This window comes from Canis lupus, chromosome 31 (genome assembly GCF_048164855.1).
Source record: "Canis lupus baileyi chromosome 31, mCanLup2.hap1, whole genome shotgun sequence".
In the NCBI taxonomy this organism is placed as follows: Eukaryota; Metazoa; Chordata; class Mammalia; order Carnivora; family Canidae; genus Canis; species Canis lupus.
In genome coordinates this window covers 5,823,178-6,976,610 of record NC_132868.1, presented here as the reverse complement: position 1 = coordinate 6,976,610, position 1,153,433 = coordinate 5,823,178, and the positions used below count along the sequence as shown (strand labels likewise).

Here is a 1,153,433-nt window from a genome sequence, read left to right as displayed (position 1 = left end):
AGGGAGTGTGTAGTAGTTCCTTGACTTTTAAATTATTATGTTGAATTAGACCAGTGGGAAATTTTTCCTACCATAATGTACTCTGTTTATATTTTCACGGAAATTTAACATTTTTTTTATGTTTGGTTAAAATAATGATCCTTGAAGTGCTCCATATACATTCCATGTTTGGGAAACACTGCCTCGTATCTGTGATATTTCTAGTGAGCATAACAGAGTGGCACATTTCTGTTGTCTACCCCGTATCCTGTACTGAACTATGAAGGTATAAATCAGTCATATGATACAGTTCTTATAAATATTAATGAAAGGGCAAGATGATTGGTGTCACCAATCTTATAAAGTTTCCAGAAACAAGTTCCATCGTTAAACATTTGCTGGTATTCTTAAGAAAATTAGTGAGAAATGCAGCATAGCCTCTTCACAGCAGATTGTAATACCGTGCGGACATATTTTTTTAGTAGTAACTTACTGAGAGGTTGAGTTCTATTTCTATCCTATGCAAATGAGTGAATTAATTTTTCAGATATCCATACAACCAGTGACATAGATAAAGGAAGCAAATGTACTGAGAATTTTAGAAATTCATATGTTGCTAGATATTTTGGGCTGAATTCTGTTCCCAGCCCTACCCCACCCCACATGGTGAAGTCCTAACTCCTTAGTACCTCAGACTGTATTTAGGATTATGGGCTTTAAAGATTTAATTAGGCTTGATAAGGCCATGAAGGTAGGTCCCAATCCAATATGACAGGTGTTCTTACCAGAAGAGATTAGGACCTAGACACGCACGGAGGGAAGGTGACGTGAAGATGAGGGAGAAGATGGCCATCTCCAGGACTCCTCCAGGAAAGGACTCAGAAGAAACATCCCAGTGGACACCTCCATCTCAGAGTTCCAGCCTCCATGTTGTGAGAAAAGACATTTCCATTGTTCAAGTTTCCCAGTCTGTGGTGCTTCAGGATAGCAGCTCAAGGAGACCAGTTCATGAGATTGGACCTTGAAAAGCAGGAACTCAGCTTCTCAATACAAAGCAGAAAATGGAATTTGTCATCTCAATAATGACCACTTCTTCTAAGCTGTTGGCGAAGAAAACTGGTAGCACAGACAATGATTTTACAGTCTGCATATTAAATTGTGTGACAGAAAACATTTTTAGACATTCAACCTATCTGTTCATATTCTGATTAATATACCCTTGAAATACACTCAGAACCAATTAGAACATAAAAATGGATATGTTTGATATGAATGTCGCCTACCATGGTTTTCCTTCAGTACTTCTTTACATTTCCTAATCTAGCTGATCTCTTCTTTATCTTCGGGATTTCAAGTTTACATTTTTATCCAACCCTTACAGTTCAGAAATGCTTGAGCAAGAATAAGCTGGAGAAACGAGGATCACAATTGGCTCTACATTTGCATCACTATGAACCTGTTTATGGAGCTTTCATTTCAAGTAACAGAGGTAATGGGGAGTCTGGGTAGCTTCTTTTTTTTTTTAAGATTTTATTTATTTATTCACGAGAGACAGAGAGAGAGAGAGAGAGAGAGGCAGAGACACAGGCAATAGGAGAGGCAGGCCCCATGCAGGGAGCTGGAAGTGGGACTCGATCCCGGGTCTCCAGGATCACGCCCTGGGCTGAAGGTGGAGCTAAACCTCTGAGCCACTGGGGCTGCCCTGGGTAGCTTCTGACTCTCAGTTTTGGGTCAGGTCATGATTTCAGGGTTGTGAGATGGAGCCTTGCATTGGGCTCTGTGCTCAGCATAGAGTCTGCTTGAGATTCTCTCTCTCTCCCTCTCTCCCTGTCCCTCCCCCTACTAGTACACACATACTGTAAATAAATAAATAAATAAATAAATAAATAAATAAATAAATAAACAAACAAATAAATAAATAAATAAAATATTTTTAAAAATTAAAAAAAAATAAAATCACAGAGATGAGGAAAGTCCCCACACCTCTTCTTTTCTTCAACTATGTTTTCTACATTTCCTAAATATAGACAATTAAGATTAGCCACAGAAAGCAAGAAATCACTGGGAAATTATGGTGGGGAAAGGAATAAATTGGAAAATAGCAAAAGTAGCATGAGGAAAGACCTTCAAAACAGAGTCAATAATAGGCAATAATGCTCAAAGTTGCTTCCTTCTTGCAAGTGAGACGAGTGGCAGCTAGGGTCCTTTATCTTTTCATTCTTTTTCAAATTCCTATAACATTTTGTCACATAGCTATTTTTACACATTTGGAAAGATTCTCGAAACTGTTGCTCATTGTCTCAAAAACAACCAGTTTTTTTTTTTTTTTTTTTTTTTTTTGGATAAAAACAACCAGTTTTTAAATCATACAGATGTTTTTAGGTAAAAAAATAAATAAATAGAAGCAAAACTGAATTTTAAGTAACACATACTACAAACGTTGGAAACACCCTCACTGACTGTAGGGTTGTAATTCGTTGATCTTGTTTTGGGCCATGGGAAAGAAAGGTAGTAAGTGGCACACACATGTTATCAATTACTTTCTTTGGGTTTTTAACTTTAATCACATCTGAGTTATACTCTTTTTCTGACCTTTGGAGTAATTTATGATCAATAACTACTTAGGATTTTTAAAAATCCTGGGTATTTAGTGTATGATAACTTCAATGTTCAGAGTCAATTAACCATTTTAACCCGACCCATGGATAAATGAGTTGTTAAAAAAAAATGCTACTCCGGTTTGTTCATCAGGTCTATGAGCATGAGCTGTTTACTCTTTAAAGTGGTTCCATAAGCTTCTAAAATGAGAAAGCTGCCACATGCCCTTTCTTTCCCAATAGCTGCCTGTTTTTAACAAACAATAACTAATTCTGTAGTTTCTTTGGTATTATGAAGAGCTTCTATTACTACAGGCTATGGCATCAGGAAAGTGGGCAATCCTGATGAAAATAATGAATTTATAGGTGAATATCTAAAGTGAAAGAAAGGATTTTATTTTTAATTTTCCAATGAACAAAAATAAAGTCTATGTGTATAACTTAGAAGGATGACCATAGGATGTTTGGAAAGTTCTGTATTTGTCTTTAAAAGTTGTCTTTTGGAATTTTGAATGGCAATTTTTCTCTCCACTTGTATTTATTTATTCAATAATTTGTTTTGAATATCTACTATACAGCAGGATGTCTTCTAAGTTCTGATAGCTTTCTTAAAATGAACCAGTTCCAAATGGAAACTATTTAAATTGGAATAAAAGGAATATCTGATCATCAGTCTAAACTTATTATATTTGCTTCTTTTTTACTTCTGATACAGTTATAGGATAGCTCTGATATTGATTATAGATTAATATCTCAGATTACAGGGAGGGACTCTAATTTAGTAAGGATATGGTAAAGTGTCTCAATCAGTGCACTAATGTGAAAATTTTTTTTTCAGGATCCTATAAAGACCTAGGAAATGAAAGACTTTTAGACCTAAATGTATGTGAACTCTTCAGGACTGGACAATAACAACCAGACAAGAGCATTGGAGAAACAGATTTCATTTTCAAACAGAAAGGTATGTAATTAAATTAGGAAGAGCTGAAAGCAGGGATGGAAATAAAGATTTTTTTCTGCTTTTAAAGATATTCTTTAATTTGTGATATTTATTTTTTTCTCCTCTATTGTCATTTCCAGTCATATCCTAGTATATTAGTAGAACCACCAAGATGGACTCAGTGCCTGTACTTAAATAAAGGGTCTATCCAAGAGTCCAAGGATGAGGGAAGGAAATGTGGTCAGGCATTTGATTACAACGACATTGTTAGTTTATTTTCACTTAAATCTTCATTTTATTAAACACACACACACACACACACACACACACACACACATTAGAGGTGCCTGGGTAGCTCAGTCGGTTGAGCATCCAACTCTTGATTTCGGCTGAGGTCATGATCTCAGGGTCATGGGATCAAGCCCTGAGTTGGGCTCCACACTCAGTGGGGAGTCTGCTTGTCCTTCTGCCTCTCCTCTTTTCGTGCATGCACGTGTGCTCTCTCTGTTTCTCTCTCTCCCTCAAATAAATAAACAAATCTTTTTAAAAAAGAACTTAACAGGGGACTAGGAGCTCTATGCTGGGAACTGGGAGCAGAGACCAATATATGCATTTTCTATTACCTCACATATGCACAAATTGCATTTTCTCTATCATTTCATCTGTGAAGGACACTTAGGCTGTTTCCATATCTTGACTATTATGAGTAGTGCTGTAACACACATGGGAGTGCTAACATATTTTTGAGATCCTGGTTTTAATTTTTTTAGATAAGTACTTTGACATAGGGTTGCAGGATCATGTTGCAGTTCTCTTTCTTATTTTTTTTAAAGATTTTATTTATTTATTCATGATAGACAGAGAGAGAAAGAAGCAGAGACACAGAGAGAGGGAGCAGCAGGCTCCATGCAGGGAGCCTAATGTGGAAATTGATCCTGGGTCTCCAGGATCATACCCCAGGCTGAAGGCAGCGTCAAACCGCTGGGCCATAGGGGCTGCCCTCTTTCTTATTTGTTGAGGAATCTCCGTACTATTTACCAAAATGGTTGCACCATTGCATTTCCACCTAGTGTATAAGGGTTCCAATTTCTCCACATCCTCACCAATGTTGCTGTCTTCTGTTTTTTTTTTTTTTTTTGATAATAGCCATCCTAACTTTGTGAGATGATATATCATTGCAGTTTTGATTGTTCAAGACCTCAAACTGTAAAGCTCCTGAGGAAAACACAGGGGAAGTCCTAGTGGCCAGGACTGCCTGCTGATGCAGGCTGCACTGCAGCTGCCACTCCATACACAAGACCTTGTGGTTGGAAAAACACTAGCATTTTTAGGTACCAGTTAGATTCTCTAATTACAAGAATTTTAACATGCTTTTGAAGGAAGACCTTATGGATTACCACTATTCAAATGTTATAGTCTATCGTGTCTCAAATCCTTTTGGTACCCTATAACCCTAACCCTGATCTACAGGGTTAAAGAGTTTCTAATATCAACTACACCAAAGAATGTGTTTTCTTGTTTGGGCCATAAATTGGACCTAAGCTCAATGTTTAAAGGCCAGTGTATGTTTTAACAACTCCATAAATATAAATTCTGCACAATACGGTGTCATATTGGCTTGCAGAGAAACAGTAGCATTCAATCACTTTGGGATAAATTCTAAAAAATTGCTCTCTATGGTGGCTATTTCTATTAGCTTGGCCACATTTTCATTCTAGCCAGGATATTTCTCTCAGGAACCAGATACACGTTTAATTCTTGGTTCAGCAAAATCAAGATCAAAATTGGCTAAACAATATTGCAGGTATTTATGAGGCTCAAGTTTCAATTATGTCTCATGTGGATTTTAGTAATACAAGTAGGAGTTAAAATGGAACATCTGCTCAATGGAGCTCAGCTAGAAGTCACTTACACTGTGAGCATCCCTTTGAATTTCAAGGTGTTCAAAAGAACACTATTATGATAGTCTGAGGTGGGGAAACCCTTGAGAACATATTTTGTCTACACAGCAAGAATCTTTTGAAAGTGGAATTTTTTGTATTAATATAGAGAACCAGCAAAACTTTTGTTTCACTAAATAGAATATTATCATGAATGAAATACTTACTGAATTGAAGTTTGAATTCCTGCTGAAAACTGGGGACACATGGTCATCTCTGGTATTCTCTACTTTGGGGACATACGCAAGAGAGATGTGGGAACATCCTGCATTTGTAAACACTGCAGACATGCTGTCACCAGGAGGGGGCAGGAGCTCCTCACCTGCGCCCCCGGGAAGGTGGCCTGTGCCAGGGGTGATGAGAGGCGCAGAATGGCACTTCTGTGGTGTTTTGCCTTCACAGGGAACTCTCAGGTGTGATAAGTCACTGGACACACAGCCAGTCTCTTGTTAATCTTCCCTAGCTGTATACACAGCAGGGGTCACCAGCACCTTCTACAAAGGTAAATACAAATTGTGTTTGGGTTAGTTGGAGCCAGGGCTGAGAACAACTGCATATCTGGTGGAAATGGAGAAGATACCTCTTCTGTTAGTACAGGATCATGGGAGGACCTCAACTGCCACTGCATCTTCTTCCCTTCTAGAGAGTTCTTTCTTCTATTTCATCCCAGACTTTAAAAGAGCATCTATTAAACATCAATGATTCCCCTTGTGTTTAAATGGTCTTTCTGAAGTCTTTTTTCTTGTAGAGCTGAATTGCTGCTCTTCCAAAGACTGGAAAACATGTGTACTGTTCCCCTTAGCATCAATACTCCCCACTTCTTTATAACCTACACTTTCCCTGCGAGACCTATTCACAGAGCTGCCCTTTGGTCTTAGTAAAGTTTGTTCTTCCCGAAGAAATAGATTTGTCATCCTTGTCATGGTGCAGCAGGCCAGATCAGAGACAGCTGTGACTTAGCAGAGAGATACGGGCTGGTTGGGGCCAGATGGGCAGCCAGGGGTGTGGTCTCAGGGGCAGGAAGCAGGGGAATGAGGCTCAGGAGCCAGAGAAAGATGCCTCAGGCAAAGGAGAGAATGTGTTTTTGTTTGCACTTTCATTCTTCTTATTGGAAAGTGTTTTTTATGAAACCTTGACTCAGGAAAAAGGCAAGAGACTCCTTACTTTGGGCAAGAGGTAATGTAAATGATACTGAGCCCGATGTTCTTTATCTTTTTCAAACCATCTATATTATCAGATCTCCACATCCCTATCCAGCCAATATAAGGCTTCCTTCTGGAATATTCTCTCCTACTTTACCAACTACTAACCTCTCTGAGATCTATCTCACCTCTCTTGTCAAAGAGGGTTCTATCATTTTCATATGCAGAGCTAAGTGATCACCTCTCATAAATCATGCAGAGTACACAGTGGTTCCAAGTTAAGAAGACTCCAGCAAAAATGCACTAAGCTCTGCGTGTATTAGAACCTCCTTTCAGTGGGAATAACAAAGACACAACACTGGCACTTCTTTACATATTAAGTGTCAAAACATAGCAATTTAGGATATCTTACACAACAAGCAGCACAGCAAACAACAGTTGATATGATGTGACCTGACAAGTTTTCAGCATGAGAGATGTTGCCAGCATCGCTTCTCTGCTGGGAAATGTGCCCACCCTGTCGTTTACCGACCAAATACAGGTATTGCATTAGGGACAGGTCACCTTCTCATCAAAGCTCCTCTGCCACTGCAGGCACAGTGGCTTCTAGGACTTCCTGTGTGAAATTGAAAATGGTATATCCTGCCTGTCAATTCTTTGCATTGAAGACCCATTAAAAGTACAGACAAATTTCAAGTCCAGATGCATCAGCATGTGCGGCTGCCCAGCCAGTGAAAGCTGGGCTGTGTGGAATCAGATTTACTTTCAAAAGTTTTCTCCCAGTGGCCAAAGCCCCCTCCTTCCTTATACCCACTGGCCTTCACTCTCATCTGGGCATCCCCCCTCCCCTGCCCGCCACTGCCACCCGTTCATCTGTTCTCTAGAAAGAAGCAGGAAGAAACAAACAAGCACAAACAACAAAACATCTCACTGCCGCTTGCTTCCAGGGGGCAAGGGTCAGGGCTGAGAAGGTTGCCACCTGAGGTCCTGCTTTATGGAGAACTCGTTCACAGCCACTATGACAGACATATACATAAGAAGAAGCCAGATGTTTTAGCCCACACTGCTGAATAAGCTAAAATAACAAACATCAATGTATTTCATGGCTTTGTGTTTCAGAGTTTTGGAGGCAAGTCTTTTGAACTTCCCAGAAAAAGATAAAATATGCCAAGTTCCCAGGAAGACAAGGAGCTACACTTCGCCCTAGAAAAGATTGCAACCCTTTCTCGCAAATTTTGGTAGGAAAACTGAAATCATGTGCACTTATCTAGATGGGAGGGAAAATACACCCCCTCTCTTCACCCCACCCACATACACTGACTGACATTCTTTGAGCTAATCGATAAATGCAGTGAGATAAAACCAAGTTTTAACTTTAGATTCAAATCTGAAATTAGCTGAATTTTTCCTAAGTTGGCTTTAGTGTTGATCTGACAGCCCTATAATAATTTATTTCAGAAAGAGCTTACTCACAAAGCATTGTCATGCATTATATGCAAGAAAAGTAAAATAAATACCTATCATTTCGATCAAAAACTAAATATATAAAGCTTTATAAACAAGGCCTATACTTTATAATACAAAAAGCCTATCTATTCAGTATCTAACTGCTGAACTTAAAAAGAATAATGGCTTGTGTAATTTAAAAATTTCCCCATGAGAATGGAGCTGTGTCTTTGTAGATATAAAGGCTCCTTCTACTTTCTGTAAGTTTTATAAAAATATTACAAGTCAGCTTCCTTTCCTCAGAATTCAGTCACCTTACAATATTTTTGACAAAATTCTTTTCACAGATAAGGAGAAAAGAAAATAGGCATTGGAGAAGTGATTATAGAAAGTTTTATTTTGACAGCGAGAACTGAAGAAGAATATTGAGCTGTAAGTTTTTGCAAATTTTCAAGGTTTTCCAGAGGTGATAGCACCTCTGCTAATGCAGGCCGTAGATTTTTCACCGTCTGCTGTTCAGAAGGTAAACATTTTATACACTATACAGAAATGATTCTTCTTCTTTACGCTTCATCTGTGGCTGGAGATCCATTAGGAAGGTGGTATTCAAACAATTTAATGCATCCCACATTTTAAAAATCAGTTGTAAGTTCCACTTCTGTAATGACAATCAATGCCTCTCCAAAATCTGCTCCTCCATGTAACAACAAGAGGACAAACAATGATTGCCAAAACCAACATTTTCAAAACTCTGGACACTAAGCAAAACTTTTAAAAATTCAAGGAGCATTTATTCTGGAAAAATAGCTAAATATTGGTCACAACAATGATATTTTTTAAAAGGTTTTATTTATTTATTATTTATTCATAGAGAGAAAGGCAGAGACACAGGCAGAGGGAGAAACAGGCTTCATGCAGGAAGCCCGACGTGGGTCTCGATCCCAGGACTCCAGGATCATACCCTGGGTTGAAGGCAGGCACCAAACCATTGAGCCACCCGGGCATCCCACAACAATGATATTTGTAATGCTTGCTGCATCCCTACCACCCTCTTCTTAGCTGCATGAAACTTCAAGATAGCCTTGAAAACCAACAAAGTGGGAAGCACGGTAGCCGTGATAAACAGCATTTTGGGAGCCACTGGAAGGGGCAAACTAGGTTAAGAGTTCCCCCAAGCCCTATCCCATAGAACTGGTTATTATATGACTTATAATTTCCTTGGATCCCCCATCTCATAGACCTACTCAGAGTGGTCCATTAGTATGAACAGCTTTTTCCCCCAGGATTTTATTTTTTTTTCTTTGACAACAATCAGCAATAATTTTAAACATTGCAGCTCCCTGAGATGATCCAGTTGGACCAAACAAGAAACTGGCTAAAAATTTAAAAATTTAAAAGGGAAAAATTGTGGAATGAGATGCCCATGGAGACTTCGAAAAGGTTTCACATATTTCTGAGGAACTAGAAGTCCACATACATGGGGAACAGCTGTCTGCATGCATATGAAAGACCCAAGAAGACCAGGGCTCCTACCTGTGGCTGGCCTTGGGGTTCTGCTCAAGGAATTAAAGGGGAAGACAGAGCTATAAGCTGCCTGCTGGAGCAGTTAAAGCTGCATGCCCCAACTTGTATACAGAGCTTTTCAGCAAAGGTTGGGAGACTCTCTGGTTGAAAGGCACAGTAAGGAAATTTCTGCTGGATAATTAGGTGACCACCAAGCTTACTAAGCCGACTTCAGCTGTTACACACAATACACACAATAAAGAATATGGACTTTCCTATAAATTTAGGAAAGTCAGTAAATAACCAAAAAGTAATACCAAAACCATCAACAAACCCCTGGGAAGGGGAAGGATCTGATCCTCAGAGTTGCCGCAGTATATTACTTAAAGTGTCCAATTTTCAGGGACATCTGGGTGGCTCAGTCACTTAAGCATCCAACTCTTCATTTTGGCTCGGGTCATGATTTCCCGTCGGGCTCTGAGCTCAGCATGGAGCCTGCTTAAGAATCTCTCTCTTCTCTCTCTGCCCCTTTCCCTCCACTCATACTCTCTCTCTCTCATAAATAAATAAATAAATAAATAAATAAATAAATAAATAAATAGAATAAAGCTCATCCTTACAAGTTGTATTTTTAAAACTCTCAAATGAACACAAACTAAACTCTGTTGTAGTCTCTAAACAATGTCCTAGAGTACTGAAGTGTGTGTGGATGTCTGTGTGCATGAGAGGCAGAGGCAGAGACAGAGACAGAGACAGAGACAGAGACAGAGACAGAGACGGAGACTGAGAGAGGTATCCGTGCGGAGGGAGATTTTTCCCTGAAGCCTCTCAGGGGTTGAGATGGGGACCCTCCAAGCTGCCTGTGACCTTGGAAAGCTCTCCCGCGTCCTCCTTCATGATTTCTTCTTGCTGGGAGAAGACAAGGGGAGGGAGGCCGGCAGTTGTAGGAGACAGCTGAGCGTGGAGGACACAGACGGGGCAGAGGTGGCCTTGGGCCACCGAGAGCAGGTCGCGCTCCTTCTCCTGCAGACCACCTGTGCCACCCGGCGGGCACTGCCTGAGCCGGGACCCCTTCCATCACCCAATCAGGATTGGGTTTGCACCTTCCAAGAGGGCGGCCTGGCCGCAGGAGTCCCTCTCGGGACAGCCGGGGACCCTGGTATGCTGCCTCCCAAACGGGCATGTGCACCACGGGGTCCCAAATGTGCAGGTGCACCACGGGGTCCCGAACGTGCAGGTGCACTGCGGGGTCCCGAATAGACAGGTGTACCACGGGGTCCCAAATGGGCAGGTGCACCACGGGGTCCAGCTCCCGACGCCCCCTGAACCGCTGCTGCCCCTGCGCCTGATGGTCCCCGCGGGTGACCCGCTGGTGCGCAGCCCTGCGGGGCCCAGGACCCGGAGCCCCAGCCGGGAGGGAGCCTCCTGGACCGCGGACACCCTCCCCGGAGCTGCCCACTTTGCAGGGCGAAGGGACGCGTCAGGGCCCTGAGGCCCGCGAGGCCCGGGCTTCACCTGAGGCTCGGGAGGGCGAGGGGCCGCGTGCTGGGACATGTTGCTTCCCCTGGGCCCGGCTCCCTCCTTGGATCTACTGGCCCCTGTCCCCCTTCTCCCCGTGTCTCAGGACCTCTGACCCTTCCCCTCACCAGCCTGTGTCGGGGGCCGGCCAGGACCCCTGACTCCTCCCCACAGCGCCTCCACTAAAGCTTTGCTCCCACTGATGGGCTAGTGCTCTCAGGGGTGCCGGGGGACTCTGGGGCAGGTGTGCCAAGAAGGAGGAGGCCCTCTGACCCCCAGCCCCGGTCCTGGGCTCGGAAGGACCAGACTGCTTGGCCAGGCAGCAGGGGCCTTGTGCACACCTCCCAGGCCTTTCCTGGGCCCAGAACCTATGAAGCTCTTACAAAATCAGTCATTAAACTCCAAACTAATCAAAGTAACAGAAAAGATCTCTCTCACCTTCTTATCTCCCTTTTCACTGATTTCAGCTGAAATAACTGATTCCTGGTTGTCCATCTAAAAATGACAAAGTCCTTTACGCAGTGAGAGGAAGACACAATTTAGATCCAAGATGATTAGCTCTGAATCTGCTGTGTGTGTGTTGCTCATTGTGGGAGAGAAAAATTCTTTCCACTTTTTTTTCTGCTTGAGAACAATACTTCCATTTTCTACCATATTAATTAACCAGCAGAACCTGCAGTGGCTTCTCATCTTCAGTTATTAGGTGGAGGTTTGGTTACTAAGAGACCTGCTACCTCACGTCTCTCCAGGCCTCATTATGCGGGTGCACAGCTCTCCAGAAAGATTTAGAACATAATTACACCACCTTTATTTGAAACATATGATGCTGTTAAAAGATACCTAAATGTTTACCATACATAAGCCGTTAGGTGACTCAAGTGTTCTCTAGATTTATTTTTATGATAAACACAGATATTTTCGTAGCTGATTTTCTAGCCAGAGAATCGTAGGAGACTTGAGGATGGTTGCTGAAATGCAATGTCTAATTCATGAAATGTAAAATGAAGGAGCAAAGGCCTCAGTAATTAAATCTCCTATGAATCGGAGGAAGAGAGGCAGTAAACGTTATCCACAGCCTTATTGGTATCCCAGCCGCCTGCTGTGGCCACATCTGTCACTCTTCTGTGACACGGCGCTGCTTCTGCCACTGTATCACTAATTGAAGAAAATGGACACTCTGAATACCTATTGCTCATTAGAGTCTGGGAGCTGTCACTCACTGCTTTCAAGTTGTTTGGGTTTCTTCTAACCTCGTGCACGTCCGTGATTAGCTCACTTTTCATGTTTGTGAGTGGGTCTTTTTAAATTTTCTCTTTGGTATTTGAAATTTGATTTCCTAAAACAGAAAACAGGGCAATCCACTCATCCATAACTTGCAACAGCAGACTAGTTCAGCTCCGTGGCTCAATGGATGGGCTCCACGTGGGACCGATTGGCCTCAAATTATGGCTCTGGACTTCCTGGCTATGCAACCTGGGGAAAGTTCCTTCATGTCTCTGTGGCTGACGGTTAATTTTATGCCTCATCGTGACTAGGCTGTGATGCCGAAAAGCTTGGTCAGACATCAGTCTAGATATTGTTGTGAGGGTCTTTTTTGGATGTGATCAACATTTAAATCTCTAGACTGAATAGTGAAAATGACCCTCCCTAATGTGGGTGGGCCACATCCAATCAGTTGAAGTCCTTTATAGCAAAGGGTGAGGTTTCCTGAGGAGGAGGTGATTCTACCTCAAGATTGCAACATAGAGACCCTACCTGAGTTTCTTCCCTGCTGCCCTGAATCCTGCCAGCCTGCCCCACAGATTTCACACTTGTTAGCCTCCACAATCATGGGAGCAATTCTTTAAAATCTCTCCTCCTCCCTTCTTCTCCTTCTCCTCCTCCCTCTTCTCCTCCTCCTCCTTCCTCTCTCATATATATATATATGGCTGGAGAACCTTGACTAATACTCTCCCTGTACCTCTCTTTCCTCCATCATTATACGGAGGTAATCAAAGCACATCTCTCTAAGTGCTATGAAAAGAAAAATCACTTGGAACCATGCTAAGGATATACTTAAGGCTAAAAAACAAAGCTACTTATTAACCTCTGTGTATTAGTTTCTTGTGGTTGCTGTGCAATAAATAACCACAAACAAGGTGGCTTAAGACACAGATATTTATTCTCCCTTGTTCTGGAGCCCAGAAGTCCAAAACCAAGCTGTTGGCAGGGCTGCACTCCCTGCCGAGGCTCTAGAGGGGATGCCTGCCTCTTGTCTTGGAGCATCTGGGGGCTCCAGGCACTCCTGTGGCTGCTGGCAGCCTCGCTCCAAGTCTGTCCCAGTCTCCACAGGGCTTTCTCCTCTGTGTTCTCTGTGTTACAAGGACATTGAGGATTGGATTTAGGGCCTGTCTGGATAATCCAGGATGATCTCATCTCAAAACCCTTATCTTAATTATATCTCCAAAGGCCCTTTTAAGCAATAAGTTTGTATTCACAGAGGCCAGGTTGGATATCAGGGCACAGACCTATCTTTTTGGGGGTGCCACAATCATTTCACTGATTCACCTTGCCACTCAGTTCCTTTATTACTTATTTTTTATTTTTTAGGGAATTCTTTCAATTCTCAGTGATATGATTTTTTTCTTATCAGAACAGCAGAGCTCTAACTTCAGGTTTTATCCACATTTTTTTTTTTTTTTTTGGTTGTTGTTTACATTTTCCCAGATTTGGAAATAATCTGGTTTGGTTTTTTTTTTTTTTTTTTTTTTGATAGACATCTACAGATTTGTCACTGATACGTTTGTTAAGGCAAGGACACATTTTCTTTATTTAGAAATCCATCCTCTTGACTCCCATTCTGTCCTTAGAATGAATATATCCTTAAGACTGTTGATAATCTTTCAACTCTCTTTCAAAACTAGTTAAACTTTTGGCTGGTAAAGACATACAAAAATAGTTGAAAGACAGCATATGATTTTACTCATATGTGGAATTTAAAAAACAAAACAGATGAACATAGGAGAATGGAAGAAAAATAAAATAAGATGAAACAGAGTGGGAGGAAACAAACTGAGGGTTGCTGGAGGGGAGGTGGATGAGGGTGGGGTAACTGGGTGATGGGCATGAAGGAGGGCACGTGATGGGATTGTATGTATCTGATGAGTCATTAAATTCTACCTCTGAAACTAATAATATACTATAATTTATTAAACTGAATTTAAATTAAAAAATTTAAAGTTGAAATAATTTGCTTCTATTTTAAATTAAGGAATAAATTGGGAAGATACCATAAGATTTTCACCTGGATACTGACTCTGCTTTCTCCACTAAATGAGGATATTATTTTGTAACTCCAGGAGACCCCAGTGTTTGCAAACCTCTTAAATGAAGTGCATGGGTGTTTTGTGTAAGTTCTCCAGTGGGGATGGAAGCCCTGAATAAAGGCACCTATGCTAAAGCAACAAGGGGACTTCCCAGATGTCATCAAACTCTCCCTGCTCCCACCATGTCATTGAGTCCACCCCCATCAGGACCTCCGTGGCCAAGAAAAGCTGCCCTGAAATGTGGGGTCTGATCCTCCTCCACGTGCCACCTCACTTGTGACAACATTCTGTATTCTTTGCTAAGGAAGTTGCAAACAGTAAATTCACTGTGAATGTAGGTGGGAACCTCTCCTACCCACTGCAGCCCCCTCACCCACAACCCCATCATTACCTCGCAGAAGCAATGTAATGATATGCTGATATGCTGTTCTCATTTTAAAAAATGTCTTTGTTGCAGGGGTGCCTGGGTGGCTCAGCAGTTGAGCATCTGCCTTTGGCTCAGGGCATGATCCTGGGGTCCTGGGATCGAGTCCTGCTTTGGGCTCCCCTCAGTGAGCCTGCTTCTCCCTCTGCCTTTGTCTCTGCTTCTCTCTGTGTGTCTCTCATGAATAAATAAATAAATAAATAAAATCTTTAAGGAAATTTTGTCTTTGTTAATGCATGAAAACAAACATTTATGGGAACTAAAGATGCAGATATTCAAGATCTAATGAAACAAGAATGACCATAATCCTATGTGTGAAACCATGCCATAGACAGGGGTTAAGGATTTAACTCAGACCATGGTGGTAGAAGAACTATTATTCCCATTCCTCTCCCACCGTCTATAGGTAAATTGGGTTTTCTTGATCACTGAAATGATGAACACAGAAAATGGAAATATGGAGTCTTCAGATCATAGGTGGGATCAGATGATAGAGTGGGAGGAGATAGGAAATGGAATTGAGAAGTTGAGGGATTCTCAAGTGGAAAGAACCAGCCGAAGAGGCAGAAACCAAGTAGACATGGTGAAGATACTGGTAAGTTGTCCTGTGTCACCAGAAATTAAAAACCAAAATGCACTACTAGTTCTCACACTAAACTGACACAACACAAATGAAGGAACATACACAATGGAAAAATTCATTTTAACGTTTTGTTTTTGGGACGACTGAGTGGCTCCGCCGCTGAGCATCTGTCTTTGGCTCAGGTCATGATCCCAGTCTGGGATCCCTTTAGGGAGACTGTCTCTCCTTCTGCCTTGTCTCTGCCTCTCAACTCTGTGTCTCTCATGAATAAATAAAATCTTTTAAAAATAAATAAATAAACTTTTTGTTGTTGCTATTATAACAGATATTAGGCGTGGGATGCCTGGGTGGCTCAGTGATTGAACATCTGCCTTTGGCCCAGGGCATGATCCTGGGATCCAGATCCAGTCCTTCATCAGGCTCCCTGTGAGGAGCCTGCTTCTCCCTCTGCCTGTGTCTCTGTCTCTGTCTCTCTTTCATGAATAAATAAATAAAATCTTTAAACAAAACAAAACAAAACAAAGATATTAGGCAAACAGGCTGATGTCATTGCGATGACCCTTCAGAGAAGAATACTAGGCTGTCTGTGCACGACCAGGATCAAAGGATTACACGATGTAGAAATATCACAATTCATCTATATATTCCTTTTGCTTGTTTTAATGTAATTGTCTCATGCAGGCAAACTTAAGCAGCATGTATTGCTTTTACAAAAATGCTTCACACAAATACAATGCCAGAATAAACTCTTATGTGTTTCATTATTTTAATATACATTTTGGCAAAAATTAAGAATGTTTTCTGCAGAACATGATAGGAATGATATTCACATTAAAGTCGTGCAAATCAAAATGTATTCAAGCTGTCTTTTAAAAAGTGATGGACATTGCCATGCAAGCCACAGCCTTATTAAAGCATGACATTTATTTCAACATCCTTCAGTGATATTTGTAATAATATGGTCATATGTTCTAAATTTTGCTGTTTTATACCAAACTCCACAAGCTCTTTTGAGGCAACATGTGAGCACACATGCACAAATATGAATTTCTTTTTGAAGAAACCGAGTACACAATTTTCTATCAAATATAACATTTTGTGGAATTCCTGTTAATATTTTCAAAAGGTGAATGTGATTAACAGGGCAAATTCAAGATCTCTGTTACTGTGTTTAAATCTGAGATTAAATAGTAATGAAATTCAAAGAAAAAATTTCTACATAAGAATCCAAACAAGAAAAAAAAGAGTATTTTGAAACCTGGGCTGACTGTTTAAAATGTTGGCCTTAAGTATTCAATATTTTAAAAACAATTTTGTTAAATAAATAAGGAAGTCTAAAATCCTCTAATGCTGGGGATAATTTGCTTTAATGCAATCTCTATTTGATAACTATTTTGAATATAATTTGGCACAAAGATGTTTAAAATGTATTTTAGGTACATTTTGACCATTTTTTGTAAGGTTGAAATTTTGCATACTCTGTGGCCCAGTGATTACACCCATATATAAACTGCAGCTCATCCTGCCAGGATTAAGAATATTCAAGAGGTCATTCATAAGAGCAAACAATCCAGAAGGCAATGGGATCATGGATTCACAGCATGGAATACTGAACAGTTCTGAAAAGGATTTTAATTCAGCTACAAGCAATCATGTGAATTAAATTTTATAACAAGATGGAGGAAAGAAAAAAGCAAGTAATAGGAAGACTACATATAGTATATAGTGTAATGTTATTACACTAAGTGATAACAAAACTAAGTGATATTCTTTAAGCAGATGCATATGTGTGGCCAGATATTAGCGTTTTTGAAGTCACTCTTGGAAGAGGTAAAGTACGTTTAGTGCCCAAATTGTACCCCATCAATCCAGCTTTGGTTGAAGCCAGATTGGTGTGAGCTCAACCTTCTGTATTTCAGGAGGACAATGAAAGATGGTTTCTGTACACTTGTCCGTAGGTCCTAGTATAATCAAGTCCCTGAGACCTGCAGTCATGAGCTTGATCATCCAACCACCAAGATTCAATTTGGGTAGGTCGCATGAAGTAGAGAAAGCATTGTCATATTAAAGGAAGAGCCGTTTAGAAGAAGAAAACAATTCTGCAAATAACAATTACCAAAAAAAGCTTACAAAGTATCTCAAAGGAATCCCAGCAGGGAATGTTGAGAGCTTTTTTTCATTTTATATATATATATATAACCATACAAAACCTGTCTGTGCCCTGAACACATGGCGAGGGGTGTAGGCTTCCTATTTAGGCAGACTCATGAGTGAGGGAGGGCAATCTTGTGCTAAATATAACATAAACTCAGCAAATTTAATAAAAATTTTCCCCAGAGCACTTTTATTTATCTTAATAATCTAATTATAAATTCATCTGGAGAAAAAGCCCCAAGAATAATCAAAGACATGTAAAACAATAAGGGACCTTGCCTTACCAAGTAAGAAGGCACGTTATAAATTCAGAATAATTAGAACATTATCATATTGGTATGAAAATATTGAGTCATTGAGACACACTAGATATTATTAAGAGATCGTATGTATGAGGCACAATTTATCAGAAAGGTGGTATTTCAAATCAGTGATGAACATAAGGAAGCACAAAAATAAATTTCAGGGGGATCCCTGAATGGCTCAGCAGTTTAGCACCTGTCTTCAGCCCAAGGTGTGATCCCTCATCAGGCTCCCTGCATGGAGCCTGCTTCTCCCTCTGCCGTGTCTCTGCCTCTCTCTCTCTCTGTGTGTCTCTCATGAATAAATAAATAAAATCTAAATAAATAAATAAATATTTTCAGAAACATCTAAATGATAAACCCAAAAGAAAGTTGTAAATGCATTATAGGGAAATTTAAAAAAACATAATTTTTAACATTGGGATCTGAAATAACTGCCACCAAATCACAAAATGAGAGTTTTTCCTTTTATGGCAAAAACCATAGCAGAAATAATGATAAATGTTGTGCCCAAGATTGCGAATCCGAGAAACCACCAGGGAGCCGACACTGATGCAAACACACGAGGGTTTATTACAAGCTGGAGCCTGGGTCCAAGTGCACCCGACACAGCGGAGCAGGGACTTGGACCCCGAGACTAAGAGGCACAGCAGCTTTATAGGGGCCAGTGGCCAGTGGGATATGCAGAAAGTTGCACAGTCATGTCGGTCCACACACAGGTGGCCGATTGAATTACACCTTACCCTATAGGATCCCCTTGAGCTGGCCTATTACTTTGGTCAGAATCGGCGCGCAGTTGTGGCGGGCACAAGGCAGGGTTACATTGTTATGAGCCGATTTCCGATTAGGGTGTGTCCAGGGGCTTGACTACGGTGGGGCAGCGCCTTAAGCAATAAGCAGGTCATGTGGGGGTGATACAGGAGGTGGCGGGTGTAGCATAAAATGGAGTTAGTCCTGCTCTGCTTGTCCAGGGGTAGGGGATTTTTGTTAAATTTCTTGGGTCCCACAATAATTATATCATAAAAATATGCTTGCATGTGACAAAGTCACTGTAAAATTAAAATATATGTTAAACACTTGGCGTATTTGCTGGGATCCCTGGGTGGCGCAGCGGTTTGGCGCCTGCCTTTGGCCCAGGGCGTGATCCGAGACCCAGGATCGAATCCCACGTCGGGCTCCCGGTGCATGGAGCCTGCTTCTCCCTCTGCCTGTGTCTCTGCCTCTCTCTCTCTCTCTCTCTCTGTGACTATCATAAATAAATAAAAATTTAAAAAAAAAAAAAGGCGTATTTGCTGCCGGGATGACAATAGAGGAATAATATTTATAATATTTATATGAATATTTAAAAATCTGTAAATATTCATAAAAACATAAAAATCCAATAGACCAGTGAACCAAGGTTAGAGATTGGGAATTCAGAGAATAGGAAACCATGAGGATGTGTGAAAATCATGTTAGGGTAAAAGTTTTCTCCCACAAGATTTTCAAGATTGAAAAATAGAAGAATGGCACCATCTTATTTTGTGGACAATGTAGGGCACAGTCACTGTCCTTTCACTGGTGATGGATCATTCCAGTCTTCAAAGGACAACTTGTAAGTATTTACTGTCATGATCAATGTGGTTCACTCTTGACGCATCATTACTCCTCAGCATCAAATCTTATGACATACTCACATGGGGAAAAGGAACATAGTCACAAAACTTTTCTTGTGCATCTTTTTACTTAGTAAAACCAGTAGTGGATGGAGTGGATGGCAGGTGTGTGGGGGGCACCCTGATATTCTCTTCTGGCGAATGGTTGCTCTACCCTGCACCCACCTGGCAAAGCACTGTTGCTGATCCATGAACCAGTTCCTCTCCAGGGCTAGACTCCTCAAAGGTAACTCCGCTAAAGTGTGGTTTCTGTTTTTGAACTTTTCTAGTTTTTTGTTTGGAAACTACATATATATATATATGCATATACACAAATTTATATATGTACCCACAAGTGTATACATGTAAACATTTATATATACACATGGTTATATATATAATAATTTTGCTTTGTATATATTTTTCTAAACACAAGACACAGTGTATGTTTTATAATTTGTATTTTTTAGTTATTAACAGGTAGTGGAGATAGTCCCATGATAACTCACACAGTTTTTTCTCACTTGTATTAACCTTGGTTTAAAAACTACTAATTGACCATAAGGAGACTAATTCACTACAGGAGAATGATGTTGGGTGTATGTGTCATGAGTGTGCATGTGTCTGTGCAAGTGCTTGCATGGATATATGTGTGCTTGTGTCTGCGTAGACTATTTAATTGATAAACAAAACTTGATGTTCCAAGATAAACCATAACTGGTCATGTACATTTTACTTTTTATTCGTTTTAACAAATGTGTTAATATTTTGTTTAGAATTTTTGTAATCACTTTCAAGAAAGAGACTGACCTGTGGCTTTCTTTTCTAGTACCGTTCTTCCTACTATAAGCAGCAATATTTTAAAAGATGCCTTTTTATATTTTTTTCATGATATAACAGAGGCATGTGCTCATTTACTATTAGAAATGCATATTTGCTCATGTTGATTATTTGTGATATAATACTGTTATTCTACTTTAGCATTCAATTTTACCAGTATTAGTACTAACACTGATATTGGCCTGGAGTTCTTATTTTGTGGAGATAGGGTTATTTATTCAGTTTTAACCCTGAGCACAAAATCTTTGCTCTTGCGAGTTCATTCATTTTGTGTGGCTTTAATGAGCTCTGTGTTAATGTCACAGTCAAAACATCACACACTGCTTTGAACAGTGGGGGTAAAGGTGGAAAATAATTAGTATCTATTTTAGGCCTTGAGGTCTTTCTGTGACAATAGAAAGAGGAGAGGGCAAAAACAGAGTAATGAAGGAAGGACTTTGCCCAGCAGGACTCTAGCTTAATTAATTTACCCCAGGTCAACCTGAAAAGAGTGGAAATGGACTCAAGATGCTTATCCTCACATGCATGTGTATTTAATTGCTAAGCTTCCCATTGGAAATTTTGCTTTATGCCTGTACATAACAAATATAGTTACTTTAGTGAAGACTTTCTATAAACTTGAAGCCAAAAAGAAGAACATCATCATTTACTTATTTTAATCCCTTCATTCTTTTATTTAACCATGCGATAAACATTGATAATCAAGGCCTAACATATGAAATAAAATAGAAGGCAAATACTTCTAAGTAGACTCTCCTTCCAGCAATGATAATGTCACTCTCTTCCCCATATTTTGCCAAGATGCCTTATGTGTGATTTTCAGCTATGCTTATTTTTTTTATTTAAAAAATTTTTTTAAAGATCTATTTATTTCTTTGAGATAGAAAGAGAGAGAGAGAGAGAGCTGGGAGTGGGAAAGGGAGAGAATCTAAAGCAGTCTCCATCCCCAGGACGGAACCAGATACATGGCTCAATCTCATGACCCTGAGATCATGACCTGAGCTGAAATCAAGAGTTGGATCCTTAACCAACTGAGCCACCCAGGCACCCCTCAATTATGCTTATTTTTTAATTAGTATATTTGGGACTCTTTCGGTTAGGACCATGGAGATGCTGTCAGACTTAAAGTTGTGCCTATGTTTCCAGTACCTCCAGTGATCAGGAGACATATGAGTAGCACTTTACTAATTCCAAGGAGGAGAAAAAATAATTTAAACGGCAGATGAGCACTGCAGAGAGATCTGTTAGTGGGTTTGAAGATATTTCTAAGAAACAGCCTTCTGAATAGAGTACAACACGAGGCATATTTGAAATGAAGAGATAAGATACTTGATCGTGGTGTCTTAATGGCAGAAGCTCTGGGTCTTTTTCCAACTCAGTTCCTGACCTGGACAGTTTCACTGCCGCACCTTCTTGCATGCAGACCTCTCAATTGAGAGTATGTGCACAGCACACAAAGTAACACATGGCTGTGTGATGGGCCACTCTGCTGGTGGAAGGAGCAGGGAAGCAAGAGATGAGAGGCCCAGGCAATCCCAGACCTGTTTTTCCCATAGTACCTCTTGGGGCAGCCCTTTGACTTTTCTAGCATTGTTTTCTCAACTGTAAGGTAGAAATGATTAGTCTCACTTTGCAGCGTTTTTAGTCAAAATGACCTTATCTTCAAGAAGTTTTCACACTAGTATAATACTCATTTTTAAAAAGGTGTTATTTATTTATCCATGAGAGACACAGGAAGAGAGGCAAAGACACAGGCAGAGGGAGAAGCAAGCTCCCTATGGGAAGCCCGGTGCTGGACTCGATCCCAGGACCCCGGGATCATGACCTGAGCCAAAGGCAGATGCTCAACCACTGAGCCACCCAGGTGCCCCCGATAATACTCATTTTAATTAGATCATATCACATAGTCATGAACTGACATCTCATGGTGCTGCAATTGGTGCTCTGGTGCAATGCTTTGCAATCATTGCTCCTAAAGAATGGGGATTGGATCTTAACCTGTGCATAAGTCTAGGGATTCACAAATATTCCTGGTGATAAAATTTGTAAGTTTTTGATTTGAGAATGAACAGCTAAGAAAGCATTCTTGAGACGTTTTTGGTACCAAAAGATGCCTTTATTATTATAGGATGGGGACAGGAGTTGTGGGCAGGAAGAGCTGCCGTGGGATTGTGAGGAGTGGCTGATTCTAGACTTTTTAGCTTGTGGGGCTTAGGCAAAGTGGAAGTCTCTAAGGAATTTGGAAGCAAGGCTTCCAAGACCTTGAGGGGCTAGCTGCTGTTAAGATAAGGTGACTTGTAGTCTTTAATAAAGCACAAATATGAAGGCGTTAAGGCAGCCATGAGTTCCTTGAGGAAGGTCAGGCAGTACATGTTCCAGGGATCTATCAGTGGGCTATAAGCTGTAAGGAGATAGAATGTAAGCTACGTTTTTCTTGCCTCTGTTTCCCTCATCACCTGGGGACTCCTGTGGGTGAGGATGTGTTGGGGCAAGGGGAGTGTACTGAACCTAAATCAGAAAAAAGACATCTCTCCTTTCCTTCAACTACTGAGACTGATTGTAGGTTCACATACAGTGTCAGTTCAGGCTGCTGTAACAAAATATCATGGCCTGGGCGACTTAAACAATAAACAACAATTTCTCATAGTTGTGAGTCCCAGGTCCATTGCAAAGATTCTGGCAGGTCTGGTATCTCTTCCTGGTTCACAGATGGCTATCTTCTTGTGACCTCATGTGGCACACACACACACAGAGTACGATAGATCTTGATTTATGATGGATAAATTTGGCCTATTTTCTTTATTTTCTTCTCAACTCCTGGACAGTGATAACTGCTATCTAACTCTCTTGACAGCTGACCCCTACCTTTTGTAAAGACAATTCTATGCCTAGCATTGTTTTGGGGCCAGGATGTGGCCATCTGCCTTCCTAAATGCCCCTAAATGACGTGAGTTTCTGATAACCTTCACTGCTCATGATCCCTGCCCCTGCAGAGAAGCACCTGTTTCCATGCTACACTTGATGCCCACTGCTCAATGCCCACTGTGCTGACCCAGGAGTGATTTTTACGTCAGTTCCTTCACCCCTCCTAGGAGCACTGTGGGAGGTGTCTTCAGATGACAATTATTCTTGGCTACAGCCGTGGCCCCATTAAAGAGAGAAGTCTAGAGATGAAAAGTCCCAGATCCCATTATCAGTCTCTACTTCAAACATGAACTCTGGGTCGTGAAGTCTCTTCATGTGGCTTCCACAGCTTAATGACACCATTAGCATCTCCTACCTGAAGGCAGCGCTAATTAAGGCACTCAGACGCATGGCCATATATCACTTAATTGAGTTCATTTGCTAGTTTGCAAAGAAACACAATTAATAAAATAAGTTGTGCATGTCGCATTTTTTGGCAGGTCAACTTTGAAGTGATAACTGTTTGATTTACTCTGAATAAAATGAGGAAAATAGTTCATGCTGAACTATTTATAGGCAGAGGTGATGAACATATGTTTCTAATTTTGAGCTAGGAGAAAAGCAAAAATACACAAATTTAACAAATCTTAGTTCTTGACAACCACTTACAGGGTATTTCAGCTAAGAAATGAGCATATGGTTCAGGGAATAGAGAAACTAGCTGGTGTGGGGTGGAAATGAAGCTTCTAGGCTGAGTTTCATGACCACCATGAGCTCATTCTTTCTGAGATGGGGGTCAGGTCTTGAACGTTTTAGGTGGATTCTCCCATCAGTAAATGGATGCTTATCCGTGCAGGTGAGTTGTGTGGGGGTAGAAGGGGCACCTCATTATCTTACGTCACGCTTTGAGTGGGATAAGTTTTACAAGGAGAGGATTAGGTCGCTGCAGAGCTGCTGCATCTGGAAGAGATCAGGTGGTTAGATTCACTTCAGGAAAGTGTAAAATGTGACAGCAGAGGGGGGTGGGTGACCATCTGCCCTGTGAAGGAGTGTGTGCTCAGAGTAGAACAGTGTGGACACCATGACACTTGACTTCTTTTTCAGCCAAAATTGTTTTACTATAGTTAGATTATGGGCAATCCATTTTATTTTTGGCATGTCTCTTCATGTTTTTATTCCTAAGCCTATGTGTACCCTGCTGGCTTTGCATTGTAATTTACAGAAACAATATTATTTTTAGGGTTTCTCTGATGATGGAGTCAGACTCTGAGTTGAGGTCCTCAGCTGACCCCAATCCACATGAAGGTTTGTGCATTGCTGGGGATGGGGAAGAGTCACAGTAACCACCCTGGTGTTCTCAGCATCATCTCTTAAAGGGAAGCTGAGCTGGGAGGGAGGTTTTTTTTTTTTCTTTTTTTCTTTTTTTTTTTAGGAGGTGCCATGTCCTTTATTGAAAGAAAACAAAACAAAGCAAACACATTTCTTAGTAAGTGCAGTTTGTTAAAATCCTGTTAAAACATATGGGTCAAGGGGGGAGTAAAAATAATCAGAGGATCATTGTAGGAAAAACCTTTAGGTCTGGCACCTGGGAGACCTCTGGAGAGGAGGTGGTGGGAGAAATTTCATGTTCTGAAGGGAAGGAGCCCCCCCCAACTTCCCCTTCTTCCCTCTCACCCGCTTAATCCCACCAGAAACTACCAAGACGCCCGCCCGGAATAAAAGGTTTCAAGTTCAATAGTCACACTCTCTCCAAATACAAAAAGCAGTTACAATTCAACTCAACACAGAAGCTTGTGTGCAAGGTTACGGGAAACTGAGACATCGTATAAAAAGTTAGGTTAAAGATGATTCTGTGGTTTTGTTTTGTGTGTATTTTGTTTTGTTTTGAGGGTGTGGCTCTTCCTCAGTCACCTGAACTCAGCAAAGAAGTGGTTATCCTAATGAAATATCAACAGCCACAGTAAAAACAGATATTCTAAAAATTAAAAAAAAAAGCATAATTACCAAAAAATATGTCACTGCTTCCTCCCTCCACATTTTACTTTTTAGACTTGTGGGGTTTTTTTTTAAGTTTTTTTTTTTTCTTTAATCCTGAAAAGTAGACAGTAAAATAGCTCCTGGAAGAATGTACAACCAACTGCATAAGGGTCTGGAAGCTGAGGGGCTGGACCAGGGCTGGGAGAAGTGGGCAGAAGGGCCCCTGCTCAGCCACTGTAGCCTCACTGTATGACCAAAGGGGGTATGTGTCTTTAGTCAAAAATGAGGAAGGGAAGAGGAGGAAGAGGAAGAGGGGGAGGAAGAAGGTAAGGGGACAAACAGAAAATAAAAGGTCATTGTTGCCTGTTTGAATCCAGAGAAAAATGCCCAGCCCTGTGTTGGGGAAGAAGCCCCTCAGAGGGGAGGCAGTGGGCTGAAAGGAGGCAGCCCTGGGATGACCTGTCCCCCAGCACCACAGGACCCAGGGTGGGTAGATGAGGGGGCCGAGGTGGGCGCTGGTGGATGAAGCCAGCAGGGGCCTCCAGAGCACACTGGCTACTGTGTGCTCATGCCTCCCTGTGTGTTCCCAGAGTAGCTCCCATAGTCGTAGTTCCCGTAGTATGGTGGCCATTGGCCCTGGTTCTGATAGTACTGGTTCCACCGCTGGACATCTCAGCCAACATGCCAACATGGTGCAGAGGGGGTGTTGGGATCCCATGCTGGTCACGCGGGCTTTAGTCTCAGCTTGCCTCTTGCTTGGTGACTCATTCCGTTGGTGTTGCCTCAAGTATTGCCTTAGCACTGGCCAGGCTCCACACATCACAGTTCATCATGCTACACACACTTTCCTTCCAAATTGCATCCTTCAAAAGTCACTTCTCATCCCAGCAGTGAGGGGCAGGTACATTCTTTTTGTTTCTCTTCTAACATGTTAGCGCTTCTGAGACCCTTGGGAATTTTATGAAGTGGTCTTATGCTCCTCTGTACCTTCAAGGGAACTCTTGTCTGAGGCTTGTCTTCTTCCTTGGACCACTCATTGGAATGTATACCATGGGTTCTCTATCTCTTTAAGGCAGGTTCTATAGTGCTTCCCACGTGGCTAGAGCTGGGCAGTAGATTCCCAAAGTTCTTTTAGATCTGACACTTCTCTTCTCCAAACTTCTCTGTTTCTCTATAAATCTGAAATTCCATTCAGGCAGGAGAGATGGCATTCTAGCTGCCTAGATGCCTTCTCAGATCCTTCTGTCCCCACCTGTACAGACAGGAGCTTGCACTGATCTCACTCCTGGTCAGTGGATGTCTCTGTCTCTCACCTGCATGAAAGTAGGCATAGGGAAGAAGAAACAAATATGTGGTTTCTTTTCTTTTCTTTTCCTTTTCTCAAATTTATTTTCCCCCGTGAAGATTGAGCCAGCTGATATAATGGAGTCTACCATCTACAAGGTTAATTTTGCCATCCATGTTGTATAGACTTTCCTGAAACAGCTTAGCACATTTTGAGTTTTAAAGAAGTTGTCCTAGGGGGCACCCGGGTGGCTCAGTAGGTTAAGCATCTGCCTTTGGCTCAGGTCATGATCTCAGGGTCCTGGGATCAAGCCCCATGTTGGGCTCCCTGCTCAGCAGGAAATCTGCTTCTCCCTCTCCCTTTCCTTCTACCCCTGCTTATGCTCTGTCTCTGTCACTCATTCTCTTTCTCAAATAAATAGAATCTTTAAAAAAAGTAAAGAAGTGGTCCTAGTATAACGATTGATGAATGGATAAAGAAGAGGTGATATCTATATACAATAAAATATGACTCAACCACAAAAAAGAATGAATTTTGCCATTTGCAATGATGTGTGGATGAAGCTAGAGTATATTATGCTAACTAAGCCAAATAAGTTAGTCAGAGAAAGACAAATACCATATAATTTCACTTATATATGGAATTTAAGAAACAAAGCAGATGAACATAGGGGAAGGAAAAAAAAGAGAAGGAGGCAAACCATAAGAGACTCTTAATTATAGAGAACAAGCTGATGGAGGGAGTTGGATGGTGGATGGGCTAGATGGGTAATAGGGATTAAGGAGGGCACTTGTGATGAGCACAGGGTGTTGTGTGTAAGTGATGAATCACTAAATTCTACTCCTGAAACCAATATTATACTACATGTTAACCAACTAGAATTTAAATAAAAACTGGAAACAAACAAAAAAATAAAGAAATGGTCCTAGATATTGGATGAGTAGCAGGTGGGAGGAAAGACAGAGATAGACCAGAGGGCCCATGGCTTTCCCCAAGGACTGGGTCTGGATCTGCCGCAGGTGCAACATAAGTGCACTGTCTATATGGGAAGCAGTGGGTTAGTATTGATGAGGCTAACCACATTCCAGTTGTCCACTGGCTTACTTATTTTGGAATGACCTTTAGAGCAGGGGGGTTACTTGGTAGAGAAATGGCATCCTGAAAGATGCTGGATTTTCCATTTTTTATAGTCCTCAACGTGAGAGGTAGTTGTGGTCTCCTCTCAGACTTGCAGACAGGCTTCACTCCTAATGCTGCACAGCACACGTGCTCATTGGGAGTTCAGGCTGATTGTACAGGTGTGGGGATGCCTGGCTCCCTAGGGGAGGCTAGTGGACTCTGGCTCTGATGCTGAACATGCAGTTCCCACTTCATGGTTCATTTGAGAATTGAGACTTCATTAGTAGGCAACACTGACCTTCTACTTCTCCAGGGCAGTGAGATGAATTCTCTTATTCTGCCCTCCTGTTCCCCACAAGTGGGTTAAGTACTGACTTAGATTCGTGAGAAAGGATTTGTGTCCTCTCATGTCTCCAATTAAAAAAATTTCACTTTAAGATGTGTCAATCACCATCTTAACTAATACTATGACTAAACTTTTCAGATAAATACGATGTGGAATTTGACCTATATAGCTTTTCATAAACACATTTGCCTGCATTAAACAGTCTAAAATCTGATCCTCAGTGTTCAGCAACACAAGGGGCTTTGTCTCACACACAAGTAGAACTGGAGGAGTCTGTGCTCTGCAGTGGATCCCAGGCTGTATGCCTGAGGATGTTCTCTCTGAAGAACCCTTTGTCCCACCCCCAATCCGTGTGCTCTGTAAGTTTTCTTATCTTCCCAGAGCCCTCTTCACCTCTTCCCACCCATGCTATAAATCTTTGTGTGGGACAGCTGAGCTACTAGCACAGTTTGCTGAGTAAAGTCCCCAGAAGCTAAATTTGCTAGAATGACCTTCCCATCCATCAAGTTAGCCCCACAGATCATCCTTGTTAAATGGCCTGGACAAACATTCTTGGAATCTCTAACACCATCCTCAAGGCATGCTCCTTGAAAAATGAGCAAGAAAGCAAACTTCTACAGGCAATTGGTATTTCAAGGGAATTAGATGCACGGTTGTGTTTCTCATCCCCATCCTCACCAATAAAACTGACTTGTGATCTATCACCTTTGTCTCATAGACAGGAGACTGGTGTCTGTAGTGGTAAATTTAAGTGCTCAGAGGTTCACGAGAGTATGAAATGCTGTTTGGTCTCTAAACAAGCTACTGACAAAAAGAACCTATGCTCTTGAAAATAGTAAGAGTTGATGCCCAAACCAGCAGCCTTGAAGTCCTTATCCTTATCTCAGTGAAACTGGTCATTGCATAATTGAGCCACAAAGGTTGTATTCAGGTCATTACAAAAGTTGTCACCTCTTACCATACAGCAAGACCAAAGCTTTCAGGAAAACAGTTCTGATTACAAATATTACTGGAGATTCTAGATGCACTTCTACTTCACATTTTGTATTTCAAAAGTATAGACCTTGAAACAAATCATCCTTATACAAGGATAGATACCTTGCTATACAAGCTATCTAAAGTAGAACAGTGACTTTTAATAGCTAATTTTGTACCACTTCTTATTTTTCGAAGATTTTATTTATTTATTCATGAGAGAGAGAGGCAGAGACATAGGCAGAGGGAGAAGCAGTTTCCCTGCAGGGAGCCTGATGTAAGACTCGATCCCAGGACTCTGGGATCACACTCTGAGCCAAAGGCAGATGCTCACCATTGAGCTATCCAGGCATTCCTACTTCTGTACTTCTTCTATTGAAAGTAAGCAAGGTTCTGAAGAATAATTTTTGATGAAGGAATTATTAGAAAGCCTTTATGGTGTCGTGTCAGTAAATCCGAAGAAGAGCTAAATGTTCTTCCCTTCAGAATGCCTTGATTTCAGCTATTTTGTGAGGTGTTTTTTAGGTTTTTAATTTTTTTTTGATTATGGGATTATTGTCTCAAGGTTGCATCCTTCAGTTACATTTATCTCAGATGAGTTCCCTTGTCATTTACTAGAATAGCCATATTAATAGCTTCATAGTATGATAATCTCTATAGAAGTTGATAATTGAGAGGTAGAAATAAACTTCAGCACAACCCATCTGCTGAAGTTTACATAAATGGTCATAATAGCAGGTCTGCGAAGGAGGTAAAAGCATCAGGAAAAAAATACTAGGTTCATTAACAATAATCAATTAATTTAATGCTTTATTCAATAAAATGTAGTTGGGTTTCAAGTGTATTGTATTCACTGCTGGGTATAAAAATATGAAGGCCACAATCTGTGCCCAGAAGGACTCTTACTTCAGTACAACATTATTCAAACTCACCACTGGTAATATTTGGGGCCAGGTAATTCTTGGCCTGTGCAATGAATGTGTCCTGTACAATAGGAAGGAGCAGGAAGTTCAACATCATCCCTGGCCTCCACCCACTAGATAGATGCCAGTAGACTCCTCTCCCACAGTTGTGACAACCAAACTTGTCTTTAGAGTTTGCCACATGTCCCTGAGAGGTCATATCATGGTTGAGAAGCACTATCTGGTAGGAGAGAGAACTCGTGAAGCTCCATGAGATGTGGCAAGTGCTGGGTGAGCATAGGGTGTCCTGTGGTGGCTATGGACTGACCCTGTACCAGGTCAAGAGGACAGAGTAGACTTGATGGCTTGATTTTATGTCAGTACACTAGTCTATTTAGTAAAAATAGGCTACATTTCTTACTTAATCCGGTAGAAAATATGATACTGTTAAAGCTTTATTCTTAGTGAAGTGACAAGATAAATAACATTTTTACTATCAGCCAATTTCTCTATGTTCTGAGATTTGCAACTTGTTTATGACTTTCAGATGGGGAAGTTTTCTTAAAAATATTGTCCTATATGTTTTCACAAGTATTCCACAGCTTTGCCTTTTATGTTCATACAACATATTCCATCTGATGGTTTTTCTAACAACTTTAAATCGAGAGACTAATTTAATTTTATTTTCTTTTCTTTATACAATAAGCAAGTTTTCCCAGGCTAATGACCTTGATTTGTGGTGTCTGGGCTCTAGACAGCTGTGGTTTCACAATCTAGACTTCTCCACTCCTTTCATGTTGGTCTGTTTACCTACATCTTTGGGAGTGCCAGACGCTGGCTTCATAATATCTTCTCTATAGAAGGATACATATTCTTTTTCTTTTTCAGAATTGGTTTATAAATATTGAGAGAAATATACTGTCATAAATTTTGAAAACTACTCAATCCCTCATCCCCGAATGTGACTCACCCAGTGTCACATTAAATTTTCTTGCTTAGTTTAGGAAGGATGCATATCTTAATGTTTGTCTCTGACTCTTTTATTTACTTTTTTATTTCACTAGTTGACTTAAAACTTACTCTCTGGGAGCCAATATACCAAGGGCAATTCCTGACTATGTAATAATGTAGTGTTTGGGCAAACAGTATCTTTCTTCATTTTCTAGTTACATTTTATTAATCTTCATAGATGTTTTATCTTTACAGTCGCTTTGTACTCACATTTTATCTTAATTTTGCCATTGATACTTCTGAGTTTTATATGTATAGTTAAGTATCCCTTGCAGATAATGACATTTGCCTTTTTTCTTCTCATCCTTATGTTATATGTTACTCAATAATGGTATTGAATGGGAGTATCTAAAATGGAAATCCTTATAGATTCAGCTACACTATAATTGAAAAATGATATAATTGAAGAAAAAAGAGGCAATTGATCAACCAGCAATTTATATTTGTCATATAATTGACCAATAACTGTATATAAAATGTCCTAGTAACTCCTAAAATCAACATGGATAAAGCACCATGATCCATTAGATAAACTGCAAGCATCTGAAAAGATAATACATGACTTTTAAAAATCTGGTTTACTTGATAACTATAAATGTTCAGTTAATAAGATAGTATATTGAAAATTAAAATACCTTTATATGTCTCCCAATTGCTGAAGTTTTAAAAAGTTAAATACAAAATTTATTGGCAGTATGGAAAAAAAATTAGTGGGAGCCTGAAATAATGCAGCGATTTTGAAGAAAAATTGAAGCAAGTAATAAAGTGAGGTCTATGTTTCACTCAGAACCCAGTGGTTCCATCACCGAGGTTCATATTCAGGAGGAGCTCTCAGTGAATAATTCATGTGCATTGTGGAATGAAAGGGAGTGATAAATAATATCTGGTCTACAACAGCATGGCTTCCCCAGTCAAAGCTGGGTATCTGTCTGGTCACCTTCCCCATGGAAATCTCCAGCAAGTTCAAAAGGACTTCTAAAGAATGCTAATTTCATCATTGTCTATATTAGTGAATAATGGAAAAGTCTAGACCTACCAAAACAATGAACGACTAAATTCCGGTATGTAAATATATCTTGAGATATCATAGAACAGTCCAAAGTAGTATATTATCTACATATCAATATATATTTATCTCAGAAGCAAATTTAGAATGAAAGCATTTTTGTGATATGTTTATACATTATGCATGCATATAATACACACCAAAACAACATAATGTGCTCACTAGTAACATGCATATTGTATCTTAGTCTGTTTGGGCTGACCTAACAAAACACCATAGACTGGGTGGCTCTAAACAGCAGACATTTATTTTCAGGCTGGAGTGTCCAAGATCAGGGTTCGAGCGAGGTCAGGTTCTGGTGAGAGTTCTCTTCCCGGCTCGTGGGTGGTAGCTGCCTTACTGTGTGCTCACATGATCTTTCTTCCATGCATGAAGTGTAAAGAAGGAAAGATCTCTTTCTTTTCTTATAAGGCTGCCTACCCTATTGGGTGAGGATCCCACCTTTATGATCTCACTTAACCTTAATTACTTAATGGAAACCAATGATCACATTGAGAGGTAGGGCTGAATGGGAATTTGGGCAGGGGGATAAAATTCAATCCATAGAAGGTAGTCAATTAGATTTATATTAATTTATTTTTCTTTTATGAAGAGTTCTTATATAAGCCTTTTATAGGAACACTTATTGTTTATATATAAGTATACAGTGTATGGAAAGTATGTTAGGAAAAAAATATTTTCAAGTTGCTATCACTGTAGAAAGGATAATAAAATTAAGATGCTGATGAAGGGATAAAAAATAAGGCTCTCCATGGATGGAGACATTGGACAGTATATCCAATACAGAGATTTATAATTGATAGTATAAATTCAATTCTCTACCATTGAGGACAAGCAGGTTATAATATATGAATTCAAACAATTTAATAGTGTGCAAAATAGATCAAGTACAAGAATATGTGTGTGGGGGAGTATAAAAATGAGGGTAAGGACAAAATGATGTGATTTTAATCTAGCAAGTTGAATTTATGAAAACGTAAAGAAAATTGTGCTCTAAATAGAGACAAGGTCAATTTAGATATTAAATGGTAGAAGTAATACCACTTGAAGGCTAACACACATGCAATATCTGGGGCCATGTAGATGAGAACAAATCTGGTAATACTCGTGGCGTTTGTAGCAATTCATAACTTCACATGAAGATAAAAAATAGACAAAATGAGAACTGCAATTTAGGCATGCGATATGTCATGTGACTTCTAGATGATAAAATAACATCTTCACTTAAGCCATCAGCAGAGGAACATACTTTCTTGAATCAGGATAACTCTTATCAGCATTTCAAATGACCTCCATATATTCACATTCAATGGTGGCTTCCCTTTCCTCATCTTAATGTGTTTTTGACACAGCAGATCACCTTCCTGAAACACTTCCTCTTGCATCGTGCCACATAACACCCTCCGGGAGTGTGTGTGTGGTGCAACCCAATCTCCATATGTGTGTCTTTCTGGTCTCACTTGTTGGCTTTTCTCCTTCTCAACCTGCTGGGGTCTCTGTTCTCTCTTTTGTCTTCCCCTCTCCATCTGTTTGCTTTCTTGGTGCCATGGTTTAAATGCATCAGATGCCGGTGACTCACACATCTGTATCTACAGTCCTAACTTGCTCTGGAGCCCTAGTCTTTCACAGGCCACTACAAATTTGATGTCTCTCCTTGAACATCAGAGAAGTGCATCACAGTTAACATTACCCATGTATAGCTCTTGCTTTCCTATCTTAAGGACTCGAATCGGTGGAGTGCTCAGATTCCAAACTTGATTCATCTTTCCTTAGCTGTCCACTTCTAGACCAAGGGCAGCCTGCCCCATCCCTTAGGTCCTGAATTACCCATAATTCTGTCTTCTCACTGCTGTGTTTCTGGCTGGTTCTCTTGAACCCCTGACTGGGAGTGGTCGTGCTTCCACTCCTTTCTCCCCGGCAGTCTCCTCTTCCTGCAATACTCAGAATGACCCTTAAAAATGATCATCAGATTAAATCATTCTCCAGTTTCAAAGCCTCCCAGGACTTCTGATCATTCTTAGAATGAACTACAAACTCCTACTATGAAAATTATAGGTCCATATCAGTTGGCCACTATCTGATGTTTTGACCTTTGTCCTTTGTTCACTTATTCTCTGCTGATGGTCTGTTCCAAGCACACATAGCATGTTAGTGTATTGCTGCGTGGCTTGGCTGCTCTAATTCCCACTGCCTGGAAGCCTCTTCCCTTGTGCCTCTACACAGGGGACTCCAGCCTGCCATTCAGTTCTCAGGTTGAATGCTGCCTTCAAAGAGAGGACTTCTAAATAATCAACTTGAAGCAGGACTCTCATACATCCTACATTCCTACATCCAAGTTGCTTTCACATTGCCTGGATATTTTTTTATGTTTCCTTTATTTTTATAATCAATTATTGTGTTTACCTTTTAAAATTATCTGTGTTCTCTCTAATCCACTAGAATTACATTTCATGGGGACAAAGACTATCTTTTTTTGTTCATATAACAAAAATGTTGCCTAAAATGGGTCCTGTCACATGAGACACAGAAAAGGGGATATATTTGGGTGTTTATTATGAACCAGACATGGCTCAGACTATTACATTAAAATCACCTACAGAGGAGAGTCTAAAAGCAGACTCATTCACGGGCTTGCTGAGGATGTAGCATTGCTAATAAGCAGGGCTGGAATTTGAATACAGTGCATCAACCTCCAGAGCCCACAGTCTTCATGGTACATTTTTACTCTTCTTAAGTGCAATGACCAATGTTGAATGAAAGAACAAGCAGAAAACTTATTCACATTATTATATTATGTTCTTATTTTAAGACTCAGCTGAAGTTACTGGGTATCCTCAATGCTAAATGTTGGAGATACCCCAATCATTGGAATTGAGAATAGTAAATATTATATAGACATCTTGAACTACAAAATCATTGATGAAATACTATGTATCCTATTCTTCCCATGAAAAACTGGAAATTTTGAGCACAGTGGGTTTATACCCTCTGCCTCTGAACTAATCAGCCAAGACCCCAGATCCCTGAGATCCCTCTGTCTCCTGAAACACCTAGTGCTTTAGGAATATTGTTCAGAGCATAGATTTTCCTTATACGTAATTATGTTGTCTGTTAAAGAATAGTCTTCAGCGTTCCCCTTCACAGCTTGTGAGTGACTGCGCCTTGGTTAGGTGGTGAGCCAGGGTACAACTTATTCCTTTTCCTTTCAGATCAGCTCAGAACCCAAAGTGGGATGTGTGTTTATGCTTGTCATTGTTCCAAGTAACACACCTTGCATTGTTATTAATCATTATGAGCAATCCCAGTAGATGGATCCATGAATATAAACTTGTGCCTTGTAGTTCATGATTCATGTCTTGCATATTAAAGTGTATCTTGCATGTCACCTGTGCAGATTCTGCTCTGTTTCATCACTTTGCTTTCCTATGTGCATAATGATGAGGAAGTCATGCAAAATGGTGTTCCTGCTAACTACCAAACTGTAACAAAACTCCTGTAGGGCTGCTTATTTTAGCAAAAGTTTTCATTCCTTTTAGCCACAAGTTAATAACATATATCACTGTGGTAAGACACTCTAGGTTTACAGAAGCTGTTTGAGACTGAGGTATAAGATTTTACCTTTACTGAAATAGCAATTTTCATCTTAAAAAATATTGGAATATTGAAGTTTGAAAGCTTTCTTCAACAAGTTTTCATGATTGTACAAAAAAGGGATTCTATTAGGCATAAATCTATCTCTGCAGACTCATTTGCTTCTACTGAGCCTTGCCTTATTTCAGAGTATGTATTATTAATCCTTAAAATGAGGTTTATGATTCCTTCTCTATGTTGGGCTATTTATGAAGGATGTCTCTGAAATGAGATAAGGTTAATGAGAAAAAAAATATCACCTAGAGCAGCTGAACCAGAGAAGGGACATAACCTCATATTGATGATAATAACTTTTTCAAGTATGGCTAAGGAAATAAAAATATTCTGGAGAAGAGCAGATAACACAGCATGGGTGTGTCCCATTTGTGCCCTGGAGCCATACCGTGAGTTTATTAATCCCTGCAGTTCTCACTAATACTTCAGACTTGAAAACAATAAAATGGAAGGTTTACAATTAACTTGATCCTCTTCCGGGGGGAAAAATGAGTGAAAATAAGGAAAGTGGACAAGACTGCACACCTCTGTCTGATTTGAAGCTCCATTGCTCTGTGGTGCATAGAGATATGATCTGAAATATTAGGATATTACCCATGGGCACACACACATTCCCTCACAAACACAGACCCATGTGTGGTGTTGACCTGAATCTAAGATATTTAACAAACTCAAGACTGTGGCCAAGGGACCTACATGAAGAGGAGACCACCACAGTGGGGTTCAAACATCCCCAGCAACCCAGTTACTCCCCTGGAGTGCATACAAGTACGCTGAAATTCTGGGGAGAAAATAAACCACTACCCAACAGGATGAGAAGAAGCATGAAGTCAGCATACTACCTCAAGAGAACCAATAGGATCTGTTCTGCCCAGTTTCCATAATCATGAACAAAATAAAATGCTGAATTTGCAAACACATGGCACCAAAAATAGGCATCATAGAGGACAGGAGGCAACCACTTAGCAGAAAACATAATTCAGGAAAAAAAAGAAAAAGAAGAAAACTCAAACTCGGAATGGAAGGAAAGTGCTCATAATTATTTCTGAATACGAAACTCAAAAATATTTATATTAAAATGAGCTTAGAAAAAGATAATAGGAAAATGAAATGCAAAGGAGATTTCCAATGAAATCTAATAAAATTATATTTCAAACACCGTGATGATACACCAAATAATGAACGAGATCAAGGAACAGAACAGTCTTATGAAATATAAAATTAATAACCTAGAGGAAAGATTTGAAATAATAAAAGATACATGAAAACAAACTCAGAATGTGAATAAATACGGAAGACCTTGGTAATTGTTATTCCTAAATTATGTATCTCAGCAAATGAAATAGAGCAATGCTTAGAGATACATTAATTTTCTCTAGAAATTCTGAAATACTGAATTAATAGGTCAGTTAATAATATCATGCTCATGGTACCTTGATGTAAAAATGCTAAACACTAGCACATATTTGAGTTAAGTAATTATAGTTCAAGGAAAAAATTCTTGATGCATCCAGGGAGACTGTTAGACTGGACTTATTGTCTAGATTTAAATATGGTCTAGGGGCAATATAAAGCTCTGGGTCTGTGTGACTTGAGGATACTCTGTGTGGCCAAGGTTGAAGTAGCTCAGGAAATGTTATTCTAGAAACCCTGGAAAAAAACAAAACTGACTTAATCATGGATTTTTTTCAGTTAGGGATAAATCACAATAAATGCTTTAGAGATATAGAAATCATAAGAAGTTGAATAATAAATTCATTTCAAGATGGTACTCGAATATATTCATATGATATCTTAAAAATATGTTGGAATAAAGTTAACAGTAACACTAAATTACAGAACATTTACAAAACTACAGAAATTTCAGCCTTGTAATGTGAATGTTTTGTAATGATCACAGATCACTTCAATAATTGAATACACTAAAGAATGAAAACTGGAAGCCAATATGACAAAAATATTCTAGGTGTTGGGAATGTAAATCTTTATGCTCATGCATTTAATTTCTAAAATAGAAATATAGAGTTAATTAGTTTCAGTAAGTAACTTAGCTTTACAAAACTGATGTTAGTATGTATCTCTAACAGTAAAAAGGATAGAATGGTTAATGACAATTTCACAGAAATTGGAAAGTACGAATAGCTAAGTTATAGGAATAAATGACCTTAAACACAGGCTTTCTCAGGGCACCTAGGTGGCTCAGTCATTGGGCATCTGCCTTCAGCTCAAGTCATGATCCCAGGGTCCTGGAATCGAGTCCCACATCAGGCTCCTTACAGGGAGCCCACTTCTCCCTCTGCCTATGTCTCTGTCTCTGTCTGTGTGTCTCTCATGAACAAATAAATAAAATCTTAAAAAAATGCAGGCTTTCTTGTGCAAATACTAATGGTATGTATCAATACAGAATATAAAGGTGAGAGCTACTACTTATCACCTTTGCAACCAGCTAAATTTGCCTAATTAGTTTGGGAGTGAGCCTTATATCCTTTGTCATTACATGATTTCTATTGAGTTCTCTTGCACTCCTTTTCAGGGTTGTTTCAATACTTTGTGGAGATATGAAAATAACTAGAGGACTAGAGAGCCCTGAGCCTTCCAAATGACTGTATCCTGTAGCCAACCATTGCCACTATTAGGGTTACCCATGGCCTGGTAAGTAAGAGAAAGAACAATATTTCTAAAAGCCTACTGAAAACTACACTTCTTATATATCACCTGCATTTACCTAAATTCATTATTTTGTTAATATCAACCTACTTATAAACCTGTCAAAATATTGAATTTGTTTTAAAGTTTGGATACTTCAATAGGATTTCCTTAAAACCAAATTAAAGGCCATTGGTTAAATTGATCTCCATCAGAAGCTACCATCTTGCTCTAAAAGCATTAGCACCCAGTCCTGTGGATGGAAGGCTGATGTTCTTTCCAGTATTAACTTCAACACTACTGTTCTATGTAAGTCTTAAATGAATTTGTTTAAATTATATTGGATTGGGCACCTGGGTCGTGCAGTCTGTTAAGCAATCAACTCTCGATTTCAAGTTGTGGTCTCGGGGGTCTTGAGATCGAGCCCTACATTGGTATCCTTTGCTCAATGCAGGGCCTGCTTGAGATTCTCTCTCCCTCTCCTTCTGCCCCTTCCACTTGTGCTGTCTCTTTCTCTCTCAAATAAATAAATAAATATTTAAATTACACTGGATCTATTTATGTTTAAATATTTTGCAAAAGCTCATTAGTTTTCTGTTATAAAGAACAGTGTTTTGTTTTGCCTTCCAAAATCCACTCTGGAAAATAAATTCAGAGACAGACATAATAAATTTTTCTTCCTACCAACATAAAAGAATTTTTACACAAAATTATCTACCTTTATATATTACCAGGAGTGCTCAGTAGAGCAACATCCAGGTTGTTTTGGGTAACCATTAGGCAATGATGTCATGAAGATTTATTTTCTTGTGCTCCTAGCTTATGTTTGACTCTCTCCAGGGACCCGTGTCCACCCTCCGAGCTGAGGTTGCTGTAGTTGCCACTATCATCATACACGAAACCAGTCACCTGAAATGGGCTCCCAGCATTCTTGGGGAGTTAAAGCAAATGCTAAACACTGAAGATTCTCTCCTTTCAAAAGCCTTTTTTTTCTCCTATTGCAGTCCCCTCCCTTTTAGGAATTTCCTGAGCATTTAGTTACACAGCATAACCTAGTTCCATGTCACGTGCTACTTTCCGTTTCCAGTAGGCCATCTGTCTTAGTGGCTAGACCACATCTAGAAGAGGGTACCTGGGTTCCTGCAGCCCTGCACACAGATGGGGCCCTCTATGTACTAGCTGGTCTTCACCACACAATATTACAGACAATATTACAGGTGAAAGCTTCCACCTAGCTGAGAACCTAACAAGGCTCTCATCTAAATTTAAGAGATAAAGTGTGAGAACCTAAATAAGGCCTCCAAATATATACACTTGTTTTAGGTAACATGTCATTGGCTGGAGTTCTTGTTCACAAATTGGCAGTTCAAAATAATTACCCAGTAATCTTGAATAAAGAAAGCATTCTCATTTGAGAAATGTTTTATTACATTTTGAGGCAGGTGCATTACGTCCCCTTTAAAATCCAGTATTAGGCAAGCATGCAATTTTATATTTGTTCGTTTACAGATTCTGAGCATGGTTTATGAAGAAAGAGAGAGAAGGTGTCAGAAAATATGAACAATTCCCCCCTGGACAGGAAAACCAAACAAAAAACCTTGGGGTAATGTGCCATATGCATCACCATAATGTCAGGTGTCTATAGTCTACAGTAAAAATGTTAAAATTCACAACATTTGTAAATGATGAGTCTTTTCACTTATTAATCTAGATTTTCCTCCCTTAGGGAAATTTAATCTCACAGATTTCAATGTGAAACACATTTTGAAATTAAAAAAAAAACACCACTTTATCTTTCTCAGAAAAGCTGTCACTGGATTCTCTATATGAGCAAAAACACTTATAAGTGTAATACTTGAGTTTACAGGTGGTAAATCTTTTTTGGGAAAAGATATTTTTTATTTTTAAATGTTAATTATAGAATTTTCCTAGGAAAAGACACTCTCAGTTATCAAAAATATTTTAGAAATGACAGCATCCTAAAATGTTTTGAGTTTTTATTTCTGCATTTTTCACCTGTATTTGAGATTCTAAGGAGATGATAGAGCATATTCACTCAACAAATAATTTGCTAAGTGGTTACTATGTGCCAAGTGATGTGTTGGATATTAGTGAACAATACATCTCGTGTTCCTGGGTGGCAGACAATGAAACTTGTAATCACTGTAACATTCAAATCCTGTCATAATAGGAGAAGTACAGGGAATTGAGGAATGTAAGAGGAGCTGACTTAGCCTGTCTGGGGCCAGAGGAAGGCACCCTAATAAAGGGATGTTTAAGTTGAGACCTCAACCAAGGGTGAAGGTTGCAAGTGGGAAAGAGTGGAGGACCAGGGGAAAGGCTGAGAGAGTGCATGGTGCCTTTGGGACAAATGAAGGATGCCAGCAAGTTCAAACCCTAGGGGGAAGGGTGGTGACTATGAGTGAGATCTGGCCAGATCTGGAGAACTTGAGAGCCAGGTGGTCTGTACATAATCTGCAATGATGAGAGCCATTAAGAGCTTAAGTACCACAATTACATTCATGAAATCCTTGTGGCTGCAGATTTTAGAGAGGTAGAATTGGAGACACGAGATAAGTTAGAAAAGGATCCATAGTCCAGGAAAAAGAGGATTATAGGTCCTACTAGGAACTGGCTGGGAAAAATGGGTAGGTGCAAGAGAAATTCCAATATTCCAGCAGTAGAGCTAGCCATATTTGGTGATTGTTTGAGCTATGACAAGGAGAGTGAAGAATACCTGCATAGCCCATATAGTTGTGCAGGTTATACACTGAGAAACTCGGGTGTGTCATTGTCATCACCTCTCTAAGAAAGGCTCCTGATGAAGTTGTGCAATATGGTAGAACCTGAGAGCCCAGTGATGAAAGAGGGTCTTGGTCTCTATCCTGGGCAAATAAATAGGGATGCCATTTATTGTCAGGTAGGAGGGAAATCAGGGTTGATGATCGGTAGGTGAGTAGTGGTAGCAGTCATGAGGAGAAAATGATGAGTCGAAAGCTAAGCAGTTTGCATTTGAGTGGAGATGGATGTTAGTCACATGTGTGTCTGCTCTTCAGGATACTTGCATGATGAGGTAAGTTTGAGAAATCTCTGTATCCAGGTGATAATGAAAGAAGAGGGTTTCTTGAGACTGGAGAGTCTCAAGTGTAGTGTAGGGAGTGTAGGGACAAAGAACCTATGGGACTGCAACATTTATTGCTAAGGGAGAAGCATAGGATGGAGAAGACGTGAGAGACCATGGAAGGCTAAGGACAGAAGGTTCATGGAAGAGAGGGAGGAAGGGGTAAAGCAGCTGTGTCTGTAAAAGGAGTGTCCAGGAGGTATAAGGACACAAGAGTGGCTTAATTAGAATCAGCTTCACTGGGAAGAGGAGCAGAATCCAGGTAGTGTAGACGATGAGGACAGTAGGGGGGGTAGGACAGTAGCTGAGAGAAAGTTAAGAGCAAAGAGCGGTTTTAAAAATGCAACGCAAGAGTAATATTTCTTTAGTAGGTTAAGTAAGCAAAATTGAAGCAATTAGCTTCCTGTCAAAGCAGATACATACTGTTCTGTGTAATAATAGTGTGTTATCCCATACACTACTCATTTCTGTTTCACTTGAACTAGCTCAAATCAAAAGGGTATGAGCAGATAGAGAAAGATATTCAGAGAAGAAATTTTTCGGGAAACATCTTGAAAATTTATATGTTCCCTAATGCAATTACTATTTTATCACTTTCTGGAGAAAGTTCTCTTTCCCTTTTCAATTTACCTGTTCGGTGGCTTATAAAATTTTAATGCTAGTGGTACAGGAAAATCAAATAGTGATACATACATATAGTAGGAAAGGAATATCAATCCTATACCAAATTAGTTATAGAAATCTTGAAGCAGAATTTCAAAGCAGTAGCTGGATTTGAAAAAAGCAGCTTCTCTGCTATCCATCCATAGCCTGGCAGCCAGAAGTCCATGTTGGAAATACTTTAAGTGTATAAGAAAATTCAAGTTTATGACTCACTTTAAATTCTCTTAAATTATATAGAAAATCTGGGATTGGTAACCCATAGTTTTCAGGATCTTTGTTTTAACAAATTTGCAAGACATTCTTCACAGATAAATTAACCTTTCTGTTATCTTAATTATGCAAGGTCTGAAAAACAAATGCAGTCTTATTCAGGGTTATGTATTTCTCATATTTATGTTTGAACTAAAGTGCACATATTAGGTATTCACTATTAATTTATTGATTTCAAGGTAGTCTATGTTTGCTTGACTGTATTATTACTGATTTAAATATATATATATATATATATATATATATATATATATATATATATTACTGCTATATACTGAATGGTGTCCCCTGTCCCCTCATTACTCCCAATTCATATGTCTAATTTTGTGATGGTATCTGGAGGTGAGGCTTTAAGAAAGTAATTAGTTTTAGATGAGGTCATGAGGGTTGGGCCCCCATGGTAAGATTAGTGCTCTTGCCTAGGAAGACACACAAGACAGCTTGCTCTCCGTGTCTACCATGTGAGGACACACGTAGAAGGCACCATCTGGAAGAGTTTTCAACAGAAACCAACCATCCTGGCACCCTGATAAGGGGCTTCTGGCTCCCAGAACTGTGAGAGCACAATTATCTGTTGTTTAAGCCACCTGGTCCATGGTATTTTGTTATGACAACTTGAACAGAGTGGTACAATTGCCGATCATGTAGATAATTTGATCCTAAATTAAGCTAGAGGGATATGTTATGTCATCCTAGGTTGGCGTTTTGGCAGTATTGGTATTTTAGGTCAAATAAGTCTTTGTAGGGGGCCACATTGTAGATGGCTCACCATTCCTGGCTTCTGCCCAGTAGATGAGAGGAGTATGCCTTTTCCCCCATTGTGACCATGTAAAGTGTCTCTAGACATTGTAAAAGATTCCCTGGAAGGCAATATCCTCCCGTCCCCTGTACCCTGGTGAAAATGATTGCACTGTGTAATATTTAAAGCAAAGAGGTTCACATAGCTTAGTCTTAAATAATATTCTCTTCATACTTCTCTTTTCCTGTCCATAAGCCCAGATTAGTTCTAAACAATGGACACATTATTTTAGCTCAAAAAACTGTTATGCAAAAATCATGAAATTTAAATATACTTATAAGAACTAAAGGACATTTTATTAATAACTTTATTAAAAACCTTTTACAAAGTAAACTTAGAAATAAAAGTGTATTTATATGTATTAAGCATCTTCCCAAATGAGGATATCTTCCCGTGTTGGACTTTTATTAGGGAATGGGGCCACAGTGGAGAATCACCTTGTTCATCTTCATGGTCATTTTTGCTGCTTGAATTTTACAGTTGTAATCTTCCCCATTTTCTCTGTACCACAATACAGAGAGAAAACCTAGATTTTCTAGGTTGAGAAAATCTAATGGGTTCATAAATCTCAGTTCTATTTATCTCAGTGTACAAACCTATCCTCTAAAGATTTTGAGAATTAAAAGTATTTTATGAGGAAATAAGAAAACAATGCAAAGTGTTTATAATGAGCATGATCAGCCTAAAAAACTCCTTTGAAAATTTCTAGTTATATAAAATGGAGGTTCTCAACTTTTATTCCATAGAAAACTGCAGGGTGTTCATGAGTGGACATTCAGGGGTCTAAGTTCAAGTCTACAGAAAGCCATGGTTGTATAAGCAGTTTCCACTGAAGAAGGCCATTGATTCTGATCAAATTCTCAAAAGGTTCCAACATGAAAATTAAAAACAAAACAAAACAAATAGTGAGTTTAATAGTAAGAGCTTAGACTCTAAATTTATCCTAAACTGTTCTTCTATTCATGCAAGCTTTTCCTGCTGTTTAATAGAAATGGTTCCTAATTGCCATAAGGTATAACTAAAGAATATCATATTGTTTGTGTTCTCAAGAACTCTAGGACATGACATCTTAACATATTTATTCCTTCATCTCATCAACATTGATTGACCAGAACTCAGTTGAAACCATGACAGTCAGAGGGGACAGGTTTTCCTCATTTGGGACTGACAAACAGATGGCAAATGTGTGAACACATGGCAAACATCACTAACCACTCTGTCTTCCAGAGCAGGAGGATGCTGGATGCTCTTCATCACCATGAGCTCTGTCAGGGAAGATGCATGCTAGCTACCTGTCAGCGGCAGCTAATCTCTCATTCTTGATTTCCCTCCAAACTATTCTCCACAGAGCATCAGAGATCCTAACATGCAAGCCTGATAATAATGTTCGCCTGCCTAAACTATGTCCCACCTGAGAATAAAGACCTGGGCCTTTGACCTGACTTCAATCATTCCCTCTCTGTCTGCTTGCTAAATCCATATAATCCTGTGTATATAATTCCTTCTATGAAATCAAGACCTTGTTCTCTTTGCTGTAATTTTATGAGGCCTTGAAAACAGATGTCAAGTTTTTGGGCAAATAGGAATGCCTAACCACATAAATACTGATGCAGCAACTTGGATGAGTACCAATGGAATTGTGCCAAGAGGGAAAAAAAGGCACTATCAATGGTTCATGTAATGTGTGATTCTGTTGATGGATCACTTTTAAAGTGACAAAATTACATATGGATGACAGGACAGTGGCTGCCAGAAGTTAGAGTTGTAGAAAGCTTGTAGCTGTTAATGGATGATACAGGGAGTTTTCTTTGAGGTGATATACTAGATCTCTCGATTTTGGTGACCATTACTCAAATACATACATGTGCTAAAATCTTAGAGCTATATATCCTTACTCCTCCCCCCACAACTGACTCTCCCCTAAAAAACCAAGGGCATGTTAAAAAAATTGGTAAAATCTCAGTGAGGTCTGCATAGGTTTTGGTAGTATCATATCCACCTCATCCTTATGGTGTTGACAATGCACTGTGGTTGTATAAGAGATGCTATTTTACAAAGCCTGATAAGGGTATGCAAGAACTCTGTACTCTTTTTGCAAACTTGTATGATTCTTAAACTATTGCAAATAAAGTCATTTTTTAAAAAGATTTATTTATTTTAGAGAGAGAGTGGAGAAGGGACAGAGGGAAAAGGAGAGAGAGAATCTCAAACAGACTCCCCACTGAGTGGGGAGCCTCATGTGGGGCTCAATCTCACAACCCTTAGATTATGACCTGAACCCAAACCATGAGTCATATGCTCAACTGGCTGAGCCACCCAGGTGCCCCTGCAAAAAAGGTATATAAAAGATTGTTCCAGAGCTAACGTCATTGGGATTTTCTGACATTTAGCTGCTGATTTCAGTATTATAATAGCAAAAAAAAAATTCTTAAAATATTTGTGGAAACAGTGAGTTATAAATAGAAAGCAAACACTTTTATGATTAGAAACTATTATCTGAGTATTTTCAGTAATTACTTAAAAGAAGGAAGATTATGAATATTGTACTTATCCTCTTAAGAAATTATCCAGAGAAAGAGTGTTTTCAAGGAAAAGTAGTTGAAAAGCTTTACAGACTATTTTATGACCACAGTGTGTACCATACTTTTGAAAAAAATAATTTTGAATAACCTATAATTTCTCCTGGGAAGATAATTTACAAGGAATTTCCATGTTGGGGATCCCTGGATGGTGCAGCGGTTTGGCGCCTGCCTTTGGCCCAGGGCGCGATCCTGGAGACCCGGGATCGAATCCCACATCGGGCTCCCGGTGCATGGAGCCTGCTTCTCCCTCTGCCTGTGTCTCTGCCTCTCTCTCTCTCTCTGTGACTATCATAAATAAATAAATAAATACCTTAAAAAAATTAAAAAAAAAAAAAGAAAAGGAATTTCCATGTTGGAATTGACAAAGCTGTATCTAATTCATTATTTATCGCAGGTCTTAAAGCAGCAATTCCATATAATTAAATGCGATTAGATTATATGTTTTCTTTCTCAAGTCATTTTCTTCTTCTGGAAGATTTTGCAATAATTCTTTCTCTTTCAAATGTATGCCTTCATCATTTATAACAAAGCTGAAGTATTAAATCAGCTCAGGGGATTTGAGGGTCTTCCATACGGTTCATTTTCAGTGTTTGTGTTGGTACATCCACATGAGGGTCCATTAGCTGGGAAGCATCCAGCATGTCTGCATTTGGCATTTTAGTCATGTGGGGCACCACCTGTCATGCTAATGTGCTGGCATCCTCTCATATGGCAACCAGGTTGCAAAGTCCTACTCTTCATTAGCGTGAGTTCACTGATTTCTCTTGAGATACAAAAATTCTTCAGTTGATGTTGAAGACCCTTAAGAAAGGCATCTTGGTATATGACAGATGGAAAAACAGAATCCACACATTCCTTCCCAGCATTTGGAGACACCATATTGTCCAGTAAATTATTTTTATTTTATAGAAACTAGCCCATTCTGTTTACTTTTCTCTAGCAGTGTCTATGAACTTTTGTTTTGATACAGCAATTGGCCAAGTTTGAGAGAAGTGAGAGTATTTGATGGTAATGTATGAGAAAACTAATTGTAAATAATTAATAGATAAGGTGATGCATTTGTCCTTGCCTAATTATTGGGAAAATTGCTCATTCCAATTCTTTTTGCATTCTGGATTTTTGGTGCATTTTTTTTTTTGCATGAAATGTCAGCTTCATTATTGTGAAATTTTGCAGATGAATGAGAAGTGTTTTTCGTCAGCCCTAGTCACCTGACAGTCAGTTCATGGCTCTGCACTCCATAATAATTGCTTTTAATTGACAGGAAACAGTGGGGTTTTATTTCCCCACAAAATTAAATATAAGGTAATTTTTCATTCCCTGTGTTAGAAGATTCTGATATTCTAAATGAAAATTGACTCATATTTAAGTAGTAGAATCAAGGAGGCAAGATGTTTCTATGTTTAACATATATGACATAATATGTATGTTACACTTATATGTACACATATCATCCTAGATTTTTTTTCTTAAATTAAGCAAAGTGATACAATGTATAAAAGCCTCCTTAAGCATATTAATTAATGTCAGTCAAAGGCACATTATGCTCCAGAGTGTCTCTTAGTTGAAAGGGGCATATTCATTCCCATACTTTTTCCTACCATCTGGATGTCTTAACCAATCCAAATCTCTGTGTTTGTTCCCAAAATACAAGTATTCCTTCAGACAACTGAATGGCAAGGCTGGTTTTGGGAGTAGGATGGAAATCACTGGCCTGACCTCCTCTTTTACTAAAAGTGGCTCTTATTAGCCATTCCTTTGCATTCTCTTGCATTATTAGCATGATTTTGGGTGAAGGGCTTATACCTAGGAAGAATGCACATACTGGTCAAATTGAAAATAATGTTCACAGTTCTGTAGTGATACCATCTGAGACTTTGTGGTCTCAGATGTGTGAGGGACCTAAGGTACCAGAGGGACACTGTCTTCTCAAAACCCCAAGCGGGATCTCACAGGACTCCCCAGAGGGCAGTGAGGCAGTCCAGGGCATCAGAGAGGATGGCAGGAAGTGCCAAGCTGCTTGTATTACATTGGCCAGACTTAGTTCTTTACATGTCCTTCTCATACACAATATTATTATTATTGGTATTATTATTATTATTACTTACTGTTTACGACCTAAAAACTCGCAGGTTATCAAACTTCAAAACCAAGTGTTGGCTTTGGATGATTTTCTATCTGGTTGCTATTGTAAGGTTTCTTCTGGACTGTTTTCAGATATTCAGCTATATTCTCTACTCATTCTCAGTTGCCTACATTTTCCTTTGAACAAGGTAATCCCTATTTAACAACAAGTATGCACGGCTGGGTACAGGGATGGATGTAAGGCCAAATAATTTCATGACTTACATGTTTTTCCTAGCACTGATGGCAAGACCAATAACAGGATATCAAATGACTCCTCTTGAAACAAAATTTGGCCACCTCATATCTCAATTTTGCGTTGCTTATGTTGCTCATTTAGGAAGAGTTTTGAAGGGAAATGTGGTTACCTGAAATGAACGGGAAGCACTCCCTATGAGTTCCATGTAGCTTTCCAGGTTGGGGTTTCTCCTTCCCATAGTACACACTGCTTTCTTCCTCCATCTCAAAGCAGGGCTCCAGTTAACTGGAACAGGATTGGATTCCTCTCTGAACCTCTTGAATTCTGCTTTTCATATCATTGCTATGGTAGGATGGGGGAAGATTGGGGAATGAGCCTATGAGGAGCTTTATACCTGATGCACAAAGAAATCACAGATTTATCATGGTCTCAACTGCTTTGTCTAATTTAGGGAGATAATTTAGGCAATATTGTGGATCTCCTTGTGTGTAAGATTGATTTTAGGATCCTTCATTAATTTAATCAATGCTTTGTTGGGAGAAGAAATATACTACAAATAATATATCAATTATAAAGTACCAGTCTAATTTTTAAAAAAATATTAAGGGCCTTTAAAAATTGTGTATTAGAATAAAGAATGAACAATAGTGAAATTAGGTCTCATTTTGACTCAAGATATGTATTGTATGCAATACCTATCTATTATCTGAGCTCTGGCATTTCAGAGAAAGTGTATAAAAAACATATTTGGCTGGCTACATAATAGGTAGGCCTAAGTACAAGAGGAAAATGAAGGCTTCTTGTTCAAAAAGCAAGGAAAAATATGTAAAGTACTAAAATGAAGGCTTTTTTCTTCTGTATCTTTCTTATGGTACTTTTTGTATTTAATGTCATTCTAAGAAATGAAAATACAAATTATAAATTGCTACTAGGACTCTTAACATTCAATTTTCATATTAGGTAACACCAGCATTAAATGCAAATATAAAAGCGTTCAATTCGTTTGTAAAATCACCAACATTATACAATTCACATTATATAGCTCATACACATGCAAGTTTTGTTCTTATCAGAAGAGTAGAAACACTATACAACCCTACATCACCTGCTTTTTATTTTTGTTTTCACTTCTCCTGTGTACATTTTACCACCATTCTCTGCTTTGGGCTTATTGGCAAATAACTAAAACCGAAAGGAGAACCCACCACATATTATTCTGTTTTTCTCTCTTTTGTCATCATGTTTAGCATAAGTGGCTGCCATAGGAAAGTAACATGGGTTAAAAAAATCTTTATTTTATCTCCAAGGTTTCTATTTTTGGAGACCATCACTGCTTACCTCCCTGACTTTTGTCTCTCCATCCTCAAAATAACTCTGTAGATGACTCTAATTCCTAAATGTAGCTCATTTTTATCTTTAGTACTGCCTTCCTATTATCTCAGCTTGGTCCTAATGTTATCCCTGGTGTGGCTGTAGGACTCTCCATCTGCAACCATCTGGCTCTAGTCTTGCACATAATCAATTCTTCACATTTTTTTCTGAAAAATCCTTGGAAGACACAGATATAATCATGGTGTGTCCTTCTGAGAGCCTTCCCAAAGCTCCTTGAATGACAGTTTTCTGACATGTCTCAGGAGGTCCCCTATCTCTAACCTTACTGCTTGTGGAGTCTGAACTCATCCCTACGACCCACCCATAGGTAGCGGCATGTCAAATGGCTCCTTGCTCCCTGGATACGTCAGACAGTTGAATTGCTTCAGGTCTGAAAAATCCTCCCTCTTACAGGAATATCTTTCCCATTCATCAGCAACTGAATTCCCAAAACTCTAAGAGCTTCTTCCTCTTGGAGACTCCCTAGTGTCTCACTATCATCAGGAAGAATTGACCATTTTCTGTGTGCCACGTATCCACTGCTAGCATGGCTTCTTTCTTACAAGAATTGCATGTGTGACTGCATGCACAAACACACACATATATATATATCCTTTCTCCTGAGTAGACCAGGTGGCCCATGTCTTGCTCACCCTGGGCCACTCATGCCAGCCCAGTTACTGTCTTGGTTTAAGCACATAGTCATTACTGAAGACTGAATATTTATGCTTACCCTCTTTATCATAAACATTCGTTAATACCCAAGAAAAAGAAACATGTCAGCAATCTTCAGCATAAATTAAAAACGAAAATAAATCTGTGAAACAAAATGTATGTAATGCAGACAAGACGTTGTTTTCATTCCTTTTTTGATACAGATATATCCAGGCAAATATTGTGAGGTTACCTTCACTAGTCAGGTAAATAAAATAAATGATTTGTATTTGGTTCAGATGAAGCCATCTACAATGTTTCTATATTTTCATCGTTGAGAGCAAGATGACAAAATATATACAATAATTTACTTCTGTGGTTGAATTGGAATAAATCTACAATATGTTGAGAGCGATAAAAAAAATGGGCATGAATGAGCTGATGCTTTCACTTGTGTGACCTCATACACATTTCATAAGGTAATATATTTTTAATTTAAGAAGAACAAGAAGGTACAATTTTGGGCCAATAAATAAATATATACTAGAAAAGACAATATAGCATTTTTAGCCACATAGATATGACAAATGGAAATAAGGAAAGAATTTTAAAATTTAGAATTTTGTTAAGTAAACATAAGAGACTGAAACTTTTATCCAGTCTTCTGGCAAAAGAAAACTGCATGACTTGGTAAAATTGAACTTAATATATGTGATTAGGCAGCCTGTGAGTTTTCCTCACTGAATTACAAATGCAGGTGAATGCAAGCAAATATGGAGGGCTTAAAAAAATCATTGAGTCCATAAAGTAGCTTCTGAAAGGTTTCACATTTTGAGAATAGAGTAAAATCTGACAGTTGCTGACATTCAAAAATGTTATAATATTCAAAAATAATACTATTAATAGGGCCCACTCAGTCTTTAATATATACAGAGTACTTGTTATGGTTATTGGATTAAATGGCAGTCTGTGACAGTCTGTGATTAGTCTCTGATTATTAGTTAGCAAAATATCCTCATGCCACAGACCTTTCAGCTAAAGCACTGGACTGAGGCTTACCAACCAGTTTCTCCAGAGCACCCTGGGCCCAATGCGTTGGCTGGAGGTGTCTTGAATGTGGTTGAATAGGATTCTGCTGTTCCATTCAGGATCAGAGTGGGATTTCTTTCACACTTAGAAATGAGGGTGTGTGAGAGGCTGGAAACCATTAAGAATTAAGTATTTGCCCTCACTGTTCTCAGTCATTTCTGGTATATTTTAACTTTTTGGTCTCAAATTGTACTTTATAAAAAAATCTTGCCTTATGAAACACATATAAGATCACACAATATCAACTATAGCATAGGTAACAAGGATTTGAATGGCAAACATCTATAGAATGATGAATAAAATATTTAAAAGAATCAAAACTTATAGGGGCTCCTGGCCAGCTCAGTCGGTGGGGCATGTGACTCACGATCTCAGGGTTGTGAGTTCAAGCCCCACACTGGATGTAGAGATTACTTAAAAATAAAATCTTAAAAAAAACTTTATAGTGAGAGGGACTTTTCTGACTGTATATAAGACCTCTTATAACCAATAAAAAAAAACTGGAGTTTATGGAACAAGGTAGTATATATAGCCAGCTCATAATTCTCCCACACCAGTTTGGACCAGGACAACCTGAGTATTTTGATCTAATATCTTAGATTGCCATGCATTTCAAAGACTATTAAAAAAAAACAGGCAAGTCAGCCTATAATAAATCCAGGAAAAAAAGGTATAAACTGGCTTTAATTTTCTTTATTTAATTGATACTCTAATCCATAAGGCTAATCTATTTAACAGAAATTTAGAGTGAAACCATCATATAATTCTTTGGTAATATTCAGAATCACTACCATTTCTTAATGGAGTATATTCATACAGATTTCAAAGAGTAGAAAAAGTTAGGTAAGAGGATACTGAGGACAAGATTAAATAGTCAGGAAGCCAGGAATTTTAATTTAAGTGAAATACAAAGACATTTGGAAGGCTTTAAACAGAGGACTTACATTAGGTCCTTGGAAGATCATTCTGGCTGCTAAGTGGACAGAGGACTCCAGCAGTTGGAAACAAACACCATTATTATTGTCATATAAACTATTTCAGTAATTCATGTATGCAGTAATGGCAGGGAATGTGCTGATAAGTGGTTATATCATAGATGTATTTTTTAAATTTTATTTATTTATTTATTTATTTATTTATTTATTTATTTATTTATGAAAGACACACAGAGAGAGGCAGAGACACAGGCAGAGAGAGAAGCTGGCTACCCTCAGGGACCCCAGTGTGGGACTCAATCCCAGGGTCCCTGAACCAAAGGCAGACACTCAACCACGAGCCACCCAGGCATCCCTCATAGATAAATCTTGAAGATAGATCTGCCAAAGAATATATCCTGACAGCTCAGGTGTGGAGTGCTAAAGAAAAAAAAAACTGTCAAAGATGAAAGCCAGACTTTTTTTCTTGAGCAAGTGGAAAGATGGAGTTACTACCAACAGAAGTTGGGAAAGCAGAGAAGACATGGGGTGTAATCAAGTTCCATTTTGTACATGCTAAGGTTAAATTCTACTTAAGATGTTCCAGTGGAGATGTTGAACAGGGACTCAGTGATACGACCCCGGGAGTCTGAGGGGGGTGTGATCTAATATACAGATGGTTTTAAAGTCAGGAGAGTAGAGGAAATCTAGGGGCATCTATTGATAGAAAAACAAAAAGAACCAAAGACTTGGGGCCCAGAGTTGCTCCAAATTAAACCTTGAGGAGAAAAGGAGGTACATCAAGAGGTACTGAACAAGGAAACTAAGGATGTGATGTCCTCAAAGCCAAGTGCATTAAGGATGAAGGAGTGATCAACTATATGAAAAGCTACCAAACAGTGTGAGGACTGAGAATAGATCCTTGGATTTCACAAAGTGGAGCTTAGTGCTTATTTTGAAGAACAGTCCTGGTGCAGTGGTCAGAGCTTGCTTGGAGGGTGTTTAAAAGACAGTAAGAGCACAACAGGGGTGCCTGGGTAGCTCAGTTGGTTAAGTGTCTGCCTTTGGCTCAGGTCATGGTCCCGGGGTCCTGGGATAGAGTCCTGCATTGGGGGGGGCCCTGCTCAGCGGGGAGTCGGCTTCTCCCTCTCCCTCTGTTCTTCCCCCTGCTTGCACTTTCTCTTTCATTTGCTCTCTTTCTCAAGTAAACAAATAAATCTTTTAAAAAATACAAGAAGAGTGCAAGAAACCAAGATAACATATATGGGAAATTCTTTGGAGGAATTTTGTTATAATGGGGAGTAAGAAAAGGGCCAATTGTGGATGGGGAAGCAGCATAAAGAAAACATTTTTAAGATGGGAGACAGAACACCATGTTTATGTGATAATGTGAATGGTCCAGTAACTTTATGAATGGTCCAGTAAAGAGAAACTTGGATATAAGCAAGAGGGTATGGGGGACCCATCAAGTTCGACCTGGTGTGGCTGAGAGGGGATGAAGTCATATATACCAGAGGAGGTGTCTGCAGGATGGGAGCTGCAGGGTTTCTATTTACAATAGGAGGTTGGAGTATGTGGGTATAGATGATAGTTGATGGGTGCAATTGCTGGTGGGTGTCTGTGGAAGTTCTTTTTTTTTTCTTATCAGTCAAGAGTCACGGTCGTCTGCCGAGCAAGTATGGGAAAGGAGAAGTGGGACATTCGAGAAGAGGGCATAAGGTATGAAACGGTCACGTGAGAGTGTGGGAAGGGATGTGGAGTACAATCACCAGGTAGCACCGAGGGTCCGGTGCTGCTGATGACCCTGAATCAGAGAGACCAGCAGCCAGGGCATCCATGCAGGTTTATCCAGCTCTGGTCAAATGCATGTGAGCGTGCATAGCAGAGCAAGCAGAAAGCTGCCGGCACAGCACAGAGCAAAGCAAAAGGGGGGCCAGAATGTAAAAGATGTATGATGCAGGAACAGTATAATTATACTGTCTTAGTTTAGGATTATATTTTTAACTTCATCTCTTGTTTTACGTCTTTCCTTTCAATATCTTGTTCTTTTCAGAGTGGCATATGTTTGTCGAGAGATGCCACGCAGCTCTAGGAAAGAATCTGTCCTCTCTGAGAGGGATTTTATCTTTTTTGCTGTTCTTCACTTTTTGAGAAAAGTGGTTGTTTTTTGTTTTGTTTTGTTTTGTTTTGTTTGTTTTCTCATTTTCCTCAGTTATCTTAAAACAGGTACACCTGGATGGCTCAGTGGTTGAGATCTACCTTCGGCTCAGGTTGTGACCCTGGGTCTGGGATTGAGTCCTGCATCGGGCTCCCCCCAGAGAGCCTGCTTCTCCCTCTGCCTGTGTCTCTGCCTCTCTCTCTGGGTCTCTCATGAATAAATAAATAAAATCTTTTTTAAAAATTGGTACGTTGTCTCTGATCAATCTTGGGAAGTATTATCAGAATGCACCTTAGATTTGTCCCTGATGCTTGGTTGATAGCTGGATGCTCTTCAATCCACAACTAGAGACAGATGGAAGCTCATAACTCTCATTCTTATTACCAATTTTTTTCACATGCATTAATGGTAGTAGTTGTTACATCTAATGGTCACTGGGTTCTTTTGATATTGTTTTTAAATCGCTGTTTCTGTTTCTAGGGGTAAGAAGCACAGCTTGGAGGGGTTAAGACACACTCTTATCTGATCATAAAGCTTCTGTGTTACAGACATTTCCTTTTTGTTCTGTTGATAATCAGATATCTCTACAACCATTCTATATTTTGCCTATAATTAGACTTGCAATACCAAATGTTTAAGTTGGTGCCATCAACCCCTGTGGTCTATGCTGACCACAGGTTGCTGCTTTGGGGCCAACCTCTCAGCTCCGGGCCAGAGATAATGCACCTGGCAAATGTGCTACTGATGCTTTCTTGGTCAAAAGTACTCTTGAATACTCTTTTAATCGAAGTTTCATTGAGTAAGCATATGCTCATTTATCATTCTTTCTCAAATACTGAATAATGTTTTTCCATTATGTGGAATGCCACGTTTATTTTTCAACTTATGAATCATTCTTTTCAACCTTATTTCCTTGAGTGAGAATATTTATTCTGTTTTTTTTTGTTGTTGTTGTTGTTGCAGTTGCCAAATCAACAAGTTTTAAAATATAATGATAGCAATTATTTCTATCCAAGTCTCCTGGACATCTGATCATTTGGCTGTAGTGTGCACGGTTTTTCACTGTGTAACATAATTTTGCAGTAAAATGAGGATGTTTTGTCAAAATCATTAAGGATAAGCAAGCAGGAGTTTGAGGCTGTGTAGGTGTCACTTGGTTCAAATTTTTGTCTAGTAATTTTAAATTGTGAGACTGAATGTTTAACTGGCACATCCAGATACAATGAACACAATGAAGCTATAATTAAAACTTAATTATAATTAAAACTCATTATGATTAAAACAGGAAAACAGTCTGCACCTTTATTTCAATTGCCTGTTGTATAAAATTTTAAATTATTTTTAGTTTTCACTTGAAGAATATAGTTTCTAAATCATCGGTAAACTTGAAGATGATAATGGACTTTTACTATCTTTTTTTTTAAATTTTTATTTATTTATGATAGTCACACACACACACAGAGAGAGAGAGAGAGGCAGAGACACAGGCAGAGGGAGAAGCAGGCTCCATGCACCGGGAGCCCGACATGGGATTCGATCCCGGGTCTCCAGGATCGCTCCCTGGGCTAAAGGCAGGCGCCAAACCGCTGCACCACCCAGGGATCCTGGACTTTTACTCTTAAAAAGAGTTTCATATTTGTTTGATGTCTTTGCTGACTGTGTATTTCTTAGCTTTTGCTCTGAAAAGAAGATATACCTGTTTCTTGGCTACTTTCAGTTTCTTGGGTTTACAACTTTGAAGTCAGGGGCTCTGATTTGCCCCAGCATGAGTATCTGAAATAAAGACTAAACATGACCACGACCTCATTACTCTATGCATGATGCTCAAGAAGTACAGTCAAAGATCCAGGAGCCCCTGGGTGGCTCAGGCGGCTAAGCATCTGACTTTGGCTCAGGTCATAATCTCAGGGTTTGGGGATCGAGTCCCGTGTTGGGCTCCCTGCTCAAGGAGGAGTCTGTTTCTCCCTCTCTCTCTGCCTTTGCCTCCTGCTGCCCCTGCTTCTGTGCTCTCTCTCTGTCAAATAAGTAAATACAATCTTTAAAAAAATTTAAACACAAAGTCAATCTTCATAAATTCAAGTTAATATCACAAAAATGAAAATGAAACAAAATGATATGTACTGTTGAAATTGCATAGTTCAATGTGACCTTCATGTCCACCAAAACTAAACAATAAATGGATATGTCTGCATTACAATGATGTGATGTGATGTGTACTTCCAGCCGATTTCTCCACAGTAATATATGATAATAAAAATTAGGTCTAATTAGGCTTACTTGTTCTCCTCATTATCTTTTTCTGTATAACAAACTTCTCCCAATTTTGTTGCACAAAAGTATTATGTTGTTATTCTCAGGGATTCCATGGCCCAAAGATTCAGGAAGTCCACAAGAAGAATGACAATTTCTGTCCAGGATGTCTATGGGCTCAAAGACTCTGGCTGAGAGATGAAACACCTGGAGAAGAAACTCAGTTCCAAGATTGGCATCTCCACCACAGTTCTGACATCTTGCATGAGCACAACCTGAAGGCTGGCAGAACGAGAATGTTTACCTGAGTATACAGATGCCTCTCCAGAGCACCTGACTGGCTCTGCTGGTAGAGCATGTGACTGTTGATCAAGGGGTCATGAGTTTAAGCTCCACATTGGGGAGTTTATTTAAAAGCAAACAAATACAGCCTCTCCCTCGACTTGGGCTTCTTCCAACATAATAACTGGACTCTAAGAAACAGCATGTTGTGGTAGAGCCTCAGGGAAGAGCTTCCTAATGACACAAAGTGTTGGTTACATGACTTTTCTGACCTCGCTTCAGAATTCACAGTGTTAATTCCATCCATTGTACTCTGATGGTCACAGGAGACAGAAGCCCACTCAGACTTGAAGGGAAGAGACCTAACTCTACCTCTTGCTGTGAAGAGTGATGAGGTCACCCAGCATGAGAAGATGTGGGAAGGGCAATAATGCTGGAGCCACTTGGATATTGCAATCAGCGACCTGAATGTTATTACCATTTGCTTCCATCTCCCAGTGTGCGTGGTCCCATGCATATGAACACACTCACACACCACATATTAAACCATGCCTATGAGTGCAGCACTAAGATGCTGAACTCTGCCGTGAGCTTCTGAGGCTCCTACCTGGAACTTGGCTTATACTTGAAATAGCTTCTGAATTATTTATCAGACGATCCATATTTTAATTACATGTTTGTAGCAAAGCTATAGCATTGGAGATGAAATTCAGGGTCAGTGATTTTAGCTCCAGACAAAAAATGGTGAGATATTTTCTAAGTAAAATGGAGCTATCATGCTAGAACACTATATGTATGTATGAACTTATATACGTACATTGGTGACATATATATGTAATTATATTATTAAGATAAAACAGGGAAAATATGTGATATTTTGTAATTTTTCTATATGCTCTGAATTGATACTGTATCAAAAAAATCTATTATAAGAAAAATATTCAAGAGCCTGCTACAACATGCATTTGCTGACTCTCGTGTCCATATGTATGAAGAATTTGAATACAGAGGAGTGTCTACTGAGAGCAATTTGCTTTGCTTAGCTTGTAATTTTTAGCATACTACATAGAATTTTAAAAGTATGTAACATATATTGGATATATGGAAACATACAAAAGTCTACCATGCAGTGTTTTTTTACCAAGCAAAACTCCCTTCCCCTTTTACGAAATTTCTATTGATCAAGTGAATATATTCATGTAATTAATTGGATTGTTAAATATGATTTATCTGATAAAATAGACAACTAAAATATATTTATTTAGACTAAACTGTCCTTTAGGTTACTGAATAAAGCAGTAGGGTTGTACTTGCTACTGGCTTATTTAAATATAAGGAGTAATAAGTAAAAAAAAAAAAAAAAAGCTAAACTATTAAAATTAGGTACACGGGTGACATCTAAGCCTAACTGAAAGTAATAAAATCCTTTTTATGCGAGAAAAAAATGTATTACTTTTGGTCAGGACATCTTCATGAGAAATCAAGATTCATGCGGATATCTACATTGTCTAAAGAACATCCGTCTTTTCAGAACGAATTTGCAAATTACCCAAATAAAACTCTGATGCAGTCCTGCTTCTTTTAGAATGGGCGGGGTCAAAAGTTACTTGCTCTTATCTCTCTTCATCTATATTTTATTACTATGTATACTTTATGCCATCCCATGTTATTACAGTTCATACATGTGTCAATGCCCTCGACCATTCTAGGGTTAATTCTGTGAACATCTTTCCATTCCCAGTACTTACCACCATGGATAATAATTTTCTATCAACAGGAACATTCATTCAAATATGTTATTTGGCTGAACCAATGAAACAATGCATGTTAATTCACTTCCAAATCTGCTACAAAAATTGCTATCAGTTTTCTAAAAGTTTGTTTTTTTTCTGGTAAAATTTACCTTACTGAGTTCATTCACATTATCCAATTTAGATAACTCTTTAAAAGCCATGTTTGAGGCATTTCTTAACCTCGGCTTATATCAAAGTCCGATGAGAATTGCCTAATCAAGTTGCAATGCTTCAAGGCCTTCAGAATGATGCAGTCCTTACCTTTCATTAAAAGATTGAGACAAAGCTTAAAATGTATCTACTATATTCATACTTTCCTATTAGATATTTGATGCCATCCCGAGGACACTTTTTTCACCTTGCTTTTTCATACTTAATATATAAGAGATGATCACTCCACCGACGGAGAGCTGTTTTCTCCGTCATTTTCATGCCATGAGAGTTCTGCACTGGAGAATGCACCTTTGTTTATGCTGCACATGGACCTACTTTTCATAGTTTTTGCTATTATGAATAGTGTTGCAATAAACAGCTTTATGGATATGTCTTTAATTTTCTGCCAGTTTATCTTCAGAATAGATTCTCAAAAAAAGAGATTGATTGCATTCTAAATTGTGTTATATTTTTCAAATTCCTCTTCATGGATAAACACTCAGAAGTAGGATTGCTAGATAACGCAGTTGCTCTATTTTTTGGGTTTTTGAGGAATCTTTATACTGTTTTCTATAGTGGCTGCACCATTTTACCTTCCCACCAATATTGTGTAAGGGATCCAATTTCTCCACATCCTTGCCAACATTTTGTTTTTTCTTTTTATATATAGCCATGCCGAACAGGTTGTGATACACTTCCTATCTGACAGTTGGGTGTTCTGTTTTATAATGTAAGTACCTGATTTGTGTTTTGAACACTAAGGCACCCACTTCAAAGAGCACTATCTTGACTAAACACACAGCTGGCCACACACTAAAGAGCCAGGTTGCCTCACCACTCTGAGGCTCCTTTGTTGTAGAGATCTTGGTTGATTTTGATAACTGACCATTTGCGTTGCTTGTTTTTTCTTTTCTTGCACTTTAATTCCTGCTCTTATGTTTCAAATTCACCAATAAAAAGTGAGCTTGCAAAAGCCTAAGTCCCCAGCCTTGACCCCAATGAAAGCAGAGCCCCAGGTCTGTGCTCTCTCTTCCTGTGTGGTGGCTCTTCCTAGGTGTGGCCCTAGGTGTGTTGTGTATTTCCATACCCCCAATTTTTTTTCATACCCCCCAAATTAAGGTGTATTACTTATTTTCCCCAGAGTTTCTTGTTAGGTTATTACTGAGGTCATCTCGATTCATAAGAACCACAAGAGACAAGTCCATCAACTACATGGGTTGTCGATAGGCTGAGACTAGCACAAAATACAGGTATGAGATGTTATCTCATTGTGGTTTTGAGTTGCATTTCCCTGATAATCAGTGGTATGGACATTTTCCCTCAATAAACCGGTGAAACTAGAAATATATACAAGTTACAAGCTATATTGCCAAATTTTTAAAGGTACAGAACTTTAGAAGTATTAAAGGCATGAATGAAATCAGTGTGCAGAAAAATTTGTTGACTAGATCACCAGCTGAGTTCTTTGGCATAGCAATTTCTAGGTCAAATGGCCAATAGAACGTTCACCAGGGATGACATTTTAGCAAGGGGTATTCAGAATCTAGTATGTGTTATTTATTTATTTATTTTTATTTTTTTGTGTGTGTGTGTAGTATGTGTTATTTAAAGGCTTGGTTCTCATTTTGCCCTTACGCAAAGATTGTGATATTTTCCTTTTCTAATCTGTAAATAAAATTTCAACAGGTATGTCTTCCAATGGAAACCCCTTAGGAATTTTTCTATTCTTGAATTTACTTAGAAATCTATTTATAAATTTATCTACAGCTGAAAAGGAAGTTATTAGTCAAGAAGTATGACCATTGTTTTTCCAAATGAGAAACTTTAAGTCCAGATGTTTTATAGTTTGCCATAATCAGAGGCTATGGATTTATGGAAACACACTGCATTTTTTTTTTTAGTTTTTATTTATTTATTCACAAGAGACACACACAGAGAAGCAGAGACATAGGCAGAGGGAGAAGCAGGCTTCCTGCGGGGAGCCTGATACAGGACTCAATGCTAGGACCCAAGGATTATAACCTGAGCTGAAGGCAGACACTCAACCACTGAGCCACCCAGGCATCCCAACACACTGCATTTCAATATTTAAATTAAACAGGGAGATCTGGGGCATTAAGAGGCAGTAAGAGCCTACATGACATAAAAGTCCTAACAACAATAGCCCATGAACCAGCTAAGCAAAATTTGGCTCTACATGTTTGCAATCGTCTGATCAGTCCAATTAATGGCATCTCTTATCTATTGGGAAAGAAGTTACTAAATCCATTTACAGGATAATATGAGCAAATCTTATTTGAGCAAATCTTATGCAGGAAATAAACAAATGTGCTTCTATATTCTTGAAACACAGATCTGATAGTGTTGTTTCTCATGATTTTTTAAACATTTATTCACTTCATTGATTCTCATTTTTTTTCTGGAAATGTAGAAATATGTATAATTCACTGTACATGACACTATAGTACTTTTTAGTCCAGTGTTCATAAAAAATAAAATTGCATGGAATATCATCATGTTTTCAATTGAAGTCATGAATACCACTCTTTACTTTCCTGGATGTTGAGATACTTATATGACTTTGTTTTCTACAACTGACTTTATTCTGTCTGCCTACCATTATTGGACTTTCTGCTTTCCCTAAAAAAAACACTTATAAGAGAAAGCCTACTGGATGGGGCGCCTGGGTAGCTCAGTGAGTTAAGTGTTTGCCTTCCATTCAGGTCATGATCTCAGGGTCTTAGGATGGAGTCCCAAGTCAGGCTCCCTGCTCAGCGGGGAGTCGGCTTCTCCCTCTCTCTCTGCCCCTCTCCCTGGCTTGTTCACACTTTTTTTCTCTCAAATAAATAAATAAAATCTTTTTTAAAAAGAAGAAGCCTGTTGGAATTAATTATATAATTAATTTGTTAAATATATCTTTGCTTCATAACTTTTCACCTACATTATTTGAAATAGTCTAATATTTATGTTTTATTTGAGCATTGAATTCTCTCCTATAGTAGGTATATCAAGTCAGTATTCACAATATTAGCAGCTATAAATTGACTGGCTTTACATTTGTATTAGTTATGTCTGAGTAGGGTTTATTCTTACAGTTAATAAACCAATACTTATAGACGTGAATGACATAGTACCTTTGTTTTTGATGGTGTTAGTCTTGGCTGTTATTGTTCTGTGGTTGTGGTTACAGTTTCCATTACAATTTTTCCAAGTGTCTGCACCATTAAAAATCTATGAACACTGGATAAACCGTGAATATTCTTTTTCATTACATGAGTTAATGTTTTTCATTTTTAATTTTTTATTGGAATTTGAAAGTTTTTCGGTATTAGAAAAAAATGACCTTTCTGTTATAACAGCTCAAATTCAAAGGTATCGCTAAGTTCCTTTAATTAGTGCTTTAGTCTTTATCCATGCTCATAAGTGAAGTAGAAATGTATTTTTCTGACATTTAACAAAAGTGTAGGAGAAAACTTCTTGCTTTGTTAGAATTAAATATTGGTATGGACCAGTATATTCAGTGACTATTCAGAAAATTATGAAATTTTTATGGCAAACATTAATTGTATCTGAAAAAATTCTATCCTGAGCTGATGTGTCAGTATTCAACTACAGAAACAGGGGAGATTTGGAAATGCTGGGTCACTGCCCCACTCCTATTACCATCATCATTACAAGATTCTTGTTTAGAATATTCTTAAAATCCAAATTGATCTTCCTGAGCAGCAATAGTTTGAACACATAGCATCTGGTTCTTCCTTGCTGGTCATCTGGCTCATTGTTCTTCCTCCTGGAGAGGCTGCTGTCTTCGAATTTCAGTGGCTCTTTTATTGTGATGGCTTTAAACATGGCTGTAAAGTCTTTGAAACTCCTTCCACAAAAGGCAGAGCCTAATTTATCTTCCCTTGAATATGGACACTTGTAATGAAAAAAAAGGAAGCAAAAATAAGATTGCATTATTTCTGCGGCTACATTAGAAAAAATGATACTGTTTTTGCATGGCACTCTCCCCCTCTTCGGATATGTGCCTAAGCCAACAGGGAAGTACTCTTGCCTGCCCTACAGCCACTGTGTGTAAGAGGCCTCATGAGGAGGACAAGGATAGATGCCCTAGGTTCATCAGTGCCCAGCTGACTGAGCATCAACCCTCTTCAGCAACTTCCAGCCCCAGGACTCAAGGCTGTGATAGTTACTGCAAATTTAGCAGAGATGACCCCATCTTCTCTACCTTGTCCAAATTTCTGATCCACAGAGTCTGTAAGCATAAAAAATGATAGCTATATCCCAATAAGTGTTCATTTGTTCTGTAGTCATAGTAACTAAAATCCCTCTAAAATACATTCTTAAGAACATAATTAATCTAGGGGCGCCTGGGTGGCTCAGTCACTTGAGCATTGGCCTTTTGATTTCAGCTCAAGTCATGATCTCAGAGTCCTGAGATTGAGCCCCACGTTGGGCACTAAGTTTAGCGAGGAGTCTGCTTCTCCCTTTCCCTCTGCTCCTCCCTCCACACTCTCTCAGATAAATAAATTTTTTTAAAAACCCAATTAATCCATTGATACCATAGGTCCCTTTTGCCCACTTTTTCCCATATCTTAATTGAATTCAATTAGCTAATTGATAATGGAGTATTAAAACACTTTTTTCTATGCTTTGAACATATTTAATTTCAATAAAATATAGTTTCTGTTTACATTTTTAAATAATTATATCTTTTCCTTTTCCTTTTTAGATAACAGTGGAGATGGGATAAAGCCCTTAAGGATCATCTGAGACACATTTTGTAAACAAATCCTTGGTCCTCCTTTCTAAGGTTATCCTTCACTCATTATCCAGGTAGGTGAATGTCCAGTGATTAGCATCAAGTGCTGTTGGATGTTTACAAAGATGAGGAATGAGAAAGACAGCAGGCCATTTTGATAAGGCTGGTGTTAGCCTTGGTGAGGCACCCTCAAATGGAATTTCAAGAGAACCAGTGGGTGGAAGAATTAATAAGATAGAAAAAAATAAAGACAATGAGCATAGCTAAGTCATGATTTTAGCTGTGAAGTTGAGAAGTAAAACCACAATTTCAGGCAAATATGAAACCAAAAGAAGGTGTTGATTTTTCATTTTACTCTTTTTTAAGATAGCACATACTTTAGCATGTTTACATTCCTTAATGGAGTCTGGAAACAAGTTGACAATATAGGACTTAGTAAAGTCAGAAAAGAGATCCAGGTCCCTGACTAAGGGAAAATGAGCTACACAAAGAAAAGTTGGTTTAGAGACCGAAAAGAGGATCCCTTTCATTATCATAGGAAATGAAAGTAAATATTTTAAATCCTAAATAGAATATCAAACATAGGGGCACCTGGTGGCTCAGTGGATAAGCATCTGCCCTGGGCTCAGGTTGTGATCCTGGGGTCCTGGGATCAAGTTCCGCATCAGGCTTCTAGCAGGGAGCCTGTTTGTCCCTCTGCCTGTGTCTCTGCCTCTCTCTCTGTGCCTCTTATGAATAAATAAATAACATCGTTTAAAAAAGAAAATAATATTAAACTTAACTAGCCAAAAAGTATGAATCTTAAAGTACTGGCAAAATGAAAGGAAACAAAAGGTAATGTAGAGAGTTTTCCAAATTGAAGGACTTGCCCTAAGACTAAGGAATAGGAGTTCTAGTGGAAGGAAGGGGAAACACTTCCATCTTTTGCCTTCCATTGGAAGGACATCCTCCATAGCTCACCAGGAAGCCTTTTGGCAGAGATGTCCATCAGATGTCCTTCTTTCTCTCTCCTACTAAAAGAACAGGATATTTTCATACTTTTAATGAATTCAAAGCCCTCTACTCCAAGAATACAGTTTTACACTTTGACAATGCCTCATATTTCTTTGACATGATGCAAATAGATAAATCTTCTTAATGCAGTAACATTTGCCAGTACCTTTTTGTCAAGGCATATATAAAGACCATTCATTTTAGATCATCCATTTTATAGCTACATAATGTATATTCTGTGTATGTACCCACAAATCTATGAATAAAAATAAGATATAAACGCAATATATTCAGTTACATTCAATTGCTTTGACATGTAAAGCTAATGGGTTAGTTTAACATTCCAAGAATATCTGTGGAGAGTGAAGAAGTGCAATAATGCAGTAACCTTTCAAAGCTATTTCCGCTGCACATACAAATTTCTGCAGTATTTATTTTCCAAATGGATTTTTCTCATCTCAAAAATATTATGGAATATACAAGGTTCAAAACACCTTTTTACTGTCTTTGCTATGTATAAAATTATTGTGTTAGTTGATTAAAAGCTCCAACCCCAACATAAAAGCCAAATCATGAAAACACACTTGAGGCTATAAACATTTATGAGGCTCTGATTTGAAAGTATTTAATTTTACCAATTTGGATTGTTCCACAAAAACATCCCTCTACCTCTACCAAATATCAGTTGGACATTAGTATCTGAAAAATTATTTTTTATCTGGATAGTCATTACTTCTCAAGAATAAAGCAAATAACTTTAGTGATTTTTTTCTAGTGGACTTTATTATTATTACATTTTATTTCTTGGTATTATTCTGCATGAGTGACAGGAGTTTGCTGAAATCTAGCCCATGGTCCATACTAAAATTCCTAACTATAGGTACTTTGTGGAAGTAGAACTATAGTTATTAGTATTTATCTATACTCCCCCTACAGCCCTCCCACACACAATATACAAGGAATAAAACAAAGATAAGGTATAGAAAACTGTCAAGAAATGAACTCATGTAAAACGATGAGGTAATACCAGAAATTCAGAAGTCCCAGTGGATGCACACAGGCTGGTAAGGCAAGATAGAAAAACATGGGAACAAATCTAGTGGCTGTTATTTGAGAGGTAAAGACTATTATCTGTGTGTCGAAAGATAGCCAATATGTCTACAGAGGTGGGGGTAGACAAGGCTCACCTGCCGTTAGAAAGTGGTACCATTGGAAAAGCCATTGGCTTTTCAACTAACTGATCATTAAACAATCAGTAGTTCACTCAACTCTTGGAAGTCTAGCTTCTTTACCTGTAGAATGCCAGGGATTCATTAGCTATTTTAGAAGATCCTAATATGTATACTATATATATATATATATATTATATATATATATAATATATATATAGACACTATATAATATATATAATATATATACACAAAAAAACCACATATATGTATATAACTTTGACTTAGTAAAATTTTTAGAATATTTGCCTCTGTTTATAAAGGATCTTGGTCAATAGTTTTCTTTTCCTGTGATTTCTTTTTCTGCTTTTGATATCGAACTATTCAGCATTATAGAATGAGTTGAGAAGTATTCCCTCCTTTTTAGTTTTCTAGAAGAGTTTGCATAGATTTAGTATTTTATCTTCATTAGATGCTTCATAGAATTTTCATTGAAGCCATCTGGATCTGGGGTTTACTTTATTGGAAGGATTTTAACTACCAATTCAATTCCTTTGACAGATAAAGGTCTACTCAATTTTTTACTTCTTCTTAAATATGTTTGGTTGTTTATTTAAGTAATTATTCAATTTTATCTAGCTAACAAATTTTTTTAATATTTTATTTATTTATTTGAGAGAGAACAGGAGAGAAAGCATGAGATGAGGGGAGGGGTGGAGGCAGAGGGAGAAGCAGGCTCCCTGCTGAGCAGGATGCCAGCCACAGGCTCCATCCCAGAACCCTAGGATCACAACCTGAGCCAAAAGCAGATGCTTAACTGACTGAGCCACCCAGGTGTCCCTAAGCTAACAAATTTGTCACAAAATCAATCAGATTATTCCTTTATTATTCTTTCAATATTTAAAGATTTTGTAGTGATATCTCTTTTTTTAGTGAGTATTTTGATAATTTTCATCTTCTCTTTTACCTCTAAACTGTCTAGCTAGAAGTTTATAAATTTTATTGATATTCCTAAGGGACCAGGTTTTTATTTCATAGAGAATTCCTTTTGTTTTTCTGTTATCTAATTCATCATTTCTGCTTTTTATCTTGATCATATTTTTCTGCTGACTTAAGTTTAATTTGGTATTTTTCTAGCTTTGTACAGTAAAAGCTGAGGTCATAGATTTTAGGCCTTACTCTTTTTTACTAGAGAGTTTATTAGTATACAATTCCATATATATACTGGTTTAGCTGTATCTCACAAATTCTTTATGTTGTGTTTTCGTTTTCTTTCAGTATAAAATAATTTTTAATTTCCCTTTTGATTTCTTTTTTGCACAATGGGTTATTTAGAAATGTGCTACTTAGTTTCTAAATGTTTGGGGATTTTTTTAGATACCTTTCTGTTAATATTTTACAATTTAATTTCATTTGAGTCATAAAGCATGGTATGTATCTTTGAAATCCTTACAAACTTATTGATGCTTGGTATTGGCTCACAATATGATTTATATTGGTAGTATTCCATGTTCACTAAGACTGTGTTTCTAATGTTGGATGGAATATTCTAGAAATGTCAATCAGATCAAGTTTGTTAAGAGTTTTTCTGTAAGTCTTCTCTGTCCTTACTGATTTTCTGTCTACCTAGTCTCTCAATTTGGGGAGGATGGATGTTGAAGTCTTTGACTATAATTGTGGATGTGTCTTTCTCCTTTCTACGACTCTATAATTGGATGCATGGATGTATAAATTATTGTGTCATATTGTTGATTAGACATCTGAAGGTAATCAGAAAAAGTGAACCAAAAAATCTATTATCTCAATTGTCCTTGAGTGAAGTTGAGCATATTTTAAAAGGCTTGTTTTTTGTTCTTCTTTGTTGAAGACCTTTGAGTTCATATAAACAAATTGGTAATTTAAGGGAGAGACAAGCAATTTAAGTTCCTGGGGGAAGCCCTGAGGGCAGGTAGCGGAGTTAGCATATTAGGGAGACTTCTCTTGAGAGTGAGGACAAAGAGGCTGCCCAGTGGCAAGGTGGGCAAAATGGTACCTTGCAGAGCTGAAATGTCTATGATGAACTGTATCTTCTGTGGGTATATGGCATAAATATTTCCTAAAAGTGACCCATCAAATCTACATTACAGTCTGCTTTTATACTAACGCTCTCTGCTCGAATAGCATCGTTCTGCTCAGTTCAGAAGAGTTTTAAGTTTCAAGTTTGAGTTGCCATGTTAAGGCTCAGAGATGACCAAAATGCAAGGACACAATCAGTGTTGTCCATCACCATGCGGGGTGCCTGAGAGTTTGAGGGAATTTAGGAAGCTTTGGACTTTCTCAAACCATGAGCATCCTCATCTGTCCTAGCTGGAAGACAAAAATTGCAGCAAAGAAAATGATTTTTAATCATTAAATGCATGAGATTTGCCTTCTTTAGAAGTGAGTACAATGGAGGGAAATTTAATTTTTTTTAAGTCTTGCAAAATATACTACTTCCTGTACTCACTATGGGCAATCCCAATGGTAAGGCATAACATTGGTAACTGAATAATTTCCCCTTGGTCTATGGTCCTACATTTTCTGGTTGTAGTTTTGAGAACCACAATATATAGGTTTACACATTTATTACACTGGTTTCCACACATATGCCTATAATGAGTCATAGGGTCATTTAAAGAAAATTTACATTTAGCTGAAGGAAGCCCATAGAGCCTTTACTTACATGGTTTGAGTTTTGTTTACAGCTTTCCATATGCCCAGACTTTGACAATCTGTCACACAGATTTAAAAAAAAATCATTTGCAATCACCCAAATTCGCTTCAGCATGAAGCTTATATACCCAGAAATGCTTGAAGATAATTAAAATGAAAACCAGCAATTTAGAGCACACTGAGTATGAATTAAAGTATGCTATCTGCTTTAAATGGGAATTTTCTGAGGAACAGATAGGCTTTTTTCTAAAGTCAGTAGCATTCACTGTGCTACAGGGTCGTGGAGTCATTCAGTGCCACATGTGGAGGCATTGCCATGGGAAGATGGGAATAGAAATGTTGCCATCAATGAAACACCCCCTTGCCCCCACTGAGATGGAATATCCTCAGAATAAAGAGCAAAAGAGCTACTAATAACATATTTTAGAGAAATATTGAAAAACTCTAAAATTCAAAACCTATGCCCCATTCGCCATGTGGAACTGGAGTGAGTTCTGGATTAATAAAACTTTCCTGAATTTGAAATTTAGTAATGAAGTTTAAAAACTGGGTGGACAAAAATTCATAATTACTGAGAACTGGTTTATAGGAATGGTTAAGACACTGGCTTCATGTCGGCTGTAATACAACTTCATTATATCCCTTTTGGCCCATTATTTCACTTCTCTGAGCATTGGTCCTTCATCTAGAAGACAGAAGTAATGATGGTGTCTCCTGATAAGGTTGCTGTAAGACAAACTAAATGATACAATACACATGTAAAAATACTTAGAACTAAAATAAAATACTAGTCACTACACGAAGTTACTGTTCAATAAATGTTTGCTCATATAATGAGCAAATTCCTGACCAAAGACAGGACATTTATTAATTTTTTAAAAGATTTTATTTATTTATTCATGAGAGACACACAGAGAAAGAGGCTAAGACATAGGCAGAGGGAGAAGCAGTTTCCCTGCAGGGAGCCCAATGTGGGACTTGATCCCAGGACTCCAGGATCATGCCCTGAGCCAAAAGCAGAAGCTCAACCGCTGAGCCATCCAGGTGTCCCAAAGGGAGTATATTTAATGCCTTCTCCACTGGCCATATTGCCCACTATGCCATGGAGATGTGTATTTTAATGTCTTTCATAAGTACATTAATAAAGACAGTTCATTGACACTTTAGCTTTCTAAAAGCATTCAAAAAAGTTAAGCATTTGGAAAATGGCTCCATGTCCTTAGTAAATGTCAGCCAAAGGTACAGTCAAGACTTGGTTAATTGTTCTGGAGAGAAAATGATCATTGCCCTAAGGCATCGACCAACATTATTATGTTAGTACAGAAACTTCTAAACTGAATAAAATGTCTTTGTTATGAAGTATTTACAGGATGGAAGTTCAGGGACATAGAGTTTACACCTACTCACTAATTATAAATTAAAATGAAAGAATTACTTACTTTATAATTCTTAAACTCATTAAGAATGGTCTAAGAAGATCATATCCCTACCTTAGGGATCAAATAAAGTCATCTGCCATTAAGTAAGGCCCAGCAAATTCAATCATGTAAAAATGCAGATTGCATTTTTCTAAGATCAGAAGAAAAAATTTTCTGTTAGTTTATATTCTCACAAAGAAAGCTCAAAAGAAAAGACAGTAAAGCACAAGGCACACATGGAACATTTCTGACCGGAGGAAAGCCACAGGACCGGGGGCATTCACTTTCTTACCAAGTTCCCTGAAGTCAACAGCGTGAGCCCAACCACATCTTGACCGCAGGGGCTAAAAGGAGAAGAGAGACTGCTAGAGTGTTGCCTTAAATGAGAATTTGCTTTTTTATGGATTTTACTGTGTGGCTAAATGCATCCCTTCTTGCCAGGCTGTGTACAGTGGGGATCATTTAATGGAGCCCCATCAGAATTGGACTTCATGATCAGATGGCACGTGCTTTTCTCTGGCTCAAGTATATGATAAACTATCATTGTCATGTGAGTAAAATCCAAAGTTCATTTAACTCAGTTCTGGATTGATAGTTACACTCCAACCTTCCCTAGTCCTCAGAAAAGCACCAGAAGCCACCCATCCCCACACCCCCTGGAAGGGTGACCCTGGTCTCAGTGGAGCAGATTTCTGCTCTAGGACTGCACCAGGGTTGACAGCTTTTGGTGAACAGTAGCAGTACTCCCCTCTGTAAGGGCAGGTGACCTCTCACATGCTCCACCCTGTAGCACTCAGTGGTCCTGGGGTATAGCCTGGGCTGAGCCAAAGACAACCTGGGGTGAAAAGCCCAATTCCCAACTCTCTCATTTGTCTACACAGAACTGGGATGCACTCCACTGGAGAAATGAGTGCCAGTCCACACCTCGAAATGCTACCCAAATCCACAGAGGACATGTTTTTAATACCCTGCTTCTCTCAGGATACCTTTTTTGTCATTCATCATTCTCCACATATATACAGGGAGGAAATACAAAGTAACCGGAAGAGGAATATTTGTGTTATTTGGGATTTACAAACAAATAAGTGAATGAATGAATGAATGAATGAACAAATGAATGTATCTCTGATCCACTCTGGTCACATTTGCTGACACTGAAAACAATGCCTGGCACAAAACAAACAAACAAACAACCAGCTCAAAAATATAGTTTGAATCACTGGATAAATGAAGTAGTTTGAGCTTCGACGCTGGTCATTTCCCCACGATGACAGTGCTTTGAAGACCCAAAGGTGATTAAACAGGATCCCTGCTATCGTGCAATTAATTCTCTTGAATTACACTGCCCAAGCTATGGTTTTAAACCACTTCTTAAGTTGTAATTTACATAGCAAAATTCTACCTACTGAAAATCTATCATTCTATGCTTTTAGAAAATTCAGAGCGTCATGCAATTTTTAGCACAACTCAGTTTTAGAAGATTTCTTGTCTCTGCCTTTCAGTTAATCCTTACTGCTAACCTCCATCCCAGACAACCATGAATCTGGTGACTGTCTCCATAATTGTACTGTTTCTAGAAATTTCATATTAATAGAATCATACAGTAGATAGTTTTTGCGTCTGGCTTCTTTCTCTTAGCATAATCTTCTTGAGGCTCTCCCATGTTGTCATGCATATCAGTTTATTCTATTTTATTAATGAGCAGTATTTCCATATATGGGTATGCCTCATATTATTTCTCCAGTTACTGATGCATGGGCATATTTTTGGCTATCACGAATGATGCTGCTGTCAACTTTCACTTACAAATCTTTGTGTGAATATAGGTTGTTGTTTCTTTTGAGTAATACCTGGAATGGGACTGTTGGGTCATCTGATAAATGCGTGTTCAATATTTTGAAAAGCTGTTTTCCAAAGTGCCATTTTACATTTCTACCAGCAATCAGTGATAAATCTAGTTTTTTCAGATCTTGTTAGCACTTGGTATATTCCATCTTTTTATTAAGGCCTCTCTAGTGTGTATATAGCAGTACCTCACTACGATTCTAATTTGCATTTCCCAAGTGATTAATGAGGGTGAACATATTTTCATATGCTTTTTAGTTATTCTCATATCTTCTTCAGTAAAATTTTCTTTCAAAATTTTTACTCATTTTTAATCTATTTTTTTAATTATTGAATTATAACAGTGCTTTTTTTTTATCCTATGAACTCCTAACCAGATAAATGATTTGTGAATATTTTCTCCTAATTTAATGGAGTCCAATTATCAGTATTACTTTATGGATGAAAGAAATAAAGGTCAATTTTCTCCTGTTTCATTCTAGAAGCCAGGAAGTTTTAATCAGTTATGATCTTGTAGCCATCAGTTGCCCCTTTATCTTTTGTCTTTCCTCTCATCTATCACTTTTTTCTTGATAATTCTTTCAGATTTTTGTAACCCCAAAATAATGAGAATCCCTATTCCTATTTTAGTATAATTTTTAAAAGATTTTATTTATTTATTTGAAAGAGAGAGAGGGAGGGAGCATGTGAGTGGGGTGGGGGGGAGGGACAGTAGGGGATAGAGAGAGAGAATCTCAAGCTGACTGCACTGAGCAAGGAGCCTGACTTGGGGCTCCATCTCAGGACCCTTGAGATCATGACCTCAGCTAAAATCAAGAGTCAGATGCTTAACGGATGAGCCACCCAGGTGACCCCCCACCAGTCCCTATTTTAAATAAAGTGAACTATCTTTTGTTTTTGTTTGCTTCCTTTCTTTAATATACTGAGAAATTTCCTTGATGCAGTCGTAGCCTCAACCGTGTATGACAACTAGGCTCTCCCTACCACAAAGAGCATCAGTTGAATTAAGATAGAGGAAACACATGTGGTATAAATATTTATTTTGTGGTGAGAATACTGAAGATCTAATCTTTTAGCAAATGTCTTTTTTTTTAAAGATTTTATTTATTCATTCATGAGAGACAGAGAGAGAGAGAGAGGCAGAGAGGGAAGTAGGCTCCATGCAGGGGGCCTGATCGGGACCCGATCCCAGAATTCTGGGATCACACCCTGAGCCAAAGGCAGAAGCTCAACCACTGAACCACCCAGGCATCCCAGCAAATTTCAAGTATACAATACAGTGTGAACTATAATCACCATGCAGTACATATAATCTCTATAACTTACTCATTCCTCATGACCAAACCTTTGTACTCTTTGGCCAAAGTCTCCCTATTTTCCCCACCCTTAACCCTTTATCATCATTTTATCTCAGCTTTTATGAATTAAGCTTTTTTATATTCTACCTAGAAGTGGAATCATGCAGTCTTTGTCTTTCTGTGTCTGGCTTATTTCATTTAGCTGAATGTCCTCCAGGTTCAGATGTGGAAACAAGTGTCCATAGATAGATACATGATAAACACATTATATATGTAATGAATTTAAAATATGCAGCAAGAAACAAGAGGAAAGAGAAGCAAGACGGGAGAGAGTGGGATGCAAGCATGGTATCAGTAGTTCAGCTGAATGGGAGAGAGAACTAAGCTGTCAGGTGTGGGAGTAGCTGATTCAAGCAGGAAGCCCAAACTTAATAAGGTGAGCCTGTCATCACTTACTGGGATGGTAAAACAAGTGCCTAAAATGGAAAAAAAACACTCACTCCCCATGTTTCATTCCTCCCCACCTCCCCACCATGGAAAGACACATCAGTCCCAATTCAGGTGGATCACTGACATGTGGGGATCATATTGCTTTTGAAAAAGCCCCAAACAAAAGGCTCCAGCAGCTTCATGAAGGCTGAGACAGAGAAGGCCTTGGAGCAAAACAGTACCAGATACTGAGTCAGAGTGACTCTGTGATGTGTCCTCGAGGTTTCCTGCTCATTCTCCCCAGAAAGGGGTCTCAGAAGAAGTGCCTGACCCCTCACTCTTCTCTCTCCCACATAGACCTTTATTGCTGTTTTTCTTGTTGATCAAAGTGACTTAGCAGAAGGAAGGTGTCTCTGACCAGCACTCAGCTGCTCTACTCCAGAAAAATAGAGGCAAAATACCCCAGGTTCATCAATAACCAGATGAGCAGCCATAGTTTTTATCTTGTGTCTCAGACAGTAGACATGTAGATGGAGCCAGATGGATTTTACTAGAGGGTGGCCAGTGTAAGGATGGTGTTGCTTTCAATCTGGAGGTGACAAGATCAGTCAGTGCCTTATGCAGAGACACAGTTTACTTGGGTCATCCATTCTTCCTTACTGAAACCTAGCACAGATCTAACATACCTTACCCACTATTTCTACTTTTTAGCAAAATGGAATATTCCATCATTTTAAGATCTTGGAAGAAAAACCACTGTCACCCTCATATATGAATAACACTCTCAAGATTTTGTCAAATTACTCTGACAATGTTTAAGAAGTACATCAAAATGAGCTCAGATTCTTATTAACACCGTAAAATTAAAATTAAAACCAGAAGAAGGTATGAGTAAACATCTGTCTATATAGGCAATTCAAGAAGATTGGAAATATGGAATGAAACCGCCTTCATGTGCAGTTGGTAATTAGAGATTTTGCTTTGTTAAACAAAAACAAAATGACATATGGTTTTTATTCAGGTAGAGAAAAAACACTCAGCAATGAGAAATAAAAAGGAATTACTGAAAGAAATGTCCAAAGACAGTGGGAACATGTGGTATCCTCTGATAGCCAGTATTCATTTCAGGCTTTTCAGGGTAAATTTTAAGTTTTCATAGACAGAAGGGGAAATTAACATATATTTGCAGGACTTAAGCAGCTGATTTATTTGGGTCTGCGTGTACATTACTCTTGCTCCCGCAGGAAAGCTAAGACAAAGTCTACCTAAGACTTTCACAATTGGCACCTCTTTCTTCAAACTTGAATGTCTTTCTCAGACTTCCTTGTGTGCTTTCTAATATACATATAATAAATTACTGCCATGGGTATGGTAACTAGAGTGAAACAAATTGCAGTGGTCATTTAGTAAAATGATGAATTGGTCAGAACCAATTAGAGGCAAAAAACTCAACACTAAGACTATGATGAATGGCTAAGTGATGTAAAACTTTTCTATGAGATGCAGCTCAAGAACTCTTCTTCCAGACCCAAGCAATAATGTCTTCATGGTGAAACTGGGGAGGCACATGAGAGGAAGGGAGAGAGATTTGCAAATTTTAATATAATATATCATGTCAAGTAGTTCATGTTATGGCAAGATGACTTTCCCTAAAAAGAGCATCCTTAGTTCCTCAAAAAACAAATTACATATTTGTTTTTAAAAATCTTATCCTTTGTCTTTATTTTTTCTGGCAAATTACTTTTTTACTTTTATTGCTTTAATACAATAATCTTGTTTTATGCTGTACTTCAATTAATATTATATTTTAATGTATCCATTTATTTAACATTAAGTGCTATAGAATTTCATCATAACTACCTCCAACTTTTTTACATTTAACAAATGCATCTTTTAAATTCCTTTATCTTCTAACTGTATGCATTATTTTACTAAATATATCACTTGTAATCTGCAAAGCTGAATTCTTAAAAATCCAAATCTGTCTTTTATTGTTTTTTTAAGTTTTTATTTAAATTCCTGTTAGTTAACATACATACAGTGTAATATTAGTTTCATGTGTACAATTTAGTGACTCAGTGCTTCCATACAACACTCAGTGCTCCTCACAATAAGTGCCCCCTTAGTACCAATCACCCATCTAGCCTATCCCCACACACACCTCCCTCCATCAACCCTCAGTGTGTTCTCTATAGTTAAGAGTCTGTTTAATGGTTTGCCTCTCTCTTTTTTCCCTTTATGTTCATCAGTTTTGTTTCTTAAGTTCCACGTATGAGTGAAATCACATGGTATTTGTCTTTCTCTGGCTGACTTATTTTACTTAGCATTATACTCTTTGGCTCCTTCCACATTGAGGCAAATGGCAAGATTCCATTCTTTCTGATAGCTGAGTAATGTTCCACTACATATATATTTTTTCTTTATACATTCATCAGTCCATGGACACTTGGGCTATTTCCATAGTTTGGCTATTGTAGATAATGCTGCTATAAACATTGAGGTGTATATAGTCCTTTGAATTAGCGTTTTTATATTCTTTGGGTAAATACCTAGTTCCTCAAAAATTTAAAAATAGAACTACCCTACTTTTTACTTTTAAAGTAAAATAGCATTTCATGGGTTCTTATTTTTTCTCTACTATTTTTAAATTTTTGAAAATGATTAAATTCCTCCACATCCCAACACACAACTTTGTTGACTTGCACCTTTACATCACTTTTAATCTTATTCAGTGGAAACTATATTAAGATCATTAAAGAAAAATAATCTTACAGGACAAATTTCAAATATGTTATGAATATTAAAGAGTTGGGTAATAAATGTGGTTGTAAAAAGGGCAAAAAAGACTATTTTCAGAGGATTGGTTAAAATCTGAAATTATTTTTCTGATATTGACTCATATGTTATTGTTAAATGAGTTAGAAAAATTAGATGTTTATTCCAAAGAGTAAGTGAAAATTTAGAATTCTTAAAAGTAGTTTCAATTGGAAAAAAAAATCAAAGACCTTAAAATATTGACATATTCTGATTTTCTGTATTTTTACCTTCATTCACTCTCTCCTCTAGCTCTAGCTCTAAGTTCATTCCTGATTGTCTGTCATGATTTCCCCACAAATACCATGAAGCTAGTACCCCTGTAGCTCATTACTCAGTGATCTACTAACTTATATGCATATGTGTATGGTAGGAAATCATAAATATCTATCAACATGATGTGTGCAAATTATTATGAAAGATACAAAGAATAAGAACTGTCCCTTGTCTTCACTTTGAAATGGTGGTGGTGGTGGTAGTAATAGATAGCAATGTTTTAATTCAATTTTAGTCTAAGGCAGGGTTTACCAAACCTTTTCTGAAAAGACCTATATAGTAAATATTTTAGACTACAGGAGTCATGTACAGTGTCTGTTGCAGCTACTCTGTCATAGCAGCATGAAAGCACGTTTAGACAATACATAAACCAAGGAGTATGGCTAGATTTGGCCCATGGGCCATAGTTTGCCTACTCCTGGTCTAAGACAATAGCACAAAATTGGATGATATGTGGGTAATAACAATGTATTCTGTAGCCAAATGTGATATGACAAAAGCAGATAAGATCTCCATCAAGATGATTTCTAAAGGCTTCAAAAAAAAAAAAAAAAAAACTAGTGTTATTAAACACTGCCCTGGAGAAATTGCTAGGCTTTAACAGGAATTGGAGAAAATACAGTTATTCTCAATAATATGAAACCTCACTTGTTTACCAAATATTTTCTGAGCTGAGGCTGAGCCAGATGAAAAGTCGGTGGATAATAAGTAAGAGTAATGTCTCTCTGTGCTCTTGGGTGGATAATCAATGCAAAGAAGTAGAAAGTTCCAGCATGATCTCTCATTCTGGAGGCCAACTTGACAAAGGCACAGTTGGATCTTAGACCAGAAAGACTAATCAGTTGATATACCAAGAATATAATAAAAGCAGAAGCCATTTTTCATTAACCCGTTAAGGGCTATCAACTTTTCCACAAGACTGCTGGCCCTGTGAGTTCAAACTTTCATAATTTCCTTTTACCTATGTGTAAGAGCTAACATATTACATAGCAATTCACTTATATGCCATGGTATGATATGATGTTTACATTTAGACATATGTAATAATTGCCTAAAACATCAGACATCTGTAATTAGAAGACTTTATCAATTCATTTCTTTTATACTTAGCTTTCACCATATGTAGAAATACTACCTTACATAGAAGGTTAGTATAATGTAAAAGTACATTATGAATACTATCAGTGCTCACCTGTTTTTATATCTCTATTAATTTTTAAGTATATAAAATTCCCTTCCTGGCAGGATTTCTCTGCAACCTAAATCCTCTCTTCCTCCTCACTGGTAGTGGCCACTTCTAAGTCTTACTTTATGAAAAAAAAAAAAAAAAAAAGTGATGATCCTTTGCTTAGATTTCTATTCCTTTTTTGTTTGTTTCATGTTTGCTCAGTAGAGTCATGAACTAGTCAACAAGCAGAGATATTTAAACAATTTATTCTTTCCCTTCAAGTTATTTAAATCGATGCATTAACATCTTGGAATTATCTTAATAATTTCATAGTACAGTATCTTTGATATTTCCCATACTTCTTCTACAAAAGAATGGCATATGCCTAAAGACTAGATTGAACTATTTTAGATACAAACAGACCTGTATCCTTTTGAATAAGAATCAGCATCCACCGTATCTTTTGGGACTGAAGAGAGAGTCAAGTTGATTCAAGTGAATCTCTTTTATTTGGACCTATTTTAAACTGTAAAAGTATGTATGGGTAAAATTATCTGTAGAAATGACAGGTTACTGAAGACTAATATTTGAAAATACTTTATAACTTAGCTATTTTTTCCTCACTGTTGAAGTAACTAAAAGTAAATTACATCAGCTGTATATCACGTACAAAAGGATTTACCTCCCCCCTCCACAGGCTTGCTGCAAATAAAATTATGTCAATGCAGTGAATGTCAGCTCAAGCTCTGAGATTGAATAATAGATGATCAAAATTAATCAACTCTTCAAAGTAGAAATTTAGACCCAATTTCACTCTATTTCTCTTAGAACATTTTCATGCTTAAATGAAGACAATGGAATTTTCTTCACATTTAGGATATTCAGATAATCAATTATGTTTAAATATGGATACCTTTAGATAAATCCCCTAGAGATATTAAAAATGTTGCAGTACGCCACCATTTCTCATAGCTGACTCACTTATAGCTGCTGTGACAAATGATTAAAAAGTAATTCAATGAGTAATTTTAAACTTTTGAATTGTGGCTCATGAATGGGATCCTGCCTGGTGACTCTTGGCAAAGTTAAAAAAAGCCAGGTTCATTGTAGTCTTGCTCATGAATGTTTAGCCTTTCTGGTACCATATTCTAAATTTAAACTTTCCTTATCATATATTCTTCTATAACTTATTAAAAACAACTCTGAAAAAATAAGAAACATATGAACACCATACCCAAGATAATGGGGGCTGAGACAGCAAGGTAAGGTTCTGATAAGCTATCAGCATTCTGATGTCACTATTTTTCTATGAAAAAGTGAATAGTTCAAACTCTGTTTTCAAATGAAGTTGCCAAAATGTAGAGTTTCAGTTTTACTTTGAATAATCTTTAGGAACTTGATTCTATATTTTATTTGCTCCCTTTCCTGCCTTTTAATGTTAATAAAATAAAAGCCTTAAATCCTATAGTAAAAACAAAAGCATGTGATAGTGTGGGCCCCCTGACATTAAAGGACCCAGGTGATTGGGAATTTTCAGAACTGATTATGGACCTGTGAATGTTGACTATATCCACAAGGATTTTTTTTGGGCTTCCCCATAATACCCTAGGACTTTTACATCCTGGAAAGGGTTCTGGAGCTGGAAGACATGGGAATTCATCTTCATTCTGCTGCATCTCCTGTAGTAAGTGAACGTCCTGAATGGGGAATAAGGAGTACAGAATGCAGATGGCCAGGGAGATCTCCAGTCCCTGAATCCTATCCTCTTCTTTTCATGGCAACTGAAGAAAATCTGGAGAGGTCCGGACCTACAGACGTCACTCCATAGCACAGTATCATCTGGTGCTATCCTCTCAGAACTGGAAATGGAGATGATGCACTTTCCGGGGCTACGTGCACCCGGGGCATCTGAGCTGCTCCCTGCACACCCTTTCATCTTGACCTGGCCCTGAGTTGAAGATCTTCCTGACCACTCTGGTGCTGCGGCAGAGAAGAGTCAGATGGGAAATGAGCCTAGTCATCCAAAGGAAGTCCAGAAGACCCGGAGGGATGAAATGAATGCTTCTGACTATTCCTGATGAAATGAACCCTTCTGACTTCCTGCCAAGCTCTTGTGTCGCCCAGTCTACATTTCAACATTTCAACTAATTGAGGATGATCTTGGAAAGCAAATAAATGTGGGGTGTGGCACAAAGCAGGACAAAGAATGAAGTACTGAATGCCTTATCTCTTACATTGTAGACTGAATTCCTGTCAATAGAGCTGGAGACTCATTAACCCACTGAGTGAAATCAAATTCTGTGATTTACTCTTAGCATGTTAACCTGGATCTGGGGAGCAATTGTCCACGAGAAACTGGGAGCATTAATTCCTAATCAAACTTGGAATGAGGCTAAATGCATAATATCACTTTTACACTTCTGACTCTGTTTGCTGGAAAGACTGTACTTTGAATGCCCTATTAATTTGGAGCTCTACTCCAAGATAGTCAGCTGGGGTAAATAAATAAACTAGGTAAGCAGTATGATGGTTACAAACACTTCTCACTGGTGATACTGTTTCACTGCTGAGAGAAATTTTCTAGTAAAAAACAGACTTAATGGGATACTCCCTCTCATCTTGATACTATTAATTTTCTTGAATGAGCTGAGAGGATGGGAGTCAACCAGGCGTATTATCCCAATTTCACCACCTCACTAATACTCAATTGCCTGTCCCAATCATGCATCCTGTGCACCCCCTTCTTTTGCTTTATCTTCTCAACATTGTAATGACTGGCACTGCCACACATGCTCCGGAGCTCTCACTCTGTGTATGAATGAAACACGCAATAAATTAGGATGGCATTAAGGATGGGCAGCTCATCAAGTTGTCATGGGATCTTTCTGTTTACCATCCAGCTGTGGTCATTCTTATTCCATCAGGCCTCATCAGGTTTGATGTGGGGCTTCTGTTTCATCACACCAGGCTCTCCCAGCTGTGCCCTCATGTGGTCCTCATTACCACCACTCTCCCACCTTTGCTTGACCTTGAAAATGTTGGTAGGAGGATCGTGGGCTACTTTTTCTTACAGATGTAGGATCTGATCCTGTCACTCTTAGTGTGGCCATGGAGAAGGTAGTTGACCAAACTCTGAAGGAGATGATAGTTCCAGTCTCCCAGAGCTGGTGAGAAGATGAAATGAATCAGTGTATGCAAAGGCCTTACTTATACTTCTATGTTGTTGGCTATCATCAAGCACTCCTCCTCCCCCTGCCCTCATGTGCACACACCAGGCTTTGCTCCTGTATTTTCTGGGTATCATTAACACCTTCATGGTTCAATTTTATGTCTCCATTCCTTCTTGCAGTCTTTCTTTGAAATCTCAGCTCCTAGGTAGCCTCTCATTTCCTTGAACTTCTACAAAGATGGTAGCTTCCAACTTTACACCTGATTCTATTCCTCCCAGAGTCCTAAATCTGAGTTGGCTTCATTCAGGGATGTCTCTAGCAAAGCCAAATTATATGATGTGGTTTTCATCTGCCCGAGTAGGTGCCAGGCATACACCTGACTTCCTGGGTGCCCTCCTCTGTTGATTTGTAGACTCTCCATATCTTGGGAAAGAACACATGTTTTAAACTCCCTTGTTTATTAAAAATCTACCTATGGTGGGCATCATACCTTCTCTAGGCTTCATAGGTGAAAGTCACTGAGCAGACAAGATGAAATTTTATCTAGTAGGTAATTCATGCTCAGACATCAAAAGCAAGTGAAATTTTGAGAAAGATCAATAAAATAAACCTTATCATAACCACATTTGTAACTGGCATCTAATTAGAATCATATTCTTATGTCAGATGTGCCAAATCATGGTATTTGATTATAGGTAACCTATGTATTATGTCACTTACTTTTTAAAAAAAATTATTATTTTATTTTTGAGACAGAGAGAGAGAGTGAGAGGATGAGAAGGGAGAAAGGCAGAGGGGGAGGGAAAGGGACAAGCAGACTCTGTGCTTAGGACACTTAACTGACTGAGCCACCCAGGTGCCCTCTCATAATATTTTTTTCTTTCAATTAGAATTTTATCTTATCATTATGTTTTATTCCTACTAATTTAGGAGAAGTCAGCCTTTAGGAATAAACTAAAAATGTCTATAAAAGATTTCCAGTTTTATTTTTTTAAATTTTTTTATTGGAGTTCAATTTGCCAACATATAGCATAACACCCAGTGCTCATCCCGTCAAGTGCCCCCCTCAGTGCCCATCACCCAGTCACCCCCACCCCCGCCCACCTTCCCTTCCACTACCCCTTGTTCATTTCCCAGAGTTAGGTGTCTCTCATGTTTTGTCACCCTCACTGATATTTTCACCCATTTTCTCTCCTTTCCCTTTATTCCCTTTGACTAATTTTTATATTCCCCAAATGAATGAAACCATATAATGTTTGTCCTTCTCCGATTGACTTATTTCACTCAGCATAATACCCTCCAGGTCCCTCCACGTCAAAGCAAATGGTGGGTATTTGTCATTTCTAATGGCTGAGTAATATTCCATTGTATACATAGACCACATCTTCTTTGTCCATTCATCTTTCGATGGACACTGAGGCTCCTTCCAGTTTGGCTATTGTGGACATTGCTGCTATAAACATCGGGGTGATTTCCAGTTTTAAAATGTTATCTAATAGTAGCTATATAAATACATCAATATGCTGTTGGTTGCTAAATTAGGCCTAAAAGTAACTATTTATGAAAATTTTCAGAAATACAGTACATCCAGATATAATCAATTTCTAAAAGCCAAAAAATTATGACTGTCCAAAAGTTCTTTGATGGTTTTTCTGCCATTTCACAAGGGCTCTAAATAAATCTTATTCAACATTCACAAGGCCCTGAGAATTATGAACACTTCCTCTGTCCCTTTTAGGCAGAGAAGCAATACTCTGGCTGAGACAGCAGGCTGGTGTGGCTGTCATTCATATTTTGTAGGGGAGTGGCCGAAGGTCATTGGGTTAACAATTACAGAAAAGAGAAGCAAAATTACCTTTCCACTCTATTACAAAGATACATGTTATAAGAACATAAATTTTATTGTGTATATTGTGACTAGATCTTATAAAGTTTCTTCCTATTTATCTGCTTTTGTTGTTTTTGAAAATAGATCATATTATTTCAATATATTTATGAACAGTTTCTATTTAGGAAAGTCACTAATTTTTGCATATTAACTTTGTATCCAGGAACTTTACTAAATTGTATTACTTATTCATGAGTTTTTATTTGAATATTTTTTGCTATCTTATCTATAGTTTTATCTCTCATAGATACCTGTTTGCAAATGATTCATTATTCACTTGTATCTTTTCAATATGCATGTAGCCTAGGTCCCTTTGGTTTTAGACAGACATTATTTTTTATTAATTCACCAGATTCCAGTTCTACCTCTTATTTTTTGCTATGTCAATTAAAAAGTGACTTAAGAAAAATCTCATTGAGAATTCCTCTCAATTCTTTGAGTTCTTCTCTACTTCAAAGAAGTGTTATGTGAATTTATAAGATAATTCTCTTAAAATAATTAAGACTGTTCAAGAAAGATATTTCACATAAGTATTAAGATACAGCATAGTGCTTTATCTTATAAACATTCAAAAATAGGAGATGATGACATAAGAATGGTAAATGGGCTCATGTGTGCTAAGAATTTAAACTCGGTGTGTGTGAATTGTAGATTCTAGCTTAATATGGATCATTTAAATTAGGAGAAGTTGTTTAAGTACATAGCTTAGAGAAATATTCAAATTCAAATATGTATCAGCTAATGCGGGGTGTTGAAAAAGGACACAATTAAAAGAAAGCAGATGTGCTGAATATTATGTGGGTGAACATTTTTATTTTACTTCTAACACTTCTTTGAAATTTTCTGAAATCATTGTGCTGTCTTTTAATCAGATTAATGCTATAGGGGATAACCCATACACCTAAAATGTTAGCAGCTTACCGTAGAAATTTTTTAATGCATTTTAGGGATAAGTTGGGAGAACAGAGGGTATGCTAAGCATTTGGGGTAGAAGATTTAATAGAGGAAATTGCATCTTCTGTGACTTCAGAAGCTCAGGAAAGCTGCTGCGCACCCTCAGGGAAGCTGCCATGGGCATCTCAGTCAGCCTGATGCCCTGAAGTGGGTGTTTCTCAGACTCACCTGGAAGCTGTAGAGGTTCTCAGGAATCTCTAAGAAGCTCCTGTCTGATCTCCGAGGCAGTGGCAGCAAAGAGAGGGGTCCCCAGGCAGTCCCCAGGGAGTCACAGTGAACCTTGCATCTGCCAGAGTCTGCCTGCAGCCAGCTCTGGGGACAATGGCATCTCCTCTACCCACCTCCCAAATCATGCATGTTATTCTCCCGATGGCAAACTCTAACCTAGACCCAGACAAGGAACAGCACTCTATACTTTAGCAAAGCATAAATGGGTAGCAGACAACAGAGAAGGATGCATATTCACCTAACAAGGCAAAGGGATGTGAGCGATCCTGGTGGGTGTGGGGTCTTACAGTTGGGAGGATAGGGATGATATTTCCTGTCCACTCCACATTCATTTTCCATTGATGGGGACAGGTCACATGGCCTGCCAGGCTGTAAGAGGAGCTGCCTCTCAGTGGCTACTCATATGACTGACAGAGGAACATAAATGTGGATGAAAGGTTGTTCACAAATAAATTATTTACAGAAAAGATTCAGTTAAACTTTACAGTTGAAGAAGACTAATGCTGGGCCTGGGATGTAATGTGAAACCATAGTTTGTCAACATAAATTATATTGTTGACATCTTAGATATTCTCATTTAATGAATGATTACTTTCAATACCTTTGTAACATTCTAGGGTTTTTCCTAGGATGCGAATATTACTGATAAAATGATCCCTAATTTTATCGTATGAGAGCCTCGAACTGATATATTAACTTTGCTCTACTGACAATCACACTGGTGCTCATCCTGAAGGAAATGATCAGATCACTGGGAATTGAGAGAAAATCTACATCTACTAAAACGCGATGAGTTTTCTGAAGTTTTTTGGGAAAGCGATTTTAATAGGGACATAGAGGAGCCCCGTTTGAGTTGTATTCAATCACATGTGGCAAGTCTATGTGACATCTTACAAATACACACATCTTATAATCTTGTTTTGGCAAAAAAGAAAGTTTGGCTTGCACTCATTATCATGAAAAAAATTAGAGGTTACCTGAACTTCTACTGGAAACGAGTAGTAAGCAGCAAGAAATCGAACACATTTATGTTTTCTGAAGTACCTTCTATGAAGTTAACTCTAGAAGGTAATTTGAGGAATTACCTGAGCGAGGAGCATGTCATGTATTTTATTCATCTAAATAAATCTCACTGAATAGTCTCCAAATGAATGAATGAAGTGAATTATTTATGTAAAGTGTTTACTTCTGTCTCCATCCAGTTCTCTTAAAATCAGCTATTTTTACTGCCTGCACCTAACGATATCTGCTACATTAATTTTTGTGAATGAATAAAAGTGGAAATTACTGTCAGATGTGCTTGATCAGCTCTTTTCTTCTAAAATGAAAATGCTAATTCTCTGTGCAAAAAGATCTTAATTGTGCATTCACATCACAGCAATGCTCTTCCCTGACGCCACAGTCCCCTGATGCTATTGAAATAAATGCACACCATTCATGGTACCCAAGCCCGGGCTCCTGTAGTCGGCAATGTCACGTGTGTTAATACTATAGAAAAAGAAAGTTTATGAAGATAGATATGCTGTGTTTCCCCCAAAGAGGCATTACTGCTTTAAAGGCATAAGTAGAATTTTACTGTATGTCTCCAGGTCATCTGAGTTATCACCTAAATAGATTTAACCATTAGTGGCTGCCTGAATTATAGCTTCTTCAGGGGTTATCTGCAATTTGTTTAATGTTTGAGAACAATTAACAGAACTGCACTGTGCTAGGTCATAATTGTAGCTCTGAGAAAGATATTTAACAGATCATAGATTTTCAAACACTTTTCTTGTTCTAAAATAAGCTTAGCAAAAAGGTCTTACTGTAGATGCAGCATCTAAAAATTTTAGGCAAGATGTATTTAAAAGTCAATTAAACTACAAAAAAGGGGCACCTGGGTGACTCAGTCAGTGATTCGTCTGCCTTCAGCTCAGGTCAGGATCTCAGGGTCCTGGGATCCAGCCCTGAGTCAGGCTCCCTGCTTGGCTGCAACGTGCTTCTCCCTCTCCAGTTCCCCCTGCTTGTGTTCTCTCTCTCTCTCTCTCTCTCTCTCTCTCTCTCATTCTCTCTCTCTCTCCCTCTCTGTTAAATAAATAAATAACATCTTTTTAAAAAAATCCACAAGATAATAAAAAGCACATTTTTTTTATAACTCAATGTTCAGAGTAGTCTTTTAATTTGTGCAAAGCAGGGATCCCTGGGTGGCACAGCGGTTTGGCGCCTGCCTTTGGCCCAGGGCACGATCCTGGAGACCCGGGATTGAATCCCACATCGGGCTCCCGGTGCATGGAGCCTGCTTCTCCCTCTGCCTGTGTCTCTGCCTCTCTGTCTCTCTGTCTCTCTCTCTCTGTGACTATCATAAATCAATAAAAATTAAAAAAAATTAAAAAAAAAATAAATAATTTGTGCAAAGCAACTTTATATACATGGAGTTTTCAAGCATGTGACTGTATAATGGCGTTCACGATGCCCAATGAAAGGGGCGCAGATAGGGGCAGCCCGGGGGGCTCAGCGGTTTAGCACCTGCCTTCCACCCAGGGCATGATCCTGGAGCCTGAGGAGTGAGTTCCACGTCGGGTTCCCTGCAGGGAGCCTGCTTCTCCCTCTGCCTCTCTCTCTCTCTCTCTCTCTGTGTCTCTCATGAATAAATAAATAAAATCTTTTAAAATATATATTTTTAAAAAGGGGGCACAAATAGAATTTGGGATTGGTCATGTTGGGACTATCTTAGCTTATAGGAAATTGGGGAGACACTGAGTGCTTACCACTTTGTTTTTGTGAAGGAAATGGAGACTGAGAGATAAGACTAGAAATGGAGTAGAATTTACCAAAAAGGAACATGAGATGTATGTTGTGCATAGACCTCGAGAGGAGACGCCTTCTCAAACGGGGCTGCAGGAAGAATCGACAGCTGGTGCACTCTCCGTTGTGACTTACAGGTACGCAGGTGGATTCTTGGGGTTAGGGGCAGCATCTTGGGCAGGACTACCATTGGCCCTAAGCAGCTCTTGCATTTTTATTACAGCAGTGTTTATTTGGGTCACAGAAATTATTCTGCATCTTAAAATGAGTATGACATATGAAGTAAATAAGAAAAATAAATGACTTGGATTAATGTTGCTATTTTAATCGAACATCTAACTGACAAAGTCTTCCGTCACTGGCACATTTGTTAATTTGGCACTAGGCCTCCATGACAAGAGGGAAGGTAAATTCCCTGTTATATGAGATATCCATGCTTTTTCTCTAATTAACTATGGAGAAATAAATTATTATGTAAGGTATGCAGCAGTGAGTCTTGTCACTTTATCTCACAGATGACCAAACATTTTGAAAACTAAATTATATGTTAATAAGTATAGATATTTTTAAAAGGAATGTTATAATAGATTGTTGCACCTGTTAATCAAACACCAGGAAATTGACATTTGTCCACCAAGGAAATATCTTGCTTTATGGAGCTATGTAACATTGTGCAGAAAACAAAATGTTGTCTTGATGAAGAAATGAAAATTAATGTTTTCATACCCTAAATTGTTAGCCTACTTTTTATCTACAGTTTTTGATGATATTTAAAGCATCACTGACAGTTATGTTTCACTATGTTATTATACAAACAATGGTAAGCCAACTTTCTGTTCTTTCGTAGATTTTTAGATTAATGAAATTATAGCTTAGCATTTATTATAGTTCCATATTCCCTATGACAATAAAGCAAACTAGTAAAGTTTTTTACTTCAAAACAATCAATTCAAATGATTGAAAGTCAACAGAAAAGTCTAGATAGAATGTGCAACTCAAATTTTAAGTACTGCAGCAGAATCAATACCAGTATAACCTCTGGTCTGCATCAGATCATTACTAAAATTGAAAAAAGCTAATATGCAAATGGATGAACTATTCAGTGTTTAATACCGCCTTATCTGAGTATTTTATTTTCTGATGTGTGTTTTTGCCAGTTCCTTAATATATTTACATAGGAGAACTTTTTTTCATGAATTAAATTGTAAAACTCCTTAGGGACATTATGTTAAAAAATATCGAGCAGTGTTAGTACCTGTCAGTATAAGAGTTCAACCTGCAAGAACAATAAGATTTCAAATGCTGTGAATTATTCTAATAATGCCAACCATTGTCCGACAACCCTCAAATTTTCCTAAAGTTAAAATTTTTATTGATAATAATAAGAATTAACTTTTAAAAAACATTATTTTTGTTTCTTTATATTTTAAATATTTGCATTTTCCATAGTAAGTAAGTTTACAGGTTTTGGTAACAAAGTCATATACTTATGTATGGCAGGATTTACATTCTTCTATACAAAGAAGGGACCCATGGTGACTTTGGATTGAGACCCAACTTTATTAGTCTACCCCTGGTAAAGCTAAAAGACAGGGAAACAAGGTAGGAATGGGGTGGAGGGTAAGAGAATGAAAGAGAGAAAGCATGGAGATATAAGGGGCGAGAAGGAGATGTGAGGGCATTGTCTTGACTTTTAATGATTTGGATGATAAGTGTCCCTTCTGGAGAGCACTCTGTCCTTGCTCTGACACATCTAATCCCTTGAGCATCTTCATGTAAACCCATGAGCAATGGGTATTATCTTCCAAAAAATGTTGTTCACTTTTATAACAACTAGGGATGTGTTTTTTCTCTCCCAACACCTGCATTAAATGACAAGGTTAGGTTTGTTTGTTTTTGTTTGTTTTCCAAAAGGTAACGGCTTTCCCATAATACCCAATTAGAACATTATTCCAAATCTTTAGAATGTGTTATTTTTGTGAGACAAGTTGTGCCTATTAGAGATAGTTGAAACAATTTCTCCCAAATGGCTCTTATCTAAACGGATTCCTATTCCACATTATTTGCCAAAATAACTAAAATTTAGTTCTATTTTCAAAACCATCTCTTCAGAGACCAATCTTACCATTGTAATAAACAAAACAATGTATTTACTGAATACAAATAATGTATTTACTCAACTTCCATGAAGAGGTTTGTTTTTTTTAAGTTGTATTTTTATTTATTTATGATAGACATAGAGAAAGAGAGAGAGGCAGAGACACAGGCAGAGGGAGAAGCAGGCTCCATGCCGGAGCTGGACGCCGGACTCCATCCCGGGACTCCAGGACTGCACCCTGGGCCAAAGGCAGGCACCAAACCGCTGAGCCACCCAGGGATCCCCTCATGAAGAGGTTTAAAATGAAAACCAAACACACCCTGAATTAGACCATTATTTTCTTTGTTTTCCTTATCAACGAATATATTGAAATGTTCAATACATTTCATGTGTTTTTGGAATTGCAGATTTTTCAAATTTTCTCCTTAAATTAGCTATACTATTTAAGAATTATTTAAAATTGAATCCAGGGATCCCTTGGTGGTGCAGCGGTTTGGCGCCTGCCTTTGGCCCAGGGCGCGATCCTGGAGACCTGGGATCGAATCCCACATCAGGCTCCCGGTGCATGGAGCCTGCTTCTCCCTCTGCCTTGTCTCTGCCTCTCTCTCTCTCTCTGTGACTATCATAAATAAATAAAAATTTTAAAAAATTGAATCCAGCAAATAGTTGATGTGGAAGGATCAAAAAGAATAAAAACACTAAACTTCTTAGCGCTCTGATGACTGACCCAAATTTTATTTCAGTTGAAGATGATTCTTTTCATAGTATTTTCTTAAATTTTGTCCTTCCTTCCCTTCCTTCATTTTGTTAACCAGATTTTTAAAAATTTCTCTGTGAATATTATTGTTTTGAGGTAGTTTGCTGTAAACGGCTTCAAAGTACTTAAGTAAAAATGCTATAAATATACAAAAATGACTGAAACTGGAAAAAATGGTTGGATTATGAGTTTTTCGATTAGTGCCTCATTGGTGGCACTTTGTACTTTAGCTTTCCATACTCAAATAGGGTTGTGGGTTGTTACATGACACCCCTGTGTTTCATGCACTGTATGTGTCATAAAAGTTTGCTCTTTCTTTTAACTGCCCCCCAACCCCACCCCACATCACCTTAGTGGCAAAATGAGAGAGGCTTAAGAATGGACATAAATAGGGCGCCTGGCTGGCTCAGTCAGTGGAACATGTGACTATTGATTTCAGGGTTGTGAGTTCAAGCCCCATATGGAGTGTACATATTGAGTGTAGATATTACTTAAAAATAAAAATCTTTTACTTTATTGGCTCAGTTGGTTAAGTGTCTAATTTTCAATTTCAGCTCAGATCATGATCTCAGGGTTGTGAGATCAAGCCCTGCATCTGGGTCCATGCTGAGCTGGGAGTCTGCATAAGATTCTCTCTCTTCCTGTCCCTCTATTCTTCCCCCTAGCTCACATTCTTAATCTCTCTCTCTCTCTCTTTCTCTCTCTCTCAAAAAAAAAAAAAAAAAAGGACGGCTGGGTGGCTCAGTGGTGGCTCAGTGGTTGAGCGTCAGCTCAGGGCATGATCCTGGGGTTCTGGGATCCAGTCCTGCATCGCACTCTCTGCAGGGAGCCTGCTTCTCCCTATGACTATGTCTCTGCCTCTCTCTGTATCTCTCATGAATAAATAAATAAAAATCTTTTTTAAAAAATAAAAAATAATCTTAAAAAAAAAGAATGCACATAAATAATTTGTCTCTCTAGGACTTGAAGGAAAAACTTCAGTCTACATACTTCTGAAATCTGGGAAAATGTCAAAACACCACTTGCCTTACTCATTTGTTTTTCAAGGCACATGTGAAGACAGCTGCCCTCCTACACTAGAACGCTGTTCAGAGCTGGAGGGTCTTTACAGGAGTAGTAATTAGACTATATATTTGGGTAAGAAAATAAACATCTATAACATTATTCTCTAATACATTTGGTGTTTTCAAGGTATTATTAATGCAGAAGTCTCTCACTGTATATTTTTCTCATAAAGTAGTATTTTAAGTTCTCACTAATAAATGAGTGATGATTCCTAGAAGAGATATTTTATAGTTTTCCAAAATAGTGTAGGGAAACCATTTAACCACCAAATGCATTATACAGTCATTACATTCTATAAATTCAGAGTTAAGATGATTTTTAGGAATACTTATTTAAGATTTTCTTGTCATGACATTTTATGTTCAACAAGGTAATATTTTACCTTGATGATTTCAGTGACTTACAGCCACGTTTACTAGTGACTTACGAAGACTTCCTTGGATAGCTTCCAAGTTTTCTTTTTCCTAGCTAAAAATATCTTTAATTCATTTCGGTTATGATCATAGTTTATGTGAATTCCATATATAGTGTTCTGACTTTCCTATATCAGGATTTTGTTTCAGCTACTAATAACAAAGCCTGACATCAGAGTTCGGGACTCATGGGGACTCACTCCCTCACACTAAAGGACCATGGAAGTCATCTGTCCATGGCTTGGAAAAAAGCTCTGCAAATATGATAGGCTCTGATGTACTTGAATCTTCCATCTGTACCTCACCTCCAGCAGTCAGAACGCCTCACGTACCAGGACAGCAGCTAAAACAACAACCCTCCTGCTCTCACATCAACATTCCTGGCAGAAGGAACGTTGCTGTCAGCATATTCCTTCATGTGGACACCACAGCAAATGAGATAAAGATAAATATTTATAATGAAAATGAGCACAATGTGGAAAACAGATTTTATTTCCTAAAGTTCTTAAAAGATTCATTAAAGATAGATTTGAAGAATGCTAAAGTTCCCAAAAAATAATTTCACTTTGAGGCAGATCATTTTCCAGATTTTGGTTTGTAAACCCGTATAGAATATAGTGGTTTCACAAATCACTCTTTTGGTATTTTTAAAACCTCCCCTCCCTACCACACATACATCCTTTTTTTAAGAAATGCCAGCCCTCATATGTCAGTGCCACCAAAAATGGTAAAGAACTAAGGATGGTCTACAGCATCAATGAGAGGGACTTGCACACTCTTTTGTTTACAGCCTATTGATTATATTCAACAATAAGATAGTAAATCACCAGTGATTTATAATACATTCAGGTCATTAACAGTGTCACATGTCTACCAACCCTAGCAAATTGATTTATTCCAAAAGTTGCATATTTATTCATAAGATTTATTAAAATATTTATACCTATCTATATGTAGGGTATAAAGTTTATAGTGATTGGACTATTAAATAGTTATAAAGTGTCAACAACTCATAGAAATTAATTTTCTTTAATGGCTGTTGATTTCCCAATAAAGGCTTATGATGCACTTCAGAGTCTTAGTGAAATACGAAGTGCTTAAAATGGATATTTCTGTAGTGGAGGTAATAATGTTCTCAGCAGCAACGTTGTAAATTACTCGTGATTTGCAAGCATGTTTCTCCCCTCATGCTTCTGCCACAAATACATTATTAATGCATTAAATCTGCTATTAAAATAAAGTGACTAAATCACCAAAACAGTACTATCCACTTCCGTTATCCTTCCCATTGAATATTTTGTATACCAAGAAAGTTAAATTAACTCTCTGAGACTCATGGAACCCATTGCCAAAATGTTTTTTGTGTGTGTGTATTATAGTGAAAATGGCATGATATTAAATTTGTGTCTTGTTTATTATGTAAGTCTCGGGTTTTCTGAAGATTCTGAGTTGCCTATGGCTTCCTTGAGCCATTCAAAATCCATAACTCTACTCAATATTTTCTTCATAAATTTACTGAGAAAAAGATCTGAGAATTATCTTCTCGATCCAGTTTGAGATTTTAGTGCTTTGAAAATGTATCTTAGTGAAGCTGTCAAATCCAAAGAATTCTGCTCCTTGGATTGTCTGGCCTATCAGCAAATTCTGTTTCACTGGATGTATTTTCAAGTGTGTTTAATCTGAATTGCATCATTCATTCAGTCAGTTACCAAGTATTGACTTCATATCTGCGACATGCAAGGCACAACTTTTACATCTAAACGAGGTCTTCAGCTGATGTCTTACTGTCTTGTGGAATATTTTCTCCTAAATTAGGTATGTTGTATTGGTCTGGATTGTTATGATAAGCCCCACATCATCCAGGCTGATCTACACCTTTACCCCCTAATGACTTTACAGACATCTCTAGGGCAAACACCTCCATTCCTCATAACCTTTGAGTCCAGAAACTGCCAGCATGCCATAGGTATCTTAGCTTCCTCTGAAACAAGTTTATCCAACTATATATTACATTTGCTACTATCAGGACATAAATTCATATGTAAAGCTTTAAGTTCTGAAAATTATCATAATAATTTTTAAAATAAATTGTATTCCTTAATTCATGGTGTCCTGAAGGTCTTCATATAATCTAATATTACATGGAAACCAGTGCTTGTTGAGTGTATGCTTTAGATATTTCTACTCACCAATAGCCAACAGTGTTCTGACAAGACCAATACACTCTCCGGTGGAGGGAGGAGAACACAGACTTTAAGTGCTGGACCATAACTTGCCATATTCCCTGACTTCTTAAACAACTTTGTCTTTGGCACTTGTCATATCGAATGAAAATACTTGACATTAATTACACTTTTGTGATCTGTAACTACTCTTGTTGGAAAAAGGCAAGCTCTTCAGAGGATGATATGGCACCAAGAAAATCCACAAGATCAGCTCATCTTCCCAGTGCTGTCAACTCAAGTTCTATTTCCTGTGGGCAATTGTTAAAAGGGGCCTCATTGTCATTTTGGTACAAAGATGCTGAAAGACTTGTCTCATTGCACAGGAAGTAGCAGAAATGAAATGACATGTTTTCTTCAAGTCATTTTTAACGTTCTCCTCCAGGAGCTTACTGGCACCTCTGTGTTTTCACGGCATCCTTAACAGACCCCCCATTGGGGTATCCTGCTGTGATTATTTGGGTTGGCATCTATCCCTCAACCAAGGTGATTTTGTCATTTTCTTTCAAGGGACTATTATATATTCTTATTTACATTTCCAGAACTTAGTATAATGTTTAGCATATAAAAAGTGATCCACACATATGTAACAAATAAATGTAAAGTCATCATTACATAGTATATTTATGTGCCTGGTTTTAACTGATTTGTTCATTGTCATTTCTAATTTAGTTTAGGTAAATTGATATGTCTTATTAATCTAGAATTGATGCAAATCTGTGCTCTTATGGTCATATTTGGTGTGCAGTTCAATTCATGTAGTAGCTGAGAATAGATACTTCTGGGTTTCTGCTTACGTGCAACTCTGCAGCCCAGCAACTCTGCACACTTGAGCTTCCATTTGTGTCTAAAAGTCTTCAAAGAAGAGATGCAGGCTAGATAAATTTTAGTGTGGCACTCTTATTTCCTTTAAATCCTTGGCTTAGTGAGAGGGGTTGTTTTGTTGTTTTGTTTGTTTGTTTTATACTGTTGGTTAAATGCAAGAATGGGCATGGAGTTCTAGGAAATGTTTTTCAGTGTACACCGTGAACTATTGCCTGGCACTAATAGCTTTATTAACATTGGACCACGTTTGCTTCTAGAATTAACATTACTTTGTCATTATGGAGTGTCCTTTTAATATCTTATGGATTCCATTTTAAAGTTTTTAAGGATTCTTGTCTTTATATTCATAAACTGCTCTATAGCTTTCCATCTTATAAAAATTCAGACTTCAGTGCTAGCTTATATTAGTCTGGAGGAGCTAGAGTATGTTGAAACAATGAGTAAACCCCTAGTGTCGGTAGCTTAACCGAGAACAGTTGATTTTTTTTTAAATATTATTTATTTATTTATTTATTTATTTATTTACTTATTTATTTGAGAGAGAGAGAGAGCATGAGTGGGAGGAGCAGAGAGAGAGGGAGAGAGAATCTGAAGTAGACTGCCCTCAGCTTGGAGCCTAAAGTGGGGCTCAAGCTCATGACCCTGAGATCATGACCTGACCCAAAAACCAAGCACTTGGTGCCCCAGAAGGGTCAATTTTTAGCTTAAGGTACAGAGGCAAAGCTGTTGAGCCAGGTGCTCCACTCCACAGGATCACTCAGGGACTTTAACCCAAAGAATCATTCATCTTCACCATTTTCTGGCCACAACGTCTGGAACGTGAGACCTTTGCCATCACTGAAGCAGAGAGTGAGTGGAGATCTCATACTGGCTGAGGCCATGCCAGCCGAGGCAGTCAAATGTATGTGTTGCAGCTCAGTGACTAAAAGTAGATACGTGGCTCAGCAACAGGCTGTGTTGTGTAGCCCTTCTTGTGCTTCAATGCAAAATTACATATCAATCAGCCATAGCAGTATTTAACATATTTCAATATTTGGCATGTTGTAGAAGAGTTACAATACTTTAGGGCACCCACTTCCTAGGATTTCTTTGAGGATGAAGTAAGTTAATATGAGTAAAGCAAATAGGGTCAGACACATAGTAAGCACTATAACCTGTCCACTTTTATAATTATTAAGCTAATTAGTAGTAATAATAGTAGTGGTGGGAGTGGCTGAGATAGTAGCAGTAGTCATATTTGCAATAGTGGTAATATTGGTCATAGCAGCAGTAACAACAGTAATAGTTGTAGTAATAGTACTAGCATGAGTAAGAGAAGCAGTAGTGCCAGTACCAGCAGTAATAATAGGAGCAGCAGCAGTAGTTGATGTATTAGCAATAGTGGGAATAGTAGTAGGAGCTAGTAAAAGCAGAACAGTAGTAATTGCAGTAAATAATTACTAGGTTAATAGAAGCAGAAGTAAAAGCAGCAGTAGAAGTAGTAGTAGCATAGTAGCAGCGATGGTGGTGCTAGTAGCAGTAGTAGTAACAGCAGCAGTTGGTGGTAGCAGGGGAGCCCTAGTGATTGTAGTAACAGTCATAGTGTTTTTGCTATGACTTCTCTAGATGTGGTCATTTTGTATGAAACTGCTTCCATTCCCTTAACCTCTTAAATCTGTAGAGTGATTTCCTTATTGATTTGGGTTTGGGGAGATTATCACATTTCTGTCTTGGTCTCTTGTTTTCTTCTGGGATCCCAAGTATATGTAAGTCAGACCTTTCGGCTCAACCCCTCACTTGGAAGCTCTAGACATTCTCTGGTTTGGCAGAAGTTTTAGCCTATCCTGCAGTAGACAGCTGGGGTAGAACAAAACATTTCATCCCAATGTAGATCTGAGCTGTCAAACTCAACCCTTGAGTTTCAACTCGGGTTGAAATTCTGAAACCTCTCCTGACCTCTGATTCTCCACTGTTTCTCCTGCATAGCCCTCCCTCCCCACCAAGACCAAACTTACAGGGTTATGGTAGTGCCAGAGTGCCAAACCCACCTTAGGTGCTCAGCTCTGATTTTTAAAAAATTTTATTTTATTTTATTTATTTATGATAGTCACAGAGAGAGAGAGAGAGGCGCAGAGACACAGGCAGAGGGAGAAGCAGGCTCCATGCACCGGGAGCCCGATGTGGGATTCGATCCTGGGTCTCCAGGATCGCGCCCTGGGCCAAAGGCAGGTGCCAAACAGCTGCGCCACCCAAGGATCCCTCAGCTCTGATTTCTATCTCCCATGCCCTGGAAATCTACCAAAAGCTACACCCTAATGTTTGGTTTTTGTCTACCTAGTTCCTCATGCACTGCACCTGCGCAGTGAAAGAATTTTGCAAATGCTTAGAGGGGCATGCAGCAAAGTATGAGCTTACCCCTTAGCACTTTTCTCTCTAGCATTTTGTCCTGTTTAACATGAATTGTCTACCCTTTTGGTTACAATTATGTCTTTGACATAAAATCCTGAAAAAGTAATTGCTGTGTAACAAGTCTTAAAATTTTTTTTTTTTACAAGTCTTAACATTAACGAAACTTTTGACATGTGTTGCTAAATTGTTCTTCCCAAAGACTGAATCAACCCATTCTCTTACCAGAATGTATGGCATAAAGTATATTTACTTGTAAAGGGATTATTTACTAGGGTCTCTTGCATTGATATAGGTGATAAATGAAGATGAACAAAATTGAAGGAGTGGTTTTATACGTAATAAAATTCCTCTATAAGTAAGAGGGGAAATGTAGTGGCGGAAAATTCTTTTTAGCCTAATAAGTGAAAATAAACTAATGGCTCTTCCTTGGTGAATTCTGAGCACCAGATAGGGATGACTATAAATTGAGCATTAGACAGTATATCAAAAGCTTAATGTTACAGAGAATTTATAATATCACTCAACTGTGAGAAGAGATAAGTCTTTGCCCTTCCTCCTCCCCATTGGTATATATTTTCCTATCAAGGCATAAATAATAGTTTATGTGTTTTAATAGACTTGAAATGATTTGAGGTCTGGGGCTCTACCACTTGCTGTTTGCATGTAATGGTGCCTGGTATGTGGTGGGCACTTAATGAAAGCATGTTGAATGCATCTTTCCTGCTTTGTGAACTCAGCAACATCAAAAAAATCTTTAACCTTAACTATAACACAAGATTTGCCTTTTTCTAAGTATCTTTGGTGAGGAGCAAATAAGTTCCTCTTCTGTTGCTCAAAACACTTTATCAGTGCCTCCTCATGGGTCAACACTGATGAAAGAAAATCCTACAATTTATGAGCTCAATTATCTCGTTGGATGTACTTTGTTATATTTTTTAAATTTCAGAATCTTTTCTTGATAGTGCAGCTCATATCCAAAACAGAAGGTATTGTTATTTTTACAGTATTACACCTAAGACTTAAGAAACTCTGGTCCTTTCATGATGTGTGCCCTCTTGCTCCAGGGTCTGGAATGTGTGGACACGGGGACCCAAACCACACGCACCCCCTACAGTGGAGTCCCCTCGTCTAAAGAAGTCTTTACAACCATTTTATTCACATCTCTTAGTTGAGATTCTCCTTGTACCACAGTGAAAGCCTTGTCGCCCCTTTCACCCACTGGATTAAATAGGTCTGCGGAGCTTCGGGCACATCTTCCCACATGTTCTCTCCAAGCATATGTTTTACAGAGCAATGGAGCCCTTAAAACTTTTAAATTATAGCATTTAATATTCTTGTGACAGTTATGATTTTAAAGGGCCTCGGCATCACTTTTTTATTAGACTAGAACTCTTTAAAACAACTTAATGTTCCAAAGGATAAAATGTCTTCCAAAATATAGGCATTTTGCAGGATTAAGGTCAAATAATGGTAAGCCTTAAAGAGATAGTCCTTTGCAAAGTAACTCAATGATGTTGGAGATTGATGGCTTCTGCCTCAGCGATTTGGTCCTTTGCTAAACCAGGTGAAATTTAATTATCCCTGGAAGGTATTTTACCATTTCAACTTAAAAAGTAAAATGGGGCACCTTTAGCAAAAATATTTTTGAACCTGTTAAATGCAAAGCTATGAACTATAGAGAGTACATGGAATAGAAAGAAGTCAAAGAGGTATAGATCTGGAACATACTGAATGGATCAAAAAGAGTTACCAAGAATATTAACGTATTCTCTGAGAAGCTGAGCGTAGCTGTCCAAGTGACTGAAATTTGTTAATTTTATGTGAGTAGATAACATTTTCTTTTATTAACTTTAGTTATGCACAATATACACATTTTACTATTTAAACTTTAATTCTTAGTATGAAGTCTCAGTGCCTGAGTAATGATGGATAATTAGAACAGATCCATAATGACTATCTCTCATTTAGTTTTTTATGAAAGCCTCATCTTTCATTAATTTATTTATACTACGACTATGTGTGTTTTACTTTTATGAACCATTTGGAAATATATTTTTAATATCATGTCCTTCTCTCTGACTACTTCAGTGCATGTTTTATGAGAATAAAATGTTCTCATCCATAACCATAGTAGAGTTAGCAACTTCAAAAAAGATCATGTTTACTTAATTTCATCAAATTTACATTCCATGTTCTAATTCCTTCATTTTCTCCAACAGTATCATTTTTAATATTCTGTTTTTCCCTGGTACAGATCTAGTCTATGACTATTAATTGCTTTTGTCACTTCTCTTTTGACTCTTTTACTTTTTCAGATCATTATTATCTCTTGATTGATATTTGGAATGCAAGCCAGGTATTTTAGGAATTTTTCTCAATCTGAGTTTATCTGAAAGGTAGTTGTAACCTGAGTCAGTTTATGCATGACCAGCTGGATCAGACATGATGGTATGCCCACAAAACATTGTCCACACTCACACTGGTAATCTGAATTTGGACTGTCTGGTTAAGATCTTATCTATTTTCTCCACTGTATAATTAACTGTTGTCCCTTTGCTATTTCCACAGTGAGAAGTCTGGCTTATAATAACATTATCACACTTATGCATTTGCTCAATTCTACAACATACACAAAATAATTTCGGGATCATTGTACCTGTAAACCACAAAAAAACAAACCTAATAATAAAGAAACAAGATTTGCTTGCATGTGATTCAGGTGATGAGAAATTTTGGTTATCACATGTTGGGTCACATTTTAAAGTAGTTCTGATGATCTCCCCTTATTAAAAACTGATACGAGCTTTAAGATATAGATTCTATATGCTAGTTTTCTTTACCATTCATTTGTGTTACTTATTTCTACAGTATTTCATCTTATTGCACTGCATATATCTTTGTAAACTGATGAATTGGTTGGCTGCCTGTGTGTAACAAATCGCACACACACACACACATACACGCATGCACATATTCATATATATAATAAGAACCACTTAAAACAAGAACAATCATTGATTTGACTCATGATTCTGTGAGTAACCAATTTAGACTTGGCTCATTCTGGTGGTTCTGCTGCTCTTTGCTGAACTGGCTCACACACATCTGTGTTCAGCTATAGAGGTGGCTAGGTTCTGGCTGGACCAGATGATCTCATTTGTACGCTTGATAGTCGGCTGTTGGTTGGCCAATAAAAGGTGATTGGGGCATGTGTTTTTCTCATCCAGAGGTGAGTTAGAGGCTGTTTACCTATGGAAGTGGCGATTTCCATAAGAGTGAGTAGAGTGCAAGGTCTCTTGAGGCCTGGGTTTGGAACTGACTCACCTTCAGTCTACCAAATTCCATTCACCAAAGTATGCCATAAGACCAGGGCAGATTTAAGAGGTAGAGAAGTGGAGCCCACCTCTTGAAGAAGAATTTGGAATGTTACATTGGAGAGTTCATGCATACAGAGAGACATGAAGAATTTTGGACAATTTCACAATATGCCACAGGTTCCTTAAGTCTTCTCAGGAAAGGATAGAGTTAACAACAAAAACAAACAAAAAGAAGCAAAAAGGAAGTTATGTATACTAATGTAAATACATTAGTGGTTATGAAAATGGATATAAAAATCCACATGTGAATTATGGGTTATTTGGCTTTTTGATGTTTTTAGTTTGTCACTGCTTCATCTCCTAGTTATTTAACACAAATATCAAAGTGGCTCATATCTTCTAAGAGAGTCTATCTGAGGATTGAGGGCCCAAGGAAAGATTATATTTTAACTCTGATATTATCTAAATGTAAATGATCCAAATAAAATGTCATTATTTTATCTGTGTGAGCATTTAAAAGCTCTTTTAGTGATTATTGCATGAGATAAGTATATAGGTTTTTTTTTTCATTGCTGATGATCTGGTTTCAGATCCTCTGTGATGTCCTTCACCTTTTTTTTTCTTTAAGATTTTATTTATTTATTCATGGGAGACACACACACACACACACAGAGAGAGAGAGAGAGAGGCAAAGACACAGGCAGAGGGAGAAGCAGGCTCCATGCAGGGAGCCCGACGTGGGACTCGATCCCGGGGCCTCAGGATCACGCCCTGGGCTGAAGGCAGGTGCTAAACCGCTGGGCCACCAGGGCTGCCCAATGTTCTTCACCTTTGATGGTGTTTCTCTCTCTCTCTCTCTCTCTCTCTCTTTCTCTCTTTGTCTGTCTCTCTGAAGCAATTCACAGGTAAGATAGATAAACAAGGCCAAACACTGAGAGGGAATGGAGTTTTCAAGTGTTCATTTCAAATATTTGACTTAGTAGCTCGGAAACTGTAGAACACTCTTTTTTTTTCCCTTCAGCTTTATTGATATATATTTGATACATAATATTGTGTAAGTTTAAATTATACAATGTGATGATTTGATACACAAACATGCTGCAAAGTGATTACCATAATATGGTTGGTTAACATCTCTATCACATCACATAATTACCATTTTTGCATGAAGTAAGGACATATAAGGTCAACTTTCTTGGCAACTTTCAAGTATACAGAATTGTGGACTATAGACACCATGTTGAACATTAGATTCCCCAGAAGTTACTCATCTTACAACTGGAAGTTTGTACTGTTTGGCCAACATCTCTCCATTTCTCCAACCTCCCACCCTGGCAAATAACTTCTAGCCTCTGTTCCTACAGAGTTCTGCTTTTTTAGATTCCACATAAAGTAAGACTATACAGTATTTGTTTTTCTTCATCTGGCTTATTCTGCTTAGCATAATGCCCTCAAGTTCTCTCTATGTTGTTGCAAATGGCAAGATTTCCTTCTTTTTTATGGCTGAATAATATACTTCCACTACACACACACACACACACACATACACACCTCTCTATATATGAACATATACATACAACATTTTCTTTATCCATTCATCCATCCATGGATGCGTAGGTTATTTCCATGTCTTGGCTTTATGAATAATGTTGCAATGAACATAGGAGTACAGGTATTTTTCCAACATAGTATTTCCTATCCTTCAGACATATATCCAGAAATGGTATTGATGGATCATATGGTAGTTCTATTTTTAATTTTTGGAGGAAGCTTATGGAATACTTTTGAAACCTGAATATATCTCTTATATACACATTAGATTTTCCCATGGTTCCTCATCTTATTCCATGTTTTCTCCACTGAAGTTTGAGATATCATTAAATGCTTATAAATATAAAATGATTTTTCTACTTAAATTGGTAAACAATCATTTAATTCTCCTAGTTAAGAATTTATTAAAGATGGTGATAAGTACAAACAGGTACAGTGGATACCATTGGTCAATGCAAGTTTGTTTTTAAACCCAGATACTTCCTAATTCTTCTAATTTCCTGGGCTGAGTATTGGTTAGTCACCAACTGAAAATTACATATAAATATATTTCTTTGGAGGATACCTGGATGGCTCAGTGGTTGAGCGTCTGCCTTTGGCTCAGGGCATGATCCTGGTCCTGGGATCCAGTCCCACATCGGGCTCCCTTCATGGAGTCTGCTTCTCTAAGTCTCTGCCTCTCTCTGTGTGTCTCTCATGAATAAACAAATAAAATCTTAAAACATATATTTCTTTGTTTAATATGCTAATTGCAGCCAGTTTTCTGTTTGTAAGCTTATTTATAAAATTTAAAAGACCAAGTGCTTTTAAAAGGAAATTTTCTTGGAAATGTTCCATATTTGGAGATAATGGCATCTGTAGCAAAACATTATGAATGAGAATTCAAGAGTGAGGGGCTTCTGAACTTTCTACTGGATTTCCATGTCATATTTTAAGTAAGTCACTTATGGTATTAAAACAAATATGACAAGGGGTGCCTAGGGGACTCAGTTGGTTGAGTGTCGGACTCTTGATTTTTGCTCAGGCTCATCTCAGGGCCATGAGATCAACTCCCAAGTCAGGCTCCATGCTCAGCACCAGCATAAGATTCTCTCTCTCCTTCTGCCTCTGCCCTTCCACCTCTGTTCGTGCATGGATGCTCCCTGGCTCTCTCTCTCTCTCAAAAAAAAAAAAAAAAAAGAGAGAAAAAAAAAGAAAATAGTATATATTTTGAAGATAGATACTTCATGTTAAATTTCTAGGAGTTAAAAAGTTGCTCTTCCATTGTTAAAGACTGCAGAGTTGCTATTTGAACATTACTGTTTGGTGATAAGCATATTTTCAGACATTGAACATAACCGCTGTCCTAATGACAACTCACTGAAGTTAGAAACTTTTCTTGATGAATGCTCATTTCCTTACATTGTCTGTATTCCATTAAAATTATCCAGCATACTCGAGATAATGTTTACTATTTCTAAGATAAAATCTTTTTCTGAGGCTGTTTGGAGCATCACTACATACAGTTGTGTTAGTGACATAAAAAATATCAATCTTCAGTACAAAGATATTGATAAATATGTCAGTTCTCTGCTCTGCTTTTACCTCTGATAAAAATCCTATTTTTAAATAAAATACAGTAAAATGAATGTCACTTCACAATATGATTTATAAAATTATGTCATTGCCTGGAATCCTCAGGTTAGACACAGTCCTTCACTCCAAATATAAAATGTCTCAGGCCACCTGAGGGATTGTACCATCGAAGGGATGGCAGTCGTTGCTGCGGTAACGTGTCTGCATAGAAGGACAGGACAGGTTCACGGACATCTGGAGAGAGAGGAGGAGCGGCCTGTTTGTCTTTCACTGACAGTAAGAGGCAGTAATGCTAGATTCTTTTACATTACAGCCACCAGTGCTGGGCCATCCATGAAGTCTATTTGACTGGGTGAGTCATAGCAGCTCCATCGGACTACAGAGACACTTTATAATGACATGGTCATTTCCCAGCGTGTTGCTTTGTATAATGTCATCGATTTGAATTCTTGTGGGTCTGTATTTCACTAGCCAAGTCCAAGTTCCTCTTCTTTGGTAGAACAGGTGTCTGGCATCCCAAGGCATCTAACACCCGCAGGCACCTATTGTGTTTCTGATTAGTGTGGAAAGGGTAGTAGGTATTTACACATATATATCATGTGACTATTTTACAGATTTCATGGTCACTAGTGCGTGCATTTGGAAGTGAAATGTTGCAGTTGAATGCTCTTCTAGGCCACTGCTACATATAGGCGCTTGGAGAATATTTGAGGGCTCAATTTAATATGTTTATATACCCTTCACATATTTCCCAAAGAAATGTGTATTAACTGATCCTATCAAAAGCTACACTCAAATATCTTACTATAAACTTTCTCCTAAATATTTCCTTAGGTTTGGTTTTGGGGGTGAAGAGTTAATAAAAATGACATTAATTTGTCATTTTCATGTGACTATATCACAGGAAAGCAAAAACAGAGGCACTGAGGGAGGAATGATAGAGAAACCCAGTCAGACCCTCCAAAAAGAGTATTTAGTGAGCAACAGATATAGAAAGATACCTGTCCTTTCTAGCATATGGATAATATAACATGACTAAATTTCTAATAAAGTTCACATGATTAATAAATTTGCTGATTTGTTGATCTAATAAAGTTCACATGATTAATTTGTTGCTAAGTGAAAGTTGGTCAAAAGCAGGAATGCTCATATTATCTTGATTTTTACATACAAAGGTGTTCTAGACAGTTTTAAATATAGTGAAAACATAACCTCTTTGCATAACCAGTGCCAAAAGCATTCCCAGGTTAATTGCTTAAATTAAATAGAGCAAACATAATTCACCCTTCCTTAATGACTTGAGGATGTTTCTGTGAACCTTTGGTTTTGTGATGTCCTGAAAGCTATAGGCTTTTCAAATATGCCCCAGTTCTTATTAGCTTGTATTTACCTCTGCTCCTGAGCTATTTTAGCCCATATTCTAAACCTCACCATCACCAAATTGAATCCTTGAGTTATTGAGGATTTTCTTCCCAAATCATCCTACTGGGCAAGACTTTATCAAATGTAAGGTGATATAATCAATCTTCTCTGTTTGTTTTGTTCCCATCTCATGTGACTGATGCCTACAGCCACTCTCACTGTCAGTAAGATATCATAGTGGAGACATCAAGGGGCAGCTCGAGACTTTAGTCCAGCACTCACAGAAGGGGTCAAGGCTGGAGGTTGGCCTTTAGAAGTCACCAACATGGAGATGGTATTTGATGCCCACACAGGGGTAGCCTTGAATGTCATTGAATAATGTCTTCATTCAGGCTTCTCTAACAGAATACCACAGATTGGGGGGATTAAACAACTAGCATTTGTTTCTCACAGTTCTGAGGCTGCAAGTCCAAAATCTGAGTGCAGCATGGTTCTGGTGAGAGCCCTCCTCCTGGTTCATAGACAGCTGTCTTTTCTATCTATCTTCCCAAGGTTAAGGAGAGCAGAGAAAAAGAGTAAAGTCTCCTGTCTTCCCTTAGAAGGACACAAATCTCATCACAGGGACTCTACCCTCATGATACAATCACCTCCACAGAGACCCACCTCCTGACAGCATCGCAAGAAGTAATGCTTGTGACTTTGCCCTGCTGAGGCACAGCCAGGCAATCCCTGCAATGACTGTTGGTCTCCCAACCGAGGCAGGTGATAAGATGGTGTAAGGGAAGAGATGAGACTGTAAGTCAATTGTACATGCCATCAAGGGGCTTGGGTTTCATTCCCACTATCACAAAAAGGAAGGAGCCCCTTTGATGTCAGTTATAGAATCCACTTAATCTCTTGAAAGTGGTCTGATACCTACAGCAGTTCTCTTGTCCTGTACTCTTTTCATAAAATGAGGGATGCTATATTTGCTTCATAGAGTTTGTATGTGGATTAAGGCAGATATTTTGGTGACAGGTCTAAAAGGGCATTCAGTTGTCTCTCAGCAAACATACCCCCCCACCACCACCACCACTCATGTTTCCAAGTTATTTGAGTAACAACTACACCCGTATGTTTTAAGATAAATCAGTATAATGCATTCCTTTGACTGTGTACTACCCCTACTCAAAATCTCCTATGAATTTGTGAAATCCTGATGGAAAGATATTTTCTTCTTGATCTCCTCTCTACTCTACAGTATGTTTTAGTTTCTGTACCCTCCAGCTCTCGATATTTTGGTTTATCTTTATATCTCTATATTTTTACAACTTGATTTAACAAGGTGCGGCCAACTTTGAGACAACAGACACCACAATAAATGAAGCCCTCCTTTCCAGAAATGCTTAAATGTTTCTGACTTCTCAAAATAATTAATATATAAGAATAGACTGACTCCCCCAGAATAACAACACCCTTTCTTACCTATCAAGCACCTTCAGTTTGTCACAAACCGTCCTGGTTACCTACAATGTGGACACTCTTTTTACACCCATTGTGCACATAAAGAAAGTTTACAGAGGATTAGGAACCAGTTCATAAGCATATGTTTGGGGTGAAGACAGAAATTTAAGTTCATCCAAATCTTGTGTTCTGATCACTGTGCATAGATTCCAGAATACACAAAGATTACATTAAATTAGCATAAAATAAAATAAAAATAAATAAAAGCTCTTGCACTCCTCATTATATTTTGTCCTAAAAGAATGTTTTTTTGGAGTGTTTCAAACATCATATCTGTAATTTGATCTGAACACCCTGATAATACTCAAAAAAATTAGAAGGAAAACCAGAAGAATGGCCTAAGGTTATTCGCATAAACTTGAAGTTATTCTCATAAACTTGCGTAAGAGGCAGATACTCACAAGTAACAGTCACAGACTGTTATCTTGTGCAGCACTTAGAAGTAATTTTTTAACAGCTATTATGATCCATTTCAGACGTATGAAAGTTATCTTGATCTATACTAATTTGGCACTCTAAAGAATGAGGTTTTTTTGTTGTTCTATTTCTGTCCTTTCGCAGCCAGAATAGATTCAGGTTATTTTTCTAACATGAGACCCAATGGGGGGTTAAATTGGTTTTACAACAGTGAGTTCTTAATTGTCTGCATTTTTTTAAAGTGATGTCCTCACTTAAAAGTTTGCTATAAGTTCATTACAAAAGTTTGGATCTTAATGTCAGTTTTCATAAATAGAAGATACAATTTGACTTCCCAGGTGTGTGGGCTGCTTCTACTTCACAATTTAACTCACCAAAAAATAAACATTGTCACCGAAAAATGCCAATCACTGTTGTCTGTTTGCATGGAGGTTTTGGCTCAACCTGCCTACCCTAAGAAACACGTTGGTCTCCATAATGTATCTTTAGAGTGACTTCTCAAAGTCAGAACTCATCCCATAATGTGCTTTTGCTCTGATTGAATGTATTACAGTTTCAATCCAGTTTAATTTTAGCTTTATAATGATTATCATTATATCGTAAAGCCAAATAGCATAGATCATCTTCACTCACACATAGTTCATAATCAAAGAGAAGTAATCATTCTTGATGCAAAAGGATGCACCATATCTCATTTCAGTTCTAACCTTAAATAATCAGCCATGTTGCCTAGTTCATATTTGGATGGTGTAGTCATCCATGTATATGAAATTATGAATGAATGAGCGAATGAATGGATGAGAGAATGAATGAATGGATGGAATAAAAGGAAAGAAAAAAAGCCTACTTCAGTTATACACTGGAGAAGTATCATACTCTGTTTTCTATCTGATGCTCTGTTTTCTATCTGATGACACAGCATAATTCTAGATGTGTGTATATGTGAACATCCATGTGCAAACGTACACAAACCCGAGAGAATGTTATTCCCCAATACATATAGGTACTTGTAATCATTTCCCATATGCTATTTTCTATTTCTCCATCAAATATTTCTACCAGTTTTTATTCTTCTAATAATGGTTTATGCTCCAGTTAAATGCAAATATTGTCTCTACACAGTTCAACTAGGGCTCACTCCTCAGCAGTGTCTGCCATGTTGGAGAATTTACTGGAAAGTAAATGTTATAACCTCCACTGTCACTCTTCTCAGCAGCCACAGTATTCCCCAGTTCATAGTGTGTTTAATCTGGTCCTGCTTTCTATGGACTCAACGTTATTTTTTTTATCCCCTCCGAAACAAGACAAATTATATTCTTAACTTAGTAATGCTTTGCCTTTTGGTTTCTCAGAGTGATCAGGGACAAAGGCCCACATAAATAGAAAAACTAAAAATTTGCAAATCTTATCTCTGTTCCTGGGTAACAGTTTTGCAAAGGAGAAATCACTTGTGATGCTAATAATAGAAACAATTTGTCTCATTAATGAGTGTTGTCATTGACTTCTAGTTGTAATGATTGTTATTAGGGGTGTAGTTTATATTTTGTATGCCTTGAGAGATGGATTTTTGTGAAAACGTTTGGTGTTTTCCACTGGGAAAACTTTGCTTCATTATTCACTAGTGCTTTGATCTCTTTGCTTCGTTATTAAGAATATACATCATGCAAATCTAAAGGTCCCCTCTTTCCCCTCCCTCTGTGTGACTGTGTTTCTCCATCCCTGTCTTTCACCTCTTTCCCTACTTATTCGGACCTTCCAAATGCTTTTCCATCCAATTAACCATAACACTGTGCTCCTGGACTTGAAGTATCCCTGGGGTTGGAATATGGGAACAAATCCACCCCAAAGGACAAGACAGAAGGTTCTCCGATGGGGCTGAGAAAAGAGCAAGTTAAATAATTTAACAAAGAGAAGAAGGAAGCCTTTCCCATTAGCCTACAGAGATGTAGCATCTCCTATCTCTTTGCAGAGCAGTGGACACAAAGCTACACCATGTTTAGAACCAAAAGTAGTCACCTCATACTCTCTTCAGGTAACAAGATCCCCAAAAGATAAAGCTGAACTTTTTAACTCCCCAAAGTTAAAAAATAGAGAAAAGAAAAGAAATCAACTTATTCAGGAACAAGAAAAATAAAAAGCAATATTTATTTATTAAATAAATGTTTGCCATACTATTTCTTGACTATTATGCATTAATCACATTATTTTTTGCATTAATCACATTATTAAACTAATAACCTTGGTTCTCATAGTATAAAAGTCTTGTGTAAAATGCACAAAGTGAAGTATAGTGAGTTTATAAACATGTTTATGAGTTTGATATTTATTATTTAAAGGAATAAGGATATGTGACAAATTTGCATAAGCACTTAATAGTTTTATAGATTACAGAATACATATTATGGGCTGTGATTGATATATTTAAAATGCATCACATCTAGTTCCTATTTACATTTCTCTCATCATTCCAGTTTGCTTTATACAGTGTGTTTGATTCAGAGACCATGAGAATGGTGAGCTGTGCTCAGTCTTCAAGGACATCAAGCTTGGCTTGAATAGATTGGGTTCTTTAATCTGATTTCACCATCAGTTAATGGTTAATTTGAAAATATATGTATTAAGATGTAATGTAAGTAGACACTGGAACATGTGCCACACTTCTACCCAACAACAACGATTATGTGTAAAATGTCCTGACCTCCAGACATTTTCGTATTATTTGATAAGAATTTTTAACTCTGGCGTTCAGATTCAAAAAGTTGTTTTTATTTTTATTTTTATTTTTATTTACTTATATGTTTGGGCCATGAATTCTATGCTTTTATTGATTGATTTTTTTGTTTTGTTTTTATTCTGGCATAATTAACATATAGTGTCACATTAGCTTCAGGTATACAGTATAGTGATTCTATACATTTCTCAATGCTCATTATGATAAGTATATTTTTCCCAGTGGCCCTCACTCCATCTTCACCTAACTTTGGTACTTAAAAAAAATTAAGTATGTTTATCTTTCACAGGTTTAGGACACCCTTTTGACCTCGTATGTTTCTTTTTTTTAAAGATTTTGTTTATTTATTCATGAGAGACACATGGAGAGAGGCAGAGACACAGGCAGAGAGAGAAGCAGGCTTCCTGCAGCCTGATGTGAGGCTTGATCCCTGGACCTAGGATCACACCCTGAGCTGAAGGCAGATACACAACCACTGAGCCACCCAGATGTCCCTGGTATTGGTCTTCTTCTGATTTATTTTACTCAGCAGCATACCCTCAAGATCCATCGAGTTGTTGCAAATAGCAAGATTTCATTCTTTTTTATAGCTGAGTAACATCTCATTATACATATCACATAGTCTTTATCCCTACATCTATCTGTGGACACTTGGGCTGCTTCTATATCATTTACAAAAGTAAATAATGCTGCAATAAATGTACAGGTGCATATCTTTTTGATCTATGTTTTCATGTTCTTTGGGTAAATACCCAGTAGTGGAATTACTGGATCATATGTAATTCTATTTCCATTTTTTTTTACAATTTTATTTATTTATTCATGAGACACACAGAGAGAATCAGAGACACAGGCAGAGGCAGAAGCAGGCTCCACACAGGGAGCCCAATGCAAAATTTGATCCTGGGACCCCAGAATCACACCCTGAGCCAAAGGCAGATGCTCAACCACTGAGCCACCTAGGCATCCCCTATTTCCAATTTTTAAAGGAGCCTCCATACTGTTTTCCACAGTGGATACACCAGTTTGCATTCCCACCAGCAGTGCAGGAGGCTTTCCTATTTCTTATTTCCTGAGTTTTCGATTTTAGCCATTCTGACAGATGTAAGTGAGATCTCACTATGGTTCTAATTTGCATTTCCCTGATGACTAGTGATGTTGAACATCTTTTCATGTGTCTGTTGACCATCTCTTTTGGATTCAATAGATTGTTGAAATATAAGGAATATAACTCCCCGAAGAACAAAGTTATCTTTTCATTTAAAATTTCTAATGGGTACTTTTCAAAAACTTTTAATAGTTTTTTTAAAAGATTGTATGTGTGAATGTATTCGTAGTAGAACTGGCCAAACATTTTAGCATTTAAAGGCACAGAGATGTCAAGACAGACATCAAATATCGAATGATTTCTACAATACAAAACCAGTCTCAGGAGTTATTGGTACTATGCTCTTCGAGTCACAACATTTGCTCTTTAGGTTTTTCTCCTCTTTCTCTCCACTGGCATATCCTGATGTCAAGTATATTTGTCTATTGAGGGATTTTTTTCCAATGGTGTGTCAGTTCTGTTCTGGAAAACCTTATGACTAAACTAAAAGTACAGGAAGAAAGTAAGTTAGATCTAGCCTATTAAAGAGGGCTGGGAGTATCTCGTAGTTCCAGAAAGTAAAGAAGTGCTAAAAAAACAAAACAAAACAAAACAAAACAACAACAACAAAAAAAACACCACTTCGTTGTCAAAGGAGCATAGGAGCCAAGCAAAAGAGCTCCTAATGGCCAAAGCTGGAACAATTTGAGCAACAAAATAAGAAACTAATGGATTATAATCCAAAGTATAAAATAAATATCCGTAAGTACATATTAATATAAATAAATGATTGAATAAATAAATAAATGGGAGAAAAGAGCAAGTCTCCCATGTAGAAAAACTTCAAATAAATTATGTTTATCCTCTGTCCTCTTTGAGATGAACCATAACTCCTCACTCCTTCGAGTGGGGTTCACATTGTGACTTACTTCCAAAGAGTATAGTTGAGAAAGTAGAGATAAGAGAGTAACTTTACAGTAGAGAAACCTGACTGACTCAGTTGAGTAAGGTCAAGATCAACAACCATAAATAATGTTGATACCATTGATAAGATGTGATGAGGATAGCACTTTACCTCTGTGGTCTTTGTCCTAATCATTGATAGCCACTATCTAACCATGAGGAAAATGTCAGACAAACCAAAACAGGAATACTCTACCAATAACCTGACCCATACTCCTCAAAGCTGTCAAGGGCATCAAAAAACAAAGAAATTCTGAGAAACTGTCACAAGCCAAAAAAGGCCTAAGGAGTCTTGACAGCTAAATATGGAATCCTAGATGAGATCCTGGAAAATAAAAAGATATTAAATGTTGGATTAAAAAATAAAGAAAATTTTAAGAGTTGGAACATCTGCATGAAGCAACTTCAGTTAAGAATAATCTTTTTTTAATGCTAGTTCATTAGTGGTGATGAATTAATAAAGGATGTTAGCACTACACAAAACCAGATTGGGGTATTCAGAACCCTCTATACCATCTTTGCCATTTTCTGTTAGTCTAAAATTATCTTAAAATAAAAGTTTATTATAGAAACCAACACTTTATTTCATAATATTCAAGTATGCTAAATCTCCCTATTATTTATTGAGGGTGTTATATAATTTCTCTTTAAATTGTTATCTCTTTAAAAGTGAGAGTCACTAACATCTATTAGAATCTCAGAAAATTAGGAACTTGGGTTTCCCTAAAATACCACCTATCCCTGGATCCATCACTGAGAGACCCTAATTTATTTGCTCTGGTGTGTTGCTGGACAAGAGGGTTTTTAAACACTTCACGTTGATTTCAATGTACAGCCAAAGTTGGGAAGTCTTTTTGTTTGTTTTGTATTGCAGTTATTAGCTGTGTTTCCCTCCTCAAAATGCAAATAGCTGACCAATTATATCAGCATCTCTAGGGAGGATTGTTAAACATATAGCTTTCTAGTTTCTACTCCAGCAGTTAGGATGACGATCTCTCGAGATCTGAGGTCAAAAAATTCAAATTTGGCAGCAAATAATTCAGCCTTATGCAAATTTAAATGGCTGGTAGTGCCTCATTATAAGGAAAGCAAGGAGCAGTGAGGAAGAGAATGATTCAAGGCAGGAAGAAAGTGAAGGAACCAGAGGGAACTTGATGGAGTGAAAGGTAAGTATTACAGAGTGAGACAGAGAAGAGGACAAGGAAGAAGGCAAAGAAAGTGAAACGAGAGCTCAGTTACTGGCTTTGTGATTAATCACCTACCATACGTATTTCCAATATACTGTCTTATTAAATTGTTACAAGAACCCCTTTAGTTTGGTATTGTTGTTCCCATCTTACATATGAGGAAGGAGACCCAGCGAGGGTTGATAAGTTGTGCTGGGAGAGTGTGAAGACCCTGGAGCAGAGCCAGCAGGGAAGAGTATGAAGCCAGTGTTGCATGCTGCCCAGGAGAAGACAGCACAGTGGACAATGCAGCTGCAGGCTGATATCACTGAAAAAAATAATAATAAAGTCACGAAAAACCTAGGGCATTTCCTGAATCTGAGTCAGTGATTCTAGAGAGAACTGCTCTTCTAAAGTCAATACACTCACTAAATACTTTATTTTAATATTGAAAGAGCACGTGAGTGTCTTGACCTTACATTGGTGTTTTCCTTACATTGTTGAGTATTTGCTCTCTGAAATAATGTTGTGTATTTTCTAGCTGTTGATATATCCTCTATTTTTTTAGGAGTTTCTACTAGAGTACCTGTAAAGACATACCTGAGTCATGCGGATTTGAACCCAGAAGAGTCCAGGGGGATTTGTACCCTCTGTGAGGCCCCTGACACCTGGAGTTACACCTGTGATGTTGAGTTTGGAGGTGTAGGTCTGTGTGGGTAGGCACGTTGAAGCCCCAGTGCCAAACTCTGAGAAGCAATGAGCAGATAATATTGCTGAAAAGGCCACACTATGGAACAAGAGTATTTAATCATGCTGTAGAATATGTAGACGCTAGTTGTAAATGGAGAACATCAGGGGAAACACCTAATACTCTTTGGAAATATTGCTGGTGTGATACATGGTTTACTTAGGGAGGGAGCTGTAGTACCACCTAGTTTATCTGCACAGAGAACAGGAAGAAGAACCTGTGCTCAGAATTAGAAAGCATCCCTGGATGATGAGAGGAGGCTGCCATATGTCGAGGGGAGACACTCTCTCATCAATGAGTATTACTTGTGCTGCTGCATTTTTTTTTTTTTGCGCTGCTGCATTTCGATGAGAAAGGGTCTTAAGGCAGAGAAGGGAGGAAAGGAGATGAATGTGCCAGCTGCATGAATGAGTTCAGAGGAGATTCTGTCTCAAACTACCTAAGAGCAAAACTTCTGTGACAGACATGAAGGTCTAATTCGACCTCCCTTCCGTTTTCGCTTTACTTTATCCTCAGTTGGTGACCTAGCATTTCCTGGGTTCTGACATAAGACAGGATTAACTGAATCACTATGATAATTTGTTTAACATATTCTACAGTTTGTTGAAATAAGAGAAACAATACCACTCTCTAGTGATCTGAACTGTTAGCATGACCTGTGATGTGCCATGGCTTGTCCATTTCCCTAGGTATATAAAAATATTTGAGAAAATAGCATGTGATAATCACTTAGAAAATGCCACTGGTTATTTAATATTAGAATTTGTTCAGGTAACATCTTGACTGTATAGTTAAACATAATTTGGACTAAAAGGCCTCCAGGCCAATAAAATTAAATTTGATTTAAGTGTTCATATTCAACATGTTCCATGGATTTTTTTAAACTAAATTAGGTAATGTTAAATCCCAAATCGTTTTAGAGGTCTTTTTTTTAGTATTTTGAACTGGAACCAGGGGAATGGTTCTGGGAGGTCATTTTTCATAATTAGCTTTGTTGAGGTATAATTGATATACAAGAAACTGCACATATTTAAAGTATACAACCCAGTTAACCCAACATACATATATATCTGCAAAACCAATGATATCCAGGTAATAAACATATCTATCTCCTGCAAAACTTTTCTCCTGCTCCTTGGTGTTTGGTTCCATTTTTCTTTTTAATTTGTTTTTTTGTGGTAGGAACAATTAGAGCAACATGAGATCTACTGTCTACAAGAAGAATAACATGAGCTCTACTTTCTTAACAGAATCTTAAGTGCATCATACAGTATCATTAACTATAGGCACAATATTGTACATCAGATCTCTAGACTTTATTTCTTACATAATAAAAACTTTACCCCCATGAGTTCCCCATTTCTCCCTCAACTCATTCCCTAGCGACCACCATTCTATGCTCTGCTTCTATGTTTGGCTATTTTAGGTACCTCATGTAAGTGCAATCATGCAGTATTTGTCTGTGACTGGCTTACTTCACTTAGTATAATGTGTTCTTGTCACATCCATGTTGTCAAATATGGCAAGATCTCCTTTTTCAAGGATGAATAATATTTCATTGTGTATATATGCCACATTTTCTTTATCTCTTAATCCACTGATATCCATTTAGGTTGATTTCTTGAATATGACACCAAAGGCATAAGTGACAAAAACAAAACAAACAAGTGAGACTACATCAAACTAAAAAGCTTCCACACAGCAAAGGAAGCAATCAACAAATTGAAAAGGCAATCTATGAAATGGTAGAAAATATTTGCAAACCATCTATCTGATAAGGGAGTAGTATTCAAAACATACAAGGAACTACTGCAACTCAAACAAAGGCAAAGCAAACCAAAACCAAAACCAAAAATAAAACAACTTATCTAATTTTTAAAATGGGCAAACACTTGAACAGACATTCTCCAAAGACATACAAATGGCCAACAGGTATATGAAAAGATGTTGACCATCACTAATTATTAGGGAAACGGAAATCAAAGCCATAATGATATATTGTCTCCTACCTATTAGGATAGCTATTACTGCCCCTGCCCCAAAAAAGTTGTGTTGGTGAAGATGTAGAGAAATGGAAGAGCTTATATGCTATTGGTGTGAATGTAAAATAGTATAGTCAGTAGGGAAAATAGTATGGATAGTACGGAGGTCCCTCAAAAAATGAGAACTATCACCATGATCCAGCAATCCCACTTCCAGGCAGACATCTAAAAGAATTCAAATAAGAATCACAAAAGAGGTATGTAAACTCCCACATTCATTGCAGTGCTACTCACAATAGTCAGGACTCTGGAAGATCTTCCTGTCACTTTAGTTTAACACACCTAATTCCAATCTCACAAGTTCAGGACTAAACCAGCTCCCTGACTAACTTCCTGTTGACCACCAATTTCCTGCCTGACCATCTCTCAGCTTCTCTCTTTCTCTCTTCCCTTCACCCTCCCCACTGCTCATTTGGACCCTGCTGGAGCAAGCAAGAACTCAGTCCACTGGATGCCAGCCCCTGTGAGAGCTGGTCTATAATTGACAAGGTGGGGTGGGACTGACGGTGAGAATTCCTGGAGTGACAACAAACTTGGGAGAAGGTAAGCATCATTGTGTGTACTGCAGGCACATCTTTGGCATCCTTGAAGAAATTATAAAGGGAAGCATTCTGGAATCAAAATAAGTCCCTTTCTAATGCACTGTTCTTCTAGCACCTGCTCTCCTGACCTAGTTTAATACCTTCCCTGCTGGAGAGGAGAGGCAGTGGGACTAGTTCTTTTATCAAAGAGAAAGACAAGGGTGTATTTAAAGAGGAAGGGCGATACATTGACAAACTGGCACAATTGACTTCTTGGCATTGCCTATTTTATCAGCTCATATATTTTCATTTTTTGTTTTCTTTCTTCTAAAGTGCTTAAATCTGACTGCTGGTGGTGCACCTCAGCGTTAGAAGACTGAGAACTGGTTCAGCAAAAAGGGGAATGCCCTACATAGCAGGTGGAGGTGGTATATACCTGTGAATGAGAAGACACCTGTCCTGGAATTCATTTGCTCAACAACACTTCCGTGCTTAGTGTCAGGCTGTCAGGGAAAAGAGTGAGCATTGTACTTGATATAAAAGGAATCAGACATTAAATAACATTTTTAAGTTTTTATTCTAATTCCAGTTAGCTAATATACAGTATTATATTAGTCTCAGGTGTACAATATAATGATTCAACACTTCCATACATCCCCCCAGTCCTCATCAAAAGTGCACTCCTCCAACCCCATCACCAATTTCCCTCATCCCACCTACTCCCCTCATCTCTGCTAATTAATCATTAATTTGTTCTCTGTAGTTAAGAGCCTCTTTCTTGGCTTGTTTCTATTTATCTTTCTCCCCATCCTTTGCTCATCTCTTTTGTTTCTGAATTCCACATATGAGCAAAATCAAATGGTATTTATCTTTCTGTCTGACTTATTTTACTTAATACTCTACTGTCTAGCTCCATCCATCATGCAAATGGCAAGATTTCATTCTTTTTATGGCTGAATAATATACCGCATCTTCCTTATCCATTCATCAACAGATGGACACTTGAGCTTCTTCCATATGTTGGCCGTTGTAAATGATGCTGCTATAAACATTGAGGTGCATGTATCCCTTTGAATTAGTGTTCTTGAATTCTTTGGGTAAATACCTAGTAGTGCAATTGCTAATTATATGGTAGTTCTATTTTTAACTTCTTAAGAGAACTCCATACTGTTTTCCACAGTGGCTGCATCAACTTGTATCCTTACCAACAGTGCACAAGGGTTCCTTTTTTCCCACATCCAGGCCAACACCTGTTGTTGATTTTAGTTATGTTTCATTCTAGTTTTGATTTGCATTAATCTGATGATAAGTGATGCTGACCATATTTTCATGTTTTTTGGCCATCTATTTGTCATCTTTGGAGAAATGTCTGTAAATATCTTCTGTCCATTTTTTAAATTAGATTATGTGTTTTTGGGTGTTGAGTTTTATCAACACCCAAAAGGGTTATATTGAATACTAACCAATCTTTGGTTAGGATAGATTGGATACTAACCAATCTAACCCTTTATTGGATATGTCACCTGCAAATATCTTTTCCCATTCTGTAGGTTGCCTTTTAGTTTTCTTGATTATTTCCTTCACCATACAGAAGCTTTTTATTTTGAAATAGTCCTAATAGCTTACTTTAGCTTTTGTTTCCTTTGCCTCAGGAGATAGATCTAGAAAAAAAGTTGCTATGGCTGATGTCAAAGAAGTTGCTGCTATGTTTTCTTCTAGGATTTTTATGGCTTCAGGTGTCACATTTAGGTCTTTCATCCATTTTGAATTTATTTTTATTATAAGAAACCAGTCCAGTTTCATTCTTCTGCATGTTGCTGTCCAATTTTCCCAACCCATTTGTTGAAGGGACTGTCCTTTTCCCATTGGATACTCTTTCCTGCTTTGCCAAAGACTGATTTGCTTTATTGTTGTAAATTTATTTCTGGATTTTCTATTCCCTTCCATTGACCCATGTGTCTATTTTTGTGCCAGTATCAGATTGTTTTGATGACTACAGCTTCGTAATATAACTTAAAGTCTGGAATTGTGATGCCTCCAGCTTTGCTTTTCTTTTTCAACATTGCTTTGGCTATTTGAGGTCTTTTGTGGTTCATACAAATATTAGAATTGTTTGGTCTAGCTCTGTGAAAAATGCCATTGGTATTTTGATAGAGATTGTGTTAAATATGTAGATTGCTTTCAGTAGTAGAGTCATTTTAACAATATTTGTAAAAAACAGATTTTTGAGAATAAGGAATACAATCATGTATAATCAGTGCTTCTACAGTTATTTCTAACCACCATGAATAATATTCTACATTGCATTGTGGAGGTCATTATTATAAAGTAAATCTCTCTCTCTTAGAAGGTTTTTCATAATATGAATAATGTCACAAATTATTTTCATGAATTCAAAACTGTAGCACTTTACTCTCATAAAACTAGTAATCATATCTGGTTGTACCAAATATACTGAAAATCACCTGCCTTTCTATTTGTGACTGTGACTGAACTCAGGTCATTCTTCATTGGTAATGCCAGGACATTATCTTTATAGTTATTTTCCCCTGTCTTGAGAGGACAGGATGAAAGATGGTCTTAACTTTACCTAGCAGAAGCAATGCCACAATTATTGAGATAAGCTCACCACATAAACCAGCAATTCTTTATCCAAACAAGAGCCTGGATTGGAATCTTCTGAAAATGTGCTGAAGGATGCTAAGAGTTGCTATAATCTATGTAATAAATGAAACTTCCACACTCCTCCCAAGAAAGGTTGTTTCCTAATTGGTATTCAGAGTTTGTTGGACTGGGTACTATTTCACTGTGGAAAGAGAAAACCCAAAGTGTAAGAGAAAGGAGATGTAGAGAAGAGGGCCAAGCAAGGGTGGAGAGGATGTTGTTGGTCTTGGGACTCATTCAGCCATTCAGTAGTTCGTACTACCAGTTGTCTATTCCGGGAAAATAGAAAAATTATTAGTTCAATAATTGCATTTCTTTTTAAATATGACAAACTTAATGATAAAAATAAATCAAGTAAAGTAATTTATTTTGTTTAAAATACATAAAATAGGGATGCCTGGGTGGCTCAGTAGTTGAGGTCTGCCTTCAGCTCAGGGCATGATCCCGGGGTCCAGGGATCAAGTCCCACATCAGGCTCCCAGCATGGAGCCTGCTTCTCCCTCTGCCTGTGTCTCTGCCTCTCACTGTGTGTGTCTCTCATGAATCAATAAATAAAATCTAAAAAAATAAAATAAAATATAGTATTCTCTCCCAGAATGATCCAAAATGTCTGTTTATTTATATATTTATCTAGGGTAAAATGCCAGCAGGCCTCATAAATATAGGACATCCAGCATTTAATAACTCATGAAAGATCCTGAGTGATTAGAGACCTTTCTATTTGTTCTATTCATGTGGTAGAAGCTCACTAAATGCTGAATAATTGGTAGAACCTGTGCACTGAGGCACTGGACTAAAAATCAATTCCACAGGTAATATTTTCTTTTTGCTGGATGATTCTTCCACACTTCGGTTCCTGAATTGAGAGGAAGATCTCAAAGGAAGATGTCAATGTCCTCCAGAGGATTATTTACATTTCCAATATAGCTGGGGTTAAAAGGCCCTCAAAGAAAAACAGCAGGTAATAACCTGGGCTCCAGGAGGCCCCACGGGAGGATGCTGCCAGAGTTAGTTATTTGAAGAATGTAAGGCAAATACCACCCTGTCAATAATGCTGAGCTCTTTCAGAAGATGAGTTGTGGGAGAATAAATCATAAATACGTTTTCAGGTGTCAGTCAGGAAATAAGCTATTACTTTGTCCGAAGTGAAGCAGTTGGGAACAACAGAGCAGAATATTGCATGTCTGGATGCTTCTGTGAGCTCTGCGTGCCATGACTACTGGGCCAGGGGTGGGAGGGACAATCATTCCCAAGGGTAAATGGATCACAGCAGGTTTTCCTTCTGAATTCAGAATACAGAGGCTAAGGGGTATAAATGGATAATTCATTTCCCTAACTCCATGCATGACACTCTTGAGAACATCCAAACTGTTGAATGGTTGAATGGAGACTATTGGGCAGGTCCAGGGTTATGGGGAGTGGGGCCGCTGATGGATATCCTAATTCAAGCAGCATCGTTTCCTGCTCTTGCTGTGTTGAAACTTGGGAAATCACACATTCACTCTGTATAAAGCACTGATCAGAAGCTTTGCCAGCTGCTGCTGGGAAGCAAAAATCTTAACTTTTGCTTAATTTTTAATACCTGAACTTCAGTTCAGGTATTTTAAAATGAAATACCTCCAGGTAACTCATATTTTGTATAGAATGTGAGTCATTTGTTATTATCATAGGAAAGATATCTTTGAAATTCTAAAAACTTTAATCATCTATCCATCGTGTGGATCTCAATAACAAAAAGATCTGGGTGGCAAAAGATTGTTTCCCTTTCATTAGTTCTTTGGTCTTATGTTTAACTGGCATAAGAAAATAAAAACAAAAAATCTCAGATTGGGACTTGCGCAAACACAGGTGGCCACAATCAGAAACATAGGCATTGAAACTTCACTGTGCTCTTTAGGACCTTTCTTCTGTCATAGTTTTGTCTGAACTAAAGTGGCAACTTGCCTGTTGAGGCTTACACAAACCAGTTTTAGATGTGGCCAGAGTTACCTTACAGACCATTTAAAAAAAATGCTTTTGAACTCTGCATTTGTAGGCCTTCTCAAGCTGTGGCTACAATTCCAAACACAGTTCTAAAATATGGAATTTTTCCAGACACCAAGTAATTCTTAGAATACCTGGGTATCCTATCATTAACTCTATTCCAATACAGTCTGCCTGGAGCAAGCATCAGATCTTACACGTCCTATGTCTCTCCCCCCACTTGAGATGCCAATCACAAGTCCAGGTTGTCACCTGTGTCTGACCTAGTAACTATAGATTAAAGGTGCCAATGCCCCCCTCGTTGGGTTCCATTAATTTGCTAGAGTGGTTCACAAAACTCAGAGAAATACCTTAATCACCAGATTGCTGGCTTATTATGAAAGGTTATAACAGACCAGATGGAGAAAGGCATAGAACAGGGGAGTTGAAAGACCTTGGAACATTCATGCTCCATGAGCATGCAACTGGCTCCAAATCTTGTGTTCACCAACCTAGAAGCTTTTGGAACCCAGTTCTTTTGGGTTTTTATGGAACCACTCTTGGCTGAGAGCCAGATTCAATTCCTAGGTGCTTTCTAAAGCTCATCTCACTAACATAAACTCAGGTGTAGTTGAAACGCTTTGTTATGAATATAAAATCCAAAGGTTTTAGGAGCTTTGTGCCAGGAATGGAGATGAAGACCAAATGCATATTTCATATTGTAAATCACAATATTACCATGGCTTTTATGTTTCTGTTGGTGCCTGGTATCTTCTCACATATCAGAATTCTATAAAATCCTTCTTTATCAGGTTGTGGGTTTATCTCACTGAGAGTCTTTTTCCCCTATTATATTAAGAAAAATCATTCTTTTTAAATTGATATTACATGTCGAAGCATTTTTTTCTAAAATGGACCCTTAGATTCTTCAGTTAGACTCTTGTAAGGTAGGATTGTATGTCCTTGCTATTTTATTTTATCTTTAAAGAAATCAGGGGATCCCTGGGTGGCTCAGCAGTTTCCTGCCTGCCTTTGGCCCAGAGCGCGATCCTGGAGTCCCAGGATTGAGTCCCCCGGGCTCCTGGCATGGAGCCTGCTTCTCCCTATGTCTGTGTCTGTGCCTCTCTCTCTCTCTATATATATATATATATATATGTATATATATATATATCATAAATAAATAAAAATAAACTTAAAAAAAGAAGAAAAAAGAAATCACTCCTCAAGTTTGGAGAATTCTGCTGTATACACATCTATGTCACTTCTTGTTCCCAGAACTTTGGCATATAACTCAGTGATATTAAGCAGCTTGCTTAGTAAAGCTAAGCAGCTTACCTCTAGGATTTCAACCTAACAGTCTTTCATTTGGCCATCCTCTTAAATACTAAAATCAATACTTGTTAAAGTTTAACAATAAGCACTAAAACTAAAATTTAACAGTAAAATCTAATTGGTGTTGGGAAACTATCAATCTTTATGCTTTTAATGCAAAGGAAGGTAATATTCCTGATTTTCACTTTCAGTATTCATCAGTTTGAACAGAGAAAAGAGAATATGACTAAAGCAGAGCAAAGCTGTTGGGAGGATGAGTGAATAAATATACATCTATTGATTAGTTGGAAATCCATCTCAGCATCAGAATTAACTAAAGTGTTGGGAGATAATCCTCCATATGTTTCTCAAGTTTCTGCAAGTCTGTGAACAGGAACAATAATTGACTTTATTCTGGACTGTCTTTCCAAGGATGTTTATGTAGCAAACAACTTGGAATAATAGTGATAGAGGGTAGGCTTCCTTACTACCTAGAAAGATAGAGTGTCTTCCACCAAACAAAAAGCAGGCACATTTACTGCCTATTATAAAATATTCAGGTTCCCTAAATTCAGGATTCCTCTCCTTTAATACAACCCGTGAATATGAAAATACCATCTAATGCTCCTTATATCTTCCTGCTGCAAGTAAAGAATATACTTGAGGCTATTTAATATGAAAAAGATTAGAGAACTGGAAAAATACGTTGCCCTTGGTATGATCCCAACTTACACAGGAGATCTTATTAATATTGAGAGATGTCTATACTATATTCATCTTGGGCTAAAAATTTCAAATCCCAAGTAGTCATGAAATTGGCTTTGAAAAAAATGAGGTCATTTATTGAGTTGAAATTTCTTCCTTAAAACAAACAAACAAAACCTATCTTCCCTAAGAGTTTGTAGAACTCTAGCATCTTTACTTGACCCTGGCATTGTTCTTTGTTTCCAAGAATCACTGTAAAAAGAAATTATAAAAGTGTTACATTAGGGGGTGCCTGAATGGCTCAGTCTGCCTTTGGCTCAGGCCATAATCCCAGGGTCCTGAGATCAAGTCCCAACATTGAGCTCCCTGCTCAGCCAAGAACCTGCTCTCCCTCTGCTTGCTGCTCTCCCTGCTTGTACTCTCTTCTCTTTCTCTCTGTCAATATATATTTTTAAAATCCTTAAATATTAAAAAAAATAAAGTGTTACATTAACAAGTCTTGGTATTTCCCAGGCACCATGCAAAATCCCTCCTGTATATTGTTAATCTTCACAGAAAACTCAAGATCTGAATACTATGCTATTTTCATCTTTTTTTACAGAGGAATACAATTAATTTATTCTGTGCCTGGGGATTTAACCAATTAATGGGCAGGAATGAGATTTGAATTCCTATCTGGGCATCTCAAAAGCTCACCTTCTCAACAAGATGCAGTTTGTCACACCTGTTTCCACTTTCATGCATTCCATTTAATTCAGTTCTGAAATTCACTCAGATGCTGGATAAATTTCACAACCTTTTTTTAAACCAATAAGAGCCCACTCCTTTGTTAAGCATAGTATTCTACCAATGGGCTGTGGAAATACCACTTTCTATGACGTAAATCAACATTGAAGTCCACCATTGTAGTTGCTGCCCCTTGGAAATAAGAAAACAAAGCACTATTTGGGAATGTGAGTGTTCTGATCCAATGTGTCTTTTTTATGAGGTCTGGTGTCTGTGTTTCTGTGATTCTCCTAAAAGGAGATGTGCCATGATGACATTCCAGGGCTGGGATGAGAAGTCTGAAGAGGTGGAAAGCAATGAAGATTTCCAGCCCTCATCCTCAGTGACTTTGAAGTTCACATGTTCCTGGTGCCATCACTCAAACTGTGGCTGCTCCGTGATTTTCCTGGTATGGTGATAATGTGGATTGGCTGCTGTACAAGGTGACCCATTAGGCTGCCACAGGGTTCAGCCAGAGTTTTGTTTCTGTACATTTGGTTGAACCATAAATCACTCTCCTTCCATATCTACCATATTAAATTATCTTAGGTTTGAATAAATTATTTCTGAAAAAGATTAGTGTGAATGGGTTGTGAACAACTTTTCTTTTTCTGATCTATAGGCAAAGAAGGTCTGTTAATGATTCAGTGGTAGTGGACGGGGCTTTGATTACTTACTTTGATTGTAAATCTACCAGGTGGTGATCCTATGCAACAATCAGAAATAAAATTACTGACCTTACAAATTAATTTGTTTGCAATTAAATACCTTTCATGCTATTGTTTTAGGAAGGTCCCAAAAGTATTTTTTATGCATTTTCTATAGATTCCTATCCCATAATCTTACTGCACTTTCCCTATAAAATTAGTACCCATGTTGCTAGTGCTTAGGAGATATTAAATACAAGCAAAGCTTTACTATCATTTTGTTTTCTGTTATAACAATCTGGTTTGTGAAGCAATAGAGAGGAAATAGGCTCACTTAAGGAAAAAAGAATAAAGTCACCCCAATCAATTCAATTGGATAGTGTCAAGGTTTAGGTGGAAGGGAATGAAATGGCTTTAAGATATTTTCCTTTTTCCATGAAATTACGTTTGCATGTCTTGTGGCCTTCAATCAGAAACCATCTAGAGAATAAAAACCACCTCAGGAAAGGTGTTGCATTTGTTTTCGGGAGGGAGGCTTCCCTTGGTTTGATTTGGAAACGCTGCTTGCCACAGAGGTTCCTCACAGGGCATGAAGATCAGAGGGCTGCGAAGCGTGAGTTCCTCCTCCTCATTTATCATAGATTGTCACTGCCATCATTCTCTGACACAGGACATCTGCTCAGGAGGTCCTTGGTCCCGATGTGCCCCCACCCCCCAGAGCTTCCCCAGAGGGACAGCGGCTGGCTGCATCTAGAACCCTCTCCCAGTGAAGCCCTGGGTGTTTTCTTTTTTTACTGGGTGCCGCCTCAGTTACCATTAGCCCAATATTTAGAAATAGAAAACAAATGCAAAGTGATAATGCCATAAAACATAACTGTTTGCTGGGTCTCCTAAGACACAGTTACACAACTTCTGCGGAGAACATTAACAGCGAGTTAATTAGCCATTGTTTTGACTGATAGTTAAGTCCACAGATTTTCTTTCTATGGGACTGATGTGCTATCTGGGCTAATCTGCCAAAGTTTAATAAGCAGAGGTTTCACAACAGCATGAAAAATAAATCATCTGAGATGAAAAACTATTACAAACATCCAAATCATCATTCTGCAAACTGCCGGCTCCCACCCACTACAAGTCATCAAAAGATAATAACCGAAAAGAGGGATCCTTGGAGAGCTACAGCTGAAATTCTGTATTTTAAAACCCTGGACAACTGTCGCAGCCGATGGGAACCAGGAATCCCAGGCCTCCCAGCCACCCGGCCGTGCAGGTGGCGGTGGGGTCCCCGGCGCCCCAGGCTGCCCTCCCCGCCCCCCCCCCCCGCACCTGCCGAGGCCCCGCGGCGGCCACGGGACGACCCCGAAGCGGAGCCGTGGGTCCCCGCGGGCCCCGCAGTCTGCGCGGTGACGCCCCCCCCCCCGGGCTGCACCCGGTCTCACCCCCCGCCGGGAGGCCCCCAGGGCCGCACCGCCTCCAGGACGGCCTCCAGGACGCCCTCCAGGTCAGGGGCGCCTTCCCCGGAGAGGGGCGCGGCTGGTGGCACCGCGGCTCTGACGGCGGCCCAGGGGCGGGGGCGGGGTGCAGAGCCCGCGCAGACCTGGAGCACAGACCTGGACGGAGGAGGGGAAGGCGAGCCCTGCGTGGCTCCTGCCGGTCGCGAGGTCAGAGCCCCCTGCGCATGGTCCTGCCTCTAACTCTCCCTGCCGTCCCGAGCTCTGAGCTCTATGACCTGCCTCTGACCGTAGAGGGAGGGGGACCCTGTGAGCCCGGTCGTTCAGCTCGGGGCCCACGGCGGCAGGCCCCGGGCCAGGACGTGTCTGACCCCGGAGCCGGGGCCCTTCTCCACCTCCTGCTCCCTCTGGAGAACCGGGGTGAAGGCCTGGGCTCCCCTGGGTCCTCTCTCCGTGTCTCTGGAAGCAGACTTTCCTCACCTGTAGAGCCGCGCTCCATCCATTCCCGCCCAACACACAAGGTAGTCAAGCTACCAAGAAAGAAAATAAAACAAAGCTCAGCCAGGGACGGAGGTGACTGCGATGTCTAGGTGGGGGGACAGAACCTAAAGTTAAAGTACTTAGTTTATCCTTCCAAGGTTCAAGAAAATCAGAAAACTATTATTTTGCAAGTTAGGCACCAGTCCTTTCATTTGATTGCTCGGAACTCCTGATCTTCCCGAGTATCTCTTCTCGGGTCACTACTCATGAAGAGGAGACAAGCTATGCATTAGAGGCATCCTGGATGATTTTGACTAAATCTCTTATAATCGTTTAAGAGCTGCTATCCACGTATTGCACCTCTATAAAGTGATCATGGGAGAGTTAATGGAGGAAAGCAGTTGAGGCGGCGCCTTGGTAGAGCAAAGAATAGGAGTCCCAAAGATGCACTCACTTGAGCAACCAAAATATGTAGTGGCACAGGGAAATGTTTCCAGGGGGTGATTCAGGAAAACCCACGAGAGAGCGGGGCACAAGAGACATGAATCATGAGAGAAGACGGTGCTGCGGGTATTTGGAGATGGAGCATTTTGTTGGAAGGAGTGTTGAGTGTGAAAGCCTTTAGGCAGGAAGAAGCTTGGCAGGATTGAGGGCAGAAAGGCCAGCAGCCCTGGAAGGCAGTGACAGGCAGGAGGAGAGCATCTAAAGGACCAAGAGGGGAGACACACGCAAGCCCCCATGAGCCCCGTTAGACCGTGCGGAGTCTGCTTCCTGCTCACCTTTCAGCCTGAAATCACAGTGGTGTGTCAGTGTTCATTGACAGTTTAAGAAGGTCAGGCTTCCTCCTGGGTTACCAGTAGGTTCTAGGGAGGTAGGACTGGAGGAGCACAGAGACTCGAGGATGCGTGGAAGAGCCCCAAGCACCACATAATGCTGGTCTGGACCATGTAATTACCATTTGCAATATGAGAAGTGGATGGATGATGGATGCATCTCGAATGTAAAGCCAACTAGATGTGCTGCCAAAGCAGACGTGATGGGGTGCCAGCAAGAGAGAACCAAAGACGGTGGGTGTTGGGGCCAGAGCAGCTGGATTTTGGGTGTTAGCAGCTGCGATGGGAAAGGATCTGTGGGGAGCAAACTTGCCTGGGCATGGACTTGGGTGGAGGGAGGTGGGACAAGAAAGCTAAAGTGCAGTAGGAAAGCAAGAGAGAGCCCCACTCCTCACCACCCCCATTCATCCATGAGGAGGTCTGATGGATCCTTCCCCATTGCCCCACTTTAGTAGCCACTTCCCACATAGCCATCATCTTCGCCTGAGCATCCGCTCTTGCTCACCTCTAGTCCATATTCCGTTTCTCATGAAACAGCATGAACTTTGAAAATGCAGATCAGATCCTATCATTTTGTTGCTTAAAATCCTCCACCGAGTATCTATCAGTCTTCGGGTAAATGCCACACCCTGGCTTATCCAGGACCTGGATGTCTGGTCCTGCCATCCTTTCATGCTCCAGCCACACCACACTCCCCTCTCCCAGTGCCACCCTGCATGACAGACTTCTCTTCCCCTTCAGCCTCCTCAAAGAGCCATTCTTGGGACCTTGGATATAACTGTTTTCTCTGCCCCATCTCTACATAGCTGGTCCCTTCCTGTCATTCAATCACAGTTTAAATGTCATTTTTCAGAGAAATTATTTCTGTCCACACTCTGTAAAATGGCCACTGCATCATATAACCCTGCTGAAATTCTCATTATGGTTATCATCACTGGCATGATTATTGATACATTTGCTATTTATGGGGCGTCTCTCCCAAGTGGAATTAAAGCACATGAAAAATGGCTCTGTTCTCTTTGACAGCATCTGACACCTAGAAACTCACAACACATTTGAATGAATTAATTGTCATTTCTCCAATACCTTGGAATTGCACTTGGCAAAGTTTTCAAGATTTGAGGTTTTTTGTAATATATGACACTCAAGAATCACCCAAGTGTCTCATTTCTTTTCGCTGTACCACTTAGGTAGGGAATAACAAGTAATGTTCTTAATCTTTCCATCAAAATGCCTCTGTGGCAACTGTCTACTAGCTGCTCTGATATACCTAATTTTTCCTTAAGTTTTGAATTGAGAAGCATTATTTCAGAAAATTCAAACCCAATTTGTCATATTGTTAAAAATAGTAAGTGTACCATCCCCATGTATCGAAACCATTTGTCCTATTTGCCTCAGGACGGAGATTAGTGCACCTGCCATCATCAAAAGAAGCTTAGACTTCTCTTCAACTGGAGGCATTTCCTTCTCTGCTGGGGAACATTTCACCCTAAAATATGGAGTCTCATTAGAAAGATAGCAGCATATTTGTAGATGGGCCGCAATATCAATTTATTTCAGAATAAATGTGTAAACTAAGAAGATAACATTCCTTTACTTCCCCAAGAAAAGCAAAATGTTAATTTGATCTGAACGACAGAATCAGTTCTTGCTAAATTGGTCGCTTATCAAATTGACTCCATTACACTCATGCCCCACAGACAATTAGCCTGACTTAAATATGTTGCCAGAGTTTGGTGGATGATGGAAGAGAAAGGAAACAGTGCTGAAAACACTGTCACCCAACTGTGGCCTCTGAGTTCAAGAGTACAGTGAGGTGGCCAGCAGCCTCAGGATAAACATGGTTTATAAACTACAGCCCTGATCTGTCTCAAAATTTTGGATAAAATGTTAGGCAATTAAACTTACAAGTATTAGGTATATCTTTTTGTTTTATTAAAATAATACCCGGAAAAAAATAAAATAAAATAATACCCGGAATGCTAGGAAGTAGAATGCATCTGCACTTGAATTTATGTGATAAAAGACAGAATTGTAAAGAGAAATTCCTTGACCCCTAGGCATAAGGACTGCTTAAGTTTTATCCTCAAAATCTCTGTGGAGTGTCCCCACTTCCATTCAGTTCCCACCACTATCAGGGATTTCCGCAGGAAAATATGAGAAGCCCTGTGATAAGTAAGACCACCCTCCTGCTGCCCTGGCCCCAAGGCCCAACACACACATCCACCTCCGAGTTGTGCTTTCTTTTCTCTCTTGGCAAACCCCAAGTAACTCTTCCATGATCTGCTCACAAACACTCCTTCAAGAACCCATGTAAGATGCCAACCTCAGTGTTATGAGCTTCTGCGACTTGCCTATTCCACTAGCCTTCAATATCTGCTCTTCCACCAGGCTGTGAGCTCCTTGATGACCACTGAGTAATTATTCGTTTTTCTCCCTCTCTTCTGTTGCAGATTGTCCCTGATCCCATAGATGTAAATTTCCTGGCCACCTTGCTTTCAATGACCACATTTCCTCATCCAAAGATCTATTGTATCTTTACCTTCCACTGTCCCTCACTTCTTCCTACTTACTGGTTTTTAAACCAGGTACAGAACACAAAACCTGAGCAATTTTCCCCCTCTGGTTTAATTCTTTTGTCTCAAAGCAGAGCTCCTTTCTCTTCATCATCTTCTTTAGGTGGATTTAGCGGTGATAATCTTTACTAAGTTGTGCTCCATGGAAGTGAACAAGTCAGGGGTTTTAACCTTGATTCTGCTAGAGTTACTGCTTTCATCAATCCGCTACTTTTTATTGTTATGTCTCAGGTTGGGATTCCTGATCCATGCAGACAATGCAAATTCAGATTACACACCTCTGTATGGCAAGGACTCAATAGAGAGTTTTCCAGAATTCAACAACTATTTGCTGATCACCAACCATGTGTGAGATACTGCTTTAGACGAGATACAGCATGAACCAGAGTCAACAAGCCTGTTCTCAGGATGCTTAAATTTCAAGGAGAGTGGGCCTCTTATCCTGGAGACGCAGGACAAGAGCAAGCTCTTTTGGGGTGGTGGTTTTCTTTAAATGATTAGACTGGTAGCACTGAAAATCCCCAGTTGTATGCCAGGGAGGCAGCTCTATTTCCCCTTCTTGGGTTGACTCAAGCCCACAGAACCCCCCTTGGGATTTTGAATCTTATCCTTTGCATGCCTATATCCAATTCCTATATCACCTTGCTTGAATTCTGTAACATGTCCTGACCACACTGTTTCCCTTGTTTTTAAGCTAAGCAATTTATTAAGGTCATTTTTGTTATGGTTTATTTAGCACACCTCAGGGTGTCCAGAAAGTCTGGAAATACAGATAATTTTTTCATAGAGAAGATGTCCTAGATGACATTTATCTATTAATCTCTGTTTTCAGTCTTTACAGACACATCTGTTTTTAGAAAGCAAGTTTTGATTCAACTCAGTCCATCAATCTACTGCAAGTACATGCAACATTTCTGCCATCTTCATGTATGGGTACCATCTCCACCTTCCCACATCTTGCTGTAATAAATTGTTATTGTGGATTAATACATAGAGAAGGCAATGAGTCCCAGATGAGGGATATGATTGGGATAGACTGTTACTCATAATTTAAGGAGCTAAAATTTTATTTTTCTTTCAGGGTGTCTGTTCTCTGAGCTCAGCCACTGAATGTTCTCTATTTTGTTGTAGTTTTTCTTGGTCTGTACCACCTGAACACTGGTGTGGCGTGAGACCTGATCCTCCACCGGATGCTGAAGGGTTGTGGGCACCCAGCATCTATTTCCTCAGCCATTGATGACAATGGCCATCCACATGGGGCGGGCGGGGGTGGGGGGCTCATTTCTTCCCTTTTCATGGTTGCTGGCAGGACTGTTAGCAAACCTGTTCTGCTCTCCGGGCTGACAGGAGGAGACATCTGAGCCAGTAACACCCTGGACACTATTTCAGGTATCACTTCTGCACAGTGGGGTGGCCAAGGCTTAGAGCTTTAAAACTACTTCAGTTTATATTCAGCCATGTGTACTGTGGGCTCGTAGGGCAGTCTTCTTCTCCAAGTGCTGTGAACTGGTGCTAATGGTAGATGATCCACCCAAAATGTCTTAGGTCTACTCACCTCTGTGTTCCCAGCTCCCTCAGAAATTCTCAGGGGAACAGACTCCTTCCACCTCCCTGCCATTCATCTTATCCCACCCAGACACTGTGCCACACTGTTGCCATGGCAATAAGTGTAGAGCAGACATGTGATCACATCCCTGGCAGTTCAGGATCCTGCCAGGGGCCCCCTGTAGACTATCAGTGTCAAGCCCTGTACTGTGATGTAGCATGGAAGAACCACAATGTGCTCATCCCTCCAGTCTTTTCCAGCCTCACCCCAGTCACAGCTTCCCTGGCTTCCCCAACCTCTGTCCATACTGAAATTATCCCAATTATCAAAATAGAGGTCACTTTAGAGACAGAGTTCTGGGGCTTCTAATGGATTCCTCTTTTGTCCTTTCATCAGAGGCCATGATAATGCTGGAGCCCAGGGGATTTGGGATAGGTCCAGGCAGGAGGTGGGAAGGAAACTGCAAAATAAATAGTAATCCAATAGAAAAATACATTTGCCCTTTGTTTTTGTTTTTGTTTTTAAAGATTTTATTTATTTATTCATGAAAAACACAGAGAGAGAGAGAGGCAGAGACATAGGCAGAGGGAGAAGCAGGTTCCATGCATGGAGCCTGACGTGGGACTCGATCCTGGGTCTCCAGGATCACGCCCTGGGCTGAAAGCAGTGCCAAACTGCTGAGCCACCCAGGCTGCCCCACATTTGCCCTTTGACTCAAAAATTGTACCTCTTGTCATTTAATAGAAAAAGTACTCAAAGGAGCTGCAAAATGACTTCACTGTAACATATTCCATCACAACAAAAATTGGAAACAACCTAAATGTCTTTCCATAAGATACTGATTACATAGTATTTTGTACAGGGGTGCCCGGATGGCTCAGTCCATTGAGCAATCAGTCCTTGATTTCCCCTCAGGTTGTGATCTCAGGGTCATGAGATGGAGTCGTGCGTCAAGCTCTGCACTCAGCCCAGAGTCTGCTTGAGATTCTCTCCCTCTCCCTCTGCCCTTCCCCACCTTTTCTGAAATATACATAGTTTTTATAAAATTTATTTAAATTATAAAATTTATAAAAGTTATCTAAAATGTATATGTATATATCTTAAAATATATTTAAAATATATGTTTATATTATATTAAAAAATATTTTTATACATTTGTGCAATAAAATGTACTATTTTTTCACAATAGCATGAAGAGAAAAATTGTATCATCCAAGAGCATGAAGGGAGAGGGAGTTTGAGTGCCTGGAAATGCTGCTTATGAAAGATTGTTACTTTCTCTGTGTTGATTGGACTTTTATTATTTATCATCAGAAATGTATGTAAATATTATATAACTAAGTTTATGTAATTTATAGTTTATAAAACTGTATAAATATATCACTTCTGGAACATAGAGGTAGTCATCTGCTTAGATATATCAACAAATGAATTCAACTTCTAGGTTTGAATGAGAAAACTTTGATCTTATATAATAAAAATTCTCCATTTTTAGGACACCTGGGTGGCTCAGTGTTGAGCCTCTGCCATTGACTCAGGTCGTTATCCCGGGGTCCTGGGATCGAGTCCCACGTCGGGCTTCCTGCAAGGAGCCTGCTTCTCCTTCTGCCTGTGTCTCTGCCTCTCTCTCTGTGCCTCTCATGAATAAATAAATAAAATCTTAAAAATAAAAATCCTCCATTTCCTCCCGCAGAGTGCTTCAGAGTTTAATCTGCTACCTTCAATCTGCTGCTAACGTGTGTGAAAAGTCTATGAACTACAATTAGCTACATTTGAAGAGTAAAGAATTTAGCTTAACTAAACTCTTGTTCTTAGCCACTGATAACTTCTTGAAAAAAAAAAAAATAGCCTTTGGCCTAAAATTTCTTTATCTGTTTTCAAGCCAACAATGAATTTTATTTGAAAAGCTTGAAGGAAAAATACTCAGCTCCTTTCAGTTATTAATATTTAAAGCAATGTGGCTCTTCATGCACAGAGAGAGGGAGAGAGAAAACATTTAAAGACTTTTGTTTATGGCTAGTTTGAGATGGTTCCCACTGAATTGCCCTCCAGTTGGCATGGTTGCTGCCTGAATTATTTTTAACATTTTCTCTGTTCATACCTGCATCCAAGTAAGTCAAGGGGAGTAGCGGCCATGGTTTTGCAGCCTCGTGCCTTTGTGGCCTCTCTGTATAAACATCAGATTCCATATGGGTCCACACAGTTTCTCCATGGCACCCAGACCACAGTGGAAGTCTTACCTTATGAAAGGGCATTTCTTTGTTTTTAACTATGGCAGCAGATCAATCTTCTCTCTCTCCCTCTCTCTCACTCTCTTTCTCCTTTCCCTGCTCCTTCCTCCCTCTCCCTCCTCCTCCCTGTCCCCCTTTCTTAGCTGCTCTTTCAGTCCAGCTGTATTCACTTTTCCTCTTGAAGCTGGTGGCCCCAAGCCTAGGTCAGTTTTTTTTTTTTAATTTATTTTTTATTGGTGTTCAATTTACTAACATACAGAATAACCCCCAGTGCCCGTCACCCATTCACTCCCACCCCCCCGCCCTCCTCCCCTTCCGCCACCCCTAGTGCGTTTCCCAGAGTTAGGAGTCTTTACGTTCTGTCTCCCTTTCTGATATTTCCCACACATTTCTTCTCCCTTCCCTTATATTCCCTTTCACAATTATTTATATTCCCCAAATGAATGAGAACATATAATGTTTGTCCTTCACCGACTGACTTAGTTTTTATAGCATAGTGACAATGTATGAAAAATCTTCCTTCAGCCTTCCTTTTTTTTGTCCCCTGGGCCCCATGTTGTGACTTACCTGGTGGTGCCAGCTGTGTTATGTGAAGAATCTACCCTGTGAGTTGGGTCAGCCAAGGTTCCTAGCTGCTCTCCTCATCCTCTTAAAGCAGAGGACTTTTACTTCATTCAACACTGTGACCTGCAAGCCTCAGGCGCCTCAGTCAGCCAGGTATTATCCTTTTCTTCCAGCTTCCAAAGCCTCCTTGCTGTCACCTCTCGTGTGCTCACCATATTTGTGTTCTGTGTCTTTGAAAAACTAGTCTGGTAGTGATTTCTGGAAGGAACCGATTTAATTCTGCAACATAAACCCAGCCAGTATGGTGTTTCTTTTTTGAAATGTAAGTGCCTGACTTAAGCTTTGATTGCCAAGCATTACTCAAAGAGGGCTCGCCTCTGCCTTGACCTCCCTCCAGGCTCCTTTGTTTTAGAGATCTTGGTTGATTTCCATAACTGACCTTTAGGATGACTTATTTTTTTTCTCTTTTCCATGCTCTAATTTTCTCTCTAATGATCTAAAGCCAATTATTTTATGATTTCACTCATATATAGAATTTAAGAAACAAAACAGGATCATAGGGAAAGGCAGGGAAAAATAAAATAAGATGAAATCAGAGAGGGAGACAAACCATAAGAGACTTAACTCTAGGAAACAAACTGAGGGTCCCTGGAGGGAAGGTAGGTGGGGGGATGGGGTAACTGGGTGATGTGATGAGCACTGGGTATTTTATGCAACTGATTAATCACTAAAGTCTACCTCTGAAACTAATAATATGCTATATGGTAATTAATTGAATCTAAATAAAATAAAATAAATTAAAAAATAAATAAATAAGTTCATGGATCTATGAAACTCTAGGTCTCCACACTCCACAGGATAAAAGCAAAACCCCGGGCCTACACTCTCTCTCTCTCACAGCAACCACACTGTTTGGCCCCGGGGGCCACCTTGTAATTTCCAGGCCCTGTGACTAATAAACCATCCCCCCCCCCCAACACTTCTGATGGTTGTTGCTGAGGACATCTTACAATCCTAAGGGCTGGTCCAGCCATGACCATGGTTGTCAATAGGCTGAGAGCAGCACCCAACAAGTTCTAACTGCTTGAATTCAGTCTTCCAATTTATCCTAGAAGTTACGTATAATCTTTAACATGAGTGCAAAGTAGCTTTCCTTTGCAAGTGGCTCTGCAAGGCTGAAATGGGCAAAGAAAATCTAACCAAGAATGACACAGTGTATTCCTTATCATCTTAAGCAGAAAACAAACTAAGCACTGCAGAACTACTCATAATGGACAGAATAGTATTTTATATAAAGACAAAAGAAACTATCCCAAAGCAGCAGTACTAATGCATCAAAGTTCCTGTGTCATTGTAAAGGTTAAATTAAAAAATCATTTAATCTCTTACGCAGTAAGATGCATAATTAAAGTAACCTATAAAATAAAAATATAAACTAAAAGAGAATTATTAAATGCCCGTGTGTGAAGAGGATAATTATTGGTGACTTCCCAGTTCTCATGTACTTAGAACTACAGGAACACCTCAAGTGAATTTTATAATCCATTTTTTATTATCCAATTCAAATTCTCCTAAAAGTACAATTAGAAAATTAGGAGAAAGGAATGAGAAATCATTAAAGAATAAAGCCAATACCAAATGTCTAATTTATGGACTTTCAAACTTTTAGCCTTCTGCCCTTTTTATTGATCAAAACTTGTATTCTTTACTAATCCACATGAACAAGCCATTGAGCTTTAATTTGTCATTACTAAATAATCTGCAAATCCTTCTATGTTCTCCTTGTTGATGCACAGATATGAGCCATGTAATTAACACTCACTGTGAAAGGTTCTGCATTAAATATCTCTCTATATAACTAACCTATGTGTCTATATCTGCATCTGTACTTAATGATAACCCTGGTCTTGTACTTCCAGCAATATGGCAGACTAAACACAACACGTTTAGGTCTTAGATAAAATGAAATAAATACACTTTAAATGTATTCTGGAGCTCCTACATGTAAGGTAAATATCTAAAGAGCAAAAAAAACAAATTTAAAATTTCAGGAATACCCAAAATATAAAGCCTGGGTTTGCTGTGGAAAAGTGCTGGCCCTAGGTCTGGTTTTAGGAAATTAAGCCAGAACCTGTGAAAGGTTCACTCTTTAAGATACAGTGACACGCGGTGTCCCCCTTAGCATTCCATGACTAAGTTTAATAACCAGGGAGAAACTTTTATACCACCATTTGCAAAAAGAAACAAGCCACCAGTGAGCCATGGTCAGTAGAAACAATCCAAAGTAAATAAACTCTTCAAAAGGCTTCAGATATCAAAATTACAACCAGAATGTAAAATGCTATGTATAAAAGATCTAAAAAATAGAATATGAAATCAAATATTAAGCAGCAGTATACTATTAGAAATGGCAAAGTAGATTTGAAAAATAACTAAACTATATGACAGTGAAAAAATGTAATCACTAGTAATAAAATCTCAACCGATGCATTTAATGTCAATTAGGCTAGGCTGAAGAAGCAGTTGGTGTCTTTGGAGATAGAATTGAAGATATTATGCAGAATATATAGTGAGGCAAGGCACAGTAACAGATGTTACAGAAATATTTCAGATTCTATTGTAGCATTAATAGCCCATCCCAAAACTTAGTGGCTTGAAACAACGATTTTATTATACTCATAGATTCTGAAGGTCAGTATTTTGTTTAGGGGAGGTTTGTCTCTGACCAGCGATGTCACAACCTCCATCAGGAAGATTCATAAAGATAGATGACTTTAGCTGGTAGCTTAGATTATCTGGGGCATCTTTACTCACACGGCTGATGGGTAAGAATGATTATCAGCCTGTACCCAAATGGAGCTGTCAACCAGAACAACTGCATATGGCCCCTACACAAGGGATTTTATCTGCACACCCAAACATTTTTGGGGGTTCCTCACGGTTGCAGAGGCTAGGCTCCAAAAGCAAGTGTTCTAAAAGCATGTGTCATTGTTACAATGTAGCCTTGGTTGTCAGCTAGCATCATGACTGCTCTACCTTTATGACTGAGACAGTCACAAATATCCACCCAATTTCCAAGGCAGGAAGCATGCATATATCCCAGCACTGGATAGGATAAATGTCAAGATCACATTATACAAGAGCTCATGGGCCATCTTTAGAAAACAAGCTCTGTCATGAGTGGTTAAAATCCACGGAGGAGATTGAAAGAGTCTAACATATAAACAATCAGAATCCCAGAAATGGAGAAGAGAAACAATTAAAAGAAATAACAGAATTTTTCACAAAGATGGAATAGATAAGTCCACCAGAGAGAAATCATAACCTACACTAACAAGAATTTTTTAAAAAGAATATATACCTTTTGCATATTTAATTAAAAATACAAACAAAAGAAAAGAGGGAGAGAATTCTTAGGATGATAAGAGGACAGAAGAATTACCTAATGAAACAATGCAAAGAATGGCTCCTTAGACACGATATCAAAGCCAAAAAGCAGAGAACTGTCTCACCAATGTGCTGAGAGAAAATAAATCTCATCCTAGAGATGAGATGTCTATGCAGTAGCACTGCATTTTATTAATGAAAGTGAAATACATTTCAGATTACCAACAAGTAAAAAAAAAAAAATCACCATCTGTCAATCTTGCCAAATAATTTTTTTTTAAGATTTTTATTTATTTACTTATTTGAGAGAGAGCCTAGCAGGAAGAGGAGCAGAGGGAGAGGAAGAAGTTGATTCTATGCTCAGTGCAGAGCCTGAAGCAGGGCCTGATCTCAAAACCCTGAGATCATGACCTGAGCCAAAACCTAGAGTCAGATGCTTAACCAACTGAGCCACACAGGTGCCCCTAAAGAATTTTAAAGGACTTCTTTTTGGAATTAACAACTCAGGAAACAACAGCTGTTGGTGAAGATGTGGAGAAAGGGGAACCCTCTTAAATTGATGAGAATGCAAACTGGTGCAGCCACTCTGGAGAACAGTATGGAGGTTCCTCAAAAAGTTAAAAATAGAATTACCCTACAATTCAGCAACTGCACTACTAGTATTAATCCGTAGGATACAGAAATAGTGATTCAAACAGAAACTTGCACCCCAATGTTTATAGCAGGCATGTCCACATTAGTCAAAGTATGGATAGAACCTACATATCCATCAACGATGGCTGGATAAAGAAGAGGTGAGGTATATATATATATGATGGTATGTACTCAGCCATCAAAAAAGAATGAATGAAATCTTGCCAGTTGCAAAAAAAAAAAAAAAAGAAAGAAAGAAAAGAAAAGAAATCTTGCCATTTGCAAGGATATGAATGCCTCCCCCCCAAAAAAGGATGTGGATGGAACTAGAGGGTATTATGCTAATTGAATAAGTCTGTCAGAGAAAGACAAATACCATATGATTTCCATATGATTTCAGTTATATGTGGAATTTAAGAAACAAAACCTAGGGGAAGGGAAGGAAAAATAAAATGAGATAAAAACAGCCAGAGGGGTAAACCATAAGAGACTCTAAACTATAGGAAACAAACTGAGGGTTGCTAGAGGGGAGATGGGTGGGGGATGGGGTAACTGGAGGATGGGCATGAAAGAGGGCACTTGATGTATTGAGTACTGGGTGTTATATGCAGCTGATGAATCACTAAATTCTATTCCTGAAACTAATAATACACTATATGTTAACTATTTTGAATTTAAATAAAATTAAATTAAAATGAATGAATGAATTAATTAATTAAAGGACTTTTTTGGATAAATCTTCAGTCTTATTAAGGCATAATTGACCCATAAGGAATTGCTTGTACTTAAGGTATAAAACTTGATGTGTTGCTATATGTATACATTGTGAAGTGATCAATACAATCAAGCTAATTAACATACCCATTCACTAATTAACACACCCATCACCTACATTAGTCACCCTTTTTTCTGTTTTATCAATTTATTTCCACCATTCCTTAATCTACTTATAAAAAGTCTTTATTTAGACTCCATTAGATTATGATGCCTTTTTCCATTAAGGCTTTATTCTGTTAGGGATGTCTGGGTGGCTCATTGGTTGAGTGTCTGCCTTGGGCTCCTCTCGTGATCCCATTAACCCCTGTCCAGGGATCAAATCCCTCATCGGGCACCCCTGAGGAGCCTGCCTCTCCCTCTGCCTATGTCTCTGCCTCTCTCTTTGTGTCCCTCATGAATAAATAAGTTAAAAAAAAAAAGATTTTATTACTTTAAAGTAGTATAAAATTCAAAGCAAAACTGAAGGGAAGGTTCAGAACTTTCCCATAGGCACCTTGCCCTCACACATGCATAGCCTTCCCCGTTAATAATATCCCCCACCAGAACAGTATATTTGTGACAATGGATTAACCTGTGTTGACAAAAAAGTCCATATTTGACATTATAGTTCACTCTCACTGTTTTGCATTCTATGGATGGAGATGAATATTAAACGACACTATCCATCATTATGGTACCGTGCATGGTATTTTTACTGCCCTAACAATCCTCTGCCTTCTGTGTATTCATTCCTCATCCCTAACCTCTAACTAGTAGCAAACACTCATCTTTCTACTCTCTCCATAGTTTTGACTTTCCCAGAGTTTCATTTATGGAATCATACCCTATGTAGCACGTTCAGATTGCTTTCTTTATTTGTAAATACTTTTAAGATTCCTCCACGTCTTTTCATGGCTTGATAGCTCTTTTCTTTTTCTGGTGCTAAATAATATTCCATGGTGCAGATATACAACCATTTTTTTTAATCCATGCACCTACTGAAGGACATAGAGTTGCTCCCAAGTTTTAGCAATTATGAAGAAACCTATTATTAACACCTATACACAAGTTTTTGGTGAACAAAATTTTCAACAAATTTGAATAATTACCAAGGAGTGCAGTTTCCAGATTGTATGGTAAAGGTGTCTTTAGTTTTGTAAGAACCACCAAATTGTCTCCCAAGTGGTTGTACCATTTTTCATTTCCACCAACAATGAATGAATGTTCATGTTCTTCACAACCTTGTCAGCTTTTGTTATTGTCTGTTCTGGATTTTGGCCACTGCAATAGGTGTGTGGAGGCATCTCATTGTTTCCATATGCATTGTCCTAATGAAATATGATGCTGAGCATTTTTTCCTATGCTTATTTGATATCCCTGTATCTTATTTGGTGAGATATCTGTTAAGGTCTTTGGCCCACTCTTTAATTGAATTCTTTCCTCTACTTACTGTTGAGTTTTAAGAGTTATTTTGTGTGTATTTCAGATAACAGTTCCCTTATCAGATGTGTCTTTTGTAAATATTTTCTCCCAGTCTATGACTTGTCTTCTCATTGTCTTGACATTGTCTTTCACAGACCAGAAGTTTCTCATTTTAATGAAGTCCAGAAATCAATTATTTCTTTCATTTGGTAAAATGACATGCTATTGGTGTCATATCTAAAAGGTCATCATCCTACCCAAGGTCATCAAGTTTTCTTCCACGTTATATTCTAGAGTTATAGATTTGCATTTTATATTTAAGTCTATGATCTATTTTGAGTTAGTTTTTGTGAAAGATGCAAGGCCTGGGTCTAGATTCTTTTTATTGCATGTGGAAGTCCAGTTTTTCCAGCACCATTTGTTGTCCATTGTGTTGTCTTTGCTCCTTTGTCAAAGGTCATTTGACTATATTTATGAGGGTCTGTTTCTAGGCTCTCTATTCTATTGCACTGATTTAGTTGTCTATTCTTTTGCCAGTGTCACCCTATCTTGATAATTGTAGCTTTGTAGTAAATCTTGAAGTCAGATATCATCAGCTTTCCAAATTTGTTCCTCTCTTTATATTGCCTGGGGTATGCTGGGTCTTTTGCCTCTCTGTATAAACTTTAGAATCGGTTGGTCAGTACTCACAAAATAATATTGCTGGGAGTTTGATTGGAATAACATTGAATCAATAGGCTACTTTAGGAAGCATTGGCCCATGGAGCCAAATAAGACCTGTGTCTGCCTGTTGCATGTGGAGCATTTTGGAGCCCACAGACTGGGGACTAGAGCAAAGTTGAAGACTGGGCAAAGGTGGAGGGTGGCTTTAGGCACTGGGGTGGTAGAGATAAAGCCAGTGAGGAAAACCCTTGACCTTGTGGGCCTGTGGCTCTAGTGGCCCCTGAAACTTCATGACACATAGGTAGGTTTTCCCTCCCTATGTGCTCACTGTGATGTTGAAGGTCCTGGCTTGTGAGATGGAGGTGCTAAGCCTACTCATGCATCTGTCTCTTGGCCAAGCCTCTAGTCATGCCTGTGACTCAATATCTGATCCCACACTCTGAGCTGAGTGGGCCCACAATGGGTGTGGATGAGGTGCAGGGGGATGGGGAAGATGAATGGGCCTGAGCAAGGATGAGTAACAAGTGATGCTCATCACCCCACTGCACTGGGCAGAGCCACAGTGCTGTTCACAAGTGCATAGACTAGGATGCTGTGGGGGTGGGGGTTTGGAGGAGAGGATGCTGGAACCACCCCAGGTGTCTGGGTTGCTGACTCCAGGAAACAACTGTGGGAGAGGCTCTGGAAGAGCTTATTAAGAGCCTACCATCTCTCCTTTGATGTGTGGGAAGAGCTATTCTGGAAAGCATCTTACAGCATAGGGAAGGACATTACCAATCATTCTTTACATCCTGCTTGTGTAAATATATAAAGCAAACCCAGAATGAATCATCTGTGGAAGAGCTGCTTTATTTTCCAAGGTTAATTCAGTTGTCAGTAGATGGAAAACAAAGCAAGACTGATTCTATCTTCACCTTTCCCCCTTTGGAGGTTCTTATGCTGTTGCCATAGCAACTCAGTCCACAGATTCGATGATAATTAAAACTAAACAGGGCAGCATGTTTACCTACTGGAACTGGGAAGTAAATCCTGAAGAGTACAAAGAAAGGTAAATACCAAACCGGTAGCCAAAAGAATAAAAACAGTTGGGCAACTTGCTCCATTTGGGAGACATATTGAAGCTAAATTGTTTAAGGATTTAATAGCTAATGCTGCAAAAATAATTCTTGTCAACCACAATCTGAATCAATAAAATATTTTTACTCAACTCAAAAATATTGTATGGGGTTTGGGGAATGGTTTTTTTTTGTTGTTGTTGTTGTTTACAAAAGTAGATGCCACTATGCCATTTATTACCTTTTTGAAAGATATAGACGTACAGACTCTAAACAAGAAAAAGTCTGCATTCACTCTCCTTACTTGTAATTTCCAACCAATGCTAATGACTCTAATCCCTTCTCTAAAAACAAGCAAATAAACAGAGCACTCACTTTTCACAATTTCTGTGTGGGGTGTGTGTAGTGTGTGTGTATAAACATATGTAGCAGAACTCCTGAACCTCGTGTTGGCACTAGATCATTCTTTGCTTTGGACTGCTATCCATGTTTAGTGGCACCTTGGCCTCTACCCTGCAGATGCTAGTAGGATAATCCTCTCAGAGCTGTGCCAAAAATAACTGTATGCAGATCTTATCAACTGAGTCTCTTTTCCTAGACCAATCTTCTTTGACCTCATTTTATTTATCCTCCATTCACACTTCAGTGCGTATGGGTCTCCTGCAAAGAGGACTGGATTCCCTCCCACAGCTGAAATAGTAACAGGCCAGGGAAAGCTCCCCAGTACCATGCTACGGGGGCATCATGCCTTATAGTTGCATATTCAAGAATTTTAAAACTCACAAAGGAGTTGGTGCCTTATACCCTCACAGCACATCTATATGTACAAGAGGAGCTGGAAGTTGTCCTAACCAAACTGAGTTTGCTGTGATCTGAAGAATGGCAGAAATTCTCACTTTGGAGAATCAAAATTTTTTTTCAAAATTAAGCCAGCCTCTAGCAGATTGCTGATAAGAATATAAATTGGTACAACTTCTGTAAAGGGTCATTTGGAAATATAGATATCACAACTGCAAGTGCATATGCCCTTTGATCTCACAATTCTATACAGCATTCTCTTAATATTCTTGTATACATGTAAAAATATGTATTTACAAAGACTCTCTCTCTTTTTAAAAAAATATATATATATATTTATTCATGAGAGATACAGAGATAGAGGCAGAGACAGACAGAGGGAGAAGCAGGCTTCCTGTGGGGAGCCTGATGTGGGACTTGATACCAGGACCCTGGAGTCACAACTTCAGCCAAAGGCAGATGCTCTACCACTGAGCCACCCAGGGGTCCCATATTTACAAAGAAGCATTGCTTGTGATAGTAAAATATGGGGGTCAGCCTAAATATTCCCAATGGGACTGCCTAAGTAAACAAATTATAATGTGTAAAGGTAACCAAATCACATTTCATTGTATACCCATTCATGAATTTTAAATTATGTGAATATATCAATCATGCAAAAATGAAATATAGAGTAATAGCCAGTATCTTCTAAGAATAAAAAGGGAATACCTAATTATATAGCAAAAACCTGGGAATATTGATGTCATTTAAAAAAATTTTTTAAGATTTATTTATTTATTAAAGAGAGAATATGCCTGAGAAGAGGGAGGGGCAGAGGGAGAGGGAGAGAGAACCTCATGCAGACTACTTGCTGAGCACAGAGCCCGACATGGGGCTGGATCTCACAACCCATAAGATCCCAACCTGAGCCAAAACCAAGAGTCAGCTGACTGAACCACCCAGGCTTCCCTGATGTCATTTTAATTTAAAATGCATTAGCTTCGACATTAATGGAACTGGAGGGTATTATGCTGAGTGAAATAAGTCAATGGAGAAGGACAATCATCATAGGGTTTCACTCATACAGGGGGTATAAGAAATAGTGAAAGGGATTAAAAGGGAAAGGAGAGAAAATGAGTGGGAATATGAGGGAGGGAGACAAACCATGAGAGACTCCTAAATCTGGGAAATGAACAAGGGATAGTGGAAGGGAAGGTGGGCAGAGGGATGGAGTGACTCAGTGACGGGCAACGAGGGGTGCACTTGATGAGATGAGCCCTGGGTGTTATATACTATATGTTTTCAAATCAAACTTAAATAAAAACAAATGAAAATAAATTTTTTAAATAAAATATATTTTATCTCAATGTATATGAAACAGAAAGTAAAATTACTTCTTGAAAACCATTGTTTTAAATATTTTATTTATTTATTCATGAGAGACACACAGAGAGAGAGGGGCAGAGATACAGGCAGAAGGAGAAGTAGGCTCCACATAGGGAGCCCCATGTGGGACTTGATCCCGGGTCCCCAGGATCACAACCTGGGCTGAAGTTGGCGCTAACCCGCTGAGCCACCCGAGCTGCCCTGAAAACCATTTTCAACTGGATCAGTTAAAATACGGATGGGAAGCACACTTACCAACTTTCAATGTTCTTTTCCTAGTGTGTTTCTTTCGTTAGTGTTATTATCTTGGGAGACAGTAGAAATGAAAGGACTTCAGAGGATCAGCAAAGTCTGAGTACCAGTTGGTCCACCTTTGCCAGTAGTTGATTTTCTTTGTTTTTATTTTTGTTTTTGCTTTGAGAGGTACAAGATTGTTCTTACAAGCATGCAGTAATATTTCTTTGTGATTTTAACTTGTTTTTCTCTAAAGACTAACAGTGTTAAATAAATTTATCTCCTATATCACTTTTTTTGTTTCATTTTTACTTTTATTGTTTTGTTATGTCTGTTTTGTTTGTTTGTTTGTTACAATTTGGGAGTTCTTTCCATATTCTCTTACCAGTTGTTTATCAGGGATATAGTTTGGAAATATGTTCTCTCGGTCTGTGACTCCTTTTAGTATTTATTTTCATAAAACTTGAAGAGCAGATATTTTTTTAATGGGTTAATAAAATTTGTTTCTTTTATGGTTCATTTATATTATATTCTTGATAAGAAATGTTTAACCCAAAATCATCAAGATTCTATTCATTTTTGTAAATAAAGTTTCTAATTTTAGGCTTTTCATTGAAGTCCCTGATCCAATTTTAGTTCATTTTTATGTAATGTGAGGCACGAATATTCATTGACTTTTTAGCTGTACTCTTTTGCATCATATTTTGCAGTGACTGTGTTTGGGATTACAGTATACATCCTTGATTCTTCAAAGATTTTTAGAGTTCATACTGTGAGAGATCTTCACAAATAATACCTTTACTTCTTATAAATATAATAATCTAGGACTAGTAAGGTTCCATTTATTTTGCCTGCATTGTTATGCTTCAGTTGCCATATATATTACATGTTCATTTCACATAAACTTCAAACACAATGTCAACTTTTTTGCTTTTATACTCATGTGTTTTAAAGAAGAGAAACAACAGTTAATTTTTACATGTATCATATGTTCCCATTTTCATTGTTATTCATGTTTTCTGGAAAATGCAACTTTTTATCTAGCTTTATTTTTCTTCAGCCTAACTTCTCTTTAGGATTTCTTAGACTATAGTTATTCTGTTGACAAATTCTTCATTGTTTTGAATGAGATATAAGCTCTTTTTCATATCTTTATTCTTCTGCATGGTACACATACTTTTTCTTTCTATCTACTTTCTATAGTTCACCTTGGTCTTCATCAATGTAACTCTTTTGGTCCCAAGGTAATTAGTGTAATTTTATTTATTTTACTTTCAGATTACTCAGTGACTTGAGCATATCAAGTATATATTTCACAAAAAATAAGTTATTATTTTCACAATTTTATTTTCTATTCTAGTTTTTCTTCCCCTTATGGAACTGCAGTGTTGAACAACTTGATATTGTCACATAGATCACCGAGGCTTTATGTTTTTTAAGTCTTTTATACATTTTCCTGTCTTCAAGTTGAATAATTTCTATCTTAAAATTTACTGACTTTTCTTATTCTTCTTCATTCTGGTGTTAAGCACACCTACAGACTTTAGTTTTTTGTATTATTTGATTCTCAAATTTCATTAGTTTCTTTACCTTTCTCTACTGAAATCTCATATTTGTTTCCTCATCAAGACCATATTTTTCTTCAAGTCTTTGAATATTTTCCATTAATTATTTAAACAAATTTAGAATAGCCATAATAAAATTTTAATGTCTCCACATTGATTTCCTTAGATAATTCATTACAACCTATTTTCTTTATGTCCTTGAGCATAGTTATAATAGATATCTTTAAATTTATATTCATTGATCCTAGCATCTGGGACATGTCTCATTTATTCTGCCTTGACTGACTTTTCTCTTTCCTGTGATTTACTTTTTCTTTCTTTTATTTGATGTTTATTAATTTTGGATTAGACCCCCCAGGTAATGTGAATGACACCTTGTAGAGATCAGATTCTGTTATATTCCTTCAAAGAGTGTTTATTTATTTTTTTCCTTGATAACAAGCTTTTACCTCAGCTGGACCCAGCTCCAAATTCTGTCTTTCCACAATCATCAGAAACTAACACCTGCTATGTCCCTTTAGCGTTTTCTGGATTATTTGGAGTCTATTCTATATAAACTTAGTTAAGGGTACAACCAATGATTTGGCCAGAAATTAGACAGAATTTGTTGTTACTCTCTTCTTTGGCTAGCTTCTGAATAGAATTTATCCTCTAATTTTCAAACTGCTGTGGTCCCTCCTACTTTGTGCTCTTATTTCTCAGCCAGTAAAACTGTAGGTTTTAACCAGGACTGGAGCACGCCACATGAGAACAATTATGGTCTGCCCTCAGGCATTAAGCCACAAACTTGGAAACTTACTCAGTGTTATGATCTTCTTTCAAATGTCAACTTCCTTTCTACTTGCTTTAGATGGCTTTCCTTTGGATTTTTTTTTTTCATTTTTTCCCCAAGAGTTTATCATTACTATTTGAGGGTAAGTTAGTCCAACACGAGTTACTCTGCTATTATATGAGGCAGAAATTTTTATGGTGTTTTATTTTTTAGGGAAGAATATTCTACTACCAAGAGTATTATTAAAGAGTTTGTTTTAAGAAAGATAGTAAAGGAGAAAAGTGATGATTTCCTAATGACAAATAATGTAGCAGCAGAGTGCAATGATAATTTTGTAAACAGAATTGACTTTTTATTTATCTAAATTTACTTCTGTAATACATAATCCATGAATATTCCAAATGTGTTTTTTTGTTTATTTGTTTTTTGTTTTTTTTTTAGAGAGGTTGGAAAATAGGTCTGTACTTCTTAAAAGTGTATAGAGTAAGGGGCTATTGCAGAAGAAAGCTATGGCAACTGGACTAGGAATGAAGGTAAGTTCTTCAATAAATTAAAGAAAGGAGAATTAAAGAAAACAATTTTATTTATTTCAGCCCTCCATTGAATTTCTCATTTTGCATAAGCAGTCACATAGAAAATTAATTTAATACATGATTAAAATTTTGAAATATTTCTAATTGTTTTGTTCTTCACTGATTCCTAAAGTGTTTTATGATAATAAAATTCATGGTTATAACTATCATTACTATGCATAAGATGAAAATAGGTGGGTTTTTTTTTGCACTATCCAGAAATTACATACAGTCTCCTAATCCTCCTAAGGCAGTTATTAGAAATATGCCTGTACATTGTCAAAGTGTGTCTGCCTTGATATAACAATAATTATTCTTCTCTCCTGTGACATAAGTTTTAGATTTAGTCAATGGAATGTGAATGTAATAACTTTCAGATTCCTCCTATTCAATTAATACTTGAAAATATTTTATATTTATAAAGCAGAAAATTTACCATTTCTTTTGGTAGGATGACAAATTCTTCTGACGTTCTAAAATATAAAAACAGTGCATACATTTTATCTCAGAAAAATAATATATGTGGAATATTGTAGTAAATTTCTATTTATTTAAAATTCTCTTTAAAAAGTATCGGGGTGGGAGAGGAGTATCAGGGGATATATCACAGCATTTGATGTTTCTAAGACCCTGCAAAATCTTGACTATTAGACAAATCACTGCTTCTCAACCTGCCAGTTCTCACAGATTCTCAATTGTATAAGATCTACTGAAAATAGGGCTGAAAAAAAAAATGGGCTGAGACATCAATATTTTTACATTTTTCCATGGTGACAATGTGCATACAAAATTGACATTACTGTCAATTACTGACAAAGTTCACCAAATAGAGATGCTTATTCCATCTTGATTGTTAAGTTGTTTTTCTGGTAATCTTCATTTAACATACACAACTGTTAACAATTTAATCCCACTCATCCTGGAAAAGTTTGTGTTTGATCCTTGTTTGATAAAATATAATAAAATAGCATTTAAAATTCCAAATTTAGTATGAAATAATACAGTAAAGCTACAATGCCTGGAGATACAGACATGCAAGGGAGTAAATATAATCTCACTGAATCTTTCCAATAACATTATGAAGTGAGTGGATTATTATTGCCATTTTACAGGTGAGAAAACCAAGGCACCAAGTAGCAAAGTAACTTGCCCAAGGCTACAAGGAAACAAGAAACTAAAAATGAACCCAGACAGTCTGGCTTTAGAGTCCCTGCTTCTCCACTTACATCTATACTTTTATATATGTATAGCAACATTTTCCAGTAAAAAAATAATCCTCCAGGAACATCTATTCCAAATATTCCTCTTCCTCTGGGTCTCATAACTCCTGAATTGTTTTCTTTTACTACCTCTTAAGGTAACCAAGGGGGAGTGTTTTTACTTTTTTTTTCCCCAAGGAGAGTCCCTGAAGTCATGGTTCTTCTCATTTCTATATGATAACTTTTACCTCCTCACCATGTGTACATGGTTCACCAACAGTTCCTTGAAACACTTTCTATTCTTGGCCAACATGAATGTAGCAGATGCTTCAGGTCCCTGCCCATGTTCCCTTAGCCCACCCAGAACTTACCTATAGCTCTGGAGGATAGTTTCCAAATACACCTATGGTGTCATTTGTTATGAACCTATGTCTTCTGCCTAAGGGCAGTCCATGGGTGCAGGAGCATCTAGATGTACATAAGAGGTGGAAAAGAAGTGACAGGGAGCCAATGTTCCATAAAACAATCCCCTACCATAGATAGAGTGATGGAGAATAGTAGGTAAAGACTCCAGTGTCCTTGCCCCTCAGTAGGATAGCTCTGAGTTGTGTTTTATACATTCTCTTGGATGTTGTCCAGTGATATCTCTCTACTCTGTGGCCAATAGCAGTCAGTCACTCAATAATGAACCCCTTACTGGCCATCCTCCCTTTCCTGAATGATTTCCCTGTTCCCTCTGTGTGTTTCCTGGGATCACATTCAGATAAAATGCATGAACCAAAAATTCTTGATTCAGGCTCATCTCTTGGGAAAACTCAAACCAAGATGAGAGGGGAGCCCTCTTCCTCTTCTCTCTTCAAGGTCCTTGTTGCTTTTTCTCCACCTCCTAAGGGAGCTCTACTTCCTCTTCCCATCTCTTAGAGGATGGTATGCTCAGGATAGACAATTATGTGGATCCTAGTCTCATCTTACTTCCAGACGATCTCATTTTTTTCAAGATCTTAAATGGTTATCTATGTATCAACTGTGCAAAAATCATTAACTCTAGCTCACATGCCTCTCCTGTTATACCACTATCTTTTCAGTCATTTATTCCACAGTATTTATCACTCTGTGGCTGGCACCATTCCAGACTATAAGATCTTCAAACACAGAACCTACCTCAAGGGGCTCATGTCTCAGGTGGGAGAGATAAAACACCAACAAAGTATAACTGACAAGATTAGTGAGCATAATGGAAATAAAATGGAAATAATGCCAGAGATTCATGAAGATGAAAGAGAGCTTTAGTAAAGATGGGCTAGGAAGGCCTTCGCACACAACACTTTAGATGAAACCTGAGTTAACATTCCCCCATTGAACTCCTCCGTCAGGTATCAGATTGCCTTCTGGAGAGCTCTGTGTCTGCCTATCTGTCCCTCAGATTTGAAGGCCAGTAGTTTGCCCAGTGACCTCACTTCTCTGAAGGATCTAAGAACATTCTTCAATTTTTCAGATTGTTCAACTTCTCACTTGTTGTTAAGGAGTAGTAACTTCCACGGTCCTACACACCAGGCTAGAAACCAAGTCTCTGATTCAGTTTTGATTTTTATACTCCTTCATAGATTAACCTTTACTCAAGTAAAGGAATGCAACTTTAAAATATGGACTCACTGTGTTTTTAAATGCTGTTATTAAAGAGCTATGAAATGCATGCACAGGTTTCTTGGTTGTGTTTTTATTTTGTTTTCTGGTATAGTATATGTGATTTGAAAAAACCATGCAATTTAGTATTTATTAGTCTTGGCATTGAATACATATTCCATTGAGCATTATAATTATGTTTATAGCCAACATTGAAGAGTAACTTATAGGACTTTATCCAGCATCATCTTATAAAATATGTATAAAATTTATTTTTCTTTTTTAGAGTCTTTACACACATAGAATCAAACCATAGCAGAAATGGAGGATATATAATCTGGATCCCATCTGAAACTTGATTCTGTTTATGAGGCAGCTTTTCTTCAAAACAGGCATCAAATTAATCAGAAATATTGATGATAATTATGTTAATTTTAGAAAGAGGTTTAGTAAAGGAGAACATTTCTTATTTTGGGGGACTATTACATCTTAAAGGATAGTGCTGCTATAGAGCCCTCTGTCCAGGGAAAAAGGAGAATCTTCCATACCAGGCCACTCAGCTGTAGATTTAATTCAAGTCAAAGGAACTTCTCTGAAAAAGTAGTTCCCAATTATACTATCTCTTTAAAAGCTTTTGTCTCATTTAGCCAGAACCTGAGTTGAAATAATGTATCCCCAAAAGTAGTTTAAAAAAATAAAAAGAAAACTTCTGTGCAATATGTAAAGAAATCAGACTATTGATTTACTTAGAGTCTCTTAAAAGTGACGGCCGTATGTGGGTACATCATTATTGACTTCCCCCAAAATATCTTTGTACTTAAAAGGCAAGATGCAAGTTGATGTCCTCAATCTTTAACCTCACATTGCTCTCCTTTTTCCTTGATGCTCTCTCTCTCTCTCTCTCTCTCATATGCACACGTACATACACACACACACAAACTAGAAAATGTAATCAAACTTCATCCCCTGTGCATCTTATATTAATTGTTCAGAAGTGGTAAAGAAAAAGAAACAAAGTTTATATGGTGATCACTGAATTATTTAGATTAAAACGCACATTATTTTCTAATTATATTGTGTTAAATTTAATTAATAATCTAATTTAATTTTATTGTGTTATTGTATTCTTGGCTATATAAGATAAATGCAATGCACTGATTTCCACCTAAAGTCCTTAATTATGTATTCATAGTGAATACATATGCAATGTGTCTTTTAAAATATTTGCGTCATCCAAAGAATTCAGATGTTTTTAATTTTTTTTTAATTTTCCATATAAAAGATTTAAAAACCTGAGAATAGATTAGGCTAAGATTCTGTCTAGAATAAAGCTTGGGTGTAAGAGTAGTTATATTATCAACCTACAGACAAAACATAAAAAGTTCAGGGTGAAATTCTCTATTATTATTAAAGTTGCAAAATTTTATGTCACAAAAATATTTCCCTAAAGCATATAATGGGTAAAATTATCTTTCTGGTTGATGCTACCCTTTGATGAATATACCATAAAATATGTAAATGCAATTTAATATACAAAACCAAAAAATAGAATATTAGTTCACTTACACGTATTAACATTTTTCTCTAAGACTATTTTTTGCATATAGTTATATTTTTATTTTGTTTTAGGCTATAAAGTCAGTTGCAATACTACTTAAACATACCATAAAATAACAATTGTTAAAGTAAAAGTATTTGTCATTAAGAAAAATTTTTGCAGAACATCATGTATTATTAAACCAAATATTTCTTTAGGCTCATGATGTGAACTTCTTGGTAAGTTATCATTTATAACAGGAGAACATATCCAGAAAATTCCTCTCCAGTGATTTTTTTCTCACTAATTAATTACAGAGTTAAATGCTGATGCAATTGGAATATTTCCTACTCACATATATTTCCCCAAGTGTAGCTTAACAATATTTACTTCAGTCACTCATTTAAATAGCTCATATCCCAACAAATTCAAATTCAGACACAACACACTAAGCTGCTTATTGTTTATAGCTTTCTTATTGATTGATTGATTGATTGATTGATTGACTTATGCAATATCTACCTTCAGAAAGGCTTCAGGGGAGTTCACATTAACACATAGAGTGTATTAAAGATAAAATATGATTAAAACTCAACTGAGTCTGGAGATTGGGCTCTTCTTCCACTTGTGTGTCCTTATGTGTTCCTTGTATGTCACACAATGTTTGTCAAACACCCTTATTCTTTGAGGGGGAAAAAAAGACCTATTGAAGAGAATCCAATCTTATCTAGCAACATAGTGCTGAATGTTCTAGAATTTCAACCATGGGAATTCTGACCACTTGTGGGTCTGTACTTTGGGCAGTTTTGCATCTGGACAATGTTTTACATGAGACCTCCTAACAATTCTTTTATTATACCTCTTTGTAGACTGTTACTTTTGAAAGTGAAGATGCCATCTTCCTAATCACAAACTCACACAGAAGACAAAAGAAATAACATTTGTGATGCTACTATTGTGGGAGCTTGGTAAATGCCCACTGAAATGCTAAAATATTCCTTGCTGTGGGCCAGGCATACAATGGCCACCCAAGATAAATGCCCATAAACACCATAGCAGGGCAGGAGGAAGCCCATGCCTTGGGCCAGCCCACCACCTCATATATTGTCTCACAGAGCTATTCAAATGGAGCCTAACCTAGGATCATTTATGGTTACATACAACTACTTGATTTGTTCTGTACCACAGCATCTAAAAGTATAATCAATGAAACTATATTCAAAATTTTTCTGATAAAAGTCTGTTACTTCAGCAAATATACTTGCTTCATGAATGTGTAGTTTTATTCCAGATCTCAAAAGACACACAATGAAAATTTTCACAGGATGCAAATTTTCCATCTTGACAAATCAGTGATATTCCTTTCTCTTTCCCAAAACTGGTAACATGAGTAAAGCCCAGAAAACTTCATTAGATCTTTGTGTTTGCCCTGCATTCTATTCTGTTCCTTCATCCTTGCAGACCTCCAGTCAATGGTTATTCACCAGGCACTTAGAATGTGCCAGAGCAGGACTGGCCCCAGAAATATAAAACCCAACAGGACTTAACTCAGTGTAGGTGCTCATGAAACTCCAGGTCCATCCGGGGAGAAAGTCTAAACAAGGAAGTAAAAATAAATACAGACATAATTAGAAACTGTGATGTGTGTTATAAAAGCCATAAGCAGCTCTGAGACAGAGAATATAAGAAGGATGAGAGCAGGGGTATAGAGTGAGCCCCATAAGCCCCTTGGAGGGTGGGCTCAGGAATGCACAGGGCATTCCCCAACAGAGAAGGAAGCTAGAAGAAGAGCTCAGGGATTAGGAAAGGAAAGTGACTTCTAATTGTGATTCTGGGCTGTCAGCCTCTGATTTCTTTGCTCACACTGTGGCTATGCAGCTCGGAACATAGTGCAGAAAGAATGAGTAAATACTAATAATCTGTTTACCTCGCCTTTTCTTTGCTTGCATGTTTACAATGCACTTCTCGCCCGCTCACATGTTCCAATCCGCCATTTCTCTCTCTTCTGGAAGAATTCACTGGTGCTGACCCAGGACTCATTTTACATTTTACGTCTTTTCTAAACTGATGCCCCTTGGAACCCTGTATAAGAGCTCACCTAATACGGGCAAGGTGCGAACAAAGACTTCAGCCCAAGATCCCCCTGAGTCAATGTCACAGGAGTCTGACATACCCAACTGGGAAAGGAGGCAGTCCAAAGAGCAATGTCCCTCCCAATGCCAGTACAACAGACCAGCACACAGCCTGCCGCCATTTCAGGGACGTTGCTCTACTGATGAAGGTACATTGTTGTTAACTAAGGATTTGCCACCAGTGCTTCCAATCACAGGCAATCTAGGGCCATCAATTCTGCTGTTACTGACAACTTGTCCTCAGACTTTAGGTGTGATATACTCTTATCCCCACCACTGGTGAGAGTTATTTTATTTTTACTATAAATCTGTGTTATAGGCAGAATAACAGCTTTTGAAGATGTCCATGTCTTAATCCCTACATCCTGAGAATATCACCTGACTTGGCAAACCAGAGACTTAGCAGATGTGATTATGTTACGGACCTTGAGATGGGCATATGATGTGGGATTTCCCAATTGGGCCCAATCTAATCAAATGAGTCCTTGAAGCCCAGAGAACCTTTTGTGGCTGTGGTTGGAGAAATCTGTGGCCACAGAAAACAAATCATAAAAACACAGTGTTGCTGGCTTTGGAATTAGAGAGAGGGCGTTTTGTTTTTCATGACATGGTCAGTCCGGTATGGCCAAAAGAGGGGACACGGGAGAGATGCAGGAATACAAAGTTTATTCCACTCACAGGTCCTGGAGGGACAGAGTCACCACATGCCATGAGGGGCCACATTCAGGGAGCACCAAGGGAGCAGACTCAGCCCAACTAGTGGGAGCCCAGAGTGAGGCCCCTGGGACAAGCACCTTTCCTGCGGTCAGGGTGAAGTGCACAAGGCACAAGGGGTCTCCTGGTACATGTGAATCACAGTGTGTGACCAGATCATGGTCAGGAGAAGGCAAAAGGGGAACATTGGCAGGGGCCTCCCTTGCCACATGGGTGCACTGGCCACCTGGGAGGTGTATTCACAGTCGAGGCAGCAAGAAAATATGAAGTTTCACAAACTACAATGGACTTTGTAGGGTCTCAACACCAACAATGCTAATTAGGATGGATAACCCTTGTCACCTGAGTTGTGGAGATAGTGAAGGTGACAGGGACAGCATGCCTCGGTCCCCGGAGGCAAGCTCTGGTAAGGGTGATGACCAGGAAGAGTCCTGATAGGCACATGTTGAGGTTCGGAGCCCACTTTGTACTTTGTAGGAGAAAACTAGAAGCACTGGTCAGGCTCCTCTGGATTAAGAATCTGGGGAAGATTGGGTTATATCAGAAAGACGTTTACCTCTTGGCCTATTCCTTGTCGCTGGGCCTGCACCTGTCCCGAGCAAGTGATGAATATACGGCAGGGGGTATATGGCACTTGATACCTCAGCCTGGTCACTGTCCTCTCCATTGTTTCCTTATGCTGCAGAAGCTGGACCTGCAAGGGATACCCCGCAGGCTCTGGAGATCTGCTGGGCTTGCCATCTCTGCTTATCACCTCTGACGTGACCTTGGGCAATTTACTGAGCCTCTCTGTGCCTCAGCTTTGTCATCTCTAAGGTGGGCATAGCAAGTAGTAGCTACCTTCTATGTTTAAAATGAGAATTAAATAAGTGAATGTTAGAATAATACTAGAATAATAATGGGCATAAAACTGGGACCAGTAAACTAGTGTTGCTATTATGGTTTTTTCTCATGGTAGTTACAGCTTCTGACATTTATCTCCAAGGGAAAAATTCAGAGGAAAAACATGAGCAGCCAATTAAAAGGCATTGATTTAGATGCATGCAATTTTAGGACAGAAAGAACCATGGATACGATCTGATCCCAACTCCTCATTTTCTGAAACTAGGAGAAAATTATTTGTTTTGTACTGAATGCCCTTGGTGAGTTAGCAGCACGACCTGGCTACAGTCAAAAATGGAACTCTGTGCTGGATCAGTGCACTTTCTAGAGTGATGTGACCTCTCCCTGTAGACTCTTCTTTCAGAATCCAAGTGGCAGATTTATTTGAAAACCATCAAGGAAAGTCGAGAGACTAGACCAGGCTGGCAGCGTGTACACTCCGATGGGATATTTTTGCTTACTTTTCTCTCCTATAATTCATTTCTTTAATTTCTAGTTTTCTACCTATGATGGAAAGCAGGAAGAATTACTTACTGCCAACTCCTCCACATTGTAAAGAGGAACTGACTTGTCTATAAAAATCTCATAAATCTCAGCCTAGATAAAGAAAGATCATCTAAGTTATTTATCATCAAAACTCTCAGCCTCCGAAGCCTACTGACTAGTGACCAGTCTGTAAATGTCACAGGACAAGGATGCTGTCATCACCCATTGGGTTCAACACATCTTTGAACTTTTCAGATAAGAAAGACTTTTTAAAACAAAAACATCTCTCAAGGGCTGGCTGGGTGGCTCAGCTGAGTGTCCAACTCTTGACTTTGGCTCAGGTCATGATCTCAGGATTGTAGGATCAAGCCCTCTGCCAGGCTCTGCGCTCTGCTGGGAGTCTGTTCTCTCTCCCCATCTGTCCTTCCCACTCTACCCTCCCTCCCCTCATTCTCAAATCAATCAATCAATCTATTTTTTTAAAATCTCTCCAGAACCAGGACACACAGGAAGACAATTGTGCCAAGAAAATATTTGGAATTAGACGGTCTAATTCTGGCCACTTACCAAGAATGTTCTCAATGGAATGGATAAATAGCTACATGATGAGGATTAAGAGATGCATCAGAATCGCCCTTCAAAAGCCAGAGCTCTCCTTTTGCCTCCAAGGAAATAGGACCTTACTTCCCAGGTACCTAGAAGCCGAGGATGGGAGGAAGTGAGTGAGCACGTGCATGGGGGCCTTCCTGAGTAGGATTCTTGAGGTAAGTGGGGCTTGAATGAAAATATATCTTTTACCCTAGATACACAAATCCCAAACATTAAAGGCCACGATTTCCAGAGCACAGTACTCCTTTGCTTCCCAGGGCATTGCTAAGGTGTTATTTGGTACCCATGCACACACTGTCCAGTTGGTCTGTTTTTTCACTCCTCAGCCCAAGTTGCCTTACTTTTGTTTGGCTGGCTTGGTTAATTCCTATTTGCTTAGGTATACTCCCTCCAAGACAACTTCACTGACCCTCACTGAAGGGGCCTGGGAATCCTTCTACGTGAGACTTCGCCCAAACCACTGTCATGGCAATTGTCACATTGTCATCATTATCTTGTTCTTCTGTGCCTCTGAGCAGTGAAATCCCAGAATGTGGGGGCTGAGCCTTCCATCTTTATTTCCCTGGCACAGAACATACATCCTGGGGGCAAAATAGATCTTCAACTGATGTTTGGAGAAACTTTTAATCAATTAAACTCCAGTCCTTCCTGCTCTCTGCTACCATCAGAGCATTTGCTGACTTCCATACCAACCCTTTATTATCACTTGGAGACAGCATCAGAATTTGAGTGAAGAGAGTGTCATATTCTAAGGATCACACTCAATCTTCTATGATGTATGATAAAACTGTATTATCGGACGATTCTAACTAGTAACAAGTGACCTGGAAAGCACCTCATGTCAGATTATAATGTACAGGTATTGTACCAATCTGGAGTTGATTAACAAGCACCATGGACCAGGAGGAAGAAAGTTCTATGGAAAAGATGTGTCCCCAAACCATGTGAAGACAGAAACATAACCTTGACTTAGGTGAATTATAAAAGCTACATCTGTACACTGACACCATCATCCCAACACTGCCCATGTTGAATGCAGAGATAGCTACAAGGGGTGAGAGAAGAAACCTGAGTTAAATGATACAGCAATGAAAGAGCATCCACCTAAAGCAAATATACACGACCCCTTCAAGGGAGGCTAAGTACCAAAGAGGGAAAAGACAGAAGATTAAAGAACTACTTACTGCTTCCATTAAATCCATGTATATTTATTTGAGAGCCATATCTATCCTGTTTTCCTGATGAATTAGAAAAAAGGCACTCTTTGCTCATAGTAGAAACCCTGATTACCGTCCTAGTTCACAGAGCTACAGTAGAAGCTGAGTAAAATCATTTGAGGAATTAACATCAAGAGAAATTTTATGAGATGAAATCTAAGCTAAAAAGAAATATTACATCTTTGTGCCATGGTTATTCAAGTGAAATTTTTTACATGTTCCACTGAGTGCACAAATGTGCACACATGTGGAGGGATCTGTTCTGGGCAGAATCATCTCCTGACTGTTGGATGTGAACCAAGAGCCCCAAATAGTAGACATTGACCCCTTTAGAAAAAGCTGGATACCAAGGCAAGGGTTTAGAAGGCAAGGGTTTAGAAGCTGGCAGAGAGAGATGATGCCTTTTGAAACAAAATGCTATGTGTTGTGATGGATTTTAAAACATAGACTTTTTCCTGGATGTCAGTACTGAAGGCATCTCCCATAATAACTTGGTCTTGTGAAACCTGCGCACTTAACACTTAATTCTACTATGGTGTGTGTGGTCATTACCCTCCCTAGTTGAGAGTGTGAAACATAAGCCAGCCCAGCACTTTGCAGCAGGACCTGGAGAGGCACGGCACAAAGGCTGGAGCTTCAGTATGGCCCCCACACTGCCCATGGGTGCAAGTAGGTCTCTGCCTCGAATACTATGCAGTGATGGTGAGAAAGAATAAGGTATCCCAGTCCAGGGATCCACCTGAGAAAGACGTCGGCAGGGAGCCCCTGGGGTGTCTGAAACCGAGGCTTGCACGAGAAGTGGATATTGACAAGGGGTGAAGGATGTTTAGAAGTGTCCAGTAAAACAACCAGGGTGCAGTTGTGCCCGTATGGTCACAGAGTTGTTCCTTCATAAAAGTCCATGAGCAGCATAAGCCTCCAAGCCTCCACCTTACGGCTTTATGAGACTCACAGGAGGGAGGCCAACTCATTCACGGGGACAGTCATTTTTGGAGATAGCCAGGCCTCACTTTCATTTGTTTCTAGGTGAGGTGATAAGAACATCCCTTTTCTGCAATGATGACCCCATGGACCCTGGTCCAAACCCAGGTGAGCAAAGATGTAATATCAGAGCAGCGACCAGCTTTCCATGTGAGCAACCAGCTCATGGACGATAGCTGGGAATGCTTTTTAACTTACACATCGATTTCTCAGTCTCTTGTGTAAAAATCACACAACATCACATAAAATGCATCTAATTAAGCATATTTGGGTTATAACAGAAGGCAAAGTTCTACATATAACAAAACTTGTGCCAGACCCCCGGAGAGAATAGAGCCCTCGACAGAAGCCCATATTTTTACTCTGAAATTACTGGCTAGAAAACAGAAAGTTAACATGAGAGAGAAAAAAGGAGAGATGGGAGAATAAAATATTTGGATTTTTAATTTTTGCATAATTATTTTTGTATGCTGTTAGGCAGATATCTTTCTAGTGGGATATGGAATTGGGCCAATATTTTAATTGAATAAGAAATATATTATGAGACCCTCATAATGTATATATTAGAGAATTTGTTCTTTTTATCTTATAAGCACTAAAAAAAAGTCATTGAAAAATTTTATTAGAGGAAAGACATGATTAGTTTTACTCCTAAATCTAAAATACTATCCCCCATAGAGTACAGAAAATGGATTAGAGGATCAGGAATGCATGCATTGTTGGATTAGTCTATTTTCATTTCTCTTTGGTATTAAATGTCACAATTCTAATATGAAAGTCTCAGCCTTTCTAGACAGTCTTTCTTTCTTCTATATGAGTCACATGAAATTGACCAAAAGTTAAATTCTGTGAAAACTCTTCAAAGAATGATTTTATATTTTCCAAAGATACACAGAACAGCTTGAGTTTGCAAGACATCAGAAACTCTAAAAGACCAACCACAAGTTCAAACAGGATGTATTCAACAAATTATGCACCCAACAGGGTATCTATATTGTTTGGAATGCCTTTCAGAATGGCGAGATTTCCAGAAAGTTTATGTGACAATTGCAATGTAGGTCACCGTAGGAACTCAAGACCAGGTGATCTATATTGATCATTTACCAAAATTAAAAATTTCCATAAAGGTCATTTGCTAAAAAGAGTTGAGTGGATGAACTAAGTTTGTGCTTTCACGGAACAAACTCAGGGCAAGCAACTTTGAAAATTAACAAAGTTGCCCTGAGTTTGTTCCGTGAAAGCACGAACTTCATACATTCCTCTCATTCAGATAGTTGTGAAATAGTGTTTTGGTTATCTAGTGCTGTGTAACAAACCATCCACAAACTTACTGAAATAAAACAATGTATTAATATCACTTGTGGTTCTGGCAGATTGAGGCTGAGGCTTGGAGATACCTGAAGTCCTCTTCACTCACATGCCTGGCATTGGATCTGGACCTGGGATAGCTGGAAAATCTGGGGTAGACCAGGCCTCTCTCTCAATGTGGGAAAACATCTTGGGATCCCTGAAGCATAGTCATAGTCTCAAGGTAAACAGATGACACCTATTTACCCTAAGGAAAGTGGTCTGAGAAATCATGGCCAAAGTTCTGTAGTGTCATTTAGGTTTCTTATAGCCAAGTCTCAATAATCACACAGCATGGGGCTCCTGGGTGGCTCACTTGGTTGGGTGCCCAGACTCTTGATTTTTGGCTCATGTCATGATCTCAGGGTCCTGGGATAGAGTCCCACGTTGGGCTCTGCACTCAGTGGGGAGTCTGATTGATGATTCTTTCTGCCTCCCTCTGCCTTTCCCCCCACTCATGAGTGCACACTGTCACCCAAATAAATAAATTTTTTAAAATGTCACATAACATCACTAATAACACATTTTCCTGGTTACATAGGCCAGGAGGATTTGCTGTGGGAGGGGCTACCTAACACTGTGCATACCAGAAGCAGGGTTCATGGAATCATCTGAGACACTCGTAACTAGGAGGTTACATCATGTATTGGGGGCATAACGGAGAGAAGTGTGTGACAATAAGGGAGTTTAGGGGTTTGGGCCCAATTCCTTTGAATAAGAGGGCTGTGTGTTACACAGCAGATCAGGTCTGTGATAGCTCATTGAACAGATACTACATGGGAAGCCAGTTTAATTAAAGAGAGAATTCACATATTGTTATTACTATTTGTTAACATTTGGGAAGAAGCAGGGCAGGGAGTAACATGGACACTGAGCATTGTTATTCCTTGCTCTCAGAAAAAATAATAACTGAACTATCTCTTGGAGTCAGAAGGTTAAATTTACCAGATAAAATTTCAGGAACTGTGATTTATCATCAGGAAATGAGGGACCAGACCAGTGCTTAGAACCAATCAGACCCCTGGTTAGTCCCAGAAATCAGGGAAACCACTGGCTGATTTATCTGGAAATAGAAATGTCGCTTTGCCGCCATCACAGATAAGAAAGGGAAGGTGTCTATTTGAGATATTGTAAAATGTGCTGCCTTGTATAAATTATCCACAATGAACAGATCTGTTTCTCCCCTTTGACCTTGTTCTTTGATATAATTGGACACTGGAATTGCTCCAGAAACCTCAAAAGCCCCATGGCCTTGTGCTGCACCCCAAAGGTAGCTAAAGTCTTAAGATTATGGAGCTGAATGCCAAAAGAAAAAGAGTAATTCTGAAAATGGTCTAAAAGCACCGCCTTGTTTCACTGGCTGCCAGACAAATCAGTTCATGTCCAACAGAACCTAAGCGACACTTGCAGGGAAGGTGGGAGCCGCTGACTAACACCGAGCACCCCCATGCCAGAGTGTAAACCAGGAAAGGAAAATACCTCCTGAGAAGGAATCTCAGGAGGGAGAGGCTCTGTGGGTGGCAGGAACAGTCAAACTCTGGAAGGGCCAAAGAGCCCCAAGGCCCCCAGAGGAGCAGGGGTTAGAGGAGTAGGGGCAAGGGGAGGGGAATATGCATCTCTCATGACCCCATTTGCTCTTCTGTGTTTCCAAATCTGCCTTAGTCTGGTCCCCTGAGATCAGGTCATCCAGAGCACATAGGGGTGGGGGATGGGGAGGTGGGGGCTGGGAGTAGAGTTTACCTTCTGTGAAGGCTCCTAACCTTCCTGGGTCCTAGTGCTGGTCACCCATCCCTGGCCTCAGGAAAGAGGGGGCACCCACTGTCCCCTCCACAGCCCACCACGGGCAGGGGGCCTAGGGCCCACCCGAAGCCTCTAGGGGAGTTTATCAAAGAGGAAGGGGTCCTGAGGGCAGGTCCTAGCCCCTCCCCTGCAGCCACCCGGAGCTAAAGTCCTCTTTGTGTGGCCTAAAGGGGACGACGCCCTGTGTCACCTCCCAGGAGGGTGTGCGGGTCCTGTCCTGTGCCTTCAGGGCCCACCATCCGTCCTCCTCCAGGCGCCCTGAGCCTGAGCAGGAAGTGGCCCAAGGGGCACACCCCGACCCCTGGTGTCCCCACAGGCCCAGGACACAAGCCTGGGGTGACTCCGAGCTCCCGTGTGGACACAGGAGCGGTGGCCCCAGGGAGGCCCGTGGGGAACACGGGCACCGCGACCTCTGGCTGTTCAGAAGCGGCGTCCTTTCCCCACGATGTCACTGGTACCACAGCCTAGTGCCCAGGATCGCCCAGGATTGCAGAAGATCACAGCGTGGGGACCCCGCAGCCCCCAGGGGCCTCCCCACCTGCTTGCAGACACTCGCGACTTCCAGCCTGGGTTTCACGCTCCTCAACGCAAAGCACGGGGTTGGGACTAGCAGATCCGACCTGCGGTGGCGATTAGGTGGGCCCATGCCGGGGCCAGAGCGCCCGCCGCCCTTGGCTCTTCCGCTCCCGCATCTCTCACTTACTCCACGTGAGTCTTTAAAGCCTGATGCGGCAGGATGACAGGATGTGGGCCTGGTCCCCCGCGGCCCGCGGCCACGAACCATCCCTGCGTTTGATGATGCTGACATATTAAAGGGAGATCAGGTTTAACATTTGTTGGAAAAAACATTGCCACTTCCCGGTCCCGGCGGGGGGGCGTGAGCAGGGGGTCTGCGCACCGCTCCCGGGAGCCCGTCCCCGGCGCCCCAGCTGAGCGGCGGGACCCCGGGGCGGGGGAGCCGAACCGGAGCCGGGCCCAGGCGCACGAGCCCCTCCCTCCACGCGCAGGTGCGCCCGCCGACGCCGGCTCGGGGCGGGACACGGGCGCCGGGCACACGCGGCGCGAGGACGGACGCCCCTGCAGGGCCGGGCCGGGGGTGCGAGGCCCTGTCGGGGGTGGGGGGGAGGCGGGCCCCGACGCCCCGGGGTGCAGCGTCCTGGTGCTCCTGCTCGCCGCCGCCCTGGGGACCTGCCTCCGCGCCGCCGGCCTCCCGGGGGCTGCGGGGGGGGGGGGGGGCACACAGTCCGCGGGGCCCGCGGCGCCCGCAGGTCTCCGGTCCCTGCTGCTTGTCCTTGCAGCCCGTCCCTTCGCCCCCGCAGGCCTCCAGGCCCCGTGAGGCCCATCGCTTCGGGTCAGTGACTTTCCAGGAGAAATGACTGGGGAAAGGTCTCTCTGCTGCTTTTGGATCTGCTCCCTCCACCTGGGCGAGCAGCTCGGGTAGCAGGATCGGCGAAGAGCCCAGAAGGGTCTCTGACCTGGCTGTTCCCGTGGGCCCCGAGGGAAGCCCCAGCACTGGGCCCCGAGGGCCGCTCCGAGGCCTGGGCGCGCCCCGCACCGCCTCCCCTGCGGGCAGGACGGTCCCCCGCGGGCAGGTGCGCGCAGCAGCCACGGCCGTGCCCCCCAGGTCTCTCTGAGGAAATGGGGGGCAGCCCACGGGCCCCGGCTCGGCTTCTCTCAAGGCCGAGAAGGAAGCGCTCACCTGGGGACAAGCCAGAGATGCCGCAACACGGACAGAGGGCAGGCGGCCGGAGCCCTCCACGCTGAGGGTGAGAACGTGCGGCAGGGAGTCAACCCAGTCCTCACCTTCAGGCTTTCGTCCCCAGTGTCCACGCTGAAAAATCCTGACGCCCCATGCAGATGCATTCAATGACTAGTTTGAGAAAACCTGTCTTTCTCCGGGAGCGTGAAGGAGCACCTCGGGGAGCTTGTTCACTTCCGCACCTGAGACCCTGAGAGCTGTCCGTGGTGACACCTCGAGGTGCATGGGCTCCTGCGACCATCGTGATGCTGAGCCACAGCCCCGGGCGAACAGGGATGGAGACCCTGTGTCTGCTCCATTCTGCAGCTGCATGCAGTAGCCCTGCTGCCATGACGTCAGGGGATGACCTACAAAGAGAAGACAGAGTGAAATCCGGGGTCTCAACGCTCCCAGAAGTTGTGACCCCACACTTTCCACCCAGGGTACTGGCTGCTTTTTCTTTCCTGAAAAATGCAAGTGATGCCTGTCCTTTATTCATATCAGTCCTTGTGTCAAACTTAATACGGTTGAACCAACTGGAAGAATATTCCTTCTGATTTGTTTTCTTTTATGAATTTTCACTTATGTGATCTGCGTGGTTTTAAGAGTAAACCCAAAGCCAAAGGAAAAATACTAGGTAAAAGACATTTTTACTGGCATTTCTAACATTTCAGGATGCCAAGATACTTTCATTTCCGAGAACAGCACCTCCGGCAGAGACTCTTGCCCCTGAGCATTTCCTACTGCCTTAAAATAGAGACCTGGCAGGATTTTACAACCTCCTGATTAAAGAATGTGAGGGAGAGTGCAGTTCTACATATTAATGACACCTCTGGAAAATTATCTGGGTCACCCTGGAGGGCCTGTCTTAATCTTTCTACAGGGACTCCTCCACCCTCAGAGAAGCAACCCAAAATTCTCATCTGTTCAGCATGTGCCACAAAGAATTGAGAAGGAAAGAAGGGAGACAAAAGCAAGATTCTACATAAGGCATTAGGGTATTTTTCATTATTAGGTCAATATAGCAGATGATGAAAATTCCTGCATTGCTTTATGATGACCAGGCTTTGTGCCCAATGAGAAATGCATCTCCTTCCATGAGGCTAAGTGTAAGTGTTTCAGTTTAGGCTGCTTTGATTTATTACTCATTGAAGAAAAACTAGGTTGCCAGTTCTGCGAAAATGTTGAAATCAATCAATGTCAAGTTTAAATTAAACAAAAAAGTCAGACTTCCAAAATGGTGTGTTCAGGAGTCACAGAACTTCCAGGAAGTGAAGGGATTTTAGTGAAAACTAAGACCAAGACCACATTTAAACATGTGGGTCCTGACTTGATTGAAATATCTTATTTGGGGGGAAAATGTAAGCACAGCATTATGTTATCCTACTAACCTAAGGACCAGAAAAATGAAGAAAAAGAGAAAGATCACATCCAAATTTATCAGTTTAGACATTAGGAGAAGGAGATACATGAAGGGAAACAAAGCAACTTAAGTGGCAATTAGCCATAAATTCACCACCCATCTCAACAGAAGCACATTTTTTTAAAAAGTAGAACAAACAAATAAGAATATTTCTTGAGTTACTCTAAATGTCCTGCAACCATTTTCATTTTGTATTCTCTGTCTCCATATGACTTTGGAGGATTTCCTACTGGCTCTCCATATTCTGAAACAAGTAGCTGGACTTAAAGCTTGTGGTGTCAGGGGAGCATACCATCCTTCCTACAACTCAAAAAAATTATTACCATTGAGGCAAATTTGGTACTCCTAAACACACCTTCATGCTGCTGCATTTTTTAGCCAAGAATATAAGATGGCCTAGTGGAAGGTGGGCCACACTGCTTAGATATTCCAATTGCTTTGGAAGAAATGAAAAATAAAAATAATACAAGTATTGTATTCACTTTACTATTGCTGCCATGACAAATCACCACACATTTAAAGGCTTAAAACAGAAAATTTATTAAATTTATTATCTCACAATCTGATAAGAAATTTCTGGTCGGGAATCCACATGGGAGGCATTTAGGTGGCTCAGTCAATTAAGCATCAGACTCTTGATCTCAGCTCAGATCTTGATCTCAAGGTCATGAGTTTGAGTCCTGCATTGGGCTCCATGGCCAGCATGGAGCCTACTTTAAAAAAAGTAAAAGAAAAAAAAAAAAAGCCACATTGTTTGGCTGATTTCTTTGTTCTTGTCCTCACAAGTCTGTAATCAAGACATTAATAGATCTATTCCTGCCGGAGGCCGTGGAACACCCACTTCTAGACTCACGCTGACTGATGACACAATTCAGTTCTAGGTAGATGTAGCAGTGAGATCCCCATTTCCTTGCCAGCCTCTGCCAGAGGTCTGTCTTAGCTTCTAGAGGATACCTGAATGCTCTGGTTCATGACCCCTTCAACTTCAAAGCTGAAGTCAAGTTTCTTTCAGGCTTGAAATCTCTCTGACATTCCTGTCTGCTTCAGCTGGAGAAAGTTCTCTGATTTTCAAGGCTTATGTGATCTGATTGGGCCTGCCTGGATGATACAGGATAATCAACCATCTCAAGGTCCATAAATTAAGTATATCTGGTAAATCTCTTTTTTAAAATACGCATTGTTTCTTTTATAAAAAATACATGAAAGAAGCTATGTGTTTTACATAGGAATACACATATTAACAAAGCATTTCTTAGACTTTTCTAAAACTCTATTATATCTGTCTGAATTTTACCTGTTAAATCAGAAATTTTTAGGTTAAAATGAAATCCCTGAAACCACTGGATATGCTAGACTTTTCCGAAAACAAATGAACCAAGAATATTAATATCGTTTGTGTTCCCTAAGTTTACTGTTAGCATTGTTACTCACAGTATATAAGAGACAATTATATTGTGCCTTTGTGATAATGATACATTTCTTTAAAAACTTCAGTTCTATAGGATAGATTATAGTGCAACATTATTCTTGTTACATAATTATAGGGATGTTCTAGAGCCCAAGAGGACAGGGTAAGCAAAAGAAATATAATCCTGGGCCATCTGAACAAGATGTGACATAACAAATTCACAGGTCTCGGAGACCAGGAATGCTCATCTTTGTGGGGTCAGTATTCCTTCTATTTCAGAAAGTTTTTAAACAATAGAATAGGTTTAACAATTGTCCTAATATAAGTATCTGCCATTTGAGAATCAAATATTGGAATTTTGACCTCAAAGTATTTGGATTGGTTAATACTGAATTATAGCATTTGGTGAGAATATATATCTCATATTGGTTCCATTTGCTTATACTTTTTACTCCATGCATATGCATAGTTTGTATGTTTGTCTTCCATATAAAATACCATGTATGTTGGGACGCCTGGGTGGCTCAGCGGTTGAGCACCTGCCCCTGGCTCAGGGCGTGATCTGAGGTCTTAGGATCAAGTCCCACATCAGGCTCCCTGCCTGGAGCCTGCTTCTCCCTCTGCCTACATCTCTGCCTTTCTCTCTGTGTCTTTCATGAATAAATAAATAAAATCTTTAAAAAAATACCATATACATTGTATTTGAATAGATTAATATGTGCATGTTAAAGTTATGAAGTTATGGTCACTGAATTTCTCATATCAGTGTTGACTATTTCAATTTCTGATGATTCGTTACCTTCCTTTTTTTACTACTCTTCAATGTTTGTTCTTTTTTTGTTGTAATAATTAGCATTTATTATCTAAACCATTAATAAAACTTCTTTCAAGACTTTATTTATTTAGAGAGAGATGGTGTGTGTGAGTGGTGGGACAGGCAGAAAGAGGGGGAGAGAAAGAATCTCAAACAGACTCTCCGCTGAGCACAGAGACCCACACAGGACTTGATCCCGTGACCCTGAGATCATGATCTGCGCCAAAACCAAGCCTGACACTTAACTGACTGAGCCAGCCAGCACTCCCATTGGTAAAACTTTTAAAGTCCCTTTCACTGGGGGAAAAATAACTGCTTAGTAAATGTAAAGCAGATCTGCTCTTATTCTATATATTTTCCCCTATAATACAGTGAACTCTTTGAGGGCTCTTCCACAATGTAATGTGTTTACTTCTCAAAGCAAATACTATAATTATTAATAGAGGAAATATAAGTTAGTAGAAGAAACTAAAATTATTATGGTTTGCAGTTCATTTATTTTTACAGTAAGTCACTTCATTAACTTTTTGCATTCATACTTATTAGAATCAAATCAAACTTTCAATTTGCAAATGGGATTGATTTCTAAGAAACATATTCCAATATGGTTCCTCAGAGGATGGATAGTTGCAAAACCAGAGCCAGGTACTAATGCACGATGCTTCAGAAGTCTTCATTCCAATCAATGACTAAGAGAGTAACAAAGTACCCAAGATACCTGCACTTATAGGAAGCCTTTGGTTTTTCTTGGGCAACAGAGAAAATATACCAAAACCCTCAAAAGCCAAAGCGATTTTCATCGCCTTAATAATTTGTCACAGTTAATTAACATCAGGTAGGAGAAACCTTTGTTCATGTTAGTCCTCATTTCTAAACAAAGTAACAACTTCTTTTCAAAATAAAATGCTGACTTTAACTCATTTGTTATGAAATGTTGTAGTGTAAGATAAATATAGAACAAAATAAATTTATTTCATTTCTTCTAAAGCATGGCTTAGTGAAGATGAAGCTTTGTGAAGAAGAATTGGAGCACTAAAGGTTACATGAAAAGGAACCATGAAAGGAAAATGACAGAGAGGAAGTATTAAATATGAGAAAACCTGCCCTGAGCAGATACCGTACATTGATGTCTTGATTTTATAGCATTTCAGTATCATTTGTAAAAATGTTTTACAAATTGCCTTTAATAGTTTCAAAGGAATCCAACAGACTCTGGCAAGGTTTAGAGGACTACCCACCAGTGGAAGCTATGCCACCAGAATTGGCATCATGGCCTCAGATCCTGATTCCCTCCCCTAACCACAGGTCTTCCTCTGAAGTCACACAAGGGCATGATGTCAGCGAGCTGCAGCCACTGGCTAGTATGTCATCCAGGACAGGGTGAGGGTGGGTCTTTGGCTCCAACCTCGCTGCCAGCACCGAGGTCACATAAAGCAAAGTGGACGTGGTACACATTGTTCTGTCTCACTGTGACAGGCAGTGCTGTGATGGCGAGACCAGGTGTTGGATGTCAGAAAGCCCCCTACCCCACACACAATGCATCTGTTCCCCAAACTGGGCTCTGCGTGGACTGGGGAATAATGGGCAGATGTCTGATTGGATCATCACACCCATTCCTGATTAAGGCTGTGTGGGGACACTGGCTCCAAGCAGGTGCCCCCAAAGGGGACAGGAGACAGGCAGCACTGGGCTGCTCAGCTCATTCTTCCCAGAGTTCAGACACAGCTCTGTCCTGGGCACAGTGAGGAGAGTGGAGGGAAGCCAGGGATCACACTAAAGGAGCACCTTTCCTCAGGTGGAAGATTCAGGGTTGGTCAAGGCTTTGCCCCTAGCATAAGGTCTCTAGGGTGGGACGTTCCTGGTCTTGACTCTGGATCCAAGACTTACGAGCCTATAAAGTGGGCAAGCTGCCTGATTCCCACGAGATGCAGTTCCTCATACATAAATGCATAGCAGTTAAATATGAGCACCAAGTTAAGATGAGATCAATCTATAAAGTACCAGGCAGATGCTTAAGTAATGGAAGCTAACATAAATATTGTCATTCTGAGCCAAATGTGTAGCTGGTCAGTAATGTTTAATTGATCATTATTCATATATTAACATTTGACTGGTTACGGTTACAGCACACTGCCAGTCCACTCCATCTGTCTATAGCTATTCTGAGAGAAACCAAAACATCCTGAACAAAAATAATGGAATATTTTCAATCAAATGAGAAAGGTGAAACCAGGTTATAGCCAGATACTCTAGACTAGATGTTGCACCTCCCCAAAATACGTACCATATTGATACCAGATTCATAATGTAATGGAATTAGGAGGTGGGCTGTTTGGGGGTGATTAGATCATGAGGGTGGGGTATCTTGAATGGGATTAATTGCATCATAAAAGAGGCTTCGGGGAGCTCCTTCATCCCTTTCACCGGAGGAGGACACAGTGAGAAGATGGCCATCTCTGAGCCAGGAAGCAGCCTCAACAGACACAAATCCTCCAGTGTTTTCATCTTGGACTCTCAGCTTTCACATTGTGAGAAATCAATTTCTGTTGTTTATAAGCTAACCTGTCTATGATATTTTTGTTATAGCAGCTTACATAGACTAAGATACCAGATTTTTAAAAAAATCCTTCTGTCAATTTTACCATCTTACCATGGCTCAGATTTGTTTACCTTTTTTTTCATTTTCCCCCTACAACCCTGGTGTAGGTACTTCTCACCTGTCCTACACAGGCTCCTGGTCACTGATCTATTTCCTTTAATTTCTAACCCAGCTAATTGAGAGCCATTATTTTAAAAATATGCATCAATTCAAGGACTTCCTTTTGCCTCAACACAAAATCTATGCTCTGCTTCACTCTGCAACTTTGTCAAACATAGTCACTTCAGGACTCCTGGGCTCCAATGATGTTACCTTTAGGCTGGATCAGTTTTCTCACTGTGCCCACCCTCTAGACCTTTGCATTCTCTCATCTACACACTACCCTCCTCTTCTTGCCTGACTTTTACTAGTTTTTCACATAAGTGAGTTTCATCGGTCCTCAGATTAGACAGGACTTTCTTGAGAAAAGTAGTCCTTGACCTCCCAAAGCTAGAATAGGTACCCTTAAAACCATAGCTTCATATTTCACTCTATGTTATAATCTAATTTTTAGCTACCTCTCTCACTGGAGTGGCGAGTCTTCCAGAACCCAGAGCAAATTATTTCATGAGAGTTCTCACTGCCAGGTCCAAGGTACATACTGTGTCTTGAATTAACATTTCTCAAGAATGACTCAAGAATGAATGAGTGAATGAATTAGGTGATGAAAGTATGTGACATTACTTCAGTGACTCTCCTCTGCCTGATTCAGTATTCCTATTGTCCCAATCTCTGTCTTTCCCATCCCACATATGAACCTCTACAATACTGTATATTCCGCCCCCCCTACTTTAATTAGTGGCATTCACTTCTTTATCTGGAATGACCAGCATAACACTCAAAGTCAAGGTCACCATGTGACACAATTGTGCAACCAGTAGATTCTCAGTGTAAAGATTAAAAGTTGTAGAATCCAGGGCACGTTGGTGGCTCAGTCAGTTAAGCATTTGCCTTTGGTTCAGGTCAGGATCCTGGAATCATGTGATCGAGACCCACATCAGGCTCCACGCTCAGTGGAGACCCTACTTTTTTCTCTTTCTCTGTCCCTTCCCCTGCTCATGTTCTCTCTCTCTCTCGTTCTCTCTCTTTCTATCTCAAATAAATAAATAAAATCTTCTAAAAAATAAAAAAAAAATGAAAGTTGTAGAATCCATTTGGGGAATTCCTTTGAGAATCTTTTTCCTAAAGTTTCCTTCTTTGATTTCTTTTCTTTTGGACCCTATGTTTGTCTTCACGCCTTCTGTATGTCATACTTATCCTCTCTTTTTGGCCTTCACATATTTAATTCTCAGTTAAAGCTGTCTACATCTGCACAAAACCAACAGCTGGAGCTATAGAACAGACAAGCTGAATCCAGAGAAGAAAAGAAAAAAAAATTAAGGCTTTGAACAGCTGCATAGTACTTGAAATCAGCATCTCAGTCCCATGAGAAATCTGTCCTTTCTTCTCCCTGCTGAAGTGAGAACACTATGGAGGACCTAAAGAACGGGTGTGCCTAGGAATGTGAAAGAGGGTAAAGATGAGTGGTTTTCGTTCATGTCCAATTTACAACCATGTGTGGACGTAAGATCCAGGCCAGACTGGACCATCAGGTGCAAGGCTTCCATGCTGGGTTCCTTCATCAAAGATGAAAATTATACATTAATTAAATATTTGTTCAATCTTCTCTGCTGGTCTCCTTCAGATCCTTGTAGAAGTGGGAGGCAGACAACTAGTGGAGGTTTTAAGGATCTTGCATCCTACTCATTTCTCCATATAATTCTACGTAGACAGCATGAATCAACACCTCCTGAAGAAGGCCAATTCCTCTCTAGTGCCTGTGACTTTATCTTATCTTACACCAGTAAGCATGACTTCTATCTCTTGTGTCTCCTTTCTCCTGCTTGTCTTCTTCCCTCAGCAAAATACAGGCTCAATTCATCATGTCTCTGAAAGAAATCTCTCCAAATGTTCCCATCAATTTTCCCTCTCATGCAGTTGACTTATCCCTGATCTTCCCTTTAATTCCAAACTCCTACAAAGAGCCATTTAGAGCCACTGAATGTAGTTCCTTACCTCTCATTCATTGGCCAAGTTGCAAAGTAATCAAATTGACTTCTTTGTTATTTTCTGGAAATTGCATTTGCCAAGGTCAACATTGGCCTATAATTTGCCACATTCAATGAAACTATTTTTTTAAGAGACATTTTATCTTCTTTTATTTTTAAAGATTTTATTCATTTACTTGAGAGAGAGGGAGCAAGAGCATGAGCAGTGGGAGGGAAGGCAGAGGGAGAGGGAGAAGCAGAGTCTCCATTGAACAGGGAGCCTGATATGGGGCTCAATCCCAGGACTCTGAGATCATGATCTGAGCTAAAGGCAGATGAGTAACTGACTGGGCCACCCAGGTGCCCCTCAAGATACATTTTCAAAGTCAGCATTAAAGTATGTTTAGGGATTCCTTACTCTTTCACAATACTCACTGAGTCCTTGATGCCTTTTCCTGACACTGATTCTTCAGTTCAGCCCTTGGTTGTCTACATCTGCTCCTCCTTTCCCACTCTCTCCCATTATCTGCTGTTACTCAAAAGTCTGACAGGATACCCAATTACTTCTCAGTATCCATATCATCTGCAGACAGTACTATTCATTCCCATGTCTTTAGCTACCACTGACAAGTTTTAATATCCTTCAATAATTTGACATTTTTCTGAGGTTTAGTTCTACATTTCCAAGCTATATACAGAAAAATTTCATGAAAACATCCTAAGACAATTGAAATTTAAACTTCTTAAACCTGATGTCATTACCTAAACACACTCATCCTACATCCCTTATGGAACCAAGATTATTTGGTTAATAATGGTTTATTAATTATTTAAAATCACTATCATTTCTCCATAGATAAGATCCCACAAGAGAGGAGTTCTTATTGATCTACAAAACACTTTAAGTGGATGTGAAGTGTAGTGTATCAATAAAGCTGAGATGAGTTAAATGCTTGACATAAACAAGAATTGCAAGTGTTTGGGTACTATTGCAGAGAAAGAGAGTGAGGATTTAATACTAGAGTGGGGAAGAAGAGAAAAGAGGAGTTAGAACAATGAAGTATAATCTGAACTTGTAAAAAGAGGTTAGTAAAAGACTATAAGTGTCAAGGTAGCTGAAAGGAGGCACAGGTCATGATAAGTTCCAGCTCATCCAACGGGCAGGGTGATCTGCCCAGCTCTTCAGTAAAGAATCTTCTACCCACATTTAGCAATAGACTTCAATGTGTGAATAAAGTAGAGGAGATTATTTCTTGGGTCTGGAATGATACCAGGACAATGACCATCTTATAAGGACAATCTTAAAATATAAAAGACAATTGAATTCATATAGGTAAAACAATGACAACAAAGACAAGACAGTGTAGACCCTGATGAAAGTTTGGAGAGATCTGGGAGGTGTTTTCAGAATTCAACAGTTGTTGGAAAGAGGATTGGAATCAACTTTTTTTCTGACGAGGAGGCTAAGAAAACTCCTTTAATAGTGAATTTCCTCATCTGAGTTAACAACTTGATCACAATCAGCCATCTGAGTTACATTAGACTCAGGGATACTCATCATGAACGTCTCCCTCTCCTTCACTTTGGACTGCTTCTGGACTTGTTGGTTCTCATCCATTCATCCTTCTTTCTTGTCTCCTACTGTCCATCATAGGGTTCATCCCTGAACAGCTTTGTTCTGGCAGGATCTTGTGAATAGGAGGCTCCAACAGGAAATGAGAGAAACCAGAGCATTTCTTCCCTTCCCTCTATCTTTGATGGAGTCTTTGGCAGTGGCTGCATCTCATCTCTGTACACAAAATTCTGTGCTTACCTCTGCCTCTGGGGGACCCCAGTTCTGTCTTTGAGTCTCCCACCTGGGGGATGGTAGAAACCTGTATGACTCATCTCTGGATGGCTTTACCAACTCATTTGGATTCTCAGTGTTTCCATGGTATGTATGAGCAATGTTGCTTACCTTGTCTCTGTTTTAAACACACAAAATGGTTTTCTTTTGTTGTTGTTGTTGTTGTTTATTAGACCTTTGCTGATAAGTTACATGCAGCCAAACATTCCTAATGAGCCCTAATGAGAAATATACACTAATATTTCAGTTTGAATGTAGTATTTCTGCCAATATCATTCTTTGAATTTAATATTAGAAGGATATCTTAAGTATTAAGTACATAATCAATTCTAAACAAGGGTATGTCAAGGGTAAAATAGCTCTAGAATGCAAAATGTCTTATTAATGCTTTGAACAAACCAGAGAAAGGCAATAAAATCATTCATCCATCCATTTCTGCCTGTGCCCATTTGTTTAACAAACATTTACTAGCACCTCCATGAATAAGAAATTCTCCTTTTTTCTACAGAGGAGGAATTAGAGGAAAGTGGACAGGGATAGAAGGCAACAAAACTGGCTTCTGCTTCTGAGCAGCTCAGATTCAATCACAGAAGAGGGTAAATGAATAATTACTATAGACTTCAACCAGGTTCTGCAATACCATATGTGTCTGTGTCAGCTAAGGAAGGAAGGACCTCATGGTCATTTCTCATTAAAAACACAGAAATGTGATTTTTGAATAAATACTTATTATCTCCTGTGAGTTTACTCTTACTGCAAATCTGTTTTATTCATCTTCTGATTGACTTTCTTAAGCTTGTTTGATGGTTGGTCCTGCAAAGCTTTGCCTTCTCACAGCTATTGGGGGACAGACATCCATGTTTTTCATTAATTTGATTTATCATACAGGAGATAAGTGTGTACTCGGTTACAAGCACCAGAGTAGCAATATAGCAAGACGTATTTGAAAATTGACTACATTATATGTTTCTTTTTTCCAATTCACTGAATATTTCCTATAGCAGAAATACATTTAAATTTGATATTCCATAGACTTATTGTGTACCACCAAAAACAATACTTACTTCATTTAATTTAAAAGCCAACTGCAATCTGCGTGCAGATTGTGCTTACAGCCACATCTTTTATGAAATCCTACAGCATAAAGCAAATCTTAACGAATCACAGATTGTGAGTGATGTCCTGTGGATCACCTCAGCATCTGGGGTGTCACTGGAGAGCCAGGCAAATCTCCCTGATCCACAGCTCTGAGCAGAATTTAAAAGAGGCATGAAAACATTTTCAGAAATCAATTATGTGAAAGACTGAATATACAAAAGCACAATTTCACATCATATATGAAAATGGAACTCTAACCTACAGTCTGTAGCGACCAGCCAGCAAACCAACCCATTATCTCATAACCAGGCCAGTGAGCCAGCCTGCTATCTATCAGCCAGACTTGTAAGAGGCCAGACCACTATCTCTGGTAACTGATCCCAGAAGCCAACCAATAATCCCTGGAACAATTGGCCAGAAGTTGATTAATAATTGACAGCTTCCCTAATTTTTGTCCCTGCTTCTAATTTAAGACCAGCAAGAGGAACCCAAATATTCCCCCTAACTACCCACATAGGTCGCCCGTATCTAGTCAGCCCACCTCCAGGATCTCCATGCCAACAGCCTCCATACAGGGCACACCTGAAGCCATCCTCTCCTCCGCTATAAAATTTCCCACTCCTCTGCCTGCCTTTGAGTCTCTGCTGAAACTCAAGTGATAGTGGCCAACTCCCTTGCTAAACCAAGCACTGAACAAACGGCCTGTGCTTTTCTCATTTTGTTTTCTTTATCTCCACATGTAATTTCTCTGCTTTCTCATTCCACATGCATTTAGTTGGCTACATATAGCGTTATTGTACTGAACAACACACTTGGGCTTCTAAAACCAGATTAATCATTGGATCTTCAGCAAGCCACTTCTGAGCCAGGGTCTGAAACTGCTTGTCGGAGTCTTAACTCTAAACCTCAATGCATCTAAGAAACCCGTAAATGTGCTACAAGAGATTCCCTACTGAGGTCTGTGCCATTTGGGCTAAGCAGAAATGTGGGTTCTTACAGGGAGAAGAGCTATGAGCTAAAATCCAAATATGCCCGGAGGCCCACTCTGCCATATAAAAGTGGATTGTGAGCGGCTACAATTCCTGGGGAGGGTGGCAGGACATCACCTGGGGGTGGGTGGTTCTGGAAGTCTCAGTATACTAGTTACAACAGGGGATGGTCTACTCATAGTAGAGGTCTAAAATTAATTTTCTAGCCTATCTCACAGATTTAAACGAATCTGTTGTTGAAAGGGCAGGGTGGTCTGTTTTGTGAAGTCCTAAAATACAAGCACTGGCCCCTTGAATGTAGGTGGAGAAAAAAATACCTTTAACTCTGAATATATTAATATATGTAAAATATTGAAGAAATATGAGGGTATTGGATTAGATTAGATTAGATTTGGGGTGGGTATTAGATTAGATGATTTGTGGTCTTAAATGTCTCTCAAATTTTATGATTCTGTTCAACTATAGTTATACTAAAATAATAAAGTAGCCAGACATTTGCATTGCAAATCTGACTAGTCTTGCTCCACTAAACAAAACCAGGAGGGCATTTGGAATTCAGGGAGGAAGCTTGTCTCTCAACACTAGAAAGAGCTTGCTTTACCAAAAATAATAATGATAATAATTAACTAAAAAAAATAAAAAGAATAAATCTGATGCTTTATCTTAGATGAGATCCTAGAACAGAAATGGCATTAGGAAAAAACTAAGAAAATCCAAATAAAGTACGAAGTTAAGTTAATAATAATGCATCAATTTTGCTTCTTTAGCTGTGACAAATATTTCACAGAATGTGACATGCTAACAATAGGGAAAAGAGTGTCAAGGACACAGAAATTCTCCAAACTAACATTACAACAATTTTTGAAATGTAAAACTATTGTAAAATTAAATGTTCATTAAAAAATTAATGCTCATTAAAAATACAAATGACTAAAAGTATATAAGTTTTAATTTTTTTCTCTTTCCCTATTGATACTCAGAACATTGTCAAAGGTATATCAGATCAGAGATACTGCAATACATTCAAATCTAAATCTGTGAACTGGGAAATAAAAATAAAGTGAGGTTAGCTCATGCTAAACAGATAGTTAATTAAGAGTAGTCATCAGTATATTTAAGAAAATGTTAAGTATCCATCATTATCATAGTTTCAACCTCCAAATCATTTGCATCTAATAGTTTTTCCATTGCTCATGACTAATGTTAAGGCATCGGGATAGGAACCTTTATTATAACATGTATGAAATATTACAAAATGGGCAGGTTCTTTTAGAGGATGTCACTCATAAATTTGGATTTCCTTTCTAAATAGTGTGAGAATTTAAGCTTTTAGTAGTTACACTAAATAAACCTTTATTACCAAAGACTCTTAATAAAGGCATGTTCTTTAATAACCACTAACAATATTTAATTATCCAGAGTGATGACAAAGCAAAGCATAACATCTGCAGCCTCCACCGGAGTAAACAGCATGCTTTACTCAGCAGGATACTACTTTGAACAATTAGTTATCTATTATAAAATTATAAATCAATCCTAATTAAATGTTAAACATGAGATATAAAGGGAATAACTAACAAAAATATTTGCAAGCAATCATTGATGCTTCGACTATGGGCTTCATTAGGAATTCATCACAGAAATATTTTGATATATGAAAGTTAAAACATAGAAAAAAAAGTAAAGATAACTAACTTTTGCATTTTGAAATATATATATATTTTTAAGTGTTATTGAGGTATAATGGACATACAATAGACCACATATATGGAAACTGTGAAACAGGTGCATAAACATAAAGCTCTCACCATCATCAAGATAGTGAACATACATACCAACTGCATGAGAGTACTCATGCCTTCCCATAATTCCTTCCTCCTTTAGTATTCTGATTTCCTGGCAAACACTGACCTACTTTCTGAATTTTTTGGAATTATATATAATTATATAGATGAAGATGTTAATGTCAATAGATAGATAGGTAGATAGACACAGAAAGCACTTCTTTCACTCAGCATATTTTGTGATTATCAGTGTTGTGTAGGTATCAATACAGTAGTTCATTCTTTTTGATTGCTGAGTAATATTCCAAATATTTCATGGTATGGCTATATTAATATTTGTTTATCCATTCACTTGTTCATAAATACCTGGATAGTTTCCAGTTTGGGGCTATTGAAAATAAAATTACTATGAGCACTGGCATAAAGGTCTCTGCATGGACATAAGCTTTCACCTACCTTGTCTAAACACTTAGAAGTGGAGCTAGGTCATATGATAGAGTGAATGTTTAACAGATAAAGCATTGCAAACTGTTCTCTCCAAAGTGATTGTACCATTTTATGTGCTCCTTGAGAGTGTATGAGTTTCGGTTACTCTGCATCATTGACCACGTATCTGATAGGGCATCTCTTTACTTTTAGCCATTCAAATGAGTATGTGGCATATTTCATTATGGCTTTAATTTTCATTTCCCTAGGGATCCCTGGGTGGCGCAGCGGTTTAGCGCCTGCCTTTGGCCCAGGGCGCGATCCTGGAGACCCCGGATCGAATCCCACATCGGGCTCCCGGTGCATGGAGCCTGCTTCTCCCTCTGCCTATGTCTCTGCCTCTCTCTCTTTCTCTCTCTGTGTGACTATCATAAATAAATAAAAATTAAAAAAAAAAATTTTCATTTCCCTAATCACCGAAGAAGTTGAAAACTTTTCAAGTGCATATTGGCTATCAATATATCTTCCTTGGTGAAGTGTCTTTTGAAATCTTTGGCCCATTTCATTATTCAGTTTATTTCCTTATTACTGAGTTTCTAGGGTTCTTTATATACTCTGGATACAAGCACAGTACCAAATATGTATCTTGCAAGTAATTTCTTCACATATGCAGTGTCTGTTTTCATTCTTTTAATATTACTTTTCAAAAGCCAGAAGTTCTTAAATTGGATGAAGTAATTTTTATCCTCTTATACACATATGGAGGGAGAAGTAATTGTATATATGTGTATTATGTATGTGTATATGTACACATAGTTGTTGATTTGAGTTTCCTTGGCATATTTCTTAGTCTCCAGAAATCCTTAAGGTCCAAAAAGTTCATCATCCCCCCTTAAGGATATGGATTTTATTTTCCTATGCCACAAGTGTGGGCTGCATATAACATCTGCCTTCTAAAGAGTACAATTTTGAAAAAGGAAAAAGGAGTAATTTCATGTGAAGAGAGCTGACAAGCACTACCTCAGCCAGTTGATCAAAATTAACATCAGTAGTGATTAGTCATGTTGATAGTATATGCTTTTGATACAATGTGATGAAAATGACACTTTATCTCTGTTCATATCAGTTCATTAATTGTGACAAATGCACCATGCTAATGTAAGATGTTAGCAATAAGGGAAATGGAGTGAGGCATATACCTACAACCTTCCACATTGTTCCTTAGATCTAAAAAGATCCCACTTTCAAAAGCATATTCAGGGGAAAAAAAGAAAAAAATTTCTAAGGATATGGATTTATGTAATACATTTAAGCTCTCCTTTGGATATAGATATTATAAATTGAAGGATCATTCTCTATTTTTATTATAATACAAATTGGTCACCTACTGCCATAAAACTGCTGATTACATATTTATAAGAGAGCAAATGTTCCTTTACTATTCCTTTGGTCCAATGAGTTATTATTGTGAGAAGTCACTGCGTACGATTTACAAAAGTAGATAAATATTTCACATCAAAGTCTTCCATGGCTTATAGAATTTTCTGTGCCTCAGTGGTTTCTGAGGATGAAATTTAAGTTGGAACAGATATTACAGTGAAATCTGAGTGAATTTTGAAGGATTCCAAAGGATTGGAAATGGTTAGTGAAACAGAAGAAAAATATTGCTCCTTTCCTTGGATAATGTTGTACAAACTATAATCAAATATTATACTAAATACCTTTAATGAAATTCAAAATTTTGACAGTTCCATGCGCAGCACATGAACATAATTGTACTTAATTACACAATTGCTATAAATCATTACTTAACAGAGACTGGTGTAATAACAGGGAGAAATAGTTCTGGGTGGTAGGTCAGACTCTGGCCCTCACCCTACTCATCTGCTATGAGATTTTAGGTAAGCCATTGAACCAATCTGTGGTGCCTACTGTTTGCTTCCTCTGCAACATGGAGATAATGAAGTACACTCTACATAGGATTGTTTGCCTATAAATGTCTGAAAACCTATTATTTATTCTTTTAAAAATCAGATTTCTTTTTTTTTAAGACTTTATTCATTTATATACTTGAGAGAGAGAGTGCACGAGTTGGGCAGAGGCAGAGGGAGAAGCAGACTCTCAACTGAGCGGGGAGCCTGATGCTGGGCTGGATCTCAGGGTCCTGGGATCATAGTCTGAGCAGAAGGCAGACCCTCAACCTCCTGAGCCACCCAAGCACCCCTAAAAGTTAGTTTTCTTGTACCTTAAATACAAGAAGAAAGAGCACACCATCCTTTGCAGTTCCTCATCCCTTTCCCATTTATGGTGCTCCTCTCTGCTACCTGCAGATCCAAGCTTCCCTCTGGCCTCCTGTCCTGCAGCCCAAAGGTCCTCCAACAGCATCGCCTGTGCTGCAAACTGCTGGCAGCAAAGCATCTGGGTTCGTTTACGCAACCTTGATTTCATCCTCAGTTTTAAAGGGTCTTTTTGGCCGATAAATTTTTATTTTTTAACTTCCAGCAATTCAAAAAATGCATCGCTGCTATCTTCTGTGAAATCAACATTTATTCTTACTCTTGCACACCTGTCCATAATGTGGCTTTTCTTCTCTCGCTGTACTCAAGGGCTTTTATTTCCTTTGCTTTCACTTCAGTTTGAAGGATTTTGATTATGGTGCATCTAGGTATGGTTCTTTTCGTATTTTTTTTTTTTTTGCTTGAGTCTTGCTGAGATTCTTGTACACATAAGTAAACTTTCTCATCAAATGGCGAAAGGTTTTAACTGTTATTTAGTCAAATATTTTTTTATGTTCTGATGTTTTACCCTCCTTCTGAGGGACAATTTCACATGTATGCTAGGTCATTTGATATGATCTACTTCTTCCTGAAGATCTGGCCATTCTTGTTCAATCTACTTCTCTCTAATCTTCAGATCGGAAAATTTCTATATTTAAATCTATATTGTAATATTATATACCTAATATTTTATGTATTTCAACATATTAAATATTTTAATAAATATTAAGTATATAAAATTATGTATCATATGTAAAATGTTACATACATTATTTTATATATTTATATATTATATATACAGTGACCCTTGAGCAACACTGATTTTAACTGCCTAAGACCACTTCTTTAAAATAAATACAGTACAGTACTCTAAATATATTTTCTCTTCCTTATGATCTTATTAATCTTTTTTTTCTAGCTTACTTTATTCTAAGAATAGAGTACATAATACACATAGCATACAAAATATGTGTTAATAGCCTACTTATATTATCAGAAAAGCCTCTAGTCAACAGTAGGTTATTAGTAGTTAAGTTTTGGGGGAGTCGAGTATTAATTTTACAAGGATTTTCTGATGCACAAGGGTTGACATCCCTAATCTCCACATCATTCAAGGGCCAACTATATTCTACATATAGAATATATAGAATATAGTAAATATATTTTACATTAAATATATAATTATTTTATATATAAATATGTTTATATTTATATATTCTATTTCTTTTAAATATGCAAATATATAAAATATGTATTTTATATGTAATGTGTATCACATATAAATATATATGCCACATGGTATATTTTATATATAATACATAAAATAATTATGATGTATATATACTATTTTATATAACATAAAATTTATTATAAACAAGTATATAAATATTGTAATATCTGTCTATTATTTATTTAAAATTTGATATGCAATTATTTATATTTATACTATTTAAATATCGATGATGTTAGGTAACCATCTGTATGCACATATTTCTGGGATACTATTTTTGCTTTAAATATCATATGTATCATAGTTTACCCTGACTGATACCACATTTTTATAACTAGGAGACTTAGTTCCTTTATCTTCTGGCAGATTAAATCTGTTACTGTCCTTCCTTTGTAGAATTATATTTCTTCAGTTTCCTGAACTCACACATGGCAGTCTGACCCTCTTTCGTCAATGAAATGTGAAGACAATACGTGACACTTCAGGCATCTCTGTAAGAACCTCATCCATCCTTCATCGTACTCTCTGTTCTCTCTGCTGGGATGCCCATCAGTATTCCAGAAACCTGAAGTCTCATCAGGCTGAGTGTGGCGTGAAAATGACAACCATGCAAAGCAAAGATCTATAATGATCAGAGTGAAAATAAACAGTTGGTGCTTAATCAATGAAATGTGGGTGTCACTCATTACTGTAGCACTGTTAGTTTACCCTGACTGATACTACAGGTAGTATATGTATCTATGTACATATTACAATTTTAGAATAATTAGCCTATTTTAATTGTGTTCCATCAAATTTGGGGGGAAATTGTATTAATCATATGAAATTGTTCAGAGTAACAGATACATTTAAATTATTGAATTGTACTCTCCAAGAGCATAAAGTGCCTTTCCATTTATGTAAATCTTCCCTTATGCCATCAAAGAGGCATTTTAGCATCTGTTATAGCATAATAAACGTCAACTGGTTCTAACGAAGAGTAACTTATTATTTTATCCTTAATTTATTAATAGTAGTATAATGAAATATTTTGCTTAAATATTTGACATGACTTAATTAATCTCACATCACAAATGCATAGAGTATGACTATGAAATTAAAGATAATAATGATCTTTAAACTTTTGATTATTGTCAAAATAATATCTTAGAAAAATTACATGAATTTACTCTCCCTCTAGCAATAAATCTATACTGGTAATTTATTGCAACCTTAATATTAAATTTTATCTTTTCTTCAGTAAAACATCGAGATGGATGATAGATAACATGGATGTGTTGTGAGTGTTGGTAAAGACACTCCTGCAAATAAAAAGTGTATAAAATGCATGTGTATATACATAGTACACACACACACACACATATTTTTAACCAAAACAGTGAAATATGCAGACATGCACTCATATATATATTCACATACGTGTGTATATGCATACTCATTCAGTTTTTGACTGTTGCTGAGTTAGAAATTATGTCAGTCTTGTTTTATTTTACCTTCTAACTCTCCACACTCCCTAATCCATTGGAGTGCTTTAATGCAAACCCCAAACATCAGACCATTTTACCCATGAATTCTCCACCACAGAACCTCTAAGGATTCAATACCTTGCCATACCACTAATGCTATTAACGAAATTATACTACTTCCTTAATTCTGTGTAGTATTTGTTAATTGCTCAAATTTCCCCAGGCGTCTCATGAATATTTTTTGTTTTAGACATTTTTGTGTTTCCTGTTTTCTTCTATCAACAGAATTTTATATTAAGCATTATTTCAAATAAGGCTGCAATTAACATGCCTGTGCATACATCTTTGCAAACATATAATTTATCTTTGGTCTCTACAAAAAAGTGGAATTGTGGAATTGAGTGGAATTGAGATCATGAAACAAATGCATCTTCTTATTTTATTTTATTTATTTTTTTATGGGGCTAAATAATTCTCCAAAGTGTTTAGACTTCAGTTCCCTGAACTCACACATGGCAGTCTGACTCTCTATTATTTCTTTTTGATATACATCCTTAGTATATTATTATTATTTCTTATTGATATACATACCATCTAAATTTAGCTGTAGGGGCCAGACGGTGGAAGAGTAGGGTCCCCAAGTCAACCGTCCCCACCAACTCACCTAGATAACTTTCAAACCATCCTGAACACTATGAATTCCACCTGAGATTTAAAGAGAGAACAGCTGGAACTCTATACAGATAGAAGGGTTTTCGCTTCCAGCAGGTAGGAAGGTGAGGAAAAAATAAAAAAGAATAAAGTGGGGGAGGGGAACTGTGACTAGCAGAGCTGAAGTGGGGTGCCACAGCCCTCGGAGAATCGGGAGAAGTTGGTCAGTCAGGAGAGCGGCTCCAGAGCAGCCTTTACACTAGAGCCCAGCAATGGACAGAGGTGACTGAGCCCCATTTCCAGGTGCGCTGGTCTAGCAGCCACAGATCCCAGGGCGCCGTGGACATAGCCCCTGAACCTGCACTCCCCCTGGGACAGACGGGGATGGGGAGGGCACAGGACTGCGAGGACGCTCCTGCCGCCGAGCGCCCCCAGCTGTGCAGGTCAGCGCCCCCTGCCCTGGAAGCACCTAGGCCAGTGCAGACTGGGAGCTGCGATGGTTACTGGGGGAGCTGACTCCAGGGCTGGGGAGCTGGCCGCAGCCAGTGAGGTTGTTCCTCTTGGTGTCACCCTGTGCCTGGATGGAGCGGGCTGCCAGGGAATAGGGGCCTCATGGGGTCAACAGCTCCTACTGAGCCTGGCACCCGGCAGGGGAGGGCGGGTAGCTCCCCAGGTGCACACACCTGAGAATCAGCACAGCAGGCCCCTCCCCTGAGAAGACCATCTGGAAGGACAAGGGAAGAGCAAGTTCTTGGCCAAGCAGCGCTGGAAAGCTCCAGGGAAGTTGAGGGATTTACAGTATATAAAAACAGAGGGCACCCCTCCCTTTTTCTACTTCCTTTTTCCAGTGCAACTCGTTTTTATATCAGACTAAAAATTTCCAGTATTTTTTTCTCTTTTCCCGCCTTAACTACAATATTTTACCACCTTTCATTTTTAAGTTTCTTCCTTTTTGACTTTCATATTTCTATAATTACATATCTCAGATATATTTTCCACTTATAGATTCCCTTCAACATACTCAACTTAATTTTGAGAGATATACAAGATGTTTTTTGGTTTTGTGTTTTTTGTTTTCTCTGTCTCAGTTTGTTCTACAATGATGGAAGTTAATACCTTCTAAAACATGACCAGCATGCACCCAGAACAAAGTGGTATACCGTGATACATTCTGTGAGATTCCTCATTCCCATTTTGCCCCCCTCTTTTATCTCGTTTATGTTTTGGTGGTCAATATTGGGGCTTTCTACAAGTATTGCTGGTTTATATAAATTTGGGACTAAGCATCTTCTAACATACAGAATTTAATATACTCAGAACCAAGAGGATCACCCTCTAGGACCCCTCAGGTAGACTACATTCTCCCTCCACTACAACTTCTTCACCACCATCATCTCCCAGGCCCTCCCTTTTTTCTTTCCTCTCTTTTTTAAATTTTTTCCTCTGTACTTTTTCTTTATTCTCTTCTTTTATTCTTTTTTCTTTTTTTTCTTCTTCTTTGGGATGCTTGGCCTTTTTTTTTTTACTACTTTGTTTTAAAATTTGTTTTTCACTTTAGTGGTCTTTTGTTTTCATTTTCTGGTCTCTGAACTAAGTCAGAATCATCTAGGGTGAGATTTACTTAAGTTGTGGTTGATATTTTTGACTCAGCCCACTCATACAGCCACTCTACACTGAGCAAAATGACTAGAAGGAAGAAGGCACCACAAAAGAAAGAATCAGAAACAGTATTCTCTGCCACAGAGCTACAGAATATGGATTACAATTCAATGTCAGAAAGCCAATTCAGAAGCACAATTAGAAAGCTATTGGTGGCTCTGGAAAAAAGCATAAAGGATTCAAGAGACTTCACGACTGCAGAATTTAGATCTAATCAGGCTGTAATTAAAAATCAATTAAATGAGATGCAATCCAAACTGGAGGTCCTAATGACGAGGGTTAATGAAGTGGAAAAAAAAAGTGAATGATATAGAAGACAAGTTGATGGCAAGGAAGGAAACTGAGGAAAAAAAGAGAAAAACAATTAATAGACCATGAGAAAAGGTTAAGGAAATAAATGATAGGCTCAGAAGGAAGAATCTATTAATAATTGGGGTTCCAGAGAATGCTGAGAGGGCCAAAGGGCCAGAAAGCATATTTGAACTAAGAACTAAGAACTTCCCTAATTTAGGGAGGGAAACAGGCATTCAGATCCAGGAGATAGAGAGGTCCCCCGCCCCCGCAAAAGAATCAATAAAAACCATTCAACACCTCAATATTTAATAGTGAAACTTGCAAGTTCCAAAGATAGGGAGAAAATCCTTAAAGCAGCAAGAGACAAGAGATCCCTAACTTATATGGGGAGAAATATCAGATTAACAGCAGACCTCTCCACAGAGACCTGGCAGGCCAGAAAGGGCTGGCAGGATATATTCAGGGTCCTAAATGAGAAGAACATGCAGCCAAGAATACTCTATCCAGCAAGGCTCTCATTCAGAATAGAAGGAGGGATAAAGAGCTTCCAAGATAGGCAGAAACTGAAAGAATATATGACCACTAAACCAGATCTGCAAGAAATATTAAGGGGGACTCTGTAAAAGAAAGAGGAAGACCAAAGAAATAATCCACAAAAACAGACTGAATAGGTATTAGGATGACACCAAATTCATATCTTTCTTTTTTTTATTTTTTATTTATTTATGATAGTCACACAGAGAGAGAGAGAGAGACAGGCAGAGACACAGGCAGACGGAGAAGCAGGCTCCATGCACCGGGAGCCCGACGTGGGATTTGATCCTGGGTCTCCAGGATTGCACCCTGGGCCAAAGGCAGGCGCCAAACCGCTGCGCCACCCAGGGATCCCAAATTCATATCTTTCAATAGTAACTCTGTGAATGGGCTTAATGATCCCATCAAAAGACGCAGGGGTTCAGATTGGATAAAAAAGCAATACCCATCTATTTACTATCTACAAGAGACTCATTTTAGACCTAAGGACACCTCCAGCCTGAAAATGAAGGGATGGAGAATCATTTACCATTCAAATGGTCCTCAATAGAAAGCTGGGGTAGCAATCCTCATATAAGATAAATTAAAGTTTACCCCAAAGACTGTAGTAAGAGATGAAGAGGGACACTATATCATACTTAAAGTATCTATCCAACAAGAGGACCTAACTATATGAATATTTATGTCCCTATTTTGGGAGCTGTCAAGTATATCAATCAATAACCAAAATAAATACATACTTAGATAATAATACACTAATAGTAGGAGACTTCAACATGGCACTTTCTGCAAATGACAGATATTCTAAGCACAACATCACCTAAGAAACAAGAGCTTTAAATGATACACTGGACCAGATGGATTTCAAAGATATTTACAGAACTTTACATCCAAACGCAACTAAATACACATTCTTCTCAAGTGCACATGGAACTTTCTCCAGAATATACCACATACTGGCTCACAAATCAGGTCTCAACTGATACCAAAAGATTGGGATTGTCTCCTGCATATTTTCAGACCACAATGCTTTGAAACTAGAACTCAATCACAAGAAGAAATTTGGAAGAAACTCAAACAGGTGGAGGTTAAAAAGCATCCTGCTAAAAGATGAATGGGTCAACCAGGAAATGAGAGAATAATTAAAAAGATTCCTGGAAACTAATGAAAATGAAGATACAACCATTCAAAATCTTTAGGATAGAGCAAAAGCAGTCCTAACAGGGAAATATATTGCAATACAAGCATCCCTCAAAAAAAATGGAGAAAATTCAAATACACAAGCTAAACTTGACCTAAAGGAACTGGAGAAAGAACAACAAGTAAAGCCTACATCAAGCAGAAGAAGAGACATAATAAAGATTTGAGCAGAACTCAATGAAATAGAACCAGAAGAACTGTAGAACAGATCAACAAAACCAGGAGTTGGTTCTTTGAAAGAATTAACAAGATAGATAAACCATTAGCCAGCCTCATTAAAAAGAAAAGAGAAAAGACTCAAATTAATAAACCATGAATGAAAGCGGAGAGATCACAACCAATACCAAGGAAATACAAACGATTTTAAAAACATGTTATGAACAGCTATACGCCAATAAATTAGGCAATCTAGAAGAAATGGACACATTTCTCTATTTCTACCAAAACTGGAACAGGAAGAAATAGAAAACCCGAACAGGCCAATAACCAGGGAGGAAATTGAAGCAGTCATCAAAAACCTCCCAATACACAAAAGTCCAGGGCCAGATGGCTTCCCAGGGGAATTCTATCAAATGTTTAAAGAAGAAATAATACCTATTCTACTAAAGCTCTTCCAAAAGATAGAAAGGGATAGAATACTTCGAAACTCGTTCTATAAGGCCAGCATCACCTTGACTCCAAAACCAAAGACCCCACCAAAAAGGAGAATTATAGACCAATATCCTTGATGGACACAGATGCAAAATTCCCAACAAGATACTAGCCAATATGATCCAATAGTACATTAAGAAGATTATTCACCATGACCAAGTGGGATACATCCCTGGGATGCAAGGCTGGTTCAACACTCATAAAACAATCACGTGATAGATCACATCAACAAGAGAAAAAACAAGAACTATCTGATCCTCTCAATAGATGCAGAGAAAGCATTTGACAAAATACAGCATCCATTCCTGATCAAAACTCTTCAGAGTGTAGGGATAGAGGGAACATTCCTCAGCATCTTAAAAACTATCTACTAAAAGCCCACAGCAAATATCATTCTCAATGGGAAAACACTGGGAGCCTTTCCCCTAAGATCAGGAACAAGACAGGGATGTCCACTCCCACCACTGCTATTCAACATAGTACTAGAAGTCCTAGCCTCAGCAATAAAGCAACAAAAAGAAATAAAAGGCATTCAAATTGGCAAAGAAGAAGTCAAATTCTCCCTCTTTGCAGATGACATGATACTGTACATAGAAAACTCAAAAAACTTCACCCCAAGATTGCTAGAACTCATACAGAAATTTGGCAGTGTGGCAGGATACAAAATCAATGTCCAGAAATCAGGGCTATTTCTATACACTAACAATGAGACTGAAGAAAGAGAAATTAAGGAGTTAATACCATTTACAATTGCACCCAAAAACATGAGATACCTAGGAATAAACCTAACCAAAGAGGTAAAGGATCTATACCCTAAAAAACCACAGAACGCTTCTGAAAGAAATTGAGGAAGACACAAAGAGATGGAAAAATATTCCATTCTCATGGATTGGAAGAATTAATATTGTGAAAATGTCAATGCTACCCAGGGCAATTTACATATTTAATGCAATCCCTATCCAAATACCATGAACTTTCTTCAGAGAGTTGGAACAAATCATCTTAAGACTTGTGTGGAATCAGAAAAGACCCCGAATAGCCCGGGGAATATTGAAAAAGAAAACCAGAGCCAGGGGCATCACTATGCCAAATTTCAAGTTGTACTACAAAGCTGTGATCCACCAATGAGAATGGGGAAAATTAACAAGACAGGAAACCACAAATGTTGGAGAGGATGCAGAGAAAAGGGAACCCTCTTACACTGTTGGTGGGAATGTGAACTGGTGCAGCCACTCTGGAAAACCATGTGGAGGTTCCTCAAAGAGTTAAAAATAGACTTGCCCTACGACCCAGCAATTGCACTGTTGGGGATTTACCCCCAAAGATTCAGATGCAATGAAACGCCAGGACACCTGCACCCCGATGTTTCTAGCAGCAATGTCCACAATAGCCAAACTGTGGAAGGAGCCTCAGTGTCCATGGAAAGATGAATGGATCAAGAAGATGTGGTCTATGTATACAATGGAATATTCCTCAGCCATTAGAAATGACAAATACCCACCATTTGCTTCAATGTGGATGGAACTGGAGGGTATTATGCTGAGTGAAGTAAGTCAATCGGAGAAGGACAAACATTATATGTTCTCATTCATTTGGGGAATATAAATAATAGTGAAAGGGAATAGAAGGGAAGGGAGAAGAAATGGGTAGGAAATATCAGAAAGGGAGACAGAACATAAAGACTCCTAACTCTGGGAAACGAACTAGGAGTGGTGGAAGGGGAGGAGGGCGGGGGGTGGGGGTGACTGGGTGATGGGCACTGAGGGGGGCACTTGACGGGATGAGCACTGGGTGTTATTCTGTATGTTGATAAATTGAACACCAATAAAAAAATAAATGTATTTTTAAAAAAAGCTGTGATCATCAAGACAATGTGGTACTGGCACAAAAGCAGATACATAGATCAATGGAACAGAATAGAGAACCCAGAAATGGGCCCTTAACTCTATGGTCAACTAATATTCGACAAAGCAGGAAAGACTATCCACTGGGAAAAAAAAGTCTATTCAATAAATGGTGCTGGGAAAATTGGACATCCACATGCAGAAGAATGAAACTAGACCATTCTCTTACACCATACACAAAGATAAACTTAAAATGCATGAAAGATCTAAACGTGAGAAAAGAATCCATCAAAATCCTAGAGGAGAACACAGGCAACACCCTTTTTGAACTTGGCCACAGCAAGTTCTTGCAAGATACATCTATGATGGCAAGGGAAACAAAAGCAAAAATGAACTATTGGAACTTAATCAGGTTAAAAAGCTTCTGCACAGCAAAAGAAACAGTCAACAAAACTAAACGACAGCCTACAGAATGGGAGAAGAAATTTTCAAATAACCTATCAAATAAAGGGCTAGTATCCAAGATCTATAAAGAACTTATTAAACACAACAGCAAAGAAACAAACAATCCAATCATGAAATGGACAAAAGACATGAACAGAAATCTCACAGAGGAAGACATAGACACGGCCAAGAAGCACATAAGAAAATGCTCCACATCACTTGCCATCAGGGAAATACAAATCAAAACCACAATGAGATACCACCTCACACCAGTGAGAATGGGGAAAATTAACAAGACAGAAAACCACAAATGTTGGAGAGGATGCGGAGAAAGGGGAACCCTCCTGCACTGTTGGTGGGAATGTGAACTGGTGCAGCCACTCTGGAAAACTGTGTGGAGGTTCCTCAAAGAGTTAAAAATAGACCTGCCCTACGACCCAGCAATTGCACTGCTGGGGATTTACCCCAAAGATACAGATGCAGTGAAAGACCAAGACACCTGCACCCCAATGTTCACGGCAGCAATCTCCACAGTGGCCAAACTGTGGAAGGAGCCTCGGTGTCCTTCGAAAGATGAATGAATAAAGATGTGGTCTATACATACACTGGAATATTCCTCAGCCATCAGGGAGGACAGATACCCACCATTTGCTTCGATGTGGATGGAACTGAAGGGTATTATGCTGAGTGAAGTAGGTCAATCGGAGAAGGACAATCATTAGATGGTTTCACTCATATAGGGAATATAAAAAATAGTAAAAGGGATTATAGGGGAAAGGAGAAAAAATGAGTGGGAAAAATCAGAGAGGATGACTAACCATGAGAGACTCTTAACTCTGGGAAATGAACAAGGGGTAGTGGAAGGGGAGGTAGGTAGTGGGTTGGGTGACTGGGTGACAGGCACTGAGCGGGCACTTGATGGGATGACCACTGATTGTTATACTATATGTAGGCAAATCGAATTGATCTCTAATTTAAAAAATATACAAAAAAATAAAAATAAAAAATAAACTTTAGCTGTATTTTTAAACCTGTTTTCTCTATTAATGAAGTTGAGAATCATTTCATATGTTTATTAATGCATTTGTGTTCTGTTTTGATTTTTTTCAGGTCCTTTGCCACTAAAAAAGTGGCAAAAGAAGCTTTGTTTTCTTTTATTAATTTGTAAAATATCTATATATATTCTGAATGTGAATCCTTTGTAATAAGCATTATAAATATATTCTTCTAATCTTTGTTTGATTTTCGCTAAGGGTTTCATGTCATATAGAAGTCATTTTCTACATTTTAATGCAAGTTTTCCTTTACAGTTCATGCCTTTTATTGTTTGTATAAAATTATCTCATATCACAAGGTCATAAAGATATTTTATATATTTTTTAAAGTATTTTATTTATTTACTTGACAGAGAGAGAAAGAGCAAGCATAAGCAGGGCAAGGGGTAGAAGGAAAGGGAGAAGCAAACTACCCTCTGAGCCGGGAGCCTGTTGGAGGACTCGATCCCAGGATTCTGAGATCATGACCTGAACTGAAGGCAAATGCTTCACCAACTGAGCCACTCAGGCATGCCCCCCCCCTTTTTTTTAACATTTTAAGTGCTGCTTTAACCTCTAGGTTTTTAGTCTATCTCAAATGCATTCAGAATATTTCCCCACTTGGATATCACTTTTCTCAAAGCTACTTTTTTTCCTAGGAATTTATTACACATTACATTATTACACATACATTATATCAGATAAAATTAATGTCTTATTTTGATTATTCTCATATCTCTCATCTTATTACTCTTCCTTCACTTTCTAAAAAATCACATTTCACAATTTTTTCCATATGTTATTTCTATATATTTTTTTAAATTTTCTTTTTCCTTGGTGACTGCAATAGACTTTTCTGCTTCTTGCTCATACTCCCATTTTCTCCTCCAGCCACTTGGAAGGATTAAATAACCCCACCTGAAAGTTAGAGGTAGATACACGTCTTGATTTGACCAATGAGGTATGAACAAAAAGGAAGTCTGTCATTTCTAGATGGAAGCATTAAGAGCCAATAGCCCTTTCCCCATGATCCTATAACAAACTCAGCAACCAAGGATGTCTCATGTTACACATGGCAGCTATTGGAGAGTGCTTTCTCCAGCTTGGAATGTTGGTAAAAAAATGGGTCCCAGGGTAATTGACCAGGAGACAAAGTCAGACTTACTTACAATGGACACTGAATCAGCAAGAAAGAAGCCTTTGGTGTCAAAGTTCAGAGATTTGGCCATTCTTCAGCATAATTTATTCTAATCTGATTGATATAGTACCTTCCCAGTAGATTTTCTATGTAGACTATCATAACCATAGTAAAAATTTCTTTCCTTTTTTGCAGACTCCATAACACTTGTACTTTCTATCTCCCATCTCCTTGCATTGAAAAGAGCCTCCCATGCATTACTGCGTGTGTGCAGAACATCCATTGGATGTTAAGGCGATAGGAGGTGTCTTTGACTTGTGTCTCTGCTTAATGTAATGGCTAATAAGTATCTCCAAAAAGTACTCCATTTGCTGTCGGGCTCTTATAGCTGACTTTTCTCAGGCAACAGAATTTCATTTTTATTTCTACTTTATTTGCTAGATTTTTAAAAATCACAAACAATGCTGAATTTAATCAAACAGTCTTTATTGCTGTGTCATAGAACTTGGAACCTAATGGTTCCCAGTCAAGGTGATTTTGTACTCTAGATCCTTTGCATCTCCACAGAAAACATAGAGTGGACTTGAGAGTTTCAACAACAAAAATAAAAATAGCAACACTGACAAATCCCACTGTGATTTGGAATCCACAGATGTATTTGAGGGGAATTAATCATAATTAATAACAATATGGGATGTTTGGTGACCTCCCTGTATGTCTTTAGTTCTGTATAAAAAGACTGTAGAGTCCAGGATTTATCTGTTATATTTTGTTTTGCTTTTTCCTAGAGAAGATGATTTCCTCTCCTGTTATGCAGCTATAATAAGGGGCTGCCCTCAATTCAATCAGGAGCTGAAGGTGGTCCCAGTGGTAGCAACTTTAGTAATAGTCCACATCTGCTTTCTACTACCTGTAGGGTGAGTCTGCTGCTGTGTTTACTGCAGGCCCCTCCCACCAGAAGGACTTGGTCTCCAGGAGATGGAGACAATGCAGCCCCGCTCCCTACCTTCCCTTGCCAGCCCAAGGCTCAGCAAATGCCCCCCGCTGGGAAAACCGTGGCACAAGAGGTCCCCTCCACCTCTGTCCCAGCAGCCCAAGCAGCCAGGCCAACTCTGCTAGTTTCTTTCTCTGGTAGAGTCCAGGGCTCTGAGCCAAGTCCCATGATTATTTCCTCCAAGAATTGTCAAATGCCCCCAGGAAGATAATGTCCAGTATCTCAGCCACTGAATGGAAGTGCTTCTCCACAGAGTGTTAACTTATTAGCTAGTCCTCGCTCTGACCCTTTCATCTTTAAAATTGACTTCTTAACGAGTCCGCCTTTTCTCTGGTTTTTGCGGTAGGGGGCGGTAGTTTGTCACTATTTACTACCTACCATTTAGAAGAGAAAGTTCTTAGGACGTTTTTGAATGAATTCTTTGCCGATTTTCAAGAATTCTTTCATGACTGCTGGTATGTTAAAGTTCTCTGCTTTTGAGCTATATATGGCAATATTTTTTATCAGAGAATCATATATTCATAATGCCATTCATTCATTCATTGAATATCTTAATTCTGTTAGTATAGAGATGTACATAGCTGTTTACTATAATATTACAAATTTAATCCACGCTTTAATTTTTTTATTTTAAATTAACAAGTGTTTTTTTTTTAAATAACCAGTGATAAATATATTTTGTCTTTGAATCATGAGAGACACAGAGAGGCAGAGACATAGTCAGAGGGAGAAGTGGGATCTCTGCAGGGAGTCGGATGTGAGACTCCATCCCAGGACCCGGGGATCATGACCTGAACCAAAGGCAGATGCTCAACCACTGAGCCACTCAGGTGCCCCTTTCTCTTCTAATCTTATTTTCAATTCACACTTATTTTTCAAACTTTCTTTGTTTTAACATCTTTGATATTATTTTCTACCTTTTAAAATAGCCCTAGCTGTAGAATACAGAGTGACAATTTCTGCCCAAAATAATGTATTAAACATTAAATGGGATAATAATGTTAAGCCCTTAGCCTGGGGCTTGGCCAATTTAATATCACAATGATTATAATGCTTTTATTAAATCATATCTGAGATTTATTTTATATTTTGATGCATCATTCTCACTAGTATTGTTTTATATAAGTTTTAATTCAATCCTTAGCCTATTTCTGAAACTAAAACATAAATATTTTTATAAATCATATATTTCCTATGACATACATATGCATAAAGAACAGAAAAGTTACAAATAAGAGACGTTTATGTCTAATGCTATTCTTGCAGAATCTCAGCGTGAAGATCTCTCTGGGGTTCTCCCCTGTAGCCCACCCCCTCCGCTCTGTCTGGCCTGAAGATGCCCGCCCCCGACTCCTGTGCCCACCACGTGTCCCAGTGTCTCGAACGGGCTGTCCCTTTGTACCCCCCCCACAGCTTACTGCTCTGCTCACTGTGATTTTTTGTGTCCTTTCTGTATCTTTACTCTAGCAGGAGGATATGTTTCAGCTTTACTTACCACACAGAATTACTACCTGAATGATAAAACTTTATAAAAATCCCAGGTGCTATGATTTTTTTGTTACAATGAAATGTTAAAGTTTATTTATTTCCCCCCATGCGGCAGGCCTTAGGAAAGGGAGTCGTCTATTAGCTATCAAACCCTCAATCCCTAACCCCATGTATAATGTCCCCCTGGGTCCTAAGAGAAAACGATGCCTTCTTTCCTACCTTTGTTGATCCCAGAACCACTGCTCTCATGGCCTCTCTCCAGCACTTCTCTGAGAATATTTGAACATCCTGAGGCTCTACGATAAATTCATCCTATTTGTGAGCAGCTACACGAATAAAGTCTGCAGTCAGTTACTCAATCCACTCTGAGCTTTGTGCTTTCCCTTCCAGCCCCCTCGCTTCCTCTTCCCACAGAGGATGGAGTTGTCCCATAGTTGGGAATCCCTGAAACACATCTTATTGGGTTCAGATGTATCAGCTGTTGGAAGCCCTCCCTCCCCCTGCTAACATGCAGACACTCTTGCTGAACAGACATCTGCACAGGTTACCAGTCACCTGGAAGAAGAGGAGCAGGTGTTCTGAATTCCCACACTGCCCTTCCCCCCTGGGCTAAGGCCTCAGGTAACAGCCGGTCCCTGCTTCCCATAACTGCAAGTCAGGCATAGGGTTGCTAGGGGAAGAAGGATGGAGACAACTCTGTCACCCTTGAGTCTGGCTTTCTCTACACTTCTCATGCTCCCCAGCACCCAGGCAGAGGGGTGGAAACCCTCTTGTGGATGCCACCATCTGCTCCGACATGCCACCCAGACCCCTGGGGGCTACTGACCTTCACGCTTCTATGTGTCTCTGAATCCGCAACCAAAAGACACCATGGGGCCTACAGACCATTGCATCCTTCTTAGCAAAATGCTGTGTCCGAGGTGGAGTCTATATTCATTTCAGCAAAGGCTGGGTCAGGGATGGAGCAAAGTGATCCTGGGTCCTCAGGAGAGAGAAATCAGTGATCCCAAGTGACCCTGGGTCTTAAGGAGAGAGAAATCGGTGCCTTCTTTCCTCTCATCCTTAGGCAGCCACATTTTTGTAGTAACCAGCTTCCTGATGGGTCAGAGAATCAGGAAGAATGTTACAGGTTTAAAGAAAGAAAGATAATTCAGGGAGTGAAGACAATTCAAAGCTAGAGTGTAAGCCCACCACCTTTCAGCACCTCACTGCCCGAATCCCTTCTCAGGAGAGGGGTGCCCTTGACCCACTGGGATGGCAGCACAGGTGTCATAAGGACCCCACAGGTAACCTTTGTTCTAGGGGCGAGGGATAAAGGAAACCAGCGTGCTCACGTTGCAAAAAGCAGGTGCGAGAAGGTTGCCCAAACTTTCGGACCTCTGTCTCCTCTCAGCACGTTTCCCAGAAGGCCAGATGAGAGGAGCAACGTGTGGGAGAGTGAAGCTTTCTTCTGCCCCAGGTGAATTTATGGTTCATCCGGGCGTTTGCTGCAGACACTGCTGGAAGTGAACCACGGTCCTCCTGTTTTCTGTTTTCAGCTATTGTGTGTTATTTAAGACTTCTCAGCCTCATTTTGAGCAGAAATAATGGATATAATACTGCAGACTTTCCAAGCTGCCATCATTACTCAAGACTTCCCTTTGGAACACCTGTTTCCTTGCAGCAGGATTATCATTAGAGTGTATCAGCCATAAGGAAACGTCTTGAACCCTAAAACATAGTGCTTCTGGAGAGTAGTCCTTCATGTCTTGGAGGGATGGAAGACTTTCTTTGTCTTCCATGTCTTTGGAGAAATGAAGACTTTCCCTCCTTGGCACTTCCCCCTCATGATCTTTCCAGGGCACGGTGACTCCAGCGTATTTCCCTGTACCCCTGGGAGCACAGTTGGCTACTAATGAGGTGAAGTGACTACTGCATCACCCAGAAACTCAGCTTTCATCCACCTATTTAAAAAATAAACACTTGCCCTGCTTCTAGTCAGTTTCTGCATGAGAACCATTTCTCTGTCTTAAGATAAAATTCTCAAAGTTTTCTAGACCCAAATCTCAGGGCTGAAAGAGATACTGGAGTAAATAGTAGGGATGTCAGAAAAACTGAAATTCATATTTGAACCCTCATGTTTCATCTGTAAATGTCTCATGAACTTTGTAGCATGTGCCATTACATACTCATTTTTTAGAAAAATAATATTTTGTGTAGCACATCTTCAATTCTACTTGGAAATTCACTATCTTTATAAAATAGCTTCCTGTTCTCCCTAACATGTATGGGTCCCATTTTATTTATTTATTATTATTTTTCAAACTAAAAGCTTATGGTTCTTCATTTTCCTTTTTTGGGAATGCCCCTTCTATGGCAGACCATGGCATGGCTTATCAGTCACAGTTTAGTATAAAGAAGCTTGCTAGATCTTTCCTTAAGTGAGTGTTAGTAGAGAATATCTCCCTGTCCTCACACATGCGTAGCCTCCCTTATTATCAACATTCCCCACCAGAGTAGTTACATTTGTGACCAATGATGAACTTACATGGACACATCTTGTCATCTAGAGTCCATAGGTTACATTAGGATTCACTTTTGGTGTTGGACATTCTATGGGTTTTAACAAATGTGTATTGGCATGTGCCCATCATTATAATATCATGCAGAATAATCTCATGTCCCCAAAAGTCCTCTATGCTCTGCTTAATCATTCTTCCCCGCACCTAATCCCTTACAACCACTGATCTTTTTACTGCCTTTTCCAGAATACCATACAGTTGGGATCAAATAGTATGTAGCTTTTTCAGATGGGCGTCTTTCACTGAGTCATATGCATTTGAGTTTCTTCCATGTCTTTTCATGGCTTGATAGCTCATTTCTTTTAAGTGAAGAGTAATATTCCATTGTCTGGATGAACCACCGTTAGTTTATCCATACACCTACTGAAGGACATCTTGATTGTCCCAGTTTGGGGCATTTATGAATAAACCTGTTATAAACATCTGCGTGTGGGTGTTTGTATGAATGTACGATTGCGACTCACTTGGGTAAAACCCAAGGATGACATTGCTGGATCATAAGGTAAAAGTATGTTTTGTTTTATAAGAAACCACCAAGCGGTCTTTCAAAGTGGCTGTGCTATTTTGCATTCCCACCATCAGTACATGAGCATTCACGATGCTTCACATCCTAGATAGCATTTGGTATTGTCTGTTTGGGATTTTCATCATCTCAATACAAATCACCAGTGTTTAACTCAGCTGGAATCGGGTATGTGTAGGAGAGCAGTGGAGGCTAAATACATACAGTGAACTCAGGCTGAAAATGGCCTTAGTGGCCCTTCTAGAAAGCCTACACTGTTCAATAGATGCATGATCTAAGCATCCTCTTCTCCTTTTTCCAGAAACCAATCTTTCCAGGTCATAAATGGAAAGAGGACAGAATTTATTTCACAGCCCATTTGCTTCTAGGCTCACTTGCTCTCTCCCAGTCCCTTCCAGCCTATCCTTACCCCTTACCTCTCCACCTCACCATCCTCTAACCATTCTCTCCCCACCAGGTCCATTCCTGGCCCTCCCCATGCTCCTCGCTGTTCCCTACCTGATCTCATCCTCCCACTCCTCCACTGATTTCCCCTCACTCCCCCAACCACAACTCCCCCACAGGGCTGGAGCCTGGGTGGGAGATCACTCCTCCTCACAGGTAAAAGTGGGGAGGCCTCATCTGCTTTGACTTCTCTTTCTTTAAGCCTATAACAGAAACCTACCCAAGGCTCCCCAGGTGGGCCAGGGTAAACTCAAATTCCTTACACTGAGTTTCCTCCTCTTCACAGGCTCATGGCTCCAAGGAAAGGGCACCACCTCAAGCCTATGATGAATAGTCCCTACCCACCCTTCCAGAAATGGAACTCAAAATTCACAGGGTGGATAATAATCCATCCCCACTCCCAGAACAACACATCAAAGTCTGACCCCAGAATGGCCTTTGCCATCCAAGGGATGAAGAATGTTCCAGCAAGAGTTGTGTTGTTTTGACTACAGCAAAAGATTTCCCTGGCGAAGCTGCCAGGGAAACTCTCTGTCCACCCTTTTCAGGGGCCACATCCCCTTATCTCTGCTCCTAACCCAGTGTGAGCTTGGGTCTTTATGCACCCTGAGTGCTCTGGGATGAGTGATGAATTAGATCACGGGCACACACATATCCACACACAGGTGTACAGGGACACAAACATATCAAAATAATTTTCAAAGGTTAACAGAAATAGTTTTCTTACTTCTATAATCTTCATGGCTATGTCTCTGATAGTGGATAGCTTTTCATATTATCAAGTAAGTTATACATTTTGTTCTTTTCATTCTATGCTATCTCGTTGTGCCCTTCTGCATAACCAGGCATAAGAAGCAGGGTGTGTGTGGATGATTTATTCCTTATGGGTCCCTCTCTCATCTGCAGGAGACCAGGTTGGAGTTTCAAGATGACCACATGCAAGGGATGGCTGAGTTCTTGCCAACACTCATGTATCCTTGGCCTCTGCCTGGGTGGAGAAAGCAGCACTTCTTTTTTTGTGAGAAGAAGTAGAGAGCCAACATGGGCTTCGGATAAGGAAAGTGATACTACTAAATTGGTATCAAACAGAGGAACTAGCCAATTGCATCGTGCACCGGGCCTGCAGGGAAGGAGTCTGGAGTGAAATATTTAGGCAGCTGTAACAGAAGAACAGAACTAGCCTGAGAACCAGTGGCCCACGTGGAATTTAAAAGGCTCACTGTAGCTACAGGTGTTCATGTTGGGGTGCTGGGTTACAAGCACTGTCCCAGCTTGCTGTGAGGCACAGGATACCTGCGTGGGGAGATTCGCTCCTGCACAGACATTGGCTGCTCCTATGCATCTTCCTCTGCTGCCTGAAGGCTACTGGTTCTAGTCTGGGCCATGCTGTGAACCTTACTCCCATCCCAGTGACACCGGTGTCCAGGTGTTCCTCCCTTCCTGGCATTTCTAGAGACAGCTGCACCTGATATATCTGTTGATAGATGTGAAAACAAATGATGGTGTGCCTGCTGCTGCTCTGTCTGGACTGGTGTCCCCACTCATTTGTTAGAAATAATGAGGTCAGCAAGCCTCATTTCATCTGTTGTGCCTGGACAGTGGCTCTGACCTACATTTTTTCATCTAGACTTTAGCCTAGAGGAGGTCGCAGCAGTGTCTGATCAGCTTGAACAAAAATCCCCAATGTTTTGATTTTGCTTCTGAAGCTCTGTTTTCATTGTGGTCATTGGGAGCCATGAGCATCCTCAGGGACCTTCTTTGAGAGGATCCTCATCTTTTTGAATAGTTTAAGCCTATTGTCTACCAGAGGCTAAATTACATTCCAGGAAAAACATGTTTTTGAAAAGCAATACTTTCTTATTAGTTTGTCAACTGAGCCCATTCTGCACTGGGCTGGAATGCACAGGAGCCAAGAACATGATTGCATCCAACCCCGGAAGTCTCCAAGCTTGAGGCTCAGTTACCATGGAGATCACCCACCTCCCTCCTGTGGAGCACCTGTGACAATGAAGATTAACTGTTGCTATTGTACTTTTGGTCCTTGGGTAGACATCGTAGAGAATTTGTGTGCAGGAATTCATGTAGCTAAAATCCTTGCTGGGATACAGTATTCCCACATCTCAGACATATCCCCAGAAATTTCAACTTTCTTGTTCTGTGACCAGCCTGGACATTGGGATTTTAAAAGCTTAGTCAGGATTATCTATCCCTGAGGATCATGCAAGGTGGGCTAAGTCTCAGGCAATTGTTCCAAAGGCTCTTTTTCTCTTCTGAGACTTGGTGTGAAGAATGATTTAAAAAACAGTAGGGGCGCCTGGGTGACTCAGTCGGTTGAGCATCCGACTCTTGATCTGGCTCAGATCATGATCTCAGGGTCATGGGATTGAGCCCTGTGTTGGGCTCCACACTCAGCAGGGAGTCTGCTTGGGGATTCTTTCTCTCCCTCTCCCTCTGCCCCTGCCTCCCCTCTCATGCTCTCTCTTTCTTTCTCTCTCTCAAATAAATAAATCTTTTTAAAAAATAGTAATAGTAAAGGAGTTCTGTTCACACATATGCTCCAAGTTTCTTTTTTTTTTTTTTTAAGATTTTATTATTCATTCACGGGAGGGGGGGGTGCAGAAACACAGGCAGAGGGAGAAGCAGGCTCCACACAGGGAGCCCGACGTGGGACTCCATCCCGGGTCTCCAGTATCACACCCTGGGCTGAAGGCGGCACTAAACCGCTGAGCCACCCGGGCTGCCCACACTCCAAGTTTCCAACTAGCTTTGGGTAAATGCAAAGTTTTCTGAGTTCAGGAGGATGCTGGTTTGCATCCTAGCATCTTTCTTTTCCCAGGTGTGCCCTCACTACTTGCCAGGAAGCAGGTCTCCTAGGGAAGCCTCAGAACCCATAAGGCTGCCTGAGGGCTGGCCACGGAGCCTTATTCTCCAACACTTGTGGTTTTAAAACTTGTCAATCAAAAGAGTTAAACTGTACTATCATGAAGTCTTTTCAGTCTGCATTTCTCCCAACAGCTTAACCACGTTGCTGTCTGGAACAATGTATCCTAGTTTTCAAAATCTGCAGAAGGACTTTATAAATGCTTTGTGATCTACTGAGAATGACTTCATCAAGTATGTGATATCATCCCCATTCTGATATGGCAGCCTGTTTGACTTACCAAAAAAGAGATTATTTTTAATGTGTGACAGCTATAAAATGTGTTCATGACTTCACGTGGCAATTTCTGGGATCGGGCCAGTGTGACTGAGAGACGCTAATGTGATCCAGAGATTTCTGATTCTGAAGCTAACTTTACAATTATGTTCTTTAAGAATTTTTTAAATTATTTTATTTTTTTCATTTTTATTTTATTTATGATAGTCACAGAGAGAGAGAGAGAGGCAGAGACACAGGCAGAGGGAGAAGCAGGCTCCATGCACCGGGAGCCCGATGTGGGATTCGATCCCGGGTCTCCGGGATCGCGCCCTGGGCCAAAGGCAGGCGCCAAACCGCTGCGCCACCCAGGGATCCCTGTTCTTTAAGAATTTTGACTCCAAGTGACAGCTGTCGAGGATGCAGTGAGAGCACTTTCTGCGATGTAGTGATCAACGATTTGGACATCAAAGAGCCCAGACCTTGTATGAGAAGCTTCAGAGGAAGTTCATTTCTCCCTTTGAGATTTAATGTTCTTGGGTTTAACTTAATTCCATACCTGAGATTTGTTATTAGCTTATGCTCGTGGCAATGAACTAGGTGGATGGCATTCAGCTGAGATCATATGCACAGAATTAGATGAAAAATGGAAATATCAAGGTTCATTTAGCACAGCTGCTTGCTAATGAAGACACGTTACTAATGGAGAAATTTATTTTCTAACAGGAACTTCCACCTGAGGCTCTGAAAATCCAGAAGAGATGAGTAAACCAGGACAGAGACAGGAGGAACTATTCCAATTAAACATCAGTGAGGCATTTGGTGAACCTCAGATACTGTGTGGAAAGTTCAATGGTTGGAAAGGGGAATCGAGGCTCCCTCCACTGATATCATCCCAGAATAACTTGAATTCGAAATTGCCAGTGTACTTTGCGCAGTGTTCCTGTCATTTTAAAATACATCTCCTTCTGCTCTCCTCTTGGTTCATGTATTCCAAAATAGGGCGCTGAAATACCAAACCGTGCTCAAACTTTAGAAAAACAGCAGTGACAGCAGCAACCACATTAAGCAAAACTGTTCTGTTTCTTGTGCTGAAGAGACTAAAATACTGTTAGCTGCCAGAGTCGAAGCACAGCCTATAACTTGTCTGGTGGTTGGAAGCTCATCTGTATCTGTTTCAACGTACTCAGTGGGGTGGACTTGTCTTATAGAAATACATGGTAAAATAGAAGAAAAAATAATCTATTTTTGTTATCCCAAAGGATCTTTCAAGAATAAGTACAACATCAATAGTAACAAAATGATAATCACTGGGACTGTTATATTCGAGGCAGGAGCACACAATACAGAGAGGCCAACCGAGCCAATGAGAGGATGCGGATGAGGTACAGAAGGCTGGTCTATTAAGAATTGTTCTCAGCCCAGGACAGGTGATTATGGAGTCTCACACCTTTATGGGTTGGCCCGATGCCACTCCCCCCACCCCTGGGCTGTTATTCAAACAGGAATCTGTTGAAACATTCTGAAAGTTTAAGTCAAGGATTTTTTTCCTCCATCTCAAACATTAGCATCTGTGTTGTCCTGCAGGCAGAGTTCTTGCCACAGCAGCAGAAGCTCAATGACATTTTGGATAGGGACGTTCACTCAGGTCATCGTGGGCATTTACCGTGTGCTAGAATGCTACTGGAGATATAAAAATAAACAAGGTCAAGACCTTTATTTTTCAGGGAGACAAATCTGGGTGGCCCTTGGGGCTTATGTTCTCCTATCTTTGGGAGCCCAGCATAGAGAGGACAGAGCTGGACAGGGTTATTTCAACAGAAGAGGCTGAAGCCAGCCGCGGCTCACCCTTCCTGACAAGGGAGCTTGTCCAGCCAAGAGGCGTCCATGGGGAATAGTGACACAAGTGTGCCCTGCTCCCTGGCCCACGAATGTGTAAAGCATGAGAGGAACAGAAACACTATACACTTAACAGGCTGGTCATTTGGATGGAGACCGGGGTGGGGTGTGACAATTCAGATGTGTGTTCTTCTGAGCACCTGAGTCCTGCCAGGTAAGCCCCACGTTCCACCTGCACTAGGGGCTCACGCTGTCTGAAAGCCACCCCTGTGCAGGGCCCAGGCTCCCTCTACTTATGTGCAGGGCCCAGGAGGTGTGCGGACAAGCAACCCACCAACCCAGACAGGGTTGACCCGGAGTAAAGCCATGGTTCTGCTGCCCCACGGGGAGAAGAGGACGATGTCTACCCAGGGTCCGCGGACGGTTCCACGGGGGGCAGGTAAGCAGGTGGGGCCCTGAAGGCCGCGCCGGAGCTGGACATACCAGTGTGTTGAGGTCCCCTGCGAAGGCAGGGCTTGGGGAGCAGTGTGGGGTGCCTGGGTGGTAAGAAGCCCTGCAGGGGTCGGAGGTATGTGCCCTCGTGGATCACATCTGCCCAGAGAGCAAAGGGCTCGCATCGGGAGGTGCCGCCACCACCCTCCCAGGGGCACCCACACCTGCAGGGCAGTGGTCACCAGGAAATCCGAGAACACCGAGCCGAAGTGGACCAAAGACCCTTCCTAATATTTTTTTCTCTTCACCCAAAGGTTTTCCACCTCTCCTTAAATGCACTGCTTCCTCGAAATGGGAGTCTTGAGCTCCTCCAGACATGTACAAACATAATTAAGCATTCCTTTATTTTCATAGGATGCATTTTCCTAAACCTTCTCATAAATTTTGCTTGGTATTTAATGGGAATGGATAGGTGTCACCTCTTCTCCTCCAGCACATGGATTCGTGCTTTTTCTTCTGAAAGTTCTGGAGTTTGCATAGAATAGGCTCAAAGTTGTCAGCATTCAAAGAAGAAAAGATTAGTTCTCTTTAAATTTTCTAAGAAAATACCTGTGTTCAAATGCCAACTCTATAATAATAATGTGACATTCTATAAAGGATTGTCATTTTCTAGGAAGGCTTACTAATATCACTTCAGCAGAATAAATCCTGGGGGGGAGGGAATGAGAAAGGTCACACAACTGCTTCTTTATATATTCTTCCCCAAAACATGTAATACCATTGACTTAAGGTAGAATTTTTAATTTAACTAAAAATTCCTTTGGACTGTTGAACAAAGGTTTTAAAGATTTAAGGTTAGGTGAAAATTATAAACTTAATAATGCAACTCAAGTGGAGATGGCCTAGCTTCTGCTGATGGGAACATGAATTGGTAAAAAGGGCAGTTTTCACATTGAATTAAAAGTGGAGTCAATGCTTATTATCTATCCTCCCGTTCCAACTGCCTTCTTTTCTTGACACATAGTTCACACTGACCTTCTCAAATCACTGTTTTCAGCTGCAGTTGAAAGAAGACCAGGAAGCATGATACAGTGGATGTACAAACTACAAGGGGGGGGACACCAACCCAGAAACCCATATCCAGGTAACATTCCATCCTGAAGGTAAAATGAAGACATGTTTAGCCAAACAAGAACAGACAAGTTTTTGCAAGCCCACCTTCTCTACAGGATATGTTAGAGACATTCCTTTGGGTTGAAGGGAAATAATGCTACATGGAAACTTGTATCTACATAAAGGAATGTAGACGCTCAGAAATAGTAAACATAGGAGGAAATAAGAGATTTTTGAAAAATATATCTAAGGTGGGATGCCTGGGTGGCTCAGCGGTTGAGTGTCTGCTTTTGGCTCAGGGCATGATCCTGGGTTTGGGGATCGAGTCCCCCATTGGGCTCTCTGCGAGGAGCCTGCTTCTCCCTCTGCCTGTGTCTCTGCCTCTCTCTGTGTCTCTCATGAATAAATAAATAAAATCTTAAAATATATTTTATATATATATATATAAAGTATAATTAACAGTTAAAAAACAATTCTGAGGTATTTTTGTCTCAAGACACCTTTACAGTCTCAAAAATTTAGAACCTCAGGGAGCTTTGTCATGTGGATTATATATCTATCAGTATTAGCCATCTTAAAAATCACAGTTGACATACGTATTAATACACATTAATGAAAATATTTATTTATTAATTTTTAAAGTATTAAATATAAACCTATGCTATATTAACAGAAATAGTATCATTTTATGAAAAATAACTACATTTTCCAAAAGAGAAAAATAATGAGTGAGCAAGGTGGCATTGTCTTATATTTTTGAAGATCTTTTTAATGTCTAACTAAATAAAAGGCAGCTAAAGTATCAGAACTGCCTTCACATTCATTATGTTGTAATATGACACATAATGCAGCCTCTGGAAAATTCTCCTTATGAGAAATGAGAGTGAAAAGGGCAAGCCCTGGTTTATAATTATGAAAAGAGTTTCAGTCTCATGGATATCCTAAAAGGACCTTGTGGACCACCGGGAACCTCAGGCTGCACTTCGCAAACCATTCTTTTAAATGAAAACTTGTAATGGTCAGCTTGAAGTGTCTAGCATATATGGAAGTGCATGAGAGCATCAGCATGTGTGAGGGAAGAAGGAAATGCAGGAAAGTTGGATATGGCTCTCACATTATATTTGAAATGGCAAAATATAATTTAGAAGTAGCCAGTGATAATATATACACTGAAACCCTAAAAGCCATTATTAAAAATGAACACATGGGGATCCCTGGGTGGTGCAGCGGTTTGGCGCCTGCCTTTGGCCCAGGAGGCGATCCTGGAGACCCGGGATCAAATCCCACATTGGGCTCCCGGTGCCTGGAGCCTGCTTCTCCCTCTGCCTATGTCTCTGCCTCTCTCTCTCTCTCTCTGTGTGACTATCATAAATAAATAAAAAATTTAAAAAAAATGAACACATGAAATAGATTTAGCAAATAGTCCCAAAGTGGAAATAAAAAATAATATTAAAAATAGCTCACTTATTCTCAAAGAAGACAGGATAAAAAGAAAAAAGTAAACATGAACAAGCAGCTAAAATGGAAAACATGTAGTAATACACACACAAGCCCAACAATCTCAGAAAGTGTATTAAATACAAAAGGTTCATAGTCATTGACATGAGCTGCCACCTGAGAAGCTAGAAGAAAAAGAGCAAGTTTAACCAAAATGCATACATTGAAGGGCATAATAGAGAGTCGAAACAATGAAAGAGAAACAGTAGAGAAAAATAGTAAAACCAAAAGTTGGACCTTAGAATACATGAATCTAATTACTAAAACTCTAGCTATAATAAAGAAGGAAGAAAGGAGAGCAAATGGGGCCCCTGAGTGGCTCAGTGATTAAATGCCTGCCTTTGGCTCAGGTCCTGATTCCAGAGTCCTGGGATCGAGTCCCACATCACCCACAGAGAGCCTGCTTCTCCCTCTACTTATGTCTCTGCCTGTCTCTCTCTCTCTCTCTCTCTCTCTGTCTCAAATAAATAAATAAATAAATAAATAAATAAATAAATAAATATAAACATTAAAAAAATAGAAAGTAAAAGAAAGAAAAGAGAGCAAATACAAAGATTAGCACTATCCTGTCCGGGTTTGACTGCCATCACAGAATACCACAGGCAGGAGGACCTGGACAACAAAAGTGTATTTCCTCTCAGTTCTGGAGGCTGCAAGTCCAGAATCAAGATGCCTTTGGGCTTGGGGTCAGGAGAGGTGGCCACCGCCTCATCATGTGCTCTCCTGACTTTCCTTTGGGCAAGCGCAGACAGCAAATCTCCAGTGTCTCTGCCTCCCCTACAAGGATGCCAGCTCTATGGGATTTGGGCCCCATCCTTATGGCTTTGTTTAACTTTGATTATGCACACATAGGCCCTATGTCAAAGTACAGTCACATTGAGGGTACGGCTTCAACATAGGAATTTTGGGAAAACACAATTCAGTCCATAGCAATCACCATCAGAAATAAAAGGTGATATCAGAGATCCTACAGCTATTAGGAGGATATGAGTTAATCTTATGAACAAATTTATGCCAAAAAATAGGTATGCCTAAATAGGTTAATATGTTTCTCAAAAGATAAGAATAAGATTGACAGAAGAGAAGAACATTTTGAATAGCCCTGTATCTATTAAAGAAATGGAATTTGTAGCTAAAAACCTTTTTACAAAGACACAGCAGCCCCAGATGATCTTACTGGTGAATTCTATCAAATATATAACAAAAAATACCAATATTACTCAATATTTTAAAAAATAAAAGAACAAAACATTTACAAATCATTTTATAAGGCCCATTACTCCAAGCCAAATAATATAAATAGAATAGATAAATATATATAAATAAATCTACAATTCTCAAGAACATGTGTGCAAAATCCCTTTACAAAATATTATTGTTTAGCAAAACAAATACAGAAATACATAACAAGCTTAATACCTCATGGCCAAGTGAAATTTTCCCCAGGAATGTGAAAATGATTTACAAATTAAAAATCAATTATTTAAATTCTCTATATGAGAGTAATATAGAAGATTACTCTCCATAGAGGCAGAAAAAAATTGGCCAGGATCCAACACTTATCTGTAATTTTAAAAACCCCTCTGAAAATTACAATTAGAGGTGAACTATCTCACCTTAAGAAAGATCATTTACAAAAATCAAAAAGCAAACAAATATACAAAAAAATACCATTTAGCTAACATAATACAGAATTATGGAAGAATAAATCCTCCCTAAGTTTGACAATAAGTCAAGCAGGGCTGCTCTCACCAGCTTATTAGATATTATACTGAAGACCTCATCCATAGGAGTAATGCAGAGAAAAGACATTTTTAAAATATAGAATGCAAAAGAGGAGGTAAAATTGCCCTTATTCTGAGATGACATGAACTCATCACCTAGAATATTCTAAAGAATTTGCATAAAAGCCAGCAGAACTAACACATGATGTTAGCATAGTTGTAGTATACAAACTCAACACACAAAATAAATATGTTGTATACAAAAATACATTATATAGAGAGATAAACAAATGAACCCTTGGAAGAAAAAGAAATTAAATTATTCAAAATTACATGAAGATCATGAAACAAGGACAAATATAATGACAATATTAAAGACCTATACACTGAACACTACAAATCATTGGTGAGAGAAATTAAAGATCTATATAAATGAATGATAATATTTTGTCACTGGATTGGAAAACCCAATATTTTCAAAATGTCGACACACCATGAAGTGATCTATGGACTCAAGGCAATCCCAAATCAAATTCTAGGGAGTTTCTAAAGATATTTGATAAACTATTTCTAATATGTAAGTGGAAATGCATATAAATTACAGTAGCCCAAACAGTTCTTAAAAAGGACTATCAAACTAGACAACTTACATGACTTTGTTTCAAGACTTATGGAAGAAGATGTGGTCTATGTACACAATGGAATATTACTCAGCCATCAGAAAGGATGAAATCTTACCACTTACATCGATGTGGATGGAACTGGAGGGTATTATGCTGAAGGAAATAAGTCGATCAGAGAAAGACAATTATCATATGGTTTCACTCATATGTGGAATATAAGAAACTATGCAGAGGACCATAGGGGAAGGAAGGTAAAAACTAAACGGGAAGTCATCAGAGAGGGAGACAAACCATGAGAGACTCTTACCTCTGGGAAACAAACTGAGGGTTGCTGGAGGGGAGGTAGCTGGAGGGATGGGGTAACTGGGTGATAGGCATTAAGGAGGGCATTTGGTGCAATCAGCACTGGGTATTATACGCAACTGATGAAATATTGAACCCTACATCTGAAAATAATGATATATTATATGTTGACTAGTTGAATTTAAATGTAAAAAAAGACTCATGATAGAGCTTTGTCAAAAGCATTGACTGGAGCACCTGGGTGGCTCAGTGGTTGAGCATCTGCCTTCGGTTCAGGTTATGATCCCAGGGTCCTGGGATTGAATCTTGCATCAGGATTCCTGCAGGGAGCCTGCTTCTCCTTCTCTCTATGTCTCTACCTCTCTCTCTATGTGTCTTTCAAGACTAAATAAAAATAAAATCTTTTAAAAAATAAAAAATAGATAAAAAGCATTGACTAGTGTCTGGGGACCAGGTAGATGAACCCACATGAAGCTGCATTTTAGCCATGAGGCTGCAGAAATTATGAACTTTTAAAATCAATATTCCACATAATAGGTTCAGCCACTGACACACTGGGAATCATAAGACATTTCCGTGATAGCTGTAGCTCCCTTGTATTTCAGACTGCACCATGGATGGTGAGGGGTGGGGGGAACTGAAGGCACAGCACATCCGAGGGCAGAGGCCCTGGCAGCCTGGACACTCATGGGCTTCCAAGGAGCTAACCCTCCTTTAGCCTTACTTTGCTCATCTCTTATTACCTGCCCTTGGGAGTCTTTTCAAAATTTTCTGAATTCAAAATAGTTTCCTTTAAAAATTGCAGAGGCATGTTTTATGCATAGAAAACTGAAAAAAAAAAGACATATAAGGGAAGAAAGTAGGGTTTGGTTACTGAATAATAAGAACAAGCTTGGTAATATTTTTCTAAAGCCATGAGTGGAGATACAGGCAAATGTGAGATGAATGTTTGATGAATATTTAGACACTGGTTTGGACTGAATCTGCAGCGACAAAAGTCAAAATAGAAGTTGCTGTCAGAGGCAACTCAGCAGGAAAGGACACTCGGGCACCTTCAGGGTGCTAGACATGTTCTCAGGTCACGAGTCTGTGTAAAGATGTAGAATTAATTGAGTCACACCTTTAAGATTAGTGCACTTCACTTGATGCATGCTTCCCTCGATAAAAGAGCAGAAGAAAAAGTCTGGGAGTGTTTGTCTGGCTAGATATGCTGGGTGAAAGAAAACACAAAATTAAATTTAGAAATATTTTATTTTCCTATAAGAAAGTTTCCTCTTTCAAATAGATCTGAAACTGGGATAAGGAACGGGCAGGCTTTGCTTCATCACACAGCTCAGTGGTCATGTGAGATCCAATTTAATGAGAAGAGAAATAAAGTCATTCCTCATCAATGAAAGGCCCCACAACCCAGGCCTGGAGCTCTGCTGAAAGGTGTAGCAACCACCTGCTGAGCCACAGGCAGTGTGCCCAGGAGCACACTGTGTCCACCTTTATTTATGACAGTATCTGACGGCAGAAGACACCACTTAATACCGGCATCCCACTTGCACGTTGTATGGGCTGGCACATTTTTAACCACCTGGATCACTATGGATCATGGACCCACTTGGACGCACTTCTCTCTCTGAGAATCGTCTTTCACTTTTAACTGATGCTGCATTCAAAAGAAATATTCCAAGCAGCAGCAAACTAAGGAAGACCAAAATCTAAATGACTGCAAGGCTATTCCCCACACAGATAGGCTTGTTTGGGGATCCCTGGGTGGCGCAGCGGTTTGGCGCCTGCCTTTGGCCCAGGGCGCGATCCTGGAGAGCCGGGATCGAATCCCACGTCGGGCTCCCGGTGCATGGAGCCTGCTTCTCCCTCTGCCTCTCTCTCTCTCTCTCTCTCTCTCTGTGACTATCATAAATAAATAAAGAAAAAATATTAAAAAAAAAAAAAAAAAGATAGGCTTGTTTGTCCTCCTTGCAAAGCAAATTAATATAGGACTTCTAACGAATGGGGCAGACCGGAAAGTTATGGACTCTGGTCTTATCACAACGGACTCAGGGAGAGAGACCACATAGCTGGCTAGTGTGGAGAGTGGAAATCCTGGGCCCTATGAGCCAATGATCCTGCAAGGAGACATGCATGAATATTCTAAGTGAGCCATTCATAACGATTTCAAAACAAGCAAAATATTTAGAGGAAGAACAGATAAAATTGACATCTCAGTGACTCAACATAATAGAAAGTTATTTCTAGCTTCTGTAAGGGACAATGGATGCATTCAACTTTGTGCAGTCATGCAGACATCCATGCCATGGGAAGCTCGGCCATGTGCAAGCATCCCCAGGTCACACTGCATTGGCGACCTCCCCACTGATGGAGAAAGAGAAAGAATGGACAGCCTGTCTAAAAACTCTTAAGGGTCAGGACTGGAAGAAGCATAAATTACATCTGCCCACATGCAATTTGCTAGAAGTCAGTGGCCCCATTTGAAAAAAGCGGGGGGAGCCCACAAAAATAGCTATGTTATGGAAAAGATGCATGTCTTTGGTGGCCGGAGAGCTGTCTCAACAACCACAGACCTTAAAGCAGTCTTTGAAATTATTTTCAAGACTTTATTGTAGTTTAATTCTTTCAGGGGTCCGAACCAGAAAAATGCTTTCCCTGCACATCAAAATATCCAGAATAATTAGATTAGATTGTCCGAAACAATCTTCTAGACACACTTGTTTTGAGGATAAAATAATTTCCACGTTTAGGGAAGAGCAATAAGCAAAAATTAATAGGATGTGAAGAGAGAAAGAGGAAAAAGGGAGCAGATGCCAATATTTCCAATTAGGGAGAGTTCTTCATCAGGATATGATTGACTAATTTCTTGCTTAGGATGTTTGAGAAAGAATTTTAAAAAATGTACAAAATTTATTGTTAAGCAGGTGTTTTATTGAAATGTAATATCCAAAAATGTGCAAATCATAAGTGTGTGCCTCAATGAAGTTTCACAAAATGAACATCCTAGGAAACCACCACCCGGATCAAGATAAAGAACATGACCATTGCCACCCACCCCCAGCCCAAGCCCTCTTCTGCCCTATACAAACACAGTGCCACATAAAGCTAATGGCTCTCTTGGCTCTATCTGCTGCATTCCCCAGCCTGCTCTGCAATTAGGTGTAGCCATATAATTGGGTGTGAGCCAATGGTATGCATACCCAATGTCTGAGATTTAGAGGAATGGCCCAACAGCCTCTCTCGTTTGATCCTTCATGTCCTTTCCCCCCATCACTAAGTGTATGGACCTTGGAAATCACATGTTCCAGATAACAGAAGCACAGAATGGAAGGAGGCTAGGCTCCTGGACCACCTGTCAAAGCAGAGCCTTCTGCCATTCCAGAATACCACTAATGGGATTTACATGAATGAGAACTAGCTTTTTAATTTGTGCTTGAGGGGCACCTGGGTAGTATAGTCAGTTAAGTGTCAGACTCTTGGTTTCAGCTCAGGGTCATGATCTCAGGGTCATGAGATTGAGCCCTGTGTTGGGCTCCGTGCTAGGTGCTCAGAGACTGCTTAACACTCTCTCTAGCCTCTCCCTTTGCTCTCCCCTCAAATAAATAAATAAATCTTTAAAAAATTAATTCATGCTTGAGATACATCTGTGTGTTTGTGTTTGATACAGTAGCTAGAGTTCTCTTAATTAGCACACCTGCTGCAGATGCACACAGCCAGCTGCCCATTGACATCTTCCCTATAGGTGTCAAAGGTTCCTCAAGCTTGGCAGGTCCAGAATTGAACCTGCTTCTCCTTTCTCCACCTTGATTTATTTCAGATTCTTTGGAGAAGGACAAACATTGTATGTTCTCATTCATTTGGGGAATATAAATAATAGTGAAAGAGAATATAAGGGAAGGGAGAAGAAATGTGTGGGAAATATCAGAAAGGGAGACAGAACATAAAGACTCCTAACTCTGGGAAACGAACTAGGGGTGATGGAAGGGAAGGAGGGTGGGGGGTGGGGGTGAATGGGTGACGGGCACTGAGGGGGGCACTTGACGGAATGAGCACTGGGTGTTATTCTGTATGTTGGTAAATTGAACACCAATAAAAAGTAAATTTATTATTAAAAAAATAATAAAAAAATAAAAGAAAAAATATTTCAGATTCTTTGCTCTGTATAAAATCCACCCACACACCTGGAAGTCAACCTGGAACCACTGGACTCCCAGAGTCAGCCACTCACCATTTTTGTGGATTCTTCCTTCCAAGTATGTGTTGTGCCCACCTCCTTCTCTCATTCCTCACATCATCGCTTACTTTGAGCCCTTAGCATCTCTCACCTGAACCTCTTTGGTATTTCTGCTTTCTGATTGCTCAATGTATCAGTCTGGGTTCTCCAGAGAAGCAGAACAAATAGCATGTATAGATACATAAGAGGATTTTTTTAATGAGAATTAGCTTGCATAATTATGGAATCAGAGATATGCCAAAATATGCCACCTGCAAGCTGGAGAGTCAGGAAAGCCAGTGGTATAATTTAGTCTGAGACTGAAGGCAAGGGGAGAGGGTCACTGGTACAAGACTCAGAGTCTGAAGGCCTAAGGTCCAGGAGCCCCCATTCTGAGGACAAGGGGGAAATGGACTTCCCAGCTCAGGAGAGAATTTGCCCTTGCTCAGCTATTTTATTCTATTCTTGCTCACAACAGATTGGATGAGACCCACTCACCATGGTGAGGGCGGATCTTCCTTCCTCAGTCTACTAATTCAAATGCTAATCTCTTCCTGAAACACCCTCACATCCACAAATAATGATCTACCAGCTATCTGCCCAGGCATTTGACACATAAAATTAACCATTACACTGTCCATCAGAATATTCCTCCTATAATAAAAATCATGAAAACCGTTACAAACTTCAAAGTCCCTCAATGGTCTTTAACTTTTTAAAAAAGGGTCAAATATATAGGGCTTTTTACGATCTATGATAGCTCTCCAAGTTCATCTCTTGACACATTTCACCCACCTTTCCCCAAGCCTAATCACCCAACCCATCCTGTGACTCGCCAGTTCCAATGGGCTTCCTCTTCCACCTCAGGATGTGCGTTCCTTATTCTGTGTTCTCTGCCTGGCACACCAGGCATCATTTTGTGAACTTCTGGGTAATCTACTCAGAGCTACCTGTTACCATGATCTCCTTTCCTTAGAAGGGAGAGCGGGTTATTAAAATTGTCTGCTTCCTATTTTAAAAGCGTCTCTCTCTCATTCCCTCCCTGCCTCTCTGTCCTGGGGTCTATCTGCCCCTCTCCATATTCTTTTCCTTGGCTTATCCACTTTTTCAAGCTCTTCTGATCCAGGAGTCCCAGCCAGCTTCAAATCCCTTTGGATTCACATGCACGTTATTGAAGACACCATTCCAAATGTGAGGTTCCATATTCCTTCACTAACAACTCCGTTCACAGCAACCTGGCTTCCATGTCTCTTTCATGCTCAACTATTTCCTTTGATTTCCTAGAATAAACTTAAAAAAAAAAAACTTGCAATCCCCACCATATCTTATCTCTTTTATCCATGTCATGGAAGACTTGAGTTCCACCCCAAGTTCAATCTCTGCTGCATTGAAGGAACCCGTTCTGTGTGTTTGGGACTCTTGCTAAGCCTTTCTTCTGTGACTAGTCCCCAACAAAGGCTCTCTTTCAAGATCTGCCCCTGACTCTAGGGTGTCTGGCCAACACCCTTTGGCTAGATGTCCACATGCAACTCCCCATGGCATCAGAAGGCACTCCAGCCATCAAGGTGGAAAATGGGAGCCAGAGCCCTCCTCTGGACTCTAGCCACCACTTGCATGTGCTCAGGTGCCTAAACTCATCATATCCAAATGAAACCCACTTTGTCTACCTGCCAATGTCCTTCTCCACCTTCCACTCAGCTTTTCAAGCTGTGCCATTTAAGACTTTGATTCCTCTTTTTCTTCACCTCCCCCAAATTCCTTTACCTTCCAAATCTCTCTTGCATCCTTCTACCTCTCCTTCCAATTCTCACCACCTGAGTCTGCCCAGATCATCTGTCTTCCAGACTACTACCTTCGCTTCCTTTCAACTCCAAATTGGCTGCCAGAAATATCTTTCTGATATGAAGTTGGGGACATCACCATTCTGCTTATAATGCTCTGGTAGCTCTTATTGAATGTGGAGTAAATATAGTGATTCTTAGAGAGGTTTTTGGGCATCTAACTAAATGATAATACCAATATTTGAGCCCTGTATTTGAATACTTCCCTGCCCTGCTTGCCCCATGTGTCCTACCCCAGGGGCCCTCATAGTATTTTACTTTCATCTGAGCATACTGTACACATCTTCATATATCCCTCTGTCTAAAAAAAAAAAACTCCAAAAAAATGTCTCTGGTGCTCCTTTTAAATCTCAAGCTATTTTGAAAGACAACTCAGATATCATCTGTGATGCCTTTTTATCTATCATTTCTTTGTAGAACTATAGCACTTTATTAACATCCTTATTGTAAGTAATGACAAATATACCTATTTGTTTTACTTTCTAGAATATGGTCTCTTTAAAATTAAGGATACCATGTTACTTTCCATTGTATTCACAGTGCTTAGGATAACACCCAGAATAAATTCTTTGTAGACATTTGAGTTTGTTCCTATTAGGCATTTAATTCTATTTTGCATTACACCTCCATGTTGGGACTTAAGATACTTCTAAAGCTAAGCCAAGAAAACTTGTATGATGTCATTATTGACTTGAAGAAAATGTTCTTTATTTACATTATTATTTTCTCAGGGCCTCCTTTTCTCATGGAGGCTGTAAAGTAACATTCAACACTGGATGCCTGACTACCATGAGCTCTGAGCTAATGGTTTCTGAACGAGATTTTAGTCCATTAAAGTACTTTCTATCCCGAAACAAGATGATTGACATATCAATAGCACACATACTGCATTTGAAGTTGAAAATTCAAGTCAAGTGAATTGCTTGAAATAAGCAGTAACTTAATCTGTAGATAAACAGTGGCATACATAATGGCAGTCTTAAATATAATTTTGTGTACTTTAAATGAAATCCTTAGATATCAACTTCCTGAAGATGAGGGAAACCCATGACAAATACAATGAAATCCAGTAAATATAAAATAGCAATAAAAAAGAACAAAAACACTGATGGTCAATTAAATTAGATTCATGAGAAAGCCAGCTGAATATTCTTGCCAAGACCAAAGGAGATAATGTAATGTGTATAAGGAACAGTCAATGGCTGGGTGTATCCCAGGCAATCTGCAAAACCAGAGACTTAACCATAGGAAAATTCCAGTGCAGTTTCTACACCAACCAGAAGGAGAGCAAGAAAACCAGAATGTGTCACAAGGCCTTGAAAAGGTACCAAGGAGGATGTGACCATTCCTTGAATGGAAACCATCAGAACACATAAAACAAGAAATTTGCCAACAGGTCTTGAATTGGAGATACCAAACATTCAGCCTCTGGATGGCCTGTATTATGAAGGATAGAGCTTGATCATATCAGTTTGTTTCTTTAACAAAAATACACTGCTCTGAAAAGAAGAAAAGAAAAAAATTCTTTATATTGAACAACTGTACCTTTTCTTTTAACTCCCTGCAATTATTTTTTTTTTCCACCATCATTTCAACTAAATCACATTTTCTTCCTAATCCAATGCTTGGACATGGTTATCTACCAGGATCAATATTGTTCTGTTGTTGGTGTTGTTCTTCTTGATTTTCTGATTTAGGTGAACCATTCAGACAAACCATTTCCACTTCCAATGACCTGGTGCTAAAGGGCATGGTCTGTCCAGGAAATCTAGGAAATGATACCATGAGTATATCTTTGATCTGTAACAGTGCTTGATTCCTCCTGAAGAATTAGCCCTTCTTCCTAATGTTCCCCAATCACAGTGTTGACAGTACCAGGGGACAGACAGCACAGAAGGTAAGAACCAGTTTTACATAATAAAAAAGGTGTGCATTTTTTCCTCCTATGAATAAGTATAATACTTTTTCATCTTAATAACTGAGTTTATTTGGGTAATTAGTTTTCAAAGAGAAGAGCTGGTTTTGTATAGGCTGTTTTCACTCACTTCTTAACTGACCTGAAAATTCTTTATTTGTTCTTTTTTAAGACTGCAGAGTATCTTCTCCCATTCTGTAGGTTGCATTTTGGTTTTGTTGAGTGTTTGCTGTGCAAAAGCATTTTATCTTAATGAAGTCCCAATAGTTCATTTTCGCTTTTGTTTCCCTTGCCTCTAGAGATGTGTCTAGCAAGAAGCTGCTGCAGCTGAGGTCAAAGAAGTTGCTGCCAGTGTTCTCCTCTAGGTTTTTGATGGATTCTTGTCTCACATTAGATTAGATTTTCATCCATTTTGAGTTTATCCTTATGAATGGTATAAGAAAATAGTCCAGTTTCATTTTTCTACATGTGGCTGTCCAATTTTTACAACACCATTTATTGACGAGACTGTCTTTTTTCCATTGGATATTCTTTCCTGCTTTTTTGAAGATTAGTTGACCATAGAGTTGAGGCTCCATTTGTGGGCTCTCTTTTCTGTTCCATTGATCTATGTGTCTGTTTTTGTGCCAGTACCATGCTGCCTTAATGAGTACAGTTTTGTAATAGAGCTTGGAGTCAGGCATTGTGATACCACCTTCTTTGGTTTTCTTTTTTAACATTCTTCTGTCTATTCAGGGGCTTTTCTGGTTCCATATAAGTTTTAGGATTATTTGTTCCAGCTCTGTGAAAAATGTCAGTGGTATTCTGGTAGGGATTACATTGAATATGTGGATTGCTCTGGGTAGCATAGACATTTTAACAATATTTGTTCTTCCATGAGCATGGGATATTTTTCCATTTCCTTGTATCTTCCTCAATTTCTTTCATAATGTCCTGTAGTTTACAGAGTACAGATCCTTTGCCTCTTTGGTTAAGTTTATTCCTAGGTATCTTATGATTTTGGTGCAATTGTAAATGAGATTGATTCCTTAATTTCTCTTTCTTCGTCTCATTGTTAGTTCATTGTTAAATGCAACTGATTTCTGTGCATTGATTTTATATACTACCACATTACTGAATTCTTGTATGAGATCTAGTAATTTTTGAGTGGAGTCTTTTGGATTTTACAAATAAAGTCTTATCAGCCAGGGATCCCTGGGTGGTGCAGCGGTTTGGCGCCTGCCTTTGACCCAGGGCGCGATCTTGGAGACCCGGGATCAAATCCCGCATCGGGCTCCCGGTGCATGGAACCTGCTTCTCCCTCTGCCTGTGTCTCTGCCTCTCTCTCTCTCTCTCTCTCTGTGACTATCATAAATAAATACAAATTAAAAAAAATAAAGTCTTATCAGCCAAAGGGCTAGTATCAAAGATCTATAAAGAAATTATCAAACTAAACATCCCAAAAAACAAATAATCTAGTCAAGAAATGTGCAGAAGACATCAACAGACATTTCTCCAAAGAAGAAGTACAAGTGCCTAATAGATACATGAAAAAATGTTCCATATCACTTGGCACCAAGGAAATACAAATCAAAACCACAATGAGATACTACCTCACACCATCAGAACGGCTAAAATTAACAAGTCAGGAAACAACAAATATCGATGAGGATGCAGAGAAAGGGGAACCCTCTTGCACTGTTGGTGGAAATACAAGCTGGTACAGTCACTCTGGAAAATGGTATAGAAGTTCCTCAAGTGGTTAAAAATAGAGCTACCCTATGATCCAGCAATTGCACCACTGGGTAATTATCCAAAGGATACAAACATTGTGGTCCAAATGAGCACCTGCACCCCAATGTTCATAGCAGCAATGTCCATAATAATCAAACCATGGAAAGAGCCCAGATGTCCATCAACAGATGAATGGATAAAAGAGATGTGGTATATATTTATAATGGAATATTACTCAGCCATCAGAAAGGATGAAATCTTACCATTTACATAGACATGGATGGAACTGGAAGGTATTATGCTGACCGAAATAGGTCAATCAGAGAAAGGCAATTATCATATGGTTTCATTCATATGTGGAATATAAGAAACAGTGCAGAGGGTCATAATGGAAGGGAGGGAAAACCAAAATAAGATGAAACAAGAGGAGACAAACCATAAGAGAGTCTTAACTGTTGGAAACAAACTGAGCATTGCTGGAAGGGAGATGGGTGAGAGGATGGAATAACTGGGTGATGAGCATTAAGGAGGGCATGTGATGTAAAGAGCCCTGGGTGTTATATGCAACTGATGAATCACTGAACTCTACATCCGAAACTAATGATACATTATACATCAACTAATTGAATTTAAATAAAATAATTTTAAAAAAAGACTGCTGAGTAATCCACATCATTTTCTTTGTGAATTACTGTGATTTTCTGTAACAAAGTTTTACAAGAGTTTTTTTCTATGAGCAGGTGGCTCAGAATCCTTCATTACTGACTCTGTTGACTTGCTTCCTTTCCTTCAATTCATTACAGCTTCTTGGGGAATTACTTACATCCAGTTGACTGATAGTGTGAAGACTCCAACGTCATTTACAAGGGGATCTATACAGTACTGTAATTGGTATCACCTGAAAATCACTGCTGCACTATTACTGTCCCACTTGAAGACTTTCCTTTCACCACTGCCCTTCAAGATCCTCTAAGTGTTGCAGGAGGCCCCTCTCTTTCTCACCTCTGCCCAGCAGTAGCCTATCTAGACATCCAGAACCTCTGAGAACTGCTGTGTGTTTTCTCACAAAGCAGTGCAGTAAGAGAGTCCTCAGGAGGCTTTGCACTCAGAGTTCCAGGCAGAAAAAGAAGAAAGGAGAATAGAGAGAAGAACAAAGAGGAATACTTGTGTGTTTGTGGGGACACATAGAGCATCCCCTAAGAACTTCCAGAAATAACTGTGAGATGCTTGGGGAGGAGGACTGATACTCCATCATTAACACAGAATGAATTTATTAAGGTAATGGCTATTGACTATGTTATTATTTCAGAGGGCCAAGTCACTGTTCCATGAGTAGTTCTGTGATCTCAGTTGAAATGGTGTGCACCATTCATACAGTGGGCTTCACTTTCTCTTCACTTGGGAAAAGGGTGGAAATACAAATTGGGATAACCTTTCCAAAGAACAATTTAGCGATAAAACCAAAAGCCTCAAATATTGCCTGGGTTTGACCCCATAACTTCATTTACAAGAAATGTCTTATGACATACTTACAGAGCTATTAATCTCAGCCTTGTTCATACTATGACACTGCACTTGGAAACCATCTCACTTCTCGTAAGCAAGGATTTCACATTTCTTTAAAATATTTTATTTATTTATTTATTTATTTATTTATTTATTTATTTATGAGAGATACAGAGAGAAAAGCAGAAACCGAGGCAAAGGAAGAAGCAGGCCCCCTGCAGGGAGCCTGTTGCAGGACTTGATCCCAGAACCCCCAGGTCATGATCTGAGCCAAAGGCAAACCCTCAACCACTGAGCCACCCAGGTGCCCTGAATTTCACATTTTTGACATGGAAACTCTGAAGCCACTTGACATGATGGGGATATCCAACAGTGTTGCATGAGACATTTTGTTGTTGTTTTGTTTTTAAGATTTTATTTATCTATCTATTTATTTGTTTGTTTAATTGAGAGGGTGAGAGAGAAGAGAGGAAGACAGAGGGGGAAAGAAATCTCAATAAACTCCCTGCTGAGTGCAGAATCTGATGTGGGGGTCCATCCTATGACCCTGAGATCATGATCTGAGCTGAAATCAAGACCAACACTCAATGGGCTGAGCCACCCAGATGCCCCAAAACATTTTTATATACGATGTTAAGAGTTGGAAAACAGGTTAAAAAGCTCCATATTTATAAATATAAATATATATCCAATAATATACACATTCCTATATTCCTCCCTGGAATAGACACATTCTGGGTATTGATTTGCCTCATAAGCACCACCTCCCACTGACTCACAGAATCCTAATTTATCATCATGGTGTTCTGCACAATGACACATCTAAACAGGAACTCACTTCACTGTAGTAAGTATAACAATGGGCTCATGTCCATGGAAGGAATTGATTTTATCATATAACCCATTACTTGGAAGCAGATGAACTAGTTGGATGGCAGAGCTGTCAGCTGGGGCCTCTGTTATGGCAGCAGTTTGAACACAATACTCTAAGAGAACCATGCCTGTCTTATAGGGTGCAGTACTTTCTTTGAACCAGAGATCATTTCCTCTCTCTCATAATCAGAATCCATGAGTCTGGGAAGCAAGGGGTGGATGTCAGTGTGTTTCCTGCCAATGTTATTCCTAATGGCCAACTCACAAAAGTTTTACTTTCTGTCATTGAGTTCTGCTAGTTTTGATGTTTTATTTCCCAACGGGTAATGGTTGCACCAGGAGAAACAACAATGGTTCATTGAATTAGAAAATGAACTTGCCATCTGGACATTTTGGTCTTTTTATGCCATTGAACCAACAGAGATAAAAGGAGTTACTCTACTGGGTGAAATAATTGATTCTCATTATCAGGAGGGAAATTTGACTGCTGCTACATGATTGCAGGCAGGAAAGACTGTGTCTAGAACTCATAGGGATTCTCTGGGCTCATGTTTAATACCGTCATGTGCTACAATAAAACTGAATGAAAAACGACAGTAATCAACACGGTAGAACTTTTCAGTATCAATACTATACAGGGATGAAAGTTTGGATCACTCCATGGACAGGGAATCCTGACCAGCTTAGGTTATAGCTGAGAACAAGAGAAGTGTGAAATTTTCAATGGAAGAAAAAAGCCAGAGATATCAACTACAGCCTTGTGATCAATTTTTAAAATGAAGATTATCATATATTTGCATATTTTCTTATATTTTATATATATTTATATTATTTGTATATGTTAAATATTTTCTCTTTCTCTCTTCTTTCCAGTTTTATTCTTATGGAACAGTTGTTGGAGGTAACTCTACTGTCTTCAGTTGTCATTTTGAGAGAGGAGATAATGGATCACAGGTACACTTTTCAAAGTTTGAGTCTCAGCCTTGGGGGTTGGCACCTAGGCTCTTCCAAGTTACTTCTTTCTTTAGGCTATTTCCCTCAGCCCTAGAGTTAGTAGTTGCAATTTATATCTCTTATTCGTATATGCCTTAAAGTTCTCTTTACCTTTTTTAGATGTTAAGCCAATTTCACCATTCCTTGTGAATGGATACAAGAGTACAGCATGTCAAAAATATGGAGGCATAAAAGCAGTGTGAGAGTTATGTCAGCAAAAATGCTGGACTAAGGACTTCCAAAAGTTTGCCTCTGCATAAAAGCAATGAAAAATCTGGCAAAAATGGTCAAAATCAACTTTTTCAAGACTCTGTAATTAAGCAATAGCTTGCAGCAATCCGGTGAACATTTACTCAAGAAAAACAGCTAAATCTCAGGAAGAACAGTGAAATTTGTGATATTTCAACTTGTGACATTTCAACTGCTCCCATCTCATGCTGCCCAGCTCCATGACAGCCTTGAAAGAGAACTGCCCAACTTCCCAGTATGAGAGGGAGCAGAGCAGCACCAGAAATCTTTCATTTGAGAAATTACATTTGAATTTGGGTATTCTGATCTGAGTGGTGGTTCATTGGAAGAACCAGAGGTTCCAGGCAATTATGGAAATCTCTTCACAATCCTTAGCTGACCACTGAGCTAATTAAATGAAGTCTTGAGGAAAGATACAGACTTTACAAAAAAGGATTTGAAAGTCAATGAACAGGGACTCTTGGGTGGCTCAGTCAGTTAAGCATCTGCCTTAGGCTTAGGTCATAATCTTAGGGTCCTAGAATCAAGCCCCACATCAGGCTCCCTACTTGGCAAGGAGTCTGCTTCTCCCTATCCCTCCTCCACCCTGCTCCCTCCCTGTGCTCTCTCATTCTCTCTCAAATAAATAAATAAAATCTTAAAATGAAGAAAGTCAATAAACAAATGATACTACAACAAACAGCAGCAACACAAACATTGAAAGGGTCTAGAAACTGATTTCTAGAGTTGCCGTATTATATTATCTGAAAAGTCTTATTTTCAACAAAAATAGCATGGACAGAAACAAGAAAGTACTGCCCATATAGAGGAAAAACAGCAGCCAGGAGAAACCCAGACACTGGCCTTACTCAACAAACACTTTAAAGCAGCAATGGCTACATATTTTTAGAGGACTTAAGGAAACTGTTTCTAAAGAAATAAAGGAAACAATGGGATATGTCTCACCAAATAAAGAAGGTCAATAATGAGATGGAAAATTCAAATGGAAGTTCTCAAGCTGAAATGCAATAAAAACTGAAATTTTAAAAATTCACTAGTGGGACTGAACTTCAGTCTTCTGACAGAGAAGGCAAAAGAATGAATGAATGTAAGCTCAAGGAGAGTTTGACAAACAGAAAAGAAAAAATGAATTGAAATAAATAGAACCATAGAAACCTGTGGGACAAAGAAGATGTGGTTTATGTATACAATGGAATATTACTCAGCCATTAGAAATGACAAATACCCACCATTTGCTTCAACGTGGATGGAACTGGAGGGTATTATGCTGAGTGAAGTAAGCCAGTCGGAGAAGGACAAACATTATATGTTCTCATTCATTTGGGGAATATAAATAATAGTGAAAGGGAATATAAGGGAAGGGGGAAGAAATGTGTGGGAAATATCAGAAAGGGAGACAGAACGTAAAGACTGCTAACTCTGGGAAACGAACTAGGGGTGGTAGAAGGGGAGGAGGGCGGGCAGTGGGAGTGAATGGGTGACGGGCACTGGGGGTTATTCTGTATGTTAGTAAATTGAACACCAATAAAAAATAAATTAAAAAAAAAAGAAACCTGTGGGACAGTGTTAAACAGAGCAACACACGCACAATAGGAGTTACAGAGGAGCAGGGGCAAAGGGGTGGAGACAATATTGGAGCAAACAATGGCCAATTGTCAGAAGACAAATGTTGAGAGTGCACACACCTAATCACTGAACACCTTCATTTCTCTTTTGATTGCCTGGGCATCGGTCTGTTAGACCAAGAATAAATCTAATTCCATGTGCACTTTGCCTTGCAAACATAGAATGACAGAAAAAGTCACATTCCTCTATTTCATCTCAGTGAAATATGCTTAGCCCCTTACCTGCTGATTATTGGGAAGTTCAGTCATGTCACTATTAGTGACTATTAGTGTCCTTTGCCCTGACCCCTCCCTGTACAGGTTCTGCAGGATCCCTGGTTTGTGTTACCATAAGCCAGGCTTGCTGATAGATCCTAAGGCCACAGTGACCTCTTAAAGATACAGACACAGATAGAGTCTGTTTGCTCCATTACAATCAAGGGCTTCACTCTGACCCAAGCATGGGATTTCCTCCCAGCCCTCAGATTTCAGCCCCTGAATGTGTGAACTCCTCCCACATATCACGGCACCTGATACCTCAGTACATTTCAGCATGCTCAGCTCATTCCCAAGTTTGGGAGGGCCACCTTTGCTTTCCTGAATCAGGGTTAATTCTTCTGCCTCAAAGCTAAGCGTGCATCTCACTTGTAGAAAAATCCAGAATCATGGCCTTTAATGGACCAGAAGCACCGAATCTATTCCCACTGTATACCATCCAAACCTCAGACCTTTAGAACCCAAATGGAAGCCTTTAAATAATAAGATAAGAGTCAAGGATGGTTCTGCTTTATCATTTCCTGGTGAAGCCCCAGCACCTCAAATACCACTGCCACCAATGATTAAATAATGCTAGTTGATGTTCTTTCGTTTTGATAATTCAGTTAGTCGCATGCATATAGAGATGGTACATATAAATGCGTTTGATGTACATCATACCTGGCATCTATTTCTTCATTTAGTCCCTTTTACCAGAACTTTAGTTTCATTCAGATGGTCATATATTCAGGTGATTTATCAGAAGTTTATTCTAACCTCATCCATTCATTCATCATTCCCTCATTTAACACATTCTCCCATAGTCCTTATGTCATTCCAGATTTTTTTTTAAAAAACATCAACTCAATAACTCACCCCCCTTTGCAGACATGCCCCCTAACTAATCCAAATCAATCAGGTTCAGCCCATTGCCACTGTTGGGATCCAGAGTGGAAACGTGGTACCACGTGGACCAATGACGTGTAGGGACAGGTTTGCTGCTGGCTTCAGAGGCAGGCCCTGTTGGGAATGCCCAGGAGCAGCCCTTTCCATCCGCAGGTGTGAATGAGGATCCCTAGAGCCTCAGGGCCTAGCGATTCTACCTTCAGGGAATGGACCCCGGGAGGAGCTGGACTGTGGGCCAGGGACTGGGGAGACAGAAAGCCTGGGTGCCCTGTCACTCCTCTGAGCCAGGGGACTCATCAGCATCAAGGCCAGTGGCTCCTCGGCCCTCCTGGAAGTGAGTCTGGGGGCTTCCTGACCTCCTCGCTAAGCAGTTCCTGGTAACTTTTGCTTTCTAACAGCTGACATACTCCCGCATGTTTCAGAGGCCCTCCAAGCTGAATCAGGTTGTTCCAATTAAATGGACAATATGCATTGATAAACAGAAGGGCCCAATGCACTGGGTTTGGGAAATTTGCTCCAAATAGGAGACCTGCTCCCTGAGACCAGCTTGGCTTTTCATTATAGGCAAATTCATTATTTCCCCTGTCTATGCATTGACCCTTCCTCACTGTTAACATTCATAGGTAAGAAAAATTCCATGGGACTTAGTGAACATGCAAATGAATGTCAATACCCGCACAAAGTTAATTATAATTAAATTTATCATGCTTGGCCTGAATCATTATGGAAAGTAAGTTCTCACACAACTTTGAATTAATTCTAGAATAGAATTTTGGTTTCCAATTCCTTCCCTTAAAGCACTATTAAGTCAGCCAGTGGCTGTGATTAAAATGCATTCCATTTGGAAGCCATCTAGAGGAGCTCCTCGACAGGAGTAAGAGGAAATGAAATAACGTGGAATTTTCATAGGCCTCTTTCACATGGGATATCAAGAAAATCGCTTTTTAGAAAGGTGTTTAAAATTCAACTTCCCAATCAGTTAATCCTTGTCTACTCATGTTTCTAACAAACTTATCGAACTAATACGTATTTTCCCAAATTAATGGATGAAACCTCTCTACTTTCAGGAGAAAAAAAGTCAAGTAACAATGTAGCTCAAAACACATGGCTCTTACTAGTTGGCAAGGGCTACGCTAATGGTCATCTTTCAGCCTTAGTTGCCTTTTCTATATGATGGGAAAAATTAATTAATTGCAAGGTTTTGGGGAGTTAAATAAGATGAAAGTTATAATGCACAGTACCGTGAATGTCTCACAATTGATATGCAATTGCTATTTGGGTTCACCTTCTTTTCTGCTCATAGACTTCTAAACCTAGCAGCCATTCAGGCCAGTATGCAAGTTGGTCCTCAGCTTGGCTCCAGTTTATTTATTTTTTTTCTCTTTTTTATTTTATTTTATTTATTTATGATAGGCACACAGTGAGAGAGAGAGGCAGAGACATAGGCAGAGGGAGAAGCAGGCTCCATGCACTGGGAGCCCGACGTGGGATTCAATCCCGGGTCTCCAGGATCACGCCCTGGGCCAAAGGCAGGCGCCAAACCGCTGCGCCACCCAGGGATCCCGGCTCCAGTTTAATCTTTACCTTGACCTTCACCTCTTCTCCTACCAAGTCCTCCACTCTCTCCAGAACCACCTCTGGATGCCATTGCCACCCACTGCAGGTAACCACCTGTATCCATGCTTCTGCCCTTCCCGCCCCCCCCACCCTGGCAGGTCTCCATCCTCTCTGGCTCAGACACCCTGGCAAGCCAGTTTGCAGCCTGCTCCTTGCTGGAGGCTTCTCTCACCCTTGCAGCTGTCCATTGGGCTGCAGGCAGAGCTGGGCATTCTGTGTGGGTCCTGAGCTTCCTCCGTGGCTCTCTGCCTTCACTCCTGGGGTCCGCCTCCGTGGCTCAGCTTCACATGTCTGTTTTCGGGATGACTACGCACTAGGCTGCTGGAGAGCAGAGAAGAAAAATAAAGTGTTCTCTCTCGCAGCATCCACAGGGACTTGGGGTGTGTCTAGTCATTAATGTTTTCATTCCTCACCTAATCCTGGACACTAGACAGATTAATTCTCTCTCTCTCTCTCTCTCTCTCTCTCTCTCTGCTTTGGTAATTGAGCACTACATTCTCTATTAAACAGGACACACTTGACAAAGACCATACTTTTCTTAATTTGGACCTTTGCATTTTATGAACCACAAAATGAAAGTCTAAGATCAAAACTGATCATTGGCTACAGGACATATTCCAAAACTGTTTTCAAAGTCATGATGAGCAACTGAATTTTTTGTAACTCCTGGTATTTTATGGGCATCATTTTATTGTCATGGCAAGGCTGGGTAGCACCAAGGTAAATGGGGTAGCCTGGGGATCTAGAGCACCTGGTTTAAAACTAAACTCATTAATTATGTGACTTAGGCAAGCTCCTTAATCAAAGCTGATGATCCTCATAACCCTATCTGTAAAATGTGGTGATTATAGTATGTACCACCTCGGCTTGTTGTGGGCGAGAATCAAATGAGTGGCCCATCTGAAGCACTTAGAACGCAGGCCCTGGAGGTGGCAGGTGCTAATGGACATCACTGCCCTGCAGTGTGCAATGACATGGATCCTCCACAAGGGGGCAAGGTTAGGGGGCAGGTAACACATAACTTGCCCCAAGGAAAGATCTGGAAGTGGGCAAGTTGTGGTATAAGCAAAATACCACAGCTGTCCACCATTGACAGCAAATAGGTTTCCACAAACCAACGGTGATTGAAAATAATACATTATATTTTCTATATTCCATGTGATATGACTTGATTTCTTTCAGTTTACATTTTATTTCATTTAGTTTATTTCATTTTTTAGTTGACATGCAATGTTACATTACTTTCAGGTGTACAGCATAGTGACTGGACAACTCTATACAGCATGCTTTGTCCACCACAAGTGCAGCTTCTGTGTGCCACTGTACAATGCTACACAATACTCTTGACTAAATGGCAATGCTCTAAATAAATAAATCTTAGGGGGAAAAAAGGTGTCAGGGATGCCTGGGTGGCTCAGCAGTTGAGCGTCCAGCTTTGGCTCAGAGTGTGATCCTAGGATTGGGGATCGAGTCCCACGTAGGGTTCCCTGTGAGGAGCCTGCTTCTCCCACTGCCTGTGTCTCTGCCTCTCTCTGTGTCTCTCATGAATAAATAAATAAATCTTTAAAAAAATAATAAATAGCCCATGCTCTGCCTCTCACCTGGATGACTTATTCATCGCATGACCGAGGCCCGTGCCTCCCACTCCCCTTCACCCATTTTGCTCGTCGCCCCCAGCAACCATCAGTTTGTTTGCTGTACTTACAGGTCTGTTTCTATTTTTTGTTTGTTCTGTTTGCGACAAGGATGGTAAATGAAATAAGTCAGAGAAACACAAATAACATGATTTTCCTTAAGTGTGGAATCTAGAAAACTCAGTTTGTATTTTCAATTAGCAACATTATTCCTCCAGAAAACCCAGAAACTTATAATTAATTAAAAAGTAACCTGCCTACTTTCACTACTATTTAAATTACCTAGTCTATACAACATGGTTTTGTAAGAAAATATTAACCTGGACTCTAAATCCTGCTTAAAAAATTACTGGCCACACGACCTTAAAAAAAGTAATTTTCTTTCAGGAGACTCATTGTCTTTATTGAACACCACACAAATTAAACAGCTGCCCTCATTACCTCCTGCATGTATTGAGAGTTTGGACTAAAATAATTTACATGAAAGATGTGTGAGAACTTTGAACTACACTAGAAACACAAAGGTCTATCAGGAAGTTGAATGTATAGCAATATGTTTAAATTAAAATGTTCCTAGTGACAGACTTTCACTGGGTCAACCGCTCAAATTTTAAACAGAGCGAAGTGTGCTTATTGTAGTCTAGTTGTAATGCTGGCTTTTTGGAATTCACATTTCAATCAAACAGGATACCAGGATGAAAAGTGGCTTTTTTCCTTTCAAATGTCCTTAAGCTAAATATTAATGAATCACTTTTGATTTGTGTTTTTCGTGTAAGAGTTAGACACATATGTGCATGTTGCCACTGTCTTGAAAAATCCATGAAAAAAAAAAAAAGACACATGCTTCTGCTAGAAAAGGGTGACCGGCAATTGTTAAAAAAAAGAATGCACACGATTCTGGATCTTCAACTCTTCCTACTGTTCCCTAGCTTCCCGTGCCCAGCAGGATGTCCCTTCATGGAGCACAGGAATAGCCAGTGTCGTGGCACTGTGGTTCAGTCCTCTGTACTTGCTGTGAGCAGGGGCCATAGGCAGGAGATGAGAAAGAACCCACAAAGAAGGAGGGTTGTTTTACTCTCTGCTGTTACATGCTGCCCATGTTGGCAGAGGTAGAGAGCAGTCACTCTGGGGTAGAGGTGAAAAGCTGTTTAGGAATCTTGACCCCTGCCGCCGCCCCCTCCCCCATGACATGGGCACAATGGGACCACCCTTCACAGCACTGCCATGAGGATGAAATGAGAATTCGCAGCATCGTGGGAATCCTGTGTCTGCTGCGTTCTCTTTCCTCTGTGCCTCCCTGGACGCACAACCACCTGACTGCAGCCACCTGGACTGGACTGCCCTGTGCTGGGACAGGAGGTGCCAGAAGACACGTCTGCCATGAAAACATGTGCTGTCTGTACCCATGTTTTCCATCAGGGCTTCTTTCTTTTAAGTGTTGAAAGGCTATAGAGCAGAAGTGCCTTCCTGGGGTTTGTCCAGAGTAAAACAGACTGGGGAGCGGTTCCATCTTCCCCCACAGGGGGAGGTTGAGAGTGTAGGAGAGAATCAGGAGGGGAATGGAAAGAACTGTGATCCCCAGACACTGGCTTCTTCCATTAACCTCTCCAAAAGCCACTCTAAGTGGCGCCTGGAAAGAAGAAATTGGAAGAGATAAGTGATGTTGCCAGTCACACAGAGTGTACACTACTCCAGGTTGGCTGGGTTCAGACAAGACCTTTTGGAAAAACCTGCATCTCCCTGGCAAATGAGGGGATCAGCCCACTTGCAGTCACTGGGGGACAGTCACTCTGCAAAGCCACAAAGCATGGGCTTGGGGAGAGTATCTCCTTCATTGGGACAAGCAAAGAATGTCTTCCTTTCTTCCTGTCAAGGTCTTGATCATTCTTCTCCTCAGTAGCTTGGAGCCAAAGAAGGATGTCCAGCCCCTATAGCTCCTGATGAATTGACAGGTGGCCCATCAAAAGGAAGGGTTTTGATGAAATGCTTCTCAGTCACAACCACTCACCTGGTAAAATACTGCCTTCTTCACCATATGTCAGGTCTTAGTCTCTGCCAAAACATTTCTTGGCCAGCGTAAGTGCATGCCTTTACAGGAGAGTCTTTCTCATTTTTGGAAAGGAAAGAAATAAATATTCATCTAGTGAATTTGAAACTACAGAAAATGGGACAGAAAATTGGCCAATTTAATGAAATTTACTTCAATATTTATCATAGAACAACTAAATTTATTCTGGATGTTGTGAGAGGACACTATTATAGGAAAATTTACTTTCTAGTTGAAATTACCTTCTATATAGAATGCATTTGTTGGCAGCAATGAAAGTCTTTCAAACCAGGAATAATGATTTGTAACTTAGCCAAATTCACAAGTTCTAGTTTAGTGAGATGCAATCAAAGTCTCGATGTGGTTAGAAACAGTGCCTCAGAATGGTTTACAAATCAAACTGACAAGCAATTGTCTCATCCATATATTATTACTATTAAACATTTATAATTGAATTCTTGATTTAAATGCCTTTCAGTTGCATGCATTGAGGAACACTTCTCATAAATGGAGAAAAACACTAGACAATTTGGATATTATGGCATAAATGTTTTAATAGATTTTTGGAACACTGATTTTGCAGAGGTGACATTTATAGCTTAACATAAATTCTGAATACAATAAAGTAGGATGTATGGCATTGGAGTTTATATACTTAAATATTAATCTAAGTTGCATGATATCAGGTAACAGGAAGAGCAGATATAGGCATGTCCAGGGCAGCAAAGCTCTGATACACAAAACCCGAGACCCCTTCCATAGAAGTCATGAGGCTGAGTCCATAGAGGGATGACAGCAGTAATCTTTATATTTTCATGAAAAATAGGCAGTAATGGTGCATAAAAATTCCATGCTGAGCATATGCCAGGCACAGCACTAAGGATTGTGCATGGCTGTCACACTTAACCTTCAGGATTTCTCAATGAAACAAAGGCAGAAGTCAGCAACAGGAGGAGCAGGGGACCTGAAACTTGGCTTAATGAGGTGGTATCATAAATGACTCCCCACCATCCAGGAAGAAAAGTGAGAGTTTCTCAGTGGACCACGTATATATGTGCCAAAGAGTTTCAGTTATTCGAAGCAACCTGTGCATTATTAGTGTGGCATAATGACCAAGCAGAAAATACACTCAGGGGGAGAGAGAATTAAATAAAACTAGATCATAAAACAAAGTTGAGGACTCCCTCGACTGTACCTTAGCAAATGTTAAGTTTAGTTCGAACACGTGATTCTATCTTGCTCTGATGGCATCATATGTTCAGTTGGGTCAATGATTAATTGACACAGAAGCTGAGGAGGGTTTAGGTCACATGACATTTCTATGCATGGCAGATGGAGGTTGTCTGGGGAGACAGTTAAGCCGAATGTAGCTCGTGTGAGCACCTAAGGGAACTCTCTACTGCGAGATTCCCTAGTATGCATATTCTCGACATGAAATTTACATGGTGCTAAAATATTCAAAGTATTGAATGACTTTTTTAATCTCATAGGTTACCTCAGGGAAAAAATCTGTTGGGATTTTCACTGAGGATGTGAAAGCAGTGGTGGGTAAAAGCGCTGGCCCACACATCAGAGCAGGGGTGGGAAGCCATGCTAGCAGATAATGTATTTCTCCCTGCTGCATGCTCCCACTGAATGTAAAAGGTTATACTTAAGAATGTTCCAAATGAAGAAGTAAAAATTATTAATATTACAAAATCTCAAACTTTTAGTATATATCCTCTTTAAAAATATTTGGGGTGTTAAAATGAGAAATGTAATGGTTGTCTCAAGAAAAACCACTTGTGTTATTATTTGAATTACAGAGCAAATTACATAGTAGCTATTTTTTTTCCACAGAGCACCTTTTATAGTTGAAGAAATAAGTGACAGACCAACTATGGTTATTCAAACACAGATATTTGGCAGATATTTTCTTTAAAATGAATAAAATGAGACATTTGCTTTAAAAGAAACAGCTGACAATATTTGTTTCCAAGGATAGAATTTGAGCTTTCAAGTGAAAATTAGAATTTTGGAAAACTTGTGTCTGCCATCATGAGCTTGATCATTTCCTAACGTTTAAAAAATATCCTTGTGAGACTGAGAGTCAGATTAACAAACGTGATTATTTGTGCTGTATTTATAATCTAGTGACTATTAATAGATATCACACTCATTACCAGAAGCTGTTTGGGAGGCTTTGTTAAATTTTTGGGTGTATGAAGGGGCCCTGAAATCCAAACATTGGAAAATTTGGTAATATGCTCCTGCAGGAAAACAGAAGAGGGTCAGTGGAAACTAAACCCCAGTCGGACCAGCGAAATAGAGACAATTTCTTAATTCAGTTTGGCTAAGGGTTTTCATCAGCACCATAGTGAGGAGGGACTGGAAATTCATATCATAACCGATCTTTTTTACATGGAGCCATTTTAACAGGAATATGGTTGACCCAGTGCAGTGTAAACCCTACTTGAGGGAAACTGGTTCTCACCATGTGATGTGGGCTCAGTCTGGCCTGAGGGAAGCTCACTGAGCAGGACATGCATGTCCTGGCAGATGAAGCATGAATGTTGGGATGAGAGTTCCCTCCACTGGTGTCGTGGCTCTGCCAATAACCATGCTGTGACTTAGACAAGTCGTGCCAACTGCCAGTTTTCTCTCTATGTGTTAGGATAATATCAGTACTTAGTTCATGGAGTTGTAGGACAATGAAATGCAATATCTGACAGGAGCGCCCAAAACAGAGAGAAACACAGTCAGTGCTCCCTGTCAGCAGCATTTTAGTGGCCAGAATGGATCAAAACAGAACCATCTTCCTTACGGTTGTGGTTCTCAAACTTGAGCGTTTTGGTACCCTCCACAGGACACTCCTGGCCCCCTATAATCTGGTGCCCCGCTCTCTTCCAGCCTTAGTTCCCATCACCCCATGGTATGACAGACTTGGTGAATCCTCTGCCTGGTTGTCCTACTCCCCAGCTCATGCCCTTCCCTCTCCAGTTCCCTCCAGATAAAATAGAACATCTGTGTTAGTTCATCAGGAGCCTCACTTACAGCCAGAATCAGTGCCCCATCTTCTGATCCAACATTGCCCTCTGTGATTCCTTTGTTACAGAATTGTTATAACATCTGCTGTTGTTATATATGAACATGCCCCACTGGTTCTTGACACATAGAACTATTCCTGAACCAAATTGAGAACATTTTGTCCACAAAGTGATATATTCTCAGATGATCTTCTATAGCAGTGTCATTGGTATTTAAAGGTACCATGCAAAATGACAAGACATTGCAACAAACTATATTGCTTTTTTGATTAATAAGGGAAAATATTTTTTATTGGAGTTCAATTTGCCAACATATAGCATAACACCCAGTGCTCATCCCATCAAGTGCCCCCCTAAGTGCCCGTCACTCAGTCACCCCCACCCCCTGCCCACCTCCCTTTCTACCACCCCTTGTTTGTTTCCCAGAGTTAGGAGTCTCTCGTGTTCTGTCTCCCTTTCTGATATTTCCCACTCATTTTTTCTCCTTTCCCCTTTATTATCTTTCACTATTTTTTTATAGTCCCCAAATGAATGAGACCATATAATGTTTGTCATTCTCCAATTGACTTATTTCACTCAGCATAATACCCTCCAGTTCTATCCATGTCAAAGCAAATGGTGGGTATTTGTCGTTTCTAATGGCTGAGGAATATTCCATTGTATACATAGACCACATCTTCTTTATCCATTCATCTTTCGATGGACACCGAGGCTCCTTCCACAGTTTGGCTATTGTGGACATTGCTGCTAGAAACATCGGGGTGCAGGTGTCCTGGCGTTTCACTGCATCTGTATCATTGGGGTAAATCCCCAGCAGTGCAATTGCTGGGTCGTAGGGCAGGTCTATTTTTAACTCTTTGAGGAACCTCCACACAGTTTTCCAGAGTGGCTGCACCAGTTCACATTCCCACCAACAGTGCAAGAGGGTTCAATAGGGGAAAATATTTGAGTAAAGAGTCATTTCACTCTTTTGGTGCAAGCCCAATATAATGACAGAAGAAATCAGTAAGAAATATACTCTTAAAATACTAAATGAATTTATGTATAATTTAGGGAAGCATTTTCTAATTTTGTTAACTTACAAAACTATTACATTATGTCTAGTCTCTGTAAGAAAACAGTTCTTTGAAGGCCAGATTCTGTACGTTTAAAAAGATAAAAACAAATCAACTGAAGATGTGATCTGATTGCCTTAACTCAAGCTTGTTTTACTTCACATTGAAATCGATCATTCTCTCTCAAGTAAAATATAAGTTATCTTAATTAATATGTAGATAAACCAGTAAGCATTGTAAAAAAAAATCTAGGGCCATATCACGGGACATGTGGAACTCAAGTGTTTTATGTGATCATTCTTTTGATTTGCTGTAAATATATTTAGTCCAATTGAATGATTTACACTCATGAAAGCATACTATCATAGGCCTGACATTATGTTGTTTATAACAATTTAGAAGTTTGTATGAATTCTTTTGCACAACAGACCCGCACTGTCCTATTAGGGAGTCACCACCCATATATAGCTAATGAACATTTGAAATATCCTAGTTCTAACTGAAATGTGCTCATAAACATGAAATACACATGAGATGTAAAGACCAAAAATGAAAAGACAGTGTAAAATAGCTCACATAATATTTTATACTGATTGCATGTTGAAATAATATTTTTGGAGGTATTAAAAATAAACAAATAAATGTGTTAATTTTTTAAAGGAATAAATATTGCCTTTGGACTAGGTTATGGACACTTGTCTACATATTCTCACTCTAATATGTATGGCTATAGGGAATTTCAGTCATTTCTTTGACTTGGTTTCTTTCATCTCCAAAGGAGGAGGAGATTTTTTACTTCTTTGCATTGCCGAGGAAGCTAAATGTGAGTGTTCAGAGTGCCCAGCAGAGCAATCATTATTTTTCTTTTTCTTTTTTTTCCTGTTCTTTGAATGTCATAGATTTCTAGTATCCCAGACATTGTAGAGGCTGCATGGGTGATCCTACTTCCTCCTGTATATTAAAGTATTGAGAATATAGTATTGATGTCGTAGGCAAAGAGTGAATTAAACAATGAGCAGTATTTATTCACTTTCAGGTCATTGCTATAAGGAAAATTACTGCAAGTGGACACAAAACAACTACATTTGAGACATCAATGAAATGGGCATAGTTGTTCGTTTCTTTTCCCACAGATGTTTTTAAGATGCAACAAACAAAAGTACTTTTAAATACACACATGTATATGCACCTGAAAGATACTGATTTTATTCTGAGAATCAAACAGAAATTATAATGTCAATGAAAAATATTCAACAAACTATAAAAATACTCTGACTGTTCATAATTTTCTATGGCTTCTCCGGAGGAATCTAGAATGTCATTACTGAGCGTTCCATGTCACGCATTCTGTCAACCAACTATTTAGCAGACTCGACACTGGGCTAGGTGACAGGTAGGTTAGCCACCTGTATAAACAAAAGGAACATTACTCTGCCTTCAGAGAACCCTCAGTCATAGACCAAACAGGAAAAGAAGCAAATTTTTAGTTGTACACTGTGATAAGTCTTATGAATGAAAACAGTAGGCAGTTACGAAAAGGCATACCTGGTGCAAGGGCTTTGATTTAGACGGGGGTCCGAAAGTCTCAGCCAGGATGTGTTTACACTGAAACAACAGAAGGAACAACAAAAGAGGGAGTGTCGAGAGTTGGGGGCAGTGAGAGGGCTGGGCCTAATCATGCGATGACACACGAAGGATTATTTATTTTCTCACACTTGCAGTGGGAATCCATGAAGAGCTCACAATAGGGGAATGGCAGGATCCAGTCATAGGGTGGCAAGGTCACGCTGGCTGCTCTGCACAGACACGCAGGAGAGGAACAGGTGGGTGAAGGAGGGTAGGTGAGGATGGCTTCCTGGATACCAGTGTGAGAAAGAGGACAGCATCTCACTGCTGTGAGGGGAGAAAGGAGGACAACATTCTGGCCACCGGGATGTGAGGAAGGAAGACTGGACCCAGAGGAAGAGAAGATAGAGTAGGGGTATATTTTAAGATAGAATGGCCAGGTTGATTTGCTTAAGTAACAGCCAGGCAGCAGGGGTCAATTCCCTATATGGAGAAAGAAATGGTATAAGCAAGAAGATATATCATGAATCTTTGCAAAGAAGAGATTCTGCTGGATGAATGCCTTTGACAATTGTTTGCAAATATGTTCTGAGATGATTGGATAACTCTCCATTGTCCTCAAAGGAAAAAATAAAATTCTAATTATTTTTCAAAAACAAATATTATAGTACCGGGCAATGCTGAGTGGTTATTGGTAATTGTTGTACTCAATGTTATCATTTCATTTATCCAAACATTGAACTACTGTCATCATAGCTCTATCATAATAATTTTTATCATAGAAGGCTTTGTGATTCTATTTCAAGAGGATTATTAGACATTTTTATTTGCCACTTCTACTTTGCTAGTTTCCCTACATATATTTTCTAGAGGTTTTTATGTTGTCTTCTAATACATTAAATACCCATAGTTATATTACCCACACCTCTACTTGTATTTTTGTCTTATTTTTTTTGTTTATTATTTGCTTTTAGAGGAAAAATGTTATAAGAAATGGCAGGTTTTCATCATTTCAAAAATAGGGGTTTGTAGGATGATATTTCCATGTAATTTTGATATACTAATAATAGCATTATGACTAGTTTGTTAAGGAAGGGAGTGAGGAAAGAGAACTTTCCAGTATAGATACACAAATTATATGCATAAATCATACAGGATTTTAAAGTAAATTGGCCAGCTAGCAGCATATGCGATAAATGTCTTCAGGCTTTAGTCATCAGCACACTTAAAAGCTTGTTATCTCCCCTGCATTATTAACACAAACCAAATTATCCCTCCTCCAGCTTCATCTGTGCTCATAGTACTCCCTTCTGGAGAGCTGGACAGGGTGGAAGGATGCATATTCTGTCCCACAAGGTGCTTAAGCCATCTGTAGTTCCTCTTCCTCTTGGCGATCTTCTCCCAGTAAAGGTTTCCATATACTCCCTCCTTTTCAACTTATCCTATGACTAATTTTTTCTGTAATGTATCTTTCATTCACCCAGGCACACATAAAAATAACTTATAGTTTGCCCTATGGCATCAATAATAGGAGCACAGCTACCACTATGTGCTACCACTGAAGGTGCTGCCTATCAGCCAGTTCATAGTCAATGCACTGATACTAACAGTAGCGCTAGTCAAGTTTTATATCAGTTTCATGTATCTTAAGATTTTGTATTGTGGCCAAAACAGTAAATAATTAAGAATCAATAAACTCTATGGAGATTCGTGGTTTCCTTCTTACCAGGAACTTCACAAAGCCCCCAAAGGGGACTAAGGGGGATAAGGCCTTCAAATTCCCAAGACTTTGTTGGGACACTTAGCCCTCCATGAGGGGCACTCCTGAGGAAGAAAGAACCAGAGAATAAATTATTTCCACTTCTCTTCAATGTTTTCAGATTGGTCAGGACCAAGTGAATGTTAAGCCACTCGCTTAGGATCAGTGACGCCAAATGTGTTTATCTTCCCTCTGGGCCCTTTAAATTCAGGTAACTTCAAATACTAGGGGTAAAAACAGAGCATGTTGAAGAGACTTGGTTTATAGATAGTATGAAATTACCCCCCAAAATAAGCCTGATTTTGTTTCTTCTCATGGTTATATTCTCTCTCCTGAACAGCACAATTATAAGGAGATATTGTATGTAGCTTGTCTTCTACTAAAGACACAAATTAAAATTAACGATGCCTAATTCTAGACAGGCGATATAGACCTCATCAGTCTCTCACTTTTACTTTATCCACCCAGACACAATGTGAAGAAAGTAGAGTTGTTATCAGCTCTGGTTCACAGATGAGAAAGATCAGACAGGAAAGTTGTGTGATCTCCTAAAGGCTTGAAGCCCAGAAGAGGCGGAGACAGATGTAAGCCTAGATGTCTGACTTCTAGTTCCACGCTCTTTCCACAGTAGCATGAGCCTCCTTGTCGCCCCTTACTCCCCATTGGCTCACGGTGCTTTGGGGCAGAGGATTCACATAAATTCTATTTGATTAAGAGATAAAGGTAATGACAATGACAAATTTATTTAAATGATATTAGTGACTTTTCAATTATATTATTTTGTGTTGACTTGGCTATGTTTCCAATAGTTATCAGTGAATTTTAACTCTTCTGATAATTGTAGATGAGCTTCTGCAATCCAACCCTTCCACCAAGAACAACTAGAAACAATGACAAAAGATATGGAAATACCTGTTTGAAGCTTTGCAGAACTATCAAGACAGTATAAGTTGAGAACCCATAGACAAAGTACCGAGAATTAAATTCATCATGAAGCACTATTTTCCCCATCAGCCATTTGTGAATTAAAGAGTCAGTTTACACTGGTTCTGAAGCCAATCAGGTAACTAGTGAGAATTGAAGAAGCTGAGCAGAGCTTCCAGAGGTTTCATTGCATTAGGAGACTAAAAATGGAGTTCAGGTCCCAGCATAGAAGAGAATTCCTGGTAATTAACCCAGCCATTCAGTGGAAATCCTGAAGGGCTACATACATGAGTTAAGAACAAACAAATGGATCAAACATCAAGATAATAAAGCCCAATTGCTAATCAGTCAATCCCTGATCAGATTTAATTTATGATTGGCTTCTGAGCCACTGGGTTTTAAATTTTTAATTCACAGAAGTCTCTAGGGGAAACTTGTGCTTAATGATGAGTTATTTTCCTATCAGAAGTAAAAATAGGGATCCCTGGGTGGCGCAGCGGTTTGGCACCTGCCTTTGGCCCAGGGCGCAATCCTGGAGACCCGAGATCGAATCCGACGTCGGGCTCCGGGTGCATGGAGCCTGCTTCTCCCTCTGCCTGTGTCTCTGCCTCTCTCTCTCTGTCTCTCTCTCTCTCTCTGTGACTATCATAAATAAATAAAAATTTAAAAAAAGAAGTAAAAATAGATCGTCTCTAAGGATGAAGCAAATTATCTTTACAACATTTTAAAATATGTGTGGCATTAAATTAAAATTACTTAACATACCAGGAGATAAGACCAAATGACAGAAAACAAAGAAAATAAAAGAATACAGAGACTCATGGGGAATCCAGATATTGATATTAAAGCTATCAGGCACAAACTTTAAATTATATATACACACATACTAATATGATCAAGAAATTGGAGGCAAAAATGGAAACTATCAACAGAGAAATTGAAACCATAGAAACAAATCAAATAGAAAATTGAAAATTAAAAATACAATAAATATAGTTAAGAACAATCAATTAGAATCAGTCTATTAGATTGATATGATAACAGGATATTGACAGCCAAAAAGAGAGTTATTAAGCTGAAGACAGGTCAGAAAATAATTTTAAATGTAAGGTAAACAAAGTTAAGAGTATAAGAGATATATAGTACCTTATTTTTTTAAAAAGCCCTAATGCATATTTAAGTAGAGTCTCAGAAAGTAATAAAGAAAGATAATGAAGAAAAAGCAGTAATTGAAGGACAGCAATGACAAGAACTTTCAAAATGAGTGCCACCAAACCACAGATTCACAATGTAAAATACATACTAGGAAAACCATAATGGAGAGAAACACACGCCCCAACATGAACGTTTTTAAAATTTAAGACAATAGAAAATTGTAAGAGCTGCCAGTGGAAAAAATACATAAAACTTCAATGAGGACAAAAAGTTTCACAGCAGACTTCTCAATTGAAACAATGCAAGCCAGACAACTGGATAATAAAATCTTCAACTTGTTGAAATGAAACTAGAATTTTATATACATCTAAAATACCATTCATTTTAAAAGGCAAAATAAAGAAATTTTTAGACAAAAACTGGTAGAATTTGTAAGCTCCACACTAAATAAAACTAGCCCCAAGTTCTATATATTACAGAGATACCAGTAAGAATAGCACAACAGAAAGATTATGTGGGAAGAATTCTAAATGAATATTAATTTTCTAAGTTAATGTTTTATTGAGTTTTTAATATCTAGGGTATTAAAATATGTGGCAATAATAGCACAAAATATAAAAGGAAAGTAAATGGAAATAAAAAGTTCTGAGTTCCTTGACATTGTAAAAGCTGAAATCACAGATTCATGTTGTAAACTCTAGAGCTGTGGTTCTCAACCAGGGATGATTTTTTTCCTCCCAGAAGATAAAAATTTCTGTAGACATCTGTGGTTGATGCCACTGGAAGGAGGGTGGTTGCTTCCAGTATCTACTGGGTAAAGGCCAAAGATGCTGCTTAACCTTCTGCATCACAAATAACCATCCCCTAAAACAAAAAGAAATTAAGTCCAAAATGTTAATTGTGCTGAAGCTAACAGACCAGCTCTCTCTAGAGTACCCACTAAAGATTGAGTAGAGAAAAAACCTGATGATAGGTATGTGCCATCACTGCTAAATTTATACTTAAATTTGTATCCTGAAACCAACCCAAGTGGTCATCAACAGTAGGATGTCTAAACAAAGTATGTTTTATTTATTCATACAGTTGGAAAACTATACAACAATGAGAATGGACACAAAACAACATGAATGAGTCTCATTAACACAGAAGCAAAGCACAGTAGAATACATCCTTCACTACTTTCCTTATAAAAACGTCAAAAATCATCAAAGCTTAGCTATGCCATGGGAAGTGAAGGCAGTGTTTTCCAGCTCTGGAACCAGAAAAGGCTTCGTGCTAAGGAACGGTAGAGGGCAGTCTCTGGTGTGCTGTGAATGCTCAACTTCCGGATATGGGTGTTTATATGGGTGTGTTCACTTTATGATAATTCATTAAACTGAATACCTATGACTTCTTTACTTTTCTATACATATGGTATACTCCAATTAAAAAAAGCAAAGATGTCTTTGAAAATGAGCAAGCAATGAAAATCTGAGGTCCCTGATTCCCAGAATAATAGCTGGTGCCTTTTTCCAAAAGGCACACTATTTGTACCAGGCTGGAGGTCCTGCAGCACCAAAATATCTGCTTTTGCTAAACTCCAGCTGGCAAGTTTGCCTGTTTTCCCCGTAGTGACATTTTATCTTTCCTGTGATGCTGAAGGAAGAAGGGAGAGGGTGTACAGGAAGCAATAGGATCTGTGTGGGATTGCCTTGAGGGTGATCCATGTAGTAGAGACCTCCCATATGATGGGTGTAGTGCTGTGCTTATAAGGCAGTTAAGTGAGAGTACTTTGGCATATGTTAAGTAAAATGCTTCAGAATTCAATTTATATATTAGAATGGTATTACTCATATTTATAATAACAGTGACATTATTCTCTTATAAATTTACTTCCCTGGGAACAACATCCATAGGGTAAGATTCAGTTGAAATGAGTTTCCAATGCTTTAGCAACTGAATTAAAAGATCAAAAATCAATCATTGAGGTTATTTCTAGTAAGATATAAAATAGAGAATATATAGTTTTAAAAGTATGAGTAATGCTTTTTATAAAGTTAGCTTTTTCCTTATTCTTTTAAACCTTCTCTCTGCCCTTTATAAATATGGAATGATGTCTGGAATAGAAATGATAGAATAGAAAGTTTTTCCTCCAAATCAAAAGTAAGGATTGAACTATATCATCATGAGTTCGTGCTTTTGCTCATTTCTTTGGTCTCTCATGTATTTGTCTTATGATTCCCCTGGGCTTTATGAGAGAATCTAACTCTACTAGAATTCTACAAAAATAGTATGTGGTAAAGGTTACAAGCAGTAGACACAGGAGCCACAGCATATTCAGAGGACAGTTTCTATATTCATTCAAAATCATTACTTAAATTGTGGATTTAAATAATGGTGTATTTTATAGTAAAAAAGGCAATTATTTAGGAGAAGACATCTTTAGATTAAAACAAACATCAGGGCACCTGGGTGGTTAAGTGTCCGACTCCTGATTTTGGCTCAGGTCATGATCTCAGGGTCATGAGATCAAATCCCACCTCAAGCCCTGCATCAGGCTCCACACTGGGCATGGAGCCCGCTTAAGATTCTCTTTCCCTCTCCCTCTTCCCCTCTCCCCTCTCTAAGTAAAAGTAAAATAGGGATCCCTGGGTGGCGCAGTGGTTTGGCGCCTGCCTTTGGCCCAGGGCTCAATCCTGGAGACCCGGGATCGAATCCCACATCGGGCTCCCGGTGCATGGAGCCTGCTTCTCCCTCTGCCTGTGTCTCTGCCTCTCTCTCTCTCTCTCTCTCTCTCTCTCTGTGACTATCATAAATAAAAAAAAAGTGAAATAAAATAAACATCCCAGAATAAAATGAAACTTTATTCCCTTCCAGGCCATTTGAATCTCTAAACAATACCAAATTCAGTTTTCCATTCTTTGGATTATTTTGAGTATTTTCCCTTCTCCTAAAACTGCCTCCATTTCTACAGAAGCTCTTCTTTCTACCACAACTGGGAATTTAGCCATCACTAGATCTATGTCATATTTTTTCACCAATTCAATACAGAGTTGCTTTCATTTTATTCACTCTTTCTTTCTTCCATCCTATCCATTGGAAGCAGGTGCTCCTGGCTTAAGCAAAATCCCTCCCCAGATATCCCTCCTGCGGACTCATCCATCCCACCTCCTCAGTCCTCAGCAGCCTAGATCCAGCAGATGTCTTCTTTCTGCTCTATAGTCAACCTCACCTTCTTTGTTTCTTCATCACATGTAAAATGCTCAAAAATCTCCTATCCTTAAAAAACTGCCCTTGGCCCTATATATTCTTGCCATTACCACTTCTCATTTCCCACCAAGAACTTGCCAATGTTTGTTTCCTCCATTTCTTCACCACCACTCCCCAAATCACTCAATTTCTCTTTTCTACCAACACACAGTTATAACCACCATACGTAAGACCCTGCAGACTCTATGTAGCTGTACCCGATGAATGTGTCACTTTTCCTCCCTGCCCCCAAACTTGATCCTCCTTTCCCAGCGATACCACGTTCTTTGCAGCTATTGGAGCCAGGAACCTAGCAAGGAGTGTCATTGAGAGGGGAGCAAATATCACTGTCCTGTTTCACTGCCTACTCCTCATGGACTTCTACTATGCTTCATAGACGGGGTAAATGCCAAGCGCCAAGCACATCTTTAAGGATTTTAAATTAGTTTGTCAATTATCTCTAACAATGTTGTATCAGTTTATAATTCTAGAACCGTACAAAAGGGTTAAAGCTGATGTCAGGATATATTCAGTCTCTTTTGTCTTGACCAACATAGTGTGTAAGAAATGGTCTTCTTTCTTTTCTTTTTCCAGTAAGACTTGATTCTTTTTCCACATAGCCATTGACCTTAGTATATTTGAGTGTTTGCATTTTCACACTTGATTCAGTCACTTATTATTATGCCCACTTCTTACTGTTTTGTCAACACTCTAAAGATTGATATGAATCCTTTGAATATTTTGTTTACCAATGAAATATACACTGTGTTAAGTCTATGTATGCATATACAGGATAAAAAAAATAGCTCAGTGTATAGTAGAAAATCACAATATTGTCATTTAAAAATATTAGCATCATCATAAACCTAGTTTTGGGGCTAGGAAGACAATAGTGAGCCATAGATTATGGTCTATGTTTTACTAGTTCCTTCTAGACAGACTATGACTTCTCAGTGAAGTTCAGTTATTGATTTTAGTCCTCAAGGCAAAGAGATCATGGTCTTACTTTATGGTGAACTGTGAGGTACTTCCCATCTCTCTGACTTTGTTATAACTGTCCCTTTGATGAGTGTCCGTCTGTTCCTCCTGCTGGTTCCAGGTGGGGACAGTATTGGAACGCGAGGGACAGGGTGCAGAAATGAACAGCAGGGCCGTCTCATTAACCCCCAGTGCCCATGACCACCTAACACTTACTCTTTCTTTACAATTATTACATAATATCAGTGCTAAAAAGCAGTGATATGCAGAAATCTGGACCAGACGAGGGATTGTTTTTGGCACTTGTCAGACAGCTGCTCTCATCCCAGCTCTCTCCACCCCTGCCTGGAAGATATGACTAACCTCCCAGCCTCCCTGCCTCCATGGCCCCCTCACCCCTAGCCTCTAACAAAGTCATCTGGAAAGTCTTCCTAAACCCTGACTTCAGTTCTATCACTCTACACACCCTAAAGAATAAGGGTAGGTTTAGGCTATGGTTATTCCACAAAGAAAGTATTAGTTCCTTTTCCAAACTTATAAAGATAATAATTCCATGAACTGTCTCTTACACAGCGGGTGGGGGGGGAGGTTGAAGCATCTTAGCACCCCCCTTAAAGGGCCTTCCATTCCCAGACATATCTTCGCCTCCCTTTCACAGACACAGCCCTACTCACCCACCATCCCTAAAGGACCACACTTGGCTCTACTTTCAGCATTTCCTGGTATCCTGGCTCTTTACTGGGACCTCATACCCCAAGCTGGGAAAACCCTGTGTGTTCTTCCTCCTGTGCCCTGACCCTGTTTCTCCTCCATCCCCGCTGTCCCTGAGGACCCCACATGCCCAGGGAAGCTGTGACTCTGGACCCTGGATTAGAATCTAACAATGTCCACTTTCTACGTGTGACTAGACATTTGTTGTCTGTGTTTTATTAGCTAGTTTCTAGAAGCGTAGCTCTCTGCAGGTCAACTCTCCCCCTTTGTTCCTAGGTACTTCAGGTCTGAGCAGTGGTCACAGATCCAAAACTAGGTTGCATCACTAGTTGCATCAGCATCCCAACCCCATCACTTGGCCTCATGGATGACAGGTCTCAAGGCTGCTTCCTTGACTCATCTGGAGCTGCAGCTGACCACCTCCCACCTGATTCCCTCACATCCCTTCTGAGTCCCAAGGTTCCATCTTCCCACATAGTCTGTCACTCAGTCCCTGCTCAACCATAAGAGCCCACCCTGGGGTTCATTGCTCTCTAGGTGATGAGTAAATGTAGGCTTATCTAGGTCACCTGCTGTGTGCAGGGGCCCCACTGGCAGGATTTCTGAGACTTCTAAAGGGGAAGGAATTTGGTGGAGCAACATGCCTTTGCTGAGCACTTCCTGTGTATGGAAGAAGGCAGTAGCTTGAAGAAGCAGAAATCATAGGAGTGTCCTTTCTCTGAGACTCCTTCCTCTACCTGACAGTACAATCAGAAAATGCAATTTAAGCAACTGGGAAATCTCAGCTTTTATTTGGGGGTATGATCCACCTGAGATGACTTGTTCCAGTAAAGCCAACACCACCTGCATTCCTGAGTGTCTGCAAAAGCAAATTGTCACTGCTATTAGTTCCAAATACCCTTAAGATTGGTGTGAACACAATAGGGTTTACTTTCCTCAAATGATAAGAAGTCCAGGGGTGTAGTCCAGGGGTGTAGTCCAGTTCCTCTGGGGCCCAGGGTCCTTCTGATTTTTCATTCCAGCATGTAGCTTCCAGCCTCAAGTGATGAGAGCAGCCAATTCACATTCTGGGCAAGGAAAAGCACAGAGGAATAGTTTTCTTCCCATGAGTTTTCGTGGCTTCATTTGGGCATGACTGTCCGGATGTGTGTCCCCAGCTTACACAGTAAAGATGGATGATTATTTTAGCCGGGAACATGTTACACACACCCCTCACTCCAGACAAGAGACTCTTGTTAATAATAAAGAAGGGGATAATGAATATCAGGGTAAGCAAAGTAGTAATTGGTTGCCACCATGGATTTACTTTCCTCACCCAAGCTGACAAAAGTGGAGCTCATGCTGTTGTAAAATTTTATACTGCTTGTAACACTATATTAGAAATAAGAATGCTATTGTATTATTTGCTTTCTTTGTGTCTGTGTCAAATCATTTGGCAAACCTCCAAGTTTATATTTAGTCAAGGGTAACCATGTAAGGAATGATACTCTTATTTTTAGACACTTCACATATGCAACATTCCTAAGTAGGACACAGATTTCATTTTTGTTGTTCATTAACTATTTGTCTTCTTCGGCCCTTGAAATTATTTTGCGTGTATCATTTCTCATGAACAGTTTGAGTTTGGGATTCCAAGACAAAAAGGAGAGAAACCAAATCCCCATTTTGCTGCTCTACATCTGACCCCCTCAATGCGCACACATGATTCTTAGATAAGAAGAGGCATGTATGAGAGAAAATGAAAAGCCAGGTGGCAAAAGTACTTCGATGTCTGATTCACCTTGTTTTGAGAATGGAAAAAATTGCTTAGCTCATTCGAATACAGAAGCTGCTGATTAGTTCTTAATGATTATAGAACATAAAACACTGATAAAATATTTGGTTTATGAGTTAAGATATTAAACATTTATAACAGTTTATATTCATACGGATTAATTCATAGTGACTTCTTATGAAGTCTGATTATCTAGATCAAATTGAGGAGGAAATTTTGTAACCATGCGGTTACTGTGAAAGATGGTAATCCCTGAAATGGATAATTCAGGTAAAAATGGCCTCCATTTCATGCCTCGATTATCAATGCTCACTGATCTCTACAATTTGTGTTTAAGAAGATGAGACAGAAAATTATGCAGTCTAGCCATGTAACAATAAAGATAACTGCTGAGAATGCTAGTTCTCTCTGATTTGGGCATGTCATTTCTTCTTTGATTTCTCTAAAAGGGAATGAGGTAAAGATTGACTGTTTTCTTTTAATATCTTCACCAAACTTATAATAACCAGTGAAAAATTTTGAGACTATTGTATCAACAGAAAATGAGTATCTGTGTGTGTGTGTGTGCGTGTGTGTGTGTGGCGAGATGGGTGAAAGACAAAAAATTGAATACAATCAAGGTGAGTTTAAAGAAAAATTGAGTAGATAGAGATCACCATATATCTATCTAGCTCTGTGGTTCCTTCTTGATTTATCTTCTAAGAAGTACTTATAGCTATATTTGGTTGCTGTCTTTCATGATGATAACATGTCGAATTCCAATTTTCTTCAGATTATTTTGTACATTGTATCAGAGTTTCCTTCAGCTTCAAGTAATACAAAATTGAATGAAGTGATTCAACCAAATATATTTTCTCCGTAGGCAACAGAAGGAAGAGGGATCCATTCTGGATGGGAAGATTATCACCAAAGGAACTAGGGAAATACATTCCTCCTACCTCCCTGATCTGTGCTCCTTAATGTAGGGCTTTCATTCTCATACTCACAGAATGACTGCCATGCCTTTAGGCATCACATCCATATTCCAGGCAGCAAAAAGGAAAGGGAGAAAGGAGCCAAAAGAATGTGCCAGCTAACTCTGACCCTTTTTATCAGAGAAAATAGTGGCTTTCAGAAGTCCCCTTCACCTCCAAGAAAATCCTGATTACTTCTCATTGGACAGAATTATGTCATATGGTCACCACTAGGTAGAAGGGAACCTGGAAAATTGAGATTGTTAGGCTGAACACACATCTGCTCCAGTAGATAGGAGTTTCCTTACAACTGGAAGAAGAGGGGTAATAAATATTGGATAAACCAATCATAATATCTTTCACAGTTTCTTCTGTGGTTAAGATATAGTTGTGTATTCATTTTTGTTTAACAATTGACACTGGACATGAATTAAAAATGCATAACTAACTAATTTCATAGTTAAAGCTAAGATTAATTATGTTTATGGTGTTTCAAAGAGGGAGCTGTGATCTGGAAGGGAATCCCCAAACAGAGGCTGACTAGTGTGTGGAAGTGCTCACAGGGTCAGCATGTAGCCCTGGGAAAGGCTTCCATCCTCTCTGTGTCCACTGGGTCTCACGGTGCAAGAGTAGGTGAGGGGGTGGCAGGAAGATGGCAGGGGGTGAGCTGAGAAAGAAAAGGCATGAGAGGGGCTCCCTGGGTGGCTCAGTGGTTTAGTGCCTGCCTTCAGCCCGGGGAGTGATCCTGGAATCCCGGGATCGAGTCCCATGTTGGGCTCCCTGCATAGAGCCTGCTTCTCCCTCTGCCTGTGTCTCTGCTTCTCTGTCTCTCTCTGTATCTCTCATGAATAAATAAATAAAATCTTAAAAAAAAGAAAAGCCATAAGAATTGCAGTGTGGAGGGTAGGGGTGTACAGAATATGTGTGTTTATATCCACCCAGAAGCAGGGAGGGAGAGATGGTGGGACAGAGGTACCCACTGACAATGTCAGAACCCCTGATCTAGTGATGCTGGATGCTATTTCTGCTCTGGGAAGCATTAAACTCTCATTTTATATTAAGCTAGTTTAAACTCTGTTTAACAGGTACCTCTTCTTCCACACTTGCCAAATTGATAAGTAGATCCCTTGGGGGGATCCTTCTTTCAGCATATATGGGCCATTCCCAATGTAGGGAAAAGAAGAACAGGCCAAGTGCAACTATTACAAAAAATAAAATGTGCATATATTCACTAACACACAGTTCTCAGCCACCAGAGAACTGTTCCTATAGGAGTCTGCATAGATAATTTTGAAGTCATGATTTGGAAAAACAGATTTATACTCTTTTTATCTGGAAAATTTGCTCACTTTAGCTCTGTTTTATCTGTTTGTTTTGGTGTTCTTTGTCGATGTAAAACAAATTCAGATTCTTAGAATAGTTGGTATTCTCAGACCACATTAAATAGTTTCACATCAGGAAAATAAGCTGAGCTTCAATCTGCGGTAACACACAGAATCTTTCATAAGGCGGTCCTGATACGATTGGGTCACATTGACAGCTCTAGTCTGTCCCACCACAATGGTGGAGATGACACCTTGAAAAAAATGCTTCTCTCCTACTTGGCTCACTGTGAAGCCTTCCTCTTCTCTGTCTCACTGTGAGGATGAACTCAGCTTTCTCACTAAGACCTTACATGCAGTCACCTTAAAATACAACCAATTTATTCTATGTTTAAAACACCCTTTTTAAAAAACCTTTTATGATTTTTGTAATTCATTGGCCATGTTTCACATTGACAAGAAAAGCGCCTGATTATATGATGTATATATATTCCATATTCCATACACAAATTGCCAGCCTTATTCTTCAGAAAGTAATTTAGTAGCATAAATTGAGGACAAGCAAATTTACACATCTAGAAATAAATGTTGAGTTCTTTTACTCCTTGAATAATTTTCCAAAATTATATTCCTTGTGTCCCAGAACTTTAAATCTGATGAAATAAGACTCTTCTGCCCTCCTTCCCACACCTGTATTTACCAGGAAAAGCTTAAATTTCTGTTAATTGTCTCAAATGTCTCACCACCTTTTAGAGCATTTATTTCTGACCAGGACATTATCCCATCTCGCCAGACTTCCTTCTCTGCTGGCACTTAGCATCCTTCAAATCCAAAAGTAACAGCTAATTTACAGGCCATATGGTTTCTACTTCTAACTAGTTCTGCACCAGATTTTAAGAACCACTTAACGAAATTACTGTTGAAAAGTATCAACCTTAAATTGACACTATTAGAACCAATTATTAAAGCCACATTCAGTGATTTGTCTTATTTTCTTTGGGGATCCAGGAGGTAGAAAAAGTTTGTGTGTAAGATTAAATGATAATCAAATTGTTCTTTGATCTTCTTTCCCACGGTGTGGAGGTCATATGGCTAGTCAGAGGTCATGCAGATCTTTTCTGAGCTGGGACATCACTTTGGTAGAGGTGAAGCCAGCCATATGCAGAGTGAAAAGGGTCCCTCTTGGGGAATCATCTGAAATGTGTGTATTAAGGTTTCATTTGCATGACACATGAGAAATCTGTGAGCCCCAAGTGAACTTTTATTTGTGAGTCTGCCAAGAATGTGGCTATAAAGACATGGTTGTGGGGTCTCCAGAAAACCTGATATAATTGCCATCAACTATTTCCTAGGAAAATCAACATTGATCAAAATAAAACTAATTTAAGAAGAGTTTCTCAATAATGTTTTCAATGAAATCAAGCAAAATAAAAGAAATAAATTGAGTTGCATTAATATAACTCTATTGGGACATCTCCTGGCATCTTAATGACTTAGTCATCTTCATTCATCTTATATTTTAGTCGAGAATTCAATAACTTTCTTATTTTTATTATTACCACTAATATCAAAGGAATATTACTATCTGCCATTTAACACACAACATAATCACACTAATGTGATTATATGATGATGTTCTCACAATTTCTGATTTTACAAAGGATCCAGATTCCATTAGTGTCTGTAAAATGTCGAAACTATACATGGTAGGTATTGGCAATGATCAAATCAGGTTGTTTGACCCCAGATCCAAGCACTGTGTACCTATATGTCCCCACTTCCCAAATTCCCATTGCTTATTACCTGGGATTCAAACACTGAGAAGTTTCTTGAAAGCAAATTCTTTAATTATACCTCTGTTGGGTATTGGACTTGTATAGTTGTAGAAAATCCCTACTCTGTGTGTCTTTTTCTCTGGAAGATACTTAAGTCAACTTTTGTAGCATGGGTTTAGAGTGTACGTCTCAGGGCCAGGTGGGTAACCTGCATGTGTGAGTCCCCTGAATATAAGGAGATACTAGAGGCCAGTACACACACACACACACACACACACACACACACACACACAAACTGGCCAAGCATTCAAATATGCTTTGATAACACATTACACTGATCAGATAAAAGCCTTTTGTCATCCAGGTGGTTCTCATGGGCAAGTGCTTGTGACCCTAGATCTGATGTCTGCAGTAAAATCAGTTGGTAAGACTGCTCAGTTAAAATTTTGCTCCAAGCACAGATAGTGAAGATTCAGACTTTGAGGTACTAAGTAAGTACAGTATACATAGATAATCTTTCACAAGATTGAAAAGGAAAACTATTAGAATGGAAGAATAAAACCAGGCCATTATACTGATGGGTAGTGAAATAATAATTGGGTCATATGAATATTCTAATTAAATGCATTTTTAATGCTGCTACTGCTCCAGAACTCCAAGTTTTCAGAGGTTAAAGTCCTTTGTTCTTACCTGATGAGAATGACCTTAATTGTTAAAAATGCAAAACCAGCTGTGCCAAAATGGAATATCCAACTCGTGCAAACTCCTTGAGCATTTGACTCTATTCTGTGGCATGTTTACTAAGGAAAATAAGATTTCTCACTTCTACAATCCATCTTTGTTTAAATTGTGCCATATTCAGTGATGCATCAAAGATGACTAAGGATTCTATTTACCATCATTGGTAAATATTAGGGGGCAGTGTAAATGTACACCTGCAACTGGGATGTACCGTCGTGATCACTCATAACATGACTACCTCTGAGAATCACTGTTTTGGAAGGAAGAATGTTTTAAATTTGGACTTCAGCTGCTTTTGTTGTCTATATCTTACATCAACAAAACATTATATTGACTGCATGAATTCATACCAATTTTCTACTGCAGATGGAAAAAGGAGACATAAAGAGTTAGGATTGCATCAGAGGTTGTCCAAGAGTAGACAGAGCCACTAGGAGAAGGCCATGTGATGTGAGAGGGTTGGAATGATGTATTGACATACCAGGGAGTGCCTGTAATTACCAGACAACCACCAAAAGCTAGGAAGGAGCAAAGGATGATTCCCCTACAGTTTTCAGAGGGAGTTTGGTCCTGCCAACACCTTGATTTCAGACTTCTACCCTCCAGAACTGTGAAACAACACATTTCTGTTGTGAGGTGCTTCGTTAAGGCAGCTCTGAGAAACTAATGCAAGTGGGGAATGACAAATGAACCTCAACAATACAATTGCCCAGGATATTGCCATTTGATTTTGGTTATCTTGGAACAGTTCTTAGTAACATTCCTTAACTCTTGAAAGTGACCTGATTTGGATTAAAGTATTATGCTTTGCATCTAGCAACAATTAATTAATTGTTAATTCCAAATGTCGTTCTTCTTAAGTGGGTGCGAGTAAGGGGAAGGGAGAATTAAGAGAGAAAGTGAACAGCATCTTGGTATGAAGGGGTAAGATTTTTTAAATCTCTGAAATAGAGACATATAGATCATGAAAGCTTAGTTGAACTGTAGGAAAATTGGTTGCTTTAATTCTTAGTTTTCATCTGCTTGTGACTGGCTGAGCTCTCTAAGGACCCAATAACAGCAAGTAGAAACTCAAAGAGAAGGGGATTGATTACTAGTTGAGCTCCCATTTTTGACAGCGTGCAGGTGAGGGCCAGCTTCAGTCCAGGCCATGCTGGTATAGAAACAGAGAGAAACCCAAGGTCTTACGAGCTTGAGAAATGAGAGGACAGACTCCAAAGTAAACATAGCAGATGGAAAGAGAGGAAGGCAATGCTGAGAAACCACAGTGGAGGGGCCACAAATTCTGTGCATAAACTCTGGGCACACTCCTGGCAGCTGCCTGCCTACTCCCATGTAGTTCTACGTGTAGACTGAGCTCAGCTCAGCTAAGTCTCAATGAACAGAACAGAGATTTCAGCTGCTGCCTACTTCTAGGATGACAGGGTGGGGAATTTGAATTTACTCAAAACAAAAAAATAATTTAACACTTTTGAGAGAAACATTCATAATTGTTATGATGTCTCAGTCATAACATCCAGGATACAATCCAAAATTAGCAGACATACAGAGAAACGCATGCTAGAGAAAAAGGCAGCCCATGAGGACCTCATTCCCTGCAGCTTTCAGCAAGGAAAGTGAAAGGAAGCAAAGCCTCAGCTAAAGCCCTGGGGATCTCTGGTATGTACAGCTAGGCAGGGCCCTCTGCCTCCAAGTACCCATGACATTCTGCTTTCTTTTTCAGGGCCATTGTTCTCTTACTTTGGTCCTCATCAGTGAACACATGATGCTTGTCACTGGAGTGAAGGACAAGGTAGCCCAAGCAGGGAGAGTAGGGAGGATGAGGGAAAGTAGCTTCTTCTCCTAATTGGTAGGTTTGTCTTCACTTTCTTGGGCTTGAGGACACAAGACATGTGTGGGAGCTGCTGGAGTTCAGCTTCTGAGCTGTGGTGACTCTGTGGCTCATTTACTGAACCTCTGTGGGATTGAGCAGGGGAAGCTACTATATGCTTGTCAAAGATTGAACATTGCTCTATTTACCTCTGGGCCGTACTTTTTAGTTGCCTCATTAACTTCACTTTGTAAGAGCTAAAGGGCCCTGGAGATCATCTAATCTATCCTCATCTTGTAGGAATTAGTCCCAGAAAGTTCAATATATTCACAAGGTTGGACAGCCAGGTAGTGTCCGTACCTCGTGTGCAACCCCACGTCTTGATTCCCAGCACCGTGTTCTCTACACTTTGGCAGCTTTCACCACTCAATCACTTGATTAATATATTGAATGCAATGTTTATCACATGCCTACTGGGTGCACGAATTGTCCTGTGGGGTAGAGGTGCATTCGTGATTGTGTTAGAGGAGGACCTGGTCCTGACTCTACACTTGCTCTTCTGTCTTGGAAGCTATCCATCTGCTGACTTGGAAGCTCTCTATCTCATTTAATCAATGGATAAATGCATTATTATAATTTTCACTTCCTATAAAGGAAATCCATTTGTTGATTTTCCTAACGTTGTTATCCCTCTGCCTCTGTTAATCTAAAAGAAGTTAAAGAAAACTAAACATTGAAAAAAGAAAAGGTACCTATTTAACTTTTGCTGTGACCAGGCTGCTTCCAGGCATTACTCCTTTCACTTCCTGTACCTGTCAATCATTTATTCACATGACATCTGACACAGTGAACGCAATTTGAGTGAATTCATCCTCAGGTGACTAGCTGTTGGGTCTTCCATATGAGAACCTGGATATTGTGGAGCAGAAACAAGTTGTCCATGATGTTTGTTGCTATTAAAATTTCAGACCCATAGAATCTATCATCATAATAAATGTTTGCTTTACACTGCTGAGTTTTAGATTTAGAGTATTTGTTACAAAATTTTAGTAACCATTCACAATTTATTCCTTTATAATTTACCTAGTGTTGATTAGTTTGGCTTCCATAGCTCAAGACAAGCATATGATTTACTACTTTTCTCCCAACATTTTCTTTTCATTAGGGAATAATCTAAGGAGATAGATACATATTTGCTATTTAACTTTATATAAATAAATTCTAGGTATTTTTCCATATCCAGGGTTTTCAGAATCTTTTTCATCAAGATTTATTGTAACTATTAGGGGCAGGTGAGGTGGGGAGAATGGTGTTCTCACACCTGCTCTCATATACTCCCCAAGTCCAAGGTTTAATTGGCCCCTGGTGCCTGTATAAGCATTTGGCGGTGTGCCCTCACCACATTGCTGCCTCTCTGCCTCCACCCACACATCAAATCTTGTCTTCAAAAGAAGTAGAGTTCTAAGACCAAGTCTAAGTAATTTCCATATCAACCAGAAATCAGAAGGTATGTGGAAAGTGAATTCTAGTCTGAATACATAATCTTTTTTTAATTTACTTGAAAGTAGGCTTTTATATAAATTCTAGAGTCATATAAAGATATTGTAGGCTGTTCTTTAGACAGCCTTATTTCTATGAATAAATTAATATTTTTGGAGTCATTAGCATTTTTACCATAATGCCCTTTATTCCAAAGGCAATTCAATCACCTAAGTGGCAGCCCAAACTGCATGACTGTCTGTGGTTGCTTGTCACTGGGGTTCATGGCTGTATCTTTTTAATATTTTCATTAGACTCAGATTTCTAATTCACTGACTTGACATATCATGTTGATTTGATTTCCTCACTTGAGGTGTCAAGTATGCATTTCTGTAGATGATAACATGAGACACAGACTCTTTCAGAGTCGACTTCAGGGGGTAAATTTCAGTGCTGTGCTAAAATTATGGTTCTTATGGATTCTGCTGAGGCCAATTTAATTTCACTGGTATCATAATTTACAAGAAAGAGTGATATAAAAGAAGATAGGTTGAACACCTGGGGTGTATAATCAAGGTGATGAAGATGGAGTGAGTCAAGTTGCCCTTGGTGTTAACAAAGCTTGGACATTTAATTCCCCAGTTTGAGTGATAAAAATTTTTCTTGAATGCCTAATAGTATCTCTCCTGTTGTGACTGGTTATGTTGTTGTCTTCAGTATGGGGGAAAAACATGTATTTATTCCCCGCAAGTTTCCCATGTCATTGTTGTTTAGTGCCGCTCTCGAAAAGAGCGAAACTTTTCTCCAACCTTCTATATTTTCATACCTATTTTCTGCTCCCATTTTTCTTTTTCTTCAATTAAAAAAATCTGGAGACTTCAAACATCATGACTATATGCCATCGTATTTACCAAATGCCAGGACAGGGCCTGCTGTCAGTGAGGTCACTGGCAAGTCAGTGGCACACTTTTACAATGAGCTGAATTAGAGCTGGGGTAGCAAACTATCAGCCTGCATGTTAAGTAGAGCTCAAGTTGTATGTTCTCAGGGATTCTTATAATATGACTTCAATGCTTTGAACAGACTGTTACTAAAAGTGGAAATAATGAATATTCTATTAATTTATTTATTCACTTATTTATTTAATTTTTAATCTAGCTTTCTGAGAAGACCTGCTGCATCTCATATTAGGCACGTTAGATGCGAAGGAAATAAAAATAAAATAAAATCCTCTCCCATAAGCAGAGTCTAAAAGAGCAAAAAATAGATGTTAACTAGAGAGAAAATAATCCTCAGGCTAAAGCCACCCTATGTTATCTCCCTTCTTCAGATAGCTCTTTCATTTGCCCAAATTCTGTAGTAGTACTGGTCTTGCATCTCACATGATGGGCCATCTGTAATGGAAACAGGACCAAGGTCATCACAGAAGCTTGGGGAGAGGATTATTGTTGAGGATTAAAGAAGCTAAAACAAAGGCATTTTTTAAAATCCAGCTTAAATTTAAAATCTTAAATTTAAAAACATCTTGGAGCACCTGGGTGGCTCAGTCAGTTAAGCATCTGACTTCAACTCAGGTCATGATCTTGGGGTCCTGGGATTGGGCCCCACGCTTGGCGGGGAGTCTGCTTTGTCCTTCTCTCTCTCAAATAAATAAAATCGTTTTTAAAATTTTTCAAAAAAAAATCTATTCAATGTATTCAACTATACTCCCTAATTTTAAGGATTAAGTGATTTTTTTTATAAATTTATTTTTTATTTGTGTTCAATTTGTCAACATATAGAATAACACCCAGTGCTCATTCCGTCAAGTGCCCACCTCAGTGCCCATCTCCCAGTCACCCCCACCCTCCGCCTACCTCCCCTTCCACCACCCCTAGTTCGTTTCCCAGAGTTAGGAGTCTTTCATGTTGTCTCCCTTTCTGATATTTCCCACTTATTTTTTCTCCTTTCCCCTTTATTCCCTTTCACTATTTTTTATATTCCCCAAATGAATGATTAAGTGATTTTTTAAATAAATTATTTCTTTTTTAAAAGATTTTATATATTTACTTGACAGAGAGAGAGAACACACACAAACAGGGGGAGGGGCAGGCTGAGTGAGCAGGGAGCTGGATGTAGGGCTCAATCCCAGGACCCCGGGACCACGACTGAGCCAGAGGCAGATGCTTAACCAACTGAGCCACCCAGGTGCCCAAGGATTCAATGTTTATTTGCCTTGAAGTATTCTAATTCACAATCTCTTACAAGACACCCATTGGGACCATCATTCACAGGTGAGGAATGAGTACTTAAGTGAAGGGACTTGCTAGAACTGTGATGAGCATCTGTGTTTGACACTGGAGTGCTCAGGTGAAACTCCCTTGCTTGAGTCTCAGGAAAGGTCATGGTATGGTTGGCCTCTTCTGATAAAATTTGTTGAAATCAGAAGATGTAAGAAAGGGTCTTCTTTCTTTCCTTCTACACACCCAGTGGGAAGCTGGCTGCCCCTTCCTCTGCATTGCTATCACTTTTTACCTTTCTCTTGGTATTTATTAGTATCTCTCTCACATTTTTCCAGAAACACATAATTCATTAATTATGGCTCCTTGAGAGCAGAGTCTGTGATCATTGCAGATCCCAAACAACCCCCATAACAATGCTTGGCCTGAGATTGACTCTGCACAGTGGCTTCTTAAATGTGAAAGGATTAGTTCCAGGATCCTCACAGAAGCTTTTAATCCACATCTCTATCCTCACCAGGGCAATAGCAGCCTATACAGTTCCCTTGTATTTAATAAAATTTTTCCAGAACATGAAAAAATTTTTTACTTGTCATAATACACAATTGTGCTATAAAGATCTGCTCTCTGCTTTGTTGATGAAATATACTTTGCCCAATCTACCAGATTTTATTGATGGCATGCTCTCTATTTCAGCACTCCTGGTTCTGTAGAATACTTCAAATCCACATTAAGTGCATCAGTGTTCCATGAACTTATGGTGACCCCAGGAGACAGGTGTATTGATACATCTCCTTAATCTAGCCAGAAAATCAGCTTTATAGTCTATAGGCAACAAGGGTCAGAATAAAGACAGTGCTGAGGACAAGTCATGAGTAGCTATGGCTTCATGTGGCTTAGGGCACTTCATGTCCACTCCCTGACTGAACAGAGAAAGGACCTTCTTAGGGACCTGCATGACACTGGGAGGAGACAGCCCACATGGATCTTTACACACAGGCTGCTCCAGGTGCTCGGACAAATACACACTCGGGAGACCCCATCCCAGGACACTGAATGAAAGAAGATGGAGGTCCCAGCCCTGACTCTGTCCCGGTGAGATCTGTGACCTGGAAAGACACTTTGCCACTCCTGCTGTGGTTTCCTTAAGGGTGTGATGAGAGGACTATACCTAGATTGGCCTGAAAGGCAATGTCAGCTTCAGTACTTTGTTCATTTCATTCAAACATTAGGGACAAATCCAAGTCATCTTTAATCCTATCAGATGTTCAAGACGGTTAAGACTGTAAAAGATGCACCTTTGCCTAGGTAAAGAGCTACCACCAGATGTGTGCAGCCACAGCTGGCAGTATCCTGTGACCAAGAAACTCAGAGACGAATGTGAAGGATCATATAACTGTGAGGAAACAAAAGGCATGGTGTCTCAGGATTTCTATTTTTCTACAAAGAATTTACAGAAGCTAAAGCCCATAGATTTCATTTTTAAATCAGACAAAAGGAAGGGGTGTGCCAAAAAGAAGCACAATCTGATCTATCAAGTAGTTATTTTTTTTTATCAAGTAGTTACTGAAATAGAATTGTGAGTTTAATTTGAGGGAAGTTTTGTGGGATTTTGTTTTGTCTTATTGGGGTTTTGTTGTTGTTGTTAATGAACAGAAAGGATGCTAGTTCACATAAGCATCACCTTAAAATCCAGGAGAAAAGTTACAAGGTGACAGAAATCAAAGAATATCAAAATATATTTATTGTGTGTTTGGTCATTTTAAAGCATAGCCACAGTTCACATTGATTTTGCTATAGATGTCACTCTTCCTAATGATTATGAAAATGTTGTCACCTATAATGTAGAATTCAGTTTTCTTTAAAGATACAAATCCCTAACACAAATCATGTGTAAAATGTAAGTGCCATTAACTATAAGATGTAGCTGTTTTTTTGTAATATTCTTCTATGATTCAGTTATTGATATAGTAGATTGTTACAAGTCACTTACACGTTCAAGACACTGCTCTACGAGGTGATCTAAGGATGTTTGCCACCTCAGTCTTTCTTCTGAGAGAAAGACTATCTATCTGTGAGAGATATTGCACACACAACTAACCACTGAATAATGCACTGAGAGATAAATACATATAATGGAGTTTCTTGGTCTAGATTGTTCATTCTAAACATTAACTTTATGATCCTCTCTACAAATCTATAGAAGACAAAAGGGTTGATGATACTGTTCCAAATTCACCAATGAATATATAAACTCAAATCACCCAAGGGCAGAGTCAGCAGCTAAGAAATGGAGGGTTTTAACTTACTGCCAGGACACCAAGCTATACTTAAAAGTCAGAGGTGAGGATGGTTATTATATTACTCTGTCAAGATTAGTAACAAGAGAAAGGTTCTGATTTTGAGTAAGAAGGAAGAGTTGTGAGTTATCTTAATGGACTAGAAGTTGTTGAACATTCCAGACGGAGGAAGGAGCAGAGGCAAAAGGACACACATGATAAAGTTTAATGAATACGCAGGTTACTCACAAGCAAGCCACTGACTGATGTGTGAGGTACCTAGGGAGGAATAGTGGCAAAGAAGTCTGGAAAGGAAGGTAGCATGTGTTGGATTTGGAATGTCAGGTCAAGCTTGGACATGCAGATTTATTCCTTGGAGATTGAGAATCACTGGAAACATTCCAGCAAGCCAGTGATCAATCAAATGGGTGATCTGGGAAGAGTAACTTGGAAGCATCTTATAGATTCGCCCTGAAATAATCTAGCTGGAGGGGAGAAGGTTGGAGTGAATTGGGAATTATGGGCAAGGAGGATAAGAAACTCAATTGAGGGACACCTGGGTGGCTCAGTGGTTGAGCGTCTACCTTTGGCCCAGGGCGTGATCCCGGGGTCCTGGGATCGAGTCCTACATCGGGCTCCTACAGGAAGCCTGCTTCTCCCTCTGCCTGTGTCTCTGCCTCTGTCTATATATCTTTCATGAATAAATAAATAAAATCTTTAGAGAAAAAAGAAACTCAATTGAGATCAAGTAGCAACTCAGCATTAGCTTCACTTTTACATCTAGTTACGGTTAGAGGTCCTAACCACTCCAAAAATAAAATTGACCAATCCCAGTTGGATAAATTGGGTTTAACAAACATTTGCCTATCTTTCTTAAGCAAATAAGAATCTCAATTCATATATATATATATATATATATATATATATATATATGTGTGTATATATATATACATATAATTATATATATATATATATTAGATGTTGCATGGATATTAGACTTTGCCTCTTCCTCTGACAACTGGAGGTTCCACCAGATTTCCTTTGAAGAACCTCATTTGGTGTCATTCCAAGAATCCTACAATGGTAGGAGATCTAAGAGGGTGCTTTTGATCCCCACACTCTGACAAGCCTCAAACTGCTCATGATTCTCTAAACAATAGTATTAGATATGACTTTCTCATTGTGCTGGTATTTTTAATTTCTTTGGTTATTCTGTGATTTGTTTAAAAAATAAGTCTTCAAAAGAACAATTTGACCTTTTTTTGGAGAGGCAACATTTGGTAAATATTGTCACTATTAATCTTATTTCCCTACTCCTTGCTTCATTTTCACTTTTTGTTTCTGTGCATCTTTATCAAGTCTTGTCCTGTGTTTTAATTTTGTTCTATATTATGTCCATTGAGCCTACAAGGGAGTGATCCATATGGAGAGATGGAGGTGTAGACCGAATAAGCCCCCATTCAAGTGAATCCCATGGACTGATAGTTGAAGGTCTGCAAGAATGGCAACCAACCGGTGCAAAGGTAATTGGTCAGTAATGTTTGGGTCTCCTCTGTCCCTGTCCCCACCATGAACCAAATATATGTGAGGACTTTATCTTACCAAGTCATGAGAGACGACTTTGCTAACTACATATTCTGAAGTCAGTTTGCCAGCTTGTATAGTTTGTATATCATATGCCTTCTCCTTAACTTGTATTCTTCAAAGGCCTAAGACAGCATTCATCAGACTTCTGAGAGTATAGCCTCCTTTGTGTTTGTCATGAATTTGTCAAAGCCACAACAGAAAGCCAATTTCCCATATGACATCTCAAACTAATCCTTGTGACTACCCTGGCAACTGGCAATAGATCACTAAGGAAGACTCAGGAAGTGTTAGAGGTGTTTTGATATATGAAAGATACATTTATTGGGAACTTTAGAAAAAAGACAAAATGTAAAGCATAGTGTGGTCGGCTTTCTCTGATTGGATGCTAAAGCCTCAAAAGAAAGACTGAAGGAGAGCCTCCCTCAAAGATTCTAGGAGAAACATCAGGAGGAAGGGTTCACTGCCACTTGAGCTCCCTGAGAGTACTCTCCCTGTATCCCTCCTTAACCGGCTCTGTCATCACCCACTCACACCACTTCCATTCCTCCTGCTACTCCTCCTGACCTTCTTAAGGTCTACATTTCCTTCAGGGTTCTGTATGTGTTTCTACTTTTAAGCAGGAAAAAAATCACATTGAATAATCCTCCCTTTAAATTTCTAGATCTTTAGAAGGTGAACTCAAACCCTGGTCGGGAGAGGACTTGAGGGCTTTAAAACTATTTTCCTGACTTTAAAAGTATTTCTACTTGTTTCATGAAGACAGACAAATCAGTGACAGGATTCAAGATTTTTTTTAGAAAACTATTGTCCTGGATTACCATTTCTGCACCAACTGACTCCTTTCATCTTAGGCTCTGAGAAAGGGAAAATGGTTAGAAACAGCACAGTGAGGAAGTGCCAGGAGAAGATTTAATCTAGCTGCACATAAATCCAAAAATGGCATTTAAAAAGGAGCTTATTATATAAGGTTGTTTCTGAAGTCTTTCCCTTAAGTTCAGATTGGACAAAGGTTATAAACAAAATAAAGATGAATATCTTTTAAGATGGACTTCAGAAAATTTCAAACAGTATTCTGGAGCACAGAAAGAGCTGAAGTCAAGACAGATGTGTTCCTCTTAAAACGTGTTCAAATATTAATAAGGCTTAAAAATGGAATTCAAGATTGCCAATTTAGAAGATTTTGAACATTTGGATAACATTTTCCAAATGCCTGGGAAATTATTTGCAAATCACTATCTGATAATACATTAGTATTCAGAATATATAAGAACTCTTAAAACTCAACAGTGAAATGACAAACAACCCAAGTCAAAAATGGGCAAAGGACTTGAATGGACATATCTCCAAAGAAGACATACAAATAGCCAATAAACACATGAAAAGATATTCAGCATCACTAACCATGAGGGGAATAGAAATCAAAACTGCAGTGAGATACCACTTCAGACCTATTAGAATAGCCATTATCCAAAACATAGGAAATATGTGTTGGTGTGGATATGGAGAAATCAGAACCCTGGTGTAGTGCTGCTAGAAATACAAAATGGTGCAGAAACTGTGGAAGACAGTTCCTCAAAAAAAATTAAATAGAATTGTCGTGTGAGCCAGTAGTTTCTCTTTTATTTACGTGTCCTGAAGAATTGAAATCAGGGAGTCAAATAGAAAATTAAAACACCAGTGTTCACCAGCATTATTTGCAACAGCCAAAAGGTAGAAACAACCAAATGTCCATTGACAGGTGAATGGATGCAAAATGTATATCCATACAACAGAATATTTTATTCAATATTAGAAAGGAATGAAGTTAGGGCACCTGGGTGGCTCAGTGGTTGGGCATTGGCCTTTGGCTCAGGTCCTGATCCCAGTGTCCTGGGATTGAGTCCTGCATCAGGCTCCCCACGGGCAACCTGCCTCTCCCTCTGCCTATGTCTCTGCCTCGCTCTCTGTGTCTCTCATGAATAAATACACAAAATCTTTTAAAAAAAAAGATTTGGAAAGGAATGAAGTTATGACACATGCTACAAAATGGATAAAACCTGAAAACATTAGAAGTGGAATAAGCCAGACACAAAAGGATGAATATCATATGACTTGAATTAATACGGTATATAGAAAAGCCACATATGTGGAGACAGAAAATAGAATAGTGGCCACTGACACAGAGTCATTGAGCACAATGGTCAAGAAAGAATTTTGGAGATGGTTTATGGTGCAAAAAGGTGTTTTTATAATAGCTTGGGGCTGGAACCCATGGGCAGGAAGAGTTGCATTGTGATCGTGAGGAGTGGTTGATTATACAGGGTTTGCCATCCTATGGAAGTGAAGGTGGCTTAGGGCTCTGGGAAACAGTCTATAGTTTTCTGGAGGTCTGGCTATTATGAAATTGTGTTTTTCTTGTAAATCATGAAGACAGTTATGAACTATAGTGGAGTTTCAGGTCCTGCAGGGCTGCACTCTGTATCAGATGACCATTTGTTTCTCCCCTGCCTTTGTTCTTACCATCATGTGAATGGATCTATTGACACTGAATTGAACACTTAAAAGGGATTAAACTGCCAAATTTTATGTCATGTATATTTTTCCACAATTTTTTAAAGATAAAAGAAGGGGCGCCTAGGTGGCTCAGTTTGTTAAGCATCTAACTTCAGTTCAGGGTGATCTCAGGATCCTGGAATCCTGCTTTTCCCTTGGCCCTTCCCTCCACCCATTTTCCCTCTTTCCTGCTCTCTTTCAAATAAATAAATAGAACCTTTAAAAAATAAAGCAAAGATTTTTAAAAGCCCTAGAAAGTAAGCAAGCTGGGGAACAAATATATAGCCTTCTATTTCAAAAAATACCTGGATCCCAAAATAAAAACAAGATTAGAAGGTCCTCTGCTCTTTAAGAATTAGGAGGCTATGAATCTGGACACTTATAGATAGAATAAGTACAAGGACTACTGGAAGGACTCCTGTCCCACACTAAGAAACAAAGGACAACTTTCCAAAATGTTTCCAAATATTCTAAGCCAAAGAAAACATAAGCCCCCCCCCAACCAGATTCCTTGTCTGTATTCCCAAAACCTCATGTTGACTTGTATATAAACCTAAGTTAAAATAACATGACTTTCTGTAGGCATGAGTGCTTCTATACCTACCATCTATGTAGATCAATGATGACTTAGAGTATCCCTGATTTTGCCTAGCTCTTAATTTATACAAATGACTTAGTGAGGACACATAGAGGTCAATGCCACTGAATGAAAAGTTTAATGTTACTTATATAAGTTCCCATAGAAGGGAAGAGCATGCATGCCACGCAGGGCCATCCTGGGGAGCACCAGGGGCAGCCAGGAGGCAGAGGCGAGAGAGGGGAAAGTATAGACCAGAGTCCTTCCTGGGGTTTCCACAGGAAGGATGGCAGAGAAGAGTAAGTAGTTTAGGATTTGCTCATTTTAATAATTCCAGCTGGCTTTTGGTCATCAGGGCTGCCTTTAGCTGTCTGGTATGCGTGCTGGGTCCACTCAGGGCAGGGCTGACTCTGGCATGGTGTGTGAGCATCAGACAAAGGAGGTTGCTTGGGGCATGGGCTTGGAAAGGGGGTATGAAAGGCAGGCTTACTGACAAGTCCCTGGGAATTAGCTAGCCTGTCTGGCCAGAAGGCCCCCCAGAGACATCAAAACATTGTATCCTATAGAAAATAAAACACACGATCAGTACAATCAGATCCATTAGAATTCTCTAATCACTCAAGTAGTGGAAATGTCTAACGGTTGTGTCTTTCCTTCATAGCATGAACTGCAACTGTTATTTTGGGATCATCATCAGGCAAATGCAGGGTTTCCTGAAGTATGACCTCTATAAAATTTAATAAGTAGAGACCTACCCTGCAAAGGGAACAACCAACAAAATGTATTGCAGAAGGACTTACCTTAGAAGAATTTGAAAGTTCTCTTATACTTGGCCAAATTATGGCCGATCTAGATATTAATATAACATTATATAGGATTCAAAAGATAAAGAATAAGTTATATTCCCAGAAAACCTCCAAGCAAAAGACTCCCCAGACCTAGGCAAAATGATTTTTTAAAGTCCTTAGAGCACCCAGGGTGGCTGGCTGGCTCAGTTGGTGGAGCGTGAGGCTCTTGATCTCAGGGTTGTGGGTTTGAGCCCTTTGTTGGGTACAGAGATTTATTTATTTATTTATTTATTTATTTATTTATTTATTTAAAATTTTAAAGATTTTATTTATTTATTCATGAGAGACAAAGAGAGAGAGGCAGAGACACAGGCAGAGGGAAAAGCAGACTCCATGCAGGGAACCTGATATGAGACTCGATCCCAGGACTCCAGGATCACGACCTGGGCCAAAGGCAGGTGCTAAACCACTGAGCCACCCAGGCGTCCCCAGAGATTATTTAAAATAAAAAAATCTTTAAGAAAAAAAAATGACTTTAGAACACAAGAATGATTTTTTTCCGAGGTAATCATGACTATTCTCATTGAATAGCACATGAAAGATGATATACTCTGCTCTAGGGCTATGAACAGGACAACACAGAAATTTCATGATGGTGATTACGGTTTTGAAATCTGAAAAGTGTCCACTCCTATAACAGATACATCAGATATTTTCATATAAAATTCTAACTTAATATTGCTTATGTATTATTTTAAAATGAAAGGAGATAACAGCAGGCTTATTCTGCAATGGTACACCAAGAGGGATCGTGGAGTCAGTCCCTTATAAGATTATAACTCGTCTCAAATGGCTAAGCCTATGGCCTTCTCTGGGGCACGTTAAATTGTTAAATGTAAAAACAGTAAATATATACACTCATAGTTTCTATGCTTTGGGAATAGTTCAAGGTTTCAGAATTCTGTGGAATCAGTGTTCTTAACTTCCATTGGCACCCCTGTGAAAATGACCAAAAAAAAAAAAAAAAAAACAAGAATTACTTGAGCTCTCAATTATAGCCCCAAAAGCTGCCATCATAAGAAAAAGAAAAAGGAAGAGGAAATAATTTAGCAGACCTCTATGCTGAACATGCTCTTTCAACTAAACGAATTTCAATAGAACAGAAAGACATTCATGGAAAAACTGTAAGGCAGTACTGTTTAAGGGATCTTTTCAGCAAATACTTCCAAATGGATTTCAAACAACCGCCTCCCTCTATGGGCTGTGGATGTAGACTAGTCCTAATATAGACTAGTCCTAATATACTTAGTCTCTTAAATAGATTGAAACAATCTCGTTTAAAAAAAAAAAAAAGGCTTGGGGGACCTAGGTTCAACTCTTGATTTTGGCTCAGGTTGTGACCTCAGGGTCGTGGGATCAAGCACCAGGGCAGGCTCTGCACTGAGCATGGAGTCTGCTTGGGATTTTCTCTTTCCCTCTCCCCCTCACCCCTGCTCACATGCCCACATGCTTGAACTCTCTCTCTCAAAATAAATAAATCTTAAAAAGAAAAAAAAAAGACTTAGCACTCAGTGGTTTGAAAATAAAACAATGTATCCTCCAGTTAGGGAGTTAAAACTTATATTATCACTGTATAGTGACAGAGGGAATCATTTTTCTGGGAAACCTATTTGTGATTTAGTGAAAGCTTCCTCCATTTATCAGAAAATCCACTGTCCTTATAACCTGAGAGGCTCCGCAAAAGTGAAATGAACATATAGACTCTTGAAACTAAAATTATTTAAACTATCAGACACCTTTGAAATCTCATGGCCTAAAATACTACCCTTAGCTTTCATGGTCCTGCACTATTCCCCCTCAAGAATTTATATATTTTCTCTCTGTGAACTGGTCATTGGCAGGGCTGTGTCTGAAAAATGCCTCCAGTGACCCTCGGCTCATATATTTCATGGCTGATGTAACTGAATACTGCAAAGGAGCAGCTTGCATGCTCAGTCCTCTTGTGGACTTTTACAGGCTGTTTTCCTTCACCAATCATTAAATTAGCCCCTAAGTGATCTAAAAGTAGACGATTTGATGTCAGAAAAAGACATCAGAGAAGGGCTCTCTTCTGCCCTCACTGGTAAGCACCATATCCTGTACTCATGCCTAGCATCATCGTAATTAAATCTCAAGGAATTCCTTTTTAAAAGCATGTTTCCCAATTAAAACAACACTGCCCATTCTCAAATGACAAAAGTGGGAAAATTAGATATCTTAAACTGAGGCTTTCCAAGGAGTTCTAGAAGCAGAGGGTCTATGGAAGTTTAATGATGATGTAGGATCTTCAGAACAAGCTGGCAACTGTACGAAGTCGACAGCTTCTGCCTAAGGCTATCAAAAAAGATTCTCTTGCTTTCCTGGAGCCATGGACTATCATATTCTCTTCTGCATACTTTTTTTTTTAAGATTTCAAATATTTATTCATGAGAGAGAGGGAGAGGGAAAGAAGGAGGCAGAGGGAGAAGCAGGCTCCCCACAGAGCAGGGAGCCTGATGCAGGACTCGATTCCAGGATTCCGGGATCATGACCTGCGCCAAAGGCAGATGCTCAACCACTGAGCCACCCAGGTGCCCTCCTCTGCATACTTCCTTCGAACATATGCTTGAAACAGTTGATGGTACACACTTCTGTCTTAATAGCAACTTACTCAAGTCTGTGTTTTACTACAATCACTACCGTAACTCTAAAATTCAGATTTCACAAGCTACTGCCAGCACAAACACTCTAAAGAAGTATCAGGTATATCATTCTTTGCCAATTCCGAGGAAAATTCAAATAATGATTATAATCTCAAGTGAGGTTATTAAAGTACATCTTGATCAGGATATTTAAATTCTTAATTATTCTTAAATGGTAGACTGATTAACATTTGAGACAGGGTGGCTATAATCTTACTTCTATAAAAACCGTAACTCAACCCAATCCTGCAATTTTATCTGTTCCTTATCATATTTTGATGGTTATTCATGATCTTTACCTTGTGGTAATATTACAAGTCAAAATCCCAAAAGATTCAAACATTTGCAACCACATTTTTTGCTATAAAATAAAAGAAATGTAAAAATGTGTTCAGGCCTATAGAAAACTAAATAAATGACATAAAAATATGCTTGCCACACCAAACTAGCCAGTAATGAATCAAAGGCAAACACAGGATCAAATATTGACCCACAAACTATAAATCAGACTTTTGTAAATAAAACCTGAACCCTGAGGGCAATCAACACTGTTGCCTATAACTTTGGACAAGAGATGAGCAAAAAGGGAGATTCTGAATGAGAGTTATCTTACCTTCTGGAAAGCGTGGAATATACTGTAACCATGATGGCAAGTTACCGCCAGAACCAGTTTTACCAAAATCTACTGGATTAATGATACCTCAATGTCATGATATCACTTTTTAAAGCCAGCCAGCCAGTGACAGGATGCAGTTCTGGAAGTCCACCAGCTGGCAGCACAAACATGTCAGGAACCACCCTTGTGAAGGACAGCTTGTCGGCACCATATACATACCACTAAGTAACATGGATTGCCCAGATAATCAAACCATATAAATGCCTTTGGGTGCCACCTTTCAAAGTCCACCAATCTCTTAACTTCCCCAGTCCTCAGAATCCTCTATAAGGTCAACTCCCTACTCTGCTGGAGAGATTGTTCCCACAAGCATTTTCTTTGACTGAGGGATACAAAAGTTCAGCTTCATTGAGTGCTGGCCCCCTTCTTTGTCAATCTCATAAAAACAGATCTCATTGATTCGTTGTTTTTTTATAGTGAAAATGCTGTGCTTTTGTTTTTTTCTAAATATGTCAACAATGCAAGATGAGGAATGGTAAAGAACATGTCTACAAACTGGTAGATAGATCCAGCAAATGTTTTCAATTTCCCCCAGGAAAAACCTTTGCTTATTTAAGAAAAAAAAAAAGCAGTAAGAAAATAATGATTTTGTTACAGAAGGTTCAGAAGCACTTGCCTGTTTCTCTTAAGAGAAACAGCAAAGCAGATATTTCTCAGAATAGTCCTACCTTCAGGGAATTTCTGGTTAACATTCTATCCACTGTTAGTCCCTTTTGAGGTCTTGTCTTACTCTGCTTTCTATACCTATATAAGCTTTGGGAGCTCAGAGTTTATCTATCTTTTTTTATAGCATTGCCAGAATTTATATGAGAGAAAAGCAAATAGTAATCCTTAGCATTCAAAATGGTTACATCTTATACGATATCATATGTCTCAAATATTTTTCCCAGAATAACCACTTCCTTTTAGATCTGATGAGAACACACAACCCTCCGCCTTCATCTCCAATCTCCCAACACACAAATTATAGACAGATAACTCATTCAAACTCTTGCTGAACAGAAAAAAATCATGACATTTAACATTCTTTTATTTTTTTATTGAAGTTCAATTTGCCAACATATAGCATATCACCCAGTGTTCATCCCGTCAAGTGCCCCCCTCAGTGCCTGTCACCCAGTCACCCTGTCACCCCGCCTACCTCCCCTTCCACTACCCCTCGTTCGTTTCCCAGAGTTAGGAGTCTCTCATGTTCTGTCTCCCTCTCTGATATTTCCCACTCATTTTCTCTCCCTTCCCCTTTATTCCCTTTCACTATTTTTTATATTACCCAAATGAATGAGACCATATAACATTTGTCCTTCTCCGATTGACTTACTTCACTCAGCATAATACTCTCCAGTTCCATTCACATCGAAGAAAATGGTAGGTATTCGTCGTTTCTAATGGCTGAGGAATATTCCACTGTATACATAGACCACAGCTTCTTTATCCATTCATCTGTCGAAGGACATTGTGGCTCCTTCCTCAGTTTGGCTATTGTGGACATTGCTGCTAGAAACATTGGGGTGCAGGTGTCCCGGCGTTTCACTGCATCAGTATCTTTGAGGTGAATCCCCAGCAGTGCAATTGCTGGGTCGTAGGGCAGGTCTATTTTTAACTCTTTGAGGAAACTCCACACAGTTCTCCAGAGTGGCTGCACCAGTTCACATTCCCACCCACAGTGCAAGAGGGTTCCCTTTTCTCCACATCCTCTCCAACATTTGTGGTTTCCTGCCTTGTTAATTTTCCCCATTCTCACTGGTGTGAGGTGGTATCTCATTGTGGTTTTGATGTGCATTTCCCTGATGGCAAGTAATGTGGAACAAGTGCTTGTTGGCCATGTGTATGTCTTCTTTGGTGAAATGTCTGTTCATGTCTTCTGCCCATTTCATGACTAGATTCTTTGTTTCTTTCCTGTTGAGTTTAATGTGTTCTTTATGGATCTTGGATACTACCCCTTTCTCTAATATGTCATTTGCAAATATCTTCTTTAGTTTTGTTGATTGTTTCCTTCACTGTGCAGAAGCTTTTTATCTTGATTATGTCCCAATAGTTCATTTTTACTTTTATTTCCCTTGCCTTCATAGATGTATCTTGCAAGAACTTGCTGTGGCCAAGTTCAAAAAGAGTGTTGCCTGTGTTCTCCTCTAGGATTTGATGGATTCTTGTCTCCCATTTAGATCTTTCATCCAATTTGAGTTTATCTTTGTGTATGATGTAAGAGAGCGATCTAATTTCATTCTTCTGCATGTGGATGTCCAATTTTCCCAGCACCATTTATTGAAGAGATTGTCTTTTTTCCAGTGGATAGTCTTTCCTGCTTTGTCAAATATTAGTTGACCATAGAGTTGAGGGGTCATTTCCGGATTCTCTATTCGGTTCCATTGATCTATGTGTCTGTTTTTGTGCCAGTACCACACTGTCTTGATGACCACAACTTTGAAGTACAACCTGAAATCTGGCATTGTGATGCTCCCAGCTCTGCTTTTCTGTTTTAATATTTTCCTGGCTATTCGGGGTCTTTTCTGATTCCATACAAATCTTAAGATGATTTGTTCCAACTCTCTGAAGAAAGTCCATGGTATTTTGATAGGGATTGAATTAAGTGTGTAAATTGCCCTGGGTAGCATTGACATTTTCACAATATTAGTTCTTCCAATCCATGAGCATGGAATATTTTTCCGTCTCTTTGTGTCTTCCTTGATTTCTTTCAGAAGTGTTCTGTAGTTTTTAGGGTATATATCCTCTACCTCTTTGGTTAGGTTTATTCCTAGGTATCTTATGCTTTTGGGTGCAATTGTAAATGGGATTGACTCCTTAATTTCTCTTTCTTCAGTCTCATCATTAGTGTATAGAAATGCCATTGATTTTTGGGCATTGATTTTGTATCCTGCCATACTGCCAAATTGCTGTATGAGTTCTAGCAATCATGGGGTGGAGTCTTTTGGGTTTTCTATATACAGTATCATGTTATCTGCAAAGAGGGAGAGTTTGGCTTCTTCTTTGCCAATTTGAATGCCTTTTATTTCTTTTTGTTGCCAGATTGCTGATTAGCCTTCTTTTAAGAAAAGCTATCAAGAGGTCAACAGAAGATCATCTAATAATTTGCTTTAAATATTCCTAGACCTTACTCCATTTGCTGCTTACAGATTCACACCTGCTTCTATAAAATGTGAAAACACCAAAAGCAAAAGAAGAGATGATCTCATAATAGAAAGTACATAGCATTTGATTCTTCCCATGGTGGGGTAAGTATTGAGAATCATTCACATGATGCATAGACTAAGACTCATTAGTATACTAATTCTTATAAGTAAAAGTAAATGCAAAATATTTCCTTAAATGTTATTTAAATGTAATTTAAATTTTAATAATGGCCACTTTCCCCTGATCCTTAAATGATTCATAATTACTAATTATTATAATGGTCTTGTAAGACCATTACAAGAACCACTGAGTTGGCTTTCTCTATTGGCATAATTTAAGAGATAGTAAATACACTTAATAATTTCAACTGTATCTTTAATATCCTAGTTAACATTCTTGTTTTTAAATTGCATTACTGCTTAGAGACTATGCTTAAATATCTTTTTTCCTCTTCAAGCTCTATCATAACTGTTTGCTCAATTAAAAATAGAGCATAAGTTATTCCTAAAACCATAGACAGAGTAGGAAATATGCAGTTTGAATAGAAATAAAAAGATACTACATATTCCTAGTTTATTGCAGGTTTACTTTCTTTGAGACCTCAGGTCATGGTTGGCATGGAGTACAAGACTGTGCATGATAGAGCCTTGGAGACTCTGTAATCAGAGGACACATCTTTCTGGGGAAAGCCACACATTACCACTATGTGGAAGTTGTGCATTTCAGAGACAGGTGTGTACTCACTGCATCCGTGGGTGTCCCACGAGGAATCTGATATTGCACTGAGATGGGATATGTATAGTGATGTGTGCAAGCTTAAGATAAAGCCAAAAGGGATGTCTTAATACCTCGAATTTAGCAACTGCAAGGATCTATGACCAAACATAGCCATAGGACATGGGGAAAGAGTTGCTCCCAGAACCTGAAGAGAGTTGTAGCGATAGAAAAGGGATACTGGAGGGTATTACGCTGAGTGGAAGAAGTCAATCGGAGAAGGACAATCATCATATGGTTTCACTCATATGGGGAATATAAGAAAGAGTGAAAGGGATTTTTTCAAGATTTTATTTATTTATTCATGAGAGACAGACAGAGAGAGAGAGAAAGAGAGAGAGAGAGATAGGCAGAGGGAGAAGCAGGCTCCATGCAGGGAGCCTGAGGTGGGAATCTATCCTGGGTCTCCAGGATCACACCCTGGGCTGAAGGTGTTGCTAAACCACTGAGCCACCTGGGCTGCCCATAGTGAAAGAGATTCTAAGGTAAAGGAGGAGAATTGAGTGGGAAAAATTATACAGGGAGACAAACCATGAGAGATTCCTAACTCTGGGAAACAAACAAAGGGTTGCCGAAGGGGTGGTGGGAGGAAGGTTGGGGGTGACTGGGTGATGGGCACTAAGGGGGGCACTTGATAGGATGATCACTGGGCGTTATACTATATGTTGTCAAATTGAATTTAAATTTAAAAATGTAAAAAAAAGAAAAAAAAGGAACACCTAAAAGAAGCAATGAACTTAGGTGAAGGATCACAGTCACTGCCACCACACAGACTAGGAGGCAAGGAACCGTAGGAGTAAATAAGCAAATAAAGTAAATAAGCAAACCTTTTTCTCCCAGATTATGATCCACTCCATTGCACAAGTTCAACTGGAAGCTTGATGACAAGGGAGCCTATTGAAACAATCCATAAATTGTCAGCCGAGGAAAGTACAGCACGGGGCGGGGTAGGGGGAGGGAACCGGTCTGGGGGAGCACATGGAGGATATCCAGCACACTAGCTTTGCTGTCCTTCACTTACAAGGGGATTAGTCTTCAAGTGGCAGCAAGAATGCCGCCTTTGCAATGAGGCCGTCCTCTCTGAAAGGCCAGCTGCTCCCCTGGCCCCTTATACTGACCACACTGTGTTGTTTCCCACCTGGAGAGTTGCTCAGTGTGACCTAGCCATGAAGACAGATGCTATCTTATTCATCAGTGCCTCCCCACCACCTGGCAGAGGTCCTGGCATAAGGTATATACAATGAATGTTTGTTGATTGAACAAATGTATAATCTAGCAGCATAATAATCATTTTTCATATTATGTTATAAAAGGACTTCTCATTGAGTGGAGAAGAATAAATATCATAGGACTTGGTTCTTCCAGATAGGCCACTAGCTCTGTGTTTACTTCAGGGGACCATCTTAGTGTTTCCCTAAGACCAATTTCTCAGGGTTTTCAGAATATCACATTTCCCTGTCATTCATTACTATTACATGTCCTCAATCAGAGACAATATCATAATGAAGTTTATCTGTAAAAAAGAAACTCCAAGCTTCCTATTTTCTCCTAAATCCTGTCTTTGATGCTATGTGTCCTTTGACCCTGGTCTGGTGATATGCTCCTGACCCAGAGAGAACTCTTCCAATATCATTTTTGACCAATCTTTGAATCAAACTAAAATTAAGAGAATTTTCAAGTAAATCCCCTAAATGAATGACTTAAGGATCCAACTCCATTGTCCACGCACTTAACTAACAGTTTTTCCAGCTAAGCTGGGTTCTCATAGTCCTGGGTCTCAGGGCTCCTCTGCTCCCTTCCTGGGTTTCTCTCAAAGAATCCCAAATCCCTCTGTCCTTTATTCTCCTACATGAGCATGTTTCCGGAGTGCCACTCACCACCTGAAGTGACTTTTTTTTTATTAAAATATTTCTTCCAAACATAGCACAAAGCTCAATCCATTGTAATTGTCAATAACTATTAATTTGCAGATGAAATAAGAGCTAACATTTATCTAGAGCCAGCTTTTCTCTTAAATTAACTCATTTAATACTCATTAGCAACCCTAAGCAGTACTTGCAATTATCAATCCCATTTTGTAAGATGAGAAATCGAATATAATCAATCAATTCTATCACAATGGTGCACATTGGCTGGGCCCAACCTGAATCAATATCCAGCAAGAGGAATTAATAGGTGACCATGAATATTGGTCCTAATCAAGACCTATTCCAGCTGCCTGGTTAGGAAAACCCACTGTGCCCTGGGTAGCAGGGAAATGTACTTAATTTTGAGGAATAAATAAAAAATCTAATTTACAAGGATCAAAGCACTGTGGCTAGGAGTACTGACTGTGGGGAAGACCCGCTTGAGCAGAGATCCTGATACCACCAAGTCCCCCCCACCCCAACATTGTCATTGATGTTGTTGTTGTTATCGTCCCATCCTCCCTGCCTGGCCCGCTTATTAACCATGTGACTTCAGGAAAACTATTTAAAGATTTTGTAGCTTCAATTTTCTCATCTTAGAGTGAGGATAATAAAGGAACATACATCAGTAAGCATGATGGAAGAATTAAATTAGCATATGTGGGTTAATATTGAGAAACAGTGGCACCTGGGTGATTCAGTCAGTTAAACATCTGACTCTTGATTTCTGCTCAGGTCCTGGTCTTACGGTTGTGAGGCAGAGCCCCACAATGGGTTTCTTGCTCAGCAGAGAGTCTGCTTGATTCTCTCTCCCTCTGTTCCTTGCCTCTTATCCCAAACACCCCTCTCCACTGGCTTACATGCACATGTGCTCTTACATGCTCTCTCTCAAAAATAAATAAATAAATCTTCAATATTGAGAAAGAATTTATAGCCTGGTACTCTGTAATTCCCCATTCAATTTTATTTACCAAACACATATATAACATTTATTGTCTCTGTTTGTTAAACGCTAAAGTAGAGATATAGCTTCAGGCTAGTAATAAAGTTTCTCAAACTTTCATATTTTAGGAGTCTATAAGATTTCTCACTGAAAGGAAAAAAAATTGAAAATGATGGTCTTTGTCAGCCTAATAGAAGACAGATAATTTAAATGCTGTGAATGAGCTTGTAAGTTTCTAGCAAAAACTCTACTGAAACACAACCTCATTTCATATTCTTACAAACCAGGAGATAGAATTTATTCCCATTTTAAAGATAGGAAAACTGACAGTTCCAAAGGATCAGAAACTTCAAGTATTAAGTACAGAATAAGACAGGAGGAACATCTTGTGTATTAGTTTCCTTTTACCACTGTAACAAATAACCAGAAGCTTCATGTCGTAAACCACACAATCTTATAGTTGTGAAGATCAAGAATCCAACATGGCCTCCAGGGGGCTAAAATCAAGCTGTCAGCAGGGCTGCATACCTTTTTGGAAGTTGTAGGGGAGAATCCATTTACTGACATTTTCTAGCATCTAGAGGCTGCCCACATTCCTTGGTTCATGACCTCTTACGCCTCTTCAAAGCCAGCAACAGCTGGTTGAGTCTCACATCACACGTTCTGACTCCTTCGCTTCCTTCTTCTTCCTACTTTTGAGACCACTTGTGATTATATTGGGCCCATCTGGATAATTCAGTATAATTCCATCTCAAGATCAGTTGATTAACAAACCTTAATTCTATCTGTCACCTTAACTCCACTTTACTATAAACGTAATCTATTCACAGGTATTGGGGATTCATATGTGTACATATTTTGGGAAGTGTCATTCTGCTTACTATATCTGGATAATACAAAGTATCAAATATAATATTAAATCAAACCCATTGTGAAGATATTTTGAATTTCCTTAATTAAAAACTATAGTGCTATGTTTAATATGATGACTTATTATTTCAACTCTATAGTATTTTTTTTTAAGAGAACCAGATGGTTGATTAGATGCCTCCAAGACAAATCACTTTCACAGACCTCTAAACTGTGGAATTGCTGGGTCGTAGGGCAGGTATATTTTTAACTCTTTGAGGAACCTCCACACAGTTTTCCAGAGTGGCTGCACCAGTTCACATTCCCACCAACAGTGTATGAGGGTTCCCTTTTCTCCGCATCCTCTCCAACATTTGTTGTTTCCTGCCTTGTTAATTTTCCCCATTCTCACTGGTGTGAGGTGGTATCTCATTGTGGTTTTGATTTGTATTTCCCTGATGGCAAGTGATGCAGAGCATTTTCTCATATGCATGTTGGCCATGTCTATGTCTTCCTCTGTGAGATTTCTGTTCATGTCTTTTGCCCATTTCATGATTGGATTGTTTGTTTCTTTGCTGTTGAGTTTAATAAGTTCTTTATAGATCTTGGAAACTAGCCCTTTATCTGATACGTCATTTGCAAATATCTTCTCCCATTCTGTAGGTTGTCTTTGAGTTTTGTTGACTGTATCCTTTGCTGTGCAAAAGCTTCTTATCTTGATGAAGTCCCAATAGTTCATTTTTGCTTTTGTTTCTTTTGCCTTCGTGGATGTATCTTGCAAGAAGTTACTATGGCCGAGTTCAAAAAGGGTGTTGCCTGTGTTCTTCTCTAGGATTTTGATGGAATCTTGTGTCACATTTAGATCTTTCATCCATTTTGAGTTTATCTTTGTGTATGGTGAAAGAGAGTGGTCTAGTTTCATTCTTCTACATGTGGATGTCCAATTTTCCCAGCACCATTTATTGAAGAGACTGTCTTTCTTCCAATGGATAGTCTTTCCTCCTTTATCGAATATTAGTTGCCCATAAAGTTCAGGGTCCACTTCTGGATTCTCTATTCTGTTCCACTGATCTATGTGTCTGTTTTTGTGCCAGTACCACACTGTCTTGATGACCACAGCTTTGTAGTACAACCTGAAATCTGGCATTGTGATGCCCCCAGCTATGGTTTTCTTTTTTAAAATTCCCCTGGCTATTCGGGGTCTTTTCTGATTCCACACAAATCTTAAAATAATTTGTTCTAACTCTCTGAAGAAAGTCACTGTTGGGGATTTACCCCAAAGATACAAATGCAATGAAACGCCGGGACACCTGCACCCCGATGTTTATAGCAGCAATGGCCACGATAGCCAAACTGTGGAAGGAGCCTCGGTGTCCATCGAAAGATCAATGGATAAAGAAGATGTGGTTTATGTATACAATGGAATATTACTCAGCTATTAGAAATGACAAATACCCACCATTTGCTTCAACATGGATGGAACTGGAGGGTATTATGCTGAGTGAAGTAAGCCAGTCGGAGAAGGACAAACATTATATGTTCTCATTCATTTGGGGAATATAAATAATAGTGAAAGGGAATATAAGGGAAGGGAGAAGAAATGTGTGGGAAATATCAGAAAGGGAGACAGAACGTAAAGACTGCTAACTCTGGGAAACAAACTAGGGGTGGTAGAAGGGGAGGAGGGCGGGGGGTGGGAGTGAATGGGTGACGGGCACTGGGGGTTATTCTGTATGTTAGTAAATTGAACACCAATAAAAAATAAATTAAAAAAATAAAATAAAAAAATAAAATAAAATAAAAAAAATAAACTGTGGAATTGAAAATAACCAACAGAGGGGTACCTTGTTGACTCAGCTGGTGTATCATGTGACCCTTGATCTTGGGGTTGTGAGTTTGAGCCTTCACATTGGGTAGAGATTACTTTAAAAAGAAAAAAAAAAAAACAAGAGAACACATCATCAGACTTCTTGAGCTGCCACTCTGACTGTAGCTTGAGAAAAAAAATGATAAGTGTACCTGAAAACCTTAGCTTTCAAACCCTGATAGCATTCAATTTTTTATATCTTCCAAAAGACATTAGATTATAGGACAGATAAGTGGGTCCAATGTGGCCAAAGATTGAAATCTAGTGGCCCACCAGCCATTTCAACCTTGAAGATATATAGAGATGTTCTCTTTTCCCTGATTTTTTAAATCTTTTTTCAAAAATTTTAATCTGTTAATACTGAAAAATAAGGGATCTCAGGTTTTTACAAATAAACATCATGTGATAGTTGTTTTGTAATACTGGCTGCTTTCTTGCAGGCTGACAATATACAGAACCTGAAGAGCAGCCACCCAGTTGAGGAGCAAATCTGCCTCAGGAGGATTGGTTCTTCCCCTTTTATACCCAGCCCACTTAACTGCCAATGCCAGATAGATGCTTGTACCTGGCCTCCTTATTCTGGGTTAATATCCTGGAACAGCCTAAGGGGAGGGCTCCATCCACAACCTCCGTAGAAGGAAGGATGTGGATGGAAGCAGGGGAGCAAGCCTATGTGCAACTTAAGTGCAACAATTGAGGGGACAAAATGGGGACTGCCCACCTGTGTTGTGAAGGACAGAGGGACCTTTTGAGAGGAAAGTTCTGGGACCCAGAGTGAGAAGGTCTGGGGCATGTGCTAAATGGGCCAAGAGAAATAATGGGGCCAGAAAGCTTGGGGTTTACTGATTTTTTCAGTAGGAAATCATCTAAAAATAAGAACATCTAATAGTAACTGAGCATTTATAAGTGTCAAATAGGGATCGGAGGCTTACAGGCTTTAGTTCTTCAAATCCTCCCAAAGATATCATGACACAGACTATAGTTTTATCTTCATCTTGTAAATAAGGAAATACAGATGTTAGGTAAATTTGTCAAAATTATGAGCTAGTAAAAAGAGGAAGGAAGGAAGAATGGAAGGAAGGAGAGAAAGAGAAGAAAGAGAAAGAAAAAATAAAAGAGGGCAAGCTCCACCTTTTAACCATTCTGCTTCACTGTGTCCCTTACCACAGCTCCTTGCTATGCACTAGCCTTTATTATACCTCCAGGTAGCTCCAAGGTGAAATGACAACACTAGCCACGTCTCTTCTTTTATTTAAAACCTATTCCATTCATTGTGCGTTCACCATTTTTACTTTGTTTCTTTGTCAGGCAAATCCTGGGATTGAGCATTTGCCAAGTGTGTCTAAGGAAGTTACAGAAGCAGAAAATAAAGCAAGCTGTGGGCAAATACACATGGGAGAGCACTTGGCTCCAGGTTCTCTGGGACATCAGTGCCCCACTCAAGCCCTCGGTAGGATCCTTTCTTTTCTATTTGCATGCATGGTGCCTGATTTTGAAAAATGAGAAGGGTAAACGGGAGGTTCTGGTGAGATAGAAATAAAATAAGAAGAGAACTTTGAGGAGTAAGGGGCACCTGCTCACCCTGGGGTCTTCTATGCTGGTTTAATCCTACAAACAAGAGAGCTTCACCTGCTCCAGATCACTGACCTGTTTGAAGGATTCAGTTATTTGAGCTGCTTGGCAGCTCACCTTATGTCCAGAGTTTTAGAGGGAAGCACCATGACAGACAGACCCTCTCCACTCCCAGCCTGGGCCCTGTACCAGCCTGCAGTCCAGAGCTCCTACAGCTTGGAGACCTGCTAGGAGTCTTCAGTGTCCTCATGAGGTCCAAACTGCAAGAGGAGTCTTCTAGGGGCTTTGCAGCAAGAGCTTATGTGGCAGTGGGGGTTAGCCCAGACATGGAAAAAAGGGAGAGGCTCATTTATTTGTGGGGACACATGGAAGTCCTTGAAGGACTTCTAGAAATTACTGGGGTGGAGAGGGTCTTTGGAGCAAAGGAGCGACGCTTCATCACGAATATAGCCGGGACTCTGCAATCCTAAGGCTGCCAACTATATAAATAGTTTACTCACTTGTACTGCCTCACAAATGGTTCCCATAATTTTTGTTTTCTTTTTTTTTAAGATTTTATTTATTTAATCATGAGAGACAGAGTTGGTCAGAGACACAAGCAGAGGGAGAAGCAGGCTCCTTGCAGGGATCCTGATGTGGGACACGATCCCAGACCTCTGGGATTACACCCTGGGCCAAAGGCAGATGCTGAACCACTGAGCCACCCAGGTGTCCCTCCCATAATTTTTCAATTGAGATGGTTTATACCAGTTATACAAACGGGCCTCAGATTCTCCCAGTGAAGTATCTGCATCTTTTTAGCAGGCTTCACAATTTTAGAATGTTTTCACCAAAGAGTTTTTCTTTTTAAATGATTCCTCCATCCCGGCACTAGTAAAGGTACTTGGAAACAGGATGGAAATGGAAATCAGAATAACCTTTCCAAAGAGCAATTTAGCAATCAAATCAAAAGCCTGCCATACTTACCTAACTCTGACCCAGTAACTTCATTTACAGGAAATACCCTAAGACATACTTACAAAGATACTCTTCACAGTCTTGTTTCTAATGACCTTGGAAACCACCTAAGTTCCCCCAAACACGGTACATTCCCAACAGGGGAATTATGGAACCAATTAACACAAAGGAGAAGCAAACAGCTTGTTGTGTGGACTATATCCATGCCCATTGTTAAGAGAGAAAAAATGGTTTAAATGGTATTCAAAATCATGTTTATAAAAATATGTGTTCACTCCTAATAAAATGAACGTAGATGTTAGTGGTCATCTCTGAATGACAGGTTTATACGGCAGACTCTGCTCTTTATTTACACATTCCTGATTCTGTACTTTTCCCTGAAATAATCTTTCCTTTGTTTGGAATTACAATGTACCAGGTAAAGAACATTTTCCAAAATCTCTTGCACCTAGAAGTCTAACCAGAAGAGATGGTGCAGCAGGCTGCCAGCAGCTGTACTGCAGGACCACCAGCCCTCGTCACCCCCTCACTTTCTTCCTGTCTGGTGTAGAGACAGCACTTGGAGTTGCAAGAGGGAAAAGACTACATGCTAAGACTAGAAAAATTTTGGATACGGTGCTATAAACATTTGTGCACAGGTACTTGTGTGAATATAAACTTTCATTGCTCTGGGAATGCCATCACTGGGTCGTATGGAAAACACATATGTAATTTATAAGAAAATGATAAATCATTCTCCCTGGAAGCTATACCATTTTGCGTTCCTGTATACAACCGTTGATGAAGGCCTGGAGCTGGATCTATGGATGGCAAATCAAAAGATCTTTCTTCAAAATTACCCTCTTCTAAATTTACTTTTCAATACATTCATATGTACTGTAACACAACTTTTTCACATAACTCTACTGAATGAATGTCATAAAATGACTGACATTTGTTAGTATTTTATTGTATTTCCACATAGAGGTGTCAGCATTTTCTCGTCTCCTAAATCTGGGACTCAACGTCATTTCCATCTTGTCCAAGTCAGAGAAACATAGTGAGATGCCCAAGTAGGTCCACGGAGGCTCCACAGCCAGCAACAAGCAGAAATGCGGTGAGATAGGGTAGCCTCTGGGAGACTTGGTAATTGATGTTGCTAAAATCTCAAATCATGGCTTCAATCCCTGGAATATTTCTTAAAGTACTTTCTTAATATTTAAAGTATCTGCTGAAAACTCCTATATTCCACTTCTCATCAATGGATACTTCCCATGAGCCCAACAGTGATTTTTCACAGATGCTTGACATTCTAGATACTGGAAGTCTTTATAGTATCTGACTTTGAGCATTTCAAAACTATAATATAGAACCTCCATTCCTTCAAGAAAATAACATCTTTTTATCTAATAGAGTACTTTGATTATTTTTGGTAAATGTTTGGAAAAAACATATAATGCATAAGCTCAAGATCAGCTTATGAATAGAAGGCGGTTTTCACCTCATTTATCCCTGTTGATACAGTGGAAGGAACTTACCAAACAGCAGTCTTGAAAAAAGACTTTTACAGTTATCTTTTTAAAAGTTCAAAGAGGTAAGATCCTCATATAGAAAGCATGTTTCTATAGGGCTATGAAAATGTGTTTTGTTTTGTTTTTTTAAGAGAGGGAGTGGGGCAAGGAGGGCCAGAGGGAGAGGGAGAGAGAGAATCTTAGGTACACTCTATGCTGAGTACAGAGTCCGATGCAGGGGCTCTATCTCACAACCCTGAGTTCATGACCTGAGCTGAAAGCAAGAGTCAGACACTTAATGGACTGAGCCACCCAGGTGCCCCTAGAAATATTTTAGATGACATTTTGCCATATTTAGGATAAGCTGATTTAACAAATAGACCTCAAATTGCACAATGGTTCAAACACCATTAAAGTCTGAGGTGTGCATATACCCTTCCAGGTCCATGAGGAGGTGGGGCTGGGGGCTAGGAAAGGAACTGTGGATATATCAGCAACATCAATGAATCCCAGACTAATCATGCTGAGTCTTTTAGGCTCCCAGGTGGCAGGAGCCCCCCTGACTGAGCAACACCTGATTTATAAGGACTTATGGAGCACCTCCAACCAGCACATGAGCAAGGCTGGGAGAGACTCACACTAGTAGTGACACAGTCCATGTTCCACTGCTCATGTTCCATTGGCCAGTTACGTGGCCCCACTTAAAGACATCAGGATGGGGAAATAAAGTCCTTCCCAGAGTGGCCGCTGCCCAGGAACAGTTCCAACCTATGGATGGGGGAACAGCAGTCTATGATGGACAGTAAGCTCTTGATAAATTATCATTCAAAGAATTTGTCATTTGTTTGATTGATTTCTAGAATATGCTGGGACATCAAGACAGGTCTTTGATTTTTTTTTTCTCCTAAATCTTTTCCTCCCTATTTTTTCCAAGTGCCTAATACTTTTTATCAGCAGCGTTCAATCTAGGCAAAAGAGTATAAAAGCTAGTACCTGACAGTGGTTTCTGATTCCACTTTTTACTATTGCCCTCTATTCTCATCTTCAGCCCTAGGTATACATTAAATCCTCTCATTCCTGTGTCATGACTCTTAACACCCATTGTCTATTTCATCTCTGTGGTTCTTTTCACCTATGGCCTCAATTCTATCCTCTAATTACTGACTTCCTGTCATGAATATCTAATTTATCAGTTACCCTTTGAGATATTTTTCCACATAACTTTAAAAAAATTTTTATGGTTTCTCTTAATTACTCTCTTCTCCTTGCACCATGCCCTATCTTGACTTACAGATTCTCCCCTTTCTAATAACTTTTCAAGCATATTAAGTATACTTGTCTTCAAATCTTTCCTTCAGATTCGAAATAGCTGAAAACTAGAAATAATCCAAAAGTTCACCATCCCTCCCAGAGGGATGTTTTCTGTGTGTTTATGTTCTTTCCTTACCTTATAGCAGGGGTGGGGGAATGGGGAGCTGTTTCAGGGAGACACACTTGCCTCCAATTGTGGTATCTTGTAGTGAGAGAGTTTTACTTTTATCTCTGTCTGGTCTACCATATTTTATCGGTTACAGACTAATTTTTTTTCCCATTAGCATTACTGAAGTATATAAATGACATAAAATGAATTGTAAGGGTAAACTTTGATAATCTTTGACAGAAATATACATTAACAGAACCAGAAAAGTCATTTCTATTACCCCTGAAACTTTCCTTGGAAACAATAAGCTCTCCACCCCAACCCCTAGGTCCAGGCAGCCCCAAATTTATTTTCTGTCACTATTATTTTGCCTTTTCTAGAATTTCATTAAATGGAAGAATAGATCATGTAGAGTCCCTTGTGTGTGTCTGGCTTGTTTCACTTAGTCTAATGCTCTTGAGATTCATTTATGTTGTCATATGTACCAGTAGTTTCTTTCTTTTTATTCCTGAGCCCTATTTCATTTTATCAATATATCCCAATTTGTTTATCATTTGCTAGTTAGTTGCTGGACATTTGGGCTATTTTCACTGATTTGCTACAATGAACAAATCCAGTAGGAATTTTGCAAACAAATCTTCTCATGGACATATGTTCTCATTTCTCTTTGAGTAAATATCTAGGATGGGTACTTGAGTTTCATAATAAACATATGGTTAGCTGTGTTTAAAAATTGCCAAACTATTTTCCAATATGGCTATTCCATTTTGTATTTTCACCAGCTATAAAATAGTTCTCGCTACTCCACATTCTTGCCAATGTGTATTGTCAGTGTTTTTAATTTTTGACACTGCAATGGGTGTGTAGTGGTATCTCATTGTGGTTTTTAACTTGCATGTCCCTAGTGACAAAGATGTCAACCATTTGTTCATGTGTCTCCTTCCATCTGTATCTCTTTGGTGAAGTGCATGTTCAAATTTTGTGACTTATTTGTTGTGGTTTATTGAGTTCTAAATTTCTTTTCATATTCTGGATACAATTACTTCTTAGATTTCTTTTAGCAGATATTTTCTTCCACAATATGGCTTGCCTCTTTTATTTCACTAACACTGTCTTTCAAATAGTGAGTCTTTAATTTTGACAAAGTATAATTTATTATCGTTTTCTTTCATAGGTTGTGCTTTTTGTGTCCTAGAAATCTTTGCCTAACTCAAGGTCACAAAACATTTTAGTCTAGGAATTTCATAGGTGTAGCTATTGTCTTTAGGTCTGATACATTCTGTATTCATTTATAAATAAAGTATAATTAATTATTGTGACATTTTTCTATACACAAAAACAAACAGAGTTATATCCAATTGTTTCTGAATCATTTTTGGAAAGAATTATACAATTTTGTTTCATAAAATGCCTTTACTAGGGGTCTGTTTCTGGACTAAATAATATACTTCCATGTTCCATCCTCCCTTCCACTATGCTGATGCCCAGTAACATATACTATTACTACACATGTAATAAACATACAATACACTGTTTTTATTTTTGTTTTAAACAGCTATTTATTTTTTAGGGAAATAAATAAAACATATTTTCTGTTACCCATACATTTATCATTCCCAGAACTCAACATTCCTTTACTTAGAACCATGTTCCCCATCTGGTATCTTCTTTTTGAAGAACTTTCTTGAATATTTCCTGCAGTGAAGGTTTATTGGCAATGGATTTTCTTATCTTTTTTTGCATGAAAAAAATTTTTTTTCTTTTTGTTTTTTTTTAAAACATTTTATTTATTTATTCATAAGAGACACAGAGAGAGAGGCAGAGACATAGGCAGAGGGAGAAGCAGGCTCTCCACAGGGACCCAGATGTGGGACTCGATCTCAGGACCCCGGGATCATGCCTTGAGCCAAGGGCAGATGCCCAATCACTGAGCCACCCAGGTGCCCATTGTTTTTAAAACATATTTCCTAAAAATAAACTTTTCAGTTGATAAGATTTCTTACCAGTAGTTCAGCTATATAATCCCATTTCCCTTGTTGGCATAGTTTCTGTCAAGAAGTCTGTTGTTCTCTTAGCTTTGTTCTTCTATATAATGTCTTCTTTCTCTCTAGGTGCTTTTAAGATGCTGTCTTTATTAATGGTGGTCTGAAACTTGGTTACAATGTTCCTTGTCATTTTCTTCAGGTTTCTACTTCAAAAGATTTGTTAATCTTCCTGACTATGTGGGTTTATAATTTCCGTCAAAGGTGTTACATGTTTGGCCAGTATCTCTTCAAATAGTTTTCTTCCCCTTCTTTTCTCCTATTCTTTTCAGAGAACAATTATGTACATGTGAGACTAATCTGCTATGATGAACAAGTCCCTGGTGTTTTGCTCATTTTTCCAGTCTTTTCCCTCTTTTCTTTTCCTCCCTTATTCTGGATGCTTTCTATTGCTATGTCTTTAAATTCACTCATCTTTTCTTCTGAAGCCTATTTTTCATTCCAGGTAAAGTTCCATTTATATCTTTTTCATATAACTATGACTATACCTTATATTGCTGTCCTCATCATGTGCATGTTTTCCTTTTTACTCTTGAGCACTAAGAGGTTACTTATGGTTGCTGTTTTACTTTTCTTATCTGATAATTTTATTATCTCTCTCTATAATGTCCAGGTTGATTTTTCATTAATTGGTTATTCTCCTTGTGAGGAGTCATGTTTTCTTGCTTCTTTACATGCTTGATATTTTATTAATGGGTACTGAAAATTGCAGATTTATGTTATTTAATGTTGAGTTTTATTTTATTCCTATATAGAGTATTAGGTCGTGGCCTGGTCTTAAACTACCTTAATCATTTCAGGATTTGTTTTTAACTTTTGTTAGCTTGAGTACAGAGATGATTTTATCATTATAGACTAGCTTTCAAACTTTATTTCTGTATTAGATTTTTCCACATCACACAGGCTATGGGTTCTTCTTTCTCATCACTACTGTTTTCCAACCATAGATCAGAACCAGTTCCCACATAAATATGGGGTTCCTACGTAGTGAGCACATGTTGTTTCTCTTTATGTCATGGGTAAGACTGCCTTCTTAGTTCCCAAATCCATACAACAGGTTCAGTTCCAATTCCTTCCAAAACAAAAATACAATCTTTGAGGAAGCATCATCTGGTTCCAACTGTATTACCCCCCTTCTCCACAATGATATTTACTACCTCAGTTATAACTTGCCCAATCTTCTGTTTTAATAAAATATTTAGCCCTCTGTCCCTCTTTGCATTTTCTGGAACCCCAATTATATGTAGATTCTTCCTTCTGAGGCTATCATTTATTTCTCTTAACTTTTCCTCATGGTCTTTTAATTGTTTTTCTCTTTTTTCCTCAGCTTCCTTCCTTGCCATCAACTTGTTTTCTATGTAACTCATTCTTTCTTCCACCTCATTAACCCTCGTCATTAGGACATCCAATTTGGATTGCATCTCATTTAATTGATTTTTAATTTCAGCCTGATTAGATCTAAATTCTGCAGTCATGAAGTCTTTTGATTCCTTTATGTTTTTTTGTCAGAGCCACCAGTAGCTTTATAATTGTGCTTCTGAATTGGTTTTCTGACATTGAATTGTAATTCATATCTGTAGCTCTGTACCAGATTCTTTTGATTCTTTCTTTTGTGGTGCATTCTTCCTTCTAGCCTTTTTGCTCAGTGCAGCGTGGCTGTATGAGCAGGCTGAATCAAGAATATCAACCACGACCTAAGTAAATTTCACCTTAGATGATTCTGATGAGGTCAGAACCCAGAAAATGAAAACAAAGATCAGAACAAAATAAAACAAAAGGACTACTAAAGTGAAAAACAAAATTTAAAACAAGGTAGTAAAAAATAAAAGGCCAAGAATGCCAAAGAAGAAGAAAAAAAAAAGAAAAAAAGAAGAGAAAAAAGTAAAAAGAAAAAAAAGAAATGATAATAATGCACAACGCATTTAGGTTTCAAGGTATCCATAGGGGGGACCTGGGAGATGGTGGTGGTGAAGTTGTAGTGGAGGGAGAATGTAGTCTACCTGAGGGGTCCTAGAGGGTGATCCTCTTGGTTCTGAGTGTATTAAATTCTGTATGTTAGAAGATGCTTAATCCCAAATTTATATAAACCAGCAATACTTTTAGAAAACCCCAATATTGACCACCAAAACATAAATGAGATAAAAGAGGGGGGCAGAATGGGAATGAAGAGAGAAGATAATCTCACAGCATGGTATTCCACTTGGTTCTGGGTGCATGCTGGTCATGTTTTAGAAGGTATTAAGTTCTGCCATTGTAGAACAAAGTGAGGCAGAGAAAACAAAACACACACACACAAAAAACATATCTCGTATATCTCTCAAAATTCAATTGAGTATGTTGAAGGGAATCTAGAAGTGGAAAATATATCTAAGATATGTAACTGTAGAAATATGAAAGTCAAAAAGGAAGAAACTTAAAAATGAAGAGGTGGTAAAATATTGTAGTTAAGGCGGGAAAAGAGAAAAAAATACTGGAAATTTTTAGTCTGATATAAAAATGAGTTGCACTGGAAAAAGGGAAAAAAAAGGGGGAGTACGCTCTAGCTCTATATACTATAAATCTCTCTACTTTCCCTGGAGCTTTCCAGCACTGCTTGGTCAAGAACTTGCTCTTCCCCTGTCCTTTCAGCTGGTATTCTGGGGGAGGGGCCTGCTGTGCTGATTCTCAGGTGTGTGTACCTGGGAAGATGCCCTGCCCCCTGCCAGGTGCCAGGCTCAGTGGGAGCTGTTGACCCCATGAGGCCTCTGTTCCCTGGTGGCCCCACCCCTCCCAGGCACAGGGTGATGCAAGGAGGAACAACAACACTGGCAGAGGCCAGCTATCCAGCTCTGGAGTCAGCTCCCTGCTAGTAACTAATGTAGACTATCCAACGGGAAAAGGACAGTCTCTTCAATAAATGGTGCTGGGAAAATTGGACAGCCACATGCAGAAGAATTAAACTAGACCATTCTCTTACACCAAACACAAAGATAAACTCAAAATGGATGAAAGATCTAAATGTGAGACAAGAATCCATCAAAATCCTAGAGGAGAACGCAGGCAACACCCTTTTTGAACTCGGCCACAGTAACTTCTTGCAAGATACATCCATGAAGACAAAAGAAACAAAAGCAAAAATGAACTATTGGGACTTCATCAAGATAAAAAGCTTCTGCACAGCAAAAGAAACAGTCAACAAAACTAAAAGACAACCTACAGAATGGGAGAAGATATTTGAAAATGACCTATCAGATAAAGGGCTAGTATCCAAGATCTATAAAGAACTTATTAAACTCAACAGCAAAGAAAAACAATCCAATCATGAAATGAGCCAAAGACATGAACAGAAACTTCACAGAGGAAGACATAGACATGGCCAACAAGCACATGAGAAAATGCTCCACATCACTTGCCATCAGGAAAATACAAATCAAAATCACAGTGAGATACCACACCACACCAGTGAGAATGGGGAAAATTAACAAGGCAGGAAACAACAAATGTTGGAGAGGATGTGGAGAAAGGGGAACCCTCTTGCCCTGTTGGTGGGAATGTGAACTGGTGCAGCAACTCTGGAAAACTGTGTGGAGGTTCCTCAAAGAGTTAAAAATAGACCTGCCCTACAACCCAGCAATTGTACTGCTGGGGATTTACCCCAAAGATACAGATGCAGTGAAACGCTGGGACACCTGCACCCCTATGTTTATAGCAGCAATGGCCACAATAGCCAAACTGTGGAAGGAGCCTTGGTGTCTATCGGCAGATGAATGGACAGAGAAGATGTGGTCTATACATACACTGGAATATTCCTCAGCCATCAGAAAGGATGGATACCCACCATTTGCTTTGACATGGATGGAACTGGAGGGTATTATGCTGAGTGACATAAGTCAATCAGAAATGGACAAACATTATATGGTTTCATTCATACGGGGAACATAAAAAATAGTAAAAGGGATTATAGAGGAAAGGAGAGAAAATGAGTGGGAAATATCAGAGAGGGAGACAGAACATGAGAGACTCCTAACTCTGGGAAACAAACAAGGGGTAGTGGAAAGGGAGGTGGGCGGGGGGACGGGGGGACTAGGTGACGGGCACTGAGGGGGGCATTTGACGGGATGACCACTGGGTGTTATACTATATGTTGGCAAATTGAACTCCAATAAAAAATATACTTATTAAAAAATAAAATAAAATAAATAAATAATATATTTAGTTTAAGGGACATTGGGCACTTTGTTAGAACTTTCTGGATGGTAAAATCTTAAGTATGACAATTTTTTGTGTAAATTTATTTTATTTCCTTAGTAATGCTCTGAGTATGTCCCGAATAGACAGTATGAAAATAGGGGATTTAGGATACACTGGTCACACTACTTTTCAGGTATTATAAGAGCAACGCAGAACAGCTTTTCCAGTGTAATGTAAGAAACACAACAATTATCTTTTCAAACAAAACCCAATATTGGCAATATTCTCTATAATGAACCCATTTGTGAGTTTCCTGAGTTAACTTGCCTCAGGTTGTCAAAATTTTGCAAATAAAAATGCCCAGTTATGGCAGTGTGGATGTAGGAGTGAGACACGCCTGGATTTTCTCCCTAAATCCCTTCCTTTCCATTATTTCCAAGCGTCTAATCCTTTTCTGTTCATTAGCCACATTGAACTTGGCAAGGTGGTGAGCTGTCACCCCTAAGGGTACTAGAAACACAGTCAAAAGACATTGATCATTGTCTCAAAACGGATGACCTTCACAAGCCCAGAAAACTTTTAATACAGCCCAACAATAAGAATTATTGTTACCTAGGCCCCAATTTAATTTTATTATACTGTTGAAACTTGTTTTCTGAGAAGCTTCCAGAAAATAGCCTGACTACATTGGAAAGCTGACAGTGATGGGTTTGAAGATGCACAAGACAGTTGGCCACAGTCGAAGCCCTGAGCTCACCCTGCATCCTGCTCTCCAGGTTGTCGGGGGGACAGCTGCTGACTGCCAACCCCCAAGGCCCTCCTTAATGGAGGCCTCAGCCCTGCCCAGGGCCCTTCATTCTCTCCTGACCTTTCCTCCCTCCTTCTTTCTCTCTCTCTAGAATTGCACCCCCTTTTTCACCTGGGCACCTCCGGCTCTGTGGATGCACCACCCCAGCCCAGCAGAGTCATCCCTCAGCAGCAGGCTGACCTGGAGGCTTAGACTGGGACCAGTGCCCTTGGCCCTGGTAACAGCTCAGCAAAAGCAGGTTTCCCCACACCTCAGCTTCAGGCATACCTCTGTCCCCCCTCACTGTTCTACACACCCCTGTTTAACCTCAGTGTTTTACCTAACAAAAAGAAGGGAGCCCCACAACAGACAACAAGAGATTAAAGCCACTCGGCCCCAGGATAAGAGTTGTTTTTGTGTTTTGACAAAAGTACCCAAAGCCCCTCATTGTTCAGGCTCTTCCTGACCTGACTCCTCTCAGCTCCTCCCCACACATGTGCTGCTCCCCAGACTCCCCAGCCTCCCTGCACCATCCTGGGACACCCTCACTTCCTCTGCTGGCCCTGCCCCTGCTTTGCCTAAAATGTCCCAACTGCTGGTTTTCAACCCCCACCCTTCATCTGCTCCATTCCTGCCTTTTCTGGTCAGGGCCCCTTCCCATCTCAGGGGCCTCCCTGGGCCCTGACCCCCGACAGCGCTGACACCCAGGAACCGATCCCTCACTGACAACTAATTCCAGCCTCACAGAGTCTTCTTTCCATGTAATGTTACATAAAGATCAGAATTTTCAGAAACGCATCTTCCTATGAGATTGCTCCTACCCAAAAGTAGATTCGTATTTACACCTGGCAGCTGTGAAAAGGTTGTTTTTTGCTAAATTATGTTTATCTGAGTAGGTGCAGGTCCCTGGTCCGTGGTGAGTGGTTGGATGGAGTCAGTGAAGATGGTGTGGCAGGTGCCTCCCTCTGAGAGGACAATAAAACCTGGATAAGTGAGAAGGGGGCAAAGAAAAGAGCGTTTAATTTGGGGTGTTCCTTACTGAATGCGGATCCTATCCGTGTGGGGGCAACTGTTAAACCCTCCACACGCCTGAAATGGGAGCTCAGACTGGGCCTCGTCCCTCCTGTCATCCCCGCCTGTGCCAGACTGTCCTGAAGGGGCTTTCGGGCCCCTCCCCACGTGCGCAGGGATTGTGTCCTTGTGTCCTGCGGACAAAGCCCCACATTCACTCCACCACCACGGGCGGCGAGGTGACGCTGGATGCTACGGCTGCCTGGCCACCGGCTCTGCTCCCCAAGCTGGTGGTGTTGCCTGCCGCGTGGACCTGGCTCTATCCCCAGGAAGGACACCAGTGCAGCGAGCTTCCACGGGCTTCAGTCATAGGTTTCCACACTTCTGATTCTTTTGTTGGTGGCTCGCCCTTGCACTGAATCACAGCAGCTAAAAATGCATGTTTACTTTTACTTTTGTTTTAGAAGAAATTTTCTTTCTCCACTGCTTTCAAACAGCAGAATTTGGCAAAGGCTCCTTTGTCTTTCTGTTCGTGTGTGCAGGGAAAGTCCCACCGAACCGTTTTCGCCTGGATGGGCATGAAATGGGCACCTTTTAGTTCCAGTTGACTTCATCTTTTCACATCTTGCCTCTGTCCCGTGGGCCTCTCAATCCCAGTAAGAGCCGTCTGGTAGGATCCAGGACCCATGCTCTCTGAACTTGGGTACATTTTACAGATTTTCCCCATCCTGACCTCCAGAAACCTTTTGAAAATATGCAACAGTGAAAAATCAGACTAAAAGACCAAAAGATAATTTGTATATCCTGACCATGAAATACGGTTTCCTTGGCGGACTTTCCCGTCATCCTCTCAAATAGTTGGGGGTGGGGTGGTGAGGACTTTGGTCCCCATTTTCTGAACAGAAGTTGGGAGGCTGGACTTTAGGCTTTTTTTTTTTTTTACATCTTGAGGCTTTCCATCCTCATCTCTTTCTCTCTCTCTCTCTTTTTTTAAGATTTTATTTATTTACTCACGAGAGACGCACAGAGAGAGGCAGAGACACAGGCAGAGGGAGAAGCAGGCTCCCTGTGGGGAGCCTGATGCAGGACTCGATCCCGGGACCCGGGATCATGTCCTGGGCCAAAGGCCGATGCTCAACAGCTGAGCCACCAGGCGTCCCTCCATCCTCATCTCTTTTTGACAACAGAAAACGAGATTAGAAACAAAAGCACTCAAACCACCTGTCTTTTAAAAAACCCTTTCTTCTTTCTCCAGTTGTCTCAAGAGCTGACAGCCCAAGACCATCAGCAACCTTAGCTCCTGCCCTGGACCACAGAAACCCTCTCTCTCCTGGAATTCTTGAACAGGTGAAAGCATCACACACTCTTTGTTTAAATACTAATATACTCCAGGAGAATGTTACCTTAGATCCACAGAGAGCCTTCCTTCCTAAGAGCTGTAAGAATAGTATGTGTTTGAACAAGTCTTTCTGTCATGATGTGAGGACCGGGAACAGCTCTGTTCCAACAGCTTCTTCTGTATTCCTCAGAACGGTCGAGACTCTCAATGTTTCCTTCCCACGGGCACCTCAGCAATCGATAGTCAGAGCTTATTTAGCTGTTGTGGGACTCTTAAACCATCCCCCAAATATGCATCTGACCAAACAGATTCACTATTTCTCCGTGATGGACACATATCTGTTCTGATATTCAGACACTTATTTTTTTAAGATTTTATTTATTTATTCATGAGAGAGAGAGAGAGAGAGAGAGAGAGAGGCAGAGACACAGGCAGAGGGAGGATCGGGCTCCCTGCGGGAAGTCCGATGTCGGACTCGATCCCAAGACCCCAGGATCAAAGGCTCAACCACTGAGCCACCCAGGTGCCCCTGCCATGGGATGTTTAATAGGAAAATTTTAACTGTACAACATCCCAGTTGCCACAAAGACTGTTTAGTAAAATTCCTTATATACAATTCACGTTATTCTCCCATTTGTAATAAAGGCAATGACATATTTGTTGAACGATCTGTATGTGTCCAGGCCTTTTCTACGTACTTTCCTTGTATTAACTCAATGAATCATCAACATAACCTTATATTATGGAGGCTTTTATCATTATCCCTACAGATGAGAAACGAGGCGCAGAGAGATGAGCAGCCCCGAGGTCATCAGCCAGCAAGGGCGGGGAGCTGCTGTCGGAACCCCGGATCCAGGCCCTTGGAAGGAGCTACTACTGTACAGTTGCCTTCACAGACTCTGGCCTCCCAGGATCCAGCTGAGACCTCACAGCCCGCGGGGGGCAGGCGCAGGCCCACGGATCACCTGCATGCAGCCGCATGGGCTTCGAAATGTGGTCAGATCAGTGATGCCCCGCAGTGGAGACTCCTTTCTCTCTCCCTGCTGACTCCCTCTCTAGGTCACGTCTGCTTCTATCAGGTGGTGGAGTGGCTGCGGGCATCACTGGGGGTTCTATGGGGACACTGCGCTGGGGACTCAGTTTGGGGACAATGTGTGTATGGGGTGACAGTCACCTCCAGGTCCCCTCCCTCCACCGTGTCCTGTGCTGAGGCACAGGTGAGGGGTGGAAGGCTGTCCTGCTGAGCACAGCCCCGACATCTGCCAGTAGCAGGGGACAAATTCTGGTCTGTGCGAGAAATCATCTGGTCCCTCCACTTGTACATAAATGAGAGCTGATACAAGTGTGCCAAGGTGTGGACCCTTCAGAAAGTTTTGAAAGAATTAGAAATCCTAAAATTTTACATGTGCTTCCTCATAACAAAGTATTGAAAGATAAGTCAATCTGGACTAGCAATTATTTTGCGTTCTCGCAATGGAGAAAGATATTACAAAACTGTCCTCCTGTGGTGAGTCACACAGGGTGCCAACAAGACACACGGGCAACTATGATAGGTGTGTGCGAGGCAGTTGATTTACACGAGGGCTCTATTGTTTTTCTGGACTTGGTTAGATATGTAGTTTCTACCGGATTGTTCTTTTTTACATTTAAAATTTGTACTGATTTCTAAATCCAAATAAATATTTTCTTTTTTTTTCCAAATAAATATTTTCGTGCTTCGTTTTGTACTGGAAATTTTGTATTCCTTTTCTTTCAAAAGGCCCTCTGAATTATATATGCTTCAGGTGCTTTGAAAATGGGATCTGCCCCTACGTATGTGCTTACAGAAATGCGTATTTCACAGTGAGTTAAGTTGAAATGACTATGAAAGATGTTGCTCCAAATTCAGAATGGAGTCCTTCTAGCTGTCACGCTGTGTGAGCAAGTATGTGTCCCCCGGTCCCCTCAGCAAATAGGAGTGCCTCGAGATTCGGAACAGAGACTCTTTCCAGCGTTGTACTCAGCTGCGAGTGGGGGAGCCTCCTCTCCTCATCCCGTGCACCCAGCAGACCTCTCCCGAGCACCCTCCAGTGCTGGCGTGCAGCTGGCCACTGGGGAGGGAGGGGGAATGAGAGAGAGAGAGAGAGAGAGAGAGCACTGTTTGGTGTCTTTTCTAATAAGGACACTTATTCTATAGGGTCAGAGCCCCACACTTATAGCCTCATAAATTATTTCCTTCCAAGATCCATCTCCTAATACAGCCTCACTGGAGGTCAGGGCTTCAATAAATCGATTTGGGGAGAAAGAAGCATTCAGTCCATAATAACTAAGTTGGCAGAATGAGACACAAAGTCATATTTTCACATCAAGCTGAGACTTGAATGTGTGTCCTCATTTCTACTGCTCCCGGCACTTTGATGGCACGAGCTGGATTTCAAGTTCCCCCAGCTTCCTTCAGGCCAAAAAACTATTCAGCAGGAGAGCCAGACATGGACCTCATAACTGATGGGCGTGGTCTTGCTAGAAGCATTTAACTTTTGTCCACATTATTCTTTTCTCAATACATCCTCCTGTCTTCAACCACAGGCACACACTCCTGGGGCTGCCATATGCCAAGCTCAGTGACGCTGAAGCCTACAGCTTCTATCGGGAGGCTGAACTGATGGAGAATGCCCCAGCCTGGCACACAGCTTACAGGACGCCTTCCAAGAGCATTAATGCCTGCATGGCTATTTGGCAATCGCCTATCGGTTCCCTGGATTATGACCTACTGGGTTTTAGGGGAGCCTTTCTATTTTTCACTGTGGTCCTTTCTGGTCTAAACACCTTTGCACCCTCAGCAGGTTGGGCCATTTGAAACCTGTCCCCTGTTCCAGGTCATCAGAGAACGCTGACCCCAGAGACCTTTCACTGTTTACTTTGTGCCCTAGGAACTGGCCATCCACTCAGACAATGCTTCCCCCTCACAGACCTTTTTGAAATAAATCGTTTGCCATCGTATTACTCTGTGGATGGCGTCCTCCTTAGTCTGAGGGGGAGTTAGCAAAAGCTTCTCCAATCTAGAAAATGTCGCACGTCTGAAAACATTGTCTCCTGAGCTTCCTTCAGCCACTACTATCTCAATATCAGAAGTTCAAGGATACGTTGATTTTGAAAATGTTGTATTTTCATTTTTTTCACTTTATTAAATCTGTGTTGGGTGAGATTTTATGTGGTTTTCTTTCTTGTTCCTCCCATCATTAGAGGTCAAGACTATCCTGTCCCCCGGACTCATGTTCATTTCAGACTTTCCAGTATTCCTCACTGAATTTGCAATTCTCAAACAAACAGCAACCTCTTTGGATGCCCTTTTTCAAGATCTGTAGAACAGTTACCAGGGCATGAATGTTGGTCTTTAGAGTGTATTCATGAAAGGATATCTGTATGCTAGATGGACATCTGGTCACCCAGCACACACAGCTGGCATGTAACAAGCCTGCTGTTCAGCTGATTCATGTCTGTAATGCTGAAAACTTGTCTTGGAGTGAATTTAAAGAAGACTCATTTGATTTCTTATCCCAGACATGAAATTCTTATTTCACTATGGAAACCTAAGTACTGGGGGCTGTTACATTGGGAAATATCCATCAAGCAAAGCTCAAATTACTTTCTCTGTGGCCTATGTGTCTTGAAGATGTATCCAACAGGCTGTAACTCCCATGTGGAGCTGTCTTGGACAGGTGCACGATGAGGACCATGGAATATCATCCCTCATGGCAGTGCCCATCAGTGGAATCCATAATGGGCTCTTCATTGGGCCAGAACAGCTGGAAAAGACTTAGGACTATATATATATATATATATATATATATATATGTATATATATATCATGGTAGACTGCTCTAGAAGGAGCTGCTGCCTACACCTTCTGACCCGACAGCACCTGGACACAGGTCTCACACGTTCTGAGAGGTACAGGTGAATCCTCAGTCAGGCATGCTCCTCCCCTCCTCCCAGGTCAGGTTTCTGGTTCTAACCTTGTCAAGAAAAGCATCAGCTCCAGGAGGGCTCTTAGTAATGGTCTCAGCTTAGAGGTGATGAGGAAAGCAAATCAAGTAAAGACAGAAGGAAAGTTGATCTGCCTGGAAGGTTTCTGAGAGGGGGCACCCCAGAGAGGACCAGGTCTAATTTGGACTGTATCTCATGACCCCAACAGTCAGGAGGGCCTCCTGGAAGAGATGCCACCTCAATTTTCATCCCAGATTTGATGACCACAATATAGCTCCATGACTGAACTGACCTATTACAAACATATTAGTTTATTTCAACATGAGGAATACAGGGATGAAGAGGCAGGGCAAGGAGAGGAAGCCAGAGGGGAGGAGGGCAATGATGAGGGGAAAGAGTGGGAAGGGTTGTGAAGCTTAAGGAATAGACAATCTCTAAATGGTCACTGGAGAACCTGAGGAGTGGAATACAGTGATATTTGAGAGTCCTCAATTCTGGGCATTCATTCAATGTTTCTCTTATTCCCCTCAGCTTCTGCCTGTTGCTAGCTCCTTCCCTATGCAGCTCAGATATCCTGGAGCATCCCTTCCACTACCTACCAGGATCAGCACCATCCTACCTTAGTGTCCTTCCCTCCCATCCAGCTGAAACTGCAAGGGAGATAAATAGCAAGCCTTCTTAAATTCTAAAGAACATCATCTTTAATAGAAAAAAAGTAGAAGATGTATAAATGATTCAGAACTACTGCGTATATAATGGGAAAAAGTCAACATCTATTTTCACATCTTTCTGGAACTGACAAATGAAATTTCTTTAGAAATTTTCTACCAGGAGTTGATGGCATTTGAAATGTTAGATAAAAATGGTGAACTGGGGATCCCTGGGTGGCGCAGCGGTTTAGCGCCTGCCTTTGGCCCAGGGCGCGATCCTGGAGACCTGGGATCGAATCCCACATCGGGCTCCTGGTGCATGGAGCCTGCTTCTCCCTCTGCCTGTGTCTCTGCCTCTCTCTCTCTCTCTCTCTGTATGACTATCATAAATAAGTAAAAAAATAAAAAAAAAATAAAAAAAAAATGGTGAACTGTGTTTTCCATAGTTTGACTCAAGTACCAGAGTGGAAATCAAAATGACAGATATTTCAATGCTGAAATATGTGATTGCTTCTTTGGACTTAACTAATTAATTAGTGCTAAATATATAGCATTATATAATTTCTGAATTCTGACTTTTTAACAAGTATGAAAATCAGCAGAGTTTATATCATCTTTGTGATTCAGGAAATTTGTGCTCAAAGACTTCAAATAAAACAACCTCCCTTTAAAAGCAAAATAAGTACAGACCCTATAGAAATGCATCATGCCACCCTGGACTGGATACTACTTTATCTTATTTTCAGCCCTTTGTGTGTTTTGAGGAAAACAGACCTAAATAATGTCAATCTCACTTATTTTTATCATTAAGGTAAAATAACTAGAACACCTTGGTGGCTCAGTCAGTTAAGCTTCTGACTTTTGATTTCAACTCAGGTCATGATCTCAGGGTCTTGAGACTGAGCCCTGAGTCGGGCTCTTCACTCAGCCTGGAGTCTGCTTAGGATTCTCTCTAGCCTTCTACCTCTGCCCCTCCCCCTACTCTCCTCTCTCTAAAGTAAATAAATAAAATATTTTTAACAGGTATAATAAAAAATAAATAAAAAGGTATAATAACTTATCACTTTAAAACCTTTTGAAAAACTACATAGAATGTTGTAGAATTCTTGCTTTGGGAACACAGGTACAAGCCCCTTCACTCATTTTCATATTTGTTTGATAACTTGGCAAGGTTTTTGTACCTTCAACATAAATTAGAAAAACAAAACAATTTGTTGTTTCTTGAAAGGCTCCTAAAAGAAGATGTGGCATTTTTCAGAAAGAAAAACAGAGAAACTAGAAGTCTATATGCACTGAATGAGATGACAGAATGATCCTTTTGTTTCAGTCCTTTGTTTTCCCACTTGCCTCTCTCACCACAAAGAACAAAGGAAACCTGCTTCAGTTAGAACCTTTACACCCATTTTTCCAATTCTCATACCTGTCCAGGTCACTTCCTTCCTGAATATACCAGTTGTTCTAGCAAAATATTTATAATTTACTCTAATTTTTCAATCTATGTTAAGTGCCTGTTTTAGTGAATGTTTCCAAAGAATTAGGCCTTAATTGGTTTCAGGTATGGGCAGCAATGCTGCTTGCAGAAAGAGGAGAATGACAAGCCCAAATTGTATAACTTTTATACAAATCTTATGAGTTACTCAGCACAGTAATGGTCAGTTGTAATAGGATTGTTCCCCAACAGCAGACTAACTGTTGCTAAAAATAGGCTGTTTGTCTTTTTTCAGGCAAAATGAGCATTTTCCTTGTTTATGGGATTAACTGGCTTAAAACACCAGGTCATATTTACCCAAATTTAGAAGAGATGGGAGTTGGGGTGCCTGAGTGGCTCAGTAGGTTAAGTGTCTGACTCTTGATCTCATCTCATGTCTTCATCTTAGGGTCGTGAGCTCAAGTCATGAATTGGGCTCTACTTAAAAAGAAGAAAAAAAAAACAAATGGAACTTGTGTCAATTAATTATGTTGATGAATTGTAACTGCCAATTTTGGTGAAAGGACACCCTCTTCTTCTTCTGAGAAAGGTACACCAAGCCTGGATCTCACAAAGTATTCTGGTCTCAGGAAAGAGAAGAACCAGAAACAGACTTTTTTTTTTATTCGAGACAGATGGAGATCTATGAAGCTAGGTGAGGAGAAGCAAGGTGGGAAGTGAAGCCTGAACATGCCTTTCCCTCTGCTCCATTTTCTAACAAAATGTGGAGCCATCAGATGATCCTTCACACAAGGTGTGATGATCTCTTTGGAACTGTGTGTGTACTGAGTCTGTGCCTTCTTCAATCTCATACATTTATTCCTTAAACTCCTTTCTCCAAAGAAGACTCAGAGCACTTGAGGGAACAGATCTTGACATGAACCACAGCACCTGTCATTTCATCCCTACCTTTGGGCACCATGGTGGGATACTGTGGGATTTCCAACTGTGTGTGAACATGTGAATGTCTCGTTCTTATTTACTTTTAGATTATCTCTAGATTCTAGAATAAGAGTAGGAAAACCTCCTACATGCAGAACCAGGACAGTGTTTGAGCAAAGCGAGATGGATAAATCATTAGCCTGAAACATTTTCTAAGGACCTCACTGACATTAAAGAGAATGATGACATATTCTGAGCAGGGGCTTGATGAACCTTGCATTTTTTTCCAGGTGAAGAGAAGCCTGCGGACAGGAAGGCTGGAGACAAGAGCACACTCGATGGCGAGTTGCTGAACCAAGTTTGGACCTGCCTCTGTGCCATACCCCTCCCCAGGGTCCTCAAGGGTCCTTCCTTCTCTGTACAATTAGGTGACTTCATCACTTTCTCTCAAACTTAACTTTACACTCAAAAACTCCACTCTTTCACAGAACTTAGATTCTTGGAACTTCCAGCAAGGAAGGAAACAGAGAAAGGAAGATAAAAATACGAAGAAAATCACAAAGGAGAATGGTATGTTTTGATGTGCTGGGGGAAGGAGGCCCCTGCACTCACTCTCTGAAGGGCTGTTTGGCCTCTGCTACCCAGTGACAGGACTTTCCTGGTGACTTGATGTGGCGGTCACTATCCGCTCAGGGAAAGGTGAGGCAGGGCCACCAGGGGGCACAAGGCCTCAGAGGGCAAGACATTGTAAGGAGCATCTGTAAGGAGCATCTACTTTAAGTAAGAAATGGGGAGCAACAGCAAATCTGAGGTAGAGGAGAGGGACAAAATTGAAGAGGAAGAGAACTGTGGCCGGGCACTCACTGAGCACTGGAATGTTACCCTGACTTTCTGAGGAAGGATGGCCTCTGACACCACTACTGTGATGAGCAGTTGACTTTGGGCATCCCAAATCAAGCCCACATCCATGATGATCAGGAAGTCACAATTGAGAAGGGTTTTATCTGTGCTCTACGGAGTTAACTCATTTTCAAAACATTAATAGAAACTTTTCAAACTAGAAGTGAGCACAAACAATTCTGTGTATTGTATGAGGGTCACTTTAACAAGGGTAACTTTAGGATTTTATGTCTTCTGTTACACTTTTGGTTGCTAGTCTTAAGACCTCTGCACCACCCAGGACACACACACATTTATCGTTTATCAAATGCTGTCTTGTTTCAGTTCTGGTTCTGACTGTGATTGCAGGGGTGAGGTGAGAGCTTCAGATGCTTCCCAAGAAAATGGATGCCAAGCTGGTTAATGAGAGAATAGCTTGGCAGCATTGTTTTGTTTTGTTGTATAAACAAATTGTATCTACTTTAAAGACAATTTCCTTTTACATTAAATAGCTACATTCCTGCGGTCAGGACACTCAATCATTTCTGCTTCCTTCACAAGGTGGGTGCTGGGAGACACTTTAAATGGAAGTTTACATTATATATTTCAAATAGGTCCCAAAAAAGTACTTTAAGTTGTATTTCAATTTTATTTTTTTAAAGAACAAAGTAGACTATAAAAAGAAGAGCTGGTTACATTAGCATCATGTGAGAATGTCTAAGTAGCAGAATGGATCTCTCTAAACACAAAGATTCTGTGAAATAATCACAAGAAAATTGTGACACAACACCTACTTATTTTACTCACTTTCTAAACTGACAGCCAAACGTAGGGTCTTCACAGAATGTTTTAAAATTCTAATATTTCATAAACTAGAGATACTCAGATTCCAAACTGAATTAGTTGAGAAAGGGACCTGGGTGTTATTTAAAAGCAAAGCAGAAATCTCTCCAGATAATGCGCAGCCAGAGCTAATAAACTCCTGGACAGTTAATGTGTTGAACTGGGGGAGAACAGAACTCCCCACGAAGCTTTAAGAAATTATTCTTCTGGGACTCTCTTCACATTAAAGGACATCCAACCTTCTAATAGGAGAGAGGTCTTTAAACTGTGCAGTCAGTCTGTGTGACCAGGGCAAAATACAGATTTTTTAAAATTTAAAAATTAGTATTTCATTTTTTGGGTTAAGAACAGTTTAATAAGAATAACATGCTTCACTATATATTTTTACTTTATTATGTTAATTTTGGCCTCCATATTAAATGGGCTTTATCAACATCTTAGTCAATTAAAAATTATATATACATATGAAATTATACATTTTTATACACATGTGTATATACATATGCATATATACAGTTGGCCCTTCAACAACACAAGTTTGAACTGTGCAGTCCATTTATGCATGGATTTTCATATTTTATTGATACAGGACTGTAAATTTTCTCTTCCTCATGATATTCTTAATAACATTTGCTTTTCTCTAGCTTACTTCATTATAAGAATAAAGTAGATAATACACACAACGTAAAAAAAATCCATGTGTTAATGGACTGTTTCTGTTATTGGTAAGGCTTCCAGTCAACACTAAGCTATTAGTAAAATTTGGGGGGAGGGGAGTTCAAAATTATACAGGGATTTTCAACTGCAGGAGTCAATACCCGTAAACCCTGCATTGTTTAGCTGTGTACTGAACAGTTGCAAAAGATAGAGCGGAAGAGGTAAGGGGATCTTGGATCTTGGATATTCCAAATGAAATGTGGCTCTCATTCTAAAGTGGTTTTCCTGGGCCAGGTATCTTTTGTGTTCACGTTAGCTGAAAGTCAGCTTTCATTCTAGAAAAACCTTGTTTTATGCAAGAAATAATGGAATATGATGTGCTGGAGAGAAGATGAATATAACTTCATGAATTAAGCATCAACAGTGCCTGATAGCAAATCCTAGTAAATTAAAACCCTGTTTGGCTTTCCTTGTCACATATGTCCTTTTGCCCATGGAAACATTTCTAACACTCCTTGACTATATGGTAGGATCATCGTGAAGCTGCTGGGGGCAGTCTCTGGCCACCACTCCAGAGGCCTTGGGGTCTGAAGAACAAACAGGAGCTTGATAGGGGGTTTGGCCAGAAGGCTGTCCAGGTCTCACTCTGATGAAACTCACTCCAAGGTGCTGTCACACCCTACCACATCTGGGGCAAAGGGGCATAGAGGTAAGAAAACAATTCCACTAAATTGTTTCCTAAATGGTAGGATTTATTTCAATGCTCACATACAATCGAATGAGACAAACTATTTACATAAAACATAAGTACAAAAAATATAATACAATTTATACTGTACATAATCAGGATTCTCTTATTTTGTCCCAAAAAATGTTAGCAGATAGAGATGGTGCAGAGGGGATGCTATGGAGGGAGATCACACTCTTAATGGAACTCAGGATCATTCTTCATGAATTTATTGTTTAAAAATAAAGATTAATTGGTCTGGGTTATAGAAGCTGGCAATTCACCAAGAGCAGTGAGTGAGCATGGCATTTCCCCTTCAGTAATAACAGCTCATTTTATCTTACAAATATGTTTGCTCTTCTCGGAGTTGGGGCATGCAGCAGGTGTGAGTTGGTTTCTGCTGATCGGCAGGTAACCCTTGACCCTCCTCTTCTCAAATTTCCATAATTGATCCAATGCAGCAGCTCATGAGCTCCCTGCCTGGGATGCCACAGTTGGTATCTCAAACTAATTTTTCAAAGCAATGGATCTGTCAGGTGTCATTAAACAATATTCTTGGGTATAGACCTGGACAGCTCTCAAGTGAGCATTTAAGACCAATGAATTGATGAACAGAAAGCATAAAAGGGAAGACTACCGGAAAGTCGCATTACACATTTCTAACAACAAGGTTTCAAGTGTAACCTTGAAACCAAATTTAAGGACTGAAAAAGAGTGCACCCAACGGCCCAGTGAAGTAAGTTCTGGCAATCCATGAGGATTCCAATAGGGCAACTGGCACTCCATTTCCTCATTCAAGGAAGGGAAAGGCAATGCTACCTCATCTAAGAAGCCCCACTATGATTAACACATACTGTCTTTTAAAAATTAATTTTAATGTCAGTAACTTGCTGCAGGTTTACCAAGGGCTGAAGTTGGCTTTGGAGAAGGTTCAGTGAAAAAAATGAAACACTCCCAAATAAGTTTATTTTGTGTCACAAAACAGCAACAGCAAATTAACACAGAAAGAAGCATTTAACATTTTATAACATTTTCAAAGTCGAGTCAAGGGGTGCAGCACACAAGCTTTGTTACCCACTTTTGAAGAATCCTACAATGGACCAAGTTGGTGCATTTTCTTTGCAGATGGTGTAGAGTTTCAGCGGGGAATGCAGGTGCTCACGTTGAAACTTCATCCTGTGCTTTCTTTCAAGGTGCAGAAGTTCAACTTTGATTTTGGCCAACAGTCATGCTATACGAAGAAACACCCTTAGTGGAGAAAATACTGTTAACTTTCTTAACCTAAATTAAGGTCGACAATTTTGTGTACTTGTGAAACAATTTTGACATTGACTCAAAAAAAAAAAAAAAAAAAGCCCACAAAGTTCTAGGTGGTCCTCATTCCATTCTGTATCTGCATTCAGCTGTCAGCAGCCTGATTTTCCTGTATCTCTCAACTTACCTGAAGGACAGTAACAAAAACTCTACCTTCTAGAGGCAGGGCATCATCCCTATGACAGACTAACACTGTCACTAAGGTGTTTTGTGGACGATATAAAAGTAAAGTGATGTCACTTTCTGGAAGGCAATAACCCGAATTCTGAACACCTGTCTGCACCTGTTCTGATGCCACACGCCCTCCCTGGTAGGGGGCAGACATCACATCTGTGATGTGTTCCTTGGCCGTTTTCTATTCCTGAGTTCAAAGAGACATAGAAGAATGATTTTCTTCAAAGTGTAGCCAATCAATCCTCTGCTTGGCACTGGAACCACTAATATCCAGAGGAGATGATAAATCACCATCTTAAACAAGGCACTGGCAACTTTTTATAGGGAAATGAAACTATGTGCACTAACAGAGGATGGCTAACAATGTTCTCTTCTTAGCAACATGATAGTACAGTTTGGCTTTTTCAGAATCCAAATTTTGCTCCCAGCTTGTATTTATCGCACATTTGAACCAGTCTGAACTACCTTTTGAACTACCGTTCACCCTCCATTTGGACTATTTGGCATTAAGGTGCCATGAAGCTGAAAAAGAACAGGATCATGTTCCAACTGCTGGGCTCAGACATCTTACTCAATATAAAGAGATGGAATGGATGGTATTGCCTGTCCAAAATTTGGTTTAAGAAGTGCCACAGAGTAGTTTTCCATCTCTACTCTGTTCCTTCCAGGTTTTAAAAATATCCTTAGCTATTTACCCTCATCATGTCAATACAATAAAACCTGTTTGCCTGAACAAAAATCAATTCTGACTCTGGTCATGGGTAATCAGCTTGATTGCTTTCTATGGCAGAACCAGTATGATCTTTTGCAAATACTATGAGGCAGCTTACACTAGGAACTATACACGCTGTGTCAGGCTCTGCTTTCAGTTTTGACGATGCTCTAAGTCTCCTGTGCAGTGTAAGCTATGTTTTCAAGGAGAACAATCTCCCTTCCTGATGCTTTTGTAAAATGTACCAATAATTTGATAATGTGACATATGATAGATGAAAAAACCTTGATCCATCTGTTCCTCAAAATAGGTATAACACATCTTTAATATAAGTCCATAAAAAAAGGAATATAGAATAGTCATCATAGAAATCCCTGCCAATAATCCAACATTGCATCTTGTTAATTCTTTTTCAGTTTCTGAAAGGAAAAGCAAGGATTCTAGCAACTTATTTCCCTGTGTTTTACCAGGTTAGCAAAACAGATAATATGAATACTTTGTCAGTATATGCAGAATTACAAAGAGCCTTTAAATCAATTATTATTAATGACCTCAGTAGGGAAGAACAGCAGAGATAAATTCCACAATGTTTTCTGGTTTCCAAATCTTTTATCTTACATGGCGACGTGCTGTGCAATAATTGGCATTCTTTTTTAGGCATTTCTCTGGTCAAAGTGACTGTAACTTTATCTTCTCCCATTTCATACCCATCGTCCAGAGAAGCAAGGTGTTCAGAATGGCTTTCTGTTTTCTGATAACAGATCATCCTAGGTACTCAAATTTGCAATGGTGTGTCAACATATTATCACCACATGACAAGAGTTGCTGTGACATAATGGAAGCAGTAGTAGGGATGTATTGGGCATGGCAACACAATCTGTGAATTCCACTTTGTATCATCTTAAAAAGAATAGCAGAGAGTTTGCATGAGTTGATTTATGGTTCCCACTGGAATTCCCACCTTCACAAACATGGATTGTTGGAGGCTTAGGGACAGTCCTGCTCAGTGGAGAATGGCTGCTTTAAGGCAGAAGCATTCCCTGTACCCGCCAGTGGTACCTCTCGTCCCTGGATGGGTGCCCCAGAGCCATCCTGTGAGGCAGAAATGCTAAATGCAATGGAGCTGCCCCCATTTGCCACACACCAGAAAACCCCAACGGAGTGTAAAGGACATCCTGCCGAAGGTGGTTTGACAGTGCTGGGGACATGTTCATGATTTACTCTGGAAATAAGTAAATATCATAAAGAAGCATAAAGCTATTTGTGAATTCCGACACTATCAAGACTGTATCTTCAGTGCGCATTAAGGGGGAGTTTATGCAGCGATTAGCTGAGTGCTGACCCGATGCACTCCCACCTCCCCGAGCCCGGGACACGGGGCGCCCCGCTGGGCCTCTGCCCCTCACTGGAAGCGGGTCGACCACGAGTTCTCCCCAGGCCTCCAGGGGACCCGCCCACGCTGGGCTCGGAGTCCCACGGCTCTCACCCACGTGCAGAGCTGTAAGGACCTGCGGCCACCGTCGGGCCACCTCCTGCCCTTGGACGGTCCGGCCTCCGCCACACGCTCAGCTCGGAGCCACCGGGTCCCCACGTTCCCAGTCCCCTCTCCCCACCGTCGCTTCTCCTCTCCTTGGCATCACTCGGCGAGTCCCCGGGCCCAGACCCGGGTCCCCCACCCCCACCCTCGCCCCCGCCCCCGAGCCCCGGGGCGCCCCTTCCCCGCCGGGCGAGCTGGGTCCGGGGGCCGCGGGGTGGGCGAGGCTTGGCGGGGGCCCAGCTCGTCCCGAGTCCCAGCCCCGTCCTCAGGGTGACAGCCGGGCTCCTCCGGCCCCTGGCCCGCAGCGCTCCTTGGGGACGGGACCCTGAGCAGCCCTGCCCCTGGGACTCCCTCCCAGAGTGTGAGCGTGAGCCCAGGGCCAGGTTCCTCGGGAACACCGGGCCAGCTGCCCCCCTACCCAGAAATAGCCCTCCAGATTAAACCGTGACTATTGTCATTTGATGTTAGGTTCAGAGAGGGTGCTGCTTGTACTAGGGAGGAGGGAGGAAGGAAGGAAGGAGGGAAGGAAGGAAAGAAAGGAAGGAAGGAAGGAAAGGGGAAAAAAATAGACAGAATAAGTCATTTAGAAATTTAAAATCTGACCCAGAGAAATAGCAAAGCCCGCAGCCTCCCGGGAGCTACTTTCAGGAGGAGATGCCAGCGAGGTGGTAGGCACCCCTGCGAAAGCCCACCTGGGGCTCAAGAAACAACCAGAGGCATGGAGGGGAGGCACACCCATGAGCAACAGCCACACAATGATGGAAAAGCAAAAGTTACTCCATAGCTCGTTAGAATATAGTTAAAATTATTCTAAACAAATTGAAATTCTGTGAAATGAGAATGTGAGAGAGACAAACAGACAGAAAGAGAAGCCAGTGCAATTTTGCTCTGAGTAGAGAGGCAGGGAACAAAAATGAGAGCATTTCTTTGCCGTGCTAAGTTCCTGGAGGTATGTGACTCCGTGGGGAGGGTGGGCACTGTCTCCAGTCACCACAGGACACCGACTGAGGTCCAGCGTGGAGAGCATTTAGAAAACATTTCTAATCAGGTCCAGGGATGCTTTCTCAAAATATTAGTATTCTCTTTCCTAAGGGAAATAAAATAACCGTTTAAGCTTAGAAAACACTGTAGAGAGGGATCCAAAAACAACTGTGATGTGCTTCATGGTAGGGACATTTTTCTTAAAGGAAGGTGATGACACTAGTTGAAGCATCCAGTGCAAAACCAGTTGGGGGACAATGAGGAAACCATCTGGCCGAATTTCACCTCCTGAGTCCAGACTTCAGCTGTGTGTGTCCAGACCAAGCAGTCCCCCCACAGCAGACCAGCCACGCAGGAGAGAGGCAACATGAACTCCCTGCTGGAAACACCCAGAACACCATTCAGTTGCAATCTATTAGACCTCCTGGAAACCACCTGCCATTTAAGCTTGACTTTTTGTAGAGTCGCTTCTGAAAATTTGGGTGCATGAGAATACTTTCAATACAGCAATACTCATGACTCAACATGGGATTTTTTTCCCCCAACACTTTCTGAAATTGTTTCTTTACATTGGATAGGCCACAAACACGTGTGCTGATAAGTCTGCGTTCCTCAATGCCCGTGCTGTGTATTTCCACAAATCTGAAGGTTCACTGTGCAATAAGAATGTTTCACCATCCACACAGGTCTTTATTGCAATGCCCAAGGGCATCGATGAACAGTTTCAATCCGGTTCTGACTTTCAAACATTATTCAACCAGCTGCCATGTATTATTTATCAGCTGTTTATGAGTAATTCATCCTGCTGTTTTTCCTTGCTGGGGACCTCTATGAATAGTATTATAACACTCTGAAATGCTTAGCAGTGTCAGTGCTCAGAACCACAGGGGTCACTGAAAACCTTACGTCCCTGCTTTCTCCAGGTACATCTTGAAATGCTCTTGCCTCCATGCAGGAGAAGAGGGAGGGGTGGAGGGGAGGGCAGCATTGAGATAGAAACACAAGGCACCAGAACCAAACGTCTCCTCCTTGCCTGACCTGGAGGCAGCAAATGACAGCTGGGTACTCGGGGAGCACTTCAATATGTACAGCGATGGGCTGCAGAAAGCCAGCCTTACGCATCAGTAATGCTCTGGGAAGTGGCTGACTGCTATACATGAGTTCTATCGGGAGATAGAAAATAAAAAGTTGCTTCTCCTTAAATGTCATTTCTTTCAATCCTTTCTGTAACATAGGAAATAAAAAAAGTTGGTTTCCATTTTATACTTCAAAGTATTTTTAATATTTAATACTTTTCCTCATTGGTGTCATGAATGTTCACGATTTTTCCTTGCAGGGACATTAGACAGGGCGTATGTCCAATGGTGAATAAGTAGTGGTTTTATAGATGTCTCTTCAGGCTGTTACTATGGACCGGACAGGTGAGCTTCCGGGCCTACCACAGGGCGAGGAGCTCCCTGGAATGCTGTGAAATCCAGAAGTGAGAATATGGCTAGCCTTGCAGCATCATGCAGAACACTGGACCCTTCATCATGTCTGTGCCTCTGGTCTTCAAGCTCACCTCCACCAGGGATAACACAGTAACTGCATCAAGACCAGGGGTCAAGAGTGTGTCACTCCTCATACCATCACCTCTGCAGACACAAGCCAGGGTGATTTCCTGCCTTTGCTCAGGCGAGAACCATTCCAAGTCCAAACACGCAAGTTGCTTTCAAGGATTCCACAGACTTATCCAGGTTGGGAAGATGGGAGATCCATGGTGAATAACTATACAGCCACATTCATATCCTTCATTTTATCAAATACTATGGACCTAACACTCCTTGTGGAGGGAGGGAGATTCTTAGTTGAAGTGTCTGTTTTCTTGAATTAGAACATCATGAAGATTTATGCTCAAAAGCAGGAAGACATTCCTATTTCTAAAGACTCCTTTCCCATGTGGGTGGCACATATATTAAAAAGCTCAAGAAAACAACCGACTTGTTAGAAAAATGGACTGGACACAATAAAAACAAAACAAAACTTCACGCCATGGCTCATTCAACAATGATCAAGCATTTAGACCAGATTTTCAAGACATCATATTTAGATTTTTGTTGCTTTTAAGGATGTCTGTTTTTGGCAGCAATGGGACACTGGTGGCTTGAAATGCACTTGAAATGTATCCAAACTTCATCTCTGAAGCCTTGGAAACATGGGAAGTCATGGAGCAGGGCTTGAGGAGGTGGGGGATTACAAGGAGCCAAAAATATAACAGCTATTAGTACTCATCGTAATTATTGAGATCTGTAAAGTAGGCGTTAGAATAGGTCTTCCCACTGAGATGCGGGTTGAAGTATTTGTTTCTTTCCTCTAGGATCAAGTTGTTTTTGTTAAATGCCTGTAAAAAGTAAAATTAAAAAAAAAAGGATTTAAGAAGACTCCATAAGTAGCATTTTGGAAAGAGAACATAATGAGGGGACGATTATATTGAATCTGAACTCCCTTCTGAGGCTCCATTGTTCAAAATGTGATTCCTCACCTACTGGCTTCCTCACCTTATTTGCCTTACTGAGGACCTGCCTCATGACCAGAATGAGGGTGGCAATCTTTGATAAATAGATCTTGAGAAATCTAAATCTTCAACAAACCTAAAACTCACTAGTGATTTCAAATCAACAGTCGCTTTGAATGTTACAGAACAGTAAAATTTAAGCAGCCTTCTGATTATCATGGACAGGTACATTGATAAGAGATTTTGAAGGAGCTTATTTAAGTAAATGCATGCAATTTAAAACGGCTTGATTTCTTTTCATTTTCTACACTGTTAGCAGGTGAGCTTGTGATGAGAAAACAGCCATTCTCAGGTGCCACCTGGGCATTTTTCAGCCTGACAAGCCTGCTCAGACCCACAGAGTCTGCACATTTACATGAGGACCTGAGCTTCAGGTTCCCACCCCAAGTTCCTGTTTTGTTTTTCTTGCAGCACCTGCTAAAATAGCCACTTACAGGGGCACCTGGGTGGCTCAGTTGTCCAAATCTTGATTTGGGCTCAGGTCATGATCTCAGGGTCCTGGGAAGGACTCAGCGTGGAGTATCCTTGAGATCCCCTCTCCCCTTCTCCCTCTGCCCTTCCCCTCCCCCTACTTGAGTACTAAATAAATAAATAAATAAAATCTTTGAGAAAATTAAAAAATAAAATAAGCACTTAGAGCTGAGCCCACAAAACGTGAGTGATGTCTCCCTCAACCACCTTTTAAGTAACAGGTGCCTGCCACCCTCTCTGTCTCCTGCTCACTGCTGACCAGGCCCAGAGGACTGCCCTTCCCTGGCAGTGTAAGTAATAAACCTTGGGACTTGACTTTCTTCAAGTGAGTGTACTGAAATTGCACCTGGAGTCAAAACAACCCCAGGGTCTCCCCTTCCCCAAAGAGGGAGCTCAGGTGCTCAGGGAGCTTCCTGCTGATCCCGTGTAGCTTGTACCTTCTTCTTCAGCCGGCCACAATATGCATATTCTTAATTTAACACACCAGCTATGGGCCCCCCAAAAGCCTACTCTAGCCACTTCTGACACAGACACCCATCCTTATTAAGTCATTAAAGCCACCTATGCTTTCAAAAACCTAGTTTACTATGCCAAGTGGAGGGTAAATACTAAAAGGGCTGCTATAAGGATGTAGGATGGTCAGCAGAGGCCAACTGTCCAAGACTGGTCTGGGCAAGGTATCAGAAGAAAGTTCCAGAAGGATCATTAGAGATTAGGCAGCAGTCAGTGCCCTCAAAGCCCTCTGCCTTCCGAGCAGTTAAATTTCTTATTATCTTGAGTGGCTCTTGGATCTTAAGTGGGAACAGAAGACCAGTCAAATTATCTTGAGACATTTGAAGTAAGAACCAAGTTGATTGGTTGGAATCACATTTCAAGGAGCCCCATTCTTGGGATCTAAAGGCTTGTTCTTGTTCATAAAAGGAGCTCATGTTCCTCCTCATACTCCAGAAGCTCAGTTCTGACAAGGTGTGAGGGGTGTGTTATTAGTGAGCAGTGCTTTATTTCTTGGCCCTAGCATTGATTAGCATAAGGTACTCATGGGTTCTGGATCCTGGTGGAAGCAAGGCCCATGGATAAAAGTCAACTGGCTCTGTTTCTGTCCAAGGGGTGGAGAAGGAGGCCTCGTGGTAGGGGGAAAACAAGAGAGGACACTGTGGCTCCCAGGACTCAAGACCTCCCAACCACTTGAACTTGTAAGAGTTGAAAAAGTTCCAAGTTCCCACATGGGAAGGAAATCAAATTTCAAAGGAAATCATCATGGCAGAGAAAGCATCAAAATGCTCCCTGAGAATGTTAAGGAGAACCATCAATTTAAGAGGAATGTCAAAATGATAATATCCTTCATTCACGTGGGTGGTCGGGCACATTGGGTGAAGCAGATGATGGCCCCAGATGTCCTTCCAGCTACACCCCTGACTCCTGTGTGTTATCCCATTTAAACCTCACAACAGAGAGATGATGTTACATATTGCTCTACCCATTTTAAAGATGAAGAAACTGAGGTTCAAAGAATTAACTAACTTGCATTTTAAACCCTGATGCACAATGCCTCAAATAAAAACCACATTTATTTTGCCAGGCACTACTCAAGGCATTTAGTGTAGCTGTTTCATTTGTTTCTCATGATCTCCTGTTTACTGAGGAGAAAACAGGCTCAGTGAGTGTAACTGGCTTTACGTTTACGCAGCTGGTGACTCATGGACACAGGTCTTCCTGGTCCAGAGCTGATGCCCTTTCCACTCCTTCTTCCTCAGAATGAGGAGACTGGCCATCAACTCTCTACTTCTGGGTCAGGAACTGAATTAATCACCCATTGAGAAAATTTAGCAGAACACTTCACCCCACACCAGTCACACACCATGCAAAGCTGAAGAAATTTCATTATGCAAACAAATTATTTTAAGATCGTTTTTATAATAACATAACAATTTTTCTCAGGATGAACCTGGATATCAGACTACCCCACCCTGGTCCTCATTACCACTGTCAGATGGGTACAGGGCCTCAGCCCAGAGCTCCTCTCTTTGAACATGGGAGGCACAGTGGAAGCAGAGCTGGACATTGGCCAATGACTCAATATTTTCCAGTATTTTATTCATTGCTGTTTCTGAGTCCTATTTGTAACCTACTTCCCAATTTGAGGCACCATCTTTTTTGCAGGCAAAGCAAACAAGGCAGCTCATCATAAGGGCCACCCATTGCCTTGTTCTCCACTCTGTCACTTCAGCCACCGCCTCTGAGCTTTGCCAACAGCCCCTAGGGCCCTTCTTTCACATCTGTCTGCCAACTCCTTACCTTGATAGCTTCCACCGAGTCATACTTGTCCAGTTTGTTGATGTGGTTAGTTATGCTGGTGTTGAGAGGGGCAGGAGCAACAGGGTGGATGACGGTGGCATCGTGGGACTGCTGCTGGTACCGTTGGCAGTAGGTGTAGACGAGCAGTGTAAGGAGGCAGCCTAGAATGGAGCTGCTCAGCCCCACAGCAAGCATGTGGAACAGATTGAACTCTGGGAAGACAGCATCAAAAGTGACGGTACTTTGGAAAAGAACACACTACTCAACAGCTCAAAGCACTTGCGTAAAAAGAGAAAGACAACATAAGAGGCCCATGACCTTCCTCTGAAATGTCATCCCCCACAGGGAGCACAGCATATTTTAAGTTAATGTTCTTATGGACTACAATCCGTCTTTTGGAGATCACCTTAATATACTAGAAGCATTTTTTTTTCATTAAAGGATTGTACAAGTCTGCTCATCTGTTTCACATGCAGCATGATCTCTGGTCTATGGGGTTCCTAGAGAACATTTTTTCCATGCTCTTAACAGGTAGAGCATCCCAGCCAATAGCCTGGCTGTGTCCCATGAAAAAAGTGAGAATGCATTAACTACTTCCAGTTAATTGCTCAAAATTACTGTATTTTGGAGACCTTATAAAGACAATGGTTTACACCAAAGAAATAAAAGAATTATATCAAAGGAATAAAATATGATCTTTTAATGGTGATGAAATGACCCTCCTTTACATATTTTTTCTATTAAATAGCATCTTTGAGTTATTTTCCTTGAGTTTTGAATACAAATTGCTGAAAAAATAAGCAGATGTGGATTTATGTCTCTAATATGGGATTGGCTTGAGAGACATCAAGGTAACATAATGAAGAACTTTGTAATGTCTGAGCAAATAACCACACAGGAAAATAGATGTTCATCATGTGTTGGTAAAACACCGTACAATGAAAGTTTCCAGCCTTTCAGGGAATAAAGACAACATCTGGGCAATGCTGAAGTAGAACATGACCTTATTTTTTCTATGCTGGGCTGGCGCCATGTGGCTACCCTGTCCCCTGTGGGTTATTGGCCTCTGGCACCTGTGCCAGGACCCATCCTGAGGACCAGCTTTCCCCCATCGTGTCCCCTCAAGGCACCACCAGGGGGCGCAGTCACCCACACTCTTCCTGGATGTGTCTGTTCATCCTGCATCTAAACAGAACCATTGGAAATGCCTGCTAGGCACACTACAGATCTCCGGCGAATCCCAGAGCCACAGAGAGAGGCTCCCAGGCTCTCAGGGTGAGAAGCCTTGCAAGTTTGTTCCTTGCATCCAAGCCTTGGGGTGTCTGCCCCTCAACTACCCTGGCCCCTGCCTGGATCCGCAGCAGAGGTGGGGTACCCTCACTGTCCCCACACCCTGACGTCTCCCTCTAGGCCATGACCCTTTGCTGCTCACAGATGCTGCATTCCCGGGACCCCTGAGAGCTCGAACTGCCTCCCCAGGGGAGCGAAGCATGCAGAGGCTGGGTTCTCTGTAGGCTGCAACCCACTCACTCCCACCCCATTCCTAACACAGGAGTCCAATGTCTGCAGCACTAGGCCCTGGATAATCCAGGTGGATGTTACTAGAATATTCCACAAGTATCACCTGCTTCCCCATATCCACCTGGTTTTCACTTCTTGGTTCTTTGGTCAAGCAGTTCATGAATCTCCAGCCTGTCCTGATTTTGTCTGAAGCTCTAGAGCTGGACGGCCTGGGCTGGCTGGACAAAGCATCCGGGGAGCATCCCACCAGCAGCCACCGGAAGTGTCTACTGTAACACTGAAGCTGTGCTCCAGGTGAGCAAGAGCAGATTTCACACGTGTTGTCATTGTTTTATACTTTAGCCACTTTGAGTCCCAGGGTCAATGCCATCTACCGATAAAAGGACTTCCTGCTGCACTGATAACATTTGATTATAATGTATGAAAGATGTGTGATGCTCTCCATATGCAGATACTTTGTCATTAGTCCAATGAATCACGCCTGCAGGTGCCTGGGGAAGGCCGGGGCCAGCTGACATCTTTATGAGGATTATATAGTCTTTGTGTCTCATGAAACTAAAAATAGCTAAATTGAAAAATTTCAAAAGGCCGACACTTTCTGCATAGGGAAAAACAGTGCCTATTAAATCTCTTTTGAATCTGCTTGGTGTGGCTCTTTGCTTCGAATATGTTTTTCTGTTGTTTTTGGTCAGTAAAGCTGAAATAGAAACCAACTACCCCGTTGGCTCAACTGGATGATTTCCTGTAAAAAATGTGATTGATTTCTCTTCAAATGGGGAAAAAAAAAAAAAAAAAAAAGACATCTGTGTTGTCTCCCTAAACATCCCATTTAGGGATGCTGTATCCCTAAACATTTGCTAGGTGATTCTTTTTACCCATCAGTCCTACAATTAGATCCATGTGACCTCTGACTTGCCTAACCTGGTGTGTCAATGATCTAAAAAAATCAGTTCGGAATATTACAGTTAGTAGTATCTCTGTGATTTAATCAACAGCACATCAACACTTGGTTTGTAGTTGGGTAGCCAATTAGCCTGTTTGACTCAGACACATGGAAGCAGCAGTTTAAGGATGGGAATGGACTTTGAACCCTGCTCTCCCAGGTGCTTAAGGCCCTTGAAAGTCTCCTATATCCTAACCCAGAGACAGCTGGCTGGGGAAAATGGTTTTTAAATCTCTGGCAGACCTGGAGGTCAACTCTGCAGAGACATCAGCTGGCCGACCCCAAGTTCTGTCTTGGCCTCACATAGGACAGGAGGTGCTCCTTAAGAGCTCTGCTTCACTTCTGATCTGGGCTTCCTCTGAGGGCAGCAGGTGTCCCCAGCCCCTGAGTGTCGTCCAAAACTGTCACCTGACCAGGGCTGCTGTGGCTGCAGCCCCCGAGACACCATCCTCTCAGATACTCACTGCCAGGATCCTTTCCCTGTGGTTCTCTGGCCTTGAAGCTCACACTCGGATCCTACAGCCTAGACTCAAACTCTGGCTCTGTTGCTCTCTACCTGTGTGAACTTTGGCCAGTGGCCTCATCTCTGACTCTCACCATCCTTAATGTAGATGACAGTGCATGGCTGCTCTCCCTTTTCTACAATTTGTGAAACCCAAACTTCTGGAAATGGATTTTTCATCACTCACCTGGCAGCAAAGCCTGACCTGACCTGACCCTTTTCCTGCAGAACTAACTAGAACTGCAGAAGTATTAGCATCTTCACTTTGTCCACACTTCACAAAGCATCATTAAAGAGACTGGTTACAGAATGTGGACCTGGACACTGCAGAGTGTTACATAATAGACATCCTATGCCCCATATTACCCCTCTGAAATCTGAAAAATGCTGAATTCTAAAACTCTTCCGTATCTCCAAAGGTTTTACATTAAGGAACTGTGGGCTGCAGCACCTACACGTAAGCTCTTTGTGAGGATCAAATAGGATACTTCTTGCAATTTAATACAGTGGCATATAGTGACTGATCTAAAAATATTAAAGGACACTTAGAGCTATGATTATTTTTATGGGAACTTGTATATATTCATCTTCCAGCTGGATCCCAAGTTATCTAGTGCCAGTCTGTGAACTCCTGGGACCAATGTAGGTCAGACAACAGACACTGCATTTTTCAGGCACTGGGGTCTTTTATGAGATGACTGCTAGTTCCAGAAGGACTGTGGCTATTGTGTCCCGTGGTAAACTCAGTGTCCCTCACAGAGCTCATGGAGGGGGTGCTCAGCAAAGATTATTAAATGAACAGATCAACAACTAAACAGAATACAACAGTGGACTCTTAATTAATGTAGTTAAAAACAGTAAGTACATTCCTAAAACACACCCACAAAGTTCCAGATTCTATTCGAACATAAACAAAGACCAGAGCCTACGGCTGAGTTGCTGGGAATCCCCTGGTGGCATGGATTATGGCAGGAATGGGTATTTTTAGGTCACCAGCCGAATGTATAAATACGTGGTCTTGGTGTGGATATTGGCTCTGATTACCAAGGGTGGGCAGAGGATGGGCTTTGATCAATGGACAGTTAGCCCCTCCTGCCCAGACAAGTAAACACAGACATAAAGTCCAAATTTAGCATGAACTGGAACCAGAGAATGTAATTTTTGTCATCCAGGTTTGCAGAAAGTTTCAACAACACCTCTAGAGATGTAGGTATAATCTCATGCCTCATTACAATTTTGTCATTCCAGCCTGGAAGTCTGAGGCTGGCTGCCATGTATTTGCACTATATGTATAAAAAAATGCTTGAGTTTTACTCATGAGAAATTTAACTACAGCTAATATCAAGATCACTCGTTCACAAAGCTTATTATCATCCACCAAAATCACCTGAAAAGCTTATTAAACCACAAAGTGCTGGGCCCCCCTCAGAAAGGTTCTGATTCTACAGATTGAAGCAGGACCTGAGAATCTGTATTCCTATCAGCACTCACGGGGATGCTGATGATGCTTAGTCTAGGTACCACACCTGAGAACCACTGACCCAGATGTCAAATACTGACTTTTTGCATTTGTACTACCAAAGTTTAAGGTGTTTGGATCAAGAGTTTCTCCATTCTGTTTTTCTTGGGCCAAGCATCATATGACACATACGGGGAAAGAAATGATCAGAAAATACCAGAAATCAATTAAAAATTAGTTAAAAAGAGAACTTACCCCCACACCTTTTCTCTTCTACACTACTGGATCTTGCCACAGATACTTCTGGAAAAAGAATTAAATCATGATGTGTAAAGGGTGTTGGAAAGAAAGACCACATCAATGATTGATTCACTTACAGAATGTCTAATGATTTCAAGTTTTATGTGAGTCAAAATTCAAAGCCCGATAAATTGTTTAAAAAAATTGCATGTTTCTTTGTTTTAACCAACCTGAGATGTATTTGGCCAAGGTTATCTGGATTGGAAAGGAGTGAGATTCATTATCACAGAAAGAAAACGCGATGGTCCTTTGGGTTGAAACCAGGGCACAATTTCAAAATAAGGCCAGAGTATGTGCTGATTTTCTGTTACCAATATATTATGCCAGTTGTGGACCCCAAAGAGTTGGTGTTGGTGTCCTTGTCTCTGATCAAAGCCAGCATCGTCAAATTCTCTGCACAGGGGGACCAACCCACCAGAGCTTGAAGGAAACTGCCATAACTCTTTGCCATGACACACATTAAATACCCAAGTAAAATGCCAATAAAAAAACAGATCCTGGAAATGTTTTAACCCACAGGGGTCAAACACCATTTCAGGAGATTGGAGACATTATTCTTTCCTGTACTGATTTTTCAGTGGGTAACAAGAAAGTGTGCAATATGTCTATGGTCAAAAAGGAAAACATCACAATAAACAGCATTTCTATACCATACACAATGGAGGTGCCTTATAAGACTAAAGCTAATAATTTTCTCTGAAATACAGTTACCATTTACAAAAGTGGAAGAAAACAAGGCAATTATCTATTATTGCCTTGTAAGAGGCTGGTCTCTGCTTTGGTCTATAGCATAGTCCTAACCCACACTGGACATATACAAATGATTTGTAAGTACCTAACACCATGCCTACAGTGAACATGTGACAGATGACTTGCTATGATCAATAACTGACCATCAATTTCACATGGAAAAGCCAATAGCCAAAGAGCCAGCCAGTCTCTTCTCCAAGATGAGAGCCATGGTAGGTTTCCATCTTCCCAAGTATATTAAGGTTGCATGAAGAACTGGCCTTTTTAATCTGTGCAAACACATGCACACAGCACTGCAAAAGCATTTAACCTAATGTTAAAATAACAAAATAATCTATTTTGATTTTTTGAGCAAAATTGTCACACCATGTTATAGTCAGTAAATTGTAGAAGGCATCGTGTTAAAAAAAAATCTTAAAATTCATGGTGTAAATTCAAGCCTCAACCCACAGTTATCTGTAAATCTGACTAATTACCTTGAAACCACAGAGTTGATAGAATCATCTCTGTTTCACCAAACAAGACCTCGAAGGACAGATAAAACTTCCATCTGTGAATCATTTCCTTTCTAAATGATGGAAATGATTTTGTTCACACTGATAAGGCTCTCTGCCCTTACCTGGGACGAAATTGGAATCGAAAACACAAGGGCGGCTCTCTGTGGTGTTTCCAGAACACTGACTGCCCACAGGGAACAGAAGAATGCATTGGCGGGCACGGACCTGGACCCCAGACACGGCACATTCAGACCAGTCTGACCACTCTGACCAGCTCTCTGCAGTGACCAGAAGAGGGGAGATGCAACAACAAAGCCACTGCGATCAATCAACCTGGAAGCACTGTAGGTCACACACATTACTTTAAGTTTTCATATTACATTTTTAATGGGTCTATGTATAAATACGATGAATGCGCCTCCTCTGAGCACTCAGATAAATTATATAGGGCATGAATAAAAGAGCTCGTAGACCTTTGATAAAAATTAATATACTTAAAATACATTTTCTAAAATCCATGTTATTTTAATGTTTTAAAGTAACTACTAGACACTAAATAAGCTAATTCATGAGGTCCAGCTGTGCAGAGACGGTCATGGTGAGGGGAAAGAAATCTTCAAGGCAGACACCATTTCCCACAGGGCTGTGCTCCTCTGTAAGAGCAGCCCTTAAATGCTTTCCTGCAAAAATTCCTACAGGTCTTAGAGCTTGGGCAAGAGAAGTGACAGTGCATGAATGAGAAAGACCTGGTTGCTGAGAGGAGTTTCCAGCTACTACAAATACCTTCCCTTCTGTTACAAAAACAATTCTGCAGAGTCAATATACTGAAGTCAGGCTGTACTTGCAGAATTTATTTCATCCCATGTTTACTATTGCCTGTGTGCCTAAGATCATTGCACGACTCGGGTTAAGGTCCAAAGCTGAGTGATATAAGGTCATTTCACCCTGAAGTGGAAAATTTGCTAGGATTTGTTAAATTCACCCAGGCTTATGGATGTGTAAAAAGAGAACAATACTCATGTTTTAAGTAAGGAGGTTAAAAAATGTGCTCTCAGCATTATTAGGAAGTATTATTAAACAAATCAAAAAGATATTTTTGCACACAGTTTGCTTTTTTCCTTCTTTTTAAATTTCAGCATCATCTTTGCAGTACAGGGAAAATTCAGAAATCAAACTTGTGCCTTGATTCAATGTAAAGAGGTTTCATTTTTTCTGTAAAAATGGGTAAAGCACCAGGTTTGGGGATGACTGTGAGTATCTGGTTTCTAGGCACTTTTCAATACAGAGGGAAGCTTCCAGAAAGATTTGCAGGAGCAAGTTAGAAAATAAAAAGTATGACTATTTCAAAGTCAAAGTTAGACTCAGAAGAGGGTGTCTCATTTTCATTCCAACTGGCTTCCATGTCTCTGGACAAGACGGGTTATTGGATGGGGAAGCTGTTGCAGTGTATCCCCTGGGCACCTGTGCTAGCCAGCCTCGAGGCTTGGATTCCCCCAAACCCTTGGACCTGAGGCCAGGTCCTTCACAAGTGTTCTCCTTGCTCCCCACCCTGATTTTCAGATTCCATTACCAGGTTAAACCTTTTAATAATGCCTTGTTAGAACCAGTTTCTGTTAACTAGTTGTGAAACCATGGCATGGTGAGAACTCTTCTATAGTAGAACAAAGTGGTCTGAAGTCACTTGGTGGAAAACAGTGCGGGACTGAGGTGTTCCCTTCTTTCAGTATTTGCTCTTATGAGCTATCATCAATTTCACGGTTTCTAAATCAAGGTTGGGAAGGGGTGAGTCTACCGCAGTCATGCGGTCAGGCTGCTTACCCGGGCAGGGGTCCGTGTTGCAGACTGCCTCCTCCGTGTGAAGCCCCAGGCAGATGTCTCCTCCGTAGGCTGGGGCTGGGTTTGTGCATGAGCGGGTCCTCATGTAGTGTCCACCGCCACATGTCGCTGAGCATTTTGACCAGGGAGACCAGCAAGACCACACGCCATCCACTGGGAAGGGACACAAATTCACATCACTTCTGAAAGTCCAAATCTGAGCAATCCGATGCGGCTGCAGATGGGATGTGCCTTACAGGAGGGCATCTGTGCACACCCCTGACTGCTCACGGGGCTGTCTGTGGTCTTCCTCCTGGGGAGGAAACCAGTTTTGCACATTTCTCCCTATGCTTTCTCAGTTCCTTTTACTTATTCTTTCAGGAAATATTTCTAAACATACAATATGTAAGCATGAAGAGAGCCAAGGGATGCTATGTATGTAATACAGGATCCCAGTCCCCGGGAAGGACCACAAGCTGTGTTCCGTAGTCATTCAGGTGAAGGCCAGCTACTTCTCCCCTTTGCTAAGCACACAGTCTACCTGGGGTCAAGGAAAAGCAGCTGTAGTCACAGGCTTCCTTTCCAACTGGGTTACGCTGTGCTCCACAACGGGGGGATAGAGAAAAGCTAATGGGTCCCAGGAGGAACTGTGAGGGGTGCTCCGGAGCTGCAGGCCTCAAACAACCAAACTGAGCATGAACCATGTGGACTTGGTGGTGTGCTTACAGGGGAGCCATACGAGAGGAACCCCAGTATTCACAGCCAGACTTCAGGATGATTATGGAGGTGAGTCCTACCATGTGGACATGAGGCATAACTGGTTCCAGGGCCAGCCACTGGTAACCCAGAGCGTGTCCCTGTTTGCTCCAGCCCAGGCTCCTGACACTTGTGCATAGACCTCCTGAGTGCTGGAATCGGCAGCCCGCCTCAATCTGGGACCTCGGTGCTGGTCCTGCATTAACTGATGTTGCTAAAACTGGCACCTCACCCTGGCTTCAGTCTCCAATACTGTCCCATCCGACCTGCTATTTATCTAATTCCTGAAGAGTGCTCCCTCTTGCTAGCCAGCCCCATTTTTTTTGGTAGAGGCCTAGAACAAAGCTGCAGGACTTTGTCAACCTGGCATTAGACGCATCAGTGGGCAAAAGCAGGCATCACCACAGCCGGCTAAATTAAAAGGCTAATGAGAGACTTACTATTACCATATGTATATAGTTTATTTTCTCTGTATCCTACATAAAAAGAAAACAGAACGGGGCACCTGGGTGGCTCAGTTGGCTGAGCATCTGACCTTGTTTCATTCAGTTTATGATCTCAGGATCCAAGGATCGAGCCCCTCATGGGGCTCCATGCTCAGTGGGCAGTCTGCTTGTCCCTCTGTCCACCCCCTGTTCATATTCTCTTTCACAAATAAATAAATAAAATCTTAAAAAAAACAGAAGCAATCATGAGAAGCAATGCTAAAGTTGTTCAGGATGCAAGGTTGTTTTGACTAGGATCACATCATTTGTATTTTAATACATCCACCATGATTTAACACATCTTTATGGAGTAATATTTTTCTTCAGATACAGGCATAGGTAAAAAGAAAGTATTTTTGAGAAACATGAGCAGGAATTTCATTTTTAGGATATTTGTATCTGCAAAAAAGTAGAAACAAAACAGAAATCAAACATTTAAACCTAATTTTAAAGTGAGTTTGTGACCTAATTGGGAACTTCATGATTGAAAAGTTCGCACATTACCCCTAATAGGCAATGATATAGACTAGGAAGAAAGGGGGAACCAGGCACGTATCTGTCACTGGATGAAGTACTAGTAAAAGGAGGCAGAACTGTCAAAGTTTCAAAAATCTCCTCCCATGTCTCTTCTTACTGGAGGGATGCTTGCTGGCAGTGTTCCTCTGTAACCTGAGCTGAAGTTTGGTCTGTAGCACATATGCTTGCACACCCTAAAGGAAGGTGCTCACAAGACATAGTGCCTTAGAATAACAGGTATCAAAGAGCCTGGGTGTCTGAATGTACACAAGATAGTCTGGAGCTCATCAAGGTCTAGTGTGTCATCTAGATGGTGCTGGAACCCAACTTAGAACCAACCATGTGACTGGAGGATTCTTACTTTTGTATCTCATGATAGATCTGTTGGCCAGTGGCCAATAGGGGCATGAAACAATGCTCAACATCACTAATTATCAGGGAAATGCAATTCAAAACCACAGTAAGACATCACCTCACACCTGCCAGGAAGGAGATTCTAAAAAGAAAAGCGATAGATAATAATGTTGGTGAGGAATTGGAGAAACCAGAATCCCAGCACATGGTTGGCGCAAATGCAAACTGGTGCAGCCACTAGGGAAAGCAGTATGGTGGTTCCTCAAAAAATTCAAAAAGGAACTACTGTATGATCCAGCAATCCCACTTCTGTGTATAGACAGCTGAAAAAATTGAAATCAAGATCTCAAAAAGATATCTGCACTCCCATGCCCACTGCAGGATTATTCACAAAAGCCACCATATGTTGCTGTATGACACTGTGTCTCTAGATAACAGTACTGTCTTGTGCACTTAAAGATTTATTAACAGGGGTGCCCGGGTGGCTCAGTCTGTTGAGCATCTGGCTTTTCGTTTCGGCTCAGGTTATGATCTCAGGGTCGTGAAATCGAGCCCCGTGTTGGGCTCTGTGTTCAGCAGGGTGTCTGCTTGAGATTCTCTATCCCTCCCTCTGTTCCCCCACCCCACCTGCTCTCTCACTTGCTCTGTCACTCAAGTAAATAAACAAATCCTTTAAAAAAAATAAACATTTGTTAACAGGGTGGCTCTCACGTTGAATATTCTTACTACAATAAAAAATGTTAAAAAAATTTAAAAACAAACCAAAGATAAGATGTTTTCATTCATAATCATTCTTTTTTTTATAAATTTATTTTTTATTGGTGTTCAATTTGCCAATATATAGACTAACACCCAGTGCTCATGCCATCAAGTGCCCCCCTCAGTGCCCGTCACCCAGTCACCCCCACCCCCCGCCCACCTCCCCTTCCACCACCCCTAGTTTGTTTCCAGTGTTAGGAGTCTTTCATGTTCTGTCTCCCTTTCTGATATTTACAGTCATTTTTCTCCTTTCCCCTTCATTCCCTTTCACTATTTTTTATTTTCCCCAAATGAATGAGACCATATAATGTTTGTCCTTCTCTGATTGACTTATTTCACTCAGCATAATGCCCTCCAGGTCCATCCACGTTGAAGCAAATGGTGGGTATTTGTCGTTTCTAATGGCTGAGGAATATTCCATTGTATACACAGACCACATCTTCTTTATCCATTCATCTTTCGATGGACACCGAGGCTCCTTCCACAGTTTGGCTATTGTGGACATTGCTGCTATCAACATCGGGGTGCAGGTGTCCCGGCGTTTCATTGCATCTGAATCTTTGGGATAAACCCCCAGCAGTGCAATTGCTGGGTCATAGGGCAGATCTATTTTTAACTCTTTGAGGAACCTCCACACAGTTTTCCAGAGTGGCTGCACCAGTTCACATTCCCACCAACAGTGTAAGAGGGTTCCCTTTTCTCCACATCCTCTCCAACATTTGTGGTTTCCTGCCTTGTTAATTTTCCCCATTCTCACTGGTGTGAGGTGGTATCTCATTGTGGTTTTGATTTGTATTTCCCTGATGGCAAGTGATGTGGAGCATTTTCTCATGTGCTTGTTGGCCATGTCTATGTCTTCGTCTGTGAGATTTCTGTTCATGTCTTTTGCCCATTTCATGATTGGATTGTTTGTTTCTTTGCTGTTGAGTTTAATCAGTTCTTTATAGATCTTGGAAACTAGCCTTTTATCTGATACGTCATTTGCAAATATCTTCTCCCATTCTGTAGGTTGTCTTTTAGTTTTGTTGACTGTATCCTTTGCTGTGCAGAAGCTTCTTATCTTGATGAAGTCCCAATAGTTCATTTTTGCTTTTGTTTCTTTTGCCTTCGTGGATGTATCTTGCAAGAAGTTACTGTGGCCAAGTTCAAAAAGGGTGTTGCCTGTGTTCTCCTCTAGGATTTTGATGGACTCTTGTCTCACATTGAGATCTTTCATCCATTTTGAGTTTATCTTGGTGTATGGTGTAAGAGAGTGGTCTAATTTCATTCTTCTGCTTGTGGATGTCCAATTTTCCCAGCACCATTTATTGAAGAGATTGTCTTTTTTCCAGTGGATAGTCTTTCCTGCTTTGTTAAATATTAGTTGACCATAGAGTTGAGGGGTCATTTCCGGATTCTCTGTTCGGTTTCATTGATCTATGTGTCTGTTTTTGTGCCAGTACCACACTGTCTTGATGACCACAGCTTTGTAGTACAACCTGAAGTCTGGCATTGTGATGCCCCCAGCTATGGTTTTCTTTTTTAAAATTCCCCTGGCTATTCGGGGTCTTTTCTGATTCCACACAAATCTTAAAATAATTTGTTCCAACTCTCTGAAGAAAGTCCATGATCACTTTCTAATCATGCAGCATCTAATGCTCACACACGAGGAAGCCGATAAGCTAATGTCTGCAACCTACCTTGTGAAATTTCAAACAGTATTCATTCCCATGCACATTTCAACTAATATTCGAAGCATTATCTCATCTAGCCTAATTAATGCTACCCTGCCCATTCACACCACCTGTCCTCTTGGTATCATGAAAAAGTCCCCTCGCACAGAACTTGTTTGCTAAAACATTCCCATGTGCCAGTTTAAACCACAAGATCACATCTGCCTTTCCCAATTTCAACTGCAATTTCATTGTCCTAAGGGATATGGTCAGAACTGGGGAAAGAGACCTCAACCTCTTCTCAGAGCACTGACTCTGGACTCAGGGGGTATGGTGCTTTGTACTGGATGAAAAATGATACTGCATTTTGAAGTAATGTTTCATATTAGGAAGGCTAAAGTATTTCCAAAATAGAAATCATAGAGTATTAAGAAGCTTCAGGACAGAGCCTTCACTGCCAGGGAGATGCAGAGCCTGGTGGGGAAAGAGGAACACTGAAGCCAAGGAGAGAAAACAAATATAGCCAGGATGCAAGGCATGGCACAGACAGGAAACTGAGAGGGGCTGGGCACCTGCAATTTTCCTTTCCTGCTGCATAAACTTTGCTAGTCTAGCCGGATAACCACACTGGTGGGAATAATAACTCAGTATTGCACCACCACCATGGGGGGTGTTCTAGTAATATGGATGGAACCACAGAGGGGTGAGGACGCAGAGGGGATGGGTGGGGAACTATTGTATGACCAGGAGGCTGAGCCCAGGGTCAGGCCCAGTTCAGGGCTTCACGTAGCTCCAGTCACATTGCTAGAAGTCCTGTGGGAATCTCTTCTTGGCCAAGAGAGACCAGGTCAGAGGAAGATCAGACAAATACACAAAGGCTCAGATCCCAGTTTCTTGCAAGGATCAAAGCAATTAATTGCAGGGAATTATTTCTGATAAAATGAAATTAATACATGAGGTACACTTGATAGAAGAGGATGACAATTCTTATTCACAGGAAAATAAGAATGATGGACACACACACACACACACACACACACACACACACACACACACAAAGAACGATGGCCACAGAAAGGACAATTACTAGCGATCTGAAGAGCAAAGCAAAACAAAATGATTACTGTCTGAGTGTCAGGCATCCTGTGGGCTGTCAGAGATAGAAAGTTCTGCATTTATATTCCTCCAGGGCGTGGGTGTATTTGACACTATTTCCCCAGAGTCCTGAGGCCTCGGCCACACCGGTCTTCACTGTAAGACAGCCGTGCTCTGGGCTCCTCCAAGAACCTCTGGGCAGAACCGTCCTACACTGGCTGCCCTTCCCCAACCCCGCCAAGTAGCCTCAGCGCTCCCTCTGGACAAAATATAAGTCTTAGGATCCTTTAGTGTCACTCAAGGCTTACAGAACACAGTGTGGACTCAAGGATTTCATGAAGAGAAAGGCATGGAGGACTCTCAGCTCAGCACTGGTGTCTAACACACGTTATCTACAGAACACACAGCTTCCAGAACTCATCATTTTGATTCAGAGTCGGCACTCTATTACATTGTCACTCAGTGCCCCTCTTCCCTCATACAGATGGTTTTCAGCCATCTGTCTATCTTCTATCTATTTATCTATCTATCTATCATCATCTATCCTCTCACTTGAATTTGAATATTTTTCAGTAACACAAACTATCTATTGTCTCTACCTTTGTAGGCCAAGGTCTGGAATCCTTAGTTCTGAAACAAACATGGACTGAAAAACAGGAGAGAAGAAAGACCAAGCTATTTCTCAATGTTGGAGGAAAATTATGCAGGTGAAGTTACTATCAGATAAATCCACAGAAAGGGAAAAAGGATCATTTCAACATAATCTCGACTTTAAAACCTTATGGAAGTTTATTATGCAAATTGGACTAGAGATCAAATTTTTCATTGATTGATTTAAAAGACTTTACATTCATCTAGCCTTAGATTTCAAATTTAATCAGAAGGACAAAAGTGGTTTTTAAATAAGATACAGTGCCTATGTGTAACTGCTCTTTATGGACCCAATGGGACTAAAGATGAGTACATTCACAGGGAGGACAGTGTCCTAAATGAGGTAAAAATGGCACTCTCACTGGCAGAGCAGCTCAGCATCCACATCACGGAGTGGTTCCAGCCCCTCTTTGCCAAGTTACACTCTGTCGTGTGTTTAGGAATTTTCTAGAAGGTGGGAGAAAAGATAGATATTTGCTCAACTCAATCCCTTGAACTTGCTCATTCCCGAGTGGAAAGTGACAGGGGCCACTCTAAATATTTCCACAACCCTCTTTGGAATCTTGGTTTTCAGAAAGAAAATGAGGATGGAGCTATTTTGAGACATTAAGGTTATGTATACACAATACTGGCTTGACTATCAAATCAATTAAATAAAAACGGCCACCAGGTCATGTTAAGTGGTATCTCTGAGATGGGCCTGAGTCTTGCACTCAAGGACCAGAGTGGCGTCCAAATATTTGGAGGAGTCTGCATGCTCTGCTGACAGCATGTCTGGAGTGCAGGGAGGCGAGGGTGGATGGAGGGATCCTGACATTCCCTTGTAGCCCTCCCTGTTCAGTTTCTAACACGGATCCAAATCTAATGATGTCACCAAAGAACTCTCCTAGCACCAGGGAGGAATCCTACTCTCCATGCTGGGGCTGTGGGAAAGAACTGGCTCTGTGACCTTTCCCACCCCCTCAGCATCACTTGGCTGGGTGAGCCAAGTGGTTGGAGGGAAGAGTCTCCTGAGGCTGGAGAAATTCCGGCACAGTCAGTCTAGGAGGAGCGGAACAGCCATGAGAGCAGGGGCATTATTAGGATCCTCTGCCTCAGAGCTGAGAACTATGTATTTTCCATTTAAGGTACATTCACTCATTCATCCATCCACCTATCTATCTATCCACCAATTCACCTGCCACCCATACATCCATCATTCATCCACCCATCTTTTCATCGATCAGTCCGCCCATCATCCATTCATCCTCCCGCCAACTCATCCATTCTTCATCTACCCATTCTTCCACCTATCTTTCCATCTACCAATTCACCTACCATCCATCCATCCATCCATCCATCTATCCATCACCCATCCATTCATCCATCCAAGAAATACTCACTGAACACTGCTACAAGTAGGTTCCTTGCTTAAGGAACTCAGAACCTTATTTGTACCTGCTGAAAAAAATGCTTTGCTCCCAGGCTTCTGTACCTTTAAAAACACTGTTATTTGATGTTGGGAATGACCCCTCCCCCACTCCTTATCCCTGTTCCTCTAGTGGGCCAACTCCTATCTGTCCTTCACCACCCAGCTCAGGGGCCACCTGATGAGGGTAGCTGCCAGGACTCCAGCTCCATGGGTCCTTGGCTGATGCAGTCACTACATCTTGTCACCAACCCAATAGCCAGTGACCATACTGGGTGGACACTCTTCACAGGATGCCTCCTCATGGACTCTGGGTTCCTCTCTGACCTGGACCACATCACTGTGCCCACGTATTACCCTGTGGATGGTGCACAGTGAGCTATCCAAGAATGTTTGCTGACAAAGTGGAAGGAAGGAAGGAAGATCAAGTAACCAAGTGCTTGTTTTCTCATCATTCAGCGAACGGTCACTGATCGCTGTTTTGTGCGCACCAGGCCTGTGCTGGGAGCTGGGGGCACCGCAGTGAGCGTGATAGTCACAAAAGTGTCTGGAACCCTCATCGGGCAGAGTCCAAGGCAACATGCCCAGCCATAAACAGCGCTTGGTGGCTCCGGGGCATCCATGAAAGAGCCTATGGTTATGGGAACATCAGGTGGAATCAAATCAGGTGCCAGGGCTGTGCCCAGAGCTGTGACGGGAGGAGCACAGAGACAGCTAGAGCACTGCACTACAACAGGCAGCCCTGGGGACTGTCTGAACACAATGTCCTGTCCAGGAAGACGGAGGCTCCTTAAGCTCATTTATTAACCTTGTGCTCATCTGGAATAAAATGCCAGGTCTCAGGAGGAAGAGCCAGACAACACAGCCTCTGTCAGCTTCCGAGAGAGAAGAGTCTGTGTTTTGAGGAGTGAACTCAGGACTAAGTGGAGCCCTGTTGAGTGAGGACAGGAAGGGCTGGCTTGACAGGCCCCTGGTGGGTCACTCTTGACACCTGTCATTCTAGAGGAGGAATCTGTGGTGTGGAGAGAAGGCAGTCCCCAGAGGGCTGGGCCCATCAGTTTGGGAGGAGGCCAGCCTCTAGTTTCGATGACACAGCACATCTCTCCATACCTTACCTAGGGCCCAGGATCCTTAGAGGGGCTCACGAGAATGTTTTAGTTTCTTTAAAATTAGGAGAAATAAATGAATATAACCCAGCCTACATTATATCTATCTTTTTACCAATGACACTGAAAAATATAATCTGTGACTTTACATACATATAATCTCAACCAGAAAGCCAGGGAAGTTGAGCAAGCCTCCCTGAACTAGAAGGTCTTCTAAGGCCCTTGATCTTTCAGATGTTTTCCAGATTATTTCCAGTCAATCCACTCACCTGGGCAGGGCAAAATGTTGCATTCCTGGTATTCTAGGGATGGGCCCAGGCAAGGCATCCCTCCATACTTGGGCTCAGGGTTGTTGCAAACACGCTTCCGGTTCCGGATGCCCCTGCTACAGTCACGGCTGCACTGTGACCACGATGTCCAGGCTGACCAAGCACCGTTGATGGTGTGGGCGGAGTACCTCCCAGCACGCAGGAAATCACCAGAAAGGCCTGCCAACGAAATGGCCCAAGTGTGATTCTGTTAGAAGTTCTTCGAGCCACTGCGGTCCAAACTAACTTTCACTCTTTATCAGCTGCCCGCTTCATTCTATCATTACCTTTCCCAGATCTGCTGAGTACTTCCTATGCATTAGAAGATAAAAAACCTCTTTTACTTCGGGATGATAATCTCCTATAATTCCAGCTCCTTCCTCTGCAGTTGCTCTTATATAGGATGCAACTAAGAACCTGATTCATAAATGTGGTAACATCCTATGTCAGTCATAGATCTTAGGTTTGTAGGTCACTTATTTTTCTGAGAAACTTCTTACAAGGAAAACACACCTTTCTCACTTCCCTCGGGAATTCTTTTTTTTTTTTTTTAAGATTTTATTTATTCATGAGAGACACAGAGAGAATGGCAGAGACACAGGCAGAGGGAGAAGCAGGCTCCATGCAGGGAGCCCGATATGGGACTCGATCCTGGGACTCCAGGATCGCGCCCTGGGCCGAAGGCAGGCGCTAAACCGCTGAGCCATCCTGGGATTCCTCCCTCGGGAATTCTATAGCAAATGGTGCTGTATCGGACGAGGGGATGTTCACCATCGGGGACCTCTATCACTGGAGCATGATTCAGATGGTATTCTAAACCTGTTTCTCTACCGGTGAGCCTTTCCAAAGTGAATTCAACCTGGTGAAAGGTACAGAGCTCAGTGCCTCTGAATCACAGGCCACAGAGACAGGCGTCTGTTCAGGAATCATGCAGGGGGCGGAGCTCATGACCCAGAACTGAACACATCCCTGAACGAACTTGCACAGTGGCACACGCTCCCGTGAAGTTCAGGGCCCGCTACGCTTCCCCAGATACAGATATGGCCATAGAAGCAGCAGCAGTTGGGAGCTGTCTGGGTAGGAAAAGGCTCTGGATACCTAATGTGGATCTGGCCAACTCTGAGCACTCTACGCTCCCAAGGTCATTTAATTGGCCATAGTCAAAATTCCTGTTTGCTTTGATGAAAATGGCCACTCACTTAAAATATTAATAAATATTTGAATTTTCTCAAATGCTAGCAATGTGATGCAGGTTTTAACAAAAAACTCTCTAAATACGCCATGGAGTTCACTGGGGAAGTGTGAGAAGGCAAACACCCCAAGAGTCCTGTCCAGGGCTGAGCGCCTTTGCCGTTTACTAAAAAATTCAGGCCCAGAAACCTCAGTAAGATGCTCTTTAGAGAAAATGTATTCGAAATGTCTTTCTGTGATGAGCCAATACCTTGTGGCTAATCAATACGGAACAGCTCTGCACAAGTAAACCTCATTTTGTGTGGTCAGAGGCAAAGAAGTTCAATTTTGTATTTTCAAGATGTCAATACCAAAATGTGTGGATGGTCATTAGGACTTGAAGCCCTCAAGACACAAAAAGATGAAGTACTTGTTAAGTCTTGCCCATGATATACTTTTGGAGGAAATACAGGGTATCTTTCATAAATGTATATCAAACTGTTTCTTAGTTTATATTGCTATCATCAAAAACAAACTCCAGCTTTTGGTTTTGTATGTATCTGAGAATAAAAGGGTAAAAAAAAAGATGTATGTTCAAAAAAGACAATGACATTCCTATGTAGGGAAACACTGTCACTCATTGTTTCTTTTTCACTTTGATGTCATAAGAAATAAGACAGTTCACCACCTGCACTGAAATAAGAGATTTAAGTACATAAATTGGAGACAGGGTTGCCAGAATTTGCAAATAAAATAGAGGAAGCCTGGTGAAATCTGAATTTCAGATGAACAACAAATAATGTTTTAGGGTAAGGACATCCCAAATATTGCATGGGGCACAGTTATCCTAAAATAGATTCATGGGGCATACTTATACTCAGGAAAATTCTGAGAAATATCTGAAATTCATCTTTAATGGAGAATTTTGTATTTCATGTCACAATCCCAATCACGATCACAAGATCGTCCCTTGTAAATCTTTATAATGGGGTCTCGGTTCCCCCTTGGTATTCCATCATATGTCTTTTCTTCTAACTAAAGCAGGAGTTTACAAAATTAGCAAGGGTGAAGATAATTTTGCTTGATTTTCTACATGTATAGGTGTTTATTTAAATTGTAGACCTAGTCACACAAAATTTTTCACTAAAGTGGACTTTTTCAAGAAATGACGAACCAGCTAATATTTAGTTGCTGAACTATAGTGAGCAGAATAATTTGAGGTCAGGAGGTGAGTCATGTCAGGACATACAACTGGGAGTGGCTCTTGATGGCAGCTGCCAGGCCTCCCAGCACACAGGCTGCAGATCCACCTGCCCCAGCCGATAGCAGCCTCCAGAGGAGGCATGGGGCCCTCACTCAGAGCCACCCCATGCAAGAGCTTCCTGCTGGCAATGCAAGAGGACATTTATCACACTCCCATGAATTTATCCTACCCATGGCAGCCCAAGGGGGCGGCTTACTACCTCTGTGGTTCATCAAGGCCACCCACTCTAGATCTAAGGAACCCTCTCTCACGGTGACTGTGCTTTCTAGGTCACATTCATGTTGGGAGAACAAGGTGGAATCAGAAATACAACGTGCTGAGAAAATGTTCCCGGTGGCCTAGTGCATGATGTTACTATCACTGTTCTCATCACACCATGCTCTGGGAACCATCTGTGAATGCCCATCTTCTTGTTAGAAGTGGACAGATCTTGGTAAAGTAGATGAGAGAGATGGAGGAGATGAAGAAGAAAGCAGAAATGGAGCTCTTTGGGACGACCAGACTCACCCCCTTCCTGTGGTAGAGACAGCTGAGCTCCAGACGGAGTAAGTGCGTTGTTGGGGGAGAGATGCCCACGGAGCCCCAGGGCAGGCATGGGGGTGCATCTCTTAGTCTGTCTCAGAGCTTTCCTTACACTATTAGCATAGTATTGAAGGAATTAAAAGGACAGAGCAGTTTCAAAGACTATCAGAGGATTCTTCACAGGCTGAACTTCTGAGCAGAAAGACCCTTCTATAGACAGGTGCCCTTTCTTTGTTCAGTTTGGGGATAATTAAAGTAAAAGCTTATTTGCAGCTTATGTTTTTTGGGCCAGAAGATTTATGGAAGACCACTGAGCCCTCCTCAATATATTTTCTGACATTAAGTAAATCTGCAACAAACTTTTCTGGATCTATTAGAGTATAGTGTTATTTTGAGGGCTGAATTTCCAGGACCACCTCAGTATATCATTCTTTCCCATCAATTTGCTATAAAGCCAGTTCTGCACTAGTGAGATCGTTACAAAGACAGCAAAGCCAAAAATAATCAAAAGGAGAACATCCCCTTGCTCTCCTGCGACCTGAGAGATGGGATCGATGCCTGTCTGTGGAAGTGGGTCAGTCCTGGGCAGGGGCAGGGGGGTCTCCGCTCACCGTCTGTGGAGCAGCCGCTGGTCCCATCGCTGGAACAGTACCGCATCTCGATTCTCTGCCTTCCCACTTCCAGCAAATTCGGATCAGGCAGGCGGGCTTTGCATGTGTAGCGGAATCGCTGCTCATAGTGCCCCCCGTTGTCTGAGATGTTGACAGGTGTCCAGGGCGTCCAGGGCGTGGTCTTCTTCAGCTCGGGGCATGGGTTGGTGTTGCAAGGCTGGTACTCCTGGAAGAGAAAGGAATGACATGGGCTTGTCGTGCGGCACCAACAGAGTCCAGAGCTTCCTTTCTCTAAGAAAGACAGGGCTCTCTCCAACGTCCCATCCTGACACCTATCTGCTACTCTACAAAGTGAAAAACACAGTTTTGTCAAATTGGGCATTTAAGAGCATGTTCAGTGGTCAGGTCAACTGACAGAAAGAATCTGCATAGTTTCTCCTGTGCCAACGAGGAGAATGAGACGACAAATGTAACCGCATGTGAAAAAGAATGAGCCTATAAAAATCATCTACTTCGGGATCCCTGGGTGGCGCAGCGCTTTGGCGCCTGCCTTTGGCCCAGGGCGCGATCCTGGAGACCCGGGATCGAATCCCACATCGGGCTCCCGGTGCATGGAGCCTGCTTCTCCCTCTGCCGGTGTCTCTGCCTCTCTCTCTCTCTCTCTCTGTGACTATCATAAATAAATAAAAAATTTTAAAAAATCATCTACTTCCCACTTTAGAAATTACCCTAACTGCTGATTATTCCGATGTTAAGCTGAGCCATTTTGTTTTAAAAAGGCTCAAAGTTAAAATGATGGGATCAAAAAATACATATTTTTTTGGACAACAGGATACTCAGTTTGAGATTAACGAGTATTTTAAGCTCCGGGATCACAGATGCTAAGTATTAGGGTAGAAGGGTATCCAAATACCACACACAATACATAGTAGCTTTTCGTATGTAAGTTTTCACAACATTTCCCTGGTTAATATCTGGGCAGCATTTCTCTATTTCCTCCCTTCTCTCCCTTATAAGCACAGGTGGGAGCGTCCTGGTTACTGAGCAGTGTACATTTGAAGGTCTGGCAAATGGGGCGTGAGGTGAGGGTGTTTGCGTGTGGAACTTAGGACTACAATGATAAAGTTTCTTAAAGATTTGGCAAGAATTATAAACATGGAATCTCCATAAAAAGTGCCACATATGAGGGGTATAAGGTTTGACCTTGGACACGGCACTGTTAGTTCTTCCATTTGAGGGAAGGTCATATCATTAGAGGGAAACTCACAACATATAATGGACTCAGTTATGACCATACTTGAAAAATGATTTTTATCAATGTTAAATATATATATATATATATATATATATATATATATATATATATATATATATATATATAAGTGTTAAACAGCCCTCTCAGCTTTTTTATGAAAAAGAGAACCACTCTATCTTTCCCCCATATCTTTTAGTTAAATATTTGCATGTTTATTCCCTGGATCTAACCACTAGGATTTTCCAGGATCAAGCATTATCCATTAACTGTGCTCTATGGAAAGAGAGGGTTTGTCCCTTTACTGCCTAACCCATCCCTGTGTCTGCAACATCGATGAAGACTTCCCATCTCCCATCATCTCAGTGCAGTCACACTGCTCTTTTGGTCAGATCCAAATCCAGTGTTTGCACTCATAACACCATCCACAGCTGAAGGATGTGGTGAACTGATGGGATTCTGTTCTTATCCACGTCTCTCGCACACCAAGTTTTTTGAGGGGTAGTCACTTAGATTCTATGAATTCGTCATTAATTCATCCTCCCTCCAATCAGGGATTTAGGCATCGTAAGAACTGTCCTTGTTGCCTTATGCTTTGAAAGAATACTCCTTTAATATGATATTCATGAGTTTCCAGTAGGAGAGAAAGTAGCTGCATGTGTCCCCACTGCCACCTCTATCTGGAAGCTGATTAAAATATGTATTTTGTCATTATTCTAATTACTATAACTACTTTTTTTTTTTACTAGTAATCCAGATTTTAAAAAATTCATAAGTAACAATATTCAGGAGTTCTTCGTGTCTGTGTCATAGGCATTTAGCAGGAATCATGGAAAATGGTCACCACTGCGTCTGATTCCGTATCTTCTCGCCATTCCTTCCTGCACGTACTGGTGCGCCTCGTCTCCACACCAACACATACCAGGAAGACTGATGACTTCATTTCTCTGTGTTTATGGCATCTTTTATTATGGTATTATTTGGATGCTGCCTCCCAAAAGAAAAAAATAGCCCAATGAATGCCATAAAACCAATCATGTGAAAAACCAGACAGGACACTCAGGAGCCCTCTCGTTTCCTCTTGCAATGGAGGCCACGTGATGGGAACACAATAAACTCTCATCTGGGCTCTTCCTGGCTTACAGTGTGACAGCACTGCCAGTCCCAGGTTGAAGATGCCACATGCCACTGTCTTCCCCTTCATCACCCGGCACAACCTGGCAGGGCAGGTGTCCAGGGATCCTTGCTGAACAGACTCTGAATATACGTGGTATATAGACCCCGGCTACAAAGTACAGGTCTTTAAGATTAACAAGTTCATCAGTAAGATCCCACATCTTAAGAAACAAACATACAGGAGGCTCCCAATAACTCCTAGCTCTGTACACTAGAAATTTCACCTTTTTTATGGAGTGAAGTTTCAGTGTCGAAATACATGAATAGCAAATATATTTTAAAGCTAACTCAAGTAGCTGAGTTGGTCTCTGTGTGCTGGTGACAAGCCGAATGGGGGGCTCACGTGCCTCAGTGGTGGGCACGGCTCAAGGATAAAAATCAATTCGGGCTTCTTAGACCTAGCCTCTGATAACAAAGTTTTTTCTTCTGTTCATTGTCTTTTCATGGTATAAGGTTTACCAGGAGACTCAGAACTTCCCTTTTCACCTGCTTCTTGAGGGTTGATTGTGATGCATTCATTTAAGATGTCAAATTATGAAATGCTGAGAAATGGTATGACCACTCAGTTTCATATCAATGACCAAAAGTATGACCACTTCAGTGATTTGATTCAATGGTAAGTAGTTCTATGGCTCAGCTGAATCTGCATGCTACAATGTGCTGATGACTCATGGCAGTAAATACCCAACTCTGAATGCAATGTGAATAAAATTACATCCAATGCTAAAGATAGAAATTATTTTCAAAGAAATTTCAGGGAGCCAATTACTGTTACTTGCCACATAGGATTAATATTCTGGTGGAAAATTTAGGTAACAATGGTTATTAATATCAATCCCACTTTTGGGTATATATCTGAAAAAACTGAAGTCACGATCTTAGAGTGATATTTGGACTACCATGTTCACTGCAGCATTACTCACAGTAGCCAAGGTACAAGAACACAGTAAATATCCATCAACAGATGAATGGATAAACAAGATGTGGTATGTGTGTCAATATAATATATAATATACAATACAATTTATAATAATATCTAATATAAACTATAATACATACTCTGCAACCATAAAAAGGAAGGAAATCTCCCCATAGATTCAGGCTTTTATGCCTCAGGGTAGATTATTTGGGTCTTATGAGGCCCTCAAGGCTTATGACTAGTGATAAAAGTTGTTTTCCCCTGTATACATTTCATTCTAGAACATTCTCTAGCTTTCCTGAAGAACAAAGGGGGAACACAGTCACTAGGTTGTCAGCCATCCTACATTTAAATCTAATTTTCCTACAGTCACACACAGGTAGTATCATGATAATCCATGCAACATGTGAAGGAGCATACTACCCAAACTTGGAGGTCTTCCCCACGTTTTCTTTTTCTTTCTTTCTTTTTTTTTTTTTTTAAGATTTTATTTATTTACTCATACACACACACACAGACACAGAGGCAGAGACGCAAGCTCCACTCAGGGAGCCCGATGTGGGACTCGATCCTGGGTCTCCAGGATCACACCTCAGGCTGCAGGTGGCGCTAAACCGCTGCGCCACGGGGGCTGCCCTTCCCCACGTTTTCTCGTGACCAACCTTTCATGTGTACATCACAAGGTGATTATGAGGGTCAAATGAAATCATTAATATACAAATACTCTGTAAGCCACGAGAAGCTCTATGAATATAAGTCATTATTATTACTCTATGGGGAAGCCAAAGTCCAACATGGATATTCTGTCCCATGTCACTTTTCTTGACATCAAAGCACTGAGAAAATCCTTAATTAAAGAACTGATCCCAAGACCTGAGTACTGCTTTCAATTTATTTCAGGAAACAGATTGGCCCAATATTATCATTTAGAATGGAAATCTCTTCTTCGGTCCCCGAAAATCCCTGCAATAAGTGGAAAGAGTAAATGTTATTTTCTGACAAAGGAAAGAGTAAATGGAAATGTTCAGAGGAGCTATCTCATCATGGTTTAGCTCAGGCCCTCAGAAAATATTTGCTGAAATACCAACTTCAAGGCCACCATCATCAGCCAGTGTTCCAGGACATCAGAAACTTTAATGGCGGCAGGGGCAGAAAACCCTCATCTAAGAAGAGCAGGTGTGTTCAGGGGGAAGGCTGCTCTGCTCAGCAGTTGGATATGGGCACCCTTGGGAGGAGATGCCAGGGACAGAAGGCTGGACCGCAGAACACAGAACACAGTGGAGGAGCAACAGCCCTGTTGTGGGGCTGACACTGCCCAAAAGGGTGATGGTTATTGAAAGACAGCAAATGGGGCCTCAGTGCTTCTTGGATGTGAATGAACCAAGGATATTCTGAAGCCTTTTGGGTGAGGAATCAGAGCATAAAAGCCTTGTTTGGAGTCAAAACTCCCATGAGACAATGACTTTCTAAAAACAAATCTGCCACTTGTGACAACCTGGATGGACCTCGAGGACATCATGCTATGTGAAACAAGTCTGGCAGGGAAGGACAAATTTGACGTGCTATTGCTTCTATGTAGAATCTAAAAAGGACAGACTCAGAGGAACATAAATAGTGTGGTCGTTACTAGGTTGGGGAGATATGGGTCAAAGGGTATAAACTTCCAGCCATGAGGTTAACCAGTTTGGGGGTCTAATGGATAGCACAGTGATGATAGCTAATAATATTGTATCATGTAACATGATGATGGCTAAGAAAGGAGTTGTTAGGTGTTCTCACCTCAGAACAGAAATGGTAACCATGTGATGGGACCGGGGTGGTAGTTAATTCTACGGTGGCAGTGATTTGGCACTATATAAATGTATCAAATCAAATATGATACACTTTAAACTTACACAGAGTTATGTATTGATTATTTCTGGAAAAAAACGAAGCTGGAAAAGCATAAAAATAAATACAGGAAACAGTTGAGGACTAAGGACAAAATACAAACAAAGGGTCAAGAACAAGAAAAAAACCCAAGTGTTTCTAAAGCAATTTTGCACAATTCTCCAGACACATTTCCCATGTACTGTCTGTCCCTGTCAACAGTAAAAGAACCATCCATTTAAAGTTTAACCCAGGGGTGCCTGGATGGCTCAGCTGGTTGAGCATCTGACTCTTGATTTCAGCTCAGGTCATGGTCTCAGGGTCGTGAGATCGAGCCCTGCATTGGGTTCGGCACTTAGCAGAGAGTCTGTTTGAGATTCTCTCTCTCCCTCTGCATGCCTCCCACCCCCCCAAATAAAAAAAAAAAAGAATAAATCTTAAAAAAAATTAGAGTTCAACCCAGAAGCTGGACCTATGGAGTCCATTCTCTCCTCCCATTTGAACTGGCTCTTTCCTAATTCAGGCCACTGTCACCTCACACCTGGTTCACAGAATCAAAGCATAAATTTCATTGAAGTTTGTCGATTTGGTTTTTTAAAATATTTTATTTATTTATTCATGAGAGACACACACAGAGAGAGGCAGAGACATAAGGCAGAGGGAGAAGCGGGCTCCCTGCGGGGAGCCCAATACAGAACTCAATCCCAGGACCCTGGGATCACACCCTGAGCTGAAGACAGATGTACAATCGCTGAGCCACCCAGGCATCCTTGAAGTATGTCTATTTGTAAGTCTGCTTTCACCCATAGGCTGCAAGTTTGTCAAGAGGAAGACTTTTGTCACATTTACTTTGTATTACCAATCTTAAGTATAGTATTTTTTTGGTGAATGTATAAATCATATTGATCATTTCACAAATAAGTGTATTCTGAGGGAATGTGCATAAATTTGGGGAACAGATTTAGGTGGTTAACAGGGGCTCTGTGTTTTTGCTGTTTATTTTTCCTTTGAAAAACGTTAAAGTATCTATATTCCATAGGTTGAAAGTAAAATAAATGGTGACAATTCAAGCAAAATTTTGATAGCTTGTGCTCAGCACAAACTAAGAATATTACCCTTAAAGTCATTTCATCAATAGCTGGATATATGAACTGAATTTATTCTCATATGGAATACTCATGGTTTTCACATGCATTTATCAAGTTCTCTCTTAGCAACAAAGGTTATCCTGCTGAGACAGAAAGCCTTCTGCATAAAACAAACAAGGAAGAAATACAGCTGTGTTTGCAAAGGGCCAAAATGCTCAAGCATGTGCACATCAGTAGGCCTGTGCCCCCTGGAACCCATGGCAAACAGAGCAAAAACCGACAGGAAGTCCTGGAAACCAGCTTAGTGGTACCCAGTAAGGAAGAGGAGTAAGAGAGATGATGGATTCAGAATTATATGGCCACAGAATGACTTCTGTTTCTGACCAAGATGGAGTAACAGAAAGGGGATAAACTCTCTCACCAAAAATAACTAAAAAAAATATATGGAACAATAGTTCTGAAGACATTGGACACCCGGGAATAAAGGACAGTGATCATCAAGTGACAGGAAACATGAGGTGAGCCTCACAACCCCACCCTGAACCTTGATGAGGGTTCCAGGCCTTGGTGGGGGGAAGGCGAGACCCAGACACACAGCTGAGTGACTGAGGAGACAGGGCTGAGGAGTGGAGGAAGCCAAAGGGACTAAGATTCTCAGGAGGGAGACGCACAAAGTAACTCCAATATTATCCAGAGATCCTGCCTCAATCACTTGGTTGGGTACAAATCCATGAAATGTGAGGAAACCACACAGGTAGGGAAAGACCCACCTGAAAAGATCAAAGGGAACAGGACACATCACTCACCCAGGGCCAGGCATGGTGTTCACTCCTAAGAGCAAGAGTGAATGACCTCACAATTCACTGGGCATCCATAAGAGTGCGAAGACGGGTCTTGCCTCTGCACTGGGAAAAATTACCCCAAACTCTGTTCTGGTCTCAACTAAAAAAGCCTAAAGCAAAAGCCAGAATGATCACTCTGGTTTTACACCACTTTATTGTGTCCCCAAGGAGAGCTCTAACTTAGTATCAGGAACACAAAGGTTTCCAGGATACAAGGGGAAAAAAAAATCACAGTGTCTTGTACTTAATTTATAATGACTAGATATGCAAAGAAGCTGCTGAAAAATAGGAGCTATTATGAGGAGAAAAATCAGTAAATTGAAATTGACACATAAATGACACAGATGATGGAATTTGTGGTCAAGAACATTAAAGCAGTTATGATAACTGGATCCCATGTGTTCAAGAAGCTAGAAGATTGAACATGTTAAGCAGAGACAGAGAGGACATAAGGGAGAAGTAAAATCAACTACACATAACATTTCCAGATAAATGCAAAGGAGAGATCACATCTCAAGTCATTCTATGAGGCCAGCTTTAATCTGGTTTCAGAAACAAAGACATTACAAGAAAAGAAAACTACATGTGAATATGTCCCATGGACTTAAGACACAAAAATTCTTGACAATATTTTAGTAAGTAAAACTCCCAACTGTACAAAAAGTTTAATATCTCAGGATTAAGTGGGGATAATGTCAAGGATACTATATTGCATTAACCATTGAAATTTGTTCAGTGTAATTCACCATTTATTAACAGTCTAGAAAGTAAACCTATATGATCATTTCAATAGATGAAAAATATCACTCGATAAGGTTCAAAATTCATTCCTTATAGAAACTCTCCACCAGCAATGAAAAGAAATAAATTCCCCAAATCTGATGAAGGACATGTATTAAAAATATACAAGCAACATCTTACTTAGTGGTTAAAGCCTACATGCTTTCTTTGTAGGATTAGAAACAAGGCCAGAGTATCTGCCCCTACCACTTCTAGTCAATATTAGACAGTTTTAACTTGTACAGCTAAGAAAGAAAAAGAATTAAAAGTCATCTATAGCAGAAAGGAAAAAGTAATTATCTCTTTATTCACAAACATTCGGATTGTATATGTAGAAAATACTATAGTATCTACCAGAAAGCTACTAGATCCAAGTAATGTTAATTTATCAAGGCTTCAGAATACAAGATCAATAGAAAATATTAATTTCATTCCTACATACTAGTAATGAGCATTCAGAAATTAAGAGTGCCATTTACAGTTCATATAAAAAATATGAACTACTTAGCAATACATCTCACAAAGTGTATACTTGACTTGTACACTATAGGAAACCAAATCCGCTAAGTGATCTATAGAATCAATGTGATCTTAATCATAATTCTAGAAGGCTTTTTTTCTGGGGGGGGGGTAAATATTGACAAGCTGCTTCTAAAATTCGTACAGAAAGAAAAATATCTAGATTACCCAAAACATTTTGGAAAGGAAGAACAAAGACGGGGGGCTTACAGAACCTGTCTTCAAGATTCATGATAGAACGACAATAATCAACATGCTGTGGTGTCAGCCTCAAGATAGAAAGACTGAGCAAAGAAATTCTGGACTGGAAGTCCAGAAATAGACCTGCACATATATGGTTTATTTGGTTTTGATGAGGGAGCAAAGGCAATTCCGCAGAGAAAGTAGGGACTTTTCAGCAAATGGAGCTGCAGCAATTGGATACCCATCTGTGAAAAGAAGACTTTTGACCCATAACTTAATCTCTTTGATAACAAACTCAAATGGATCATAGACCAACTGTCTAGAATCATAAAACTTCTAGAAAGAAAACCTAGAAGAATCTCTCTGTGACCTTCAGTGAAGCAAAGATTTCCTAGCTACAATGCCAAAAACATTATTCATATAAGAAAACTGACAATTTGAATTATTCAAAATCAGGAACTTCTGTTCTATAAGACACACTGAGGAGAAAGAGAGGCAAGCCACACGCTGAGAGAGTATTTGCAAATCAGATAAAAGACTCATATCCATTATATATTCAAAAAATTAAAATTCACTAATAAAAGACAATATAAAAAATTGTCAAATGATAGAAGACATGTCATAAGAGAAGATAGATGGCAAAAAAAGCATATATAAAATGCTCAACATCATTTGCCAGAAAAAAGGAAATTAAAACCATGAGGAAACTACCACACACCTATTAGAATGGCTAAATTAATCATAAACCCCAAACCTGACAACACCAAATGCTGGTGAGCTTGCGGGGACCAGGAACCCCCTGGTCTACTCTGTTGGTACAAATGTCGAATGGCACAAATTCCTTTGAAACTATTTGATGCTTCCCTAAAAAATGAAACATATACTTACCATGTGACCTTGACATCTGCTTCTTAGATATTTACCCAGGAAAAAAACAAAGTAGATGTTCACACAAGTACAGATACACGGATATTCTTAAAAGCTTTTCTGGCAATAGCCCAAAATACAAATAATCCAAATGTCTATCAGCAGGTGAGTCTCTAAACGAGTCATCCTATATCCATATAAGGAAATACTACTCAGCAGTAAAAAGAAATGAACTGTTGATGTATACGTCATAAAAGAATCTGGAAGTAATGCTGAGTGAAAGAAGTCAGCAGAATGAGTGATGCTGTGTGGCTTTGGTCACATAAAATGATGGAAACGGAAACTAATGTAGAGGCAGAAAGATCAGGGGTTGCCTGGGATGGGGGAGGTGGAGGAGGAAGGGGTTACAAAAAGAAACTTTGGGGTGATGGACATGATCATTATCTTAATGGTGTCATGGTTTCATGGATGTACACACCTGTCAAAACTTGTCAAATTTTATATTTAAACAGTCAGTTTGGGGTGCTTGGGGGGCTCAGTCAGTTAAGCAACTGCCGTCAGCTCAGATCATGATCACAGGGCCCTGGGAATGAGCCCCACATCGGGCTCCCTGCTCAGGGGGGAGCCTGCTTCTCCCTCTCCCTCTGCCTGCCACTCGTTCTGCTAGTTCTCTCTCTCTGTCAAATAAATAAATAAAATCTTTAAAAAAATAAACGTGCAGTTTGTTGTATGCCAACCGTACTTCAAGGAAAGTATTAAAAATTATATGTCCACAGGAAAACAGTCTCTTCCTAATAAATAGTGGTTACCTTGCTGATTAGAAGTGATCTATAAAACAGTCCTGTCTGCACATACTTGCACACATTAAAATCACAGTTCTATTTTTCATAGTATTGGCAACTGAATGTGACCACTAAGTATTTGTGGATAAATGCTTTATAAATGCAAAATGGGCACCATGGAGCCCAACTGTCCTTTGTCATACATGCCTGCCAAATGCTACTTTCTATCCACAGCCAATGTAGCAACTACCTGTCACAGCCTATATACACATGTGTATCAGCTGCAAACTATTATAATCCTATTTCTCTTATAACCAGTGTCTTTAGCTGCGGTGCATTTTCATGCTGGTACAGGCTTTTAGAACACGAAGGAGTTAAAATATTGTTCCATGGCCTTGGAGAAGTCTTGGACTCACAGGATGGCTTGGTGGAAGAATGCGCTCCAAGGCCAGCTTCTTACTGTCTAGCCCTCCGCAAATCTATAAACACTGGGAATGTGTGTCAGTCCATCCTGGCCGCTCTAAGGAAACAGAGGGGTACGCAGAAATGTACTCCCCACAGCTCTGGAGCCCGGGAGCCTAACCTCAGGGTGTTAGCATGGTCAGGTCTTCTGGGTTGCAAACTTCTCTTTGTGTCCTCACATGCAGAAGGGGCGAGCTAACTCTCTGGGGCCTCTTTGGTAAGGACACCAATCCCATCCATGAGGACTCCATCATCATGACCTAATCACCCTCCAAAGGCCTCATCTCCTCATACCTTTTCCTTAAGGCATTAGGTTTTCTTTCTTTCTTTTTTTTTTTTTAGGTATTAGGTTTTCAACACATAATTCTGGGGGAGGACACAAACGTTCAGCCTACAATAGCCCAACAAAGGCCAAATCAGGACCAAGGTGATCTCATGACACTGCACACAGTTTGGAATCCAGTCTTGTTTTGGATTAGTCCAGTGGCCCAAAATAATATTCAGAGCATATTAATCCATTTTAAAAAGGTTTGATACTCCAATGCTACATGACAAATAGTCTACACTAGCTACTCTGAAGAGAGGCTGATGATTTAGGGATTTTTATGAATATTCCTGAGCTCTTTCCATTATTAGGACTAGCCATTAAAGGCTCAGTGAAAAAAAAATGCAATTTTTTAAAATGGGAAAGAAACACTGTAACAAAAAGCATATTCTGAAGTAGAAAGTTGTACTGTTACTACTTGCTTGCATTTCAGTGGGTTTCCTGAGTTCGCCCTCATTCTCTCACCAACCTTTAGGGTACCAGTTGTTTGCATGGGGTTGCCCCAGCCTGTGAGTTTCTTCAACACTGGGATGACACAACTTTCTTCCTCACTGGGTGACTGGCACTATCTTTGGCTCTAAAGAGGAAGAGGATTGGGCTGAACATGTCAGGGGCTCTCCAATGGGTGAATGAATTCACTTTCAGCAGTGGTCATCCTGTAGAGTTGTTTTGTTTTGTTAAAGTGAAGAAAAGCAGCAAATACTCCTCTGCTGTCTTACTAAAAAAGAGATATGCTTGTGTATGTACTAGATTATATATGTGTGTGCTTATATATAAATGGAACTGGCTTTCCTCCTTACACATTATTTCAGGCATTCTTTTTTATAACACTGTAGAAAGCCCAAGAGAATAAGAAAATCAGTGCTGTTGTTGGAAATCTTTATTACAGAGACTGTGATTTGTGGGCAATCTATAAACTTACATCTCAAATGAGAAGATCCATCTATTTATTTTATTCTCTCACTCTAATGCCTTTAAGTTCGTAGTCTCTGAGAGTGAACATCAAGAATTCAGACAGCTTTTTTTTGTCAAATACCATGCATCGAGAGGAAAGACTACTTTTAGCTGGAAGTGAGAACCTATCATCGGGGGAAAAGTTTCCTTCCCAAATCAACAACTGCAATGGCCTTGAGCAAAGGACCCCACCCTTTACTTTCAGTCCTCCATTTTGGTTGTGATACCTGCTACCTGCTTATTCAATTGGCAAAATTCCTTGAAGCTATCTCACAAAGATCCCAGAGCACTCAGCTCTCATACATTCCATCAGGCGTTAAGATTGTGTGTTTGAGTACCATTAGTTGAGTCGTCCTATGTGGAGCCTTGGGAATACCTGGTCTGTTTCCCATTAGTCATCTGCACTCTGTTACCTCAGTTGTGGCACAGCTTTGATCTTAAGAGTACTCTGACAGTAAGCACCTGATATTCCCATCACCTGGGTGCAATCCCCTCCTGGCGAATGTGGATGGGTCTTGTGAAGCTGATGGGATAGTGGTTTTCTTGATGAGATCCCTCCTAAGACCTCCTTGTGGTGGACCAAAGAGGGATTTTCCTGCTGGCTTTGAAGAAGTTAGCTTCCATGCTATAGGGGACAAGTTGCTAGAACCTGGGGAAGCCTCTAGAAACTAGGAATGTCCTCTAGCCTGTAGCCAGAAAAAAAAAAAGTTCCTTCCTAAACCACAAGGAACTAAGTTCTACGGACAACCAAAGAGCTTGAAAGAGGACCCCAAACCCCAGAAATATTTGCAACTCTGGTCAACATCTTGATTTCAGCCTGAAACACTGGGCAGAGGAGGCAGTTAAACTGGTCCTGGACTTTCAGCCCATGGAACTGTGAGATAATTAATCATGCTGTTTTAAAACACTAAATCTGTGTTCATTTATTATACAGCAACAGAAAATGAATGCACACCTATGTCAATATGCATTTATTTGGTATTTGTACACAAAAGAAATCTATTCCATGACCTTGCTTTTTTTTTTTTTTTCTAATACTCCAAAGATTCAATTTAATAGATGATTCAAATGAAGTTGAGTTTCCTTATCTCTGGCCTTCTTTGCCTCTTAATCTGGATTCCCCAAGGCAAGAAATTGGAAGGATTAGATTCCTTCATGGAAAACTCATTATCATCCTGCTATGTAGGATACTCTTCCATTTTTTTCTTATGTGAAAGTCTTGGTTAACAGTCTTTAAAAAGTGACCGTTGCTTATTATTAATAATACCTAGGAAAGTCAAGGTGTGAATGAGAGATCTGCAGGTTATGCACTAAGTTGAGGTTGGTTGTTACAGGTCAGGTTTTAGTAAAGATGCCTGATACCATCCAGAGTTAATTTTTTTGTAATTCAACTTTACAGAATAGTGACAAAATATACACGAGTAGATGATCAAGTTGTATCACAAATTCACGATTCCATTAAAGCTTTCTATTTAGTGAAAATCCACTGTGTTTGAGGGAAATATATTGGGTTAATGCTTTCTGCTTTGAGGGCATAAGCAGAATTTAAAGTGCTGTTCTATTCATTCCGAAAATGAGCTTTTCCCCAAGTGCGTCTCTGTAGGGTGCTGGTGGGTGCCTCAGAGAAAAGCTTCTGCTCTCAGGAAAGAGAGAGGCCACGGGTTCAACAAAGTTAAATGGGTTTCTCCAAACCACGAGTGATCAGGGCTTATATTGAGAAACCAGAACTGAGTGGAGTTCACATTACCATCGCCCCCTGTTGTGGGGGAAGCTGCCTGGAATTGAAGTTCTCAGAGGTGAGAGCGATTCAGTTGTTTATGATTGGTTGTACAACTGACTTCATTGATTCAAAACTGAAAATAGGGGTGTATCTTATATGGCAGTCACTTCTCTTTGCCAAACCTTACTAGGATTGGAAAGACTGAGATTTCATGAAACCTGTAGCCCATTTGACTCCATGATCTAATGGGGAAAGCCACCTCAAATATCCTCTTCCTTCAAGACTGTTGGTGGAGGGCTTTCCAGTGAGTGTATGATGCAGAGGGAGCCGGCACATCATTAGTCACGCTCCTCAAGCAATGTCTTCTCTGAGTTTATTCATGCGTGGGCTGGCCAGTTCTTACTGTGAAACTCTCTTCACTTCCAAGTTCATGGTCCCATGTGATAACCAGGAGGGCTACCAAGTCCATCCAGGGGGGTCTACTCCCTTCCATCTTTTAACCTAGTGCCTTAGTTTCCCATCTGTAAAATGGGCATATAAAGCAACACATGGTGATAATTTGGGAATGTTAACGAGCTAATATGTTTACAGTGGTTAGCAGGGAGCCTGGATTGTGGGGCATCTTTGTTCTGCACAGCGGCCTGGAAATGAAAGTGGGTTGCAGAACACGAAAACAGTAGGAATTCTTCAAAGTTGGTCAGGATCCTGAACATAAAAATATTAGAGGCTCTCCAAAGTTGGTCATTAGCAATCTGGAGAAATCATCATCTCTCAGAGTGGATGGTCACAATAACCCATAATTATCCCAGCAGGTCATACTCAGGGGAATGGATTTATCTGACTGGTAAGACAAGTTTAAATTTAACTTCCATTCAAGTTTCCATGTATATATATATCATTTCACTCCCCCTGTAATGTGATCATCTAGTGGAAAATTTTCTTCAATATTTGTTCTTATCTGAGTTTACATAAAACTGGGTTTTTATCAGTTCATGTTCCTTAAATAATCAGCCAAGATTTCATGCTCTAAAAAATAGTAGTAAGAACATTCATTTAATCTAAAATCCTTACATCATTAATGATATATTTGGAACATTCACTGGCAGGGCCAAAGTCCTTCTTTGATTTCATCTAACCAGTATGGAAATAGAACGCTTGGGTATTGTTGGGGCTCTCCAAGCTGGGATCCCATCATTAATGGGTCTGGGAAATGGAAAACATGTCTTATAAGCATCTTTTGCTAATAATTTAAATCACAAGGGACTGTATTATTATTGTGATTTTTTTTTTTTTTTGCTCTTCTTTACTGTGGGAAAACAACTAGTTCCTGAAATAAAGATACTTAAGCTACTTTCTTTTAATAATCCAGATTGTTTAATTAGATTCCTATTACCTCCCAAATATTTCCTGCCAGAATTTATGGTTAATGACCTACATATCTTTTTTTTTAGATTTTATTTACTTATTTATTTATTTTTCTTTCTTTTTTTTTTTTTTGTATATTGTTTTATTGGAGTTCGATTTGCCAACATATAGCATAATACCCAGTGTTCATTCTGTCAAGTGCCCCCCTCAGTGCCCGTCACCCAGTCACCCCGACCCCCCGCCCACCTCCCTTTCCACTATCCCTTGTTTGTTTCCCAGAGTTAGGAGTCTCTCATGTTCTGTCTCCCTCACTGGTATTTCCCACTCATTTTCTCTCCTTTCCCCTTTATTCCCTTTCACTATTTTTTATATTCCTCAAGTGAATGAGACCATATAATGTTTATGACCTACATATCTTAAAGCATTTATATTTTTGAAATTTAGAGTCGCAGTAATATTGTCCAAATGACGTTTTCAATGAACATTATAGTTATGAGAGTAGAAGTATCATGTTATCTGTCCATCCATCCATCTGCTCACCCATTCATCCATCTTTCAATAATCGCTCTTGGAGCATTTATGCCATGTACAAGATGCTAAGCTATATCTTCGGAATTTTGGATGTTATTGGTGAAACAAACACAGGAAGTCCAAAGGAGACATGTATAAGAGCTTTCAGCCCACATCAACTATGTGTTATGGGAGTCAAGATGCAGAAGGAACAAACCAGAAATAACACAAACATCTAGTAACTAACTGCACTGTGACCACTCCCAAGGGCTTACTCAGCCTGGGATTCTGTGTCTGACCAACCAGTTTCATAGCAAGGGGTGCTGTCCTCAAAATCACCAGAGGAAGGGCACACTCCGTGCTTTAGTTGCTTTGAGCAACCAATTCTGGCTAAATTATTTATGCCCTTAAGAGTAGAATATCACTGCTATTACAAAACAAAATGAAAACCCAAATGCAATCTTAGCTACTTTAAGAAAAGTATAACACCTTAATCACAGAAAACAAAAAGATCTACTAGTTAAGATATAAGTTGTCAAAAATATTAAGTATTTATCCTAATTTTCTTCCTAATACAGTGAGAAGTTTTTGTGCCTCAGTTTTTTTTTTTTTAAGATGTTGTTTATTTATTCATGAGAGACACAGAGAGAGGCAGAGACATAGGCAGAAGGAGAAGCAGGCTCCCTGCGGGGAGCCCAATGTGAACTCAATCCCAGGACCCTGGGATCATGCCCTGAGCTGAAGGCAGACGCTCAGCCACTGAGCCACCCAGGTGCCCCATGTGCCTCAGTTTTATAAAAGATCAAAATATATGAACAGGGTCCTTTCAGTAATTTTAGTGAAAAGGGTAAAGTACTAGGAGGGCCTACCCAGGACACGTGGTCACAAGTGTTGGCCATTTTAATTCCCAGACCCAAGGCCTGGATGGCCTCCCTGTCCTCCATCATTGTTCTCTTGCCTTTCCTCCCAAAGCTGGGAGTGGTATTAACAAGAAGCTCCCAGTCTCCCAGCAAAAGAGATGCATTTCCTTTTTTTTTTTTTTTTACATTATTTATTTGAGAGAGAGAGAGAGAGAGAGAGAGAACGCACAAGCAGGGGGAGTGGCAGGCAGAGGGAGAGGGGGAGAAGCAGGCTCCCCACTGAGCAAGAACCCTGATGTAAGGCTCGATCCCAAGACCCTGGGATCATGACTGAGCCAGTGAGGCACCCCAAGAGATACATTTCCAATCTGAGGATAAAGGCTTTGTCCTTTCCTGCTAGAATCACCATCCTAGTGTAGTAGTCTAAACATACAATGGCTTTAATATGATCGTTTCCAACCAAATGATCACAAAAGTGAATATTCTGTCTAAATGAGGTGACAACATCATACAACAATTTGTCTATGATGGGATCCCTGGGTGGTGCAGCGGTTTGGCGCCTGCCTTTGGCCCAGGGTGCAATCCTGGAGACCCGGGATCGAATCCCACGTCGGGCTCCCTGGTGCATGGAGCCTGCTTCTCCCTCTGCCTGTGTCTCTGCCTCTCTCTCTCTCTCTCTCTGTGACTATCATAAATAAATAAAAAAATTAAAAAAAAAAACAATTTGTCTATGACTGCTGATAGATTTATTTCTAAGATTTATCACCTTGTCTCTCAGCTCTTAATTTAATGGCTTAGTGATTTCTTGGGGTTATAATTAAATTTGCTTATTACTGACAATACTATTGATGCAGTAGTAGAGTTTTGTTTTTTGTTTTTGTTTTTTTTTTTTTACTATAGCCTACAAACATTTCTCACATCTGCTTATATTTTGTCTGTCTGTCTTTCTTACCTATAACCAAAGTTTTAGACCACTACTCTGCGGCTTTCGATGCCCCACTTCTCATGGGCCTCTCTCTCTACTTCCATCTCTGTGACAGTGTGGACAGCAGATGACCAAGCTTGAGCCAGTATCAAGAGAATCAGAAGACTTTGTGAGGACATCAGAGTCTTGGCCACAGGTTGGACAGGAAAATCCCTGCACCTCACCTGCTGCCTAAACTGGGTCTTGCTCCTGGTCACTAGCTTCGATGTGGCTGCCATCCCACAAATGAGGACTGCAGTGGAATTAAATATTCAAGATGTTGAAACCAAACTCACAAGTTAAACACTTATAGACTCAAATACACTTAACATATGGCAATGACATAAAACAGTTGATTCATCTGGAAGTTTCCTATAAAAAATAATTGTCCACATCAATGTTTAAAGACTAAACAGCATTGTAGATTTTCATCTGTTTAAATACAATTAGAAAGTCATCCTGCTGGAAATTCCTAAAATACAAAATGGTGATTGAATCATTATGTAGGGAAACTTCCCAAATCCAAATTTTAAACCGCAGGTATGCCATTTATCGTGATGCATGTTGCATAACCCTTCCCTTTTATTGGTACTACGTAGACACACTTTTATATATGAAAATATAAAAGCTCATGATGGAGGTCACTCATTTGGAAGTTAAGTGAAACTTATCTGAACCAACAAACACAGTTATAATTCTCTCATTCTAGAACGTTGCTTCTTTAATAAAGAAGAGGTGTTTCTTATTCAAAGCCATCTCTCAGGCCTGTGGAGAAAGCCCCAGTTATAATCTTTAGAATTCTGTACTGTGGATGACTTTAAAATTCATTTTTCTATTCTATGAAACATCGCAAAATTTAAGCAAGAGTATTGATTGCTTTCTGCTTCGATTTCTATTCATTTAGGCAAAAACTTCTATAGCTTGGCAGAAGAAAAATGCCCTTCCAAAACACGACTAAAGCATCTCTAAGTTGCTGGATTTTCTTACAAATACAAGTATATAGAATAAAAAAATAAGTGATACGTTGGGGTGAATGTAGACATCTAAGTTTTGTACTGTGACAGGAATAATTTTAGTTTTCTTCTTTTAGAACATTAAAGGTTATTTGGCTTTATTGCGCCACTACGTGTCCTAATTTGTGTTCCGTTAGAACATTTCAGGCAGGGGAGGGAGATGTCAGGTGTGCTCACACACGTGGTCAGGCAAGAATGACATTGGCAGCTGGAAGCCTAAATATTCATTTATTACCTATAATATAAACTTACATATAAAATATATATAACGCCACAAAGTCGTAATGAAATTAGCACGTGAGGGAACGCCGGTGTAAGAGAGTGTGAAGAGTGGGTCGAGGTGCCCACCTAGGGGGATGTGGACTTCAACAGTGTTAATGGTATTTCTGTGGATTCATGTTCCCCAAGGGTAAAGGCTGGAGAGTTCTCAGCTTTCCAGATACTGAGAAACTCAGGCCAACCCTTCGGCCCTGCGATCTGCATGCCAGCCCCTGGCACTGTCTCGAAGACCCACACACAGATCTCTACTGCGACCGTCACTGAGCCTTCACTGTGACCACCTTTCTTGTGAGATGCTTCTTCTCCTCAGTTGACCCCAAAACACTACTCCCTCCTTGGTGCTACCACTGTACTTTCTCCTGGGGAGTCACAGACAAAGGACAGACAATTGCAGTGACCTGTCTGCACAGGTCTGTGACATTTGTGAAGAGGGCTGCTTCCTATTTCTCATTTTCCTGCTCCTCGCCCAGGCCTGGACACCTGCCATTTGTCAAACAGCAGATGATCAGACGACATCAGAACTGTCAGCACATCCTCAGGCAAACACGACACTAACGGGCTTCACATGTCAAAACCCAGGACAGTACTTGGGATTATTTTTGATAACTTTTCCTCACTGGCGTCCAAAATCTTTAGAAATACTGAATAACCTTTCAATCAATAAGTAATATATAAACAGGTAACAATCACGTGGCTCTGGTTCAATTGGGGCGGGGGTCAAGTGACCCTCCAGCTGAGCACGCCCACTCCACCACCATCTGCAAGGGCTCAGCATTTGGCAAACACAGCAATGAGTGAATGTCACTCTCTATCTAATGACCAGTCATTAACTGATAGTGTCTGACCTTTTTTTTTTTTAAGGATTTTATTCATTTCTTTGAGTCCTCAGAGAGAGTGAGCAAAAGAGAGAGAACTACAAGTGGAGGAGGGAACAGAAGGAAAAGGAGAAGCAGACTCCCAGCTGAACAGGGAGCCCGACATGGGGCTCAATCCCACAACCCTGGGATCATGACCTGAGCCGAAGGCAGATGCTTAACTGACTGAGCCACTCAGGTGGCCCAATAGCGTCTGATCATTGAGGCACAGGTAACAGAGCTGGCAAGAATCCTTGGGATTAATTATTTCTATCCCTGACCTTTTAACTCTTAATTTTTTTGCCTTGTTGTGTTGAACTGGCTGTGCTCTCCAGTACAATACTGAACTTTAGAAGTGCTGGCAGGAATCCTTAGCTTTTTCTTGACTTTAATGGAATAGCTTCCAATCTTTCACCACATAGTATGATGGTGTTTGCTAGAACGTCTTAATAGGTATCCTTGAGGTTACAGTTGTCCTTGGAGGTTAAAGAAGCTCTCATCCACGCTGTGTTGACTTTTATTTTAACTATTATGAATGAGTGCTGGATTTCATCGAACATTCATTCTGCTTCTATAGGAATGGTTTCAACATTCTTTCTGTTAATCTTATTAACATAAAATGTCCTACTTACCAGATTCTCCACTTGATCACTCTCATGTCAAATCATGAGTGTAAACACATGAATATAAGTGAAATGTAAATACACAGGTATAATTTATACTTGCACTAAAAGCGTGATGAACTGACATTGTACAAGATGGCACAAAAGAAGATCTCGGCTCTCAACCGTGTCTAATCGTCAGAGCCAACACCATTTACCAAGTGACTCCACCACTGAACATGTTCTCCTGAGAACTCACTATAGAAGTCTTGCTTTGACATCATCATCCTCTATGTGCAGAATCTCTGCTGGGAGTCCGTGCTAACTCTGGAACCTCTAATGCCTGTCCTCTACTCAGGGAGGTGGCCATGAGAAAAACCATCCAGAGGCTGAAGTGAGGGGGAGAGACACAAATGAAACTTAACATGTTGATGAACTGACTCTTCCCTGCATGCATTCCAACAAATGCGAGGACTGTCTGGGGCCTTCTCAAGAGACCGTTTCATCTCTTCTACTGATCCAAAAATGTAACAGTTCTCCCTGGAGCTGAACGCTGCCGGTGCATTTCACAGAATTCATTGAGCAGCAACTTTGTGCCAGGCACTGAGAAGGTGCTAAGGATGCAGGGGAGAGCCACAGAGACAAGGTATCTGCAACTGGGGGCTGGGAATCTCACGGCATTCTCCACCAAGTATCCTCGTGTCATGTGGTAGGGAGACAGCGAACGAGCATCACCCTGCTTCCTCTACCTTCAGCCTCACCAATGATTTCATCTTGAAATTGTTACAGGACATGATTTACAATTAAGAACCGGGCTGAGCAAATATCTATCCTCCACTGAGATGTAAATAAAATGCCTGCAAAGTGCCAGGATTATAAAACTTTTTTTTTTTTTTGTAATACTAGTCCTGCTGTAAATATTTATGTGGAAAACTTGTCTTTAACATGAGTATTTATGCTGGAGATTACTTCAGATTCCTTTCAAACAAATGAGGCAAACCCAGTAAGTTTACAGTAAACTCACAGCTGCACTAGGTCAGGGGCCTCCCTATCCAAATATCAGTATGAAAGCAACAAAAGGGGTTACAAATTCTACTAAGGAACAAGAAGTAATGTCTGCTGGGAAAAAAGTTATCCATTACATTTTTTTTCAAAGACTCAGGTAAAAGGTACAAATAACATGGTAGAATTTTTAAAAAATAACAATTTGTATCAGGATGCCATAGGGTTTCACTTGGTCAGATTCCTCTCATTATGCTGTGACTAATGGGGCACATCTAAGAACAATGAGATCTATGAATGCCAAGGATGACAAGACAATGCAAGAGCATGAGAAGCCCTGAGAAGATAAAATAAAATATGGGCACCCTAGTAAAAGCCTGCCAAATCCCTTCATGAAGGCACACCCACAGAATCATGTCTCCCAAACCGTGTAAACTGTGGTTTACAAAATACTAGATCAGTCCCAACAGGCCAGAAGTATTTACATTTGCAGTTTAATGGATGGTAGGCTAAACGACCCATTTGTCTCAAAGAGATTCACAGTGGACAGAAAGCAACAAAGCTGTTAGGTCCACAGGCAAATCTCTATCCTGTAGTGTAAACGCTGAGGGTTCCTTGATGGACATGGCAGGGGGGCGCAACAGAGGCAGGCCATCCCCTGGGAAACACTAGATGCTGGCTAACACCAGAGTCAGTGCCCCTTATTGGAGCTAACTGCTGGGGACACTATTTATATTTCACGTCCCACTGAACACTGGTCTTCCGAGTCTCAATGACTGCCCTCCAATTAGCCAAATGCTAAAATGACATGGGGGATTTTCCAGAAAAAGCCATCCATACAGGAGACTCACTGGCTTCTTCCATTCCCTGGACACCTGCAGCTTGGATTCAACTATGACACTTTCTACCTGAAGTCAATGCTATGTGGTTGGTTGTCAGTATCTTTCTCCCCCGAGGCTGAGAGCTCTTGAGGACAGCAACCTACCCAGATTCACGTCCCGCCCAGCTCACACCCCAAGTGCTGGCTCACACTCACAGTTACTCAAGACTTGTTAAGGGGACAGAGCTGGACGAGACTTGAGTTGGTGTGTCTGAAGTATAGCAAGGGAAATAAGACAACATTTGATTAGCAAGCAGGTTGATGGTCTGAAAAGGGCTCAGAATCACTAGGACATGGAATTCTTACTTATAGGAGGGAGCTCAAATATTGGAATCTGTGCCACTTTAAAATGGTAAATTCAGATTTTCTTTTCTAATTAGATGCTCGGCATTAGTTTACTTGTGTCTTGCCTGTGGGGATCTGATAAAGTCTTGGAAGGTCACTGCCAAGTATAATCTAATATCAAAACCAATTTTAATGAACTTCACACATTATTACTGCAGGCGAACTTGTTTTCGGTGCTAAACTTCACTCACTTGGAGCAGCCTTGTAAAGCTAATTAAAGAATTTGAAATAATTTAAGAATATGAACAAGAAATAAAATGTTCATAAGTAAACATCATGGGAAGAAAAATTAAATGTGAAGTCGAGGCAACTCCACTAGGGTGTGAAGAATCTCTGCGAGAGAAGACCAGCCACAAAATATGTTTTTGTTGTAAAAGACTAAGGGGAAACCGCAAAGCAGACAGGGTGATAAAATCCACGAGAATAATCACTTCATTTGAAAAGACGTTGACAATATTTCCCCAAACTGCCACCATCTTTAAAAAGATTAATACATGAATTTAATAACTAGGTTTATCTACCCCTTATCCTGCACTCTGCTGGGTGTTGAGGATACAATCATGAATAAAACAGGTCCCTCTGTCCCTGACTTTAAAAACTTAAAATATCTTTTTGTTGTTGTTATTAGTTGGTTTAAGACCAAATTAGTTCATCTTGTGTTAATGTGATGGGACTAAATCCACATTTACATAACATATTTTTGGGCAACACTGACCTGAAATTTAAGTGTTTTAGGTCAAGGAGCAAGCATCTGCAAAGGTTGAGCAATGACTGGGAAAGCAACGCATGTCAGAATAAGGACCACATGGACACAGATGGACCCTCACATATTTGCACCCACAACATTATGTATTTATTCTGGATTAGATGGTGTCTGTCTTTTTTAGTAAAACCAACATTTTGTTTTTTCACGGCAAGGAAAAACAACTGAAAACATCATGGAGCTTAAATGTTGGAAGTCATAAAGGAGTGGTACTGTGGCAATACGAACCGAATAACATCAGTCCATCTCCAATCACAGAGCTGCCCCAGCAAGCTAGCAAGAGCCAAGTGCCGAACACCTTCAGCCTGATGTCGAGGACCTTGTAGGGATGAATCAATGTCCTTTCCAAGTCAGCGTCCAGCTGCATTTCTGTACGTATCCTCAGGCCACTCATATGATGCTACTTCAGGTCCTGGTGAATTCCCCACATCCTCTGACCCCCAGCCTTCACACATGTTCCATTCACACTCCCACTCCATCCCAACTGGACCAGATCCTGGCCACACCTCGTGGGGCCCTTGACCCACCCAGCCAGAGGTGACCTCTGCATCCTCTGGACTCCGGTTCCTCATCCTTGTTCCATCGGCATTCCTCCTTGTTCCTTAATTCCAGCCACGTGCTCTGTGGTTCCCTTCCCAGGCTAGGAAGTCAGCTCTTTGAGGCTAGAACCTTTACTGCACTCATCTGCGTATCTTCCCTGCTACCTAATGCACTTCTACCTACGCACAGCAGAGAATCAGTATTTTTGGTCAATCAGGCCTATACGTGAAAAGCTCCGAAAATTCTACAAAGGACAGGATGACCGACACAAATTGGTGACTGAAGTTGCTGAGACTTTTCTTTTCTTTCCACATGTGAAGCCATTCAGAAATTCATAATATCGTAGGCAATTCCACCAGGCGTTAGAGAAATTAATTATCAAAGAAGACTCATGTAACAGGCACAGATGGCAAGGTCTTATCACTAAAAGCTATTAGCAGTTGCAAAGATAAGAGAAAGAAATCAATTAAAGAAGCTTCATAACAAAAACTGCCTGGCAAACGTCAAAGGGCTCCTCTTCGTGTCTGGATGCCATCTGTCTGCCCTACTATTTTTGTCTCTCCCTCTTCTGAGAGGCTACAGCTCACGTGCTTCTGGCTTCACATATGCGGAGGCTGGATAATTTTGTAAGGTAGAAGCCACAGCTTCCTTCTCTCTGCTGCGGCCGTTTCTTCCTCCCATGCGACGACACCAGAGTTCCTTTGAGGACTGCTTTCTCATAGTCTCACACTGGGGCAATTTCACGGGACCCAGAGAGACTGGAACAGATGTGGGAAATGTTTCCCATCATGACCGAAGCAAGATGCCCAATAAATGGCTGTGTGGGGGACGTTACTTTCTCACGCAGCATGGCTTATAAAATAACACAAGAATGTGGCCTGGTATGAGCCCATTTTATCTTTAGTCTTTAGTGCAACTCTTCCCTTCAAACCAGAGCCTCCTGAGATCCTGCAAGTCAAACAGATCTTGAAAAACCATGCTGAGGAGTGAAACGAAGAACTACTGTTCGAAGAATGTCTGTTCTTGAGGCACAGCACCAGACCACAGAGCAAAGTAATTACGTTTTTTTTTTTTTTTCTGACAACTTTAGAAGGCTTCTACACATAACCTTGTATTTCTGTTTAGAACTATTAAAGGAAAAAAAAATCTAAATGTAGTAGGAACTTCTTATGGTCTTTCATGTATTCACATAAAAGGGTTCTGATCTGGGCTCTAGTTCTTACACATTTTGGGATTGCCAAAGGGGTAGCACTTGGGGAAGAAGAAATTCTGGCATCTGTGAAAAACAGTCAATGCTTTAAAACCATTTTTTCATGTTCCAACATCTGTTGCTTCCCTTCCTTACTTAATTACAAGTTGCTTTGAAAATTATTATGTATGTGGATTGTTTTAACAACCAAAATTATACATGTTTAATAATTCCACTGAGGGCGCTCAGATGAAATAATAAAAAAATGGGAAATGCAAATCTTAAGCAAAACACAAATTAAAACATATTGTTGATATAATTAAACACGTATGTTGTTTCTCCAAAAGGAAGAACTGCCTGCCGAGAGCCAAACCAAATGACAAGGAGAGTGTGATCAAAACTCATTTTAAAATCCTCTGACTACATTTGGATACATGTGAACTATTTCTACAACACACCCCATCTTTGCTAGTGAAGATGGGTATCAAAGCACACTGGGAACCATAGCACCCACAAACAAGAGTAAGGCAATGAACAAACTAGTACAGAGACCGTTTCGGGGTAAGATTCATTATTCCTAAGTTTGAGCAGGGATAGTGATTCCCTTATTCACCCTGCTGTTCCCAGAGCCCATCACAGGGTAGGAGCTTAATATTCATTCGATCATAGTGGAATGAAGATGGGTAAAAAAAAAATAATAATCAAGGTGCTTACAGTCTAGGTACATCAGTGTGAGTTCAGACAAACCTCTACTGAGACTGTGATGTATGTGGGGCAAATTGAGCAAAGCAAATGAAGATCACACAACAAGAAGTAAACTCAAGTAGATGACAAAAGCCTTTGATCAAATAATTTCTCTCCAGGTTTCTGTTTGCTTATTAATTTTTTTATTTTAGGGCATTTTAGAAATGAGTCAGCTGAGGCAGACTGTCGGCCACTGTAATGTCAACCTGCAATGGGTCAGAGCCCCACCTTTCTCCAGTTTTTCCGTAAGATGGTTGAGTATACTATCCCAGCCCCAGATTGGGATGGTGGGGCAGGTGGGGTGTTCCTCTTGTGCATTCTTCTCACAGCCCTGGCCTGTGAAGTGAGGTCTGCAATGAAGTACAACTTTTCCAAAGTGGAGGGTAGACAGCAGGACCCAAAGATGCAAATAAATGCCAGGGCCCGTCCTTGATGCTACAAACGGTCCTTGTCTCCAAATGAGAGGGACAGCGTCACAGCCTATCATTTAAAGGGCAGTTTGGCTGGACAATGCAGTTGCTTTTTAAAAACTATGAGCAATGCTGGGACACCTGGGTGGCTCAATGGTGGAGCTCTGCTTTCAGCTCAGGGCATGATTCCGGGGTCCAGGATCGAGTCCTGTATCATGTTCCCCATGGAGCCTGCTTCTCCCTCTGCCTGTGTCTCTGCCTCTCTCTGTGTGTCTCTCATGAAAACATAAATAAAATCTTAAAAAAAAAAAAAAAAGAAAACAACTGTGAGCAATGCAATGTCTGCTCATACTCCAAGAGAACATTCTCTTTAACAGCAGGGCAAGCGCCTGATGCACCTAGAAGCAGACAGGGTGAGCCACAGGAATCGACCACACGTAAGCACACCAAACTGACTAAGCGACCCCAGAAACCTTCTCTCTGGATAATCCACGATTAGCCCACAGGTGTAAGCAGGGCAACAATCAAAGACTGAAGATGCTTTTGGAAAAAAATACTCACTGAGAGTTTTTGAGGAACATTTACTTAGGCCAACATTTAGGAAGTAACACTTAATTACACAGGTAATTATTGCAGTTAAAGATCTGACATCATTTGTAAGAGACCTGGGTTTCCTAAAGCTGAGAATTTGTTATGCCTTTTTTTTTTTTTTTTTTAAGATTTTATTTGTTTGAGAGAGAGGGGGGAAAGAGAGAGAGCACAAGAATGAGGCCAAGGGAGAAGGACAAGCAGACTCTGTACTGAGCCCAGAGCCTTATGTGGAGCTTGATTCCAGGATCCCAAGATCATGACCTGAGCCCCGAGATCATAACCTGAGCTGAAACCAAGAGTCTGGCACTCAAACGGCTAAGCCACTCAGGTACCTGTGTTATGTCTTCTAGAGTCAGTTCTGTGTATACTGTCCATTCATACAGGCCTGCAAAGATTTTTAGACTCATGGCCATTTGGTGAAAATCTTGTGACCGGCAATATTGTTACTATGTTTCCATAAGTAGGTTGTAGATATTTTAATGTCAGGTATTGGAAAATCTTTGTCCTGGAATTTATTGGAAAACTGAAAGGAAAAAAAAATCTGTGTGTGTCTCACCTAAGTCACTTCCACAGCAGAACCCTCTCTTCATGAAGCTTCTCCTTTCAATTAACTTTGCAATCACTGCATTTGAGTTATTATAGGCAGGAACAAACCTGATTTTGTTTTTTTTTTTTTTGGTAAAGGCAAAGAAATCTGTGCAACAGACTCTTCTAACACTATAAATAAAACATTTTTGTGAAACACTCCAGATCTCCATACCAATTGCAATTTCCAGAGATTGTAGATGATAATTTATATGTCCTAGAAGCAGACTTTTGATGGATTAATTCCTATCATCCATCATTTTTCTTTTCTCCCCGTCTGTGTCGTGCACCATTCTTAAACTCGATCACTGAGCTACATTTCAGCAAACCCACATTTCTGCGGCCACCCGCCATATCACCTGATTCTGTGTACTGATAGTGACTTCTTCAAAATGCTCAAGTCTCTTTTCACAAAATAGGGTATTTTTACTCTGACAGTCTTTCCCATTTGCAAGCCCTTCACTGAGGTAGCTCATAACAAAAGAAAGCAATTTTTGCATTCCCATGCTAATGAAGGTGTAATATCAAGTTTCAGCTAGGGAGATCAATCATTTCTCTGGGGAAGGATATTTGGAAATACAAGTGAATGCATTCTACAAGCAAGGTGCAATAGAAGAGTTCATACTGTGACCTTCTTCACGAAGGTCAAGATCAGTTTTGAGCTTTTGTGGAGCTCATGTGGATCGCATGAAAATTTCAGACCACTTGCAACAAATAATCAAGAAAGAGCATGGCTTTTACTATCGTTGTGAAGTGGTTTTAAGAGGCAGCTTCCAGAGACTGGACAGGAGCGAGAAAGCTTGGGGGGGGGGGTGCCCGCGCCCTCCCCATCCTTGAGGACCTGGCTTCTGAGGAGGAGGATGGTGAAGGGCGGGAGCAGCCACAGCCCTTAGGATAGTTTTGACTCCAGGCGGGGAAGCAGACACACGGGCGCATCGGTGCTCCCAGCTCTGCCTCTCTGCTGGGCTATTGCGTCCCTGGGCCCCAACCTGGTGACCCCTCAGGCCCTCAGCAGCTGGGGAGCAGCCTTCCAGCTTCACCTGCCCACACAGCAGTATCCAGAGAGGGAAGGAGCCCTCCCTTCCTGCGTCTCGCATTGAGGGGATGCAGAAACCTTTCCCAGGACCCCCTAACGGCTTTTCCCAAGGGAAGAACTGGTCCACGTGGTGAGAACCACGGAACTAGATAAAAATGTCTGCTGGAAAACAAGGTGCAATCTGCCCAATAATGAGCATCTACAGCCATCTGATGGCTGGAAAGTTCAGGAGGCCAGAGGACCCTAGAAGGCAGGGTGTAGCTCCAATTATTGGACGGCAGCTTCAGAAATCCTGTGCTCGCTAGCCCGTTCTAGCCAGGTGTAGCCAGTGCTTTGGGGGCCTCCAGTGGGGACCCCAGCTGCAGGCATGGTGGTGGCAGCCGTGTGGCAGCCACACCCACCAGGGGCACAGGTCTCACTTCCTGTGACTTTCCCTATCAGGGTCTTCTCTGAGGCCCCCAAAGACGGTGTAGCCAGGAGCAGCCCTCCACCAAGGGGAGCCGATGAGGCTTGCTTCTGACAGCCATCCTGCAGGCTTCCCAGCCATCCCGGGGAGAATCTGCCCTGCTGTTCACAAAGGTGACCTTGGCAGCAAACCCTAACATGGGCTCTTTCTTCTTCCCTGCCTTGCTCTCCTCATCCGTCTTACCTGCTGCTGTAGATTCATCTCCAGAATTAACTCTGTGATCAAGCCCTATTTTAAATGGAGCTCAGGCTAAGACGTGCAGCTTGCCCCCCTCGGCTTCTACACCGCCATGAAGCAGAACGAAGTTCAAAATGACAGGTGGCAACTGCCACATATATTTCAGAGGTTTTGAAGAACTATAGTGTTTATGTATGCAGGTCAGGTCTAAGGTGGCCCTGCAGTTCTACCATTAGCACCCAGGCTGCACACTGGCCTTCTAGAGGGGTACTACTCACATGTAGATGATCTTCAACAGCCCTTAGAACTATGCAGTACACAACCTGTACAACTGTATATAGTGGCTTTGAAGAATAGGTATTGGAGGGTGCCCCTCCCAAGAGCATCTGGATGTCTAGGCCTCCCCCAAGAATCCTCTAGTCCCTCTAGCTCCTCATTACATGCATTCTCAGAAGCCACCAAGAGTCACCTGCTGCTCTCAATAAGTGAAAACTGATTGCCTCCTTTCAGCTTTTAGCTCGAATGATCCACTTTATCAAATCTGCTGTGGTTCATATTCAGTTGGGTAAAAACATTTCCATAAACACATTCGTGTGTATGGTAGCATCAGGAAAACAGCAGTCTTTTAAACTTTACCTTTGAAGTTATTTTTCAAATATCAGATAAGGCTACAGAATGTAGCTAGAAACACATAGGCCATCAGTACAAATGCCTGGCCTTGAGTCTGGCCACCCCTTGTGTGAGCTGAGCTATCACGTCTCTTTGTATCATGTTTCCGCACCTGTGAAGTGGTTAATCTAATAATAATGCCACATCCCTGGTTCACTAGCAGGAATACATAATAAAATCCCTAAGAAGTTCTTCCAACAATACCCAGCCTGCAGAAATTATGATGGTGATGATGAAACATATAAATTTTCTCTATAAAAATTCTATATGCCTTCAATTGAGTTGGAATCAAGTTATTTGATTTTACTTGATTTTATCTATTCTTATTTAAGAAGATTGGGTTGTTTTAGAACTATAGAATGGTATTTGGGTAAACAAGGCACAAAACTAGTTGTATCTAAACGAGCTGTATCTAAACTAGTTGTATCTAAAACTAGCTGATACAACTGGCTAAAACTAGTTGTATCTTGTATAAGGGCCAACTGGCTTATTAAACAAAAGCTTCCACACTGCTGCATAAGCAGCCCACGCAGGGACCCAGGTGAGAGATCAGCGCCTATGATGAGTTTTCAGGGTACAGTTGGCGATGGCAAATGATCGTATGGAAATGGGGATATGGATCTTGTCCCAAAGTGAAGTAACCACTTACCCGCAGCCTGGCCTGTGCTGGGCATACACGGCACACATGGAACAAAAGCGAACAAAAATACAGAGTAGGGACTACTGGGTAGCTCAACAATTGAGTGTCTGCCTTCGGCTCAGGGCGTGATCCCGGGGTCCTGGCATCCAGTCCCCCAACAGGCTCCCTGCATGGAGCCTGCTTCTCCCTCTGCCTGTGTCTCTGCCTCTCTCTGTGTGTCTCTCATGAATAAATAAATACAATCTTTAAAAAACAAAAACAAAAATAACAGAACAAAGGGAACACCTCCTACACACCTCCTGATAAAAATGTGCCTATCCTCCACGGCGGAAGCACAGATCTCCAGGTAAACAATGTTCAGAAATGGAGACGCTACATGTGAGCACAAAGGAAATCAACCATCACAAACTAGCAAGGAGAAACTTCCAACTACTTGAGGCGTCTTCTCGGCCGAGAGCAGCGGAGGTGCCACCGCCTACCTGCATAGAAGCAGGTGCCACTTCAAGGAGGCGGGTTCCCCTGGTGAGGGTTGAGCACGAGGCGATACGTGGGGTACGAGGATCACTGCAGCAGTCTGGGAGGAATGGAAATGAGCCTTTCTAATTAGTCTCTGAACCTGTCTGGTTTGGTGGGTGGGAGGAGCTTAGCTTCTGGCGGCTAATGTCGCAGGGCTTGCCCCATTTCCTGAGGAGGCCACGGCATCTGGACCTTTCCAGCACCTTAGGTGCTGAGAAGACCTGGAGCAGGGCCTTGCTCTGCCAGCAGCAAGGATTCGGGTGCGCACATCATTTTATCCAGGCCCTGATTCTCCCGTTTGGAAAACCAGGAATGGGCGAGATGACATTTTTCAAAATTTTGCAAACTCCAACGTGCTACGGAAAACCTGAGGTGTTCTGCGATAGTGCGATTATTTTCGTCTGTAACAAACTATTTAAAACTTCCGGTTGCCGGGTTTCATGTGTTCCCAAATTTACCCATAGTGCCATCATTTGACACCAACAATTTTCAGTGTGTTCCGCCAACTCTGATTAACCGTCCCTGAATCCCCTTGACAGGGTGTATTAATCTTAACGTCTTTCTTCTTGACCTTTCTGGGTCTCCTGGAGGCTAGCTCTTTTGTTTCTGGGAAATAGATACTCTCCCATGCTTCCTGTTGAGAGCATAAATCACAGCGTTTGGTCAACTGTTTTACACTTTGTGTGACATTTCAGTAATAAATACAGTGCGGGCCGCGCTACGTCTGTTCCCGTCTTTGAATTATCTCTCCTGTATCTGACCCCGTGTTTAGCTCTATTCTTCCACACATCCGCTGAAATCTTTGGGGAGGTTTGAGTTACATTAATTTGGGAAGCAATTCTATTTATACAACACAACATCGTCAGGTCTTTCTTCCTTTCATGTGTTGTAATTTTCTTCCAAAACACAGAGTTAAGACTTGTGTTATGCATTTGTCATCAGTTAATTTCCACGGTCATGAAAATCTCCCACTGGCACTCTTGTGGTTAGCTGAAAACATGGGCACAGGCTTCTGAAAATCAAGGGTGCTCATGAACACAGAAGTATACAGAAGGACAAGAGGCCCTCTTTCTTTTCAGATATACTTTGTACTAGATAAAATGAAAAAGAAAATAAAGTCTTATCATTTACTACTGAGCATCCAGCAGAGAAATTAGGCAAAGGGGGTCGTGTCATTTACTTCTGTGTGTGCCAGTGAGCCAGTGCTCAAAATGCTGGCCCCAACACCCATTCGCCACTTGCTACTGGACAGGTTCATTAATCTTTCTCAAGCTGAGTTTTCTATCTCCACGTGAGGTACTAATGAAAACTGCCAGCAGGAGTACAAGGGAGAATACACATAATACATTTTAATTGCTTTTGGTGTAATTTATGGCATGTAGTAGGTGCTCAATAAAAGTTCACTGTTGTCTTATGTAGCACAGAATGCCATTCTATCATAACACACCTACATAACAACTATGGTATGCTTCGTTATAATTCCATTTCAGCATGTCATTAGACATTGTGCAGTAAGTTAGGATTTTCAGGACTCCATTTAACAATTATCACTATGGTTACTAGTTATTCTCCAGAAAAGGTTAAACAGGAAATGAAAATAGGCCAACGATCATTCACCCCAAAATGGCTATTCTAAAATGATCTGGCTAATTATTTTAAATTAAATAATTATCACTTTGATTGTCAGGGCACTGATGTGATGTATGCTCAAATCCTGGCAGGAAAACTGTCACCCCTCAGCTTATTTCTCACAGGTGGGATGGGAAGGACAAGGGACCATACTGGTGACAACTTCTCCGGGGGCCCCGCTTCTCTGCCTACCAGCTCAGTACCCTTAGGCAGGTTACCTCCCTCCGCTGTCTCACCTCCCTCACCCATAAACATTAGTAAAGTCACATTCACAGAGCTGTGGTCACAGAACCAAAGACAAACAGAATGCTCCTGGCTCTTGGTGGCTATGCATTAAATATCTTTATTTCTCTCCACTGCCATTCAGGGTTACTATGAGCATTTTATTATGTAATACAAGATTTCTGTCTACCATAACAGGTTTAAATAATAATAATTGCAGTATGTTTAATTATAATTTCATTCAATAATTCATTTGATGTTACCCAGTAAGTTACCATTTGTAAGACTTGATATAATAATTATCACTATGGTTACTAGGTAGTATCAAAGCAAATTAGAAATGAAAGACAACCAGGGCATCTGGGTGGTTCAGTTGGTTAAGCATCCAACTTCAATTTCGGCTCAGGTCATGATCTCAGGGTCGTGAGATCGAGCCCTACATCAGGCTCTGCAGTGAGCATGAAGCCTGCACAAGATTCTCTCTTCCCCAACCCCCCCCCCATGCTTGCATGTATTTTCTGTCTTAAAAAGATTAAAGTGGATTATATTCATTAAAAAAAGAAAGGTAACCATGCCAGATACAATTAGTGTAAAATAATATTATATTAACATAGAATATCGATAATATTCATGTATTAGTACTTAATATAAAGATGATCTAAAATATAATAAAATATAAAATGGTAGCTGTTGCTGTTGTTATATTATTCAAGAACAGAATATTTTCCCACAGAAACTGTACAATGGCTGCCAATATGATGATGACGGGAATTCCTATTTTATGAATGCCTGTGTTACATTTGTCACTGAGCAACATTTACTCTGGGTGAGATTACATGTAATCACCCAAACCGCTGGGTGTTTATGCCGTGGCATAGCACGGGCAGCGTCCTGGTGACTCAGAGGCCCCACCACTCTACCCCTCCACTCCCCTCACTGCTCTGTGAGGTCACATTTGTGCAGGGATATCATGGAGGAACACTGAGGTTCAGAGAAGCCCAGACACTCCTTTGGTTCTAAAGAGGCTTACTTGAATGTGGAGAGGAAATGTCTGTCCCTTAAATGTCCTGATGTGTCATCAATTGTCTCATTCTAAACTTATCAGAGGACTCAGGCCCTGGGGAGGGACACCTGCTGGAAGTGGTCCCCTAGTCAGCTGGACATATGTAACCCCAAGGTCCACAGATGAGATACCAGGATCACAGACTCAGTGATTTGAGGGCCCTGGGAGCTTGAACACCGGCTGGCTTTGCCTCAAATCATGCGGAGGAAGACAGAGGTCCGGGACTGGGTGGGCCCCACGTTCACACAATTAAGTGGCTGCACAAGATCCAGGTCTCCACTCTGAGTCTGTCAATCAGCTCCCCATACGACTGAAGGCTCTACAGCCACCACGCCTTCAACACTTGGACCTTTTCCCCCTGAACTTTATGTTTTTATTATTTGATTTTATTTTATTTTACTGTAGTAAGAACATTTAACATGAAGTCTACCCCCTAAACTTTTTTCTTTTAAAGATTTTATTTATTTATTCATGAGAGACACACAGAGAGAGGCAGAGACACAGGCAGAGGAAGAAGCAGGCTCCCTGTGGGGAACCCGATATGGGACTCGATCCCAGGACCCTGGGATCATGGCTTGAGCCAAAGGCAGATGCTCAACCACTGAGCCACCCAGGTGCCCCTACCCCCCAAAACTTTTAAGTGCAACGATGCAGGTACAACGATGCAGAGCATATCTCTAGAACTTGCTCATCTCGCTTAACTGAAACTTTGTGCTCATTGATCAGGAACTCCCCATTTCCCTCCCTGCTCAGCCCCTAAGGGGCCCTTTGATTCAACCACCATTCTCCTCTTTGAGTCTATGAATTTGATAGACTCTATCTGTGTCTACTTAAGTGCACGTAGCATGATGTCCTCAAGATTCATCTACGTGTTACATGCTGAGCAACGTGTTCCTTGTAAACGGCTGAATAGTATTTGATCGTATGTGCACATTTTCTTTATCCACTCATCTGTCAATGGACATCGAGATAGTCACATTTGGCTATTGTGAATAGTGCTTCATTGAACACAGGAGTGCAGAAATCTCATCAAGATCCTGATTTCGATTCTTTCAGATGTGAAGGGATTGGAACCCTGGCACCCTGTTGGTGGGAATGAGAAATGGGCAGCTGCTATGGAAAACAGTATGGAAGTTCCTCAAAAAGTTAAAAATGGAACTACCATATGATCCAGCAAGCCCATTTCTGCATGTTTACCCAAAAGAACTGAAAATGGAGATCTTGAAGAAATGTGAACATTTGGAAATTTTAAGAGCAGGGTTTTGAGGAAAAAGCTCATAGCTGTCCAAGAGGGCCCTTACCTTGTCTGCACTCAAGTTCTTATTGAGATTTAAATAAAGGCTTGGAGATTTATTCAAAGATAAGGATATATGAATTTCACAGATGATACTTGGGAAATCTTTTCGCAGTATTTCGGTTTTAACATGGTGGAGCAAGAGAAGATCCTCAAGTCTTTTATAACTTGTTAATACTTGGAACTTGAAATCAACTCTTTTTCTATAAATTGCTATAGTACTCAGGAAATTCGAGTCATCGTTTCCACAGACCCGTCTTTTACTGTGTAAATAATGCTTCATTAGCATACTGTCATGTTCAGTAAGTTTGAGCTTGGTGAAGCAGCTGTAGTCCAGGAAAAACAAACAGAAACAAGGGTGAGGAAAGTGCCAGAACCTCAGGCATCACCAGCTTTGACATTCACAGCTACCCTGGGAGGAAGGGACTGTTGTCCCCTTCTTGGAGGAGGAGACCAAGATTCAGAAATGCCACCTGACTCATCACCCATATTAGATATTGGCAAGTGTATAATCAACTTCATGACTCCAAAATCAAAATGTTACCTATGCTTAACAGCTATTATTGTATAGAAGACCTCCGTAAAAAATGAACATAGTTTGAGGTTCAAGACTTAAAAACTGTAGCAAGAGGCAGCCCAGGTGGCTCAGTGGTTTAGCGCCACCTTCAGCCCAGGGTGTGGTCCTGGAGACCGGGGATCGAGTCCCACGTCAGGCTCCCTGCATGGAGCCTGCTTCTCTCTCTGCCTGTGTCTGTGCCTCCCACCCCATGAATAAATAAATTAAATCTTAAAAAAAAAAAAAAAACTGTAGCAAGAATCCGACAATCAACATGTTACTTTAAGTAACTGTCATTTTTAAATAAACTTAGGGATTTAATGGATGGGATACATTTTCTCAGTAATCCAACAAAGCCAAGCCCCTCCTTTATCCTTCTCATGTTGCTCAGTTGGCATGAGCTGGCATTAGTGTCTTCGGAGAGACAGGAACTGGAATAAGTGGGAAAAGCTACATGAGAAGAAAAATCAACGTTGTGCCTCTATCATAAAAGAGCAGACTGCACGACTGTACCACAGTGATACCTTCTTGGAAGTACATGACCACGAAGAAAAAACAAACAAAAAAACCACCCTAAATTAAAATACCTAAGAACTGACATTAGGCTCATTGGAGACAGGCATGACATTTTTCTGGATTGGAGAAGTGATGCTGTATTTGTTTCATAAACCATAATTCTGTAAATTTGGACACAAAGCAATAAATACATTAACACTTTAGGAAGACATTTGGTTTTTACATTTATAATCAGATGTAACACACACACACACTCCAGTGACTATACAGGGGATTCCTTAATATAATTCTTTTTTTCATTAAACTGTATTTAAACCTAATTATTGAAGTCAATGACCTGAAATGTTTTTCATTTTCATTCATTTCAATGACCTAATTATTGAAAATGAATGACCTGAAATGTTTTCTGAGTTATTTGTATTGAAAAGTTTTAGAAACTAAAGTGCAAGATCAACCCAGGTCATCCTCCCTGCAGCTTCCCAGCTGATGAGACAAACCTTCATATGTGAGTGGGGATCCCGGTCCCTGATGCTGATCTACCAGAAATAGGAAATGATGTATTTCAGCAGAAAATGAAGCTACCTATTTAAACCATCTTCCTAGAACAAGTGAGTGTTCATGGAATTACCTTGCTCATTTTAACAAATAATTTTATGTTTCAGCATCTGAAATATCAATAAATATCATTCTAAACTGGCACTAAGATTCTTCATGGCCATAATTCAGTGCAGGCCAACCCAGAAACAAGTGCTTCTATAATCAGTTATAGCTTCTATTAAAGCTATGGCAATATTTGCCAGGTGAAGGGGAAGGAATCTAATTGCAAATCCCAGTAACAGAAATCTCCTTGCATTGGGCATCTCTGACAAAAATGCCCATGCCTTCTTCCTCTCTGAATTTTCCAAGGCTCTCAGGAGTGTGTGGTTTTTGCATTTCACAAAAACAAGCGTTACTGCAGCACAAAAACATTGCTCAGCCTCATGGACCACGGTTATGAAAACGATGCAAAGAATGACTGGAAAGACCGGCGAGGAAGAATGCCAAGCTAGACCTTCTCATGCTGAGCTTCTCCCCCAGGACATGCTCACCCACTGCGTGCACGCTATGCCGCCAGCCCTGGGGGAGCTGGCCGAGGCAGAGGCCCAGCAGCCCTCAGTACTAAGTCATCATTACAGGTACCACAGGAAGAGCAGCAGCAGCCTTTGGAATGGTGCTTGCACAAGTGGAATTTTTTGTAAGGATTTAGAGTGTTAAAAGAAATATGACCTGTGAAGGCAGAAGAAAAACAAAACTCTAAGTTGTCCTTTATTCGCTCTGACTTGGGCACCAGTGTGCTCTGACGACAGCCCCATGAAGTTTCTCGATCCTCAGAGTGTCTCAGGTTTGTTCTGCTTTCTATACCTTCGTATGGTTCAGTGTGGAGACCTTATGCCATTCTCCCAAACCGAATACAGTGACCAGAGGTAAGCACATTGAAGCTTCTGTCATAGCTTAGAAATCAGAACTGGGAACTCCGGGGGCAGTTTATCCTATAAGTGAATATTTAATTCAAGAAGCCTCCAAGCTACTATGAATTTCCAGTATTTCCTCCAAATATTCTCATTAACTAGAGAAACTTACATGATTTACAGCACATAGCACATGCAGAGCATCTTGTCAAATGTCACTTTACAGAGCATTTCATGTTTGCAGAGCATCTACTGTATACAGAGCATCCAGTGTCTAGACATGTCATGTTTACAAAGCATGTAGTGTTTGTAGAACACCTAATGCTTGCAGTATATCAAGTGTGTGCAGAGTACCCAGGATGTGCTGGCTTGAGACTCCCAGCTCTAGGTCATGGGCTGAGAATGAAGAGGTCCATACTCACCACATTACAGCCCGCGCAGTCAGGTCCATTCTCACAGGTCCTGCGGCGAGCTTGAATGCCACCGCCACACTGGGCTGTGCACCGTTCCCAAGGACCCCAGCCCGTCCAGAACATGTGCGGGGGGCACAGCAAATGCTCATTGCAGTATCTGTGATGGGGAAATCAAGAGGAAAAGGAAACTGTTCAGGGCAACATGAAGCCACAGACCTTTCCACGGTCCTTCCCTGCACCAGATGTTGAATACATGGGCATGCTCCATGTGGAGGGGCTTTTTGTGTGCGGAGTGGTTTGCACAGTCATGGGGGCAGGTGGGGTACTGGCCATGCTGTGTGCGCACAGACAGTGAGATGCACAGGAGACAATGAAGAAGATGCTCAACTCACAATGCAGGATGGAGCTTCCTGTGCAGCCAATTAGAGAAGAAACAAACAAAACAGAACCCTTCAAATAGACACTCAAAAATGAGACCACACAGAGAATAGCTAGGTAGGGCATTTATCTTCTAAACACAAACACTGAAAGATAAAGTAGGTTATGGACACAAAGGCAGCAAAAGTGTCTTTGGAATTCAATTCTCATTCTTGAATCAAATAAGGCTCACAATCCTATTAATATAAAGTAAAGAAAAGTTAAAGCTTGATTATAGCAGGAAGCCTCATGCTTCCTTAGGTTATTGTATTTTTAAATGTATTTGTAACCTCTCAAAGTGATGTCACACAACCTTAATTCTAAAAGACCACCAGTTATCCTTGACAACTTGAATAACTATTTACAAACACTGGTCCTATTCATACACCCTGTCCTTCTACATATATGTTCATATTGTCAATTATTAGCCAACTATACAAGGCCTTCTCTGGCCTTAAATGAGTCAAATTTCTCCCCAGTTTTTAATACTATAAGCGAAATGAAGCCAAGTGAGAGAAACAAATGAACAAACAAAAAGCAAGAAGGAAGCAGCCTGGCATTCTACAGGTTACAGCCTCTAGGGAGGAAGAGATTGTTCTGACCATGGTCAAACTTCGTGAAACATATCTGGCAATTTAAAGCACTATTTAAATTCAGTTCTCCATCTACTAAACAGAAATTTAGCTTCTAGAGGACAGAAGCATGCAGGACTTTTTCTAACATGTCTCTCCCCACCCCATCTGGATCCAGACACGAGGCAGAGACTCTCATCTGCAAGGCTACGTTAAGTCACCTGTAATGCCACCGTTTTAATAAACGCTAAATCCTGCAGGGCATTATGCAAAGGGCATTCCAAACGTGTTTCCATATGACAGGTGTTTACAACCTAAGATGAATACAGGGAAATGGACACAAGCCCAGAACAGAAAATACTATTAATGAGTAGGAAGTAAGGACAAATGGTAGCTGGTTTCCAGAAACCAGAACAAGTCATTTGAGGAAACAAAATTGTACCATCCAGGTTGGAAAGTGAAGACTGGTCTCCAGGGGTTGCTGTCTCATTCCCACTGGTGGCCCGGAGCTCCCTGAAATATCAGGAGCACTCCCTGTGTCAATGTGAGGTCCAGTCTCCAAAGACTCCACCAGCAGGAAGAGCAGAAGGAGCAAATGCCAACCAGGAGAGTCTGGATTGCAACAGTGCCAGGGAGAGGTGTTCCAAGCTGGACAAACACGATGGAAAGTAACACACTTGGGCTTGGGCTTGGTGCAGTGGGGCGAAGATGGGGCATCTGTGTGAGTGCAGAGAAACACATAAAGATGAACAGTAGAGTCATATGTCAGCCTCTCCTTTGTGGGAAGGAGGGAGGCACGTGTACTTCTGGGGGGGAGACAGCTGATGTGTCATAGCAGAAGAAGCCTCAAAGGCAAGAACCATAGGGCACATTTCATTTCTCTAAATGTTCACATAGATGAGTAGTCAGCGGAACCAAATAGTCCTCGCTCTTTCATCTTCTCAACTTTTAAGGAAGAGAAACATATAACCTTGCTCTTCCAGGTCATACACAGCCTCCCAGGGCTCTGGCTCTCAAGAGTTCAGGGCGATGGACATGCGTATGTGTAGGTGAGAAAGGGAAGGGGTTTGCTAATTAAGAGAGTGTGGCTTCTAGGTAGGAGAGCCAAAACAAGATTGAGGATACAACAGATGAAAAACATTTGATCTCAGGAAGCATGTGCCAACAGGCACAACTGCAATAAGGAAAACATCCTGCCTACCCAGGGATTAGTAACATATGTGTCAGCGCATGAAGCATCCAAAAAGGGAGGTGCCATTCAAGAACATGTTTGGGAGGAAAGAAAACACAGAACATCAGAACTCTCAGATTTTTTTTTAGAACTCTCAGGTTTTGATTCAAAATATCCACATATAACTTCTCTCACTGTGATAGATTGAGGGGTAGGAGGCCACCTCCCGCTGGGCCGATTGGCCAACATGTAAAATGTATGGACCGCCAGGACTCCTTATCCTCATTTTAGCTTTCAGAAACAAAAACAAGCAATAGAAGAATAGGGAGGATAAAGGAAAATCTTGCTAAATATACTTATAAAACACTTTTAATAAAAAGCACAGCAAGGCAGCTACCATCTTCCCATAGCAAAATACATCCTAGAACATAAATACTTTCTCATATTTACCTATGGCAGGCCACGTCAGAAATCACTCTGTTAGCAGAGCTGACGTCCTACTGCAGGAGAGCCTGAAAACTGCATGTAGCACAGAACTTGCAACCAGGGTCAATAAATTTGACTGCATTTTAAAGCTATCCACCATGCGCCTTCCATTTTTCGCTCTTTCTCTTGTTACAGCAGTCCTGGGAAAAGAGCTTCAACCAAGATATGTGACTCTGTCACCCTCTGCAAGGCAGGTCGGAAAGGAAAGAAATTGCTAGGCTAGCCAGCAATGCCCCCTTTACGTCTGGGTTTTCACTCACAAATCCACCTCAGGAAAGTTGGCCCAGAGGCAGAGCCCTTCCTTTACAATCCTCAAACACAGGATTCTCTGCAATTTCAAGGAAGCAGGGTCCTTCTGACCCCCAGGTCCCTCACTCCAACCAGCATGTGCTCCCGACAGAAGTGCATCTTCTTAAACTACCCACTGAGTCTCCAGTGTCTTTCCTGGTCACAGACGACAATGGGGACTAGAAGTTAGATACCTTGGCAACTCTGCTTGTTCCAAGACTTTTATTAATTTATGGATAAAATATCTATACAATGGACCGGCCAGTGGTTCTTCATCTCTCTAGCCCTCTATACACAGCTAGCTTTTGCCCAATAACAGCTGAACATTCTTGAAGTTTTTTAGGCTTTCCTGGATCTCTAGTATCTTAAAGCACTGAAAGTCACAGATGCATTTCATGATGCATTAAAAATTAAGATTTTAATTTTGCCCTTGACTGCTCATTCTCATTTTGCATTTAAAAGTGAATTAATAACCCAGCAATATTTCTCCATAAATTATCAATTTTTCCACAAATTAGTCTCTGTGAAAAGAACTGCCTTTCATAACCCAATGTGAACTAGATTCTCAACACTGTATCATTTCTGGTCATATCTTTTTTTTTATAATAAATTTATTTTTTATTGGTGTTCAATTTGCCAACATACAGAATAACACCCAGTGCTCATCCCGTCAAGTGCCCCCCTCAGTGCCCATCACCCATTCACCCCCACCCCCCCGCCCTCCTCCCCTTCCACCACCCCTAGTTCATTTCCCAGAGTTAGGAGTCTTTATGTTCTGTCTCCCTTTCTGATATTTCCCACACATTTCTTCTCCCTTTCCCTCTATTCCCTTTCACTATTATTTATATTCCCCAAATGAATGAGACCATATAATGTTTGTCCTTCTCCGATTGACTTACTTCACTCAGCATAATACCCTCCAGTTCCATCCATGTCGAAGCAAATGGTGGGTATTTGTCCTTTCTAATGGCTGAGGAATATTCCATTGTATACATAGACCACATCTTCTTTATCCATTCATCTTTCGATGGACACCGAGGCTCCTTCCACAGTTTGGCTACTGTGGACATTGCTGCTAGAAACATCGGGGTGCAGGTGTCCTGGCGTTTCATTGCATCTGTATCTTTGGGGTAAATCCCCAACAGTGCAATTGCTGGGTCGTAGGGCAGGTCTATTTTTAACTCTTTGAGGAACCTCCACACAGTTTTCCAGAGTGGCTGCACCAGTTCACATTCCCACCAACAGTGCAGGAGGGTTCCCCTTTCTCCGCATCCTCTCCAACATTTGTTGTTTCCTGCCTTGTTAATTTTCCCCATTCTCACTGGTGTGAGGTGGTCATATCTCTTCATGCTACAAGCTGCGTTCTGCTCTGGTTTGGTCCGTGCTAGTTTCTCACTGCAGTGTCTGTCAGCCTGAACTAGTCAGTGCCCTGTCTGAGCCTCTGCTCCTGGATTGGCTCAAGCGACCATCCCTTTCCTGGGCCATATTGAAATAATCAAATCTCTGTGGCACCAGAGAAACTGTACCTACAATAAGTCCCCCACACTATTAATTTTTACCCCAGGAGAGAGCTAGGAGAACCCAGGAGGAGAAAGGAATGGTTTGCAAAGGAGCAGTACTTTAGCTTGCTAATAAGCAAACACACTCCAGAGAGACAGAGAAAAATATAATAAAAAATCATATGATAAAAGAAATCAAATAATAAAAATCACATAGTAAAGTCCCTACTGGTTCTGGGCCTCTTAACTTTGATAATGCAGTGGGGGCAGACTCTAATGTGGTCCCTGTGGTCCCCCCTTCTGGACGTCACACCTTGTGTGTGTGTGGTGGGGAGCAGGAGGTGGGAAGGACCCGTGATTTGCTCCTAACCAAGGGAATATGGCAAAAATGACAGGATATCATTTCCATGATTAAATCTACACAAGACTGCAATATGCATTTTTTTAGCAAACTCTCCCCCATCTCCCCATGCCACCGCTTTGAGGAATGAAGCAGTCAGACCTGAATGGCCTAGGTGGTGAGGGATTGAGGGAACTTCTGGCTCAGAGACTTAGTCTGATAGCACCTGGGGAGCGGAATGCTGCTGACAACCATGTGATGTGGGAAGCACACCTCCCGTCAGCCTCAGATGAGACCCCAGCCATGGTCTACGGTGTGTGGCAGCCTCGTAAGATCCAGAAGCAAAGGACCCAGGTCAACTGTGTCCCAGCTACAAACCCACAGAACCTGTGAGCCAATAAACACGAAGTGCTTCAGGCCCTGAGTCAGAGGTAACAGTGTTATGTAATGTCTCCTGAAAAAGATTTTGGCGCCTTAACGTGCAGTGCGACTGCAGAAAATCCTAGACATGTGAACATGACTTTGGGACCAGGTAATGGGTAGAAGCAAGAAGTTTGAGGATCGTAGTAGAGAGACTTTGAGGATGCTGCCAGTGAGGCTTTAGAAGGAAATAGAATAAGCACTAAAACTTCACGACAAAACCAACTCAATAAGCAAATGGGCAAAGGACTTGAACAGACATTTCCAAAAATGTAGACAAGTGGCCAGTAGGCACAGGAGAAGATGCTCAACATCATTAGTCCTTACAGAAGTGCAAATCAAAACCACAATGAGATAATTACTTTATACCTGCTGGATGGCAAGAAAAAAGGAAAGAAAGGAAGAAACAAACAAGCGCTGGCGAGGTTGTGGAGAAACTTGAACCCCGACACACTGTTGGTGGGAGTGTACAATGCTGAAGCCACTGTGTTGAACCATTTGGCAGCTCCCCAGAAAATGAAACACTGAATTGCCATATGACCCAGAAATTCTACTTCTAGGTTCATACACTGTCAGGTTTATACACTGAGCACTGTCAGTTACACAAAGAACTCACACAGGGACTTGAACAGACACTCATATGCTAGTGTTCACTGTAGCACTATTCACAAGGACCAAAAGGTGGAAATAACCCACCTGTCAACTGATGGCTAAAGAGATAAATACAACATGAGAAAGCCATACGGTTGAGTAGTATTCAGCCTATGAAGAGGAATGAAGCTCTAACACATGGTCCAGCACGGATGAGCCTTGAAAACATTATGCTACATGGAATCAGCAAGACACAAGGATGCCAATATCCCGTGATTCTATCTATATGAATATCTCAAATAGGCAAATTTATAGAGAAGGAACATAGATTAGAGGTTACCAGGGGCTGGGAGGAGGGAAAAAATGGGGAATCACTGCTTAATGTTTACAGGTTTGGGGTGATGGTTGGAAATAGGTAATGTTTTATAGTTATACAATACAGTAAAGGTAATTAATGCCACTGAATCAAACACTTAAACATGGCTAAATGGTGAATTTTATGTTAAATATATATATATTTTTAAAGATTTTATTCATTTATTCATGACAGAGAGAGAGAGAGAGAGAGGCAGAGACACAGGCAGAGGGAGAAGCAGGCTCTGTGCAGGGAGCCTGACGTGGGACTTGATCCTGGGTCTCCAGGATCAGGCCCTGGGCTGAAGGCAGCGCTAAACCGCTGAGCCACCGGGGTTGCCCTGGTAAATATATTTTACCACCATCAAAATGAAAAAGAAAAGAGGAGCCCAGGATTGGAAACTGGGGTAAGGGAGAACCTTGTGACACAGCAGAGAGCTTCCAGGCTGTCTCTACGGTTCTATGGAAAGCGGAACACGTCAGTGTGAAGTGAGTTACGCTGCCAAGAAAATTTCCACACAGAGTGTTGGAGGTGCAGCCTGGTTTCTTCTTGCTGCTTATGCTAAAATGTATGAGGAAAGGAAAAAAAAAATTGTGGGAAGGAATAACAAACAGGAGGGACCAGGATGGAATAGTTTTGGAAATTCTGAGTCTCTACTGATGGCAAATATGCTCAAATCAATAAATAGCTTCTGAGTACTGTCAGGAATGGCTGGCATGGAGGAAAACGCTGGAGGCGTGAGGGTATAACCTCTTGCTAAAACCTCAGAAAGACCAAAGGATCAGAGTAGCTTCAGTTACACAAAGGGTGCTCTCCAGAGGTCAGGAGCAAGGGTGTGCCTCACAGATGGTCTCAATCACAAGCAAGCCACAGGGTGGGGTCCCGCACCATCAGGAGGATCCCTGGCTAGAGAGAGCTATCTCAAAAAAGGTCTGTGGGTGTGGATTTGTTTACTAGAGTAAACCTTAAGGAAATCCACAAAAGACCCATAAAGTTTATTTCAGCAAAAATACCAGCTTGCACCGTACAGAGAAAATACAAATGGAATGAGACTCCTGGAATTCAGAATCCTACTGGCAGGAAACAGTTTGATAAAACTACCCGGCTGCAAGCACATGCTAACTTTCATGAAAAAGAAAAGATGAATCAGGAAGCAGCAATGAGAGCCTAGAAGGCAGAGCCAAGAACCATGCAGAATTATGCATAGGCCTTGAAACTTAATCGAGCAACTCCCAACACTTGTCTGGCTAGATTTCAGAATTTCCATGGAGCAGTGATTCCTCTATACTTTCCAACCCTGCCCCCCGCTCTTTTGAACAGAAATGTCAATAGCTGTTACCCATTGCCTGTCCCACCACCACAAGTTGGGTGTATTGGTGGTAGATACCTTGCTTTGATTTTAGAGGCTGAAAGGATGAGAGGAATGACACCCAGAAAGCCTCATTCATATCTGAGCCTGATTGAAATGGTAAGGTTCTGGAATTTGGGGAGATGATTTAATGGTATGAAACTTTTGGGGGCCTTGGGAATAGGTGAAATACGTTTTGCATATGGAAAGGACATGAATGACTGAGGGACATGTCATTGACTGTGGCAGATATTGCAAGGTGACCCCAGTGATCCTTGCCTGCTTGTATTCATGTCCTGTGTAATGTCTTCTCTTAAGTGAAGTCAGGGTCTGTGACTTCTAACCAATAGAATATAGCCAGGTGATGGCATGTCAATTTGCAACTGCACTATATAAAACCATACTGCCCATCCCATGAGGAGACTTTCTTCCTTGCCAGATTTGAGGAAGAAAGTGACCATGTCAGAATAGCTCACTTGGCAGGAAACTGAGATTCTTAATTTGACAATCCCCCAGGGACTAAATGCTGACAACAACCATGTGATCTTACAAATAGGTCTATCCCCAGTTGATGCCCAGATGAGACTGCAGCTCTGGGTGAGCGGAGAACCCAAGTAGTCATACTGAAACTCTTCATCCACTAGGACTGTGAAATAATAAATGTGTGCCTTTTTAAGCCACTAATTTTTTGCAACTATGGTTACATACGAAGAGAAAACTAATACAGATAATGACACTTGCATTTTGATAGTATTGACACAGAGGTCCACTGCTTCATCCTTGTTAGTGGCCTCTTTGGGAATCAGTACTTCCACTTGGTTCTTGGTACTCAAGAACATCATTTTCCGGTACCTTTTAGAACAGAAAAACTGTCCACACCCTCTAAAGTAAGTGTACAAGATAAGTTAGATTATTTTTTTAAATCCAGTATGTCAGAAAAAATGGTGTGAATACTTTTGAGATTTTTATTGCCATAAAACTACCATTGAATCACTCCATCCTGGACATTTTGATCCAAACGAAGTCACTAACTATAATCCCGGCCTTAACTTAGGGACTTTTCTGGGGGAATCAATCTATTCACTTGGGGCCACTTGGGAGTTCTTTAGGGCTGATGGTATTTAGAGCAGCAGGTACAATGGTATTACTGTGTATATGTCTTGTCATTGTCCTTCTGTGCCCTCCTATGGAGACCAGAGTCTCCTGGAATCTTGAGTTTAGTTCTCAAATATGTCTAGGGGATGGTGTTCCCTTATACTGTGCAGGCAGAGACACCTCCCATGTAACACAACAAAGAAATCTCAGAACTATTTGCTTGTGAAGACCAAGAAACAGGTATTCTGTACTGTTTTTTCTAAGTTTTATTAATCTCTTGATAGCCTGTTAATCTAGAAAGGCTGTTCAATAGGGAAGCTTCAATTTTATAAAAATCTTATAGAGTTTCTGTTCCTACCATCCACCCATTTATTATATATATTCAAATATTCCTCCACTAACAAAATATTTATCTTGCCCAAATAAGCCTGTTTTCTTTTTTTTTTTTTACATAAAAAGGGAACATTTTAAGTGTAAATCCCCCAAACATGCTAGCCATCCTGATTTTTCCCTGAAGACGTAGCTTTACCATCACAAGTGCATACAGAATGTACATATCTGTTAGCCATGGAGTTAAACAGCAACTTCCTTCCTGTGCACTCAGCCTAGGAAAGGGGCTAACGGGTGCTACATTTGCAGAGTTGCTGGGATCCTAGGGCAACTTCACACTGATGAAGGTGACTCTGCCTGAAAGAGCTGTATTATGTGACAATGTAAGGCATTTTAAAACTTCCAATCAATTTTAAATCTTACAAGGTTTAGAAATAGCAGGGAGACAATTCGCTCATAACCAGCTTTCCCACTTATCAACTGGTATTGGATTGGAAATGATAGATGTCTCAGGGGACCACTTCAAAAACGACCATCCTTGCTTCGTAAAAATTATCTTTCCTTTTCTTCTGAGTCAAAAGGAATGACATCCTAATTGGCAATTTAGGATCACAGTGAAGAAAGAAAGGCACGATTCTCCCCGGTTGTTTTGAGTTTGTAATAAATACCTAGCAGGGAAGGACCTGTACAGTAAACCTGTTGGTTTTGTCTATATAAATATTGATCACATAGCAAAGAGCTGCATACAGTAGTTTTCTAAGAGGCTCTTACTGAACCCATATGACAGATACAATCCTTACTACATTTTAATTAAAAGGCATCAAAAGCCATTTTGTTTCACATGGGTCAATACATTTATATAAGTGGGAAAAAATAGAAATCCTGGGTGGTGTGAAATTCACCTACTTGGATTTTCTCCCAACAGTCATAAACTAGAATGTACTTTACATATGCAGGAAAGAGCCAACCGTCACAACTGTAGATTTTATGAAGCCAAAGCCAAATGTTTGATTCTAGAAAAAGCAACAAACTGTTCAATGCAAGCTGAACTGAAACATCCCCACGAGGAACTGAAAGCTTACAGCACACACGGAACACGGCGCCGTCTGTGTTCCGCGGCGGCCTCCCCGAGCATCTGGGCTAAGAGAAGAGGGTGTCCTTATAAATGCACCCTGACCCTGAATATGTTCTCACCTTGCTCCAGCTGCTGGAGTTAGTTCTGATGGGAAACTACTTCATCCGACTACCATCTGGACCCAAGGCCGCCTTAGGTCCTACCTGGAACCGCAGGGTTTGAGACTGGGTCTGGTTGAATTCTAACACGAACACTTTTCCTCCAGCAGACTCACTTTCTGCGTCCCCAGGGAGCCCAGCACAGAGGTGCCCCCTGTCCCTGCACCTCTGCTCCCCTGGGAACTGCTCAGCGAGCCAACCATGCAGGCACGGCGGACGCTGGCACAGTGATGCTTGTCGACATGAGGCTTGGATCAAAAGTAGAGGATGTCAGGAGAAGAACAGGACGCTTTGGCTCGACAGAAAGGGATGCCACAGATAAGCTAAGCTACATCCCAAACTGAAACCGCAGAGAAACGCGGCCGCGCTGGAATGGCAGGAAGCGTGAGGATGTCTGTGCTGGGGGCAGAGCGGCGCCTACCTCTCCTCGCGGTTCTGGCCCACGCACACCCGGCCCCCGTGCCGCGGAGTGGGGTTGCTGCAGGATCGCTGGCGCACCTGGAAGCCGATCCCACAGGTGGTGCTGCAGGGAGACCACGGGGTCCAGGGGGTCCAGCCTCCATTCCTGGGGAGAGGAAGCAGTGGCGTCACAGAGTCAAACTAGCTCAGCATCTCCCGCCGTGTGCGCCCACCTCCAAATTCCTCCACGCGTCCCCCATGTGGACTGTTGGATCCCGGGCTGGGAAGGGACGGGGAAGAGGAGCCATAGGACAGGACTGGACACATCCAGTCCCGTGAGATCCTTCTCCTCGGTATCTGATTTTAGAGTCAAGGTAGGACCTTTGAGACTAATGCTTAAAGTGCACTATACATAATTTAAAATGGGCTAGAGAAACTACTAAAACATTTTCGTTATGAAAATGTTAAATTAATGAAGAATAAGTGTAATGAAGAATAAGTTTATTCTGTTGAAAAGGAATTAGATATGCCCTGAACCTCTGGAGTTTATCTTCTATTTGATTTGTACTATATCATTTCTGATGTATAAAAAGGGCACATCTGAACAAAATATCATCCAAAACTACCTATAATGCTTACTTTTAAAATCTAGTAATATCAACAAAGATCAGTAATTCTGATAGCATTCCTACTGATAAAGAGCATCGTAATGTCCAAAGTTTTAAAACAAACTTCAATAAAAATGAAGGAAGGGTACTATGAATTCAGATTCTTGGCTATTTTCTTAGAATTTGACGAAGATATGGAATATAAACAAAAAGTACAAATTGCACATGACTGTATTTATGTTATCCTACACATAATATGATAGGCATATAAACCATAAAATTAAAATGAAAAACAGTTTGTATTAAAGTGTTTTATAAAATGAACCACCACTGATAGAAGTTTTTGTTGTTGTTTAATGTTGTACTTTTCCTGTATTAAAATGTCTGTATTCAGAATGTTTAGAATTTAAGTATCTCCCTTAGTAGAGTCCCTGATATTAAAAAACAAATTGCAGGCATTTTTAAAGATTTTAACTGTCAAAAGATCTGTTAAATTTAGCATCCAAACTCCCATGTGAACAGTCTACTTCAATTGGAATATGTTTATACTTCTCTGATCACATATGCGTTTCTATAGATATGTTGTCCTCATAGGATTTTCATTTCCACTCAAAAAAAAAAAATCAACTGAAAAAAATCATTCTTATTTTTACTTTATACATTCCTTTAAAAATATGTAGTTGTGGAACCTGTGCCATTGAAACTCAAGGTATAAACAATAATTTGAATATATAATTTCTATAATAATTTCAAGTGAAAATTCCTCTGAGAAAATTCTTAGTATATTTCATATTTCTCTATTTTCTGAAACTTCTTCATGATATAAATAACTAAAATACATAGTGATACTTTGATGTATTATATTATCGTAAAGCTGCTTTAAGGTAATTCAACCAAGGAATGACAAAATATGACAAATCCTCCCAAGTTGCTCATAAAGGTAATTAGCTAGTATCTTATACCCTGTTATCCCACACAATTTAAAAAAGATATCAAAAATTCATTGAATTTTCTAAAAAACAGCCATTTCAACATGAATAAAATGACCTTTTGACTCTCAAAGTTTCTTTATATGTCGGCAAAACTGTTAGATACTGCAGGGAACACTGCTTCCAAAATTGTTTGGAAATTCTTAGTTTCCTAAACCTTTTAATATGACATCTTGTGATATATTCTATTTACAATATAGGGAACATGTTGTAGAGAGAGAAGTGGGTAAATGGAAGTATGCATAAATAACAGAAATACATTAAGTTTAGAACTACATGAGTGCAATTACCTACGTGTGTGTCTACTCTTCAGACCTGGGTTTGCAGGCTTGTAATGTCTCTTAGAAGCAGACACTGTAGCTGGCGGCCGTTAACTAACACCAAGTAAGCATGTATCAGCATACCAATCATTTCGAGGATTAAACCAATCCACAACAGGCCAGTTATGCATTTAAAGCATCACTAAGATGGGTTCAGTTATTCAATTATTAATCTTAAAATAACCACTAAATATATTGCAGGTCTGCTCAGAGGATGACATTTCAACAGGAACCAAAGCCAAAGACATATCAATAAACAAGCTGCAGTCATGCACTTGACTGTCCTTTTTTCCATAAATAGTATCAAAAAGAATATTCATCACTGATCACAACCTTCAAATAGCAACAGTTCTGTAACTTTTATAAAGTTTCTCCCATGCCTCGATGGCAACCATCTCAGTTTCATAAAAAGAATGCTGTGCAGACTGCAAAGCTGATATGCCTCTGTTTTCTGTAATCACACAAATCTTTTAAAGATTTTATTTATTTTTTCATGAGAGAGACACAGGCAGAGAGAGAAGCAGGCTCCCTGCGGGGAGTCCGATGTGGGATTCGATCCCGGGACCCCAAGATCATGACTTGGGTTGAAGGCAGGCGCTCAGCCGCTGAGCCACTCAGGCGTCCTTCACACAAATAATCTAATCTGTGGAGCCCTGCTGTACTCCTTTCAATCTTGTGAAGTGACCCGGGCTGGCCTGAGAAGAGGAGCAGGGGCACAGCAGGTCCAGGTCCTGGCATTGTTGGTGGCTAGACTCTGATTGGCCTTTCCTCCTGGGGAGGAAGCGCCCTCGCACACTGCGCTCTCACAGAGTGGGATCCCCCATTTGATCTGCAGGGTTAGGGATGTCATAGAAGACCTGCCCAGAATGGTTTTTGCATGCTAAACAGGCTCATGGAAACAAGACCATACTTTAAAAAAAAAATACTGTAAATTAACAAGCAAGTGTGGAGAGAGCTTGAAGACTGATTTGAGAAGTTTTCCTGATACTTGTTTTAAAATATAAGATGCTGCTGTGGTCATGACACGCCAGGGGCAGGGGAGCAGGAGCATGGAGTGTAGTAACACAATCAAGGGAGAGCAGAAGAAGAAGCAGAGGAAACAGGAAACTCAGCGCATCCCTGTCTGAACTGTTCTCCTGGTTACTCAGGACCAGGACCAGGATGTTGAGCCAGCTGGGTTGTTCTGCGTTCTGACATGCTGCAGCGCAGAGCAGGACTCTGTTAAGGACTGGGCTTCTTCTAGCCTCCAGCTGTCAAAGCCCATAGGATGGGTGCCGTGCCCTGTCGTGGCCCCAAGGACCGAGGCCCTCGTTTCTCCAGCTGCTCAGAGGGCCGGTGGCTAGGACTGGCAGCTGAGAGGATCGAACCACCACCCAGGGCTGTCCCAGCTCTGGGGCTCCCTGTTCAGTCTTTCAGGCCCACGCACAGATCATTTCTCCCTTCCCTGGACCTTCTACCTTCCTATTTGGCTACGTATTTCTCTCTCTTCTTCCTATCTACCTGGTTCTGCCCCTCCTTCCCCAAGAATTAGAATTCAGAAGTGACAGGGTATCATGTGGATGCACATTGAAATGTTCATTTTAATTATAAAATAAAACCAAATCTTTCTGACTGATAGGCTGACATGGCCCTGCTTTGAAAGTCTGGCTTAGCTAATTACTTTATATTGTGGATTTCCTTTCATACATTGAATGACTTCAATCTGCTGCTCTAGGGTAGTAAGAAAACATATTTAAATGATGTGATGTGATAAAAGCATTTAATCAAAAATATATTTGTGGGGTGCCTGAGTGTCTCCATCAGTTAAGCGCCTGACTCTTGATTTCACGATCTAAGGGTCCTAAAAGGCTCTTTGCTCAGCGGGGTGTCTGCTTCTCTCCCGCTCCCTCTATTTCTCTCTCTCTCGAATAAATAAATAAACCTTAAAAAAAAAAAACCCAAAAATATATTTGCAGGATGTACTGAATTAGCAATATTTTGAATTTCTCGACACTTTCTGAGTATATGGGGTTAGAGGAGATGCCTATGAGTAAACAATAACAGGTTTAGTTTGTAATCCTCTGGTTGGCCTTCTGAAAGGCTTTCTGATGTGCTTTGCACAAACGGAGGAAGTATCTGTCAGTACTGAATGAGCAGAAAAGTTGGCTTGCAGGTAAGGTGGGTTGCAATTTTTTGCTTCCAACAAAATTGAACGCCAACATAAACAGGTCATCAATTGATATGAAGCAATAAAAGCAATCTTTGGCTATTAGATTACCATACTTTTGGCAGATGACTTCAAAAGAATTCAGAAAAGTGAGTGAAAATGCTGTAATCTTATATTTCCATCTACTTATGGGAGCCGTACTTGTCAGTGCTTGTAACTAGTAAGAATGGAATTGATGCTAAGCCCTCCCCAAGTCAGACAAGAGGCTGCATTCATGCCTGAATAGGAAAAATAGTTGGGAGTTAAAAACAATTGCCTGAAGTAATGGATTTCCAATAAAATCTGACATTTTAGTTTCAAAAAATTGTCAAAATGTGTAACATTCATGATGTTAATATTCATAGTAAGCTAATTTTCAAAATAAATATTTAAAATGTAAAGCCTATGGTTATCAGAAATAAAGATTTGGTTTTTCAATTCCATTCATATAATTTGCTATTGTGGTAGTCACAGAGAGGTATGATATAGTAATCAATATAAGACTTTTAAACATAGAAACATAATATATTTGGATAAGATTCTATGAGAGAAAGAGAATAGAAATAGGAAATTCACAGAAGGAAAAACATACATTTTCTAAATGTTAAATTAGAGCCTGCTGATTGATTTTTTAAATGGGCAGGTAGCTATGAAATCACTAAGGCATTTGGATACCATTACACATTTAAATAGTGACGTAACAGAGATTATTTCTCTGCAACTGTTAAAACTTTTGATAAAAAAAAATATATGCCAATCTACAAGTGTTTGAGGGGTAGCTAGTTTAGCAATATTCTTTTAGGGGGCAGATGAGCAAGTTGCTGTGAGGACCACTGCCCCAGGACACTTGTACTGTGCAGGTACAGACATGGTGCATGTGCCAAGTCATGCACAGGCATGTGAAATCTAGCAGCCACCCCAGATCTGTCCTTTACATCACATTCGGGAATACTGACTCTATGGATAGCTTCTGAGACTGTCAAAACTATGCCACCTTGCTGCTCACACTCCAAAGGAGGCCAAGTGCATGTCACTTCCCGAATCTGCATGAGGGGGCACTTAGTACCTGTGCTGCAGGAATAATTTTTGTTTGATGCCTTAAGTGATGTCAGGATTGGGTGGGCTGATACACTATGCATGCACCTCTGTCTGTGCAGGGACTGGGTGCAGGGCTAGGGGCTCTCTTTCATGAAGTGTCTGCCTTGATAGCAGTCTGACTAAGGGGTTGGCTGAGGTGCTGCCAGAAGCATCACATCTGCCTTCTGAGAACCTCCATGTGCATACATGTCAGCAGGCCCGAGGGATGGGGAACTGGAACTCCATTTGTAAGAATCGGCTGTGTCAAGGTGTGGCCAAATCTGATTTCAGACTCACTTTAATTCTCAGGAACCACCTAATGGCAAAGTCAGGGTGGAGGGTTGATAGCACTCTCATGCTTCTAGACACTAGGGTCACTGACGTTGGCAAAGGAAAGGGACCACTGTGAAGAGCCACATGGGTTAGGTCAGTTCACAGCAAATGTATCGTGTCCTACCAGAAGGGACTATTAGGCTAGATGTTCCTGAAGAGGATTTTAATTGATATGGATGTTTCCCTCAAACAAGTCAATAACAGTATGCCCATTAAAAATATTTTTCCTAATCTAGCAATGAACATATTACACAGGTTTAGATTATAAATTATAATCTAATTTATAATTTAAAATCTCCTTCTGTAGATCACATAACTTTTATGTGTTCTGTAGTAAGTGTATGTCTTTTGATACCCTTCTCTTGAAAAGGGAAGGACACTACGAAGGACTTCCACCCCCCACAGTCTGCACGTCCACACGGAGCTGCACCAGTGTTGGGGGGACACACCTTGAACAGTTGGCGATCTCCATGCGGGGGCCCTCACATTGCCAGCCGCCGCACTGGGGGGCCGGGCTGTCACAGGTGCGGGTGCGACACAGGCAGGACCCCCCAGCGCTGCCATCGGTGTGCGTGCAGGGTGTCCATGGAGACCACGCGCCGAAGTGCCCGTCCACGGTGAGATTCCTTATCTAGGAAGAGGATACAAGTGAGGATGTCAGCAAGGGTTAAGGCTGGAAACAGAAAAACTGAAAGCCTCTCCTAGCACAATCAGAACACGTTTAGAATGTTTTAATGTTACAGTTAAAGAGGGATGAACGGGGAGGTATTTCATGATAACATAATGCAGCAGAGGTCATTGGTGGAGAGAGTGCTGGAGGAGGGAGGAGGAGGAAGAGGAGGATGGAAAGGAAAAGGAAGAGGTGGGTGGAGGAGGAAGAGAAGGAGGAGAAAGAGGAAGGGGAGGAAGAGGAGGAGGAGGAGGAAGAAGAGGAACTGGGGAGGAGGAGGGGGAGGAGGAGAAAGAGGAGGATGGAGGAGGAAAAGGAAGAGGAAGAGGAGGATGGGGAGGAGGAGGAAGAGGAGGAAGTGGGAAGGAAGAGGAAGAGGTAGATGGGGAGGAAGAGAAGGAAGAAGAGAAAGAGGAGAAGGAGGAAGAGGAGAAGGAGGAAGGAGAGGAAGAGGAGGAAGAGGATGCAGGAGGAAGAGGAGGATGGGGGAGGAGGAGGAGGAAGAAAAGGAGGGAGGGGGAGGGGGACAGGAGTGAAGAATGCTAATGGCTTGGCAATCAGGTCATCCCAGAATTGTCCACTAATGTTGAGAAACCCAAAGAATAAGCAGAACCAGAGTGAAAAATCACAGATGTACAACTCTGTTCCATCTTTACATCCCTTAAAAAAAAAGACTGAGAGTTCAAATAGTTGTATTTAAGACCTAGCCTGGCTCAAATGTCACCGCAAACTGACATTTAACTTACAGCTTATTAAAACAACTGCAACTGGACTGATTGATGGCTAGGCACACCCCGGCCAGAGCCACACCGTAACCACCCTGCAAGTGCTGGCAAGTGGGCAAGGAAGGGCCGGCATGAATCTGATGCCTCACGCTGGTGCAGGACCAAGGGCTGAGTTCTGAGCGGGGCTGTGTGGCCCAGCCTACACGCAGGATCTGGGGAGGCTGCCAGGGGCCAGCGCTGGCCCTCGCCTAGGCACACGGTGTTCGGGACCAGGCAGAGAGACTGGAGGACTCCAGGTCACATCTGACAGTAGAGCTGCTTAGAAGTCACAGGGTATTCCCATCACCCCAGGCTCCTGGAACCGAGCTGTCAGTCACCCTGCCCAAAAAGGCAACAGCCGGCAGAAGGCCTAGACGCCACACCTTCTAAATTGCATATGGGACTTAGGTGTTTCCTAGAAAACATGACAAACGAAGAGGTCTGACTGCACATGATAGCATGCTTTCCCTTGTCCCTCGGCTGCCTGTTGACCCAACTTCCCACTCCCACCCCCAACTGGTCCTTACACTTTTAAAGACCCATCATCCTCCCAAGAGAGGACTCCATGGACAAAGCAATTCATTCTTTTGAGGCTTCTAACTCTCCCTGTACTTCATCAGTTCAGAAAAACACCAGCACCAGGTGAAAAACACAGGGGAGCTTTACTTTTCTTGCATCATTTCTCCAAACACGGAAGGAAAGAGGCCACATGAAACATGTTCGCTTGCTCTGACTTGTCTGCTTGGTCGCCTCCAGCTGCCACAGTGGGACCCTCTCCCTCCCCCTTTCTTGTCAATACTCTAACCTTTTATGTCCCCTGAGGTGGATGAAAACCCAGAATCCCCTGCCATGCCTGGCTCTTTCCATAAGAAGCAAAGAGGAGGGAATGGCGCTGGATTGGAGGTGACTCTCTGGACCTGACCCAGAGAGAGAGTGAACACCCAAAGCACCTTTCTCCCAAGAGGAAAACATCCCTATTTCCAAGGTCCCTGTAACCGCCCCGTCCAGCCAGGATAAAAGTGCGGCTCCCACTCTGAAGTTAACTTTCCCTGGAGTCTTCAGTGTTTTCTGGGAGAACCGAGCCTCACATGACAGCCAAGCCACTAATTCCTCACACAAAAGTGTCCTTCAAGCAGCAAAGGCCCTGCCACTTGGGAGCTCCCAGTCCATCTTCCATCCACCCTCACCTCTGGCCCATCGGGCTCTGGGGCAGGGAGGACCAGCTGTGGCCTTCACTGTGACTGAACATGGAACTCAAGCTAACAAAGCCCCAAGTGCCTTTAAATCCAAACTTGTAACAATTGTAGGACTTTCAGAGACAGGGAACAGGTTATGGCAGCTGGGCCAGAGGCAGAGCCTGGGGAGGGTAGCCTGACAGAGCTGCAGTCTACGCTGGAGGGGGCAAGGAAGAAATACCCCAGACTCTCCACTCTTGCCCATGCCTCCTGTGGCCTAAACCCAAGACCACAGGGGAGCCTAGGTGGGAGGCAGCCAGATGTGGGGCAGGTGGGGCCTGTGGGCCACAGAGTAGATGGGGAGGGGGTGAGGACCGCCCAGCACAGAGCGCTATCAGAAGAGGCTCTGTGAAACATCTTGTCCCTTCCCTTTGCCTCTTCTGTGTGGAGATACGAGGGGTAAGGTAGGGAGGGGGCGCTGCCGTGATTTCTGAAGGTTTATGAATCCCCACACTATTAACCAGAAACTTTCAAAAGGTCTGACTGTTTGGGGATAGAGTAGGGCAGAGTAGGGCAAACAAGATTCTCTCCAAACCCCCTGGGCCTCTGTTCCTTCGTCCTAACATAGGAGGGAAACGCGCCTTCCGACTGTTGGGATCTCTTTAGCAATAGGAGGTTTAAAGGAAATCTGAAACCCACGGCACAGAACACTGAGAGACTGAAGACTGGTGAGACTGTGAGAAATACATCGTGATGATGACAAATGAAAGCGTATGGAAACAGAAATTATCCAGATTGTTGAAAGAGGGCCGTTTATGATGGAAACATATTTAGATTGTGTGGTCATGAGTCAAACTCACAGCCAAGTAAACTTCGTGCAGGCTAAATTTATCAGTGGATGGTTAGAAAAGGAGAGAGACAAGTAGAAAACCAAGAGTGTGTGAGAGAGAAACAGGCAGGTGGTGAGACAGACAGATGTGGAGAGGAGGGATCACAGCCACTGTCTGGTTCCTGTCCAATTCGTATGCTCTCTTGAAATAAATCTCAAGTCCTGGAGAGAACCTGGAAATCTGTTTCTTCAGCCCAAAGGGCAAGAACACCTGCCGGGGTAGGTGGGTATTTATGAAAGAGTCACTTTGAATACACAGGGTCTAGAGTTCGTCCTGGGAATTATTCCTCACCATTCTGGGGAGATGGCAGGGCTGGGTGAGCATCACCAGCCACGCACTTAACAGGAGTTAGCCTAAGACTATCATGGGAACCCCACCCACCTGGGCCAGTGTCCGGTCCAAGAAACAACGTGTGACCTGATTCTGGTCAATGGGACTCAAGAGGAGACTGGAAGAGAATCCCAGAAATGATTTTCCTCCAGATAAGAGGAGCACACACTCTCTCTGTTATGTGAGGGCTCTGTGCCTGGTGCTCCTGAGATCAACAGAAGGCCCAGCATGTAAGACAGCTGCTCGCGCACCACCTCCCCAGACTGGGCAGCAGAATCAGCCCCAACCCTGCTGCCTCCCCGTCGCTAGGATGAACCCGGTCCTTCTTAAAACCCTACTCACAGGGAATTCAATTCTGTTTAGGCAGGTGCTATACTACTGGACACAATTATTACATACTATTTTTACAGAAAGAGCAAACCTAGATGTAAGGAAATTTTATAACTTGCCAAAGACTGCCTAACTCACGATTCAGGAGGTGTAATCTGAAGTGCTAGTCAGCATTTTCCTTTCCACGAGACCAGAGTTTTAAAATGTCAGCACTACTGACATTTGGGCTGGATAATTCTTTGTTGTAGGGGCTGCTCTGCACGTTAGTGGCATCCCTTACCCCCACCCACTGGATGCTAGCACCCCACCGTCCCTGGTTGTGACAACCAAAATTTCTCCAGGGGCGCCTGGGTGGCTCAGTCGGTTGGGCATCTGCCATCGGCTCAGGTCATGATCCCGGAGTCATGGGATTGAGCCCCACATTGGGCTCCCTGCTCAGCGGGGAGTCTGCTTCTCCCTCTGACCCTCACCCCGCTCATGCTCTCTGTCGCTCTCAAATAAATAAATCTTTAAAACAAAAACAAAAACAGAATTTCTCCAGACATTGCTAAATGTCCCTGGGGGCAAAACTTTCTCCAGATTAGAACCATTGTTTCTCAGGAAGTTAAAAGTAAACTACCATAAGATCCAGCATATTCTACTTCTGGGTTTATAGCTGAAGGAAAACAAATCACTATGCTGAAGAGCCTGTGGCCCTCCTGTTATCACTGCAGGGGTACTTACAGCAGACAAGACAGGGGATCCCTAGGTGGCTCAGTGGTTGAGCGCCTGCCTTCAGCCCAGGGCGTGATCCTGGAGACCCAGGATCGAGTCCCACATCGGGCTCCCTGCATGGAGCCTGCTTCTCCCTCTGCCTGTGTCTCTGCTTCTCTCTCTCTGTGTGTCTCACATGAATAAATAAATAAAATCTTTAAAAACAAAACAAAACAAAACAATAGCCAAGACATGGAGACAGCCAAGTGCCCATCGACGGTTGGATGGATGGATAGAGAAAATATCATGTATACGTATACACACACATATAATGGAATACTATATTCAGCCACAACAGAGAAGGAAATCTTGCCATTTGGGAACACATGAATGCACCCAGAAGGCACTATCCTATGTGCAATAAGTCAGACCGAGAAAGACAAATACTGAACAATATCACTTATACATGAAATCAAAAAAAAGAGCAAAAAAAGAGGTCAGATTTCTAGTTACAAGAGGTGTGGAGCTGGGGTCAAAGGTATAAACTTCCAGTTTTAAGATAAATAAGTCTTGGGGGTTGTCCTGCACAACGCGATGACTAGAGTTCATTCACACTCTGGATGGGACATTTGAGTGTTGCTAAGAGAGGAGATCCTTTGTTTCACAAGGAAAAGAAAAACGTTCAGGGGTGGGGGCTATTTATATGAGATGATGGGTGTTAGCTGAACTTACTGTGGTGGTCGCTTCACAACATACGTAGGGAAGTCACTATGCCGTACACTTTAACCTTATACAGTGCTGGCAATGATATCTCAGTAAAACGCAGAGGGAAAGAAAGTATCCACTGCACTAGTCATCCCCGTCCCCCCACCCCTGCCAGTCCATTTGGGGCACTAGTCTAAGATCATAGTCTTCAGGCAAAGAGATACTGTACATGTTCTCATCCACATGTCTGGATGAGCAAGGGATGAGCTAATACAACAGAGTAAATAAAAGAGGACGAATTTGAAATAAGTGACGATAAATGAGAGAATTCTGTGGAATGGGGTAGAAAAACACAAAATGGTTACTACAGCAAAAACACTGAGAAAGAAGAGGCATTGCCCTGGGTACTTGGTAGTAAGGAAACTTAGTGATTGCAGTTCTCAGGGTAAGAGCAGGGGCTTTCTGTTTTGGCCAGGGGTGGGGAAGCTGTAGACGTTGAGGGGCAGCATTTTCAATCCAGGACCACAGCAGCTGGTTCTATTAACTTTTGGAGCAAGAAGAACCTGCAACATGCAGAAAAGCACGTGGGCAGTCAAACTCTGCATCGCATTTAACCACATGCTCCTTTTGACCCTGACTGTATTAGCTTGAGAATCTGCCTACAGAACAAATCTGTGAATAATGGGGCAGGTTCTGCTGCTCCCCTTTCCCACATGATTATTTTTATATTTTATTAGTTTTTCTTAGAAATAAAGCCGTCTAGAATATATTACGTGTGGTTGTGCTATCTCTAGGCTTCTGCCAAGAGACTATTTGAGGTATGTGCTTTGTTTTATTAAATATTAAGCCACAGTAGGACATATACCACATATAGGTAGTTTAGCGTTTGTCAGGCACTGTGATGAGTGACGTCCATGTGTTAACTCTACAATGTTCACGATGGTCCTGGTACCCACATCCCATTCTACAGAGAGGCAAACTGAGGTTCAGATGAGGCTCAATTTACCCAGTCTCACTGGTTGTAAAGACCCAAGAATCAGTCCCAATAAGCTCATCCAGAGCCTGTGATCTCAGTCACTTCATTCCATAATGTGATTCATAGACACTTCCCTGATGAGAGTCTTATGGAAAACGGCACTGTACACTTTTATCCCTAATTGTATAATAGCAAAATTCCCTTCACCTAGGAAATAATGGATTTACAAATGGTAGCTAAGCAAGATTCAATTTTTGTTCACAAGCATAATCTATAATCCCACATTTGATTCACTCATGTCAATTCATTAATTCCCAAGAAACCAAAGAGGTGGATACATTTGATGGGTACAGAGATCCCTGGAGTGTATCTTTAGGTTCTTTTATACTCCAACTGTTATTCTAATAATTAAATCAAAGTCTTCTATTTTCTACTGGGGTGCTTTTTCAGAAATCAAAATATCTTCCTTTATTTATTTTTAAAGTTTCATGTCTTTTTGGTCAGAGATTGTAACACAACAGGATGTGCTCCTTGGAAAGGAGGGTCTCATATATGACATCAACTTAATATCCCTAATCTCCGTCCATGAATTAACTGCATGAAGGAAAGCTAGCTACCTTTGAGGAGGGGTACATAGGAGCACTACTGGCCTCGGATAGGATGGGTGAATAGGGGCAGTCTTTAAAATGGAAGCACTCATACTTATCCCCAGTGTGATCATGACATTAAATGAGATAATCCATTGAAATGGCCTAACATGGCACTCAGCACATTGTGTAGACACACAATTAACCTTAGCTCCTTTCTTCTTCTTTTATAGTATATTTCACTATAAAATTCAGAAATAATGTCTCACCTACTATCTGAGCATAATATTGCAAGGTGACCACTGGGTCACCTGCTGGGTGCACCTATCAGCTACAGCTCCGGGGAGATGCTGACAGCTGGAAATGTCATTGTCTTGTAGATTGAGGATAATGTCAGAACCACTGGATTTAAGTCCTGATTTCTTTCCCAATGTAGTTTTAGAATCTTCTATAAACCCTTTAGACTCTGGTCTGTGGTGCTGCTATCTAAATGGAGGGCTCTGAGCTTAATCACTGCTAAAGTATCTTTTCACTGAGAAGGTATTACTTAGTATCCTGGGAGAGAGCCAGTTACTGCAAGACTTTGAGGTGCTTATTTAGTATACGTGTTTTCCTAGTTGTTGCATGATGTATTTAGGAACAGGGAGCCATCGTATGAGATAGTATACTGGTGATCATGTACCCACAAGGGATGTGGATGGAATTTGGGCATAAATAAATCTCAGTACATTCTTAAGACTATGCTATCCTTGTTAAGTGTCACTGCAAGCTTTGTAAAATATAAATAATATTCAAATCACTCTAGATCTGTAAATTCAGATCTTATTCGAGCACTTCAAATCTCTTAAACTGAGAATAATGTTTTCAATATAATTTATATAAGCCACCAAAATGTTAATCTATATACATCAGTTAACTATTGCTCTGTCTCCTGGACAATAGAAATCCATAAACATTTTAAAATAGGGATCTTTTAGTGGAAAACAGGTTTCCTAGGGCACTAAGTCCATTACCAGGTGGAACTCTCTAGACAGTGGAGGATCTGCCTGGGTTTTGACCACAGCATTGACTTTTGAGAACTCAGTGGTGCTGAGTCTTTGGTCTGAAGTTCATGAAGATTTACTTGGTTCCCACAGAGTCTGCTATGACCCTCAGTGTACTTCACGTTTGTCTAACTCCTACTGAGCTCCATGTTAGTAGCATATCCACTTTCATTATTCAACTTGGGTCTTTACATTGGATATAAGATGCTCTGGTCTCATTCAAAAATCTTTCACCTTATAATGCTTAATTTCCTTTGGATAAAGATATGTAGGTAAAATTATTTAACTGATTATAAGATTTTTAAATATATGTGTGTGCATGTATGTATACTATATATATAGCATATAGTATGTATACTGCATGTTTATATAGTATACATCTTTGAAATCAATTTGCATCTTGCAGCACATGGCAACATTTTTTTTCCCTTATAAAACAACAAGGGCATATCAGAAATGATGAAATACAGTAGGTTTGACCAATACAATCAAACCTTTCTTCTATTTTAGTCAAAATAAACAAATATCATAGAGCAAAATTATATTTTAATAGCTTTTAAAAAATCTTTCTAAGACAGCTCTGTAATAATGCTAATAATTTTCATTTAGCTCATTTCTAAGAGATTTTTAGAAAGAGATACACAATTAATATAGCTGCTAAAAAATAAAACTACAACTGGGTGGTTCAGTTGGTTAAGTGTCTGACTCTTGGTTTCAGCTCTGGTCATGATATCATGGGTTATGAAATGGAGGCTTGAGTCCAGCTCTATGCTCAGTGGGGAACCTACTTGAAAATTTTCTCCTTCTGCCCCTCCCCCCACTCATGCGCACTCATGCTCTCTCTCCCTTAATCTCTCAAATAAGTAAATAAAGCTTAAAAACAAACAAACAAACAAAAAAACCCCTACAGACCCAAAATGGAGTTTCTTATGCTAAGCCCCATGTCACCAAACTGAGACTTGACTTAATTACAGTTTTGGTTCTTCTAGAAGAGGAATCTTCAACTAATCAGGAAATGCTTGACTAGCACTAGTTAGGTCATCTGTCTGATAGATCCTTGCCATCTAATAATCAACCTGCTCTTGTTGCCTAGTGTCACTTCCTTGTTCTCACTTACTTCTGCCTATGAAAGTCTGATTTTGTACAGCTCCTCAGAGCTCTATTCTATCTGCTAGATTGGATGTTGCTTGATTGGAACTGATTTTTATTCAAATAAACTCTTAAAATTTTTAACACACCTCAGTTTATCTTTTTACAAATAGATATCTTGCAAGCTATTTTTACAAGTGGATGTCTCAGACAGCCACTAAACCACAGTCACAGAAGATGCCCTTACTGCTTAAAAACTGTTATGATCTTCTTTTGCACTTTTTGCCATTAAAAATGCAAGGTCAAACACCTCTAAGAAGATTGGTCCTTAAAGTATATGCTCGTAATTTAGAACTACATTTATGTTTTCTCCAGCTACAAAGGTATCTCTGTGATTTTTAGCATTCTTCAGAAATGAGAAAACTTAGCACAAATACCAGCATTTTTCTAATCAATTTCAAGAAACACTGAAGAAAAGTTTGCTTCTAACCTCAGAGAGCTGAAGCTCCACAAACCAAAGGACTGGCAGTGAACCCCACGGCAAAGCTCTGCTGGAAGGCCCAAGGCGGTGATCACACACCTTTGCAATAAACAGCTTCGATTTTGTGCCCAGATCTGGGATTTGATGCTGCTTTTACTAACCCTGGCCTTCCTCACTCCACGTTGCCTAATTCCCTTTAAAAACCGAAGGACAGGCTTGTGAATAGATGGTTTAAGTAATGAAATAGCGCAGGTTCCTTGATAGGAAACAGAGGGACTGTCCGGTCCGGGTGCCTCAAGCAGTTTTGCCTCAGAGAAACAGCACAGATTTCAGGTAACAGAACGTGCTGTTTCTTTTCCTTCCTCTGTCTTGCAGAGGTTATGTCAGCGGGGACAGTCACAGAGATCAGCAGCTAGGTGACAGCACAGTGACTCAATCAGTTTTCAAATATGTGGAGGTTCATAGCCATTGCTCATATGGGCTGAGAACAGAAGAATTTGAGATTACTACGTTAAGAGTTCTAAAGACAAAAGAAAACAAATAAGCTGGTTCCTGCAAGCAGGGCCTCAAACAAATAAATTGGCAAAGGAAATTGTTTTCCTAAATTCAGAGAATCTGGCCCTAAAGGGAAGTGAGTCTCTCTTCATTCTGTGGGTTCATAGTGGGAATGGCCATCATACTGTTTCTCTCAGACCTTCCCCTGCCCCTGAGCAGAATCTAGAAGACTGTCCCACATGGGTTCCAACAGTAATATCCCTTATTTTATTCTTTTAAAAGCTCTACTTATATCAGTTTCTAGAATTATAGCTCCCGAGGGAAATTGATGGGTGTGGATGTCACTATTTTATTAATGCTAAAAAGGGCATAATAGTCCACACCAACCTCTGGAGAGAAGATCCAAGAATGGTACAGAGATATTACACTCCATTTTCAAATCAGCAGTGTTTTCTCTTAAGACATGTCTCTTCAAAGCAGACAAAAAGTTTATGGCAACATCTTGTGTGGCTCTGGTGAAAGATCTGAGCGGAATGAGAGAGCGCAGACGGGGTTTGCAAGGAAGATTCCAGATGTGTGGACACCACTGAGCTTTAGGCTCAGATTTAGCACAGCTGGGTTCCTATGGACAGTGCTTTCTGAGGCTGGAGAACATGCACACTTACAGGACAGGTGGAGGTGATCTGCTCCCACTGCGTCATGTTCAGGCTGTCCTCCAGACTCGTGCATTTCTTCATCACCATGTCCCAGCCACAGTAAGGGTCCTGGGCCCCAATGCAGGCGCTGCAAACATACACCCAAAGGTCAACAGAGAGGCAAGGCAGCCTTCCCCACACTACAATAGACCCAAGTTTACAGGAGTCTGGCCCTCACGAACTGACATGGGAACCAGTTCCGAGAAACAAAGTTTTAGTCTGCACGCTGGAGAACAATGTATGCATACATCCATAAGTATCTAACTGAATCAATTAATTTTGGTTGAAATATCTGTATTTTTCTTAAGATACAGGTTGGACAACTAAAGAACTATGTGTGCCAACATGAACCTTTTGGTGTCATGAATAAAGCTAGTCAGAATTTTGCAATGCTCAAAAACAGTAGGTTTTGTTATCACCACCACCATCATCATTATCATCATCATCATCACCACCACCACCACCACCACCACCACCATCATCATTATCATCACCACCACCACCACCACCACCACCACCACCATCATCATCTTCACCCCCTTAGCAACAGGTAGTATTTGCTGAAAACCTGTTATATCTTTCAGATACAACTTTTATAAAAAGGCATTATCATTTTCACTCTATCATCATCTTAATCACTACCATCACCACCATCATCACTACCACCAGCACCAACCACCTCCACCATCACCATCATCGCCACTGCCATCATCACCATCACTATCACCATTACCACACCACCACCAACTCCACCACCACCATCATCTCATCACCGCCACCACCATCATCATCACTTTAATTCCAGACGTTATTTGTTGAACATCTCCTGTAATATATCAATTTATTGTATCATTTAGACACTTAACTCTAATGAGGAAGGTAGTATTATTTTTATTTTGTTGATGAGAAAACTGAGGCACAGAAGATTTAAGAAATTGACCCAAGGACAAGCAAATATACCCAAAACCCTTCAACATGGTTAGTTTGAATTTAATAAAATACGAAAATCTTTTGGGTGCTGTAGCTTAAAAAGGAATTAAAATTTTCAATTTAATTGTAGCTTAATACAGTTCCAACTGCAATACTAAACACATTATTTCAGAAGGATTGCAGGTGGTAGATGCTTTATTTTAGCTTTGTCTCCAAGAAAGAGTTCATACATCACAGGGGCATCATTAGATGAAGACTTTGGCCCCTATGTTATAAATGCAAGATAAGGTATTCGAGGGTGGAGAGAAGCAGACAGAGTGATAATGACTGAGCCAAAATTATACAAAAGATGATGCCGCAGGCAAGCAGGGCATTGAACACCTGAGAATTCTCTCTCTGAAGGGGCCAAGAGGCCAGATGTGCAGTAAATGGGAGGGAGGAAAGGCAGGCTAGTGCAGCATGGAAGTGCTAATGTCTTCTTAGGGGTAAGGAGCCCCTTCCAACTGGGAGAATCTGTTAGAGGATTGATTACCAGTTAACCAAGAGTAGGCCTAGAAATAATGGCATATCTATCAAACGTGGGCCAAAGAGGTAGTATAAGTAAGATTAAATTGTTAATATCAATGATATAAAATAATCCTAATTAACATATCAAATATGTTACCATATATCAAGCACCATTTTAAGAGCCTGACTTCTATTAGCCCACAGAACCTTTCTAAATGAAATAAATGTAGTTGCTTTAAAATAAAGAAGCTGAAGCAGAGAAAGCTGAAGTAGAAGTCTCACAGCAGGGGCATATAACTCTAAAGACAATAAATCAAGCAATAATGGTATAAAACTATTACTTATTGTTATTATGGAATTATTATTTATTTACCACCCAGAGAAGTTCAAACAGAGATGGTTAACACTGTTGCTTCTCCCAGCAGGACTAGGTTGGGTGGAGAGGGGTATGGGACAGTCACCTGTCACCACTGCCTCATAAGCACTTGTTGGTAAGTGACAAGGCACATGTTAAAAGGTAAACTGAGGCACATTGAAATTTCGAATCTGGTAGCATCAAATCTAAAGGGCTTAGGAGTCTCCCCTAATGGGAGCCAGGGGAGAGAATTTTACAGAGAAGACTCGGAGGCAAACCAAGGAAATTATTTTATTGCCTGTAGCTTAAGTGGTGGCCTTATTTGGGAAAGCCTGGTTGACTGGGATGGGTCGTTCACAAGTTTCACTTTCTCAGATTCAAGGGCAGTGACTCTGACATTGGTTTTAGTTTGCTGAGGTCAGCTACAAGGCTTTTAGGGCCACCCCAGGCTAAGAGCCTCTTGTTGAACTACCTAAACAGGCATATAGCGCCTGCATGTGAAAGATCAAACAAAACAGTTATAATGCACATAATACACGCTTTTCTTCCCCAGAACTAGGCACTATTCAGACTGTTATTTATTTGGAATATATTTTTTCTTCACAAATTAGAATTCATGCATGGTTACGTCTATATATACTTACATATTTTTGTTTGTGTTTATCATTACGATTAAATAAAACACACACAAAGGGAACTGTACACATAGCCTCTTATTTTGCTTTTTACACATAAAAATATATTCTAACTTCTTTTTTGTTAGCATATATAGCTCTACCTTGTTCCTTAGATGGCTGTATAGTGTTCTGTTCTAGATGAGTCAATATTTATTTGAATCCTTCAAAAGCAAGGCTGTAATGCACTTTTGTACGTATTTTCTACACGATAGACTTCCATATGTGGAACTTATGAGGCATAAGTTATGGGTATTAATAATTTTGTATCATCAATAGTTTGGAGGGTAACTACTCTCCCTCTTTCATGTTGAATGCTGCCTTTTTTTTTTAACTTAGCCCTTTCTAATAGATAAAAACACTCTTCTAGTCATCCGTTCTATTTGTTCAGTTGTGAGATTAAAGTGTAGTATATGTGTATGCATTTATGCATCACCTAAATTTCCATTCCTGTAAATTTCCTATTTGTAACCAATTCCTGCTTTGTGCTTCTTTTTGATTGAATAACTGGCTTCACCGTTTTTATGTAGTCATTGCAAGTGAAAATTTCGGTGTCAGAAAATTAACCCCCTTTCAATAATATTTCAAATACTTTTCCTACTTGTCATTAAATATTTTTTCTTGAGATACAAATGTTTTAAAATTTTATGCAGTCAAGTTTATGCATCTTTTCCTTCACAGCATCTGAATTTTGTGCCATATTTTGAAAGAGCTTCCACACTTAAAATCATAAAAACATTTATGCAGGATTTCTTCTTATCCTTTTATAGTATCATTTCATTTGCCTTCCCGTGATCCATGTGAAATGTATCTCTAGCAACAATCCCTTCCTCCCTCCATTTGTTGAATTAAAACAAACAGGCAAACAAACAAACAAAACATGTATTTTTTTTAATCTAAACTTCTCCATCCTCATACCAACACAAACAGATCTGGGGCTTAGAAGTAACAACCAGGAAGCTGTCGGGTTTCTTTTTCCTTTTTCTACTGAATTCAGACAACATCTTTTTAAAACACAAGTTTATAACACAGTACGTGAGCATCAGCTTTTGAAATCTCTAGCTTTTGAGGTTGGGGAATATAATATTTTAATAACTTACTTTTAAATAAAAATTCATTTCAGTGATCAGTTCCATAGAGTGGAACTTGACTTGTATTCATAGTAAATAAAGCATAACCCACATTTCTCAATTTTAAGAACTCATCATTTTAAAGACACACAATTGATTTAATACCTTTTTTTGTTTTGTTTTGTTTTAGGGAATAAGAGAGATGAAAATAAACCAGTGACTGTGTAAGTCAGGAAAGTGTGCATTTTTGCATCTACAAAATAAGATATTTCACATATTGTCACTAGTTTCAAGGTCAGCAAATCATCCCTGAGAAATGTTGCCTGTGCAGATGTTGTTCTGTAGGAAGTTTGTGGAAATCTGAAGACCCCTCAACTATGAGACAGATCTGGGCACAGGTGAGAACTAGGAGTCTTTCTGTTTCCTGCTGTGACCCTGCTTGGCTGGGACAGTGAGACCTGACTCACAGCATCCAGGTCTCAGCGCATCTGCCACATTGACGGAATGCCACAGCCTGTATCACACATGGGAATCCTCTCGTGTGTGAGCCCATTTTCACACTGGCGGGTAAACAGGGCAAAGCTATATTTACAAAATGATTCAAAAGGCCTGAATTCCTTTTCATGTTTCTTATTAAAGCAACTTGACCATCAGACAAAATTAAAATTCCAAAAACAGTATAATTCCACCAAACCCCCTTCACTTTGCCCTAGGCTTCTCTTTGCAAATCTGCCTGCAGGGCTGAAACAATGCCACAGGGTTACACAGGATATTTTAAGCTGTTTTAAATGAAAAGCTGCTTGTAAAAACATCTCTGTCTTCCCATAATGTTGGCGGCTTTGCACATTCTTAACATTCCACTTATCCCTTAAACTATTAAAACTTCTCTACAAGCACAAATGCCCATTCATTAAAAATTCCATTTATATCTAAATATGTTTTCCTCAGTCAAAATATTTCATACCATAGCAAAATTCTGATGAGCCCTACTTTTAAAGTATGCTTTAAGAAAACCCAATCATCATAACTGATTGCCCTGGGAAGGTAGGTCTTTTAAAGAGACCATGTAGAAAATAACAGATGTCTTACTAATGAGGCCATCAGGAAAGCAGCTTTTCTTCACCACACTTTGAAAATGTTTTTCTTTGTATGATGAATCTTTTTAATAAAAAATTTTCTTATTTTGCTAATAACCTCAGATTATTCTCATTTGATATATTGCCTTGGTATTTGAGAGGATCTGAATTCAGAAAATATGCTGGTCAGAATCTGAAAGTTTAATTTAAAAGCACATTTGTTGAGAATATGTTTTTGAGCTCAATGTGTATTTAGAGACAGGCCTTAATTCTAGAAGAAGAATAAACTTCTTCCCGTTTCTAGGACAGTGATATTAACATTTAGCTAATTTTTTCCTTTAAATTTTAAAGTTTGTAGTTCTATTTTCTAATTTAAGTAAGAGGGAAAAGAGATATATTCATTAAAATCTTCTCATTGTATTTCTAGACAGCTGGAGCTGATTACTGAATACGTTCCCCTCACATGTTAGATTATCCGAGTGTCGATGATTTACCTGATTTGTTTCTGTTACACTAATTGTCATTAAATCAGCTTATTTTTGATCTTAAGAATTTTTGCCATATTAAGAAAATGCATTCATTAAGCATGAGATTTTAAATGTTTTAATCATTCATTCACTGGGCGCATACTTAGGACACCTGCCATGAACTAGACTGAAATTAGGGGGGTGCCATGGACAGCAACACTCACTGCACCTACAGAATTTACCCTTTAGCAAAGGAAATAGACACTAAGCAGTTACACTGATAAATAGTAACAACCATTTCCAAAGGAAAAACCCAAAGAGGGAACTCCTGTTTAGATAGGGTCAGGACATACACAGGGAGTGGCATTTAAACTGGGAGCAGTGAGATGAATAGGATCAGCTTTGACATGGCTCAGGAAAAACAGAACATCTGACGGCAAGATGGACATGGAGAAGGCACTTAGTTGGATGGAACTTGGGGAGTTTAAAGGATGAGAAAAGTGGAGGATAGACTTTGGTTGAAGCTTGAGGAGCAGAATGTGCAGAACCCTGGTACCCATTCAAGATTCAGGGTCTCCTAGTAAGTGCTGAAAACTTTAAAATACTGTGCAAAAACCATGTGTCTATACTTAACTTATTTCTACTATTATCATGACAGTAGTGGATTAGATGGATTTCTCTGTTCATGAAGGATCTTTGCCTTAAGTCCCAATACAATCTGAGGTGCCTTATTCCTAATGACCAGTGTCACTCTATACCTTAGAATATGCTTTTAAGATTTGTATTAAAAACACCGTTTTACTAGAAATAAGGCTGAAAAAATTCTAATGAGACCAGAAAGCACTTGAGGAATGCATTATAAGATACCCACACATCCGTCCTTCAGTTGGTGAATCCACCTGAAACATATATTTTCTTCAGTTTCTCTTCCCACGAAACTGGAATGATAATAATTACCTCATAAGGTATTGAGGATTAAGTTATATCATGTATTAAATAAGAAAAAGTAATTTGGGGGGATGGGATACATATAGATTATTATTCTATATATAACTATATAGAATTATATAGTAATTCTATATAACTATAGATGTTATTCTAATTAATCTCTAAACATAATCACATATTACAATATGATATCAACTTTTGGGTATAGAATGTTTGAAAGCATTCTATATCCAAAATACTAAATCTACCAATGCCCTGGGCTCTTTATTTATGCAGGCAATGTGACACACCACAGCACATTCTATTAAGTGGTACAAAGTATTTTAACTACAAGTTTGAATAGATTCACAATTTATTTTGACTACCTGGCAAAATGCCACGTGTTGAAGACACAAAGACCAGGAATGAACATGCAGTCTTGTGAGAGAGGAAGACTATGTTCATGAACACTGTCCACCAACATAAGGAGAGGTAACTACTAAGTGAGAATATCAGACAATTGATGCTACAAGGGTCAGAGGAAAGAGCAGTAGGCCAGACGAGTTCCCGGGAGATGCCATGTGCAGACTGGCTTTTGAATGAAGCTGGAGCTTAGCTGAGCGAGATAAGCATCCCTGGTCATGATGGTCCCAGGAAGGATGACAGAATCATGTGCATGAGGCAGGATCAGGATGATAAGCACAGCAGCATGGCTGGGCTGAAGTTTCCATAAGATTCCTAGGAAACATACTGATGCGAATAAAATGTTGGCGTTTTGCTTCAGCAAGAAAGATTTGGCTGCGGTGTGCAGCATGTATCTAGTTGTGAAATCTACTAGAAGATTAATTTATAATTCCCAAGAACTGAGATACAGCTACAGCATAATGGAATTTTTAAATTTAAGACACATGCCAAGTAAACAAAGATATAATTACTAGTAAAAATACATGTTTATACTCATTAACATCACTTGCTAAAGACATTTAATAGTAATTCACATTGCATGTTATGATTTGTAGATGAGATAAGTGAACTAGAATTTCAATTAGTCACTAACTTTTAATACATTAAAAACTATTCACTATTGGCTTATCATTAAATGACACTGATTAAATACAATGAGGATTTTTTACATTTAATTTTTCTTTTAATATTCATTTAGAACATTTAATATGTATCACCAGTAGTACTAAGTGAATGGTTTTTCATTAAAGTCTTATTAGGTGGATGGAACACTCAAATTTTCCTAAAAAGTTGTTTTCAAACTGAATGGAACTGACACACATTTTACAGTGAAGAATTTTGGGAAAATTGATAGTAAAAAAGAAATAGTGAAAGGAGTAGAGTATTTGAAATAAGCAAAACAAAAGTGCTCTCTGGAATTTAGCAATTGTAATCAACTTGGGGCATCAGCTTTGGTTTCTGATATGACACAGACAATCCTTCTTCCCTGACTCATCATGCACAGAACCTGAGCTGTTTATCTTGCCCTCTGGGTGGATCTCAATCATCGCAAAATTTGTCTCTTAACAAGCATAATATCTTTCTGGAGAGGCCAAGTCGGCCCCCAGGAGGAAGCTCTCCAAGATAGGTAGTTTTCTTCTCAGGGATCAAAATCAGGACAAAGAAGACAAGAGGAGTATCGGTGACTCCACATGAACCCAGGGATGATGAAGTAATTGCTGGGAGTGAGGACCAGAAAACACCATGTCCAAGTGCCCAAGAAGGAAAGAAATGAATCTATGGTCACTTCATTCAGGGAAAAATCTGCACTTTTGGTATTCTATGTTCTCTATAAACCAGAGGGAATGAAAGGTCCACAGTCTCTTCTTCTCCACCAATCAGAGATAAAAATGAAGACACAATTACTCTTTGGCCATCTGATGTTGCTTCAAGGGAAACTTTCTGTGGACCAGGAGATGAGGGTTTAATGGACAGAATCAGAAGACACAGGAGAATATGAAGAATTGTCAGTTACACATGAAGAATGCACAAGGGGTCAAGTAGTTTTAATTTTTACTTAAAATATTAGAGGACAGTAAATCCAGAGAAAACATTTATATTACTTTGACTCTTTATAATTCACCCAGCTTAACAGTTTTCCCATGACTGAGTGAAGGAGGCTTAAACTCCAGAAAATGCCCCCATGAGAGCATAGCCAAGCTCAAGGGAAGAATTTCTGTCTGTGTCAGCAGAACAGTTATAGTGAGGGTGGCATCTACCCTGAATTTGGACACTCTGGTGCCTTCTCCAACTTGGTGACAACAGCAAGGAGGGTAAGCCCTTGGCTCTCCTCACACCTGGCCCTGTCCAACCTCCCCTCATCAGTGACTGAATCTCAGCCTCTTGGATATAGAGATAAATGACACAGTGAGGGACTTGAGACAGGGAATTACCAAATATCCACTGACAGATGCTCCTGCCAACTGAATGGAGCCATGTTGACATCACTCATCTACACATAGAACGTTGTCAGGGTAGAATTTCACAAACTGCCAGAAAATTTATTTGCCAGACAGACCAAAGCCAGGTACATAATATAATACATGTAGAGTCTGGCCTGATCAGCCCTGTCCCTCTCAGATAAAGGGTAGTTGTTAAAGGAGAAAAGTAAATTCTTGACAGGTCCAGATGGACTGGTCCAAAGGCAATGTGAAGTATACCTCAGCAAAGAAGGCAAAGCAGTATACAAGAGCCATTTGATTTTTTGTTTTCTCCGCTCCTCTCCTCCCTTTTCTCCCTCCCACTCTCTCTCTTTCTTTTTTGCCTTATTTCTTTCTTCCTTCCATCCTTTCTTTTTCATATATTTGCATTTGACTTTCATTTGAGACAGAGAAAAAATTTGAAACCAAGCCTTCAACAGAGTGTGCAATGAATCAAGAAATACCATCCACAAGCAATGTCAGCTCAGCAGGACTGACATGAACTGGATATACTGTAAGTAGAAGGGAAACAAATCATGGACTGAATTCTTTTTATGTGCCAGATTCATTATGTACTCTTTGTCCGTGTGCTTGCTGTAACATACGGAGTGGCTTGCTCATAATCACATACTAAGTAAAGGCTTATTTAGGATCCACCTGAATCTGAAGCTTATGATCTTTCCATATGTAAACTGTTTTGTAGACATGGGGTTAGTTATTTCCTTAAGAACCATTAATTCATTGGATTATGCTACAAATAAAAATCTTAAGGGAAGCTTGGTGTATAAAAGCCAAGATGCTGCTGGCCAGGATAACTCTGGTGCAACGATTTGGAGCCTGGAAAACTGCTACAGCCCAAGCTTACCCATGGAGTTCTCTATGCAGCTTTAAACTGGGGAGTGCAAACCCAGGAAGCCTGTGGAGTAGACACTAAATAGTGAAACCTCACATTGTGAGCTCTTTGGTTGTGTTTCTCAAACTCAACTGAGGTACAAAAGGTTGGTAATTACACCAATTACATGACTTTATCCAAGTGACTGGAACACAGATTGTCATTTAGGAAACAGAAACATCTTCTTTGAGGAAACTGAACAGAAAGCTAAACCCAAAACTGTGCTAGTTAATGCATAACCAAGGAAAGCTTTTGTATCAATTAGGAGAGCATTTTGTATTAATAATTTGATATTCTTTTCTTAGCTGGAACCCCTATCAAATTGTATAAGCTTCAGACCCCACAAAATCTGCATTTCTCCCTAATTATTACAGAGCAAACAGTAGTATGAATTGTGTTTCTTAAATTACTAGTCAAGTTCATGTATGTTCATCTTCTATCACATTTCAACTGTTCATTTTCCAATCTGCCCAGGACCTGGGGATATTAACTTGGGATTTCACTAAAAAGCAGTATTTCAGCCAAGCCTCTCTTATAGTGTGCTTTGCATAATAGTAAGTAGACGTTGGTGAATGTACTTTGTCTTTTTCTCCTATTTTTGGAAGTTATAATGATGACATACACATACTGCTATTTTGTTCTTTTTCAGTTACTATCATATCATGCATATATCTTCACAGTCATCACTTACTGGCTTCAGAATAATCCACAGAGTAAATACTCCATTGAATGAGTATATTGCAACTTGGTGATTAATTCTCTTACTATTAGAAATTTATGATTGGAACACTGGTTGTGATTCAAATAGCGCTTAAGAAATAATTAGACAGGGATGTCAGGCTGGAAGATTAGGTCCTAGGATAGTATAGGATCAGATTTTAATGACAAATTGATTTTGGGATAAAGTCTAAGGTAACTCTAAGGTCCTTTGGCTCAAATCCACAACAGATATTCAGGAGATTTTATTTATGCCAGAACTACTCATTAGACTCTGAGCCCCATGAAGATAGGGTCAGGGATGCCTCATCTATCAATCTATACCCAGGGACTTGGCACATATTAAGATCAATAAATATATTATGAATGAATTAACTAAGGAAAAGCCAGTCTTGAGAAGCTAATCCAAAGTCAATGCAAACAAAAACTCAAGACACCGAGATTTGGAAAATATTAAATTCATTTTGAAGGGAGAATATTTAATTTGTAAATTGAGTATATGTTAAAATTTCTTCTGAATGTTTATATGATTCATAACTGAATGGCTAAAGTTGTCATGCTGGAAGACCTGTGGGGGTCCTGCAATTTCTCTCTGTACATGGTATTTCTCCCATCAGGCAGATGCTGTCTGTAGGCAACATTTAATTAATAAAGGTGCCGACATATTAACTCCACGTTTTGAAACTTTGCTCTTTCAAGCAATAAATGTTCTGCAGTAACCTAATCTCCATACTAATTTTCTTAATGAGTGTTAATTTCTTTAACTAAATGACATTATTACAAGCTAAATGAATTAAAAATGGCTAGACATCCATTTGCAAAGGGAGCTGATCTCACTCTTAATCGTACCATCTTTCCCTAGTTTCATTAAGCAAAACTTAAAAGACATGTCTCTTCTGTTTTGTATGAAGACTATGATTCTCCTGGCTTCCAGCTTTTCTTCTCTCCACAGTTAGTTCTTATAATAAGCCCAAAATGAAACAACAAACACCTAAGGCCTGGGAACACTTGATCCTTTATCTAATGTTTCGTATCAGTACATTTTTCTATAAAGACAGTTTCACTATTTTGTGAGAATTGGGGTTTACTTTATAGATCATGAAGTAAAATAGCAGAGAGGGGCAAGGGAGTATCCATTAGTAAATCTGACAGATGTTTACTGACCCTGTCTTGGGCTGGGTACCATGCTTAAGACTGCACAGACCTGGAAAGACATGCCCAGGTTGTGACTCATGGTTTGATGGGTTGAAGGAAATAGGGCCTGGCATGCAGTTCTTGGAATTCTAGTTTCTGGTCTAGGCCTGATGATTCTCAGGACATTCTCTCTCCAGTTTGGACCAATCCCTCATCTACACAAAGTTAGCCCTATAACTTGAGAGGTTCACCTTACCTTGTAATTGTGATGGATGTCAAAAAAATAAAGAATATTTAAGTGTCTGAAGAGAAGAAAATGCCTGGTATTCAGAAAAAGTAAGGTATAGAGTTAGTTCATGTAATTTAATAATTAACATAATAACTTAACACATTATTTTATGTGTACATGGGTGGCTCAGTAGCTGAGCACCTGCCTTTGGCTCAGGGCGTGACCCCAGGGTCCTGGGATCAAGTCCCACATCGGGCTCCCACAGGGAACCTACTTCTCCCTCTGCCTATGTCTCTGCCTCTCTCTCTCTCTGCTCTCTCTCTGTGTGTCTCTCATGAATAAATAAAATCTTAAAAAAACCCCAAAACAATAAAACACCTTATTTTATAAATCAGAGTTTATGATGATTGAAGGTACATTCATTCAAAAGGCATATATGATAAAATTCAAATTCAGGAGTCAGCAGGTGACAGCCCACGGACCAAGTCCAGACTGCCACCTCAAGTTTTACTGAAATGCAATGTAGGGCAATGTTCTGCCCTGACGCCCTGGTGACCTAACCTCAGCTGACTGAACTTTGGTGGAATGCTGAGTGATCTCCCCAATCGTGGTACACGGGAGGATTCCAAGAAGCTGTTAAAAAGCCATTTCCCTCCCACTACCCTATGTCCAGGGAAGCTATCATGAGATCGTTTCTCATCACGTTCCAGGCTCTGAAGAGGTTGAAGGCCTTCACCCCCTACACTCACCCCAGTACTACATAACTACAGGTTATGAAGCTGCTAAGCTGCAGCAGAGCTGGATCCTCAGCATCATGTCGCCCTCGTTCTGTGCTGCATGGTCATCTGGCCCTTTGCTTTGCCGTCATACCGTGGGACAAAGGGCATGGGTGGCTAAAACCTTTTCTGGTCTTGTATTTGTTGTCTATAAAAGTAATAAAGTGTTTGCACCTAAAAGTGAGTTGTTCCTTTGGCCTGGTGAATCTGTTACCCTTGTCAACCTCCATTCATTATGGTTGGCTGCTCCCATGCTATAAGGAGGGAGAGATCATGTAGTCTGGGAGGCCTAAAACATCTTCATCTGGTTCTTGACAGAGGCAGTTTGCTGACCCACTGATGTAATTACTGTGTAATCGTTATGCTGACTTTCAAGTCCAAATCAAAAGCCTTCCCATCACTACTTGCTTTTCCTGAGGCTGAGGAGTGTCAACCAGTTGTATCAATTGGAAAGCTACATTGTTTCCCGGGGAAGGGTAATAGCCCAGATCCTGTGATCATTCCTTCCTTTCTGAAGTAGCGAGATGAGGACTCTATCAGTTGTGACCAGAGTCTGTTTTCCTTCAAGGGGCATGTTATAACATCACATTCATATTCATGTCAGGCAGGAATTAAGGTAGCACAAGTCTTGGCTGCTCTATCCTTTGCATCCCTGTAGAGACCTCTGCCCACTTGAAAGGCCTCATGCTGCTTTGGGGGTGTCCTGACCCATGTGCCACGTGCATGTGATGTGGCCCAAGGGATGGCATTGGCTCACCTATATTCCACTGTCACATGCGGTACCCACGTCTGGGCCTGTCAAGATCCCCACATTCCTCAAAATTAGTAAATGGCAATTTACTTTATGAAACAAATACCTATGTATGGTAAGTCCTGGAGTACAAAAGGATATATAAAAAAAGGAAAAGTTCCCCTTGCACTTTACATCCCTAGTGGTAACCACCTGACGAGCTGGGTTTAATCACTGGCCTAATTTTCCCATGCTATTCATTAAATACTTATGCAAATAAAAAAAAAGCTAAAATTAAAACAAAATCTTTTCAATCATTTTTGAGATAAAACTGGACTAACATGTATTTTTTAAATGTTGTTCTTCCAAAATAACTTTCTGAGGTCAATGGCTCTGACTAGTTAAAAACATGGTGCTATTTGTTCCAAGTTACAAGGTATGTGCAGCATGGCATGCACACCCAACACATTTTTCCGCCTCCCCCAAGGCTCCAGAATCCTTTCTAGAACAAGTGGAGGTGGGAATTCACTGTGGAATAACCAAAGGGTATCAACCTCCCTTGGGTGTGCTGGGTGAAGCCTGACAGCAAGTGTAATAAAGAGGAAATGATGGGGAGAGGCGATGGCTAATCATCAAGCGGACATGCCTGACTTCTGCTTGCCTTTGTGCTTACCAGCTCTCAGAGACACACGTGGTCAGTGCCACGGTGCAGCTGACACCCAGCCATGAGGCTTATGTCCTCATTGTCCCAGGGGCAGCACAGGGAACCCAAGAGAAAGCCTGGGCCTTGGGGATAGGGCTCCAGTCCTGAAGCTGGCTTTCATATTGCAGAAGGTATATGTGATGTCGGGCAGGATCCAAAAAACCTGAGCCACCATCTCCTCATCTGAGAAATGGAGATGATGGGCAACTTGCTCCTCAGGGTGTAGCGGTGACAGGAAACGATGGTAAGAGCTAGCACTGCGCCAGATATGTAAAAGAAACTCATGGGACTGAATCAACTGTCATCATTTATAAACATTTGAACAGACACCAAACTGTGCATGGCTTTTGAAAAATGGACACTAAAAAAAAATGTTAATGTGATTTGGCAGGAGACAGGTACTTTAGTTAACCTCAGTCTTTCTTGTCAAACATTACAAAGCTCATTTATAAAATTGATTTTTCCAATAATGAATGAAATTACTTATATTATACTATGGAATATGGAAAGTATGTTTATCAAAGTAATTACTGCTCAGTTGTCACTCAGTTGTTATCCTGTTCCTATTCACTCTACTTCTTTAGGCATATTTCTAGAAAATTAAAATTGCTTTTGTCAAAAAAAAATCTTTCCCCATAATTCATCAAAAACAAATCTGGCTATGTAGATATTAGTTCCTTAAAAATCAGTGCTTTTCTCCAGTTAGTGTTCATGAGGGAGGTTTTCTCATCTTTCTGTAGGAAGAGGACAGCAAAGAAACATAAAGGGAAGAATCCACAGAAACGCTTGGGTTTAAGTTTTCAGATTTTCTTCTCTCAAATGGAATACTGAAGGGTCAAACACAACCTAACCCATTCTGAGTGTGGGGACACAGAAGACCACAGTTTATCAGTTTACAATAAAGTTATAATCTCTCGTGGCTGCTCTCTGAATGGGTGGACAAGTTAACAGCAGGGAGATTCAGCTCTGGGTATAACTGTATCATTTTCTCCTCCCAGGAGCGTGATGAAGACAGTCAAGTGGCCCTATTCTCCTTATAGGAGAAAGAGGGGACTATGAAAACCTCCTGGGCTGCTGTGCCTGGTGGTGGCTGGTGCCCATGGTTTCCTGACTGGGCTCCATGTCCAGCCGTGCAGGAGATGAGTTGGGCACGATGACACCTCGCTTCCCTGACCTGATGCAGGAGTTAGCTTTTCAGGTTGTACCCGGAGTTGGCCTCGTAACCCCAACTCAATGAGGCAACGCACCATGGGAAGGATAAGCTTTCCCCTGCTGAGTAAGCCATGGACTCTCATTTTGGTCCCCCAAACACCCCACATACACACAGGCCTGTGTCTTTCTGCGTGTTATCCTGTGTTATGCCCCCAAAAGTCCGTTACAACTCAGAGCTCACTGGGCTGTGGTTGGAAGACTGGTGCCCTTCCAAGGGCATTCCAATTGGTGACACTGACTGGCGAGACTCCAAGACTCCCTGTCACCCACTGACCATCAGCAACTGGGTAGAATCATTCCTGCACTAGGTCAGCCTTCCAAGGAACACAAATCAGAACACATTTCAAGCAGCTATCAGTTAATTTTAGGAAAAAGACACTGTATAAAGGATAGTTGCTGATATATATCAGCCTTTGTTATTATTGCTCACAACAGCATCACTGTTGGGGAGAAAGTGCCTTCTGTTCTTCAACACTCTGATCCCAAAGGAGGCATCATATAATATACTTCATTGTCTAGAATCATCTGAAAAGGAATATTGTCATGATTTTTATTATAGATAAAAACCTTCCTTCTACAAAAGATACCTGCTTTGTAAACTGCTTTAAGTTTTAAACCATCTGCATTATCCCATTATCCCATTTGATTCAATAGCAATTTGCATGTGTTAGATGAAAAAGTGAGTTCTAAAATACTTTAGTGACCAGGTCAAAAATGGCATGTGTAGTCGGTCATGTGACTGCCAGTCTCTGAGCCCCAGACCTCATGCCATGGGGCATCTTGTTGGGGAGAGAATGACATCTGTGAGTGATATACCCAAACAGTCCATTTCTATACCAGATCTGCCCTTATGCACTGCACTGGGGGCTGGAGTTACTGAGATCACTGATCCCTACAAACGTTTGAGATTGTGATTGCCCCAAGGGCTATCTTTTGTTGGGGTCAGAGCACTTTTGCAATATTCCATCATTCAAGGGCTGGTCAAATGGATAGTCTGTACACTACCTTTCAGTTTCCTGAGTACCTGCACCTGCACTTTTCCAAATTGAGCTTTAAAGGCCACTGTGGTCCATAGTGGATGCTCCATGGACAATGAGAATGGAGTAGGGATGAGGAAAGGTGATGGTACTTGGGGTTCCCTGCACCTGCAGGGCTTCCTTGTTCTTCCCTCCTCCCAGGTGGCCTACAAGGTCCTGGAGCTCAAGAGAGAGGCAGGATCCCAAGGGAGCTGGTGCTGAGGATAGCACTGTGAGGACAGCCCTAGGGAGGGGACACCACATAGATCCTTCTCAGGGGATTAGCTCTGGGTGGAGATGATGCTTGCTCTGTACATATATTACATATAATACTCATTAAAAATAAACTTGTACAGAAGAATGCAGGAACACCAAATATCAGCATTAACACTGTGTGTTATCACACACCAAATAGTTTATGTTAACCCTGACAACTGTTCACAGGGGTGATGATGCAGTTCCTCCTCTGCAGATACTGTGGGTTGTTCTCATCACAGTAAATCAGTTTGCAACAAAACTCTGGATCTTGGGATACAGGGTTCACAAGAATGTTAAGGTCCTGATGCCATAAACCACCAAGGCTGCCCTACCTGCGGGTGCGATAGAACTGGCACCTCTTCAGCTGGATCTTGGCCACATGCTCCTGCAAGCCCACGAACAGGGCACTCTGGCTGTGGAGGATCTGCAGACTCCTTATGGGCTCTGCCCGCTGCTCGGGGAAGATCTCAATCTCTTCCAGCAAACAGCTGCCGGCAGCTGGAGTCAGGGGCGCCCGCACTTTTTTAATGGTGCCATAACCTGTGAGGGCAACAGGAAAGCAAGAAAAGGGGAATAAGGTTAGCAGGTCTCACCAGCCACTCATCATGTTTCTCCAGCCTGGCTGCACACAGAATCATCTGAGGAGCTTTTAAAAATGCTGGCACTCAAATCCGACCCCAGGCCTGTTCCATGGCCAGCACTGGACATGGGGCAGATGCCAACCCTTGGTACAGCTCTCGGCAGGGCTAGCGTGTAGCCTGGGATGAGAATCACTCAGCTACCATGTGTCTCAACAAGTTCCAAGTCCAGATACCCAGAGCACAGTAAAGCTCACTGAGGCTCAAAGTAGCCAGCTTGGCTTCATCCTGTGGAGATCATCAGATGAGAGGAGTCCTCAGGAAACCATGGTGGATTCCTAGTGTCAGAAAGAGGTACTGACCTTGCCTCCCCTTCAGGGCAGACACCTTAACTGCAGGTATGCAGGACAGCGAGGATGTGCCTTCTCCTTCTTGCCTGGGAAGTATACCCTCCTCTGTCTCTCTTCCTCCCCTGTCTAGAAGGCCTTCTTCCTCTTTCTCTCTAATATATGTTCTTTGGGAAGCCCTTCTCTGTCTCAAAGATCCGAATTCGTCTCTCCTGTACAAGTGAACAACTGTTCTCAGCCTGGTTTCTTCTGTGCCCCAGGGCTTCTGCTCACTGCATGTCTCTGCTCGCTTGCTTGCTTGTTTGTTTGTTTATTTATTTAAAAGATTTTATTTATTTATTCATGAGAGACACACAGAGAGAGAGGCAGAGACACAGGCAGAGGGAGAAGCAAGCTCCATGCGGGAAGCCTGATGCGGGACTCGATCCCGGGACTCCAGGATCACTCCCTGGGCCAAAGGCAGGTGCCAAACCACTGAGCCACCCAGGGATCCCTCTGCTCACTTATTTATAAGCATGGCTGTAAGTATGGCCTCTGAACCAGGCATCTCCCTGGACTGGCTGTGAAGAGCAGAGAGAAGAGTCCTTTCAGCCAGTGAAAAGGCACAGCATGGCCAATGCCACATGTCAGGGACACAGACATGAAAAACACACTAAAGGCCCCAGTGCACTAGGGCAAGGCCCTTGCTGCCAGCCTACAAATCCAGGGCAAGTTAGGAATATCTATCCTATCAAACCAAACCACTAGGAATATCTCCTAAAGTCATCATCAAGCTCCTCAAATCAACTCATCAGAATCCTGAGTTTTAAAATATAATTCTCATCCTGTAAACACAGAAAATGAGGCCAAGGTGTTGGCCCAAAACCAGAATTAAATCAAGAAACTTTGGCTTTGAGGCTTCCTCTCAATTCATAAATCTCAAGACAACTTTGGACAGAAATATTTTTCAGTTTTCCATGCCTAATGGAAGTCCTCAGAGACTTAGAAAGTTTCATTTAAAAAGAAAATACATGTGCAGACATATATTATCCCGAATTTATTTTAAAAAGTATATCTGAACCACATCTCCAGTGAATATTTATTGATTATGAATTGACTTCATAATAAGGTATGCAGTATTAGTAAACCATTGTTTAAGTTTCCCTTGAGCTAGCTAGGTACATGTGTTTTTGAGAAAGTTGAAGCATAAACAGAATTATGCTATATTATGGGAAGATAAAAAAATGTAGTGCCTGTCTTTGAGGAAAGTGTGTGTGTGTGTGTGTGTGTGTGTGTGTGTGTGTAAAACAGAGATAGAGAGAGAGAGAGAGAGAGAGAGGGAAAGGGAGAGAAGAGAGAGACAGACAGCCTATACAGCAGGCAGCAGACATTCTTATAAATGAACATCTCACAGATTTAAGTGTGTAAAAAAATATGTATGCCTTTGCTATGAAAGTCAACCTAATTTGGACTTGGTGACCATGGTTGGTTTCCAGCTGGTGGGAAATTTAACTTCAGTGTTCTGGGGTCTTCCTTCCCTTGCATAGAGACAAGCATCAACAAATATGCATAGAACCAAGCCATGATGGGGACAAGATGGAAACTTCAAGGAAGGTGACTTCAGTGCAGGTGTCTCAACCATAACACCCTGAGAAGAGGTCCCCACCAGCAGATGGAGGTGCCAGCCTTCCTATAGAATGGTGAGATGCATGGAGCCCCTGGCCACCCTTTGGGACACCATGATAACAGAAGACATCATCTAAGCCAGAGGACAGGAGGGGGAGCCAGGGACTGCCACCACTCAGTGGGCAGCAAGGCTGGTATGAGGGCGAAAGTGAGAGGCCCTTGGGATGAAACAAGAGCATTTTATAGCACTGCAGGGAGGGGTAGGGGCAGAGCAGATGGGAGTCCAACAGGAAAATCATCATCTTTAGACTACTGTTACACTATATTCATGGGAAATACGTGTTACAGAACAAAATGCTATTCAACAGTTGAACAAAGACCTTGATGTTTAATATTTATATTGATGGATTGCTAGTCTGAGAAACCTACCCAAATGAATAATAGTTTAGCTGTCAACATGCTCACATGCATGTCAAATTGTTAAGCAACTACAGGGAAAAACAAATTTTAAAAGATGTTTAATAACTTGATTTACAAGAATAGCCATCATTGGTCAAAACATCTCAATGCATAACTCTGCACACCTTGTACTGCTTTCTGGCAGCCTGGATCTAGCACAACTGTGGGACTTAACATTTCAGACAACAGAACTTAGCATGGAATCTGTACCTCTGTTGGGACTCCTTCACTTGCACTGTCTGGCCATGTGAGAAGCCTCTGGAAGCTCCACCTGGCCAGTCCATCTGGACCAGGGTCGTCTTGCAGGAGCCTCTGTTTCTGTGAAGCTTTTCCTTTCCTGGCCTGCGCCTTGATCTTGTTTCATGCTCACACCCTGCTCCCTTGTTGTAGAACACCTTCCTCATGTGGGTGCCTCCAGAATGCTTGCTCTACTCTCCTGTGTTTAAAGTGAGCATCAGGACCCACATGTGCTCACACATGTGAGCATCAGGACACACTCAGATCCTCTGCGTGAGCTGCCACCTGTGGGTTGTGCTTGGCTTGAGCCCTCACCATAGACTCCCTCATACCTTCACCTCCCTGTGCACCAGTCACAGGGGCCACCTGTAGCTCCAAGAGCCCAGGAGGACCTCAGCTCTGCACATATAGGTTCTCTGCCTGAAGTGGCTGCCCAGACACCTTCCTCTGACTGCTGCCTCTGACTGCTGTCCTGCGTCCCTGCTCCGATAGCTAGGGGGTGTTCTCTGTTCTTCTCTGCACACCCCCAGGTAGATGCTTCCTCCGGGGTGTCTATGATTCCCCGGTCAGGGATTTCTTTCACCATGTCTTTCGCCCACCTCTCTGTCCACAGGGGAAGACTTCTCTTGGGGGGCATGATTAGGCCATTTTTAAAAAAGATTTTATTTATTTATCTAAGAGAGAACATGCGAGAGAACACAAGCTGGGGGAGGGGCAGAGGGTGAGGGAGAAACATGTTCTTGGCTGGGCAAGGAGCCCAACAGAGGGCTTGATCCCAAGACCCTGGGATCATGACCTGAGCTGAAGGCAGATACTTAACCAACTGAGCCACCCAGGCTTCTTTTCGTTTTTTAAACAATTGACTGAGTTTCTTAGTCATATTCCAATTTTTATTGAGGTGTAGAACATGGTGTAAGTAGAAGGCACACAAGTTGATCTTATCTATTCATACATTGCAATATGATTACCACTGTAGCACAGTGTCAGTTGACACTTCTATCCTGTCACATAATTTGATACAAATTTTGAAATATGAAATAACTGTGGAATTCCCAGCAATCTATTTCTCCTTGGAGTACATCAAAACAAAGAAAAAGAAAGCCTGAGTAATCTCGTGTTTCAGAAAAAGGAGCAACATTTCTGAATCCTACAACATTAACATGCCACTGTTATTTTAAGGAGGTTAATCAGATTCTAGAATCCCCACCAGCCACCATTTCACTGGTAGGTGGCCAATCGACCTTTTATGCACCCTCAAGTTCTGATGGAATGTTCTCTCCTAGTTACCCGACACATGGTTGAAGCCCACTTGCTCCGGAACAAAGATATGGCAAAGGTATTTGTCGCTTTCCATGGCAGAAAGGCAGAGCCTGGCTCATAAAAGAGATGAGTGGGCAAACATCTATTTTGTTCAAAAAACAGTAGGACTCTGGTTGGTCCCAGAGAGCGCTTAATTTTTTGCTGTTGTTTCTGCTTCATCACATTTATCACAGTTTAATTACTCATTTACTTGTTTTGTGGCTTCTGTGCTTGACCTGAAGCACCAAGGGGGCAGACACTACATCACTTCTGTCCTCTGGTGTATGCAGAGTAGCCACTGCGATGGCCTGTGGAGATTAATAAACCCATGCTGGGGGACAGGCTCAGAGATGAGTGAGGAATGAAAAGGCAGAAAAAAGCAATGGGAATGTCACTATCATCTCTGCATTTGGTAGAAAACATCCTGGTTAATATTTTTCCCATCGTGGTCTTAAAATAAAACCATATATGCCCTCCATACACTGAAAATTCAATACTCTAGTCAAAGTGACTTGCAAGGGAAAAAAGATCAGATGCCACTGTCAAAAGTTCAGAAATCACAGAAGTAAAGCCAGCGACTCACCGAAGTAGCAACTAGTACAAGTGTATTGTGCACATACTAAAAGGACAGTGTGCAAACCAAGAGTACTTGAACTCTCGGAATGAGGCTCAGAGGAATATTATTATACGACAGCTTGTGTCCTGGAAGCTGGTGACTTTATTCTTCACGGGGATTGGTTATAATATTAGGATTTTCTTAAATAATAGGCAATTGGCTATTGGTTCCTCATATCAACCTTGGGCAACAGCTCAAGTTATCTTAAGATTTTCAGAGCATAAGCAAGAAATGACCCAGGTCAAGTCAGCCTCGCAAAAGTAGCAGATGAAGTTTTATTTGTTTGTCTGTTCAGAAACGTTTCGAGATTAGTCTCTAGTTGATTTTTATTGTAAGACGAGAAATCCATACAACTTTCTCAATCATTCTTTAAAATCCTGATGGGTAGGGAGAAAAGAAAAATTTGGCACTTTCTGTCACCAGTGGGTGAGGTCCCCAAGGAGCTAACAGCAGAACACACAGAACTCACACTGTCTTGCTGCAAATCTTCTAACAGTTGCTTTTTCTGGCAAGTGTCAACTACTAAGTCTGTCATGGACACAAATCTGAGAGTCATATTTTTGTAGTTTCTTTCTCAGATTGTAAACCATGTGTATTGTGGAAGAGACAGAGCTACTCCAAGATTTTTAAGATTGATCAAAGCTGATATTACGGTTGTTATTCCAAAGACATGAATAGTTGTAATCACATGGAAATTTCATTATATCTTGTACTGAGTAACTTATACTTGCCTCGTTTCAGCAGAACAAGCAGTAGGTTTATATCCTAGGGGGTTACCAGATTAAATAAAGGCTGCCCACTTAAATTTAAATTTTAGATTAACTATGAATGATTGTTTTTAGTAGTAGTGTGTCCTACTCAATAGTATTCATATTTATCTGAAATTGAAATTTAAGTGGACATCCTGTGTTTTTATTTGCTAACTCTGGCAAACCTATTACACCCGCATTTCATTTGATCATCTCAGCAAGCTAGTTAAGATGTAGGGAATACAGCTGAACCCTGATCACGGGCTTGAACTGAGCAAGTCCACTCACATATGGATTTTTTTTCAATAAATATAGTACAACACTATAAATGTATTTTCTCTTCCTTACAATTTTTTGAGTTTGTTTTAAGATTTTATTTATTTACTTGACACAGAGAGCACGAGAGAGCACAATCAGGGGGAGTGGCAAAGGGAGAAAGAGAAGCAGGCTCCCCACTGAGCAGGGAGCCTGATGAGGGCTCAATCCCAGGATCCCGGGATCCTAACCTGAGCCAAAGTAGACATGACCCACTGAGCCACCCAGGCACCCCCTGCCTTATGATTTTCTTGATAACATTTTCTTTTCTCTGGCTTACTTTATTGTAAGAATACAATATATCTTACATATAATAGAATATGTGTTAATGACTACGTACATTATTAGTAAGGCTCCCAGTCAACGGTAGGCTCTAATTAGTTAAGTCTGTGGGAAGTCAAAAGTCATATGCAGGGTTTCAAGTGTGGGTGCCTCTAGCCTCCTGTCATTCAAGGCTCAAGTGGACATGTATGATTATTCTCACTTCATACATGAGACAATTGAGTTTCAGAGAGTAGAAGAACTCCTACATCTTTCTCATAAGCTGTACTTTCTTATAAGGGGTCCAGACATGAAGTAAGATTTCACTTCAGTGCCTATGTGATCAAAAAGTATAACAAGGAATTCCAAAGTAAACATTAATTAAAAAGCATTTATATCAGTGAGTGAAAATTAACAAGACAAGGAACAACAAATGTTGGTGAGGATGTAGAGAAAGGGGAACCATCTTGCACTGTCGGTAGGAATGCAAACTGGTGCAGCCACTCCAGAAAATAGCATGGAGGTTCCTCAAAAAGTTGAAAATAGAGCTACCCCATTATCCAGCAACTGCACCATTAAGGTATTTCCCCCAAAGATATGGATGTAGTGAAACAACAGGACACCTACACCCCAGTGTTCACAGCAGCAATGTCCACAATAGCCAGACTGTGGAAGGAACCCAAATGTCCAGTGACAGATGATGGATAAAGAATATGTGGGCTATATATACAATAGAATTTTACTCAGCCATCAGAATGAATGAATATCTACTAGTTATATCAACATGGATGGAACTAGAAGGTATTATGCTGAGTGAAATAAGTCATCATTTGGAGAAACACAATTATTATATAGTTTCACTCATATGTGGAATATAAGGAACAGCATGGAGGATCATGGGGGAAGGGAGGGAAAACTGAATAGGAAGAAATCAGAGAGGGAGACAAACCATGAGAGACTCTTAACTCTGGGAAAGAAACTGAGGATTGCTGGAAAGGAGGTAGGTTGGGGAATGGGGTTGCTGGGTGACAGTGTGATGTGATGAGCACTGGGTATTTCACACAACTGACGAATTACTACACTCTACATCTGTCACTAATGATGTACTATATGTCAGCTGATTGAATTTAAATAAAAAAAAGAAAAGCTATTGTTGAGGAAGCAGTGTCATGCATAGAAAGAGGTAGTTTTATGGAAATTGTTTGTATTCTCTTTTTATTCCAGGAACTCTGCTGGAAGTCATAAAACTTAACCAGTTGGGAGGTAGCAAGGAGGAAGTCAACATTCCCATCCAATGGGAGCCACCACCTGATGTTTAAGTGAAGGACACACACTGGGAGTACTTGCTTCAAAAGGCATGTGTTCCCCTGGTCACCAGGATCACATTATCCTCTCTTGTGTACCTTGCTGATGCAGGCATACTTGGGACAACACAATGACTGACACTCCTGCTCCTTTATGCCACCTCTAGTGAGGCATGCAGAGTCAAATTCAAATAAGTGCTTGCAGATGAGCAGAAGCTGTACATACACTTACAAGGTGGTATTTCTGGGAATAAGAGAAGGAGATAGCTACCCCAAGAAACAAGGAGCATGCAAGGCAATATAGATTGCCACAAAGCAATCATAACCATTAGAGAAGGCTCCTTCCTGTTCTTTGTCTGCTTTGCAGAGTTTTCCTTTCAACTAGAGCTCAAGCTAGTCTCTACTCTTCTGTGGAGTGTAGTCTCTATATCACTTTTCTGAGAAAATAAATGACCCTGAGGACCTCCTGAACAGAAAGGGTGTGGGTAACATGATCTTCTAACACCCACAGCCTAAAGAATCAACGTGTTACAGCTAATGCAAAGAAGAAGAAAAGAACTAACCCAAATTAAGCTAACAAGGAAAGAGAAGTGCAGGTGTATAGCATGGTGTATCAATAGGAAAATATAGACCACCTTCATTTTCGTAAATCAGTTCATTTTTCCAAATCCAGCAAGACAAATCCAAGGGGGAGAATATGAGAGACCCCACTGGAAGGGCCACCTCTAATTGCAAATGATCTATCATCATTATTTTTTCTGAATTAAAATTCCAAATGGTTACAGGACATCAGAGATGGATGGGACCTACAACAATATTTTGAATTTTCTAGGTGAGGAAAGCAAAGCCCAGAAAGGTTAAGTGAGTGCCTAAGTTCACACTCTTGGGCCTGAATTTGGATCCTCTTCTTACCAATCAAGTGCTGGTTATTTTTGTTTTAAAAGTATGGGAGGGGTAATATGCAATCCCCATAATAGTGCATCAAGATCAGTATGTTCATGAGTCCTAAAATATCAGGGGGATGGTAAGCAGGATATGAAATGGTAGTTGTTAATCAAGACAAAGATTAAGCTATGATCTATGGTCATGTGCTTCTCTTACCATAGAATTCACTGCACAGATAACTAATGTATAAGTGGTGCCAAGCCCAGAATTGATCTGACTTCTCTATCAGGCTTGGAGCTCTCACTTATAAGAGCCTGGAAAGTAAACAAGAGGAGAAAAAAAAAAGAGGCTATGAGAGGACAAAAGATATATATTTATTTTTAATTTATTAATGTTTTTGGTAGACTCTATGCCCAACCTGGAGCCCAACACAGAGCCTGAACTCACAGCCCTGAGATCAAGACCTGAGTTGAGAAGCTGAGATCAAGATGCTTAATGGACTGAGCCACCCAGGTGCCCCAAAAGATATTTAAACAAAAAAATTTACAATAAAAATAAGACCCTTAAGCCACTGTTTGTTGTATATGATGTTGCTCTAGCACTGTAAGCTCTATTGCACATCATTCAGTTATTACTGGTTGAAAATTAGTCATATTTTTAACTTTGAGGGCAAATAGCTGATATTTTTCTACTTTTCAGTGTTCACTTTGCTGACTAAAATTGACTGAATAGTTTTAATGAGATTTCAATTTTGCATCTTGATAGAGATGGTCAACTATAACAATCTCTCATTTGCTATGGAAATAAGCCTTATAATAAGATAGGGAGGATTATGGGCTAAAATGTGTCCCTTCAAAACTCATGTTGAAGTCCTAATTCCTAGTGCCTCAGAATGTGATTGTATTTGGAGATAGGGCCCTTCAAAAAGTAGTTAACACAAAACAAGGTCATATGGGTGGTTCCTTACCCAATATAACTGGAAATGATGTAGATACGTACATCCCCATGTGAGGACACATCAACAAACCAAGGGGAGGAGCCTCAGACAAAAACACGTTTGCCAATACCCTGACCTTGGGCTTCTGCCTCCAGAAATAAGTGGGAAATAAGGTTCTGTTGTTTAGCCCACACAATCCTTAGAACTTGTGATCTTTGTTAGGGTGGTTCTAGCAAGCTGGCAGAGACATTCTATGTCAAGAATAGAAAATATTAAAAATCAGATTTTGTCAGCCAGATAATTTTCTCAAAACAATTTTACAACTAGACCATGAATTATTGTTCTATATTTCTTTAAGATATCATAATTCAAATTTGAATGCAAAGACACTATAAATTATAGGTTTGATTCAATTTTTTTACCTTGTATGATCACAATGTAAGAATCATATTAGTAACAGCCTAGTATTTTCAAATCCTGTCATTTATTTCACTTAATCCCCTATGTATATGATCCTGAGCTAGTGAAGCAGCAGGAGATGATATAGGGCATGTAACATTGTGAAAAATGGATGCATTTTGATAAGGATTATAAAATAATTCATACAGATGGTGCTGTTGCTCCCGACCTTTATGCTAATGGCTCTGCTGCTCTTTGGGGGAACATTCAGAGAAAACTGAATGAGCACTCAAGAATGAACTTTCAGGTATCTGAGGAAAAGGTCACTGATTATAACGAATTTCTTTTTGGCGGATTTCTAGAATTTTAGTCTCATCAAAATCTCAGAAGTTTATGAAAACAAATCTTTTTATAGGAAAGCGGGCAGGAAGAAGGGAGGAAGGGAGAGAAGAAAATAAGTGGTCAGTTCAATATAACCATCATTATTGCTGTGATGAAAAATGGTATTTTTTGAATTTTCATACTTCTATATAATCAGAGAGCCTTCTGCAGCTCATAAAGCCTGGACAATTCCTTATGCTCTATGTGTGGGGTGTGGCTTTAATCTGATGAACTTGAGAACCCTGACCAATGAGAAAAGACTCAGAGAAACTGATTCTTCTTAAGAACAGCAGCCAGAAGCACTTCCAAAACACAAAATAAATATATGTTTATTCTAAAGTGCAATAGAAAACTTAGAAGGTGGAGTTGTAACAGACTATATACTGTGTGTGTGTGTATAAAGTTCTCTTTTATATAAACAAACAAACAAACAAAAAAACAGTCATAAAAAGCAAAGAAAGAGCCAGTTCAGAAAAAATGGGGAATAAAGATGCAGAGATTATTGTAGAGCATTGGATGGATAGATGTGATCTTGGCTCATCTTGTTATGGCTCTATGTTTTGTTATGTTTTAGAAATGTTTATTATTATTGAGCTTGCCGTGTGCTGAATCCAGCATAGAAATTAAACCCATGAAATGGGCACACGGCAATTCTGACAATGGTTTCCTGCGACCGGGCTGGAGGCTCACTGTGGACATCAGACCACTAGCCAGGAAAGCTACACTGTTTTCTTTCTAGTTGGGCGTTTGACTCTCTGATTCTCTGCCGCTGTAACCAAGAGGCAATTTTAGTGTTTTGTCTTTATCGACCCAGAGTTACAGCAGAGTAAAAGGAAACCTTTTGTATTTGCATCTGTTACTGTTCTAAGCATTATCAGTGAGGTAATGATGAAATGCCCTCTTCCACTCACTGGGCAGCATGTTTCCATAGCAACAGATCATTATATAAAGTTCATCAATTCAGCTGGTCATTATCTCAAAGTAGCAGACTGCTAATATGGCATGAAAGTTCTTTCTTTGAACTCCTAATTGGGTAAGTGAATTAAACTGGTTTTGGCACTGGGAGCTCAGTACGGAATTTATGTAAGTAAAAGGGAATTGAAAGAGGAAAAGAAACAGGTCTTCATGGCTACTTTTTGCTTAAAATGGAGATTTTAATCAACTCAGTGTATCAGATTCAACTAATGGCTTTTTCCCCCCGCAAAGAGAATATGTTAGTCTGTTTAAGCATCTTTGTCATAAATTGCATGCAAACTTCTTTTATCCCAAAGTATCATTTTAAACCATATTCCTGCATCCTCGCCCTTGGCAAGTCTTGGGGGATGTAGCCTGGCTTGTTCACTGTGATCTCGCTGGCATCTGGAATAGTGTCTAGCACACAGTAGGTGCTCAAGCAAAGCATAGGCCTCAGAGTGTGGACTCTGGAGCTCAGTGGCCCAGGTTAGACTCCCTGCTCCAACGCTTACAGGCCACATGGCCAAGACTGGGCCAATCGCACCTCTGTGTCTCCTTCACCCTGGGGTCCAGCTTATAGGTTGGTGGCCACACGGGGAGCGTCCCTCTGCAGAGGGCTTGGCCGATGTCTGGCACACAGGCGTATAATTAGTATTTTCTTGCTACTTCTAGCCCATGGATTATAAGCCCTATTCAAGTTCTGTGTAGAAAGAGCAAGCTGCTGTCAGTCCTCACCATGCCCGCAGCTGGAGGGGAGAGGCTACCTCTCTTCCAACAACCTCCACTGCCCTGCACAAAAACAAAACCAAACAAAACACTCTGTATGTACAATCATAAGCTGGTGCTTATAGGAAGTTTATCACTGGAGTTTCCTGTGAATAAAACCAGTATCACAATTAAAATGAGAGCAACCCATCGAGTCCTCTGGGTGTCCTCTCAAAGCTCTCATCTGACCACACTACTTACATCTAACTCTCATCGTTCTGCTAAGGAGGCAATTCAAGCTTCTAGAAGGAGATTACTTGCCTTAGATTTATTGTATCTAAATTACACAACAGTCACCCCATTGGCAGAGTCGGCAGCCCTTCCCTGACAGTCACCGGGTGGGAACGCAGAGTCTAAATCATCCTGTCACCCCAGTGGTGAAATTTACACTTCATCTGGTCCCATTAGTGTGAGTTGGGATGGTTGAGAAAAATCTATGCTAAGCACTTTTGTACTTTTGTAACATTAATTTAAAAGAAAACAGAGAGCTTTCTACTCAATGGAATAAGAAAATTATTTTGTCATTCTTCTGAATTGCTACATTATACTAATTATGAACAAGTGACTGATGCTCCAAGCTATTCAGTAGCTAGAATTTTCACACACTGTCTTCAGACATGACCTTATCCGTTCCTATTACTTCAAGCTGAGCCAAGGTCTCTTTTCCTGACCCAAACCTTTCTCTTCAATTTCAAAAACGGATTTCCAACTACCAGACCACCCACATGCAACTGGAATACAGCATATTCAAAACAGTTATGTCGGTTCCTCTTTGGCTCAAAAAAAAATTCTGAAATCCTGAATTCATTTGTTAGGATAAAATTTTCAACGTGATACATCCTATCTTTCAGCTTCATCTCCTGTCTCTCCACCCACAACCCCAGAGAATTTAAATTTCTCACCTTTCAAATGCCTCACTTCTTTCTAGGTTTTCCATATTCAGTGCCTTCTCTTAGGAAGATCCATCTGTCCTTCCTCACCAGGCAATCATCTCCCTATTTTTCAAGCTATACTGACAGCATGTGAGAAACTCATCCCACCTGAGCATAGACAGGACTCTGTGAGTCTAAGACCAGAGATCACTTGACAGAAGTTATGGGGAAAACTGTAGATGTCCGAAAACACGACAATGGTAGTAGGATGAAATGAAAGTAGGATGTGAAACAAGGAACCAAACATCCAAGGGGCAGGACAGCCCCAGCTGGACCCAATTGCTGGTGTGACACGTATTCTCAAATGTTCCTGCACTGGGAAACAGGCTCCACCTCTGAGATAGGCCCCACACTGATGGGCAAATCCAGAGTCCTTCAGCCTGCTGGCTTGCATGCTGACTTTCCAGTGTGGCTCCCTGAATCTTTGGTGGGTTTAGTTTGTGATCTACGTGGTGTCTCAGCCAGCTTTCACTCATGCAGTAGGCAAACCATGAGTCTTAACAAAATTCAATGTTTTTCCATAAGTAGGATCCGAATATTTGAGAGACAGCCTGAACCTAACACCAGTGATACATCATTGAACCATGAAGGCCATGGTGAGGGTCCCAATCACACAGTAGGAGACTAAGGACTGGGGATGAGGGTTAGGGTTGGTGGGGGAGGGGGCAACAGGTAGGTGTCTGGAGATGGAGCAGGACCCACCATAGGGCACATATGCAGTCCCCTGATTCCTGGGAGGGGAATGTGTCAGAGGAGGCAGGACGAAACTCAGACACTGGAGACAAGACTGAAACACTGCCCAGGACAGAAGATGTCAGGCTTCGTCACTGAAACTAAGCGAGAGGGGCCAGAGAGCAGCCAGGGTGAGATGAGCTGGCACCGAGCCTACGCCCTCCTGCTCCCTGCATGCTGTGGGCCTGAGGCCAGGAAGGGATCTGAGGAGCCCACAGAGGCAGGTTAAGGACCCACCTTTGAAAGTTAGAGATTCCTGAAGATAAGCTGCCAGGTGAATGACCACAGGTCAGCAATTCAATAAAGACCGAGACAACTGGTTCTTATCCAGTCCATTCAGAAATGAATTAAGGTTGCCCACAAGTATTTTTAAAAAATGCCAACATTGTATAATCAATAAAATTTCTAAGTGAAAGAAAAAAATATTGTTTAACTCAAAATGCAGCAACTCATTGTGAAGATTGCCTTTAAAGACCCAATTTATCAAGGACAAGTCAAGGCCATTATTTTTCACATTGAACTAGTGTTTTTTTGCTAAGGACACGGTCATACTTTAAAATTAATTAAGTGATCATATCACTGAGGACCTAAATGAAACCCCTGCCCTGATAATTAATCTTAGAGATCACTTTCAATACTAAGGGTGGATTTTTTTTTTTAATTTCAAAATCCCATAAATGTAGTTGAGTACTTAGACAATTAATTATTGGACTTTTTGATTACTGGCACACATACATGAAAATGGAGGCCTCAAAAACCTCCTATCTGTTCTCTAGACTGTGAAAACCAACTTCTATTGGTCTTAACTGAGAGTTATTTTTTTTTAAGATTTATTTATTTATTTGAGAGAGAGAGAGAGAGAGAAAGAGAGAGCAAGAGAGTGCTCAAGTAGGAAGGGCAGAGGCAGCAGGAGAGAGAATCTCAAGCTGACTCTGTGCTGAACTCAGAGCCTGACACACAACTCTGTTCCATGACCCTGAGATCATGACCTGAGCCTAAACCAAGTCAGTTGCTTAACCCACTGCGCCATTCAGGTGCCCCAACTCAGGGCCATTTTAAGGGACTTCTACTGATATAGACAACACTCAGTGTTTCAGCCTCACATGGTACATAGCTGCACATATGCTTTCTGGTTAAAGAAACAAATTTTCCTTGAGCAAATTCTCCTTTCCTTTCTTTCAAGTTTAATACCTCAAATAAAAGAATCACATATTCCAACAGTTTATACCCAGTTGGAACACAAGAGTTAGACTAGAAACAGATAACAAGAACCACTCTCCTGGATGTTGTTTTAATCTCAAAATGCTTTAAAAATTTCAAACTGAGTTAAGCTTCTGCAGTCTTCAGAAATCCAAAAAGTGATGATAATTACTCCCTTGGTCAGAAAGTTACCTAATTTGCATCGAATATTCCTAAAAGGTCAGACAAAACCAGAAGCTCAGAGTTTCTTTCTTTCCTCTGTGGGGTTAAAACTAACAACAGTGGGGCTGGCTGATGAGAACAATAGCTGGATGGACAAAAGGACAGAGGCCTCTCACTTTCCATCTGCCGGTACATTTGGCAATTACTTGGCATATCCTAAGGTCACCTGATGCAATACAAAGGAAAGAAGTTTTACTTCACGTTGATTTTCCTTTGGTCTACATGTGTAATCACCCACAGAATCATAATTTCAGGTATTCCTGATTTAGGGTTTGGTTAGGTGCTCAGTCTTGATTCTTCATAGATGGTTTCATCAGTAAAAGTCATGTCCTCAGCTTCTCTGAGGAGATACTTCTTTATGGAATGGGTAAGTCAGATTGAATCAGGTCAGGGCAGCATTTGCCCCTAAGGACATTAGCTTGGAACATCATCCCAATCTTGACACCATGAGAATTGTATGGTTCCTTGATAAGAATCCCTGCAACATCTTTTTGTATGGGCAATTCTATTGAAATACTATAAAATACCCTATTTAAGAAACATCGATGTGGCTATTTCTAGGTTTCAAAGGGAAAGAGGGGTGGAAATTGAAGAAGCCAACCGATAATTTAACACTCTTTCAACCTGGCTGTGAAACTATGCTATTTTTTGAAAGACAAAAATGAAAAGAAATGCTTATGTTGACATCTCTGCACATGACAAACACTGTTTCCCTCCATCCAGAACAGGTTTGTTTGGAGACATGCACACTGTCAATATTTGCACCACTGCAGCAGGCTGTTTACTCAAATCCCAGTTTGCTGCGGGCATCCTGGTGGAAGGAAGTGTGCTGTGCTAATTTGCCATGATGATCTGGGGAGAGCCCACTTCTTCTAATGGGTTCCAGGTGGGAACTACAATTTTTTTTTTGCGGGGGGGGAACTACAATATTAATCGATACAGCCTTCTCCCTATACCTTGGCTATCTCCTCCCACCAGGTCTGGCAAATCCCTAGGAATTTTTCTATCCACATTTCCTCTTCAGAAGGCTTATTTTCGAAGAAATGATGGGTGTGTTTTCTTCCCGTCCCTCTGCTGTGTAACCACTTCTGGATGAAAGCTTATATATAATGTCATTGGTGATGACATTTTGTCATACAGTGGAGATCGCACTTACTCCTCCCTAGTCCTTCTGAGTGCCTGCTATCTGCTCTAGAATTTCATTACCTAGGCCAAGGCTTAAATGTCATGCTCAGGAGTGGCTAATCACCATCACCAGGCAAGCAGCATATCTACAAGTTAGCGAGGAGGTGCTTAGGTAAAGAATGAAAAAGGAAGACGTGCGAAACTAAGGCATCAGCAATCCTGTGAGCAATTTGCCTGCCTGATCAGATGGGGCTCCAAGCCGCTTGCTTGGAAATGGGCACTCCAAGCCCCTGTTACCATGGCCAACATCATGTTAGACGAAATCGTTACAGAAAGATTTACTCTGAAGACAGCATTCCTTTCAAGGGACAAGACACAACAGCCCTGTGGCTATCTGAGTGGAATCTGAGTTTTCCTGGTGCACAGATTCAATTGGTTAACATAAAAGAATCAAATTATTCCAGATTTTATGGAGCTATGAACAATTTATTCTTCTGATTTAACAGTGCAGACAATGACTGCGTTGGGCCTGTTGACAGCAATTTCACATATTATTCTAATGCCCACCTGCAATGTGGACATGCAGTGGGTAGAGTTCTAAAATTCTGTCCCTTGCATTCTCAAAGGAATCCCAGACCTCATCCCCATCCTCTGTGTTCAGAGAGGTCCACATCGATCCTGGGGCAGTGGACAGTCCCTTCCTGAGGGACCCCTGAATGTGCCCAGGGGTCCTGGAACCACCGAATGTCAGAGAGGTGGTACTCACTAGGGGAGAGACATGGCCACCTCACTGCCTGTGGGGTGACTGGACCATTCTCCTGCCAGGGTGTGTGTTCCTTCCTCAAGTCAGGCAAAGAACATGTATCGTGGTCACGGTACGAAGAAAGGACGGAGGAGAGAGAGAAGAGGTGGCACACTGTTGATGTCAGCACTTTGCAAAGGTTCCACAGAGAAAGGGTCCCCTTGTAGAAGTGGAGATTGGGGGTACTGGGTAGACTTCACTAAAATCTCTTTGGAGTTATGACATCATTTCCCACAGACACAATGAGATCCTACCCAGATTTCTTCACAAACAGGAGGCCAGCAGGTCTGGGAACAGGAGCCCTTGTACTTAAACTCTAGTAGCCACCGTGAAACCTTAATGAGATACATCAGCCATGAGCAGCAGCTGGGATTTATATGAACAAATGCAGCAAAGAGAAATGGTTTGTATTTCTGTCCACAGATCTCAGTGCTTTACTACCTGGGGCAACTTTTGATCAGTAGAAATCATGTGAAACAAGCAGGAGAAGACTGAAGACTCAGTAAGGTCTCAGCCCAGAGAAGGCGAAGAGGAGAGTGAGAAAATGGGTCATTCCACAAATACCTGCCCCACAACTGGGGGAAACTGGGACATCCACTCATTTGCAGCACAGAATTCCTTATTATTTGGTGGTTGGGGAACTAGGCATGAGCTACTAAAATTATTTGGAAAACATGTTTAAAAACAAAACACATTAGGGATCCCTGGGTGGCGCAGCGGTTTGGCGCCTGCCTTTGGCCCAGGGCGCGATCCTGGAGACCCGGGATCGAATCCCACATCGGGCTCCGGTGCATGGAGCCTGCTTCTCCCTCTGCCTGTGTCTCTGCCTCTCTCTCTCTCTCTGTGACTATCATGAATAAATAAATAAAATCTTTAAAAAAAAAAAAAAAAAAAAAAAACACATTAAAATACAAGAATGAATGTTTCTGTAGTTAGTAAAACCAAACAATTAGTCGTTCTTAAACCATTTAAAGTGGCTTGGCATATATTAGATTGTTTTCCAAAGCACACTTTTCATTTTAATTGGGCCGGACGTAGACTAATACTAAAATACCAATTCTGTTCATTGAGTTCTGGTCACTGAGAAACATCAAGGAAACAAGAGAAAGCCAGGCGACTCTTGAAATTTGGTTGCAAGATCACATGCAAAGTGGCAAAGTACCATCGGGTGGATTAGTGTCCTGGGGCTACTGTAATAGAACACCACGCTCTTGCTCTTAAAGCAACAGAAATTTATGGTCTTGCAGCTCAGGAGGCTGGAAGTCTGAAATCAAGGTATAGACAGGGCTGTGCTCCCTTGAGATTCTGGGCAAAATCCTTCCTTGTCTCTTCTTAGCTTCTGGTGGTGGCTGTTGATCATTGGTGTTCCTGGGCTTGCGGCTGCACAGGCTAGTCTCCAACCCTGTTGTCACATGTCCTTCCCCCTGTGTGTCTCTCTCCCTCCTCCTCTTAAAGGGACACCAGGCATATTGGATTAAGAGTCTACCCTATTCCACTCTATTCCAGTATGACTAAATATTCACTACTCACATCTGCAAATACCCTATTTCCCTTTTTTTTTTTTTAGAGCAATAGAGATTTTTTTATTTTTTATTTTTAAAAAGGCCAGTCAGGGAGAAATTTGTCAGGAAAACACGTTTCATGGGACATCTCGTTGGTCTCTACATGAAGGCACCACAAAGCTGCCCCCTTCCCTGGGGTCCTTTACCCCCCCACCACTCCCCCTCCCCCGCCCCCGCATGAGGGCTCAGCATAGTCCTATTTCCAAATAGGCTCACATTCCAAGATATTGACAGGTTAGGACTTCAACATGTCTTTTTGGGGGAACAGAATCCAACCCATATCACCTTGGGATTTTACCACACTGCTATTATTCTCTACAATTCTACAAGGATTTTATCATCAAACACAAAATTGATTAGATTTTATCTAATGAACACTCAAACTACTTAACATTTCCTTCTAGCCTACAAGAGAGAACCCAAATGGGCACACACAGAGCAAGTTCAGCTCAAGTTTGGATTTCCGACTTCCAGCAAAATGGACAGAATTAGGGGTGATTGTTGAAAAATCTTTCCAACCCAGGATCTGCACAATTTTAAGCTTGCTCATGATACCTAAGTAGTTGCAAATTGATTATAAATATTAAGGGAGACAGCTATTAATAATGGCAACAGAAGTGAGTCAGTTGGGTGGCTCAGTGGTTGAACGCCTGCCTTCAGCTGAGGGTGTGATCCCAGGATCCAGGATTGATTCCTACAGCGGGCTCTCTGTGAGGGGCCTGCTTCTCCCTCTGCCTATGTCCCTCTGTCTCTCATTAATAATAAATACATTTAAAAGAAAAGAAGTGTGTCAGTTAATATTTGGTACCCATTGGAAGTCTCTCTAGAGTCTCTCAAGTTTTGTGTACTTCAGTCCAAGGGCTTGTTGGGGCCCATCCTGCCCTCAGCAACCTCATCTTCCTCCCTGTGGGGCTAGAGAAGGTACTAGAAGAAATTGTACACAGAGAGATAAGGTCAGGACTGGGATTTCAGCATGTGCTAAGCCAGCTGCCAACTGTTACTCATACAAGAAAAATTCTAGAATATAAAGAACATTGTTTCTCTCTGGATGTTCCTACTGGCTCATCTGGGAAGCATTACTGATTTCTGGATTTTAATAATGGTCGGTCACAAGTAACAATAAAGATGCCATGTTCTGTGTTAAAAACATACTTGGGGGATGTCTGGGTAACTCAGTTAAGTGTCCGTTCTTGATTTCGACGCAGGCCATGATCTCAGGGTCATGAGATCATGCCCCACATTGGGCTCCACGCTGACCTGGGAGTCTACTAGAGATATTCTCTCTCTCGCTCTCCCCCTTTGTCCCTCCACCCTGTTCACATGCTCTCTCTTTCCCTCTCTCTCTGAAAATAAATAAGTAAAATCTTTAAAATATATACATATCTAGGGGCGCTAAGGTGGTTCAGTTGGTTTAGCGTCTGCCTTCGGCTCAGGTCATGATCCCAGGATCCTGGGATCAAATCCTGCACCAGGCTCCTATTCAGTGGGGAGTCTGCTTCTCCCTCTACCTCTTTCCCCTGCTTATGATCTCTCTCTGTCTCAAGCTCTCTCTCCCAAAGAAATAAGTAAAATCTTAAAAAATAAATGTATATACATAGTTGGAAGGAAACAATGGGAAGGTAGGATGGAGCACTGGCTCTATTTTCTCCATGGTACTCCCAGAAAAGCTATGGGAAGGCATGGGTGCTTGGGTTCCATCTGCATCAAGGTGTCTCCTTTCTCCTCCCTGGAGTTATGTGACCCCAATCTCTGGCAGCCTTCAGAACATCACTCGTTCAGTGACCCCTTCCCCTGCTCAGTAGGCAGTCTCAGTGAGATGACTCCCTTCAGTAGCTGGGAACTTCATAAAAGTCAGATTTATGGGGTCTAATTTCTACTGAAAAGACTCAGGATGATGCCTTCCAAAACACAGAAGTCCTTGAAAGTACAATCCCAAGCTCTACCTCCTACCTTCTGATAATCAATAAACAGAATGGATCCCATTCGTTACACTTAGAAGTGACTGATACCCTGGCCTCTCACATTCCATCTCTGCTTTATTTTTTTTTCTCCAAGTGACATTGCATATAATTGTTTAATTGTATTTCTCTCTAAAATACAAGCTTCTTAAGGGCAGGGAGCCTGTGGTATTCACGGATGAAACTTCTCCATGGAATCTGATCCCTAAATTTCCATTTCTCTCTTCTCAGACACACACACACATAAAATTTTTTTTGAGAGGGGAGAGAGAGAGCAAGCAGGCATGCCAGTGGGGCTGGGGTGGGGGACAGAGGGAAAAGAAGAGAGAGACTCTTAAGCAGGCTCCATGCCCAGCACAGCCCAAAGCAGGCTCGATCTCATGACCCTGAGATCACGGCCTGCACTTGAAATCAAGAGTCAGAAACCCAACTGACTGAGCCACCCAGGCTCCCCATTGTCTGATACATTTTCATCATTCTGTACTAGCTTATGCATCTTAGACATTTTCTTTCAAATCAAGTCCCAGATGTTTGGTGTACTAGTTAGCAAATCATACCAGCAGCCACTGAAACAAACAGTAAAACATATCTGTTAGGCTCATGTTGGATAACAGATTTCACATCTGCATCACAAACAATTAGGAATGATGATGATGTCAGCGCCTAATCATAGAGAAAGGTAAGGTACATCTGTTACAGACAGATTCTAGGTCAAGAAAATTATTATTTCATCCAGAATGGCATGACTTGAATATGGTCCAGAAATGCACAGCATTAAGTTGACCTGGGAGCCTGTTACAAATCCCAGCCTTCTGCATAATGTATAAACTTGTTGAGTCTCTATGCTGTATACCTGAAACTAATGTAACATTGTGTATCAATTATGCTTCAATAAAAAATAATAAAATTTAAAAACTAAAATAAAATTTGTAATTTGTGATTAGCTCTTTCCCTGTTCTAAACACATATTCCTTTCTCTCTCTGTGTGTGTATGTGTATAAAATGCCAGATCTCTGTACTAAAAATCAGAATCCAGGTCTTATTCATTCTCAAGCTGAACAAACACTGGTATAAGATAGTACTGGAGGGACGCCTGGGTGGCTCAGTCGGTGAAGCATCTGCCTTCGGCTCAGGTCATGATCCCGGGGTCCTGGGATCCAGCCCCACCTTGGGCTCCCTGCTCATCGGGGAGCCCGCTTTTCCCTCTGCCCCTCTCCCCACCTGTGCTTGCTCTCTCATGTTCTCTATCTGTCTCTCTCAAATAAAATAAATAAATAAATAAATAAATAAAAATCTCTAAAAAAAAATCAAATAAATAAGAGTACTGTAGAAATAGTAAGAGACTGAAATAAGGGAATGGCTTATGGAAAAATAAAACAGATGGTTAGCAGACGTGGTGGAGGGATCACATCTCCAGGATGGGCCGCCTGATCACGAACAGGAGAGAATAGGGAGCAGAAGCAATCTGTGCGGCAAAGACACATACTTGATTAGAGACACATTGGCATGGAGACAAAGGAAAAATAAAAGTAACCCACTTCATCCTGGAAGGCAGAGTAGAAACCCGGAAACTGAATGGTATTTCCAGGGCGGTAGCATGAAACAGAACCACTGGGGTTAGAGCCTGAGTAACAGCCACACGAGGGGCAGGCAGGGAAGGTGGAGCCAGCCGGGGGGCCTCCCCCGCGACGCAGGGAGGCGGCGATCTGAACCAAGGACAGAGGGTGGTCAGCACGACTCTAACTCTGTCTTTGCAGGGGCAGCTGAGCAGCCGTGTGGATGCAGACTCAGTCACTTACAGAGTCCAAGCATACATATTATCATTTTGTTTATTATTATTATTATTATTTTATTTTTATTTGAGAGAGAGAGAGAAAGAGAGAGAGCATGAGGGGTGTAGGAGCTGAGGGAGAGGGACGAACAGACTCCACGCTGAGCATGGAGTCCAATGCAAGGCTCGATCCCAGGACCCCGAGGTCATGACCTGAGCAGAAATCAAGAGTCAGACGCTTCACCGCAGAGCCACCCAGGTGCCCCCAGGCACACATGTTCCAAAGGAGTGACCGTTTGCCGTGTTGCCTCTTGCTCTGAGAAGACCTTCAAAGAAAGAGCTTATAAAACAGCAGCATATAATGTTTGTCCTTCTCCGACTGACTTACTTCACTCAGCATAATACCCTCCAGTTCCATCCACGTTGAAGCAAATGGTGGGTATTTGTCATTTCTAATAGCTGAGTAATATTCCATTGTATACATAAACCACATCTTCTTTATCCATTCATCTTTCGTTGGACACCGAGGCTCCTTCCACAGTTTGGCTATCGTGGCCATTGCTGCTAGAAACATCGGGGTGCAGGTGTCCCGGCGTTTCATTGCATTTGTATCTTTGGGGTAAATCCCCAACAGTGCAATTGATGGGTCGTAGGGCAGGTCTATTTTTAACTGTTTGAGGAACCTCCACACAGTTTTCCAGAGTGGCTGCACCAGTTCACATTCCCACCAACAGTGTAAGAGGGTTCCCTTTTCTCCACATCCTCTCCAACATTTGTTGTTTCCTGCCTTGTTAATTTGCCCCATTCTCACTGGTGTGAGGTGGTATCTCATTGTAGTTTTCATTTGTATTTCCCTGATGGCAAGTGATGCGGAGCATTTTCTCATATGCATGTTGGCCATGTCTATGTCTTCCTCTGTGAGATTTCTGTTCATGTCTTTTGCCCATTTCATGATTGGATTGTTTGTTTCTTTGGTGTTGAGTTTAATAAGTTCTTTATAGATCTTGGAAACTAGCCCTTTATCTGATATGTCATTTGCAAATATCTTCTCCCATTCTGTAGGTTGTCTCATTCATTTGGGGAATATAAATAATAGTGAAAGGGAAAAGAAGGGAAGGGGGAAGAAATGTGTGGGAAATATCAGAAAGGGAGACAGAACGTAAAGACTGCTAACTCTGGGAAACGAACTAGGGGTGGTAGAAGGGGAGGAGGGCGGGGGGTGGGAGTGAATGGGTGACGGGCACTGGGTGTTATTCTGTATGTTAGTAAATTGAACACCAATAAAAAAATAAAAAATAAAAAAAATAAAATAAAAAAAAATAAATAAAATAAAAAAAAAATAAAAATAAAAAATAAAACAGCAGCACAGTTGTGGCCCAGCTAATGAGCCTCGCCCTGGCTGGATTTCCAATAAGTGAGAAATGGGAGCAGCAGCTAACAGACCCGGGAGGTGTCCGGGAAAGGCCCATCGCCTCAGTGGGGTGGCAGCCGGCAGGGAAAAGCCATTCAAGCTGCAAGAAGCACCATCAACAGCACTATTAGCAAGGTCTATTTCACTTCGATTTTTAGATAATACTGACAAATAAAATACACCAACTTTCAAATGGCCATTGGCAGGTTTTCTCCAACTCCTGTTAATTCAAGTAAAATCAAGGGAGGGAGTAAATAAATGTATCACCAGACCTGGATTCCCAAAGCCAAGAGAGCAAATTGATTTTATTAGCAAGTTAGGAAGCACTCTGCTTCATGTTCGCTGGTTAGGAATGCTACACTCACGCTCTACCAGTTGAGGCTTGTAAATTCCCAGATGAAGTCCAGCAGGTGCTGGAATGGGACCAGACGTACCCCAACTATGTGTGCTCAGTATTAGCTTTAGCATCAAAGAGGAGGAATGCCCCATGTTTTGTCTTGATGGAACTCTACTGGAGTTTATTTATATCTTTCTACTCGAAAGTTATAAATAAAAGACCACATCAACATGAGCCTTTAGAATTTTCAGTCAAAATCTCTACCTTTGTCATCCCTCCTTGTCAGGAAGTTGCTCAGGTCTTAGCAGGGTAAGTGAAAATAGACTGGCATTTTGGACAATTCTTTCCAGTATTCATATTCCAGTTTTACATTTCAATTCCTTGGAAATAAAGAATAAACCTAAATATTTGATCATAAAGATATATCTTTTAAAAATGAATTTTATTCTAAACAAAAACATAGACAAGAAGGCATTTCCTTCAAAATATATTGATCAGTGCTATAAGAGATACATGAAAGGGCACCCGGGTGGCTCAGTCAGTAGAGCACATTGGACTCTTGGTTTTGATTCAGGTAGTCCTCTCAAGATCATGGGATCGAGCCCTGCATCGGGCTCCACACTCAGCACAGTTTGCCTGAGATTCTCTCTCCTTCTCCCTCTGCCCCTCTCATCACTCGCAAACTAAATAAATAAAATATTTAGAATAAAAAAAGAGAGAACAACACATGAAGAGATCCAGAACTTGGTTGAGACATGACATTTCTAATTTACAGAGGTCCTACAATTAGAATTACCCAGCTCGTTTAAACAAACTTAAATACCATCTACGCATCCAGCTGCCAGTGGAACTGTTCAAGCTTCCGAGTCCCTGTACATGGTTTGAGGGGGCCTCACTTTAGGAACCCATGTATCCATGGTTGTTTCTGCTGGAAGGGACCTTCACCCACTAGAACCTCCTCTTTTTTTACAGTTTAACAAACATCCTGCCTAGTGATGCATGGAAACTGCAAGAGAGTTCTCTATACGGCATCTTCCCCAATAATCCCAACCTGTGATTCCAGTTAGCAACATCTTGATGCATGCCAATTTTCAATTTGCCCAGAGTCAGTATATTAAAACAAAAGCAAAACATCAGGCCTGTAGAATAAACAAGTGAACCTCCATAGACATATCTGCTGAAGGGCACATGGTATATGGTTCTCAGAATCAGATCTGCAAACCTAGAGGCAAGACAAGACAGCCTGGGATGGCTGGCTACCAAGATCTGAGCTAATCCCCTCCTTATCCTGTAGGAGGTGATGGGCTGGGGTGCAGAGGGGAGCGGTAGCTCAGTTTTGACGTCCTATGACACAGACATGGGCAAGCAAGTTTCTAGAATGATATACTATTTAAAAAAGTCATGGATGTTGACCATAATTTCATCTCAAATCTGTAATTTACCCAAATTGGTCTGTTTTGACTGGTTTAGATTCTGCAAAAGCTTATTGTTTGTAATAAAAATCTGCAAATATTTTATTCATGTGGGTAACTTTTAAAAAGTAGTAGAGGGGTGCCTGGGTGGCTCAGTCGATTAAGCATCTGTCTTTGGTTCAGGTCATTATCCCAGGGTCCTTGAGCCTTGTGTCTGGCTCCCTGCTCAGTGGGAAGCCTGCTTTCTTTCTCTCTCTCTTTGTCTCTCCCCATGCTCATGCATGCTCTCTCTCTCTCAAATAAATAAATATATAAAGTGGTAGAACAACTTTCTCATTGCTATGGACTGAATGTGTGTGTGCTCCCAACATTCATGCTAAAGACCTAATCTTCAAAGCGATGATATTTGGAGATGGGGCCTTTGGGATTTCTTTAGGTCATGAGGGTAGAGCCTTCATGAATGGGATTAGTGCTCTTTTAAAGAGACATAAGAGGGGAGGCACCTGGGTGGCTCAGTTGGTTGAGTGGCCAACTCTTGGTTTCAGCTCAGGTCATAATCTCAGGGTCATAAAATGGAGCCCTGGGTTGGGCTCCATGCTCAGTGGGGGCTCCATGCTTCAGCAGGCTCCATGCCTGCTTGAAGATTTCTCTCTCTCCTTCTACCCCTCCCCTGTTCAGATTCACTCCCTAAAATAAATAAATCTTTAAAAAAACTAAAGGAGACACAAGAGAGATGATCTCTGTTTCCATCCTATGAGGGCACAACAAGGAGATGGACATCTAGGGACAAGGAAGAGGACTCTCACCAGGAAACAAGCTGGCTTAGCACCTTGATACTGAACTTCCAGCGACCACAATGGTGAGAAATAGATTTGTCTTTTAAACTACTCTTCCTGACCCACCCCCAGTCTATAGTATTTTGTTACTGTAACCTGAACTGACTGAGACACAAGTCAAAATTAAAGTACCTGGAGAGTGCCATTAGAAATCCTCAATAGCTCAGTACAAACATTATAAACACAAGGAAACAGATGTCACCTTCTTACAGCTTTGGTTGTGGAAGAGTCGGAATTCCTAGGCTGAGGCTTCAGGCTTCACCATCCAGACCCTCCATGGCCTGCTCAGGATGACCTCATCTCCCCTTCACCATCCCCACTCTGCATACTGATGAGACACTCAATGGCCTCCTGGAATTCCAAGAGGACTCTCTTCTCTGTGACACCAACCAAAACATTTATGGAAAACAAACAAACCAACCAACGAACCTAGGGAAACCTTTGGAAAGATCCAGTTCACTCATTCCTCAATCTATACCACATGCCTGGCACCCTGTAGGCATCAAGGATAAAAATGGCAGAAAACAAGCCATGATTCCTTCTTATGCTCTAGTGAACAAGATGCACATTGCTATGGTAATTCTCTGTCTTCTCTTAAAACACAATAAACTTGACCTCCCAGTCCCTCCGGCTCCCGTCAATCCTCTTTGAAGCCTTGCTCATCGTGGACTTTCCACCTCAATTCCTCCCCGCTCCTCCCTCAGACTGACCTTTAGAGGCACCGATGGCCTCCTTTGGCAATCCCAAGATCACATCTTTGTCCTTACCTTACCTGACACCATGGTGCCACCGCCCATAGCTGACCACTCCTGCACCTTTGCTGTTTCCCTCCTCCTACAAGGCCAGGTCTCCCTCCTTAGATGGTTCTCAGCTTAAGTGTCACCTCCTGGGGGAGGCCAACCCTCACCAACCAAGTACAGGAGCCTCCCTGGCTCTTGTGAGCCCGTGGCTCTATTCACATCCTCCACATAAGCCTATTACACCTGTCTGTCATTTCCCACAGAAGCTGGTTGATATGTGTTGTCCTCAGGAGAGGAGGATGTTGCCTGTCTGCTCACCGTCTGACCACCATTGCTTATATGAACCACAAAATAGTAAATATTCAATAAATCTTGGTGACTTCATGAATCAAACCAACTGATAGGTATATAGGATATTATAAACAGCAACTGCAATGGAAATTGTGTTCTGTGAGAAACTGGCCATTACACAGGGTGCTGGGCAGAGGATGTAGAGATGGGGGCAGGCTCCAGGGTGAGGGAGCTCTGTGTGGGAGGACCCGAAGGCAAGGAATAGGTGGACAAGTGTACGAACCGGGACAGGATCACTGAGGCTGGCCTAAGGCACCCTTTGCTGTCTGTGCCACAAACCAAGACAGGACCTGCCTCCAATATGCTAGGGACATTGGAAAACAGTCATTCTAGCTGTCACTGATAATTTGATAGACAGTGTTGCCTATGTTTTCTTTAAAACAACTTGTTGTTTGTGCCTCAAAACATATTCCTCAAAATGCTTGTAGCTACATCCCACAACAGGAATATCCTGTGAGCACTGTTTTGAACCAAATGAATATCACGATGACAATCCCAGGATAGTATCGCACCCAACAACGTCCTCTAACAGATTCCATTGTCTTTAATTATCCAACTGAAAATGGTCTCACTAAGAAAAGACTTATTTTATGAGTTGTGCAGGAATAATAGTTAAGAAATCAGGCGTTGTCTTCCCAACTAAAATTAGGAGAAGGTAAGACAAAAAGAGAGTGAAACCAAGTTTCCTGTGAGAAGCACAGAGGATGATGAGGACCAGGCTGCTCTGTGGGTTTTGCTGGGTGTGACACAGACTCACAGCTTGTCACCAAAACTGCAAATTTAGAATTTACAACATGAAAGCAAAACATGGCAGAAAACTCGGTGGAAGCAACTCCTACCTGTGGCCAGATAGATGACGTGGATGAGCGTGTCTCTACCCTGCACCACATCGACGACCATGTGGAAGAAGCGGCTGCTGTCTTCCATGAAGGAGGGGACCGAGGTCACCGGCTGCACCACCTCGTGCATCAGAATGAACTTCTGAGCGTCCTGCAGGTTCCTCTCTGTCAGGTTCATGTACAGGCCCTGATCCACCGTGCCGCACTGCAAGGGAAGGCAGGCTGTGACTGGGACCCCCACGGGCCAGCTGGACCCCCACAGCTGCTCCCCCCCCCCGCCCAAACTCTGGCTGGAGGGCACCCTGGAAGCTGGATCTTTTCCGTTTGCCCCCAAGTCCCCGTCCTCAGTGTTCCCTCCCATTCTAGATTTGAGCTCATCACATTCGAGGAGTCTTTAAACTCCATCATAAGTGGATGATTAGATGCTAAAAATAAAGTGGAAGTCAGTGTTGACTTTAACTCAGACACATGTGCATACAACTCCTCATCACCTGGTGAGTCACATGGGAGCTGTCCGGCCACGTGCCCACTATTACATCTAGCTGATAAATCGGTGCCCAAATTGAAAAGGCAGCAATTGAGAACATCGCAGAGATCTATTACTTTCCCTATTAGAATGGCGGGTCTATAAGCAAGATAGGGATTCCATGGAGACAGAATTAGGCCATTTTCATCTGTAAATTATGTAATATTATTCCAGTATTTTCCACCTGGGTACAAAACACTGCTGGCCTCAATGCTTTGTGCTCATTCTCCAAGCCAGGATGAGGGAGGAAGGGAGATGAGGAAAGATGAGGGTAAAAGAATACAGGAAGAAGAAAAGGGAAGAGATGTTCAGACAGGGTGCTGTCATGTGAAGATGAGTCTGGTATAACCAGGGGGGAAACATCAGGCCTGGCAATTGCTGAGAAGTGAATCCTGCGTTGTGGTGTGGAGAGGTGGGCAGGTAAGTACTGTGTAGGATGAGTTTTGGCAAGGATGAGGTAGAAAGAGGGGTGGGAAAGAGAGAAAAGCTTTTCTGGGGCAGAGCACATGATCAGAAAATCCTCATCAACCTTTCTCATCACTTTCATAAGCTTAAATCCCGGTGCCAACAAAGGCTGATCCTCAGCAGCACTTCCCATGAGCAAGTTTGATGGAAATGCATCTCCCTGCCCGTACCACCTGAGACTGTTGTTTATAACACGTCATCTCTAATACTTGGTTTTGTAACAAGTGAGAGGTGCAAAACTGTAAGATGGAAATGGCTTTTTTTAAAATAGATGATATTTATGTAGCACCTGATAAAGTGCCCTACATGCCGTAAAATGATACGCTGGTTGTAAAATCAGAGACTATCAGAGAGGAATGGATTCTAAGTCTTGTCCAGTGTAGAGTCGATGTCACACATCCCTGAAAGGGCAGCCCATCTGCCAGGGGACGGCACCACTTGGGGTCAGGTGAACGGTCAGCTCTGCTGCCCAGGGAGCCACGCAAACTCAGGTAAGTCACTGCCTCTCCACCTGTCTCTATAAAGAAGCTAGAAAAACACTTACTCCTCTCACTCTGCAGGTGGTTGTGAAGCCAACTGAGATCATCAGTGGAAGGCATTTGTAAATTAATTGAAAGTGCTTGTAAATGCCAAGAACAAAACAGTGTGCCTGGCACAGAGAAGCCATTCACCCAGTGGTCTATTTGTCTTGTAGCAGGACAGCAATTCTATGGTCCACTGAGCTGCAGTGGCCAGGGGAAATGCATGAATAAATAAAGGATAGAATCCGTGGGTGAATACACAAGCAGCTGCCAGTAGGGCAGGGGGCATACTAGGAGGTTTCACACTATCATCCTAGGTATCAGTAGCACTTAAAGGACAGGCATGTTGCCTATTAACAAATGTGTTACAAAACGACAGCTCTCCCCAGGCTTGGTCTGAGGTCTACCCAGGTGAGCTCTAGTTCTGAGACTCTGTGTTTGGCAGTTTTCTCTTCCCAAAGTCAATGGCAGTGTTGAAGCACAGGTGGCACTCAGCTATCTACCTGTTGGGTGAAATTTTACACCTAGGCTTTGTGTTGTTGGCACAGTGTTTTTTTAAAAAATTGGCATCACGAAAACCAGGAGTCATAACACAAAACTGAGGACCTTGTGCTGCTCCTGAGGAACTGGGAGGTCTGCGAGACCTGGGAGGCCTTGGTGGGCTAGAGCTGGGTGGTAGGACCCCTGATCTGCCTTTGTCCTTTTTACCCTGGTCCCCATATCTTAAGTCACAAACCAAAACTACCATTGTGATATGATTTGTACAAAATACATATTTGGTCTTTGTCGTCTTTCTGACACAGAGCTCCTTAAACCATGGAAATCTTCTGGGTGCTATGAGGAGTCAAGGTGCCCTTTGTCATGTCAGTGAGGTGACCCTTGGGCCACAGCCCCCAGGTAACCTAAGGAGGGGGAGCCAGTTGATAGGAGATCCAATTGCTTGATTAGAAGGCAGGAACTTTCAATCCACTGCTGATCGCCAGCGAAGGGAGAGAGGCTGGAGGTTAAATTCAATCACCGACAGCCAATGATTTAGTCAATCATGCCTTGTAATGAAGCCTCCATAAAACCCCAAAACGCACAGGATTCAGACAGTTTCCAGGTTGGTAAACAGGTGGAGATTTGGGGAGAGTGGTGCTCAGAGTGGGCATGGAGTAGCTCCATACCTTTCTCTAGACCTTGTGTTGCACATCTCCTCCAGCTAGCTGTTCTAGAGTTAAGTCCTTTTAAAATAAACCAGTAATCTAGTAATTAAAATGTTTCTCTGAGTTCTGTGAGCCCCACTATTGTTACTGGGGCCCTCATTAATTGAACCCAAGGGAGAGGTCATTGAAACTTTCCATGGAGAATCAATGGGCCAGAAGCACAAGTGGGGACCTGGACTTAAGATCAGCATCTGAAGTGGCGAAGGGGTGGGGAGGAGTCGGACTGATCCTTGTACCTGTGACAGCTGATGTTCTCTCCTGGCAAACGGTGTCAGAATTGAGTTGAATCGTAGGACACCCAGCTGGTGTTGGAAAACCCCCCACATTGGAATTGGGTAACATCTTTGGCCAAGAACGAATTCAGAACTCTCCTCTATGACATCTTGGTTTATTTTGCCTGCCTATGATAAATATCTCACCCAAGGATTCTTTTTCAAATATTCTGAAAGCTATAGAGATTTACAGTATGTATTTATTGGCTCGTAAGTAACCCACCTCGCTCTCTAATGGGCAGCAAATTCTCTAGCTGTGTCTGATACGCTGGGTTCCCATGGTGTCTCTGTGACACCTTGGGGACTCTGTGCAAGACGGAAACAATACAAAGAGTCACTGTCTTCGAGTGTGTTACAAACCACAATGGCTGTCGTGCTAACGCTTCTGAAAGTAATAAGGGTAATCATTCTACTATTTTTTTTAATGCAATAATACTTGCATTTTTGTTTGTTTCAGGGACAGTAGACCCATCCTCATTCCAGCTTGCCGGAGCTTTGTGCGAGTCCACAATCATCCAGCCTCAGGCTTAGAATCCCTGATCTTAATGACCCTCTTTCTCCTATCTTGCTGCAAACATGCACTGTGTATCGAAGGGTCCTGATGACACTGCCAACCCCTTCATTTGGTCCAGCAACGGCTTCCTCACCTGCCTGACCACCTTTAAGGGTCTGTTTTCCATTTTGGCTCCATCATTTCTGATTGGTGGTTATCAAAACTACTGCACAGAAAATTCTGGAGTCTGCCCACTGGACCTAGATGGTGTTTTCTGTTACTGACCAACTCATTTTTTCCTTGTGAAGCTCAGGGCTGGGATGACTTTGGGGACTGCAGGCTCTAACAAGGTAGGCTTTCACAGCACTGCCTACAGTGGTTTCTAGATGGCAACTGATAAAAATACTAAATATTTTTCATTGTTTTGTTGTTTTCAATTGATATTTCTGTATTAAATCTTGAAAAAAGATGCACTGTTCTTAATCCATTCTCCTTCCTCAACCTGAATCATATTTCTACTCCTCTAACTTATTTGCTAGTTCTAGTTCTAAGAGCTGCATAAAATTCCAAATGTCAGTAGGCAAACAAGAATAAAAAAAAAAAAAAAAAAAAAAACTTCTCACTGCTGGTTGCTGCAAACATAAGACCATTTATATCTGACTAGTGAGGGGATCCTTGGTTCAAAATATATTCCCACCCTGTGCCAGCTAGACAGTCTCATGAAATGTCAGTAAGGATGCCTATGCCAACACGGTTATCAAATATGGTAAACCAAAAGAAAATCCTTGGTACATATTTATACCAGAGATTATATAAGGAATCATCATCATCTATAATTTTAGTTCCCTGCGAATCTTAAATTCTGCCCAAACAAGTTAAGGCCAGCTAAGCAAGCTTCCTGCCTGGAATGCACGCCGCATCTCTGCAAGCTTCATTTGTTATATGGCACAGAGCTACTCCCATCTCATCAACGTGAGTAAGCCCTTCAGTGTGACACTGGCATTATAAAACCAGACGCCTGTGGCCTTAGGAAATGAGGGATTTTGCTGTGTGCTACAAATATATTCAGACAAAGAGGCTAAAAGTTATCCACTGCCTGGAGGTGGTAAGGCATCACGGGTTTATTAAGTCACCGTTCATTGTGAAGATGTTTGCAATAGTAACATCAAGGCATTAAAAGTACCCTATAAATATAGTGAGCATCTTTGTTAATTTTTTTTTAACCTTCAGGATTTTACAAAGAATTTTTTAAAAATAATAAATTTATTTTTTATTGCTGTTCAATTTGCCAACATACAGAATAACACCCAGTGCTCATCCCGTCAAGTGCCCCCCTCAGTGCTCGTCACCCATTCACCCCCACCCCCCACCCTCCTCCCCTTCCACCACCCCTAGTTCGTTTCCCAGAGTTAGCAGTCTTTACGTTCTGTCTCCCTTTCTGATATTTCCTCCCCATTTCTTCTCCCTTCCCCTCTATTCCCTTTCACTATTATTTATATTCCCCAAATGAATGAGAACATATAATGTTTGTCCTTCTCCGATTGACTTATTTCACTCAGCATAATACCCTTCAGTTCCATCCACATCGAAGCAAATGGTGGGTATTTGTCATTTCTAATGGCTGAGGAATATTCCATTGTATACGTAAACCACATCTTCTTTATCCATTGATCTTTCGATGGACACCGAGGCTCCTTCCACAGTTTGGCTATTGTGGACATTGCTGCTAGAAACATCGGGGTGCAGGTGTCCCGGCGTTTCATTGCATCTGTATCTTTGTGGTAAATCCCCAACAAAGAATTTTCTTAAAGGGAATGATCTATTTCACCTTTAGGATTTCACAAAGGGCCTTCCTAAACAGTTATGTTCCGCCCCAGCATTGGGGGCAGAGGGGAATTCAATGCAAAGAGCAGAGGGGCAAAGGATCAGTGTTCAGTTAATAATGACATAAGCTGTCTATGCCATGAGGAGCTGGAGCTACTGCAGGTTCGGTTCCACTAAACTGTTAGCTCACCTCACCTGTAATAGGAATTTGTCTAGTACTGAACCTTCTTAGCAGCAGGGCTGGCGTAATACATATAAACCTAATCACTTGGTTTCCCAACTTCTAACGTGCGGAAGATGATGCCCACCTTACAGAGCTGGGGAGACGAACGGTAACAAGCATATAATAAAGCATTAACACCATGTGTGATACCCAGAAGGCACACAGTAAATGGTCCCTGAAAGTCATCTTGTTCAAATATATTCTACAGTTAGCAAGGCACATTAATCAATATTATCAAAGTTTATCCCTAAAATAATCCTGTGCCTCTGTGTTCCCACCTTCCTTTTCTGATCAGTGAGAATGAGAGATGGAGGGTGCTAACTGAATGTTCCAGTAAACCAGCAAATGGTAAAGAGCATGTAAAAACCACCCATTTGCTGCTAATTCCATGCTCTTAAATAAAAATAAAAATTTAAGTTAAAAAAAAAAAAAAGAAACCTCTTTCAAAATGACAAGAGCTGAATGGCTCTGGCTTAGTCTTAAGTAAAGTATAAAATAATTGAATTTTTTCTTATTTCCAGTTTTCTTAGAAGGTACGATGTATTGAGATGATAAACCAACCAGAGCTCGGAAGCCTGGCTACAGGAGACGTTCTAGCACTGACTCGTGCTAATGAATGGTCTTTTAGATGGAAGATGTTGGGGCTTTGCAGCTGGGGACCGAGTCTGAGATCTCAGCTCAGCTGCTAAGCAGACAGTGTCCTCAGCCTGATGATCGGCACTGAGGCTTGGCGCCCCTCTGTCCAAGGGGACATCAATGGCCACGATCATGGCATCGTGGCCAGCATGCATCATGACGAGCACTTGGTGGTACTAAAAGCTACACCCATGCTGAGGATGACGGCGATCTTATGAGCATTCTTGTCAGAAGGGAGGCCCTCAAGGCAAGCCCGCTGTTGTGGACTGAATGTGTGTCTCCTCCCAAAATGCAGAGGTTGAAGCCCCAACCCCCCAGTGTGGCAGTCTTAGAAGATGGAGCCTCTAAGGATAATTAAGGCTAAATGGGGTCACAGGTGTGGGGTCCTGATCCCACAGGATTAGTATCTCTCCCCACTCGCTGAGGAATGGCCACATGAGGACACAGGGTGAGGGTAGTCACATTTAAGCGAGGGAAGAGAGCGCTCCAGAAACTGAATCAGTCTGAGAGTTCATCTAGGACTTGTAGCCTCCAGAACTGTGACAAAACACAGGTCTGTTATTCAAGTCACCTGGTCAGGGGCATTTTGTTACAGCAGCCCATGCAGACTAATACACCGGCTGCCGACCAAATGTGAGAAAAGTAATAACTTCTTTGGGTCTCAGCTTCTTCTGAAATTGGGAGAGGAGAGTACATGACATACAGAGCCCCTTATAGCTCAAACATCCTGTAATTTTGTGATTCATAAGCAAACGGCCACCATCTGCTCTGCCCACTCCCGCGCCCCCCCCCCACCGCCCCACCCCAGGCTGTACCATCACATCCTGCTCACCCCGATGGGAAATCTCGCCACATTCACCAATTAGTGCTCTAGTTCTGTTGATGTGTCTCCACTGCTCTGTGCCCTGGGCTCCATTCACTACAGTGTCATTCATTAGGGATCAGAGCTTCTGGGGACACAGAATCCACCACCATTAGCACTAATTGAAGCTTGGACTCCCAGCCTGCTGCTTTATGCTGGCCTTTCTCAGTGCGGCCTCGGGTGTTCCAGCCAACAAAAAGCTCCTTTACGGCCCAGGCACCTCGGCTGACAAAAGGCCTCGGCCCCCTTCCATGAGCCAAGCTGAGTGGGGGCCTGTCCGCGACGGCTGGGGGGCTCCCAGCTGCACTGTGCACACTCAGGGGTGTGTGTGGGGGTTCAACTGTGCCAGGCCGTCTACACGGGGTTCTGCTTTCTTGGGGAAGGAGTGGCCCTGGGCCCCCAGATATTACCTGGAAGTTGGGGTTGGGGTTGGGATACGGCAGCCAGGCAGAGCGTGAATTCTCCTGGTACTTGAAGGGTCCGTTGAAGGCCTGGGAGATGGCGCTCAGGTTGAAGACACACACGGCTGAGGCAGCGATGCTGTTCCTGGGGGGCCGAGGAAGAAATGGGGGGAGACGCGGTCAGAGAGCCCCACAAGGACGCTGTGCAGCATAGGTGCCTGCTGGGCGACCGCCAGACCACTGGCTCCGCAGCACCGTGAGGAGGAAGTTGAGGACATGACTGGGCGTCTCCGTGGTTTCTTTGTGGAAAACAAACCCTTCAGTGTAGAAGCGAGACTATTTAGCAGTTATGACACTTCTAATCCTGCCAGATGGGATTAATCCACTCAGCCACAAGGAGGGTGACAAAGGACTGTGAAGAGTTGCATGTTAGGCCTTTCAAATTCTGGAGGAAGCAGGCATCTTCCTGTAGGGGCTGGAGCCTCCCTGTAGTCCAGGGGGCTCTCAACCCCACTGTTCACCCAGTTCCTGGACACCAGTGGGGCCCACTGCTCCTGCTCTTCTCAAATCCTCACAGAGCTGTGTGTGTTTTCAACCCCTCAAATAATAACTGACTAAAAGCGTTTTGCAAAAAGTACCTGTCAGAGACCATTCACATTTTTTTATTCCTTTTTTAATTTAAAAAGCATTTTAAATTCAAAGGGTCAGTGGGAAAAACTTGACGGAGGAAAATCTTGAAACCTCAAATCAGAGTTCAAGCTCTGCAGAGGGAGCTGTAAATGGGAGGCTCCTAGGAGTTCGGTGCCCTTTCACTAAGTGTGTTAACAGCAAAATATTGTCTGCTTAAATAAATCTGCATTTTCGAGCACAGCTCTGATTTCTACCATCTGTGAGTCGCCATTTTTAGACATCTGGGAACAAAGGGCTGCAGTGACCCCCACCCTACAGTAGTATCCCATTTCCTGCTGCCCAACCCATGGCCAAAGGGGTAAGACAACCATACAGTCCCAGGTCAGAAGGAGCTAGAACGATGACCGTCATCCCCACTCCCAGTGCTAAGAGGCCATGATGAGTATACAGAGGCCAACCAAAACCAAGAGCAGAAGCACCGGGAGCTCGGCCTCAAAGCAGCCACCCAATGTAGAGCCAGGTAACAACTGGCCGTCTCTGATCGTTCACTTTTTCAATTTGGAGCAATTCTTTTAAAGAATGTGGTCATTGGGATGCCGGTGGCTCAGGGGTAGAATGTCTGCCTTCAGCTCAGGGTATGATCCCAGGGTCCCAGGACTGAGTCCCACATCGGGCTCCCCGCAGGGAGCCTGCTTCTTCCTCTGTCTGTGTCTCTGCCTCTCTCTCTCTCTGTTTTTCAGGAATAAACAAATAAAATCTTTAAAAAAATGCAGTCATCTGTCCAGAAGGTAAGATCAAGGCTGAGATATGAGGGGGAGGAGAGATGGAGTATATTGTGGGATTCGAAATGGCTGTATTAGAAAGTTGTTCCTAAGACCTGGTAAGACTAGGTGTTGGAGGGAGAAAGGGAAGATCCAGCGATTCTATCTCTGCTAGTATACTTGCTACAGACTGGGTGATTTCCAACTTGATGGGGATCTGCAAGACTCAACAAATGGTTTGAAATAGTCTAAAACCTGGTTTTGCGAGTATCTGAATTGACCATTCACCACTGGAATGGCCCAGATGCGATACTTATATAACTTTTTAAATTGTTCATTTTTGCCCAGAGCCAGGGGAATGAACAGCTAAGTAAGCCAAGCTCCCATTGTGTATAAAATTGATGTCAACTCAGCAACTGAACATCCATCTTGTGCCGCCAACACTATTTCTTAAACCAGGTTTTGGAAAGCAAATCAACTTGAGAAACTATAAATTGATTTTTTAAAAGAAACTTATCAAAGACAGAAAATAACCTCTAGGGTTGAAAAGCAGGCTTACAATGAAGATGGTCATAGTGGGGCAGGGGTGGGTGGGGAGCCTTCCATTTCTGTCTTATTTTTCTAACTTCATGTCAGAAAGAAGACTCTTCTGGAGTAAATGTTATTATCGAGCGGCTGTTAGCACTTAAGCTCCGCAGGGGAAAGAACAGAGAGAAAGAGTAACAGGGAAGGAAGAGCAGATGAAGTGAGTCTCTAGCAATTTCGACAGGCTTCCCCAATTCTCCCAGGACTGTGAGGTTTCCTGGGACACAGGGCTGACGCCAGGGCAATCCCAGACACCCGAGGACAGCTGCTCACCCAACCCCGTTATAAGCACTTTCAACCCACCCCGATCTAGGTTTTCTCCAGACTGTTAGGCCACCCGATTAGAGATTTCAAAGATGGTCCAAAGCAGAACCCACATTGCAGACCAGCATTACCACCAGCAAAAGGGAACCCAGACCTTGTCTGAGTATGAAAAGGCTATCTGTCACTCCTGGGGTGGCCTGTGATCCTGTGCGCCCTTGCAGGGCACATGCGCTACGAATATGAAATAAGTGTGGGTCACAACACACTCCTCCAGGCTAAGAGTGAACGAAAGACCAGGAAACATCAAGTGCTTTCCCTCAACCAAATTTTGTCAGTTCCGGAGCTAGGAGTATCTCCCTTCAAGAAAAAAAAAAAAAAAAGACGCTATCATTTTTTTCAGTTATATTTTAAAAGTATAATTATCATTTTAGAAATGCTTGCCCAAGTTAACCATCTCCTGGAACAAAGGGTTAAAACATAGTTACAGGAAAGTGAGAATGTCCATTTTACATCTGAGCAGGGATTCAGGCATGAGTTACATTATCTCAAAGATCAGACTCTTCAGACAACACTACTTTCATTCTGCACAAATGCATGACTTGCATGTTGGGGAAAAAAATGCATCTGATATGTACCAGCATTTCAGAAAGTGCCCAGAACACACTGGCACATCAGGAAGGAGAAATTTATAGTCAAAGTAATTTGATGCTACAATTACGCAAGGAATAGATTGAAACTTTTTCATTTCACTGTATTTTCCGAATACCAGTTTCAGAAATCACATTATTGTCGCATAATATTTAATTCCTACTCAAACATTTATTTGGCCATTAGCCCAGTAAAATAAGAAAGATTTCTTTTAAAACAACTTTGCAACCACAAAGGTCAGAGAACAGTAGGCTCATTCACAATGAACAGAAGAGCAGGGAAAGAAATTTTTTTCCAGTTACTTACACATTGGTGGTAAAGATGCCATAGATCAAATCCAGCTCGGCCAGGAAGAAAGTGCTCTGCAGTTCGTTGTAGTAAAAAGGGACTTCCCCGGGCCGGGAGCAGTTCAGGCGAGCCTTCATGAATGTGGTCCAGGTGTCCTCCAGCAGGAACCGGCCCCCGATGTCATTCTTACAGACCCGGGCAGCTCTGGAGAACACAGTTTTCCCACAATCGTGCTCCACGGCATTCTCTCGGAAAAAGAAGTAGGTGAAATTTCCAATGTCGTAAGATGACACGAAGTTTGGTTCTGGAGATCAGAGGAAAGAAGAAACATGTAAATGTTCCTATGATGTTTCTTTATGTCTTACCTCCTCGGTTATTTATTCCAAGGAGATATGGGTTCGTGCAGACACCACCCAGGTTCTGAGGGACGAGTGGGATCCCTGGGAACAGCTCCATGATCTGCGCTGAGGGAAGAACTCAGGACAGAAGTTCCAGGTGACAAGAAATCGCCCACATGATGTCACACGAAAGCATCCTGATTTAACGCCGCACTTGAGTCACACATTAATGTGTGACTGGGGAGAACAGGGTTTTGTGATACACTTTAAAGCAACACATACTAGTTACTTGTATATTCTCATGTGACCTTCAGAGAGAGTGGGGCAAAATGAGATTAAACATACGTGTGATTGAGAATATAGGAGTCTATTATCATGTTTGTATAGAAGACGACAAAATTCCTTGATCTTACTTGAATACATATGACTGACATAATTTATGTGCTTTTAGTGAGAACGTGAAGATGGTTTTCATTTGTGAAACCTGAAACAAACATTGAGACTATCAGGTTAGTGTCCTGAATTCTCTTTAGCAATTCCAGTTACTATGGTGACCACATCACTGTGAGGACCAAGCCTCATTTTCTTATTTCTGGGTTGCTGGGAAATCCGTGTAGAAGAGGGGAGTGTATGGAGATAGGGTCAATGCCTTCCAGCTTCCTGGTCTCATAATTAGCTTAAAAATAAGGATTCAGAAATGACAAGATTATGGCAAAACCTTTACTTTATCACCAAGCCCACTGGGAGCTTAGGAATTTTAGTTTGTCAAATGAATTTCATAAATAGTATTCAAAGTGTTATCTTTGTAGCTTCTTGTTTGAATCCATTCAGGGTAGAAATGATACTCTTTCAAACATGGATATGCCCTAACATTTATCTTTAAAAAATTCTAATAACCAGGTTTGGTTTTTACTCTTTCCTCTATTGCCAGGGGTTTTCTATTCAATTAGCAAGTGTCTGAATTTTATGGTGCCATTACAATAATATGGCAATAACCTTTTGTGTTCAAAATTAATGGAAAGACACACACAACAACTATATCCACAAGGACACATTTCAGGGACAATTAGTTTTTGGGGGCAATTCAATTGGCCTTGTACTTTGCCAGATCCAATCAGATTGTACCAACAGATGTGTTACTGGCAGGACAACTAAAAGTACATTTGGCTACAAGACAACCCATCATTGTTAAAAGTGAGACACACAACAAGCTCACCTCAGGTCTGAAATATAAACATGGAGGTAATCCTGATGACTACTATTCCATCCAAAAAACTGTTACCAGTTTTCAATTAACACATATATTAGATATCTTCACAAAATGCCTCATTTTAATTCAACTTTACATCATAAAAATGTAACAACTAGTCTAGGCTGTGTAAGCTGTGCATGCAATGTGTTCTTCTTGGTCCGTGATATTGTTCTTCAGTAATTTAAGCACGTCAGGTAATAGAGACTTCAATAAGGACTATTTGTCATTTATACACAGTCAAACATCCTCGTAGATCACTATTATGTTAGCCTGAAATGGGTATAAAGGAAACTAGATTGCATAAAAGTGTATGAAATGGAAATCAAACATATTTTCTGTACAGCAAGCTTTCATATCAAGAAAGATGCTCACAGAGAAGCAGGAGGTGACCTGGGTTTCGGGAACATTCAGCAAAATAATGCGGATGTTTTTGAACCTGTGTTTACTGAGCTTCCAAAAGAGAATTACTCATTGAGGAAGACCCCAAAAAGCAAAGATACGGAACAATTACAAAACTATATTTGGTTGGTTTCTCAAGAAAATATTCACTTATACAGCTAATTCTAAAGAGAAGGCTAAATCAGTTCAGAATATGCCCTGTACCCAGGCTCTAAAACAAAATTGTAATTTGATAATTTTGCTAAAAACAAACAATAAAAATCATCATGATTATCATGAAAACAACAACCACAAAGCTTACATAAGATGGAGAAAGCAAAGAAAGAGGATTCAGGACTGGAGTGTCCAGCTTGGGGCTATGATCACCAACACACGTGGATGAGGGGTGGGCAGAGGCCACAGCATTTATCAACACCCTCACAAAGACCTATTCCTGCTACCAATTTGAGGACAAACAGCCTGAAGACCAGAGTGTATGTCTCTAGGAGGTCTGGACCGAGGAAATGAGAAGCTGCAAAGGTAAAAAGATCTGTCACGGTTTCTTCCAGTCAGAGCTGAGTCTGTAACTTAAAAAATATCTACAGAGTGCTAATGCAACTGCGCCAGGCTTCCACTCGGGGCTCCCATTCTTGTGCTCGTTAAACTCACAGGCATCATAAAGGTAGGTACTGTGTTACTAGTTATTAGTAAAATGGCCAAGTTCACACAACTAGCAGTGGGGAGCCTCGGGAGGGGGTTACATCCCGAATCCAGACCATCTGACCTCAGAGCCTAGGCACTTAGCCTTGCACTCCCCTGAAAAAAACAACGCGCTACAAAGGAACAATGGACTATATTCATAACATTCACAAAACTTAGTATTCGGGATGGTGGTTTAGAAACCAGAGTGGGGGAGCAGGTTTACTCCAGAAGACAAGTGTCCAGACTGAATTTACCCTGCTGCTATTAGGGACATGAGGAATGACAGGGCAACAAAAAGTGGGAGAAGGAGCCAATAATCCAAAGGCTCATTAGGCAAGAGTGCTGCTGGGAAGCACCTGCCCAACTCCAGAGACATTTCAAGAGGTGCCACCACCGCCCCAGAGAGCCAGGGAGTGACACTTAGGACATCTATTCCATGTCCATCATCTGCTCAAGATGAACAGCTTCACTTGGATGTCTCCTAGGAGGGGACACTGGCCAATGCCATGCAGACCGGCCCACAGTTTCCTCTCTCCACAGCAGACTTCCACTGTATCTCCAAACCACCTTGAGATAGTTGTATGATAGGGTGACAAAGCACACTTCAGACAGAAACGCTCAAACACTTTTTTTCCTACTGAGTACAAATGGGGGAAGAATGCATGCTCAGTGGGTCGTGTGTGCCATTTTCTAACTCACCACCCGTTACAGGTCCATTTAGACAGGGAACTAACTGACACTTGGAAACACATCCTGCTGTCCCACTGTGGCCCTTTAGGACCATGATGGGTCCCTGATGGTGCGACCTGCTGTAAAACCAGGAAGCTCCATTTCCTGGAAAGCACAGCCTTTTGAAAGTCAGCCAGCATCCTGTTCCTTTTCCAAAGACAATAAAAAAGCTGGAATAATTGGTAGACAGACAGCCAAATATCTCTTGCATTTATAGATATAACCCCGGAGGTAGGAGATGTTTGACTCTCACCAGGCAGTATAATAAGATGTCTACTGTTTCCCTCTCATTATTTAAGTTCTGTCTCTTGTTAAAATGCAATTCACCACATACTAGTAATCTGTCACTCCTGAGTGAACTGAACAAGTCATAAATCAGGCACTCGCCTTCTTGCCTACAATGAATATAAGTGCGTGAAAGAGAGATCTGAGAGGTCCTTTATTCTTTATTGTCATTAGAGCGACACACGAATAGAAGGTGCTGCCAGTTCAGAAAAAAAATAATAAAGCAGACATGAGTATATGGCAGCTTATTATAATTATATGCATGGAGAAGCTGTTTTTTCTCATGTTTATAAAACATCTTGAGTTATGGATTACAAAGCATTTTACAAAATATGTCATATCATAAGAGCAGATATGTTTCATGACATAGGAACTTTCATTTTATACATTTACTTATCAGTGACCATGCAGAATGCAGATCAGGGTAAGGGAAGTGAGCCATAAGATAATAAATAGGAGTAATGAAAAGAACAAAAGCTTCAACATTTTTGAGAAGACTTTGACCAGGTGAAACCAAAGGCTGAACATCCAAATGGATCCTTCCATTCTGTAGTCTTTCTAAGGCAACACCTCCTCTGTCAGTCTGGGGGCGCCTTATGTCCCGTGGTTCAGTCAGATGACAGACCAGATCACGTACAAGCTCTTGATATAGAACTATTTGTCCAAATTAATGCCCATGGATATTGAAGACACAAAGGAATTCCAGTCTGTCAGCTCTACAAAAATCTTACTAGAATCAACATCTATCATAAATCTTTTTTTCAATCAACAGCCAGTTTGTAATACACTCATCAAAAGCTGACTGGAAGAGGGCTGGGCATGGAGCCTACATGGGCTGTGCCTCTGACCATCCCAGCTTGAAATCCTGGGCTGGACCATGGACATCTAGAGGGCTCTTTTATCCTGGATGACAATTCAGGTCACAAAAGACCTACTTTGCCTTAAGGATCAAGAGACTGGTACACAGTAGGATCCCAATAAATGGTGCCTATAATTATTATTTCATGATTTATTCTTGATTTCCCTCTTAATAATTTATGTTTAGTAGAACTTCACATAATTATAATGAATTATCAAACACACAAATGTTATCAAACACACAAATGTTAAGCTTAAAGATGATCAAAATTGGAGAAACATAAATAAAGCCATGCTGAGTTTTTAAAAGAGCAACCCATTGCACAAAAAGGAAAGAATGAATGGAAACAATCTTTAGACATGACACAGTAAGCCAGCTTTTTTAAATCCTCTAATTTGTTGCTGTCAGGCACTACCAGAACAAAACAAAACAAACAAACAAAAAAAAACCCAAAACATTTCCATATATCTTCCTAGATTTCATACGCCCTCTTACTGTGCACATTTTCCCCTTGTCACAGTGACATGAAAACGTGCTGCAGAGTGGTCCAAAGTAAACTAATTTCATCCGGTATCTAGTAAGCATGGATAATTACACTAAAATTAAATTAAGTACAATATGGTTTAAAAGCCATTGACATAGTAAAGCTTTCCTGAAGATTTCCAGTAAAAGGAAGACAGACAGATAGGTAGATAATACATGTGTGTTTGGTGTCCTTGTGTCTATGCGTGTCTGTGCGTGTGTCCCACGCACACATACATAAGGTACCGAGGCATATGTATATATGGCTCAATACCTCCACCTACTGGCTGCGTGAACTAGTCAAGTCACTTAACAGCACAGATTCTGTGTCCGGTTTTAGAGTGGTGGTGACCCCACCCAATGTGTATCATTAGGGGAATTAAAGGTGATGCATGACAAGTGCCGAGCACTTAATTGCTAATCATCGAAATGTAGATCACCATGTGTTTGTATGTGCAAATTAAAATATAATAAATATGCATATACACAAAGTATGTAAATCAATATTTACACATATATTGGTAAACTTATAGTCAGTATTTATTTAAAAAGCTACATCATCAACTTTGCATTCTATGTAACAAATTAGGGCCTTTGTTCCCCTCAGCAGATGTGGCACCAGATATAGTGGAGGTGCTATAGATAGAGTCCTCCTCCGTCATCAGCTACTCACCACCTACGGTGGGGACAGTGCTGAGCTCTGCGTGTGCGGTAACTGAAAGAGCTCATGTCCTCAGGGACAGTGTGAGGAAACCAACAACACAGACCAACAAGTAATCACAATGATGACAAGGACAATGATGACCAGCAGCAGCGAGGTGAATTCCAGAATCAGAAAGGAGAGGATCAGAAAAAAGGCAGATGTAAGGTTGGGGAGGGACCGCCAGGCCAAAAGCAGGAGAGACACCAGCTAAGAGGACTAAGAGGACACCCAACCAGTGGCCAGGAATGGAATGAAGTTCGTGTTGGAATAAAGGAATCAGCCGGGCAGGGGAAAAGCCAGGACAGCAATCCAGACGGGAGCAGGGATGTCAAGTGCCCCTGGAGAGTCAGTCACCGAGGAGTTTTAAAGAAAAGTTCATGATGCAGGCTCCTGTGTGTGAGGGGTGGCAGTGGTCAGGTAATAGTGGGGTGAGGCCAGCCTTGGATCCCCAAGCCCTTCGCTCACTGAGCACCTGGCAGAAAGAAAACCATTGCATAAAACCAAAAATGGAGTCCCAGCCAACTTGATTCCTTCTTGCTTCAAGGGGAATATGACCTGATGAACATTTTTTTGCACCATTTGCTGATTCCAGCAGGAGCAACCAGTACCAAGTAGACCTGTGCCATCTCTCTCCGAATGAGATCTGCTCCTCTACACGAGCGCTCACCCTGCAAGGCCAAGACTGTCCTCCAAAGCCCCCTCTATGTCTAGAGAAGTTTCACTAACTGGCTGTCGTCTAGACGTTCTCGCTCAGAGTGACAAAGACATCCTTCGTCTGTTCCCCCTCAATCTGTTCCAAGCACAGAGCCTCTGCAGGTTTTCCCTTCTTCTGAGAGCGTCTCCCACACCACATGTTCCAAGGCTCAATTCGTTCGAACTAATTTCACAAATATGCATTTTTAAACATTTACAAAACGGAAAGTTTCAATTTACTATGCTCATTTTTTCTTGATTCTCTTTTAAAAGCAGTGGTTCACTTCTTTTAAGAATGAATCATTTAACCTGCAGAATCATGAATCAAAGCTGAGAGGAATTCTTTTAATTGGAATAATAACTTGAATTCAAAGATCTTAGAACTATTTTAATGTTTATAAATAGTTTTAAAGAGGAAGAGGAAAATATGTGAGAGCTCACTGGAAAAAGATACCGGGCTGCAAGAGTATGCAGTTAGAAGACATAAACTTCAACGATGCTGTGGTCTTCATCTCCTGAGCTGACCTGGGCCAGGGCAACGCAGAAGCCCAAAGAACAGAGTCAACTGTCTAATATGCAGCCATGCAGATAAAACGTGAGAGGCCACTGAGGGGATGCAAAGAGTTTAACAGAATAATTTGGAGACAAATTTACTGAAACACATAGACCTGGGGATTTATAAACAGGATGACGATATGATTTATGAGCCAAATAGGAGCACTTTTGAGAGGGACAGGAAGCAATGTTATAATCATGCCAGGGAGGCAGGAGTGACCTAGGACTGTCGCAAGGAAACCGCTCATGATGTCTAGACAATAATACATTGAAGCGTTTTCCTGCCTGGTGATTAAGTACTAGAAAATTTCCATACAGTATATATTGTCTTCTTTCTAATGGGACACAACTTCTCCGTGTGGATTTCTGCTCTGTTTGATGCAGGTCTCCATATGACTTAGTGTATATCGTTGTGCCTTTGGCCACATAATGCCTTGGTGGAGGAAAGAAGGGCTTATTCATCCATTCTCTTCTGAAATGTGTAAATTGAAAGTCCTAATGACTGACTGGTGAGTACAGAGCTGTCACCGCAAGACTGAAGGGGTTCTGTACTCCCCTACTTTCAGGCATTCAACACAGAGACCCATCAGTACATGACACTGCTTGCAAAGAGCACCAGAAGAACCAATTCCTTTATGTCACTTAACAAGCTTTTGCGCCCATGAAGGGCTGTTTTAAATTATGTCACAGGCTTTTCTACTTTGGGTTTAATAATCCCCATTCATCTCACCTCTTTTTGCAAACTTTCACAAATAAAGGAAATCCTCCTAAACTCCAGGGTTCTCCTATCCCTCCTCCATGGTAGCTTATGCATTAAAAAAATGTGTATGTTAGGAGGGAGATGGAGGCAGGTTATGATGTTGCTGTTTCCTAAGATGTGGATGAAGCAAATGGGATGAGGGAGCATGTGGAGGGGCAAAGATGCAAGCTCCGGAGTGGGTGTGTCTTCAAACCCTGGCTCATGTACACATCTGCCTAGAGGCTCTGGCTCAGGGAGCTAGTCCCTTTGACCACAGCTTGCTCATCTGTAAATTAAGGACAGCGTCATCTCCCTTGGAGGATTCTGTGGAGGATTACTGAAGGCATGTGTATGGAGTCTCCCATCTACCCAGCAAGTTCGAAATGGCCATTGCAACCCTATAAAGATAATCAGATTTGGTTTACAACACAATTTCCAGTATACCTGCATCCCACACAAGACAGACAATCTGCCTGATATCCCGCCAATCAGAAACGGTGGCTCATCGTGCTGGGTCCCACGTCACCCGACTGCTCACATGCTCTAAGCCCACGACTCATCATCCTAGCCAGCTGAAACTTCACACATTAGATGTCAGGCTTTAGCCTCACAGCTGCAGTGCTGAAGAAGCCCACTGTTCGCGATGACACCCCTTTTCAGCATCTCCCCAGATGCCTGTTTAGTAACATATAAAACTAGGCTGCTGACTATGCAATCGTGATTTTTGTTCTGGTTTTACTGAGCTTCTTCTTGATAAAGACTTGAGTTTTCCTACACAAATTCCTAGGCTCCACTTGTCTTTATTTTGCTTGTTCTGTGAACACTGCTTCCAATTTATGAAATTCCTGCTCTAGCAATGTTGCCCATCCAGGGAGCCCCTGGAGCAGATGATTCACACCGTTAGGGACTGTGCTATTTAGACTCTGCCAAAAGTGAACTCATTGTCACCAGGATGAGCCCGAAAGAGTCACCCTGGCATGGCCATGCCTAGAGCTTTGAGAGGCGGCATCTGCTCTCAGGGAGAAGCGCTGCGCTCCTCCACCAGGCACCTGTCTTCACGGTTAGGACAACCATTTCTCCTTGAGTTAAGCACAGAGAGGATTTTCTCTCTCCAAGTAAATTATCTTTAATCATTAAGAGGTTAATCATTATATTTTAAATACCTCAAAGAGTCCATTTAATGCATAGGGAACATCATTAAAGTGTTTCCAACCAGGAGAAGTTGAGGTTGTTACAAGAGGAAGTCTCTTGGCCTGAAACATAATAGCTGATATGAAACAATCTTGTGTGGATAAGATGAAAACCCCTGTGCTATCAGGTTTTTCTGCTTCCATATGAGGTCATGGTGGGAATCTGCAGAAACAGAAGGAGCTGCGGACTTCATCGGGACAACTTCGTTGGACAAGCAAACACTTCCCCCCAGAGAAGGAAAACAAGCAGGTCATCGAGTGTCAACGAGATTATGTCCACGCAGACATCCATGCTGACTTATTAAGGCTCATTTATGAATTAGTTTTTCCAAGTTCCTAGTGAGATTTTTTTTTTCTCTGTAGGGAACATGTAGTTCCCTAAGAACCCATAATCTCAATTTGCACAATATTATTTTGGAAATGTCATTTCCCCCTTTGTCGTGGGTTTATTGTTTCCCCAATTTGATCGACAATTTCTTGGCAAGTTTCTGAAAGCAAATTTTACAGCTTCTCTATTTTAAGCATTGACTATTAAACATTTATTATCCTGCCTTACAGTAATCATTTAATAAGAGTAATGATTAGTATTTTAATGCATTAAAGTGGTTTTAAGGTATTTCTCTAAACACATAAGTTTTTTTCAGAGTAATTTCAGCACAGGGCATAAATTTGATATTGAAACTTACATTCACTACCAAACACATGACTCAGTGTTTCAAATTCCACCAGAACATTATCCAATCAATTGCACTGCCTTTGATAACTAACTAACGGTTGAGGAGTGCCCAAATGAGAGGACAAAGGAAGTTTTCTCAGATGTTTTGATGTGAATCAGTTTCAAATGTAATAAATCTATTTTTTTTTTTAATTCTAGGTTACAATTCCCATGACACGCTCCCTTTGTTTAACAACACCATTCATATTTCTACTATTTATGAAACGCACTTATCTCCTACTCATTCAAAAAATATTGATGGAACATCAACTGTGTTTCAGGAACTTAGTGAAATTTTTTTTTTTAACTTAGTGAAATATTAAGCACACAAAGATGGCTCGCATATAATCCCTTCTCTCAAGGAAAGAAGCAAAGAAGCAAACTAATAAGTAGTAACTCATTTAGTCAAAAAATATTTTTGGGTGCTTATGATGTACCCAACACTGTTGAAAGCATGCAGGACACATCACTGAACAAAATACATTAGCCCAGCCACTGGGGAGCCTCCATTCTGGGGGGCAGGGAGGAAGGAGGCCAGCATTCAAAGGGCATAGGAGTTAAGGATCAAAGCTGAGCGTGGTAAGAGGGACAAAGTAGTCTCAGATGGGACAGGGTGTCACTTCACATAAGGCAGGGTCCCATTGAGAAGCCCCATCTGAGCAAAGACTGGAAGGAACTAAACCAGTTGGCCAAGTGGCTTTTGGCGGGAAGGAGCTTTTCAGATAGAACAGGGACCGGCAAACTATGGCCTGCCAGCCAACCCTACCCACGAGCACACAGCCTCCGCGATCAGGTGGGCGCTGGTGATGGCCACTATGAGGGAGGGACCGAGAACATGTGTTGCAAGAAGGGAAGGACAACATGCATTGCAAAGCTTACGCTGCTTTTACTCTCTGGCCCTTTGCTGATCCCTAAGAGCCAGTGAAGAGCCAGAAGCACTGGGCAACATTTAAGAGGCCAAAGCAGAAGGAGCAAGGGAAAACACAGAGGTAACAGGCGGCAGTGGGTAGGCCTTCAGCTTTCTCTGCAGGTGGAATGGGGACTCTAGATTTTAAGCAGAAGAACGGCCAAGAGCTCCAGGATCGTGAGACAAGCACAGTCCTGCGTAATGCAAAGAAGGGATAGGAGATCTAGGAAACCGAAACTCTAATTGTAGCTGAGGGGGGTGGGGGATGGGGGGTGGAGAGCAGCATTTGGGAGGAGGCAAAAAATCAAGGGAAGTGAGGACAGCATAAATAGCGTGTACAAAGAAACGTGGTAAGGAAGGCATGCCCCTGCACACTTCCCCTGCAAGGTCACCAAAGGTGCACACGAGCAAAGTTGCAGGAGTTAGGGCAGAAAGAACAGGCGGAGCCAGACCACATGGACCAGGAAAGAGAAAAGAGCAACCCCGATGAAGGTGTCCACAGTCAGCCCTTGCTGACAGCTGCTGGCACGTGCCAGCACCCGGGTCTTGGTGCACACAGACAGCGATGCTGTTGGGGTACCCACCTAACTGCCATAAGACCATAGAGGTGGTGGTAATAAGAAACTGTGCCTGGAACTCTGCTGTTAGATCCAGGGTACATAGCTTGCTCAAAGTAGGTTATTGGAACTAGAGCAGGTGTTTATGCTGGGTCCCTGGGGGCATGAGAGGCTTGGCAGGTGCTCACTCAGGGTTCCCTGTGTCCTGGCCAGATGTGAGCCTGGGCAGGCCAATGCCACCATTTTCCTGAAGATTACCCCCAAAGCACTGAGGTTCCTGGGATGATGGGGTGACCAAAGGGCCCTGGCTTGCTGTGCTCTGTCCACATGTCCTGAAGTCCAGGCACTCTGTGTCTATTTGCTCTTCTCAGACTGGGGTGTCCGTGTGCTTATTTCTGTCAAGCCTTCACTAGAGACCTTTGAGGGAAGATCCCCAACACAGAATGAGCGAGATGAAATGCACTTCTGCATGCTGTGCATGCTGCCTAGGAGACGGGCACCCCTCCCCGCACAGATCACGGGGAGGACAAGGGATATACAGCAGACAGGGCCACAGTTTAAGTGAACAGACTGTCCACACCAGTGGTCTGGAGAATGCAAGGAAGAAATGGGGGAAAACCAGCCGTGCCTTCGGCAAAGAGGAGACAGCACAACCTGCTAAGCATGAGATACTAGAGCAGAGATAAGGAGGCTGAGGAGTGGGACAGAGGATTGACTCATATATAGCACAGAGAGAAAAGTAGAGTTGTCATCAGAAATAAGACACTGCAGTGTAAGATGGCAACATCTGAGCATTCCCTGATCAGTGCACCATTACAGGTTGAATTATATCCACCACTCCCCCCAAAAGATATGCTGAAGTCCTAACCCCCAGCACTAAATGAACTCTTATTTGAAATGGGGTCATGGTAGATTGAATTAAGAGGAGTTCATGCCAGCGGATGGTGGGCTCCTAATCCAGTATAACCAGTGCTCTTACATGAAAATGGCCAAGTGAGGACAGAGACGCACAAGGAGAAGGCCACGTGAACACAGAAGCAAAGACCGCGTGATACTGCCACAAGCCGAGGAATATCTGGGGTGACCAGTGCTGAAAGAGACAAGAAGCATCCTCTCCTACAATCTTCAAAGACCACTGTGTTTTTCCTGTATTAGGCAACTAACTGAATTATGAAAAGGGCCACCTCTGTGTAAAAGGCAAATTGTCCTGGGTGCAACTTAATCACAAGTACCACATCTGGACACAAAAATTGTGCATGCCATAGTTAAAAGGTCCTATATTCTAGACCTCTCTCCTGCTAAGACAATTCTCTTCTGTCAAACAAAACTGTTGGCAAAACCAAAAAATGGCCAAAACAAAGAAATGAGTCCTGATTCATATGCAAGCAGCTGTTAGCTGAGCGACAGCCTGAGATGTGTAAGTAATGAACCCTGTTTGCTCACGTCTATGAGTGAGTGTCATGAAACCACATTTCCCATCAGCAGGCTTGGGCTTTCCTAGAATGGGCTCTCCAATGCGGAGGGAGCTCCCGATGACTGTCATGAGGCGGGCTTGGGCCTCCTCATTCAGCAGGCCATCATCTGCATATTCGTAGCTGACCACACCAGCTCCGGGTTTTCCAGAGCACCCACTCAGCTCTATCAACAGTAAATCCAAACCTCTGCTCTGCATTTGTTTCCTGCGTGCCTTGATTCTCAATCAGCTGAGAACTCTGGAGAAGAATATAAGAGCCTCATTGAATGGGTCGCTAAAATCACAACAGGAAATGGGACCCTTTTTGGATACTGCAGAACTAACTTTGTTTTCAGCTTGTTTGGGTTTCTTTATTTGTTTTTGTATCCTTTAAGGGGAAAGACATCTGCACAGTTTTATAAAAAGATGGCAGTCATCACTAGAGAGGAAGAAATCTGAGGCTATGGGGAAAAAAAGGGCGGGGGGAGGAATAACAGATACGCAAACAATCTCAAGTAAAGAAAGAAAATTTCTCCAGAACATAGCAGGGAACTGAGACCAGGGCGTCTGGTTACACAGCAGGTGGGATGCAAAGGACAGATTCCAGCGAGGTCAGTAAGAATAGAGGCCCCTGCTTCCAGGTTCAGGTAGGGGACAGAAGCAGAACTAAGTGGAGTCAGAGACCAGAATCTGTCCTGGATGGTCAATCAGAGCAGAAAACCAGGGCCAACCAGGAGTAGAGACAGTATCTTGGGGCTCAGTAGAAGAATGCAGTGCTCCAACAGGACCAGGAGACGGAAGAAACACTCAACACTCAAATCTCTGCTCTCTGCCCTGGGAGTGAGGGCCTTCCTTGGTGGGCAGGGGAGGGCAGCAGCACCATCTGGTGCCATGGGAATTAGGATGACAAGGTGAGTCGAGGGTGGCTTTACCATGTTTACCTTGGACTTTTCTTCAATTTTTCAGTAGTTGGATTCTATCATATATAAACAGCAGCGCACTTTAGGAACCTAAAACATTACTCATTATGTTCGACAAATACTGACAGCACGCCTACGGTGACTGTGCTAACAAGCACAGTTAGCTCTCCCATCGCCCTTCTCACATCACTTGGCTCTCAGACAGAAAGGGTTCCACCCAGAGGTTAATGGAATCAGACCATCTGATCAGCCAGTGGGTATTGGAGTCACATGCAAAGAAACAGTCCACATTTACAACTCATGCTATGACCTGAATTATTTTTCCAGGATATTCTTCAATGGGTCACTTTTGGGAAAAAAGAGAGAGAGAGAGAGAGAGAGAGAGAGAGAGAGAGAGAGAGATGGTATTCCTAATGACTTTTTACTTTGCTTTGGACAAACTCTAATTACACTGCCTTTGGTTGGGGGGCAGGTGATTCTGATTTTTAACTAGAAACTTTGCTTGGTCAGTAAAAATCAAAAATGAACAGAAAGAAGAACTTTAAGTAAACAAAAGAATGCTCCAGGGCCCAAAGGGGTCTAAAACCGTTCAGTGGAAATAATGTTAATGAAGAAAATCTAGTTACAGCTGCAGTTTAGGAAAACAATTCATGGTGCCCTTTGGAAGCTACAGAATCATTTAAATTACTGGAGAAAGTTGATGAGGAGATTCTCTTTTCTAGATGGAGTCTTTTAAAGGCAACCTGGTGGCTAGTTGAACCATATTATCTGGAAAAATGCTTGTGTCATGTTTATATACACATACAAATAAATATGCATAAATAATGAGCCAAAGCCAGTGGTTCTCAGCCAGAGGCGTTTTTCTCCCCCAGGAGACACTTAGAAACTTCTGGAAACTGTTTTACTATCACAACTAGTAGAGGGGTGCTATTGCATCTAGCGAGTAGAGGCTAGAGATACTGCTATCCATCCTATGATAACCAGCACAGCCCCACACCACACACATATCAACGTATTATCTTTTTCTCAGTGCTGAGGTTGAGAAATTCTGGTCTATATAGTTAGCTTGTACTTGACAAAAGGCCAGTAAACCTTTGTAGAATTTGAAAGTTCAAAATAATCAATATTATAAGGGCAATTTCAAGATTTCATCTTCATGCAGACTATTGAATAAAGGGATGTCCTGTGGTGTGTGTTAAAACACTGTGTGTACAGGCACATTCACACATGAACACCTACGTATACAGAAAGCTCAGTTTCTGCTGGAACTCCACACTCAGGTCTGCTTAGTGAGCACATGACCAATTTCTAGTCCAAGATTGAAAAGAAGTCTTCTGGGGGTTTCTGGTCTCTTTAAAAATAAAATAAAACAAAACAAACAAACAAAAAAACACCACAAACCCCCCAAAATACGAGGAATATCCTTTTCTTCTTCTGGATATTGTCACACCTGGATGCAGGGCCAGGAACTACATCACTGATCCTGCATCCCCAGCAGAGAGCTTGAGGACTGTGGATGGCACAACAGTGTAGGTGGCAGAGAGACCAGGGACAGAGCTTATGGACTCTGGTGCCATTGAACCAAGTAACTCTGAAGATGCCTCCCCCGGTGTTCTAATTATGTGACTTGATACTTTTTTTAAATCGATCAAGCTCTTTGGAGCTACCTTTTACCCAGTGTCCGAAAAATTCATGAAATTCCAGGAATTTCCTGTTTTTAGATATACAATGAGAAGTTAAGAAAGAACATACATGAATCTACAGATATCCTTGAAGCAATATCAAATTTCCTGAACGTCAAACAATAGCATTATTTGAGACATCGTAAGTTCGACGAATGGTCCTATCAACGTTAGCCCTGTGTTACCTGTGGTTCACAGTGTTGACAGTATCTGATCCCTTCTACTCCTAAAGAGCCCCATACAATGCCTTCCACACAGATGTACAAAACAAGTGACATTTTGATTTCTTTAGAAAACAAAGAAATTGAGTTGTGACAGTTTGCTGGTTACCAAGCAACCAGGCATGACAGACAAACAGGGTGGACCATGGGCAGTGACCATAAGACTTACCATTGAGCCACTTGGAGTTGTACTGGGCCGTGCGGAGAGGAGGTAAGATGCCCAGACTCCGGTAAATGGCAGGATCCCGTCCCGGAAAATCCATGGCTGTGGCAGCATAGAGTTCCCCGCCGGCTGTGAGAAGAGCCGTGGAATTGTGCTGGGGACTGTAGGGACAGCGGGCCATGCCACTGATCTGATCATGGATCTCGGTCAGGTTACTCAACTGTGGGTGAGGACCAGAGAGAGGAAACCGATTATCCCCTTGAAAGCCCTTTAAGAGCATTAACGGATTACATCTGCCCAAACTGCAAAGGATACATAAGTGATAAACTTTCTGGGGCTCAGGATAAGACAAGACCGATGTGTGCACTCTGACTTTGATGAAAACACTCTTTGGTGGACATGGACAGAGAACCCACCTCCCTCATCGTCCCTTCACGCTTGCTGGACCTCAAACCATTAAACTCTCACAAAATGCGAAGTAAGATTATTGTACATGGGTCCTTTTTTTTTTTAAGATTTTATTTATTTATTCATGAGAGACACAGAGAGAGAGAGGCAGAGACACAGGCAGAGGGAGAAGCAGGCTCCATGCAGGGAGCCCGATGCAGGATTCAACCCTGGGTCTCCAGGACCATGTCCTGAGCCGAAGGCAGTCGCTCAACCACTGAGCTACCCAGGCGTCCCGATTGTACATGGGGCCTATTTATGATGTATGGGCACTGCAGATCCCTCCACTTTAATAAAGAAAACTTCAATATTTACTGAAATGCAAACCACAATAAAGACTATGTACAATTTTATCACTACAAGGGAATTAAGATGTTACAAATAGCCCAAAACTGTGCTCACAGATAAGGATACATGCTATTTTGTACTGTGCAACCCAAATTTCCAAGACTTTATATCATCAGTTTTTAGACAGACAAGTCAGGCATCTGGTATGAACCCAGGCATCTGGTGGCTAGATTCCCAACCAATCACTGAATGAGAAAAGTTCCACCAGTTTCTTCATCCTGACCTAGGTCGTAATAGAGGAGAAGGACTAGACAGGGGATCTAGACACTCTGTTTGCTCTGCTGTCAGAGGGTTAGCTCTGGGGAAGTTACTAAAATCCTTGCACCTTAAACTCTTGTTTTAACACACAGGGACCAAAAAGCTCAGCACCACTTGGTATAGATAACCACCACCTGAGTAGGTGCAAAGTGTTGAGAACAGGGCATGAGACAAAGGCCTCTCTCTGTAACACTTACCCTCCTCCTCATCTCCCTTATACTTCCAATAACCGAATGTTATTTTGAAAATATTGCAGATGATAAATTCAGGCTCTGAGAGTTTTGCAACCAAGAAATCAACATAAAATATTTCTTTATTATCCTCCCTGCAGAACATCCCACTAATATCTCAAATTAGGAAGATTGCATGTGTGCTGTGGCAACCCTGCAGATCTACAGGTGTGAGAGGCAGGCGCTGGAAAGCCCTCTGCCAATAAGGACGGGTTAAAAAACAAACAAACAAAAAAGAGGTCAGGATGGAACTTTACTTTGGCCAGGGCTTCATTTGCTGGCTAGCTTCAATTTTTTGACGTTGTTCTTACCCAATTTATAAATTATATTTTCTTCATTTTGATTATAATTTTTTTACAGATTTTTTGCATTTATTGGAAAGAGAGAGAAAGAGCGAGAGCGAGAGAGAGCACAAGTGGGGTAAGGAGCAGAGAGTAAAGCAGGCTTCCCGTTGAGCAGGGAGCCCGACATGGGGTTCAAACTCAGGACCCTGGGATCACGACCTGGGCTGAAGGCAGATGCTTAACTTGACTGAGCCACCCAGGTGCCCCTGGATTATGATTTTAAGGCCATTTTAATACTTGTCAGTATCTCTATAATAAACCAGAACAAATGAAGAGTATGTTGAGGATTAGTGTTTGGGATCATTGGTGGGGAAAAGCTGGTAGAAACAGTAGAGAAACATATTTGGATTTAATTAAACAAGCTATAGCTACTTCCAGCTCTTTATATCATAGGCAGTATGATTAGTAATAAATCAATACATCAAATATTTATTCAATTTGAAAAAAGACTTTTTCTTTGGTTTAAAAAACAAGTCCTTAGAGAACAGAAATACATGTAAAACTATAGATTTAACAGAGTGTTTGGATTTTCCTGGTATTAGATTGTGTCAGGGCTCAAGATGAAGACCTACCGTGCGGTTGGTGCAGACAGGTGTGAAAGCATTGGTCCCACAGGTAAATAACCAGTCACCACTCACCAAAAGCACCCGGATGTAATTCTGACATTCCTCCTGAAAAAAAGTCCACATGAAACATGTTAACAAGGCCTGAGCTCCAAAGAAATGGTGAAACTGAATATATTTTGACTGGTGAATAAATTATATGGTAATTGACCACTAAAGGAAAAAAAAAAACATCTTAGATATTGACCCCCCCCCAAAGAAACAATACAACTGTTAAATAATCTGACCTTCTCCATCTGTACACCTGTCCAATAGAAGATATTAATGAAGATAAATATATACATTCACTTAAAATCTCAAAGCATGTATCTTTTTTTGATGAATGTGGTTTCATTTTGAATTGTACCTGTTAACAGTGCAAACTGGAAATCTCCTTTGATATGTGTTAGGAGAATAAATAAAAGGAAACTGTTGGATGCCACTCATGAAAAGATGTCTTAGAAATCTTCTCTGGAACTTTGAAAAAAAATGTTACGAATGCTTCTGCAAAGGCAAGGGTCACATGTGAAGCTCTGTAAACAAATTGGAACAAGTTTTCAGAAAGTTTTCAACTGCTGTTCCATACACAGTAAGAATCTATGAACATTTCTGAGTCTTGATGGAGAAGTAAAAATGTAACTAATAAGGAAAGGATGTCCAGAACATGTGGGATAAAACCCCATGCTGAGTGATGACCCAGAGTTGAATGTTTTGTGCTTGCAAAGTATGCATAGAAAATATGGGGTACTGTCATCGTAGCGCATGGGCCTCAGCCAGCATTTACTGATTAGATATTCTTTGGCAGACATTGTGCTCGAGGTCACAATCCAGGCACTTAGCAGGAAATGAAAATACAGGGCCATAACAACTAGTACAGAGTTGTGCAGAGAACAGAATGTCGCTACCTCCAGAGGGAAGGGGAAGGGGAAGGGGAAGGGGAGAGATGCAGGAAGCCTTCCCAGAGAAGGTGACATCTAATGTAAGTTTTAAAGGAAGGACAGAATTTAATGAGGCTTCCTGGAGGAAATGCCACCTGACACACATAGGATTTTAGTGGCCTAAAGTGGAAAGACATTCGGGGTGGGGGGTGGGATGGACCGTGCCGAGGCACCGTGCCTCACGAAAATATGGTGCTTTCCTTGGGTATGGAAGAGGTAACACATACACCATGGAGTCAGAAAGGGCCAGCTGTGCCTAGTGAATTTGAATTTTACTCCGAAAGCAAAAGGACTCATTTTCTGTTTTCACTGCATGAAGTCTGACCCGATCCAGTGTTGAAGGAGCACTCCATGTAGAAGCTAATCTTGTGACAGGGAGATTACAGTTCGGGAGACGGGCAAGGAAACCACTTCCCCAACTGGGGCCCTTGTCCCTTAGTGCCCGGACTGGGTGGGAGGTGTGGAAGGGCACGACCAGAGTGCAGTGAGCCACCAGGATGCGGTAAGGAACCAAGCAAGGGGCCAGAGCAGATGTCGTGTGATCCATGAGGATTTGAATCGCACACTGCCCTGCATAAGAAGCTCTGGATCGGATGGTTTGGCAACGCTCTCTTCAATCTGAGCGGAACCCCCACCTCCAGGCGGTGTTGATTTGCCATAACTCAGCCTGCTGGTGCCCTGGCCCTAAGGATGATGAAAAGAGCTAAGTCTGGGGATCTGCTTTCTAAATATGAAGTAAAATGTCAAGGGTAGATACTTCTCCCAATACCATAACTTAGCAAGAATAGTAAGAAATGATCACTGGCGACTAATCTGAACACACGTTGAGAAAAATAACAATAACAAAAAGGAATGAAAGCTCTAAGTTTGATATCAGAAGAATTAACAAATGAATGTAAACAGTGGGCGGTGCGTTGGGTAGCTGAGAAATGGAGAGGAGGCTTGTTTTGTTCTGTTCTATTTTGTTTTTGTGACTGGAGAAAGGGCAGAGAGTTCAAAAGAGAAAGAACAAAATATGGCTTCAAAGAGCCACACGGTCATCCCTTCCCAGGCTGAGGGAGCACAGGGAGGTTACGGAGGAGGGGCGCGGCGGCCCAGCCAAGTCAGGGAGCACGGGGGCACCGGGGTCTGCAAAGACAGGATAAAGGCGAGGATGGAAACCCGAAGCCTAAGCAAGGTCGGAGGGAGACTCCAAAAAGGCACCTTGGAGCACACAGGGCAGAGAGGGCTTGGTGCCTCAGCACATAAAACAGACACAGAAATGACACTGCCATGCCTAGGAGACAGGAAGTTCCCAACAGTGGAGAGAGGTAGGGATTTGGCTTGTTTTCTGTTGTGCTTTTAGAACTCTTTCCAGGAGGAGTGAAGATGTACAAGAACCTTTAAGGTGTCATTTTACTTTTTTCCTTTTGCTTGTAAAGATTTTATTTATTGCTTTATTCGAAAGAGAGAGTGAGAGAGAGCGAGTCCAAGCAGGGGGAGAGACGAGGGAGAGGGAGAACCAGACTCCCCACTGAGCAGGGAGCCCGATGCAGGGCTCAATCCCAGGACCCCAAGATCATGACCTGAGCTGAAGGCGGACACTTCACTGACTGAGCCCTGCCCCACCCCCCCACAAGGTGCCCCTTTTGCTGTCATTTTAAATCAAGAGACTAACACATATCCATGAACACAGTCAGGGGTAAGTTATTCCAAGATCCCAAGTGAAAGATGCTGTTTATAGACCTGGGGGAGAGAAAGCAAGTGCCTCTTATCAGTTCTGGGAAGGACAGAGCACAGGACAACACAATGTTTATCTCCCAAAAGAAAGACAAAAGTGAAAATAGGACCAGAGGTCATTAACACCCATGAAGGCCCATCACAAACATGACAAAGAACTGGAAGGATGGTTAGGGAGGGTGATCACCAGGATGCAGAAGTGTTCCAGGGAGGCAGGACAAATCCAACTTGTAATTTTTTTTTTTAATCTTGGAAAAAAGTAAATAAGGGCGGGCACAATATTATTTCAATTGGAACAGAGAAGTGTTAACAAGCCTGGTTGAGTAACCAGGACCATGTGAGAACACCTTGGCGGCTCTACTGTCTGAGAAGGGTCACGTGCCCATGCACCATGGATCACCTCCCAGCTCAGTGAGTCTGCAGAGCGGGGGTATGGAGGAACAGGCCAGGGACCAGGATGATCAGACATGGAGCTCTGTGCAGTCCTTCCCTCAAGGATACAGGACAGACCCAGCCCTGTGGTCCCGAGTTGCTTGAGATATATGGGACCTGACCAGTGTAATGTTCTAGATGAGTCCAGTATGCCAACCAGGGTGCACTGGAGGAGGAGGAGAGGAGGGGAGGAGGAGAAGAAGAGGTCAGCATTATCACTATCACTAAGGAGGCTAGGACGGTATGCTGGCTCCTCGTGTTCTGTAAGAGGAACTTTGGAGGCAGGTGCACTTCTGTGTCAAGAGCTTCTTAACTGTCAAGAGCTGAAGTCATCTGCCCAAAGTCTGGCTCAACTCATCTCAGAGCTTTCCCTGTTCTCACTCCCTTAAAAGTCCCCTCATGTTTAATTCACAGACTGCTTCCACTGATTCTAGAAGCAGGCAGGATGTGAATCCTAAACAAATAAGTGCATCTAAAATCATGTTTTTAAAGAACAATTGGGGTAAGTTCAGACAAAACAGATGCAGACCACATAGAAAGTAGAGGTACTTAGCTTTCAACCAACAGATAAATTTAGGAAATCAGAGAGTCAAAATTAAGAATGAAAGGAATGAAGCCCCAGCTCTGTAATAATCAGTCTCCTGCTGAAAATCTAAGACCCAAATTCTCCTGCGGAAAATCTCCTGGTGGATCGCGTTGTTGGTCATGGCTACAAATGTGGCTGTTTTACAGGTTATCTAAAGTCCTAGAAGTACAGGCATGACAGAGAAGTCCCTTTAGGAAATTCAATCATAGGTTTGTCTTAAAATTCAACTTACCTAAATATCTTTGAATTTCCCTTTCTCATCTAAGAATTTTTTCTCTTTTATCCCATTTCTGTATCTTGAAAATGGTTTAAAGGAATTTAATGAATTCTGGTTTTCCAAGAAGTCATAGTGCTCATTTCCAAGGCCATGAGCAGCCCCCACCACACGGCTTCTGTTGTTGATAATGAGAGTCATCTATCTACATTTTGATAATCCCACTTGAACACTGAAACGACCCATGTGCGCCTGTGATCCCACAGGCGGGTCAACCTGTCCTTGGCTTCAAACCAATTCTTATTTGAATTGATAGCTGGGGTGCATAGTTGCTGACTCACTAAACCGCTTTGAGACAGAGGCAGGCCAAGGTCCACGTGGTCTCAAGGACATATGGCCTTGACCCCAGGACAGAAAACACATGTCTTTAGGACCTTTGTTTTGAATGAGTTAACTGGTTTTTCCCTTATAGTATTTCATCATTTCCCCCCTTTCCAAACAGGTATGTTCTGCTTGAAGAAAGATTGTCACTGTGTAGGCGGATGATCTGTAAACAGGGTAAATGTCTCAGCAACGCCAGCCCATCTTTGTTAGGAGTAGGGGATGTGGGCTGGGAGCCTGGCAGCGTTTATGCTAATCACAGCGCTCCCAGTGACAGCAGCATGTCTCCCTAAGCGATGCATCACCTTTCCGAGCATCCAGAGCACCGAAGAGCAATTTATAGTAACTGCACGTGCTTCTTATGCTGACTGTATACTTACTGAAAGTCACAATTACCAGGTGAATCTTGAGGAACTGTATCACCCAATCAGATGTCTATATATTTATATATATGGCATATATACAAATGAGACATATATGTGTAAATCCTATATGTGTGTAAGAGACACATGTATTACATAGGTAGGCATGTGCATACAGGTTTCAAAAGTTTTTTTTTTTCTTTTCTTTTTAAAGATTTTATTTATTTGCTTTGAGAGAGAGTGCATATAAGCATGAGCAAGGGGAAGAGTAGAAGCAGAGGGAGAGAGAGAATCTCAAGCTGACTCCATGCTGAGCTCCCACAACACCCAGATCATGACCTGAACCAAAATCAAGAATCAGACAGCCAACCAACTGAGCCCACACGGGCACCTTCAGATTACCTAAGTTTAAATAAATATATAGACATGCTATTATAGTCATATTTATATGTGAATATGTAGATGTCATATCTATAAATATGTAGACATAAATACACACAGATGTATGTGAATATATGTTAATATATCTATTGTATGCTACGTAATACAGTGTATGGATAAATTAAAGTGTATTTATTATGCATATATTTACACAATGTGACTATTTTCAACTGAATTCCATGGAAAACTTGCTGGGGACACCTCAATTAAACAAAACAAGACTAAAACTTCCTGCACAGAACCTACACAGGTTGTGTTTCTAACCTAAAAAGTCCTCAATTTTTGCAGCAATTATATAAATTCAGGTCGATAGTGTGCTGCATGCATTAACTCAAGAATTCCAAATAATGGCACTTTGGGAGAAAATGTCCAAGATCCCTCCCTCCCCCCGCATGCCACCAGGTTCCCAGGCAGGATGGGGTCTAGTTGGCTTCTCCCCACCATCTGGAGTTGGCCAATCTCCTTGCACAGGGGGATGACATGGCTAGTGGGACCCCAGAACAGCAGGAAGGACAATCTACAGAGTCCTGGATGTCCATCAAAACTCTCCCACTACATAGCAAACTAATTCTAGGAACTTGGTGTTAAAAGTACTGAAATGAGGTCACGAGCAAGAAAAGTCTGAGAAGCATACGCTGCAACAGGTGCCTGAGGCCAACCAGGCCCTCCGCCTTGGGGACAGCAATGCCTTTCCCAAAGGGCGTGGCAGATACACTGACCCCAGACATGCAACTCTTGCTAGAGCACAGGAGAATTGCCCGTTTATGATTCAAATACTATTTGTTTAAAACACATTTACATAATTCTTAAGCCCATTTCTGCAATGGTGCTCCAAAAAGAATTAAATATGACCCATTTTATAATAAAAAGTTTTAAAATACATAATACGATGTTTCCTCCCCCCTTTAATACATGAAATGTTTGAGTCATTGTGGGTAAAGTCACCTGCTTTCTCCAAATGAGCTGAAAATTTTATAAATACGATTGAACTCAAACCTCACAAAGAATTGGCAGCCCGAGTACCTCCTTTGTCTTCTAAATGGGCCCAAATCAAAGATCTGGTGACATTTTCTTGACCTGGTTCCCTGAACTGTCATTTTAATGGACGACACGTGACATGGTGCCCGTGTGGGTCCGAGCAATAGCAGGGAAACAAAAGGAAAAGTGTCATCTCCCCCCTGCCCTGCTCGGCAGCCGGCTGAGGAATGTCCTCATCACAGCGGCAAGTGGGCCCGGGAAGCAGCGCCTCCGCCCCGGCGCCCGCACCAGGCACCCCCGCTCTGCATGCGCTGCAGTATGCGGAGCAGCGACGCCACTGTTCCCAGGCTGGAGGGAAAAATGAGATCAGTCAACGTGGCTGGCATTTTTCTCATTTCTGAGATGTCACATTTTGCATTATTCTTTTGATTTTGGGGAGAAGGGAAACTTTGTAATTCTGGTGCAGTTGTCATAATACAACTGCACAAACAAAAAATATGAAAAAGCTGAATTCTTATTTCTAAGCTCACAGCTCATACGGAAAGCCTGAATTAGGCTCCCCCAAACAGATGTTAGAGCTGTCCCTCTTGATCCACGAGTATGCCTTACAGACCTCCGGGGGATGTCTGAAACCACGGGCAGTACCAAGTCCTCTATGTACTATGATTTTTCCTCGACAGACATACCTATGATCAAGTGGATTTTGTAAATTAGGCACAGGGAGAGATGACAACAGCAAATAATGACAGAACAATTAATGCACTGTAGTGAAAGTTTTGTGAATGTGGTCTCTCCCTCCCTCCAGACGTCTTGTGTACTGTATTCACCCTTCTGTGAGTGATGATGTGAGATAAGATGCCTACGTGATGAGGGGACGCGAGGTGAATGATGCAGACAGCGTCACGTAGTGTTACAGTACTACTGACCTTCTGACATGACATCAAACAGAGAGGATCATCTGCCTCTGGACCATGGATTTGCGGTTGACCATGGATAATGGAAACTTCAAGAGGCAACACCGCGGATAAGAGGATTGCTTCTAGGTAAGCTGACTCTGCGAAAATGTTTTCGGATTTGGCCCCTTGAACTGTCAGAGAAATTTGGGTTGTCTGAATTGTGAATTCAGGGACTGGCCCTTGGGCAGGTGGTGTCTGGCCTGACCGCTCCTTTTCGTAGGAAGGACCTTGCTTCCCTCTCTTCTGTGTCCTTGGCGCTGGGCTCAGGCCTCTCACAGACAGCCACTATGTCAGGGGCTATTCTAAGAAGGTAACAGAGAAGCTAAGTAAAAAAAAAAGGAACTAGTGAAAGAGGATGAAGAGCCAGATGTCCTGTTGCTCTCCCTACCCATGGACCATCCCAACAGCGCTGCTTAGGCTGATGCCTCTGTAACCCATCACATCATTTTATGCACATGAACTTCTACCTCACACGGTTCTGCGACAAAACCGAATTCCATTTCAACTGAGTACAGGTTGTTCAAAAGTGTATATGGGTCTATCAATACACTTAATGCAACCTAAAATAACACGCGATCTCTCCTTAGAGGGCTGGCACTTGCCATTCATCTTCATCTGTGTTAACATATTCCTCTTAAAAAAATGCCATCTACAAATGCAGTTTGAATCAACTTGTAACTACTGAGATTTGCCATTGGTTTTAACCCATTAAAACTAGGAACAGGGGATCCCTGGGTGGCGCAGCCGTTTGGCGCCTGCCTTTGGCCCAGGGCGCGATCCTGGGGACCTGGGATCGAATCCCACGTCGGGCTCCCTGGTGCATGGAGCCTGCTTCTCCCTCTGCCTGTGTCTCTGCCTCTCTCTCTCTCTCTCATTCTGCGACTATTGTAAATAAAAAAAAATTTTTTTTAATTAAAAAAAAAAAAACTAGGAACATGTGAAATTTGATGGTCTGACTTTAGGCAATAATACTTGTTTTGCTCATTTGCCTTCTGTGTCACAGAGGACCCAGCTGAGGGTGTAATGACGGACCCCTTCTGTCAATCAAGTGTATGTTACCTAATGGAATGAAAGATGCTCTTTCCTATTTGTTTCTGATTTTCACTTGCCTAATTTCTAAGCACCAAACAACCAATGGTCACAGCTTAAGGCAAAGCATGGGTCAGTTTTGATTTAGCAGAAGCAATTTTTCACTCCAAGCAGTAAAGATCTGCTAGGAATAGGCTACCACACTAATTCTTATAAAATTATCGACTCAGGGATCCCTGGGTGGCACAGCGGTTTAGCGCCTGCCTTTGGCCCAGGGCGTGATCCTGGAGACCTGGGATCGAATCCCACGTCGGGCTCCCGGTGCATGGAGCCTGCTTCTCCCTCTGCCTGTGTCTCTGCCTCTCTCTCTCTCTCTGTGACTATCATAAAAAAAAAAAAAAAATTGACTCAGAGACTATCAGCAGGAGAAGGCTACATAAATAATCAGATGTTTTCCTTAAATACATAAGGGACCCAGGAGACTGATGGTCCAAAGAGGGGAAGGAAATCGTTATTTTTTAAAAAGTCCATGAAATGAATAAATATGATCTAAAGGAAGCACAAAAATCATTTGAAATGGACCGTGTAAAAGTTGCCAACACATTCAGCATTTGAAGAAATACAGTAGGTATTCTTAACCATGTCAGTATCTGGCAATCTCTGGAGAAATTTTTGGTTGTTTTTGGTTGTCATGACAGGGTGAGAGGGATTGATTATTAGCACCTAGTGGGTATCTGGGGACACTGCTACACATCCACAACAAGCAGGACAGACCCCACAACTAAAAATGATCTGCCCCTAGACATTGAGAGGGGCAGGATGAGGAGCGCCTAGGTGGTGCAGTCAGTTGAGTGAGCAACTCTTGGTTTTGGCTCAGGTTGTGATCTTGGGGTCATGAGATTGAGCCTCGTGTTGGGCACTGTGCTCAGGACTGAGACTGCTTGAGTTTCTCTCTCTTCCTCTCCCACCCCAGCTCTCTTCCTCTCTCTCTAAAATAAATAAATAAATAATTATTTAAAAAGAGGGGGCATGGTGAGAAACCCTGAATTAATAATGTTCACCACCCAAGTGCGGGTCTCATGTGCTTGGTCACACATCAAAACACTGGGGTTACACTTTCAACAGAGGCTGTGTCCTGGGTTCAACAAGAAACCATCAGGCCCAGCTCCCAGCAGAGGGCCATGGATTGCATATTGAAAATGCAGCATGACAGCAAAAATACAAATGGCTATTGGTAACTGGTGTAATGTGGGGGTGCAGCAGGAGCAGGAAATCCTGCAGAAAAAGATACAAATCCCAGGCAGTAACTAGGGAAGGCAAAGGGGTAGTGCAGGCAAGATGAAACCAGGGGAATGCCTGAGATGAGGCCCCTTGTAAGGGTAGGAAGGCACGGCCCCCCACAGGTCCAGGTTACACCCATGCTGAGAGATAGGCACTGAGGTAGGTGTCCACCAAGTTTGTTGCTGGGTTTCCCCAAACTGAAGTGTGCTGACTGGCATGCTCACGGACCCAGAAGGAAGAAGACAAGGAAGAGCTAAAGCCAGAAAAAAAAAAAAAAAAGAAAAAAAAGAAAAGAAAAGAAAAGAAAAGAAAAGAAAAGAAAAGAAAAGAAAAGAAAAGAAAAGAAAAAAGAAAAGAAAAGAAAAAGATAAAGACAGAAGAAGGAGAGGAAAAACAAGAAGGAGGAGGCATAGCCACAGACCCTGGAAGGCACCTATGATGCCGGGCAAAGGGGATGATGAGGGTATTGGAACCATGGAAACAAAGGTCAATGCTTTCTGCTGGTAGAAGGAAACAGTCTTTGCCCCCAGCGCCCTGCGTAGTCCTGCCTCTCCACATCACAGTCAGGCCATCTTATCTGAGGAACTCCCTGTGCTCTGGTGAGCAGGGGGCAATGCATCTGGTGTAGCAAGACATGAAAGCATTCCAGGGAGGAAAAGCAAACCATATAAAAAGCACCTTTTCAGACAGAGTTTTACACATAATTTCTCCAAACTCAGTAATAATTCATTAGTTACTTATCATTTATTTTGTGGGGCATTTTAAAAGACAATTTTCCTGGGTTTTGTAACCTGGGTTATCTTTACATCTTCTTGTGTCTCTGATGATTTATCTCAGAAGCATTTTCTGAGGTTAAAGATCTCCCAGTAAATTGCCTTCATCAATTTCTGCCTTTTTTTTCTTTCTTTGTCTCCACGTGTTTTCCCTGGCTAAGACTGCATTTTATTTCTTCCCCTTTCCTTCTTCCCAGGTTCTTTACTCGGTTTTGGAAAACCCAATAACTAAGTGTGCTGACATCTGCCTCCATGTCTGACTCTCAAAATTGTTCAGTTAAAAGAAAAACGGGCAATTAAATTGGATGAAATAAAGCATTTAATGTCTTTCACAAACAACAGAGGATCACTCGCTTCATAGGCTAGATTTCCCCCAAGCTCTTGGCTCTGGGATCACATGTACATGGGGAGCCTTACTTGCTACTCTCTGGGTATCTGCTTTCTTGTGTGACCCAAGTTGTGATTCATATTGGAAAGGCCCGTGCTCCAATACAGTAGGACCATCCCTCTCAAGATAAGACCTGATGAGCCTATGTACCAGCTGCAAAGGAATTCCTCAAGATGATCCAGTATCACTTTCTCAGAACCAGATTTCCTGGATGGAGGAATTCTGCTTCTATGGAGCCAGCTATACATGTGGAAGCAGGTCTACCCTATTCACAGTTGCTCAAGAAATGCATTTCCAACCTTAGCTATAAACTACTCTTTCTTTAGGAACTTGGGGATGCTGATTTTCAAACAGGAAGGGAGGGGGTAGAGGAGAGAGAGAGAGAAAGAAAGAGAGAGGGAGTTTATTTTATAGATATTTTAAGATTGATTATAAAGAAAGCTCATCATTTTAGATATAATTTTACGATTTTTTAAATTGAAATTCAATTTGCCAACATATAGTTGTTTAGTTCATTAGTTTCAGATGTAGTGTTCAGGAACTCATCAGTTGTGTATAACACCCAGTGCTCATCCCATCATGTGCCCTCCTTAGTGCCTGACACCCAGTTACCCCATCCCCCCACCCACTTTCCCTCCAGCGACCCTTTGTTTCCCAGAGTTAAGAGTCCCTCATGGTTTGTCTCCCTCTCTAATTTTTCCCATTCAGTTTCCCTCCTTCCCTCATGGTCCCTTTCACTATTTTGTATATTCCACATATGAGTGAAACCATATGATAATTGTTTTTCTTCGAGTGACTTATTTCATTCAGCATAATACCCTCCAGTTCCATCCACATTGATATAAATGATAGGTGTGCATCCTTTCTGATGGCTGAGTAATATCCCATTGTATATATAGACCACATCTTCTTTATCCATCATCTGTCAAAGGACATCGTGGCTCCTTCCACAGTTTGGCTATTGTGGACATCGCTGCTATGAACATTGGGGTGCAGGTATCTCGTCATTTCACTACACATCTATCTATTTATCATATTGTCACTTTATAGAATCATCCCTAAGATATGATTGGGGGAAATTAAAATGTTATTTTTAAAAATCAGGCCTATATTTCCAAATGATATCATGGCCAACTGAATCTCTCTCTAACTTAGCCTAATGATTAATAGTGCAAATCAGATCTGATTTGCATTTTGAATCTTTTTTGCAAACTGAGGTTAATCTTGATTTAATGTTAAAACCTTGAGAACCTACTGTACATTTATTTTAAATCCTACTTTGTTTATCTTTTTCAATTACAAGGCACCATCATCAGGAACGTATAGTCCTGCCAAACAGCAGTGACTACACATACCTGCATGCTCCTTACCTTGGATTTACCCTTACTGTAACAGGCCTTCTTGGTGGCTTCGTCACACTCCCACTCCACAGCCTGTAGGAAACACCAAAATGACAGTGACTTAATATGGTTTTGATTGAATAAGAGGGGGAAAAAAATAAGGCATCGGTACTTAGAGTAGGAAATGTGGGCATAATATGGCATCAAAGTTTTCATACTAACAGAATTTACACAAAATTTATGAAATTCACTCATAGGGGCTTATATTTAGCTTTGAAATCAAAGCATTTTCAAGGACTTGTCCCCTAAGCATCTGTACTAAGCACAGTGTGATATTGAGATCCCTGTAAGAAAGGTACATGCAAGGAGTTGGTGGCTACTGTGCTAATTACTGAAAGTATCACTTCAGTGAAATCACAGGATAGACCCATGGGATCTATCCAGCATGCTGGAAAGAAAAGCCATGGAACAAAATGATGTAAATACTCATTTAGACATTTGTATTTTCTGTTAATAGAATGTCATTTATCAATATTCAAAGATAATGGAGCAAGGATGATTTTGTACATTCTTACTCCCAAGATCCATATATAAATGATGAACAATCAGAGAAATAACTCCTGCAAAGAGCACATCTACTACTTCATCCAATACCAAGAATTCTCACACTGTTAGGAGCTCTGACTAAATAGAGCCACAACTCTCGAGCATGTTTTCCCAAACTTTCCAAATCTAACTCATAATGATCAAGTTGATGTGTACTGTTTCACATATGCAGCTGCCTCACATATGGAATCTGTGATTAGCTGAGATAGTATACAGCCCTTACTTCATAGGAAGAAATGATGATGACTGCAAATATTAACGATCTATATGCTGAGATTGTGAATTACTTCTTTGAGCAAATTTAAGAAACTGAGTTATCTTTTGTATTATTGCATGAAATGTGGATTTATGTTTTAGCTTATTATTAGAGCTAGATTTCCACAGAATTTAGGATTTCTGGAGGACCAGTTAAATCATTATGAGTGATTTTTTTCAAAAAAAAAATTTTTTTTTTGAGAGAGAGAAAGCCTGAGCAGGGGAAGGGGGTGGGCAGGGAGACAATCATAAGTAGGCTCCAAGCTCAGCATGGAGCCTGATGTGAGGCTCAATCTCACAACCCTGAGATCATTACTTGAGCCAAAATCAAAAGTTGGATGCTTAACCAACTAGGCACCCCATTATCAGAAAAAGTAAGTAGGGGGCAATTTTTTTGTGAATTTGAACTAGTGTTAAATAATAAACTAAACTAAATTAAAAATAAGCTACTGTCAAATAATATGAAGGAGAAAAATGGCTTCACTCTTACTTCTAGGAAGATATTATTCTCTTAGGTTTAGAGAATTACAAAGTAATGGTGCATCATAATCTAGTATTGACTGTCCTCCAAAGAATGTTACATAATAGAGATTAAAACACAAAGCACTGTATCTTGTATAACTTATCTTCCTTGGCAAACATGAGTCCATAAGTGAAGTATTCTAAAGAGAACCACTTCCTTCCGTGTCTTTCAAAGAGAAACAATATTATAACTGCTTTCCCGGGGGGTAGACTTAGAGATTTTTATCAGTGTCAACATTTGATAAGAGAATTTGTTAATTTTCTGTGATGTCTTCCTGTTCATAATGTTTAATGGCAGCAATAAAATCACAGCTAGTCAACATCTGATCCAAACAAATGACTTGAATTCTGTGCAAGGATGACAAATACTTTCATGAAAAGGGATGACACCTCCCGAGCAGACATAAGGGCTTCACATGTAGTGGCAGATCTATGTGTCCCCCAGGGGGTTAAAATAAGTGCATTACTATTGTTCCAAATGGACCTTTCCTTTCTTAGGTCTCTTTATAAAACTCACTTTGCTATTTGTATTTAAACAAAGATATCCATATTTTGCCTTACTGAAACTAAGAACAGAATTGATACACTATGATATGGTCTTTTACAAAGTTGACCCATTTGCAACTCTGACTTACCATCACCAGGAGGATGTGGTTATATAATTGCAAGGATGACCACAAAGTAAAAAAGATTTAAATAAAGAGGTATTTGTAGGGGCTCTTGTTAGCCCAGTGATTTTACTGAAAGTTAAATAGTAATTCCCTTTTCAGTCAATTTAAGATCTATGAGGAGCATGGTTAGACCCAAGGCAGCAAGAATATTTATCAATGCCATCAAAATTGTTCATTAAAGCGTTCTGTCGAAATGGCAAACAAACAGTCTTCCCAGTCTGCCTGATACCCAAGTAGCCTGTGCGTTTTCAGATAAACAGAGGCCAAGGATTGGATGGGGAAAGTAATAGAAAAAAGAATATAAGTTTTCAAAAATATTGCATTACTTTATCCAGTTTAGCAAGAAAGAGCACCTGCACACACAAGTTTATTAGACCAACAGAAAATAGGACAAATCTTACAGATATTTCTGAAGAGTTATTAAAAGAAGCAAAGTTACTTCTGAGGCATTTTTATTACAGTATAACCGGCTTTCCAATAATATTCAAATCCAGAATTAATTGAAGACCAAGACTGTACGCTTTTTCTGTTGATTCAATTCCTGCCTGAAGAGAGGACAGGATAGACATGATTTATACTAGAAATGGACTGAACTACCTATTGCAGGGCTGGACAAATATTACTGGATCACAGATTCTGATCACAAAATGTATCACAGAATGCAGTGGGGAAAACACGTCTTTCCCAGATTGGGCTAAAATCAGATGTTCCTGCTAATCCTATAGAGTCTTTCTATTCTCTCAGTACACTGGACTTTACCCATTTGACCACATCACAACTATAGGAGGAAATAAAAAATAATAATATCACTTTCATTAGAAAGAAATACGAGTATCAGCAAAATCTTCCTGTACCAGAGTTTATTTCTCAGTTACTCCCTCTGTTTGGAATTTTATTATGTTTTAACCTGGTCATAACTTTCTTTATTTCACAAGATTTGTTCTAATCAATTAAATTTCTTTTAATCAAGTCTCCTTGCTGTATTCTCACAGGAGATTCATTGTTCTTCTTTCATGCATCATAATTTTGGAACAAATCCCACTACTGATTTGTGAAGCTGTCTTTCCAGCTGACTACCTTTTAAGACACTTTTCTATCTACACAAACCTATCTTTATGACAGTCAAAACAAATGCGAAGGCGTTAACATTCTACATCTCAGATCTCAGTACAGCACTCATGATCTTATTTCCTGAGTCTTTGCGTTCTTTTTTAAATCTAATTTTTATCACTTCTTGTCTTTTTCTATTGCGCAGTAGCCATGTAGAGAAAAAAAATCTCAATTCTCTATTCTGCATTTAATCTTCATTATACTTTTTGGCAGCAGACATGTAGCAGTAATTTTGTGGTTACTTGGCTATCCAAAGACTATCCACAGTAGGCAAAGATGGGGAAGCATCTATATCTTAAGAGACATGAGGAATCCCATTTATGGAACCTTTTTTTGTTTTGTTTTGTCTGTAAATACATACCGGTAACATCTGTGCTCTTCAACTACTTACAGAAGCTTTGCTATACACATATGCTCATTCTCTCTCTCATGTCATACATAGTGAAGTATCTACCTATCAAGTGCAAGACACTACACTACATAATTTTGGTGGAAGAGAAATAGACTCATAGGTGATATCTGCACATGACGGATAAGTCTATGATAAAATAGAAGTGTCTTCCATCAGTCTGGACAACATCTTTCTAGCTCTGAGAATTTCCAGTGGTCATTTCCATCGTTCCAATAGCCAAGTGCATTTCCGATCCAGGGATACCCTGGAACGTACAACATCATCAGCTTTCCAGAAGTCACAGTGCTATAGATGGAAAAGGAAATAGAGTAGGTTTACAGAAAATCATTTCATATCTGCAGAAACCCTGGGGATGTAAGGAAGCGTGACACAGTACATACCTCACCATCACGCACATACACATGCTCAAGTTGTGATAAACGGAGCTCTGATCTCAGGAGTAAATCAAATGTGGGAAAGAAATAAGGTTGGTTCTTTGTATGTACGTGTTACATACATTTAAATCCACAGTTCTCAGAAGTATATAAACAAAGCTGCATATTATCACATTCCGCAGCGAGAGGAGTTAATTAGACAGGGACCAGCAAAGGCAGATACTTTTCATAAAAATGAAGAGAACAACATTCTAGGCAGATGGGCCACTACTCTTTCAGCAGATGGCTTTGCTAATTAGATACTGGCAAAAGATAACATTAAAAAAACTAGTTTAATTACACAGTGCCAAAAATTAGCAACCACCTGAGGGCTTCTTCTTCTTTTTTTTTTTTTGACATCACATTCATATTCTTCTGTTATGTATTTCTGTGAAACACTGGAGAATGTTAAATCATGGTGGCAACTGTAAACAAATTGCCAGGGAATGTGAGACCATACCCCTGTACAAGACAAGCAAAACACAAATGAGTTGGAACTTGAAATAACTGATTTTTATGTAACGTCAATAAAGTGTTAATCCAGTTATCCTTAAGCATGGACATGTCCGCGAATTACCTTTAGGGGCCACACATGGCAGGATCAAAACACGTGGAATCTGAGATGGAAATGGTGGGTATTGAAAGACAGAGGGGTAAAGAGTTTAGTCAGTTCGGAGGAATTTGTTCTACATTCCTCTGCCTTTACTTTGTAGCGTCTATTGTATATTTGCTTTCAATATCAATTTGCAGTACATTTGCCTTCATGTTCATGGCAAATATAGAAGTCTGCTTCATTGATACTGGTGACTTCCGAATCAGAGAACTACATGGGAACGTTAGTCCTATTACCTAACGACTAGTTTTTGATTCTCATGACACTGACATCATCTACAATTACATAGAAATCCCATAAAAATGTGTTACTACCATTTTTAAAATCCTTATATGAAAGTCTGAGATCTTCCACATCCGAATATCAAATCAGACTTACTTTGATAGCTACTCACTCGAGTTCCCAAATTGTTAAATGTTTGTTGGACCTTTTGTTTTTTGGTGGATCTTTTTAAGATTTTATTTATTTATTTCAGGGAGGGAGAGAGAGAGAGAGAGAGAGAGAGAGAGAATGGGGGGGGGGAGCAGAAGGAGAGGGAGAAGAAGACTCAGTGCTGAGCACAGACCCCTAAGATCATGACCTGAGCCGAAATCAAGGGTCAGATGTTTAACTAACTGAGCCACCCAGGCACCCTCTTTGGATCTTTTTAAATTGAGCATTGCTTTTTAATCGAGTAGACAGTATATTAGATTCCTAGAGCTGTCATAACAAAGTACCATAGACTGGGTGGCTTTAAACAGTAGAACCTTACTCCCTCACAGTTCCCAAGGCTAGAAGTCTGAAACCAAAGTGCCAGTCAAGTTAATCCTTCAGGAGTCCCTAGGAGAGTCTGCCCCCTGCTCCCCATCCCAGCCTCTCGTGGAGGCCAGCAGCCTTGGTGTTTGAGGGCTTCTGGAAGCATCACTCCAGCCTCTGCCTCCATTTGTCCAAATGTTCTCTTCTTATAAGGGCTCCGGTCTTTGACTAAGGCCCACTCTATGCTAAGAAAACCTCATTTAGCTTATTGCACATGTAAACACTCTACCTCCAGATAAGGTCACCTTCTGAGAATCTGGGGGGACATGAATTTTGAAAGGATACCATTCAACCAGGTATAGACGGTGTATATAAAAGTAACAGTTTGAGATTGACAACTGCTAGTACACAAATGAGGGTCATTGCTTCACCAGAAATCAGCTGCCAAGTCTTAGGCAAAATACTGACAATTTACAAAACTCTTACATCATGCTGACCACAGAGCTGGGTGCTTTCTATACATTTTCTAAGTTTCTTTATAATTTTATGCAGGGGATTAACATTACTCTAGTATTCTGGATGAGGACACTGGCTAACTGAATTACCAAAAAGCCATAAAAATAGTAATTGGGACATTGAGATTTGAACTTGGTAACTTGGACTGAAGCCTGTGCTCTCCAGCTACTGAAATTGTTAAAGAAAGTGACCCTCATTTCTGATTGTCACACTTTCTTTGTCCCACGGTTTAGAAAGATACATGTCTACATCACAAATTTATGCACACCTAAATTCAGAGCTGCTGGCATTCAGTAAATATTAATTAATCATAAAAGACTTTGATTCTGGGGTAGTTCAGTAGCTCAGTTAAGCTTCTGCCTTCAGCTCAAGTCATGACCCCAGGGTCCTGGATCTAGCCCCACATCTGGCCCCTGCTCAACGGAGAGTCTGCTTCTCCCTCTCCATCTGCCCACCCCCACTTGTACTCTCTCTCTCTCTCTCTCTCTCACTCACTTGCTCACTATCTCAAATAAAATAAAAATTTTTAAAAAAAGACTTTGATTCCTTTGTAATGAGTGTACTCATTTTTAAAGTTTCCAGACTGATGCTAGTATTGATCTTAAGTGGGATGGGACATGATTCACTAATGAAACTCTAGGTTCAACAATTATATGATCAAGATATAATATAAGATGGGGTGCCTGGGTGGCTCAGTGGTGCCTCTGTCTCTCATAAATAAATAAAAATCTTAAAAAAAAAATGATGCTATTAACAGAAGTGGTACCGGAAGGTAAGCCTAGTACCAAAAGCTGCTCTGCTTTGGGTTTCTTTCTTGACAATGATGTGAGGCCTTGCAAATATTAAAAAAAAAAAAAAAAAAAAAAAAATAATGAATAGCATATTGGCATGGGATGATTTGTAAGATACAGAGCAACTCTAGGGACAAACAACTTGCTATATAATAAAAGTTGTCCTGGAAATGTCTTTGCAAGGATAACATTGTAGCATGGCTTTGACCAAAACATTCCTATGCACAGCACTTGACGACTAGCAATCATATTCTAAAGCCATTGGGAAAAGTGAAGAGAGACAACTGTGGCCCAAATACAAGAATGAGCCATATAATGAAATTTCTTTTGGAAATGTAGTCAAATGGTTCAAAGGGAATTTATCACACAAGCAATATGAAGGACCAAGGTATTTATTTTGAGACAACATGAAACAGATGTAGAAAAAGATTCCAGCAATCACAGCTTGAACATAAATGAAGATGCAGACACATGATAATTCTTATATAAGTTACATACTACTTATGACTTTTGTGTGTTAGCTTTCTCTTGCCAGAATTGTAAGGTCACCTATGTCACAGTCATTCAGTTTTGGTCTCATTATTGTATATTCTGGCTGAAACCTAATGAAGACATTCCACATAAACTGTCAGCTTAACAGCCAATATAGATTTATTTATTTAGTTTTAAAGATGTTATTTATTCATGAGAGACACAAAGAGAGACAGAGGAAGAGACACAGGCAGAGGGAGAAGCAGGCTCCATGCAGGGAGTCCGATGTGAGACTCGATCCCGGATCCTGGGATCATGCCCCAGGCTGAAGGCAGACACTAAACCACTGAGCTATCCAGGCGTCCCGCCAATATAGATTTAAATAGATGAGTGTTTGTTTTTAGTTTTTCCATCAATATTTTCTTTTCTTTTCTTTTCTGAAACTGGCTTCATGAAAACAAACAACACTTCATACCTGATTACTTTTCTCTGCAGTCCTGCATTAGAATATGTGCACTAGATTCACTGGAGTACACAGAAAGCCCAGATTATAGATGCTTACTGGGGACTTATTTTATATCCACTGAGCCAACCACTCAGAATTTATTTACTATTCACATTATGATGCTGGTTTCCTGAGATGCATCCTACCACTACCAAGATTGACTTTACTTCCAGTTTCAGAACATATCGATCTAGTTGCCAAATCTCAGGATATACTGAAAACCCTTTTTATGAGCCTTATTCAGCATTATTTCCATAAATTTTTGTTTGCAGCTGAGAAAAATGAACATTAAAATTTGTCTTCTGGTGTACATTTGGGCAGTTACATTTCTTTCTTATTTTAAAGAAAATGTGAAACTGGATGATATACTTCTGTTCAAGAAACATTACTTATAATATGATCACAATGTTAAATGAGAACTTAATGAACATTATTGATATATTCATTTCCAGTTAATATTTAATATTCTCATGATTTTATGAATATCTGCTGCAACTTATTAAATCAAATAAGTTAGCATTAAACAATACTTTTTGAGTTTGCCATTTATTTCCTAAAACATTTATCTCTCTTCTCTAAAGAGTTTACTTACCAGAGGTAAGTCCTAAAAATCTTATCACAACTATTACTAAAATCTTAGATGAGAAAGACCTCTATCCAGCAAAGAACCTCAGAAGTATTTCATGTCTGAGAATGAGAGGTGAGTTTTTTTATTTAAGATTTTATTTATTTATTTATTTATTTATTTATTTATTTATTTATTTATTTATTTGAGGGGGAAGCAGAAGAAGAGAGCGAATCCCAGGCAGACTCCATGCTGAGCACAGAGTCTGACGTGGGGCTCGATCTCATGACCCTGAGATCATAACCTGAGCCAAAATCAAGAGTCAGATCCTCCACCGAATGAGCCCCTCAGGCAGCCAAGAGCAGGTGGATTTTGGGTACACGTGATGTCTAAGATATTTTGTTTGAAAATGGAAATTTTTTGGTATAATTTTACAAGAAATTGTGATGAACATCTTTCATGGTCCCCCTCCCCAATTTGGTCCATTCTCCGTAGCTTTACTGCTATCCCAATCAGCGGGAATTGGCAATTCACTGCCAAACGCTGTAACTTTACCCAACTTCCTATGAGGGAACTGGGTTCTATGGCTCTGGCCGCACCCAGAAACACACATTTGTGCACGTCAGGGTGAGACTGTGGTAGACTGATAACAGCCCCACAAAAGATTGCCACATCCTATGCCCTGGAGCCTGCGGATGGTACCTTGGATGGGGAAAAAAGGACTTGCAGATGTGACTGCATTAAGGATCTGGGGATGGGGAAATTACCCTGGATTATTCGGGCGGCTCCCAAATACAATCTAACATACCCTGAAGAGGAAGGCAGAGAGGGGTCTGCACACACGGAGGAGAAGGCAGAGCGGCCCTGAGGCAGAGACTGGAGTGATGCAGCCACAAGTCAAGGAAGGCCAGCAGTCGCCAGGATCTAGAGGAGGCAGGGAACAGATTCTCCCCTAGAGCCTCCAGAGGGAGCATGGCCTATAAGACACCTCGGTCTTAGCACCATAAAACTTATCTTGGACTCCTGGCCTCTGGAACTGTGAGAGAATGAAGTTCTGCTGTTTCCAGTCCCCATGTTTGTGCTAATTTGTCACAGCAGTGATAGAAAAATAATAGAGGCATATGTATATATGAACTACACACATGCACACACACCCACACGTACAGATGATCTTCATGTTAGCAGGTGGATAAATTCATCTTCATGTTTCTGCCAAATATCTGAGTCAGTCCCTATAAATAGGAAAGATGCATCCCTGATCCCAAAGAGTTGCTGGGGAGTTCGTGCTGCAGTTTGGGGAGTACTGAAGGGGAACACAGATATAGATAAGCGTGAATGAAGGGCAGGTCCCAAGAAGGCAATGCTTGGGCTGGATGTGAAGAGACTGACCAGTGAATGAGGAGATTCAGGGGTGGGCATTCATGACAAGCAAGGAAAGCAGCCAGTGCAAAGCCCAGAATGCTAAGAAAGTATATTTGTGTGAGGAACTGAAAGTTGCTAAGGCGGGGAACAGAGAGGGATATGGCTTTACAGGCTGGCATATAGTTAAAGACAGGACTCACGAGCTATGCCCCTGAGTTCAGAGTTTTCATGAGCCAAGAAAAGCCAAGGGTCAGATAGTAAACAAGATGCCAGCACAGTGAGATGAGTAACTGAGAAAGACCTCTGGGGCTGCTTGGGCCTCGGGGGCGGGTGGTGGGTGAACGGGACTCTGGTGTAGAGGTTGTGGCAGGCAACCAGCAGGCAGATGCTGATACAAGCAGGGACAAAAGGATGGGCAACGCCCTCCCTAGTGGGAACAGCACTACCTATGGTCAAAGCAGACGTTGATGTGAGGGGATGCCACACACTCGACCCAGCCTGACAGTGGGTGGACATCAGTTGGCCAAGTCTGTCTAATATATAACAGAAAAGCCTGTCCCACCCACTCCGGTGGCTGGACTGGGCACCATGCATGATTCTGGATTGCCTTCCAGACCCCCAGAAGTAACTCTAGTCTTAGAAAAGTAACACTACCTTTACCATGCTGGCTGAAGAAAAACACAATAGGATAATAAATGGATTTCCCGAATAGCAGAGTAGTTCATCCCCACCCCCCACCCTGCGCACACACACACACATCCATAGGCTATTTGGATCACCATACTTTTGAATTAAATACATGTTTAGTTCATTGGTAATAAATTCTGGTTTTACAAAACTACCTGAAAATAAATCACCCAAACAAATCATATTAATTACATGATTAATCAAATTAATTACATGAGAGGTATGAGAAATTCATACTAGTTCAGTACAGGAACTTCACTTTTAAAGTCATATGATCATGACTGACTTGCTTGGAATTCTGTGTCCCGAGTCAAGCAAATGTGATTAAATAAAAAACAGAAATGCAAAATGAGGGAAAACTCATAACCTTTGACATATAGGACATTTAGCAAAGAAGTTGAAATTAATAAGTGGAAGAAAACAAGAAAAATGGAAAAGAAGAAAATTAAGTTTTTCATATCTTTTAGGATTACACTTCTCTTAGATTTTTTACATGTGTGGAAAATTCAGAAAGAAATATGCTATTAAAAATGTAATATTTATGCAGCTTCCAAACCAGCCACATTCAGAATTAATGTGAGAGTTTCAGGTATATTAGGGTCTCCATTATAATTCTCAATATCAACAGAGGAAATTTAATGCTACTTTGAGTCTGTGATTTTCCAAGTATTGACTGGATGAATTCACAGGTGCCCACCCTTTGGATCCACATAGTGAGTTCAAAGAAACCCAATAGATAAACCTGTACTGTAGAAAGCTCTGGCTCACTCTGGAGTTGACACAATGTTTCAGGCATAAGTGGTAAACAGAGCAGCAAGGTAACAACAGAGACCAGAAAATCAGACAACATGTGACAGTAAAATACCCTAAAAGAGCGCCAGCAAGATATATCAGGGAAAATATCCTGGAGGTCCTGATGGGGATGATGTCTGCTACTTTTCTACCCAACACTACACACATTCACCTCCCAACAGCCATGAAACACAGGCACTACTATCAGATTAACCCTACACAGCAGGTGGCAGAAGAGGTAACTCGCCAAATGTCACCAAGCTATCAAGTGGATGACGCAGGATTTGAACTCAGGTCATCCAGCTTCAGCATCCATTTGTCTTAAACCATGTGCTCTGACCTCATCTTTCAGGGAGTGCAACGCAAGGACCTCCCAGATTTCTAATTCCTTCCTGTCTCACCAAGGTCCCACCGAAAGACTGAGTTGGCTTGCTTTGAACTTGTCAGAAGAAATAACACGTTGCTTTCTCTTTGTAATAAATGGGAAAAGGGCTTTGGTGGGGAAATGAGAAATAAAAGAGTTTGAACAGACGATGCTTCTTCACTTTGTCATTACGGAGATTTTGACGGTTCCATTGTAGATTTCATATGAACCCATTCGTTTGGACATTTTGGGCTGGCAACCCCTCCTACCCTGAGTTCTGAAAGGACATAGATAAGACAAAAGTAAATTTAATCGAAAATAGCTTATCATTCTGCAATGCTGTGGAATTATCCAAACCAACATGAAATTATATCAAAAGCAAGACAAAGAGCATGTATGAGCAATAAGTGTGCATACAATCCCATCTTCCAGGACATTACGCTGGGGTAAAGATTATTAAACTACCTACAGAGTAATTCACACTGGGTTATATTCCCAAAGTGAGTCTATGTATTGGATACGAGAGAATAAAGGAAACACTATCCCACGGAGATACCAGGCAGGTTGAGTTGAAAAGCACCACGGTCAACAGAGCCCAGGGTCCTGGATATGGCATGGACCCACATTATGCAGGCATAGCCAGGAAAACACACTTGAATTTCTAATCTGAGCTTCTAAGGTTCTATGACCCTCCCACTCCGGTGAAAAGTGGGTCGTTACCTCCCCATGTGTAACATGGAGGTCAACCTCCTTCTCTCATAGCACAGAGCAGGGGAACTCTGAGGAGGTAACAGACCATCCAAGAATCACCACAAGGTCCCAGAGAGATAAGGACAAGAGGCACTCCTGGGTTCTTATCCTGGGGGGAGCTAGCCTGCCTTTTCTCCAGATCTCTATTCCCCGACCCCAAACAGTTGCTCCAACCCCACTGCTGTCTTCTTAATGCAGGGGCCAGCCTTTCAGAGTCTCCCTATATGGTCTCAAGAATGGCAAGAGCACCACTAATAAACAGGGAAGCCAAGCATTCTCCCCAGAGCCATTACATAGGCTGCAGAGAAGCACTGTGCTTTCAATTTAATATTTTCTAGGACAATCATGCCCTAAGAGTGCTAATGTCTCTGAGATAAATCATGCTAACAGAGTTATCCTCACTTCCTAAGGCCTACAGGTCTGGTTAGGCTGAATATTAAGAGGAGTAGATTTTTTTCTTTGTTTTTATAAATAAGATAACTTTTCCCTATACATATCTATATGTGCTCTCAAGGGCAACTGATTTAATGGATTACGATGATGGATAATTAGGCCTCTTAATTATTTTCTTAGGATTATTGTAGCTGTGAAAATCAAGTCATATACACATACATCCAAATAGCAATTATAAAATATTTAATTGCTTTTTAATTTAGAAATGATTTCTGGTTTTGAGAACTATCTCTGTCCCAGTGTGTTCATCATTTTCATTGCATATTCAAAGACCTTATCAGTCTATTTATAACTATTTTGCTTGGGTTACCTTCTATGGTATTTTGACAAATGTCATTCTTAATTACTTAGATTTGTGTTCAGATCAACACATAATCTGGGTGATTCAGCCAACACATAATGTTTAATTACCCAGTTTTAATTTAATCTATTTTTAAAAATGGACGCAGCAAGTCCAAAAGTGATCTAGAAAATCTCTGAATCTTACCTTTTCTAGGCACCAGACTCTGGGCATTTCACAAAGATTTCATCCCTAGGCCTTCTCTGCCAATGTTCGCTTTTTCTTTAAATAATGGTGAATCCCAGGAAAAAGAAACTCTTGGCTTAGTGAGTAGCTTCTATATTCCCTCTACATCAGTGATAAACAACAATGGTACAACAGCATAATAATTCTAAGCTGACAACGCAGTTTCTCCTCCAATGTGTAAAAACACGAAGGACAGTCATTGAGGATTGTCTGAGTTTAATATTAGGTAAACTCACAATATATGAAATACAGAGAGAATTCTATGTTATCTTATGTAGTCATTTTTTAAGACTTCTTTATTTATCTAAGAGAGAGAGACAGAGACAGAGACAGAGACAGGCAGAGACAGAGAGAAAGAAAGCGCATATGAATGGCAGGGAGGGGTAGAGGGAATTTTCAGGCAGACTCCCCAACATGACATGACCTGAGACAAAATCAAGTTATCCGCTTAACTGACTAAGCCATCCTCGTGCCCCTGTAATCACGTTAATTGGTTCTATGCCAAGGAAACACCCCAAAACAGACCATGTTAATTATCCAGTATATTTCTATGTAATCCATCTTAACTTGTAAATATATTCAGCTAATATTTACTGAGCACCTATTATGTGAAAGAATGTGGGTTACAACACGATTCTTCCTAAAGCCTCCTGCACTTTAGAAATTCTGAGCATAAGGGCACCTCGGTGGCTCAGTGGTTGGGTGTCTGCCGTTGGCTCAGGTCATGATCCCGGGTTCCTGGGATCCAGTCCTGCATCCGGCTCCCTGCGTGGAGCCTGCTGCTCCTTTTGCCGTGTCTCTGCCTCTGTGTCTCTCATGAATAATAAATTTAAAAAATTTTTAGAAACAGCAGAAGGCACAGGTGTAGGTACCAGCATTGCTAACTAGAACAGGATCTACTGAAGGTTGCACGTGCTCTGGACAGAAGGTCTTGAGTTGGTTCTCTGAGGTCCATTTGAGATACTCCATTCAAATGGTCCTGGTGGTGTGAAAAAGCATCTACCTTCCAGGAAAGAAGCTGGTTGGAGGTAAACACAAAACACGGTTTCTTCTGCCCCTTGTACTCATCTTGGCTCAGAAACAAAGGGCATGTTGTGATGTAAGTGTGGCTCACATGTTTCATTTTGGCTATTGTCTTTCTCTTTTTTGGGAAGGGGGTGGAACAGGAAGTCACAACAGCTCAATCAACAGCCTGTGTTCCCCAGAGCTGGTCCACATGCAGGGGCTGAGCCCAGGTGCTGGCTGTGTTACAGGTGTGATGAAGGGAACCCCAAGACCTTTATGTGAAATGCCCTTGTTCGAGGGATGATTCGCTCTAACACACTGACACCTGGCTTGAGGACTGTGACACTGAAGTCAAGAAAATTCCATAGTTTCTTCTGGACAACAGAGTACAAGGGCCATCATACCACTAGTCTGTCCAGGCAATTTGGTTTTGTTTGTTTGTTTGTTTGTTTGCTTTGATTTTTTTTTTATTGGAGTTCAATTTGCCAACATATAGTATAACACCCAGTGCTCATCCCATCAAGTGCCCCCCTCAGTGTCCGTCACCCAGTCACCCCTACCCCCCGCCCACCTCCCTTTCCACCACCCCTTATTCTTTTCCCAGAGTTAGGAGTCTCTCATGTTCTGTCTCCCTTTCTGATATTTCCCACTCATTTTTCTCCTTTCCCCTTTATTCCTTTTCACTATTTTTTATATTCCCCAAATGACTGAGAACATATAATGTTTGTCCTTCTCTGATTGACTTACTTCACTCAGCATAATACCCTCCAGGTCCATCCACGTTGAAGCAAATGGTGGGTATTTGTCGTTTTTAATGGCTGAGGAATATTCCATTGTATACATAGACCACGTCTTCTTTATCCATTCATCTTTCGATGGACACCGAGGCTCCTTCCACAGTTTGGCTGTTGTGGACATTGCTGCTATCAACATCGAGCTGCAGGTGTCCCGGCATTTCATTGCACCTGTATCTTTGGGGTAAATCCCCAACAGTGCAATTGCTAGGTCGTAGGGCAGGTCTATTTTTAACTCTTTGAGGAACCTCCACACAGTTTTCCAGAGTGGCTGCACCAGTTCACATTCCCACCAACAGTGCAAGAGATTCCCCTTTCTCCACATCCTCTCCAACATTTGTGGTTTCCTGCCTTGTTAATTTTCCCCATTCTCACTGGTGTGAGGTGGGATCTCATTGTGGTTTTGATTTGTATTTCCCTGATGGCAAGCGATGCGGAGCATTTCCTCATGTGCTTGTTGGCCATGTCTATGTCTTCCTCTGTGAGATTTCTCTTCATGTCTTTTGCCCATTTCATGATTGGATTGTTTGTTTCTTTGGTGTTGAGTTTAATAAGTTCTTTATAGATCTTGGAAACTAGCCCTTTATCTGATACGTCATTTGCAAATATCTTCTCCCATTCTGTAGGTTGTCTTTTAGTTTTGTTGACTGTTACTTCATCCAGGCAATTTGTTATGGACTTTTCAAAAGCATTAGAGAGTTGACTTCTCCTTCATTCTAGAATCACTTTCTTCTCCTGGTCTGCAGCCCACAATGCCTGGGTTTTCTTCTTTATTCGCTAGCTGCTCCTTATGAGTCTCCTTCCCAGTCCCACCACTCTGCTAGGTCTTCCCCAGATGGTGGTATGCCTCTGGCATCTGCCTGAGACTCCCACGGTTCTTCTAGACTCTTGCTCCTCAGGGAGTGTCACCTGGTCCCATGAGGGTAAATACCATCCATACACTGTGCCTCTACTCCTGTCTGTTGCCAGGAACTATTCATCCTTCTCTCCCCTGAGTACATCCCTAGGGACAGCCAAAATGCATCTCACGGTACCCAAATCACCACACATGATTCCTCTCAGTGTGTTCCAGCTTGCTTTTCCTCATGTTCTGTTCATATCACCATCCACTCAGGAAAAACACAGGCAAGATCATTTTTCATATCTTCACTGGTTTGCCATTGTACTTAAAAACTGGAGTCCTCAGCCTTGCTCACACATATCATGAGCTCTTGCTCCCATTTCTTGGACCATGGGTAGTATCATTCCTCTGCCCCTCAACACTATGATCCAGCAACACTAAACTTCTTTATGTTCCTTTAGCCTTCCAAGATAAATCCTTCTTCTGGACCTTTGGATTTCCTGGTCTCCCTCTCCATAAAGTTTTTTCCTCTCACCTCTGCCCTGATGCCCCATTGTTCACATGTTAGCTCAAACATCACTCCCTAAAAGTTGGCTTGTGCTGCCCACCTTCCATACAGGAGCCATGACGACCCTGTCTACTGGATAACTGCATTCACGTTCTTGACAGCACACCGATCATTTTCCAACCCTTTCCTTAACTATTAATTGATTGAATGTTTGTCTCCACTATAACCAAATTTCTAAGAGAAAAAAGTCCTTTTCTTTGATCACCATTTTACTTCCCCCACTTAGAAGTCTGATGGTCACACAGAGCATCCTAGTTAAATATGTGTTGAAAGAACTAATGAATCCACGAGTTCGGAAAGGCACACTGACTTTACCTTCAGAAACTTTCTAAGCAGAGGGCAACAATTTCAAGGCTAAACTTCCTTACTGGTTTTAAAACCGGCCATGGGTTCAAGATGAGTGAAGTTCAAGCAAATCACTGTGCATTTCTTTTTCTTTTTTATTTTTTTAATTATTTAATTATTTATTCATGAGAGACACAGAGAGAGAGGCAAAGACATAGGCAGAGGGGCAAGCAGGCTCCTCACAGGGAGCCTGATGTGGGACTTGATCCCCAGACTGGGATCACGCTCTGAGCCAAAGGCAGATGCTCAAACGTTGAGCGACCCAGGGGTCCCCACTGTGCATTTCTAAAATGCAATCTGCACATCCTTATAATGGGAACAATAATGCCTGTGCTTCCTGTTGCATAAGATTGTTGTGAGATACAAAGAGATGTGGAAGCTCTCTGTAATTCTAGGGCAAAGTCAGTCAGTAGGAGTAGTTGGGCCTGGAGTCTTTGATCTTCATCAGGAACTGGAAAGCTCATTCTTATCATTGATGGATGTGTTGACCCATTAAATGGATGAGGCATAAGCAGGGTAGTGGGAGTCAACACTTGCCCTGAAGAGTTCTGCATCCAACAGAAATCCAGAGAATGACTCCTCCACCAGGTAAGAAACCCAGAGAAAACTCCTTCATCACCATCGCACTCATTGACTCTGCACAGCAGCCTGTACTGAAGGTCTTCAGACTGACTGCCCCAGGGATGAAAATCAAGTCACTTTTTGCTTCCATAGTATCCACGGCACATGTACTATCACATTGGAGAAACAGCCACAAAACAATTCTAAGGGGGAAAAGTAAAGCTCATAATACCTGGCAAACAAACTATGTATTTCATATTTTACATACATATATATGTATACCTAATTTCATACACACACACACACACATATATAATCTTTTTTTCAACACCAAGTTAACTGAAAGTCAGTCAAATGAAATAACAGCTTCTGTATTATACCTGAAAATGGCCATCAACAGGGCCAGCTCCATCATAAAACGTGTGGTTTATATTATGGACAGAGACTGGATGGCTCTAAAAAATTAATTATCATTTCTCTTTGCAGCAGAGGAGGCCAGTGAACACTGTTTAGAATAAATGAAGCCCCCTAGCCTCTTCCTTCCACCACTTTACTTGTCAGGCATCCCTAGTGATTCAGAAACCAGGCACAAGAATGGTCAGCCTTGTGTCCTCGTGCTGGGCATGACTTCCAGACATTTCCCAGAGGCAACATCAAGGAGCATGAATGGGATGTGTCAACAAGGTTCATGAATAGTTACATCCAAGAGCAAGCAGAGAGGGTTGCCCCCTGACAGCTCTGCACCCAGCCGCCAAGGTCCCCAGGAGGCTTAGAGAAGGGCAGCCAAAGGTCAGGGTGGTCATGGTTGAGATCACTGAGCCTGAAGGCACCCAGAGCAAAAACCAGAGGTTTGCATCTATCAGATCCTCATACTGAACACTGAGAAATGGCTGAGGAGGAACACTGGGGAGAAGAGTTGTCAGATGTCACGATGAAAAAATAAAATAGATATATTCATGCTGATTTGGAAAGAATCTCCAGAGAAGTTACAAGTCTAACCCTCTTCCCTTCAATGGGGTTCTCAAATGCTAGTCTGAGGCATAATTCTACAGATTCATTTGTGTTCTTAAATTAGAAGGCTCAGTGAAGCAAAATTCTCCTGTGCAATATAAATCCTGACTATTGGATTAAAAATGTATTGATCAAACCTACTCAGTCTTGAGGACGGTATTTGGTTACCTAATGAAGACAGAGAGCCATGCAGACAGGCTGCTGATCAAGAAGGGGAAACAGCAGGTCTGGTTGTCAGTCTGTCTTTTCTACTTGCAGATTCAAAGGCAAAGTCACAGGTACCTCTCTCCTTCATCAAGACAGTGCAAGTCCTGCTCCAGCCACCTTTGGGTGCTGGGGGTAGGGAGAGCTGGGCTGAATCCTGGCTATGTGATTCTGGAGAATCTTTGTCTTTCTCTCACCCTCATTATTCCTCATTTGCCTCATGGACATAATAAAAATCAATAGCATCGAAGGGCCGTGGCAAGTACTAAGGAGAATTTATAAATAGCATTGAATATAGAGCATGTACACAGTAAGCCTGCCAAATTGTTAACTATTTAATGATTTGAATTATTTTTTAAGAATCCTTTCTCGTCGCATCTTAATTCTCCAGGTATCTGTGTATAGCCTGGAAACCTAGCTACAATGAAAGGGAGGAATGTCAACAGCTATTGGGCAAAAGTTTGCTTTTAACATTCTTAAAAGGTTCATAATAACATATATTTCCATGTGTGTTGACAAGAAATGCTTTTTTGTGTGTGTGTGTGTGTTTGGTTGTTTTGTTGTTGTTGTTGTTTTTGCTCCGGGGAAGCCTTGAAAATAAAATTTCATATAAATGTCTACGGAGGGGCCTCTGGGTGGCTCAGTGGTTGGGCGTCTGCCTTCAGCTCAGGGTGTGATCCCAGGGTCCTGGGATTAAGTTCCGCATCAGGCTCCCAGCAGGAGCCTGCTTCTCCCTCTGCCTCTCTTGTGTGTCTCTCAGGAATAAATAAATAAAATCTTTACATGAATGAATGAATGAATGAATGAATGAATGTCTAAGGAATTCCAAATGGCTAGGAAAGCTTAATCCATTCAGTCACTTAGGGAAAAAAGACACAGATATTTGCCCCCCTGCCAAAAAAAAAAAAAAAAAAAAAAATCTGTTCAGAATGTGAAGCTGATGATTGCAATATCTGAATAAAGCTGGAACAAATAGTTCTGTGCATTAAGGAATCATTGAAAATTTGTTATCAATGTGTGATACCACAAGGAACATACACTTGGCCTTTGCTTCCTTCCTCTCCTAGTTCCTCACACAAAGCTTTGAAAACTCTTGGAATTTCAGGAGTCATAAGACACACTCCTGACAGGGACATCGTGTGATACTCATAACAAGGTCCTTTCAACCACACCTGAGTCGGTGCTAAGGTCGTGCCCCTTGGGGACCCAAGGATAGCTTCAGGATGGGGGCTGGCTCAGCAGAAGCAACCACCCGAGCAGAGGGCTGGAATTGACAGTCCCACCCGTGGGCTTCCAGGAAGGGAGAAGGGCTAAAAATTGAGTTCACTCATCATTAACCATGATTTAATTAACCATGCTGATGTAATGAAACCTCTATAAACCTAGTACATGATGAGGTTTGGAGAGCTTCTTGGTGGGGGAACACACTGAGGCACTGGGAGGGTGGTGAGCCCACCATGCACATCTCCCCATTACTTTGTCCCATGCATCTCTTCCATGTGGGTGTCTCTGAATTTTATCTTCTATAATAAACTGGGAAGTTTCAGTAGTGTTTTCCTGAGTGTACAGGAGCCGTTTCTAGCAAATTATTGAACCTGAGGAGAGGGAAGAGAGAAGCCCTGATTGAGAGCAGGTTGGTCAGAAATACAAGTGACCATCTTGTGGGTGGACTTGTGGGTGGTATCTGAAGGGGAGACTACTCTTGTGGAACTGACTTACTCTATGGGGTCTGAGGAATTCCAGGAAGCTAGAGTGAGAATCAAATGGCATTTCAGGACACCCAGTTGGGGTCCAGGAAATCAGAGAATTGGTCAGTGTGCGAAAAACACCCACTGATGTCTGAGGTGTTGTAAGTAGAAACAAAACAGACTGGATGGTGAAAGGAATAAAACCAGCCCCTGGGAAAAAAGAAACAAACAAACAAACCAGCCCCTGCTTCCTCACTCTGTGCCCCAGGGCCACAGAAGCTGCCCTGACACCTGCATGCTGTCATTAAGCTTTTTCTATGACTTGAATTTCATGCAATTTGATTCATGCAAAACAAAAGAAAATATGGTCTTTAATGCCTGTGACCTCTACTGGTTCCTCATCATGTGATTACCTGGTAAAAGTCCAATCACTCTCACTGATTACACCTGGATTGTTAACCTCACAGCTGCTCTAAAAGAGGTCTGTCCAGGCCCACATTTTCCCTCTTTGGCTTGGGTGTTTCTCAATATGTCTCCCTGCAGAAACCAACCATGAGTGCTATGATGATTTATCTTTTCTCAAACACACGCTCGCCTCATCCCTCCCCATCTTCCCTGCAGAGATTGATAAGTGGAATTTAGCTTGTAAATCTACTTTTGCTGTTGACTTTGAACTAATTGGAGGATTAGAAACTCTCAAAAGGTGGCTTTGTGCCTGGTTTCTTTTTAGGAAATGTGGACTCCTCTTGAAAGATGTAAACAAACTCAAATTCAAGTCTATTTGGGGAATTATGTTGTAAGAGGGGACAGAAAGAAAAAAAATACCATTAAAAGAGATCACCTTAGTTTTAGTTTATGGCTATTATTTCCTGTTGAAGAGCATTTCCTATTTGCCCAACACACATCTATAAGCCAAGAGGGATGGGACTTGTGTGGCAGGAAGACAGAGGAGAGACAAACAGGGACAGTGAAACAGGGAAGGGAGACGGGGAGCGAAGACCAGGAAGGAGAGGGGAGATGGGTACGGTGAAGGAGGGAGGGGGGTTGTGATGAAGAGGAAGCCTCCAAGAAAAGGACGGTTGTATTCCAATAACGTTCCAAGCAAATCCCAGAGCAGTGCACCAAGCATTTGAAATTAAAATATGGCCACACATTCAGGGAACCATTTTATAAGAAAATTAATCCAACGTGATGTTGAATAAATTGGTGGAGTAGAGCCCAACCTCCAGTTCTCAGCTTAAGATTCTAGGCTGGTCAGAAGGGTGATGCCCTCATACCACACTCCCTCTGGATTCACCTGTGGGTGACATCCAGTTGAACCCTGGAGACCCAGGATGGAAAACAAAACAGGCCATGGAAGACTCTTAACTCTGGAAATGAACTAGGGGTGGTGGAAGGGGAGGAGGGCGGGGGGTGGGGGTGACTAGGTGGCGGGCACTGAGGTGGGCACTTGACGGGCTGAGCACTGGGTGTTATTCTGTATGTTGGCAAATTGAACACCAATAAAAAATAAATTTATTATTACAAAAAAAAGTAAAAATAAAACAAAGCAGGAGGTGCATCTCTAGTCTTATCATTTTGTATATCCTACTGAGGACAAAGGGTATCCTCCTCTTAATAATGAGGACAGTCTTTGAACAACAATAACAGCAGAGAACATTCACGTGGAGGTGTAATGTGTGACCTCTTATGAGTGAGGAGGTGAAGAAAGGGAGAGTGCCATGTGGCCAGGAACCAAGTATCTTTACTTAATAATAATTCATCCCTTATTTTGAGCCCCCCAAAAGGTGAATAAAGACTCTTTGACCTGAAATTCCTTCTGTCTTTTTGTTGGGATTTTTTTTTGCTGTAATTATATGTTCATTAATATTTAGGCATACAAAGGTCGGGGGAAAGGGCACCTGGGTGGCTCAGTCAGTTGAGTGTCTGATTCTTGATTTCAGTTCAGGTCATGATCCCAGGGTGGTGAGACTGAGCCCCACATCAGGCTTTGCATTGAGTGTGGAGCCTGCTTAAGATTCTCTCTCTCTCTCCCTCAGACCACCCCCCCCCACTTCAAGTGCTCTCTCTGTCTCTCTCTCTAAAAAAAAGAAAGAAAGCAAGAAAGGAAAAAGAAAAATAGGGAGAAAGTATTCATATGTGAGCTGAGTGAGTGAAAAAATGAGCGAGTGGCCCACCGGGGTTACAAATGAGTGCATTTCTTTTTCTCTCTCTTGTTCTCTCTCTCTCTCTCTCTTTTTCCCAGTCATGATGGCATGAGGTCTAAACTCAAGACCTATTTCGTGCTGCCTCCAAAACTGGAGGACTGGGAGCATCTCAAATGGCCAAACTGCACATTCCCCTCCCTGCTGTGTCACCATGGCTAAGGTCCCCTCCTTATCACGGACCAGGCACTGTTCCTATTCATCCCCAAGTAGTGGCTTCAGCTGTCAGCTCCTACAGTTCTTCAAGCAAACCCAGCACCCCCTGCCGTAGGAGCCGGGGGGCACCCCAACCTCTTGATACCATGAAGCCTGAACCCACAGTCTGGTTTCTTCACTCTGTGCCCCATTTGGTCTGGGCTTTGTTTCTATATGACTAACAAACTGCTGCCAGCCTACCTGTCCAGGGCCAGGTTTCCTACGTCCCCAGAACCCTGAGGCAGAGGACTTCCTCCCTCACCATGTAGGTAAACGAGGGCTCCTAAACCAGTCATCACCTCCTGCGTTAAGTGAAACCAAGTTCAAGGGAGCTGCCCCCTCGGCTTCCTTTCAGGCCATCCCAGAACTGGTTTCTACCCACACTGAATGTCTGGGCTCCAGACAGCACTGGCCAGCTCCACACCACGCGCTCAGTGGGAATGTCAGGCACTTGGATGGCATGCCGTGTTTTCATGGTGAGGGCCTGGCATCTAAAAAATGCTGGAAGGAGAAAGGCAGCATTTTGCGGAGGAAGACCAAAGAGGAATTGCTAAATTCCAACATTCCTTGTCCCACAGCACCCTTTCTTTCCAGGCCTCTCCCACATTTTCTCCTACCACCACCAAAAAAATAAAAAAAATAAAAAATAAATCCATTTATCTCACATTTCCCAACCTGTTGGTGGACAAAGAGAGCACCAGTGCTGTTTCACAGGGCGTGAGCTCCAAATGCTGCTGGCTCTGTGTCTGCCCTCAGGGCATTTTAGGGTACCAGGGATGGTATAAGCCTCTGAACACAGGTTGATGTTTCCAAGGAGAGAACAGTCTTGTCCACAGTTTTGTGTTTTGATGTTTTGGATAACATGACACGTCAGTGAGCCAGGGCACTTTTCAAAGCTCAAGAGCGTTTCTGTACTTTCTAGGTATGCTTTCAATTGAATCCATGGGCAAACCTACACTTGTAAATACTATTAATAAAGAGGAGGAAGAGAAACATGAATTGGGGGGCATCCTGTTGTTTGTAGCAACCTGTAGAAGGCGATGATTCCCTAAACAACTATTACACATTTACAAAGTCTCTATCAAAAAAATGATGCAACGTTTGGTTAAATGAGCCATGATTGTTCAGTGTCATATTTAGCTACAATGGAAACTTCTATCAGGTCCCTTAAGACAACACTAGAAAAAAACGTTTTATTTTTAAAACAACTTCTTCCCACCCCTAAGAGAAAGAACGTAGCAATGGAACAACTACAATTGTCTTTTGATGGGAGGAAGCAAACATGATTAAATTAAGAATCCCTGGGCACTGAGGTGGCCACTTGACGGGATGAGCACTGGGTGTTATTCTATATGTTGACAAATTGAACACCAATAAAAAATAAATTTATAAAAAAAAAAGGAAAAAATATTCATATTTCTTCAAAGTAATGAAGAGAACTTGACCTAGCCCAGAATGCCCACCAAATTCTAGCCTCCCTCTGGAAAGATCATGTGCATTTCATCATTGTACCCCCAGTTAGACTGCTGAATAAATTAATACAAATACGACGACTTCGACACAATATTAACGTGGAAGTTTGTGAAGCTCTGGACATTTGAACAGTAAATCAAGCACTTAATATCAAGCACTAACTTGAGTACAAAATAAAGGAAACAAACTTAAATTATGGCCCCCTATGTCATTCTCAGAAAACCCCTTCAAAAACCCCTTTTACAGATTGAGAACCTCGGGTTGAAGCTGAAGGTAAATACCTCGTTGAGTCCTGCCCAACTAGAAAGTGGTGGAACCCAGGCGGATCCCCAGATTGTTGGCTCAAAGCACTAGGATCTGTCCATGGCCTCCATGTCCACACTACAAATGAATGAAGCTCTTGTCCAGCTTTCATATTTAGAAAAGATTCAACTATTATTTCATAAAAACCAAGAGAAAGGTGAGCTGAGAATTCAATCACACCTCCGGGGGCTCTTTGGAGCAAGCCACATGACACCAAATCTCACCTAAACCCTCTCTACAGGCAAGAGCTGTGGCTCTGTCTGCGTGATAAACCAGGTTGGCTGAAAATACCAATTTCTTGTGACCATCCATTGAATCTCTGGCCCACCTGACTCTAGAAGTTATTTCTTAAACTGAGCTGATATCTATGACCCCAACAGCTTTTATCCTTTAGTTCTGGTTCTGCGCCTTAGAGACAGTGGGATAAAATCTTTGCCTTCCTCCACATTATTGCTCCTTTCTTGTTTATGAACCCCTAAACTGTCCTCCTGGGTCTCCTCCCCTCTAGACCTGTGTGCCCAAGTTCCTTTTCTTGTTTTTCAGATACTAAGGCATCTGATTCCTCTGACTGTTCTGGCCCTTTTTCCTCTCTCCTTTTTATGACTGCCCATAACTCAAAAGTAGAGAATTCAACTTAAATACTAAAAGATGATATATGACCTATTTTCTAAGACTTGCTTCAGGATCCTCTGGGGCTTGGGTGGCCACTGGGGAAGTGGATAAGGAAATAGAAACAAGATTTGCAAAAATATTGATACATGTTTTTAACTGACTGCTGAATACATACAGTTTCATAGAATTTTCTGGACCTTTATCTATCTCAAACTTTCCATAATAAAATGCTTTTAGAAGTATAGCATCCAAAAATATTCATAATACTTCTACATGATAGGATTAGTTAGAAAAAGCTAAGGGATTACATTCTGAATCAGAGTATTGTACCCTGATTAATAAAAAATGATTACTTTTTTTAGAGCCACCAAAATCTGTTGTTTTGTGTTTTCTGAAACAACTCGGCTATTTCTCATTCTTGATTAACATAGTTGGCTCTTGCTGGTTTTTATTGGTGATGGATTTATCTCCAACTGGAGAGCTTATTATTTTGCCTTTGAAAATATTATTTTGGTAGATTTCTATAAAGAACCAACAGAAGCTAAAACTGCCAATCAACTTATTCACTTGGGACTATCCACAAATATTTTCCAAATATCCTTTAAATCCTAATCTGAATCATTGACAAAACAAACAAACAAACAAAACCCACTAAGGCTGTGGTGCAAGCCCTAGAAATGATCTTGCAAAGCATTTTCTGTGTGTGGAGGATGTTCACAGATAGCAATTCAGTCTGGAAGGATGACTGAACAGTGATAAGACCATCCATTCATTGAGAAAAATCCAGAAAGTGAGGTTATGGAGCTCTCAAGGAAGGAAATGTACAGCTTGTTTTTGCATCCTTCTTTTGCAATCAAGTTTGGAATTTGTTGATAATGTGATGATGCTGATCTGGACGAGAAAAACACCAATAATGCTCTGTCTAAAAAGGCCACCTTAATAAATAGGATTGTCCTGGAGCAATACGAGTTGACATAGAGGAAGGACATATTGAATCCAGAAGTGAGAGAAAGAGATAATTGGATGTTAATAAAGAATTTATTTTCCTTCCGCTGTGACAAATTTCATTTACATCACACTTTATAAATAATCACCTTCAACACTTCAACAGATTGCTGCAATTTATCATGAATTTTTTAAAACACTACCTTGCATATAGATAATTAATCAGCACCAACTGTTTGATTTGTAATTGCTTCATAATTTGGGGATAAATTATATTTATCTCTGTTTTAAGCATACTAATTTATTTTTGAAATAGGTATATTTCAATTTGTTTTAGAAATGATGACAGTTTCATGAAAAATAAGGCAATAAGGAGTACCACATTTGCATCACACAGTTATCTTCTGAGACCAGCAAAATACATTTATTTTTTCTTTTAGGTTGTTAAGATCAGATCTTTAGACTAAAGGAACTACCCGAAGTACATCGCTTAAAATCATCACATAAAGTCACACGGGGAAAAGATTGTACTGACGGGATAATTGTTGGTTGGGAAGCTGAGAACCTTGTGCCTCTACTTTGTTACCGCACTGAGTCACCCAAAGTCCCCCCACCCCCCACCCCGCAACAAATTACCTAGCCTAGAATCCCCACCTGCAGTCGGAGATGGTGAGGTGGCATCTCAGGGGAGGGGGCAGCCAGGTCAACAACACTTCAGGGAGAGTTTAATCCTATATGCTGTAGGCATGGAAGCAGTAACAGTAGATATTAAGGCTAGTAACAGCCTCTTGTGTTGTAGGTGGGACTCTGACCTGCCTCAATAACGACACCCTAGAGATGGCCATGGAGTTCACGAAGGAAGACACGTGATTTGCGTTCAGGCTTTGTTCTTAGTATTAGCTATTCAACCCTGAGCAAATCACCTAACCTAAGTTGGTTTGCTCATCTGGAAATAGGGGACAAAACCACAATAAATGCCCTAATTACCAAAATAGGGTGATGTAGAGTTTCAAAGAGGTAACATCCATGAAAATAAAAATACTCTTGTTAACACTAGAATGAGTAGAAACATTTCCATTATAATTACTTATGTAATGATAGAAAAAAAAAAAGGAGGCACCAAATATAGGATGTAAGATTTTATATGACAAAGGGTGACCTTAAGGTTTCTGTAAATAGGTATAAAATTTCTCAAATTACACTCCAGACTTCCACTTATACAGTACTAAAATATAATGGTTTTAAAAATAAGGATTAGGGAGCCTGGATGGCTCAGTGGTTGAGTGTCTGCCTTTGGCTCAGGTTGTGATCCCAGGGTCCTGGAATCAAGTCTCACTTCGGGCTTCCTGCAGGGAGTTTGCTTCTCCCTCTGCCTGTGTCTCTGCCTCTCTTTGTGCCGCTCATGAATAAGTAAATAAAATCTTTTAAGAAATAAAAAATAATAATAAATGTTTAAAAAGTAAGGATTAGTTCTAGGGGTCTTTTCTGACCCAGAAAACCAGTGCTATTAAACCCCATCTGACAATGAGCCCCCTATAATGACGAGTCCACACAGCAGGCCTGGGACTGACCCCTAGAAGGATGTGCTTGCAAAGCAGCCTTTAGCTGGTACCTGGGAGCTTGGATTTCAGGAGAGTATTCACCATTCTCCATTATGAACAGCTCGCTGTAGCTAAACCACATATGCAACAAGGTGGTTTATGCTGAAACTTGCTTTGCTTCAAGGAGTCTGGAATTTTAGAATGTTCCAGGCAGAGGGTGCCTATGTGACCAGCTCTGAATAAAAACCATGGGCCCTGAGCTTCCCTGGTAGAAAGCACTGCACATGTATCATCATAGTTTATTGCTGGAGGAATTCAGCTCATCCTCTGTGACTCCCCTGTGAGAAGATTCTTGGAAATTTATACCTGTTGCCTCTGGACCTCCCCTCAACCCATGTGCCTTTTTCTTCTGTAGATTGGGCTTCATAAACTTCACAAGAAACCACAGCCATGAGGGGCGCTTGGGTGGCTCAGTCTGTTAGTCTGTTCAGTGTCTTATTCATGATTTCGGCTCAGCACATGACCTCAGGGTCCTAGGATTGAGCCCCACACTGGGATCCATGCTCAGTGAGGAGTCTGTTTGAGGATTCTCTCTCTTGGTCTCCTTTTGTTCCTCCCCTGCTCATGTTTGCTCATTCGCACCCTTTCTCTCTCAAAATAAATAAATGAATCTAAAAAAAAACAAAAAACAAAAAAACAGACCTAGAGAGAAAGAAAGAAACCATAGCCGTGAGCCTGACCATTTGCTGAGTCTTATGACTCCTTCTAGAGAACTATGAAAGGTTGGGCGGTCTTGAAGACCAGCCCCCCAACCCTGCTCCAACTTCAGCACAGTCATTCTATAAATGTTTATGGAAGTGATAATTTTCAGAAATCGATGGCCAGAAATCTGAGTAAGATTTCACAAGTTAACCTGAAGCAATCATGTCTCTGGACTCTGAATAAAATGGAGAGTGTGGGAGGCAGAAGAATCCTGGGGACCATGTTAGGATTCTGTCCCCCACCCTTCTTGGTTGGGAAAACTGAGTACTTCATCAATTTGCCCCTGCCAACTTATCTTTAACCAAATCCCCCAACACAGGCCAGTTGGTGAATTGTAGGCACCGCCCAGAATAGGCTCACTGCTACACAGAACACGTGTTCCTTCAGGCCTCCCCATGACTACCCCCAAGTTGGTCTCTCCGCTCCTTCTTACTTGTCTCAACGCCTAACATCACTTCGTTTTCATGGTCATAGTACCCAAACAAAACAGGGGGTGTGTGGAATTAACTACTATGCACCTCAATGCACATGATCCATGGTTTTACTAAAAATATGTATATAATGAATTTGTCCGTATCAGCTATGTTTTCCTGATTGAATGTTCCAATTCCAAATGAAAGCACATTGTAATGAATATCCAGCAATGTAATAATTTTCAGAGGACTATAACACGATAGCTAATATAGAATTCGGAAAGAAACTAATAGTGACAAGGGGAAAGCAAAAGATCTTCATTTTCATAATGTAAACTCAAATCTAGATTTGCTTGCCTGAAAAGTATCAATGTAGACACATCCTGAATGAATTATGGAGAGAAATTGGCCATGTGGGAGTTAACAATGAGCCAGCGAATAAGGAAAGACGGGAATCTAATTACTTCCATTCCGTTTTTATGACAGATTGGGCTGATTCACATTCAACACTATTTATCAATTATTTTTAATAATCACCAGTGATGGGATTTTTTTTTTTTTCAAATTCCCAACTCTACCACTCTTGCACAGGGTAAAATTTTGAGGAAGTCACAAATGGAAATCATGAGCTAGTGTGGACCTTGGGTATTTTTTGCATAAAATGAGGAACAGCCCTCCTATTTGTTCTTGTAGCACTCAGTTGGAAGAAGCCTACCAGGATAAAACGGATGTGCTTTAATAAATAGCTCTCCTTGTGCCAACACGTCACATGTTGCTTCAATTAGAGTTCTACCCCAGCCGTGGGGGAAGGAAGGAGCAGTCTTCACAGCCAGGTCCCAGCCCTGGGAAAAGTGATGACAACACAGGAGGAGGGCACCCCCTTGGCCAGCCAGATAAACGCTGCCAGTCTGGGGCAGCGGGCCCAGCAGGACGACTCAAGAAGCCTTCTATTCTAATAATAACACCAAAGTAGAAGAAGTGAGGAAGCAGCATCTGTGGTGTGTGCGAAATTTCTCATGCCTCCAATGCAGTTCAAGTTCCCTCCCTCTGACTAGAAGCATCTGCACATCACTGCAGACGCTTTTTCCTTCCATCCACTGACGAGGCTACCCTATCGGGCATTTGGAACATTTCTTGTTAAAAAGTGTTCCTGCCTGCAAAATGCTTGCATTCCTGGAAACTGCCCTAACTCGATGGTGCGGGGTTTCATTCTGAAGCTGGCCTGCAAGAAATTCAGAGCATCAGTCTCTGCTCTGGGGACTCGCCAAGACTGTGCCTCTGTGAGTCAGCCTGAACGGCCAGAAAAGCCTAGAGCTCTTCCTCCCCAAAGGAACATGGGATTAACAAGGAACTCTTGACTTAGTCTTTCAACATATTACCATCCAAATTAAACACATCATTTAATTCAAACTGTAGTCGCCCTGGTCAAGCCATGAGTCATGACACTCAAAAGCAGCCAGGCTTGGTTCTTCTTCTTCTCTAAGTGAAACTTCAACATGAGCTCACAAGTTTCCACAACAGCTGTGTCCGGTGCCTGACTCGTCAGCCAAACAGCCATCCATGAGTGCCCAGGGGAAGAGCACACTCCCAGGGAGGTCTCAGAGCAACTTTCTCCCCCATGGAGGTGGCGTGCTACAGTGAATCTAGACCCAAGTGCTCTGCTGGTGGCTGTTTCATGGGGAATCCAAAAATACTGTCAGGAGTGCCTGGGTGGCTTAGTCAGTTAAGCAAGCATCTCCTTTGTCTTGGGTCGTGATCTCAGGGTCCATGTTGGGCTCTGTGCTCAGCAGGGAGTCTGCTTCTCCCTCTCCCTGCCCTTAACCCTGCTCAATCTCTCTCTTTCTCTCCCAAATAAATAAAATCTTAAAAAAAAAAAAAGAAAATACTGTCAAAAAGTATGGATGTTTCCAAGAAAGCCGAGGCAAGCAGCACAAGCTTTGAGACAAATCCTTTACAGAGTAGAGAGCTACACTAGAAATACTGAGTGCTTTGTATAAAGCTTCCAGGAACACTAGGGATTTGTTTCCCCACCTTGACCAAAAACAGATGATTAACTAAGGTGCTACAATTCCATCTGTAATATTACAAAAAAAAAAAAAAAAAAAAGAAATTGCAAAGATTTCTTACAGGTTGTGTTTGACAATGTACCTTTGCATTACATGTAGGTGGGTCACTGTCACCTGACTGTACCAAGATAAAGTTAAATTTTCAAATCATTACAGTGCTTAAGGTTACATTAAGTGCTTAAGGTTATATTACATTCAACAAATGTAAGCATCATACAAAATGGGTTTTCATATCATTTTATTGATAGCTATATTTCCATAGAATCTGGTGCTCACCCCACCCTTCCATCTCCCAATCCAATACATTAATAAGGCTCAGCAATCTTTCTCTGCTGCCTGATTCTAAATTCTCACCAACTGCATTGGGTTACACAGCAGACATCTGTGATCCTCTCCCCAGCTCACCATGCCCACTGCCTTAGAAGCACCCCTTCAAGGAATAGCCCCAAATGACATAGTCTTACTATGATCTGCCTCCTGGTCATAGCCTATTGGACCAGGAATGGACAGCTAATCCATTCCAGTCCAAATAAGATATTCCTTAGGACTTGTTTTTACACACTTTTTTTTTTTTTAAATAAAGGATCCTAGGTTCTTATTTTTTTATTTTTATTTTTTTTAGATAAGCTCTACGCTCAACTTCGGGTGCGAACTCACGGCCCCAAGATCAAGAGTCACATACTCCGCCAACTGAGCCAGCCAGTCCTCCCATATAATCACTCACTTAATATTCATATTTTATCTCTTCCTCTATTTTATAGGAGTCTCCTAAGGTCTTGGGCCAGGGCCTTCCAGCACCAGCTGACACTGGACACTTCCTTCTTTGAACACGTTCTCCTTTTTCAGTTGCACAGAAAACAATCACAGTCAGTTTCAGCCTTCTGTTTTGGATCTTCATGCACCCTATGCAAGGAGGAGACAGCACACGCCCTGACACAGCATGCAGTGCAGAAGACCCAGAACTAACAGATGGATTGATCCACTTTCCTCATCCACCTAGATTTCACACAAAGACAAACGAATATGCATGCATGCATGCAGACACACATGCACACATGTGTAAAATGAAGAAAGACATTCATTTTTATATTAACTTAGACATCAGCATGATCTGGAAAATGTCATCTTGTTCAACAGTCACTAGGGTCAATTAAATGTCTGTTAAGTGGTTTCAATGTCAGAAAAAGTATCAAACACTATTTTTAGGTTTCACACAATACACTAAATATTACTTGATTCAAAAAAGACTAGATGTTGGGCGGCCCAGGTGGCTCAGCGGTTTAGCGCCGCCTTCAGCCCAGGGCCTGATCCTGGAGACCCAGGATCGAGTCCCACATCTGGCTCCTGCATGGAGCCTGCTTCTCCCTCTGCCTGTGTCTCTGCCTCTCTCTCTCCCTCTCTGTGTCTCTCACGAATAAATAAAAATCTAAAAAAAAAAAAAGACTAGATGCTTCGTTCTTTCATGTGTATGTAATTCTTATGGCCAAGTATTTCTTTGTACACTGTAACTATTTTTAGATGAATATAAGTAGTTTTCTCTAAAGAGAATTTAAACAATAATTTAAATGTCAAAGATTTTATCATTTTATCCACTGTAAAGGTTTATAATCTATCTACCTTTAAAAATGTTATACTTTTAAAAGAAATCATATCCATTTCCTTACACTGTTAGTCTCCTACAAGAACTGGCAAATCACAACCAGCAGGACAACCTGGCCCACCACCTGTTATTATAAATAGTTTTATTGGAACACAGGCACTTCTGCTCATTTATATACTGTCTGTGGCCAGTTTTGCATCACAAATGGCAGAACTGATTATTGGCACCAGAAATCACATGTCTGCAAAGCTTCAAAATTTAGTACTTGGTCCTTTAAAGGAAAAAAAAATGCTAACTCATACTCTAGTCAAATATAGCATAACAGTTTGAAAATCCTTCTCTTCAAACTCTGACTTAAAAAATTAAACTATGGGATGCCTGGGTGGCTCAGTCAGTGTTCAAGTCTTGATTTCAGCTTAGGTCACAATCTCAGGGTCGTGAGACTGAGCCTCATGTCAGGCTCCATGTTGGGTGTGGAGCCTGCTTAAGATATTCTCTCTCTCTCTCCCTCGGCCCCTCACCTCCCCACTGGAGAGCATGCAAGCGTGCTCTCTTTTGCTCTAAAATAAAGAAAGAAAGAAAAAAATAAATAAATAAAAGAAAGAAAGAAAGAAAGAAAGAAAGAAAGAAAGAAAGAAAGAAAGAAGGAAGGAAGGAAGGAAGGAAGGAAGGAAGGAAGGAAGGAAGGAAAGAAGAAAGAAAGAAAGAAGAAAGAAAGAAAGAAAGAAAGAAAGAAAGAAAGAAAGAAAGAAAGAAAGAAAGAAAATACCATCACAGTCAAACGAACTCAAACAAAAGATGTGTATTCTTAAAATGTCTGTCTCTCTTTGAAATTATCAATGGGTAAAGAGTGTAAGCAAGCAATATAAGACAAGTTTAAAAGAAACACATGACCTATATGATGTGTTCTAAAATAGAATTAAAGATATCTCCAAAGCCTCGGAAAGTCATAAAATAAATCTGTAGAATGTTTTATTAAATGATGGTCCTCTAGAAAACAATGAGTAATATCATTATGGAAGGTAAGAAGGACATAATAAGAGAACTATGAAGAAAGATGTGGGAGGGGGGAGGGGGGTAGAGGGAAACACAGGAGTCTCTAGTGGCTCCCAAGAAGTCCAGATGGATAGTGGGAGAAAACTGGGACCATAAGAGGAAGCCAGGTCATATGGAGCTCTGTAGTCTGAGTCCTTGGATGGAGCTGACCTTTGACCAAGGGTCACAGCCAGTCCAAGGTGACTCTGTGAGCACAAGTGAAGAGAATCATAACCCCAGTCCTCTCTCTTCCCTCCTGCCTTTCTATGTACCTTCTCCATTGGCCTCATCCAACTGGAGTCTTGACGAGCAGGAGCATGGAGGCAGTCCATGCAGTTGGGCCCACTGGAGAAGGAGAAAGTTTACTAGAAGGTACTAGTGAGGGTGACCATCACAGGTACACGTTCTCTCAAGGGCGATGAAACAGGAGCAGATAAATGTGAAACCATTCTCTATGGCATTTACATTTTTAGCAAGTATCATGAATGAAATTTGTTTTCTAAAAATCAAAGTTAATCCTGAGAGGGATTCTGTTTTTCCAACATTAAACTAAAAAAAAAAAAAAAAAATTCTTTTACTACAAACTGGTTGCATATGAAGTGGCTAGAATCAAAAGGCAGTCCTGATCAGAAAACAATTCACTTGGCAGAAGCTAAATGCTCAAGTTTTAAACCACATCTCCTTATCAGAGTAGAAAAGACAAACAAAACAAGTGAAAAACAGTAAAACATTTAATCATGTTCTCCAAACAAAGGCTTGGTTTTCTAAAAAATATTTTTAAATCAAATGCCTCTTTTGCTAGAAAGAGAATCGTAGCTGTAGTAATATTTTATTCAATTGTTTAAGCTGACTGGAAACCAGTACACTGTGGTATTCACAAAAAATCTTTAATAGGACTCTTCCAGTATTTCTCAAAATGCTTTGCTTATACATCCTTACCACTAAGACTCAACATTTACTCCCTGTCAGTGTGTATTTCCTCATTTATGTGTTATCTACACATACAGCTGTGTATGTAGATATATATTTTTTAATTCTATTTTTAAAGAATGGCAAAATGATAAAATGAAAGATGCAGCAGAATAAATGTTGTTTTATATTCTAATTGAACAGAAGGGTTTTTTTTTTCCTTAAATCCTGGCTTAGTAATTTATGATATAGTGATACAGTGATTCAAAATTGTTTAGGGAGTCTGTTTTTACATTCAATTTATTTTGATTTTTGGTTTAAAAGTATTACAGCTAAAGTATCTCAAACAGATACATAAATCCAATTGCATCTCTGACTGTTCTTACTAAATTTTGATCTGCTATATATTTTCAGACCTATCTTCCAATTACATGATTTTTTTGTTGTCAAAATTTGCCTAGTACATTTCCATCCTCATGGACAACAAAATCTCATGCTTGAAAACTCATAAGAGTTTTTAAATGAACAGAAAACACACCAAAAGCCTCCAGTTGGAAGTTTTATAACCAAGTTAGAAGTGTATGTTAAAATATAATTTTAAATGTTCTAAATTCTTAATTCTTAAGTATAGATAAGACATTATCCAGTGACACCTGTATCATTTTCAATAGCAAATTCACATAAAGATAGAACTATTATGAAGTGTCTGATTAAAAAATGACTTCCATTGCATGAGGCTTTTTGGTTTTTTACTGTTTCTCTTTTTAAGATTTTATTTATTCATGAGAGAGGCAGATACATAGACAGAGGGGAAGCAGGCTCCCTGCAGGGAGCCTAATGTGGGACTCGATCCCAGGACCCTGGGATCACGACCTGAGCCAAAGACACACAAGAGGTTTTTTGGTTCACTCATCCTTGAGATGAAAAGGTTATTTTTTCTATAATTACCTACTATTTATCATACTACTAAAAATTACAGAAAGTTCAGCAAATTTGGATCACTTTTATCTTAAAAAAAGGACACCTTCATATATGTGCAGACACATATACACACACCCATATATTAAGCTTGATGACTTTAATGTTAAATGTATGTGATGATTTTTAAAATATGTTGCCACTAGATACCTGGAGAACCTCTCTATGGAACACAAAGTAACAGTCCCTTTGCACTTCAATACAAAATACTAGGAAAATCCTATCATATTAAATAACATAATGCAAAATTCCACTATACTGGCACTTATAAACCAAAATCTGTTCCAATTTGTCCATGACTCCCTCAAGATGGCTCAGAAATTAACTCTGACATGTGTCAGTAGCTTGACATATTGAGAAAGCCAGGGCACCAGCATCAACTGTACAAATTAGCAAGTTTTATACCAACTTTTATATAAAAATAATAGAAACAGAAATTCTGGTATTATTTCCCATCCATTTTTGAAACCACTGCTTCTGAGTCCAGATTCCCTGCATCAGACTCATGTCCATATGGGTGTTAAAGATGAAGACTTTTGGGACGCCTGGGTGGCTCCATGACTGAGCATCTGCCTTTGGCTCGGGTCGTGATTCCGTGGTCCTGGGATCGAGTCCCGCATCGAGCTCCACGCAGGGATCCTGTTTCTCCCTCTACCTATGTCTGTGCCTCTCTCCTGTGTGTGTCTCATCTCTCATGCATAAATAAATAAATCTTTAAAAAAAAAAAAAAAGACGAAGACTCTTGGTCATGGAGGTCAGAATCAATGGGAGGTGGAGTCGCAGAACACAGGGTTGAAACAAGGTTGGAGGTGTGGCCGACCATGCCCCTCAGAAGGCCCCCCACTCTTTCTCCCCTCCTTCTGTAAGGACTTGCCTGTCCTCTGTCCACAACTGAGTCTAGTTCACCACTCTGAACCCCTGCAGACCTAGGACCCTCCTGACCAATGGAATAGGACATAAGTAACCCTGTCCCTCTGAGCTCCATGCCCAGCCCTACCTGGCCCATCAGCTTAGCCTCCTGCCTCTCATAGTACAACTATCTTGACCAGCAGGAGAGGCCCTGGAGTATAAAATGCCAACAGAGGGTCAAGGAGGGAAGAGGAGAAAGAAAGAGGGAGAGAAAGAGATTTGTAAAGTTCAGAACTATACTAATAAAATGATAGTGACTTTCATCCAGTGCTTAACAATACACCAGGCTGCATTCACAGAGTGTTACCCGCAGGTGCTTGTTTACTCATCATGAAAATCTGAAGGGTTTTCCCGAGAGGAAACTGAGACACAGTGAGTTTAAGTAATTTGCCCAAGGCCATGCACATGGGAAACTGAGGCATGGGATCCAGACAGTATTTTCCAAATCTCTTCTTCACTGCCTCTAGTTACTAACACAGAAGTTATAGACAGAATGCCACATAACTAAACTTTGCTGAATTTACGGGAAGACTAACTCTTCTAGGATTCCCTATAAGTTAAACAATCAGTTTTCCTGATGCTTTATTAAACAAAAACTAGCATGGAAAAGAATACTTCTTTGTAATCCTCAAATAATACAGTGGGTATTCAACTGCATGGATCATACGTGTAATTCAAAAAGCTAAGCAGTTGCTTAGCAGCTAAGTTGCTGCTGGTGTAGACCAATGGCTGTCTGCTGGAGGCTATTTAACTGCCTCCCTCCAGGGAACATATAGAAATGTGTGGGGACATCCTTGTTGCCATAATTGCAGGGCTGGGGCACTGGCATGTAGTGGTTAAATGTCAAGGACGATGCTAAAAATCCTACAATGCACAGGGAGTATTCATTAAAAAAAAAAAAAAAAAAGAAAAAAAAAAAGATGATCTGGCCCAAACTATGAACAGTGTGGGAAACCCAGGTGTGGAAGGTGATCAGAGCCGTCCTGTGTCTCCTCTGACAGTCTCTGTCCCTGAGCATCTTCTCTCCGGGCTCTGAACTCCAGTGCTGGTTTATGTCACACACCAGCAATTAATCACAGAGTGCCTGGGACAGCACTCCACTATCACCATTAATTTTTCAGGAGCATAAATCTTATCTTGTCAACCAGAACATAAGTTTCTAGTGAGCTCTCAGGTCCCCTTCTCTCCCAGCAGAATTTGCCAGTATGATCTACCTTATAATTTCCATTTCTTGAAAATTTGAAATGGAAGCCTCAAAGCAATCCAGGTAATTGCCTCCTTCTGAGACAATGTCTTCCTTAAATGTCTTTTTTACCTCTTAAGGGTTTACGATGCCGTCCTTTGTACCTCCCGCTCCAGAGGCAGGAGGAAAATAAACTTCCTCCCATTTTAAATTGCAAGAGAAAGTTATCATCAGAGAAACACAAATTCCAATTTTTGAACGCTCAGTGCTGACATTCCAGCTGCTTCAGACTCATTGCATGGACCAACGGTAATTGCGGCTTTGTTTGTGATAATAATAGCAAATCCAAAGCATGTCATTAAATTCTACACTGTTCATAATCTTAGTTGGTCATAGGATGCATTTATAGAATTTTTCTCTCATGTCTACCTCTCCTGGACTATTTGCTCATCTAATTTCTTTTTCACTTTTCATTCTGCTCCTCCTCTAAAACCGAAGTTTATTTAGATCAATTAGCAATCTGCCATATGCCTAGAGTTTGCCCTATGACACCCAGTATTTGGTGTTGAGAAAGTGTTAACCCAAATTAGTAATTGAAATTCAGGTGCAGGTGGAGGGGATAATAGTATTTTTTACAAAAAGTCAAAAAAGAACTAAATAAAAAGATGAATGCTCTTGGCACCGTACGTTAGCTCTATGTTAACTGTGTTAGCTCTATGCTGTTCTCTAAAGAGAAAAGAAATGAAGAACCATTTGTCTCTTTATTTGCAATATCACAATTCCAGTCTCTATATTCCAACCTCCTGTCTTATTACCTGGTAATACCTTTGCCAACAGAAGCATCACTGGTGTGAAAACACGTTGGATTTTAATTAAGCATATAATAGAAAGGAGGGAAGAGACAAGCACCTGAAATGAGCAACAGAAGCTCAGATCATAGACATCAGTGGATAATCCCCAAATCTTGTCTATCTGTCTCTGATATGTAGCCAGACAGCCCCTGGGCTTCCCACCACACATCTGCAGCGCAGGGCCCTCGGGCACACACTCGCCCCCAGCTCACCGCCACGGCAGGCACTCGGGGTCGGAGAGCTGCAAGCATCGCGACTCTTCGGAGGGCCTTCTCCTGAGGTACACGCCAGAGCAGGCACCAGTGATGCACCCCGCATCACTTCAGAAAGTTGCAAACACCCAAGAGATAGTTCCCTTGACATCAGCAGATATGCCCAAAACTGGGGCAGCGGATCTTTGCCTTGGGCTCAAAACCCACAGTTCTGCTGGATGCCAGGAGGTGGATACAAACTCGGCTCCTTCCGTTCTCTTCTGGGCTCCTCCTGCTGTTCTTGCACAAGAGTTGACAGTACGCCTCTCTCATATCAATACCTGTATCAGTGCTGACTCCCCGCTTGGCATATCTGAGCCCCCAGGGCTGCCACATACCTTGCCAAGAAGCACTCTGCAGATCCCCAGCCAGTTTACCTGCTGCACGCTCCGAACCCCCAGCCCCACACCTGACATCTGCTTCATCCGAGGACCTCCGGGCTCCTCAACACTTCCCCGCAGAGCAGGCAATCCACTCTTCCTTTACATTGAGAGGCCAAAATGCGGGAGTGGCCCCATTCCCAGACCTTCCTGGTTCCACATTCACTTGTTCATTTATCCACTCTTTCAGTCATTCTCTCCATCACTGTCGCACCACCACTTGCTCTGTTTTCCTCCTCCCTATCCTTCCTCATCCCCAACCCACAAAGAGTTTAAACTGCTTTTTCAGATACCCACAGGACAGTGAACTGGATACCTCCCCGTCACTCAAGGTCACCAGGGTCAGAGCAAAACTTCTTCCATCCCCTCGACCAACCTAAACATCCACTCCTCAAAAAGCTCCTCTCCCATTGCTCTCAGCCGCTCTGTGATTAGATGCACTGTTTTCACCGTCCACGCCTGGATTGTCCCCACAAGTGTGAGGTGTGCTGTCCCAGAGTTTGGGTTCAAGGCAGAGACATGAAAGATATTTGGGGATTTCCATCTATGAAAGTCTATTCAATTCAACTTGATGATCTATCAGATTCTAGAACCAGTGTGTTAAAAAGTCAGTAAGCCTCTTATCCTGGCTCATATTTGTAATATTCATTCTACTGGAAAAGGCAGCATAGAGAAATAACTTTGCTTTGCTAGGCTAGTTAAGGATAGCTGGTTTTTAGAATTAATTAACACAGTGAGAAATAAGAGACCAAATAATTCCTGGTGAATGTTTGGACTCAATAATGAATTTTATAATGGTTCAGATGGTACACAGAAGTTTCAAGGGGGAGAGGGGAGCAATGAGGAAGAAGGAAGAGTTGCTTCCTCCCCGCCCCCGAACTGCTCTTCAGTATTTATGGTAGAAAGTTAATAGCAGGAACACTGCAGCCAGGAAGGCTGAGGTCTGTTCTGGAGTCCAGCACAGAGACATGTGACACTGGGGCGCCTGGGTGGCTCAATGGTTGAGCGTTTGCCTTTGGCTAGGGATGTGATCCCAGGGTCCTGGGATCGAGTTCTGCATCAGGCTCCCTGCAGGGAGCTTGGTTCCCCTTCTGCCTGTGTCTCTGCCTCTCTCTCTCTGTGTCTCTCATGAATAAATAAATAAAATCTTTAAAAAAAAAAAAAAAGGATTCATCATATGCAAAGTCAGGATAAAGTTGGTGCCTATCAACTAGGAGCTCTGATTCAAGGCATGCCCTGTATGCTCTCAGCATACAGATCGATATATATATAACAATATTCATTAAGATCACTGTTACATCTAAGATTCAGGAAAATTTAACCTCTTTCTCTTGTTAAATATCTTCAGAGAATGACACTGCATTGACAATGCACGTATCTGAAACATCTGGCTTGAAATCAACGTACTCATTCAAATATCACTCAGTGCTTCCTTTGATTCTAGGTAGAATGAGCAGAAAATCTAGTTTCTATTTGCCAAATACCAACTCTGATCAACCGGTGGAGCAAACAGATTACAATTTATCATCTAAAGGGTATTTTAATGTGATGAATGATAATTAAGGACTTAAAATCTCAAATGTTACCATGTTAATTTTAAAAGGCTGTAGAACTGGGGCAAGAAAATAAAGAGCTGACTCCCACATGCAGAAAGGAATACAGTCTAAAAACACCAGTTATTTTAGAAGGTCAGGAAAAAAAAGGTCATTAGTGTAGAATATGTAGAGTTAATATATTATCCGTACATCCATTTATAGACTTACGGTACCAGAGAGGCTGATCTATGAATCTTCAAATATGTTGGCTATATTTAAACCTCAGTGACAAAGGGAAATTTGTCAAAAACTGGTAAAATGGTTTTCTTTTTAAAAGAGCTAACTGTGGTATATTTATTTATACAGAGCTCTCCTAGCATCAGGGTGTGAGTACATGAAGCAACACACCCTGTGACTACAAAATATGCATTTTGCATGAAAATAGAAGAGTCTCTGTTTTCTATTTGTAAAACCTTCCTTTCCACAAATGTATTTCTTAGCAAATAATGAGCCTTCCTGGCAAAATTCACTCTCACTTTGAATGTTATGGAAAAAAACTAAAAATGCAGGTCCAGAATTTGACTTTGGACCTGAAACAGTTTAATTGAACTTAATAGGAAGATACCAATGCTACAGTAAAATTATTAAATAATTTCACCAGGAATTCCCTTACTGCATACATGCCACATATGCTAGAGGGTTTTCTCCAAACTGAATGACCTCCTCACTCCTTTCCAAGTAGCTTCAAGTACATACTATCTTTTCAAGTTTGCTGCTCTCATTCACTCTTCTTCTTTTCATATAAACTCTACCTGTGTCCTTGATCATGAGCAATGAGTTTGAGATTATATATATTTGCTTTAGTCATGCCTCAAAATGACAAGCCCATTTTAATTATGATTTCCTTGAGGAAAATGAAATAATTTATTATTAGAATTATACTTTTATCCATACATGGAAATCTAATAAAAAAGCCATCAATGTAAAATCTGTGTTTACCAAGGTAAACCAATTGTAAATTCTTTTCTGACTCAAGGAACACATTTACATTTATGGTTATGTGCACCTTCCATTTTATACTTAGTTGCCAAAAGGCATCATATTATGTTCTTGGTCAGATCTTTATACTGCCTATTTTTAAAATTTTATATTTTCTAACTTTTATGCTCAATTAATTTAGCTACTTGTTTTTCTCTAATTACAAATGGAAATCTGCCTTTTAGCAAGTCTTGAAGCAAATATAAATGCAAAACAAAACAAAGAAGTAACCTGGTCCAAAAGAGCGACATGAGGGGACACGTGGGTGGCTCTGCGGTTGAGAATCTTCTGCCTTTGGCTCAGGGCATGATCCCCAGGTCCTGGAATAAAGTCCCACATCGGGCTCCCTGCAGGGAGCCTGCTTCTTCCTCTGCCTGTGTCTGCCTCTCTCTCTGTGTCTCTCATGAATAAATAAATAAAATCTTAAAGGAAAAAAAAAAGCAACATGGGGAGGGAAATACAGAGTATTTTCTATATGTAAGACATGCTTCAAACTGCATGGGCTCAAAAAATATATAAAAGCACTCTGCTCAGGGAGTTCTGATCAAATTATGGCAGAAGCTTCAGGATCTCCCTCTGGAAGACACCATGCTCCAAGTGACACATGATGGAAAAGAACAATGTGCAGTTAAAGTCCAGAGAAGATAACCAGCATCTTATGCTCCATTGTGAGAAAAGGAGAGCACGGCAGAAAGGAATGAAGAACAAGGAAGCATGGTGGTTGCCTTGGAAAATCTAACAACAGTGGTGCCTGGGTGGCTCAGTAGGTTAAGCCCCTACTCCTAATTTTAGCTCAGCTCATGACCTCAGGGTCATGAGATCAAGCCCCATATTGGGCTGCGTGCTGGGTGTGGAGTCTGCTTGGGATTCTCTCTCTCCCTCCCTCCCTGCCTCCTTGCCCCCAAGCTCATGCGCACACTCTCTCTCCAAATAAATAAATCTTAAAAAAGAAAAAGAAAATCTAATAACAGCTGAAATGTTGAAGAGTAATAAATTCAACTAAAAAAACATACTTTTTTCTAAATGTTCTACAAAAAGATGAAATGCATTTACTTGCACATGCGCACACACAGACATAAAGAATATATCATTATGAACTTAGGTGACTAAAATGTCACCTATGATTAAAAATTGTATTGATGGTGTTAAAAGCTCAATTATACTCCCCCCCCCAAAAAAAAAGATGTTGACATTTCCTCACCCCCAGTAGTGAGTTAAAATGAATTCCTTAGGGTAGGCCCTAATCCAATAGGGCAGGCATCCTTATAAAAAAGAAAAATCTAGAAACTTGAGACAGTGAAGCATAGAGGGATGTTGGTGTGATGACACAGAGAGAGAAGATAGCCAGGTGATCAGAGTGACACACCGTGGAAGGAACATCAAGGATGGGTGAGGAACTGCTGAATTCAGCTGGAAGAGGTGGGGTGGAGTCTCCTGTAGTGCCTTCAGTGAGAGCACAGTTCTGTGACACCTTAATTTCAGATTTCTGGCCTCCAGACCCAGGAGATAATAAATTTATGTTGCTTTAAAACCACTCAGTTTTTGTTACTCTGTCACAGCCTGGTTAGAAGAAAAATATCACAACCTAATATTTTTCTGAAGAGTTGTTGAACAGTCTTCCCAAAATAAACATAAACGTATAAATAATAAAAAATGTTTAGGTAGTTTAATTTTCTAATGCTGCCCTGATTCCATCTTTTTTAAAGAATATTAAATATGGGATCTGTTCTCTGTCTGGAATAGAATTTTGAACAAGGGGGCTAATGGAAAATATCTGTGATTAAGGTTATTTTGCAAGACCAGGAGACTGGCTGACATATATGAAGTCGCAAATATATGGAGTGATCCTTTTTCGTGAAGGAGGATGGTGATACTCAAATACTTCACAATGGGCTCATTGTTGTATGATTTCAAAATACCATAATATTGTAGTAATGTGCTCTCCCAGCCTTCAGCGCTGCCCACTGTGCAATGGAGGCCATTAGCCTAAGTAAATCCTCCTCTTGCGGAGCTGTTAGGAGTGTGGGATCAACCAGTTAGTCATTTGGACAGGCTTGACAAGCCAAGCTCACAGTCAATGGCCACTGAAGGCACAGAGTGAGTGAGATTTTCTGCACATTAATATTAATTATATAACCAAAGTGAGCCTAACTGTTCAGAAGAAGGGTAATCTATAGCACCTGGACATGCAAACCTCAGGCTCTTAGAGCTGAAAGGGCCCTTGGAGATCATCCGTCCATCTGGTCCAATCCTGTTGAGATGGAACAAAGCAAATAAGAATACCGGCAGGAGATATTGAAGAAACAGCCTTGCATGGAAGCAGACAATGCAAGTAAAATTGCCAGCATCTGATTTGGGGGAGAGTGTAGACAGGCAGCCCAAAGAATCAGAGCAGGAGACACAAGTGAAGACACAGATGGAAGGTCTGGGTTTGACTGCATGAGCCCAAGCAAGTTGGGCAATGAGGAATTGGTGGCTGTCACATTCCAGGGACTTTCTCAGAGCTGGCCTGGTATCTGCATCAGCTCCCTGTCCCCAGTGAAGCGAGGAAATGGGGCAGTAGGCAAGGAAGCTGGGCAGCAAAGCTTTGTCACCCTGGCAGGGAGAGGCTCAGGTGCCAAGTGTAACCTTCTCTTTAGGCATAGCCGTAGGCAGAACTTCATCCTTTGTAAACACCTGTTATTTGAACACGTTTGGGGAAGGAGGTCATAAATATGTAACACCTTTCTCCAACTTCCTATGTGAAACTATAAAAAGCAAAAGAATATTTGCAAGAAAACCTTGGCAGTGATGAGTATGAATGGACAAGAGCAACATCTTCACATTTCCTTTCTCCCATACATGGCAGGACCATGGATGCCCTAATGTAGTTGAATTACAACGGCCAGTGAGCTCTGGAAGCCCTTCTTCAGGGGCCAAGCTCACCAGAAAACCACAGGTTCCCAATGCTCTCACCTTGAGACATCACCACAACACCAAAACGACATCCAAAATGTGAACAGAAAGAAAACTGCAATCCCACCCTCTCACTTTCCCCCACTTCCAAAGGATCCTGTGCTCACCCACCTTAGGGCTTTGGTGGGTGGTACTGTGATGCTGTGTAGTACCTGCTGCCATTGTAAGGCAAGACGAGCTATGATCACCTTGTGGAGCTCTTGGGGAGGTGTGCTCCAGGATGGCACCGAGATGGTGTTAGGACAAATGAGCTCTCAAGGTCACTGACCCCCTCATCCATCTAAGATAATGTGCTCTCAAGAAAGGGGTAGATGGGCAAATCACAGCTCCTTCCATACACCACTGTCCACTTGCTTTGCCAGAGACAACACATTCCTCCCGTTTAGATTTGGGAAAGGCAGAGTTGACATTTGTCTCTGTTTTCTCTGATCCTGTTCTCTTAACTCTTTGCCTTTTTGTCAGAAAACATTCATCACCATCATTGTGTGATGTGAGGATAGAGCCATGCTTTGCAACTACAGGTGATTTTGCCTCCCAAAGGGCATTTGGCAATGTCCGTAGACATTCGTGTTGTCACAATTGGGGAGCAAGGTACTACCGGCATCCGGTGAACAGAGGTCAGAGCTGCCCCTCTGCCCTACATCCTATAATGCACAGGATAGCTCCCCAGAACAAAGATTCATCTGACCTAAATGTCAATAGTGTTACTGTTTGGAAACCCTGAGGTAGAGAAATAGAGGAATCGTCATTTTTCAAAATCTTGCAGTCATGGCACAAGCAGAAACTTCACGGCACCACAAATAGGTAGGACCTCTTAAAAACAATGATGCATATACTAGGGAATGTTCTTCTAAAGAGCCCCCACCTGCCATCTGCATTGGGTTGAATGGTCACCTTTCTGGAACCTGTGAACGTGACCTTATTTAGAGAAAGGATCTTTGCAAATCTAATTAAGGATCTCACAATCTCTGATCATCCTAGATTACCCAGTGGGTCCTCAGTCCAATGGTGAGTGTCCTTATAAGCAAAAGGTAAGGGATATTTGAGATACTCTGACACAGAGGAGGCCATATGAAGATGGAGCAGAGTTTGGGCCAACAAGCCAAGAACTCCTGGAGCCAGAAGAAGTTGGAAGAGACAAAGAAGGAATCTCCCCTAGAATCTCTGGCAAGAGTGTGTCCTGCTGACATTTCAATTTTAGACTACTGGCCTCCAGAATTATAAGAGAATACATTTTTACTTTTTTAAGCCACTAAACTTATAATAATTATCATAGCAGCCCTAGGAAACTAATAAACTACTAAATAATAATTTACAGACATAACTTGTATTCTTTCTAATGGACAGAAATACCTGGTTTACATGTGACTTCCAAATGAATTTGGTGAGATCTATATTTATAATACAAGCATGTGCCTCATGAATTAAATGATTCTGTCAACCAACGGTAATGTTTATTTTAAACAGGAGAAAATCACACTTGGTATATGCATCAGACCCAACACTCTAAAGACAGCCTCTTCTCCCAAAGGGTAGACAAATTTTAGGCAGCAAATTCACAGGCATCAGGAGTCTCAAACTAAGTGTACACTGGCGTTCAAATCTGTCTTGAGAAGGTTTAATGTGAGCAGAAGACAGAAGTAAAATCATTTTAACCATGTTCTTAGGACTCTCTTTCTAACAAGTGATAAAAACTCAACTCCAATCAGTTTAAAGCTAAAGTTTTCAAATCCCTTCTGACTGGAAAGTGTAAGAAAACCAGATATGACCACAGACTAGCTCAAAGATTCAGAGCACACCATTAAGAATCCAACGGGGGCAGCCCTGGTGGCGCAGCAGTTTAGTGCCGCTTGCAGCCCAGGGTGTGATCCTGGAGACCCGGGATTGAGTCCCACGTCGGGCTTCCTACATGGAGCCTGCTTCTCCCTCTGCCTGTGTCTCTGCCTCTCTCTCTCTCTCTCTCTCTCTCAATGAATAAATAAATCTTAAAAAATAAAAAATAAAAAAAGAATCCAACGGGTCAAGTCCTAGTTATGCTGGCCCCTGCTGGGGCTTAATCTTGGGCAGATACCGCCCAGTGACAAGATGGCCACGAGGAGCCTACAGCCAATATCATCCTTCCCACTCATGACTGCCAAGAAAAGAGATTATGTTCATTTCTCTCAGGGCATATTCCACAATCCTAAAAGGCCACTAATTAGCTGCACTTTGGTTGTTTTCAGAACCCTGGACCAAGGACATGGGATACAATTATTAGGCTTCCCGGCAGCCCACCTGTAAGATACAGGAATTAGAAGCCATATGTACTTGTCCCCTGTGGCTGCCATAATGAATTACCATAAACGCGGTAGCTTAAATCAACAGAACTTTAATGTCTCATAATTCTCGAGGTCAGAGTCGGAAATCAGTATCATTGGACCAAAATTGAAGTGTTAGCAGAGCCATGCTCCCTGCAGAGGCTCCAGGGGAGAACCTTCCTTATCCATTCCAGCTTCTAGTGGCTGCTGCTTGTGGCCACATCATTCCCATCTTCAAGGCCAGCCTCCTCAAGTCTTGCTCTGCTCCGTGTTCACATAGATTTCTCCTCCTCATGCATGCGTCAAATATCACTCTACCGCCCCCCTTCCTAAAATAACACTTCAAACGCATTAAGGACATACTCATATAATCCAAGATAACTTCTCCATCCCAAGATTCTTAACCTAACTACAGTTTTTCCATATAAGGTAACATTCAAAGGTTTCAGGGATTGGGACAGAGACATCTTTGGAGAGTCAATTTTTACCCTACCACATCATGTCACCAGCAACACTGCCAGAATCAGAGTAGGGCCCTGATTATCCTAGAAGGAAGAGAAGCAAGCAGTAACAGATGTCCCTTACAGGCTAGAGCATGGGCTTGCTCTATTATCCCTGCTGCTCATCCTCTGGATACAGTAAAGTCATCACACGTTTGAAATACCACATAAGCCAAACAGAATCTCATACCTGCTTTATCTTCACAGCGAGGTTACAGGGAAAGAGTGATGAAAATAGTGTGCTTCATTTCAGACTCGTGTTCCTTCATGCTCATGAACCTGGCTCAATTCATGGCTGTTTCTCAGAGTAGATATGCGTGCAGTGATCACCAAGGCATGATTCCAGCCACCAAAGAGGCATCAAAGGCTCCATAATATGAATATTAGCCAATCTAGACAAAGACAATGCCTTAAACACTGACACAGAAGCAACTGCTACAAAGTTCAGAAATCTGAATTGCACCTGCTAGCATAGCAGGGAACTGTGTGGATGGTGAAAAAGAAGATATACACCCATTCTTTCAGCATTTCTTCCCTGACTCATATGAGGCTCAAGCCAAGAGAACAGAATGGAAGCCCTTAACAAACGCTAATTATAATACAGAAAGGAGTTTTGAAATGAAGTATAATATTTTTTTTTGCTTTCTTCATGGGTCTATTTAAATTGATTAGCTTTTGCCCATACTAAAAAAAAAAAAAAATGCATATACACAGCAATCTGGAAAATTACAATAAAGTATAAAAAGGAAAATCTAAACCACCCACCGCATGAAGATCACCACTGCTAATTTACTTATCCCAAAATTAAATTTAAGTCACACATTCAAAAGAAAAAGCAGTTGAGATCAAACTGAAGGAATGCCCGAACTTCCTATTTCTTAACTGAGGTTATAAACCCCAAAATGTTCCTAAAAGGGACCATTAAAAAAAAAGTTGTCAACATGTAGAGGAAGAGGTCAGCAATGTAGCTCTTTAATTTTCAACCACATTCCTTTAGAAAGATGTGGTCTAGATATACAATGGAATGCTACTCGGCCATCAAAAAGAATGAAATCTTGCCATTTCAATGATGTGGATGGAACTAGAGGGTATTATGCTAAGAAAAATAAGTCTGTCAGAGAAGGACAAATACCATGTGATTTCACTCATGTGTAATTTAAGACACAAAAGAGCTGAACATCGAGGAAGGGAAGGAAAAATAAAATAAGAAAACAGAGGGAGACAAACCATAAGAGACTCTTAACTAGGAAACAAACAGAGGGCACTTGATGTAATGAGCACTGGGTGTTATATGCAACTGATGAATCACTAAATTCTGCCTCTCAAACTAATTAACAGTATATGTGTCAATTAAATTGAATTTAAATTAAAAATTAAAAAAAAATAAAGAGCACATTCATGTGCCCATATAGTAAAACTTAGACCAGCTGCTTAAGAAGAATCAGAAGAAACAAATAAAAAACAATCCTTTTCATGTGACTATTAGCCATCTGTATGTCTTTGAAAAAATGTCTATTCATGTCTTCTGCCCATTTTAATTGGATTATTCATTTTGGGGGTGTTTTTAAGTTCTTTGTATATCATGATACCAATCCTTTATTAGATATGTCATTTGCAAATACCTTCTCCCATTCCATAGGGTGCCTTTTAGTTTTGTCAACTGTTTCTTTCACTATGCAGGAGCTTTTTATCTTGATGAGGTCCCAATAGTTTATTTTTGCTTTTGTTTCCTTTGCCTCAGGAGACCTATTTAGAAAGAAGTTGTTATGGCCTATGTCAAAGAGGCTATTGCCTATGTTCTCTTTTTGGATTTTTTATGCTTTCAGGTCTCACAGGGGAGGTGAGTTAAGGCAATGCGAGCAATAGGTGATAGGGATGAAGGACTGTACTTGTGGCGAGCACTGGGTAATATATGGAAGCGCTGAATCACTATGTTGTGTACCCAATGTTACACTATAGGTTAACAACAGGAGTATAGATAAGAACTTATAAAAAGAATTCTTGACAATTACAAAGTTTAACAACTCTTGTATAAAATATTTTGAAAAGGAACAAATTTTGAAATCTAAGTTTGCTTTTAGCTTGATACTCAAAGAAAACCGGAAGGGAGAAGATGAACATTTATCCAGCAAAATATCCCATTCATGAGACAAATAACTTGTTAGGGAAAAATAGAATAAGCATCATTGAAAATTGATGTATTGTGAGCTATAAATAAAACCTAAGAAATCACACGCAAATATAAACTATAGTCCTTATGTTCCACCCACATTTGTTGCTTTTGCTTTTTTTATACTCAAAATTGTTCCAAGTTTGTTTTATATTTGGAGCACCATTTACTTGTATACTTATTATTTATCTTGGTTTCCCCATAGAATTTCTAATTACATTTCCACTTTTCCTTTTGTTAAAAATAATCTTCATATAATTAACCACTTTTCAGTTGTTAACCTTGTGATTTGAATTAAAATGATCTGCTTTCTTCTTAAAGGCATTTTCATGGAACCCTCTAATTCCATTTTGCATAATTTCTGATGAGTTGTATATGTGAGACCTCATACTTTTATTTCTGTGAATTCCTCTGAATTCTGTTGTTTTTTTTTCCCATGGCAGCCTCCTAATGCCTTATGAATATAATATCATGTTGATATTATTTTCTAACTGAAATTAAACATGCACTTAATTTATATAGAAATTTACAGGAGCTAAAATAAAAGACTCAAGTAAGCCCTCTATGTTGTGTCCCATACACTGCTCAAGGTAAGAGCTTTCAACTCTTTTATGGCCTATTTGACATTTATCTCCACATCTCTAAATAATATAATTTTACTGTTGTTTCTTAATATTGTTTTTCAGCTGAAAATACCACTTACTGGCTCCTTTTTCAAACTATCCCTCTTCCCCCATCAATACATATAACTCCTCGTGTCCCTATTTGCTCAATATTGTTTTATCGTAATTCTGCTTGGATCTTCGGCATTTACATATTTATGACTTGTCAATACTATTCACAGATGTGCCATAAAGTAAGAAATGTTTTTCAAAACAATTCTGTTTTTCTTGGAGTTAATAATGGTCTTGTCTTAGTTTTTTTCAGGCTGCTATAACATAATACCATAAACTGAGTAGTTTATAAAACACAGAAACATTTCTCACACTTCTGGAGGCTGGAAAGTCCAAGATCAAGGCGCCCGCACATTTGGTGTCTGATGGGGGGGAATGGTCTGCTTCCTGGTTCACACATATTGCTTTTCTCTATAACCTCACATGGGGGAAGAGGTGTCTCTGTTTTTGTTTTACAAGGGTACTAATCTCATTCATGAGGGCTCTCTCCTCATGACCTACGCATCTCCCAAAGACCTCATGTTCAAACCCCATCCTACTGAGGGTTAACTTCTTTTTATTTTTTTTTTAAGATTTTTATTTATTTATTTGACAGAGAGAGTGAGAAACAGAGAGACAGAGTGCACACAGCAAGGGGAACAGCAGGCAGAGAGAGAAGGAAAAGCAGGACCCCAGTTGAGCAGGGAGCCAGATGCGGGGCTCAATCCCAGAACCCTGGGATCATGACCTGAGCAGAAGTTAGACGTCAACCAACTGAGCCACCCAGACACCCCTTCTCCAGATACATTCTAACACCCCAAGTATTCCATTATAGTTCTGCCAGGAGGATACCTTCTGACACTGTCCCACCTACTCCAACCTGACCCCAAATGATGATTAAAAATTTCCAGCAAAGAACCTTATGAGGTCTTTGGACTTCAATTCATACACACCTATACCTATCTCGTTATTAAGTAGACCCCTTCTCTAGCAAATATCTGAGTGGGAAACTTGCCTCTGTGCCTTACAGAAAACACGTACACAATCATTGAGTATCTATCCCTCAAAATTGAAAATAGGGTTGAACTTCAAGATTTAAATTGGGCAATCAACCCACATAAAGTCACAGCAAAGACTGTATCCTTCAAGAGGCAAGTCCCTAGGGCAGTAAGAACTGATGCACACAGATGAAATATTGGACCTAATGAGAAAGTAACATATCAACTCTAAAAGGTTAGCTATTAAAGAATAGCAAAAGGAGACTTGATAAACATACATTAAACAAAGGCAGTGCCTATCACGCCTCTACCCATACTTATTCTTTTCTTTTTAAAGATTTTTATTTATTTATTCATGAGAGACACAGAGAGAGAGGCAGAGACATAGGAAGAGGGAAAAGCAGGCTCCCTGCATGGAGCTTGATGTGGGACTCGATCTCAGAACCCCAGGATCATGACCTGAACTGAAGCCAGACACTCAACCACTGAGCCACCCAGGTGTTCCTACCCACACTTAATCTATCCAACTCCATCACATAAATTCAGGATGACAAAGTGCTCCTAACTGAAGAATCACCCAATCAGGAGATTCAGTACAGGCACTGTTGAGAATGGCAGGTCATTGGGACTCACATGTTTTTCATTTATATTTCTCCCTTGCTGTTCATTTTCACTCAGCCCCAGGTCACTGAATACCTAATTTCTTACACAAATAAGAAATCCTTTACTTCCCTCTGAAACAAAGGGTTCTTCTGGTGTGTTGACTTATCTATATGTGTCAGCATTGGGGGATGAGGCACATGAATAAGGAAACTGAAAGCAGGGCAGGGAATCTAAGCAGGCCCATCATTCAGCAGTGGTGTCAGGTGCTGGGGCCACTTTCTGAAATAGAAGTAGAAATGCATTTTAGATAAATGAAATGGACCCCTCCGTTTATCTAGCAGCCTGCCATTGCCATACAGTATTTGCTGCTGGCTCACAGAATCTTCCTGACTTTATTTCATGAGACTAAAGGATACACGCAACTAAGAAAAAATATTCACACATCTTCAATTTTGTTGCTGATGCATAAATTATTCAGAAATGGATAGGGGGAAATCATTAAAGACCAAGGCATGGACAACACAAGAGAATGCATTCAGTAATCAGGTATGTATTACCTTCTCTTTTCAAAGACATACAAATCGTTTGCTTCTTTGGTGGCAGTGGCTGGTGCCTCTGCACATAAGGGCTAGAACATGAGGACAAGCCTAAGTAAAATATGCAAACATACTGAGTAGTACACATCACAGTGGGCGCTCCTGGTATCTTACCTGGTTCTCCTTTCAGAACAGTGGCCCTTCCACTGCTGCTGTGAGAGCTGTCCAATACTGGCTCACAACTGTTGCCTTCTTAGCTGCTGAGAGCGGCCTTGTTAGGAGACTATGTTTCCACACCTCTCCAAACATGAAAATCAGTAGCTAACGATTGAAAGAGAAGTGGAAGTTGAAGATAAATCATCATCTCTCTGGCCTCAAAGGTGACCAACTGAGATTCTATCCAGGCTCCAGAATTCTCTTGGGACACTAGACTCCAGCTGAGAGCAAATCCCTGCCTACTTCCATTCTCTATTCCCCTCACTCTTCCCTGCTGAGCACATGCCCTCAATAAAACACAAGTATACAAATTCCTGTCTCTGACTTCCAGGAAACCCAACCTAAAATCCAGATATAACTTATCATTATAAATTAACAACTACATTCACTGGAAACCGCTGTCCACCATAGATGTCATGGCAGTCAGTACCAATGAGTAGAATAAAGTGACATATTGGTTAATGATAAAGAGACAGTCCTCTGGATACCAACATATCCAGATCTAAATCTTAGCTCGGTCACATGCCAGCTAGGTAGAGTTAGTTAAATCACACAAACTCTTTAAACCTCAACTCCTCCTCAATAAAATATTAAAAATAATATAATGTCAATCTTGGTGATGTTGAGAGGATGAAAGTCAAGACAGACAATGCATGTGAAGAACTCAGTACAAAGTAAGGGTACAGTGAGCGCCACCTGCTATTGCTATTGCTCTTGTCACCATGATTTTATAGCATTTGGGTCATTGTAGTTGACTCAAATAAACACAATGCCAAGTTTCCAATTGTAGGAGTTTCCCTTAAGGAAAAGGAATCCAGGAGTCATTTAAGCAATGACAGAAGAAAGAGAAAGTAGAAGGATGGTGCACATTGAGATGTTAATGCTGAAAGGGACTGCAGGGATACTCCACTCTTCTTCTTGGCTCTCCTCTCCAAAAGGCACCGTGGAGAAAACTGAGGTCCAAAGAGGCTAAGTGGTTTATTCAAAGTCTCTCACCTTTTTATTTACAAAAATGTTAGAAGCATGAATCAATCTGTTTGGGTGGTAGCAGAAAATTAGAATGGCAGTGGTGGGGAGGGGAGTGTGGAGAACAGGGAGTAGTAAGGGCATCTCTAGGGCCTAGACTTGTTTTCCCTAGCACTGTCTAGGAGAAAATGCTAGAGTCTGCCACTGGCCTAATGTACCCAGTTTTCTGCTTCTTCCTGGGAAAGCAAACTATACTTCCCACCACCACCACCCTTGCAGTGGATGGAGGCCATGGGACTGAGTTATGCCCACTGGAACATGGGCAGAGGGAGGTGTGCCACTACCTGGCATGGCCCATATGCTCTCCTTTGCATAGTTTCCATTTTTTCTTCCATGCTGTCCCTGCAGATGTGGGTAGAAGATGGGGTACATAATGCAGAACATCCTGGGCTCTTGGATGGCAGCATAGAACAGGGCCCCCACAGCCTCTGTGCTGGCCTGTCATGCAAGTGAGTAATAAGGCTGTGTGTGTGTGTGTCTTCAGCCACTGAGTATACAGGACTGTCTACTGACAGCAGTTAGCTCAATCTCACTGAGACTCTGAAACTAGTAAAATCCTAGATGTCATTATAAAATACACATAAACAACTACAAGTCCTCCAGGAAATTATGAGAAAAGGAAAGTAAAGGTGTTTGAATACATGGGTAGATCAATAGCACTTGACAGGGAATGTTCACCAAAGGTTCAGAATCTGGGGCGAAGGTCTCCAAATACTTAGTTTCTCAGCTCAGAGGTCAAGGCGTCCTGGGACCAAGTAAGGCATTACACATGGACTCAAATGAACACAGCAACCAAATACTACCTGAAAAACTAAAACAAAAGAAAACAAATTACACTGCCTTATATTGTATTCACTCATTCTTTTTTTTTTTTTTAATTTTTTTTTTTTATTTATTTCTGATAGTCACAGAGAGAGAGAGAGAGAGAGAGGCAGAGACATAGGCAGAGGGAGAAGCAGGCTCCATGCACCGGGAGCCTGACGTGGGATTCGATCCTGGGTCTCCAGGATCGCGCCCTGGGCTAAAGGCAGGCGCCAAACCGCTGCGCCACCCAGGGATCCCGTATTCACTCATTCATTCAAGAAACACTCACGGAAAATTTGCTATGTACCAGGTCCCATAACAAATCTCTTCTTAAAGGATCACTTGGTAACTAGTTTTGGCTTTGTTGGCAGGACAGTCTCTGCGACAATTGGTTAACCCTGCTCTACAGCAGAAAGAGACAATATATAAGATACATAGGTGTGTCTGTGCTCCAAAAAAATTCATGAACTATAATCCCAGGCAAGCAACATCAAATGAATGAGCATGGTCATGTTCCAAGAAAACTTTAACTATGAGACACAAGCCCTGGTTTGCAGATAGGTTTTTTTCTTTTCTTTATTCATGAGAGAGAGGCAGAGACACAGGCAGAGGGAGAAGCAGACTCCCTGCAGGGAGCCCGATGTGGGACTCGATCCCAGGATCCCGGGGTCACGCCCTGAGCAAGAGGCAGGTGCTTAACCACTGAGTCTCCCGGGCACCCCTGAAGAAAGGTTTTAATAATAATGATCTCTGTGATTCCCTCTATTTCTACAATACCATGATTTTAGGAACATGTTTGATAAAGAAAGGTAAAAATAAAGTTTAGAATTACAATACATGAGGACTACATTAGAGATTGGTCTCTCCTTATCCTTATATCATATAAAATTTGATTTAAAAATTAGTCTTTATGAATACCATTTGAATAGTTATCCAGAATTAAGTAATATATCATTCTTTAAATTATATAAAAGAACTCCAACAGAGGGTAGTTACCTGATATTGTTACCACCACCCATCAGAGAGGTTCTGATATTATTGACTGAACTGATTTTTAAATGCAATCGCATATTGACAAAAGGAAGCCATCTAAACTCAAGAATTTCAGCAGCGTCTTTAGAAACAGACACTAAAATTTCATACATGCTTTTGGTTAAGCATATGAAGAAATCGAAAGAGAAAAGTTCCTTAAGCACATCAAAGATCTCACAGATTTAATCAAGGAAGCTTAACATCACAGACTAGAAAAGCACCTTCTTCAGAGCACGTGGGAGTGAGGCAGCGATGATTTAACACAGGGTTTCAACCTCGGTGCTGCTACCACACTGAGCCAGGATAGTCTTTGTGGGGTGGGGAGAGGCTGCCTTGTGCATTGTAAGATGCCCGTAGCAGCCCCCATCTGTGGTGAAAACCAGAGGCTCCCAGCAGGTTAAACAGCCCCCAGTTGAGAAGCCCCAGTTTAGAAACTGTCTTGAGTTGAAACTGAACTCAAACCTAAAGATTCAGGAAACAAAGTCAACATTTACCCTAACTGCCAAGAGAAATCTCTACCAATATTGACCACGTTGTCAGAATCTTAACAGTTTTTAACTCACAAATCGTGGAGAGGCAGGTGGCAAATTGGAACACAAATTTCAATTTTTCTGCTCATTCCGGCAGTTCTAAGTGAGAAGTAGGCTGCGAATTCCTTTTCCTCAGTAACAAAACAATATAAAAATGGATTTTGAGCAATTTCCCAAAAAAATATTAGAAAGATAGGGAGGCTAAATGAACTGCAGTTGCTTTGTGTTCTTAGGACACTGCTCAGGGAGTGTCTACCTCGGGCCATCCGAGGTACGATCCCAGATGGGCAAATGTTGTCAATTAATCTTGAGGCCAGCTGCATTTTTATATTTTTCAAAAAGCTTCTTTGTTCTTGCAAAATAACTGCTGTGATCAAGGCAAGAAGAAAAGCGATATTGAAGAGTTGAATCTGTTATCATGACAACAAGTAGGAGAGACGCATAATGGTGACCGGCCACGTCTTCTATCACTATGCCTGATTGGTTTCCCGGATGCCATGGCTAAATTTCAGCACTTGGGGGCCACGAGCAAACTCATCACAGCCTCTGAGTGGAAAAATGCCTCATAAAGGATAGCACATCCTATCTGATAGCACAATCAGATTATCACAAGCACAATAAATCTGATTCTCTAGCCACCGATAAAAAACAGGTTTTATTTCCTTAAATTAAAGCAACTCTTGATCTCTCACTCTAATACATAAGGTATGCCTGTTTGAAAATCATAACAAATATTCTGAGTACAGGCATTTTACCTCGTGGTGTATTTATATGTGCATAGTTTTGTGGTGATGCCAAGAGATTTTCCTCAAACAGATCACGTTCACTCAGGGTAACAGAGGAATTGTGCCCCAACCCGATCCCAGCTCAAATCTTTACTGCTTCAGAAAACCTCCCAGTGGTGTCTCACCTTTGCTTGAGAGGCAAAGGGAAAGAGAATTCTCTCTTTTTTTTAAAGATTTTATTTATTTATTCATGAGAGACAGAGAGAGAGAGGGGCAGAAACATAGGCAGAGGGAGAAGCAGGCTCTGCTGGGAGCCTGGGAGCCCGATGCGGGACTCAATCCCGGGACCAAAGGACCACGACCTGAGCCAAAGGGAGACGCTCAACCCCTGAACCACCCAGGTGCCCTGGGGAAAGAGAATTCTGATTCAGGGTTCTGTTGACTCCGGTTTCAGAATGCTTTCAGCATCGGGCTTGCCAGGCAATCTGAGTTTTCCTATTCTGAGGCCACCCCACCAAAGTCTATTTTTCCCACCAGTGAATTTGGGCATAGCTCCACAAGCCGAGTCACAAGGCGTGACCATGTTTGCACGGACAATGTGCTTGGACTCCCATGTGTAATGCTGGCTCCACCACTCTGGCAGGAGTAGGACCAGGCCTCTCCCCTTCCCGTCTCACCAAACAACATAAACTGGGATCACCACTGTGGGGACCTCAGGAAGGGGAGAGGGACAGGGTGTTCACTGTACTCCTGTTCTGGCCAGGAGCTGTACTGGCTGCTCTCCATAAAACAGCACCGTGAATTCAGGGAACATTGATGGGGGACAGTCTCTAAAATTCTCTATCAATCACTTGGTAGGAGGAGCAAAAGGAACACTAATCAGCATCTTCTTTCTTGTTACTGATCCTAAAACCCTGTCAAAGCGGGAGATGAACTTGGGGCAGAGGAAAAGTGTAGAGCAATACTGAGCACACAGGTGATTGGTGTGTCAGAAAGGAACGAGTCAGCCAGCAGTTATCTGTTTCATCCTAGAATCACGCTTTGGGGCAAAGGGATGTACGCACATGTTCCTGGATGCTTCTTTCCACAAGGGTTTAGCATTGCTCTAGTTTCTGGGTTGTGTTCCTTCCCTTCTCTTGAACTTCTTGAACTTCACCTATAACCCCACTAATGAGAAATTTAAAAAGTTAAAGAATGAACCTATTACTCAAAATCAAGGGATTAAAGCAGACATTTGTCTTGAGTCTACCACTTGCCAGGTAACCTAATGATCCACTCCTACCCAACATCAACAAGACAGCAAGAGAACACTCCTCACGACACAGAGACAACTTCCAGGTGATACAATAGGGACTCATCAGAAATAGAGGCCATGAGCCTGTGAAATGATCAGAGGGTCACCGGTCCAAATTGATTCGGGATGAGTTACAAAGAGGAGGTAACTCAGGATCAGCAGCCTTTGGGACTTTCAGGGACTCCAGATCGGTAGCCTTTCCTAGATTAAGATGATGATGGGGTTAAAGTGTTTATTAAGGAGGACAAACAGCAAGAGCAAATATGCCTGACATTGGGCAAGAGCCTCCAGGCTAGGAATCTACAAGCAGCTTGACATGACAGACAAGGTGGAGGCGCCTAAAGGTGATGGAGAGGGACACGAACAAGACACACAGCCACCAGGAAGCAGACCCGCTGTCATGAAGAGGAGGGCAAGATCAAATGAAGCCTTGCCTAGTGGGAAAAAAGGGCCATTGTAGATTCTCAATTCTGATTCTTTCCACTTTGCTGCAAGTTGTTTTTCCCTCATCTCAGGCCCCTTATTCTCTCATGTTTAAACATTCATTTTTTATCTTTAGTGAGAAAAGGAAGGAAACAATTAGTAGCCTGAGATATTCAAATTAATCCAGCTGATCCTAATAGAAAATAACATTTCTATGCCGTAACTGAATGCATTCAAGTCATAAGTGCTTCTGCACACACTCTCTTGAACAGCATGGTCCAACTGAGGAGCACTTGCCATGCTGAGCTCCTGAATGGTGGTCAGTCTGACATTGTGAGTCAGACTGAAAAATCTGTAAAATTTACCGGAAACATATGTATTAATCATAAGAGGACAATTGTCACTTGATGGTGAAAAAAATCTGAAAAATACTGTAAAATCCACACTAGATTTTATAGATTTAGTGCAAAAAAAAAAAAGAAAAAGAAAAGAAAAGAAAGGAAAAGAAAGAAAAGAAAAGAAAAGAAAGAGAAGAAAAGAAAAGAAAAGAAAAGAAAAGAAAAGAAAAAAGAAAAGAAAAGAAGAAAAAAGAAAAGGAAAAGAAAAGAAAAAAAGAAAAGAAAAGAAAAGAAAAGAGAAGAGAAGAAAAGAAAAAAAGAAAAGAAAAGAAAGAAAAGAAAAGAGAAGAGAAGAAAAGAAAAAAAGAAAAGAAAAGAAAGAAAAGAAAAGAAAAGAAAAGAAAAGAAAAGAAAAGAAAAGAAAAGAAAAGAAAAGAAAAGAAAAGTAACATCTCATTCATTTCTGGTAATGAGTTCATCTTGAAATGATATTTTTGATGCAATGAGTTAAGACCAATATATTATTAAAAATAACTCCCGTTTCTTTGTACTGGTTTCAATGTGGCCACCAGCTTCAATAAACTACCCATGAGGCTCACATTATGTTTTATTGGACAGCACCGTTCATAACACAAGTACAACCCTGTCCTTATTGGCATGCCTCCCTTTTTGGTCACTCTTGGAAAGAGTCATTTAGATTAGAATAAATTATTCATAGAAATCAATAAGACTGCTTTACTGAAGACATGTAAGAAAGAACAGTCTGTAGGGAAAAACTGCCAACTCTCTCTCTCTCCACACTGAGTCAACAATAGACTACCAAGCAGCACACACAACCACAAAATGTGTTAAGAGGAGAATTGCACTCTTTTGCACCAACAACACAGCAACATCTGACAGTTGTCACCAGGGCTGGGTGGTCAAAGCCACCATTCAGAAAGTCACGGTCTCCTTGCTGGGTCCTCTGCGAGTAAGACTGTGCTCTCTCACCAGGAGGTGATGGTGATGGGTTTTCCACAGTTCCATCAATAACATAAACTTGATTTCCACCAAAAGGCAACCACAACAATGGGAACCAACTATGGGAAAAGCAATTTGGTTTCCTCATCCCCATTCCCCCAGCAATAGTGTACACAGGTCAACGGCAAACACATGGTCCCATTCTTTGCATCTCTTTATTTTGAAATAACTTAAAGAAAAGTTGCAAGAAAAACATAATGGACTATCTTAAATTCTTCACCTAAATTCTTAGATTTCCCCATTAATTATTTTATCACATTTGCTTTATCATTGATTGTCTCTATGGGCATGAATTACCATTTTTTCAATGATTTCAGAATAAGTTAAATGATCCCCTTTACCCCGACTTATCTCAGTAGATTTCTCCAAAGAACAAGATCATTCTCCTACATGATCACATCACAGTTATCAAAATCAGAAAATTAATACACTTCTATGACCTCAGCTACAGACATTAAAATTTTGTCAATTGTCCCAATAGCATCCATAATTTAAAAAAAAAAATTCTGTTTCAAGATACAAGTTGGACCCAGTGTATCATTTGATTGCCATGACATTTTTTTCTCCTTGATGAGAGACTAGTTCTTCTTTCTTGTTATGCCTTTCATGGCCTAGTGAGTTTTGAAGAGCAGAGGCCAATTTTTTATATAATGCCCTTCAGTTTTGGTCTATGTGATGGTTTCTCCTGACAAACTGGTTATAATATGTAGTCCGAATATCAAGGAAATCCTGTGTCCTTCTCCATACATGGAATAAGGACACGTTTTCTGGCTCTTTGTCCCACCATGGGGCCTTTGAGTACTCGGCTATGGTGTGAGACTGCCTGGGTTTCTTCACCATCAAGTGACAATTGTCCTCTTATGATTAATACATATGTTTCCGGTAAATACTTTGAGGCTATATAAATATCTTGTCATCATCTGAGTCTCATCCATAGATTTCACAGCCGTTGATCATTTGTGCCTGAATCAATTTTTAGTATCGTGGTTGCCAAATATTAATTTTGTAATTAAGTCATTTATTCAGTATTTGTCAGCCGGCATTTGACAGAAGAAGAATGGGCCCTCTGCCTCATCGGAATACCCAGTTATTTCGATGTTAGTATATCGTCCTCATTGATTCTTAGTTTATTCAACGTGTTATGATCTGATACCATCATTATTTGTTTTAGCAATCACATTGTCCCAGATTTCTTTACTGAGCCCACTTCCAGCTGCCTCCTGGGTACTTCTGACCTGCACTCAACATGCTTTGAATATGTCCTTAATTTCTGAAACAACAAGATCCTCCAGGCTTCTCTGGGACTTTTATTGCCCAGGCCCTGGAACCAGCTACTTCTCCAAGAAATTTGGTTCTTTTTAGTGGAGAATTAAATTTAGAAACCAAGCACTGTAGGGGCGCCTGGGTGGCTTAGTCGGTTAAGCTTCTGCCTTCTGCTCAGGTCATGATCCCAGGATCTTGGGATCCAGCCACAAGGGGCTCCTTGCTCAGCAGGGGGTCTGCTTCTCCCTCTCCCCCTGCCCCTCCCCGCACCCTGCTCTTGGGCTCTTTTTCAAATAATTAATGAAATCTTAAAAAAAAAAAGAAGAAGCCAAGAATTATACACTAAATGTGCTCATTGCTACTAGGACACCAATGCTTCCAGACCCTCTCAGCCAAGACAACTAAAAGACGAGAAAATGAGTATGTACCCACAAATGTGTCTATGCACTCCACTTTCCTACACACACACTGCGGCAGACAATCTAGTATACCGTGAGAATCAAAACAAGCATAATATATAGTTCCGAACTATCTCAAGATCTATACATTTCATAATGATTATTGAAAATCAGAGTTTTAAAATACAGTATTTTGGTTAAACTGATCATTCTGATTTCTTACTAATACATTCATGATTTTACCAACAAATCAATTCATTTAAAAGACTTACATCCTAAATTGCAGTGGCAAGACCATTAATTCACTGACAGTGGGATGAAATGATTATGATAAGTCATTATTTATCACTATCACTTTTAAAAACAAAACCAATTAACATTTGTTGAGAAATCACTATGCCTTCTCCCTTTTGCACACCTTCATTTAATTTTAGCTGTGACAGCATGAGGATAGTAGGGCCTTGTGGCCATTTCCCAGATGAGGAAACTCAAAGTTTCTGGGATGCTTGAAGCTATATCCCAAAACTAGGTCTACAGATCCTCAAAGCCCTTGCTTTTTACCAAAATTAGCTTTGGCTTATTTTGAAGCCCTGGTGAATAAAAGGTCTAATATTAAACACTTGCTCTAAAGTTTCCTGGATACTTGCAAATACCAGCATTATGTAGAGAAGAAACTAACATAAACTTCTCTCCACTACTTCTTAGAGCTCTAGTACACGAGGGTAACATTAAAATTGGTTGAAGAACTTGTCCCAAGCTGCACACCACCCAAGAGTCCTGGCATATGCCACTGGGAGTTCCAGATGCTCGGCAAGGAAGATATTCATGTCCTAACTCTTGCCTTGTCCAAGGAGACCCTGGTTACCAGACAATTCTAAAACCCTGGAGGGCAAAGTGGGCTTTTGTGACTCACATCTGCCACTAAAATAAATATCCTATTCAGGCAGAAGGATCTCAGACTCCTTCTTCAAACTATGTAACCGGAAGTAAGTAAACTGCATTTTTACCTATCATCACTTATTCTTTGCTATATGTGGCTTTTAACCATCATATTTATATTTACTTCATTATAAATAATAAGGAGGAAACAAAGATCTTTTTCTAAAGAAATTGACTTTTACAAAAATTGATGGCTGAAGGCAGCAAACTAAATAATCAATTATTCTAACGAGCAAGAAAAGGTGCTCCCAGACATTGAGGGGGTGTCCTTTGAATTGTCTATTGTTTGATGAAGACTAAATCAGGATGATGCCCATGAAAGGAAGGGAGGCCGCACAGTAAGAGGAAGGGGCCAATGAGGAATATCAGCAGGTGATGACCCATGTCAAGCAGGGCAGCCAAGAGTCCTGCAGCCTGGCCTGCTGGGGAAATGAGCCCCCGCTCAGTCATGATTACTACCTTTGCACGCATCTGTCTTCATACCCTCAAACAGTAAGCTAATTGGGGCTGGAAATGAAAGCTTGAGAAAGATAAATTGCACCTACCTGGATCAGAGACAAATCCTCAAGCTGTAACCTGAAGAGGTAGTTTCTACAAAATACAAAAAGAGAGGAGTTTTATTTTTAATAGACTTAGAATATTACAGGTCATTAAAATTATGAGAATAAGGGAAAACAAAGTAATGATGATTTTTGGCTTCCAAAGCATCCTCTGGCTAAGAATGTATTTTCTTTGCACCTCAGAGTTCAGAGAGGCATTCATTATGTCAACAGGTATACATGTGGGATTGGCAAGAAAGTCAGGGAATGGTGTGTGTGTGTGTGTGTGTGTGACACTAAGGTAAGTCTCAATTATTAACTGACACTCTTGATCTACTTGGAATGGACCAAAGGACACAGGCAATGGATTCTGCATCCGAGTTGAAATAAGACAATGCAAAACCTTTCTTCATGAGTCTTCATTCTTACAGATCACCTACATTCACCATGATTTACAATTACAGCACGTCCAGCTTCTGAATTCAACCACAGTCTGAGTATTAGAGTGTTCTCTCCTGTTGGATGGATTCGGTGTAAGTTTAGAAGCAGAAACTTGTTGGGCTGCCAGCAAAGGTTTGAAAAAGTCCCCTCTGGCTGGCCAAGTGTGAAACAAGAAATCAGAGAAAAGGAAACTATCTGTTTTCAACAATGACAGTGAAGAACAATGAAATATGCAGTCAAGATCAGCATAATGGGGGGGAACACAAATATCCATCACAATTAGGCTTTGGACTTGACCGCTATAACTTTCAGAAACAAATTGGCCTCCCTCCTGGGAGATGCTCTGGCCTCTGACTCAAATCACAAATGCCACCCTAACATCATGCAGATGAGGAGCTGGTGTGACCAGAGCCACATGCCAGGGACCATGGAGGAGAAGGTTAGACCGGATGCAAACAGTAACTGCTGGAGACCCGGCGTACATAACAGAGAGCAGACCCTATGAATGCATGAGTGTGGGAAGGATCTCTAAGAAGCTGTGGTTTTGTATCATGGGCTGCCCCAGGATTATTTCCATGGCACTGAGAGTAAAGAAAGTTTCCCAACCACCCAGATGCTAAAGTAGATTATTTTCATTATTTGGGGAGGTGCGTAGATGTCAGAAGCGGCCAGGCTGTCCTAGTGGAAGTGACAAGTGATGGCCAAGTCAGGCCAATGGCATGACCTTGGGGAGACTGAGAAACATCCTTACTGAGCGGGCAGGGATGCGAGGACAAAGCCAGTATGGAAGCCAGGGTCCAGTAGCATGCGTGTGCATGCTTGGAGAAAGAAATGGGACAAGTTCACTTTTATTTTTTTAAGATGTTATTTATTCATTTGAGAGAGAGCATGAGTGGGAGGAGGGTCAGAGAGAGAAGCAGGCCCTTCAGCGAGGGGGAAGCCCAATGCAGGGCTCGATCCCGAACCCTGGGATCATGACCTGAGCTAAAGGCAGACACCTGGCCCACGGGGTCACTCGGGCGCCCCACAAGTTCACTTTATCAGTGGTCTCATGTGTCCCCAGTGTTGCCCCCTGGGCACCCTGCTTTCTTGGGGTTTGTCCCCCAGCACGGGGGGTACCACGATCCTATACTCAGTGGAAGCTGCCTCGCCAAACCACTTCAGTGGCCTCTTCACCATACTCTTTCCGAACCTCCAATTTACTCTCTGAAATAGTGCCAGAGAAGCTCCCAGAAGCATTGCTTGGCACATGCCACCTCCGCCGCTAAGCTGTTTGTGGAAGACACCCCCCCACCCCACCCCCTTATCACAGACAGCTCTCGCAGCCCTCTGTGCAGACCCGGATTAAGGATGCCTTTGACGAGGGAACGTGACAGCAGCATCTATTTGTATTTAGTCAAGCTGAGGCAAGGCTTCCAACAGAAACCTCTTCCTGCAGGGGAAGGACAGGCGTCGGGGCGCGGGCACTCGCAGAAGCGCCCGGCCTCCGCCTGCTGGGAACCCGAGGCCAGCGCGACTCCCAGGAGAAGGCAATGACTGGCCATAAGGCACACGGAGCACCGGGCTCCCTGCCCTCTGGCCTGCAGGAGGCGCCCCGCGGGCCTGTGCCCCTCCTGCCCGAGCAGGGTCCCCGTGTGCCTAGGAGTAGCTCTGCGAGAGCCAAGGCTGTGCCAGCCTCGTGCGGGAAGCACTCCCACCTCGGTCTTCTCTCTCGGGGGGGGGGGGGGCTAATCGCCCACCTACTCCCTGCAGCTGTGAGCCTTACATCCAAGGAGAACAGTTAGAGTGGTCTCTGCGCCACCGCAGGCACTCGATCAATTGTAGCCACTTCTAGACAGTTTATTGAAAGTACTGAAAATACTGAAATTTCCAGACACACTGAAATTCCCAGTATGTTCTCCATTGAGCAGAGAAGGAAAGAGAACTTCTGCTGTCCAGCCCTTTCGGATTTGAGGTAAAAGGCAGCGTGACTCTCTTGTTCAGGTGCGGGGGCTGTTGTCACCAGGGACGGTATGGCACTGCGGGCTTTTTAGAACAGAAGACAGCATTGTTCATCTTGTCATGGTTCTGGGTTACAATCATCACATGCTTCAACTCACTAGCTCTTTTAAGAAAGACTTCTTCTGTAAATACTTTCAGTAAAAGAAATTATTCTTTATTTTAATTATTTTTTATTCAAAAATATTCTTATATTTTTGGGCAATCAAGTACCTAAGGGGTCTGATGAGTTGCAAGGCCACCACATTCCCCACCCCTGTCTCCCTTTCTCTCTCGCTCTCTCTCCCTCTCATACACCCACCCCCCTGCCATACACACACAGGTACACGTGCACACATGCATCTGTATCTGGAAACTTTCTAGAAAGGCACTTCTCATACACAAACTCAGAGCTGGAATGACCTTCTCACCATTGAGGAAAAAGGATGGGAGTGTCCACCATGCTCTGTAGAGCTCTGGACAGGATAAGTGGAGAGGAAAGTTCAAAGGAGTGGATTGGAGGAGGTATAGAGATCATTCTCTGAAACTTATGGGTCCAGCTTTCAGGTCCACATCTCCCCAAAATCCCTATATTGAAATCCTAACCCCCAAAGGTGATGGTACTAGGAGGCAGGCTTTGGGGAGGTGATTAGGTCAGAAGGGTGGAGCCCTCATCAGTGGGATTAATGGTCTGGTAAAAGAGGGCCCAGAGATTCTTCACCCTTCTACCACTCAAGGACGGGACACAGCAAGATGCCGGCCATCTGTAGCCCAGAAGAGGGCCCTCCCCAGAAGCCATCCATGCTCTCGGACCCCTACCACTGAACTGTGACAAATAAATTTTTCACTGTTCATAAGCCACCGGAGTCTGTCAAGTTCTGTTCTAGCAGCCCCAACAGACCAAGACAGGAAGACACTGATCTGTGTTAAGAAACACGCCACATTCTCAGTCCACATCCCCCCAAGCAAAACTAACTGCACTGACCATGCTTTTTCTGCCCATCAGGGGTCGGGCTGGAAAACTAGCCCTCCTGCCCCCACCACTGCTGGTGAATTCCAGCCATTTGCTCTCACTATTTGAACTCCTACCAACTATGGTGCCCTTACTACCATCTGGTCAGTAAGAAATCAGTCTGGTAGAGACATACAATAGGTAAATCGAAGGGAAGGGAGAGAAAGAGCCACAGTAATTATGAGATGCCACCACCACCACTACCACCACCACCACTACTGCCACTATGCCCAGTGCTCCAGTGAAGAGAAGCAATAAAAAAACACAAGAGCTTTTCTTTTGATATTTTCTAGGTTGCAAGATGCAAATTCGTCATTATTTTTAAACCATCCTCAATTTTTTTTAATCTTAAAAAAAAAAAAAAAAAGGCAGAGAATTCAAGAATTCTAAAGCTGAGTCGTCATTGGAGGGTATACACCTTCAATTTGCCAATGAGGAAAACTCTGCATATTAAGAAGTGATGTGATTTATTCAAGATTATTAAGACAAGATAAAGTGCCAGGATTAGTATCAAGACCTCTCACACCGTGCTGCCCCTTGACCCACTGTGCCTTTCAGCTTCACCAACCGGTCATCCCATGACCCCTTCCTAATTCCACCAGCATGCACACTCACACTCACACCCACTCCCACAACACACACAGACACACACAGTAATAGTTCTTACACCACAATTATTTCATGGCTTCATTGTTCATTCACAGGTGCATCTACATATCATTTTGAGATGATTCAAGTCTTACACTGCAAATGGCCAGTTTTTGATCCTGCATAATTGATTCTCAGCCCTGGGATGAGATCTGACTGCGACAAATGTCTCCCCATTAGTCGAACATGTTAATGCTACTGGTCTGGCTGATTAAATGGTGCATTCTTTCTCCCTATTTCCCACAAATTCTTCCTGAAACTGCCTGCCCATACTTTAAGAGTGCCCATGTTTCTTCATTTAGGACATGAGAGAGCTAAGCTATACCACCTCTCAATATATTTAAGTCACACACCTTAAGTATATTTAAATCTTTTAGTTTCTAAGAGACCATGACCCTTTTTAGATATGAAATAGTTAAGAGAGCTACAGAAATATGTGACCATTGGATGACTTATTATCCTGACATATTTTGATAAATTCCTGAGAAATATTTTGAGTATTTCAAATATTTTAAATGAAATTTCAAATAATTTTAAAATAATTTTAATATTTCATATTTCAAAATAATTTTAAATGAAATCTAGCATGTAAGAAAGGAAGGAGAATACTTTTTTCTTTTTTTCTTTTTTTTTTTAGAGAGAGGGAGACAGAGGGGTAGGGGCAGAGGGAGAGGGAGAATCTTAAGCAGGCTCCACGCTCAGCTTGGAGCCCATCACAGGGCTCGATCTCTCTACCCTGAGATCACGATCTGAGACGAAATCAAGAACCAGATGCTTAATGAACTGAGCCACCCAGGTGCCCTGGAAGGATAATTCTTTATGAACACAAACTCATTCAACAAGTACCTACATATAATATTTGTTAATTATAGTCAACTGAATAAGTTAACTTAAAAATTTTGAAACTAGAATTATTAGAAATATGTTATCTGTAACTTTGCAGAGCTTCAACATCTGTTTAAGGTTGATCTTTGCATTGGTTGGTTACATTTTTGTCGCTAATTTTTGCTTGATTTTGGAGACAAAGAGTTGGTAGGGGCGCTCAAATATTTGTTTAATACATGACTGTGGTCTACACAAAATCCAAGTAGGCAAGTTAATGCCTTCCTGGACCTTCCCATGGTAGAAATATGTAACATGGAACATTTTAGTGTTCACTTTATCTATCATAATTTTCAAACATTTAAGATACCTTTAAGAAATGAAATACAAATGAAACATTTGTGTAATTCCCTAATCACCTCCCTGGAACCTAAGAACCTGATAAAACACTGTGTGGATTCTACTATTCGCAAACACCTTTCCTCAAACTATTTGGTTCCAAGTACAACTTTGAGTCCATTTTTGCTATTGGAAAAGTTCCAATCCAGCTAGCAACATGAGGGACCTGAAATCTCCCAAGATAGCTTGATCCATCACAGTTGAGGTCAACAACCTACGAAGTTAAAGATTACACAAAGAAAATCTTCTAAGGGGAATAAAAAAATTGATATTCCCAGATGTTGGGCCACTTGCACAGTAAAGTAAGATCTATGGTCCCCTGCAAGTGGCTGTTCTCCAGGGAATTAGAGAAGGGGCAACCACTTTATCTTGCAATTGTGAGCACACAGATGAGGAAAAACAATATATGTGAGGTTCACGAGAAAGGCTACCAACCTTTCCAACGAAAAGGAGTAATGGTTCTGGCTCCCTGCCAACAGGGAATGCTAACAAAATGTTTCATACCGGTTCAATTTCTCTAGTTAGAGCAATGCTTTGAGCCACCCAAAGCATTTAAGTGGTCTCATTCATCTTCATAACACCCTGAGATGTAAATAGGTAGTAATAAGGAATATTGCCATTCTTCAGGGACAAAGGCACTGGTGCAAGAGGTTAAGAGATCAGAATTTTTAGAATGTATTAGTTATACAGCTTACAGGGAACTACTCTGTATTTTCATTTCTCCCCTCTCATTAACAGAAGTACACAGCAAGAGTTTGCCACGTTGCAAAGGTTCGGTTTTATGACGACACTAAATAAAAGTCTGTGTTTTTCTTCCCTTGGTATGCATCTCCTTTTTTTCAAACGCCTTGAAATAAAATTTGACATTGTGCATTTAAATGTAATAACTGTATTACTTTTAGGAGTAATAATATATGAGAGATACATAGACCCAACAGACTGAATAATTCAAATCACAAAGCCATTAAATTTGGTAGACAAAAACTGACAGTCTCCCCACAAGACATCTGCATGTGTTTTCGCCCTCCTCACCAGAGTTTCTTTCTTATTGATTGTAGGATTGCATAACTCATCTCTGCCTCCCATCAATCCCCCAGTGGCCTATTAGCAACAAATCACTAAGCACAACAATATATTCTCAGAGGGAGCAGTGCGGGCCTTAATAGACGAAGTTCATTTGCGTCTTCATGTAAAGTAATAAAATTCAGCCGGCATTAAAGAAAAGGTTGAGCCATCACGAGCATATTAACTAAATGACTCATTTTATCTAGAGACTCTATAAAACTTAACTCTGACCTCCATTAATTATGAAAGACACAGGTGTTTTAAAATGACATTCTCTTAGAATAACTCAATTGGTCTCTGATGAATATAGCTATAAAATCAAAGAAGAAAACTCCAGGCTCTTATTGAACATGTAGATTAGAGGCTTGCTTATAACTGAGGAGCAGAAGACCGAATAATGAAGACAGACAGGTATGCATTTTGCACTAAGAGAAGGTGAAGACAGGATAGCAACTAAATCCATCAAATGCATTTAAACAATGATGAGAATGACTTCTCTTTCTTTTTAATAAAAGCTTAGACCATAGCCAATCATGAAACAATCTGAAGACAAAACACGCCCTGGAGCTGACGTCAACTGAGAGGCCAGCCTCACCTATACCTGGGTCAACTTTCTCCTCCCTGATTTTTCACCACAGCAGGGTTCCATCATAACTGTCATCAGCTGGTGACTGCACAGAGCTTGAAAGAGCAGCATCCCCGCCAAAGCCCAAATTTTCAACTGCACTGGTAGGCCTGAATATTAAAATATAAGCTCATGATTTTGAAGTAAAGGAAAAGTGATAACTATATCTTTTAAAGCAAAACTAAAAAGTCGTTTATAAAAATTATTGTATTATTTAAATGTAAAAAATATATAAATCGTATCAATAACCTTAAAGAATTTGAAGATTTAATTTCATCCTCTAACCAACTCAGGTAGCTCACCAATCCATCTAAAATTGTTTTTCCAGAGACTTTCATTATCCAAACAAATTCCAGGAGCCTTTACGTTCTCTGAGGTTATAACCATTCTAAAAATATCTCTTTTGTGTGCTTTTTCCACAGATTTTGAAGGATTTAATTATTTTTTTAATTATTCAGTTGGACTACATTTAGATTACAGTTTGAATAATACACTCATGTTATGAGCTACCTCTTCTGTCAAAATTATTCCTCAAAAATAATAAGTATATGTACTCTAGGCTATGAAAATTTAAAAATTCTGATCTTATTATTGTTGTCATGAACATACGTGTCCAGTATAAACTTCCCCAAAATTGCATCAACTTATTTCCTTCCTTATCCCCAAAAGGTTACTTCAAACCCTTTAAAAATCTTGGTTATTAGGAAAGTTTCAAAGAATTCATCAAAAATAAGAACAAATCATTTTAATAACATTCTTGTATGTTTAAACACCCATATTAAAAGGCACAGAAAAAAGACAAAAAAGGCACCGAAATAGTTGGGAGAGCTTCTTGTTATTAGCAAGTAAAATGAAATAACAAAGATGGATTCTGAAAGTTATGCAATAATTAAGACCAATGCTGTTAGCAAATTGCAGAGACATAAAATCATAAACTTTTTCCCATAAGCACATTTAGGGTCAAAGTTATTAATCAATATTATTAATAATCACGCTGATAATTTAAATTTTATTATGTTCTAAATATTACTTGCAAATCCCTCAGTGCTTTAAAGATTACAGATAATGACTTATTGCTCCAAATTTAACTCACAACTTCTGCTTTTGTGAGTCCACTGGGTATTTGATTTGTTCCTTCCCATTTTTCAGTTGATAGAGATCATATTTCACTTGAAAAAATACCAACTGAACTATCTTATGATTCCTTTAACCTCTGCTTTCTTAGGAATATTCACTCCTCAAGTGATCTCCATATACAATTCTTTTTCTGGGTCATTTTCATAGTTAAAGTGGAAAATTTTTTTTTCATGTATCTTCAAATAATCAAATTGTAGCTCATTCTCCACATGCTTAGGGCTAGCTAATGCCATCACAACAAGCCACACTCCCAAATCTTGCTCCAAATCTCACCTTTGAGCCTTGCTCTCTGCCACCCCATTCCAGTCACCATCAATCATTGTCAAACTCAGCTCTGAAATATGTCTCAAATCTGACTCTTTTCCCCATTCCCACCACCACTGCCTGAGTAACATTCTGACACCTGATCCACAGCTCCCAAGTACCATCCCTACCTCTGAAATCCTCAAACTCTAGAACACTCTGCACATAGTACAGTAGAAGTATCTTCCCAATGCAAATCTGAGCACTTAAATATGTAGGCTTAGAAATCGTCCAAATTTCTAATGCCCTTAGCACAAGTTCTCAAATCTTCCAGTCTAGTAGATCCTCAGAATTTTGATTAAACCAAAGATTCCAACATTACTTCCAGAAAGTCTAATTGCAATTGAACTGAAGTTGGACATCTGCGTTCTTGTAAGGCCCTGTAGGCGACTCTCATGACTGCCAGAACTGCAATCACTGGTCTGGAGGATTATGTCCAAGGTCCTCCATGATCTGACTCTACCTAAAACTCCTGCCTCCCCTGCAACTACTTCCCCTCTCAGTCACCAAATGGTCCAGTCAAGCTGAGCTCTTCTCAGCTTCATCAGGATCTCCAAGGTTCCCCAGGGTACGAACCTTCTGGCAAGAAGACCCTTCCATCTGCCAGACTCCTGCATTTCCAAGGCCCACCTGAAAGAGCACTTTCTCAGTATATCCTTTTCACTCCCAAAGATCATCATGTGTCTTAATTTGTAGGCTTTCCAGGGCTCCGACCCAGGCCTCCATGGGCAACTCCAATTGCTTGTGTTTCCCTTATAGCCACCAGCCAAGAGTCAGCACTTTTTATTTAAGGGCCAGAGAGCAAATGCTTTGCCTTCAAGGACAGTCTCAGTCACAACCACTTATCTCTGCCGGTAAAGCTCAAAAGTAGCCACAGGAAATACACAACTGAATAGGTGTGGCTACGTGCCAATAAAACTTTATTTACAAAAACAGGAGCCAACCCTGGTGCCTCAGCTTGCCAGCCTTGCACTAGATTTTTGCTAGGCTATAAAGTCTTCATCAGGTGGAGACTACCCTTCATCTTTGTTTCCCCAGTGCCTTAGATACTTCCTGGCATAAAGTAGGTTCAATAAATATTTGATGAATGAACAGTCATGAAAGAGTAACTGAGTGAACTAATAAATTCTGATGGACCCTACGTGGGACTGGCTGGGAGCAAAGCTCTCAACACTCAAACACTGCAGCAGACACATACACTCAAAGTAAAGAGGATGATTAATTTTTATTACACTGCTTTGTTGGCTCATTCATGCATTTTGGAAAAAAAGGACTTTATAACTAAATAAATAACTGTTCCACTAGACTTACTGTTCCCCAGTTCTAGCAGGGAAGAAAACACAGAGATTATTCTTTTTTTTTTTTTTTCTTTTAACAGCAAAAAGAACAGGATGTCCAAAAGTCTTTCCCACAAGAGTGTCTGTAGACCACCTCTTGGTTAAGAGCTCACACTCCTGGTCCCCTTCTTTCCCACTGTGTCAGCAGAACTGGGAACAAGGGATAGAAGAAGCTTCACTTTGAATGAACAGTGGTGATACTCAGGTACCCTGAAGTCTGGCAAATATTTCTGGACAAAAGGTAACAAAGCCAGGAGACAATGAGTAGGACTTTTTAACACAGATCAGATTAATTAATCAAATGAGCCTCCTGGAAGAAAGGAGACTAGTAGGTATAAGAAGGAGGAAGATAAGCCAAGAGAATCCTAAGAGAAACACACATCTACAAATCCTGTGCCAATACTGAGAAGGAAAATCACAAAGAAAACATTTAAACAACAAACTAAAGGATAAAAAAAATACTCAGTCGGGTAAGAGTCTACCTGTTGATTTAGGCTCAGGTCAGGATCTCAGGGGATCGAGCCTGAGTTGGGCTTTGTGCTCAGCAGAGAGTCCACTTGAGAGTCTCTCTCTCCCTCCCACTGTCCTCCTCCTCTTTTTCTCTCTCAAATAAATACATAAATCTTTTTAAAAAAAATTCCAGGTGAAGATCAGGAATGAAAAGTGCCATCCATTTTTTTCATTACCAGCTGTTTTCCCTAAATCATAATTAATATAAATACAATGTAAACATCATCACTACCCTGGGTTTCTTTGCATTATGGGGGTCTACTGCTTTCTGGATTCACTCCCAATTGCTGACTTCACTCCACGCAGCAGGAGTTCACCTTAAATGTGCAAACTTAACTAGAAAGTATCCTTTGGAAAACAGAAAAACATCGTGGCTACTGGAAGCAGAACTGCTGATCTTTTAAAAAATCTCCATTTTTCCTTTTAATCATATGCTGCTTCCAACAGATTAATTCTAAGGTAAAACTTTAAAATGAAAATAGCAATTAAAAATCACCACTACCTTGGGAAAAAAAAAAAAGAGTGAATAACACTGGTCAATTAAAAAAAAAGACTTTACATGAATCTAAAATTCAGCTCTTTGTTTAGATCCAGTGGCAAAATCATTCTTAAAGGAGAACTTAGTCTAATTAAATAAAAGCCTGCCCATTCATTCAATGTGATCTTATGGGAACAGATGCTTTGAATACTTAAAGCAAATTCAGTGGGAGCATAACAAAAGCAAGTTCATCTTTCCTTTTTATTTTTATTTTTGCAGATTCAAACCATGGGAAAAACAATGCTTGAAAATAAAACATTAAAAATTTTCAAGGCTAGTTTTTGTGACTATAAGGAAGATCAAGTTCTGCCTTGGAAGCACTAGGGTTTCTGTTTTAGTTTTTAGTAATAAACATGCTCATTAGAAAGCTATACAATTTATTATATAGACAAATGTACGGAAATATCTTCCCACTTATGGAGATAGTCCATATATCCATTAACTGTACAGGCAAAGGCAAAAGGCTCTGGGCAAGGTGCAAAGCTTTGGGCTGGGCCTCATGTCAGGTCATGTGTACAAGGAGACTCATTCATCCCCATTTACCCTTTCCCTTGATCTCTCCCTAATGCATCCATTTCATTATGTGACTTTAATAGAATTAAAATGTGAAATCTCCAAGGTCATAAGTTGTTACAATTATCATCAATCGTGATTGTGACCCAACCCAAGTATTGAGTCTATGAGCTTCAATCCTACCACCTTAAACAACCGGCAAATGATTGGGCCTCCTGGAAGCCAAGGTGCTTGTATGAAAGCTTATGGGTGAGGGTTCTTATTGAAATATCACAGGCTATGAGACTATGCCCTTCAATTTATATGTTTATATTGCACTGAAGCTAGTTAGAGAAGAGTAAAATAGTCACAAATCAACTGAGAGGCGCTTGGCTGGTGTAGTAAGTTAAGAGTTCAACTCTTGGTTTTTGGCTCAGGTCATGATCTCAGTTTTGTAAGACTGAGCCTGGCACTGGGCTCTGCACTCAGCTCGGAGTCTGCTTCAGATTCTCTCTCTTGCTCTTCCTCTGCCCCTCCCCACCCCTGAGCTTTCTCTCTCTCTCTTTAAAATAAGTAAATAAATCTTTTATTTTTTTAAAAAAAATCAACTGAAAGACCAAAAAAAAAAAAGAGAGGAAAGAAATTCACTTCTCTTTGATGAGAGGCTTTTTTCATTACTACTATATGGCTTTATGCTTTATAAAAATGTGGTTAATCAGTAAATGCCCCAATTATAATTTGATTATAATCAAACACTAGGTTGGATGCAAAGCAAGTTTGTTGCCATTTAGAATAACTTGAATTTAGTGCAGAATCACTTATCATCCTTGCAGTGAACTTGGCACACTAAAGACAGATTCATTTGGAAAATAAAAATATAATCACCTGCTTATTTCCAGCATTACAATTCTATCTGCAACAGAACTTAGACTTACGTCAACTTTGTGAACTATTATTAATATCAATATTTTTATAGTTATTATACAAAACCTCTATACCAAAACATATTTCTTTACTTTGGAATTTTTCTTCCTATATATAAAAGATCACGAAAAATACAATAAAATGTCATGGAAACTGCCTTTAGTAGGCTGTTTGACAAAGAAATCATTCATATTCATTTGAAATATTATTCAAATCATAGAAACAAATAGAAATTAAATAATGTGGGAAAATAACTGAAAAGGTAAACTGTGATTATTTCCAAAATTGTGGTTTTTTTCTTTATGCTTTAACTGTATTTTCTAAAAAGCTTCAGTCTCATCATTAAAAACCCAAATGCTATTTTAATTTTCATAGAACCCTTTGGTGAAACAACATATGAATGTCAATGCTATTAAAATAATATAAAAGATAATGTGCACCCTGGAAATAGTAAATTTAGGGATCTTTCCAGAATCTCCACGAACTCAAGATGCAAGTACCTTCTGGGACTATATAACCACAAATCACTTAAAGGGAGGTCTTCCTTTTGCAGCACAATGAACTTTTTGTGAGGAGTCCAAAGAATCTTTAACTGAATTCAATTTCAGAAACAAAGTGTCACTGGCATAAAGTGAAACAACCCAATAAATGGCTTTGCAATGCCAAGTGTTCATCATAAGAAAACAAAGCCTATTATCGTATTTTCCCACGTTTCATATTTAAACCATTACAGATTTCTTAAATATGCACCTGCTATGTATACTTTTTTGCCAGGTCAAACCCTCCCAAACAGGAATCTGAGGGCTGAGTTATTTTTAAAGTTTTATAACTGGCTCACACTCCCTCTCAAACTTTCTGAGCCTAATCCCATCAAGTTTCCTAGTAAAATTCCTCACTCAGTGATGTCTGCCAAAAGCGTGCATGCACACGTATGCCAAAATCCATGGACATCCAGCAGAGCTACCCCACTGCTGCCCGCTTACTGCGTGCCTCTTACTATGACAATCACTTTTCATGGATTATTTTATTAAATCCTCACAACAGCTGACAGGGGTAGAAATAATTACATCAATTTTAAAGATGAGAAAATTAGACATGGAAACTGGCTTAAGGTCACACAACTGAGCAAGTCCAGTCTGTCTCTTTCTTCCTTTTCCTTGTTTATCAAATGCCTATGAGGTTCATGTACTAGTGTTCCGGAACAGAAAATAGAGCCTATGTTCCTGGGGTTGCTTACCTGAAATTCAAATTTAAATTGTGCCTCCTGGACTTTTATGTGCTAAGTCCGGGGATCCTGTTGTTCCTGGTCACCATGCCATACCATGTGCCAAGTGGACTCAGTGGTTAATCTGATCTCTCTCCAGCATGGCTGGACTGGGAATGTGGACATAGGGACACTGGGATGGATACCTTCAGGGACAGGTGTCCCTGTGGACAGTTCCCCAGGGCTGTCTCCCATCAGGACAGGACCATGACATATCTCTTCCAAGTGCCAATGTGCTCAGTGGCTTTTCACATCCATTAGGAGAATCTCTGTCATTCGCCAAAAGCCAAACACCCGCAGGGTGTAGCATGTGTGTGCTGCTGTCCTGTTCGTGCAGCACCACACACCTCCAGAAACAATGGAGAGTCTTTCAAGTCAAGCTCACAGGCAAAACTTTTCCAAATTTCTTTAGGGTTGAATGAAGGACAGAAGTTTCAGCTCTTCCAACTGAGGTCATATTTGCACCTTCTACACCAGCAGCTGACTCCTTCCCCTTTGCCTAAGAATAAGAGTTCATTTTCCCTAAGGGTTAGCTTTGGGGCTAAAGATTGCCACGCCCTTGTGTCCTTGCCCAGACATGGGAATCTGGGATAAATCTGCAAAACCCAATCCATTTTCCCCTGAGGATCTTCCCAGACGCAGAGTGGCACAGATACAAATCACATCCTTGAAGTAGATATATTGATTCAACAGGTATCTCTACGCTTCTGCCAGGGGAGAAACTATGCTACATTCTAGAGAAACAAAGAAAAGACCAGCACATCCTCCGCCATCTGGTAAGTCAGTATCTGATAATGGCAGGTGGGGTGTGGGTGGTACCCGACAAAAAATAATGCAGTAATGCAGTTAAGGAAGGTAGATGAGAAGTGTGCTAACAAGACCACGTAGAGCAGGGGATGGAGGAACTCAGGCCCAGGGGAAGACTCCTGAGCCAGAACTCTTGACTACAAATATGAGCTCAACAAGTAAGAGAACTTGGGGGAAGGGGTAATGTTCCAGGAAAGCAAAGAAGTTTGTTACCAAATCCCAGAATAAGAAAGAATCATTTTACAGTGGTGGGCAATATAAATAACTCCACATGTCTGGGCTATGAGAGAATGAAAAAAAGCGGAGTTTGTAAGGGATGTGGAACCACAACCACAAGGCAGAGGGTGTGGTGGGCAACACCAAAGCGCGAGCATTTATCCAACAGGAGCTACCAAAGTGTGTGGGGGTGCATTCTAAAAAAGATGGCGTTGGCCATGGTACACAGGAGGAGGACAAAATCTGGAGGCTAGAGGACAAATTAAAACCCCTGCAACATACGGTCCAGGCTCCCAGTGATGAAATGTGTTGGAAGTCAGCACCTGAAGTCCCCCATGTATTCCTCACGTGCCAAAGTAAGTCCAAGTACACCAAGTAAACCAAACCACTCTGTCCTCACTGTCAACTCCAAAATATCAAAAGAAATGCAGGTGACATGCTCAGTGCTAGGAACTAAGCCAACTTCTGTCTATGCTTTTGAAGTTGTGCCCATACACCTCAATGTCTTCAAGGGTTAGGTGGATGCACAAGGGCTCCTTGAGATCTGAGAGCCAAAGCGATTATTCTAGAAACTGTTCAGTGTTTATCTAGAGTGCCCAGAGTATAAGTCAGACTGAGCTTCACTCAGCTATATGTGGAAATTGCATATACTCTCTTGCTATGAAAAGTATGTTTTATAATCTAGTAAAATTGACCAAAAGAGATATAACCATTCCAGTGCCCAAAGTGCTTTGCTAGAATGCCAGAAGAGTCCAAATGGCCTCTTTCTTCAAAGTTAGCATTCTTCCAAAGAAAATGGTATGAAGTATTTTTCATACATCATCCTCAAAACACATTGGCAGGATAAGTGATTTGAATGCAAGGATTATGCCTGTTTTCTGAAGAAGTAATGATAAATAGAAGAGCAACAATTCAAGATCTGTTCTGATGGTGTTCTAGCAGCCTCCTCATTAAACTGGAATGTCAAGTGTTGACCTGGATATAGGACCTTAAAAGAGGTAAATAATAACAATTTCCTTGAATTATCAATAGACTGGTAAATGGTGTAATCATGGTCTCAGAGAAAGGTAACAATAGGCATTGGAATGGATGTCAAATGAACCTCTTGACTCTAGAATTTTCTTAAAGAACATACCGAGACTGGAGTAAAAAATGCCTGCATCTGAAATCTTGAGTCCAGCTTTTATTAGACATCATAGTATGTCCTGCCTCAATGTCCTCATTTCTACCATCAGAATGTTGACAATACCTACCTCTCAGCTTTCATGGAAAAAAATGAATTAGTTCCTGTCAGAACAGTTCCTGCCACATGAGGAGCACCCAATAAATGGGTGTAGCACCTTGCTACAAAGAGCAGGTGTCATCCTATTATTAGTAGCATACTTTATGGTACCCTTATTCCATATTTCATTCTTAGAAGTATTACTTAGCACTCATCAACTATGGCAGAGAAGCTCATGTATAGCTGCATCGATGTCAAATGAAATCCAAAATTATCTGTGGTGGCAAAACATTAAGATCTCTCACCTTGCTCCTACAACAAGTTCTTTCTGTCCTGGGTCAAATGTTAACTGCGAGAAATCCACAGCATTCTTCGCTCTGAACTCCCGTAACCAGGGGCCAATTTCTAAATAGGAAAAATAAATAAATGAAAAGATAAAAATGAATGATTTTTTTCCTCCAGGGACCACAAAAAGTGCACATCAGGTAGCAAACATTACATTTCAGAGAGGATTTGGAGGTCCCCTAACGTGAGCGCTTAGGGGCCACTGGAAGTTTCCATCAGAATGTCACATAATCCATACTGAGAATGTGTAAAACATAGAGGGCAGCCACCCAATAAAGAGTGAGCAAAGCATCCGCGCTTGGGTGTGATTTACAAGCCAGAGGTGCATTTTCCTTTGGGCTCTGGCCTGGCCCGAAAATCACGCAGCATTCACAGGCTTCATCAAGGGAATACTGAATGCCAACAAGACCATTTCCTGTGTGTGCTCACTGGCAAGAACTGAAGACTTGAGAATCACAAAGCCCTCCTGGGGAATCCAGGACAAACACAGGGGTACCAGGAGCCCTCCTTGGAGGTGAACAGTCTAGGTCCCTGTCTTCAGGTTTCTATTTTGGCCCCATGATCAGGCATGTTAAACACATACAGAACTTTCTAGATGAGAAATCTAGTTACTTCTAGGGCTTGCTGGCATTTTTTTTCCTAAGGGAAACCAAGAAATAGCACCCTTTAGAAACAGGTTTTTCACAAGACTGTTTCACAAGACTCCTATGATACGGCCTCCAGCCTAGAGTCCATTTATTGTAACATGACAGCATTGGAGAGCAAGAGAATGCTGCTTCAGGAGCCATTTTTGCAATTTTTATTAGCACATTTTTAATACCACAAAAATACTCTGGGAGTTGCCTGCCAGTTGTGCCTCGCCTTATCATTATTCCTGACAATTAGCCATGTTATCTGTCAGTTTTTTCTTGAATTTACGATTTTGAGTGATATCACACTGACTAAAGAGGCACATGACAAATGTCATATCCACAAAGTCATTGGTATCGCACAGGAATAATGTCTTTTAACAAAAGCAGATGCCAAAACCAGATTTAATATGGAAATATGCCCACGTCACATAACGTGTCCCACACAAACACCTTTGTTGATGTGATTGAGATGGATTATTTTCCAGGATTGGCTCTGTATAGCACTTCTCTGCTACAAGTTATTGAGGGAAAAAAAGATCATCGATGGAAAGCTGTTCTAGTCCACATAGAGGAAACCAGGGTTGAGTTCTATAGAGACTTGTATTTGGGCTTTGAAATTTTAATATGTGTCTTGATTCTTTTTAGAAGTTTCTATAAATTTACTCATTTTATAGCCAAGTCATTTAAAAGAAAACACTTAATTATAGTAGAATATGTACAAAGCCCTGGAGCTATAAAAAGTTGTTAATAAATGGTGTGCTCAGGAGTTCGTAATTCAGTTAGGGAACTAGCGCTAGTATCTTTAAGCACAGTGTCTATGAATAGAAGATCTTTTTTTTTTAAAAGATTTTATTTATTTATTCACGATAGACATAGAGAGAGAGAGAGGCAGACACACAGGAGGAGAGAGAAACAGGCTCCATGCCGGGAGCCCGACGTGGGACTCGATCCCAGGACTCCAAATAGCGCCCTGGGCCAAAGGCAGGCGCCAAACCGCTGAGCCACCCAGGGATCTCCTGAATAGAAGATCTTTACAGGTATTTGTAATATTATAGGAAGTACTCACACATAAAAAGAAGAGATGATGGGGGCCCTAGATAAGAGGAAAGGAAAGATCTGACTGCATATGTACAGTCAGACTTGGGATGCCATGGTGCCCCTAGGCCATATTCCATGTTGCTCACCCTCTTGCCCACCATGCCTCATCAGTTCTGTTTCTGGAAGAGGGAGCCAAAGGCTCTTTTGTCTGCAAAGCACACAGCACAGTACCCTAAATGTGGGAGGCCAGAATGAATGATGCAATAATGAAAGAGCAATGGTTAGTGAATTCAAGAGAAGAAGAATGAACAATGAAAGGAGAGAAGGTAAACAGAGAAGAGAGAAAGGGACAGTAACTCAAGAAACCACTGGCAGGCGTCTTTAAATATAACTGTAAAAATATCTGCTCACAGGTTAACACGTTTGGACTTGGCTTCACCCATGCCAGAGAGGCTTTGAAATGTTCTCAAGCAAGTACTTGACAGGTGAAAGCAGGTATCCTAGGAAAGTGCCTGGGCCACTGGTGGGCAGGATGGGGGCAGGAATGTTAGCTGTTGGAAAGCACCAGCATACACGCTAGGTAGCGGCTATGCGAATGGAAGGAAGATGTGGTGGGGGAGCCTCATGGGCCTGATAACCAACTGGAGGTGAGGCTCAGGTAACAAACTGAAGATAACAAAATCTTTCCAAGACTGAATGGAGAGGAAGACGATGATGACAAGACACAGGCATCAGGAGGTGAGGGTGGTCTGAGAGAGAGAGAGGACAGTTTCAGCTGCAACAGCAGGAAAGGTCACATGTGAAGGATGGCCCCAGAGCCATTGCTGAGCATGGCTAACATCTAGAGATGCCTGGAGAGCTCTCTAGGTCAAGAGCTTCATCACACAGGCAGGAAACTCATGCCCAGGGAGCCCTGCCCCGGACTGAGTCCCTGTTCCTGAGTGTCCCTCTAGGGCTCTCTTCTCCCAAACTTACAGCTCCCAGAGCCAGGCACACATGTTGACTCAAGGGGGGAAGAACAGGAGGTTTCATGAGGCCAGAACAGAGAGGCACAGGCTGACCTTTGCACTGGAGGGGTAGAAACATGAGCCATATAAGGGGAGAGGGGGCTGCAAAAAGACATTAGAAGAGCATCAGTGAACCTGTCTCTCATGCATGAGTCTCTCTTTTCTGTTAGACAAACGGGAAGAGTGGCCAACAGCGACCAGGATGAGGAGACGCACTTAAGGTTTGGTTCCTACACTGAGCAAGGAGGAGGGCTACACTGCTTCCTAAAACACCGTCGAATAATAAAACGAGGCACACAGACAGGGAAAGACAAGCGAACAACATATAGATTTATCACTATTGTTCCCTTTTCTGTATTTTAATTTCCAAAATGCTTCCAGGGGATTTTTATGGTCAGCACTAGATCACAGTTCAGTGATCTGCACATCCTCTTCTTTCTTTTTTGATTTTCCTGTGCATTCCCCCAAGTCTGGCTGTCCTGACTTTGCATATCACACAGCCTCTACCTGACGGACTACCATGAAGGCCTGGGGAGAAAGCTCCAGCACCAACTCATCCCTAACTGAGAATGCGCCTGTCCCAACACCCCTTCTCCACCACTTTCCTGGCAAGATCAGGGGCCAGAGCTCTCTCCTCTATGCCAAGACCAGCCCTTCCTCCTCTGCTCATCCCACTTCTTCCCTCTCCTTTGGTCCCTTCCCTAAATCACCTGTTCTCTCTTCTAATATCTCCCATGTTACCAGGCTCCTTCCCTCTGTCTGGAAGTATACATAAATTCCCTCATAAATAAGTAAATAAATAACCTTTCAAAATACATTTTCCTTACACTCTTGTTATGACAGTGTCAAACACCCAAGACAAAATGTATAGTAAACTCTGAGCCTGTGCCTTCTTTGACAAACTGTACCTCAGTTTCACATGTGCATTCCAACAACCCCTTAAAGAACATGGAATCCCAACTCTATACAGCTTATTTCAGAGATGAGCAAAGAGATAAAGCTTCCTAATGCAGATGGGAGGCAACTGTGATCCTGATAATCTTGCTAGTAAGGCTGCATAAAGACATTATGAGAAAGGAAAATCATTGTATAACCTCATTTAAGAACATGGCTGAAAACATCGCTAAGGAAAGCTGTGTATTAGCAAATCATACACACACACACACACACACACACACACACACAGTGTGTCATATGAGATAGAGTCTATTCCAGAAAAACAAAATGGATCAACAAGCTTAATGTCAGAAGTCTTAGCGCCGCCTTCAGCCCAGGGCCTGATCCTGGAGACCCGGGATCGAGTCCCAGGTCGGGCTCCCTGCATAAAGCCTGCTTCTCCCTCTGCCTGTGTCTCTGCCTCTCTCTCTGTTTCTCATGAATGAATGAATAAATAAATAATCTTAAAAAAAAGAAAAGAAAAGAAAAAGAACCATTAGGGATACAGAAAGCGAGAAGAATAGAGTGTCAAGTAAGGCAGGTGAGGACAGTCTGACCATGAGGCAGGTGGTGGGAAACAAGCTCAGCAAAAGCCACAGAAAGGTCAGGGTGACAGAAGAGAGCAGGGGACGGCACATAGCACCTGGTAGGTTGAGAATATAATTTTCAGTAACATGAACTTTCTTAATAGATGCTCATTTCTCCCAAATAATGGGTTTACCTTTTTCATCTTTCTCTCTTCTGATCTTGCTGGGAAAAAAAAAAAAACACTTGATAAAATGGAACTTAAACACGGCAGCCAATACCACCGTGTTTGGAAGTTAAGTAGTAACATGAAGCCTATAACTTCAAATTCAATATTTTGTAGATAATTTTTAATATTTGATAGCAATCATTCTAGCTAATCTATTCTTTACACAAATAGGGCTTTTTAAACAGGGCCTCTGGCAATGACTTTCTATTGCGTAAGTAGCTGCAAAGATACATTTGTTCTTTCTCTTACCACTATGTAAGCACCCATATGATTGTTTTGCAAAGATTTTAAAAATTTTATTTATTTATTTGGCAGAGAGCACACAGAACATAAGCAGGCAGAGTGGCAGGCAAGGGGAGAGAGAGAAGCAGGCTCTCTTCAAAGAACCTGATGTGGGGCTCAATTCCAGGACCCCGGAATTGACAACCTGGGCCAAAGTCAGACACTCAACTGACTGAGCCACCCACGCACCCCATTTTGTAAAGATTCTACTAAAAAGTATACTGATCCAACTTTAAAAAGAACCTAGTGTTGGGACGCTTGGGTGGTTCAGTGGCTGAGCATCTGCATTCAACTCAGGGCATGATCCCAGGTCTTAGGATCCAGTCCGGCATTGGGCTCCCCACAGGAAGCCTACTTTTCCCTCTGCCTATATCTCTGCCTCTCTCTCTCTCTCTCTCTCTCTCTCTGTCTCCCATAAATAGATAAAATAAAATCTTTTAAAAAAGGAAAAAAACCCAGTGTTACAGTTTTAAGAAATATCTTTTATGAAAGTGTCAGCATTAACAAATTTGGTCCCAATGATGGTATAGATAAACTAGAAACTTAAGCTTACAGATTCAAGTTAGTCACCCCCTACCTAGCCCCAGAAGAAGATATAAAATCTTTTTAAAAAGAATAAATGTTACTATCAAATAAAGATTCAAACACTCTAGAGATACTGAAGGTAGTCATGTTTATAAGCCAAGAAGCTTTTGAGATCCTGATAAATAAGTATCACAGGGGATTCTGGTGTGGAAGCCCAGGGCAGGTCCAGAACCTGACAGTCGCTGGGAAAACCAGATCGATGGCTCCTGTGAGAGCTGAAGCCTACAGCACTCGCTGTCAGGAGACCATGCTGACTGGTGGGCAAACCTGAGCAGTGAAACCTTTCGGGTCAAATAAGAGTGGCTCCGGGTAGCCTGTTCCATTCTTCACTCCAAACGTCAGTCAATTAAGGAGTCCAGAAAGCAGGATTGAGAAACTTCTTTGGAAGCCTTGAAACCCATACTGGAAAAACCTAACAGGTAACTTCCCAAGCAACACATTACACATTTGAAAAGTAATAAGACGAAAGAAAAAAATCAACATCCTCTTCATTTTGAAAGTGAACTGATTCCCAGGGATGTATACTGTTAAATAAAAACTGCCACCCACTCAGTTTAATAAATAATGCATCGATTGTTTCTGCTGTTGTGATTATGAATAACAATGATCTACAAGTCAGTTAAGATCTAAACAAAAGAGTGTTCCCATTGCCACCGGTTAGGTTTTATGTTCCAAGGGTCTTGGTGCAATGAAGGCAGGAGAAAATGTCAATAATCATGCACTGATCAGCTTTATTAAAGCAGAGAACATTCTGGAAGGAGAAAGAGAGGATGCAGGCAGAGTCTTTCGGCTGGATGGTTCAGCAGTCTAGGTTACACAGCTCTGATGTAAGGGGACAGGACAATGTCCTGAAAACTCAAGGGTTGGGTCCTCACCTTCCCCAGAAGGTCATTCGTGCTGGCTGGAGGAGGAGAGGTGCAGAGTAAACTCTTGGCTGAGCATTCTAGAAGTTCTCCCTGCCTGACCTTTCCCCAAGTTGTGAAAGAAACCATTCTACATCAAAGATACCTATTACTCTTTACAGGTGGCATGCATCTCCCTTCCATGGACGTCCTTTTCAGCTTCAGTGCATTACATGACCAATCTAGCAAGACAATCTTAGCTAAACCATGATTGGAAAACAAAGGAGTGGAATTTTTAAGAAGCCATAAAAAGAATAGCAAGGCAGGTCAGTGCTGGTTTACTGCACCGTCGCTGGACCGCTACCAATTTTCTTCCTTTTCCTTTCTCATCTGCTTTTTTCAGGCATGTTCCTCCAACCGCGATCATTCAGAGCAAGGTAAGTGTGCTTCAGGCAGCAGGTCCTAGCACCCCATGCCATGTTTCACCCCCAAAATAAGATACATCCAGGTTTTCAGTTATCGGAGTCCTGCCCGAAATCCTTTAAGGGATTAGAATAGATTTCAGTTCTAAGCCTCACGTGTTTGTCGAGTGACAAGCCAGGGAAAACACTTCGCCAGGTAGGAAAGATGCAAGTTCATCATCATTTATGCTTATGAAAAATATATATATCAGAAAAACTGATGTCTCCTATTAACACTTTTTTTTTTCCTTTTGGTTACTGTCTATATGATCAGTGTTTACTTAGTTTCAGGAACTACAGGAGATACCCTTACATGTTAACAGTGTCTTATTTCATTTAATGTTTATAATCCTGTGAAGCTAGAGCTATAATCTTTCGTGCAGAAATAAAAATTAAAAAAAAAAAAAAACCCTGAGTTTTTGACAAGTTACACATCTTGCCAAATGTAACATAAGCGGTAAGTGGCTAAGCTGGAATTTAAACCCAGGATAGGACTAAGGCAGTGTTGCCATGAGGTCCAAATTAAAAATCAATTTTCTCAAGAATGTATAAAGCACATTAATCCTTAGCACCTAGTAATATATCAGCATGGATTAATCTATCAGAAATGGTAGCTGCCACCCACCGAAAGAGAGCAAAATTAGATAGAATGGAAGAGGTGGTAATTTTCAGATGGGGGGCAGGAATGTTCCAGTGCAAGCTGCCTATTGGGCAGAGCACAGCTGGAAGAAAGAAGGTCCCAGAGAAAAGCAGAAAGAAACCAGGGTCCTTCCACAGGCATCCATGGAAGAAGATCCCAACAATGGAAGATACACTGTCATTTTTTCCTCCAAGACAGGTCCTATTTACTACCTCAGCTAATGCAGAAATATGCCAATATTCTACTCACCTTACTTTAGCTTTCTAGAAAGACTGAAAAATACCAGGCCAATTTTGTTTCTCCAAATGTAAAGACCAATTATTTTCTCTATAACTGCTATCTAGAACTCCACAGAGTCAAAGTAGGTATAGTAGGACAGGACACTGGCTATCCCGCAATCCACTGCCCAACTCTATAGCTTATAAAACTAAGGGCAAAGAAGTTCCATGACCACCCAAAGTTACATGCCAATGAGGATGAAGTGGAAAATCCCAAGTCCAGTGATTTCTTTGCCAATCTATATTCTTCTTCATCACAGCACTAGTAGAAAATCCATCCAAATGGGAATACCATCGTGTGGTCTCTGAGCACACAAAACTTTCTAAATCATAGTATTTTCAAGGGCCTAAAATGTCTATATCTTGATTTAGATCTCAATATATTCATCTGTATGTTGGCATGTATAAATTATAGGTACCGTGTGTTTATTTGCACATATATACATATATAGATATATAAATATGTATATTAAGTGTATTTTTACATATACATGTATACCTGAATACAGATCTATATAGTTATACATGTATCTAGAGGCATCAATATGTTCATTTGTATATATACATGTGTGTATATGTAAATACATACATTTACACATATGTATTTGCAAAAATGTATATAAGATCTATATATCTGTATATATACATATATATATGTTAAAGACACTAAATTAGAGGGAAAAAATCTCAAAAGATTGCTACAGGAAATGATCAAAATGTTCAATTGATATGGCTTTTTTTTATTTAATTTTTTAAAGATTTTATTTATTTATTTATTTGCCATAGAGAAAGAGGGAGAGAGAGCACCAGAGAGCACAAGCAGGAGGAAGAGCAGAGGGAGAAGGAGAAGCAGACTCCCTGATGAGCAGGGGGTCTGATGCCACCACCACGGGGGCTCCATCCCAGGACCCTGGAATCATGACCTGAGCCAAAGGCAGACGCTTAACTGACAGCCACCCAGGCACCTTCAACTGATATTACTTTTTAAAACTAAAACAAAAATATTCAGTAGTAACCAATTAGGGAAAGTAAAACATTTTTTTCCATAAAGCATTTTTACGCCGGTAAAAGCAAAAAGGATCCAGTACACTAAGAAGGCGTAAAGCATCTTTCATTTCCATTTTTATTTGTAAACATGACACATAAAACACAGAGTTTTGAAATGCTAACAGTGCTTTTTCCCATCCTTTCTGTGTTCAATCACGTATCTGTTCAACAGGGGTCAGATGCTCCATCAAGCCTCTTCATATGTTTCCTCTGCAATGACATTTTAATACTTAATCCTTCTTTCACAGGTTCACCACTGCAAAAATCCACTAACTGCAAGTTTTGCAAAATATCTGTGCTCTGGAATTGGGCTCTTCTAAAGTTCACTGCTCCACCTCAGACAGCTTGCCAGGTAGATTTCTTAAGAACCCAAAGAGCTGTGATCGTGCACTTTTTACTCACACTATTCCCTGATTTGGGTGTTCTCCACTCAAACACAATTTGAAAGCCACAAGTGTCATTTAAGCTCTGTTTTACAGCCTGGAAGCTCCATTATAATATAGATTCAAAATGTAAACAAGCATTAAATAATAGCCACAAATCTGTTAAAATTATAGGAAGGAAAGCATGCACTATTCCTGTAAGGGCAGGACCGGACAGCCTATCTTGAGAAGGTGGCTGTAGATAAAGACTGGCGGGGGGAGGCTGAGGACATGCTTCACCCTTCAAAGAGATTCCTGCGTGAATTTCAGACATGTTGCTTCTCCAAGCTAGATTATCGCAAGATAATATAGAACTGATAAATGGTTTCTATTTTTCCTGGGTATACATTTTAAGAGAAATCTTAGACAAAACTTCATTACAATCAACCACCATCTTCATAACCAACTGAAATGTACTCCCTTTCTGAATCAATGGTGGGATTCACAGTTTCTACTATTTCCCCAAATCTTCATTTGTGTGCGTGATCTTCTGGCCATACCAGGAAAACCTGTTCAATCTCAGGATCTAAAAGCCAATGGGGCCCAAGAAATTCTGAGTCATCCAAGGGTTACCTGAGACACACCTGGCAAGGCGTAAAGAGAAGTTTCTGGAATGTTGTCAGTAAACTAGTTTTCAAAATCTGCCTGGCAGGCTGGCGTTGCCTTCCCTTTTGTTTATAACTTTTAAGATCGTGGAAACCTCCTATTTCATTAAACCATCTGGAGCAATTATTCCTAGTGGCTGCAGGATAAGAACCAAGCTGATAAGAAGCAGGATTTTATTGCTGGATAACTCACACAAGAAGCAATTTCTATTCATCCATCCATCAAGACATATTTTTTTAATTTAAAAGATTATGCAAATACATATGTAAACTAGGCAAGACCTTCAAACCCCTGGACTGTGACCAGCTTTGTCCTCCAGGCCCTGACATGTGTTCCAGGGCTGCCCTGCCCCTAAACTCTGTGCAACTTTCCTACAGGAAACTTTGTTGGTGCAGAAGGGTCTTAATTTTGCCTTGTGACCTGCGGCATATGACTACAGGCTATAAAATCTAATTGCAAAATCTTAATGTTGTGCCAGAGGACATTAAAAAGTAATTTCCTTCAGATTTACAACTTGAGAATTACAAATGATGTTAATGTGACTCAAAATATAAAAATGAACTGTTTCTACTCAACGGGCACTTAGATTATTCCGGGAGTGGCCACATGCTTGCTATGTAAGCAGTGATGACCAGAAGTCTGAAGGGCACAAATAAAGCCCTTCATGCAAGAAAGTCTCCTTGCTTGAAGGCATTCTAAATAAGCCTCAAGATGGTCTCTTTGCCAAACTATTGATTCTATCTTATTCACCTGAGCTAGAACATTTTCCAAGACCCACCCAGATTCTTCCAGAAACTTCAGGATTCGGCAATAGGGTGATATACATCCAACTGGACAACACAATTATTCATTTACGTAGTCAACAAACAGTTGAGTACTTGCTACTTGGAAGACCCCGCCTGAGTACTGGCCAGGATACAGTTATATAAGACAGACTTCTGCCTTCAAGACACGTATAATTCAGCTGAAAGGGTAAGATATACACAGAAGAGAGCTAAACTGAAGAAGAGGAACATGAGCTGGCCCCAAGAAAGTGTGATGGTAAGTGCTCTAAGGCAGCGCTATCCAGTGAAAATAATAACATGACCTACATGTGTAATGTCAAAATTTCCAGTAGCTATATTTAAAAAAAATGCTAAGAAGCAGGTAAAATTGATTTTCAACAATAGAGTTTATTTAACCCCATATACCCAACATATTATTTCAATATGTTACCAAATAAAATCTGCTCGGATAGTTTGACTTCATGTGCACATTCTACGTTTTTGAATTCCTGTGTGTATTTAATACTGATGCACATCTCGATGTGGACTAGTCACATTCAAGAGCTCCACAGCCAAACACGGCTCCCGGCTACTCTCGCAGACGGCGTGGGGCTCAGGTATTAAGAACAGGGCTTCCTTGGTGATACCAATTATATCCATTATTGAAAAACAAATTAACTGAGTCTTCTCAGAAACAACTGCCATTAACTCGGCAACTGAATCAGAGACCACTTCCAACAAAACTGCCCTCTGTTCACCCAGTTGCTGAGAAAAGTGACACGGTCCTTGGAGTTGAACTGACTTGGGTTTGAATCTCAGACTCAGAGCTTTCAGCAGAGAGACTGTGAGGTCCCCACCCTCACCACTGCAGGCAGTAAATGGTCATCTTCGCCTACGTCACAAGTCCACTGTGGCCCTACTCTAGCTGGTGACAATATCCTGAGTACCAGCAGAATATATGTCATTAATTTTAGCCCCCTCTAGAATGATACGCGAGTTCATGTAAACCCTGGTCTACCTGTGAAGGCTGTAAGAGCCCTGCCACATTTAGGAAGGGCCACCAACAACTGTTCAAAACCAACTGAACAGATAACACTCTGGCAGAAATCTATTAATCAAGTGAGCGACTGTTTTGTAACCAGTTGAGTCAGCTGGTCTGGGGGGTGCAAACCCTGCAAATTCCAAAGAAAAGTTTGACCCTTGACTGACTCCTAGAGATAATCTCTAAGACCTTGGAATATCCTGCCTGATAAGATAAGAGTACCTCTGCGTCTCAGAGGGCCTTGGGCCCTGCCAGATAGAATGTACTAGCAATGCGATTGATGGTGGGGACCTTTGACCATGCTGCAGTCATGTGATCACTTGCACAAGGGTTGTCTCTGTCTGCAAGTTTCCACAGCCACAGCAAAGGGTCTCAGCCTGGCGGTCAGCCCAGCAAACTTGCCTGCTCTCCACTTCTGCTCTCCCCAACACAGATACCGCAATGGTGCTGCCACCAGCACTTCACTAGACTCATTCTCACAGCCCCACTATGCTAACAGGATTCCAACCTCTCATGACGAGCCGGCCTGCTCTCTAACAACTATGAACAGGCTGGGAGCCACTAGAGAGGAGGGTGCAAGTTCATCAGTATCTGTGTTCTACTCTGGATGACGATAGCCCTCTCCAATGAATGTGCGTTGGCTAGGATGTCGAACATTCCAAGGCACGACGCAGTCCCAGAAGCTACCTGCACCCTTCCCTAAATAGTAGCTCTCCATCCCTCTGTCCCCCAAGATACTGCCTGCATAATAGAGCTTGATGGCTGATTGTATTTAAGCTGGAGTTATGAACTATATCCTACCATTCTTTTAGTTGTTTTACATATGAATGAGTTTATGCCCAAATAACATTGTGAATTTATTAAAGAAAGCTAACTTTAACATTTATGTAGTATAATTTTCAGTGTCTAGGCTCTGGAACAGGGATTGGCAAATGGTGGCCCATGAACCAAATCAGGCCGGTGGCCCTTGCTCATAAATAAATTTTTATGGAGCACAGCACTGCCCAGGTGTTTACCTATATTCTAGGACTGCGTTTGCACTACATTGGCAGAGTTTATACAGATTGTCTGACCTCCAACACCTAAAATATCTTGCCCCAACCTCTTCTCTAGAACGTAGAGTGAGAGCTCAATAAACATGTATACCAGATAACTAAACATACTATGTATAATTCTCTAGTAATAGCAAAAAAAATAATAATAATACAGACTCTCAAAGTGAGCAGAAACTCAAGACATGCCTATTCAGATGTCTCACTGCAACAATCAGAAATCTGGAGTCCAGAAGAGCAAAGGGACTTGCTGAAATTCACTCAGCCACACATCAATATGGATTAATCTAGGAAGAAGCCCTGGTCATTCACCCTACATGATTTACCCTACATCACACAGCATCAACAAGTACTAGCATTTCCAAGATATTTTATTCCATTAGTTTTTTATGACCTTTAATACCTTTCAACTAAAATGAAAAAGGTATACAGAAACTCATTACGTGACTCATAGAAAAAAGTTGAGTGTTCTATACACAAAATCATTTTGATAACCCAGCTAATTATTATACTTCCATCTCCTCCAAGAGGAAAAGCAAACCTTCTGGAAATCCTAGCAGGGCCTATTCTCCATTAGCTAGTGTTACCTATGATCCCATAAAACTGACAGCCCTCCCTCACAGGGTCCCTTAGGTCCCAATAGCCCCAAGTCACTCAAGATGTTGGACTGAAAAGAAAAAAAAAAAAAAACAGCATGTTTTAAATGTGAAATCAAAGCTGACATTTGTGGCCTGAGGTTTTTATTTCCAGTGGAAGTAGAGTCCTGCCTCGGTCCAGCCTTTGCAAGAGAGCTCAGCCCTCCACACCTTTGAGACACCGACCCTAGTGAAGATAGGTTCACAAAAGGAAGACAGAGGAGACAGGCAAATCAAGGCTAGGTTTCCTCTTGTTTGGCCCACATGGGTGTACTTGGGGAAACCATAGTAGTTTTCATTTCCAGGGACTAACCTAACCCGATGGTGACCTGGCTGTCTGAAGCTGCTCGGGTTCCCAGCCTGCAGCAAAGCCGCTGTGTGGACAAGTTCAGAGCTGCATTTGTGAATTCCTTAGAGAAGTTAACTCAGTGTCACAGTCATGTTTTTAATCTTGTTTTTGATTTTTCTTGACAAGTTCATACACCCATTTCCTGAGGTATCCCATACAACTTCAGAGACCTTTCCTGATCTGAGCCCCATTTCCATGGCCAACGCTAACTACTTGCTTGACCTCCTTGCATTCTCTCACCGGACCATCCACCACCAGGTATGTGACAGCCTTCACTGTGTAGATACTTATCAACTCCGTGCCTGGACCTATTCTTAGAATTAAAGACAAAGCGTTCCCACTCTGAACAGAAAAGGCTCCTCCCGCATTAGAGGTATACTGTAGTGAGGAGGACGGGTTCAATAAAATAAGTAATAAAAGTAGTAAGTTATTGCCACAAGGTAAATAAAACAGAATGACTTTTGAGAGTAGGGCTTGGAGTGACATTCTAGAGTTTTGGGGGAAGACCACTCCACTGAGGTGATATTTAAGCTGAGACCTGAGTGACAACAAAAAGCCACACAGAGATGTGGGAGAAGCACATTCCAGGAGAGAGACCTGTCCAGGAGAGGCCTGAGGAGAGGGTGGGGGATGAAGCAGGGTAACTGAGCAATGGAAACAAGGCAGGTGTGCAGTGAGAGACAAGGTGAGGGGAGAGCCCAGAGGGAGGCAGGGCCCAGAGGGAGCTAGGGCCGGTTAAGGTAGAGTCTTGCAGGTAAAGGTGAAAAGTGTTTAGATTCTATTCTATGGGAGCAATTGGAAAGCTCTTGCTGCAAAGGGCCAGATAGTATTTTAGGCTTTGCAGGCCATATGGTCTCTGTCACAACTACTTAACTCTGGTTCTGTTGCTATAGATAAATATACACTTGTGGTTATGGCTGGGTTCCAACAAGACCATGCTCACAATACCTGGAGGTGGGCCAGATTTGGCTGTGGGCTGTCATTTTCACCAGCCTCCGTTCTATGCCACTAAGAAGCCAAGGTAGGTGTGGGGAAGGGGTGGTGGGTAGGGCGGGGAACATAAGCTACTTTGCATTTTTAAAAGCTCCTATGGCTCTTATGTGGAGGATGGACCACAGAGGATGTGAAATACAGGAACTGAATACGCCCAAGCAGTCCGAAAACACTGAGGGGCAAAGGTAGTAAGTGTCTGCAACTAATTGGGGCCCTAAGGAAATGTGAGGAATTAAGGATGACACCCACCCACGTTTTCCACAAGAGTTACTCCATCTCTAGGGCCTTTTCTGAGACAGGAGAGACTGGAAGAAAAATAGGCTTGGTGTTTGGAGAACAAGCCAACAGTGCTTTGATGAACGCCTAAGTGAAAATCCCCAATGGAAATCCCAGTGGAGATATAAGTAGGTAGTGGCAGGGCAGTTCTGGGGTTGAACTCCAGATAAAAGTTTGATAAGACATAACCACATTGATTGTATTGACCGCAGGTCTAATTGGGATATTAAAGGGAGCAAGTTAGAACAAGAAAAAAATGGTCCAGACGCTGAAAGTCAGCAGAAAGACTTGAGAATGTTGAGCAAAGGCACAAACACACAAAATGATAAATGAGGAAATCCCATTTTCTTCATCCAGAGGGTCATGTTATCCATGGCCAATCATCTGTACCTCCAACAGTTCACTGCAGACACTCGCAGCTCAGAATCATGAGGGTGTTGGTCTTACAGCGAATTTGACTACTTAGCCATTTACCTGCTGATGTGCCTTTGCTTTTAAGTGTCTCCCAACTGGATACCGTTCCCAGCCCCATAAACAGAAATTCTAATCTGCCTCTTCGCCCCAGTTCTTTCTCTGGAAGAGACAGCTTATGGCCCTAGTTATGTCTCAGCCTCACCGAAGACGCAATTCCTTCCCACGGGCTCCCGGCAAAGTCAGAGGCTCTATTACTGGTAATTACACGGGTAACTCACCTCCTGCACTAGCCGGTTTACTAGTTATAGGTTCTGATTAGCTCCTGCCTCCCAGTCAACCCACGTCAGGGGCAGGAGCAGGAAGAGAGGCTAGTGTACGTGTGTGGAGAGAGTTTAGCTTTGCCTGTCTGCCCCGGGCTGTGGAATGTAACAGATGGGATCCTAACTACGAATATATGCTTTACAAAAGGATGAAGGAGGCGGAGTGGGCTGACTCTGGATTCCAAATCAGACCCAAAGAAAAAAAAGAGATTTGCCCAAGAAAGTGCAAGCGGAAAAGAACCCCCCACGGAGTTCAAAGGGACCTGTGTTTAATCAGACAAAAACAATTTTTATAGCCTCAGGAACCCACTGGGTGCACGAGGAAGCTGTACAGTTGGATGGTATTAGGGGCTGAAGCCAGCGTACGTCTGTGCTATTCTCTGTTTGCAACTAGTGTTCAAAGAAATTAACTGTGTAACAGATACCGAAGTGGATCAGACCCATGAATTAACACAGTCCTGGAAAGCAGCTTCTTGTTACAGGCAAAATAACAAGTGGCCTATCAAACACAGCAGTCACCGTAGAGCAGCTGTCAAACTTTCTCCGGGGGTTCCACCGTGTGGCTTGCGTGGTCTCTTCCAATGAAGCTCTCATCCACCTGGTGTGCCCACCTAGTTGCCTCCTGAACACATCAACGAGCTCAACTTCCAGAAGCCCTTAAGAGAAGGTGGTGGTATCTGGCAGGGTGTACAGTCCTGTTCTTCTGAAAAATCCTCCTCCTTCCTGAGGTCTATGGGCAAGGGGCTCTGTTTCCTACTTGAAGGTCACACGTATGGCCAGACCTCCATCTCATTATTATAACTGTTGGCAAGCCATTAAAAATCTCATTTCACTTTATCCTTTTAACTGACTTTTCATAATTATAATTCTATTTTTGATATACTAGACCTATTAAATTTAATGCCATACAGAGATTTTAGAGCTCCCGAAGAAAAGACTGATGCTGGACTGTGTCCAGGAAAGGATGTGCAGTCCTTGCTCGGGAAAATGGCAGTGTGCTCTATTTTCATACATAGAGAAAGAAAAGTCAAGTTAATTGCATATGGTCAGTATAATAATGCTGTCCTTCTGGAAGGGCTATAATTAGCGAGAACTGTTTGCACAAACAGGACGACCACGCTGATGACTCCAACTTGAGTTTGCTCTTTTTCTGCCCCACCAGCTATAAACATTTCTATTTTTGTTCTTCCCCAAACATAAACACTACTATATTAGACACCCAGGGAGAGGAGAGCCTGACAGTATCTTTATAAACGCCGAGAACAAATATAAAACTCTTTTCAAAGATTGAATCTGTGAACGGGACTGGGATGACAAGGGAGAATGGGAGGAACCAGTACTCAATAGCCCACGTTTATTTAGGTGGTGACATCAAGAGAAAAAGCCTTGGAAGAAACATGTCCTTTGACTGCCAGTAGCTTGTACTGAAGAGACATGTGCAGAGGGGTAATGCCCCGTGTAAAGATGAGGGGATCGCTTAGAACTTTTGGGTCTTAAAATAAAGAAGGCAAAAATTATTTATCTCCACATCATATAGGACAATACAGATGAATATTTATGGACAAATTTCTAATCTCACTTCTTTTGCTGAAGTTGTTTAATGTTATTTGGACAGGAATTGTGAGGAGGCCTTTTCCAGGGCTGAAACTCAACCACAAATGAGGAATTATCAGGTTTTAATCAAACTGGATTGAAGAGAATGGATCATCTCTGAATATACTAGAGCGATACCCGCTGAGCAGCAATACACACACACACACACACACACACACACACACACACATCCATTCACGGAATCCTCTGGCTTCTACTTCCTTAACGTGCTTCCTTCTGTCCCCGTGCCATGACCTGGGTCTGGGCCACCACAATCTCTCATCTGCACTACTGCTCGCCTGGCTAAGCCAACTGTCTCTCCCTCACTGCTTCGGCCTCCAGCGTCCCCTGCCTGCGACTCCACATCAATATCCCTAGATGAACCTCAACATAAACCACCCCAGTCTGGGACCTCCAATCCTAATCTCCAACCCCATCACTCTCTCTGCCATCCATAGTGTATGCACTTTGGGCTCTGACTATATAGGGACTGTGAGCCAGGGACTATCCAGAAGTCCCCATACCTCCCTTTTCTCACCTGGTGCTATATGGCCTGCTCTTCATTTGCCAGCTGTGACAGCCCCTCCAGAAAGCCTCTCTGAGTCTCCATAAATAAGATGAAGGCCCCTGGCCACGAGCATACACCACACAAGCTTTGCCCTATGAGAACCCATGATGCCATGCTCAGTTTGCCTATTTACACATCATTCTGCTTCCCATATTCCCAGCACCTAACATGAAGGCTAACACAAAGCAGGTGTTGCCTTAAAAAAATGTATTTAAGGAATGAATGGATGCTGGTTGTATGAATAATTGAAGGAATATATGTTAGACATGAAGAATAATGAATTAACATTACTCTTAGGTACCAAGTCTATAATGAAAACAATGAAACTAGAATGTAAGAGAAAGCTATGGTTATTAAACTGGAGTTCTTTCAACTGAATTTGGGGTGCTCTGCTCCTCGGTAGTATACTAAATACATCTGGAATCTAGAAAAGGAATCTCTTATTTTGGGCACTGAGGTAAACCGAGTTATCGTTGCCTTAAAACTTTTGGATTCAAGGAGCAAAGCATTGGCTCAGAGCCCTCTTGTAAATATAACAGCCAGCAGGGCTTTAGGAAGCTTCTGTTAAACTGAGGAGGGGGAGTATAAATGTGTTGACTAGGGAACAGCATGCTTTCCCTCCCATTTGAGCTCCCAGATCCTCAGCTCAGCACCCAAACCACACATGCATGTGCACACACATGCACACATGAAGACATTCACACGAGGTAGTAGCCTCAAGGTGCAGCCTCCTCCCATCACAGCGAGGGCCTGTAAAATTTTAGTGCCTGGCCTTTTCAGCCTGACATGCCAGTATTCTAGTATTCTAGTCCTTATTCTGCTACACATGCACCATGGGCTTGTGGGCAAGTCACCTCACTCTTCTTAATCTGTTTCCTGGGCTACATAAAAAGGCAGAGACACAACCACTTTATAGAATTTTTATAAAGACTAAAAAAACATGGTGTTTGTTGGCATTATTGGAATTTAAGACTGCTTTTAATTTTTGCTTTTCTCATAGCCTGTCGTGATTATCAGCATTGTTTTGCTCCAATAGAGTCCCTTTGAAATACTGTGGCTGGAGTGGGGACTTCTCAACATGTTCAGATTGAAGCTGAATTTATGACAAATTGACATCCACGGGATCTAAAATGATTCCTTACTCTCAAGGACATGACACAACTTTTATGCCTATAATAATTATTTTCTATACCCAATTTTGTCCTTCCTTTGAAAATTTCAAAATTTCATCAACTTCAGCTTATTCTGTCTTTATATTTGGCACCACATCACGTTGGCTTGTTGAGCAATGAAGTATCCACATTCGCCTAACTCAACCATTTTCTTGAGGGCAAGGAAAAAAAGCAAACAAGAAAACCATGAAAAAGTTACCCTTTGAGGGCAAAATGTCCACCCCATTTCATAAGAATCACTGGGGCAGGGGAGGCAGAATGATCCGGAATTCAAGACTGTAATGATCTAAAAATTACTCCATTGACAACATTTCCTGGTTGTTTCTCTTAAGGTCATGATAACAGATTTTAGGATTTTTGTTGTCCTCATTTTATAGAAGGATAATGAAGGAGACTGGTTTTATTTAGCTTTTCAATTCAAGGTAAACAAGAATTTCAACTGTGAGATCATCTTCCAGCAATGGCCTGTGAACCCTTTGGGCAGGTCAAAGAACTAGTCACCAAATGAACCATGATTCACCTTTGTAGTAGATCATCACGTCTCATCTGTAGTTTGGACATTAATCAGAAGTTAGCTTCAATTATGGGCATACTTACTTGGAGATAACATATAGGGAATCACCTACTGGGATGGGATTTGAATTCTGTTAGTGGCCCTGATAGAGTCCAGCAAACAAGATCTTAAGAAACTTGACAGACTGGATATATTTCAAGAGAGACAACATTTTAACAGTCTAAAAATCAGTAAAGATGTTTTTCAGAATACAACTCTTACTAAAATAAAGATGACTATAAAGAGAGGTTAGATTAAGAGACAGAGACCCAAAAAAGAACTCTCTCAATAGTATTCCCCCAAACAAATACATTTTTATTATGTCCCATACTATGCTTTTTTATAACAAGGCCATAGCTTCCGAAGAAATGAAGCTTTAGCACACACTCTTGAGGAATTTTATGTCAGATGATGGTGCAAATAAAACTGCAATGAAAATGATAACACCAATGATGCTATGTATTGATTACACACAGTATTCTAAGTACTAAGCTAGGCAACAGGGTGGTTATTTTACATATACATTCCTGAATCTTTCAAAAAGCCCCAAAGGGCAGATATTTTTATCCACATTATTCATGCAGCAAAACTAGAACTCCGAAAGCCAAAAGGCAATGAAGAGAAAAAACCACAAATGATGAATACTCTATGTTAAAATTTTATCTATCAATCTCTAATTTACCATTTGAATGCTTAATTTTCTGTTTTCTTCATTCGTATTGGAGAGAGTAAGCTCTTTGAAAGTAGAGAATTAAATAGAAGACATGCTCTCCACCAACATCTATAGAGCTCATGCTTTGGGTACAACAATGAATAAAACAGAAAGTTCACCATCTAAAAACACAAGTCCATGCAGGATCAGGATCATATACCTTTCTCATTGAAAATAAAGGAAGAGGGCACCTGAGTGTCTCAGTGGTTGAGTGTCCACCTCCAGCTCAGGGCGTGATCCCAGGGTCCTGGGATCTAGACCTGCACCAGGCTCCCTGTGGGGAGCCTGCTTCTCCCTCTCCCTGTGTCTATGCCTCTCTGTGTGTGTCTCTCGTGAATAAATAAATAAAATCTTAAAATAAAAAACAAAAGAAAGGAAAGGAAGAATGCATGGCTCTTTTAAGGGGGGAAGGAGGGAAAATGATCAACATTAAACCATTGTAACCTCTATTTTTTTCTGTGATATAGGAGAGAGCCATTTCTTTTTCACATGTTATGAGCTGTAGGTAAATACTTAAATGAATTTCTTGCTTTGAATTCAAATGTCGATTAATCTATTCCTTGTTTTGCACTATACTCACACAGATTTCTTAGAATTTTTTTCCCAACTCACAATACTCTTGTTCACTACATCTATTCTCTGTCTCATCTATTCTGTGGCCTCTTGCTCTGGCCATACTGATTCTACCTGTATCTCTTACACACTTCAAAATCTGCTGGGGGTTGGTCTATTCATGGGCCGAGGACCTTACATTTTGCTTTGATTGTGTCTGCCAACTCTTAGAGCCACCCATCATGTCACTGGTATGTTTTCCTTGACTCTGAGCTCCTCTGCAGCAAGAGTTATTCTCACAAGAACCCATGACCCAGGAACTATGGAGACACCACAAGACCGTAGAACAGAGAGGGCCCGCTCTGGGTCTGTGGTTTGGTGTTTGAGTCCATTGTTGATCTCTTTGCTTGGGGCTCTCCCTTGCAAGGACAGTGCCTGTTTAGATCCCCCATGGGGCCTACAGAGCAGGCTTGATGTTCCAATTTCTCTTTCAAGACTCTGTTTCCCCCCTCGTTCCCCCCTCCTTCTTCCCTCTACCTAGGCGGCTGATCTGTATTTCTTTTGGACTTCCACTTCAAAGGTAGGATAGCTCACTGTGGCTTGCAGCATCGTATAGGAAGTTGAGCTTCTGCTGTCCATGCCAATCAGCACCCACCACCCACCTCTCCTGTCCTCGAGCATGTTTTGAAAACCAAGTCCCTAAGGCATTTCAACTTGGATTTTTTTATAAAACTGTCCCCTGGGACTTTCCCTCTCTTCTTTTTAAGGCAGCTCTGTATTTTTTAATGCTATTATATTATGGTGATGGATTTCTCCCATCCACTCAGCATTTTGCTGAAAATCTTGGTAAGAAGTGTCTTCTTTACATTTTCACATCATTTCCTCAGTAACTAGGATGACAACACCTAGCGAACATAGACAATTAGTTTGAATGCTACTCCACATTTCCATGTGGATAAATACTGACATTTTAAATCTTCAGGGACATAGTATGTAATTTGAAGTCCTACTTCCTACTTAATATTAGACGTTTCACAATAGAATTTAAACTACTGAGGTAAATCTCATTTAACCATTAATTCTATCCAAAAAGAAAAAAAAAAAAACATAAAAACCCAAATGAACACAGTCTACTTGCCCTATCATTTTGGGATCCAGCCCACACACAACCGAATCTCTTTACTAAGCCTCCCCACTAGCAGAATCCCAAAAGTGAGGCAATCTCACTGGCTTAAAGCTGAGGTTAAAGCAGAAACTTTTTAGTCTCCAACTCAAATCTTAATTTTTACATGCAAAACCATCTGTAAATACTTAGAGGAGAGATGATGAGCTGTCCAGAAACCATTCTTCACTTCACCTGGCCCCTGGGGAGTGTTCGGCAGACTTTCTCAGTGACTGCCCGGGCATCTTGGCATGGTATTTGGGAATGCACCTCATTTTTTATTTTGCACTTCTATTTATTTTAACGTGGTTAGAAAACCCCACCAATTAAAGATTCCAGGATGCTATAATACATTTCATTAGAGTAGGATTTTTCATGAGATCTTATAATCACATTAGGTTCTTCAGACATCGTTTTGTTTGTACGGTTATGCGGCCAGAGGAGTTCGGTCACAGGCTATGAAAGGGATAAGTCCTTCTAATCTATGAATGACAGATATAGCACACAGGAAATCATTGCAAAGTGCTGATATAATCTTCTCTGTTTTACCCCGTCTGAAGATGGTTACTGTCCATCCATGCACACTGGCCTGTTAATGTACTACAGATGATAAAAACAAACAGAGCAGCAAGGCAGATGTGGTCGTGTGCTAGATCTGCACTTAAAAATAGGGCTGCTACCCTCACCTACCGCAGTAGAAGAGGAAGGTCACAATTAATGGTAGGGCAGGAAAGGTCAAAAGCAAATTTCTGGGACGAGAGAAGTTCTAGAAGGTCAACATGATTGGATTGGCTGGAAAATGGCTCCGGCACTAGCAAATATTTTTGCTTGGCTTGAAGTCATGGGAAGAGCTATTGCTGCATAATAGAATTACACATCCTTTGGGAGATATTCTTCTCTTACTTGGAGTGTGAAATTCTTGGCAACAACAACTGAAGCTTCACATAGGTAGGGAGGTAGAGGAAACAGAGGCATTCAAGAAGTATAAAACATACTGCAGACAGGGTATTACCCAACCATCGTACCCTGGCTTGCCACCCTCACGCCAAGCAGGGGTTACATGGTTCTGGCCAAGAGATGCAGACCAGCAAAGGGTCATTGCTCAGTTGCAATAAAAACAATTTTTCATTCATGCAATGGGATGGCCGAATCAAAAACTTACATAAAATGGGGGCGCCTGAGTAGCTCAGTTGGTTAAGCATCTTCCTTAAGCTTGGATCATGGTCCCAGGGTCCTGGGATTGAGCCCCATGTCAGGCTCCCTCCTCAGTGGGGAGTCTGCTTCTCCCTCTCCCCTGCTCATGCTCCCTCTTGCTCTCTTTCTCAAATAAATAAAACCTTTTAAAAATAAAAAATAAAAATGATATAAAATCAAAAGGCATCTCAAGCGGCCAGAAAAAAAAGGGGTATAGGGAATTAGTCAGGTCGTGAGGCCAGACATGGCTAGGAAAAACAGTATTTCATTGGTTGCTTCAAAAAAAAAAAAAGTTGCTTAGAAAAACTGGGGTGCTCAGGTTTGGCTCAGGGAGAAGGGGAAGTCTTAAATAGGAGCAGTAATGATAAACACATGCAAAGTTCACTATAACCTTCCCACTTTTTCTATCACTGCTGTGCACGTTAAACCTTCTCATAGCAGGCATCTTTAACAACCAACTATGTAAATTTATTATTTCCATATGTTCTTCCCTTTTTATCCTCTAAATTCCAAACATTGCTCTCAAGAGCTTTCAAAAGCTGAATTAAATCAGACAAGACATTGAACAATTTTGTGCAGACACTTTTGAGATTGAAGAATTTATATCTTATAAATAGTGTGAATAATACATTTGGCCCTTAATACAAACTTCTTTTATAGCCTTGCATGAAATTCCTACTACATATCTATATCACTCAGGCTTCACAGGCCTAGATGAATTTTTTTCATAAGAAATTTTCACTGTAGGAGAATTACTTGTATTCGCAAGGAAAAGCCTGCTAGAATTTTAAAGCTTTTCCAGTGAGAGATGGCTTTGTATCACGCCCCTTAGGAAAAAGGGCTTACAAGGTTTCAAATAAACAAACTTACCAACATCAACTCATAGTTAATCAGACCAAAGCTAGAGCAAGATTAAAATTATAGGAAAGATGAATTCTTTTGTACCAGTTTTCATATTACATAATGACAATTTCCATAATTTTATGACATGAGTTCTTTGAGAACATACTTCGTCATTCTCCAAGACAGCCGAATTCCCATTGTCCATTTCAGGAGACACAAGAAAGCATCAACAGATCTTTCTATCCTCTTAGTCTCTTATGAATCATTTTAAAATTTCAAGTAATCCAACAATATGTCTTTTAAAATATGAGAAAATACAAAAATGAGAAATTCCTGCTTTTCATAATGGTATCTCAGATACGTTTTGGAACAATCTGCTGGGGCTAAGTTTTGCTTCTTATCAAGAGTATCTGGTTAGTTATTCAGTCAAAAATGTACTGAGTCCCCATTATTCACAAAGAGTCCTTGTGCGAAGTGCAAGGTACAATATACACTCTGTTTATCAAGCAGGGTGTTAAAATATAAAAAGAGAGACCTATTCCGTGAAGCATATATAAAAACTTACATTTATGAATATTCATGGGGCAGACATACCAGAACCAGCTACACAGCTGTACAGACACAGTTAACTGCGCATCACTTCTTCCTTGCTAATGGAACCCAAATTTGGTTCAAGAGCAAGGGCCAGGACAAGAGTAAGGCAAGTAAGCTTTCATATACTGCACAAAATTTAACCGGGTACCAAAAAAAACCTCAGTGACATAGTATTTTGAGGCAATATTTTTTACATTCTAAATTAATGCCCAACAGCCCGGATGGCTTGGCAGTTTAGCGCCGCCTTCGGTCCGGGCTGTGATCCTGGGGACCTGGGATCAAGTCCCGCATCAGGCTCCCTGCATGGAGCCTGCTTCTCCCTCTGCCTGTGTCTCTGCCTCTCTCTCTCTCTCTCTCTCTCTGCCTCTCTCTCTCTCTCTGGTCCCTGATAAATAAATAAACAAACAAATAAATAAGTAATCTAAAAAATAAAAAATATTTTTAAAAAATTAATTAATTAATTAATTAATTAATGCCCCCCAAAATCCATGATGAACAAACTGTCAACATTTTAAATTAAGACAATGGAGCTCCAAGCAGGGCTCAGCAGGGGACTGACTATATTAATCCTATCTTCATTTAAAATCTGGATAATGTGTTCATCGTGAATTCTTCTTTGTCATTAATACCAATTTTGTAAATATTGCATTATATAGAGATGTACACACACACACACACACACATACACACACACACATCTATGATATTTATTTTGACCACGGAGGTTTTTTACCTCTTAAATTTGCATCCAAGGTGAGTTCCTGTCTTCCCCCTGCTACCAGGCCTATTGGATTCAAGAGTTCAGTCCTGATTTTTCCCATTGTCATTTGCCAGACACTTCCTTTCCCCTTGTACCTAGAGGCAGGCAGGTGACACAGCTCTGGCCACTTACATGTAAACAATTCCGAACATTGGTTTCCATGAGCAATCTTGCTTTTGTTGTTGATTTCTGATATGAAACACATGAATCAAGAACTTGGTTATCCTGCCTCCTCTCATCACCACCTGACTTTGAATGCTGCCAGCTGCCTTCCAAACATGAAATAGAAACAAAAGTGAATGCCAATCTCTGCAGGTGACTGAGCAAAATGATGGAGCTCAAGTCCTTGCTGACACCCCCGAGCTCCTAAGCCAGCCTAGTTCTGTACTTCTAGTTGGGGAACAAGAAACAGCCTTACTATTTAAACCACTGTTAGGTCTGTTTTCTGTACCTTGTAGCCAAGAAATTTCTAATTGATGCTGCAAGCTTACCAGTGAGCTTTTGAAGTAAGAGTTTCTAAACTTCACTGCATTGATGACTTAAAATGTATATTAACATTTCATCTCTGAATGTTTGCTTCTAGGTATCAAGAAAAACTGCTAAATCTATTTGGATATGAAACTAACCTTTTTATATGTTAATTAATTGTGAAAATGGATGAAAATGAAAGGTCAAACCATTCTTCACATAAAATATATTAATGTTTCCTGCTACACATTTGTGATAAAAATGTTGCTGATGTCAACAATGTCAACGGAAATCTCTATTTATATTTTGCTCTTACAATACAAAATTTTACAGTGTTCTTTTCTGAGGATTAAGAGGGAGTTTTCTTGAAGAACTAACAAATGTCCCAAATATCCCTTGGCCTCCCCTGTTATCCTGGTTTAAAGAGCAACAAAATCACTGGGGTGGTAGTCTTTGATAGAAGACCCCACTACATTCATTTTTCACTTGAATAAATGGAGACCAAAACAAAAGACAGAAGGAGATTCCTTTTACATCAGAGAAGTAGTTAACAGCAGACGTATAACAATTACACAGTTCTCCTCTTCTCAGCCTGGTCTTTAAATATAAACAATGACACTTTCCAAAAACCTGACTCGGATGAGATGCCAGAACAGAAGAGCCTTTGAATAGACGTGGGGAAAAAAAACCTATACCAGTAGTTATTATACAGTGCTAAAGGCCAAAGGTCCCCACATGCACTGTCCAATATGGTACTCCACCACCAATAGATGATTATTTGTATTTTAACAAATTAAAATTAAGTACAATTAAAAATTCATTACTTTAGTTACACTAGTAACATTTCAGTCCTCAAAAGCTATGCATGGCTAATGGCTATATTTTCCAGCACAGAATATAAGCATTTCCATCATCAAGGAAGATTCTATTGCACACAGCTCCTTTATACTAATGGTCCTCTTATTGCTGTAGAAGTAAGAAAAAGTAAATGACCATGTTAGAAAATCAGCCTTGAAAAGGAAAAAGAAGAGTTGTATGCTTGTATTGCAATCAAAAATACTAGATGTATGTTTCTCTTGTTTCTTCTCTATAGTTTTAATAGCTGCTAATTCCAAGAAGTGTTTTATCTCTTAGTTAAAAAGTTACCTAAAAATGAGCAATTTTCAGATGTGATGACATCTTATCAAAGTATACACGAATCAGAAATATTTTCCTGCAAAGATTTCCATTGAGGGGCACCTGGGTGGCTCAGTGGCTGAAAGTCTGCCCTTTGCTCAGGGCATGAGCCCAGGGTCCTGGGTTCCATTTCAGGCTCCTCGTGGGGAGCCTGCTTCTCCTTCTGCCTATGTCTCTGCCTTTCTTTATGTGTCTCTATGAATAAATAACACTTAAAAAAAAAAAAACAACAAAAATTACCATTGAATGAAATAGTATTTGAAAGAAAAGCTTTCTATATAAGTTACTTATCTTACATCAAGTTAACCTGAACTATAGGGTTCTTGTCTCTTAATGTAACTTTGGCTTAAAAACTTAACTGGTTAAACAGTTTATGTGGCAGGTTTTTCATTAAAGACCTGAGTATCTTAAATTCTAAGAAGCTTTGCTGATGCATATCACACACACACCCACACACACCCACACACACATACACACTCTGTTAAATGTCACATAACACATTATTCGTAACTATCTTTCTCACTGTAAAGTTCTCACATAATGCTTGCCCATATTGTCAAGGAAATGTAGCAGTGTTTTGACAAACTCAGGCTATTTCTTAAGCAATCTGATTACTGAATCCTACATTCTTGACAAGCCCGTGCTTCTCTATTAGAGTTAGAACTTATATATATTTCCTTTTAAAGCAGCTTCATGGAGGTATAACTGAGACACAATAAATCTACTAATTTAAATTCAACGACTTTCAACAAATGTATAAACTCTGTCACCATCACCTTAATTGTGATATAAAATACTTGCACCAACTCACAGGATTTCTCTCGAACCTTTGCAGGGAATTCTTTCCCTTGACTGCACACAGGCAACTCATTAATAAATATTCTGTAACTTTAGTTTTAGCTTCTATTCTATAGAAGATAAAACTGAGATAACCCAAAATATACGTAGTCTTTTATACCTGGAATCTTTCACTTAACATAGTATTTTGAGGTCCATCTGTCTATATCAGCATTTTGTTTCCTTTTACTGCCCAGTCATATCTAGTTCACATAACCAATCTGGCTGCTCCTACTGATGGGCCTTAGAGTTCTTTCCAGGTCTTGGCTAGTAAGAATGAAGCTGTTATAAACCTTTGCATGCAAGTCTTCCTGTAGACACTATTCAGTGCTTCATTACCTTTGGACAAGGAACTATGAGCAGTGTTGCTGGGATTTATGGTAAGTGTATGTTTAACTTTTGAAGCAACTGTGTGTCTTCCCAAGTGGCTGTACCATCTTGCTTTATCTAGAGCATGGTGTTAAAGGTCTAGCTCCACCAAATCCTTGCTGATGCCTAGCACTATCAGTCTTTTAAGTGTCGCTCTGTTGCATGTGTAGAGACACCACACCATGGCTGCCATTAGCATTTTTCAAATAGTTTAAATCTCTAGACCATTCCTTAAAATTTGGATTATTTTTTTTAGATTGGAAGAATTTCCTTATACATGCTGGACACAAGACCTTTCACAGATACATGTTTTGTAACATTTCCATATAGCATCCAGCTTGCTTTCCCTTATTCTCAAAGATATCTTTGAAGGGCAGATATTTTTAAATTTGATGTGGACTAATTTATATGAAAAAAATACATATGCTTTTCGTGCTTTTCTTATCCTAAGAAATCCTTGCCTAATCCAAGGTTTCAAAATCTTTTCCACAGTTTTACTTCTAGAAGTTTTATAATTTTTAGCTCTGAACTTTAGGTCAATGATCCATTTCAGGTCATCTTTGCATATGAGGTATCAAATTTTTTTCATTACCATTTGTTGAAAGAACTATAATTTCCTCACTAAATTACCATGGCTACTTTGTTGAAAAGTAATTGACAATATATATATGCATCTACTTCTGGTCTCTGTTTTCTGTAACATCGATGTACATGTTTATCCTTTTGTAAACACCACATAGTCTCGATTTAGGTATTGCCAGCCTTCCAACATTGTAATCTTTTTTCAAAACTATTTCACCTTTCCTAAATCTTCTGCCTTTCCATAAAAGTTTTAAAATCAGCTTTTTGATTTACACAATAAAAGCACAGTAAGATTTTGATTCGATTTGCATTAACATATAGATTCCAATGCATATGATATAGCTGAATTGATATCTTAACAACACTGAATTTCTGATTTATGAATATTTAGCTCCATTTGTCTAGGTCTTTTTAATTTTCTCAGTAATGCTTTCGCAGCTTCCAATGCTTGGCTCTTGCACATATTTAGCTAAATGTATCTTTATTTCATATTTAAGATGATACTATAAATGATAGAATTTAATTTCATTTTCTAATTATTAGTTGATGTCACAATGCAATTGAATATTTTTATAATCACTTTGTATCTTAAAATCAGGAGCCCACTTATTTGTTAAAGATTTTAAAACTTTAGTTAGGATGTTCCATATAGATAATCTTGTTTGCAAAAAAGAAGAAGAAAAAAGTCAACTTTAACTCTTCCTCTCTAATTTGTATGTCATTTGTTTATTATATCAGTTCCATTATACTATAGCATTTATCTATTATTAGCGTTTACAGTGGTTAGCATAATGGTACCTAAACGTTAGGCTACAAGTGGAAAGAATGAACATCCTTGTGGGGAAAGCATTTAGCCTTTCACCATTAAGTATCATATTAGATTCTGACTTTTTTAAGCTACCTTTTGTCCGTTTCTAGGTAATTTTTTTTTTCGTTTCTAGGTAATTTTTATTCCTAATTTTTTATCATGAATGTGTGTTAAACTTTATCAAATGATTTTTCTATATCTATTGAGGTTATTTTTTAATATTAGATTTTATTTATTTATGTAATTGACAGAAAGTGCATGCATGAGCAGAGGGAGGGGCAGAGGCAAGGGAGAGGAAGAGGGTAGGAATCCCAAGCAGATGCTGTCTTAAGTGCAGAGCCCCATGTGGGACTCATTCTTAGGACGCTGAGATCATGACCTAAGCCAAACCAACAGTTGGATACCTAACTGACTGAGCCACCCAGGTGCCCCAAGACAATTATTTTTTTTAATTAGTCAGTTAACACATTGATTTACATGGACTGATTTTCAAGTACAAAACTTTAGAAATCCTGTGCAATCTTGCATTTATGGCATAAAAGCCAGTTGGATATAATATATTATCCATCTTACAAATTACCAGATTCGACTGCTAAAATATTATAAAGGATTTTTGTGCCTATGTTTGTGAGAGGTGTGTCATTTTATATTTTGGAATGTCTTCTCTGGTTTTGGTAAAAGAGTAATGATGACTTCTTTAAAAAGCTGAAAACCTATTCCACTCTGGAAGAGTTCCAACCTCTTCTACACTGGAAGAGTAGAATGGGTATCTGTTTTTTTCTTCCTTAAATATTTCTCAAATTCACTATTGAAGCCATCTGGGTTTGGTGTTTTCTTTGTTATAAGGTTTTTAATTATAAATTGAATTCCCATAATGGATATTAAATTATTCAGGTTATCTGTCCCTTCCTAAGTGAGCTTGGATAGACTGGATCTTCAAAGAATTTGCCCATTTCATCTAAGTTGTCAAATTTATTGGTATAAACTTGCTCACTGTTTTCTATTACTGGTCTCTTTACTTCTGTAGGCTCTGTAGAGATGTCTCCTCATTCATTCCTAATATTGACAAATATGACTTCTCTCTTGTTCCTAACCAAACTGTTTAGAGACTTATTGATTTTGCCGATCTTGTTAAAGTGTTAGCTTTAGTTTAATTGATCTTCATTATAATTTTCCCCTTAACTGATTTGCGCTCTTTTTTATTTTCTTCTTCCTCTTGTTTACCACAGATTTAATTTGCTTTTTTATACTTCCCTAACATCCCAAAATCATTGATAGCAGATTATGCTCTATCTCTAATACAAGCAAATAAGGTACCAATTCCTCTGTAAGCTCAGGTTTAGCTGCATCCTACAAATTTAGGTAAGTTGTGCTTTCATTGTCCCTCAGATGAAAATATTTTAGAATTTCTCTCTTGATTTGTTCTTTGACCTCTGCATCACTTAGAATCATATTGCTTAAAGTCCAACATTGTTTTCCATATATCATTCTGTTATTGATTTTTAGTTTGGGTCTTATGTGCTCATAGATCACACAGAAATGATTTCAATGCTTTTACATGTATGAGACTTGATCTATGCTGGTCTATGTTTGGATTCCCCATTACTGTACTCTGCCTTGGAAACTACTTCCAGTGAACTAAGGCTGTCAAAGGACTCATCTATTTCCTTTGTCTAAGAATTACAGTCCTGCTCTGCCCTCTGCCTATTGTCCATTGTCTAAAAAATATGGTTCCTAATATTTTGTCTGGTTTTCTTGTTTAAAGCAAGAGGGTAAATCAAATCCAATATTTCCACCATGCCTAGTTGGTAAAGTCCCATATATAAAGTTTCATCTTAAAAATAAAAATAATCTGTTTACCAAATCTTGGTCAAACAACAGCTATATATGACAGAAGCTCTCTAACAGTCTGTATACAATTTCTAAAATTAGTATTAGATACTACGGTTATATATTCAAACAAGAAACAAGAAAGCCCACATTTATAAATTTTGCTCTGATTTACACTTTTAGTCTCCAAACTACTTAATTTAGATTTCAGATTTATATCTTGCTCCATGAGTTTATCATGTAAGCTTCTGTTTCCACACTATGAAATGAAGGATTTATGATTTCCATGCTGGGGCTTTATTTTTGTAGATATGCTTCTTAAAAGTAGGGCTGACCTTTGGAATTAAAAAAATAAAAGCATGCAAACGAGTTCTAAATTTTACTGAATTGTGCTTACATTATTCTAGCCCATTTTTTTAATTCAGAAAATATTTAAATATGACTTGGACCACTTGTGTAATGACTTAAATTTTGCCTTTAACTCCCAAATGAGAAGTTCTCAACATATGTTTGCATTATCCAGTGATTAACATTAAAACCCAGACAAAAGTCATGAAGACCAAATATTCAGATTTCTTGTGCATTTCGTCATGGCTAGCTCCTCAAATTACTATGCCTCAAAGAGTTTGAAAAACTTCCTAATAGTTAGGAGTGCTATAGGAGTGCTACATTTAAGCTCAAAGGCAGCTAATTCTAATGTTAGATATAATGACAGCTGGCTCTGTAAGTCTTTGTACTTTCACATACACATAAACACACACAAACTGTCATTTCCCCTACTGAATAACCCTAAGAAGGTGGCACTATCATCCCCATATTTTTAAATGCTAAAGAAGACACAGAATTATTAACCTGCCCATGTTCACACGATTATTAAGTTACAGGACACAAACCCAAAATCTTGTCTCCTGGCCATGCTGCTCTTTCTACTCAACAGCTGGCTAATAATGATCTCAATTAAGGGGTCAAGACCAACTTCTGAGATTTCTCCTTTTACATATAGCAACCTCATACAATACTGTTTCTTACAAATCACTAGGGCAATTCTTTCTTTGGCCACTATTCAAGGGATATTCGCATTCAAATTACATGGCATGTCCCACAGTCCTCTAAGTATCTGAAGAGTTCTACTGCTTAGAAACTTCAGCACCTCCTGCTAATATTAATATTGGCCTCCTGCTTCCTGGTGTTCAAAGCAAAGTCTCTAGTTTTTAACCTGTTAGGCCACCATGGAAAGAACTTTTCCTTCACTTGTCTCCTAGGACATCTCTGAATATTCCTTCTCCATCTTATCTGTTGTCTCATCTCTCCAAACTCTATGTACTGAATTACGCCAGGGCTTGCTCATTACACCTCTTCACCTTTCTATGTACACTCTTTCCCCTAGAGAGCTCAGCCAGACTTAGAGATTTAAATGCTCTCTGTATGTTAATAACTCCCAAATGTCCACCTCCAGCCCTGACAGCTCCCCAGATCTGCAGACTTGTGTATGCAACTATTTGACATTTCTACCTGGATGCCAAAGAAGCATCTCAAGCTTAACATGCCCCAAATGGAGCTCCAATACTCCTTCAAATGTGACTGTCCTACACACTTCCTCATCTTCCACTCTTCCAGTTGCTCAATCAAAGCCCTCAGAGTCCCTCTTGCCTTTCTCTTTCTCTCACAACATGTACACAGTCTGAAAGAAAATGCTTTGGACTTGACTTCCAAAGTAAGCTCTATCCAGAACATGACCACTGCTTCCTGTGTCTGCTGCTAATACCTTCATCCAAGCCACCACCAATTCCAGCCTGGATTATTCGCCAGCTCCCAAACTGGTCTCCCAATCCTGCATCCCATCCATCCACTTGCAATTCACTCCATCCTCAGCACAGCAGCCAGCATGATCCTTCTAAGTCATGTTAAATCATATCAATACTCTACAACAAATCTCCCAATGGCTTCCCACCTCACTCAAGATAAAAACCAAAATTCTTCAAGGCCCTATAGGATCTGGTCCCTGTTATCCTTCTGACCTCATCTCCATTACTCTCCCCCAAGATTCACTCCACTCTGGCCATTCTAGCCTTGTTGCTGTTACCCAAACCTGCTAAGCATAATCCCACCCCAAGGCCTTTACACTTGCTCTCCTTCTACCTGGACCATTCTTTTCTCAGTTATCCCCATGTTCTGCCCCTCATCTCCTTTAAATCTAGACTCAGTGCCTCCTGCTGTATACATCATAATCCATCCAGGAAAATACAAACTGCCCAAGGTAGTTGATTAGAGAAAATTCAACATAGAGAATTCATTGTAAAGATAACGTGAAAACTAAAAAAAAAAAAACTGAAGGATGAAGGACTAGGCCTGAGAAAGCCAGAAGGAAGAATGCATAGCCCACAGAGATGAGCTGCTCTAACAAGCTGGACTGAGCCCATAAGCTTGCATCTGCTGCTGTGCTCTTGTCCAGCAGTTCTGACCTAAGTGGGAATTGCCAAAAAGCACTGCCTCACTCTTGGGCTGCACTCAGCACTCGGAGGTATACACTTCCCTATTCCTCCCCAGCTCCTGCTGCCTCCTCCCACTCACACACCCGCAGAACAGGAGCCCCGCTGGCACAGGAGCCTGAGGAATCTTTCAGACTCCCTGACTAGTGTGTCTGGAGGCAACAGGTTAAGTGTCAGGCCCGCCTTGTTACCTTGATCTTGATAAAATTGCAAGACCCCATACTGAACCTGTTCCCTGTTTTCTATTGTTTTGCAGCTCTCATGTAATCCACTCTGTAATACACCATCTTATTCTTGCCTGTCTCCCCTAATAGGATGTAAACTCCGTGCACTCCAAGATTTCTACCTGTTTTGCTCACTGGGGTAAGTAATCCCAGTGACTGGAACTAGCCCATAATGGGCACTCAATAAATCCTGATTAAATTATTAGTGAGCTGGACTCAGCGTTTTCTTCAAACAAGCAGAAGCTAAAACACTCTGGGTGCTGAAGCCAGGGAATCGAGTGGCACAAAAATAAAAAACACAAAGGCGAATGACAATCGTTAATCATCACTCTGGGAGCTACCACAGGCTCTCTGCTAGCCTGGCATTGGGGTCCCACTTCACTGATTTTATTTAATAGGGTTTGCAGTCTCCCTAACATGTGGTCCAAAGGTGCTTTCAAAGAGGGAATGATCAAACTGCTTTACCACAACTCTGTCACACAGCAGACTGGAGGAATGCATTCATTTCAACAAGGTCCACAACACTACGCTCTTGACCAGGAGTAAGAACGCCTCCTGCCTAGTGCAACACGTGTGATTAGGCTCTCTGAGTCCACCCCTCAGTCACCTGAGGGAGACAGGAGAGCAGAGAGGAAATTAAGGAATAAGTCTTCCCACAAAGCCAGAGTCTATTTCTGAACCTTTTTCACTCTACCATAATAAAGCCTCGGGAAATAAAAGGTTAGTGTGATGATTAAATTAGTAAGCAAGCTAAATTTAAAAACCTCATTGGAGTCCCTTCCATGTCATTAATATTCTAGGTCATCGATAACAGGAAAATGGCAGCACCGCTGTCTGCTGGAGCTGGCCTAATGCTTCGTCCCCTCATGTAACCACGGTTGCTTGCCTTGTCTTTGATATTCAAGGAAGTCAAGAGAACCAAAATCCAAGAAGAATGCCACCTAGTAAAAACTTTATACACTCTACATTCACTCTTCAACTCTTACTACATATAAAAGAAGGATATGATTTTTATCTACTTTCCTTGTGAGAACAGATGAAGTGCCCATTTAACGCTCAGAAAGATGAGAATATGCTTAGAGATAAATAGAGTAACATACCATTTGAGGCCAAATGAAATGACTGCTTTGAATCAGAACCCTGACAGTAACTTGACAAAATCTTATTCCCAGTTTTAATGCAATCACATTGCTCTACCTCACTTGTAAGGCATTCCATTTGCAGCCTTAAAATAACAGGAACTATTTCCCTGCCTAGCCAAATCCATCAAAACACTTGAAATTGTATCTCAAGATACAATATAAATATTCAGTCTTATACACTATTTCATTAGTGGCCCTGGAACACAAAAAATAATACAGAAGTTGTTGATAATTCTCAAAACTCAAGAAATCATTTTCATCAGAACTTAAGCGTTATTTGTATAAAAAAGGGAGGGGGGGCTCTCCCAACTCTCATCAGTCAAAGACCAATAAGGACATCAAAGTTCAATGTAGCAGGGCGCCTGGGTGGCTCAGTCAGTTAATCATCTGCTTCAGCTCAGGTCATGATCCCAGGGTCCTGAATTGGGCTCCCTGTTCCTGGGATCCCAGGATCCCAGGTCCTGAATTGGGCTCCCTGCTCAGCGGGTGTTGGTGTTGGAACCAAATCACCCATTGAGTAACACATAGCGGTTTTACACTGTGTTTTCTCCTTACACCTCTGTGCATCCATGAATGATCATGATATACCTACATTAGAGACTTGAAAAGTTGTGTATTTTTAAATATTCACTTTTTCAGATAGCAAGCTAGCAACAGACTCTGAAATAAAAAATGTATTCCCAAATGCAGTTTTTAATGTACAAAACAGGCAGTGTGCCTGTGCCATAGTGGCTTCACTTGCAAATAGATTGGAATATTTTGCCCGTGTGATTTTGACAGTACATTATACAAACCATTCAGTCATATGTATGATAACAAAAGTCAAATTATTTATGGAACCAAGAACTTTTAAGGATCCATAACAACAATTTTCCTCCCCAAAGAAACTCACAGGAGGATAACTCATATCCTGTTATGAAACCAAAAAGAATCATACTTGGTTTATGTAGATTTTACATTTCATAAAGAAAAGCATTGCATTCAAGAGTTTTCAACAGTTAGCAGTGTCTTGCTATACCTATACTCTAATCAGAGTCATATGAAAACATTCAAACTAAATATTAAAATGAATTTCATACAATCTATTTTTAATTAAAATAAACTTTCCTAATTCTTCCTTGGAGAAAGTAGGCCAGTGTTATACAATCACGCACATCTATGATTTATAAAGGTCAAATGGCAGATCTGAGACTAGACGAATGGGGAGAAATACTAGAAGCAATTTCAATCAAGGTTTATGTACTCAAAGACTCTCAAGTCTCTAAAATCTTATGGGAAACAGAAATCATCTATTGCAGCCCTTCCTGTAGTGCTGAGGACCAGGTCCCAGAGAAGGGGTGCAATCCAGGCACGGCCATAATACCACAGGGCTGACTCGGGTACTGGACACCAGAATGTCAAAATCCAGAGCAGAAATGGAACATCGTGGGACACCATGGAACTGTGGGACATTCCTGGGTCCTGGGACATGCATGAGGCCATGGGACACAGGGAGTCATGTCACAGAAACAAGGCCTGTGGCTCCCTTCTGGCATCCCCGTCCTTCTGCCTTGGAGGGTAACTGAGGCTGCCCAGGCTATAGCTTCCTCAGCCCCGAGGGAAGCACAAAGCAACACAGTGGTCCCAGGAACTGAGGAAGCCATGAGAAGAGCAGTAATTGGTGGGATAATGGGCAGGAATGATGGCTAATGGGGCAGTAAGAAACGTGTAACTTGGCCAACCTACAGACTGGTAGAAAGATAGCCTCTCCCAGGTAGGAAGAGGCTGGGCCTCCCAGTTAAGTTATCCTGAAGAAGACAGTTACAAATATGTCACATGTCACTGCTGCCAACATTTAACAAATCAATGCTTCTAACACACAAATACAATGGAATATAATTATGATTCAAAAGAAAGACGCGGGATTTGTGAAAAAAATTTATACTGTGCTAAGAGAATAGAACCCTAGTTCAAAATCCTCTGTTGTACCCTGTCAATCTTGGTTCCTTCAATCTCCTAAGACAACACGTGGAGATAAAGACAGTTGTTTAAACTGAAGGCCCAGTGCCACTCCCAGTCCTGTCCCAGGGATGGCCCAAGCTGGAACACCCAATTTGATTCCCTCAGATGCCCCTCCCAAGATCTGGGGCCAAACGTTGCTAATCCTGTACGAAGCACTCACACCACTCTTTCCTCAGTTCCAAAAACAAATCTCTGGCCAATTGATGAATCCGGAAGTAGGAAGGCAGTCAAAGTGGACACCAAGGAGTCAGAGATAAAGATCTTGGAGACCCTAGAGTGGAATGAATAGTGCCTCACCTGGTTCTGCGGCACGAGTAATCTTAGTGATCATTAATACTAAGCACTACCAGCTAAGGCACTGAAGAAAGGCTTCCAGATTAGTCATGATCTTAAGGCTCTAAGCCAAAGGAGGCCTATGTGTGGCATGACTCACCCCACTGGTGGTCGTCCTCTGCGCATACTGTGAAATTGTTGCCCATAAACCAATTCCTATAAGTGGAGCACACTCTGAATAGCAAGCATGCTGGGTAAACTTTAATCAATAAACAAACAAAGGCAGACTATGGCACTATTGCCTTAAGTGGACATTAAACATTTAAAACTCATTTCAGAGATGGTTATGAGACTCAGTAAGCATGCTGAGAAACATGCTGTCTTAAAGGGTCACTATTTTTTCCTTCTTTATTGGAACAGACATGTAAGCAAATGACAAGGACAGAAGTGTAAACAGTGTGTCTGCAATGGGTCGGGGTGTTTTAGCAGGCCCTGCACAATCACAGAAACATATTCCAGAACACGCATCATGGGAGTAACCTTGCAAACACAGCAAGCTGCTAGAGCATGTTGAGCAATGAACTCTGCTAGACAAGAGAAGCCCACGGTGGCAAATATTTTACCTGGGATCGGGGGAGAAGATCCCACCAGCACCTTCCGCCTACCCAGGTAAATCGAATCAAGACTTCAATAAAACGTGCTTCGTTGTACTAAGACGTGAACGGCAGCATCTGGTCCAACTCATCAGCCTCTTGTGCAGAGTGCCTCCGATGCACGACATTAAATCATGAAATTTTAAGTGTATGCAGAAATCAGGAATTTAACACTCAAGATTACCCAGATTACTTCCTTTGTCTCTCCCACATCAGCCTTCCATCTTCCTTTCTCAAACGTTCCTGGAGAGTCACGCTTTACACAAAAGTGTCCATGTGGCCCAGCAATGGCCACCTGCTCAGCTGTAACATGAGCCATTTCAAGGACGGCCTGGGCTCCTAACATCCCCCAGGGACTCTCCCATGTGTGTTGATTAAGAGCCTCACCCCTTCTTCAGAGAAGCCTTCCTTCCTAAAGCCCCATACTCCTGGTCCAAGACCTGCCGGCTCCTCCTGAGCTGGGACAGAGAGGGGAGGTCCTCAGGGACCCTCTCTCCCTCCAGCCACCTCCACCCGCTAACTCTCCTGCAGCCTGGGTGCCCCGGTCTCCCTCCCTCCGACTCACTGGAGGTGGGGTCTCCTTCCTGTAAACTAATCCCCCACCTGTGCCCAGTATCCTATCCCCTCCCACAGCCCCAGAGACCCTGTCTAATCAATTTTCTCCCCCTCTCTCTGCACCCCCTTCCTTCACCTGGCCTTTCCCCATCACCACTTAAGGATGATTAAGTAATGCTCCCTTAAAAGCTGTCCCCTGCCCTCACATCCCTGCTGGCTAAGTCAATAACTGTCTCCTTTTATATTTACTTCTTCATCTCACATTTGTTTCTCTGCTTATTACCATGCAGTTTCTACCCCTGGCACTGCCCTGAAACTGCTCTGATAAATGCCATTTGTTACAGGCTTAATTGTGTCCCTAACCCACCCCACCCCAACAAGGTATGTCAAAGTCCTAACCTTAGTATCCACGAATGTGATCTTACTTGGAAATAGGGTGTTTTCAGATATAATTAGTTAAAAGGAGATCATGCTGGGTGAGGGTGAGCCTGAAATCCAATACGACCAGAGTCTGTATAAAAAGAGAGGCAGACAAAAAGACACAGCTACACCAAGAGAATGCCACATGGCTGCAGTCTCAGATTGGGGTGACGCATTTACAGGCCTAGGAATGCCAAGGACTGTGATCAACTCCCAGAGGTTAAAGGAGGGTTTTTCCCCTAGAACTGTCAGAGAAAGCATGAGCCTGCTGACACCCTGGTTGGTTTGTTTTTTTCACTTCTAGCCTCCAGAACTGTGAGACCAGATATTCCTGGTGTTTTAAGCCACCCCGTGTGTGGTATTTTGTTACAGCAGCCCTAAGAAACTCATACACAGATTATAAGACTTTCAGTGCTACCCCAGCGAAGTCCTGGACAAACCAGGACGAGTCTGTCACTCTGCCGTCTGCACCACATCTGCCTCAAACTCTGTATTATCAGATACTCGGAGGGCAGCCTCTCCCCCCTTGGATCCCATGGTGCCTCACTCTCAACTAGACAGCCCACCTGATGGCAGCTAGGATCTCAGCTTTCTCAATCTCAAATCATCATTTTAGATTCCCTCCTTTATTCTATATGCAATGATCAGCCAAGAACTTAGGGATCATACTCAGTGTCTCCTTCTCCCTCCTGTCCTACATCCATGAAATCATCAATACCTCCTACGCATTTCTAGAACTCGCCTAATTCTTTACATTTCTGTGACCATCCCTCCAGCTTACTTCCTCATGATTGCTCCCTCTGATCACAGCAGCAATCCCAGGCTGGGCTCTCTGTGCTGCCTTTGCTATTCTAAATACGGGCTGGGAAACTTCTTAAAGGGTTTTTAGATACTGGGCTAGAGGGAAGCCCTACAACTACTTTAGCCTCCTCGTCTTCATAACCTGAACTACAATTTCATGGTTTACTGTGGAGGAGACTTGCCAGGACCTGCTGTGCTCCCCTCCCTCACTTCAGGGCTTCTGCACTTGCTCTTTTCCTCTCCCTGAGACACCTCTCCATTCATCAGACTCATAAACACCTTCTAACAATCACTTGGGGCTCAGCTTTGCTGTTACTTAATCCCAGAAACCTGTAACGATTCTCCTAAAACCTAGGCTGCCTGGTTCAGATGCTCCTCTCTCAGGCTCCCCCAGCACCCAGTGAAGACACCTATTAGGACCCTGAATAGAATGTAATGCAATGTTCCTTCCGGTTTATATTCCTAGAGCTATTCTAGACCTTTAATGCGGATTCTGTTTTTTGCTTTATCTCCTCAATATTTAGCAGAGACCCTGTTACATAAAAGGCAAATGTTTGTTGAACATTTGCTCCAAATTAAACACAAGCAAATTAAAATTATGCTGAGATATCATTTATGAATTATGGGATTACTCCACATCCTGAAGAGTGCTAGTACACTCTGCTGAAAAGGCTGGTGGGAGACAGATCCTCATATCCAAGACAAATGAGAACACAAAATGGTGCAACCTTCATGAAAGGGTATTGGGCAATATCTAGCAAAACCACATATGCATTTACCCTCTGACCTAGCAATCCCAGTGCTAGGAACCTCTCCCAATGGTACCCTTGCAAAGGATTAAGAGATGTTTGTAGTAGGCATTACTCATTATAACACTACCCATGACCACAAAAATGGTCAAAAAAATACTCTAAATCTCTCTCAGTGGGGAGTTCTGTTGAGTATACTATGATTCATTACAGTGGAGAGCTATGTGCTATGAAAAGGAGTGGCACGGGGGCACCTGGGTGGCTCAGTGGTTGAGCAGCCCAGGGTGTGATCCTGGGGTACTGGGATCGAGTCCCACATCGGGCTCCCCATGGGGAGCCTGCTTCTCCCTCTTCCTGGTCTCTGCCTCTCTCTGTGTGTCTCTGATGAATAAAATCTTTTAAAAAAAAAAAAAAAAAAGGAGTGGCACAGAGTCTGCCACTGGGGAGTGGACTCCAAGATATATCTCCATGTCAAAACTGCCAGACAGAGAAAAGAAGTGTGGACCATAAAATATAAGTGAAAGGTTAGATAAGTGCAGAGAGAGAACGGGGTAGAGAAAACACAAGTGAAGCCAGTTTTTCCAAACATTCCTTGTTTTCATTAATGAAACTTTGAAGCATTATATAATAAGGTAAATCTTTAAAATTTCTAAAAATCAAAAGTTAAATTAGACAAATGAAATGAACTGGGTTTCGAGTTGGTAGCATAACCATGCAAAAAGGAAATCACTTCAAGTGATTTCAAAGTCGTCACTTTGCTCTAATTTCCCAAGAAGGGAAGGACTACAAGAAGAGAAGCAGATCATCTTACAGCATTTTCAGTAGTAAAAATGACTAGAACTGCTGGACACTAGCTCTGAAATGATGCGGTGTACACTGCAGGAAGGGCGAAGGAACAACTGTGTTGGCTGCATAGACTCAGGATTTCATGCATGGGACAAAAAGACACAGACATCAGGTGGAAGAGAGTCAGAAAAGTCATAGAGTCCTGGAGATGAAATGGAAGTATCTGGAGGAAATTACGGTGCATTTTAAAAAATTTTTCCTTAGCTCTGAACACTGAAAAGACCTAACACTGAAGACCTCCACGCTCAAATCAGCCAAAATGGCTGATTCTCAGGTCTACAGAAGAAAGTGGCTGAGAAGAGCCAGGAACATCTTGTTGTCCCAGAATAAGCAAGCCATCAAAGGCGGCCATGGGTTATGTCAGAAAAGCTTTGGAACCAACTTTAAAAGGCTACCATGGGCTTCACGTGAGATGATTTCACCATCTATGAGCATCAAAACTGGAATTGCCTGAAATGTTTCAAATGTTAAAATCCATACATTAACATTGATTCTAATAACCAACATAAGAAAATAAAGCAAAACAAAAAGTAAACATAATATATTATTGCCCCCTGTGGATAACGTTAGAGAACCAACTAACTAGTCTAAAAAACAAACAAATGCTAGAAAAGGAAAAAAAAAGGATTTATTTTGCCTTTCCTATATGAGCTGGGCCCTCAGGATATTCAAATAGTTGATAAAGGAAAGTTACCTTATATAAAATATTCTTGCTGTTAAAATGAAGAAATAATAATAAAATTAGGAAATCCCAGCTTTACACCCTTCAATAAATCAGTAGATTAAGGACGCAATCATCAGTGACTGCTAATTTCACACCTGGACATCACCGGGCTCCCCACAGGAGGACACTGCAGCATCCATGCCACAGGCGAGACAAAAAGATTCAAACCTGAATCTAAGCCACCTCTTGATCTACTATGCATTTATACAAATATTCGTGACCAAAGAACATTTGAACACCAATGGGATACACTTGGCAAAAGTGAGAAAGGCTACAGGACAAAGAGCTTGGATTTCCTCCATAACTAATTTGCACGGGAAGCAACAGCAACCACAACAAAAGGGAGATTAGAAGAGCGTCAAGAGCCACACCAACCAACTGCAGTGTATGAACTCCATTTAGATCCTGAGTCAGTCCAACTGTTAATGAAATGCATCGGCCTTCACGAGACCATCAGGGATCTCACAATACTCACTGGATGTCAAATGATTTTATGGAAATGGTGTTTTGGGATTTTTTTGTGTTTCTTGACTGATGTGATAATGGTGCTGAGAAAGAAAGCTTTGATAGTCATGAAAGGAAATATTATAAATACGATTATATGATTTTTTGAATTTGCCTCAAAATAACTTGGTGGGTGTAGGGTGGAGCATGCATGAGGATTTAAAAGAAGAAAGGCAGAGCATGAATTAATAAATGTTGGGTTGGGTGTTTCTTAGACTATTCTATTTTTGCATATACTTGAAATTTTTCACAATATAAAGTTTAAAACACAACAAACCATAAAGCTATTAATTGCATGAATTATTAAAATATAATATCTGATTAATTATAGTTGGCCTGATAATATAATGCTAAGTTTCTTGAGGACAGGGACAAAGACTGATTTATTTTTCATCCTGAATGCTTTAATGTGCCCAGGGTAGAGACTGCCCTAAGTAAATTCTGATAAATAAAGGGGTAAATGACTGGATATACATACTAATTAATTAATCCTACAGATCCACTGACATTCTTAAGATGTTAAATCAATTCTGTCTGCCATGCAGTGTCAGATAAAGACCAAAGCATAAGTTTTATGGTAAGACTAATAAGGCTTTGTTGGGAAATGCTGAAGTGAATAATTTTTTGTTTTACTTGGTTTTATTGCTATTTCTGAAGATCATAATTTTAGTGCATGGTTCAATTGCCTCGGAGACTCTCAGCACATCTTAAGTAAAGGTGACCTCATCAAGAATGGGATTTTCAACCTGTGAAACTCTGATTTTGAATTCTTCTTGAGAGAGTAGTGATCAGTTTTGGGATAGCCAATTCTTACAATGGAAGATTTTGTATTTTTGCTCATATTTTAAACAATGTCTAAAACAAGAGTCACAGAATGACAGAGCAATAACTGAACATGGAAAAGTGCACGTAAGAGGTGCCCTTGTCAATTTACACATTTAATGCAATCTCTATCAAAATACCATGGACTTTCTTCAGAGAGGTGGAACAAATTATCTTAAGATTTGTGTGGAATCAGAAAAAACCCCGAATAGCCAGGGGAATACCAAAAAAGAAAACCATAGCTGGGGGCATCACAATGGCAGATTTCAGGTTGTACTACAAAGCTGTGGTCATCAAGACAGTGTGGTACTGGCACAAAAACAGACACATAGATCAATGGAACAGAATAGAGAACCCAGAAGTGGACCCTGAACTTTATGGTCAACTAATATTCGATAAAGAAGGAAAGACTATCCATTGGAAGAAAGACAGTCTCTTCAATAAATGGTGCTGGGAAAATTGGACATCCACATGCAGAAGAATGAAACTAGACCACTCTCTTGCACCAGACACAAAGATAAACTCAAAATGGATGAAAGATCTAAATGTGAGACAAGAGTCCATCAAAATCCTAGAGGAGAACACAGGCAACACCCTTTTTGAACTCGGCCACTGTAACTTCTTGCAAGATACATCCACGAAGGCAAAAGAAACAAAAGCAAAAATGAACTACTGGGACTTCATCAGATAAGAAGCTTCTGCACAGCAAAGGATACAGTCAACAAAACTAAAAGACAACCTACAGAATGGGAGAATATATTTGCAAATGACGTATCAGATAAAGGGCTAGTTTCCAAGATCTATAAAGAACTTACTCAACTCAACAACAAAGAAACAAACAATCCAATCATGAAACAGGCAAAAGACATGAAGAGAAATCTCACAGAGGAAGACATAGACATGGCCAACAAGCACATGAGAAAATGCTCTGCATCACTTGCCATCAGGGAAATACAAATCAAAACCACGATGAGATACCACCTCACACCAGTGAGAATGGGGAAAATTAACAAGGCAGGAAACCACAAATGTTGGAGAGGATGCGGAGAAAGGCGAACCCTCTTGCACTGTTGGTGGGAATGTGAACTGGTGCAGCCACTCTGGAAAACTGTGTGGAGGTTCCTCAAAGAGTTAAAAGTAGATCTGCCCTACGACCCAGCAATTGCACTGCTGGGGATTTACCCCAAAGATACAGATGCAGTTAAACGCTAGGACACCTGCACCCCGATGTTTCTAGCAGCAATGTCCACAATAGCCAAACTGTGGAAGGAGCCTCGGTGTCCATTGCAAGAGGAATGGATAAAGAAGCTGTGGTCTATGTATACAATGGAATATTACTCAGCTATTAGAAATGACAAATACCCACCATTTGCTTCGACGTGGATGGACCTGGAGGGTATTATGCTGAGTGAAATAAGTCAATCGGAGAAGGACAAACATTATATGGTCTCATTCATTTGGGGACTATAAAAAATAGTGAAAGGGAATAAAGGGGAAAGGAGAGAAAATGAGTGGGAAATATCAGAGAGGGAGACAGAACATGAGAGACTCCTAACTCTGGGAAACGAACAAGGGGTGGTGGAAAGGGAGGTGGATGGGGCTGGGGGTGACTGGGTGACGGGCACTGAGGTGGGCACTTGATGGGATGAGCACTGGGTGTTATGGTATATGTTGGCAAATTGAACTCCAATAAAAAAAAAAAAAAAGGAGGTGCCCTTGTAGTCCAAGGGTGCCAGTCCCTCACCTTTATAGGAAGTGACCGGGTGCTCCGCTCTCTGGCACTGGGATGTATCTGTTTCTGGCTGGGCGAGTCTCCACCACCCCAGGCTTGAGAAAAGCCACGCAATGACGCAGGTCCCCTTCATGGTGAGCAGAAAGCCTTGGACTCCCGGCACTTGTCTTCTAACCAGAAGCTCCTCTTCCTGTCATGTGGGGAAAGTGCCTAAAACACACAAAAGAGAAAAATTAGATGAACATGAGTTCAGGTTTTCTGGTGGGTGGTCTTTTAGGAAAGCTGCATCACTGTCTTTAAAAACGAAAAGTGTTCGAGTGCCTGGACAAATCTTTTTCCTAGGTGATGTTTCAGATATGTGTGAGTATGTACCAGGGCAGACCTTGCTTCCTGCCCATAATTTTCCAAAATAACCCATTTATTATAAAAAGACAAATATTCAGGTTTAAGCTGCACCATGTCATCACTCCTAAAGAAAGCAGTTTGTTTAAATTTTTGCAAGATTTTACTTATTCGAGAGAGAGAAAGAGAGGGAGGGAGGGAGGGAGGGAGGGAGGGAGGGAGAGCATGAGCAGGGGAGGGGCAGAGGGAGAGGGAGAAACAGACTCCCCACTGGGCAGGGACTCTGAGATCATGACCCCAGCCAAAGGCAGATGCTTAATTGACTGAGCCACCCAGGCACCCCAAGAAAGCAGTTTAATAGTTGTGATCGCTGATCATTTTTCTCTTGGAACATCTTCCTCACCCCCTCGTGCTAGCACAGATCTACACATGGAAACCCTAAGGATCTCTGCTCTTTTCTTTTTGATATCCAAAGTCTCCATTTAATCCAAAGCCTCCACCACTGCCTTTTCCCAATAACCTGACTGATACTAAGCTACCCAACTCTTAAAAACTGCCCATGTTTGGTGCATTTATCCTTTGAAATTTATAGATGACCTGCGTGCAAAGTTTCTGGCCAGAAATCAAGCACAGTTCAAATAAAAACCCATAGTGAGCACCTAGTGGGTGAAATGAAATTGCTATGCTGGGAGCTGGGAGACTTTAAAGATGATGAATAATTTAAAAGATTAATAAGCTTTAAAATAAGATGGGCTTGTAAAAAATAACTGTAAGCTAAGCTGTTAGAAAACCTCGGAAAGGGGCAGGAGTGCTATAGGATTAGGATCTTGAAAGCCACCACCATTTAGAGGAAGCCAGGGTGGGTCCCATAAGTTGTTCACATTTGAGTTTCATACTGCAGGCTAAAGAGGATTTCAACAGATAGATGATTCTGGAAGTGCATCCCAGGCCAAGGGAAGAGGATAAAGAGGTGTACTGGACGGGCAAGAAGAAGGAGGATGTCACGATAGTTTGGGGAACGGTTTACTGTACTTGAGCCAGATCTCAGGAGATATAGAGAGGCGTTCCTGGGAAGCAATTTAGACAGGGGGTTGGGCTAAGATTTGGAAGGGGTTCTACAACACAGTCTGAGGTCTCTATTTCTCTTCAACAAGCTACCATGGTAGAGTAACTGCAGAAGAAATTTAAACAGTTGTTCTCAGAATAGCGTACACAGGAAATTGGATAGCGAAGAGCATAAAGATAGAGAAGTTCATTTGACATGACAGGAACTGTTCAGATGAGAAATAAATGAAGCTGTGACTTACTCCGGGTGTTACCAATTTGAATAAAAATTCAAGCATGCACAGCAAACGCTCAATGTGAGGGGTAAGGGGACGTATGGCAAATTAAACACGGCCACTGCTTCCTCGACTTTCCTCCCATGAAAGCTGGGTTTACTCCCATTCTCTTGAATCTGGACTGGCTCTGTAACTGCTTTGTTCAGTCGAATTTAACTGAAGCGATGGCATGCTAGTTTCCAAGCCCAGACCCTAAGAGATTGGGAATTTCCACTTCCTGTCTCTTAGAATACATTCTCTGGGGTGCTAAGAAACCCGAGAGAAGTCCAGATACCCTGAGACAGCCATATGACAGAGACCACACACAGGGATACCCAGTGACATTCCCCACTGAGCCTGGCTGGGCATTCCCCACCAAAGAACCTGATACGTGAGTAAAGCTGAACCCCACCAAGTAACTTCAGTATCATGAGAGCCAAAGAATCACCCAGTTGAGTCCTGCCCAAATTCCTAACCTCCAAAGTATGACATATAACAAAATGGTGTTTGTTCTAATCTGCTATGTCTGGGGGGAAAGAAAGCAAAGAGGCACAGACAGACTCAAGATAGAGAATACTAGTGACCATAAGACTAGTGATGCCCCTCATTTAAATATCATAATCAACAGAAGAACCTTGTTTATTTTTTTTTTCTTTTTAAGAACTTGGTTTAGATGAGAATATGATCACTTACTTTTACGTGTGTTGGGTTTAAGATGCTGAGAGAATATTTAAGGGCATGTAGCAGGCTGCCGAAAATCCAGTTTGGACACTCAGAAAACCAGGAAGTCAGAGACAGCACACAAGGTTTGGAATACTCACATTCTGGGAGTGGCTAAGCTTCATTGGAGGAAAGCATGGAAGGAAAAGAAAGGGCAAACCATCTGCTGGGAAACTGTAATTTAACAAGTGACCCCCACAAAGAAAAGGAAAATAGAGATGGAGCACCCAAGGCAGAGGGCAACACAGACGTCCAGCTAGGTTGGAGCACAGACATAACACATTTTATTTTAATTTTTTTAAGATTTATTTATTGGGGGCGGGGGGGGCAGTGCATTAGAGTTGGGTGGAAGGGCAGAGGGAGAGAGACAGTCTTCAAGCAGATTCCACCCTGAGCATGAAGCCCAACTCCAGGCTCAATCTTGCAACCCTGAGATCATGACCTGAGCTGATGCTCAACAGACTGAGCCACCCAGGTGCCCCAGCATTACACATTTTAAAAAGAGGCCTGTTGAACTATATCCTGGGGAGGCACAGCAAAGACCATTAACTTTTTCTCCTCCCAAATTTTTCTTTAAATTCTAGTTAGTTCACATATAGTGTAATATTGGTTTCAGGAGTAGAATTTAGTGATTTGTCACTCACATATATAACACCCAGTGCTCATCACAGCAAGTGCCCTCCTGAATGCCCATCACCCACGTAGCCCATCCCCCACCCACCTCCCTCCAGCCACCCTCATTATGTTCTCTACCATTGAGAGCTTTTTACGGTTTGTTTCCCTCTCGTTTTTTTTTTTTTTTTACCCCTTCCCTGATATTCATCTGTTTTGTTTCTTAAATTCCGCATATAAGTGAAATCATATGGTATTTGTCTTTCTCTGACAGACTATTTCACTTAGCATAATACCCTCTAGCTCCACCCATGTCACTGCAAATGGCAAGATTTCATTCCTTTTGATGCCTGAGTAATAAAGACCATGAGCTTTAGTCAACAGTCAGTGATCAACCTGGGACAACGAGAGCCAGAATCTATACAGCAAAGATCCAAGAGACTGGATGGAGCAAAAGTGGGACAGAATGTGCATGGCCATCTTGAACGCTAGGTAACCCCCCAAATTCAATCAAATCACATAAGCACTGAAAGACCAAAGTTAGGAAAAGTCCAGGATCAGAAAACCCACAGCTAACGGGGGTTGCTTTTCTGAGCCGTGGTGGGTAAAGAAGAGATTATAGATTTGGGCGGGGGTGGGGGGAACTATCCGATGGAAGAAGATCCAGAGGATACTGAGGTGGGAAGCTATTAGGATCCTAATAAAGAAAGTGGTCCTGAATGAAGAAAAGAGGACTTCTCTTTCAAAGAAAAAAAGAGGGCAGCCCCGGTAGCTCAGCAGTTTAGCGCCACCTTCAGCTCAGTGTGTGATCCTGGAGACTTGGGATGGAGTCCCACATCGGGCTCCCTGCATGGAGCCTGCTTCTCCCTCTGCCTGTGTCTCTGCCTCTCTCTCTCTCTCTCTCTGGTGTGTGTGTGTGTCTCATAAATAAATAAAATCTTTAAAAAATAATAAAAAATAAAAGAAAAAAAAAGAATGCACACATGAACATATGGTCAGATGCCAAGAGAGAGAAAACAGAGAGTTGAAGGTTCCTCAAATTCCAGTCTCTGTATTTTGAGTCCCATTGAGTCAATGCCCCCATCCACAGAAATATTCAAGTTGGGCAGAGAAACAAGAGTCAGGACTGTAAATCACGAGGAGGCAAGAGTATGGCTTCTGTAGGAGCAAGAAACCCTGTGCTAGAGAGGTAAACTGGCTGTGGGGGTGCATCTGTCTACTGGGCCGGTGTCCCCACCCAGGCTCAGCACATCAGAATGGATGATGGAGGCACAAGCGTCATTTCCTTCCCCGGGGTATAAAATTAAACATATGATTAACTGCATTCTTGCAAAGGGGGCACGATCTGTAGAACTGGCAGCGGCTCTACAGCTCCTGTCTAGGCGTAAACACATGGAGCAGTTCATCTCTTATCCTTCAGACCAGAGACTGGGACACAAAATTGCATCAAATGAAATATCTTAACACAAGAAGGCCCACGAGAGGTGTTGCAGATGCAATTTCCCTCAGTTCAGAGCCAGGAGATGTGGACCAGCGGCACCGGTTGGCCAGGGAAGGCTGCAAGCAGATTATCACCGCCCCACGTCAAAACAAACTGGCTCTGACCACGATACCAGGGGAGGGCAGCCACCCCAGGGCGGAAACCCCAGCCCAGGGACTCCCCGAGCAACACTGCGTCGCAGAGACGGACGGGGCACGGCCCTGACTCCATGTCCGACGCCGAGCTGCGGCCAACCGCGGCTAAGGGCGAAATTCACTCCGTGCACACAGTTCTTCAACGCGTCGGGCCCACGCCAGCACACAATCCCGCTGCTCACCGTGAAGCAGGTCCGCCAGACCCACTGCCACCTGCAAGGGCCCGGCGGCAACAGCGGCCGTCACTCCCCTCTGCGGGCTAACACGGTGGCCTCCCGAGGGAAAGGTACAGAAGGACCACTCGCGGGCCCGGAGCGTGCCCTTCCTGGGATCTGGAAAGCGACCATTCGAGAAGCGGGACATGCCTGTCAAGGGAAAGAGCAGCTAAAACGGGACACGCGGTTCCATGGGGAGGAGACAAAATTACACGTTTGCCACGTTAACCGAAGGAAAGCATTTTAATGAGACCAGGTAATTTTTAGAAGTTTGTAATTTTCAGACTAGAACATGTTACCTTTTTTCTCAAAATAAAGACACTATAGGCAGTCGTCCTGGTAAGGTGCCAGGGAAGGGCAGTCAGTCTTCACTTAGCGTGGGCTGTTCTGAGCCTGCCACCCTGCGAGGCTAATTCCTTGAATAGTCTTTTCCTCCGAATAGCTCAGATCTCAATAGCAGGTCGCTTCACCCTGGACTCGCAATTCTAACTCCCTCCGAATACAAGAAAGCTCTCACCTCTTGGGGGGCATATTCATACCAGGGATTTCAGCGCTCAGTGTCAGCTCCACTGACAATTAGAGCCAGATAATTATTTGTTCGGGTAGCGGCTCTGGGTATTTCGCAGCATCCCTGGCCTCTACCCACTCAATGCCAGTAGTGCCTCGGTCTCACGTGTGCCAACCAAAGTTGCCTCTGCTGCCAAATCGCCCCCAGTGGAGAATTTCTGATTTATATAGATCATAATCCCTCTCCTCTTTAGAAATTAAACAAGCTATCATCACTTGAAAGTTGATTTTAAAATGCTTGCATAAATCACCCAGCTGACTTTGTATTGATTCATTTCAGCAAAATTCCAATAAAAATGAAAGTCACGTTAATTACAACTACTTGCTACATTGGGGAAATACCTTAGGAAGGAACTTTCAAAGGATCAATTTCAATAAAAGTTGTTCTGATTTCGGCCTAGCACCTCTAGGAAATTGAAAATATATTAGGTTATTTAATGACAAGTGATTTTGCCAATAGGAAGATTTAGCACAACCGGATGGTTTGGGCTACAAAATATAACATTTCTGTTGCATCTCCTTCCAAAATCCCTGAAGCCTTTCTTTTAGTTTAGTGATGTGGGAGGAACTCTCTTTAAGCTCAATCTAAATAAGCAAATCTCTGTATATAAGTGTTTGTGCAATAAATAACATTTCCCATTCACACCCACACTGCAAATGAATAGGCTCTGGCGAACAAAAAAATGACTGTTCCTTTTAGTTTTTAAAACAAAATGCTGTCAAATAAAAATGAAATCAAAAGAATTAAAGCTTATACAAAAAGTTTTGCTTAGGGAACAAAGTCTAACCAGTTATTAATAAAAACAGACCGAAAATAGGCTTAGCGTGGTTCTGTGCAGGGGAGGCTGTGTTTCTCCTGAGCCTCAGACCTACTGCACTGTTTGCAATTGGCCAGACCCCGGGTGCAATTCAGAATCCACAGAAACCCTCCAGCCCGGCTCCTACCTGCTGGCTTGAAGGACTTTCATTGGAGAGAAGCCGGAGGAGTCGGGTGGGGAACAGGGCCATGGAGTTGATGGACGGCACTAGGGTAGCTGGGCCCCACGCCTGCCCACCGTACAACTGCCCTTGTATCAAAGGGCAGAGGCCAGGGTCGAGCAGGACTGCTGCACGTGTGCCTCTTAATCCTGAGAAGTCAGTCCATCCTCACATCAGAAACACAAACAGCACGACTGCTAGGAAGGGATGGACAGACAGCTTTTCCTGTAAGGTTTATGCGTCATCGATGTTTCCACCTCTTGGCCCGATTCCACGGCATCAGGTGAACTGCTCACCCAGAGCCTACAGTCCCCGCCCGAGCTGAAAGCCACATTCCACCGTCCAGCACCCCTGGCACTGCCAAATACGGCGTCTGTTGCACAATCATCCGCTGCTGCATAAACAGCCCTGCCCTAGTCAAAAACCTTCAGGATTCCTTTGCGGCTTTCCAAAGAAAGCAGGGTGCCCTTTCACCAATAACCCATCCGCTAATTCCACGTCCACTGCCCCCACTGCCAAGGCTTCCCGTCCGCCTCTCTGGCCTGCCCAGGGTCCTCAGGGTCGGCCTGGCCCACACAGGATTACCCCCGCCGGCGCCGGGGGCCCCATGCCTGCCCCGAGTCTCCTGCCCGCCCCCCCCCCCGGGCTCCGGCTGCCTTCCCCTTCTGCGCACCGGCGGCCACGATGCCAGCCCACCCGGCAACTCCCCGCCGGGAACCACGGGCTGCCAGCCACTGCACCTGCGTCCCCATCCCTGGTGGCACGTAGGCTCACGTGCCCCATCCCGTTTCAGAGTTTGACTGATTTCATTATAAGCGAGCTATGGACTGAACAGAGTTCCGACCCCCAGTGTCCGTGTTCCAACACGCTCCCGCCGTCCGCCGAATCAGGGCTCGGGCAGCGCGCGGCTGACATCCTAGTTAGCATCCAGAACTCGCCCAGGCCTTGCCCCGAGCACACGACGCCAGGCGGTGGTTTGTGCGGCCCCCTGACACTGAGACAGGAAATGAGTCAACAACCCACCGAATCGGAGGTGAAGGGGAGGTGAGATCACTCTGCAGCTGAGAAGGCAGAGGGGCTGGGCCAGGGTCAAGGATCCTACAGGTGGATGAAAGTCAGACCAGGTAAGCAAGGGGCGGCCTCTAGCCAACCACACGGAAGGGGTTCACCTGTGGTCCAGGGGTGGCCCTCCAACAGTGGGGCGAAGATGAAGAGTCCACAGTCCAGGCAAGAACAGTCAAGCAAGCGAGAGTCTACCTTTTTTGATAACAGTCAAACAGAAGTCGGAGCAAAGTCTTAGGAAACACAGGAGGAAGAACTCCCTCCAAAGGGAGGAAGAAGACAGAAGCTACGGCTTCTGAGGAGGTTCCAGTTCCAGTGTGCAGAAAAAAGGAATGAACGATCCAGGAGCATCAAAGCGTGGGCTGCGCTCAGGGCCGGAAGGCACATATCTTGAATGAATCTAAGGTCTTTCTTTACGGTAGTATCGGATATTCTAAGCTCTGAACAGGAAATGGGATTAAATGAAGAATCAATAAAACAATAAACTTACGTTAACACACAGTGTTTGAGTAAATAGATTCTTCTAACCTTTTTCAAAACCAATAACTGAACATTTTATTCTCCAGGAAATAAAGTGAAATTAAAGCTTTCTTGTTATTGCATTGAGTCTATGAGGAGACTCAGGATGTCCCCCAAACATATTGCATCTCCAATTGTTACGTATGGTTTTGGGTAAAAATTGGACCTTTTTTATATTTGAATCCATGTACCTTGACTGCCAAGCTTCAGCCAAAAAAGATTTTATATAAATGAATTAGAGAAACATTTCAGGAACGTGTTAATGAAAACACTGTACGTACAGAGGCACCGCCAGCTGCCACCTTCAAGGAACTGGATAAAAAGTGGGCTCTGTTACTCATAGATTTTTATCGTATCTGAATGATAAAATTCCATAAGATGGAATCTTATGACTATATAAAATGACCTCATGATATAAAATGGGAAAAACCAAACATTAAACGATTTTATACATTTCAATAATGGTTCAGCTCCAGTGACCTTGTTTTATATCTTTCTTCAAAGGGAACTCTTATTACCATTTTGCCTTTTTTCCCCCTTGTTTAGTTCCAGATCGCCCGGAGGAACCATAAAAATAAATGAAGTCCATTAGATAAAATTATTATTTACACAAAGGCAATATTAATTCTATCTGTCAGCAGGTTTTAAAACTAAGTGAAAGTTCACTCAATCCACTCTGTGCTAGCTAAAGCAACCAGAGGCCTGAAAGAAGGAAGAAGAAAGAAGAAAAGAAAGGAAAGGAAAGGAGGAGGAAGGAAAGAAAGAAAGAACGAAACGAAAAACAACAGGCCCTTTTAGGCAACAATTATATCAACAATTTCTAAAAGATTTATCCAGAGATGTTTCCCCAAGGCAGGAAACTCATATGGACACAATAAGAAATCAAATGATAAATGGCTCATGGTGGAGAAACTACTATTCACAGCTCCCACTGGTTTTTAGTTCATCTGGGCAGGTTTGGAGTGCCACATTCCACCTTGTCACCCAGAAGGTGCAACATCCATTCCAACTGATTCAACAGTACAAAATGGTAGCAGGAGAGAGGACCTACCCTTGTGTTTTCATGACTGACCAACATTGCTCGTCACCTCGTCATGCCAACCCAGTGAGTTCACGCAGCTGGGTATTCCCATGGCATTTGTGCCCACTGACTTTTCCCTTGAATATCTCCCAACCCCTCCTTCCCTGGTTTCCTGAATACCCCAATCTCTCTGTTCTTGTATGGCCAAAACACTGACTGCTGCACCTCAAACTCTCTTGAACATTCATTTCTTCTCAACCTGCACACACTCAGTGGCCTGTATCTTCAAACTCACATGACTTTAAATACTTCCTAAAACCTGGTGACTTCCAAATCTATAGCTCTCTTTGAGACCTCTGTACATAACCCAGATACATAAACCAAAATATACATCTTCACATAAAGCAGAGGTACCTCATCTAAAGGTGACTCCATTATATGCCTTTACCAACTGTCTCCTTTGTGCCTATTTCATCTCATGGTGAGCTACATCATTTACTCAGATATGTGACCCATCATCTGGAGACTCACCTGCCTCTTCTCCCACCTGCATCCTCCCAAATCTCCCCCTGACATTTTGTCACTACATCCTGACAATTCTTCCCTACCCATATCCAGAGTCGTGCCCTTCCCCCTCATCTGAGCCAACCCCCTCTATTTCTCACCTGTGCAATATCAGATCTTTCTTGATTGGTTTCCTTGCCTCTCATCCAAATCGTTAGGCTTCATCTCGGAGTTCATGCTCCCCACCTGGACCCACTGTACATCAATACTCATTTCTATTACAGCCTTAATCACTGGAAACCACCATTACCTATGTTTCTGCCTCATCCTAAACCAGGCTGTGGGAAATTTCAATCTCTGGACAATACAGGACATAGTAGAGATGAACAATCACTGCCTGAGAAATGAATTAATGAGAAAAAAATAATGCAAATCCACATACACCTCTCTACTTTCCTCACAATGTTTATGCTCCCATTAATATGCTGTTCACATTCTCTTTTTGTCTGTGACTCTGCTCTTCATTGTCACAGATGTTTTATTCCTCTATTAAAATTCTCTTAACATCTGGTCCAAATACAAGGATTCCCATGGTTTTGAGAAATGTCCTTTCTAAATGTCATAATTTTCCAATTAATGGTCAAAGGGATGAAGGGATTACTATAGGCAGACTGGCTGAAAAGAGGAAGTCTCCTGGGCCTTGAAACACGAAAGCACATGGAAGATATAACCAAAGTGTGTGAACCCTGAGGGGCTCAAATAAGTTACTCTGGAACACCATAATTCCTTGAAGCCACTTGAAAAGTCAAAGGACAGAAAAAGGAGGATAGTATAATTTATAGGAGAAATAAATTCATCAAATTCATTATTCTAGAGTGAAAATAAAGATACCTTGAAATACTATCAGATATATTTACAGAAAATGGACTGCTGGTGCACTTCAAAAAATTAGCATTATTTCATAAAAAGGCTCTTGATTTATTGTTTTCAGATTTTAGTTGGGAACGACTTCTGTGTGTGATATCCAATGATACCTATTCAACCCAAAGGATCAGGTATGTCATAGTTGATACACCTGAATTTATCCAAATCTGTCACTATCTTTAGTCTTAAAAAAAAAATAAAAAAAAAAAAAAAAACCACAAGCAGGCCTCAAAAGCACTACAGTAATTCCCCCTTATCCATGGTTCCGTTTTCTGCAGCCTCAGCTACCCATGGTCAACCATAGCCCAGAAGCAGATGGTCCTCCTTCTGACATATGGTCAGAAGGTCAAGAGTAGCCTCACAGGACATCACAGTGCCTATGTCACTCACCTCACTTCCTCTCATCAGTTAGGCATTTACTACATCACACCATCATGAGAAGGAAGCTGAGGACCATAAGATATTTTGAAAGAGACCACATTCACGTAACTTTTATTACAATATGTTGCTATAACTGCTCTCTTATCATTAGCTGTTGCTCTCAATCTCCTACTATGCCTCATTTATAAACTGAACTTTATCATCAATTTGTATTATCGATCATAGGAATAGATAGGGTTCAGTACTATTTGTGGTTTCAGGCATCCACTGCGGATCTTAGAACACATCCCTGGAAATAAAAATAAAAAAATAAAAAAAATAAAAAAAAAAAAGAACATATCCCTGGAAATAATAGGGGCACTACTCTAATTGCTATTTGGGGGTCAGTTTATTAAAAATAAGAATAAGGGGGGGCACCTGGATGGCTCAATTAGTTAAGCATCCAACTCTTGATTTTGGCTCAGATCATGGTCTCAGGTGGTGAGATGGAGCCCCCTACCAGGCTCCATGCTGACCGTGGAGCCTGCATAAGATTCTCTCTCTCCTTCTCCCTCTACCCCTCGTCCCCTGCTCCCTCTCACTTGTGCTCTCTCTCTTCTCCTCTCTGAAAAAAAATAAAAATAAAAACAAAAATAAGAAATCATTGCTAAAATTAAAAAATACTGACATATCATATCAAAATCAAAGATTCCACCAATCAGAGAATAATAAAATTTAAGAAACTGCAGAGAAGGTTCTGTGCTTATATAAAGTATTAGTATATCTCTATTTTTCCTAAAATAAATCTGTAAAATAAGTATTCCCATTCTTTCCTATTTCATAGATATGGAGATTCAAAGAAGCCCCACAGGTAAATGGGAGAGCTAAAAAATGTTCACAGGTAAGTCCCCGGCCTCAAAGCCCCGATTCATCTTGCTGTACTGCAGATACTGATCATGTCTTTCCCACATTTCTGCACTGATCACTTACTGACTAGGGATTGGGAGCTGTGGGATAACCTGGCAGAAAGGATCAGATGCTCTATTTCTAACCAGCTGACTTCATGATGGCCTGGAATATGTGTTTCCTTAGCGACAGAAATTTCACAAAATAACTAGCTGTGGCATCATTCATGGATGCTAGGGCCAGGTACCTCACTGAGCAAGGTTTAGTGTAGCCAGCGATGAAAGAGCACTCTGCACACCTGGGACAGCCTTCCCAGTGTCCTGCCTCCTCTGGCTGCCATCCCTACTCCCTCGTGGGGGCTCATGATGTAGAGGAGCATCCATCACCTGGTGAATAGAAATTCCTATCTGAGCCTCCTCCATCTGTCCCAAAAGCTGCAACTTCCATCTGCTTCTCACGTCTACCTGAGTGACAAAGAATTCCCTCCAACCAAACATGGACGAAATTACCAATGATTTTCCCTTCCCCAAATCTTCTTCCTGCCTCCATTTCCTGTCACAGCTAGAGGCATTTTGTTTTCTCTCCTTTCCCCACAGGACACTGTAAACCATCCAGGAACTATGCCAACTGGATCACATCCACTCAAAGGCATCCCTAACCAGGCCAGCTACCCGTGTCTTACTCTCCACCCCAGATTCTGTGATTTTTCTCTTCATGGCACTTGAAACTACTTGAAATCACTCAGCTGACATATTTTTTATGGCCCGTTTAACCTACTAGGATATAAGCCTTGAACTGAACCTCCATTCTGTTCACTTGATATCCCCAGGGCCTGGAAGAGAGTATGACATATAATAAATATTATTGACTGATTGACTAGCTACTAAAGGGGATAGAAACAGAGACAGTCTTTGTCCAAGTGATGGAAACCATCATCATGCAGACTTTCTGCCAGCGCCACTGAGTAGTGCTTATGTCAAGTTTCAGGAGATTTTGTATGGAAAACTACAATTTCACTGGCAGGGAATCAGCCTATTAGGTGAGATTTCACAAGAACAAGTCAATAAAAACCCTGAATTCGCTGCCACAGAAGCATCAAATGATTAGCACATAATGCGATGCTGTGAAATGCAGACGTACTGTGAACATATGGTATTTTATCCTTCAGTTCATTAGCTGGAGATATGGAAAGGTCATTCAGGACATCACGAAAAGGCCTCCATGGTGGAAAAGTCATCCCTAAGTGTTTTAAAAGTCAGGCGGTGCATATGTTCATGAAAACACAAAAGGAACAATTCCTAAGTGTAAGTCCAGAAAAAGGAACATCAGATTGCATCAATTTGGCAAGACATCCCCCAAAAGAAAAGGATTTAGACACAGTTGCAGGAGGTCTGATTTCTGCTTCTATCTTGCAAAAGGTTAAGAACTGCCTACAGTGCTCCTCTGCCTACAGCACCTAGCAACCCGACCCCCCAACCCCAGTGTAGGAGAGGAGCACTGTGGGGACACAGGACCCAGAGCGCCTGGGTCCTCATTAGCTCCAACATGAGCCTTACACCTCCGCTCTCATCATCTGTTACTACGGAGATAAAAAACGATGGCTTAGAATTAGATGAATTACTTTGGCATAATGTAGAGTCATCCCTAGCAATTAGGAGGCACTAAAAACATTTTAATAAATAGAAACAAATGAAGACTACTTTAAAAAAGAAAAATATGTTTTACATCTTATAGAAATAAAAATCTCTAAAAATCAAATTAGTGCTTTCCTATCTCTCAGGAGATGACACAAGCAGTTCAGCCTGTGGTTCAGAAGCACTGTAACGGTGGGTTGCCTCAGCCTAAGCACAATCCCACACCTGCCCAGGAAACATGTCAGAAAATGTGCACAGCAGCCTTGTTCATACTAGTAAGACACTGAAAACAATACAGGTGTCCACTGAGAGAACACAAATTCGTGGGGTATATTAGATCACAAGGAACGTGAACTGCACCAGCCATGTAGAAAAGAAATCAATATTAGATACATAACACAGGGAGGCAAAGAGTCAAGAATAATATAGAATATAGTAAATCCAGGGACACCTGGGTGGCTCAGTGGTTGAGCATCTGCCTTTGACTCAGGCTGTGATCCCAGGTCCTGCGATCAAGTCCCACATCGCGTTCCCTGCAGGGAGCCTGCTTCTCCCTCTGCCTGTGTCTCTGCCTCTCTCTGTATCTCTCATCAATAAATAAATAAATTCTTAAACAAAAAAAGAGCATAGTAAATCCGTATCACTGCAAATTAAAAAAAAAGTACATAATATTTTGAATGTGATAAAGCAGTATGAGAAAGCCAGGGAATGTAAACAGAAACTTCACAGTGATGCTAAAGGGAAAATGAGCAGATGTTGAATGGGCAACTAAGGTAATAGGTCTGCTCTTCCTCGACTTCCCCTATCAAACCACCCAGATCAAACTCAAGCACTCACTAATTCTGCTCCACACTTCCCACATCCACCCTTCTGCTTGCAACACATCCCTCCTGGTCTGTATGAGAACCTCAAATCCCTCTTAGTTCCAGATCAAACTTAGGAGCACTGGCTCCTATTCATGTGACCATTTCCCCATTGAGAAAGCAAGGACACCTCATCCCAAGCCTCCTTAGATGCAATGCCCAGAACCCTCAGGTCACTCTGCCACAGAGTCTGGCTTCTTCTGCCTTGTGACATGGCATCCCTGTGGTACAGCAGGGTCATGAGACCCTCACTCATTACTATGGCCCCTCAAAGACCTCACAGTTCTCTGCACATAGAAAATACCTACTATTTGTTGAATGCATCCACTAAACATTAACAAATAATGGAATGAAGTGCCAGGCTAATATAGGAGGAGGCTGGGGATCAGGTGAGTTTTGGGGGCACAGGCATCAGGTGAATGCACTGGAAATAAGAAGAACACTCTTTTCACAGAGAAATGGAAAATGTTTCAGGGTTGAATTTACTGAGAATGAGGATAAGGGAGCAAATGCATTTATCTGTTTGAAACATAAAGACCAAAGTTATTTGTAATGAGATCAAATAAATTATGATACATCCATACTATTAAATATGATGCAGCTTGTAAATCCAACGTAGTAAAAGTCTACACACTGACATAAAAATATGCACGCCTGTGTCCATCACAGCATGATTTACAACAGCAAGATATAGAAGCAACCTAAGTGTCCATGGATAGATGAATGGAAAAGGATCTGATATATAGAAAGAATATTATTCCGCCACAAAAAGAATGAAATCTTCCCATTTGCCACAACACGGATGAACCTAGAAGGTACTATGACAAGTGAAAAAAGTCAGACAGAGAAAGACAAGTAACATATGACTTCATTTGTATGTGAAATCTTGAAAACAAAATAAATTAATACACAAAACAAAACAGAAACAGACTCATGGAGACAGGAAATAAACAAGTGATTACCAGAGTAGGAAGGGGTTGGGGGAGGGTGAAATAGGTGAAGGAAATTAAGAGGTACAAACTTCCAGTTATAACGTAAGTAAGTCATGGGGATGTAATGGACAGCATAGAGAATAGAGTCAATAATACTGTAATAACTTTGTATGGTGAGAGGGGTACCTGGGTGGCTAAGTGTTTGACTTCAGTCAGGTCATGATCTCAGGGTCCTGGGATCGAGAGCCCCCGCCTGGAATGGAGCCCCGCATCAGGTTCTGTGCTCAGTGGGGAATCAGATGTCCCTCACTTGTACTCTCTCTGTTTCTTAAATACATAAAATCTTTAAAAAAAAAAAAAAGAAAAAAGAAACTTTGGATGTTCCTCAAAAAGTTAAAAATAGAGCTACCCTATGAGCCAGCAATTGCACTACTAGGTATTTACCCCAAGGGTACAAATGTAGTGATCCAAAGGGGCACCTACACCCCAAAGTTCATAGCAGCAACGTCCACAATAGCCAAACTATGGAAAGAGCCAAGATGTCCACTGACAGATGAATGAGATGGATAAAGATGAATGAATAAATATGTGGTGTGTGTGTATGTGTGTGTGTGTATATATATATATGAATATTACTTAGCCATCAAAAATGAAATCTTAACCATTTGCAACAACATGGATAGAACTAGAAGGTATTATGCTAAACAAAATAAAGTCCATCAGAAAAAGACAATCTTCATATGATTTCACTCTTGTTGAATTTAAGAAACAAAACAGGATCATTGGGAAGGAAAAGAAAAATAAAACAATAGAAAATCAGAAAGGGAAACAAAACATAAGAGACTTTTAACTCTAGGAAACACACTGAGGGTTTCTGGAGGGGAGGGTGTGGGGAAAGGGGTCAGGTGATGAGCATGAAGGAGGGCACATGATGGGATGAGCACTGGGTGTTTTATGTAACTGATGAATCACTAACTACACTTAAAACTAATAATTCACTGTATGTTAATTAATTGAATTTAAATAAAATAAAATTTCTAAAAATATAACTGTATAGTGACAGACGGTGACCAGCGTTATCATGGGGATTGTTTCATGATGTATAAAAATACAGAATCACTACATATATGTCTACAATTAATAGCATGTCCTATGTCAACTATACTTCAGTTTTTAAAAACTCTATTAATGATGTTGAGTGAAAAAATAATACAATATACACATTTACTTCTCTACATAGGGATAAGAGAGAAAGGACCAACTTTTGACTAAAATAAACCAAATGATCTCTGTTTATCTTTGTAGATGTGAGGAAACCTGCATTACTCCTAGGCAGTGGAAGTATTTCATATGCTTCCAGGTAGCTTGCATTTTCAAGAAGCACTTTTTTTTTAATAATTTAAAGTGGGTAAAAACATTCAAGTTTATTTTTTTTTATAAATTTTTATTTATTTATGATAGTCACACAGAGAGAGAGAGAGAGACAGAGACAGAGACACAGGCAGAGGGATAAGCAGGCTCCACGCAGGGAGCCCGACGTGGGATTCGATCCTGAGTCTCCAGGATCGTGCCCTGGGCCAAAGGCAGGCGCCAAACCACTGCGCCACCCAGGGATCCCAAAGTATTCAAGTTTAAAAGAAATGAGTGAAGTGAGATTAGCTGTGTGGATTAACTCAGGAGACGAGCACTAATGCACGTTTTTAGATTCAGTTCAGGCTGACTCCCTGCGTGCAGGGGAGAGGACACCCTGGAGAGAGCACGTGCAGGGCAGAAGCAGCACAGGTGTGAAGGAGGGATGGTTAGAAGGTATAGATGCTGACAGAGCAGAGGCCAATCTCCCACAGGTATTCTCCACAACCTCAGGACATTCCTATTCTCACTTAAAGTTGAGGGCAGGGGGGAGGGGCAAGATGGCGGAAGAGGAGGGTCCCCAAATCACCTGTCCCCACCAAATTACCTAGAAAACCTTCCAATCATCCTGAAAATCTATGAATTCGGCCTGAGAATTAAAGAGAGACCAGCTGGAATGCAACAGTGAGAAGAGTTCGCGCTTCTATCAAGGCAGGAAGACGGGGAAAAAGAAATAAAGAAACAAAAGGCCTCCAAGGGGGAGGGGCCCGCGAGGAGCCAGGCTGAGGCCGGGGCGAGTGTCCCCAGGACAGGAGAGCCGCGTCCCGGAGGAGCAGGAGCTGCACCGACCTTCCCGGGGGAAAGGGGCTCGCGGGGAGTTGGAGCAGGACCCAGGAGGGCGGGGATGCCCTCGGGCTCCCGGGGACACTAACAGACACCTGCGCCCCGGGAGAGCGCCCCGAGCTCCCTAAGGGCTGCAGCGCGCACGGCGGGACCCGGAGCAGCTCGGGGGGCTCGGGGGCGGCTCCGCGGAGGGGGCTGCGGGGCGGGAGCGAATCTATCAGCGCAGGCCCCGGAGCACAGGGCGCAGGAGACACAGCCCAGGATCCGGCCTCCCCCCGGGACAGGCAGAGGCCGGGAGGGCCCAGGACAGCGAGGACGCTCCTGCCCCGAGCTGAGCAGATCAGCGACCCCGCCCCGGAGCCTCCAGGCCCTGCAGACGGAGAGCTCCGGAGTTACTGCGGGAGCTGACTCCAGGGCTGCAGAGCTGGCCCCGCCACTAGGGCTGTTGCTCCTGGGGCCTCACGGGGTAAACAACCCCCACTGAGCCCTGCACCAGGCAGGGGCACAGCAGCTCCCCCAACTGCTAACACCTGAGAATCAGCACAACAGGCCCCTCCCCCAGAAGACCAGCTAGACTGACTGACAACTTCCAGGGGAAGCCAAGGGACTTAAAGTACACAGAATCAGAAGATACTCCCCGTGGTTCTTTTTGGTTTGTTTGTTTTGTTTTGCTTTTTGATTTGTTTCCTTCCCCCACCCTCCTTTTTTCTCCTTTCTTTCTTTTTCTTTCTCTTTTTCTTTTTTTTTTTTTTTCATTTTTTTCTTCCTTTTTTTTTTCTCTTTCTCTTTTCTTTCCTTCTTTCTCTCCTCTCTTTTTCTCCTTTTCCCAATACAACTTGCTTTTGGCCACTCTGCACTGAGCAAAATGACTAGAAGGAAAACCTCACCTCAAAAGAAAGAATCAGAAACAGTCCTCTCTCCCACAGAGTTAACAAAATCTGGATTACAATTCAATGTCAGAAAGCCAATTCAGAAGCACTATTATACAGCTACTGGTGGCTCTAGAAAAAAGTATAAAGGACTCAAGAGACTTCATGACTGCAGAATTTAGAGCTAATCAGGCAGAAATTAAAAATCAATTGAATGAGATGCAATCCAAACTAGAAGTCCTAACGACGAGGGTTAACGAGGTGGAAGAACGAGTGAGTGACATAGAAGACAAGTTGATAGCAAAGAGGGAAACTGAGGAAAAAAGAGACAAACAAAAGACCATGAAGATAGATTAAGGGAAATGAACGACAGCCTGAGAAAGAAAAACCTACGTTTAATTGGGGTTCCCGAGGGTGCCGAAAGGGACAGAGGGCCAGAATATGTATTTGAACAAATTCTAGCTGAAAACTTTCCTAACCTGGGAAGGGAAACAGGCATTCAGATCCAGGAAATACAGAGATCCCCCCCCTAAAATCAATAAAAACCGTTCAACACCTCGACATTTAATAGTGAAGCTTGCAAATTCCAAAGATAAAGAGAAGATCCTTAAAGCAGCAAGAGACAAGAAATCCCTGACTTTTATGGGGAGGAGTATTAGGGTAACAGCAGACCTCTCCACAGAGACCTGGCAGGCCAGAAAGGGCTGGCAGGATATATTCAGGGTCCTAAATGAGAAGAACATGCAACCAAGAATACTTTATCTAGCAAGGCTCTCATTCAAAATGGAAGGAGAGATAAAGAGCTTCCAAGACAGGCAGCAACTAAAAGAATATGTGACCTCCAAACCAGCTCTGCAAGAAATTTTAAGGGGGACTCTTAAAATTCCCCTTTAAGAAGAAGTTCAGTGGAACAGTCCACAAAAACAAGGACTGAATAGATATCATGATGACACTAAACTCATATCTCTCAATAGTAACTCTGAATGTGAACGGGCTTAATGACCCCATCAAAAGGTGCAGGGTTTCAGACTGGATAAAAAAGCAGGACCCGGGGATCCCTGGGTGGCGCAGCGGTTTAGCGCCTGCCTTTGGCCCAGGGCGCGATCCTGGAGACCCGGGATCGAATCCCACGTCGGGCTCCCGGTGCATGGAGCCTGCTTCTCCCTCTGCCTATGTCTCTGCCTCTCTCTCTCTCTCTCTCTCTCTCTCTCTCTGTGACTATCATAAATAAATAAAAATTTAAAAAAAAAAAAAAGCAGGACCCATCTACTTGCTGTCCACAAGAGACTCATTTTAGACAGAAGGACACCTACAGCCTGAAAATAAAAGGTTGGAGAACCATTTACCATTCGAATGGTCCTCAAAAGAAAGCAGGGGTAGCCATCCTTATATCAGATAAACTAAAATTTACCCCGAAGACTGTAGTGAGAGATGAAGAGGGACACTATATCATACTTAAAGGATCTATCCAACAAGAGGACTTAACAATCCTCAATATATATGACCCCAATGTGGGAGCTGCCAAATATATCAATCAATTAATAACCAAAGTGAAGAAATACTTAGATAATAATACACTTATACATGGTGACTTCAATCTAGCACTTTCTATACTCGATAGGTCTTCTAAGCGCAACATCTCCAAAGAAACAAGAGCTTTAAATGATACACTGGACCAGATGGATTTCACAGATATCTACAGAACTTTACATCCAAACTCAACTGAATACACATTCTTCTCAAGTGCACATGGAACTTTCTCCAGAATAGACCACATACTGGGTCACAAATCGGGTCTGAACCGATACCAAAAGATTGGGATTGTCTCCTGCATATCCTCAGACCATAATGCCTTGAAATTAGAACTAAATCACAACAAGAAGTTTGGAAGGACCTCAAACACGTGGAGGTTAAGGAACATCCTGCTAAAAGATAAAAGGGTCAACCAGGAAATTAAGGAAGAATTAAAAAGATTCATGGAAACTAATGAGAATGAAGATACAACCGTTCAAAATCTTTGGGATGCAGCAAAAGCAGTCCTAAGGGGGAAATACATCGCAATACAAGCATCCATTCAAAAACTGGAAAGAACTCAAATACAAAAGCTAACCTTACACATAAAGGAGCTAGAGAAAAAACAGCAAATAGATCCTACACCCAAGAGAAGAAGGGAGTTAATAAAGATTCGAGCAGAACTCAACGAAATCGAAACCAGAAGAACTGTGGAACAGATCAACAGAACCAGGAGTTGGTTCTTTGAAAGAATTAACAAGATAGATAAACCATTAGCCAGCCTTATTAAAAAGAAGAGAGAGAAGACTCAAATTAATAAAATCATGAATGAGAAAGGAGAGATCACTACCAACACCAAGGAAATACAAACGATTTTAAAAACATATTATGAACAGCTATACGCCAATAAATTAGGCAATCTAGAAGAAATGGACGCATTCCTGGAAAGCCACAAACTACCAAAACTGGAACAGGAATAAAGAGAAAACCTGAACAGGCCAATAACCAGGGAGGAAATTGAAGCAGTCATCAAAAACCTCCCAAGACACAAGAGTCCAGGGCCAGATGGCTTCCCAGGGGAATTTTATCAAACGTTTAAAGAAGAAACCATACCTATTCTCCTAAAGCTGTTTGGAAAGATAGAAAGAGATGGAGTACTTCCAAATTCGTTCTATGAGGCCAGCATCACCTTAATTCCAAAACCAGACAAAGACCCCACCAAAAAGGAGAATTACAGACCAATATCCCTGATGAACATGGATGCAAAAATTCTCAACAAGATACTGGCCAATAGGATCCAACAGTACATTAAAAAAATTATTCACCATGACCAAGTAGGATTTATCCCTGGGACACAAGGCTGGTTCAACACCCGTAAAACAATCAATGTGATTCATCATATCAGCAAGAGAAAAACCAAGAACCATAGGATCCTCTCATTGGATGCAGAGAAAGCATTTGACAAAATACAGCATCCATTCCTGATCAAAACTCTTCAGAGTGTAGGGATAGAGGGAACATTCCTCGACATCTTAAAAGCCATCTATGAAAAGCCCACAGCAAATATCATTCTCAATGGGGAAGCACTGGGAGCCTTTCCCCTAAGATCAGGAACAAGACAGGGATGTCCACTCTCACCACTGCTGTTCAACATAGTACTGGAAGTCCTAGCCTCAGCAATCAGACAACAAAAAAACATTAAAGGCATTCAAATTGGCAAAGAAGAAGTCAAACTCTCCCTCTTCGCCGATGACATGATACTCTACATAGAAAACCCAAAAGTCTCCACCCCAAGATTGCTGGAACTCATACAGCAATTCGGTAGCGTGGCAGGATACAAAATCAATGCCCAGAAGTCAGTGGCATTTCTATACACTAAGAATGAGACTGAAGAAAGAGAAATTAAGGAGTCAATCCCATTTACAATTGCACCCAAAAGCATAAGATACCTAGGAATAAACCTCACCAAAGATGTAAAGGATCTATACCCTCAAAACTATAGAACACTTCTGAAAGAAATTGAGGAAGACACAAAGAGATGGAAAAATATTCCATGCTCATGGATTGGCAGAATTAATATTGTGAAAATGTCAATGTTACCCAGGGCAATTTACACGTTTAATGCAATCCCTATCAAAATACCATGGACTTTCTTCAGAGAGTTAGAACAAATAATTTTAAGATTTGTGTGGAATCAGAAAAGACCCCGAATAGCCAGGGGAATTTTAAAAAACCATATCTGGGGGCATCACAATGCCAGATTTCAGGTTGTACTACAAAGCTGTGGTCATCAAGACAGTGTGGTACTGGCACAAAAACAGACACATGGATCAATGGAACAGAATAGAGCATCCAGAAGTGGACCCTGAACTTTATGGGCAACTAATATTCGATAAAGGAGGAAACCCTATCCATTGGAAGAAAGACAGTCTCTTCAATAAATGGTGCTGGGAAAATTGGACATCCACATGCAGAAGAATGAAACTAGACCACTCTCTTTCACCATACACAAAGATAAACTCAAAATGGATGAAAGATCTAAATGTGAGACAAGATTCCATCAAAATCCTAGAGAAGAACACAGGCAACACCCTTTTTGAACTCGGCCATAGTAACTTCTTGCAAGATACATCCACAAAGGCAAAAGAAACAAAAGCAAAAATGAACTATTGGGACTTCATCAAGATAAGAAGCTTTTGCACAGCAAAGGATACAGTCAACAAAACTCAAAGACAACCTACAGAATGGGAGAAGATATTTGCAAATGACATATCAGATAAAGGGCTAGTTTCCAAGATCTATAAAGAACTTATTAAACTCAACAGCAAAGAAACAAACAATCCAATCATGAAATGGGCAAAAGACATGAACAGAAATCTCACAGAGGAAGACATAGACATGGCCAACATGCACATGAGAAAATGCTCTGCATCACTTGCCATCAGGGAAATACAAATCAAAACCACAATGAGATCCCACCTCACACCAGTGAGAATGGGGAAAATTAACAAGGCAGGAAACCACAAATGTTGGAGAGGATGTGGAGAAAAGGGAACCCTCTTACACTGTTGGTGGGAATGTGAACTGGTGCAGCCACTCTGGAAAACTGTGTGGAGGTTCCTCAAACAGTTAAAAATATACCTGCCCTACGACCCAGCAATTGCACTGTTGGGGATTTACCCCAAAGATACAAATGCAATGAAACGCCGGGACACCTGCACCCCGATGTTTCTAGCAGCAATGGCCACTATAGCCAAACTGTGGAAGGAGCCTCGGTGTCCAACGAAAGATGAATGGATAAAGAAGATGTGGTTTATGTATACAATGGAATATTACTCAGCTATTAGAAATGACAAATACCCACCATTTGCTTCAACGTGGATGGAACTGGAGGGTATTATGCTGAGTGAAGTAAGTCAGTCGGAGAAGGACAAACATTATATGTTCTCATTCATTTGGGGAATATAAATAATAGTGAAAGGGAAAATAAGGGAAGGGAGAAGAAATGTGTGGGAAATATCAGAAAGGGAGACAGAACGTAAAGACTGCTAACTCTGGGAAACGAACTAGGGGTGGTAGAAGGGGAGGAGGGCGGGGGGTGGGAGTGAATGGGTGACGGGCACTGGGTGTTATTCTGTATGTTAGTAAATTGAACACCAATAATAAAAAAAAAAAAAAAGAGAAAATGCTCTGCATCACTTGCCATCAGGGAAATACAAATCAAAACCACAATGAGATACCACCTCACACCAGTGAGAATGGGGAAAATTAACAAGACAGGAAACAACCAATGTTGGAGAGGATGCGGAGAAAGGGGAACCCTCCTGCACTGTTGGTGGGAATGTGAACTGGTGCAGCCACTCTGGAAAACTGTGTGGAGGTTCCTCAAACAGTTAAAAATATACCTGCCCTACGATCCAGCAATTGCACTGTTGGGGATTTACCCCCAAAGATTCAGATGCAATGAAACGCCGGGACACCTGCACCCCGATGTTTATAGCAGCAATGGCCACGATAGCCAAACTGTGGAAGGAGCCTCGGTGTCCAACGAAAGATGAATGGATAAAGAAGATGTGGTTTATGTATACAATGGAATATTACTCAGCTATTAGAAATGACAAATACCCACCATTTGCTTCAACGTGGATGGAACTGGAGGGTATTATGCTGAGTGAAGTAAGCCAGTCGGAGAAGGACAAACATTATATGTTCTCATTCATTTGGGGAATATAAATAATAGTGAAAGGGAATATAAGGGAAGGGGGAAGAAATGTGTGGGAAATATCAGAAAGGGAGACACAACGTAAAGACTCCTAACTCTGGGAAACGAACTCGGGGTGGTAGAAGGGGAGGAGGGTGGGGGGTGGGAGTGAATGGGTGACGGGCACTGGGGGTTATTCTGTATGTTAGTAAATTGAACACCAATAGAAAATAAATTAAAAAAAATAAATAAATAAAATAAAGTTGAGGGCAGCCAGAGTGGCTCAGCGGTTTGGCACTGCCTTCAGCCCAGGGCATGATCCTGGAGACCCAGGATCGAGTCCCACGTTGGGCTCCCTGCATGGAGCCTGCTTCTCCCTCTGCCTGTGTCTCTGCCTCTCTCTGTCTCTCTCTCTCTCTCTTTCTATGTCTCTCATGAATAAATAAAATCTTTAAAAATAATAATAAAATAATAATAATAAAGTCCAGTGAGGAAGAGTAAAGCACGCAGGTGTGAACTGGGACTCAGTGACAGGCATTTGTACAACCGGGACCTCCTACTCCTTTACCTTCTAGATTCATTGTGCCAGGGGAAAAAGAACTCTTCACCCTTGCCTAAGGAAATGAAATGGGTTTTATCAGCCTTGACCAATAAACCATATTATGCAAAGCTCCCTGCTTATACTAAGGACAAATGCCCAGGCACACAGGCACCGACAAATGCTTCCATCCTGACACAGCCATACTGGGTTTCTCCCCTCCAGGCTGCCACTTTAGCTTGGTGAATAACATACCTGTGAACTCTTTATAGGAAAGGTTGCACACACGTTTGCTTTGTTGATAAGCACAAGGTTGTGTTTCCGGTTGAGTGGAGAGAGGAAAGTGATGTACTTTCTCTAACATCATATGTTGAGAGGCAAATATTATGCTTACTCTCACTGTTCTGTAAAATTCCTGCAGTTCTCTCTGGTTACAACCACAGCGCCACAAAGAGCAGCTCATTAACCACGGAGATGAGACTGGAGGTGATGGGCCTGTGCTTTCATGCACAAACACTGGTTCTGGAAAATCAGATGTTCCGGGCACGGACCTCGCTGTCTGAGGACACCTCGTGGAGAAGCACAGACAGACAGATCTATCTAGTTCAGTAACTAATCTCAGATCACAATGAACTGGCAAACTGTGGAACAAAGCTGCTCACTTGAAAAGCCTGAAAAAAAAGAAAGTTTGTTTCTACCTGTTGGGATCCAGAATGGCTCCGATTGCCATTTTAAAACAAAACCATAAAAAAAAAAAAAAAAAAAAAAAAACCATGAGGCAGTTGGCAGCAGTGATGGCTGTTTAACACAACAGGCTTTACTGACTGGACACACCCAACACCCCCACACAGACATGCAGGTATCTTAGCCGGCTAAGAAGTATTCACACACTTTGCTGAACACTCTCCAAAGGAATTCATCTTTTATGTTAATAAAGATCCGCACTGAATTATATTCCTCCTAGTCGGATTGTTGTGTTACAATCATGATCTGGAAGCTTCTATTTGGAAAGAAGAAAATGGTCTTTCACAAATTAATTACATCAGGAAACGTTAGGGCCATGAGAAACAATATTAAGCAGACTGGCAGAAACCGGTCTCTCTGTGTGGCACAGGTCAACAAGTGCACACCCACAGACGGAGGGCCACACCCTCAATGCATGTTCACCTGCCTGCACACACACACATTCTCATAGTGAAAGGTAAACATGAGCACCGGAAGCCTGGTCTCCGTGTGTAACTCCGTGTCAATTGGATGCAAATTCCAGCTCTGCCTCTAGCTGGTTGTGTGCCCTCTATTTCCATCTTCAGGTGGCGACACCGTTGTGCCTTTCTCATACAGTTTGTGAAGATTTACTGTTCTCATCAATATGAAACACTTAGGACAATGCCTGGCCCCCAGTTAGTGTACAGTAATGGCTTATATGACCACGCAGATCTTCACTGTTACAATTAACAGCTGGAGGAAAATACACCAAATCATTAGAATGTTCTGAGATATGTGGTTCTGCATAATTGTTTCATACTTTTGGAGACTTTTTTTTTTTTTTAATGATAGTCACAGAGAGAGAGAGAGAGAGGCAGAGACACAGGCAGAGGGAGAAGCAGGCTCCATGCACCGGGAGCCCAACGTGGGATTCGATTCCGGGTCTCCAGGATCGCGCCCTGGGCCAAAGGCAGGCGCTAAACCGCTGCACCACCCAGGGATCCCCTGGGGACTGTTTTTGCAAGTTTCTTGCAAATAGGAATGTGTGATTAATATCATCAGCAAAAAAATTATACATATTATTTGCTTAAAAAGTGCTACAGAGAAGAATCAAGATGAATTGACGTAAGCCCCCTCTCTGATTCATTTCTATCACCCCAGGACAGAAGAAGCTCTATCTATTAAGTCCAGCCTTGACACATTTGTTACACGTGGTCATGCTTGAAAACACCAGCCAGAAGAAAAGAGATGGTGTCAAAGACAACCTTCAATTATTTTTAGAAGGACCAGAATTCCTTCATCTGATCAGGGCTAGAGGGACACCACACTTAGGAGCACCTAAAGCATATGCGTGGTCCTGTTCTAAGGGGAGAGCTAATCAGAGTTATACTCCCCAGAGAAAAATCAAATAGAAAGAGATGCTAAGTCCAACTTCTCTAGAGGAAATTGAAAACAGTCAACGATTTTACTCACAGCAGGACCAGAATTTAAATTCAATTTTTTACTTAAGCTATACAGTAACTGAAGACCCACTGACCAAAGCAAGCACAGAATAAAACAAATCAAGAAAAACAATATAATGTTCTGAAGCCTAAGAAAAAATATGACAACAGTGTGACACCAAATGCCAGAGCAAAAGATGGGCTTTGGTAGAGGTCATCCATAACTTTTGAAGTGGAACTCAGAGCTAAAGTGTCCAAAAGCACCATCACCAGTCTTCAATCATCCTGTGTGTTTCCCCCCACACCCAATAGTGAAGATAAAACACAATAAGCTCATAACCCTTCCAAAGCTTAGTTTTTTGTCCAACATTTTTCTCTGGTGGTTAATGGAGATTCTCACAGATTAGAACAGGAGTGGTTACAGGAAAAGACAAGAATGCAGACACATTGGGGCACCTGGGTGGTTCGGCCAGCTGAGCATCTGACTTGGGCTTCGGTCATAATCCCAGGGTCCTTGGATGCATGGGGGGGGGTCTGTTTCTCACTCCCACTGCCCTTATTCCTGCTTGTGTGCTCTCGCGTGCACACGCACTCCCTAATGAATAAATGAAAAAAAATTTTTGAGTGCAGGGATGCCTGGGTGGCTTACTGGTTGAGCGTCTGCCTCTGGCTCAGGGCGTGATCCCAGAGTCCTGGGATGGAGTCCCCGCTGGAGCCTGCTTCTCCCTCTGCCTGTGTCTCTGCCTCTCTCTGTGTGTCTTAAATAAATAAATAAATAAATAAATAAATAAATAAATAAAATATTTTTTTAAAGATTTGAGTACAGACACATTGAAGAAACAATTTCCTAGCAGATGAGAGTTGCAGCACAGAAGGATTCAACATGGCTGGAGAACTCCAACTCAGGTATGTCAGGGACCAACCCTTCAGCCTCCAGGTGAAAAAATTTCCCCAGTTCACCAATTTTATCCACACAGACATTACCATTTTCTACATGCGATGACATGAAAACCTTATGGATAAAAACCATGACAGCTTGAGAATTACAGACCTGGGTTTAACCCAGACAAGAAACTGATTCAAAGAACTCAACCTTCTAGCCCAGGGTTACTGTCAGTCTAGAAAGCAGTGCCAGAACTTGAATTCACTTGGGTTTGACTCAAAAACCACTGTGCGATCCCATGCCCCCAGTGCTTTAGGTTGGCTGACAATTTTGCAACCATATCGTGCCAACACCAATGGAGGACGCACTACATTTTTAAACTCTGTGAAGTGTATGCTACATCTCAAATGTAAGACACTATTAAAGTAGTAGTCTCTCTGTAAAAATTCCTATGACGTAGCAATTTCATTCCTAGGTATATACCGAAGAAAAATAAAAATTTATTTCCACACAAAAACCTGTATATGAATGGTAACAGCAGCACTATTCATAATGATCTGAAAAAGTAGAAATAATACAAATTCCCAGCAACAAATGAATGGCAAATGGATAAAGAAATGTGATATATCCTACAATGTAACACTACTCAGCTAGGAAAAGGAAGAGCGCTGACATGTGCCACATCACGGATGAACTCTGAAAACCCTAGGCAAAGGGGAAAAAGCCAGTCACAAAAGGCCACATATTGTTTGATTACATTTGTAGGCAATGTCTGTAAGAGGCAAATCCATAGAGATGGAATATAGATTAGTGGTTGCCAAGGGTTTAGGAAGGGGGAATGGGGAGTTTTCACTAACAGGTACGGGTTTTTTTTCCTGGGGTGATGAAAACATTATAAGATTAAATAGCAGCTGTGTATACAACTCTGAGAATATATGAAAAGTGCAGTAAACCTTAAAAGAATGAGATATTATATGTGAATTACATATCAGGTAAACAAATGCTGGAGAGGATGTGGAGAAAGGGGAGTCCTCTTGCACTGTTGGTGGGGATGTGAACTGGTGCAGCCACTCTGGAAAACTGTGTGGAGGTTCCTCAAAGAGTTAAAAATAGACCTGCCCTACAACCCAGCAATTGCACTGCTGGGGATTTACCCCAAAGATGCAGATGCAGTGAAACGCCGGGACACCTGCACCCCAATGTTCACAGCAGCAATGTCCATAATAGCCAAACTGTGGAAGGAGCTTCAGTGTCCATCAACAGGTGAATGGATAAAGAAGATGTGGTCTATATATACAATGGGATATTCCTCAGCCATCAGAAAGGACAGATACCCACCATGTGCTTCAACCTGGATGGAACTGGAGGGTATTATGCTGAGTGAAGTAAGTCAATCAGAGAAGGACAAACATTATATGGTCTCAGTCATTTGGGGAATATAAAAAATAGTGAAAGGGATTATAGGGGAAAGGAGAGAAAATGAGTGGGAAATATCAGAGAGGGAGACAGAATGTGAGAGACTCCTAACTCTGGGAAATGAACAAGGGGTAGTAGAAGGGGAGGTGGGCAGGGGGACGGGGTGACTAGGTAACAGGCACTTAGGGGAGCACTTGACAGGATGAGCACTGGGTGTTATACTATATGTTGGCAAATCGAACTCCAATAAAAAAATATGCAGGGGGATCCCTGGGTTGCTCAGCGGTTTAGCGCCTGCCTTCAGCCCAGGTCATGATCCTGGAGTCCCGGGATGAAGTCCCACATCGGGCTCCCTGCATGGAGCCTGCTTCTGCCTCTGCCCGTGTCTCTGCCTCTCTCTCTCTCCCTGTCTCTCATGAATAAATAAAATCTTTAAAAATACATATGCAAAAAAAATTTTTATTTAAAAAATAAAATAATTTTTTAAAAAATTAAGTGGTTATAAGAAGCCAATTCCAAACTCCAATTCACGCTACCATGTTCTTGTGATGATGGTTCCAGCAGCAGAATCTAGAGGTAAAAAAAGAAGGTTGGAGTGTGGCTCATTCCAAGAGGGGACGTGGGTGGACCTTTTCAGTTTCAGGTAAGAAGGGTTCAGCAGGGCTATTAGGTGATACTGGTGACTGGGGAGCCAGTAAGGAGAGAGCTCTTCATTGGCCACATTCCCATTGGCCTGACACAGATGGGTGAAATTGACATTCTTATTCGATGGTGGAGGCCAAAGTAAATCTTTAATTAAGGTTTGTGGGGGTTTTTTGTTTTTTTGTTTTTCATTTGTTTTTAATTTTTTATTTAAATGCAATTAGCCAACATATAGCACATCATCAGTTTCAGATGTTGTGTTCAATAATTTTTCTATAGCACATAATACCCAATGATGGGCAATGGGCATTAAGTAGTGCATGTGATGTAAAGTTTTTATTTTAATTTCAGTGTAGTTAACATACAATCTTATATTAGTTTCAGGTGTACAATGTAGCAATTCAACAATTCCATACAACACCCGGTGCTCATCTCGACAGGTACAATCCCTAATCCCCATCACCTATTACTCATCGCCCCAATCCCCTCCTCTCTGGTAATCATCAGCATGTTCTCCATAGTTAAGAGTCTAGGGTTATCTTGGTGGCTCAGTTGGTTAAGCATCCAATTCTTGGGTTTCGGCTCAGGTTACAATCTCAGGGTCCTGGGATTGAGCCCCGCATTGGGCTCCATGCTCAGTGGGAAGTGAGCTTAAGGATTCTCTCTCTCCTCTCCCTCTGCTCGTCCCCTCAAATCATGCGTGCTCGCTCTCTCCCTCCTCCCTCTCCAAGAAATAAATCTTTAAAATAAAAGGAGTCTTTTTCTTGGTCTGTCTCTCTTATTTTTCCATCATTCGTTTGTCTTGTTTCTTAAATTCTACATATGAATGTAATCATATGGTATCTTTTCCCTCTGACTTATTTTGCTTAGCATTATACCCTCTAGAACCATCTATTTGGTTGCAAATGGCAAGATTTCATTCTTTTTATAGCTAATAGTCCATTGTATATATATACCACATCTTCTTTATCTATTCACTAAGATCAAGTGAGACTTATTCCTGGGTTGCCAGTGTGGTTCAATATTCTCAAATCAATCAACGTGATACATCGTATCAGTAAGAGGATAAAAATCATATGACCATTTCAATAGATCCAGGGAAAGCATCTGACAAAGCCCAACATCCATTTGCATTAAAATCGCTCAACAAAATAGGTTTTGAGAGAACATACCTCAACATAATAAAAAGCCTTATATGAAAAATCCACCCCAAACATCATCCTCAATGGGGAAAAATTGAGAGCTTTCCCCCTAAGGTCAGGAATAAGACCATAACGTCCACTTTCACCACTTTTATTCAACATTGTACTGGAAGGCCTAGTCACAGCAATTAGACAAAAAAAGAAATAAAAGGCATCTAAATTGGTAAGGAAGAAGTAAAATTTTCACAATTATCATAACATGATAATATATATAGAAAACCTGAAAGAATCCATGAAAAGATTACTAGAACTGATAAATTCAGTCAAGTCTCAGGATACAAAAATCAATGTACAGAAATCTCTTGCATTTCTTTTTTTTAATCTCTTGCATTTCTATACACTAAGAATGAAACAGCAGAAAGAGAAATTAAGAAAATAATCCCATTTACAATTACCAAAAAATAATACAGTACCTAGGATTAAACTTAATCACAAAGTTGAAAGATCTGTACTCTGAAAACTATAAAACACTCATGAAAGAAATTGAAGAGGACACAAAGAAATGGAAAGACATTCCATGCTCAGGGATTGGAAGAACAAACATTGTTAAAATGTCTATACTGGGCATCCCTGGGTGGCTCAGCAGTTTGGTGCCTGCCTTTGGCCCAGGGTGTGATCCTGGAGTCCCGGGATCGAGTCCCACGTCGGGCTCCTGGCGTGGAGCCTGTTTCTCCCTCTGCCTGTCTCTCTCTCTCTCTCTCTCTCTCTCTATGTCTGTCATAAATGAATAAGTAAAAAAAAAATTTTTTTAAATGTCTATACTATGCAAAGCAATCTACACATTTAATGCAATCCCTATCAAAATACCAAAAGCATTTTTCACAGAGCTATAACAAACAATCCTAAAATTTGTATGGAACCACAAAAGACCCTGAATAGCCTAAGTAATTGTGAAAAAGAAAAGCAAAGCTGGAGGTCTCAGAGTTCCAGACTTGAAGTTATATTATAAATCTTTAGTGACCAAAACAGTATAGTACTGGCACAAAATTAGACCCACAGATCAACAGAACAGAATAGCAAACCCAGAAATGAGCCCAAAGTAATTTTAGGCTGAAATGGACTAGTTACCTAGATAGTTTGTTGCTACACACATATTCATGAAGCCTCTAACTCCAAAATAACTTGAAATATGTTATACTATTTATAATTATCATTTACTATAGAATCTATATGATTTATCAATATAAATTACCTCATGGTTTAAAGTACTTCTCTTCTACTTAACAATTTAATATAGTTTTCTAGCTCACACTTACCTAGGAATTGTGTAGAGAGAGGTCTCTCCAAGCACCAAACTCAGTGTCATCTCCAATATACATTCCATGCACACCCTTCCACAATCCCTAGAGACTCTCCACACAGTTCTTCATCCAGACATATTTGATAGAAATTTCCACTCCTCCCCAGTATTTTTCCAGTTAAAGCGGTTAAATCAGATAGCTGAAGGAAAGTTTTTCCAGCATTGGTCATTCTTCAAAAGAAGAGCAAGATGCAAGAGCCATGGGCATGAAAGCTGTGCCCAAGCACTTGGCCATGTTACTTTAACTATGTATAAATGACAAATGCTCTGATACCATTTTGCTCCAAGCACTTAGTTCCTTTGAAGACTCAGGATCTAGTGCCATTTGCCAGCCAAAGACAGTGTTTCCCACCATCTCCACCATCCATAATTACACATGCTTTTCTGGATCTCGGGAGGTATCCCAGAGATCACAGGTTCCACCACCTAATGAAGCTGCTATCGCACAACACCTGTGTTATCACCCGAGGTCAGCAGTCCCTCCTGGTCCTCTTCTCAGCTCAGAAATATCAGAATATCAGAATCACCACCCCCCTGTGCTGTTCCCACAGCCAGAGGTCGAACAAAGTGTGCTGTGAACTGTCAAATTAGCATTTCACATCATGAAGTAGTTATGTTTTCCCCAAATCACAATCCAATAAATCTTTAGCAAACATAACTTTAGAACATAATTCCTAGACCACTGAGCAAGATTCTCACCCTATGCGGGGGGGGGGGGGTTCTCTGGGCAAGATTCTTATCCCATGGGAGTTGTACTTAAAAATGTCAAGGATGAGAACTGGCCCGGGGTTGCTAGCTAAGCACAATAGAGAGTCATAACAAACAGCTGCCTCTTCTCCTGACTGTCCCCATTTCCTCCATACCAGTGCCCACAAGCAAGTCAGCGCACTGTCTTCAGCATGCTCTGATAAATCAAATATCAGCTTGTTCCAGTCCAAGCAGACCCCACATATGAATCTCTAGACAGTGGTGCGTACTGGCCTACAGCATGGAGAATCGTGTCCTTATTGGGCTATAAGCACAAGCTTAAAACAACTACACACGAGTGCATGCACACACACTGGACTCAAGTGTCTAAACACTACTCTTAGTCCGCTCTATTCTCTTAACCCTAACCTGTAAAGAAGGATCTGCAAAATGTCCACATAGTCATACAATCAATAAATAAGGTGATTTTGCTCATGGCCAAGGACTAGTCAGTTCTACTGTAAACATATAACGACAGAGCTAAAAAGGACTTTGACAGCTAATCTCTGCTCTCAACACTTCTCGCAAGGCTTTCTCAAAGTAGAATATCTCAACCTCACCCTCAATTTCAGAAGAGATGCTATGACTTTATCACCAATCCCATGCAAAAGGGTTTGTTCCAAAGGTCCTTGGAGAGATTTGTGGAATTAGGCAGATGTGAATTTGAATTCAACCCTGCTTTCTAGCTTGGTGACTCTGGGAAAGTATACTAAACCTTTGCCAACATTTTCTCTTCACCTAAAATACCAATACCATCTACCTGTCTTTATGAGGACCACATAAGCTCATTCTTTTAATGTTCCCAACACAGATATGTATTAAGTGGCCACAAAATGGTACCTGTTAAATGCCTTTCTGTCTCTGCCCTGACCAGTGGCCTAGCTGAACATCCCTGGCTCTGTTCTCTCTTTCTTCCATCTACCTGCAACATGGCTTAAACGCCTCTGTCTGGATCCTCTGGACTTAATCCTGTGGACAGTCCCTGAGCATGGCCTGCAAGATGCAACACAATCTCACTGCGAGCCCCTGCCTCATCTTCCAATATGCGCCAGGCATGATTCATCATTCTTGAGACACACCAGCATTTTGGTGTCCATACACCCTTTTGCTCCTTATGCTCACCATGCCTTCCCCAAACTACAATTTTCCATCTATCCCGTGAAGGCCTACCTCAAATGCACCTGCAAAAGCTTTGTCATTCATGAGAACCAATTCTTCCTTTAACCTTGTACTCAAACAAAGCCCATTGTATATGCTCTTTATCATTCTACTTACAAAGTGATATAATTATTCATGAATTTAATTCCCCCAACATAACACAAACCCATGGACAGAGACGCTCTTACTAGTACACCTTTTCATCACAATAGAGAACTTAGATATTCAATATTACAAAGACCCAGCTAATGTTTGTGGGATAAAGAAGAGGAACAGGAGGGGGTGAAGAAGCCCAACTCCTTCACCAAGCTTTCTGAATTTAAGTCTCTGTGTTGCCCCTTGCTGACTGGGTGACTTGGGGCACGTTACTTAACTTCTCCACAGCTCAATTGTCTCATTACAAAACAAGGATATTAACTGTGTTTTCCCGTGGGTTGCTGTGAATTTTATAATACTGAATTCTTTACATGCATCATCTCTCTGACTAGCATGCAATGATTAACATGTACCTGCTGTCACATTGTAATGAAACTTGGAACCCCTAATTTTAAGCCATCTCATACTCTGTTGAAAAATGGGCCAATCTGCTTTGCTGAGTATTCCTCAGCAATGTTCAAAGGTTTTAGCCTTAGAAACAAACAACTTAATAAAATTTTTAAAAGAGGATGACAGAAAAGAGAAACAGAAACTGTATACACATAGCTCTCCTGCCATTGGAACTGGTCAGGAACACAGTAAAGGTCTGGTTATAAAACGACCTGGTGTTTACATCCAAGTCCTGAGCCAGGCTCGGCATGGGAATCATTTTTAGAAGACATACATGTGATCCCTATGTTAATTTCATAGACTATGAAATCCAGGACTGTTGTATTTCCCCAAACATGCTTTTATTAGCTGCCTGACATGAGGGTAAGAAGAACACATCAATGATTTGTTTCTAATCAAAGTCATAGGTTCAAGTCATTTCAACATACGCTCTCCACTATAGGGCTCTGTGTGTGTGTGTGTGTGTGTACTTATATACATTATGTGAAGGAGAAAAACAAGACTCAAATTGCTGCTTCTGTGCCAGAACTTTCTAATATCAGCAATAAATCTTTAAGCCAAGGCTAAACCATTTAGAAGACCTGATAATAGCTCAAAGTATCTAATGCTATATCACCTGATTCCTTATTTAATCTAATTATTTTGAAATGTCTTTGCAAAAGGGGTAATTAGAGGGCTCCACTTACAAAGGATCATTCCAGTGTCCCACTGGCACATAATCTGATGACAAATAATTTCCCCAGTGTCCCAATGGCACATAATCTGATGACATGATCCGACCAACCTCAGACAGCTAGTTCTTGAGGTCAGAGGAAGGAGTAGCCACACATGAGTGAACAAACACAACGACCTCCCGGGTGGACTATCTTAGACAACCTCCAAAGGGTAAGTCATAGAAGGTGAGTATTGCAACAGCTTTGAGCTGTGTTGTTGTCTCTTTCTTTTTGATCAGGTATTAGGTTCCAAAACGGATTATCCAGCTGCCCAAACACAGGGTAAGCAGCGTTCTGAGCATGTTGTCTCACCCAGTTTAATGAAAAACCATGTGGTTTGGAAGCAACTTCCAGAGTTACAGAATGTTAAGCAAGATATTCATTATTATATCCCACCATGAAACAACAGGCCCAAACAGCCCACTCTGGGAATGTCCTCTGAGACTGTGTTTGTACACGTCAGGAGACAAAACAGGGTGTTCCAAATGCCCTGCTTGTTGGAGTATTTCTGCCCCTTCTGAGAATCTGAGTAACACAGAAATAGCTTCACGGAAAAATGGACCCACCCACTCCACTCTCTGGAGATTCAAAATTCCACAGGAATCCCACAGGAATCCCACAATGGGGGCTGTCCTACATGATTCCATAAAAATCTTCCCTGTCATCCAATAGCCATGTATTGTACTTCAGGGCTTGTCAAACTTAAAGCAGCACCTTCCTGAAATTTTAAAGAATGGTTAAGGTCATGTTTCCAGAAGGTCTAGGACAGTGTCCCTTCTGAGCCTGGGTCACCTTCATTCATGCACACTGAACTAGACGGTTTATCATAAAAGCCAGTGGGATACAGTGAGAATACGTATTTGGAGCTGGGCAGACCTCAGTCAAATATGGAAATAAAAACAGTGGCCGAATTAAATCAACAATGTGAGCTGCCGGTCCTCTGTGGGCAAAATAAGGATATTCACACCCACCTTGCTGGACGACTGCAAGGCAAGAATGAGCTAATACCTACCAAAGGTCACCAAGGTGCCCAGTGGCCAGCTGATGGGCAATATTCATGAATTTCTTTTCATGGCCTTCTAAAGGGGGACTTCAACTATCTAGATTCTCTTCCATATCACCATTGGCCCTGACCATTGAACTGACCACACAAAAGACATGTGTGGGTCATCTATGTCCACAAGAGAGGACATCAACTCACCCAGGGTAAGCACCCAGCCTGCATCTCAAACACTCCTGTGAGAGGTGACCCATCCACATGATTGGCTCATGGCCTTGTCCTTACCTACCAGGAAGAAAAGAACTCTGGGTTTCCAATTCTCCAAGATGATGTTAATACACGCCTCCTGCCTTATCTATCCAAAGAAATGAACATGGAAGAACCTGATAGAAATCAAATAAAAAGAGCACAGTTAAAATGACATCACCAAATTAGTTGTCTCAAAAAACCCCGCATGCCTGATGGCAGGATTTGTCCAAATGGAAACATTTTCCTAATGGCAGTTGCTCACTCACTGTTAACTTTTGAAAGTCATAAATATCTATTTATAATATCATTAAAAAAGAGAGTATAACACAGGCTTTTAAAACACTGGCCAGTGAGAATAGTGTCATAAAGACTCTACCCTAGATTTATTAACAAATAAATACAATAAGAAAAGTTTAGATAAGTAGAAAGCTGGAAATATTTTCTCAGATGTGAAACAACCTTCTTTGATGTCTGTATTCAAATCCAATGATTTTTAAATATGTGTCTGGTTTGGGAAAATAAAAGAAGAAACATTGTTTTCTTTTCTCTTCAGTGAAAGGAATTACAGATGTCAATAAAATAATATTTTGATTTATATAAATGCATCAAGTATCAAATTTAAACATTAAGTATTTACCAGATATGTAAAGCATGGATAGCGCTAAACTACATTTTTCACATAAATCAAAGAAATTTCACAAGGTATTAAGGAGTCTAAAACCAAACTTAGGGAGAAGAAACATATATAGAAGCTGCTTTGTAAGAAGTGATAAAAAATGCCATGTTGAGAAACACAGGATATCTGCAGGGGTAATCTGGAAATGTTTGTATCAAGAGAATGTACAGAAAAGATATAAAAAGACACTGGCCGGATGCAAGTAGGTTTCTCACAGTACACGATTTTCAAACAGGTCTTTAAGTAAATGTTAGATGGCTTTGTCATGGATGTGGGAATTGGAAAGGAAGAGATTCCAGAATGAGGAATGTATATTCTATAAAACTTCTCATGAAATGAACACTATACACCAGAGCTCCTTAATCTGAGCATTCCTGGTGTTCGGATAGGTCACTTCGCTGTGCTGGGGGCTGCATGAGCACCAGATAGTGCTGCGCAGCACTGCCTGCCTCTACCTATGAGATGCCAGGAGCCCAAGATAACAGGCTTGACCATCGAAATGGCCCCAGATACTGACAACTGTCCTGGGGTGGGAGGTGTGGGGGCAAATCACCCTCCCTCACATTGAGAATCTCTGTTAGATACAAAGTTAAATCTCAAAGCAATGCTGAGTTGTGGCATTAACAGAAGGATGGCATGTAAAAAGGGAACATCTTATCTTTTTCCATACTTCAAATCTTGTCTACTTACTATGTCAGTATGATCCTATAGCTAGAAAGTACTACACCTACTAACAAATCTGTATCCTGAACCACAACAACACACAATTTCATCACAATGAAACGTGGCTTTTACAAATCACTTATATAATGGAAACCAGATTAAGTGAGCTTCAGTTACCACAGTAACGAGGACAGCAGAGTTTGGGAAATAAAATGAATACTGCCAACATCTGTAAGCAAAACCCTCAAAAACCTGAACAGGAACCCCAAATGTCCTAGCAAAGCATGCTTTGATCCTCAGCTATCTGGCTGCTTTTGCTTTGCTTTGAGGCAGTAATGGAATGACGAGCCAAATGTGCACCTGCGAGAGAGGCTAGCTGAATTTCACAGGTCATGAAGAATGAGGGAAAGAAGGATTCCTCAGTCTGTCTGTCTCCCACTTCTCTCCTTGCCTTGTAGCTAAATGGCTTCCTTTCTAAAGGAATCTCCTGTCCTGCCTCATCACCATCACTGCCACATCCATCATCACCACTGCCACCATCACCTCCACCTCCACCATCACCACCTCTACCTCTACCATCATCACCTCCACTTCTACCATCACCTCCACCTCCACCACCATCACCTCCACCTCCACCATCATCATCACCACCCCCACCATCATCACCACCATCTGCACCATCATCACCACCTCCACCTCCACCATCATCATCACCACCATTAGCTGGAAATCTCATCCCTACAGAAAGGATTTCCCCCAACCCTGCACTGGGCTCCAGCATAACCTAACCCCTCCTTGGACAACTTTCTCAGAACACAATTCTTACCAACACTAACTACACTTTTCTACTTCTAGAACTTCTGTTTCCAAAACTTGCTCAAGTTGCTCTCTTGGCCTGAAACAACCACTCTACCTAAGATGTGGGTTGCCATCTTATTCAGTCAAGCTGGAAACACACTGGACATGAAGAAAACACTGAAATTGCTCAAACATTGCAGAAATTGCTTCATGTTGCAAACAAGTTTTCCAATGGATAAGCATGCACTTAATATTTTATATTTTAATATTTTATGATGCTTAATAGGCACCAAGTTGGTGTTTTAAATATTTTACAATCGTTAATTATCTTGCCCTTAAAACAACCCAGTGAAACAGTTACTATTTTTATTATCTTTTTTTTTTTTTTATTATTAATAGACTGTATTTTTCAGGGTGGCTTCATGTTTATAGCAAAATGGAGGGACAGATACAGAAATTTCCTACCATGCCATCTGCTCCACACAAATGCACAGTCTCCCCATTATCAAAATCCCATCCAGAGGAGTACATTTGCTACAATCAATGGACCTACATTGACACATCATTGTTGCCCAAGTTATTATCCTCTTTTCACAGATACGGAGCTGAGGAACATAGATGTTAAGAAAGGTGCCCAAATACATAGCATGGCACAAGAGACAGAGCTGAGATTTGAACCTAGGCAGCAGGCTCTCCCAGGTCTTTGAACCTCTCTACTCTGCAGTCGCTCTAACCTGAAAACAGTTCCCAGTCAAACTTAATGTCAAAGTAACTTTTAAAAAAAAATAAATGTCAGAGTCAAACAGAGCTCCAGGAACATCTGGTTGCAGATTTTCAGCCTTTTTGTAGCAAGAGACCATGATTTTCAAAAGCCTTGACCCCAGCCCCTAGTCCCTCTCAGAGCACTTCAGGGAAAATCTGGGGCCATTTGAAACACAGTTTTAAAACCATCAATTTTACTTCCACCTTCTCTTTTCACAGATTTAAAAGCTGAGGCCCCAGGAGGATAAGTCGTCTGCCCCAGAAACACTGATAGCAGAGCTGAAAGCAGGACCCAGGAGTCTGGACACTGAACCAGCTGGTCTTCACTTAGACCCTGGCACCCTGTTTAAGCCCCAAATAAGTGTTTTATAGAAAAGTATGGCTTAATATCTATCTGTTTAGAAACGTGGCTAAAATCACAAGAAAATAATTCACCAGGAAAGCCATACAGTAATCAATCACAGAAATGTGCCTCTAAAGCCGTATCCTGATAGTCGAATTTGGGATTTGGGCTGCACTTCTCATTTGTGGGGTTCAAAGCCCTTTTCTGGCAAACCTGGGCAGCCAAGTTACTGGCAATCTGAGTTCAGGGCCAAGCAAGAATGAAAACCCCACGTCTCTCAGTCCATCTGTCCATCGGCAGCCAGTACATACACCCAGCTCTGGGCTCCCCCTCCCGGCCCACACCTTTACCTGCATTAGGGACACAGGCTCCTCAACAGCAGCCTGTATGTGATTTATGGGTTGACCTTCAGACCTTCACATCCTAAACCTTTCCATGACTAACTTTTTCTCCCTTCGGAAAATATACTTCCCTCCCCAAAGAGGTGTTAAAAACTTATTAAATGCACCTGGCCATGGGCCAAAGCACCCCACAGGGGAGGCAAGGGGGGCAGGCTGGGTCATTACCAGGAAGGCTTCTGCTGACTGTTCCTGCAGCTACTCGAATCAAAGTCTCCATGGAGGAAAAAAAAAAAAAAAAACTCAAGGAAAAATGGTTTCTAACAAAGGAATAAGAACCCCTACTGCTCCCTGGTTTCATGTTAAGTATGATGCTACAGCCTCCATGTAGGCTTTTTTCTCTTTTCTGTACCCAGGCATCATGTAATCCTAATAAAACATTTTATGTATCTTCCTATGAAAATAATAATTCAATAGGAAAAAACTCTCCCAGCTTTTGTTTTATCATGAGAATTTTTTTAGCAACCATTCATTAAAAGTTAATGCTAGCAGTTTTATCTACCAGTATCTTTCTCTTGTTTTTATTAAATTGAAAAGTGTGTAAATAACAGATAAGCATCTACATCTATAATAGTACAAAAGAAATCATATGATGTTGTGAGTCTACCAATTAGGAAATTTTTTTTAATTAACAATAATAATAAGGAACTCCAAGGAGATACTAATAGCTTATGTAAAACATCACATGTAAAACTAATGAACTTTCTTTGACATTACAGGCACTCTAAAGGGATTTGTCTTTATTCACCTTTTCAGAGCATTCTGTTCCATTTTCCTAGGATTGCTTTAATGTGTGATTTCCCTGAGAAGTCAGCTGTCTATCTCTCCAGGATTGGGATTTCCATTTCATTGGTCTTTAATTTTGCAAAGCATCCAGGCTACTCTTTTCAAAGATTATAAATAAGTAAATAAAACAGTCTACAAGGAAAGAAGAAAGACATACAAGCTGCCTACATTTTCACAACAGAGTGTTCTGTACCTACTCACTATATTTATTCTTGAATTATAGCAAATGACAATTTCCATCTGGACTTTTTTTTTCATAAAAGCATTTCTCATTTCATCCTGTGATAATCTGAAAAACTAGGTACACTGTGTAACCATGAATAAAATAGCTTACAGCACCACTCCAGAAATTATTCTCAACCTCCTTGCATATTAAGCTTGTTTTTGCAGCCTGGACCAGAGAAATCCAGTCAGACAGCTGTACAGTGGAAAGGAAAAAACAACATGGCATGTCTCTGGCATGTTCTCTGTTATGCTCCTGATTATCTTGTGGGGCTCTGGAGTTTAATAAATCTTCTTAATTGGACAATTAGCTTAGCCTTGGGCTAGAGCAGCCAAACAGAAGACAAGTCTTTGTTGTGGATATGCATTCTGTGCCTTATCTATTCCATGGGGTCCTTCAAATTTAACCACTTCAGGGTTGATGCATCTCCAGCTCATATCCAAGCAACATCAAGTGGAAGCAACAGTGTGTTGCTAGCTGCACACCGATAAAGGCACACCTGAGTCTCATGTACACCATTTCTCCAACTAGAATAGGCCTGAGGCACTTCTTTTATGTCACCCGTGGGCTGAGAGTCAAGTCACATCATTACCCACTGCTAGAAGAATAGCTCATCCCCAACCCAAAGAATTAAACTGTGCTGATGAATTACCCACAAGGAAGGGACAGAAGAAGGGAGAAATAAAATTAATCTTGTGCCCACCAAATAGAAAACCTTGACATTAAATATGTGATCATGATTAGAAAACGCCACAAGTTGTAACTTACAGGAGTATAAACAGAGGCTAATTAAGGCCAAATACTACTGTGACTGTCAGTATTAGAGTTTTATTTTAGAACAAGACAGAGGATCTTAGCCAAACTCATGCATGGTGTTCTCTGAAATGAAAGACTCTGTCTCCTGCAAGAAGGCAGTGTCCTGTCCCAGTAAACGATGCGCAGAAAATCAACTGTGTCCTGGATTCCAGGTGCCCTTTTCCTTTGCTCATCCCTTCTTCTGCTTGTTCTAATTAAGCCCTGGATAATTATTTCTATGGAAAGAAAATAGAGCCTACCACATTCTGGACTGTGCTATCCTTAAATGACTTCTCTTTGGAATAGCTAACTTAATCGACTAATAATATTCTTTAGACTTTCAGATCAAGAACGTCCTATGAAACAAAGAACCGTGAACTGCTTTTATTCTAATTCCTCTACCACTTTACTATTGTTTTCTACACTGAACGGCCCCCTTTTTAGTATTTTCTTGTATCAAGAAACTTCATGACCAAAACACAGCACTTATATATCCATCTACCAGCAATCTCTGCTGTTCCATCAACAATGTCAACTGATCCATAGAACCCATCACATAAAATGTATGTAGAAGGATTGCTGGCAGGAGGCAAAAGAGAATCTAAAGTCCCAACCAGCTACCACCAGGTCAGACAGTCAGGTATTGGACTTCTAGGAATCAGAGCAAAGGGAACGTTGGGAGTGAATGTCATGTCCCCAGGATAATAGGAAATAAATTAGCCAGAGACAGAAGAGTGGGCAAAATGTTTCTCAAACCAACAGCGGAGTACTCTAGAGAAGGAGAAAGGGCATCACTCAAGCATGTATCATCTATACACTAGTGTAAAAGTATACGCTAGATATTGATGGAATAACTAGACATAGGGAAGTCGACCTGAGAAGAGACAAAAGGACCTCAACTAGCGTCAGAAGCCTTGGACAAGATTTGGAAAATTTAGGCAAAGAATATCCAAGATTTAATGGCATGCCCACAGTATTGGGGCAGAGTGGAGCTAGGACTCATATAAATGCACTGGTGTATGTTGATATATTGGGGCAAAACCTTCCAGTACATTCAGCAGGATTTCATAATGAAAGAAGCATCCTCCCTTCAAGTAGCATGAACTGGAAAGAGTGATATGGCATGTTGACATGTGTGGCTGAAGTGGGCAGAAGAAGGCGAGGTAGAACAGAGGGGAAGAATGAATGCATGAAGAGGCACCTGGGTGGCTTTGTCGGTTAAGCACCCAACTCTTAATTTTGGCTCAGGTCATGATCTCAGGGTCCTGTGTCAAGCTCTGCAGCAGGCTCTGCACTCAGTGGGGAGTCTGCTCAAGGACTCACTCTCTCTCTCTCCCTCTCCCTCTGTCCCTCCTCCCACTCTCGCTTGCTCCCTCTCTCTCAAATCAATCAATCTTAAAAAAAAAAAAAAAAGAATGCTTGAAAGTAGCAGAAATTGGAGAAACTTAATCACTACATAATTTCACCCTGATCAGTTTACACAGTGACCTCAGAAGGCAAATGATAGCAGATATTACTCCATCGTGTTTGTATTATACACAGACAACAAAAGCTCCACACACTTAACAAAAGTCAAATTACACAGTCATAATAGCTCAGATGTTCCTGAAACATTCCTGTACCTTGAATCTCCCCGATAGCCTAACACTGACAAACTTTATGAATCCTCCTTTAAAAGAATTTTCCTGCATGCAAGCATGGTGTATACCGAAGTAGGTAGGTAAAATCTCTAAAGTAAGCAAACCTCATCTGAAAAAATTAAGAGAAAATGTTTCCTAACATTATTTTTTTCTATCTAGTGGGATTTGGCTCAAAAATCATCATCCAATGTCTTTCTTTTTTAACTATGAGAGCCGAACAGATACCCAACTCTCCTATTACGGTGAAATGAAAATTTATTATGCAATTATTTTTGGAAGACACATATTACATGCATAAATAGACATCATTATAATCATCATATTTCACTGTAATAATATTTGAGACTTTAAAGGATACCATCAAATAAAATTAATTTCATCTACAATAAATGAAGCAGAAGATATGGAAGACTTTAGTCAGCTGTGTTAGGGATTTAGCAATTCACTAAGTTTAAAAATTACTTTCATCTAAGATGATAGTTTTTCTCTAGCTCTTTTGCTGATGCCCACTCAATATATTCTCTCTAAATGGGCACAATATTTTAAAATGTCCTTCTGATTAGATTTTATAACATAGATCTCCATTCAGTGCTCGAAATATCATGGATCCTGCAGGAGTATTAGATGGAAATACGTCCATTTTCAAATGTTTATAAGTCACTGGGCTTAATAAATACTTTTAGTGTCTACTAACCATAACATAAAAGCATTGGTAACATTTTTTACTAGAAGTCTTCACAAAGATGTAATGAGAAACTCATCCAGAAACCTCAGCAAAACCAATGATCAACTCATTAGGAAAACATATCAACCACAGGTATTACTGACAACCAAAAGAAGAATTTTTCCCAGAATCAGGGTGTGGGGTTTTGAGTTAGCAGATCCTGGAATGAATCCCAGTTTCAAGATTCTACCTTAGTCAAGTTACATGACTTCTAGGTCTCAATTTTATGTTGTGAATGGGACTCAAACTTTGCAGGTTTCTATCATGACTGACCTAACATTCAAAAACAACCAAATACAGTGCCTGACAAAGCAAGATCACTATAAAGAATACATCATTTCATAGATGGTGGTTTGGTAAATACTATTCCATTTCATAGGTAGGTGTCAATTTTGAGTCATTCTTTACCACAAAAAGCTCAGTCCACTTGATTCAAACAGGAGATCTGGTCACCATGAGACAAGATGGATCTTTAAGCAGATAGACAATGGGCCTAAACAAATCCTGACTTGTATTTTTCAAGTGATAAAGCAACCACCACTTGATTTATATAATAAGTGCTTTCCATAAGAGATTAAAAATGCAGCTTTTAGAAAACTGCTTTATTTAAACAGAATTTCATTACAGAATGAAAAAAATCTTTGACCAGTATAGAGGAAGCTATACCAACTATAAGAACTTGACTGCTCATTGTCTAGGAGGGTTTCTCCATGTTAAGATGAGAGTTCTTCTACAGAATCAAGTGTCCATGATCATTGAACACAGACACATGTAAGGGTCGCTGGGCCTCAGAGATGTCAAATGATGGAAGGAGGAATCCACATACTTTGTGACACACCCCAGAGGACAAATAGTTACCAGAGAAAGCCAGGAGAAACTTAATTTAACATAATGCATGTGTTGGAAGATGAAAAATTAGCATTTTCTTTAACCATAATTTAATTGCATTAAATTCAGTATTTTTATAGTATTTCTTCCAGTTGGCAAGATGTCAAAAGACAATAAAAAGTACTTCCAGATGGTTGGTCTAAGCAAATTGGGTGGAATTTACCTTTAAACAAAATGGGAAAAATATGCAATAGAAGCCCTGCAGAACTCCTATCAAATCAGAATGACTACTGTCTGCATCATTATAATTCACTCACTGGTTTATGGCCTCACTCTATTTCAAGGAGTTTCTCAAATTCATGTAATGTTCTGCAGTGCTACAGCTGGCATCAGATCTCTGATTCAGCTCAGAGATACAGACTGTGAAATCCTCCATTGTTAGACAACTTTCTTCTTTGGATCACAGCTGAGAAAGCTGAGCAGCAAAATAATTATAAGTTTTTAATTGCACCCTTTCAAGGGCAAGTCTAACCTACACTCACTCAGCTCAATAAACAATGTGGGTTTCAGGGATAATAGCAAAAAGATTTTCACTGTCATCCGAAGTATATATTTTGTTCTAATCCTTGTATTGTTTTGGAAAGTCGTCAGTAAAAATACGGAAGACAAATCAAACGGTGGTCGGGGGTCATCATACCATAAACTAATTCTCAAAGCTCTTCTTTTGCCTTCAGTCAGGGGGATTGGATTTTATCTGTTCCAGTGTTTCACTCTAAAGTCCAGGAGCACATAAATAAGGGGGGAAAGGCTGAATTGGAAAGCTGGGAGGCCAGGGTAGATAGAAGCTAACCCGTGGCAGTGTCTGTGGACTCTAACTCACTTCTGATCACTGGTAACTACAGGATAAACCCCGAAGTCATTACACATCAAAGGCAGGCCCCTTGAGGCACCTGGGTGGCTCAGTGGTTGAGTGTCTGCCTTTGGCTCAGGGTGTGATCCTTGGGTCCTGGGATCCTGTCCCAGTATCGGGCTTCCCACAGGGAGCCTGCTTCTCCCTCTGCCTGTGTCTCTGCCTCTCTCTCTGTGTGTCTCTCATGAATAAATAAATAAAATCTTTACAAAAAAAAAAAAAAAAAAAAGGGCAGGCCCCTCATTTCCCAGCAATTAGATCTAGATGGAGGCGAGCCTCCAGGAGCCTCCAGGAAAAAGACTAAATGTTGTCAATGCCAGGTCCTGCTCTCCAGCTTCCACCCTGGGCTATCTCCTGGATGGAAGCTAGTGGCATGAGGTCAGGAATACTGTCAAAGGCAACATGAAAATAGCAGTGCATCAAGCCCAAGGCCTGGCCTTCACAGATACATGGTTACACAAGCACGCACATGTCTTCAAGACTTGTTACGTCCTGCTTCTGATTTAGTAGAGTGGGTTTAGGCCAATAGTTCAAAACCAAGGGCAATTTCGCTCCCTCTGCCTGGGAACATGCGGCAATGTCTGGAGACAATTCTGGCTGTCATGACTAGGGGATGTTACTGACATCTAGTGAACAGAGGCTCGGGATGCTGATAAATATCCTGTAACACACAGGAAAGCCCCCCTCCCCCCAAAAAAGAAATTATCCAACCAAAAATGTCAATAGTGCTGAGGCTGAGACACTCTGCTTTAGGGTGAAATTAAAGAGAAAAAAAAAAATGATGGAATTACATTGCACTATGCACTGTAAGGAGGAAAGGAACCGGTGAGACCAATTACCATCAGCCCCCTCCCGTGATTCCAACCAAAGTCCAGCCACTTATTGGAAATTCCTGCCACGCAAGAGGAAATGTCCTTTATCATTGACATTGACATTGCTCTCCATGGTCCCCAAATACTCAGGGCACACTGAGCTGGAAGCCCGAGCCCCCAAAACTTGTCTCAGCTCCTCAAACAGGAAGCCTGGGAGAGTCACTGGACAATTTTCTAATTACCTTTTACATACTATACAGTCGCTCTTTATTCTGCTGTGTAAAAAATAAGAAGCAATTTATAGCAGGCATTTCAACTCTCCACTGTTTATTTTAAGATGCTGCTGCTTTTACATTTTGTCCATAAGAAGCTGCACTGAATAAATAAAAACAGTTGGACAGAATTCACAGACAAGTTTTTCAAAGAGCATATTCTTAACATCATAAACTGCAACTTCTAATTAAATATGCTATCCTACTGGATTGTATGCGCAGAATATATTTCCCATTTCCACTTACGCACATCATCTGCTTTGCTCAAATAGGTTTTTTTTTTTTTTTCAATTTCTCACATAGATCTGTATTTATTTAAGCCTTAAGTGGGATCCCAGTTTGTGCACTGCTCCCCACCGATTCTAGTTATTGCCCGGCACTGCCTACAATTTGCAAAGTCGAAGCTGGCTCTCATTGCTTGTGGTTTTCAAACTCAAGGGGAGGAAGAACGATCCTGAAGCCTGAATTCATTCACCTGATTCCATAACTGCATTCCTCTGTTGAGACATCTTCCTTCACCTCTATACCATAATCACCACTGATCCTGGGATCCACACCTCCCCTGCCTACTAGCCATTCTGACTGATAACATCATTTTAAAATTTATCACATGCCTCCCGTCTTAGATCAGGCTTCTGTAATAAATTACCACAGACTGGGAGGTTTGAACAACAAACACTGATTTTCACACTCCCAGAGGCTGGCAAGTTCGAGACCAAGGTCCGAGCACATGTGGCGTCCGGTGAGAACCCGCTTCCTGGTTCACAGACTGCTGTCTTCCCTCTGTGTTGTCACACAGCAGAATGCGGAGAGGGGTGGCAAAGGAGAAAGCCACCTCTCTCATGCCTTTTTTTTTTTTTTTAAGATTTTATTTATTTATTTATTTAAGAGAGAGAGAGAGAGGCAGAGACACAGGCAGAGGGAGAAGCAGGCTCCATGCAGGGAGCCCGATGTGGGACTCAATCCTGGGTCTCCAGGATCACTCCTGGGCTGAAGGCGGTGCTAAACTGCTGAGCCACCCCGGCTGCCCTCTTATGCCTTTTTTTATAAGGGCACTAATCGATCCACGAGGGCTTGACTGTCACCTCCCAAAGGGCTCTCCTGCTAACATCATCACATTGGAGGTTAGAAATTCAACACAGGAATATGAACTTTAGTGGGAACAGAAACACGCAGTCTGAAACACGCCCTATATGCAAGATGGTGCGAAATGAGGGCACACGTTCCATTGCCCATGTTCCTCGCCTCCCAACCAGTGGTATTTGGTTTCAGCACGTAATTGTCAGACCCCTTCCTATGACTGCAATCAATCTGCTTGCCGCTGCTCACAACTCCTGCCACCCAACAGAAGCGATCCTTATCCTTGGCACACAACAACTGTCCCTGTAGATGACAGAGACTGGGGGCACAGTTGGCTAAGCTCCCCAGAAACGGGAACTCCGATTTCTATGTCTTTATACAGCAGAGAATAAGAAGCTAGTAGCAAACACAGCTCCACATGCTGAAGACAAGTAATGGGATAGAAAGTCCTAGAGACAACTGTTGGTGCGAAGAGGCACTCGGACCAGTAACGGGCATCTTAACCACTCAAGACCAGTAGAGGACCGAGTCTCCGGCCGGACTCTGTGCCTCCCCTGGGAAGTCAGGACAGAGGCAGAGACAGGATGGGGCAAGACCCTCCTCCGGGTCCTGCCAGGGGAGGAGGAAATGCAGCTCCGAGCCGAGGACCAAAGGGGACGAGGCGGTGACGGCGTTCAGGGGCTGACTCCGCAGCGGGGGCCGCACGCACACGCACCCCGGTCCCGGCACCTTACACGTCGGGAAATGCCACCCAAGGACCCTCTGTGGACTCGTCTGGGGAGCACAGTGTTCCCTCAAGAGTCGGGGTCAGCCAAGGGCGGGAGAAAGCTCAACCCCATCTACTCAACTCCAGCAAACACAAATCAAGCTTCCAGATGAGAAAATTAGGAACGACCCTTGTTTGTCCGGAGTGTCACCTAGAGAAAAGTCACGACTAGACCACTGGCGACGGGACGCGCATCCTCGCAGCCCAACCGGATTCCCCCCACGGCTCCTTCCAGGGCCTGGTCCTGGAATCTGGGCCGCGCAGGAGCTCCTCCAACAGGGGACCAGATGAGCGGCTTCCAGAAGGTCATGGAAACCCTCACCTCTGCCACGGGCCCACGCATCTATCGCCCCGCAAGTTACTTCTGCCCCCTTTGGCACCCACCTGCTGTCCTCCGTGTAAGTCAGAGCAGCAGCAGGTGCCAGCGGCGAGCTGCTGCGGGGCCTGTCTACACAGCACCTCTCGAAGAGAAAGTTAAGCCCTTGCCGTGACACTGTACCTTAGTTACAGTATTTGCCATTACCCATAATACACCAGTGATTACAGCATCTGCACACGTAGAAAAGGCAATTGAGACACAGGAAAGCATGGTCTTACTTGTCCTGGGTTCCCCATGTGCTGGAGAGAAGAGGAAATATTAAATATCTTCTATCAAATACCTAAGGGCAGACTTCAGGATTTCTAATTCACTGCTGGTGAATATTTATCTGCTAAGAGGAGGCAGTGGAAAGGGAGAACGAATATTATAGAAGACCCTCAGAAAGGATGCCTCACATCAGGAAGTGATGGTTGGGGGTGGAGAAGAGTCTATAACCCTTGCAGGAGTTACTTGAAGCCCTTGAAAGAAATGCAAAGGCTCTCTGATGATCTGACCTGTATCCGGATCTCAACAGAGTCCATCCAGTACAATTGGCTTGGAACTCATGGTCCCCAAATTCCCACACCTTCATGCCTTTGCAAGCTCGGTGCCAACTGCTGGGCCATTTCTTAGAAGCTGCTTCTCCGTCTCCCTTCATAACCACTGTTAATGGTCTAGCAGATACCCTTCTAGATCCTTCTCCGTGTTCACGTAATTACATCCAAACATATGTATACAGGCTTGGAGGATGAGGTCTTCCTGCTTTATAAAATAGGATCTATCTTGCTCACTTAATAGTATCAAAACCTCTCCAAGTTAACCAGGAGTGATTGAAACTAATTTTTAAATGGATGCGCCATATCTGAGGCATTCTCATCATTTAATTGATACATAAACTCACCATGCAAGGTAGTTTTTTGAGGGCTTTGGGGGTAGGAGTGGGCACTGAAAACAATGATACTATAAACACTCAACACACGTAGTCTTCTCTATCCGTGCTTGCATTTTTATTTTTGTAATCTGTATTCCCAGAAGTGGTACAACTGGGTCAGAGTGTGTATATTTTTAGTAGGAACTGTCAGACAGACTGCTTTCCCAAAAATGTAAACAATTCACATTTCCATCAGGAATGGGGGTGAGTCCCCTTTATCAGCATCTTTACCAGCAGGGGTTTTATTTTATTTTTGTTTCACCAGTCAGAAGAATGGAATTTCAGTTGTGGATGGATCATTATTTTATCTACTTACTGGACATCAGAATTCACTCATAGTTGAATTGCCAATCATATCTTTACCCATTCATTTGTGGGTTATTTGAATCTTTCTTATCAATCAATTCCTCTTTGTAGATTAGAGATGGTAACCTTAGGTCTATCACATGCCTTGCAGATACTGTCTCTATGTAATCTCTGACTTGTTAGATTGTCTCCATCATCTTTTAGCATACATTTTTCTTAATAACATCCAAATCATATTCTAGTTCTTACATTGCCAATAAAGAGGAAGAAATAAGCAGAAAATTCCCGATCTGCAACTGCTAAAATTAAGACTAAAAATCCACTGAAATATAAACTTGAACGGAATCCAGTATAAATAAAACTACACGTCCAAAAATGCGTTCTTCGTCATTGGCACAAAGGCTGTCTTGACCCTTCCTTGGCTGACAGGAGCTCGATGCATAGAATGTCAGTAACATGGCTGGTCCAACACCTTCCAGTGGATGCCACCGAGGTGCCACTCAGCAACTCTGAAATCTGGGCAAGACATTTGTCTGGGGAGTTTTCAGCTGCAAATCCTACTCTGTGCTGATGGGAGGATAGACTCCTTGAGCAGTACTCAGGAGCTCTGGGTGACATGTTTCACCCAGAAACCCTCATGTCTGGCACGGGGAGCAGCAGCACCCAGAGAGGGGGCAGTGGGGCTGCACACGCGACATGGGGTGAATCTGGACAGACGACTGACTCTCCATTTCATTAAAGCCAGTAGGTGGAATTTTTTTCTCTGCTTTAGAGATAAAGCAACAAGAGCAGGAACAGGACACGTCCACCGGAGAATTGGTCTCTTTCATTGTCATTAAGAGATTTTGTTATCCCATTCTGTCATCTTCCAGAATTTTGCAAGTGATAAAGTCATAGGCTTTCCTGTTACGTGGTAAAGAGGCAGAGAAATATATTGTTCATTCCACCTGACCCTCTCAGGCACATTTCAGTGTTGTTGGCTTTTGGGATCCTGTTGGATTTCTGTCAGAATGTCACTGTTGACAACAATAAGGAAGATGCTTCACCATGTTTCTAATTCTAAAAACGGTAGAACAAAATTACTCTTAAGAAGAACAACAGAGGGGGACGCCTGGGTGGCTCAGCAGTTGGGCGTCTGCCTTGGGCTCAGGGCGTGATCCCGGGGCCCTGGGATCAAGTCCCACATCCAGTTCTCCATGGGGAGCCTGCTTTTCCCTCTGCCTGCATCTCTGGCTGTGTGTCTCTCAGGAATAGATAAATAAAATTTTTAAAAAAAAAAGAGAGAGAGAACAACAGAGCGAGCGGCACATGGGTGGCTCAGTTGGTTAAGCATCTGCCTTCAGCTCAAGTCACCATCCCGGGGTCCTGGGACCGAGCCCCACATCGGGCTCCCTGCTCACCAGGGAGCCTGCTTCTCCTTCTCCCTGCCTCCCACTTGTGCGCTCTCTCTCGCAAATAAATAAAATCTTAAAAAAAAAAAGAAAAAAAAAGAACAACAGAACTCCCTTTCCTCTCACCAACCCCATCTGAAAGCCTGGGCCAACTGTAAAATCTCATCATAACGACAGGTCATATGTTCTCTGGCCTCACAGACAACCTGTAAGCAAGTATTAAAAGTCCTGATCAATTGGGGGAAATTTCACATTTTATATTTAATGCCCTCAGTGAGCTTCGCATTACTCATTTGAGAAGACACAGCAGCACTACACTTATCTCTGAAATCTTAATACCATGGCGCAGCAGAGAAGGGAAATCATGTAACATTAAAATTCAGGCTGACTGAGTTAAGGTGCTGCAAGTTTACTTCTGACCCCAACTGACCTGTTCCAAAAGGCATTCCTGAGAAGTGATTTTCAATCTCTAAAAATAACACAAATTTTTAAAATGGGATCAACTATACACAATAGTACTTGGAGCTAAAATAATAATACTGTGTTGTAGATTTAAATCTGCTGAGGTTAGATCTTAGGTTAAATATTCTTAAAAAAAAAAAAAAGAATTTGGGGAGGTCTTGGGTATGTTTAAGGCCTTGATGCTTACAGTGGTTTCACAAACTCATCAATGTATGTAAATACACATTTAGATATATTCTTTTTATTGGCTTTTCTAAGTCAATACCTCAACGAAGTGACTTTTTTTTTTTAAGATTTTATTTATTTATTCATGAGAGACACAGAAAGAGAGGCAGAGACACAGGGAGAGGGAGAAGCAGGCTCCATGCAGGGAGCCCGACGTGGGACTTGATCCTGGGAATCCCGGATCACACCCTGAGTCAAAGGCAGATGCTCAACCGCCAAGCCACCCAGGCATCCCACAAAGTGGCTTTTTAAAAAAATGAGATCTTTTAGATTACTTATACAACAACTCCTTTCTATAAATCAGCATTTTCCCCATGAAATGCTCCACTGGGAAATAAATCAATAAATGCCTGATTCTTCAGTTCAGCCTACTGTTAGAATCCATGGCTGGATCACCGTGCCTTACAAGTCATCGATGTCCTTTTCACAGGGTCTCCATGTGGATGCTGGATCAAACCTGTTCCTTCTCAACATTCAGCCCTATATCTTGGTTTACTGTACACACAGCTGCCCTGGGGAATCTTAATGGCCAGTGTCAAATCTTATTTTCACTATGAGAAAGGTGAGCTTTCAAATTCGCATTAATAAGCCAAATGCATTTCTCCTTGGTAAAAAATCAAAGTTCTAAGCCACTGATAAAACTCTGATGACACCCTGAGTTTCATCACTCTGATCCTCTTACAAAAAGGTGTCCACAATGCTAGGGGGGTAAATAAACTCCTTGCACGAAATCAAACCCAGAGTGGCTCTCTGGCCTGCATCTCTACCTGCTGCATTATTATTAACACCATGTCATAGTCTCCTACCCAGCACTTTGCAAATGCTCACAGAGATTGACTTAGTCAATAAGTACACTGCCTGCTGCCAGCACTGCCACTGAGAACATGAAATATGTTGGGAAAAATATTCGACGAGTCTCTTAAATACTGAACTTTCACTAGCTCAAGGTTCCTAGAAAAAAAATACAGTAATTAAAAGAGCAGGATGCGAAAACAGTAGGGCAGATTTTTATGTCAGAGAGTAGCATTTTGGTAACAAGGAAACCCGGATAGATCATTAAAACCCGTGTCTCGCCTTGCCCCACGCCTCCAAAGATTCAACTGGGAAGAGACTGCATTTACAAAAAACAGCCTGAACTGCTAATTGAAAGAAAAAAGGCAAAATAAATGCTGACAAAAACTACCATCGCAGACTTCATTGTGAGAATCTGACCTTATTTCTATAACCAGAATGGGATTTAATGTTACAACCGTGGAGAATTTTGCTGCTAAGATGTTGAATGAAATCTCTCTCAAGGGGAGAATTACCTTTGGGACTTCAAGTATCAAAGCACCATAGTATCAAGTGAGATATTAGGAAGAGCTCTCCAACAGATGCTAAGACCCTCCCCAAACGTTGTAGCACCCATGGGTCTGTCTGCGACACTGTTTCCCTCTCGCTAGTGTATCCTACTGGACAGCCCTGGACTCTAATACTGTTGATATGTCTGACTCCCAAACCTACCTCCTGTTCCAAGCATTCGCAGGTAGTCCAGACTCACATATCTATCTGCCTACTCTCTCTAACTGGATGAAAAATGAAAGCTATCGGGGATCCCTGGATGGCTCAGCAGTTTAGTGCCTGCCTTCGGCCAGGACGTGATCCTGGAGTCCAGGGATCAAGTCCCACGTCAGGCTTCTGCATGGAGCCTGCTTCTCCCTCGGCCTCTATCTCTGCCTCCCCCCCCCCCTCTCTCTCTCTCTCTCTCTCCCTCTGTGTGTGTGTGTGTGTGTGTGTCTCTCATGAATAAATAAATTTAAAAAAATAATAAGAAGAAAGCTGTCAACCCAAAATTAACATGGCCCCAAGAGAATTCTTATTTTTCCCTCCAAAACCTGTGCCTCCCCTGACTCCAGGACTTCTGTCTCCATAAGTGGTGTACCATCTACTGACTTTCTCAAGTCCAAAACCTACAATTTGTTCTTAATTTTTCTTCCTCTCTTCCCCAAAGCCAAGCCATCAGAGTACCATTGACTCTGCTTCTAAAAACACACCAAACCCATCCACTTCTACCACCTCCACCAACCACTCCCTAGTCTGTGCCATATCATGCCTTACCTTATCACCTGCCATGGCCTTCTAGCTAGTCATCCTGCTTCCCCTCTTGCTAATCCACAGTCCACTTTCCTAATGGTAACTCTGACAATTTTGAATGACAGTTTTAAAATGCAAACAAATCCAGTCCCTGCACAGCTTCTACCAAGGCTTCTCAAGGCCCATGACGAACATCCATATTTGGTGTCCTGCCCTACAAAGCCCTACGTGCTCTAACTCTTGCCCACTTCTGTGGTCAATTCATACCACTCTCCCCTTCCTCATTACACACAGGCGAATCTAAAGTTGCCCACAACTTGCTCTCTATCACATGGCCCAGTCTGGGTTCTCTGCACAGCACTGACCACTACATGATACTCTTCTTCTTTATTGTGATATAACTATTGGTTATAGTCCAACTCTCCCACCTAAAATGTAAGCTCCGTGAAACTGGGAGCCTGTCTTGTTTATCAGTGTATTTCCAAGGCCCAAAACAGTCATATCCACTGTATGTCCTCAATAAATGTCTGCTTGGATATGGGGAGGTAGGGTAGATACAGATTATTTCACCTTACCAGTTTTGTCACAACTTTCAAGAAAAAGGGTTAGCGTTTTACATCAATAATAGAAACGTAATTTCCAATCAGACATTAATTGTGATGCCCGCTAGTCCTCAATGACCCCAATATACAGGAAAAGATGTAGGAGAGTAACCCTTTGTTTATACAGATGTTTATCCATGAGGGATCTTTGTTTGAGATTAACCACCAATCATGTGTTTTCTGCAGAAAATTACACAGTGAGAGTGGGTTCTAACCCTCAAAATATCTGCTAGCTCAGTGAAATAAAACCAAGACACTATTTGCAGAAACCTATAGCAGCTTTAGTTTACAACATTTAAAATAGGTGGGTTCTACTGCTTTACAATTCTTGTCCATAATTTTCTGCCATGGGAGCTTCCTTGGTGACCTTTACAAACTAAAGGGACTGAAATCCACACTGGATTAAGAAGGTCCATGCTGCAGCCCTGGTGGCACAGTGGTTTAGCGCCACCTGCGGCCTAGGGTGTGATCCTGGAGACCCTGGATCGAGTCCCACATTGGGCTCTCTGCATGGTGCCTGCTTCTCTTTCTGCCTGTGTTCTCTCTGTGTGTTGTGTCTCTATGAATAAATAAAACATCTTAAAAAAAAAAAAAAAGAAGAAGAAGAAGAAGAAGAAGGTCCATGTTATCCACAGCCATCCAGGTGATCTTTGTGTGACCTTGGTGAATTTCTCAACCTCTCTATGCCTCGCAGTTTTCTCACCTCTAAACTGGGGATAACATTAAAACCTGCTTTGCATGATCACTGAGAAGATGACATGATACAAGTAAAACAGTTGTAGCAGGGCCTGGGATAAAGGCTTGAGTGATGTGAGCCATATTATGAATTACTACCAGATTATTACCAGTGACTTATATAATGTTTCCTATTATTAGAGAATCTTTATTAAATTTGTACTGTCATTGCTACATTAGGAAGGACTGTTGAATGATGTTCCCTGGAGAACTGGTCCAAATCCTCCTTCATACCCAAACAGGGGTGAGTACTGCTGCTAGGTGGGGCTGACATAGGAATATTTACCCTGTGCACTTTCCACACATGTGGAATTGGCCTGAGTTCCAGAAAAGGAGAAAAAGCTACTCCAAATCCATCAGATCTCCATAAACCCAGCATCTTTGGGTAGAAATGTTAGTTGTAGGTATATCTGATCATTTAGGGTTTGCTTAAGAAAACAAAAATTACTTTGTAAATGCTCCGCCATTGAGACAGACTGTGAATAACAAAACAAGAGTCAGTGGGGCACCTGGATAGCTCAGGTTAAGGGTCCAGCTCTTGGTTTCAGCGCAGGTAATGATCTCAGGGTTCTGGGATCAAGTCCCACCAGAGTCTCTATGCTGGGCATGGAACCTGCTTGGGATGCTCTCTCTCTCCCTCTGCCCCTCCCACCCCTGCTCTCATGCATGGGTTATAGCTCTAAAAAAAAGAAAAGAAAGAAAGAAAGAAAGAAAGAAAGAAAGAAAGAAAGAAAGAAAGAAAGAAAGAAAGAAAGAAAGAAAGGAAAAGAAAAGAAAAAAAAAGTCAAAGCTAGAATATATATGACACTGAACATTATAATCACCAAAGCTGTCATAATTCATAATTACTGTGACATCCCAAAAGAAACTTCTAAGACCTTTGCACAGACCTTTTTTACACCTAGATTATGCAATAATGTTGGAAGAGCATAATATAGTACATAAAATAGAAAGTTATAAGCAGACACAATCAGCTCCTAGAACATATGGTAGTGGAATGATAAAGCTAGCATATAACTATGTATCAAATTAAGTTAAGAAGGACGGCTTTCCAGAAAAATTTTTTTAAAAAAAGTCATAGTTATCTGAGAGAAAAGCACTACACCATCCTACGGAAAAGATGCTTGGTTCAGTGAGGATACTTTACAATGAGCACTAATCAAGGAAGTGTGTGGTCACTCACATGCTTCACTATTATTGTTCCTTCTTATTTGCTGCTTACTGTATGCCTGCCCTGTAGATGCATCCTCTCTCATGCTCCCACCTGTGAACACAATGGCAGCATGGTACAGGTATATGTGCTCAAATGGCTGATAAAAACGGTGAGCAACTGTCCACATTGTGCAGTAAAAAATATGTGTGTGTATGTGTGTGTGCACATACACACTCACAAGTGCTTGTAGCACCAGGTTAGTGAAAGATCACTAATTTAAAAGGTTAAAAATTAAATTAATTAAATTAATTAATAAGTTAATAAATTAAATAAATTTAAAAGGTTTAAAAGCATAGCTGTGGTTTTCCTCTATTGGGTGGATGCTTTAGCAGCCCTGCATTACTTTACTAAAAATTCAAAGCTAAGCCACAATGCCGGGCTTTAGCACACTGTTTTAGACATTTATGTCACTGATGGCAATCCTGACATAGTGGCCTTCATGAGTCTTAAAAATAGCATGATCTCTGTCTATACCTGTATCTATAAACCTATCTACATGTATATCTCTATATATCAGTATCTACATCTATATATCTGTGTCTATATCTGTATCTATGCCCATCTATAGCTATATCTGTATGTTTATATACCTACAGCTACCTACATTTATGACTTTATGTACATCTATCTATCTATAAATATATATATGTACATTCAACTGACATGGATCTGGGCTCCCAGCATGGTAGGGACTCTGTAAAGACACATCATTGTTATTTTTTAAACATGTACATTTCAATAACTAAATTTACAGGAAGTAGGACTTCGGGGTGCTGAGCCTGGCTCAACACCATGACCTGATAGTCATGCTGTGCTGTGCTATTTTTACACTTAAGAATATGTACTCCTTGAAGATGATACTGATGAAATTCTCCATGACACTGACAGGAGGTCCAAATGCTGAATTTAAGAAATGTAAATGCCAGGAAGGAACTGACATCTGATCCTACAGTGCAGGGGAGGGGCCGCTAGTCTCAGCCCATGTGCTGTTTAACCACTGTCACCTTCCTTTTCAGCCATCTTCACATCTTATAGACAACCATTAGGGAGAAAGAGACTTCAGAGCGACCACACACTCTTTCCTCTCCAAGATACAGTACGAATAATATTCAGTTATACTGGAAGTTGGCAAAGATTACTCAGAAGGCAGTACACTGGGTTATCAGGCCTCAGCTGGACAATTTGGGGGCAGGCTATAATGGCTTTAGCAAATCTAATTATTTAATTATTGTAAAATCGTGAAATAAACATCTTAAATGTAGCACAATCAGAAGGCTAGAGAGGCACATTTTTATTGCACTCTTAAGGACCATTAGAGTAAGTTATGTTTTACAAAATTTCAGTCTAAATCACTTCATTAAATAACACATACATAATGAGTGCTTATTGCGCGCCAGAGTGTTAAGTAGAAGAGAAACGCAATCAAGCCAAGGGCTTTGCAATATGAATAAAAAAGACTACATGTACACAACAAATACTACCGTGAATCCAATTTTAAATTGCCATAGTGGGGGCATGCACAGGAGTGCGGGGACACAGAGGAAGTGCAACTTCATTCATCTGATCATGGAGAGGAAGAGTAAAATCCAGAGAAGTGACATGTGAGCTGAGAAATGGTGAACTGGCAAATATCTACCTGTCGGAAAATAAGGGGAAAATTATACCAAACATACCAACTGAAGTTGGAAGTGGAAGGGGAATAATCCCATTCCTTCCTCATGTAGACAAGCTCAAAGACTTCCAGCCCTGTACTCAAATTAGAAATAGGGTTTTTCTCATTCAGTTTGGAAAATTCCAAAAGATCTATCCATCCTTCCATCCATCCATTCATCCATCCACCCAACCATCCATACCTCTATAAATCCATCCATTCAATAAATGATTATTGATAGCTTTTTATTTCTTGGGCTCTTCTCTATGCCTGGAGATGGACCGGTGATCAAAATAGGTAAAAAATCTCTGCCTTCATGGAGTTTACATTATGGGGAGGGCAGAAATTATGCAAATGGTGGGGATGATGGGCAAAGCTAGAGGCAAAGGTCAAGGTAGTGAATCCTCAGGGACTCCAGGGCTCAGAGGGCAAGGAGATGAGCAGCTGAGGTTAAGAGGAAATGGCTAGAAATGTTAAGGAATCACACCAGGAAAACGTGCCCTGAAATCAGTTGAAGAAAGTGCTTTGAAGAAGAGGGAGGGATGAGCAAAGGAATGCTGACCAACTGACTGCCAAGTACAATGCTGATGCAGCCTTGACCCCCTTGTCAGTAACATGACAGTGACCTGAGGAGGCAGTACTGATGGAAGACTGAGTGGTCAAAATGAGTTCAAGAGGAAATGCAAACACAGGAATTGGGGAAAAGAAATAGAGGCAAGTGACTTTAAGGAGTTTTTCTGTTAAAAAAAAGAGGGGGGGGGGAGAGATGTGGGTTGTAGCTGAAAGGGAAATTAAAATCAAAAGGTAATTTTTTTTTTTTAAGATGGTAGATGTTGGGATTCCCGGGTGGCTCAGTGCTTGAGTCTCTCTGCCTTTGGCTCAGGTCATGATCCTTGAGTCCTGAAATTGAGTCCTGCATCTGGTTCCTCACAGGGAGCTTGTTTCTGCCTCTGCCTGTGTCTCTGCCTCTCTCTCTCTCTCTCTCTCTCTCTCTCTCTCCCTGTCTCTCATGAATAAATAAATAAAAATAAAAATAAAAAAGATGGGGGACACCTGGGTGGCTCAGCCATTGAGCATCTGCCTTTGGCCCAGGTCATGATCCCAGAGTCCCGGGATTGAGTCCCACGTTGGGCTCCCTCTGCCCATGTCTCTGCCTCTCTCTCTCTCTCTCTCTCTCTCTCTCTCTCTCTCTCTGTGTGTGTGTGTGTCTCTGATGAGTAAATAAATAAAATCTTTGAAAAAAAAAAAGATGGCAGATGTTTCCATTCCTGTTGGAAAGATCCAACAGAAAGGGGAAAATAAAAACCAATGATGCTAGAAAGAGAGGGAAGAACATTTAACTGCTATCTTTGAGTTGGAGAGAAGGAATGAGATATTAGAGCCCGAAATGAAGGCATGGCCTAAACTAGAATTAGTCAGGGTGGCCACCAGGTGGGACACATGATCGGCTAGCTTGACAAGGTATTGCACCTTCAAACCATCACTGTGGCAGGGAGGTGGCTTGCTATAAGAGGAGGCACAGTTCTCAAAAGGCACATGAGAGCTCTGAGCAAGGCAGTCACCCCCTTACCCACCCAAAAAATAATCTGAGTTTTGTAAAAACTTAGATGCACCCACCTAATTTCTGAATGTTGGAAACATAAAATCTTTTCACTATTCTTAGATACCATTATTTGAAAACATGGTGGTATTTGCTTCCCAGAATCTCCTGACCATCTTTCCTTTCCAAAACCTTTGCTTTTTCTGCTTTGGTTTAACCAATCATGGTTACTGTCCAAGTTGTAAGCAAAAGCAAATGAAGCAAAATGACTCGATCCACAGTGGCCTGGAAGGCTAAAAGAGACACAAACACACATGAAAACCACATGAGAAGCTCCAGTGGATAGAACACGAACTGATTAGGTTTGCAACCCTGCAGCTACAGAAGCCTCTCCAACCCTCTGATCTGGAGGCCACAATGCAGGAAAACCCCAAGTCCCATGAAATTCAAAAATCCAAACACAGGGTCATTTTTATGCCCTTAGGAAAGTTCTGCCAGAAAGATCTTACGCACAGTTTAATCAGGGGACCAATATCCTTACAGGCACATATAAATCTTCAAATCCAAGCAATTAACCCTACATACATCTGCCCCTCTAATGGGTGTGTGAGAATGAACAGCACACATATACCATCACTACCCTGACTCAAACATGAAGCAAAGGAAAGAAAATGAATTCCGAACTTGACCACACATCTGTGATTCACAAATATTTATAGTGGTCATAAAGCCAGAACAAAACATACTTGGCAGACACTCACCTAAACAAACAAGGAAAAACGTCAAAATCCCATACTGGAGAGAAAGCAAGGTTTCCCCAGCTCCATAATGGGAATTCCAATGCATTCTAGTGTGGATAGTAGAGGCAGACAATTGTCCTGTCAGCGAACTTGGGAAATGAGGAGTGAAGTGCATGTGACCAAGGAAATCAGACCTGCATGAGCCTCTCCAGATCACCTCCTGGAGATTTTCCATCAGGCTGACAAGGCAACAAGACAGGAATAATAAGAAGTGGAGTCCACAGCTTTAGTATTTCTGACATTATTAAGACTGACAGGCTAAATCTTTATTCCAAAATATAACCACTCAGCATGTTTAAGCAACTGATGTACCTGTGTCAATAATATACATTGAAATGCACCAGAAATAACACAAAATAAAATTCCAATCAGCACAGTGGCACCAATTGAAACAATGAGAGCAACTCAGTAAGCATGTGGCTTCCTATTTATTTAGTCTTTTTGTCTCCAGAAACCCAGTCCAGTGTCTCATTGCCTCTTCCCACTCTAAACTGATGCCCTTTCACTTTCCTTATGTGAAAGAAATCTAGAAAACCAAGAAAAGTAAAGCTAGAGACCTGAGTTGTGGTTAAATCTGTCCAAAGCCAGGTTAATCTTGATCTCGAAAAGAGAAATCTAGCCAATTCTCTACCTTCTGGAATGTGTAAATTAGGAAACCATTGTTGCAGGCACATGATAATTCATAAATAAGTTAATAATTTAGGTGACTGCTCTAAACTCAACAAGTGAGGATACCAACCAACGCATATGTGATTCCACCAGTACCATCTCTGTCCCACAGTCACACTACATAACGTTGAACACAAACACCAGAAGTTGGGCACGAACATGAGACAAGAAGAAAAGCACTGTGATAATGACTTAATCATATCCAGCATAATACATCAGGTTCTACTACATAAAAAGTACCGATACACAGTAGTTAAAAATATAGGTAAAAGCTAGAGAACATCTCAAAATGTGAAACTTCCACCTTTCCCCCAACCAAAAGGGGATTAAAGAAAGAATGAAAGAATTTCAGGTGCCTGGCCATAAAATAGATTTCTATTTGTAGGATGAAGTAATGTGCAGCTGAGATTCCTCATTCATACAAATATCTTAATTCTCTGAATATCCTCATTAAAGTAAAATTGGGGGTAGATTTTTGTCAGGGAAGGAAAAGAAAGGCAGACTATAACTATGAGACAAATTACAAAGAACAGGATCCATTTTTAAATAACTGAACTGTTCTCCAAATTCTAGAGATGAATATTTGTAATAATATCAGGAGAAAGTAGAGGAATTTTTTTTAATTTTTTTATTGGAGTTCAATTTGCCAACATATAGCATAACACCCAGTGCTCATCCTGCCAAGTGCCCCCCTCAGTGCCCATTACCCAGTCACCCCAACCCCTGCCCACTTCCCCTTCCACGACCCCTTGTTCATTTTTCCCAGAGTTAGGTGTCTCTCATGTTTTGTCACCCTCACTGATATTTTCACTCATTTTCTCTCTGAAGGAAAATTTTTATTAAATTCCTTAAGTACTGATATCATGATGAAAAAAATATCTGGCAACACTGTAATAAACTTTTAATTCAAAAGATAAAGTCAGGGGATCCCTGGGTGGCTCATCAGTTTAGCACCTGCCATTGGCTCAGGGCATGATCCTGGAGTCCCGGGATCAGGTCCTGCATCGGGCTCCCTGCATGGAACCTGCTTCTCCCTCTGCCTATGTCTCTGCCTCTCTCTCTCTCTCTCTCTCTCTCTCTCTGTCTCTCATGAATAAATAAATAACTAAAATCTTTTTTTAAAAAAAAAGGATAAAGTCAGCAAGCAAATGAAGTAAGGAAATACTAACAACAAAGAGTTAATATTCTTAAAAACAAATTCTGTTAAAATCTTTAAGTGCTGAATCTTAATAGTAAACAGGTATAAACAATTCTTTCACTCTCCCTCTGCCCCTCCCCTGTGCTCACATATGCTCTCCCCCTCTTAAAAAAACAAAATAACAAAAAACAGAAAACCAACCAAACAACATAATGAGTAAATAATGGAATATATCAAAATGAAGGAATATTATCAAATAGACAAAAAAAAATTAATGATGATGCTCAATAATAGTGAAGTTTTAGTAGAACAGACTTAATATATTATTGGTGAAGTATAAATATCTACAACAGTTTTGCAAAGCCAGTTAGCAATCTTACTGAAAATGGTTGGTTTTAAAATAATAAGTCAATGGCAGCTAATCAGACCTAATGAATGAATCTTCAATTAAAAGAAAGCTTGATAATAGTGGTTGTTATCATTTATGAAGCATATACTTTATGCACTAAATGTCTCCTTTCCACAATGTAGATCATAGTGTGAGCTATAAGAAGCTGGAAAGCAGGATTCAAATCCAGGTACATGAGTGTGAGCTACCCTCCCCTTGGCATGATCGTTTAAGCACTGTCTATGATTTTTGTTACCTAAAAATAATATGTATATATATCCAGCAAAAAAGAAATAAGTTGCTTTATACTGCCTTTACATGATGGACTATTATGTGACATTAAAATGAGGTTTATTAACAATTTTCAGTAATATGATATCATATATGTATAATAAAAAGTATATAACAAGGGGAAAAACAATAGGAAAAATTTTATGTTTACCGTTATTTCCACTCTGTAAATTCCTTATCAAAAATATATTATAAAAGACTACATTAAATGGCAATACTGTTAGTCCATGTCAAAAGCACTATGGGTGAATTTTTTTCCCCTTCTTTTACACAATATCTATGATGAACACTCACTACTTTAATCTTTTCTTTTTCATTGTTTTTAGATTGCACATGTATAATACTGCTGAAAAACTACAGCAGTGAATATGTGACTCATAAAGTACAAACGTCCTCAAACATAGAGATAATCTGTTTAGAGTTTGGCATATATTGCTGGTATATGTTCTAGTAGACTTTTTAACACACATGCACTTGTGTGTACAGATTATGTGTATGTGTTTAAGATGAATGGGATTTTATTAAATACATTATTTTGAAACCTGCTTTTTCCAGTTAATAAGATGCCATATATAGTTTTCCATTACTTTTGAATCTAAATTTACCTTTTTATATCATTGCTGTTAAAGTGAAGAATCCTTTCAATACTCATGGAAAAAATACCTAGGGACCAGTGGCTGTATCAAGCTCATGGGCTTGCTAAAGTTATGTGTTTCTATGAATTAAGGAAAGGATAAATGATTAAACAAATAGAGCACTTTTCTGCTCAAAATCCTTAAAGAAACAAAAACTATTCAGTTTTCCCTCACTCATCTTTAAGATTTTATTTATCTATTTAAGAGAAAGACAGAAAGAGGAGAGGGACAGAAAAGAAGAGAGAGAATCCCAAGTGGGTTCCACACTGAGCTCGATCTCACGCCCCTGAGATTAGGATTAAGACCTGAGCTGAAATCAAGAGTCAGACGCTTAACTAACTGAGCCAACCAGGTGCCCCCCACACACCCATCTTTTTAGATGATAACCAGTACAATAATCAGATAGGCCTTCAGGTGTCAGAAGTATCCTTCTAAAAGAAAAAGTTAAGACAAAAAAAAAAAAAGAAGAAAAAGTTAAGACAGTGTGGTACTGGCACAAAAACAGACACATAGATCAATGGAACAGAATAGAGAACCCAGAAGTGGACCCTCAACTTTATGGTCAACTAATATTCGATAAAGGAGGAAAGACTATCCACTGGAAGAAAGTCTCTTCAATAAATGGTGCTGGGAAAATTGGACATCCACATGCAGAAGAATGAAACTAGACCACTCTCTTGCACCAGACACAAAGATAAACTCAAAATGGATGAAAGATCTCAATGTGAGACAAGAGTCCATCAAAATCCTAGAGGAGAACACAGGCAACACCCTTTTTGAACTCGGCCACAGTAACTTCTTGCAAGATACATCCACGAAGGCAAAAGAAATAAAAGCAAAAATGAACTATTGGGACTTCATCAAGACAAGAAGCTTTTGCACAGCAAAGGATACAGTCAACAAAACTCAAAGACAACCTACAGAATGGGAGAAGATATTTGCAAATGACCTATCAGATAAAGGGCTAATTTCCAAGATCTATAAAGAACTTCTTAAACTCAACACCAAAGAAACAAACAATCCAATCATGAAATGGGCAAAAGACATGAAGAGAAATCTCACAGAGGAAGACATAGACATGGCCAACATGCACATGAGAAAATGCTCTGCATCACTTGCCATCAGGGAAATACAAATCACAACCACAATGAGATCCCACCTCACACCAGTGAGAATGGGGCAAATTAACAAGGCAGGAAACAACAAATGTTGGAGAGGATGCGGAGAAAGGCGAACCCTCTTACACTGTTGGTGGGAATGTGAACTGGTGCAGCCACTCTGGAAAACTGTGTGGAGGTTCCTCAAAGAGTTAAAAATAGACCTGCCCTACGACCCAGCAATTGCACTGCTGGGGATTTACCCCAAAGATACAGATGCAATGAAACGCCGGGACACCTGCACCCCGATGTTTCTAGCAGCAATGTCCACAATAGCCAAACTGTGGAAGGAGCCTCGGTGTCCATCGAAAGATGAATGGATAAAGAAGATGTGGTCTATGTATACAATGGAATATTACTCAGCCATTAAAAACGAGGGATCCCTGGGTGGCGCAGCGGTTTGGCGCCTGCCTTTGGCCCAGGGCGCGATCCTGGAGACCCGGGATCGAATCCCACGTCGGGCTCCCGGTGCATGGAGCCTGCTTCTCCCTCTGCCTGTGTCTCTGCCTCTCTCTCTCTCTCTCTGTGACTATCATAAATAAATAAAAATTAAAAAAAAAAAGAAAAGAAAAAATAAATAAATAAAAACACTTAAAAAAAAAAAAAAAAACGACAAATACCCACCATTTGCTTCAACGTGGATGGAACTGGAGGGTATTATGCTGAGTGAAGTAAGTCAATCGGAGAAGGACAAACATTGTATGTTCTCATTCATTTGGGGAATATAAATAATAGTGAAAGGGAATAGAAGGGAAGGGAGAAGAAATGTGTGGGAAATATCAGAAAGGGAGACAGAACATAAAGACTCCTAACTCTGGGAAACGAACTAGGGGTGGTGGAAGGGGAGGAGGGCGGGGGGTGGGGGTGAACGGGTGACGGGCACTGAGGGGGGCACTTGACGGGATGAGCACTGGGTGTTATTCTGTATGTTGGTAAATTGAACACCATTAAAAAATAAATTTATTATAAAATAAAATAATAAAATAAAATAAAATAAAACAGAAAAAGTTAAGTACAAAAAACATAGAACCACCTCATTTAACGTATGTGGCAAAGGAGATCACCATGTTATCCCATGATTTACGTGCATCAACCTTGTTCAAACTTGACTCTTATAAACATCTGGTTTTGCTCATAATAAAAGAGGAAGATGTGATACCAGAACACTTTTGAGCAACACAATTATCAGACAGCCCAAAATAATTGCATGTTTGCCCTAATAAGTATAAGCAATAGCATTTTTAAGGGTGCAAAATAAAAATGTCACATTTAGAAACTACACAGAGACCAAAAGAGGAAATGCCATCTGATCTTATTTCATAAAGAGTTATACATTCTAGACTAACTAAATACACTGAAAGAACAGTGTTTATCAAGCCTACTTGGAGCAAAGCTGCAAGCTAGGTGCCTGCCTTAAGCTAATACACTTGGGGCCTACAGACTTATGACAGCAGATGCATTTATTCTAAAGAGTAGGTTTTGGGATACCTGGGTGGCTCAATGGTTGAGCATCTGCCTTTGGCTCAGGTCATGATCCCAGAGCCCTGGGATGGAGTCCCTCATCAGGCTCCCTGCAGGGAGCCTGCTTCTCCCTCTGCCTATGTCTCTGCCTCTTTCTCTATGTCTCTTATGAATAAATAAATAAAATATTTAAATAAATAAATAAATAAATATAAAAATTATAATTAAAAAATAAAGAGTAGGTTTTTACAATTACAGGAGACTTCATTAAAAGTCACTTAAGATTAAATTCAGAGCATCCAAGCGAAATTTTGCTAAAGGACTCATACCTACTGGCCACTAAAACACACTTACTCGTCATACTGTGAGATCTCTGAGTGCTGTAAGTATACAGACCAGGGCTCGATAAACTACAGCCTATGGGCAAAATCCAGCTCAGCTGGCCTCTGGTCCTTGTAATAAAGTTTTATTGGAACACAGCCATGTCTGCTCATTTACCTATTGTCTGTGGCTGCGCGAGTGCTTCAACATAGAGTTGAGTTGTTGAAACAGAGATTTATAAAATCAAATAGCAAATCCTAAAATATTGACTAGCTCACCCTTTTCAGAAAAAAATTTGCCATCTCCTGATTTAGACAGTTGTTTGAAAAACTAATTTCTTACTATTTATTGTGAGCTTCTCTTTTTTCAGTAAGGGAAAAAAAAATTAAAAAGCGTGTCTGCCTGATTCTCAGAAAGTATTCCCAGCACTATGAGGTAGTATTATGTTAGGCTTAAGAACACGGGTTCAGGGATCCCTGGGTGGCGCAGTGGTTTGGCGCCTGCCTTTGGCCCAGGGCGCGATCCTGGAGACCCGGGATCGAATCCCACGTCGGCTCCCAGTGCATGGAGCCTGCTTCTCCCTCTGCCTGTGTCTCTGCCTCTCTCTCTCTCTCTCTCTCTCTGTGTGACTATCATAAATAATAAATAAAAAAAGAAAAAAATTTAAAAAAAAAAAGAACACAGGTTCAAATCCCAGCTCTGCCTCCAATTACTTGGGAAATCGTGAGCAGATTGCCTCACCTCTCTGGGGCTGCGTTTTTTTGGTCGTTCACTGCCATTTTTAACAGCAGAGATAAGTGACACTCATAAGCTATAACTGTGTCTCAATCTATAAAACTGGCGGTGTCTTCATTTCCCACAGAGGTGTTTGACTTACCAAGGAGGGAAAGGGGGGAGCGTTTCCTGGATCATGTATCACACTACGGATCCACAGCACCTGGGCACTCGAGCCCACCTCACATGTCGGCACTTCAAAAAACAAAAGAAAAAAACAGATCCTATTAATCCATTTTAAAAGAGGCTATGGTCATTGCTTATCAATTCTAGAAACTTCCAGGAAGGCCCTGCATAACCAGCAAGCTATTTTAGTGATGTAAGACTTAGAGCAAAGTGACCCAGGACAGCTCGGAAATCACAACAGATAGCCCTCGCCTTATATCCCACATACGGATGGGTTTCCTTCTTCAGAAAAAGAAAAAAACAACTCCTACGCCGTTAACATACGCAAACACATCTCATGAAACACCAAAAGGACCATCGTTTCAAACCCATGTAAATTACTTTAAGCATTTTGAACATCAAATTCAGATTGGTTGTGTGAATTTACCAGTTTTATGAGGGCTCTTTCATCCTGTTGTGGGGTATATATTGCACTTTAAGTAATGCATTTGAAAAATAAGGAGCAAAGGCAGAAGGCAGAGAATAAACTATACCAATAATTTGAACTTGTATTTTTATTTACACATTAATTTGTTTGGTGCAGAAGAAACTTTATTAGGAAAAGAACTGTAAACATGAAAGCATTCACTTCACTAAAATGAATTCATCTTATTCCACCAACTAATCACCCCCCCAATCTCTTCAATTTAATATAAAAATCCTGAAAACTTGATACTCTAATGTGACAGAAAGACTACTACAAGAATTAGCCTCGCTAGAACCATATATGCCAGAAACTCAAGAAATGGGTTACCATCCCTTTCTGATTCATAAAGAATGAATTTGTAGTGAGGGACACCTGTTACTTCAAATACTGTCCTTTCAGCGCTCATGCAGGTTCTGTTGTCCTAGTTCACATAGTCTCTTTCTACTCCCTGCTCTGCAGCTTCTGGCTTCCAGTAAGCCTGGAACACAATGGCGTTGCCTATCCCCACACATACACTTGGGTAGCAGCTAGAATGATGATGAGAAAAAGGGAAGAAGAACTTCCCGGAACATTCTGGAACATTCTGGCTATTCCTCTATGCAGTGGTTCCCACACTACTTCAGTAATTATCTAAAGGCCATCTGCCTGCAGAAAATAAACTGAATTCCGGCATCTGGAAGTTTGTAAAATTTTATATCTGTTGAAATCAGCCGTTTGGAAGTCTTGAGGTCCAGAGGCCAGAGGGCAGACTAAGTGACACTGTCTCTCCATGAGGCTCTTTGCCTCCATCGGGTGCCTTTGGTTAGTTCACGGGAAGCCGGGGGCAATCCCAAACAACATATTCAGAACTGCCCAGGAAAGCCCGCACAGCCCAGGTGCGCACACACACACTACAGCATCACCAAGCCCAACGTGGTCCCAGCTGAGTCTTTGAAAGCCCGTGACATCACCCTTTGGACAAGAGGAGGTGCAGATGCAAATTCTTGAGGCCAAAAGAAGAGTAAGGGAGCTCTCTCCAAGGTAAGGAGGCATACTCAGTCCAGAAAAACTTCGTAGGAGCAGCTAATTCCTCTCTCCCACCACCAGTCTCTCCTTTGGCTGTGGCAACAAACATGCTAGTCTGAACTTCTTTATACGATGGCATGTTGGAATACACCCACATCCTCTCTTGAGCCCCAAAATGTTTTAAAATTAGCCCTAAAATGTCTTTGTGTTTGTTTATTTCTTAGTTAAAATTTAAGGGACAAGGTTGGACAGACCCACTCATTATTGCCAGGAATACCTGGCAATTTCTATAAACTCATATGTGTCAGAATTAAATTTAAAACAGGGCTAAAAAAAAAAATAATAAATAATAAAAAAAAATAAAACAGGGCTGATAATTAGGTCTAGAGGCTGAGCTCTCCTATCTTCCGTCAGTGCAGTCATAAATTAGTTGATAGGGTCCCCAGCTATAAGATCTAAGAGTCACACCTGCGAAGAATGGCCATCCTCTGAAATGTCAAAAGACTCAGAGGCCAAAAAGGGCATTGCTGGGAATTCAGAATCATTGACTCAACCAGATAAATAGTGCAGAAGAGGACTCCCCCTTCAATCCAGGCAGGAACAGCCCACAGTGTGGACCGCTGGATGCTCCAGGGCCAACTTCTGATTTCAAAATCAAGCCCCTCTCTTATGAAAAGGCACCACTCAAGTGGCACCACGCGCAGTGCAGAGTGTACACGGCATGGTGGACAACAAAACTCCCTTTAGAATCCAAAGCTTAAACTGGAAACCACTTCCTACAGGAGGAGTCAGGGGCATCCACCTTGAAAGGTTCTTACCCTGTCTGTGTTTACATCAGTGGTAAAGAAGATCTTTTCCCACCTTGGTGCCTGATAACCCAGCAAACAACATTGGGACCTCCTACACTAGGAGGTCAACCCTTGTCTGGGTTGGCGTTCCACCCTCTGAAGGAATACACCACACTCAATACGACACCCACATGTACCGAGCAGTGTAGACTTAGCAGGAGAAGCCACAGCAACAAGGCAGTGACCTTGTCTAAGAGCTAAGTTAAAGTCACAGACAAAGGCCCCTTCGGGTCCATGGGCTGAGCACTCCCCTCCTCCCCCCATAAGGTCACAGATTCCCTGATGTATAAACCATAAATCACTGACATATTTTCCAGAAAACTAAGAAGAAAGTCAAAAGGTAAAGAAATGACAAAGCCCCAGAGGGTTGCCTCGGGCGGTAGGTCGGAATATTTTAAAATAGATATTTAACTACCCATCAAATAAGAAATAGCTTATGTTTTATTAAAACAAAAAAGTTCCCATTTGACTCAATTCTGTATTATCCTTACTCTTTTCTCCTTTAGCTTGGTTTCCACTTTAGTAGAAACAATGGCCTAAGTCCTCCGCATCAGAATTCTCAGTGACAGCCTCACTCCAGAAAACACTGCCCCTGCAGCAGTCCTTCATGATTTACAAACAATAAACCTTCCCTAAAAGTTGCACCCCAGGCCACCTTCACAGGCTCTTAAAACTCTTAATTGAAATGCATAAATAAAATTTAAACATCAATTATAACTTCCTAAGTGCCCATCAGCACACGCTTTCTGCTAAAATATGCAACCTCCCCAGCCTGACCTCCTCAGAAAGAGGAAAAATGTAGATTTAAACATTCTTCTAGAAACCAAAGGTCAGCTGAGCAGTGGCCTTTCTCCTATGGATACAGGAGAAAAATTAAAATTTCAGGCCAGTCTTAAAAGCTCAATTTAGAAATTGTGCAACAGTAAAATCACAATAAAATGAAAACGGATGACACCACCTGGCATCATAACGATGTTGAATGGAGTCATGGAAAGAAACCCCACCAGATATAGGCTCAGAAAACCTATGAACTGTTGGACCAGAATGTCCCAACTTGTAAGAATTTTACCGGTGGTCATGGGGCTCAACTAAGAGACATCTTGCACTCAATCAGTCAGTTAACTGCCACACGGCCCCGTGCTTGGTAGGTGGTCAGAAGACAAAGCAAGAACCCACTGTGCACTTGGGAGCTCATCCAAGACACTCTACGATGGGCCTACACAATTCTATAAAAGCCTGCAATTGGAGGAGAGGGAGAAGTCAAGGAGAGCTTCCCAGAAGAAGAGAAATGTGATCTGGGATTTAAGGGACAGGTATGATATTCAGAGACACGATGAAGTGTGTTCAAGTGGGGTGAAATACAGGTGAAGCTGGTGGTAGATAAGGCAGGAATCCTGAAAACCCTAGACAGAATGAAGAGCCATTTGGCCAGAGGCAGCCTAGGCTGGACCACGAATGTCCGGTACCACACTTGGGGTGGGAGGAACTGAGGAAACCCAACTGTGGGGCCAGCAGACAGGAGTCTGCAGGAATGCCAACTGAACGGGGTCCGGGGAAACATAGCAAGTGACCTAAAGGTGGAAAGACAGGACTGGAGGACTGTTAGGACCACGGACAGGAAGCTGTCTTCTACTCCAATCCCTGGAGGAAAACAAGAAAGTAAAGGAGAATGAATTCCAAGTGGGAACCCAAGGCTGAGGAGCAGGAAGGGGTGGCATCAGGAGGGGTGTGAGCACGGCCACTGCGGAGCACGGCCAAGTGGGAAGAGGGCTCCAAGGAGCCGCTCCACGGAACTCCTAGATGGAGCTCCTCCACTAGAAAGGCAGCCAACTAGGGAGTGTTCTCACAAGAAAAAGACAAGATCTCGTCCAAAGGAGGGGGGCCTTGAAGGCTCCATGGAGTACCAGCACAAGAGGGAGATTTAGGAAGATCCATACGGCGGGTGAGCAGGGAGACAGGCGGGACTGGGAGAAACCAGAGGCCACAAGCAGCTTCCACTGGGAACTCCAGACTTGAAAATACTAAAAAAAAAAAAAAAAAAAAAAATTGCACAACTATAAATCACACCCCATTTTTACAAACTATTACTGGTACAGAAAGTCTAGAAACAGAGCATGTCTGGATATAAGACAATAATGTCAGCAATGAGAATCCCAACTTCCTCACTGCGAGTTAAAGTACAAATTAGGGAAAGGATGTCATCGTTTTTTCTCACCAGTCCAGGGCCAGCAGTATGGCTGGGAAGAACAATCTATAGAATCTGCTTGAAGAGAATCAGCAGCCTCTCTGCACACACAGTGCCCCTTTCTGAGACTGTCCCTAACTCTGCTCTTGTCACACGAAGTTACCTCCAACAACCTCTGTCATTCGCCTCCAACACATGTGCCCCCCTGGACGTGCTTGGAGAGATCAACAGAGGGCTTTTAGGGTAAAGAAAGACACTGTTTGGGGTGCCTGTTGAACACCTGCCTTAGGCCCAGGGTGTGATCCCTGGATCCTGGGATCGAGTCCCTGCATCAGGCTCCCCACAGGGGGCTTGCTTCTCCCTCTGCCTGTTTCTCTGCTTCTCTCTGTATCTCTCATGAATAAATAAATAAAATCTGGAAAAAAAAAAAAAAAAGAAAAGGAAGGAAGGAAGATGTCATTTGAAGGGAAGGCAGCCCCCAGCCATTCAGAAACAAAAAGGAGGTGCCCACAGAAGGAACAGAAAAAGAGGAACTGAGGAGGCAAAGGTGGCCGCGAAGAGGACAGTAGGACGGGGCTGGGGAAGGAAGGGCCCAGGGGGAAGGAGGGGGAAGGGACAAGCATGCAAGAAGCAGCAGGCAGGTACCTGGGTGCTCTGACAAGGTGCGCAGACTCTCAGGAACATAAACCATGGCAGGCAGCCTGGGCCCCTGCCAAGAGGAAGGAGGGCAGAACCTTGCTCCCAGCTACAACCACATTCCTAAGCAGAAATTCCAGCATTCGGGAAAACCACGTGAAGATCCAAAGCAAACGCCCAGAGAGCCTGAGGTGACGGAAAGTCCACGGTGCCGGGGTGGCCTGGCCAGTGCCATCGCAAGGGCGACTGAGCAGAGCCCCTGCCCCTCGGCTGCAGGCTGATGCGGGCCGGGCCGCAGGCTGGCTGTGGAGCAGCCTCATTTTGATGTCCCCAAATAGAAGACCACCGACTGCTTCACCTTCAAGCCGGGGCCAGGACTCAAACTTTAAAAGTTAGCTTTGTTTCTTTTTCTTAAAGATAGGCCTCTGGTTCGGTTCAATATTGCCACCAAAACTTGAAGCACTGTTGGACATTACGATTTGCAAATGCTGAGAGCAGCATTAAAAAGTGTCCCAGCTCAGGACTTTTTCCTTTTCTGAAAGGTGTTCTTCGCCCGTCGGCAGCTGTGCTGCTGCCCTGCCCAATTCTGCGATGGCACACAGCCGGAAGCTGGTAGTGTTGCCACCAGCAGGGCATCAGGGCAAACAGCTGGGGCTTTCAAACGAAGCTAGAGATCTTATACAAAAGTGTTTGACAGGACAAATGTACAGGGAGGAAAGAAAAATTTAAATCCGGGCTTGAGAGTTTTGACATTGCACCGAAAAAGGAAACGGTTCGCCTTCATTTCCTTATCAGTGTATGTGGCCCATCAGATGCATCTTCCTGCATCACAGTGGAGCACAGGACATGTAGAGGAATGACAGCCATAAAGCCACAGCGCACTGAGGGGCTCTGGGCTCAAGGAATTCCTCCTTTGGAAAAGTTTTCCCCACATCAGACATGATCTCTTTAGTCACCAGCTAATTATTTTCTGTACAAATAATGCCATATATTGATCAACAACAGCTAATAAAGAATCTCTACGAGAGTCATCTCATGTGCATTTTAAAAGACAAGTGCCAGATGTCACCATTTCCCTTCTTTAAATCCCTGGGTGTCTTAGGGCCAACGCAGGAACACCTGGAGACCAGTCCCAGTGATGGCCGTGGCTGTGTGGACAGTGTGTCCTCACACAGGAACACAGGGCCTCACACTGGGTCCCTTCATGATGCAATCACCTGGCTCTGAGACCAACAGAGGCAAATCCTACCTCCCTGAACAGAAAAGCAGACGCTTCCAAAAGTTGAACCCAAAGGCAAAGAGAAATGCACTTGTACTTGGAGCTCTCCCACCCAGATCCGCCCAGCCCACTCCCTCCATCACACAGGTGGTGGTCACTGGGAAATGTGCTGGTTTAGAAATATTAAACACAGCTGAAGCCTACAGAAAACGGAAGGCGGAAAACTGGGATTTCATCTCTCAAAGTGTTGACTAATCCTAACAATGTTTAGGAAGAATGCAACCCAATTGTTTTCCATTTAGTCTTTGTGCAAAGTCATCCTTTGCGGAGCACAGAAAGCTGGTCGGAGCTGCTGGCCCTGGAATAGATGCATCGCCTGAGCGACGGGAACAGAGCTGGCACAGAACGCCTCCTATTCCTTAGTTTCCACATCAGACAGTGAGAGGTGTTCTGAGCTGCCGAGACACATGGGAACAGAGGGAGAAAAAGAGAGGGGTAAAAAATGACTTCTTTATGAAAGCAAACAAGTTGCCAAAAACTAAGCAACTGCTCAAAATGAGCAATTTCTAAAATCGGCTCTCTCAGGACATCACCATCTCTGAAGAGTGACTACTTTCTCATTTCTGTCACCATGTGCCAAATTTTCAAAGGGCAGCCTCGCTCTTCCTGCAGGCAATTTCGAAGGGCTTGCACAAGTGGCTGATTTGCATGGGCAATTGGCCTCTCAGCTTTCATTTTGACAGCTAAATTGATCCATCCTTTGTAGACTACAATCTCACCACTCAGAAAGAGAAGGGTGTCTGAGGCTTTTTGAAAAATGTGGTCTCTCAATTCCTATTGATTCAGAACAACGCATCCAACAAGACTTACCCTGGAAGCAGTAAGTAGCTTACCCCCAGAGAAGACAGCCAAGCTTCAATTCTAAATCTCAAATCGAGGTTTAATTCTTAGATCAAAATTTAACTTGAAAAAAAAATTATTTAGCTACTGTTGTTGCTTAACTTTTTTAACTTTTTTTTAAGATTTTATTTATTTGTTTATTTATTTATTTATGAGAGAGACAGAGACACAGGCAGAAGGCAAAGCAGGCTCCATGCGGGGAGCCCGACGCAGGACTCGATCCCGGGACTCCAGGATCACGCCCTGGGCTGAAGGCAGGCACCAAACCATTGAGCCACCCAGGGATCCCGCTTAACTTTTATTAAAGCAGACAGGAAGGGCTTGGGTTCTTAGATGGGTCCTTTGGTCATTCCATAGGAAGAGGGAAATGTCTGCCACAGATTAAACCCGCAAGTGGCACCCAATCCTTCCCAGAAGAGAGCAGAACTAAGGCAGACAAAGGTCTGCTGCACGAGCATGGAGAAAAGAGGATAGCTCATCCCTGCAAAGACGGGGGACATGGGATTCACAAAGAACTGTTAGCAAAATGGAGATGTGTTAAATCACTCGGAAAAAAAATATTTTCCTAGAAAAAAAAAAAGAACAAGATAGCAGGTTTTAGGAGTTGCTAGCCATAAAAGAGGCTCTCTCTCCAACTGAGGATAGAGAAATGAATTCAGGAAGGGCAACTGATGAATACAGATCCATGTAAGCCAACCCAACCCAATCTGCACGCTGGTCTGTGTCAGTTCTGGGTTTTCCATGACTTTATGAATTTTATGTACCTCAAGCCCAAGGTTGCTGTTTTGCATGGGGTAGGGTAATCGGGGCCAAGCAAATTGGGTCTCTACTTGCAAGGCAGTCTACGGTGTTGCTTTTCAAAATGTCCATTTCTCCAAAGATATGAAGAATAAAAGACTGCTAAATCCAGCTGAAATTAGTCCCAACTACCTGTTGGATCTTCCAGCGTCAAAGGTGGGCAGCAGGGGCTGCACGAGGAAGACGTGACTCATCTTGAGTCGGCCACGGTGCCCAAGAACGGCACTCATCCCACCTAAGGATCTCTTTCATGGTTTTGAGACAACAGAAGGCTTATCACTATAAGAATCCTTGGGTGTGTTGTATAACCAAGAATCTAATTCTGTTCTGTCATCCTCTCAGTATAAATTAGTGATAAAAATAAGAACTAGGCTACTACGCAGTGAACCAGATGGTGTCTTACCTTCCTATAAACACTGCTGTGTTTAGTGTTTACACATGCGGGGGAGTAAAAAGATCTTCTTTTTTCACATTTGGCAGTGAGTCAGGTTGTCCATTTCAGGATGAACAGTACAGAAACTTCCTCCCCATGAAGAACCAGTGCAGCTTCCCTAAGGTTTAAAAACAACCACGTCAGCTGCCTTAGGTCAGTCCTGAAGCACGCTGCCCATCCTGCAGCTCCATCAAAGAGACCATCTGATCCAGTCGGACTCACTAAGTGGAACCAGGAGGCCCTGATGCAAACCTGCTGCTTCTTTGTAGGAGTCCAGACACAGCCTTCATATTTTTTTTCTTTTTTGCAAACACACCCTGAAAATTTTCGACCCAGGAGGCTGACTTAACGGCGCCCCGTTTGCCTGCACCCGTTTGCCACCATCCCGGTGGAGAGACCCATCGAACCCGGGACAGCAGCGCTGAACAACCCGGGAAAGTTCTCGAGCGTACTGACTGTAAAAGCAGCCACCGTTACAACCTAACCTTTCACTCAGTGAAAGCCCATTCCACTGAAGCAGCCGGAAGGTAAACAAGCCCACTAGGAAATGCAGACCACATTCTACAAGAGGACACTTCGCGCTGACAAGCTCCGCCAGCAGACGTGTCAGCACAGGTGACGTGGGGAGGACGGTGCCTGGGAGAGTTCGCCCTGGCCCGACAGTCTGGTTGGGTTTGTGTTTCCTCTTCATAAACCATCAAGAAAACACCCCCCACCCCCCGCTGAGCAAACAGCATTAAACTGACCACTGGTGTTGGTTTGTTTTGTCCTTCTGATGTTACGCGCAGCTTGGACGGTCACCGCCCTCCTTGTGATTCGGACAAAGCTGACCTGAGTCCAGAGCCGTGTCCCGCCTGCCCTTTCGATTATATCTGCTCCGTCGGCCACCAGCGCTCAAGCCAGAGCTGCGCCTGCATCCCTGCTGGCTCCGCGATCCGCGTGTGCCCTCGGGGTCTCCCTGTGGTGGGTCTGCCTCAGCTCCGTGGACAGGACACGCGGCCCTGCCTCCAGCTTCCTCAGATCACCCTCTGTCGTCCATCTGGTGGCCTCCGTGTCAAGGGCAGGTATCGTGTCCTGTCCGCTTTGCACCGCCAAGGCCAGGCCTCCGTCAATGAGCACCTTCAAGAAAGACATGCAAGGAGCCTTCCTTCTCTTACATCAGGGTGCGTGGCAGTGTTAACAGACCAGGCGCACGACCTCAAGTCAGCTTGCAGGGCCATCCTTCCTACATGACATGCCCCGCTCATCACAGTCACCCAAGAAGCTAAGCCGCTCCTCCAGGTCCAGAGCTCGCTGGGCCCTCAGCAGGTGCTCAGGAGGGAGCAGGTACATGGAGGCTGTGCCCGAGTCAAAGTCTTAAGGAGAGAAAAATCACACCTTCCCGGCCCCGAGGCACAAGGCCAGCCTTGATCCCACCTTCGCTGAAAATGAAATTCTTTTTTCATATCTCTTTGGAAGGTTTTCAAGTCTCCGAAGAAGTTTTCTGATGCTACTCACACAGATCCCAGGCCCTGTTTGTACTCCTGTAAAATCCAAATCTGTCACAGACCCTGCCACACTAGCTGCCGCTATCTCTCCCCTTCCCACCTGCTGGGCCTGCGGGCACACTCAAGGAACCTTCCACAGCCTCCTCCCCCACCACCCCCGACAACCTCTCTGCTCACTCACAGAGGTCTCCTCGCACTGACGGCAGCTCCCGTGAACAGTCAAGACAGGGGGGCAAGGCCAACCGGGTGGCCAGTGGTGAGCAGTCAGGAAAATACTTTTCCTCAGGAATATGGACACTATCTTTGTGAATCTCAGGCTTATCCTGATAATTCCCTTAGTAAACCCATATTTTATAGATATCAGGAGAATTACTAAATAAAAAGTACTCCAATTCGTGAATCAATGATGTTCAGTTGAACGGAAGTGTTTCCTCTGCAGTTGCTGATCAAAACGAAATCCAGATTTTCACTTCCTGGGCTTCTGTTCTCGCTTTACAACCAGGGCTTTCAGGCCCCTTCACATATAAACGTTCTGAAAACACCTGACCTTTGGCTGAGTCTGTCCACCTTGCCTCACTCTCCTCACTGCTGGGTCCCTCCTCACTCCTGGGTCCCTGGGTCCCCAGGGAGCTGCAGAGAAAAGACAAGCTTCCAGGAGTTTCCCTCCTCACTGTCCAGCTGCCAACGTCATATGTGGCTTTAGAAAACACGTATGTGTTCTGACCAACATGAACATGCAATTACGATGTAATTTACCAAATCAAAAACTTAAAAGCATTTTACGTAATTAAGCACCAGAAAATCACTATGCTCTTGAGGGCATTTTATGCTTGACTTCAAAATGTGCATCTTAATCTCAGTGTTACTTTTTTTGACTCTATTTAGTTGATACTTGTGATTCCGATGACCTCTTTTTTAGGCCTATGGAAGCGATGCTACTCAAGGAGGGTAATAAGCCTAACTGAATCCAGAGCTTTAAGTAAAGACTGCATAACTCTAGCACGGAAGACAAAACAATGATGCTGAAAATAAAGTCAAGTGACAGTGGCACACAGACTTGCCCTTGCTTTGGGTTTTTTTTTTTTTTCCCCAAACTATAGAGACTCGAGTGTTAGACACTCTGGTCAAGTTAACCTTCTCATCCTCATCCCCTCTCCCGGGCTGGCAGGCATCCAGCCTCTTAGCCGAGCTCGTCATCCATCCCACGAGAAGCATTAGTACCTAATTAGGGACCGTCCTGTCGGTGCACAGTCCTTGTAAACGTCAGGGAAATGAAACCATAAACAAAACCCCTCATTCGAAGGGAAAGCTGATCACATTCTAGAGGAGGAGGAAGGTGATAAGACTTGTTATTGTAGAAGGAACAAAATGTCTTGCCTTGTTGGTCCTTAACTTCTTTCACATGTTTCAGCTTGCCCTGGGAAGTAGGGGCATGGCTATTCATTATTTATTGACAATTTTCAAGTCGTGCCCCATTTCCCAAGATGGCAAAAGAGCTATGAATCCGGAAAGTGGCATGAAATTTTGGTGACAGCTGCTTTTCTCAAAGACTCATAAGGTAAACCAATAAACCATGATTTGATGCACTGGCATGGTGTTAATGCTGTTCCTTGATAGAAACACACTCCTCACCCCCTTCCAATTAGGTCTCTCCTATTTTCCTATTCTGGGGTGCACATGAATCTTTTAACAGAAGCTAAAAAGACACATGGGGGTTATAACCATCCCAGGACTAGAGAGGAGAGGGTCAAGAAGAGCCCAGGCTTACTGACTTCCCTCTGCTGGGAACCTTGGGAGATGCCAAATTCCTTCCCACCTTTCTTGGCTCCACCAAGGCTGACAGACAGGCATTCACCTTCACAGACAACACATATCCACCTGACCAGCAAGTAACGACCATAGTTCTATCTGACCCATTCAGTAAAGGCGACGAAGATAACAATCATGACGGGAATCTGAATAGCTGGATGGTTTTGGCACTACACCGAATCCATCAGCCTTCAAATGATAACGACTCAATAGAATCTTCCCCTTGGCCCCTTTCTGCACTTCTTCCACGAGCGCCTTTCCATTTGTCAGCCCTACAGATCAGCACATTGGGCCCCTTTCTTGATGACAAACCCTTACAGAAAAGGAAGGGCAGAGAAGTTACGAGGACGCGAGCTTTCCTCCCTCAAGGACAGTCACTCCGGAAACTGTCACCGCGCAGAAGAGATCTTCATCGCGGCCAAATTCACTAGAGGGACCCCCTCCTTCTCCAAAATTCCAATTTGCTGTGACAGACACATGGCTGTCAAGGAGCCAAACACTCCTCTGAGGGAGATGCTCCGCACAAATTCCTAAGTCGGCCTTGGCTTGTCAACAGAAGTCAGCAGCTTGGGAAGAAACAGCTGTAGAATCCCAGCCAACGTGGCACAGCACCCGACAATACACAATCTCACCAGCAGAACGCCTTCCACCCCAGATCATCCCAACCCTGCACCCAGTGTCTCCCACCAAGCCATGGAGGCCGGCGCTGGGTTTCAGGAGGAGGTTTCACAAACACGTTAAAAGGGAAGTCACGGTGGGCTCCCTCAAATCAGACCACATTCCTTAAATGCAGACCAAATGACCCTTTCCTTCAGCTTTCCAGCCACACTCTCCTAAACCAAATTCAAAAAGAGAACTGGCAGTAAAGTGTTAAACCGTAAAATAACCATCGACGTTACTTGTTATTCACACCTTACTAGGTAGATGTGCTTCATGCCTCACCCAGCTGGTTATTCAAGGTGAGATTTATTACAAGAGCTTCAAAATCGCTGTTCTTCTCCAGTTTAATGCAAAAGCACTATAGTCCAGATTCAATGATGCCAAAAGAAGGACAGGCAGGAAAGCTTCCAAAGGGGTCTAATTCATCCCCAGGAAGAAGGGACATCCTGAGAACAGCTTCGGAGGCTGTGACGTCTTCCATCAGTTTGGCTGCAACCACCAAAACCATGGTAGCAGAAAACCCTGCCCTGCACATCTACTCTGCACCTGTGAGACTCCGAGTACAAAAGAAGTCGGGTAACTCCAGACATGACTTCTTTCTTATGATAACTGATATTCGTTAAAGGAAAAAAAGAGAGAGAAAGTCAATCTTCATTATTCACAGAGTCCATTTTTGTGAATTCACACATCGCCTAAAATTTATTTGTAACCCAAAATGTGCTACTGTCTGGGAGTTCAAAGCTATTGAATCAACTATCTATTAAATAAGGTGTCTTTAAACAGAAACACCCATGAAACAAGGTTCTTTGCTGATGAGTTGATGAGGTTGCTGTGACCAGAAGCTTACAGGAGCCTAACCGGGTCTGGCCCCTAGGAGTGATGGTACGGTTTTAACAGATTCGTTGTTCATGATGAACTTCCAGAGCAGAGTGCCATCAATAAGGAGGATGGACTGTAAATGAAGAATGTGAACAACACCCTAATAGTGTCCCCAGCTCTACCAGGAATGGCAGGGGCTGACTGGCATGAAGGTGGGCTGTGGGACTGTGTGTGTGGAGTGCCTATCACTTCGTGGAGGGAGATTAGGACCAGGCACTAGAAACTTGAAAGATACAAGCGATCTGATCATTCCTGAAAAGCAAAATGTGGGCCCTCTGGCTTCAGAGGGGCACATAATTCATCACACTAGCTGCAAACTATGAGAGCCGTGGTGCCTGACTGTCTGGCATTAACAACCATGGGCAGAGACCTTTCTGAAGTCATTCTAGAGTGAAAATTAGATCCCTCAGAAACAGAAACCTGGACAATTACCGGCCATCAGGGATGACAAGCTGGTGGCCAAGGTCACTTGCCGATTGAAGGCTCTGGCCTTGGCTCACAGGACTTGTTAGAGCTCCCACCACATAAACGTGAACCAGATCCCCATCTTCTGTGTTAGATAATGATCCTTGCTCCAGAGATTTAGGAGATGATTACAGTCTAAAGAGTTGATTGTATCTCGTTACACTTGTGACAATATATTCCTGACAACTGAGGCTATTAACTTGAATTTCCAAATATCAACACATGTCACACATGGCCCCCTCTGACATAGTCCCATCTGTCATGTGTCAAATAGGAAAGTGTGTCCTCACTACACGGCACACAATGGAGAAAATGTTAAACTGGTCCAGAGCGGTGACTCCTGTTCAAGTCCAGGAAAGTCTTAACTGAACGAAGTCACTCTTAGTACACCAAAATCTTTCACATTAAAAATAAAACAAGCAATGCAATCCATAATTTCCCAAAAATAAAAAGGTCCAAAGCCTTTCCCTTCTTGCTTCCTGGTGGCCTCACAGCTCTATGCTAGCAACTTCTCCCCTTTCATTATAATCTCAAGAACTATAACTACCACCTTTTGGAATAGAATTGCCTTCCTTTTAAACTGCTTTCCTGCCTTTATAATAATAATAATAATAATAAGAAGAAGAAGAAGAAGAAGAAGAAGAAGAGGGATCCCTGGGTGGCGCAGCGGTTTAGCCCCTGCCTTTGGCCCAGGGCGCGATCCTGGAGACCCGGGATCGAATCCCACGTTGGGCTCCCGGTGCATGGAGCCTGCTTCTCCCTCTGCCTGTGTCTCTGCCTCTCTCTCTCTCTCTGTGTGTGACTATCATAAATAAATAAAAAAATTAAAAAAAAAAATAAGAAGAAGAAGAAGAAGAAGAAGAAGAAGAAGAAAAAGAAGAAGAAGAACTGAGCACCTCTCTCCACTTCTACGTGTATGCTGTCAGCCATCAAAAGAGAGTAAACATAACAGAAATGGTTCACTTGTGTCTTTGGACTAAGAAAAGATACTGATAAAATAGACTGTTTCCAAGTTTAAGAAGAATGGTTTCTACCACGATCTCGAAAAGATAAGCTGGCAACCTCCACAAATGAATTCACAAAGAAAAACAGAGTAGTCTGTAAGAGCAACAAACCAAACCCAAGAGTTATGGACATGAGTCAGGCACCAAAATTTCCATCCCACGAGCATCAGACAGGGCTTCCTCTTGCCTACACCCCGAGGCTGTGAATACTGCAAACTAACCACACGTCTCACGGAGTTTCCTGGTGGGTTAGCATATTGTTGGCTGCATTTCTAGAGAAAGCACCAAGACGGGGCGGCAATGTGCCAACAGGAACAGGCTAGAACAGGAAAGGGGGTTTCAAAGTGGGATCAAGCAATCCTGTAATAAGAAATTGTGGGACTTTTTTTAAAAAAATGACTATTCCATCTGCGTTTGCGGCCAAATCTGGTTCTATAAATTCCCTGATCTCTCAGAATACTAGATGCTAAAATAAGGATGTGCATGTGTGTATATAAGTTAACGGGGAGCTTTAAAGAGATCCGGTGGCAACATGAAAGCGGGGCTTAGCGCCACTAGAATTGTGAACTGAGAAGCAGAGAAATGGTTGGTATTTGACTAAACTTACAGAAGACCCTTCTGGGAAGGGAGAGAGGTCAGCAGGGGACACATTATCTGGAGAGCCCGAAATGCACAAAGCACTTATGGAAGAACCTGATCAAAGGAGCCTGGTGAAGGCAGAGAAGGAGCTCGAAGAAACAGGCCTCTGTTTGCCAATTACAGCAGGAGCCGGCTCTTTGTTTCCCAGAAGCCAACAGTTACAGGACTGGGATTGGGGCATAAATTCTAATTAAAGTACATCCTTCTGGGTTCCCTGCAGAATTTCCCCTCACCAGCTTCATCTCTGCGCCACCCGGCTTGACAAAGCTCGGCTCTGTCCCTGGCCCAGCCAGGGAGGGAGTGTGCGTCCCGGGAGCACTCCTGCCTTTCTGGGAAGGTTCATCTCTCTTCTGCAACTGGCTGCAAATAATTGCTTCTGGAAAGGCAAGCGTCAGGCGCTAGGTGCAGGTGAGAGGCAGGATTTGGCTAGGGGAGGAGAAGGGGGGATTGGAGGCAGACGACACAGCATCACACGAGAAAATGTAAAAACCCTAACTTGTAAGGGAATTCAAGGGCAACACCAGGAGGCGAGAAGAGGGGAAGAGAGGAAGGGCTCTCTCTGGCTAGCAGGCAGAGAGCAGCCGGGGACACGCGTGACTGCGGGAGCTCACAAAAGGCACACGCGTCCAGGGTCCAGGGCTGGGTCAGACCCCCCGAGCCTGATCCTAAGGGACTGGACGCTACCACGAGCCGCCAAAGGACAGGGCAGAGAAGGAAGGTCTAAGCTGGCCCAGCTGCAATAACAAATCCAGAAGGGCCCAACCACCAAAGCTTCGAAAAACAAACATTGTGATTCAAAGCCAGGGGAAACCCTGAGCACCGCACCGCCCCCCAGCACCCCGCACCCCCCAGAACTTAAAGAAGCAGGGATCTCACCAGACATCATTTTCAAAACCATTTGGAAACTGCCTCTCAATGAGGTGTTTAAATGACAATAGAGGCCCACCCGGCTAGAAGAAAAGAGGATCAAAGGGAGAAATCCTCAGAAGGATCCTGCTCCAAGAAGAGACTCAACTGACTTTTATCTCCCCAGGAGAACCTCCATAGTGGCCAGCAGGCCTCTAAGCCCCCAGGACGCTGAAAGCTTAATACTGTCACCCCTAAATTTTCTAGATCAATACCAGCAAATTAGCCCAACTGGGTACCTATTTCAGAGCTTCTGTAAAAGAAGCAGTCTCCCTGCTTGTGCTAAAACCTGCTGCTGCGGACAGTGACTCCCACAAGTAAAAACTGTGGCCCAGAAATTCCCAAGTAACTTAAAAGAAACAGATCTTAAAAAAATAAAAAATAAAAAAAAAAAGAAACAGATCTTGTCATCTACCTGGGATGGCTACATGTGAGTCAATCTCCAACTCACGCTCTCTTTCTTATAAAAACTTTTTTTTTAAGATTTTATTTATTTATTCATGAGAGACACAGAGAGAGAGGCAGACACAGGCAGAGGGAGAAGCAGGCTCCATGCAGGGAGCCCGACGTGGGACTCGATCCCAGGACCCCAGGATCACACCCTGGGCTGAAGGCAGATGCTCAACCCCAGACGTCCCTCTTATAAAAACTTCTAAAATGCCTCCCCATGAGGAGAAATGGCTCTATACCCCGAGTTCAAAACCTGTTACTACTTTCTCTGGAGAGCAGGAACTTTTTTTTTTTTTAATTCCTCCCAAGTTTCTTCTGCTGTAAAAACAGGATAATAACTGCAACCAGGTTACAGGAAAGCTGAGTTTTCAAAACCCTGTGTCCCAAGTTCCTGACTCCAAAGTGCTACTCAACATGATTATCACTGTGCCAGTCCCGATGGCCAAGGGTGTTGGAGTTAATCTATCCTATCTGCCTACATCTACAACTCCTCCTCATGGCTCAATTTATAAAATAAAGTTAGTATGTCAAATAATTTCTTTAATGCCCATTTCGGCTGTAGAAAATCACATGGCCCTGGGTAGTTCAGTCGGTTAAGCATCCAACTCTTCGTTTCAGCTCAGGTCCTGATCTCAGGATCATAAGACTGAGCCCCACGTCAGGCTCTACTCTAGTGCATAATCTGCTTGAGATTCTCTTTCCCTTTCCCTCTGCAGCCCGCCCCCCTGCCCCCCGCCCCTCCCCCCGGCTCATGTTCCCTCTCTCTAAAATAAGTAAATAAAATATTAAAAAAAAAAAAAAAAAAAGAGGGCAGCCCAGGTGGCTCAGCGGTTTAGCCCTGCCTTCAGCCAAGGACCTGGTCCTGGAGACCTGGGATCGAGTCCCACGTCGGGCTCCTTGCATGGAGCCTGCTTCTCCCTCTGCCTGTGTCTCTGCTTCTCTCTCTCTGTCACTCATGAATAAATAAATAAAATATTTAAAAAAAGAAAAAATCAAGATGTCTGGGAATTTGGTTTCTTCTGTACTTTGCAACTGTAAAGGCTCATTCTATCCCTACCCCGACATTTTTTTCCTTCTAGCAACTTTTCCAAAAAAAAGAAAAAAACCCACTAAAATACAATAACTTGATGCCCACTGTGGTGCTTTTTTAAAAAGTCACAGGATAAGTTTTTGATATAAAGCACAAAACGAAAACTTATTCTTCAAAAATCAGCATGTCTCCTTTTATTTGAGAATGTTTTTGCCAAGTGTAGAGGTCCAAAGAGCTGTTGACAGATGGGTCCCATTTTTTTTTCCCTAGAGATGGTAGTTTTGTTCTAAATCTTCAAGTCGGCTACACCTTAAAAATTGATTTGACCAGTTTTGCGATCTTTCTCAAAATTTCAGAATAATATAGAAAGTATACATAAGCCTGAAGTGACGGTCTGAAACTAAATGAGCAACTACCACTGATGCACATTCCTCAAATCTTAAGCTGCTCCACTGTGTAAGCACATCAATCACAAACCTGTTAGTGAGATATAGAGAGCAGCACACATCTCCATGTGGTCAGCATGTAAATTCAGGCTGCCCATCAAACCACTTGTCTGGGCCTGCATTACAAGTCCATAAGCTGAAGCTCCAGGATGGATGAGGGAAAGTCTCCAAACAGGGCTGGATCTCCATGTTAAAAGCCAAGTTTGCTGTGATCTATATCGCAGGAAGCTCTGAACTGCACAGAGCACACGTGCAGTTTGCTCACATTTGGGAGACTCAATGGTAGTTCATGGGCAAACGTAAGAGGCTGAGAAGCTGGGGCAGGGAGCCCCAGAGTTGCACACATCTTACAATCAAAGTTGTGTGAGTAGTGGCTTCCTTTAAAGCCTCAAGGCTCCTTTAGCCTTCATTTAGGAGAAGATAAGCTACATTGAATGAAAACTGGTTCAGGCAGTTTTTAAAGACTCAGCCCTTGATTTGATCTATTTTAACAGAAAATATGGACCATGAAGTTTTTTATCAATAAATAGTGCTTATTATATGCTATATATAAGGTTAATATCTAATATCCAATCTTACTTTTTTAAATTTGCCCATAATTACATTGATTTCCTTAAAAAATTAGAAATGTCTCCCAGAAGCTACTGATGGACCCTGTTTCAGAGAGAATTTAAGATACTCCCCAGGGATATCTGCCTCCACATGTTCATGTTCTTGGCATGATTTGATTCCTCTCCCTGAGGGTAAGTGGGACCTGGGACTTGCTTCTACCCACAAAACACAGCAAAAGTGACAAGATATGAGTGATTACATAATTATATTATGCAAGATTTCAACACCCGCCTTCTGGTGTCTCCTCCCTGGCTGACTTTGAGAAAGCCAACAGCAATGCTGGAGGAGTCCATGTGACAAAAGGCTACAGGAAGCCTCCAGTAAGAAAATGAAGCCCTCCATTCTCCATCCACAGGGAAATGAATCTGCCAAGTGAACCTAGAGGCATGCCCTCACCCAGTCAAGCCTTCAGATGAAACCCCAACCCCGGTCAATTGCCCTTGATTGCAGCATTAGGAAGAACCCAGCTAACCCATATCCAGACTCCAGACCTACAGCAACAGTGACATAACAAATGTGTGTTCTTTTAAGTCACTAAGTTTGTTGTGATATTTTAATATATTGATAGATAAGTCATGGGGTGCCTGGATGGCTTCGTTGGTTAAGCATCTATCCTCAGGTCATGATCCCAGGGTTCTGGGATCAAGCCCCACACTGGGGAGCCTGCTTCTCCCTCTCCTTCTGCCAATAGCTCACCCCCCTTATTCTCTCTATATATAGCAAATAAATAAAATCTAAAAAAAAAAAATGGGGGACTCCTGGGTGGTTGAGTGTCTGCCTTCGACTCAGGTCATGATCCTGGGGTCCCAGGATCAAGTCCCACTTTGGGCTCCCATTGAGGAACCTGCTTCTCCCTCTGCCTGTATCTCTGCCTCTTTCTCTGTGTCTCTCATGAATAAAAACAAAAAAAAAATCTTTAAAAAGAAAGTTTACTCAATTGAACTTGTCTATCATAAACTATAAATATATCTTTTAAATACTAAACTTTAATAAGACTACTTTTACCTACAACACAAAATCAAGCATTGCAAATGGCTCATCCACATTTTCCATCTACCACTCTGCTGTTCTTCAGAGAGCAAGGCTTTAACCAAGTAAGAGAAAGTCACATAAGATCAAAACATCAACATTGGATCATGAGTTACTAACCACAGATATAGTTCAGTCTTTAAAATCATAATATACAAAATCACCTATAATCATTATAAAGTATTCCATCAAATATTGTCAAAACTTATTTTCAAAATTCTGATAGGTCATAAATCATCCCTAGAATATTCTGATTTTCATGTCAGCAACAGTATAATATAAATAAAGCATCTGGGTGTTTGTTGTTTTGAGAAAGAGAGAGAAAGAGAGCATGCATGAGCAGGGAGTAGAGGGTGAGGAGACAGAGAATCCTGGGCCATGCTGGGCTCCTTCTCACCACCTTGAGATCATGACCTGAGCCAAAACTGAAATCAAGAGTTGGATACATGGGATGCCTGGGTGGCTCAATGGTTGAGCATCTGCCTTCAGCTCAGGTCGTGATCCTGAGGTCCTGGGATTGAGTTCTGCATCAGGCTCCCTTCCAGGGAGCCTGCTTCTCCCTCTGCTTATGTATGTCTCTACCCTGCCCCCTCTCTGTCTCTAAGGAATAAACAAATTAAAAACAAAAAGAGTCTGATGCTTAACTGACTGAGCCCCCCAGGTACCCCAGGATCTGGGTTTTAGAACAGCCATGAGCTAGGTATTGCTAAATTGCATTATGTTAGCAGTTCAAGGGTTAGAATAACTGTAAACAAATTCACAGGAATGCAGATTAATAAAATTATGAATGCAGACATTTGTATTTTACACAGAACAAAGCCATTTATAGTTAAGCAAACATCTCACTATTTCAACATATCCTGCAGATTAAATATACTCCCAAACATGAAACATTATGAAAATGTATTAGTCAATTAGCGCCCGCCTAACAAAGCACCACACACAAGGGCTTAAACAACAGAAATTTATTTTCTCACAACTCTGGAGGTTAGACATCCAAGATCAAAGTGTCAGCCAATTAAGTTCCCTGGTGAGAGTGCTCTCCCTGACTTACAGATAGCCACCTTCTTGCTGTGCCTTCACATGATGGAGAGAGAGAAGCAAGCTTTCTGGTGACTCTTCTTATAAAGCCACTAACCCATCGTGAGGGGATCTAACCTGCATCACCTCCCAAAGGCCCCATCTCCAATATGATCACATTGCGAGGAAGGGCTTCAACATACAGATTTTCAGAGGGCACAATTCAATCCACAGCAATACACATCAAACTATTTTTTAAAAGCGTAATTATGAGTTAATTTAAATATGATTGGTATGTTTAAATGATTTTCTGTCTTCAGTTAAAAATGCACGTAATAAAACACAGTATGCTAGACATCCAAGTAGGAAAATTTTGCTACATATACAGAGCAAAATGTTTTCAATCACATCTTCATTTTAAGGAGTAAGGAGGGGAAAATGTTTTCCTCATCTTGACATGTTTATCAATTTGAAACAGAACCAAATGTTCCCAGTTTATATTTTCTAGCTCCTAGAAATTATAAAATTCTTTGTTTTGTAAAATCCATTCTTCTCTTGTCACTGAAAATATACAATATAAGTAAATGAAAATAAATGCAGTTAAGCCTTGAATAACATGGAGTCTGAGGTGCTGACCCCATCCCACCCCCAACAGCACAGCTGAAAATCCATGTATAATTTTTGAGCCCCCAAAACCTAACTACTAATAGCCTACTATTGACAGAAAGCCTTATCAATAACATAAACAGTCAATTAATACATTTTGTATGTTATATGTATTATATGCTGTAGTCTTACAATAAAGTAAGCCAAAGAAAAGAAAATGTCCCTTAAAAAATCATAAGGAAAACACATTTACAGTATTGTTCTGTAAAAAAAAAAAAAAAAAAAAAAAAAATCTGCATCTAAGTAGATCATCACAGTTTAAACCCATATTGTCCAAGGGTCAACTGCACTATATTCCAGACTTATATTCCTCTACTGATAAGAAATCAATAAGGCTTTGTAATTGTGTTTTGAAAAATTATAGCTTACTTATTGCATTAGGACTTAAATGTAGTTGTTTTCTACTATCTATTTTGCCATTCTCATAAAGAGTACCTACCAATTATTCCTTCTATTTGCTGTCTTAGATTTCCTTGAACCCTGCTGAACAAGTAGCATATGGCTTCTCTTTGGACCTAACCCCAAAGATGGTTAAGAAACCTGAATACAGCCAGTCTCATTGCAATTTACATCAATCACAGATACGCTTATTTCTTTAGTCATGGGCTTCTCCCATCTACACCATGCATAGAAATTTCCTCACACAGAAACGATATTTAAAGTTTATGGAACTACATGGGCAAAGTGGGAAGATCTCAACTAATGATGGGAAGGCTGAATCCTAGATGTTATTTCACACTATCCTTCTCCTCCAGGTTCATACAGAGTGCCCACTAAATTTTCCAGACTGTCCCAGAGGCATGGGAGAAACAAAGGTATCACTTAGGATAAAACAAATGTAATGATCAAGGGCCAGCTTAGCTGGCACCACAGGGGAACATCTACAACAGTAGTGGTCAGCCACATGGAAACCTTAGCTGAGCCCTAACACTACTAATGACCCAAGGAAAGCAAGACCTTCCATTGGAAATTGAAAAAGCAATTCTTAGCTGCCAAGTAATGCTGGACCCAACAGTACAAAGCCATGGGGAACAGTTTTCCTAGTAAACATCTATAGTCACCTGGTTTTCACAGTAGAACCAAATGCAGATCATCAATACCTGCTCAGAAATGCCCCCACAATGTCATTCCAATACACCTAGCTACTTCCCTTCCCTGAAAGACACACCTTTAGAAAGTGGCGTATTTACAGACACTTGACTGCACGACTATACATGGGGCACACTGTCGTCGCACAGACCTTCACAGACTGCCAAGTAAAAGGCAGGCAACCAATTTTTTTTAATTCACAAAAATATAAGTGTAGTCTAAATAATCTGGTGCACTTACACATGCACACACATGCATGTAGTACCAAATACTTGGCATTTGCCATTCTATGCGGCTAGAAAATAACTTCCCATTCATCCTATAATCTCCAAATTAGACTTGCTAACCAGGAAACCAAAGACGAAGAACAAACTGGGACTATGACACCATAAAAGTTAAAACACACACAAATGTTTTATTATTCCTTTACCTATTTCCATTGTTATGATGATTGATTGCATTGCTACACATAATCTTGGCTTACAGAGTAAAGGCTGCTATGACCAACTTCACCTGCCTAACATTCTTCTACTCTAGTGCTGGGAGCATCTGTATCCCAAATCTCATAACTAATGGATGGTAAATTGTCAGAGAAATAAGGATGCACCTCGCATATGAGCTCTCATAAAGACTCAGATTAAAAGGAACTCTCTTAATTTATTTTAAATAAGGTAGTCTTATTTGGGAAAGACACAGCCTGAAAAATAAATAAATAAATAAATAAATAAATAAATAAATAAAACCAGAGAAAGGATCTCAAAGACTAAGCCAAGCTTCTCTGATAAAACTAACAGCTCCTTCAAACAACCATAGAGAAAGGGAGATTTGGTGATAAACTGCTTGTCAAAGACTTGCTTTATTTACATACAAGAGGAAACAAAACTACACCTAAACTTAAGGTATTGCCTAAAGAGTAAATGTCCTCAACAGCATATTGGGGAAGGGCAGGAGGTCAGGGCAATATTATTAATAGTAAAGTATGATTTTCCTAGCAAGCTAATTTGGTTTTTTCCTAAGTTTGGTCCATTGCAATCATTGTATAAAGAAAGGACTTGATCCTGAGCATGAAGGAAACACAGTGGAGCCACTACAAAAATAAAGCATTCAGAATCCAAACCATAAAAAAAAAAAAAAATTAAAACTCTAGAGCTAAAAACGGATACTCTCATTTTGCCTGCAAAATTATACGTTCGGCAGGTGCATGGAGCCGCCAAGGCCTCAGCTGCCAACGCGGCAGTCCTCTGTCCCAAAACAGCTTGCTCTCCTCCACCGGAGCCACGCCACAGGAAACGGCAAGGTATATTTAATATTCAGGTAGTAGATGCTGAGACCACCCAGGCTGTTCCAAACCAACAGATGTAACAACCAAACCCACGCTGGAATATGTTCCCCACACAGCTCTGTTTGGAAAAGCAGTGCCCCTCATCCCCAAAGGGCATTTCACTGTGTTTATTCTGTGACTTTGCTTTACATTGTTGTTACTGGTTGATAAGCTATACTCTGAAGGCAAAATCCATCAGTCTTAAAATTAGTGATGCCACTGCAGGTTTTATCAACACTGGCAGCACCGACACTGAGGGCCAGCTAATCCTCTGCTGTAGTGGCCGCCCGTGCACTAGAGGATGAATCAGCAGCATCCATGGCCCCTACACTGAAAGCCAGTAACACCCAGCACTGCCCTCTCAATTTGTGAAAACAAAAATGTCTTTAGACATTGCCAAATGTCCCCTGGGGAGCAAAACTGCTCCTGGTTGAGAGTCACTGTGCTAGATCCATATAATGGTATAACTTTCAAAATGCAGGCATTGAAGAGCATAGGGTAAGTCTACATGCTGCCCTACAGCTCTCTGAGATAGAGTTACATGAAAAGAAGCAGGGGCCAGAACAATATCTAAGCCCTCATTTCTTATAAAGACTATGTATACACATGCATGTTCCGAGCTGCTTAGAAAACCTCTGGAAAGAAACAAAAAACACTTAATGTGCTTGCTTCTGAAGAGCAATGATCATTTATACTTTTCTACTGTTTTGCATTGCTTGTTACACTCTATACTCCTTTAGAGCCTTTCTTGAAATAATTTTCATTAAGTTCTCATATTTTTAGAAGTCTTTCAACAGGCTTTCAAAACAGAAAAAAGAAAACTAGGGTTCATTTTTTGGTTTTATTTTATAGTCAATTTGGAGTTTAAATAGGACCCTCCAATCCACTGGAACCTCCAAAGCCTCAGGTGGGGGAGCTGGGCCCAAAGATTCAATGATCTCAGTGGGGCCTGGCATGAAGTTTGAGACTGCCTCCATTGAGTGGAAATCAGGAGAAAATGTCAGGGAGGGCCATAAGTGCCCAGGAATGATGACCTGCTATATGGCAACCTTAGCCCTGGAACAAGATCCTTAGGACTAATGGACTCAGGCTTCCTTTAGAACAGATGCTGGCAGCAAATCCTACCTGTTATTTTACACTCACTCAGGACCAGAGTTTGCGGTATCCTGCCTGTGTGCAGTGGTCTTGGGTTAATGGGGTAAGGGGTCCACACCGCAAACATTTCCTAGTATTCTCCACAAACCTCTCATTGCATTGTTAGTCTCAGGATTGCCAGGCCCATCACCCAGGCGCACTCTAAAGCTTCATGACATGAGGTCATTTGGGTCTGGGTTCTGGTTCCCCATCAGAATGGCTAGGGAAATATCCCAGGCCTGCCCCTGGCTCACTAAATCAGAATCCCTAGGCTGGGGCCTGGGTGTCTCAGCTTTCACAAGTCAACAGGTGATTCATATAAACCTTCTGCTTATTTGCGAATTTCTTTGATTTTGAGGGGTCAAAATCAGAATCTTATATAAATTACAATGACTTTCCCAAGGTATAAAATCTAAGGATTTCTCTAAAAGTCTCCATGTATCAATCTTGAAACAGTTGGGAGACATTTACTCATCAGAAAAGGGTGTTTCAATCACCCACTATGTGCCAAGATAATTACAGTCCAGTGGGCTGAGTGTGGTGTAGATACGTAATTACGTTACACCGTGTGGGGTCCTTGGGCAGAAGCACTAGTCACTGCCTGGAGTGCCACGGTGGAAAGGTTCTGGAAGCATGAAGACAGGGTGTGTGCGAGTCCGTGGAGTGGGAAGGCGAGCATAGGACAGTGAGACGCTCAGTGTGGCTTCAACGCAGGGGACCTTGATGGGAATTCAGATGAAGTATTGAGATAAAGTGATGTCAGGCCACTGATCAAAAGAAGTTCTTTCCCCTCTCTCGACTAACAGTAGGTCCATTCCTCCCTGATCTAGGCCCTTTCCTTAGAGCATTTACTTTAGAAAAACTTGCCATTGTAAATTCCTTCTCTGCCCCTTCAAGATGTAAATCTTTTAGCAGCCTCTTGCCAGTTTTAAAACCCAGGAGTGGTTTTCTCTAGGCCCTAGGAGTCATCCCTTTGAAATGTAATCATCAAGAAAGATAGGGCCCCTATCTCCCAGGCTCTGTGGGATGAGGGGGAGCCTCCCCTTGAAAAGCACCAATTAGCAAACACAGATGGCCCAATCCCACTGACCAACCTCCCCTCAACATCCTTCAGTAGTTTCCCATTAGCTCACGCCAGGTTTTTAAAACACTTCCCCCTTTTGTTTGAGTGGAACGGAGTTCAATCTCTCTCTTGACACCTATTTCAACAGTCATGACCCCTACCTAAAGTCTTACAAAGTCTTGAACTTCTCCAGGGCAGTGTTCTCTTGACATTCTTGAAAGGACCTGCACGTAAGGACAATCTGTTTCTTACTTTATCTCAAGGGCACTGGGAAACCAGTGAGGTGTGTGAGCTTGGGATCTGAGTGGCTGTGGACAGAGGTAGTTTAACCTGGTTACTAAGAGAGATCATTTGGAAGCAAGGATTAACCCAATGGGAGTAAGAGCAGTCATGAGGCCATGAAGGAATTATGCCTCAGAGGTATCAATGTGGTTAGAGAGCATGGAAAGGAAGGGCTAGAATATTTGGGGGTGGGGGGTATTTTTAAGACAGAATTTGGCAGCTAACTATAAGAGAAGGTGAATGAAAGAAAGGGTAGCATTTAGAATGATTCTGAGATTTCTAGCTTGGGAAGGTAGGTAAACGTATTTATAGACAAAGATAAGACAATCCAATTACCAAAGAGTCATTAAATGAGTACAATCTGCTCTTATGTTACAATAAAGTGCTTATTTTCAATGTTTATCATAAATATTTCAGAGTTAATGATCTGGGATTGGTCTCACCTGGGTAGTTGGCTGATTCTTCTCATTCCTCCTCTTCCCACTCAGCATTAATTGGCATCCACCCCCGACAAGCATTTCTAAAATACTCTTCAAAGTCACTGCCAGGAGGAAGGCTGTGTTTTCAGATCGGTGTGTCTCAGATTTATCACAAGTGGGCAGATGTGAGGGGAAAGGAGAACGAGGTTTGGCAAACATAGTGCAGAGAGGAGTTTCATTATTCTTAGGGAGCACCAAAGATACCAACGGGCAAAATCATCCTCATCGGCAACTGTCCACATCCATCTCCTCTGCAGACACAAAGCTTCAGACCTTCCATCTCATGAGCCACATGTACAAGAGGACCCAGATGCCAAGCACAGGGAAGTGAGTCTCATAAACTGTTCTGAGACCACATGGGCATTCACCTATTCCCAGATGATGACTCTGGACACTTTCTACTTCCACAGGTGGGAGCTTTATGGCACTGGCTGGGCAATGCCCAGGCTCTGTTTGGCCACACTATTTTGCAGAATTGACAACAAGCGAAGTGTGCACATGGGGGAAAAGTTTGTTTCCTGGCACAGAAAGGAGGGTTGTGAGCATGGGTGGCTTTCTACCTTGACAGAATTTGGTAAATAAGCCCCAGAAGCCTCCAAGCCAGAATCAAGCCAAGACAGGTAGCAGCAGCTCTGTGCCTGGAGGTGGGAGCCAAGGTGGGCGGTGTGATCCAGGCAGGCCTGAGCCCGACCCGCTCAGTGGGGCCTGGCATCATGCCTGCAGGAGGCCGGTTCCTTGTGCAGAATTACTAAACGCTACAAATAGGGGAACACTGCAGAGGAGGGTTTTATAGGCTTATTAGTAATAACACCATTCAGGGCACTAAAACTTCAAAGCCTCTTTACTAACAAAGTCCAACTAATCCTAACAACACTCTAGTGAGCTAGGTAAGCAAATAAGCATTATTATCCCCATTTTATGGATAGCAGAGAGGTAAGCAGCTTTGCTCCAGGCTACGGGAAGCTCAGTGTTACTCACATCTCTGTAACCACCGAGTCCAGATTCAGAACAGCAGGCTGCCCCTCGCTCCACTGACTCATGCTGTTACCAAAAACGTAGGGAGGGTCAGCTCAAGAGTCTTTCATTACTCAGTAAGAAACTTGTGATTAGATTTTATTCAAAATAAAGAAGCAGACATTGTTTTCTGCTGTAGCTTTAATAACAGTAAATGACAGTAATTCTGCAAAATTAGAAATGTCTGACTTGAGATGCTGGCCGACCCTTCCACTATGGGAATGAAGACTATGATTGTGACAAATCTCATCCAGAGTTGGGGCAGCTTCCCTGGGTCTCCTCTAGCAGTCTACCGCTTTCCATGGCAATCTAAAAAGTTTAGCTATGGGTACTAAACATTCCTTAGTGCTTTTTGAAATCTTCCTTTAAATAAAGTACAACATTTTTTCAGAATATCTACTTATTGTAATACATTTTGAAAAACACAAAAAAGGAAAAAAACATGACAATAGTGATCTCTCAGTGGTAGATGCAAGTGATTCTTGGTAGCATGTGGAAATACGTGCTTCCTGTGAATTTGTACGCATGCAAATATATTTCTAGTCTGTAAACTTGGGGTTACTCTACTTACTTTTACCTGATTCTGTCACACCCACCGATCACACCCCTAAATCTACATGATGTTGATGTACGTGCTTGAGGGTGGACCAGTGGTGGGGTCTGAAAACAACCAGGCTGATTTCTTGATCCCTGCAGGAGAGCACGTGTGGGTCTGCCCGTGGCATTGGACGGAGGGGGGACCAGGAGAAGCTCCTCAGAGATATAAGATTTCCTCCTGCTCTATGTGCACAGCTACCTCTCAAGGTTCTGAGTCATTGAGTGAATGAGGAAGGGAGAGAACAATGTGGCCTCCCTCACCCCCCGACCCTGTCCATACCCACCAGAAAGACTGGCAGCGCTTCAGTCCCAAGAGAAACGCTTCATTCAGAACTAGCCATGACCTTGGGAAATTCCAGAAGATCGATAACAAAGTAACAGGTCTTTGGGTCAATGAGAATAATAAGCCAGAGGGCAGCCCGGATGGCTCAGCGGTTTAGCGCTGCCTTTGGCCCAGGGTGTGATCCTGGAGACCCAGGATCGAGTCCCATGTCAGGCCCCCTGCATGGAGATGGAGCCTGCTTCTCCCTCTGCCTATGTCTCTGCCTCTCTCTCTCTCCCTCTCTCTCTGTCTCTGTCTCTCATTACTAAATAAATAAAATCTTTAAAAATAATAATAATAAGCCAGAGAGATTTTTGTAGAAATCCAAAACATGCACCATACCTAACTTTTTATAGTCGTGTGCATAATATTGAATAACTGTTGCTAATTAACCATTTTCTCAACCAGTTAGTTTATATCTGTTTCCTTTGCTAAGAGTCATTAAACACTTACCTGAAGGATATAGTTACAAGCAAATTTGGTTACTCAAAATTAAATGCTCTGTGGCACACTTTTACTCGAAGCAAGAATGCAGAAAAGTAGAAAAAAAGTACCTACATGTTATTCTTAGTAAAATGAGATGAAGCTCTTTATAGTATAAGACCCATAACAAAATTATTACAAACGGAGCCATACATATTTAATCAGAATTTTAAAAAAGGTATCAACTCACTGCCTTTGTCTCTCAAATACATAGTCTGTCATGTGGTTTGTAAAGGCATCGATCCCTTGGGAAATTTTTCTTCTGCTTTTTCTCTAAATGCCTGGCAGTGTTTGGTTCTGGTTTTGCTTTTTGTTTTTCTTCTATCTGCCTCTTGACACTCTTGAGCATAGAAAAAATAACATACAGTGCTCCAGAAGAGTTTTTTGTTTTGATTTTCGTTCTCTTACAGCACCCCCTGATAGCATTATGTGACTTTGGAAATCAATTCTGGGGATGCCTGGGTGGCTCAGCCGATGGGAGTCTGACTTTGGCTCAGAGCATGATCCTGAGATCCCGGGATCGAGTCCCACATCAGGCTCCCTGCAGGGAGCCTGCTTCTCCCTCTGCCTGTGTCTCTGCCTCTCTCTGTGTCTCATGAATAAATAAAATTAAAAAAAAAAAAGAAAAAGGGAATCAATTCTGTGCTGTGCAAGTAAGGTATGAAATGAAAAGTTCCTGCCCTGTGTTCAGAGGACAGGGTTAGTTCTCTTGCAGCTTACTACATTTTTCCCTGTATCGGGTACAGGCACCAAATAATCCCTAGCACGGGGTGGGGCAAAAGCGGAAGGAACTCACTAAAACAGCAGACCCTCGGGGGAAGAAGAGGGTTTTAAGTGATGGGCGAAAGCAGCAAACCAACCAAACAAAAATAACAATACACTAAATAATGCACAATAATTTTTGGTTACTTACATAAATGTACTTAGCGTTTTCACAGGTCTCTTTATCTTCAGTGGGTAATCTGCACATACCCATTGCACAAAATGTATAAAAATACAAAAAAAAAACAAAAACATTCATAATCTGACCACCAAAAGATGCTCACCATTGTCACTTCCACACGTTTCTTTCTGGCCTCTTGCCTATAGTAACCAGTTATTTTTTAAAATATATGTAATATGTCTGAAATATACAAATGTCTATACAACTGATGTTTACTGGATAAGACACATTTCCATACACACAGTGAAATCTGTGAAAAGCAGGATTTTCAACAACTGCATAATACTCGTGTTATTTATGCAGCACTGTTCATCCGTGTCCTGGCTACTGAGCAATTCTTTGCTCTATATTTTAAACTCTTCCCTGTTTTATGTTTCTTTCTGTCTACTCCCATATTTAACAAGTAGGATAAAAGTCAACAGAGAAAGAACCACCAGGTCACCTAGTCATGAATGACTTAACAATAAACAGAACCTTAAAAATCTTGTTGTGACAAGATTTTTGCTAGCAAATTATACAGCTTTCATTAATACAACCTATTGGTTGAATTTGGAAATCAGTAGTAAGAATGAAGAACACTCACAGACCAGCAGGCCCAGTGAGAACCAGGAAAACACCAGGAACCATGTCCTGGTTCTGACTCTCCAGGGACAGACACCAGAGGACCAGTTCCTGAGATCAGGTGGCCCCGCCAAGGAAGTAAGCAGGCGGGGCACCAAGATGCGACCGTGATATTTCGGCCAAGCCCACAATGCAGTATATGAACTGGGGAGAGGGGAGAAGATGGAGGAGAGAGTAGAAGATAGAAGATGAGAGAAGAAGAAGGAAGGAGAGGGTGTGGGGAAAGCAGGAGGGCAAGAGCGGACGAAGGCAGCCAGGGAGACGGGCTGCGGCAGGTGGTGTGCACGGCCCGTGCTGGGCCGGCACGGGGCGCCCACGGAAAGCCCAGCCTGGCCAGCTGGCTCGAGGCAAGGTCATGAACATCTGCCCACCGTCCCAGGGCCTCGACAGCCAGGCGGTGGAGAAGCGATACGTTTTCATGGCCTGAGAGCAGGAGGTCAGATTAGAGGGCAGGAGTCCAGATGCTGGCAGCTGGAATAGCAGAGTCGGGAATAAGCGATCAAAAGACAGAGTGACGAGCCCATCGGTGACACGGAGGAGTCCAAAGGAGCTGGTGAAAAGCACAATCATCACGCCCCTTCCACAAGACGTGCGATCGTTAGTTATGCAGCATGCACGACAGACCCCAGTGACCTCTGCCCTCAAAAAAATAATAATAGTAAGCCAAAGGGTTTAAATACTAGAAAACTGTAAGTGATAAAGGAGATGCTAATAAAACGCTGTGGATGTTGAGAGCAAGAAGCTGTCTCCCTGTGAAGAGTCAGGCCCCTCAAGGCTGACTCCCCAAAGGTCAGATGCGGGCACAAGAGGTGACCTTCCACTGAGTCAGGGCTCCTCAGAGTTAGGCCACCGCAGAAGGCGGCATACACAGCAGGGCTGAGCCTGCGGGCCAGGCTAAACCAGAGCGCTGCCAGCAATGGGGTTCAAGGGGAGGGGCTAGACACAGGGGCTCACCAGCTGCAGCAGACACGAATCAAAGGCAAGGACAGACCCTCCCACCAGCAAACAGGAGTCAGATGAGGGAGTACGACGCAAGTCCAAGAAGCACTTTAACTTTTTTTTAAAGACATGCTGGCATTTCATCTGAAAGTGTCTCTATGAGTTTAAGAGATGTATCTGCTGGGGACGCCTGGGTGGCTCAGTGGTTGAGCACCTGCCTTCGGCCCAGGCCGTGATCCCGGGGTCCCGGGATCGAGTCCCACATTGGGATCCCCACAGGGAGCCTGCTTCTCCCTCTTCCTGTGTCTCACCTCTCTGTGTCCCTCATGGATAAATAAATAAAATCTTTAAAAATAATTTAAATACATAAACAAACAAACAAATGATGTTCCACTTACTAAGTAATCAGGACAGGAACACCCACCACGGGCAAAGCACTGCGTCACTCATCTCCCTGCACATTACCTGGGATGAACCCTCTAAGGCAGAGCTGTTTCCACCCTCAGGGTAAAACGGCTGGACCACTCTGGGCTGTGCTAGTGTCACCTCACCCTGCCTTCCTGCTACTCCACCCTGGCCAGCCCTCCCGGTCACTGGATTCAGAAACATGGGCAGCCTTTGCCTCTCTCGGCGATCTTACATCCTGGAATGCAACCTCCTTCTTCTGTGGATGGTTCTCTCTCCTTCTTCACGGCTACCTGAAATGCCGTCCCCGCAGAGGAGCCCTTGTGGATAGCCCTGCCAAGATCTTGCCGCCACACATGTGCTCCACAGCCCTTATCTCAAGTTTAGTGAGATATTTCCTTATTTGTTTTCTGTTTCTCCAACTAGGCTTCAAAAAAGAAAGGGCCACATGCATCTTGGGCATCAAGATATCCCTGGTGCCCATGCCGTGGCCGACTCTCTGTGAACACATTGTCCGAGAGAATACCTCAGACCATGATACACACTGAATGAATTTTAAGGAAAAATACAGCGTTTAAAACATTTCTTTGAAAAAAAATAAGATAAAAAGCATTCTTATTTTATAAGACTCAAAAATTGTTTTAGAAGAATGCAAAAAATAATTCACCTGCACAGTTATCAAATGATTTTATCTAGACTTTAACCTAAAACTAGAAAATGGGATTATCTGGCCATTATTTCTATTTATTTTTATTTTATTTTTTTTAGTTTGTGTGGAAGCTACTTCTATAGCAGGGAAAATGTCTCGTTCATATTTATGTTTCTGGTGCCAAGCAGAGCACCTGGCAATTAACAGATACTCAATAAATGTGGTTTCAATGAGCAGCTTTTTCATTTTAAACTAATACATGGTGATAGTTGTTAAAAGTATAGCATTACAGAAAGTGAAAAAACCTTCCTTCCATTCCCCCCAAATGCAATTCATTTTATAGAGGCAGCCAATGAGGACAGGTTGATGTATATTCTTTGATTTTTCCATGCACTTATGACCAAAAACACATTCACAAAGGGCCTACACATGCTGTTTCCTAACTGACATTCACCCAGTACACTGCAGATATAAGTCTACATGTTGCAAATATCGATATGCTCCATTGTTTTAAAAGGCCATATACTACTCCACACTTTATTTAACCAGGTCCCTTCTTCTGGACACTTAGGTTTTTCCCACCATTAAAAATAAAAAAGCAGGGGGATCCCTGGATGGCTTAGCAGTTTAGCACCTGCCTGCAGCCCAGGGCTGATCCTGGAGACCGTGGATGGAGTCCCACGTCGAGCTCCCTGCATGGAGCCTGCTTCTCCCTCTGCCTGTGTCTCTGCCTCTCTCTCTCTCTCATGAATAAATAAATAAAATCTTTAAAAATAAATAAATAAATAAATAAATAAATAAATAAATAAATAAATAAATAAATAAAAAAGAAAGCAATGAATGTCCTCCACCATGGCACAATTATGTAGCATAAATACAGGATCAATTCCTAGAAGTAGAATCACCAGGTCACTTAATATTAGATATTTCTTAAGCCATCCAGTGGCTGTGATATTCACATGAACCCTTGTACACACTGGTGATATCTTTTTTTTTTAAATCTTTGCCAATCTGATAGGTGAAAATCAGTTGATAATTTAAATTACATTAATTATGAGGGCACCTGGTGGCGCAGTCATTAAGCATCTCTTGGTTTCGGCTCAGATGGTGACCTCAGGGCTGTGAGATCGAGCAGAACACTGGACTCTGTGATGGAGTCTGCTTGAGATTTGCTCTCTCCCTCTCTCTCTGCTCTTCCTGTCTGTACTCTCTCTCTCTCTCTCTCTCTTAAAATAAATCTTTTTTAAAATTTGCCTTCATTATGAGTGAGGCTAAGCAGCTTTTCCTACTGTTAGCTGCCATCTATATTTCTTTTCTAAGTAATAAAGACTCTCTGATGCATCTATGCTAAGCAAGATGCTAAGTACTTGAGAGGGGTGCTGGAAGAGAACAAGCCCCCTGAGCAGGAGGCTGTACAGAGTCAGTGTCCAGTCCACCCTGAGCTCTGCCTCTTGAGCTGAACCAGCCTAACTCATCCCTAACCTTACCTAGGCTGCTGGACAATATGCTTTATTGCTTTTTTAAATGCATGTTTATCATCCCAGCAGACATCACCCTCCATTATTCTTCACCATAACCTTTAATGAGACCAAATAAAGATGCCAGTTGTCATTAGAAACCAACACAGCTTGTCCTTCCAAAGGCGCAAAGGTAGGACAGAGAGCAGTGGTAGTGGGGCAGGCTCTAGAGGTAGTGGACACCTCTGCTGCTCGTGAGCTGTGAGTGTAGGACACACAGCTTCCCATTCCTGAGCCTCAGTTTCACCATCTGTAGTAACAGCGACCCTGCAGGAATGCTGCATGGATAAGTACAGTGCTTGGCACTTTCATGCACAAACAGCACAAAATAGAAGTGCCTATTATGGGCAGTAGAAAGCAGGGCCTCCCTGTGAAACTGTAAAATCTCCCTTTGGGCGTTATTTCTCACTTCACACCAGGAATACAGAACGAAAGGTGTATCTGCCCCTACCGTGAATCATGACTACAATCTATTAATTTCAAGTGGCATTCAGGTGGGGCGTCATCCGGGGGATGGTCATCTCCCAGTGCAGACAGAGCTGCCAACAGAATGTCTGCAGGGACCTTTTCAGGGGCAGGCAGGGCAACACTTGTGCTCACGTCCATCATTCCCCCCAGGGCCAGCACCGTGCCTCAGGATAGCTGGGCTCACAAAATACCTCTTAAGTGAAAGAATGAGTGACATGTCCACCAGGAAGCTTTCTGAGAATTGCTTTTTTTTTTTTTTTTCTCCTTTAGAATCTGTTGAAACTAAGGGTTCCCAACCATAGCACTACAGACATTTGGAGTCTGAGCAGTCTCTGTTGTGGGGGACAGGGGCCATTCTGTGCATTAGATGGAGTTCAGCAGCATCCTTGTCCTATAACCACTCAACACCACTAGCACACGCTCTCTCTCATCAAGTTGTGACAACTACAACTGCATCTAGACATCACAAAAGAAGTCACCCCCAGTTAAGAACATCAGGTTTAGAGTATAGGAAAACAACCAGATATATTTATTAGAATATATATACACATATGTGTATACATATATACATGTGTGTATATATATTTTTTCAGCATATATATATATACACACATATATATACACACACAATGCTGAAAATTGCTTAATTCCAAAGCTGTTTTAAAAGATGACCCAATGATATAAGCTATAAGTTAGCAAAATAAGTCATCAGGTCTATTACAACTGATTGGAGAATACTAACCGCCTGAGGCAAATCCGTCACTAGCTGCTGCTGATCTTGAGGGGGACCCAGCATTAATAATTCAATAAAGGAAAGGCTGCAGGCACTAAGACCTTAGTGTTATTTATTTAGCCAATTAGATTCGGTTTGGGTGGCAACCCTGCTTTTGTGACTATGACTAAGCCATGTGTATTCTTCAATTAATCAGGAAACTGTACATCACCAGTCTGCCCCTCTTGCCTTTCGCCTGGGAGATGCGAGGACAAGTGGTCCTCCAGCCTGCAGAGGAGGGACAAACCAGCTCACAAGCAGGGCAGACTGGTAACTACCCACCTGGCATGAAACAGAGATGCAGGACAAGTGTGTACATTACCTGGGCTGCCCGCCACTCCTGTCTCACCTTCCAGCCTCAACCCCGGGCTAGACAGGATGAATCACACCAGGTACAATTTAGATCCACTCACCCATGGACAGACACAGTTCTTTACCATTTAGAGATGAACAATCGTCATCTAAGAGACTGAAAACACCATACGAGGTATACATCGGGTATATACACATCCTTTGTATGCCTCCTTCACAGTTTAGGGTATGGGAACTACAGATCCCTGAAGGGGACCTTTTCAGGGGCAGGCAGGGCAACTGTTGCATTGGTCACAATATGCCTGTCACCTTCTGGTTGTCAACCCAGAGTCCTCTCTGAGTCCTGCACACTCTGATGGCCAAACTGGAGGGGAAAACATTGCTACTAAAAAAAACCATCTATCTACACCTACATAGCTCTGTTCATTAAACAAACCACTGGAAATTTTACAGATTTCTGTCTAAACTGCTAGAAATTTAGAGATATTCTTTTCTTTTCTTTTCTTTTCTTTCTTTCTTTCTTTCTTTGGGCCTTACAACGTGAGCCCTTCCATTTCCAGTCTATATTTCACTACCACTTCCCTTTCTCTCTCTCCCTGACCTTTCTTTCCGTTCCACTCATTTGTTTAGAAGCCAGATTGAACAATGACAGAGGTGCCCGCAAGCTCTGAACTTCCAGAAGGTCAGCTGTCCACAGAGACCAGGGGCTCACCGAAAGGCCACAGACAAGGCTCCAGTGAGGAGGTGCCTTTTATCACAGACTCATCCTCCCATCTAAACAAAGAGCAGAGCCCTGCACAGCTCCCCGCCCCCAGGCCCCCTGAAAGATCCTAATGCACAGACACATCTATTTCAGCCTCCCTGGGGACGAGGGTCAATGAAATGCCCCCAATGAAGACACAAAATGGAAATCACATCTCCAAACTATCTTGTTTCACTGAAATTGAACTGATGATTCAGTAAACAAAACGCAGGGTCTCTGCTCCTCATGAAATTTCACTGACCCCCCAAATTACCTTGGTCAACCCAAACATATTTTTCTCTTGTCCTTTAGCGTGCTATGGTTGTGATCGCCAAGGCCAGTGGCATACATGGGCCGATGCAGGGGCCAAGCACAGTGACCTAGGACTGAGCCAAGGCCTGCCATTCCCTCCACCGCGGTCATGGATACACTGGACCCCGGACAGTCCAGACCACCTGGCCGTGTTGTCACCTGTGTCACCTGGGAAAACATCCTACTGATTCAACACAGTCACAGGGCCTCATACCAAGAGCACTGGGGGTCCTCGTTAGAGCAGCAGCTTACAGGAAAAGAACTCAGGACAAATACATCTTGATTGAGAAAAGGGAAGACAGTCAAGAACACAAGACATGACTTGGAGTGGGTACCCTCAGAGCTGACATTCTGGACGAGAGGGAGGTGAGAGGAATAATAGCCCATCATGGGCATCCAGTAACAAGCGCCATGGATACTGGTCACTGGAAGGGCATGAGGGCATACAGTGGTGTGCTGGTCAATGTTTCATAACTAGATTTCCAGAGAGCCAATGTCCATGCTGCTCACACCATGGCCCACCTCTGGCTTCCAGAGGATGCCACCCAACACAGAGGTGGGGAAAAGGCTCACACGGTGGGCGGGGCCCTGAGACCCACTTCCCTTGTTTAGAGATTTGCTCTGCAGAGAGCTTCAACTGGGCTTCAACACAGGGAGCTACAATGATCATTTATTCTAGGAAATTAAATGGAGCCTCTTTCCTTTATCTCTCTCCATTTGCCTTTATAAAATTCTAAGGAATTTAAAAATTCATGAAGAGCACATATTAACTTAAATCACAACTTCAGAGGACTGTTCATTATTTTTCCTGTTGTGACCCTATTGTATTAAATATTGCATGAAATTATCATGCCACTAATTTGATTCAGAAGCACTTGAGTTAATGGCCTCTATTGACAAAGGCGGTTCACCTTCTCCTTCGGAGACTCCTAGACTCCTCCCACCTCTTTCTCCATCCTCCCTTGTCTCTTCTGTCCTCCTCCCCAACTCTGGTCTCCCTCCCGGCTCCCTCCCTCTTTTCCTCCCGCTCATCTCTCCCACCCTTCTCTCAACTTCTCAGGGAGGCAATGATCCTGATCCCCATCCCCATAAACTACCTGGAAACCCAGGCCCTGGTTCCCAGGCATGTTTAAAGGAGTGACTTGCCAGATTACAGAGCGAACAGGAACAAGTAAATGAACGGAAGCACAGCAAAATACCACCCCTAACAAAAGCCTGAACAAAGCTCTAAGTGCACAACAAAGTCTGCAGTACTCTTACAGACTTAATAGTATGTATCAAAAACAAGTCCTGCAGGACAATAAGGTTATTATAACTTACACAGGTGAGTAAATTAGCAACCACTTAAATAAAGCTAGCTGGAAATGCTGCAGTAAGAATTCTGAGGGTTATTCCTCTTTAGATCCTGGTGTCCCCTGACCAAGGTGTGCACTAGCCAAGCTCTTAAATTACATTCTTCGGTATCAAAAGGTGCAGAAGAGAAAAGCAAATCAGACCCAATGACTCCAAAGCTACAGTAACAAAATGAATGCAGTTCAACAAAAATAAATATTCAAAGACTTGGGGGAGGGAAAAAAGTAGCTGTGGAGGAAATCAGACAGAAAATAAAGACCTATTAAAGATACAGATGATGTCAAGGATGATTGCAGCTTTCAGCCAGCGCAGATTGCGTTGCCAGCGTGTGCAGGGACAGGTAGCAGGTGACAGGACTCTGTATGTGACACTTCCTGGGAGCCAATCCTCTGTTCACAGAGTCATATTCTGCAAGGGCAGGAGTCCCAGGAAGTCTTGGGTCAAAATTCTGACTCCCAAGAATAAGGAAAAGAGAGAATGAACATGTACAACTGAACAACTGGAAACTGGAAATTGTTGACATCTGCAGATTTTTCAGAAGAAACAGATTCACAAGTTGAAACCATTCAAATGCAGGCAATTTTATAAGAAACTTTTTTGAAAAGATGAAGGCAAAGCCTGTCCCCATGTTCCTCTGCTTCATAAAAATGCAAGCTAGGTCTATGGTTTTTATAATCGTTGGACAAATATGTCAACAATCATTAGCCCCTAATATCATTTCACAGGCCTCCCATGGTCAGGGAGATAGAAAAAATTCTTTATGTGATCTCAGCGTCAAAACACCGCTTCTTACTTAGCATATCATCAGGACGCTGTGAGCACAGAGTTGGCTGACACAGTCAACATCCAATACCTTCGAAGTGAACCATACTAAATGAAAACACTAAAAGAACGGTCATTAAAGAGCATGCTTGAATAATGCTGCAGGAGAATTATTTTGCATTTCAAACAAAGTGCTCGAAACACGTCCGTAGACTTTATGGGATCACATCTGAACTAATCACATTTATTCTTCTATATTGGTATGTTTCTTGCTAGAAATTCATTTTTTTCAGTGAAGTATCTGCATCATTCCTACAGTTATTTATGGCTCTGGCCTGTGTCCTCAGCCCATTGAATTCATTTGTTGAAGCCTAACCCCCAGGGTGATAGTGTTGGCACGCAGGGCCTTTGGCAGGGATCAGGTCCTGGGGGAGCCCTCAGGAGTGAGACCAGGTCATACAGAAAGGGCTCCCATGAGATCCTTCAGCCTATCTCTGCCATTTGCAGAAACAGCAAGGAAGGGCTGTCTATGAACAGAACAGTTCTGTCTGGTTCCAGACTTTTCCCAGACACCAAATCTGCCAGCACCTCAATCTTGAATCCCAGGCTCTAGAACTGTGAGAAATTTCTGTTGTTCATAAGCCACCTAGTATGGTCCAGTGTTTTGTTATAGCAGCCTGAATGAACTTAAGATAATTAGGAAGTTGGCATTAAGAAAGCATCGGAGTGATACCAGGTAAGTCCATTCAAGTTCAACTACTGTCATCTGACCCAGCTCCCGAGGTGGATGACACCTATTGCATCGGCAGTATTAGGACCCTAGGAGCCCCTGCTGCAGGGTCCCTGGGTGTGGATCACTCTCTCTACCACCCCCACCCTCCACCACACATGCACCTCTGGAGGCAGTGTGGCTTCTATTCACCAGACACCAGGGGGAGGGTTGCCAGATTTAGCAAATAAAAATACATGATGTGCAATTGAATTTGAATTGCAGATAAAAAGCACAGGGCTTTTCAGGTTAAATGTAAATTTCAGATAAACAGCGGATACTTTTAGACAGATTTATATGGACACGATTATGCACTGTTAATCTGAAGTTCAAATTCAAATAGGCACCCTGTATTTACTTGGGCAACCCTGATCCAAAAAGCCTGTGTGAACGCTTGTATAACCCAAGGTCCTGATCCAGGGTGGGACCAAGGTGGCCCTCTGAGTACATGAACCTGGCTCCTCTTCCCATCCGTGGACCTTGAAATGACAAAGGATAAGTGCATTTAAAATAAAGAGTTGGGGCGCCTGGGTGGCTCAGGAGGTTAAACGTCTGCCTTTGGCTCAGGTCATGATCCCAGAATCCCCGGATGGAGCCCGCCCCAACCCTGCTACTCCTTCCTCTCCTCCCCACACTCCACCACCTCCCCTTGCTTGTGCTTCCTCTCTCTCCCAAATAAATAAAATCTTTAAAATAAATAAAAGAAAGTGTTCGTGGAAGTGCAAGAGGAAAACATGGAAAAATGGCAATGTAGGCGAGGAATCTCTGAAAGACAAGAAGGAAATCCGCTCACCTACTCAGAAGAAAGAAACCACAGCTTCAACAATAAACAAAAACGATTACTGGGGAACTCTGTGGTGCCTCCCCTCCAGAGCTATTCCAAGTTCAGAAGCAATAGAAGCAATGAGCATGAAAAGCAAAATCCATGAGGATTACCTGGGGAGCCGCATTCAGAACCATGACTCGGGTGCAAATACACACGGTCTTTCACAGGTAAGTTTGTTGTGAAAGACTACTTTGGCCTATCATATTGTGATGTGACTATATTCTGCTCTTTCCAACAGGATTCGTTATTATCCTCAGGTCAGGAAAATCAATGACTAATCTCAACCGTGTGTCTATGGAATGCCATCGTCCACATGGGGGGGCATATTCTTGCACACACCTGCATTCAATGTCCTCTCAAGTTAATAGTTTCCAAGCTGCCCTGGTCTGGCTCTCTACCATGGTGTTTGTGGGTCTGATCACAGTATTTATGTACAATATTCACTTGTTGTATTCTAGAATAAAATTTCCCCATTTCCGAGTCTTTTCTGCAAACAGAAAGATATTTAGGTCTATTTGAAATCCACCATGCATTTTAAAAATTGTGCAAAAGGAAATGTTAGAAATCTACAAAATTCCTTCCTGGGGCACCTGGATGGCTCAGGTCATGATCCCAGGCTCCTGGGATGGATCCAAGAGTCAGGCTCCCTACTCAGCAGGGAGTCCGCCTCTCCCTTTCCCTCTGCTTGTGCATGCACTCTCTGTCTCTGTCAAATAAATAAATAAAATATTTTTTAAAATCTATGAAATTCCTTCCGAATTCAATAAACTTTAGTTTGAACAATCCTCTTGTGTTCTTTTGCATTTTAACTCAAAACAGACTTGCTTGCAAAAAGCATCTTTTGAAATGTTCACTGGTTGGTGTTTCTGGTTGTTATTTATTTTGCATTTAGCTCCAGTGAGAAATCACTTAATAGTTTCATGATGATCAGCCCACTTGCAACAACCTGAAATCTCAGGCGGGGCTCACACAGCATTTTTCTACAGGCTTTCCTGAGTGCCAGACAGGCAGGTGACACAGACAAACATTATATCCAAAGAGTGTCTGTCCATCAGCAGCTTTGGCCAACTAGAAAAAACTAGATTTGAATGCAGAATTAAGCAAACGACAATGAGTTTGCAGTGTAAGCTCTGACACTGAGCTTTGTTTGCCTGGGCATCCACCTCAAAGAGGACTCTCTCGAATAAACATACACTACCAGACACAGAAGTGGATCAAGAGCCAGGCCACCTCCCCCGCCACGAGTTGAAGGGTCCTTTGTTTCAGAGATCTGGGTTGATTTCGATCACAATTTGGGCCACTCATCATTTCTCTTCCCACACCTTAAATTCACACTCTTATGCTTTCAATCCACCAATAAAAAATGAGCCCATAAGACCGTAGGCCCACACCCTCGACCCCAGTCAAAGGAGGATCCCAGGCCCGCACACTGTCTACCCGTGACTTCACTGGGTGGCCTCAACTGTGTTATATAATTTCCCCTCTTAAGAATTAAACCTCTATTTTTTCAGTTTCCTGATGGTTGTTGCTGAGGAACATCTTGCAATCACATAATAGGAGCCACAAGGGCCAGTCCAGTCTTGGTTTGGAAAGGGGGATATCTGTGGAACTCACTGGGGCCCAGGTGGGTGCCCCCAGGCACATCTAGCTGATACTAGAAAAGCATTCCTATCGAAAGGCTGAGACCTATACAAAGCAGGTTTCCTCATAGGTCTAAAGAAAATTGTTGGGAAAAAAACAATATGTTAGTTTTTTCATAAAACTTATCCAGAGATAGTTACCCAATAGCAGGTGCCATGCTAAGCCCAGAACACAAGAGTTTCTTTGATTTTAATGAAAACTGTGCACCACCCCCCTTTCATAAAGCACAGATCTGCTCCGGCCCTCCTAGGAGACAGGCCCTACGTCAAGTGAGACAGAAGGTAATGGAGAAGCCACCATTGAGAAGAGAGCCAGGGGAACTGCAGAGATGATGGTGAACACATTTTGCCACGACTGAATGGACCATACTAGATATTGTGGATTACACTGCGAATATGTCTGGTCCATATATCCAATTTGAGAAGCACAAGTTTTGAGGAAAACCACTCTTCAAATAACATGTTTAAAATCATTCAAACAGAATAAAAATGTGAAGAAGGTACTTAACACTTCAGAAATGAAAGTGCCCTTGAAACAGAGCCTGGACACGAGGGCAGGAGCAGCTCCCGATGAGGGAATGGGTATTACAACCCCACGTACTGACAGATCTGTTATTTCTAACATTATTATGCATTACGATTCAAAGCACAAATTTCTATGTAATAGGCTACTCAAGTGATCATTTGCTTTAAATCCAGTGCCTTCAAGCACCACTCAAGATACCCAATTTTTAGCTATGTAATGCTGAATTTCAGTTGGCACCACCCTACCCTCCTATGCTGTCATTGACACTCTTCTTGCTATGTGATCATGGAAAAGCTACACAAGTGAGCCATTCAGCACAGTCTACTCAAAATAAATATATGAGGAGTTTATAATTAAAGAAGGGAATCTCATCTGCTCCCCAAAGAAATTGAACTCCTCGGTAAGAATGTGTCCATAGAATAATCCAACATATGTAAAATGTCTGAGCACATTTCTTCAACATAAATGCACGTAACAAATAGGATTGTCAACTTTCTTCTGCTCATGTGAAAAAAAAAAAAAGCTACATTTGCAATTTGAGAACATTAAGAAGGGCCCAATTTAAATTCCTTAAAGGTCCCACACAGCAGAGAAGAGAAACAAGGCAAGCATAATACATCTTATTTAAATTGACACAAGATTTGGCTGCCACAACCCTATCCTTACAAGGCAGCTTTTACAGATTCTGAGATTCTCCGAAACAAGTCAGATAGGAAAGTAGATCATTTTCTTCTCTCATGTGATCCATCATTAATTAAGTTCTCCGCATCGGGGGTGGGGGGGGTGGGGGGGATAATAAAAACCACTCCATTAAAATAATTTTATAGGAAAATTGTGTCTTGGCCATCAGTGGCTTATCTCAAAAGCATTTGTTCAGACAGATGTGTAATACATACATAACTGCATTCCTCCTTCAGTCTGCGCTCACACGGGCTGGCAGGGAGCACAACATTCCGACAGGGCCGGGCCGTGGGGACCTGACGCGGACACCTGACCCCAGCACCGTCCCCAGGCCCTGCTGCTTGGCGGGGAGAACCTGCGCACACCACCCAGGACCCCGGGGGACAGCGTCTTTGGCGGTAACCTCCTGTGTCCCCCAAACCTTGACGCGGGCCTTTTTCCAGCTTCGTTCTCAGATCTGGTGAGAAGAGGCAGTCGGCCCAACGCCAATGCTCCTGTTGCCCCGCTGTCACCACCCGCCTTGCCCTCTGGCCTCTGCCGGGTAAACAGAGTATAGCAGAGGCTAGGAGGCCTGAGGCGTCAGAACCTAGGGGCCGATCAATAGGAGAGAAATGGGGGAATCTTCTGTCCCAAACCAGTGACAGGCCGTGCTCCATAGGGGTCCGCTGCACATGGCCTGCACCTGGCTTGCACCTGGCTCATGACACCCTCCAGCTCAGCTTCGGTCAGAGGGGCTGGGCCTGGACCACACATCCCTTGCCTCAGTTTTCTCCACCTGAGAAGCCCATCACAGTGCTCTGGACAGAGCAGCCACTTAACCTTCAACAGGGTTAAGTTTGAAGTTCTTCTATATCTGTATACCTAGACTGTACATATAATTCAAAGTCATGAACAGATACAAATGCAGGGAATTATGAAAAAAAGTAAAAGCTCATGAACAGACAGTAAGCACTGTCAAATTCTTTGATTAAAGTCAGGTTCAGATTTCTTTTTTTTTTTTTTCCTTTGGCAGGCGGGGGAGACAGGCAGAGAAAGGGCAGAGGAAGAGAGAAAATCTCAAGCAGACTCCCCGCTGAGCATGAAGCCCCACGCGGGGTTCAATCTCACAACCCTGAGATCACGACCTGAGCTGAAACCAAGAGTCGGACACTTAACCAACTGGGCCACTCAGGCACCCCTAGGTGCCTACCATCAACCTTAGTGTTTGGTTTTAATCAGATCACCTTTAACTTGCCACTATAAAAATGTTAAAATATTTTTAAAAAGCACAAAAATAATAAAAAGGGAGGAAAAAAAAATTTCATCACCATTGTCATTTCACTCATCAGAAAAGGGCACGGTGCCCAAATTTCTTATGGTTAAATTCGATAGTTCTACAATCATGAGTAGGGATCCTAATTCAATGAATTTATTGAGGGCAGCCCGGTGGCTCAGCGGTTTAGCACCGCCTGCAGCCCAGGGTGTGATCCTGGAGACCGGGGATCGAGCCTTCTTCTCCCTCTGCCTATGTCTCTGCCTCTCTCTCTCTCTCTCTGTCTCTCATGAATAAATAAATAAAATCTTATTAACAAAAAAAAAAAAAAAAACAATGAATTTATTGAAAGAAAGAATCACAGTAAAATTAATTGATTTGCTAGTAGTGGTCCTCAACTCATAGAAAAACACCACTTGTTAATACTCATGCTTTTCATTGGCAAATTTGTGGCCAGTGCTCCTGGAATACAGACAAAAGGCACACAGTAGCTTCTACAGAGTCCATCAGTTCATTTGGAAAATTCATTCATTCGTTCAACAGCTTTTTATTAAGTAACAAGTCAGATAAATATATCTGCTCTCATGAAGCTCATATTTTTGTAAGGGAAAAGGAATAAACAAGATAATAACTAAATGTTGTAAGTTGGAAAGCAGTAAGTCCAATGGAGAAAAGTAATTGCCCACTGACCACTTTTTCTATGCAAGGCTTTGAGTACACATTACCATCAGTAAGGCACTATTGATACCTTTTCTAGAAGAGAAAATTGAGGCTCAGGATGATTAAGAAACATGCTTAACTTCAAGCAAATGGTTAAGTGCTGACACAGGGATTCAAAGGCACATCTGCATAACATCAGAGAGTATTTGTCTAATCATTACTCTGCTGGACTCTTGGGCAATCCTGAAAGAGACCTCATTAACTACCTGAATGGGGAAACCAGGCTTTACTCATTGCAATCGGGGGAAGAATTTAACAACATGGGAACTGGACACCAGATGACCCAATCAATGCCCACTGACCTCCCCAACACTCAAGCTCTCTTCACCATCTCCTTGGTGTCTGCAACAATCTAATTCCATATGCTTTTCATTTTTACAGAAATCTTTATTTAGAAGAAAACAGCATAAAAAGACTTCCTCTATAGGCATACTGTCATTCATAATATCCAAAACATGGGAGTAACAAAGATATCCTTCAGCAGGTGTATGGGTAGATAAACTGTGGTCCACCCAGACAATGGAATCTTATTCAGGGCAAAAAGAAAATGAGCTGTCAGGCCAAAGAGACTCCAAGGAAACTTAAATGCATGAACTCAATCTTTGGAGGCTACGTACTGTATGATTCTAACTACAGTAGATGACACTCTGGAAATGGCAAAACTATGGAGATGATAAGATTAGTGCTTGCCACCAGGGGTTAGGGTATAGGGAAGAATAGGATTTTTTAGGGCAGGGAAACAATTCCGTATGATGCTACAAAGACACATCATTATACATTTGTCAAAACCTAGAGAATGTACAGCACCAAAGTGAGCCCTAATGTAGACTACGGACTTTTGGTGTTAACAATATATCAAAGTACCAAATGTGTCCCTCCGGTGTGGGATGTTGATGCTGGAGAGCCGGTGGGTACGTAGGGGGACCGAGGGGCATATGAAAACTCTGGACTTTGTGCTGTGAATCTAAAAACTAAAGTCTATCAATTAATAAAATATATAAAACAAACATTAAAAAGCATACTGTCATCATCACTATTAATGTCTATTCAGAAGTTATAGAATCTTACCCATCTTTTTTTTTTTTTTTTTTTAATAGGCTTCCTCTTTATCTCACCCACACATGCCTAGTTTGATTGCTGCAAGACTCCTCAATAATGATGCCCTGGTAGCATTAATAATTAATTATTAACTTCTTTATTTCTATGGGGAGAATGTCCGTACAGTCTTTCTATTTATAAAACAGAACTAACTAAGGAGACAAGCGAATGAGGAGAGAAAAATCTCATTAGGGCCTGACAGCCCTTGATAATGGGATTAAAGTTATTTTCCTTCCCACTACAAGTACGCAGAATTAAGTCAATATCGTTGTGTCTTCTCTTCTCTTAGAAATGTGCATTGCGGCTTTGTAAGGAACTTCTCCCCTGTTACACTGTCTGTGACTCACAGGAAAAAGTATGCAACGTGCTAACTGGATGACAGCTTTGACAAAATGTCAGCATGACACCCGCAACTCGTGAAGGGACACTCACCAGGAGGGGCTCAGAATGGACCTTTATGGAAATGAAATGTTTGAAAGAATATTTTCCCTGCAGTGACCCAACAAATTATCCATTTGAATTTCTCCCTCAATGTGCTCAGGTTCAATGTGACAGATGCAGGGTTATTATACCTTTCACAAGGACTATCTACTACTAGCATGTGCTAAATATTGTGCCTATTTATAGTTAAATTTTTTTAAAAATACGTTTTTGAAAAGTGAGTGGGGGCCATGTTCTTATCTGGGTCTGTATGTCCAAATATTCTCCAGAAGACTGAGCTTAATTATCCCTTTTTAACAGAACCAAATTAAGTGGGCAACTATCCTCAGAGCTCTTTCCTTTTCAGAATTAGCCAGGTGTTACAGTAGTAGAAATAAATAAAAGAAATCCAAGACACAGAACCTGTTCTCAAATACATTCTTATGGAGGCAGAAGGAAAGACGAAAGGATACATACAGTTAATCTGTTAATTCTCAAACTCAAGACGATCGGAAATAGAACTTGAAGGCAATACAATATTTACTCTAAAATTGACAAAGTATGTAATGAAAGTAGTAAAATCCACTCCTTCTAAATATAATCTTTCTGCTTTCCATGTGAGTTTCCAAAGATTGGACACCTGATGAGAACAGAATTTATGGAGGAGGCAGAGACAGAGGTTAAGCCAGTGGTTCCCCAATTTGGCCACTCACCTGGGCTGATGAGCCAAGGCAATTCACTGGAGAGGCTGTCTGAGCAGCCCGGCTCACACGGTGCCCAGACTTCTGTGCATGGCTCTCAAATTATTAGGTCTTCCATGAGTCAGTTTCCATCAATTCCTGCCTCTCCCATGCGTCCCTCCCTTCCATTAACCACATATGTGCATAGCACTTCAGAGTTTGCAAAATTTCCTTGCTCTAATTTTTCATCTTGTGTGAGATTATTGCCATTTTTTTAGATGAGAAAATGCAGGCTATATGACATGTTCCTGTTTGCAACCAGTAAATAATAAATACCACAGGTTAAGGTTAGACATTGTGCAAGATATATTTCCAAGATTTTGTCCTACAGATAAGCATGTATTAAGGGCATCAAGTAGAATACAAAAAGTTATCCTTTCCCAAGTATCTAGTTAGAATGTTCAGGCTCCTACAAAATACCAGATGCACCCCTTGGCGTTTTTTACTTTAAAGATTCTGGTGAACTGACTATATATAAGAAAATATTCATCCTGGTTCACACTAGAAAAAGAAGAGTTATTTGTACATGTGTGTGGGCACCAAGCTCAAAACCAAAGTAGTTGTAAGTTATATCAAAGTGCTTCAAATCTTTATTCCCTTTGAGGCTGCCAGCATTTTAGGTAAAACAAAAATCTGTGTTCCTTCTCTGCTGTGGGGCTGTGTCACCTCTGGTCATACATGAAATATACAGGAGTCCCTACTAGATGATGACTTACGCAGAGTCCGGGAGTAAACGACCACTGCCAGGCATCGGTGGGTAGGCATGGTCAAGGACAGGGGTCTCTGATAACAACAGCCCACAAGAGCAAATTCAAGGTGAAGCCTTCTCGCAGGAGAGCAGATAAATGAGCCAAAACTGGTAATGTTCTGGGTGGGAAAAGCTGGCTCTTATACGATGCTCTACTGCCCATAACTTCGCACATTCCCGGATGCCTCGGTGGTTCAGTGGTCGAGTGTCTGCCTTCAGCTCAGGTTGTGATCCCGGGGATCGAGTCCCACGTCGGGCTCCCTGCATAGAGGCTGCTTCTCCCTCTACCTGTGTCTCTGTGTCTCTCTGTGTGTCTCATGAATAAATAAATAAAATCTTAAAAAAAAAAAAATTCACACATTCCTAAAGCTAGAAAGTTCAGTCTTCCATTTGCAGTAAGGATCATGCCTAGAAATAGAATATGTGTGTTCCATCATCAATACGTATGTTGCCTCCTTACTAAGTGTCTGGGGCTGTAGTAAAGGCTGGGATATGAGGGAATGAGACTGAGCCTACATGGTTGAGTAACCAGCCAGTGGATGTTACCTCCTCAAGACAAGCCACACTAAATGGAATGTGCCCTCGAGAGGGTGAGGAGAGAACCAGTAGGGCCACTCCAAGCCAGGACGGTCCAAGGATATTCATAAATTGTAAAGTTGACAAAGCAAACTAGTATTTTTTTGCATTTAAAAAGGAACGGTAATAGGTACATAATAAATCAATCGATTTGAAGTCATCCTTATATCTTCCAGTTTAGCAATCTGTACTTCTTATCCGACCGCTACTTACAAGAACTAGGAAATAAACTCAGAATGTAATTTTCTTCATTTGTATTTCTGAATCTCTCTGCTCTTCAGCTAATGTGTAGAAGATGTGTGACTTGTTATTTGATCATTAAAATGTAATAATTATTTCTTACTAAATTTTCCATCTTACCATTTCAAAAGCTACAGTTTAAATGTAAGTTGCAAAGATTCTTCTGCATATTTACTTACGGCTACAGATGAGAATTTATTCCCAGAGTAAAAGTAAGAAAGAGGAGGAGGTCGCACATGAATTATAAGAAAGTATGTAGTTATCGCCCTGCCCTGTGGCTCTGTCATGGACTGCAGAAGCTGGGATCAGAGAAGTTTGCCTTCCACAATGTGGGATAAGCCCATTAGTCTTAAATAGTACCTGATGCCACCTCTTCAGACCCTCCCCATCATCACCGTAAATAGGAAGGCTAACAGTCCCAGAATACACGACGCTCCTGCCTGCCAAGGCGGGCAGGACAATGAGACATCACCAGCATGGGATCAATGTGGGAGCAAAACCTAGCCATTTCTCAAAATCTAACACGTCTAGCTAAAGGCTTATAGTTGAAATATATTTGCAAGTCCTTCAAAATAATTTTCTACTAATACTTCTGTTTTATTTTACTTATGCTGTGAATCAATAATTAAACGGGATCTTCCAAATTTTTCTTTTTGCTAATGAGAATCTAGAATGCATCTATGCATCAATTCATTCAACAGACATTTATTTGCATGAACCTGCTATGGCAGCAAGTATAGTACTAGACATTGGACATGAATATCCTTTGGATGTTCATGGCCTAGTAAGAAAATCAGAAAAACATATCAGTTGGTGTGAATAAAAAGGAAATACATAATATGATACAGTATAAGGACAAGAAGAGAGTGACTAGCTATGTAAGGAGAATTAAGAAAGAAGTTAATTTTTAGGGGCACCTGGGGGGCTCAATCCATTAAGCATCTGCCTTTGACTCAAGTCATGATCTCAAGGTCCTGGGATCAAGCCCTGAACCTCCTTGGATCATTACTGCACCCGGAACCCCCCCTTGGGCTCCCTACTCAGCAAAGAGTCTCCTTCTCCCTCTCCTTCTCCCTCTGCCTCTCTCCCTGCCTCGTGCTATCTATCAAATAAATAAATAAAATCTTTTTTTAAAAAAAAGTTAATTTTTAAAGTTAGGAATAATCACTTGCAAGAGAGCAAAAATGGGGGTGGCCTGGGTGGCGCAGTCAGTTGAGCATCTGACTCTTGGTTTTGGCTCAGGTCATGGTCTCAGGGTCATGAGATCAAGCTCTGCATCCAGCTCCATGGTCAGTGCAGAGTCTGCCTCTTCCCTCTGTGGACTCTTTCTCTCTCTCTCTCAAATAAATAAATCTTTAAAAGAAAAAAAAAAGAGGGCAAAAACAAAGTCACAAACCTTTAAAATTTGAAGAGCTGTCAATGCACATATATGAGTGTTCGTAAATAATCCACCATTGGATATCTCATGTTTCTAAACATCTTAACAACAGAGGCACTGACAAAGTTTGTTCGGAACCATCTTTCCAAGGATGTTTGTAAAACAAGTCTTGGAAGACAGAGATAGTGTCCCTTTCCAAGAGCAGAGGGCAGATCTGATCACTGTCCCATGTAATAAAAGATGTCTTTCTGGGGCAAACATTGGTTGGATTTGCATGTGGTTATCAGTGATCTGGATTTCTTAAACTTGGGGTTTCTCAGCCATGATGCACATCCACCACATGTACAAAATTTACCTGGACCCTCCATGCCTATCCCTGTGAGACTTAGAGTTTGGGGTCAGCAATGAGAGTCAGTGCAAACATGAGGTTCATGCTGCTTGCTGTGCTGATAGAAATGAAGTTCTGTATCTCTGAACCAGGAGTCTCATACCTTCTGCCAGCATCCATGAAGCTGTGGCAGGTTAGCCATCAGCTTGCAAGTAGGGCCAAACCCCAGACCCTTCACAGTTTTTGACAGAAAGCCAGTGACTGCATTCCACATCCACCAATTCCTATTCATAGAAACTAAGTAAAGGACTAGCACTGTGGCCTCATATCCACACGGGACATCCAACTGGCTAGAGTATCAGATTCTAACCCAAATCAGTTCTCTAGCCACTAGACTTTCTAAGTGGTTTGAGGTATGCAGTGTTTGCTATGGTGTCTTCATCTGCTGATTCTGTAACAAAATACCAGAGACCAACAGACCAAAAATTAGAAACAGCAGGAATATTCTTCTGACTGTTCTGGAGGCTGTAAGCCCAAAATCAGAGTGCCATCACAGTGGGATGAGAACCCTCTTCCAGGTTACAGACTTCTCCCTGTATCCTTACATGATGGAAGAGGCCAGGGAGTTCTGTGGGATCCCTTTTATAAAAGCACTAATCACATCACATTCAAGGGAGGGAGGGAACAGGTTCCACCCTCATGGCCTAATCATACCCCGAAGGCCTCACCTACTATCATCACCCTTATGGGATAGGATTTCAACATATGAATTCTGGAGGAACATAAACATTCAGACCACGGTATAAGGGATGTAAGATTATTTTTAAAAAAGAAACTGAGGATGAAAAAAATTAGTATTTCCTTTCTTCTGGGCACGGCAATATCTTATAGAGACAAAGAAGGTTGACTGACTGTGAAAGTGCAGGTAAGAAGAAATGCTGGCTTCATTCTGGACAGTGTTCACTTGGAACTCAGTATGTTCCCATTGATACTTAAAAATGAAATGCTGTGGGTGTTCACAAAACATTCTTGGTTTTCACACCAAAATGGCAGAGCTGCCAATCTAGTTTTAAATATATTCTCTTTCTTTATTTTTCTTAAAGATTTTTTCTTAAGTAATCTCTACACTCAGCATGGCGCACGAACTCACAACCCCAAGATCAAGAGTCCCTTGCTCTACTGACTGAGCCAGCCAGGCACCCCTAAGTGTATTCTCTACATATGTGCAAATAAACTATCTATCCTTTTATGTCAAAAGAAGCATCCAGTTTGAAGGAAGTCAGCTCGTGCAAAAATCCAAGAGGCCATTTAACAGACTCCCATTTTATGACTGTCTTCATGAGCAGCTGAAGGTTTCTAAGACATTCTAGTTGCTAAGTGGTCAACAGAGAGCACTACAAGGGAGTGTCCTTGGGCTTTTCTCTAGTGTTTCCTTTCTTAGCGAAAATAATGCTGATCCACACCAATTCTCTAAGTCATAGCCATAGGAGTGCCTTCATAAGCATAAGAGGTAAGAGTAGATGCTCTGCTCCCGCCCAGCACAGGCACCCTCAGACCACTCAGCCTGAGCCAAAGTGCCCAATGCATCACTTCTCATGTCTTCTAACCAACATCTGGTCAAAATTCAAATTTTCCCAAACTGTAAACTGTACCAAACCATAGTCAGGGATGACTGGCTCCCCAACCCACATCCACACACACTAACTAGATTGGAAGCTTCAGGAGGAAGGTCAGCTGGTGTATCCCCAGCATGCCCTAATAGGGGGCACTAAATATTTCTCCAATTAACTTCTAAGCAAAAGTAAAGTCCACTATGGAAGAATGTGTTTAATACATGCTTTAATAAGATGCATTTTAGAGGAAGCTTAAGGGTAATATAATTGTTTCAATTTATTCCAGAAGGAAGCACTGAAAACTTCCACCTAGACTGTCTACTCAGGCCATGACTGTTTTTTGGTTTTGTTTTGTTTTGTTTTTGCCATGACTGTTTGGAAGCAGACTGAAGTTGCAGTGAATACAGCCCAAAATAAATATTATTATATCCATTTTTCACATTGGAAAAATGTCTAATTTAACCCAGCTGGTAAGTGGCAGGGTCAAATTTGAAATTCAGAGTTGTTAAAATCTGAAGCCTATGCTCTCTCCCCTATACAAGCCAGCCCGCCTGCTAGTGGTCAGGCCAAAACCATCATCCTGGAATATCTGGTAAGCCACCCGAAGAAGGCTGGGTCTTTAGAAGAACGGCTTTGACTCTTCACTTTTTATTGATGGGTATACACTTCCATAACTTACAAATTACTCTGTAAGGATATTTTTAAAGCCCATAAAACCACACACACCCTGCAACCAGCTACCAGGAAGGACAATATTCTGAGCAGCCTATTTGAGATAATCACTGCTCATTTGTGTTTTAATATGCATGAATAAAAAGGCCTTAAAATAGCCTTGCATACGAATCCAATATTTGTCTTTTAAATTAGTTAATCTGGTATGGTCTTCTAAATGGACTGCCTTATTAAAGAGAGTATCATATGGTGCCATTTGTCTTTCCCCCTTTAGCTCAGTGTATTCGAGACTTCTAGGGACATGATATTTCTCTCCGGAACACTTGGAGCCAGTGAAGCCAATGATAAGGAAACAATCAGCTTCCACACTTGACGGAGAACGATGAGCTCCTAAAGATAACCGGCCCAGAAATACTTAACATCAGTGGTTTCCCAAGAAAATCATGACCATTTTGTTCATACTGCCTCAAAAACCATTCTGCTCAAGTATCTTTTTATTTAAAATAAAAATAATAATAAAGCCTTGCACATTTTGAGGCTTGCTGCCTTCCTGTGTTATTTTCAAAGACAGAGCCCACCGTGTTTGGACACACTTACTTCGGGGTGAAGTCTGCAAGAGATGATGGGGAAGCAGCCGGAGCTCAGACATCTCGATAACCGGGCACACCTCATGATATCTGAGATTTAAGCTTGAGTGGCATAGTGCCAGCTAAAGGAGGCTCACAATCAAGGCTGTGTCCACTAACACTGAGCCAGCACTTGAAGGCACCAGGCATGTAAGCATGTTACAGCGGGTGATGATCCATCTTCAGAAGAGCCCCAAAAGATGTCCTCATTTTGCAGAAGAGGAGCATGAGCCAGAGGAGTCAGTGTCTTGCCCAGGGTCACACAGCAAATACAGTGATGCGTCGTGATTCAGCCACGAGCCTCTCTCAAGCCATTGCCGCTCTGAACCACTGGGCTGATCTGCCTTCGGGAACATCTTGCCTCTACGTGTCAGACTCAGTCCCTCTTTCCTCATTGTGTAACGGCCTGTTTGACTCTTGGCTGGCACTCAAAGGCAGATGCACTCTACTGTGCTCTAACTTGGTGAACTAGATGTTCATCGTTGGAAGACCGGCGTAGGCAAAGCTGCAAACAGGAATGAACACAAAGAGGCCAGCCAACGTTGACCCCGCCAAAGCCCGGGGCCCCCGCGCCCAATGCAGTCCCGCTGACCCTGTAAGTCACTAAAGTGCCTGTACCTCCAAATGGGAGGCATCAGTAATGTTCACTGATCTGTCCCTTTGGTCACCTCAACAGAAACACGTAACAGCTGATTTTTAAATTATTGAATAAATCTGTGCCTTTGATGTTTCTATTGCCCCCAAAACATTTTTCTATTGATATTATTAAAAAAACCTGATGGGTCACGCGCATAGCTGGAGAGAACCACTTCTCACCACTCTGCTGCCACAGAGAGTCATGAGCACCTTACACGTACGTGTTCCAACCTACCACAGAGCTCTCAAGGCCTGCCCTCACTCAGGAGGGCCAGAGACGCCACAGCTGATGGATGCTGGCTCAGGATGCTCATGGCTCCTCCCACCCATCCTTCCCAGTCTGCTAGGCGAGTGCCCAAGTTCAAAGGTATTTTTAACAGATGTGTTCCACGAAATCAATGTTTCACTGTGCCCCCAGGACAAGTGCTTCTTTTCCATAAAGTCAGACTTAGATGGGAAAGGAGAAACAGGGGCAGGAGTCCACCAGGTGAGGAGTAGGCTCACACAGCCTCTCACCCCTCTTTGGAACCCAGAGGAGCACCAGTATGACCACCTGGATTCACACAGCCTGAGAAGCCAAGCATCAGCCCTAAAGCCAGAGAAGTCCTGGGCACTGGGAACTGCAAGCTTGTTCCATATTTCCTTCTTTTATGTAGACTGGGCTGATGTTTTGGGGGAGGTCAGCCTTTCCTCCATAGTGAAAGGGGTCAGGTCAAGATTCAGACAAAGGTTTGCAGGGAAATGGGGAAAGAGGAAAACGTGGCCTGCTTTGGGATCTAGGCCCTGATCCAGCAACACATTTACTCTTGCTTCAGATGAAGGTGAGGGGTGAAAGGAGAGGAAGTGAGGGGAAAGGGGCCTGGCAGGCAGCAGCTAGTAAGTTGGAATTGGGGCAAAGGCCCAGTAAAGTGCTCCTGTACCTGGCCCTGGCTCCTGCACTGTTATTTCCTTCCAGATCCTGGCAGATGGTAGATGCTCAGAAATAGGAGTCAAGTGTTCCTAAGCTTCCTGCCATCAACCAACATAGCTTACGATGCTTAATACAAAATTAACCCTGATGAAGTATCTCATCCATTCATCCAGAAATGAGAAACCATTTCCTGAAACTGGATGCAATTATTGCCCACAGAGTACAAAATCTGGGCCCACGCTCAAAGATGTATTTGTTACCTATATACCAAAGAGTTTCTAGAATAACAACAAAATCACGACATTGCATTTCAGAACATCATTATCATAAACAAACATAAAGACTCTAAAGTATGGCACTGCCGCCCTAAAGGAATATGACTTTCATTCACAATCCATCCGTCTCTTTTAAGAAAATTACAACAAACTTTGCTGTTATTTTATTTCAGTTCAGGAATAAATGTTAGAAACCTTCGTACAAATTTCTGGAAGTTAAGGCCTTTTTTTTTTTTTTTTTTTTTTTTTTAAGACAGAGTTGTTATACTCCAGCGCTCTCAGACTGTTGTGTGGATCCTCACTGAGGCACAGCCACAATGCAGATATGGGATTCACCAGTCTATTTCTCAGCCCACAATAAGGCACCAGGGAGCAAAACATCATGGAATGGTAGATGAGCCTCATACCACAAAACGATCAGCATATATTCTCTGTAGCTGCTCACTTCCCATGGGTATGCCATACATGTGCTATAATAACCAACTGTGACCCAATGAACTTGTCAGGCCTGGGGCCAATGAGACCCAAGACTGGTGTTAGAGTTGGACTTAAACCACAAACATTAAGAGCCAATGTTTACCATGCTTTGGCCTGGGTTGGGTTCAATAGTGTTAGCATGTGTTTTTGTTCTGTATTTTGTGTTTGTTTTGTGTATGTGATTAACAATTACAGAACTCGCTCTATCAATAGATATATCAGTTACTGCAAGCTAAAAGGAACATAATGAAAATGTATGCATGCTGCAATTATGATAATGCCACAATCAAATGAGTAAACGCAAAGCAGTGGGTATAAACATAAGCATAGAAAGGTCCCAGCCCTTCCCTCTGGTGGGAAGAGGATGCTTGTGCTTTGGTGGTGCCACCTGCTGGGGAGCAAGAGAGACCAGACCAGCTAGTCACAAAAATGGATGACTGCCCGACCATCACCAATAGGAGACTTCACAAGAGTCCCAAGTGTTACTACTCTTAAAATTTCACAAACCTTTATGAGGCAATTGAAAAACAATTATTTTTAGGGAAAACATCAAATATGTTACTGTTGGTTCTATATTCTCTTTCTGTCCCCATCTGAGTCAACTTTCCATTACTTAAAAAAAAAGTCATCGAATGCCAAATTTAAAAAAAAAGGCAAGAAATGGATAGAAATGATGGGTGTATTTGGTAATTAATGCAGTACAAAATCACAGAAATTGTACTATTAATAATGGCACAAAGAAGCCTTGCTCCCAATGGAATATGAATAATGCCTCATTGATCTAATTGTCTGGATATGTTTTCTCTTCCCCCCATTAAACTGCAAGCTATTTGAAATCAGAGAAATACCTTCTATATCTCTAAATATCAGTCAATGCTTTATGCACAGTAGGCCCTACAAATAAGCTCACATCGGAGAACAAAGGTTGACAACTGACCTCTCTCCCCTGGTCTAGAATGGATGCTTTGATTCTTTAATTTTTTATCACCAGATAAAGAAAATACAGCCATAACAGATAAATAACAAAGCCACAATCATCAATATGCCAATACTGTCATGATCTTAAAAGTGTTTCAACCTCATTATGTATCAACTTCCATCCACTTATAACAAAAACCGAACTCCAAATGGATTCCAGAGCACAGAAATTCTTCCATCATGTAATAACACAACAAAAAGAAATTGGGATAAGAAAGTGTAGGAAAAGTGAGTTAAAAGGCCAAAGCTAGTGCTGTCTAGCAAAATGAAGGTTATATTATACCGAAACAGGTTTATAAATAAATGGAAAACAAGAATGAAAAAAATGTATAGGATGTGAAGCACCATTAGCAAGCATCCATCTGTTACTCACATTTTAATATCTTCTGCATCACCCTACAGCACAACATATGCAATTAAGAAGAAATCGCTATTTTTTAATAAGTTATTGTCAAGAGGCCAACCACCAAACAGAGCCAGTTGCAAATCACTAAGTCAATTTAGTACCAATTTATGAAGTTTTGATTAATCCTCAATTCAATTTGTTTACTATAATACATTACTAAATGCAACACATGGTTCGGACTCGATCATTTGTAAATTTGCCATATATTGATCATGACAGTGGGGCAGATGCTATCCCCATGAGGCCTCTGAAGCAATATTCTTTCCAAATGATAAGGCAACTTCTGCTTGTAAGACACATGTGAAGAGCTGTCTGAACCAAATATTTAACCATGGTAGCTCTTGATGTATGCATTTTTCATCAATGTGTGCCTTGTTATACAACCAAGATGACTCATTTTCTCTAGGCTGATCCAGACTTCAACACTCTGCCACCAGGGACGACACTGAGCTAATCCAGGCTGACCAAGCACAAGAGCCCACACAGTGGTGCCCTGAGTAGCAGATGCCAGATAAAATCCAAGACCCCCAGTTAAATTTGCTTATGGGATAACCAGTGAACAATGTCTTAGTAGAACTATATCCCCTGCAATGTTTGAGCAACACTTACACTAAAGTATTTGCTACCTGGCAACTCTGTGCACAGAGCTCCAGGCTGTGGTCCATGCCTGGCCCCACCCACACTGCATTTATTTCAGGAGAGGAACACATTTGCAGTCTAGGGTCAAGTACGCTTACTCCCTCATGGGTCTCTCCCTGCCTTTTGCTCTTGCCAACACATTGCTTCTAAGCTGGATCTTTACTCCATAGGAATCTTTCATCAACATCTTCAGAAGCTAAACTGCTAAAAAAAAAAAAAAAAAAAGAAGAAGCTAAACTGCTCATCAAACATCAAACTAAAGCCCTAGTAAAAAAAAATTAACTGTCCTTGCCTTTATGAAAAAAAAACAGACACTGATCTAAATGGCCACTGTGCAAGGCTAGAATTTCTTACTCTGATTTTCCTGATATTTATGATGATATATTACAAAGACTAGGCAAAAAGATTAATTAGCAACCTTCTACTAAGGTTTTCTCCAATTAAAACACATTTGATTCACAAAATACATTAGCAGTTTCATAGAACTGTGTTGAAATGTTTAGAATACACATTAAGCTCTAGCCTGTTATTGACATTTTAATATACCATAGAAAAATAAAATCCACATATATTTACATTTTTAACTATAGGTGGCTGAGATAAGAGAGCTTAAATTGCTGATAAATTATCTTTTACCCTAAAGACAGATATTGAAATATACATATGTGTGTCTGAACGAGAAAGAAAATATGCGTGTGTAAAATACTCTATTATAAGGTGTATATATAATACTATATAATATATATATCTTATATAATAGTATATTATATATATACACACACAGACATAGCCATGCACAGATATTGAAATATACATATGTATGTGTGAATGAGAAAATGTGTGTGTAAAATATGTGTGTAAAATACTCTTATAAGGTGTGTATATATATAATACTATATAATGTATATTATACATAATAATTATAATGTAATGTATATATACGTTATATATACATTATAATGTCTATATACACAGACATAGCCATTCACTCTTCTGGGTGCTTCTCTATGTGCAGAATAAAAAAGAGAATATTAAGTGGCAAAGGAAGTGTCCAAAATCCATGTGGGGAATTGGAGGTTTCTGAACAGGAGCAGTACCCTTTCTCACCCCCTGTACAAGGCCATCGCCCCTACGCTCCTCTCCTGCACCAGGGCAGCTGTGGGCCATCTCCCCGTCCCTTTCCTTGATCATTTTGCACTGTACTCTGCATACGGTACATGCACAAATAATAATCTGGGAGATCCGTGAATCCCTGGGATACAGCTGTCATTGAAAGGAATAGCACCTCTGGCCTTTCCAGGATTTAAATGAAGAAGGAGCAAGAGAGGGAGAGTACTCAAAGCAGTTTGAATGCTCTCACCCATTTGCAAGACTCAGAGCAGGCAAGAGGGGCACTCCTGGCCTCCACGCCCCACGAGGGAGAGACATCCCTGACACCGTGCCTGGTGCCCGCAGGGCCTGATGTTCCCATGAGAACATCGAGAGAGATCTAAGGCAGCAGGGAGGGCTCCAGCAGAGGGGGAGCACTAAAACAGCCCCAGGGCCCAGACACAGGTTATTTCTTGAACACACAGCAGGCTGATGGGTGACACCTGTTTTGCCCCTGAGAGCTGGTGTCCCCAGAGACTGTCTCCCATACAAGGTCCCACCAGGCGGACTGCAGAGCACACACAGGGCCAGGCATCACGGCATCACAATGCCTGCTTGTTCCATCAGATGCCACTGCACTGACTTGCAGCCCACGTCCTAGGGCTAACCCTAAGTGGTTTGACATTCACGTGAAGCCATCCCTTTGTATTTTAAATCCCATCCTACAGTTGCGTACATTTGAAGTTTATGAACACTTCCAACACTGGATACCTTGTCATGGATGAAAGTCAGCACAAGGGTCCCACTCTTAGAGTGACATCATTCTTGACTATAGACAGACAAGTCCATTTCCCAGACACCAGGGCTAGTACAAAACTGCTTGTTGTCCTGGGACCAAGATTACTTTCAAGTCATACATTTCTTCAAAACCCAACACTTGGTATCATTTACGACAGTAAATGTCCAGAGTCATGCCAGGCCCAGAGAAAGTGCTCAAGGAAAGGCAGCTGATGCCAACTCTCCCAGCATACTAATTGGTCCCAGATCATGAATTACAATCTTCCCCCATGTTACTGTTATTAAACCAAAGAAACACAAATGTTTATTTTTCACAAATACAGTTTCCACAAAGGATGTTAATTCTTACAAATGCAGTACTCATTTTAGATGTGTCGGAGCCTCCATTCTTTCCCAGAAACTTTCTGCAGTGGAGGAGGACGAAGTCACTGTTCTCGCCGGGAATGGATGCAGGAGAGGAAACAGAGAACAAATCAATAAATACAGGTACGTGCTATAACAGCGGGTGATAACAAGTGTGAAGGAGAACAGAGGACAGTGAGGGGACAGACTGACCTCAGAGAGAGCAGTGATGCTCCTGAGCTGGTGATGCTGGAGCAGAGGGGAAGGTAAAACCATGGGCATCCCTCAGCAGTTAAAGGAAGAGCATGTTGGTGACCGCAGCGGGAGGGTGAAGCATGGGAGAAAGTGGTGAATGAAGACAAACAGGGCCGAGGGCCAGGCCACGTGAAGCTCCATCACTGGTGGGTCCTGAGCACAGACGCCATATTGCTACTGATGCCATCAGTGGATTACATCATGGTGCCAACTGAAGGTTGAGGGGCATTTTGTTGGTTTTCTTTCAATCTATGACCTCATCCAAAGGCTTAGACATTCCTCTCTGTTTTCCTAATCCCCTCTACTTGGTGTAACAGCCCGATGCCCAACCATCTTCAGCATTCCTATAACTGCATTTTTGACAGAAATCAAAATTCTTCACCTCATAATTTCTCCTGAACAAAAATTACAACATTCTTCATAATGCTGAAGAATTAAAAGTCTGAATTATTAGCTTCACCGTTCATCTTCTATTTGGGCAGAAAAATACAACTTAAAGGAGGAAAGTGTTCTAGAAACATCCAACATTATTATAGTAATAAGCAGTTTCATATGGCAGGGGGACAACGGATATGATGCCCACTTCCCTCCTCCCCTCCTGGATCTAGCGCTCACTTTATTAGTTCCCAAAAGACCAAAGCATCTCGCTTTCCACAGACAGCTCACTGGGTGTGGTTCAACCAATGAAGAAATCCATTTAGTGCAATGTTTTTAAATTATACTTCACATTTCTGTGACTCAAACTTTCAAATTACAACCTGACTCCATCAGCCATTTTACTAATTACCAGGGGGAGAACTCAGATGCAGCCTCCGTGTTTGGGGGAACAGGTAATAGGCTACCAGATGGATCACAGCCTCATCTCCCCCTTGTGGGGAGGCACACAGACTGTCAGAACACACTCTGATGACACAAGGGAGGCGGTTAAACCTTCCCTGAACCCCTTGGAGAAGAGTTAATCACCCTCTTCAGGAAAGCAGAGCAGCTTGAGTGCTAGTGCCCTCACACACAGAGCCTCAGACCTTGAGCCCTGAGGGAGGACCCCAGAGAGGGAGCACAATAGCACCCAAAATACCTCTGCCAGCAGATCTTCCCAACAGGGGGACTGGATTCGTAAAGCTAGGACAGTGGTCTATGCTCTAATTGCTGCCAGGAGATACAGTGCAGGCTCACGGATGGGTGGCATGGTGTTCTTCATCGACTTTGACTTCCTGGTTGATCATTTCAGTGATCAGTGATAAGAAGAGACTTAAATGAGCAATCAGAAATCTGTCCTGGCAGATTAACTGTCACCCTAGCAGCTACTCTCCACATTCATCAAGGACAGAGCCAGATGAAACATTCCAAAAATAAAACCAAAAAGCCTAAGTAGATATCAAGAGGAATGGCATCGTGGATGAGGGAAGGGATTCTCAAGCTCATGAGAAAGTTTCCAGTATAATTAAATTAACACATCTAACCAGAATAATTTACATGATGGCTACAGACAGAGGAAAGAATAGAAGGAACCGGGTAATTCAGACTTTCTTTTAGAATCATTTAAAGATGGAACTAGCATTAGACAGGGGTCAATTTAGTTGTAAAATTTTAATTTTATATTGGCTGTAATGAGGACACTCTTTCAGCAGACTACACATGTAGTTTTAACTTCAAACCATGGGTCAGAAGGTGCTAAAATTACCTGACTTCTTCTTAGTTTGTTCCGATCTACATTTAACTGCTATAAAATGTATTCATACATACTTAAAGTTCAAATTTTTTAAGCAAAACATTAATATAAAGGGTCTCTTTTGAAAACTTTGGCTTGGGCTGCTAATAACTATCATCAATCTTACGTGACCCAGTTTTTTGAGAGACAACTGTCAAGAATCCTATTTAAAGAGGAGGCCAAGTCTAACGTACAACAAAGTGCACCTCACGGGGCAGGGTTGAAAGCAAAGGCCCTGAGTCTCTTGCACACCAAAATTAGGGATCAGAGGCTGATGGGGTGGGAAATCTCTGTGTGTGTCTGTTGTGCCCTTACTAATTGTGGGCAAATACAGCAAGCAGCCATGTGGAGAGAGTGATGAAACCATAAAAACAAAGTTTTGGGGACGCCTGGGTGGCTCAGTGGTTGAGCATCTGTCTTTGGCTCAGGTCATGATCCTGGAGTCCTGGGATCAAGTCCCACATTGGGCTCCATGCAGGGAGCCTTCTTCTCCCTCTGCCTGTGTCTCTGCCTCTCTCTGTGTGTCTCTCATGAATAAATAAATAAATAAAATCTTAAAAGAAAAATAAAAAAGTCTCTACATCCAAAGCCAATGGCGAGCTCCCAGAAGAGCAGGTCCCAGCTCTGAGGTCCTAGAAGACAGTCAGCCTCCATACCCACAAGTGCCCCACCATGTGGGCACCATGCCCCCCAAACCACACACACTTGCCCCAGGATTGCCATGATACCTACAGACAGCCCTTCTCTGCAACTGTTCTGAAGCCTGGGCTTGTGCCAAGATAATCTTCAAAATTAAGTAATTACTGAGTATTTATTAAAAGCTGATCTTACTGTTATGCTTGGCACAACTAACAATGAAAGGGGGGTCAATTTCTCATAGAACGATCAGTGTCTATTCCTGTTAGAGGTGGGATGAAATCTGTAAGGTAGCATAGGTGTTATTTTACTCGAAATAAAATAATTTTAACAGGCTACGTGGGGGAGTTCTCCCACAATTAGATCTCACTGTTTTATCACTGTAATAAAAGGGCACGTGATTTGATGAGGAAGCAGTGGCTCTTTCACCATCGCTCTAGAGTTGCTGGTTTCTAGCTCTATTATCATCAAGTTACTTTCAAGTCAAAACCATCCCAGAACACCTGGTGCAGATTTACACACCACCCAGGTCCTCGGAGAGAGGGGATGTCCACAGCCTTAGAAAGCTGTGCCATGGAGCACCTGGGTGGCTCCATGGTTGAGCGTCTGCCTTCGGCCCAGGGCGTGATCCTGGAGTCCTGGGTTTGAGTCCCCATCAGGCTTCCCGTGGGAAGCCTGCTTCTCCCTCTGCCTGTGTCTCTGCCTCTCTATGTCTCTCATACATAAATTAAAAAAAAAAAGAAAGAAAGAAATACCATGTGGCACAGTATGACTTCTCATTCACAGTTTACCCAATGCCACCATCACATCTGGTCTATGCGTGCCTCAACCACCTTCCACAGGAGTACATCCGCTCTCCTATCAGACGTGCTTTGCCACGCCTTCTCCACCAGATGGTTACAGATGCTTATAACATTTTACAGGAGATGCTCCTGAGATCTTTCCTCTTCCTTGGCTTCCAAATTTGATGCGACGTCTGTAAAGACTACGTCGTAAGCCCTAGGTCAGCCTACGAAGGAAGGAAACAGGCCCTGTAACTGCCAGATAGTGACGCAGGCAGGAGTCAGGTTCCATCCTAGAAGAGGCCACCACGGAAGGCTGCGGAAACGTACAAAAGGCAGTGTGGGGAAGCACTTCTGGAACTGGATTATGAGGTCATGGTAACAAATGAGGAGAGATGAGTCACTGGGAGTGGGTCAAGTATTAAAATCCAAAGAATTGAATTCATCCCCTCATCCCCAACACCAGCAATGATGAACACGCCTTCTCTGGTTTCTCACCTGGGAATGGAGCATCTCTTCTTTGAAAGATGAAGCAAGAAGCCAGTGTCACCTCCCTCTTCATCATGAAGCCTCCTCCTCTTACAACATCCAGCATTCACAGCATCCTATACACTGAGCCCCCGACATTCCTGTTCAACAGACCTCTTTCCCTCTCACTGTTGCTGCTAATAACACCTGGCACCATATCAGACTTGGGCCACTGAAGATGCTCCCAAACTGGTCTCTCTGCCTCCAATGTCGTCCTCCCCCAGCCCATTCTCCAGGCTACAAAATGGGTGGTTTGTAAAGCTCCCATCAAGGCACACTGCTGACACAGTGCTTGATACTGGCCAGACAGAGAGCATCCAGTTCTGCACTGCCCCAAGCTCTCTTGCACCCTGGCCTCCCATTATGCAGCTCCCTCTGCACGGAGCAGCCTTCCCCACCAGCCCACCCAGGCCCTTGCCTCCCCCTGGTGTCCCATCACAGCCTCTGTGAGGCCTTTCCTAAACTCCTCCAATTGCTATCCCCTAGCTATCTACCCCACAACCTTCTGGACTTTCCATAGCCTCCTCCCACCTCACTGCTGTAACTTTTATGACTTCCCATCTTCATTGGCATGAAGGAAGTGCTGTGGGACTCCACAGCCATGTCTGCCTTGTCCATCACCATGCTCTTGGTACATAGTACAGAGTAACAGCTTAGTGATATGTGACAAATGGAAAGTGAATTACAAGGAAGAACTGAACCATAGAACAGAGTCTCACTGGTAACCCTAGAGGATGCTGATCAGAACCCTTGTAGGTCCAACAGTGAATAGAGTGGCAATGAAATCAATGCCTCAAAAAGAAAAGAAGCCAAGCAATCTTACAACCATGTACCAATTCTGGCCAAGCAGTGGGTATCAGGTAGGTGTCAGCAGAAGCTTACAACCACTCTCCAGAGCTGCAAAAGCAGGTGACCATGGCAACCAATGACAGGAGCAATAGGCTGGAACTAGGAAAGTCCACTTTTAGATTTCTTCCATGATCCACTAATATCCAGTGCCGAGCACTTAGTAGGCATTCAACAGACAACTGCTGAATGAGTGAATACTGGTTCTAGAGTCCCAGGATCCCTACAGCACTATGGTGTCAGTCCACTCACATGGGCCCAAGGCCTCATCATTCTAATATCCTAAATTCTGCAAAAAGTCAGAATTTCACGTTAACACTTCGCTTCTGGGTATGCCTCTAGGCAAATCAGCAGATCTCACTAGATGGTTTCTTTTCAAACAATCCATTTATTCATTTATTTGAGAAATGAATACACTGTTGAATGAGCAAGGTGATTCCAATCATGGACCTCACTGGAGTAAATAAAAACTATGTATCACTTTATAAACTGGAAAGCATATTGTTTCAAATAGTGGTAAGAGACAGAAGGGAACTAGAGACACACTGAGAAGCAGATTTCTTATGGGCATGGCAATGGGCTCTTCCTGATAGGACACCCAGGAACGGACCCCCTGAGGAGGCAACATCTGCAGGACCAGAATGATTTAAAATAATAATAATAATAATTCCATGGAATCTGGAAAGAACTTTGAAAGAAATCTTAAGAGGGGCATATGGTTGGCTCAGTTGGTGGAGCGTGCAACCCTTGATCCTGGGGTTGTGAGTTCCAGCCCCATGTTGGGTGTGGGGATTACTTAAAAATAAAATCCTAAAAAAAAAAAAAAAAAGCATGCCATTTTCCATTTTATCCCCCATAACCTCCAGCACAACGCCCAGCCCAAAACTCACACTCATTCACTCATTCAAACTTCCATTTATTTACTGTCTCATTCATTCCTTTAACAAAGGGCTAGTAAGGATTTATAAGACACCAAGCACTGTGGCATTATTATATTATAATAATATAATAAATGATTGTTGCTTAATTTGAAAGAATTATGTGAATTTGAACACATAAGTACTCCAATACTGGACAGACTTTGACCGACAAAATGGCAATTTCACATGATTCACATGTGATGCTTTAATTCTGGATTGGTAAGTACAAACAACTGGTAGGTAAATAACATGGTTTAAATACGTGCATTTTCAAGTCCTTTGTAACTGCTCATTTATGTATCCTTACAAGAGTCTAATGTTTTCAGTTGCAAAGGAGTCTCATCTCTGGGTTATGGGATTTTTTAAAAGAATCATTGTTAGCTTTGTTCCATTTACAGCTGATCATTAAAATAAATGAAATTGCGTGTTCTTAAATTTATACTTCAGACCTTTCTTCCAATTTACTGCAAAGCTCACAATATTTTACATGTATTGGTATATATCAGACTCCTTTCCATTTACCTTCCAACTAGGATTTTAACCTGGGATTATCTTTCCAATCCCTCTTGAGGGATTGGAATGCTATACAATATAATTTCAAGTATCAATTCAAAAACCTAGTTAAACAGGTTTGAAACATATTTTTGATGACAATCATTATACACAAACACACAAAATTGCCAAATAAACTGAATCAGAACCATTTAGTCTACCATGACAATTCCAACAGACACATAATTAGAAGCTGCTGCTGTCTTAAGTCATTCAAATGTCACTCCACGTTCTGGTCATGAGTACCAAATACGGTCTTTCCTCACATCAATATTAAAAGCTGGAAATATTCTTGAGTTCTCTTGGTAGCCACTAATGGCTCTTTAATTCATGAACTCATCCAAACCCTTATGGAATTCACATACAGTAAATAATTACAATAGATTCCTTAACTCCTGAGGTGATGAACAGTATAGCTGTGTTTCCCACCATGCAACATACTCCTACAGTCAAAAGTGTATCACGTTCAAGAGACTTCTGATGTGGTAATAGTGATTAATTCCTCTCATCTCCATTATTCACTATGATACAAAATTGGAATACATCTCGTTCTTAGTTTACACTAAGTCAAGGAAATACATTCTTTTTATGACAGAACTTTTTCATGTAGCTGATTCAGTAGCCAATGTCAAGAGTAAAAACTATCTGATGCCACAATTACTTGTGCAATATCGCTTCTCACTATTCAGAATCCAAAGGAAACAGTATCTTGATGTACTGGAGACAACAGCCTAATGAAAGAACTTGAGAACACCTAGCTCTGTAACCTGCAAATATTCTAGTCCAGAACCTGCGGCCCAGGTATCAGCTAAAAGCAAAGCTATATCACCCAGCTAATAACCAGGAATCCAACAATTTGAGGGACAGTCATGACAAATAACAGTATGCAACACAAATGCAAACAATACTATCCTATATCAAAATGTGACTTCTCTGGGTGCCGGGTGGCTCAGTCAGTGAGGTGTCCAGCTCTTGGTTTCGGCTCAGGTCATGATCTCAGGGTCCTGGGATCAAGCCCTGCATCAGGTTCCATGCCCAATACTGAGTCTGCTTGAGATTCTCCCTCTCTCTCTCTCTGCCCTCCTCTCCATGCTGTTTCTCTCCCCCTCTCTAAAATAAATAAATAAATAAATCTCTTTTAAAAATCTTATTTCTCTCCCCATTTGTTCTTCTTTGCACAGACACCTTGTTCTCTCTTAGCCAGGGATTTAAGTTGGAAGAATCTGGAAACCTTCATCATCATATGGAGATGGATGAAGGCTAAAGGGTATTCATCAATCTTAGGTTCCTGGTGCCAAAGTTAGAGGAAATCACAACTGTGGCTCCTAGAAGACATAGGAGGTAACACAGCCCCCCTTCACAGCTTAAAAGTAGAGCTGATTCTTCTTCATGCCACCCAAAAACAAGTGTGTGAAAAGTTTACTTTTCTCTGACTTCAGCAGGATCAAAACACCTTCATGATTAAGCTTTTCTTTTTATATAAAATTATATTTTAGGAAATTTTCCCATATACGAAATCTCTAAATCTTCCAAAAAATCCTGAGTGGAAGCAAGGCAGATATTGCTACTTTGCAAATGAAAAAATGGAAGCTTGGCGCACTGAAAGCCCTTGTCTAGAGTCACGTGGACAGGAAGTGATGAATCCTGATGACTCCAAAACCAGAAATCCTAGCCTTCTAATTCATAATCCAGTGTTGTTTTTCTTTCTTTATTTTTGTTTTTAAATTAGGTGTTCTTAGTAACTGAGCGGTCTCAATGAACACAGAATGGATTTGAAAGTCAATTATCACGTTCAGTTCTGCCACACTATGTAAAGTATTCTGGAAAAGCCTCAAGAAGACCCTGGTCCCTTGCCAGCAGGAGCACTGTGATGCATTCTGTTTCTCCTTTTAAGGCATTTGAAGTTAAAAGAAGAAGCCTTCGACACTATCTCTTTCTATTCCACACACAATCAAATCCTTTCAATGAAAGAACCAATTTGGTTTAGATGCAATGATTTAATCTATTTTTGAAAGTCACATAAACCAAACCTGAACAAATATGTTCCCCTGCATGTTCTTCCTGCATTTCAGTCAAAGTTTTTCAGTAATTAAGCATTCCTCCTAGAGTGTTATGAATCAAATAATGTTCTGTGCCAAAGCAAGAAAAGCATTAATGAAAACAAAGCATAAAATGAAGCCAAGTTCAAGTAGTAAAAATGTTCTGCCTATTTCATCGAAATGAGATGCAAAAGAAAAATATGCAAGTGGGGATTAACATCAAGTCCGGTATTGTCAACGTGGCAGCATGACTTCTCCCACTAATTTTTTTTTTTTTTTTTTTTTTTAGGAAAATAAATCTCCCATCTCGAGAACGAAAAAAAAAAAAAAACAGATAAAGAAAAAAATGTAAGAAGACTGGGGTAAAGGTAGCTTTTAGTAAATTTAAGGATGTGAACGATTCACTCTTACAACATTATTAAGCTGGAGAACTTCACTATCTTTATAGTAAAAAATAAATAAATAAGCCAGAGGAAATTCTATCACCGTTTCATCCAAGAAGGTGTCAAATCCTTGACATTCCATCAAATTTCTTTAAAAATGAATTCCTTTTCTTTCTAGAATAGCTCAATCAAATCACACCCTAGAATATCACAATCAAATGCACACCCTATAGAGTCATCTTCCAGAAAACTTCAGCCACTGGGAACACGTATCTGCGTCTGGAAGGAGAACACAGAGCAAAGGAGGGAAAGGTCGAGAAGGACATCATGTCCTCAGCAAAATTTACAGTCTTGGATTGTACAACGTTGCGGCAGTAGCAGCTCCTCCACAAAACAGATGGTACAGCGCACAGCTGTGTCATAAAACGCCAAGAAAGTAAAGAATCACCAGTTCCATCAATTCCCACAGCTTTTCCAAACAATCTATGCTCCAGAGTCAACATCTAAATTTCTTGCATTTTAATTCTTCCTTGATTTGAATCGCTAAAGCTACTCCAGTTTCATACAGGCCCCTTATACTTTGGGGCATTACTTTTACTTTTAAAAACACAAGGCACTTCAGCCAAAAGCTTACTAATTGGTGGAGTGGCACATCCTTTTCCTATGAAACCAATTACCACTGTAACCAATTATCATAAACTAGGTGGCTTAAAACAACTCAGATTTCTTCCCTTGCACTTCTGGAGGTTAGAAATCTAAAAAGTGCTTCTATGCCATGACAACAACACCTCCACAGGGCCATGCTCCCTTCTGAAGGCTCTACGAGAGAATCCCTTTCTTTGCCTTTGCAGCTTCCAGGGCTGTGTTCTTACATCCCACGGCTGGGCTCTGCTTCCAAGCCCACAGAGCATCTTTAAATCCCTCTGCCCCACCTTCACATCCCCTCCTCCCTGAGAGACTTCCAGCACCTCCCTCTCATAAGGCCTCTTGTTGGTCACATCCAGAACCCACATGGACAATCCGGGGTAACCTCCCATCTCAAGACTCTTAACTTAATCATATCTGCCAAGTAACATGCACAGGTTTCAGGGACTGGGACAGCAGAGCTCTGGGAGCCACCATTCTGCCAACATAGCAGAGGATGTTTATGGTGCAACACCTATCACTCCCAACTATTCCCAGATCACCTTCACAAATGGATATATGCTTTCTAAGAATCCCTCATAATGATCAGCGTTTTTGAAATCTTTGGCTAGATTATTTTTATTAGTATTTTATTTTTATTTATTTGAGAGAAAGAGAGGGAGAGAGCCTGAGCAGAGGGGAGGAATAGGGAGAGAGGGAGAAGCAGACTCCCCACCGAGCAGGGAGCCAAGCATGAAGCTCGATCCCAGGACCCTGAGATCACAACCTGAGCTGAAGGCACACTCTTAACCTACTGAGCCACCCAGGTGCCCCTGGCTAGTTTACATTCCACTTGAACTTAAACATTAGCCCTGTACATTCTGAAACTCATGGAGAAAAATTATAGGATGGGATCCTGTGATCCCTTCATTCTTAAAAGAAAGATGTTGAAAAGTTTAAAATCAGATTCCTCAAAATGTTTTCTCCCACATTCAAATTGTATTTCTATAACAGCAGCCAAAATCTAACTTGAAATTGGTCCTATATCTCAAGTTTAAAAAATTAAAAGTCTGCTAATTTAACATCAGCCTGTGCAGTCAAATTGATTAACCCACTGCCCAAAGACATTACAATCATGGGATAGAAGAGTAAAAATAATCATCTGAATGTGATCATGGGGGTATTTGGGTCACAAAATAAGTAACTGGACATCTGAGCTCAGACCCTTGGCTATCTTCAAGGTACTGCTAAGCTGATTAACATATTTTTAATTAACAGGTCAGCAAAAATAAAATCTTCCAGTTTTAATTTTAAGTTATTTCAGCAAAGGTCAGATGAAATAACCAACTTTGGTGTGAACCACTCCAGAGCCCCCAGCTCATTCTGACAGGAAGGTCACAACCCAGGGAGACACAGAAGGTCTGGAGCTGGTCTCCCAGGGCGCAGGCTGATGCATGAGCTGTCCCCGCACCTCACCTGCTGAGGAGCATCTGAACGCCTGCGCCCACCACACAAACTCTCTCCCCCTTCTCCATCACCCCCAGGGACAGACAGCATTCTGGTGGCATTTATTCTGTTATCACAAATGTCCCTGCTCCTCAGAGTGCTCTGCTTGTCCTTGGTGACACACTGTCCTCAGTTGTTTCTGGAACGAGAACCTCTTCTCTTCAGCTCTGTGCTGAGTTCCAGAGGGCAGAAGACATACATTCTGCCCAGAACACCCCTCCTGTCCTGCAGTTCCTGGAACAGAGCGAGCAGAAGCAGAACCCTATTCAGGTTTCTGGCTCTCACCTGGATGCCAAGGTCTAACATAACTGTCATTAGGTTAAGGGACAACTGACTGAAATATACTTCCTGCTCCAAAGAGAAGTCCCCCTCAAAATATTTTATGTAACCGGTGGTCTCTAATGTTTAATAAGATGAATCATGTTGCTGTTGATGACAATAATTAATAATAATACATACATACATAGAATACACCAGGCACAGTTCTACATGCTTTCCTGTATTAACTCCTACACTAATTCAGTGAGTCCTAAAAAAAAAAAAAAAAAAAAAAAAAAAAAAAAAAAAAAAAAAAAAAATTCATAAAGGATAAGCACTATGTTTTGCATTTTACAGATAAAGAAACTGAGCACAGAGAGGCTAACTCACCTGCCCAATGTCACACAGCTAGTAAATGGCAGAGCCAGGTCCAGACAATCGGTGTCCAGATTGAATGCTTGTAAGTGTTATCCTAAATTTTTTTTTACTTACCACACTTAGCATTGGCATAAAAAAAAAAAAAAAAAAAAAAAAAGATTCTAGGGTCTTAAGCTAATGAAATAAAATATAAGTAGTAAGTAAGAAAAAACATGGAAGAACAGAAAAGGTAACAGATTCACTTGTAAGAAAAGTTACATATATAGATTCATACTCTTCCTTATTACACAAAATTCAAATACAAAACTAGAAATGCCTCAATACAAAATTTTAGCTTTAAAAACAAAACTCCAAAATGTTCTTTTCTGGAAATTTTATTTCAAATTACATCTACCTACATGCATAGATTTATAACATAGTTCTTTAAATAACGTGAAATATAAACCTTTTAATTCTAATTCAACTTTTAAAACAAGGTTTAAACGCTCTTTGGAGAAAAAACATGTATTATGTTTAATGTCAGGTGTAGCTGCTTCTGGATTTCTAGTCTTGCCATTGACCTGAGGAACTGTGGCCTCACCAAGCTGAGGCTCCCATCTCTATAGAAGGTGTACACAGCAAGGAGGTATTTTCATCTCTAACTGGCCATACACTAGGAGGTTAAGGAGCAAGCTCGACGGGGGTACGGAATCCCCCTGGGCATTGCAGAGGATGTCTGTGGCATGCTTCTCCTGGGGCAATGTCCTCATTTTACTGTGTTTTGCTTGGCTTTGCTGCACTTTACAGCCCCCATATTTGTTACAAATGGAAGGTTTGTGGCAACTGCATCAAGCAAGTCTCCCAGCACCCTTTCTCCAATAGCATTTGCTCTCTGTGTGTCTCTGTGTCACATCTTGGTCATTCTCGAAATTTTCAAACTATTAATTTATTTATAAATAATAGTGATGATATCACACTAACAGCTTGGGTCACAGTTTGCATTTTTTAGCAATAAAATATAAATAAATTTTAGCAATAAAATATTCCTTAATTAAAGTATTTTTTAGATAGTATCACACATCTAACAGACTACAGTATGGTGTAAACATAATTTATATATGTACTGTGAAGCCAAAAATTTCATTTGACTCCGTTTACTGCAATATTTGCTTTATTGTGGTGGTCTGAACCAGAGCCTTGGTATCTCCACAGTATGCCTGTATTTCCTACTTAATTTCTCTCTCTCTCTCTCTCTTTTTTAATTTTATTTATTTATTCATGAGAGACAGAGAGAGAGGCAGAGACACAGGCAGAGGGAGAAGCAGGCTCCCTGCAGGGAGCCCAATGCAGGACTCGATCCCAGGACTCCAGGATCATGCCCTGAGCCAAAGGCAGATGCTCAACCACTGAGCAACCCAGGCGCCCCTTAATTTCTTTTTTAAATCAGCCTTTCCCAGTTCAAGGACAAGGAGGGTTCCCCTAGAACCCAAAACCTGATCGGGGCATCTGGTGACTCAGGAGATGGACAGCACGTCTGCCCGGCCGAGCCAGTCCTCATAGATGTTGACGACAGCACGAGGTGCAGCTGCTCATCCTTCCTCTCACACACCCCACAATACAGGGTCTTTCCTTCCTGCCCCCCACTTCCAAAAGATGGGCATCTAAAACTTCCTGTTATCAGGAGACAGGCACCATGCATAGCGCATGTGAGGGTACAAGCTCAAAACCCTCTCGTCCATCACACAATCAAAACTTGAGCAGAAACATCCTTTAAAGTTGATACAGGGCAGCTCCTGTGACCGCACGAGCGCGTGCAACCTTTTCTTAAAGTGTGAAAATGCATGCCTGCCACGGTTACGGCAATCAGGGGCTCAACAGAAAACCCGGGAGAAGGGGCAGCAGCCCCGATGACCCTGAATCATCTAAGAGCTGCACAAACAGAAGAGCTCCCAGGCCCTAGCAAAATGCAACCCGCAGGTTTCACAGCAGCCTGGGCCCGGGCAGGCCAGAGCGCAATGGGCTAAGCAGCACTGGGCCGGGGTTACCAGCTCTCAGCAAGGTGCTGCGGGATCCCCTTCGGGTCGGACTCCTTAGCAACCACTGATCAGAGAGGGAAAGGTAAATATGTTAATGGCAATATAAAATCTGGAAGCAAATCAATCATAGGAATTTCAATTTCTTAACCTGCCCCCAAAAAGTACACTAAGAATCCAGCTGTGCTGGCTGGTGCAGAGGCCAGAGTAAACCTCACTGCTCCCCCCGTGAGGCCCCTGGGACCCCACAGAAGAACTGGGTACAGGAATTCTGTTCTCTCAGTAATTCACTCACTCCTTTCTTAGCTACAGCTATTTGAGATTTGTGAATTCCTTATAACAACTATCACTTTTTGTTCAAACGCAGCACTCATACATTCAATTCAATGTATCCAAACAAATTTATTAAATATCTACTCTGTGTAAAACCCTGTGCAAGGCACTTCAGAGGATGCCCAGCTGGACCTGACGTCAGCCCTGCCTGCAAGAATGTGCGTGCACACACACCCCACTCACACCACACAAACCCCTCCAACAGACACATACCACACTCACACCACACACACACACACACACACACACACACTGCTCATACACATCACACATACCATATGCACATACCACACACACACACCCCCCACACACGCACACCACTCACATACCACATATACATACATATATAAACCAGCATCAATAGAAAAACAAATTCTGACACCTGTTGATAATTGTCATGAGTTTTTTTCTTTTTTTTTTTTTTTTTAAGGATTTTATGTATTTGAGAGAGAAAGCACACAAGCTAGGGAGGGTGGGTGCAAAGGGAGAGGGAGAAGCTGATGCCCCACTGAGCAGAGAGCCCAACATGGGACTCCATCCCCGGACCCTGAGATCATGACATGAGCTGAGATCATGACATGAGCTGAACGCTTCACCAACTGGGCCACCCAGGCACCCCTGCCATGTGTTTTTCTAAATGAACAACAGTGAGATTCAGTTGAAATCTTGCCTAACCTGCTTACTAAAATCTATGCAGGAGGAAAAAGGAATTTCTCTCCAAGGTTTTAAATGGCTCTGCAGTTTTGTGCAGCATAATCCTGGCTACTCAAAGTGGGGTCCCCAGGCCCCTGCCATCAGCATCATCGGGGAGCTCGTCAGAAATGCAGAATTTCAGGCTGCACCCTGGTACCACGCTTTGGGATCCACGTCCTTACACAATCCTGGGATGTTCTTCACGCACCTACGTTCAGGAGAAGCAGTGGAGTAAACACCAGGAGTGCAACCTGGAGTACAAAGAGTCGCTTGCTGTGGCTCACTTTTTCGTACTATTGATTATAATTAATCTCTGCAATTCATGAAGCTGGCCCACCTATGACTTGGAATCATTTGGCTAACAGAAGGGATTTAATATAATTAATCTGTGAAACAGTTTTAATGCATCAGTAATCCTAAAAAGTTTACAAAGTCTACTTCCCCAGCTCATTATGAAGGAAATAATGCCACAAAAGAATCCAGGGGCTGCACCTTACCAATGAGCTGACTCCCTCCAATCTAATTTCCCGTAACCGTAGCAACTCAAATTTGCAGACAGAGAACATGCATACAAAAAAGCAAGCAAACTAACACAAAGGAGTTTTTTTTTCCCTTCTGGTCATGGTTTATGGTAGCAACAGGTGAGAAAGGTCAAGAAAAGCAATGATTTACATCATCACATAAAAAAAGAAACATAAGCAGTAACTATGGAAACCAGACAAAAACTTCAGAAATGACCCACAGTTTACAAAGGGCAAAGCAACTCTATTTCAGTCGCAAAAAAATTAACTATGGGCAAATTCCCAGAAATAGCTGAATTTGAGGAAGACGGTAACACAAATGTTTTACGCAAGCACCATCCCGGATTGTGTGGCTTGCAGTGGAATTGTTAAATCACACGTTGTAACAACTGGGTTACGTGTGACTCAATCTAGATTTTCATACATTCTGAAAATATAAAAGGCCCCTACTTGAGTCAGCTAATTCCTTCAGTGAGCCACATTCCCTACCAACGCCTGAAGGTCAGTGGAGTGGGATCTTATCAATTTTCGAGACTTAAGAAATTCATGTAACTCCTAAAATACCCAATTTACACCTTAGGAAGACGAATGATCTCAACGACCCTGACTATTACCTGTTTACTGAGCTGGTCCTCTGCAGATTTCCTATGTAAGGATCAATATACATTCCCACAGTATTCACAGACAGAAAACAAGGCAGGGAGGCGTAAAGCACTGACGCCAACCACCCGCGGCCTAGCGAGGTCCATCCAGCTCCACTGCCATAGACGGCTCCCCGCCTCCGTGTATTCCTGTAGATTTTCCTATTTATCTGTTGGATGCTGTCTCTTACTTTCAGATCAGATATTACTTACTCTTTTTCAGAGCAGCTTATGCACTGCCTGATGCTTAATGGATGCCCCAAAGGAGAGAATGACCGTTTACTAAAAAAAAAAAAAAAAAGACAGATACTGAATCACAACAGGAGGTAAAAAGATTTTTTAAATAGGAGTCTCAATGATACTTTTATAGCCCAGAATGACATGTTTATCTTTCACCTATTTTTTTTTCATTCCACACCAGAGTAGAGAATATTTTTTGAACTTGATAAGTGAAGGCTCATTTGGGGGCAGTTGCCACTCGAATTACTATCTCAGGGTTAAATTAATAACTATGGCATGTTATAAACACATAAATATAAAGTTGGGCTCCATTCGTCCTAGCGTATTTATATGAGTTTTTGCCTCATTTTGTGTGACTGTCTGGGGTTTCCCTCCTTCCTCTGTAAAACACATCACTGCTAATTATCACCACGTTATTAGGCACTGACAGAGTGTGCAAAGAAAAGCTGGCATTGTTTGCACAGCCCCTCCTGGTCGCGGCTTTTTTTTTAAAGTAACTGTCCTCCTTTCAACTCAAGTCTGAAGAATTCTAAAACATTTCAAAGTTAAATGTTTGCATTCTACTTTGTGCATAGCACATTGTTGATGGATTAATAACAAAAAGATTTAAGTTTGATACCGTCTTACATGGCATTAGAAAAGGACAATGCTCCTGAACCTCCTCCATTGCTCCGTTCTGTTTGCAAAGTGAGAAAAAGCTTCCCATCACCAAAATGCAACAACAACCTGAACTAGCTGTTTGACCATGCCAGGATCCTTTTAGTTTGGTGTTAATTCTCTCATTTGCTCTTTTATTTTCTCTAGTCACATAATTAATGCTGAAAGGAGCCTTTTTAGGGTTTACCACTGAGCACTCTATGTCTTAGTGGAAGGAAAAAGTGTTTAGATGTGTCCAGTTGCCATGTGTGTACTGAAGCCCAGGACTAGCAAACCAGAACCATGAACTACCACAAAATCCACATAATTAAGTGCTGAAACAAGCAAGGGCTAAGATTCACGCTAAGACCATAGTAAGAGAACTAAGACCACACTAAGGCCATGCTAAGACTGCTAAGATCATTCTAAGACTCTGCTAATATTGCAGGACTTGTGTCCCCTTAGTGCCCAGGGTTTCTGGTCACACCACTTTGAAGAATGAGGACGTAGAGCAGAACAAGAGTGCTGGGCAGCAAAGCAAAGTCTATTGATCAAGAGTATAAAGTTCCCAGAGAGGGAGGGGGGCCTGAGAGGGCTGCCCCAGTGTCTCCTAGTTTAGGGTCTTGTTGAGCTCTTTTGCAGAACTCTCTTCAGCAATCAGGGTATGCTGAGTCAGGCCAATCACGGCTTTGGTCTCTATCTGCCTACCTACTAGGATAATGTCCATGTGCTCAGGGTCCTTTTTTGCTGACATCGGGGGCTTAGGTCTTAACTGCCCCTTGCCCTTGATACTGACAAATGCCTTGTGGTTAATTGTCTTACTTTAGGACATTCTGCAGAAGTCATTTCTGCAAACGCTGCAAAACAGGATGTCATTTCTGTTTTATCTTAGCTATCCTGATTCCACATTTTCTTGTTGGGGACCCAGACCCCCTAACTGTCCAACTAACTCCTAACACTAAGACCACACTAACACCAGGCTATGAACTGCACAGGCTGGTTTTTCAGGCCTGTAACTCCAACTGAGTTTCAGTGCATTCTGTCAGTTCATCACTGCATTTTTTTTTTTAATTTATTCACAAGAGACACAGAGAGAGAGGCAGAGACACAGGCAGAGGGAGAAGCAGGCTCCCTGTGGAGAGCCCGATACAGAATTCGATCCCAGGACCCCGGGATCACGCCCTGAGCTGAAGACAGACACTCAACCACTGAGCAACCCAGGCGTCCCAGATCATTATTGTATTTTAATACATTATTTATTACCTTGATTATATTATCCTATTCCTTCTGCTATCACAGTATGTTTTTGATGGACTCTGATACATTTCCCAGCTTGAAACCCATGTGAACCCTCACAGACAATGCGCCTCTGCAAATACAGTCACAACTCATGCAAAAACTGCCAGTTCAAACCTTTGTGAAGAAAAGTGCTGAGGGTATACAGGGTATCATCAAACCCCACAGCTCTCAAAGCCTAATCCTGCAAGAAAAGAGGGCAGAAAATAGCAAGTGCTATGGGTGCCCCCGAATAGTACCTGGTGAAGGCCCATCACAATGATCTGGCACTGGTCTTCATTCACCCCAAAATTGTAACCTCCAATGTAGATGATCATGGTCTAAATGCTGTGACCTTTCTTCCTGCAAAGCATTCATCCATTTGCTTTCCATTCAATGTTTGTTGAGCACCTACTATGTGCCAGGCGCCTTAGCAAGGGCTAAGTGGAGAAAGTATACTCCCCACCCTCCTGGGGCCAACCCTCTAGGGAAGGCGACATCAGGCACAGAGACAGACCTACACAGGATGCCTATGTTGATGCCCAAGGGGAAATGGAGCAAGACAAAGGGCAGCAAGAGTGGGGTGGGGAGGAGGCCAATGGGCCCTGAGACAACCTCTGGAAGGACAGCCCTCTGGGGCCAGTCAGAGGGGCTGTGATAGGGAGGGTGAAGAGGGAAGGGAGGGGCCAGGGCAGGGCTCACTGAGGACCCACAGCGCCTCCCATCTTTGGAGTACTAGTACTAGTCTCTGGACTACTATTGGAGCGCCACATTTATACGGCCTCAGCCAGGTGAGCGAAGGTCAGCATCATCAGTGCCAAGTTGATAATATGTACCCAATAAGATGCAATGGGAATGGCACGTCCCCTGCGGGTTGCCTCCTCAAACCCACAAACGACAGCCTAGTCATGAGGAAAACCTCAGACAAACCCAAACTGAGAGACATTCTGCAAGCCACCTGACCAGCATGCCTCAAAGCCGCCAAGGTCATCCAGAACAAGGGCAAGACTGACAGCCTTTATGGAGTAATCCACGTGTGTAGATGCTGTGTTAGGCTGGGAAGGTACTCAGGAGGGAGGAAGTGAGGTTATTTTGTTTAAAATATGCAAAGACGAGACCACTAGGTATCATGTGAGATTCTAGATAAGATCCTGGAACAGAGAAAGGATGTGGAAAGAGGAACACTGAGGAAGTGCCTATGAGGTCCAGACTTTGATTCATACAATGTACCTGTGTTGGCTTTTCACTGTGGCTATGCAGAGGTAAGACACTTCCAGGGAAGGACCCATGTGCACAGCATACAAGCACTCTCTGTGGTATCTTGGCAACTTTTCTATAAATCCAAAACTATCCTAAATTTTTTTAATTTATTTTGTTTAAAATATGCAAAGGCCCTCTGTCTAGAAATGATGATTCTGGAATACAGACTAAAACAAAAAATAATGGTAAATATGCAACAACACTGGAGGCCAAATACTCAGGATTTAACGCCTCTCTGCTTATTCCTGCCAAGTGCTTTATCAATCCCATTTGAGACCTCAAAGCCAGCCCATTTCTTTATAATTCTAAATCACTAAGGTTTTTTTCCCCTCGCCGATCCTCATTCTTTGCTAGGAGGCCACGAGTGACAAAGAAAACCTCCCTTCCTTCTCACCAGTTCAACCAATCTCTTTGGTGAGAAAGATCTTCAACTCAAGTAGGTCCTGGCCTCCGCTGAGCTCTGAGCTTGCCTATACCAACAGTGTGTGTCGGTGTGTCCCTGGCATGTCCGTGGTTGTCATCCTCTCCAAGGAGGGTGGACGCCTGGCATCCTCCAGGGAGGAGGTGACAGGTTGCAGTGCCTGCACGATGCCCCTGCAGGGTGGCAGGGATATCTGAGTGGATGCTGAGTGGATGCTCAGGACTCCCTTCACCTTCCCCAGGGGTCCAGAGCACCCTCAATGCTACACCTGTTCCCTGAGAAACAAGACTGTGAGGGGCTCCAGAACACAGGCTCAGACAGCCTCTCACCCTAAGAGGCCCCATCTACAGGGAGGGAAGCTTCCCCAGAACCTCACTTCCTCCCTCCTGCAGCACCTTCCCAGCCTAACACAGCATCTACATGCGTGGATTACTCCACAAAGGGTGCCGCCAACTTCCGGGGAGAAAAGCAAGATTGGGCTACCATGGATCTCAGACATCTAGAGCAGCCAGGTTACATGTACAAGGGAGAAAATGGGGCACAGACCACGGGCAGGGAGCAAACAAAGGGAGGTGTGCCTCATTCTCCCAAATGGTTTTAATTCCTGGACTTTCAAATGAACAGCTTTAACCTGGAAAGTTAAACTGTGCCTGTGACGTTCATCATAACTAGGAAATTAACACTATTCAGCAAAAGTGTCTCCAACAACTAGTCTTAATACAATTTCATTTCCTCCTTCTTTGTTTTAGTTGTAGAGTTTCTACATGGCTCTTGATGGGATTGATCTTCAACTGAAACTGAATTCACACAGCCTTCTGCATAGTTTGGACGGGCGCAGCTCCTAACACTACTGAAGCGGTTTCTCAGAGGCCAATTTTCTTTTCCAAACTATTGTGCACACGCATATTTTGAGCTTAAGTAAGATAAAGATATAAACAATTTTATAAAAGAAAGCAATTAGGAAGCAATAAAGGTGATTTGATTTATATAGCTAATACAAGAATGTTTATAATCTATTATAAGCTGAAGAAATCTATTCTTTATTTAGATAAAATGGGAATTAACTCTCCCACTCAAGAGGAAAATGAAATTGATAAATGAAACATACATAAGGGAGTTGTGTAATCGCCACACTGAGTCCCCACAAAGGACAATTATGATTTGAGTAGAAGTAAATGAAGCACACTGGCTGTGGCTCACTATTTTCAATGTCTAAATGTCGCCTCTTTTGGCAGAGCCTTATCTTATCACAGTCCCGTGGGAGATGCAAGCTCCTGTACCATTATCTCTCTTAAAAGAAGGTGGCTTCATTTTCTAAAACGACAAACTTAATCATGCTCATGAATCCCATAAAAATGCAGGAATTGTAAGCGTTTAGAAAGTGAGAAACCTTCATAGCATATTTTTCAAATCTTAGCTGTAATTGCAAGTATCCTGTATTATGTAAGACTATTTACAAAATCTCATAAATCAAAACCATTAAATACAATCTACGTTAAGCATCTAAATTATTACTATTAAATATATAATAAGATAAAAGGAGGGCCCAAAGACAAGGGGACCTGACTCTGTCTCAGGGCAGGGAGCTGTCACTGATCAGTCACCAACGCCACAGCAAACCACCTCCTGGTGGACTGTGGGTCTGGAAGAAGTAGCTTGCAGGCAAACTGAAATCAGCAGATGTTGATTAAGCACTCAAAAATTCAACCTTCCATTCTAGGTCCCAAGCAAGTAACTCGGGACCACCCCTTGGGGCAGAAAGGTCACTATCAACCGCCAGCCTCTGTCAAGATGCCAGCAGGTGCCGACTCTGGCGCCCGGCACTCTGCATCACTCCCTAACAGATGCTGCACTGGGCTGCAGACAGAACGGTGTCCCTGGAAATCTGTGTCTACCTGGAACCTCAGAACATTACATTACTTGGGAACAAGGTTTCTGCAGATGTAATTAGCTAAATGAAGATGAGGCCATTCCAGAAGAAAGTGGGCCCTGACCCAGCGACTGTGTCCTTCTAAGAAGGGACACAGAGATAAAGCCACATGGCGATTGAGGTGGAATCCAGAGGGATACATCTGCAAACCAGGAACACCAAGGGCCATGGGCAACCATTAGAAACTGGGAAGAGGCACACACCAGATTCTGCCTCAGAGCCTCCGGAAGGAAGCAACCCTGCCCACACCTCGATTTCAGACTCCTGGCCTTCAAGACAGTAAGAGGACAAAGCTCCCGCGCTTTAAGCCCCCAGGTGTGTGCTGGGATAGCTCTAGGAAAACAGGTACAGATGGCAACAGCCACCACCACAATAATAATGAACATCCCCTTGGTCACAGTATAAGGACTCAGCAAATCTCAACTGCTATTAATGTAAGTACAAATACATACATACATACTTTGTAGAGTAACCGAGAGAATATTTAATCAACTATGAGTTTTCTTTCAGTGATGGGATTTTGAGTTTAGGGCTCTGCATTTCAAATACTTACTAAACGTGTAACTATTGCATGACCGAAATATTTCAGGGTTTGACTTAGACACCATAGAAGGATAAAAACAGGCTGATACCAAACATACAAAGAGGAAGAGGAAGAGAGACACAGATGTATTTGGAGTAGAAATGAGACACACATTCAGACGATAATGAGATTCGCAACACGATATGCTATATATTATACTGAATCATATGAAACTTCCAATAGCTGACCATTTTTGAACTACAAAAATAGCTATTTCATATAAGCTCAAAGCCAAGATTCAAAAACTAGCATGTGAGCCAAACCTGCCTATTTGTGTAAATAAATTTTTATTGAAACACAACCATGCCCACCCATTCCTTTGCATGCTCCAATGGCTGCTTTCAGAAAACAGCACAACTACATGGTCATGACACAGACCATGTAGTTCTCAAAACCTAAAATATGTGCTTTTGACCCTTTTCAAAAAAATTCTTTCAACCCTTGGCTAATCTAGTGTTTACATCAAATGACTGGCAAAGACAGCAAAGGCAACAGAATTTCAGGAGCAGGCAAGGTAACTGCAGTGCATTCCCTGAGAGCCCAGGCTTGAGCAAGGACTTGAAAAGGAGATGGATTCTGAGCCAAAGGTACCAGGATTCTTCAAGCGAGGGCAATGGATAATGATTCTGCTGGCCCTAGGGCCCCAGATGCCAGGAGCACTCCTGGTCACTGAGACAATCCAAAATGTCCCCACTTGAGCAGCCCAGGTGGCTCAGCAGTTTAGCGCCTGCCTTCAGCCCAGGGCATGATCCTGGAGACCCAGGATCGAGTCCCACGTCGGGCTCTCTGCGTGGAGCCTGCTTCTCCCTCTGCCTGTGTCTCTGCCTGCCCCCCCCCCCCAACGTGTGTCTCTCATGAATAAATAAATAAAATCTTAAAAAAAAAAAATGTCCCCACTTACTTCTAAGCACTGTCTCTGCTGAGACTCCTCAGGAAAGTGGAACAAGAATGAGAAAATTTTGGGAAGGTTTTCAGAGAGGCTGAAATTCCTCGCAAAGCAGACTGAGAAATGGCATCTATTTCCTTTAAGCATGAATCAGTAGAGGGGCAGGACACAGCATGACAAAAGTGTTGTATTAGAAGATTAAATTCTAGAGATGGGAAATAATTGAATCTTGAACAAAAATTGTACTGTCTGGAATATCTGTCCTTATGGTCCTTTATAGGGCCACATTATGGAAAAATAATTACTCCAATGATTGCAGTAATTATAATTTTAAAAATTATGGGGAGTTCCAGAGAATTGGGAATCCCTTTGTGGTTATTAATAACTAGAAAAGTAATCAAAAGGAGCATTTCTTTCTCATTAGAAGCCACACATTTCATCCAAAATGTGACCTACAATAAAACTTGCATTGTACGTTGAGTTGCAAAGTTCTTGGTACCAAATGCTTCCCACGGTCATATAAATACTGAAAGGAAGGGGGAATGTGCCTAACTCGGGAGAGTCCTCTTCTTCTCCACGCACATCAATTAACTAAAACGGGAATAACAAACATTTAAAGTTAAGGATTAAGCTAGAAAGCCAAGTGGGATGTGTGTGTATAAACCAATAGGTAAACAGATATTTATGTGTTTATATATCCGAGATTAAGTATATCTTTGACCCCATTTAGGAAGTCTGTCCCAGCATAATACAGTTTACTGATTTTATCAAAACTAATTCATAGCATATACAGGTGTCTTTAATCATGTAAACCAGCTGTCCACTACCCAGAGAAGACATCAGCTTGCACACCAAGAATTGTCTAGCTTAGAAACTCTCAATTTTCTAATGGAAATACCGTCAGCCTCTAGTCAAGCTCCAGAGGCAATTTCTTCCCAGAGACTCATCAGTGATAGAAGATCAGGAAGTCTTGGGGCAGCTTGACTTCAAACAGAAAGTTCTCATCCCTGGTGCCTCCTCGCTGGTGGTTGGCGAGGTATGGCAATCAGATGGCCAGGATTCTGGCCCCATTTCAGCGCATGATCCTATTTCCAGGCACACGATCTGCTTCACCCCTGCTGAGCTTTGTGTGACTTACAGGACTCTCAAATAATGTACAACAACCTATCATAGAGGGTTGTCTGTGACTTCAACGGGACATCTCAACAGCTCTTTACAGGCATTAGGAAAGATAATGGAGTTCTTAACTTCTCACATTCTTCCCCTTGCTCGCAGGAGCAGCTACCACAAAACCAACTGAAAAAGGATGTCAATGTTATCATTCTGCAAGTGGAGTAGCCAGGGCTTTGAGGGACTCAGGCCACACTCTACTTGGGTATCTAACCAATGAGAGGATTGATAAAGGGGCAGGAAACAGAAGGCACAGTTCTGAGGCCTGAGCCAGCTCAGGTGGTAACCTCTAAGCCTCCTGGGCTGGAAGGAGGGAGCGTTTTCCAGTTCTGAGAGCCAAGCCCAAAGGGGCTGTGTAGAGGATCCCCCGGGTGGGCACAGAGGCCTCAGTGGAAGGATGGGGCCATTCAGGCACACTCCTCAGGGCACAAGCCCTCCTTTGTCCCCTCCAGGGCTCCCATGGGAGGAAGCCAACCAGAAGCAGAAGGCTAGCAAGCCCATGATGCCTTTCATGCAGCTCAACCTCCTGAGCTTGGAGAACATTCCAGGGAGGATCTACAAGGGAAACAGAAGATACGCGCCACAAACAGGTTTGAAATCACCAATCTTTTTTTTTTTTTTTTAATTTTGTCCCAACACCAAGAGATATTTGCTCTTTTGCAAAGTCAAGTAACAATGCCCAGCCCTGTTTCTATTTTTGGCAAATGCCTTTTTCTGCCCACCCCACTCCTATGTGGGCATTCCTGGGCAGGTGATGTAACAGAAGCCGATCCAAGTGCACCATGCAATGTGCATTTAGGTAGAGGAAGATGCTAACCCACACCTGGGCTTGTCAAGAGAATTTCTATTCAGGACACAAACACTTGCAAACACTACAGGGTGCTCACTTGCTATGGAGCAGGCAATTCACATGCATGCAGTCTCGAATCTTCACAGACCGCCTACCAGGCAGGAACTGCTCTTTTAAAATTGAGAGTGTAGCCCAGAGAGATGGAGACATTCCTCAAATTCCCATAGAACTGAGCTACAAATCCAGCCACTCCGATCCAAAATCTACTCTGGTAACGGCTACATTTACACTCCTCATGATCATATTGAAAAGATCTACAAGACTCTGATATTTAAGGATATCCTGCAAATAATCTTCACTGTGGAGTTAAAAAAAATCCATTTTAATGAAAAAAAAAAAAAAGACTACTCATTTAGTAATCTCTGTTTGACTTCTGCATGTTGCATTTGCTGAAGTACCCCACGTGTTAGCTTCCAAATCCTGTCTTTATAGAGATGACGTCAAGTATGATTGACCTTAGCAAGTGATTACACATTTATTTTGTCGGTTCCCATACACTGAACAGGAGGCATGATGTGGCAGATGGTATTTTCCACAGATGGCCTCCACACAACATCCCCTCCCACGTGTTCTTCTGAAGCATGCCTTGGCACTTGCCCATCACTACGCACTCGATTTCTCCTACCCTGGAATGTGGGCAAGCCCGAGGACTCCCAAGACCAATGTTCCAGAGCGGAAGTGGTCTGAGCTAGTGCTGGGCACAGCCTTACATGGCCTGGAAACTTTTGTGTCCTACCTCTTGAAGGCCAGGTACAAGGAGTGAGGCCACAGAGAGGGACCCTCAGTGCCAGATGTGCAAGTGAACTCATCGTGAACATCCAGCTCTGGGAAGCCTCTGATGATTCTGGCTCCAGCCATGTGACAGCCACCGCATGAGAGACCCAAGGAGAACCACCCAGCTGAGCCCAGCCACCCAGAGGACTGAGTCATAAAATAACAAATTAATGTCCTCGGCTTCTCAGTTAGGGGATAATGTGCTGCACAGTATAGAGCATGGAAATACACAAATGTACAAATGTAATCTACAGGTGACCCTTAACCATGGGTTGGAACAGTTTTTTTGTTTTTTTGTTTTTTTGGTAACTAAAGTACAAACTGTAAATATATGTTCTCTTCCTTATGATTTTCATCTCTCCAGCTTACTCCATTGTAAGAATACAGTATACAATACATAAAAGATACAAAATGTGTTTATCAACTGTTTATGTTATTGGTAAGGCTTCAGGTCAACAGTAGGCTGTTAACAGTCAAGTTTGGGAAAGTCAAAAGTTATATGCAGGTTTTTGATGGTGGGGTCATTGTCCCCAGGCCCCACATTGTTCAAAGGTTTATTATATCTACTTTTGAGAAGAGAGCAAGGATAAGCGAGCCCTAGAAAAAAGACAACTACAGTATTTACCTGTATCCCAGGTATTAAAACAATTTAACCTGGAGGCCAGGCATCTATAGATTTTGGGGGGACCCAAATCTAGTGGCTCTGGCAAGCCTTTGTGATTTAGGTTGTTCTCAAGATATGATGACTATACCTGCAAGTCTTTGTATTTCCGGAAATCCTCAGAGAGGCCGAAAGGCAGCTTCTTCGAGCTTTGAGCCTAGGGGAGCACTGTCTCCAGGCGGCTCTGGTACTACACATCGTCCCCCCCAGTTCTGAAAGCACAAGCAGCTGTCATCCACATCACAGTCTGAGGAACCACCTAAGGCTGGCAGCCAGGCCTTGGGTGAGAAGAGCTGCCCGCCTCAGTATGTCAGCTCGGCTCTCACTGCTTCCAGCCCACGTTACTGAAACAAAAGTCCCCACAGTCTTCTTTCTGGCAGCCAGGCTTGTCAGCACCTTTCAGAGAGGTCAGGATGCCACTTGGTGAGCCCCACGAGGCAGCCTGCCTTTGCTGGCAGCAGAGCACCCCCCCTCACCCTGCCCGCTCCCCCACTGGCTGTGCGACTCCTCCCAACAGCTTCAGGATACAGGACCATGGCTTTCATTGCATGCTAAGCTACCAAACCGAAATTACCACTAATAAACTTCAATTAAAACAAAATAAAACACGCAAGCTCTTTACGCCAGGAATATTTCAGACATTGACCCTTAGGCCTCTGCCAACATCTACTGAACCGGTGCCAGAATTTTTTTTTTCCAAATTATAAACTAGTAACATGCTTTCAAAGACTGGCTTCCTCCTCCTCCTATTTCAATCCCTATAAAAGTCCATGGGTATGTTTCAAAGAAACTGTGAAGTTAGCCTTCAATTATCATTCATTCTTTTTAAAGCTCTTCAGCAAGAAGAGGAAGTGGGGATTGAGAAATAAAAGTTCTTTTTGGCAACTGAATATACTGCTAAGCCCCCTTTCTGCTACTTTGATACCCAGATTCTCACTGCTTTTACTCCCCCTTGGATCATCTGGAACTGGGATCTTCAGAAGAGTGATCTGGAGTTATCTCTCAAGCACCGTGAAACCCAAAGTATCAGGATCAAATGGACTCAGTATAGGTCCAACATAGCCAGTGGTCTGTGTAACCTCTAAAGAGACAGCAGCTTTAGCTCCTCAGGAGTCAGGGACACACCTGGGAGTAGAGAGAGGTGCTCAGGAGCTCTGGGGCCTGGAGTCCACCTGCATGGCAGGTGAGCAGCTTGCTGGCAGCCTTCCTCCCTGAATCTGCTCCAGCACCAACTCTCCCCTGCATATCCTGAGGCTCTTCCATTTCAGGAAAGGCTACTTTCTCTGCCTCACAGCAAAGTGCATTAAACACCGGAAAAGGCAGTCCTGCATCGGGGGTAGATTGTGTGACTCTGTCCTGGAAAACATCAGGAAACACACCACACAGTTTGCAGCTCCGTGAGATGGTGAGCTGGTCAAACAGGGGTCTCCGCATCCAGGATCCCACAGGGATGACTAAAAACTCCTCAAAGATCCTAAAAGAAGTGCGGGAACACTTAGATCCTTACTTATTGTGACGCTCCTGATTTTCAGGCCCTCTCTGCTGTTAGAGAAGGATGTCTGAAGACCCCACACCCCTCTGACAGTGCTCTGGTGCTCTGACAGTGCTGCTAGCATCCTGGGCAGAGGGTACCCATCAGCGGTCCAGGCCACCTGGGCATACACCTTCCAAACCTCCATGCTCCCTGAGTCCCAGTAAGTGAGGAAGCTCAGCCAGGGCACGGAGACAAGAGACTGTTCCAACTTCAACTGCACCCACGCCTGGCTCTTCCACCTGCTATTACAGCCCTCCTGCTTTGGCGTTCTAGACATTCCTCAATGTCTGAATGAACCTGAAGCATCATCCAGGTTCTTGAAAACATGCACCAAGAGAGCATGCACCAAGAAACTCTCTCTGTCCTGTAACACACCATATGCACAGGGCAGGGCCTGGGCTCTAGCCCAAAGGAAGTTTCTGGTCAACACTTTTTAGTTGACCAAATGCTACCCTACCTACCTTTCATCCTTGGGCTCCCCTGGACTACAATAAAAATAAACTGCCCATACAATAATGGAGCCCCCACATAAACTCTTCTCTAAGAACATAATAGATCACCATCTTTCTATGGGGGTTTAGAAAAGGCTCTGCCTGGAGACCAATACCGGACAGCTTCAGTATCTCCCAAATTCTGGAATTCTATGGAATGGTTATATCCATTAGGAGGCCTCAACATTCAAGAAATAGGATGTTATGATTCAACCAAATGCACTGTCCTTCCTTTGAATCAAACCAACCTCCCATATGCCATGTCAACTTGATTTAAGACAACCGAAAGGGGGAGGTCTTGATTTCAGCTTGGAGTCTACTTGAGAGCCTCTCTCTACCTCTCTACCTCTCCCTCTGTCTTCCTCCATCTCTTCTCCCCTCAAAAATGCATATGCGCTCTCTCTCTAAAAAAAAAGTTTGTGAGGATAATTCTATTAAATTTTAGCCCATCTTCTTGTAAACTACCAACTACTTTATAAGCAAACAACAACAAAACCTTAAGGAAAAACAGTCATCAACATCACTGCCAAGAACAATTGTATGTTGCATATATATTTAAAAATGAAGTGTTTCTCTAGACATGGAGAAATGGAAATACGATTCTTTCAAAGCAATTAGGTCATTTGGCTCTCAGATGATTGGGAGCAACTTGTGTAAAAGATCTTTTCAGGCGGGTAACTGTATCCTCTCTCCATTTTTCCACAGATGAAAGGCCACTGTGATAAGCAAGATTTTCCTGCCCTAGGGGTTGCACTTTAACCTTCTTTTCATGTAAACAAAACCGAAGGAGAGGAAAAAATCTCAGCTATTCACCTTTATGCCCCTCCCAATAAAAAAGTTAATTTAACTTAATTAAAAAACCCTGTTAAGTTTTTAACTGCCCTCATCACCAAAAACCTGTCATCTTCCAGTAGCTTGAACTGCTGCCATTTTTATTCAGCACCCACTTTGTCTAGCACCTAATTCCATAGCTCCTGACCCCTTTGTTCACAGTGAGAGGTTATCCTTTTGTTTTCTCCAAAGAATGATGTATTGTTTGACCAAAGCAATCAATCCTACTGTCAGATTTAGGTTGACAATGCAAAGATGTTGAGCAGGCTGGTTTTCTGAGCCCTTGACTGACACTGTGCTGTCCAAGATCCCATGACTAATTTTGGATCATTGGAAATTGGCCACCACAGGATACATTTGAACTTGCTAAAAATAGCCCAGCTCCCTCTCCAAACACTTCAACTTACTGTGGCACCAACAGAAACGTGCTTCTAGTTTCAAAGCTGGCTTACTCCCCTGGAATACAGTAAAAGAATAGAACTTCATGATACAGGATTTTTGAGATCATCCATAAGATATTTTAAATAGATCATTCACTTTAGAACTTAAAGTTAAATAATTTAAAAAGAAAGATTATTAATATAGAACTGAATGTCTTTGCTCTAAGTATAAGCAAATCATGTCATATATTGTAGATCAATAGAAAACAATTGATGCTATTTTCAGAATGCTCCCTGCCTGGGCCTCCACTCCACTTAAATGTGGAGCGTTTAATTAAGTAAATCCAATTAATCATCTGGAAGCCAATGTGAGAAAAAGAAACAGCCAACAACCTCCCAATTGCTCAGAAAGCAAAGCATTTCAAACATGTATATTTTATATGTTCCCTGCATACTCTAATTATGTCTTTATATGAATTCCTTTAGCTGTCTACCAATTCTTAAAACCTAACACCAAACTCTTTTATAGAAATATACCTACAAAATCCTTTTCTTCCCACACCAAGGAAGAACACAAGAACTGAGCTGTCTGGCACTGATGAATACTTGATACAAGCTGTAACACATCTGTAACATACATATATACATACACTGTAACATTATCAGGCAAAATGGCTAATTGGCAGAAGTCAAAGTCAACACCAAGAGCTACCTTTAAAAAGAGACCCTGGCCCTTCCCTGCAGAGGAACAAAGGTAAACATGAGCATTTCTACACACTTTGAAACAAGCAGCCTTCCCAAAGGTGCTTTTGATTTGTCTTCCTAAATTTACCCCTGCAGGCTTAACTAAACCAGCTGTTCATTCAAAAGTACAATTAAAGAAGATCCCCTGAGGGCCCCCATATCAGTCCCCAAAGTAAGCCATTCACTATCTGCACACTTTGTTCAGGCTTCTTTTTTTTGTTTTGTTTTTCAAGACTTTTATTTATTTACTTTGGGGGGGGGCAGGAGTGTGAGCAGGGGGAGGGGCAGAAGGAGAGGGAGAAGTAGATTCCCTGCTGAGCAGGGAGCCCCATGTGGGGCTTGATCCCAGAACCCTGAGATGCTGATGGAAGCTTAACCAGCTGAGACCCCCCAGGCGCCCCCTGTCCAGGCCTCTTGATAAAGATTTTGCCAAGCCTCTAGTCATGGTCCTATGTTTCCCACTTACCACTCCCTCCAACGACCACGGCAGGAAATCTGGACCCCAAAGCCAGTTCTTTGGGGAACACACACTTTAATTGAAAAATAAAACCTCTTAATGTCATTGAAAAGCACTTACTTTTCAATCCAAAACTGCCTTCAAGTCCATGTACAACCATCACTCATTAAAGAGACTCTTGATTACACATCATTGGGGGCGAACTCATAGCCCCATGCCATGGGGCCCAATGGGGCCCATGCGGGGGCGGGGGGGCGGAGCGGCAGGCTGGCCAGTGTTTCAATCCACGGGGGCCATGTTCCCATGCAAACTGTCACAATGCTCCTGGGCTCTTCTGCAAATCACTAGCTCAACGACAACCAAAAGGCTCACAGCTTTTGCAAACGATTACTGCCTTGGACACAGGAAGAGGACAGAAAAGGCCAGTGTGGACTTTAATAAATGAGAAAAAAAGATGAAATGGAACCAATATCCCCTAGAGCTCAGTGGGGTTTCCATTACTCACGGTGATCCTTTCCTTTCTGTGTCCCTCCTGCATGTTGACCCCAAACCAACCACCAATGGAGTTGGATGTCCCAAAGCAGGAAAAGCATGAGAAGAGACACCGTGGAGCCTTATGAAACCCAGTCGGCACCATACTGAGCTTCTCTAACCTACAAGCCTTGGCTGAGAAGTGATGATGACTCTTTTCTCTCTTAAGAGAAAAGAATAGTAATTGGCCACCAAAAACAAAACAAAACAAAACAAAACACCTGGGGTTTTCTGAAAAATTATCATGAAACTCAAGGTCACAAAGATCAAATGAAAAATGCTTATCTGGCCTTCTTTTCCCTAAACTCACATCAAAGCCTGCACTCCTCCCCTCTAGCAACCAAAAGAAATAAATAAAATACATTTCTAAACTATGTTCGAATCTGTAGGGTGTGGTTTTGGGTTATAATTTCCACTATATAAGAAAAAAAAAGTCCCTGTAAATACTATGTAGACATTGGGAAATGCATTTCTTCCCAAAAATTTATGGTTCATGACTCCCTGTAGTCCCTTCCCCATGCTTGTCAAGTCCATCCTCTCCCTAACCATGGTCTAAGTGGAAAGCATTGATTTCCTTGGGCCTACCTCAATAAACAACTAATTCATCAATGGATCCTCATTTTAAAAAATGTCTTCAAGGTATTTTAATTGGCAGGGTATCTGACCACTATGAAGACTAAGGCTCCCCTCTACTGTCCCACGGTTTGTAGCTTTAGCCACTGAAGTCCATGCATTTATATTCACTCCATGAAATTCTTCTCTAGAAGAAGTGCACAGACTCGGGTCAGGGATGAGTGAGGTCTAGGACCAGGGGAAGGCCCTTCTGCTGATCACCCCTGGGGCATGTTCCATCAGAGCCACACTGTGAATCCTTCGCAGGCTTTCCCTGTACCAAGATAAACCTCAATGAGATGGAAACCCAGCAGGTGGGCCTGGAGAAATTGTTCAAAGTTAAGTAACATTTGCGGGTGTAAGCTTTCGAGTGAATGAATCTTTGCAATTCTTACTTGCCAGCTTGCAGTTTTCTGAATGATTTCTTTTCACAAGCTGGTGATAGGACCTAGGAATTCCATCACTGCTGGCAGACGGAGAGTAAATTTGGCTTCAGGCCTGACTTTGGAGTCTGCTTGGAAAGTGAAGACAGCCAAGAGGCACTGCCTGGGCTTGTAGCTCTGCACAGGGCTCCCCCCTTCCCACACCTCCCCATCTTCACCGCCCAGCCCCATCCTCCGACCACCACACAGTTTACATCCAAGGGTGGCATTTTTAGATATACAAAATTGAAGGAAAACACTTGTTTAAGACACGCATTATAAAAAAAATGAAATAAAATAAAATAAAATAAACTTGGCTGGATAAGTAGAGGGGGAAATACTTTCAACTCCAGTACCTGGGTTTAGGCATCCCCACCTGCTGAGCATCACCTATATGACCAGTGGCCAAGGAAATGGGAGAGATTCAAAGGTGGAGAATGGGAGGGGCTGAGAGCATAGCTCCAAGGCTTCAGATCACTTCTATCTGGACAGTGACCCAGGGAGGGAGGGCTTCCCACTGCCTTGGAGCAAATGCTTCTCCCCCTTAAACCTGATAAGCAGAAAAGCATGCTTTTCCCAACTTGAGAGACCATCAAATGTGAAACAAATGTTGGGATGTGGCTTAACAGCCATCACATTCCTGTGACTCTCATACTGACCTAGATGAGGTCTAGGTTACACAAGCCAATGTGGAACATGACGGGAACAACATGAGAGAACATGAGAGAACCTGTCTATCATCGTCAGGTCACATCAGCAGTAGCCCTGAAACCCTTCAGCAAAGGGTCAGATAGTGGAGACGCCACACAGTATCAGACCCGGGACAAAACCTGGCAAATCCCTCCCACGTGGCAGGGGAGGGGGGCACTGAAACAGAAGGGAAAGGAAAGAGAGTGAGATGGGTCCTATTAGAAATGAGACAGCTAGGCTCAAAACTTTCTGGTGAGGGAGAAACATAATAATTAAAAGGCTGCTGGGTTAGCAGAGAAATTGAAAAAGCCATAGGACAAGTGAGGAGCAGTCCTGTCAGAACAGAGGGAAACCAGAGTCCAGTATTCCCCTTCCCACACTGGGCATCTGAGCACTGGACCCCTGCTCTGAAAATGTGGTCTTTCTTTTATATGTACAGCCCAGAAATCTCAAACGTAAGTAATGAATGTACCTATCTTTACCTCCTAGCTCAGACTTTAAAGGCATTTTCCTTCACTGACAGGTTTGGTGAAGATCCCCCAATCTGAAACTTCAGAGCAATGACAGGATGGAAGGTACCGAGGAGCCAGCAGGGAGGAGGGACAGCACAGCCCCAGGCTATAAAGTGAACATTCCAGGCTCTTCCCTGTGTTCCCAACTGTCCGAATAAAGTTAAGAACCTATACATTTTAGTGTCCAAAATCAATATTTGATGTTAACATTTGGATGCTTTCCAGAAGAGGAAATGGTTTAGAAAAAAGTAAAAAATTCTTCCAAAATAAAGGTCTAATATATTTTCCCCGGCTGAGGACATTGTCTTCGCGTCATTCTCTATGTCACACTCTGTGTTACTTTCATTATGATCACCTCCAACTATCAGATCCAATACAAATCAACGGTAACCCCAAAGGAGGCCTTAAAACAAAGAGAACATCACATCATTACTTATTCCTCATGTTTCAAAATGAAATATCGGTCCTAGCAACATGGAAATTGCTCTAATCATGTAACCAGTCAGTCTGTTTAACAGAATGCCTAACCAGTTATTCTTGAAATCCAGAGAACATTAGCTCATTGAAAATGAAAGAAAATAACCACTAAAAAATACCCACCTAAACAGTATACATTACCGACCAATTAAAACCATCAAAAGTGACATCAAAAATAAAAATGTCAGAAAACAAAAATAAAAAGTTCACCCACCCTTTTGCCCTCTAATAAGCAGCAGGAAATACTAAAGCAATCTCAAAAATAATTCCTTGCCACTCACCAAGGGTGAGTAATAATAAATTAGGATTGGTAATAGAAAAACATGGTCATTTTATAAATATTACTCGTAATTTGTGTCTAGGTCAGGCTGCAAGTTCTCAAGGAGGCAAATTCAGAATGAGCCAGTTAGAAATTACATTGGTATGAGGTCAATAAAGCGATTGCACTAGGATTTGAAACTTTTGTCAATCGCGGTTTCTGCATACAACTACTGGAACCGAAGAAATTAGACGTTGTAAAATGCTTGCCCGAAACATCACAGGGCTGGATACAAATCCTTCGTTACCAAACGGAGAGAGGCTTCTGAGCTCTGAAGGCTGGCGAGTCACAGCAGCTCCAGAAAGCCATGCTGGGGGACTCTGGACCGCCTCAGACAGCCTGCGCCAAAGTAAACACTCCCACAGCAAGTCACCACGTGGAAACCAACTGGTGGGGGGAGAGCAAGGTGCCCACGAGACAGCCAAGGAAGCCCCATGGCAGGAGGCAGAGAGGATTTTCATGCACTCAACAGATGGAAGTCGCAATAAACAAGAGGGAAGAGCTAAAGACACACTTTCACCCAGAGACACAGTCAAAGAGCAAGGAAATTACAGGCAATTCATATGTATCTCTATGCATAACCTAATTTCAGCTTGTGCTTTAACTGCAAAACTTGTCAAAGGAGGATAGAAAGAGCTAGAAGCAATTCTAGGACTCTTCTCCTACTAAAGGCGGGGGGGGGGGGGGGGGGGGTGAAAAACCAGCACACTCTCATTTGAGTGCTCAGGCCGTGGGCATTTAAAAATCTGCATTCTTGGGACGCCTTGGGTGGCTCAGTGGTTAAGCACCCGCCTTTGGCCCAGGGTATGATCCCAGGGTCCTGGGATCGAGTCCCACATCGGGCTCCCTGCATGGAGCCTGTTTCTCCCTCTGCCTGTGTCTCTTTCTTTCTCTCTCTCTCTCTCTCTCATGAATATATAAATAAAATCTTTAAAAATAATAATAATAAAAATCTGCATTCTGCCCCTCGACCGGGCTGTTGGAAGCTGCCTGCCTCAGCAGCTAAAATAAGTACCCTGCTACAGAAATTTACGAGGACACTGAAGCAGGGATCATGGGGCTCCTGGCCCCTGGTGGCTCAGTGGTTAAGCGTCTGCCTCCAGCTCAGGTCATGATCCCAGGGTCCTGGGATGCAGTCCCCATGGACTTCCTACTCAGCAGAGAGTCTGCTTCTGTTTCTCCCTCTGTACCTCCCCTCTTCCCACTCATGCTCTCTTGTGCTCTCTCTCAAATAAGTAAAATCTTAAAAAAAAAAAAAAAAAAAAAGCAGCAGCAGCAGCAGCAGGCATCATGAGGCTTTCCCCAGCCACAGGAAAGCAGCACAGTTTGTCAAGTAGAGCAATACTCTGGGAATTCAGACCCCTGCAGCCCTGACAATACCAGGAGACTCTGTTTCGAAAGATTTCCCCCTGAGCTACACAACACTAGAAAACCAGCAGAAGAGAAGTCTACACAACAAATGACTGGGAACAGAGCTGTACCAAACCAGGTTTGCCGGTTAGTTTCATGGAGGGATTTAATTCAGTTCTACGGTCTCATCTGAAAGCAACCAGGTTTGCTCATTTTCATAAAAGAGATCACCGTTCAGACATACTTCCCAGAAAGAGAGCCTCAACATTCTACGGCCCCAGTACCTGTCTTTGTGAAACTCATGGAAACACAGAATACAATTCCCACTAAACAGCAGGATTTGTTTAGGCCACTGGCAGTTTAAGGCACTCTCGCTATAGAGATTATGTCCCAGATTCCTTTTCTTTAAAATAAAAAAAAACTTCATTGCTGCATAAGTTACATACCATAAAATTTACTCCTTGTAAGTACACAATTCAATAATTTTTAGTTAATGTACAGAGTTGCAGGAGTCTCTCCACAATCCAGTTTTAGAACATTTCCATCATCCCAAAAAGACCCGCCTATCCGCTCTCAGTGCCTCCCAAATCCCCATCTCTGGCCCCAGGCAACCACTAACCTGCATTGTCTTTATAGGCTTGCGTTTTCTAGGCATTTCATACAAATGGAATCACAGGATATGTGGTCTTCTGTGACTGGCTTCTTTCACTAAGCATAATATTTTCAAGTTCACATACTGCAGCATATATCAAGAATTCATCAATTTTATTGCTGAATACTAGTCCACTGTCTGGCTGTACCACGTTTTGTTTATCCACTCATCTGTTTCAGCTTATTAAATCTATAAATCCAACTAAGTGACCAGGCTTATTGGCCTAATCTCAGAAATAAAATCAGAAAGTCTGCCATATTTCTAAAATATTCTAGAATTTCTAAAATCTCTGTAATTGCGTGAAGATATCTAATGAGGATACAACCCGTTTCCTGAAAATTTTGTGTGTGGTGCTACTTTAAATAAGTAAACAATGTCCTTGAATTTCCATTTTTTATGTTTTAATATATGTCTTAAACACATAAAGTGAGGTGTGTGGGTGGCTCAGCTGGCTCAGCAACTGCCTTCAGTTCAGGTCATGATCTCAGGGTCCTGGGATAGAGCCCCATCCCCATGTCAGGCTCCCTGCTCATCGGGGAGTCTGCTTCTCCCACTCCTTCTGCATGCTTGCGCGCGCTCTCTCTCTCTCTCAAATAAATTAAAATTTTTTTAAAAAAAATTCTAAAACACATAAAGTGTTTGGGGCGCCTGGATGGCTCGGTCCATTAAGAATCTGACTCTTGATTTCAGCCCAGGTCATGATCTCAGGGTCGTGAGACTGCCCCCCACGTGGGGCTCTGAGCTCAGCTGGGAGTCCGCTCTCCCTCTGCCCCTGCTTGTGCTCATGCACGTGCTCTCTCAAATAAATAAATAAATCTTAAACACACACACACAAAGTGTTTTTATGATAATTTGCAAGTCAAGCTTCCCCGCCCAGGGTACACATCTCCCCCCAGCTGGGATCATTCGGTGCCCACTGCAGGTCCCAGGCCCAGGGACCCCATCCTGCACTTAGGCAGCCACAATCTGAGAAGCCCTGGCCCCACACTCAGCAGCAGCTAGCCCTGCTCGCTTGGTTCTGTCAATGGGTGCAAATTGGTGGACTTGTCCCTTGAGCTGTCCTCCCAGCCATGACTTAGTTCTAGCAGTGTTTCATATTATCATTCCTGAGGTTCTAGCTTCGTAACCAAACACCCTAACCACTCCTGCAGGGCACTCCTACCACACTTACTCCCTCCACCTCCCCTTTATCTTCTGGAAGAGCCGTGTCTATAAGGACCCAAAGACCTGCTGCAGACGTCGGATTCTGACCCAGACCCAGCACCGAGGCTTGGCCACCTCCAAGTCCGTCCACACAGTCTACCTGCAGACTCCGTGTGGGGGCCTCAACACAACCTCTATCAACAGCCAAGTCAGACGGGGACAGTTTTACCGCTGTCAACTGCTGCTGCCCACGCCACCCCCTCTCCAGCTGCCACTCGGGCCCGGATCCCACGGCAGAGCCGTCTCCAGCATGCAGGCCTGTCCCCGTGGGACCCCCCAGTGCCAGCGAGTGCCCCCTCGGATGTGGATGCCCCCCCCCAAATGCCCTGCCCAGTGAGGCCAGCAGCTCCATGAACCCACTGGTGATTATTCTACCCAGCTTCCCTTGAACTTTCTTAAAGCCAAGTCCACCCACAGCGACGGCACCCGGGAATTTACACGACAGACATCTCAGAAGCAAGTCCTTAGTAGTTCCTGCTGCACAGCAGCGGACATTACCGATGGCTCAGCCACGAGATCTGCTGGACAGAGGAGGCGTAACGTGCAGTGATCGTCTTTGCTTTACGCCACCAGTTACAACGTGGTCGCCTCTAAACTCTGTAAAGTTTCATGGCAGATCGGAATCTTGGTCCCACGACGGCAATCCCAGACCCCAGTCGTGATTCTAGAATCCATTCGGTCGCAGGATGTCCAACTGCCGACGTTCCTGGCATCCGATGCCTTCCTTTGGCGGAAGGCGAGAGCGGTGCAGGCAGCCGGCAGCTGCATCCCTGGCGGCTGGCTGCGAACAGCTTCGGATGCCCTCTCCCAGATGCGCCACATCTCCAGCTTTGTTACAGAAAGGGAAGCTCTTTGTGTGGAATTTTATCTGGAGTCAGTCTGTGAGGAACACATTTCTTCCAGGAAGTTGAAGCCAAGCGCTAGCCGTTTTATGATTTTGCAGACAACTCAACAGAAACCGCTTAGCAGAATTCTTATTACTTTTTTTTGACTCTGCTTTTCTTTGCATAGGCACATCATAAATCGTTGTCAAATGTTGGGTGAATCTGAACTGATTGAAAGAGGCTCTATTTCCTGTGAACAATCTGTCCTTGCTCAGTCCTGATTGTCACTTGCCTTGAACTTATTTAATTTCACATCTCAGCAAATACAGCATTATTCTCCAGTAGAGCTGGCTTCTCAAACCATCACTCTCCTGGTTATTTATCATACATATCTGTAATTGAATTACCTATTGCAGTAATGTGATCTACTCACAAATGTACATAAAAATGCAACATAAAATAAAATTGTTCCAACATATACTTCCTCATCATCTTACATGAACCACAGGATGGCCAATTCCAGAGACACAGTGACAAATAAGGAATGAAAGATGGGAAGATAAGGGATTAGTGGGTTCATGGCCTTCCAGAAATAAAAGATATTCAGCCCTAGAAAAATGTATTCTCTTTCAGAATACAATGTTTTTCAATATTAATCAGGAAACCAGTTCTAGCACATTGGGGGAAAAAAAAGAGCCAAGAATGGAATGATTTTATTTTTCCCAAATGCAACAGTACTATGCCAATAAATTTTAAAACTCAGAAAAAGAGAAATAAAGTATGTCCATCTTTGCTCTTGTCAGACAACCATTAATCTTGGACAGAAAAAAAGAAGGAAAAGAAAAAGAAAACAGCAATTCTTTTGAAAAAAATTCTGTTTTCTTGAGTGCACTGTTGGGTTGACCCTACTGTAAATGCCATGCCCCAGGTGAAATGCAACTTGTCTTTGAAGTTGCCTGGCTTCAAAACACTCTGAAATTCAGAGGGAGGTTTCATTAGCTCTACAAGCTTTAGACAGCATAGATTAATTGTGCTATTATCAGTACATTATAATAAATTACTTATACACTATATTCTCTTGGATCAAATTTTCATCTGCTTTACTCTGTTTGACTTAAATTCTGAATCAAAACAAGTTTTGGGTAAGCTCACTGAAAGTGAAAAGTTTATCCATGTACATTCCAGTCCACTTTAGTTTTTTTCTTCTTGTCTTGCTATTAGAAATAGATTTTATATATCCAGCTAACAAATTCATCAAAGAAATAAATGATCTATTTATCAAGCATACAAAAAGCTGCTTCTTCAAAGTGCTTCCCAATGAGCTACTCCTCACCTGTTGAATTTATCATTACGATGTTACCAATTTGGGCAGGGATTAGAGACAGCAGATTGCCCCCTATCTACAGCAGATCATTTCTACAAGGCAGCAAGGCAAAGTGACAAACACCAGTAATTCTCAACAAAACTTCTGCATCTCAGTTTTAAAGGGTTGCTGGAAACATATGTGAAAATGTCTGTGTTGTCAACAACAGTACAAAAAGATAATACAAACAACTACAAGCACTTATATATATCTTAGTACTCAAGAAAATAGTTCACTTTCACTGTATAAATTTGCAAACGGATGCAGGCGGACAGAAATGTACAAGGTTCCACACCGCACACTTTGCACTTGGGTGTAACTCAATTTGTTAGACACTGTAATTTACATTTTAAAAATTATTTAACATTAAACATAAAAATCTGTCACCTTGGTGTTATAATTATACCCTAAGCAATTTGTCTGAGTAACTATAGCAACAATTTCAGAAGCATTTGCAAATACAACTTTGGTATAATTTTAGAATCAAGAATTATGGAGGATTTACTGCAGGATGTAGGGCTACTTTTCTCAAACACTTGTCCATATACTGCTACAGAACTGGATTCCTTGACTCAGGAATTACCTAATTAGTTTGTTCTATCTTGCAAACTATATGATTTGCAAGGCAAACCTTCTTGTAGGGATTCTTTTCTTATCTTAGTGATTTCTAGAGTTCATAATTACTTGTTTATACAGTGGAATGCCTTTATAACTTTGGCTGGACATTTACCAAAGTTCTGTTTCTCCCTCCCTGACTTTCCTTTATTTTTATCAGAAACAAAGCCTCCATTTCAATGATTCTGTAACCAAAAAGAAAGACATTTGGAATCATTCAAAATAATCATCAAATTAGTAAAGGCTACGCAGTGAAGGTTCAGTTAAGCGGCTCTAACACCAGGAGCATTCAACATAGTCCCAAGGAGCTGGCATAGAACACAAAGCAAAGTTTTTGCGGTTTTAACATTTGTCCCTGAATTAAGAGTCCAAAGGGCCTCTCAAGCAAAATTTCTTACTGCAAAGCCATGGATTGGGCTTCAGAAGGTTTGTGAACCCTCTAGAGCTTAAGCAAAAGCTTATGCTAATGTGCGTATATTTATTATAGCCACATAGCCAACAACTTTTAACAGTCACTGTACTGTATGTTTCCGTTTCATTCTGTCCAGAAACAGTCAAGAAATAATTTTAAAAGGGAAGCAGCAGTGAAGAATGCAGGTTTATTTTTACCGAATCCTGAACATCTCAAAAACTTCTTTTGGACAGAGACAAGCTTTACCACCCAGGAGACCAAAGTCTTTGCTCTCAGCAGGGATCTTGCAGCTGTTTGCCATTAAAACAACCAAATAAGTTAGCACAATTCGCAAAAGGCATAAAATGATTAGCATCATCCGTCTTCTCCCTATTAAGGCAAGTACGCATAGATAGGCTAAACACACGTAAAAGCAGGTACCAGTTCATCACCCCTGGGGGTCCAGGAGCGGGCAAATAACTACGTGACCTTGCAACACCACGGATGAGCTGCTATTTTGTGGCAAAGTTTTAACAAGAAAGAAATTCAAGGGAAAAGAAATCTGTGTTTCAAGTAGCTCAAACAATTATATCATGGACTGCTTTTTCTTTTAAAACAAAAATGAAAAATGGTTGGGATAAAAAAAAATGTTTCCTTTGGTATAAATACAGGCATAGACAAGAAAAATGTATTTAAGTCATACACAATTTAAGGTATTATCCCCCAAAACTGAAATTGTGAACTGGTCACCCAAAGTACTGCATGATAAACATTACACCTTCTTCAATAATAAAATCAGCACAACTGGCAATTACTTTGGCAATCCTAATTAGATGTGACAATCTTCTCTAGTAAAGACTGTTCTTGTTTTTCTGTGTCTACTTAACAAAGACTAACAGTAAAATTACTAACGTGTCTGCTCTTTCCAAACTTGGCCAATATGACGGAGCTCTTCTGGATACGCTGTGACACACGATTGTTTTTCCTAAAAACAAGGTGCAACAACCATTTGTAACTCCTGGCATTTTAACTAACGGGCTCCCGAGGAGCAGAACCTTGTCAGTATTAAACATAACTCACATTATTATTGCTGCTGTTACTGCTTTTCATTTTTGAGAAAATACTCACAAGGAGGAAGACAGCTGCACAGACAGGAGGAGTTTGCAGGGATACGTTGGTCTCTGGAAGAAACCTTGCGTTCGGCAACCACCTCTCGTGTCCTTCCCTTGGCAACGCTGAGAGCTGCCCCTGGTTCACGGATCCGCTGCCCCACCCCCACCCTTCTGAAATCACGGCCGGATCCGCGGGGTCCGGGTCCGGGTCCGGGACCCCCACCCACCCACCCACCCAGGACTCCGGGACTCCAGGACCCGGCACCGCTCAGCAGCCTCTCCGCCGCTTCCAGCGCTCGCTCGCAGCGCCCCCTGCCGGCGATCCCCGGGCCGCCGCGGGCGCAGGAAAGTTCAATCCCAACTCTGAGCCGCCGCATCCAGGTACAAAGCAAGGAAAGGGCGAGGAGGTGCGCGCGCTTCCCGCCAAAGCCCCGGGAATCCGGCTCGGCCTGCGGTAAGCCGGGCACCGGCGCCGCGGGAAGCGAGCCCGCTCCACTCCTTGGCGGCGGTCTCCCCGCACATCTCGAGAGCGCCAGGTCCCTCCGGGGACCAAATGCACCTCCGGCCCCGAAGCCCCGATCCAGGGGGTGCGAAACCGTGCAGCGGAAAGCGACTCGCCCGGCCGCAGCCCGTCAGGCGGCCCGAGCACCGCATCCCCAGCATCCCCAGCCTCACTCGCCCTCCACCAAAGCGCTCGGCGGACTTGAGCCCAAGTCCCTCTGCCTCCCGGGTTCTCGCGCGCGCCGCAACACCCCCGTGTAACTCGAACACGAAAACCCGCCCCAGCCGGTGGGGCGGCGAAGCCCAAGCCGCGGGGACCCCCGCGCACCGCTCGCGACCGAGCTCCTGGACGCGCGCCGGGTGCGCGCACAAAGCCCCCTGCGCCCCTTCCCGAGGCGTGTGGCGGGGGTCCCGCCTCGCCCACCACCAGGTCGCCCACCCCGTCGCTTCTGCTCCTTACCTCAGCACGCGCCGACCTCGGCCACGACGGGGCACAAACTTCCAGCCCGCGCGCTAGCTCAGCCGTGGCGCCCGCACGGACGGCAGTCCTGTCCCCGCCCAGCGCCTGCGGGTCGACCCTGCCTGCGATCCCCACGACCCACCCGCCGCCCACTGCCGCCCCGGGTCGCGGTCGGGGCTGCGGCCGCGGCCACGGGGACCGGGCGGGGGTCGCTCACCGGGGGCGAGGCGCGCTCCTCGTGCCAGTCATCCAGCGCCGGGGGCTCCGGGGCGGCGCTGTGGGCCCTCGTCAGCGCCCGCGAGGGAAGTCGAGGCAGCGGCCGCCGCCGCCCCCGGCCCCTTCCCCGGGGCCGCCCACCGCTCGCGGCGCTCCGGGCTGGGGACGTCGCTGTGCGCGCGGGGCGCACCGTCCCCGGGCGCGCGGCCGGGCCGGGGGTGAGCAGGGTCGCGCCCGGCGGGGGCGACCGACGAGGAAAGGCAAAGTTGGGTGCCGGAGCCAGCCCCGCAGCGGAGCCTCGGGTAGGAGCGGGGAGCCCCCGGGAAGGGCCACGCGGGCCGGGCCGCCCCTGCGCAGGGCAGGCGGAGGCGGAGAGCGGGCACCGGGCACGGCCGCGGCCGGCAGGGGGCTGCGGAGCCCACCCGCGGCGGGAGGACAGCGCGCGGGAGCGGGCGCAGCGAGAGCAGCCGCCGCCGGCGCCGCCTTCCCGGCGAGTAGAGCCGAGCGCGGAGCGCGGAGCGCGGGCGGGGAGCGCGGGCGGGGAGCGCGGGGCCGCTTCGCCCCGCCCCGGCCCGGCCCGGCCCGCCCTCGCCCCGCCCCCGCCCCGCCCCCGCCCCGCCCCTCGGCCGCGCCTCCTCCCCTCCTGCCTGCCCGGGTGAAACCCGAGCGCCCCACCCGGCGCCTGACCTCCCGGGGCCCCGCCCCCGACCCTGCCCTTCCCGGCCCGGGACCCCCTCCGCGCCCGGGGGCCCCTCTGCGCCCCAGGAGCCCCACGGCTCCTTCCCTCGCGCGCGCGCGCCCGAGCGTTACTTTCGGTGACTCCCTCTCCCCGGCCCTCAGACCGTCGGTGGCTCCCGGGCCCCCGCCTCCGGCCGCTCCGACGTGGCTGTCGGGGAGGGGGAGGGGGCGGGGGAGGGCGCGCTATAAAGGCCGCAGGCTGCGCGGGCCGAGCCCCGAGACGTGGCGCGCCCACCCTGCCGGCCTCTCGTCCAGGTACGTGCGCGTCCCCCGGCCGAATCTGGCCTCGGGGTGGGGGTGGGGGTGGGGGTGGGGGTGGGGGTGGGCCGGGGCCGCCGGGGCCGTCCGGACGCCGAGTGTGAGATTTGGTTTGCTTTGTGTGACCTCGCCTTGCTGCTCTGAGCTGGAAACTCCTAAAAGACCGAGAGAGTTGCTCCGGGTTCTTGGAGGAGCTATTTGAGGGTGCACCTCCCGGCCAGTTCGGCTGGATCTCAGTGGAATGAAGTTAGAGAAATGAACAAATCCGACCAACCAAGGGAGGCGAGTCAGGGGGTCCCCAAAGAGCCACGCTGAGCCTTAAGAAAGGAACCCTCCAACGGACAAAGTCAACTTGTCCAATTCTGGACTAAATGTAACTTGTTGCACTTTTGCGCGGATCCTTCGGCCTCAGGGAGCAAGTATTAAAGTGTAAAGATTCATCACTGGAAAGCATAGTACCCTTTAAGGCGCCTAGACTTGGATACTTTGTTGCAAAGCTTCCGCGTGGAACCCTGAAGGGCCCCGCCTGACCCTTTCCCTCTGGGTAGGGGTGGGGAACGGTATCTTTGGGCCCTTTTTTCCTCGATCTCGGCCTCAGGCCGCGGCTGTAGTTTCCCTTGAGTAAGGAAACGCCTGAACGCGCCCCCCAGCGCTGTCCTCCCTTACCGCAGTGACACATTTGGGCCTTTGGCCCACATTCGCAAAATCGCTCCCGAGTCTGGTTCTTGGGATTTGTCCCACCGAGGAGGCCCCAGTGTGCCTTAACTGTGCCATCGAGCTCATCTATAAAACAAAAAACAGGTCACTGGCTGGAAGGCATCATGGCTCACACAGTAGCCACGCAGATCCAAGAGGAGGACCATAGAAATACAAAGTGACCTTGATTTGTCTTTATAGTCTTTATAGAATATTTCCAAATGAAATATTCTTATATAAAAGAACTAAAGAGAAGCAGTTCTGAAGGTTTGCATGGAAGGAAGCCCAGCCCCAAACGTCCAGTTTCTCTCTCTCTTTAGTGATGGAGCTACTGTGGGTACTCTAGGCCTCATTGGGGTTTCCTGTAAGATATCCAGAGGAAATGTCAGTGTCCTACGGCCTTTTTGTAGAAGCGTTCTCCCCTGGCTTGTGCTGGGGACCTCAGCCTGGTGCAGGGCAGCTGCTTGGCTCCTCGAGCCATGGTGAAAAGCTTAACACTTCTCTCCTGTGCCTGGCACTAGCTCCTTCCTGACGTTCCCATTGATTCTTCTGCCTACGTGGCACAACCGCCTAGGAGCATTCCCTGGGAGGAGGAGGCAGCCAAGATCTGGACGCTGTGCTCCTGGGGGGGGGAGGAAGGGGAGGGAGGACACTGCCTTACACTTGACCTTGCAGGGTGGGCAGACCTGTAGGGCCCCTCGCCATCAGGAAAAAGGGGGACAGAAATTAGGACCCAAATGTGTTTAGCTAATTCTTGTCATTGCCCCTCCATAGGACAGGTAAAGGCCTGTGTGCTTAAAAAGAACAAAAAAAAAAAAAAAATTCATGGCACATAGAGACTTAAGCGTTGGGAAGAAAATAGCTTTCTACACCATAACCCAGGAGGGATCATAACATAATGTTTAATATGTAACTTTATGTGTATGGGGGAGTGTCAATTTTACTGCAATTTACAGGCTATAAGGAAGCATGGTTAAAATATATATATTTCATGATGATGAATTACAAACTAATAATGAGAATGAGATGAGGGGAGGAGAAACCAAATAATAATTGAGAGTGCATCCTTAGTTTAAAGAGAAATAAACCCAAACTGAGGGCATAATTTCACCTTGTGATCTGGGGAAAGCTCCTTTACTTTCCTGAGCTACTGTTTTCCTCTGGAGCTTGAACCAACCTGCTGGCAAGTGTGTCCTCTCAGCATGAAGGAGGTAGGAGGCAAGGCGGACCCTCGCCATGGCCCAGCACAGAAGTAGGCTCTTTACAAATAAAATTAGTTTAAAGAATCCACAGATGTTGGGACGCCTGGGTGGCAGTGGTTGGGCGCCTGCCTTCTTGGGCGCCTGCCTTCGTCGTGATCGGGTCTGCATAGGGCTCCCTGTGGGGAGCCTGCTTCTCCCTCTGCCTGTGCCTCTGCCTCTCTCTCTCTCTCTTTCTCTGTCTCTCATGAATAAATAAATCTTTAAAAAAAAATCCACAGATGTTTCCTTTTTCAAAATGAAATTTCTGGGTTTTTTTTTTTTCCTTGAGAAACTATTCCTCACTGAAGGACTTCCTCCTACTTTGGGCTGCTTCTCATCCCTGTAAAACTAGAAGTGATACTACATCTGAAACTAAGTATGTACTGCATGTTGGTTCATTGAATTTAAATGAGAAAAAAAAAAACTAGAGGTGATAATTTCAAACCCAAACTGTTTGGTTCTCTTCTTTTCGAGATAAAACTACAGCTCTCCCTGAACAGTTTCTGATGAGCTGTGCACATAATGTAAACAAAATGAGAAACCCAGCCAAACACATGGTGAAAATGATGAACCCTGGGGCGCTGATCACGTGACTTGAAAAACGCCATCCATTTCCTGATTCACCTTAATGTATGTGTGGAGGTAGGAGGGATCTCTTATGTCACTGAGATAAGTAACCAGTTTTGTGTCCTCTGTACCTCCCTCCCTTCTGATTGAATTCCAGCCACGCCGCTCTTGACACCTCCATCTCAGCGTAGCAGAGCCCAGAAGGGGCTGAAAGAGCCCAGAACACGACCTGGAAGAGTGAAGAGGCCGCTGTAGGTCAGGCGCGCCCTTAGAGGGAAACCTGGATATTTGTGATCTTTAATGACGGGACAAGAGTGTATTAACATCATGAAAACCCTCAGTCCAGAAATCTTAGCCTCCAGGCATTTACATCTTAACCGGATTTTCCTACAGATGAGCCAGGGGACACATCACAATCATGAGCCACAAGTATTCTTTTACTTGGCTTTTCCTTCTTTTAGATCCATGGCATTTGACAATTAATACAAGTGCTAGATCAGGACGCCTGAGGGGCTCAGCGGTTGAGCACCTGCCTTCAGCTCAGAGTATGATCCTGGGGTTCTGGGACTGAGTCCCACATCAGGCTCCCCACAGGGATTCTGCTTCTCCCTCTGTCTATGTCTCTGCCTCTCTCTCTGTGTCTTTTATGAATAAATAAATAAAATATTTTTTAAAATACAAAATAAAAATAAATAAAACTGCTAGATCATCTGAACAACCCCATCAGTTTTGTTTTTAAGCAGCCAAATGTTGGTAAAAAGATGTGCCATTTTATGCCTCACTACCATCGCCTAGGCTGCTGCTTTTTGTTCATGTGTTCTAAGTATTGGAAGACCCTTGAATAGGGCTACAGAGGATGCTAACCTAAGTTTTGACAAAGAATCACTAAGTAGGGAGAGTATCAGGGAGCCTTCAGCCCTGACTCAAGTCCCTTGAGCTTTACCAGAAGCTCTTTCAGGTTTTACCCAAGAAAGGCTCACGCCGCCCCCTTTACTATAGCTGCTCACTCCCCTGGCAGGGGTAAGCAGGCCAGTGGGGGATCTCTAGGCGGCCCAGCGGTTTAGCGCCACCTTCTACCCAGGGTGTGATCCTGGAGTCCCGGATCGACTCCCACATCAGGCTCCCTGTATGGAGCCTGCTTCTCCCTCTGCCTGTGTCTCTGCCTCTCCCTCTCTCTCTCTCTCTCTCATGAATAAGTAAATAAAATCTTTAAAAATAAATAAATAAAACAGCAGCCTGGGAGCACCTGGGTTGCTCAGTTAAGCATCTGCCTTTGGTTCAGATCATGATCCCGGGATCCTGGGATCTAGCCCTGCATTGGGCTCCCTGCTCAAGCAAGAGTCTGCTTGTCCCCCTCCCTCCTCCTCCTCCTCCTCCTGCTTCTTGTCTCTTGCTCATTTTCTCTCTCAAATAAAGCCTTAAAAAAAAAAAAAAAAAAAAGATACACCTCATGGCCACATTCAGGGGAGCAGCCTTTTTAAAGCCTACCCATTAGGAGCCACAGCCAAAACAAGGATACAACAGCCAGAGCATGCATTCAACTAGAAGTGCTCATCTATTTTTTACTTAGAAAAGTTTACTAACCTTCCAGTAAGGGCCTATTAACAAAAGACATTGCATTTTACTTTAGCTGTGTATCCAGAAGACCCAAGTATTCTAGAAATCTGGAAGTATTTTTGCCTTTTCTTATAGTTAAATTTCTAGCAACCCAATTTCTACCCAAAAACAAAGAAAAAAAAAGAAAGTAAAAAAAAAAAAAAACTCTGCTCAAAACACCTCAGTCATCTTTTTTATTAGTATGGAGAGAGGAAAAATGCTAGGTTTAAAAGACTTTTGGAATACCTAGAGGAAATGCAGATGGTTTGTGGCATGGAAATAAACATCCGTATGGTTTTCTAAGTGTCATTTTCTGACATTGGGGCTCGAGTATATCTTGAGTGTCTATAAGCAAACAATGGCTATACTTTAATCAGTGTCCTCTGTATTCCTCTGTCTTTGGAAATAGAGCTTTGGGGGAAAATAAGTCACTTTGGAAACATATTTTCAAAAACAATGTTAGTCCAGCATAGATTTAGAAATAAAACACAAATTAGTCACCTTTATTTATTCCATCATTTCCCCGGGAGATTAACTCCTAATGATCTTGACTTCAATGAAAAGAGTATCTACTAAGTTAATTTAAACCAATAGGCAAAGTGTCTCCTGAAGTACATCAGTGGGAAGACGAGCTGTCAAAGGTCCTGTCTCCCATCCACCAAAACTCATTTCAGACTCTTCCTTTCATTCCAGTGCTGCCGCCTTAATTCAGAATGTCAGCTTCTCTCACTCCAAATCCCAGCAGCTCGTACTGACTGGTCTCCCTGCCACTCCCAGTCCGAAGCAAACACTGCAGTGATCATCCCCAAATAGTCATCCCCATCGTCCTTCATAACACTGACCTCCTGATTTTATTTGAATTGCACTCTGCCTAGCTTAAAAAAAAAAAAAAATTCTTGAAGCTAGGTGAGACCACAGAACCTAGCTGTGACAAATAAGATGAAAGTTGGTGCAGTTCCAAGAAAGGCTGCACAGAAGGGCCCAATAACTAGCAGCATGGTCTTTCTTGCCCTTCCGTCTTCTGATTCCTGCCTGGAACTTGATTATGGTAGTTGAAGTTCCAGGTGTCATTGAAAAGGTGGCATTTGAGCTGGCATTTAAAGGATGATTATCAACAAACAAAATGGGAAGGGGTCCTTCAGGAGAAAAGAGTGAGGGGCAGCCCCCGTGGCGCAGCGGTTTAGCGCCACCTGCAGCCCAGGGCATGATCCTGGAGATCCTGGATCAAGTCCCACGTCAGGCTCTCTGTATGATGCCTGCTTCTCCCTCTGCCTGTGTCTCTGCCTCTCTCTCTGTCTCTATGAATAAATAAATAAAATCTTTAAAAGAAGAAAAAAAAAGGAGAAAAGAGTGACATCCAGGGAAGAGTGGAAATACCAACTTTAGAATTTAACTCAAACACACTTGTTAAAATGCCAGGGATAGTAATAGTAATTGCAGAAGAAGAGCAACAGGTACAATCTTATTAAACGTTAGATAAGAAAAAAGATGAAATAAAGACAATTTGATCTATCATGTAATAGAAAAGACAGAAATGGAAAGAAAAAAATAGAGAAGAACTAGTAGAAATCAGTAACCATATAAAATTGCATTGTAGCAGAAAGCAGAGTAATACAATGGGGAATAAAAAACATCGGACAAATTATCGGTCAAAATAAAGCTAGTTTACAAACACTAATCAGAAAAACAGATTCTAAGGCGAAAATCTTTTTCAGTAAAAATATTCACCATTGAAAAAATTCAGTTCATTAAGATATATAAATGTGTATGCAACTAACAAAAGAGTTTCAAAATAAGAAAGGTAAAAATCTACAGAATGATTAGGAAAATGAACAAATCCACAATCATCAATGAAGCACATTCCTGTCACTAATTGATAAATCCCTGGGAGGGAAAGATAATATGAATTTAGACAGCCTAAGAGAGCAATTAGCAAGATTATTCTAATGGAAATATTAAATGTTCAAGCAAGACTTACAAAAATTAAGCAAGTCTGGGGTCACAAAGCAAGCCTCGGTGAATTTTGAATAAGCATCATACAATTAGGTTACAAATTAATAATTTAAAAATTAATTGAGAAAACTTTACATCTGCCTGTCATAAGCCACATTTCCAATAGCATGTGTGACAAAGAAGTTGTAATGGTAATCAGGAAAATTTATATGCTGTGTGAAAACTTAAGTAATGAACCTAAAGTAGTATTTACAGAGAAATTAAGCCTTGAGTACTTAGGAAAGTAGGACTTAAATTAGCAAGCTCAATGGCCAGCTCAAAAGTCAGGAGCAAAGTAAGGGTAATCACATAGTATCACATATTAATGAAATAAACTATGAAGTTACAATAGAATCAACAATACCAAAGCTATTTTAAAAAATAAAAGATTGATAAAGTAAACAAACATCTGACAGGCTATATAATTCACTCAGAAAATTTAGCCTAGGAAACTAAAGAAATGAAAATCTAGATACATTTGTGACCATTAAAGAAACTGAGTCAGTAAATACTTACCAAGTGATGGTTTGCCAGAAAGATTTTACCAAATATTCAAGGCACAATTAATCCCTATTTTATAAGTTATTCCAGTGAATATAAAAATTATAGGCCAAAGTCATCAAACTTCAAAGATGCTTTATCATTGGAAAATATACTAATACAAATCACCTCATCAGCAGAATTAAGAAAAACCATATGATTATTTCAATAGCTATTTAATATACTTTGATAAAATTCAATGTGTACTTATCATCTAAAAAAAACATTTTAGGGCGCCTCGGTAGCTCAGGCCATTAAGCATAAGCTTCTGCCTTCTGCTCAGGTCATGATCCTGGGGTCCTGGGATGGAGCCCCCCCATAGAGCTCCCTGCTCAACAGGGAGTCTACTTCTCCCTCTCCCTCTGCTGCTCCCCCTGCTTGTGCTCTCTCGCTCTCTCTCTGTCAAATAAAGTAGCAAAATCTTTTAAAAATTAAAAACAAACTTCTTGGCTATTATACTAGTAATAGAAGGGAGTTTACCCAATTTGATAGACTATCTTCCAAAAACAAAATCCACTAAAAATTTGACATTTAATCATAAAAAGTTGGAGACATTCAGTTGAAAGAGATCAAGACAAGCAAGCATACATCCACCCTTCCATTCAAAACCGAAACAATGGTCGAAAGGAAGAAACAAACTGAGCCCCAAGCAATGGAATTGTCTCCAGCAAAGCCACTTAAAAGTATTCCAGATAGGGGGGTCTGGGTGGCACAGTGGGTTAAGCGCCTGACTCTTGGTTTCAGCTCAGATCCTGATCTCAGAGTCTCAGAGTCCTAGAATGGAGCCCTGCATCCATCTGGTTCCATGCTCACTAGGGAGTCTTCTTAAGATTGTCTGCCTCTCCCTCTCTCTCTGCCCTTCCCCCACTTGGAAACACATGCTCTCGCTCGCTCTCTCTCTCTCTCTCAAATAAATAAAACCCTTTAAAAAAATCTACAGAGGGATGCCTGCGTGGCTCAGTGGTTGAGCATCTGCCCTCGACTCAGGGCATGATCCCAGAGTCCTGGGATTGAGTCCCACATTGGGCTCCCTACATGGAGCCTGCTTCTCCTCTGCCTGTGTCTCTGCCTCTCATGTGTGTTTCTCATGAAAAAATAAAATATTTTAATAAAAAAAATCTACAGATAAATAATTAGAACAGAAAGTTTGCAAGTTTCCTATGTAGAATCTCAGTATATAAATCAGTTCTGTTCCCATAAATCTGCAGCAAATACGTTTAGAAAAAATAACATTAACAACAACAACAAAAATTGATAGATTACCTAAGGAATTTTGGCAAAAGGTATGTTGGTTCTCTGTGGAAAACGTATAAAACTAAAGTTAAAGATTCCAATGAATTTTTTTAAGACTTTATTTATTCATGAGAGACAGACAGAGAGAGAGAGAGAGGCAGAGATACAGGCAGAGGGAGAAGCAGGCTCCCCACAAGGAGCCCAATATGACTCAATCCCAAGACCCCAGGATCATGACCTGAGCTGAAGGCAGACACTCAACCACTGGCCACCCAGGCGCCCCATGAATTTCAAAATAAATTGATGATATCCCACATTTATGTGCAGAGTGATTCAGTAGGTAACATCCTGAATATGAACTATTCAGAAATATCCACATTTCCCAAATTCATCCTTTCTCACAATGGAGATCCAATCAAAATCTCAAGTGGCTAGATGGAATTTAAGTAGATCCTAAAAGTTATAAGCAAAGCAAGAGCGAATGTGTAAGAGTGATTAAAGAATTTCTGCAGAAAATGAACAGGGTAGGTTGGAGTCCTCATTGTTCTTAAAGCCATAGAGATTAAGGCATTGAGATATTGGCACAGAGTGAACAATGTAACAGAGGGCCCACAAACAGGCCCACATGTATGCCATCTTTGATGGGTGACAAAGGGGGCCACTGAGGAGAGGCACAACTCAGCAAATGAATCTAAGCCAATTGAGAACCCTGATTGAAAAACACTGAATTAGATACCTCCCTCAAGCCATTTATAGAAATAACTCCAAAGTAGATTAAAGCCAAAGTGAGAAACAAAACATTAAAACATTTAAGAAAACCTATAAGAAGCTATATATATGACCTCTGGGTAGGGAAGCAGTTTTCAAAATAAGATACAAAGGCCAGCCATAAAGAAAAGGGGAAAAAATCAATAGAGCAAACAACATTAAAGTTTAGAACTTCCATATGATGAAATACTACTTAAAAAGCAAGCCATATCTAGGAAAATTTCATGCATACGAATGACAAAAGATGGTAGACAGAATATGCTTTCAAACTCCTACTAATCCACTGGAGAAGGAGGAAACAAGAGAACAATGTACAAATGAAACAGGAAGCTCAGTAGCCAACAAGCAGAAGAGTAGAATACAACCTCCCTGATGTTGCTGGAAGTGTGTTTCGAACAACGTGGCACCATGTCATATCAATCAGATTGGCAGTAGTGAAAAAGTCTGGCAATACCAACTGTTAGCACATATTGGCGAGAGAAACTGTAGAGGTGTAAATTGGTACCATCACTTGGGAAGGAACTTTGGCCACTCTTGCAAAGTTGCAAGCGTGCATTCCATACAGCCCAGTTGGCAAAGTGGCGCAGGACATAGCATGGTAATATACTGTCAGTTTACGTAAAGTATGAAAACAACAACAACGAACATCATATCTGTATAATGCACGGATGCCTACACAGCAGTTCAATAGCACAGAACTGATAAATGCTACATTCAGATTGTTTATCTCCGGGTGGGTGGGAGGGAGATCATGGAAAGATACGGGCCGCCAACTCTAACGGTGCTTCTGTTTTCCATGAGAAAAGTAATAAGATATGAAGCAAATATTAAGAAATGTTAAGATTGGATAGAGCCGGTTGGGTGGGTGTTCATTAGATGATTATCCTTTTCCGTACGCTCACAAGATTTCATAATTCAGTAAAGAAGGTTAATGGGAAGTAAGGAGTACAGACGGTGGGCGAAAGCTCATTAGAGCAGTTTTGTCCTGAAGAAGAACAAAGAACCTGCTAGCAGCTGGAGGGACATGAGCACAGAGGGCTATTTTTTAAAGTGGGTCATTTGAGGCATATTTAGACACTGACTGAAATAACTTTGTGGACAGAGAAACTGACCACACACTAGAGAAACAAGCTAATTGTAGGAACAAAGGCCTTAGAAAGACAAGAGGCAGTAGAATCTGGGTTTGGAGAGAGCAGGGGCTGTCACAGGACTGTCATAGGATTGAGCCCGGTGGGAATGGAAGTTGTGTTGGTGTAGATGAGGGCCTGGCCTCTCTGAGAACTTTTGTTTCCGAATAACGTACAGGATTGGGTTCAGATGAGGAGTTGGGAGAGGCATTAATGTTAGAGAAGAAAAGGGGAAGCTATGAGGTCAACATCCTGGAAATCAAGAAAACAAACTTACTGGAATCTCCATGCTGCACTCAATGACCAGCCAAGGCTTGTGCTCACCTTCCTAAAAAGAACTCCATCCACTTGACAGTGGGATCATCTCCAGCAAAGTTTAGCAGCTCATCCCTAGTGCAGAGAGGGCGATTGGGTCCCACCAGGAGATGGTTGCCAGTCAACAGGAGAAGAGAGAAGCAGGAGAGCTGAGGTTGTTAGCCAGGAAGTGACTTTCAGGGTGGTCATACAATGTAAGTTATCTAAAAGGACATGGGGACAAAGGTAAAGATGGTGTCAATGGAGAACAAGATGAGGTCAAGGAACCATTGCCCTGGGAGCCTGGAAAAGATGAACCAGAAAAAGTCATGAGGCAGGGTAGATTCAGGAGGTACAGAGGCCCAAGATGTGCCCATGACAATGGGACCTGAGCTGGAGAAGTCAATGGTTGTGGCAGGAAGGAAGGACAGATGGGTCATGGGAGACCAGCCCCAGCCTCTTTCATGTGTGATGCATGTAGATGGAGAAGCCCCCAAGAGGAATCTTTAGTGAATGAGGCAGTGTGACACAGGAAGTTCAGGAGACAGCAGCCATGAACAAAAGGGCACTGCTTTGTTCATTTTACAGTTTGAAAATGTGGTCCAAAAAGAATATGCTTCTATGAAGCAACTCCCAAACTAACAAGCAGAGGGACCCAGAAGGGTTGGATTCCAAACTCCATATCCTTTCTCCTGTAACCAATCTTCTTATACAAGTTTCAACACAGTAAACTTGAACAACTAAACAATGGAATTTGATGCTAACCTTCCAGTACCTTCTCTAGACGGCTCTGGTCATCACAACCCTTAACCAATGTGACTAATCAGGAATATTTGGGGAGTGTTTTCAACATACACAAGCCCAGGCTGCCCCGACACCTAGTGATCGGCCTCCAGGGGATGTTTGCAGACATGTGGTTTTGTGAAAGCTCCCAAGATGAGTCTGACACCCAGGTACTTAACAACCATTCACCTCGGGTTATTGTCAGTACAAAAAGCTCACCTGTCTTCACAGCGTGAGTGGTCCCGACAATCCTGAGAAAGAAATGATCCAAGAGAACAAAGACTTAAGTGCCCAGTTGTGTTTCTCTATTTCTGTGGTTCTTGCTCTGAGTACCCTACACCACAACTCATTCCGGACTAAGCTGTATTAACAGATATGTTTTCCTGTTCAGAATCTCATGTGATCACAGAACATTCTTGGTAGTTGCTTATCTTGCTTAAAGATTCGCTGAAATATCAACCTTCATCAACAGATTTCTATAAAATTTTTTGCTTATCTGTAATACCTTCTGTAAAATGTTGTCAAGTTTATTACTTTAGAGACTGCCAATCTTAAGGGGATTTCTCATCCATCTGTCTATCTGTCTCTGTCTCTGTCTCTCTCACACACACACATACACACGCACACGCACGAACACACACATGCAACTTTTCTTTTCTGCTAAGATCGGATTTTCCAGGTTTGTGCATGAATGGAAGGGATAGGAACTGAGAACATTCCCCCACTGCGTTGCTCAAAAACCATTTTGACCAGTTTACTTCCCTTCTACCTAACTTCCCAGCTCAACCAGCACAGACATGATTATTTAATTACGCCAGTATGAGAGCTACAATATTTATTTCACCTTTCCCTACCCGCAGGAGATGATGTCACTCCTGCTCACCCCAGGAAAACATGTCAGGCTCCTGGGGCAGGTGAGGAATTGGCATGTAGATACCTCGTTCCTAAAAAAATTGTGCCACACCTTCCAACTTCCACCAAATTAAATAATGGTATGCTGAGCAGGCTGGATTGTCTTCTATTTCATTCCCTCGAGCCTTGTACAGTGCATGTTCCATGAATCATCCAAATGTGGGAACTGCATCGGTGAAGGCACAAACATCTGAGGCTCAGGCGCTCCCAGTGAAGTGTCTTGCAATGTGTCATTCATGTAATGGTAGAAGGGGTGGATGGGATTCAGATGGCACCACTCGGGGCATCGGAGGCTGGATCCTCCCCATCTCCACTCCTGGATCAGGATTTGAGAAGTTTGCCTATAAAGCACTAGTAGTAAATATTTAGGCTCTGTGTAAATACACAGTCTCCACTGCAATTCCAATACATAAACTAATTGTGTTTCACTAACACTGGATTTACAAAAGCAGGAGGAGAGCCACATTGCCCCCCACCTCCTCCGGGTGGTTGTTGGGACCTGCTCTCGACCATGCGTGCTCAAACTTGAGAGTGTCTCAAAATCATTGGGAGGACTTATTAAAATCAACCAGGTGCCCAAGAACTCCTGAGTTTCAGATTCAGTAGGTCTTGAGTGAGGCCCACGACTTGATAGTTTCAGTCTGTCTCCAGGTGATGATAGTCAGGCTTAGGGGCTCAGGGGAATGTGAACAAATACACCAGCCTGCCCATTACCTTCTGAAAGCAAATCAGAATTAATATAAAATATCGCCATTCTTATGCCTGAGTTCCCATCATTTTCTTTTCCTTGCAGTCTTTATTCAGCAATTTTGTTTTCTAGAACCTGAGCTCTTCAGACAGGGACAGGACTTTATCTTGGTATTCACAGTGCCTGGCACGGTGGCTTCTGTTACCAGGTGCTCAAAATGTTTGCTTGTAGAATGAAAATAAAATGAATGACTGTACTGCTGTGTTAGGTTATTTCCAACAATTTTAAAATGTGATAAAAATACTAAGGATTTGGGTAAATTGCTCTGACTCAGAGAATGACAGTACCTGGTGTGGGAAAATAATTTGTATTGAACAAGGAGCTCATTTTTTCCAGTTCACACATTTAAGGAAAATCTACATTTTGAAGACAGTCCTGAGTTTTGTCCAAGTCACATGATATGGAGCCTGCCCTGAGTTACGATGCTCCATAAGAAGCAGCCCTTGCCTGTCAAGATATTGTTCCTCAGGGACTAGGGATAGAAGGAGGTGCAGGCTCCAGGTCTCAGAAAAGGCAGTACCAACCTAGGCAATAAATGATCTTATAGTTAAAGGATTGGGATCAGGCTGACTGAACATGTTGAGAAATAGCTCGAACAGAGGATGGCTGCCCAGGTCGATTCCCCCCTCGGGGTAAATAGCCAGGCCTCCAGCGAGGACCAAGCTACTTACAAATCTCAGGGCTCTGGCGGGACCATAAAGGCATCAGAGCTCTGCGGTTGCCTTTATTTAGAAAAATGGGTGGGAAATTAAAATGTCCTCCAAACGATTTGAATTTCAAAAAAGGGAACCTCATTGAGTTTCAAAGCATGACCTTTCTCCCCCCCCCCCCCCCCCCCGCCCCACTCACCCCAATTCTGAGAAAGCCCGAGCACAGCCGCAGCGTGAAAAGACCGCTTGCTGTCCGAGGTACACACGCATCGCGGCTTTCCTGCGTCCGGATGTTAATTCGAACTGACAAAGCACTCTCGGCACTTTAATTTTATTTCATAACGAAAAGGCAAACTTAACTTCTAAGCATTTTTATTCCAAGTGTAATGGCTCCCACTCTGAGGTCGGCAAGCAGATGGAGTTGAAGACGAGAATGTATAATTGCAGATTATGAAACTGCAAAATTAATATTACTTTGTTCATGTCAAGAGAAGATGGGAGAGCCAGAAGGGATTTTCAAGATCATTGACCTCCAGCCTCATCACCCGTGAGGACCGTGAGGCTGGAGTGACGGCTGTCCTTCCCGCCACAGAGGACCTCCGCCACTGCTTCCCCCCACGTGCGTGGCCGCACCCCGACGCCAAAGCACAAGCGAGCTTGGCCACCGTAGCTGTCGGGCCACCAGGCTAATTTCGTCCACCAGTTTGGGAAATTTGACAATTTACTTTGACCTGCTAACCCAGGATCAAACAAAATCCCTAATAGAATTAATCAAGAATGACTCAACCTCGCCATGTGGAGTACAAATGAGGATTGGATTGGGCCGTATAGGACACACCCCCAAATACAGGGGGGCTGAAACCCCAGAGGTGCCCGGGGCAAGGAGAGCTGGAAGGCCACCTGACATGACTTCACACACACCTGCTGCCTCCTGTGTCCTGCTCCCCGTAGCTCTGCCATCCAGAGGGCTTCCCAGTCTTCACGCTCCTACACGGCTAACCGCACCCCAGAAAGTGTAGCCAGGAGGGAAGAGAGGGGAGACGGAGGAGGAAGCACACGTTCTCTCCCATGTGGCCATGCCATCTACACCATGGGCAAGGGGTGAGTCCACAGTATCCAACCATAGGCAGGGGGGGGAGTCCACGGTATCCACACCATGGGCAGGGCGTGAGTCCATGGTATCTACACCATGGGCAGGGGCGTGAGTCCACAGTATCCACACCATAGACAGGGGGTAGTCCACGGTCTCCACACCATGGGCAGGGGGGGAGTCCACGGTATCCACATCATGGGCAGGGGCCTGAGTCCACGGTATCTGCACCATAGGCATGGTTCTCCCCTGGGCTATGCTCCACAGGCTTGGTCCCCTCAACTCGCTAGAAACTAAAAGGTTAAGGTCTCTGCCCACCCAACCCATCCAGTGTTTCCTGGTGGAGCAGGAGCAGAAGACATCAATGAGAAAACATCTCCTAGTGGGAGACAAAGGGCAGTCCCAAGTTCTGACCAGTGTCTACATCCTCCGGAAGAGCCTCTGCACAGGCACAGCGTGGCCTCTGGGTCATTGCGAAGGCCTCTGGGCGCCCGCGAAGGACTGTGGCCTCCACTGTCTTCCTCGCCTGGCTCGGCCTGCTCAGCGGGCCTGCGGGTCCCTCAGCCTGTGCGGCATATGCACACCTCAGCGGGCGGGGGGTGGGGGCCGCCAAGCACATCCGTATGCAGGCTCCCTGGTGGCTTCTTTGGCAACGCAACATCCTCAAAAACTCAGCAGTGACGGCCATTGCAGCCTTAAAATTCAGCATTTTATATTTCTTCACCTCTGTGCTCTGCCAAATTTCAAGTTAATGGTGACTGTGTGGAGAGTGTCTGGAACAATAGTCTTGATGGGAAGGAAGTTTCCTTCTTCGATGTCCCATTCTCTGACAGGACAAATCTCGTAGGAGGAACGTGAGAACAATTGTTGCTTCTGTCATCCTGCCTCCTGCCCCTCTGTGTCACCGCACTGTCTCTTGTTACCCTTTCAGGGGTCCAGTTTAGATCTATCACCCTTACTGAGTCCCAAGAGGACACTTACTCAACTCACTTGACTCTGTGGAAGCGAGTTTGTTCCTTGAGAGAGCACAGGACTTAGCAGAGCTGTGTTCCTCCCATTTTTGCTTAACATCTGGCTGCCTTCAGTTTTAATTCCCTCTTGTGTGGCGAGTAGCAGCCAGGATGCACCAACGTTCTGAATTTTCTGACCATGTCCCTAACCGTTGGTGACAGTAAGTCTTCTCCCTCCCAAGCTATTGCAGATGACCATGTTGACACGGAGCAAGAATCGCTGGCTTCCCAGCCACCGAGGTCTGTCTGTGCCACCCACAGCCAGAATGTTTCCTCTAAGCCAACGACATCCATTCTAGGTTCTAACAAGGCAAGGTTGTATCTCCAGGTATGGAATTCTACTCTCCAGATTGCGGTGTGGGAGAGAGCACCCCATGTTTTGATGGTGTAAGCACAGTTTAGTTCTTTCTCACAAACCATCTGAACTGTGGTCTCTGCTCCACTAGGGTCATTAGGCTCCTTCTTCTGGTCGCTCTGCCGTGCTTTGGTGACTGTCTTGCCTTCATGATCCAACCTTTCTTACCATCATGTTCACCACTAAGGTGGCAGAAGGAGGCACAACTGTTAAGCACAACTGGGAGATTTCACACAGCTTTTCTGCTCAATCCCATTATTCAGAATTTAATCTCGAGAATAAACTTGCTCTTCATGTATGGCTTGGTGCCCAGACAAAACTCCGGGTTTTTATTGCTATGGAAGGAGGGGAAGTCAGTATTGTGGAAAATGAGCAGTCTCTGCCGCACTATGGAATCTGTTTAAGGTTAGGCATAAATATCTAGAAAACAACCTATAATTAGTGTATAGATGTCATTGCAGCATAATTATACTGTCTACCTCCAAATCTCCCCTATCTAGAATATTGGTGATTTTGCCAAGAAGGAAATTGTGAGAAATTCCTTATCTGAAACTGAAATCAGGGTGTCCTGATCCTTTACTACCATTTGAGCTTCCCTTTATTCCCAAACAATGAGCACCTACTCTTCCTGTGCCACAAAGGATGTTGAGTGACAAAATCTTTAGGTAACTGTTCAAAGTTCATATTTTGGATGCATACAATACCACTTATTTTTATTTTCAATGGACATAATTCTCATTGTTAGAATGGTCTTTTTATAAAATATTGAGCTTGTTTTCTATTGTCCTCTGTGGCATCAGTCTTCTCGAGTATGCTAATTTCATGATCAGTGCCCTATTATTCCAGTGTCTGAAATCTGTTTGTGTGTTTTGCTGGCTCATGCATATGGTGGATTGTTCTTTTCCTGATTCTTAAGTTTAGATTGTTGAGTCTGTGCTCAGTGGGGCTTTATCTGTTTAAATCCTGAGCATCCTGAATTAAAATATGTCCCTTCGGGATCCCTGGGTGGCTCAGCAGTTTGGCGCCTGCCTTTGGCCCAGGGTGCGATCCTGGAGACCGGGGATCAAATCCCACGTCGGGCTTCCGGTGCATGGAGCCTGCTTCTCCCTCTGCCTGTGTCTCTGCCTCTTTCTCTCTCTCTCCCTGTGTGACTATCATAAATAAATAAAAAATTAAAAAAATATAATTCAAACTTATTAAAAAAATAAAAATAAAATAAAATAAAATAAAATAAAATAAAATAAAATAAAATAAAATAAAATAAAATAAAATATGTCCCTTGGAGAGAGTGTTGCGCATCCTAGTCTCCTAGACTGGGACTCCTTTGTTGTTGTTAAGTGCTTCCTTTGGAGATCCCAAATATTGTAACATCAGGCAAAATCTTCATGAAATAAATCTCATGATTGTAATTGTTAAGGAAGGGAAGAGTTTTTCCCACCATGAACCCAAGAGGAAACAGCTTTATTATCTCTTTGCTGGTCAATGGGTGTTTTACACACCCTTTCACTGAGGATGTGGCCAATCAATAGGGCTGGCCTTCAGGGTTGGGTGGGGGAGCAATTTTGTCTCATCATCCTGCATGTCCCAACACCTTATTTTCTGTGACCATTACAATTTGAGCCCCTTGATCATTGGTTACCAAGATAAGCATGCCCCACATGTCCTCTCCTCCATTTCATAAAACACAACCCAGTGAGATTCTATTCTCTTTATTTTCAGTGCTTATGAGTCTTCTCACTTTCTTGATAGCTCAGGTGTGCATTTTATTTATTTTTTTCTTTAAATTCAGTTAGCCAACATATAGTATATCATTAGTTTCAGATGTAGAGTTTAGTAATTCATGAGTTGCATGTAACACCCAGTGCTCATCCCATCACATGCCCTCCTTAGTGCCCATGACCCAGTTACCCCATTCCCGCCCACCCCCTCCCCCCCCCCCCCCCCCCCCCCCGCCAACCCCCTCTCCTCTCAGTTTGTTTCCTATAATTAAGAGTCCCTGACTCTGGGAAACAAACAAAGGGTTCCAGAAGGGAAGGAGGGGGAATGGGGTAACTGGGTGACGGCATTAAGGAGGGCACTTGATGGGATGAGCACTGGGTATTATACTGTATGTTGGCAAATCAAATTTAATAAAATATTTTTAAAAATTAAGAGTCTCTCATGGTTTGTCTCCCTCTCTGATTTCTTCCCATTTAGCTTTCTCTCCCTTCCCCTACGATCCTCTGCGCTGTTTCTTGTATTCCACTATGAGTGAACTTTATTTTTATCCAGCTTTTTCAGGTGTTCTGTAGAGGGAAGGGCTTTAGATTATCTACTAGACCTTGTTTTCATAAAAAGAAGTCAACTCCTCACTTTAATTATGTAGAAGCAAACTAAGTTACATACTTTAACCTAATAAATTGTAATGAAAGGAACAGACTGAAAAGAAAATATTTGCAACATTTGTTATAGACAAAGACTTAGTATACTTGTGTATCTGGGGACATTTGGTTATTTTAGCTGGATCCCAGATGCCCCGAGGTAAACAGTAGCTCTAAATGCCCCCATCCCTAGTTACTCACTTCATCTCTGAAGCCTGGCAAAGTCTTGCACCCTAAGGATGGGATTGGCACTACTGTTTTCCTACCATAGAGAAGACAGTTTCTCTGTTAACTTCCAAGAGTATTCCTGACCATTGGTGGCAGCAGTGTGACTTTCTAATATGATGTACCAATGATGATAACTGGGTAAGTTGGAGCCCAAGGAAGTCAGAAAGCAGGCAGTGAAGGCAGCTCATTAGCTGGGATTATTGGTATGTGGGTCTCCCAAAAGTAATGGGGACTGGAATCTTTGTAGTGACCTGATTCCTGGCAATCAGTTAGTGGTGACTGAACTCTCATCGTTGATTGATTGAGCCCCTAAAGCTAAGGTGACTTTATATTTTCAAGACATGGATGATCTGGGTGATGCTAAATATGTAGAGTCCTTAAGAAAAAGAAAATCCCAAATAAATGATGAATAAATAATAATTCAGAAAAGGAATAATAAAATAGATACCAATCATAAAAACTAATTTTGCAAAAAATTAAAAAATAAAGTAACAACAAGATACTGTTTTTATCTTGCCAAATTAACAAAGAAGATCAAATGTAAAGTTTGCCCTCTTATTTGTCTGACTGGTCGGAATGTACATTTGTATAAACTTTACGAAGGCAAATACTTAGGAAGAGCTTTTAAAATGGATATACCATTTCATTCTAAATTAATTTAAAGAAATAATGAGAGACTTACAAAAGCTGAGGACGGAGATTGTCACTGTGGCACTCTTATACACAATAAAGAAACCCAAGAAACACAAGTATCTCACAATAGAATAATCAAATATGTTTTATTCCATCCATTACATAGCTATGATGGCGTCATCTGAGTCTCACGTTCTTCTCAAAGCCTTTTTCAAGATATGGAAAACTGTTTATAACATTCTTGTGAAAATTGCTTATAGCAGAATTATGACACACATGAAAAACATAGGTTACAGATAGCATATAAAGTGCACAGTCTGATTTTTATATATTTACATATGTGTGCATGAAAACAACTGGGAACATTTACGCGAGTGATCACCACTTTCTCCAAGGTGAAATTCTCTATTTTCTAAAATTTTCACAGTAAACATAGGTTATCTTTATGTTCATTGAAAAGGACAATAAAAGTCATTGTTATGATTATATGGTCTTTATCAGCTGGGTTTCTGTGGCTCTAGAGTTTTTACTCCCTTTTTCCCTGATGCACACATCTGGAGAGATGCTCAAGGGGAGGGCAGCCAGCACCCAGGAGGGTCCTTGGAGGCCATGTTGGCTCTGGGTTTGGAGGAGCCCCACTTCTGGTTGGGGCGTTCCCTGATCTGTTCTCATTCTTGTTTTGTTTGTTATGCTTTTCTTTTCCTTTGTTTGGAAGCATCTCTTTCAGAGTTGTTCTGCTAGTTAACAATTCCATCACTCTTCATGTTGAGTTTCCTGTATATATTAGGTTAAACCAGATGAAAGTGACAATATTTAACAATTTTTCACTTCCATAGAAAGCACTTTCTTTTCTTTCTTTCTTTTTTTAGATTTTATTTATTTATTTGACAGAGAGAGAGAGAGAGAGAGAGAGAGAGAACACAAGCAGGGAGGGCAGCAGGCAGAGAGAGAAGGAGAGGCAGGCTCCATCCCTCCCTGCTCAGCAGGGGCCCATGTGGAGCTCAATCCCAGGACTCCGGGATCATGACCTGAGCTAAAGGCAGACGCTTAACCTATTGAGCCACTCTGGTGTCCCCATAGAAAGCATTTTCAACTGTTCTAATCCACCTCAGTTATATCGGTTTCCCTTTTAGTGGAAAAATCTTTTTCCTGACTGATTAGAAATTCTTGTTAACTGGCTGCCCTATGCAGGTGATGGTGCTGGGCAGAGCTATACAGGCTCTGAGTAATGCTTTCACATGAGCACAGATTGGTTGAATTTTACTTAAATGTTTTTATTTTTTTTAACTTTTTTTTTCAGTAATCTCTACACCCAACTGGTCTCAAACTCATGACCTTGAAATCAAGAGCCACATGCTCTTCTGACTGAGCTAGCCAGGCACCCCTCAAATGTTTTTTGTTTTTTGTTTTTTTCTTCTTTTTAGAGAGGGAGGACAGGGAGAAATGGGGGAGTGGGGGGGATGAGAATCTTTTTAAAGATTTATTTATTTATTTTTATTTGTGATAGAGAGAGAGAAAGAGGCAGAGACACAGGAGGAGGGAGAACCAGGCTCCATGCCGGGAGCCTGACATGGGACTCGATCCCGGGACTCCAGGATCGCGCCCTGGGCCAAAGGCAGACGCCAAACCGCTGAGCCACCCGGGGATCCCTTTTTTTTTTTTTTTTTTAAAGATTTATTTATTTATGGGAATGAGAATCTTAAACACACTCCATGTCCAGCATAGAGCCTGATGTGGGGCTCAATCTGACAACCCTAAGATCATGACCTGAGCTGAAATCAAGAGTTAGAGGATTAATCTACTGAATCACCCAGGCATGCCACCCCTTAAATGTTTTAGAATAATACTTTCCCACTAATCTAAACCACCAATTTAGAAGGTCCAACTGGAGTAATGACAATGAAATAGGCTTCATTTACATAAGAAGGAACAGTTTTATCTGGCCTTTAATTTAGAACAATACACCTAAAAAGAAAAAGCAGAGAAAACTTTCACAATATTTTATAAGTTGATTAGATTTGCAAGGTATTTTGAAATATGTTTTAATTCAAATGTTAAAAGCTACAGATGACTGGAAATAACATAGAAACAGAAAATCCTATTTTAAAATACGTATTTCATATTGGAGTAGAAGCAATATGCATCTCAAATCATTCCTGGAGTTTGCAAAGTGGAAAATAAAATATAATCTAGAGACAAAAGCAAAGCGTGTTAGCTGTTCTTGGACAATGATTAGCAGATGGGCCAGAAAAAGTACTACTTAATATAATCTCCATCCTTTTTATACTGTCATACTACCTTTAACCTTGGTTTAAGAAATGCCATTCTCTGGGCACAAAGTGATGATACAAAGCATTCTTCCTGAAGGTAGCTGGGATGGTCAAGTCTGAAAGTCACAAGGAGAGTTTAAGAGTCTTCAGTTCAAAGGATGAGAAGAGGGTAGGGGAAGAGCAGAGTGTAGAATGAGTCCTGGGGCTTAAAATTCTGGGGACACAGTGAGGGGTGGGAAATGGGGGGTGAGGGGTGAGGGGAGAAACCAGCAATGGATGGAGGGGTGTCCAATGAGACAGGAGGAAAACTGAGATTGCTTAGTGTGCTGGAAGCCTGGTGAAGGAAGCAGGTCCAGGAAGAGAGAGCAATCAGCTCTACCGATTCTGCCAAGAGGTCAGCTAAATGAGAATTGCCTGCTGGGTTTGACCTTGTGTGTAGCTGGGAGTAGCTATTGGGAGTGGAGGGGCAAGAGTCTGAGTGGAGGTGAGAGAAGAAACAGAAGAGTGTAGAGTTATTTTTGAAGTTTTCCTGCAAAAGGTGGTGGTCATGGCTGGAATCCTAACGTTTAAGACAAAATGAACAGTACAAACAGGCTCACTTGATTCAATATTTAAAATATAAATGCAACTAACAAGCTGTTAAGGAATAGATGCTCTATCCTCCTACCTTGAAAAAAAGATATTGTTGATGCAAGCTGTTACCATTAGAAGAAAGCATATCTAGGATCTCTCTGAAGATTTTCCTACAAGCATGTGAACCTAAAATTTTCTCTGTATGTATCTCAAAAGTTATCATTACAATTATCTCCAAAGTTAAAAAGTGATGCTTTTGTTAACAACCTGGAAGACCAAGTTTGAATTTGCTATGAGAACTCCTCTAAGCTCTGATTCCAATCTGGGAGAAAGGGGGTATCTATATAAATTGCAGGACCCATTGCAAATGAAAATATAGGGCCCCATGCTCAAAAATGATGAAGAATTTTGAGATGTTGACAGCAGAGCATTAAATCAAGTGTGGAGACAGTGTGAGGCTGGGCCCATGTGAATGGGGGTTGCACAGCCCCTTCCAGCAGGGGGTCTGGGCTTGTGTGGTTGCACCTCCTACTGGCACTCTGGTCCCAACCACATGTGGGGCAGAATGGGAGGATGTGAGGTGGTGGGCCTGGTCGCTGTCAGCAAACATCAGAAGTGGAGTCAGACTTTTCATTCCGCGCTCTCGCCTCCTTCAAGCCTGATGGGTCCATCTAAAATTTCACCCCCTCTCCCCATACATCTAGTTCTGTTTCTATGTTCTATCTGGCTCCTTCATCCCCAGGGCACATATCTTCTTATCACAAACTATGTATTTTACTTTTTTTTTAATTTACTTTTATTAGTAAATGAATACTTTCACTAGAAAGTAAGCTCTCATAAGGACAGGAGTTTTTCTCTGTTTTGTCCTGAAAATGGTGCCTCACCCATATTTCGTGCTCAGTAATATTCGGTTGTGGGTGGACGGGTAAAGTAGGACTGCACAAATCAGCCTTGATATGAGAGCTCACTGGAAAAATCCCCAACTGCCGAATATCTCATCGCCTCTTGAGTGTGAGTCTTAAATCCCACCAGTGGAATGCGGCTCCTTCCTCTCTCTGCGGTCCCCTTTAAAATGCAAACATTGCAAGGGCCGAACATTATTTAACACTCAGGTTATGTCAACATTTTACTGCTTTTGGCTCCAGATGGTAGAAGGACTCATGACGAAGCAAGCAGTGGTGAAAATGTCGTCTTGAAAGTAGAAAAGTGAAAAAAGAAAAAGTGAGAGGGTGACAGAGCAGGAGAATATGCAATGTTTTAAGGCTGATTTCACAAAAGAAGTCATCACGCCCCACGGTGTGGTTTGAACTCTTGATTCTCAGGTAGTTCTTACTCTGATTGTTAAAGAGGAGAGTGGTTGTCTCTAAGAGGGTGCGCTCTGGGGAACCTGAGGTTCATGGGCTGTCTAGAGGGACCAGGGTGCCTGCAGAATGAAGGATGAGGGCTGGAGGCGGGCGGCAGTGGGAAAGAAGATTACCACGAAGGGAAAAATGCTTAAATGCTTGGCGCCAGAATGGAGGAGATAGGGTGAGAAGACTTGGACTGCCTCCATTTTGACCTTAGACTTCCCAGTTGGGTTCTCCTGTCCCACTGGTGTCTCCGCTCAGGTGGAAGACCCGGAGGGCAAAGGATCCCCTGATGGCAACAGAAACTATCCCTCAGACCACGAGGAGAGCCGTCCAGAGCCTGCACCATCCCTCAGACAGACCATGAGGACGGCCCCCAGCCAGCAAGACTTGCCTGTGGGTGACTCCAAGATAATGATGGATTGACCTTCACGGCCCACCTGCATGCACCCACCCACCTTTGCCCCATATTTTCCTTACATAAACCTGCAGGTATTTTCAGCACTTGGGAGACAGTCTTTGAGACATTAGTCTGGTGTCTTTCAGGGGTTGGCCTCTCTGAAATAAATTTCTTTCTTATTTTACTGCCACTCATTTCTTCACCTTTGGATTTTGTCAGCAGCAAGTGGCCAGACCTGGTCTGTTTGGGAGCCCCGGAGACAGGTGCTCTTGCACTCCTTGCGCCCCAGCTACCACAGAAGAGGGCCTCAATACAGGTCTTTTCACTTCCCCCAGGCTCCTGGGCTCCAGGCCCGATCACCGTAATCTAATTAGGAAGCACAGACTTTGGATCTCATTTCAGGTTTATGGATAAAAATCAGCCTCCTGTCAATTCATCTTTCTTCTGGGGTCTGTTTATCAAGCTTCAGAAATAGAGGGGAAAGCCGGATGAAGAGCTCCTTGCTGGGTAGCCACATTCTGTGGTCTGTCAGACATTTATGATCCACCAGAGTAAGTTTCATGGAACTGAACTTACCATGTGTCTTTATCTTTTTGAATTCTAAACCAAGATTATGTCTGACTTAGGGGTCTTCTCATCGCCACCTGCCAGGAGAAGATAGAAGAGTAAAATAGTTGGAAAAAGGAAAAGAGAAAATAATATAAGTTCATCTGATCCAATCCTACACTCACCTGTCCTCTGAGTATGAGTCAATCATATACTTGACAGTCGTGATTTTGGAACTAGGGATTCCCTACACTGTGATGAAAGCCTCAGTGTTTCATCTCCTGCTCTGGATTCCTCTCTGTGGTTTAGGGACGTGGCTGTAGTTCAATCTTGATACAAAGTGGAAAGAGAGGCATACCAAGGAGTTATCATTTCTATCTTTGAGAATGAAACATATTAAAATAAACCCCCAAAATTGTCATTGCCTGGAAATGATCGTAAGATTTCCCCTTTTCCCCTTAAATATTTAAGGTCACATAATTAAACAATCTTGCCATGCATCACATGTCAGTCTTCCATATCGTCTATTGTCATAACATTGGAAAGAGATGCTTCAGCAGACCGGACCAGCCGCTACTGGGGAAATGTCCTAAAGGCAGACTAAGGAGTTGTAAATGAGAGTTGTAACACTTGCTAAAGGGCCCATCTGCATTTGCACCACCATTGGAAGAGAAATAACAAAGTTCCAACAAAGTGTAATTATCAGTAAAGGAGCATAATAGCCTACCCCAGGTTGGGAGGATGGGAGATTTTGCCCAAGGAACAGAACAGTAGTACTTCACGTTGACAAATGATATTGATTACTGTGCCATTTTTCTTCAAAGATAACTTCTGTCATGTGTTCATTGTTGCTGTTGTAGTTCATAGGCAACCAGATCAAGGGGAGTCAGATGCAGAGCTGATGGAGCGATCACATGAAATCCTGGACTCAGAGTGAAGGGGACTTGAAGGGTATTTTCCTCTGCAAGAGGATGATGTATGTTTTGTGCGGCGGTGTGGGAGTGGGAAGGTGTAAGTGAATATTTGTGACCAAGAGACTCCACTGAGAGCTAGTATTTTTATTGCCAACTATTGGCTCCTTTGCACTGTGAGAGTCCTCCCCCATCTGACTTTGTGAGGCTGTAGGATAGAGGCTACATCTGAGCAGAAGCTTTAAGAGCCACTGAGTGTTTGCCTCACCTTCCTTATTTTCTTTCAGCAATGACCATGTTCTGTCCCAAGAGGGGCCGGCTCCTCTGGTTTTGATCCTGGAATGAAGATACATGAAGCTGACCCACCAATGACACTGACCGTGAGCGAGAAATAAACCAGAGACATGGGTCATTTCTGCAGCAAAATAGACTAAAAACTGATGGCTAGATTCTATAATCAACTCTGTGTAGTTGATTATTCACAGAAGGAGAGGGAAGCCTGTGAAGCATCAGGTCAATATGGTCAAAGGTTTACATCAATTAAAGTTTAAAAAATCTGAGAGATGAAAGGTTAGCAGCATGTAAACACAACATCCAGATTACAGACTGAAATTTGGGCTGAGTTAAAGTTGTTGCCTGCCTTCCTATTGTTTGACTGTAATCAGATGTTATAAGAATTTGTAATGGTTTTGAATTTCGGGGTATCATAGTAATTAGAACTCGCTTGCACTCTATATAACTCAAATGTATGCTGCATGTGATTTTCTCGGGGAGTAATCAAAACTGACTTTTCAAGGGTGAAGCAAACTTCAGAAGTTCCGTTAGCTGAATTATCTGCCAATTTAGAATGGAGTGTCTACCTGCAACTGGTTCAAATGCTATTTGACTTCTCTCCTATTTAGTACAAGTTAGTTTCAGAGAGAATTTGATGGACTGGTATTCTTTGTTCTATTCTTCTCTTTTTGTACCAAATAAAAATATGAAGACTTCAACAGGTTCTCTTAAAAAAAAAAATCATCATTAAAACTAACACATTCAAAGCCATTTGTATAAATTGCAGGGAGAACTGCTGCCCTCCTGTGATCAGTGGACTCTAAACAGAAGTTTGATAAAGGCTGTCAGTGTGCTTGTTAAAGCATCAATAACCTTGGCCTTTGGGAAGGAAGGCTGAATGAAGACGGATGGGTGGTGGGCTCCGGCCAGTCAGCCTCTTCCACTGCCAATTGTAGATGCTGATGTGTTTGCCAGTGGCAGCACGACCCAGTGCAATTAACAGATGCCACAGCCAGAACAACCAACCGTTCCCGTCTCATTCAATACCACCACTCTGACTTTGCTGCTAACTCTTAATCATTTTAGTAATGTGACATGCTGCTGCTTGGCACTTTTTTTTGGAGGCATGCTGGAATGACATTTTCCAAATAATTATTCATAATGTGATAAAGTCCATAGTTTCCTCTTGCAAGTTCAACATTTTTAATTGCAGGTGTTTGGAAAGTTAGCATGTATGAATGGAGTCCTAATAGTAAACAGGCATGTTTTAATTCCCTTAAGTTGATAGGAAAGATTTAAGCACACAGGTACCTAGTGTTTCCTTAAACATAAACATATTATATTCTCTTAAATATAAAATATAAACCTACCATGCATTAATTTACTTAAGTGGTTATATAGTCAATCTATACGTCTGTTTTATTAGGGCAATATTAGCTGCTGTAACAAATAAACCCAACATTTGGTTGTTTAATATAATGGAATTTTTTCTTGTTCATATAATAATCCAATGCAAATTCCTGGTTTGGTAGGCAATTTTTTCCAACTTGTGATTCAAAGACCTTAACATCTTCCATCTTGTGGGGCCACCATAACTGGGTGCTATGATAGCTCAAAGTATTCTTTTTCCAACCAGAAAAAGGGCAAGAAGACAGTAGAGAAGGCTCATCTGCCTCTAAATACCCTAGCTAAGAAGTGATACACATTACTTCCACTCATACTTCATTGAAAAGAACTGGTTCAAGGCCAGACCTAAGTATAAAATTGATCTGGAAAATGTTCTAAGTTGGGCAACTACCTACAGAAAGCATCAACTTGTGGAAGACAGCACCATTTTGGGTTCAGAGCCAGCTTTTTCTGCCACGATCACCTTGTAGGATAATACATTTTGAAAGTTTTCTTCTCATATATTTAAACATATTGGTCTTTTTATATCAATGTTATGTCAATTCTATTTCAAAATTCAAGAGGCAACATCTCCCTACAGCACTGAATTATTAACAATCTGACTCTATCTTTCTACACACAAAATTTGTATTATAGTTCTCAAAACACTGTTGGGTAACACTCGCTAACTAAAATTCATCTAATATCACTGGACTCAGAGAGTGTCAGTCTATACTCATGATTTGGGGTTGAAGGCAAACAATATCTTGCAAATCACACACTCCTTCTTTCAGATAGCATTAAAATATTAAATCTGATGACTTCAGCAAATTATTCACACAGAAAGAATCCAGATAATTTTCAGTTATCTCATTCATTCATTCAGAAACACTTAACTACTCTTCTACTAGATGCCAGCTATGAAGACTCATTTCATATTTCTGCTAGTGTAAAATATTTAATTTAGTTACCTGCAACTTCTAGTGTAAATTTGTTAAGAATTTTTCAAAGGGAAATAAATTGCATTAATTGATTCTGTACCCTTCTCTCCAATATATCCAAATGCTCTGTTCTTATTAGTCAACTAAGGGGCTATTCTCCCAGAAGTGCTCTATTTACTAAAGCATAAACATTAAGCTGATTTTCCTAGTGTGGGACAGAGACTCACAGACCAGACACCACATTCCTCACCTACATCCTCCCAACTCCTTGTGATTTCCACTCACCTAACAGATCAAGTTCCTCAGCCCTAGAAGGGAGGAAAAGCCATGTCACTGAACAAAAGACTTCCTCTCACCATTCCTTCATCTTCCCATGTGCCCAGCTCAGAGAGCATGCTGTGAGAAATGGAGAAAGAAATCTATACTAATGACTTGGTAATAAGTCAGGTAGATTTCATCTTTTCTGTTTTCAGCCAAATTGCAAAAGAACTTAATTAAATTGTCAGCTGATAGAACATTAAAAGTAATTTTTGATGATAGATGATAGCACGATTTCTGAAGGGTAGCTTTAAAGAGTTGAAAGAATTGAGTGACATTGTTGGAACAATTTTCTTCCATTTCCATCTATTTATGTGGATGCATTCTCCAAGCACTTGAACTTATAAAACTGAAAAACAGAAATGGAAAATGGAACTGAATGTTTTTTTATTTTAGCAATAAGTGATTTTCATCCAGAGACATATGAACTAAAAGAAAAAAGAAAAGAAAAAAAGGGAAAAGAAGAAAAAAGTACCATCTCACTAAAGATGCATTTTTCAATAAAATGTTATGTTCTTTCATATAATTATCAAAATTTGTGAGACATTTTCATTTTTGTTCCATTATGCAATGGTAATTATTGTAATGATAACTAAATCCAGAAGTAATTATTCAAGCTGTAGAGCAGGGTATTTAAAATATCACATGATATTTTAGAAAATTAAATTTAAATACATACCCATATTTATATTGTAGAGAAGTATAATGGAAATGCAAATTTAATGAGCAAAAGAAATGATGTAAAAGTTCTCCGGTAAGAGAAGAGTTTGTTCATATAGTTTAAAAATAGTCGATGGTGGATATCAAATCACTTAGGAATTTAGATTCCACTGGATACATTTAAAAGAGAAAATATTAAGGTTATATTTTCAGTTTCCAATATATACAGGACCTTTGAAACTATAGCCTTGCAATTAGTTAAATTTGTGATAGTACATTTGGATATTAAGTTTAACATACACAAAAGGAAACATTCATACATTCATCATTCTTTTAGGAAAAATATTTGAAGGTGCCAGCCATGGCACTGGTGTATTTCCATGTTCAAGTGGACCAGACTGGACTAAAAGCCCACAGTGGGAGGACATACAGATCTTCTCGCTCTTACTCAAAGCTCCTGGGCTGGAGACGTATCATACATTACAAAGGTAAGGTGGTGCCTTACATACTCTGTTCCACAGAGTACGTAACATCCTGTGGTAGGTTATCAATAGCCAGACTCTTTGCCACTTCTCCCACTGAGTGGTACTAGGTTTCCCTTGTCTTTCAATCTGGGCTGGTGTGTGACTTGTTGGGGCCACTAGAAGGCAATGTAAATGACGTTGTAAACTTTGAGCCTGCACCCTGGGAAAGCTACAGCTTTCCTTCAATCTTCTTAGAGTTCACCCTTCCCAAATCCCACTTCCTTGCTGAAGGAGTCTGAATGAATCATATGGAGAAGGTCATGGTGGAGACCTGATTCATCTTCAGTAGGGCCCAACTCAGGCTTGACTGCCAACCATGTGAGTGAGCCATCTGAGAAGTCTCAGCCCAGGTGAGCCTCCAGATGACCACAACTCAGAGCTGACACCAGGTGGGACAGAAGAACTACCCAGCCTTGCCTATCAACCCTTGATCTCATGAGGAGAGAGAGACCACAAATGGTGGTTGTTGCTTTCAGCCATAGGTTTCGTAGTCGCTCATGGATAGCAAGACCTAACCAATCTATGCTACCAGTGGGGTCTAGGGCAGCACCCTATCACCAAACACACAAATATTTCTGCAGAAAAATCTAGAAATAGTCACAATGTGGGGCAATAGAGATGGTGAAGAGCCTCACATCAGTTCATGTCAAGTGTTCCCTAAAGAGTTCATTAGGTCATTTTTGTTGTTGTTGTTGTTGTTGTTGTTGTTGTTAGTCACATGAGTTACAAACAGAATGGTTTCTGGAGAATTTTGAACTTTAGAATTGTGGATATGTATAACTCACATAGTGATTTTAAATCTGAATCTCAGTTTAAAACCCAGCTGAGGGGCACCTGGGTGGCTCAGTTAAGTGTCTGCTTTCAGCTCAGGTCATGATCCTGGTGTCCTGGGATTGAGCTCCACATCGGCTCCCTGCTATGTGGAGAGCCTGCTCCTCCCTCCTGCTTGTGTGCTCTCTTGCTATCTCTCTCTTAAATAAAAAAAATAAGATCTTAAAAAAATAACCCAGCTGAAATACTCTGTTTTCCAGAAAGCTGTCACTGAAACACCTCTCATACTTTCCCTGCAGCTTCATAGTCATCCTTGCACAGTCAGGCATCTTTTCTTATAATTTTTGTACCTTTCTTTCTTTTTTTTTTAAGACTTATTTATTTATTTGATAAAGAGAGATCATGTGTGCAGAGGGAGAGAGAGACAATCTCAAGCAGACTCTGGATGAGCGATGAGCACAGAACCCAACACGGAGCCCTATCTCATGATCCTGAGATCATGACCTGTGCTGAAACCAAGAGTTGGAAGCTTAAACAACTGAGCCGCTCAGGCACCCCTGTACCTTTTCCAGTTGCCACACTAAATCATAAGCTCTCTCAAGGCAAGGAAATCCTCTTCTCTGCCCTTTGGGCAATCCCAAACATCAGGCTTTGCACCCAAACACACCTACCAGGTAGAAACTTGTCATTCTCAATGATTCCAGTACCTCATCTTTACCATATTGCAAGTGTCTACAATTATCCTTTGCTTGTAAATGAAGAAAAAGAGGTCCAGAAAGATTTAACTTTCTGAAGTCACACTAATAGAACTAATAGTTCTAATAGATCATGATGCCTGGCTTTAAACTCGGGTAGGTAAGCTTTGCAGCACTAAAAATATGATTTGCTTTATGGAGTTTTTACAAAGTTTGTTTATTGGTAATCTCTATACCCAAAGTGGGGCTCAAACACATGACCCTTAGATCAAGGGTCATCTGTCCTTCCACCTGAGCCAGCCAGGCCCCCCTAGTCTCATGTTGGATAGCCATCATTGGAGCTGCCTAACCTAAGTAGTCTCTTCTCAAGTGAGAGGAGGTTACACATGAACTTGTGCTTTTTTTCCCTATAAAATTTGATACATTTCACAAATCTTTATAAAGCAGCAAAACACTGCATTAGTTACTCAAGGTGATACAAAGACTATTGAGTATTCATGAAAATCACTCAGCAGTCAAACACACAGATATAAAACTACATATTGCTCAATTAATTTTGTTGAATTATAGGAAGAACAAACTGCCAGTTCGATTTCCCTGGCTCATCTTTTAAGAGGATCACAATTCCCTTTATTAAGAAAATAAAATATGTATTCATTAAAGTAGATGCTCTTGTAAAGGTGGGACAGTTCAATGAGAGCACAAGGTAAAAGGAATATATAAGCTTTAATAACAAAGTATAACAAAATAATGCTTATCAGATGTTTGATCAAAATATATATATTTTTATACTTAGCTATCATCTTTCGTCTTTCCCAGGACACTACAGACCATTTTAATGCTCCTATTGCTCCCAATTCTGAGTCTCTTTCTTCTTTTTTCAAAATTTAAATTCAATTAGCCAACATATGGTCCCTTTCAATGCCAAGTGCATTCTAAGGTTTCTCCTGCTCCTCTTAATTCTTCCTGCTGGTCATGTGTTTGCACCATCGACTACTCAACCTGAACTGATAATTGACTCTTTTTCCTCTTCTGCAAAACTTACTGGTTCAGAAATCTTCCTTCCTGGTGAGAAATTTCCATTTTAGAATGCTGCTTTCTACAAAATCCAGATTCTTTTTCTTCTGAACATTTATAAACCAGCGAAAACAACCAAACACACTTAAAATGATGTGTGAGTGGGCTCCCTAGAGGTGCATCTGAACAAGCGTAATCAATTTGCAATGCACTGATATTATGACATAACTCGTTGGAAGAATGTACAATTCGGCAACATTTCTAGAGTCAGTAGATTTTGTACCAACAGCAATGGGCTCCTTGTTTCACACAGAGCTTGCACTCCACTTGCTAAATCAGGTAAAACAAGGAGAAAGAGCAGAAAAAGACTCAATTAAAATATCACCCGAGGATTTCAAGGAAAATATATTAATGTCTTCCCAGAAAACCTGTAAACCACAATTGTGATACATCTGAATAATTAGTAATAATCATTCATATATAAACCCCAAGCAGTTTGATCATTAAATTGGAACAGCATTCCCTTATTCCTGAAATATAAGTTGTTAAAGGCCAAGATTTTAAGCTTATGGTTTTATATTAATAAAGTTAATATGAAGAAATGAGGTTAATATTGGTATTTGTGACATAGCTTCACATATAAGTGTATGTTTTGCCCCATAAGCAGTTAACATCAAGAACATTGTATAAAATGCATATTGAGGTTCATGCAGAGATCATATATTTAAGTAGTATTGTTGATAAAATTTTTTTTTGCCTTAAAAGATTGTTTCTGAAATAAGAGAATTTTTCACATTAAAAAGAAATGCTTATTTTCTGCTCAATCTTATTGTACTAAAAAACACCAGAAGGGTTACTTGCCTCTAGATGTTCTCATCTGAAAGGTGAATTGTATTGACAATAAAAATAATCCTGTGATTTGCTGTGGATTAGAATTTCCGGGTCTGGTGGATGGTGGCATGTCTGTGCCAGGGCTGCCAACTGCTTATGTGAGGTCTGCACTCAGAGAGCACCTAGAGAGGTGCTTCAACATCCACCTCTGGGCAGTCACCTCCACCTTTGCCCAGAGCGCAGGTCACAGCTGGGCCTCACTTTCTCCCACCTGCTTTCAGGCATGAAGCCTGAGACAGTCTCCCTGATAAAGTTGCTCAGAAAATTCAGGTCTGTTTGTAACTTGTTATCTAATAAAGGTAATGTATTTCTTTAGAAAGGTCAACTCCTAAATGCAAGGGGTCAACAAACTAGTTAACCAGTACTGGGCCTCTCCCAGTGCTGTCTGGGGATGTAGGCCAGACCTTAATGATCTCCCCCAGGAGACGAGAAGTGCACCAGACCTGTGCTCACAGGTTGTCACCCACTTGCATTAGATGGCCCTTTCTGTGGTTGTTCTGAACTTGAGCTCAGAAACGGTCATAAATTAATTGTACCAAGGTACCAAAGGACAAAGGACAAGATTGCTTCACAGGCTGGAGATTGCACCTTGATGAAGTAGCTGGCTGTCCTCACACTTCGTGGACAGCTAGTTTATTAGGAATTTGTCTTTGTCATCTAAGGCTGTTTGCTTTCTGCAGAGAGGGTTGAAAACTCCTCTTATCCGTTCCCTGAGTAAATGGCCGCAGAGACGCCTGAGTGAACATCAGGTGGACTCCAGGTGCTGTTTGTGATGTGGTTGGAGAGGAGTATGGTGGAAAAAAGACTGGATAGATTATTTCCTTTCTTTAGCCCTGGAAGGTTAGTTTTTAACAGAATAATCCAATCAATAATGATAGTATCATTTTACATGTGGTAGCCACTACATGTATCTACATGTATCCACTCCATGGGACAGAAAGCCCAAACTGGCAGTGGTTTACACAAAGTAGAAATGTTACTTGTCTTATTTATTTAAACAGTCCCGAGATAGGCTGCGGGGGCTCGCCTGGGACTGCTCTCCCGTCTTTAAGACACACCTCTGCTATCCCTAGAATATGTCCCATAGCCTCAGCATCCTGGCTGAATGCCAGAGCTCCAGCCATCACAGCCAGAGACTAAGGAGGAAGGTCACCTTCCTCCATTTAGAGACACTTCCTGGAAATTGCACAAGCACTTTGACTTACATTTCTTTGGCCAAAATGCACGGCCACATTTTGTTTTGATGGACATGGCCACATAGTCATTTGGCTTGATAGCAAAGAGATGAGGATGAAATTGGGGTTCTAAGAACTAGGACGATGGGGGAGTGGACAGTGGGAATTTCTGCTGCATATAACTATATCCTCTTCACATGTAAAGCACTTGCATTAGAGACTGCTATTGGAGGACAATTTTCTTTTTGAAAGCAATCATATCATATAACCCTAGAAACAAAAAAAAAATGAAGAACATTGGCCTATTCATTATGATGATATATAGAATTACATCTTGGCTAGAGATTATTTGAAATCCTATAAAATGTACTAATTATATATTGAATCATCAAGCTTATAAAAAACCTTGACACTATAAAGATAACCATAGAATTAAAATAAGATTCTCACTAAGCTATGTGGAGATACTTTTCATTATTGGAATTTATTTTGTTAAAAAAAATAGCAAAAAAAATCTATGAGAGAAAATTATATTTATCCATCTAGAAGTTTTAAAACTCAAATCACTGGAGCTTTTTATGACAGCATTAAGAATCATGTCATAGAAGAATTCAACTTTATGTCTTTGGAAACAGGGTGACCACTCTCTCTCCAGTGGCCCCCACACTCCAAGAACCCACAAAATAAAAGTTTGTACCTTGAATTCTGAATCCGGTTGCTATGACAATGGTTACAACAGGACTCCATTTCATTGGGTCATGCTGTTCCATTTGTTTTTTAAAGGGAAGTGTGTATTTTAGCTCCAGGGAGACAGCGATGATGGATAGAGTCTCAGACTAGAGGTCAGAAGACTGGTTTCTATTCTCAGCTTCCAGCATTGATTTGTGTGGCCACAGGCTAGTTACTTACAGTCTTTGGTTTTATATCCACTTTCAACAAAGCTTAGCTACTTCCATTCGATGGTAGGTATTGGAGAATTCACTACGAAGCCCTCCAGGTCCTCACATTCTGAACGTTGTCCATCCCCTTCTTCCTCTGTTGATGACTCCTGTACATCACACATAATCAGGTGTAGACCGTGTAGCCAGTGCATTTGGAATGTTCTTTCCTGCCATGCCTTTCACGGTCCAGGCATCTGAGGAATTGCAGACTCAGCAGCTTCAGAACGTCAAGGAATTGTTTGGATTCAGATATACTCAAATTTTAAGAAACTCATTTATTAAAATTTGCAGCCAAAGCCAAGTGAGGCAGATTTCTCTGGACACTTTGTGTGAATTAGACAAGACTGAGAGAGTTGAGCCAGAGCTCTGGCAAGTTTGATTCCAGATCTCAGATCTGGGTGGAGGTGTGAAGGAGGAACTCCTGGGATTACCCCTGCTGGCACAGAGTGGGCAACTTTGCCTGCCACACAATTGTGCCACCTGACTTGTTTCTTCTCTTTCAGAATGGACCTCCTGCACGGTTAAACATACAATGGGATGGATTGCCAATTGCTCTGCTGTCGTGAAGGTAGGAGATTAAACTACTCACGTCAAAATGAACCAGCGTGCTAAGAATATTTTAGTTCTCCCAGAAATCTTGAGACTGTCTATATATCCATGATTGGAAAACCAATCCTTTAAAATATTTTAGAAGTTCTAAAATAATAATAATAATAATAAAATAAAATATTTTAAAAGTTCTGTAAAAAATGGGAATATATGGAAAGCCAGCATGAAAACCAATCTGCTGAGAACCTACAGCTGCTTGTAAAATAGACGTACATTGTGTACAGGGTTAATGGGATCTACGTCCTGAGGACTCTTGTATTTGAGACCAGAATCAACTTTACTGTACATCAGTTTTAGAGCTGGACAGACCTAGAAGAAATCTTAACCTCACTGTTTACTATTTGCATGATTGTCAGCAAGAAGAAAAGAAGGAAGGAAGGGAGGGAGGGAGAAAGGAAGGAAGAAAGGGGAAAGAAAGAAAAAAAAGAAAGAAAGGAACGAAGGAAGGAAAGACTTCTCTGAGCTTGTTTCCTCAACTGTAAAATGGAAGTAATGTCAGCCTTCCAGGGTTGTGAGGGTTAAGGACTTTAGTGGATGGGAAAGCACCAAGGCGTGAGCATTGTACATTCTCCAAATGGGGATTTCCTTAGTGCTCCAAAGTTGATTCAGCAAAAGCAGGAGGCACATTCTAGGCAGGTGGCACAATTTTATGCTCTGACCTGAACAACTTTGACTCCCTCCTTCCAATTTCTGTAAATATATATGTAGTAAAATAAAAGCCCCAGTTCTATAATCAGTGCAAAACTTCATCAAGCCCAGGCTGAGCCCAGACTTGGTCTCGCTCTTCATTTTTTCTTTCTGCTTCCTTGGAGGAACATCTTTATCTCATTGACATTGAAAGAAAATGTAAAGCGACATGGCTGGTGCTGAGGACACAGGACTCTGTGAGAGAGGGAGAAAAAATTACAGATGTGCCAGTGGCTTAGTTCTGCTACCCCAATAAAATAGTGTAAACAACCCCTCCATTCTGGGAGCTTCAAGCCAGCAGGCCAGTTTCACAGGCACCCCTGGTCTTTCTTGTCCTCCCAGCAACCTGCAGCTTCTAACCTCGCTCACTCACAGATGTCAGCGTCAGATCTAAGGAAGCTGGAAGCTGAGCTGTCCTGATGACCATGGGAGCCCTTAGCTGCTTTCTTTCCCCAGCCCCCAACATGCTGGAGGAGCTCAAAGAGTTTACAAACCTGGTTCTGAGAGTCACATGATTCAGTTTAAGGAGAAGAGCCCCTTGACATCTGCTCCAAGAACAGGGGTTGGTTGCAGATATTGTTCTTCCCAGATCTAGTAACCATGTTTTCTATATTTTTTAGCTACACATCACAACCTTCTTCTAAAAATGACATTAATTTTGCTGGGGAAAATATACAAATCCATGGCAATTATATAATGAAGCAGCTGGAAAGAGGGCACACGCCTCTGCTGATCTTCTACCCACTTTCATCCTCCTGCCTTCGCACAGCTCAGCTCAGAACAAGGCACATATGTCAGAGGCTGCGGAAGGAACCGGAGCCTTCTTTTGCCAAAATTCCTTTTAGAATATTGGCAGAGATCTCAAATGTCAGTGTGTAGGGGAGCGACAGGGAGAGATTTGTGGATGCGTGTGTGAGAAAGAGAATATATATGTTAGACGAAGAACCAGTCCATATGCTCCTTTGAAGCCTGTTTCCAGGGTGGGCAGTGACCCTTGGACTTCCAAGGTGGCCCCGCTCGCCCTCCCTATTTGAATGCTGTCTGTTGAGAATTCCTTCTGGGGTCAACCAACCAACCTCAAGCCCACTTCTCCTAGAAGCCTTTGCAACTCCCATGCTCAGCTATTTGGATAGCTGTCTCTCTACGTGTTCTCAATTTCCCTTGCAAACTGCCGACCCACACATCTTTCTCTTCACCAGACATGTGAAGAATGCCAACAAATCTTCCAAATTTGTGCCTAACTAGTTCCCTTAGACCACTAGCCCCCCAATGGGTTGCATATCCATGTGAAAGGGATCTTTACAATTGTTCTTTCCTGGCCAGAGGTGGGGTGGGGGATAAAATATGCAAGGTTTCCCTAGTCTGTAAGAACGAATTGTCATTCCTCCTGAAAAAGGTACAAGGATCAAAGACAGAAGAATAGGAGGGAATAGAACATCTACATCCATAAGGAGAAAGCCGTTCCATCTACCTGAAACTAAAGAATTGCAAATTAATACAATATTACGGTGGGGGGAAGTGCTCTGGAGAAAGGCAGATGGTGCCTCTCTGATGCTTACTATCAGGGCAGCTGTGGATGAGTCAGGGAACTGTCTAGAACCTTGGTTTCCTAACATGGAAAATGGGGAACAGAAAACCAAACATGCAGATCTGTTGAAAGAATCACTAACGTATTACCCTGCACATAGTAGCCTAAGTGGTGAAGGGTGCATTTGGTGTAATTATTTTTAAGCATTAGAACTAAAAGTGGACAAAATCAGGTGAAACAAGTAAAATAATAATTATACTAATAAATTAATAATAATAATAATAATAGTGTCAGGGGATGTGTAATCTTTTGAGGGCATTTTGACTATGCTAACAGTTCCCAAAATAGGATCCCTGTCATTTGAATCAGTGCATCTTTTCCTGTGAATTTGTGTTAAGAAAATAATTTAAAAATGCAATATGTATCATGATTATAAAATTATGACAATGCAGTGCATGGTTAGATGAATTAATCAATGCATCAGAATATAAAGTCTAGACACAGACCCACACTTCTGCAGTCACCTGGTATGTGACCAAAAGTGACATTGCCAGGCAGGAGGAAAAGATGACCTTTTTGATTGTTGGCACTGAGCCAACTGGATATCCATATGGAAAAAATGATTCTTCAGCCTCACGTCCCACTAAACACAAAAATCAATTACAGATGGAGTACAGATATAAATGTGAATAATAAAAATAATAAATCTTTCAGAAGACACTGTAGCAAAACATATTCATGACTGTGGAGTAGACTTAGCTTTTTAATACACGTAGTATGCTAATCATAAAATGATACGTTGGAATACATTAAAATTAGCAAAGTTTGTATATCAAGATACCATTAACAGGTTGCAAGGAAAACCCATGGGATGACAGAAAATATTATAAAACATATATCGGAAAAAGGACTTGTATCCAGAATATATAAAGAACTTCTACGAATCATCATTCTGCCAATCATCTTTGGCGGACAAGCCAAAGGGCAAATGGGCAAAAGACTTGAGCAGGCACTTTAAAAGGATACTCCCAGTGGCAAATAAACACATGAAAAGATACTTAAGAAATAACAGGGAAATGTGCATGAAAATCACCATAAGGTATCACCCAAATGGTGATTCAGGATCTCAAATCTCAAATTCGTGAGGACAAAAACAGCAAGGGTTAGAAAGGATGTGGAACAAGCAAGTGGTAAATACCACTGATGGAACCATAAATCCTTTGGAAAGTGGCTTGGCATTAATATTCCAACTGGTGCCACATACCCTGTGATCGAGCAACTCTACTGCAAGGCCTCGCACCCCATACAGCTGGACTTGTATGTTCATCATTAGACATGTACAAAAATGTTCATAGCAGCACTACTCCAATGGCCCTGAGTAGAAACTACTCCAACGGCATCAATAGTGGAATGGATAAATAAATTGCAGTATATGTGTGCACATGCCATGCTAGGAAGCCTTGTGATGAACATCTATGTGCACGTGAATGTCACAAAGACAACATGGAGAAAAAGAAGTAGACACAGCAGGTAGAGGTCATCTGCTTTAAAAGTCAGGAAAGATGGGCAGACCGGGTGGCTCAGTGATTTAGCGCTGCCTTCAGCCCAGGGTGTGATCCTGGGGACCCGGGATCGAGTCCCAAGTCGGGATCCCTGCATGGAGCCTGCTTCTCCCTCTGCCTGTGTCTCTGCCTTGCTCTTTCTCTGTGTCTCTCTTGAATAAATAAGTAAAATCTTAAAAAAAAAAAAAAAAAAGGAAAGAAACTAGTCTTAATTAGGGGAAGGAGACCTGAAAGGATCCTCTGGTCCTGGTAATAGTGAGTTTCTTCTAAGTATTGCTTATATGGTGTGTTCACTTTGCAAAAAATTCACTGATCTATATCCTTATGATCTGTGTGCATTTCTGGGTGTGTGTTGTGCCTCAGCAAAAAGTTTAGCCCCCCACTGAAGTATGTGTGAAAACATATGTGCATATATACACACCCAATTTCATTAGTACCAGACTTGGGAAATAGTCCTAATGTCCCTTGATGGCTAATTTTATATGTCAACTTGGCTGATCACAGGGTGCTCAGCTATTTGGTTAAACGTCATTTCTGGGTATTTCTGTGAGGGTGTTTCTGCATTAGATTAGCATTTAATTTGGTAGATGTGAGTGGGCATCATCCAATCCATTGAGGGCCTAAATAGAACAACAAGGCAAATGAAGAGAGAATTCTCTCTGCCGGATGTTTTGGCTGGGATACAGTTTTCTGCCCCTCAGACTGGGACATATATTGTCAGCACTCTTGGTTCTCTGGCCTTCAGACTTTGACTGGCTTTCCTGAGTCACCAGCTTGCAGACAACAGACTTCTGAGCCTCCACAATCACATGAGCTAATTCCTTATAATAAATCTGTATTTTTATCTATATCATTTTTATCAACTATTGGCTCTGTTTCTCTGGAGAGCCCTGACTAATACATTCCCACATTAAATTTTCATGAGTTCTAGAATAGCAATCCTGCCCTAAAACTTCTTGCAGCCATTCTGGCTGCTACCCCACATAAGACTTCCTTTTGGATGCCCTCCTCCCTGCCCTATTTTATACTTGCAATTTCTTTATTGTCTCGTCAAACAAGAGATCTATCAAGCCATATCTGTGCTGCTGTTGGGTGGAAGATTGCCATCTGAGCTGATCCCAGATGCTCCAGCTCCTCATTCAATTAACTCAGTAGGTCAAATAGATACTGATACCAACTGAACTTGAAAGTTGCTGACGGTCATTACTCTTCCAGGGAATCCAAAGAGACAAACTCACCAATATTTCCAGTTGTGATTGGTGAGGTAGCAGGATGGATTGGGTAATGCTACAGAAACAACCTGAAAAATCTCATTTGGCTAACTGTTAGCCACTCATCTCAGTGGCTAACTGATGAAGTTTATTTCTTGTTCACACTGCCTATTACAGACTCTGCTCATTTTAATTACTCATGAACCCAAGCTTCCAGGGGTTCTCTCCCTCCATCATCACAGATGAGGGAAAAGGGAACAGATGCTGACTCTTAAAGCTTCCCTCCAGAACACTCATATTTCATTGGCAAAGAGGCAAGTCATATGGGTCTCCTCAAGGATGGTCTGTCCTCCACGAGAGGCCCACTGAATGAGTGTGTTGCAGTCTTCTACAGGGAGAAGTAGGAGGAAGGGAGGGAGGCACTACAGAGGGAACATCAGATGTTGACAGTAATCATGTACATGTTTTCCCCAGGTGTCCTTTTGAGATAGGAACACGTTCAGTAGTGAGGGGCAGGATGTACACCCAGTCAGCCAGGTCAGTGGACCCAACCCTGGTCCTCAGTGGGTGACTGTTGTCACACTGGCTGATAGTCCATCCAGATAAATGTATTTGAATTAACTCCACAAGCTCAAAAGGGCTTGTGGATGTTCAACAGTAACTTAGTTCAACATGTAACTTGTCCAGTTGGAGTCCCTTAAGGAATACATAAAGATGAATTACCTAATCAAAACATTGGGAAATAATCTCTTTATGGAGATGTGAGGGGTTCTGTATTTATTAGCTTCAAGGTAAAAAACAGCAGCCATTAAGTAGGTGACTTGATAATATGTTAATAGTTTTCCTTGTTCTTCCTAGAAAGAAGACAAAAAGAAATTATTTCTTTAACAGCAGAGTCACCTTAGGTTTCACATTAGAAAGGGCTGACTTCGCATTTCATTGTCTAAGGAGATTGTGAGATGTTGAGATCCTGGTCAATGGAGCATCTTCGAATTAATCTCAGGATTCTCTCCAGCCCCACCACCAGCCAAACTTGGGAACATTGAGTGAGGCCTTGCTCGTTATGTAACAGTCCATCTCTTCTTTATAGGAGGAGCCCACTGAGCATATGCATGTTCCCTGCAGATCTATAAAGTTTAAAGAAAACAAAATAAAAATCAATTTTATTCTGCAGATGGTGGCTCACTGTAAGCTGTTAATTTTATCGGGTGAATTATTTTATCATAAAAGTAAGTTTTCGCATTTTCTAGAAACTCTTATTTTGCCTGGGGATCTGATAGAGCTGCTTCTCAATACTCACCCTTCTCAGCTTGCAAAGGGAGAAAAATTATTGTAAATGGCTTTGCTTCTTCTCAAACGGAGTTCCTCACTGTGAAGCTGAGCCTCTAATGAAGGGAAAGGAGGTTGGCTCGAAACTCCAGGTGCAGAGCGGCTTCTGATAAGATTAAAAGGATGTTTTCCCGTAGCAGATACCATTCGCCCTGAACTACTGTTTCCTAAACAAAGTGATTATATGCCAAATGGTGCAATTTATCTCTTGGGTGCTCAGTTGCTTGCTTCTGAGTTTCTGATACAAATGATTAGCTCTGGATTTTTACTGGTAACTTTTGTCTCTTTGTTTTCATCCCAATTTCAATACTCTTGCATCAGAAGACCTCAGAAGCTCTGGTTCTGCTAAGGAATTAGTTTCCATTGTGAACTCATTGCAGTTATTATTAAATCATACAGAAATGTTTAGGATCCAACTGTTTCAAAACTTGGCGAAATTTTACTTTTTCCTCCCATTGATCTAAAACCAAGGTATTATTATATTGATGCCTAATATTGCTGCAGCTTGTCTCATAATAAAATTGACCAACTCTACTTTTTTATTGTGGGAAAATAAAGATAATATACAGCTAATCATTTTAACCCTTTTTAAGTATGCAATTTGCCACAGTGTGCCAATCAGGACCTCTATTTAGTTCCAGAATTTTACTGACTAAAATTGGACGCTTCTAAGAGTTCAAAGAAATCTTGCTTCCCAGGGAAAATGAATGTCTGTTGCCAAATGATTTTATCAAATGATTTTTTTTTAATCAAAATAATTACTGGAGCATGGGGACAGGAAATCATAGGGATTTTCCTTTGGAAATCCCATTCACCACCCACATTCCAGTGTATACTCCTTCAAGAATGTCTCTGGGGCAACGCCATCCTATTGGCCAAGGAACTGCCACGTTGGCCCCAGGCCAGCTCCAGGGGGACAGCCCAGAGTGCTCTGTCCTGGGCACAGAGTTAGAGCTAAAGGACGAACCACCATTAATGAACTGTTGGGTGGCTCCCTGTCCAGTGCACCCCCCACCACCCCATCTGTCACAGGGACCCAGTGGTATGGCCTGGCATCCCCTCTGCTGCAGTGCAGGGAAGCTTGACATTTTGATAAGAGCAGTTGCAAAAGTAAGAACTGAGTTTCATTCCTTTATTTAACCTGAAGGTTTTCCTAATATCCCGCCAAATAGTGCCAAGAGCTCTGCTTTCTGACACTTGACTGGACTCAGAAGACATCTGGATTTGATTTCAGAGGAAAAAAGACCAAGACAATGAAATGAGTGTTTTTCCAAATGTAACCTTTAGGTTCCTGGAATGATTCCATCCTGGCCCCCATCCCCCACTCCCTGCAACCCCCCTAATCCAATCACAAACCCATCTGGTTGTTTTCGAATGTAAAGGAATATTTTACATCTCTACCAAAAAGTTAGACTTCGGTAGTGTTCCAAGCTACAACTTTAAACCCTCCATCATCCTTATGAGTATGAAAGCTAAAGTAACTTATGGTAAATTAATCCTTATTAGAATATAAACTCCAGAACTTTCTGGCAAAAATGCACCACATTTCGCAGTGATGAAAGCAGCATTTCTAGTTTCCCACCGCACAAGACTGTGAGCCTTACCGATGTACCCCAGATCCTCAAGCACCATCCAGTGAAGAATAGACACCTGTCCATATCTGCTGGATGAATAATACTGATACTTAATAAATCAGAATACCAATACCAGTTTTCCCAGAACTTCTCTGTGGAAGTCAATGTGGTAGTTGTTAATAACAACATGCTCTAATTTACTTCAAAGACTGTGGGGGTGGGGGTGGGGAGCCGGGGTACCTCAGGTCCAGTTCCTATTAGCATCTATGTCTTGTCTTATGCTCATTCTCCCCTTTTCATGGAACTCCTCCCCTCACCACTACTGGCTTCTCTATGCTTAGCTTCTGCTTTTTTTCCCTCTCACCATTTCTCTGAGCCTTTCTCCAGACTGAATGCTTGTGTCCCTCCAGAAGTCATACGTTAAACCTAACCCCCGACACAATGGTGTTAGCAGGTGGAGCCTTCTGGGAGGTGACTTAGGTCATGAGGGTGGAGCCCTCATGAATGAGGTTAGTGCCCTTATAGAAGTGACCCCAGACAGCAACCTTGTCCCATCTGCCATGTGAGGACACAGCAAGAAGACGGCCATCCGTGAACCAGCAATTGGGTTCTCATCAGACAGGGAATCTGCCAACAACTTGACCTTGGGCTTCCAGTCTCCAGAACTGAGAAGTGAATATCTGTTGTTAGAGCCACCCAGGGCATGGTATTTTGTTACAGCAGCTGGAACAGACAGAGACATGCTTTTTTTTTCTCCATTTAACCCCACCTTGATCCCTTTGAACTTTCTCTTTCTCTTCCTCTTCCTCTCATTTTACATTTTGCTTCTCCTCTGTGCACCTTCCCCCTTCTTTAGCAAATACATGTATTTTAAGGGGTATTCTGATTTATTAAGTATCAGTGTCCCAGTCCTTAATTTTTCTCATGGAGCATTGAAATCTTATGAGCCTTTGTAATGCAACAAATAAAGGCTATTTTTTACTTGTTTCTGGCAAAAAAAAGAATAAACGTTCTCCGTGATGACAAGTGGCCTCTTGAGAAGGCAAGGAGCACATGGCAAGCTCTCCTGGACACCCCACTGCTTCTGCACCCCTGAATGGCCTGGCAGTTTCTCTCCCTCACCTGAGCAGCAGCATCCAGAAGGTTGGCCTATTCCCAAGTAATGGGAATAAGTTATCCTACTGCCCATAGCTCCTACTTTATGAAGAAAAAATGAAGGATCCTCAAGTGGTGTCCAGCTTTGTGTAGGGAACTAGGTAGGTGCCTTGTGAGGAATGAATACTCTTATCAAGTGTCTGCTTTTCCAATCCTAGTTTTCTGTTCAGTGATTATTGATACAACATACATTAAATTGAGGGTACCAGTGTGTTCAGCAAAGTGCATTCCTGGATTGCCAGATGAAGAGAAACCATAAGATTTATTTTTTAAATTAATAAAAACAGGGTGAGACATACTCCTGGTGTTTTGTATGGGACAATCAATACTTATCTTCCTCCTTAATTTGAGTGACAAAATTAATCAACAATGTCATCACGACTCTGTCATATTGTCTGTCCTGTTCTAAGTCCATGTAAAGAAAAATTGAACGATGATGGAGAACCAGAAAAGAATAGGAGACAGTCCATTGTTCCTACTTTCAAACATTCAAGTTTTCTAGTTCACCGGGTAAGTTAATTGAAGCAAATTCTTAGATAATATGAGAAAAATCGTTTTCTGCTAACATCACAGACATGTGTACTGTTTCTTTTTAAAATTTGAAAAATAAAATAAAATTTGTAGAAGCAGCAATTGTTAACTTGTTTCCTTGGTCAACAGATTAATTTGCCTCCCTCATGTGTCTCTGCTGTTTTCCCATTCACTCAGCTCATCCATTCGTTGGCACAGTGCTTTTCCCCTCCTGGATGCTCAAGAAATATGATTTGATGATAAACCTACCTATAATTTCCAGATGCCTTGCTTCCCCTCCTGTTGCTTCCTCAGCTCTTGCCAGGGAAGGTAAGCTAGCATGTTGTTAGGCAAGGGCTCTTCTTTAGTAAGTGCAGGTGGAGGAGGGAAGGTTGAATAGCAAGAGAACAAAGGGGAAGAAAATAGCATACTTTGCCATTTCTACAACCTTTACTAAAAATTTTCTTTTGAAGCTATACATGTATTTCTTTCAAATAGAAAGCTTTGTTGAGTAAAAACATTCTTAAAATTGCCATTAAGTGCGCCATTTTGTTCAAGATGAACCTATTAAACATTTTCTTTATTTTAATGAAGGCCAGTACACAGCAATTGGAAAGATTTGTCCAAATGCTAAAAATTAGCTCTCAGCATAGCACGAACTAGCAAGCCGAAGAATAGATGTCTATGTACTAAGCCCCAAAGAGCTCATTTTTGTTTTGTTTTGATGCTAAGAAAAGGCAGGTGGTTCAAACCCAGGACAGTCCCTTTGTCTCCTCAGCATAAGCCTATTCAGCGCAGCATTGTTCACATCTACAACTGTAATCCCTGCCAGACCAGAGACTGTGGGGAATCCTAAAACCAGGCAGTTGACCTGCAGAGGAGAGCAAGGGAGCAGGGAAAGGTCAAGGATGATATGATGGGGGCACCCGACAGGAGCGAACCTGGTCAATGGGCCATCATGAAGGAAAGCTGGTCATGTAGCCTCGCAGTTCCCACCATGAGAACCCAGGCCATTGTTTTCAACAATATGACTCGCAAGTTAGGTGTTTATCTGTATTGCTGTCTGTGGGGTTCAGTGACTTGGGATTTTTTTAGGCAACAAAAGGATTGGCTGATACTGACTGAACATTCTCGTAGACTGAGCACTATCTATAGTTTACTAAACAATAAACCAAAGTCTAACCATAAATCCAACAGGCTGTAAATAATATGGAAGTACAGGATAATCTGATTGAGGAGAGTAATAATTTTTCTCTGGTTATAAAAGGAAAAGAAGCTTATTTCCTTTCCCTTTCTCTTCCCAAAAGGCAAAGGGACTCTTGGATGGAAAGCTGAATTCTTGCAGAAGAAGAAGAGTAAAGAAGGGGTAGTGGAGGAGAGCAGAGCAACCCACACAGACAGGTGTCACTGGGGCTGGGCAGGGCCTGAGGGGTGAGTTCTGCTGGGAGACCTGGGCCCCTGGCAGCACCCCAGGTGACGGTCACCTATTTAAGGAGTTTGTGGTGGCCTGAAGACTTACCCCTAAGACCTGTGCCCTTTGAGGCTGCATAGAAGATCTAAGCCGCCAAATTCATCAAGGGGAGTGGAGGTTGTGAGAAGCAGTTTGCCTGTCTTTGGGTGGCCTATGGTAGATCAGTAAGCCGTGGCTGGCTGACCACAGGCAGCCTGCAGCCTATTTTTGTGAACTGAGTTTTTTGGGATGTGGCCAGGTCCACTGGTTTGCATACTATCTACGCCAGCTCTCACACTCCAAGAGCAGAGAACAGACAGAGATGGCAAGGTCTGAAATATTTGCTCTCTGGCTCTTCACCCAAAAAAAGAGCGCTGAGCCCTGAACTGTGAGCTTGAACTTCAGATTTAGAGGATGAGCGTGCAGCTGTCCCCATCATGGCCTGAAGTTAGGAGATCTTGTGTAATTCTCTGGATCGCTCAGTCCTCATGGGTACTGATCAGATCCTAGGACGAGGGAGGGATTGATCACGACAGCATCCCACATTTTTCCACGATGCCCATTCTTGCCAGTTAGTTCTAGCTTTAAATATGAGATGACATTTTATATTTCTAATAAGATGCACATTTTGGAAGTTAAATAATGTGATGTTTCTTGAACTAAACTCTGTAACACAGACTTATATCTGCTACACGCCGCACTAGTTTCCCATGGTGGCTGTAACAAATTACCACAAACTTGGCGACTTAAAACAACAGAAATTGATGATCTCACAGTTTGGAGGTCAGAAGCCCCAAATGCGTCTCACTGGGCCCAAGTCGACGTGTTGGCAGGGCCGCATTTCTTTGGAGACAGAATCTGCCTCGACTTCTAGAGGCCACCTACATTTCTTAGCTTGGGACTTCTTTTACCATCTTCCCAGCCAGTGGGAGAGTATTTTCTCTCCTCTCTGAGTTATGCTTCTTTTGTCACAGCTTCTTTGACTCTAGCCACTGCCACCACCCCCTGCTTCCCTCATCAGGATCCTGTGCTTACATGGAACCCACCCTGATATTCCAGGATAATCTCTCCATTTCAAATTTCTTAACTTAGTCACATTTGCTAAGTCCCTTTCACCACATGAAGTAACATAGTCACAGGTACCAGAGATTAGGACCTGGGCATCTTTAGGCCTCAGTCTCAGCCTGATACCCACGCAGGACCCCAAGGCTTTGAGGTGCACCTTCAACTCTGTAAGGAATTGCTGAAAAGCTATGGGAGCTATAGGAAATGGGACTGTTTGGGTCTGTTTGGGTCCTACTTAGTCTCTGCTGTTTATTCATCTTCAACTCCTATTCAGGAAAGGGGTGAGTAGGGATGGCACCCAGGAGGTCACTGGTTGGTGGCATAGGTCACCCCCCACCCCCCCGCTGGGTGAGAGCAGCCCTGCCTTGGCAGCAAAGTGAGCTCTTGGACAACTGTGCTGTCTGTCATGTCCCCTGTCTCCCTGGCTCTCGTTCTGCTCTTGAGGAAGCTATTCCTTGTCCACATCCTGTTCCTCCCCGGCCACATCTTCAGTGACCCTGGGGGAAGGATGCTGCTCTCTGGGGGGAAGTAGCTATAGTTTTAGAAGTGCAGTTCTTGTGGTTGTGGGTGTAGGGACCAGGAAGTTGCCTCGGGGGATCAAATACTCAGAGGATGTTAACAATCAGACTCCAGATAGCTTTAGAAAGTTTCCTTATAAGAGTCGTGGGTCCGTGATACTTTGTTGTGGCTGCTCTAGGGGTTGATGCAAGCTCCAGGCAGCGGGAGGTGTGGAAAGTGGGGGGCACCAGGAAGGCCATCTGGACCAGCCACCACCATGGCATCTACCACAGGACGCAAGTCCCAGTCTTAGAAGACGAGTGTAGATGCTTGGCGGTCACTAAGGATGAGAGATGGTCACCTCTCTGAGCTATGGAATAGAACTGGTGCGCTGCCAGGAACTTCCGAAGATGGACCCTGAAGCCTCTTCATAGGGAGAATATCTTTGCTTTAAAAACAGCCCTCGATGATTACATTGAGCAACCCCTCTGTCTGCATGGCTCTGTCGTGCTGGGCAATGGGCTTCCCTCGGGGGTGACATGGGTTTCTTTCTTTCCTCTGCCCAGCATGCAGCCTGGAAGTCATGGAATTCCTAAAACAAGATAGAGAAGTAGGTTGTGTTTCCTTCCCCCTATGCCTAGACCCTTGCAAAAGCAGAAGCCATCTAGTTACAAACTGTCATATTTCCTTTGTCCCTTAATCCTTTCAGATCCTGGTTGCGGTGGCTGTCCTGTTACTCACTCTAAACCAGATGGGTGATTGCCCAGGGTTTTCTATTTTCCACCCTGGTGCTCCTGTCCCTGGCAGAGACAGCAGGGAGCAGGTGTCCTCTTCTTTCAAGGTCTATCCCGAGAGAATGTTTGCCTTCAGTGCCCTGTATAAACCACATCATCCAGCCATACTCCTGATTTCCCTGACCACAGATTCTTTGTGGTGAAGGTTCTTATTTTTCATTTCTCCTGTGATGTTCCACCCTCTGTCAAGCACAGAATGAATAATGGAAACAATGCTCACCTTTATTTTCCACGCTTGATAGAACTGTAGTGGCTTGTAGCAATTGGCATCAGAAGGTGAAGGCACAATAAGACATTCGATTCAGTAATCAAAGAGGTGGCTGCACCAAGATGGGGTGCCAACTTCTGAACTATACTGACACAGTGGAAGAGTCCAACAGTGACTCAGGATATGTTTTTCAAGCAGCCTCGTGTCTTCTGCTGCATAAGACATCAGACAAAGAAATATAAGCATTTGGGTTTTTTTGCTTCCATCAAAACTGGAAAAGTTCGGAGCATTTTCTTGGCAAACAGTCTTGGTGTGGTCAGAGAGAGGGGTCTGCAAGCCCAGGAGCAATTTCTCTGCAAGAACACCGTACGACACGGCACTTTCTTCCAACAACAGCTATGTTTTCAGATATTGAGTGTGTATAAACTGGGTGGATATTCATATACAGGTTTCAACTGGTTAAAAAATGAATGAATTCTGGAAATTTCTTTGTGGCTGATCTGACATCTAGAAGTGAATTACACTGGAAAATGTAGAGCAAAGAGCAGAACCTACTTAGGCACCATTAGGAGCTATCAGAAGACTGTAGGTGGATAATGTGACCCCAAGGAGGCAGATAAAAAGAGTTTTGAGCCACTGACAATGTTGTGCAGAGATGCCCGAGGCACCTATGATGAGTCTGTGTGGTTGGTTGTCCTAAGCAGGCTTGTAAGTGGGATAAGGCAATGGGGGCCTGGAGCTCAATGGAAGAAACAGGGTGAAGAGAGGGTCTCTGTACTCACAGGACCAGCAATACGATCAGCTTCCTTACACCTTTGGGTGATAAGGAGTTCAACAGGAGGTGGATTCCATGGGAAAGAAGCCTGGAAAGGACTACAAAGGAAGCAAATCTATTCAATACTGCAAACCAGATGGTGAGCTCATAGACTAATGCCATAGATCATCCCTTCGATCCCTGTTTACTGAAGATCTGTGTTGATGCTGTCAGTGACTTAGACAGTGTCTCTCCCTTCATCTGTTCAGGCTGCTGTAACAAAATACCACAGACTAGGTGGCTTACAAGCGACAGAAATGTATATCTAATGTTCTGGAGGCTGAGAAATCCAAGATCAAGGTGCCAGTATAGTCAAGTTCTGGCGAGAGTCCTCTTCCTGATTCATAGACTGCACCTTCTTACTGTATCCTCACATGATGGAAGGGGTAGGAGGTCCTCTTATAAGGGCACTAATCCTGTTCACGAGGGCTCTACCTGCATGATCGATCTAAGTGCATCCAAAAGCCCCACCTCCAAATACTGTCATTTTGGGAGGTTAGGATTTCAATGTACGGATTCTGGGGAGATACATACATTCAGACTACAGGAGTCCCTTTCTTTGTGGAGCTAAGATTCTGGTAGGAGAGCAGGTGGTCCTGCTGTAAAGCAGGTGAGGGGCTGGAGAAATGGTGGGGGGAGGAAGGAGAGAGAGTTTGCTGTGAGTTTCGCTTCCGGAAGGCAGAACTGAGAGGACTTGGGATGTCCCAGCTCTTGGTAGTGGAATCCCAAATGTTTCTAGGCTCTACCAAGCTAGTCCTCACACACAGGCTCTACTTTGGGGAGAAGCAGACTAAGGAAGGAGGCTCTACTGGAATCCAATTTCAGAAGAGGTATCTAGCCCCTGGGGCAGCAATATGTGCCTGGCTGGTCCCTGGAACAAAAGTGACATGGGACGTGGGGCAGCAGCAACTGCGGTGAGCCTGGAGGCATGCCCAGCTCAGTGACAGCAGAGATCCCACTGCCAGGCCATTCTTGTAACTGGTGTGGGGCACAATTTCTGGAAGCAGTGAGCTTATTTCTCCAGAATTCTCAAGGATACTGTGGGTTCTTCAGCCTACTCTTTTCTGCTAAATCTACCATAATTAACTACTTACAGCTAATAACCTTTTCTGATTCTGGCTATCCTATCCTTTCGAAAACATGCCCACAGAGTCTATATACAGTACACATAAAAGCAATAATGTATTTTTATATTTAAGAATTGGACTCAAAACAAAACAAACAAAAAAAACAAAACCAAACAAACAAAAAGAATGGAACTCTGATATACACACTAAGTTAGCTTAGACCCACCCTTTCCTGTTAACCACTCCGTAATATTCTGTGGCATTATACCCTCCACCGTAATTTGCTAAACAAGCAACCCCCCAACTCATTTACATTTTTTAAAAAAGATTTTATTTATCCACTCATGATAGACATATATATATAGAGAGAGAGAGTGGCAGAAACCCAGGTAAAGAGACAAGCAGGCTCCATGCCGGGAGCCCAACGCGGGAGTCGATCCCGGGACTCCAGGATTGCACCCTGGGCCAAAGGCATGCGCCAAACCGCTGAGCCACCCAGGGATCCCCCCACTCATTTACATTTAAGAGATTTTCCTATTTTAACTTTTATATGCAAGGTAGCAGTTTATCTACTACTGACATGTTTATCTTGACCATCTCACATTCTGGTTTTGTATAGGTCCCTAGCAGTAAAATTGTTGGATTATCATATATACATACAAAATTTTTAATATATGAAATGAAATTATATTTTATTTTTATTTTTTTATAAATTTATTTTTTATTGGTGTTCAATTTGCCAACATATAGAATAACACCCAGTGCTCATCCCATCAAGTGCCCCCCTTAGTGCCCGTCACCCAGTCACCCCAACACCCTGCCCACCTCCCTTTCCACCACCCCTAGTTTGTTTCCCAGAGTTAGGAGTCTCTCATGTTCTGCCTCCCAATCTGATATTTCCCACTCATTTTCTCTCCTTTCCCCTTTATTCCCTTTCACTATTTTTTATAGTCCCCAAATGAATGAGACCATATAATGTTTGTCCTTCTCCGATTGACTTATTTCACTCAGCATAATACCCTCCAGTTCCATCCATGTCGAAGCAAATGGTGGGTATTTGTCATTTCTAATGGCTGAGTAATATTCCATTGTATACATAAACCACATCTTCTTTATCCATTCCTCTTGCAATGGACACCGAGGCTCCTTCCACAGTTTGGCTATTGTGGACATTGCTGCTAGAAACATCGGGGTGCAGGTGTCCCGGTGTTTCACTGCCTCTGTATCTTTGGGGTAAATCCCCAGCAGTGCAATTGCTGGGTCGTAGGGCAGGTCTATTTTTAACTCTTTGAGGACCCTCCACACAGTTTTCCAGAGTGGCTGCACCAGTTCACATTCCCACCAACAGTGCAAGAGGGTTCCCTTTTCTCCACCTCCTCTCCAACATTTGTTGTTTCCTGTCTTGTTAATTTTCCCCATTCTCACTGGTGTGAGGTGGTATCTCATTGTGGTTTTGATTTGTATTTCCCTGATGGCAAGTGATGCAGAGCATTTTCTCATGGGCTTGTTGGCCATGTCTATGTCTTCCTCTGTGAGATTTCTCTTCATATCTTTTGCCTGTTTCATGATTGGATTGTTTGTTTCTTTGTTGTTGAGTTTAAGAAGTTCTTTATAGATGTTGGAAACTAGCCCTTTATCTGATATGTCATTTGCAAATATCTTCTCCCATTCTGTAGGTTGTCTTTTAGTTTTGTTGACTGTATCTTTTACTGTGCAAAAGCTTCTAGATAAGATATGATGAAGTCCCAATAGTTCATTTTTGCTTTTGTTTCTCTTGCCTAACTCATACTCCCACTATAAATGCATGAAGACACCAATTTTTCCCATTCTCTCTAGCACTTGATGTGAATAATCTTTTAAATACTTATTTATTTATTTGAGAGAGTGTGTGTGCAAGTGTGCGAGTGTGGGGAGGGGCAGAGGGAGAGGGAGAAAGAGAAAATGAATAGTCTTTAGATGTTGCCATTTTGAAAAGCAAAAATGCATCTCATTTTAATTTATATTTCAAAAATTATTGATGAGATTGAGTATATTTTCTCATATTTACCTGTCATTTGTATTTTTCATTTGTACTTTATATATTCATACCCTTTGCCTATTTTCTACTTTTTTACTAATCAGTAAAGATGACCTTATATTTTCATTGTGTGTATATAAATATGTATATATATAACATATGTAACATATACATTTGTTTGCATTTGTATGCATTGTATTACAAATATTTTCTCTGAGCCTCTCATTGATCTTTTAATATAATTTGTGATACCTTCTACTATACTGACTACATAAAAGTCTAGGTCCACACTTGCTGGAATGGTTCAACATTCAGGAATCCAGTAATATAGTTAATTACATTAATAAGTAATTTCAGTAAAGAATTTTCAGATACTGAGAAAATTTGATCTAATTGAGAAGAAAATTGTGTGATTAAAGACTTTAAGTAAGATAAAATTATTAAGTACTTCTGATAAAATAAAAACTTCCTAAAATGATTTTTAAATGATACCAGAGATCATTATAAAACATGATATGAAATTGTAAGATCCTAAATATATTCCTACAGCAGTTGGAAACAAGACAAGGAAATGGGTACCTCCCACTAAAATTCAATCTTATTTGGGAAGTTTTAGCTACTGCGATAAGACAGAGTCAAGTGAATGGTGTAAATTTTAGAAAAGAGATGAAAGCAGTACCACTTTCTGCAGATAATATGATTTTATACCTAGAAAATTCAGGAAGCTTAACTAAAAAGAAAACATCTTTGAACTCATTTAAAAAAAGCCCACCACATGAACATGTCAGTCTGTAAGATAACTACTTGAAAAATTTAACAACTTTCCTTAGTACTAGTAACAACCATTTCACAATTGAAATGGCAAAAGATTCCACTCATGACAGCTACTAAAAACTACAAAATGACTAAAAATAAATTTATCAAGGAGGTCATAAGACTAGAACACATCATCCAATATTAACATTTTACAGAAGACATAAAAGAAGGCTTTGGTAAATGAAGACATGTCATATCCCTGAATGGGAAGACTGAATGTTGTAAATATTTCTCAAATCAGTGCATACATTTCATGCAACTCCAATCAGAGTTCTAATAGTTGTTTGTGTATCCTGATCTGGCTTTTGGAATTAGACAAACTGATTATAAATTTTATGTGGAAGAAAAAACTTGATAATTTCTGAGAACATTTTGGAATGTTCTCAGAATGGACATTTGGAATGTCCATTATAGGGAGTTTATTTTCCAAATACTTAAATGTATGTTAAAGCCACTGCAGCCAAGACAATATGTCATGGCATTAGACAAATTGAGCAAAAAAGCACATAGAACCCAGAAACCAAACGAAAAATCCTTGAGTTTTTTATATATGATATATGATACTTGGACAAATAGTTAATAGTTTTAAAAAATTTTTAAAGGTATACATATGCATTTATGCAAAATTTTAAATGATTTCAAGATGGATTAAAGATTTAGATGAAAATAAAATTCATTTAATGACATGATACTATATATAGGAGCTATGCTTTTGTTTTTTAACTATCTAATGGGGAAGTACTTCTAAACAAGTTTGATAATTCAAATGCCATACAGAAAACAAAACAACCCCATGGTCTCTCTGATCATATATTAACCTCTTCACTCTATAGATTTAGATATAAAGCTTATAAGTGAAAATAAGTAATTCATTCAAGTTCACTCAACTACGTGGAAGTAGAGAATAAAGGGCTATTCAGGTAGGGATCCCTGGGTGGCTCAGTGGTTTAGCACCTGCTTTTGGCCCAGGGCATGATCCTGGAGTCCCGGGATCGAGTCCCACATCGGGCTCCCTGCATGGAACCTGCTTCTCCCTCTGCCTTTGTCTCTGCCTCTCTCTGTGTGTGTCTCTCATGAATAAATAAATAAAATCTTAAAAAAGAATAAAATAAAGGACTACTCAGGTGATCAGCATGTTTAACTGGTGTAAATTACATGTTTTTCTTTCTTCTAGTGGTTGTTAAACTTTACTGAGCATAAATGTTACCCGAAGTTCTTGTTGGGCCTCCCAGTTTCTGGTTTAATACATCAGGTTAGGGCCTGAGAATGTGCATATCTAATAAACTCACAGGTGTTGCTCACGTTGTTGGTTGCAGCCTCAGTTGGAATAATCCTTCCTGTAAAACTTCTGTATGCAAACAATAACAGTACTAATATGTATATATATTACTTTGGGTGCCTCAATAAGCACACATTTTACCCCAACTTAGTTTAGTGGTATATTCATGTTATAGAACAATGAAAACTTAGATTTAGAGATAAGTAGTTAAGAATCAAGAATCAGGGTAAACCCCTTTCAGAAAGAGAGCTATCAAGTCAGGCTGAGGCTACATAAAAGCAGCACAATTAAGATATTTCATGTATCAAGAAATTTCATAATTAAATGATCAATAAAAAAAGCAGAAAATTCTCTTTGCCAAAAATTCTCTTCTCCATAAAATCAATGAGAAAGATGGCAAAAGTTGTCAGAATCAACTTCATTAGAACTCTGAAAATTGGGCAGCCTGGGTGGCTCAGTTGGTTTAGTGCTGCCTTTGGCCCAGGGTGTGATCTTGGAGACCTAGGATCAAGTCCCACGTCGGGCTCCCTGCATGGAGCTTGCCTCTCTCTCTGCCTGTGTCTCTGCCTCTCTCTCTCTCTGTGTGTCTCTCATGAATAAATAAATAAAATCTTAAAAAAAAAAAAAGAACTCTGAAAATTAACCAAAGGTGTGGAGTAATCTAAGGAGCATATTAGAGAATAACTGGCTAAATCTCAGTAAGATCAGTGATCTCTGTAGCATTCAACTTGCCCATTTGCCCATCCTCTGCTCTCTAGCTCTACAACAACCATGTGAGATGGAAGCCTTTGTTCCATTGCAACCTGGCAGCCACTGGAGGTAACAACACAGAGCTGAAGCTTTTGTAAAGCCCCAGTTCCAAAGAACTATCACTACCTGACCCCTCCTATGGTTCTGTAAAGATCTTACTTGCAAAGCTATCTGCATTTGACCTGACTTAGAGCTTGCCCAGTGCAAAGATCCTCCTCCCCAAGGAGTATTTGTTGAAAACCATTAAAGGGAGATGTTTACTTTTTCATTGCCTGAGGTGGTGGATACAGTGGGGACAAACTATAGACTGACCAAACCTATGAGGAAAAGCCAGGAAATGAGTTCATAGAGGCTTAGAAAAACTCTGATGTGTTCCTGGGAATTTAGAAGACCATGTGTATGTTAGAGCTGCGCACATGGGTACTGTGCATGCTCTGGAAAAATTTGAGACGGTCCTAAACTCTCACCTTTGGCTGACCTTGAAGCTTTGCATGGACAGGAAAGGATGGCAAAGGCAATATTGTCAACTGCTTGATTGAGTGTCGAAGGATTGTCCCAAAACATGTATAGAACCTTTGGAAAAATCTGGGGGACTTATTGGCTCCAGGCATTTGAGGAAATCTGTCCAATCCTTAGCCAAAGACTGACCTGAGTAGAGACTTCAGTAGCCACACATGAAAAAGAACACAAGTTTTTAGGGGTGGAATTAGTACAGAAAGTCACTAAATAAACAATAAGCACAGCAACCAGTGACAATAATAACAAATCAGGATCAAGGCAGAGAAAGGTCTGATTTTCCAAGTTGCCACATTGTATTATTTTAAATGTCTGATTTTCAACAGAAAATATTATGGGACCAGCAAAGAAACTAGAAAGTATTGTCCCTACACAGTGAGGAAAAAGTAACCAATAGACGCTGTCTCTGAGGAAGATCAGACATCAGACTTAATGATCAAAGACTTTAAATAAGTTATTTATCAAAGAGCTAAAGAAGACCACGTGTAAAGAACTAAAAGAAAGTAGGCTTCCTCACCAAATAGAGAATAGCAATAAAGAAATAGAAATAATTTTTAAAATCAAATAGAAAGTCCATAGCTAAAAGTAGAATAACTAACATGAAAAATTAGAGAGCTCAACAGCAGATCTGAGCAGACAGGAGAAAGAAAGAATGAATGTGAAGCTAACCAAATGAGAGTAGTCAGTCTGAGAAATGGAAAAAAATGAAGAAAATTGAACAGAGTCTCAGAAACCTGTGGAATACAGTCAAGATTCTCAATATATGAATAATGGCCATCCCCAAAGGAGTGGAGAGAGAGAAAGGGACAGAATAGATATTTGAATAATGGCCAAAAACTCCCGAAATCTACACATCCAAGTAGCTCAATGCATTCCAAGTAGGATAAACTCGAGATCCACTCGTACATATCATCATGAAACTGTCCAAAACCACATAGTAAGAGAGAATTTTGAAAGCAGGCAGAGAAAAGTGACTCATTTTGTACAAGGGATTCTCATTTAGATTGATGGAAAATTTCTCACCAGAAACCACGAACAGCAGGAGTCAGTGGTACGATGTTTTCAAAGCCCTGAGGAAAAAACTGTCAATGATAAATTCTATATCTAGCAAAACTATCATTCAGAGATGAAGGAGAAACTAACATATTCCCATATTTTATTTTATTTTTAAAGATTTGTTTATTTATTTTAGAAAGAAAGTGAGAGCATGAACAAGAGGGGCAGAGGGAGAGGGAGAGAGAGAATCTTGAACAGGCTCACCTCTGAACTTGGAGGCCAACATCAGGCTCAATCTCACAACCCTGAGATCATGACCTGAGCAGAAACCAAGAGTTGGACACTTAACTGACTGTGTACCCAGGATCCCCTTCATATTTTGAAAATTGGAGATAATTTGTCTCTAACAGACCTACCCCACAAAAAATAATAAACAGATTTCTTTAGGCCTTAATGAAGGGCTACTAGGCAGCAACATGAATCCAAAAAGAAATAAAGAGCACCAATAAAAGTTAAAAACATACATAAATATATGTTTATGTTTTACTTACAACTTTTTCTCTTATCTAATTTATTTATATGTGTATTTTTAAGATTTTATCTATTCATGAGAGATACACAGGGAGACGCAGAGATATAGGCAAAAGGAGAAGCAGGCTCCCTGGTGGGGGGGCAATGTGGGACTCAATCTCAGGACCCCGAGATCATGCCCTGAGCCAAAGGCAGATGCTCAACCACTGAGCCACCCAGGCATCCTTGTCGTATCTAATTTAAATGACAACAGCATAAAGAAATAATTATAAATGTGTGTTGGTGGGCATAGAATGTACAGGCATACCTTGTTTTATTGCACTTTGCAGATATTGTTGTTTTTTGTAAAATGACAGTTTATGGCAACCCTAGGTTGAGTAAATTTTATCACACCATTTTTCCAATAGCATTTGCTCATTTCACATCTCTGTCACATTTTGGTAATTCTCACAATATTTCAAACTTCTTAATTATTATTATATTTGTTATGGTGATTTGTGGTCAGTGATTATAAATCATTGAAAGCTCAGATGATGGTTAGTATTTTTTAGCAATAAAAGAATTTTTAATTAAGGTATGCACATGTTTAAGACGTAATGCCTTTGGACGCTTAATAGACAACAGTATAGTGTAAACATAACTTTTATATGCACTGGGAAGCCAAAAAAATTCATTTGATTCACTTCATTGCCATTCTTGTTTTATTGTGGTGATCTGGAACCAAACCCGCAATATCTCTGAAATGTGCCCTTACACAGACGGAATTTGTGATAATAATACCACAAAGGAGAGGGAGGGAAAGGCACTATATAAGAACAAAATCCTTCTGTACTATAGAAATTAACTTGGTATTAATCCAAACTAGACTGGTAGAGGTTAAGGCATAAATTGTAATCCTGGAGCAACTGGAACAAAAGTAACTAAAGCACGTAGAGGTGAATAAATGGAAAGAGAATGATAACGGCACCCTAAAGTATGTATACTTAACATGAAAGAAGGCAGTAATAGAGGGATGGAGGAACAATAAAAGACATCAAACATACAGAAACCAAACAGTAAAATGGCAGAAGTAGAAACCGACTGAACATTCTTGCCCACAGTACGCGATGCCAGGGGACTGAGGGAGCCGGTGGGTGGCCAGCACCCGGGGAGCAGCTGTGGTGAGGACACGGCCGGAGAGAACACACCTGGAAGGAGCAGAAGCACCGCAGTGAAGGCTGAACCAGCAGGCAGTCCCACCGCTCCCCGTGGGGCTCCTCAGCTCTTCCCACCTGCTCCCGGGTTGGCTCCCACTCAAGGTGGGCTTGCCAAGAGGAGAACAAGGCCTCCCCTAGCTGCGTCCTGTTTCAGCAATGCAGGGAGGATTCAGGGGTTCAGCCTAACAGTCACCTCTACACCCTGCTGGTGGGGGGGGGTAGGAAAGGCCTGGGGGTGGGAGGCTGGACGTGCCACCAGGCAGTGGCCACAGGAGGCCTTATCCAGAGAGCCTGGGGGACGAGGGCTCTGGAGGCTTGGCCTGATCCTGCACCATGCCAGTCCCCAGAGAGACCCAGGTCTTCGGAGAGCTTCCCGTGACCCTGCATACCTCCCCAGTCCCGCTGGGAGGACCCATGGAGCAAGAAACTCTAGGGAAAGTCACCACTGTGGCATTGCCCCATATCAGAGGGGGTGTCCAAGGAGCTTTACTAAACTCTCAATAGTAAAAAGCAAATTCTGTCAGCCTTGCTAGAGGAAAGATGGAATTAGTTTTCTATTCTCTCTACAGAAAATGATATTACAAAATTATTTTCATAGGAGGAGGCAATAAAAGAGTATGCCGGGAAAAAAAAAAAAACAGAGAAATGAGCATTGCAGAGGGTGTCAGGCAGTCAATTACTGTTACTACTACTAATAACAATTTCGTGCTATTTGTCTGGATTTTACGGTGTTTGTAGCATTTGTCAGCTTTTTAGCATGCACCTTTGTGTGATTCTTTCTCTTGGGTCATCAATGCTGTTTGAGTGGCCAACCCCACCCCAGCTGGTCTGTGTGGTCCCCACTGCTTACGGGGGCTGCCAGGGGAGCTTTGGGGCAGAGCAGGGTCCCAGCCCCAGCAGAGCCTTCTAGTTTGTTGATACGAGCTTGGTCAGGGCTCTCTTTCAAAATCTTTAAAACTTTTCCCTTATGACTTTTGCCTGCTTTGTCACCACTGATAAAATTCATTTCTGGTCTCTTCATTTATACTACTGTTCTCTTTCTTTCCACCAAAAAATATGGACCAGATGTTCTTTTCAGAGCCACGGATGCAGCAAAGAACAAGCCAAAGCCTCCCTTTCATGGAGCTTTTGTTCTGTTTGGGAAAAGGTAATAAACAAAAGAAAAACTGAATGCATAAGTTATCATCAGGTGATATTTGAGGTGCTAGGAGGAAAATAAGGCTGAGTTAGAGGACACAGAAGGATGGCGGAAGGTTTTGTTTTACATGGTATGATCAGGAGAGGCTTCTTCGTGGAGGTGACGTTTGAGCAGAGACCTGAATAAGTGAAGGAGAGAGTCAGGCTGCACATTCTGAGTAAAGGGAAGCAAGTGCAAAGGCCCTGGGGTGGACATAGCCTTGGTATATTAAGTAAGGACAGCATGGAAATGTGCTCAATGTAGACCAAGTAAGGAAAAGAGACAAGGGGAAAGAATTCAGAGACAGCTCAGAGAAGGCTCACGTTTCATGAGATCTTATAAAGTACAGGGAAAGTAGTTTTTATTCTGAATATGAAAGAAAGACAATGGAGGGATTTGAACAGGAGCAGGAGAAAGCAGATCTACATATTTTAAAACGATCGCTAGTGTGCGATAGGCCTCTTTACTTTCAAGTCTCTTTCAGGGAACTTGTTTTTGGGGTCCTATCAAAAGCCTGAAGGAGCTGGATCCCCAGGGAACAGGTGGGTAGGAGTGAACATGGGACGTGTGCAAGAGAAAAATAAGAGAGAGGGGAGGGGGGGAGAGAGGGGGAGAGAGAGAGAGAGAGCGCCTCATGGGAGTCAGGGAAATTCAGACCAAGGCCCAGCTTTGAATGTAAGGCAGAAAGTCAGAAGGCAGAAAGAGCCATAAATAAATAAATATCATCATATATCTTACCTCACTGCCTATTTTTTTTTGCATTTAGTGTTTTACAAACATCCTCGCGTACGTCAAGATAAATATTTGTAATAGACGCCCGAGTATTGCGTGTACGGTTCGGCTGTAGTTTATGTAAATACTCTCCTGGTCATTGAGGGTTTTCCACATTTTCACTTTAATAAAAAAGCCTGTCACATGCTTGGCGTGTGTCAGGACAGCCTGCATCACCCCTGAAGGGTTAGCCCCCCAGCAGCGAATGTCAACGGGATGAGGCTTTCTAAGTTTTCATCGGGGGCACTGATCTCATTATTTCCTGACAGTCAGTACTTAGCTGTGGCTGGCGAAGTGGGAGGCCCCACGCGGTGATCTCTGGGTGCGTGGGCCCGGCGCTGCTGTCCCCCCTCGGGTGCGCTGGGTCCGCCGCCCCCGCGCTCCCTCACTGGCAGCCACACTCTTCCCCTTTGGCTCATCTGCCAGTGAGCTACGGTGCCACCCAGCTGTTGTTCCCACTGCATTTTGGTGATGATTTTTTCATGCACTTTCTGGCTTTTTTTGAGTCTCCTGTTTCATATCTTTTGCCTACTCTGTCGGGCACGCTTGTCTTCCTCTGATTGCTTTTGGGAGCTCTTCCGACGTTAATATGAATTCTGTTCTATCTGTTGAGATTGGTCTCCCAATATCCTGATGATTGTCATTGAGTTTATTTTTTTCGGCAGAGAGATTGTAAATGTTCATATCATCACCTCTATGGGTTTTTTGACTTTAAGGTTCTGCTCGGAGAGACCTCCCCCACCCCCAATTCCACCAATATGCGGTTTATCTTTCTGTTGGTGAAAGACTTGTATTTACGTTTTAGCCCAGCCGGCTGTCTTAGTGCCAGTGGTATTCTGGTGTGAAAAATGTGAAACGTAGTCACACTCCATGCCCTCCTCGTCACCCCAGCACTCCTAGCACACCTGCCCTCCTCCTGGGGTCAAGTCTCCAGGGCAGCCACCCTGCAGCTCTGTTGGCAGGGGCCGCACCGGCTCCCATCACCTAAGGCTCTGTCCCTAAGCTGTGAGCCCTGCTCAGGGGTAGGGCTGACCCCAGCCCTGGAGTGGCCACAGATGACTTCTCAGGCAGGAGATGACCAACAGGCCTGCCTGCTTGGCTTGACATCTTCCTCCACGTGTCTAAAGAAATGATGGATGACCGGGCGGAGACACCCTTGAGTCGGGGCAGAAGCTGGTCTGCACCCCCAGTGAACCTACAAACAGACACGCAGGTGTCTGGAAGAGGAGCTGAGAATCTCGTCCCCAGCTGTTGTCGCCTCCATTTGGACTGTGGCCTCTAAAACCCACCCAGATCATTAGAGAATATGGTCTAGGATTTAAAGACAGCATTCTCCTTAAGCAGAACTATAGATGAAAGGGAGAGGTTCTTCAGCCATGGACCTCTTTTTTTTTTTCTTTTAATTTTATGTATTTATCCATGAGACACACAGAGAGAGAGAGAGGCAGAGACACAGGCAGAAGAGAAGATACAGCAGAGTCCCGGATGCAGGACTCGATCCCAGGACCCTGGGATCACGCCCTGGGCTGAAGACAGACGCCCAACCGCTGAGCTACCCGGATGCCCCTCCTCCACAGACTTCTTAATCCACGTGGAAAGCTGTCCTTCCCTTTCGATTTGTCCCAACAGCTCTGAGTTTGGGACCCACCAACTTATTAAACCCTACATCAGCCCCAGATGCAGGGATCGGCCACGACCCCTGAGACGCCCTCACTCTGGGGGGCTGGCAGCTGCTGTTTAGAGGTGCAAGCGGTGGTTTGGAGTAGAAAGCCACAGAGGACACGTCCTGGGGATATTTTCGGGGAGAAAGATGAAACCGGACTGGGTTTGAATCGGGTTCAAATGACACACCTCACAGTTTTCTCGGGAGGCTCTGCGGTGTAAGTGCAGGAGCACAGCGGGGTCACAGAGGGCCTGTAAGCTCTGCCCCAGGAGGGCCGGTGTGCTCGGGGGCTGGGGGACCAGCAGCGCGCCGTCCCCCAGGCTTCGCAGTTTTCGCCCTAACAGGTGACACCGGAGGCGCGCCTGCCACTGCAGCACAGGCTCCCCGGTGCATGTCCACCGGTCTAGGACAGAGAGGAGAAGGTGTCCTCCATGTCCCCTTTAGACTTTCTCCCAGTTTAATCCAAGATGGAAAATGTTGACCTGAACCGAGACAACCCGGAGGGGGAAGGAAACCCATGTGTGTTGGGGGGGTGTCCATAAACCGGTGGGGGGCGCCCAGGGGAATCAGCTCAGCTTGGGGTACCTGCCAGCTCCGCGTTCCAGGCCTTGTCACCCACAGAGCATGACTCTAGTGTCCTCCACGCTGACGCCTGGGGACGTCGCAGCCTGTCCGTGGCTGGGGTGCCAGGGGCTCCTGGGTGCCAGGCCGCCCGCTGTCTCGCGGCTCCATCCTCAGCTCCCTGCCCCGCAGGTGGTTCTGCCCACCCCCGCTCCACCTCCTTCCTCAGGTCCTTCTCAGACCAAGGTGAAGTGCAGCCGGCCCTGGACCCTGGTCCTATGGGCTCTCATTCCAGCAGGCCCAGCAGCACTTGTGGGGTTGGTCTAACCTCTCCCCGCCGGCTCCTCCTCCCCCTAAACATTCCCTGGACCTCACCTCCATGTCCATCTTCTTGTGCAGGTGGCTTCTGCTTGTATCCCCTTCATTGTCTCCAGGAAGGACTGGGCTGAGTACCCTGTACTGAGCACTTGGCCCTCAGCACACCCCGGAGGTCTGCAACACGTTGTACCACTGACTTAGAAGCTCTGGCTTCAAGGTGCCACTAGACCAGCCTCTGAGTCTCTGTTTCCTCATTGCTAATGCGATCAACAATACCTGCCTTAGGTCACAGTTTTTAAAATATTAGGATCAAGCCAGTCAGAGCACATCATCATCATTGTGCGTATTTTAATATTAATTTCTTTTTTAAGATTTTATTTATTTATTCATGAGAGGCACACAGAGAGAAGCAGATACACAGGCAGAGGGAGAAGCAGGCTCCTTGTCGGGAGCTCGATGTGGGACTCGATCCCAGGACCCCGGGGGTCATGACCTGAGCCAAAGGCAGATGCTCAACCACTGAGCCACCCAGGTGCCCCTTAATATTAATTTCTTAAAAACAAAAACAAAAACAACAAAAAAACAAATAGGAAGACAGAGCATAACCATGGAATGTACTTGTGCCTCCCGTCTGTGTAAACTTTATTACACTTAATACTCAGAAGGACTCACACCTTAGTCTAGGGGCTCCCTGGGCCTCAGTTTAGCAAGGACTGCCCCCCGAGCAGGGACTGTGGAATCACATCTCGGGAGCCTGGATCCTGACAGCTGAGGCATTGTGGGCAAATTATGTTTCCCAGCGCCCTGTTTCCATATCTTGAAATGCAGAATGAAAATAAGGCTGCGTTAACACTGCTGGGGCAACTTGATGAATTAACCTTCACATGGGGAGGATCAAACCCAGCCCACAGTAAGAGACCCACCCCAGGGAGGGTCGTCTGTAACAACCTCAGGGCCTCACTGCACAGCCCACCTGGTCTCTGCCGGCCACAAGCTGTCCGGAGTCTTCAGCCTCTGCTCTGTCCTCAGAACATTTCTGCCACCTTGCAGCCGCCCTACCTGACATGCAATGACAGGCTCTGTGCTCAGGGTGGCTCAGAAGAGTCCAGTGACTAGACTTGTCCTCTTTGCAGAACGGAGCGGGTGCCAGATGCCCCACGAGCTCCCTTGGAAGGTGTCTAACGCAATAAAATGAAGTTTATTGAGAAACATTAAAAGCTGATTAGGCTCTGTGTCAGGTCACAGGAAAAGGCTCATAAAATGAAGACAAAAAGCAAAAGTTACTCCATCGTTCTTTTAGAAGAAAGAGATTTTAAAATTTCCACACCTGTTAAATTAGTAAATGCAAACAAAACAAAACAAAACTTAAATAGCAGTGCCGGTCAAGGTATGAAAAACCTGGCAGACTCGTGCATTGCTAACCGGCAGTACAGCAAATCCGTACAGTCTCCCTTAAAAGGCAAGTTGCTGATGCATTTTATAGCCGCTGACCTAGGAATCCTATTTCTGAGAACTTCCCTACGAAATTATGCAAAAGGTAGGAAAAACAATAATCACAAAGATATCTATTAAACATTATTCATATAGTAGAAATGAAATCACATCCAGTGCTCCCCAAATAAGGAAGTAGATAAGTAAAGTACATTAATTCATCTTTTCAACAAATATTTACCAAATGCCTGTTTCTGGGCACAGTGCTCTATATCAGCTCAACAGAATATTCTGTAGTTATTAAAATGATCAACGAGAAAATACTTCACATAATAAGAAAAATGAAATCTATAAAAATATACCTTTGTCATGATTATAATGATATAAAATTAAATATTTTTATTTACAACATTTGAATGGGCACATGGGCAAATCAAAATTGCTGATATGTTAAGATGATGAATTTTGGATGCTTTTCTTCTTCATTATCTATTATTCAATTTTACATTATTTGCAATACGTAAGAAATATAATTAGAAATTAGATTTCCCACTGCTGCCGCCCTGCAAGAGAATCACAGGACTTCTCTGTACCTCACACTTCAGGATGATCTGCACTCCAGAGGCAGGAACTGCCCGGTCTCACTCAGCCTTGGCCTTGAGAGGGCTTAGCCCCACCGGCTGGAGGCTCCTTCCCCTGGAGGGCTCTGCTGTCTTGTCTACACTGTTCTGCTTTTTAAAATTTTTGCTCTCTCAGATACGATTTAAAATCCCAAAGATTGAAGAGTGACTTCACGAGAGGCCCATTCATTCTCTTCCTGGAAAAACAGGGAGACAGGTTGCTATTCATGCCTGGGACCCCCCTGGGAACTCTGGGAGGCATGGCACTCAGCCTGCACCTGATGAGCACACCTGGGAGATCTGGGCGTGGAGCGTGACGAGGCCGCTGTGATCTGCTGGGGTGGAGTCCTGGAGCCTAACAAAACACAGAACACGGGAAAATAAAGTGTAGTTTGTTCTCAGATGAAATTGCCCCGCTGAGCTAAACTCTGGTCAGGTTCCCATTTGGAAGGGACGGCTACCCCCACCCCCCCAAAGATGCTCCCACAGCATGCTCCCTGGGGGGCTTCACCTGAACCTGGTTCCATCCAGGGCAGAGGCATTTTTCTTTTTAACATTCTGGAAACATACCACTCATAATGAGTTTGCTCCCTGTGAATTAGCCACCAATGATTGAATCAGGCTTCAAAATTCTTGACTACAGGCAATCAAGCACAGCTCCAATGCCCTGAGGGGTTAGAATTTCTCTTCCCTGTCATTTTCCTCTGAGGACCCAGTCAGTACCCATTAAAGAGAGAAAGGAAGAAAGGAAGAAAGAAAGAGTGACATCTACTTTTTTGGTTTATTTGTGTCCCATCTTTGAGATGAATATCAAACTAACCTCTTTTTAAATTTTGCTAATATCAATTAATTAGCATATAATGTATCATTAGTTTCAGAGATAGAGTTCAATGATTCATCAGTTGTGTATAACACCCAGTGCTCATCACCTCACATGCCCTCCTTAGTGCCCATCCCCCAGTTACCCCTTCCCACCACCCCCTTCCCCTTTAGCAGCCCTGTTTGCTTCCCAGAGTTAAGTATCTCTTATGGCTTATGCCCTCTCTGATTTCATCTTGTTTTATTTTCCCTTCCCTTCCCCTATGTTCATCTATTTTCTTAAATTCCACTAACCAACCTCTTTTTAAGGAAGATGTCAAAGGACTTAGGTTTTCCTGGCTCTATTCTAGCAACCAGCACACGTTCCTAGGTTTGGTGGCCTGTAACATGCCTTATGGACTCTGAAGGGAGAAGAGCCTGTGTTTGAATGGTAATGATCTATTGGATTCTCAGGTATCCAGGTTCATAATGTTTATCCATTACCCTGAGTGCAAGTGGATTCTAAGGAGCACTGATTTACTAGTGAGTGAATCCCCAGGGGAGACTGGCACCTGTGTTTGCCCGTGAGCAGCAGCACCAGAACATAGCAGCAGGAGTCTGCCCAGCCTCTGCCTCTTTCCTTTCACAGTAGATATTTTTATTGTGGTAATATACATAACATTCAGCATTTTAGTATATGTGCTGCTGAAGTGAGCACAACATTCACCATTTTAACCATTTTAAGTATACAATTCACTGGCACTAAGTACATTCACAATTTTGTGTAACCATCATTGCTGTTTCCAGAACTTATAATCATTGCAGACAGAAATTCTGTACCCATGAGCCCTCCCCACCGCCAGCCCCTGGTACCCTCCATACTACTTTCTGTTTCTATAAATTCACCTTCTCTAGGTCCCTCATATAACCGGATGCATACAGTGTTGATCCTTTCGTGCCTGTCATCTTTCACTTACAGTATTTTTAGGGTTCACCCATGATGTTTCATGGGTCGGGACTTTATTCCTTTTATGCCTGAATAGCACACCGTTGTATGGACATACCACATTTAGTTTACTTGTTCGTCTGTTGATTGACACTTGGGTTATTTCTACTCTTTAGCTGTTGTGAATAACCCTGCTACGAACCCTGGTATACAGATGTTGGCTCAAGTCTCTGTATTCAGTCTCTTGGGTGGGATGGCTGGGTCATATCATAATTCTATGTTTAACTTTTTGAGGAAATACCAAGCTGTTTTGCACAGCAAAGTCATTACTCACCCGTTTGGTAGAATTGGTCTTATTCCCAGATAGTTGCTGCCTTCTCTAAGGGAGGGGATGTCCTCCTCTCATTCTTTGGAGTTTGGCCACCTGGACATGGGAGTGATTATGGCACAACTTTAGGCTTTGTTCCTTGCCCTCCGCCTCAAGAACAGCATGTCCTTTCTTCCCCAGGTAACTCTACACATGCTATTTCCTCTCTCTGGAATTAGCTCCCCTCCAAGCCCTCTGATCGATTGTTTGATTGGTGATTAGCATGAAACATATAAAACTACTATTTCTGCAGGTCAGAAGTGATCATGTATCAGCAGTTGTATACGTTTTAACAACTGAAAACACTGGCAGCAACAAGGCATGGATTCCACTAGCTCGTCGACTCTTCTCGTAAAGCTTGGAATCAATCAATTATTCACCCCCCTCTTCAAAGATGGGGAAACATGATGTGCAGGTCTTTTAGGCCACCCAGCTCATTGGTGGTGGATTTAGATTCCAAATCAAGCTTCCGTGTTGACCCTCTTTTGTTCAACATGCTCCTTCCCATGTGCTCTCCTCCTCTCCCAGACTACTACTGTTGGACAGTCCTTGTGATAGTACAAACTTCAGTCCCCATGGCTTGGGAGTTACATCACAGTTATATACCTGGAACTTTGTGCATGGTCTCCATCCTTTATATCCCCATTTCACAGATCAAGGAAGAGAGGACCAGCTCATGACTATGCTTACTGCATTGCACAGAGGTTGCTTAAATGACCAAAACAGCAGGTGTGGTTTTAGCGAGAACAGGGGAAGCCAGGTTATCAGCCTGGAAACACAGTGGTTTGGCTTGTGTGTGGACGAATTATCTATCTTTTTATGGTATTATATACAAATCCACTTAGGTTCCCGAATCTAAAATATTATGCTCAAGATTTCCTCTCTCCTTCCACAGAGCCTGTTTTCCAGATCTATCATCAACAAGTGCCATTAAAAACATCATGCCTTTGTGATCAAAGGCACAAGTCCTTATTTCAAGAATTCCAAGCATTAGAGCAGACAAGGAGCAGTGAATGTGCTGGAGAATATTTATCATGAAACTGAGCTTCCTGGCCATATCTGGTCAATGTTCTCTGGAAGCCAATTGCCTAGGTTTTAAGTGGAGTAAAACATTAATTTACAATCACAAGTACAACATCTGCTTTCTAAATGAGTGGGTTTACTGCCAGAGGGCAATCCATATATTTAGTAATGTAATATTCTATCCCATTGTTAGCCACTTATTTATTTTCCAAATCCTTATCCACCTGCCTATTTTCAGAAGAATCTGGTTTCCCCAGTGGTTCTGGAATTTAGGTCATCCAGAGTAGGCTTACCAAGTGCTTAGCCCTGTTTAGCTACAGGACCTCAGATATTCCCAAATTCCAATTCTACCCAGTTATTCATCAGCAGGTACTTATATGAATTGCTTACACAAATCTCTGAGAAGAGGAGAGTTTATTATAAGAAGCTGAAGATTTCACTTAGGTACATGCATTCCAGCCTCAAAAATAGAGAGTCACAGTGAATCTCTTTTCTCAAGAATGTTGAGGTTTACACAAAATGAATTCTTGGTCATCATCTTTAAAAAAGGACATATTTTCAGACATATAAGTGGCCGTTTTACTTAATATTATGTCATGTTGATGATCTTGTAGAGAATTGTTTAAAATAGAAACTAATAAAACAACCGAAAAAAGGAAACCCACACTTCACTGATTTGAATATGTTTTAAATTATAGGATAAAATCACCAACTCCTGACCTCCAGCCAGAATGAAGTAGATCCAGATGTCACAGATATGAAGCCAAATGTTTACATCAATATCTTAAAAGCAATCAGTATTTAATCCTGTGAAGGTATAAATCAGGTACTTCGATGTAGCAAGGGAGGAGAGGGAGATGCTGTCTTTCTACAGAAAGGTAGTGAAGCAAATGACCACCAGCCATCTGAATTTATGTGGACTGTCCCCCAAACCTTAATATTTTCTGTTCATTGAAGCAGATTTCCCCAGCACCTACCCTTTCCCCTGGCATTAAGGTTTCAGATGACAGTCTGCAATTATTGGGTTGCAAAATAATAATTTTTTAAAAGAATATACTATTGATATTAGGTTCGTGTTAATTTGATCTCTAATCTGATTTCCAAACTCATACCCTAGCTGGACACTTTTTAAAACATGTGGGGTTCCCTACCCCTGTCGCTTGGAGCTTTCTCCAGTATGGGTGCCATCTGTTTGTAACATCTGTTAGCCTGTTGATTGCCAGAGTCGATTTGGACGATTTGCCTGGCTTCTTTCTCTCTTGGATATTTCTGACTACCTGTCCCTCTTGTTATCCAAAGAGATGTAAGTCTATGTGGGCAAAAGTTATGGCAACCATGTTCCCCAAGCCTAGGATTAGAATATTCATAGTCTGATGAGTATGACTATACTTAAGGATACATGGCATATGATCTATCTGGAATGAGTGGTCATCAGCCTAAAGACTGGTAGACATTAAAAGCTAATATGTTCCTAGCATGTTCAGGTCCAGATCATTCTACATTTAAGTAGTTATTATATTCGAATGAGGGATGATTTAAAAGGCATTTGTAATTTGTGAGACTTTTAAGACTATTGCATTTATTTTTTTAATATTCAAATTGTTACAGCATTTATACTTCAAATATATTAATCTGTGCGCCTTTTCACCATCAACAATATTCAAATTGTTACAGCATTTATACTTCAAATATATTAATCTGTGTGCCTTTTCACCACCATGTTTAGTCATGGGAAGCTGTGGAGAAACCCTGCAATTTTGACCCCCAAAGAAGTCAATGTCAGAAAGGGGAGTGGGACACGATGCAGCAAGTCTTGCATTCTGGTTTGGCCCATTTTCTGAGCCCTTATCTGAAATGGAATGGGGTACTGTGCTGTCTCCCATCTCAGTAAGAGCCTGCGTGATAGTCCATCCTCCTCTGCCCTTGTCTGAGTAGGGGTGCTGGATCTCCTCCAAACTGGGGGCCTTAGGCAGGGGGTGAAGAGTGCATAGCACTCTCCCCTGACACACGGACATGTGACCCCCCAACCAAGGCTCACAGGGGCCACGATGGCCAGTCCACCCTTACAGATGGAGAGGTAGGGTAGAGGAAGAATCTGCATCACTACAGAGGCTAACCCATGCTAGATGGCTGGGATGAAAACAATCTGTCCAGGCTAAGGAATCCAGACGAGGCTGCTAGAGAGAAACCACAGGCTGAGTCTGTTTTGCTTCTATGATGGAGCAATTAGCGTCCCACACAATATCCATCAATGTGATAGCTAGGCAACATTTCTGGAAGAAATATTTCTAGGAAAGTAGACTGTGAAAAGGTTTCTAGAATAGTTTTCTTTAGCATGCCTTCTCTTTTTTATAACTCCTTAGTAACTTCTAAGGATACAAATAGTTTTACCTTAATACTCATCTCATCTACTAGGATTATAAAAGCATAAGTTGCATGAAATGGAATCAGAATTTGGTCTGAGGAAAAAAGCACACGAGAGTTGTATATTTACGAGTTTCTTCCGGAATGTTTGAAATTGCCCCCACTCTCTTTCTCTCTATCCACCTACTTGTGTACACACCATGCATGATTCAAAGAGCCGGTATCTAAACTTGAGATGCACAGAAAATAAAAGTAACTCTTCACTGTGTCTTCTCAAAGCAGGAGCCATAATCACCTGCAGGACACAACTGCTGTTCCCCGAGCTGGCTGCCTGTGTGCACCATTAGCTACAAACCTTCTCACCTACTGGGACGAAGGAAAATGAAATGGCAGGAAGATGGAGGCTGTTAATTTGCTCCTTGGGGAATGAAGGATGAGATGCATGGAAGAGGACAGCAGTCTCTGAACTCGGTTTCCACATCCAAGAAGATAAATGCTTTCCTGCATCTTCTGAAGCAAAGACCTCTATTAGTTTAGTACAACCAAGCCTGCACGTTTTAGGCTTGTAACTACTCTTTGAATCTGCATTCTTGGCAATTGGCAAACCCAAACCGAAACACGCTTTCCATCATCACGTGAACTGCAAGCTATAGCCAAACTGAAGAACATCTTTTTTTCTTTGCTGGAAGCAAAAGGGTTCTGAAGCTGTTTTAGGAATACATATATATCTTAGCATCTAAAATCATCACTCAAATAGAACATGTATCTGTGACTTGAAGCAGATGGAGACACCCCCAGCCCACCCACCTACTGATGTTGCTTCGTTGGGAAGACATGCAATGTGGTAGGAGTTCTAATTTGTTACCATCGGTTGAAAAGGTCCCAAAGCTCACCACGCAAATGCAAAAGGAAACATCTTTGCAAGCTATTTTCTGGTCAGTGTGCCCAATTAGGGGAAATGGAAAATCCAGCCCTGGATTCCTCTTCCTTTTCCATCTGCCTATTTTTTTTTTTTAAGCAGTTGATGGGACATGTCAACATGGCATCTAGCATCTCAGCAGTGTGGAGTCAGTGAGCAAGCTTACACAGGACAGAGAGAGCCAGCTTGTCCTCAGCTTCCTCTCAGATCTGATGAGGGAGAATGGTTCCATTGTCTGTGACTAACAAACAGAGCAAAAATAATCTGCAAGTAGACAAGGAAGGAGCAGCCAGGCCTTGCAGGATAGAGCATCTAAGATGAGGTGTCAGATGTGCAGGCACCCCATGGCATTCATGCATTTGGACATTACAAGCTCAAACATCCTTTTCTTTTTCTTTAAACTTTTTATCTTGAGATAATTGTTGATTCACATGCAGTTGTGAGGACTAAAACAGATAGATCCTTGTACCACTTACCCAGGCTTTCCCAATGAGGTAATATCTTGCAAGCCGACAGTCTAATATCATAACCAGGATATTGACATTGATGTAATCTGCCAGTGTGTGTTGTGCTTTGAAAATCAATTTAACCCTTTGTAAAAGAAGAAAATCCATGAAAATGCCTGAGGTTGGACTAACGGTCTTTAGATGATGTTTTGTGTATTTATGCGCAGACTGCTTTGTTTGACGGAGGGAAGCATGGCAGGCACTGTGAACACATAGACTCCCCTGTTCTTCCCATGGATCAAAGTTCTCTCTCACTGGCAGCACTTCCCGTGGAGGAGGAGCTTCTTTGCATTTTGTTTCAATTTAGGATTTCCTAAAATTAAGATCATAGAGTGTCCAGAAGGATAGGACCCAAACACCCAGAGACAGATCAGAAAGACGAGGCTTCTGAGCTGAAAGATCTGAAAAGAGAGCAAAGCAGCTGCCATGTAGTGGGAGAGGCAGAGGACCAGGAAGGATAGAACGGACAGGATCGTGCTCACGTGGACACCTGTGCTAGGGTCCCTGGGGCCTGTTGCTGTGTTTCTCATCTGCCAGGTGTGTCTCCCCAGGGAAAATATCAAAAGTAGGGTGGAACCGAGAAAGATAAGCAGTGGCAATAATAACCTAATAAGAAAGGCAATCTGTAAAGCAGATGTTTCTTTGATTTGAGTTGCGTTTGGGGAAAAAAGGCTGGACAAAACGTTTTGGGAATAAACCCATATCTGTTTGCTGCAGAAAACAGAAGGGACGGATGCATACATCATGGACCCGAGGATTAGCCATGGCATCCACTTGGATATCCTTATCTTCAACCAGAAAAAGAATGAGTGAGTTATGGGGGCGATCTTGGCACAGTAGTAAACCCCAAGCCATGTGGCGAACCAAAGTCCCAATTCATTTACAAACACGAAAATTACAAAATTATCAGCAAGTAGGGGGACTTCAATCAAGAAGAGAGTACCCAGATTCATGAAGAAGATGATCAATTGTAGACAAATCCTGGAAATCGCCAGACAGCAAAGAAGGAGAGCCAAGGGAATCATCTTTCTCTGCTTGATCAACTCAGTGCCATTCACCACCACAATGATGCCATTTGCTAAAACCCCGATGAGAAATTGCATCACTGTGAAAAGAAAATGGATAATAAGGTAAAACTCTAACATTTTGAAAAGGAAAAAAATAAGTTACTTTAAAAATTGATGTATTTATAGATTTTTGAACAGTTTGGATTATTCAAGTTTTCTATTTTGCTTCATCTCGACTGGAAAGCCCTTTGGGGAACATGACGCTGACAATAAAGGCAATAAAGCAAGAAGGTGGTGTACATTTGCTTATATCACCTTTTACTCAATTTGGTTCCAAGGCAGTCAAATAAGAAAGAGATACTTGAGCAACAATTTGCTTCTTGGTGACAGTTTTTGCATTTTCCAGATCTACTTATCTTCCAGCGTCATCCCAAGCAAATGATGGAACCAGACACCTTCAGGCTGGGAGAAGGGCTCCTTCACTACATAATCAGTGGAAGCTCCTCAATCCTTCATCCCCACCATGAACACTGCACTGTGCCTGCAGGTGTAATTTCGCTTACTGTTAGTGAGGCATTCTTTAAAAAGACACGTCTTTGAAATGATCACTTCTGCTGTAACTGCGTAGGATGGTCAGCAACATAGGACTTCTGAGTAGTAATTATCCAATATGCCATGACTCAGTGATTCAGGACCACTGAAAATTTAAAGCAGTTGCGTAATAAAATGTATGTGATAAACAGAAAAGGTCACAAAAGGTAGAGACAAAGAATTAGGCTTACATGTATGCGCATACAATCAGTCCAGAGTCTGAAGGAAGGTAATGTACCACTGAGAGAATCATAGCACGGTTCATAACATAACCATCCGTGGGATAACACAGGATTTGAAACCTCTTCCTGTTGTTTTCTCAATATTATGAGATTTTTGTGACATGAGCTGGTTGTTCCAGGGGAATAGTAATAAATTTAAAAAAAGACTATCTGATTCAATTTGCTGCTATAATTGTCAAACAGACTATTTTTGGAAAAATTAAATTGGAATTGATTCGCATGTATACTGTGCTGGGGGTTGAACTTAACCAGGTTTTCTCAGTCTCCACACTGTTGACATTTTGGGTTGGATAATTCTTTGTTGGAGGGGGGATGCCCTGCGCGATGTGAGATGTCCACCATCCCTGGCCTCTACCCACTAGATTCAGGGAACACACCCCACTCCTCTGGTGGGGCAACCAACAGTGCTTCCAGACATTGCCAAATGCTCCCTGAGTGGCCACATAACTTCCAGTTGAACACCACTGTCCTAGATATTAGGAGGAAAAAGATGAATGGAACATGGTTTTTATCCTTAAAACTCTCAGAGACTAAAGGCCAACCACATGTACAGTGTGACATAAAACCAAATTAGGTATTTGGACAATTCACCACCAGAGTGCAAAGTAGGGAACAGTTTATTACACACTGGGGGGATTGAAGCTTTTCCAACTTAGCACTTGACCATACTGTTCCCAGCAGACCCCCTAATGAGGCATGTCCTTACAGATATGTTTCACTCTGGCCAAAGGTGTCTAAAGGATGCTTAGAATGAATCTTACCATTAGAAAACTGGAAAAGAAACCATGTGAAAACGTTAGTGGTAAGAATAAATCTCTAGGTTACTTTATCAATCTTCTCTGAATGTGTAATGTCTGTGTGGTGTGGGACTCTACTTTGTTCTTGTTGCAACTTCAATGAGATGAAGGGAAGGAGCAGGAACATCATGAAAGAGACACCAAGGGAGGCAGTTCGTGAGTGGATTCTATCAAAAAGGATCCTGATTCAAGCATGACAATCACGGTCAAGCTTCTTTTTCTCTCTCAGGTGGAAAGAAAAAGGTGCTTCAAAAGTACTTTCGGGTTTTACCTTCTGTTGGCTGGAAAAGCACAAACAGAAGGGCCTCCACCTAGGAAATGATGAAGCCAAGAACTCTCGAAAGAGTGGCAACTACCTCTTTCTTGGTTCTCCATCAAACCCCATGCTTGTACGTGTCACATGGTGGCCTGTGATTCCCAGCTTTCTAAGGGCACATCTGGGCTTTCTCCTCAGCCCCTGAGCCCCGCTCATTCCTTTGGCGTTTGGTATATGGGTATTTCGTAAAGTAGAACCAAAGCGGGTTATATTAGGCTTTTTGTAACAAAGGAAAAGAGAGATAAATGTTACAAAGTCACCTAGAGAGTTTTGGGTTTATGTCCATTCCTAGAGACATCAGGTTATGGGACCACCATCCAGCCCTTCCCTGCCACCCCAATACTGACATTTATGCACCGAGCCCTTCACACTGTGCCCTATGCACCAAAAGCAAATCTGGGCACTTCGCTATTGCAGAAAAGTCATGGTGATGCAAAGAAAAAGGGGAAAACATTCAATGGAGTCTAAAACCATAGTCCAGTGTTTCAACAGTGACCGCAAACGAGCAGAGATAACGCAGGGTAGGCCAAACACTTACAGGAAATAACTATGTCTACTTGTGTCTATTGACCGCTGTTTGTCTTTTTGGATTCAAGCATCTTGAGGGGATATGCAGTTTCCAAATATTCTATTATAATTTCTGTGAGAGCTAGCTCGGGGAGTCAAGGCAATGCTTCACAGAGAACTTTAGTTCATAGAGGTCTTTTCACGCGGAAATCCCACTGAGGGAAAAAATAAAAATTCATGAGGCTTAAGCTACATTTTTTTCATTAAATAATTTCCATCACCAATCCCTTCAGTGAGCACACACAAAGGCGGCTGACAAGGGCCACCACGTCGCCCGAGACTTGCACTTCTTACACGAGAGGAAAGCAGAATAAAGGATGTCTGGTCCCAGGAGCGCAGCACTTGTGCGGCTGCTGAGCTGGTGCCCCATCCAAGCCGGGAGGGGCTGCGTGTGGGTGCTGCCGAGAGCTCTCCGAGGTGCTGGACCCCGGCCCGCCCCCAGACGCCAGCGCATCAGTCAAGACAGCTGTAACCTTAGCTGTGCTCTTGTGCTAAGTGAGAGTGAGCTAAGTATTTTAATGAGCAACCCAACAAACCGGAAGAGACAAAGGTCCTGAATACAGGACCCGTTTGCATCTTTGAAGCAGTTTGTTTCAGTGAGAAGGACACGTCAGAGAATTTCTGGGTCTGAGCTGAAAAACGAACGTGTCTGGCCTCACCTGTCAGTCATCGGCTGGAAGTGGTGACAGTTTTACATGGACAAATGGCTTGGAACAGATGAAACAAATCCCGATGTGGAGAAATTCACATGATGATTACCCCGTATTACCCTGATTAAATCCGCTCACTCGCACTCATCTGTAATGAGCGATCATTAAAAGAGACAACACTAAATATTCTCAAGGTAACTGACAGGCGGAAAGAGTTGCTTATTTATATTCAAACCATTCGGCTCCTCAAAATAAAGTGTGATTTTTTTTTTCCACAGGCATTTAGATTGACAGTGGCGAGCTTTTCACCAGGTAGGAGGCTGCTGTGATCATCTTCCTGCTTTCCAGTGGCACGCGGACATTCACTTTGAGATTAGAGTCATCGTGAGAGTGAGTGATAGTTTTAATACCTTTCCCCAGTGTGTCTTCCCATTTCATTATCAAGGGAACAATTCCTGCTCTTAGAAGCGTGTGCATGTATTAACATTATTGTATATTTAATAAGATCGTTCAAATAAGAAAGAAACATACCCTGTGCAAACCAGGGCAGATACTTGCCGAACCTTCCTGAACCAGAGCTCAGGCCTGCCGAAGCGCATGTAGACTTTATGGCATCTAAAATTCACAATGTTTCAAGTGAAAAGCTCCATGTTCTTTTGGACTAATCATTCTTTAAATCTGTTCTTTTGTTTCTCTCCACTTGAATTTGCATTTGATCTTTCGGACTAAAATTTTTGTCTCTGATATTCAGGTCATTCCCATTCATTTATCCCTTCTCTTCCTTTATGTATCCTGGTGGTGTATTTCTGGGCTTTTCCTTACTCTGCTGGATATGCTGACATTTATTTGCCTGGCAATATATGGAATCATGGTGCAATGTGATAATACATTGAATTCAAGTCCTACACGTAAAGAACCCAAAGTGCTTGGCAAACAAGAATCCCTTGTTGGTGACGATGTGGAAAGGCAAGCCAGAGAGGCTTCATGTATCCCACGAATGATCTCTAGTCTTCATGATTTTGTCTTCAGCTCAAAAGTGAGCTATGGAACTTCAAATCCTTCCCTCCCTTCTTCCTCCCCTGTTGTCTCCCTACCTCTCTCTCTTTTTTTTTACTTTTCCCTTCCTCCTTTTATCCATATGTCAACGTGTATTTACTATGTGTACTATGGGGTGGGCACTATTCAAGTATTGAGTACATAGTAGTGAACAAGACAGAGTCTCTGTCATCTTGGAAATTACATTTTGGAAATTTGGTAGGGAAGATGAGAATTAAGCAAGTATAAAAGCAATATGTCCAGGGGACACAGAGAGGGATGCTATCCTAGAGAGCATGGTCAGGGAGGATAGATTTCTTCCAAGAGGAGGTGATCATTGAAAAGAGAATTGAATGAGAAGGAATAATCTCTGGATATCTAGGGGGTACACATTCAAAATGGAGAGGGCGGGACATAGCAATTCCCTCTTGAGTCAAAAAGAAAAGAAAAGAAAGAAAAGAAAAGAAAAGAAAAGAAAAGGAAAGGAAAGGAAAGGAAAGAAAAGAAAAGAAAAGAAAAGAAAAGAAAAGAAAAAAGAAAAGAAAAAAAGAACTTGAAGTGTTCCAGAAACACAGAGGGCCAAACTTTGAGTTGCTGGAGCAGCATGAGCAAGGTGAAGGACCCAAGGAGAGGAGAGCAGAGGGGGCAGGAATGGCCAGGACACGGAGGGCTTTGGGTCACAGTAAGAATTAGCCTGCATCCTCAGTGTGACGAGAAACCATCGAAAGGTTTGCGTGCAAGTGTGTGTGCTGGTGGGGGATTCATCATAACCAGATCTGTGTCTAAAACATTTACTCTGGCTGTTGTAAAACCAAAAACAACATTTACTCTGAGCAACAGATTTGAGAGTCAGGAAAGGGCGAGAGTGGGGGCAGGAAAACCAATCTGAAGGCTTATGGCAGTAGACCAGGCGAAGAATGTTGTTGACTTAAATTAGATCGGTGGCACAGGGTAGAAAGAAGTGTCTGGGTTTGTAATATATTTTGAAGGTAGGACCAATGGAGATTTCACTTGGCTTTGATGGAGAAAGAGACCAATAAGAATTACTCTTGGGTCATTGGCATGACCCACTTGTGAGTGACGGTGCCATTTTTCAAGAAGGGGAAGATTGGAAGAACATTCAAATCAAGAGCTCTGGTCTGGACATGATCTGTCTGAAATGCTTATTTCAGGTTGAGGTGTTAGTAAGCAGTGAGTGAGAAATTTGGAATTTGCGGGGCCACAAAACCTGGAAATACATATTTGGAATTTACTTGCATATAGATGACAGTCTATGCGTGAAGTCATGACACTGGATAAGATTATGTAGGGAAGAGATTGCCAAAAGGAGTGTCTGAGCCCTATAAAGAAGCAACAGAATATTTTGTGCATTCATGTCACCCTGACTGTACCGTCTGATGCCACCTCTTTGTGGAAGGAAGTCTGATGAAAGCAAAATATATGAGTTAACACTTGCTTCCCTGAAGTCAACCCCCCTAGTCATGGTACCCTAATCTCTTTATATGTGGCTGATTCTATTTGCTATTTCATTTAGAAATTTCACTTCTTCATTTATAAGGCAGATTGGTCTGTAGATTTTTCTGGCCCTCTATTTGATAAATTTGATTATACATGTTATGCTGGATTTATCTAGAAATTGTTAAGCTTTTCTTATTTTCTATGCACCGGAACAATTTAAATAGCATAGGAATTATCTGTTTCTTGGAGAATGGAAAGAATTCACAGTGAAAGATTATGAGGCCAGGGGCTTTTGGGAAGGGGAAGAATATTTGCCATTTATTTCGTTCTTAAAACGATAAACAAGTCACAGACGTAGTCTGTGTTTCCCTCTTGACAACACTATGGAATCGATATTATCTCCACTTTAGACTCTATTAAGCTGAGGTGCACAGAGGATTGGAAATCGTCCCCAGTCATGCAAGTAGAAAATAGTGTTTCCATGATATGGACCACAATCTGACTTCAAATGCTATGTGTGTGTCCTTGAGGACTCAGTACCCTGGCCTCTCACCTTAGCGCTCACAACCACAGTGAAGACTCCTTTCCACGCTTTAACATGAAGGTTGCACAACTGCTATTTTTTTCTGCCCAGAATTTATTACCCCCTGCCTTCACCCTGACTTTCTTTGGATGAACCACCTCTCCTCGATCCTTGTTTCTGGGTCCTATGGGATTCCCCATCTCTAAATCCAAAAATAGGCACATGACCCAGATGTGGCAACCAATATTTCCATTCACCTGACAAGGGGCGATCGGTTCAGGAATGAGCTCAAGGCCCAAATTTTGTCTGTCAGAAGTAATCCCAGAACTTTCGCTTGAGCAGGCTGAGCAAAATGTCCCTCTCTGTCAAAGATAGGATGTTTGTCTGATGCTGCTGCAGCCGTCTTGCCACCATGAGAGGCAGACCTGAACACACCTAAGAATGGATTCTGTGCAGAGAGCAGCAGGGCTCAGAGAAGAGAAAGAAAGCAAGACCAGGGCTCAGTGCCAGCCTTCACTTCCTGTTGGCCTTGACATTTAAATGAACCCATAAATTTCCAGCATTTGCTGAAGTGAGCTTGAAGTGGGTTTTTGTCACTTTGGGTGTATTAGAATATAACAGCTGCAGGTTATATAGGAAGGCAAAGATGTGCTCTCCACTTTTCACATTTAGGGATTGGAGCCAGAGAAGTGTTTTGTGCAAAGCCAGGGAATTTAACGATATACCCAGGGCCCAAACCTGTGATCTCTAAATTAGAGCTGACTGCACCATTCACTGAACCCATAGTTTTCTCAAACATATTTGTAAAAGAACTCTTAAGAAAAAAATACAACTTTCTTTTTTGGGGTGTCCCTTATATATTTAATTATTCCTTTCCCCTCATATACTCACTCTGACAGCTCAAAATTTTATTTGCTATAAGAAGGGTTAACAAAGCATAAGGCCACCATATGGGCATTAGAAGGTTCGTTCATTCCAAATGCACAAGATACCCTTGGTATTCTATGCCGACTGGCTCTCCTCTGTCCAGAGGATGTGTGGTCCAGTAGATCGATGGATCTATGGCTCTACTGGACCACACAGTACCTATTCATCTACATATATGCTGGTTGCAACTGTAGGATTGGAAAAGGTGCACGTGTGGTCTGGAAACCCATAATGCCATTTCTGCCCTGGTCTGGTCTTGAATGGTTCTCTCTCTCATCCTAGGAGCCAGATCTCTTTTGCTAAAACTGAGTATTCCAGGTTTTCCTGAAAACAAGGCTATCTGGCACCTGGTTTCTCTTTCTCTTCCCTGAGCCAACTTTCTCCAGACATAATTTTATCAATTCCTAGAAAACCCAGATGATTTTTCCTTGCTTTGGTTTCCCCAGTAGCGGGGACTAAGGTTCATGGTCTCTCACTTCATGGTGTAGGGAAATTGTCCCCATTCCCTGTACCAGGACAGATATTTATGTATGGATATATATGAAGATGCTCTATAAGCATTGCTGAATGAACAACAATGAGTAAAATGAATAAAGCTTCTCATCTTTAGAAAGATGTTATTATTAAAAATTGAGTATTACATAAACTTCATAATGTCTTTCCTACAGCAGAAAATATAATTCCACTGACCCATCATCAACTAATATCCTTTTATGGGCATTTGTGGGATAAATGAATAGGATGAAAAATTAGGTCTGTGACCAGGAATTAAAGCGAATCTCACTAATTCAGAGGGTGTGAAAAAACATGAACTTGGATTTTTAAATTTTATACAGTAAATTTAATGCAGAACCACACTATGTCATATCTGCAAAGGATATTAGTGATGACTTGTGTGGCTCTTTATTATATGAAAGAAGAGAAAATAGAATTTCAGAAAGGATGCATAACGCCCTGTGCCTTGGTCTAGGGAATAGTCAGATGTGTATTCTAGAAGAAGGCAAACTCTGGATTTACTTCACCTGGTTGTGACTAGTGCAGCCTCCATGGGAGCATGACAAAATGCAGTCGGTTGATGGGACAGTGGTCCCTATAGGTCCACCCAAGACATGTCTAATGATGATACTTTTGGGGAAACCTGGAGAAACTCCACACCCATGTATTTGTATCCCATTGCTATTGATTGCAAAGGATACACATAGGAATCTGCAATCCTTCCTCAAAATGAGGGAAAAGAAAAGAATATCCAGTAATGGTACCCAAGGCTTTTCAGGTATTTGTATAGAGTGAAATTGGTCCAACATATTTTTCTTAACTCCAACATATTTTAAATTGCAACCATAATATATTTAGAAAGGGAAACATAAGGGAAACTTTAAATTCCAATTTCTTGTCATCATTAATAATTATCTTTGTACACTTAAGACTCCCTCCATACATATTAAGTGATAATATAGAAGTTTCATTTTATGAAATCTTATGCTTCCTCAATTATCCACTAATCTGAGTATGGTCTTATTGCAATTAAGTAGATAATACCCATTTTTCAAATCTATTCTTTCTGCCTGGTATGAAACACAATTTAGGCAATCACAGATTCTACTGCAGCACAGATTTGGATAATGTTAACAATTAAGCAATCAGGAATAGGGTTTTTCCTAGGTTCAGTGGACTCTCTTTTTTCTGGGTATGACTTCACACAGTGATTTACAAAACTGACTTCCTCTTCAGAATTCACAGAACCATGAAATAAGCAATTTTGGTTGAAAAAACAAGATGAGATCAAGTATATTCCAAAAGTAATAGTTATCAAATATATTCAAAGTGCAACATGCTTTGCTTTAAAACAGAAAAAGTAAGTATGACAGTGGAAACATGGCCATGGTGGTGTGCAGTGGAGGAGGAGAAGGGAACAGTCCAACGTGGGTGAGAAAAACAAGATCTTAATTATATGGACTGATAATTAGTACAGCTCAAATTTCTCATGTTGACCCAGATTGCTGAATACAAACATTTAAACCTCATTTTGGCTTCCAATCACTTTAAAAACTGATTTATGAAAAAATAATCATGACTTTTTTCTCCCCAATAATCTATCGGATCTACAATAAGGTTGATCCGCACTATTTTTGCATCATTCTGGTTGGGGAGGAAGAGTTGAACTGGTTTGACAGGAAGAGGCCATAATCATGCCCTTTGTAAGATGAAGTTAAGTTCCCATGCCCTGAGCTTTGTGGGATACGATATGGTTCCCTCAAGCTGAAGCATATACCTCAGGTAAGTTTCCACTGGTCCCACACCTGCTAATATTGGGGGCAGGGTGGGGGCAGCAGCAAGGGGTGAATGACACATTGTTTGCAAGACTGAGTCTTGCCAAAACGAAAACCTCAATTTCCTATAGTGCCCTGCCCTTTTCTGCTAGGAACTTGTATCATCATTTAGGAAGGATCTAGACTAACAATCTATGCCCCAGGACAGTACTTGCTTCAGCAGCACATATTCTATGCCCCAGGACACCTGGCAAACATTTGGATCTCAAGCCAAATTCAGCCCCAGCAAGGCCCACATTCTCGTGTGGAGGGAGGGAGCAGCACCAGCATTAAGGCATCACTGAGGGATCTCTTCAGCTTTTCTCCTCCCCAAAGCCCCTTTCCCACCAGCTCACTCCTGAGTGACGTGAAACTCCTTCATCTTGTGTTCTGATAGTGTTTGATGTGATGTCCACAATTCCAACTGTTGGAATAAAGCTAGAAATACTCCCTTCGTCTGAGGCTCATCATCACAAATACACCTGACTCAAGCAGTGTAAGAGCAATTTTACAATTCAGAGCAACCTTCAAGTTCCACCACTTAATTTTGTAGATATAACAAGTATCTTGACACACCCCAATCTTTGACATTGCACTTGTTTGTTTGTCCAACAAATACTTACTGGGCAGCTACTACCCTACACATTTCTTCATATGTATCATCAGCAATGTGTGGAAGGAGCAGAATGTTAAGAAAATTAATATAGCTACCCAAGGAACTATTCACAAGTGCATTTGAAGCAAGTTATCTGACACTAGCTTCTGCCATAATGTGGCAAACATTATGTAGAGGATATAATAGCAAGAGTTAGAAATATTTGCAAAAGACTTGTGCAGAAATTTGCTGACTCTAATTTTATGACCTCAGTCTCAGGGAGACTTTAGCTACATCTTATCTTTCTAGAATACTCTTAGGTAATGGCTTCTCTATCACCTCTATGGAATGTAGGTTTATCAGTTTCTATTTTCTCAGTTTCCTATAATTCAATCAGAAGTCAGCAGTAACATGCCCTAGGGCGAGTTCTATATCAAATATGCTTTTTAATGAAACACAAATATGCACATGCATGTTCCAGTGAGTTGTTCTGCACTATGCAAAAGTGTATTAAAAGTGGAACCACATTTACATTTGTTTTGCATTTGTTATTTAAGAGGTCAAAATATGCAAACTGCATCCACTCTTGTCAATACCTTTGAGCAAAAGAAAATTTTATTAAAGTTAGGTTCATGACCAATAGAATAGCTAATATCCCTCATTTTGGGGGAAAAGTCTGCATTTTTAAAATAGTAGGCATTTATTTCTTATCTAAAACTGAGAATACTTACCAAATGTGCATTTTGAACCAGGTATAATGGCCTACACATAATGGCCTGCAATTAAAAAGTAAACTTAATTATAAGCAGTTTATAGCCGACATGGAAATAGTTACACAGTCTGCAATTGGTCCTGGAAATTTTTATATGAAAAATAAAATTAGTAATAGAGGAATAAAAGACATTTAGTGATTTCCAAGAATGAGTTTTAGAGACAGCCAATTCTTACCCAAGATATACAAATAAAGTGTATAGCTATAGAAAAATTTGCAGTTTCTAAGTTAGATAATAGAAAGAAAATCTGCTCTAACATAACTTAAGAATTATAATCTTAAAAAAAAAGAATTATAATCTTATTATATACATGCTAAACTCGTTTATGGCTGCCTTCACCAAAGGAAACTTTTTTCCAAATTAAAGAAGTTGGGCTTTTGCTAATTCAGCATCCATGTTTGCCCTGGAAAACACTGAGCAAAAAAATGGTATGAAACAAAGCAAAATAAAAGTGGCATGTGTATGACATCTTTCCTGTGCTCTACTGGCTGTGTAGGGTTAAGGGATCCACACTGGCATTTCTATAGCACGGTTTAGATCTTCTGCGGACCCCAGCTCTGTTACACTGATGATCATGTGACTTTATGCCTACAGTTTCACATTGGGTTTTGCTGGGTCCAGTGCAAATACTAGGATGGACCCTATGATGTGCACAGGTTACCCTCTATAGAGTCTGAGATTTAGAATGCTGGAGCACTCTTCCCTACCCTCAAGATCTGTGCCCTGTCCTAATTCAGATCAAGTGTTACCTCAGGCCATACCTGATTCCTCCACCATACCACCCTCACTCCCCACCCCCTTCCCCTGCTTCATCTCCTTTTGTTTTTTGTTTTCTTTTTTCGCTAACACTTCATCACTATTAGACATGTTAATTTTTATTATCTGTTCCTCTTCCTAGCATCCAAAATTCCATTAGAACAGAGATAATTTTTGTCCATCAATGTATCCCCAGTAACTAGATGCTGCTTGGTACCCAGAGGGGCTCAATCTTTGTTGAATGACTGCATAACTAAATGAGTAAAATAAAAATACATCTGTTCATCAGTGACATTGTAGAGAGGTCCAGGAGAGAATGCAGCTTGCAGATTGGCTGGGAAACATTTCCTACAATGGCTATTGTTTTGAACACTTAGGAATTATCAAGACTTCTATGTGCTTCTGACAGACTCAAAGTATGAAAAGTGTCAAAGCCTGTGTTATGCTGTGGTGTGGAGAAACCCCAAACAGAAAAACTAAACATGCTCCATCATCAGACTCTATCAGACTGGTGTTCTCAAGATGGTCAACTGGGCAGCCTGAGGGAGGAACACGTTACCAGTTTCATAAATATATCATTAAATTGATCCTCAGTGTACCTATTGAATTTCATTAAGATGAATCTGGGCAGGGGATCCCTGGGTGGCTCAGTGGTTTGGCACCTGCCTTTGGCCCAGGGCGTGATCCTGGAGTCCCGGGATTGAGTCCCACGTCAGGCTCCCGGCATGGAACCTGCTTCTCCCTCCTCCTGTGTCTCTGCCTCTCTCTCTCTCTTTCTCTCGCTCTCTCTATGTCTATCATAAATAAATAAATAAATCTTTTTTTAAAAAAATATGAATCTGGACAGATGGAAAACAATGGAACCAATCATTCTTTGAATAGGTGCTGGTATGGAAGGAGATAAGGGCTTAGATTGGGGAAGGATATAGCCAAACCAGAAATCGGCAATGAAAGAATTTCCAGCAGAAAAATGTGAAAAAATTCAATAACATTCATGTTACTTAAAAATCACCCAATGTGTTAAATTCTGATCTGATGAACAAGATAAGTTGGGAAGTGATTCACATATCATGAAGATGGTTCAAGTTTACATAGGCACATTTAATAGAGAAATCTATAACAAAGTTTAAAGGCCTTGTTTTTATTTTATTATTATTATTATTATTATTATTTAGAGAAGGAGAAAGAGAGTGAGGGGAGGGGAAGAGGGAGATAGAGAGAGAGAATCTTAAGCACGCTCCATGCCCAGCATGGAGCCCAATGCAGGGCTCTATCTCATGACCCCAAGATCATGCCCTGAGGAAAATATCCAGAGTCAGACACTTAACTGACTGAGCCACCCAGGTGCCCCTAGAGACCTCATTTTTAAAAGAGTATAACCAAACCCAAGATTTTATGGATATACATATAATGTCAGTACAGGCAAATTTATAGTCACCCCATTTGAGTAAATGCAACTCCAGCTCCATGTAGATACAGTACCATAGCCTTTTAGATGTGCAATGGCATCATGTCTAGAAAAGACAATGTACATACTTTCATTAAAAAAAATACTTTATTGCTAAAAATTCTAACCATATTTGAGCATTCAGCAAGTCCTAATCACTGATCAAAGATCATTATAATAAATACAATAAAGATGAAAACCCTAGAAATATTGTAAGAAATTTTACGATGTTACAAAGTCAGCAAATGCTGTTGGATGATTGACACAGGTAGACTTGCTGGATGCAGGATACCATGAACCTTCAATTTGTAAAAAAAATAAAGTAGTATCTATAAAGTGCAATAAAGTGAAATGCAGTTAATGAGGTATGCCTGCATAGGTCTCTCTCTTTTTTTATATATATTTTATTTATTTATTCATGAGAGATACATAGAGAGAGGCAGAGACACAGGCAGAGGGAGAAGCAGACTCCCTGCAGGGAGCCCAATGTGGGACTGGATCCCAGGACCCCAGGATCACACCCTGGGCTGAAGGCAGATGCTCAACCACTGAGCCACCCAGGCGTCCCTGCACAGGTCTTTCTTAAGTAGCCCAGGTGAAGGTTTGGATGAAGAACACTCCAGAGGCCAGAAGCCAACTTACGACTCACTGAAGCTGGGGCTGGGGCTCAGTAGCCTTCTCGAAGCCCTCCGTCCACTCCCATTCACTTCAGTGCTAGGGCATCTAGGATGGAAATGTCGTCCAGAACCTCACGATGAGCTGGTTCATAGTGGCTGGGTTTCTATATTCCAAGCTGAGCAGTGGTGCAAATTAGCTTTCCATACCATCCCGTCTCTAAACTTGATCTTAGTAATGATTATCACCATAGGAGTCACTCTTCACCTGAATGTCAGGAGACAATTTAGAGGTCTGTTATTGAAATGATCTATCTTCAGATCAAAGTGTGGATTAATTGAAATAATTATATGTATATTCACATGACTATGTATTATCATTCTAAGCACTTGGGACCAATCACGTAGACATTGTAAATCTTTGTTTCCCCTAAGAAGTATCTTTCCTACAGGATTCTAAGAATATTACAGATCTTATTCCCACAAGACATTTCTCAAATACACCCTTCTAGTGGGACTCACCTGGAGCAGAGAGCTGCAGTTCTCATATCTAAGACCCCTCTTTGTCCTGGACACGCAGCTGAACTCTATTTCCCAGTGTCCCTCATGTTATATGTGTCACTGTGACAGAGTACCCCCTAGTAGAACATAACTGGGACTGATGTGTGCCACTCTGAGCCCTGGCCCATAAAAACTACCCAAGCTCTGTCTTCATGTTCCTCCTCTTCTCCCCAGTAAATAGTATGCCAAGGAGCTAGAGGAGGATGAGGCCACAAGACCACAGGGTATGGTTCCCTGAATGACTGTGTGAAGCAAATAGACTACCGAACTGCCCTCACTAGATTCGTGATGGACAGAAATATGAGTGAGAAATAAACTTCTATTGCACTAAACCACCTACATTTTGGGATTGTTTTGTTCAGTTGATGTACCTTGACGAACATAATGACCTGTCATGGTTTTTCAGAATCTGAATGTCCTAGGATCTTTTTTTGTCTCATTTACTTTTTAAAAATGAATTTTAAGTATGCTAAAATATAAGGAATATAAAAGTTAATATTTTAACCACTTTTAACTGTACAGTTTGGCATTAAGCACATTCGCATTATTGTGCAATCATTCACCTCCAGAACTTTTTCATCTTGCAAAAGTGAAACTCTCTCCCCATTAAATGGTCACTCCCCATCCCCACCACACCCTTGCCTCTGGCCACCATCATTGTAGTTCCTGCCTCTGTGGATTTGACCATTCTAACTACCATCGACAGTAGAATTATGCAGTATTTAACCTTTGTGATTGGTGTTCACCTAAAAGGAGCAAGCCTTTTAGAATCTGTAAAAGTATGAAAGAGTTCTATTCACACCCAAGTTAGGACAGCTGCCTGGGAACATGCTCTTCGAAGGGAAGAAAGTGTTCTGGAGAATGAACAGTTTTTATTTTTACAGGGTTATAGACTTTTTACATCTTGTAAAAGCTCAAAAGATTATAGATTAGCTTATAGGCAGGAATCACAAGTTTTATCAAAAAGGAATGCAGAAGTAGGAGCGCTGATCGATATCTCAAGGACATAATGGTTTTCCTTTAGGCTAGTCATTCACAAAGCAGATGTACAATACATGCGTGGCTAGCCATAAATTGGGCTTTTGGTTTGCATAAAGTTTCTGTACAGTCATGTTGACTTAGAAAGAGATCTAAAATGGCTTTCCTCACGTGGCAGGCCTTTTGAGTTTTTCATTTCGCATATCTTCCAGGTTCATCCATGTCATAGCATGTGTCACAATTTTCTTCCTTTTTAAGGCTCAATGATATTTCATTGTATGTCGAGAGAACATTTTGTTTATATATTTATCTGTCCATAGACATTTGGGTTGCTTCCACCTTTTGGCCATTGTGAATAATGCTACTGTGAACATGGGTGTACTGATAATTCTTGGAGAGTCTATTTTCAATTATTTTAAGTGTATATCCAGAAGTGGAATTGCTCGATCATATGATAGTTCTATTTTTAACTATTTGAGGAATGGCCATAATGTTTCTCATAACAGGTGCGCTATTTTACATTCTCACCAATATGGCATCAGTGTTCCTGTTTCTCTACAGTCTCCTTTCCTAGGATCTTAACCTCCAGAACATGTCAAGAAAAGAAACAAAATGGTATTGCATCATTTACTGTCTTAAATTTAATCAATATCTCTGAAAATTAGTCCCAAATGCAGAATAATTCCCAACTATTCAAAGTCCACTGTTCTTTCCTTGATAGGAGCCACAATCACTTTCCTAAAACCCAGCTCGTGGTTATACAGTGATTTGTGAGCATGAAGGTAAGGTTGCAGTTGGTTTTGTGGTTAGTAAATGATCTTCTGGTAACAAACTTGCTCCATTAGTGGGTAACTTTAGAACATCAAGCTTTGGTCTGAGTCTGACAGCATACTTAGTGCTGTGTGAAGCAAATACACCAAGCACTTGGGACCTTTAGTGGCAAGCCTTGAGAGCATTGTAACCATATCTGGAGCAGATTAACAAGAAATGTAAATTCCCCTCCAAAAATAGATTGTAGGAAGTTAGAACATTTAAAATTACTTTCCATAAGAATTTCCATGCCTGAAGCTCTAATTAAAAGGACTCTTGAACTTCAGCTAGGTATGAAATTAAAAAAATATATATCCTCTTGCATTTGTTGTATAAGAATAATATCTAATACTTTTTTAAAAAAAATAATACTTTGGGTTGGGTTGTTATTTTCCTGGGCAAAAGTTTACAGAAGAATGGAACAATCTCAATTTTATGCTCTATCCCTCCATTATCCCTTGACTTACAAAAATGACATTTTTAAGAAAACTATCTTGAATTTCAAATAAGATTAAATGTATAAGAATAGTCAGATAAGTTTTGGAACAACAAAATGAGAAAGTAAGGAAGAATGGTCTTTCACTATTAGATACTGAAATATATTATGAAACAGTAATGACTAAAACTAAGTGATGCTGGCCTTAGAAAAACCAGGAGAATAAATGGATAGTCCATAAAAAGAAAAAAGTATATAAAATCATTCTTGTCTTTAAAGAAATGGAGAGATTACGGACTATTGGATGAATGTTAAGTGGCTAACCACCCAAGGAAAAGTGAAGTTAAATACCTATTATCTCAGAATTTACATAGAAATTAATTAAAGATGAAACAAGTGTTGGTAAAAATGCAGAACAACTAGAACATGATATGGCTACTCTGGACGAGTTTGTCAGCTTATTATAAAGTTAAATATACACATAGTCTGTGATCCAGTGATTTCATTCCTATCTACTTACCCAAGAGAAATAAAGCATATGTCCACAAAAAGGCTTATACAAAGAATGTGCATAGCAGCTCTATTCATAATAGCCAAAAACATAAAAGAAACCAAATGTCCACTGAGAGACATTTGGATAAATGGATAACTACATGGAAATATAGTCATGCAATGACTTATTATTCAGAATTAAAAGGAACAAACACTGCTACACACATCAACATGGATGAATATCAAAAACATTGCATTGAGTGGAAAGAGCTAGATGCAGAGTGCCTAATGTATAATTGCATTTATATGAAGTAAAATAGAATAAGCAAAATGAGTCTGCAGTGACAGAAATCAGAATAGCAGTGGTCTGTGGTCAAGGCATGGGATGTGGAAAGAATTGACTGGAACAGGCCATGAGGGCAGTTTCTGGGATGAGGGCAATATTTTATGTCTAGGTTGTAGTGGTGGTTACATGGTGCATGGATTTGCCAAATTCTTTCAATTATAAACCTTAAGTGGCAATTATATCTTCATAAAATTATTAAGTAGTGGAGGGTGTAATATTTAATGAAGAGGCTGACAAATATAACTACTTAATTTAAATTTCTAGAGGATCAAAAAAACCACAAACAATAATTAAAAGATGAGTTAACGACCAGAAAGAAATCATTATGTATAAGAGACTGAGTTAATATCTTTATTTTAGAAACAAATCTCAAAACTAAAAAGACCGGGATCCCTGGGTGGCGCAGCGGTTTAGCGCCTGCCTTTGGCCCAGGGCGCGATCCTGGAGACCTGGGATCGAATCCCACATCGGGCTCCCGGTGCATGGAACCTGCTTCTCCCTCTGCCTGTGTCTCTGCCTCTCTCGCTCTCTCTGTGTGACTATCATAAATAAATAAAAATTAAAAAAAAAAAAACTAAAAAGACCAAAAAACAAAAAAACCCCACTACACACTTCAAAAGGAAAATGAGCAAAGATTAAAAAGATAAGCAATTTATTAAAGAAGCCAATGTGCCTGAAACACTATTTTAAATGTGTCACGTGGTTGACCAAGGGCTAATATATCCCTACTATAGAAAGATTCTTAGAACTAGAAAGCAAAATAAATAGAGTACTTGGAAAAGTAAACAGAAAAGAGATATGAAGAAACAGTTCACAAGGAAAAAAAAGACCAATGAATATTCAAAATGTTCAATTTGTCTAGAAATCAAGGAGAGACAAATTTAAATGACTGCATGCCACATCCTGACCTTGCCCTGTGATCTCCTAGCACTGGCGTTTCCATTCTTTCTCCAGGACCACCATTTCCCAACTTGATGTCTGGGTAAGTCTTATGGGTCCTCAAGATCCCAATTCTTTGGTAGTTTCTCGTGATTCTTGTTCTGATTAGGAAGGCCTGCTTCATCTTGCTGTGTTGCTCATGATTCCTACAGAGCACTCATCCTACTGTAATGAACAGCCAGTCTTCCAACAGCCTCCATGGGAGCTCTGAAAGGACGAGGCTACAGTCCGAGTGCCTAGCACAGTGCCTGGGACAGGCAAGTACTCAGTAAATATTTTGTGTGTCTTTTAGGTAGGGTGAGATAGCATTTTTAAATTGGGAAAGATTAAAATGAAGAAAAATATCCAGTGTTGGCAAAATTTTTAAATTGTGCCATTTTTATCTCCTCCTGGTGGAAGTATAAATAGACATAAACTTTTTTGGAAGGTGATTTGGCAACATTTAATAGAAGCCATTAAAATGCATTATCCTCTTGATCTACTAATTGAGCCTTTAAGAATGTGCTCTAAGGAAATTATCAGATAAGTGTCAGATATTTGTACATGAGACCTCATTGCTTATTGGTTATAAGATGGAAAGATATTTTTTAAGTATGTAAAGGAGTAATTAAATAAACCATAAATTACAATGAAACATAATTCAATAATTAACAGTGATATATGATAACCTACAATTATTGATATTAAACACTCACTCACAATATGTTAGATTTTAAAAGCCGGTTAGAAGGAGAATTATAGTATAATCCAATTTTAATTTGAAATATAGACACAGAAAAAGCTGGAGAAACATACATCTAAAAAATGCTATTTTCTTGGGGCAACAGAATCATGGGCGATTTTTTTCCTTTTGCTAATGTGGAGTTTCCTAGTTTTTATGTCAGTTAACATGACTCATTTGTGTAATTTTAAAGAACAGAAAACATTAACTATGTGCTTTGGAAGATCCGTTTTCTTAAATAGACAGACCTCACCTTGAGGTTCCAGTGTACACTGGATCACAATCAAAAGCAGTTCGCTGAAATTCACTCTTTTCTTAAAAAGTTCCATTTGTTTCTACTACAAATATTCCTGCTCTGATTGGTCTCAACACTGATTCGCCTATACTTCTCGTAATGCGGCCTTAGCAGGATAAGAGACTGGGATGTTGTTTAGGTGCAGAATTTCAAAGACAAAAGTGATCTTAAAAACCAACAGGCCTGCAATGGTGAAGAAACCAGAGTCAGATAAGTTCAGTCATCCTGTCAAGGCCATGGAACAGGTGAGTGGCCAAGATGCAAGCCTTATCTTCCCAGTGCCCCATCCTGGGCTCCTCTGCCTTCATCCCACCACTGTTCAGATGCTGAGCACTCAGCAAATCAGAGCAAGTAGAGCAGACACTTCTCCATTCTCTCTCTATCACCCCTCAAATGAAAGCAAAAATAATGGCAAACACTTAGAACTTGCTTCCCCATGCAAGGTGCCATTCAGAACACTCAGAGTGTCTGATACCCCTCACGATGGCCCTGTGAAGTAAGAATCATAATTAGGTCCACTTTACAGATAGGAAGCCTGAGTTTCGGAGAGGTGAAGAAATGTTCCCAAGGGCATCCAGCCTGCAGTGGATATAGTCAGAATACAAACTTCACCCATCTGGCCATCAGTCCACACTCTTAACAATCACAGCCATGTCTTTCATACTTTCATGGACAGAAGAATCACCCAAAAGCTTCCTTAAAGCTCTGTCCTGGACTCTGTCCTCAGGGAGTCTGATTCAGTAGATCATTACTCTGCATATCTGTCAAGCTCACAGGCGGTGCCGACCGTGCTGAGCTGAGGCCCACGCAATGAGTAGTGCTGCAGACCCTCCAAGTGTTGCAACAAAGCACACCAGCTACTTCCTGGAGTTAAACTAGTAAACAATCAATAATGCATGAGTTACTTGTGGATCAAATTAATTTACCCCAAAGACTTGCTATTGATATAGAAGTAATTGGTAGCAAAGTTGGCTGATAATCCAATTTTAAAATTGTTACTTATTCAACTATATTGCGGCAAGTATGAGGCAATGCGTGCCCGTGACAAGCCTGCTGGGAGTCCAGGGCAATGGCAAACCAAGGAGTATCATTTACTGTAAAACCACCATAACAGCACAACACGGCCTTCTAATTGCTAAAACTTCATTTTCAGAAGTCACGAAAGACACAATATGAATATAGCATCCCACGAAACCTCACCCTCCCCTTGCTCTCACTCTACAGCTGCTTTTCCAGAAGAGGTTGCCTTGGATACAAGTATCCTTATGCCTGCATAGTCTATCCCCTGTGGCAAATTAGCAAATCAGCATTCAGATTTAATAAATCTGTCTATTATTAATTTTCCTGCATGGCTCAAGCCCCCAAAGCTTGATAACCTCTGTGAAAACTGATAAAACCAGTTCTTGGGCTCTCAAAGTGGACTGCTGAGCCCAGACTTTGGGTGACCACCAGGAGCACAGAAACCACTGAACTGTTGCCCCAGGAAATGGAGAGTATCCTTTGCTGAAAACATGGGAACTGCAGTGGGGGAGGTTGGTTTTGGAAAGGCCTTTTCGACATCCCTAATTTTGACTCACCTCAAGACCTAGATTAGCTGCCCTTTGGGGAAGGTGACAGTACCACGTTTAATAACAGGTCTCGGGATCCCTGGGTGGCGCAGCGGTTTGGCGCCTGCCTTTGGCCCAGGGTGCGATCCTGGAGACCCGGGATCGAATCCCACGTCGGGCTCCCGGTGCATGGAGCCTGCTTCTCCCTCTCCCTCTGCCTGTGTCTCTGCCTCTCTCTCTCTCTGTGTGACTGTCATAAATAAATAAAAAAATTTAAAAAAAATAACAGGTCTCAGGGGGACCTTCCTCTACTTGGAACAATCAGTCCAGAGCAGTAGCACAGGAGCTGGTTCCTCTCGTCATGAGGTCTTCTGTCTGCATGAACGCCTTAGAGAGCTAGCAAGCTGGTGGCCAGGAGACACAGTCACATGACATGACTTGGCTCCCCATCAGGTCTATCTGATGCATGAGAGATCGGAGAATGGGCACATTCCTAGTGATGGCCCCATAGTGCAACCATCCTAAGCTATTAGAAGGATGTGAACACAGAATGTGAACACTTTTGTTAGGTCATAAGAGGTCAGGCCCAATAGAAGATCTTCACTTTATTACTGGCTTCCCTTTTATATCACGCTGCTTCTGAATGAGATCCATACAGCAGCCCCAAATGAGTTCCCTTCCTGTGAGCATCCTCCTATCCTCTATATTCACCACAAAAGAAGAGAATGTCTCTGGGTTAAGGACCATTCCCAAGAGTCAGAAAAGGGGGCTGTGACATCCTTTGGGTTGTCCCACTCTGCAGAAGGGACACCAAACTTTAAGACACACATATTCTCTGAGCCCTGGATTCACCAGTGAGTTTCTCAAGACTGGGACATGAACAGTCAATATTCATCTATAAAGCAGTCCCTAAATAGAAGCAGTTTAAAAAATACTTTTTAAGAATAAATAAAAGGTATGGAAAAGTCTCAAATATTTCTAAATAAACTGACAAAATAGGAACCTCATTTATCCTCACACAGAACATGCCCTAGCAATCACAGAGGTACATAGGATCTCTAATGCACTCCTTCCCTGAGCTCACATCCCAAACAGCCCAGCCCCGGAAGTGAGACCCAGTGGTCTCGAGATGCTCAAAACATGTACCTCTAATGACCCTATGCTTCCCTGTAGGCTGTAGGGGGCAGAACGATGGCTCCCTGAGATATCCATCATAATCCCTGGAACCCTTGAATATGTCACTTACATGGCAAAAGGGCTTTACACTCATGATTAAGGTAACACACCTTGTGATGAGAAAATTACCTGGATTATCTGAATGGGTCCAACCTAATTACACGACATCATAAGTTGGAAGAAGATAGCAAGGGGGTGAATCAGATGGCAGCAAGAAAAGGATCAAGAGGTGGGGTCAATTCCTTAGGGCCTTGGTACGTGGCAGGTGGTGTGCACCAGGTCCTGGCTCATGCCCCATTCTCTTCTCCTCACTTACAGCATTTATAAGTGCCCAGAGTGCTGCCTCAGGAGTCCACAGCCTATCTGAATTTTAAGCTTGAGAGAGTAGCTTTTGCCCAGAGCTACTATGCCAAAACTGTAGTCCTAGGATGGAAATTTAAGATATATAGACCTCACTACTTACAAAATGACATTTGTAAATAATAAAGTTTTATACAATGTTAAAAAAAAAAGCATCTGAGAGAGGATTCTGGGAGGTAAAAGTGGCTCCCAGTTGATGGCCAGCAAGGAGATGGAGGTCCCAGTTCTACAACCATGATGACCTGAATTATGTCAGTGCCTGAATGAGCAAGGGGACGGGTTCTCCCCAGTATCTCCAGTGAGGAACTCCCCCTTGGACACCCCCGTCACAGCCCACTGAGGCCCACACTGTACTTCTGACTGCCAGAACTGGGAGAAAATGAATCCATGTAGTTTTAATCCACTTAGTTAATGGTCACTTGTTATGGCAGCAATAGAATACATAGTTTTCAAGCAAATTTCCTTTTAAATGAAAAGTTTTCCACTTTAGGCAATCCGATTCTTTCTAGCCACAGACACTAATCGTTCTGAATTCTGGTGCCTTCTTGTAAAGCAACCCTCTTCCTCAGATGAAATAATTTAGAAAGGTCATTATAACTTTTTATACTAACCTTTCTGTATTAAAAACATCAGGATTTCCATGCTCTATTTTAGCCCAAATGATTCCAGCTTGACTAATCACAGCAGTGTCAGTTAGGAGTGATGTAATCCTAACCTCCAAAAGGCGAATGAATGCTATCATTTCTGATCCTGAAGGTGGTCTCCACGATGTCTGGCAATGACTGCATAGAATATTCTGGAATGCATCAGGACAAAGAGGGAAACACAAAGGTACTGATCTTCTAACCTCACAATCTGGTTTTAATATCATTTGTCTATGGAAAAATCAACTATTAGAGCATGATTTCTTCAAGTCCGTTTTGTAAAACCACTTTAATCTCACCATCTGCTGAAATTATGTTGACAGAAATAAGGAAAATTTGAGGGAACATCTGAATTTCTTTGTTTATAAAATAAAAACAGGATCACATTCTTGACCCAGTTTGCTGATAAAAATCAGTCTGCTATATCCACATATCACTGTGTGTGGAGATGTATATCATACAGACAAGGATTTAAATTACCCACATACAAGTGTGTGCACACTCGTGCATACGCACATATATGCATGAATCAGGACAAGCTAGTTGCCGTTGCATCTGTTATCCATTGCCACATGCAAACCACACAAACTTACTGACTCAAAACAACAAAACTTTCTTCACTCACAGTCCAACAGCTTTTGGACTGGGCTGAGCTGGCAGTTCTGTGGGTTTCGCCTGGGGTCACTCGTGCAGTGCAGTCATCTGGGGTTGAGTGGTCCAAGGCGGGCCTGTTGCATGCCCGGAGCTGGATGCTGGCCATCGGCCAGATCTCTCTGCACCTGGTCCCTCCTCACGGATGCTGGCTTCAGAGGCGGTCTGAGGGCAGCATGAGGGGTTACCAGGAGGCCTTTCTCATTTCCCAATTTGCTTCCCTCAGTCTACGGATCAAAGCAAGCCACACATTCAGCCCACTTTTGGGGGGTGGAGGAGGAAAATCCACTCCTCGATGAGAAGGGCAACAAGTCACCTTACAAAGATGATGGAGGAACTTATGGCTATTTTCATCATCTGGCAAAATCCCAAATCTCAAAGGTTTGTTTTTACTCACGCTGCCTGTCCGTCATGGTCGGCTCCATGTTATTCCTCATTTGGAAATGCAGGTTGATGGATTTACTCCTCCACGCAGAGCATACTGTGTTGGTTATCATAAGCGAGGGAAAAATAGCAATGAAGTGTCTTTAGATAATTAAATGCTTCGGTCTGAGAGTGACATGTGCTGCTCCCAACCAGGTCACTGTCCAAAGTCAGCTATATGACCACCCCTGCCTTCAAGGCAGTGGGAGGACTTCCTCTAATCAAAGCTAATCTGGCCTTGACAGGGAAATTCAACTTAAATTATTGTCTTTGAACAGACAAGATAGAGTTAGTCCTATGAAAATTTCTCGTGGAAAGGAACAGAACAGCCTATCTTGTTCTTTCTTTACTGATAGTTAGAGGAAATGTTTTGGAACAGTGATGGCATTCCCCATAGCAGGAAATACTTGAAGTGTCTGTGTCACACAACAATGTGAATTGATGGTGTGTGTGCATATATATGTGTGTGTCAGGGGGTGTATATATGTGGGGGGGGGAGCGCATATATATTGTGCTGCTTGTTATCAAACATATCTGAGTTCCCCTGTCTCTGGGCACATGAGAAAACTCCCACCGAAGGAAGGACGAGAGAGAAGAGGAGCAGACAAGATCCCGTGAAAACAGTCAGAGACTGGAGTGATGTGTGTACAAGCCGAGGAACACCACGGACTGCCAGCAGCCACCAGAAGTGGGGACAGAGCGAGGTCCAGTTCTCCTCCAGGGCCTCCAGCAGGAGCCAGCCACCCAACACCTCGATTCCAGGCTTCACCCTTCCCCAGCCGGGAGAGATTCTTTTTTTTTTTTAAATTTATTTATGATAGTCACAGAGAGAGAGAGAGAGGGGCAGAGACATAGGCAGAGGGAGAAGCAGGCTCCATGCACCGGGAGCCCAACGCGGGATTGGATCCCGGGTCTCCAGGATCGCGCCCTGGGCCAAAGGCAGGCGCCAAACCGCTGCGCCACCCAGGGATCCCAGATTCTTTTAGGTTGTCTCCAGCCAGCCGATTTGGGAGATTATGTTGTGGCAACCCTAGGAGCCTGGCACGGTCCCATGTCACCCAGGATCGCCCTCCCCAGGCCTCCTTTTTTTAGTGGCCTTCCCCGACAAGCCAGCAGAACTGTAGTCTCTGAGTTCACACTTAGTTCACACTTAAAGTCTCAGTGGTTGCCCTCCACGGCCTGGCTGCCTCTGAGTCCTGCGTCAGCGGAGGTCGTTCTATCCCACGCATCGGGGGCTGGTCGCGAGCGTGGATGTGGGGCTCCTGCCGCGCGGAGGGGGCTCGCGTGCGTCCCACGAAGCCTCGCAGCTCTGGGCTGGAGCTGAGAGGACACCGCAGCCAGAGTCAAGTCTAAACGGGCCGCGCTGGCCCTGCCTCTGCCAGGAGGCCTCGGGGCTGTGGGCTGTCCGCACCGTGTATGTCGTCTACACCGATTTCCTTCTTGCTCTTCATTTTTGTCTCCTGTTTCACTTTTCAGGATTGCAAGTTGCCTCTGGAAGCTGCCACCGTCTGAGATCAGTTAATTTTCTTCTACCTATTAAAATGCAAATTCATCTTTCAATGGAACGTGTGATGGATTTGGGTAAACCTGGGGTTTTCTCCTTTCGAGTCTCTACGGGTTTAATTTTAATCTGGACTGTCTATCAAAGTCTGTCCGTCCCTCAAAGTTCACTTAAAGGGCCTCCTCTCCCACGGAGACTTTCTCGGTTCGCTCTTCGCTCCCACGGTGAATTCTGTGCACCTGGGAAGCGCGCCCACATTCGGTGCACGTCTGCCGAGCTGCGGCACCGCGCTGCACTGTCACCTAACCACTTGCTTTAACCTTCCAGGAGCACATCTCCCTTAGCTCCTCTCTGCACATGAGGAACCTGACTCATCAGGTTCCCGACTCCCCTCGGGATGTTAGGATGGGGGGGCTGTGCAACAAGTACCGCAAACCTCTCACGCTAAAGCACTCGTTTGCGATCCCACAGCTCTTCGGTCGGAGGTCTGACACGGCACGGCGGGTTACTCTGCTTAGAATCTTACAAGATTAAATTCAACGTGTTGACTGGGCTGGGCTCCGTTCTGGAGGCTTCCTGGAAGCATCTGCCTGCAAACGCATCTCTGTTGGTGGTGGTTGTAGGACCCAGGTCCCGGTTTCCCTGACTACGGCCTCCTCCAGCTCCAAGGCAGCAACAGTGCATGAATATCTCTGACTTTCTCTCCTGTTTCCACTTCTAAGGGCTCCTGTGATTACTTTGGCTCCTCCTGGATAACCCAGCATAATCTCCATATTTTAAAGTCTGCTGATTGGTAATCCTAATCCACATCTCAAAGTCCCTTTTGCTGGGTAAGGTAACCTATTTACAGGTTGATTCGCACTCCATGGGAAACAACTTTATCAACTACAGGACAGGCTTTCTGTGCAGTTCCTTTGGCTTTTAGTTTTATAGATTCTGCTCATTTCCAGAGTGACTTAGGTCAGCATCTTTGCTCTCACACCCCTTTTTAAAAAAGATTTTATTTATTCATGAGAGACCTACAGAGAGAGGTAGAGACACAGGCAGAGGGAGAAGCAGGCTCCATGCAGGGAGCCCAATGTGGGACTCTGTCCCAGGACCCTGGGATCACAACATAAGCCAAAGGCAGATGCGCAACCATTGAGCCACCCAGGTGCCCCTGCCCTCACCCCTTTCAGTATGGTTATTTCATTCATTTAGAATATATTTAGATTCCTAGTCTCATCTGCTTTTCTTATGGGGATCCCCTCCAACCTTCCAAATGATTTTCTAAAATTTGTATACACCAAAGTTCATTCCTTGTCCTATAAAATTCTATGGATTTTGACAATTGTCTATGTTATGTATTCACCATTATTTTTTTTAAAAGATTCTATTTATTCATGAGAGAAACAGAGAGAGAGAGAGAGAGAGAGAGAGAGAGGCAGAGACACAGGCAGAGGGAGAAGCAGGCTCCAAGCAGGGAGCCCAACATGGAACTCGATCCTGAGTCTCCAGGATCACGCCCTGGGCTGAAGGTGGTGCTAAACTGCTGAGTCACCTGGACTGCCCTCCATTACAGTATTTTACAGAATAGTTTTGTTGCCTTAAAATCCTTGTACTTCATCCACTCATTCTTCTCTCCCTCTCATGTTGATATTATGTACCCTTGACATTACCTGATGAAAGTGGCACTTTCCCTCCGTGGTCTTTCTCTGGATAAGCCATAATCCCAGTCTTATCAGGATAAAAATGTCAGAAAAATCCCAACAAAGGGACATCCTACAAAATATCTGAGCAGTACTCCTCAAAATTGTCAAGGTCATCAAAAATAAGCCAAGTCTCAGAAGCTGTCAGAGCTGAGAGGAACCAATGAGGCATGATAACTAAATCTAGTGTATCCTGGAGCAGAAAAAAGGACATTAGATACAAATGAAGAAAATATGACAAGGTATGGATTTTTTTTAAGATTTTATTTATTTGAGAGAGAGAACACACGAAAGTGAGCACACCAGAGAGAACACAAATGGCAGGGAGGGCCAGAGGGAGGGGGAGAAACAGGTTCCAAGTGAGGAGCCCGATGCGGGGCTCGATCCCAGGACCCTGAGATCACAACCTGAGCTGAAGACTGATGTTCAATTGACTGAGCCACCCAGGTGCCCCATGGATTTTAATAAATAATAATGTATCAATATTGGTTCATCAATTATAACAAATGTGCTATACTAAGGTAAAATGTTAGTAATAGGGGAAAGTGGGTTACCATAGATGAGAATCCTCTGTAATATCTTTTACATTTTTCTGTGAATCTGAAACTGTTGTTCAAAAATGCAAGTCTATTAAAGATTAAAATTAAATGCTGAAAATAAACTTAAAATTCTTAAATAGTCCCAATTACTTGCAGGATAAAATCAAAACTGCATCATTAGCACTGAATACCAGCTCTTATTTTCTCCTCTTTCCAACTTATTTTCTCCATTTCATGGCTCCTCAGACAATTACAGCAAACCATCAAGTCTTTCCACAGTTCCCCACCTCTGGACATTCCATTCCTCTAGATCTTTCTTGACAAATGGCTCATCTTTGAAGATTTAACTTAGTTGTCCCCTCTCCAGAGAAGTCTTCTCAGGCTTTCCCAAAATACATTGATTGGGTGCCTCTCTTTCATGCAACATGGCTACCAGTGAGTAAGTGCAGTGTATTGCCTTCCTACTTGCTACTCTGTGTGTGGTCCATGGACCAACAGCAAAGGAATCACCTGGAGCTTGTTAGAAATGCAGACCCTGGGGCACCTGGGTGATTAAGCATCTGAATCTTAGTTTTGGCTCAGGTCATGATCTCAGGGTCATGGGATGGAACACCATGTCAGGCTCCATGCTCAGCATGGAGTCTGTTTGAGATTCTGTCTCCCTCTGCCCCCCACTCCCGCACTCTCTCTTTCAAATGATAAATAAATCTAAAATAAATAAATAAATAAATAAATAAATAAATAAATAAATAAATGCAGACCCTCACCTCATCCCAACCTATAGAATCAGAATCTGCATTTTAACAAGATCTCCAGTTGATTTATAGCCATATTACATTTGGAAATGTTTGAGCACCAGGATTTAGTTCTCCCCAAGCCCTTAGCATGTAGTTCTCTGATATTTTTTAATTGTGTGTGTCCTCGCCAATTTATGAAGTCACCGAAGACAAGGCCCCATGTTTCATTTGTGTTTTTTTCCCTTTATCTCTAGTATTTTCACAGTATCTGGGATGTTCATGGAAATTGGACTGAATGGATTTATGAAATGAGAGGCTGTACAGGAAAGTTATATAAATTTCACAGGTGAATACCTAACACTCCGTTTTTCCTTGCCAAAATTTAGGAATAACTGAGAGACAGGCAATGGCCAGACGGATGATGTACAAAACATCCCATTTATTGCTGACCAAGCTGATTTGGGAGAGCATGGCTTGGCTGTACAGCTAACCAGCTTCTTTATACTTTGCCCAGAATTAGACAGACAAAAAGTTTATCCAGGCTTCCCTTTGGGGAGTGGGAATCTGCTCTTATAAAACTGAAGTCATGGAGGAGGATCAGACCTGTACCTTGCTCTCTCTGGGCAGAGTCCAAAGAGAGTGGATATAGTAGAGGTGCACTTTCAACTTGCTCAGGGTCCTCTCCCAAATTCTCAGGCAACTGTGTTCCCTGTGGCCTGTGGTGCATGGATAGTAGGTTACCCTGATGAAATGGTAAGGACCCCCACTCACAGCAGGACATTCAGGAGGGAAAGGAGCAAATAGGAACTAAGGGAGAAAAGAGAAATGTAATACTTGAGCTACAATCTTTCTTTTTTTTTTTTAAGACTTTATTTATTTATTCATGAGAGACACAGAGAGAGGCAGAGACACAGGCAGAGGGAGAAGCAGGCTACCCACAGGGACTCGATCCCAGGACCCCGGGATCACAGCCTGAGCTGAAGGCAGATGCTCAACCACTGAGCCACCCAGGGTTCCCCTGAGCTACAATCTTGAAGAACTAAAATCTCAGGCAAAGATCCTGTGACTGACACTGTGATGGGACGCTGAAGAGGGCTCGCCTGGGCAGAATTTTGCCTACTTTACGATGAGACCCTTGGACCTGCCGCCACTGAACTGAACTTGATCTGATCTGTCTCCTGTGGTTTCCAGGTGAGCCAGGCATGGTGGGTAATGCCCAGCTCAGCCTAGAGTCCCAGCTAGGCCACACAAACTGAAGAGTATGGGGACTGTCCCTGTATCATCCCTTGTGGCAGCCTCACTTTCCAGCACCTTTGCTTCTACTGACCAGAAAATTACATAAAATGATATATAATGGCATCTTTAATCCATTGAATAGGGATGAACCCTAAGAAACCAGCAGTAATAAGCAGAATTTTGATGGGGCCAGGAACATGAAAAGATCCTTTAATGTAGACTAACATAAAACTGCAAGGGCTCAAAGCCACATCATTTGAAGTATTACTTATTCTTTGCCTTTTCTGTACCACTGAATGCACAAAATTTGTTTTTCTCCAAAAATCTTTGGGCCATATGTGTTATAGTATAAGATGTGTTATTAAAGTATACAACATATTATATATAACATAACAACTCATAATAACTCATGAAATAATCTGTTATTTTAATCCTTAGACAGAATACTGCTCTCTGTAAGTCTCCAAGTCTCTTGGAAATCCATTTAACACATGATTGAAGACCCATGTGTATATTATCCTAAGAAATTAAAGTGATGCTTCTCACTGGGCACGTGCATTAAAAACACACACTCAGGGGCTGCCCAGGCAGCTCAGTTGGTTTAAGTCTGCCTTCAGCTCAGGTCATGATCCCGGGGTCCTGGCACCAAGCCCCACTTTGGGCTCCCTGCTCAGTGGAGAGTCTGCTTCTCCCTCTCCTCCCCATTTGTGCTCTCTCTCACTATCTCTGTGACTATCTCTGTCTCTCTCAAATAAATAAATAAAATCTTTAAAAAACAAAAACAAAAACTCACACAGTGTAGTTTATGAACAGCTACAATTTTGGAAGGTTTGATTGTTGATATAAGAACCCCAGGGGGAGCACAGCCCTCCTTAGTGAGGCACAGGTGGCTTTAAACAAACCCAGCAAACCATCTGATACTCAGGCAAGCACCCAGGGATGGTTTCCCCTGATTCTTTAAGAAAGAAACCCCTGTTAGCAATAGAGGATGTAAATGCTTAACATTCATGATCATATACCTTTAGCTACTGCCCGTGGCAGACATTACTAATTGATCACAGCAGTCCTCTGCTTCCACCTAGACTAGCCTCCTCAACCCAGAGCTCAGGGCAGCCTCAATTAATTGATTGGACTCTGTGCACAATATGAAAACTGCCTGATATCCCAGAGCTGGGTCCTTCCTCTCTTACCCCTCTTGCTGGCAAACACAGCTGCATGCATTTGCCTCAGCAAACCGTGTTGTCACTGTCACCCTTTTGGATGTCAGTTCAAGGTCTTTACTGTCATATTCCCAGCATCCAGCCAAGAGGGTGCACATTTTTGTCATAAGAATGGAAGAATAGGGGAAGGGTGGCACCAAAACCTGTAATGGAGATTAGGGGAGAATAGCAGGTCTGGGCAAAGCCAGAATAACTTCAGGTTTGGACTGAGTGAGTCCGAAGTATTGGTACATCATCCCCTTCCATCCTCCTCCACTGAAGTCTGGACCCTGGGGACAGAGGCTTTGTGTAGATCAGAACAGGCTCCGCAGCTCATGGCTCATACCCAGGTCGTCTCTGCTGAACAGAGTATGAATTTGCAGGGGACACCCAAGGGGCCATCACATGTATGAGTCTGGAGAACAAAATGGGTCCGGGTCAGCACCAGGGATGTGAGAAGCATCAAGGTAAAGCTACAGATGGGGTAGGAAATAACCTGGTAATATTTCTTCCCTACTTGTGAAAGCACTGTAGAGGAGCATAATTGTTTACACAGCCAAAGGCGAGACTTGGAAAAAAGTGGACCTCTGCTCTTTGAAGTGGATTAATTGGCCACATAATACAACACTGCAGAAGCATAGAAAGTGTCCCATCTAGACTAACATATGTCAAGGGAAAACACTTCTGGAGAGCTCTAGATACAATAATTTATTATTGCATTTTTAATACAGCTTATATTTGTAACATCTATTACAGTATCACATTATATTGTATTATAGTATATCATAAATATATTTATAAAAATAGAATTGGGCAAAACATCCTTTGGATATCAGGTATAGGAACCATCAGCCCATGGTGATTGCTTACATATTTAATAGTTGTGTCAAAATCTACTCAGATTAGTGGTGTTGTTACATGGTAACGACAGATCTTGAGGACTTTGTGTAGTATCTGTGGAAACCACCCAGCCAGAGCTGATGGCTGTTGATAAAATGACATATTCCAGCATAATTCACACTCCACAGTGCCAAGGAAGAAGCCTAGTTATTTCTAGCAATTACTTTTACCAAAAGCATAGTGCATTGTGTTATATACACAATTAAATATTGTTAAGTACTGTAAGCAAATTCTTTAGGTAGAGAAAACCATTTTGTGTCTTTTAAACTACAATTGAATACGTCTCTTTTATAAAATCTTCAATCCCTGGATTTATTTATCAGTACCTCAATAATAGATAACACCCTGAGTACCAGCATGTCATCGACACAACAAAGCTGTTGCCCCTGGGAAAATCTCACTTTGAAAAATACATTATTCTTGAGGAAGAAAAAAAAATGTTGATTCAGCAGGAAGGATGTTATCCCTAGGCATTTCCCAGAGGCTTTGGTCACCAGATGGGAGGTCCAGCCCAGGGTGAACTCTTTCCTAGTGGCCATTAATTCCAAGAAATTCCTTGGGACGTACTTTGTCATGTAATTAATCACATACAAGGCCTGTAATCTGATGTTCAGTGCAGTTTTATTTACCAGAGAGAAAGAAGAAAAGAGACTAAGATTGAAGGGGGAAAAAACAAGTCAAAAGAAATGAATCATAGGAGGAAATGAGCAAATTATACTCTATGTAATGGAAAATACATGCCTACTAAAATTTGCTTTTCAAAAACTTTATATTATTGAAAAATTCTAACAAAATGTTAACATTTAAAATTAAAATTTGTTTTTATTGAGCTATTATTGACATATAGCATTAAATAAATTTGAAGTGTACGATATGTTGACTTGATACACTTATGTATTGCAATATAATTACCAATGTAGTCTTAAATAATACCTCTATCCTGTCATATGCTTATATCTTTCTTGTGGTGAGAACAATTAAGATCTAGTCTCCTAGCAACTTTGAAGTTATAATACAGAATTGTTGTCCGTAAGCATTATATCTTCAGAACTTAATTTTCTACAGGTTAAAATGTCAACTTTTTAAAAGTAGAATTTAAAGTGGTACACATCAAATAATTCCAATTTCATTTTAAAACGTTGATTATTACTATAAATATGAATCTAAATATTAATAATAACTATATCTTAGTAACAATACTTGTGGATTATCTTTATTTCCTTCTATGTGTTTTCTTGTATTTGTTATTATACTATATTGCCCTTCAAATTAACATGTATTACTTTAAAAGTAAAATAACAAATGCTATATATTTTCAAAATATCTAGTTACTTTTTTGCATGAGTTTTAAATACATGCAAAATATTTCTTTAAAATGGAAAATTGTGATTATTTTGATAGATGACAGAAAGATAGCTTGAATTATTAGTACATATTTCAACTGTATGTTCTAACATAATATATTCTAATTGAATCATTAACATATATTTCTTTACTTAAATTCAACTTAATAACGTAATGTATTATTAGTTTCAGAGGTAGAGTTCAGTGATTCATCAGTTGCATATAACCCCCAGTGCTCATTACCTCAAGTGCCCTCCTCAATGTCCATCACCCAGTTACTCCATCCCCCACCTACCTCCCCTCCAGCAACCCTCAGTTTGTTTCCTATGATTAAGAGTATCTTATGGCTTGTCTCTGATTTTGTCTTGTTCCCCCACCCCTTTCCCTATGATCCTCTGTTTTGTTTCTTAAATTCCACATAGCATATATTTTAAATAGGAACCACAGAACAAATGGAACTTGAGTTGGTATGCCTATTTACAGAGTCTAGCATACCCAATGAGCTCTCTGAAGCTAACACATTATGTTAACAGTATATCACTAAAAATGAGCCATAAAAACATAAATATTCACTGGTTCCCCAAAATCCTATCCATGATTTTATTACTCATACTCCTTATTTTTATTGCCAGATGGAACAAGAGCCACCAGTGAAGAGGGAAACACAATGCTTTCACCCAACTTGGAAAATGTTTTTGACTTTTAGGTAATGCTGGTGTCTACAATGCAATTTTATCTTTTGATCTTTTGATCTTTTGATCCTCCTGTGAGTGAGCCAGCCCCATGAGCAGCCCCATGGTTGAGGAGCCTGGTCGTGGTGAACAGAAGGGCCAGGCAAAGCATGCCATGTGCACAGATGAAAATTTAAGGATCCCACCATGGACTTTCTCTTTTTACTCTCTGTTATTCTACTCTCTGTGGCCACCAGAGTCAAAAGCATTTGCCCCCTTATTCCCCAGGCATCTTCAAGAGCCATGCAACAGAGCAGGACAGAAAGGCTCAACTAATGACAATAAATTTTCCAGTGTCACCAGCTTCATCCATGTACTTTCTCTCAAGCATCCAGAAGGCAGTGATTGTGTCACACTCCCCTTTAACAGTTTCCTGCAGTGCCTTCTGGGATGTTCTGCCTGCAGTAGATCTTTAATTAGTATTTGCTTTGTGTAACTCTAATTGAATGAGGCGAGTAATGAATAGAAGCCTGCAATCCTTCTATCAATAGGAATCCATGGTAACTTCATGGGTATTCAGTGCTACACGTGCCAAGGTCCAACCCAAGAAAAGTCATTGACTTAGTAGAATGGACTCTTCATAGAGGAAAAAAGTAACCAAAGACTTCAGGTGGCAAATTAGGTATTTTTCCTTGCCTAGGAGATTTGAGTACCAGAAACCTCAGAATAAAAACATAATTTTTGACTCTGTGCTGAGATGACTATGCTAAGTGATACTAATTTGCTATCCATAGAAATCTAGGAACCCTTTAAACCACTAATGGGGTGACCTTTATTAAGCTTCAAAATTCTTGCTATGGACAGAGACTTGATTAATCACTTGGGCAGATTAAATGAAATCCTACATGGTTATGGGAAAATGTGGGGTTTTTTTCCAGAAAAAAAGGAATGCTTGAAGTCTACAGAATATAAGAATCACTTGTTGGGCTTGCCAAAATAAATAGAGATTCCCAGTTATCTCTCAGAGATTCTGATTGAGTAGACCTGGAACAAGGCAGGAATTTGCATTTTTTAAAAGATTTTATTTATTTATTCATGAGAGACACACAGAGAGAGGCAGAGACACAGGCAGAAGGAGAAGCAGGCTCCACACAGGGGGCCCGATGTGGGACTCGATCCCAGAGCCTTCAGGATCATGCCCTGAGCTGAAGGCAGCGCTAAACCACTGAGTCACCTGGGCTGCCCAGGAATTTTCATTTTTAACAAGGACCATAGGTGAGTAGGATGTGGGTGTTTCCAATGTATGCAGACAGAGGAAAGACAGACAGATGGATCTTTGTATCAAGTAGATGTCCACCTTCCCACACTCCTGCAAGCAAAGGTGACTCCCCTAGGTTCTGGATGGCTTCACGTTCACATCGTTATGATCGGGAAAACATCAATGGCGGTGGAGTTGGAGAATGTAAAGACCCTTGCCCCGTGGATGCACCACGAATCATCATCCCCTCCAGTTCCAGAAGCCCACTTGCATCACCACTTTGTAAAGACGATGGTTATCGAGAAGCAAAGCAGGGCAAGAATGGAAAAATTGGAGAGCCTTTCCTGTGTTAGCAGCTTCATGCTTGGGGACTGGCTGCTTTGGGGTTGGATACAAATGGTTTTTGAACTGGGCCCTGGGAAAACGTGCTCAGCAAAGATGGCCCTGACTATCAGTGCATCAGCATCACCTGCACCTGCTAATCTGGGGCATTTAGAACAACAACAATCAAGGGATAGAAGTGGAGTCATACAGAACAAACAAAACACACCCTCCTCACTACCCAGTCTAGCATGTATCTGAACTCTGACCATTCAAACTCAGGTCAAAGCCCTTCCATCTAGCACCATGGTACACTCTTTATAAAAGGGTGTGCAACTCAGATAACCTGGTCCTGCAGGAGGTGTGGGGCTGTGTACTTCAGTGGGTCAAATGATGCCCCCCCGAGAAAGATATGTTCATGTCCTAATTTCTGGGGCCAGTGAGGGTGACCTCGTTTGGAAAAAGGGGTCTTTGAAGATATAATTAAGGATCTCAAGATGAGATCATGTTAGAATATGCTGGTGGCTCCCAGATCCACTTCCAAGTGTCTGTATGAAAGACTAGCAAAAGGGGACAGATACACAGGGGGTGGAAGAGAAAGGACATGTGCGGATGGAGGCAGAGCTTGGTGTGATGCAGCCATGACCAAGGAACCCCTGAGTCCACCAGAGGTTGGAAGAGGAGACTCTCCACTGGAGACTTTGGAGGGAGTGCAGCCCTATTGACAACCCTGAATTCAGATTTCAGGCTTGCAGAGTTGTAAGAGAATACATTTCTGGCGCTGTAAGTCACTCCAGTGTGGTTCTGGTGGCCACAAGAAACTAATACACACTTGTGGACTGAAGGAGGCTAAGGCTAAAGGAGGCTCTGTGCTAGAGCTGACTGGGGGTGAAGGCAATGTGCCAGTGAGGGAATATGTTGGACATGTGGGATGCTGAAATGCCCGTTACTTGGTGAAACAAAACGAGATATGTAGTGCTTCATCTGAGTCTTAGTTTCTGACTCAATTATTAAGAACTTACTTGATTTAAACTTAAAAAAAATCTGCAGAGTTTCTATCTCTTAATAATGCAGCTGAGAACTAGGTCTAGGCAGATCAGATGATAATTTCCAGGGGGATAAAACAAACATGAGATGAAGCCTCCCTCCAGCCCCAGGGTCTGGACTCCAATCATTCTGACACCCCAGGAGAAGCTGCCGATGTCTCCTCCTTTCTCTCTTGTCTGCAGTCGATGGAGTTCCATTCTCAGCAAGTCTGGGCTCTGTCCTCAGTTACTCTCCTGACCCTCGTGAAGAGGGACAGTGGCCTTGGCTCTGGACTGTATCCGTGTGTGGCTTCTTAGCTTACATGCTATACCAATCCCAGCTGTAGTGATGACCAATGCTTGTGCTCCTTCTTTGGTTGATGTCAAAGAGCATCCACACCCTAAGTGCCTGTCAGAGAGCCCCTGGAACCTACTACCAGCCAACAGTGAACAACAGGTTAAGTCAGAAGGAAAATACTTAGGCAGGATTGCCTGAGAGTTCCACACCACCTTTCCTCCAGATTGGTGGTTCTTAAAAATTGGGGTCATATACTGTTTGAGAGCCTGATCAAGTTATGGATTTTCTCTTTTATTTTTATTTTTTAAAAATGTTTTAAAATGCAGTACAGGCATCAAGAATTACATGACAAAACATGTCCTCCTCCCTGACTGTCATGGAACTGGCTTTGCAGCTCATCTCACCCCTGTAGAAGCCTCATATTGGCTTCATCATTGTTTTTCCTTCATCCTGATTTTCTCATTTACTTTTCAAAAACTTATTTACTAAGAAAGATGTTCACTGAGGACCTGTGAATCCTATGATAAAGAAGGATTCATTTCTCTTGTCTATAGGGACTCTTCGTATTGAATTCGGAAGCTCTTGGGCACCTAGGTGGCCCAGTGGTTGAGCATCTGCCTTCGGCTCAGGTTGTGATCTCCGGGGTCCTAGGATCAAGTCACACATATTGGGCTCCCCACGGGAAGCCTGCTTCTCTCTCTGCCTGTGTCTCTGCCTTTCTCTGTGTGTCTCTCATGAATAAATAAAATCTTTTACCTCGGTGTTCATCGAAAGATGAATGGATAAAGAAGATGTGGTCTATGTATACAATGGAATATTCCTCAGCCATTAGAAACGACAAACACCCACCATTTGCTTCGATGTGGATGGAACTGGAGGGTGTTATGCTGAGTGAAGTAAGTCAATCAGAGAAGGACAAACATTATATGTTCTCAGTCATTTGGGGAATATAAAAAATAGTGAAAGGGAATAAAGGGGAAAGGAGAGAAAATGAGTGGGAAATATCAGAGAGGGAGACAGAACATGAGAGACTCCTAACTCTGGGAAACGAACAAGAGGTGGTGGAAAGGGAGGTGGATGGGGCTGGGGGTGACTGGGTGACGGGCACTGAGGGGGGCACTTGATGGGATGAGCACTGGGTGTTATACTATATGTTGGCAAATTAAACTCCAATAATAAATAAATAAATAAAATCTTAAAAAAGAAACCCTAATTCGACACTCTTTCTTTCTTCCTCTTCTTACTGTTCTCCTTCCTCTCACCACTCCCCACCCAACTCCTTCTACTGGAAAAGCCTTTAAAGACTATTTTCCCTACTGTTGGATACACCTCTGGAAATAAGCAAAGCACTCACAAAGGTTTACAGTGAAGCAGAGGTGGCTGTTTGCCTTCAGTCTATCAAATGAAAAATAAACATATATAAATATCAGATAAATAAATTATACAGCGACCATTTAAAACTTTTGGCTTTTTACAGGCATTTTAAAAGCTTCCCCAAAACTCTTTTTTTAAAATAGAGAGCCACAGGGATCCCTGGGTGGCGCAGCGGTTTAGCACCTGCCTTTGGCCCAGGGCGCGATCCTGGAGACCCGGGATCGAATCCCACGTCGGGCTCCCGGTGCATGGAGCCTGCTTCTCCCTCTGCCTGTGTCTCTGCCTCTCTCTCTCTCTCTGTGACTATCATAAAATAAATAAATAAAATAAAATAAAATAAAATAAAATAAAATAAAATAAAATGAGAGCCACAATAAAGAGGCAAATACATTTCTTACAGTTCTTTGTATTTCTTGCCGAATTATAGTATGACCTCTCGCATGAAGCTTTCTGTTCCCAAACCGAGTGTGCTAACTACATTGCCTTTTTAAAAATGTTTTATTACACAGACAGCAGTTAGCCAATGCTTGGGTCCTTTTAGAGACTGGTTTGTATATAATGTCAGCCATCAGATAGCAGTGTAAAAACATGGCCAGTTGTTATGCTCAACAACACTTTGGGATGTAATACATTTCAACTAGAATTAAACTCACTATTATAACTCAATAACCCTCACCTTCAAGAATCAACCATAGTTTATCTTCAAAGGAATTACTAGCTTTTTATTTTTTCCTCTGAGAGGCATCCAATTTTAATAAAGCTATCCCGGGTCTAGTGTTAGTACACAAGGGAGACGGCTTCTTAGTAATTCATGAGGGAAGAGTTATAACTAATTATGTTCCTTTGCCAAAATTAAGACACAAATTAATTACAAAGTTGACCCTTTTAAGTACAGCATCTAAGATGTTTGCAGCTGTTGACAATAAGAAAGCCAATGATAAATTATAACAATTGGAGAAAACAAAATCAAACAAGTTCTTAATTCATAAAAATATGGAAGAAATTAAGATGAGATCAGAAAAGATTTCAGTAGTTGCAAATCAAACAAGAGAAGAACACAAACATTTGTTTTCCCAAAATAAAGGTGGAAGAAGAAAAAATGAGTCTGTTACCCTACTTATCAAATAAAGGTTTTCTTAATTTTGGCTTCCAACATTTGGTCTTCCAATAGGTGTCACCTTGTGTTTGAAGTGTATCACCTCCTCTTGCCACCCATGAATCAATAGAAAGAAAATGTCACAAGGCCAATTTCTTTTTAATGAGTTTCAACTGTTTGATCTCAGTTTTCAATCTCTTTTAAATCCAGTTTTGTAGGTTGTGATGTTTGATAAGAAAGTCCAGTCAGCTACAATATAAGCACTGAAGAGGATGGTATATGAAAACTCACTTAAAAATTGGTAAAACAATTATTCCTCAACTCTTTCTCATCTATTGTTCCATAATTTGGTTTCACTTCTTTACCATTAAAGGACCTTTCCCAATTCCGTGACATTGTTCAGAGTTTTATTCTTGAATTCGAGAAGTAGACTAAGTACCACATAAAACTCTTTCTACTTCCAGTGCATGGTTAGTAGTGTTGATTCTGGAGGTAAGCTGGCTGGCTGAATTCCCAGCACCCCTGTCCACCTGCTTTGTGACAGCAGGGCCTGCTTCATCTCTGGAGATGCTTTCCTCATCTGTAAATAGGAGGGAATGATACTATCTATCACACTGAGTGCCTTGAAGAGAGTAATTCAGTAATTCATGCCTAGTGCTTAGTACAGGAAAGCGCTTAACAAAACGATTGCTTCTGTTGCCATTATTACTGTAACCAGTAATAACATTATTATTATTTTTGTTGCTTCAGTTGTCATTTTGCCACAGGCCTGAGAAAGCCTCAAATCCTTCTCAATAAAACATCTACGAAGATACAGAGGAACATGGAAACCCATAAACTAGATCCAGGTCTGACAGAGTTGAGCTTCTGTTTTTGGCATTGGGAAAAGGTTTATACCAACTCCAAGACAGGTGGAACTGGGCTGAGCTACATTCAAGCTTAGAGAAAATTTGGATGACCTTTTATATTCTCTATAGAATGAATGTAGGGGGACCAGGGAAAGATCGGCTTTGCTGCTGGGTATTAAAGCTCTGAAGGTCAACAAAATCTCCCTCTGAATATCTACAAAGCTGCATGGGTGTATCTAGGACATGGCATAAGGCCATCTGGTGTACAAAGACTCAAACTGAGGGAAATGGCAGGTCTCCATGACCACTAGAAGCAAAGCCCTCGTGTTCGACAGGGCCTGTGAGAAAACTCTCCACATGAGGTGAGGGGAACACCATCTTGAAGATTCAGTAGGGGACATATCTCACTAAAATATTTTCCACAGCCACTGAAGCAGGGTTCAGGAAATGGAGTGTGAGGCAGGCCAAACAGGCAGGAAGCTAGAAGACGTCACTAATGAGGAACAACACAAAGAATCATGAAGAGAAAGGCTTTGGGGAAAGGAACACAGGATGAAATGAAGACATATTACATGAAAAAAAATTAAGTGAGGTAAATTAAAGTACATACTAGAGAAAGTAATAATCCACATTAACAGGGTGGAAAGTATAGCAATTTTATGGTTAGATGAATTTAAGCGGGTTACTGGCAATGCAGAAGAAAATATATGCAAGAGACAACTGGGTGGCTCGGTCAGGTAAGCACCCAACTCTTGATTTTGGCTCAGGTCATGATCTCAGAGTCCTAGGATCTAGCCATGCATTGGACCCTGGCTCAGTGGGAAGTCAGCCTGGGATTCTCTCCCTTGGCCCTTCCCAAACTCTCACTCATGTGCTTGCTCTCTCTCTCTCTCCTCTCTCAAATAAATAAATCTTTTTAAAAATATGCAAGATTGAAAATAATAATCTAATGATAATAATGTGTTTTGTAAGTCTCAGAATGTATTTACTAAATGCAGGGAGAGAGTAAACCAGTTGCATTCTTTTCTCCTATTACCTCTAGTAGAGTCAGGGTAAAGGAGAAATTTTAGTATTACTTTTGAAAATACAACTTTCCCAATTCTTCAAAATTATAAAATATTCTGTATAGCCCTTGGTTAAAAACAAAATAAAATTTATACGCTACAAATATAATAACTAAATGAGAATAGAACATATAAAACAGCACAGCATCTAACCAAGTATATAATCCGAGGAAAATTTGCAGCTTTAAATGTTGCAGCTTTAAATGCTTTCATTATGAATGAGACAAAACAAAGATAAGTGAACTAAGTCATCAACTAAAGAAACTCAAAAAGCATGATAACCAGGAAAAGAAGAAGAAGACAAAGAAGGGAAAGATGACAGGAAAGAGGAGGGAAGAACATATAATTGCATGGATATATTTGAACTCAAATCTAAAAGCTGTCTTAAAAAAAAAAAAAAAGACAGCCTCTAGAAAAAAATACTTCAGGAAAGTAAGAAGAGGAAATTGTTCCCCAAGACACAGAAAATTTACTTCAAGTTAAAATAACACTAGACTTTGATGGAAGAAATTGAAGAAGACACAAACAAATGGAAATATATCCAATGTTCATGGAATGGAAGAATGAATATTGTTAAAACGTCTGTACTACCTAAAGCAATCTATAGATTCAATGCAGTCCCTATCAAAATTACAATGGCATTTTTTACAGAAATGGGAAAAAATCCTAAAACTGATATGGAACTACAAAAGATCCTGTGTAGCAAAGGCAATCTTGAGAAAAAAGAACAAAGCTGTAGGTATCACTTCCTGATTTCAAATTATACTTCAAACTATAGTTATCATAACAGTTTGATCCCAGCATTAAAATGTAACCAATGGAAGAGAACCCAGAAATGAACCTTGGCATAGGGTCAACTATTATTTGGGAAATGGGATCAAGAATATTCAATGGAGTAAAGATATTCCCTTCAATAAATGGTGCTGGGAAAACTGGATAACCACATACAGAAGAATGAAATTGGATGCCTACCTTTTACCACTTGCAAAAGTTAATTCAAGTGATGCCTGGGTGGCTTAGAAGTTGAGCATATGCCTTCTGCTCAGAGCGTGATCCCAGAATTCTGGGATCGAGTCCCACATCAGGCTCCCTAGTTCTCCCTCTGCCTCTCTCTTTCTCTCTCTCTCATGAATACATAAATAAAATCTTTTAAAAATTAATTCAAAACAAATTATAAAGACTTATATAGAAGATCTGAAACTGTGAAACTCCTAGAAAAATATAGGAAAAAAAGATTCTTAACATTGGTCTTGACAATATTTTTTGTAGCACACAAGACTACATCAAACTAAAATGGTTCTGCACAGCAAAAGAAACAATCAACAAAATTGAGAGACAATTCGTAGAATGAGAGAAAACATTTGCAAATCGTGAATCCAATAAGGGATTAATATCTAAAATATATAAAGAACTCATACAACTGAATGGCAAAATCAAACAAACAAAAAACAAAAGAAGCACTATTTAAAAGTGATTTAAAAATGGGCATTGGAACTGAATAGACATCTTTTTTTTTTCAAAGAAGACCTAAAAATTGCTAACAGACACATGAACTCAGCAATCAGCAGGGAAATGCAAATCAAACTGCAATGAAACATCACCTCATACCTGTTAGAATGGCTTATTTTAAAAAAAGAGATAATAGGTGTTGGCAAAGATATGGAGAAAAGGGAACCCTTGTGAATTCTTGATGGGAATGTAAATTGATGCAACCACTGTGGAAGACAGTATGGAGGTTCCTCAGAAAATTAGAAACAGATCTACCCTGAGATCCAGCAATCTCACTTCTGGGTATATACAAAAAAAAAAAAAAAAAGGAAAAAGTGAAAAAGAATCTTGAAGAGGTATCTGCACTTTTATGTTCATGGCAACATTACTCACAATATCCAAGATAAAGAAATAACCCAAATGTCAGTCAAAGGATAAATATTCACATACACACACACAGGAATAATACTTAGCCATGAGAAAGAAGGAAATCTTACCATTTACAACATGGATGGAACACGAGCACATCATGTTAAGTGAGATAAGTTAGAGAGAGACACGTACTGTGTGATATCATTTATATGTGGAATCTAAAAGATCCAAACTCATAGAAACAGAATGGAATAGTAGTTACTGGAGGGGGGAATGGTGGGGAATGGGGAGAGGTTGTTTAAGGGTACAAACTTCCCATTACAAGACGAGTAATTTCCAGAGATGTAATGCACAGCACGGTAATTATAGCTAATAATACTGTAGCGTATAGTTGAAAGGTGCTAAGAGAATAGATCTTAAATGTTTTAACCATAAAAAAATCCTTATGTGATGTAGGGGAGGTGTTAGCTGACACAATGGTAGTAATCATATTGCAATACATGAGTGAATCAGGTCAACACCTTGTACACCTTAAACTTACAAAACGTTGTTTGTCAATTCTATCTCAATAACGCTGGGCAAAAATTACTGCATGTGATATCCTATGATGGAGCTTGATTGTTTTTTTGATAAGTGGATTTTTTCTGAGAAAACATCAAGTACACATGTGTGTACCAACCAATGGACTACACACCATAAAGTCTTTGGAGCCGGACTGTTTTATAAATAAGTTCTTCAAAACTTTAAAGAAGTAGTCCATGTAACATGTAAAGATTTCAAAGGACAGAAAAATAGTCAAAGTTATCCAGTCCATTTTTTTCAAGCTAGCAGTAAAGCATTAGACCAATATATTAAAAATATAACGCAAAATAAATTAAAACTTAAGTCCAATTTCACGTGGATGTTAAATACAGTTCAATTATACAGGAAAAATTTATCTACCTCATAAAAGAAGGTTAAGCCCTTTAACACAAAACTGGCTTAGTACTAGGGAATCTGTTAATATAATTTTATGCGTTAAGAGAACCAGTATGAAAAACTGGTTCCTATTACTTACCAAAAAAAAAAAAAAATTTCATTGGATTTTAACACTATTTGATATGTAAAAAAAACAAAAAAACAAAAAAACAAAAAAAACTCAGTAAACTACAAAGAGAATATTTTCTTCGGATGATTTTTTTTTTAAGTCTCATACCAACAGCTATCACACTTAATTTTAAAATGCTAAACATGTTCTGGTTAAAGTCAGGAACATAATAATCATCATTGTTATTTTATTTTATTTTATTTTATTTTATTTTATTTTATTTTATTTTATTTTATTTTCATTGTTGTTATTTTATATAATTCAGAAAGTTCTGGTTTATGCAATAAAATCTGAAACAAAAATAAAAATGTAACCATTAAGAAAGATAAGGCAGGAGTGTCTGGGTGGCTCAGTGGTTAAGTGTCTGCTTTTGGCTCAAGTCATGATCCTGGGGTCCTGGGATTGAGCCCAGGTCAGGATCCCTGCTTAGCAGGGAGTCTGCTTCTCCCTCACCTCCCTCCTTATGTACTCTCTCACTATCTCTGTCTCTGTCTCTGTCTCTCTCTCAAATAAATAAAAATATTTTTTTAAAAAAGGAAGGATAAAGCAAAAGTTATTAAAAACTGCAAAAAATAGACCTAAAAATCTAGAACAATCAATGAGAAAAATCTTAAAGTGTAAGAAAGAAACTCAATAAAGTTGAAAAAATTCACCTTAACTTATGCCCCAGAAACATAAAAGTCTTAATAAGTAGGGATCTTGTTCTCAGCATATTCATAACACTAAGCATCAAGGAATAGCCTCATTAAAGGAAGAATTTTATTGTGAAAATGTATTTTTTTTAAATAAAGGAACAATATGCTATATTTATAGATAAGAACATGAATTTTTTTTTTTTTTAGAGAATGAGGAAAGGGCAGAGGGAGAGGGAGAGAGAGAGAATCTTAAGCAGGCTCCATGCCGGGTGTGGAGATTGACCTGGGGCTTGATGATCTTACCACCCTGAGATTATGACCTGAGGTGAAATCAAGAGTTGGATGCTTAACTGATTGAGCCACCCAGGGTCCCCATGATTAATATTTTAATATGCCCATTTTCCTCAGTGAGTATATAGTTCTAATGGAATTCTAATAAAAATCCCAATAGATTTTTTTCTTGGGACTTGAAAACATGATTCAAAACCTCCTGAAAAAATAAGCCTGTACAAATAGCTTAGGTATATTCTACATTAGTAGTTTTCAAATGAATTATCTAGGTTTGACTGCTATAGCAATATCATAAAATAATATATATGCTATCCTCAAATGTTTTCAATATTATGTTAAAATTGAAATCCCAAAGTTCCTGGTTAATTTTTTCTTTAGTTCCTAGTTAATCTAATAATTGGTTATAAAAATCACCTTTCTGTAAAGCTGTAGTATTCTATTTTGTTTTTAGTAAACTAGAGGCAGATTTTTCCATTGACTTTCAAAGTTAGAACATGTGCTGTCACAGGAAAACATAAAAGAGGGGAGGTAGAGGGGTGCCTGGGGGCTCAGTCAGTTAAACATCTGACTCTCGATTTTGGCTCAGATCATGATCTCAGGGTCATGAGATCGAGCCCTGAGTCAGGCTCCATGGTGGGCATGGAGTCTGCTTGAGATTCTCTCTCTCCTTCTCCCTCCACCCCCCACCCCATGCTCAGGCTTTCTCTCTCTCTCTCTCTCACACACACACACACAAAGAGGGGAAGTAGGTACCTATATGATATGTAAACCCACCTGAGAAATCATCAAATTTTATTTTAACAAGAATATATTTTTAGTAATTACACCTATGAAGGCAGAGAATATTCTGGAAACACCATTTTTGGCACTTTGTGAGTCTTCTGAATACCAGCGATAAGTGGCTACACTGCTTACAGATATGGCCAGACTTTACAGAATTCATGAAAGAATATCATTTTTAAAAAATTAAATGAAAAATGAAGAGAAAAATTTCACATATGTTCTTTGTCTTTGTGTTCCAAATTTATTTATCCTATCCCACAACATTTCCATTGAAAATGGAGTGACATCTTACTCTTTTTGCAGGAAATGAGTTTTACTTGCCCACCTAAGAACTGAGCTGAAAACAGGTTCTGGCTTACCCAGTGTGCACAGTGCTAAACTATCAGAATGTCAAGAGAAATGTCAGATGGTACAGTACAAAAGAATAGATCAAAATCAGGATCTTGACGAGATATCTGCACCCTCACGTTTATTGCAGCTTTATTGACAATAGGCAAGATATGGAAACAAACCAAGTGTTCCTCATGAATGAATGGATAAAGAAAATACACTTAAAATGGAATATTATTCAATATTACAAAAAGAAGGACATCCTGCCATATGCAATAGCATGGATAGACCTAGAGGACATTATGCTAAGTGAAGTAAGCCAGACACAGAAAGAAAAATATGTGATTCTGCTTACATGAGGTAACTAAAATAATCAAAATCATAGAATCAGAGAGTCGAATGGAAGTTGCCAGAGGCTGTGGGAAGGGGGAAGATGGTGAGTTGTTCAACAAGCATAAACTTTCAGCTACACAAATGAGCAATTTCTAGAGATCTGCTGTACAAAACAGCGCCTGTAACTAATGATGCTGTAATGCGTACTTAATATGTTTGTTAAGAGGGTAGATCTCATGCAGAGTGTTCCTACCACCAAAAAGAGGGGAGGTCATCAAGAAACTTTTGTAGGTGATGGATATGCTTATTACCTTGATTGCAGTGATAGTTTCCTGGATGTGCACATATGTTCAAACTCATCCCATGTTCTACATTAAATATATGCAGTTTTTTGTACATCAATTATAGTTCAACAAAGCTGTTTTAAAAAAAGTAATATAGGTAAGCTGTGAAGTCACAGAGAATAGACCAAGACATGAAAAAACCAATTTGTTCTTTCAGTAACCCGCAAACTATAGAATAAACACAATGATTAGCCTCCAGTTCATGTAAACATACTAAGTGATCTAACATGTAAGTCCAATCAGAGGTGCAATTAACTCTATGGACCAAAATCAAAGTGATGAAGCTGAACACGCACAGAATGAGCTGTTCCCTTCAGCGCTTTCATGCTCCCATTAACATGCAGCTGATACAGCTTTCTGGCTTGTAAGAATAGTTTACTCCTCTGGTGAAGATTCATGAGTTGAAACAATACAATCCTGTTTTATTACTTGTACCTAATGCCCTTGAACCACTTACCAAAAATAAGGGATTCATACCAAAGGCCAAAGTCAGATTCTATCACCAAGACTCACATGGTCTCAGGGATGCTGTGATTTTTTTTTTTCTAGCATCTAAAATTCTTTATCTAAACACGCTTCCCCTTTGGACCTTAATTACTCATGGGAAAAGCAAGTGCTCTGATGTTTGGCCATATTTGTGGGCAGCTGTGATAGGAACCTGATGTGCTGCAAGCCGACTGCCCATCGGCCTCCTTGCCTTTCTTCTCTCTACAAGCCTATATTCTTTTAATTGCAACATGCTGTTTCTGGTTCTCGACTTGCCCTCTACAAAGACATTGCTTACTAAAGGCCTGTAGCATCTTTGAAGTAATAATTCACCTTTTTCTTATATTGACAAAAATTTAGTAGGGTCTCTGGGGCATGAACAGCCCAAGGAAGAAACACAACCACAAATCTTTGATAGAAAAGAATCAGACAATTTTTTTCCAAGTTCTTCAGAGGAAGATATCTCATTATTTCTCAGGTAACCTATTTCAGGTTTTTTTTTTTTTAATTCCAAAGAGATTCTGGTGTTTAACCTAATCCCAATGTGTAAAAAAAACAGAGCTTCCCTCTGCCTTAAACAAATAAAACTAATCCAAAAAATTCTGAACACAATGAGATTTCCCCCCAACTTTTGCATCACTGTCATCTCATCAAGATTCTAAGATGGTGATATAGGGTGTCCCTGACTTTGTCTCCACCTCCACCCCAACACACACAAACTAACAACTATTCAAGAATAAGACATCATTGTGAGACTCCTGTGAGAACATGGGATGAGGCTGAAGTCTGCAGCCACAGATGGTGAGGCTGCCCCCTGCACCACAGATACCAAGCCCAGACTATTAGAAGGGAGGAGAAATGGCTACCTGCTGATCACGTTGCCTGTCTCCCAGGTCAGCCCAAAAACAGGCAGAGAGGTCTCCCCACTGAGCCTCCAGTTCCTCTAGAGGGTAAAGAGAACCCAGGGGGACAACCAGTTCTCCCTCCGACCCTGCATTTTAGATCACTATGCAGAAATCCCTAGTCTGTTCTCCTACCATGGGCTCAGGGGAATCTGTAGAACTCAACCACTGGGGATCTGAGTGTGATGAGAGAAAGGGAGAAGAACTTGCAACAACCAGCACACAGATCTTGGCAGACCCATTCTGCAGTGCTCAAACAGTAATCTCAAACATCTGCAGAACCAAGTTAGGGGCAAACTCCGACCAGGAAGCTCAGCAAGGTGCGGATCTGCCTCATTCAGGTCCACAAATGAGGGGTTTTGCTGGCCCTAAATCCAGGTTTGCCCACAGCCAGGCAAACAGCTGACTCATCCCCACCTGCCATGGAGAGTGCCTTCCAGCAGCCTCTGATCAGACAGGCTGGTGATGACTCCTGGAAGCAGTGCAGCTCAGTGGGGCTTGAGCAGAGAGGTGGGCAGAGCTGATTGCCCCCATACCAAAGCCAGGAACAGGTATCCAGTGTGCCCATGCTAAACACAGGCAGGGGGACTAATTCACAGCCAAGACTGAGGTAGCTCCCAGCCTCACCAATCAGAGAATTGGGGAGTAGTCTGGAGTTGCCCCTCTACCTCCTGCCCAGGCAATGGAGCTGAGACACAGCCCTGCCTGCTATGAAGAGTGTCTTCTGGACCCATTTGACCAGAAAGCCTGTGTGGTCCAGGAGCACTCAAGCCAACAGGCAGGTGAACAGAGCTGACAGTGCGCAGAGCATAGCCAGTAGCCCTGTTCTGTCTGAGAACTTGGGGTGCAGGTCAGCTTGGGTTAAGACAGTGAACCAAGAGCCTTACCAGCTTTATGGTTGCTTCTCCCACTGTATGCAGCAGAGAATCTCACCCATAGCCTGGTTCATGCTGAATATAGCCTCCAGGCTGTCTAATTTGAGCACCTAACCAGACCACCTCAAGCTGTATAGCTAATTCAATAGCCATACATATGGAGGTGCTTGAACAGAGAGCATAGCCCACAGCTCTGCTATTTGCATAGCAAAACTGGTGGCCTCATCTGACCACAGAATTCAGTGCACATTCTGGCCTGAATCAGGTCCTCCAACAATGAGTTATACAGACTCTGTGTCCTGTCCTGCTGCCCTGCCAGGGCAGGGAAACTAATTCATAGCCCTACCTACTACTGAATAAGCCTGACCAGAGAATCTAGGCAACTACAGAGCCCATCCTACTGCCTGCCTTGGGTAGGAAACAAAGCCAGCAGTCCTGTCCAGTGGTTCTCAGCCAGAGGCACACCCCCACCCTATCCTTGGAGCTCAGTTGCCTCACCCCAAAATAGACCATAATAGCAATGCCCATCTGGCCAAGGAAATTACCAGCAAACACACCCAAACACCCAAACTGCACAATTAGTGAAGAACTATCTCTGCCAAAGTAAACCTACAAAGTCTAGAAGAAGAGCCCGATTACTCAAACGTGTAGTTACCAACATAAGGAAGCATAAGTAACAAAATAAGAAGTAAACACATGGGACTATATCAAACTTAAAAGCCTTTGCACAGCAAAGGAAACCACCAACAAGGTGAAAAAGACAACCCATGGGATGGGTTTATTATCAAATATCTGATAAGGGATTAATATCCACAATACATGAAGAACTCATACAACTCAATAGCAAAAAAACAAATAACCCAATTAAAATGGGTAAAAGACCCAAATAAATATATCTCCAGAGAAGATATATAAATGGCCAACAAATACAGGAGAAGATTCTCAGCATCAGTGGTCATTAAGACAATGCAAATTAAAACTACACAGAGATATCATCTCATGTGAATTAGAATGGCCATCACCAAGAAGACGAGAGATAAATGTGGGCAAGAATGTGGAGCAAAGGAAATCCTTGTGCATTGTTGGTGGGATTGAAAATTCATGTAGCCACTGTGGAAAACACTACTGAGGATGCTCAAAAATTTAACGTAGAACTACAATATGATCCAGTAATTCCACTTTTGGGAATATATCCAAAAGAAATGAAAACGCTAACTTGAAAAGATATCTGTACCTCCACGGTCATAGCAGCATTATTTACAAAAGCCAAGACATGGAGACAACCTGTGTCCACCAATGGATAAATGGATAGAGAAGCTGTGGTATGTATAGCCAATGGAATACTATTCAGTCATTAAAAAAAAAAGAAAATCTGACCATTTTCAATAACATGGATGGAACTTGAAGCGATTATTCTAAGTGAAATAAGTCAGACAGAGAAAGTTCTGTTCTCACTTATGTGTGGAATCCAAATAAATATATAAACCAACCAAAGAAAAAGAGATCAGACTGTATGTAGTTACCAAACTTGAAGGATGGTGGGAGAGGAAATTGGAGGAAGGGTGTGAAAGGTACAGATTTTAGGTAGAAGGTAAATAAGTATTAGGGATGTCATGTACAACATGATGCTTATAGCTAACCCTGCTGTGAGATTTATTAAAAGTTGTTAAATGAGTAAATCCTAAGAGTTCTTTTTTTTTTAATCCTAAGAGTTCTAATCACAAGAAGAAAATGTTCCTTTCTTTTTATTGTGTGTGTATATATATATATATATATATATGAGAAGACATGTTAACTGAATTTATTGTGTGATCATTTCATAATATCTGTAAATCAAACCATTATCCTGTATGCCTTAAACTTACACAGTGTATGTCATTTATTTCTCAATAAACCTGGGTGGGCGAGGCCAAATTTCAATCATCTTAATAACTCAAACAATGTGTGTAAATCTATATTTACCTCTACTCTTCCTGGGTATCTTTTGTGGATGTGAAGAGTTTTGTATGAAATTAAACAAATGTTTAAAGGATATTGAGAAAAAATTTTTTCCTTCCAAATTTTAGATTATAGGAAAGATATTTGGGAGAAGAAATAATCTTGGTAGCCTTCATTTTATGTCTCTTCCAGTTTTCTCATCTCTGAAAAAAAGGTCATTTGACCACCATTCTGATTCTATAATTTATTTCTATTTATAGAACACTGAGGCTTTTAACATCACCAGCCACATTGTCTGCTTTTGAAGAACCGTAAGTGGTACCTCCTGCATTACAGACAAAGTGAACTACGGTGCTGGAATATCTTTTATATTTTTTTCCCAAAAATTGGGTAATAAAGTTTTTTTTAAAAAAAGATTCTAAGTGAGTTCATTTTAAAAATGACTCTGATTCAGGATCTCGCGTATATTTTTATGATTGAAATGGAATCAATCATCATGTTCACAATTTTGAAATAATGAAGTTCTTGGACCAGAAACCATGTGTCTAGTCTAGTTCCACTGTAGGTACAATTTAACAAATAATGAAAATTATGATTGTAGGCAATGTAGAAGTCAGTTACAGACCAGTCATAGATGTAAGGATATAGATATAAATGCCTCCATGGAGATGCCCTTCATTATCTTTGTTCTGATTTTCAATTTGTGTACTTGGCCAGGAAGCAGCAGAAAAGACTGGGAGGGCCATTCTAAGAAACTCAAATCTATATCACACAACCGTGCAACAGTCTTGGAAAATAGCATGTGAGTTTGTTCAAGCTGCCATAGTAAAGTACCACAGACTTGGTGGTTTCAACAACAGAAGTTTATATTCTTACAATTCTAGGGGTGAGAAGTCCAAGATCAGGGTGCTGGTTGGGTTGGTTTCTTCTGAAGCCTCTCTTCCCTGTGTCTTCACATAATCTTCCCTCTGTGTATGTCCGCATACTTAATCTTCTCTTCTTAAAAGAAAGCCAGTCATATTAGATTAGGGCCCACTCAGATGATCTCATTTTTAACTTAGTTATCTCTGTAAAGACCTTATTTCCAAGTACAGTCACATTCTGAGGTGCTGGAGGTTCGGGTTTCTGCATATGCATTTTGGTGGGGGCCATAATTCAGTCCATAGCATATAGGAAGCATCAGCATTACAACATTTGTCAAAGGAATGATGAGGCTGTTCAGTACCTCTCATAGAGGTGAACATCACTGACCCATTAGTCTCTAAAAAGTAGAAATGGGGGGAAAAATGTGCTTCTTCATGTGCATGGGTGGTGAGCAGTTCTTGCTGAAAGGGGTTACTATTTCATTGGCAATATGGCGGACACATCACATAGGGAGTCCCATAATGATATTCATCTGCTTCTTCCCTGAACTCATCTTTGACTGAAATCCTTCTCTTTCTAGTCTGGCAACTAGATGAATGACAGCTTTTCTGAGACTAGGTTGAATGACTTTGAGTTACCGCATGGAGCAAACTAATTTTCTGACAAGAAAAATGAAATGTGATGGGGTGACACTGGGTGTTTCAGAAGTCCTCCTCAATGCCTTATTCATATTGCATATGAGCATAACCTGGTACAATGACAAAGAAAAAAGATACCTGTTTCTCAGATGAGCAAGGAAACAATGATCAATAGAGATGAATTAGAGGACATCTAAATGCCAGAATCAATTATGCTTTGACAAATACTAATTTTGGAGCCTATCTATATGTGTACCAACCCCTGATACTTTTGTAAAGGCATGTCTTCGTATGTTGGAAAGTAATTTTTTCCAATTTGTATCACAACAGGTTTGATCTGTTCTATATGTTTTGAAAGATTATGAGATATTTCCCAAATCAAATTCACACATGATAGTTATATTTCTCTTTTTTCTCACAATCACATCGCTACTGTTCGTGATAAAACACTTCACAAAAATTAAAGCCTCTTACAGAATGGACTATTCTTCTATTATAATTAAAATTGCTGCTAGAGAGACATGGATCTGTCTTGCAGAGGGCAAAACTGGCCAATGGATCACTTCCTGTAGACAACAAAATGAAATGTAGATATCCTGTCTCAATAAAAGCTTAGAAGGGATGTTGAGCATCGGGTCTACTGTTGGAGCTACATGTTTCTAGGTGTAACATTTCTCCAAGTCAGACAGTTGTAAGGTTATTTCCTTCCACTTTCCTTGAAATACTCACCCTTGTAAGAACCTACTTACTAAAGGTCTGTCTGGTAAGTGTCAAACGCTTCTAAAAGTTTTGCATCTGCAGGAGTAAAAAAAAAAATTCTTTCATTAAATATGCAGTTGGCTCTCACTCTTCTGGGTATTGTGTTAGATTAGTGCTTCTCAGCCACGGACAATGTCCCCACCTCTCAAATGTCCAAGGGACATTTGCCATGTCTGGAGACAGTTTGGGTTGTTGCACTGAGGAGGAGGATTTGCTACCAGCATCTAACAGGTACAGACGGCTCCATGTTCTACGATGCACAGGACAGCCTCTCCTGTGAAGAGTTATCTGGTCTAAAACTCCAATAGGGCCAGGGATAAAAAATTCTGGAAATCAAAGGAAACTCATAGATTAGTAGAAACTTAAAAGTGCACAGAAACTCACGCAGCTGAGCCCAGCCTAAATGACCAGTCAGAAGAACAATGAGTTAAATAGCTATTATTTCAAGTTTGGGGTGATTTGTTATGCAGAAAAAGCTAACTGATACAAATTGATCATTTAAATTAGCCAGGGGCACCTGGGTGGCTCAGTGGTTGAGGCTTTTGTTCAGGTTGTGATCCTGGGGTCCTGGAATCGAGTCCTGTATCGAGCTCCCCATGGGGAGCCTACTTCTCCCTCTGCCTATGTCTCTGCTTCTCTCTGTGTGTCTCTCATGAATAAATAAATAAAACCACCCAGATAACAGTGCCCAGAATGACCTTGTATAGCTACAGGAAATGAGGATGGGAGAAAGGTGTTCTGGAGAAAGGCAGTATTAAGGGCTAGTGGACAGACAGAGCCAGCACAAGTGTTGGAGACATCAGACAGAGGGAATGAAATCAAGGAGACCAAGCTAAGAGGGTGAAGAGAGGCAAGAAAGAAAAAAGAGAAAGTGAAAAGAAAGTGAAAAGAAAGAGGGGGAAAATAATCTGAAGCAAGAGACAGGTGAGAAAAGAGGTGAAAGGGAGCTAAGCAGTACCTCCTTTAAGGTGTCACCTAGAGGAAAACAGAGTGAGACTCTAGCCTTGGGTTTTAGCCACGTGGACCAGAGTGGGCCTGAAGACTTGGCTGGCCTCCTGGAAGAAGATGTAAGTGTGACTTGGGACTCTAGTCAAGCCGTGCCCATAATAACACAATTAAGGGCACCCCCTCTGCCAGCAGTGAGAGTGCAGCTCCTCTGGGTAGGGAATACATCAAGGATGAGGTGGCTCCGGTATTCTTTTTTTTTTTATTTTAAGATTTTATTCATTTATTCATGAAAGACACACATAGAGAGAGAGAGGCAGAGACACATGCAGAGGGAGAAGCAGGCTCCATGCAGGGAGCCTGACGTGGGACTTTATCCCAGGACTCCAGGATCACGTCCTGGGCTGAAGGCAGGTGCTAAACCGCTGAGCCACTCAGGGATCCCTCCGAGATTCTATCAGCGTCTGTGGCTTATCTGTGTCCTGGGAGCTTTGTGATATAATCTGTTAGGTAGGGACATAGACTCTGGAACTTCTCTAACCAGCATCCTCCAAAGGGAAGGCTGGGAAAAAATGAATAAACAAGTCTATAACAGCGATGAGTGCTTTAGAAATGGAGCTCTTGGCCACATTGGGCAACCAATAGCAGGACAGTCATTTAGGGGCCTGCACTTCATACAGCAAGCATTTAGGGGAAGTCACAGGGGTCCCATGGAGACAAGAAAGGAACAGCCAAGCAGAAGGGATCACCTCACTCAACAGGAGAGGGTAGACAAATCCTTGGAAAGCCAGGATGGCCAGTTCGTGAGTAGAACTAACATGGACACCAAGAAACCTTCCTCAGAACATGAAAGAACAAGGTCTTTGGGGAAACCTGGCATTTATGTCACTCTCTGGGTGAAGATCTGAACCTTGCTGACATTGCAGCTGTGCCCATAGCTGCCTTGCTTCAGCTCTGAGTGGATGCGGGGGCAATGCTGACAATTGGAGCGATGCTCATATTTATCAAAGACAAAGTGTCTTAGGCACTAGATGAAATCCATGCTGTAAGAACCACTGACATCCCATTAAAACCAAGATTTTAGGGCTGATAGATTCAATTTTGATCATTTTGCAATCAGTTTCCATTATCATAAAGTTATAATGCTGGTCTGTAGTAAAAAAAAAAAAATCACGCAAATACTCATTTTCCCTGAACTACTCTAGAAATTTTTTGATGGCACTGTGTTCTATTTAGATTAAATAGGAAATATTAAGTGACACCCTAATAGGTAAAGAAATGAAGAGACATAAACAAATGCAATGATTTTCCTAAAACTTCAAAAAGTGGGGGTGGGGTGAAATTTGAATTCAGATCATAGTGTTGAATTCCACAGGGTTAAGAGTGCCTTAGCTTTTTATGTTATGCTTATCCCAATTTTTGCTATTTTTGCTATTACCATCTCTTCCCTCAAAAACTTACCCCACCCCAGAGTATCTCCTTTTTAAATTGACCCTTGTTCTTTATCTACTTCCTGCAGCAACAGCTCCACTGAGAAAAACATTTAGATATTACAAATCTAATTTGGTAATGCGAAATAGATCCCATGAGCTGCAGGCTGGCTGCTCCTGACCTGCACCAAGACTTAAATATTTAAATGTACATAGTTAATACCCTCAAGGAACAACAAAAGGCAATTCATGATGAAGAAACCAAATGAAATTATCTAAAAACTATACACTTCTCTTAAGAAGCAGAAACATGCCAATTTCAAAAAAGAAGGGGAAAAATGGACAGAGGATAGGAAATATTAGTGCCTACACACAAAAATTGGACAAGTGTCCAATTCACATATAACTGAAGTTCAGATCTGTTTAGAACTAAAAGAATGCAAATAAAATTGCAGTCTTTTGCTTCTCAGGTTGAGAAGTTTGATAATACCCAGAGATGATAAGAAAGTTTGAAAGTAGACATTCACACACACTGTGAACCTGAGTGTAAATGGATGCAATGTAGTGACGCACATTTCTTAGTTATCAGAGTGGAAAACGTACATACCCCGTGGTATGGCCATCCCACTTGTAGCAATCTATCCAGTAGGTATGTGTGCACAAATGTGCTTCTAGTTTATTTATTGCAGATTGTTCAAAATCGCAGGAACTTAAGCATAAGCTAAACATCCACTAGAAGCCAATTGGACGTTGGTTTTTGGTGGGAAGAAAACTATAGTCATTTTTAAAAACCTAAATAAAAAAATGTATAGGTGTTCTTAGAGGTGGAACTTCACAATAGAGTTGCGGCAAAAAAATAAATTTAAAAAAGGAAGTTGCAATGCACCTATACTGTGCATAAAGAGGCATCTGTATGCATTGAATATTCGTAGCCTAACACCTGGCAACTATTGAATGTGGCTGTCCCTGGCTGGAAGATATAAAACAGGGAAGGTCAGCAGAGAGGCTGACTTCTAACTGCTACATGTACTCTTCAGTTCTGTTTAGATGATTTCCTATGAGCATGCATACATTACTTTCCTAATATCCAATTATTTCATGAAAAGAAACCATACCATATCATGTCAGGAATGTAAGCTAAAAATGAAATTTGGTGCTGATTGACAGTGTCTGAAAGCCTCTAAATCCTAATCATCACTTTGATCAATTTAGTCCTGAGCCCAGGGCCGCTGAGGGGTCTACGATGACCAACTTGCTTCCTGTCCCCCTCTCCCCTTCCCTCCACCCTGCCTGCTGGGATCAAGAGGTTTTGGGGGGTACAGGGCTTTCAGTGCTAAACCATGACAGTCCAGTGACAAGAAGGCCACCCTGCTGGCCCGGGAAGATGCAGGGACATAGATAAGTGAGTTTCCTTTGGTGGGTTTCTCTAAGGCCATGTCCAAGTTTGAGGGAAGGAGTTGGCAAGCTCCTCGGCTTCATACTTCAGTCACATTCTCCCCAATTGACTCTGTTAGTAATACATGCAATGGGGGCCCCGGGTGACTCAGGTTAAGCATCTGCCTTCGGCTCAGGTCATGATCTCAAAGTCCTGGGATCGAGTCCTGCATCGGGCTCCCTGCTCAGTGAGGAGTCTGCTTCTCCCTCTCCCTTTGCCCCTCTCCTGCTTGTGCTTGCTCTCTCTCAAATAAATAAAATCTAAAAAAAAAAAAAAAGAAAAAGAAAGAAAAAAAGAAATACGTGTAATGTTTTGATATGTATCATAACTTAGGTCCCAAAGATGAGTGTTTACCTTTAAGCCTTCCCTCTACCCCCAACAAGTAATTCTGGGGCTACTGCTATAAATCAGCACCATTTTCCACATTAACAGTTGAAATGCAGTCACTCCAGGCTGACGGGATGTCAAGACCACCCACCCAGAGGGGAGAAAGGCACCAAGCTGGTCTCATACTTGAAAACAGGTATGAGAATTGGTGTGGCCTTCAAGACAAGCAACCCAAACCACTAGGCCCACATCAGGCTCCACTGAGGCCAAGACATGCCCTAGGAGGAACCACCAGGTAGATCAATGGGGAATGCTAAGTGACTTCTGGAGCCTCAGATGGCTGGGCCACAGTTCTGAGGAGAGCAGAGAAAAGGCCAAACACACCCTGGCTATAGTGAGGAGGGGTCTTCAGGCTTGCTCCAAAGCCATGAGAGGAATCCAGAGACAGAATAGCCAACAATCCTGAGAGGAGAAAGATTTCCTCAAGACTAGGGAAGGATTCCCTCCCTGTGGTTGGTGGTAGAGTCAGGGATGGGGACAGGAGCAAGGACATAGGAGCACAAGGAGAACCTCCCCACCAAGGGCACTCCAAATTCCAAGCCAAGCTGGCAGACACAGAGAGGGAACTATGGCAAGGCAGTCTGGTCCCATCATTCAGGACCCTAGATGGCCTCAAACATGCCCACACCCCAAGTAGACTTAGAAGACCAGAGAGCCTGGCCACCCAGAGGAACCATGGGGGGATAAGTGATGTCTGTACAGCCTCCACGGAGCTCTTGGCTCAGGCCCTCCAAGCTTTTGCACCATGTAAAGTTCTGGAACCAGGGCTGACTGTGGAATGAAGCCATGGAAACCAACTCTAGTGCAAAGACCCTGCCAAGACCCCATGGCACTTTCTGGGCCAAACCTCATTTGTTCCCAGCCAGCACTGCCTGCAGTGCTGCTCACCGTGGCTGCTGGCTGAGCTCCTTCATGGGGTCTCCGTCTGAAACCCTATTTCTAGTGTCTACTGAAAATGAGGGCAAAGGACTCAACCATAAATATTCTGTCTTTATGGCGCGTGCTTCTGCGAGGGCATGTCATCATTTGAAGGCAGCCCAGAAAACGGAAATAAACTTCAAAGTCTAAAGGAGAAGAAAGAAGGACCCATGGGATACTCTTCAAATGAAAATAGCTGACCAACAGGTACTTTGAGGCTTCTGGGCTACTTGGTTTACATGGGCAAGCGCGTAGCATGGATGGCAGGCACCACGTGGCTACAGACCATCACCTTCTCTTTGTTCTTAAATGAGAATCCTTGAAAACCCTGTGCCATGTGGCAGGTTTGATTTTGTTCACTTAATTTTCTTCTCTTCTATATAATTTTCTTCTGCAAAAATGGAGACAGTATTTTCTTCAAAGGCAATTTACCATGTAAAGAAATACGTACATAGAGGGGAAAGAAATGAACATCCCCATAGAATGATCCATTTCATACACAGTGATGTCTCTCCATACAGTCTACCTTTTTTTTTTTTAAATATAGAGAGAGCATGAGTGTTCACACGAGCAGTGTAGGAGAGAGGCAGAAGGCGAGCGAGAGAATCCCAAGCTGGTCCAGCACAGAGCCGGTCATGGGGCTCGATCTCACAACCCTGAGATCATGACCTGAGCTGAAATCAAGAGTGGGTCACCCAACCGACTGAGCCACCCAGGTGCCCTCAGTCTAACTTTTTAATACACCATTAAAGGCTTTGCCAGGATCTGTGACATGCCATCTACACTGAGGCTCTGTCACCAAACACGGATAACTGGTTTTCTTTCATAGACCTGTGACTGCTACCTCTGTGTGGGCCTCATCGTCCTTCCAACCACTCACTTGTTTACTTCCTCAGCACACATTTATTAGAGGCCTCACATATGTGAAGCATGATGCTCACCACGAGGAATATAGAGGTGAATGAAGCGTGCTGGTCCCTCTTGTGCAGTTACCCCCCCCAAGCAGGCCAGGGTCAACAGGACTCACATGGCCCTGAATCTGCTTTCTTCCCATCATGTTTACTTCCTCTGGCATCACTGCCATCTAATCATCTGTGAAATGAAAACCTTCATAGTTTTTCCACTAAACCATTCAATCTCAGAGCTTGAACTCATGCCTCTGTCTCTCACCCTGTATTTTTAAAGCAGCCCATAACAGAATGCCCCATTCATGGTGGCTTAAATTCTTAAGGTCTTTATTGTTAATGTGATGAGATATTTTAAGGGTGATTGGTGACCCAGCAATGTCATCAAGCAGCCAGGGTCTGTCCATCCGCCCACCATACCACATCAAGCATAATCGTTTGTCACCTCATCATCACAAAATGACTGCAACAACTCCATACATTGTGTTCCCACACAGTTATTCTCAAAGGCAGGAAAATTGAGAGACATTTTATTCCTTAAGTATTTGTGAATTTACTTTCTTTTCCTTTTTCTAACTGCCATATGCCCTCATCAGCATTCTATCAAACCAATATCCTCCTAAATAAGGTCCCTACCTCAAATCTATCCTATACACACATACCAACCCCAAATCGACTGTGTAGTAAGCCTTACGCATGGCCCCCAGTGATCCTTGCCTTCTGAGAGTCACATGCTATGTAGTCTCCTCCCATATTGTTCCAGGGTGGTCAATGCGGTCAAGAGAAGATGGCAAACATGACGGGATTTCACTTCTGAGGTTAGAGTATAAGAGGCACTGTGGTTTCCATCCTGGTCTCTCTCATTCCTCATACTGAGGAAAGCCAGCTGCCAGGTTCTAAGGATGCTCAGCAATCCCGTGGAGAAGTCCACATAATGAGGAAGTAAGGCCTCCTGCCAACAGCCACGTGAGTGAGCTTGGAAGTGGTTCCTCTAGCCTCTCTCAGCTGACATCTTCACTAGCACCTGTAAGAAGTCCTGAGCCAGAACCACCCACCTAAAATGCTCCAATTTCTGATCCATAGAAATTGCAAGCTTATAAATATTGTTTTGTGCCACAAAATTTGGGAGATAATCTGTTATTCAGTGATAGATACTGAATTCACTTCGCCTGAAAGCACACTACCTAAAACCTGAAAATGGTCTCATCATGAACAGCAGAAGGCTTGGCATTTCCAGGAGAGGAGTTTGGCTACAGAGTCTTTTAAGATATTTTGATGTTTCAAAATTAGAACATGTCACATAAACATCAGAACATCTGGCCACACTAGCTCCACATGTCCACAGTGTACCATGAGCTGGGCCAGTGGCCTGGCCATCCCCCTTAGAAAGCAGATTCCCTCCAACATATCAAGTGTCCTCCAATACTCCTCCATCAACAGGAATCAGGGCATGTGACAGTTGCCATTTTTTATCCTTGCCTATACCATCATTTGGTTATAACAGAGATATTTTTGTGTATCCTTGTCCCTATCAAAAGAGAGAAAATGAGAGATAAATCAAAAGGGCTCTACTAAAAAAGAAATTGAAAGCACATCTTTCTTTATAAAATAGAATATTCTCATGTGTTTGGTGTGTATATAAGAAATATAAGCAGGTCTCAAATCATTCATTTGTCTTACCTGTCTGGTCCCTTAGGCATCTGTGTTTATGATCCCAGATCTATAAGGCAGTGGTGTTTCACTAGCTAGCACAGGCCAGCTTTTCTGGAATCCAGCCCCAGACCATTAATTTCTCATGTTCACCCCTCTTTGATTCATCCCATTCTGCTCACCGTGAGGGTTTCATGTGTCAACCTGGCTAGGCTATGGTGTCCAGTTATTTAGTCAAACACTAGTCTAGATGTTGCTGTGAAGATATAGTTTAGATATGATTAATTTAAATTGGTGGGCTTTGAAAAATACAGATTGCTCCACATAATGTGGAAGGGCCTCATCTAATCAGTTGAAGCCCTGAAGAGGAAAGATTTCCGAATAAGAAGGAATTTGGCCTCAAGACTCAAATGTAGAAACCTTGCCTGAGTTTCCAGCCCACCTGGTCGGCCACACAGAATTCACACTCAAGACTGCAACCTCAACTCATATCAGGATTTCCTGCTTGCTGGCTTGTCCAACACATTTTGACTTGCCAACTCCCACATTGTGTCTTTCAATCTGTGTGGTGTGTGTGTCTGTGTGTGTGTGTGTGTCCTGTTTCTCTGGAGAACCCTGACTAATATACACACTGTCATCAACTGATCTGTGTCCTGCCAGATTCATATGCTGAAGTCCTAAGCCCACTATGATGGTATCCAGAGATGGAGCCTTTGTGAGATAATTAGATTAAGTCATGAGGTTGGGGCCTTCATGATGAGATTAGAGTTCTTCTAAGAAGAGGACTAGAGAGTGTAGAGATCTCAATCTCTCTCTCCATAGGAACACAGAATGGCCATGTGAGGGTGTAGTAAGAAGGCAGCCATCTGCAATCCAAGGAGAGGGACCTCACCAGACACTGACCCTGCTGGCACCTTCATCTTGGACTTTCAGTCTTCAGAACTGTGAGAAAACAGATTGCCACTGTGTAAGCCACTGTGTAAGCCACCCAGCTTATGGTATTTTGCTATGGTAGCCCAAGCCAACTAAGACACCCACCCACTGTGTTCCTTATACTTCTTGACTCCATCTTCCACGTTCTTGGCCATGCCTATCTATGGTCCTTGGTCATGCCACTCCCTTACACCCAGGATACCTTGTCCTACCTCACCCTCAACAATGCCGGCTCCTCCCCTAGGACTCGGCCTTGCCATCACCTTGTCCAGGAAGCTTCTCATGACCATGCAGACAGGGGTATGTGGTCCTCCCCGATGATGCTTGCTCTGCAGCCCTCTTGATCCACGTGCTAACTTGAAATATAATGACCTCCTTTATGTGGCCCACCAGAGTAGGAACTCTCTCTTATTCTATCCAATGAATGAATAAATAAGCCAGATGAATCCTAACATATTATTACTGAGGAGGACAAACAGACAGAATAATTTTAGGCAAAGTAGTTTTATGGAATTATCATGTAAATCACTACAGAATAGAATAAATGCTTTGTAATTTAGGGGGAAACAGAAGGATTTTCTGGGCCTCTGGCAAAGCTTTTTCCTAACTCAATCATTTCATGCACGGCTTTTGCAAACGCATCTTCTGCTGGTCATAATTATGCGTCTCCCACCCCCCACTGTTTCGAATTACTTTGTGCTAACACCAAAATTGTTCCACAGAGAGTCGGATTTATTTGCTGAAATGTGATGAGGAGAAGTGGGATAAGAGACATACTTCACATGCGGCGCCCGTTGCTAGCACAGCTGTATTTCTGAGAAATATATTTTAGTCCTTTTGCCCCATTTCTTTTGTAATTTAATAACTGAAGTACAAAGCTCATGAAAGCTGGGAATGTGTTGGAAGGTCAGTGAGGAAAAATGTGCGTGGTACAGTTAGGAGAGACAAGGGAGTTAAAATAACAGGGGAAATTGATCATTTAGGATCTTTCTGGCCAGTGGTTTATAGCTAAATGTCTGTTTCAACTAAAGACCAAGTACTGGCATGTATCCACAAAATAGCAAATTCAGAAATAGAATTCCTTTTGTTCCTATTGTAAGTATAATTACTTGTTAAAAAATTATTTAAGACCAATAGAGGGGTAGCTACATGTCCAAAATAAATAAATAAATAAATTAATTAATTAATTAAGCAAGCTTTGGTGGTGACTGGGTCTGCTCTTTGAATGACAGACCTATACATTCAACAGTTTTCCCACCTAGCACAGAGCCCTGCATGCAGCACAGGCCACTAACAACATCTTCCTCATGTGCACAAATAGCTTTATGTCAAAACCCGACATTCACTAAGACACTAGAAATTTGAACAGGTCTCTAGTGATGGATTGGCTAGTTTTCCTCCCTAAGGAGCAGTAGTTTGCAGTCTTTGCTTGGGGTTGCATTTGTAAACGGGATGTAGATAATATCTCCATGGTTTCTAGGGAATATAGAGTTATCCACACCGATGTTCATGATAGCCAACACAACATCCCAACTGAACTTTTTAATCAGCACTTTCGGGAGAATGAGGCCTGTTTTAGTTTAGTGGACACATCTGATGCTGTCTAACCATCTGACGCCGTGATGAGGCACAGAATGCAGGCTTGGCAATCAGACAGCCCTCCAGTCCTACCCAGGCTTGGCCTCACCAGATGTGTGATCTTGGGCAAGATGTTCTGCCTCTCTGAACCCCTATACCTTACTCTGTAAAAGGAAGTAAAGAAACATTCTCTTACAGGAACGGGATGAAATTAGTTCAAGCATTTAGAATAGGAATTGGCACACAGTAGATGATCACAAATGGTAGAAAGTGTTGGTAACTAAATATGGCTGACACCATTCCCCCTGGTCCAGGATTCTGGCGGAGGCTTCAAACAAATAGGCGGAAAGCCCCTCCCATTCCAGAATAAAGTTCTAAACACATTCCTTCAGGACCTATTAAGATTGAAGAGCAGGGTGCCTGGGTGGCTCAGGGGTTGAGCATCTGCCTTTGGCTCAGGGCATGATCCCGGAGTCCTGAAATCGGGTTCCACAACAGGCTTCTTGCACAGACCCCACTTCTCCCTCTGCCTCTCTCTCTGTGTCTCTTGTAAATAAATAAATAAAATATTTAAAAAATAAAAGATGAACAAAATGTTGAAAAGCCAGTCTAGCAACCCAACTATGTATCTAGCATGATGTATTCAATTTGTGTGCACTCTGCAACTTCCATATCTATATGTATATAATACAATATAACATAATGTTATAATACAGAATATAATGTATGTATGTAATATAAAATATGTAATCTTTACATACACAGATACATATATGGAAAGAAATGAGTTGGTTTTTTTAAAGATTTATTTATTTATTTATTTATTTATTTATTTATTTATTTATTTATGATAGGCGTAGAGAGAGAGAGAGAGGCAGAGACACAGGAAGAGGGAGAAGCAGGCTTCATGCCGGGAGCCCAATGTGGGACTTGATCCCGGGACTCCAGCATCGCACCCTGGGCCAAAGGCAGGCACTAAACCACTGAGCCATCCAGGGATCCCCCAAGAAATGAGTTTATTGAAGGCAATAAGCCAAAACAAGATTTGCCAGCCAGGGGCAGATTAGTATGTATTCTCCATCATGAGAGGGAAGTAGGGTGCTTGACCACCTTCTCAAAGTAAGGAAAGGAGGCTCCAGCAGAGATATCAGAAAAGAGTATATATAATTAAGGGTAGGAGATTGGCATCCTACAGCCAATGCACCACATGCTGAGCAAACATGAAGTGGGGGGTGGTGGTCCTGGAAGAGCTAAATGTATGTTTCTTGGAATTCGAGAGTACCTGTAGATAGAGACTATTGCCTGCTTCTCTCCTGAGAATTCCAAAAAAGAGAGCTGGCTGGTGCAGTATACTATGGAAGCTAAAGAGAAGGGACCCATTTGGGATCCCAGTGCATGACCCCCTTGAATGGCAAGGATGTAGAGAAGATGGTCAAGCCAAGCAGTTTGGAAGCACCCACTTGATAGGGCAGTGTACGGTGGTGAGCGGTCCCATCACCAGGAGGCTGTGGGTATACATCAGGACAAAAGCAGAGGGAAGATCACAAATCTGTGATCTCTGTGGGACTGCCAGACCATCACAGAGGCACCTCCCAAGGGAGTGCCAGCTCTGGGGGACCAACCATGTGTGCAGGACAGGTAGATCACAATGGCACCAAGCATGGGGAGATGTGTCCCATTTCTACCAATAAGTTTTCCCTGCTTCTGTCCTGGGGACATGCGGAGAAGCAATGAGAGCTGGGGTTGGGAGCAGCTTTGCACCAGATGTGAAATTGAAGAGTTCAGTCTAACCAGAACTTTTAATGCCCAGCAATGGACCTTCTTTGTCACGTGAGCCGAAGCATCGAGAAAGCTGTATGGGTCTGTCTAAGGCGTCTTCCATGGGCAGAGAAGGGAAATCCCACAAAGCAGAATTAAAAATAGAAGTGGGAGAAAAATAAATCCATGGTCTGCTTGTATATTTTGAGTTCAGAGGCCACAATAAGCCAGTCCCCAAATACACTGTCATCTTGTGATGGCAGCCCCCAGACAGGGACAAGCAGACCCAAATTCAGAGGTCAGATACTTTTTTATCGTGAACAACCAAGGCATGGCGGGGAGGGGGGGGTCTCTTCAGTTCTTCTGTACCATTTACTTGAGACTATCACATTAATTGAAACACAACCTAACTTGGAATGTCTAAATTATTATATTATAATGGAACAAAGCCCCAGGGACTGCAATCAAATTAAGTCAAAATCAGATTTCCACCCAATGTTTTAGAACTCTCGCTTACTCTTCCTTCCAAAATTCTTTTCCTCTTAATCACTAATCTAGGTTCCCTGGGAACTGTGTTCCCTCTTTTCTGCCCTCAAACTTTCCTCCCAACGAACCCCTTTCCCTTTGGGGCACAGATTTCTTCATGAGTTGAAATTGTATTTCTCTTTATACCATAGTCTATGAACATACTCAAGTTATCTAATGGGAAATGACATCTTCTGATGTGAGATCTACCCCTAGATTTGCCTAGATATCAAGCTTGTTAAAATACAGCCCTCAGGATTGGGAGAATAATGGTGGTCTGGTTTGCAACCTCCTTCCCCAAACAACCATGAAGTCAATAAGGAAAACAGATGAAACTCAAAAGGACTCATGCATTTGGCACTACCAGAAGAGAGGGAATGCTGCGACCTTTGCATTACCTGATCGTAGACGGAAAAGGCAGCAGATTCCCACAGAGCTCCCACACCCACTCGCCGCTGCTGAGAGCCTCTGAATGCAGAGGAGCAGAGAGGGGGCCAGAAAGAGTAGAAAGGAGAGCAGAGGGACCTGAGGGCTGAGAAGAACTACAGACAAAACCACCCCCGGAAGGAGAAAGGGAAACAATACACACAAAATGACTCAACACCAGTTAGGAGCTGGAGGTTCCTCGTCCTGCTGTGGAAAAGACACTGGCAAGTGGGTGGAACCAGAGGGGGCAGCTTGGAAGAAGCATTACTTGTGGGAGAGAAAGAGGTATATGGAGAAGACATGGTACCCCTTGGAGATGAGGCAGTGAAGGGAAAGAAGGAAATAAGAAGAGGAAAGTAAGTCTCCAGCGGAATAATTGAACCAACGGAATAACATCTCTTATCCTGGTTGGGATGTCTCAATGTGATCCAGATGTCATTTCTCCGGAAGTCAGCTTACACATGTAATGCAATTCCAGTAAAAATTCTAAGGAGCTTTTTAATGGAGCTAGGCTAGTTAGAAAAATAAACACACAAGGAAAGCCAGGAAAACACAGAAGAATTAACTCAGTGGGTGGGGGTGAGTGGGAGGAGGAATAAGCCTACTGGACGGTAAAACATGATACAAATCCTATACAGTGAAAGGCTGGCATGTGAACAGACAGGACAGTGGAGTTGAAAATAAAGAAAAAGATGCAAAACAGGTCTCTCAAATCACAGGGGCAACCATAATCTCTTTAATGAATGACAATACAATCAGGTAGTCATTTGGAAAAATAGATAAAATTAGATCCATTCCTCAAACCTTACATAAAAATAAACTCCAAATAGATTTAAATGTTATAAATAAATAAATAAATAAATAAATAAATAAATAAATAAATAAATAAATTACATATACCAGAAGAAAATAGAGGTCAATTCTCCTATAACCTGAGTATAGTAAAAAGCTTACAAATTATGACTTAAAATTAAATGCAATAAAAGATTGATGAATTTAACTACATAAAAATAAAATAAAAATTTTGGATGCTGTAAATACAACATAGGCAAAGTCAAAAAATGACAAACTAAATGAAAATATTTACAACACACATATAAAATAAAGGATTTGTATAACTAATTTATTTAAAAATATGTAAAGTTGTAAAATCTTCTATAGATTCAATGCAATTCTATCAAAATCATAATGGAAATTCCTACAGAGATGGAAAAAAAATCCTAAAATTCACAGAAGACCTGGAATAGCCAGATTGTTTTAGAGGAAGAAGAACAAAGCTGGAGGCATCACACTTCCTGATTTCAAAATATATTACAAAGCTACAGTAATCAAAACAATATAATGCTGGCATATGAACAGACATATAGACCAAAGGAATAGAATAGAGAATCCAGGAATAAACCCACACATATGTGGCCATTTGACCTTTGGCAAGGATACCAAGAATATAATGGAAAAAGGATGGTCTCTTCAATAAATGGTATTTGAGAAAATTGGATATCCACATGCAAAAGAACGAAATTGAACTCTTATATCACACCATGTCCAAAGTCAACTCACAATGGATTAGATTTAAACATAAGACCTGAAACTCTAAATTTCCTAGAAGAAAATATAAGGAAATTTTTTTTACATGCCCTGGCAATGATATTTTGGACTTGACACTAAAGCACAAGAAACAAAAGCAAAAATAAACAAGTGGGACTACATGAAAGTAAAAAGCTTCTGCTTAGCACAGGAAATAATCAACAAATGGAAAGGTAACCTACAGAATGGGTGAAAATATTTGTAAATAATTTATCTGATAAGGTTTAATACACAAAACATATAAAGAGCTCCTACAACTCAACAGCAAAAAAATCCAAATAACTAAATTCAAAACTGGGCACAGAGACTAAGTAGACATTTCCCTAAAGAAGACATACAAATGGCCAACAGGTATATGAACATGTGCTCAACACCAGTAATTACCAGGGAAATGCAAATCAAAACCACAAGGAGATGTTATCTCATGCCTGTTGGAACGGCTATTATGAAAAAGACAAGAGATCTAGGAAGGCCTGGCAAGGGTGCAGAGAAAGAGAATGCTTGCACACCGTTGGTGGGCATGTAAGTTCATGTAGTCACTATGCACAATAGTATGGAGAGTCTTCAAAAAATTAAAACTAGAGCTACAGTATGATCCAGCAATCCCACTCCTGGCTAAATAACTGAAGGAATTGATATCATAATCATGAGGAGATATCTGGGGAGCTTCCTGAGTTCTATACCCCACTTGGGGGGCTGCTGCGCCCACCTCTCCTGACGCTGTGCATTCCCTTAGGCAGGTGCAGTGGCTGCTGTGATGCTCTGGAACCTGAGGGTGATACAGCTGCTTGGCTGAGGCCTCTGGGTGCCCTTTCTTTCTGCCATGGTGGTAGCAGAGAACCAGGATTGTGAGAGTTTTTTCCTACCAATGAGTAATATGCTTATTTATATAACTAATTAAGCTTTTTTTTTTTTTTTTTGGCAGAAATTCTCTGACATCCAGGAGCAGAGTCTATGCCAGGAAAGAGCAAAGGAGCTTTTCATGAAGTGGCTCCTTGGAGGTTCTTGTGAAAACAGCATGTCTGACACTGGGGCTACATACATTTTTAAATGCATTTGTTTTTGTTTTTTTTAAATGGTCAAGAAGCCAATTGCACGTGAAATTGTGTATGAAAGTGTATTCCCAAACCAGAATGTGGAGGAGCTGTAGAACACAATGCCTCTGGAGTTAGGCCGGGTTACAACACTTGTGATGCTAACCACATCTTAACTCTCCTGAGATTGTACTCCTTCATCTAGAAAATAAGGCCTTTCCTAACCTTGCAGAGCTCTAGCAAGGGTGAAACAAAAGATTATCAAAAACTCTTAGTGTCCAGACTAACCTATAGTATGCACTGAATAAATAAAATCTCAAAAAAAAAAAAAAAAAGTCAAACAAAAGGTACCGTCATCATCATGTTTTGAGTGTTGCAGGATTTTTTTTTTCCTTTCTTGCTTATTTTCCACAGATGTGTTTCTCAATTTTGACAAATTCGATTTTGAATATTTTAACTCACTACTACAAAGGACAGTGAATATCTCTAATCAAGGGAGAATTTACATTCACTGGTTAAAGGCCTTCTCTTGCCCTGGGTAGTAAGGGAATAGGAAAAGGAAGGAGAAAGAAATAGGATATAATCGAAGATTTATCAAATAAGTCCAACAAATGATTTCAATAAAATTTAATCTATTTTTCAAGAAAGAACTATTTTTACTGTTCTGCTTTGCTGTATGTTCAGCTTACACGAAATAGCACCTGGTAAGGAATCATAATAATCACAGTCAAATATTGACCCGCTTCTCTGTTAGGCCGCTTCTGAAATGGCTCCCAAGGATCCCTACCTCCCTGGCTGCTCTTCTCCCCTTGCGGGTGGGCCCGGCAATCACTGGCTTCTAATAAAGAGAATGTCCCAAAAACGATGGTGTATCACTCCTGAGATGAGGCTGAAAGACTATGACTTCCTTCCTGTCTCCACCATCTCTCTTTGGTTCTTCTTGCTTGTCTGCTGTGCTGAAGCAAGCTGCCATTTTGTAAGCCCGAGGGTGGAGGATCTGAGGCCCTCAGACCAGCAGCCCAGAAGGATGCTTCCCAGTTGAGCTGTGAGGTCATTGCCGCTGATGCCAAGACCCGGATTGCAACCTCTCGGAGACTCTGAGCCACTGGACACAACCTCACCATGCCCAGGTTCTTGACCCACAGAAACAGTCAGCCAACAAATATTGTCATTTTAGGCTAGCAGATTGAGAGTGATTTTCTTGCAACGGTAGATAACGAACCATCGGCATTGTAGTAAGCACTATAGGAAAGTTTGAGTTTAATTTCTAAGACATGATGAAGTTAGATTTGCTGCTTCCTGGAGAAACCCAGTAGACCACTTTCTCACCAAAACACTTGCCATGCTTGGCCTTTGGGGCAGGGCCTGTCATGAAGGAGAAGGATTCTTCTGAAACACAGGCATGCTACGCTTCTGCATCACCTTGGTCCTCAACCCTGCAAAGCTAAAGTTTAAACTCCCATACTCTTTTTACTTGTATTCAGTACCTATGTATTCAGCACCTTCTTTCTTTTCACTGCTTGAGCTGTTTTCTACATTATTTATCCTTTGCATGATCATCCAAGCTCACTACAGAAAAATACCACCTAGTGTTTAGAAAATCAGAAACACTTGAGCAAGTATAGTCATAGCCCATAGCGATGCCAAGGCTGAAAAACTGGTGCCTGGAATATGCCCGGCACCATTGCTCTGGATGAGGTCTTGGACAACTGCTGTCCGTTTTGCCTTCCCTACCCTGCCTACACAAGTTGCCACTCATGCTGCGAAATGGGCCTACAGATCCCTGCAGAGGCCGCTGCTCTGTGCCTCTGCCGCATTACAAAGATAGCGCCCACTTCTTGAGTGAACAACTTGCCTCCGAAACAGATGGACCTGAATGAAAGTAAGATGGAAATCAGGAGCGTGCACAGAAATATGTCAGTCTGGGGTCAAATTGGCATTTGGGAGCTTGTCACCATCTGCTGACCCAGGGCTCCGAGCTTGCTAAGCCATCTTGCAGATCGATTGACATTTTAAAATTTCTTAGATCTTGGGAAGAGTTTCAATGGTTCTCGGTTGTTGCCACAAAGATTGTGCATATTTTTATCAAACAACAGCTGAGGTCTAGAGCTCTGTAGCTCCAAGACTTTACCACCTATTTGTTATGGGCCTGCAGTCTTTTCCTAAGGGGAGAGCTCACGGGCCATTGTAGACTCTGAAGCACAAAATCTTTTTTTTTTAATAAATTTATTTTTTATTGGTGTTCAATTTACCAACATAGAGAATAACACCCAGTGCTCATCCCGTCAAGTGCCCTCCTCAGTGCCCGTCACCCATTCACCCCCACCCCCCACCCTCCTCCCCTTCCACCACCCCTAGTTCGTTTCCCAGAGTCAGGAGTCTTTATGTTCTGTCTCCCTTTCTGATATTTCCTACCCATTTCTTCTCCCTTCCCTTCTATTCCCTTTCACTATTATTTATATTCCCCAAATGAATGAGAACATATAATGATTGTCCTTCTCTGATTGACTTACTTCACTCAGCATAATACCCTCCAGGTCCATCCATGTCGAAGCAAATGGTGGGTATTTGTCGTTTCTAATAGCTGAGGAATATTCCATTGTATACATAAACCACATCTTCTTTATCCATTCATCTTCCGATGGACACCGAGGCTCTTTCCACAGTTTGGCTATTGTGGACATTGCTGCGAGAAACATCGGGGTGCAGGTGTCCCGGCGTTCACTGCATCTGTATCTTTGGGGTAAATCCCCAGCAGTGCAATTGCTGGGTCATAGGGCAGGTCTATTTTTAACTCTTTGAGCAACCTCCAAGTTTTCCAGAGAGGCTGCACCAGTTCACATTCCCACCAACAGTGTAAGAGGGTTCCCCTTTCTCCACATCCTCTCCAACATTTGTGGTTTCCTGCCTTGTTAATTTTCCCCATTCTCACTGGTGTGAGGTGGTATCTCATTGTGGTTTTGATTTGTATTTCCCTGATGGCAAGTGATGCAGAGCATTTCCTCATGTGCGTGTTGGCCATGTCTATGTCTTCCTCTGTGAGATTTCTCTTCATGTCTTTTGCCCATTTCATGATTGGATTGTTTGTTTCTTTGGCGTTGAGTTTAATAAGTTCTTTATAGACCTTGGAAATTAGCCCTTTATCTGATAGGTCATTTCCAAATATCTTCTCCCATTCTGTAGGTTGTCTTTTAGTTTTGTTGACTGTATCCTTTGCTGTACAGAAGCTTCTTATCTTGATGAAGTCCCAATAGTTCATTTTTGCTTTTGTTTCTTTTGCCTTCGTGGATGTATCTTGCAAGAAGTTACTGTGGCCGAGTTCAAAAAGGGTGTTGCCTGTGTTCTCCTCTAGGATTTTGATGGAATCTTGTGTCACATTTAGATCTTTCATCCATTTTGAGTTTATCTTTGTGTATGGTGCAAGAGAGTGGTCTAGTTTCATTCTTCTGCACGTGGATGTCCAATTTTCCCAGCACCATTTATTGAAGAGACTGTCTTTCTTCCAGTGGAGAGTCTTTCCTCCTTTATCGAATATTAGTTGACCATAAAGTTCAGGGTCCACTTCTGGGTTCTCTATTCTGTTCCATTGATCTATGTGTCTGTTTTTGTGCCAGTACCACACTGTCTTGATGACCACAGCTTGTAGTACAACCTGAAATCTGGCATTGTGATGCCCCCAGCTATGGTTTTCTTTTTTAAAATTCCCCTGGCTATTCGGGGTCTTTTCTGATTCCACACAAATCTTAAAATAATTTGTTCTAACTCTCTGAAGAAAGTCCATGGTATTTTGATAGGGATTGTATTAAACATGTAAATTGCCCTGGGTAACATTGACATTTTCATAATATTAATTCTGCCAATCCATGAGCATGGAATATTCTTCCATCTCTTTGTGTCTTCCTCAATTTCTTTCAGAAGTGTTCTATAGTTTTTAGGGTATAGATCCTTTACCTCTTTGGTTAGGCTTATTCCTAGGTATCTTATGCTTTTGGGTGCAATTGTAAATGGGATTGACTCCTTAATTTCTCTTTCTTCAGTCTCATTATTAGTGTATAGAAATGCCACTGACTTCTGGGCATTGATTTTGTATCCTGCCACGCTGCCAAATTGCTGTATGAGTTCTAGCAATCTTGGGGTGGAGGCTTTTGGGTTTTCCATGTAGAGTATCATGTCATCAGCGAAGAGGGAGAGTTTGACTTCTTCTTTGCCAATTTGAATGCCTTTAATGTCTTTTTTTTGTCTGATTGCTGAGGCTAGGACTTCCAGTACTATGTTGAATAGCAGTGGTGAGAGTGGACATCCCTGTCTTGTTCCTGATCTTAGGGGAAAGACTCCCAGTGCTTCCCCATTGAGAATTATATTTGCTGTGGGCTTTTCGTAAATGGCTTTTAAGATGTTGAGGAATGTTCCCTCTATCCCTACACTCTGAAGAGTTTTAAAAAACACGGGGGAGTATCTTCTGATTCTGTATACTTTAAGTCCCTTGACTTCCCCTGGAACTTGTCCGTCTAGCTGGTCTTCTGGGGGAGGGGCCTGCTGTGCTGATTCTCAGGTGTTAGCACTTGGGGGAGCTGCTCTGCCCCCTCCTGGTGCAGGGCTCAGTGGAGGTTGTTTACCCCGTGAGGCCCCAGGAGGAACAACCACAGTGGCAGCGGTCAGCTCTGGAGCCCTTGATTCAGCTCCCGCAGTAACTACAGAGCTCTCCGTCTGCAGGGGCCTGGATGCTCCGGGGGCGGGGCCGCTGATCATGAAGCACAAAATCTTATTACTCATTTTCACATCGTGTCACATAGGCCAACAGCACATTTTTATGAACATTTAGACAATCAAACTGAAGACCTGAACCAACCTGAATCCCAGCCATTCTTGTGCCCTATGGTCCAGCCATGGAGAATTCATTATTCTACCATCACAACCATTATCAGCAGCAATGACAGGAACAACCAAACCACCACCAGTATGTACCACCAAGAACAATAACATAATGACCACTGAAACCAAGAAAATCAACAACAAAACCACCACCATTATTATCACAACTACCACCAACACTACTACCACTGAAACCAGTAACAAAACCGTCAGTACGAACAGCAATAACAAAGCCATCACCCTGGTCTTCATCATTGACAATAAGACCACCATGGCCTCCATTGACCACCGCAATAAAATCACCAATAGCCACGACAACAGCACAACCACTACCATCATCACTCGAATGGACCAATCACCATCAAACAGTACCATTGAAAATAAAACCAATGTCTTCTTTGTCAGGTACTATACTAAGTGTGTAAGTGTTGTATATGGATTGTCGTACTTATTCCCTACTCTGAAAGGCTGTAAGACATTTGCATATTTCTTGCCTCTGCTAAAATCTGGTCCCTCCACCTTTCACTAACCATGCTCCTTGCTTTTGAATCTTTGGCAAACTCTACTCATCCTTTAAAATTTGACTCAAGCACTTTCTGAAATTCAACACTGTGGCTGATTTCATTTTCATCTTTTTGCCAGCCTCAGAGTTAGAACCAAATTTGTGGTCCACCTCCCACCAGATATGAGATTGTAGGGCCAGCCAGGTGACCCTCCCTCTGGCTTTATTTTAATTTCAGACTCCTGATCCTTTATTTGGCTTTCTAAAAAATGCCTCTTAGATATTCCTAAATTTTTTATTATGTTGAAATATTGTATCTTCTTAAGCCATCTCCTATCTTCCTTTGCAATGAGATAGAACATAAATAAGTAACTGGAGGTGCAAAAGGAAATTTGTTTCCATAACTGTTATTTCCAAGGGAAAAATCTATTTTAAATTCTGCCTCATGTATAAGCTACAAATGTAGTCTTTGTGTTGTTCTTAAGCAAATCTATCAATGAGATATAGCATTTTCTAGTGAACCACTGAGGCAAATTATATCCTTGTGCAGAACACGGGTAGTAACTGACAAGTCCCTGGTATCACAGAATCAGACTGGGTACAAGAATGACCTCATTTCTTCAACATAAATGACTTTTCCTCGAGGGAGTTTTACAAGCAAGCATTTTCTGTTAGTATGGCTTCAGGGCCAAATCCGAAGCACAGACCATGTGCAGCCACCTGGCTAGATGCTGGGCAAAGAATTGGAAAACAGTTACTGAGAAACTTCTCTCAAAGGACTTTCCACTGATTGCAATGTAATTCTTCCAGAAGCAGAGATAAAATCAATACATTCAGAATTAAGGAATCCTCTGAAGGTATATATTAATCCCTGGGAGTAGGGAAGGCATTGTACTGGGCAGTCCATTTGGAACACAGTGTGGTGCTTGTGTGATTTTGTAATAAGTCAGTGTCATGGGTCACCTGGGTCCATGAGTTGCCTAAATATGTGGTGTACACAGTGATGGGGGACCCCCGAGCAAATGGGCAAGCTGGGTGATGGCATCCGAGAACCTAGTGGTTGTGATCTCTCATTGATTTTTCAAGTTTAAACCAGGGACTCAACACTAAGGATTCATCAGGCAGGCTTTCTTTGCTAAGAAAGTGTTAATCTGCTCAACGCATTCAAGACCCGTTCCCATGCTGGGGTACCTACTTACGGGTAAAGTTTTTCATGCAAACCGTGAGCAGCTGCGGGACACATTTGCAGCGTTTAAAAGGGATCTGCAAATTGTGTTGCTCCATCGCTTCAGGAAGAATGACCCAATTGCCTTGCATCAGCGGTGAAAGCAGTAATTTCGAATTCTGGACACAGCGATTCCCGAGCACCAAATGATACTTAAGAAACAGTGCAGACGCTCGCATAGCACGCCGGGGGCCTCACCTGCTTACCGGGGTGCTGGTTTACACCCTCTCATCAGGCTTGTCTCACTGAGGCAGCTGGGTTTGCTTTTTTTTTTTTTTTATTTTTATTTTCATCCTGAATTGTTCGCCTTACAGAATGGAGGGATTGTCTTAGGTTCACCTGTGTTTTCTGAGACTCTAGTACATTTCCATTAGGAAGAGGACGTCAGTGAAGGTCATTTAACAGACAGAGCTGAGGAGGGAGAGAAACTGTCTCAGATAATATCTTCAGCACTAACTGACCCAACTCCCAGCCCCCCACATTGGCTGGGACCCCTTGAGGCCCCGGGGGTGCAGGGCGTGTGAGCTCAGGGAAGAGCCATGTTATGGCAGAAAGCAGTGAAATGCTTTGGGGTTTTACAAGTCAAAGTTCCAAGTAAAAAAGCCTGTCTACCCTCCCCACTGGGAGAAGTTAGGATCCCCAGGCTTGCAGGGGGACAGTCAGGGCAAGCCTCCGGACACTGAGCAAAGGATGGCACGGTGCTCTCCTCAGACTGAGCCTCAGGGGTGCTGACAAGAATTCCTGATGGTTGGGGGTTTGAGTGGCCCCAGGCAGAGGCCAAGGAAGCAGCCAGAGCCAGGATAGAAATGCTTGCAGGAGGTGTCCTGCTCGAGGGCCCACAGCACCTTCCAGAGCCCCTGGGTTCTGGTGCAGCACAGCTGAGTGCTCCGTGCACCCAAGTGTGGCATAGAAGTCACCTCACAGCCACATCCTGGCTACAGATGTAAGGCCGTCGTTAGATCTACAGATGAGTCATGCAAACGGGGGTGGGAGGAGCAGGTGGGGGGCTGGTGTGCAGCAGGAGGGAGGGGCTGGCATGCAAGGGCCAGAGATACAACAGGAGATGCTGAGAATTCTGGATGAGTAAATGCCGGGAAGTTTCTCCCCCGTCTTCTCTCACAATCAGCGCTTAAGTACACCCAGAAATGTTGAGGTAGCCTGAGGTTGGGAAAATTTCTACCACCTCAATGGAACAGAGTCCCAAAGTTAAATTATAAATCATAAAAATAACAAAATACTATTTTGGGCACACAAGGACTGTGCTGATGGAAATACACCCACATGGTGATGACAACTATGTCGCCTGAAATATGCAAATGAAGGTACATCAGATCTGATTTGAGCACAGCGTCCACTGGAGTTGTAACTGAGACATTTAAAAAATAAGAGGAAGGATGAACAACATCCTAACACAGCATTCTGTTTACGTAGGATTTTCACTACCTGACATTCAAGTACCTGTAGACAGAACAGTCCAACTTTCCCTCTACCATCACTGCCAAAGATGCATTGTGGGGCTTGTGCTTTCAAATATTCGAGGGAGAAAAAAGATCAGCACTCTTTAAGAAGTCTGGTAGGAGTCAAGTTTGCACAAAACTTATTTACTCAGTGTGGCCCATGTTGTGCAAATGGCAATAGTGAATGTGGAGTGGGGGCTCCTGGGGGGGCAGGGGGTGAAGAATAGAGAAGCCCCTTCCCAGCTGGGCCCAGCCAGAAGTGGTGGAGACAAAGGAGAGGTGGTACATCTGAAATAGAGCTGTGTCCTCTTCTGTGCTCTTCCCAGCTCCGAGTGGCAAGATCCAGGAGCTTGGAGTTTGAAAGACTCTACACACTCGCTTCTTGGAGGAACCGAGGGGCTTCCTGGAATGCAGAGAAGGAAGAATCCAGCAGAGAAACGATGGCCCTCAGGGGCATTCGGATCTGCTCCTGTCTACCCTAAAAGCGCCCCTAACATGGGTAGGAGGGAGAGCAGTGCTGGCCAGCGACACCAGACCAGGACTCCGCTCAGGTGCCAGGAGGAGGAAACCAAGCATCCTCCTGTGCCACCGAGGTCTCCCCACCTCTCTTACCCTCTGACCCCTGCCTTTTCATCCAATCTTACAAAACTCACACTCAGAGGTGAAGCCAGGATGGACCCAGGTCTGACCGACCCACAGACCAGCTCACCGCGAATGTGTGCATTTGTCTGGCAGGGGTGGCTGTCCGTTACTGAAACAGGAGGTCTAAGAAAGAAGGAACTCATCCTCTTGCCCAAGGGGCAGCCTCTCCCAAGGAGAGGTCTGTGGTCTCCAACATCACAGGGTCATCACTCAAGAGTGAGGGTCTGTCCCAAGGGTGGGGCTGGCAGGCAGAGTAGCCTGGGCTCTGTCTTCGACCAGACACCAGTTTGGAGAAACTGATGCTCATGGCCAGCTTTAATTTCTGCTTTTCTGACCATATGTGACACCACTTTGTCCTCAATAGGGAGCCCCTTTCTATTCCTGGGTATGCCCCCGGTGACGTGCTACACTGTCCTCCTTGCTGAGAATGTTTGGGAAGTTGTAAAGAAGATTCTAGAAACCAAAAATCAGGAAAGGGTCCTTTGTTCACTGGCATGGAGACAAGTAGGTTACAATAAACGTAAGTAAAGCCAGAGACAGTAGGTGGCAGGTAGGCACACACATTGTTTCCAATGTTTTTTGAAAGTCCAGCTTGCCCAGCAGTTCTTTTTAAAAGTTAGTGATGGTTGCCTGCTATTTTAGAGTGACACTGACCCTTCCATCCTCAACAACTCACTTGACAGAAAGAGCAAGATAATCTGCCAGTGTGTGGGCTGATTCAGTGACCCCTCTGCTGAAAAGTGGAAAGTGTATCATGTTTTGAGTTACAGTTTATTGAGCAGAGTTAAGCTTTTTTCCCTCTTCTCACTTTTGGTGGTGACACCCATGAACCTAGTCTTATAATTTTGGGTGATGAAATTGTGCCCAATGGGGCACCTGGGTGGCCCAGTGTTTGGGCATCTGCCTTTGTCTCAGGGTGTGATCCCAGGGTCCAGGGATCGAGTCCCACATTGGGCTCCCTGCAGGGAGCCTGCTTCCCCCTCTGCCTGTGTCTCTGCCTCTCTCTCTGTGTCTCTCATGAATTAGATGACTGAAATCTTAAAAAAAAAAAAATTGTGCCAAATGTTCTAATGGTGGACAGGTAGATAAAGGAGGCAGGAATTCAGATGAGGAAATCCTAGGGGAGGAAATTTAGATGACAAAAATACAAATACTAACTCCTTATTTTTATTTTTATTTTTTTAAATTTTTATTTATTTGTGATAGTCACAGAGAGAGAGAGAGAGAATGAGGCAGAGACACAGGCAGAGGGAGAAGCAGGCTCCATGCACCAGGAGCCCGACGTGGGATTCGATCCCGGGTCTCCAGGATCGCGCCCTGGGCCAAAGGCAGGCGCCAAACCGCTGCGCCACCCAGGGATCCCTCCTTATTTTTATTTTTTAAAGAAGGCATACTGTGCAATATACTAATATCAGATCATAGCTTAGGGTGCTAATAATTGCTATTCTTCTACATATGTCTTTAGATATTAATTTTGCACATGATGTAAGGGTGATTTCAATGCATATGGATTCCAAATGTCATGGCAACATGTAGAAGAGTCTCAGACAGAACCCAGAGAAAAAATCATACCCGAGGCTCTTTCCTCCAAGGTTTGGATGGCAACCATTGCCTTGTCTTTGACTCTCATAGTGAGTTTGGCAAGTAGGCCCAGAGAAGATATTTATATCTTGGCTTTGCATAAAGGGAAATTAAGACAAATGCTCCATCTTCACAAGATGACCTTCTGGAAAGAAAGCACAAAGCCTGATATCAAATGTGTTTTACACATGGCTACAGAGCAGCCAATGCAGGCAGGTGCGCCACACCTGTGCAGAGCAGCAGAAGAAGTACAGAGCTCAGCGGGGGCTTGGAAGAGGGTGGCGCCATGAAATGAGATGACAGTGGAAAGGAGATATGCTTCAGAGGCAAAGATGGGAGACTGGGGTACCTTTGAGGATTCCGGTTTTAATAACTTGTACATGGTGGCTCCATTTACTGAGATGGAAAAGATTGTTAAAAGAATGGAGGGGTGGCTGGATGAGTAAACAAATGAGTATGTAAAGATAATAACACAGCGGAGGAGAATGAGTCTTCAGGATAAGAAGTAATTCATTAGGCATATTTCTTCTATATCACACAAGGTTCTCCCGAGAAAAAAATCAATAGGAGATGTATCTATGAATTGGCTCACGTGACTGTGGAGGCTGACAAGTTCGACATTTCTAGGGCAGGCCAGCAGGCAAGAAACTCATGCAGACAGCGCAGTCTTGAGGCAAAAGTTTTAGTTCTAGAGAGAACTCAGGGTTTGTTGTTGTTTTGTTTCTTCTTTCTCTTCTTCCCCTTCCTCCTCCTCCTCTTCTCCTTCTTCTCCTTCAACAAATCTTCAACTGATTAAAAGAGGCCCACCCACATTATTGAAGGTAATCTCCTTTACTTACAATTAACTGATCATAGATGTTACCCACATCAGACAGACAAAATGCCCTTCCCAGTAAAACTTAATTAGGGTTTGACTAAATAACTGGATACTATAGCCTAGCTAAGTTGACCCATAAGAAAAAGCATCACAGCTGATAAAGGATACTCCAATACCACATTCATTCCTTCAAACTGTACCTATTGGAATTATTTTACTGTCCTGTATCTTTATTATAAATTTTGTATCAACTGTAAAACTAGAGGATCTAAACCAAGCACATGTGTACTGTGTTTGCCTGTCAACTGGACTTAATAGGAAAAGATGTATCTTTTTTTTAAGCTTCCCACCATTTACGTGACTTTCCCCACAGTGGTGAACTCTAGCAACAAGGCAGTCACTCTGGCACCAAGGGACATAAAAAAATAAGGTTGATCATTAATGCTTTCTGAGGAAAGATTATTGCTCAAAAGAGAGAAATGATAAAGGAAATTCTCAACGTGTTATGTTCCTGGATCCTGCTCCTGAGCTCCCAGGGAAGCTACCCTTCAACATTAACCAAGGTCAGAGTGACTTAACCAAACTTCAGAGCATGTGTCTATTTCTGCAGGGCACACATTGTACATCTGCGTGGTTAGCAAATCACCTAAAAGAAACATTTCAAACTGAAGATAAGAGAAAATCTGATGAGGTTCCATTGCTATCCTTCTTCCAAAGCCTGCAACCTTGCTCGTACTAGAAGCATAAGATAAAGTTTGTAATTTTCTGGAATGTCCTTCATCGTGATGAGTGTAACTCTTGATGTAACAAAAAACCATACATAACCCAGATTAAGCATCCTTCCCTGGGGCTTTCTCTCTTTTGTGAAGATAGTATGTCCTGGGCAGCTGTCCTCACTTGGTCTTGAATCAAACTCTCTTCCTTTTTTTTTTTTTTTTTTTTTTAGAAATTCTAAGAGGTTTGTTTATTTTGCATCGACACAGCTCCAAGTGATTGTATGATAGAAACCACTACATTTTACTGATGGTATAACTCCAGGGTTGGCCAGCAAACTCCAGTCAGTGGGCCAAATTCCCCCTACCACCTATCACATGGAATTTTCTGGAACCACAAACACGCCCATTCATATGGGCATTGTCTGTGGTAGCTTTTGTGTGACAACGGCAGAGTTGAATAGTTGTGATAGAAGCGCAATGAGGCCCATAGAGCAAAGATATTTACTCTCTGGCCCTTTACAGCAACTGTGAGGCTTAGTGGACAAGATTCAGGATTCAAACTTATTAGCAGGTCTGGGGGCACCCTAGTGGCTCAGTCAGTTAAGCATCTGATTCTTGATCCTGGCTCATGTTTTGATCTCAGGTCATGAGTTTGAGCCCCTCATCATGCACTGGGCATGGAGCCTATTATTAAAAATAAATAAATAAATAAATAAATAAAAGTAGTTAGCACGTCTGAACCCAGCTAAGATCTGAGAAAACTTTTAAAGAATAATGAAACATGACTTTGGGGGAGAAGAAACCCATAATGTCTGCGTTTGACTTCAAAACAGCTCACCTTTAAGCAACTATTAGCTTGCTGCTCAAAAGCTGAAGCTTGGGGCCTCTGGCACATAAATCTGATCCCTAATAAATCTCACAGGAAGGATGCAGAGATTTGCATGAGCATGAAAATGGCACTTGAAGGCAAGCCACAGCTACCGTGCTCACTTTTGCAAGTAGCAAGTGGGCTCAGGTTTTCACTCCACTTTTAAGCAGCTTATCATCATCTCCAAAAGGGGGAGAAAATAGCCTTTAAAAAATTGCATTGCTAAAAAAAAAAAAAAAAAAAACTAAAAAAAATTACATTGCTGTTTTTTTCTGGTAAGAGCATATTATGAAGCTTTAAACTGTAATGAGGTAGTTTTGCCACATAATTATTCCCAAATTTCATCTACCACTTGATATCTTGAAACATTTTGTCATATCAATGGAAACTTCTCCCCCGCACCACTCTTTTTTTGGCATAGATTTCACTGAAATGAACCGACATCGATATCTCAATTCATTACCTTGTATTTGAACCAAAATTCTGTTTGAGAACTTCTGTACATATGGACTGAAAGAGAAGTTTCTAAGATATTTTTTATCCCCAAGGTGTAAGAAAATACAATATACCGCAGAAGCGGTATAAAATAAAATTATTTTTTTATAAAAGACAAAACACCCCACGATACTTGGTCAAATATTAACTCTGGTGATTTATCTACCATGTGGGACACCCTCATGATCTACCAAGTGCTAGCACACAAAATCCCCACCTGATGTTCACTACCCAAGTCCCCAGAGGGACATGCAGTTTTATCTCAGGTTTGTACGTGGGAGGCCAAGGCAGCCAGGACTGGGAGCCTGGCCCACCTGCCCCACAGCCCATATCCGGACCACTGCAAGCCCAAGACAGCACAGAGAAGAGCATGCACAGTGCAGCCTTGTCCCCAACCCTCCCACCCGGTGGCAGACCTACGATGCTCCAGCTGCCTTCATTCTCCTGTTGAAAGAACATCCATCATCCCTTAACTCTGCCTTTTTTCCTCTTTTCTGTCTCTCTCTCCTCCTGCAAGATTCGAAGTTTTTTTCTCTTCACCATCCGATTTGGCAGTCCACTTTTTTCCTTTTTTTCCTTTTTTTTTTTTTTTTTTTTTGCTTCCTGGGAAATGACTGCCTTTCCAGGAGTTATCCCCAACCCCTCATCAGAGTTTCTAAGTTCAAGGATGAGAACCTAATCCAAGCAGGGCCAGGTGGAAGCACCGAGTGGAAAGGAGAAGCCAGTCTCTGTGCCCTGGGCTGGGCTGGGAGCCCTAGGGCCCCTGGCAGATGCCTCGTTTTCTGATAAATGAACCAGAGAAGTGGAAGAAGCCGACCGGAGAGAGGAAGTCAGGGGAAAGAACACCCCTGCATCCTTCACGTCCCTCACTCCATGGTCTTTTGAGGCCAAAGCACATTTCTTAGTTTGGGTCCGCATATTGAATCCACAATTATTTTAGTAATGTCATATTTGTTTCATCTAATTGAGAATGGCTTCTGTCACTAGCCCATCTAGCAAAGATTATCATATTACTCAAACTTATCATTTCTATTTCTTCAGTGCACTAGTGGGTGACCAATTCATGCTAAGGTAGCAATAGGAATCATACCCACCTTAAACTCTCATGTCCTGATTCAAAAGAATTACTTATAAACCAAATGGTAGCTGCAGGAGGCCCACAGAGAACGAGTTTCAGCATAGATGGGTCTTTAGACCCTCGAATATTCCTCTGGGAATCTTGCTCCCTCTGTTCACATATGCCAAAGCTTGTGTTTAATTTTTTTCCCTCATGCTATAGAGGTAATCTCCATCAGTAATTCCCATGTCAAGCTGCTGGAAAAAGCCAATCTAACGTCATCATGTTTTTCTAGCTATTTTAACTTGGTTCAGAAAAAACAAACAAACAAAACCACCAAATTTTCTTCAACGCCTGTTTATTTCTAGAAAAAGCTAACTAGAAATTAGAAACACAGAAGACTGCCTTTAGCTGCTGTGGTAATGAAGTTTGGTCACTTTACTTTCATATTCCTTTCCCAAGAGACCAACTAATATTCCCTGATTTGTAGAGCACAGGCCCCTTTGTCCCTATGCATTCAAATCAAGCTGTCTTACCTCTGGCGTTTTTTCCTGGTGAATGGTAGCTCTCACAGAGAACAGGGAGTGGCCTCTTGACTCATGGGACCCCAGGCAACTTCCCCAGGTTGGGCAGCTAACGTTCCCCCGGAGGGGCATTCCCTAACCTGCCCTAGGAGGGACTTTATTTTTTAGACAGTGGGGAATCTAAACTAGATTCCAGATTACTCACTTGAAGAAGGAATTAGTAAAGCTAAGGACTGATGAGTAATGATATATATTTTTAAGATTTTATTTATTTGAGAGAGAGAGAGAGAGCAAGCGAGCAGCGGGAGGAACAGAGGGAGAGGGAAAGAATCCCAAGCAGACACCATGACTCCTGGTCCGGGAGCTCCATGAAGAGGAGACAGGGTGCGTGGGTGAACTATGAGGAGGATGAGTTGTGTGTGAATATGCAGCTAGCTGATGGGATCTTTGAGACCTTAATCAGAGATACTATTGATGTTCTGAATCAGATCAGTGAAAAACAGGGGAGAATGCTACTTTTGTGACATCTTGCCAGTAAGTCAAGCACTGAGTGCTTAAAAAAAAAAAAAAAAAAAAAGCCGTACATGAGGCAAATCCCACAACCTTGAGATCATGACCTGAGCCTAAATCAAGAGTCAGACATTCATCTAACTGAGCCACCCAGGCGCCCCAATAAACAATGATATTTTTAAAGTAGCTACAATTATACCAAGCCACATCAACCCACACCAGCATCCAAAAAAACCCGCTGGAGTTCATTCCGTCATCCTTGGTGCTGCACAACCTTGTTACACCTTAATGGCTTCACCCGTAAAAGGCCAGGAAGATGCCCAGCGATTCGTAGAGTTATGGTGAAATTCATTCATGCAAGAATTTTATGTAGAAGATGTGAGCATAAAGGTCTTTTAGTGCTAGAATCCCTCCAATGCTCCTCCTTTCAAGCCTGATGGCACAAGCTTTCCTGACTTTGAATCCATGAGCACTCCTTGAATTCGGAGATTTTAAGATATCTCTAAATCACGACGAGTCTTACAACCGAAGCCGTGTCATAGTTTAACTAGCAGAATTTTTTTTTCTTAGAAGTACGTAAAATAATGGTGCTTTTTATAACCAGTGGCATTTTACATTCTATGAAATACAGTAACTAAATGAGTCCTTCCAGAATTCAAGGTCTTTTTAAAAGCAGGTTAACTTTGGTATGGGATTTAATTAATCTCCCAGGAGCTTTTTTCAAAACTTGCAGAAATCTCACCTTTTGGACCAACCCATGGCGTTGAGAGGGATTGGAAAGGCCATCCAGCCATTTCTCAGAGATCCCATTGTTTACAAAGTTCGGGAAATGTATCAGTTTTCTCAATCACCACGATACAATGAAATAAATTAGGTGTTTGTTAACAGGGTGTTCTCTGGTTCAGGACTTCCCTACCACTAAGCCTTTTTCCCGGGACCAATTTGAAAGTGAATAGAAATGCTGAGAAAAAGAAGCCCAAGAGATTATGCAATTTGCCCCAAACACTCAGATAATAAGAAAGCCAGCAATGCTTCCATCACGCGCACTATTTCACGCATTTTTCAATGAAGCTAAGGAAGGCACCTTGGTATAGATGTCTCTTTGCTAATGCACTTTTCAAAGAATCTCAAATTAGTGGAACTTAAAGACATATTTACACTGGAGATTAACAACCACTTAGGTTGTGGAATTTTTTTAGTTCATGCGATATCCACGAAATTTGTCACCCAATTGCCTCCGAAGACCCAAGGGCAGTTTTGGGAGCATCCATGCTTTTTGGAGCAGATGGAGGTTAAGAGGCAGAAGCTAAGAGACAGTCAGAAATACCTCCTGTTACTACAGGTCCCTAGTGCCTTGAATCTGGCAAAACTTTTGAGAATACCCTCCAGTTACTGCCGCTGCCTTTGATTATGAAAATATCCTTATTACACTGCACTGCACCATAATCATTTGCATTTTTATTGTTTTCACTCAAAAGCTCCTAAGTTATTTAGATAAGCACCATTAAACAAAAATCTGAGTAATTAGTTCTTTTGATGCATCCTGGTGGCAAAAGCGGAAGTCAAAGACATTTATTAACAATACAATCAGTCCCAGGTGGGATTCACTATAAGCAGAGCTTAGCCCCAAAGCAACCTCTCATTAAATCCTGAACAGGAATTGGGTATTTCTCTCTTCCCATGCCATTCTTCATCAGCCAGCCCCTGCCATTTGTGTAGGATCATTATATCTTTCCTTCCACTAAAATACCACAAATCACTGCTAATGCAGAGTCCCAGAGGGTGGCCAGAAGACAACCATACATTCCTTCCACATCCATGGACTCACAGAACTTTAAAATCGGAAGAAAATCTTGGGGACCGTCTACCTTAATCTCCTCGTTTTACTCATCAGAGACTGAAATCCAAGTAAATGATTAAGAGACTCCCCAAAGGCCCACATATGGTCAATGTGACCCATACCCTCCATCTCCTGCTCCAGTGAATTTTTCAGCCCACAACCCTCCAAAGTGTCTCAGTGAAACAGTGCCTGGAAGTTGCCAGCAGATTTGAGCCATTCTAAGTTGCTGATCTACAGCAATACATCCATTCTTTTTCCAGAATGAAAAATGTTATTAATGGTGAATGTTGACATAACATGCATAGATGAGGATATTTGTGGGATCTTAGGAAATTACCAAAAGGAAGATTCACATGAAAAAAATAGTGATTTTATTGTGTGTACATTGGAAAACAGAACTATGAGTTGATTGGCGGCGTCTAGGGCCGACAGGACACCTGTGCTGTCATCTATCCTCACCCGGTCCAGGCTACCCAGCGAATGCCATACCTGTCAGGGTCTCAGTCCCACATCTGTGAAATAGGCCAACCAGTTTCTGACTCGAATGCAGCTGGGGAGGGAGGAAATGAGCCAATCAACCCCAGAAAGCTTCTCAGGCTGCAGGTGCTCCTCTGGTCCTCAGATATGCTCCCGTCTGTAGGTGCAATGTGTCTTCAGAGCAAATGACATCATTATTGAGGCTTTCTCCCTTGGGTCGCATAACATATGGCTGCACAAACAAGATTTCAAAGAAAAGATTTCCTGTTAATTTCTCAGTGTTTTGCTAACACATGATCTCGGATGAATAGGCATGGAAAGGGGGCACTCACCCACCTCACCCACTGGCTGAGAATCACCCCTCCACCCCGAAATTTTAGCCAGGTGCCATAGAGATAAACTCCTACCTGCATGCCTACCCCTGAAGCATCATGCAAAATACAGACTGTGAGTCCTTCGCAAAACAGTTGTACTCTCCTGGAAATACTCGTACACCTAACCTCAGTCTTCCTAATGGAATATTTGGCAAATACAGTCACAGGCTAATACAGAAAAAAACACTAAGCTTTCAGGGTTGGGGACAGATATCTCAGAAGGGCCAAATACTTTGAATTTGACCCTAGGCTCCTAGTTTTTCTCACTTCTATAGCTAAGAAAAACAACACAGATTTACCACAGATTTAGTGTTGATTAACAGCAACAACAAAAACAAAAATACTTGCATTGTTCTATTTCCCATAGATGACTTTATTTTAACTCAAATTCCTGCTGTGCCACTTTAATAACCTTGTGGGCTGAGAAGACTTAAAAAGGAATCTTCCATCAGTCTTGGGAGGTTTGGCTGATTCTCACCGGATGTCATTCACAAGAAGTGCCTAAAACACTTCACCTGCCTGAAGCTGTACATGGCAGGGGAGGAGAAAACCCAAAAGATAAAGGAAAGATACGTGTCTAGATTCGACCTGAAAAGAAGAAGTCAGTGAGGTAGAGTCAGAGAGGCAGAAGGAAGAGTGGCAAATTCAACTGTGGGCATTGCCTGGGCGATAGGATTAGCAAAAACAGGATCCTGGCAGGGACCACTCAGAAGAGATGCCCGCATTCGCTGATGCGTGAAGACAACAGGTAATGCAGAAAAACACCTGAGCTCATTTCTCTTCCATTTTCTCCAACCAGACAATCCACAAAAGAGACTATAGTTGCAAAAAGTTCCAGATTAACTTTACCAACTATGTTGTTCGTCTTTAGCATTAATTAGAGCCAGAGGCAACTCCCTTCTTTTCCCTCTTCTCTCTCCCTGGATTTTCACTCTGGATGCTAACGAAGTAAGAGATTTTAAGTTTCACAGTCTCTGTTGAGACTTTTCAAATGGCAATAAGGAAAAAAACAAATTAACGTGGAGGGTTTCTTGACGGGAACAGTTTACAGTCAAACACCCCACTGTTGACAAAATCATCATAACTGTCACTTCACGCCTCTCTGCCAACTGCATAATTAGTGTCATTACCAGTAAGTCATGGAAATATAAATGAGTGTGGATTATACAACACAAAATTGCATAAATATGAATATTTCATGTGACCTATGCAGTGTCACAAATTGTACATGACATGGAATTGGCAATTGCCTCCAGAGGGTCCCAAGATTTTTCCTCTGGACTAAGGAAACCCTGTCAATTTAGAAATCTAGAAAGATATCCTGGGTAGATGTTACAGAAGGCAGGTGAATAGGAGGAGGAGAGGGGGAAAATATTCTCTTTGTAATCGATTTTAAAATACATGAAATTGCCAGTGTCTTTTATGCTTAGGACATGCAATTTCATTTTTATATTCTCCTAAATGGAATATAATTTCGAAAGAAAGTCTTTTTAAAATAACAGAGTTTAAAGCCAAATGCATCTAATTTGCTATCACCTACTACTCGGGATCACTCAAGTTTGAATACTTTTGCCGAAAATGTTGGGCCAGAACACTCTGCAACCCCATCCCAGTTGCCTGAATTCCTCTACCCACGATGGTCTTCCTTCTTCCTGTCTGACCCAAAACAGCTCAAGCCACACTGCTCTCTCTCATTTTTGAACTTCTTCAGCTTGGATTCTGGGAAGCACACACTTGGACACTTTTTATATTCTATAAGATATAACTATCAAACTGTTTTTGTCTGTATTTGTTGCATCTTTTGCAATTTCCATACTTCTGCAGACTCTTTCCTCTGTGTCCAAAATAGGGCTCAGAGGCCAGAGGTACTCATTACGTATGAGTAAGGAAAATTATTAAATTAAATGTCATATTCTTTAGATCCTATAGAAATAAAATAGGACTAGAAAAATATTGGCTAAAGCCTAGGTGTTCTTTTCAGCAGGGTGGGATCACAACCCTGAAAACCAGATACACACACACACACACACACACACACACACACATCATAGTATATTCACTGAAGCTTGCCAATGTGGGTCTGGAAATACCTTTGTAATCAAGGAGATCAATTATTATAAGCTCGGGTGTACATGGAGAAGCAGCTGAATCTCACATAGTATCACTAGATTACAGCTCCATTGGGGAAGAAAGTTTTGTTTGACTGTTCATAGCTATGGGAGGCAGAATAATGATGTCCAAAGATGCCCATGTCCTAAACCCTGGATCCTGTGACTGGGTTAGGTTACATGTTAGGCAAAAATAAAACCTAAACACAATTTTACCCCTACCTCAAAATTCAGTGCTTATCATGTTTAAATTCTCCATTTTTGACTCAATTATTATGTCTTTTAAATACTTGTACAATGTCATGGTGAAGTTTCAGAGAAACTTTGAAATCTGTGACTGTACTAGATAAAGGATAAATCCACTTGTTCAGAGTTCAAAATATAGATTTCTGTTTAAGAGATGAGGCCAGAAATAGAAGTTGCAAACTTCATCACCAAGCAACTGATATGATAATATTTGTGTTAGTGGAAACTCATTCCAGGTACAGTACAGAGACTGACTCGGTTGAGAAAGGTTGTGGGCAGACAAGGTAGGAACTCTGATGAGAGAGGTAGTGGCCTGTCCTTGGATCATGACCAAGGGCATGGATAAATGTGGATAAATTCTAAGAAAGATTAGAAAGTGATATTGACAGGGGTTGGCAACTGGAGGAGGGAAAAAAAATAGTCAATGGGAATCACAGTGGCTTTGGTCAACCAGGTAGATGATGGCCATTCAATGAGTGCAGAGTATGGGATATTCAGGTGGACTATGAGCTATGTTATGGTTGGTCATACAAGTTGAGTCCTGTTGGACGTGTTGTGTTTGTAATGGGGAGGTGATAGTAAGTGATTGTTGTAGATAATAATAAGTAATTGGATATATTAGTCTGCATCTCAAGGGAGAGATTTTGTTAGCAACAAAGATTTGGAAGTCATCAATATGTGAATGCAGACAAAGGTCAGTGTGTATGATAACACCCAAGATAAGTGTATAGATTGGGAATTTAGGAAAGAACTCCAAGGAACACTAATTTTAAGGGGCAGGACAACAGGGGAATCTACATAGGAGACTAAGTCCATGGCCAGAGCAAAAGAAAACCAGGAAAATTCAGTGTCATGATAGCTAACAGACAAGATTTCAAGATGGTGGATGTAATCCAAGGTGCCAAATGATGCTAAGAGGTGGAGCAAGGTGGAAACATGAGCATTGGATTTTATGAAGCTGATGCCATTAGGGACCTGAATAAGAATATTTTTAGTAGAAAAATGGGGAAGGAGATTATCCCAGAATTTGTTAAGGAGGGGTGAGTATAAGGTGAGGAAGTAGGGAAAACAAGTGAGACACCTCTCTCAAGAAGCTGGACTAAAAAAGAGCAGCAAGAAATGGAATGGTAGGGAATTGTAAGAAAATTTGTTTTGAAGAAGAAAAAGTATTGATCTGAAGGGGCCAGTGGAGAGGACAAAGTTGACAATTCATGTCATCAAGGAGACAACAGGTGTCATAAGGTCCTTAAGGAGATGGCATGAATCCAGAACAGAGATGGAGGGATGTGCTATGGCTGATGGTATAAGATCTGTCTTCCACTGTAACAAGAGGGAGGGAGGAAAGGATGGATATAGGTGGTCAGAGGTGAATTTTTAGGTTTGATGGAGGAAAATTGAAGCCATTGCTATCTTCTGGCTTTTTGTTCTTCTGTTAAGTAGATGATGAAGTTATCTAAATGCTTAATTTCAAAAAGAGGTGTTCCAACACATAAACCAAATTTTTAAAACAAATCCAAAGTTCTCAGGTGATAACCGTTTCAGCACAGATTCGAATTTTCAAAACCATAATACAATGGTTTGATGTAGTTTCAAAGTGGATTCCAAACATATGTGATGCTCAGCATTATGGAAGAACTCATTTACAATACTCAGAAAAAAATTTTCGTATCCCTCTACTCCTCCACAGATCTTTCATGCCCATAGCTTCTCCAGAGCTTCTCAAATATCAGACCCTAAAAATGTCCCCCATAATCCAGCTTGAGATCACTTACCTTACCCTCCTCCCATTTCCTGCTCTTTAGCTTTCAATTATGAAGATAAACTGAAGCTCTTGAATGAAATCCTTTTCTCTCTCCGTTACTTCTCAAACTTGCTTCTCTCTATCCATTTTCCAGATTCAAAGATCTGCATCATGGATGGTTCAGGAACAGGTCTAACAGGTATAGAATTTTTTCTGGAAGCCTGGGATAGAAAGTAAAAAGAATGAACAGGGAAAAAGAACTCACACATTATTAAGTTGTGGCACATCCATCTCATCAATATGACAAGAGTTGCTTTTGTAAAATATGATGTCAGTGTTGGAGAATGGCCCAGCATGGTCATCCCCACTGGAGTGTACACCCTAGTCCTGAAGGCTGCCTCCAAAGAAGGACAGGGGTTAAGTGGATAAAAGGTGATCAATAACTCTGAAAAATTGACTGTGGCACAGTGCTGTGGCTGACACTGGACAAAATTTGAATTATTGACCATGTATGGCATATGCATTTTTTAGACATTAAATCTCCAGGTACTAAAAGGTTCCAAAAGGAATGAACAAGAATATTGACCACATGACTCATTGGAGACTTGAGGTTATGTGGGACCAGTAACAAAATACCTGTGTGGGCTAATAAAGCTAGTAAATCCACAGAGAAATAAGAAGATGCATTTAACTCCTCCACCCAGGCATTGAAGGCATTCTTGTCTTTGCACATTAACAAGAAGAACATCAAAGCCCTTCTCATCAAAGTGCCAATGCAGAGAGGTTGTCTTATCAGTCAAGTGCAAACAATAACAAAATCTCACTGGCTTAACACACCAGGAGTATTTCTTGCTTGTGCAAAGTCATTGGTGGATCCAACCATCCTTCAGGACCTCCATCTTCCACGTGAGGGCTTAGCCCTCCAACTGCTGTGAATCTGAGTCTCCAGGGGAAGAGAGCACGAAGGGTTTCTGTGCTAGACATTTCCTTTTGCCCTTCCAGAACCCTTCACCAGTACTCTCTAGCCTGTTCTGAGTTACAGAAGTCTGATCTGTGTGATCTTGTCCTCATTGGACTTGACCAGTGGGGAACTCCAGCAGGATATCCAAGGACAGAACTTGAGTGACTTCAGGTGTTATCTCTCTACTCACTCTCCCTGGGGTCACAGGAGCCTGCTGCATCCCTCTTCTGAGCACCAGAGCTTGCTCTCTTTTTCCCTCTCTCTCTGTGTTCTGGTAACTGCCTTTTCTAGTGCCTCTTAAAGCCTAGATGCTGTAATGACTCCCCAATGTCGCCAACCCAGTGTGTACCACCATCCCTTATTATTTTCTTAAAACCCAGCCCACACCTTTGCAAAAACCATTGCCAACTTAAAATCCAGCCCATCCTTTATTAAACTATTTCCCATTACCTAGATTTTTTTTAAAGGTTTTGCTTATTTATTCATGAGAGACACAGAGAGAGAGGCAGAGACATAGGCAGAGGGACAAGCAGGCTCCCTATGGGGACCCCAATGTGGGACTCGATCCCAGGGCCCCAGGATCACAACTTGAGTCGAAGGCAATTGTTCAACTACTGAGCCACCCAGGTGCCCCCTGCCTCATTACCCAGATTTTAAATATTCTGTTCTGAAAATGACCCTCATCACTTTCACTTGGAATCGTGGACCAGACATGCCCTGCTTGACTCCTATGGGATGGGGAAGTTGAATCCTCTCAATAACCCAGGAGAAAAAAGAACCCAATATTGGTGAAGACCAGAAGTCTCTATCACAGAGGCCCGGCAATAGATGTAACATGATTTACGTGATACTTAGAGAAAAAATGGTCACTTTGCCATTTTCATCATTAGAAACAGCACATAACTCATCATAATTCCTTTTTGGTGTGACTGCAGACAGTTGGAGCACTTCCAAAAGCAGTGATCAAATACAAAATTACCAAATTAACCACCCAATTGGCAATCAGATTGAGATAGCTGTTTCCTCTCAGGTTAGAGGAGATTGCCCATTAGCTCTTTAGAAGAATAAGCAGGGCAAGTCACAGGCCTTATGCAATATTGATTGGATGTGTCCTCACATACAAAATGCCACAGAGTAGCTTTCACTTAGCTATTATACAACTGTCACAGAGGGGCAGAAATACAACGCTATCTTTAAAATATTTTATCTGCTGATTGGTTAAAACAATCTAACAGAGGTAAACATAACACCCAACACTGAATAGTCCATAAATGCCGAAGGCACGCAGGATGGTGAGAGTTGTGCTAGACTCTGGATCCCAGTCCATGCTCTCCAGGAACTAGCAGGGAGTCCTGGGCCACAATGAGCTTGGTTTCTTACATGTAAGCTGAGGCAACTGGATCAAGGGTTTTTTAACCTGAGATCAGTGGATATATTTTATGAGTTCTGGTAAAATTTTGCAAATTTTAGAATATGTCTGCATATGTATTTCTTTTTTAAACAAAAAAATCATAGGCTTCATAAGACACCAAAACATCCCATACCTCTCCCCTCAAGGAAAAGCTTACAAAGTGGGCTAGATGGTTTCCACTGGTTCTTTCAGATCCAACATTTGATGATCCTTTGGTCATTTCTGGTCAATATATTCATCCGATGAGAACACACAATATATTCTCATAAAACAATGAAATTGCCTCAGTATGGAGACTCAGTGTACAGTTGGTGCTCAATAGAGGTGTGTAAGCCTGAATCTGCATCTGATTTTTCCTAATTTTTGAATATGTCATTCTAGAAGGTTATAGAAACATCTGATATAAATGATCTTTTCTGGGTTTTTCTTTCTGATTATTTACTCAATAATGAGTCCTTCACTTGCTTCACATCCCACATTTCCATTTTATTCCCAGGGACTATAGAACAAGAGGTTAATGATAATCTCGTCCACATGAAGGTAGAGGACACATTTTAGTTAAGCAACTCAAATTTGAGCCAAGATTCTAAAACACCTATTTTAATAACTAGCGATTGTTCTGCACAAACTCTTCTCCAAAGAACAAACTTTAAAATGGTTATGAGCAACTCTTAATGGACCAAATTTTCTAACTTCAATGTCCTGAGGTACCTAAACTGCCAGCTCTCCGTGTCACTGTCCACTTACCTTAATTAACCATAGGTTCAGTTTTGCTTTGCAGTCTAATTGGGTCCTTGACTAATTGTGCATTAAATACTTGGCAGAACAGTGTAGACAATCTTACACAGCCTTCATTTCCCCCAATTTCAATCTGGGAAAGTTTAAAATGTCAGATTATTATGGCTGATAGTTTCCCAAGCAAACAAAGGAAATATGATAAAGTTTAAAGTGACTTAATTCCCTGCTGTGATTCCGTCCTGCGTGGCTGTTCTGAGGAACAGTAGTCGTGTATCTCCGTCCGCCTTCTCTCCCACCTAAGTGCGTGCCACCGCCCCATGGAAGATTCGATGGACATGGACATGAGCCCCCTGCGGCCCCAGAACTATCTTTTTGGTTGTGAACTAAAGGCTGACAAAGATTACCACTTTGAGGTGGATAATGATGAAAATGAGCACCAGTTATCTTTAAGAACGGTCAGTTTGGGAGCTGGTGCAAAGGATGAATTGCACATTGTTGAAGCAGAGGCAATGAATTATGAAGGCAGTCCAATTAAAGTCACACTGGCAACTTTGAAAATGTCTGTACAGCCAACTGTACAGGTCTGTACCCAGGTGTCCCTTGGGGGCTTTGAAATAACACCACCTGTGGTCTTACGGTTGAAGTGTGGTTCTGGTCCTGTGCATATTAGTGGACAGCACTTAGTAGCTGTAGAGGAAGATGCAGAGTCAGAAGATGAAGAAGAAGAGGATGTGAAACTTCTTAGTAAGCATTCTGTCCCTGGAAGTGGTAGCAAGATTCCACAGAAAAAAGTAAAACTTGCTGCTGATGAAGATGATGATGACGACGATGATGATCACGACGATGATGAAGATGATGATGATGATGATTTTGATGATGAGGAAGCTGAAGAAAAGGCTCCAGTAAAGAAATCTATACGAGATACTCCAGCCAAAAATGCACAAAAATCAAACCTGAATGGAAAAGACTCAAAACCATCAACACCAAGAACAAAAGGTCAAGAATCTTTCAAAAAACAGGAAAAGACTCCTAAAACACCGAAAGGATCTAGTTCTGTAGAAGACATTAAAGCAAAAATGCAAGCAAGTATAGAAAAAGGTGGTTCTCTTCCCAAAGTGGAAGCCAAGTTCATCAATTATGTGAAGAATTGCTTCCGGATGACTGACCAAGAGGCTATTCAAGATCTCTGGCAGTGGAGGAAGTCTCTTTAAGAAAATAGTTTAAACAGTTTGTTAAAATTTTCCGTCTTCTTTCATTTCTGTAACAGTTGATATCTGGCTGTCCCTTTTATAATGCAGAGTGAGCACTTTCCCTACCCTGTCTGATAAATGTTGTCCAGGTTCCATTGCCAAGAATGTGTTGTCCAAAATGCCTGTTTGGTTTTTAAAGATGGAACTCCACCCTTTGCTTGGTTTTAATTATGTATGGAATGTTATGATAGGACATAGTAGTAGTGGTGGTCAGACAAATGGAAATGGTGGGGAGACAAAAATATACGTGTGAAATAAACTCAGTATTTTAATAAAGTAAAAAAATAAATAAATAAAGTGACTTAAACACAGGATCAGGACCCACGGACATACATTAGAGACTAAAATTGTTTTTCCTTTACACTCTCTTCTCTCTGACCTGGTTTTCCTCTTCTCTGTTTTCCTACCCCCCATGTGAATATTGGTCTTTGTGTCACAGCTCAAGCCTCTCACTTAACACACATTTTTTTTTTTTTTTTTTTTTTTATTGAACACAGAACTCCCACTTGGGTGTTCTTAGCTAAAATATCATCTATAAAATCTTGTCCATTATCTTCCTATAATTTCCACCTTACATTTTAAAGTTGTTTTGATGAGCCATTGGATTGGTCAGGGGGGTTAATTCCAAAGTTTATGAGTTCTTACCCCAATCCTACATGCCTCAAAAGCAGAATTATTGGAAGAGTGCTTGAAGAATGGACTAACATGCAAATTCAGTGAGCTCGTTGGCACTGGATGAGCAGTGTGAACCAGACAAAATCACCAGATTATGATTTAGGACATCAGAATGCTCCAGCCTGGCCTCTGGTTCTCTGTACAACCAGACCATTAACTGGAGGCCCTTGTTTACTTAGAAAGGGTTAAAGATGATTTTTCAAAAGGATCACTTTAAAATTCACAAAGTAATAACTGTTGTGCAAATATTAAATGGACATATTGAACTGACTCAAAGAAGAATGCGATAAACAGATCTAAAACATCAAAAATACTGAAATGAATTTCTGATAGATGCAAAACGAGGCACAAAATGTAATCTTTCTTTTTTTTTTTTTTTTTTTAAATGTAATCTTTCTAATGATGCTTGGATCATTTCTTTTTGCAGGGTAGAAATCAATTGTCTCACCACCAGACAAAATTAATTTGCATTTCTACGAGTTTTATATGATTTACAGAGCTGTAGTATAGTCTAGTCAAAGACAATCAAAAGCACAGCCCCCTATAGAATGAGATAACCCTGGAAGATCTGCTAGACAATTTCCATAATACTGTTAAAATGGCAATCTGTAATCTGCTGCCCATTTGAAAGGCTTTCAAAAATTTTCCCAATAAGCTTGCCCAGGAGATCATAAACACCGTCTCCTAGAATTACGCTTGATCACAAAAATGCTGGTCTCATTGGGTTTGGCCTGCTTATTTCCATGGCTGTTGCAGGAATGCTAATTAGCCATATATTTGCTTTGTAAATTGAGAACCATGCCATTCTGAGTTACTACCAAGGCCACAGAATTAAATCTTGTGTGGAAGTTTTCATAAGGAGATGGAATTTTATCTTTTAAAGCCTGTGCCATTTGCTATCCTGAAGCTACGAAACCAGATCCAAAACACTGTCCACCAACTATCACTTACCGCACCTGCAAATTTGGGTGACTTCCGCCCTTCACAGTCCTTCAAACTTGCTAGGGTTCTTGGCCTGCCTGGAAGTGACCTTCCTTACCATCTGTAGGTCTGGACCCTAAGCCAAGTAAACCCTGAAAGATACCCTTTTTTTTTTTTCTTTAAATTTGGTCATTATTCCTGATTAAGCAAGAATTCTTTTCAGACATTACACTCCTTCAATGGCTTTGGTTGCACAATTCAGTCATATTCTGGTCAAACAGTGGATAGATTTATGCGAAACCTAGCTAATTAATTATTTCGCCATGAGAAATAAAGGCACTTGGGTGCCTGGGTGGCTCATTGGTTGAGCATCTGCCTTCAGCTCAGGTCGTGATCCCAGGGTCCTGGGATCAAGTCCCGCATTGGGATCCCTATAGGGAGCCTGCTTCTCCCTCTACCTGTGTCTCTGACTCTTTCTCAGTGTTTCTCATGAATAAATAAACAAAATCTTTAAAATAAAAAAAAGAAGTAAAGGCACTTGATAGGAGTTGGTGAATTTGGGGGGATCAGTGGGAATCAGATATCATTTAAAAATGTTTCACAAAAATAAATAAATAAATAAATAAATAAATAAATAAATAAATAAATAAAAATGTTTCACTTCCCTTTACATAAGAAGAGTCTACTTAACTAAATGTCTTTAGGAATGATTCAGAAAAAGTGCTTCTTAATATATACATACAAAAATAGAGCATTAACAAAACATCAAAAAATTCCAAGCAACTAATCACAACAAAATTTTTGTCATTGGTTCCGTTGTTCTTTTGTTCTGCTAGATCATGGGTCACTAGCCTGCTTTCAGGAAGCCATTTACTTTCAGATGAGGGAGAAACCAGGTGAACTTGTCTCAATCTGGTGGTACAGCTTGACAGTATCTAAGTGATGTCTGTTCAGAAATAGACATACTGTGCCAAGTATCTCTACTTAGAAGCATCAATAGTTCAAAGTACCTGCTATAGTTCTACGAGGATCTAAGACTAATGAGACTTATGAGAAGGTCTTCAGGCAAGCACTGGAAAAAAACAAAAATTATCTGCAGATGACAAATACTTAATGATTGTAGTTAATTTATTACTGTCATCAATAATACCAGAATGCAGCAGGATAAACTTCCTATCAGAGTATGATGCATAATTAGTTCATAAGGGTTTGATCAATGTGTCCCCTGAGAGTAAAACCAACCCCCAGAGTCTTCTCATAAAGCATATACTTTCTGAAATATTTATATTAGTAACACTGCATCTGAACAAATGCAAGTAAAGGCTAAACATCTCTTCTAATTTGATGACTTTTCCCCTGTAGCTCTTGCAGTAGCATTGCACTAATTTAAGAGATACCTAGCACATTAAACAAACTTAATTGTTTCTAGTATTTCTCTTTTTATATGGTAAAAACTAAATCTTTGTGATTGCTTTGGGCCTTTGGGAAATCTCAATGATAGTTTTAGGTGTAAAAGATACCCTGAAATTTTTCTTTTATTTTTTTTTCTAAATCTAGGAACCAGTCTTAGTAAAGAAAAGTCAAAAGAGTGGTCAGAGGAGAGCTACGGCACTTGATTTTGGTTGGATCACAGGTGCCTGAGAACCAACTGCATGGTGACCTATTTAATCAAAGTGACAACAAAATATTTTGAAATACACATAAAAGGTAACACACTCATAAAGAACCTTAGCTCTTTCACAAGTGAGAGAACTTTGTTCTTTGGATTTTTCTTTTAAACAATCAAGGACATAATAAAGTCAACATAAAGCACAGAAAATTGTTCTGGGAGGCCCAAGTTCTCTGCTATGTAGACAGATTTTACAGAAAGTAAAGAATATTCTTTTATCTTGTAAATGATTGTATTAATCAGCAAACCAGTGAAACAAACCCATCAAAAAATGAGCAAACATAGCTAAAATTTTAACTTATTTTAAGACTTCTTTTTAGATTCAGCTGTTTTAAATCAAGGCAAATAGAATTTATTGCCCAGGTCTTGTCTTGCACGAAGTTCTTTCATATTCTAGAACAAACAGACTCTTATAGTAGAACAAAATTATTCCTTTTTCTTATAAAACAAAACCACATATCCATTTGCATTTCAATGTCATTATTGCTTGTAGTATAGTCTCAACCATGTATATTAATTATAATGTATCAATGTGAAAATTTCCTATTTCACAGAGAAAATTAGAGGGTATATGATTGAGAACTGTCTGTCATTTTGCAGTGTTTAAGCAGAATAACAACTTGTAAATATGTTCAACACACATCCTACACCGACACCCATCTCTTTTATATCTTCTTAAAGTGGTAAAAGTGAACTTGTTCAGTAACATGACCCAAAGATAACACATGAAGCTTAAAATTATGCTTAGATATTAATATTTCAGGATTCCATATTACATAGAAAATATTAAAGTGTCCAAGAAAATATCAAAGTAATACCCAAGGTATTAATTAGCTCAATTTAATATCAGTTTAAAGCTTTAAATTACTGAAGACCTGACACACTACGAAACATAATTATTATTGATATAAAAAGTTTGTTAGAATAATGACTCAATTTAGTTGAGCACAAATTACTTTTTGTAATCTTTAACAATGTGTTAGGAGTATTATTAGAGTATTTGATCCTGAAACCTCCATAATTTTAGGAAGTTCAGACTGACTATTTTCCTCATGAATGAGAAAATAACCAAGTAAAATAACAAATGTGCTTATATAAGCTTAATACTGACAAATCAGACCAAACATAGATTTATTTTTGAAAACCATAATGATTGAACCAGTCCAATTCACCAAAGATTTATCTTAATTATGTAAACTTGAGTTCTTAAAATGTTTCTGATCCAGCAGAATAATCATTTTAACTATAACTTTCTTAAATTATTAGAAATTCAATTTCATTACATTTGGGGAAGATTCAGAAATATTTTATTTATGTAAGTATGTGTTTATTTCAATAAATGATCAGAAGAGATCTCTTTTGCTTTAAGATACATGACAACCTAATTTGTTAATATCCTCTGGAGATGGATAAAAATCCGACTAACATGACAAAAAGAAGCCTTTCTCAATTACTTCTCAGACACATGGACATGAAGAAACATAGAGGATATGTAGCTTCAGTTCCACAATAGCAGCCTCAAGTCTTAAGTAAACACACACACAACAAAACTCTATGGCCTCGATCTCAAAGAGTTGTTCTCCTTTCCAGAAAGTCTTAATTGATTAGAGCTCAGAATAGACAAACACAAGAGGTGAATAAACAAAATTCCGTATTGTCTGTCACCCAACAGAAAATAGATCACTATCCTCCACCTGTAGAAATCAACAAATCCTAGATGATAGATCCAAATTTCCAATCACTGCTGTCTCCTTTGGAGAGTAAGTTAGCACCCATGTGGACCACCTGTGTGAACCAGAAACAAAAAACACTCAATCAGGGGAAAAGAATAAAATAAAATAGAGCATCCACAATGTTAAAGTCACTTTGAACTCAGATGAGAAACTATGGAAAAACTCATACAGGCTTGAACAGTCCATGACATGTACCTCTCCATCAATAGTTTGTCAGGTAAATCTTCATGTCTAAGTGGTGTCTTCAAGTTAGTAAATAATAATACAAATGGTCAAATCATGACTCTCATGAAATATAAACAGGTGTGAAAGATTTTGTTTTTCTCCTCAATTAATGAGGGAACTCTGATAGTTAAGCATCAATGCTTAGAATGTTCAGCCAGATTGGTAAGCCACAAAATTTTGCACAGATTCGTTTAATTGTAGCTACTGGGAATGAAGATGTTAGAGCAGGCACTGGTGACCCATTCCCTTATCCTAGTGTGAAACATCATATCTATCACATGTTCTTTGCAATTTTGGCAGTAATTAAAAACATTCATTATGTAAAATTTGATTTTTTAATCATCAAAATACATTCAAAGTTTGACTAAATAAGTTGGATGATCAAGCTGAACCAGCATCACCAGTGTTCTGCAGTGATATACATCACTGTACTGGGAGGCTGAAATCGGGGGCTCAGTTTCCAACACTGACACTGACAAACTCTACATGGCCAACTCCAGAGGTCTAGTATCTCATTCATAAAATGAAAGTCATCATAGACGGCCTCTGAGGGCCTTTCTGGCTCCAAGGTCAATGGGAATGTTGTTAATGAAAGGTCATCAGGCAACTGTTGTATATGCCTGGGTGCCCATGCAATTAATAAATTTCTGGTCCCTTCCACAGACACAGCAAACAGAATTTGGGTGGGATCCAGGAATCTGCATTTTAAATAATCTCCACATTATTCTTATACAAACTAAAGTTGGAAAATCTTTAGTGTATTGACTTTTTCCTGAGAAGAAAACAGTTATGATCAAAGAATAGTTATGGAATTGTTCTGGTAAATGGTACACTATTCACTGCCTTCAAAGCAAAGGTCGTCTACATTTTTTTTTTTAATTTTTATTTATTTGTGATAGTCACAGAGAGAGAGAGAATGAGGCAGAGACACAGGCAGAGGGAGAAGCAGGCTCCATGCACCGGGAGCCCGACATGGGATTCGATCCCGGGTCTCCAGGATCGCGCCCTGGGCCAAAGGCAGGCGCCAAACCGCTGCGCCACCCAGGGATCCCAGGTCGTCTACATTGAATCATGTCTGAAATAATGTTGAGAAGAAATAAGTTTGTCACTATTTTAAAAATGGTAGTTCTCAGAGGCACTTGGGTGGCTCCCTTGGTTAAGTGTCTGACTCTTGAGTTTGGCTCAGGTCATGATCTCAGGGTCATGAGATGGAGCCCGTGTCAGGCTCCACACTGAGCATGGAGCCTGCTTATGATTCACTTTTTCCCTTTACCTCTATGCTGATAACTCTCAGATAGATAGATAGATAGATAGATAGATAGATAGATAGATAATTTTAAAAATAAAAAATAAACAAAAGTGGTAGTTTTCTATGATACATGGCTCATTATATCTGGCATATGATTTGAGCCATACACTCAGCCTCACTAAAGAATAGTTGTGAATAAATGTGCAATTCACTATGCTCATCCACATTGCCTTTTTACTTCCTTCTTTCTTATAAATGGTTTAAAGACAATCAATAAAAACAAATTCTGTTTCTCTAAAAATACCAATAAATGTGATAAGTCCTGTGCCACACTAACCAACACAAACAAAGAGAAGACAGAAATTATCTATATCAGAAATGAAAGAGGGACCATCACTCCTGATCCCATGGACATTAAAAGGTGAATAAAATAATACTATGAATAACTGTATGCCCACAATTTTAATAACTTAGATGAAATGGAGAAATTCCTTAAAAAACACAAACTACCAAAACTTATATGAGAAGTAGTTTGGGTAAGCATATATTTGTTCTTAAAAGTTAAATTAATAATTAATAACCTCTCCAAACAGAAAGCACTGGACCCAGATTGGTTCACTGGTGAATTATACCAAGCACTTACAGAAGAAATAATACTAATTCTCTAAAAACTCCTCCAGAAGATAGAAGTAGAGAGAACACTTCCTAACTCATGCTGTGAGGTCAGCATTATCATAATAGCCAAAACAGGCAAGGCAAAGACGTTCCAAGAAAAGAACACTGCAGACCAATATCTCTCATGAGCACGGATTTAAAAATCCTCAACAAAATGTTAGCAAATAAAATCCAAAATTGTGTAAAGAGAATTACACTCTACAGCCAGGTGAAAATACTTCAGATATGCAACACTTTTTCAACATTTAAAAAGCAATCATTGTGGGGATGCCTGGGTCGCTCATCAGTTGAGCATCTGCCTTTGGCCCAGGGCATGATCTTGGAGTCCCAGGATCAAGTCCCACAGCAGGCTCCCTGCATGGAGCTTGCTTCTCCCTCTGCCTGTGTCTCTGCCTCTCTCTCTCTCATGAATAAATGTGTCTCTCATGAATAAAGAAATAAAATCTTTAAAAAAATAAAAAGCAATCATTGTAATCCACCACATCAACAGGTTAAAGAAGAAAAATCATGTCAGTTGATACAGAAAAAGCATGTAATAAAATTCAACATCCAGTCATGATTAAAAAAAAAAAAAAAACCTCAGCACACTGAAAAGAAAGAGGAACTTCCTCAATTTTATTTTATAACATTTCCAAAACAACAACAACAACAACAAACCAGTAGCTGACATCATACTTAATGGTGAGAGATTGGATACTTTTCCTTTAAAAATAGTAAAAAGGTAAAATGTTCTTTCTCACCATTCCTGTTCAACACTATACTAGAAATCCTAATAGTGTAATAAGACAAGAAAAAAAAATAAAGGTTATATGTATTGAAAAGGAAGAAATAAAATGGTCTTTATTCACAGATAGTATGATTGTCTATATAGACAATGCCAAAGAATGCATGAAATAACTCCTGGAACTAATAAGAGAACATAACAAACTAATAGGATAGAAAATTAATACACAAAAGGCAAATTTCTTTCTCTTTAATAGTTTCTCTTTCATTGTGGAAAAATGTTAATCCAAACAAATGGGCATGCCACTCTGAGAAGGCTGTGGCCAAATTGAGGAGAAAATACCCTGACAAATTAATAATCCTCTGAAAGAAATAGTGCAACATATGCTCTTTCTTTTTATACTCCTCACTTCAGATTTTTTTTTGGAATTGGATGAGAGGAAGGATGTCATCTAAGAGTAAGATTCAATGGGAAAATATCCTAACTAAAAATGATGGTCTTGATGGTTATACTTTTGTATCAGGAAAAAAAAAAAAACAAAAAAAACCTTCACAGTTTGATCCAGGAAAATAGGAACTTATCCTTCCTTTATACAAATGGAAGACTTAAATCTCTATGTCACTTTAAAATTTTAGGGTAGAGGAAATTAATATAATTAATTATATTACCTTAATACCTTTGCAAAATAATTTTGATACTTTTCTTCTTTCCTATGTATTCACTTTATTTTTTTTTTTTCAGTTTGAAAGTAGTCATGCACCAGATTACAAAAATAATTGTGGTATATACCTTAATTCACCCTTCTAATAAGCCTGATTGATGTAGTCTTCCTTACTGCCAGCATCTTCACCTTCTATAAAACGGGTGGTCTTTTACTTCGTTCCCCCTCATGGAGAAGATAATTTGAAGGGCCACAAAAAGTTGAGGCTCTGAAACATTTTCCAACAGTACAGATCTCATGTATCAGATCCTCCATGCATATGATGCCCTGTTTACTAAAAGATCGTGCAATCAATGTGTTATCTGTCAGAGCAATCGGCTTCTTACTGATTTTGCCACAACCACACTTGTAGATCAATTCATTCACTTCGGGCTTGGGTCCCCTCATGCTATTTATGGTTCCACAATCCTTAGCATGTTAATTGAAGTCTTGTTGAGCTTATCAAAGGTGTCATTAAAGATCTGGCAAAGGCAAAGAAACTCCCAAACTCTTCAAGCCTTTGGTCTCACACCATTGATACCTCTGATCCTGATAACAAATACCAATTAGGATCCCACAGGTATGGAGAAGTCGCCAGCTCTTCTTGCCACCCTCGCCATTCGAATCTCAGTTCTGTACACCTGCCTATATTCCTTTTGGTAACACTAAGCTTTTTCATAGATTAGCTTCCTCCTTGCCTTTCGAAGCATCTTTTGGGCCAACTTCTTTCTCAGCTTCTTGATCTTCAACTCTGCAAAATTCCTTCGCTTTTTCTTAGAGGTTTCTGGCACAGCAGGAAACTTCTTTTTCTTCTCTTCTGCACCCACCATGGTGACAGCCAGAAAACAGCGCTATGTATTCACTTTAAAGAAGAATTATTTGTCATTTTCCCTAAACTCCTTCTGCCCTTTGAAATATTTTTATATAGCCTTTTATCTGTTATCCAGGGGGCTGTGATTCTCTGTGCTCACTCCCTGACGGTGTGTGTGTCATCAAATATAAGAGTTGCAAGGGTTGCAATAGTAATTACTACCCTGTTACTGAACAGCTAGTAATTGCTGCAGTAAAACTGGGCATAATTGTTCAGACTACACCTTGCTCTGGCTCCAGACAGTGTTTGCTTGTGAAGGCCACTTTACCCAGCTTTTTGTGGAGCTCCACTGAACCATCTTCCAGAACCCTGAGATCTGACAACATTTCCAAATCCCGAGGCTAGTCCCATGTACTCCTCTGGAGAGACTGAGCAAGGGGAACCTGGATGACTTTAAGTGACACTACCTTTGGGCTGGTTCATGTGCATTCCCATGAGCCTCGCACCACCCGCCATCATCTTCCTGGATGCACAGAGCCTTTGAAAAGTGAAAAGTGTACAGCAGAGCACCACATCCTCCTCTTCCATTATAAGAATGTGGAAACCCTTTCACCAGCCCCACTTTGACAACAATAGAAGAATATCCTGTCTTAATTCCTTCCACACTTAACTGAGCATGCTGATCCTGCCAGAGGTGGGTCTTCAGCCTATCCAACATTCTGTTCACTGTTCTCACACCTACCTACACAGCTTCTCAAATAAAATAACCCTAAGAAATAAAAGATCTATTCAAAGAATTTCTGCATATAAATGCACAAAACATGATATCGTACCTTTTATATCTCTCGGGAGAGTCAAAGGATCCCAAATTTGGGTTATTAATATCACTAAAACCTGGTTCATATCACCAGCTTCCCAAGGGAAAAATATTAGATTTCACAGCATTTCAAACTAAACTATATTGCTGGTGATGCAGCCCTTCCCAACCAGAACAAAGACACCATTTGTGTTACTACGTGGGTGAGTGTCTGAGTACATCACAGCATAGAACTGATGAGTTGTCCTGAAAACTTTCATTTTTCCAAAATGGGTTTCTGTGTGAAAGTTTGCAGTGATCTGAATCTTTTCCTTTCATTCCTCATTTTTAAAACATAGCACAAAAGCTGCTAACAAATCTAGGCTTGACACCTACTTGTTGGAATCCAGAAAAGAAAGGGTGACAAACTTCACACCACTTGGGGAGAGGATGTCTTTCAAAAAACACCCTTCTGGTAATGGAGAATGAATTGCAATTTGTGAGAGTTCCTTGTCTCTAACCTTGCACAGGAAATATTTCCTCAGGGATGAGAGGCTTTGTCTGAATTGGAAACAGAAAAGAATTCTCTTCGGGGAATTCCTATCAAAAAGAAAGAAAAAAATATGTCCTATTGCCTTTTCTCAATGGAATACTCTTGTAGAAATGCACACCAGGATAACAAAAGATAATATTCCAGGAACCTTCTTCATACATAGCCAAATCACAGAAAAAAGTATACGAACTTGTAAAAACAGAAGGAAGCCACTGAGGAGCAAGTATAAATTGCCCCTCTCCCTAAGTAATGCCCATATCAAAATCTTGCTTAAGCTTACCCTTTGGAGGATTCATTTTGTAGATTTAAACTTAAATTGAAGAAGTAGAATCAAGAAAGTCACAAAAAGTGGTGTGAGAAATATTATGTATGAGGGAAAACAGCAACCCCAGCATTCACTCTATGACTCCATGAATCCCAACGAAAACCTAGAAAAGGAAACAAACAGTCGGAAGTTATTGTCTATAAATGGACCAGATGTGCAACAACAGCTGAAAACCTGCTCTGCCAAGGGGCAGAGTGGGAAGCAAAGGCAAGCACCAGAACAAAGGAAAGCATGGGGAAGAGCAAAGTGCTGTGAACCCCAGCATACCACAAAGAATTAAAGCCATGAAAACCACAGTGATGGGGCATTAGACTCTGCAAGGAAAAGAGGAGGAGGAAATAAACATAAAACAGGCCATTTTCAAATGAATTGCTGTGCACTCCTAACCAATCTAGAGAGGCATTGTGTAGCTAGTAAAACAATATGGAAAATAAAAGTGAATGTTTGTAGAAGTTCAAAAAGCAAAACAATGCAAGAATCTAATTACTTTACAATTTAGGGAGGATAAAAGAGAAGGCACAAAGATTGAAGAGAAAATTGAAATGACCTCCTAGCCTTTATCCTTCCTAGAGGTCCATAGGGATTTATTTAAAAAGAAATTAAAAGGTTATGTGTTTAACCAGTCAGACAGGAAGGATAACAAAGGGCCTGGGGAAAACGGGGATGATAGAGAATGTACAGGAGACAAAGGTTTTGAAAAGTTCATCGTATTTTCCCCTAATTCCAGAAGGATTATATATCACTTATGTGTCTGAAATCTTCACAGAAGTGTGTCAGTGTGCCAGTCACTTTTCTGTACCCTTCTAGGACTTACTTCTCATATTTGTCACATGTTTGCTTTTTAGGAAAATGCTTAGTTCTATGGAAACTTCAAAGATCACCTTTGAAAGTATCTTTCAGATTAAAGTGCCCTGGTAGGATTGGGGTTTTTAAGATTAAAATAATTTCTGGCTAGAGTTTTTGAGCTCTTCCCAACATCTTATGAAAATACCTGCAAAGACCATCTATTGAGGCAAAACTTGCATTTCCAACAAAACGAAGACTCACAGTCAGCTTATGACTTCAGTCTAGAAAAAATTTCTGCTAAGAGGGAAATCTGAGAAGAATTAGCCTGTTCATAACATGTATGTCCCTTACATGTGTAAACGTACATGCAAACATTGTCCACCTCCAGGAAGATGAGAAAACACCAGGTCATTCACAGCCTCTCTGTCCAAACTCAGAGAAGTATCGTGTATGATAAACATTTTTTCTAGATGTCTCAAACAAGACCACATGGCATAGAATCCAGGAATCCGAGTTTTAGAAACCATACCTAGAGAAGGAACCAGAGATTTCGACCAAGATTTATGGGTAGATATGCTTATGGGAGCTTCTTAAAATCAAAAAATAAACGGGCAACCACCTGAACAATCATCAGCAAGGGGAATGTTAAGAAATCATGACATAGCCATGAAGTTACTTATAGAAGCCATGCTTTAGAAAAAATTTAACAACATGAAAACATGCTCACAATACAGATTCAAGTGATTAAAAAGTAGAATATAAAATTTGTTTACAGTACAAACCCAAACACGTTAAAATAACACACACACACACACACACACTCACCCAATACACACAAAAACACACCCCTAGAACAAGCCTGAGTCAATACATAAATGAGTTAGCAGTGGTTGTCTCTGGGTGGCAGAAATACAACTTTAATTTTACTCTTATACCATTAAAATTTGTCTACAATGAGCATAATGTAGCTTTTATAATAATAAAAATGGTATTCAATTATTTAAACAAAACACAAATGGAGTGCCCATCGTGAGGCTTTGAACAACACTGAACCTGGATCTGAGACCATTACATATTCCTGCATCGACAGAGACAAGTTCATCGCTCTTTCCTGAATCTCAAGCGAGAATAGACGTCTCCTGGGTTGGGATGAGATTACGTGGAATAATTCAATTAAAATGACATATTTTAAGTGCCGAATACAACTCTAGCACAAAGTAGGTATGAATACTCTGTAGCCAAATCTAAATACTTACAATGGAAGTAGTCAGTGATCTGTCAAAAAAAAAAAAAAAAAAAAAAGCCCATTCCAGATGAGTATTTCAGTTGCTCCTTCTCTGTCTGCACAGAAATATCTCACCCACACTGTGGATCTGTAGCACCCCCTCCCATGTGCGAGGTGCTTCCAAATGCAGGAAACAACCCTCCTGTTGATGGATGCTAGCGGCGTGGAAAGCAATGAAGAGATCCTTCATGGCGAGAGTGGAAACATCACAGCAAAACAAACAGATGAAAATAATGGAAGACCTAATACAAGAATAAACGATCCAGCACCTAATTCAATAGCAAATTATCACATCAGTACCTCTGAAATAAATTTAGAGCGTATCATTAAAACTGTGTTTTCATGTCCCACAAGGACACAGACTAGGTCACCCTAAGACAGAAGCATCAGTGTGTTAAATGCACGTAGAGGCGGCCTAAGGCGATGAGAAATATGTTTTCTTTTCATTCTATTAATATTTTCTCTGAATGCATTTCTTGTTGTCTGGGGTTCTGTGATCACAGAGGGCTGAACTGTTCATAGCCAGAATGCTACTTAGCCTTTCAGATTTATTCTTCTGCGTTTCCAAATAAAATAGTTAAGCTTTATGCAGGAATGCAGCACAAAAGCCAAAGATCTTATGTATTTTTTGGAGTAAATAATTATCATCCATCCAGAAAAGCAACATAATGGAATATTTAAATTCTGTCAGTGAAAACCTTCAACAATGTAGATAATCTTGACTATGTAGGTGTTTAATATTTTTAACCCAAAACAATGTTAAATAAATGTTCACAAATGCTTACTTTGAATTCCAAATCAGCTTATATGTGAAACCAAAACATGTAGGGAAGAGTGGTCTAGAATATTGTTGAATATTTGAAGCTGGCTGAGGATCAAGACGAAAGCAGACCTCAGGCCCTCCTTGCTGGGGATTTCTTCATGGAAAACAAACAGAGATGTTGAAAGAAGGTAAGAGGCAGAAAATAAACATGAAACAGCCCATGATGCAGGATTTTCCTCCAGACCCCTCAAAGTATACCAGGATCCACCTTGGTGGGAAGGGTCTCAGGACCCCCAGTGAGACCACGATCAAGGATCAGTCTCCATCCTGCAGCCTGCGGTGGCCCCCATAACAGGGCCGGCAGCTAAACGCATCAGGGCGGCCTTCCCCAGGTGGGCTAGACCTTGCACACTGGCTGATGCCCACAGTGGGCCCGAGCCTGCGTTGCCCTTCTGTTCTGGCGACGGCTGCCCCTGGAGGCTCCACTCCGCTCGGTGGCCCTTGCTGTCTGTTCCGGCCACGGCCAGAAAGGCGCAGTTGGGCCGCTGGAGGGCCCCTCGGCAGAGGTGACAGCACAGACACAGGGAGTTAGCAAGTCCCACGGGGTGGGGCGGGCTGGCCAGGGCCAGGAGCTCACAGTCGTCCCTTGGTTTCTCCCCACGGCCTGGCCACCCCTCCTCACTGTCTTTGACTGAAAGCCCCTCGCGTCCCTGGCTCAGGCCAGTGGTGCTCAGGCCCAGTCCTCCTCTCCGCTCTCCTGCTACGCCCCTCCCTTCCCACAGTCTACAGCCCCCCCCCCAACCCCCCCACCCCCGCCCGCACCCGGCAATGCCTCAGGCCCCCTCTCCAGCACCTGCTGCTCCCCAGCTTCTGGGAGCGTATCCCACTGTCTACCCCGCAGATGCACGTAAGTTTCTGGAAGGCATCCCTACCTTTTCTTTTTTTTTTTTTTTCCTATTTTTTTTTCTTTTTTTTTTCCTACCTTTTCATACTCAAAGCCAATCATTTTCTCCTCCAAATTTGCTCCTTTCACTGCACTTCCTGTCCTTGGCTGGTGGCAGCACCACCCACACAGTGGCCGGACCCGTCCTCAAAACGTCTTGTCCCCTGCTGTCTCCGGGCCAGCCTTCCTCTCTCCTCCCTCATCTGAGCCCATGAGATGCAGCCTCGCTGGGGGCCCGACTCTTGACTGTGGGCCCAGGCGTGAGCCTTGGTTCTGCCACTTAGTGGAGGAAAATCTCTGTGCCCCCGTTTCCCCAGCTGTGAGCTGGGGATCTCCCAGGTTCTGACAGGCCCACGCACGATGGGGGCACAGAGGGAGCCCCGTCCCCAGGGCTCCTGGTCTTCAGCGGCCTTGCGGATGGCTCTGTGCGTCCTCTGGCCCCTCACAGTGCACCCCCTCTGCGCAGCCGGGGCCAGGCCCCCCGAACCAGGGCTCCCTGCCTCACAGCCCGGCCTGGCTTCCCCGCCCTGGAGCATCGTGTCCACGCGGCTTCCTGGGGCGCAGGAGCCCACCTGCCACGGGCCTGCCCTGCGGGCCAGCCCCCCACGGCTGCCTCCCGGAGCCTGCGCCTCTCTGCTGCCCAGGCCACCTGCCGTCCTCACCCGGCCGCCTCCTCCCAGCGCTCAGATGTCCCTTGCTCAGAGGGCCCTGCGGGGACCCTGCCACTTGCGCGGGCCGGGCGCTGCCTCCGCGTCCCTGCTGTGTGTGGTGGCCCTCTCCTCCCCGGCCTCCCTTCTCACCTCACCCGCTCATGTTACCCGCTGACCCAGACAGGCTGCCGACCCTTCCTGCAGTTTCCGGCCGACATCAGTGTCACCGGTCCCAAACCGCTCCTTCCTACTTCATTCTGGGCTGATTCGGTGTTTGCAGAGGCCCTGCCTCCAGCCCCCAGGTCTTGCTTACTTCCCTGAACTCCTCCCTCCCGGTGGCCTCACCTACCACCTTCCCTGCTCCCCTCCCTCCCTCTCTTCTTCCTTCCTTCCCTCACCCCTTCCATCCCTCCTCCCCCTCCCTTACTGTTCCTCTCCCTCCCTCCTCCTGTCCCTCCCTCCTCCCGTCCCTCCTCCTTTCTCTGCCCTCCCCCCTCCTCCTCCTTTCTCTGCCCTCCCCCTTCCTCCTCCTCCCTCCCTCCTTCCTCCCATCCCTCCTCCTTTCTCTGCCCTCCCCTCTCCTCCCCCTCCCTCCCTCCTTCCCCCTCCCTCACTCCTCCTTTCCCTCCCTCCTCCCTTCCCTCCCCTTCCCTCACTCCCTCCTCTCTCCCTTACTCCCTTCCCTCCCCCTCCCTCACTCTTCCCTTCCCTCTCTCCCTCCTCCCCTTCCCTCACTCTTCCCTTCCCTCCCTCCCTCCTCCCCTCCCTCACTCTTCCCTTCCCTCTCTCCCTCCTCCCCTTCCCTCACTCTTCCCTTCCCTCCCCCCCTTCCCTCCCTCCCTTCTCCTCCCCGCTCCTTAATTCCTTAATTAGCTCCCATTCCTGGAGCACCCACTGCCATTCTTCTTGGCCCTCATGCTTCATCACGTTCGCTCATTCTCACTCAGCAGAGCCATACTCTGAAACGCAGCCCTCCGCCAGTTGAATGTCGCTGCAGAGACCACAGCGCGCTGCGAGCTCACTTGAAATCCAGGATGGAGCCACTCCAGTGGACTGTCATGAGGTCAAGCATATTATCTATCTGCCCCGGTTTACTCTCTGTCCCGCTTCTCCTCAGTGACCTCTGCCCCAGGGTTTCCTGTCTCCTCAGGCTCCCACAACCTTCTCTTCGTGCCCCCGGCCCAGCGAGTGGCCCGGCTTTCTACTTGACTGGGAAATCGGGAGCCCCCGAGGGACGTCAGCCCCCACCACACCTCGCTGCCGAGCATCTGTGTTTACTGTTCCGCCTCCCGTGTTCTCACTGGAAGTCTGTGGTTCTCAGCGTGTGGTCCTGCACCCACAGCATCAGGGGCCCCCCGAGAACTTGGAGGAAATGCAGATTCACAGGTCAGATCGCAGGCCAGAAACCCTGGGGTGGAGTCCACAGTTCTGTGTTTTCACAAGCCCTCGGGTCAGTTCTGATGCACTTGCAAATTTGACAACTACTGCGGGAGACAAGTCCACATTTCAATCAGAAACCGACCTACACCCCTCTCCGCTCCAGCAAGGCCACCTTCTGCTCCTGTATCACCAACCTCACCCTCTCTGTGAGCTCACTCCCATCAGCCGAAAAACTTGCTGTTGGTCATCTCATCCTACAGAAGAATAAAACATCAGCTAACTTTCAGTCAGGAGTTGATGCTGCAGTCTGGAGGCAGAATTTCTCCTACGAAAAACCTGTTTTTGCTCTTAGGGCCTTCAACTGATCAGACTAGGCTCACCCACAGTACCAAGGGTGACCACAGCTATGTCTAGCTATATCTACAGAAAACTTTCATGGCAACGGCTAGTGAGCATTTGATTAAATAACTGGATCCTGTAGGGGAGCCAAGGTGATATGCAAAATAACCATCACACCTTCCATGTGCCATGACCCCCAGATTCCTATTTTTCATCCAGGTCAGTTTTCTGAACCCCAGACTTGTGTATGCACCTGCCTGCTCGGCACCTCCACTTGGATATCCAACACAAGGATCCCTTCAAGGCTGAATCTTCTCCACCTCACTCGGCGGCAACTCCATCCTCCCAGTCCCCGGTTCTCAAAGCCTCCGAGTCATCCTTAACGCTTCTCTTTCACAGCCCACAGTCTCTTTCACAGTCCTGTTGGCTCTCCCTGCCCCCTGCCCTCCTCAGCCTCCTCCTCTGCCCCCAGCCCCATCCCCTCTCCCCGGGACTGCTGCAGTAGCTTCTGAATTCAGGGCTCCCACCTTCACTTCCGATCTCAACCCAGAAGCAGTGCTTGCACAACCCGGGGCAAGCCATTCTTTTGCTGTGGATCACACCATGTCTACGTGTTGTGCCCAGAATAAGAGGGAAGGTCTCAGCATGGTCCGCCAGCCTCAAGGAAGCTATCCCCTTTTCCTGACTGACCCCACTGCCTTCTGCCCTCTGTGTGGACCACTCTCACCACACTGAGCCTTCATGTTCCCTAAATACAGCAGATGTGATCCAGGGCCTGCACCCCAGAATATTCCCTCTGCCAGGGACATTCTTCTCCAGATCCCCACATGCTAACTCCCTGCTTCCTTCAAGTCTTTGTCTGAATGTCTTTTTCTTTTTTTTAAGATTTTATTTATTTCATGAGAGACACAGAGAGAGAGGCAGAGACACAGGCAGAGGGAGACACAGGCTCCCTGCAGGGAACTCAAAGCAGGACTCAATCCCAGGACCCCGGGATCATGACCTGAGCCAAAGGCAGACCCTCAACCGCGGAACCACCCAGGTGCCCTTTGCCTGAATGTCTTGTCCCAGCAAGGCCCCGGGAGCATGTTATTTCTCTCGGCCACAGCCCCCACCGTCGTCACCCTGCTCTCACTTTTCCTGGGGTTCACAGCCATCTCACTGGCACCATGTGCTCTCATTACAGGCACCGTCTACCTTCCCCATAGAATATAGTTGTTGGTCTTTCTGCACTGTCTTAGCGCATCGGCATCGGGGCAGCAGAACCCGAGAGTGCGCGGCTTGTAAATGGAGTCTGGTGCCCGAGGCGGCTCGGTCCGGTGAAGGCCTTGCTTGAGTCGCAAACATCTCACCTTGTCCTCATGTGGCAGAAAAGGTGAGGGATCTTTCTAGACCCTCTTTTCTAACGGTCACTGATCCCGTTCATGAGATTCTACTCTCACGACTCAAGTGCCTCCCAAAGGCCCATTTCCTATCGCCGTCACCTCTGGGGACTAGGGTCGTGAATTTGGGGTGTCGCAAGCCTTCAGACCACGGCAGAGCTTCTCCAACCACTGGGGGTCTTCAGAGATGAAAAGGGACCCAGTTGCTCCCACTTATGCTCTCCCATCAGCTTCTTCCCCCAGCACAGGGAGCTGGGCTCGGCTGGTTTCTGGAAGATTTTGAAATGAGCACTGTTTTAACAACACAGTGACCAGTTCATGGATGTCCCCTGGCCACCGTTTCCGCTTCCACTCCGAATGCTCACATTAGGCTGACCTCTCCCAGGCGGGCATGGGCAGGACCCCGCTGAGACGTGGGCCCCCAGGGCACATCGGGGAGCACCACGGAGCCGAATCGGGTGTGGGTCGAGAACCGCGGGTCTGGCTGCTGCTCCTACTTGGGTCACCGGGACCTCGGCCTTCCCACACCCATGTGCGTGTTGGCCGGACACTAACGTTACGTGTAACAGAATTCACATCCACCTCACCCATGACTCCCTAACACGCAAGAAGGCACAAGCCCTCTCTCCCCTCTCTCATGCTAGAACTCAGTGTTGCACTGTCCAGGAAAAGGACTCCTAGTTATTAAAAAAAAAAATTCCTTTGGGGGAAGAGGGAGAGATTCTTATCTGGAAACCAATAGGGCCATATTTTACAAGCGGCAGTAAAAGGCAGGACGAGCTGTCAGAAGGAGGCCAGGGGGAGGCAGGAGCTTCTAAGCAAGCCTGGAGCTCCGGGGGCCCTAGTGCAACCTTGTGGACTGCTCTCCCCTACCCTCCACCCCGGGCCACGCAGGAGGCCTGTACCAGCCTCGCCAAGTCCCCTCCCTGCAGCCCCGCTGCCTTCTCCGCCTCCTCCTCGCCCTAGTGGCTTCTGAGCACCTGGTTAGCCTTTACATCCAGCCATTTAAATGCTCACATTGGCCTAGCTCCCCTTTACCCCAAGGAACCGTTAGGACGTCCTGTGGCTCCTCGCACACTCAACTCATCTCACGCAGACCTCTGGAGAGACAATGTCGATGATGCTGCCGTGGCTCCTTGGCAGGTAAGAAAGGCCATGACATCCACTGGCCCAGCCGGCTCTTGAAACAGGAGCTGCTCCTAAGAACATCTGGTCAGCTTCACGGGGGCTGGAGAACGCCCCAGCTACACTCGTTCTTCCAGAACCAGATGGCCTCGAGGGTGTCCATCTCAGCTCAGCTGGCCAGGCTGGGGAGCCCCGGGTTCTACTTAATGACCTTTGGCTCCAGCCCACCAGGAAGTCCTTCCCCGTGTCTGACCTAAATTCCTCAAGCCCATACCCTCCCCTTTGCACTTCAAATTACTGGACAAGCTTTTAGCCTGACTTCCTCCAGAGTAAAATTATTCTGTACCTTTTTAATGAAATAACATTATTGCATTTTTTCCTTTTATATTTTCCTCTTGGTTATTTCTACCACTTTAAAATGTGAAGACCAAAATTGTATGTTAGCACATTAGAAAGCCCAGAATATTGTTGAAAGTACACATAGGCACGTGGTTGCAAACCCAGCCCGTATAGCCAGATTGCCTGCACTCAAATTCCCAGTCTATCCCTTATTAGTTTTGTGACCTCGGGCAAGTGGCTCAGCCTCTCTGTGCTTCAGTTATCTAGCAGTAGAATGAGGATGATAATGGTATGTAGGGCATTAGCATAACATGAGGTTAAATAAGCTAATAAACTAAGAATACAGGTAGTACTAAACATTTTGTGCCATAGAAAAGTCTACTATGAACATTAATTCTTAATTTTCTTTTTTTAAAGATTTTATTTATTTGAGAGAGAGAGGGAGAGAATATGAAGCAGTGTCTGTGCTGAGCGCAGAGCCCCAATGGGGGAGGCTTGATCCCAAGACCCTGAGATCATGACCTGAGCTAAAATCAGAATTGGATGCTTAATCAACAGCGCCACCCAGGCACCTCTAGTTCTTAATTTTCTATAAGTAAATATAATTGGGATTCTGAGCATCTGTCTAAACAGGCTAGCAGGAAGCTTACCTGCTCTGGTCTTCAGAGGTTCCTCTGGGGAAGGAAGAGCCCTTGATGCGCTGGGCTGTCAGTGGGTCTGTCCACACAGACCCCTGCTAGGCCCCCAACCTGCAGGTGGGTCCAGGGCTCCCGTGCTGGTGTGGGCCTTGGGCTCTGGTCGGGTTTCCCAAGAAGCCACATGCCGGGGCACACGTGGGACACTGTGGCACGTGCGGGATCCTCCCACTAGTGTGCAGAAGGCCCGGAGAGTGGCCCGCGCTCAATGCAGGCAAAGGAGAACCGCGCACCGGCCTGTGGGCACCGCCCGCCCGGCCACGAACCCCCAGACAGCCCTCGGGAAGCCTACTGGAGCCGCCAGGTCGGGTTTCCTTTGTAAGGTCGGTTTACAGGATGCAAAATGCAGTCGCACATTCAGAGTTGAAATAAAATTCAATCTTGGCTATTGCGGCCGAAGCTTCGATGACACGGAAAGGCGTTCACAATATTTTGTTAAATAAAAAAGCCAGGTCATAGAACAGAATCAAGACTTGCGTCTCTGTGGGCCTCTCAGGGCGGCTGTGACAAAGCGCCACCCACCTTGTGACTGCGAACGGGGAGGTGTATCTGCTCGCAGCCCCGAGTCCGTGTCTGCAGGGCGGGGCTGCCCCCAAGGCCGAGCGCCCTCCCGCCTGCCTGGCCCTGCCCCCGCGGGCCTCGGGGGTGCGCGGCCGCCTTCACTCCTGACGCCTCAGCGCGTGCACCTGTGCACCTGCGACCCCGTCCCCGAGGGCACAGCCCGGGGCGCGGGCGGCCGGGACTTCAGTGTGAGTTTCTGGGAGACGCGATTCAGCCGTGACGGCGTGTGTGAAGCCGGGGAGTCTGCAGCTTGTCAACAGCGAACGACGGCGTCTCTTCCCGAAACCGCGCGCGCAGGTAACCCTCTCCTGAAGCAGAGCTTATCCTCCAGGCCTCCGTGCTCCGCGCCCCCACCCTGCGCCCCGCGGCGAGCTCTGCTGACACCCGGCTGCGGAGGTCCTCAACCTGCCTCTACCTACCCAAGACTCCTGCGCACGTCTTTGTAGGTCTCTACTCACGTGAATGTGCATGTCCCGGGGAGGGTTTTGTCGCTGTTTTTGTTTGCTTGTTTGTTTTGTTTTTTAAGAGCGTTTCAGGTGCCTTTTCTGAATCTTGCTTTTCTCACACAGCAGCATCGGGCAGAAGCTATCCAAACTTACTAAGAAACCTCTAAGTCTCTATTTTTAATGAGCATATGATATATTCTGCAGCGTGGACATTAGCTGAAAATTAAGCGTTTATCTCAAGACTCTCGGGGGCGGGCGCGTTGTTTCCGGGGAACCGAGATGGGAGCACGTGTGGGCCAGGCACGCGCTCTCCGCCGCAGCTGAAGGTCCTGCAGAACCCGCGCCGCGGGCAGAAGCTACCCCTGCCCAGAAAGGACACCGACATTCCAGCATCCCGGAGGCTCACGTCAGTGCTCTAAACACGCCATCACATCCGTCACCCCACCAGCCTGACGGCGTCAGAATGTTCCCGCGGGCAAGCGCGGGCTCGGAGGGCTGAGCCCCAAGCTGTGCAGCTCGCAGATAGACGGGATTCAAACCCTCGTCTGTTTACCCGCCAAGACCATCTCTCTCCTCCGCACCTGCTTTCGTAAGAGACAGCATTTCCTTTGCTAGAACTGGCTCGGCAAGTCGAGATGTGCCTGTTTGCAAATCCATGCTCCGAAATGTCATGACCATTGAAAACAGACAAAGCGGGGGATCCGCTCAGCGGTGTGGCGCCTGCCTTGGGCCCAGGGCATGACCCCGGGGGCCTGGGATCGAGTCCCTCATCGGGCTCCCCCTCAGGCAATCTGCTTCTCCTTCTGCCTGTGTCTCTGCCTCTCTATGTGTGTGTCCCTCATGAATAAACAAACAAACAAACAAACAAAAACCTAAAAAAAAAAAAAAAAACAGATAAAGCAATGAAGCAGACCAAAAAAATGATTTCAGCCAATCCACGACCCCAGCCATCCTGCAGAGAACTGCTCTAACCCTCCTTTGCTTATTTTAAATTGTTGATTTAACTTTCAACTCACATGTGTCACACGTAAGGGTCTAATTTTGAAGGACGGAAGAGAAACAGCTCGCACGCGACTGGGCAGTGGGTCATCGGGAAGTGGTGAGAGAGGCAGAAGCCAGGGATACCAGGCACTGAACTGGGGTAGGACAGCGGTGACCTAGGAAATTATACCAGGACGCCCCTCTGCATGCCCGCCCTCCCCAGCAGTGTCGTTCCTGGAAAGATCATCGAGAGTCTTTGATAAAAACCCCAAACGAAAGTTCCATTGCAGTCTATGTTTCCTTTAGTTGTCAATTAATTTATGTGTGACTGTGACAAATGCTGAGTGGACGGGATGTGAATTTCAAAGGAAAGTGAGTGGTGTCTAGAATTTGCCTTTCTTACCTTCCTTAGATAGCAGACAGTGATGCGCTTCTCAGCCTGGGATAACGCTGCAACCACCTGGGAAGCTGTAAGAGAGCTGATGCCCGCATCTCAACTAATTGCTGCTGGATGCACCTGAGCATTGAGAGTCTCTAAAGCTCTTCATGTGGCTCTTAACCTTCAGCAGAGGCTGAGACCCACATCCCTAGAAGATTCAACTGGAAGAGATAACATTTGCTAAAAATTAGAAGGGCTGTCTACGAAAAAAGATAAGATTGAGAGTGAGAAATAGCTTCGTTTGTGTGGCAACATAGCCTTCCATGGTCTGTTCCCAACCTTGCTCTTCAGCCTTCCGTCCGGGGCTTCCCTGCGCCCTCTTGCTGCAGGGGAAGTGAACTTTCGCCACCTAACCACCTTACTTTTTCCTTCTGCTGTTTTGCTGATTTCTGTCTTCCAGGAAATTTCCCCTAAATGACTCCTGCTCATTCTTTGCAGTTCAGCCTAAGAGGTCCATCTCAGTGAGACTTCCCTATGATCCCCTAAGGTCTGGACCCACTGGATTGCATTTAATGATGTGTTTTGTGCATGCCTCTCCACTTGACCTTAGAAGTCACCATAAAAACAGAGACTGCAGGACTTCTGAGTGGCTCAGTGGGTTAAGTGGCCAACTCTTGGTTTTGGCTCAGGTCACGATCTCAGGGTCCTGGAACTTAGCCCCACATCAGGCTCCATGCTCAGTGTGGGATCTGCTTGAGAGTCTCTCTCGCCCTCTCCCTCTGCCCTCCCACCATTTGCTCACTCTCTCTCTCAAATAAGTCTTAAAGAAAAAAATTAATGCAAGCGGCTGCCCCATTCATTTTGAGTTCCCATTTCCTAGGCCAGTAGCTGGTGATCACAAACACCAAAGTAAATGAGTTTAAGATGAAGCCTGGGAGCAGGGCAGGGGTAAGAAGCATGCATCAGTTACTCATTTAGTATGAGTGACAGGCATGCACGTTTAAGAAAAAAAATTGCTTTGTTAATGATTGCACCCAAAAGCTTAAAGGAGAACACTATGGGGAAAGGGGGCGATATAAAGTTAATTGTATCTTATATGGTGTTTATAAATCTGTTTGCATTTTCCCCCTTTGTCCTTATTGTAGGACGTCAAGTAACATAAAGATGTCCTAGTAGCCACAGTATTTTTTTCCAGCCTGAAGGAAACACAAGATAGTTTCTACAAGTGGTCCTACAGAAGAAACCCCTTCCTTTTGGGAGATTGCAATGCCCTCTAACATGTAGCTGCAAATGTTGGCTGCCCACCCTAATCAATTTCTTGCAAGCTCAGTAGCCAAATGGCAGTGACACTTCAGAAATACCAGAACCTGGTAATTTATTCCTTGACTGTCTTCCCAGACAATTAAGGACCTGGCATCTCCTGTGTGCTAAGCAACCCTCAGGCTACTCTATCCAGCAACTTCACAAGAGACACTGTCAGAACTCCTTACAAACAATCAAGTCTGAAAGAGGCCCCTGGAGAGTATCTGCACTTGAGCAAATGGTGCTGGTGCCAAAGCAAAGGGCAAAGTTCTCCAGTGATGTGCGGCACATGTTGTGAAAGATGGAGTTCTTGTTGGGGGTTTCTTGCAATCGTGTGGCACTCTGAATTAGACTTTGCAGAATGACAGCAATTTGACCAAGAGAGCCTGGATGGCAGATGTTTTATGTACACTGTCAAGTTTAATGTGGTACAATCCAGGCAATTCTGCTATGCCAAGCATGTGGCAAGCCTGCTGAGGGCTGTCAACAGCCACCCAGGGTGAGGAGGGAACAGTATTGTGGGGTGATCAGCATTCAGAGGGAGCTAAGAGATCATCTCATTCAGGCCCATCATACTGTAGAGAAACTAGGACCAGAAAGCATAATGGTTTCTTGCTGGAGAATCACATGAATAGGTATACATATGTCCAATCCCAATGTGGGAGCTTAAACTGGCGTCCTCTGCCTGCATAATCTAAATTGGCTATTTATACTGTCCAAACACACCAGCTGATTTTCAGAATTTCATTTGATTCTTTGCCCTAGAGGGCAGCTTAGAGATAACTGATTCTATCAACGTGGGCAAGTCAAGTTGGAGCTGTACGAATGGTCCATATCCAGTTGCTCCCACTGTGCATCCCTAATATGGTTCAAAGCCACCAAGTAATCCCTGCCGGCATCCAGTTATTTTGTTGTCGCTCACCAAGTCTGGTCGACCCTTATCTTTGACCCAAAAATTTTCCAGAGTTAGTTCTTGGAATGTAAAGAGTTTCCAACAGGTATGTGAGAGAAGCACTTCTATTAAGATCTGTGTCTCTTTAACAAAAAGGGGGGGGGATAAAGGAGGAGCTAGGAACCAAAGAAAACATAATCATAGTTCTCTTTGTCTTGCCTTACATCTCAGAGGGAAAAGTGAGTCTTGTGTAGCAGTGGCTTAATTTCAGCTGAACATCATACAACTCATTCAAAGCTATTAGGCTTATTTTAGAGAAGAATACAGAGTGGAAATTGTAAGTAAAAAAATATTTTGTGTTCTAAAACTAGAAAAAATTTCTTTGTAAGTTTTCTTCACCAAATAGAGGAAAAAATGAGAAGAAAAGAAAGAAGGAAGTATGGTCTCATTAATTATTGCCTCCTCGACCCATACACAAGGGCCATGCATGGACAACAAATGCATTTATACACACACCCATGTACCCTAAATCTCAATGTCCTATATGTATCATGATTTCATAATGATACTACCTGTCCTTTCCTACTCTAAAGAAAATGCAACAAGTTAGCAGATACTATCCTCTTGCCCAACTTTTCCTACCTCCATGAAGCATATAGCATCTAAGAAGATTTGCCACCTCACTTATGTGAAAAACCTAAAAGACTCCACCCCCAAATTGCCAGAACTCATACAGGAATTCTACATGTCAGGATACAAAAATCAATTGCATTTCTAAACACTAGCACTGAGACTGAAGAAAGAGAAATTAAGGAATCAATCTCATTTACAATTGCACCAAAACCCATCATATACCTAGGAATAAATCTAACCAAAAAGGCAAAGGAGCTTTACTCTAAAAACTACATAACACTTATAAGAGCAATTGAGGAAGACACAAAAAAATGGAAAACCTTTTCATGCTCATACATTGGAAGAATAAATATTGTTAAAATGTCTATGCTATCCAGAGCAATCTACACATTCAAAGCAATCCCTATCAAAATGCCATTGATATTCTTCAAGAGCTGTAACAATCCTAAAATCTGTATGGAACCAGAAAAAAAAAACCAAATAGCCAAAGGAATGTTGAAAGAGAAAACCAATGCCTGACTTCAAGCTGTATCACATAACTGTGATAATCAACACTACATGGTACTGGCACAAAAACAGACACACAGGTCAAAGGAACAGAATAGAGAACCCAGGAATGGACCCTTCAACTCTATGGTTAACTAATCTTTGACAAAGAAGGAAAGAATATCCAATGAAAAAAGGACAGCCTCTTCCCTAAGTGGTGCTAGGAAAATTGGACAGCTACGTGCAGAAGAATGAAACTGGACCATTCTCTTACACCAGACAGAAAGATAAACTCAAAATGGATGAAAGACCTAAATTTGAAACAGGGATCCATCAAAATCCTAGAGGAGAACACAGGCAGCAACCTCTTCCACCTCAGCCACAGCAACTTCTTGCTAGACACATCTCTAGAGGCAAGGGAAACAAAACCAAAAATGAAGTATTGGGACCTCATCAAGATAAAAAGCTTCTGCACAGCAAAGGAAACATTCAACAAAACTAAAAGGCAACCTACAGAATTGGAGAAGATATTTTCAAACGACGTATCAGATAAAGGGCTACTATCAAGATCTATAAAGAACTTATCAAAGTCAACACCCAAAAAAACAATAACCCAGTCAAGAAATGGACAGAAGACGTGAGCAGACATTTCTCCAAAGAAGACATACACATAGCCAACAGATATGTGAAAAAATGCTCAACATCATTTGTCATCAGGAAATAGAAATCAAACCCACAATGAGATATCACTTTATACCAGTCAGAATGGCTAAAATTAACAAGACAGGAGACAACAAATGTTGGAGAGGATGTGGAGAAAGGGGAACCCTCTTGCATTGTTGGTGGGAATGCAAACTGGTACAGCTGCTTTGGAAAATGTTACAGAGGTTCCTCAAGAAGTTAAAAATAGAGCTGCCCTACAACCCAGCAATTGCACTACTAAGTATTTACCCCAAAGATACAAATGTAGTGATCTGAAGGGGTACCTGCAACCCAATGTTCATAGCAGCAATGTTCACAATAGCCAAACTGGAAGGAGCCAAGATGTCCACTGACAGATGAATGGATAAAGAAGATATGGTCTATATACACAATGAAATATTACTGAGCCATCAGAAAGGATAAATATCATTTACATTGATGTGATGGAACTGGAGGGTATTACACTAAGTGAAATAAGTCAAGTGGAGAAAGACAATTACCGTATGGTTTCACTCATACATAAAATATAAGAAACAGCACAGAGGATCATAACGGAAGGAAGGAAAAACTGAATGGGAAGTCATCAGTGAGGGAGACAAACCATTAGAGACTCAACTCTGGGAAACAAATTAAGGTTTGCTAGAGGGTGGGTGGGTGAGGGGATGGGATAACTGGGAGGGTATTTAGGGCACTTGATATGATGAGAACTGGGTATTATACACAACTGAAAAATTATGGAACACGACATCTAAAACTAATGATGTACTATATGTTGACTAATTGAATTAAAATATAAATAAATAAATAAATAAATAGAGTTGCCATCCATACATAGTACTATATCGCTGCATATAGTGAGAGTTTGACTTCTTCCTTATCAATTGGGATGCTTTTTATTTATTTTTTCTTGTTTGATTGCTGTGGCTATGACTGCCGGTACTATGTTGAGTAAAATGGTGAGAGTGGATGTCCCTGTCTTTGACCTTAGTGGAAAAGCTCTCAGAAAACCCTAAAGACTCTGCAAAAAAAAAAAAAAAAAACTGCTAGAATTGATCAATGAATTCAGCAAAGTTGCAGGATATAAGATCAATGTGCAGAAATATGTTGCATTTCTATACACCAATAATGAAGCAGCAGAAAGAGAAATTGAGAAAACAATCCTATTTAGTCACACCAAAAATAAAATATCTAAGAATAAATTTAACCAAAGAGGCAAAAGACCAATACTCTGAAAACTAGAAAACACTTATGAAATAAATTGAAGATGACATGAAGAAATGGAAAGACATTCCATGCTTATGGATTGGAAGAACAAATATTGTTAAAATGTCTATACTACCTAAAGCAATTTACACATTTAGTGCAATCCTATCAAAATACCACACTAGTGAGATGCCTGGGTGCCTTGACGGTTAGGTGTCTGCCTTCAGTTCAGGAAGTGATCCTGGAGTCCCGGGATCAAGGCTCCCTGCATGGAATCTGCTTCTCCCTCTGCCTATGTCTCTGCCGTTCTCTCTCTCTCTCTCTCTCTCTCTCTCATAAATAAATAAATAAATAAATAAATTTTAAGAATCTTAAAAAAATACCACTAGTATTTTCACAGAACTAAAACAAACAATCCTAAAATTTGTATGGAACTACAAAAGACCTCAAATAGCCAAAACAATCTCCATAAAGCAAAGCAAAGCTGGAAGCCTCACATTTCCAGACTTGAAGTTATATTGCAAAGCTATTGCCATCAAGACAGTATGGCACTGGCACAAAAATAGGTTCATAAAGGGGATCCCTGAGTGGTTCAGTGGTTTAGCACCTGCCTTCAGCCCAGGGTGTGATCCTGGAGCCCCGGGATCAAGTTCCGCATCAGGCTCCCTGCATGGAGCCTGCTTCTCCCTCTGCCTGTGTCTCTGCCTCTGTGTGTGTGTCTCTCATGAATAAGTAATAAGATAAAATCTTAAAAAAAAAATAGATTCCTAGAGCAATGGAATAGAACAGAAAAACCAGAAATAAACCCACAATTATATGGTTGATTAATCTTCAATAAAGGAGTCAAATGTACAATGGGGAAAAAATCTCTTTGACAAATAGTGTTGGGAAAATTGGACAGCAACATGTAAAAGAGTGAAACTGGACCACTTTCTCACACTATATACAAAAATAAATTCTTTTCCCTCTGCCTGTGTCTCTGCCTGTGTGTGTGTGTGTGTGTGTGTCTTTCATGAATAAATAAATGAAATATTTTTTAAAAAGTTGGGGGGGGGGTGGAGGATCCATGGGTAGGTAGCTCAGCGGTTTAGCTCCTGCCTTCGGCCCAGGGCATAATCCTGGAGTCCTGGGATGGAGTCCCACGTCGGGCTCCCTGCATGGAGCCTGCTTCTTCCTCTGCCTATGTCTCTGCCTCTTTCTCTCTCTGTGTCTCCCATGAATAAATAAATAAAATCTTTTAAATAAACAAAAAAAATTCAAATGGATTAAAGACCTAAATGAGAGATCCAAAATCATAAAAATCCTGGAAAAGAACACAGGCAGTGTTCATAAACTTCTATGACATTAGCCATAGCAACTTTTTTCTAGATATGTCTCCTGAGGAAAGGGAGACAAAAGCAAAAAATGAAGTATTGGGCCTTCATCAAGATGAAAAGCTTCTGCACAGCAAAGGAAACAATCAATACAACTAAAAAGCAGCCTACAGAATGGGAGAAGATATTTGCAAATGACATACCAGATAAAGTGTTAGTATTCAAAATATATAAAGAACTTTTGCAATTCAACACCTAAAAAACAAATAATCCAATTAAAAATAGATTTTTTTAAAAAATGTTTTTTGTTCATGTCTTCATCTTTCCAGAGAAGATACGCAGATGGCCAACAGATCCATGAAAAGATGATGAACATCGTTTATCCTCAGGGAAATGCGAATCAAAAGTACAATAAAGTATCAGCTCACAACTGTAAGAAAAATTAAATTCAACAACACAAGAAACAACTAGTGTTGGTGAGGATGTGGAGAAAAAGGAGCCCTTGTGCACTGTTGGTGGGAATGCAAACTGGTGCAGCCATTTGCAGAAAACAGTATGGAGTCTCCTCCAAAAGTTAAAAACAGAACTACCCTATGATCCAGTAGTTGCACCTCTGGTATTTACCCCCTAAATACAAAACCACTAACTCAAAGGGATGCATGTACCCTGATGTTTATAGCAGCATTATTTACAATAGCCAGATTTAAAAAAAAGATTTTGTTTATTCATGAGAGACAGAGAGAGACAGGCAGAGACACAGGCAGAGGGAGAAGCAGGCTCCATGCAGGGAGCCCGACGTGGGATTCGATCCCAGGCCCCAGGATCACGCCCTGGGCTAAAGGCGGTGCTAAACCGCTGAGCCACCGGGGCTGCCCTACAATAGCCAAATTATGGGAGCAGCTGAAGTGTGTGTGTGTGTGTGTGTGTGTGTGTGTGTGTGTGTGATGGAATATCACTCAGCCATAAAAAAAGAGTGAAATCTTGTCATTTGCAACAACATGGTAGAGCTAGAAAGTATCACGCTAAACTAAATAAGTCAGTCAGAGAAAGACAAATACCAGATGATTTCACTCATATTTAAGAAGCAAAACAAAGCACCTTTATTCTTTCCTCAGGGATTTCTCCTGTCTTTGCTTGCATTGGTCACCCTGCACTAGGCAATCCTTCTGCATATATCACAGTGCTAATTCCCTTTCACCTCCTTTGTTTCCTAGGTCCTTGTGTTAGTCAGCTTTCAGTAAATCATCCCATGCTGACAAGCACCACCTAAATTACAAAGGCTTAATGCAACAAAGGTTTCATTCTCATTTGTGTTAAATGTGCTTTGCAGACTGGCTGCACCTCTGCTCCCCAGATCCTCATCCTGGGGTCCACACTGTCCTCAGAGCAGCAGGAAAGAGAAAGGGCAGAGGGGTGTGGTGGCTCCTGTGGATTCTGCTCAGAATTATGGACATGACTCTACTGACATGTCAGTGGCTCATGACATGATTTGGGTGTGGAGTCTGTGCCTCCCACAGGTGGATACTAGAAGGAGGGGCCCTATAGGGAGAGGTCCAATGGAGGGGGAGCGAATCTTTTGAACAAATATTATAATCTGTCAATATACCTCTGGTGGTCACTTTGCAAGAAATTAGGGACTATGATCATTCTACCAAAGAGCAATATTTGCTCTACCAATAACACATTTCTATGTATTTCATAACTTCTCCTTTAAATGCAAAATTATATGTGATTTTTGGAGGTATTTTAAGTGTCATTTAAGCCCATTCATGAGCTACCAACACACTCAGGACTTATTGAAGCACCATCAGTGTGACAGCCAAGACTAAGTCTGCTCGCACTCTGGCCATGGGAACTGTGTCGGCTGTTTCCTGGTCAACACCAAGTGTTGAGACATCATTATCTGGAAGACGTGTTTCAACTGCACATTTGTTGAGATGTGAAAAAAAGGTATATTAAAATCAATGAAATATGATATTTGGTGGTAGCTGTGTATAAAAGGAGATTGGGTGATCAGTTCTGAAATGTTCTGCATCTTTGCTTCTCAAAGTGTAGTCTGTGGTTCAGAGCTATTCATGCCCCTGGGTTGCTGGTTAGGAATGCAAAATTGCCCACAGCAACCAAGACGCACTGACTTGGAACATTAACAAAATCTGCAGATGATCTCATGCCCATTTAAGTGGTAAGTAGTATTTTAAGTGACATTGGTGTCATAGCTTGTAAGTGCCCCCTACCAGAGTGAACACACACATACCTGCATGCACGCAGATCATGGAGACAATGGGCTGCCTCCCCACTCCTCCCTGCATCCTGGAGCTCCAGCATATGGGGCAAGAGGAGAGTGTCAGAGGTTATTCCATTCAACAAGATGAGTGTGGTGACAAGGACAGATTGGATATCTCAACCCTGGCCACACATGAAAATCACCTGGAGAAGTTTTTTTTTTTTTTTTAATACTGATATCTGGGCTTCACTCTCAGAGATTCATTTGGTTTGGGGTATCCAAACCAAACACTTGACTAACATGGGGTACAGGTGGGCTTCTATTCAGAGGTCTGCGTGCAACAGGGCACAGAAGGAAGGTCTATGTGTGAGCTAGGAGCAGAGCCGTCAAGCTCTCTTGTGAGCATCAGTGTCCTCACCTTCATGGGGGCCACTGTGTGCATAGGTCCCAAATTAGGGGCAGGAGAGAGACAGATGTGTTACATAGGGTTTAGAGATGACAGGAGTTAGGATCAGAGTAGCATAATGACTCTGGATTTGATATGAATGCAATGTCATGTGTAAACAGCCCATCCACACCTAATGTGAGGAAACCACACTAACTTCAAGTCCAAAGACCCGGATTATCTCTTCTTTAATTCTAAATAAACCAGCTAAATGCCCTCAAGCCTCAGTGCCCCATTTTGTTAAATGGGCTTAAAAGTAATAACTGCCACTTGCTGTCTTCCCTCCATACTTTTTGAGGTTTACAGAACTGCTCTTTATGACCTGAAGCTTCCTAAGGTGCCATAGAGAGACAAGGTGTTACTTTTTGGACACATTTTTAGAATGGTTTTTAGTTCATTTTATCCCTCTAAAGAGCTATTGATCATTTTAAGTTAAAAAGAGATTGGCTTAGGGTGCCTGGGTGGCTCAGTCGGTCGGTTAAGCATCTGACTGTTGATTTCAGCTCAGATCATGATTTCAATGTCCTGAGATTGAGCCCCGCACTCAGCGGGGAGTCTGCTTCTCCCTCTCCCTCTGCTCATGCTCTCCCTCCCTCTATCTCTCTCTTTCTCTCTCAAATAAATAAAAATCTTTAAAAAAAAAAAGAGGTTGCCTTTTACCTTATATCATTTGAATGTGGGTAAACAAGCCAAAATTAGGAGTTTCCAACTGGATTCCTTGAGGCGCTGGAGTTTACTAAGTTTGGCTTCCACAAAGTATTTTTCAAGTACATCTAGGGTTGCTGTTGTTGGGGTGGGGGGTTGGCAATTTTTTATTTCCATACCGTAATGAACTTATAAGAGGATATATTATCTGAATTTGGTTTGTCTTCTTCAGCTTCCAATTTATGTCTCCATCTTATGGTGACATGTGTGGTTCTATGTAAGGGAAGCCTAAAACTACATTAGAAAATAAGCAGTAAAAATATTACCACAAGTGGGCAGGATTTTGGAATGTTATTTGTTTTGTTGTTATTATCATTTTTCTCTCTGTCCATTTAAGGACTTTTTACTACGTATACATGATCGATAATACTTGCTTCTGCAGGTAGTTAAAGCAGTACAATTTAAGAGAGTTTCAGACATGTGCGTGTTGACACACACATGCATGAAGACTCATAATCACAGGTGGTAATTTTGAGGAGATGGTGAATCTCTGCCATTTTTAAAAGCCTCTTGTGTTGTCAGAGTCATAAACATGGAGTGAACCCACCGTCCTGTCTGGGTGTCTATAAATATAAATGCTGGAGAGGATGGCATCATTACTGGAACAAGTAGACGTTCTTCATATATCCTACCTTTGAAATGCCTAACCATCTTAGGTTGGGTTACAAATGTTGGCAACAATCATCCAGACTTTTGAAGTGAAAAAAATCACTTTCACTGGAGCTACTGACAACAGGATAAAAAATTCATCCAAAATTTCATCCAAAAGGATAAAAAATTCAAAAGTGAGGATGAATGTTGGCTTGCCCATATTTCTTTGCTCAGGTGTCAATACTACATCTCTGGGACGTTCCCTAATGCCTACTCCTGCTTGACACTGGAGAAGGAAGCGTGGCAGTGATCATTAATCTCATGGGGAAAGTGGTAAGCATAATGAAAAAACCCATCTGTACATGAATCTTGGCTTCTACTTTGGGAGACAAAAAATTGGATTCACTGGGAGTAAGAGGATGAAGGCCCCCCTATGATATTTCTTCCTTCACCTAGTTCCACGTTTCATCTCTAAACTAGTGATATTCTGATCAGAAATATCCATTTTACGTCAAATCCAACCATATGTTCTCAGCAGTGAAAGATGACCCCACAGCTAAAAGGGAGAAGTTCAAGTTTCTTCATTGTGCTGGTGGGGATGGCACAGCACTAAAGACCACCCTCACGAAGCCCACTTTCCTCTGGCCTGTCTACAAGGAGAGTGTGAAGGCCGTCAAGAGACTCTGCAGAGGACCACCCATGCTCAGCAGACGAAAATTTGAAAAGAGAGAGCAGAAAGTAGAACTATTGATAAGAATGGAAGCATTTTTTTCCTTTGTAGGATTTTTTTGGGGAGGAGAGTCATAGTGAGTTCACAGAGATGGGGCATGTACTGAGCTACAATGTAGAAATTAAGAGTTACATAAGGTAAGTAAAGATAAAAGGGAATAAAACACCCATGTTAGGGAATCATTGTTTGCAAAACAACTCAATACTATCTGTGGTGTTAAGAGATAATCAGTAAAAGGTAGTTCTTTCAACTCAAGTAACAAAGAAAAACCAAGCTTTGATCACTTCAAAGGAAACCAAATACTGCAAATGGGAAAACCTTGAGGACAGATGGAGAGGAGACTATGAGCTTGCGAGGGGGTAGTAGTAAAGTAAAACAGCCCTCAGAAGACACAATAAAATGAGCCCAAATACCATCTATGCACCTGTGGTATAGATTCTCTGCTGCAGTTCTCAGTTCAGGACATCAGCAAGCCTGCAGTCTGGAAGTGAGGAGCTCTTTGGCCTCAGATGCATGATGTGGTCAGAGAGAAAAGAAACCAGATGCAAGCCTGAAGAGGAGCAGGGTCTCATCAATTTAAGTCAGGGAATTAAAAGTTGTGAGTAATTAGGTTGCTATTTTTAAAAACTGGGTAGGAAGACAGCATAAAACATCAAGAGGCATAAAAAGTGAGGCTTGGAGAAGTCCTATCACCCTATGAGCACATCGCTCTGAACATGGTGCCCAGATACTGCGTCTGGGTCCACACCCTGAGAACATTCCCTGGATCTTGAGCCACATCCCACTACTGAGCCTGAGATACAGGCTGCCCACCCCCTGACCCTCAGACAACTGAGCAACTTTGTAATCAGGACAGGAATCAAAACACTTAGAGATAACGAAGTGGCTCTAACTCACAGTGTTAATTCTTTGGTGTAGAATTTAGGAATGAACTATATAATCATCATTTAAAACAAAATATGTGTCATTTAAGTCACTAAAAACATACACAGGATTTCAGCATATTAGAATATGTGACATATTGGCCCTGGGGTATGATTTGAAATTTTCAATTGATGGTAGATTTGTGGTTTTAGTTTGAAAGGAATAAGAGAATTTGATTAAGTTAGCCAAGAGTGTTTGATGGTTTAAGAGAGCTTGATGTGTCCACCTGTACATTTATAAGAGGTAAATGCTTAGAAGGAATTGGCTTGTTGGGTTTGTAAGTCTGTCCTGACAGAAATATGAAGTCCTTTGAACATATTAAATTTTGAAACAGAGTTTTAAAATGCTTTAGGGAATTTAAGAAAGTTTCTAAGTTTGGTTGATTACTTAGGTGAATCTCATTTGTTTAACTTGAAAACTGATTTTCAGCATTAAAAACTGAGCATTGATTTATACAAAAGTTATTCTAAATAGTATTTTCTGAGACAAAGTCTTCACTAAAATGTTTTATTTTTAATCTAAATTACTATAAACCTCAAATAGGCTCAGAAAGGTGTCACATTTTGCTTTGAAATAAAAGTAGGGTTGTTTTATTTTCTTGAATAGCCACTGGAAGTGAGAAAGAATAATCCCAACATTGCAGCTCCTTTTAAAGTCCCTACTACACTGAAAACGGTCTTCTCTAGTACAGCATCTAGGTTGCAATCATTCAACTTACATACAACAACAATGCAATAATGATATTTTTAGCAGTTGGGTTTTTAAAAGCATGCCCCCTGGCATGTCTAATCAGTGTTTTCTACATGGCAACCAAAAAGCAATTTATATTCTGGCTCTTCTCTGTGTCTACTTGAAACCTGAAGGCTCGGCACTTTACTTACATCATTGCCAAGAGTCCTTGGACCTGACAGCTAAGACCACTCCATTTCTAGATTTCTCCCCCTTGAAGCTAGAGAGAAAAGCAATGGCTTCAAAGCTAAAAGCTCTTTAACATGAGAAGGGCTTAGCACCCTGCGTACACAAGGCTGGGGCTCCACATACATGGGCCCCTATTCTTAGGCTCTAGCCTCAAGCCTTCACTGCATTACTCCTTCAAAAGAAAAAACATGGCCAAGACTGGGAGGCCAGGAGCCCTGGGAGGACTTCAGACGGCATCTCTAAGGCTTAGAAGATGCGGCTCTATGGGTTCACGCATAACCTGCCTTCCCTGGTTATATTCAGTCATTGGAAGACCCATGCCTGGCACAGTAGAATGCTTTTTAGTCCTTTTTTTCAATTCCTCTCCTTTGATTTTCCCTGTGCCCATCTGGAACCCCTGTCCAGCCTGTCAAAGCCCCTAAGCTCTGTTTCAGGGACTTTAACTTGATCCCTGTACCCAGTGGACAATGAATGGCCCTCAAGGGGAATCCTTGACCTTCTTTGCCAAATTTGGGGTAAATGGTGAGAGGATCCACAGCTGCCATCCTATTCTTGAGCAGTTCCATGGTCAGAAAAGTTGAAATCGACCACTATGGGTACTTTCTGGCTCTACCTCACTGTCCAAATGTCCTTACCTCGGTCCCATTCCTGGGATCCCTTTGAACTGATTCTGAAGGCAGGCAGATACAGAAGCCTTAACAGAGATGTCAGGGGCTGCCAGGGACCTCAGGATTACTCTTCAAGATCCAGTGTCAATTTTACACAGTGAAGGAGTCAACCATGAGACATGTCAGGCACAGTGACACAGTTATCAAAGGAGTTTTAAGTTTGCCCTCCCTGACAAGAGCTGCAGCTTCAGGGTAGGGAGGGGACTCTTCAAGGTGGTAGGGCCAGCCAGACTCATGGGTAGGACTTGATGCAGCGCACTGTCTCTTCCAAGCAAGGTGACCAACTGTGGGGTTAAGCTCTGCAAGTCCTGCATCCTGGGAAATCTCTCAAACCCTGAAAATTGGGATGCTTTGACAGGTTGAGTAGTTAAGTGTAGTAGGATGACTTAATTTTGACAAGACCACAGAGGAGGCACCCAAATACCTTCTGAACAGATGATGTGTCTTCTATGGCCCTCCACTCTGGACAAAACCCTTTCCACTGACTCACTGCTCACCCCCCTCTCCCACGTGCCTGCCTCAGTGGGACACAGGGATGTGTCTGCACACCTGCCCTCCCTGACAAGAGCTGCAGCTTCAGGGTAGGGAGGGGACTCTTCAAGGTGGTAGGGCCAGCCAGACTCATGGGTAGGACTTGATGCAGCGCACTGTCTCTTCCAAGCAAGGTGACCAACTGTGGGGTTAAGCTCTGCAAGTCCTGCATCCTGGGAAATCTCTCAAACCCTGAAAATTGGGATGCTTTTGTTTCCTACCAATAAAAAGCCCTGAATTTCCCTCTTCTGTGGGAGTATTCAGAGCTCCTAAGCCCAACGAAGGGAGTGGCCTAGAAGTCCTTGAAAAAATGTGTCATTTGAAAACACAAAAACCTCTGTGTGAACAAAATTGTTCTCTGCAAAAGATGGAAGCATCCCTTGGGGCACACGGCAGCCATCCCCTGCTCAGTGGCAGATTCGGTCATCCGGTCGGCGGCTGTTTTGGACTCAGCCAGCATTTGGCTTCAAATCTGTTAAAGGAAAAGTTATTTGTCCTTCAGGCTGTGATGTTTTCATCCCCTTCTTTCCCATAACAACCTCCTCCTCGCCTAAACATGTGTCCCTCCACAAGACTCTCCTTTTGGCAGACGTTGTATTTTAAAAAAAGCTAATGCTGCCACAGTCACAGGCTGACATGGTTCCATTTATAGATGTCTTATCTAGGAGCCTTCAGCACCCCCGGATCCTCCCCTGGGGCCTGAGAGGCTCGCACTCCCCAGCCCTGCTAGAGGAAGAGCAGGGTACAAGTGAGCCTCACACTTGTCCCTTAATCTGGGCTTCCCGCCAGGCCCCTTGCCCTGGAACAATGTTGGGAGACGTTGCTGTCCCAACTAGGAAGTTTGCTACTGGCACCTAGTGGGTAGGGGTCAGGGATGCTGCTAACACACCCCGCAATGCTAGTAGGCCCCCATAGCCAAGAATCCACTGTCAGGAGCGTTGATGGGATGAAGGCTTTCTTGGAGACTGGTCCTTCAGCCTTAGGGGGCTTTGAGGACAACATGGCCCAAAGCTTGTACATTCGTCATGATCTCTAATGAAGGCTGAGAAAACCACCTTCCTTTTAGAGAAAGACGGAAGAGCATATGACTTAAAAGCAAAACATTCTTGTCCATGGAGGAAAAAAAAATCCCCTCCCCATCCCAGGTACCAGGAAGAATTAGTGTCCAAGAAAGGCTGTTGACGGTGGCACTAGGGACACTAATGATCTCACAGATGGTTGTGCGACCCCTCTCTCTGTCATAATTGTATGTCACCCCATGACTAAAAGAGAAACAAGCTAAAAGGATGTTGTGCAGGGCACAGTTTTTAGCACAATACTGAACTCTGAGTTTTCTATTTCTGTTTTGTTTTTAAGATTTTTTTTGAGAATTTATTTGAAAGAGAGAGCATGAGCAGGCGGGAGAGGCAGAAGCAGAGGGAGAAGGAGAGAGAGAATCTCAAGCAGACTCTAGGGAGAAGGAGAGAGAGAATCTCAAGCAGACTCTACACTGGAGCAAGGAGCATGACAGGGGGCTCGACCTCGGGACCCCAGGGTCATGACCTGAGCCAAAGGTGGAGGCTTCACTGACTGAGCCACCCAGCTGCCCCCTGAACTCTCTTTGGAACACTTTGAAAACTCACTGTAAAAGAAACAGTCTATGGATATGTCCACATAATGACCGGTTCAAAATGTTCCTAGCAGTATTATTCATAGTAGCTAAAAACTAGAAACAATCCAAATGCCCGTCAGCTGATGAAGGGATAAACAAAATGTGGTCTGTCCGTACAACGGAATACGATCCGGTAATAAGGGGTGAAGTGCTGACACAGGCCATAACCCGGATGCACCTTGAAGCATGATGCTAAGCGAACAAAGCCAGATACAAAAGACCATGTATTATACGATTCGACTAACATGAAATGTGTGGTTATTGTTGTTGTTTTTTTGTTTGTTTGTTTGTTTTTGTTTTTTTGTTTTGTTTGATTTTTTTTAATTTATTTTTTATTGGTGTTCAATTTACTAACATACAGAATAACCCCCAGTGTTTTTTTTAACAAAAGGCGAATCTATAAAAATAGCAGATTGGTGGTTGCCTGGAGTTGTGAGAGGGAACAAGAGCAGAGATTTACTCCAATGGGCATGCAGGGTCTTTCTGGGACCCTAGTGGAAATGTTGTACAATTGGATTTGGTGACAGTTGCACAGCTCCATAGATATACTAAAACTCTCGAGTTATACATTTAAAACAGGTACATTTTATGGTATGTAAATTATACCTCACTAAAGCTCTTACCAAAAAATCCATTAGACTTGCAAGGATCATTTTTGCCGGTATTCAGTAGAGAATGTTATAGATAGAACACTTCAGGGTAGCCTGGGTGGCCCAGTGGGTAAAGCATCTGTTTTTAGCTCCGGTCATGATCTCGGGGTCCTGGGATCGAGTCCCACACCGGGCTCCCTGCTCAGCAGGGGAGCCTGCTTCTCCCTCTCCCTCTTCCTCTCCGTCTTCCCCTCCCTCTGCTCATTCTCTTTGTCTCAGATAAATGAATAAAATCTTTAAAAAAAAGAGAGAGAGAGAGAACCCTTCACCGTGTGGGGTGGGGACATCATATCCTAGTCCAGATTCCACCTGTAATTACCTGAATTACTGAAGACAAGACACCGATATGTTCCTGGCTGCTTCCCAAACTGTAAAGTGATGGGAGCCCTCAGGTTCTGTGTCTCTCAAGCTGTGAGATTTGGTTAACGGACTACTCATATTTCAATAGGAAGAGCAAATCCAGCTTGACTCATGGGCCTGCGTCATTGCTTTAGAATCATCAAACCGTGTTTGAAGTTCACTTTGGTTTACAGGAGTGAGTGCCGGGGCCCAGTGAGTCAGGCCCCAGACCACGTACATAGCTGACACACTCTCCGTCCCAGGCTCACCCTGTTAGCGCTCAGGAGGGGCTCTCCTTCCAAACTGCGTCTCACAGAGTCACAGAGGATGTCTGCAGCTGGCCAGGGAAGGACCAGGGCCACGGTGGGCTCTCTCCTCTGACCTCCTCAATTCTCAAGCAGGTACACAAATGGCAGAGGGGGCTTCTCTTCTGCTTCTAAGTCGGGCCGTGGTGCCACTTCCCCCACGTTGGATAACAGCCTTGCTGTTGGCATCATAAACTCGGACCCTACTGCCTGCCTCACCCTCATCAAGCTGCAGGCAAGGAAGCAGGGTCATCCTTGGAGAACTCCCACCTTTTCAAAGGATCAAGGACTATAGCCCCCTTGCCATCGCTCTATTCCTGCATGCTCAATGAGGAAGCAGGAAAAGTCCACACCATGTATCTGGAGGAGTCCCCAGGCAGCACTGTTCCCACCCTCACCACTAAGTCTCATCAGGTGGGCTAGGTCACTAGAGCTTCCATATGCAGCTGCCCAGGTTGTTGACTGTACAACAAAACCCAGTCAAGGGGATGGAAGTCAGAGCTGAACTCCATTCTATGTTCTGCTTGCTAAGTTCAGTGCCCCCATGTAGGATGATGCAGAGGAGGAGCACTTTTTTCTAATTTGAACAAAGGCACTGTAGGGACCAGGGGGACCCCTGCGCATTGCTGTACCACTCTACCTGTGGAGCATCAGACCTTCCCTCCCCAGTGTCCTCTGGACTTCAGGAACAACTGCTCCTGCCCTCTCCGGCTGCCTCGGGATCGGTGGTTGAGCAGGGCCTGGACGCCTCCTGGCTGACCCAGTTCCCATCCCAACCTCCTCCCCTCCCAAATGGCCCCTAATTACCTCTTTCTCCTTCAGTCAAATACAAAAATCCTCATGTGAATTTTTTCAAATAACCATGCCTCTCGGTCCAGCTGAGATCCCTTCATACTGCAGAGGGACACCTGACCAGGGCCCCGTGGGACCGGAGGGCAGAGCACCTCGCTGGTCCTTGATCCGCATCACCAAGTTGTGAGATCCTTGCAGGACCTCACGGGACAGATCCTACTCTCCCTATTTCACAGATGAGAAAACTGAGGCTCACTGTGAAGTAGAACAAGTCACGAAAGCCTCCCAGAACTCAGGGTAGTGGCAGGTCTGGCTCTACGTCTCTCCTAGACTCCCCAGTATGCTCTAGGATTCATGTCCCTCCCTGCTTTGCCTCTCAAAACCCCACTCCTACATGTGCCCTGCTCAGACGATGCCTTGTCCGCGCTCACCTTCACAGTCAAACTGTACAACCGGGCCTCTCCTGTTGAGCCTGCTTTCACCTTCCCTTCACTGTGCATGTGCTTGCTTCTCACTATGCTCTACCTATTTTTTTCTTAAAGATTTTATTTATTTATTTATTTATTTATTTATTTATTTATTTATTTATTTTAGGGGAGGGAGAAGGACAAGCAGACTCCATCCTGAGCAGCAAGCCTGACTCGGGCCTCAATCCCAGGCCCTGAGATCATGACCTGAGCCGAAATCAAGAGTTAGATTTCAACCAACTGTGCCACCTGGGGCCCCACCCTCGAGTTACTTTTGATGGGCATCTTTGCAGTGATTTCAAATGATGCCAAAGACAAAGTCCTTTCATAAGAGATTTTGGAAAGCCAATTTTATTTTACTGGCCCCTATGTATGAGCAGCCAGGAGAGCTCTGTACATCTGCTTTTCTCAAATATACCTTCTCACTGCATAGAGAGAAGAGCACTGGTCTTCCTTCATATCCTTTTTAGGTCTTTTAAAAAAGTGGGGGCCACCCACACTCAAAATATTTTCCAAAATATAGTCCCTTCCACTCCGAAATTTTCGCCCATATCACATATAGTATAAACTATTTCAGCAAGCATCAGTGACTATCACATCCCTCCATTCATCTAACACAATAGTCTTCCAAGCAAGGAGAGACACTTGACCAGGTGGCACCACATCAGGAGGATGAGCTAAGAAGGCCCAAAGTAACTACATCATGAGCCAGAGGGTCCAGCCTTTGTGCCAGCAGGTGACCCACAGTTAGCATAGAGCCTGTTGTTTCAACGAGAGCAACAAAGAAGACATACCCATCGGGAAACAACAAATTATTTCTTCTGCTGAAATAATCCAGCCGGGTCTTTTTATACCATGTTACTTCATGAATCCTCTGAAATAATTTGCCAGTTACTGATTACTAAATTAGGGGGCATAATTCTCCTAATTAAGCTTGTAAGTCCAAGAAGAAGAGGAGAAAGAAAGAGGCATCTTGTGGCATCTTTTGCTGAGTTTTAAAGAAACTGGAGACCTGTTCTTGCCCAACGGTGAGCGCCAGATCCTGAGGGCCATCCCAGCCTCAAACGAGCCAACAGCTGTTTGTGCTCAAGCACATTTTCCTCTTGATGGCATTTTGAGGATATCATAAACTTCCTGACACAGTATTTCAGTGGAAATGTTTTGTTTTAAGATTACATTGTTATCATAAAAATATCCAACAAGCATCCTGAATATGGGTTGGCCTACGTGAGACAGAGATTTAGCCCACGGGGAAAGGGAGAAACTGCTCAGGGGGGCCTGCGCACACAGCCCTGGCTGCGAACCTTATGACAGACCAGCTTTCACTCCTCCTTCGGCCTGCCTCCTCGGAGTACTCCCAGCATAGACCAGAGGTTTAAACTGGGGGTAATTCTGTCCCCCGAAGGATGTCCGGCAGTGGCTGAAGACGTTTTTGGTTGTCCCAAACGGGGATGCTAATGGCATCTAGTGGATAGAGGCCAGTGATGCTGTTCAACATCCTGCCACACACAGGACAGCCCCCAGCAACAGAAATATCCAGCCCCAAATGTTAGTAGTATTGAGGCTGAGAGATCTGGTGTAGACAGAAGATAATTTTATCTAGGTTCACATCATCGTAGATGAGACATGTTTTCTACCTATGCTGAGCTTATAGTCTATTGAGGGCAGACACACAAACCCATATTTCCAATGTAATACAGAAGTGTTCTTCAAAACTGGGGGTGCTGTACCGGAGACTCTATCTTGTCAAGAATAAGGGGGAATGTACTTGACATAGTCAAGGACAAAGAAAGGGCTTGTCAGAGAATTTAGGTCTGCAGTGGATGCGTAAGAACTGGCCAAGTATAGGACAGGAGAAGGAGTCAGCAGATGTGTGGATGCCTCCAAGCAGCTCTGCTTTACCAGATGGAAAGCAAGGGGATGGAATGCAGCTCCTGCAGTACTTCGGATGGATGCCAAGCTTGGGTTTTGTCAAGCAGGTCATCATTGTGAGGGTCGTGACTTAAAGGTCATCATCCTGATGCCTGGGTGGAGAAGGAATATGAGGAGAAGCTTGGAGCCAAGGAAACCAGGTGTGCAGTTACAGCAGGGGTGGGAGAGAAACTGGTTACAGGTAGTGGTTAGGGAGGCTCAGAAACAAGAAACAGGAGGGTAAAGTCTTGATGAATTTGCACATACCTAGTAAAGAAATGGAAGGTTCTAGAATGACCTCCAAAATTCTGGCTTGGATGACTGCTGCTTCCTGTGGACAACTCCTGAGACTTCCTGATCTGCTGTTGGTCCCTTGGTCTCCTCATCTCTAATGACCTTTCTTCCCTTCACCTCGGCCACCTACACAATAGTCATGCCTTGTCATGGCCAGAAATTTTGATCAGAACTCCTGATTCCCATCATCTATTATTAGACTTCTTCTTCTTCAGCTTCTAGAATATTTGTTCAGCACTCTTCATGCACCAAAGCATCTAGTCTTCTCATGTAACCTCATCCACTGACCCTCTACACTTTTCACTTCCCTGTATGTCTGGCTTAGAGTCCTTCATCCACTAATAAGAACCACCACCTTGATCACATCCTCCAGTCTTGTCTTCTCTCTCCCTTCATTACCAAGGCCTATCAGGACCTTCATCCTTACATAGGATCTCTCTGTTTTCCTTCCTATAGCTGCGTGTGAATCTATAATCGTCTCAAAATAAAATGTTTGATTAAAACACACACACAAACCTTAATCCTGGATGATGCCAACTATCTGACATGCCCACAATTGAACAACTAAAGCTATTGGATATACAATCAGGCTGATTCATGATCTTAAACCTTCCAAGGAGCCTCTCCTTCACTCATCCCTGATTTTTATTATTGATTCACATGTGTGTGGAACCCATGTGAACCACAGGTTGATTTTTCTTTGGTCTCTGCAACAGAGACTTTTTAACACTTTTAACACTTTTAGCATGTATGCTAGACAAAGCTAAACTCCTACCAATCTTCAAAGGACCCAAATCTGTCTTCTTCCGCCATCCAAAGAAACTTCTCTCGACAAGGCCACCAAAACCTTCATCTGTCAAATCCAGAGGAAGTGAGTGAGAATATTACTTGATTTCTCATTACTATTTGGCTCATTCCCATCTCGGAAAACATTCTGCTCTCTTAGCAGAGTCCACTATGGCAGGTTATGAAAATTTCAGCCTGTATGAATATGGACATGGAGCCATTCTTTTCTACTTATTTTATGCTGCATGAATGGGAAGAAATACAAGTGCTTCCCCTCACCTCCAGGGGAGGTTAGAAGTCTAGGCTTCCCTCTTCTCTGTGGAAAGGCAAATCATCCATACCTTCACTTGTTCTGGTTCTGAGTTTAATGAGCCATGACGAGTAAGAAGAAAGTAGGTTTCTAGGTATTAGGGGGTGTAAAGAGGGTAGGGGAAGAGGAAGCACATGGAACTGGTGGAGGTAAGGAGGCAATGGAGAAATTGCTACCAGATGGGACCCATGGTAGGGATGAGCTGATATCTGGGAACTGGTGAGAAGAGGGAAGAGCCACAATCCAGGCAGCCCTGGGAAAGTGAGCCCATCAGAGGCCCACAGCAAGGAGCATTGTTTGAGTGCCCAGGGCATCATCAAGAGCTGAGTCTTGCCTAACAGTCATCTAGGCTTCTTTCTACAGAGAATTTTCTGTACATGGATCTCTTCCATTTGTCTGTACATGGATCTCTTCTATTTGTCTATACCTACACCAGAGAGAATCTTTTCTGTCCACACCAGCACCTTACACACTGACTCACCAAATTATGCTCCAAGACTATGTCTGTTTTCCATCTCATGACTCCATGTTTTAAGAAGCCCCATAAACCTAAAGCATGAAGTCTGGTCACAGAGTGGGTGTTATCCTCCTAAATGTAAAAAGTAAGAGGGACAAAATATATAAGCTCTAGGGCCACAAGATAGGGCAAGTGTTAGTGTCCCTTGTAGTTTGGTGTGGACCTGGGCCGTTTTAATAATATGAGAACAGAAATGATGAATTCCATTATAGGCTGAACTGTGTCACTCCCAAAACTCATATGTTGAAGTCCTAATCTGCCATACCTCAGAATGTGAACTTATTTGGAGATAGGATCTTCATGGAGGTAATCAAGTTAGAATGAGGTTATTAGGGTAGGCTCTTATCCAGTATAACTGGTGTCTCATTAAAGGAGGACATTTGGACACAGATGAATGGAGGGAAAACTATGAAGAGATAAAAGAGAAGATGCACATTTACAAGACAAGGAGAGAGTTCTGCAGCAGATCCCCTTGCTCACAACCCTACAAAGTAACCAACCTTGCCAATGCCTTGATTTTGGACTGCTGGTCTCCAGAACTGAGAAAGAATAAACATCCATTGCTTAAACCACCTATTCTGTGGCACTTTGTTACAGCAGCCCTAGCCAACTTAGTACCACTTCCAGCTCATAACCCCAGGAAGGAACATGGGTGAACTTACTGGCTCATTTCCTTTTCTGCCCACCTGGAGCAGCTATCTTGGATCAGACATGGAAGCTACATGTTGATTTGGCAGAGCCATACCACTGTTGACAGAGCACCCTCGACTGATCCCCTCTAGACTCATATAGAAGAAAATCTATCTTTTCTAAGCCACTGTGTTGGAGTCTCTTTGTTACAGTAGCTTAACCTGTGTCCTAACTTATACATCTTGCACACAGGCCATGGCTAGCCGTAAACAGACTATCAGTACTATCATTACTTACATCACAGTCCACTACATAGACTTACATTACTGCCAAGGAAAGCTTAAAAGTGAACTACACTTGACCAATCATCATTATTATACATTATACGTCATATTTATAAAGTTTAAAGTGCATTTTGTCATATCTCTTGCTGTCTCCTAAATCTCCAGGTTCATTATTTCATCAACTCTGACTTACATTTTCATTGTCGACTGCACTGCCCTGCCTGTTTGCAAACCACTCAACACATCTCTTCCAAGATATTTCCTTCTTATCCTTCAGCCATGATGTTCCCTTTATTTTACTCCAACCTGGTTTTCAAGTTCAAAATGCTTTCTGGAACACAAGTCTGACACTGCTCTATTTTTCTTTCCTTTTCAACACAGGCACAGCTGGATGTGACTCAGCCATCCTCATTATAGGTAAGCACTTTCCCGAAACACTAGTCTACCTCTACTCTGATGTCTTTTGCTCTGCAGTAAGAACCCCTTGAAACAGGAAGGACTTCTTCCTGAGGTAGGATTCAGAGGCAATGAGATTCAGCTAGAACATTTTTGGCCTTTTTTTAACATTAAAATTCAGATCCATTGTTAATTGATATCTACATGCTTGACTTTTCTTAATCAATAGAAGTGAAAGAAAAAGAGGCAAAAAATATACTAGTACAAAATGCTAATTAAATTCTGTCTTACTTTAAGGAAACTCCATGGCAAGAATTTTCTCTTATCTAAGCTGGAATATATGAGTGAAAATTTGGAGACATCAAACATGGGTTGCTTCAGGGTTTTTATTATGATCCATTCCATTGTTCCTGACCTCTTTCTCAAGCAAATATCCTATGAAAGTTCACACAGAGGATCCATTCTACATTCCAGATAAAAATTAAAACTCACTGAAGCACTTGTCTACGGATGCAAACTTTTCAGCCAGTCCTACATTCTGTTTGGCTCTAGAATCAAGGGTAACATGGATACATTTGAATCATTCAACCATGACATAACTTACCTTCCCTATGATCTACTTTTACTCACAATATTTTAGCCTATCAATGGACTAAGCAGAAAAGAAAAATATGGAAAAAATCATACTTCTTTCCCTGGCTTTGGTCAGAGAAAGAGTGTGTGACCTTGGGAAAAGAAAATATCCTTCCCGTGACTTTGCTTCCTCATTTGCAAAACAGGGAAAACAAAGTCCCATAATTTACTAATAAATTATCTCATTACTGAGTGTAAACATTGTTATTGTTTAGCATTTATTTCTGCAATCTGTCAGGACATTTTGAAATTCCTGCATGAAATATATAATTTAATGCAGTGTTTCTCCTTCTCCCTTTACATGGCATGTCGGAGGAGGCAAGACAGAATGGGGAACACATGGGCGATGTAAATGAAACGCTCTTTAATTTATTTTGAAGTGGAAAAAAGGAAAGGTAATTAAGCTTCCTAAAATCCTTCAAAAATAAACTTCCTTTAAAGAAGGAGAAGGAAAGGAGGCCGTAACCGATCAAAGTGGTATATCACATTTCTTGACACTGGAGATGACGAGTGTATTGGGATACCACCAAAGAGTTAATGTGATGTGATCCAAAGATGTTATAGGATGGAGAAGAAGCACCAGAAGTATGGAGAAGATGCTTGTCAACATCCATGAAAAAAACTCCATGTCTGGAGCCTTGGGATCTGATGACAACTAGTATAAGTGACTTCTCTTTCTCTCTCTCTCTTCTTCACTCACGTACAACTAAATATACAATACAATACAGCTTATTTTCTGTGTAATGGCAAAAGGTCAAGATATCAGTTTAAAACCACAAAAAGCGGGGTACCTGGGTGGCTTAGTCAGTTAAGCATCCGACTCTTGGTTTCAGCTTAGATCATGATGTCAGGGTTGTGAGATGGAGCCCCAAATCTGGCTCTGAGCTCAGTAGGGAGTCTGCTTGAGATTCTCTCTCTGTGTCTCCCTCTGCTCCTCCCTCTGCTACGTGCTCTTTCTCTAATAAAATACAATAAAATCTTTTAAAACACACACACACACAAAGAGAAGAGAGAAAGCTATACACATCTGCAGACCCCTAGTGAGAGAGTGCCCCCACTACATATGCATGCTAGCAAAGATAGCAGAGGCTCCATAGCAATTAATAATGTCTCAAGAAGTCTGTATTGTTTGTTGCTCCCTGGTAAAAACAAACAAACAAACAAACAAATGAACCTTAGTAGAACAAAGACAAACATAAATATGAATATTAACATCCCACATAAATTGTTAGCTTATTGTCAGGTTACATTTGCACACTAGTTACTAAACTCCACAAAATGAACATTTTGGGGGTTTGTTCCAAAATTGTTCCCTCTTCATGAAGCTCAGGCTAAAGGAAATCAATATTTATTTCCCAGGATTCAATACTCCCACTTCCTTGGAAATTATACACATGAGAAGGGGCCACCCTTTTAAAGTCATTAACGTTCTTAAAGTCTACCCATCATAGAAACCAGTATTTGTATCCTTTTTTACTATACATGTATACTTCAACTCAGCAATGTAAAGGAATCCTACTCTAAGTTGATCATGAAATTAACTCTTATATGTCAATGGGGATGAATTGATCAAGGTGTAAATGTCCTCTCTCAAGGGTTATATATTTTTGTTGTAAAACAAAGTAATACATTTCCATCGAGTGAATATTTTGTAATCTATAATTTATCAGTTGTCACCAGTTTTGATTATTTGCTTTCCTCTTTTTCAACATGATTAAATATGAATATGTTGTTTTATTCAAGCACATTAGTTCTGAAAAGATGGTATACCATGTTAATCTGCCCATAAAATAACATACTACTATGCAGGATGAACCATTACAATTGGGTTTTTGCTCATCGTCTTTCAAACAAAGACAGTAAGAATTTGAAACATTCTATTGTTAAAAAAAGGTTTTAAAAACCAAAATAAGCATGAAACAATAATCAGGAGTGGAGCAGAATTAAAGCACAACATAAAACCCCTGTAATAAAAACAGCCTTGAGTCACAAATAAGCATAAATTGAAAAATCTATTGTTTTTCTCTGTAGACATTTCTCAAGATAATGACATACCACCACTCATAAGAGATGCTTATCAGAAATAGTTGGAAATAATTCTTCTCAGGGAAAAACATTTCATTACTAGGTGGTGAAAAGCAATATAACTACAGGCATTGTAATCAAGTTCTCTTGGTCTGTTGAAAAGTTTTTAGTAAAAGGTGCCCACAAGTATGAATGAGAACCGAGAAACAACAAAGAAGTTCATGATTTTAATGATTATAATAATGTATACATTTTAAATATAATTTTCTACCAAGCTCATCATAATTCTTAAAGTTGAAGCTTAAATTAAAATATGCAAAAGGGACACCTCGATGGCTCAGTTGGTTAAGCGTCTGCCTTCTGCTCAGGTCATGATCCCAGCCAGAGTCCTGGGATAAAGCCCCACTTCCCGTTCTCTGCTCTGGAGGGAGTCTGCTTCTCCCTCTGCTCCTCCCCTGCTCATGCTCTCTCTCTCTCTGGCTCTCTCTCTCAAATAAATAAATCAAGTTTTTAAAAAATAAAAATAAAAAATCAAGTTTTAAAAATAAGTAAATAAAAACATAAAATAATAAAATGTGCAAAACAAATGTTTAAGTTGAAATACACCAACACAATAACAGTGGTTAACTTAGGGTAGGTCTGGTTAAGGGCCATTTTTAGCTTAATTCTCCAGAGTTTCCACATTCTCTATAATCTGTAGTTAATATTTTCATAATAAAAATGTCAATATCATATTGAGTTTTTCCAAACTTACTAATATTTTCACTATCTCAATAGTTTTGCCCTAAATATGGCACTTTATCTATGTGAGTCAAAGTCTTCAATAAGATTCTGAGGTCTACAAAAGTAAGCAGAACATCATGAAAATTACTTTCAACCCACAGGTCCCAAGCCAAAGGAACATGTCCTATTAAAACTCACTGTGGATGAGCTTTAATATCTGTAAAAACATCCTCTTCTCCTAGAAAAATATACCCCAAACTGAAAAACAGCAGTTGTCTCCATGGAGATGGGAGTGCGAGTGGATTTTACTTTCTCTTTTACGCATACCTATTTTTTTTATATTTCTGTGTTGCTTTTATTTCTATATTTCTTCTATTAAAAAAAAGCTTCCTGTTTTCCTTGAAAAAGTTTGACTTTTTAATGAAAATCCTGCATGATTCACAAATGCACACATTTTCTGATTGCACAATGGGAACCGATGCAGAAAAAATTAATCTTTGAAACTGCAAACTGAAAAGAGTTTAAGAAGTCACTGAGGTAATGAGTTGGGGTTTCTTTCTGGAGTGATGGAAGTGTTCTAGAATTAGAGTAGTGACAATTTCACAACCTTATGAATATACTATGAATTTTACCCTCTGTGAATTAGGTATCAGAAAATAAACAGAAACAAAACAAAACCAGAAAGCACTAAGGAAGGAGCACTGATTTAGGGCTGAATTATCTGGAACTGTTAACCACTATGTTTCCTCCCAGCCCAAAAGTAGAAGATGAGGGGACAGACACTGGACGCTTGAGACAACCAGCAGAGGCCATGGTTTTCCTAAGGCCATCTTACCCATGAGGAGGACTTTTCTTTAAATCAAATTGCATCATACAGGGAGATATTTTTGGCTATACTCAAGAGAGACTCTTAAGGAAGACATTTTCTTACCTCACCAGGACAAGAAACATCCTCACTGGCTTGGAGTTGGGGATGTTTGTGAAATTATCCCTGAGATATGATCACCCCAAGCCTTTCATCACTCTCTGGAACTATGTGGATGCCTGGATCAGCTGGCTTTTGTGAAGAATAAGCCATCCCCAAATGTAGTGACTGAAAACAATAACATGATTCCACAGGTCAGCCTTTTGGGCTGAGGCTCAGCTGGGCTCATGCAGCATCCATGTTCAGTGGCCTGTCAGGTAGGTTAACTGGCTGTGAGCTGGGCTGACAAGGTGAGTGGGCCACATGTCCTTCGTCCAGCAGGCTAGCCCAGGCTTGTTCACACAGGGCAGCCTTCTGAGAGAACAAGAGAAGCATGCAAGTCCACTTCATCCACATTTTCCTGTTCTGATTGAGTCCCAAGGCCAGCCCAGACCCAAGGGGTGGGGAAGCAGGCTCCACTTCCTATAGGAGGTGAATCCTGGAGTCATGCTGCCAGACATGGGATACAGGGATGGGAATAATGGTGGCCACTTTTCAAGAACAACCAATACACAACTCTAGCAACAGAGACTAAAATTGTGAACACAAGGAAATAAATATCCAGGGGCTCTGAACTCACAGAGGTTATTTTCCCAGAGGAATGTGAGGCCCATGATGACTTAATGACTTCACAGCCATGTATCATTCAGAGAGAATGTGTTTTCACTAGGGAAAGCATCCCTGCGTGAACGGAAATACATCTGTATCCCTTACCCACTTCTCTTTAGAACACCTCAGTTACTGTTTCAAGTGGGTAGAAGGGAGCTTGCTCCAACAGAAAGGGGATTGTCCTTATGTGATTTTAGATGAGGGTTTCAGAGAGATCTGGAGAGGGTCGCTAGACCATTGAAGACATTCACTGAGTTCAAGTCAAGGGAAAGTGCTGGGGTTTGGCTCTTAATGCAAAGAACTATTTATGTGCTTGCATTCTCTGTCCCTCAAAAATGAGACTGCCAGGCCAGGCCATCTGTTTTCTCAGGTCCATTTCATGTTGCTTAATTTTATATAGTGAGGGCAAATAACTGGTAATACAAAATGATAAACTTAAGATAAAGAAGACCTGAACTTGCCAAATATCTCTGCACATCAGAATCATTCAGTAAACTCATTACAAATACTACTTCTTGGGCTCTACTCTAAGATACTATGATTCATTAAATTCAAGGGTTTAATGGGAAAGTAATTTTAGGAAGTGTTCCAGTTTGTTTGGGGGAGTTTGATTTTATTAAGTAAAAAATGGGGATATTTGTATCGGCTCCATCTGGTTTGAAGGGAAATACCAGTAGACATGGATGGATGTAGCATGTTGGTCTAAGGTGCATCTAAGCAGATCCCACAAATCTGGCCAATCACAGAAGTAAAAACCTGAGATAGGCAAGTATATATTGGGCACATCCCTACCTTACTTTCTAGGATCTCTACTTTGAGTCTTTTGCCATTTACTGATCACTTATTGAAATCTAGGATCCTCATGTTAGTGTAAGTGTACTGTAGGATTGCACACAGCTGCAAAAACCCCAAAACAGAATACTTTTTTAAAAATAATTTTTTATTTCCCTGGTGGCAAGCGATGCAGAGCATTTTCTCATGTGCATGTTGGCCATGTCTATGTCTTCCTCTGTGAGATTTCTGTTCATGTCTTTTGCCCATTTCATGATTGGATCGTTTGTTTCTTTGGTGTTGAGTTTAATAAGTTCTTTATAGATCTTGGAAACTAGCCCTTTATCTGATACGTCATTTGCAAATATCTTCTCCCATTCTGTAGGTTGTCTTTTTGTTTTGTTGACTGTATCCTTTGCTGTGCAAAAGCTTCTTATCCTGATGAAGTCCCAATAGTTCATTTTTGCTCTTGTTCTTTTGCCTTTATGGATGTATCTTGCCAGAAGTTACTGTGGCCGAGTTCAAAAAGGGTGTTGCCTGTGTTCTCTTCTAGGATTTTGAGGGAATCTTGTCTCACATTTAGATCTTTCATCCATTTTGAGTTTATCTTTGTGTATGGTGAAAGAGAGTGGTCTAGTTTCATTCTTCTGCATGTGGATGTCCAATTTTTCCAGCACCACCTCACACCAGTGAGAATGGGGAAAATTAACAAGACAGGAAACCACAAATGTTGGAGAGGACGCGGAGAAAAGGGAACCCTCTTGCCCTGTTGGTGGGAATGTGAACTGGTGCAGCCACTCTGGAAAACTGTGTGGAGGTTCCTCAAAGAGTTAAAAATAGATCTGCCCTACGACTCAACAATTGCACTGCTGGGGATTTACCCCAAAGATACAGATTCAATGAAATGCCGGGACACCTGCACCCCGACGTTTATAGCAGCAATGTCCACAATAGCCAAACTGTGGAAGGAGCCTCCGTGTCCATCGAAAGATGAATGGATAAAGAAGCTGTGGTCTATGTATACAATGGAATATTCCTCAGCCATTAGAAACGACAAATACCCACCATTTGCTTCGACATGGATGGAACTGGAGGGTATTATGCTGAGTGAAGTAAGTCAATCGGAGAAGGACAAACATTATATGGTCTCATTCATTTGGGGAATATAAATAATAGTGAAAGGGAATAGAGGGGAAGGGAGAAGAAATGGGTAGGAAATATCAGAGAGGGAGACAGAACATGGAAGACTCCTAACTCTGGGAAAAGAACTAGGGGTGGTGGAAAGGGAAGTGGGTGGGGGGTGGGGTGACTGGGTGGCGGGCACTGAGGGGGGCACTTGACGGGATGAGCACTGGGTGTTATTCTGTATGTTGGCAAATTGAACACCAATAAAAAATAAATTTATTGGGCAGCCCTGGTGGTGCAGCGGTTTAGCGCCACCTGCAGCCTGGGGTGTGATCCTGGAGACCAGGGATCAAGTTCCACATCGGGCTCCCTGCATGGAGCCTGCTTCTCCCTCTGCCTGTGTCTCTGCCTTTCTCTCTCTCTGATGAATAAATAAAATCTTTTTCTAAAAAATCTCTATTTTAGACAGACATGGGAGCTGAATTTCTATTGAAAAAGGAGAAACAGAAATTGTAGGACAAGAACTCCCTGCCATAATCAAACCTGTGTTTACAACCTAGAAAAAGTTTTAGGCACAAAGATGTTTATTGTAGAATTATTGATAATACAATTCACCCTTGAACACTGCAAGAGAAGAGAAAATACATTTACGATAATGTACTGTACTTATTTAAAAAAATCTACATATAAGTGAACCCCTGCAGTTCAAAACTGTGTTGTTCAAGGGCCAATTATGATAATAAATATTTAGAAAAACATTAAATGGTTAACCATAGGAAAGTCATTATGGTATATCATAATAAAGTAATATATAATAAAGTAATATATAAATAATAAAGTAATATATAAAGTAATAAATAATATATAATATTTTAAAAAGTATAAAGTAATATATAATCATCAGGAAGCATGGTTACCAAGACTACAAAATCATTTTCAGTTTGAGACCATGTCTAGCCTCTTGCACCCTCTCTCATAAATACCCACAAACACAAAAGCTCAAAGTACTAAGAACAGACTGACAGACAGACCAAATCTCCAATCTTGAAGGAAATAACCATAGATGGCACAAAGAATGATTAAGATAAATCCATCTAGGCTTAGTTCATGTCCAATTCAAACTCTACATTATGAAACAAATTCCTCCTAAAAATAAAAACAAAAGAGTAAAACAAGAAGTTATTTTCCGTCCTTCAGACATCTGTCCCAAACCACTGAACTAATTAGCATTTGGGCCCATAATCCCAGGCCACTCTGGAAGCACTGGGAGATGAACGGACTTTACTTGCCACCAACATTACTGCAGTCTCCTGCCATTGTCACATGTATCTACACAGAAATACAAATCTAGGAAACAACTTGGCAGGGAGTAAGGTGGAGGAGATGCCAGCAAAATCTCGGTGCTTCCTGGTTGATAATGTTTCAGGGGTAAAGCTTTATAGGTAGAGACAGGGAGTCCTGACAGCAGCACAGGCCAAGAATTGTAGTTTTTCATGTACTTTATTGGGTCTGGTGACAAGAAAACCACAAAGGAGGGGGTCTCTTGGGAGAACAGATGTACATTAGGTGAAAGACTTAGAGCCCGGGAATCCTAGCAGGAACTCCGCACATCTGTGGATTGGAGGAGGGATCCATTCATCTCACAAGGGGCAGAGAAGTCTCAAGCACAACACCCCCCCCCCCCCTTGCCTTCTCTCCTCGCAAGCACTGTACTGGAACAGCTGCTTCCTTGTTTGATCATGAGTATTAATGAAAACACCACCTCAAATCTGGAAAGATCAATACACGAACAGATCTTTGATGAAGCTTCTGCATTAGACAGCAAACCTTGCGGTTACTGTTCTTCAGTAGAATGAAAGAAGGCCTGGCTATTTTGAAATACCTGCAGAATACCCAGAAGTTAAATTGATCTGAGATGAGAAAACAAGAACCTGATAATAAAGGGGAGACGCCTGAATAGGATGGCAGGAGATTCAGGGTTCAATGCAAGGCTAAAGCTGCAAGCCAGGGAAACACCATCTACCTAATCACAGTGACGAGTGCGCCCTAACCAGACTCCTCTCTCAGAATGAAAGCACCCTCTCCACCCCCTCAAAGGCCTGAACTTGGAAACACAGAACAGGAACGGTACATGACTTGTGCATTTTTAAAATAACGATAAAACATCACTAAGAAAAGCAAAAAAAATGTGCACAAGACAGATTTTCTGTCTTTCTGGATTAGAAGACCTGCTAGAAAGGAAACGAGTCTCCCTCTGTTGGTGGGAGTGTAGAACTCTGGGCAGTTTGGCAGTAGGTCACCGTGCCTCCCAGCGTGTCCTCCTTGTTTCATCATCATCCGCATAGGGAGCCGTTTTAGACATTTTAGACATTTTTCTCCCTAATCGCCTCTCCTCGTGAGATTTGAAAACTCCAGGTGTGCTGAGTACCTGTTTATGTGCTGTACGTGTGTCTGTGGCTGTACTCTACACAGCGGCAAGACTTTTCCCACACATTCCCGCACAAATGATATCAGAGGCTCATGGATTTTCACATAGGCATTCTGTAGAAATCAGCTAAAATCATTTTCATCCTTAAGCTGTTATGACTTTGGCCAATGGGAGCACTTTTGAGCTTAATCCTATGCCCTTTATGTCCACCAATCTGAGAACCCTTCGTCATTTTCCAGAGTCACAAACCGTTCCAGCCTCAGCTAGTATCTTTCCTGGCCTGAAATAAGTCTCTTCTCTAAGGAGTCTCAATTACTTACAGAGATGAGTGGAGTTATAAGGCCAAGAGCTGGGTGGGTGGGGTGCTCACTACTGTTGGGGTGATATTGTTTCTAGGCCATTTCAGTGGTCAGAAATAGAAAACATACTTTAAAAATGGAGAAGGAAAGTACAGCACAGGGAATTCAGTCAATAATATTGTAATAATATTGTATAGTGACAGGTGATGACTGCACTTATCATGGTGAGCGCTGCATAAGGTATAGATTGTCGAATCACTATGTTGTACACCCGAAACTAATATAATACTGTACGTCAACTGTACTGCAGTAATCAATTTTAAAGTAATAAAACAAAATACTGAAGAGGTAAGATATTCTACTTATTTTTACCATTACAATGTTCTTAGCTTTATCCTACAATATTTATAAGATACTTCCTAAATAATGATACTAATATTAATAAAACCAGTAATTGAAGTTTGCGATTTTTATAATTCTTTTTCTTTAGATGTATCATACTAAAGATTGACACTTAGTACTATATATTAAAGTCACTTGAAATAATCCATTCTCTGTCACGCCGCCAATTTGACAATTATATCTGTTTCAATTTGCTTTAAAATTACTAATACCTTTATAAGTCAAAAGTTAAAACAATGCTAAAGGAACGCACCGAAATGTCTCAGTAGGTAACTATTTTCATGGGTTTCTTGTTTATTCTTTATTCTTCTACTGTTTGTTTTCATGACTATGTACAGAAGATTTAAGAATATGTCTTACTTATTCTGGCAAAGTTAACTTTACTAGACAGCAGAATTTTCATTTAATATGTGTTAATGATAAGTTAGCATCTCTTTAAAACCTATACAGGGTATCTTTTTTTATACCTAAGCAGAAGTTTGGTTTTGTTTTTTTGTGGTGTCTTTTTTCAGTGAGCTTGCACTAATTCTGATCTTAAAACATACTTAAAATTTTGTTTTATTAATGGACACATCTCAGCCCTAACCTAGTGTGTTCTCAAGGCAGCATTCAGCTTTTCCTCCTTTTGGAAACATTTTTGTTTTCCCTTCCATGGAACATACCCCTTGACTTTCCTGCCCCAGATACTCAGGCTCCTTTGAAGGCTCTCTTCTCACCATCTTTTAAATACCAGTATACTTCATGATCCTCCAGGCTTCTCTCTCTGCAGTCCTTCCATTGACAATCTAATCCACTCTCCTGGTTTCAATCTCCACCTATGTATTAGTGAATCTAAATTATGTAACTTTACCCATGACCTAACTCCTGGGCCCCAAACACACGTATCCAACTGCTCTCAGGCTGTCTCCATGACACATCCACACACACTGGACATCTAGAATGCACCCGCTTGAGTTCATCATCCTGCCCCCCTCCCTCTGTCCCCTAGTCTTCTTGGTGTCAGATATGGCACCTAATGGCCTCAGCATCAGACTTCCCTTGTGCCGTCACCTCCTCTCTTAGCCACCTTCAGGGCATGCTGATCCCAAATGCTCTCAATCCCAGCTGCTTCGCCGCATCACAACCCATCCATTTGGCCTGGCCCAGCCCCTCTGCTGGGGCAGACAGGCATCAGCTGTTGTCTGGGCCCCCCAATACCTCCTCACTGGGCTCCCTTCCAGGCTCCAGTTCTCATTCTGACTCAGTCTCCACACTGTACTTAGAATCATGATTTTAACACACAAACCAGATCTCAGCATTTCTCTGGTTTAAATCCAATAACTTATCCTTACAATAAAGTCCAAACTTTACCTATTTACACCCCAAACTAATTTATCCATTTACAAACAATTAGCCCCTCTACAACTCAGCTTTGCTAAACTTTTATTTTTAGAATTCCAAATATTTTCTAGTGCTTTTATATTTTTGCTATTGCCTCTACCTAGAGTATAATTTTTCTCCTCTACGCCTCTTTCAAATGCTTGGCTCATATTCATTCTTTAGGTCTCATCCTAATTACTACAACTGGGCCTGGGAATTATGCATCGTGAATATAATGTTAAATGTCCCCAAAGCACCAAGATGATGGACTGACCTGAGGTAGGCTCTTAATAACTGTTAGCTATTAATATTATTTAGGTAGTTCATGGGTAACAAGGTATTTTCCAAACAGAATTTTTCCTTAAGATCGATAACTTTGCATCTGATTAATCAATTACTTTTGATTTAATTTGATTTATGTCTTCACTCTTATGTGCTTGAAGCTAAAACACATGTGATTCCTGACTTGCAGAGTCATGTAGAGATAAGTTGGGGGGGGGGCAGAACTCATTCTGTATGATACAGTTGGATTCTAGAGCATTGTAAACAGCTGTCCATTCTTAAATGCTATAAATTATGCTTTATCATAGATTCATTTTGTCAAGCTTCTATAAATCAGAGATGATGTATCAGCCTTGAAACATCATTCTTAATAACAACAAGACCCCCAAACAAGTCATAGCCTTTTATTTTACTTCAGGTTGGTGGAGAATAGCTTTATCACATCTACCTGGCATACGGACCTTTCTCTGTCAGAACATTCACTATGAGACTGAGATTATAGAAGTGCTATGTCATGAATACAGAGGAAATGTGTTTCTGCATAGTGTGAGTGATAATTAGTGATTGATAAAGAACCTCAGCTTCATTAAGAGCTTGAAATAAATGCATTTATGTTGGAAGGTAAGCCAGAGAATATAAGGCTATATACTCCTAGGGGAAAAATAAATTACTGTGAAGTAATGATTGTTTAGCTAGAGGCTAAAATTTCTGCGAAAGCTCTGAAATAGAAATTTTTGAATAATCAAAAGCATTAAAATTTTAACTTCACCAGCTCTTGTTTTATTAACTCAGAGGTCTAAAAAATCTCACTGAAAACAAAAAATGCCAGACCTTCACCATTCCATAGCAAATGGGTAAGAGAAATAAGAATTGTGGAATGGGGAAGAGACCCAGAGATACCAGCTGGTTCTTCCTCTGAGAACATCTCAGGGTGTCAAGACTATCCTGTGTTTGCAATCACAGACAAGGAAAGTTCTCGTCCTCCAAAATCATTTATGTGATTCAAAATGAAAATCTCTTGAGGAACCATTAATTTCATTGGTTGTTGCAATTAGAATCCAGATATATTTCTTTTTCTGCTTTCAATTGCAAGGGAGAATAATGACTGCCAGTGATTTTTGTCTCAGTGCCCTGCTGAGAAGACAGAAAGCTGGTTCTGCTAAATCTCAGCTGAGGGGGCAGGCTGTGGGCCCAGGAGTGACAGGGAGCAGTCCCATCCCCTTCAGAATGGTCCAACTAGCTCAGGCAAGATGTTCTTCAGTGATTAGGACAGAGAGATATAGTTGAAGTGTAAGTCAAAACCATAGGCAGCACACCAGAAGGGAAAAGGGGACTCAGAAGAGACAGAGAGGGAAGCTTACCTGAACAACAGGTGTGCTAGCAGGGGGCTGTTATACAGACTACCACAGCTGTAGCCATGGAGGGACGTGGCTTGTAAGCGCACTAGGTCTGCTCAAAAAGTTCTTGAGGGATCCCTGGCTGGCGCAGCGGTTTAGCGCCTGCCTTTGGCCCAGGGCGCGATCCTGGAGACCCGGAATCGAATCCCACGTCGGGCTCCCGGTGCATGGAGCCTGCTTCTCCCTCTGCCTGTGTCTCTGCCAATCTCTCTCTCTCTCTCTCTCTCTCTCTGTGACTATCATAAATAAATAAAAATTTAAAAAAAAAGTTCTTGAGTAAAGACAGAAGTGGATTTGGTGGATGATTGATCGATCGATAGATAGATGATGGAGGTAGGCAAGGCACACATATAAGTATCAAACTATTGAATTATTGCTAGAAAATTCCTTGGTAGAAAACTTGCTGGAAGGCATCTGGAGGAGGCTATCTGACAATATATTCAGAGTCCTTGCTCTGGTATCTCTGGCTAACAGGGCACTAGCTCTGATGTCTCTTGCCTCCTTCTTCTCCAAGAGCATATTTTCATGGTCATAAAGATAATTTCATTTGATGCCTATTTAACACAGTTGAATTCAACTCTGTAGAAAAGCAAAGTGACTCACTCAAGCTGTGGCATCTTCCTTGAGGCTGCATTCACTCAGAGGTATAAGTTTTTCCAACACATTCCAATGCATGTGGATGTTTGAAAAATTATGCCGTGCTTGCGTGTCCTTGGAAAAAATCTAAGTTCATCTGGTAATTGGTCAAAATCACGGACTTCAACAAATAAATGGACTAAGGTCATGAAGAGACACTTAACAAAAAAAAAGAAACCAAACCTTATTAACAAGCACATAGAAAAGGGTGTGTGTGTCTATGTGTGTGAGAGAGAAAAAAAAAGAATTGAACCAAGTAATAGTTTTCTCTATCAAATTAGCCTGTAATTATAACATAATTATATAATTAAAATATAATATAAAATTATATAATTATAACTGCTGTAGCATACACTAGGAAGCACACCGCTGTTGAAAACGCAACTAGACAAAATTCTTTGGACAATATTATCCAAAAGGCCATTGGACAATATTATCGACAGACTCACACATGCGCATTTCCATGGACCTGGGAAGCCCAAAATAGGATTCTGTTAAGAAGAAATAGTGAAAATAGGGAGCAAAGTGTTATGTAAGATGTCTTCTACAGGGTTATGACTAGAAGCAAAAGATTATATAGCTGTATAAGCTATAGAATAATCTGGGGATCCCTGGGTGGCGCAGCGGTTTGGCGCTGGCCTTTGGCCTGGGGCACGATCCTGGAGACCCGGGATCGAATCCCACGTCGGGCTCCCGGGGCATGGAGCCTGCTTCTCCCTCTGCCTGTGTCTCTGCCTCTCTCTCTCTCTCTGATGACTATCATAAATAAATAAAAATTTAAAAAAAAGCTATAGAATAATCTCACAAAAGAATAATATGGAGCTATAAAATGTTTACAAAAATGATAACATTTAGAAATGCTTATTTTATTTTTTAAGATGTTATTTATTTATTCATGAGGGAGAGAGAGAGAGAGGCAGAGACACAGGCAGAGGGAGAAGCAGGCTCCATGCAGGGAGCCCGATGTGGGACTCGATCCTGGGTCTCCAGGATCACGCCCTGGGCTGAAGGCGGCTCTAAACCGCTGAGCCACCTCGGCTGCCCCAGAAATGCTTATTTTAATATAAATTTGAAATAACAGGATAGCAAATTGTTTAACATGCAACACTGTTCAGATTATTTTAAACTAGAGAACCATACGAAGAGAAAAATCCAATGAAAGATTAAAAGGTGATTTTGAGGGATACAATTATGCTTTTGCTTTTGTGTATGTGAATTCTTTGGCAATTTATAATTCTCTCTAATGAGTTTATTGCATTTTTTTTTTCAAAGCAAAACATATTAACTTTAAAGAACAGCTAGGCTTCTTACTAGATTCTTTTTTTTTTTTTTTTTTAGATTACTGTACTAGGTACTTTGTGATTTTTAAGAATTAGTTTTTTTCAGAAGTATCTCTGAAGAAGCAATTAAATCTAAGTTTTTTGCTAAAGCTTTTGCTGGCAGATCCTCTGCTAATTGTCCATTGTATGCATATTTCAACAAGTCATAGACCAGAATGACACTATTTCAGTGAGACTTTTTATTTCTTCGTGGAAGAAGGCAGGGCAGGATCACTGCATTCCCCTTTGAGAAGGAGCAAGTGTGAAACTCAGCGTTGTTTGGAAGCCAGTTTGCTTAGATGCAACTGCTCACATGAATGCGATCGTTTTTTTGTTTCTGCTTCATTAAAAAAAAGGGTGAGAGGGCTCAAGGAGGGATACACGGTGGTGGGAGGGGGCCCATCTTTCTCCCCCTCGTGTTTCTGCTGGAGAGCGTAACCACTTAAATGTGGAGTACTACTATGAACCTCTGGTCTCTCCTCTGCCGAGGCAAAATAATTCTTGCTCTTTAAACCTTTTCTCCCCAGTCTTACCAAACCAAGTGTTTAATTACATTTGGTACCCTTCTCTGATAGGTCTCTAGTCCTTCTTTAAGAACTTTCCGAAGAAAATTCTAACATGTTAGGAGAGAGCTCATAGGATCTCTAAGATGCCAGGAAATTCTTAGACTTATTTCCGTTTAACTCTGACATTTTTTTTTTTTTATGAAAAAAAAAATCGAGGCTGAGAGAAACAAAGTGCCAATGAGCATGGTGGCCAGTCTCTCCCCTTACTGTGTTGCCTACATGACCTGTTGCAAGCCCAGGGCACCCCACATTGGGCTCTCCTTCTCTCTCTGATCTACAGCCTACTCTGGGTCTGGTGCTCATCATTCACATATTTATGAAACAGAAGGGCAAAAAAAAAATGCATATCTTGCAGTCCACCGGTTTTCAACAAGATAATGAGCAACATCTCCCTCCCATTTTTTTGGACACACTCACATCCTTTTTATTCACAGACTGGAGAGGTTTTAACAGAATCCTTTGAAGGATAATTGTGCTTGTCCTGAAAGATGGTCTAAGACTCATGATTGAAAATAGCTATGCATAGATGTTAGCAATTTTACTAAAAAGACGAATCATGAATTGAGGCCAAAAGCAAAACTCCCAAGAAAGTGGTCATTTCTGCCATCATCTACTCTTAGCCAAGGTTCTCCCAGCAGCTACTCTGTACCTGAGGCTGGTTCTCTCCAGGCCTTCTCTGCGTGAACCCCCTCTTCTCAAGTACTCCTTGAAGCAGAGAAAGTTAACCATAGATATTCAAAGGGTCTCCCTTGTGGGACACGTTGCACACATGTAAGAAGCAAAAGTGAGCAAAACTTGTCGACGAAGGAAGTGATTCCATGCAAGCTGGCAGACTTTGAAATAAGATTAGTTGAAAGACATGAAAAGGACACAGCAAGCCAAAATATTGATAAAAGAATCGAAGGGCTTTAAAAATACTTCTCAATGTATAAAGCGGTTTTGAAACTTTTCCAACACTGTTGCTAGAAATATCCCCTGCTGCATAAGATTCTTCTTTGCAAGTTGTGACGAGACAAACTCACAAACTCTGTTAATTATAAGACGATAAAGCAGGATTACAAAAGATATAACCAAATAAATTAATATATGAGGTGTAAACACTTCCTTTGAGATCCTTCAAGGTGAGCCTTTTGCTATAGTGCGAAACTCCCTGGGGTGAAGCCAACGTACAAGCTTGGCCCCCAAAAAAGTAAAGCAGCAAAGCAGGGCATCTTAAGTGAGTGATTCCTGGATGGCGATTCCATTGTTCAATGTGAAGATTACTTGGCTCCCAACCAATGACCCCTAATCTCCACTGCATCTCCATCCCCTGGCCAGGAGCCCACAAATCTGTAGGAGCAGAGTCCCCTCACATGTAGAAAGAGGGAAGCAAGTGGAGCAGGGCCCAATTTAAGGCCCTCAGAGAGCAGACCCAAGAGCCAGAGTGCCAGGGTTCAAGTCCCCGGCTTGCTACCCAGCATTTCTACAACAACCTGCTTGCACTTCCTTTCCTGGAAAACGGAACCACAGAAAGCCTGCCTCGGAGGGTTACAGGAGTCCTGGTGGAGTCGGCACACACAGAGCCCCTCAACCAAACAGTGCCTGGCACACGAAGAAACCCAGAAACGCTAGCCGTTTCTGCGAATGTGCAGTTCCAGAAAAGAAAACTGTGCCTGGTAAGAACAGATACAAAAATACGCCCAGAGTACAGAGTTATTTATGTTAATATGTTCACACCTATGGATGAAAGTCTGTACAATGAGAAAAAAAATTAAACATTAAATACAGCAAAGCAACCACAGCAAATACTTGTGTTTTCTAGTTTCATCTCTAGACATTCCTCAGGGACATAGGTGATCCCTCTCTCCCCTGCATTATAAACATGACTGTCAAAATTAATCTGCGGTATTAGGGGTAGTGTTGACAGTTTCATCTCTATAAATGTTATTACTGTATTTTTTTCTAAACCCACAAACCTCTGCCCATCTTCTCCATCCAGAGGGAGAAGCACTTCTCCTCATCGATAGAAATTCAATTTGCTGCTCAAGTTAAGAAGCAGTAAACTTCTCTCCCTCTTGCTTTACTGCTGCTCTCACAATCATAAAACGAGCCTAATGCTTAAATGTTCGAAAGCACTTAATGTTTAATCGTTGGAGATTAAGTCTCCCTCGCGATGCCTGAGCTGCCTGGCAACAGGTGAGACGCTGATTGCCCGCCTGCTCCTAGGGGCAGGGCTGCAGCTCCGAGAAACATCTGCGCCCCTTTCAGAAGCTCATCAATGCCCAAGGAATGAAAAGTTTCCTTTCCCAAGGCAGTGGCAAGGTTCAAGGAGTCCGCGCAGAGCAGCAGCGGACCACATTCGGTCCAGGGATGGAGACACACGTGCACACAAGGATCTGTGATGTTCTGGGGCCCAAGGTCTGGCCAAGCCAGGGCCCCCGAGTGTCCATCCCCTGCGACCAGGAGGAGCCCCTCAGCCACCATCCTCTTGAAGTGGAGCAAGTGGACAGAGCCTCACGTGAGAAATGCCTCGCAACGGCCCGCTCCCCATTCATTCCATGTCATGTGGCCTAGACCCATTGGCAGCAACCCGCCGGCACTCCATGCCTATAGAATGTTTCCCTTTGTGCCTCTGAATCAGACCAGAAAACACAGGCAAAAGAGGGAAAGAAATAATTGCTTGCTGTCACCCATTCACTCTCTAACAGAGCCCATTTGGAAAGAAAGGAATTCAGCCCTAGTTCTCAGACGGGTGTTGACACCACGAATGACATCATATAGCCAGACCCTGAGCACCAACGAGGCTTCGTGAATGAACACTGCCAAGTAAGGACTGCGGTGCTACCACCATGGCTATTGCCCACTGAGCCGGGTCTCGGGAGCAAGGATCCTGAGTTCAAAGGATCCTTACCCCCCCACCCCCACCCCGCCACTGACACTCTGACATTGGGCAAGACCCTCTCTCAGTTACGGTTCTTTTTTATAAAAAGGGGCTCATGTTGCAGGATGATTATGCAGGAAGGATCATCCAGTAGGAAGCCAGCAAATGTTAGTTCAAGCCGATTCTAGAATAAATTCATCATCAGAGCCCTGATAAAGTCAGTTTTTTGTGTGTCATTTGGAGCTTCAACAGTGAGTAAATTCTATTATCATTAAATCCCTTTATACTCAGTTTCCCAACCCCAGCAATATTGACAAGTGGAGCTGAATAATCCTGTGCTGTGAAGGGCTATTCCATGATTATAGGAGGTACAGCAATATCCCTGACCTCTACCCACTAGATGCCAGTGCCATGCCTGTCCCCAAGTTGTGACAAACAAAAAATGTCTCCAGACATTGCCCCATATGTTTCCTATGGGGCAAAATTGCTCCCAGCTGAGAACCACCACCTTATATTATCATGGGATGCTAGGAAGTTGACAGCAAAAAATATTCTTTACTCCCAAAGACTGCATATTAAACACACTGAGATAACAGTAGAATCAGGAAATTGCCTTTTTTTGATAGTTAATAGTAACTTTTCCAGGTGATGGGGATTAAAGAGTACACTTATCCTGCTGAGTACTGAGTGATGCATACGATTGTTGACTCACTGTATTGTACACCGGAAACTAATATAACATGGCACATTAACTATTCTGGAATTCAAATAAAAAACAAACAAACAAATAAATAAGAAAGCCACTGCTTGCCCCTGGACCCGTAACTGGGGTCAGGCCTCAGCATGTTCCAGAGACAAAAGCAAAGTCTGGCCAGGAGGAAATGACTTACACTCAAAAAGAATTGCAAGATTTTGCCCATTTACATCAGAAACCTGCAGAATGTACATGAGAACAGGTTCTGATGGCAGGAGGCTAGGGAGCATGGAACACACACTGGGTCGGTCCTAATTTATCAATCAGGGTGTACTGATGAGTGATTCCAAATTTAATGTGTTAATTCATGCAGATGAATGTGGCTCTAACAGTTTACTTTGTGTATTGGCTAAAATTAAACTCAACCATGGACTACTCTTAATGAGGCTGAGTTATCAGAACTCCCCTGGAAAGCTGTAGAGGACAAATCCAAAGGCCTAGGAAAATAGAATATTGGAGAGCATCACATGCACACACAGACACAAGCACACACACACATCACTGCATCCACAGAGAATGCCCAAAGACTCTGAGTCACTGAGAAATGAGAAGAACACCAATGTCCTCAAAAAGTTTTGCAGTGGCTGTTCTCTGTAGGCCAGGCAGGGTGACTCAGATGGGCATGATGGGATCCCAGAACGGCAGAGGCCAAGTGGTAGCACTTCGCTAGAAGACATATTTACACGCGGGAAGCAGGGATAAGGTGGTCGTCAGAATGTCTGACCCAGAGGAATCTAAGGTGGTGGCTAATTGATCGGAGTATCTCTTACAAGAAAACAGATGAGTGGTGCCCTAAATTGACCCTTGAGCTTTATAACTGGAGCAAATGGTGGCCGAAATGGAGAGTTAGCTCCTCACCCAGTTTCCGAGCTCAGGACCTGCTGGGAAGCTCTACCTAGAAACTTGGCTCCTCCCACCCTCTCACCCCCGACTCCTAGCCTCCCTCTTGGTTCTATTATCCTCTGGAACATTATCTTTATCTGAAATACTTTCTTCCTTTATTCAGCAACAGCCTTCTATGCACTGTCTAGTTTGGGGGATTCTGTAAGTGAACAAAACGGAATCCCCCCCTTGCAGAGCAGCCCTGTATTTGGCTGGTTATTATGTATCTCCCTGATTGTATAGTCCTGGAGAGCAGGGATTTTGTCTGTTGTGTTCACTGCTACATCCTCAGTGTCTAGAAAAGCACATGGTGGGCCGCCCGGGTGGTTCAGCAGTTTAGCGCCTCCTTCAGCCCAGGGCGTGATCTCAGAGCCTCCGGGATCGAGTTCCACATCAGGCTCCTTGTGTGGAGCCTGCTTCTCCCTCTGCCTGTGTCTGTTCCTCTCTCTGTGTGTCTTTCATGAATAAATAAATAAAATCTTTTAAAAAAGAAAAAAAGAAAAGCACCTGATATATAGCAGATGCACAGTAAATAAGTGTTGAATGAATGACTAGATCATCTGCTTGCGGCTGAGAAGAGTCTGTCTCTCGTGGTTTCCCTTTTGCACTAACATCTTTGAGTCCCAGCTTCCTTCCTCACTCTGATCATACCACTGACCAAGCCTTGGTTATGGTGAGCATTGCTGTCAAGTCCATGGGCAACTATACAGGGACAAGTGGCCCTGGAAAGTTGTTTCCAAATCAGGACAATGATCAGAATCACTTAGGGGAGCTTGAAAGAGCCCAGATCCTGGGGTACAGTGCTCTGACGTTTTAATTCTCTCTCTCTGGGGTGGGGCCCAGGAATCTGTCAAAGGGCCCAGAGCGGAGCACCAGCCCACCCACACTTGGCATCCTCACTCTATCCTTGCTCTTTCCTAGGAGCGTCCATGGACTCCCTCTTCTTCCCCAGAGCCCAAGTCTGAGAAGGACCAAGAGTGTGTGGGAACAAAACAGACTAGAGAAGAGGACAGAGTATTCCTCAACCGTAGAAGCATAACTAATCTAAGTGTGCCTGGAGAAGTCCACCCATCGTGCCCGCTGAGATAGCTCTTGAGCCGTGGCTTTCGTTTTCACCCCCAAATATGCAAAGAAAAAGCTGCAACTAGCACTTGCAGGTGTGACAGTTGTGCAGAAGTGATATGACACCTCGAGATGCAGAGGTTCCTGTTTTTCAGCAACTTGGAGTCATTACTGACATTTGCCTCCAATTTTCCCATCCACAGTTCCCAAGATGGAATCAATCAGAGGTTCTGAGAGCTTTAAGAGCTGAATAAGAGTTTCATCCTGAAAGCATTGCTGTCCTCTGCATCGCATCATATCAAGCCCAGGGAAGAGACTCTTGGATATGAATATTTTAGGATGAGAGGAAGGTTCAGTGATCTCATCGTGAAGGAAGCTCAGCCCCTCGAGGTCATCTGCAGAGCTGGAAACGATTCACATTGAGAACACTGACCTTCAGCATTTTCCCTGCTGTGCTCGTAAGCATCAGCCACAGGCTAACCCCACGGTCCACAGTGGGAGCTCGAGAGGCTCGGGTTTCAGATCTGGACTTACTGGATAGATAAGAGTGGGCTGGGGCGCTGACTACAGGAGCCGGTGCAAAGACCTAACGTGTCACACTGAACTCCTGAGCTCAGGTCTGCTGCACGGGCAGCGTCAGACAGCCAGGGTCACCACCACCGTGCTGGAACCTGAGCTGCTCGGCAGTGGCCCACAGCGGCTGTGTGCCGCCTGCAGAGTCCCAGCAGATGGACACAACCGGGTCTTGCCACAGCAGCAGGGGGCAGCGGAGAACGTGGGAGAAGACCAGGGAAACCCAGCACAGACACCCACAAAGAAAAAATAATTTAGGCCGAATTCTCGAGTTGGTGACACCCTAGCAGCCATGAGGAGGCAAGGGGTAAGAATTTAGACATAATGCCAGCAAAAACTAACATCCTGTTTTTTATAAAACAATGCAATACACTGAAGACCAGCCTTAGTCATTTATAAATCCTAGCAGATCTTGTGAGTGAGTGAAATCTATTCCATTACTCTTTTTTTTTTAAGACAAAATAAAGAAGAGAAGCTTTCAGGGAAGTGATGAAACTCCTTAAAATTACTATCACAACACTTATGACAGTCTCACGATGGGGAGGGTGTTTTTCTATGTTGAAACATGACAAATTGTGCTCAAGGAACCCAATACATCCAAAATGACTAGAAGCTCGATCCCAGACGTCAATAAAGAATGAATGAGCAAAATTCTTCATGGGCTTAACATCAGAGGTACTGAGCATTTTGTAAGGCTGAACCAGAGATGGGTACTTTTTTTTTATGTACAGTGCTGTCAGAGGGAATAAAGATAAACATATCTATCTTTAAAAAAAAAGGCAGGCCATTATAAGTGATTATATATTTAAAACCATAATTGTTATTCTTGCTTTCGAATATTTAACAATTAAGCATCCATACTCTGGCCATTTTAATACGGAATATTTAATGTGATATACTATGTGTTATGACATTTGTCCCCTGTCAGGTGAGTTCTGCTCACCTTTGGATGGACCAAGTTTATCAGCAAACGAGATGAGTATGCAGTAAAAGCTGTAGACTCTTGTGTCCTTTACTGCCTTGTATTTCAGCTGCATCCAATTCCCTCCTGGGGATCTGCTACCTCTTCCATTCATCACTTCGATGCAAGCAACAGAGAAAGTGAGATAAAATAAAGACTGCCCTGAACAAATGGAATATTCCTCACTCTTCTTCAATTTTCCCTGGAAAGCAGATGCCTCAAAAGATTTTTGTCTCTAGCTCTGACATCTCTTCTGAGATCCAAGTGAATTTATCCAACCAGCAAGTTTACCCCTCTTCTTAAAACTTTCCAGAATTCACCACCCAATGAATGGCACCAATATTCATTCTGTTTTTCGAATTTCTTCTATCCCCTCTAGTTTTAGCTACCTCATTATCTTTTAGCAGTGATTCTAAAAATTAGTGCATGTCCCCTTGACTTTTTAAAGTCTAACATGAATTACGATTTTTTGCCAGTATCCAATACAATTACAGCACATGAACTCCATTTGTTGCTTAATGTCTTTGAATAATTGTTGTCATGCATTGTAACTCTATGTATTCTACACACATGTTAGACCCCAAGACATTGCTATTGTTCTCTTTAGTCAATATTCACTTATATTTATCACTTCTATTGGTCTTCATTTCTTACTGTATTTTGTTTCTGATGGGATTCGTCTTCTTTTACCAGAACTCCCTTTAGAATTTCTTCAGTGAAGTTCTGCTAGTGACAAAATCCCTCAGCTTTAATTTATCTTAAAATGTTTTTATTTCACATAGACTTTTAAAAGACATTTCCACAAGACACAGAAATCTAGGTTGGCCTTTTAGAGATGTCATTTTTTTCTTACCATCTGAATCCTACCATGTTCGTTGAGAAGCCAGTTGCTGCCTTATTTTGCTCTTTTGAGCACAATGTGTACAATTTTTCCCTATGGAGGTTTTCAAGGATTTTCCCTTTGTCTTTTGGTTTCTGAAATTTTACTTCGAACTTGTCTAGATTGAGAATCACAGAGCTTCTTGAATACAATCTGAACGTGCGTCACCTGTCATTTCCTCCTGAAATATTGCTGGTGACGCTTTCCTAATCTCTTCTTCCAGGACAACAGTGACCTACTATTTAGTGCTTTCCACAGTATTTCATATGTTTCTGACTTTATTTATGTACGTTCAACTTTTTGCTTTTCTGTGATTTAGACTGGATATTTTCTGCTCTCTTAGTCTGAGTTTGCTGCTTCCCTTTTGTAATTGCTTCTAATTGCTATTAAACTCATCAAATGAGCTTATAATTTATTTGTTGAATACTTCAGTTCTAGAATCTCCACATAATTCCATTCTATCAGTTTTGGTTCTTAACAACATTCTCCACTCTTATCAATTTTCCAGAACATAACATGTTGGGACAGACAATCTCTCATGGGTTGTAAGCATGATCTTCTGTTCTTGCTGGAGATGCCAAAAACAAAAGGCACTGGCCAACCTTTACCCGGGCTATTTCTCAAGATTGTGTTTTCAGCCAATAATTTTCAGGGATGACCTAGTGGCTCTCTCCAGGACAGAGAGCAGGTTTTCTTACTGCCAGCTATAAAGTGGTGGATCCCTAGGTTCAGTGTCCCTCAGCCAGCTGTGCAAGGCCACTGCACATGTAGCATTCCTCTGAATCGTGTCACCTTGCCCTGTGGAACTTGGGACTGGAGAAGCAATGTAAATATGCGATGCCGGGGCTGCCTGCTGAGCCGAGTGCAATAAAGCCCTTTCTCTGACCTGGGAGTCTCATGTCTTCTGCCATCATCCACGAAACATAGCAGATTACAGGAGCTCGTTAGTAAGGTAAAATCAAATTTGAGACCAGACAATCAAGCATAGGCATTTTAATGTCCATTTGAGAAAACTCTATCATCTGTGGGTATGTTTCTATTTTCTTTTTTTATTTGACCCTATTTCTTGATATGTCTGGTAATTTTTTCTTGAAAGTCAGACATTATCTATTAAAAATAGCAAGGGTTCTAGAACACATTCTCTTCCTCCAGGGAAAGTTTTCCTATATTCTGGTAGGCACTGTGTGTGGAAGCAGACCACCTAAATTCAACTAGACACTAAACTCATTTGAGGCAAGGTTGCTGTTTTTCTAAGTCCCTGTCATCTCTGGTTCATCTCTGCTTCTGGGCTATAGGTTTCCATGGGTTGAATGGAAGCTTGTGCACCTGGGCCTCTCCTCCTTGATAAGTCTTGACCTCCAATTTTTGTGTCCTGAGTACCTTGAGCCTGCCAAAACCTCCTCTCTGCTTTCAGTAGCTTTCTACTCTGCTTCTTAGATCTATCCCAGTATGGCTTAATAATCAGGTAAATACCTAAAGAGGGAAACCACTAAAGGTTGGACTTAACCTCTCCATGCCGTGCTTAGTTCCAGGACCTTGGTATCTTTCATTCTACCTTTATTGGCAACTTTGAATTACAAATTTTGGTTCTCCAGCCTCACGCTGAAAGTTCAGCTGCTTTTTCTGCCTCTTATCTAGGGCTCTGTTCTGGTTTCTCAACTCCTCACCCACTGTAAATGCTCTGAGTAGAGAAGTGGCTAATAAAGTGTTAACTTATTTCTCAGTTATGTCCCTTACCTCTGAATTATTTGCCTTCAAGTCTTAGTTGCTTTAGCATTTCTTAAATGTCTTTAATCAGATTTTATTTTATTTTTTTTTTAATTTTTTTTTAAATTTTTTATTTATTTATGATAAGCACACAGTGAGAGAGAGAGAGGCAGAGACACAGGCAGAGGGAGAAGCAGGCTCCATGCACCGGGAGCCTGACGTGGGATTCGATCCCGGGTCTCCAGGATCGCGCCCTGGGCCAAAGGCAGGCGCCAAACCGCTGCGCCACCCAGGGATCCCTTTAATCAGATTTTAAAAAAATATATCCAGTCTATCTTTTCTCAATTTTTCAGGAAACCATTGATCTACCACAGGACAGAAACCAATGAGTCACTTCTGATATCACTTCTCCTTTACCTTCCATGTGCAGTACTTCCTTAATGTTTCTCCAGTCATTCCACTCCTCTCCATCTCCTGTAGCATTACCATTTTGTCTCTTACCTATGCTACTGGTGTGTCCCCTACCATTCTTTTTTCTTTTAATCTGTTCCCTAAGAGCAACCATAGGGATTTACATTGAAACAAAGTACTAGTTTTCTCTGCTGTGTAACAAATTGCCACTAAGTTAGGGCCTTTAAGCAATACAATGTATATAATGCATCGTCAATGCAATGCATCACAATATACTGCATCGCAATACATTGCATCACAATACAATGCACAGTTACCCTGAGTCAGAAGTTCAAACACAGCTCAGATATGTTCTCTGCTCTGGGTCTCACCACAGTACAATATAATTGTCACATGGGCTGTGTTTTTATCAGAAGGCTTGACTGGGTAAGAATCCTCTTCCAGGATCATTCGAGTTGTTAGTGAGATTTGTTCCCTTGAAGCTGGATGAGAGGGGGCCCCATGTTTTTGCTAGTTGATCACTAGAAGCTGCCCTAGGGTTCTGGAGTCTCACTCTGTCCGTTGCCATGTGGCCTTCTTCAACATGCCTACATACTTCATCAAGCCAGTAAGAACAATTTCTTGCTCTAGTTCATTAAGTTGGAGTCTTATATGATGCAATGTTATCATAAGAGTGACATCTTTTTTTTTTAAACAGACTCTTTTTAAAAATTTTTTATTTATTTATGATAGTCACAGAGAGAGAGAGAGAGAGAGAGAGAGAGAGGCAGAGGGAGAAGCAGGCTCCATGCACCGGGAGCCCGACGTGGGATTCGTTCCCGGGTCTCCAGGATCCGCCCTGAGCCAAAGGCAGGTGCCAAACTGCTGCACCACCCAGGGATCCCCATAAGAGTAACATCTTATCACTTTTTCCATATTCTATTGACTAGATGCCAGTCACAGGTTCCACTTACACTCAAGGAGGGAGACTATACTGGGTGTAACACCACAGGGCAGAGATCATTTTGGAAGTCTGCCAATCACAAATTATATGACATTAGCCTCTTCAGATTAAAACTCTCCTGGGGCTCCTGGGTGGCTTAGTTGGCTACCCATCTGACTCTTGATCTCAGCTCATGTCTTGATCTTAAGGTTATGAGTTTAAACCTCACATTGGGCTCCATGCTGGGTATGGAGTCTACTTAAAAACAAACAAACAAACAAACAAAAAACCTCTCCAATGGCTTCCTATTGCTATTAGGAAAAAATTCCTTAGAATGACTTATAAAGACCCATGTGATCTAAACCTAGCCCTCTATTTTCATCTTCTGCTGTGCCACCCCTTATTACCAGTACTCCAGCAATATTTTAAGTCCTTTATGTTTGCCCTATTCCTTCTTATCACAGGACCTCTGCATAGGCCTCTCCATCTCCTGTAGCATTACCATTTTGTCTCTTACCTATGCTACTGGTGTGTCCCCTACCATTCTTTTTTCTTCCTAAGTAATTTTTCCTTAGGAAGTGCCAGTTCTTAAAGTTTTCATTTAAGCCTAACTTCCTCTAGCAGGTTTCCCTGACATTCCTAGTCTGGAGAAAAAATCCCATGTTACATACTCCCAAATATACCTCCTTTGTGATTTCTGATATAGCATCCACTTATTTACCATGGTTTCATTTCATCTGCCTCCTCTAGTGACTCAACTCCATAAAACTCAGATGCTGTCCTTGGTTCAGTCCATTGTATCTTGCATACTGGAGACCCTCAGGATTCATTTGCATTCACTGAATAATTGGTCAACAGATGAACTCGGGCTTTTACCTTATCTGCATCAGGTATGTGCACCTATTAATAAAGTGGTGTTTTAACTACTAATTAACTATATTTCCAGATGTTACTTTCACAGGAACCTAATAAGGAGAAGGTATAATTATCAGGGAAAGACTTGAGCATTTCTGTGATGAAAACCTCACCTCTAAAAATATCCAGGTTCTGCTAAATTTCTTTTCACTATTCAGGCATGTACTTGAGACAATACCTATTAGAGAATATATGCCCAACACCTAACATTGGAGTGACAACGTTAGATAATCTCAATTAACCCTCACATTAACCCTATCCAATGAAATGGGTACTATTATCTAAGAATTATGAGTCACAGAAATTAAATAATTTGACTAAGGTTAAGCAGATAGCAAGTGACAGCATGAGGATTTGAACACAAATAGAAAGAATGCTGGTGTCTGCTTTTTTTCCCCTTTAAGATTTTATTTATTTATTTATTTATTTATTTATTTATTTATTTATTTATTTAGAGTGCACAATGCTAGTGGAGGCAGGGACAGAGGAAGAGGGAGCAACAGAATCTCAAGCACACTCTGTGCTAAGCACAGGGCCTGGTGCTGAGTGCAGAGCCCAAAAAAGGGCTCCGTCTCACAACCCTGAGATCATGACCTCAGATCATGAACTGAGGCAAAACCAAGAGTCCAGCACTTAACCAAGTGAGCCACCCACGAGTCACTGGTGTCTGCTCTTAATGGATCCATTGGGTCAGTGCTTCTCAAACTCTCAGTAGTCCAATTGATCATTCTTAATTTCCAAGAAACCATGGACCAAAATCTTTGTAAAGTACAACAAAAATAAACTATTAGGGTAAATAAAATAATACTAAATATGAATTTTTTTTCGATTCAGCAAACATAAAATTGTCCTCTCAAATTAATATAAAAGTTTCTAAATGTGGGGCACCTGGGTGGCTCAGTGGTTGAGTGTCTGTCTTCAGCTCAGGGCATGATCCCAGGGTCCTGGGATCGAGTCCCGCATCAGGCTCCCCACAAGGAGCCTGCTTCTCCCTCTGCGTGTGTCTCTGCCTCTCTCTCTGTGCCTCTCATGAATAAATAATTAAAATATTTTTTAAATCCCAAACAGTTCTAAATGCTTACTCTCAATTAGTATACTTATGTCACTATAGACCAGTAGCAGACAGTTTGTAGATCAGCACAGATCTGACTGGCACCATGGTCTGCTTCCTCAGTGGCTTTGAATTCTGTATTCTCTGTGGAACTGTCCAGTGTATCCCTGAGGCCTTTTGCAGCAGATACATTTTTCCACAAGAGAAAGAATCTCGTCAGAGTACTTCCCAAGCCCTCTGGTTCTTGAGACCAGAGCCAGGATGAAACGGAGTCTGAGAAGAAAATGTCTGCCAGGAAACTTTCCCACAGCTGAGGTCTGATCATGATACCATCATGATCAAGGGCTTCAATAGCATTGATAATCTTCAGATTTTTTTCTACATTCCCTACTGGACTTGAAAAGGCCTCTTTAATTGAGATCCAACCAGTTTTTCCAAACTTATCTCCTATTACATTCTGCTACAGACTGAACATCTGTGTTCCCCTGGAATTCTTATTCTTGGGTTAAATCCTTAATTGTCATTATGTGCTTGCTTGCTCACTCTGTCTCTGTCTCCGTCTCTCCGCACACTCTGAGGAAAGGCCATGTGACCACACAGCAAGGAGGTGGCTGTCTACAAGGCAGGGCCCGAATCTGCGGACACTCCAAACTTGGACTACCCAGGTTCCAGAGCTGTGGGAAATGACATTCTGCCTTTTACATGACCCAGTCAATGGTCTTTTGATAAAGCAGCCCCAGCTGAATAAGACACACTCCTCTAAATTCCAGGCTTTCCTGGGCACTTTGCTGCTCCTCACACACAGACTAGGTGTTTCCATTTCGATGCCTTTGCTCATTCTCATGTCTATCAACTTGTGTCCATGTCATAAGAATTTTTCTCACTATTCAGCTCATACCGACCTACATCAATCCTTAAGAAGGGAATGCAAACTGTGAGGATGCTTGGGAATCTTGAAGCAAAGTAACAGCAATTGATTTAAAACACACACACACACACACACACAAATATTATATTCTCTGTGAATATCACCACCATTAAAGTATATTATATAGAAATAAAAGTAAAAAAAGACTATCATAAGATATTCAGAGGGGGGGTTTTACATTTTATATGGAACCTTGGTTTCCCCCCCACTGTTAAATACAGAATAAAATTGTTTACAATTGACAATAATAAATCTTATCCATTTTTAGTGGCCAACATCAAATGTGATCTAGGGCCTGATGAAACCCCAAAGCTCACTCCCATCACAAGTGTCATACATTGCATCAGTTTTTCTTCCCGGAGTCCCAGTGGCCTCCAGATTAGGTCCACTGCCCTCACTTATTCCCCTGTTTGCATGCAGGCCACTTCTCAGGATACAAAGTGGTAAACAACGCCCCTGCTTCTACAAAAGCCATGGCATTCTTTTTCCTTGTTTAACTCCCTGGTTCCTACAAGGAACCAAAGGAGAACTTAGAAAGTTGGAAGATAATTCAAAATATTCTATTAGTAGCTACTTCTGGCCCACATCCCGTGGTGCACTGAAGCCACTTCCCACTAGCTCAGAAAAGGCACTTCTGTGCATTTCTTCCCAACTGCATATTTAGTAACACCCCACGGGTAGCTTGAAGTCAGCCATACTGGAAGAATTTACATCATGGAAATGGACAAATGCCACAACAGGAACTCCCACACACTCCAGAGAGCCAACATTTACCAACACACCACTGTCTACACTGAGATATAAATGGGCTGGGTCGGCTGACCCAAAAGACAACAAAGCTGAACACCTCCATTGTTTGCGAAGAAACAATCACTATCAATGAATTCCACCAATTTCTTTTGTTCAGCAATCAATATCATGGAGTTTGTACCTTTCATAGAGCCTTGACCCATATAGCCTTGTTCCCAGTATCATGGACACATGTGTCTGCCAGGTTTTTATGTGTTATTACATCAAAGTCTCAGTCCACTTTGCTTTATCTCCCCCACAGAACCTAGACTCATGCTTCCTATCCAGTGCACATTTAATAATATTTGTTGAAGAAATTAGTCGCAAGTGAAATCAGTATCTGGAGAGCCCCAGTTGAAGGCAGAAGTAACGTTATTCATCTCCAGGAATACGAAAGACATTCATTGTGTCTTAGCTGTCAAATTTGACAGAGACACAAGGTGCCAAAGATGGTGCATTAATTGAAGTAGAAGTAGGCCTCAAGTACCTCAGAAATGTGACAGACAGGCACTAGACACCACACAGGAGAGCAAAAAAGAGAAGAGGAAGAAGAGAGGCTGAAGCCAAAATAAAATGAGCCCATTTGCAAATTCAGCCTCAATTAAAGTCCAGAGCAAGTGATGAAATGAGAAAATGCTTAGAGAGTGTCCTCCAAATGCAACGGATTATTACTGTTATTCTTTTTAATTTGGCTTACTAACGGACTTAATCATTATCGATAATAGCACCGAGCATTTCCTGGGAAATAAAGAGGCACATTCTGGGAAAACAATCCAAAACAAGAACAAAAATAAAACCAAACCAAACAGAGACATGAGAGGCAATGTCAGATGCTAAATAAAATCTAAAAGAAGAAATGAAAAAATATTATTCATGTATTAGCATAAGCTCAAAGATAATGTTTCACTCTGGGACCAATTACTGCAAGGAAGGAGTGAGAAAATGGAAGCAATAAACTATTTTTTAAAAGAGAAAAAAAAAAGACGGGGGGACATAAATATAATTAGATGAGTTTTATATGAACCAAGATTTCCAAATGAAAGGCAAGAAGACAAAAGTAGGTCTTTGAATGTGGAAAATGGGCATGGCAAGGGGAGATCAACAGGATGCAGAGTTGACAACGTCCTGAAACTACGAACACTTAGTACCGGCCCACAGGATGTGGTCTCCATGCACAGGATTCTGTCACTCTGGGTCAAGAAACCAAGTTCGTGGAGGGCAATGAGCATGCCTTACACATCCTGGACTCTCTCTCAGAGGCTGGCACAGTGCCCCACACACAATTCATGTCCAACAAACCCCGAGCCATGCTCTCTGTGCCTCCTCGACACTGCCTTCTGTGGATTTGCCTTGTTGTGTGCCTCCCCTCCTTCTTGGAATAAGGTGAAGTGGCAAGAATAAAGACCATCACATCACCTTCCCACATCTTTCCATCCATGCATGTCTATCTTCGCTGCAAAAGTGATCAGCGTTTACCTTCTCCGAATACATTTTTTCATTCTGCTGGGAAACTGCATTTAAGAAAAAATGTTTACTCAAGTCTGAATTAGTCACTACACACACACATGTATGCAAAGACAAACAAACAAAAATGAACACCGCATACAGAGCCTAACATTTCTTGAGGGCTCAGAACTTCATAACACCAATATTTCAATATGTGCCAGACTAAGCTGGTCAACTGAAGACAAAACTGGGGCCACATTTTTCTGCCTCACCAACCTTCCATCTTATTTAGAGTCTATCTACTTTCTCCTAAAGTTGGCTTCCTTCAGGTATAACTGAGGGCAGCCTCAAAATTTCTGTACCAGATCCTCTGCTTTTTGCTGCTCAATGTCCCAATAGCATCATTAACCCCAATGTCTAACTACAAATGATTTCCAAAGCCACAGCCTAGCCATGACCACTCACCCTCTCTCAGATTCCATTTATGTAGGTCCCTTTAGGAAACTTCATGGATTTCCCCAAAACACACAAACCTCATAAGCTGAAATCCAAGTTGATCTTCCTCTCTCAAAACAACCTTCTCAAATCACTCATTATAACAAAGAGGCTTACCATATTCACAAACATCAGGTTTCAACCACCTGAAAACATCTGTACATCTTTTCCTTCGCCCCACATCTAATCTTACATCAAACATTATACATGGCGAGTGGATCTATTTTAGACTTTTTTAAACACTCCATGTCCCACTCAAGCACAACGTTCTCTCTAGAACTTGCAGTTTCCTTCAGCTCGAGTGGCCCTTCCCACTCTAACCACAGGTGCAAATGCTTCCCACCCTGAAAGCACTGTCCACACATGTGTCCTTCAGCCTCCTCTCCTCAGCTGAGAATCTTCTTCCCCCTTCTGGGCTTCAACAGCACATCTCTGACTCTGGTGTGTTTGTGTTTAGCTCATGGCATTCCTCTCAAGTCAACCAATGTTTTACATGTATGCCTTTTCTGTTGCTGCTCTCAGCCTCTTAAAGCTGGGATCCATGTCAAATTCATCTATACCATCCAGAAGCAGCTAGTGCAATGACTTGCAAATAGTAGGCATTTGATAAATATTTCCACCATGAATAAGTGATGTTAAAACTCGCCTACTTAAATGAGGTATTCACTGTTAGCTTGTTCTAAAGGGAGTTGAGTGACAGCGTGCAGCAGGATCAATCACTGAGGGCACATCAACGCCAGCTTCCCATCAGCAGATGTTGCCCATTGTAGAGCAGCACGTGGTCCTGTTCAGGTACCGTTGCCAAACAGAAGGTTCTCTTGGCAGGAGTGTTGGCATACTCTGTGTTCTGCAGGCTGCACCCCTGAGCCAGCACCTCCGTTGGCAAATGAGCCTTCTCAGAACTGGCTTGTGCCACCCTCCAAAGGCCTCCTGCCACCCAAACAGATGGGCACAAATGTAAGTGTGCCGGGTAGCAAGCATGCACATCAGGTTGGAGCTCCCAATAAAAGATTTGTCTCTCATACATGGCATCACCCCATCCATGCAGAAAAGCATACTGCTGTGTCACATGAGGTGTTGTAAAGGAATTACTCTCGAATTCTAATTTTGGAGTCCATTAATTAAAGAGTCCCAGACCTGGAAGTGGGAGAGAGGATGAGAAAGAGCTGAAAGAAAATACCATCTCCCTTTAAAGTGTGAATTGGTGACATCTGTGGAGCTCAGAGATGCTTTCTCCTTCCAGGTGGAGTTCAGATTTAAGACACAACTTTAAGCAGCAGCTAAATCCATGACTGGGGCTCCTGTGGCTGCCAGCAAGGCAGCAGGACACCAGACACTTCTCTCAGGGACTGATGCGTATCCTCACACAGGGGTGAATAAAAGTTTAAACTCTTTCCATCTGAGCCAAGATCTGTAAACCACATTCCAACAGTGTAGGTTTAGAGAGAAGAGTGCATTCTATAGCCCACCGTATTCTGAGAACCTGGTTACAGTAATGGCCAAACTCAAGCTGAAAACCTTTATTAACACAGAGATTATCTTAATTGTCTGATGGCCTGAGCTGGCTAGACAAAACAGTCAGCTGCGGGAGCAGCCAATGTGGCCTTTGGAGGATATTACAATTTTAAAAGCTTGCAATTGACAAAGAAATAATCCCACCTAAAGCACTTTAATTCTGTTTTTCGGTTTTGATTTGTCGTGTGGTTTTTTTGAGACGATAAAGACAGATAGGAACAATATCGATCTACTTAGTGGGCAGATCTCAAAGTAATTTCTTCCACTGGGATTTGTATTTTTGCTTTTACCTTCCAAACTCTAATGTACCCATGACTCATTTGGAACACAAGAAGTGCAGCTTGAGTCTCCCAGTCGGTCATCTGCAGAATGCGCCAAATAGCTACAGGACCATGGGGAAGCCACATAATGGAAAACAGATCATCTGGCAAAACAACTGTCCAATGGTCAGCAGGTGACCCAGTTGTTGGACCACTATGCTGCCCAGTACTGGAAGGTGCTCAATCCCAGAAATGGGCTATAAATGTTCATTCGGAGCCATACCATTTGGAAGCTGAGAGCCTTAAAGACCTTGGCTTTGCTGGTCACGCTAGGGGTGTCAGGTGCTTCTCTGTAGATAAAATCCATCCAGTCTACTTACTGTCTGCTTTTTAAAAGTCATTCTTTGTTTCTAGACAGCACCAGAGGCTGGACTGGGGATTAAGTATCCACTGTGAATGCAGTTCAGAGATATTAAGAAAGAATAAGAGAGAAAGGAAGAAAAGTTTTAACACCCACTGTAGAAGGAATATCTCACTGTGACAGCTTGAGATACTCCATTTCTTAAACAATGGAGAGTAATATACAGCTCTACAGTGCATCACCGTCATACTTGAAAGCTTTTTCTGCAAGAAAAAGAATTATTTTTAATAATGAGTCAAGTCTTAACCTCTGGGATGTTTTACTTAAAAGATTTTGAAGAAATTTACTTCTAATTTTATTTACTGATATACATGCATTTTTAGATCTTCAAAAGTATTCAGAACTCATTCGTTTTTCAGTTAGAATTAGTCCAAAGAGGTTAACATTAGGATCTTTGGATGACTTAATTGTAGATCATAAGTGTCTCCAAACTCAACTTTGCTGCCAAAATGTTTTTTTCATCCTCTACTCTCTCTGGAAGGAAGTCACTACAATGTTCATTTGTCTGGTAGCAGGATGAATGGCCAACTCCTGGCATGTACAAGTTGAAGAAGCTATAATTTGCTCCCCATTTCCCTTGAAGGTCACTAAATTTAATACTGTGATTGAAACCCTGTGCCTTCCATAAATCTCCAGACAACTGTGATTCCTAAGAAGGCAGATAATTTGGGCAGATATGTTGACCTGTGCACACATGTTAAACAATTATAAATTGTTTCCTTTCATCTGTCTCAGAAGTAATCTCTAGTAAGACTCCAAAATATAAATCCTATCTAAAATGAGACAGCTAGGGAATAGCCCATGAGGATTGGTGGGTTCACCCACAGCACTGACACCCCTGCACAGCTTCAGATGATGACAGATGACACTGATTATCAACCTTGACTTGACTTGAACTGGTGGCTTCTATCTCTGGCTTCCTTCTTGAAGGCAAACAACAACAACAAAAATATGCTTCATTTATTCCATTGGCATTATTCCCAGTCAATGAATGAGGATGACACTTCTCCCAAGTAACCAACTCAAAGTTTTCTGAGTTAGTTAGTGCAGAAAATGTGGTGCATTGGAAAATATGTAATAAAATCATTCTTTTACTTTGTGCCTGGAGGGAAGGTAGGGCATTCAAGACAAAATAGCTCTGCCTTTCCTGGTCCACATAATCTTTGATATTCTAGGATGGAAAATTTGTTGCATCCCTGGATACACATAAAACCATCAGCAGTCTCTAGATCCTCAAACTGGGAAAGTAGTGGTGGCATCGCAGGAATGTAACTTTGTTGGGGGTAACAGAGGCTCCTGACAGGATGCAAGTGGGTATGTAAAAGTATTTAAGGCAGAAGAATGGAGGCAGAGTGACCAATAATGGAGGGCTACAATAGGAAACAATGCTTGAGAGTGATGAGGTGAAAGGTACTGACAAGTATTGAATCCCAAATCCACGTCCCTATAATTTCTATTGGCCTAAATTGAAAGGGTTCTCCCTATTTTTAATCACCCTTCATTTCAACATAACTCATGCAATCTCCCAATATTAGTTTGCTAGAGCTTCTGCAACAAAGTACCACATACTTGGTGGTTTAAACAACTGAAATTTGTCATCTCACAACACCGGAGAACAGAAATCCAAGATCAAAATGTTATCAGGGTTGGCTCCTTCTGAGGCTATGAAGGAGAATCTGCACCAGACCACTCTCCTGGCTACTGGAGATCAGCTAGATGGAATCTTTGGTGTTCTTTGACCAAAGAAACATTGCTCTGATTTCTGTCTTCATGTTCACATGTCATTCTCGCTGTGTGTGTGTCTTTGTGTGTAAATTTTCAATAAGGATAGCAATCATATTGAATTAGCAGCTGACTCTGTTCATTATGATCTCATCTTAACCAATTATATCTGCAATAACCTTATTTCCAAGGTCATATTCTGAAGTATTGAGGGTTAGGACTTCAGTATATAAATTTGAAGAGGGTGCTATTCAACTCATAACTCTTCCTAAAAAACTAACAATAACTATAACAGTCTGTATCTTCCTTCTCAGGCCAGGGGATCAGGGTCTTTTTAATCAGAGTTATAATAAAGGATAGAGGCTGTTTGATGTAATATAAGACCACAGATTCAGGGACATGCTCAAACTGCAGAAGCAAAAAGGAAATCAGAAACCCACTAGCAAAAAAAGAAAGTCTGATGTATTACCAAGCCAAAAGGACCAGGAACAAGTATCAAAGCTAAGAATAAAGGAAGTTGTAAAATTGGATTCAACATAAATATACAAAAAGCAGGGAAGGGTAAATAAATGAAGTGTAATTATCAAACTAAAGTTTTGGCATTTTCTCACTCCAAAGGGCAATTTATGCTTTTATGGATGGATATCCAGCTTATCTCAACCACGGTTGAGAATCCTACATAACAGGAGTTGAGCTGTATATTCTCAAATCCTCAAACACTGACTCTTAAAAGAAAAGATAGATACTAAGTTCATACTGCAATTAGTATGTAGGTTGTGATTTCTATGAAATCTCTTTAAAACGATAATATTTCACTTCAAAACAAGAAGATACAAAAATATATTGATAAGAAATATTCAATCACATGAAAGACAATAAATAAGAGAAAAAGAAAGGACAAATTGAAAGTACAACAAATCAATGATGTATCTAAATTCTAACATACATTAAATGTAAATTAAATGGATTAAACATTCCAGGAGAAAGCAAAGATCATGCAATAGAGCTCTAAAATCCCTCTGTATGTTGTGCATAATAGATCCATCCAAAATAAGGATCCAAAAAGATTGGATAAAGGGTTTCAAAAATATATACCATGTGGTTATAACCAAAAAAGAAAATCTACAGCTCGTATAACACCAAGTAAAATACACTTTAAGGCAATAAATATTTCTACAGATAAAGAGGGTTCTCTTATAAAGGATTTAATTCATCAGGAAGACATAAATATTTTAATTCATATGTGCCTATAGTGGGCTGAATGATAGCTCCTAAAAAGATATTGCCCCATCATAATGTCAAGAACTGGTAAATACTACCTTATTTGGAAAACTTCTCCTGAGAATGAATAAAAATCATTAAAATCAAGAAAACCCAAAGTCTTACTATAAGACTTAAAAATTCTGAACATATGTCAGCACACTGATCCAGTGATTTATTTTTTTAAATAGAGTACCTAATGTTCAAGAATAAACCCACTGGGACTGTTCTTAAAAAGAAAAAAGAAAAGATTTATTTATTTGTGAAGAAGAGGGGGAGGGGCAGAGGAAGACAGTCTTCAAGCACACTCCCCACTATGCATGGAGGAGCTCTATGGGGGGCTTGATCTTATGAGCCATGAGATCATAACCTAAGATGAAGGCAAGAGTCAGACACTTAACCGACTGAGCCACCCAGGTGTCCCTTTAGTGTGTTTATTCTAAGAAAGCAACCTTGATTTAATATTAGAAATTAATGCACCTCATCTTCAACAGCTTATCCCAATAAATGCTGCTGACAAAATTCAACATCTAATCATGAAAAAAAATCACGTGGAGATCCCTGGGTGGCGCAGCGGTTTAGCACCTGCCTTTGGCCCAGGGTGCGATTCTGGAGACCCGGGATCAAATCCCACGTCAGGCTCCCGGTGCATGGAGCCCGCTTCTCCCTCTGCCTATGTCTCTGCCTCTGTGTGTGTGTGTGTGTAACTATCATAAATAAAAAAGAAAAAAAAAAGAAAAAAAATCACGTGTATAAACAAAGCATAAGAGAGAGTTTCCTGAATTTGATAAGAGGAATCTAAAATCCACTTCCTACTGGGAAGTAAAATGATGACATTTTTTGCTTTATAATCAGGAATAGAAAAATAATTCTTCTTAGCACTATATCTGCTTAAAGTTATATTCTAGGTGCTATTCAACATAGTGATACTATAAAAAATGTATAAAAATTTAAAAAGGAGTTTCTTTCTTTAAAGAGAGTATAATTGAATTTGTAGAAAACACAAAATACAGTAAAGATGCTAATTAGAAATTATGAATGAGTTTAGCAAGTTTGCTCAATGAGGGCCATATAAAAATAAATTGAATATAAAATAAAAGGATATATAAAAATCAAAACCACCTAAGCTCTATTGTACTAATATAATTAGTATGTTGTATCAGCATCAAACATTTGAAAAATGAATTCTTTAAAAATTTCACTTATAGTAGGATCAAAAAATATAATATTACCAAGAATAACTATTTTTAAAAAAAGCAGGATGATCACTACAATAAAAACTATAAACATAGCTGAGAGAAATCAAAGAAATAAATTAACGGAGAGATATGCCATGTTCTTAAACATTAGATAAATGTTTTAAATAAATTATTTAAACCCAATAATGTCAACAGAGTCAGTATAGTTCAATGCCAATTCTTCCAGATTAGTGCAAAGATCTAATGCACTTCTAATCAAACTCCAGAAGATCTTGTTTGGTTTTTGTTTTGTTTTGTTTTAAAGATTCGTTTATCTATTTTAGTGAGAGAGAGAGAGAGAGAGCATGAGTGGGAGGGGCAGAGGGAGAGGGGGAGTGAAAAACCTGAAGCCGACTCTCTGCTGAGCGTGGAGCCCAATACAGGGCTCGATCTCAACCCTGAGATCATGACCTGAGCCAAAATCAAGAGTCGGACACTTCACTGACTTAGCCACCCAGGCGCCCACAGGTTGTAGACTTCAAATACATATGGTTATTTTACTTCAGTTGTAAAACATCTATTTTACATACGTATGAAATAGTCTTACACATATGTCACAATAAACGAAAAATAAAACTTTTTAAAAATGATGCCATGGACAATAACATCAAAAAATATAAAGAATGCACAGAACAAAACATGTATAAGACTTCTTTAGAGAAAAATCATTAAACTTTATCAAAAGACATTGAAAGACTTAAATAAGCGAATTACCATGTTCATGGAATAAAAACTTCAATATTTTACAGAATTTCAAAGATGTCAATTCCTTAAATTAATGATAGACAGAATGCAACCCCAATCAACACATTAGCAGGTTAATCGGGGTCTGAGAATGAGTGGAAGTTGATGAGCTGATTCTAGAACACAGATGAAAATGCAAAGGACCAAGGATAGCTAAGACACTGATAAAGAAGAACAAGATGTTAAGATGTGCTCTATAGATATCAAGACTGGTTATAAATCTCAGGTAACGAAACCACCAGTGCTGATTGTGGACACAGACAAAATGACAAATGGAATGGAATATATAACCTGAAAACATACACATGCTCATGTGGACAGATAAATGGCAGGCGTAGCATTGCAAATAAGTAGGAGGAGATGAACTCTTCAGCAAACCATGCAGAGAGAATTAGATATCCATAGGGGAAAATGAAATGGAACCCTTGCTTCATACCACAAACAGAAAACAAAATCCAGTCTAATTTATTTTTTTTATTTTTTTCCCTTTTTTCCCTTTTTTTTCTTTTTTCTTTTCCAGTCTAATTTAAATCTAAGTGCCAACACCCAAAATATGAAACTTTTAGTTGATAATGTGTGCATATTTTTGATGACATTAGTCAGGTCAGGCTGCAGTAACAAAATACCACAGACTGGATGATTTAAACAACAGAATTTTTTTTCTTGCAGTTCTGGAGGCTGGAAGTTGAAGCCAAAGTGCCAGCAGGTTGGTTTCCTCCGAAATCTTTCTCTAGCTTGCAGGCGACCATCCTCTTGTTGCGTCTTCATCAGACCTATCAGTGTGCATCTCTGGTATCCTGGTGTCTGTCCACATTTCCTCTTCTAATAAGGACACCAGTCAGGTTGGATTAGGGCCCACCCATAAGATCTCATTTAGCCTTAATTACCTCTGTAAAGGCCCTATTTCAAAATGCAACATTCTGAAGTTCTGGGGATTAAGACTTCAAGGTATAAGTTTGGAGACGGGGGCATAATTCAGCCCATAACAGATCCCTTGAGGTAGATAAGGATTGCTTAAACAAGACATAAAATGCAAAAACCATAAAAAGACTGATAAAAATACTTGATTTACACTTAAGAATTTTTGTTATAAGGCTCATAAAAAGACAAAGTAGAAGATTTTTGCTACATTTATACCCCAGAACAGCTATACAGAATATATAAAGAATTTCTACAAACCAATAAGAAAAAGAAGAAAAAAAGAAAAAAGAAAAAAACCCACAAACATATAAGATCTCTGCAACTCAAAAGGGGAAAACAGAGTGATAGACCAGAACAAGAACTTCAAAAAGAAAAAAAAATCAAATGTCCAAAATACACAGTGAAAAAAGGTGCTCCAGCTCCTTCCTAATCAGGGAATGCAAATGACATTGGCAAGACTTGAAGCCTGACAACACCAAGTACTGATGAGGATGTACAGTGAAGAAGCATCCCAGACCATGCTGAAGAGAGTGTACATGGTACAATTACTTTGTGAAACAATTTTGTATCTTCTAATACAATTGAAGATAAACATATCCTGTGACTGGGTAGCTTTTTTCTTAGACATAAACCCAGAGAAACTTCTAGAATATATATATCCATATAGGTAGAAGTGGAAGCAACTTAAAAGTCCAACAAAACTCAGCCAGAGTTTTTTAAATGGTGCTCTTAATTCTGGGAAACAAACAGAGGGTACCTGGAGGGGAGGTGGGTGGGGGGATGGGGCAACTGGGTGATGGGTGTCAAGGAGGGCACGTGATGTGATGAGCACTGGGTGTTATATGCAACTGATAAATTATTGAACACTGCATTTGAAACTAACGTTGGCTAATTGAATTTAAATTTTAAAAATAAAAATAAAAAATAAAAGTGCTATATTAACTTGATAGAATATTATTTTATAGTAATGAGAATATGTGAACAACAGCCCCACATAGCATCTTCATGCAGCTTGCGAACAATTTTGAATAAATGAAATCAGACAAAAGGATACATTCCATTTATGTTTAATTTAAGAACAGGATAATCTCAACTAGATTGTTTAGGGATGCATTTATAAGAGACAAAAACCCTTTTAAAAAGCAAGGGTGTGATTATTGAAAATACCAGGACAGGGGTAGCCTCTGAGGGAGCAATAGATTTGAAGAGGAAATTAGAAGCTTGGTAAGTCTCTATGTTCTCAGACTCTGTGGCTGTTATGGGGATGTCTGCTTTACAAGGGTTCATCAAACAAAAATTCATCTGGATTGTATGCACTTCCTATATGCTATATTTCAAAATAAAACAAGGAAAAATAATTGACATAAGAAGAACGTGTCTGGGAAGCCTTGGACTTCAAAAATGAAAGCAAGAGTTTGTAGGTAGCAGGTAATCTGTGTAATCTTGCCTAATTGGGTGTCTGACGTAGTGTCGGCTGCTGGTTTTTTCGTCCCAGCCACCAAGAGGGAGACAGATTTAATAGCTGTGTTTAACGTGTCAGATGCAAGAACTGTAATAATCTTACTTGTTACCAATTCTCTCCAAACTGGAGAACATTTTCGTTATAATGGTCTATTTTCCTATCTATCAGAGATAATTACCCCCCCCCCCCACTAGCAGCAGCCAAGGTCTTCCATCAGCCCCTCCCTTGGGCCCCTGGCATAGACCTCCAGGCCTATCCAACTGGAGCTGGAATCAGCATGTGGTCAAAGTAGTTGAGAAAGAAAGCCTCGACAACAATCAAACAAAAGCAAAGATACGGAGCCATAGGAGATATCATGAAAAGAAAGCTTCAGGAAGTGACAGCAACAAAAAGAACTTTCTACAGCCAAGATACTCTTCCATTTGCAAACTGTGTTTTGCTCTTCAGACCGTGCGTTCATCCACATTTATGAACTGAAAATTCAGCTTTCTTTCTCAGGTGCATTATTTTCAAGTTGATGTAAGGGCCCCAGATGCTTTGGGACAGCATTCCATTGATTATCGTGCTCTGCTCCCTGCAAGCATAGATCTATTGGAATCTAATCTAACTGAGTGTGTGTTGTTTTGGTTTCAAAGCAATTCTGTCCCGAGTCACACACAACAGCAGCAAAATGCCGAGGGACCGGATAAAAGCTGGCCATTAGAAACCTCAGTTGCTGCTTATGTCTTCCACAAAATTGAATATATTTATCCAGCTATTGTCAACAAACATATATGGACAACAGATCTCTCACTGTCTGCATGCCCGGCCCTGAGAACCCAAGCGAGTGGGTGGACATCTGAGTCACAATTAGAACGACAAGGACGGTAATCCATTCCTCTCACAGGATTCACTGAAAAACTGAATAAGTAAAAATGAGTTGAAAACAGTAGTAAAAAAAGGAGCTAAAAGGACCATGTGCATTGTTGTGGAATAACAATTGTCAACAATCCCATAGTGTATTGCCCACCCTAGGAGTGTAACACATTGTCCGGCAGGCTGTGCACACCCAGAGACCTAATCCAGGAGTGTGTGTGTGTGTGTATGTGTGTGTATTTAGTTTTAAGTGAAGGAAGTGGCCCGGGGGGCGGAGGGGGCAGGAAAGGCAGGAAAGGAATCCAAAGAAGAAACACATAAAGGAGAAACCATGATCTAACTACCCTTTGACTACAGAAGCAAACACTCCGTTGAACCATTGAGGAATCCGGTGCCAAGGCTGGGTATTGGGGAAAAGGCTTCGCTGCCCTCTGCTAGTAGAGGCACCACCGGTCATCGGCCCCCGGGATCCAGGTCTGGCCTCCCCGCCCTCTTCGCCCAGCCCCCCACCCCGGGAGGTTGGCGGGTCTGCCCTCTCCCTCTCCTTCCCAGCGCCCCTCTGCTTGCCCCGCACCATCTCCCCAGGCTCCGGGCGCCTTGGAAACTCCGAGGGCACAAATGACAAGCCCGATAGGAAAACGAATAGGAAATAACAAGCTACGGAACCCAGGCTAGGAAGAAAGCTCCCTTGCAACCAGAGCTCCTGCTGCCTGGGTTCGCTTGGGGCTGCCGAGGATGGGGGTGCGGTGGGGAGCGCGGGAGGAGGCAGCGGGAGGCCTGACACCGCAGGGCAGGGCTGCTGGGTGGGGGGGAGGTCAGGGGAGGAGGACAACTCGAACAGGGGTCTCAGGCTGCAGGAAAGATGGTTTGGCCAGGACTACGGGCAGTCTGGGGCCAATGTCGCCCCCGGAAGAGCCCGGGGTCATGCCGGGTCACCGGTCCTCTCAACGCCCCCCCGCCCCAAGCCGGCTGTGGTGCAAATGGGGGGAGACGCGGAGGGGCAGCAAACCAGCGCTACTCAGTGCTGCTTCTGCCTACAGCAGAACGAGGTCTGAGCAGGCAGCCGCCTCTCAAGAAACATGTTCCTGGGACACCCGGGTGGCTCAGTGGTTGAGCTCTGCCTTCGGCTCAGGGTGTGATCCTGGGGTCCTGGGATCAAGTCTAGCATCTGGATCCCCGTGGGGAGCTTGCTTCAACCTCTGCCTGCGTCTCTGCCTCTCTGTGTGTATCTCTCATGAATAAATAAATAAAATATTTTTTTAAAAATTAAAAAAAAGATGTTCCTTTATCTATTAGTAACCTGACATTAAAAAGCCCATGTTTATTGCTTAAACCATAGCACTGAGGTCACAAACTGACAGCAATGAGCAGAATCTGGGAAAAACAGTTTTTAATTTTTGCCATTTGTCTTCTTTTGGATCTGAGGATTGAATGATGTTCTTTAAAACTTCTGAGCTACTTATCAACATTTTAAAAGCAAGAGATTTTTGCTGTTAAAAATCCAGATTTCCAGACTTTTCTTGAAATGAAATGCATAGGCTGACATTCCCTTGTGTTAGCCAAAAATCAGTGTCCCCTTGGGTGTACTTTCACTGTCCAGCAGGCCACCACCCCTGCCACTCCTGGATGCTTCCTCTAGCCCATGCCGCCCATTCACTTCACGCTGGTCACTTGAACTTTTGACTTGCCTGCATTTGTGACTGTGTCACTGTCAGAACAGAAGCATTTCTGGGGCATACTTTTGTCCATTGGATCACTGATGTCAATCAATGATTTGGAACAATGCCAGGCACATAGTAGCTGCTAAGTAAGTATTTGTCCAATGGCGTGTTGTGCTACCATCACTGAGCGTTGGAAGAAATGTTTGGGTTGGCAGTGGTGAAGAAAAAGCACTTGTTTCCAAGTTTTGTCAGGACATAACCTTGTTCAACACACCCGCGACCAAGCCGGCAGCTAGGAAAGAAGATGAGAGCCCCGACACGGCAGTGGAGTATTCTTGTTCTCAGGAACATGTGGAGCCCTGGATGGAGCAGAAAGGGTGTCTGAGCCACGCAACAGTTCTACCCTTGCACATCCTATCCTCTCATGCAGGAATTTTTTCTTTCTCTCCCATGATGAGGAGGAAGGAGTTGGTTTGCACAGGGAGACCATGCTTATCTCCACTCCTTCCTTGGCCCCTACACAGCCTGAAGCATGGCTACAAAATACTTAGTGGGCCACATTCCAGGGCAGCTGGGTGTGAGGGGTCCTCACCGCAGAGCTAACACACGCTTAAGTGTAATGGAAAGACTCAAGCTCTGTGATGATGTGATGTGCGGGCCTCCAATGGCATAAAATGGCACATGGACAAATGGTGGAAATCAGGGCAGAACTGCCTGCCAGAGGCAAGTCCCCCGTGGTGTCTCACTAGGTTCTGAAAAATGACTAACAGATGACAAAGGCCAGCAGGCCCATACATCTGAATAGCGGGAGGGACTGGCAAATCCATTAGGAGCAAATAGGGCTCCTTCAAGTCCATTTTACTTGCTAAAAACAAGCAATGTTAAGTTTTAAAAAATGAGTCCATTTTTCATCTTATTTCTCACTTATATTTGCTGCATCCATTTCCAGCTAAATGAGTAGAGGTTTGTGCTTTGAGACCCCACTTTGCTGCTATTAAAAATCAACGTTGGATCTAAGCAGAGAGCTAGAACCTTCTGTTTCTGGATAACTTGCTCTGTGGGCCTCATCTGTAGAAAATCAGTCAGGGAGAGAGGGCAGTAACTCTGGCAGAACACCTTCAAAGTGTCTGACTACAGAGGCCTTTGCATATGTTTTGTCACATATTCCTGTTCAACGGTTAAGGAGGTTTATAAGGAATCCACTAGAATGCAAAATAGTGCAGTTGTTATGGAAAATAGTATCAGGGGAACTCAAAAAATAAAAAATAGGACTCCCAAATGATCCAGCAAGTCCACCACTGGACATTTACCTGGAGGAACTGAAATCAAGATCTCAAAGACAACCTTCTAAATGGGGAAAAAATATCTGCAAACCATCTGTCTGACATGGGCTTAATATCCAAAACATAGAGGAACTCAAACTCAATGGCAAAAAAAGTCAAACAATCCAATTAAAAATGGGCAGAAGATCAAAATAGACCTAGTTTTAAAGAAAACATGCAGATGCCCAACAGGTACATGGAAAGATGCTCAACATCACTCATCATCAAGGAAATGCAAATCAAAACCACAGTGAGATCTCACCTCACACCTGTCAGAAAGGCCATTACCAAAAAGACAAGAAATAAAGCGTTGGCAAGGATGTGGGATGAAAGAGAACCCTCGTGCACTGTTGGAATGCAAACTGGTGTAGCCACTGTGGAAAACAGTATGCAGGTTCTTCAAAAATTTAAAATATCCTATGATCCAGCAATTCCACTTCTGGATATTTATCCAAAAACAACAAAAATGCTAATTTGAAAAGATATATGCACCCCTATGTTCACTACTGCATTATTCAGAGAAGCCAAGATATGGAAACAACTTAAGTGTCCATTGATGGGTGAATGGATAAAGAAGATGTGGTATATATATATACAATGGGATACTGTTCAGCCATAACAAAGAATGAAATCGTGCCACTCATGACAACATGAATGGACCCTGAGGGCATTACACTAAGTGAAATAAGTCAGAAAGAGAGAGGTAAATACAATATGATCTCATTTACATGTGGAATAGAAAATAAAACAACAAAGATCACAGATACAAGGAACAGACTGGTGGTTGCCACAGGGGAGGAGGTTGGAGGATGGGCCAAATAGATGAAGGGAATCAAAAAGGTACAAACTTCTAGTTATAAAATAAATAAGTCCTAAGGATATGATGTACGGCATAGTGACTATAGTTAACAATACTGTGCTGTACATTTGAATGTTGCTAAGAGAGTAAATCTTAAAAGTTCTCTTCAAAACAAAATAACTACGTGTGGCGGTAAATGTTAGCTAGACTTATTGTGTGAGGATTTCACAGCATACAAATATTGAATTATTATGTTGTACACTTGAAATTGATATAATGTTATATGTCAATTATACCTTATGTTTTAAAAAAAAATGTCAAAGAGATACCTGCACTCCCATGTTCACTGCAGCATTATCCACAATAGCTAAGATATGGAAACAACCTCAATGTCCATCGACAGATGAATGGATAAAGAAACTCTGTATATACAGGGATACCTGAGTGGCTCAGTTAGTTAAGCATCTTTTGATTTCGGCTCAGGTCATGATCTCAGTGTCCCAAGATCAAGCCCTTGATCCCAAGATCAAGATTCTCTCTCTCCCTCTCCCTGTGCCCCTTCCAATGCCTTGCCTAAAAAGTAAAGAAACTCTGTTTATACATACAATGGAATACTATTCAGCCATTTAAAAGAAAGGAATTCTGCAATACGCAATATGGACAAAAATACTACATGAGAAGAACCAATCATAGAAAGACAATAATGCATGATGCCACTTACATGAGGTATCTGAAATAGTCGAGCCCATAGAATAAAGTGCAGAATGGTGGCTGCCAGGAGCAGGTGGTGGAGAGTTGCTAATCGGTGGTCATAAAGCTTCAGTCAAGCAAGATGAAGAGCTCTAGAGATTGGCCATGTGACACTGTACCCACAGTCATCGATAATGTACACTGAAAGATTTGTTAAGACGGTAGATCTCATGTGAATTGTTCTTTCCAAATTAAATTATTTAATTTAATTTCATTTAAAAGAACCCACAACTTTAGAACAGAAGGAATCTTAGCAGTTGGATAGCAGTTGGACCATCTTTCTCTTTGACCTATTTTAAAACCATATCACCTTTTAATAAGAAAAAAGTGCACATCTTCAAAAGATCCCAACATGTCTCCTTGCTCTACCCCATCTCTGTCTTGAAAGAGTCTTTTGACTGTATATCCACAGCAGCCAATAGATTTTAGAGCTTTATATTCTATAGAGTGTATAACGGAAGCAAGGAACAGTTTTCTCCTAAATTAAAAATGTACTGCAATATTAAGTAGACTTTTTAAACTAAACATGTTCCTCCAAAAAAGAGTCTGATGCAGGTGCTGCTGACCTAGTTCAGCCTCTCTCATTGCACAGAGAGCTGCTGAGGCCCAAAGACAGTCACTAACCTTTTCTCCCTACTTCTGGGAACTACCCCTGTGTTTTCTGACTCAGTTTCCTGAGGATTGGTCTCTCAGTACTCAATCCTCAATATTCTGTTTTCCTAAACACATGGCTTCAAACCTGGAAGCCCAGGAATGAGAGAAAACTGTGGAGATATTCATATAAACAGTTATCACTCTGTTGGCATCACCTTGGTGGTGACGCTGGTATGCAAGGGCCCGTATGAACACACTCCTTGCCTTCAGAAAGTTCTGGTCAATAAAGAACACACTCATAGGACAGTCAGCCTAATAGGGCCCAGGGTCTGGTCTTCATGAATGGCTGAGAAGTCCCCAGCAACTGGCAGAGAGGACTGGGTTCTCTAGCCAAAGCTAGAGCCTAATGGTGAGGCCAATAGGGATTTTCTAATCTGAACTCTAGTTTTCTGACCCCCACCCAGTTGAAGACAACTGGTCTCACAAGACTGAGCTGCAGCACAATAAGCTAAGGGCAACTTCCCCTATGGGTAGGAAGAGTAAACCCCATCCTGCCATGCTTTCCTCTGGGCAGAAGACTCAGACCACCAGTTGTACTTGAACACACACATGAGGGTGCAACCAGGGGGACTTGCTCTGTCGGTGAGTGGCCCACCACCCACGCCAAAGGGGGGAGGCAATATTTATGCCACCTTTCCCACCCTGCGGGAAGAGGTAGCTTCTGCAGAAGTTTCCCTTCCCTCCCAGAGGTGACATGCCTTACAGCCAGCACACCATCTGACCCAGTTTCTACATGTGGAAAAGACTAAACCCATTAACATAATAATTGCAAAGAAGAAAGGACTCTTGTTACACCAGAAACCATGAGGTATTCCAGAAAAATGGCAAGTCACAGGGCACAGGTGGAGGAGCAAGACCCACAGAAGGCCTGCTAGAAGTGGAGAGAGGGAAAGCAAACTGCCCTGTGGCCAAGTTGCCGACCTGGGCTGTGATCACAAGGGCACCAGCAAGGTGCAACCTTGTGGTGACTCAGCAAAGGAGGAGGATGGTTGGCCTCTATATTTCTTCTCCTGTCCTCGGGTCAGGGGACTCTGCAGGGGTGACCACCTCTAGGGGGATGAAGGAAGAGCAGGGGCTGGACTGAGAGAAGCAATTCTGCAGGATTGGTCCAGCTGCAGGGTGAAGAACACTGTGAGGTGCCCAGGGGAAGCAGGAAGTTGGTGGACATGGCTGCAGTCTTTCAGGAAACGTGGCTGCCAGGACTGGGGTGGGTGAAAGAACGGAGAAGAGGACACAGATTCAAGAGACATACAGGATGGGAGACCAAGAAAACAAGGTCATGCATTGTGGAGGATCGAATTTCCCACTCAGCTTGTGGATTCACAATCAAGGACCTTGGTACACTTCCACTCCACTTACTTACTTACCTCCCAAGATTTATGCTGTTCTTCTCATGTTTGTAATTAGCATGTATGTTAAACATCTCAATACATTATTTTTGTTGATTTTTGTCAATACCCATTCCGATTTATGTTGGTCTTCCTTTCAGCATTCCATGTCTCCATCCAGGATCACTTTCCTCTTGAATAAAAACTCCCTGTTTTGCCTCCTTCAGATCAGATGTACTCCTGGCAAGTCATCTTAATTTTTGCTTCTCTAAAAGTGTTTTTATTTCACCTTCATTTTTGAAGAATATTGTGATGAGTAAAGAATTTCAGGCTCATAGCTATTTTCTTTCATCATTTTGAGGAAATCGTTCAATTGCATCATGATTCTCATGATTTCCCATAAGAAGTCAGTCGTCCTTCTTGCTGTTTCAAAGACCTGTCTTTTCAACACCTCCAACACTTTTAAGATTTCCTTTTTTTTTTTAATTTATTTTTTATTGGTGTTCAATTTACTAACATACAGAATAACACCCAGTGCCCGTCACCCATTCACTCCCACCCCGCCCTCCTCCCCTCCTACCACCCCTAGTTCGTTTCCCAGAGTTAGTAGTCTTTACGTTCTGTCTCCCTTTCTGATATTTCCCACACATTTCTTCTCCCTTCCCTTATATTCCCTTTCACTATTATTTATATTCCCCAAATGAATGAGAACATATAATGTTTGTCCTTCTCCGACTGACTTACTTCACTCAGCATAATACCCTCCAGTTCCATCCATGTTGAAGCAAATGGTGGGTATTTGTCATTTCTAATAGCTGAGTAATATTCCATTGTATACATAAACCACATCTTCTTTATCCATTCATCTTTTGTTGGACACCGAGGCTCCTTCCACAGTTTGGCTATCGTGGCCATTGCTGCTATAAACATCGGGGTGCAGGTGTCCCGGCGTTTCATTGCATTTGTATCTTTGGGGTAAATCCCCAACAGTGCAATTGCTGGGTCGTAGGGCAGGTCTATTTTTAACTCTTTGAGGAACCTCCACACAGTTTTCCAGAGTGGCTGCACCAGTTCACATTCCCACCAACAGTGTAAGAGGGTTCCCTTTTCTCCGCATCCTCTCCAACATTTGTGGTTTCCTGCCTTGTTAATTTTCCCCATTCTCACTGGTGTGAGGTGGTATCTCATTGTGGTTTTGATTTGTATTTCCCTGATGGCAAGTGATGCAGAGCATTTTCTCATATGCATGTTGGCCATGTCTATGTCTTCCTCTGTGAGATTTCTGTTCATGTCTTTTGCCCATTTCATGATTGGATTGTTTGTTTCTTTGGTGTTGAGTTTAATAAGTTCTTTATAGATCTTGGAAACTAGCCCTTTATCTGATATGTCATTTGCAAATATCTTCTCCCATTCTGTAGGTTGTCTTTGAGTTTTGTTGACTGTATCCTTTGCTGTGCAAAAGCTTCTTATCTTGATGAAGTCCCAATAGTTCATTTTTGCTTTTGTTTCTTTTGCCTTCGTGGATGTATCTTGCAAGAAGTTACTATGGCCGAGTTCAAAAAGGGTGTTGCCTGTGTTCTTCTCTAGGATTTTGATGGAATCTTGTCTCACATTTAGATCTTTCATCCATTTTGAGTTTATCTTTGTGTATGGTGAAAGAGAGTGGTCTAGTTTCATTCTTCTGCATGTGGATGTCCAATTTTCCCAGCACCATTTATTGAAGAGACTGTCTTTCTTCCAATGGATAGTCTTTCCTCCTTTATCGAATATTAGTTGCCCATAAAGTTCAGGGTCCACTTCTGGATTCTCTATTCTGTTCCACTGATCTATGTGTCTGTTTTTGTGCCAGTACCACACTGTCTTGATGACCACAGCTTTGTAGTACAACCTGAAATCTGGCATTGTGATGCCCCCAGATATGGTTTTCTTTTTTAAAATTCCCCTGGCTATTCGGGGTCTTTTCTGATTCCACACAAATCTTAAAATAATTTGTTCTAACTCTCTGAAGAAAGTCCATGGTATTTTGATAGGGATTGCATTAAACGTGTATATTGCCCTGGGTAACATTGACATTTTCACAATATTAATTCTGCCAATCCATGAGCATGGAATATTTTTCCATCTCTTTGTGTCTTCCTCAATTTCTTTCAGAAGTGTTCTATAGTTTTGAGGGTATAGATCCTTTACATCTTTGGTGAGGTTTATTCCTAGGTATCTTATGCTTTTGGGTGCAATTGTAAATGGGATTGACTCCTTAATTTCTCTTTCTTCAGTCTCATTGTTAGTGTATAGAAATGCCACTGACTTCTGGGCATTGATTTTGTATCCTGCCACGCTACCGAATTGCTGTATGAGTTCTAGCAATCTTGGGGTGGAGACTTTTGGGTTTTCTATGTAGAGTATCATGTCATCGGCGAAGAGGGAGAGTTTGACTTCTTCTTTGCCAATTTGAATGCCTTTAATGTCTTTTTGTTGTCTGATTGCTGAGGCTAGGACTTCCAGTACTATGTTGAACAGCAGTGGTGAGAGTGGACATCCCTGTCTTGTTCCTGATCTTAGGGGAAAGGCTCCCAGTGCTTCCCCATTGAGAATGATATTTGCTGTGGGCTTTTCATAGATGGCTTTTAAGATGTCGAGGAATGTTCCCTCTATCCCTACACTCTGAAGAGTTTTGATCAGGAATGGATGCTGTATTTTGTCAAATGCTTTCTCTGCATCCAATGAGAGGATCATATGGTTCTTGGTTTTTCTCTTGCTGATATGATGAATCATATTGATTGTTTTATGGGTGTTGAACCAGCCTTGTGTCCCAGGGATAAATCCTACTTGGTCATGGTGAATAATTTTCTTAATGTACTGTTGGATCCTATTGGCCAGTATCTTGTTGAGAATTTTTGCATCCATGTTCATCAGGGATATTGGTCTGTAATTCTCCTTTTTGGCGGGGTCTTTGTCTGGCTTTGGAATTAAGGTGATGCTGGCTTCATAGAACGAATTTGGAAGTACTCCATCTCTTTCTATCTTTCAAAACAGCTTTAGTAGAATAGGTATGATTTCTTCTTTAAACGTTTGATAAAATTCTCCTGGGAAGCCATCTGGCCCTGGACACTTGTGTCTTGGGAGGTTTTTGATGACTGCTTCAATTTCCTCCCTGGTTATTGGCCTGTTCAGGTTTTCTATTTCTTCCTGTTCCAGTTTTGGTAGTTTGTGGCTTTCCAGGAATGCGTCCATTTCTTCTAGATTGCCTAATTTATTGGCGTATAGCTGTTCATAATATGTTTTTAAAATCGTTTGTATTTCCTTGGTGTTGGTAGTGATCTCTCCTTTCTCATTCATGATTTTATTAATTTGAGTCTTCTCTCTCTTCTTTTTAATAAGGCTGGCTAATGGTTTATCTATCTTATTAATTCTTTCAAAGAACCAACTCCTGGTTCTGTTGATCTGTTCCACAGTTCTTCTGGTCTCGATTTCGTTGAGTTCTGCTCGAATCTTTATTAGCTCCCTTCTTCTCTTGGGTGTAGGATCTATTTGCTGTTTTTTCTCTAGCTCCTTTATGTGTAAGGTTAGCTTTTGTATTTGAGTTCTTTCCAGTTTTTGAATGGATGCTTGTATTGCGATGTATTTCCCCCTTAGGACTGCTTTTGCTGCATCCCAAAGATTTTGAACGGTTGTATCTTCATTCTCATTAGTTTCCATGAATCTTTTTAATTCTTCCTTAATTTCCTGGTTGACCCTTTTATCTTTTAGCAGGATGGTCCTTAACCTCCATGTGTTTGAGGTCCTTCCAAACTTCTTGTTGTGATTTAGTTCTAATTTCAAGGCATTATGGTCCGAGAATATGCAGGGGACAATCCCAATCTTTTGGTATCGGTTCAGACCCGATTTGTGACCCAATATGTGGTCTATTCTGGAGAAAGTTCCATGTGCGCTTGAGAAGAATGTGTATTCAGTTGAGTTTGGATGTAAAGTTCTGTAGATATCTGTGAAATCCATCTGGTCCAGTGTATCATTTAAAGCTCTCGTTTCTTTGGAGATGTTGTGCTTAGAAGACCTATCGAGTATAGAAAGAGCTAGATTGAAGTCACCAAGTATAAGTGTATTATTATCTAAGTATTTCTTCACTTTGGTTAATAATTGATTGATATATTTGGCAGCTCCCACATTCGGAGCATATATATTGAGGATTGTTAAGTCTTCTTGTTGAATAGATCCTTTAAGTATGATATAGTGTCCCTCTTCATCTCTCACTACAGTCTTTGGGGTAAATTTTAGTTTATCTGATATAAGGATGGCTACCCCTGCTTTCTTTTGAGGGCCATTCGAATGGTAAATGGTTCTCCAACCTTTTATTTTCAGGCTGTAGGTGTCCTTCTGTCTAAAATGAGTCTCTTGTAGACAGCAAATAGATGGGTCCTGCTTTTTTATCCTGTCTGAAACCCTGCGCCTTTTGATGGGGTCATTAAGCCCGTTCACATTCAGAGTTACTATTGAGAGATATGAGTTTAGTGTCATCATGATATCTATTCAGTCTTTGTTTTTGTGGACTGTTCCACTGAACTTCTTCTTAAAGGGGAATTTTAAGAGGCCCCCTTAAAATTTCTTGCAGAGCTGGTTTGGAGGTCACATATTCTTTTAGTTGCTGCCTGTCTTGGAAGCTCTTTATCTCTCCTTCCATTTTGAATGAGAGCCTTGCTGGATAAAGTATTCTTGGTTGCATGTTCTTCTCATTTAGGACCCTGAATATATCCTGCCAGCCCTTTCTGGCCTGCCAGGTCTCTGTGGAGAGGTCTGCTGTTACCCTAATACTCCTCCCCATAAAAGTCAGGGATTTCTTGTCTCTTGCTGCTTTAAGGATCTTCTCTTTATCTTTGGAATTTGCAAGCTTCACTATTAAATGTCGAGGTGTTGAACGGTTTTTATTGATTTTAGGGGGGGATCTCTCTATTTCCTGGATCTGAATGCCTGTTTCCCTTCCCAGATTAGGAAAGTTTTCAGCTAGAATTTGTTCAAATACATATTCTGGCCCTCTGTCCCTTTCGGCGCCCTCGGGAACCCCAATTAAACGTAGGTTTTTCTTCCTCAGGCTGTCGTTTATTTCCCTTAATCTATCTTCATGGTCTTTTAATTGTTTGTCTCTTTTTTCCTCAGTTTCCCTCTTTGCTATCAACTTGTCTTCTAGGTCACTCACTCGTTCTTCCACCTCGTTAACCCTCGTCGTTAGGACTTCTAGTTTGGATTGCATCTCATTCAATTGATTTTTAATTTCTGCCTGATTGGATCTAAATTCTGCAGTCATGAAGTCTCTTGAGTCCTTTATACTTTTTTCTAGAGCCACCAGTAGCTGTATAATAGTGCTTCTGAATTGGCTTTCTGACATTGAATTGTAATCCAGATTTTGTAACTCTGTGGGAGAGAGGACTGTTTCTGATTCTTTCTTTTGAGGTGAGGTTTTCCTTCTAGTCATTTTGCTCAGCGCAGAGTGGCCAAAAGCAAGTTGTATTGGGAAAAAGAGAAAAAGAGAGGAGAGAAAGAAGGAAAGAAAAGAGAAAGAGAAAAAAAAGGGAAGAGAAAAAAAACGAAAGAAAAAAAAAGAAGAAAAAGAGAAAGAAAAAGAAAGGAGAAAAAAAGGGGGGTGGGGGAAGGAAACAAATCAAAAAGCAAAACAAAAAAAAAAACAAAAAAAAACAAACAAACAAAAAAAAAAACCAAAAAAAAAAAAAAAAGAACCACCGGGGAGTATCTTCTGATTCTGTGTTCTTTAAGTCCCTTGGCTTCTCCTGGAAGTTGTCAGTCTAGCTGGTGTTCTGGGGGAGGGGCCTGTTGTGCTGATTTTCAGGTGTTAACAGTTGGGGGAGCTGCTGTGCCCCTGCCTGGTGCAGGGCTCGGTGGGGGTTGTTTACCCCGTGAGGCCGCAGGAGGAACAGCCCCAGTGGCGGGGCAGCTCTGGAAACCTGGATTCAGCCCCCGCAGTAGCTCCGGAGCTCTCCGTCTGCAGGGCCTGGAGGCTCCGGGGTGGGGCCGCTGCTCTGCTCAGCTGGGGCAGGAGCGTCCTTGCTGTCCTGGGCCCTCCCGGCCTCTGCCTGTCCCGGGGGAGGCCGGATCCTGGGCTGTGTCCCGCCGCCCTGTGCTCCGGAGCCTGCGCTGGTGGATTCGCGCTCCCGGGCCGCGCAACCCCCTCCGCGGAGCTGCCGCCCAAGCCCCTCCGAGCTGCTCCTGGAACCGCGCAGGCCCCTCTGCACGGAGCCTCTTCCTCTGCCCGAGCCCCTCCGAGCTGCTCCCGGGGCCGCGCAGCCCCCTCTGCAGAGCCGCCCCCGAGCCCCCCGAGCTGCTCCGGGTCCCGCCGTGCGCGCTGCAGCCCTTAGGGAGCTCGGCGCACTCTCCTGGGTGCGCAGTTGCTGTTACTGTCCCGGGGAGCCTGAGGGCATCCCCGCCCTCCTGGGTCCTGCTCCACCTCCCCGCGAGCTCCTCTCCGCCCGGGAAGGTCGGTGCAGCTCCTGCGTCTCCGGGACGGGGCTCTCCTGTCCTGGGGACCCTCGCCCCGGCCTCAGCCCGGCTCCTCGCGGGGCCCCTCCCCCTTGGAGGCCTTTTGTTTCTTTATTTCTTTTTCCCCGTCTTCCTGCCTTGATAGAAGCGCGAACTCTTCTCACTGTTGCATTCCAGCTGGTCTCTCTTTAAATCTCAGGCCGAATTCATAGATTTTCAGGATAATTTGAAGGTTTTCTAGGTAGTTTGGTGGAGACAGGTGATTTGGAGACCCTACTCTTCCGCCTTCTTGCTCCTCCCCAAGATTTCCTTTTATCTTTGGTCTGTGGGAATTACCGCGATGTGTCCAAGGCATAGCTTTCCTTATATTTTTCCTCTTGGGGCCCACAGGCATGATTTTGAGGATTGATGTTGTTCAACAGTTTTTGAAAATTTTGTGAAATTATTGGCCATTATTTCTTCAAATATTGCTTCTGGCTATTGCTTCTCTCTCCACTCTTTTTGGAGCTATAATTACATCTTTTCATTATGTTCCGTGCATCCCTTACTTTCTTTTCTTTCTGTCTGGTCTTTTGTCTTTACATACTTCAGTCTGGATGTGTTTCACAGACTTATTTCTGGCTCAACAATTCTTTCTACAGTACTTCAGTATAATATTATGCCCATTGATTGAGATGAATTTCATTTATTTTTATTTTTCCATTATATGATTCCACTGCCTCTTTTTCATAGTTCTGAATTATCTGGGGAAATTCTTCATCTTGCAATTACATTTTTTGAACATGTTATATATATAACTAATGAACATATGAACACATCTATGTATTTAATGTTCCTGTACAAGAACTCCATTTTTCTCTTGTTTTTGGTCAGATCTTACCTTTTTGTTTATCTGGAGAATTTTTTTTAATTGAGTGCCAATGCTGTGTATGAAAAATTATGTAGACATTCAAGGCTTTGGACAAGGTTTTCACCCTCCAGAGTAGATTTAATTTTTCCTCTAACAGATCATCTCTGTTTGGGGATTAAGCTGGTTGGAAGTTGGTTTTTAATCTTTGCAGCTTGTGCAATGTTTCCAGTCCAGCTTTATTCTGAGGGTGCAGCCATTAGCATAACAACAAAAAAATCTGGAGTAATTGACTACTTCTAAGAAGGTCCTACACTATAGTTGTTCATCGTCCAGCCTTGTGACATTACCAAAAACTTTGCTCAGAATGTTAACCTCTCAGATGCCACTTTTTTTTTTTCCGATTTTGCATTTGCCTTGTGGGCAATGCACCCACACCTCTCTTCATTTTTCATTTTTTCTGTATCTTAGTCCTAGAAATGCTCATTGCCTTGGTAGCTCTTTGAAGCCTTCAAATGTAGGTCTGCCTATGTATATGGGCATGTGTGTTCTAGCTTTGTTTCATTATTCCTCATAAATTCAAAACCATCCAGTCAGCTAAAAGCAGATCATGGCAAAGGATGATGCTTACTTAGGTTTCTGACTTGCTTGGTAGAATTAATGATAATTTCATTCACTACAACAAGGAATTCTAGATAAAAACTCTGTACAGAGAAGAGTTAACATAGCAGGCCTGAATGCTGCCCTTTGGAAGGCCTGTTTACAAGGCTGGCCCTTGGCTGTCATCTGGGAACTTGATTTCAGGCAGATTCCTGCCATTAACTGATAAGAGTGACTCACTGTGCCCAAACTGTTTTAATAACAATTGGTTTATGCCGAACATCTGCCTTCCTTCTTGGAGTCTGGAATTGGAGTATATGCCAGACACAGAGTACATTGTGATCAGCTCCCAATAAAACCCTGGGCATTAAAGTTCTAATGAGCTTCCCTGGATGGCAACATTCCACATGTGTTGTCATAACTCATTGCTGGGAGACATTAAGTGCATCTTGTGTGCATCCACTGGGAGAGGACTCTTGAAAGCTGGCACCTGGTTTCCCCTAGACTTCACGCCATGTGCCTTTTCCTTTGCTACTTATGATTGATATTCTTTCTCTATAATTGATCATAGCCATGGGTATGACTACATGTTAGCCCCTTAGTCTTTCTAGTTCATCACTGCTCTTGAGGACCTTTCAGCACAGATCAACTCTATTGGGGAAAATAATGATTTCAGATTTGGATACATTGAATTCGAGGTACTCTTTTTCTTACTTGACCTGTTATTTATTCATTTTTTAAAAAGATTTTATTTACTTATTTGAGAGAGAGGAAGAGAGAGCAAGCTGGAGAGGGGCAGAAAGAGAGGGAGAAGCAAGCTCATTGCAAGGAGCTTTGAGCAGGGAGCCCAATATGGGGCTTGATTCCAGGACACTGAGATCATGACCTGGATAGAAGGGCTTCAGGCTTCACCAACTCAGCCATCCCGGTGCCCCCAAGAAAGAGTATTCATTGTTTTACTAAGTACTTCTCTGGTTCTCATTGGATCACCAACATCATTGACCATCCATTCTTTCAGAAACATGACTATCTTTCCCTTTTGTAGCATAGTTACCACCAGCTTTACTCCTTGCTCTCTTCCTCTGACAAACCTGCAAGCACATGGCTTTAGATTCCTGGTTCCTCATCTCTTCTCACTCTATCCTCTCTACCTGGGCAATCTCATCCACACCTATGGCTTCAAACACCTCTTATGGAAAAGGATTTTCATATTTACAGCTCTGGCCTTGATCTCTCTTTCTCCCGTTCAGGCTCTATCAGGATCCCCACCAGCCTGCCTCTCTCAGGAATCTCAGAGTTACTACCAATGCCAGATCATGCCAGCATTCTCAGAAAAGACCAAACCAAATGCTTCTCCCCAGTGCACCTCCTTTTTCCACTTTTCCCTGCCTTCTGTTCCTCAACAGGTCTGCATCCTTGGTCTCCTGAGTGTTATCTATCAAATGGTGCTTTCTAGGTTCAGACAATAAGACTTTACTGTCTACTATATACATTCTGCTAGACACTAGGAATATGAAAATGATTAATATATGGACTCACTTAATCTTCGGGACTTTATGGATTAATAGTAACAGCAGACATACAAGTGAATAAGTACCATGAAGTATGATACATGTGATTACAGAACAAAGTCAGGATTACTGTGAGCCCACAAAAGGGGAAGTGATCAGATTTCCCAGAAGATGGAGGAAAAGTTGCTTGAGCTACACTTTGAAAGTTCAGTGGCTCTTCTCCATAAAGATAGGATGGATGAGAGGATGAAATGCACCATGGACAGAAAGGGACATGTTAAAGTCACCATTCCTATGGAAAGCCATGACAGAAAATATTGCAGGAACTAAACAAATTTAAAATTCAGGCTATTAATTTTCTTTAAACAGAACTACTTTGAAAACCCAAGTATCAGAAGAATATAAGGAAATAAGCAGGAAATAGTTTCCTAGACTTTTGCTGAATGATGCAGGGTTTGAGTGATTTAAGTCCCTGGACAAGTCTATCTCTGTCAGATCTCATGAGAGCAGCCAGTATGCACCCTCCCTTCCATGAGAGTAAAAGATAAGAGTCAGACTCAAGCTCTAGAGACAACTAAGGGAATGAGAGCAAAAAGGACTGTCAGAGGAAATCCTAAAAAGGGGAGAATTAAGATAAGGAAGCCAACCAAAGATCCCAACTGGAGAGGTAAGATCTCTTCCTAGGACAATTCTTGATGATTATAGGTTGGAAGGAGAGGCACTTGAGCAGTGCCTCTGTTTGACCATGCCCTTTCCAAGGCTGATAAAGAACAGTTGTCATTTCAGAGGTTGGCTGCTTTCATATCAACATCATGTTTTCCTGTAGCCAGTAGATGATGAATGACTTTTCCCACAGCCCTCAAATCATGCCACAGTGTCCACTCTGCCTGACTCAACTACATTCCTGGACACAGATATAAGGATCCTGTGTTCTAACTCCCCATAGCAACAACAGAATCCCTCTTTCTTGTCCCCCCTTCCCTGCTCAGACTCAGCACATTCTATGGGAGGAATTTTGCCTCACAAATTTTGTCTCTTCATGTGTGAAAAAGTGTCACCTAAAATTCTTTCTTTGTCCAAAATGGTGCCCAGACAGAGGAGAACTCTTGCTTGATAGTGGCTGTTCAGTTTAACCACTGTTAAGAATTTTCTTTTTTAAAAGATTTTATTTCTTTATTTATTCATGAGAAATACAGAGAGAGAGGCAGAGACACAGGGAGGGGGAGAAGCAGGCCCCCTCTGGGGAGTCTGATGTGGGACTCGATCCCGGGACTCTGGGATCATGCCCTGAGCCCAAGGCAGATGCCCAACCACTAAGCCATCTAGGCACTCTTGTCAAGCATTTTCTATGGGCAAATGACCACACTAAAATGCCTTGAGTATTTTAATATGTCTAAGACATGATCTCTGCCCACATCCTTGGAAATGAGCAATTCAACCAAAGTATTATAATTAATCTACTGTTAACAAACACAAGGATTAAACAGTAAATCTCCAATATGGACATATGTTCAGGGCAGAAAAAAAATGAATAGAAATAAAGTGACTGCAAATAAACTTGACTCATTGCTGACTTTAAAAATGTAGATTATATTATTATATAATAAAGTTATATCAGATAAAGGGCTAGTCTCCCAAATTTATAAAGAAATTATCAAACTCAATACCTAAGAAACAAACAATCCAATCATGAAATGGGCAGAAGACATGAACAGAAATTTCACCAAAGAAGTTTTACACATGGCCAACAAGCACATGAGAAAATGCTCCACATCACTGGCCATCAGGGAAATACAGATCAAAACCACAATGAGATACCACCTCACACCAGTGAGAATGGGGAACATTAACAAGACAGGAAACCACAAATGTTGGAGAGGATGTGGAGAAAGGGGAACCTCTTGCACTGTTGGCGGGGATGTGAACTAGTGCAGCCACTCTGGAAAACTGTGGAGGTTCCTCAAAGAGTTAAAAATAGAGCTGCCCTACGGTCCAGCAATTGCATTGCTGGGGATTCACCCCAAAGATACAGATGCAGTGAAACGACAGGACACCTGCATCCCAATGTTCACAGCAGCAATGTCCACAATAGCCAAACTGTGGAAGGATCCTCAGAGTCCATCGAAAGATGAATGGATAAACAAAATGTGGTCTGTACACAAATGGAATATTACTCAGCTATCAGAAAGGACAAATGCCCACCATTTGCTTTGACGTGAATGGAACTAGAGGGTATTATGCCAAGTGAAATATGTCAGTCGAAGAAGGACAATCATCATATGGTTTCACTCATATGGGGAATATAAGAAATAGTGAAAGGGACTAGGGGAAAGGAGAGAAAATGAGTGGGAAAAATTAGAGAGGGAGACAAACCATGAAAGACTCCTGACTCTGGGAAATGAACAAAGGGTTGCAGAAGGGAGGTGGATGGGTGGGGATGGGGTAACTGGGTGATGGGCACTGAGGAGGGCACTTGACGGGATGAGCACTGGGTGTTATACTATATTTTGGTAAGTCGAACTTAAATAAAAACAAATGTAAAAAAATACAATAAAGTTATAAATGTATGTGTGTGTATCTAAATATACTAATATAGTAGATAGTCTTTTTCTCTAGATCAACAAAAATAACTTTACGTATACTTATCTTTGTTTCCAGGCTTATGGACACTTCTTATAGTATTGTGCTCTCAAAAAACAAGAAAATATTTCCTGCAATTTTTCTCAAAAGTTTCCACGTAATTCAGAGAACTTAGCAATCAGCATATAGACATGGCAATGTAATTCACACCCCACTATGTAACTTTTTACTTTCTAGACTGTTACCATGAACTAGATTGAAGGATGAATTCCCCCAGAGAAGTTCACATCAACAAAGACAGAGTCATATATATGGCCACAGGTTCTAATTTTCATAATCATTTTCCCCTTTGAAAAAGTCTTCTTCTGAAGCCAGTGTAATAATTGTAATAATTTAAAAATCAAAATCCTTATTATAACCTGGAAAGCAGAATAAATGGGCTAGAATTAGGCATTCAATTCGGTATATTCAAATAGTCCTCACCCTTTTTATTTCCTACTGCCTTTACAACAACTTTGAGATTTTCTATCTAAAACTGAAATATGCTGAGTGAAATAAGTCATTCGGAGAAGGACAAACATTATATGGTCTCATTCATTTGGGGAATATAAATAAGAGTGAAAGGGAATAGAAGGGAAGGGAGAAGAAATGGGTAGGAAATATCAGAAAGGGAGACAGAACATGAAGACTCCTAACTCTGGGAAATGAACTAGGGGTGGTGGAAGGTGTGGAGGGTGGGGGGGGGTAAATGGGTGACGGGCACTGAGGGGGGCACTTGACGGGATGAGCACTAGGTGTTATTCTGTATGTTGGTAAATTGAACACCAATAAAAAATAAATTTATTATTAAAAAATAATAATAATAAAATTGAAATATGATACATGAATATAAAGAAAGGCAGATATGTCTGGAAATAAATTTCACCTGTACATGTATCCCACTCTCAGACAACTAATAAAAGTTTAGTTAGGTAGATTAATTAGTCTAATTCTGGCACATGAAGAAATAATTTGTTAATTAAGTTGGGGAACTAATATATGCAGGCAAAGGACATAATCACATTACCTGTCAAGGCACACCCATGTTGACTTGGAGAAATAGCAAGTCTAATCTTAAAATTCACTGGTGCCCTGTTATTGTTAAGTCATCCATTAATTCCATTAATCATTAATCTGTCAGATAACACTTGGCCTAATTATAAATGCAACCATCTTTTGAGGGTTTATGGCACATCAGGACCACCCCTAAGAACTTCAAAGACTTCACCGTTCAGATAATCCTCACAGCAACCCAATGAGGTAGGACTATTCTGAATTTCACTTTATACTTGAGGAAACAAAGAATTTGGAAGGCTACATAACTTGTCTTGAGTTTGAAACTAATGAGTGGCAGTCCTGAAGTCAATATGGCAGATGTCTCTGCAAATCATTCTGCTACCCCCAACAGTCCTTTCCCAACATATCTCACTGGCATATTCGCTTTGTCTCCATAGGGCCCTCAGGACTCCAGACTGGCAATCCTAAAAGGCTCCTCTTGGATTCTATGTAATAACCCTAAGTATCTAGCCTCCTTTTTTCTTGCTCTGCACAGGGAGAGCCAGAGAAGCCACTGGAGGAAAAGGGTTATTGTTTCGTTTGTTTGTTTGACCTCCCCTCAGGTTGCAAGAATATTCCAAATATGCAAATACTATCAAAACTCTCATACTAACTGCATCTTCAATAGTGACTGTGATAAAAACATGGAACAATTTGGGTAATTGAGGGTCACCTTATTTTATAGCATCTACAATATCTTCCCAGACAAAATTATTGTAAAAGCAAAATACACAACATAAACTCATGTAATGCATCTTCTCTGCATTTGATATTTTTTTACATTTGATATTTTAAACTGTGCCCTTCATTTTTCTTACCTTATTGGTATAAGTTGGACAATTATTTTTCTGTGTAAGAATTGTTCTCACTTTCAGATTATGTCAACCCTACTTCTTTGGTTTTAAAAGTCGTTTCTCTTAGGAAATCATGGAGCTAGTAGGTGGCACTAGTTTTGTTTTGTTTTTAACTTTGCCTATACGGCAAAGTAAGTTGTTGACAATGCTATACCCATCAGGAAGAACTATTGTTGTGATTGTCTTTAAACAAATTTGCAAAATCTAGAAGTCTAGACTTCTAGGACTACTGCATTTTTCTTCACTGGCTTCCTTGTATCCACTTATCAGGCTGACACTCAGGTTGTGTTTAGTGCTCTGAGTTAGACCATCAGGGCCAGAGTGGAATCTCAAAGTCCTACCAAGAGCTCACTGCCAGATGGTTTCCCTTTTTTTTTCTTTTTTTAAATTATTTTTATTCCTGGTCCAAAGTTTACTTGGGTTCATGTTGTGTCGGAGTCCCCATGCCAGGAGATTTACTGATACACAAGTGAAAGCCCTGGACTTGGAGTCTTACATGAAATCTCCACTCTGTCTGAGCGATCAATCTCCCTCATCTTCTCTGTTTCCATTTCTAAGTCCAGGTGAAAGATTTTTAAAGATCATACTTTGATCTCACCTTTTATATGATTCTGTCAACTTTTGGTCTTGAAACTAAATCAGTCCATTAAGCATAAGACTCTTACCCCTGAGACCTGGGATTTTTGGTGTTCAGACAATAACCACCCTTCCGAAATATCTTGTTCTAAGAGAGACACCACGAAGGGGGAGGTGGCTCTTTTCTGGGTCTGTGAAGTCCAAATAGGAGCAAGAAATCCTACTGTGCACATCGCCTTCACAGGCTTCATGGAAGGGGGAGGCAGTTAGACATCATCTTCCTCTTCCATTTGATCACACACTGAAATGACTTTAGGACCTGGGTAGGTAAAATCAACAGGGGAGCAAGCAAGAGTCATCAGGGAGTGGTGAGGACCATAGTGAACTGGAAAGGGGACAACCTGCCAACAGAAAGTCAAATTCAGATATTTTTACAACTTCATTCTATCACCTGAATTCAGCCCCCTGCTGCCAACTTGCAACTTCATATCTAGACTGGTCACTGAGAGTGTTATTGGTCCTTGGGAGACACACTCTTTTGTTAGCTTGATCCAATTCCTGCATAAGGAAAGGATTCACATGTGGGGCTTCAGAGGGCTGTGGGAGCCACAAAGTCCATTATGTAGCATGAGATTACCTAGTCTCCCTCTGAAAACTGTTTTGGGCTTTGTGGGGAAGAAGGGGAATTTAGTGCCAGCACTGACCATCTTGCCAAAACTCTGGTGTTAGCCATGACCCAGTGTCTCAGACATGAGGGCTGCTGGGAGGGGAGGGGAGATGCATAGGAACAAGGAGTATGACTGTTCCTCAAAAGGGAATAACAATTCTTTTGTGGTAGGCTAGAAAAAAGAGTTTTTTTTTTTTGTTTTTTTGTTTTTTTTTTTTGTTTGTTTGTTTTTTTAAGAGGGAGAGAGTGTGTGCATGTGTGGGACAGGGTGGGAGAGGGAGAGGGAGAAAGAGAATCTCAAGTAGAGTCCCCGCTGAGCGTGGTGACTGACACAGGGCTCCATCTCAAGACCCTAAGGTCACAACCTGAGCCAAAATCAAGAGTCGGTTGCTTAACTGACTGAGCCACCCAGGCACCCCTAGAAGAAAGAGATTTTTATTTATTGTTACATACTGGACAGGATGACAGGTGAGCCCTGGAGTGAGGACAGGATGGTTATGGTGAACTTTTTTGGAGAAGGTTTAACCCTTTACATGCTTTCTCTGTAGACCTCTGGCAACTGCTCTACGGTGAACCTACATTTAACCTCTCCATTCTTGCATTGTAATTCTCATCTTAAATTGCCCCCAGCTCTTCAGGGAAGACACTATATAACCAGTGTGGTGGCTCCTGAGCACTTAAGAAGCCAGGTTGAAAAAAGAAAGGGGGGAGGGGCAAGACGGCGGAAGAGTAGGGTCCCCAAGTCACTTGTCCCCATCAAATTACCTAGATAACCTTCAAATTGCCCTGAAAATCTACGAATTCGGCCTGAGATTTAAAGAGAGACCAGCTGGAATGCTACAGTGAGAAGAGTTCATGCTTCTATCAAGGTAGGAAGACGGGGAAAAAGAAATAAAGAAACAAAAGGCCTCCAAGGGGGAGGGGCCCCGCGAGGAGCCGGGCTGAGGCCGGGGCGAGTGTCCCCAGGACAGGAGAGCCCCGTCCCGGAGGAGCAGGAGCTGCACCGACCTTCCCGGGCGGAAAGGGGCTCGCGGGGAGGTGGAGCAGGACCCAGGAGGGCGGGGATGCCCTCGGGCTCCCGGGGACACTAACAGACACCTGCGCCCCGGGAGAGTGCGCCGAGCTCCCTAAGGGCTGCAGCGCGCACGGCGGGACCCGGAGCAGCTCGGAGGGGCTGGGGCAGAGGAAGAGGCGCTACGGAGGGGGCTGCGGGCGGGAGCGCGAATCCAACAGCGCAGGCTCCGGAGCACAGGGCGCCGGGACACAGCCCAGGATCCGGCCTCCCCCGGGACAGGCAGAGGCCAGGAGGGCCCAGGACAGCAAGGACGCTCCTGCCCCGAGCTGAGCAGATCAGCGGCCCCGCCTGGAGCCTCCAGGCCCTGCAGACAGAGAGCTCCGGAGCTACTGCGGGGGCTGACTCCAGGGCTGCAGAGCTGGCCCCGCCACTGCAGTTGTTCCTCCTGGGACCTCACGGGGTAAACAACCCCCACTGAGCCCTGCACCAGGCAGGGGGCTGAGCAGCTCCCCCAAGTGCTAACACCTGAGAATCAGCACAACAGGCCCCTCCCCCAGAAAACCAGCTAGACGGACAAGTTCCAGGGGAAGTCAAGGGACTTAAAGTATACAGAATCAGAAGATACTCCCCCGTGTTTTTTTTTTTTATTTGTTTGCTTCCCCCACCCTTTTTTTCCTTTCTTTTTTTTTTCTCTTTTTCTTCTCGTTTTTCTTTTTTTCTTTTCTTTCCTTCTTTCTCTCTCTTTTTCTCCTTTTCCCAATACAACTTGTTTTTGGCCACTCTGCACTGAGCAAAATGACTAGAAGGAAAACCTCACCTCAAAAGAAAGAATCAGAAACAGTCCTCTCTCCCACAGAGTTACAAAATCTGGATTACAATTCAATGTCAGAAAGCCAATTCAGAAGCACTATTATACAGCTACTGGTGGCTCTAGAAAAAAGCATAAAGGACTCAAGAGACTTCATGACTGCAGAATTTAGATCCAATCAGGCAGAAATTAAAAATCAATTGAATGAGATGCAATCCAAACTAGAAGTCCTAACGACGAGGGTTAACGAGGTGGAAGAACGAGTGAGTGACACAGAAGACAAGTTGATGGCAAAGAGGGAAACTGAGGAAAAAAGAGACAGACAATTAAAAGACCATGAAGACAGACTAAGGGAAATAAACGACAGCCTGAGGAAGAAAAACTTACGTTTAATTGGTGTTCCTGAGGGCGCCGAAAGGGCCAGAGGGCCAGAATGTGTATTTGAACAAATCCTAGCTGAAAACTTTCCTAATCTGGGAAGGGAAACAGGCATTCAGATCCAGGAAATAGAGAGATCCCCCCCTAAAATCAATAAAAACTGTTCAACACCTCGACATTTAATAGTGAAGCTTGCAAATTCCAAAGATAGAGAAGATCCTTAAAGCAGCAAGAGACAAGAAATCCCTGACTTTTATGGGGAGGAGTACTAGGGTAACAACAGACCTCTCCACAGAGACCTGGCAGGCCAGAAAGGGCTGGCAGGATATATTCAGGGTCCTAAATGAGAAGAACATGCAACCAAGAATACTTTATCCAGCAAGGCTCTCATTCAAAATGGAAGGAGAGATAAAGAGCTTCCAAGACAGGCAGGAACTGAAAGAATATGTGACCTCCAAACCAGCTCTGCAAGAAATTTTAAGGGGGACTCTTAAAATTCCCCTTTAAAAAGAAGTTCAGTGGAACAATCCACAAAAACAAGGACTGAATAGATATCATGATGACACTAAACTCATATCTGTCAATAGTAACTCTGAACGTGAACGGGTTTAATGACCCCATCAAAAGGCGCAGGGTTTCAGACTGGATAAAAAAGCAGGACCCATCTATTTGCTGTCTACAAGAGACTCATTTTAGACAGAAGGACACCTACAACTTGAAAATAAAAGGTTGGAGAACCATTTACCATTCAAATGCTCCTCAAAAGAAAGCAGGGGTAGCCATCCTTATATCCCTTATATCCTTATAAAATTTACCCCAAAGACTGTAGTGAGAGATGAAGAGGGACACTATCTCATACTTAAAGGATCTATCCAACAAGAGGACTTAACAATCCTCAATACATATGCCCCGAATGTGGGAGCTGCCAAATATATCAATCAATTATTAACCAAAGTGAAGAAATACTTAGATAATAATACACTTATACTTGGTGACTTCAATCTAGCTCTTTCTATACTCGATAGGTCTTCTAAGCACAACATCTCCAAAGAAACGAGAGCTTTAAATGATACACTGGACCAGATGGATTTCACAGATATCTACAGAACTTTACATCCAAACTCAACTGAATACACATTCTTCTCAAGTGCACATGGAACTTTCTCCAGAATAGACCACATACTGGGTCACAAATCGGGTCTGAACCGATACCAAAAGATTGGGATCGTCCCCTGCATATTCTCAGACCATAATGCCTTGAAATTAGAACTAAATCACAACAAGAAGTTTGGAAGGACCTCAAACAGGAGGAGGTTAAGACCATCCTGCTAAAAGATGAAAGGGTCAACCAGGAAATTAAGGAAGAATTAAAAAGATTCATGGAAACTAATGAGAATGAAGATACAACCATTCAAAATCTTTGGGATGCAGCAAAAGCAGTCCTGAGGGGGAAATACATCGCAATACAAGCATCCATTCAAAAACTGGAAAGAACTCAAATACAAAAGCTAACCTTACACCTAAAGGAGCTAGAGAAAAAACAGCAGATGGACCCTAAGCCCAGCAGAAGAAGAGAGTTAATTAAAATTAAAGCAGAACTCAACGAAATTGAGAGCAGAAGAACTGTGGAACAGATCAACAGAACCAGGAGTTGCTTCTTTGAAAGAATTAAGAAGATAGATAAACCATTAGCCAACCTCATTAAAAAGAAGAGAGAGAAGACTCAAATTAATAAAATCATGAATGAGAAAGGAGAGATCACTACCAACACCAAGGAAATACAAACGATTTTAAAAACATATTATGAACAGCTATACACCAATAAATTAGGCAATCTAGAAGAAATGGACGCATTCCTGGAAAGCCACAAACTACCAAAACTGGAACAGGAAGAAATAGAAAACCTGAACAGGCCAATAACCAGGGAGGAAATTGAAGCAGTCATCAAAAGCCTCCCAAGACACAAGAGTCCAGGGCCAGATGGCTTCCCAGGGGAATTCTATCAAACGTTTAAAGAAGAAATCATACCTATTCTACTAAAGCTGTTTGGAAAGATAGAAAGAGATGGAGTACTTCCAAATTCATTCTATGAGGCCAGCATCACCTTAATTCCAAAACCAGACAAAGACCCCACCAAAAAGGAGAATTACAGACCAATATCCCTGATGAACATGGATGCAAAAATTCTCAACAAGATACTAGCCAATAGGATCCAACAGCATATTAAGAAAATTATTCACCATGACCAAGTAGGATTTATCCCCGGGACACAAGGCTGGTTCAACACTCGTAAAACAATCAGTGTGATTCATCATATCAGCAAGAGAAAAACCAAGAACCATATGATCCTCTCATTAGATGCAGAGAAAGCATTTGACAAAATACAGCATCCATTCCTGATCAAAACTCTTCAGAGTGTAGGGATAGAGGGAACTTTCCTTGATATCTTAAAAGCCATCTACGAAAAGCCCACAGCAAATATCATTCTCAATGGGGAAGCACTGGGAGCCTTTCCCCTAAGATCAGGAACAAGACAGGGATGTCCACTCTCACCACTGCTATTCAACATAGTACTGGAAGTCCTAGCCTCAGCAATCAGACAACAAAAAGACATTAAAGGCATTCAAATTGGCAAAGAAGAAGTCAAACTCTCCCTCTTCGCTGATGACATGATACTCTACATAGAAAACCCAAAAGCCTCCACCCCAAGATTGCTAGAACTCATATTGCAATTTGGTAGCGTGGCAGGATACAAAATCAATGCCCAGAAATCAATGGCATTTCTATACACTAACAATGAGACTGAAGAAAGAGAAATTAAGGAGTCAATCCCATTTACAATTGCACCCAAAAGCATAGGATACCTAGGAATAAACCTAACCAAAGAGGTAAAGGATCTATACCCTAAAAACTATAGAACACTTCTGAAAGAAATTGAGGAAGACACAAAGAGATGGAAAAATATTCCATGCTCATGGATTGGAAGAATTAATATTGTGAAAATGTCAGTGTTACCCAGGGCAATTTACACGTTCAATGCAATCCCTATCAAAATACCATGGACTTTCTTCAGAGAGTTAGAACAAATTATTTTAAGATTTGTGTGGAAGCAGAAAAGACCCCGAATAGCCAGGGGAATTTTAAAAAAGAAAACCATATCTGGGGGCATCACAATGCCAGATTTCAGGTTGTACTACAAAGCTGTGGTCATCAAGACAGTGTGGTACTGGCACAAAAACAGACACATAGATCAGTGGAACAGAATAGAGAATCCAGAAGTGGACCCTGAACTTTATGGGCAACTAATATTCGATAAAGGAGGAAAGACTATCCATTGGAAGAAAGACAGTCTCTTCAATAAATGGTGCTGGGAAAATTGGACATCCACATGCAGAAGAATGAAACTAGACCACTCTCTTTCACCATACACAAAGATAAACTCAAAATGGATGAAAGATCTAAATGTGAGACAAGAGTCCATCAAAATCCTAGAGGAGAACACAGGCAACACCCTTTTTGAACTTGGCCACAGTAACTCCTTGCAAGATACATCCACGAAGGCAAAAGAAACAAAAGCAAAAATGAACTATTGGGACTTCATCAAGATAAGAAGCTTTTGCACAGCAAAGGATACAGTCAACAAAACTAAAAGACAACCTACAGAATGGGAGAAGATATTTGCAAATGACGTATCAGATAAAGGGCTAGTTTCCAAGATCTATAAAGAACTTATTAAACTCAACGCCAAAGAAACAAACAATCCAATCATGAAATGGGCAAAAGACATGAAGAGAAATCTCACAGAGGAAGACATAGACATGGCCAACATGCACATGAGAAAATGCTCTGCATCACTTGCCATCAGGGAAATACAAATCAAAACCACAATGAGATACCACCTCACACCAGTGAGAATGGGGAAAATTAACAAGGCAGGAAACCACAAATGTTGGAGAGGATGCGGAGAAAAGGGAACCCTCCTGCACTGTTGGTGGGAATGTGAACTGGTGCAGCCACTCTGGAAAACTGTGTGGAGGTTCCTCAAAGAGTTAAAAATAGACCTGCCCTACGACCCAGCAATTGCACTGTTGGGGATTTACCCCAAAGATACAAATGCAGTGAAACGCCGGGACACCTGCACCCCGATGTTTATAGCAGCAATGGCCACGATAGCCAAACTGTGGAAGGAGCCTCGGTGTCCAACGAAAGATGAATGGATAAAGAAGATGTGGTTTATGTATACAATGGAATATTCCTCAGCCATTAGAAACGACCAATACCCACCATTTGCTTCAACGTGGATGGAACTGGAGGGTATTATGCTGAGTGAAGTAAGTCAATCGGAGAAGGACAAACAGTGTATGTTCTCATTCATTTGGGGAATATAAATAATAGTGAAAGGGAATATGAGGGAAGGGAGAAGAAATGTGTGGGAAATATCAGAAAGGGAGACAGAACATAAAGACTCCTAACTCTAGGAAACTAACTAGGTGTGGGGGAAGGGGAGGGGGGTGGGGGGTGGGGGTGAGTGGGTGACGGGCACTGAGGGGGACACTTGACGCGATGAACACTGGGTGTTATTCTGTATGTTGGTAAATTGAACACCAATAAAAAATTAATTTATTAAAAAATAAAAAATAAAAATAAAAATAAAAAAACTTTTCTGTTGGTCTACCAACATAAATATTTAAACTGTATAATAAGCAAGTTTCATTTCTTTATTAGAATTTAGATATTAACCAAATTGGTACACCAGGAACAGCTAGTTATTTTACTCAATAAACATTAACATATTCAACAAAAAAAGAAAAAGAAAAAAGAAAGGGACCCTGCCCCACTCCAGCTGTCTGATGAGACATACAGAGAGAGCAGCACCCTCTCCAGGCACCTAGAGCCCCCAGTGCTGATCAGAAACCCTACATCCAGGGAAGAGTGGACAGGGTAAGAAAAGATCCTGCCTAGACACTCCAGAAGAACAAGGAACCTGGAACTCATGGAAACTGGCCATGTGCTTGGGGAAGCTAACCCCTGCAAAGCATAGGGGGAAAGGATGCCACTCAAGGATGTTTGAAAGTTTTAAACATTCAGCCAATATTCTGAGACAGTGAACCAGTGGACTTGCTGCACTCAAATAATGTGGGGACACCCGGCTAGAGCAAATAAGATAGTTCCTGTATTTATTTCTTTATATTATCCTTAAAATGGGAATTCCAGATCTGCCAGTCTCCTTCCCCTGTAGTGATGACTGTTGATGTCCATAATCGTTCTCTTGCAAATTTGGCTAGGAAATCCATCCTTCACTGAAGCCACATGGAACATTCCATCTAGTCCTAAAGCAAAATCTGTCACATTCCAGCAGAACCGTCTTTCTCCCATTCTATTTGTGATGATCATTGCCTTTGCTAGTGGGTTTTAAAATATATTATTATTAAATAAAATCTTGCCAAATTTGCTTTGCAGAATTATCTTTTATGGAAAACAGATGGAAGGAGCTAACCTAAAAATGCAAATCATACCATCCTAATGACTTCTTAATTTTAAAAGTTATGGGTACCACTTCCCAGGAGGGACTAAAAAAGATAGTGACAACAGCTGTGGAAGATGCATCAGAAGTAGGAAGGGACCAGAAACTAAAGGGAGGCTGTAGAGCTGCAGAGATCTTAAATAATATTCCTCATGTTCAAATGCAGTGCACTGAGCACTCACACATGTTCAGTTCTGAAGCGTTTACTCAGGTAAAGGAAAGGAACAAAAGCACGATGCATACTCAGGATACAAAGTATTCCCAAATGCATCAACACATGCCATGAGGAATAGAGTCCTAGAGATACACATTTAATGTCCCTCTTCCATATTTTGTGCACAACCCCTCAGACAGGAATAGGAAACCACGGTCTGCAAATGCTGCTGATTCAAATATAATTACTCAGATGTTAGACTCCTCCTGAAATGGGAATTTAACACAGAGGTCTATATTTTCACAACTGGCCTCTCTTGAAATCTACTGCTCATGAGGAATGAACACTTAGGCATGTTCTCATTGTTGTAGGATGTAGTTGGGTTTCTCACTAAACCATACTTCCAACTATTGATTAATTCTTCTTCCTCCTTCTTTCTGGATATAAAAGAAATTTTAGAAATATTTCCAACTTTCCAGTAAATTTTAGTACTGTCTCTGTGAATAAAATTCAATATATATGCAAAATATACCTCTCTCTACCTTTCGGTTCTTTGTACTCTTTGAATAGCCATAACTATAGGTATTAGAATACACACATGCAGTCTCCTGATTAATACATTTAGGGGTACATCCCAGAACTAATTCTGTCATTGGCAGTGACAGTGTTCCCTGACATGCTGCTCAGGGCTATCTGGCGTGTTAACTGCTGTCCTCTGGGTGAATGGCTGACTTGCATGTGCTCTGGGCAGCTCTCATCTCCACAGAGCCAACTGAAATTAAACAGCTGGAAGTATTTTCAAATTTCTGTCTAGGGACCGCTTAATGTATCAGAACTCAGCATGAAATTCCCACTGAGATAAAAGTGTAAAAGTTGTTCTTTCTTTTTCCTCTTTTTTTTTTTTTTTTGGTAAGGCAACTCCTTTCTACTCCCCAAATTGAACATCAATAGAGTATCACATCTTTCAAGTTCCTATCATAGGTTGAGAGGTTGAGGGGGAAGGAAGGAGCCCTAAATTCAGCTGTTTTTCACCTCCTAACATAGAAATGGATCAAAATCTTGCCACAGGAAAGAACCAGAGGAAGAGGACACATTACAGCATGTGGCTGTCATTTTCTTCCCCCAGAATTAGGCATAATCCACAAAAACTGGCTCCAAAGAAAGCCAATAATGGGAAGCATTGTGACTGCCATGTGTGGGGAACATGAGTCATTTGGGGGCTCTCACTCAATTCATGGGTTCAGAAAACAAATACAATCACCTCCACATCGCACAATTCAGCAGAGAGTAGCATGCATTATAAAATGGTTCATCTTGAACTGCATCCAGGGTGTTAAGCTGGTAAAACACCAAGAGGTTTTCAAATATTTCTCCACTTTGCTGGAAGGTTTCCCTTTCGATACTCTACTCCACAGCCAGCACCAGCACCTATAGGATACGTCATTGAACATGGTCCCTGGAAGACTGATCAAGATCATTAGATTGCTTTCTGCACATTAGCACCTTGAGCTACTTAACCAGACTCCACATGCATGAGCATCTAAACAGAACTGGACAAATAACATGGAATCCCAGCCTGTGGACGTGATCCAAGAACACTTGCATCTAAGCAGCAGCTGTCAATCATTTAGATGAGATGAGCCTTTCGAACCTATCTATCTGTCTTTAGTTTGGGGTCATTTTTGTGTAGGTCATGTGATTACATCATCTTTCTTGGTTCATAGCTATAAAAGTGTTAGTTACAATAGGTTCCAAACATAGCGGCTGTGTAAGGCTTGGAATACAGGGAGCAACTCAACATCCTGCGAATGTGCTTTCAGAGAAACTTTTGGAGCCTGGAGACACCCATCAGCATCTTTCACACAGGCAAATAAAATTGGGCAAAACAGGATGTTGTAGTGCCTTTGAACTGCATCAGCTAAGCTAAGCTAAGAGCACATTTCCCAGTGTTCTCTTCCCCATGTGGTTCTGGGCTAGTGTTGGCCACAGAGACATTTTTGCATGAGCCATGGAATGAATGCAAAAGTGAAGTAGCAGCTATATCTTTTTACACTCTGAGAGTCCATGCTGGGGTCCAGGCACAGCGACTGCACATGAACATTATCACTGACCTGCTGGCTCACCTTGATGGTAGTTCCCCAGTGTTCACTAGCAGAGTGAGGCATTTGTCCCAGGGTGCAAAATTTACTGAGGAACCAAAACTCAGTAATCAATATAAATAATATATTAATGTGAAACTGTTTTTTAAATAAAAAGGGTGGGGGGATCCCTGGGTGGCGCAGCGGTTTGGCGCCTGCCTTTGGCCCAGGGCGCGATCCTGGAGACCCGGGATCGAATCCCACGTCGGGCTCCCGGTGCATGGAGCCTGCTTCTCCCTCTGCCTGTGTCTCTGCCTCTCTCTCTCTCTCTCTCTCTGTGACTATCACAAATAAATAAAAAATTTTAAAAAATAAATAAATAAAAAATAAAAATGGGGGGGGGCTGGGTGGCTCAGTTGGTGAAGCATCTACTTTCAGCCCAGGTCATGATCTCAGGGTCCTGAGATTGAGCCCTGCGTCAGGCTTCCTGCTCAGTGAGAATCTGCTTCTCCCTCTGCCCCTCCTCTCTGCTCATGTTCGCTGTCAAATTCTCTCTCTCTCTCTCCCAAATAAAGGAATAAAATATTTTAAAAATAATAGTAAAAGTAAGAAAAAAATAAAAATTATTGCAGATTTCTTCAGCTTGTCCAAAGCCTAGACCAGGCACACATGCAGCTTCATGGTGGAGGGCATCTGCTTCTCCTGCAGGTCCCCCCTTGGTGTGGATGGAGCTGGGAAGGGACATGGGCAAGCTTCACTTTGCCTCTCTTGAGTTCCTCCAACTCCTGTCTGCATCCAGCGGTCCTTTCCCACTGTCATCCTGGTGGACCTACAGTGGCCTCATGCTCAGCCATCCCTGCAGAAACCAGACGCGGTGGCAGCAATGGGCACAGATGACTCCGGCCGCATCCACGCATGTCAGTGACGCATACACCACCAGTTGCAGGAGCAGGAAGGTAAAATCGTGTGGTGAAAGCCTGCAGCTTTCTCTCTGCCTGTGGGAGCCATCTCTCTGACGGGGTCAAGATGTGCATTCTCTCACTAGATAACCAGAGGCTCTGTATCAGTGGAACCTACTGTTTATAACTGATTAAAAACAGATCCTCAGAATGTCCCTACCCCTCTAATGGGACAGAGATGTCCCTCTTCAGAGTTTGGTGTGGTTTTTCCTTTATCAGCAATACAAACAAAATTATCGTCCTCTGAAAAAGGATTAATAAACTCAAACCCCACAAACCTGAACCCCATTGAAGGAAGCTATGATTGTTGTGTTTTAAACCAGTTGTTAAGCTCAGTCATATTTAAAATATAATTAAAGAGGTAAAAATGTTTAGCGTCTGTAAGGATCTTTCCAGAGGCCCCAGGCTGTGGAATTACGGATTAGTCTCTGAGTAATTTTGGTATGATGATGAGTCGTGGAGCTGAACTAAGCTGGAGTAGGAGATGGGATCATGAAAAGACTTTCACGGTCTCTGGGGAGGACACCTGCTTTGTGAAGAGTTTTGGCTCAGTTTGGATGAAGCACAACTTACCAGAAAGAGCGAACCTTTGCTCCTGCGCCTTGCTATGAGAATAGCAGGGCCACAGAGGTGGAAGCCTCAACCTCACAGCTGTGGGAGATTAAAGGCTTCACTGCTGAGGGGACCATTCTCTGTGCTAGATCTACACTAGCGTTTCTTGATCTCAGCACTACTGATACGTTTGCAGGGTAATTCTTTGTTGTACAGAGGCTCTCCTAGGAATTGTAGAATGTTGAGCGGCATCCATAGCTTCTGTCTGCTTGATGCCAATGACACCATCTCCCCCAGCTGTGACAACCAAAAATGTCTCTCGACACTTCCAAATGTCTGCTGAGTGGCCAAACTGCCCCTGGATATGAACCAGTGGTGTGGACAACAACACCGACTCCGTCCAGCTACCAGTGCCAATGTTGGGGTAGCAAAGTTAAAATCAAGGGCTAGCCCAAAACTAGATCTTGAGAATTCCAAGGCAGATAAGGGATGTCTGGCATACAAAACAAAGGCATACCTGTTGACAAGGAGAGACTAACACCAAGTTGATCATCAGAGATACTATATGTCAGGTAAGAGCTCAAAAGAGGCACAAACTAGAAGGCGCACCTGGGGGATCCAGGAGTATTCTTCGCACTGATGCCATAGACATCATGTACATGATCACAGACACTGGAGAATTCAAAGACTTTCAGGACGTATCACCAATATCTTAAGGCAAAGCTCCTCAGCCCTGTGAAATCGATTATATCAGTGAGCCATGGCTTTGTAAGGAGGGCCTTAAACAAGAAGCGTTTAATTTCCCCTGAGTCTGCAAGTCAGCTACGAGTTCTTCTGGCTTTGCCTGGGCTTACACATGCATCTATGGTCAGCTGTGGGTTAGGGAGGCAACTCTGAGGCTCTTAGCCAGACTTTCTCCTGTGCTTAGGGTAAATATAATGGAATATGCAACTTGATACCTTTTGATCTTAACTGTTACATGATGAAACATAAATTGCTATTATCGATTACTAAGGTACCATTCCGCAGAAATCCTAATGGATAGATGCCGTCTGTCCTGTCACCCCAACTGTTATTAGGCTGTCAGAATGGCAATCAGTAGTCATTACTTGCCAACTCTAATATCCTTCTTTCAGCTAATAACCCTTATTTAAATGCTAGCTCCAAAATAACTGACCTTTTTCTAAGAAGTAGCTGTACGTCAAAAAATTTTTTATACACTCCCTATCATTCAAGTCGTCCTTTTTATTGTCACATGGACTCTTACTACACACAAATTAAAGTGGCTTTACATTTTAAATTGACAGTCACTCTCTGTCCTAAATAATAGTGCACCAGTCATAACACAGATATAACAATAGCAACTAAACCAACAAGACAACGTGCATTCCTGAGTGCCCATTGTATTCAAGGCACTCTTCTAGGGGCTATGCATGGATAACTCTTTTCATCTTTTACAGACCAGGGAACCATTTTTCCAGACAGAGAATCTAAAATATCAAAAGGGTAAGTGACTTGCCCAAGGTCTCAGCGATGGGCTGGAATTCAAACATCAGCAGGGTGATCCCAAGCCTGTGTTCTTATTAGTGCCCTATACTCCCTCGCCAATGTTCAATACATTATAGATACTCAAAGAGATTTTGATTTTTTTGACAATCATTATGAAGTTATAATTTCTCTTTTAAAGGAAAGCTAAATATAAATGCAGCCATTTGGTTAAAAACACAAGATTTGTGATCACTTTGAAATTCAAAGGCTGCTGACTTGGCTAACTAGAGAGAATATTAATTCCTTTCATTTGCTTTATGTAGATATCACTGTAGGCACAACACAAATTATTTAGTGTAGTAGAATCCAATCTCTTGCTATAATATACCATAACTTTGTTTCTGCAACACTGCTCTAATTGACTCTGATCAAACATTTTTTCAGTTATGTGGTGGTGTTCCGTTTGGCTGTTTTAAGAAATTGAACTAGATATGGTCTAAGTCAGAGGGGAGAATAAGCTAGAGTATGAAAAGGTACGATTCCATCAATTGGTCTATACCAGCATTCAATTAAAATGTAAATTTATCCTTTAAGAGAAAAAGAATAGGTTGATCAACTGAAAATTAATTTGGAGAAAAATATGTGCCATTGAGTCAGAAAAGCTGGGGGTGGGAGGAGGAATACATTGTAGCAAATTAATCTTTGAAGGAAGGAGAACCTTTGCGTGATAAACGTATATAAAGTATAAAACACAGGTTAGAATTATCAAAGTAGTCATTTGAAAACCCATTTGCAAATAAATAAGGAAAAGGAATACGGGGAAGAAAAGTCAAAATTATGAACAACATCAAAGAACTGGTTCATCACAAAGAAATAATATTAAGAAACCTGAGGATGGTACCTGTCTTCATACTAAAATACAAAATGTCATTTATATTTTTAAGATAAGCTCTTTCATTGCAGCTCAACACATATATGGAGACCTTACAAGGCCCATGTGTACACTTTAATGAACTGTCAAAAAGTAAGACATCCACGTAACTGTCACTTGAGTCAAGAAATAGAACAACTCCAAGCCCCAGAAGCCCCTTCAAGCCTCATCTCAGTAACTGCCCCCAATGTCCCCCCAAATATAACTTGTGGACTTTAAATTCACTGGAGTTTCCCTTGTTTTATGCTTCATATAAATGGTGAATCTCCCAGTATGGTGTTCTTTTCTGTCTGGCTGCTTTCTTTTGACGTTACGTTTGTGAGATTTATCTGTGTTGTTTCATGCTGCAGTATTTCACTGGTCTTCATGACTATGTAGAAGTCCATTTCATAAATTTACCAAAATGTATCCATTCTACTAGTGATGGACATTCAAATTGCTTCAAGTTTATAGGACCATTATGACTAACGCCACTGCGAACATTCTCATATACATCCCTTGGTGCCCACATTCACACTTTACTGTTGGGAGTGAAATTGCTGAGGCATAAAATATATGTGTGCTCACTTGAATGGATACTGCCAAACTGTCTTCCAAAGTAATGGAACCAATTTACACTCTATCAGCAGGATTGGAGAGTCTCTACCTTCTGTACCCAGACATCGCTTTGATTTTCACTGAATGGTAACTTGGTCACACCACATACTGATAATTACATGCAGATATCAATTATATTTATTCTTTACACTATCTATCAGCCAATTGGTCTGAAACTAGTTCATATCGTAATAGCATTCATGATCATATTAGTGCAAAGTCGCTGAATAGGAGTTTTTTGTTCCAGTACAAAGATTTCAAATGATTTTCAAATATGCCTCACATTTTATCTCTTAACAAATCCCATCCAATCTTTCTCTGCTCCATCAGCACCCTGACCACAGAGGAAGTCAAATCTTCTTTATCTTCCCTTCATTACTGCATTCATTCCATTGACATTTGATAGCTATGTGATAGCTTGTCATCCCTACCATGCGTCACATAAGGCTTCTCCACCCTTTTTACATCAATGGTGGTGTTCCAGCCACCTAAGCCACACCTGACCATCTGTTCCTCATTGATTCATGTGTTCCAACCATAACCATTTCTGCAACCTTTACTGTGTGCTTGTCATTGAGCTAGTACTAGGGACAAAGGGTAAATAAAACCTGGAGCTATCCAGAGGAGTTTACAGTCTAGCAGCAGGGGAAAACCTGGAAATAAACCAGTGCAATGAGTTATAATAGACACAACTAGAAGAATAGAATTATATGTGGATACAACACAGGCATAAACAAGAAAGGGTCAGTTTGCCTGAAAAGGAAAGGCAACAGATGGAAGTTTGAGTGGAATCTCAAAAGCTAGGAATCCTCCAGGAAAGGGGCGAGAGGCCAAACAACATGGCAAGGACCACAAGTAGAGGCTGAAGGGTAGAAAGTGCCCTGGGAAGTGGGTCAGCCACAAGTAGACCAGACAGCTGGGGCTTAGAAGGAGCTGAATGGACTGGCCTGACTCGTAACACTAAGTCTTCTACTCTACATCCCCACCAAGACGTCCCTTCTACCCAGGCCACCCTTCCTGCTCCAGTGCCCCTGTCTCCTCCCACCCATCCTTCCCATCCACAACGGCCGCCTGAAATACCTCCTTTTCTCCCCTTGCTCTAGCTCTGCTGATAAAAAGGTTAACAGGCACAACGAGTGAATTGCCAGAAAAAAATTTATCCAACCCTGCCTACATTTTCTCTGTTGAGTTGCTTTCCCAAAGCCTGAGAGAGTCTAGGTACTCTGCTAATTCTAGAGCTTCTAAGAAATAGGAAAAGGCTTCTACTATCCTAAACCTCCCACACTCTCTTGAATTATTTTAAAAATTAATCAATCCACTGTATGTTCAACCTATTTGGGGTCTTGTGTTCTTCTGGGATCTGGATGCCTATTTTCCTTTCAATATTCGGGAGTGTTTGGTCACTTCTTTAAATAATCTTTCTACCTCTTGTTCTTTCTCTTTTCCTTCTGGGACTCCTGCGATGCATAGGTTGTAAAAATCCTGTAAGGTTTCTTTCTTTTTATTTTATTTTAAAATTATTTTATTTATTTTTACTGAGGCATGCTGTAATCAGATTGTCAAAAGTTAAAGAGAGAATTCTGAAAGCAGCAAGAAGACTATCAGTGACTTTCTTGGCAGAAATATCGCAGGCCAGGAGAGGGTTGAAGAATACTTTCAAAGTCTGAAAGGAAAAACAAAACTGTCCATAAAGAATACTGTACCTGGGAAGACTCTACTTTAAAAATGAAGAGAATGTCCTTTTAGAGGACACAAACTAAGGGAGTTTGCCCACACTGGACCTGGTATATAAGCAACGATGAAGGAAGTTCTCCAGATTGACATGAAAACAAGCTGAATGAGAGTAGGAACACACAGGAAAGCATAAATCTCATTGGTAAGGGTGAATGAGAAGACAAATACAGAATAATGTAACACTATGGTGATGGTGGCATGTGAATTACTTTTAACTCTAATAAAATGCTGAAAGATTAAAAAAAAAGAAATCAGTCTATAATGCATGTATTGAGAGCCTTATGCACACAGCATGTAGATTGCTAGGGGACGTTTCATGGGGGTGGCCCTAGAGTTGTACCCAGTGGTGAGAAAATAGTGCAACGTCACCCCCCACCCCGACCCCAAATGGCCCCAGATCTCCCTAGCCTACTACAGTCTGACTGGGGGAATGGACACAAATCAGAGTTCCAGAAATGAACACCAAATTACCACCCGAATAAATGCTACAAAGGAAACATCCAAGGTGTTCATGGTATAGACGACAGGGGTGGGGGTGACCTCAAGGGGAGACAAGGAGCCTTTTCTGAAAAGGCAACATCTGCCTTTCCCAGGGGAAGAGCTTCCATCTCAAACTACAGGGAGGGGAGACAAGGTGAAGATGTGAGGGTGCACCCAGGCCAAGGGCAAAGAAAGCAGGGACAGTGCCAAAATGGTAGGAGGACGATGGCACCTTTGAGAAGGTGAAAACAGCTGAGTGGGACAAAAACAAAGAGTGTTAGGGAAGCATTTCTGGGACAAAGATGGAGGAGCCGGGAAAAGACATGCTGCATGGGAGCATGAAGGCCAACTTGAGAATTTTAAACTTCAGTTTGCACTTCCGGTAATAGTTCAGTAGCTCATAATGAACCAACCCTCACTCACACTATAAAAAAAAATTCCCTTAAGTTATTAAACCAACCAACCAACAAACAAAAAAACACAACCTACAAACCCAGGACGGGATATAATGAGCAACTGTCTGAGGCCTGGAGAGTGACTACAGCAGGCGGACATTTACTGGAGGGGGAATGTTGATATTTAAAAATGAGGAAATGGAAGGAAGGAAGGAAGGAAGGAAGGAAGGAAGGAAGGAAGGAAGGAAGAAAGAAAAGAAAGAAAGAAAGAAAGAAAGAAAGAAAGAAAGAAAGAAAGAAAGAAAGAAAAGAAAAGAACTGACTGAATCTCCTGGGTTTTTTTTTTTCTTTTGAGAGTAGGCCCCAGTCTATGCCCTGTGAGAGCAGATGAAAATTTGCAGTCTTAATGGATTGAAGATGGGCGGACGTAGGTGGGGCAACCCCAGTAGCTAGAAAGCAAATGGGGGATATCTGGCAGAGAGAAGGAAAGCCCCAAATTCTGTGTGTGTACTCTTCCCACATCTCTGGCTGACCCAGCACCATACATGAGTGGAGGAGACTCTAGGCAGCCAGCCACAACTCAAAGAACAGAAAAATAAATAAATAAATAAATAAATAAATAAATAAATAAATAAATAAATAAATAATAAACAGAACCCAGTCTGTGCTCCACCAGAAAAGCAGGGTTTCCGTTTTGAGTAAAGCCATTGACCTTATGGTTTGAAATAAATCATCACAATAGACTTTGAGGGTCACTGTCTTTTATTGGGAGGACAGACCTTCCAATCAGATTTGCATTTTTGTATTTTTGATGGTGATTTTGACTTTATTGTGTGGAGCAACCATGGGTGCAAAGAGGTATTAAGACACAGGTGCAAAAGTCCCAAGAGAGAGATAGCAGGTTGGGCAGCCTGGAGGAGGTGTGGAGTCTGAGAGAAGTGGACATGGAGGAGATACAACATTGTCTGAGGAAGCAAGAGGGCCAAGGGGGCCTCCGAGTATTAACTAGAAGTGGTCACTGGTGACGTTCAGGGTGACATGAAAGACAGGAAGAAGACTGGGCTTGGGGGCAGAGCAGGAGTCTGCTTCCAGACAAGTGAAGCATAAGGTATATTTGAGCTATTCTAGTAGAAATATCAAGTCGGCTGCTTAATATAGGAGTCAGAAAAAAGTCAGAGCTAGAGATATGAATTTGTAAGACAACTCAATTTGAGGGGTAATGAAGCTCTGGGCACCCACAGATGAGACACCCTGAAGATAGGATATAAGGAAGAAAAAGGGACCAAAGATCCACCCTTCAGAAATCCTCCAATTTCATGGCCAAGTTGAGTTGGAAATGTCTGGGAAACGGCAGTGGAAATAAAGATGGCAAGAGAAAAAGAAGCCAGGAGAAGCTTCTCTGACAAAAGACAACTCCCTAGGTGTCACCTGCCCTAGGTGAAGGGCAGGAAACTCCCAAGCTCCTGGAATCCCCCACCCAATTGCTTTCTCACTGCAGGTACCCATAACCTCACCCTCACCTGTTCTAAGACTTAGCTCTTAGTTCACCCCAAACCTAGTCTGCCTGGCCGTTAAGGACCTCACCCCCCCCCACCATCTAAGACCCCTGCATGTTCCCACGGGTTCAGCTGCTTTTAGCTCTGATGGGGCCAGCAGCCCACCCCCCTCCCCAGTCGCAGGGCCAGTCACCTGTGCTATTCCGCTGCTCAAGTCTCCATCCAGAAATAATAATGAATATCACACGGTCAGCTTACAAGCATAACTTGAGACTCAGATTTGTTCTCCAGAAAGTGACATAAAAAAGGAGAAATGTTCAGGATCAGCAAGACTGGAGGTCTACAAAACCTAACGCCTTAAACATGGGAGCGTCCATGTAAAAAAATCATTTTGAGTTGGCCTTCCTTTAGTGGTTTGTTTTTTGTTTTTTGTTTTTTTTTCTCTTAATAATTCAAAGTTTAAATTACTGACCTGGTGAAGTTGACTGGCTCTGGTTTTAAAGGCCACTGTGACCTACTTACACCCACATATTAGTTTAACAAGGATTCTAAAAACAGGAGAAAGCATCCCACGGAGCAAGGAAACGTGCAGGTCAAGCCACAGGAAGTTGATTATACGCAGTTCTCTTGGAACTCGTCCTCTCTGGGGTCCTTCTTCTGCTGCTTCAACCACCCTCAGTGTCACCTGGGGGCTCCTTGGGATCCTATGACCCTCTCAAGATGCTACGGAGCTATTTCTGTATTAATAGTAAGTCATTGTTTGGCTTTTAAATTCTCATTCTCTCACTAATCTGCAGCAGTTTGAAATTGCAGTTTTCATGCAATATCAAACAAGAATACCCACAATTATCTGGGAAAAAAAGCATTAAATACTCTCTTTTACAGTCATATGTACCTGGAAAACAACAAATAAGCAAGACCGAATACAGAAGCATGGATGAGAATGTAGCTGTCTTCCATTAAAGAGAGATTAAAAAAAAAAAAGTTAAACCCACGCCAATCTTTCGCCAAATATTTTTTTGTTCTGGAGAATACTGTTACTTTTCATAGAATTCAGTTATTTATATTGCCACGTAGTAGATTGATAAGTGTTATTCTTTTTTTTAAATTTTTATTTATTTATGATAGTCACACAGAGAGAGAGAGAGAGGCAGAGACACAGGCAGAGGGAGAAGCAGGCTCCATGCACCGGGAGCCCGACGTGGGATTCGATCCCGGGTCTCCAGGATCGCGCCCTGGGCCAAAGGCAGGCGCCAAACCGCTGCGCCACCCAGGGATCCCGATAAGTGTTATTCTTAATAAATGATTGAATATTCTTTAAAAGTTAATTTCTAATATTCTAATTTTTCTAAATATACCCCATATACACAAAGCTCTTTGGGGCCAGGGACATTTGAGGACATTAGGTCCCACCCACAGGTATGGGTCCCAAAGGCGGCTAGAGAGGGCTCAGCTTTGCTCTCGCCCTGCCTCTGCCAGGCCATGCTAACCCATGAGTGTGCTTACCTCCATGCAGCTAATGTGCTTCCAGAATTCCAGAGCCAAACAGAGTAAAATCCCCCAGCTCACAGTGTGCCTGCTTTGATTCGTCTGGCATGTCAGCATGCGTGCCCTCTTCTGCAGACCCAGAGGACAGATATTAGACCAGGGCTCATACCTCAGCCAGCACTGAGTACAGCTGGACCAGTTGTTACAATATGGAAGAACAGCTGCGCCCCAGATCATCCCAATGCCCTCACCTCACATCTCCCCCAGAGCCCCAGAGGCATACCCCCACTATCTGCCAGTGAAAGGGGTAGAGCCTGACAATCTGACCCCAAAGCACCCTGCTCCAAGAATCTCACCTCACCTCCTCTGGCTTCCCCAGGACCCCCCAGGCTGCCTGCCCTGGTAGGTCACCTAGGTTCTGTACTGGTTATTGTATATTTGTATCCTCACCCCACCAGAATCTAAGGGGTCCCAATACACTCCCCCTTCTATACTCTCTCTACATCCCTCTCCTCACAATCTTCTGGCCCAGAAAAGGCAGATTTCAGGATTTTTCTTCCACTGCTTCATCTTGTCTTCCTATTCTGAGACAGCCAGCCCTTGGCTTAGGTTTCAAAGCAGAAGGGCCAGCCTTATGAGCAGGCTGTGGAAGGCATCCTGATCCGGGACTACCAGGATCAGTCTCTGAAATGTTAAATGAATTTCAAATGTACTGAGGACTCTAATGCATTCTTCCTCACACCTCATAGCCCAACAACCTTACTACTTGTTTTTCAAGCTTTGGAGGACTCTTCCCTGCAACAATTCCCAGACATTGCTGTGTTTTTCTTCTCGTTCCCTCCTTTCCAATTACATCATTGATAAGTCAGCAGTTCTAAACTCTGCTACACATTAGAATCACTTGGGGAATTTCAGAAAATGCTGGTGCCCAGGATGAGCACCATATACTTTATGTCAACCTCAGGAAGAAACCCAGGTATCATTAGTGCTTAAAGCTTCCTGGAGATGCTAGTGTATGGGTGAGGTTGAGGACCAATGGTCTAGGCTAGATATTTACTGCATGTCTTCGCCTTGATTTCCCATGCTTTTGCACTCCTCTACCCCATCTCTAAAATATCCTGGAGAAAAGCATCTTCTTTGCCCATACTTTCCTTCGGAACGTCCCCTCTGGATGGCTGGGCCAGTGGAAGCTGGCTTTGGGCCAGGTACAAGAGTCTTATCCTCAAGAAGACAGATCTTCTCCAGAAGACTAAGGCCATTTCCATTTCCTTATCACTTCATTGATAAGGAATAAAGTGTTCATGGAGCCCTGAACTGATTTGTCTTGTGATCAATCCCAGGAGAGTGCGAGGTAGACATGACCACTGACTGGCCCCAGTCAAGGCAATGTGCCCCACATCAGAATCTTCTGGCCAGCTTTTAGAAACTGCTAATGCTTGCACCTGTCCCTAGACCAAATCCATCAGACTTTCTGGAAAGGAGTCTGGAGAGTAGTATTTTTAATATTTCCAGATAATTGTGGTGTGCACTGAGAACAAGACCCACTGCACCTAGTGTGTCAGGGAATCTTGGCAGTTCCCATCTCCTGCCTCCTGCTATAAATATCACGTTGCCTTGGCTGGCCTGCCTTTCCCTTTCATGCTTTCCCCTGTCCATCATCTCATAGGTTACCTGAGCCACCCGTGCTTTTGTCTATGAGTCCATTAGTTTGTCCTGCCTCATCTCAAACCCAGCTAAGGCCCCATCTCCAGGCTCTGTAACTGAGATGAGTGTTGATCTTTAACTATAAGCTCTTAGATCCCAAGGCTTATCCACCCATGGCTTTCCAATTGATTCTCTTAAAAAAGCCACTTGAAAAAAGTGTTTATTTTAAATTGTAAATACTTCTTATTGAACAACTAAAAATGCACCGTAATAAGAAATCCAAACAGCCTAAAAGTGTGTAACAATGGTACCATTCACTTCCCACTCTGGTTCCCCAGGCCCTTCCCAAAAGGAAGGACTTCTAGACAAATGCATGTTCCAATTTGTACATCTGTACCCTGGGGGATTTTTCTATTTGATAAAAACAATATAGATTTCTGAGACCTGTCTACTGCCTAAGAATCTAAGAGGAAGAAAAGGAGGATCCCATGAATCTATGTCTTTAAAAACTGCTGAGGGGTCAAAGATCAGGTGGGTCTGAGAGGTGCCGCTGGCAGCCACCCCTCACATGGTCTTCAAGCACTTAAGGAGCTTTGACATATAATAAAAAGTGACAAGACAGCTCTGAATAGCTGGAAGGAAGTGGGGATGATCATTATTAATATCTCCACTGGAGTAGGCAGAGCAGACTGAATTTCCCCCACACTCACTGGCAAATTCATACACTGAAGCCCTAAGCCCCATAACCTCAGAATGTGACTATATTTGGAGGTGGGGTCTTTCAAAAAGTAATTAAAATGAGGTCTATGGCAATGACCCTAAGACAATCTGATCGACGTCTTTTTTTTTTTAATTTTTTTTTTATTGGTGTTCAATTTACCAACATACAGAATAACCCCCAGTGCCCGTCAGTCGGAGATCGACATCTTTATAAGAGAAAATGTGAACACACAAGAAGGGACAAAAGCTATTCACAGACAGGGGGCAGCCGTGTGAGGACACCAAGGAAGGCAGCATCTGCAAACTGCAGAGAAAAATCTCAGAAGAAACCAAACCTACTGACACCTTAGTCTTAGACTTCAAGTCTCCAGTATTGAGAGAAATAAATTTCCATTGTTTAAGCCACCTAGTCTATAGTATTTGGTACTAGTGTGCTAGCCCACTAGTGTGCTAGCCCTAGCACACTAGTACAAGGATGTTGTCTTCATTCCACTCTGATCACATGGAGATTCTAAAGCTTGGCACAGTTGCTGGACCATACAGACCCCTAAAATGATGTCATCGGCCCCCATGCCAAAAGACCCCCTTGTAGGTGACCATTCATAGCAGGTTTCTCTGTGTGGTTCACTTAGTACATATTTGCCCAAGATACAAAGCCAAGTTGCCTCGTGCTGATTTCCACCCATAAACATGAGAATAAAGTTTTTGGGTTTGCTGCATGAGGTTCAGCATTTTTCTAGAATTTAAAACATGAATGCCAAAAAGTGGTCCCCATAAATAGCTAACATGATAAAGAAGACCATAGAATGGTGGGGATGCTTCTTGATGCGCAGAAGTACAGTTGAGACCGAGTAGCCCAAGGACAATTTGTGTTCTCTCTGCACCTGTAGACCAAAGCCCTTCGGTTTCTTTTTTTTTTTTTTTTTTTTCGTGATGTCTATTTATTCCCCACACGTTTTGCAGCCCTTCGGTTTCTTATGTATGCTTTGCTTACACATGATCCAGGGCATGGGGTGGGGAGGGGTGGACATGGGTGGTGTATGGCTCATGCAGAAGAGCTGGGACTACTGCAAAGCTGGTGTATTTTGGAAGAAAACTAACTCACAAGGAAGAGGTGCATGGTTCCTCTCTGCTCTGAAAGTAGACCTGGCTTTGATCAATAAGCTAATATAAATATGATGCACAGTTGTGAGAGAAAATAACTTCTGTTTCAGAGGAAATGGCACAAGATGAAGGCACTGCCATAGCCTTTGAAAGTCAATACCCCCCTGCAGTGATGGAGGGGCTGTAGTCCACGTGCACCATTGAGGATGAGCCAGGCGGAGGGCAGTCTGGCTGGTTAAAGGAATAGCACTGCCTTGAAAAGCCTGCAAAAGGCAAAGTTTTCTTTGGAATCAGGGCAATAGTCAACTTCAATTTTTTTTCCCAAGAACTCTTGGAGGTAAATAACTATTACAGATCTGTTCTCTTGAAAATCCAATATATGCAACATGTCCTTCCGGGCATTCGCTAACAGGGCTGCCCCAACCCACCAACCTTTTATTACACTGTCTGGAACGCTCCTAAAATATTTCATCAGAGATAGTGTAATATTGTATATTGCCAGCCCATTTAAATTACAACTCTAGAGGCATCAGTTGACCCAATAAAAAATAGAGAGCCCAGCAGTGGTTGATGGAGTTACAGTCAGGAAGCCAGCACTCCAGAAGGACTGCTATGAGGGTGTCTGCTATCTGGATCTCAATCACCAACCTGAACTGTGCATATCGGCATACCCAGTGGGCCTTCATTGGTAAAGGTAGTGACCTCTGGAACCTCCACGATGAATGTCAGAATTAGGCTTTCTTTGGCAAAATTAAAGGTCTCCAAGATATGTGCACCAGTGAAAATATTTCAGAACTATCCCCACTCTTATACAGAATATACGAATCCAGAGTGGTCCATTGTTACCCCCCTCAGGAACAGGGCAAGGACTGGATCCCTCAGCATCTTGGGTGTAGCCACCAGAGTGGGGTGTTTCTGGCTGTCAGAAGTGACTATAAAGGTGGAGCCTGCCTCTGACCAGTCATTGTGTTGTCTTCTACTTATACTGAACACCTATGGCACAGGGAACTAAGACTTAATGGATCTTACAGAATAGATTAGGTCTCGGGTCTCTTACTAACAGGCATTCATCTAGTAAATACCCACACAAGATCAAGGAGCATCTAGGCTAAGACCCATGTTTGTGAGAGCCTGGTTTAAGAGAGGCTTAATTGGGGCTTTAAGGAATAGCTAACCTTCAGTCACCTTTAACTTTCTGAAGGCTACATTATCCACCCACCCCCACCATCAAAAAAAACCAAATTGACATTTGCAAACATGTCGATTATTATATATTATATTATATTATATTATTATTCCCCAAAACTGCCCAAAGCTGTTGGGACTCTCCAAGCCCTTTGATATTATTTGCCCTCCCTTCTCTAGCTATTGATCCAAATCTAGACTTCGCTTCAGCCCCTCTTTCTACAGAAAGTCTTCCTCACCTAACGTCTTACTTTACTCCCAGAAAACAAGGGCTAAAGAAATTATGCTGGACTCTTGTCATCTTGCCATGACCTGTTTGGAAATCCATTCCAGGTCTAAGCACTTCAAGCTGATCTTCTAAGTATTTTGAAGGCAAGGGCCTCATTTTCTACACTTGTTAATTATTTTGCATATACTTAAACAATGAACCCAATTACATGAATGCAGAAGTGCATGCCAAATACACCCAATGCTTCTGTGCCTACTGTGTGCATGATAACTTCAGGGCAAAGAAGGGAGACGGCTTGGTTCTGATCCCCAAGAAATGATCCAGAAAAAGCATGGACACAGGTTTTATTTTTTTTTAATTTTTATTTATTTATGATAGTCACAGAGAGAGAGAGAGAGGCAGAGACACAGGCAGAGGAAGAAGCAGGCTCCATGCACCGGGAGCCCGATGTGGGATTCGATCCCGGGTCTCCAGGATCGCGCCCTGGGCCAAAGGCAGGCGCCAAACCGCTGCGCCACCCAGGGATCCCTGGACACAGGTTTTAAAAAGACGAGTCAGTCTCTCTCTTTTATTGAAGTGTAGTTGAACACAGTGCTACCTTAGTTTCAGGTATACAACAGAGTGATTTGACAACTCTGTATGTTATGCTGTGCTCCCCATAAGTGTAGCTACCATCTGTCACCATACAATGCTATTAGAATATTGTTGACTATATTCCTTATGCTGTGCCTCTCATCCTTGTGACTGAAATCACTCCCTAACTGGAAGCCTGGATCTCCCACTCCCCTTCACCCATTTTTACCATCCCACCTATCCCCTCTCCTTTGACAACCAGCAGTTTGTTCCCTGTATTTATAGATATGTTTCTGCTTTTTTATTTGTTTGTGCATTTGTTTTATTTTTCAGATTTCACATGAGTGAAATCATATGGCATTTGTCTTTCCTTGAAAAGACAGATTCCTTAGTGAGCCTTTGCATGTATTCATTTTACAATGAAAACATCTGCATTATTGAATTTCTGAAACATGAAAAAAGGTGACTACTTCCCCAGAAGGTGAAGGATGGTCTGAATTTTTCCTTCAGTTAATTCTTCAAAGGGAACAAATGTGTTTTCTAAAGATTTGCAATTGGTGGGTTCAAGTTAATAATCCATTACCATACATGTAACTTTAGACAAATTATTTAATTTCTTTGAGCCTATATGTATATACACATATATATCGTATATATGTATATATGTACATATATGTATGTATGATATATGTATATATCATATATGTGTATATACATATATAGGCTCAATATATTTATAATGAAAATACTGTTTATCTAAAAGGATCATTGTGAGGATTGAATAGTAAGGTGCTCTGTATATTCTAGAATGCTATATGAGTGTAAAGGCTTTGTTATTTTCAAGTATTCACTTCTTTTGACACCAAGATAGTCTTGAAAATACTCCTTTCAGTCAGAAAAGTTCATTGAACTTTCCCAAATAAACTATTAGAAACTTTAGATAAAAAGAAAAAGACCTTATTTTTAAAAATCCCTCCTTGAGTTAAAAATGCTGCATTTCAGAAAGACTTTTGTTTATTAAAATAGATAGTAAATACAGAATTTTTCACAGACTTGCTATCTTACATCTGAGGCTTTTTCATTTCTTTTTCAAAGGAGGGATAGAGGTAATCAATTAGAAGCAATACACAGTTTCTTTCTGTTAGCAGCCTGGGTAATTTGGGGAGTGCTAAGTTCTAAAGCAACATTGTTGACCTCAGCTACCTTCAAGCAGACCGACCTGGTCTCATTTTGTGTGTTAGGATGCAAACTGCACTTCCATCTCCAGAGCACGGAGAGGCGTTTGCTGTTTGTAACTGCAATAACTTTCTTGGAATGATAAAGCGGGCATGTATTACATCTTTGCCTACAGACAAGTTTTATAAGATCATGCATTCCCATTCTTGGGAGGGTACATTTTTTACTGAATTAACATTAGAAAGAAGTCATTTGACTTTATTAAGCATGTTTCTTCCACTTTAGTAGCCCAAGCAGCTCAAAATCTGCCAGGAAGATGATGAAAGCAAGGAAACAATTTATCTGAAGGGAAGGAAAGATAAAATCACTGGAAGCCTGCAGATTAAAGAATCCATTTTCTGTTTTAGATTGACATATAAACACAACAGTTGGAGACAAAATGTGGGTGAAGGACATATCTTCAATGTAATGCTTCAAATTTAAACTTTAATTAATTCTCTGAATTTTATAACAATGTATTTTATAATTACACAGGGACTTGCTTCAGAATTCCAAGTAGGACTGTTACCATTCAGTTGTCCTTGTGTTTCCAATGACTAAGTTTTGAACAATCAATACATATCTCATCATAGGTTAATTACATAGGCTAATTTTCCTATCCTAACAATTATTCATAATAATCTGATTTTTTAAATATTTATTTATTTATGAGAGAGAGAGAGAGAGACAGCATGAGCAGAAGGGGCAGAGGAAGAGAGACTCGCAAGCAGATTCCCCACTGAGTGCAGAGCCCAACACAAGGCTCGATGTCAGGACCCTGAGATCAGGACCTGAGCCAAAACCAAGAGTCCAACACTTAACAGACTATGCTACCCAGGAGCCCCTGATTTTTTTAAACTCTAAAACAACCACTTATAAAAAATATACATCCTCAACCTAAGTGTATCTGTATTAGTCAGGGTTCTCCAAAGGAACAGAATCAATAGGTTATATAGATATATAAGAGGGGATTATTTAGGATTTGACTCACGTGATACTGGAGGCTGAGAAGTCCCACAATCCACCAAGTGCAACTATAGACCGAAGAAAGCCAGTGGAGTCTGAAGCTTGAGAACCAGGAACCCCAGTACCAGAAGTAGAAGAAGGCAAACGTCTCAGATACAGGAGAGAGAGAGAAAACTCTCCCTTTCTCAACCATTTCCTTTTATTTGGGCTCCTGACAGATTGAGTGATCTGAGGGAGATCGTCACTCAGTTTACTGATTCAAATGCCAATCTCTTTCAGAAACAACTTCACAGACACACCCAGGAATCATGTTTTACCAACTCTCTAGGCATCCCTTAAGCCGGTCAAGTTGACACATAAAATTAACCATCATAATATCCCTTATTACCAATGGGAAAATGTGGGAATGGATTACCAAGTCAGACACTCACAGGGGAGTCTCTCATTTTGTGACACAATAATCTAATCTTATCCTCAGTTCTTGGCTCTGGGATAGGAGAGAATTCTTTAAGTGAGAGAAGCAAGGTAGAAACTGTATGTGTGTGTGGTTTTGACAACCCTCCTAAACTCAAGCTTAGGTTGCTGTTGATCGCCTCTGGAGACGAGAAAGAGCAAAGGGGCCCCTTCCACATGGCCTTGCCACCACCAGATGGCATGTCACCATGAAAGCGGGTTTCCAACACGATGCTGCCACACGCATGGATGTTTCTTGGGAAGCAGGCATGGACGCTGTTCCTGGAAGCTCAGCCACCGAGGCCCTCCTTGAGTACATTGTATGATCTGGACACAGAATTCCAATTAAGAGGCAGGAAACAAAATGCTACAGAGCACCAGACCAAGGGCAACACTCCAAAGGCACACACATATCCTGCTGGTCCTTCCAAACTCCTGCACCCCTGTCCAAGGAAGGGCAGAGTTTAGCCAATGCACACATTCCAATTATTGTAAGCATCACTTTTTTCCCTCAGTAAAAGTTATCTCCAAAAACCCTTCCCTAATTAACAAACCTCCAGTGCAGAGATTTGCAGATGAAATTGGGTGAAGATTTGGGGCAGAGAGAGCTGAACTGTGAATTCCTGTTTAGCATCTTTAGATGCTAACCATGCCACTGTTGGAGGACACGTTCCTCTTTAGGACCCTGTAAATGCTAACTAACCACCCGTAGGATAAACAGTGAAACTAACTGGCCCCACACGTAAATATTTCATACCGTTTGTGCCGAAGTGTTTTAAAGGAAAATTATAGGATGTACAACCAATGGAGGCATTCAGAGGGACAGGTGTGACCATTCTGGTAATTTCTCTATCCCGGTCCCTTTCACGTGGCTCTGAATTAGAGCACCAGGAGGGATTTTTTTCCTTATCGTAGAACAGTAAAATAGCTAAAGATGAAAAATTTAAATAAGCAGTAACCTTATAAAAGATAAAAACCAGAGTCTAAGTAAATAGTTATGAAAACAATGTGCATTATAAGTGCTTTTCTCTGAATGATGTTCTAGAAAAGATTCGCCTAATTACCTTATAACCACATAAGCTTCTATGCAAGCAACAGTTGAAGCTGAGATGTGTCCCTGGATGGAGCCCAGGTGGTCAGGACATCATGGGAAGGGAGTCCTCAGCCTGAAGTCCAATTCCAAAAACATCAGTGGATTTCGCTCTGCCTCAGTATCAAACACAGCACCACATCCAAGAAAACACAGCCCACCCCCAAGGTAGAATAAGGGGATTTACACAAAAGGAAGGTTATGTTTCATTGTGGATCAGTTATCACTTGATATATTTTTAAATTTTTTTAGATTACTTAGAGACATAGGCAGAGGGAGAAGCAGGATCCCCGCAGGGAGCCTGATGCAGGACTCGATCCCAGGACCCCAGGATCACGACCTGAGCTGAAGGCAGACGCTCAACCACTGAGCCAGCCAGGTGCCCAATCACTTGATATTTTAAGATACACTTCCTCAAGGGATTTTAACTTGCGTCAGAAAGAACAGCGCTGGCTGTGCTTAGCCTCAACAGAACTATTTATTTATCAGGGACAGACCCTGTTTGAGGAACATGTCTGTTAAGAACTCATTTCCTCTTGCCCCCAGGAGGGCATGATACTTTGACTCAAATTCATTGCTGTTTTGCTCTGTACCATTCACTCATTCATCAGATATTTACCAAGAGGACCACAAAGAAGGAGAGGACATGGGAGTAGGTCTCAGCAAGTCTGATTCTGAATTTGATTTTTTAAATCCGAACAAATGGCTGTGAAAGGTGGTGAATGACTCAGTACAAACAAACGTCACAGCCCAGAAATGATGCGGGAGCTGAAAGCAGAGACTGTGTGAGGAAAGTTTCTCCTTCCTCTCATGCAACCAGCACACTTCACCTCTGACAGCAAGTGTATGAGTTTTCCACACACCGAGCAATCTTCCAACACCGGCGGGGGTGGTCTACCATTCACCTTGATTCTGATAGGGACAGCAGTTAGGGTAGACCCCGCAGGTTCCATGAGACAGCTTCAGATGTGAACTTCAGATGTGAATCATACATAAAGGGTCCCCCAGTTTTCCACAATCTCAGTCCAACTTGGCTACAAATCAGCGGTTCTCACATCCCCTCCATGAATTCAATCTTTTGCTAGAACAGCTTTCACAGTACTCAGGGAAACACTTACTTACGTTTTCCAGTTTATTACATAATAAATGATGTAATAAAGGATACAGACGACCAGCCATATGAAGACATACATAGGTCTGGGGGCATCCTGAATGCAGGAGTTTCCATCCCCTTAGAGCTGGGGTGTACTACCATTCTGGTACGCGTATGTGTTCACCACCCTGGAAGCTTCCAAAACCCCATATTATTGGGATTTTTACAGAGGCTCCATCTTGTAGGCATGACTGATTATGAATTTTATTTCCTGTGCCTCTCCCTTCGTAGACAATTAGAGAGAAAGGCTAAAAGTTCCAAGCTTCTAAATATGGCTTAATCTCTCTGGTGACCAGCCCCCCTCCAGGAGCCCACCAAGAGTAAATTCATTAGAATGAATCACCCAAGGATTTTCAAGGGTTTTAAAAGCTCAGTGTCAACCCTCTTATCACTCAGGAAATTATAAGGTCTTAGGTCTTATATAGGTCCTCTGTGCCAGGAACTGGGGGGTCAAAGACTAGATAGAACAAAAGATTCTTCTGGCACCTCTATTTACAAGGGTTTTAGGAGCTCTGTGTCAAGAACCGGGAGTAGGGATAGATAGATAGATAGATAGATAGATAGATAGATAGATAGATGATAGATAGATAGATAGATAGATAGATAGATAGATAGATGATAGATAGACCTTATTATTTCACAAAAACACTGAGAATTGAAATGGTCCTTAAAAATGCTTCTTGGAGAAGACAGTTCTGGTAGGACTTGAAGCTGGCACAGAATTTGTTTAGGCAGAAAGGAGAGTATCTGCCTGAATAAAGACAGGACACAAGTAAAGACACAGACACAGAAAAAGGCATTTGCTTATACGGAGAGCAATATGGTCAGAGATGAAAGTAGGGGCCAGGAAATAGTGAGAAAAAATTATCGACAATCTCCAGTCTGAACACAAAACATCTGGAATGTTAGGTGGAGTTTATACTTGGTCCTGTATGTAATGGGGACCAGTGAAAACTTTTTAAAAGGCAGTGTACATGATAAATGGGGTATTTTAGCAAATAAATTTTCCTGTGGTAGGAATGAATTGGATGGGAGAAAGACAGAAAGCTGGGCAATCATGGGAAAACAATTTCAATTATGCAAGCATGAAGTGATGCAGGTATAGACCACAGTGAGGCAGTGAGACTGGAAATCAAACTGTTCTATTCATTTTCTGGAGAATAAAAGAAAAGTACAACTAGCCTAAAAAAATAGCTTTGACAGGTGCCTCATATAATAGATTGTCCTTCACTGATTTCACCAGTGGTTGTTTTTTTGTTGTTGTTGTTGTTGTTGTTTTGTTTTTTGTTTTCTTGTTTTTTTTTTTTTTTTTTTTGCTTTAACTGACCACCAAATAATTGCACTGGCACCAGCCTATTTATCATCCTCCCAACTCCAACCCAGCAGACCTGAACTGAACGAAAGGATTTCAGAACTGGTGGACTCACAGGACTGCGAGATTTCATTCCTGCTACTCTTCTATTGCTCCCTAGGTCTCCCAGATATCACCAGCAATGTATACCAAGACATCACAGCCGACACCTGGGCTGCCCCCAACATAATTGAATAGCTCTTACATTTGGCATGTCATTGAATACCATGCTCTACTCTTTAGACTTACCAAGGATCTGTGAGGCTGCAAAATTTCTATTATGAATTTCTTAATCATAAGTTTATTATGTAACTGGATGCTACTTAGGCATATATGAACTAAGTGTAGCAACTGCTGTCCTACGGGTATGTACTAGACATTTACTGTCTGACATGTTACTGCTTGGCTGGCCAGAAACCAATACACGATGCTTTCTTATAAAATTGCAACTTCTGGTTTCTAACCCAACATGAAGGAGGAGCATGGAAGCCACCACTCCATTCCAACAACAAGTAAAGTAAAAAGCTGAACAAAAAAAAAAATCAACCACATTCAGTGCCATTAGACACACCTTAACTTTAAAAGAGTGGAAATTACACAGTGCTTTCTCTCAAACCACAATAGAACTAAACTAGAAGTCACTGATAGTTGGAAAATCTTCAAACATTTGGAGATGAGACAACACACTTCTAAATAGCCCATGGGTTAAAGAAGACATGGCAAGAGAAATTTTAAAGTATTTTGAAAATTAAAATACAACTTGTCAAAATCTGTGGGATTTAGTAAAAGCAGTTAGAGGGAAATTTGTAGCATTGAAAGTATATATTCGAAAAGAAGAAAGACCTAAAATCGATCATCTAACCTTTCACTTTAGGAAAGCAAAAAAACAAAAAACAAAAAAAACAAAAAAAAAACAAACAAAAAAATCCAAGTAAGCAAAAGAAATAATAAAAATTGGAGCAGAAATCAATAAAACTGAAAATTGGAAATCAATAAAAAAGGTAATGAAACCAAAACTGGTTCTTCAAAAAAGATCCAAAAAAAAAAACCCCCAATAAAACAATAATTCTCTAGCCAGGCTAAGAAAAAAATAGAGAAGACACAAATCACTAATATCAGAAATGAAAGAAGGAATAGTACACACATGGACACATGGATCACATGGACATTAAAAGGATAATAAAGAGGTGTTATGAACAACTGTGTCCACAAATTTGATAACCTACATGAAATGGACCAATTTCTTGAAAGACATAATCTGCCAAAACTCACACAAGAAGGGACACCTGGGTAGCTCAGTGGTTAAGCATCTGTCTTTGGCTCGGGGCATGATCCCGGTGACCAGGCTTGGAGTCCCGCATCCGGCTCCCTATGAGGAGTCTGCTCCTCCCTCTGCCTGTGTCCTGCCTCTCTATCTTCATAAATAAATAAATAAAATCTTTTTTAAAAACTCACACAAGGAAAAATTGACAATCCAAAAAGACATATATCTATTAAATAAATTGAATCAATAATTAGATAACCTTCCAAACAGAAAGCACCAGGCTCAGATAGGTTCACTGGCGGTTTCTAGCAAACATTTAGGGAGAAATTGTACTAATTCTCGCCAATCTCTTTCAGAACATAGAAAAAGATAAACATCTCTTAACTCATTCTGTGAAGACAGCATTACCTTAATACCAAAATTGCCAAAGTCATAATTTTTTTAAAAACTAAAGTCTGTATCTCTCATGAACATAGATGCAAAAATCCTCAACAAAATATGAGCAAATAAAATATAACAATTTATAAAAAGAATTATACACCATGGCAAAGTGGAATTTATCCCAAGCATAAAAGCCTGGCTTAACATTTGAAAATCAATTAATATAATCTATCATATCAACAGGCTAAAGAAAAACAATCACATACTTGTATCAATACATGCAGGAAAAGGACTTGACAAAATCAAACACCCACTCATGATAAGAACTTCAGGATACTGGGAATAGAGGGCAAATTCATCAACTGAATAAATAACATCTATAAAAAACCTACAGCTAACATCATACCTAATAGTGAGAAATTAGCTTTCCCACAAAATCATGAATAGGCAAGGATGTCCCCCCACACACACACCTTTTCAGTATCACATGCAAGTTGTAGCTAATGTAATTGGACAAAAAGGGAACAAAATGGGAATCTCTGGGTGGCTCGGGTTTAGTGCCTGCCTTCGGCCCAGGGCGTGATCCTGGAGTCCCAGGATTGAATCCCACATCAGGCTCCCTGCGTGAAGCCTGCTTCTCCCTCTGCCTGTGTCTCTGCCTCTCTCTCTCTCTCTCTCTCTCTCTCTCTCTCTCTCTATCTCATGAATAAATAAATAAAATTATTTAAAAAGGGTAACTAAAAGATAATTGATGAAAAAATAAATAAAACTGTCTTTGTGGATGACATGACATGTGTTTACAAGATCTACATGAAGACAGTCATAAAACTCTGAAAAAAGAAATAAAAGAACTAAACAAATGGGGAAATTTTCCATTTTCATGTACAGGAAAGCTCAATATTGTAAAGATATCAGTTTTTCCCAGCTTGATCTGGAGATTCAATGTGATCCCCACCAAAATCCCAGCAATTTGTTTTGTAGGTATTGACAAACTTATTCTAAAGTTTCCATGAAAAGTGGAAAGACTCAGAATAGTCAACATAATATTGAAGAGAGCAAGGTCAGAGGAGTGACAATATCCTACTTTCAGAATCTCTGAAAGCTACAGTAATCAAGACAGTGTTGCATTGGCAAAATAGGCAGATCAATAGAACAGAATAGAGAGATCAAAAATAGACCCATATAAATAAAGTCAATTAATCTTTGACAAAGCAGCCTAGGCAATATAATGGAAAACAGATGGTCTTTTCAACAAATGGTGCTGGAACAACTGGGAAACCACATGCCAAAAAACAAACAAACAAACAAACAAACCCAGGAATCTAGACATAGACCTTACACTTTTCACAAAAATTAACTCAGAATTAATCATATATCTAAATATAAAATGCAAAACTATAAGACTCCTAGGAGATAATAAGACAAAATCTAGATGACCTTGAGCATAGCGATGACTTTTTTGATACAACACCAAAGACACAATCCATGAAAGAATTTATTAATAAGCTGGACTTCATTAAAACTAAATTTAAAAAAAATTTAGGGTGCCTGGGTGGCTCAGTTGGTTGAAGATCTGACTCTTGGTTTTGGTTCAGGTCGTAATCTGAGGGTCATGGGATTGAGCCCTGCATCAGGCTCTGCTCTCAGTGAGGAGTCTGCTTCTCTCCCTCTCCCTCTGCCCCTCCTCTCCATGTTGGTGCTCTCTTTCTCTCTCAAATAAATAAATAAATCTTTTTTGACAAATTAAAAAAAAATCTTCTTCACTGTGAAAGCCATAGTCAAGAGAATGAGAAGAAAAGCCACAGGCTGAGGAGATATTTGTAAAAGACAATCTGATAAAGAACTATCATCCAAAATATACAAAGAACTCTTAAAGCTCAACAATAAAATGAACAACCAGATTTATAAATGGACAAAAAGCCTAGGCACTTCACCAAAGATATACAAATTTCAAACAAGCATTTCTTTAAAGAATTGAAAATTAAAACAATAATAAGATGGGACTATACACCTATTAGAATGGCCAGAATGCAGAATACTGATACCACCAAATGCTGGTAAGGATGTGTAGCAACAGGAACTCTCATTCACTGCTGGTGGAAATGCAAAATAATCTAACAACCACACTCCTAGGTATTTTAACCAAATGAGCTGAAAACTTATGTCCACATTTATGTGCACATGGATATTTATAGCATCTTTATTCATAACTGCCAAAACTTGAAAGCAAACGGCAATCAAGATGCCTTCAGTATGTGAACTGATTAACTATGGTCCATCCAGACAATGAAATATAATTCAGCACTAAAAAGAAATGAGCTATCAAGCCATGAAAAGATGTGGAGGAAATATATAGTACTAAGTGAAAGACCAATCTGAAAAGGCTACATACTGAATGATTCCAGCCCTATTACATTCTGAAAAAGGCAAAACTATGGAGACAGTAAAAAGATAGGTGTCTTCTAGGGGTTAGGGAGGGAGATAAAGATGCCTAAGAGAAGAAAAAAGATTTTTACAGTAGTGAAAAAACTCCATATGACACTATAATGCTAAATACAGGTCATTAATTATACATTTGTCAAATGTACAATATACAATGTCAAATGTCAAATTATACAATGCCAAGAGTTAATCCTAATGCAAACTATGAAATTTGAGTGATAGTGATGTGTCACATAGGTTCATCAGTTGTAACAAACATGTCACACTGCTGTGGGATGTTGATGTAAGGGAAGCTATGCATGTGTAGGGGCTAAGGGCATATGAGAACTCAACATTTTCTGCTCAATTTTGCTGCAAACCTAAACTTTCTCTAAGAATTAAATTATTTCTCTAAGAATTTTGAGGCTATTTGCAAATATGAAGTGGGATACAGTGAAGTTAGAACCTCCAGTAGGTGCTTGAGCTAACAGCCAAGTTATTAGTACTAAGCAGCTATGTAGAATCAAGTTTATGACAAAAAAAAAGGAAGATGCTGAAAACAGAGATTCCGGATAACAAAGTGCCACAAATTCAGTGGCTTAAAAGGTCTATATTTATTATCTCACACAAGGGGAAGGAGTTGCATAAGAACGTGAACACAAAGAGGCAGGGATCATAGAGGCCACACTGGACTCTAGCCACCAGAGAAGCCATGATGGACAGAATCTGAGAAAAGAGAAAACACGCAGCCCTGAGGGATGGGCTGGGGAGGGGGTGACTGAAGTCTTCAGTTTCCCCTTCAGGCTCAGCTGACCCCAGGGTATTTCCTTCCTTGGTTTTCACAAGATTTTCCATGAGATTTGCAATAAGCAAAGAAAAGCCCAATGCCATTCTTTCTGATGAGCCAGGGTGGGTTTCTGCTTCTTAGAATCCATTTCCATAACTAGAACTGATTGAAACCTTCCTATTGTGGGACAAATTTACTGGTCTTTTCTGAAGTTAACTAGAAAGTATTTATGCCTCATATAGGATGTGTCATATGGCAAATAGTTTGGATTTTGGTTCTACAGCTTCCAAGTGATGCAAACTTGACCATTTTATGTACAGTCTAAGCCTTGGAATTTTTTTCCTGTGAAATTAGAATTAAATATTTGCCTTGCCATAGTACTTTTTCAAAAGACATGAGAACTGGTATGTGCTAAAAATGTTTACTTCCTTATTTCTTTCCACTATTTTCCCTTTTTTTTAAAATTTCATTCCTTTTTTTCTTCTTCTCCATATAATATTATATTTGTCTTCCAGGACTGCTATAACAAAGTACCAGAGTCTTGGTGGCTTAACGGAAATTTATTGTCTCACAGATCTGGAAGCTGGAAAGTCCAAGATCAAGGTGTTAGCAGGATTGCTTCCTTTTGAGGGCTGTGAAGGAAAATATGTTCCAGATCTCTCTTCTTGGGTCATCTTCAAGTTCATATGGTCATTCAGATGGCCATCCATGTTCACATGGTATTCTCCTTGTATGTGCCTCTGTGTCCAAGTTTCCCTTTATATAAGAACACCAGTCATGTTGGACCCCACCTAGTGACTTCTTGTTAATGTAACCAATTACATCTGCAATGACCTAACTTCCAAATGAAGTCAAATTCTAAGGTACTAGACATTAGAACTTCAACATATGGATTTTTCAATTCACTGACAATTATGACTCAATTCAATCCATAACAAATAAATAAAACATAGAATACGTGGATCATCCTCCTAATTCATCTATTCAATTTGCAAATATGAAAGTCTTACTTGTCTTAAATACACAGCTCTATAACAACTTCTCAGGGCTGAGTAACTATTGGCTAATATTTTCTGAGGTTTGTTTTGTGTACATAGGGCCTTCTGGAATACCCTTTACCTGGTCACTTTTCCAGAGGATAAACAGTGAACTCTATCATCTCTGACAGTATTTTTCAGGATTCTTGTAGTCTCACACAGGTGGATGTATCCTACCAGAAATTATTCTTCCAAACTATTGAGCCCCAGAGGAGGAGACCTGCAGAGACTGGCTGAGAGGACAAGGGGAAAAAAAGCTTTCATAATCTCCATATTACAAGGAGTTGCAATAGCCTGTCATGTGGTGGTCCTAGAATCCTAAATTAGCTCAGATTTAGGAGGGTTCAGGCGCTGGATCATCCCATGATTCTGTACCTGCTTTTCCAACTCAAAGACCAGAAACACAGCAAAGGTGAATGGCCAAAACATAGGGGCCCAGAGAATGTGAGATGGTCTGAAAGAAAGCTGCTGAGGAAGAACAATGGGGAAGATCACTGCCTCTGAAGACCAAACCTTAGGAGACATTCCCAGGAAACATGAGAATTGTGGCTTCTGTCTATGACATTTCTTCTTCTTTGGTTTTGTATTTTTGAAATTTATCCTTTAGTTTTGATGACTTAGTCCACCCTGAGATTGCACTGTTATTTCCATTCTCCACCATAATTCTGTTTCCTTATCCCAGTTGGAGAATCAAATAGCATATTAATATAATGCATTACATAAGATTTCACCTACAGCATGCAATAAAAGCTATTTTCCAACCTTTCAGCTTGAACTCAAGTAAAGTTAATCTAATTTAATATGTCATTAATAAAAGGCTATGTACCAATAGTTATTTGGGAATGAAGATTGGGGGGGAAGTTTGAAGGTAATTTAAAGGTCACTTTGATTTAAGATGAGTTCAAGTTTAGCAATGCAATCTCGCTGCATTTACTATACATCTCTGTGATGAATGCAACACAGGAAAACCAACCTTTATATTTTCTATCTATAATTAATGAGTGGCTTCTAGCAGGGTTGGGGAGAGGAGAGAATTGTGATTACAGGAGACCAGCTCACTTGAGTGGTGTCAAGTCTCCTAGAGGCCACTTTAAACCCGCCTGGGTCTCAGCATTCTCACTTTTGCATTATGGGGTTTCACAGTCTTTAATTTTTTTTTTTTTTAGTTATGATAGTGTGAAACTTGATTAGAAAGAAGACAGAAGAGACTAATAATAAGATTATGGTTTAGATCACTAAAGCCAATCACAAAGCATGAATGCCACCACTCACAGTAGTGTGGGGTTTCCAAGGAAGTACTGGGAATAGGGGGTTGCCAGCATCATCCTCATGCCCTTCTCTGACTCTTCAGAGCAGGATTCCCCAATGGTCTCTTCCCACAAACCAAGTCCACCCCAGGGGGCAGTCATAGTGGGAAATTCCAAGAAGTAGTCTTAGCCTTACTAGGCAGCCAAAATGCAGCCTTGCCTCCTATCAGATGAAGCCCAAGATCTGGGGGCTGCTGACTCTCAGCCCTCTTTCTTCATCCTTCATGATCACTTGAGAGTGGCTTCCAAGAGACTGAAGACATCTGCACTTCCATTCAAGCTTCGCAGGGAAAGTGCCATGCTGCATGGGAAGCGAGAGGTCATCCATACGACATGTCTTCCATCCCTAACTTGACACTCCACTTCCTGAATCCAGCTCGCCTGGAGACTATGCCAAGCCTCCTGACAGAGAAAGTCCTATTCCTAAACCTCCATCCACTGACAAGGGCCTAGTTTGGGAAGCACAGGCTAGTTGGAACTGCAACTCTGCCTGTGAGCACTGCCCACCACATTGACTTTGCTACTTGTCCTGCACTGCCTGCCAGAATGAATTCTGTTGCTCCCTTTGACTGACATCCCCAGGAAAAGATGTGTCTTCTCCATTCCTGATCTCTCCTTCACACTGGACATCACACAATCCACACAGTTCCATCCTTTAATAAAAGAATCCAAACAAACACAGTTTATTTCATCTGGGATAGTTGTTTTCAGCATTTTGGTCAGGGGTTGCCAACACTGACTATGAGCCTGATTTTCTTTTTTTTTTTTTTTTTTTTTTTTTTTTTTTTGGTGTTGATGCCTATGCCCCACCTCCCAGACATTAGATGTCATTGGTCTTGGTGGGGACTGGAGTATTGGCATTTTTGCTGTGAATTGCAGCTATGAGTAAGAACAATTGAGTAGTGAATTAACTAGTTCAACTCTTTCTAATCCTCTGGCCCCCTCATGAGCCCTGTGTTAGAAGGGCCCCTTCCAGCACCCCTCTAGTTTTTGTTCACTAGATCACTTGCTCCCAAATGATAAACTTATATGTTAAGGGTACATGCTTCCTGTTCCCCACACTTGCTCCCCAGAGTGAAGCAACACAAGAAGGAGAAAAACTATGAAGAATAAAGAAAGGACAGTGCTCCCTATTAAAGTAACTGACCAGATCACTAGAGCAATCAGAATGACCAAACCAATGTTTCAGAACTAGCTTTATGCCAGGAAAACTGCAGTAAGAAATTCATGAAGCTTGGAAAGGGGTCTTGAGAGGCCCCTTTGTCTATGGCCATTCTGCACCAATGAAGATAAGCCTAACTCTGCTGATTTCCAGAGGAAGACCCCACAAGAAATTCCAACTAAGTGGCTCCAGAGTATCACATTGCTGCTGCCTAGAAATTCCTCCACTTGAGACCCTCTCCCCAGGCTGTGGTGCTGTTTCTTGCTGAGAAAGAAAGAGACCAGCCCTCATCCCCAATCACTTTACAGCCAGCAGCAATACACCTCCAGGTAGACAAAGTGTATTTTACTTCAGTTTTCTTCATATTAATAAAATATTGCCATATTAAAAAGTTTGTTCCATTACAATGCACGATTTCAAGGCTTTACGTTAGAAAATGGCATGAGCTAATACGACATCTGATATTATAAATAACACCTAGAAACAACTAAAAACAAACAAAGCACAAAGAACAAAGAAATGATAGTCCAGCCCAAAGACGCCAGACTTCTATCATGTTGATGTTTTAGTTTCCATTAGTGGAAACTAATAATCATTATTATATGATTATGTTATAATCATATAATATATATATGATTATTTGATTGATTTGGCCTTTATTAAAATTAAAAGAAACCCCAATGTTGATTTCCTGGTTTTGCTGCTGTGATAGAGTAATGTGGGGTGTTACCATTAGGGAAAACTGGGTGAAGGGGACATGGGACCTCCTTGCACCTTTTTTTTACCAACTTCCTGTGAACCCATAATTATTCTAAAAGTAAAAGTTTAAGACAGATACCAGAAAGGAAAAATGCTCTACTCACAAAAGAAATGAAGTGGGGGGCACCTAGATGGCTCAGTCGGTTAAGTGCTGGGCTCTTAATTTCAGCTCAGGTCATGATCTCAGGATCGTAAGATCAAGCTCTGTGTAATGTTCCATCCTCAGCACATGATCAGCTTAGGATTCTCTCTCTCCCTCTCCCTCTCCCCTCCCCTTCCCTCTCTCTCTCTCTCTCTCTCTGTTTCTCAAATAAATAAATAAAACCTTAAAAAAAGAAAGAAACAGAAAAATAAATGAAGTGAGACAGTAGAAGGGAAGAAGCCTATGAACTATGGAAGAACTATGTGGATCATCACAAGCAGTAGAGAGGAGGAGGGGTAAGTGTTAACAGCAGTAGTCTTGATAATTGTAATAGTAGTCGTAGTAGTAGTAGTAACTGCTGTAGTAGTTGTAATCATAGTAACTTTAATACAGTACTTGTAGTCATGATCATTGTAATAATTGCAATAGAGTAGCAATTGAGTGGCAAGTAGAGCAGTAAGAGTAATTGGTATAGTAGTAGTAATAATTGCAGTAGTGGTAGTAGGAATAGTAGTAGCAGTAGTTTTAGTAATAATAGTAATGGTAGCAGCAGTAATAGTAGCATTTGTAGGGGACAGGGCGCAGTGGTTGCCTTTGGCTCAGGGCATGATCCCAGGGTCCCGGGATCAAGTCCCATATTAGGCTTCCATCAGGGAACTTGCTTCTCACCCTGCCTATGTAGTTCCTCTCTCTGTGTGTCTGTCATGAATAAATAAATAAAATCTTCTAAAAAAAAAAAACAGTAGCAATTGTAGCAGTAGTATTAACTGTAGCAACAGTGGTAACTCTAGAAGTAGTTGTAGTAGTAATTGTGCTTGTAGTAGTAGTGGTCGTAGTAGTAGTAGTCTTTGAAGTGGTAGTAGCAGTAGTAGGCAACAGTAATAGTAACAGTAGGCAGTAGTAATAGTAGACAGTAGTAGTATTAGTGGGCAGCAGTAGTAATAAAGGGCAGAAGTACTAGTGATAGTAGGCAGTAGGCAGTAATAGTAGTAATAGTAGGCAGTAGTACTAGTTGATAGGAAATATTTGCATTCCACATCATTGGCACACATCGAAGAAGGAACCATGTTAAGGTGGAGGGGAGATGTTTCATTTAAATTTAAATCTATGTCGGATCTGTCTCTTATTATATTTACTAAGAGGAAGTAAGAAGCTTCCCAAAATAACTCAGTCCCTAACTACGTATTTCTTACTCAACTTCCTAGGAATGCAGTCTGATTTGAAAGCAGGCAAAGGACTCAACTAATGTGAAATAGTATATTGTTCATTAAATCTATAGAAATGTTTATTATAGGATGTGGAATTTGTTAATTTAATTTCCGAATTAATTCCTCAGCCTTGTATTAATCGTCCCACACTGTATAAGTCACGTGGGTTCTTCTATATTTGGAAAGCTTCAGACTTTCTGGGATTTCTCTCTACTCCAGTCCAGTTTGAAAAAAAGAAGGACTCTGGCAGATTTAAGACCACACACAATTCAAAGTTTGTTACTTTATGAAGTGTCTCCCACTGCCAATCCAAGTGAGAGGGTTATGGGGCTGGAGATAGAGTACTACAAAGATTGTGGAGATGCTTAGGATATAAAGCACCTACTATATGCCAGATGCCACTCTACTCATGGAGGACTTGGCAGTGAACAGGACAGTCATTGCCCATTCTCACGAAAGAGTGGCAATAAGCACAAAACTCAACAAACAAGATGATTTCAGATAAAGGTTAACAAACTATGACTTAAATGAAAAGCAGGAGATATGATAGAGAGCAAGGGTTTGCAAGGGTCCTGGGGTCCGGGAAGCTCCCCCTACAGAGTGACATTTAAGTTTAAACCCAAGAAACCAAGCAGGAGCAAGCCAAGGGGAAGAAGCCCCCAGAATAAGGAAAATAAAAGCTCTAATGTGAACATCCATTTGGTCTTCGTGACAAACAGAAGGGACTGTGAGGACACCAGTAGATGAACTCAAAGAGGAAGGTCAGAATCAGACTGGATGAATATATTTGGATGGATTTGTCATGGGGACGTGGGGAGGGAGCCATAGCGAGAATGGTTTCTAGATTTCTGTTTTGGGCCACGAGATGGAGAGGATACCACCAACTGGGGTTCAAGAAGACGGCTCTGGGTCTAGCGTAGGACTTTTCAAGTACAAGGTGTGGCTGAGACATCCTTTTGGTCTTAGGTCTCTCAGGTAGCTGAGAGGGTCCCAGGGTCCCATTGCCCACAGCTCACCCTACAGCTGCTTCCCTCTAGGGCCTGGCCATCTCCCCAGGGGCCCTGCCTCCTTGGCCCTCAGGACCTGGAGACCAGGCTCTGCTCTGCCTCTTCTACCCTGAGTGGAGGAAATCACTACTCCTCTGGGCGTGTCTTCAGTTCTTATGATGGTTTCTATTCTTATTCCTGTTGCTGCTGTAACAAATTGCCACAAACACAGTGGCTTAAGACAACACAAATTCATTTTCCTGTAGTTGTGTCCAAACCACACTGTGCTAAAATCAAGGTGATGGCAGGGCCACCTTCCTTCCGGTTTTCTGGCCCTTTCCAGCTTCTAGAGGCTGCCCAGGTTCCCATTGGGTGTTGGCTCTCACTCCATGAGAGACTGAGAACTGGGCACCACTGCATGCCACACCACCCTGGGGATCTGGGCAGGGTCCCTGCACAAATACCACTTCCAGGGAACAGATTAGAGTTCTTGTTTAAGAATAAGAGTCACCAAAGGCCTGCCCTGGCCTGTCAGAACCGAGGTGTGGGGTAGACAGGCTCCCCTGGAAGTCTCAGATCCTTACTGCTATCTCTACCTGGGGCCATTTGTGTATTTAATATAAGCAGTACCTCCTCTTCTACTGTGCAAGCTCTGCACGGCCCACCATCTTTGAGTGGGGAGCACCACAGGGGAAAGGTAGATGGGCAGCACATCAAGCTCGGGACCTCCAGCCCAACCACGCCTCCAGTTCCACAAAGCATGCTCACTGGCTCTAAGGCATCCCCCTTCCCTGGCCAGTTTCTCATGTACATTCTTCTCCATCATCCTTCCCACAGCAGCCCACCATCCACTTTCCTCCAGATAAAATCCAAAAAGGGGACTCCAGTTAGGATGAGTAACATTTTCAATCATAACACATTTCAATCAAAAGGAAAAAAACTTTAGAGAGTCTGCAGGGAGAGTGGGAGGGTGAGGGGAAAGCATAGTCTTGCAACTTATGCGGCCTATCTTTTTGAAAAGAAAGTTGTCAATGAGAAAATGGGACTTGTTTTGAGTCACTGAAATGTTAACATCTGTGCATATGTAAAGGGAGACAGATTCCTAATCATCTCTCACACCTGCAAAATGACCCCCACCCATCAAGACAGCACCAAGGCTGACCCCTAAAGGTCTTGTTTGCAACAGCTGAGTCAGAGGCCTCTGGGGCCCTGAAGCCTAGTAGGATGGCAGTGCTCTGTCACAGGAAACCCGTCACATATGCGTCACTGAGCCTTCCCTGCAAGATGTGCAAGAATCACCTAGAAGGATAGAGAGCAGAGATTTTATCAAACTCACACGAGACACTGTGTGAACTGTTCTTGGCTGTTTTCTGTAGGTAGCAAATCTAGGGTGAGACTTGCTTCCACTACAAACTAAGTAGGGAAGTTTGGGGAGCATAACTAATCCTCAGCCACCTCTAACTGTTGACCAGATACCTTTTTCCAGTAAAGAGCACCTGCAAGCTATGTCTGATACAGCAAATGCAGGGCAATTCTCGACAGCAAAATTTAGTGAACGCCACTATGTGCCAAGTCAGGGGACACGGAGATGGACCACAGGACCAACCTTCCCTCCTGAAGTAGGTTCCCTCTTCTGTAGTCAATGGTCACATGGCCTCGTGGACCTGGGCAGGACGCCTGCAGTAGGACCTGGACAAGCACCTATGCCACAGTTTCCAAGAGGAGCCAGTGGGAACTTCTCTGGTTGCCACTGAGGGCCCCAGGAGAAGACCCAGGAGAGGGTCCAGGCATGCACTGTCCATAGGTGAGCCCCATGGTCAATCTCTGGTCTCCAGGCCCTGGGCTATCGTACTCCGATGAAAATCCCAAAGGACAAACATTATACGTTCTCATTCATTTGGGGAATATAAATAATAGTGAAAGGGAATAGAAGGGAAGAGAGAAAAAATATGTGGGAAATATCAGAAAGGGAGACAGAACATAAAGACTCCTAACTCTGGGAAATGAACTAGGGGTGGTGGAAGGGGAGGAGGGCGGGGGGTGGGGGTGAATGGGTGACGGGCACTGAGGGGGGCACTTGATGGGATGAGCACTCGGTGTTATTCTGTATGTTGGTAAATTGAACACCAATAAAAAATAAATATATTTAAAAAAAGATAAGAAAGAAAATCCCAGAGGAAAACCATTGTCAAAGGCAGTGCACACCTCAGGCTCCCTGCAGGCCAAGATTTGCAAGGTAAGAATCTGCACAGGCCTGCAGGAGGAAAGTGCCAGAATCTCATAACAGAGGAGGACACATGGGCTCGCGTGGAGAGAAGACCTGAGAGCAGACATAGAAGCAGCCCCGCACATGAGATTCAAGAGGAGGATGTACAGAAGCTTACATGCAGGGGGGACCCGAGATGGCAGACAGACAGCCATGCAGTCGCGGGGCCCTGGGGGGTCCTCGGTCCGCACTGCCATGCTTCCCCCTCAGGACACGCAAGTGCGCTCGCATCTCCGTGTTAGGGAGCCGGGCCCTGGCCCCCTCGCTCTCAGCTACTCCTCCTGTACGTTGCTTCCCGGTGTCTGTGCTAAGGGTGATCCATCTGTTTCTTTACTGTCTCTCCCCCTCTAGAATGTTAGAATGTGGGTAGGACGCGACTCTCTTGTGTTCATGGCTCTGATCTCAGTACCTAAAAGAGAACCTGACACATAGAACATGCTCAATGAACACCGCTGGAATGAACTAATGATACAGTCTCCGCCCAAATGCACATACTGTTCCGGTTGCAGAGGCCGTAGTAGAGGATATATGATATTACATTTAGTAAAAAAATTCTCTGGTGGGTTCCCAGAAAACAGCCTTCTTGTGTCCCCGTCGTAACTCACTACTGTTCATGAAACAGTAATCCGAGAACGACAGGATGACTCCTGAGAGATTAAGGAAGAGGAAACAGGCCTTAATTTCTCTTTGTGACCTTGCCACAGATGAGGCACTCCCCTGAGAGCCGTTCTTTCCCAAGTCCCCTTGCCCCCAATGATGCCCCACTCTGCAAACACCTTGCCCCTGAGACCTGGGACTCCAAGGGACCGTCGCATGCCGCATGCATGCAATTGTGATTTCTCATACAGTTCCCAAGACTCCTGCCTAGAGCATATTTGTAAGTGATTCAGAGGTGATGGGGAATGACACTACACCACAGTCTTTCATTCTCCTGACAACCTGTCATAAAAAACAAATGTGATCCGTTACGGTGGCCTTTGAGATCACTCCATGCTTGGATGGTTGTGTCAACACCCAGCAATCTGGGATGTATCAGTACCATAGGTCATCCCAAGAAGCCTGCTTTTACTAGGAGCTACGGTAGCCTTCCACGGCGGGGCTGCAGTCAACGTTCCCTGGGTGGCAGGGTTCCTCCCAGAGTGTGCATCAGGGCGGGGAAAAGCCCTGAGTGAGAAGTCACCGCCAGCTCACCCCCCACAACAGCCCTGACACCTCTTTGTTCTGGTCAGCCGGAGTGAAAGGCATGAAATTGGTTATCTGGGCAGGTCTCATTACCCACGATGTAAAATATATGTTTAACACACTCCATTGTGTCAAATTGGCTGCCACCGTCACCTGGAAACCACTGCCCTTGAACAGCCAGTAAGTAGTCCGATCATTTCCATGAGAGTCAAGTCACACCGAAGGAAACCGAGCAAATATCCAAACACCCAACAATTACGGAAGCAGAATACCAGTCGTATCTTCATTCGACGAAGATATGGAGCTAAGTTGCGAGACTCAGCAACTTTACTCAGTGGTCAGCCCCTGTCTCTGAGCCTGTTGTGTCCCTTTGCACCTCCTCCCCCACCCCGCACGCACACACACCCCTATTCACTCTCTCAAAAGCCTCCGCTGACATCAGCCCCTTAATAATGCAGCATGGAGCAGAGGGCTAGAAATTATCTTGTTCTGCCTGAATTCAAGTGACAGGAGAAAATATTTCCCAACCCTCACATCCTTGAGACGCTAAAACTTGATTTGCAATTAGTTTGGTGCTGAATACAAGTGCCCGATGGAATGGCACTGTAGCAAGACCGATGATTCTACTGTGCAAAACCATAAATAGCACACTTACTTAAGACGATTTGAATGCAGAACAAAAGGTACCTTAGAAATAACCGTCCAGCTAACAAAACTACATCCCTGAGTGGGTAGATCTGAATTTAATGAAATGATGTAAAATGTGTGCTTGGAATGTCTAGAAGGCTTGGAATGTACTCCATTCTCTTTGGAATAGTTCGGGTTTGCATTACTAATTAATACAAGTTCCCACTGAAGTTGTGTGTGTGTGTGTGTGTGTGTGTATCTGTGTGGTGTACTCTAGCAAATGCCTACACCAAAACACACAATGCCAGAAACCGCACCTCACTAAAAATGAATACCATTAAGTTGTAATATCAGGCACATAAGATTTGGATGCAAGCATGAGAATTAAGAGGCAGCTTAAGGAATCATGGTCTCCTTGTTCCACCAGGAGGCCATGATTCCATAGCGATCACTTTCCATCACTGCCCGCCTCTGCATGCAGTTATCTAAAGGGGGGTTTACAGAGAATAACCCAGAAGCTATAAGACCACAGGGACCCTCATCACAAAGCATGAAGACATAAAAACAAGCTTAGCAAATGCAAAAAGAAAAATGAGGTTACCTTTAAAAGGTTTATGAAGCCAGCTAGAAAGGCTAAGGATATTCATATAAACCTCTTGCTGAAGCCAGTCTTTGCTCAAGAACGTTAATTCCGAATGGTGTTGGTGGGCCCTCTCCCGATCCTTCAAAACACACAGATTCCTGACACATAAGCATGAGGGTTAAATGAAATATCAACTTACGGTTCTCATGTGAGGTGGGAAAAAAACGTCAGGGAATTCAACAGTTAACAAACAAAGAGAAATGACAGCTTAAATTTGAATTTGGAGAGCACCTTGCAAATTGTTTGCACAGATGTGACGTTATTTACATGATTATTTCATGCTTCTCAGCACAAAAAGGAAATAAAACTTGTTAGGTGACATAATGGGACCATTAATTCTATTAATGGATTAACAGTTGTTTCTAGAACCTTTCTGTTGCTTTATCATCTTGATATAATTGGCAATGTTGTGACATCCGAATACCATCACCTCCTGCAAAAGGCAAGTCAGAAGGAGAACAAGTTGGCTGCCCTGCCTCGAAAAACAACATCTACTAATGTCAAAAACGTTTGAGGCACTTAGGTGCATTTACGGTTCCCTCTGAAACAACACGGGTTTGAACTTATCAGGTCCACTCGGAAGTGGCTTTTTTCTGATAACTACAGAACAGGACAATAAATGTATTTTCTCTTTCTTATGATTTCCTCTCTCTTTTTTTAAGATTTACTATTTATTCATTTATTTACCTGAGAGAGAGAACATGAGCAGGGGGGAAAGACGGAGGGAGAAGCAGACTCCCCATGAGTGGGGAGCCCAACGCAGGGTTCCATCCCATGGCCCTGAGATCATGACCTGAGCTGAAAGCAGAGGCTTGACCGACTGAGCCACCCAGGCGCCCCTCTTCCTTATGATTTTTCTCAATAATATTTGCTTTTCTCTAGCTTACTTTATTATAAGGACACAGTATACAATACACAGAATATGCAACAATGTGTTGGGCGGTTGCTCGCGTCACGGGCAAGGCTTCCGGCCAACAGCAGGCTGTCGGGAGTTAAGTGTGGAGAGAGTCCCAGGTCCCGCGTGGACTTTCCGCTGCAGGGGTGGGGCGTGCACTGTGCTAGGGCAGGTGCATCGCGGAGAGCGTCCGGCCGAGGTGTTGGGGGACCGTTCAGGACCGCCCAGCCTCCCGCTCGCTCACTGCGGGGACAGAATGAAGAGCTTCGTGTACGATACTCATTTCAGAAGCACCAAAGAAACACGCGTCTAGCAGCCGCCGAACCACTAAGCTTCTTTACCGTGACGTTGCTACTGCTGCTCAGGCTGCGCGGTCCGCTCCGCGCGGTGGCCCTGGCGCTCGGGAGGCGCGGAGTGAGCGCCCGCACCGGGGGAGCCCGGCCTGCAGGGCGGCGAGGAACTCTCTCCCGTCTGCGCTCACACCGCATCACTTCCCTGCCATTCCTGTGGGGCAGCGTGGACAGCGGCGCCAGCCTCACCCTCCACCCCCGAAAGTATTCCGCGTTGCCGGCGGGTAAATAGAGCTGCGGCTGCCCCGCCCCGCCCCGCCCTCCCCGCCCTCCCCGCCCCGCCCCTCCCCGCTGCCCCGCCCGCCCCTCCCCGCCCCGGGCCCGGAGCAGCCCCCGCACTCGGGCGCCCGGTCTGCGCCGCCCCGGCCCCGCCAGGTCCGCGGGTGCAGGTCCCTCCGCGGCGAGCTGCCTTCCGCTCCAGGCACGCTCCCTCAGCCGGGGCGGGCACTGTCCTCGTCACCCGCGGAGCTCACGGGGGAAAGAAACTACTTCTTGGTCTTCCCGCCTGCGGAACGGCGTCTTTGGAACAGGACGCCCGCCGGCCCGCGCTCCTCGCCAGGCGCCCCGCCCACGAGCGCCAGCACCGGCTCTGGGGACAGGACCAAGTATGGACTTCACAAGTCGGAAGGATGGATTAAAAAAAAAAAAAAAAAAGGCGGGGGTGTTGTCCCATCTGAGCAGTGGGACCCGAGGGTCTGAGCTTTGTTCTGCTTCTGTACTCCGAAGGGGGCCTGGGGTGGCTCCTCCAGGAAGGAGGCTGCAGCCTGGTGAGCAGGGACGGCAGAAGCGGACGAAGGCAAGAAATGGACCCGGAGCAGACACGCAGAGTGGGCAGGGCTGCGCCACAGGAGGACAGGAAACTGGGTACGGGTGTGGGGCCGACGGGCAGAGTCCTTCGTGGCAGGCCGAGGGGTCTGTGTCATGCAGTGGTGGCAGACGGCAGACGGGCTCCTGTGCCAAATCTGGCCCACCACCTGTTTTTGTAAATCAGCTCTGATCGGATCGCAGCATCCCACCTGAGACCAAAGTGACCCAGGCAGTGGCCCAGGTAAACCTGTGTCTCTAGGAATGGAAGCTGCGTATCTGGGGGAAACTGAGTCACACAACAGCTCACAGCCAACCAGCCCCAGGGGCACCCTCTGTCTTCGCTCCGCTTGGCCCCATCCCAGTGCTCCTGCCGTGATGCCACGGGCACTGACAGCCCAGCTTCATCCTTCTCATCATTGTAACAAACCCTCTTCTTGCTGCCAAGACTGTCTTTGATCCCCAGTTTCTTGCCATCAGCTCAGAACACACTGAAAGTTCAGGAGGGTGGCTCTTCAAAATGATTGTAATAAAATCCAGTTTTAACCTCTTTCTCAAAACCATACTTTAATTTTGTTCAAATGGTCTGCTCTACATAAGAGATATAATAATCTCTGAACAAAACAGTTTTGAAAGGTAATCTTTCTGACACCCTATGCTTCCACATTAAGCTCTTGCTGCAGCTTATTGGAGAAGGAAACATGCATCAGTGCAAATCAGATTATGCGTGGCTGTAGATAAAGAAGAGAAATAACCAAAGGGAGGGACACCACAAGCTGAATGACTCATGAGCCCATCTAAGAACAAAATAAAGAGGTAAAGTCAGAAAACTCACAATTGAGAAATCTCTAAGGACTTGTACAGGCAAAGTGTACTACAGATTTATTTTTCCTTCTGGGCTTTGCTCTTTGGAAAACCCAAACTTGGTGATGCAGATGAGCAGATGTGTCCTGAGCATCCTCATCGACACCAGCCTTGGCCAGCCTGAGGCCATCGACAATTTGAAATGCAGGTCTGCTATGAGCTCTCGTTGGGCTTTAAATATGAGGTATTTGTGGTGAATTATGAAAGAACATTTTAATCACAATCTCTATAAAACATATTGATAATAAGAAAAATACCCAGCAGGGGATCCCTGGATGGCTCAGCGGTTTGGCGCCTCCCTTTGGCCCACGGCGCGATCCTGGGGTCCCGAGATCGAGTCCGGCGTCGGGTTCCCGGCATGGAGCCTGCTTCTCCAGCCTCCTGTGTCTCTGCCTCTCTCTCTCTCTGTGTCTATCATAAATAAGTAAATAAATAAATCTTTAAAAAAAAATACCCACCAAATTTCAGCTTAGATTTTAATTTATTTTATAAAGACACTCTAAAGTAATTACACATTTGGCAGGTTAATATTAAATTCAAATTTAAGAAGTAAGATTAGCTTTTATAATATAATGACCTACCAATTTCTCCTACTCACCATACGTTGATTTATAGGTGTTTGGGTCAGTCTGTGCATCTCAATACTGCCGCCTGGTGGTACCTTAGCTTAATTACCGGAACAGTGTTTTGACAAACAGTTGTTCTTTGAAAAATGAATCATCAGGTGATTACAAACACCACGATGTTTAGCAAGGTACCCCTGATGCCTTTGGTGGAAGGGTGGTGACCAAACACCTATCACTATCCTTCGAGAGAGCCTACTGTGAGCTTAGTGCTGAACTAAGAAATAAAATTACCACCTAGAAAATTTGGCTTTATTAATACACAAGTTTGAACTAATCAAACCACGTTATTAAACAGCTTTGACAAAAAGAAAGATGTGGTATAATCAGGTGCTGTTAATTCAACCTACACAGCTTTTCCTTAGCTAGAATGACAATAATAATAGTCTTTTTTGACAGCTTGATATTCAGCATGGACCACACCCACTTGAGTTCTCCGAAATTGATTTTAAGGAACTGATTGGCCCATTATCCCCAGTGATTCCTGAATTTTTCCACCCTGACAATTTTGGTCATGCAAAGCCTCCAGAATGCTTCATTCCAAATATCTGACCCAAATCCATTTTGTGTACTTCAAGATCTGATTCAAGTCCCATGTTCATAATATCTTCTTTCACTCTCAAACCTAATGTGAGTTTTCCTTCTATCTATAAGGTTGGCAGAAATGAAACAGCCCATTCTACAGTACTCACCTCTACCTCTTTATGCTTACATCATATTACATCATTTACTCCTTCACTCACCTATCACAAGCTGTGGTTACTTCTCCGAGCTCTGTGTTTACATGTTTACCTTGTGTCTCTCCCCATAGAATGGACACCTCTTGAGGGCAAAGACCTAACTGCTCTGCTACTACTGCAAATCTCCTTGCACAGAGTCTAGCATATGGTAGATGCTGAATAAATATTTGCCAAATAAATAAACATTTAGTGTTGCTGAAGGTATTACAGTCAGTCCTATGCTTGCTGGTGAGATTGTACAGATTATAGGGAGCACAACTTAGCAATATGAATAAAACTTCAGTATGCAAATATAGTAGTGAAATGTAAGACACAACCCAAGTGTTTGTCAAGAGAATGTAAATAAATGGTGTATATCAAACAATAATATCCTATGCAGCCATCAAAAATGATGATGTTCATCTATATTTACTGACATGAAGAAATGTCCATGCCATATATTTAAACAAAAACAAAACAACCCCCCCCCCCCAAAAAAAAAAACCCAGGATTCACAACATGTGTAATGGTTAACTCTATGTATGTGTCAATTTAACTGGGCCACAGGGTGCCTGAATATTTGGTCAAATCTTATTTTGCATGTTTCTGAGTCTGTGAGAGTGTTTTTTGTTGTTTTATTTTATTTCAGATGAGAATAACATTTAAATCAATAGACCTAATAAAGCCAATTGCCCTCCCTAACGTGGGTGAGCCTATTCAATCAGCTGAACACCTGATTAGCACAAAAAGGCTGAACTTCCCCTGGTAAGTGAAAATCCTTCCCACATGACTGCCTTCAAACTAAGACATTGACTTTTTTCCTGCCTTCTCACTCAAATTGAAACATCAGCGCTCCCTGATTTTGAGCTACTGGCCCTCCTGATTCTCAAGCCTTCAGACTCACACTAGAACTAAACCATCAGCTCTCCTGGGTCTCCAGCTTGCCAACTCATCCTGTAGATCTTAAGACCTGCCAAACTCCATAACTGCATGAGATAATTCCTTATAATAAATCTCATTCTATGTATCTTTCTATATGGATGTATCTATAGCTAAATCTCTCTATACAGACAGAGATGGATATAGATAGATCCTACTGGCTCTGTTTCTCCAACCAACCTTGACTAATACAGAATATATAATAGAATCTCACTTCTGTTAAAATATTATAACTAGGTAGATTTAGTTGCAATGGGTTGATTGCGGTGTCTCAATTTGTGCATGCCTCCCTGTTTCCATGCTCTTCCAGAATCCTTCTCACGCTGGCTCTAGGTATGCCTAGCCATTTAACTTGATTTTTACCAGTGAAACAATAGCAGATATGATAGAAGCAAAGACTGGAGACATATTTGCATGTTGGAGTTTGTCTTTCTGCTGCTTCTGAAACCTGAGGCTGCTGTGTGATCCTGCCCAAGGGAGGCTGTTGGAGTAAGGAGAATCCAGTGAAGACAGGCCCCAGATGTCCTACCGTAGCTGGTCAAGGTCAACCCACCAGCTGATGCTGATATCATGTGAGGCTTGACTGTGCCAGAACTGCCCAACTGAACCCAGTACATATTGCAAACCTGAAGAATCATGAGCTAAATAAATGCTTGCTATTTCAAGCTGCTAAGTTTTGGGATGTTTTCTTACAAAGCAAACAATAACTAATAAATTACAATGGCACAAAAAATCTAGAAGTCTATATTCTAAATTGTCAATAGCAGTAATTTCTACAGAGATTATAGATGACTTTTACCTTTATATCCTGTTTATGAGGATGTATTATGTCTATGAGCATAGAAAAAATTTTAAAAACATTTTGAAAATCTTGAAAAATTTCATTTTGAAAAATTAATTCTTTAAATTGAGCTCTCTCTTGGGGCACCTGGGTGGCTCAGTGGTTGAACATCTGCCTTTGGCTCAGGGCATGATCCCGGGATCCTGAAATCGAGTCCTGCATCAGTCCTTCTTCTCCTTCTGCCCATGTTTTTGCCTCTCTCTCAAATAAATAAATAAAATATTTTTTAATTAAATAAATAAATAAATTGAGCTCTCTTTTCTCAGATTTCCTGCAGTAATTACTGTTAGCACAACTAATACTCCAACTTGTTATAAAGTGTTTTGATATCTTGAACTGATCTTTAAGCGTTTCACTGTTATTTGACAATGGAAGTAGAATATGGAGTTGTATGTATGTAAGTGTGCTTGGATCTTCCATAGGTATCAAATCTTTAACGGGCTTATAACATGGGATCATAAATGATTTGATTTACTTTGATTTTAAATCACTATTTTATATTAACAAGTAAGGCAGAGTAAGGAATGGAATAGCTTCAAGAAAAAGAGAGTCCCTGGCAACGTCTATGTTTGAAATTAATAACTTGTCTGAAAAGCCAATACCCATGTGTTTGGTGCCACTTGCATCTCCCTATGCCCTGTGCTAACAGCAGAGGTTGCTTTGGTTACACCATGATTCCACACATCAACTTCCAATTTTGAGCTTAACTCAGATTGATTTAAACAACATATATATACAAACCAGTAAATTAAACAAGTCATGAACATTTAGAACACAAATTTAAAGTTTGGTTGCAGGGGTAATCTGGAAAGAGAATAGTTTTTAAAGACGGTACAATAAATAACATGGAAAAAACCAGGTTAACCAAGAGTTCAAACATAAAACAGATCATCCTCAACTAACTTTCTGGAATTTCATTTTTAGATAATATGGCCAACAGGCCAAAAATTATCCACCTTCAACCAAGTTAATAAAGAAATATATAGAAAGCAGGCATCATGCAGTTTTCTTCAATTTTCCCAAAAGACTCCTTGTTCACTTCTAAGAGCGAGATGATACAGAACAAAATAGTAGATGATACAAAGGAGGTAAGTGGTAGATTAGAAACTGAAGTAAGACGGCCACTGCCTGCAGCTGCCAGGGCCACCGGGCTATCTTGCGGAGTGCGCTCATGTACCGTAAAGCTAAGCCTTGTTGTGGCTCCAACAAGGACTTGAACCCTGGGGTTCTAAAATCTGCCGGCAGCACTAACATGGGAGTTGGGAAGAACGAGGAGCTGTGTGACCAGGTTTCAAAGAATTTGAATCATTTAAGTAATTGGGCCAGCAGATGGCAAATGCAGTTCATTTTGCAAGACTGAAATAATTAGTCTGGAAGAGAGAAGCTAATCTAGTAATAATGATCTTCCATTTATGTAGTGTTATTTTTTACAAAGCACCTTTCACCATAAGGCTCCCACAATGCCTCGGTGAAGATTGTGCGTGGTCTGCTAAGATGCTAGCAGCAGCGGCGGAAGAAGCACCGAGGAAGGAGTGTAATCTGCTCAACTGTGGCCCCAGATGAGGAAGAGGTGACACTCAAGGGAGAAGAAGGAAAACCCCAAGGTGAAACACCAAATAGAGATATCTTTCAGACACTCATCTGAGAGAGTTCAACCAGCAGAATATTTGCTGGGTTCTGCATGATGACTCATGAAAGATTAGGGTATTATTTCCTTGGGATAAGATTTAAAGCATGTATATACCAGATTTCAAAGTTTTTGTCTAAATAATGGTTTAAAGAGATTAGCTTTATCTTATTAAAATGATGAACACACACACACAACTCTTCAATTGGCCAAATGAAACTTTTCAGTTTTGAGAATAATTCCCAAGGTTGAACAGGTGAGTCAGTGAGAAGAGGTCCCAGGGAGAATGGAGAGAACATTGTTCTTTAAACCCCTCCTTTAGAAGAAAACTTCCCTTCTTTCTTCCCCACCCCCTCACCACACCCCTACCCCTACTGCCTCCCCTGCTCCCATCCTTATGTCAGTCAATAGAGGATGTTGGATGCAATTAGAGTGAGGCACACCTAGATTTTCATGCACTAAGAACCAGTTCTCTGGGGCACCTGAGTGGCTCAGTGGCTGAGCGTCCACCTTCAGCTCAGATAGTGATCTCAGGGTCCTGGGATCGAGTCCCACATCAGGGTTCCTGTGGGGAACCTGCCTCTCTCTGTGTGTGTCTCTCATGAATAAATAAAATATTTTAAAAGAAGAACCAGTTCTGTAGTCCTGCTCATCACCCCTTCACCTCAAGTAAGCAAACACAAGCCTCTGGAATATTTTGAGGACCTGGATTTTCTACCTGCCTAAAACACACTGACATCACCTACTACAGATCAAGTATGGCTTAGTGTGAGTCGGGAGCAAACAGCCTGCTTACATGGGATGTCAAGTAATCAAAAGCCCAGAGAACAGGGACTATGGAACTTGCCTTCCTTGGCTTTAGAGACACCTGAGTTACAAATCCCCAATGCTCAGCGGTTAAAAATACAGTGTCTCTTATTGTATAACCAGGGCAATTATTTACACTAATCATCTCTCCCAGGGGTAGATGGGAGAGCATCCAACTGAGTCTACAAGTCAGATTGCTATTAGGATGAGGGAATAACTGGATCTCCAGAAGCATGGGGGGAGGTACAAGTATTGGGGTTTGAGGGCTATGATTGTTGCTTCCATCTACCTGGGGGCCATCCTATTACTAGAGAGTCAGATCCAAGTCAGACCTCAGCCCACCTCACAGTGAAGTTACCCTGAAAAGATCATGAACTGTTAGTATTAGACTGGAAGCAATCTTGGTCTGTCTCATGCAGATTCCAGGCCTTCATACTTTTAACTTCCCCCAAGCCCTTTTTCAACCACAGTCAGCCGTTATTACCAATGATTCCCGACATCATATTTCAAGGGGGACATTGACAAATGGGAGGTTGGTCAGTGGGGTGCCATGTTCGTTGAGCCCTCTGGAACCAGATGACTTAAAGAGAAATTCACAGAATTGGGGATATTTGTTTTTAAACTGGGGAACTTAAAGTGTTTTAAAGTGTGATCATGCATAAGAGAGATTCAACTTAATCTATTTATATAACCTGGAGCGTAGCTGCCCAGAAAAAAATATAATGTAAAGCACATGTACAATAAAAAAAAAAAAAAACCAATGGTGAAATTAACTTTCTTACTGAGAATATTATGTTAGTTTCAGGTTAAAAACATAATGATTTGGTATTCATATATATTGTGAAATGACCATCACAGTAAATCTTAACATCCATCACCACACATAGTTACAATTGTTTTTCTTATGATAAGAATTTACAAGACGTACTCAATTAGCAAATTCCAAATATGCAACACAGTATTATTAACTAGTCACCATAGTGCACATTATATCCCATGACTTACTCATTTTATAACTAGAAGGTTGTATTAAAATTAATTTTAATTATGTATTTTATCAACCCAATATCCAAAATGTCATGACAACATGTAATCAATATTTTTTAAAAACTGAGTATTGAGAAATTCAATATTTTTTTCTTATTACGTCTTTGAAATCTGTGTATTTGACACAATTCAGATCAGCCACATATGGCCAGTGGCTGGCATATTGATCAGAGCAGTTCCAGAATATAAATGGGGCCATCATGTCCAAGAAAGAGATATCAGAAGGTCTGTCATCAGGGGCACCTGGGTGGCTCAGTTGAGTGTCTAACTTTGGCTCAGTTCATGATCTCAGGGCCCTGGGATAGAGCTTTGCGTTGGGCTTCTTGCTCAGTGAAAAGTCTGCTTGTCCTTCTGCCCCCCCCCCATTTGCACTCTCTCACACTCTCTCTCAAATAAATAAATCTTCAAAAAAAAAAAAAGAAAGAAAAGGAAGAAGAAGAAGGTCTGTCTTCAAAGCCTAGTGTAACCTGAGGCTCTTCCTTCCCTAAATGACTATGAGTCATAATGTTTGTGGCTGATGGTAATTTCTCAACTGGAAAAATATTTCTTGACAGCTCTTGTCTCTTTTCAACTAATGCTAACAAAGAACGACCTACTCCCAGATCCTTCTCTCCTTATCATAAGCCATACTTTCTCTCCTTCTTGTGGCCTGCATCTCCTCCTCTGCCCTGCCATCTTCCCTGTCCCTCTCACATTTTGAATAGGCACAGCACCTCCAGGCATATCTGACACCTAGTTCTCACTACTGAACACCTACCTATAAGCTGAATCATGATAGCACATTGCTGCAAAGCACAGGCAGTTTTATAACATCACTCAACAGCTGCAAGCAAAGCAGTGCAAGCAGGGACGTTCTCATTGCTATAGTGTTTCAGTAACACAGCCATGTCCTTTGAGTTTCTTGTCTGTCTTACAGTTTTTGTTATTGTTGTTTTAACAAACACAGCAACAAAAACTATGGTGAAAAACATACCCTCTAAGGCCTGCTTATCATTGTTTAATTACTGGCCTAAAAAGTTTTCTGAGCATAAATTTTATGCCAGAAAAGCCTCAGAGGATGTTATCCAAGGTGTACTCTACCAGAAGAAATCCAAACCTGGCAAAAATCAGCATCCATGGCTGTTGCCAGTATCACGGAGAATGTTGGGAAGTGCAGACATTTGGCTTGTAGCTCCTTCATAGGTCCTTTTACACATGGTTGTTTTATGTTTATTCTATAACAAGAAGCTAATAAATGGACACTCTTACTCCTTCCCTTCTCAACTGACACCAGAAGAGTAGCCTCTGGTTCTCCCCAGAGCATCCTCATCGTTCTTGGCATGAGATGATGCCAGCAAGTAAAGTTGCTAAGTGTTGCTTTTAGAAAGAAAATGAGATGCATGTGTTAGATCTCAGCATGACTTAAGGGAAATGCCACGTTCAGTATTTTTTAAATATTCTCACCATAGGGACAGGAGGAGGGGAAAGTGTCAGAATAATCTATGAATCCAAATGCTTTTTAATTGTGGTTTGACTGTAGTTCTCATTTGCGGGTATCATTAACTCCTGCACACTAAGAAAGAATGCACCCATTAGCAGGTATGACCCCTACCAGCAGTCTCCACAGGCATGAGGAGCAAGGACTGAGGAGTACAGATTCTTCTAAGACATTATTTAACGTTCTCCTCAACTGTCCACACCGCACATTGATTTTCTGTCACAGCTCTATGTCTGGAGGGCTGGTACTCACCATTGATCCACAGAGAGCATTTTTAGTGCATCAAAGAGGTACAGAAGGTGAGCCTCCAAGGGAAAGACAGGAACCATGCTTTTAGGGCGGGACACAGCTCAGCAGTGTAAAAGTCACATCAAATATTAAGCTGAGCTTGAGATTTTTTTTAATGTTCTGAAATCTGTTGACATATGAGATTCAATGGGACACACAAAAGGAAAGGATTATTACTTTTCTAATGGAAAAACTCCCCCTGATGGAATGGAAGCAAGCTGCAGGAACTGATAAATTGAATTCTGCATTTATCTTTTCTCGGGGAGGACTGTAACGTTGTAAATCACAAGTGTCTAAGTTGAGAAATTCAATCAGTCAAGATGCTATGTTAATAAGTCAAGGTCAGGAGTCACTCGAAGGACAAGCTGGTTACCTTTGCTCTATCATCAAGAGTTGTCCTGGGAACTCTAATGATGGAGTCTGTGCAGTTCTCAGAACAGAGGATAGCTGACTTCATGAAATTTATGACAGCAAAGGGGAAAACTTCTCTGGAGACTGAGCCGCCCACCTCCCAGGCTGAAATGCCAAAGCCCACAGAAATCCTACACACTCCAAAAAGTTAGACCCAGGCTTACTCTATGAGTCAGATCAGGCTACTATAATACAGTTCCACAAACCAGGTGGTTTAAGTAACAGAAATTTATTTGTCACCATTCTGGAGGCTAGAAGATCAGGGTGCCAGCGTGGGCAGGCTCTGGTAAGAGATCCATTCCTGGCATGGAGATATTTGTTCACTGTGTGTTCACCTGACCTTCCCTTGGTGCATGCATGGGCAGAGAGAGCTCTCTGATGCCTCTCATCTTCTTAGAAAACCACCAATCTGGGCAGCCCCGGTGGCTCAGCGGTTTAGCGCCACCTTCAGCCCAGGGTGTGATTCTGGAGACCCAAGATCAGGTCTCATGTCAGGCTCCCTGCATGGAGCCTGCTTCTCCCTCTGCCTGTGTCTCTGCCTCTCTCTCTGTGTGTCTCTCATGAATAAATAAAAAATCCTTTTAAAAAATAAAATAAAATAAAATAAAACCATTAATCTGATCAGACTAAGACCCTACCCTTTGACTTCATTTATCTTTAATTTCCTCCCAAAGACCCTGTCTCTAAATGCAATCACACTGGGAATTAGGGCTTCAACATATGAATTGGTGGTAGGGGAGGGGATGGGGAAACACAACTCAGTCCATAGCTCTTACTTTCTTTATACAGACTTCTTTCACTTCCCGAATAGACACAGTTCACTTTTAAAAAAAAAGAAAGAAAGAAAAAAGAAAGAGGCTATCTTTTCTTCTTTGAGCCAGACAATTTAGACACATTTTTCTGGACACTATTAGAGTTAAACATATACATGAGTAATGAAAAGATAATTCACTTACACCTAAGTGGATAACTAACTCAACTCATGAAGGCTATGAAGACAAAAAGCAAGATCAAAAGAAAACCATTATGAATCTGCAAATTTGAGTTTTCAATATGACTGGTATAGTTCCTGGTACTAAATAGACCCTCAATGCTGAACAAATGAATATTTTCCAATAACGGAAGGAGACCAATACAAATTAAAATCAAAGCCAGAAATGGCCTCATTCATCAATGCTTATTCAAGACTAAAGGTGACCTAAAATGACTTTTCTTCTAAAATCAGTATTTCAAAATATAAGACTGTAGCATTTCAAACACAGATAATTACATTTCTTATCAAATGCACTGGTTCCTGTAAAATAATTCAGTATAATATATATCCAGTTTAATTAAAATTTATAAGTGATTGTGGACCAAACCAAGTGTATCTTAATTAAATCTGAACATGGCTCACAGATGTTAAGGTTGACCCCAATTTTAATAAAGGAGAAGGAAATACAATCATTAGAGGCTTGGCTGACTAATTTTGATCAGGTGGAAAACAAGATGAATGGGAGCCCAAGACAGTCCCTTCTACTTTAGGCTGGAAAGTAAATGACCCACCGGCTGGAACATACAAAAAGATAGGGCCACCTGCCCAGCCAGCCCCTGAAATGGAAGTAGGGAGCTAATGGATGAAGACCCAAGTCAATCATCAAGTAACCAACTTACATGTGGTAAGGGAAGAGGGGGACCTACTCTGACAGCTTACATGTCTTGGAAATCCCAGTCAGCTCTGCCACTGTTCAAACTAATCAGAAATGAAGACAGGACAGTCTTAGCAAAGCCAGTGCTGAAGACTGAGGGCCAACATGAATAAGGTTACCAGATAAAAGAGTGCCCAGTGTGCTTAGAATCTCAGATGAACAACAGTAATTCTTTGCATACTTATAGTACGTCCCATGCAATAGACATCCTGCATTTTTTCCCCTAAATTTGGCAACCCTCTGCATGAACCATCTGAGAGCTGTAACAAAAGGCTTGCCAGGGAGTTTGCTGTAATTCCAATGTAAACCACAATTGTCGTTGAACAATCACCTGAATCGCACTTGTAGGGGGTGAGGAGAGAAAACCTATGTTTTAACATTCTTGTCTTTCCAATCTGTGGTCAGGAGCTCTTCTTTTTAATGTATCTTCCTCAGAACAGATCAGACCTGGAGGAACATGACAGTCAGAGGGAACTACGCTGGTCAGAAAATCAATCTAGAAGCATTTATTTCAGGTCTCTTTTGTAAATAAACCTGTGGTATTGCTCACATCTGAAACTAAGCCAGATGGTCCCTGTGTACTCCAGGAGAGACCCTGGGCAGATAGAGAAACTGAGGCCCTATATGGAGAAGTTAAGTGGTCTTCCCAAGGTTTGAGTGGCTCAAACCTTACTGGCAGAGCTAAGAGTAGTGTTCAACTACTATAAATTATCCTTCCACAAGTTTTTCAATACATAATAGTTTATAAATGTTACTGCCACTCTGAAAAAAATTAATCCCTTCCAATGTGGATGCTCAGGAAAGATTTATATAAGTTAAAACATATTCGTTTTGGGGCAGCCCGGGTGGCTCAGCAGTTTAGCATCGCCTTCAGCCCAGGGCCTGATCCTAGAGACCCGGGATTGAGTCCCACGTTGGGCTCCTTGCATGGAGCCTGCTTCTCCCTCTGCCTATGTCTCTGCCTCTCTCTCTGTGTGTCTCTCATGAATAAATAAAATCTTAAATAAAAATATTCGTTTATTCACTAGTTCATTCAACAATATTTATGCATTATCAACCCTGTGCCCAGCCTTGTTGTCGATGCTGAGCCCACAGAGGCAATGCCTGACAGGAAATAGACTGACCAGATGCTCCGCATACCCTTTCCTGCCTCTCCTGGGCACAACCAGGATACATTTCCCAGCCCACCTTGCAGCTATGTGGTCATGTGACTGAGTACTAACCAGGGGTGATGTTGGGTTTTTCCAGCCCAGGTCCATTGAAAACATTCTGTGTCAAATCCTCCATCTCTCTCCCTCCCCTGTCTGCCAAACAGAGGTAGATTCCCACAGCAAGTCCCAGCAGAGGAAGGAGGAGCCACAAAAGGTACCTGGAAGCCTTGCTTGTGCACCAAACACTTACATGGAACCCCAATTTGATAAAAAGTAAGTAATCCTCCATTGTGTGAGATCACAGAAATGTCAAAGTGATTTGTTACAACAGTTGGACTACCTCGATGCACTTGCCTTGGTGGGATTTACAAGGGAAATCGGGTCAGATCAATACACAAACAAGATGGATATGATTACAAATTAATTACAACCTGTGAGTGTTCTACAGAAACAACCAGAGTATAGCAATAAAGAATAATTGGATTGGAGGGGCTGCTTTGAACTTGGCCGGTAAAAAGCCAATTATATTAAGGTTGGCAAGGGGGACATTGGATGATCATGAGCATTCCTTCCATGGCAGGCCCTGGGATAAGCACTTGATCCACTTAAACTCATTTGCTTTCACAACAAGCCTACAAGGTGGGGATTATCAGTATCTCCATTTTACAGACGAAGACAAGGATGCTTGGGGCCAGCATATATTCTGATTGTTTGAAGCCTATGCTAGACCAGTTGTTGTCTTTTTAATGCTGGCCCTAGGCTAGGGAATGACTGGTAGGTGTAATTTCAGGTAGAGCAGTGGCTCTCACTTGGGGGTGATTCTGCCAATTAAGAGACCTCTGACAACATCTGGAGACATTTTTAATTGTCACAACTTGGCATGGGGGATGCTACTGACATCTACTTGGTAGAAGCCAGGGACACTCCCAAACACTATCACACATATGTCAGACCCCCACAACAAAGAATCATGTAGTCCCAAACATCAATAGTACTGAGGTTGAAAAGTCCTGGGAGAGAGGAAAGAATGTATACAATGTTCCTAGGGCGGGAGAGGCCCAGCACAGCTAGCAATGTTTTCATTAGACGGAGTAGAACAAGTCAGCAAGGTAGGCAGGGGTGCACAAGAAGACCCTTGTAAGTGATGGTGGGAGCTGGGATTTTACTTTAAATGTAAAAGGGAACAAAATAGGCACTGGCAATTGCTATAGAAAATAGAACAGAAAAGAGGTCAGAGTCATAAGGCTGCTGTGGTGGCCCAGGTGAGATTCAAGAAGGTTGGAATAAGGAATGATGGCACAGGTAGAGAAAAGCAAATGCACTGGAACTGTACTTTGGCACAGGATATGGCAGGATGTATGGATGGCTTGCATGGGGAGGAGGAGGAGGAAGCCTCAGTGGCTGGCTGGCTGGCTGGTGGGGGTGTCATTTACCGATTATGGAAAGGAAGGAAGACAGAAGGAGAAAGACATGGCAACTCTGAGATGCCTGGGAGCCAACAGACCAGCAGCATCAAGCCGATGGTCAGAGGTGGGGGTCTCAGGTTCATAGCACACATTCAGACTGGGGTTTTACACATGGGAGCCATGAGAACAAATCCAACCTCTCAGGGGGAGAGAGAGAGGAGGGAGGAAAGGTGATCCCAAAGGCCCTCAGATAGTTGTAGCTCGGGAGAAGCAGTGGAGTGAGCAATGTGAAAGAGGAAGAAAAGAGGCCGGGTCAGAAGAAATTCTGGAGCATGAGGTTCTGGAAGAGAGAGCATCTTCCAGAAGAATAGTTATCCTCTGTCCTGATTGGAATGTGGAGACCACTGGTGGCCTCCAAGAGAGCCAGTCAACAAAAAAGTGGGTAAAAACCAAATCGCAAGGGTCTGAAATTGGAAACAAATGGAGAGAGTATACGCATACAATTCTTACGAGGCTGAGGATTTCTGCTGTGGAGCAGAACAATACACCAGTAACTGGAGCAGGAGAGAGTCAAAGAAGACTTAAGTGGATCGGAAAAACCACGGCCTGTTGGCATGCTATGAAAAATGATCCAGCAGAGAGAAACTGATGACATAAGAAGGAGGGAAGGGAACATGCAGGAGTTAAATCCTTGACAAAATATTAGGAATGGGGGCCTCCAGACAGCAGAGGCCTGGGCATGGGGAAAGAAGAAGTGCTTCCAGGGCTTGGAGGTCTCCATATGTGATGGTGCTAAAGTAAATGTTTCCATCTCATTCCATTTTCATAGCTAACTAACACCTAACTAATGACCTGGTCGCGGAAGTGATGGGAAGGAAAAGGGGTTTGGAGCTTTAAGGAGAAAAATTGAGGCATGAAATAGCTATCCTAGAGAATGGAGCACAAATGTCCCAGCAGAGAGGTGGGGGGTGGATAGGTTTAGTGGGAAGACTCGGGAACTCTACAGAAGTTTGAAACCATGAATTTGAAGTGAATGGAATCAGCCAAATTGCCCAAAATTCTACAGAACCCCTGACCACTCCAATGCAGACATAGAGCAAGGGCTTCCTGTCCCCAAGACTGGAGTGTGATCAATATGGTGGCCTCTCCAGTGAAGAGCCAGATCTCTGGCCCCGGGACCCAGTCCCTCACTCCCTAGAGCACAGACATCTCTTTCTGCCCCCACCCTCTCTCGTCTCCAGTCCCCAAGCATGCACCTGCACAAAGCACTGAATCTCTATCCAGCAGGATGACAAGGCAATGTGGCTTTTTCCCCATTTCCCCCAGATCCCTTTTTTTAGTATAACCATTATAAATCTATACACAGGGACTCACTTGGCTTTTGATATAGCCAAAGCCATGTCATTGAATCTCAAACACTTTTTTCTCTTTCAAAAGGGCCAGTTCTTGCAAATCAATAGCCTTCAATCAGAAGACTATTTCTCTTCATAAATTCTAAAAGCTACCTAAGAAACTCGAGTAGTAAGATATGTGAGAGTTCACAGCCCATGGCTTTCACGAAAAAAGAATGTGGAAGTCCCCACTCCATGGAAGCCTGAGAGTAAGGAAAAGTAGGTGTGAAAAGCACAAAATGTGGGTGCCTGGAGGTATACTACACCGGTTAATAAATCAAAATATTTTCCATAACAGTAGTTGAATAACTACTGCAAAAATACCTCATATGCTTATAGAACAGTTGGTCCGAGTTGCGTACATATGTGCATGTGTGTATTTGCCTAGAGAACAGGAGGCATTGCCTTTGGAGAGTAGATAACCAGGCAGCAGATTCTGATTAATTTATGGATTACTGAATTATTCAAACATTCTGCCCTTGACATGTATTGTGATTATTGTTAGAAAGAAATAATAGATACACTTTTAAAAAAGAATGAACAATCAAAGTAAAATAAAATTATTAAAATAAGGCTTTTGCATGTATTGGCATTTTGAAATACACTTCTGTCACGGCCAAGAAGACCACTGCCAAGGCACCTGCCTGCAAGTGTAGAGGGTCAGGAACAAGCCAGGTCTTCACCTTCCTTCATATGGTCTCCAGGGGTCAGGGCATATGGCAGAAGGCACCTAGCATCTCTAGGTTGCTCTGGCACCCAGTCCAAGAGCTGATTCTCAAGGCTGTCGCCAGCCCAGGGCCTCTGCACCCTTTCCACCTCCATGCTCCAGTTCCAGAGGATGAGAGGCTTCCAGAAGCAAGACATTTTGAAAAGCTTACTGTACCCTCAGAGGCCTTGGTCGAGTCTCAGGGCTGGATCTGTTCTCAACCACACCCCCACGAGTCTGAGAACTGCCTGGTGTGGTAGCTAAAGAGTAGCCCCCCAGATGTCCATGTACCAGCCCTCAGACCATATGAATATGTTACCTTATACATCAAAAGAACACTGCAGATGTGAGGGCAGATCTTGAGGTGGAGAGATGATCCTGGGTTATCCAGGTGGGTCCAGACATGTGAACAGAGTGGACCCAGCCAAAGAATAAGCAGTCTTAGATGATGGAGGAGCCAAGGAACAGATTCTCCCCTGGAGCCTCCAGAAGGAATCCACCCTGTCGACATCTTGACTTTAGTCCGGTGAGACACATTTCAGTTTTCTGAAATCCCTGAAACTCTAACAGAATAAATATGTGCTGTTTTAAATCACTAAGTTTGTAGTAATTTGCTACAGCAGCCAAAGGGGAAAAGTCCGCCTGACTTAAAGCCAGAGGGAAGCCCCACCTCTCCGTGTCCTCTGTCCTGGTGGGGTAATGGCTAGAGTCTTCCCCAAGCTCCTGCCTGCTACAATGCTGCAGGGCTGCCCAGGGGTCATGGCCCTGGTCCTTCAAGCTGCCCAGTCAGCTCATGTGCCCGCAGGGTCTGCCTCAACAGAAGGGACTGAGCATGTCTTCCTTTTGATTTTACTCACTTCTGGGGCGGGATTCCAGGGCTGCAATCCTATCCTCATTATAAAGAAGTCAAGTGTTAAATTCTGTTGGTAACAAAAATTAGCAATTTGCAGCTACTATCTCCTCAATTGGAGGCAGTGACCAAAATTCAAAAGGCAGTTGCACAAAAAAGCATCATGGGAGCCTGGTGACCTTGGGCTTGGGTGTCACAGGCCTCAGTTCCACCCTGGCCTTCCTCATGACCCATCCATGTCGTGCTGGGCGCCCTTTAAATAGTGTGTTTCCAGCTTTTCATCTGTAGGATCGGGATTAATTATGCCTTCTCTCCAGGGATGCTACAAAACTTTAAACAAAGTGTGTGCTAATTTTCACACCATAACAGCCAGTGATTTGAGCACAGCCTGATAGATGAGGGCTGCAGACGCCTTTGAACCAGGTGAGAGAGTGGTACGGTCATCACACATCTCCTGACACCTAGCCAGGGGTGGAGCGAAGATGGAAAGGCGAGACCATCCTGGGCAAGAGAGAAGGTCCAGTCACTGGCTGGGTAGCTTACCTCCCCACTACACTCAGCTGCAACATTTTCTAAGTGTTTAGCTAAGAGAATATTTCTTAAAGTGAAATGCAGGTAGAAGCTCCATGGGTAAAACTGACCAATGTGCTGTTGTGTGGGTTGGTGGGAGGAACGGATCTCACCTGGCCAGTCCCCCCCTGGAGGCCCAACTCTCCGGAAAACCTTTGTAAGACTCAGGGGGGTTGAGCTACAAAACCACTGCTCCCATTTGTCCTCACGGATGTGAGAGTCAGTGGTCCCACCAAGTCCAGGATGTTTTTCCTGAAAACCAGGACCTTTCAGGTGAAAAAACAGAGGCCTAGAATTATTGTCTCATCGGGCCAATGTCAGACTAGTACTGGGACGTGAATTATGGCGCAAAGGGAACTACAAGCATCCTATAAATCCACCCCTTGTTTCACGCCCCCCTAACACCTGACTTGCAGTCCTGTGCTATTTATATTAAACCACACGGCCCCTCACACCTTCTCACACTACTGTACATTTTCTTCTCTTTGCATCCCTGATTCACCTCTTTAGAGGTTAGCCCTTCTGGCTCTGCTTCCCCCCTTCTGTCACACTCGGCTTCATACAGTCAGGCATGCCTAAGAAAATCTCTTCCTCCTGTGTGCCTTCCAGTCCATTGTCCACAATTGCAGGGTAGGAGAAACTAAATGATCATAAATCCCAAGTGCAGCACCATTTGTTAACTGAGGAAAGGCCAGAGAACAAGAAAAGGGAATCTGAAAAATAACACAATTTATAAAATGCTTGGGTTGCATACACAAGTAGCTTTTAGTAAGTGCGGGTTGTGAGTGGTGTTTGAATGGTTTCTGTGGTGCATCCTATCATCTTGTCATAGCTCCTATTGTTTCTATACCCTGGTGGCTCTGCTACCACTTAGCCCTTTGCTCGTTACACCTCTCCGCCCTGCCCTCCACCGCCACGAGAGTGACATGGCTCTTTCCCAGCAGCAGATAGACATTGAGGTGTGGAAGGGGATATTAAAGACAAAACACCCCCCAACTGAGAACGTTTGCCTGATACAGTTAGAAGAATAGCACAGGCATGTGGAAAGAGATGAAAACCAATCAACTGAGAGAAGCACAGGCTATTTATCCTGACCTTGCCAGAGCTAGGGAGTTGGCCATCCTCACTCGAGATTTGGCAGAGATGCAAAGACAGGCAGAGGAGCAAGAAAGCTTCAGAGTGGAAACTGGGGAGGCTTGGGTGTGCCCTGATTGGAGGTAGCTGGTTCGGGGGAGCTGGAGGCGAGCCGGGTAGCTGGAGGCGAGCTGGGTAGAAGCGGGCATCCTGTATGATCGGTCAAAGTAAACATGTGGCTTCTCCAGCTAGTCCTAAGTCAGAGTGAGAACAAAAATTAGGGAAGCTGTCAGTTATTAATCAAGTCCTGGCCATTTGGGGCTGACTATTATAGGATTGTTGCTTAGCTTCCTGGATTACTCCTAGAGATAGTGGTCTGACGTCCCACAAGTCTGACTTAACAGCAGGCTGGCTTCCTGGGCTGGTTATGGAGATAATGGGTTGGTTTCCTGAGTAAGTTGCTACAGGTTATGGGTCAGAGTTCTATTTTTATATATATGGTCTGGCCATTGTCCACCTGTATATTCAGTTCCCCAGGCAAGTAAACCAAGCAGCCACTATTGACTCTGTCCACATCCGTCCCCAGTGGACAGAAGAGTGCAATGAGTTGAATGATGGTGCCCCAAAAATTATATCTATGTTCTAATCCCCATTACCTGTGATGTGACCTCATTTGGAAAAGGGATCTTTGTAGGGATGATTAAGTTAAGGATCCAGAGAGCAGAACATCCTAGATTACCCAGGTGGTTTCTTCATTCAGTGACAGTGTCCCTAAAGGAGACAGAAGAGAAGACCAAGAGAGGAGGAAGAAGCTATTTGAGGACAGAGGCAGAGACTGGAAGGACATGGCCATAAGCCAAGGAACCTCTGGAGCTACCATAGTCTGGAAGAGGTGAAGAAGATCCTTCCCTAAAGCCAGCAGAAGGTATGACACCACTGACACCTTGACTTTGTATGTTTGGCCTCCAGAACTATGAGAGAATAAATTTATGTTGTTTTCAGCTACAAAGTTCATGGTAGTTTATTACGGCAGCCCTAACACAGGGGTTCCAGCATGCACGGGCATTATAATCCCCTTCTTCCAGGCCTGCTTTGCCTGAGGAGGAGACATAAGGAACAGGGTGCTTCCTATACTTGGTGCAAATAACCAAAATAGGCAGGAGAGAACTGAAAAATTCAAAATTGGGGTATTCCGAAGTAATTTTATATTTCATAACATGAAGATAAATATCCAGATTTATTTTGACTTCTTTCCAGATGTTTGGCTTGTCATAAATATAGACTTTCTTTGGTATGTGGTCAACAGTCCTTTGAGGGTAAATCTGTGGCTATTTCCTTAAACATGCACAGCAGCTAACACCATTATAGGTAGGTAATTAATAATAAATATAGAAGAGCTTGTCCACAGCATCAGGGTAATATGCAGGAGAGGGCCAGGCGTAACAGGCATAACAGTTCCTCATGCACTAACTGTAATTCATAGTTGCCAATTTAAGATTTGGCAAATTAGCGTCTTCATGCATTCCCCCACTCCATGGAACTACTCTCTCCCCTTTTCCTTATCTTGCCCTCTTCTACTTTGCATTCTGGTCATTTCTGAGTTAACCTTAGTATTTTAGAAGCAAAGAAAGGTATCTCTATTGCATTTATTTACAAATTAAAAGCTCCAACTGTTCAAATTCTATATTGATTACCACTTTTCCCAGTGCAATACCCTCATCATATTAATCCTTTGTCCTTCATTAACTCTAGTGGTGTCTTTATTTTCAAATAATAGAGTGTAGAGATGTGATTAACATGCATGACAGATGCTCTTGGGAATTCACAGCAGACCTCTCTCAACTCAGTATTCAGTGGCCACCACCGTGTGCCCACAAAAAATCACATAGGTCCCAGAACATACCCCCAGTCACCAGTAGTCAAATCCATGTTCACACAAAGGCAAACATTGTAGAGAATCCATTGACATATTTAAGTCCAAGTGACTCATGGGTTCAACTCTTGCAAGATGTTGTATTCCATTGCCTACGAGGTACTCCAAGGCAAGACCCTCCCCACTGGCTGTCAGTAAATCAGATCTCCTTGGCACTATGTTAGCATCTTCCTTTTCTCCTCTTTGCAGATGGAGAACAGAAGGAAGAAGAAAGGATTGATCCAAACATAAAGGGGTGTTCCCTTTCAACAGGCCTACTTTTATAAATGAAACCTAAGGACTCAATTGCCAACAAATGGACATGGAAAGTCTCTATACCCCAAAATCAAATGTCAGATGTGTGTCAAAAACCTTTAAAATGTGCATTTCCTAGAACTGCACTTCTAGAGATCAATCCTAGGGAAATATCAGAAAAGCGCAGAAGGACATATATCAAGGATATTAATTGTGGTGGTGTTTAGCAAAAAGAATAAAAACTGAGAGCAACCTAAAATGTCCAGCCATATGAGATCAGTAAATTATGATATAGCTTTATAATGGAAAACCATGGGAGCTATTAAAAATGAGGCTAAAGGAATATATCTATGGACATGGAAAATGCTTGTTACGTATTTTAAGTAGAAGTTTCCTTTAGCTTCCTATGTCTGCTCTAACAAATGACTGCAATCTTAGCAGTTTAAAACAACAAAGATAAATGTATTATCTTGCAGTTCTAGAGGCCAGAAGTTACAATGGGTCTCTCTGGGTTAAAATCAAGATATCACAGGCTATATTCTTTCTGGAAACTCCAGAAAAGTATTTCTTTTTCTTCTTCTTTCTTTCTTTCTTTCTTTCTTTCTTTCTTTCTTTCTTTCTTTCTTTCTTTCTTTCTTTCTTTCTTTCTTCTTTCTTTCTTTCTTTCTTTCTTTCTTTCTTTCTTCTTTCTTTCTTTTCTTTTTTTTTTTTTTTTTTTTTTGCCTTGCTTACCTTCTAGATGCCACCTGTATTCCTTGGCTCATGTTCCCTCCCTCCATCTTCAAAGCCATGCACGTGGCATCTTCAAATCTCTCTCTGACTTTGACCTCTGCTTCTGTCCTCACATATTCTCTGAATCTGGCCCTCCTGCCTCCCTCTTATGAAGATCCACGTGATTACATTGGACCCACCCGTATATTCTGGGATAATCTCCCATCTCAGAATCCTTAACTAAATCACATCTGCAAAGTTCCTTTTGTTGTTTAAGGTACTCCAAGGACTCAGACATGGACATCTTTGGGGAACCATAATTCTGCCTGCCATAAAAGATCATATTGCAAAGCAATAATGTATGTAGGTAGATGTGATTCCATTTCTCTGCTTTTTGACAAAAATTATATAAATGTTAGGCACTGAGAGACTTTAACAAGAGAATGATAGGAGATGTAGGGTTTACATACGTTCACATATGCAAACACAAACACTTGAGCACATGGCTTGGCTGTTGAAATGTGCATTCCCTACAGCCACCCACACCTGCCAATTCCCCGAAGCTCCTCTGATCTGACTTTCTGCCTCATGTGTGCGTTGCTTCTTTCCTGCTTCTTCTGTACCATCCCAGCAGCCCCGGGGTCAGGCAGTTGTTGTTGCCTACAGTAACACCTGAGAACTTTCATCAGGATCTCGTGGGACAGGCAGCTCTTTTCTGGGATCTTGTTATCTAGAGGCACAGGGCTGCTCTGCTCTCCTGTTCTACTAAACTAGCCGAGGGTTCTGACTCTGATAGTACCTGCCTTAGGAAGGTAGGGCACTGGAGCTCCTCTTTCAGGGGTCCCGCAACATCTATGCCCCACTTCTTCCCTGGGACAGCTGTACCAGCCATAAAGGAAGGGAACTCTGCTGGGATTGTTGCCCTAAATCTTCTCTCTTATTGTCCTGATACCAATTCTCTGACACCAACTGGATCTCTTGCCATACAGTTCACTTCTGACTGACCCTGAGTCAACACTGACTCCTCAGAGTTGGGGCAGACCCCAAGAGCTAAGGGCCAAGACCTCCACAAGACCTCCCCTACTTCAGATGACAGTTGCGAGTTTCGGGGCTGCTTACCCTAATAGGGTATAAGTTTCAGGATCCCATAACCCCCTCAGGTTCAATAACTTGTTAAAACAAGTCAAGGAACTCACTGAGAACACTGCACTTACTATTTAAGTTTTATTAAGGGAAAAAAGTTGGAGACACCCAGATGATGGGGATGCATAGGGCAAAATCTGAGAGGGTCCCAGATGCAGAGCTCCCGTGCCCTCTCCCTGTGGAGTCAAGGCATGCTCCCCCACCACAGCATATCAGTTGGTTCAGCAAACAGGGAGCTCCTCCTGCTTTGGGTGTCCAGAGTCTTACTGGGGTCTTACTACATCACTGGCCATGTGGCAGAGCTATCTCTAGCCCCTCGCTCCTTTCCCAGACCCTGCTCTTTCTGGGCATGGCCAGCCCCAATCTTATGTTTAAGGGCCCACCTTGAGTCATCTTGTTAGCATAAAGCCAGGTGTGGTTGAAAAGAGCTCATTAAGAATAAGAAGAGACACTCTCATCACTCAGGAAATTCCAAAGGTTTTAAAGTCCTATGCAAGGAACTGGGGGATATATTCTTTATTGGGCCACACTCAGTTTCACAACGAACAAGCCAGAAAAGGACCCCACTTGCTTCTCTATACTCTTTGCTCTTGACACCCATTTCCTTAGGGAGTGATTGCAGTGTGGCAGAAATGTACCAAAAGGATAATGCATACCTGAAGAGAAAAAATGCGCTGGGGTCACATTCACTCACATTATGCTGCCATGCAGGCATAAACTATTGTACGTATATGTTCTTGGTTCCTGACCTTCTAGCTCATATGACAGCTCCCCCTGGCATAGTAACCACACATCCCTGATTTTCATTTATTTCTCTATACAACAAAATAGCTAGTAAATTCCTGCAATGTGGTGGGCACCAAGCAAACCTCTGGTATAGAGAAGATGTAGCAGATACAGTACCTGTCTCCAGGGAACTTATAGTTTTGCTGGTGAGAGACACCAAACAGGTAGTTAAAGATTTTTTGTTGTTGTTGTTTATTTATTCATGAGAGACACACACACAGAGGCAGAGACAGACAGAGGGAGAAGCAGGCTCCCTGCGGGGAACCCGATGTGGGACTCCATCCCCAGACAGGGATCACACCCCCAAACAGGTAGTTAAATACTGATTTCATCACAATGATGCACAAAGGAAAAGTACTGGATGCTATGTGGGCAGATGGCTGGGAGATCCAACCCAAACCCGCAGAGTTGGGAAAGACTAGTTTGGGGAGCTACAGTCACCGAGAGAGCTGAGACATGAGTAAGTGTCAGCACGGTAAAAGTTCAGAAGGTGGAAGCAGGAAGAGGATAATTCAACCAGAGGCCATGTGCATGGAAGCTCTGAGCTGGAAGGCCTCAGTTTAAGAAACCCAAGGAAGGGTAGCATGAAGCACAGAGAATAAGAGCAAAGGAGGGAGAAGCTACAGGAGTACACTGGCCTAGGTAACAGGGGGTCCATGGCACACAATGTAGGAAAGATGTCAGGGTTCGAAGCCAACAGCCAAGAAAGAATTCTTGAAATATCTTCAGTGCAAAAAGGTGGTTTTATTAAAGCACAGGGACAAGACCCATGGGCAGAAAGAGCTGCACCGGGGTCATAAGGATTGATGCATTAGAAGGGGTTAGAGAGAGCATAAGCCTCCCAGATATTTTGGAAGCAAAGTTTCCAGGATCCTAGGGGGTGTAGGTATTGTTTGAAAAGGTCATTTATTTAGTAAAATCTCAGTTATGAGACCCTTCAGATGTATATCGGTGAGCCATCTGCTAGGGGGATGATTGCCAACACTGTACCTTGGTGGGGTAAAGATAAAGGATGTTTCCAAAGGAATGTTTATATGTTAAAGGAGACTCACAGGATCCTGGGGGTTGGACTAAGATTGCCTTTTGCCCTTACCAAAGAGGGCAAAGTCTCCAGAGGAAGGCCACTCTGCCTGTTTCAAGGACTTGTCAATGGGCTATAGGTAGGAAGAAAACTTAATCATTTTTCTTCTGCCTTTGTTTTCCACATCAGGTCACAGTCAGGATTTGGGATTTCATCTTAACAGCAATGGGGAGCCATCAAGTGGTTTGGGGGGGCGGAGGGAGGTGGGATATGATCAAATTTGCATCTTAAAAACATAACTCTGGGGGGTGCCCAGGTAGCTCAGTTGGTTAAGCATCTGCCTTCCATTTGGGTCATGATCCCAGGGTCTGGAATGGAGCACCACAGCAGGCTCCCTGCTCAGCTAAGAGTCTGTTTCTCCCTTCCCTCTACCTACCACTCTGCTCTTGTGCTCTATCACTCTCTCTCTCTCTCTCTCTCTCTCTGTCAAATAAAACACAATTCTGCTGCAGTATCAAGAACAGACTGAGGGATCTAAGGGGAATTTGGAGAGGCAGATTTGATTACTGTTTCTATATGATGGTGGCTTCACCCAAAAGGGTAGTGTGGAGGTGGAGAGAAGTAGATGACTCTGGGGAGGGAAACTTTTCTTCTAGCTGGTCTATGAATTATGACATGAGACAGGTTAACAGGGAGAAAAAAAATCAAATTGAATTTTGTAATCCACATAAACATGAGCGATTCCAAAGACAGTGAGGCCAAATGAGGTATATATGTCATTCTGAACTAAGGAGAAGGGGGCAGGGGTCTGGAACTTTAAAGGGAAAGAAGAGTAAATGTTTAGTAAGTAAACTTTTGCTAGGCCCTACAGAGCAAAGGGACATAGACAAGACTTTGACCAAACAGGCCTAGCTAAGTTCCTCCTTATTTACCATCCCTGGTTCATATTATAATGTAGTTCTCTTTGGCAACAGTTTTTTCTTCCTGGAGCTGGTCTTCTATTTAAATTCTTTTAGGCAGTCAGGGAGAAGCTCAAAGTTTCTTCCTGAGTCTTTTGGGCCTTGATTGTTTCAGTTCAAAATAATCTGCGTGCTGAAGTGGCACATATTGGGGGAATTCATTCTGAACTCCTACAACGGCTATTAAGAAATATAATCAGTAGGACTTAGCAGTTGTTGGCATAGAGAAATTCTATGCAAGATGAAGGTATAAAGAATGATGCCTTATGTTCTGATGGTGCAGCTTGAGCTACCTGGTGGTGCTCCAAACTAGCAAATAATGGTGAGGGAACCACCAGGTTTGGGGAACAAGTAGGGGAAGGGAAGGGTTGGGACAGAGCATGAGCTTATTTTCACCAATATAGTCCCAATTTCAAATATTTGATTCTCTTGCCTTCTGCTTCCCTCAGCATCTCTCAGAAAAATCTCTTTTGGTAATGAAACCACATTTCTAGATTTCCTTTGGTACAAACATATCCCCAAATTTTCTTTTATCAGACTAAAGGCCTTTGGGTCCACAGACATGGTTACCAAATCCATGAGATACCCTTTGTGCTTGAGAAGTGATGTTAATTAACCACTTTATTAAAGCTTGTAACCATTGTAAATTTTAGCACAATGATGGTAATAAACTCAAATAAGCTGTTTTGTTTTAGGCAAAAAACCATTTGGAAACTTCAACCTGGACACTTAATTCTATTCTGGCAAAGACCAGATCCCTTTGGGATGATTATTACCACCACCACCCCACTCCATTTTCTGCATTCAACCTTGATTAAATAATGGGAAACACTTGGCTATAATGAGTCACCCACAATTGTCAACAGCCAAAGAACTTTACCCCTACATCCCTTCTGCAACATGGCAGGTTGCCCTACTACACAGTGATTAATTCAGGGCTATGGAGCTGATCTATAACCAAGTTCCAACAGAAACATTTTAGTATAGTTTGTAATAAGCAGCAAAGGATGGAGCATACTGACATGGTTACTAACCAATTTTCATAATCAAAAAGCATTGTACTATGTTGTCCAAAACATTAGTCATGGGATTAGAATCCATCCGCCCTCAAATAGTCTAATCCTCTTAAAAATAGCTCAGAGTAATCAGGTTAGCTTCACTGTAAATTTTAGTAAACCCATCACTCTTATAAAAAAAGTGTCAGGAAAGGAAAGATCAAACACTTTCTAAAATCCTTGATGTTGGTGAAACATTGGGCAAAATAAATGTTCTTACGAAGCACTTATATAATTGATTTAAGCTAAAATATACTAATAGAGATCCATTTGCCATAACAAATGGATTTATACTATAAAGACTTCCACTGTGGAAGCAAATTCTGAGTGCTGGTTTTCTAAATAATGTGACAGTAACGAGAAAGGGCATAGGGAAATATCTCACCAAGCACTCTACTTTCTAGCAATTTTTAAATGGAGGCCCCTTTTAGCAAAGTCATTTAAGTATTTAATGACTAAACAAAGGGGCCAATTGTTTTGTGACTTTCTGGTGAGCACAATGCACTGTCCCAGTAGGCAATGCTTACTTGACAGGCAAACTCAGCTCAAGCCTTCAATGCATCCAGTTTGCTCTGGCAAATTCATCAAATCCACTCTCACCTCAAGTCTCCAACTGTTTTTCACACTTCTCACATTACCAAGACACAACCCCACTTTCCTGCAGTTTGCTGAAGTGCTTAAGAAGCCAGGAAGAGGATCACAAATGTGCTCCTGCAAGTTTCTCCTTAGATTCAGTTCTATGTTTGAATCTCTCCACATTATCCTGGACCCTTATTTATGATCTTATTTATCTACTGTCCAGTCCAGATTTATCACATCAAAGAATTATAATAATCACACCTGCCTATCTTCATTCAAATTACTGATAAAAATGTTGAGGCTTACAGATTCTAGAATGATGTCATTTTTTCCAGTTCAAACTGATATAAGATGGTATCATCACTCAACTGGTTATTCTTTCCAATAAGTGTCCTTGCATCCAACCCAAAATTTTCTAAAGGCTTAGCTGAAGCTGAACACACATACAAATGTAGCAGTGTAAGCTTCATGGACTTATACTGGACATACAGATTCAAAAGAGTTCTAAGATTCAAACATCACTAACTATAAGGGAATCATTCCCCCTGACTCCATCCTACCTGACCATGGGCTCCTATGACTTCCTCTTCTTTGTTATTTATACATGAGAAGTCAACCAGCCTAACAAAAGTTAAAAAGGTACTATCCATATAAATGTAATCAAAACACTTTTATACTTTTGGAGAATATTCCTATGATGGTTAATTTTATTTGTCAACTTGGCTCTAACATGGTGCCCAGATATGTGATCAAATATTATTTTAGATGTTTCTGTGGAGTTCTTGGTTTTTGTTTTTGTTTTTGTTTTTTTATTACATTTCCACTTAAATTGGTGGACTTCAAATAAAGCAGATTGCCCTCCATAATATAGGTGGGCCTTATCCAACCAGTGGAAGCCTTAACAGAGCAGAAGACTGACCTCTTGGAACCAGAAATGATTCTTCCAGCAGATAACCTTCAGACTTGAATTGTGACATCCACTCTTCTCTAGCAGTATGACAGTCTTCAGACTCATAACTTAACTCGGCTCTTTTGTGGGTCTCCAGCCTGATGGCCTTCAGACTTGAACTACAGATTTTGAATACCATCTTCCAATACACACACACACACACACACACACACACACACACACATCCCTGGAAAACCCTGCCTGATGCAATCCAAAGTATTTTAATATGAAAAATCCAAAAATTTACTAATATATTACATGTAAACAATCGTGTACCTATAGTTCTTCAAATTAATCATTAATGACATCCTATTAGCTTCTTTATTCTCTTTAAGTAGCTCACATCCATTGTCCTTTAGACTTTTTTTCAGGACGTATTTATTTTCTTATTTGTCCTTGAAATCTTGGATGAGGGAAAGTATATAAATATTTCACCTCTGCAATTCCAGTTTTCCACTCTTCAGAACATATCTATTGAATCACAGGTCAAAGATACAGCCACTGTCTGGTGCAAAAGTCATAAGAACATTAATAACTCCTAGTGGATTTATGAGTCAGGCTTATTGAACAAAAATATCACATTCAGGGTACAAGAACCCCTTAAGGCAAATGAGAAAGGGAAGCATGAGTGAGAGTGAGGGAAACTGCACTTGCTCAGGGCAGAAGAAGCCTACGATCAACACTTCTGGAGGAGGGTAAGAAAGGCCATGCTGGATGTAGGCATTTCCAGTGATAGCCATGCTGTACACACAGACACCCTGCGGCTATAACAATGACTTTTTTTTTTTCTAATGACAAATGATTTCTTGGGAGAGGTCTTGGCCTGATGAGATGCCACCATAAAGTAACAAAACCACAAAAGACCATGGAAATACACAATGATTGATGGGGGAATGTAACATTGCCAAGTTACTTTTGCATTTCAATTACCTGTGGAAATAGGAGACAGACTATGGGTAACACAAAGCCAACAGCAAGCCAAAAATCTAATTTTACCAAACAGTTCAAAGTCTTCCCACAAGATCCTTTATGAAAAGGATTGACAAGTGTTGCACTTTTAGTGAAGAGAGCCACAGAAGCTGCCTGAGAAGCCCAAGTAGAGCCCAATTTCCTGGGAGAAAAGAACTGAGGAAGGTGCCTGATGCACAGCTTTGCCAGGCATCAGAGGTGTCCCAGGGACTGGCTCTCGCTGTCTTTGAGAGGCTCCTCTATAAATAAGAATGATGGTTTCTTAATTCACATCAAAAGAACTCTTTACTGAGGCACCTAGATGGCTCAGTCAGTAGACAGTGTGACTCTTGATCTCAGGGTTGTTGGTTTGAACCCCTTGTTGGGTATAGAGATTACTTAAAAATAAAACCTTAAAAAAAAAAGAACTCTATTCACCATGAGACTTATCTCTTCTGGTCAACATATTCTCACCTCTTCGAAAATTCCAACATGGACAGTTAGGTTATAAACGAAAGACTGATGAGCATGCAGTGAAAAACAAGAAAAGATGGTAGAATGATTTTGTGGAGAGTAACATCAAGTCATAGGGACACAGAAAACTTTTCAAAGAGATGAAAGCATGCCTGCTGCTCAGGATATCCTGTCCAGAAGATGGTGAAGTTCCCACACCAGAAACGTCCTCTTCTTCCACTCTCATTCTCTGGGCCCATGTGGATAATCTGCCTCTGGTTCTTTTTTTTTTTTTTTTTTTTTTATTTATGATAGTCACACAGAGAGAGAGAGAGAGGCAGAGACACAGGCAGAGGGAGAAGCAGGCTCCATGCACCGGGAGCCCAACGTGGGATTCGATCCCCGGTCTCCAGGATCGCGCCCTGGGCCAAAGGGAGGCGCTAAACCGCTGCGCCACCCAGGGATCCCCTGCCTCTGGTTTAAGTGCTTCTCAAACTCCCCCAAATACATTACAGATTACTGTAGGGGATGGGTGCCATGGGCTGAATTATGGCCCCCCAAATTCATGATGCAGTCCTACCCCAGCACCTCAGAGTGTGACTGTATTTGGAGATGGTGTCTTTAAAGAGTAAATTAAAATGAGATTATTTCAAATGTGATTCTAATCCTATGCGACTGGTGTCCTTATTTCAAAGCAGAAATTTGGATACAGATACACAAGCAAATAGGGGGCAGCCATGCAAAGCACAGGAAGAAGACGGATATCTACAGGCCAAGGAGAGAACCTACAAGAGCTTCCTACATTCCTCAGAAGGAACCAACCCCAGGGACACCTCAATTTCAGAATTCTGGCCTCTGAAACGGTGAGAAATTAAATCTCTGTTGTTTAAGCCACCCACTCTGGGTAGTTTGTTATGGCCGCCCCAGCAAACTAATATATGGAGTACATCAGAGTTACATGTGGATTTTTCACTCTCCAAGGATAAGGTTTTTTACAATTCTAGGAGAGGCTTTTCTTCTCCTACATTCCACTGCCATTTCAAACACTAAAAATTACTGCCTACACCCCAGCTAATGAGCAGAGATATGCCTACTGTCAGAGACTGAAGGAGGGAAGTTATTTTAAGAGGCAGAGCAGGGATCCTTGTGTTGTCCAGATCACATAATTAGCTCAGAGTAATTGATGAGTATAGACACAAGTCCTGAGTACATATTCATTCACACTATTAAATATTCATGAAATAATTGTCTCCAATTGAAGCCTCAACATTCCTCTGCCCTTTTGTTCTCAACCCCTGCAATTCTTCGCTTCCCCAAAATCATTCCACCAAGAAAGAGACTTCCTCTGGTTCTTTAATCACTAAATCCAGTGTATGGTTTTCTACTACTATATTTCTGGACCTCTTCTACATTTGATTCCTTCTTCTTTGTTGAAACCCCCACCGTCCCCCATCTTATCACATCAGTTAGTTGACCCCTCCATCTCTGACCACCCCCTCCTGAGTTCTGCCATGATAGTTTCCCTCTTGAAACCTCATAAATATTACTACTCCTTGAATTTATGCCAACCCACTTGTAACAACACATACGTTTACCTATCATTTCTACACTGATGACCCAGAGCTACACAAGAACTAGCTTCTCCCCATTGCCTTCAGCACTGTACCACACATCCAGCTTTCTGATGAGGAAACCCAATTTTACTTCCATTCCTACTGCATTAGAGAGAACCATCCATGTGGCCTTTCCTGCTGCCCCTTCTCAGCTACATCTCTACATCCTGAAAGAGGAAGCACATATCTTGTGCAAATACCCAAGAATTTAAGTCAAACTCTCCCTCTTCGCAGATGACATGATACTGTACATATAAAACCCAAAAGACTCCACCCTAAGATTGCTAGAACTCATACAGCAATTCGGCAGTGTGGCAGGATACAAAATCAATGCACAGAAATCAGTGGCATTTCTATACACTAACAATAAGACTGAAGAAAGAGAAATTAAGGAGTCAATCCCATTTACAATTGCACCCAAAAGCGTAAGATACCTAGGAATAAACCTAACCAAAGAGATAAAGGATAGATACCCTAAAAACTATAGAACACTTCTGAAAGAAATTGAGGAAGACACAAAGAGATGGAAAAATATTCCATGCTCATGGATTGGAAGAATTAATATTGTGAAAATGTCACTGTTACCCAGGGCAATTTACACATTTAATGCAATCCCTATCAAAATACCACGGACTTTCTTCAGAGAGTTGGAACAAATCATCTTAAGATTTGTGTGGAATCAGAAAAGACCCTGAATATCCAGGGGAATATTAAAAAAGAAAAGCAGAGCTGGGGGCATCACAATGCCAGATTTCAGGTTGTACTACAAAGCTGTGGTCATCAAGACAATGTGGTACTGGCACAAAAACAGACACATAGATCAATGGAACAGAATCCAGAAGTGGACCCTCAACTTTATGGTCAACTAATATTCGACAAAGGAGGAAAGACTAACCACTGGAAAAAAGACAGTCTCTTCAATAAATGGTGCAAGGAAAATTGGACATCCACGTGGAGAAGAATGAAACTAGACCATTCTCTTACACCATACACAAAGATAAACTCAAAATGGATGAAAGATCTAAATGTGAGACAAGATTCCATCAAAATCCTAGAGGAGAACACAGGCAACACCCTTTTTGAACTTGGCCACAGCAACTTCTTGCAAGATACATCCATGAAGGCAAGAGAAACAAAAGCAAAAAGGAACTATTGGGACTTCACTGAGATAAGAAGCTTCTGCACAGCAAAAGAAACAGTCAACAAAACTCAAAGACAACCTACAGAATGGGAGAAGATATTTGTAAATGACGTATCAGATAAAGGGCTAGTATCCAAGATCTATAAAGAACTTATTAAACTCAACAGCAAAGAAACAAACAATCCAGTCATGAAATGGGCAAAAGACATGAACAGAAATCTCACAGAGGAAGACATCGACATGGCCAACAAGCACATGAGAAAATACTCCGCATCACTGGCCATCAGGGAAATACAAATCAACAATGAGATCCCACCTCACACCAGTGAGAATGGGGAAAATTAACAAGGCAGGAAACCACAAATGTTGGAGAGGATGTGGAGAAAAGGGAACCCTCTTGCACTGTTGGTGGGAATGTGAACTGGTACAAGCACTCTGGAAAACTGTGTGGAGGTTCCTCAAAGAGTTAAAAATAGACCTGCCCTACGACCCAGCAATTGCACTGTTGGGGATTTACCTCAAAGATACAGATGCAGTGAAATGCCGGGACACCTGCACCCCAATGTTTATAGCAGCAATGTCCACAATAGCCAAACTGTGGAGGAGCCTCAGTGTCCATCAAAAGATGAATGGATAAAGAAGATGTGGTCTATGTATACAATGGAATATTCCTCAGCCATTAGAGCTTGTTTGGAGGTTCTAGCAGGGGAGCGCAGCTACTCGTATACCCTTGACCGAAGAATGGTCCTCCTCTATCGGGGATGGTCGTCCTCTTCCTCAGCCATTAGAAACGACAAATACCCACTATTTGCTTCGACGTGGATGGACCTGGAGGGTATTGTGCTGAGTGAAATAAGTCAATTGGAGAAGGACACACATTATATGGTCTCATTCATTTGGGGAATATAAAAATTAGTGAAAGGGAATAAAGGGAAAGGAGAGAAAATGAGTGAAAATGTCAGTGAGGGTGACAAAACATGAGAGACTCCTAACTCTGGGAAATGAACAAGGGGTAGTGAAAGGGGAAGTGGGGGGGGGGTGACTGGGTGATGGGCAATGAGGGAGGCACTTGGCGGGATGAGCACTGGGTGTTATGCTATATGTTGAGAAATTGAACTCCCATAAAAAAAAATACCCAAGAATTTGAACCATCTGTAGAATAAGCCAAACCTTCCTGAACGTGGCATTCAAGACCCTCAGAAAATAGCCCTAACTTATCTTTCCAGCCTCAGCTCCATTTTCTCTACTTTCCAATCTCGTCTGAGTGGTCTGCTTTGTCAGATATTTCTAGGCTTTTGCTCATATTCTCCATGTTAGGGAAGTCTTCCCTCTAATTTACTTTAGGAAAATCTACTCATCTTCCTAATTTAAAACAAAGAAAAAATGTCTTCCCTTCACCAGACAGAATTCCACCATATGCTGTGTTCCCATTGCACTGCACAAATCCCACTATTACGGTGTTTATTCTGTGTCATGCTCATTTGTTTGTAAATCTGCCTTCCCCGTCACTTCATGAGTCATTGCAGGGACTGTGGCTCTCATCTCTGAAGCCTCTTGAGCCTGTTACCATCATTAACACAATGACTCATGATTATTCCTGAAGGGAAAAGAACTCTTCCAGGGAAGAAGCATGTACATATTATTGGGAGAATAACATGGCTTTGTTATGAAATGTAAAGCAGCACCCACATGCAGAATTTGTATACCACTCCTCCTCTTCCGGATGTAGGACTTGTGAACATTAAAATGCCCAGGAGGTGTCATGGAGAAGAGCACCTACCAAGCCTAGAACCTACAACCTGAAATTCCTGACTTATAGGCTGGCTAACTAAAACTTTAAATGTTCTCTTATTCAGATTAGCTTCAGGAAATTATAAATTGACCTTTAACCTATCTAGCAAGATTTATGTTAAGATCACAGACTGTGAAATACAGCTCTTGATATTGGTGTCAGAAGGTGCCCATTTGAAACTAGTCTCTAAGATTTCTGGAACTGTAGAATTTTCTCAAGAGGTGAAAGCTAGGGGATAGCTCATTTGTTTGGGAGAAAGTCTTAAACACATCCTTTTGGTTCCTTAGATGTGGAGTGAGTGCCCGCCCATTATTTCAAGGGAAAACTATGAAGTGACCTGATGCAAAACCAGATTATATATGATTCAGTTTGAATTGTCTTTTATCCTTACACACTCAGTAGAACCTTACCAAAGCAGACTGATTTCAACTGTGTTGTGGGCTCTAAATAGAAGGGCTTATTTATGTTGGAGGCAGAGAGGCAAAAGGGGTCAGTAATGCCCCTTTCTCAGACTGAGTAGTGGCCCTTTAGCCTTCACCAAAAGATGGGGGGCTGTGTCCACCAGAGGGCACTCCCCATGAGGGCCATTGGCAGCAGGACTGTGGAGTAGTCCAAGAAGATGAGACTAGAGAGGAAGGTCATAAAAGAGCTTGATCCCAAATCCACAGAAGTCCCCCAAATATGCAAGAGACTATTTAAGGGGGGGGGGCAGACAACTGCAGGGAGGAAGTTTGAAGTCATGTCACTCTAAGAGACAATGTGACTTCAATTTGAACCTAGGAGTGAATAAGGGCTGGACACCTGGTTACCATTTCAAAGTAGTTCTTTGATGCTTCCTTGTATTTTTCCACTCATTAAGGCAAGCTCCAACTACCAGGTCGTAGAAGAGCATAATCATCATTTCTTAGTTCCAAGTTCTCCTGGTAGTGAAACAGATACATTCTTATTCTCAGGAGGAGAATCTAGGCAGCGTGGTGTATGCTGAACAAGTGCCAACTGCAGAGACTACGACTCTTCTGTTGGCTTTCGTTAATCTTGCCCACCCACTTATGAATTAAAAGGAAGAAGTGTGCATGTGTGTGTGCATGCATGAACTGTGCATATATGCATGTGCATACACGCATTACAGTCTACAATAAGAGGTATAGGAGGAAAAATGTACTACGTTAGAGTACTATAACCTTTTTTGGCAGTTTCATATAACCAATGAATTGTTACTTCTTTCAAATTTTTAAAGTCTTAAGTTTAATTGACAAAAGTTAATGAACAATGGAAGAGCAACATAAACACTCAGAATTATTACCCAGAACATCTCGTACTTATCAATTTATGCAGGATGACTGGCCCTCTCAGAACAACTCATTAAAGTGGAGAACTGGACTTTAAGCCCGTAATTCTTTCTGGAAGACCAGTCCTAGATGTCACTGACTAATTGGGCTAATTGGAAGAGAAAAATTGCACAAAATGTTCCTTCAACATATACATTAATTTGCTTTTATTTTCAGCTGAGTCCTTCGTATCTAATTGTGTTGATTTGTAGTTCTGAATAAATGAAAAATTCTAAGGGAAAAACGTTTATAAAGGGTAATTCCAAAGGAAAATAAAGATAAAGAAGAAGAAGAAGGTCAAAAGTGCTATAAAATCTAACATATTTTTCTTTTGACAACCTGTTTTAAGATACTACAATCACTTAAAACTCACTAAAAATATCATCTCGAACACTCTTGGGAACCGAGAACTGCGTGTCCCAAATTATTGTCAACATGACAGAGAGCTTTTGCTTTGCTGTAAGGCAGTTCCCAACTGACAAATGAGTTGTGCTCGAAAAGTTCTTTTGAAGTTAATTGTTCAGAACTCAGGCCAGCTCACAAAAGAAAATTAACCCTAAATGTTCCTTGTTTTAGTTTCCTCAGGCTATCATACCGAGTACCACAGACCAGGGGGACTTCAACTCAGGAAGGTACTGTCTCACCGTTCTGGAGGCTGGAGGACCAAGACTGAGGTGTTGCCAAGTGGGTTCCTCACTGAGGGCTTGAGGAAGAGTCTGCTCTGTGCCTCTCGCCTAGTTCCAGGGGGTTGCTGGCAATCTTCGGCATCACATTTCTGCCTTCATCTTCACATGGCGTTCTCCCTGGGTGTATATATGTCCAAATTTCCCTTTTTTATAGGACAGCAGTCATACCAGATGAGGAGTCCACCCTGCTCCAGCACAGCCTCATGTTAACTAATTATATCTGCAACCACCTTAGCTCCAAATGAAGTCACATTCTGAGGTAATGGTTCAGTATATGAATTTGGGGGGTGAAGGACATACTTCAACCATAACACCCCCAAAGTGCCCTGTGAGCAGAATATTGAAAACACTGCTTCTGCCAGAAGGACCAAAGGGGGCAGCCACTCCCCTTTCTCGGGCCAGAGTAGCGGCCCTTTAGCTATCACCAAAAGATGGGGTAGGGGTGTGGTATCAGGAACTTCCCTGGGCTCACAGCTCTTCTGCACCAGAGATGAAGGGAGGGAGAGAGCAGAGCTGAGCCTATCCAGCCCCCATGGCCTGTGAGCTCCCCATTAGCCCAGCAAGTCAGGGTACTAAAGAAGAATGGGAGTCCCCTCTGAAGGCACTGGTTCCCAGTGGAGATGCAGCAAGATCCCCTGGCTGGCCTGTTGAAACAGATGCCAGAGCCACAGGGCCAGTTTCTTATTCAGTAGGTTTGGCATGAGGCCTGGGGAATGGCATTTCTAATAAGTTCCCGGGTGAGGCCGATGCTACTGGTCATGCACTACCATTTGAGAACCTCTGTCTTGAAAGACACATTATTGAAATCAGAGCAGGTTTAAAAATAAACAAAAAATGCACCTCCTTGGAAAAAACTCGAGAAGAAGAGGGACTACAGTGGGTAGAGGGGTGGTCTCCCCCAAAGACAAGCTCGCCAGGAGCCCGGGGCTATGAGCTGATTTGGAAAAAGGGGTTCTGCAAAGGTCATTAAGGATCCAAGGTAAGATCATCCTGGATTAACCAGGTGGCTTTAAATCCAATGACACATGTTCCTATAAGAGACAGAAGAAGACCCAGACCCAGATGATGGAGGCAGAGAGTGGTGTGGCACTACCACAGGCCAAGGAATGGGAGGAGCCCCCAAAAGCTGGGGGTGGAAAGGAAGGCTGCCCCCTTGTACCTTGTGTTTGGAGGCCTCAGAGGAGGTGTGGCCCTGTTGACACTGTGACAGAGAAATGTCTCTCGTTTCAAGCTCCCGAGTCTGTGTTAACTTGTCAAGGCAGCCCCAGGAAACTAATACAGGGAGATTGTTTGACTAAAGATTAAATAAGCCTAAACTAATCTACAGACAAGGCCATTTTCCTAATTTTTCCCAGAGATGGATAAATCACAAATTAATACCAGTCATCCTTCTGCAGTCTCTTACCCTAAAATTAACATGCTTCCAGTGAAATAATATTACATTACATAGAGAATTTGTGGAACATTGTTTCAATAGCTAATAAAAATATGTTCCATTGAGGAGCAATTTTACCTATTGAGTAAATTATATTCCTAACATTTTGCATACAGGCAAAGAACCATGAAACCACACAAGGATGGAGACAGGAGATGCCCCAGCTGGTGGACCCCCAGCTAGGCCCCACTGCTCCTAAAGTAGACTCTGGCATACAACCTGCCTCTCTGAGGGTGAAACAGGGTCCAGTGGAGCTGAGAAGCCAGAGAAATACCAGCCACTGATGGAACCGAACACAGAGAGAGTGGTGTGACCACCACAGAGAAGAGGAGGAGGGCCTACGGAGCCTTCAGAGAGCTCAGAGGTGGCCATGCCTGGTGAAGACAGCAGGAGACAAACAGGCCAGAGGGCAGGAACAGAGGAAACTAAACCCATCTGCACCAAAGCCACCGTGCCATCGTGAATGCTGTCTGGAGACAGTCCTCGTCCAAACCCATCAGCACTCCCCACACTCACCAGTCAGGGATACCTGGATCTCATAGCCCCCCAGAGAACATGACATATGGGACTGGGCAGGTCCTGGGTTAATCATGGGACTCATTTTGGAAAAAATGAACTTACTTCTAGAGGACATTCAAGAGTAGCCCCAAGTGAACACAATAAAATGACAAAGACCTGAGTTTAAGTAACCATACACGAATAGAAGAACCAGCACCACCTCTGAGCAAAAGTCTCCACATTCTATGGGCTGGCACCATCCCATCTGCCTTCTAGAAGCAGAGTTTCTGGAAAAATCTATCACCAAAGACTATTCGTAAATACAAATCACCTAAGCAGAGACTGTACTATCCTGCAGTTAGTCATTAGTGCCTTACAGGGAAGCAAATTGCAGCCTAGGTGGCCATGGAGCACAGAGGAGGGTCAGCAGAACCTGAGAGAAGCCCCCCAGTCCAGACAGGGCCAGAAGAGGAGCTCCTCCCAAACCATGGGGCCATGAACTCACTGCCTGAGAAGGGACACAACTGGACAGCACATCTGTTTGTGTGTCTCAATAAATACATGAGCAACACATACATCTAATGTAATATAGTATTGATGATAGAGCTGTATTATTAGTATTGTATTGTGTCTTGTGTATGAATATAATGTGTGATGTTAATATATTACACACTGCATACATTATATATGTAAGAAGTAATACATATTACATGTAAACATGTATTGCATGCATATTAATAAATTACCCCTACTGCATATATTATTCTATCTCATAAATTATTTATATATATTTATAAGTGTGTGTGTGTGTGTGTACATATGTCTCCATCTCTATCTATGTGTCTCACTCCAGAATGCAGCCCTAATTGCTCTCAACACACCCCTTCATCCATCTTCATAAAGTTGTATATGGGAGGCCCTATTCAACTACTATAGAGAGAGGTCCTGAGTGTGCCTGGCAGACATGGTGTCATGAGATTTACATCAGCCTGGTTATGTGATGTGACTCCCTGCTCTGTACCCAGAAGTGGGAAAGAACCTCATAGCTTCAGTGCCATTTCTGAGTTGGAAGTTCCTAAATTCCCTTCAGTATTTGTCCAGACAAGTCAAGTAGTGATCCGGAAGGTCCTGCTCACTCTGCTGACTTTCCAGATGGGTTTCTCCAACCCTTCATCACATTTGACTTTTCTTTCTTGCTCCAATTCAGACAAGCCCTTGGGCATGAGATGAGACAGGGATGCCTCCTCACTGCCCCACTAGGACCTTGTCTTCTCCATCCATTTCCTCTGAGGAGTGCACACACAGGATAAGTGGTGCCACAGTGGGGACAGTCGGGGCAATAGAGTGCTGTCTGCCTTCACCCCAGGAACACCTGACTGCCCTCCGCTTGCTCTGCTGGCCCTCCAGCATGCATAACTATATCCTACGGCAATTATTGGACCTAAACCAATCTCCAGTGAAAGGAAGAACAAGTTCAAAGACCACTGTGCCCACACAAACCACTTCATGGCTAGGTCAACACTCAAAGCGAAGAATTAAAAACACAAATTTCAAGAGAATGATTTCTTCCTCTCTGTCTCTACAGCAGAGCTCTAATAGTTGTTTTTCTTGCACGTAATTTTTCCTAGTAATTAAAAATGATGGCACTGTATGTAAATGGCCTAAAATCTCAATGATAGAGAGGGTGTTTGTGTCTCTTGTTTATAAATGCCATCAGTTTCCTGGCACTGAAGGAACTCAATTTACTAAAACCAGCAGAAAGCGCTTATATGATAAACCTACTGTACCATTTTTCCTTAGAAACATTTGTAATCTACTCTATCAGAGATGGAGATTTCCTATTAAAAATATATCAACACCCTCATAAAGGCCATTTTCCCCCTTGCAATTTATTCTGAGTAATAACATCCAAGCCACAAATTTGTTGACAATCAATTTTTGTTTCTCCATGCAATTTGGCTGAAGAGTATCTGTTTCTTAGTAACAGAATGGCTCCAACACAACATAACATTCAATTACCAGGTGCAGTGACACTGCACACCCCGCAATGACTCCTGGCTTGTGGTGACATTATCTACAAAGCACCACTGGCGCTAAACCCTAGGTCTTGCAAGGGCTTGCTGTTGTACTTTAAATGGGTTTAATTGACTCCAAACATGAGTAATGTAAGTATTGAGCCTCAACTACATCATGAAAAATGTCTCCTGGATAAAAATGTGTGAAAGAGTCACTTAGATGTTGGTGAGGGGCACCCTCTTGATCATGTTTTTCATCACAGAAAATATTGGAAGGCAGGAAACCATTGAGTCTAGCAGCTTAAGTAAAGAAATCCTATGATAGGGATACTTGAGGCTGCCTCTCACTTCATTCTGGAAGGTTGCTGGGATGGACTGCTGTAATTACAGCTTTTCCCCCCCACTTCCCCTTCCTCCCAGTTTCTTCCAGTAACAGGATTCCTTGTGGGGAAACTCTTTCCAATCAATGTATTTAAGACTCATGACTCAAGCTTGGTCCATCTAAGAAACACAAGCCCCTGACCACAGTGATTAATTACTTCAAGAACAGACCCACACTTAGGTCAGAGAAGTCAGTCCACCTCCCCCCACAGGGACTTTGTGGGAATCATCAGAAAAGAGACTCTCCTTGCATTGCTAGCTTCCTCACTGGGAAGACGTGAGCCCAGGTGTGCTGGCAGCCATCTCTGACAACACATAGAGAACCTACCTGAGGAGGAAGAAATTCAAAGTGGAGAGGCAGCATCCTAATGTGACTGCATGTGCCCCTCAAACCTAGGTACCCATAGATATAGGAAACAAAAGTTAATTTGAGCTGTGTTTCTGTCACTTATAGCTCAAAATTGCTTCACACAGATCCTGAGTTAAAAACATAACGTGTACCTAGGCTAAAACAAAACTCCTGTTTCTGCTACCCACAACACTTCTGACACCAAATGTGTAGGTTTTACGTACCAAGAAAAGCTGAGACTAGCTATCTGGCATTAGCACAGACCCCACAGATCAAGGGCTGAGTCCCACAAGACCACCTCCACTTTAGACATCAACTGAAAGTCTTGGCCTCTGGTATTTATCACCAACTGATCGGCTATAAATGAAGTGTTCCCATGACCCCCTCAAATTCAATAATTTGCTAGGAACAGATGACAGAACTAAGGAGTGTTTTATTCACTATTTGGGAGTTTATTATAAAGGATACAACTCAGGAACAGCCAAATGGTAGAGATGCACAGGGTGACGGATAAGGGGGAGGCAGGGAGAGAGATGTCCACACCCTCGCTGGGCAGACCACCCTCCGTGCACTTCGATGTGTTCACTAACCCAGAAGCTTTCTGAACCCTGTTGTTCAGTGGTTTTATGGAGGTTCCATTATGTAGGTATGGTTGATGAAATTATTAGACATTGGTAGTTAGTTTACTCTCCAGTCCCTCTTTGTTCCCTGGGAGTCAGGGTTGAGGCTGAAAATCTCACCCCTCTAATCACAGGGCTGACTTCTCTGGCAACCAGCCCCATCCTCCACAGTCACCTGATTAGCATAAAACCAAATATGGTTAAAAGGGCTTTATGATGAATAACAAAAGATGCTCCTTTTAGTTCTACAGGGCTCTTAGGAGGTCTGTGCCAAGAACTAGGGGCAAAGACCAAGTATATACTTTTTTTATTATATAATGTCACACTATTGCATAGGCAAATCTTGTATTTTTAAAGATGACACCTTTTGAAGCTTGGGTTGTCAGCTAAGCTTGAATGTATACAAAGATTTTACTTTTTTCATATTTTGTTTTTATTTTTGTTTTTATCTTGTTTTATTGGTGCTCTAGGAATGTTAAGATACAAGAGGACAAGCATCAATTGGACATAAATTATCTCAAAAGGCATTTTTTATTATTTTTTTGTATATATTTTTTATTTGAGTTCGATATGCCAACATATAGCATAACACCCAGTGCTCATCCCATCAAGTGCCCCCCTCAGTGCCTGTCACCCAGTCACCCCAACTCTTCACCCACCTCCTCTTCCACCACCCCCTGTTCATTTCCCAGAGTTAGGAGTCTCTCATGTTCTGTCTCTCTCACTGATATTTCTTAAACCAAGTTCTAAGGAGGCAAGAGTTCCCAGTGATGGTGTTGGTGAATAGGATATGTGCTCTGTGTCTGGACATTCGAGTCACTGGCCACCCAATGGCCTTCTCTGTCACTGTTGTCCAGGGGCCTGAAGTCTGTGGAGAATCAAGAAGGTGTTGGCTTATCATCAGGATCTGACCTGGTCACATAAGGAAAGATGGTCCCCATGGCAGAAGTTCCTGGCACATGAACCATGGCTCATGGTATCTGGAGGCTAGTTTCTCACCATCTCGCTATTAATAAGATAATTGCTACATTTCCCTCTCTGACATGAATAATTTATTTGTGGCAACTCTCCTTGAAATCTCATAACAAGTACAAAAACTCTTTCTTATTTAAGAAAGTTATTTTGGGAAGTTTTGGGAGACAGGGGTTTCAGCAAAAAATAAACTAAGAGAAATCAAATGGAAAGGCGTATGTCAATTCAACAAATGTATATTCAATGGCTCTTTCAAGAAAAACATTATGCTGCGGGAGGGTGCAAGGGAGGAAGACACCCAGAGAAGTGAGCCACAACCCTGTCCCCACCGAGTGTACAGTTCAGATGGGACATAAAGGAAGGGGATCAAGCAAGGGAGAGAAGATAAACACGCATCTAAACAGCAAAATATGCCATAAGAAAAACAAAAGATGGCTAAAACATGGGTAATATTTAATTAAGGGGAAGATAGGGATTTTTCAGATGCATTTAGGTATGCATTTCCCAAAGTTCATCCTATGAAACATGAACCCAATGAGATGCACTTGAAGAAAGGGTTCTACGGTCAAAATATTTTTTGGGAATGATGATTTCCATTCTACCACTGTTATCCCACGTTAGAAATTCATATATATTCTACTTTATTAAAGGCTCTGACAGTCCTACTGCAAAGAAACCTATTTAACTTTAACACAATATTTCCCAAAGTTATCTGACTACAGGTACTAAGGGAGTTTTCCATGGAAAATACTGTATAACATGCTTAGGTGTATCACCTAGGGAAAGACTCGTGATTTCATTGTGCAAATCCAGACATTCCAAAAGATTGGATTTCTTTGAAATCCTGCAGATTGTTGCCTCAATTGTTGGCTTCAAACTACTCAGTAAATCTGCTTTGTTCCACCAGAAAATAAATGAATGAATGATTGAAAGGATGAATGAACAAATAAGTATCATGAACTTTCCAAAGAGATGGTACATATTCTATTAAAATTTCAGATGTGTTTAAAATTTGACAGGTGCCATAAATAGCAAAGAATGGGTATCTTCAAGTTTTTGCTTAAAAAAGGATTATACACACATATGTATATATATATATATATATATTTCACATGCATACATTTGCATATTTCATCTGTCATGTGTAGTAGATATGCACATACATACCTATATACATGCATTTATGTATATACCCCCTTTAAGTGCTCACTGTGATCAATAGATAAGCAGTTTCAAATTCATGTGGTTTTTAAAAAATTATCAAGATATGTCTTAACCCACTGTTCTTACTGCAAATGGCCAAGCCCTCATTTCAAAGAGGAGAAAGGGAAGTGGAAAGGGAGAGAGGGAAGCATCAGATGAAAGACTGGGGGTCACCAGGAACCTGGCCTGGGTCGGTTTTGAGAACCAAAGGAAGGCCAAACATTGACATGATCCAGAAGCATATGAGTGTTTATCACTGGACAATTGTTGTACATCTGTATGATGCTGCTACCCTCATCTCTGAGCCATCTCTGATTCCACAACCCTGCTTGGAATCCCCCTGAGTATTGGAACTCATTCAGGTTCTCTCAAAAGTACTTGCTCAGCATATCACCCAGAGAGGGGGTTACTCAGAATAGCCAAGCACAGATGCTGGCCTTCCTAGGATCTCCAGACAATAAAGTGATACTTTGGAGCCTGGGATTGAGTGAGGGTCCTAATGCTTGCTCCTTCTTACCTATAGATTAAAAGCAGAGGGGGAAATGGCCACAATGGGGATCAAGGAATCAGCTCCTCACATAAAACAGGATTGAAGAACAATTTGAGCTAAAGCTCCAGTGAGGCTTCTCTCTCCCATGCTAGACCCTGAGACTTATTCAAGGAGGTGCAGGACCACAGGCCTACCCCAGATGCTCATCATTGCACAGAGACAGTATGAGAACGAGAGAGAAGGCAACTCCTCCTAGGCAAACTCTGAGCAGTAGGAAACAGGAGGCAGGAGAGCTGGTACCAGCCACTACACCAGAGCCAGAGAACTTTCCAGATACAAGCAGAGCCCTTGAACTCTGCCCTCCCCAACTCAAATGGCAGACATAGACAATAGCTATCCAGTTCCCATCCTAGGTGATGCCTCCTCCCTAGGAGCCCATCAGCTGGGAAAGAGGATCCAGACTACTTCCTCAACACACACACCCTTTGAGAGGATCTCTCTGGAAACCCAAACTAGGGGAGAAGGTTCTTACATCGACCTACATAAATATATCAGCAACACAAGTGCATTAAACCTGTACCCTACAGAATTTTATATTCAAAAGAACATACCTCTACCTAATTGGCAAGAAAATGATTCAATATCTTTCATGTAGAGATGATCATCTCCAGATGGATGGATTGGATCACTTCTCAAGAATTATGTTTCCCTTAGCCTTGCACTGAATTTCAGCTACAGTAAGTTATTAGGAGATGGGTTTTTACTGTAAAACCCATAGGGCAGGGTCTCAGCTCTGTAAAACACCCAACAACATTTGCATACTACATTTAGCAGAGTGCTATTATAAGATCAAGAAATTTTGTAGAGTCTCTATATTATGCAATCCAATGTCTGACTTATCTTACATTTTGTCCCTTTCCAAGTTAGCAGGTGTTCTTTGCTTTTTGGATGGCTTCAGGTCACATGTTTGAGATTCACTTTTCTAAGTTAAAATAATTAAGCTTCATTTCTGGGTTTCACAGGATTCAAACAGAGCATCTGAAACAGATAGGAGTTAGCTTTCTCTGAACAATTTTACAGGAAGACTTAATGAGTAACAATCAACTGGAACTAATACTTGATCGATCAATTGAGGTGATAAACAGTAATAAAGCAGGAGCACAGCCCAGAAGCCCATGCCAGGAACCTAAAACTATTGACAAAACAGATAGGAAATGTAAAACACTTTGAATCAATACCAGATTTGGCAGTTGAATAAGCGTTTGACTAATGCATCTTATCAGTTGTAAATCAGCTTTGAACTGCTATAAGATGTCATAAGACCATCTGAGGCAAAATTGAGGGGGGGAAAAGCCTAAATCCTCCCTAAAAAAAATCATCATATTTTATGGCATTTGTATTAGAATTATTTCTAGAATAATGCAATTTCACAGCTATAATTCAAACTAGGTCTTAGTCTATTGGTTTAACTGCAGCATAGCTAAAATTTAGAAGTTTTTATAGTGTTCAATCCCATAATGGTGTTAGAAAACTTAGAGAAAATTCAATTATAGTACAGGAGACTTTTGTTCCTTGTTTCTCCTTTCACAATGGACTTCTTTTGGAGACCAACTAAATAAGTAGCAGTTTCCAAATTTCTAACCCAACATACATAAAAATGGAGTGGTTTACTAATCCAGAAGCACTGTCAAGGGATGCAGAGATTATTAAATGCAGCATAGGAATATCACAAAAAAAAATAATTCTCTAAAAGACTAACTCTTGCTCAGGTAAAATATATCTTGATCCTGGCATAGTTTTAAATATATCACATGATGAAATAATTATACACATTCCTATAAATACACATGGCATCAGAAAGAATCTGGAAAGCACCGGGTCATGCCATTGGCTAGAGGTCTCACCTTTTATCTTGAAGGAACAATTAGAAGGAAGAAGCACTGGGCCCCCAGGATGATCTGAAAAACAAAGATGGCTATGCACCTGGCAGCTATGTCAAGGGGCACCTACAGCCCCCCAAATGGGCAACTGGCTGCTGGTGTTTTGGTTTCTTGGAACAAATAAGAGGAATTACAGGAATAGCTAAGGTTCAGTTTTAGAGATGATCTAATCAAAATGTCTCAGTTTGCTCCAAGAAAATGAGATCCAAAGAAATTAAATGGTTTGCCCAAGATCAGAGAGCTAATTCTAGGTGAGCTCCCTAGAGCTCAGCCTCCCATTTCCCAGACCCTGATGGCTTATCCTACACCAGGGCCAAGCATGGCCTTCTCTCCTGGGATGGGCATCCCCTTATCACAACCTTCTCTCCTCCAGGCTGTGGATGTTGTTGGCTGGCTGCTTTGGCAGGAATCACAATAGCACCTGGCCATCATATCTGAAGGGGAACAACGGGATCTCAGGATGATTTGGTCAGTTCTGGAATAGGTCTTTGTAGGATTCCACTGAGAAGTAGGTTCCAGTGTGTCACATTTATTAATGTTGGTCTTGAAGTTTCTGCATACAGTCTTTATTAATATACATACATTATGCATCATGCCTTGTTTTTGAGCTGATGTGCCAAGAACCAAGGGCTGCAACAGCACAGAGGACGGCTTCAGTCACTGTGAGCCGACCAGGCAATGACCTGCGGCCTTCAACTATGGTCTCATCATTCCTACTGTGAGACTGTATAAAATAGAT

At 41.5% G+C, this 1,153,433-nt stretch overlaps 2 protein-coding genes, 12 long non-coding RNA genes, 1 other non-coding gene and 1 pseudogene across 34 annotated transcripts; 8 read left to right on the top strand and 8 right to left on the bottom strand.

Moving 5' to 3' along the window:
- Positions 1-140,790: 140,790 nt before the first annotated feature.
- Positions 140,791-152,118, top strand: LOC140622378 (uncharacterized). Its single transcript, XR_012022144.1, has 3 exons — positions 140,791-140,887; positions 146,073-146,164; positions 151,432-152,118. It is a non-coding gene; the product is annotated as an uncharacterized lncRNA (long non-coding RNA).
- An 85-nt stretch (positions 152,119-152,203) lies between these two features.
- LOC140622377 (uncharacterized) lies at positions 152,204-181,032 on the top strand. 2 transcript variants are annotated; one of them, XR_012022143.1, is made up of 6 exons: positions 152,204-152,843; positions 154,094-154,224; positions 155,271-155,540; positions 157,629-157,691; positions 158,957-159,114; positions 180,825-181,032. It is a non-coding gene; the product is annotated as an uncharacterized lncRNA (long non-coding RNA). The 2 variants fall into 2 exon arrangements; XR_012022142.1 differs by having other exon boundaries at positions 154,787-155,540.
- A 120,318-nt stretch (positions 181,033-301,350) lies between these two features.
- On the bottom strand, positions 301,351-776,918 carry SEMA5A (semaphorin 5A). Of its 14 annotated transcripts, XM_072807351.1 has the most exons (25): positions 776,778-776,869; positions 681,675-681,822; positions 673,192-673,283; positions 641,532-641,625; positions 605,075-605,272; positions 559,940-560,039; positions 543,902-543,947; positions 481,348-481,410; positions 469,470-469,568; positions 467,277-467,490; positions 451,726-452,011; positions 448,541-448,676; positions 441,104-441,308; positions 413,115-413,322; positions 396,657-396,774; positions 386,213-386,394; positions 380,274-380,417; positions 369,717-369,864; positions 331,829-332,054; positions 328,223-328,441; positions 319,175-319,345; positions 317,479-317,634; positions 316,065-316,112; positions 311,385-311,596; positions 301,351-308,444 (listed from the first exon to the last, which is right to left on the bottom strand). In XM_072807351.1, exons 5-25 carry the CDS (start codon positions 605,193-605,195, stop codon positions 308,325-308,327), a joined length of 3,222 nt encoding a protein of 1,073 aa, XP_072663452.1. In that variant the 5' UTR covers positions 605,196-605,272; positions 641,532-641,625; positions 673,192-673,283; positions 681,675-681,822; positions 776,778-776,869; the 3' UTR covers positions 301,351-308,324. The 14 variants fall into 14 exon arrangements, with proteins under 14 accessions (XP_072663452.1, XP_072663455.1, XP_072663451.1 ...); XM_072807354.1 differs by lacking the exon at positions 681,675-681,822 and having other exon boundaries at positions 641,528-641,625; positions 776,778-776,911; XM_072807350.1 differs by lacking the exon at positions 681,675-681,822 and having other exon boundaries at positions 776,778-776,911.
- Positions 417,220-422,003, top strand: LOC140622376 (uncharacterized). The gene is made up of 3 exons (XR_012022141.1): positions 417,220-417,344; positions 420,473-420,603; positions 421,842-422,003. It is a non-coding gene; the product is annotated as an uncharacterized lncRNA (long non-coding RNA).
- Positions 776,919-780,265: 3,347 nt separating the features above from the next.
- Positions 780,266-780,334, top strand: LOC140622516 (small nucleolar RNA SNORD123). Its single transcript, XR_012022272.1, has one exon. It is a non-coding gene; the product is annotated as a small nucleolar RNA SNORD123 (small nucleolar RNA).
- Positions 780,335-796,744: 16,410 nt separating this feature from the next.
- On the bottom strand, positions 796,745-802,235 carry LOC140621923 (uncharacterized). The gene is made up of 3 exons (XR_012021654.1): positions 801,916-802,235; positions 801,761-801,828; positions 796,745-797,369 (listed from the first exon to the last, which is right to left on the bottom strand). It is a non-coding gene; the product is annotated as an uncharacterized lncRNA (long non-coding RNA).
- Positions 802,236-849,805: 47,570 nt separating this feature from the next.
- TAS2R1 (taste 2 receptor member 1) lies at positions 849,806-851,004 on the bottom strand. The gene has a single exon (XM_072807349.1). The coding sequence runs from the start codon at positions 851,002-851,004 to the stop codon at positions 850,111-850,113; it is 894 nt and encodes a 297-aa protein (XP_072663450.1). The 3' UTR covers positions 849,806-850,110.
- Positions 851,005-902,661: 51,657 nt separating this feature from the next.
- LOC140621921 (uncharacterized) lies at positions 902,662-912,501 on the bottom strand. 2 transcript variants are annotated; one of them, XR_012021651.1, is made up of 3 exons: positions 911,770-912,501; positions 904,040-904,105; positions 902,662-902,807 (listed from the first exon to the last, which is right to left on the bottom strand). It is a non-coding gene; the product is annotated as an uncharacterized lncRNA (long non-coding RNA). The 2 variants fall into 2 exon arrangements; XR_012021652.1 differs by lacking the exon at positions 911,770-912,501 and adding an exon at positions 904,212-906,072.
- Positions 908,824-919,915, top strand: LOC140621920 (uncharacterized). Of its 2 annotated transcripts, XR_012021650.1 has the most exons (3): positions 908,824-909,391; positions 912,562-912,706; positions 919,472-919,915. It is a non-coding gene; the product is annotated as an uncharacterized lncRNA (long non-coding RNA). The 2 variants fall into 2 exon arrangements; XR_012021649.1 differs by lacking the exon at positions 908,824-909,391 and having other exon boundaries at positions 912,492-912,706.
- A 16,917-nt stretch (positions 919,916-936,832) lies between these two features.
- Positions 936,833-958,357, bottom strand: LOC140621919 (uncharacterized). The gene is made up of 4 exons (XR_012021648.1): positions 958,200-958,357; positions 957,004-957,151; positions 941,664-941,853; positions 936,833-937,395 (listed from the first exon to the last, which is right to left on the bottom strand). It is a non-coding gene; the product is annotated as an uncharacterized lncRNA (long non-coding RNA).
- On the top strand, positions 944,962-945,980 carry LOC140621918 (nucleophosmin pseudogene; annotated as a pseudogene).
- Positions 958,358-981,868: 23,511 nt separating the features above from the next.
- On the bottom strand, positions 981,869-1,018,543 carry LOC140622375 (uncharacterized). The gene is made up of 4 exons (XR_012022140.1): positions 1,018,336-1,018,543; positions 1,015,314-1,015,448; positions 994,126-994,292; positions 981,869-983,841 (listed from the first exon to the last, which is right to left on the bottom strand). It is a non-coding gene; the product is annotated as an uncharacterized lncRNA (long non-coding RNA).
- Positions 1,018,544-1,018,640: 97 nt separating this feature from the next.
- LOC140621917 (uncharacterized) lies at positions 1,018,641-1,033,714 on the top strand. 3 transcript variants are annotated; one of them, XR_012021646.1, is made up of 4 exons: positions 1,018,659-1,018,755; positions 1,019,062-1,019,178; positions 1,020,002-1,020,141; positions 1,032,705-1,033,714. It is a non-coding gene; the product is annotated as an uncharacterized lncRNA (long non-coding RNA). The 3 variants fall into 3 exon arrangements; XR_012021647.1 differs by lacking the exon at positions 1,018,659-1,018,755 and adding an exon at positions 1,018,767-1,018,936; XR_012021645.1 differs by lacking the exon at positions 1,019,062-1,019,178 and having other exon boundaries at positions 1,018,641-1,018,755.
- Positions 1,033,715-1,036,557: 2,843 nt separating this feature from the next.
- On the bottom strand, positions 1,036,558-1,042,264 carry LOC140622374 (uncharacterized). Its single transcript, XR_012022139.1, has 3 exons — positions 1,041,827-1,042,264; positions 1,039,777-1,039,946; positions 1,036,558-1,037,293 (listed from the first exon to the last, which is right to left on the bottom strand). It is a non-coding gene; the product is annotated as an uncharacterized lncRNA (long non-coding RNA).
- A 40,019-nt stretch (positions 1,042,265-1,082,283) lies between these two features.
- LOC140621912 (uncharacterized) lies at positions 1,082,284-1,089,399 on the bottom strand. Of its 2 annotated transcripts, none has more exons than XR_012021643.1 (2): positions 1,087,155-1,089,399; positions 1,082,284-1,086,332 (listed from the first exon to the last, which is right to left on the bottom strand). It is a non-coding gene; the product is annotated as an uncharacterized lncRNA (long non-coding RNA). The 2 variants fall into 2 exon arrangements; XR_012021642.1 differs by having other exon boundaries at positions 1,087,162-1,089,399.
- Positions 1,089,400-1,130,645: 41,246 nt separating this feature from the next.
- Positions 1,130,646-1,145,355, top strand: LOC140621916 (uncharacterized). The gene is made up of 4 exons (XR_012021644.1): positions 1,130,646-1,130,727; positions 1,142,682-1,142,737; positions 1,142,946-1,143,050; positions 1,144,343-1,145,355. It is a non-coding gene; the product is annotated as an uncharacterized lncRNA (long non-coding RNA).
- The last annotated feature ends 8,078 nt before the right edge of the window (positions 1,145,356-1,153,433 follow it).

Bases quoted from the DNA above. Each gene is read 5' to 3' on its own strand.
- SEMA5A (XM_072807361.1), bottom strand. From the start codon at position 605,195: ATGAAGGGGACCTGCGTCATTGCGTGGCTTTTCTCAAGCCTGGGGTGG. The intron at 481,411-543,901 runs GTAGGTGCAATT...TGTTTCCTACAG, and splicing joins AGGATTTGTCTCTGATCCAG to GCTGTGGAGTGGGAGTGTGA. The intron at 369,865-380,273 runs GTAGGCGCCGCT...TCCCCATCACAG, and splicing joins GGCCAGAACCGCGAGGAGAG to ATACTGCAATGAGCATTTGC.
- TAS2R1 (XM_072807349.1), bottom strand. From the start codon at position 851,004: ATGTTAGAGTTTTACCTTATTATCCATTTTCTTTTCACAGTGATGCAA.